Source organism: Lissotriton vulgaris, chromosome 7 (genome assembly GCF_964263255.1).
Source record: "Lissotriton vulgaris chromosome 7, aLisVul1.2, whole genome shotgun sequence".
Lineage (NCBI taxonomy): Eukaryota > Metazoa > Chordata > Amphibia > Caudata > Salamandridae > Lissotriton > Lissotriton vulgaris.
In genome coordinates, this window is record NC_141695.1 from 344,595,524 (window position 1) to 345,748,956 (window position 1,153,433).

At 45.7% G+C, this 1,153,433-nt stretch overlaps 1 protein-coding gene and 1 long non-coding RNA gene across 9 annotated transcripts; one reads left to right on the forward strand and one right to left on the reverse strand.

Annotated features, from left to right (window-relative positions):
• Window positions 1-272: 272 nt before the first annotated feature.
• Window positions 273-740,392, reverse strand: FLT3LG (fms related receptor tyrosine kinase 3 ligand). Of its 8 annotated transcripts, none has more exons than XM_086930223.1 (9): window positions 740,031-740,185; window positions 713,346-713,465; window positions 562,297-562,416; window positions 559,317-559,421; window positions 431,419-431,472; window positions 406,249-406,395; window positions 307,820-308,000; window positions 139,160-139,377; window positions 519-3,683 (listed from the first exon to the last, which is right to left on the reverse strand). In XM_086930223.1, exons 4-9 carry the CDS (start codon window positions 559,350-559,352, stop codon window positions 3,633-3,635), a joined length of 687 nt encoding a protein of 228 aa, XP_086786349.1. In that variant the 5' UTR covers window positions 559,353-559,421; window positions 562,297-562,416; window positions 713,346-713,465; window positions 740,031-740,185; the 3' UTR covers window positions 519-3,632. The 8 variants fall into 8 exon arrangements, with proteins under 8 accessions (XP_086786351.1, XP_086786347.1, XP_086786345.1 ...); XM_086930226.1 differs by having other exon boundaries at window positions 2,572-3,683; window positions 139,253-139,377; XM_086930225.1 differs by lacking the exon at window positions 431,419-431,472 and having other exon boundaries at window positions 273-3,683; window positions 740,182-740,209.
• Window positions 740,393-886,485: 146,093 nt separating this feature from the next.
• LOC147701555 (uncharacterized) lies at window positions 886,486-887,774 on the forward strand. The gene is made up of 2 exons (XR_015297183.1): window positions 886,486-886,596; window positions 887,313-887,774. It is a non-coding gene; the product is annotated as an uncharacterized LOC147701555 (long non-coding RNA).
• Window positions 887,775-1,153,433: the final 265,659 nt, after the last annotated feature.

The window sequence follows — 1,153,433 nt, forward strand, 5'->3', positions numbered from 1 at the left end:
ATGGCGGGGATGCAGGTTAAGCTTTGCTAACTACAATTGTTGAAATCACAGTTAAGTGAAGTTACAGTCAGTAATCAAACAAAGGCACTTCCTTGAGTGAAGTTTGATCTTCAAGCTCGTTTGGTGTAATTCTGTTCATCCATTGTTTTCTGTAGTAGACAGCAAAGTTAAAATGTAACAAATAATCTTTGTGAAGGTTCTTTTTTGTCCCTCCCCCTGACAGATCTGAACAGAACTTGCCAAAACCAAAGCAGATGAATACAATTTGGAAAATTTCGTGCTAGTCTTTACCAAGCTTGGAGGAGACGGTGTACAGTAGGACTTTTAAGAGTGATCCACATTTTTGGCAGACAGCTGAAACATTTATAAGGTTATATGGTGGGTCTCAAATAAGAAACTTATCGCAAATAACATGGGCTTTCCCGTCGGAACTTTATCTCTACCAGAACCCCGAAACAATCAAATGAAAAATGTTGGACTACAAATCAGTCAACTAATCACAAGTGGAGAAGTATTAATTTTGTCACTTTGTTTTATGATGAAGTAGATATCTTTAGGGCAACAGATATTACAAGATGCTTCTTCCGTCCACGCTGCTTGAAAGGACACAAGCTGCAAATCACTGGCATTTCTTGTATTTCAATTAAGCGGGTCCCAGCAGGTCTAGACTATTGTTATAAAAGTAGGACCAGGATGATTTGCATAGGGTTGGCCCTTGTCAGGAGTGCAGAGTGGGAGAAGAATGATTAACTGGAATGAGGTCCATTGCGATTACCAGTGGCTGGTTTAGAGTAGTGATAGACAGATTACGAATCTGGTAGCTATTCTTGAGCCTGATCAGAAATCTTTCTGATTTCAGTAAATTGTACTATCCAGGCAATGTGTGCCCACTGCAACAGAATACAGTTACACTTTATTTTTTTACTATGGATAAGATTCACATGCCTCTTAATGAGAGATCAACTTTTTACGGACAACTGTTTCTAGGCTGGGTCTAGTTGGAGCTATCCACCGACCTACACTTGTGCAAACACCCACATGGGGGAAACTAGGCTACCCTCTGGATGAACTTGCCAATAATAATTTTTTCCTAGACTTTGTCTCAAGCTCAGATTATATATTAGACATGTATGTTTATGCAAGCTTGGTGATCATCTAAGGTAGACCCCTCTGTGTATGAGGATTCTTCCCTAATAACCATTTATAGAGCACACAATACAAATGGAATTTTTGGTGCATATGTCAACATTAGCTCTAACATGGACCGGACATACATCAAAGTGCTGGTCTAATACCTCTCTGATGTTTCTATAAACACTTAACGTCGACCCCATTCACTCTTAGGCTGTTAATAGGCAGACTAGTGTAGGGATTTAGGTCCTGACGATTGCTTCAAACCCTTAGTTGGCTACACAGGAAGGAAGAAGCATGTTGACCTGCATACCTTGAAGGGTTGCAGTTAGATCCCTGATATTTTAACATTACACACAGGGCACAAAAATAAATCTGGTTCAGTTACCCATGGGGTAATTTCCAACTGCTATTGATAAAAGGGACTCCATTATAATTTGTCTCATTATACCGAATGGATTTTTTGTGGATAGTAGGAATTTCCAAAGCTGTCAACATGAGCAGCTCTGTATTGGGCTTAGAAGGTACTTTTGCTTCTGATAACACAGAGAATATCTGGGTGAAATGTAATGTGATCTTACCTACCATTAAGTTATGTAAGGCCCTAACTTCTAGTCACACCTGTCAAAGATCCAGTTTAGTACCCATTTTTGAAGTATCCAATTTACTCACCCATTGGTCTGAAAATGTATAGGAAATGGAGGGAGAGTTGGTTGTAAAAACGAGGATGGTGGCCAACCTCATAGAGTATCATTATTTTGACAGCAACTCATCATTCTTAAACCTTGCCTAGATTATTTTCGCAAACAATGATGGGACTGCAACCTTGATTAACTTAAAGGTTGGGGTTATCATAGCTGTTAACTCACGCAATGCAGAGATGAACAGCATTGCCACCAATGTGCAGTCACTGACTCACTCTCTTCGATTCCCTAAACAGGGGAACAATGACAAGGCAGATAAGGAGTTAGATGCATGATCTTGGTAGTAGGTAATACCCTCAGAATAGAATCAACCAAAGTCACGACAATATTATCTTTACTATACTCCTACATTTTGGTCTCAAGTTAGAATCATCTTTTGTCAGGAGAAAACCTTAATAAAAATATAAGCCTAGAACATGTTGTAGCAAAAGTGTTGAATTTGCAGTCTATCTTCAGCTACATATATGATGTGGGACTGGGGTATGGGACATAAAGGCATAAGCACTGAAGGTTCACCAAGCACAGCAAATCCTCATGCTGCAACGCTAGCGGGGCGTGTAAAAAGGTTACACATTAGAAGGCAAATCCATGGTGGATCGTTTTAGGCAGGTTTCCTCAGTGAAAGGTGTAAGTAAGTCATCAGGTGTCAGGTATTCCTGTGATCCGCAGTAATTTTGCCTGCAAACAATTATGTTCATCGTCTGTAGTGTAACCCATTCTGGAGTCAATTCCACGGTTTTCTCGACCTTTTCTATGGCTTTTATTAGGATTCGTATGTCTAATACTGGAGGTGTGAAATACAACAATTTCAAAATAAGCCAGACATTCATAAAACATACTATCAACAGGAACGAATATGTTTTGTTAGGCATGGCATTTGAATTGATTTCAGCAGTCACAGCCAGAGGATTTCTGAGGGCCATAAGATGAATTTAAATGTCCTCTACAAATTGTGTTGCCAGGCTTCACTGCAGCTTACTTGTCTTTCAAATATTGTAATGACAGACTGTTTATCCAGGTAAAACAGGATGGCAGGATGAATGAATAAGTGCAACGTTGCCTTTCGACAAAGGGATTATTGGCACACCATTAAGAGTTTCAAATACCAGAAGGCGGTCTGCAGAAAATGCCTGCTGGCATCATGTACCAAAATTAAATCACTCCTATCTTTGTCCCTCCATGGTATGGCCATAGTTCAGAACCAGGAAAATAAAAAGCTTCCCTGGTTTAGACTGTAACATGCGGTACTTCAGGATACTGTCTTTATCCATAGCTCAAACTATCGCCATCGAAAAACTTTAATAAAGGTGAGTTCTACTTTCCCATCGCGAAGCAGTAAAGGAACGTTGTGCCAGTGTTCTGCAGTAATTAAAGCAAACAATTCCACTTAAACTTAACCCAGAAGGTCCTCCTGAAAATCTACGAACTGGGCTTTGCATTGTTTCATCTAAACACAGCCGGGGCTTGAATTTGGTAGCTGCTGCGCCGGCTTCTAAACTGACTTCCAAAATACTGCTGTAAACATTCCTGTTTTCCTTTTTCGTGCTCTCATGTTCGTGCCAATAGGCTTCATTGCGATAACCAACCAGCCCTTCTCCAAACAGGCCCAAAGCACTGAAGATGGTGTAGGGTCTGCCACGACTGCTTGAGACACGTGGCAAGTATGTTCAGAGTAGCGCCAAGTGTACCTTTTCAATTGAGTAAGAGTTTAGGCGCTGGTTGCTGTACGGCAGCGGGTTTGCAGGGGTAGCCGCTGTCCTTCCATGGAAAACGTGGTTTCTTCCTCGGTCTCAAGGCTTATACGTCAGGTGCAAGGGTAGGTTCTGAGGGGGTGTCTTCACTAAGATGCTGTGGAGATTCAAAGAAAACAAAACTGTCAGATAATGAAGAGTAATAAAACAAGCCTTATGACTAGCTTTAAACTAGTATTTAGAAAGCCAGGCGTTTGGCTATAGAATACTGCAAAGGCTTCATCAAGCCTCAATAACATTCGTGCTGCAGGTATGACGTGCACAGCAGCAATGCAAGCATCTTCATACATAAAGCTGGCACAGCACAGGCAGTAGCAGTGAAAACGTCCCCTATACAGAAGCGGAATAGGTATAGGGCAGGCAATAGTACATATTTTCTCTCAGACACTGGAAATATACAGCCTAGGCAATAGCAATGCAGACCTACAGAAATGGTACGACACATAGAGCAATACTGCATGCGTAACACGTACATACAGTGTGTACACACATCAGCAGAGAGGAGAAATGTTAATCTACAAATTAAGCTCAGGTTTAAATTACTCAAGCCTTTAATTGGACCTAACAAGAACAGTGATATTATTACTTGTGGTGAACAGCCATCCACTTCAACTAATAAACCACTTTGTCATACCAGGCACTGGCCAAGATTTCACACGAAAGCGGGTAAGGCTTAGGAGAGCTTAGAAATGTGGAGCATGGTTTGCACATCTGCTAAGAGGTGTGTGGGGCCAGAAAGGTCAATATGAGTATGTTAGAAATGGGGATCTCTAGTTGGCAGAGGTATGCCCTTGCTTTTAGTCAGAGTAAGGGAGTTACACACTTGAGATAACCCCTGCTCGCCTCCTTGGTAGCTTGCCATGAGCAGACAGGCTTATCCAAATAGCAATGTGTAAAGTATTTGTACTCAAAACACACAATAACGCAATGAAAACTCTGCAAATGGACACCACACCAGTTTAGAAAAATAAAGTATCTTGATCTAAACCAAACGAGAACAAAGAGACAAAAATCCAAAATACATGTATCAAATTATGACTTTAGAACAGTTATTTCAAACATAGAACTTATAGAAACAAATAGCTCCAACTAAGGCTATTATAACATTGTGACAGGCATAAATCCAAAGTATGGCGCCGACTGCGAAGTGTGTGGCTTCGGGCCCAAAGTCACACAAACCCCTCAGACAACAGTACCTTGGAAAATTAAGTTTATGAGCGATGCATGGCATTGTGGAGGTGAGGCGTCTGTGCTGAGGTCAAGACCGGTTCCCTGGTTACCACGAAGGAGGCAAGGCATCGAGTCCGTGAGGAGGCAAATCAAGGACAGGGGAAGTTAGGCGCCATCAGCAGCGAGGCGTCGCTACCGGTGGGGCGATGCAAAGTCGAAGAGTTTGTGAAGTCACCCATGTCTGTTATTCGCTCCGCGGTAACAGGATGCAGGTGCTGGCGGCATTGGTGGATGCACTGGCATCGGAGCTGTGGTGCAGGCAGGGTAGTGCGTTGTGCACTTCATGAGTGGTGCCCTCGGCTTCGATGCAGGACGCGGTGTTGCTGGCGGGATCAACGTTGTTTTTCTTGCTTTGCAGCACCAACCACACAATGCTCCTGGCCAAGGAACTGGAATTGGCGACCTCTTCAATAGGAGTCCACAGAGGAGTCCAGGTGCTGGTCAGAGGGTTACAGGGGGAAGTATTTGTGTACCTGAGACTTCAGAACAGGAGGCCAGCACCCACAGGCCCTTAGAAATTCTTCTTCAAGTAGATTCACAGCAAAACAGTGGCAGGTCTGAGATACAGTTACAGGGCTATTCATGTGGGAGAGTCATCAGTGCTGCTGGCTCACTAGTAGCATTTGATTTACAGGTACTAGGCACACACAGTGCACTGTGCTAGGGACTTACCTAGTAAATCAAATCTGCCAATCATGGATAACCAATCATAATAATACTTTATACAGGGAGCACTTGCACTTTGACATCGGCCTGCAGTGGCTAGGTGCCCAAAGCACCTAAACCAGCAAAATCGAGATCCAGCGTACCATCAAAAAATACAGGGGGTAAAGGCAAAAAGTCTGGGGAAACCACACCAAGGATACCAAGTCTAACAGAGTGACATATAGTTTGCACGTTTTTATGTACAGGTAAGGAATTGTTTTATTGTAGTCAGTGAGGTGGTGATAACAGTGAAATGAAAACAATTGTCAGACCATCAATATCATCTCACTAATAATCAGTAAAAAATTAAAGTGCAATTCAAAGAGTTATGTTATGTTATGTTATGTTACATACATTTGTAATGCGCACAGCTGCCCCAGCCAAGGGGCGTCCTGGCGCATGGCAGGTAATATGCAACACCTACAGGGAACACAACAGAAGGAAAGATAAAGGCAATTTATTAAAACAGAAAAGTTTTTAAAACTTTACGGAAGACTAAGAGATCGTCTAGCAACCGCATCTCTACTGGAAGGGAGTTCCAGAGCTCGGCCGCTCTGACCCGGAAGGATCGACCACTAACCCGACACAGCCTGTATCGGGGGATCACTGTAAGTGCTTGACCCAACGATCTCAAGGACCGGGTAGGCACATACCAGGACAAAAGGTCCGCAAGAATTTGAGGACCCACACCCCTAAAAATCTTGAACGCCAGACTCAGCACTTTAAACTGGATTCTTGCCCTGATAGGCAGCCAATGCAGTGATCTCAATGTGCCGGAGACGGAACATGTACGAGGTAAGCCAACAATGGCTCTCGCCGCGGCATTCTGGACACGTTGGAGGCGGGTAACCTCCGCTGAATTGGTCCCTACCAGAAGCGAGCTGGCATAGTCCAGGCGAGATAGCACTGTAGCCTGGACTATCAGCTGCCTGGTACGATGGTCGAAAAACTTCAGGACGGGACGCAACGACCGTAGGATAACAAAGCAACAGGCCGCGGTTCTCTTCGTATGACCCACAAAACTGAGTGCAGGATCCATCCATACTCCTAGGTTCTTTAATTCTGTGACCGGAATGGGCGCCGGCCCCAGCTCCGCGGGCCACCACCTGTCCCCCCACAGTTCCGATCTCCTACCGACGATCATGATCTCCGTTTTCTTTGCGTTGAGCTGGAGACAGTTGTTCTTCATCCAGCTCGCCACCGCTCTAAGTCCACTCTGAGTGAGTGAAGCAAAAGAGCCCCTCCCATTCAGCAGAAGGGTGGGTACTAGTACCTGGCCCAGTAGCTAAATAAGACATGATCGTATTGTATTTTTTAAGGATCACAGTTGCCAGAGAGGTCATTAGAACTATCAATGCACTGCCAACTCACTTTCAATTGGAAACATCAAGGTCTTAATTTCTCTTCAAAAGTTACAATGGTGCGTTTTAAAGTGAGACCATCCCAAACTTGCCATTTAAATACCCATTTGCACTGTGTACCTCAATCTCCAGCACAACAGGTTCTAGTCCATCTTGCATTGGTGACTGATCCATGTAAATTGGATAAATGATTAGAGCGGTCTAAGACTGAATATGGATTGGTATGCTTTGCCTATTTGGACATCAGTGCATCTATCTATCTATCCATGAAATTCTCGTTGCGAGTTTAGCATACCCGGAAATTAAATTGATTGTGTCTAAGAAAAATTTCTAGAGAATTTTAGGGCTGGTCGAGGAATGTCATCTTCCTTGAAAGAGAACCCTTCCCGTGCTCTGCCTGCAGAGAAAAAAAAATCGGAGGTGTCAATTGCTTTTACCAACAGGACTGTGAAACAAATGCTTCATTTGGCTGGTTGAGGTGTGAGAGTTACCTTAAGCGTCCATCTCTCTTTACAGTGAGCCAACAAAACCCACAAAAACAAGAAAAAATATAGATCTAATTTAGACTTCAATAAATTATGCAATACTTTGCAGTTTACAAATTTCATCAGGACACCTTCTTGATGTCATATTCTGCAGCTTTTTGTATCTTCAGACACTGTTTCCAGCTGAACCACTGAGCCACGCAAAAGTAATTTCCTTCACAGTTACTATGTCTGGAGACGTAAAGACCCTTAAGCAAACTGAGTAGTAAAATAAAAATATTTACCCAAGGCTAGTGAAATTACTGTGTGCCATATTGAACATTTCTGTGATGGAATAGCATCAATGAGGAAGATATTGTGGATCGGTTTCCCTTTGCATATAAGGGTGTCAGTACTTTTCAGGAGTCCTAGGGTAGTCCGAGGTTTTTAAGGTCAGTTTATGCGAATAAGGGCCTTTTACCACTCACCTCCCAGAGGTTAACCATTCTATCGGGCCCAAAACTGATCATCAAGTACTCAACTCTAGAACTTGACTCTCGGGGTAAATCAGGCAGTCCAAAGCTTACTCGTGGATGTTGTGCAGGGTTAGATCACTCAAAAATCATCAACCAGATGTTACCAAATCACTATTCAGCCACTATATTAGTTTATTAAAAGAGTACTTTATGACTACTCATACAACTAATAAAACACTGCTATAATTCACAGAGGTTAATTGTTTAGAGGTATGGGAAGATTGCCCTCAGTATTCACTGGAAAGTCTATGATATTAAAAGGTAATTGGCCCATTGCCTTGGTGGCAGGGAATCTCTGGGGCACCACTGGTAGTTACTGTAGCTCATTTCTCTTTATGTTCACACGTTAGTCCCAATACTTTCCTTATTTTCTCTCTTCTCATGGTTCAATGTCACCGAACCTTTCAGTATGGCAAATGTTTGCATGCTTTTTGGAGGAAGGACCACCTGCCAGTGTTGTGTATGCAGCACAGCCCAGCAAGACGAGAGGTTGTCTTATCTACCCTAGCCCAACTGGCATTTCCTTTCATGAGGTCTGATCAGGTCCGTAGCAGTATCACTAGTACCAGTGAAGCTAAGGTTGCTATGCTCATGGTATTGCAGATAGGGCTCTTGGCCAGATCTCAGTGGCGATGCCCTGTTACAGGTACAGTATTCTACCTGATGCTTGAAAGTCTCCCTTGTGTGTTGAAAAATGTGATGACAGTTGGCTTCCTTCAGCTTTGGTGCTTTAGTGCTTTAGAACTTGCTCTGCTGAGTTCCCACTGACATCTTCTGATTCAGGTGGGAGTATAGATGCCTATGCTGATGACATGACCAGGACACCAAGCCTCACTCATGCCACAGGGGTGCCGGTCATCCCGATTCCAAGTGTTAATGGTCAGTAGCCTAACTGGGCTCTTTCTAGGCCCCTTGTCTTCCAAGCAGCCTTTCTTCATAAGAAGGTACACCCATAACCCCTCCCAAGTAGCTACTGAAGTATGTCTTTGAAGTTGGGTCCAGGCAGCTTCGCCCTGGAGACTTCTCAAGTTTCACTAGATGACTGGTCATAAACCTTGCAAGCTGAGCTGGTGGTCGTTGTCCTAACTCCGGTAATCCAACGATTCTCCCAGTCACCACCGCTGAGGATCCCAGGCTTTTGGTCAAGAAATATTGGCACAGAGACTGAACGTTTCTGTCCCATTGGTATACCCAAGTTGCAGACAGGCTTTGTGTATTCCCGCAGTTCATTTCTGTGGCAAGTTCTAGAAAGGTTAGCACTTTAGTGATTTCCAGGCAGACTGGTCAAGGCATGGCCTTTGCCCAGAGTGTGAACAGGAAGGTGAGGTGAAGATGGGAGTCTCCTCTCAGGAGCAACGTAAAACAAGGGTACTGAAGATTTGATGGCTGCCCCACTCAACTACCTGTTAACCAGTAGGAGATAGCCCTCCCAGAGAAGAATAGGGCCGGGGAACCTTTCCTAATTTCAAAGCAACCCACTGTCTCCTCTCCTAAACACGCAGCAGGGTGGCCCAGTACAACGATCCCTGGAATATCTGAAGAATCCACCTATTCTGGCGCTGACCTCAGGTGGACGCTGCGTTTAGAAATAACTTATGGTTTTAAAAGCACCTGCTGCAGAGTTCCTTGAGCGTCCAACAGTTTTCAGGCAGCAATAAAAAATGTAAAGAGAAGTCTGGTGATTAATGTTCCGGCTGGAGGGAGATCGGAATTTTGTCTAGTAGCAGTTTGACTGATCATAAAAAAGCGCAGAGGGTTAATATTCCTGTTGCACAGAACGCGTACCATGCAGATCACAGAACTGTACTTTATGTGGAAGCTCAGTGGATTACTGCATTTTGTCACAGAGATCCTTTTGTTACAGCAATTCATAAATTACAATCCTAATATAAAAACAGTGACTTACGAAGTGGCATTTAAGAGCGGCATACAAGCTGCATAAAATAGGTTAGGGTTTTCTGTTTTTTTTATCATGCATTCCTAATGTTGCAAAATATGGCTCGTTTGGGTAGATATAGATCCTTATTAGTAAAGCCAAAGCTAACCCCCTTCAGCGTTTTAAAACAGATGAAATGTATGTGAGAGAAGGGCTATGGAGAGATGAGCGGCACTGTTAGAGGGTGTTAGTAAAGGAATACGTGGAGGTCATTGGTGGTGGGGCATTGGGGTTGGGGAGCGCAAAATTGATTGTCATAAGTGAATCAAAGCTATGATTTTTAAAATGCACTGATTAATTAAATGAAAACCTAGGTGTGTGCAAACATGTATGTCGACAATAAACAGCCTGGCAAGGCTCTTCCAATCACTGAGAAATGTGGTCAAAGGCTTTCCTGGGCAGTGCCCTGGCAGTAAAGAACACATACTGAATTACCACCATGCCTAACTATCCCCACTGTACCAATGGCATGGTTGATACCAGCAAGTAACAAGGTGAATATATAGGAAGATCCAGATACTTGCAAGCGGTAAGCTGAACTATACCTGCCAATTACCAACTCGCTGAGCTGTCCCATCTCTCAAGTAACTTGCGATATCTATACCTTAATTAGTTTAAGTAACTTTGTTCATAATATGTTTCATATTTGAAGTTGTGAGTCTGTTATTTATGTATATTACAATGGAGAATGTATTGCCTGGTAAATAAATTGTACAGATCATTTAAAGAGTTTGAGGAAAAAAAAGTATTATTTTAATTTGCTATAACCAAATATCAGAAATGAAGGCCACTAATTTGTTTTACATAACAGTGGGTGGAGTTTGGGGAGCACTGTATTTCTGAGATCCAACTAGTAACATAACTCAAACCATCTAAATAGCAGTATTATTATTTATTTATTTATAAGGTTTTATATAGCGCGAACCAGACCCAAGAGGGTATCAGAGCGCTTTACATTTAGGATCGTTGTGTTAAGAGTTACATCAGATGCAAGAGCATAGTAAAATACAGTACAGAATAGAGGACACAACCAGCAGTTGAGCGTCAAAATAATAGTCAATTATTCCAGTGGGCTAATACCACTTCTGTGCTATTGACACAATAACAGATGATATAATAATAAAGCAACATAGAATATACTGAAATTATATGAGATTATAGTCTAAAAGAACAAGCATTGACAAATCCAATTGGTCTCGCCTATGCAAGAGCAATTGGCTTTGCCAATATGTTTTACCAATGTTGTACACCAGCGTAGATGCTGTTCAGCATGGCTAAAAGTTAGTGGGGTAAAGTTAAGAGTGGTGTGGAGTGTTGTAAAAGGGAGTATTACGGAGTGGCGTGGAGTACAGTAGGGGGGAGTGGCATAGACAGGAGAGAAGTGAGGTGTCATGGAGTAGCGTACAGTGTTGTGGAGAGAGTACCGTGTTGTAGAATGGAAGGTTGCATAGATTTGAGTGTCGTAGATTGGAGTACAGTGTCAGAGTTGAGTAGAGTGTCGTAGAGTGGAGTGGCATACAGAGTGGAGTGGCATAGAGTGTTGTGGAGTGCTGTAGAGTAAAGTGGATTAGTGTAGAGGGTGTAGCGTAGAATGCTGTAGAGTAGTGGCATAGAGTTTCACAGAGCGGAGAGGCATAGAGTGGAGTAGAGCGGAGTAGTGTGCCACAGAATAGAGTGGATTTACAAAAGGGGGTGGTGATGAACAGAGTGTCTGAATTGAGCAGACCACTCTTACCCAGTCCAAAGATCAGGGCTTGATCCATCACCGTTATTTATCTCACTGCCCCATCCCAGCTCAGAACCTGGCTATATGCAAATCAGTCTGTCCCTGGCCCAGTGCATCATGGGAACAGGGCAGACTAAACTACCAAGCCAATTCTTTACCAGAAAGGAGCCAAGCTACCGGGGACCGGTTTCTGGCATTTCAGCCTCTTCGGCCCGGCTTGCTTGAATCCTGATGGAGCAGTGAGAAAGGGACTCATGTCTGAGTATACCCTGCCACACCTATAGTGGCCAAAATCGATTTACAAAAGGGGGTGGTGATGAACAGAGTGTCTGAATTGAGCAGACCACTCTTACCCAGTCCAAAGATCAGGGCTTGATCCATCACCGTTATTTATCTCACTGCCCCATCCCAGCTCAGAACCTGGCTATATGCAAATCAGTCTGTCCCTGGCCCAGTGCATCATGGGAACAGGGCAGACTAAACTACCAAGCCAATTCTTTACCAGAAAGGAGCCAAGCTACCGGGGACCGGTTTCTGGCATTTCAGCCTCTTCGGCCCGGCTTGCTTGAATCCTGATGGAGCAGTGAGAAAGGGACTCATGTCTGAGTATACCCTGCCACACCTATAGTGGCCAAAATCGATTTACAAAAGGGGGTGGTGATGAACAGAGTGTCTGAATTGAGCAGACCACTCTTACCCAGTCCAAAGATCAGGGCTTGATCCATCACCGTTATTTATCTCACTGCCCCATCCCAGCTCAGAACCTGGCTATATGCAAATCAGTCTGTCCCTGGCCCAGTGCATCATGGGAACAGGGCAGACTAAACTACCAAGCCAATTCTTTACCAGAAAGGAGCCAAACTACCGGGGACCGGTTTCTGGCATTTCAGCCTCTTCGGCCCGGCTTGCTTGAATCCTGATGGAGCAGTGAGAAAGGGACTCATGTCTGAGTATACCCTGCCACACCTATAGTGGCCAAAATCGATTTACAAAAGGGGGTGGTGATGAACAGAGTGTCTGAATTGAGCAGACCACTCTTACCCAGTCCAAAGATCAGGGCTTGATCCATCACCGTTATTTATCTCACTGCCCCATCCCAGCTCAGAACCTGGCTATATGCAAATCAGTCTGTCCCTGGCCCAGTGCATCATGGGAACAGGGCAGACTAAACTACCAAGCCAATTCTTTACCAGAAAGGAGCCAAGCTACCGGGGACCGGTTTCTGGCATTTCAGCCTCTTCGGCCCGGCTTGCTTGAATCCTGATGGAGCAGTGAGAAAGGGACTCATGTCTGAGTATACCCTGCCACACCTATAGTGGCCAAAATCGATTTACAAAAGGGGGTGGTGATGAACAGAGTGTCTGAATTGAGCAGACCACTCTTACCCAGTCCAAAGATCAGGGCTTGATCCATCACCGTTATTTATCTCACTGCCCCATCCCAGCTCAGAACCTGGCTATATGCAAATCAGTCTGTCCCTGGCCCAGTGCATCATGGGAACAGGGCAGACTAAACTACCAAGCCAATTCTTTACCAGAAAGGAGCCAAGCTACCGGGGGCCGGTTTCTGGCATTTCAGCCTCTTCGGCCTGGCTTGCTTGAATCCTGATGGAGCAGTGAGAAAGGGACTCATGTCTGAGTATACCCTGCCACACCTATAGTGGCCAAAATCGATTTACAAAAGGGGGTGGTGATGAACAGAGTGTCTGAATTGAGCAGACCACTCTTACCCAGTCCCAAGATCAGGGCTTGATCCATCACCGTTATTTATCTCACAGAATAGAGTGGAGTAAGGTAGCACGGAGTCGCATATAGGGAGTTGCATAGAGCGTTTTAGAGTGGAGTAGTGTCGGAGGCATAGAGTGCAGTTCAGAGCCGTATAGTGGAGAGGCACAGAGTGTAGTAGAGCGTCAGTGGAAAGTTTAATGAAGTAGAATATCACTGCCTGGAGTATCGTGGAGTGAAGTGGAGTGCAATAATAATCTGTAACACCTGTCTTCACACAAACCCCAAGAACAAAGTGGAGAAAATCTTGACCTTAAAAGCCTTCATAAAATCACTACCATCCATGTACCCGCAGGCGGGGCTGGTCGTGTCTGGCGACCTGAACATGTTCTTGCTTCAAACAGACCACGCCCAACTTATGAATCAACACAAACGGATTGGCGGACCAATCCCAAGCATTATTACAAATCATCAAAAAAGGGATAAGATAGGTCAACAGTGTGCACGCATGTTCGCTGAGGTCGGGATGATCGCATTGAATGGCCGCTTTCACAAGACCAACCAGCATCTTCAACTAGAATATCTAAACAGGCCGAATCAGTGCTGGACTATACCATCGTGGATCTAGAAGTTCTGCAAACAATCGTTAGTTACAAAATCATCCACAAATTGGAGAGCGACCACAGCCTGCAATCATTTGAAATCAACATCCAACATAAAAGGGCCACACCGACCAAAGACCTGACAGAACCCCCAAGCCTCTATAACCTTCAGAGACTGGTATGGAACGGCAATAACATCAAAGACATAATGATATTCGTGAAAAACATCGATATTGAAGTGATCGGAGAAGAGCCATCCGCACATCGGGAAAACTGGGAAAGACTGACGTCATCTCTAACTGAGAGATTCGGCAACCACAGCAACATAAAGAAACCAAGTAATACTCCTCAAGCGTCTTTGGGCAATATAGTGCGCAAGAAAAGGACCCTTAATCAAGAAATCAGGAAGCTGCAAGCAACAACCAGGTCAAAGGGTGATGATATAACCACTCAAATTTATAGTTTAAGGCAAATTTACAAAAAAGAAGTGTGGTTAGAAAAATCAAAATACCAAACTAACATCTGGCAATCACTATTAGCATCCAGTCAATCAAATAACAATGGGAAATTTTGGGCTGAAATCAATAAAGTTGCAAACGGGACGGCACAGGTCTTCAGCGCTAATATTCTGGAGGATGACTGGATACAGCACTTAGAGCAAACTCAAACCATCAACTATCCAGTGGGGAGCCCAGCGTTGCAGACCCTGCAATCAGAAAACAATTACGAAACAGACCAGCTTTCGGATGAAAACAGGATAACGCCATCCCAGGTAGAAAAGGTATTAAAAAACTTGAGATCTAAGGGAGCCCCAGGTCCAAACGGTTTACAGAATGGTCTGTTCAAACAAGACCAACAATTCTGGGCAGATCATCTTTCCCCACTATTTAACAGTGCACTTCAGACCGGAAGCATTCCCCAGTCATGGAGAGGCAGTATTCGTCATCCAATCTTTAAGGCAGGCCTAAGAACTGATCCAGCCAAATACCGCCTCATCGCACTCATAGATGTCGAGTCTAAAATATATGCCTCTAATCTTTTGAATGCCTTGGAAGACTGGGATTGTGCGAACAAGATCTTGCCGATCACACACACTGGCTTTAGGCCCGGAACCTATACCTCATGTAACCTGCTGGCGTTAAACCTCCTGGTGGACAAAGCCAGGGAAAAGTCAACCAAGCTGTATACGTGCTTTGTCGACCTGAAAGCTGCGTTCGACACAGTACCGAGGGAGGCTCTATGGAATAAAATGGCCACTTGGGGAATACCAACAAAGCTGCTGCAGGCCATCATGAACTTGTATTCATCCACTTGGGTTCGAATAAAATTAGGCAATAGCGACCGAACCACACTAAAAATTTACACCCATGTGGGCCTCAAGTAGGGCTGTGTATTGACCCCAACTCTTTTCAATATCTTCACAGCGGATCTAGACAAGCACATTGCGGGGACAGAAAGTGATCTGCCAAAGCTAGCCCATCACAAAATCAGGAGCATTCAGTATGCGGATGACATTGTACTCTGCAGTCAGACCCCGCTGGGCTTACAACGTTCCATCATGAAGCTCCATGAGTACATCAGTGCGCAGGGCCTGCAAATTAATTATAAAAAGACGAAGATCGTCTGTTTTGCTTCTCGTTCAGGGAGGAAATCCTTCAAATGGCACATCGCAGGCAACAAAATAGAGCAGACCTGCTTGTACAAATATCTGGGAGTAGTTGTTGATGCCGGGTGGACTCTGAAAGATCACCAACTGTAAAGAAAGGCACAGGCAAATAAACTTCGTTTTGCCCTAAACATATTAAAAACGAAATTGAACTGTCCGTCCAAAGCGTACCTGTTGAAGGTGATAGCCGCCAAGTTCTTACCCTCGCTCACTTATGGTTCGGAATTGTATAGGGGTAAAGATGCAAATTTTCTGAACACACAGCAATCAGAGCTGTTCAAATATATCTTTAAGATTCCGAGGTTTGTATCTCAATCTCTGATTCGACTGGAATTTGGTCGATCAAATCAGCATCAAGTCAGACAAGCGGCCATTCTAAAAACATGTTGGAAACTAAGAGCAGCCCAAGAGAACACGCTTATGGGCCTCTGTTGGATTGAGATGAACAACCAGACCAAGTCGAAAAACGCTTGGAAACCAGTATGGGAGAACGCCCTTGCAAGTCTTAAGTTGAAGAAGGCATGGAATAAAATCTAACATTTGCGGCTTTCAAAAAAGTAACCAACGGAGCAGCAAAGCAAAGATCTTGGCTAACAGACAAAGCCGCATCAGCACAGAAAAAACACAGTTGGACGGTCCTGGCCACGTATGTGAAAATGGAGCCTCAACCGTATTTAGTAAATCACATATCCAATGCCGCCCAAAAAACACTATTACAATTACGGATGGGTATCACCATTTTAAAAGATCATACACCTCCATGGAAGCAAACATGGCCGTCCCCTATCTGCAGACTATGTGGGCAAATGGAAGAATCAATGTTGCACATATTGTGCATCCGCCCATCTTTGAAAATTTTGAGACGTTATTATCTACTGCATGTATTTCGCCTTTTTCAGATTAGATCATGCCGCCCAGCTGTCATGCTAGCACTGAATAGTTACCATCTACAGACAGCTTGTAGGGCCGCCAGATTCTGCCAAAAGGCATTGCTGCTAGTAGCGAAGACTGAGAAAAAAGATCACTGAACGCTCGAACATGAATGCCCGAAGGGTTACGAACAGACTCTGAATCCCCTCTTACACATATACCAAAAATATAGACATTTTAGCAAGTTATCTTTTTGTTTTCTTTTTTAACGATCCGCTAAAGTCGTACATTTTATTCTTAAAACATGTGTTTTTATGTAACCATATTGTAAAGGTTTTAATTAACTATATACAATAAAAAAATTACTTACTTACTTACAGAGTGGCGTAGATTGGAGTACAGTGTGAGAGTTGAGTAGAGTGTCGTAGAGTGGAGTGGCATGGAGAGTGGCAGAGTGGAGTGGCATAGAGTGTTGTGGAGTGGTGTAGAGTAAAGTGGAGTAGTGTAGAGGGGGTAGCGTAGAATGCTGTAGAGTAGTGGCATAGAGTTTCACAGAGCAGAGAGGCATAGAGTGGAGTAGAGCGGAGTAGTGTGCCACAGAATAGAGTGGAGTAAGGTGGCACGGAGTCGCATATAGGGAGTTGCATAGAGCGTTTTAGAGTGGAGTAGTGTCGGAGGCAAAGAGTGCAGTTCAGAGCCGTATAGTGGAGAGGCACAGAGTGTAGTAGAGCGTCAGTGGAAAGTTTAATGAAGTAGAATATCACTGCCTGGAGTATCGTGGAGTGAAGTGGAGTGTCATAGAGTGGAGTATAGTAGAGTGCAAAAACAAAAATTGATGGACAGAATGCAGAAGAGTGTCATACATTCACCCCAGTACAGAGATCAGGGCCTAAATCCATAGTTTGTTTGCTCACCATGCCATTTCAGTTTGAACCCAGCCATATGCAAATCAGTCTTGACCTTGTGCCCAATGGGTACAGTCCAGCCCGAACTGCCAGGCCAGGTCCTCCCTGGACTGGAAACAAGCATCCTAGGACCGGTTTCGGGGTTTCACCCCTCTTCAGCCAGGATAGCTTGACTCCAGTGGCATGGAAAGCACAGGACCACGTCTGGGCATACCCGTCCCACTCAGGGTGACAAATGCAAAAACAAAAATTGATGAACAGAATGCAGAAGAGTGTCATACATTCACCCCAGTACAGAGATCTGGGCTTAAATCCATCGTTTTTTTGCTCACCATGCCATTTTAGTTTGAACCCAGCCATATGCAAATCAGTCTTGACCTTGTGCCCAATGGGTACAGTCCAGCCCGAAATGCCAGGCCAGGTCCTCCCTGGACTGGAAACAAGCATCCTAGGACCGGTTTCGAGGTTTCACCCCTCTTCAGCAGCTTGACTCCAGTGACATGGAGAGCATGGGACCCACGTCTGGGCATACCCGTCCCACTGGGGGTGACAAATGTAAAAACAAAAACAAAAATTGATGGACAGAATGCAGAACAGTGTCATACATTCACCCCAGTACAGAGATCTGGGCCTAAATCCATTGTTTTTTTGCTCACCATGCCATTTCAGTTTGAACCCAGCCATATGCAAATCAGTCTTGACCTTGTGCCCAATGGGAACAGTCCAGCCCGAACTGCCAGGCCAGGTCCTTCCTGGTATGGAAACAAGCATCCTAGGAACGGTTTTCTGTATAGTAGAGTGGCCTAGAGTCAAGTGGTGCAAAGAACAGTGGTGCAGAGTAGATTGGCGAGAGGGCATTGGGTTTAAGTAAAGTGGTGTACAGTGCAGGGTAGAGTGCAGAGGCGAAGAGCAGTGCAGAGTAGATTGTAGAGGCCTAGATTGCAATGGCGTAGAGTAGAGTGAAGTGGCATAGAGTGGAGTGGTGCAGGGTAGAGCAGAGTGGTGCAGGGTAGAGCAGAGTAGTGCAGGGTAGATCAGAGTAGTTCAGGGTAGAGTGTAGAGTAGAGTGGTGAATGCAAAAACAACAGTTGATGGACAGAATGCAGAACATGCAAATGGCCATGTCTGAACTGGGGTGGCTTAGTGAGCAAAATAACGATGGATTAAACCCAGATCTGTGACTGGGGGTGAATGTGTTGCCATTGTGCAACATTCTGTCCATCATCTTGTGTGTTTTTCTGTTCACCCTATGTGGAAGGGTATGCCCAGACGTGGGTCCCTTGCTCACTAAGCCACTGGAGTCAAGCTATCCTGCCTGAAGACGGCTGATAGCCAGAAACCAGTCCTAGGATGCTTGATTCCGGTCCAGGAAAGACATGGCTTGGCAGTTCGGGCTGGACTGTTCCCATGAGGCACAGGGTCAAGGCAGATTTGCATATGGCCATGACTGAACTTGGGTGGCTTGGTGAGCAAAATAACGATGGATTAAACCCAGATCTGTGACTGGGGTGAATGTGTTGCCATTGTGGAACATTCCGTCCATCATCTTGTGTGTTTTAGAGTAGAGTGGTGTACAGTTGCTTAGATTTGAGTGGCGAAGAGTGCAGTGGAGTAGAGCGCTATTGTGTAAAGTGCAGTAGAGTGGTGTGGTGCAGAGTAGAGTTCAGTGGCATAGAGTGCAGGGGCATAGACTGGTGCTGAGTAGAGTGGTGGGGAGAGCAATGGTGTAAAGTGGCAGTGTATGGTGCAGTGTCATAGAGTAGAATGTTGTAGAGTATAGTGGCATTAGGTGCAGTGGTACAAAGTAGTTGGCATAGGTGCAGTGGCATAGGGTGTAGTGGTGTAGAGTAAATTGTTTAAGAGCGGAGTGAAGCGGTGAAGGTTAGAGTATATTGGTGCAGGGTAGAAAGCAGTTGCATAGAAAGCAATGAACTAAAGTAGAGTGGTGTAGCATAGAGCGGCACTGTGTTGATTGCAGTGCAATACAGTGGAGTAGAACATTGTGGAGTGGCTGTTATGAGCTCCAATATACCCCAATATAGGTATAGGTGCATGCACAACCTTTTACCTAAATTTTTCCTACCTTGCTCTACATAATGGCTCTGGCGCTGACCTTTTACCTAGTTAGGTGCCAAATAAATGTTTCATTTTCTTCGAAAACTATCCTCATTTATTGCACATGAGGATTTTTTGTATCACATCAGCATTATCATCTTCTGCATAATAACTCAGTACAAAAGTCACTGGTATCGCCATCCTTGGACGACAAGTCCACAGAACAATGACACATCGAGGTAGAACCCATAAGGGTACCGTTTGGGTATATAAATACTACATCTTTAAAACACACAAGCAGAGGCTATTTAAAACAGCACAAAACAAATTGAATAGTGTTCTAAAGTAACAGATGGTGCGCGAAACAAGGGAGTACTTCCCTCTATACTCCCCACAACGTAGGAATTTATCCCACAACAAATTACACTGCAAAGGGTTTCAGCTCTCTTATACATCAATATTAATTTGTCATATTAAAGTTCACAAGTTAACAGAGCAATAAAGAAGAATTGTCCAACTCCGTAGTGTATAATTTCAAATGCAGCTTTCACTTTATTTTTCATAAATTTTTCGAAAAAGATACACTGACTTCTGTGAAGTGCGGTTATTAGGCGGCTTACGAGTTTGGGAACTTCATAAACACTTTCTCTATTGGAATAGAAATACTGCGACTTGTGATGCAATACACCTTGTGCCATACACTGAAAACCCTGAAGAAGTCTCTCAGGAGACGAAACGCGTAGGCAATGTTCTATGGAATTGTGGAGAGAGAATTTATTGATGAAAAATAAAATTTTGTCACAAGAATGGTGTCATCAGTGATGTCATGAGTGATGTCACCGACCATGTCATGAGTGATATAATATGTGATGTCATCAGCAGTGCATTGCAGGCGCGCAAGTTATAGTGAGTCCAACTAACTATAACGTGGGAATTTCAATGGTTTTATGTCAGTAAAATTTCCAGCTAACTATAACTGGTGTCAAACCTATGGTTTTTTCAGTGAATTTATTAGGTTTTTTAAATGTTAATTCCTAACTATAACTGGTGTGAAACCTATGGTTTTTTCTGTGAATTTCAAAGGTTTTGTAAATGCTAATTCCTAACTATATTTAGGGCCTCAAACCTATGTTTTTTTCATTGAATTTCAAAGGTTTTTAAATAGCAAATTTCTATAGCTATGAAATATAATATTTTTTATAATGAATCCTTTATTGTATATATATATTTTTTTTTTTTTGTGCCCTGGAGCGCTCCCGGTGCGCGTACCGGTGAGCGCACCGGTAAGCGCAGTCTTGCGGCGCACCCCGGTGCACGTACCGGTGAGCGTCCCGTTAGTGCTATTGCCGCGAACGAAAACATCATCGTGACGTATCGCGTAGCCGCGTGATATGCACGGCGTAAGCGCACCCGGAAGCACCCGAGCGCATACGATCGCGCTACGTAAGCGCCTCCGGGCGCGCCCTCGGGCGCGTAGCGTAAGCGCGTCGGGTCATGTGACCTGACAATAACACTTTTCATTGGTTCAGAACAGTTATTTTTTCCCAAATGATGAAAGCCCCCACCTTTTTTCCTCATTCTCACTTTGTACTTTGACTGAGGAAGACCTGTTTGAGAAATGGCTACAGTAGCAGCAGCAGCAGGAGCATCTCAACCACCGCAACCACCACCACAAGGACCACCACAACACCACAGTGGTGGTGAAGAAGAAGAGGAGGAGGAGGAGAGGCACTTCCTGCCTGAAGATAATACCCCCTATAAACCAAAGGAGCACATTGTCTGGGAGTTTTTTTAAATCCCAAAGGGCCTAAAGAAAGTTAATGCTCCCACAATGACATGTCTGATCTGTGGCACTGTACTTTCCAGGGGGAACCATGCCAAAAAGTATTCTTTTGGCAACAATACTATGATTCGCCTTATGCAACGTAGGCATCCAAACAACTATGCTGCGGCAGAGGTCAGAGAACTGACAAGGAACCCTCCCCAATCTTCTCGCAGCATCTCCAAAAGTACACAACCCACTCCATCGGGTCCAGAGACAAGGGAGATGGTCCCAAATATCCAACCCCAGTTTGGAGATTTTAAAATTGTTTGTAAATTTTGCGGGACTACAATTTGCTATGGAGAGCAAAGTATTAAACTGATTAACCGTGCTGGAGACAACCACAACTGCAAAAACAAACCTTATTTTTTTCCTGTTTTTTTTTCGCTCCAGTTGAGCCGTTTACAATTCCGTTTTTTGTTTGTCCCCATAAAAATTACAAAAAAATATAAAATTGTTCATAAAAGCCAAAAAAAGTAAAAAATGTTCCAAAAAACAATTAATTTTTTTTTTAAACAACAAAAAGAATAAACAAGCACTGGCGTTGCCAATAGGTCTCGCAGTAGGAAAGTTGGAGCTATTGGTTTTGTAAATGACTTTTTATATTTATATATCGTTATTGGCATTGTCAATAACAATATATAAATATAAAATGTCATTTACAAAACAAATAGCTCCAACTTTCCAAATGCGAAACCTATTGGCAACGCCAGTGCTTGTTTTCTTTGCTTAACGACTTCAGTCTGCCCTCCCCCACGTCTTTAAGAGAAGCAGCCAACCATCAATGGAAAACGTGTGGGGACAGAGAGAGAGAACTCTATATATTTTTTTTAGTACCTGGGTCAAATATATATATATTTCCCCGTTCAGAAAGTAGCCAAAAAGAAACAAGTGGGAATGGCTGTCCCGAGGTAATGCCTCTAGCTGTCTGATGCTTTATTTTCAGTTAGACCTTTCTGCAGTGGCATTCCCCTTCTTCTAACCTCACTCCCCTCCCTCTAGATAGCGGTGGGGGTTTACCTTAACCTCTCCCCCGTTGCACACTTGTTACTTTTTGATGCAAATGAAGGCGATCCAGGGGATATGTATTTAAACCAAATAACAGACCCACTGGCACGTTTCCACTCCATGTGTCCCAGGGAGGCGTTACCCTAGCTTCAAATCCCGCCAAAAAGAGGAAAGGGGACGGCTGAGCGAGCCGCAAAAAAAAAAAAATGGGTGTTGTAGCATTTGAATTGTGCTTTACTCCATGAAGGCCTAAACGTACTTACACAGTGGTCCTAGAAGTAGCTGCTCCTTTTGTTATGCATGTTGACAGCGCGTTGGTCTGGAGAGTAGCTTTTGTTGCTGCACAAAATGCATCGTCTGCGCACCCATTACCTTCTTCATCACTAACCAATCCGTTTATTTTACTCCACCACTCGGGGAGCATTGCGTTCTCTGGAGCTCTTTCATCTAATAGACCAGCCAGCCTTCAGATATTTAATGAAGCAGAAGTGTGGGCCGGCCCATTTGTTTTGCAACATTTACGAGGGGCTGAGGAAGTCAGGGAACATTTCCTACACATTCTTCAGGATTGTATTTTTGGCTTAATAAAAGTCAAAAGTAGGTGAAAAACTTGTAAAGCACAAGCTTTGCTTGAGAAAAGATTAGTACTGAAGAGATTTGTTGAGGGAGAACTAGATTTTGCTAGAAATGTTTCCACAAACTGTGTTTAAAATTCTGCCAGGTTTGCAAAGTTATGATCATTGCTCAGCTGTAGACAGAATTCAGATTCACAGCCCTAGTTAATACAATTACAGCGCCCCTGAATAGCAAACAAAAAGAATGCAAGCCGCACAAAAATATGTAGCCAATGTATCTTGTGGCCATAAATATGCTCAATAACTTGGCAATCTGAAACATTGTTCATACTAAACAAATATGTTACTATTGCCACTTATTCATTTGAAATCTACTTGGACATGTCAGATCCAATAACTAAATGGGCAATATAGAACAATGTATTTATTAATCTTTTGTTTATTGTTGTCCCCGAAGGGGAGGTATCTATTTTCTATACCTATCCTCGTAGTCTGTAATAACCTCATCACAGACTTCAGAGGAGTTCTGAATCATAATATATGTTGGGAAACGCTTGGAAACATGTTTTTAGTTACATGTATTTATTTCTGTTTTATGTGCGCCTTCAGATCCTCTGGCACTTACAAGTTCTGCCACCACGTTAAGTGCCTAAAAGATTAAAACCAGAACTGAACCATTTTCAATGTTATGTACAACGAAGCCACAGTTGTGGCTTATTTAGCTTAAGCAGCTAAGAAAAAATGCCAAAGCTAATAGTCCAGGCTTGTTGTATGTGGATTGTTACTCGTTGTATTATTTATCTGGATACAATGACAGAAGCAGCACATTTTTCGGGCAGGACACTATGCGAAGCATGTTTAATCAGTCCTTGTTGTTATGTGGGAAGCGGCTTGTTTTGGGCGTTTTTTAAAAGAATGCGGAACTTGTGCTCTATACAGGAAACTATATAACTACGAAGTCTGAGCTTTCGCCTTTTGTAATTTACATTCTCGGGAGTGGCGCAGTAATCGAGGAGGTTCTTACTAGAATAGTTATTTATGGAGCGGGTAACTACAACATGGACACTGACAGGCACTGATAAAGATAGACAACGAGAGCTTAAGAAAGAAGGTTTAGAGGGAAGGTGGGCAGAAAGCCTGCATTCCTACTTTTAACAAGAGCGGCCGGGAAACTGAAAGTACGGCCGGCCAGCCATGAATAATTAGGGGAGGAGAAGCCGCAGAGCACACGCTGGGAGAAGCCCTTTGATGTGGTGGCGGCTGTGAAAAAATGCAATTAGGAGGGAGGGAGGGAGGCTGATGCGCGTGCTTGTTTGGTCACGTGATTCACGTGAACTCAAAGAAAACCGCACCAAAAAACCCTTGGTTTCTCTCCATTTTCCATTCCTTCGCAATGGAAAAGGCGAGACCTAAAAAACCAGTTCTTTTTAGAACTACCTCCAATTTATAAAAAAATGCTACATTTTTTTAAAACTCTGTCATTCTTTTTTTCCCCATGGTAACCTCCGCGGTGCGCGTACTGGGCGCTCCCCCCCTCGGAAATCGAATTTTTTAAAAAAAAATTTTTGCCCCGCGGGGCCCTTTTATGGCCCCCACATCAAACCTAGAGGGTCAGGGGGGGGGTCTACCCTGCCCCCTTTTTGTCATTTCCCCCTTTGTTTTTGCCACCTCTTGTGTCTCGATCCCACCGAGACACAAGATGGCGGCCGCTCCAGACTGTTTGGAATGTTGACAGACTCCCGAGAGCCAATCAGCTTTCCGCTCGCAAACTCGCGTAGCGCGCTGGAGCGCACCCCGGTGCGCGCTTATATATATATTTTTTTTAACCTAAATTACTCAAAATCCACTGGAGCACATATCTTGAGACATAGCAAAGGCACATCGGGCTACCATGCCCTACAATTTTGCCAAGTTTGGTGGAAATCCATTCAGCCGTTCGGACTAAAAGTGAGTCCAACCACCCTATGGAAATGAACATGGGGAAAACACATTTTGGGACCCCCCTTTTATCTCGGCCCCCGCTTGCCGAATACCCCCCAAACTTTCAGGAAAGGAGCGGAGCGCAGCGAGGCTAATTTAAGGAAAATTACAGGCAGATCCCTCAATCCGCGCCAAAGTTATTCCCAATAGAATGTTGCGGATTTCCTATGGAAAACGATCCTAACTATAACTACCTACTGGCGACCGCCAGTAGGTAATGTTTATTTATATATATATATATATATATATATATATATATATATATATATATATATATATATATATTTTTTTTTTTTGCCACAAAGTGATCCTGCAGACGTCAAATGCGCTCAACAGCGTGCGCTCGGCTCAGGGGTCGGATCCTGACCCAGTTAAAGTTTATGTCACAAAGAGAGCGGCACAACCATTTTCTTATCGAAGCCTTTTAATCAGAGCTTCACCCCACCAACGCGTTTCAGCCTCACAGGCTTTGTTCATGGTCAGTATGTCCTTCTACTATTTTCTTTTTTATACTAGCCCATATTAGCCTTAGGTGGCATTATGGGAGTTGTAGTATGAAAACAGTATAGCAAACAAATCACAGTTTAAAAGAAAGACTTGTGTGTCATTAATTTCATACGCATTACTTTACATGTTAAATCACATGAGCAAATTAAATCTTTCAAGTTCGTAATTGGAATAGTTCCAGTTATTGTCGGGTATAGTACCCTATTAAAGTGAAAGTCTTATAGCTGGTACTATCAAGTCACTCTAAATGTATATGGAGGTCTTCCCCAAAGTTCATGCCTCTCGGTGTTTTTGTTCGTAATCGAATGATTAAGCGAGATTCCATTTGTCGCAATTTACGAACTGTGTCGCCTCCTCTTTCCATTTTGGTGAGCATTTTCACCCCATAGAATCTCATTGTTTTCCAATCTCCTTCTTGGCAAGCATTTATGTGTTTGGCTGTTGCATAAAGCATGTTTTTATTTTTGACCGCCCTGATGTGTTCTAAGATCCTCTTTTTCAGCATACAGGTAGTACTAGCTATATACTTGATGCCACATCTGCACTCGATGATGTATACCACATTTTTGGACGTGCATGTTATCTCTTGGTCAATATATATGATGTTGCCATTCGGTTCTTCATAGCTTTTTTTGCTGGTTCCTATTTTGCATGCTTTGCATGTAGAGCATGGTTGGAATCCTTTCCGTTGGTTTTGTAGCCAATTCTTTTTTGGATTTTTTTGAAAATGGCTTTTTACCAGGAGATCATGAAGAGAGATATTCTTTTTGTAGGTGATGGCTGGTTGTTTTCCCGCTAGTTCTCCAATGTCCGGATCTCCAGATATGAGATGCCAATATTTCTTCATTTTATTGGCGATGATTCCACTTTCCTTACTGTATGTGGTCACAAATCTTGGAGGGTCCTTTACCATACATTTTTTAGGTTTTTCAATCAGAATTTCTGCTCTTGTTTTTTGATCAGCTTTCTGTTTGCAGTTCTTTAGGATGCGTTCATCATATCCTCTTGATTTGAATCTTGATTTACTCTCTTGAATTTTGATTTCAGCATCTTCAGGTTTGGAGCAATTCCTTTTTAACCTTATATATTCTCCATACGGAATGCTTTTCAACAGTGATTTAGGATGAAAACTGGTCCCGTGTAGCATACTGTTAGTGGCTGTTTTTTTGCGGAACAATGTTGTTTCTAATTTACCATCAGATATATAGATCTTGGTGTCAAGAAATTCGATTTGTTTTTTACTCGTTGTACAGGTAAATTGCAGACCTACATCATTTGTGTTCAATCTTGAAAAATAATTTTGAAACTCATATATACATATCTCAGCCTCAGATCTTAGTACAGCGCCAGAGAGTGAATCAGACAACAAACAAGTGAGGACCCAAAGGTCGGGGTTTTCAAAACTCTCCCTGGCCCAGGAAGTAGACTGTTTACACCAGGACAGAAGACACACGTTGCATCCACCTGCACTAGTTGCAAACACCAACAGAAACACAATCAAAAAGGTCGGGAGAGACGAAAATGTAGCCACCACCAGCAAGCAAACCAACAAAAAAAACAACAAACAAATGGAAGTACAAGCAGAATCAAAAGGAATAAGTAGTGACTCTCAAACAGTCATCAACCTGTCCAAAGTAACACTCAGTGAGAATGAACACCAGATACTGGCGCTGGGACTCTCTTACAGCCCAAAATGCAATTTTAATTATGCTCAAACACGCCTAGACATGTACAGATTTGTTCACAAACTCAAACTGCGCAAGTACCATCTTCTGCAAGGATCATCGAGCCGCAAACAAACTGATGTGCAGACAAGTGAAATCCAAAGCCCATCAGTTCTAACAGCCGGTGATGTTGAATTGCTACAAGATCTTCAACAATTTCAGTATGAAAATAGTACTGTTGAACCCAGCTGTAGTCAAGATATGACATCATATGGGAGAGTCACAAGGACTCACTTCAAACCCAAGTCGACTTTTTGCCCAATCATGTTAAGGGACAATATAGACATGTTCAGTGATAAAGTGACACAAGAATTGAAAAATCTATATTTGAAAAATGCAGGCGCTCAAAAGGAAATATACTAGACAGGACAATTCTTATTTCCAATTTATGAAAAAATTACAAACAAATGATGATGCAATCATTTGCCAGTCTGATAAGGGCGGCAATGTGGTGTTGTGGCCGTGTAACCTGTACATGGATGAGGCGCTTAATGGCAGAGATTGCTACAGGCGAAGTACAATGCAAACAGTTAAGAACTCCTGGAACAACTTCTACACAAAACATGGAAGAGAAAAGGGTTGTTAACCAACGAGGAATTTAAGTTCTTAAAGAATGACCACCCCGTTATGCCTGTAATATATTTTATACCGAAAATACACAAAGATGTGTCTAAACCACCAGGAAGGTCTATAAAGTCAAAGTCAAAGTCAAAAGAACTTTATTCGAATGTTCATAGTAACATCCATAAAAGCACATTTCAATAAATTCACAATTAACACATAAAATTCATATATTACTAAGAATCACATAAAGTAAAAGGTCACAGACAGAATATACAGTAAAAAAAATTTTTAAAAATATAAATAATTATATTGATTAAAAGTGTATCTCTCGGCAACAACACAGTTATCCCTCCATACTTTTCCTAAATTTGATTGCAAGTTTTAAAAAGCTACATACATATAAAGTGCAGTCACAACTTAGTAGTTGGAGATAGTAAAGTGCTGGACGGATTTGTGCAAAATTCAATTGTTTGAGAATAGGTTTTAGATATAACTTTCGTGGTACAAGATAAAAAAGGCAGATGAATAAAAAGTGTGCCAGGTCTTGCGGAGACGTATTGTCGCAGCCGCAAGGTGGCAACACTTGGCCTCGATGGGCCCCCCTCTGTAAAGCCAATAAAAGATTAAATAAATCTAGGCGAAACCTCGAAAGCAAAAAACCATCATAACCTGACAGGGGCCATGAAAGGTACGGTTCCATTTGCACACAGGTTTTTAGTAACACATGTTTCCGGGCACTGTCTTTCTTTAATTCGGCCTCCTCCCGGGCTAAGTACCTAGAAGCAATGAAGGTCTTCTTCACAAAGATAACGTCAGATTTAGTAATAAGCTCTGGGGTTGCAAAAAGGTCAGGACGTCCTAGTTCAGATAAACATTTACTAATATATTTGAGCCAGGGGACTTTAGATCCATTTTTCCATGTTATTGATTCTTTTAAGATTTGTTGGGTAAGGGGTATTTCAGTGTTTGTCCAACAGTTTAGCCAACAAAGTATGGGATTTACGGCTATTCTGTCGCTCAAATAGGGCATACCCAATTCTTCATGGACAGAGAAGTTGCCTGTGCCCCTTGGTACCCTCAAACCCGTTTTGAAAAGCTATTTTCTGCAACCTCCAGGCCTCTAGAAGAAGTAAACCCCCATAACTCGCTTCCATAGCATGCAATAGATATGCTTTTTGCTTGATAGAGTTGGAGCACTGCTGCCACTGGGGTATTGCCCATTTTTCTTGCGAAGTCAAGTATGGCTGCATTAGCCCTGGTTACCTCTCCCATTTTCCTCTGTACTGCGGGTCCCCAGTTTAGCTGATGGTCAAAAAGGACACCCAAATAGGAGAATGTCTTAGTCAGGGGAATTTTTTCCCCATTAACATTGAAAGTATTTGGATTTTTATACCCCAAGCTGACCTTCATGACATAAGATTTTGAGTTGTTAATACTCAAATCCCGTGAGTTCATGAAGTCATGAAATGCTTTTAACAGAGTTTGTAGGCCTGTAGCAGTCCTGGAGATAAGGACTGCGTCGTCCGCGTATAGCAGTACCGGCAGTCCTTTCCGTCCAACATAAGGGTAATCAACTCCCGTGCCTAGGAGATACTGTTCTAGATCGTTAATGTACAGGTTGAAGAGGAATGGGGCTAGAATACACCCTTGGCGAACGCCCCGGTGTATTCAAAATTTCCTTGTTACTTTTAAATCTTGTGTATATCTGACAGTTGCTCTTGTGTCATAATGCATGTCAGCTAAAAAGTTAATTAAGTTCTGCTCTACGCCCATTTTTGCCATGACATTCCATAGTCTACCTCGATCTACGCAGTCGAAAGCCGACGATAGATCCATGAATGCCATATGAATTGTACCTTCTCTGGCCATGGTGTATTTCCCTATGATCATGTACAGGTTCAGACACTGGGTAATCGTTGAATGGCCAGGCCTGAAACTGTATTGAATTGGAGAAATTATATTATTTTTATCTGCCCAGATTGTTAGTCTATTTAAAATTACACCCCCTACTACTTTTGCTACAGAATTGATTAAAGATATTGGTCTGTAACAAAGTGGGCTGCTGCGATCTCCTTTTTTGAATACGGGTACTATAGTAGAAATCCCCCACGACTTTGGGCAACCAGAAGCCACCGCCGCGTTAACTACAGCGGTAAGGACTGGGGCCCATAGTGATGGACAGGATTTAAAGAGATCTGGGGGGAGGCCATCAGGCCCAGGGGCCTTATTACAAGTTAGGCCTTGAATTCCTTTTTCAATCTCATTAATTGAAAAATGCAAATGATTCTCCATAGGAGTAATAGAATAATACTCTGCCTGTGGCTTGTCACTTTTAAAAATGGTGCTGAAATGAGTGACCCAATCTTCCTCAGGAATATTTGTACCAAGAGCCATGTTACTTGGGTCGTCAAACAGGGGTTTATTAATAATTTCCCAAAACCTAGCGCTATTACCCAAGATTTTGAGATCTAAGAGGGACTCCCAGGTGCTAGCCTTTACCTCTTTTTTCCGTAATGCAAGGGTTTTTTTATATTGTACACGCATGGCCTTAACACAGGCCGGGTCTCTAGGTCTGGCTTTTAAGGCCATCATAAGGTCTCTGTTGGCCTTGGAACAAGAGTGATCAAACCATTTTGGGTTATTTCTAGCATCCCCCTTTACTGGCACCATCAGCAAAGACCCTACTGTTGCTACAACCCCCTCAAAGGCATACAAAGTTTGACCAGGAGATGATGTGGATGACATACAAATTGAGAGATCAGAGCTGCATAGATTATTTATCGAGGTGTACAAGTTATCACAGTCCACCATTGTCCATTTTAGGCGGCGCTTTCCATTTATACACTTTATAGTTCCCCGGCCTTCGCTGCGCTTTCGCAGGTCAAGAATGCCTCCACCCAATTTGATAGAAATCGGGTTATGATCACTATGGGCATTCAAATGAATGCAAAAATCCGAAGCAGAGTTCACAAGGTCCATGGATAATAGAATGTGGTCTATATATGAACCGTTTAAATTGCCTTTATATGTGGGAACTTGAAAAAGTGTGTGCTCCGCCGTCTCAGACATAGCTGCAACTAAATTGTTTTTGTCCATCAAGTTGTTAAGCTGAGTACCACGCCGAGAATGGTCGAAATGAAAACCTTTTATGCTGTTGCATCCTAGATGACCCATGGGCGTATTTCCTGGGTTCCCACAGGGATGGGTATTAAAGTTGCCGGCAATCAGCAGTTTACTCGACAAGTTCCTCTCATTATCTCTCAAAAAGTCACACAACTGTAGCAAGTTACATTCTCCAAACTGATTTATTGCGTTGTAAAAATTAATCAAGGTCAAGGTATGTTTGCCCCTTTTCATCTCAAGTACTTGAATGTTCATATTGCCTGTGTGGCGAATGTTTTTATGGTGGGTAAGAGCCAGACGTATGTAGATTGCCAAACCCCCCTTTGCTCTTCCACTACTTGAGGGTTCTGCTGGAGTGAAAAAGCTTTGGTATCCCTCGATGTAGGCAAATTTTTTATCTACCAGCCATGTTTCTTGCAGACATATCACTGCGTGTTGTTTAACGAAAAACAGCCAGGTGGGGTCAAAGACTTTGTCGGCCAGGCCAGCCGTGTTCCAAGAAACCAAACTTGTGGTGCAAGACAGTCTAGTGTCTACATCTGACTCTATGTCTACGTTTGCAGAGTTAACAGCTTTCAGATGAATAGGCTCTATTCGTGTGACTACCTGTTCTTCAGATATATTGTAATTATCTTCTAGATTGGCTAGTTCACAGCTAAGAGCTTCTAGATGGTCTGTAGGCAACTATGGTCTATTTTGTAAAAGTGGGCTCTCTGGTAAAGTTCTTGTGTCTAGGCCCATTTGCTCGATTGACAATAGACTCTTAGTAGTGTCAGATTCATTTAGGCCCTTTATACCACCACTTTTATCAGATGTTATCTCAAAATTTACATTTTCTTTATATACATAGGGGATTCGCGGTTCAAGTAGTCAATCAACCCCCTCCAGGTCGCACTGCTCATAGAAGGCGTTGAATCTGTTTGAGATAGGAACATTGTACTGGTTGTTCATATTAGTGAAATAGGGGTATTCCTGTTGAGGTACCTGATATATTCCTTCCCTCCTCTCTGGGTATATTGCAAGATGATCTGTAGTTCTGTGGTCCCAGGGTATAACCCGACCTGGATATAATAGGTCATCTGTATTATAATGGCTATGATTGTCTACAGTTTCCCAATTTTGATGTTGATTAATATGGGTGTAGGACCCTCTCTGTTCCCCTGGTGGATGTGGATACCTAATATTTGGCCCAAGACCATTTAAGGGATACAAATAACTAAGATCCATTGTACGGATCAGGCTATTTGTAGAACTATCCCTCCATCTGGTGATGTACCTTGCCACGCGAGTGTCTTTAAAAGTTACAATGATGCACTCTCCTTCTGTAGACTTAAATCTGTGTCCCACCCAATCTACCCTCCTAACGTGGACTATACGGCCATCAAGATGTGGATGAAGTGGCCTGTGTGTGGTTAGCCAGTGGCTCACCTTATTTTTTAGTTCCCCGTATGTTTCTGTTTTCCCCTCACCCAGTTTTGGAACGCCTATCATAACTATTGTATATGGATGAGACTCGGGGTAAAGGTTGGTATGAATTTGCTTTTTGGGAGGTTTCCGATTTGATTTTGCAGTGAGGTCATTTGTGGGCATATTTTGTGACACTATAGGCCTTAGGGATCCATGCTGGTCAACTTGTTTGTCCAAGCATAGACCCTCAGCGGCCTATTCACTCTCATCATTTTGAGGTAGAGGGGACTCAGGGGCTGCATTAGTGTCTGAGACTGCTACAGATACACTATTATTATTGTGGGCAATAGAGTTTTTATTGCAGACTTTTGGAGCTAATCCTGTCAATGGGGAGGGTAATGACTGTTTGATGTTGCCATTGAGAGATGGGTTTTTTGGTCGTACAGTCTTTTTATTAGTCGATTTTGGTGGACATTTGACTGACGTCTCTTTTATTGGCAATGATTTAAGTGTTTCTAGCACTAATGCTGTATTTTTGTTTTGTGTAACTTCGGATTTCTCAGTAATTTCCTCCAACTTGATAATTCTTTCTCGTATGGGCAACAAGAGGGACCTTATTAGATGTTCTATGTGATTCAAAAGTGTGTTATCACTTAAGGTTAATGATTCAGTCTCGCATGACCGGTCAGTGCTGCCTAATATATTGTCTGACTGTTGAGATACCATCAGACTAGACGGTAATAGAGTCTGGTGAGTAGATGTCTTATTTATCTGTTTGGTCAATCTAAAAGTAGACCAGACATCTTTTGCTAAGAGCTTGTGTTTACAAATTGGTCGGGAAATTAACCTCGTGTTAGATTTTAACTTTTTCTTATACCGCCTTTTAGGTTTAGTTGTCAAGCTGTCTTTTTCGCCCACAGAGATGTTTATAGGTAGTAATTCCCCCGAATATGCCTCACACGATGGAATTAAAGGCATAACTTTAGGAGAGGAAGAAGTACCTTGATGTGTCTGTGGGCTACAAATTAGTGGCGAGCTTCTTTCCCCACTGTTACAGATTAGTGGTGTACTTGTGTCTGGAAATTAGGTTTCTCTGGTTTCGGTGTTTGGCAGTCCTGTAAAGGATTGCATTAAGAGTGATTCCTGTGAGTTTATTGTAGTGTCGAGGGTATTAATAGCAGCAGTATTATGTAATGATAGGTTGGGAAAACACAGGTTAGGAGTTAAGGAAAGGCGTCTCTCTGTGTTTTGAATTGCGTCTGCCACAACGCCTATGGTTTTCTGCAGCATAATGTCAAAAGCAGTGAGGGTGGGGAGAGGTGTAGTAGGGGCCACTTTGTTCCTAGTGGAAGATCTGGTAGCGATGGGAGTATTTTTGACTTTCATCATGTTGTATTGTTGTATTGAGGTATCCTTAAGTATACAGTATATCTACAGCAGAGCGATACAGTTACCTCCGCTTTAAGTCATGGATATCAGTCAGTGGTTAAGAAAACACTGTTCAAGCAACCAGAAAGAATGCGGTAATGAAAATTAAATGTCTGTCACCTTGTGCCGTAGTTCACGAGACAGGATCGAAGGGGGGAGGCCCGTCCCGTCCTCCTTGGGCCACAGAGGGCCCGCCCTTTGCCCGGGCTTAGCCCCGGGAGCTCACGCAACGCGGGGGTGACGCTTCCTTTATGCGCCGCCTGGCGCGATCTTCCTTCCGCCGCTGTGCAGGGCGGGAATCGTAATCCTGGAACCCCCTCCGCTCGGCGGCCGCTATCGGTGTAAGTTGCGGCGGCGGGAGGGGGACCAGGGCAGGCACCAGGTTCCGGGGGCAAGAAGAGGTAGGCGTCTGTCCTCACAATGGCTATTTCCCTGGGATTTGCAGCTGGGCTCTCAACAAAAGGTCTATAATATCTGCCTGTAATAGCATAATGTAAAATGCCTCGACATATGTGTACTTTTTTCCTCAAGAACATGTAAAAAAACGTCCCTCTTTTATTCAGGACACAGGTGACCGGTTAAGAAACATAAGTGATGTCAAGTGGGACTCGGAATGCATTCTTATTTCGCTTGATGTCTCTTCCCTGTACACTAGTATTCATCACAGACGGGGTTGAGGCAGTAGAGCACTACTTGAGTACAAGACCTATGTGTTTCTTTTTGCATAACAAAATGTTGCTCACTATGATTTCAAACTGTTTAGAGAAAAACTTCTGTCTTTTTCAGAATCAGGTGTTCCAACAAGTGAGAGGCGCAGCTATGAGGGCCTGTTTCTCCCCTAGCTATGCATGTTTGCATATGGGACTAAGGGAGGAACAAGTCCTCAGATTGACTTATCTTGAAAAAATGTCTAATCATGTTGTACGGTTGTACAGGTATATTGATGATTTGCTGTTAATTTGGAGAAGCACGGAGGATAGTGCCCTCCATTGTATTGAGCAGATCAACAACAATAACCTGATCTTACAATTCACAGCCCAATTAAGCAAGAAGTCTATTTGCTTTTTGGATGTAGAAATTATGGCTATGCAGGAATTGAGTAGAAACAAGGTTACACAGTAAACAAATTGCAGGTAATACCTTGTTACATGCCGCTGGTCATCATCCTCTACACTAGATTCTCAGCATCCCTTTTGGGGAAATGCTGCGGATTCGGAGGATATGCAGCCTAGATGAAGACTGTGAAATTGCACAAAGAGAGAGTCAAGATAGGTTCCTGACTAGAGTCTATTCTCAGATTGAGATCGATAAAGCCATTGAAAAAACTAACAAAATGGGTAGAGCCCATGCTTTGGCTTGTTAGTTGAATACCAAAATTCAACTTCAAACACAGTCAGAACAACAATCCAGATTGATCCTGACACGCAGTAACCAACACAGAACATTGCGCAGGATAGTCAATAATAATTGGGTCCTGGTAAAGAATGATCCAGTGTAGGGGCCAAACTGACAAGAACACCCAACATGACTTTCAGAAAGGCATACTCAATGAATAATTCATTAGTCAAGAGCAGCTCGGAAATAAGAACCAACATGTCCTGGCTGGATTTGAGCAAAGGGTTCTTTAGATGTGCAACATGCAAAGCCTGTAAGCATAGGGCCAGAAACTCAGCATATGCTACACCCTTTAAAACAGAGCTGGTGCCCATCAACAAAAAATTGACCTGCAAAACAGAATATGCAGTGCATGTGCTGGAGTGTCCCTGAGGCTTGCGGTACGTAGGAAGTAGGAAGCTGCAGGTCGACAAGAGGATACTCCAGCAGATTAGGGCCATCAGCAATAGTGATATGTCGTACCCGGTTGCAAGACATTTTAAGGAGCCCTCCTAAGGAAACTTGAGACCAGATATATAATGGAGTTGGATTGCAAAACGCCACATGGCCTCAACTCCAGAGAATATTTCTTTACCTGCCTTTGAAAGGTGAGCCATATACATTCATGAATTTGCTTTTACGACTGCCTCTGCATTGTTTTTAGTCTTCACTATATGAACTTGATTGATTGATTGATTTTAATACTTATATAGCGCATACTGTCACCCTACGGGTATCCTGGCGCTTCAGACTAGGAAGAATTGACTAGAGTCAAATTCTACAAAACGCAGTGGATATGGATTGGATTGACGAGCCTACAAGATCATTCCTTACAATGCCTAACCCCCGGAGACCCCATCTGTATATGATACCTAAGATCCATAGGTTTTGACAACCCTCCTTTCAGGCCTATAGTGTTGAGATGTGGGTCTATATTTGACCCCCTCAGCAGATATCTTGACCACTTTTTACAAAAATTTGTACAACGTTGGAAATCTTATATAAAAGACACCAGAGATTTTTATCGAAACTAGAAAACAGAGCCAGAAATACAAGCATCATGGTTACTTTGCACTATTGATGTAGTAGCACTTTATACTTGAATACCACATGCAGCTGGTCTCGAATGGGCTTTACTACAATTAGGAGGACATTAACACTGAAAAGGTACTACTACTACAGTTACTGACTTTTTGCTTGCAACACAGTTATTTCGGATGGGAAGACAAATACTACGCACAACTCTATGGGTTTTTCGGGGGTGCCTCCATACGCGAACATCTTTATGGCTTTATTTGAACACCAGAACTTAATAAGTAATCAAACATGGTGGTCTAAAATCAAATGATGTTGTAGATTCATAGACGACTTTTTTTGGTCTGGATGGACACACGTGAGGCTCTGGTAGAACTGTTAGAACTGATGAATACATTTGATCCCAGAATCCTGTTCACCCACAAAATTCATGATAAGGAGATAGAATGTTTGGATGTGACAGTAATTAAAAAACAAGATGGCACTGGTCTTGACACTGCAATGTATTCTAAAACCATGGATCGGAATAACGCTTTGGAATACTCAAGTTTTCACCCACGGAGCCTAATAAACAATTTGCCATATTCTCAATTTGTGAGGATAAAGAAAATATGCTCAGATACTCAAACATGCTAAAAGAAGTCTGAGGAATACAGACAAAAGTTCAAACAAAGATGCTATCCAGACAGGGTATTACAAGAATGTATGCAAAGAGCTGCCAGTAAAGAACTTAAAGATCTATTTGTTCCCATCATAACGAAAAGAACCAATGACATTGTATTTGTATCTAAATACACTACTAGTTCTGCAGCCATCAAAAAAAATATTAACATAAGATGGGAACTTCTGGCCAATGTACCATATTTTAACAGCATATTCTAAGATTTACCTCTACACGCTTACACCAGATGTAGAAATCTACAGGAGTTGTTATAAAAAACTACCACTAATGACCAAACTAAGGAATTCAAGGGAACTTCAAGATGTCAAAACTGCATACACTGCAATAATGTCATTATAGGTAACACATTAATACATCCTGGTTCTGGAAGGCAAATACTGTTGAGGCACGCAAGTGATTGCAATACGGACAATGTGATATATTGCATAAAATGTCATTGTGGAAAGGCATACTTTGGGAAGACGAAACGAAAAATAAAAACCAGGCTCACAGAGCACAAAATTCGTATTAGAACAAAAAACATGACTTCAGTATTAGGAGCCCACTGTACAGAAGAAAAACACTCAATTCCTCAACTAAGATTCCACATCATTGAAAAAGTAAAACCATGCCCTGGCATAGACACAAATAAAAAACTGCTTCAACCCGAGGTATATTGGATAAAAACACTTGAAACAATGATTCCCAAAGGGTTAAATGACAGATTAGATATGAAATTCTTTTTGTAGGATTATGATAGGTCTATTGTATAGCCATTATAGGAGTGACAGAGTAGGATACACTAAGCGTCTCACTGAAACCAAGAGAATACAATACACGCTTAACAGCAAGCAGGAATGTAGTGAGATTGTTTCAAACGGTTGGGTCTACCAGTGATAACATTGCATTGGTGATTGGGCAGTTGAATATTTATTTCACATGATAAATGTGTAATAGAAGCGAATAGTATGTCCTGGGCAAGGATAATAATGATTTATGGAGTCAGTTTTTATGTGCAGTAGGGTTTCACATTGTATTTTATCAGTCCACATGGAAAGAACAACCCGAGAAACATAACAATGCGGGTCAATCGTTGAGGATAGACCTGTTATTTACATTTATACTCTTTTGAACTTATATATACTGAACATGACATATTTTGTCATGGCGTCCATACATAGTTACTGGATTCAATGGTAACATTCTGGGAGTCCGCCATTCATGTTTATTATCGCAACGTTAAAACAGCATCACAAACACGCGAGAGTTAACGCTGAAGGTACGCGGTAATGCGGAAGCTGTTTGAAGGGGAACAACTTCTTGATTCTAAGGTATGGAGCGTGCTGAGTATTAATGGCAGTGTTAGATTTAGCGTAAATGATCTCGAATAGGACACATAAGAACAAACATGCAGTTTTAAGTTACGGAGCATTCTTCGTATTTGTCAGTAGTGGCGCTCGCACAAAAGATTTTGATCAGAAGGTATAAGGAAAAATATGCAGGTTCTAACAGCTACATTTCTGGTCACTTTTCCGTTTCAGATATACGATTGAGGGAGCATACATAAGGTAAGAGTTTTTAGCAATATACAAACGAATACAGAGGTTAATGAAAACTCGGGCAGAGCGTTTTACAAAAATACTGTGTATATTAAAGAGAGTCTATGGTGATTTGTATAGCAGATTTCGGCTACAATTGTTGAAATTGAGGTAAGAGACCTATCACGTTCGGTTATGGCACTAATGATAGAATTGAACTGCATGTATGCAATTTCACAGCAGTTACTGTGGTACTGAGTTTTGGTCATTTACAGTCCTCATTACAGGCTAACAGGCTTATGAGACAACAAAGCATCAGAGGAAGGTAGGGAATAACATATACCACATACCAACACATCGGGTGTTAGATTTATAAATTTCACACATGGTATTAAAGAGGAGTGAGTGGAGTTATCATACATTACCGTTAGAGTTTAATTTATGATTTTCAGCTGAGCATGGACATTGATTACATGTATTTGTGGTATGTTCTATGTACAGAGTAGCCCCTGAGGAAGGAACTGCTCAAGTTCCGAAATGCATTGGGCGCAAGTACTTGATGTTGTAAAAGAATTGTATATAAGACAAATACAAAAATTTGAAGATTGAATACAAATGAAATGTTATGTAAATTTGTGATGATTTTTTGAGTTTGAAATGCTTTCAAAGCAGGAATAAAAAAATTATAATTTGAGAAAACTGTTGTTTACATTGCGGTGTTAATAAGCGGAGGAAGTTAAGCACGGCGCACAGCTGTTGATGAGGTCAAGGGTTTGTTGGAGGATAGAAGAAAGTTAATCAATTTAAGGTGCTCCTTACAGGTGACGCAACTGTTCAAATGCGTCCAATAGGATTGTGGGGTTGAGTGCGCTACTGGGGTGTAAGCGCATCCCTGTGGTGGGCACACTTGTGTGGACCTGTGTGTAGCAACAACACAGTAACTTCCAAAAGATATAGAGTTCCAAAACTTAGAGAGTTTTCAAAGTTTTAATTCGAATTTTCATCAGTATGTTTCATATTTTCTTCATATGATCAGGTTAACAATTGTTGATATCATCATTAAACATGAGAGAGGCTCCAATGCATTTCGGACCAACCGTCCTTTCTCAAGGAGCACTGCAACAAAGGATATACGGAAAACAAGTAAAAATAATGTCTCACTATCGTAATCAAACAACAAGGTAACTGCACTTAAATGAACGGATCCTGGAAAACAACCTCATGCACCCTTACGTGGGACAGAAATAAAGAGAGACTTATCCGTTGCGTGAACTATAGGGAAGATAGAAGGTGAAAAGTATACAGGTGATAACCGTGTTCAGGGCGTTTAAAAACGAAAGGTGAAAGTTAGTGCTGAATAGCGTAGTTCCCGATGTGGAGCGTATAATGCTTAATGCAAATAAATTAGGTGGAGTCAGAAGCGGCTCGTGGAAGCATGCAGAGTTAAAACGAAGTTAAGCAGTGACTTTCAAACAGGCGAAACTTACTTGGTGAAGTATGGGTTAGAACGCATAAAGCTCCGGTTCAGGTAGTAACAGCCTTCGCTGTTGTATAAACTTGGAGAAGTTTATACATGGGCGGATGTCTATGCCCAACGTCGCAGGAACAAACCTTACAATCCCAATACTGATACTTCTTCCTCTGATAGTGATAGTACCAACCGCCCACCCAGGAGAACTCCTACTGAAGCACCTCCACCCAATGGAACCCCCTCAACAAGTCATGTTGATTTAACTACCTCGGAGCCTTTTTTAGAGGTAGGTCCAGACAAAACCGCAGACCCAGACGGGGCAAAAGGGCAGGCAAAAAACAACTCAGGTACCCAACAACCACCGAAGAACAACAAGAAAACCAGGAGAAATCGTTAGTCATTAACATCTCAGACATCTGTCTGACTGACCACGAAACCAGAATCTTACAAAAAGGATTATCATTCGTGCCCACCAGCAACACCAACTTACTGGAATTGGACGTAAGCACGTTCAAACTCACGAGAAAGTTAAGATTGAGACATTTCTTTGAGAACATTGTAGACGCAGCAGTTGATTCGAAACCTGACCAACTCAAGGGCTTACGACCCCCAAGCACATTCATACCGCCTGTCAGCCACAAAAGTATAGACACGTTCGAGACCCTGGTTAAACAGGACATCTCCAAACTGAACTTCCGAAAAAAAAAACACAAAAACATCACCAATAAAGACATGGACATTTTAAAAAACATCGCAAGGAATCCAACCATCAAGTGCATAAAAGCCGACAAGGGAGGTGCCCTTGTCATTCTGAACACTGAGCTATACAACCAACGCACCAAGGAACATGTTAGTGACCCTAATGTCTATTTAGCTCTGGATGGATTATTGAAAAGGCTACCACTGATGGAATCATTGATGACAGAACGAAAAAATTCCTCATCACAGAACATCCCCGCAGCCCTTCCATCACCATGCTGCCTAAAATCCACAAGAATTTGACGGACCCCCCGTTTCGTCCTATCGTATCCACCAGAGGTTCTATACACGAACCGACCGGCAAATTCATTGATCGGTATCTTCAGCCTATGGTCTCGAATCTTCCCAGCTACATCAAGGACACCACGGAACTGCTGATTAAATTGTCTAATCTCCAACTCCTCGAAAATGAGAAACTTATTCTGTGCACAGCGGACGTAAGAAGCTTATATACTTCTATCCCCCATGAAGGGGGGATTAATGCTGTAGAACAAGCCCTACTCCAATCTAACACTGACGATTCCCTGAAACCTTTCATCCTTGAATTAATGATATACACCTTATATCATAGTTACTTCAAATTCGAGGAGAATTGGTACCTGCAATTGTCCGGGATGGCCATGGGCAATTGCGCGGCACCGACCTACGCTAACCTGTACATGGGAAATTTTGAACACAATCACATCTACCAAAACAACACCTGGACGGAGAACCTTAAACTTTATGTTCGTTACATTGATGATTTACTTTTCATTTGGAAGAACACTGAAGAGAGCTTGGAATTGGCTCTCACTGAACTCAACTCCAAAGATGACCGAATTGACTTTACCTGGAATCTAAACCACAATGAAATCGCATTCTTAGATGTTCTCATTAAAGTTACCCCCGAGGGTATACAGACAGACCTCTTCCGTAAGAGCACTGACCGCAACAATGCAGCTTTCATCAGAATTCCCTCAAGAGACACTCACCCTACAGCCAGATGTTAAGGGTCACCAGGATTGTGTCAGACCCCGACGTGAGAACTAATCAAATTCTATCCATGGCATCCAGATTCCGAGAGAGAGGTTACCCAGAAACAATTCCTAAGGAAGCCATTGATCGTACTTCAATAATCTCTCGCACGGAAGCTTTACAGAACAAACCAAAAACCGATAGTGAGAGAATGGTACTGGTCTCGAGGTATTCCACCTCCAGCAACAAATACAAGAGGATCATTTTAAAACACTGGCGCATACTTTCTTCGGAACCAGATTTTGGCGAACTATTTAAAGATCCCCCCATTTTTGCTTATACCAGACCCATGAACTTCAAGGAGATCCTTTCTAAAAGCGACACCGAACTGACCTCAACACATCATACTGGTACAAGACCATGCCACCATTGCAGCAACTGCAATAATGTGATCAAAGGGAACACTGTCAGCCACCCAATGAGAGGTTTTGATATCAAGCTTAATGTTGACGCCACTTGCGATTCGGCAAATTTGATCTACCTCCTAAAATGCCCATGTGGCAAAACCTATGTGGGAAAAACCAGTCGAAAAATAAAGACTAGACTCAATGAACACAAGTCTAACATCCGAACTAAGAACACTAAATCTAACATTGCCTTACATTTCAACGAAGCCAACCACAATGTGGCACAGCTCAAATACCTAGTGTTGGAAATTGTCCCCAAGATTGAAGGGAGAGACAACAACAAAACCCTTCTACAACGAGAAACATCATGGATGTACAGATTGCAATCTCAAAAACCTTTCGGTCTTAATGACCGCACAGAACTAAGCTGTTATCTGTAAATGCCCAGCCGGGCACCGCTTGATGCGCCAATTCCTGTTTTGCTGTTTGCTTTTTATAACTGCATGTTTAGACTTCTTTACTTTTCACCCTCACTTTTTCCATCACACACCACCCCAAGATGGCCACGGTCCGCACTCCCTCCACCCTAACCCCTCGTTTATTTCCATCACATTGCCATTTGTTAAAACTCCGCTCACACTCCGCGAAGGCTGTTACTACCTGAACCGGAGCTTTATGCGTTCTAACCCATACTTCACCAAGTAAGTTTCGCCTGTTTGAAAGTCACTGCTTAACTTCGTTTTAACTTCGCATGCTTCCACGAGCCGCTTCTGACTCCACCTAATTTATTTGCATTAAGCATTATACGCTCCACATTGGGAACTACGCTATTCAGCACTAACTTTCACCTTTCGTTTTTAAACGCCCTGAACACGGTTATCACCCGTATACTTTTCACCTTCTATCTTCCCTATAGTTCACGCAACGGATAAGTCTCTCTTTATTTCTGTCCCACGTAAGGGTGCATGAGGTTGTTTTCCAGGATCCGTTCATTTAAGTGCAGTTACCTTGTTGTTTGATTACGATAGTGAGACATTATTTTTACTTGTTTTCCGTATATCCTTTGTTGCAGTGCTCCTTGAGAAAGGACGAATGGTCCGAAATGCATTGGAGCCTCTCTCATGTTTAATGATGATTCAACAATTGTTAACCTGATCATATGAAGAAAATATGAAACATACTGATGAAAATTCGAATTAAAACTTTGAAAACTCTCTAAGTTTTGGAACTCTATATCTTTTGGAAGTTACTGTGTTGTTGCTACACACAGGTCCACACAAGTGTGCCCACCACAGGGATGCGCTTACACCCCAGTAGCGCACTCAACCCCACAATACATTGTGGTGTTGTCACCAAGTGAATTGTGCGCAAAAAAAACAAGTCTCTGCACTTGTCATAACTAGGTATTTCATTCAGCAGGGGTTGACAGCTCTTGATTTTTGCAGCACCCCCAAATAAATGTAAGGAATGGTAAGAAGAATCAGGAGTGCACCTCCTAACATCATATACATTATTTAAATATTTGGAGTTATACCATCTTTCATACACCGTTTTTTTGGGAACCGTTTTTGGAAACCGTTTTTGGAGGGCCCAAGCTTGTCCAGTTACTTGCTCTGTAATGGACGTTCCAGTTCAACTTAGAATGGAGACAGCACTGCTAGTGCTACGTTGCCATGAGCGCATGATACATTGCTTCGACACACCTCGCCTTCAAGAGCTAAATAAGCACTGGTTCTTGTTGTTCAGGCCGGTCTGGCTTGACTGCATACAACCTGTCTTCCGCTGCCACAAATGCGTCCTGGATATAGGTCTCGGATCAGAATTGATTGCACCACTAGACACTGAATTACTGGTGGACTCCTTAAAGGCACATACATATTGCTGCCCCCAGCGTACTCCATTGATGATGAATACATTCTTAGAGCCACCCTGGGATGCTTCAGCTCCTAGTGATGTGAACAACGGCTCTGCAGACAACTTGTGAGATACTACACCTCCCTCAGCGTCTGCTGTGGGAACTGGATGGAATAACCTTTGCTCCATAAACATGCTACAAGGTGTGCCTTTGGGAACATCTGCGTATGTGGACAACTGCACTGCTGCTTCTTCCACTCTGAACATGAACAATTAACCTTTTCCATGTGGGGCAATTTGGCCTCTTTTTAAAAACAAAATTTACCAAAACAACTTTTTCTTTTTCTGGCTTTCTGAGTGCTTAGGATCTCAAATAATATAATTACTTTAAGTCTTTTCATACATATTTTTATTGTGAAGCCTGTTTTTAGATAATTTTGAGTGTAGTTTTTAAAATTGCCTGATGGCTTTTTAGATATCAACCCTTAGTATGAGGAGTGGGTGTTACATTCCCAAGTTTGGCCCAAGTAGCGAAGCAGCTGATTTCTTACATTCTCCTCACAATAACATTTCTGAGACCTTTTGCACACATTTGAATGCACAATGTTTGATTAGTTTCTCTGAAACTAAACTTGTTTTTACATCTAGCTTCGCACAACATTAGCACAACACCCTGAATATCATGTACAAGGTCTCATTTCGCACTCCGATCAAATGTCATCACTATCGTCATCCACGGGGCGAAAGGGCTATCTATATATACATAACATCACTAATCTAGCAACACATCGCAAGGCAGAGAAGGTACTTCCACTTACACCGAGGTTCCTTGCATGCTGAGAAATCACCACGCAGCAGTCTGACATCTCATGATGGGTGTCCAGTTGGTGACCAAGACTGGGTCCATCACAATATCCCATCAGGTAATAGGGTTGGATCGTTCCTTTGGGGGATTCTTGGCTCCACACCTACACACACCCTAGGTACACTTAGGGTAGGGTTTGCATAGTAGGAGTGAACTAGATTGAAGCCTTGTTTATGTGCCTGCATATGTACATTGTTTAGCACCGTGGTAGAACTATAGCTACTATTTAAGCTTTTGGTGCTTGTAATCATGTTTATCTGCTTCTGTCTGCTAATCATTGCAGCACATGTATTTTATACCAGAGTAACGTTGGTTCAATACATTTTATTGAAAACGTCCCACTGTATATTTCTCTTAGAATAAGTGAGCACGAGTGACTAAGTGAAAGGTTCTGTACTGTTTCCACGGTCCCTGGGATCAGGGTTGTCATGTTCACATGTTTCCAGAAAACCATTCGCTACCTGGTCGGTTAGGAGGGCTTACGGTGGTGCTGTGAGCTAGCTGGTCTACAGACCAACATATCTTGCAGGGGTGTACGGAATCAGTCTTGACACCAAGCCCTCAGTTTATGCTGTCCAAACAATGCGCTGATCCTATGGAGTGGTAGGAAACGCACTACTCGGCTTCTTGTGCAACATGATCGGGAGAATCTTTGCAATATTTTCACACCACTCCCAGGTAAGCAGCAAAGCCGCATATGCACTGCGTTTTGTGAGGGATGGTTTTACAGATATTATCCTGCCCATGCCTTGCATTTTCCTATTGTCTTCCTCATGGACACTAGAAGAATGGACACACCATTCAAAGGCCAGCAACAACAGCTACCATGGAACCCAGCCTAGTAATGCTCTTCATGCATGGAAGGCAGGATCCAGAGAGTGTTGTCACCAAAGACAGGTTCTTAAGAGGCCTTTTACCTTTCTCTAAATGTGGTCTAGCAAACGTATGGCCTACAACGTATTTTCCAGTTCTTGCTCCTGAGCTACGTGGAAGCCTATATCTTTGACCTCCAATTGCACTGCAAGGTAAAACGTGGCTGATTCTTTCCATTAGTGCTATATAAGATACTGTATCTTCAGATGATGCTGAAGCAGGGTGCAAGAGGGTGTTAAAGGTCTTGGGTGACATGTTCTCATAGTCATATATAGCTTTATTCAGAGTTACAAAAAAAATCTATAAAAGCATTTGCACATATAATAAACAAAGGGAAAGGACAACACTCAATCAATGTCATTTCATTACACACACAATGGATTAAGAAGAACAATTGTTACTTACCTGTAAACAGGTGGTTCTCCAGTATTGGTGTCTTTCATAGATTCACATGCTTGAATATTCCCCGTCGTCGGAGTGGGAGTCCCACGTTAAATAAAATAGCAATAAATGCTAAATATATAATAATATATAATAAATATATATATACATAATAAGGAAAAACCCAAAAAATGCATACAATAACCATCTGGTACCTAACCAAGAGTTTCCACATAGGAATGCATGGGGAAAAAGAAGTTCCAATGCAGCCTATCCTTGTCATTATGTTAGTCCAAACTGCAGCCAATCAGGCGCCAGCAGCCCTCTAGAACCTTCTCCTCAGAGCTCAAGCCCTCAGATTTTCGTAGCACAAGAGTGACCACAGAGTCTATGAGGAGAATCGAGCCTCTGAGGGGAGGATGGGAGGGTCGCATGTGAATCTATGAAAGACACCAATACTGGAGAACCACCTGTTTACAGGTAAGTAACAATTGTTCTTCTCCAGTATTAGGGGTGTCTTTCATAGATTCACATGCTTGAATATAGAATAGTAAGCAGTCCGTATCCGAACACAAAGTTTCCAGGATGCAATGTATACACAAAAGGTTGGAATCAACAGGTGTAAACCCATGCCATAGAAGTTATAAAACTATATGTATACATAGAGAAGACATGCATAAGACTGGAAACCATAGGAGGAGGGTAGAACAGAGGCTCACCTTATTGAAAAAGATTACGGAGCACAGCTTGTCCCACTGCGGTATCCCCTTCAGCCATGGCACCCAGGTTGTAGTGCTTCGTGAACGTGTGCCTGCTGGACCACGTGGCAGCTCTGCAAATCTGATGCAATGGAACTCCGGCAAAGAGTGCAGTCGAAGAGGCCACAGACCTGGTAGAGTGGGCTCTTACTCTAGACTGTAAAGGTTTTCCCGCTTTCTGATGGCAGAAAGCAATCGCCGAAGCCACCCAGCGGGCTACTGTAGGTTTGGTGACTGGTCGCCCTTTTTGAAAACGGCCATAGGCCACGAAGAGCTGATCCGATTTTCGGAACTGGGCTGTTCTGCTGATGTAGAACTTTAAACATCTTTTAATGTCCAAAGAGTGCAGGCGTTGTTCCGCAGGTGATTGCGGATTGGCAAAGAAAGACTTCAGTATAACAGGTTCATTAATATGGAAGTCTGACGGCACTTTTGGAAGGAAAGTAGGGTTAGTGCGTAAAAGCACAGAATCCGGTTTGAACTGTAGAAATGGTTGTTTAATCGTGAAAGCATGCATATCACTCACTCGACGTGAGGACGTCAGAGCAAGTAAAAGCGCAACCTTCCAGGTGACATACTTGAGGTCTGCGCTATGGATTGGTTCAAACGGAGCAGTCATTAATTGTGACAAAACAATGTTGAGGCGCCACTCTGGAGGAGGACGCCGAACTGGAGGAAAAGTCCGAAGAAGTCCTTTGAAGAATTGACGTATCAATCTGGATGAGCATAAGGAGGCGGAGCCATCATGGCGGAAGCGTGATATTGCCGCCAGAAAAACTCTTAAAGTAGCATGTGACAAACCCGACTGAGCCAGATGGAGAAAGAAAGGGAGGAGCTCAGCGGGCGTGGCACGCAAAGGATGTACTCCGGCGTCTGCACACCAGTGGCAAAAGCGTTTCCATTTCAACTTATAGGTTTTTATAGTTGATGGAGCCCTGGCCTGAGCGAGGATGTTACGACACTCCTGAGGGATGCTTAGATGTGCAAATTCACAGTGCTCAGGTTCCAGGCTGACAAGCTCAGGGAAGAGGGGTCCGGATGGTAGATTTGACCCCTGTTCATGGAGAGAAGATCCATTCGAGGATGAAGAAGAATGGGTTTGCATTGAGACAGGAGTAGCAGCTCTGAGAACCACGCCTGTCGTGGCCACCTGGGAGCAATCAGAAGGATGTGGCAAGGGTCTCTCCGCATCTTCCAAAGTACGCGTGGCACTAGAGGAATCGGAGGAAAAGCGTAGGCGAAGAGATTCGACCAATCCATCAAAAGGGCATTGCCTTGGGACCCTTTGTGGGGATGCCAGCTTGCGTAAGCGGGGCATTTGCGGTTCTCTGGAGTCGCAAAGAGGTCGATTGCAGGGAATCCCCAACGGTGAAAGACCATATCGAGTGTTGGCTGGTGGAGTTCCCACTCGTGGTTGGATGATCGGGATCTGCTTAGGGAATCCGCCAGGAGGTTGGACAACCCCGGAAGATGTACTGCAGTGATTTGGATTTGATGATTGATGGACCAGTCCCAAATCGCCTCTGCCAGGCGGGATAACACCGGAGACTTCGTTCCGCCCTGCTTGTTTATATAATGCATGCAGGTCGTGTTGTCCGTTTGTATGAGAACAGACTCTCCCTGCAGCACTGGTTGAAATGATTTCAGGGCCAGAAAGATAGCCATAAGCTCCAACTTGTTGATGTGCCAGGACTTTTGATGGAAAGTCCATTTCCCTTTCACGGACAGGTCTTGGAGGTGAGCTCCCCAGCCCTCCAGGGAGGCATCCGTCGTCAGTGTTAGATCTGGGGTGTTGGACAGAAAAGACGTGCCTGCTGCTAGCTGGTGTGGTTGTGCCCACCATCTGAGCGCCTTCTTCATGGGAATGGTGATGGAGACCTGATCGTTGAAGGAACCGGTGACTTGACGCCACTGCTTGTCCAGAACCTGTTGGATAGGTCGTGCTCGAAGTCGGCAATGAGGGACAAGAGCGATGCATGACGAAGCCATCCCTAGAAAAGACTTCAACAAGCGGACTGAAACGCACTTCTTTGCGAGAAGTAGCGAAACTAGCCGGAGGATCCTCTGTTGACGTTCCTGGGAGACAAATGCTTTGGCCAGGTTGGTGTCCAGCGTTGCTCCTAGGAAATCTTTGCAAGTTGTTGGCTGCAATTGAGATTTCTCCAGATTGATGGACAGACCCAAGGAACGGAACACTGTCTGGCAGATTGCTGTATGGTGTAGAAGTTGTGCGCGGGATTGTGATTTCAGGAGGCAGTCGTCGAGATATGGGAATATCTGTATGCCTTGGAGACGAAGAAAAGCCATGACCGGAGCCAACATTTTTGTAAAGACTCGGGGGCTGAACGGAGGCCAAATGGAAGGACCCTGAATTGGAAATGAAGGTGCCCCACCTTGAAGCGCAGGAATTTGCGATGAGCCGCTAGAATTGGGACATGGAAGTAGGCGTCCCGGAGATCGATGGTAGTCATGAAATCTCCGACTGAGAGCAAACACAAGATCTCTGTAAGCGTGAGCATACGGAAGGTCTGGTCCTTGAGATAATGATTGAGTGCTCTCAAGTCCAGTATTGGTCTCCATTCTCCGTTCTTTTTGATGACGAGGAAAAAACGGGAATAAAACCCCTTCCCTCTCTGCGACTTTGGCACAACTTCCACCGCACCTTTTTGAAGGAGAAGGCGAACCTGATGAAATAGTTCTTTGAGGTGCGGAGGTGGTGGTCCGGAAGGTGGCGTTGGAGGAGGTACCTCGACAAATTCCAATGCATGGCCTCTCTTCACAATGTCGAGTGCCCAACGGTCCGTAGTAATGGAGGACCATTGAGAACCAAACAGAGAGATTTGACCTCCAATTCTTCGTTCGACAGAGGAGTCATTGACGTTTGTTGGATTGTCCTCTGAAATTAGACTTCCCTCTGTAAGTTCTGGCAGGCTGCTGACGGGAAGACTGCTGGCGGTTACCGGTGTAACGCTGGTTACCTTGGTTGAAGGACCGGTATTGACTGCTTCCTCCACGAAAAGTGGACGTAGTGCCACGTCCTCGAGCACCCCGAAAGGGCTGCTTCTTAAACTGAAGGGTACCCAAAGCACGTGCAGTGTCCGTGTCCTTTTTAATAGATTGTAGCGCTTCATCAATATGCGCTCCAAATAATGACTCGCCGTCAAATGGCATATCTAGGATTCGTGCTTGAACTTCCTGCCGAAACGTAGTTGAGCGTAACCAACCCTGGCGACGCAGGACGGCCGCTCCAGCGAGCTGGCGAAAACCTGTGCAGGCTACATCCACTGCACAATCTATAAGTTCTTCTGCCGTCCTTTCTCCTTCTTGCAGAATCTTCTGTGCTTCTGCCTTGGAAGCATCTGGGAGTAACGCTACGTAGGCGGCCATGTCAGCCCAAGCCTGACGGTCATAACGGCCTAGAATGGCCATTGCGTTAGCTACTCGAACTGTTGTAGAGGACATGGAGGAAAATTTTCGCCCAATAGCATCCAGGCGACGGCCCTCACGGTCCGGAGGAGCAGTGATTGTAGACGCCGGATTCTTTGAACCCCGTTGAGCTGCCTGCGTGACGACAGAGTCGGGCTTAGGTTGACCTGTAAGGCATGCTGGAGATCCTATAGGAGCTTTGTATTTCTTTTCTAACCTTGGCAGCTGTGCTGGTAGAGAGTTTGGCGTCTTCATTATTTTCTCCCCTTCAGACCAGATGAAGTCTATAATCGGGACTGTGTGGATCTGTTTCAAGGGCTGGTTTTTGAAATCGTATAGGAAGCAATCTTCCTCTCGGTGTGCTCGTGGCAGTTTGAATCGCTGTGCTGCCCTATCCATTAACTGGTGGAAGCCTGCGATGTCTACTGGAGGAGAATCCGCTGCAGGCACCTGAGAAGGAGATGGTGTTTGAGCACGATAGTCATCCCACTCCGCCAAATGTTCCTCCCCATCATCATCTACTTCAGAAACTTCACCATCTTCACGCTCTGGAGGATTCTCGTCATCATCATCCTCTGGATAGATGGTAGTATGAACACGAACTGATGTAATTCGGTGACCAGGGACAGGCGACGCTGGTTGAGGAGGAGCCAGAACCGGGTTAGAAACTGGATTTATTACTGATGGGACCGTTGTAACCTGTGGCGTTGGTGGGAAACGCCGATTGTAGTCTTCCAACATACTTTGGAGGTTAGATATCATGGAGATAGGCAACATCGCCGTTGGAACTTGAGTGTGAGTTGTTTGATGTTGGCCATAAACATCTTCCTCGTCGTTACTGAAGTCTTGGCACTTAATATTTAGATCCGAAAGACTGTGAGCTTGGTCATCAGACTCTTGATCAGAATCAGTCGCAAACAGCGGAGATGGAGGATTAATCATCTCTTGCTCTGTAAGAGTCTCGAACTGTGGCTTGCTGGACTGCAAGGGCAATAGAGGCATTGTAGCAAAAGAAGAGGCCGGCGTCGAAATTGTGTCCTGCGTACGCGTCGACGGCATGACATCAATTGACTTTTGCGATGGGATCGGCTTGGATGCCATCGTCGACGAGGAGACCGTCGACGGAGCAGTCTTCATTGGTATTGATGGAGTCATCGTCGACGGAACCTTGACTTTCAATGTCTTCGTCGACGGAGTCATCGTCGACGGAGTCATCGTCGACGGAGCCATCGTCGACGGAGTCATCGTCGACGGAGCGGTCGTCGACGGAACGGTCGTCGACGGAGCGGTCGTCGACGGAGCGGTCGTCGACGGAACAGATGGAACAGGTCCCCTCGTCGACGGGATAGCCATCGACGGTGCGCTCGTCGACGAGAGCGTAGACGGAGTCAAAGCCTTCACAACTCTAGTCGACGACGACCGGGTCGTCGACGAGTGAGCTTTTTTCGTCGTTGAAGATGAAATAGGAATCACAGAAGACACAGTCTTAGAGCTGAGAACCACTCTCATCGACGATGAAGACGTCGACGCTAGAGCCGACGACGATCCAGAGGCCAGCGTCGTTGTGACTGTCGTCGTCGATTTGGAACCAGAGACAGCCATTCTCGTCGACGGAGTAGAAACCACCGTCGTCGACGGCAAATCCGTTTTCCTCACAGAAAAACTGGACTTTGAAGCAGAAAGAGCCTGAGAGCTTTGTCTCGTGGGCCCAGACGTGGTAGGCAAAGGTGAAGACACCGCAGGGGTCATTGTGAGGGAAACTTTCCTCTTTTTAAGAAATGGCGAAGGCACCTCCTGCACACTACCACGTTTAGAAGCTGCTTTAGAACGGCCTGACCCAAGACTTTCAGCGTCAGAAATTAAATTATCTTTGTCTTTAAGCCTCTGAAGCCAGACAAGTAAACGGCCTTCTCTGTCCTTTTGAGTTTTCTCTGAGAATTTTCTACAGAGTTTACAGGTACCCACTTCATGGTCCGGATAAAGGCAGTAAATACACTTACTGTGTGGGTCATCATGAAATAATCTCAGCTTTCCACATGAGGAACAAGCTCTGAAGAGAGACTTCTTACTTGAAGACATTTTGGAAGAAACTGGAACACTTGAAGAAAGAAAACTGAGCAGAGCTCAGGGAGACTCCCTTACACACGACGTGCGGTAGAAAATCTGAGGGCTTGAGCTCTGAGGAGAAGGTTCTAGAGGGCTGCTGGCGCCTGATTGGCTGCAGTTTGGACTAACATAATGACAAGGATAGGCTGCATTGGAACTTCTTTTTCCCCATGCATTCCTATGTGGAAACTCTTGGTTAGGTACCAGATGGTTATTGTATGCATTTTTTGGGTTTTTCCTTATTATGTATATATATATTTATTATATATTATTATATATTTAGCATTTATTGCTATTTTATTTACCGTGGGACTCCCACTCCGACGACGGGGAATATTCAAGCATGTGAATCTATGAAAGACACCCCTAATACTGGAGAAACAATATACACATACATTCAGAATATTTAACAAGTCAATTGATTAAGTTCATTCAGGTGCATTTAAAAGTATTATAAACGTGATCCGAAATGACTAAAACACAACCAGCTACCATAGCTTCGGTTACACATTTATACAGATGTAATCCTAAAAAAAAAATGAGTGCAGAATTCTTCATGTTGCCTTCCCGATTTAATTGTTCCCCAAGACCTTAATGTCCATTCCCTTTAAGTACATAATAACTTTAACATAGTCTTGATAGTACCTGATGTCATCTTCTTTCTGGCATAAAAAACTGCCCAGAGGAAAGATGACATTCTGCAACAGATCTCAAGCGTTGGCAATGGTTGCAGGTACAGACACACAAGACGACATTGTGTAAAACATAGCGGTCATATTATTGGAAAAATACACTGCTTCCTGTATTTTGAATACCATTTACACAAGAGGACCACATGATTAGTATTCCGACACATCCTCCCATTACAGGCACAGTTTACGAAATCTGTTGACCAGTCGTTCATAGTAGCGAATGAGCATAACCTATGAAAGATATCCAGGCTTAGGTGTATGAGAACAAATCTGTGCCGTGAATTTAAAACAGTCCTAAGATAAGGCTTCATGTTAAAAGTTGTTAAAATCAGTTATTTATGTAAAACAGAAGATTCCGGAAGTTTGGTTATCAGGCTAAGTTTTTCTAAATGAGCCATCACCTCTCAATTCAAGTCAGTTTATTAAAAATTTGGAACTCCAATGAGGTCCACTTAAAAAGAAACATACCAATTAATACATAAAGTGCAATAAAACCATGTGACAGTGCAATTATGACAAGGCAGTCCGAAAACATTTTTTTCAACTTATATCAATTTCAAGGAGTAAAATTTGGAATTTAGCAGCCAATAATGAGGAAACAGGAAATATCCTAAATTGCGCAAATAACAATTAGCAACCAATCGGGACAACATATAGCAATTTCAAGGAGTAAAGTTTGAAATTAGCAGCCAACAATGAGGGAACAGGGCATATCCTGAATTGTGCAAATAACAGTTAGAATGCAACTGGATCATGTGCAAATATACAATTAAAGTTAAAAATGAAATATACAAAAATCTTTAAAATGGCAGACAGAACAATGTAAAATACATTTGTAATTAAGAGAGGATATTATGACTACATAGTGGGGCACTGGCTCCGAAATTATATCCAATTTGAAAAATATACAATTAAAATATGTACATAAATTACTTGAAAAAGTTAAGCAATTTTAAACAAACTGCTTCATTTTTGGGACTAAAAAGAAAATTGCTAGCTGAAGCTACATCCTTAACACCTTTTTGTAAAAACATTGGCCTAAGTCAGCGACAACGATTAAAGGCCAATGCAGGACAAACAAACAAAACATGATCCAGGTTCTGAATGCTCAGTTCACAAAAAATGTTAAAATTTTTATTTTTTGAATTCTGGAACTAGTGTGCTGTTGAATCATTTAGCGGTAGGAGATTTATTCTAAATACGGAGAACCAGTGTCTTGTTCCATGAGCTAAGTTCCAAGTAAAATATTTCTGAGGAAGTCCCGGGGAGGTTGTCCTTGCTATTATCTTTAATCTATCTTTAGTATTACAGAACTCAATATCTCTATTAAAACTGATCTTACCACTTAAGTTTATTTACAAAGGATTTAAATTCTAATAGCGGGAGGGAAAACACAGATTTTTCTTGAACACGAAAAATGTTTTGTGCCAGAGAGAAGTCTCGATATAAAGAGTAATCCCCCCCCCCCATACCACTGAAGATTTCCTTACACATGAAACCTCTTAGTGAATAGATGTCACTATTTTTTAACTGGTAACCCCAACGTAAAACTCTGGAAATGCCTTGAATATAAGTGCTTATCAATCCAAATTCTGATCTAATAGCAGCTGAAGGAACGAGTGAATTAAAATTACACAATTTACGTAAAAGCTGGTCTTCTATCCTCTCTAAAAAAGTCCAATCCTTTACCGGGATTGATTCAATAGCATAGAGTAGGGTTGATGGGATTTTTACTTTAAAACCCGTCAGAGGATGTAAAATATGCCTTCTACCCATTGTACTATAAAAAATGCACAGACCATTTGCGTGGGACTTAGCTTTGCAAGAGCTGTGTTCGATATGAAGTGTATACTTCGTATTGCTCGCTATTATTTTCCCTAGATATAAATATGAATCAACCACCCCCAACTTTTCAAGACCAATATGCCAATTAAAGTTACTTGATTTTCTACTTCTGACACCTTTCATGATTAAAGTTTTACTTTTGGAAACATTGATCTTCAAAAAATGAGCCGTCGTATGATTCTGTAATAATGACAACTTTTTGTTTAGCCCTATAGGAGTAAGATCCATCACTACTATATCGTCTGCTTAAAGGAGACCTGCAAAAGGACGGTTGCCTATCTTTCGAATATCACCCTCTCGCTGAGAAAGACAGACTGGTAAATCTGCAAAATATAAGAAAAATAGTGTCAGGTGGTTAATGAACAACCTCGTTTCAAACCATTTTCTATGGGAATTACAGATGTTAAACCTTGGTTTCCTCTCATTAATACCCGACTCCAGGTTTGAGAATGTAAAGCGATAAATTAAGGACAACAGGGAAACAGGCAACCCCATATTGTGTAGTTTCTTCCATAGAAGCGGTGGGTCTACCTTGCCAAAGGCTGTTGAAAAATCTGTGAAGGCCATGTAAACATTTGACCTATTAGATAACCTATATTTCTCCTCTATTAATTTCAACATGGTGATATTATCCAGAGTGGAATGATTGTGTCTAAAACCTGCTTGTTCTATTGGGAGGACCTTATTCTGCATGGCCCATTCCGTGAGATCGAGAATCCTGCGTGCAAATATTTTCCCCACTGTGTGTAATGAAGCCATTTACCTATATTACCCAGATAAATTCTAGGGCCCTTTTTGTGTAGGGGGATTAAAATACTTCCAGACCACAACAGCAATGTCTTCCCCTGAGAATAACAGAAGTTAAACATAGGGACTAAAAATGTGGCTCACAAAAGTGGTTCCTTTTTAATTACCGTCATCAGAATTTCATCCGGACCCATTGCTCCTGGGGATCTCATTTTTTTTATAAATCCAACTACGTCACTCACTGAGGGTACATAGTTAGATACATGAGTTTCCAAGGGGTCAGGGGAGATTAAACTGGGAGAGTTAGAATTTGCTTTACAGGAATGGGGAGAGATTTTACTCTTGTGCCGTAGCAATCAGCAACTACTTCCCCAAATTTTTTGGAGTTATTTTTGGAGGCTGCATCTTTTAACGGCGCCATCTTCCTTTATTTGCTTCAGAGAGCGTTTTTTCTCTCTGCCTTTTCCTCTTTAATAAATTGATTAAATTACTACGTTAATTAGAAAAGTTCAAGAACTGGGCCCTCACCAATTTATTGATTTCCCTATTTAAAATAGGCATTGGATTAAAATTATTATTATTATTATATGAAACTTGTAACGCGCTCAGCTTACCCGGGGGCATCCCGGCGCGACAGACCAAAGAAGGAGAGACTCGATTACTCACTACTGTGGAAACAAGTAGGTTTTAAGGAGTTTCCTGAATAGTAGGATCTTGGGCTCTGAGCGAATCTTAAGGGGCAGAGAGTTCCACAGAGATGCCACCTGTACCGAGAAACGCCTGCCCCCAGTCCGAGCTCTCTTAACTCTCGCAGATTGCAAAAGATGTTGCTGGTCCGAGCGCAGAAGGCGTGGAGGTTTATAAGGACGGGCCATATTAAAAAGGATGGGGGGGCCTTTGCCATGTAGAATTTTATGGGCCGTACACAGCGCCTTGAATTTCACCCGCTCCTTAACAGGGAGCCAGTGAAGCGCTTTGAGGGCCGGGGCAGCAGGCTGCCTTCTAGGGATCTCCATCAAGACTCTGGCAGCTGCGTTTTGCACCTGTTGGAGGGTTTTAAAGGTCGCTTCAGGGGCGCCAAGAAACAGGGCATTTCCATAGTCGAGCCTCGACAGGATTAAACCACGCATCAAAAGCTTCTTAGCTGGATCCGGAAGCAGTGGTAGCACCTTTCGGGCTGACTTCAGTAGACCGAAGCAAATCCCCGCGGTCTTCCTGGCGTGAGTCCTAAAGGACAGATCTTCCTCCAACCATACTCCCAAGGACTTGATCTCCTTCTTGGGGGATGGTGGATCGCCAAGAGACCGGGGCCAACAGCTGGCAATAATGGAGGGACTGGAGTTGCCCAAGAGCATCAGCTCAGTTTTTCCTCCATTGAGCTTTAGAGCCGAGTTGGACATCCATTGGTAGACATTGGCCAGGCAGTCATGTAACACGTTGGGTTGTTCCGCCAGCTGAGTGAGGCCCACCACCAGCTGAGTATCATCAGCATAGCTGATGATCTTCAACCCCGAAGGGGCTACCACTCTTTCAAGTGGAGTCATGTATGCATTGAACAAAGTAGGGCTCAACGATGAGCCCTGCGGGACTCCACATTGAAGAGGGAATAGGGAAGACTGCTCTGCCCCTTCCCAGACTTGGTAGAAACGGTTGGAGAGGAAGGATCCCAACCATTTCAGGGCCGTCCCTGAGACACCTACCTCTGACAGGCGTTGGAGGAGCACCTGATGACTCACGGTGTCAAAGGCAGCACTCAAGTCCAGGAGGATCACTGCCACTGATCCTCCAGTATCAAGAGTGCTCCTTGCTTCCTCCACTACCGCCAGCAGGGCTGTGTCCGTTCCCTGGCCGGGACGGAAACCAGTCTGGGAGTCTCCCAACAGGTGGTTGGACTCAAGATAGTAAGAAAGCTGACGGTTAACCAGCTTCTCTGCGATTTTAGAAAACCCCGGCAGAAGCAAGATTGGCCTGAAGTTGGTCAAATTGGCGGGATCCAAGCCTGGTTTTTTCAGTAAGGCTTTTACTACTGCCCTTTTCCATCTCTGAGGGACTATGCCTTGAGAGAGAGAAAGATTGATAAGGTCGGTCAGCGGAGCTGACAGAGTGTTAGCCACAAGTTTAAGATGTTTCATAGGCACTGGATCACTCGGAGATCCACTCTTCATCTCCAACAAGACCTTTGTAACCTCCTCTTCCGAGAAGGGGCCAAAGGAGACAAGTTCGGTCAGACAGCTTATTGGACCAGCAGCCGGCTCAGAGATTTGAGGCATAGCGGGCAGAGAGGATAGGATTGTATCTATTTTTGAATGGAAGAAACTAGCCAGTTCTTCACATTTATCTTTAGGATTAGCATGCACGACTGGCGGGACCGGGGCTTTCAAAAGTTCTTTAAAAATTTTAAACGATTCTCTTGGAGAATTACTTGCCCTCTCAATCCTATCACTAAAGAAATTCTTTTTGACATCCTTCAGTGCACTTTTGTATTTCCTCATCTCTCTTTTATAATTAGCCCGGCTTTCTTCCGTCTGCTCTCTCCTCCAGGCACGTTCAAGCCTTTTGCAAGAAGTTCTGCAACTCCTAAGTTCCGGAGTGTACCAGGGGGCAGAGGCGATTCTTCTCTCCCTGATAAGCCTCCTTTTTTTAGGAATCAATAGATCAAGAGAGTTAGTGAGCCAATTAGCCAGGTGTTGATCAGCAATATTGGGGTCATCTACAGGGTCAGGGCGAGTTATAGCTAGCTCTTCAACCCAACTGTCAACCGGCAGCTTCGACCAGAGTCGTTCCACAGTATGTTGTCTAGGCACGGGATCTCCCCGGTTCTTCAACAACCAGCTGAAAGGAATAAGGTGGTGATCCGTCCAGGGAAGGGCCAACATCTGGAGGGCTTGCAGGTTGGCAGTATTAGCAAAAACAGCATCAAGCTGATGACCTCTGTTGTGAGTGGCTCCCGAATGAGCGAGGTGAAGATCAAGAACACCAAGTGAGCTCAATAAATCTCTTGCTACTACATCATTGGGGTCATCAAAGTGAAGATTAAAATCCCCAAGAAGTACAAAGTTGCATGAGGCAGCAGCTAATGGAATGATGGTCTCAATGAGAGAGTCCACAAAATTCCCCAGCGTAGCAGGAGGCCGATACAAAAGGAGGCCGGAGATGGAAACGGAAGAAGATATGCCGAGGGAAAAATGACAGCTTTCAGTGTTGGTAATACCGCAGTCTACAGCTTTGCACACGAATGTGTCTCTATACACGATGGCCACTCCACCCCCTCTCCCATCCGGCCTATCAAGATGGAAGATGAGGTATCCCGGCGGGAGAGCATTGACAATGTCGGGACCAGAACACGCGGTCAACCACGTTTCCGTCAGGAATAACACATCCAGACAGTGGTCCAAAAGGAGGGAGTGTATTTCCATCGCGTGACAAGGCAGTGATCTGCAATTAAGCAGAGCCATAGTGAGTGTATTTGAAGTCACACAGCTATTAGACAAACGACACCCAAGACAATGTTTAAAGGCAGTACCCTCAACCCAGTAGTAACGGCAACTAGGCAGTTTAGGCACGCGAAGCGAGAGCAGTGAATCCCGTGAATACCTGTGGGGGGGGGGCCAGAAGTCTGGGTGGATTGAGCAGAGTGGTATGCCCTGAGCCCGTCTGGGCCCGGATGGGCACAGACGGGCTTGACTCTGGCGAAACTCCGGCGATATTCCGGCATCCCCGCTGCGCGTCTCCGCTGCGCGTGGACATGGCAGCTTTTAAGCCCTAGTCGCCTCCTAGAGAGAGGACTAGCGCGTGCACCCTCTTCCCCAACCAAAGATGTCCGCCAACAAACAAACGAGGGCGAGGGACCCGCAAAGAGCGGTGGTTCCACCGATTACAGTGCGTGTAAGATGATGCAGTTACAGGTGGGTGTGGGCCAACTAAATTAAAAGCAGGGGAAACAATTTAAACTCAAGTATACACAAATACAGAAACGGGTAATTTAAAAGCTCAAGAGAGCAGCTAGCAAGTTCGCGCAGAGTGGAAGCGCTGCATGTGGTGCTCTAATGGTCAAGAACGAACTGACCTGATTTGCCTGCTTTTAAGCCCTAGTCGCCTCCTAGAGAGAGGACTAGCGCGTGCACCCTCTTCCCCAACCAAAGATGTCCGCCAACAAACAAACGAGGGCGAGGGACCCGCAAAGAGCGGTGGTTCCACCGATTACAGTGCGTGTAAGATGATGCAGTTACAGGTGGGCGTGGGCCAACTAAATTAAAAGCAGGGGAAACAATTTAAACTCAAGTATACACAAATACAGAAACGGGTAATTTAAAAGCTCAAGAGAGCAGCTAGCAAGTTCGCGCAGAGTGGAAGCGCTGCATGTGGTGTGCTAATGGTCAAGAACGAACTGACCTGATTTGCCTGCTTTTAAGCCCTAGTCGCCTCCTAGAGAGAGGACTAGCGCGTGCACCCTCTTCCCCAACCAAAGATGTGCACCCTCTTCCCCAACCAAAGATGAGATCTCGGTTTAGTTGGAACATGCAATGATTTACTTAATGCAGCCAAAGAACCTATATAACAGGAAAAAACTTTCAAAACATCAATTTTGAGGTGAATCATGTTCGGACATAACTAGATGGTGTTGATCTTTTATCAAAGCTGTTAAATTCGCTTTTACCTTAACTGTAGCATGAGCGTTCCAGTGAATTTTACCATTATTTACATTAAACCCTACAGTACTGCCTTTAAAGTTCCACTGGCCTACCTTAGCACTGGTATAATTGAATTTAAAACAGATCAACGTATGATCACTAAAATCAGTTCCCAAAACTACCATATTTATGAGATTACAAAAAAAAAATCAGAGGAAACAATTAGATCCTCTATAATAGAATTCCCCGTTGAGGCCTTATGAGTATAGTTTGCAGGAATATGGTTTTTCCCGTTAGCAATTATAAGATCTAAGCTTCTCAGACCTTCAAGTAATATGGCATCCCTTTTATCTGTCCTGTTTGTATTCGGAAATTGGGCTGTGGGGATTTTTAGGGCGTCATTTTTTTCAGTGTTGGAGAATACCCTGACACCATGTGAGAGACTTTAGCATTCATTATCACCTACTAGCATTAGAGACTTACAATTTTCCCTTTCCAGAATAGAGGAAATAAAAAAAAATAGATCTTTTAATAGATGAACATAGGATGCACCAGGAGGCAGATAAAAGTTTACAAATAACAGAGTATTTAAATGTTCCTGGGAATCCTTAAGATTTAACTTAATCGCCTGAATCAAGTTAGAATCATGAAAGAATTCTCTGTAAGACCAACTAAACTTTGTACTAAGCATAATAGCGATATCTCCTTTAGCATGTCCTCTATTAATCTGGAGCGCAGGCCGCCTCAGCACTATATAATCTTCAGTGGACCAATCCATTGTGATCCAGGTCTCTTGAAGGCAAATTATATCTGCACTCTGATCCTTCAAAAATAAGAATTTATTTTTATTGGAGCTTAGGCCGGCTGCACAGGGCCTCCAATTGAGTGCGGTGCAGCAAGACGGGTGGGGTGCATCACCCTGGCTGCGCAGGTGCGTATAATTGATGTTGCTGTGCGTAATGATGTGATCTCTGTGTGATTCAGTCTCATCTCTGTCTCATTTTAAAGACCTGCTGGACCATACTGTAGGCCTGAGCCAGCGGGCAGTGCTGCCCTACCGACACCTGTTGAGCATGATGCTGCGGGAGGGGTGGGGTGCATCACCCTGAGTGCGCACATGTGAAAAATCGATGTTGCTGTGCGTAATGATGTGATCTCTGACCTAATTCGGTCACATCCGTCTCGATTTAAGGTCCTGCTGTACCATACTGTAGGCCTGCGCCGGCAGGCAGCGCTGCCCTACAGACAAGTGGCGTTGGCTTTTAGGGCACTGTAGTGAACTTGTTACTAAGTGTATATGCACACAGCCTTCCGGCACTGCATTACACGCGCACATTATGCTTCTAGCATGCGCTCTGTTCCTTTCTAAATAAACCTTCATATAAGGTATTATTATTTAACCTTGTGAATTCTCGAGCACTCCCACTCCTCTTTGAACCACGATTACCACTAACAGTTGGTAGATTGTATTTCAAAAACGAAGGATGCACTCAACTCCTGATTTCTATCAAGCTTGAAATAAACCTTCATTTACCTCCAGACGATTCCAATATTAAATTAATTCTCCCTTTTCAGACATTCAATTGATTGGCTCAAGAAGAGCGGGGCGGGAGCTCACCCCGCAATGATGCCCTGGGCATTCCAACGCCTTCCATCGTGGCATCAAGACACCGACCCCGACCGGAGACCTGGTCTGCTACCGTACAACCGTACCCCGGACTCGGAGCTTGCACCAACACGTTGTGTGACAGACCAGTGGTGGCAGGTGATCAGTGAAGCCTCAGTGTGCAGGACCTACAATTGAGCACAGTATGGGGGAAGGGGCTGGGGTGCAGCACCAGGGTGCACAGGTGCAGGCGTGCGATTTTCCTGTGGCTAATAATTTAGGACCATATTATCAAAGAAGGGCAATAACATTATCGCCGCTTTAGCGGCACGAAACTGCTGCTAAAGCAGCGACAATGGGCTTGATAATATGCCCTTGTAAATTCCCATAGAAGCCCAGGTTCACACCAGAACCTGGGCTCCTAAGGAAATTCACAAGGGCATATTATCAACCCCTTATCGCCACGCCGCGTAAGCGGTGATAATGTTATTGCCATTCCTTGATAATATGGCCCCTAATCTCTGGCCTCGTGTGTTTCATATTAAGGGCTTGCTGAACCACACTCTTTCTCGTGGACCCCAGCGTCCTAGACAAACGGGTGACGGGAGGGTAAACACTGAGGGTTCGCTGCAGTAGGCCAAGCTGTGTCTCCTCCTCCCTCTATTCTTTTGACTCGCCCTCCCCTTCTCCCTTCCACCCACTCCCCCTCCCTCACATTCTCAATATTGTCCTTTCATTCGGACTACCTTTCTTTACCTCTTCCACATAGCACACACACTTATGTTTCATTTTTGTCTTGCAGGTTTCCTACGCTGCGTCCTCTGGAGTCCAACCCACGTTTTTTATATTAAACTGTTTGTTCTATTAAACTTACGTTTCAATTTATTTGTGTTTTAATAAAGGTTATTTTTTTTCAAATAAATAAATGAGTTTATAGGTCTTCTTTTTCTGACAACACTTGTCTATTATTTATTGTGAAAATCATCTGGTTATAGGAGATTATGAGGGCAAACCTTTCTAATATTACTACCAAACATAATCTAACTGACTATTACACAAATGAAGCCTGGGTAATTCCACAACTGCAAGAGTTCTATGAGTGTATCACTTTATAACACCATGAGTACTGCCCACGTGATTACAGAACCACCAAGGCTTCAGGGACTGCCGAGGCCCACCCTGCATGTTTAAAAAAAGCCCCAGAGCGTGGCGATCCCCGGACTTCAGTTGGCCTCGAACCCCCCGAACAATTAATAAACAATACCCGGGAAGGTGGCGGTCTCATAGGCTGCAAAACGTCTCTGTGCCCTTCCGCACCTAATTTACATGTGACATTAAGATCCCCAGTTCTAGAGAGACCCGGCAATAAAATAATTGGATTGGCCACAGAACATTACTCACCAGGGGCCTCATTTAAATGAACGGTTGAGACCCCGCTTTTTTTTTTTGCTTCTTTTTTTTTTTTATTCTTTTTTATTGAGTTTCAGAAACAAATAAAGTACAACCGTTTGAAAATGGAGATACAACAAATACCAGTACATTTCTGCATTCTTCATCCCATCATGTATGAAACTGAGAGAAAATTGTTAAAGTCAGTACAGTCTATAAATTAGCAGCATAATAGTGTACATGTGTCAGGTAATTAACCTATTCAGGTTGATGCTTGGTGTATTAGAGTTCAGAGTGTGTCGGTGGTATCATTATCCTGCAAATAAGTTGTTAAATAAGTCCAATAGTCTTTTGGCCTAGACCTGGCCGGTAGTTCCTCCTCGTATGTTAGCAACTGAGCTCTGCAGTGCGCCAAATCCTGCAGCCATTGTTTCGTGCTCGGTACTTTCGTGCCCCCCCAACACTGAGATATTTGCCTTTTGGCCAGATGTTGAGAAACCACACAAAACTTACGTTTCCCGGCTTTGATCGTGGGAAGAAGACCCAATATGCACACCTTTATAGAGCATTCAACCTCCACCCCTACCATTTTCTGAAGCATTGTAGTTACTTTCCCCCAGTATTCCTGTATTTTCCGACAGGACCAGGCCAGATGTACAAACTCTGCTTCCTGTTCCCCACAGCGCTTACATCTAGCATCTTCTCATAACCCAAATCTATGAAGCCGCAACGGGGTGTGGTATGTTTGATGTAAATATTTTAAATGAAGGATGCGTAAATTCCCATTTGAGGTGAGTAACCTAATTAGTGCGCATGTGGTGTACCATTCTTTCTCAGATAGCGGGTCTGATAACGCCTCATTCCAGCGTGTCCATGCTTTAATGGAAGTAAACGGAATCTCGCTTTGGGCTTTTTTATACAACCGTGAGACTAAATATGTTGTGTTGGAGGATGTAATGAGGTACTGTAGCGTTTCTAAGCAGGAGGGTTCTGTTGGATAGTTCGGGTAGAGATCACGGATGGCTCTTTGCAATCTATAGTAGGTGAAACGGAACAGTGTGGTTTGGTTGCTAATGTAAGACAAGTCATCTATGTGTCTGAAGGTGTTGTCACAGTATAGGTCTCCAAATGTGTCCATACCTGCCTGTTCCAGGAGATCCATACCTACTTGTTCAGTAGTAACTGAGATCTGGGGATGATGGTGTAAGAGCAATGCTGGTGCATAAAGTGGCGATTTGTGCGTCAACCGGGCCAGCGACCTCCAAGCGGCCGTAGTTGTGTCGATCGTGTTGATATCTGCCGCGTGTAGTGACGGGCGTTTATGCGTAATTATAGCTGCTAGTGGTATTGGAAAGGAGTCTCCCTCCTCAACCGCTGTATGCGTGAAATAAGGGACAGTATGGTACCAGTACGTTGCATACTGCGCCTGGGCACAGAGATAGTACAAATAGAAATCTGGGACACAAAAGCCGCCTTTTTCAAAGGGTAGTGTCAGCATTCGCAGGTCTATGCGTGCTTGTTTACCCGCCCATATGAGTTTTAGAACCAGCGTGATTATGTTTTTGAACACTGCCTTCGGGGGTGTGATCGGTATATTGTCAAAGAGATATAGGAGTTTGGGCAGGATATTCATTTTTACTATGGCAATGCGAACTGCCAATGACAGTGGCATTTGTATCCACTTATCAATTTTCTCTGCCATCCTATCCAGTACTCTACCATAATTAGTGCGGATAATCTCCTCAGGGTCTCTACTGTACCATATCCCACAAAATCTGATCGAGTCGGTTTGCCAATCTAGTGGGAAGTCTGTGTCGTGTTGTGACGTGGTGAAAGTGAGTGGGATTATGGATGATTTATCCCAATTAATCTGTAAACCAGTGTCTGCCGAATTTAATGTATTCGCGTAGTAACGGATTCATATCCTGGTCTGGGTCTCTAATATATAAAAGCATATCATCGGCGTACATGGATATATGCAATGGCCGACCTGGGAAGTGTAGCGCTGAATGATTATGTGTCTGTCTAATGATGCATGCAAGCGGTTCTAGCGCGAGGGCAAATAATAGGGATGACAGAGGGCACCCTTGCCTTGTGCCCCGTTCAATGTGGATGGAGTTTGAAATGTATCCATTTACGCGTACTCTGGCCACTGGGTTGGTGTAAAGGAGTGTTATCCATGTTATGAATCTAGAGGGAAAACCCATACGCCTGAGTATCGTGACCAAGTAGGACCATTCGATCGAATCAAATGCCTTGGCGGCATCGAGCATGACAGCCACCGCCTTGGTGTTAGGTGTTAAGTAATGGGAGATTGCGAATAGTGTTCTGGTGTTGTGGGAGGTTGCTCTTGTGGGTATGAACCCCGCCTGGTCCGGCAATATAAGGTTAGTCATTAGGGGTTGTAATCTGACCGCTAGAATTTTGGCTAGTATTTTCGTGTCTACATTCAGTAGTGATAGGGGTCGATAGGTCTCACATAGATCTGGATCTTTATTAGGCTTGAAGAGTGTTATCAGCACAGCCTCTCGCAGTGACGGGGGCAACGTGTCCTGGTCGAAGGCATTACCATACATGGCGACTAGATGCGGAGCCAAAATGTCTACGTATGTTTTTTAAAATTCACATGTATACCCATCTGGGCCGGACGCTTTTCCATTGGGAAGTGATTGAATGATATCTGTTGCTTCCTCTACTGTTATGGGCATTGCTAAATATTTTCGCTGATGATCAGAGAGCCAGGCAATGGCAACATCGCGCAGACATTCGAATGTTTCTTCCAGGTGGGGGGGGGGTTTGCTTGGATTTGTACAATGCGCTATAAGTGTCAGTAGTGTGCCCTCAGCGTCTCGGATTTGTGTTACAGTTTGTGGCTTCTGCCCCTCACATATTTTCGATGCAAGTACCTTACCCGGCCTACCACCCTCTCCAAACTGCTTAGCCTGAGGTCGTCTAGTGATATACTCTAGTTCATCAGTGGCATACGTTTGATATTCGGTGTATACCTGTCTGAGATCACCCAGGATAGTAACATTCTGTGTCCTTTCATATTCCTTTTCAAGTGTTCTCATTTTAGCTTTGCATTTCGTGATCTGGTTTCTTATATCCCTCAATATCCCAACTGTGGTGCTAATACAAACCCCCCGCAAAGTCGCCTTAAACGCTTCCCAAAGTATGCCTGGGTTGTCTACCGTCGCTACAGTTAACTGGAAGTATTCTTTGATAGCGGTGGCAATTGTGTCTGCATATAGTGGGTCCAGAAGTGCTTTAGCATTAATTCTCCAACTAAATGGAGGAGGCGTGTAGTGCGGTATCTGTAACCTCAATGTGATCGGGTTATGGTCAGATATAGTCCTAGGTAGCGTTGTTAGTGTTTTTGTCCACAATAGTACATTATCAGACCCCAACCTGTAGTCTATCCTGGACCAACTACTGTGTGTCACATTAACGTGGGTGGCAACAGTTTCTACCGGGTTCCTAACTCTCCAGATGTATTATTTCCAATATCTTCCCTCTAGCCCGCTTATGTGGTTCAAGGGAGGTCTCGAAACGATCTAGTGAGTCACATAATGCAACGTTAAAATCTCCCCCCCATTTAATGTTCGTTTCAGCAAATTCTAAAATATGATTCCAAATCTCTTGAAAAAATTCAGGGGCGTCTATATTTGGGCCATAAACATTTACTAGCATCAGGCGTTGCCCTCTCAGCACACCAGGAACAATCACATATCTACCATTGGGGTCTAGAATGGATCTGTTAATTTTGTAGTTAACACCTTTTCTGACTAACGTCATTACCCCCCTGGAGTAAGAGGAGTATGTGGAGGAGTGACAGGATTCGGCCCATTTCGTTCCACTCTTCCTGCACATAGTCGGAGCTATATGGATTTCTTGCAGTAGTGCAATGTCTATGTGATGTCTATCAAACCCTGCGAAAATCTGTCTGGTGTTTTTAGGATTAGTGATGCCCCTTACATTCCAAGACAACAGGTTTAAATTACTATTGCTAGCCATACCTTTGCGTTTGCAGATAATATAACTGTACGAGCCTCACCAAAAGATCAGGTGACACAGTACTCATCACAAAAAACCTGCGTGTATACATATTCTGTACTTGGTACACAATTTGGGAATTAGCAATGCATCTTAAATGCCCTGGCACTGTCTGCTGAACAAAACCCCAACTTGTCCCATACCCACTCACTCAGCAACCCAACTATGCCAAAGCCATATTCCCCCAAAAACTTCTTCGAAAACCATAACTTTGTGGGAATCTCTCATGTGGAGGTCCGCCGGGGATACACTTTCACCACCCTACTGAAAGGATGGGGGCTGATCTATTACATAAGTGCAGAGTGTAGGTTGAAAGTTGAACAGATGATCCAACAGCAAAAGGACATGGGACCCTCGCTTCTCTATCTATAGCAAAGCATGCAACTTCGTCCACGTGGAAACACCCCTTGACAGTTTCAGTTTACCTCCCTGCAATACGTGCGCTGGGATGTCCCCACTTTCACCCTCAAATCATGGCCATACGCAATCTAGATCGTACATTGCAGGGGTGGTGTAACGTGAACCATGATAGCGTGATAGTGCAGTGGTGTGCCACATAAGCGCTGCCCATGCAGGTACAGTCTATTTGCCAGCGATTGCTGAATGTACATGACCCTGCATGTCTGTCCGTTTGACTCTAAGGAGATGGGAATCCCGTATCTGGGATGACGCACACCTTACAGTTCAGATTAGCAGGTCGATACCTTACAGTTACTCAGAATCCTGTTGTCTCTCCCTGCAGTTCACCTTTCTACCCTTGGACGTCGCTCTTTTGATGAAATCCACGGCCACTTTAGGGGTTGTTAGAAAGATCAACTTTTCTTCCCACGTGACTGTTAGACGTGCTGGGTAGAGCATGACATAGGGTATCTGTAGTTCTCGGAGCTTGGGCTTGGCAGTGTTGAATTCCCTTCTCGCCTGTTGTACCGCGCACGTGTAGTCCGGATAGAAGTCTAATTTAATACCTTTGTAGGTGATGTCGCCTTTTTCCCTCGCGAGTGGGAGGATGGTGTCTCTGTAATTCAAGACACGGGCGACTATAGGTCGAGGAGTCGCGCCTACTGGAGGTTTTGGTGCCAGAGATCTGTGTGCTCGTTCAATAATAAAAATAGGTGACATGGCATCTTCACCAAATATGTCCTTGCATAATTGTTCGACATATGTCTCCATGCGCCCTGTGTTGGTTGTCTCAGGCAGGCCCGCGATGCGTATGTTGTTCCGGTGCGATCGCGCTTCCAACTCCTCTGCCTTCGCCTTGATGACTTCCAGTACTTTTTCCATGCCCGTGCATTTGGTAGTGGTGGAGTGTGTGCCATCTTCCACCGTGGAGATGCGCTTCTCAGCTTCGTCCAATCTCTCCCCATGTTTCTCCATTTTGGCAGACATTCTATCCATACGCCCTGTCAGGCTATCTAGCTTTCTATTGATGTCTTGAAGGTTCGTTTTGATGGCCTTGAGGATGTTCACCATATTGCATTCTTCCGAGCCTCTCGCGGCAGTGTCTTCTTCCATAGGTTCAGACTGACCTTTTGGGGTTTTACGCGTCTCAAAGTATATTTTGGACTGTTGTCTGTCCGGTTTACCCATGGTTGCCTAGTTTGGGCGAGGCACCGGTAAGTGCTCAGTGGAGATTTGGCACTTGTGTCCTTGTAGTACAGTTTCGTGAGGTGTGGAAATTCGGTTATTGATGGCGGTCGCTCCTGAGCACCATTGAGGAGGTGTGCTCCAACCTCGACACAGCTCCCTCCGTCCCGAGAGGACTGAAGCGTGTACGTGGACGATGTGGGTTGGCCTGCTTAAGTTGTTCCAAAGTGTGCATACGAGAGTCAAGGTCACACAATGCCTTTGCGAGATATTCGCCTGGCTAGCCCACGCCACCAGTTGCAGCAGGCTGTCCTCCGTCCATGCACTGCACCTTTGAAGCCGTTAGCACCCACCTCAGTGTGCAAGACAAAAAAATTGGCAATAGAGCAACAGGGTATCATGCAATTTCGGCGTTTCAGATGCAATATGGCGTTTAACTCTGAGCCCGTCCGCTCACCGCTCGCTGTTAGTTGCCGCCAGTGGCCCGTTGGGGGAGAGGATTATGGCGCGAAACTCGGGTGACAGGTAAATGTGGATTATGAGCATGCCGATGCCCTTACTCAGACCGGTTAGGTTCAGCAGTGGAGTCTGATCAATTCCTGAAGCGTTGGTACGCTGCGCTCATGTTGGAACACATTTACGTATATCAAGGTTGCTTCGTGAAGCATGGGCGCTGCCATCTTGTGATTACAGTATTCCCCACAGTATACCACGCAGGCAAGGATGCAAAGGCCGCATATAAACCATCTCCCGTGGCGGTATCATGTCCATTCACTGAAGTGGTATGGAGAAGAGAAGGTTTATACCAAGTTTCGTGTGTCTTTACATCTGCTACAGATGCCGGTCAATAGCGTTATTACTTGAGCGTGGGCGCCGCCATTTTGTACTTTGCAAGAACATGCCCGTAGAACAACCGACTCGGCCTCCCCATTTTCACAGACATCGCGATCCCCTGCGTTGGAGTGGCTCACCTCATCTGCCGTATGGTCGGCTGCTGCCAACTATACTGTTCTCGTCCGTACGCAGCTTGTTACGGGTGTCGACGCCTCAATGCCTAGGCGATCGGCAGGTTGCCATGTTGCCGCGGGACCTCCGAACGCTGTCCAGAGCCGTTTAGTCCTTAATGAAAGCCCACAGTGGTCATTTAATCCGTTCCAGTTGTGCAGCGAGATCTCCCATCCACAGCCATACGTTGTAGTCACGTTGGGATGTCACTTTAACAACCTTAAATCGCTGGTGTTGTATCTGCCCGCCGGAGCTGCTCGATCAAGCAGCCATCCCGCTGTGCGCCACCTAGCGCCCTTCTTTTTTGCTTCTTTTTTTCTCTCCATTTTTACCATCCGCATCCCCTCTATTAAAGCGATACAAGGTTTTTCTCCTCTCGCTTCAAGTAGTCAAACAAGGATTTGCTATAACAGGGTAGAAGCCATGCACCAGCCCTCTAATAACATTGTATGATCTGCGCTTAAGAGGTCGCCCTACTTAGGACCATGATGCATTTGTTAGTATAAACGCATATTAACACTACTTACGCACCTGTAGTACAGCGACCAGAATGTAGTGAAGATGCAGAGGAAGCACAAAATCTAAAAATATAAATCCTACCCGAAGTCAGATGACATAGTTCAATGAGCCGTCGACCCTGGCATGAGTAGAAACAGCTACACGAAGAAAACGGGATTCAGCACAGCACAAGCAATTTTGAAATATTGGTGAGTGGTGCCTTCTTTTTACCTTCTCCCGCTCGTTGCCAAATTGATGTAGTGAAGAAGCAGACAGCAGTGGATCCAATAAGTAGATTTATTACAGGAAAACAAGACACCTGAAACAGCCACTAACAGGAGCAGGCAGCAAGGCAACCGTCTTCTCCAGCACCGTCTACGAACTCCGCAAGGTTCCCCTCATGACAGCCCTACATTCCAACATTACATACTTAGATTCTAGTAGAATCACATATTAACATTGTACTATGACTCACATTGGAATACTATACAGAGCACATGCCATTACAGCAATGAGCTCATGGTTTCATCCACAAGTCTTGAGACCGGTAGGAGTAAGTAGTTAGCTTCCCACTCCCTATCTATACTACTATTATAAAGAGAGAACTGTGTCCTTTGAGCCAGGTAAACTCGAAAAGTACACCACCAATTCAAACACCCAAGACATCTTTGAAAACCTCAGGGCAGCTGAAGGACATAGGCTATTAAAAAGAAAAAATATACGGTGTTTAAAAAATGTAGAAATAAAAATAAAGTAGTCCCTTGCAAGTAGCGCCGGACGCGACGTCTGCGTGATGACATCATTTGCGCTCCCTGGCAACACTTCCTGAAATGGCGGCGAATCGTGCTGCCCGGGGTGGCGAGGCTGTGCAGCTCTGCGGATCGTGCCCACGTGTATGCTGACATCATTTGCGCTCCCTGGCAACACTTCCTGAAATGGCGGCAAATCGTGCTGCCCGGGGTGTCCGAGGCTGTGCATCTCTGCGGATCGTGCCCATTGACGGAAGATCGCGACCTGCTGGGAGGACTGCCGCGGCCCTGCTTGCTGCTGGGCGAAGTGGCGGCCTGTGCGGGCGAGGCGCCTGGAGCGGGACCGGACAATGCCTTAGAGCGCGGACGGGGGTGAGTCCTGGAGTGACTGGCGCTTCTTCATGCGCGGGGAGCGGGAGGTAGCAAACTGTGAATTACAGGCGGAAAAGCGCCTGGAGCTGGACCGGCGGCTGAGGTAAGGCTCAGGCTCTCCGGGACACGGGCGGTAGGGGGCCGGGGCGAGAGGGGGAGGGGGGCGGGAGGTTGGCCCTGAACAACGGCGGCTGAGGTAAGGCTCAGGCTCCGGGACACGGACAGTGTCGTGGCGGGCGGGGCGGGAGTGCACGCAAGCCTGAAATGCTGCCCCCATCCCGCTTCTGCCCCAGGCAACACTGGGGCGGGCTGCTAGTATTGTATAAACACAAACTAACACTTCTTCCACAGGTATGCTACAGCGCCCAGAGCACATCACTTTACAGCAATGAGCTCACAATTTAGGCTCACGGTTTAATCCCCGAGTCTTCACACCAGTAGGGGTGAGTAGTTCACTTCTCACTCCCTACATACTATAAACGCAATCTAATATTACTTACAAACTTATACTACAGCAGCTAGTATCCTACAGCGCCCAGAGCCCATCACTTTACAGCAATCAGCTCGGTTTGATCCCAGAGTCTTCACACCGGTAGGCATGAGCACTTAGCTTCCCGCTTCCAATATACTATAAACACGCATTAGCAGTCAGTAGTTTGCTTCCCACTTCCTGTATGGTATAAACACCTACTAACTCTACTTGCAAACGTATGCTCCAAACACCAGACCACATCACTTTACAGCAATGACCTCACGGTTTAGACTCTCGGTTTCATACCCGAGTGTAGCACCATATCATATCAGCACCATGTCACTCTGAGCAACAACGCACTTTCAGACCGGTAACAGTGACTACTTTGCTTCGCACTCCCCCACAAAGCTTACAGTGCTCCTACCCTCCTTTCTTCCCCTTACTTGCTTCAATGGAATCACAAAATGGCTAACCAACACTTCCTATTTGCAACCGCATTGCAGCCAATAAGCAGCAAGTTCCTGCTTGTAACGCCTCAGCCAATCAGATGGCAAAATTCCCAAATATCGATATCTGTAAATTTCGAAATTTCTCAAAAACTACTGAACGGATTTACACCAAATAAACAAAAGCGTGCTTCATAGGCCAAGACCCTTCTCCCTGTCAAATGTAGGGTAATTCTGTTGCCCCGTTCGATTTTGTAGCCTTGTCTAAAGTTTCCTACGGAAATTGACATAGAGAAAACACGTTTCGGGACCCCCCTTTCTTCTTGGCCCCCCCATGACGAATCACCCCGAAACTTTCAACATAAGAGCTGATATTAACAAAGAATTTGTTTTGAAAATTTCGCGAAGATTCGTCAATCGGCGCCAAAGTTATTGGGAATAGAATGTTGCAATTTTCCTATGGTAACTAGGTCCCAACTATAACTATCTACTGGCGACCACCAGTAGGATATATACATATATATACATATATATATATATATATATATATATACATATATATATATATATATACACACATATATATATATATATATACCCTACTGGTGGTCGCCAGTAGATAGTATGTGTATATATATATATATATATATATATATATATATATATATATATATATATATATATATATATATATATATATATATATATATATATATATATATATCCAACAATACCAGAGTCCCAAAGTGAAAGGACCACCAGGAAGATTCTTTGGAAAACACAGGTTTATTCTCAGTTTGCTCGTGGCAGGTATACAGGTAACCAGCAATCAGATGTCACATAATAGACATAGTAAACATTTCTATACAATTCCTTCACATCAAACGGTTGCTGTTTGTAATGCATAAAAAAACGGTAGTTGAGAAAAATGTATATACACTTGAAATGTATATTGAACTAACAGTGTTCTGATAAATTATAACTGGTAAAATACCGGATTCACATTTCAAGATCATTTATTCTCTGTACATAATATGCGGATAAATCCTGTACACTCAATACACTGATGCATGGACCCATGGTGACGTACATATCCAGATTCTTGTTCTACTGTAAAATCTAACTTGTGCTAAAGTGCAAAGCGCAATGTGCTGAATCGATTCATTCTTCACTTATGTTCTAACATGATTTCGCTACTTACTCATCAAGATATCTAATTAAAGCTGAAATAATCACCCAAGATTATTAAATGTGCAAAACTTACAATTCTCAGGTATATATGGCCCAGCATGCAGCATTGAAAAGAACAGCTGAAATGCGGTACCCAACAAGGGGTTACCAAACGGAAGCACCGACACACTCCTGGCCGTGTGTGCGAGCTGTAATCACCTTTCCTGCGGCGCCTTCTCCCTGACGAAGCTCACAGTGGTGAGCGAAATGCATTGAAGCCAAACAGAACCATGCCGCTTTTAAAATGAAAAATAAATGCAATTTTAAACTGGACAAAGGTTGCGACTCATTTTCCCTCTCGTGTGGAGGGGCTGCTGGAATACATATGGGCCATGGTCCGGCCCAAGAGAAACGCACCGCCCTCAAAGAGCGCCATTCACACCCGAACTTGGACTGCCTTGCTGAACGTGTGAAGCACGAAGGGCGTGAGGTGCTCCCATAGACTGGACTATGGTAGGGTCCCAGATGATGTTTAAAAAGGACATTGTCAGGGTTTTTCCGGGTGGCACTGAAGGCGCAAAATCCAAATCAACACGCACGGAAGGCTGCAGTAAACCACATGGCCCAGCATGCAGCATTGAAAAGAACAGCTGAAATGCGGTACCCACACGCCTCAACAGGTATGGGAGCACGTTACCGGGTGGGTGGGGTGTAAGCCTGCGGCTTAACATCCTTCCCGACATCCCGCATCACCCCCGGACTCCCTGCACTATCACCTGCCTAGATTGTGTGACATTGCACCGGTGATCCCTCACTTCTTTTCCCCTTCACTCATAACTTTCATCAGAACCTCAGAGAGGCCATATTTTTTTATCTTTCTTTTTCGCTACCCCCGAGCCTACCAAGAGGACCTGGCCCACGAGAGAGAGAGGATGCGCTAGGAGGCACTGTCACTGGCATTATGAGGAAACGGTGATAAGAAGCATTTTTTTCCAATCTACTCTCGGCCGACGACCACCAACCCAGTTCTGAACACGGAGAAGGATAAGAAGTATTATCCTCACCAATACAGACTGGAGTACTACACAAAAAGAGCCTATAGAAAAATACAACTTGCATTAAAACATCCTTCTGTCTCCTCCGCTCATTGCCCTTCCCTAAACTTAGGTTTAGGTAAGGTGCATCTGTCCTGGCTGAGAGATTTGATAATCGCAGCTTCTATTGTTTTTTCTGAGTATCCTCGAGATAGGAATCTCCTTTTGCTTTCTTGTTGACCTTTATTTAGGTCACTGGGGTTGCTACAAACTCGTTTGAGTAGCAACATTTCCCCATACGGGATGCTCTCTTCAAGGTGTCTCAGGTGGAAGCTCGAGAAATGAAGTACCAAGTTCCCCGCTATTTCCTTCCGATATTTTTACCTTCCCATTTAAACTGACGTGTGCAAGTTGTTCTCTATGTTATGGAAATATTGCTATATATGTTTTATTTTAAATGAGAAAATACAACGCAATATAGGTATATTTTAGCGTATTTGGGCAGCATAATTATATATGTGTACATATTTATCTGTACAAATATATGCATGATATATATATATATATATATATATATAACGTAAAAGTTATCCCAACTTACAAGGAGCCAGCAATCAGGTAGGTGTAAATATTCGTTTTTATTTGCAGGTTTTGGCAGCGCAGGAAGGAATCAGCAAAGTTCTGTTTAATCTGAAAGCCTGACGCGTTTCACGCTCTCACAAGCGTTTCCTCAGAGGCTTGTAAAACATTTGAAAGGAGCCACAGAGTTCAATTATTAGTGCCTGCCCCAGTGGGCGTTGTCTCTCGCATAGCATAGTGGTGCTTGTAGTCATCTCTTCACGTATTCTGCGCTGCTCCCCAAATGTCAATAAATCAAAACATTAAAACTCCAGTGAGCCAGCAACTTGTTTATCTCTTGCCTGCGCCGTGTTATTTCACCTGCAAAACGACCTTCCTTCCAGTTTCACGCTGTTAGCTGTATAGCTGCAGCCTGGACCACTGCCATGTGGTAGGGCTCCTCACTGACTGGGACCAGCGGTAAATACATCCAACGTAAAAGTTATCCCAACTTACAAGGAGCCAGCAATCAGGTAGGTGTAAATATTCGTTTTTATTTGCAGGTTTTGGCAGCGCAGGAAGGAATCAGCAAAGTTCTGTTTAATCTGAAAGCCAGACGCGTTTCACGCTCTCACGAGCTTTCCTCAGAGGCTTGTAAAACATTTGAAAGGAGCCACAGAGTTCAATTATTAGTGCCTGCCCCAGTGGGCGTTGTCTCTCGCATAGCATAGTGGTGCTTGTAGTCATCTCTTCACGTATTCTGCGCTGCATATATATATATATATATTCACTGAAAAAACCATAGGTTTCAGGCCTTATATAGTTAGGAATTAGCATTTAAAAAACCATTGAAATTGCTCCTATATAGTTAGTTGTACTAACTATATTTCGCGCACCCGCAATCCACTGCTGATGATGTCACATATTTAGGCTGTCCGGAATTCGGTTTAAACCGAATGTAAACGATAGTACCCTACTGATTGAAAATAAGATGACCTGGTTTAAACCGAGTGTCACTGTTTTTTTACATATATCGAGTGTCACTGAATTTTTTTTTTACATATTTGTTGCTCCGCTTGGCCACTTGAGGGAGCCAAAGGAGCACAAAAAAGAACTATCCTTGAGGAATGTCCTCCCACTGCTGCGGATTTAAGCCAGCAGGGTCGCGGGACAGCAGAGAGAAGCCCACACCCCGCATTCGCTGGACAAAGGCAGAAGAGTGTCTCCTGTCGTGCCTCGGTCTGAGAACAGCCCGAGGGGCGCCACCAACAAAAGGAGCTTTCACAGCTCATAAAGGGACACAGACTATCCTGGAACTTGCTTTGTGGAAGCAAACAGCGGGAAACAATGAGTCACCCCCATTAAATTAGGGGCACCCAATTGGTTGGCAACTGCGTACTGAGCAACCCCTGTAAGTGTCAGTTTTATTTGCGCTAGGTTTTGTGGTGTTCCACAGTGGAGTGCTCTGCGGGTAATGTATTCAGTGTTAAAGTTGCTAAACTCCCTAATTAGGGTGGGCGCATAATGATTTGATTGCTTTCCAGCTTACCTACCAAGAGCAAAGATGAAATACATGGATTAGGGTGGGAGGGCAGTGTGGGAGGTAACCAGCTTCCAGGGAGCTCAATCCGGCACTCACCTCGAACAATAACAGAGTCACTCCCTCTAAAAAAAAAAATCACAGGCACACATGTATTACAATACAGATCGTATTTTAATTGATGTCATGATTATTTGTCCCCAAACATCTCTGCCCGCATTGAATATCAAGAGGAGAAGACGACTGCTGGTGCTCCAAGACTCAGCAGATAAATACTGCGAGGGAGCTGTTTCACAGGAAAGGTGGCAGGGCATCGTTCAGTGGTGCATTAATTGACCTGCCTTTGCGTTATTATTATCGATAATAAAATTAACGGAGTTAGTCAGTGAGCAGTAAGGAGGCTGTGTCGGAAGGTCAAGATGCTGGCAGGCAGACCCACAACGCCGATGGAGCTCAAAGGGCTGCAGTCTAAACCCTCCCCCCAGCCCCTGCTTAGAAAACCTCCCGGGCACAGACAGAGCCGCACCCGAGTACTTCACAGGTCTTTGAAAAGACCATTTACATATTATCAGAGTGCTTTACACGAGCGCCAGAGTGCAGGGGGTGAAGACAGACAAGAGAATGACAAACAGCCTCTGCCTTTGTTGCCTTCACATACATGCATGTTTTAAGTGCTGACTTACGCTGCTTATGGGACAGTGCTGAGATTAACAAAGATCAAGGCATGGGTGTATCAGCTGCAGCACCACAATTCTAGCATTAAACAGAAGAATTCTGCAGCGAGCGCATTAACCCACTGAGTTTTCTTTGAAACATGTCAAGTGCGCCACTGTGTGTGTGTTTTTATTGTGCAGCCCTAACAAGAGAAGTTGCCTTTTCATAAGATCATAGGCGTCGTGAGTTCCAGAGCGAGGGCTGAGGTGGAGTGCTGCACACAACTCCAGGGAACAACTGGTTCACAGTGCATTAGATCCATACACAATGGAGTTACAGATGGTCCGGGTCATTCATATTCCTGAGACAGGATTTGACCCAGTGCAAGTGATTGAAGGGATGGAGGCTGGGCAATAAACTTCTCCATTAGTTTTTGACTTGCACCAACATTGCAAGCTAGAAGTCGCCAGCCATCCATGGAATTTGTGTGTCACGCATTCACCCCGTCTTACTCAGCTGGCCCTCATACAGTGAAAGATGTCTGAAATTGTTCCATCGTTCGTTTTGCAAATTACAATTTGAATTTAGTGTATTGCACATTGGGAATTCATCTGTGCCAAGCTTGCCACTTTTAAACAAGCAATTTTTGTTGTTACATCTGGCTTTTACCTGCCTCTGAGGCCTACTTTCTAAAAGATATGAGCTCTTGATGACTGATTCTGCTGATCCAGAGCATCTTTCCTATGTTGTTTGCAGAGAGTGCCTAGTTTCTGCAGTTAAGTAAGGTTATTTACGACTGCAAAGTGTCTTGACCTTGTTCATATACAGCGAGTGCTTAATGCAAAGTCCATACATAAATCAAAAGTATATCGTTTAGGGAAACGTTAAGATTGAATTAAAGACCTATTGGTGTGAGACCGAGTCAGTCGGATATCAGGCTCCTGCCTTGCATGTAACTAACAATTTCCCATCCGTCCACATTTTTCAGAATCACTGAAGTGGTCGAGCATTGTTGTTGTTTACCTCACTGGCCATTAAAGAACGTTCTGGCATTGTTTAGTGCAACGCAGAGTGCAGGGGGCGAAGACAGACAAGAGAATGGGGAGCCGAGGTGTGAAAGGCCAAAGGGCCAGAGCAACACCAGGCCCCCTGCCTGGCTCACTTGGGGGGGGGGGGGAGAGGAGCTATTGTGTTCTGGCGTCTGGCTAACGGCAGCCGCACCTAAGTACTTCGCAGGTCTGTATACGACCATTTTACTTAACAAGGCTATCTTGTTTTTCACCCCTTCTTAGAGTGGGGAGCTTAGTGCCACCGGACAGAGTCAGTTTTGCACAGTTAAAACTTGCAATGATGTAAGAATGTTATTGAAGGTTGTAAAGCACTTCACTCCTTTGCCCGTACACTGGTTGGATGTATCATGTAGGTTGACGGGAGATAGTAGGCCTAGGGTGGCCTGGTATCAGTGCAATTTGTTAATGGGCGTGAGAACTTCGAGGATGTCATGTATGCACTTTCTGCAAGAGTCTTGGTGGCCAGAGTTGACAAATTGTGTACTGTCTGTTTTGGCGTTGCCAGTCTCAAGTGCCAATGTCTTGAGGGCCTTTTCACAAACAAAAGTGTACATGGGAAGGAAAGAGAGCGCAAATGACCAAAGATTCACTGAAGAAATATTGTATGGTGTACTACAATAAATTTGACTTGTAAAAGTTTATTTGGACCTCATATACACTGTACATAGACTGGCTATATACCATGCACCAATTAAGAAAGCAAGCAATAATAAAAGCAAAGCGTACCATAAACACCGGCAAAACACCATTTCATTTGTTTTTTATGGCGCGAAAATGAGTAACCACTGAAAAGCACTGTTTTTTCGAGGTATTGAAATCACTGGAAAACACTGAGAAAACACCACCAGAATTTCCTAAAAATAGAAACTGAAAACAGGAAAGCCTACACATATTACATCATTCATGACATGGTCAGTGACATCACTGATGACATCTCAAATGACATCAAGAAATGTATGAATTGTTGACACTTTTGATATCGTTGTTTGTATATATCGATTCCGATTATGAATTGTATGTGTAGTATTTTGCCTAATTTGCACATTCTAAGATGGCGCTCGTACTATTTTGACAAGCAGTCCTACCTTAATTTCCACAATGAGAATGCACGTTGCACTTTAAAATGAGCTTCCGTGTAACACTCGTGTTGACACATTGACAAAGGGCTTGACCCGAAACGCGTCTGTGAGGAGCGAAATAAACCTGGAACAATTTGACAAACACCCCCTGAGTGCTGCCTTTTCTTTCCCGGCTGGGGAGGAGATTCGGAGCGGCATTTAACACACAGTGCACCACTGTGTCAGCGGCACCCACCGCTTGTGCCACGTCGCCTATGGTGCAAACGCAAGCTTGAATTAGTTTTCGACGGAGGCACCGCCCAAATTCCGAACAAAATTTTCTGGATATTGTCATCGGAAACTCTCGAACTGCCGAAGGATAATGAGCAGATGTGACCGCGAGTGAGACAAGAAAGGAATCCACAGCGGCGCCGCCGACATCGGAGAGGAGTCGGGTAAGCCGCATGCTGAATTAAACTTTCTTTAAAGTTTCTTCTGAAGGTACACATCGGAGAGTAAGGGCGAGGTGAGGGGTGTTTGTCACTACAAATTTCCAAACGGAGACCGGGACCGGTACTCCATAGCTAAACGAACTCATGTTTAGCAATGCAGCACGTGAAGAGGTGGCCGCTGGAATGTTTAAAAAAAAAACGTGCGGACCAACCCGCACTACTGCAGGCAGCAGTACTAAGATCGCGGACCCAATGGCACAAAAATATTTGAAGCTTGTAAGACTCTTTGAAAGGGAAACACGCAAATGGTGGGAGGCTACTTCTCTCGAAAACGATATCAAAGTAGAGAGAGTCCCACGTGGACTACGAGTATACACCATTCCTGCCTACGAAAATCCAGACCCCCAGCTCCTCGAAGAGTGGCATGTACATACTGCACAAGTTTGCAAAGGCAGTTTGCAACTGTTGGTGAAATTTGCCTGGAGCGATCGGGCAAAGGCATTGGACGAGATTAAGAAGCTGGGGATGAACTGGAAAACAGTCCTGATAACAGCCAACATCAGGAATTGATGGTAGAAATGAAGAAGAGACTGGAAAAATATTAAATCAAAATTCGCCAAAGAAAAGAAGAGAAATTTGATAGGGACGAAAGAGATTATTCAATGGGCAGAATTTTGACCTTCGCCAAAAAGTTCAACGGCCCACGAAAAGAATTAATCCGGAAGAAACAGAATCCTGTACAACCAACTGAGACAATAGAAACCTCGGTGCAAGAGGTCACTGGATCTGAGGGAGAAGAACTAGCAGGTCCTTCGAAGTCATTTTAGAAAATTCCTTTTCATGAGGAATTCAACCTAATACGACAAGCATGGCTGAAAGGGGGAAAAGTCAAGCCCCCGGAACAGGACACCGGAAAACAAGGAGGGGAGGCCGGAAGAGGAAGAGGACGAGGCGGAGGAAACAACCAAACGAAAGCAGCGAAAGCCAAGAGGGGGGGGGGAACGGTAAACACAGTCGACACCCTGACCATTGTGAACTTGAGCTCTAAAAAACTCAGCAAAGACGAAGAATCAGTATTGAAACTGGGTTTCTCATTCTGCCCACAAACTAATCTTGAGTATACCCAAACGAGAATCGACCTCTTCAAATTCACGAGAAAATTAAAATTACACACATTTTTTAAGATCAAACCTACTGTTCATGAAACCAGATATCTACAAAACAAGATCAAGGAAACAGATATAATTCAGTTAGGTGATCTATCAACTCTGGAGATTTTGGAGGAAATGAGAACTGAAACCCCAATCACAGAATTAGATGAACACAGTCTTACTCAGAGAAGCAGACGGGTCGGTATAGACCAAGAGGCTCCCTGGAGCCCTTTCAAACCAACTTCCTTATTTTTGCCTAAAATGGCGCAGGATGCTATTGACATCTCTTCAGAGGCCATGTCAAGGGATCTGGTGAAATTTCTAACTAAAAAGAACACCAAGAAACCAACAAGAAATCCCCTGTCACGAGGACAAAGGTCCTGAAGTAATCTATAAACCATCAGACAAAGGCGGTAATGTCGTCATATTGGCTAAAGATTTGTATGTCAAGGAAGCCCAAAGGCAGTTAATGAACCAGCAGCATTACGAGTGCACTACTATGAAGAAATATCAAGAAAGCGTGCACGATTATGGCAGACTGATTCAGAAATGGCACAATAAGAACATGCTTAATACCGACGAATATATGTTTCTACGATCTAATCATCCAGTCATTCCGACTTTCTATCATCTGCCAAAGATACAGAAAGATCTCAATGTACCACCAGGCTGGCCCATAGTATCTTCAATGGGCAGCCTAACTGAGAATTTGTCGACCTTTATTGACCACTTCTCATTCCAATCAGTCTTGACTTTGTCCTCTTATATCAGGGACACTAAGGATTTTATCATACATCTGAAAGAACTGATTTGGGATCCCACCTATGTCTTGATTGTTATGGACATCACCAGTCTATATACATGCGTTGAACATTCTCAGGGTCTTAAAGCAGTTGAATATTTTATGAATAAAAGACCTTTGAAATTTGCAGGACACAGTACTATGATCATGGAACTAACAGAGTTCTGTTTACTCAACAACATCTTTCTTTTTCAGGGGGACCTATTTAGACAGATCTCTGGGACCGCGATGGGCACCTGCTTCGCCCCCAGCTATGCAAATTTATTCGTTGGCTGGTGGGAGGAGCAGGTGGCCTGGTCTGAGGGTAATCGGATGTGGACTGAGAATGTCATAACGTGGCATAGATACATTGACGATCTCTTTCTAGTATGGAAGGGGTCGGTGGAAAGTGCCAAAAACTACATTACTCACCTGAATAATAACAATGTCAATTTACAATTCAGTGGCGAAGTAAGCTCAGTGGCAGTGAGCTATCTTGATCTCCAGATAGTTATAAAAGACAACCAGGTAACCACATCTCTGTATCGAAAGCCTACTGCTGGCAACAGCATTTTACATGCTGACAGCGGGCCTCCGGAAAACCTCAAGGGAAGCATTCCCTATGGGGAGTTGCTGCGTCTCAAGCGCAACTGCTCCCGAGAGGAAGACTTCCAAAACGCAGCAAGAGACAGCATTGCTAGATTCAAAGTGAGGGGCTATAGTCCATCTCACCTGAGTCAGACATTGGCTAAGGTCGCCAGGATACCAAGTCAAGTCAAGTCAAAAGATTTATATAGCGCGCTACATACCCAGAGGGTCTCAAGGCGCTTGAAGAAGGGTGGGGAGTTACTTGTCGAATATCCACGTTTTGAGTTGTTTTCTGAATGCTAGGTGGTTCTGAGTAAGGCGAAGGTCAGTTGGAAGTGAGTTCCAAGTTTTAGCTGCTAGGTAGGAGAAGGATCTGCCTCCCATGGTGGTTTTGTTGATGCGGGGTACAGTGGCAAGGGTTGGTTGGAGGATCGTAGCTGGCGGGAGGGGGTGTAGAAGGATAGTCGTGTGTTGAGGCATTCGGGTCCGATTTCGTAGAGTGCTTTGTGTGCGTGGGTTAGGAGCCGGAAAGTGATCCTCTTATTGACGGGGAGCCAGTGGAGGTTTTTCAGGTGATCAGAGATGTGTTCTTTACGCGGGATGTCTAATATGAGCCTGGCTGAGGCGTTCTGGATGCGTTTTAGTTTTTTCTGGAGTTTTGCGGTGGTGCCGGCGTAGAGGGTGTTTCCGTAGTCCAGTCGGCTCGTGACCAGAGCGTGGGTGACTGTTTTTCTAGTTTCGGTAGGGATCCAGTGAAATGTTTTTTTGAGCATGCGAAGAATGTTGAAGCAAGATGAAGAAACGGCGTTGACTTGTCTGTTCATCGAGAGTGAGGAATCCAGGATGACGCCCAGGTCAAGAGATGAGTTGTTGAGGTAGGATAAAGGCAAAAAGAGTGAGGACGGAAAATTCCGCCTAATTACAACCAATTTCTTGAAGGCTACCTTACGTAAGAACTGGCACATTTTGAAGACTGACCTGATCATCGGTATGGACATCCCGAGTGGTCCCATGGTGACTTTCAAGAAAACTAAATCCCTTAAGGATCTCTTAGTACACAGTCACTTAGATACCCCCAAGAGAAAAGTTAACACTGTGGCAGGGATGAGAGGCTTCTTCCCATGCGGGAAATGTAAAGCCTGTGCATTTAGCAAGAGGGTTTTAGGCTACGAGATACCAGGCCTAACAAAACGTAGATCCATCACCTCATTCATCACCTGTCAAACATCATATGTAGTGTACTGTTTCAATCAATCAATCAATCATCGCATTTATATCGCGCACTACTTACCCAGAGGGTCTCAAGGCGCTGGGTGAGGGGGATCTGCTACTGCTCGAACAACCAGGTCTTGAGTTGCTTCCTGAAGGCGAGGTGGTCCTGGGGACAGGCGGAGGTGGGTGGGGAGGGAGTTCCATGTCTTGGCGGCGAGGTAGGAGAAGGACCGTCCCCCTGTGGTGGCTCTACGGATGCGGGGGACAGGGGCGAGGGCGTGGCTGGTCGATCGAAGCTGGCGTTTGGGAGCGTAGAAGTTGAGGCGGCTGTTGAGGTATCCTGGGCCTTGGCTGTGTAGGGCTTTGTGTGCGTGGGTGAGACGACGGAAGGTGATTCTCTTGTTGACCGGAAGCCAATGCAGATATCTCAGGTGTCCGGAGATGTGGCTGCGACGGGGGATGTCCAGGATGAGTCGTGCTGAGGCGTTCTGGTTCCGCTGGAGTCTCTTCTGGAGTTTGGCGGTGGTTCCGGCGTAGAGGGTGTTGCCGTAGTCCAGACGGCTGGTGACGAGGGCCTGGGTGACCGTCTTCTGGTCTCGGTGGGGATCCACCGGAAGATCTTACGTAGCATGCGCAGGATGTTGAAGCACGACGAGGAGACGGCGTTGACTTGTCTGGTCATGGAGAGGGAGGAGTCCAGGATGAAGCCCAGGTTGCGTGCGTGGTCTGTTGGTTTGGGTGCGCTGCCTATGGCGGGGGGCCACCAGGAGTCGTCCCAAGCGGCGGGTGTGGATCCCAGGATGAGGACTTCCGTCTTATCTGAGTTCAGTTTCAGGTGGCTGTTCTTCATCCATTCGGCTACCTCTTTCATCCCTTCGTGAAGGTTGGCTCTGGCGGTGTCGTTGGTAAGGGAGGGGATCAGCTGGGTGTCGTCGGCGTAGGAGATGATGTTAAGGTTGTGCTGGCGTGCGATGTCTGCGAGGGGGCTCATGTAGATGTTGAAGAGGGTTGGACTGAGCGAGGAGCCTTGAGGGACGCCTCAGATGACTTCGGTGGCTTCAGACCTGAACGGAGGGAGGCAGACTCTCTGTGTCCTTCCGGCGAGGAAGGAGATGATCCACTCCAGTGCCTTCTCCTGGACTCCGACGTTGCTGAGGTGTTGTACTAGGGTACGATGGCAGACAGTGTCGAAGGCCGCGGAGAGGTCAAGGAGGATGAGGGCCGCTGTTTCTCCGTTGTCGAGCAGCGCTCGGATGTCATCGGTGACTGCGATCAGGGCGGTCTCGGTGCTGTGGTTGGCCCGGAAGCCAGACTGCGAGAGGTCGAGGGATCCGTTAGTCTCGAGGAAGGCGGCCAGCTGCTTGTTGACGGTCTTCTCGATGACTTTTGCAGGAAACGGGAGCAGCGAGATGGGGCGGTAGTTCTTGAGGTCGGTGGGGTCGGCTGATGGCTTCTTTAGTAGAGCGCTGAGTTCGGCGTGCTTCCAGCTCTCCGGGAAGGTAGCGGTGTCGAAGGAGGTGTTGATGATGTCCCACAGGTGGGGTGCAATGATAGCGTCGGCCTTGTTGAAGACGTGGTGAGGGCAGGGGTCGGTCGGAGATCCGGAGTGGATGGAGTTCATCGTGAGGACGGTGTCTTCGGTGCTGATCGGAGTCCAGGCGCGGAGGGTGGTGGTGGGGGGCGGTGGTTCGGTCGTGGTGTTCTTCGGTTGAGTGCTGAAGCTGTTGTGGCAGATCCTTGGACTGGGATGAATGTGTGACATTGATCCACATTCGGTCCATCACCTGTTTTGTTTGCAAATTCTGCCATAAGTGCGCTGGGGATGCCCAGACGTGGGTCCCAGGCACTCCACACCACTGGAGTCAAGCTAGCCGGGCTGATGAGAGGTGTTACCTCGAAACCGGTCCGGTCCTCGGATGCTTGATTCCGTTCTGGGAAGGACATGGCTTTTGTAGTTCGGACTGGACTGTTCCCATGGGGCACAGGGTCAGAGCTGATTTGCATATCGCCATTGTCTAACCCAGGGTGGTGTGGAGTGCAAAAAACCGATGGATTTGGGCCCAGATCCTTGGACTGGGATGAATGTGTGACATTGATCCACATTCGGTCCATCACCTGTTTTGTTTGCAAATTCTGCCGTAAGTGCGCTGGGGATGCCCAGACGTGGGTCCCAGGCACTCCACACCACTGGAGTCAAGCTAGCCGGGCTGATGAGGTGTTACCTCGAAACCGGTCCGGTCCTCGGATGCTTGATTCCGTTCTGGGAAGGACATGGCTTTTGTAGTTCGGACTGGACTGTTCCCATGGGGCACAGGGTCAGAGCTGATTTGCATATCGCCATTGTCTAACCCAGGGTGGTGTGGAGTGCAAAAAAACGATGGATTTGGGCCCAGATCCTTGGACTGGGATGAATGTGTGACATTGATCCACATTCGGTCCATCACCTGTTTTGTTTGCAAATTCTGCCATAAGTGCGCTGGGGATGCCCAGACGTGGGTCCCAGGCACTCCACACCACTGGAGTCAAGCTAGCCGGGCTGATGAGAGGTGTTACCTCGAAACCGGTCCGGTCCTCGGATGCTTGATTCCGTTCTGGGAAGGACATGGCTTTTGTAGTTCGGACTGGACTGTTCCCATGGGGCACAGGGTCAGAGCTGATTTGCATATCGCCATTGTCTAACCCAGGGTGGTGTGGAGTGCAAAAAAACGATGGATTTGGGCCCAGATCCTTGGACTGGGATGAATGTGTGACATTGATCCACATTCGGTCCATCACCTGTTTTGTTTGCAGAAGCTGTTGTGTATGTCAGCGATCTTGTTGTGGAAGTAGGAGGCGAGGGAGTTGCAGAGGTCTTGCGAAGGGGTGATGTCGTTGTTTCCGGCGTTGGGGTTGGAGAGCTCTTTCACGATATTGAAGAGTTCCTTGCTGTTGTGTGCGTTGTTGTCCAGTCGTTCCTTGAATGCTGTTTTCTTGGTGGCGTGAATCAGTTGATGGTGCTTTCGGGTGGCGAGCTTGAGGGTGGTCATGTTGTCCGGTGTTGGGTCTTTTCTCCAGGCTTTCTCGAGGGCTCGGCAGTTCTTCTTGGAGCTCTTGAGTTCGTCGGTGAACCATGGGGCCTTCTTGCTGCCGGGTCTGCTGGGTGGGGTCCTCAGTGGGGCGAGGTCGTCTGCGCAGCTGTTGATCCACTTCGTGAGGTTGTCGGCGGCCTGGCTGGGGTTTGCTGAGCTGGCGGGAGGGTGCTGGCTCAGGGATGTGGCGAGTTGGTCGGCCGTGATCTTGTTCCAGCTTCTTCGTGCAACCTGTTGCTGGTGGTGGTGGATTGTGGTCCTTCTGAAGCTGAAGTGGACGCAGCTGTGGTCCGTCCAGTGGAGTCCGGTGGCGTGGCTGAAGACGATGTCCTTGCTGGATGAGAAGACGGCGTCGAGTGTGTGTCCGGCGAGGTGGGTGGGGGTGGTCACCAGCTGCTTGAGTCCGAGGTTGGCGAGGTTGTCAAGCAGGGAGGTGGTGTTGCGGTCGTTGTTGTTCTCCAGGTGGAAGTTGAAGTCCCCGAGGAGGATGTAGTCGGCAGAGGGGAGGGCGTGCGGGCTGATGAAGTCGGCGATGTCTTCGCTGAATTGAGTGCGTGGTCCCGGGGGTCGGTAGATCAGGGTGCCTCTGAGGGTGGTCTTGGGGTTGGTGTGTATCTGGAAGTGCAGGTGTTCGGCGGTTGTCAGGGTGTCGTCGGTGTTGGTCGTGATGCGGATGGTGTCTCTGTGGATGATGGCGATGCCTCCTCCCGTCTGTTTGTCTCGGTCTCTTCGGGTGATCTTGTAGCCCTCTGGGATGGCGATGGCGATGTCGGGCGCTGAGGAGTCGTTCATCCAGGTTTCCGTGAGGAAGGCAACGTCAGGAGCTGTGGTGTCGAGGAGGTTCCAGAGTTGAACGGCGTGTCTGTGGACGGAGCGGGTGTTGAGCAGGATGCACTTGAGGTGGTTGCTGCTGGTGTTCGGCTTGGCGGGTGCTGGTGTAGTGCAGGTCCGGATGCAGGTGAACTTGCAGGCGTGGCAGCTGAAGGGTCCGTGGGTGCGTCTCGGGGTTGCTCGGTAGCATCCCGGGATTCGGCCGGTGTTGAGTGCGTTGAGGGTGGCGGCGTCGTACGTCCGGCGGGTGGGCTGGGGTCCACGGGGGCCAGGGGTTCGGGCGCTGGGCGCGGTCCAGGCGCGGACGGGCGCAGACGGGCTTACCTTTGGCGCACCTTCGGCGCTCAATCGGTGCTCCCGCTGTGCGCGTCCGCTGCGGGGTCGCTCCGGGGGCGTCATAAATGAGGAGCCGGGAGGGCGGGTCAGCTGGGTGGCGGGATCGGGGCCAATGGGCAGTGGGGGGGCGGTGACGAGAATGGGCAGTGGCGGGAAAGGGCCGAGGGTTGCTCAGCGGTGGCTGGGTCGGCCGGCGGCTGGGGGGGGGGGGCACACTAACGGCGGAGCAGGGGGGAGAAGGACACAGAGCAACAAGCAGCGACGGCAGGCGGACGGCGGGCTGCGGAAGGGAGCCGCAGGGTGCAGGTGCTGGCAGGCAGGCAGCGGGCAGTAGCAGTGGTGTGGGGGCGACCTCACCTGAACCAGGCTCAGCCGTCGCTCCCTAGCCCTGCGAGGGTCCCCCTTAAATGAGGAGCCGGGAGGGCGGGTCAGCTGGGTGGCGGGATCGGGGCCAATGGGCAGTGGGGGGGCGGTGACGAGAATGGGCAGTGGCGGGAAAGGGCCGAGGGCGGCTCAGCGGTGGCTGGGTCGTCCGGCGGCTGGGGGAGGGGGGGGCACACTAACGGCGGAGCAGGGGGGAGAAGGACATAGAGCAACAAGCAGCGACGGCAGGCGGACGGCGGGCTGCTGGCAGCGGAAGGGAGCCGCAGGGTGCAGGTGCTGGCAGGCAGTAGCAGTGGTGTGGGGGCGACCTCACCTGAACCAGGCTCAGCGGTCGCTCCCTAGCCCTGCGAGGGTCCCCCTTAAATGAGGAGCCGGGAGGGCGGGTCAGCTGGGTGGCGGGATCGGGGCCAATGGGCAGTGGAGGGGGCGGTGACGAGAATGGGCAGTGGCGGGAAAGGGCCGAGGGCGGCTCAGCGGTGGCTGGGTCGTCCGGCGGCTGGGGGGGGGGGGGCACACTAACGGCGGAGCAGGGGGGAGAAGGACACAGAGCAACAAGCAGCGACGGCAGGCGGACGGCGGGCTGCGGGCAGCGGAAGGCAGCCGCAGGGTGCAGGTGCTGGCAGGCAGGCAGCGGGCAGTAGCAGTGGTGTGGGGTCGACCTCACCTGAACCAGGCTCAGCGGTCGCTCCCTAGCCCTGCGAGGGTCCCCCTTAAATGAGGAGCCGGGAGGGCGGGTCAGCTGGGTGGCGGGATCGGGGCCAATGGGCAGTGGGGGGGCGGTGACAAGAATGGGCAGTGGCGGGAAAGGGCCGAGGGCGGCTCAGCGGTGGCTGGGTCGTCCGGCAGCTGGGGGAGGGGGGGGCACACTAACGGCGGAGCAGGGGGGAGAAGGACCCAGAGCAACAAGCAGCGACGGCAGGCGGACGGCGGGCTGCGGGCAGCGGAAGGCAGCCGCAGGGTGCAGGTGCTGGCAGGCAGGCAGCGGGCAGTAGCAGTGGTGTGGGGGCGACCTCACCTGAACCAGGCTCAGCGGTCGTTTGATGTGCCCCTGTAAGTTAAAATATATAGGGAGCACCATCAAAAATGTGAAACTATCTTACTAAACTCAGACGCCTAGAATCCAGCTATATTATTGACCTGCAAACTAAAATTCCCACAGGTCTTAACAGTGGGGAAGAATTGGCCGTCCACCTAGGAAAATAAGCTATGAAGACATTACCAGGGCCACCATATCATTCTCATGGGAAATTGTATTGCCAACTTTTGACAATACATCAAGGTACTCTCTTCGATTCCTAGTGATAGGAATCGCTACAGCCGATCCACGGCAAGATCTTTTGATTTGGAGTTGTGTTTTACATTAGGCTATGCTATCATTATTGAAATAACGGTGATGGATCAAGCCCTGATCTTTGGACTGGGTAAGAGTGGTCTGCTTAATTCAGACACTCTGTTCATCACCACCACCTTTTCTGAATCGTTTTTGGCCACTATAGGTGTGGCAGGGTATACTCAGACATGAGTCCCTTTCTCACTGCACCATCAGGATTCAAGCAAGCCGGGCCGAAGAAGGCTGAAATGCCAGAAACCGGTCCCCGGTAGCTTGTCTCCTTTCTGGTGAAGAATTGGCTTGGTAGTTTAGTCTGCCCTGTTCCCATGATGCACTGGGCCAGGGACAGACTGATTTGCATATAGCCAGGTTCTGAACTGGGATGATGCAGTGAGATAAATAACGGTGATGGATCAAGCCCTGATCTTTGGACTGGGTAAGAGTGGTCTGCTTAATTCAGACACTCTGTTCATCACCACCCCCTTTTCTGAATCATCATTATTGAAAGTTCACCCTTAGAGGCCTTTTATATGTGTTAAATACATACGATGATAGAGTCTGAATTATTGATGAATAAGATTGGTTTTAGAAATGTCATTTGAAATTTGTGTTGCCGATTCACGGCATTATCAAATAATGCACTTTGCGGTTCCAAATTCTAGGAACCGGGGTAGCCGATCCACGGCGAAATGTATGAATTGTTGACACTTTTGATATCGTTGTTTGTATATATCGATTCCGATTATGAATTGTATGTATAGTATTTTGCCTAATTTGCACCTTCCAAGATGGCGCTCGTACTATTTTGACGAGAAGTCCTACCTTAATTTCCACAATGAGAATGCACGTCGCACTTTAAAATGAGCTTCCGTGTAACACTAGTGTTGACACATTGACAAAGGGCTTGACCCGAAACGCGTCTGTGAGGAGCGAAATAAACCTGGTACAATTTGACAAACACCTCGTGAGTGCTGCCTTTTCTTTCCCGGCTGGGGAGGAGATTCGGAGCGATATATATATCCAGGTCGCACACAGTGATGCTGCTACATTTTTGCACAAATTGTAAATATATGAAATTTGTTGATAAATCTGTACAAACTTACTATGTATTGTGGGAATACCCAGATGGTCCCTCGTTTACAAACTTCTTATAGATCTTACCGGATAATGAAACTGTATTCATACAGGTATTACCATGCATTGGCCCAATACTGCCGCTTTTGCCGTTTTATCACTTGTAAAGAAATTATTGTTACAATGGTGTTGTATATTTTCACTGATTAAGCTACAACCAATCAGTGATGTCGTTGTTACTGCACTAGCACTTTAAATTCACGCAACTTTTTTCAGTGCGCCATGTGACCAAGCCCTCTGTGTAGGGCGAAACGTTATCCTGGCGTGGTGTACTGCAAAATAAAAACTCACCTGCACTTTGGGTCTTCCGTGTTCTTGCTCGTGTGTTGCTGAGGATTGAGGGCTGGCGTGGTAGCAGGAGCACAAGTGTGTATATATATATATATATATATATATATATTTTAATTTCAAACAATGTGGTCTGCTCACAGGATCGCTCCACAGCGGGTGCTGGCGTTGGGCCAGACCAATGGCCAAAAAAGACAGTTTTTTGCACAAAGGACGCCGCACACAGCAACTTCTTTTTATCGGTTTATTTCAGTGCCCAGTCTAACACCAACGCGTTTCAGCCTGACGGCCTTGCTCACGAAATATCGTGTACAAGAATATCGACTGATAGGTAATTAATATCGATTACAAAAATATTGATATATTAAATATCGTTTACAAAAATCTAGTTAACAAAAATATCAAAGTATTAATAGTGTTATGTATCTTTGTGGTTTTAATGAGAATTGTTTGTAATTTTATTATATCTTAAAATTTTTAGTAGTTAGTAATTTATTTTAAGTTTCATTTTGTGTTTTTAGTTCCGTAGCGGGTTGTGGGTTTATAGGAAATAGGGTGGGAAGTAATTTAATTATATAGATTTAAATTATAATTTATAGTAGTTAATTTTTTTTTTAATTAGAATTTTGTGTTTTTAGTTCCACAGCGGGTTGTGGGTTTATAGGGGAATTGGGTGGGAAGTAATTTAATTATATAAAATGTATTGAATAATTAATCTGGTAATTGATTCATTATTAATAGTTTAATTAGTTGTTAACTAATTTCAATTAATCAATTAATAATCAAATATGTTAATTGTATAATTAATTTTAGGTGTGTGTTGTGGTGTTTATGTGTATACATGGTGTGAAAGGTGGTAAGTAATTTGTATTATTAATTATTAAATATTTATAACTAATTTCTATTAATTAATTAGCAATTATTAATTGTAATTGTGTAATTAATTGTAGGTCTGTGTAGTGGTGTTTGTGTGTAAATGGTGTGAAGGGTAGTAAGTAATTAATTTTGTATTGATTATTAAATATTTATAAATTAATTTCTATTATTTAATTAGTAATTGTAAATTGTAATTATGTAATTATGTTAGTTGTGTGTTGTGGATGTTATAGTGTTAATTAATGTGTAATTAATGATTTTTTATTATCTTTGTTAATAACAATATATTTAATTTTATATATTAATTATGTTATTATTGGAAATTAAATTTATTCACAATGTTGATGTTTTTGCTTTTTATTGTTGTGTTATCTAGCACTTTCCCTACTGTTGCACTCTTTGGAGTGGGAAAAGTAATTTTTACTCCTACGCTATCCAGTACTTTCCCTACTGTTGCACTCACTGGAGTGGGAATAGAAATGTTTACCCCTATGCTATTCAACGCGATCCCTACTGTTGCACTCACTGGAGTGGGAATAGTAATTTTGACCCCTCCGCTATCCAACACATTCCCTACTGTTGCACTCACTTGAGTGGGAATAGTAATTTTTACCCCTTTGCTATCCAGCGTTTTCCCTACTGTTGCACTCACTGGAGTGGGAATAGTAATATTTACCCCTCAGCTATCCAGTCCTTTCCCTACTGTTGCACTCACTGGAGTGGGAATAGTAATTTTTACCCCTATGCTATCCAGCGCTTTCTCCACTGTTGCACTCACTGGAATGGGATTAGTAATTGTTAGCCCTCCGCTATCCAACGCTTTCCCTACTGTTGCACTCACTGGAGTGGGAATAGTAATTTTTACCCCTACGCTATCCAATGCTTTCCCTACTGTTGCACACACTGGAGTGGAAATAGTAATTTTTACCCCTACTCTATGCAATGCTTTCCTTACTGTTGCACTCACTGGAGTGGGAATTGTCATTTTTAACCCCCTCGCTACCCAACGTTTGCACTACTATTGTGTTTATTTTGTTATTAAATGTAAGTTTTAATTTTTGTTTAATAGTTTAATGTATTAAATAAATATAGAACATTTTATTTATATTTAAATTATTTATATATGTGTAATTTTATTTTTACATAATTAAAAAAGTTTATAAATTAACCCCTTCGGGGCTCATGACGAGCTCAGCTCGTCATGGCATATACCTCTCAGGTGCTCATGACGAGCTGAGCTCGTCATGACCACACCCGTTTTTATTACGGCCCAGCACTGCAGGGGAATCGCTCCAGCAGCCATGAGGATAAATAAAGAAAGTTAATAACATGTATTTAGGTAAATATATGAATATCTACACTTTTTTGTGTTTATATTTATTAAATTATGTTTATTAGTTATAATTAGTTAAAATATATATAACATTTAATTAATTGTGTTAATATTATTTAATTAATTTTAGTGAAATAATATAATTTTTTTAAGTCGATAATTTTACTTCTATATTTTTTACATCAATATTTTTGTGTCAATATTATTGTACTTACCTGTTTATGGATAGAAAGTCGATATATTTGTTATGGATATTTTCATATCGATATTTTTCCATCAATATTTTTTATATCAATATTTTAACATGGAACCATATATAAATATAATATATCTCAAATCTGTTTTGCGTCGCAAAAGTAATGCACTCTCAGGAAACAACGAACATAGAATTTCAGGAAGTTTATTGTGCTACCACGCTACGCGTTTCGGCAGTTACGCCTTGCTCACACAATGGAAGTGAGATTAAAGTCATCAATAAATACAAAATGACCACCACATACAATATTGCAATAGACAAAGGACTTGCAATGCAAAGAACCATCAGAGTCATGATATACAGCGGCCATGTTGGAACTGGTTGTAAACCACTATTAGGATGCGTGTTACAGGTATTATACATATGCAACTTTCGTTGGTGTTCCACAGTATTGTGACACTGCAGACCTTGAATTATATCAACAGATGTGGTTTAAACATGTGCGAGAAAATTGACATCACAAGTTGTATACATTGCTTGATAATGAAAAATTTCCTAGCTAACGTAAGGGAAAGTTTAAATTCTATTAAGGACTCGGAGGCAAGGATTATGCTATTCTTTCTTCACTTTCTTGAATGGCAGCAATCTATGGAGCCGAACTTTGGGGGCACAAGCAGATAATGAACCTCAAAAAGGTAGAGCAGTCCTTTGTGAGAAACTTAGTTGGGTTACCGCCTAGTACGCCTTTGATCCCTCTTAGACTTGATCTTGGCATGGTCCCAATAGAGGAGATCATAAGTGCAAGGCCAATTATGTACTGGAAGAGGTTGTGGTCAGTCCCCGAACTGGCCGCTTATAGAGCGGAATTTTCTGAGATTTTGTCTCTTCTTATAGACAAAAAGATCCCTTGGCTTCAGCACATTCATGCTGTTAGTACCCGGTTAGGTCTTTTGGAACTGTGGGAAACCCCTGAGAATTTTTGCCTAGGGATATCAAAGAATGAACTCCTTTCTCATATACGTATGCAGAACGTTCAAATGCTATCGAGCTCTGCAACATTGGGTAGGTTGACATCTGAGTTTCTCCTAGTTAAATCTGAATCCAAAACTGAGGAATTCTTGGATTTAATTGAACCCCCGCTTGCTCGAAAGCTATATCTCCAGCTAAGGCATGGCACTCTACCTATTAGGTCTTTTACATCTAAATGGCTAAAACCTAATAACGAAGTTTGCCCTGCATGTAATTATAAAAATGAGAACGTAACTCATGTATTGTTTTTCTGCCCTGCCTATTCTGCAATTAGAAAATGTTGGCTGATTCCTATTTGTAAGAATTTAGGACTCTTGCATTTTACACAGGCCTGCAGGATACCCATCCTCCCATTGTGTTTGCGGTTTCACGTTATTTATTCAGAATGTGGCGTAGGAGACAAACCTTTTTAACCTAATTGTTGTACCTATTGCTTTTTTTCTTGTATCCTGAAAACTTGTAGTTTAATTCTCTTTTAACATTTTATGACTATTTATTGTTTTATTGTTCGTGCTGATGTATTTTATGTGCACTTTTATGGTCATTTGACCAAAATAAAGTTATCAATGAATGAATAGCAGCCATTCTAAGTTAAACAAACCTTTATTCCCATGAACCACAGGTAATAACACACAAAAACAATAAAGTGTCCATGGATAGATAGTCCTCTGCCAATGCACCAATCACAGGGTTCCTAGGAGTATGTAGTCCTCTGTCACACTTCATTCTCCCTCTTTCATTGCTCTAAGACAGCCAGCCCGAAATCCTCACGAGTCTTGTTTGCCGGCATCGTCCGCGGAAGCAAAGCACAATGTAAGTGACAGCAGTGGCTAAGGTTTAAACCTGCCAGGGAGTGAAGATCACAGCACATACTCAATGAGCAGACCACAGAAAACACAAAAACGGAAATCAGTTACTTACCCAAGTACGAGGGCGGGAGAGTTAACCACGAAACAGGTACCCTGGGTGGGATAATCCTCGCCTCTGAGTCTTTAATAGAATTGAAACTTTCTGTTAGGTTAGCTAGGACATTTTTCATTCTATGCCAGGACCGGAGGCGAGGATTATGCTAGTTTAAAGCTTGCTCACCACCAAGTATGCCATATCCAGCACTGGTTTAAAATAAAACCGTTTAAAGGTGGAGTCGGAAGACCAATCTGCTGCGTTGAGAATGTCTTCCAGACGAGCTCCCAGAGCAAACGCTTTAGAGGTCATGGCCCCTCCGTAAGTATGGGCACCAAAGCCCGCAGATGAAAGTATGGGCACCAAAAGCCCGCAGATGAATACCGGCCTCTTGCAACACCCAACAAACCAACGGGCAATTGTGGGAGACGCGACCGCCTTGTGAAGTTTCTTGAGAGCGATAAGCAACTGCCACTCACCTGGGGGACGGAACACCATCGACATTTCCTCATAAGCCTTAAGGCAGGCTACGACGCACAGCTTAAGGGAGTCCGGGAAGGCAGGGTACGATATAGAGGTCGTCCCGCACTTTGTAAACCTCCGTACCATAAACGTAACCCCGACAGGAGAAAAAATCCTGCCCGAAACATCCGGGGCTCGAGCATGTGAAACGGGCCGGCAGAGGAGCATAGTCAATTTGGCAGATAACTCCTTTCTGGAAAGGGACCTGTTTGGCTGCTAGGACAAAACCAAATTGAGAACCTGATTAATGTCCCACAATTGTGAGTAGTGAGGCAGGAGTTAACGAGAGGCGGATGCCTCAAAGGAGGCGACAAACCAAGGGATGCTCACCCACCGGGGGGCCATCACCATGGATTGGCCAGCAGAAATGGCAGATCGGAAGGTATTAATGGATCTATAAGCCAAACCTTCCTGCACCAAGGCAGCCAAGAAATTCAGTATAGCTGCCAGGGGATCGAATCCCCGTCGCATACACCAGCGAACCCACGTCTCCATGTGGAGTGTTACCTCTTGATTGTACCGTCGGCCCAGGCCTTGGACATGAATTTCTCAGCCATTCCCGAAAGGCCTGGACCGCCCAACATCCCCTGTAATCCGCCACGCCATCAGCACCAGGGAGCCCTGAGCGATGAGCGGGTGGGGAACTCCATTGTGACTGAGCAGAAGAGTTGGAAATCGGGGGAGTCGGATTGGAGAATTTCAAGAAAGTTCCAGAAGAACCGGAAACCAGACTTGAGAACTCCAGATCGGCGATATCAGCACTACGTCTGCTCTCTGGCGACGAACCTGGGCTGAGACCCTCGTTAACATGGCGAACAGGGGAAAGGCATACCCCATCTCTGCTCTCCAATCCTGCATGAACACATCCGTAGCAGTCGCCAGGGGATCCGGTCTCCAGCTGAAAAACCGGAGAATCTGAAAGTCCAAGCGGGAAGTGAAAAGGTCCACTGAGAACAGGCCCCAGATGCTCTGAAGGTCCGCAAAGACTCCTGAATGAAGTTTCCACAGGCTCACGTCGTGAAAATGGCGCGAGTAGAAATCCGCTACTTGGTTGTCCTGGCCCGGAAGATACCCCACAGCCACCGAGACATGATGGTCCAGTCAGTACTATCAGAGGTTCGCTGCCAGATCCGACAGAGCTCGCGACCGTGTGCCCCCAAGATGGTTGATGTACCGGACAGCCAAAATATTGTCCATCTTGAGGAGAACACAGGATCGGACCAAATCCCTGGTCCATCACTTGATCGCGAAAGAGCCCGTCAGGAGCTCCAAACAAGTGATGTGCAGTTGCTGCTCCTGTGGAGACAACAAACCCCCCGTAGTGAACTCTCCACACCGCGCGCCCCAGCTGGATTTGCTGGCGTCAGATTCGATAACAAGATCGGGGGCAGAACCGAAGATCGCCCGTCCATTCCAGGCTTCCATATTGGCGAGCCACCACTGGAGCTTCCCACTGGCGTCAGCGAAGAGGGTTACCTTCTGAGAGTAGGATAGACCTTTGCGCAGATGGCAGGCCTTAAGGCGCTGGAGGTCCCTGTAATGCATAGGGCCTGGGAATATCTCCTGGATGGAGGCTGAGAGAAGCCCCACGATCCGGGCAAGTTGCCGGAGAGACAGGCGAGACTTCGTCAGGGCTCTCCTGATCTTGTGACGGATCTTCGCCAGTTTCAGAGATGGAAGACTGAGGGTGGACTTCATGGAGTCAATCACGAACCCTAAAAACACCACCTTCTGAGCCAGTACGAGGGTGGACTTTGCCTCATTGACCACAAAGCCCAGGCTCTGAAGGAGGTTGACCGCTGTCTGAAGCTGCACCAATAAGGCTCGGGGACACTGAGCCAGTCACAGGATGTCGTCCAGGTACACAATCAAACGCATACCGGACACGCACAGACGTTCGATCACTGGCCGAAGGAACTTAGCGAAACACCAAGGTGCGAAAGACAGGCCGAAAGGGAGAATGGTGAACTCATCCACCTTGTCTCACCAGAGGAACTGTAGGAAATGCCTGTGAGGGGGAAAAATGGGGATCGCAAGGTAGGCATCCTTCAGATCGAGGTGCGCCATTCCAGTCGTTGGGTCTGAGGAGGTCGCGCAGAAGATGGATCCCCTCCATATTGAAGTGGCGGTATACAAGACACCCATAGAATTCTCTCAGATTTCTGACCGGACGCTGGGTTCCGTCTGCTTTGACCACTAAAAAGAGGTTGCTGAGAAAACCTCTGGGATGCGGGAGGAACTCCACGATCACCCCTTTGTCTAGAAGAGAGGCAGCCTCTTTGTTGACTAGCACGGTGTCTGAGCCCGAGAAGGATAGAGGGCGCGGAGGGACCGGTTGCTAGGGCCCTCCATGAAACTCTATGTGAAACCCCTGGACAGTCTGCAAAACCCAAGCGTCCCCTGTGACAGAAGTCCAGGCCTGGAAAAAATGCGCCAGATGGCCCACTTTTAGAAGGGAAGAAGGGAGAACACTCACCGGAATTGTTGGAGGCTCGGCCGCCTCAGTGTTTCCCTCGACGTCCCCTGGTCAGGTAAAAGTTGCCGAATCTGGCCTGGTCCTGATAGTGTCCGTTGCCGGACCCTTGCCTCTGCCCTGATTAGGACGGGCGGACGAGCGGCCCCTACCTCGTCCGGTCCCCTGGAAAACCCGAGGGAGGAAGACCTTACTGATGGAAGATTGGGCCCTGTCTAAGGACGTAAATGTATTAACAAATCTGCCAAACTCTTTAATGAAGAGCTCTCCGAAGAGACCCCCTTGGGCAACGGAGCCAGTCTCCGAGTCGGCCAAGTCCCCAAGCTTGGGGTCAACTTTAATGAGTAAGCTCCTGTGCCTTTCTTTGGAAATCACGCAGTTGGCTTTCCCCAGGAAGACCAATACGCGCTTGGCCCACGCTGACTGATTCTCAGGAGAGATAAGGGACCCGGACTGTCTGGCCTTCTCAGCCATGTCCAATATCTTTGTAGCGGGGCCTAGGACATTGAGGAGCTTGTCCTGGCAAGCACGCCATGATCTGTTAATACCCCTCTTGGGATCATCAACACATTTTTGGAGAAAGGTGGCCATGCGTGGATCTATCTCCGGGCTCCAACGAAGGCCGGGGACACTCCACCCTTAGACAGTTCTTGGCTGTGGCCTCTAACGGCCGGCGGATCCTGCTGGCCACATACTGGGCCACTTTCTATGAAGAAGCCCAGTCAGATGACCGGGGATGAAGAATATCGTCAGGGTCAAGCATGTCAGAGCAGGGATTCTGCGAGTCCGAAGCGGAGTCCGGACGGGATGGACCAGCCTCGTCATCCGCATCGTCTGTCGCGTTATCCCCTGTGGCCGCCTTGCTCGATTAGAATTCCTGCTTAAGGCGGCTGAAAGCGTCCAAATCCACCCCAGAATCCCTGGGGCACTAAGCAGGTGGGGGCTGTGAAGATGGGGTTGTGAATAGGCGGGGGTTCCGCCGTCGGTGGGTGAAGGAGCGGGAAGAGCTTGGGATCCCCTACTTAACTTTTCAGAAGCCTGCTCAATGTGGCGAGACAGGCGGTTCTCTAAGGGCGCCATGGCCTGCTCCACCGCCTTATGTATGGAATCATCCACAGTGTCGCAAAAGTCCTCATCCCATTGGAGGGAAGTGAGGGGATCCTCCTCCCACTGATCATCCTGGTAGGGCTCATCCTGATACCCGTCCATTAGCACGGGAGATGAAGCGCCAGACAGTTAAGTGGGTAATTGACAGTGGGGTAACCTCAGATAACAACAACGATAACATTACGCTTACCAGTACCATGAGTAGAACTTGAGTAGAACTTTTTCGTAAAGACACAGCAGGGAACACCTTACTACATGCCCTCAGCAGTCACCCGGATCCCTTGAAATGGAGTATAACCTTTGGGGAACTGCTGAGGGCAAAATGTTATTGTAGTACTGAGGCGGGCTTCACGGAAGAGTCTGCTATCATGACAGAAAGGTTCAAAGCCAGGGGGTATCCAACTTGGGTTCTCAAAGCCCTTTGCAAGGTAGAACAAATACAGAGAACAGACACTTTACAGATGAAAACAGAGAATAAACCTACAACTATGAAACAAGACAATCAAACTAGAATCATACTGACATACAACAGGAATGCCAAAGACATCAGGGATATTCTTGCTAAGTATTGAGATATTCTCAAAAGTGACCCCAACATTGGTCCTATCATAGGTCAAAAACCCTGCATCACATATAGGAAAGGATGCAGTCTCAGAGACAGAATGGTACGCAGTGATATAACAATCTATAACACAATGAACAATCAGAAACTCAAAGGTTTCTTCCCTTGTGGGAATTGCAAGGCCTGCAAAAACAACATCATGAGAATGAATTCCCAAGTGGGGAAGGTAGAATGAAAACCATTACCCAATTCCTTATATGTGGGACCCCATTTGTGATTTACTGTCTGGTTTGTCCGGGTATATTGAAATACATAGGCAGCACTGTCCATCTAGTGAAGAAACGAGTGTTGGAACATCTGCGGGCAATCACTAACTAGGATCAACAATATCCCGTAGACCACCACTTCCAACAATACCACTTTTCCAATAGTTTCCCTGCTCAGCTATTTTGCTAAGGAACGCATCCCACGATCCCCCAGGGGAGGTAATAAAGCATTAATACTCAGACAAAGGGAATCCAAGTTTATCATTGATCTCCAGACCAAATCCCCGAGGGGGTTAAACCTTGACGAGGAACTAAGAATACTCTTGTATGAAAAATAATTACTCCTCATAGCTCACAGGCTTGCTTTCTTCCTGTTGCTTCTTTTGGTAGCATGTATATATAAAGCCATTGTGTATACAGGATTTGATTTATAAGTTTTAATTTCATGTTTATGTATTTTCATTAATAATTTTTCTCTTTTTTTCTGTTTCTTTCTCCCTTTTCACTACAGGAAGAAAGGAAGGGACATACACTATTTTGGTAGTTCCACACTCACGGGTTCCCTAACCTTTTTTCTAGAGGCATTTGACAACACTGTATCACGTTAATCAAGATTGGGCACCCGGGGGGGGGGGGGGAGGAGCTTCGCGCGGTTCCAAGATGGACGCGTGAGCAAAGGGCTCCCGAGACCCTCTTCACCTCCCGCATCTATCCTGCCACAAATCCTGATTTGAACGACGGGTACTTATTGCTGATGCCCTGCTGATCCTGAGACCTTTTTTCGAAAATCTATTTGGACGCTGAGAACCGGACTTACTGCACCCTGAAGTTTGCGGCCTACATCGTAGACCATCCCCGGACTTGAGTCCCCGAGGTACCCAGGTGGCAATTGAACAACAACGGCTAGTGTGACACGCCCACAGCCCCTGTGGTACTTTCGGTTTCGCTTTTGGTCATTGTTGGACGGCGTTCTAAGGCCGCTCTACACGACTGTCCTGTTCTTGCTGCAGGTCCTACGTCTGCTTTGGATCTTATCCCTCTCGCCCTTCCGGGCCACCGTGAGCGGGCACATTTTGACCAGATCCCACCGGTTCCATCGGAGTTCATTGCTCAACATGGTGGGCAAAGCGGATACCGAGAAACGGAACACCAAGGGCACGCATCGTGGTGGAGTTCTTCAAACTCAGACCATAGAGTGCTACACTCGCCCAAAAGGGTCCCCAGGCGGAGCGAGCAAGGCTCTTGAGGGGACCGGAGATGGTCCTCCTATAACGGAGGAGCCGACATTGAAGGACATCATGGGCGCCATCACCAGTGTTCGAACGACTAAGGGCCAACAATACGAAACCCTTGCTGCAATGATCGACACGGTGGCGATCGAGGTCAATCTTATTAGGACGGACCTGGGCAAAACAAATGAGCGGGTCAAGTCCCTGGATATCAAAACTGCGAGCTTGACTACTGATGTCTCGGACCTCCAGGCTGAGGTTCGCACTCTCCGAACCTCCTGCGACCTGTTTGTACGCCGGCTGGAGGATTTCGAGAGCCGGGCCGGGCGCAATAACGTCCGCATCATGGGGGTTCCGGAGAACTCTGCGGATGTGTCTACGGACCTTCTGGTTGAGGATCTGGTCCTGAAACATCTTATGCCTAATGGCCTCAGCAACTTTTTTACGGTGGATCGCGCTCATAGAGTCCCCGGTGGAAAGCCCAAGCTGGGGGCCGCACCAAGGCCTATCATCGCCAGAATTTTTAATTTTCGGGACCGGGACGCTATCCTGCAAGCCTCACGTACTACGGGTCCCACTAAGTTTGACAATGCCTCAATTAGTTTCTATCCTGACTTCACGCAGGCGGTGCAGAAAGAACGCATGGGTTTCACCGGGGTGAGGAGATGGCTCAGGGATATGGGACTGAAGTATGCCATGCTATTTCCGGCCCGCCTGAGGATCGAATATGAGGAGCGAGCGTTCTTCTTTGATCGCCCCGAAGTGGCCAGTGACTGGTTGGACACATTGCCATCGAACCGCACCAGCAACGAGAGTTCGAGAGGTGCCGAAGGGGGCCTGTCTGACCAGGAGTAGTGAGTCTGCATCGGCGAGCCGATTTCCTTGGACTTATAGCAGTGGCTGTGGGATCGATTTGCTTTACAGTATGGATACCCGGGGGTGGGGGGGAATCGGGCCTCTTTTTCCTCCTCTGGGGACTTTCTCTCTCTTCTTGTAGGTTAGTTTAATGGGGCGACAGGCACACTGCAAGTTGGGGTGGTTTTTTGGTCTACCGCAGGGGTGCAGGGTGGGGGGGTGTGTTTTTTCGGGGTTCCTTGGGGGTGGTGGGGGGTTCTTTTCTTTTTTGTTTCGCTCGAGGCTGCGCTATGTTCTGGCTTTTATTCTGTGTGTTTGTTCCGGGGCGAGGGGGGCGGAGTGTCCAATGCCGGGATGGGGGGTGGGGAGCTTAGGGTGTTAAGTTGGAACGTAAACGGTCTTGGTGATAGGATAAAGCGGGGGACAGTATTGCAATACTTGAAACGATGTGCCCCAGATGTGATTTTACTCCAGGAGACGCATCTGGTTGGTAATACATGCCGCGCGCTAAACAGACGGGGCTACCGCTTAGTGGCTCACTCAGGATTTACCTCTGGATCGAGAGGGGTGGGGGTCCTGGTTAGAACTTCCCTCCCCCTGGAGATAGATGACGTAGTGTTGGATGACAGGGGCCGCTATGCGGCTATCACGGGTCGGTGGGAGGGAAAGACGGTCTCCATTTTGTCTGTGTATGTTCCCCCTGGCCTGCAAACCACCACATTTGCTGATTTGGGTAATGTGATCCTGGGGTTTCCTGACGGCATACTGGTAGTGGGTGGCGACTTTAATTTTGTAGTCAGTGGGGATGAAGACCGTAGCCCCCCTAGAACTCTGCCCGCAGCACAGCTTTGGCTTAGGAGTCTCCTGGACACGTTTGGTCTAGTTGATTATTGGAGGCAACTGCACCCTGGACAGCTCCAGTATACTTTCTACTCGGGAGCCCACGGGAGTCTCTATATTCTTGTACCAGCGGTGCAGATGGTCTCTGTAAGGGAAATCAGGCATTTGGCCAGGGGGATCTCTGACCACTCTCCGCTCTGGCTTACAGTTGACGTACAGTTGGGCGCCGAGGGCCGGATCGCTCCGATCAACCCCTGGCACCTTCGTAATCCCAAGATTAGGTCGGAGGTGGTGAAGTGTATGGACTACTATTTCGCTGAGAATGAGGGATCGGTATCCTCCCCTGTTACATTGTGGGAGGCATATAAACCAGTGATTCGTGGCCAAACTCTGTCCCTCATTGCCAGCGAGAGGAAGCCTAAGAATGCTGCGGTGGTGGACCTAGAGAATGAAATCACTGAGTTGGAGAGGCAGATGGAGTCCGGAGTCACCCCTGAGGTGCTGCACTATTTGGCCCTGAAACAGTCTGAATACAAGGCGCTGGTCACTGACGCGGTCAAGGCGATGCACCGTGAGCAACAGGGGCGTTTGTATGATGTTGGGGATAAGGCGGGAAAGTTGATTGCCTGGTTGGACAAAAGAGATAGATTGAATCGGGTGGAGCCTGTTGTTGAAAGGATCGATGGTACACAGGTCGTGGACCCGATTGATATAGTCCAGGTCTTTGCCCAGCATTTTCAGGCGGTTTATGCGCCGGTCTCTGATAGGCCGGAAGAGGACTCGCATGTATTACTTCGGGATATCGCCTTGCCTAGCCTGTCGGATTCGGACAAGGAGCTTATGGAGGCGGACTTCTCCACCGATGAAGTAGCGCTCGCTATCCGTTCACTTCGCTCTGGGAAGGCCTCAGGCCCGAATGGCATACCAGTGGAGTTGTACAAACTATGCCCCGACAAAATGGCGCTGTATCTTCGTCGGATGTTCCTGTCATCGCGAGATCTCGGATCTCTTCCTCGGGATCAGAGATTGGCATCCATTGTGGTCATTCATAAAGATGGCAAGCCCCGTGATCATTGCTCATCGTATCGGCCGATTTCGCTTTTGTATGTTGAACCTAAAATTCTCGCAAAACTTTTGGCAAATCGGCTGATTACGGTGATTGCTGACTTGATCCATCCGGACCAGTCTGGATTTATTCCCCATCGTAATACCGCGCTGAATCTTGGTCGCCTCCATGGCGTCTTGGCAAGGGCGGGGTCTCTTAAGGAGCCGGCCATCTTGGTTTCACTTGATGCCTCGATGGCCTTCTATACGGTGGAGTGGCCATATTTATGGGCAGCCCTTGCTAAGTTTGGTTTCAGCCCTAAATTCATTGGGTGGATCAAGCTTTTGTATGAGCAGCCACTGGCGCAGGTGGTGGTTAATGGCAGGGCTTCGGAACCCTTCACCCTCGGACGCGATACGAGATAGGGATGCCCCTTATCGCCGCTCCTCTTTGCGCTTGCCCTTGAGCCCCTGGCCGCGTAGGTCCGTTGGGAACCTTCGCTTAAGGGCATCCGATGGTCGCCCGACTTCGAGGACCGGATATCGCTTTATGCCGATGATATATTGCTGTATCTTACCTCTCCCCGTAAGTCATTGGGTGTCCTGTTTGATGTGCTAAGTTCCTTTGGGAGAAACTCCGGTTTGGTCATTAACTGGGCCAAGTCCTGTATCTATCCACTCACGGGCGATGTGCCCCCTCTTCCCCGCGTTTGCCCGATACCGGTTAAAAGAGTCGGCTTTAAATACTAGGGGATCTTCATTTCACTGGATCCCAAAGCCCGCTATGAGAGGAATTTGTTGCCTCCGCTCTCCCGGCTTCGGTCGGACGTTGCGGCGTGGTGTGGCTTGCCACTCTCCCCTTTGGGAAGGGCGGCCCTGTTCAAAATGATGTCTCTCCCCCGCTTCCTGTATGCCATTCAGAATACACTTGATTTGGTACCTGCTAGCCATTTTCGTGAGATCGAGGGCTTGCAGAGGAAGTTGATGTGGGGCGGGCGCCCTGGTACGACGGGGGTATCGCGCTACCTGACATCAAGCGCTACTACTGGGCGTCCCAGTTGAGTGCTGTGAACCACGCTATGTACGGCCCTGTCCCGCACCCCGCATTCGAGATGGACAGATGGCAACTGCCCGGGGGCGACTATAATAGAGCGCTCTATTCTAGAACCGACCGGAAGCACCTAACAGGCCCTACTGCGGTTGGGGTGCGAATCTGGGGAAGTGCGACCGCTGCCACGGGATGGACGGATAAACTGACTAAATCGACCCCTTTATACGCAGCGGAGGCACTGGGTGGCCTGTGGACGTCGAAGGGTTTCGACAGATGGGACCTCGTTGGCATTAGCAAAGTGGGCGACCTTTGGGTTAAGGGCAGAGTCAAGACCTTCGAGGAACTCCAGCTGGAGTATAAATTGAGTGACAGGGAACATTATCGTTACCTTCAAATCAGTCATGCACTTAACTCTGTTTTTCCGGCTGGTACCACGATCCCAGAGTCCTCTCCTCTTGAGGATAGAGTGCTTGACGGGTACGTCCCCGACAGCACCATATCTCTTATTTACAAGAAACTGGTTAACGATCGCTCTGACCTTCTTTTACAATTGCGGAATGCTTGGACCAGTGACGGGCTAGAATTGGATGACGAAGACTGGCAGGCGGCGATATCCTCCCCCAAAGAGGTCGCGATTCCGGCACGTCTCAGGCTGGTGCAACTTAAGATATTACACCGGGTATATGTCACGGGCCCACGACTGGTGCATATGGGTTACTCTGTGGATGGGTTGTGTAGGCGCGGATGTGGTGTGCTGGCTACATTTCTACATATCCTCTGGGAATGTCCGGAAGTGGCGGTGTTCTGGCACCGAGTGCATGTGGTTATGGGTGAGGTGACGGGTGTTGTGTTATTGCCTGAGGCCAGACGCTGCTTATTGAATGTTTGGGAGCCGAATGACTGCACTGTTGCTCAAACTCAATGGGTTACATTAGGTAATATGGTTGCTAAGCGAGATATTGCCCGGCTGTGGGGTTCTCAAAGGCCACCATCACTCCTAGCATGGAAAGAAAACATGGACTGGTCCATGTTTAGGGAAAAAACTGTGTATGTCTCCCGTGACAGACCTAAGAAATGGGGTAGTGTCTGGGGTCAATGGAATTCGTACCGTGGAGAGATTTGCACCCCCCCATTCACCGACGCTCCCGATCCGCTTCACCTCCCTTGACTGTGCGTTTCCGATTCTTTTGCTGACTGTGTTGTATTATTTTGCCCCTGGGCCCCCCTTCCCCTCTCCAGTATTTCTCCTCCTTCATATTGTTACACATTCTCCACCCGTCTCCCACTGCCATAAGGGACAGCCAATCTATTGTACAGTAATGCCTCGACCTTCTTTGTGTTTTGTTTGTTGGTTTTATTTATAAAATATAAAACGTGAAACCTTTCACTAATCCTATTTATACCACATGCTTTTACAGGATCATGAGATCTCGCTGCCGGACCTCCGGGTTGTCGGCTGAAGAGCTGTGTATTCTTGTGTTAGATACTGATTTGTGTAACTGACCAGCCTCTGTGGTTGTAGGTCTGTAACTGTATCTTCCTTTCCAAAATAAAGGTTTTAAAAAAAAAAAGATTGGGCACCTGTGGTTTGATCTTTTCCTTTCTTTTTCTTTGCCTTCAATGCTATACTAGCCTCTGGACTTTAAATATTAGACACAGACCTGGGATTGATGAAATATTTCCACTGTACCATGCGATAGTAACATGCTTTTGGGCACTAGCCCAGTATTTTGCACATAGGCCAAGGCAAGTTTATTCCGCGTAGTGGTGATGAAAACAAGATACTTACCTGTAACTGTAGTTCTCCAGTATTGGAAGCTTTCATAGATTCACCTACCTGAATCATTTCCCCGTCGTCGAGACGGGAGTCTTCGGTATATAAAAAAGCAATGGTTAGCAGTATAGCTAACTGAAAGGGCTTAGGCTAATTTCCCTTTTGCAACCCATAACCTTTGTTATGTAAAAAAGGACCAAACTTTTCCCTTAGCCAATCAGACCCACTCACCCTCCAGAAGCCTCCTGGGAGAACCTTTTGCCCCTCAGATTTTCGGGCACTTGTGCTATACCACCTTTCGTGCCAAATCCGAGGTGAGCCTCTCAGAGGAGGAGGGTGGGCGTATGTGAATCTATGAAAGCTTCCAATACTGGAGAACTACAGTTACAGGTAAGTAACTTGTTTTCTTACTCCAGTATTGGAGCTTTCATAGATTCACAGACCTGAATCAGAATAGCGTGCAGTAAATTATAGCACATTTTGTTTTTGTCACCTGCTTTTCACAAATAGGCAACACCTAATACTTGCACATAGTAGTAACTATGGGATTAACAGTATGTTTTAATTTGGACATTGAAGAGGCGCGCTCACTTGAGATGCAATACAGTGCACCACAACAACCAAAATGCCATGCGGTAGGCCACTCCCACCTCTGCAGGTGTTTCTACTTAAGGTGCACAGTGGAACAGCGCTTTCCGTCGTCCTTAACAGCACGCCATTGAAGAAGGGAGGCAGAGACTCTCGAAACGCATCTGGCGTTAGGATTTCCTGATGTGTGCTCCTTCCTGTTGCCTGCTTGCATACTGCCACTCAACAACGTGATTATTCAGATCCTTCCTGTGGCCGTCTTCAAATGGGTTTCCTGCATGCATTGGATTTGGTAACGGCCGGTCCCGGACGTGAAGATTGGTCCACCGCCGCAGTGCGGGTCTCGCCAAGCCCCTACTACGAGGTTTGGGATGCGAGGAGGAAGCTGGGTAGACGCCACTGCAGGGTGGTGTTGGCCCTTTCACGGTGACAGCGAAGAAGCGGGGCAGGTGACTGTTTGGTGCCCCCATCAAACACACTTGGGATTAACAGTATGTTTTATTCTGGACATTGAAGAGGCGCGCTCACTTGAGATGCAATACAGTGCACCACGACAGCCAAAATGCTGTGCGGTAGGCCACGCCGACCTCGACAGGTGTTTCTACTTAAGGAGCGGAACAGCGCTTTCAGTCGTCCTTAACAGCACGCCATTGAAGAAGGGAGGCAGAGCCTCTCGAAAAGCGTCTGGCGTTAGGATTTCCTGATGTGTGCTCCTTCCTGTCGCCTGCTTGCATACTGCCACTCAACAACGTGATTATTCAGATCCTTCCTGTGGCCGTCTTCAAAGGGGTTTCCTGCATGCGTTGGATACATATATATATACATACATACATGTTATCATATATATATGAAAGACTTTGCCACAAGTAACAGCCTTTTTCCAGCCAAATGACGATGAACAGACCCTCGTTTCTGGTGCCAAATTAAAGTGCTTTATTGTGCTTTTGTTGCTGAGCAAAATCCGCCAAGACGCGTTTCGCTTCCCAAACGAAGCTTGATCACATTACATGTTGCAGAAATGGTGGATGGTTTTTAAATTGATAGTCACAGAAAGTGGCCGTACAATGTGGAAAAATTCATGAACACTGAAGACATACTGTAAAGTGTTTCATCACAGCATAATTCAAGACATGGGCCTAGATGTAGGTAATTTTATTTTACCACTTCTTAAATACCGAATTGTACCGATTCGGTATTTAAGAAGTGGTAAAATAGAGGGGGGGGGATGTAGGTATTACAGAATCGGTAAATACCGAATCGTTAAGATTCGGTATTTACCGATTCTGTAAATACTGATTCGGTAATGCCCATTGATTCCTATGGGCATTGAAGCCCATAGGAATCAATGGGCATTACCGAATCGGTATTTACAGAATCGGTAAATACCGATTCCAGCAAAAGTGCAGGGGGTGTCACTTTGACACCCTCTAGCCCCAAATACAGGCATGTGTACCATGTGGCACACAGACATGCCCTAAGGGCATGTCTGTCTGTCACATGGCATAGGTGTGCATGCACACATGTGCATGCACACCTGGATTCGGTATTTTACCACCCAATTAGATTGGGTGGTAAAATACCGAATCTGAAAGGCCTTTGGGACTCAGCAAAGTCCCACCTACATCTATAAGTTACCGAATCGGTAAAAATACCGATTCGGTATTTTACCGAATCAGTAAATTTACCGATTTGGTAAAATTGGCCCCCTACATCCCAAAAACCCATTTACCGGTCGGTAACGGCCGAAATCGGCTGTTACCGGCCGGTAAATGGCCACCTACATCGGGCCCTAGGTGTCTAAAATCAATGGCCATATAATTTCTAATTGTTCAAATGGTTAAAACATTTTTTTATACAAAATCCTCAGAATAAATTTATAAATATATAAATAAATAAATTTCACCCAAAATGACCTTAAAAATCTTTCCAAAAATTCATAAAGATTTTTAAATGTGAATCAAGTGTCCAACAGAATCGTGCCCAAGTGGGCTAATTTGCACAAAATGCCACTTTGTTAAATCCTGAATAAAAAAATCCTTCCAACCCTCCTCACTTCGTGAAAAATTGTGATTACAAATATAAAAGTATGTGCATCTTCTAGTTCATATAAAGTGTCATACGTGCACATATTAAAAACGGGAAATAGAGGTCTGTTATTCAAATGCAAGATGTTGTTCATTATTTAGAGACATCACTCAAATACACACCACTGCGGCTGCCTATGTTCATATAATTCAGGTATGTGCCCAACTACACTCAAGAAACTCAGAACAACAGACAGGTATACTTATCTTCACTGGCATTTAACCCAACTGGGATCTTGCTGTCAAGTTCTAATATGTAGCGAGTTTCAAGGAGGCGTATCTTAGCTTCTCTATCGCCTCCCCGTTTGAGTGGTGGCACTGTATCAATAACAAAGTACTTAAGATATTTCGGGTCCCCTTCATGTCTCAGCTCAAAATGTCTGGCGACTGGATAGGCCTGTGATGGCTCTGATGTGCTGGAGTATCCGTTTGTGGGGGGGGTGATCTCGCACTGCCTACATACCTCAACCCACACAGACACTCCAGTACATAAACTGCATAGCCAGTTTTACAAGTTAATCTCTTAGTAATCAGGATAGGTTCAGTTTTGAAAGGACGGTTGTACTGGGTTTTATTACACCCATACCGACAAGCTTTGCATTTCCTGAACCCTTTGCTTAATGCCATCCATGTGCTGGGTATAGATATTTCGGGGCTATTGCTCACCAAAGTACTCCCCATGGAGGGAGATTTTCTGAATGTCAATGCTGGTTTGTTGGCTACTACGTTCCCAATAACTGGGTCACCCTTTACCAAATTCCAATTCCTGTAAAAAAATCTTCCTGATCTCTGAATGTTGTCTGTTAAACGTTAAGATAACTAGTGATTTATATTAGGTTCAGTACTAGAAACAACTTCCTGTCTGACTTTGGGAATGAGCGCCTCCTGTCTTGTCATACATTGTGTGCGCTTGATGGCATTATCTAATATCTCATGTGAATAACCCCTGGCCAAAAACCGTAACCTGCTGGCCTCCTGCACCTTGATGCACTCTGCAACCGAACTGCAAATCCACCTGACACGCAGTATCTCCCCATATGGGATGCTGCGTATCAGGTGGTGCGGATGATGACTAGCTGCATGCAGCACTGTATTACCTACGGTTGGTTTCCTGTACAACCAGGCTTTTTTTCTCCACATATACTTCAACATCAAGAAAACAGATGGACATATCATGAATGGTTGAAGTAAACTGAAGGTTTAAACTGTTGTTCTTCAACCCATCCACAAATGTTTGTGCACTACTTTGTGAGCCCTTCCAAATAAAAAAGAAGTCATCAATAAACCTAAGGTACAAAACCACATGTTCCTCCATGGTCGCTCTGTATTGCCCTGAAAGGACCTGCTCCTCCCACAGCCCCATGTGTAAACATGCGTAGCTGGGGGAGAAGCAGGCCTCCATTGCGACTCCCCTAATCTGATGATATACTTGATTGTTAAAGAGGAAAAAATGTTGTTCCAATCATGTTTGTACCATGGTTAATATAATTTTGTTGTGTGATGAAAAGTTCATTGGGTGCTTATTCAAATAGTGTTCTATTGCTTTCAGTCCATCACAATGTCTAATTGATGCATAAAGTGAAGTAACATCCAAAGTCATTAACAAGAAGTCTGAATTCCAAGTCACATCTTCAATTTTGCGTATAAAATCTGAAGTATCCTGTACATAGGAAGTTAGTCCTTTTACCCAGTCTTGCAGAAAATAGTCAATATATTTAGAGATGTTTTCTGTTGAACTATTTATAGCTGAGATAATGGGCCTTCCAGGTGGTTTCTCAATACATATATGGACTTTCGGTATCAAGTAAAAAGTGGACATAACAGGGTGTACTTTCTTTAGGAAACGATGTTCCTCCTCTGAAATTAAACCTCCACTTCTCCATGCCAAAAGTTTCAGATGTTGGTAATTCCTGGCTGATTTAATTGTCTGGATATTGCTCTTTCTATGGCAGGACAAATCATCCAACTGTGATTCTGCTTCCTCCAAGTACAATTGGCGGGCCATAAGACGACAATTCCACCTTTTGTCCACTTGTCTGACAATGATATTGCAGTATATCTATCTATCTACATATATATATATATACATATATATATATATGTTTTACATATGCTCCGGGGTCCCCGCACGTGGGCGGTACAATTCAGTGCTTATGACTATTGATGAGTATAGATTAAACAAAACCATTTAAAATAGGGTCCAAGGGATATATATTTTAAAGGCCCACACCTGATTTTATCCCCAGCACCAACTGAATGTATAACACACGAAACACAGGGGGTCTAACAGCCAAATTGAGAGGCTACACTGTCGATACTGAGTCAACAAGATCTCAAAATATCTTTATCCCACACACATAGCGTATTAATAAGGATAGAGAAGGAAAAAAGGCTAACACTACATGCATAGAGGAGACCGGTACATCATCGATTATTCGCAAAATGGCTGATTAATCCACAACAGATTGTAAAGGGTTTCCATCAAATTAGACTCAATGATCAGTCCTATCATTTGGCCAAACCCATGTGCAAATGAGGCTGGTCCCCTGATCAGTGGGACACTCAGCTCCGCACCTTATTGTTGTATCAGGATTTGGTCCACCAAATACACAAACCGTCCATGATGACTGATCTTTTGATGGTAAAGTAAGAAGAAATAGTGCAACGAACAAGAAAGTGATTTAAAATAGGATGGAATGTCCTCCTTCTAAATACTTTATTCTGCGGACTGGACACGCCTCCTAATTAAAAAATAGAACAGTGCAAGAGAAGACAGTGACAATTATCTGTCTACATAAGGGCCAACATGTTTCTGCCTAACGGGTATTTAATCCCTTGGCATTTAACAAGGGCTCTGCTCGTATAATAGTTGCACTCCTAATAGTGAAATATAGAATTCACCACCATCACCAAAACAAATTGTAGTAAAACTGGTTAGAAACGGTACAACCTGTAACAACCATGGACATTAACCCTCCGATTCACAATGGTTACTGTGAATTCTGTGAAGGAAAACGTTATATCATTAGTACTGTATTCGATGCATCAGTCTCATGTGCATAGTGTGTCACCAAGCCAACCAATAATGTGTGTCAGAAAATTAATTTTTATGCTTACCCTTTGTAGTAGGGCAATAGACCTCACCTCACCTGGACACTGCTCAGGTACTAAGAGGCCCCGCACTACAAAGATATAGGGAAAACAAAAGAATGTGGAAAAGTACTGTAAAGAAATTTTTTCGCTTTATACCCTGCCTATGATCATTCCTATAACCAAATGCCCTGTATCTAGAGGCAAAACATATGAGGTAGATAAACACCCCAAACTCAGTGTACTAAGCCTCAAAATGACCCAGAAACTCGACTAAGACACCAAACTTTAAGGAAGATTAAAACTCCTTTGTATACTTATTCAGGAATTTTACAACATACTGATCTTCAAAACCTGTGATTTCCTAAATTTTACAACATAGTATAGCTAAAAATATTCTAAAAATATTCTGTGGTAGCTGCTCACCTTTCCGTCCGAACCTCAAGCTCCCATCTGAGACTTGGGGGAGGCACCGATCTGTAGGAGATGCTAGTATAAGTAGTCTAGTGAGGGTTTGTTAGTGAAGTATCCCTCCACCTTTAAGATGTATACTAGATAGTGGCAATCTTATCATGTGTCCCTTCAATTGGTATATATTAGTGGCAAGGACACTATTATCAGACATTTATTGTGAAGTAAGCCTTATTGGTCTTTATTTTCATAAGAAAACTAAGGGCACTACTTTACGCTCGAAATCTCGCGAGATCTCGCGAGAGGAAGTGCCCAGAACTACCATATGATGTCATATCGGCCATCTTTGTAGTTCCTAACACTATAATCTGGTAATCATTAGACCATGATTATTCCTCACGTGCATATGATGTTAGAATGCGCCCAGTGTTGTGAGTCACTGCCTATTTTTCTACAAAGTAAGCCTAGTTGAGCTTGTTTTCTTAGAAACAAGAGCGCACTACTTAGCGCTCGAAATCACGCAGGAAGATGCGCTTAGAACTACCCGATGACAACATATCGGCCATCTTTGTAGTTCTGAAGGCTCCGACCTGTATATCATAGAATCACGATTGACCATGTGTTGTTTTTGAAAAAAGTACCAGTCATCGGGCAATGACAGCTGCCCAATGATGTCATTTCGGACATCTTTGTAGTGCGATGACTGCAACCTGTTGGTCCGTGATATTCCAATGTTGTTTTTGGGAACGCAAGTGCTCTAAGTAGTATGCCATGAATGGCCTCAGAGTGTATTCAATGGGCATAACTATGCAGATGCTCCAAAATCTTACAATGTGGGAACCATCCTAATGATTGTGCATAGCTATATGTCACCCTCCAGTGTATGTCAGAAAACTCCCATAATCAAACCCATTTGTGATATTATGAGAAGAGTGTGAGCAAAGTTATTCAGGCATGAATCAATATGTACAACATGTTTATATAGACACACCCTATTACAATCAGTATATTACAGTTATTACTCACTAGTGCCAAGCCTACAGGGAGGTCCAAGGAATATCATCATTTAATCCTCCTGTATCTGTCCGAAGTTTATAAATCCATTTTTGCTCTTTTCTAAAAAGGTGGGTATGACGACCCGCAAAGTCCGCACCAGGATGTTGGAACACAAGAGTTCTTTTCGTTGTAAGAAAAACAACACTAAACTTACGAGACATTTCCTGGAGCATGCACATCTAGAAATGGACTTCCAATGGACTGTCCTGGAGAAGCCATATATACCCAGTCACATAAGTGATGTGTCGGGTTACCTTTTTAGAAAAGAGCAAAAATGGATTTATAAACTTCGGACAGATACAGGAGGATTAAATGATGATATTCCTTGGACCTCCCTGTAGCCTTGGCACTAGTGAGCAATAACTGGGATATACTGACTGTAATAGGGTGTGTCTATATAAACATGTTGTACATATTGATTCATGCCTGAATTACTTTGCTCACACTCTTCTTATAATATCACAAATGGGTTTGATTATGGGAGTTTTCTGACATACACTGGAGGGTGACATATAGCTATGCACAATCATTAGGATGGTTCCCACATTGTAAGATTTTGGAGCATCTGCATAGTTATGCCCATTGAATACACTCTGAGGCCATTCATGGCATACTACTTAGAGCACTTGCGTTCCCAAAAACAACATTGGAATATCACGGACCAATAGGTTGCAGTCATCGCACTACAAAGATGTCCGAAATGACATCATTGGGCAGCTGCCATTGCCCGATGACTGGTACTTTTTTCAAAAACAACACATGGTCAATCGTGATTCTATGATATACAGGTCGGAGCCTTCAGAACTACAAAGATGGCCGATATGTTGTCATCGGGTAGTTCTGAGCGCATCTTCCCGCGTGATTTCGAGCGCTAAGTAGTGCGCTCTTGTTTCCAAGAAAACAAGCTCAACTAGGCTTACTTTGTAGAAAAATAGGCAGTGACTCACAACACTGGGGGCATTCTAACATCATATGCACGTGAGGAATAATCATGGTCTAATGATTACCAGATTATAGTGTTAGGAACTACAAAGATGGCCGATATGACATCATATGGTAGTTCTGAGCACTTCCTCTCGCGAGATCTCGCGAGATTACGAGCGTAAAGTAGTCCCTTAGTTTTCTTATGAAAATAAAGACCAATAAGGCTTATTTCACAATAAATGTCTGATAATAGTGTCCTTGCCACTAATATATACCAATTGAAGGGACACATGATAAGATTGCCACTATCTAGTATACATCTTAAAGGTGGAGGGATACTTCACTAACAAACCCTCACTAGACTACTTATACTAGCATCTCCTACAGATTGGTGCCTCCCCCAAGTCTCAGATGGGAGCTTGAGGTACCGACGGAAAGGTGAGCAGCTACCACAGAATATTTTTAGAATATTTTTAGCTATACTATGTTGTAAACTTTAGGAAATCACAGGTTTTGAAGATCAGTATGTTGTAAAATTCCTGAATAAGTATACAAAGGAGTTTTAATCTTCCTTAAAATTTGGTGTCTTAGTCGAGTTTCTGGGTCATTTTGAGGCTTAGTACACTGAGTTTGGGGTATTTATCTACCTCATATGTTTTGCCTCTAGATACAGGGCATTTGGTTATAGGAATGATCATAGGCAGGGTATAAAGAGAAAAAATTTCTTTACAGTACTTTGCCACATTCTTTTGTTTTCCCTATATCTTTGTAGTGCGGGGCCTCTTGGTACCTGAGCAGTGTCCAGGTGAGGTGAGGTCTATTGCCCTACTACAAAGGGTAAGCATAAAAATTAATTTTCTGACACACATTATTGGTTGGCTTGGTGACACACTATGCACATGAGACTGATGCATCGAATACAGTACTAATGATATAACGTTTTCCTTCACAGAATTCACAGTAACCATTGTGAATCGGAGGGTTAATGTCCATGGTTGTTACAGGTTGTACCGTTTCTAATCAGTTTTACTACAATTTGTTTTGGTGATGGTGGTGAATTCTATATTTCACTATTAGGAGTGCAACTATTATACGAGCAGAGGCCCTGACGAATGCCAAGGGATTAAATACCCGTTAGGCAGAAACATGTTGGCCCTTATGTAGACAGATAATTGTCACTGTCTTCTCTTGCACTGTTCTATTTTTTAATTAGGAGGCGTGTCCAGTCCGCAGAATAAAGTATTTAGAAGGAGGACATTCCATCCTATTTTAAATCACTTTCTTGTTCGTTGCACTATTTCTTCTTACTTTACCATCAAAAGATCAGTCATCATGGACGGTTTGTGTATTTGGTGGACCAAATCCTGATACAACAATAAGGTGCGGAGCTGAGTGTCCCACTGATCAGGGGACCAGCCTCATTTGCACATGGGTTTGGCCAAATGATTGGACTGATCATTGAGTCTAATTTGATGGAAACCCTTTACAATCTGTTGTGGATTAATCAGCCATTTTGCGAATAATCGATGATGTACCGGTCTCCTCTATGCATGTAGTGTTAGCCTTTTTTCCTTCTCTATCCTTATTAATACGCTATGTATTGATGAGTATACCCTGGAAAAGAACTACACTTCTGAGGCAAAGAGAGAATAGCCAGAACATTCTGAAAGATCTAGTGCATTCTGTAAGATCAAAAACCTCCCATACATTTTCGGGTAAGGAAGAACTGGGAAGACTTAAACACAAGTCTTAGTATCACGCATTGCCTGGAAACAGTGATTGGTGGGTTCTCTTTTCCTATTGGGAAGTGCACACCATTTGCCTTCCTGCCCCTTTTTTGTTTTGCCCACTTTTAGATTTTTTTAGGTGATTTCATTTCATCTGTAGGTTCTGAGCTTTGCTTACCTCCTTTGAAGAACTTTTGCTCCAACTATGAATTCTACTAGCCATCCTGGCGTCTCTACCATTGGAGGTGAGCCCTCTCATTTGATTCCTGGGCAGTATCCTGGTCTTCTAGGAGCTGGTCATGGCAACTCCAGTTCCATACCATGGTAAGCCAGTCTGCTAATATAAACTCAACATTTGTAACTGTTGCATACAAGTATACTTAGAGTAGTGATTCCTGGTCTTAACGAAATACAGGGGTAATTAGTCCGTCCATAGCAGACCGAAGGACCGAGCCGCAGGTCTTCCATCAGTCTGAGCACCCAAGGTCAGCGGTCCGAGATGCTTATGTAGTGTTTCTTCTCGCTCTACCTCCCGTCCCACATTTCCCCTGTATAGACACTTCAGATTCAGCAGTTAGTTACAAATCTAATTTCCCAGAAAGGGGAAGGAGTTGGGTTAGCACTGATATCGCTGCCCTGAATTCCAACAAAATCCTGACAGATAGCCAAAGGCCATTTTGGGACGTAATGAACACTGCTTGATAGAGTTACAGGTGTGTTGCTCACCATAACTGAAATATCATACTGGTTTTTTATGTTTTGCATCGTAACCATGATATTCCTTCAAAGGAATGTTGCCAGGAAAGTGTCAACTTTTTATAATAACCATTATTTTCTCTTGTCTGTAAAGAACAACAACTTAGCTTTACAAAGGCATTCGGCGTTTCTTTAATGATAAACTTTGGCCTCTCCAGAACAAGAAACTGCAGCATCTAGCCTTCATTCAGTGCAGGTTGTGGGCCTTGTGAACCCATAAATTGCAGTGCATGGTCTTCAGCCGTGTCCTGGCCCAGTCCTCATACCTCCAAATCACATTCATTGTTTGTTGTCCATCCTGTGCCCCAAGAACATTCTGTGCAAGACATAGCCATGCAAAGCAAGGTCTTCGGGCAAAATTAAGAGGGAAAACGCCATGGACAATGCACATATAATGTGCATGCAGACATTTCCTTTCCTGTAATGCAGGACCCACTGATATATTCATGGGTCCAGTATGTCACAAAATGACAAGCGGGGAAATCCATGGATCCTTCAAGTCACTATCTGAGGTCCAGATTTGCCCATTTATTAACCCCACTTCAGAAGTGTGTCACATATGCTCCCCTTCCTCCTTAACCCCCTAGGTTCATGTTGAAAAAGGACCCACTTCCGCAAAATTTAAAAACTATTGGATGGATGTCCTACAGAGGTTGACCTGTAAAGGGCACCATCCTGTAGGTTTCTGGCCGAGATTCCAAAACAATGGATGCTGTGTACAAAAAGCACTTAGGGCAGCCTGTGAGAGCAACACATTGGGGTCTCCAAGTCATGACCTGCTGATCCTGGTGCTGTGGCAGAACTTGGTGCCTTTCGGGAATACATCACAGAGAGGTGATTTAAATAGGGCTGACTCAGTGAGTTGGACCGAGAGACGATGAATCTGGTGACAGTGAGTGGTGGAGAATTGGGGGATTTCGCAAGCCACTGTATCAGTGTTAAGCAGTCAGGCAGTGAAATACACTGAAGGAGCAGCAGTTAAAAGGGAGAACAAAAATGTATTTCTTCCTCAAACCTTTAGGAGAAAAGAACGTAGCATAAAGGCCCAGGAAGTAGGCAGCAGATGGTGAACTTCTCAAGCGCCAAAAAGTAATGATGGCTGCATTCGTAGTTATAGCCAAGAATCCAGACAAAGTGGAGAAGGCAGTGTTAACGGTAGAGGTGCAACTAGGGCAAATGGAGCGGAGCAGAAAATATCCAAAGTTGAACTGTGTTAATTACAGTGGAATCCAAGGTATGGTTGGGCACATAGATGTATCAGAATTTATCAACTGTAACCCACCTACTCTATAATGTGAAGCGCTCAGATACGTTACAGGGTCATGTTTGCGCCATCCAAATCGGTATGGAAGAAAATGCAGAAATACCAAATTTGATAATATTACATGCAGAGTTGGGCTCAATCCCTTAGCTTGTGGAGATTGGTTCCAAACTGTCAGGACACACAAATCTGCAAATCCAGATCCAAAAAGGATGTTTTCCACACGTCGTCAAGCTCCCAGTCAGTTCCAAAACACTACTGAGAGCTATACAGTAGGCCTAGTGAAAGGGGAATGGAACAAGAAGGAGAAACGAAGACACTAGATATGTATCACTTCATGCCTGGTTGCACTTCTGAGATTGATTGGCACAACAGAAGTGTTGATATCTAAAAAAGCAAATTGGAGCTTAAGCATAAATACAGTTTGAACACTGATGTTTTTTAATTTGAAAAACTAGTTACTTACCTTCTGTAACACTCTTTCTAATGGATACCAAATGCATATTCCTTACTTTTTGAATATCACTAGGCACCACACAGGCTACTGAAACTCAAAAAGCAGTGTGCCACTGCACCCGCAGACGGCGTTGTGTTATTATGTGGGATTGTCATTCCACTTTATAAGTAACAAATGGAGCCGCATATAAGTGCTACCATGCACGCTGATGTCAGTTTCTAGCATAAGGTTGTCTGCATCCTCAAGTGATGAGTCTACAGCAAACTCAAAGCACAAGTGTACAGATTCCTAAATTGGGACCTTTTTAGGTGGAAAAGTAGACCATTCCCCACCTTCGGGTATTTGTGCACTTAATAAGTTATATTAACAAAACATAATATAATATAATAGTGTTATGACAGAGTATCGACAAGTAAGAGAGTAACCAAAGGTAAGTAACTTGTTCTTTTGATGAATAAGTCCAACTGCAGATTACTTACCTTGTGAATAGATACCAAAGTATTACCTTGAAATGTGGTGGAGCTGTGGAATGGCTTAGATCACAATGTACTGCAGGACTATGCCTATCCCGTCAGACCGGTCTGTCAAGGCAATGGTGCTTTGTGAACATGTGCACTGATACCTAGATAGCAGCCTGACAGATATCCATTGCATCAACTCTGCGTCCCATCCTAGAGGCAGCACCCTGGGCTTTGAAGGAAAGGACCCACAGATCTTCTGGAGGCTGTTTAGCAGATCTTTTTACCGAGGACTACCCTTCATGATATGGTCCTCGCCTTTCTTTGCTACAGCGAACCCTACAAAGAGCTGACCGTCCTCCCAATGGTCCTTGGTGCAATCGATGTAAAAGCTCTCTTTGGGTCTAAGTCATGATGTCTCTTTTGCTCTTTTGATGAATGAGGTGTAGAAAAGAATGTCAGAAGAGTGATAGCTTTTCCAACACGAAGAGTGCCTAAAATTGTCATCAGGAATGCGACTCTAGTTCTTAACACCAGTTTATCTGGAAAAGAGACATATTCTCTTGCACACTGGAAGGGTTTAGAGAAAATTATTGAGAGAAAAAAACTCTCTTTAAGGTTTGAAGAAACGTATGGCGCTTTGGATAATCATCTCAAGGCGTGTAAATAAAGAATCTGAAATCTGTGTGCATGGATGTTGCTTTTGTCCCGCTTCACTTGTCACTTCACTTGTCACTTCCGGATCAGAACGAGGTCAGCAAGGAGTTGCACAACGCCACCTATTAATGCGCAGGAGCACTGCTTTATGAGTTTCCGGACCCGTTCTAGCTCTTAGGGATATTCACAAGGTGAGGAATATGTGGTAAGACGTAGCCATCAGAAATGTTGCCTGTGATTTACTAACTGACACTCTGTATTTAGACTCACTATCACAATTTGAATCTCTGCCTTTTGTCTCTACTGACATACAATTAGGTTTTTATATTAGAACTGGATAACCACCAGGATTATAATAACCTTGGTTACCAATGACAGCTACCTTCAAAATTAGGAAATAACTTTTATTGTCCTTGGTTTGTGTTTTAGGTGACAAGTGGATATCTGTAACATGAAGGCATTTATTAGTGCTGGTTTGATATTTTCTAACGCGGGTCATAGCTTAGATATCAGCATACCAGACAGCAATATGTATGTGCAAATATACACTAGAGGTCAGGGTATTGAGAAGAGTTTTAACCAGACTTATCAGTATCCTCAACTCTAAAAGTGCTGCCTAGCCCCTGGTACTAATTATCAATGAAAAAGAGAGACTGTTCAAGGTACTGGTTTAATCTCTGTAACCTTAATTCTTCACAAAAAGTTAGTTCTTTTATAACAAGACGAGGCAGTTTTCTCCTACGCAAGGTATTTCTTAAACACTGAAGATACATAGGCCAACATGACTCTCAATATCACACATTGCTTCTTCAGGGTCTCATAACTAGTAAGTTCGAAAGTAACTTTCACAAATTGCATTAAATTTGACTTATCATAAATTCTTATCTTTCCCGCAAAATTTACATCAAAACGTGCAAATGGTCTTAGCAGGGTTTTAGTTTTAAAAGGCCTAATAACCGGATCCGTGTCTGGAAACAAAGTGAGTTCAACCGGTTATCAAGTAGTCTATCAAGGCAGCACCCAGACAATGTGCACTCTTCCATCATCCACTGCTTCTGAAACTCATGAGCCTAGGAGTTGTGCATCAGGTGGAACAAGCATGCAACAATAAGCAATTCCTGACCAATCCCCACCTTACAGGCCAAGCACTGAATCTCTCCAAGTTTCTAACTACATTGTGTTTGCTCAAGAGGAAGCATGGCCATCCAGATCTGTTATTTTGAACCTCCTCGCTAGTAAACGTCACCACAGTTTCCCCAATGACTCGAATGATCTGTGCCTAATTCAATTCCATATATGATTTAAAGGGTGTTGTCCCTTGAAACTCATAGATAATGATGGTTCTTTCGCTATTCTGAAATTAATTAAATGTCTTGGAAAAGAACACATCTGTGAGTCAGTTCTCAATAGAGCTCTGACTCAACTGCAGTGGTAAAACTAATTAGGCAGCTGTCTCTAATCTGCCTTCACGATCTCTGAACCCCAGTCCAGAAAGATTATAACACTCTGCCAAGCCCCACAAGAGATGGTGTATTTCAATTACCCACTGGCAGAGAGCCACAGATTAGTCACTCATATGTCTAATAGAATGTACAGCTTTTAGTGTATTTTACAGGAACCATTTGGTGCATGATGTCACAATGTACCTCAAAACCCCGGCAGACATCATGTTTAGGTTTAATGCTTATATAGCGCTCGAATGCTGAAGCGTCTTGGCGCTGGGGTGTGAGGGCATAGGATATGAATATTTGAAAAAGTCTATGTGGCTATAAAGAGCCGGGTTTTCAGACTCTTCCTGAAAAGCTGGAGATTCAGTTGAAGCTTTATAGACAGAGGCAGTTTGTTCCAAAGCTTGGCCGCACAGTTTGTTATAGCTCGGCCCCCCCCATCTAGCCCGTCTTATCTGAGTGGTTTCAATGAGACCTTGACTAACTGATCAAGGAACGCGTGAAGGAACATATGGTTTGAAAAGTTTTTGAAGGTCATCTGCTACACTGCCCCCATTAATTGCCTTATGTACCAGAGTTAAAGTTTTAAATTCTATACGCTGCTTAATGGGCAACCAGTGAAGTGATCTGATTCCAGCTGAGGTTGGCTGTCCTCTGTGTAACCCCAGAAGAAGTCTGGCTGCCGCATTTTGTAGGGACTGCAATTTTTGCAATTGGAATTTGTCAATTCCTAAAAAACGTGCATTAGAATCGTCCAGTTTTGACAAAAAAAGAGCTACCATCACTGTTTTTTGATGCTCTTGGGGTATAAAAGGGAACATTTTCCTCAAAGTTTTTAGGAGGAAGAAACATGAAGAAATTAGGCTATTTACCTGAGCACCAACGTTTAATTTATTATCAAAGATAATCCCTAAATTTCTGACCTTCTCCACTGGGCGTGGGCACTCTCCGGCCTCCAACGGCCACCAGGACCGGTTCCACAGATGCTGACCTGGCACAAACTTCATCACCTCTGTCTTATCTGTGTTAATTTCATTACAAGACAAGGAGGCTACATTATGCATAATCCTTTAATGCCAACTCACAACAGCCGCTTACATCATAAAGGAACAATAAAGAACTAGATGACATCACGCCAGCAATATAAGCCATGAGCAGAGAGCTGCCTCTTTTAAATGCGGCTCACAACAGATAAGTACTCTCTATCTACCATTATTGTTACTATTTAATCGATAATTTGTTCTAATTTCTAAATATCATATTATACCTATATATTAAGAACGTATAGCACCTCTTAAGCTGATCTCTCTGTTCCAGCTCCTTCCTTCCTTGTATCTCAACCCTGAACCCTCCCTCGACTTCCAATTTATGGTTGTCAACCCCTCGTGTCCCTCTGTCCCCCTTTCCTTACCGTTAGGAGTTCACAAGGGTTTCAATGGTTTTTAGGCGACGCAGGTGCCTCCTCCTTCCCCTTAACTACTTTTCATTCCAATCGCCCCTCGGCCTCCTGCAGAGTCTTAAAATTACCTATTTGTTCTTTTTCTAATCGAAATTCGAAGCCCCTTTCACTTTGGGCTCCGTCGACGACCTGCAGCGCGAGCCCGTCATTTGAGCCAGGAGGAATGGACCTCGGCAACGGCGGCGCGACACCGCATGCCTGCTAAGGGCCATTCCTCCCTCACCATGTTCAGCTGCTCGAGCGCATCGGTTGCCCTTCGAGGCTTTTACCGTCTGCGCTCTCCCCTCCGATCAGCTGTTCCTGCCGTTTTTGATATCTTTTGAATACATATTTAGCGTTCTAATCTCAATAAGACCCCAAATCGTTTAAACTAACTAATACAAGGCTATTTATAGGTTTTAATTTATCTTTCTACCCTTAAAAATATATTTTAAAAATGGGAATTTAGAACTTAATATTATTTCGGACATAGACTAATTTAAACACATTCATTTTTAGACATAGTCCTATCAATAAGGTTTTCTCTTAGATTAATTTTTATAAGTAAAGCCTCCCTACATTTTAACAACTTAGTGTCATCCACTTACCTGCCATGTCTGACATGGAATCAGACGATGCAGTGGCAAGCTTTCCTAATCACAATAGCGATGCCTTTAAGTCTTTTCTACAAAGGGAAATGAGATCATGTATACTGGATACATTCAAAGAAGTAATGTCCAACAAAAGACCCTTACTTAATATTGACACTTGTGACCCCGAAGTTGATTTTTCAAAGGCCCATAAGAAAACAAAACACGGCCCTTCTCATCAGGAAGAGTAAGAGGTTCTTCGGGTAGAGGCTTCAACCCCTACAACAGACAATACTACCCACAGAGAGGAAGAGGTTCACGTGGAAGAGGCTTTCCCGCCTGTGGTGCTTCCAACAACAATACTCAAAGTAAGTGCTTCTCTTTCTTCTCCCCCTCCAAAGGTCGGGGGCAGGCTCAAACATTTCTTTCACGTTTGGGAGTCCTTGACACAAGACCCCTGGGTTCTCGAGACAGTCCAGGGTTTCAAAATAGATTTCATGGAGATCCCATATCAATCTGTTACTCCCAAACCTCTGGTTCTTCTTTTAGAACACCTAGAAATCGTCAAAGAAGAGGTTTCTTCTATGTTGAAGAAGGGCGCTATAATCGAGGTACCTTGATCTAAAAAAAAACTTTGTAAGCACCTTCTTCTTAGTCGAGAAAAAGGACAAAGGTTGGCGACCGTTAATAAACCTTTGGGAGGTAAACAAATACCTTGTTTATCGACATTTCAAGATGGAGGGCATCCATCTGCTCAGGGACCTTCTCCTCCAAGAAGATTGGTTGGCCAAATTGGACTTAAAAGATGCCTATTTCACCATACCCATGGCAATAGAACATCAACCCTTTCTCCAATTTATTTGGACAATCGCCTCTTTCAGTTTCAGGCCCTTCCTTTCGGCCTTTCATCCGCCCCTTGGTGTTTCACCAAGGTCACGAGAACGATCGTATCCATCCTGAGAGCCAGAGGTATTCGTCTCATCATCTACTTAGACGACATTCTTATCATGTCCCAATCTCATGCACAGATTTTAGAAGATCTCCAAACCTCCATGAACCTCATAGAGGATCTAGGATTCATTATCAACAAGGAAAAATCCATCCTTTCACCCTCCAAATATCTGGAGTTTCTAGGCTTCACAATGGACACTTCCAGCTGTCTCCTCTTACTCCCAAAAAAGAAAATTGCCAAAATTCGCAAAGAGATCAGGTTTGTTGTAAGGCAACAGTCTCTCGCGAGAATTAGCCAGACTCCTCGGTCTCCTTCCTTCCTCGATCCAAGCTATCTTCCCAGGTCCGCTGAACTACCGTGCTCTTCAGAGAGTGAAAGCCAATGCTCTCAGATCCGGCCTTTGGTACGGAGACCATGTTTTTCTGGACGAACAACCCAGACTTGAACTCTCTAGGTGGCTGGACAATTTGGACGCTTGGAATGGAAGGGCTACCTTCGGTTCGACTCCCGACTTTATCTTAGAGTCAAACGCCAGCCTTCACGGCTGGGGAGCACGTCTCCTCGACCAGGACACTGGTGGTGTCTGGACCCCTTCAGAGACATCTCACCATATACATTTCCTAGAATTGACGGCCGGTCTCTATGCCTTGATGAGTTTCAGACACTCTCTTCAGGGCAGATCCGTTCTCCTGAAGATGGACAACGTATCTGCAGTCTCCTATATCAACCGTCTCGGTGGTACGAGGTCTGCCGACCTATCAGACCTGGCAAGGAAACTCTGGATGTTCTGTTTGGAACACAAGATCTCACTGAGGGCAGAATACCTCCCGGGGAAATCCAATCTCTCCGCGGATTGGAACTCGAGATTCCTTCTAGATTTCAGCGATTGGAAACTCGATACGTCCGTTTTCAATTCCCTGGTTCACTTCTGGAGTCCTTTCGATGTGGACCTTCTTGCAAGCCGTTTGACCTTCCAACTCCCTCAGTATTTCAGTTGGATGCCAGACCCGAGCGCTCTAGCTGTGATCGCTTTCCTCCAACCTTGGGCTCCTCTCCACCCCTACGCCTTTCCGCCATTTGCTATGATCCAAAGGGTTCTGCAGAAAGTGAGACAGGAACAGTGCTCGCTGATCCTGATAACCCCTTTCTGGCTGTCTCAAGCATGGTTCCCCACAGCTCTGGAACTTTCTTGCGGCGTTCCCTTCCTGATTCCGGCTACTCAAGGGCTCCTTCTAAATGCAAACGGAGAAGATCACCACCTGGTTCTCTCAGGGATTCTGAACCTTCTTGCCTGGAAAGTGTCAGGCAATCTAACCAATTGTCTGGACTTTCGTCTTCAGCTCTCAATCTCCTTGGAGAATCTTGGGCACCTCGAACACACTACAGATATAATAACATCTAGAAAAAATGGTCTAGTTGGTGCTTGGAAAGGGACTTGGATCCCGTGTAGGCTCCTATCGTCAATATAGTGAATTTCCTGGTGGAACTTTTCGACAGAGGTCTTTCCTATAGATCTATTAACTGTTTTAGATCTGCAATTTCCGCAGGACATTCTCTTGTCAAAGGTAAGACGGTAGGTAAGAACGTTATCATTTGTAGGGTTCTTAAAAGTATCAGGCTTAAAAGCCCCCCTAGGCCTAAATATCAATCTGTTTGGGATGTTAAACTCTTGCTTGACCTTTTTTGCTCCTGGCCTGATAACTCCCTTCTTAACAGGAAATGTCTTTCAATTAAACTTGCCTCTCTCTTATGTCTGATTTCTTGTCGCAGGGTATCCGACGTCAAAGCTGTAGATAGATATCTCCTATAGATGTTATGACATGTTTGGTGTTAAATTTGAAATCTATAGAAGAACTAAGACCATGTCTGATTAAATTTTTTATCCTCGTTTTGATCTCTGCAAAAAACTTTGTGTAGTTGATTGCATGAAGGAGTATGACTCCAGAATGAAGGACCTTCGTCCACCTGATGCAAATCAACTTCTTGTCTCCTATGTCAAACCCTTTAAACCCATCTCATCCTGCTCTATTGCTAGGTGGGTTAAGTTGGCAATGAACTTTGCTGGTATTGATCTTTCTACATTTCAGGCTCATTCTCTAAGAAGTGCTATGCCCAGCAAATCTTTTTGGCCTGGTGGTAAGTTGGATGTTATCCTTAAGTGTGCAGACTGGTCTAATGCTTCTACCTTTGTGCATCATTACTGCAAACCTATTGTACATGTTTCTGATGCTGTTATTCAGGGCTACCAACATGCATAATGTAGCCTCCTTGTCTTGTATTGAAATTGCGATTCTCCGATTACCATGACCAGAGAATCTGGATTTCATTAAAGACACGGAGGCTAACATTATCGCACCCTTCCCTCCCTTGGATGGAGTATATTTTGGATATTTTGTTCAATTAGACATTAATAACACTTAATGTTTTTGATGTGTATTAAATTTTCAAAATTAAAGTTTTCTTACATCGTATGTTATTGCTAACTTTCTGAATTCTCCTCGTATGTCAACGGTTCAAATTTTTGATGTTTTTCATTTTATTCTCAGATAATTCGAATTAATGGATCTCCACGGTTTTTGCTTCACTTCCTTCCATGGATTTCAACCTCTTCACCATCCTTGTACCAAGTTGCAGCTTGATTAGACTTCTCATCGTTCGTGCGCATTTAAAAGAGGCAGCTCTACTCCTGCTCATGGCTTATATTGCTGGCGTGATGTCATCTAGTTCTTTATTGTTCCTTTATGATGTAAGCGGCTGTTGTGAGTTGGCATTAAAGGATTATGCATAATGTTAGCCTCCGTGTCTTTAATGAAATCCAGATTCTCTGGTCATGTTAATAGGAGAATCGCAATTTTTAGATAACTGTAATTCCAGGCCATAATCTCGGAGAGACAAGCAAGGAACCTGGCTGCTGTGGTCTCTGGCTGATTAGTGATGGAGATGATAAGTTGAGTCGTCAGCGTACGAGACCAGAGCCATGTCTCTTAACTAGATTGGCCAACGGGGTGACATACAGATTAAACAGGGTCGGAGATAGGGCGGACCCCTGTAGCTCTCCACCGGGGAGATGAAAACTGTCTGACTTCATGCCGTCCCAAAACAGCTTCTGCTCCCTTGCCTCCAAAAAGGAGGACAGTATGGGCAGGGCGGTCCCCCCGACACTTATGTCCCTCAGCCGCTGCACCAAAACAGTGTGGTTTACGGTTTAAAAAGCGGCCGATAGGTCAAGGAGCACGAGGATCGCTTTTCCCCCATCATCCACTACCCTTCGTATCACTTCAGCTGCAAGGATCAACGCAGACTCAGTAGAGTGACGTGGGTGAAAGCCGTGTTGGGAGGTGTCCAACAAGTTATTTCTATCGAGATAGTCTGTTAGCACTCTATTGAGTTGTTTCTCTAGAAGTTGAGCAGCGATTGGGGGACCAGCAATAGGGCGATAGTTCTTAGGATCACTGGGGTCTAAGCTTGGTTTCTTTAAAAGAGGTGTACTAGATGCCATTTTCCAGGTTGTGCGATAGCAACCGGAGGCTAAGACTTGGTTCAAGATAGGGGTGAGATTTTCGCAGATCTTATGTGCTTCTTGATGCATGATGAACGGGGGACAGGGATCAGTGGGTGCACAAGATTTTATGGAGAGTACAAGTTTTTGAACCTCATCAAACAAAGAAATATTATTGTCTATGTTCTAGTACATCTATCTCACCACCGGTTTTAAGACTAGTGCTTTAAATAATTGAATGCCCATTGTGGCAAATAAGAAAAAGTTACTTACCTTTGGTAATGCTTTTTATGTTGGATACAGTGTTTACCTGCGGATTCCTCACCTTTTGAATACCCCATGCAACTGCATCCCACATAAACTTTCCAGATAAATCTCCCACTTCAACAGGGCTGTCAGTATCCACATGACTCCACACACTGCATCACATGTCTTCACTGGCGCCATAAGAAGCCTCCATCTGTGCTCTGATATCAGTTTTCACCCATTTGTTCACATGCCTTCGGAGCGAGTGGATGTACCTAACATCACAAATGCAATTACATTGTCTAAACTCTAAATTAAAGATTTACATATGGAAACCCATAAGCATATTAAATAGACCAACAGGTTCATTTTTGGTATATGCAGACAAACAACTGGGAGATGGGAGAGTCAGTGAGGAATCCGCAGGTAGGCACTGTATCCACCAGAAAAAGAATTCCCGAAGATAAGTAACTTGTCCTTCTGATGAATACACCTACCTGCAAATTCCTCAGCTTTTGAAAGAGTACTCAAGCAGTTCCACACTCGGAGGTGGGTGCATGTCCACCTATACCAAAAAATCCTGCCAAACAGAACAAGTGAAGGGATCATCCCTCCTCACTTCGGTATCCAAACAATAATGCTTCGCAACAGTGTGAAGGGAGATCCAAGTTGATGCCTTACTACTATCTGCCACATGAACTCCTCCAGCTAAAGCAGAGGTAGAAGATTTAGCTCTAGTAGTCTGAGCACCAATATCTCCCGGAGGTTCCTTGAGTGCCATGGTGTATCAGATTGACTGACTGACTGAATTATTTACTAAGCGCACTTATGCCGAGGCGTCTTGGCGCTATAGAAGGAAGATGAACAGGACTGCCTGTTAGACCATAGAGAAAAGCCAGGTTTTTAAAGCTTTTCTAAAACTGGTCCGGTTTGTATCAGAGCGTAGCGCAATCGGCATGGTGTTCCATAACTTCGCTGCCTGGTAAGAGAAAGACTTTCCTCCCCATCGGACTCTCCTGATTCTAGGCATGCAGATCAGGTCCAGACTGCTAGATCTTAATGTGCGGGGTGGCACATAGCGAGGAAAGAGATTTGTCATGTCCTCTGCCCCTCTTCCATTAAGGGACTTATGGACTAGACAGAGAGCATTAAATTGCACTCTACGCCTGACAGGGAGCCGTTTTGGATTGATTGGATTGATTGAAGTTTTGCAACTTGTTTTTCCCCAGTACCTAGGTACAGGGCGTTATAATAGTCTATACAGGACAACACCAAAACTGACCACTGTTTTCCTCAGTGTGAATGGAATATATGGCAGGATTTTCCGGAGCACCTTAATTGTAAAGAAACAGGCCGATGTAACTAGACTGATTTGGGGGGTACAGGTTAGTTTTTTATCAACCATGAAGCCCAGGTTCCTAACCTTATTTGCTGGGACAGGACATGTGCCAGCTTCTGGAGGCCACCAAAGCTGACTCCAGATGGAGGGTTTTTGGCCAAACTCAATCACCTCAGTTTTTTCAGTGTTGAGTTTTAGAAAGTTCTTACTCATCCAGCTCCTTACGTCTAGGAGAAAGTTACGAAAGCGCTCTGCTGTGGCCTCCACCGTCTGAGAAAGTGACACCACTATCTGGGTGTCGTCAGCATCAGATATTAAGCGCAGACCGTGAGATTTTATAAGTTTTGCCAGTGGGGTGACGTACAAATTAAACAAGGTGGGGGAGAGCGCAGATCCCTGGGGGACGCCACCTGGGAGAAAGAACTCTCCTGATTGAAGGCCCTCCCAGTGGATTTGCTGTACTCGTGCTTCTAAGAAGGACCTGAGTAGAATTAAGGCAGGCTGTGTAATGTCTACTGTTCCGAGCCTGTCTACTAGGACCCCGTGATTAACGGTGCCGAATGCCGCCGTCAGGTCCAGCAATATCATAGCAGCTCTGCCTCCTTCACAATGGTTCTACGAATTTCCTCAGTGGCCATAATTAAAGCGGATTCAGTAGAGTGACATGACCTAAAGCCATGCTGGGTAGAATCTAAGATGTTATTTTGGTCTACGAATTCCGTTAATTCCTGGTTCATTGCTTTTTCAAGTATCTTGGCCGGTAGGGGTAGGCACGATATCGGGCGATAGTTTTTGGATTCCAATGGGTCTTAGGATTCCTTTTTTTAAATGGGCCTGATACATGCCTTTTTCCAACTTTGAGGAAAGACTCCAGAGTTTATTATCACATTCAGTAGAGGGGTCAGAGTTGAGCTGGTTGCCTCAGGGGCCAGGTGGAATATGTAAGGAGGACCAGGGTCCAGGGGTGATCCTGATTTGGTCTGGATTACCAGATTTGTGACCGGATTTTCGTTTAGGAGGGAAAATTGGGAAAGATGATTTGCAGGGGGTTCAGTCTGTTCCCAATGGTCGGTTGCTATTGCTGTTGACCGATTGTGGAGATCATCATAGACAGCTTGTACTTTGTGTTGGAAGAACAGAGCCATATTGTCCACAAAATTCTGATCAGGGGCAAAGACAGCGTCTCGAAGACACTTTGCCAAATTTAAAACAGTTTTAAATAATTCTTTTGAGGAGTTTGACGCCTCTTGAATTTCTTTGGTAAAAAAGGCCGATTTGGCCTGTTTTATCTTTGTTTTATATTCAAGTAGGACCCTGGTATATTCTTTCCTATGTTGGATGCTGTAGTCGGATCTCCAGATCCGCTCATAGTGGCAGCATTTGAGTTTTATTAGTTTGACGTCAGCAGTATACCATGGTGAGGTAACTAGTCGTCTTCTAGGTTTCTTTATTTCCTCGGGGGCCAGCTCATTTATCGCCTGCCTGATCCATGCATTGAAATTAATTGCCCCACTGTTACTTTCTTCAATTAAGGGGACATTTCCTGATAGAATTTTAGTAAGTTGGTCAGCTTGAATGCTCTTCCAGGATCCCGTTTTGACTGGAAGCGAATAATCCCTTCGGCAGGTGATGGGAAAGTTAGTTTTTAAATTGTATGTATAGGCATTTATATATATATATATTTATATAGCGCACTACTTACCCGGAGGGTCCCAAGGCGCTTTGACCGCTGCGAAACCCTTCCTGGCTTCCCTGAGAGATGGTCCCTTAATGGGTATCTCCAGGGTGAGACCAGGCATCCCCGGCGGTCTGGTGGGGCCGTTAGTGAAGATGAGCCAAGCTAATGCCCAGAGTTGCCGAGTGTGATCGCTGATCAGAGTGGGCACCGAGGCGAGAGAATTATCGAGTCCGCTGACCCTGGTCCAGAAACCTGCAGCGCCGGGAATCGAACCCTGGTCCCGGGCCGTCCTCTGCTCTCGGGTCTGCCGCCTCTAACCAGTGAGCCACACTACTTCTAATTACTACTACACACTACTAATTAAAGAAGATGGCTGCGTGGTACGACCAGAGAACTGGCAAGACCGATGTTAACCTAATATGATCATTATTAGTAAAAATGCCGTTGAGCGCATGGCCCACTCGATGCGTGGATTTTGAAACTATCTGTTCCATCCCAAAACCTTGGAAATTATCGATGAGGGTGGCCGCATCAGTATCATTATTTGCCTCTAGATAAAAGTTAAAGTCACCTAGAACCGTGAAAGTGACTGTATCGAGGTAGGATTCTAGGAAGGTTTGAAGCGCTCTAATGAAAGGGGCTCTAGGTCCCGGGGCCTGTATACCAGTAGGCCTGACAAAATGTCTTGATTTTTGTCCTTGATGCTAAATGTCATAGCCTCAGCTTCCAAGCCTGATTGTGGGAGGACGTTTACTTTTAGATAAGAGCGGTAAATTAGCGCGATTCCGCCCCCCATTGCCCCTGTTATATCAACCTGTGCTACTGAGTAACCGGTAGGGACAACAATATTCCAGTCTGGTCCTGACGAGTCAGACGCCCAGGTTTCCGTAAGGAAAATCAGGTTGGCCGCGTTATCTGGTATTAAAGTTTCTAACTCATATTTATGTTTAGACATAGATCTTACATTTAGTAGAATACTTGTATTATTTTGTGATTGTCATCTGTAGGCCCCTCGGCTGCATCTGTGTTTACACAAATGGTTGCTGAATTCGGGGTAGTGTCATTGGTCTTACATCCTATGATATTAGTAGGCTGATTGCCATCTCTAGGAGGTACAGCTGAGTTCTTAAGCAAGAAGCCGCAGCAAGGGCAGCCGCTGCTGATCTTAATACAAACGATAATCTTTCTTGACGGAGTCCTTTTGTGAACCGCCTTTCCTTTCATTTTGCCAACATACCTCACAAAAAGCTAGTCATCCAGTCTGAAATCACGTGTGCTGCCCACGTAGAAACTGACAGCCCTTTTGGGGTTCAAAGGATGAAGTCTCTTCTCTCCTTTAGTTGGATGAGGGGGAGGATAGAAAGTGGGAAGAGTGATGGACGGATCCAAATTGAATAACCACTTCTGTTAGGAAAGCAGCCCTGTTTCTCAGAACCATCTCATAAGAAAAGAAAGTTATGAAGGGTGGCTTAACACTTAAGGCCTGTAACTCACTAACCCATCTGGCAGACGTTATGGCAACAAGAAATAAATTATTAAATATAGGGACAACAATATAAAGGTTCAAATAGAGAACAAATTAGATGAGAAATAAATTAAGAACCCCCTGAGTCATGATGAACGGAGAGGGAGGGTATATATTGGTAAGTCCCTTGATGAACCTTAAAACTATAGGAGATTAAAATATAGAAGGTTTATCTGGTAAACAGAGAAAAGCTGAAAGGGCATTGCTGTGCCAAAGAAAGAGCACAACATACAATATCCCACAAATGAGATTTTAAAGGATCTTAAGAATAATCCCTACATCACCTAATAAATCTAGCCCATCTGCCAGCATAAACAGACGTATTGAAGTGTCTTTTGAATAATAAAATAACATCCATCTCATCGGGGGGAGGGGGGAATGAAAAGGAACTCAGGTTGCCCCATTCAATCTCCAGGCATGTAGGTGCACGCTCTGGAGGTGGGTGTGTAAAACCTGCCCAGTGACTGAGAGAGGAGATCTGCTCTGAGAGGGAGACAGAGCAGAGGGCACAGGGAGAGGTGAAAAAGGTCTGGGTACCACACCCTTTGCGGCCAATCCGGGGTTATTAAGATAACTTGGGCCTGGACGAGGCAAACCTTCCTCAGTACCCAAGGAATCAAGAGAAGGTGAGGAATGTGTAAAACAGCTGGGAGCTCCTGTTCAATTGAAACATGCCCTGAATGCCTCCTGCACTGGATACTGCAGAATGATGGGCAGTGTGTGTTATCTCAAATGGCAAAAAGGTCTGTCTGAGGAGTACCCCATAATTGGAAAATGTGCAGAACCACTTCTTGATGGAGACGCCACTCGTGATTGGCTGAAAAATGCAGACTGAGACTGTCCGCACCCACGTTGAGAACTCCAGCCAAGAGATTTGCAACCTTACAAGTCTGATGATCCTGAGCCCAGGACCAGAGTCAAAGAGCTTCTCTGCAGACAGGATAAAAACATACTCCCCCCTTGCTTTGTGATGTACCATATTGCTGTAATATTACTTGTCAAGACTTGTACTGACTGACCTTGGAATGGAAGGGAGAAAAGCCTTGCGCGCCAGATGTATCACCTGCAATTCTAACAGATTGATATGAAACAACTGTTCCTTTGGGACCAAAGTCCCCTGAACTCCAGATCCTCCAGATGAGCTCCCCACCCTAGGGTGGAGGCATCCGTTATAACCAAAGGAGTAGGGTGAAACAGCTTCCCCTTAGATATATTGCCAGACACACCCCATCACTGAAGATCCACTGCAGTCTCTGGAGATCTTGACAGACATCTGGAGATCCTCATTGTGTTGAAACCACTACCTGCGGAGGCACCACTGGAGGGCACTCATGTCTCAGAATGCATGGTTACCATCAGAATGCAGGAGGTTAACGGACATAACAGGCACAAGACCTTCAAAATGTGATCCTTTGCTCCATTCTGGAATCATAGCTTGAATGTCCAGAATTCTCATAGGAAAAAGGAAAGCTCGACTCGCCATAGTGTCCAGTACTGCCCCTATAAACAGGGAGTGATGAAAGGGCTCTAGGTGAGATTTGTGTTCTGTTTTTTTATATTTCTATTGGCATTTTGTAAATAACAAAACATGGTAATATCAAAAAAATTCAATGGTGCATACATGTGCTTTCTTTACAGTACTTATCAAGTGCATGACAGCTATTTTACCAGAGAGATTTAGGTTTGTTGATGGAAAAACCCAGGTTGAACAACCACTCGGTCATCAATCACAAGTAACGCAACACCAATTCCAGAGACTGGTATGGGAATCTGATATTCCCAATCTTCTGAGATGATCTGCGACACTGCCACCACCTTTGTGTAGACTCGAGGTGCGAAAGTGAGACCAAATGGGAGGACCTCAAACTCATAGTGTTGAGAACCCATTGAGCTACTGTAGAATAGGGATGTGAAAGTAGGCATCCTGCAAGTCGACTGAAACCATCCGGTCATCTTTTTCCAGCGCAAGAAGCACCTGAGCTAGGGTCAGCAGCTTGAACTATTCCTGCTTCATAAACCAGTTCAAAATTCTGAGGTCCAAGATTGAACGCAAACTACTGTCTTTTTAGGGAATCAGGAAATACAGTGAGTAGCATCCCTCACCCCTTTCCTGCTCTGGGAGCAATTGCATTGCACCCTTTTGAAGTAACGACTGGACCTACTATTAAGGAGCAAAAGATTGTCTGTGGAAAGAAAATTCTGTTGGGGCGGAAAGGGTGAGGAACATTTCTTGAAGGGTAGGGCATACCCCTTTTCCATAATATTTAAAACCCACTCATCCAATATTATGGACCACCTTTGCTGTAGAAACTTGGACACCAGTCCTCCCACCGGTAAAGCATGTTCTAAGTTGGGAAAACTAATGCTTCTTTCCTGTGATGTTGGCATAGGATGAGTAGGAAACAGGGGGAACTTTCCATTGTCTACCCCTTACACGCCCCCTGTAATTTCTAGAGGGAGTTGGATGGCTGCTGCGGACCACAAAAAGAAAAACGTCTGGCAAAACCCCGGAATCTCTTAAACTGTCTGTAGTCCTTGGACACGCTTTTGCCCTTCTCTCTGTAAACTGTTCCGAGGCAGAATCTACTTATGCACCAAACAGCCGAGCCCCATTGAAGGGCAAATCCATCAGAGCATTCTAGACATCCTGGGAAAATCCAGAACTCCCCACCATTTGTGCCTTCTGGTAGTAATCGGGGTGCCCATTACCCTAGCCACAGAATCAGAAGTATCCAGACCTGACTGTATAACCTGGTTGGCTGCAGCTTGGCCATCAGGCAGTTTTGGAACAACATACTTGACAGAATCCAACAGAGCACGTACATAGCGAAGCAACAAGCTAGTTGTGTTTGTGGACTTCAGTGCCATGCTTCCAGATGAGAACACCTTTTTTGCTGACTGCTCCATCTTTTTGGATTCCCGTTTTTGCCAGTGAAGAATGAAACCATACAGGAGTAAGCCTCGATGAACAAAAAGCCTCTCCGGTAAAGAGTGAGAAGACAATAACAGCGGATCCCCTGGAGATGGCTCATCCCTCTTAGCTGTTGGTCTGGAAACAGCAGAGGTTGTCATAGACTTCTGCTAAATGTCCAAACTTGGCTCTGTTAGAGCCTCATTAAAAGGCAACAAAGGTTCAAACGACAATGATGAAGAATGAGGCACCCGAGTCAGTGTATTTAACTTAAGCTCTGTTGTAGGAAGAGGTAAGTCCAACATATCCGCCACCTTACTCCGAACTGTATGGTAAGAAGTGACTTATGGCAGTGGAATACCCTTTGGTGACAATAACTCAGATTCTGGAGATGTGCCCAACCCACTTGCCTGCCCCAACCCTTCAAAGTCTGGATCTTGTGAAGGCACACACTCATCCTCTTCTACTCCTTGAGTATACTGTTCCCCAAAGAAATACTGTCCCTTTTCAAGACGTCTTTGAGCCTCTCTTCTTGAGCTATGATGTGACATCGGTAACGGTGTCAGTGACATCAGTAATTGAGCTAGAAAGGTGAGAAGAGGCACTGGAGTTTAAGCTTGCAAAGTCGGAATGGAGCCAGCCAGAGAAGGCATGAGTGGTGTCTCTAATACCCCAACAGTTGGGATATATAAAGGAGATGGGGTATTTTTTCTTGGAACGTCCCTCATTGCGGGAGACGGTCAAGAAACCTGGGCCATCGGCATGAAAGGCATAAAAGGAACCTCGTGGTGAGGTGCTGTATAGCCTCCCAAAGAAAACGAAAGGAGCAATGGGTACCGCAGGCGCACCAAATGGAGTCATTGCTCTATTGAAGATGCTAAACATAGCATGCTAAAAATGGGACGGCCCCCATGTGAAACTAGGAATGCTGGATATATCTGCTGCGGCTGAGGAGCAGGATCCAAGACTGGCATTATATTAATACCCAGGTGAAGTCGGCCGAAGGCGATGTCCGGAAGGCTATTGGAGACGGTGATGGAGCAGATTTCATCTGCAGTCAGGCATTGTTTTACTTTTTGTGCTTCAGACAGACTGCATTTAAATTGCCATGCACCTTTTGGTGCAAGTTAAAAACATTGCACATAAAAACATGAAAGTGAGGCCTATTTAGTCTGAAATGCTTTTGCTGAATTAACATGTGTTTTTGCAATGTAGAGAAAAGTGGCCTTTTTAGCTTTGAAGATTAATAGAATATGTTTCTCTCTTCCCAGCTCATCCCTAAATCCACTATTTCTGTCGTAAAAGACTTTGACTTGTTGCATATTTTGATAAATATTTTCAGTTAATAACATCTCTTTTTCTTTGTTGCACATTGCCATGTTGTCATAAATAATAGAAAAGCTGCTTTACATTAGTAGCTTGGCTAGGTAAACATTTATACATGACATTAATATTATCTTTTTGTTTGTTTTATTTTGGGGCCTACCATTAAATGGCTGCCTGTGAAACCAGGCTATGGCTTGCTGTGAAAGAGAAGAGAGCATGCGCAGACTGAACCAGCCTTCCTAAAGGAGTCAAGGACAGCTTGAACTGTACATTCTTGTGATTGTGCCAATGTACCAGCTAACTAAAGTATCCATCCTACTGCGCTGAGAAAAGGAAGGAAGAATTAAAATGAAACATTTTCCCTAGTAAATGTTGCAAATGTTTATAAATGTATTATTCATGTATGCTTCTTTTGTTAAAACTGTTTTTTTTAATGCGTCAGGAAAGTGCAAACTCATGCCATCATGATTGACCAATCAACGTACAGGTTTTCCTGAAAGTTGAAACATTTTGTGTAGTCTGCCAAAATTTTGTGTATAAATACTACCTCTCCGGAGGAGGGGCTGGCTTTCTTAGCTCAGCTGGCTTCTAGGCTTATTAGGGGGTGTGTGAGCTCTTGAGAGAAGGAACAGATAAGGCCAGACATCCTATGGGTTAGGTACGAGATCGTCACGGGTGCATGGGCGTCCGAGGAGAGTCAGGGGGAGGGTTCTTGCTTCCACGTCATATCTTGGCACTGCAGGCGCATTCCTTTGAGGTCTGGTGAAGGAGGGGCTATCTCACTCCCTGCTTGCTCTTTAGACACAGACAGAGACAGAGAGTGCAGCTGATTAAATAGAATTAGATGCTAAACTTCAAGTTATGCTTTGACTAATTAATTAGGTCTGAAAAGATTTGTCTTATGCATTTATTTCTCTTTATTGGAGATTTTTGCAAACTATTTGATTTTTGATTCGCCTTGCAAGACTATATTTTTCTTAGAAACTCTTTGAGTCTTGAATGACATTTTGCGCCACATTCCTGTATGTAATGCTTATATGCAGACTGTAATATGTTCTGTATTAATGCTATTTTTCCTGTTTTCCAAATTCTGTAACCTGATTGATATTTTACTAATGAATAAAGGGTCAGAGAAAACTTAACTTTTGACTAGAAAATAAAACCCTTTAAATACTCAACAACTCTCTTTATTGGCTTAAAATAATAATTGCATTTTTGACTGTTCATGATTATTAAAGTCTCCTGTAGGTAATACATGGTGTGAAGGGCCCAACACCTTTTGAGCGGTAAATTAGAGGTAGCATGAGGGTTTTCCATTGAGAAATTACCAGACGAAATTACCGCTCCATCAACGGCACTGGAGTGACGTCCTATTGAGCCTCTTCCGAAGCCGGATGCAGACACTGACCTCGGTGAACCTCGATGCCATGCTCTGGCCATGAACAACTTCACCTCTCTTTCTTTCAGGGCCTTAGGATTAATTCTTTGACACAGGTAACAGGTGTAGACATCATGATCGGACCCTAAATACCAAAAGCAAATATCATGAGGGGCCTATAGAAACCATTATGCACCGAAGGTATGGAAAATGGGTAACTGAGGCTCCAATGATGTCACGCAGTTCTGCGTGCAGAGACATGTGGATCCAGACGCCCCTGTTGACGTGGGAGAGTTATTGAGAAAGTTTCCCTGGAATGCTGGGGCATGAGGTATTCAAAAGGTGAGGAATCTGAAGGTAGATGTATCCTTTAGAAACACCAGTACAAGATAAAACCTGTACCTTATACGGTTAATGTTGAAACTACTGTACGGCTTCCATGCCAGGAGAATAATACTAAAGACACGTGTCTAAGAAGAAATTCCTGCAGAAACTATAGCTTTCCGCAGTGTCATTAAGCAGTGACCTAGAACCTAAGCTCCCAGGAAATACCCACCCACACATGTGGTCTTCTAACAATTATATGAGAGTAGATTCTCATCTTACTGAATCCTGTTCATTCCATGATCGAAGAAAAATACAGCCGATGATAAGGACCACAGCACAGCAGCAGACAGGGGCAAGCAGCCACACACGTACTCTCTTGTTCTTTTTAGGATCAGTATCTGGCTTCTCTTGAGGCAATGCACTTGGGAAGTGCATCTGTGAGGTGACCGTATACTTGGAATAAGGCACGGTTTCTGTAGATGGTTCCATGGCTGTAGCTGAGGGAAAGACACAAAGGATACATTCTAATACTTTTGTCACCAGAAAGGCAAAAATACAATTCACATGGTATACAGTGTTATGCAAGCACGGAGTACCAATATATAGTTAAACATTTATTTCCAAAAAGGAAATCCTTTTGTTATATTCACAGAAAATGATAGCAATAATCATCTGAAGATGTCACTTAAACCATAACAGTAAAGTTATCAGCATTGGTATCATCAATGGTCATGTTCTTAGTTTACAAACAATCTTAAGAATAAAGCTTCTGGGGCACTTTGCGACATTCCATTGCAATGGAAATAAAAACAAACTTACTGGTAACAATATTTTTTCTCTTAAAGATGACTTCATTCAGTTAATAAACATTAAATAGTTCAGTCCCTGTTCAAAATCCTGTAACACTTGGAAAATAGAGAGAAAGGCTTCTCCAAATAAGGTAAAACACAATACCTAAACAGGGGTAATATCACCTTTATATTTGTGTTTGTTAAAAAGTATTTGTGGGGAAACAATTCCAAAATCCATACTATGTTCAGAAATGGGACTATAATATACAATGAAGCATTGCTGCTAAAATACCTTAATCCTTTTCCCCTTTGAAAGGATAAAACATCAAATTGAAAAGTTTCTATATGTATGCAGCTTCATATAGAGAAAAACGGTGCTGTCGTTTTAAGGCTGCCTTTAGACTTCTTCAGATGCAGTATGCTCCAATCTTCAGTTTATTTTTGCTTAAGAACCTGAGTTCTCACAGCCTGTTTCTATTTCAATGGTTTTCCATGGGAAGATGGAGGACTATGTATTAATGTACTATATATAGCCCTAAGAGAGAACTTGTGATACAGAAAGCAACTTGTTTTCTCTATTAAGGGTTCTTCATTACCATTCATAAATACTGAATACAATAGCAAGGTTTATCCCTGAAAAAGGGTTAAATGCTGAACTCATTCCCTGGTCAAGATTGCTCACTATCCGCAAAACAAATGGCAAACCACCCCTAGCACTACAAGGTGATGGAGTTCTAATGTTGACATGAACAAGACAGAACGATCCAAAAGGAAAAATCATTGAGCAAATGCCAAAATTAATTCTTTAAGCATGGTAGAAAAAATGAATAGCTCTATTTGAATCAAAGATAGGAACAGTTTACAGATATATGTTTCAAAATGGATTTGGGTTTAAAACTGATTCTACCAAAGTACACCAAACACATAAAAAGACCCTTCTTGATTCCAAAAGTAAATAGATGAAGATTGGAGATTGTAGGCCAGAGAGGTATAGCAAGGATGCAACCCACAATGCTTCAAGTGCGCACCAGGTTATTGTGATGAAAGGCTTGAGGCAACACCAAATTACAGCCACAGGGTTTCAGTAGGCCCCAGAGAAAACCTTAATCATCAGTGGTGGTGGAGTGGATCGCCAGCGTGAACAGATGACGGACAACACAGGCCCAGTGCACCATTCCAACTCAGAATAGCAAATAACAAAGCCACAGAAGATAAAATAGAGGATTGTGGAATACGCATAGCGAACTGGTGAGACTGCAGAACATGGCAGCACGGCCTGAACTGCTGGACAGATGGGAGTGTATAGTGAAACCACCGTTTGGTGGAGTTCAAGCAGATGTGAGCAGAGCAATTAAACGGTGTCTTAATAAAGTGTGCACTGCTTTTGCTTTAATGTAGAAGAATTACAGATGGGCTTCCTCTAGTCAATAATTCTGGCAGAACTCTCATATTAATTACAGGGATTCTACAGTGACGCAGCGTCCTAGAGCTGCACGCTGGTAGTAATCATCCGCGTGCAATCAGTGATGCGCACACTTTTCTAACCCGATCAGCTGCGGCCAAAGTGGTGCATAGCGCAAAGGTTTTGTTTAAGACGTGCATCCAATCAGTGATGTGCACACATGTCTGATTCGATCAGCTGTTTTGGTAACTGTTTCTCAACGGCATTCTTGTGTAGTCAACGTTGGTCTATTCCGTGACTCACACACTCACATGTGTGATTAAGTATTTTAAAACACAATTGTGGCACAGTATTTTATTTTTATAAATGATCCAGGAAACAGGTTGAGGATTGCATTTTAAAAGGTGTTTTTCTACAAAGGAGCACATTTGATGGAACACATTTCTGGGAAGGTACACATTAACGATGAAGGTGTACACTGATATGGACATTAACTCTAAAGCATTTGGTAATTTTAATAGCAACATGTTAGGGTATTTTGAGGATAAATTGGAGTTTCGAAGTATCATACTTACCAAAATATATGTTGCTATCAATGACAAGGATAATGTGGGATGGTTGGATTCGGGTAAACTTGTTGTAATGTTATGCCCAGGAACGGAATCTCCAACTGCTTTAAGATATATGTCAGTGAATCATATTGACATTGAACAATCAAGGGTGGAGAGACTGATTGCAAAGTTCTGTTCAGTGTTTGATGATATGATTGTACAGGTGAAAGGCTTCACATATTTTATACAACTTTAAAAAGGAGCTGTTCCTGTACAACACAAAGTGGGCATGGTATCTTTGGAAGTGCAGTCACAGCTCAAACAGCATCTGGATAGGTTGTGTGTAGAAGCTATTATCAAGCCAACAAACAGTTCTGAATGGATCTTGGCTGGGTTAATAGCTTAAAATAAATGGGGATTTGCGTTTGTGTGCTGTTTGAGGTAACTTACTAAAAACATCGTGGTAGACTGCCATCCTCTACCTAGGATTCAGGAGTTATTGCCTGCTGTTAATGGAGCCAAATATGTTTGAGTAATTGATCTCAAATCAGCAACCATCAGGTGAGTTTGGATGAAAACTCAAGAGTTCTAACAGCTTTTGTTACTCCTTTTGGAGTGTTCAGGTTCTCAGGGTTACAATTTGGGCTGGCTTTAGTGGCCAGTGTGTATCACAAACTAATTGACATACTATTTCAAGACCTGTGTGGGATGCAGGCATTTCAGGATGATTTCCTGAGGTTTGCGAAAAAATAGGAAGAACATGATAAACTCTTGGAGAGGGTTCTTCAAATTTTTGAGGAAGAGGTAAGACTGTGAATAAGAAAAAGGTCAAGTTTTTAGTCAAAGAAATTGATTACTCAGACCACAGAATTAAGTGTGATGCTATTCTTCCCAAAACTGATTTGGTTAGTGCCATTACTAATGCTATCAGACGGTATGACAATGAAGCTCCTAGGTTGTTTTTAGGCCTTGGAGAATATTATGAGAGGTTTTTGCAGTGTTATGCAATTTTTGTGTAGCTGTTGCCTAAACCTTTGAGGAAGGGTGAGCAGTTTGTTCGGTCTGACTACCATGATGAAGCGTTTGACAAAATCAAGACTGATTGCACAGGCAACAGCTCTCAAAACATTTGATTCTATGGAGAAGTCTTACGTGACGGTGGATGGAGTTCTATTGGTGTTTGGTCTGTTTTCAGTCAAGTTATCAATGGGAAACGATTAGTTTCCATTATTTCAAGAGGTTTAAGAGGTGCAAAACATTACAGCACTAGTGAAAAAGAAGCCTTAGCTTGACTCTAGACGGTTGAAAAGTTCAAGAATTATTTGTGGGGCAAACCATTCGCACCTTTAATGAATCAATAACCATTTTATATGATGGATGGTGTCAGATTTGGTAAAGCTTTATCTAGGCTCTTTAGGCTTATTTTGAGGTTTCAAGAATTTAATTTTGAAATTCAACATATCTCGGGTGGCAGTAATGTAACAGATGACTGTTTATACCATTTCCCCCAAAAATGTGATGTGGATGAGGCAGTGTAGGATCAGCATGAGTGTGCTGTGGCTGTTGTGGTTGTTTTGGAGAAATGTGGGGGTGTGGTGTCAGAAGCTGAGTGTGTGAAGATGTGTGAGAAGAGTGAACAAATGTAGAAGGTGAAGCAGTTTCTAAAAAAAGGTTGGCCACCAAGTAGAAATATGGAAGTGAAGTTACAAAATTTTGCTGATATTTAAAGTGAGTTGAGAATGGAATCTTGGGGGGAGGAGCTTCGCGCGCATCTGAGATGGCCGCGTGAGCACAGGGCTCCCGAGACCCTCGCCGCCTCGCGCATATATCCTGAACGGTATCCTGATTACGAAGAAGGGTTATTGGAGATGAAACTCAGCTGATAGATTAGCTGCTTTCAAAAATTGATTCGGACTTTGGGAACCACTACTACGACAACCTGAACTTTTGAGGCCCACCCCATGGCGACGCCTGGGGCTCGAGTCGTTGACGCCCAGGCAGTAGTTGAACAACAACGGCCCGCGGGGCTCTGCTCATTGCCTTGGAGATAACTTTCGGTTTCGCTTTTGGGTCTTTGGCTTTATCCTATCTCAAGATCGATCTGGTTCCCGAGGTCTAGCCGAACTCTGTGAATCCACTGTGTGCCAACGGTCGCAAGTGTCTGTGTGCTGAACTACAGCTGCTGGCGCCTGCTTTTGAAGACTCCCGTGGGTGGACCGCGAAGGGCCATTTTCGGATGTATGTCATTACAACAAATGCTTTTACCAAGCATGCCTTTACAACGCGGTTTTTACAACGAAAACCTTTACAACGCATAGCGCTTTGGGGTGCTGGATAGTGAATAGTTTAATTTACTGTTCCAACTCCAGTCCCCCTGGACACTAGGGAAGGTGTTGGATAGTAAATTAAACTTATTCCCTATCCTAGAGCGCCCCCCAGCGCAATGCGTTTTAATGGTTTGCGTTGTAAAAGTTGCGTTGTAAAGGCACTGCGTGGTAAAAGTTGCGTTGTAAAGGATGTTTCCTCCATTTTCACTAGGTCTCACAGGCCCCTCGGGGGCACATTGCCCAACATGGTGGGCAGGCCCGACAACGAGAAGCGAAAAACCAAGATGCCTCTCCGGGGGGGGAACCATTCAAACGAATGTCATGGATCGATATACCCATCCCAAGGGGTCCCCCGGTGGTACGAATAGGACCCTGGAAGAGGCAAAGGAAGACCTTGCTGCGTCGATCGAGTTGACTCTACAGGATGTCATGGGCGCCATTGCTGGTATTAAGACTTCCATTGACCAGCAGTATGAGGCTCTCGCCCTTAAGCTCGACACCGTAGCCATTGACGTCAATTTGATTAGAGTGGAATTATCGAAGACTAATGAGAAGGTCAAATCCTTAGATCTGAAGACGTCCAGCCTCACGACCGACGTGTCAGACTTACAGACGGAGGTCGGCAATCTGCGATCCGCCAATGATCTCATGGCTCGTCGACTGGAGGATTTTGAAAATAGGGCCAGACGCAATAATGTACGTATTACTGGGGTCCCTGAAAAATCGGAAAATCCAGCTGCAGATCTCCTTGTGGAGGATCTCATCCTAAATTACCTCGTCCCCAAAGGCCTAAGTAAATTCTTTGCTGTGGAGCGAGCGCACCGAGTGCCGGGTGGGAAGCTGAAGCCGGGTGCCCCTCTGAGGCCGATTATCGCCAGAATTTCCAACTTTTAAGACAGAGACGCTATTCTGCAGGCATCGCGGGTGGGCAGCCCCGTGAAGTTTGAAAACACAACGGTGAGCTTCTACCCGGACATTACCCAGTTCGTTCAGAGGCAGAGGATGGGGTCTCAGGGGGTGACGGTTGAGAGACATGGACTTGAAATACGCGATGCTATTTCCAACCAGGCTCCATGTCGAATATGAGGACCGGACGTTTTTCTTTGATCGTCCCGAGAGTGTGAGTGACTGGCTGGATACATTACCAATGCGGAGCGATCGAACGGAACACTCGGGTGGAGCGGAGGGTGGCGTGCCGGAGCAAGAATGACAATGTGGTTCCTGATTTCTGAACAATTAACATACCATACAGCTCGGTTTGATGTCTTTCATACTTATGTCATTTATGGTGGCATACCCGAGGGTGGCGGGGGGAGTGGGACTCTTTCCTCCTCTGGGTTTCCTTTTGTAGACTAGTTTAATGTTAGGGCGACAGGCACACTGCAAGTTGGGGTGGCTATTGAGTCTAACGCATGGGTGCAGGGTGGCAACGTACTGTTTTATTCTTGGATCTGGGTACTGCGTTCGCTATGGGGTGGATTCTGCATTCATTTCCGGGATGGGGGTTAGTGGGTTGAAACTACTGTGTTGGAATGTCAATGGGTTGGGGGACAGGATAAAGAGGAGAGTAGTGTTGCAATTGCTGAGACGCCTCTCCCCTGATGTTGTGGTGTTGCAGGAGACGCACTTGATTGGAAACACTTGTCATGCCATGAATCTGCGAGGATATCATCTTGCTGTACACTCTGGGTACACTACTGGTTCTAGGGGCGCGGGCATCCTAGTCAAGAACTCTCTCCCCTTGGAAATAGACAACATGATCCTTGATGACAGGGGGTGCTACGCTGCTCTCACAGGGAGGTGGGAGGGGAGGACTGTCTCGCTGATTTCTGTATATGTCCCGCCTGGTCTACAGACTCAACTTTTGCTGATCTTGGGCGTGTGGTACTGGGGCTTCCGGACGGTATCCTGGTGATGGGTGGAGATTTCTACTCGGTTGTCTCCGGTAGTGTAGAGCGCTACCCCCCCAGAGACCTCACTAGGTCACAGTCTTGGTTAAGTGGGTTTTTGGAGACACTGGGTTTGGTAGATTGTTGGAGGTTGATGCATCCGGGACAGGTACAATACACCTTCCACTCTGGGGCCCACGGCAGTCTCTAAAGACTTGACTATGTTTTGATGCCGGCGGTGCTGGCCTCCTCTGTCAGGGAGATAAGGCATCTGGCCCGGGGTAGCTCAGATCACTCCCCACTGTGGCTCCAGATCGGTACTAGGATGGGTGTCGAGGGACGGGTTGCCCCGATCAATCCCTGGTATCTTCGCAACCCCAAAACTTGTGCTGAGTCCCTGGTTCAGTACTTTGCTGAGAACGAGGGGTCCGTGTCCTCTTCTGTGTCACTGTGGGAGGCATTTAAGACGGTCATCTGAGGACAGGCATTATTGTTAATCGCTGGTGCCAAGAAAAGTAAAAATGAGGAGGTGGTCAGTTTAGAGACTGAAATAACTGAGCTAGAAAGGGACTTGGAACTAGGTGTGACTCGTAACAAGCTTCATGCCCTCAGCCTCAAACAACTGGATTACAGGGCCCTGGTGACGGATGCCGCTAAAGTCATGAGTAGAGAGCAGCAGGGCAGACTGTATGATGTGGGAGATAAGGCAGGGAAACTGATTGCTTGGCTGGATAAAAAGGAGAGGGCGAGTTGTGTGGTTCCTGTGATTGAGAAACTTGATGGAGTGTGGGTGACTGACCCGACTGAGATTGTCGAGTGTCTCGCGGAACATTTCTGAAATGTGTATTCCCCAGTCTCCAATAGACCGGAGGAAGACTCCCACCTTTTGCTGCGTGACATTGCATTGCCTCGCCTGTCGGATTCAGATAGGGACCTAATGGATGCTGCATCCTCAGCTGACGAGGTGGCCCTCGCTATTCGCTCTGTGCGCTCGGGCAAAGCTATGGGCCCTAATGGTCTTCCCATCGAACTCTACAAGTTGCGTCCTGACAAAATGGCGCCATATCTCCGTGATATGTTTCTAGAGTCGCGAGACATCGGCTCCCTTCGTCGTGATCAGCGTCTTGCTACCATCATGGTGATTCATAAGGAGGGGAAACCGCAGGATCGCTGTGTGTCCTACAGGCCCATTTCGCTCTTAAACGCCGAACCAAAGATTCTCGCTAAGTTGCTGGCAAATCGCTTGATAAAAGTAATTAGTGACTTGATTCACCCGGATCAGTCCGGTTTCATTCCACACCGCAATACAGCACTTAACCTGAGGTGCTTGCACGGTGTTCTCGCGAGGGCGTCGTCGCTGCGTGAGCCGGCCATTTTGGCTTCCTTGGACGCTACAATGGTCTTTGATACGGTGGAGTGGCCGTACCTCTGGGCCGCTCTTGCGAAATTTGGTTTCGGTCCTGGTTTCAATGGCTGGGTGAAACTTTTGTATGAGGAGCCATTGGCGCAGGTGGTAGTGAATGGTCGAGTGTCTAAGCCCTTTGTTCTCGGGAGGGGTACGCGGCAGGGCTGTCCATTGTCCACACTTCTTTTCGCCCTTGCCCTGGAGCCTCTGGCTACCTGGCTGCGATGGGAGCCTTCGATGAAGGGTATTCAGTGGACCCCGGAATTCGAGGATCGCATATCGCTCTATGCAGAAGACATTTTGTTGTACCTCACGTCCCCTCGTAAGTCTTTGAATGTATTGTTTGATGTGCTCACCTCGTTTGGAAGGAACTCCGGCCTTGGGATAAATTGGACCAAGTCCTGTGTGTATGTGCTTTCGGGTGATACCCCCCCTTTACCGCTCGGATGCCCCATCCAGGTGTCGCAGACGGGATTTAAGTACTTGGGGATTTTTATAACTTTAGACCCCGTGGCTCGTTATGATCGTAATCTGCTCCCTCCTCTTCAGAGGTTAAAATTTGACGTTGCGGGCTGGCTCAGGCTACCGCTTTCACCACTTGGGCCCGCAGCTCTTTTTAAAATGATGTCCATACCATAATTTCTATATGCGCTCCAGAATACGTTAGATGTTATTCCGGCGAGTTATTTTCGGGAGGTGGAGAGTCTGCAGAGACGATTGATCTGGGATGGACGCTCGCGTATTGCCCTCTCCAAGCTCATACTTCCCTGGTACGACAGAGGTATAGCACTTCCGGATATCAGGCGATATTATTGGGCCTCTCAGTTGGGAGCGATCAACCACGGAATGTATGGACCAGCCTCTAACCCTGCATTCGAGATGGATAAGTACTTGTTACCAGGTGGGGACTATAACAGGGCCCTTTATTCCAAAGCAGCGGGAAGGGAACTCTCGGGACCCACCAAGATAGCGGTACGAGTGTGGCATGATGCGAATGCGGCAACGGGATGGAGGGATCGACTGACCCGTGCGACTCCGCTTTACGCGTCTGAAAGACTGGGTGGCCTGTGGAAGACGAAAGGATTTGAAAAGTGGGATATGATTGGTATTAGTAGGGTGAGTGATCTGTGGGTCAAGGGTAAAATCAAGACCTTCGAGGCACTGAAGGTAGAGTATGAGCTGAGTGATAGGGAATTCTTCCGTTATGCACAGATTACCCACGCATTGAGGGCCCGATTCACAGAATGAACTTAAGACTAAATCCTAAACTTACTACTATTTGGTATTCACAGAATGCACTTACTACTTTCGGGATTCACAGAGTGAACTTACTACTTTCGGGATTCACAGAATGAACTTACTACTTTCGGTATTCACAGAATAGATTTAAGACTACTAACTTTACGTCCGCACTCGGGCCGGAAATTCTGGCAGAGTTTCCCGCTTCGGGGTGGAGCTTACGGCCCGGAGGTGGAGCTTACCGGCTGGAGGCGGAGCTTGCAGCTTGGTGGCGGAGCTTCCGGCCCAGAGGTGGAGATTTCAGCCATGGCTAAGTACCCACCTCCGAGCCGGAAGCTCTGCTTCCAAGCCACAAGCTCCGCCTCCGGCCCGGAAGCTCCACCCCTGGCCGTAAGCTCTGCCCCCAAGCCGGAAACTCCGCCTCCGGCCCGGAATTTCCGGCCCGAGTGCGGACGTAAAGTTAGTAGTCTTAAATATATTCTGTGAATACCGAAAGTAATAGGTTCATTCTGTGAATCCCGAAAGTAGTAAGTTCACTCTGTGAATCCCGAAAGTAGTAATTGCATTCTGTGAATACTAAATAGTAGTAAGTTTAGGATTTAGTCTTACGTTCATTCTGTGAATCGGGCCCTGAGTTCGGTCTTTCCTGAGTGTGCGGACATCCCAGAATCCTCCCCACTAGAAGATCAGGTGCTTGACGGCTACGTGCCCGATAGCACTATTTCTTTGATATATAAGAAATTGATTAATAATCGAACTGATCTGTTGGTGCAGCTCAGGGAGGATTGGACCAGCGACGGTTTAGAGTTGGACGACGAGGACTAGCAGTAGGCGCTATCCTCGCCTAAGGAGGTCGTAATTCCGGCCCGTCTCCGACTCGTTCAACTTAAAATCCTTCATCGGATATATGTCACTGGCCCGCGATTGATTCATATGGGTTATTCAGTGGATGGGCTATGTAAGCGTGGTTGTGGACTGGTTGGAACCTTCCTCCATATAATTTGGGAGTGTCCGGAGGTGATGGTGTTCTGGAATCGTGTACATGCTGTGATGGAAAGAGTCAAGGGGGTGGCATTATTGCCCGAAGCTAGGCGTTGCCTGTTGAATATCTGGGAACCGAATGACTAAGATGTGGCACAGACGCAGTGGGCGACCCTTGGGAATATGATTGCTAAGAGAGATATCGTGCAGTTGTGGGGCTCCCAGCGGCCGTCCACGGTTTTGGCATGGAAGGAGAACATGGACTGGTGTATGTTCAGGGAGAAGACTGTGTATGTGGCACGGGGTAGACCCAGGAAATGGAATAAAATTTGGAGCCAGTGGAACTCCTACCGTGGAAATGTATGCATGCCTCTATTCGTGGAGACCCCAGAGGTTCCCCTTTCCCCTTGATCCGACATTCCGAGTCTTGTGTAGCTTTTATGATCACTGATTTTGTTTCCTCACTGACCCCCCCTTGCAGCAATGATGTTTGTATTATATTGTACTGTAGTTGCCCTCCTCTCTGAACACATATCCAAATGTATTGTCTCATTGCCTTGTGTATAAGTTCTTTTTCTTTAATAAAATAAAAATGATAACAAAAAAAAAAGAGAATGGAATCTTGTTAAGACATGAAGAATTGATTGTGCCGCCTGTAGGCCTCAGACAGAAACTGACTGGTCTGGAGCACCATAGGCATCCAGGTGTTTCGAATACCCCAAAAAACTGCTTAAACAACATAATTGATGGCCGGGATGGATGGTGCAATCGAGAGGTTTACTGATTTGTGCCATATATGTGTAAATTTGGATAAACCTTGGAAGGTTACTAGTGAAACAGCTAACCCTGAATAGGGACCTCATAAACCTTGGTAAAAGGTTTCAATAGACTTTTCAGGACCTTTCAGTGTTTTTGAGCAGAACAAAAGATTTTTGATTGTGTTGATTAATAACTTTTCTAAATTGGTTTATCATGCATTTGTGCGCAATCCCACTACCGATGAGGTGATTTTAATTCTGGATACCATTTTTTGTGTTGAGGGTTTTCCTAAAAACTCTACTGTCGGATAATGAGTACAATTTGTATCATCCAAAATTTTGCATTCCCTTGAGAAATGTGGAATCAAGTCATTTAGAGGACCCCTATATTGCCCTAAGGCAAATGGTCAAGTTGAGAGGGCAAATAGGTTTTTGAAGGAAGGAATCTAAGCTGCGTTGGCAAGTAAACAAGATGTGTGTCCATTTCTGCAGGAAAAGATGTGAAGTTATCATATGACCCCACACTCAGCAAAAGGGGCTTGTTTCATCTTTTACTTAATGAGAGGGAGGGTTAGTAGTTCGTTTGTGAGTACCTTTCTAACAAGTCAGCATAAAAAGTGAGGAGTTCAGCATGGTGAATAAAAAAGTAAAAGGGAACCCTAGTGATAAAGTGGTTTACAGTAAAGAGTTAATGACAGAGTGCACAGAGTCAAACCAGAAAGGGTTAGCAAGGGTGATTGGGTGCGCATTGTTAGACCACAAATAGGTTTCAAAGGTGAATACAAATTTACTACACCCGTACAGGTAGTGATGGTATCCGAAAGTGCGCTGTGCGGGTCCGGACAGAAGGGGGGGGGGGGGGGGGGCACTGGGTGGGGAGCATCGGAAAAAAAAAAATGTCCAAATCGCCATATTCAAATTCTAATTGTTCATATCTTTGGAAGGAGAAATTGCACAAGGTAGGATAGCTCCTTCATCATATATTAAGATTCTGTCGTGGAATGTGAACGGGTTACGGGTTAAGCATAGAAGAGAGAGAATTCTTCAGTATTTAGAGGACGCACCTGAAAACATTTTTATTTTACAAGAGACCCACTCCACCGAACAAGAATTAAGAGATATCTTTACGAAGAAAAAATTGATCCAGCAGGTGATAACTACCTCGCAACAAACCTCCACTAAGGGGGTGGCTATATTGATTAAATCTAATTCTGAGATTACTTTGTTACAGTCAAAGTCTGATAAAAAGGGGAGATGGGTTATAGCAAAAATAAAGCAACATTCGTATAAATTCAAGATCGTAGGATACTACGGTCCAAATTTGGATGATACCCTTCCTCTCAAAGATCTTTTTGTTGAACTTTTGGCTTTCGAGGATCCGGTGATTCTTGCAGGGGACTTTAATTTAGTACTTGACCCACAGTTGGACAAGTCACCCACTGTAAGGTTCTCCCATAACCCTAAAACTAGGGCTGTATTATTTAACGCGATCACTCAGTTCGGTTGGAAAGATATTTGGTGACAAAAAAACGGCACAAAAAGAGAATTCACATTCCACAACAAGAAATTACGACATAAATCTAGATTAGATTTTTTCTTAATTGCAGAACACCTAGGTCAGCAAGTGGAGGAGATAAAACATCTCGGTGCCCACATTTCTGATCACTCAGCGGTTACTCTAACCTTAAAATTGTCTGGTCCACAGTTGGTCAAGAGATGGACTATAGACAGAAGCATTCTGTTGGAAGAAGAAGTAATAGATAAATTGCTTGAGGAATCAAACAAGTTTTTTACTCTTAATTTAGGTACAGCTACACTCCTGGTTGTCTGGGATACATATAAAGCCTTTTTGAGAGGGCGGCTATTAGCATTTCAGGTTGCAAAACACACAGCATATAAGGCGCAAATCTCACAGATTGAAGCAAGAATTAAGGACCTCGAACAAGCTGTATCAGATCCCAGTCTTGCAGATGGAGATAACAGTAAAAAAGACTTGATAACTTGTAAATCACAGCTGGAGCAGGTATTAGATGGAAGGCTGAGGAAACAATGGCAGGCTAGTTCAGTAGCACACTTTGAATATGGAGAGGCCAGTGGAAAGCTCTTAGCTTGGAAAACAAAAAAGGAAATCAAGAAGAGTAATATTAAGGAAGTACAGATCACAAATACGGATGTGATCTCAGATAATAGAGCAGATATTGAACAGGCTTTTTACCTTCACTTTGATGAAGTCTATAAAGAAGGTTTACTTCCACAACAATTAATACAGTCATGGCTTAACCAATACCAGGTTCAAGCTTTAGATGACCGGGCTTCGGATAATCTTAATAGAGAGATTAGCTCCACTGAAATAGCCTCGGCGATAGATTCTGCCAAGAGAAGTAATGCCCCGGGCCCGGACGGTCTACCTTCTGAGATCTATAAAGCTTTAGCACCGGTAATTATACCTGTTTTGAACTTGCTATTTACCTTTATATACGAGGAAGGAGGCAAAATTCCTGTTTCTTGGAACGATGCCATTGTGGTCCTTATTTTAAAACCACTGAATAGACCATCCCAGTGTGAATCATACAGGCCAATCTCTCTTCTTAATTCAGATTACAAGCTCATGGCGAAAATATTAGCGGAGAGATTAAACGGGGCAGCAGGTCAATTATTACACTTAGATCAAAAGGGTTTTGTCAGAGGTCGCTCCATACAAGATCTTACTCAAGTTTTGGTGGGTACAATTGATGTTGCCTCTCAATATAAAGTTCCACTAGCGGTTATTACATTAGATGCCGCAAAGGCTTTTGACCGGGTTAATTGGGAATTTCTGGCTAAAGTACTAGAAAAAGTTAATTTGGATAGAAACATTTGTAGGGTAATAGCAGCATTTTACCAAGCTCCGATAGCTAGATTATTAATAAATGGAAGTCTGTCTTCTCCTATAAAAATCCAAAAAGGGACAAGACAAGGGTGTCCGTTATCACCCTTGCTTTTTGATCTATACATGGAATCATTTGCAGAAAAGAACAGACAATACCAAGACATCCTACCCTTTAAATACAATAACTGGGTGAAAAAAGTCGCTCTATATGCGGATGATTTGATGTTGAATACCTCAGACCCTATCAAATCAATTCCTCTTATATATAAAGCAGCAGAGCAGTTTGGCCAAGTTTCTGGATATCTGATTAATCAATCTAAATCAGAATGTATGTGCTGGAATATAACCCAGGTTAACCCTATTCCAATTTTGAAACACCAAATTAGATATCTGGGAATTCAAATTACGCAGGATATAAATCAACTTGCGGAAAAAAATCTTGTAAAGATTGAGAAAGAAATGGCGGAATCTTTAAAAAGCTGGTCATTTCTTCCCTTGACCCTAATTGGAAGAATCAATATAGTAAAAATGATGCTGTTACCTGAAATAATATATTTATTCCAGAATATTCCACTCGCTTTTAAAGAAGCCAGACTAACTAAGATCCAAGCTAAATGGAATTCTTTCACCTGGGCCTCAAAAGGCATAAGAATCTCATGGAAAAAGCTCAGCAGAAAGAAAGTCAAGGGTGGACTGTGAGCACCAGATTTGAGAGTATATGCTTGGACCCTATTATTGAAGGCAGGAATATGGTTATTTGATACCCTAGGGGGGACAGAAACAGACTCTATGTTTCAAATTATGCTATCTGAGATTCAGGGAGGGTCTCATGCATTCATGTTTAAGTTTGGCGACATGCATTTTTTTTTAAAAGTGTGATTAAAGGTCCTTAGAAACATGGCATATGTGTGGGCCAGAGTCAGGAAAGCGCTGAACATTCCATATTACTCTGCTATGGCTCCAATTTGGGACTCGCCAGGCTCTCCAGAATGGACTACAGACCTATTATCTATAGCTCTGCAGAGCGCAAACATCAGATTATGGGGCCAGTTATTGCCTGAAGGGAACCTTTTGAGCTAGGACAACATTACTGTTCTTACAGATAAACATGTATCTACATTTAAGTATCTACAAATTAAAAGCTGGGCCCAGGTTGTGACAGAGGATAAAGGCGTTAAGACTGTTTTGGATGAACTCTTCTTGAAGAAAACAAGAATCCTCAAAACATCAGTGCTTTATTGGACAATTCTGGAGGGAGAAGATGGAGAGTTTAGTCTTCCGGAACAACTATGGAGAGACCAAGTTTTGGATGCCGACTTGCAGAATTTATGGCAAGTATCTTTTGATTTACTACATCTTACGGTCTCACCTGGCAATTTAAAGCGGAATCACTTGTTTTCTCTCAATAGAGTATACTGGTCTCCGGCTTGGCTGGCCAAATTTTCGAAGGGGCCTACTCCATGTTGTCCAAAGTGCAATCTGGAAAAAGCAGATGACCTCCATATGTTTATGACCTGTCCCGCACTTAGAAAATTTTGGTTTGAAGTACAAGAAGGTATGAAAGCCCTTTTTGGGTACGAAATACAGGTTAGTACGCAACAAGTTTTTTTTGGAATCCCTTCTAATTATGAGGAAGTTCCTCAAGACAGTAACAAGTTATTTCTTTATTTAATTATCCTAGCGCGTAGGGAAATATGTAAACTGTGGGTGAGCACTATTGCACCGTCATATGTAGATTGGATTAGGGCAATCAGGCATACTCTTAGTTTGGATAAAGTGGTATGGAAGAGAAGGAAGCATTTTTGGACTCCTTGTATTAATTGGCTCGATGGACTATGAACAACTTTGTCCAATGATTATGCCTTTTTGCGGAATGAACCACCCTAAGATCAGTTTAAGGGTCTGGAAAATTGGGAGACTGAGCTGACTGTTGACATGGCGGTACCGTGAGATACATACTGGGTGTCTGCAAAAAGAGCATCCATAAAGATTCTCGGTATAATCAATACTGAAAATATCTTTACTGGCGTATGAGGACAAAAAAGCAACAAAAAAAAAGAAAGTGCACTGTTACTACACAAAGGAGGACATAGGAGCTCCGTGGCAGTACTTAAACCAGGTGAGGAAGTAATGTTCAGGACGAACAACGTTGAAAGTTGCGATTTCAATGATGATGTGGTACTAAGATGTAGTACTGATTCAGATTCAGAGAAGCCTGCACCCAAATGGTTGGTTCATTCCAATTCAGGTTCATTGCACAATCTCCAGGAGAGGTGAAGATTTCTACTGGTAATTTCCAAGCTGCTGAGTTAGCTCTGGTTCTTGTAATAAATGTTCAGGGTTAAATGTCTGCAACAAACACAGCGTAGAAAGGTGTTGACAAAGATGTGTGTCTGATTTTTCTTGAGAGGATCAGACATTGCAGAAGTCAAATAGAGTTATCAAATTACAGGGAAAATTCAAAGATTATGTTAGGTAGATGTGTAGTAGCAGCAGTGTAATGTAAGTAAGTGTGCCTATGCATGTTCTTAAATTTTTAATAACTGTTGTGTAGTATAAGGTAAGTGTTTCTAAGCAAATACTTGTTAAAACTTTTTAAAAAGGGCATGTTGTGTGGTTCAGTATTTTAGCATGTAATAGCATGCCATAGGTCATGTCATCGCATTCTCTTCCTGGAATGCTAGGTATTGTTTAAGCATTAACGTGTTGGGAGCCGAGAGAGCCGGTGTTCATGTCAATAAGCTATTCTCCAGTGGGCTGTTAAATATGAAATAAATGTCCTTTCTTACAAGGATAAAGAAAATACAGCACATACTGAGATATTACAATGGAACATTTACACTATTGGAAACATGCCATATTAATAGAAGAATTTGGTAGATTCATCGAAACAAACAAGGCAATGCTGCACCTTAGGATCGCAGGTGGAAAGAAACTGCTTTGCTGAACGAAAAGCAGCGTGTAGCAGGAGCGATGTTAAGATAGATTCAATTTTCTTTCCACTATGCACACTGTCTATCTAGAACTTCACTCCTGAGACCTCTATAGGCAAGTAACAAATCTGAAATAAATAAATAGGACTATTATGATAATGTCTACATGTTTCCAAACCTTGCTGAAATCTTAGATGATCCAGTAGGATATATCTTGAATGTACTTGTAGGCATTATCTTATATCTGACCACCTCTTACAATTTAAGTCATGGGGGTACAGGATACAGAAAATTCCTGAACCTACAGTGAAGCGGTGTATAAGTAGTAGCCTATAGAGGTGAACCTACTGCAGATTATCCAGGCTATATAAATTGCCAATGTCTTGAGGTACTGCTAATGAGACCCCGATGCCGTTGAGTGTAACGGTACACTTCAACTTTATAAATGATATACAATTCTGCAATTTATCAGATACCGCTAAAAACGACCTCAAAATAAAGAAGAAAAAGAAAAAAAAGAAAATCGATGGTTGCATGTTGTCACATTTCTCTTAATCTATTTGTTATAAAATCTTTGATTAGAAAGAAAGACCTTTCATATGGTAAAAAACACAGGGACCTGATCCACCCTGATAACACATTTAAAATAGAATGGGCAGGAAAACTTGCCTGTTCCAACGTTCACCAATGACCAACAAATCAAAGTTCTGTTATTATGCAGAAAAGCAAAAGAAAACAACAAGTTACTTAACTTTGGTAAAGCTCTTGTGTTTCACATCAGTTAGGTAGGGCTCTGCCAAATACACACGGACTCCTAAATTTCATGTCACATACATAAAGTTAATGTAATAGTCTTGATTTTTTCAATTACATACATTGCTTCCTTTATTCTTGTTCGGGTGAAGACACGGCTTTAAGTTGTTTGAGGGTTCGAAACTTCAACCTATTACCATGTTGACTGCTAAATAGTATAGTATCCAATAAGCACTCTAACTCTAACCTTTTGTGTGGAAATTGTCTCACTGCTCAGTCAACATTGCTGATTTATTATTCATTGTACTTAGCACCATCGCACCTATATTAACCATTGAAAGTCATCACTAACTGCACCATTTTATGGGGCACCTATTGTATATGCATTTGTTTAAATGATAAGATTTGACAGCAATTAAATACACTTTTCAGTCTTTTACAGATGAGTAATGTGTATTTGTTTTTTAGCTTTAGAATTTTAGGCCTTAAACTTCTCCCAAGGGATCCATTGTTTTCTGTATGCGATAAACCCAGGTTTCCAGGGATAACGGGTGGCTCCATAGTTTCATAAGACTACTACTCCCTGGAGAGCAGACTAGTGTCACAACATTGCGAGAAGAAACTGCACTATGTGCACAATTCTGGACTGATCTGAATTGATCAGACCAGCAGAGGTCCATGTCTTCGTCCCGTTAAGAATGTCTGCTTTTTTTTCTGAGACAGCGTCCAGTGCCAAGTCAAAATCAAAGTCAGGAGTAATGAAAATGCCTAAAGCAACAAAGGACACTACTTTGAAGGAAATGTGTTATTGCCACTACTCTTGCTTAACTGGGCACAAAAATGACACATGTAGCTTCACAAATCAAGTCAGTCCGCTCAGACTTTCAGTCTTCAAGACAAGACTTAACACAACAGAAAAAAATCTTGAATCTTAACAAGACTACTTTCCTAGTTGGGGTCAAGATACAGAAATCATTAAAACTTAAGGTGAATGATTTGGAAAACGGATCTATAGGAGAGAATGTCTGTATTTATGACATACAAGAAAATGCAGAGAAGGCCATGCCTCGCTTTTAACTAAACTTATCCCACGGCTTTTCAACATTCATTTGAATGAAATGCTTGCATTTCAGAGAGCTCATCAGATAGAGCCAAGGATCTCAGAGGGAAAACCTCAACCAAAAATATTATGGACACTGTGACACCAACATGCTGGATCTATTAAAAGGTATTTCCTCTTGTCAGCAGACTACTCCTCAGACTCCAATGTCAAACCCAAATAATATTGGCTCTACGATCCACACTACATCAATGGAACATTAAATATGGCTTACTGGACCATACATCTAGGCTCTTTACAGTGTAAGGAGAGACCAGAAAATTGATAAAGACGGAGGATTCAGTTGATTTTTTTTTGGTTTCGCTAGATAAATCTGCTATGAATACCATTGTATCACAATGTTTGCCCACCGGTGGAAATTCACAAGCCCCAAACAACTTTGTGATATTTTAAAATCTTCTGTTTTAATCATTATAAAAGCATTTATTTTACTTGGGCACTTACTGTTAAGCAATATCTGCATTTGCTGATTGCCACTCATTCCGTATGGATCATTACCTTGCTCCCTTTGCTCCCTGGTCCGCCGCAGCATTGTAATTGCTGATTGAGTGGAGAGAGCTTAGAGTCCTTCTTCTCAACTAGCGGCAGCCATCTTAGATGGGCAGCAGTCTAGATGTTCGCCCCACGCATATTTCATTAGACCCTGGTGCTGACACGCAGCGAACGCGCCACCGGCACACCAAAGTCAAGCCTGTCTGCCCCAGAACATCGCCATGTGCCAGGACCCCTGCATCTTTTCTACCAGATCTAATGATATCACACAGGATTTGTTATATTAGCAATGAGATATAAAAACTCAGGCCCTCAGGTTAGCTTTGCCTTCTTCAGCCTCCTCATCACCTAAAGAGTCCATTCTCTTGCCCGAAATGTACATTAGAGTGTACCTCAAATGTAGTATCTACTCTCATTAGAAACAATGGCAATTGTACTCCCCAATAGACAACCTAAGACTCCAAATAGCTCACTCATAGACAACGGCAACTCTTCTAAGGTACAACTATCAAACTTTTCTATGCTAAACTACCATCCTAAAACACGCCATAGAAATATGGGATTTACTCACACATCAGCTTACGGAAACCTGGCCTCAGACCTCGACTCTCCCTTGCATTTCCATCGCACTTCCTGACAATTACAAACTGGTCGGATTGGATAGGGAAGTAAGACCAGGGGAAGGGGAGAGGGGAGGAGTAGCCATTGTTTTTCGAGATCCTCTCAAACTACAGCTTCTTGACACAGTACTCACAGACTGGGCAGAGATAGCAATATTCAAAGTCGAACTCCCCCATGGGGACATCTGAAAGGAGCTATAGTGTTTCGTCCCCCGGGTCCTAAGAAAGATATCAGCCCCAAGTTAATTACAACTAATAGCTCCTTAGGTGATATCTTCGCCTAACTTCCTTCTAATTGGAGATTTTAACCACCACACTGAGTTAGCATCTTATCCATACGTCTCCAACCTACTGTCTAATCTTAAAATGCTTGCGGCTCCATGCACTCAGCTGGTCATACTTTAGACCTCCTATTTTCAAACTAACACCCAGCGGACCTGAACCTCTCACCTGGACAGATCACTTTTTAATTAAATTTAATATCTCCTTTAAATCTGCCTATCCAAAATTTCAAAACAGGAAAAATGGTGAGTATAAGATGCTGGAAGCAGCTGACTGTAGCAAGCTTTCAGGCCTCTTAAGACCCTTGATTTGAACAATATACCGGACATTAATGCACCCAGTGATACGCTTCCAGAGTCCTTTTCTGGGGCACTTGATATAGTTGCCCCCATACGACCCACACTGCTAAAACGTCACAATCCAGTGCCCCATGGTACATGGCAGAATTAAATAACGTCAAATCAAAGAAACTGGAACATACATGGAGGTCTTCAAAAGACGCCCTCCACAGATACCAATACAAAAAGTGCTAGGTGCATATCATGCAAAAATTAAAACAGCCCGAAGACTTTAGACTATAGGCAGAATTGAACTAGCAGGAAACTCTGCTAAAGGCCTATTTAAAGTCTTAAAGCATTACTCTAATCCACTTGCCTTCAGCTCAGCCACAATAGTTTCCCAACACTCTGACTCCCTGGCTACACATTTCGAAACCAAAATAGATAACATTTATTGCAACTTTGATTATAACACTACTACACCAATATTCACAGAACTTGGCAATTCTTCAAGTAACATTTTTCAGGCTACACTGGAGAGATTTTTATTTTACAGAGTTTTATATAGCGCGAACTTGACTAGATCTCTTAGCTAAAACTAAATCTGGCTCCACAGCGGACCTATGTCCTCCCGAGCATCACAGCCATACCATCTACCTCTCTTGCACCATTGTTAACACTTTTATGTAACTTATCTTTATCGTCAGCCACAGTGCCTAAGGAATGGAAAGCTGCTTTTGTCACACCTATCTTAAAAAAATCCCATGATAATCCCATGGACGTAGCAAACCACCGTCCAATTTGTCTCTTGCCCTCGATAAGCAAGTTGTTGGAATCTGATGGTAATAGACAACTTTCTTCTTACTTATAGACACATCTCCTGCTGGACTCTTCTCTACCGGGTTTTCGTCCTGCTCACAGTACATAAATCATCCTTGTAGCGGTAGTTGACTCTCTCAGCCTTTCCCTTGATGTAGGTATGCCAGCTATGCTAGTTATTCTCGATCTGTCAGCGGTATTCAACACTGTGTCTCATCCCATCCTGATTCAACCACTTTATGAGATGGGAATCCATAGTACTGCACTGAATTGGCTAACTGACTTTCTCAAGGACAAAACTCACAAAAGTACTCTTGGTCCTTTCCAATCTAAGACTATGTCCCTGGGCAGGGGAGTGCTTTAAGGCTAGGCCCTAAGCCCCACACTTTTTAATATCTACATTCCTCCCCTGGCTCAGTTGAATAAGGTCTGAGGCTTTGAAATACTTTCATATGTTGACGACACACAACGGGTCATCTCCTTAGGCCAGCTAAAGAGAATGTCAAACTACATTTTAATACATGCATGAGAAAAATTGCTAACCGGATGTCCCTGAATTGTCTTCAGTTAAATGGGGACACTATTGAGATTGAATTGTTTGGAAAAGCGCAGTCCTTTTGGACAACTGATTGGTGGCCTCCAAGCTCGGCTCAGCTCCCTCTCCTAAAAGTACAGTAGGAAATGTAGGTATTCTGTTAGACAACACACTATCAATGAAAGATCAGGTGATGGCTACCTGTAGCACATGCTTAGGAGTGTGGTGCCTTTTTAAGAGGATATTCCTCTGGCTCCTGGAAGACCCTAGTCTAGGCACTATCAGTTGCCTGGACTACGGAAATGCACTACTCGTAGCATCTAATGAATCCCTAAAATCAAAATTGCAGGTGGTACACATTACTGCTGTCCGACTGCTTAATGAACAGCCAACGGGCACACTTTCAGTCCCCCTGCTCAGAGCTCTTAACTGGCTACCTGTAAAGAAAAGAGCAATTTTTAAACTGCTCCATCTGACCTTGAAAGCTTGGTAAGGCAAAGGGCCTAAATATCTGCAGGATAAACTGGTGCCTTATGTGAGAAGTTGGCCTGATATGTGATGTCCACTATTCTAGTGGGCACCCTGTATAAGTCCAAACAACCCTTATGGTGATGGTTGTAAAGTCAACCTTATAGACCAGCTATTCTAGTTGCAGCATGGACAAAGCAGTCTTAGGCTAAACTCAAGAGGTCATGTGAAGCCAGCTGTTTTACCATATGTAACCCCTTTAATACCAAATGGAAGGACACCACACAGGTTATATATAAAATATGTATGTATTTATTACTAACACAACCCCTCTGATCTCTTTATGAGGTCAGAGGCACAAGCACATAACAAGATACTTAATTATCATACAATAAGTTGCACAATATACAGTAGAGCCCTAGGGGCACATAAAACCATATACTAAAATAGTGGTATAAGAACCACGTCACGAACAAGGAATAGGCCTAGGGCCTAGGGAATCGCTGGGGCTACGCTGTACTACCAAAGGTTAGAAAGCAGGAGGCCCACGGGAAGCGTGTGCAGTGTCTTAACACACACGCGAGTTACCATAGGGATACAATGGGAATGAAAGAATTGTAAACTAGTTCTTTTAGGACACTTCCGGATGGACTAGGAGAAAGCCACTGAAAACTAGGACAGTCAATACCCACCGGAGTACTCGCGTTACCTCGCCCACAGGAGCCCGGTGAATAGGTGTCAAAGTGTGTCGGTTTCGGCGCCGAATCCTATGAAGACCTGGGAAAAGATGCTGCAGGCGACCAGGAGAGAAGTGTCCGGTTGGATCCAAGGGCGGATCCAGGATGAAGAGTACCTGAAAGCAGAGGGGACAGAGTCTGGGTCACTAGCTAGTGACCAGGAAGGAACCAGGAAGGAACCAGGCAATGTCGTGAAGCAATCAGGTGATGTCGTGAAGCTTGTCTCTGCAGCCACGTGGATCAGGAGGTGTCGACGACGACCAGGAGCTGGACAAGGATTGTCCCACAAAGGATCTCGCTGTCGGCAGTGTCGGCTTCCGGATTGGAGTCAACAAGCCTGGGCAAAGGCAACCCACGCAGGAATCGAAGATGGCTTCTGTTGCAGACCAGCAAGGTCTGGGGGGGCTTCTCCTTTTCAGGGAAGCAAGGGCCAGCCTTGAGCAACCAGGCCAGTGGTGTAGATTCAAAGGTTCGTCATCACAGAGGCCACTAGTCAACGGGCAAGTGACCGGAGAGACGCGTTGAGCACAAAAGCACTAGCAGGCCCCACGCGGCACTCGTGGAGTGTGGAGGGCTGTGTGTCAGTGTAGAAGGTGCTCGGGGCTGGGGCTTCTCAATCCTCACTGCACAACTTCGAGGGTGCCTCGGAAGCTGCACAAGTTGCAAAGTGCAGGTTTTTCAAGATGGCCGGTCCCACGTCTCTCGTCGCCTCTACGGGTCTCAGCTTTGCTGTGGCTGTGGATCGGGATCAAGGAAGTCTGGAAGTCTGGTTCTTGTCAGGCTCTGTGCTCGGGCTCCGGCGGGAGCGTCGACAAAGCAAACTGCAGATCGCTGGATGGTGCCTGCTTGCACAGGGTGGTCACTCCTTGACCACAAGGGAGATTCTTCAGTCTTCTAGTTGCGATAGAATGTCGAAGGTCCAGAGTTTAATTTCAAGTTTCAGTTTATGATAAATCTAAAGTCCCTCGACTCAGCTCCTACCTATGTACCAATCTGAGGGACTGGATTACCTGCTAGGTCCCTCCTATGGGTGGAACCAGGGAAGGGGGTGGTTACACCCCTTTCCCTTTGTCCAGTTTCGCGCCTGAGCTGGGGCTGGAGTGCCCCAGCAACTGGTTTCAACCGGACTATGCATGGAGCACCTTGTGTGCCCCAGGCAGTGCTCATTTCATTCAGCCCTCCCTGCCCCAATACACTATGGCCTGTCTGGGGTGGTGCTAGCACCTCCCAAGACAGGAAACCTATTGTCCAAGCCTCCCTCGCTGGAAGGACTCCCAGCAGCAGGAGGTCAGATTTGTGTCTGTGGCAGCAGCATCCATTTTGTGATGCTGAGGCTCTGGTTAACTTTAACCGGGATTACTAGGAACAACATGTCTTTTCCCTCTAAAAGGGTGAAATGCTACCCCCGTCGCCAGAACTGGAGAGGGGGTAGTATTCCAAAGCATATGACACCTTACACGACATGTTTTGATAAAGCCAAACCAAAGTTAGCATTCAACCGCGAGGATGATAATGCACTTAAGAGTATATGGTATGGCTACATCATAGAACAGCTATAAGGACATGGTTCCGAAAGCTGCAGACAGGCTCAGCTCATGCTAGAGCCTCATCTCACATAAAACCAAGGACTCTGCCTCCAGGATTGTTAAGGCCTGCCATAGGAGTGACATAGGTGCATATGTGTCTATATATAATGTTAGATATAGGAATACTATATCTAAGCAAGGGGTGATTACACGACCTTGCCACAGCTGAGTGATCAGCCAGTTGTGTCAATGTGGATGGGCAGCCAGGGGTGGCATAATACATGCTGCAGCCCCTGGTAGGCCTTGGATGCACCAATGCCCTGGGTACCTATAGTACACTTTACAGGGGCTCATAAGGTGACCCAATATCCGGTTGGAGATATACCTAAAGTACATGGAGTCCATTTTACAGTGAGAGCAGATAGCCTGGGGCCCTGATTAGTAGGATACTAGGCCAAGTAAGTCGAAAACCAGCTAAACACTAGGCAAAAAAATCTGGGGTAACCATAGTCAGGTATCCACCTTCCTACACCTTATCTTCCACAAAGAAATCTCAGATCAAGAAGCCAGCTTCTCTGACACCCATGTCGTATTCGAACATTAAAATACAGCAGTCAGTCCTTTTCGTATTTTGCTCTCCATCATTGTAACAAGCTTTTCCTTCATATCAGGAATTATTAGCCTCTGTAGAAATCCCCTCACTTCCGAAATATCAAAAAGGGTAGCTGTTGTTGGGGAAACTGCCAAGCTGGCTGAGCTAGGCCCAGAGAGCAGGCGGTTGACTTTGATCTCCTTAAATGTCTTGAGGGCTGAGTCAGCCTTCACCCTAAAAAGTTTTGAGCCAACGAATGGGATGTCCACGAGGGACTGCTGGACCTCCGAAGAGAAGCCCGTGGAGCAGATCCAGGCATGGTGTCTTGGCACCACGCTGGTGCCGACTACCCTACCTAAGCAAACACAAGGAGATGATGGACGGAGCGCTGAAACTTTTCAGACACTCACCGCCAATCACAGATCTGGGTTGAATCCATCATCATTCTTTAGCTCACTTTGCCACCTCAGTTCAGACCCAGCTATATGCAAATCAGTCTTGACCCTGTGCCTCATGGGAACAGTCTAGCTCGAACTGCCAAGTAAGGTCTTCCCTGAACAGGAAACAAGCATCCTGGGACCGGTTTCTGGTTAACACCCTTCATCAGCCAGGCTAACTTGAAACCAGTGGCAAAGTGAGCAAGGGACCCATGTCTGGGCATACCCTGCCAATGTAGGGCGAACAAAGCAAACACAAGATAATGGATGGAATGCTGAAACTTTTCAGACATTCACCCCCAGTCACAGATCTAGGTTGAATCCATCATCCTTCTTTAGTTCACTTCGTCACCTCAGTTCAGACCCAGCCATATGCAAATCAGTCTTGACCCTGTGCCTCATAGCCCGAACTGCCAAGAGAGAAAGCGGTTGACTTTGATCTCCTTAAATGTCTTGAGGGCTGAGTCAGCCTTCACTCTGAAAAGTTTTGAGCCAACGAATGGCATGTCCACGAGGGACTGCTGGACGTCCGAGAGAAGCTCGTGGAGCAGATCCAGGCATGGTGTCTAGGCACCACGCTGGTGTCGACTACCCTACCTGGGCAGTCAGTTGTGTCCAGTCCAGAACAGATTGCATATTTGACAGAATCTTGGCTGTCGATGAAGAGACGTTGAAGGGTATGTTTGACATCCTTGGGGACAGTTGGAAACATATCTGCCATTCTATCCCACAAGGTGTGTGAATACCGCCCAGTATGCACAAGGTGTTGACAGATCGCAGGGCAAGACTATCCCTGGAAAAAATGTGTTTTGTTAATTTTCCATCTGCTTGGATTCCGAAGGTAAGTAACTTGTTCATGTGAAAGAGAATATTATTCATAGATTCCTTACCTTAGAATAGATACCCTAGCAATACCAACCCCGGAGGTGGATCTGCGAACCAAGTTCACACCAGAAAGTCCTGAAGAACTGAACAGCCAAAGAAGCCATCTCACCGGACTTGGCAATCCAGGCAGCAATGTTTTGTGAACGTGTGCAGAGATGATTATGTGGCTGCATGCCAAATGTCACAGAGGGGGACTCCACATCCCAAAGCAGTAGTAGCTGCTGTTCCCCTAGTGGAATGGGCACGCAGCCCTAACGGAGGCTCCTTTTTTGCCAAGGAATAACAGATTTTAAACTAAAGGACGACCCATCTAGAGATGGTCCATTTTTGCACGGCCGGAATTTTCTTGGAACCCACATAGCCAACAAAGAGTTGATCATCCACCTGGAATTGTTTTGTGCGATCCAGATAAAATGATAACGCATGTTTTGGATCCAGATGGTGGAGTCTCTTTTCCTCCTTGGAAGGGTGCGGGGGCGGGAAGAAGGCGGGCAAAGTGATGGTATGTCCTATGTGGAAAGAGGTAACCACTTTGGGAAGAAAAGAAGGTCTAGTTCGAAAGACAACTTTGTCCAGATGAACAGCAAGGAAAGGAGGTTTAGAAGAAAGAGCCTGAAACTCACTCGAGCAGAGGTGATGGCAACCAGAAAAGCAGTCTTTGAGGTCAAGAGTCTGAGAGGGCAATTATGTAGAGGCTCGAAAGGAGCACACATAAGGTAAGTTATGACCAGATTCGAATCCCACTAGGGGATTACGAAAGGAATAGGAGGAAAGAGGTGAGTAATGCCCTTAAGAAATCTATTTACAATAGGGGACTTGAAAAGAGAAGGCTGATCAGGTAGGCGAAGAAAGGCAGAAATGGCCGGAAGATAGCCTTTAAGGGTGCCCAGAGCAGAGCCCTGTTGGGCCAAAGAAAGAATGAAGAGGTGAACCTCTGAAAGAGGGGCAGAAAAGGGATCCTTAGCCTTTTCTATGCACCATGCCACAAATTTGTTCCATCTACAGGCGTATACCATTTTAGTGGAAGGATGCCTGGAAGCCTGGATGACATTACAGACTTTGGGAGGAAGGTCGAAAGCTGTCAACTGTCGCTGCTCAATCTTCACGCAAGGAGCTGGAGGCTGGACAGGTTCGGGTGGAGGACCGTCCCCTGCTGCTGCAACAGAAGATCGTAGGATCAATGGCCATGTTTAAGAGCTCGGGATACCAAACTCTTCGTGCTCAGTCCGGAGCCACAAGAATGACTTGGACCCGGTCGCGCTTGATCTTCAGCACTCTGGGCAGAGGTGGTATAGGCGGAAAGGCATATAGAAGACCACAATTTCACTCGCAACGAAAAGCATCGCCAAGCGAGTTCCGCCTTGAAAATTCCAACGCACAGAACTGCTGACATTGTGCCTTCTCTTTGGTGGCGAACAGATCTAACCAAGGCTCTCCCCCCTGCTGAAAGGGACCTTGCACTACCTCCGAGTAAAGACACCATTCGTGATCCATCATGCACCGGCAGCTGAGTTCGCTCTTCCTGGTGTTCAAAGAACCTGTCAGGTGTTGAACCACCAGGGATATACCCTGATGTTCCAGCCATGTCCAGAGGTGAGGGCGTCTTGATATATGGTCCACAACCCCACCCCACCCCACCCCGTTTGTTGCAGTAACACGTGGCGGTGCTGTTGTGCGTGAAAACCTGCACTACTCTTCCCTTTACTGAAGGAAGGAATACTTTCAGTGAAAGAAGAATCACCCGGAGCTGCAGAAGGATGATGTGGAGCCCAGACTCCCCTGGTGAACAGAGGTATCTGATCTCTACTTCTCCCGTTTGGCCGCCCCATCCCAGAAGGGGCGCATCTGTCACCACTGTGAAGTCTGGTTGGGGAAGGGAGAGGGATCTGCCATTGACCCAATCCTGGTTCATTAGCCCCCACTGCAATTGGTGAGCAGTGCCCTCCGAGATCTGGACAGCATCAGAAAGATTCCTCTGATGCTGCGCCCCTGGAACTTCAGGTTCCACTGCCAGCATGTGCCACCTGGCATAGTCCACCAGCAGTATGCAGGAGGCCATGAGACCCAGCATCCTCCAGGTCAATCTCACCGACATCCACACCATCACTTTCGTGAACACCTGAGGGGCTCTGGTAAAGCCAAAGGGGAGCATGGTAAATTGAAAATGCTAGTGGCCTACCGTGAACCGTAGGTAATGCCTGTCGGGTGGCAGGACGGGAATGTGAAAGTAAGCGTCCTTCAAGTCCAACACTACCATCCAGTCTCCATGGTCGAAGGCAGACAGGACCTGAGCCAATGTCAACATTTTGAACTTCTCCTTGCGGAGGAAGCGGTTGACGTCCCTGAGAACCAAGATAGGACACAGGCCTTTTTCTTTTCTTGGGCACCGGGAAGTAATCGGAGTAACAACCACGACCTACTTCTGGAATAGGGACTCGCTGGATGGCTCCCTTGCCAAGAGTGCCGTAACTTCCTGATGAAGAATGGCCAAGTGATCCTCCGACATGCGATGGAGTGTTGGTGGCATTGATGGATGGGTAGTCTCGAAGGGGAGGGATTAGCCCCCTTGGACTATCTGCAAAACCCACCTGTCTGACGGGATGGTGTGCTAGTGGGGGAGGTGATGGTGAATCCTGTCGCGCACTGGCAACGGGTGGCCCTGAAAGGTCGGACTAGGCAGGCTTAGAGGCCGCTGCAGAGAGGGCACTGGTGGACTGGCCTGCCCACTGGTTCCCAGTCCCAGGGTGTTGGGTCCCACGTCCCCTGCCGCTCAGAGGCCGGGTAGTTTGCGCCGGCCCATGACCCAGGGTGGAACTTGGTGGGGCACCCCTACTGTAGCCACAAAAGGGGTGAAAGGCAGACTGCGCAGGACGAGAGGTGGCAGCGAGGCCCAAGGATCTGGCTGTAGTTCTACAGTCCTTGAAGCACTCGAGCCCACTGTCCGCCTTGTTGCCAAACAGATGACAGCCATCAAAGGGCATGTCCAAAAGGGTCGATTGGACATCCCCAGAAAAGCCAGTGGATCTCAGCATCTTAGAGCTACTAGAAATCGTTCTACCCAGCGAGTCGGCAGTGTCCAGCCCAAAGTGGATGGCGAACTTTGCTGCATCTCTTCCTTCTGCGACCGCATGAGAGTGTGTGTCACGGGCTTCCTCCGGACGCTGTGGCAGCACCTGCACAACCGTATTTCACACACAATGGGTGTAACAGCCAAAGAGACATGCAGTGTTCACCAACCACAATCCTAAGCTGGCGGAAGAAAACCTCATCTTCCAAAGGTGATCCAGCTTCTTGGATTTCCAATCTGGGGGAGAAGAAGGGACCACCAAGCTCTCAGGAGTAGGGCGTTGGGAGAGGGAAAAAAGGGGTCTTCTGGTGGCGTCGGGCAATCATCCTAGCCACAGCAGCCCCTGTGCTAGGCCTGGACCAAATGCCTAGAAGGATGTCTGTGGACCTCATTGAAGGGGCTATGAAGATGTCGCTGCTGGCTGAAGCACCTCAATCAGGAGATTCAACCTGACTGCCACAGTAGGCAGCTCTAGGCCTAAGCTCTCATCTGCCCTACGGAACATCACAGCGTAAGAGGCTACCTCCTTCGAGGGCACGGTAGGGGGAGAAAGCATTCCAAGGTCTGGGGAGGTATCCAGACCACTGGCTTACCCTACCTACTCTCTCCAGTCCGGCTCCTCGAGCTTAACTGCTAAAGGGTCAAACAGACCCCTCCCTATCCTTCTCACCTTCATCTGGCTGCCACTCAGGGTGATAGGGAACGCCAGGGTAGAATAGTGGTACAAAAGTACCGGTCTGCACTGGTACCGGCATCTGCCGATGCCGGTCTGGGATCAAGACAAGGGGAAAGCCAGGGTGGAGGCCGGTCGGGGAGACAACCAGCGTCGGAAGTGGCAGAGGTGTTGTCAGAGGTATCGGTGTAAGAGGAGGTGTCGTAAGGTCGAACGGCACCAAACGGAATCCAGGCTGGATCACTGGGGGCCCTGAGGTGCTGGGGCCGGAGACGCCAACATCAAAGGCCTAGATCCCCCAGCCGAGCCCACGGGGCCCAAAGGAGTGCCGGCAGAGTTGAGCTGCCCAAAGATGAAGTGAAGAGCTTCGTAAAATGCACAAAGCTGGGCAGGGGACGCTCCGGCTCCAGGGAAGGGAGGGGAGCTCGGAGCCATCCCAGCAGGCTCAGCAGGCGGAGCTGGAGGACAACAACCTTCCGTGTCCCACGTTGCATCGGCTGGCGGACGGGGAGAAGCGAAGGGTGACCGTGCTTCTCCACCTTTTTCTTGTGCTTCGACTTACCCGAAGAGGAAGACTTCGATGAGGAGTGATGATGGTGACTTCGCGACCAGTCCCACGACCTCCCTCTCGACTGGGACCTCCCTCTCGACTGGAACCTCAAGCGGCGCACCGCTGACTGCCGGGCCTCTAGAAGCTTTCAGGACTGCTCCCGCAAAGACTTAAGGTTCATGGCCCGACAGTCGGTGCACAACTTCGGATCGTGGTCGCGCTCCAGGCACCAAAGGCACATGAGGTGTGGGTCTGTGACTGACATCAGCTTGTGGCATGAGTCACAAGGCTTGGAGCCGGTCTGAGGATGGGAGATCCCTCTGTGCACTGAGAAGTCAAAAGACTCGAAAAAGAAGTCAACGAAAATCGAAAAATCACTAGTCCAAAAAGGACTACGGGTACCCCTGTTTCAGGATCTGTGCTGGCTGGCGCAGAAAAAGGAAGAACTGACGTCACCGCGCAGGGGTGGCGTCTAAGTAAACACCGTGACATCATTCTGGCCAACATGCTGCCAACGACGGACTTAGAGTGGACAGACGCCACCTACCGACGTGCTGGGGTACTGCGAAAGAAAATATCTCTGGAACCAGTCAGACTCCTGGGGGTAATTCTAAGGTAAAGAATCTATAAGAACAATAGTTACTTACCTGTAATCTGTGGTTCTCCAGTATTGGTGTCTTTCATAGATTCACATGCCTGAATCATTCCCCGTCGTCGGAGTGGGAGTCCCACGGTACATAAAAAAGCAATAATATGCCATAAATATGTAGTAAATACCAATATAAACAAACCAGGAAGTAAAGTAGCCAATGCTACAGTAGAAAAAACTTCCACATCTATGACTATCCCAGTCATTGTGTATAGTCCAAACTGCAGCCAATCAGGCACTAGCACCCACCAGAAAGTTCTCCCCAGAGGCTCAGGCTCTCAGATTTTCTCGCAAGGAGTGTAGGTAAACCAAAATAGCCTAAAAGCCTCTGAGGGGAGGTGGGCGGGTTGCATGTGAATCTATGAAAGACACCAATACTGGAGAACCACAGATTACAGGTAAGTAACTATTGTTCTTCTCCAGTATTAGGGGTGTCTTTCATAGATTCACACGCCTGAATCAGAGTAAATAGCAGTACAACATTCCTTTGCTCTTAGACGCTATCTTGTATTATCATGCATATGTCAATGGGACAATAATATATAAACATAACATAGGCGTCTAAGAAAGCATAGAGGAGGAGGGAAAAACAGAGGCTCACCTTATTTAAAAAGATTGCGCAACACTGCTCTTCCCACCGAAGTATCTGCATCGCTGCTGCTCTCCAGGCAGTAGTGCTTGCTGAAAGTATGCGTGCTGGACCAAGTTGCCGCTCTGCATATGTGGTGCAGGGGCACTCCAGCAAAGAGGGCCGCTGATGACGAGACCGCTCTTGTAGAATGAGCTCTAGGCAAGGATTGTAGTGGTTTTCCTGCTTGCTGATGACACAAACCAATTGCTGAAGACACCCAACGAGCTATAGTCTGTTTGTTTACTGCGTGTCCTTGTCGCATTTTGCCATTTGCTACAAAAAGCTGATCTGTCTTACGCAATGTAGCCGTTCTCTGAAGGTAAAATTTGAGGCATCTCTTGATATCCAGAGATCTTTCTGCTGTCGTTTGTGGATTAGGAAAGAATGTCTTTAAACACACCGGTTCATTAAGGTGAAAGTCAGATGGGACTTTTGGTATGTATCTTGGATTTGTGCGAAGCACTACTGAATTAGAAGTAAACTGCATATAAGGGGCTTTGATGGTGAAAGCTTGAACGTCACTGACTCTTCTTGCTGACGTTAAAGCCAACAGAAGTGCCACCTTCCAAGAAAGGAATTTCAGATCCACCTTATGAATGGGCTCAAAAGGATGACGCATGAGCTGAGAAAGTACCACATTCAAGTACCATGATGGAGGTGGACACCGAACAGGCGGGAACATACGGAACAGACCTTTAAAGAATTGCTGTATTATCCTAGAGGAGTACAGAGAATTAGACCCATCTTGCCGAAATCTGGAAATGGCCGCTAAGAACACCTTCAGTGTGGAGTGGGCCAAACCAGACTTAGCCAATTGGAGAAAGAACAGTAAAATCTGTTCTGGTCTCGCTTGAAGTAGATGCAAATGAGCCTCGCGACACCAATTACAAAACCTTTTCCATTTTAACTGGTAAGTCTTTATAGTCGCAGGTGCTCGGGCATTGGCTAAGGCCTCTTTACAATCCTCTGGGATATTTAAATGAGCAAATTCGACGTGTTGAGGAGCCAAGCTGCTAACTTCAAGGAGGCTGGGTCCGGATGACAGATTTGACCCTTCTGCATTGTTAGAAGATTCGGCAGAGTCCGCAATTGTATGGGTTTGCACTCTGATAGAAGTAGGAGCTCTGTAAACCAATACTGGCGAGGCCACCTGGGTGCGATGAGGATCAGACGGCAAGGTTGTTGTTTCATCTTCCGAATGACTCTGGGAATTAGAGGGATCGGTGGAAAAGCGTAGGCAAATATTTGGTACCAGCTCATCGAGAGTGCTTCTCCGCAAGACTCCTTGTGAGGAAACCTGCTTGCGAAGTGTGGGCATTTGCGGTTCTGCCTCGTCGCAAACAGGTCCAACTCGGGTTGACCCCACTCCTGAAAAATTCTGTCGAGAGTGGCCTGATGAAGTTCCCACTCGTGATTTGTTGTTGTCGCCCTGCTGAGTGAGTCGGCGAGCACATTGGACAATCCTGGAACGTGTATTGCTGACAGATTGATCCCTTGATGTAAAGCCCAACTCCATATTTCCTGGGCTTCCTGTGAGAGAAGGGCTGATCTTGTGCCCCCCTGCTTGTTCAGGTAATACATACTCGTTGTATTGTCTGTTCTGACAAGTACCGTTGATCCGTGAATCACTGTTTGAAAAGATTTTAAAGCCAGGAAGATTGCTCTCAACTCCAAAAGGTTGATATGCCATCTCTTTTGTTCTTTGCTCCATTTGCCCTTGGCTGTCATTCCCTCCAGATGCGCTCCCCAACCTTCCAGAGACGCATCTGTGGTGATGGTGTAAGCTGGAATTTCCGCTAGAAAAGAACGTCCTCTTTTCAAATTGCCTGTCTGTGTCTACCATGCAAGAGCGTCTAGCATTCGACCAGTTATGCGGATCTTGTCTTCGAATGACCCTGTCACTTGAATCCATTGAAGACTGAGCTCTTCTTGAAAAGGACGCATGAGCAGACGACAATTGGGTATGAGAGGGATGCAAGATGATAGCATCCCTAGGAAAGACTTGTAAGTCCTTACTGAAACGTACTCTCTTTTCTGCAAGTCGAGGGCCATCTTGCAAATCTTGTACTGTCTTTCTTTTGAGACAAAGGCTTGGGTGAGCTGAGTGTCTAATGTCGCTCCTAGAAATGATATTCTCTGTGATGGAACAAGGTGTGATTTTTTGAAATTGACTGTTAATCCCAGGTTTTGAAATAGTGAGAGACATTCCTGGACATGCATAGTAGCTGTCTTCAAAGAACTGGCCTTTATAAGGCAGTCGTCCAGATATGGAAAAATCTGGATGCCTTTTAAACGAAGATGCGCCGCTACTGGTGCCAACATCTTTGTGAATACACGAGGCGCTGACCGAAGTCCAAACGGGAGAACTTTGAACTGAAAATCCCTGCCAGCCACTCTGAATCTTAGAAATTTTCTGTGCCTGGGGAGAATCGGTACATGAAAATAGGCATCCTGAAGGTCCAGGGAAGCCATATGGTCGTTTTGGGACAGAAGTTGAAGGATTTCTTGGAGCGTTATCATTCGAAAAGATATCTTTTTGAGATATTTGTTGAGGGCGCGCAGATCGAGGATGGGACGCCACTCCCCTGTCTTTTTCAGAATGAGGAAGAACCTTGAGTAGAAGCCTCTTCCTCTCTGTAACTGTGGAACAATCTCGATTGCGCCTTGCCGAATCATAATATTGACTTGGGAAAGAAGCTCCTTGATGCGAGCTGGTGGGGGACCTTTTGGAGGTGAATTTGGAGGAACTTTGATAAACTCCAAGGCGTGACCTCTGGTTACAACATCCCAAACCCACTTGTCTGTTGTAATCTTTGACCAATTGAATGAGAAATGGGATATTCTTCCTCCAACTCTTGATGGTATATTTGTCAGAGGTGGTGACAGGTGACTGTTCTCATTGACTCTTAGCAGAATCTTTCCCCCGGTAGGAAGATCTTCTTTTGCCTTGTGAATAGTCGCCTCGTTGTCCATAAGTTTGCTGCCTATACGGCTGGTATCGTTGATTACTCTGTGAGGACTGGTAAGAGCGTTGCTGGGAAAATCCGCCCCTATTCGAATAGGACCCCCGTCCTCTGGCGCCACGAAAGGACGATCTACGAAACTGTAGCGTTCCCAGGGATTTTGCTGTGTCTGTATCTTTTTTAATGGCCTGCAGGGCTTCGTCCACATGTTGCCCAAAAAGATACTCCCCATCATAGGGCATGTCCATGATCTTTGCTTGGACTTCCTGTCTGAAAGTAGTTGACTTCAGCCAGCCTTGCCTCCTTAGCACAGCTGCTCCTTCTAGCTGTCTAAAACCTGTGGACGTGACATCCGCTGCTGCGTCGATAATTTCTGCTGAGACGCACTCACCCTCATGAAGCACTTTCATTGCTTCCGATCTCTCTGGCTCAGGCAACTTTTCCAAAAATGGAGATATGTCTGCCCACATCTGTCTTTCGTATCTCGCCAAAATTGCTAGCGAATTTGCTGTCCTGAAAGTAGTCGCAGCCATTGTGGACACCTTTTTTCCAATAGAGTCAAGGTGCCTTCCATCCTTGTCCGGTGGAGCATTGACATGAGAGGCTGGAATTTTAGATCTATTTTGTGCCGCCTGCACAACTACAGATTCGATCTTTGCCTGTCCAACAAGGCATGCTGGGGATGTCTTGGGTGCCCTGTATTTTTTCTCCAGCCGTGGCATGACTGCAGGTAAAGAATTTGGCGTAGACATGATCTTTATGCCTTCTTTCCAAATAAAGTCAATTATTGGGATTGTTCTTACTTGTTTGTGTGGTTGATCTTTAAAATCATATAAAAAACAGTCTTGCTGTGCAACTTCCATAGCGATCTTAAATCTTTTTGTCGCTCTATCCATGACCAGGTGAAAACCTCCAATGTCAACAGGTGGTGAATCCGCTGTGTGAGGAGCAGTTGGTGATGGGGTCTGTGTCTGATAATTATCCCACTCCGGCATTTCTGATTCTTCATCAACTTCCCCTTCCTCTCTCTCATCATCATCATCAACTGTCTGATACGTATGCTGGGATTGAGCTGGAGATGGAGGCTCAGGTATTGCGTCAGTGAAGACTGTCTAGGTATTGTAGAAATTGAGACATGTTCTTGCGTCATTGGAGTCGCCGGATGTGATTCTGCAGACTCTGATGGGGGAAACCTGCGGTAATAATCACTCAGCATATATTGTAAATTATTAATAAGATCTACTGGCATTTGTGCCGTAGGTATTGGTGTAGATGTTTGACCCCTTTGTGCTGCAACGAACTGATCGTTCTCCTGATCATCCTCTTGCGTCTTGATGAACAATTCTGAAGGACTTCTGGCTACTCTGAAATTGCCATCATCATCAGAAAAGTCTTGATCTCCTTCCACATCTGAATATAGTAACTGGTCAGGTAACTTCAATGGAGAAAGAGGCAGCAATGTAGAGCTTCTTCTTTGTAGTAGTGACGCTCCTGACGACTGAGAAGCGTCATAAGCAGTATGCGACGTAGCAGACCACACCTGTATATCTGTACACGATGATAAAAGTGGCGTCGACGGGCCCATCGTCGACGGTATCGTCAACGGAGGTTTGACCTGTGTCGTCGACGGAGCCATCAGTGACGCGGTTGTTTTCGTCGACGATGCTCTCGACGACGATGAAGTTCTCGTCGACGATGGTACATCTGTCGTCGACGGAGGATTCTTCGTCGACGGTGCCGTCTTCGACGACGATTAACTTTTCGTCGACGGCAAGGTTGTCTTATCGACACAAACACCCTCGTCGGCGAAGCAGACGCCGACGTCATTATCATTTGTGGCTTTGGAGATGAGAAAGTAACCGTCGACGTAGATGCAATACTGTAGACAGGACCTGTCGACGGAGCCGTCGTCGACGATGAGCCCGTCGTCGAGGTTTGATTCTGAGCAGACTTTCTCAGGGGCGATTTTAATCCAGAAGTAGAAGGTGCAGAAACCTTTTTCTTTGAAGAAGAAGAAGAAGAAGGCAGGTCAGAGACCTTGACTTTTTTCTGCATCTTAGCCCCAGGAGAAGAACTCTTTTGCTCAGTCTTTCTCTTTCTTGATGACACAGAGGAAATAGAAGCCACACTTCCTACCTCAGAAAGAGCATCCTCCTTTTCTTTCAGTTTTTGCAACCACAGCAGCAAACGACCTTCCCTGTCTCTGAGGGTCTTCTGTGGAAAAGTCCTGCAGATTTTACAGTCTTTCACCTCATGTTCAGGGTATAGACAATATATACACTTCTTGTGGGGATCTTCTTTAAAAAGCCTAAGCTTTCCACAAGAGTCACAAGCTCTAAAGAGAGACTTTGAAGACATTCCAATTCTGAAGAAACACTGGTAAAGTTGAGAAGTACTGAGCAGAGCTCAGGGAGACTCCCTTTCACACGACGTGCGGTAGAAAATCTGAGAGCCTGAGCCTCTGGGGAGAACATTCTGGTGGGTGCTAACGCCTGATTGGCTGCAGTTTGGACTATACACAATGACTGGGATAGTCATAGATGTGGAAGTTTTTTCTACTGTAGCATTGGCTACTTTACTTCCTGGTTTGTTTATATTGGTATTTGCTACATATTTATGGCATATTATTGCTTTTTTATGTACCGTGGGACTCCCACTCCGACGACAGGGAATGATTCAGGCATGTGAATCTATGAAAGACACCCCTAATACTGGAGAACTAATAGTCTCTTTCAGATGACATCATAACTGGCATCGGGCCGGCACGTGTAGCGCAGGTCTCTGCACTTAAGATGTCATCAAACGTTGGGCTGAGACGGGAGCCAGAAGTGCCGGGCTTGGAGATGGGGCTGACCTCTGGTGAAGGTCAAGTGGCGCAGTCAGCAAAGAAAAAAAGCAACTCACATCAGTGCGTGGAGGTGGTGCATATATAGAGACCCTGACATCACATCCAAGGCACGATGCAGCCAACACGGAGACACCTACTAACACGAGAGACAATCGCTGTAAAGTTTTTGGATCCAGTCTGGCGCCTGGGGAAGTTCATTAGGTGAGGGATCTGGGGTGAGAATTCTTTGGCAGAATCAAGGCATTTCATACGATCCTCCCTCACAAGGCCAGGCCAAAACTAATGGCTCTAAACCAAATCCTGTTACGCCTGACCAAGTTTCAGGAGGGAGTCAGATTATTCTCACCCTGCCTTGATTAATGGCTAGAGAAGAGGGTGTCCTTCTGCCTTTCCCAAGTGTGGGAGAGCACTTTTCAATTGCATGGGGCAGCTTCCAGCTGCCTACTGTGCGCCCTCCCACTCCCACAATGCTGCTGAACTACAGGGGGGCAAATTGAAATCTCGCTCACTTTGCCCAAGGGCCTGAACCAACTTAAATGCCTATCACTTTCCCAAGGGTGATGTGGAAAACTGTCTCTTATCCCTTTACAGAGCCTTACTGCAAAGGAGACTCTGCTTTACACCTCCACGCCTTGCCCTTGGGTAAGGGGAGGGGAACAAAAACAAAGTAAAGAGACGGTGAAGGCTTAGCACCTGCTCCTGCACCCTTTCACAAATTAAAAACAAAGCATAAGGGCAGGCGACAAATGACCCTTCGTGGTCTGGTGCATTTTGGATACCACAGATGAGTCAGACACCTGTCACCACTATTGCACCCTCTACTCAATTTGCAACATTTTACAGGTTCCAGTTGTCCTGCTTTTCTCAGGTGTGCATCACTGTGCAAGCCACATAGGTGCAAGTCACTTGATAGCTATTATCTACCCTTTCCACCCTTTTTAAAAATGAGCACAAGGAAAATGAGGGTGCATGATTGACACCCACGTTTTCTTTTTTTAGCTCTTCACTTACCCCCAAAACCCATGCTCTTAGCGAAGGCTATATTAAAACTGAGCACCATTATTTATTAACCGTCTACCAAAGTTTACAAACTTTCACAGATGCACATAGAGGATCTGTAAAGGGACAGGGCATAAAGTGGGGAAGCAGGGGTGCACACAGAGGGGTGGCAGCAGCACAGAGCTGAACGCAGTGCCTGGGGTTGAAGGGGGGGGGGCAGGTCAAGACAGGAGATACATGGAGGACTGGGGCACAACGAGGGTAGGCAAGGGATACAGAGTGGAGCTGCAGGAAAGTCACACAAGGGAGTGTAGAGAAGTGCAGCACACGGGGCAAATGGGGATGAAGTGGGGGCCACCGAGGGGGTGCAGAAGGCACTTAGAAGGGCTGCAGGGGGTACAAAAAACGACTGAAGGAAGGAATAGGAGCTACAGAGTTCAAGAAAAGCCACCATATAGAGGGACAAACAGAAAGGTAGAGTCAAACATGGGGACACTAGGAGCAGAGGCAAGGCTGCAGAGCGGAAGGAGTGTAGAAGGGTGGACAAAGAGAGGGAAGGAAGATGAAAACTGAGAGGCACTCCAGGTGTAATGAGAGACACATATTGGCCCTACAGGAAGGGTGGGACAGATGAGACTATAAGAGGGCGGAGCATGCCCACCACCATCCATCCAACCAACATCATATGCCAAAAACCCAACATCACAGGTCTACACAACCAGCATCATATATCCACTTAGCCACCTCATATCCACACAACCATCATTATAGGCGAATACCCACAACCAGAACATAGCCAAAAATCAATACACAAATTATTAAATGCCCACACAAGCCACATATCCCAACAAACCCTCTGTCAAACATCAACATAGTGTCTCTACGCCAGGACATGATTTCCACATGAATATTCCCTACCCGAATTGTATACAATGCTACGGGTACACCAGCAGCCAGTGCTTGCACTATTACTAATCCACCCAAATCTAACTGCCCTTTTATCTCTTTACCCGACTACTATTCCCTCTTTTCTTTCCCTGACTCTATGGCATATACCATATGTGGTTAACTCGACATTCTTTGAAAACCTGACTTGACCGACTTCACATAATTGAATCTGTATGTATGATATGCAATAACACTTTGTATGGTATTCTACTTCATGCAAATTCTGATGGTTTTGGACTATTTTCTGTCTATTGAGAGTTGCTTTATGTTTTACCCTAATAACAGTTACAATGTTTGTTACCCTTATTTAACTGGTATAATTTCAGGGGTATTTTATTATGACTACTTTTGTCACTGCAAATTATAATTTTTTTCTTGGGTGTGGTTCAACCACCTGTAAAAGAACATTGTATGGTCTTTTTTGTTCTGTATATTGAAATTTTAATTTTGTAAATACTGGGAATTTTCTTGTCGTTTGGTTTGACTCATGTACTACTTCCGGCCTTGAAAAAGCCCAAGGCCTGAGCACCACCTGTATTGGCTGCACTTTTTGCTTCTCACTTAGGCTCACCAAAACTATTTGGGTCGTAAAGTAAACACTGACAAATTGGGCTTCATCTTGAAAGAACTTATGACCTATTATCATTGGTTATCCAGTAGACTAAAGGATGGACCACCATATCTTGTTACCAGCTCTGTCCTTCAGTCTAGTTTAAGTCTCTTTATTAATGGGGTAGGGGTCCCACATTCTGGACACCTGGCATTGTGAACTATCCCATTGAAAGAGGACAGACATTTCCGGGACTTTCAATCCCTTCTTTATATTGTACCAAAGCAAATACATCTAGCCTTTGCAAGCATGCAATTCTTTTTATTTCCTTTTTCTAAAAATATTGAGTACACATTAAAAGTGTAACAGTAATAAAATGAAAAGTGCTATCAACTAAAGGATTGTGCACACGCTTGGAAAACTATTTGAAATTAAACTTAGCAATAGTACCAGCTCGGACACTGAAGTGTGGTACTTCTTCGGTGGATGTGCCCAGGTGCAAGAGCGAAAGGCAGTAACTCACAGTGAAGACAGCTGCTCTACTGTTCCATGCTGTACTGTGGTGGGCAGAAGAAAATGCGAATTACACTTGACACACGCGTTTGATTCAATGTTCACTAACTTGCCTGATTTTCAGATTGATTCTCCAAGGCCTTGGTCCGCCCACTACCTTATAACATGGGAAGTCTTACCCCCGTGTACGCTTTCGCCCCTTGCTCCTAACATGCATAGCTCTCGCCCCTGGCAAAAAAATAAACCACTCCAACCAGGTCTCTAGTCTCGTCAGTCTTACACCGCAATTGCACATAAACTGATCTGGAGCAGGATACTTCTGGTTTCCATAACTGGCTGAATTCAGCTGTAGACTCTATTGCGTCACTTAAATTTTTGTAAGAGACTGGACGGGCTTGGAGGAAGGATTATGTGGCCAACGAGAAAGCGATCTATAACAGGCTCTTACTAATTACCATGTGGCTATTTGTAAGGCAGAAGCTGAGTATTTTACTAATCAGGGCTTTCTCGAATAAGCCCAGAGAGATTTTAAAAACTGTAAATAATTTCTCTCTCCGGGTCCCTACTATTGTGCAATCTCTCATTCTGCGGCTTTCTGTGAGAATGTTTCACTTTATTTTCATGAAAAAAGTAAAAATATTTATGCCGAATTTCGGGTAACAGACTCCTTACTTTGATAATACAGGCCTACCCGTCAGCGGACCCTTTTCCCACTCTCTTAACTTTTTCCAGGCCATCTCTTTGGAGGACTTGGAACTAGCAATTTTGAAGTACCGTTTGGGTTCTCCTCTGGACCTCTGGCTATTTAATCGAAAGCGAGGCTTATTACTAATCCTTATATTAATGTCCTGCTGAATAATACGCTTCATCAGGCACAGGTCCCTAAGTCTTGTACTTCCTCTTTTAAAAAAAGCCATCTGCAGATCCTGAAGTTCTCGCCAATTATAGAGCTATTTACCTGCTCCCGGCCCTTTCTAAAATATTTGAAAGATAAGTGAACCTTGAACTAACTCAGTTCCTTGAAAATAACAATCTCCTTCATCATCACCTACAGTCCGGTTTCAGACCATGTTACAGGACTGAAGGAGAGCTTATGGAGGTCTATGAATTTATAAAATTGAGTTTGGATCAGGGTCAGAAAGATATAGTGGGCCTGTTGGACCTGTCTGCTGCTTTCAAAATGATATCTCACCATATACTGCTTCAAGGGGGCCTGGCACAACGTGGATCCGGTCCTACCTTTCTGATCGTTATCGTTCTATCATTTTCCTCCTTGTCTATCATCCCCAAGCCCCTTCCTTTTGGCGTCTCTCAGGGGTCTGTTCTCAGCCCTTCTCTTTTTAATGTTTATATGAACCCTTGACAGGGTTCAAGTTGGTGTCTTACGCTGACGACATAAAGCTTCTGTTATTTTTTTCTGAGATTAACTGTAATCTTCAACGTTCTTTTCAATCATGCCTACTGCGTTTAGCAGGATAGATGAACTCAAGCTGCCTGAAGCTTAATGCAGAATGAGGTAATACTCTTTCGATGTTCTCCCTCCCTTATGGTCCAGTGCCTGGTAGCCACAGGAACTGGGCGCTTCCCCATTGCCGTTGTCACGGGCTAGAACCTTCTGAGCTTGATTTGAAAATGAACTCTCCTTTCCCCACAGATGAGGTTGTTTCTGGCAAGTATTTCGCAATCCTAAACACTTTTCCTGAGCATGGTTCCTGAATGTACAAGTAAAACATTCATACCTGCCATTATTACCTTACACCTCAATTATGCAAAAATTCTCTACCTTGGCCTTCCTAAGTACCTTTTACAGCGTCTTCAGCTTGTTCAGAATGCAGCGGCTCGTCTACTCTGGACATTTCCAAACAGGATTCCATTTGTTCACACCGTAGTACGCTTCATTGGCTCCATGTTCATAAGCCGTCCTACTTTTAGATGTTTGGTGCTTACTTTTCAGGCCTTCTACAATAAAGGTCTTGCTTACCTTAGAAGGAGAATCCATAACTCATCCAGAACCTTGAGATCTTGCAACCAGTTGCTGCTCAAGGTTCCTCTTCTTCGGCAAGCCTGTGTGGGTGGCCGTTCCTTTTCTTACTCTGCCTCGAAAATGTGCAATATTTTCTCTTGTCATTTGGGCCTCCTCTGATAAATCCTCTTTCAAACCAAGAATTTGCAATGCAATCAGTGTCCCCTTCGGGACCTTATATGTATTTAGCTATGCAGCACATTAACCTGGGTGCAGCACATTAACCTGGGTGCTGAAACATCTACTGTTCTTTAACATGGAGGGAAAGTAAGCACCAAGCTGCTTGCCACGCCAGGTATGGAAACACATGGAGAGAAATCAGCCTTTACGAGGGAAATGGTATAGTCCAAAGCTGTTTTTAATATAAACTCAGGGCCTTTGGTGGTCATATCACTGAATATACAAGATTTGAAAAAAATACTATTGTCTACAGGTGCCTGTGGAAGACAATTTCTACGGACTGGAATCTAGAGAATGCTAAATTGATTCTGGTACTTTACTGACCCCTGCTGGTCGTTTTCTATCAAGAAAGTTAAATCTAGACAGTTGCCAGAAAAATTCAAAAGAGAAAGTCCCTCAGCAGAAAGCAATTCAGGTACTTTACTGACCTCTTCTGGCCGTTTTCTATCAAGACAGTTAAATAGAGGCAATAGGAAGAAGACCTCCCCGTGGTTCACTCCTGAACTACAGGTTGCTAAATCCGCCTGTAAAAAATTAGAACGGGTCTAAACGCGCCTAAACTTCTGCCCGACAGTCAAAACTCAATACAAAAAAGCTCAAAAGGAATACAACATTAAAATACGCACCACCAAAGCCTTGCATTATAAAACTCGCATCGGGGAAGCAGAGAACTCCTCTAAGGAGCTATTTAAAATCTTCAAGGAAATCTCTGTGCTAACCAATGACAATACGTCCCATACGGACTCTGTGGAAACTTGTAATAAAATCGCCAAATACTTTTCTGGAAAGATAAAAGACATCTATGCCACCTTCTCTGGTAACTTGACATCTGGTCATGATTTTATAGAAAGTGAAGGAGCTAGTTCCACAGAGTTATGCTTACACTGTTTTTCGGTCCCCTCTCCAGAAACACTTATTAGCATATGTAAAAGCATCAAGTCGGGTTCCCCCCGTGACCCAGCTCCTCCAAAGGTACTAGGAGCGAGCTTAACAGTACTGGGACCATACTTTAGACATGTGCTCCAAGTTTCCTTTGCTTCGGCCAGTCTTCCTGAAGTATGGAAGAAAGCTATTGTTTTCCCAATTAAAAAGAAACCTAATGTGAGCCAAGACATCCTTGAAAATCTACGCCCCATTTCTCTGCTACCTTATCTAGCGAAAGTGGCGGAGAAAATAGCCAATAATCAACTCATGGTCCATCTGGAAACCAACAATCTTCTTCACAGCTCTCAGTCTGGATTCCGGTCTGGTTACTCCACGGAGACAGCCCTTCTGAGAGCGACTGAAACCCTGCGGTCAGGAGCAGATGCGGGTCATACTATGGCTCTTATTATGCTGGACCTCAGTGCCGCGTTTGACACTGTAGCACACTCCATCTTACTACAGTGTCTAAACAAAGCAGGGGTCACCAAGGCAGCACTGGGATGGCTGAAAGCGTTCCTTACTGACCGCAGCTTTCAGCGTTCCTTACTGACCGCAGCTTTCAGGTACCTCTCAGACAGCATAGCCTTAGAACAGGGGGTGCCTCAGGGCTCTGCCCTGAGCCCCACCCTGTTCAACTTATACATGGCTCCTCTGGCAGATGTGGTTCAATCGTACGGTGTTGAATTAGTATCCTACGCCGACGATACCCAACTGCTTATCTCCCTATCCCAAGCGCCCACCACAGCAGCTGACAACTTCAAAGCCTGTAAGCAGGATCTTGCAGGCTGGATGAACCAACACTGCTTGAAGCTAAATGGCTCTAAAACGGAGGTATTAGTGATAGGAGGAAACAATGCAAGCTGGACAAGAGAATGGTGGCCAGCCTGTCTTGGTCCTGTACCTACTCCCTGTAAGGAGGCGAAGAATTTGGGTATATGGGTTGATCCCAAACTCTCGTTTGATGGCCATATTCATAGAGTAGTAGGGAAATGCTTCGGGGTTCTGAAGACCCTCAATCGCACCCTGGACCTTCTACCCTTAGAGGCCAGACGAACCATGACCCAAGCCCTAGTGACTTCCCGCATAGACTACGGCAATGTACTACTCCTAGGAACCACGGAAAAAAAACATCAGGAGACCGCAGGTTCTCCAAAATACAGCAGCACGTCTGGTCCTTAGAAAAGGATTCTTCTCAAAGCGCTCTTAATGTGCTATAGGATCACTTCGCACAAAGCCCCTCCTTATCTGGCGGACCTAGCCATCACCTATGAGCCTAACTGAACACTCCGCTCTAGGGGAACTGGCCTACTTAAAATCCCTCGTGTAAAAAAAGCCAGAATGGGAGGCCGCTCCTTTAGAGTGTTAGCGGCTAACAAATGGAACTCTCTTCCTGTGAACATCAGGCTAGCGGATACTGAAACTAAGTTTAGAAAACTACTAATGACTTACCTGTACACCCTCTAGTTTCAGGTCCTCAAAAACGGCTTCTTCTTTCTCCACAGCGCGGGGACACGCCGGGATGGCGTCGCCATGCGCTCTACAAACCCCTTTATTATTATTATTATTATTATTATTATTATTCAACAGAAAAAAAAGTCCCTAAGCTAACCGGAAGCAGACAAGTCGTAGGGCTAATCTCCAGAGCCCACAAAGTACATACACATATAAGTATATAATAAGTATATACTACAGTATATACAAGAGGTCTAGAATGCTCGACCTAAAAAGGCTTAAAACATGTTTTTTTCAATCATGCTGAACTTTATTCCTCGGTTGGTCAGCAGAAGACTTCTATTGAAAGCTGCGTGTTATAAAAATGGCATATGCATTAATATGTATTTTTATTATACATTTTTTGGAAGACATGAGGCTGATGAACCACTCAATATGTCTTTAGGCAAGACCTAATGCTTTTTAATGATGATTATAATAAAATTAAATATCTCACAACTGCTTTTATTTGACTTAGATATAAAATACATTTTCATTTGGAAGGATGTGTGTAAATAGGAAGTACCAGAAGCGATTACAATAATTTTCTTGCTTATAACTACTGAATAGACACAAAAAAACACACACAACCCATATTTCCACGAAACCTCTGGAAAATGAACTAAAAACAACATGGTGGCCAATTAGCCAGCCATGAACTATGGAAAGTAGCTTTAGTGCCAATATGCCTTTCTTTACTACAGCAGCAGCGAGGCCGACTGCCGGAGCTCGAGGCACTTGCGGGACCGCTCCCGCCTATCCTTCGACGTCAGAGCTCGACAGTCGGAGCAGGAACGGTCGTCGAAGGTCGAGGCCTAGGCACTGCAGACACCGGCGATGGGGGTCGGTACTCGACATCAGTCAACTACACCTCGAGCAGGGTTTGAACCCGGGCATCCCTACCGGCACCTGAAGAGTCGAGCGACTCAAAGAAGATCTAAAATGATCAAAAAGTTTTAGCCAAAAAGTGACTGAGGGGTAGATCTTCTCCGGATCTGTGCTAGCTGGCGCAGAAAAAAGAAGAACTGACGTTAGCGCGCATAGGCGGCGTCTAAGTACTCCGACGACGTCATCCCGGCGCAGACGACGCCGACGACGAACGCGGAGCCGGAGACGACGCCTAACGACGCACAGGGGTATTGCTACGCAAAAATTTCCGGATCCAGTCTGACGCCTGGGGATATTCTAAGGTAAGGAATCTAATACTAACGTGTTTCTTTCAGATTTAGAATTATTCCCAGGCCTCAGACTGATCTGGAAGTTTTTCATGAGCAGCACCCTACGAGCCGGTAGATGGCATCATACGGCTCCGCATAGTGTCAGCTGCAGTGTCCACGCTGAAGGCGACGTGCATGGTGCCTGTATAGACACCACCCCAGTGCGCTGATGTCAGTTTCTTTTCTCGACTTTCCACGCAAGGAGCATGAAGACGTGAAGAACACTGGCCACTGGTGAGAAAAACTAGGGCCCTCAAAGGGGAATAACCTTGTCCCTAGAAATCTGTGGACAGAGCAGAGAGGATAGGTGAGTCGGTAACTAAGTTGCAGATAGAATCTCTACCAGATAAGGAGTTACCAAAGGTAAGTAACTTGACTTCTAGCTACAGATTCCTTACATTAGGATAGATACCCCAGCAATACCTTTCCGGAGGTGGGTCTGCAAAACCTTTTCACAATGAAAAGTCCTGCAGAACCGAATGAGCAAAGGGCACCGTTCCAACGGACCAGACTGTTCAGTCAGTAGTGCTAGGTGAACGTGTGCAGAGAAGCCTCATTTGCTGCCTGGCAGATGTCCAGGACCGGAACTCTACATGCCAGTCCAGTGGTCACAACCTTAGCTCTGGTGGAATGAGCACGCAAACCCTCAGAGGCTTCAGTCTTGGCTAGTGCGTAGCAGATTTTAAAGCAGAGCATGATCCATCTGGAGATGGTCTGTTTCTAGAATGCCTTACCCTTCTTCGCTCCTGCATACCCCACAAAGAGTATATCGTCCGCCAGAAACTACATGAAACTAGATGAAAGGGAGTGACAACTTTCAGCAGGAAGGAAGCTCTACAAAGAACCAGCTGGTCTGGGAAGATGTTCAGGTAAGTACCAAACAACCCTTTTTGATGAAGATAAAAAGGAACGTCCTCCACTACATTTTTCTGCAGTAAGACATTGACTTGCTTTTGTAATAGATCTTGTTAATAAGCTGATGTTTTGGTTGGCAGAACAGATGGAGGAGGGGACTTAAAACAAAGAGAATATCCATTCTGAATAATATTGAAGACTCATTTGTGTCTTGTTATAAGAAGCCTCTTCTGAAAGTGTTTGACTATACTTTCACCTACAAGAGTGATTAACGGAGATGAGGGAACAGGAGTATCACTGTTTAGTTTAGTAGGCGGTTTTCCTGAGTTCACAGGCGGTTGTTGTTGGATTTCTCTTCCTCTAGAGGACTTATGAAGGTGTTAAGGCGGACTTTGATGCTGGTAGTGATGAGATCAATGAGGGATTTGAATCCTCTGAAGACAGTAAAGTATGTTATTGGGCCTGTACCTCATTCTATACTTTTTTCTCTTTTCTAAGCTGACAGCATGACATTTCATCATCTGCATGTGAGTCAAAGAGTGTATTTCCTTTGAATGGTAGATTCCGGATTCATTGTTGCGATTCTGGTTAAAGTCTAGTCTAAAGAGGAGTCTCGCTACCGATTCCTTAGACAGCGGTTGCACGGAAACGCTGCAGGGTGATTACCTATGTTTTTCATCCTTTAGGACGCGGCGTGAACATTGCCCAACGCAGTCCTGACCCAGGAAGCCTACGAGTTTTTTGAAATTCGTAAGTCCGATTTTGAGGCCCGGTATGAGTGATTAATCTCCTGACTCGGCATGAATGAATATACGTGTGTGATGATACTTGCCACACGCATTTCTTTGGTCATGTGGGCTTCATCGCGTTTACCTCACGCGATTAAAACCATTAGCCTATCTTTCCAGTATTTACAAATTCAGTCACATTTATAAAATCCTCCTCACTGGGGTCCTTTATTCGTACTTATCGTGAGTGTTGTTAATTACCCTTTTTTGGTCACCTTGAGTTTTCCAATATGAGTATTTGTTTGGTTACTAGCAGGTTGTTCTGATTACAGAATTGGGTGTTAAATTGTTAGTGCAGACACTACCACTATATCTGCACCCTCAGGGAACGCAAGGTTTGTCCCTGCCTATGCGTGACAAACCAGTTTGGCATGGGCACTATGGATTTCCTCAGTAAAGGGGGATCATGAGCCTTTTTATCATATTATGGGGTCTATGACATGGGGGTATAAGATAGCCTTGGTGTAGTCACAAAGACGAGTGACTAAGCTGGATTACATGTTGTTTATGTTTTAAGTGTCAGTTTGTTTTTTCCTTTACAGGTATCTTTAGGCGACTGTACTCCACGGTGCGCCGCCACGGTTAATAACCGTGAGTATTTTATTCTTTTTAAGAATTTTTTGTATTTTTCACATAAGTGCCTCACGGGAGGGTGGACCTTAGAGCGTGCATACCCCTGGAGTGCCATTTAGTGTGGTCCTGACGAATGCTGCGCGATCCCGCTTTTTTGACAGCAGAAACATGTTGACCAGTTGTTGTAATTAAGGACACAGGTCACCTAATACAGTACCATTGGTTGTCCGATATTCACGTTTTTAACCCTAATACGGGTTGGCCTGCATTAAATATTTTGTTTGGGCTTCAACCCTGTATTTTTCAATTTTGCACTCACTCTCTTTGCACACACATTTGAGTTGAATCACTAGTACACTCACCACCAAACCCGCTCCGCTGTAACTCAGGCGTTGTAGCACGCTGGGGCGACATTCGGTCACCCCAGCGGGGACCCGATGATGAAGCATGTCACCAACTAGTGGTGAGTGAGGGTCCTTCTAAACAAAAGGCTGTTTGCCTTTCCCTGTTGGACATAGTCATCCCTGGCCTCAGGGTGGACGCCTCCTGACTATTAGGATCAGGCATGCTAAATATACAGAATTACCTGAGCAAGGATGGGGTCCAGGAATAAACTGTCACTGACACTGTCACTTTTTCATTTTGTTTTTGGGTCTATGGTTTTTTAAGTTACACTTATACACTCCTTTGTTGTTTTCGATAAAGTCTAGTCTAAGCCATAAGCTTTTTCTCACAGCAATACCATGGCAGTAGTCATGAGCACCCAGATCTGTATGCTGCTCTGCCAACTACTTGGTTTGAGACCAGCATGCCCTCAGGCTTGTTCCATTTGTGAGTTTGTCAGTGAATCCTTGGAGAGAATCTCAAAGGGATTGACCATACCTTCCCAAAAGAGCAGTTTGCGTAGAAAGTCCTAATAGTAAAAGCTAATTCCCTGCACATTTTTCTTCCCAGGGAAAGCATTTATTTTTACTTTCTTTATCAGGTGGTAAGGAACTACGATGTAGGACTTCCTCGCTGTGGCTACAATTACTAAAACCAGTGGAGGATCTGATCTTTGGATCGGAGGTCCTTGATCAGGTGGTTTCATTCTAGGGGCCGTATTACAGTAAGTGCCCTGGGGACGCAATAGGCGTTTGCACCCACTTTGCGCACCCCCGGGGCACTTTGGTATTACAAAAGTGGAAGCAGACCTTTGTGCATCCCCTTCAGTAACATCAATTGCAATAGCGCTGGCACACTTAAAGCACCAGTGCTACCTTTAAGGGGAGTTCCCTCATTTGCATAGGGGTGTGCCCTATGCAAATGAGGGAATTCCTTTGCCTCTGCCCGACAGACGTGGGCGCAGAGACATAGAAGCTCACAGTGCGCCACCTAGAATGAGTGTACCCCCTGAGAGCAGGCCTCTGGAGGGGGAAAATGGGGTTCTTTGGACCCCCCAGACATCCCTGCAATGGGATCTCTAATCCCCTTCATAAGTTCAGTCGGGTTGCCGCCTGCACTGTGAAAACAATGAGCGGCTGCAAGCAGCTGCTCCATTTTTTCACATGAATACGATGCACCCAGGGCAGCACATGTTCACTGCTGCCCTTGGGGCAGCGTATTCATCATAATAAGGCACATTTTCATTGTTGGAGCCTGGTGCAAACAATGAAAATGCCTAATACGGCCCCTGATGGTGCATATGTCACTGCTGCAGGTGAAAGAAATAGCCACATTGCAGGCTCAAACACACCAGAACCTAGAGGAAGGAGAGGTATTGTCAATGTCGTTTGAAGATAAATCTTGAAGAATTTGTCCAGGATGGAGTACGCCGAGATCGTGATCTCCTGTTAGGTGTTCTACTGGATCTTCTTGACCTAGACTGAGAAGATGGGGATCTTCCTCTAGATCATCTCCAAGAAGTAGTCATTTACCTGAAACATGAACAATGGCATCTTGTTTGTTCTCTAGACTTACATGGAGAAGAAGGCGAAAGTAAACTCCTATTTCCTTGAGGCCTTGTAGGAGCAGAAGAAGGTTGTGGTGAGGAAGCCTTAGAAGAAAAACACAGGAGTCGTTATAAAACCTGGAGAAAATCTAGGGGGTGTTGTTCTCTCTAATGAAGGGGCACCAGACAAGACTACTTCCAGAAGTATTGGGTGAAGGTGAATATGTTCAGGCATACTCTCAGTCTGGAGTGCCAGGTACTTGTTGTTTCTGTAGGGTTTGAAGCCACTTTGGTGAAAGATGAATAGATGGCGATGGAGATGTTGTCCTGGACATCTAATGAGTTTTGGATGGAGTTTTTGAAGTCTACGGTTGTGGCTTTGATGTCCACAGTAGTAACTTCAGTGTTGATGGATGTCCTGATGGCAAGCACCAAAGATCTTTTGACCTCGAGTGGTTTGTTGATGTCGAGTGGTGTCTCGACGGCATAACTGATGACGGCAAGCCTGTAGGTAGATTGCCTTCCTTTGAAGTCACATTCCTTGACGTTAGGCTTCTGGACATCAATCAGGAGTATCATCTTTCTCTGGTGTCTCCTCTTCTTGGATCTGCCCCTAGGAAAGTCCTTGGAGTGGGAAGAGGTCACTCAGGTAGAAGACTGACCTCTTCTATGGCCTCTTGAAGATCCAGCAATTTCTTCATGCTGTCTTCTTTCATTGAGTCTATGCAGCCTGATTTTTTCACTGTCCTTCCGAGTTCGTCTAGAAAACTTCTGGCAAAGGCTGCGGGATTCAGGAAGATGATTTTCTGGACTGCAAAGGACACAAAACGTGTTGTTCACAAAAAAATTAAGACATTTTTTGCCCGGAAAATAAACTACTTTTCTGTAAAATGTAAGTATACTCTAATTGCCAAGAGACGTGAGGGAAATTCTAAAGATAAGGTCCTGGCAAGATATCACATGGGTTATAGCCAAAAGAAAATGCATAGCTCAGTGTCCCAGGATCCTGTTTCCAGGAGCAGAAAAAATGAACTGACCAAACTGACACCCGTGGGGCACGAAGGGATACAGGGTAGTACATTATGAGACCTTAAAAGCACAATGGCATTTTTCCTTCCCTGTGCTTGGCATTGCAGTGTATTGGCTAGCACTGTCCCGCTATCTATTCCTTTTCCTTTAATAAAAAAAAAGTTTGTGAAAGATTTTCTATCGTAAATTTTTCTACCAGTGACAAATTTGTTGTGGTTGACTTCTTTTTTAAAACAAAACTTGGAATTTGGCTATTTTAGCTTTTTTATAGGCTGCAACATATATATTGTATTATTGTACAAAGACAGAATTACAAATAGGTATGTTTGAAAAGTAGATGGATGTGATTATTCAGTGCTTATGACTATTGATGAGGATCTCTTGGAAAAGAAGCCATGGTCTGCTACACCTTCTTGCTCGCAAATAGTTTGGAGGTTATTGTAAAGACTATGGACTGGTCAGGTGAGTTCACCTTCAAAAGTACATCATGGATTCACTACTTTAGTGGTAAATAGGTAAAAAAAAGTATAATCCTCACTTTCCTGTATTGCCACAGAATGTTAAATTTGCTAGCTAATGAAATGAAATGAAATGAAATGAAAATACCATTTATATAGCGCAATAGCTACCCTTAGGCGTCCCAGCGCTGCAGAAGTCACGCTTGTAGCAGAGCTGTTAAGAGCTACTCTGGTTTATTAAAAAGGAGGGTTTTTAAGAGTTTGCGGAAGGTGAGTAGTTTGGGCTCCGATCTGAGTGGAAGAGGGAGGGCATTCCAGAGCCTGGCGAGATTATAGGAGAATGAGCGTCCTCCACACCTAGCTTTCTTGAACCTAGGTATTATGGCAAGGAGGGAGGACCCTGAGCTGAGCCGTCTGGTGGGATGGTAGGCGGTTATCAAGGGCCGATTGATGATGGCGCCTGTTCCCCAGAAGGCTCGATGTGCAATGCACATTGCCTTGAATTCGATCCTTGTCCTTACTGGGAGCCAGTGGAGGTCCTTCAGTCTGGATTTGATAGAGACTCGTCGGGGAATTTGAAGGAGAGTTCTGGCAGCACAGTTCTGGATTATCTGCAGCTTGTTCAGGGTGGCCTGGGGAGCCCCAAGATATAGGGCATTCCCAAAGTCTAAACGGGACCTTGGACCATTATCTTTCTGGCGTGGAAAGGTAGCAGGGGGAGATTTTTGCGCAGGAGTCTTAGAAGGCCAAAGCTGTTGGCTGATAGTTTGGTCGCCTGGGGGTTGAAGTCAAGTGACTTGTCCAGCCAGATGCCCAGGCTTTTGATTGAGTCTTTGGGTGCAGGGGGAGGCCCTAGGCAGGGAGGCCAGAGTGAGTCGATGGTGCTATTGATGGAGTTGCCAAGGAGCATGAGCTCTGTTTTATCCCCATTCAATTTAAGGCAGGAGGATGTCATCCATTCGGTGACTGCTTCCAGACAGTTTTTCAGGACGTGGGGTGAGTTATGCGGGGATTTAGAGCCACCACTAGCTGAGTATCGTCCGCATAGGTGAGGATTTTTACTCCGAAGGGGTGGACGATCTCAGCTAGGGGGCTCATGTAAATATTAAATAGCGTAGAGCTTAGAGAGGAGCCCTGTGGAACGCCACAATTCAGGGACCTGCTGGAAGAGGTACATTCACTCTCGAATACCTGGAACGAGCGGTTGGAGAGAAAAGACCTAAACCAGGTGATTGCCATTCCTGAAATTCCCTTCCCGCTAAGTCGGTAAAATAGGATGTTGTGGTTTACAGTGTCGAAGGCGGCACTTAGGTCGAGGAGAATGATGGCTGCCGAGCCTCCATTATCCAGTATCCTCCTGGCTTCCTCTGTTACTGCAACCAGAGTGGTTTCTGTCCCATGGAGGGGGCGGAAACCCATCTGGGAAGGGTCTAAAAGTATGTTGGACTCTAGGAAGTCTGTTAACACTGTGTTGGCATGTTTTTCGAGTAGTTTGCTTAGCCAGGGCAGTAGGGAAATAGGTCGGTAGTCAGAAGGTTTGTTTTGATCTAGGTTTGGTTTCTTTAAGAGGGCTTTGACCATGGCTTGCTTCCAAGGAAGTGGGACAATACCGGTGGATAGGGAGGTATTGAGTAGCTCAAGAGGTGGGTAAAATGTGCTAGATGACTGCGAGAAGGGTACGTTGGGATGCGGGGTCATTTGGGGAGCCGGATTTTACCTGATGCATGATCGACTCTAGGTTGGCGGAGTCCAGAGGAGGGAAGTGGTCAAGTGTGACTGGAACGAAGGCCCAGGTTCAGAGGGTTTCCTGGGTCGGTGACAGGATGGGGGAAAGAGGTGGTAATCGTTTCAATTTTGCGGAGGAAAAATTATGCTAGGTTGTCGCAGTGAGCTAATGTGAAGGAAAGTTAAAATTCTAAAAAAAAAACGGGCAAGAATTATTCTGCCCTTGATAAATTACTCTTCAGTTTTTACAATATGTACTAACCCCCATGTTGATATTTGTGAAGTTAACGTTAACTTGGTCTTTACTGACTGTGATGTGTGCCTATTAGTGTGAGATAACACATTTGATTTGGTTTACTAGGCTCTGACTCCGAGAAGAATTAAGGGTTGAAGAGTCCTGGATCAGAGATGACTAGGAAGTGGTATGGGATGACTTGGTGAACACAATCCTCACTGTGGGCCAGATTCACAGAACTAACTTAAGACAAAATCCTAAACTTACTACCATTTTGGGATTCGCAGAAGCCACTTACTCATTTCGGTATTCACAGAAGTTAGGGATCCTAACTTTAGAACTCCTAAATGCCTTTGTGAATACCAAAAGTCTTAAAGTTAGGATTTGTCTCGGTTTAGGAGTAGTTAAGTTAGGACTCCTAACTTTAGGACTCCTAAATGCCTTCTGTGAATACCGAAAGTCTTAAAGTTAGGAAATTTCTCAGTTTAGGAGTCCTAAAGTTAGGAGTCCTAACGTTACTATTCCCAAACTGAGAAAAATCCTTACTTTAAGGAGCCATGCTGCAAAATTCAAGGAATGTACGTTGAGATAAAGAATTCAGCCTCCCATCCTGAACAGGAGGTTGTTTTTGCATAGTACTTTCCCGTGAGGTTTGAATGATAGATGAAGCAGCTCTGGATATTGTCTCTGCCAATCTGGGGCTATGTTGGCCTTTCTTAGATCCATTACTAGGTGGAAATTTTCTGTAGGACCCTTCTTGGGAACCCAAAAATATCTTGAATAGATACCCTTCCCTTTTTGTGATAGAGAATCTGATTCTATTGCTTGTTTTTGGGGATGCAATTGCACCTTTTATAGTTGAGATAGTTGATGTTCCCAGACCATTTTTGTTGGAATTAGAGATGAGGGAGTTTTGAACTGAAGAAAGTAACAATTCTGAACTATCTGTAAGACCTATTTGTCTGTGGTGAATTTTCTCCACTCTTTCAAATGTTTTATTACACTTCCTCCCACTTGAGTGGCAAACTGCAGAGACGGAGTGCTGATCTCATTGCTTATTCTGTTATAAATGAGCTTTGAGTGATTTGGGTCTCTGTAAGATTGTGGAGGCTGTTGACATCTTCTCGAATGCTAATGTTTTTGTTGTTGCTGCAATTGATGTTGCTATGAGCAATGCAACCATCGAGGGGATAGAACACTCTGTCTTTGATACTGTCTCATAGCCCATTGGCGGAGCAGAGATTCTATAAAAATCGCCTTTTCTCTTTCAGCTCAGATTCTATAAAAATGGCCTTTTCGGAGGCGTGGCCGGGCTAGATGGCCAAACAGACGTAGACTGTTACGTCTTTTTATGCCGATACATCGTCGCCCGAGCGGGCGAAACGAGCGTCTGAGATGGCGGTGAGGATATTTTTGGTGCCCTGCAGAAAGCGGCTGATCAAGCTTGCGGCCTCCGATGCGCTCCGACAGCCGGAGCTAAGGTGGCGGCATAACTCGCGTCAGCGCCGAAACTTCACCAACTCCTGCGGTGGATTCCCCGACGGAGAGACAACGGCGCTGTGACCGGGTGTGCGCTCTTCTGGTGACAGGTGCAGTGGGGCGCTTCTGTGGTGGGGATACCGGGTTCGTTACTCTCCCCGTCCAATCCCCGATCATGCCTGACTTTAAAAGGGCGATTCCTCCGGCACGAAATGGCGACGCGCTCGGATGATTTCAATTGAGCGTGTGGGGCCGCCCGCCTGCTTCTGCCGCCCGCTGCTTCCGCCGCGATGACTGCAGCTCCGATAGGACCCATGAGGAGATGATTGAATTGCCAATTCTTGACCACTCCTGCGGACGTCTCCAGTAACCCTGGACTCCTGCAACGTCTATCAAGACATCGCCCCTGCCACACTGGCCAGGAGACAAACACTTTGACCTATAACCACCAAACTGCGCAACAATAAAATCAGATACCGGTGGACTTATCCCTTTGGGCTAAGCTTTGATTTCCAGAATAAGAGACGCCATATCACGGATCTTCAAGAGGGGCTGGATCTGCTGGGCATTTGCTCAAGCACGGAGGCTCCGGCGCCGGGAACAGCTGGGGAGCCTGCTAATGCGAGATCTATGCCACCCTCCGAATGGTCGCAGGGCTCGAGACGCTGACTACTGGCACCTGGTATAGCTCTGAGGACCCTGTTCCCACTTAATCCACGAACTAACTTGCCTACTGTCACTTGTTCGCCTCCTTGCTGGACTATGGTGGGGGCCTGCATCTACCGGGTGAGCCGGGAATGTTGAGTCCTCTAGCCCCGCTGCGGCCCCCTGCATTGGTGACTCCAGGTCCCCCTTCCCAGAGGAGGGGTCCACCATTGCCAGTGATCTTCCTGAGTAAGGCTGAGGCGGTCGCCTCTAATTTTGGACTTCCTATCGTTCCGCCTAGGGACTTTGTACATCTTAGACACTCTGAGCGAGCCAGATTCTATATCACTGCCTGACGTAGAGTAATGCTTGCCTCTTTCCGCCCAGCCGCGGATTTGATTGAATCGGACTACTGACTCTCCTTGTGCCTAATGCGCTGTTAAACCTAATGCTATTAAGATGCTGACTCACTAGCCCGCGGGGGCGGGCGTGGACCAGGTCCTCTGGCTCGCAGTCCTCCATGGTCTTGCTGAGGCCCTACTGGCCTAATGGGAGGACCATGACTTTAGTTAGTCTTTTTTCTTTGTTTTTTCTATTCTAGTTTTGTATGGGGTTTGTGGGGGGTTTCATGGGTGTGCAGGGGGGGTGGAGTGGTGACGGCTGGTTGGGTCGGGGTGGTCGAGTGTTGGGCCCCTTCTGTTTCAGAGAGAATAGCGTTCCCCCACTTGTGAAATGACACCCATTACCATAGCTACTTGGAATGTCAAGGGTCTGAACTCACCGCAGAAGCGTCTCAAGGTGTGGAAATATATCATAGATCACCATTTAGATGTCGTGGCCCTGCAGGAGACCCACTTAGTCAGGGCGGAGGATACGCGACTTAAGCATGAACAGTTCCCACTTATCTATAGGTCCTCGGCAACTAAGAAGCACAGGAGGGTGGCCTTACTCTTCTGAGCTGCGATTCAATTCCAGCCACTGGGGGATCAGAACGATAGGGATGGCCGCTGGATCATGGTTAAGGGGCGTCTAAGAGGGAAGATCTGCGCCTGCGTTGCTCTATACGCTCCCAATGCGGGACAGACGACTTTCTTACACACCCTGTTTGGGGAAAATATGGATTTTGTGGAGAGCCCACTAATCCTTTTGGGAGACTTTAATCTAATTTAGCAGATGGACCTCGACAGCACGCATCTGCAGAGATCTGATGCGGGTTCCTTTACCGGGAAGACACAACAACGCAGAATCGCGACCTAGGCCTCTTAGACACCTGGCGCACACTATACCCACAGGCTCGTGCCTACACGTTCTCCTCCCATGTTCACCAAACATACTCTCGTTTGGTCTACATCTTTATTAGTCAGACATTACAGGGCATCCATCAGGACGCTAAAATCTTTCCCATATCAGTTTCCGACCACAGCCTATATTCAGTTTGTCTACAATGGCGAGGGTCTGCCCCGGCTGCACCTAAATGGTACTTTCCACCTTCTCTTGTGCGTGATAAAGAATCCTGCACCAAGCTCTGAACCGCTATCACGGACTTCTACAAGTCTAATCCACCAGAAGACACCTCAAAATTTACCACTTGGGACACCCTAAAGGCTGTTCTCCGAGGAGAATGTATTGCCCTTAATGCTGCGCTGAACAAACAGCACACCCGAGAACGTGACGCACTCAAGTCTGAGCTGGCCACTACTGAGTGCTGCTGCACTGTTCCTCAAAAGGGAGAAAGATTAGGAGAAGCTGACGTGACCTAAGGTGTGGGTAGTACACCTTTGGGCATCCATTTAGTTGGATGTATTTGCCTCACACACCCAAAAGGGTGTCATGCTTCATCATTGGCGGTTGCTCCTCGTCGGGGGGGCGGTGCAATCCCCAACGGGCTCACCTCTAGGAGGGGCTCTTTAGCAGAGATCTTTTGTATCCAACAGCCCTATGGTGAAGTGAGGGTATGTGGGCAGAGTATCAGATGGACTCGGTGTAGTGATTAAAATGCAGTAGGGGATGCCGGAAACGACTTTATTCTGGTGGTCCCCCTACTACAATTAAAACCAGTGGAGAAAGGCAAATTACTAGGGGTAACCTAAGTTAGGTAAAGTAATCCTAGAGAGGCCTTAGAAAACAGTGGGTCAACATGTTTCTCGCATTCGGTTAATCACCTGCGATTCATCAGGACCTTTAAAAGTGAAGTGCAAAAGAACTCTTAACATGCAAGTGTCATGTCTGTGGTGTAGGTGTATATTACCTGGGTGGAAAGTCCTATGCCTAAATAATGAGACAAAACAGAACAGTATAAATAATATTTTTCTCATCAAAAGCATGAACTGGGTCAGCGTCAGCATGTACAGAACAGTGAGGCATGCTCCATGTGGTGTTGGGCGGGGAGTACCCAACCTAAACATGCCAGGTGGAAAACAGCGTGCAGTGCAAGGATCACACACGCACACTGTGTTGGTGAATGAAAAGTATTCATATAAAAACCAGTGTTAAAAAGCAGCAGTATTATCTAAAAACACCATCTGTTTTATGCAGTGTCAATATATGTCAAAGATATATATATATATATATATAACATCGTATTAACATCCAGATGGTGAACCAAGCAAATGCAGACTGGTGGCTCACCTAAGGGTCAAGGTCTAAGGGTCACATGAATGCTCGGCGGGTCAGTTCTACGAGGGCAAGCCTTCAGGTGTGGCTGTAATACACAAAGAATGTTAAAAAAGGGGGGGGGGGGAGACCCCCAAAGAACGAGGTCAAGTACTGGCTAACAAGGACTGGGTGGGCCCTGGTAATCTTGGGTGGATGCACCTTACCTTACTCGTCCCGTGACCGCGTGGGTGCACCTACCCATCTCCGCCGAGTTCGGATAGATGGGTAGGTCTGGCGGTGTTTGTTATTAAAAGGGAACCGGCGGGGAGGAGCCTCGTTGCTGGCGCCCTTCCTTGTAGGTCACATGACCGTGGTCGTTTCTATAGCGGCCATGACAGAAAGGTGAAGTTAATGTAGCGGTATAGGTGGATCTTGAAACAAGGCAACCGCTAGAAAGCGGGCATGTGTGTGTTAAACGGATGCCCATTTGAATCGAATCGCGCACGAGGTGTGGCTTCGCGGGGTGTCTGCCCATATATATAATTTTGGAAAGGCTCAATCACTGGAGTGAGCCAATTTAAATATAGCCACTAACTGTTCCATAATGTTAGGGATTGACAAGCCTGACCCTGGATTGTACGATGTTGTATTTTATATGCAAAGACAGAACGATCCTTGTTAGAGGTCGCGCGATGAATTATCTGTACGTGTCGGCCATGTTGGGTAGGGAAAAGGGGCTGGATGAACCATAGCCGATGAAGGGTTCTCACATGAAAACCACGGGTATGTGAGTATTATCACTGCCGGGGCATGGGTCAAAACTGATAATTTACATTTAATGTCATCCAATTGCCCACAGTGTGCCTGGTCACATACTAATTGAAACTTATGGACAACAAAAGAATCAAAACCCAACTAGGCATATTTGGGTCATCATCCGTAACCTGTAAGACAGTTGACACTCATGTTGGTTATATAATGTATCCAACCAGATGCCATCAAGGATCCAGTGGATGTATCTGGTCACGTGCATAGAGGGTGTCCCTGATGTGTGTAATCCAAGCCAAACTACATTAAATTAAAACAAAACTTGGGCAATATCAGTAAGGGATCATTGATAAAGAATGACTTATAGCGAATGCCAGGGGATGTCTTCATTCAGGCCATGGCTGTCAGAAGATAAGCGATGGACCCATCTCTGCTCCTTCCTAAAGAGTGCATTCTTTGGGGAGTTTGGGCTGGATTCCAAGATAACCCAGTTGAGGGACTCTTCATTATGGTTGCATTCCACATAATGTTTGCACATTTTTGTATTTGTTTTCTTACAGCGAAAATTGCTGCGGTGCTCAATGATGCGGGTTTTAATGGGGCGGGTGGTCATCCCAATGTATTGCAAGTTGCATAGGCAAGTCAGAAGGTAAATGCAATGTGAAGTATTGCAATTTGTGTGTTGCCTGAGTTCCCAATTGAAGGTCTCTGAAAGTTTGATGGTTTTCACTATTGAGGTGTATTTACAAACACCGCAGGAACCACAAGGGTAGTGGCCCCTGACTGGAGGTAGCTGCCAAAGGGTCTGTTGTGTCTCTTTTCTGACTTTCTTTGGCCTGGTACTAATCAGAATATCCTTCAAGTTCTGTGATCTCCTGAAAGCAAACCTAGGCTGCTCCATATCCAGGTCACCTGTATTGAGGATACCCCAATGACGTTTAATGGTCTGTTTGATTTTATTGGACCGCGGGGTAAAGGTGGTGACACAGGTCATTGGTTGGTCCTCTATTGGTGCGCACTCCCGTCTCTCTAGTAGAGCTTCTCTATTGTTATTCCGAGCCCGTTTTCTGGCTTTATAAACATCGCTTTTAGGATAGCCTCTGTCCATGAGGTTCCTAGACAGTATTGAGGATTCCTTCTTGTAATCAGTCACATTACTGCAATTGCGTGATGTGTGCTGAAAGTGAAGAATGGATCTCCAAAAAAGAGGCAGAGTTCCTAGTTCAAAGTGACCCTCGGGTACCGTATTTTTATATACTGCCCAAGATCCACAAGGGCACGAGACCAGTACCAGGGAGACCAATCGTGTCAGGGATCAATTCTATCCTAGAGCCACTCTCACAGTTTTGTGACCATTTTTTACAACCACTGGTCAAATGCATTCCTTCTTACGTCCAGGACACTACTGACGTCCTACGTATTTTGAACTCCATTCAGGACACAACACAAATTGATCTTCTGATTACTCTAGATGTGGAGGCCCTCTATACGAATATTCCACAGAGGGCCACCCTAGAGGTAGTAGAAGAAAGATTGGGGCAACAAACCTGGAACTCCAACACTCCGCAATCTTTCATCATGGAGTGCGCCACGCTTGCACTCACTGAGAATTACTTCGAGTACAAGGGACAATACTATCATCAGACCCAAGGGACCTCCATGGGCAGTACCTTTGCTCCTTCGGTGGCCTGTCTCTATATGGCAGAGTTTGAAGACAGACATATACATCACCAGTCCAACCCCTTTCTAGAGAATATTCTAGTATGGAGACGCTTCATCGACGACATCTTAATACTCTGGTCAGGCCCCACAACAACCCACGAGGAATTCTTTGAATGGGTGAATACACTGAACCCCTTCTTACACTTCACGATGTCCTCTTCACCTAAGGAAATTGCTTTCCTTGATCTTACCATCAAATTGGATGATGGTTCTCTCAGTACATCTCTGTATAGAAAACCCACAGATCGTAACAGTTTACTTCACTACACAAGTCACCATCCGAAGGCATTGCGCTCAAACTTACCATTCGGACAATTCCTCCGGATAAGGCGCAATTGCAGTAATGTGACTGATTACAAGAAGGAATCCTCAATACTGTCTAGGAACCTCATGGACAGAGGCTATCCTAAAAGCGATGTTTACAAAGCCAGAAAACGGGCTCGGAATAACAATAGAGAAGCTCTACTAGAGAGACGGGAGTGCGCACCAATAGAGGACCAACCAATGACCTGTGTCACCACCTTTACCCCGCGGTCCAATAAAATCAAACAGACCATTAAACGTCATTGGGGTATCCTCAATACAGGTGACCTGGATATGGAGCAGCCTAGGTTTGCTTTCAGGAGATCACAGAACTTGAAGGATATTCTGATTAGTACCAGGCCAAAGAAAGTCAGAAAAGAGACACAACAGACCCTTTGGCAGCTACCTCCAGTCAGGGGCCACTACCCTTGTGGTTCCTGCGGTGTTTGTAAATACACCTCAATAGTGAAAACCATCAAACTTTCAGAGACCTTCAATTGGGAACTCAGGCAACACACAAATTGCAATACTTCACATTGCATTTACCTTCTGACTTGCCCATGCAACTTGCAATATATTGGGATGACCACCCGCCCCATTAAAACCCGCATCATTGAGCACCGCAGCAATTTTCGCTGTAAGAAAACAAATACAAAAATGTGCAAACATTATGTGGAATGCAACCATAATGAAGAGTCCCTCAACTGGGTTATCTTGGAATCCAGCCCAAACTCCCCAAAGAATGCACTCTTTAGGAAGGAGCAGAGATGGGTCCATCGCTTATCTTCTGACAGCCATGGCCTGAATGAAGACATCCCCTGGCATTCGCTATAAGTCATTCTTTATCAATGATCCCTTACTGATATTGCCCAAGTTTTGTTTTAATTTAATGTAGTTTGGCTTGGATTACACACATCAGGGACACCCTCTATGCACGTGACCAGATACATCCACTGGATCCTTGATGGCATCTGGTTGGATACATTATATAACCAACATGAGTGTCAACTGTCTTACAGGTTACGGATGATGACCCAAATATGCCTAGTTGGGTTTTGATTCTTTTGTTGTCCATAAGTTTCAATTAGTATGTGACCAGGCACACTGTGGGCAATTGGATGACATTAAATGTAAATTATCAGTTTTGACCCATGCCCCGGCAGTGATAATACTCACATACCCGTGGTTTTCATGTGAGAACCCTTCATCAGCTGTGGTTCATCCAGCCCCTTTTCCCTACCCAACATGGCCGACACGTACAGATAATTCATCGCGCGACCTCTAACAAGGATCGTTCTGTCTTTGCATATAAAATACAACATCGTACAATCCAGGGTCAGGCTTGTCAATCCCTAACATTATGGAACAGTTAGTGGCTATATTTAACTTGGCTCACTCCAGTGATTGAGCCTTTCCAAAATTATATATATGGGCAGACACCCCGCGAAGCCACACCTCGTGCGCGATTCGATTCAAATGGGCATCCGTTTAACACACACATGCCCGCTTTCTAGCGGTTGCCTTGTTTCAAGATCCACCTATACCGCTACATTAACTTCACCTTTCTGTCATGGCCGCTATAGAAACGACCACGGTCATGTGACCTACAAGGAAGGGCGCCAGCAACGAGGCTCCTCCCCGCCGGTTCCCTTTTAATAACAAACACCGCCAGACCTACCCATCTATCCGAACTCGGCGGAGATGGGTAGGTGCACCCACGTGGTCACGGGACGAGTAAGGTAAGGTGGATCCACCCAAGATTACCAGGGCCCACCCAGTCCTTGTTAGCCAGTACTTGACCTCGTTCTTTGGGGGTCCCCCCCCCCCTTTTTTAACATTCTTTGTGTATTACAGCCACACCTGAAGGCTTGCCCTCGTAGAACTGACCCGCCGAGCATTCATGTGACCCTTAGACCTTGACCCTTAGGTGAGCCACCAGTCTGCATTTGCTTGGTTCACCATCTGGATGTTAATACGATGTTATATATATATATATATATATATCTTTGACATATATTGACACTGCATAAAACAGATGGTGTTTTTAGATAATACTGCTGCTTTTTAACACTGGTTTTTATATGAATACTTTTCATTCACCAACACAGTGTGCGTGTGTGATCCTTGCACTGCACGCTGTTTTCCACCTGGCATGTTTAGGTTGGGTACTCCCCGCCCAACACCACATGGAGCATGCCTCACTGTTCTGTACATGCTGACGCTGACCCAGTTCATGCTTTTGATGAGAAAAATATTATTTATACTGTTCTGTTTTGTCTCATTATTTAGGCATAGGACTTTCCACCCAGGTAATATACACCTACACCACAGACATGACACTTGCATGTTAAGAGTTCTTTTGCACTTCACTTTTAAAGGTCCTGATGAATCGCAGGTGATTAACCGAATGCGAGAAACATGTTGACCCACTGTTTTCTAAGGCCTCTCTAGGATTACTTTACCTAACTTAGGTTACCCCTAGTAATTTGCCTTTCTCCACTGGTTTTAATTGTAGTAGGGGGACCACCAGAATAAAGTCGTTTCCGGCATCCCCTACTGCATTTTAATCACTACACCGAGTCCATCTGATACTCTGCCCACATACCCTCACTTCACCATAGGGCTGTTGGATACAAAAGATCTCCGCTAAAGAGCCCCTCCTAGAGGTGAGCCCGTTGGGGATTGCACCGCCCCCCCGACGAGGAGCAACCGCCAATGATGAAGCATGACACCCTTTTGGGTGTGTGAGGCAAATACATCCAACTAAATGGATGCCCAAAGGTGTACTACCCACACCTTAGGTCACGTCAGCTTCTCCTAATCTTTCTCCCTTTTGAGGAACAGTGCAGCAACCCCCTTCTTTGAGCTACTAGTACCTTATACGGGCACACGCTGCGACTGGACCTTTCACTTGCTTAAGTGATAGCTAGTGTCCGTCGATCCATTGATCATTCTCCCTTAAATTGACAAACACTACTGAGTGCTCCCATAAAACTAACCCCACGAGACAAACACAACGTCAGCTCACCGCCCTCAGAGGCAAATTTCAGGCCATTTACTCTAATAGGACAGAATACACTCTTCTCAAATTGCGACATCTCTCCTACACGCAAGGTAATAAAATTGGTAGGCACTTAGCCCACCAATTGCGGGTCAAGCGAGAAACAGAATAAATAGGTGGTATTATGGACTCAGCAGGAAGGGTAACTGATAAAGATGAAGAGAAGGCGACCATTTTTGGGTCCTTTTATAGGGACCTCCACACAGGGGACTCCTTAGATGAAGAAGCGCAGCAGGCATTCCTTAAATCACTGCCTTTACTACAGGTCTCTGAGGCATGGAACGACCTAATCACTGCCCCCATTTCCATGGCAGACGTCAACTTAGCTATTAACTCCTTAAAATCCAATAAAGCCCCCGGGCCTGACGGCTAAACAGCTCCTTTTTATAAAGCATTTGCCCCCGAGCTTTCTCACCATCTAGTATCCCTGTTTAATAAGATGGCTGATGAAGGGAGAGCCTCTGGCACCATGTCGGAAGCTGAGCTGTAATCTCAGTTATCCCTAAACCAGGGAAGGACCCTCAAAGCTGCGCCTCTTATAGGCCAATTGCCCTGTTCAACCTAGACGCTAAACTGCACTCCTCCATTATTGCTAAAAGATTAAATGACCTTATGCCCCTTCTAATTCACCCAGACCAGTCGGGATTCATTAAAGGACGTCAAACACATGACAACACCCGTAGAATCACACACCTCATAGAGAAGGCCAACAGGTGCCGCATTCCGGCGATTTTAGTAGGCCTCGACGCAGAGAAGGCCTTTGATAGGGTTGACTGGTATTTCCTCTTTCACACACTTACGGCCTTTGGTTTTACCCCTAAATCTCTTGACATAAGAGCGAGCTATCGCATCCCCAACTCTAGGGTGGTGGTTAATGGGGTGCGCTCTGATACTTTCCCGCACTCGAGGGGAACCAGGCAGGGGTGCCCCCTCTCCCCCTTACTTTTCGCCCTCAGCATTGAGCCTCTAGCCCTGGCGATCCGTAATAACCTGAACATTAAGGGCATCCCGTTTACTGGCGACCCCCATAAAATCTCGCTCTCTGCAGATGATGTGCTTTAATCCCTCACGGAGCCTGAAAGCTCCTTACCAAGCTTACAATCCGAACTCGACCGCTAGGAGCGAGTCTTGAGCTTTAAAATAAACTCTGGGAACTCCTTTATACTTAATCTCACTCTTGCGCCGGAGACGGTTGCTAATCTCCGAACTATCACACCACTGGCATGGGCCTCTTTGGACATTCAATACTTGGGTGTCTCCCTGACGCCGACTATTTTAGGGTTGTACGGACTTCCCTCCCCTTCTCACACGCATCCAAGCTGAGCTCACGAAATGGAAGCCGCTCTTCCTCTCATAGCTAGGTCGCATTCACGCAATAAAGATGACCCTTTTATGGTCCCAATTGTTGACGTGGGAGGAGCTGGGCTTGCAGGTGGTGGGAGACCTCTATATTGATGGGACGTTAGTCCCGTATCAGACGTTACAGGAGCAATTTGGCTTGCAGGACGGAACCTTCCTACTGCACGCGGCGGTGGTGGCAGCGATGCAGCGATACTGGGGGGGAAGGCTGATAGAGCCGGAGGTGACCATGGCATGTCAATATGTGGTGATGGCAGCGGGCACCGTCAAAGCAGTGACTTGCCTCCATACCAGAATGCTGAATGAGGGACTGGCGCCCTTGTTGGCACTAAAGTCGCGATGGGAGGTCAGCATAGGCAAACCCATACCGGATACCATCTGCAGCCAGGTGTTGCGTCGGACCTGGAAGGGAACGAGGAACGCACGTTTTCAGCAGGTGCATTTTTTCATTGTCCATAGGGCGTACCTGACCCCGGAGAGGTTGCGACGGCACTTCCAGGTGCTTGACGCCATGTGCCCGAGATGTTTGGCGCCAGAGGTAGACCTGGATCATCTACTGTGGGGATGCCCGAAGTTGGGGGAGTACTGGCCGGAAGTGGGGGAACTCCTGAATGCTGTGACGGATAGGGAGGTAGACTTTGATATGGCGGCATGCCTGCTCCTCTGGTTCCCGCACACTAGGAAGACTAAAATAACGAGCAAATTTATTGATTTGGGGATCATGCTGGCACAACGAGAAATAACTTGGCATTGGAAGTCCAGAGAAGGCCCGTCAGTGAGGAGATGGCGGAATGAGCTGTTGAAGTGGTCGGGCTGCGAGAGTGTGATCAGGATGCGACAGGCAACTAGGACTGGCAATGAGAAATGCCTGGAGCTGGCGAGGTCCTGGGAGATAGTGGTTCAAGCGCTGCAGGACTATATGACGGACGATGCAGAGGGAGAGTAGAGATAGGATAGAATTCCATGTGGATCGAATGTTTGAACGTGGATCCTGATGGGTGGCGTGCCTCAGCGCTAGGAAGGATTGTGGGTACCCGCATTAGCAGCAGTTGAGGGGGAAGGAGGGAGAGGGGGGTGTTCATGGGGTAGGTGGTTCAGCACCGCGGAGCAATCTGTTAGACCCAGATGGGCCTGGAAGGAGGTGGACAGGAATTGGTGGGAATGAACAAGGATGCAGCCTAGGGCTCGACGGTGCTGGGGGGGGGCGGGTTTTTTTAGGGGTAAAAGCAGATACTACACGATATAACTGACCTGACGCCCGAAAAGGGCACACACTGAGGCATCTGCCGGAGAACGGAAATTTGGCGTGCCGCCCAGCCTCCGGGATGTATCTAATTGGCTGTTTAATGTATTTCTGTCATGTTAACTGTCGAGATGCCACAAGTGTACTGGTTGGTCTATTTTGTGGTCTTGTTTCTAACTCTGCAATAAAAATATATTTACAAAAAAAAAAAAAAAAAATAAAGATGACCCTTTTGCCCAAACTTCTTTATTTATTTCAAGCCCTGCCTATTGAACTAGACTCTGATTTCTTCTGGAAAATCAAAGCCATGATCTTGCGCTTTATCTGGCAGGGGGGACGAGCACGCTTCTTATTTATTTATTTATTTATTTATTGACATTTGTAGAGCGCGGCGAATACCCGTGGGCGTCTCGGCGCTAGTTAAGGGATGGATCAGCAACTGGGGTAAAGAAGATATACAAGGCTATTGGTCAAATAACCACGTCTTTAGCTGTTTGCGGAATGTGAACAGGGAGGGACTTGCTCGGATATGTGCAGGAAGGGTGTTCCAGAGTCTAGGGGCGGCAACCAGGAAACGCCTGTCGCCCCAGGTGACTGTTCTAGTGCAAGGCACAGCCAAGAAGTTCTGAATAGAGGAACGAAGAGATCGGGTTGGGACATGATGGAGAAGATTCTGTTTGAGAAAGTGGGGACCTTGATTATTGAGTGACTTGTAAACAATACACAGCGATTTGAATTTGATACGGCTGCGTATCGGGAGCCAATGGAGATCCCTAATGATGTTTGTAACTGGTGCGAACTTGGGGATCCCAGCCAGCATTCGTGCGGCTGCATTTTGGATTGACTGCATCTTATTTGTCACTCGGACTTGGGCATTTAAGAATAGAGCGTTACAATAGTCCAAGGAGGACAGGACTAGTGAGCTGACCAGTGTTTTCCCGGCCGTGTTCGGTAGGAAAGGTAGTATTTTCCTAATCATTCTCAATTTCATATGAGCTGAAGCCGCAGTTTTATTCGCATGTGCCATAAAATTGAGGCCAGCATCGAAGATGACGCCTAGATTTCTCACTTTGCTAGCTGGACTCGGCGGGGGACCGAAAGATGGTGGCCACCAGACAGGTGACCAGCCCGGGGAGAGGTGACCGAAGATGACCACTTCAGTTTTTTCTGAATTGAGTTTCAGACAATTCGTGGCCATCCAGTCACCTATTGACATCATTCCTCTTGTGAATCGATTGGCCACTTCCTCCCCGTCCCCTTTGATAGCCAGTACCAATTGGGTGTCATCGGCGTAGGAGGTCAGCTTCTCCTACTCTCTGCTCCGCCGCCCTCGCACGGAGGGGGGAGTGGGCCTGCCAGACATTCACCTATATTACAGTTGCAGGTCCTAGTCGAATGGTCCCAGAAAGATTCTGAGAAACACTGGCTGCATATGGACCGCAGCGTGACAGGTCGGACCATATGGGACTTGGTGTGGCGCCCCCGTAGAGATAGACCCCCAAATACTTCAAGGTCTGGGGCACAGTCTCAGGAGACGACAGATGGACCTCCTTCCCATCTCCCTTTACCCCGATTCTCCACACTTCCCTTTTTCCTCCGGCTCTTCCTGAGGGTCCCTTTGACGCATGGAAGAGAGGGGGTTGCTTAGCCTTGATTCATTTATTCCGAGATGGTGAGATGGTGAGCCTCTCACCTTAGAGGAGTGCAAAAGGGAGTTTGACTCAGAGGATATTGAATGTGACCACCATGCACAGGTTAGGGACGCCGCTACCCGACCTCTCACAAAATTCGAAGCCTTTCTCTCCAAGATGTCCTCTATGAAGGGTGTGATCTCCTTTATCTATACCTTCTTGCTTAAGACCACCCTCTTCCCACGGCCCAGGTACATGAGTATGTGGGAGGACCTGATCCAGCGTCCCATTTCTGACGAGGAATCGACTCATCTTTGGTCTGACATTACCCGATTCAATCACTCCATAGATCTTAAAGAGGCGCATCTTAAGACCATGATGGATTGGTACTTTCATCCCTCCAAGCTCCGGCGAATATTCCTGACCACCTCGGATAGATGCTTGAGGGGTTGCGGGCTCTTGGGTGACTTTCGCCACATATGGTGGGATTGCCCGTCTATCCGGCCTTTCTGGAATGAAATCCTGGCCCGCATAAAATAAATGTTGGGCTACCCCATCCCGACTACTGTGGCGGGGGTTCTCCTGGGGCTACATGACCCTTCCCTTTTTTTTATTTTATGAACAGAAAACACATATGTTATACATTTCAAGAAAACAAAGTATATAAGTAGTTACAATATTAATTGGGTAGACAATTTTTGGACAAAAAACGTTAGAAACAGAGGTCTGACAAATGCTAAACTTTGACAAAAATAGTAAAGAAAAAGAAATAAAGTCTTACAGATAATATACCAATATTTGAGCGGGCCTCGTTTTCTTTCTAGTTCATATAGATCATGATTCAAAAAAGTTTAACCAGATTTTTTCCTTCTTTTGTAGAGCCTTAAGGCCCCTATGTCTTGCTAATGACAGTTCCATGGTGTTGATTTCTTTCATCAGAAGCCACCAATCGAAGACATCTGGGATATCCTTAGATATCCATAGTCTAGCGATGACTAGCCTGGCACATGCAAAGATAATAGTTATTTGTTCTTTATAGGGACAATTCGTTTCCTGGATATCTAGTAAGACCAATTGTGCTGAAAATGGTGGTGTGACAATGTATTTGTTATTTAAGATTTCAGACAGTCCTTTCCAAAATAGCAAGAGCGCTGGGCATGAATAAAGCATATAATCTATGCCTGCCGCTTCATGATCACACTTCGGGCACTTAGGGCCAGATGTAGGTGGCCATTTACTGACCGGTAACGGCCGATTTCGGCCGTTTCCGACCGGTAAATGGTCATTTCTGATGTAGGTGTCCTATTTTACTGATTCAGTAAATTTACAGAATCAGTAAAGTTACTGAATCGTTAAAATACCGAATCTGTATTTTTACCGATTCGGTAAATTGGAGATGTAGGTGGGACTCTTCAGAGTCCCACAGGCCTTACTGAATCGGTATTTTACCACCCAATCCAATTGGGTGGTAAAATACCGAATCCAGGTGTGTATGCACATGTGTGCATGCACACCTGTGCCATGTGACAGACAGACATGCCCTTAGGGCATGTCTGTGTGCCACATGTCACACGTGCCTGAATTCGGGGTGCTAGAGGGTGTCAAAGTGACACCCCCTGCACCCTTGCAAAAATCAGTATTTACCGAATCGGTAAATACCGATTCGGTAATGACCATTGATTCCCATGGGCTTCAATGCCCATAGGAATCAATGGGCATTACCGATTCGGTATTTACAGAATCGGTAAATACCGAATCTTAACGATTCGGTATTTACCGATTCTGAATTACCTACATTTCCCCCCCTCTCATTTACCACTTCTTAAATACCGAATCGGTATGTGGTAAATTAGAATTACCTACATCGGGCCCCAAGTTTTCTTATTTACTTGATTATCCCGTACCCAACTAGCTATTCTCTGTGGTGTATAATAAAGTTGAGTGATGGTTCTGTACGTCTGTAATCTCAAGCTAGTAGACTGGACAATCAAGTTTATGTGACGTAAAGAATATGAGATCTGTGAGGGATTAATATTCATACCCATTCGGAAAGACCATTTGGCAGCTATTTTCGAGTAGTCTTCGTTTTTATCCTGTATCAGATATCCATACCCTAGGCTTATTAATGATTTTACTTTGTTAGAGTATAGACATTTAAGTATATCTGATTCTATCGCTTCCATAATTTTTATTTTAGAGAGCAGATAATCCCTTATCTGAATATATTTAAAGAACATATTATCCCTTAAATTTAAGTGCTTCAAAATCCAAAAAAACGTTTTGACCATATAGATCCCCTAGTGTGTAAATGCCGTGTCTCTTCCAAAGGGAACCTGCTCCATCAGAGAAGATATCAGGAAGCCCTGGATTGTCCCATATTCTAAGCTCTGCGTTGTAGAATGAGCTTTTCCCAATAGTCATTATTTGGTCCCAAATCTTTTTAATGTGCCTGGCTGACTTAAATTTCACTCGCTTGAAGTAATTTGGGTCTTGCAAGCGGTGCAAAAATTGGTTGCTATCCAATCCCAACATGAGCCGGTGAAAAAATAGTGGACTGTCGTTTTTTAACAAACTTCGAATACGACAAAAGAAAGTAGCTAGAAAATAAAACCTAAAATCAGGAAATGTTAATCCACCCTTTTCTATTGACAGTGTTAGTAGTTTCAATGCCCTTCTCGCTTTTTTGTATGCCCATATGAAGCTGCTACATATACCCTCCAATTTTTTGAAGAAGATGTTATTGGGTTGCAAAGGGATAGATCTAAATAGATATAGCACCTTCGGCAACATTTTCATTTTTACTAGATTAATACGTCCCAATAGACTAATCAGAATCTTATGCCATTTTTTGAGTGACTTTTCTGTTTCTTTTAGAAGAGAATCATAGTTTAGCGTAATAATTTTATCAATATTGGATGCTAATTTGATGCCTAAATAAATCACGCTTTGACATAAGCCTGGGATCGGTTCCAGAGGTTTATAGTTGGCTATTACCTGCGTTTTACCTACATTTAGGGGCTCATTAGGATTGCGGTTTTTCCGCATCCTCGGGGCCGGCGGAAGCCACCGCCGGCCCAGAGGATGCGGAAAAACCGCAGCGGACTGACCAAAGACCCACCGCCACATTAGGATGGCTGGTGGGTCCTGGCTTTTCCGCCGCGGCTGGCTTACAACCGCGGCGGAAAAGCTCTAATCTGGTGACGGTGTCTCTCAGACACCGTCAGGCAGATTAGGATGGGATGTAAAACATGCTTTTCCGCGGCGGCTTTTCCGCCGTGGAAAAGCATGAGTAACTTCACTGCGGGGGCCCTTTGCGGGCCCCCTAGGTGAAGGGGAGGGGTGGGGGGTGCACATGGGGGGTACCTATGGTACCCCCCCTGCATTTGTATGCAGAAAGCGGCAGGCAACGCGAGGTGCCTGCCTCTTTCTGCATGCAAATGCAATGACTGCATTTTTAACATTGCCGCGGGTGCAGCTTGAAGCCGCACCCGCCGCAATGGTAAAAATAGAGGATGTGACCGCCAGGGTGGCGGTCACATCCTAATCGCACAGGAGGGGACTCCGCAGCCCATGCGGACGTCCCCTCCTCCTCAGTGATCGCGGACGGACGCGATCATAATCGGCCCCTAAGTTTGTAACCTGAAACATGGCCGTAATGTGCAGCTTCTTTTATTATTTCAGGTGTAGCTTTTACTAAGTCTGTGGTGAATACAGCTATATCATCTGCACAAGCAGTGATTTTCAAACTCTCTCCACCATGTACAAATGGGTGAATATTTCCTTGCATAGTTAGTGCATTTAAGAATGGCTCCAAGGAAAGAGCGAAGAGCAGGGGGGACAGAGGGCACCCTTGTCTGGTTCCCCTCCCTATGGCAAAGCTCCTTGACTCTTTTCCCCCATAGCTGATTATGGGCTGCGGGCTGTCGTATAATGAACAAACCCACACTAGGTATTTACCCTGAATGCCTACCTTCTTTACTGCCTCCCACAAATACTCCCACCCCACTCGGTCAAATGCTTTTTCGGCATCTAACATAACCATTTCGAGTGGGGTGAGAGTAATTGAGGCGACATCAAAGGCTGTAATCGCTGTATTTACATGGGTTGTTGTATCTCGCCCTGTCACAAAACCATGTTGTTGTGAGTTGACCAAAGTCGGCATATTGGGTGCTAGGCGATTTGCGAGTATCTTAGAAAAGATTTTAGCATCTGCGTTGAGCAGGGAAATCGGCCGGTAAGAGCCACAGTCTTCCGGTGGTTTGTTTGTTTTGAGAAAAAATACTATTTTGGCTACTTTTCATGACATAGGGACTTTTCCCAAGCTGTCTATAGAATCAATGACATTTTCAAACAGAGGTATTAATTCTTCTGCACAAACCTTATATAGTTCCATGGGCAGACTGTCCTCCCCAGCAGCTTTTCCCGGTGGTAAGGCTAAGATCGCTGCATTTATTTCAGATTGTGTTATTTTTTAATTGAGAAGTTGCAATTTTTCCTTAGCAGAATCTTTTGATATAGGCATATATTTATCCAAATATTGTGTGATTCTAGCTGTGGTATTATCAGGAGTGTATAAGCTCTGGTAGTAGTTAACAAACTGGCCAAGGATTTGTTCTAGTTGATCATATTCATGTAAATCAGACCCTTTAATCATTTTGATCTTAGTTCTCGCCTTTTTATCCGCAACTTTGTATGCGAGTATTTTTCCGATTCTATCTCATCCTTCATATTGGTTTAGTTTATATTTATGTATTTTAGCACAATATCTGTCTCTTAGCGTCTTTTTAAGAGAAGATTGTAATTTTAATAGTTCGAATCTTATCTCCTCGATGTTTCCATTTAATAACTTAGTTTCGTCGGCTAATTTCTGCTCCAATAACAATATATCTGAAGTAGCTTTTTTGGTAGTTCTACGATTTTGGCATTGAGTCTGTAGATGAATTGTTGAGTAAACCGCCTTATACTGCACTTACATGTGTCCCAAACTATGTCAATTTTAGCTGAGTTAATATTCAATTCAATAAATTCTTTAATATGTTTCTTTAGGGAAGTGACAAAGCCCAAGTCAGTCAGTAAATGTCTCGGGAATGTAAATTGTCTTAAATCTGTCCTCGACTCACCATTCTCGAATTCTAATAGTATTGGATTGTGATCGGAAGTAATCCTTGGACACAGTTCAATCTTACAATTACTCAGTATTTGATCGGTTGCCCACACCATATCGATTCTTGAGCAAGATCTATGGGGCGATGAGTAGTATGTGTGTCCCGCTAGGTTAGGGTGTTTATGACGCCATACATCTTTAATGTTAAGCAGTCTACCTAACTCAAGAATCGCAGATCTGACCTTACGCATCCTGCGTGGAGAGCCGTGTCCGGTAGAATCAATTTTATAATCTATTACGCAATTAAAGTCTCCCATCACTAATGTTTCTCCCTCCCACTCTAGTAGCTCAATACTTAAGTATTCAAACAGCTTGGGATCGTCTATATTAGGGCCATAAACCAAATATAAGACAAACTTCTGGTGTTCCATCTGAACTTGTGCTATCGCCCACCTCCCCCGTGTATCTGATGATGTTTTTAAAATTTCTAACGCTAATCCTTTCTGTTTTAGTATGGCCACCCCCCTAATGGAGGCACCCAAGGTTGAACACACCACAAGCTCATACCCCATTTGTGAAAGCAATTTCCTGTCTTGGAAACTGATATGAGTTTCCGAGAGAAGAGCGAATTGTGGTTTATACATAGCCAACCCTTCTTGAACCAGTCTCCTCTTTTGCTTACTATTGAGGCCAGTAACATTCCAAATTAACAATTTTGTCTTAGACATAGCTTACGTCTAAATTCTTTGTCTTTCCTCTGCATTAAATCTCTGTTAAAACATTTCATTACTTTGTCTACACCATATTTCTTCCTTACAATGTATTTTTCCCCCATTTTTTCCCCCCTCACTCCCTCAACCCCAGTCCTTCCCTTCCCTCCCAAGTCCCTTTGGGGGGGAGCACCCCTCTATCCCTTGCTGCCGCTGGTGTGGCAGCCTAGTGAAATGGCTAACAGGGGGATAGATTCAACCCTCTTTTTGAAAAAATTATTCATTAAATCCACAAGAAACACAACAAATATGGCAGTGTGTGAGATATATATATGAAACAGAGAACTAGTACATGCAATGCATAAATTCAACCCATTTTTGTCCCCCTGGTGTTCCAACGTGATCTAATATTTTAAGTACAAACATCCATAGCCCTGCGTGCTTACACTTTCATTTCTGCCTTTCAGCTGTAAATGTTTCTAGAGCCATAACCGCCTCTTCTTGATCAGTAAAAAAGAAAGGCGCCCATTATTAATTACCTTAAGCCGTGCGGGCTCTTGTAAATAAACTGTACAGTTAATAGCTTTGAAGGAGTATATTAGCTTTTTAAGCTCCCACCTTCTATCCATTGTTTCCTTACTTAGGTCTGACCGTACAAAAAAAGATATGTTGTCAATAAGGACCGGGCTATTGGGTTTAGCTTTAAATAATACAGCTTGTTTTAGCAAGAAATTTCCAAAGTATATCGGGATAGGTCTCGGAAATTTGCTATTTTTGTTCTTTTGGAACAGAGGAAGTCTGTGTACTCTCTGCAATTGAGAGTCCCAGTCCCAGTCAGATAAATCACTAAACGCTTTTTGACATAATTTTACTACATACGACCTAGCGTGAGCTCTCTCTGCCCCCTCTGGGATCCCAAACAGCCTGAGGTTGTGCCTACAAGCCCTGTTTTCCTTGTGCTCGACCTTTGTCTCTAGTTTGGATATCCGTGTGGCATGTTGTTTAATTAGCTCATCCGAGCGAGTAGATCCTTCTTCGATTACCACGACGCGTTGTTTAAGGTCTTCCATTTCTTGTGTAACACCCCCAAGCTTTTCACATACTTCACTCATAAAAGCCTGAAGTTTTGTATTGTCTTCTCTTAGCTGCAAGAAATGCTGCTGGCTTTCTTGTCTTTGAGCAATGAGAGTCTGCATTATCATGTCCATAGTAGTCAAGTTTGGCTGGTCTTCAAAAGTTGCTGCACTTGGAACCTTTCCATCTCATGTCAAGTTAACAGATTCAGTATTGTGAGGACTTGATGGCAACACATTACCTGAAGTTGGCATATGGCTTGTTTCAGATATTTTTATTTCCATGTCTGATTGAACCACTTCCACTGAATCATTCGTTATATCATTCGCCCCATCGTTCTCTGTCCCAACGTTCGACATCATAAGTTTAGGAGCTATCTCCGGTGTAGTTAACTGGGAGTTTTTGGGGCTTTGGTCTCGGATTAAATCGACTGGAGAATTTAGAGTAGGGCTAGACAAGTTCGTATCTGTTATTGTGCCCATGGCCATATCCTTCTGAACTGAATCGATTGGCGATATGGTTCCATCTATGGTTGTGTCTGTATTTGCTATGGGGCAAATATTCTCCAATCCTGATGTCGTTTTCTTGCCCCCCTTTTGGTGCAAGTCTTCATCAAAACTAGCTCCAGAGAGCCTCAATGCCATATTCTTTACTCCCCCTTTAGCCTGTATCCATTTTCTAAGTGGACTATCATCAACATTGATCTTAGTCTTTGGCACAGTTTCGGATACAGAGGAGGAATTGTCTTTAATCAGCGATTTGCCGAGAGCTTTTTTCAGTTTATTCCTAGCTTTGCTTTTGGTCTTCCTTGAGGCTGATGGTTTAAGATTATTCTGTTTATTGTGCATAGTTTCTGTCTCACTATCTCCACCTTCTGACACCTCTTCATATTCGAGATTAGTTCCATCCTCATTTGCCTCGACTTTGTCTATTAATGTGTTCACTGTTATGCTTATTAAATTCTGGTCTGGTAGTCCATTGGGTCGATTAGGATCTATTGTCAGCTGAGTAGCGGATGTTAGATCAATTTCTGGAGTTTTGAAAGTCTCTAAATTTTCTATATTTATTTCTTTGGCGCTTTCTAATTGGTTTCCAATTGGTACTGCTTTTTCGCAGTCAGACCTTATCTTCTCTCCAACCCAGGCGCCATCTCTATTCATAGTTTTGGTTGTTTTATTAAGATTATCCTCTGATTTCTCCTCACCTGTAACCTTGCTCTCGAGCTCAAGAAGTTCTGAATGCTCTGACTGGTCTGCAGGCGAATTCGACGCTGACACTGACACTGAGTTATTAATAACTGAGATTGAAATTAAGTAAGAATTAGGGTTTACTTCACCCCTGGTAAGCGGCTCTGTCTCAGTGTTTCTAACAGACCTCTTATCAAATACACCCGGGCTAGTTATTTGTCTTGTGTCCAGTATTGTGCTTCCTTTAGCCCCTTCAATAGTTCCTACCACCACCGCTGCTTTCCCTTTACCATTATTAGCGCTTTCTGCTAGTTTAGAGTTGCTCTTAGAGGTAGAGGTTGAGGTGTTTACAGTACCTGAGCTCTCTTGTCCACCGTTTTTGCCGGTCCGTGCAGATCGGGTGTTCAACTTAGGAGCCATATCTGTGTCTGTATCCTTATCGCTCACCCGTAGGCTATCCGGCGTTCTTCTCTCAGCTCTAGCAGTAGCTGTGCTCAATTGCGCCACCAGAGCTCCTAGTCCAGTCCAGCTGTACCAGTAAGTTTGTGATTTGAGACCTCTTCTTGTCTTCCATGCTGGCAGTATTTTTCTGCTCAGGCGGCTCAGGTGATTAAAGAGCTGCAGCATTCAAACCTCCGCCCTCCACAGGTAAAATTTTCCCGACGTTTTGATTTTATAAAATAGCAGCTTTTGTAGGGCAACTAAGATTAAGTGTCCGAAATTTCGTCCGCCCAGCCTCTGAGATGCTGCCTCCAGCAATCAGCTCCTACGAGGAGCTACAGGTAGTAGCGGCATCGACACCATTTCACTCTGGTCAGCCGCCGAAAAGCGTTTCCCTCTCCTCTGCCCGATGTCCAGAGTCTCGTCCACCCAGCCTCCTGAGACACCGCCTCCAGCAATCAGCAATCAGCTTCCAGCTCCCAGCTCCTACGAGGAACCACAGGAACCACAGGTAGTGAGCGGTATCGGCACAGCGTTTTCAGCAACCATATCACTCTGTTCGGCCACACAGGCCGAAAGCGTTTCCCCACTCGAAGGCCGGTGATGGTTTTTTTTTTAATCGGCTTCTTGCGGTTTTGCTTGAAGTAACGGGAAGAGCTACCCCGTGCTGCCTGTTTTACCAGGTGTGGCAGGGTATACTCAGACATGAGTCCCTTGCTCACTGCACCATCAGGATTCAAGCAAGCCAGGCCGACGACGGCTGAAATGCCAGAAACCGGTTCCCGGTAGCTTGTCTCCTTTCTAGTGAAGAATTGGCTTCGTAGTTTGGTCTGCCCTGTTCCCATGATGCACTGGGCCAGGGACAGACTAATTTGCATATAGCCAGGTTCTGAGCTGGGATGGTGCAGTGAGCTAAATAACGGTGATGGATCAAGCCCTGATCTTTGGACTGGGTAAGAGTGATCTGCTTAATTCAGACATTCTGTTCATCACCACCCCCTTTTCTGAATCGTTTTTGGCCACTACAGGTGTGGCAGGGTATACTCAGACATGAGTCCCTTGCTCACTGCACCATCAGGATTCAAGCAAGCCAGGCCGACGATGGCTGAAATGCCAGAAACCGGTTCCCGGTAGCTTGTCTCCTTTCTAGTGAAGAATTGGCTTCGTAGTTTGGTCTGCCCTGTTCCCATGATGCACTGGGCCAGGGACAGACTAATTTGCATATAGCCAGGTTCTTTGCTGGGATGGTGCAGTGAGCTAAATAACGGTGATGGATCAAGCCCTGATCTTTGGACTGGGTAAGAGTGATCTGCTTAATTCAGACATTCTGTCCATCACCACCCCCTTTTCTGAATCGTTTTTGGCCACTATAGGTGTGGCAGGGTATACTCAGACATGAGTCCCTTGCTCACTGCACCATCAGGATTCAAGCAAGCCAGGCCGACGACGGCTGAAATGCCAGAAACCGGTTCCCGGTAGCTTGTCTCCTTTCTAGTGAAGAATTGGCTTCGTAGTTTGGTCTGCCCTGTTCCCATGATGCACTGGGCCAGGGACAGACTAATTTGCATATAGCCAGGTTCTGAGCTGGGATGGTGCAGTGAGCTAAATAACGGTGATGGATCAAGCCCTGATCTTTGGACTGGGTAAGAGTGATCTGCTTAATTCAGACATTCTGTTCATCACCACCCCCTTTTCTGAATCGTTTTTGGCCACTATAGGTGTGGCAGGGTATACTCAGACATGAGTCCCTTGCTCACTGCACCATCAGGATTCAAGCAAGCCAGGCCGACGACGGCTGAAATGCCAGAAACCGGTTCCCGGTAGCTTGTCTCCTTTCTAGTGAAGAATTGGCTTCGTAGTTTGGTCTGCCCTGTTCCCATGATGCACTGGGCCAGGGACAGACTAATTTGCATATAGCCAGGTTCTGAGCTGGGATGGTGCAGTGAGCTAAATAACGGTGATGGATCAAGCCCTGATCTTTGGACTGGGTAAGAGTGATCTGCTTAATTCAGACATTCTGTTCATCACCACCCCCTTTTCTGAATCGTTTTTGGCCACTATAGGTGTGGCAGGGTATACTCAGACATGAGTCCCTTGCTCACTGCACCATCAGGATTCAAGCAAGCCAGGCCGACGACGGCTGAAATGCCAGAAACCGGTTCCCGGTAGCTTGTCTCCTTTCTAGTGAAGAATTGGCTTCGTAGTTTGGTCTGCCCTGTTCCCATGATGCACTGGGCCGGGACAGACTAATTTGCATATAGCCAGGTTCTGAGCTGGGATGGTGCAGTGAGCTAAATAACGGTGATGGATCAAGCCCTGATCTTTGGACTGGGTAAGAGTGATCTGCTTAATTCAGACATTCTGTTCATCACCACCCCCTTTTCTGAATCGTTTTTGGCCACTATAGGTGTGGCAGGGTATACTCAGACATGAGTCCCTTGCTCACTGCACCATCAGGATTCAAGCAAGCCAGGCAGACGACGGCTGAAATGCCAGAAACCGGTTCCCGGTAGCTTGTCTCCTTTCTAGTGAAGAATTGGCTTCGTAGTTTGGTCTGCCCTGTTCCCATGATGCACTGGGCCAGGGACAGACTAATTTGCATATAGCCAGGTTCTGAGCTGGGATGGTGCAGTGAGCTAAATAACGGTGATGGATCAAGCCCTGAACTTTGGACTGGGTAAGAGTGATCTGCTTAATTCAGACATTCTGTTCATCACCACCCCCTTTTCTGAATTGTTTCACCTGGCGGCATCAACCCGCCATCTTGACTCCGACCCTTCCCTTCCCTAGAACATCAGACCCGTGCTGATAAGATGATCATGTGGCTATGTATCGGTGCAGCCAAGGTCACTCTTGCGGCTGCCTGGAAGAAGAAGGAGGCTCCGGCAATCTCCCTGTGGCATGCCCGCCTTTGGAGGTTATTGAGCCTTGAACGTATGGCCGACATCTTTAGGGACGACTACAAGAACTTTGAAATCAAATGGGGACCACTGGTCGCTTTCCTCTCTCGGGGCCTTCCTTCCGCTGTTTGTCCCTCTACCATCAGGGCTCTGCATCTCTTCCAATTCTGATCACTGTACTAGTGTCTGGTACTCTTTTACTTTTTGTTTAGGAATACTACCGCCACCATGGGTGGGTGGGGGGTGAGTTAGGGCTGGGGGGAAGTTCTTTGTTCTTTTAGTAGTCATTTTACTGCTTGCCCCACGTTGGGACAGGCTATGTTGAGCGAAAGTTGTCTCTCTCAACATCTTGCAGCACTCCAGAAGCGTACTTTAGACAGAGTAATGTTGCTGATACTTGTCAAGTTGTATGAGGCTTGGTCAACTACCTAACAAGATACCTGCTCTTTTGTGTACCTCAGCTTTATTGAGACAGTGGGAAACGCTGCGCTTATCTAGCAGCTGTAACTCTCGTTTAGCTAATGGAATTCAAAGAGGAGCTCACCCCCTCTGTTTTCGATACCTCTTTTGTAAACCAAGCTTTTATCATGTCTTGTTGACCCCCTGCGTAGGACCATATGCTGTTGCCTTGAGTGCATATTGACTGTATGCTCCTAAAAAAAATTTACAAAGTCAAATAAAAATATCTTTGTAAAAAAAAAAATCGCCTTTTCTCTTGCAGCTCAGATTCTATAAAAATCGCCTTTTCTATTGTAGCTCAATCACTTTAAGTACCTCCAACTCTAGATTTGTGGGCACCTCTTGTAACACAGGGACTGAGACCTATGCTGTGGTTGCCACGGGGATACGGCGGCCTACACAATCTACTTCTCTGCCACCGGAGGGGCTGCACCTGGTGGTCGGCCAGACTTCAGTGGGCTGTTTCATGCTCCTCTTGTGCTTTTCGCCCCGCAGGTCTTTGAAAGCCTCTAGGAGCTTCTCCCTGATGAGCCCTCTCTGCAGTGGAAGCATGGGACTTTGCAGTGCTTGAGGCACTACGTCTGCAGGAGGAAGAGGGTTAAATGGTGGAAGGACCCTTTGGAAAGGTAGCGGGGGCTGCAGGGGGCCCAGGTCCACCGTGAAATCTCTTCGGATTTGCTCTTGAAGAGGGTCCGCCTCATGGCCCATTGGTCCCTGGCCAGCCCCGGCTTCATCACCTCCTTGATCTCCTGGTTGACCCTTATCTGTGAAGCAGATCGGCTGCTCATGGACCTGAGGTGCAAGCGAGCCAAACAGCATCCCTTAGGCTTCCCTGCAGTCTGGAGTAAACATTTGTGACTACGCCATGGGCAAATACCGCCCGTCCTCCTTTCAGGGACAAATGAAAATGGACAAATACACCACCTCTTCAGCAGATGCCTCTGAGCCGGACGCCCCCACTGGCCTCAGCACCCTTGGACACCACTGGTACAACGGGTATCCTACAAACTGTACAAGCTTAAAGGTAGATTTTGCTCTTTTGCGCCAGGACCTGCGCAATGTAGTGGACACGGTCTCTCATGCTGGAGCTTGAAGACACTGTGCAGGAGGTCAAATCCACTAACTGCCATTTTCCTACATCCACCAAACTCCTGGAGGAGCATGCAGAAGATTGTTTCACTGGTTTCCAGAGGGAGTAGAAGGATCAATGCCCAAAAAATTCCAGGAAGATTAGATTAAATCCTGGCTCCCACCTAACCACTGGTTTTGTCCTGGAACTGGCTCATAGATATATGTCACAGCGACCTTCGCCTGTGTCCCCCCATTAGTGATTATTATTTAAGGATTTATAGAGTGCATCAGCTGCTCAGAGTGTCCCGGCACTAAGTAGCAAATTTGATCCCTAAGAACAGTGGTACTAGAAAGCGGAGCCAGCTCTTAAATGTAACAGTGTCCCTAGAAGGGCAAAGCTGAACTGGAAGGGCATTCCACTCCCTGGCAGACAGATAAGTGAAGGTACAACCAGCCCACCTTCTGAAGCGTGGAGGTGTAACCAGCAAGGCATTAGTTGATTGAAGAGACCCTGCTGGTCAGTTTGGTGTAAATCTATCAGAAAGATACTGAGGGCCTTTGTGATAAAAAGCTCTGTGTGCCAGGACCACAGGTTTCTATTGTGGCGCACTCCTTAACTACAAAGGCAGAGAGGCTGGGGGGGAGGGGGAGAGGGTGGATTGAATGGGCCCATACCCTTCCAAGCTAATTGTATTCTAATTTTCCTGGACTAAACCCGCCTGGTCCAGAAACAATGCAAGGCCATTGACTCAATTAAGGAAAAGCTTTGTGCATTAAACTTGTGTTATATGCTCATGTTCCCAGACAAACTGATGGTACGCCACAACTCTTCTTTGACTCTCCAGAAGCAGCATAGGCATAGGCTTGGGTGATGTGGAGCACAAAGAACTCAGGCCTCATGCACCACCACCTCTCAGGGGATGTGGGTGACGGCGCTCAAGACGAGGGACCACTGCAGGCGGGCCAAGCACGTCAGATTGCCAGATTGATTACCGGGAAGATGCTAGCCAGGGGACCTGCCGCCTCCAGCGGGATATGGAGATCCCTCTGGCAAGTTCCAACCCACAGGCCCAGACTGAACTCCTGTGAGCGGGTGTCTACCTCGATGACTCATGCTTCTACTGTAACTACAAGAACATGCGCTCCACTATTGTCTTTTGCCTAGTATCTGTCTGGCCCACAGCACTTTATCCTCTTCTCTTACAATATGTGGCTGGGGAAGTCAACCTCTCCATGCTCTCCTTTGTTGTTTAGTTATGCGGCGAAGTTTAGCTGACAAATGATTCTGGGGTTGAAGTGTAGAGTGTGGGGTACTGAGGGGTTTGTTGGGAGTTTGATTGCACAGTTTAGTTTTTTGTTTTGTTTTCTCCTTGTTTCTCTCATCTACACAGTACATTCATCCACTACATTCGATATGCCACAGACTCGTCTTCCTCGATCTCCTCCACTTGTATTCTAGGAACCTACTTTGCCTGCAATCCTTTTCATCTATTCCCCCTTATGGCCACAATAGATCGATGGCACTGTTTACTGTCATGAATTGGAACGTCAACGGTACATATGGCTGCATTAAATAAGACAAAGTAATTTGCTTTGCCAAGAGCCACTCTCCTGCCACAATGTTTCTTCATGAGATGCACCTCTTTGGAACCCACTGCCCGATTCTTGCTCGGTTAGGATGAAACAGGGTCTATCATGCAGGCCACACCTGCGGCTCCTGATTCGCTGCAATACTCCTCCACAAATCCTTCCCCCTTTCTGTCACTCACTCAATATGAGATGCTGACAGGATGTACGTCCGGCTTGAGGGTCTCATGGAGAGCAAGAACTAAAACTTCCTTAGCAGTTCCTCTGCACTGAATTCGGACGTGCCTGAGACACATCCAAGACAACATTGTAGACCTTCCACCAGGTTCCGCCAACACCGGCAGCTATTTTAATGCTGTAATGGGCCCTGATCTTAATAAAGCAGGGGCGAGGGCAACAAGTTCATAATCCTCCTTTCCACTGGAAGTGACCAACATCCCTAGGCATCTGCGATGCCTGGAAGAAGTGGAAGCCAGGATTAACCAAGCATACTCATCTTTCCGCAGCCCACAGTAGTTTAGCCAGAATTTATTAATTGTTCCTTCCTGCCACAGAGATCCCTAACATAGAGTCCACATACATCCTACCTCAGGGCATCTCCTATCACTCTCTGGTCATGCTGCAATACAGCCTACACGCAGGAGTCAGCAAGCATCTATTGTGCCCCAAAGCTTGGTGCTTGGTGGATGCGCAATGTGCTGCCCACCTCTCTCAGGAGCTCTATAAGTACTTTCATCTTAATACAGGGTAGGCTGACTCCAAATGAATCATGTTGCTGGCGTTAAGATAGTCTTGCAGGGCAGGGTTAAAGTGCTTCTTTAAGGATAAGCCTATGCCTGCCTTCGACATGTCTTGAATCTGGAAACAGAACTTGCGATCCTTGAGTGCTGTTATTGGCAGCTGGGAGATGCCCACTCCCTGCAGCAGTTAGAAACTTGCGGGACTTCACTCAGCCAGCTGTGCCTGGAGAAGGTCAAGCAATGGTGAATGGCCTCCATTCGACAAGTATATGAATGAGGGACCAAATCCGGGAAGGTCCTACATTGGCTTATGCCATGACCTCTAAATTGAGCCCCATGATCCGTACCCCAACGGGACAAAGTCTCCACTCCTCTTTGGATATCGCAGCTTAGTTTGCCTCTTACAGTAGCTCCATTTATGGTCATCCCCACCATCCTGAAAGTCCTCTGATTGCCGAGCGTCCACTAACCACTTTGAAAGCGGCAAACAGGGCAGCTCTTGAACAAGCCCTGACAATCCCACTACTAGACTACATTCTACAGAATTTTCCTCTTTTTGTTCCCCGATCCTTGTTTGCCAGTTTACTCGGGGCAGTATATTCCCGCATATGGGAGAACAAGAGGATGGGCATGACAGACATTTATTTGTAGTACTGGTCCTCACCGCTCAAAACCATTACCGACTGGCTGTCTGGTGACTCTGTAGACCACTTGTAAGGCCTATCCCTTACAAACTTTACTTATGGACCTACAACGCATAACACATTTTGTATAGGGCACCCCAATCTCTCTCGGACTACGTGGATCTCTCTCCTGTGCTGGCAGTCGTTCCTCCACTGGATTAGCTGGGACAGAAGGCTGATGCAGGCGACCCCCTTGTGGCAGGGTAGATGCATATCTCAGGTTGCAATCTGAATGGTTTTGACCTATGGGCCCTTATAGGCATTTCCCAGCTCGAGGATGTCTGTGAGGGCTCGCAAATGAAGACCTTCCAGGCTCTCCAAGAAAAATTCCACCTTCGCAAGACCCAATTCTACAGACACCTACAGCTTTATCGTGCATTGGTGGAGCATCAACTGCAGTTGCAGGACCTGTCGGAGTATAGCCCTCTCAAAGTCAGCACCTCTAGACTGGGATGGCATCTTGTGGATATACCGATCTCTGGCTGTGAGTTTTCCCGAATCCTTTGGAGCCCTTTGGGTTAAGTTGGAGAGTTGGATTGGCACACTAGATAGCAGTGACTAGATAGATGCCAGGAAGGCTCTGCGGGAGTTGGTTATCCCCTCCCGTCTACTTCTGATCCAATTGAAATATCTATATGCTTCACACTTTACCCCTCAGCGACTATGGGGACTGTGAGCATTTTCCACCTCTGCATGCCCTTTATGCACATGTGCTGATAGTGACTTCTTCCATATGGTTGGGGCCTGCTTGATAATTCCAAAGCATTGGCCCTCCATCTTTACAACATTATTTTATATTCTAGAGAGGCCCATTGCCCATTGACTGTTCCTCTCGCATTGCATTGCTACGATCCTAGAAGATGTGGAGGAATTCAGAGGGGGGCGAGCGCCCTGGTTGTCATTGTTACTGTGGTAGCCAAATAAGATAGTGTTCGCCATTGGAGGCCCTCCTACTATCACGCAATTGTACTCCATGATTGACTGGTGTGCCAAAGTGGAGGGGTTCATTTATAAAGCCCGTTGTTGTTCCAGCAAACATTAATTTGGGGGCGGTGGTGGACATACTAAAATCTGGTCGTCAAATGACCTGGTGACTGTGTATTGTTCATTACCCCTGTTGCAAAAACTAATAAAACTCTTCAATATAGAGTCTCCAACTCTTTTTCCACCCTTTTCATCTCGTTATCTGCATGAGGACCAAAAAGTATAGATCCTGTAATGGGAAGATTTTTTGATGGGCATCAGCTTTTAAGGGTGTACGATGAAGCCAAAAAGACAGTCTGAGAGAGATATCAGGACAGTAATTCGTTACTGCAAAGTCTGCAGCATCAGCAGCGGTGATTATTACCTGGTTCGAGACAAGTTGATCTTCATTTAAGATTTCAATTAAGTTATTTTCTTTCCTTAGGTAAGTCATTAAGGAACTCTGTAAAGTCTCCCATATGGATCTGTTATCGTCTTAGTACCGCTGAATCTCTGGCAGAGGATCCGCAGATTTTTCATTCTATTGCGTCAATTCTTTTACTCTCTTTTCCAGCAAGACTCGAAGGTTCCGGAGCTGCGTCTGGTCTGGGAGGAGATTTTGGTTGCAAAGTTTCCATGAATATAGAAATTGCTGTCGGAGGTTGATTGAGCGAGACTGGAGAGAGAGAGAGTCTGGATAGCCGGAAGCAGCAGTGGAGTAGCGCCGAGCTGAGCGGAACAGGAGTGAGGAAGCGAGCAACGAAGCAGCAAACAAGGAACACACTCCTACCGAAGACTCGCCTGATGCTTTCCGTACCTGCTATGCTTTGCTGCTGGAGTCCATGTTGTCCCTGTGGCGCTCCTGGGGGGGGGGGGAGGGCGTGTTTGCCTTGCTGCTCCTCCTTTGTTGTGTGGCTGCCGGTTCACCGCGTTCCCACCACTCCAGGCTTCAGAGGTTGGGCCACAGCGGGAATCACCCGGCCCAGCCGCCTATCTGCACAGTTTGTTATTCAGCCGTTTGTTCTTTGGCCCGCTGCCAGAAAGTGGGGGGGGCAGGTGCAGGGGCTTGGAGTTTTTTAATTTTTATTCCTTCATGTGCCGTTTGGTTTTCTTCTCCGCTTCAGTGACAGCGAGTGGGGGTCCCGGGCTTTCAGGCTGCCCGGACGCCATCAGGAAGAGTCCGTTCAGTGCTTGGAGCATAGGCTCAGTGCTCCTGATTCTTATTTAATCTATATTACTTTTATACTGTGACTTGACCCTGACACAGACAATCCGCTTTGCTTAATCCAACCTCTACACCTTCCAGCATGAAATAGTGACTATATCCAGAAATTGCGACTATATTCATCACAATTACAAATATTGATTCGGAAGAGATCCCTGAGGTGTTGACTCTGACTTCGACGCCAAACCACACAATCAAGGAGGTGGAGCCTGTTCGTGCTCGCAGCCTGTCCCAACCGCAGCTGCCGAAAAACCATACGGAGCTGCCAGAAATTTCCCTGAAACAGTCCCGATGAGGCTGAGACTGAGGGCTGAGCCGATGGCCGTTACCGCTAGAGCTGCTATTCCCGATAGCAGACTCCCGGCTGAGGCAGTCCTGGTCTCTGAGGGTGAAGGAGGGCAGAGCCCAGTGTGCAGAGTGCAGTAGGTGGTGTGGCGTGTGCTATGGGCAAGGAAAACAATTAAATCACCATTAAAATCACCTAAAAGTGAAGCAACGAAGAAGAAGTGCAGTCTGACAGAGCCACATAGATCTGCAGATTGGAAGCAACAGCGAAGGTGGACAGAACGGCTGGCAAGAAGCGGAGTAGTGAGGTGGAGTGGTAGAGAGGGCCACCAATCTGCCAAGCACTCAAGCAATGAAGGACCTAGGATCCTGTCTAACCCTGCCACAACTTTGCCACAAAATTGCAATTTATCCTTGGAGAAAAGATCAATTGGAGGTATGCAGGAGTTAGAGAGTGCATGTAGTGTATACCTGTAGTGACTTCTGATCATTGAAGATCATTGAAGATGTGCGCGCTGACTACTGGAGATAAGCGCGGCTCCCTTCCTGCGCCTTCCTGCATCTTCCTGAACCCCTATAGCCTTGCTCTGGCAGCCAGTGATTCAATCTCCTGCCCGAGCTTGTGAGACTGCGAGATTGCGAGCGTTGGAGAGTTGAAACTCAGCGCTTGGTGTTGCATGAGCGGCGCATCGGCGCACTAGCACATTGGAGCAATAGCTCTAAGGTTGTGCTGGCCGGCCTGGCTAAGGGTCTAAGGGACTTGTAATATAAGAACTAAGATATGACCGCAAACAAATTACGCTCTGGCAGATTGATGTACACAAGAGCTTGCAAACATACTAGAGCTAATCCTCTAAGGAATTACTCACTGTAAATAACCATTTTGAAGAGTTTCAATACCATCCCTTCCTTCTTTCCTAGAAAAGAAACACGTTTAAAATCAGTAGGGATGCTGGAGTCTTCCCAAAAAGAACATGAAGATCATGTAGAGGCTAAAGTAATTCATGGAAAACCATTGCTAGTACTATCCTCCATACAACCGTCCAAAATCGGGGGATCATTGTCTACAGATCGCCAACACTTGGAATCTAGGGTGGCTGACTCTTTGCTGGCAAATTTACCATCACTCCCTTGTAAATAAAGTCTTTGAACCCAATGGAGTATCTCAACAGGTGCAAAAAGTGGGAGAACACATAATGGAAGACTTCACGCTACCTGACATTAATCTAGATCAGTCTCCTAAAATGTTTCACGTTCATAATCTAGAATCGTCCAGGATTCTTATTCCTGCCACTTCACTTTCCTCCAAGGATCATCCTGTTAAAATGCAACTGCTCAGTAGTACACCCAGTGGAACAAGCTTATTAGATTCATGTGGCTCATTAACTCCTGAACTATCCCCAAACTTTCTTACTTTAATTAATAATCAAGAGTATAAAATGCGGATGTCGGAATCATTACTTTGCCTGGAAAGAGTGCTGGCTTCCATTTTAGCCTTAATGGAGAAATCAGTAAGTAACTCCGACTCTATTTTGGACTCTGATTTGGCCCTGACAAAGTTTATAGCCTCTGAACAAAAATTATTGCCAGGCAAAGCTTGTGTACTTTCCCTCAGTATGCCTAATCTAGGGAAGGGATCTCCCACTCCCCTTCCTTTGAAAGAAGACTCTGACAAGCTATATTCTACTCAAACGGACTCCCTTTCACAATTTAAAGGGCGGGACTTTGGCATTCAGGCTGATAAGCCTTTCTTTAGTAGAAAAAAAAATGAAAGAAAATAAAGATATACTTGATAAATTACATTCCTCTAATTTACAGCAGCTCTTCGATTTGGAGTCATTAGCTACAGTGGTTGTACATGCGTCCCGCCTGCAAGCTAAGATGGAAAATACAAATTCAAGTACAATTCGAAAGGTTTTCCTCATCTTCCTAAAAACAGGTGTAAAATCTTCTAAGCAAGTTATAGAGGAAGGACTAAAAGTCGGATGCTCCCCTATTAAGGAAAAGGCTATCAAGAATTAAAGTAACAACGCCTGTAAGAAAAAGACGAAGGAAAATATGGTAAAAAGCAGAAGGATAATTAAACAAGCATTTGCAATGCAATAGGTCTCGCATTATTTAAGTTTGAGCTATTAGCATTGTAAATGGCAATTGTTTTTTGCTTTATGCTATAGTTTTTTTTTTACATAAAAAGCTTCATATAAAATATGTTTTATTAAAGTTATTTATGCAGTATCTAAATTTTGTTTGCATAAAACAGTATAATAATATCTTAGTAAAAAAGTCAAATATTTTAATGGAAATTCACCAAATGTTCATTTATGTGTTGGTTTTGAAAATAGCTAAATTAATAGCTTTGTCATTTACAATGCCAATAGTTATAACTTTCGCAAATGTGACACCTATAGCATTTGTAATGCAACATTTGTATTTACGTGACTTAGATGTATTGATATTACAAATAACAATGGCTTTTAATTTTTTTTAATACTTAATAAAAGTGATTGTAATTTATAATGGCAATAGCTTAAACTTTTGTAAATAACTTTTGTGAAGATTATGTTCAGTGTATTTTATTGTAACAAAATCCAAGAACAGAAGTGAAATATTAACATCTTTTTGTGACATTTGTAATAAAGCTTGAAACATTGAGAGAACATATTTGTGCTGTGGTGGTGCTGAGTGATGCTGTGGTGGTGCTGAATGGGGCTGTGGTGATGCTGAGTGATGCAGTGGTGGTGCTGAGTGGTGCTATGGTGGTGCTGTGGTGGTGCTGAGTGATGCTGAGTGATGCTGTGGTGGTGCTGAGTGGTGCTGTGGTGGTTCTGAGTGATGCTGTGGTGGTTCTGACTGATAATGTGGTGGTGCTGAGTGACTGTACTCACTGTCACTCTGCACTCACTGTCACTCTGCACTCACTGTCACTCTGCACGCACTCTGCACTCACTGTCACTCTGCACTCACTGTCACTCTGCACTCACTGTCACTCTGCATGCACTCTGCACTCACTGTCACTCTGCACTCACTCTGCACTCACTGTCACTCTGCACTCACTGCCACTCTGCACTCACTGCCAATCTGCACTCACTCTGCACTCACTGTCACTCTGCACTCACTGTCACTCTGCACTCACTGTCACTCTGCACTCACTGTCACTCTGCACGCACTCTGCACTCACTGTCACTCTGCACTCACTGTCACTCTGCACTCACTCTGCACTCACTGTCACTCTGCACTCACTGTCACTCTGCACTCACTGTCACTCTGCACGCACTCTGCACTCACTGTCACTCTGCACTCACTGTCACTCTGCACTCACTCACTCTGCACTCACTGTCACTCTGCACTCACTGTCACTCCGCACTCACTGTCACTTCGCACTCACTGTCACTTCGCACTCACTGTCACTCTGCACTCACTGTCACTCCGCACTCACTGTCACTCCGCACTCACTGTCACTCTGCACTCACTGTCACTCCGCACTCACTGTCACTCCGCACTCACTGTCACTCTGCACTCACTGTCACTCTGCACGCACTCTGCACTCTGCACTCACTCTGCACTCACTGTTACTCCGCACTCACTGTCACTCTGCACTCACTCTGCACTCACTGTCACTCTGCACTCACTCTGCACTCACTGTCACTCTGCACGCACTCTGCACTCACTGTCACTCTGCACTCACTGTCACTCTGCACTCACTGTCACTCCGCACTCACTGTCACTCTGCACGCACTCTGCACTTACTGTCACTCTGCACGCACTCTGCACTCACTGTCACTCTGCACGCACTCTGTACGCACTGTCACTCTGCACGCACTGTCATTCTGCACGCACTCTGCACTCACTGTCACTCCGCACTCACTGTCACTCTGCACTCACTGTCACTCTGCACTCACTCTGCACTCACTGTCACTCTGCACGCACTCTGCACTCACTGTCACTTGCACTCACTGTCACTCCGCACTCACTGTCACTCCGCACTCACTGTCACTCTGCACGCACTCTGCACTTACTGTCACTCTGCACGCACTCTGCACTCACTGTCACTCTGCACGCACTCTGCACGCACTGTCATTCTGCACGCACTCGTCACTCTGCACTCACTGTCACTGCACTCACTCTGCACTCACTGTCACTCTGCACTCACTCTGACTCTGCACGCACTCTGCACTCACTGTTTCTGCACGCACTCTGCACTCACTGTCACTCTGCACTCACTGTCACTCTGCACTCACTCTGCATTCACTGTCACTCTGCACTCACTGTCACTCTGCACTCACTGCCACTCTGCACTCACTGCCACTCTGCACTCACTGCCACTCTGCACTCACTCTGCACTCACTGTCACTCTGCACTCACTGTCACTCTGCACTCACTGTTTACAAAAGCATTAAAAGTCGATTTAGTTAGTTGTGTGCCTTGTGCAAGAAAGCTTAACTGTGCACTCACCCAGTATGCTTTCAAACGCTCATCAACATCAAGGTTGTCACTGTATGTGACCTTTTTCCAACAAAATACCAAGCCTCATAGGTTAAAAACACATTTATCCCACATCAACTACGTGCAAAGGAAAAGTAATGTATGTTGTACGTCTCTTAACAGCAGCTAAGTGGCCCCATTTCAAGTATGACGCCTTAAGCAAGTGCAGGCTGTTGTTAAGTCAATAATAAGTAGCATTCGGGGATTTGTCTTAACTTTGGACGTTTGTAAAACTCCTGAAAAGTGCTGGTGGTTAAACGACTAGGAGTGAAACTCTGCCTGTGATAAATAGGCAGGATGTTGTCTTTGTCTGACATTTATGTGGGAAAATCTGGTGTTGTATGGAAGCTTGCACTGAAAGAGCTTTGGCTATGTTTTGTAGCGGATAAAGCAGTCACAAATCAAAGACCATGTGCTTAGCGTGTATGTAAAACTCTGAGAAAATGACAGGTGTAAAAAAAGAACAAACGGAAAAGCGTTTTCAATCTGTTATATTAACTCATAAGTGACGGTCAAAGTGTTCCGGTAATAATATTGTTGTTGTTCCAAATTGAGAAGTGGGCCATGAATGACGAGGTATTTTACTACAATCATTCTTATCTAATAAATATTTTAGCGCCTCGCCAGGGATAATTAGCACTATATGTAGTAAATACTCACAGCCCGGTCGGGGTTCTCGAAGCGGTGCGGTGGTCGGTCTCGAACTTTGTGAGACTCAGACTGCTGCTGTTCTTAATCAGCTGGATTGTCTGATCGCTGCCTGTAAATCGCTCTTCACTGCAGCGAATCCACTAAAGAGAGGCCATGGCGGTGGTGCTCGTAACTAGTATATTTTTCTGTACAGCGCGGGGACTGGCTGAAAAAGATTCCCAGGGCCGTCATTAGCGCTTTCGCGCGCTACCAGATTGACGGCCCTGGGATCCACATACACTGTAGGCCGAGCCCTGCACCACCACTAAGGTAGGTGGTGCAGTATTTGCAAGCATGTGCGCTTGCACTTTCCAACACGTGTGCAGTGCCAGCTGCTCAGTTATAGCCGGACGTCGGGGGTGACGGGTGACCGGCTTGTACATCACTGTCCCTTTCAGTCCCGACTGACTCCCTACCAAAATCCTGCGCAGCCGCCGCCCGCAACTTAGTGCCGCCTGGGGCGGACCGCCCCCCTCGCCCCCCCCTAGCTACGCCAGTGGCTGGAGGGGACGCGCGCATTTTTTATGCAGCGTTTTGCGCCGGCCTGCGACCAGGAAGTCAGGCAGGCCGGGCGGGACAACCGGAAGTAGGAGGGCGGGAGCCTACCCCGCCTCCCACGGAAGAGCCGCGATTGTTTGGCGCACCGGAGCAGGCAGGAGCCTACCCTGCGCCCCGGTGCCGAAGAAGGGAAGAAGAGTCTTGCTGCCGGTGGGAGCCGCTGCACTGAGGATGCCGGTGAGTGGGGCTTCGCCTTGTTGGGGGGGGGGGGGGGCGGCATCTGTGTGCGCGCGCGCGCGCGCGCGGCGGCGGACTGTGTATGTGTGTGAGCGTGCATGTGTGTGTGTGTATGTGTCCTGGAGTCTGTGTGTATGCGTGTGTGTGACGGGGGGGGGGGGGTTGCCTGTCTGGGTGCCTGCGTGTCTGTGTAAGTGTAAATGCGTGTGCGTGTGTGTGGAGCCGAGAGGAGAGGGGCTGGTGTGTGTGGAGGGGTCTCTGTGTATGCGTGTAGGTGACGGGGGTGTGCGTGTGTATGTGCGCATGCGTGAGTGCTGTGTATGCGTGTGGCTGTGATGTGCGCATGCGTGAATGTTGACGCGCGTGCACGCAGCTCAATCCAGCCAGGATAAGCTTGTCACAGTTTCTTGTCCCTCATTCCCCCGTGTCAGGCAGCTTTAAGTCTCCAGCCTGGACGCATCCTTCGGATGCGATGTCCAGGCGAGACCTAAAAAGGACAAAACGGTTATGCTTCGACACTAACCTTATTTATAATATACCACCAAATCAGGAATCAAATGTTCTGAAGAAAGAAGATGGACAAACAGAGTTCAATTAATCAGATCCTCGTTCCTCTCTTTTGAACTCAAGTGCACCAATTAAATCTACCCAAGATGCAGTGATATTATATATAAATGTTTCTCCTACCGCTCAGAGTATTTTGAGCCCTAATGCTTCTTTATTTGCTTCTTCTTTAGGTAATAATGTCATTTATAATCCCAATGAAAATATTTCTGAGGTATCCAGCCTAGTTAATAACTTACATCCTGCCCCTTATAGCCTGGATTTTTAGTTAATTTTTACCACAAACTATATATGAATAGGACCTTTCTGTTGCGTTGCTTTGCTGAAATTTCAGGCCTTTAATTGATCGAAAGTAATGACATTGCTCTGGTTGAAGTTCAAAAATATAACAACCTTAGGGGTGCAAGACTAACATTCCCATCCAAAGCTATTTCCCACCTGATAATGGCACACAGAGACAAACTACGCTGTTGTGGCATTGATGTTTTAATTTCAAAAGTGGAGCTACCATTAAAAAAAGTGGCCCAAAATAAGGTGTCTAACATCAATGTAGAAACCTCCGCAAGAGGCAAACCTTTCTCTGAGAAAGAGAGTATTTTGCAGGTTTTCCTCGGTAAAGAAGGTAGGAGGGTTTCGCTCCATGGATAGAAAAATACTCAGCATCTGCTTCCTGCAGAGGAGGAAGATTAGAAAGGGAGTTGGGTTGCAGGCGTTCTTAGTTCAAATAGAGCCTTAGGCTCAAAATGTAGGAATTCTTCTAGCAATTATATTAATGCGATATCTTGGAAAGCAGCCGGCTTAAGCACTAATAAAAACAAACTCTTATGAAAGAGCAGAATGTCGATATAATTTGTCTACTGGAGACTTGGATCACAAAGAACTGGTCCGCTGAAGATTATATTGTGCTGAGCCGGCCTGCGCTCCCTGTGAATAGAGGTCACGCTAAAGGAGGTATTGCTATTTTGTTAAGGACAAGCCTTAGTTGGTCATGTAAATACATGTTTCATGCCTCTAACCTAATTCAGGCAATTAAGTTAGATCATAAGGATGGCCAGGATCATTTGTATTCCTTGTTGATCATAAATGCATATATACCTCCCAACGCATCTTATTCTTATCTACTAAAATATCTATTCGTTTTTATCTCCTCTACCTTGGAAAGTGAAAACTGCAGGTTCCTATTATTAGTTGGAGATATGAACTCTAAAGTTTCATCTCATAGTATAAGAGTATTTTCTAACACCGAAAAAAGACGAATCCCTAAATATCCCTTTTGCCTAATTACCTAATAAAAGCAGGACGTCGTATTACTCGAAGGTTTGAGAAGTTTAGATCTCATAATTGCTAATGGGAGGCTAGAAAAGTATATTCGAGCAAATCACACTCATAAGGTGCCAACTGGGAGATCTATTATAGATTATTTGATTGTTTCTGTAGATTTGTTCTGTAAACCTAAAAATATGGAGTTCCTGGGAAATGTTTTCAGTGACCACATGTTGATTTGTTTGAAATTTGAATTCACTTGTGCAAAGGTAGGCCCCTGGAACTTCAAAGGCGACACAGTAGGGTTCCATGCATCAAATGGTAGAATTCACTAGAATACTCAAGCGACTGCTAAATTGAAAGCGTACTTAATGGCACTAATAAGCGATCAGCAGCACTTAATAACGGTCAAGTGTGATTCTATGCAACCAGATTTACTTGAAGCCTTTTCCTATTATAAAGGTCTTCTGGCTAAATCCTGTAAATTAACACATGCTCCAGTTAAACGGAGATCATCAATCAAGTCACTTGTAAAGTGTACTACATACCCGTGAGGGTCTCAAGGCGCTGGGGTGGGGGTGGAGGTGCTGCTACTGATCAAAGAGCCAGGTCTTGAGGAGTCTTCTGAAGGCCAGTAGGTCTTAGGTCTGCGTAGGTTGGTGGGGAGGGTGTTCCAGGTCTTGGCGGCAAGGTGGGAGAAAGATCTGCCTCCGGCGGTCATTTTCCGGATGCGGGGCATAGTGGCGAGGCCGGTGGATCGGAGGAGACGGGTGGGGGTGTAGAAGCTGGGTCGTCTGAGGTATGCTGGTCCGGCGTTGTGGAGTGCTTTGTGTGCATGGATGAGGAGCTTGAAGGTTATCCTCTTGTTGACGGGGAGCTAGTGCAGGTCTCTCAGGTGGGGTGTGATGTGGCTGCAGCGGGGGATGTTGAGGATGAGACATGCAGAGGTGTTCTGGATGCGTTGCAGCCGTCTCAGGAGCTTGGACGACGTTCCTGTGTAGAGGGCGTTTCCGTAGTCCAGCCTGCTGGTGACGAGGGCCTGGGTGACTGTTCTTCTTGTTTCGGTGGGGATCCACTTGAAGATCCTGCATATCATACGGAGGGTGTTGAAGCTGGAAGAGGAGACGGCGTTGACCTGCTTAGTCATGGAGAGGGTGGAGTCGAGGATGACCCCCAGGTTGCGTGCGCGGTCGGTGGGTGTCGGGCTGTTCCCAGTGTTGTCGGCCACCAGGAGTCATCCCAGGATGAAGGGGTGGAGCCGAGGATGAGGACCTCCATCTTGTCCGAGTTCAGCTTCTGTCAGCTGTTCCTCATCTATTCATAGACGGCCTTCATTCCATCATGGAGGTTGATTTTGGCTGTGTAAGGGCCTTTGGTGAGGGAGAGGATCAGCTGGGTGCCGTCAGCGTAGGAGATGATGTTGAGGTTGTGCTGTCAGGCGACATGGGTGAGGGGTGCCATGTAGATGTTGAACAGCGTCGGGCTGAGGGTGGAGCCTTGGGGTACGCTTCAGATGATCTTGGTGGCATTGGAGCGGAAGGGGGGGAGGCCGACACTATGGGTTCTGCCGGAGAGGAAGGATGTGGTGCAGTCCAGGGCTTTCTCTTGGATCCAGGAGTCGTGTAGGCGTGTTCGTAGTGTGCGGTGGCAGACCGTGTCGAAGGCGGCTGACAGGTCCAGGAGGATGAGGTCCACTGTTTCTCTGTTGTCCAGCAGGGCCCTGATGTCATCAGTGGCGGCGATGAGGGCGGTTTCGGTGCTGTGGTTGCTGCGGAAGGCGGACTTGGAGGGGCCCAGGGTGCTGTTCTCCTCGAGGTAGCGGGTTAGTTGTTGATGATTTTCTCGGTGACCTTCGCCGGGAACGGGATCAGGGAGATGGGTCAGAAGTTCTTGAGGTCCTTGGGGTCCGCCGTGGGTTTCTTGAGCAAGGCATTGATCTCAGCGTGCTTCCAGCTGTCCGGGAAGGTTGATGTCTCGAAGGAAACGTTGATTATTTTCCGTAGATGGGGTGCGATGGCTGTGCTGGCTTTGTTGAAGATGTGGTAAGGACAAGGGTCTGACGGTGATCCGGAGTGGATGGTTTTCATGATCTCGCTGGTGTCCTCCTCGTTGATGTTGGTCCAGGAGAGCAGGCGGTTGGGGCGGGCGTGGTGTTGAAGCGGTCGTGGATGTCGGCGATCTTGCGTTGGAAGAAGGTGGCTAGTGAGTCGTACATGTCTTACGAAGGCGGGATGTCGTTGGTGTTGGAGCTGGGGTTGGAGAGTTCCTTCACGATGTTGAAGAGCTCCATGCTGTTGTTTGCGTTGTTATCTAGGCGGTCTTTGAATGTCTGAGTGTCAGCTGGTGGAGTTCTTGTGGGCGGTGTAGCTGTCCGGTGTTCGTTCGCAGAGCCAGTTCTTCTCCAGTTTTCGGCATGCTCGTTTGGAGGCCTGGAGATCTTCCGTGAACCAGGTGGCTTTCTTGCTGGTGTGGCTGTTGGAGGGCTTCTTGAGCGGTGCGAGGGTGTTGGCACTGTTGTCAATCCACTGTCTAAGGTTGAGGGCGGCGGTGTCGGGGTGGGCGGGTGAGCTCAGGGCGAGGGTGGTGGTTAGCTGGTCTTCGGTGACTTTGTTCCAGCAGTGCCGAGGCATCTGTTGGGTGCGGTGGTGCGTGGTGGGCTTCCTGAAGTTGAAGTGGATGCAGTGGTGCTCGGTCCAGTGGGGTTCGGTGGTGTGGCTGAAGGAGACGTGGGGGCTTGCGGATAAGATGGGGTCGAGCATGTGGCTGACGGCGTGAGTGGGCGCTGTCATGAACTGAGTCCGGAGGTTGGCGAGGTGGTGGAGTTGGTGTCCTTGTTGTTCTCCAGGTGGAAGTTCAGGTCCCCCAGGTGGATGTAGTCCATGGAGGCGAGGGCGTGTGTGCTGACGAAGTCGGCGATGGAGTTGCTGAACTGCTGTTGGGGTCCGGGGGGTCTGTAGATGAGGGTTCCTCTGAGGGTGGTGTTGGGGTTGGTGTGGATCTGGAAGTGCATGTGTTCGGCAGTGCTGAGGGTGTCGGCGGTGTTGGTCGATACTGAGGGTATTCCTGTGGATGATGGCGATTCCTCCTCCTACTCCGTAGGTACGGTCCCTGCGGGAGATCTTGTAGCCTTCCGGGATGGCAATGGCGATGTTGGGTGCTGGGGCGGAGTTCAGCCAGGTCTCCGTCAGGAAGCCGACATCTGGGGAGGTTGCGTCGAGAAGGTCCCAGAGTTTGACAAAGTGTTTGCGGTTGGAGCGGGTGTTGAGCAGGATGCATCTGAGGTGGTTGGGTTCTTTGGTAGGTGGTTTGGCGGGCTGGATGCTGGTGAAGCTACAGTTCCGGCAGGTGAAGGGTCCTTGGGTGCACTTCGGGGTGGCCAGGCAGCAGGTGCATGATCGTCCGGCGTTGAGTGCGCAGAGGGTGCTGGAGTCATAGTAGAGGTGGGCGTCATGGCATTCGTGGGGGCCAGGCGTCCTGGCGCTGGCCGCGCTCCAGGCGTGGTCGAGCGCAGACTTGCTTGCCTTAGGCGCTCCTTCAGCACACCAGCGGCGCGTCCGCTGCTTGGCCGTGCAGCGGCCTCCATATAAAGGGAGGTGGGAGGGAGGAGCAGCTAGGAGGCGGGAGGTGAATGGACCACGAGGGGGGCAGAGCCGCACGGGACGCAGCAGTGGGGATCAGTAATGGGGAAAACAGCAAGGGAGACAGAAGGCAAAAGGGGGCAAATACCGGGGGGAAACAAAACCAAGTGGACAAATCAGACAACAACACAATAACGGGACAATCACGGTGCAATTTAGGAACAAAACCAAGGGGATAAATCAGACAACAATGCAATAACAGGACAAAGACAGTGCAATTATGTAACAAAAACCAAGGGGACTAATCAGACAACAACACAATAAGAGGACAGTGTCAAGTACCTGTCCCAGAATCTCTAGTTTCCGCAGGAGCCGATGACTGTTCCTCAATTCCCAAACTCCTTTACCATAGTTGTACAAATTTAGGCAACAAAGAGGGGGAAAGGGGAATTGTAAAGAAAGAGACACGCCACGTCGTCTTCTTGCTGGACGACACTGCTTCCTGCAAAAGTAAAACCTTAGCAATTTCTATAACACTCTCTTTTATCTATAATCTATTCTTTACTGATTTTACCTGTCCTAGCAATGTGGCTATCTGGTCTCTTGAAATTATGTTCTATTTGGTGTCGCTCTTCGGATATTACACCTGACTAGTAGAAATACACAACAAGGTATTAATAATCAAATAGTATTCTTAACCTTCCTCTGACTTCCTTCTTCCAATCATTACTCTATTACCTTTCAATTAGTTAATGAGTCTTTGTCTTTTCCTTTTCTCTAGAGCAAGTATTGAAGAAGGATATAGTTTGCAAGCATCAAGAAGATGTGTCTCTCAGTGAGGCTTGAAATGGTTGGTAAGTATCCCTATACATATATATATGTATAACTACACCTACTTGTAGATCTCTGAAACTCTTGCTTGCTCTCCAAATACAGGTGAGAAATGTCTTTCATATACCAAAATAACAATACTGCGATATTACTTCATATTGCCTCTTCCAGAACTAAGTCTCTGTGTAAGCAGCGTTTTATCATTAAATACTTTTTAAGTCTCTTGTGCCTGTTACCTCTTTGAAGAAAAAATGCGCAACCAAAGCAGCATCCCAGTCAACTCTGCTGCCTCAGGAGAACTAGAATGCTTCTTAGGAAAATATCTTCTGTAATTCTCCTCGAGCTAAAATAACCAAAAATGAGCTTACTGCAGTCTCCACAAATTGGTAAAAGAAAGGGTTTCTCTGCAGTACTCACAAAGTCCAGAATATCAGACACGAGAGCGTCGCTAAGACAAAACCGACCGCTCCTCGTGAAATTACAGTTGAAGTGCGCAATTTGCCGGGTTTGAAAACGCGAGCACAGCTGTGCTGGAAGCAGGGCGGCACACTAGACTGCTAACCTTGACATACTTCCCGGCGGCCATCTTGAAATTCCGCCCAAAGAAATTCTCTTGCCTAATCAAAACTAATGTTGTCCATATGTTAGGAAGCCACCTTTTCGACCTGAAATAACGACTAAGTACCCCCTTATGCCCTACTGGAAGGAATTTTAGTTTTATGGGAGAAATTTTCGGACCAGTCCTGACAGACAGGCACAATGCAATTAAGAAAGGGAAAGAGCAGGACCTATGGCGGGCTACGAACCCGGCAGCAGCAGAGCTGGGATCACAGGCGCAGTCAGGTGAAGCTGCGTGGCGCGGGGCTTGGACCTGCCTGGAAGTAGGGTAAAGGGTCGCTTGGGTTGAAGATCATATTTCAACCCATTGCTCACTATAAATAGAGAAAGATATAAAAAATATATAAATAGAGAAATAAATAGTGAGGGCCCAGTTCCTGAATTTTTGTGTGCAAGCAAAGTAATTTAATAAACCCACTAAAGAGGAAAAGGCATGAGGAACAAAGGCTCTCTAAGACAAATAAAGGAAGATGGGGCATGGATGCAGCTAAAAGAGGCAGCTTAAAAAATATTTCCAAAAGGTATTGGGAAATAATCACCGACTGTTGTGGTACTAGAGTGAAATCCCTCCCTATACACGTAAAAGAAGAGAAATGGAACTGCGGCATCCGATCAGTTTAAAACGCCAGTATCCAATTATGTACATTTAATTAATGAAGTGGCTGGAGCTATTAAAGAAATTGTGGTAACGTAGTTACGTTCTAGTGTTCCGCTAGGCGGAACAGGAAAGGGAATCAGCGGAAACGGAAGGCGGCCATGTTGCATCATTGGCGCCGACCGTTCCAACGCTGATGGTTGTGTCCCGGCGCTCCGTAATAAAGAAATTAGTTAAACTTTACCGAGTGGTCCTGAATATCATTCTTAACCTCCACAATGGCGACGAGTGTTCAGGCGTGACGCCCAACCCACGCGCAGCGTGCCACGAGGTGGAAGCTGGATCGACAGGGGCAATTTCGTCCGATTTATACGGAGCGTGGCAGAGGACCAAGTAGGGCACAGGACAGAGCGCCCAGCAGACTCCAGACCTCAGCTGATACTCTGCGAGCAAAGGTAGGCCTGCAGACGCCCAGCCCCCGCTCACCACAGGGCCGAGCCTCATTCACAGCCAGCTAGCTGCCACCTCACAGCGAGCATAGCGATAGTGCCTGTGCAGCATGGGACTGACCAAGTGCTTGAGGGGATCCCGACCCAGGCGAGGAGCAGCCGCGCTCAGCAAGCTGGCGGACCTAGCAGGAGGCGGAGGAGAGCAGTCCGACGTTCGCCCTAAAGGGGAGGCAGGCTCCCGAGCGGGAAGGGAAGACAACGCGCAGACACTGCCGGCTCCCGAGCGTGACCGGCAAGAGGGGGACAGTGACAGCGACCTTGAGGCGAGGGACCAGGCCGGGCAAAACGCGCCAGGGAGCCCCCAAGGGAGAGCCGTCAACACCCAGCCCGCCAGACGTAGAACCGACAACATGGCGGTACAGTCGTCGACCCTCACGCAGCTCGTACCATTCCTGACCAACTCCGGAGAGCTTGAAAGGTTGTGGGAAGACTGGAAGAGATATTTCCTCAACGCGTTAGAGGAGGAAGCAGGCGCACCATACTCCAGTAAAAGAAGAAAAAAAATCTTGTTACATAATCTGGGCCCGGAAGGGATTAGAGTCTACGACACCATCGTAAAAGTAGAAAGGGACGCCACGGACACTGATGTATTCAGCCACGCTATTGCTGACCTAGACGCACACTTCAGGCCGGTCGTGTGTGTTGCGATTGACCGCTACAATTTTTTCCAAAGGAAGCAAAAGAGTAATGAAACAGTAGATGAATACGTGGTGGCCCTGCAAAAACTCGCACTCACGTGCAAGTTTGGTACTCTACACGACGACCTAATCAGGGACCAGATTATCATGCACACTTCAAGCACCCACGTCCAGGAGAAACTATGGGTGAACGGGGATGCCCCGCTCAAAGAAATCTGGGCCATGGTAAAGAAAGTTGAACTATCCAAACGCTGCGCCAAAGCCGCAAAACAGGAAGCAGGGGGTACACAGTCGGTGTGCCAGATAACGACGCAACAAAGAGGAGAGCGTCCCAGGCAAAGAGAACCGCAGAAAAATCTGGAAAGCAGAAGGCAAAAGTCCACCAATCCATCAGATCTGAGAGGGAACAAGGGAGGACGTCAAAGCTGCTACAGGTGCGGGAGTACTACACATCTAGGAAATGACAAAGTGTGCCCTGCGTTCCGAGCAAAATGTTCGTATTGTGGAATATTCGGTCACTACGAAAAAGTATGCCGCCGTAAACCTAAAGGGACAACAGGCAAGTACGTTGACCGAGAACAACAGGATGAAGCCACTGAATCGGAGGACACGGAAGATTTGGAGGAAATCCTGTACATAGATGTCCAAGTACTAGAGATGGAAGGGTCAGGATCGGACAAACCCCGATTAGACATGCACAACGGAGGAATTCCATTGGAGATGATAGCAGACAGTGGAGCTCCCATCTCAATAATCCAAAGAAAAGTATGGGAAGACAAGTTTGTGTCAATACACGGAGAGAAGCTACACCCCATGGATTTGCGACCCGTCACATACACCGGACAGAAGATCCCGATGTTGGGGTACTGTCCCCTATCGTTTGAGTTCAGAGACCGCCAAGCCATGTGCAAAATATATATAGCGGAGAAAGGCCCCTCGGTGTTAAGCTGGAGAGACCAGGGTGCCTTAGGGATTCAACTCAATCCGGGAGGAATCGAGAAGATCCTACTCATGGATGTGGAGAAAAGAGACGACGTTGAGTCGTGGAAACGGGCGTACCCAAGAGTGTTCAACGGCCAAATAGGGGAGCTGACAAGATACAAGCACCTTATCAAGCTAAAAGAAGGAGCGACTCCTGTAGTGCACAAAGTGAGGAACATCTTATTCAGGAGCAGGGAGGCGGTACAACAGGAGCTGGACAGACTCGAAAAGGAAGGGGTGATCAGAGCCATAGAGAGTGCAGAGTGGTTTTCTCCCTTGGTGGTGGCTCAAAAGCCGAACGGCAAGGTCCGGTTGTGTGTGGACCTAAGAGAATTAAACAAGAATATACTCATCGACAAGTTTCCACTACCACGCATAAACAAGATGTTATCCAAGACCAAGAACATCAAATGGTTTTCTACAATAGACCTATCGTCGGCCTATCACCAAGTAAAGCTACACCCCTCGTGCACACATCTCACGTTGTTCATCACACCGTTTGGCTGTTATGAATTCGTAAGGATGCCGTTTGGCCTGGCTTCGGCGGCTGCAGTCTTCCAGAAGATGATGCACAAGTTGCTGAGAGGAGTTGACGATGTCCAATTCTTTCAAGATGATATCTTGGTGATGGGAAAGTCCATGCACGACCACAATGAAAAACTCCACAAGGTATTCCAAATCTTACAAGACAACGGGTTGACTGCGGAATGGTTGAAGTGCAGACTGGGAGTACAGTCAGTCACGTATCTGGGCCACGAAGTAAGTGAAGAGGGGATCAAGCCCAAAACCGCGAATATGAAGGCAATTCAGGATGCACCCACCCCGAGCAAGAAGGAAGATGTTCGGTCATTCTTAGGAATGGCCGAATACTACAGCAAGTTTGTACCCCATTTTGCATCCAAGACGCACCACCTACGACAACTGCTCAAGGAGAGGAACAGATTCCTGTGGGGCAAGGAGGAAGAGAGGAGTTCGAATCACTGAAGAAAGAGATGAGTGCCACCATCCCTCTTAAGGGATTCGATCCAAGTGCGGAGTCAATCCTCACTACTGACGCCAGTGACCGAGGACTGGGGGCAGTTCTAATGCAGCGAACAGAGACTGGCGAGATACATACTGTCAGCTTCGCATCCAGGTCCCTAGCCCCCAATGAAGAGAAGTTTAGCGTGGTCGAGAAGGAGATGCTGGCAGTGGTGTGGGCCATGGAGAGATTCCGCCAGTACCTGTGGGGAGCACGATTCTTGGTAAAAACGGACCACAAGCCCTTAGTCCGAGTGTTAACCTCGAGTGGCCACGGGCACGCTACGCCCAGGATTGCAAAAATGACTCTGCGTCTGTTGGACTTTTTGTATGATGTGGAACACATCCCAGGGCCACAGAACAAGGTGGCAGACTTTCTTAGCAGAGCAGCAGCTATGGAAGACGCGAGCGGCCAAGAAGAACAGAAGTGGGAAGGCTATGTGGTCGCCACGATCCAAGAAGCGGAAAAGGTGATAAGTATGCAAGAGTGGGAGGAAGCATACAAGGAGGAGGTAGATCTAGAAGCCATCAAGGGATATGTCGTCCATGGATGGCCGGAAAAGAGACATCTAAAGGAGGAACTCCGGAGGTTCTGGGAAGTGAGAGAGGAACTGTCGTTGGCAGAGAATCCCATCTTCCTGTTGAGAGGGGACAAAGTGGTACCACCCCAAGGCATACTAGAACATCTAATGATCCTACTACACGAAGGGCACCAGGGCATCACAAAGACCAAGGCCCTGGCCAGGCAAGCTTACTGGTGGCCGGCCATCGATGTGCAAGTCGAACGACATGTGAGACAATGCGAGTCATGTACAAAAGCAGACAAGTCGCAAAGCCTAATTAGACCTCCTCTGGGAAAGTTCCCAGTACCTGACGGACCCTGGGAGATGCTGTCAGTGGACATATTAGGACCAGTCCTAAATAAAGCAGGAACACAGAAATATGTGGTAGCCCTCATCGACAAGTTCTCCAAGTGGCCGGAAATTGAAATCAGGGAAAACATGGACACGGAAGCAGTAGTGAACTTCCTGCAAACCACTTTCATAAGGGAGGGAATCCCGAAGGTCATCATCAGTGACAATGGGCCTCAATTCACCTCGGCCAAGTGGACAGCCTTCACGGAAAGAAATGGAATAGAAGTGAAGCGCACGCCAATCTATCATCCCTCCGGAAATGGCCAAGTGGAGCGATTTAATCGCGTGATTATGGGCACCATCCAAGCTGCAATCAATGATGGTTTGGACTGGGAGAAAGAACTGGAAAGGATGATCTAGGCATACAGAATCACGCCGGGGAGCACAGGTTATAGCCCCTTTAAAGTTTTGAGAGGAAGAGAAGCATTTACCAAGGACAACATGGCATGGAGAAAGTTGGTGGTACAGAGCAAATGGTCTCCGGCGGTAGTAAAAAGAAACTTGGAGAGAGCTCAAGAAGTGTACACGACTCATTACAACAGAAGTCACAACGTGAAGGAAGCTGAACTGGAGAAGGGAGACCGGGTGAGAGTCAAGCTGGCGGTACTCAAGAAGAAAGGCGAGAGCAAGTTCTCACCTCCATTACAAGTGCTAGAACCCTACGCCCGGTCAGCCTTGCTCAGTGATGATCATCAAGTGGGAAAGTGAAGTGGAAGTAGGTGCAGAGGATGTCGTGGAAGACGGAGAAGAGGAAAGTAGCGGAAGGAGAAATGTGGAAGTAGAAGAAGGTGTGCAGAAGGTGGAGGAGAGCGAAGGCGAAGCGAGAGAGAGAGAAAAGAAGAGGAGTAGCAACAAAGAAGAAGAGAACGAGAAAGTGATAAGCGAAGGCGGCGAAAGAGCAGGAGAGCAATGGGGAAGGAAAGAGCAGGTTAGCAGTGAGAGAATGGAGAGAGTAAAGACCAGAGCTGGCAGAGAAGTCAAGACGCCCGAAAGATTTAAAGATTATGACATGGACTAGAAGTAAGACTTTTGTTAAAGGGGGGAGATATGTGGTAACGTAGTTACGTTCTAGTGTTCCGCTAGGCGGAACAGGAAAGGGAATCAGCGGAAACGGAAGGCGGCCATGTTGCATCATTGGCGCCGACCGTTCCAACGCTGATGGTTGTTTCCCAGCGCTCCGTAATAAAGAAATTAGTTAAACTTTACCGAGTGGTCCTGAATATCATTCTTAACCTCCACAGAAATGAGATCCTCAGGAGCAATGGGTCCTGATGAAATTCCCATGACTAATTAAAAAGGAGCCACTTTTGTGGGCCACTTATCTAGCTCCATTGTTTAATTTTTCTACTTCCAGGGGAAGACACCGCCATCTTGGTCTGGAAGTATTTTCATCCCTCTGTACAAAAAGGGCCCTAGAACACACCCAGGTAATTATTAGCAAATAGCCTTATTGGATGCAGCGGGGAAAATATTTTCACAGAGTATCCTCGATCATCTTACGGAATAGGTGACGGAGAAGTAGGTCCTCTCCATAGAACAAGCAGGTTTTAGAAAAAAATCATTCCACTTTAGATAATATCTCCATGTTGAAACTAATTGAGGAGAAATAAACAATTTCTCATAGCTCAAATATATACATGGCTTTTATAGATTTTTCAACAGCCTTCGATAAGGTAGATTGACCTCTACTATGAAGAAAATTGCAAACAATGGGATTGCCCTCACCCCTGCTATCCTTAATTATTGCATTACATTCGCAAACCTGGTGCCAGATACTAATGGGTGGAAATCAAGGTTTATCAGGTGTAATCCCTACAGAAAATGGTTTGAAACAAGGTTACTTGCTAGCACCACTGCTATTTTCTTTTTATATAGCAGATTTACCCGATTGCTTTCCTCAAGCAGATGGAGATGCACCAAAGATAAGTAGCCAGCCTTTTGCATGTCTTTTATATGCATATGATATAGTAGTAATGGACCTAACCCCTATTGAGTAAAAAAGAAAGCTGTTATCACTACAGAATTATACAGTGGGCCATTTCTTGAAAATAAACATTTCTAAAAGTAAAATGTTAATTATGTAAAGTAAAAAAAGTTGAAAATGATGTAACTTTAAGTGGCAAATTAGTCCTGAAAAGCTGGAGGTGGTAGACTCACACCTTTCTTTCGGGAAACTTATAGCAGGTAGTACGAAGAACAAACTTCATGTTGAACATAGCACTTGTAAAGCTATATCCCACTCTAATGGGTTGCGTATTTTTTACAGTGCTATGAGCAGAATACATTTCTTACTACTGATGGTTTTTAAGGCAAGAATTCCGCCAACCCTGCTCTATGGGATTTAATCAATCACTGTTAAAGACTGGAGCTTTTTAGATAGGATTGAAGGTCAGATACTACGTAAAATATGTAATTTTAACATGTTAGTTCCAACAGCAGCAATTAGACTGGAATTTGTCTTGATAAGTTATTATATCCAAGGTTTATCCAGGATTTTACGCTAGGGGTGTCAGGCGTCAGCTAAGAAATAGTGAGCCAGATTCATTGAGGTTTCATGTGTCATGAAATCTTTGGTGTTAAGGCAGGTAATTACTCGTTTTATCGTGATTTCTCTTTGCCACTAAAAATCTTTTGTATACAAGGAGAACCAGTGATCACCCTTCCACCATTAGAATTTAAATCTCTCTTAAAAACCTTAAGTAGCAAAATAAGATTTAATAGAGATACTAAATTTTGTAATGCTAAAGAGAGATTTAAGCTAATAGCAAGGACAAACTCACTGAGAATGCCCCAAAAATACTTATTTTGGCATTTAGAACACAGAACTCGACGTTTGCTCACTTTATGTCGTATGAATCTCTTACCTCTAAAAGACTTAACAGCAAACTGGTCCCAGACCTTGGACCTTGTCTTGGTTGCTGTTACCAGCATTGGCTTGGATATGTCATTGTTGGCTTCAGCCAATGTTTTTAGAAAATGGTGTTAAAAATGTAGCGTCAGCCCGAGATTATCTTTTTTGTCCTAAAAACAAAGCAGTATGTGTAAAACTTTTTTTATTATTTTAAGCAGTTTATGTATATATTTTAAATCTTTTACATATTTTCTTGATTGGGCAGTTACCCTCCTTGTTTGTCATATTCTAATTAAGTATTAGTATTTTCTCCTTTGTCAGATTGTATTTTGCACATTGATTGGTGGCTATTTACTGCTATTTGCACAATAGGGATATGTTGTGTTAGTTTTCCATTATGTTTCTGTTGTTAACTTCAAAACTTAATTGAAGAGGGATTTTCGATGTATTTTGCACATTAACTGGCTGCTACTGAATTGCTTTTTGCACAGGTTAGGATATGCTCTGTTATTCCTTTTTCTTGCTGCTAATTCCGAATTGAACTTTTAGCCGAAGCTGAATCTTGGACTCTATTTTGCATATGAACTGATGCTACTTATTGTTCTTTGCACATTTTAGGATATGCTCTGTTATTCCTTTCTTCTTGCTGCTAATTCTAAATTGAATTTTTAGTCGAAACTGAATTTTGGACTTTATTTTGTATACAAACTGGCTGCTACTTACTGTCCTTTGCACATTCTAGGATATGCTCTGTTACTTCAATCCTTATGCTGCTAATTTTAAATGCTATTTTCTGTTGAAATGGCTATGTTCTGCTGCCCAAATGACTGAAAATGTTCTCTAAGCACTGAGGTTATGCATATTATTTTTACTTAAATGTACCTGCCATTGTTTAATACAGTCCTAAACAAAGACAATCTTCTACAGTAGAGTTCCTGGGCCTCTGTTTCTGCAGTGAGCTAAATGGTTTTATTGTTTAAAATCTTAATTATTTTGCGAATCGGGATAATTGACAATATTGACTGATGTTATCTCAAGGAATTCTAGCCTTGCTAATGCAGGCCTTTCATAATTTTATGATGGTCCATGGAATGAGTTCTGTTATGTTTTATTACTTGTAATATTATGCATGTACTTTTATGTGGACCTCTTAGGAGTTCCAAATCTTTAATAAAAATATTGAATTGAATTGAACTGTGCGAGGAATTTCTATTTGGATGTTTAATTTAGCAGCTCGTCTGATAAGTACATCCTTAAAGAGTAACGCATCATGAACTGGAGGTGTATGAAGAGAAGCTGGAAGAGATGTTGGTGCATGTGTCATAAAAAGAAGCTTGGAGAAACGATATATATTTTTCCTTTACGTCTATCAGGAGTCAATGGATGCAGTGTTGAGGGTTGTACCAGATCTAAAGGTAATGTCAGACCTGGAGTAGAAGAAGGTGATGAAGGGGTGATACCTCAATGATTTAGAACATCAAGAGGTGGCAAATCTAAGAGCTGAAGTGGAACCTGTAAAGGATCCTCTACAGGAATTACCATTCTTGGTCTTTCAGGTGGTACAGGTGTTTCTAGAGACACAGATTCCTATTCTGATGTAATAGGTAGTGCTGTCAAAAGTCTCAATGTCCAATAGCCTGACACCGAATACCCTGACAGCAAAGGTAATCTTGAGACTCTCGTCAGTGAAGCATGGCTTAGTTTTGATGTCGATGTTGGAGCCGTAGAGTGTTAGGTACCTGATTTAGGCGCATGTGGTAACGCTGCGCATTTTCTTACATTATCCTCTTTCTACACAATAACATTTTACTGTGACCTTTTGCATATATTTACATGTGTGACAATGTTGTCTCCCACAACATTATCATGCTGCCTCAAACATGGAGTACAAGGCCTTTGCGCACATTGTGCAAATGTCGCTCTATCTTCCTCCACGGGGCCGATTGGCTATCTGCATACCCCAAAAAACACAAATCTGCACATACATCGCAAGGATGCTCTTTATATAAAAAAGTATTTACGGGGGTTAGCAGAGGAGACACTACAGCTGACATCTAGGGGACCCCTATATGCTGAGTCTTCACCAAGCAGCTGCCCAACATCTCCCTGAGGGCTGTTAATTTTGTGACCAAGACGGGGTCCTACATTCTTTCTTGCTAGGTAATGGGGCTGGATCATCCCGTGGGGGGATTCTTGGCTCTACATTTACATACACTCTAGACCATGGGTAATCACAAATATTTGCCCAGGGGATGCAAAGTATGGTCTATGGTGTGACCGAGGGCCACACTGATAACAGTATGGTGCGGTAGGAGGTATGGGTGGGTCAGGGATTGGCAGGGATTGTGTAAGGAGGTGTAGACATGTTAAAAAAGGGGGCTACGGGGGCGTGGCCAATATGACGTTGGAGTAGGACGCTTCTTAGAGCCTCTCCGACGCCAGACCTACAAAGCACCGTACAGCGGGGTCCCAGGAGTGCTGCCTGGAGTCAGTTGGACGGCGGGGGCTGCCGACCCCCGGAGGAGTGCTCCGGTACCGTCAGCGGGGTGAATCGGAGCCTGTGGTGGCCGACAGCGAGGAGCCGAGTCGCGGCCTACGAAGCAGCTGCCTTGCGTGTCCAGGGGGCCGGCCCGGGACTGAGCGGTTCCTGGCCTTGAGAGAAGGCGCCGGAAGCTGGTGTTCCCGCGTCGACCCTAGCGGGAGCAGGGAGCTGGCCTCGCCGGCGGTGCTACTGGCAACGGGAGTGTCCTGAGGCCGCATCGACGGTGCCAGCCGGGAGTGACTGGTGGCCCGCCGGAGCCCACCGGAGCGGAGCCGAGCAGGGGCCTGTGCAGCAGCGGCCTTGCGTGACCAGGGGGCCGGCCCCAAACTGAGCGGCGCTTGGCCCTGCAGGGGAGCATTGAGAGCTGGTGGCCCCCCATTGCCGCTAGCGGGACAGTAGGCGTGCCTTGCCTGCAGAGGTGCTGAACACGGGGCGGATCAGTGGACGGATTCGGCGATACCTGCCGAAGCATCTGGGTGAGGAGGTGGTTCCGTGGGTCCGGACCCGGCGGGGGCATACCGGCTGGGAGGCCTTGAAAGACGCTGCTTCCGCATCCGTGGGCGCAGGGTGAGTCGGAGCAGATGGAGGGTGAGCGGCGCCTGCAGTGGCAGTAGGGCGGGACACTACCTCTGCTGGACTGGCCTAGTGGAGGGCCCGGGGCCTTGGTTATACTACGGACCTGGCCTGCAGCACCCAGGGGGCTTGGTCAGCGTATAGCACCCTTGGACCGGACGTTGGCTCCCCTGTGTGGCGGTGGGACAGGTACCAGGGGGAGCCCGGAGACCAGATTGAGTGAGCCAGACGCTGCCGCCCGCCCGAGAGGTGGACGCACTTAGCGGACACGCACGTGGCGCCATATTGGTGGGGCCTTGCCTAGCGGAGCTCAGCGGCCCGGCCCTGCCTGCCCCTGGAACTGGCTGCTGGCTGGGGAACTCGCTATAAAGCCATCACACACATCCTACTGGCTGGGGGCCGTGATCGGGGAGAGGACCCTCCCACCCCATATCTGCTTCTTGGTTTGGAGAGGGCGTCGGGTGCTCGCTGCACTGGCCGGCTCGTGGTCGCCCTGGGGAGGGTGAGGCCGCGTCGCCGAAAGGACGAGCTGGGACGGAGACTCGCTTGGCCTGGAGTTCATTCCCCCGGTTAAGGCCGCATCGGAGACTTGTGACAAGAGTATTGCCGCTACTCACGGCGGTGTGTGGTCGCCATGCCCTCCTCGCAGCGTAGGGGGAAAATGCTGAAAGATGGTGCCTCTAAATCGTCGCAGCAGCCGGCCTCGCCAGGTGCCAGTGGATCCTCAAAGCAGTCGGACGACGAAGCGCCTGCTACTAAAGCATTCATGACGGAGCTTTTCGCCTCTATTAAAGATGACATCTCCGAACTTCGTACGCAGTTGGCCTCGGACCTCCGGGAGGTGAGGAGAGACGTGGATGGGATTGGTGAACGGGTGGCGACGCTGGAGGACCACGATCTGAGCATGGCGAATGATGTACACCAGCTTCAACAGGACATCATTCGCCTCACGGAGCAGAATCTGGACCTGCAGACCCACGCGGAGGACTTGGAGAACCGCTCTAGGAGAAATAACATTCGTATCAAAGCGGTGCCGTGGGACGGGGAAGCGGGGGACCTGCGTGGGTACGTTCAGGCCCTGTTTATGCAGATTCTGGAGGATGAAGAGGTGCGTGACATACAGATGGACAGAGTACATAGAGTGGGGTTGCCCAGACGGGGTGGGGGCCCGCCCCTGGATATCCTCGTTTGTGTGCACGACTTCCAGCTGAAGGAAAGGATTCTGAGGAAAGCTAGAACCATCTCCTCCTTGCAATTTAGAGACCACCGCCCGCAGCTCTACCAGGACCTGGCGGCGACGACATTGCAGAAGCGGAGGGACTTCCGGCCTGTGACCGCCTTCCTCCGGGGACGCGGGGTCTCCTACTCCTGGGGCCACCCGTTCCGGATTATATTTCGATGGCAGAATAGGCTGAGGCAGATCAATTCCCTGCAGGCGGCGAAGGACCTTCTGGGCATCGAGGATGCTGACCCTTCTCAGGAGGCCCGCGACTCACCATCACGGAGGCGGCGTCGTTCTTCTTCCTGGCACAGAGTGGGCCCTTCCCCAGAGCGGCGACGACCGGATCCCACGACTAGTGTGCAGGAAAGGGGAGCCGCGGTGGCTTCGGTGGCCTCCGTCACTATGGCGGACTCCCAGACAAGCTCTGGGGCAGCATGACCCCGGTACCATTGAATGGCGTCGGAGGGGCTCTTGGCCTGAGGTTCCCGGGGCTTGATTGTACTTTTGGAGGAGACACCCCGGACCTTGGCCCTGGGGGTCACCAGGTTGACACCCGAGCCCGATTCCAGTCCAGTGGGGGCCTTCCGAACTGTGACCTGCTGGAACTGATGACTACGAGGTTCAGGTTCAGTGCCTTGAGTGGTGTTTTGTTATTTCTCTGTTTCTTGGGGAGGGCTGGGGAGGGGTTCTGGGGCTGGGGGACACGATGGGGATGTTGGGGCTTAGGGGGGGGAAGGGGGACCGATGGTGGCGACCGTTGGCTGTGTGTATGGGATGGTGCATGTGGGGATGGGTTTCTGCTCTACATCTTACTCCTGAGATTCAGTTTTCGGGGGTGGGGCTTGGTTTGCACTTAGCTGTGGAGTGCGTGCTAATGGTGTGGGGAGGGGTGCGAAGGGTGGTTGGGGACGGGGGTGGGGGTGGCGGTGGGGGAATGGTTGGGCCCCCGGGTGGGGAGTTAAGAGGGACCCGTCCTCGGCTGTATTCGTCATGGAGCAAGGGCGGTTTCCTGATTTATCATGACTATTAGTATAGGCACCTGGAACGTGAAAGGGCTCAACTCCCCACAGAAGCGGCAGAAGGTGTGGAAGTACCTGGCGGACCATCACCTAGATGTGGTTGGTCTTCAGGAGACTCACCTGGCCAGGAAAGACGAGCTTAGGCTTAGGCATCGACACTTTCCTCTTATATATAGGGCGTCCGCTTCCACTAAGCACAGGGGGGTGGCTCTTTTGTTTCGGGCGTCCCTCCACTTCCAACCGGTGGGGGTGAGCGGAGATAAGGAGGGGCGATGGCTGATGGTGAAGAAGTCGCTGTATGGACGTAGGTGCACTTTTGTGGTGGTGTATGTGCCCAATGCTACACAGAACGGCTTCCTGCAGACATTGTTGGGGAGGGTGGGGGAGTTCATGGAGGGCCAACTGTTCCTATTGGGGGACTTCAATATGGTCTGGGACAAAGACCTGGATAGCTCGTGCGCACGAAGGTCGGGGGCTGGGATATTTTCCACAGAGACGCAGCGGCGGGTGGGGGAACTGGGGCTGATTGATAGTTGGCGTTTCCTTTATCCCCAGTCTAGGGACTACACCTATTTCTCCCACGTTCATTTGTCTTACTCTCGAATTGATCATATCTTTATAAGCCAAGCACTGCGGGGGAATACCCAGGTTTTCAGCATCTTTCCACTCTCAGTGTCAGATCACAGCTTGGTCGTGCTAGGGTTGCAGTGGTCAATGGGGGGTGACGGATGGAAGAAATGGTATTTCCCCGAGGCACTAACTTGTGATGATGTTGCGTGCAAGGACCTGAGGAAGGCCGTTCGGGACTTCCTGGAGCTTAACCCGCCTTCGGACACCTCGGTGTATACCACTTGGGATGCCTGTAAGGCCTCGCTGCGGGGTACCTGCCTGAGCCTTAATGCTAATCTTAATAGACAAAGGAGGAAATAAAGTGAGGCTCTAGAGGCTGAACTGGAGGTGTTGGAACAGGCTCATAAAGCTAACCCGTCCCGGGTGACCCTGCGACCTTTGACTGTGGTTCGAGGGAAGCTCCGGGCTCACTACAATAACAGAGCTGAATTCACTCTCCTGCGGCTGCGGAGGTCTTCCTACTCGCTGGGGAACAAGGTGGGGAGGCACTTAGCGAGACAGCTCCGAGATAAGCGGGAGCGTGAGTACGTAGGGGGGATTAAGGATGGGGCAGGGAAGGATCAACATAGGGATGTAGACAAGGCTGCTACCTTTGGCCGCTTCTATGCTGACTTGTATGGAGGAGAGGACCTGGATCGAGCTGCTCAATCCGCTTTCCTAGCTAGCCTCCCTATACCTCAAGTCTCCAGGGAGTGGAATGAGCATCTCTCAGCCCCTATCTCAGGGGAGGAGGTGATGGATGCTATAAAAGCTCTGAAACTCCACAAGGCCCCAGGCCCTGATGGGTATACGGCCTCGTTTTACAAGACGTTTGCGGGGAAACTCTGCGATTTCTTAGTCACCCTCTTCAATGCCATGGCGACTGAGGGGCGGACCTCGGGAACGATGGCCGAGGCTTTGGTCACCATTCTCCCCAAACCGGGGAAGGACCCCACCCAGTGCGCCTCCTACCGTCCGATAGCACTCCTTAACCTGGACGCCAAACTGTACTCCTCGATTCTTGCAAAACGGCTCCAGGATCTGATGCCGGCCATTATCCACCCAGACCAATCTGGGTTTATCAAAGGGCGGCAAACCCATGACAATCTGCGCCGGGTGATGCATTTGATCGAGAAAGCCGACCGGTTTCGCATACCTGCTGTATTGGTGGGTCTGGACGCGGAGAAGGCTTTCGACCATGTGGATTGGGGGTTTTTGAACTTAACGCTGCAGGCCTTTGGGTTCTCCCCTCAATTCGTGAAAATGATCCGGGCTAATTATGATCGACCCGTGTCTAGGGTGTTGGTTAACGGGCATAGATCCGCCTGCTTCCCCCACTCTCGCGGCACGCGGCAGGGGTGCCCTCTTTCCCCGCTTCTCTTCGCTCTCAGTATAGAACCTCTGGCCCTTGCTATTAGGGAGAGGGAACAGATCGTCGGCCTTCCCGTCTCCGGCGAACAGCACAAGATTACTCTGTTCGCGGATGATGTTCTCCTGTCGTTGGGGGATCCGGCCCGCTCACTACCTCATGTTCACGCGGTTCTCTCCGAGTTCGAGAAGGTTGCGGGATTTAAAGTTAACATGGATAAGTCATACATTTTGAATCTGACTCTTCCCCCTGACGAAGTGGACCGGGTGCGAACGCTTACATCTCTCTCGTGGTCGTCTTCATCCTTGCTGTATCTTGGTATTAGATTAACCCCCACCCTGGGGGGGCTGTTCGCAGCTAACTTCCCCCCTGCATTGGCGGCGGTCCGTGGGGAGCTGGAAAAGTGGAAGCTGAAATTCATCTCTTGGCTCGGTCGCATAAACGCGATCAAGATGGTACTGCTGCCCAAATTCTTGTATCTTTTCCAAGCTCTGCCCATACCTGTAGACTTGGGTTTCTTCCGACGCTTAAAGACCCTGATGCTGAAATTTGTGTGGCAGGGAGGCCGTGCGCGGCTTTCGTTTGCTGTACTTCGACGGCCGCGGGGGGAGGGGGGAGTGGGTTTCCCCGACATGCATTTATACTATAAGGCTGCGCAATTGAGGGTGCTGGTAGAATGGTCACAGCCTCTCTCGGAGAAGCATTGGCTACATATGGAACGATGTGTGGCTGGAAGGTCCATTTGGGACTTGGCCTGGAAGCCTAAAGCTGATAGGCCTAAGAATGCCTATATATGCACTCCCACTAGCACAGTCCTGAAAGTCCGGGACACGGTCACTAGCGATGAACGCTGGACCACCTTTCCATCACCGTTTACCCCTATACACAGGAATCCGTCCTTTCCGCCGGCAGTGCGAGATGGACCGTTTATACTTTGGAGTGAGGGGGGCTGTAGAGCGCTCACTCACCTGTTCCACGGGGCGGATCCCCTTACCTTCCACAACTGCATGAGGGACTATGGTGTCCCACCCACTGAACGATTCCATCATATTCAGCTCCTGCACTGGGCTACCTCGCCGGAAATGCGGCATGCGGCCACGAGGCAGCTGATGCCCTTCGAGGCATTTATCCTCCGTACTTCATGCATGAAAGGGACGATCTCCTTCCTGTATAGATTGCTCTTGGACTCTGTCATATTCCCAAGACCCCGTTATATGGAGCACTGGGAGACTTGTCTTGGAAGGGACATCTCGACTGTCGAATGGGCAGGGTTATGGCGAGATATCAAAGCACATAACCATTCGATAGACCTTAGGGAGGCTCATTTGAAACTTATGTATGACTGGTACCTTTATCCGTCCAAGTTACATCGCATATTCCCATCGTCCTCAGACAGGTGCTGGCGGGGATGCGGCCTCTTGGGAGATTTCCGCCATATATGGTGGGACTGTCCAACCATTAAGCCTTTCTGGTCGGAGATACTAGCCCACATCAAGGAGGTGGTGGGTTACCCGATTCCGGAGTCCATGAACTATGTCCTGTTGGGACTTCGTGATCCGATGTTGGAGCACCAAACTAGGGCCGACAAACGGATTATTTGGCTTTGCCTAGGAGCGGCTAAATTGACGCTGGCGGCGGCGTGGAAGAGGCCGGAGGCACCGGCGACCTCATTGTGGCATGCGCGGCTGTGGCGATTATTGAGTCTGGAAAGGGTGTCTGATATATTTCTGGGTGACTTTAAGAATTTCTTGTTTAAATGGGGCCCCTTAGTCCGATTTCTTTCTCGGGGTCTTCCGTCAGCAGTATGTCCTTCAGCGCTGCGAGCGCTGCATCTATTTCAGATTTGATTAGCGGAGTGTATGCATCCTGGTATGAATGTGAGGTTGGTCGCCACCACGGGGAGGGGTGGGGTGGGGGGGGTTCAGTTGGGGACTGTTGACTTTTTGTATGACACTACCCGGCAGTTGGAAGCGGACTATGGGGGACTCCGGTGTAGCTGCTTCCCTGGCTGGATGCTTGGCCTGCTGGAATACCGCTTCTTGTAGCGAGTTAGCAACTGGTAGGTCCGGGAATTGACCTCGATTGTTCCACCGTTTCTAATGGACACTGACATTGCATTGGCTTTGCAGATTTTTCATGTTATATTCCCGTAGTCTATGAGATGGCATCCTCGGAGTCCCCTGTGTGGGAATTTTGATATCTGTAGCCTGTGTCTTATTATTGTTCCTTTCTTTGTTCTAAAATCAATAAATACAACTTTGAAAGAAAAAAAAAGGGGGCTACCATTTAATTGCAGGTTAATACATGCTTGCCCATTTATTTAACATTTCTTCTTAATATTATTCTTCAGCATCTAAACAGCAGCTTGTGCTGCTGTTCACCAGGGGGCTGCAAGTAAAGGTGAAAAGGGCTGCAAGCGGCCCCAGGGTCATACTTTTCGCTGCTCCAGACAAACACAGAGTAGGGAATGCATAGTAAGAGACGCCTGATTACTAACTTGAATTATATGCCTGTATATATATACTGTCTTAGCACCATGGTGGAACTGTGTCTGCTCTTTACTTTTTTGGTGCGCGTATTCACTTTCATATACTTTTGTCCACTGAATATTGCAGCACATGTATTCTATACAAGAATAACGTTGGTTCAATAAATATATTGAAAACGTCCCATTGCATATTCTCTGTATATTTCTCTGAGAGTAAGAGTGCACATGTGACGAGTTATTCCACCCAGACAGGGTAACCATTAGACCCTTTCCCTCCCAGGAGCTTTGCGACTCCTTAAATCAGTTTTTTATTGATAAAATAACAAAAATTAAACATATCATCTCTCCCTCTGCCACTGCCAACCCCCCCCTCCCGTCATCACCCTATATACCCCCAACCCCCAAGTGATCACTCAGATTCCACAGATCACAGAGGATGAGTTTTTGATCCTTCTGAATAAAGTGTCCTCTGGTTCCCCCACCGACTGCTGCCCTCCTCATATTTTACGCGAAGCCTTCTCCGCCTGCCCTTCTCCCCCTCTGACACTGTTGAATGACTCCCTCAAACGAGGCTTGGTTCCCAGCTTTTTTAAATTCGCAGAGGTGGTGCCTATCCTCAAAAAGCCAAACGCAGATCCCTCAGTCATGAGCAATTTTCGCCCCATTTCTTTACTCCCCTATCTTAGCAAAATCATTGAATCCCATGTCACCAACTCCCTCAGCCTCTTCATTGAGCGCTCACAGTTCCTCGATTCCCAACAGGCGGGCTTCAGACCCGCCCATTCCACTGAGTCGGTTATTCTCTCAGTGATGGAGGAGCTGTGGAGGGGAGCCGATTCTAACATCAGTCAGGTCCTGGTACTCTTGGATTTGTCGGCCGCCTTTGACACGGTTGATCATAAGATCTTGATCGACCGTGTCAGGGAGGCTGGCATCCAGGGTTCAGCCCTTAATTGGGTTCGCTCCTTTCTGAGTAACCGTTACTAGGCCGTTCGTCTCTCCCAGTTCTCCGCGGAGAAAGTTGGGATGACATGTGGTGTCCCACAGGGCTCTTATCTCTCCCCCCTCCTTTTTAATTTATGCCTGACCCCCCTTATCCAGTCCCTACGAAACAGCAATGTCACCGCATTCAATTATGCGGATGACATTCAACTGATTTTTGACATTAATTCATCAGGCAAACCAACTTAAACTTAACCCCGACAAGACCAAACTGGTTCTTGTCGGGGGTGCCTCCAACCCTTGGAGGCCCAATTTTTGGCCTCCAAGTCTAGGCCTTCCCCCCCCTCCCCACAAACTCGGCAAAAAGTCTTGGGGTGATCATCAGCAACGATCTCTCGATGAAACCCCAGATCAATGCTGTGGTCTCCTCTAGTTTCTTTCATCTACGCAAAATTCGAAAAATTGCGCGCTTCCTCACCACCTCGGCCCTCATTCTGACCCTTTTGGCGCTGGTCATTTCTAGAATTGATTACACCAACTCTCTTTCTGCCGGCATTCCTTCCTATCAATTGAACCGCCTCCAGCTGGTTCAGAATCAAGCTGCACGGCTAATCTTCCATCAACCCAGACATCAGCATGTGCGCCCCCTTCTGAAGACCCTCCATTGGCTCCCAGTAGCAGAACGCTGCGATTTCAAACTGAGCTGCACTATCTTTAAACCCCTAGCTGGCCTTGGTCCTCTTTTCATTTCTTCTCTTCTTCATCACAGGCGGGCCTTCCCTGGGCTATCTGCATTTAATGGGAATGGCGGCACCGTCGCGCAGCGGACGCGCTTCATTGGTAAGGCGCTAACAGCTGTGTCATAGAGAGCTCTGCTCTGCCGAATTTTGCTTTTACCCTTCAGTCCTCTGTTGGCTCATTTTAAAATATTACCTTTATGCACATTTTAAACTGCTCGTGAGTCCTGCACTTTCCGTGACTACTACTGATTAGTGTTTACCTGCTCACCTTGCACTCTGTATTACGCTGCCTGTCACTGGTCAACAGCCCCGTTCCACCACGGCTGGTGCCGCTTGAGTGGAGGGCTCAGGACCAATAGCTGGGCTAGATCGGGCTCCCCCTGGTGACGTTCGTCCGGGGGCGGGCTGCAGGCGGGCCTTCCCTGGGCTATCTGCATTTAATGGGAATGGTGGCACCGTCGCGCAGCGGGCGCGCCGCGGGCGCGCCGAAGGCTCGCCAAAGGCGAGCCCGTCCACGCCAGTTCGGGCCCAGGGGCCAGGACCCCTGGTTCTATCACTGTCTATTCTAGACAGTCCCTACTATGCTGTAACTCATCTGTCCACAAACTACTGGATAGGGTACTGTTGAAACTTAATCGGGAAGGACTTCTGAGATCCAATGCTAGCCTTAAGCTAACAAGTGGACCCCCCTTGCAGGACACCCTGCCGAAACAAACTAGCAGGCGGGGGTGTAAGTTCTCACTACTTAACACCCGATCCCTGCAGAAGCATTGCCTTGAAGGCTTTTCCCTCCTGCAGGAGGATACCATTGATATCCTATGTATTACCGAATCCTGGCTCAATGACTTCTCTACCCCAGACCTAGTGGCAGCCCTCCCCCCTAATTTCTCTGCCATCTATGCCAACCAGCCTAATAATGCCATGGGTGGTGGTGTAGCTTTCCTCTTTAATGACACCTTAAAGACAGAAACGATATACTCTGAGTGTATTGAAGGAGTAGACGTCCTGGGAGTAAAATTTTGCTCCCCCACGCACTGTGTAGCCTTCCCGTTAGTATACCGCCCTCCAAATACAACTGTTAAGTTCCTGGAACCATTTTTGAAGACGGTCCAGGACCTTCGCACCCGCTATGAGGGGTTGGTGGTTCTGGGGGATTTCAACTTCCACTGGGAAATCACCCCGAGGAATAATCAGGCAAATCAACTAGAGGAAGTCCTTACACATCTAGGACTCACACAGGTGGTTGAGGAGCCTACCCACCTGAAGGGTCACACGTTAGATCTGATCTGGTCCTCCCGTCCTCTCCTAGCTCCCCCGGTGATCTCCCCTTGCCCTTGGTCGGATCATTATTTGATTGAAGGACATTTTCCTCTCCTGCTAGGACAGCAAGAAGTTAAATCTCAGTGGAAACTCCTGCGGAGCTGGAAGCAGATCAAAGCTGATGAGTTTATCACTGCCCTTTCACATACCACACATCCCCTGTCACCAAATGACGATGTGAACACTGTAAGCACCGCCTTGCAGGTCTCCCTCAAAGAAGCTATTGAGGTTGTCGCCCCTGCGCGTAAAATCAGAATGAGAGACAAGGGCAAAGCCGCAGGATGGTTTAACCAGGATCTCAGGGTACTAAAGCAAGCTCTACGTCAACGTGAAAGAGCCTGGCGGAAGTCCCGCGCGCCCTTGGAACATGAAGCTTATACACTGCAGTTAGCACTTTATAAAAAAGCCATTCGTTTGAGAAAGGCTGATTTCTATGAAACAGCCATCTCAACAGCAGCTAATCCCCAGAGAGAGGTCTTTAGAGTCCTGAATGATCTACGTACCATCAAAGAGCCAAAACCTTCCTTTGACTCCAAAGACTGTCAGGACTTTCAAGACTTCTTTATGAACAAAATTAAGAAATTGGTCTCAGAAATTAGTCAGATTCCAATCCTCCTGTGCTCTGCAGAACCTGTCCCACCTCCCATCAGACCCACCATGCAAAAATTATCAGTTCTACCAGCTCTAACTAAGGAGGGCCTAGCGACTATATTGAACCGGGTGAAATCTGGCTCTCCAGCTGACCCCTGTCCACCTCAGATCTTTAAGCTGGGTTGGCCTGGATTGGAGAACAATGTCCTTAGGCTACTTAACCACTCTATTGAGCAGGGACTGGTGCCCTCTAATTTTAAAGAGGCTAGGGTGGTTCCGTTACTGAAAAAAGCTGGTGCGGACCCAAAAAACCTAAAGAACTTTAGGCCAATTTCCCAGCTTCCTTTTCTTGCGAAGATCCTGGAGCAACATGCTCTACATTCTCAGACCCACTTCCTGGACAGTAACCATCTTCTTGAGCCCAACCAGGCGAGCTTCAGAGCACACCACAGCACGGAACTTGTGATGCTATCCGTGCTGGATGACCTGAGACTCAAGGCGGATAATAAGAAACCTTGTGCCCTGATCCTCTTGGACTTATCCGCGGCATTTGATACTGTTAATCATTGCCAACTTCTATCGCGGATACAGGACCTGGGGATTCGGGGTACAGCCTTCGCCTGGTTAACATCTTTCCTGGAAGATAGGTCGCAACGAGTGCAGCTTGCTGATCTTGTATCCAAACCAGCAAAACTGACTTGCGGCGTGCCCCAGGGCTCGGCCCTGTCACCCCTACTTTTTAATATATACCTTCAGCCACTGATGGCATCACTGAACAGGATGGACTGTAGAGTCTACAATTATGCAGACGACACACAAATCCTGATTCAGATTGAGGACACTGCTCAGGCTCATTTGAGAATGCAGAACACTCTCAAATTTATAATTAGCTGGATGTGGAACAACTCTTTAAAAATAAATCCAGATAAAACCGAAGTCCTGGCAATCACCACAGCTGCCAATCCATGGTGCGACCAGTTCTGGCCGGCTGAATTGGGCCCACTCCCAGCCCCAGCCCCAGCAGTCAAAAGTCTGGGCATCAAAATTGATGCCCGACTATCAATGACTCAGCAGGTATCATCTGTGGTCGGCGTCTGTGTGAGTCTGATCCGCCAGCTGAGGAAACTCTCCTCAGTTCTATCCTCTTCCACCATGAGGCTGGCGGTGTCCGCCTTAGTTCTGGCACGGCTGGACTACGGTAACTCTCTTTACTATGGCCTCCCAAACAACCTTTTGGCCCGACTTCAGGTCGTAATGAATGATGCGGCGAGACTCATTTTTAATAAACCTAGGCACACTCGGGCCACGCCCCTACTTCGCAGCTTGCATTGGCTACCCATTGCCCAAAGAACTAAATTTAAAAGTCTCTGCATTGCTCACAAAGCGGTTTACGGCTCAGCCCCCAAATATATTAAAGATCGGCTCCCTAGGTATTTTCCCACTAGGTCTCTCCGGTCAGCGGAGGCATGTAACCTACTTTGCCCTCGGTATATCCTCACATCCAAGGGCGGCAGAGCCTTTTCTAGCACTGTCCCCCTGGCATGGAACCTTCTCCCGGTTGAACTCAGGAAGGAAACAAATCTATTGCTGTTCAGGAAAAAGCTGAAGACAGTGCTTTTTGCGGAGGCATGGGGACCTCTGTGATCCGCTTTTTTTGCCTACTGATGTTGTGTTTCCGCTGATAGCGCTTAGATACCCCTGGGTGATATAGCGCTTTACAAGCTCATAATAACATAACATAACATAACATAACATCACTATGTCCCTCCCCGCAATCTCCGTTCTTCTCATCTTGCCTTACTCAATGTCCCAGCTTTCAGGCGTAAGAAACATGGCGGGCTCAGATTTTCTTTCCTAGCCCTTTTGGAATGTACTCCCCCTAGAATTCAGACTCACTGCCTCTTACCCCCACTTTAGATCCCTTCTGAAAACTCATCTGTTCCGCAAAGCTCATAACTAAGCCCCCCTCCGATCTGTCCCCACACGCTCACAGCGCCAAGAAACCGATTGGTGGAAGTTGCGCATTACAAATACTTTTACATAACATTTTACATAACTGACTGATAGGATTCTAGATGTTACCACAATCCCAGAGGGGTCACGGTTGCCATGTTCAGTGATTGCTAGAAACCATTTGCTACCTGTTTGGGTCAGGGAGGCTTACGGTAGCATTGTGAGTTAGGTGGTCTCTAGGCCAACATATGTTGCAACGGTATTTGGAATCAGCCTTGGCACCTCACCCAAAGTGTATGTTGTCCACAAACGGGCAGTTCCCACAGATTAGTGGGAACTTCAAGACATGTCGCAACCAACGTTGGTTGCGTTCTTATTTTACTGAGTACCTGAGTAGTTCAATCATGCCTTCTCACCCTCAAACCGGAGACATCCGTGGTGGAAGGGATATTCGCTCAGCTGAGTGGGTATACCTTATGCATGATCTTGACAACGCAGGTGGGGAATGTTGGGAATAGGAACTTTTAAACTGATTTGCACAGCATTTTTTTTAAAGGCACAAGCAGTTTTTATTTTTAAATTGTACCTGGTTCTCGTGATTGCACTACTGCACGCACTCACTTCCGGTGCCACTGCAGGTCGCAATACTAGTGGTTGGCATACTGATTAACATAAATACCACATGCCACGCCAGACGCGCAGCAGACGCAGGCAGCGGGTGCGCCGCTGACGCGCCGAAGGTGCTCCAAAGGCAAGCCCGTCTGCGCCCTTCTGCGCCCGGATTGCAGCCAAGGCCGGAGAGGGTGTCGGTTCCAGCCCAAGAATACAATACACTGGTAGTGCGCTAGTGAAGCTAAACTGTCAGGAGGCCAAATGCAATGTTCAGCTCCACATTGATGCTATGGAAGGCCCATTAACCTGCTGTAGTTGGAGAACTACCCTTGACATCTCTAGTAGAAGCATTAGGCAAGTCCCTGTAGAAAAACTGAAATCATATAATAAACGTTTACATTGCGGCCTAATGAATGCACCATCTGTAAGCAAAAATGCACTTTATATTTATGATCTCTTGAACGCAAGAGAGCTAGATTGTCTATTCATCACAGAAACATGGATGAATGAGAGCTCAAATCCAGATATTGTACAAGCTCTCCCAAAAGGCTACACTGTGACCAGACAGGATAGAAGTGGACAAAGAAGAGGAGGCCTTGCTATAATCTATAAGCAAGACCTGAAATTCATTACTATCAACCCCAAAGAAATAAAAGAAGCTGAGATCCTCTCTTTCTGCTTCCAATTAAACAGTAGTTCTACGTTTACGGGAGTCCTCCTCTATAGACCCCCGGGCTCCACCCTCATATTTCTTGACACACCAGGAGACAGCATTAGCCCCCTAGTAATGAGATATTCTAGCTTCAACATTTTGGGAGATTTTAATATACATTTAGAAGCCAAGGACACTTCCAACTCCAAACATTTCTGTGATATTATTAGTACCATGGGTTTGAAACAGAAGATTGAGGGCCCCACGCATGACGCCAGACATACCCTAGACGGCATTTGCACCAATATGACTAGCCTATATGTGGACTCTCCCACCACTATTACCTAGTCAGACCACAAATTTATCCCATTTAAAATAGATCAGGAAAAAATACAAGTAGGGAACTTACGAGGTCTACCAGATCCCACGGTGACCCGCAATTGGGATAGGATGCTGGAACATCCTGAGCTCTTAATAATGGCTGAAGCAAGCAAACCCACCTTTACCGGCATACCCTCTATTGACAATGATGAATTTAATGTGTGGTTGACATCTTTGGCTAATAACGTATCACCAGTTGTTCGCACCAAAAAAGCCCAGTCTAATAAGAAAAAACAAGCCCTCTGGTCTCCCCTCGACTAAAGGAATTACAAGGTAAATGCAAGAAAATGGAAAAAACCTGGAGGAGAAATTATGAATCAGCTGATCTGATCCCTTTAAAAACAGCCCTTAGACAGTACCATCTCAATATCAAATTGGAAAAAAGACATTCTACTCCAATCAAATCAATCAAGTAGGAGAGAATAAAAAAAACATTTTCAATATTGTTCAAGCCTACACAAAGCCCAAAATACTTGACCAAGAAATCATACCCTCACAGGACTTGTGTGAAAAAATTGCCAACTATTTTGAAAATAAAATCATTGATTTAAGGAAGGACTTCCCTGAAACCAGCCTCCCCAAGAATCAGCCTGCTCCCCTAAGGACCACAGGGACATTCCCCTGTTTCCAAGAGGTCAGCATGGATCAATCAAGACAAGCTATTCTGGCCTGCAAATCGGGCTCCCATTTTGATCCCTGCCCTCCCAGAGTACTTCAGTTACTTGTAGACAGTATCAATCCGCCCATTAATCAAATAAATCATCCTTTGAATCCTCCAATGTACCAGACATTTGGAAGATCGCGGCAGTAAAACCCCTCCAAAAAAAGAAAAACGTGGATCCGGCCACACTTACCAATCTCAGACCAATCTCATTGTTACCCTGGCTGAGTAAATTAGTGGAAAAATTGGCTAACTCACAACTCAACGACTTCCTGTCAAAAGAAAACATCCTTCATCCAAAACAATCAGGTTTCAGACTCGGCCATTCAACAGAATCAGTGCTTCTTCACACTACAGAAACATTAAAGCTTGCCTTAGATCAGGGCAAGAATGCAGTACTGATTCTGTTGGATTTATCGGCGGCGTTTGACACGATTTCTCACGCCATTTTACTGAACAGACTCCTAACAAGTGGCGTGACCAATAAGGCGTTCTTTCGCGACCGGACTACTGCAACAGTCTGTATGCAGGAGCTAATAAACTGATGATAAAAATGCTACAGGTAGTACAGAACGCAGCGGCCAGGCTGGAACTTAGATTACCAAGAGGATTTTCCTCTAGAGAAGCACTCCAAAAACTACAATAGCTACCGATTCACAAAAGAATTCTGTTTGAAGTACTAATGATCATTTATAAAGCAGCAAAATCATCAGGTCTGACCTATCTCAGGTCCAGAATCTGGCCTTACACTACACAACGGCGTTTGCGATCTTCGTCGGGCAACTATTTGGCTGTTCCCAGCTACAGACTGAAAACAAAAGGAGGTAAAACCATAGGGGTTCTTGGAACAAGAGCCTGGAACAGTCTACCATTACAGTTGAAACATGTGCTTCCACACTATAAAAATCTTGAGGAAGTGTCTGGACCTATTACCCCTAAATGCTAGGAAAACTATTGCAGTGGCCTTAGTTCTTTCGCGACCGGATTACTGCAACAGCCTGTATGAAGGAGCTAATAAACTGACAATAAAAAGGCTACAGGTAGTACAGAACGCAGCGGCCAAGCTGGTACTTAGATTACCAAGACTACACTGGCTACCGATTCACAAAAGAATTCTGTTTAAACACAACGGCGTCTGCGATCTTTGTCGGGCAACTATTTGGTGGATCCCAGCTACAGACTGAAAACAAAAGGAGGTAAACCCATAGCGGCTCTTGGAACAAGAGCCCGAAACAGTCTACCATTACAGTTGAGACTACCAAAATCAGAACGCCTCTTCAGGAAGCTCCTAAAAACTTGGATGTGCACTGCCCCAGACAGTACTGTGTTTTCCCTCATATGACACTAGATAGGAGTTCTTGGTCTAATTTTCATGCCCTAATTTAATTCCTAGTTTTGTTTCTGATCCTCTGTTTTACAGCGCCAAGATGCTCCTTGGAGTGAACGTAGCGCTTTACAAATAAATTCATTCATTCATTCATATGGCTGTAGGTTATTCAAGCTTGTAGGATAAAACCTCTCACATTGTATTACCCTATATCCATAATCCATTTACTAATTTCCTATTTCTTCCGAACATTTTAAAACAACGGCTGATGATGAAGTAGAAGGGGAATTAAACATAGCAGAGAACTGAAGACATGCAGTTACTCTCAAATTATTAAACTTTGGTCTCCCGGCTCGAGTTTAGGCGTTACCTTCGTGGGTGATGCACACGAAACATTCAACACAAGACAGAGGTATTCTATTTCTATGTTAAATACCAGATGCAAATTCTCGTACACAAATGTTTCATACCTAATTTGAGAATGAAACACCAGAGGAATACACTCCATATGAAGACATCAAAATTCCTCTTTGGCCAGGAGCATATTATTTAGTTTAAAGACACCCTCCCACGCACTACAGAAAACATGAGATTCGGTCCGCTCAGCAAAGAAGAAGTTACATGGCCGGATACACACCGCATCCTGACACTGCTAATTTAACAGCTGCAGAAATGCATACACTACATAAAGATTTAGTAAAAATGTACAGAAATCTCACACAGTTCATAATGCGAACACTCACAGTTAACCCAGCGTGGATGGCTCAAGTTGCACAACCACAAATGGCTACCACGGGTATCAACCCATAAACACTGAATGCCGTTATGGGAAAGATTCCTACCAGTCAGGAGCAAATTCCGTTCTGGGTTGCACAAAAAACAAGCTTGCTTGAGACAGAATTTCCCAATACGGGCCCGCAGGAGAAACACAGAATACAAAAAATGTGCTTGCCAATGGGAATAGCTCCCCCAGTAGAAGTTTGCGCCGATTGGGGAACAGTCTTCGCTGCTGTTTCTACCAGCACACTTGGTACCCCTTCGCTAGCTGTTTTACCTGATGTACTGAAACTGCTACAGAATGAGTACAGGGCAGCACCTGCCATGGACTTAGGGATCAAATTGATTTTGCAGCAGTATCTACCATTTTGTTAAATAACATAAAAGGGGAGGCAGCTGCATTAGCTAAACACCAATGCCTGAGGGCTCTCACTCCTGCACAGCAGGAGTGGGAATGATCGAAGAAATGTATGCTAACATAGGTAGAGAAAACATGGGAGCCAGACCTGGGAAACCACAACCTAAGAGTAATTCTGAAAAGATAACTTCAATCAAGCTCCCGATTCTTCGACAAAAGAGAGGTGGGATAATAAACAAAAAAATAAAAGAAGCAAACATCACGGGGTGGGTCTCTTTAGCAGGAAGCCACTGACAAAAGATACACTGTTAGAAACCTTGATAACATTAGAAAGTCTGACTGGTATCAGAATACTGATACATGTTCCTCTCGTTCCTTTCAGAAGCCATCCGATACACGTTCGGAGAGAGGTGGATGATCAGAGTGCAGATCAGAAGAGCACGTGAAACCGAAGAAGTAATCACAAAGCTCATCTGACTACATCAATAATAAAGAAGAAAAGCAAAAGAATAATAATCCTAAATCCAAAAAGAAGAAGGTGGCCGGGATTAAAATGAGGCATGCCCAGACTACTGAAGACTCTGCTTCTGAACAGGGAATGGGCAGTGACTATGTTGGACAGCGAGGCAGAAGTCACCATTGCTCACTGGAACCTGATGTATCTTCTGGCTAAAGTAGCGCTGAGTGAACATATCACAGTGGAAACACCTGACGCTAGGGTAAGTGTTCCTCATCTTTTATACGAAATTACGCTCCAATTGGAGGGGAACATACCTAGAAACATCAAGACTCTGTTTTGCGAGCACTTGACAAATGGTTACAATATTCTTTTGCCTGTAAAAGCCTGGCCACCTGAGTTCGTAATGGAATGCCCAAATGGAGAAAATGCAATTTTACCTGAATTTTCTGACCTCGTTCCAGAATCAGTTAAACATTCTTACTCCAAGGATTGGGCAATAGCGCTAGCTCCTGCATCATACATCAATCATGTGTTAGGGGGGATGATGAGTCACCTCATCATGAGATTCTATTGAGATCAACTCCTCAATCCCAAAGACAATACCCAATAAAACATGAAGCTAAAGGACAAGTTCAGGAAATCCTAGAACAACCTGAATACCAAGTTGTAACAGAAAATTGTTCCTCATCAATGAATAATCCCTTGTTTCCTGTAATGAAACCAGACAATTCATAGCAGCTAGTATTAGACTACAGACATTTAAACATATCTAATCAGACATTTGCAGTACAAAATGCACACAGTGCCATTCTAACATTGAGCCGAAGAAATACAAAACCACACTTGATATTTCAAATGGATTCTTCTACCAAAATATAGCACCTGAAAGTAGATATTTGACACCATTTTCGGAGCTAGGATCACAGAGGCAATTTTGTTGATTGCCCCAGGGGTATAAGAATAGCCCTGGGCTGTTCTGACCCGGAGTACCAGAGTTACTTCAAAACTTTGATGAGGATGCACTGTCCTACGTAGATGATATATATCTGATGGACGATTAATTAATGGAACACCTGGACAGAGTAGACCGCATAATTTTGGGGCTTGCTCACTTGGGCTACAAATTTAATTGAAAAAAATGAATTGCCCATCTCAATTTCTTATTTTTGGGATACAAACTGTCAAGTGAAGGCAAAAGTCTGGCGACACATTGTTTAGAAAAATGTGCATTACTCCAACCTTCAACTACTCTAAAAAGATTACAATCCCTTTTAGGATTTGTAACTTTTGGCAGAACATATATTTAAAATTATGCAGAGTGGGTTAAATCGTTCTACAATTTGATCAGACCTGACTTTTCAATAGTACATTCGAAACAGGAACATACAAACATTTTGTGTTCCGTACAAGCTGACATGATAGCTTCCAAACATTTACACACACGTGTAAACACCACAAACCTTGTGATCAGTGTATCGCTGGACCAACCGGGTACACCTATATCACATTCAACGAAGGTGATACAGTACCAGTAGCATACAAATCACACTTGTACGCAAACACTGAAATGCGTTTTGCAACAACTGAAAAAATACTCCCAGCGGTACTGACTGCTGTAGTGAGAGAGAGCACTAGCTCAGGGTAAACACATAATTATGGTAACCCCTATACCGACCTTAGAGGCGGTCACCAAAGCAAGCGTTCCAAATGCCAAAGGTTTACATCCACAATTGAAAAAATGCAACAGATGAGGATTACAGATTCGACTCTACATTACAAACACAAGCATTTTTGCAATATGAACAAGAATATACTCTGCCGAATGAAATAATGCCTCTAGATTGATATGATTACATAATCTACACTGATGGGTCTGCCCAGCCTGCCATAAGGACTAAGCACCAATATTCTGCAGCATGCGCAATCGTAAACGGGCACATGCATGATGACAAGTTCCATCCTGATAAAACACACACGCAGTCCCTAGTAGACTGTACAGCTCATCTGGCAGAACTCAAAGCCCTGTACTGACACTACAGAGTATTGATCATGGATTCCCCACACTTATTGTGTGTGATTCGTATTATTGTGTACAGTCATATAAAGAATATCTTCACTACTAGAGCCAGAATGGATTTCGAGATTCCAAGGGTCCATTCTCTTGCAGCCCTTCCCTAATTTCTCTGTATCAGTCTTGCTGTCACACTCCCCCCTTTTCTATTTACCCCTGTTCCTCCTTTTCACTGAGACGCCCTCTCCTCCCTCTCTTCTCTGCCCCGTCACCTATTCAGAACACTTGCGAGCACTTCATAATAAGGGATGGACTATGCACAGCTATATTTCTTTTGCGTAGGGGGAGGGAAGGGAGAGAGGAGGGTGGGACCACACAGAAGGGATTTGGTGTGTAGGGTATCCATGGCTGTTCAGGGAGTGTTTCTGGTTAAGAAGTTGTTTCAAGCCATACAATCTTAAATATTGTAGAGGACAGAACATACTATGGCTGCTCAGATGACAGGGCAGGGAAAATTGCGAATATCCACCTTGAATATTTGTGAGTTAAATGATGTCAAAAAAGGCAAAAGGTTTCTCAAGGGCTTCAAGTGCTGCAGGCAGACATTGAGACCCATGTAGAAGAGACAAGAACAGGCCTTTTAAAGAACCTGGGCTAAAGACTTGTTGGGGGGGGGCAAGTACATGAGTCAAGGGACTGGTACACGAGGCATTGCTATTTTAGCCCATAATAACACACTGCAGTTCTCTCAAACTCGAACAGACCAGATGGGTGATCACCAGGTGTAACCCCATCGGCTCCTCCTCTTTGACACTCTGTTCAGTATATGTGTGTAGTGGACACCCAGGGGTTATTAATTGGCTGATCAATGAGCTAGCATATTGATCATTGCTCATCATTCTATATGGGGATCTAAACATTAATTTACCAAACAACTGGGATATGAATCCGTAGCATGCAGGGAGGAAGCCTAATCAATGGTAAATATATGTAGCACACATTGACTGATTGATGTATGGTCCAAGGTAAGGCAATTAGAACATGGCTTTACATATTATTCTGCCCCACATTAAAAAACATGCTAGACTCTATTATTTTTTCGTGTCATCCTCAAGAGTGTAGAATTGATAGATATTCCAGATTTTTATTCGGCCATAACCCACTAGTATTGGTACTAAGAGGGATGGGAAGGGTACAAAGAATGTCCTCATGGTCCTTTGAGAGAACTGTTTTGTTTGACGATGAATACTTAAAGCAAATGAGAGCGTGGATGGAATATGCTACTTACCAGTATGCATCTGTTCTTGGCATGTAGGGCTGCTGACATTCATATCTGTGCATAGATCGCCGCCTAGTGTTGGGTCTGGATGATTGCACATTGTTGTCCTGGAAGAGTCTTCGAAGTATAACGAGATAGGTGGCTCCTCCCCTGGACTACAGTGTGCATGGGCATCCTCTCCATTTTCAGATTGTTTTTCGCCATTGTGGCAGAGATGGAGTGTAATACAGTAAGTGATCACCATGCCTGAGAATTATACTGAGTTCTACAGCTGCGACAGGCACCGGGGAGGAGGGCGGGCGATATGAATGTCAGTAGCCCTACATGCCAAGAACAGATGCATACTGGTAAGTAGCATATTCCGTTCGAGGCATGTGGGCTGCTGAATTTATATCTGTGCATAGAATAAATAGCAGTTACCTCCTTAGCGGTGGTTGCCCGTGCCAGCTGCAGCAGTCTGAAAAAGAGTTTTGAGAACAGCCTGTCCTACAGCAGCTTGCTGTTTGAAGTGTACATTTACGCAGTAGTGTTTGGTAAATGTATTTATGGTGGTCCATGTGGCTGCTCTACATATATCCTCTAGGGGAATGTTACCTAGGAAACCCATGGATGCCCCTAACTTGCGTGTGGAATGCGCTCTTGGGGGAACTGTTAATGTGCGTTTAGCTTTTTTTTAATTTATTTTTTTAAACTTTATTGTGCACGTAAATATAGTTACACGTATGGGCCTACAACCACAGGGGCCGGCCGCTAGACAAGGCAATAGCAATCAACATTCACCACAATTCCGTCGCCGGCATCCTAGAGGTACGGCAGCAGTGCAGTATAATGTTTGTAGCAACTCAGGATGGAGCCAGGATACAGTAGTATTTTGTGTTTTATAAGAGAACAAAGAAAAGAAACGAAACAAGTCCCAAGGCAAAAGACATTGAACATGAAGTTGCGCTTGTACAGGGGGGAGCCTCAATTGCGAGATGAACAAATTGTTGCAAACGGTGGTGTTGGTCAGGGGGGGGGACAGTGGGGAGATCAAAAAAGCAATAATAAATAAGAATTGGATAAGGAATGCCGCATCAGGGGGAGAGGGAGGTGTCTGGAGTGTCCTCGAACGGGGGTGTTCCCTCGATAGGTGTTCCACTGACTCCAGATTGCAGTCCACGCCCTAGGCTTGGCCCTAGCCAAATACACAGTCTTCTCTCTGAACATACACCAATCCATATTTTCCTTCCATACTGACACGGTGGGCGGCCGTCGGGAACCCCACAGTTGCGCAATATCTCTCTTTGCAATCATGTTTCCAAGGGCCGCCCACCGAGTCTGGGCAACGTTGTAATCATTCGGCTCCCACACATTCAACAAACATCTCCGGTCCTCAGGCAGCAAAGCAATCCCGGTGACACACTCCATCACAGCATGCACTCGATTCCAAAATTCGTCCACATCCCGGCATTCCCAAATGATATGGAGGAAAGTAGCACTCAATCCACAGCCACGCTTGCATAACCCATCCGTAGAAAAACCCATGGAGACCAACCGAGGACCAGTGACATACATACGATGGAGGATCTTAAGCTGGACGAGGCGGAGACGAGCGGGAATTGCCACCTCCTTAGGGGAAGACAGTGCGGACCGCCAATCTTCATCATCCATTTCCAGCCCGTCTCCGGTCCAGGCCTCCCTGAGGAGTACGAGGAGATCCGCCCGATTGTTAATCCATTTTTTATATATTAGTGAGATCGTACTATCAGGCAGATGACCGTCGAGTATACGATCTTCCAACGGGGAGGACTCAGGGATGTTAGGATCAGAGGCGAAGACCGCGGTCAAGGCATGACGAACCTGCGCATACCTAAAAAACTCCCTGTCACTCAGTTCATATTCAGTCTTCAATGTCTCAAAAGTCTTGACAGCACCCTTAGCCCAAAGGTCACCGACTTTACTCATTCCGATCATGTCCCATTTATCAAAACCTTTCGTTGTCCAGAGGCATCCCAATCTCTCTGACGCATACAACGGAGTCACACGTGTCAATCGATCCTTCCAACCCAAGGCAGCAGTGCGTCACACCAGACTCGCACAGCAATCTTAGTAGGTCCTGTTAAATTTCTCCCTGCTCCCTTAGAATAGAGCGCCCTGTTGTAATTCCCACCCGGCAACTGGTGCTTATCCATTTCAAATGCCGGGTTTGGGCTGAGTGCATACGTCGCATGATTAATCGTGCTCAACTGGGAGGCCCAGTAATACCGCCTGATATCCGGGAGCGCCATGCCCCCGTCATACCAGGGGAGGGTTAGCTTAGCGAGAGCGATTCTTGCGCGCCCATCCCAGATAAGCCGCCTCTGTAAGCTTTCCACCTCCCGGAAGTAACTCGCCGGGATGGTGTCGAGCGAGTTCTGAAGTGCATACAAAAACCGTAGCAGGGACATCATTTTAAAGAGCGCGGCACGACCGAGCGGCGATAATGGAAATTTATGCCAACGAACCACGTCAAGCTTCAGCCTCTGGAGAGGGGGTAGCAAATTACGCTCATAACGAGCAACAGGGTCCAACGATATAATCCCGTGTGTGAAACCTGAATGGGAAATCTACGCGGCAGGGGGGGGAAGACCACCCGAAATCAGATAAACACAGGATTTGGTCCAGTTAATCACTAGACCTGAATTCTTGCCGAACGAGGTAAGAACATCGAACAAGACGTTAAGCGATTTTCGGGGGGAAGTGAGGTATAAAAGGATGTCATCCGCATAAAGCGAGATCCGGTCCTCCAAATCGGGAGTCCACTGAATACCTTTTATCGAAGGTTCCCAGCGGAGCCAAGCTGCGAGGGGCTCCAAGGCTAGCGCAAAAAGCAAGGGAGACAGCGGGCACCCCTGTCTCGTACCTCTCCCAAGAGTGAAGGAATTAGACACCCGGCCGTTAACGACCACCTGAGCCAGAGGTTCCTTGTATAGCAATTGCACCCACCCAATAAACTCCGAACCAAAACCAAATTTCGCGAGGGCGGCCCAGAGATAAGGTCATTCAATAGTATCAAAGGCCATCATGGCGTCCAAGGAAGCCAAGATGGCCGACTCCTGAAGTGACCCTGCCCTCGCGAGAACACCATGCAAGCGCCGCAAGTTGAGTGTGGTGTAACGGTGCAGGATAAAACCAGATTGGTCCGGATGAATCAGGTCAGCAATCACCGTGATCAACCGATTAGCCAAAACATTAGCTAACATTTTTGGTTCAGCGTTCAACAAAGAGATGGGCCTGTACAAGTAGCAACGATCCCGAGGCTTACCCTCCTTGGGAATTACAACAATTGTAGCCAAGTGCTGATCACAAGGGAGGGTGCCAAGGTCTCGCGATTCCATGAACATGTCTTGGAGATATGGTGCAACTTTATCAGGGCGCAATTTATATAATTCGATGGGCAAACCATTCGGGCCCATGGCCTTGCCAGAGCGAACAGAGCGAATAACGACCGCAATCTCATCCGCAGACAAAGGAGCTTCCATCATATCACGGTCCGCCTCCGTTAAGCACGGCAACGTGATATCACGTAGCAACAGATGGGAGTCTTTCTCATCCCTATCAGACACCGGGGAATACACAGTACGAAAATAGTCCGCAAAACACTCAACAATCTCGCTCGGTTCAGTCACACATTCGTCATTCAAATTCCGAATCACGGCAACCACACGATTCGCCCTTTCTTTCTTATCCAGCCACGCAATCAACTTACCAGCCTTGTCCCCGACATCATACAACCTGCCCTGTTGCTCCCTGTGCATTGTTTTGGCAGCATCCGTGACAAGGGACTTATAATCCAGCTGCTTTAGACCAAGGGCGTGGAGTTTATCATGGGTAACACCTGATTCTAAGTCATTCTCCAGTTCGACTATTTCGGCCTCAAGACGCACGACCTCTTGATTCTTAGTTTTCTTAACTTCAGAGGTCAAGGATAAGGCCGCCCACGAATGACAGTCTTGAAGGCTTCCCATAGGGACACAGCTGAGGACACAGACCCCTCGTTTTCACGGAAGTATTGATTTAGGGACTTTACCAAGCTGGCGCGGGTTTTGGGATTACGCAAGTACCAAGGGTTTATGGGAGCGACTCGCCCCGCGCTACTCAGTCCAGCATCCATACAAAGCCACACTGGGGAATGGTCTGAAAGGTGTCGAATCTCTCTAATGGAAGGGTACTGGGCAGCAGGCATGAGGATGTAATCGAGTCTAGAGAGACTCCCATGAGCCCCAGAGTGAAAAGTGTACTGACTCTGCGTTGGATGCATCAACCTCCAGCCGTCCACCAGACCAAAAGTGTCAAAAAACCCACTAAGCCATGACTGGGATTTGAGAAGATCCCTGGGGGATGACGATCTACGGTACCAGAGACGACAGAGTTAAAATCCCCGCCCATAACCAAAATACCCTCAGAAAGTCCCAGCACTACTCGCCCAATATCAGAAAAAGTGGAGGTCTGGAGGCCCGGGGGAACATATATTGTGAGCAAGGAAATAGTCCTACCCTCCCATCTGCCAGTGAGGGCGGCGTAGCGCCCCCTGTCGTCAAGGATTACATCGTCTATCTCCAGGGGGAGAGAGGACCGAATGAGAATGCCCACCCCCCTAGAGCCAGTGGTGAAACCAGAGTGTGCGACAAGGCGATAGCCCCACCTATTCATGGCGTGACACGTGTTGCCTATTAGATGCGTCTCCTGTAAAAGAACTACATCGGGGGACAGGCGACGCAAAAATTGTAGCACCACACCCCGTTTTATCCTGTCACCCAACCCGTTAACATTCCAAGATATTAACCTCAACCCACTACCCCCATCCCAACAAGTGATGCAGAACTCACCCCACAAAGAGCACAACATTCGAGTCATAGAGAATAACATTACGTTGCCTTGAAAAAGAAAAACAAACTTACAAACAACCCTCCCCACCCCCCAACCAACTCCCGTTACAACTCCCCCCTCCCTGCACCCCTGCATTAGACTAGAAAGCCACCCCAACCTGCAGTGTGCCTGTCGCCCTACCATTACCCAATCTACAAAAAGACCCCGGAGGAGGAAAGAGACCCACCACCCCCGCCGCCCTCGGTCATACAACAATGAACTACAAAAATAAGGAGGTTATAGAACCCAGCTGCGCAAAGTCAAATGTTTGGAGATCAGGGGCGGAGTCATCGTTTCTGCTCCGGCTCACCACCCTCTGCACCACCAGGGCGCTCAGTTCTGTCGTTCCGGGCAGGCAGAGAATCCAGCCAGTCACTCACGTTCTCTGGTCGGTCAAAGAAAAATGTCCGGTCATTGTACTCCACTCGAAGCCTGGTGGGAAACCGCATCGCATATTTCAATCACAAGTCTCGGAGTCTGCGCTAAACACCCTGAAAACCCATCCTTTGTCTCTGGACAAGTTGAGTGAAGTCCGGGTAGAAGCTGACTGTAGAGTTTTCGAATTTTACCGGGCCACTCACCCTTGAGGCCTGCAGGATAACATCCCTGTCTCTGAAGTGAAAAAGCTTGGCGATGATAGGCCTTGGAGGGGCGCCCGGTTTCGGCCTTCCACCTGGAACGCGATGGGCACGCTCCACTGCAAAGAACTTGCTCAGTCCCGTAGGGGTAAGATGGTTCAGAACGGTGTCTTCCACCAGAAGGTCCATAGAATGGTTCTCAGGGTTTTCCGGGACACATATGACGCGGATGTTGTTGCGCCTTGCCCTATTTTCAAAATCCTCCAGTCGATGAGACATGAGATCATTGGTAGACTTCAGGTTGCCAATCTCAGTTTGAAGTTCGGACACATCGGCCGTGAGGCTAGAAGTCTTCAAATCCAACGATTTCAACTTCTCGTTGGTTTTGGACAAATCGGCTCTGATCAAGGTGACGTCGATAGCAACCGTGTCGATTTTGTGAGCTAGAGCCTCATACTGCTGGCCGATGGTCTCCTTCATGCCAGCGATGGCGCTCATGATGTCGGGAAGAGATGGATCAGTAGGCACGGTGGGATCGTCCTTGGCGTCCTCCGGGGTGCGACTGGCGCCACCAGGGGATCCATTAAGTTGTGTATACCGATCCATGACATTGGTTTGGACCGACCCCCCGCGAATGGGCGCCTTAGTTTTCCGTTTTTCAACGTCGCCCCTCGCCGCCATACTGGGAGATAAGCCCCGGAGGGGCCCGTGAGACCTGGTGAAAATGGCCACCTGCGGGCAAGTCACCAAAAGTCTTCAACGGCAGGCTCGTGCGACCGAGGCGAAGATGTAGTTCAACACAGCGGCGTAGAGGAGAGAAGGCACACTCTGATACATCAGAGCCTGGGTGAATCTCCAACAGAACGGAACTGTCGCGCCGTCAGACAATGACAGGACCCAAAAGTGAAACCGAAAGTCGATGCAGGGCTACTGGGAGAAAACCCCTCAGCCGTTGTTGTTCAACTCCGTCCCGGTGTGCCAACTTGCCAAGTCCCCGGCTTACCGAGAGGTGGGCCTCGAAAGTTCGGATAAGCGTAACTTCGGTTCCCAAAGTCCAAATCAGAATTTTAAAGGAGCAAAGTGATCAGCAGAGGTTCATCTTCAAAAGCCCATCTGAAAATTCAGGATAAAATCAGGATAAATTGCAAAGAGTGGCGAAGGTCCCGGGAGCTCTGTGCTCACGCGGCTATCTCGGACGCTCGCGTAGCTCCTCCTCTGCGTTTAGCTTTTTGATAACAGATTTGTATGCACTTCTGCTGCTGTGTCGTCCATAGTTCCTGCACTGTATAATGGAGGACATGCGCTCCCCAGCCCTGGAGAGATGTGTCCGTTGTCAGCACCACTTTTGGTACAGGCTCTTGGAACGGTCGTCCCCTGCAAAGGTTTTGTGTGTTCGACCAATGCAGAGAGTTGTATGCACGACCGGTCACCAACACTAGGTCTTTTAGATGTCCACGAGCCTGGTTCCACTGTTGTGCTAAGCACTCTTGGAGGGGACGCATGTGCAGCCTTGCGTGTGGGACTATGAAGATGCAGGAGGCCATCATACCTATCAGTTGCATGAACACCTGCGTTGGGAGCAAGTGTTGTGGTCTGAATCTTTGAATTAGCAGTTGCATGCTGTTGACTCTAGCTGAGTTCGGCTGCGCTGTTGCTGTCATAGTGTTTATTGTGGCCCCTAGGTACTGTTGTACATGTGCGGGCTGAAGGTGTGATTTTGGGTAATTTAGTGAGAATCCTAGACTGTGTAGGAGGTGAATTGTGCGGGACATGTGGCTGGCACATTGCTGGGCTGACTTTCCTTGAACAAGCCAGTCGTCCAGGTAAGGATAGACATGGATGTGTTGTCTCCGAAGGTGCACAGCCACTGTCGCCAAGCACTTGGTGAACACCCTGGGGGCTGTAGTGACCCTGAAAGGCAGGACCTTGAACTGGTAATGCTGGTTGTTGACGGTGAACCTGAGATACTTCCTGTGACCTGGGTGAATGGGAATGTGAAAATAGGCTTCCTTCAGGTCTAGGGTTGCCAGGAAGTCCCCCTGCCTGAGCAACGGTAGAACTTGCTGTAAAGTTAACATGTGAAAATGTTCTGACAAGATTTACTGGTTCAGGGGTGTGAGGTCTAGAATGGGCCGCAGGGAACCGTCCTTTTTTGGGATCAAGAAGTACAGTGAGTACACCCCTGTACCTTGCTGTTCCAAAGGCACGAGTTCTATGGCCCCTTTTCGAAGCATGCAGATTACTTCTTGCTGCAATAAGAGCATGTGCTCTGCGGACATAGGACAGTGACTTGGGGGTATGTTGGGAGGAGTGGAGGTTAGTTCTAGACAATAGCCGTATTGGATACGTTGTCTCACCCACCTGTCTGTGGTAATGCCTTCCCAGACTAGCAGGAACTGCTGGAGTCTTCCCCCGACCGGTGTTATATGGTCTGGGGGCAGTGACAAGGTGTTACTGTTTATTGGTGGCGGAGGATCTGGCATTGTTATTTCCACGTCCTCTGCCTTTGGTGCTGTTCCCACGATATCCACCCCTGTTATTCTTGGTGTAGGTGGTCTGCTTGCTCCCCTTGTTGTATTGGGCTTGCTGCAATGCTTGACCTCTAGAGGCTCCCCTTTTACCGGAGCGACGAAAGGAACTGCCCCTGAACTGCTGTGACAGCAGAGCCCCCATGGATTTTGCCGTCTCAGTGTCTTTTTTAATTTTTTCAAGGGTAGTGTCTACATCAGGACCAAAAAGAAAGTCAGGGTTAACTGGCTAATTGAGCAAAGTTGCCTGGATCTCTGGTTTGAAACCAGAGATGCGGAGCCAGGCATGACGTCTCAGCATTACACTAGTGTTGATGGCCCTAGCTGCCGTGTCTGCTGCATCGAGTGCACACTTGATGGATGCATTTGAAATCAACTTTCCCTCCTGTATTAGCATTTCTGCTCCTTCCTTATAAACATCAGGCAGGTGTTGCATTAGCTGTTCTAACGTGTCATAGTGAGCCCTACCATATCTAGCTAATAGGGCCTGTGCATTTGAGATCCTCCAAATATTAGCCGCTTGAGCTGCTACACTTTTGCCAGAAGCTTCCAAGAGTTTGGATTCTTAGTCCGGAGGAGGAGCATCACCACTTGTTTGAGAGTTTGCTCTCTTGCGAGCATTAGCCACTACTAGGGAGTCCAATGGGAGCTGGCCCTTGATGTACGTAGGGTCCACAGGCGCAGGCCGATATTTCCTTTCAATCTTAGGGTTTACAACCCTTGCCCTTGTGGTCTCCTTGAAAATGTCAGTAGCATGTTTAAGGACACCCTTTAGCATAGGCAATGTCTTTACCGATCTTTCCGAGGTGGAGAAAGTATCGAATATAAAGTCCTCCTCCACTGGGTCAGCATGCATTTCCACGTCATGGTTAATGACCGCCCTTCCAATTAAAGCTTTAAACTCCGCCGTGTCTTCAGTAGGCGAGGTCTTGACATTATAGGACTGAGTATCAGGCGTAGTGTGTGGCTCATTAGGGTCAACAGGGTCAGTCCAGGGTTGAGGTTCCTCTTGATCTGCGTCAGCATGATAATTGAATTCAACCTGACCATAGCCCTCTCCCACATCCTCATCGCTGCGTGTGGGAGAATAGGCATAGTGTTGTGTATATGCCTCCACAGGTTCAAAGAGAACAGGTGAGGTGGCTGAATCCCTTTTCCTTTTGAGAGGGATTTTATATGACTCCAAAGGATGTTCTGGAGCGATTTTCCGTTTGTGAATGGTGAGCCTGCCAGAATCCGAGTCGATGAAGAGCTTCGACTGATTGTCATACGAGGGTGCCTGGAACATTACCTCTTCTGGAATGGACTGAGACCTGGAAGGTCTCGACACCTTATTGGACGTTTCGGTGCTCTTTTGTGGTTCGAACGCTTTGGGTCGAGCGGTCGGGGGCAGTCCGTATTTAATTGGTGGAGGAAGCACCTGAGACGAACCGACCTTCTTAGAGATTAACGTAGTCTTCGATCCGATCTGATTTGGTGGATCACCAGCGTCGACTCGAGCCCATGGTGCGCAGCAGGTACGGCCTTGGGCTTCGACGCGATATGCTCTTTCGGGTCAGGTTTGGACTTCGACTCAAGGGCCTTGCTCAGCATTGACTTGGAGGCTGCAAACGTCGGTTCGACAGTCTTTTTAGCCTGGAGTCCTTTGGCAGTGGCGCCAAGTTTGGACGTCGACGGCGTCAGAGTGACGTGCTTGACCGTCGAGACTGGCTTCGGCGCCCCACTCTTTGGGCCGACGCGCCCTTGCGACCCCGAAGGGTCGATGACACTTTTAGACTTGACCTGAGCCGAGGAGTCCGACGGCGTCGATCCGAGGACTGTCTTCAACAGTTTCGGTTTCGTTTTCGCCTCTGTTGGTTTCGGTTTCGATTTTGGTGGATCGACCAATGGCTCCTTTGAAGTATTCTTAGCCGGGCCTTGACGCGGGGCTATAGAATGTGGAGTAAGATCTCGGCTCGACCTGAGCCTTAGAGAGCACAGTGTCAATATTAGGCCCTGCGGGTGGGCCTTGCTCATCGCTCGAGTCATCATCGACAGCTCCGATGGCTTCTGCGCCGTCTCCTACCTCGACGACGTCTTCATCATGGACGTAGTCTTCATCGTCGTCCACACCGAAGTTAGAGTCTTGCTCCGACGCAGGGTCCGACTGCTGGTCAGGATCCTCTTCATCGACGCCTTCATCGTCATCGGCCTCGAAGATGTTCTCCGGGTCAGGCGCCGCTTTCTGCGCCGACTGTCGTGCGGCGCGTCGAAGTCGAAGCGTCTTCTTCGACCGGAACTTGGAACAGGCCATACAGCTGGCCTCGTCGTGGTCCGGGGATAAACATTTATTGCACACTGGGTGCACATCAATGTGAGGGTATTTTGAGTTTCAGACGGGGCATCTCTTGAACGGGCTCCGTTCCATCGTCGTCGAAGTGAAGTAGCCCGCTGAGTGTGTAGTATTCGTGGAAAAGAAAGAAAAGAAAATAGTAAAGCCACTCCTGTTAGACTATACACCTATATTTTGTGAGTAAGGTTTGGAATCAAAAGAGGCTGATATTAGGTCTTTCTTTACAGAAATATAATTTACTGGATTCAAGAACCAATTCTGATGTTAAGAGAAATTGGACATTGAGGTGAATACAAAATTAGGCTATAGCTTCCTGGATATATTATTCTCTGAGCTTATTTCTTGGTATTGAGTCTATAACCTTACTCACAAAATATAGATGTATAGTCTAACAGGAGTGGCTTTACTATTTTCTTTTCTTTCTTTTCCCCGAATACTACACACGCAGCGGGATACTTCACTACTAAGTAGGTGCTTTGTACTTACTTCTCTACACTAGCCATACGTAGTGCGTGTAGTAATTGTGGGTAATGTTTATTTGGTTTCAGCCCTGAAGAAGTCAGTGTGTTATAATGTACACGACGAAACACGTGTTGGCTGTTGTACCCTCTTTGTGAATACTGAAGCAAGAAAATAAACAACAAGAAACACCAACCTTTTAGAATTTGGACAATTAATTTACGAATTTTGAACTTTGGATTTGAATGACTCTTGCCTAAATATTGGTTATAAGTGACGTACAGAATTTGACTTTATGTGTGCTCAATGGTCTCTACAGAATCTGTCGCTTTCTTAGAAAGTTTTAGATGTAGGATACGCATCTTACCTCTATAAGCACCAATCTTAATAAAGCTCAACACAGTAGCCCAGATAGTAATAGGGTTGAGCGCCCATAGTCTGCAGGTATCCCCATAATTATTGTACATGGAGGCTAAAGCTAGGTTAAAGAAACAGTATGCAAAAGAAGTAAATATAGTAATGTGTAGGCACAAATTTTACACACAACCTCAAAAGCAAGACGAGACTATAGATCAGTTTGTCACACGCTTATGTAAATTATCTCTTAATTGTCAATTTGGTGCGATGAGGGCCGAAATGATTAGAGATCAATTTATTGTACAATGTTGTAACAAAAAAATGCAGGAGAGGTTATTGGCTGCAAAGAACCCAACAGTGTCAAATGCCATTGATATTGAGAAAGTAGTAGAACAATCGGAACAATGTATGAAAGAGATGGAAAGGAAAGAAAACATTACTGCTGTAACATGTGTTAATCAAGATAATGTTGCTGCAGTAAATCCCGATAAGAATTCTGAAACTCTTAGAAAAAAAAAGTTTTCTTATAAAAAGAAATAGTAGTAACCCTACAGACAACAACAAAGTATTTGAAAGGATGTGTACTAGATGTGGCAGCACATATCACACTGCCGATTATAAGAAATGCTATGCCATTGATAAAGAGTGTAAGAAATGTGGTCGTAAAGGCCATTTTTATAAGATGTGCAAAACGTACAAACCCAAAGTAGCTGTGGTACAAGGCAATATGGGAAACGCACCATCATATGAGATGGAAGGTTCAAACAACATTTTGTGTGTGAATGAGGAAAGTAATTCAAATCCTGTAGGGAGGAGAACAAGACCTAAAGCAATGTTTTTAACTCAGGGGAAAGAGATTGAGCTAATGGTTGACTCTGGTTCGTTTTGGACGATCATTCCTCAGATGATGTTTAAGCAACACTGGCCTAACGTAGAATTACTTCCGAAAGTCATTAATCCTAGTGGATATCAGGGCGAAAGTATTGACATCATAGGATATATGGTAGCGGGTATTATCTTCATGACAGATGTGTTAAAGGCAAAGTTTATGTGGCTCATAGTGGACCACCTATATTAGGGTGGGCACACCAATACGATTTACATATAATTATAAATCCTAGGGCAACCCACCAGGTGATGGTAGTGGATGAGGTCACCACAGACACCATAGTTCAAAGTATGGACAACTTATTTTTAGAGGAAATTGGCGAACTCAAAGGGTATGTCCACAAAATCGTTCTTAGACCCGATGCTGTCCCCATGCAACATAAAGTGAGGAAGTTCCCATAATTGCAAGACATGCTTAATGAAATTGTTGAACAGGGAATTAAAGAACATATAGAAACATCAAGTTGGATTTCGCCCGTGGTTATCACGGGCAAATCTGATGGAAGCTACAGGTTCTGTGTGGACTTGCGCACACTAAATCAGAACATTGTGGTAGATAATTACCCATTACACAATAAAAATGAATTGATACTGTCTTTAAAAGGGGGGAAATACTTCCCTAAATTAGACTTACGCAGCGCGTACCATCAGATCAAGTTACACTCTGATTTCAAACCATTAACAGCATTTATCACAACAGAAGGAATATTCCAATTCACTAGAATGCCGTTTGGTTTGGCATCCGCTCCTGGAGTTTTCCAAAGGATGATGGGGTCAGTGTTGAAGAACACGAAAAATGTTGTGTATTTCCAGGATGACTTGTTAGTATGTATGTATGTATCAGATATTTATATAGCGCAAAACTGTCACCCTACAGGTATCCTGGCGCTTGGACTTCAGATTATATGGCATTTGAGCAGACTCACATTGGCAATAAAAGGTCTAAATATCCCCCTTAAGGAATAGCCAAGTTTTCACAAGATTTCTGAAACAGGTCAACAAATTGGCCTGTCTGATGGTGTGGGGAAAGTTATTCCAGAGTTGTGCGGCAGCCACGCCAAAGGTTCTGCCCCCCATCCTGATTCTCTTAAAGCCAGTAGACTTTAGCAAATTTACATTAGAGGAGCGGAGCAGCCTTTTCGGATTATACCAGGTAAACCTCTCCCATAGGGGAATAGGGCCCAGGCCATGTGTCACTTTATACACAATACACAGAAATTTTAAACAGATTCTCTCTTTAATGGGCAACCAATGTAGATCTTTCAGGGCTCCAGTCGTAGAGGCCCTACATTGCCTATTCAGCTCCAACTTTGTTGCCATGGACTGGACTCTCTGTAATCCCTGTACGATGTACTGCGGAGCTCCCAAATATAGAGCATTACAGTAGTCCAGTCTGCCAAGAATTACACTCTGTACCACAAGTGAGCGAGTGTCCTTAGGCAGAAGCGGGAGAATCTGTCGTAACATCCGCAACAGCAAGAAGCATACTTTGGCCGTTTTATTTACCTGGGATTCCATTTGGAGACTACCATCCATTAGAACCCCCAGGTTACTCACAGTTTTGGCAGGAAACAGGGGTCATCCTCTGGAGTGAGCTTAAACTCTGGCATTAAATGTTGATGCAAGCTGGAGGATGGGCAAAAAAGCACCTCTGTTTTTCACCCATTAAATTGCAAAGAATTTTGCCTGAGCCAGCCTACTGGCTAGCTCAGGCAATAGGAACTTGTCCATTGACACCGCCTGTTTCCCTTTCAGGGAAAACACCAGTTGGGTGTCGTCCGCGTAGTTAACCAGGTCGATGTCGTTAGACTTGATCAAAGAGAGTAGAGAGCGCAAGTAAATATTAAAGAGAATGTGGCTTATCGCAGATCCCTGCGGAACCCCATGAGGTACTAAGGACTGACTTGGCTCATACGGTGGCATATACACTACCTGTTGCCTCCCAGTTAGATAAGATTGTATGCACTGCAGGCCTCATCCTTTTATCCCCGTAGTTTTTTAATCTCTCCATCAGTACTGTATGGTTCACCGTGTCGAATGCGGCCGACATATCTAGTAATACTAGGATAGAAGATTTTCCCTTGTTGGCTCGCATCCGTAGATTATTCATAACGGTAACCAAGGCAGTCTAAGTACTGTGGCATGGGCGGAAGCCAAATTGGTCCTTGTCTAAAAGGAAATTATCCTCTAAATATCCAGACAAGGTTTTGTTATTTTCTCCAGAATTTTAACCGGGTATGGTAGAAGGGATATAGGTCTAAAATTGGCCGGGACCAAGGGATCAAGGGAGGGTTTCTTGAGCAAAGGGGTGACTACCGCCTTCTTCCAGATTTCCGGGACCACTCCTTCATTCAAGGATTGGTCGCAGATTAATCGCAGCCAGGGGAGGGTATCCTTTCCAGAAGTTTTCAGATTCTGTGACGAGGGGGTCCCGGGGGGAGCCTGAGGTGATACTTTGAGCCAAGTCATTGAAAAGGTCCTCTGAAGGGGTTTGAAAGTTTTCCAGACAGGTGACTGCCATAAGCTCTTCTCCTGGTCTTTCAGTCAGGTCAACCCAATTGTTGATATTATTGGGGCCTAGTTCACCAACAATTTTGCAGATTTTTTCTTCAAAATGTACGGCAATCGTATCACAGAGTTTCTGCGAAGCAACCACCTTGTTGCTGGTGCATGTTGGATGGGAGAGATTCCTCACAATATTAAAGAGTGCTTTAGTGCTGTTCGGGACATGCAAAATAGAATTGGCAAAGAAATCTGCTTTAGCCCAGGCTATGCCCTCCTTGTGTCTGGCCTGAGCTAGTTTCAATTCCTTTCTATCTAGCTCTGAATAATTCTTCCTCCATTTTCTCTCCGCCTTCTTACAACTAAGTCATAGAGATTTCATTCCCTCACTAAACCATGGAGCAGAGGCTTTCTTCCTGTTTTTGAGTCTCTTTATTGGCACTATGTTATCCAGAGAGCTACCTATAAAATCACAGTATACCTGATAGTTTTTATCGACAGAGTTAGAGCGAACAAAAAGATTTTGATTTGGAGGTGTCAGGTATATCTTATTTTTAACTAGCTTAACCCAGTCTCTTCCCTGTCGGTTGGTAGTCCAACATTTGTTACTATTCTCCGATCGAGGTATTAATATATGGAAGTGAACTAGGGAGTGATCCGACCAGCTTTGGGGTAATATATCCACTATCTTGGTGTCTGTCTGGTTGGCAAATAAGAGATCTAACACGTGTCCTCCTTGATGTGTCTGCTTTTGTACCAGTTGGAACAGATTACAGTTCTCACACGTTTGTTTTAGGTCTCTCAAATGATTGCTTAGAGTCCCATTATCCCATAGGTTGAAGTCCCCTAATATGATCATTCTGGAGTGGGCTAGGGTCAGGTCAGTGATGATATCGAAAAATACTTGATACTGAGTATCCTATCCAGGGGGTCTGTAACAAACCATACCCATGATTAGCCTCCCTTAGCCTCCTGCAATGAGAAGCCCAGTAGTTCTACCCCCGTAACCATCTCTATCTCTAGGGGTGCAAAGTCCAATTTTTCCTTGTATAGCACCCCAACTCCTCCTCCTCTCCCTACCGCTCTAGGTTTGTGAACATTTTTAAAGCCTTCTGGGCAGACAAGGCCCAGTTCTACCAGAGAATCTGTGCGAGTCCAAGTCTCTGTGAGGAATAGGACATCCAAGTCCATATCCTCCACCATACTAGAGATCTCGGTATGGTGTTTTATCAAGGATCTACAGTTCATCAGCCCACAATTTAGAAAGCTCTTTTCAACCCTCGAAATTACTGGGCGTTGGGAATTCCCCCCTCTTCCCTCTTGCCAATACTGAGCAGGCTCTCCCTAGAATATATTATTCTACCTTGGTCTACATTGGATTGGGCAGCATGGCTGGCGCTTGGCGCTGCCGGTGCGCAGACAGGCGCAGACGGGCTTGCCTCTGGCACACCGCTGGTGTGCCATTGGCGCGCTTGCATTGGCTGTTTTAAATAGGCCTGCAGACGGAAATGCGCAAATCAGCACTAGCGCGCGCGACCCAAAATGGCGCCGTAAAACGTGCGAAGAGCGTAGCCCCTCACTCAAGATGGCGACCGAGGATTGTGAAAGCCCTAGATTCTCGCTAAGCGGCGAGATGTATATTTCAATTTTAAATGCGGGTAAGCGGAAAGAGGCAGCTAAATGTAGTGAGTAATCACAGTATTAAAAATAAGGCAGTGAACAATTTCCAACACTTCTTTTTAAAAACAACAACAGAACAAATGACATGCCGCATTAAAAGACCTTCCTCTTGCGGTGAGGCAGTCAACGCCCTACTATCTTCAGTCTAACAAGCTGCACGCTTGCATTGGCTGTTTTAAATAGGCCTGCAGATGCAAATGCGCAAATCAGCACTAGCGCGCAACCCAAAATGGAGCCGCAAAACGTGCGAAGAGCGTGGTACCTCACTCAAGATGGCGACCGAGGATTGTGAACGCCCTAGATTCTCGCTAAGCAGTGAGATGTATATTTCAATTTTAAATGCGTGTAAGCGGAAAGAGGCACCTAAATGTAGTGAGTATATCACAGTATTAAAAATAAGGCAGTGAACAATTTCCAACACTTCTTTTTAAAAACAGCAACAGAACAAATTACATGCCGCATTAAAAGACCTTCCTCTCGCGGTGAGGCAGTCAGCGCCCTACTATCTTCAGTTAGTATTTGGTGACACAATAGAGTATCATGACTTAGTCTTAAAGGATGTTCTAAATAAATTGGATAATGCTGGGTTAACTCTTAAAAAAGAGAAATGCAAATTCGCTGTTGAAGAAGTGGAATTCTTAGGTTACATGTTGTCTGTTGAGGGTATCAACCAAAACGAGATCTCCTTGAAGCCATAAAAAAGCTCCAGCACCTACAGATAAGGACCAACTTAGGTCGTTTTTAGGTCTCATAGAGACCTATGCAAAATGTGTCTACAACTTTGCAGAGAAAATAGAGAAGATCAAAATGCTTCTCAGAAAAGGTTACAAGTTTGTGTGGGGTAGGGAGCAACAAGATGAATTTGATACAATAAAAAAATGAAACTTGTGAGGCCAAAAGTCTAACCCCATTTGATACGAAATTAAAATCGATTCTGATAGTAGATGCCAGTGCAGTTGGTGTACGAGCTGTGTTGGCACAAATACATCAGTCTGGGGTCAAAACTGTAGTGTTTGCTTCTAGATCACTTTCTAGTTCTGAAAGAAAATACTCAGTGATAGAGAGGGAAGCCCTTGCTGCGGCATGCGGTGCGGGGTATTTTAGGATGTATTTGTGGGGTTTTCAATTTATTTTGCAAACAGATCACAAACCCCTTGTTAAGATCTTATCACCGGGTGGAGCAGGTAAAGGATCAGCAAGGTTAAGTAGGTTGGCTGCTCGCCTACAGGAGTATCTCTACAAAATAGAGTATATTGCAGGATGGAAGAACAGTGTAGCTGATGGTTTGTTCAGGTTACCATTACCATGGGATGTGGTAAATAAGTCAGGTGTTGAATCTTTCCATTGTGAGGGTGATGTGGCCTCAGGGGGTGAACTTGTTGAACTTTGCACTGGGGCTATAGATAAAAGTCAATGGAAGGAAAGTATGTTGAAGGATGGAGTGATGCAAGCAGTCAGGGATTTAATTGGCAAAGGTGGTAAGAGGGAAAGTACTATTCCAATTGCTGTAAGACCTTTCTTAAAAGTTTTGAATGAGTTATCCATATTTGATAAGGAGGGGGATATCATTATGAAGGAAGATAAATGTATTCCTCCCCAAGACTTAAGATTTTTGCTATTTAAATTGGCTCTTGAAGGCCACATGGGTCAAAAGCTAACAAAGAAGAGGGTAAGAGAGCACTTTTGGTGGCCTGCCATGGATCAACAGGTATCTGATTGGTTTGAAAGATGTATAGAATGCAAGGAGAGTGAAAAAAGATTGAAGGTTGGTAAACAATTGGAATTAGGTAAAATCGAAGACCCAAGTATACCTTGGCATACTGTGTGTTTGGATTTTACAGGCCCATTTACTAGTTTGGGTGTTGACTTGAGATTCAGAGTGGTCATAGTTGATGTTATGTCCAAGTGGCTAACTGTAAAATTTGCAAAAGATTCTATTGAAGTCTTATCTGGAATATTTAGAGAAGAAGAGTATCCAGTTAAATTAATTACAGATAATGGTACCCAGTTAATTTCAGCTGAAATGACTACTTACTTAAGATCTTGTGGAATTGTACATTGTCGTACATCGCTTTAAAACCCACAGGGAAATGGAATTGTGGAAAGGGCGAACCACATGGTGAAAGGTGTTATTCAAATGGCTATTGTGAATAGATTGAATGTAAAATCCATGGTGAATTATTTGGTGTGTTATGTTATGTTATGTTAAAGTTATTTTTAAAGCGCACTTACACCAGACGGTTTGATGGCGCTGTGAACGGGGGTAGCAGAACCAGCAGTGAGGAGTGATGGAAGGGCAATGTGTTACTCGTAGGCCTGGCAGAACAACAGAGTTTTCAGGCGGGATCTAAAGTGGGTATAGGATGTAGTTAATCTAAGTTCCAGAGGGAGTGAGTTCCAACAGGAGGGGGCAAGAAAAGAAAATCTGAGACCTCCTTGTTTCTTGCGGATAAAAGTGGGAGTTGTGAGTAGAGCCAGGTGGGAGGAGCGAAGATTACGAGAGGGAAGATAGCGGTAGATCAAGGAGGAAGTAAAGGCTGGACCGAGGCCGACCAGTGCTTTAAAGGTGATACAGCCTAGTTTGAATTCGCAGCGTTTGGCCACCGGGAGCCAGTGAAGGCTTTTAAGAAGGGGTCGGACATGATGGTGTCTAGGATGGTGGAAAATGAGTCTGGCAGCCTGGTTCTGTACCAGCTGCAGACTGCGGAGCTGGTAGGCAGGGATGCCAACGTAGAGTGAGTTGGCATAATCAATGCGGGAGATGACCAGGGCCAGAAGAGACAGGGTTAAGGCCTCCATGGTTAAGAATCTGGAGATCTTTCGAATTCTGCGAAGGTGGAAGAAGCAGGATGATACCACTGCGCTAATCTGGGACTTCATGGATAGATCTTTACTAATTATAACCCCCAGGCTTTTTGCAGAATCAACAGGGCAGGGAGGAGTGCCTATGCGGGGGGCCAAAAGTTAGAATTCCACGGGTTGGAGGGACCTCCGGTCAAGATAAGCTCAGTCTTGTCGGGTTGAGTTTTAAATGATTGGCCACCATCCAGTTGCTGATGAGGCACATGGTGGACTGGAAATTGTTGATTGAGTGATCTGATGGATCAATATCGAACACCAGCTGGATGTCATCTGCGTAGTTAAAAGCAGTGACCTTGCTTCTGCGCAGGGACCGAATAAGGGGAGTCAGGTACAGGTTAAAAAGAAGGGGGGAGAGGGAGGATCCCTGGGGACACCACTGGTCAGCTTAACTTTTTCAGCGGAAAAGTTGGAGAGGCGTACAGCCTTGTGTCGGTTACTAAGGAAGGAGGAAATACACCTAAAGGCCGGCCCCTGGATGCCGGCGTCGCCGACACGGTCGAACAAGATGTTGTGGTCGACCGTGTCAAAGGCAGCCGACAAATCCAGGGGCACTAAGGCCTGGCTGATGTTATGGTCCGCTCCCCTCCTAAGTTCATCCATAACTGAGAGAATGACTAACTCAGTAGAATAAGCTGGCTTAAAGCCTGCTTGTTGGGGGTCGAGGAACTGAGAATGTTCAATGAAGGAGCTAAGGGAGTTGGTGACATGGGCCTCAAGCACCTTACTAAGGTAAGGGAACAGCGAGATGGGGCGAAAATTGGTCATTAGGGAAGGGTCAGCATTAGGTTCCTTCAGAATGGGGACGACTTCAGCTATCTTAACCCCTTCCATGCTGATGACAGAACGGTTCCGTCATCAGCTACGGGTGAGCTGTGCTGATGACGGAACCGTTCCGTCATGAGCCCGTTAGAACCTTAGAACCCTCAGCACAGCGCGAAAATTCGCGCCGCGCTGAAGGGGTTAAAGTAGTCGGGAACTGAGCCTAGTCTGAGAAAGTTGTTGAGGAGTGCAAGAGGGGGTTTAGGACAGGTGGCAAAAACTTCTTGTAGGACGTGAGGTGAACAGCAATCTGTGGGGGAGCCTGAACCAACCTTTTATAATAGAGCGAAAAACTTGTCCTTGGATACCAGGGGTATTTGGTCCACTACCTGGGGGTTTTTATTATTGGTTACAGGGGTAGTGGGTGGTGTGGGGGAAGGGATGGTGCTTTTGATTTTAGCGATCTTTTCCGTGATATATAGGTTAAGGGAATCACAGAGACTTTGAGAGGGAAGGGGCTTAATTGTTACTCTGTCTGGTTTGGGCATATCGTACTGACGTAAATAATTAATTTACTCTCTTAATTTCTATGCAGGTAAGTACTTAATCAATAATAACTCAGATCGGGTGAAAAAAGACAGAGTCCGTGGTGTTAGAGTTCTAAGCGTTTTATTCCTTAAAAAGGAATGGTCATGGCCAAGATATCATGTTCTGACCACCACACAGGGTGTCAGAAGGGATAGATGAACGCGCTCACATTTTATTAACAGTACATAGCTTATATACTTATTGTACACCATTGAAAATAGTATAGAAGGCGTAACAGCTGAGAGAAGACAAGATAACAATATACACGTGGTATATGTGCGTAATCAAGAGGCGTGAACTAGAGGTGTGTTCTGGAAACGTCACTGATAGGTGTCACAAAGGGGTGGCACTAACAGAAAATGTGGCAATGTCAGCAGAAATCGGAAGCTTGGATGCGCGCGCAGCTGCATGACGTGTAATTGGAGGGGTGCAGGGGACTTGACATTTACACTGACGGAAAGAGACAAAAGTCTGGCATGTCAGATCAACTTGTACTTCTATCATATCTGATATCTGATGTTTAGGAACTAAGCTATCTGGGCAGAAAGGTCTCTAGAGCAGAAGCTATTCTATACTTGCTGTGAGTGCGTGTATAAGCGCCTGGGTGTCTGTATGAGAAACGTGGGGGCATGGGGCCTTCCATGGAAGCATGGCAACGAAGCTATGAATTACTTGCACAGAGACAGGTCGGCCCTTTAGCCCCGTAGCTGAGGAAGGATGTTTACTGAAGCTAGCAGGCAGGAATGTATTTTCGGGGAGGGAAACAGATAACTCGAAGGTTATAGTCAATCTTGGCAGGCAGCAGGCTGAGCCGAGCGCGAGGGGCCGCGCTGAAAGTAAGTCAGAGTTCACGAGTACAGGGGCTGCCTGGGCAGAGATTTCTCGGAGTCAGAAGCCAGAAAAGAGGCTCGGTGGCAGAGATTCAGGGCCTACTTCAGCCAGAGCTGAAAAACGTAGGAGTACACTACAAAAAGACGTTGGCATAGCATACTTAGGAACGGACCATTTGACCCATTCATGGTGGGTCTGAAAGAGGACATGTTAACGTTGGACGCAAATGTATTTGCGTCTTCATAGCTGACACAGGAGGGAAGTTACATGCACTTTAACTCGTACATGGAGTCGGTGGGGTACTTCGCTAGGGAACACAACTTGACCATAAAATTTAGATTACCTCATTCCCTCCTTGTTCCCTACGGACCCTTCATGATATATCGATCCTCATAAATCGATCGGTTTGTTCTTGTAACATTATATGTTCATCTTTCTTTCTTTGACTGTTTGAGAGACAACTGGAATGTTCAATACACGATGTGGCACACAGTCCACATATCGCTGGCCCACACTGTAGGCACAGGCAGCAGCTGAATACTATAACAAGGCCAATGCCTAGGAAGGATAAGATCTTCCAACCCCAAGCTGTTAACGTTGTCCAGAACCAACCGGACCAAGTCCAGGTGCCTGGATTCTGATGTATCTGATTCGCAATTTTATGCAGACGGGTAATAGCTTCATAGACAGATGGTGCATTTTGTGGGATGAAAACGCAGCAACTTGACCTGATGACCTTACAGGCTCCACCTCTATCTGCCAAGATGACGTCAATAACAAGACGATTTTGAAGGACAACAACCCGCATAGCAGATTGCTCCTCTGTTAAGTTACCTAAGGCGGAGGCAGTTTCATGTACTACTGCTTCAAGTGTTCTAGTTAATCTGCGTATTAATTTACTGTTTTGGACAGGTCCTAGAAAGAAAAAGAATCCTTTATTGAAATCAGTGTACTGTTCCCATGCCGTTTCTGTGTAGTCGACAAGTGGAATATCTCTTTTGGGTCTATTCGGTACTAGATTCGTATTTCTATGGTAATCTGGGGGAGCTAGAAAAACAGGTGGCAGAAGGAATGCAATGTAACAGGTACCATCCCAATCTGGAGGTAAACGTATGTATGCGGTATGACCACAAACAAAATAGGAGTGACTGATAGCTTTGAAAGACGATTTACCATGATCACTGAATTCGACCACAGTAGTGCATTTGCTATGACCTACGTGTACTGAACCTTTCTTGCTAACACATAATTCACCTGTGACTGGTAATACTAACATATGGGGCAGAACTGGAGCATCCTCGGATTCTACAGTAAGGATCATAAGGCTAATTGTGTAATTACCTAATCCATATACTTCATTTTCTAGATCAGTTCCTATTCGAGTGGGAAGTCCCTCTTTATCAGGATAACAGACGTCGAGCAGGACTAAGTTCAAGTTTCCCCAAACCCAGCCCCCATCGAAAACAGCAATGTCAGGATCTAAGGAATTAATTATTTTAAACCATGCCCCACAGGAGCCATTGTGAGTGAACGGGTACGGAAAGAGGGGCAGAGCTCCCTTGTAATTCTGGTAGGGAGGGAGTCGGCCACATATCCAGCAGTCGGTAGCATTATTTGTCTGATGGGAGTGGTGTAACATACTAATGAATGTATTGTTGCGCAGCGCAAGTCTGTAAGAGAGTTCATGTGCAGGAAGTTCACTAAAAGTGTGTTCAGCAGAGGCATTGTAAACAGATTGTTCACGCCTGAAAATAGGCCAATATATAGGTAGCAGAATGCTGGCAATAATAATTAGAATACTTAGAAAAAACATTATTAACAACGTCACTATACAGTGACTACGCAGTGATTTACAGTATGTACGTTTCTTTGCTTCTCTCTCTCTATCTCGATCTAGGGGATACATGTCAGAAACTATTTAACCGATTCACCTAGGGGAGGACTTAAACAATTAAACTGTCTGACTTGCTAGATCGGAGTTTCATACGATATAGTTCTTGGGGAGTCTTTTCTCGTTCAGACACTGTAACGTCTTTTCTTTCAACACAGTCTTTGGTGGGGGTGGACGAGTCAGAGTCCTGTTTTAGTCCGTTTTTTAGTTCATTGCAAAGTTTGATGTGACTCGTGTGGACCCACCCCTTTCTCCCCTCTATCTTCACGGCGGTCCTGGTGGTAAGGAGGACGGTCTTCGGGGACTTCCAGCGGGGCTCCAGCGGACTTTTCCGGTCGAAATTCCGGACGAGTACCAGGTCCCCAGGACGGACCTCATGCGCCTTCACATCGGTGTTGTCAGGGAAGGCTGCGGCAACCTGTGAACGACATGATTGGAGTGCAGACATCAAGGAGGCAAGGTAATCTGTCAACATATTGCAATCAACATCAGTTATTTTCTTCGGAATGGGCGTCCCCCACATATTCGGTGGTCTGCCAAAGACCACTTCGTACGGGGATAGCCCTGATCTTGAATGGGCGACCATTCTCATGTAGAATAGTGCCACGGGCAGGGCGACTATCCAGTCGACCCCCTTTTCCTGACAGATCTTTGCAAGGCGGATTTTTAGTGTCTGATTATGCCTTTCTACAAGGCCTGCTGCTTCGGGATGTCGGACACAGTGGAACCTCCACTGATATCCTAGCAAAAGGGAAACCTGTTTCATCAACTCGGACGAGAATGGCTGTCCGTTATCTGAATACACGACACGGGGCAAACCGTACCGTGGGAAGAATTCACGAACCAACTGTCGGGCAGTGGTCGGAGCAGTGTAGTCTGGAACTGGGTATGCTTCGGTCCAGCGGGACAGAGCACAAACAACTACAAGGACATATTTAAAACCTCGACAACTGTTCATCTGGATATAATCCATCTGGAGGACTTCAAAAGGGTGATCGGGAGGATGAAATCCACCTTGTTCTACAGGGACGCTTTTACCTGGATTGAACTGACAACAGATCATGCAAGTACGCACTTTCTGTTTTGCTGCTGCTCGTAAGTGTTTGTTGTACCAGAGATTCTGTAAACTGTCTAACATCGCCTTCTCTCCTAGATGTGCCGGGCTATGTGCTGTGTTTATCATGACTTGAACCATTGAGTCAGGGAGAAACCATATAGATTTTTCCTTCGTTATCCAACCTTGATCTGTCTGAATCCCTCCTAGTTCAGTCCATTTCTTTATTTCATCTGGTGTAGCATGTGTCTGAATGTCAATTACGTCTAGGGCGGGATCTCTAACTGCCATACACTTTATCGGTACTATTGTCTTTGTCACATCAGTAATCTGGATGTGAGTCAGTGCTGTATGTTTTGCTGTCTGGTCTGCCAGGTCGTTACCCTGGGAAACAGAATCTGTAATTTTAGTATGTGCCTTACACTTCATGACTGATATGCCCGAGGGCAAATGTATTGCTTCTAACAGCGCTTGAATGAGGGGACCGTGTTGAATCTTGGCCCCATGAGAGGTCAGGAAACCTCGTTCTTGCCAGAGGACTTCGAAGTCGTGTACAACTCCGAAGGCATAACGGGAATCAGTGTATATGTTAACATTTCTGTTCTTGGCTAGAATACAAGCTCGGGTCAGAGCGATGAGTTCTGCTGCTTGAGCAGACAGTGTGTCAATGCGATGTGTTTCTTTAACTTCAGTTTCAGTGGTCACGGCATATGCGGCCACTAATTCTCCTGTACTTGTTCTCATGCATGAACCGTCCACATAAAGTGTCAGGTCTGGATTTGTCAATGGAACATCTGTTAAATCTCGTCTAGGCTTTGTTACTGCATTAATGATTTCTATACAATCATGTGGGGCTGGATCTGTCACAACTGTTGGTAATAGTGTTGCGGGGTTCAGGATACTGCAGCGTCTAATTTCTATGTGTGGCTGAAATAGTGTTAATTCATAACCTGTCAGTCGTGCTATAGTCAAGTGTTGAGTCTGGGTTCTGTTTAACAAAACCTCTACAGAATGTGGTACTTGAACTGTTAACTGATGACCTAAAACAATTGAGTCACTTTGTCTTATTGCTAACGCTGTTGCTGCTACTGACTTTAAGCACGCAGGGAGTGCTTGGGCTACTGAATCCAATGTACTAGAAAAATAAGCGCAAGGCTTATGTGAACCTGCTTGATCTTGGGTGAGGACAGACAACGCTGTACCATCACGTTCTGTAACAAAAAGTGTAAACGGTTTGCTGTAACATGGTGTCGCTAAAACTGGTGCTTGACATAAGGCTTTCTTTAAGTCTTCAAAAGCTTGTGTATGTTCCTGAGTCCAAGGGAGGGCAGTCGAAGTCGCTGCCTCCTGTGTCGGTAACTGAATGAGTGGCTTGGCTAGAAATGCATACTGGGGAATCCATTGTCTGCAGTACGAGGTGAGGCCTATGAAGGCCCGCACTTCCTTTTGTGTCTGGGGTTGTGGCATATTTGCAATTAACTGAATGCGATCGGGAGTGAGCTGTCTCCCCACTTTGGACAGCAAGTGACCCAAGTACACAACTTGCTGAACACAGAATTGTAGCTTCGAAGGGGACACCTTGTGTCCCTTGTCGGCCAGGAAGTGTAAAACTGTCAGTGATGCTTTTTCACATTCGGGCTCACTTCGTGCGGTGATCAGCAGATCTTCGACGTATTGCAGTAAAGCGGTGTTAACTGGCATTTGAATACAATCTAGTTGTCTTTTCAGTGCTTGACTATAGATGCTGGGGCTTTCTGTGAATCCTTGAGGTGCGCGCGAAAATTTGAAACTGCGTCCATTTAAACTGAATCCGAAGAGATATTGGCTCTCTGGATCAATAGGCACGCTGAAGAAGGCGTTCTTGAGATCAATTACAGTAAAGAACGTTGCTTCTGAATCAATAGCAGTCAATAGGGATGAGATATCGGGGACCACAGGATACTGTGGAATAATGCATTTATTTAATTCTCGAAGATCAATCACCAGCCGATATACTGGCGGTGCATTGGGATCTGTACGTTTAAGAATCGGAATGATGGGTGAATTACAGATATTGGAGTCGGTCTCGACGACCACTCCTTGGGCAATGAGCTCTTCAATGATTTTCAGTAAAGCCACTACAGCATCGGGTGGTAACTTGTATTGTCTGATTCTGGGTAATACAACACCTGCCTTGAGTGTAACACGGTATGGTGTGATATGCATGCAGCCTACATCAGTTGGGCCTTTTGCCCACAAGTAATCTGGTACATTTTTCAATCTGACATCAAATTCACGCAGAACATAATGACCCTTGAAATCCCGCAGAAAGAGTCTAACTCCCTCCGGGGAACAGCATATTATAGCTCCTAGAGCCTTCAATGTTTTAATTCCTAACAGATTTTCTGGACATGATTTCGTGAGTAACAGGTCTGTAACACGTGATAATGGACCCACAGCCAGGGGAACTGGTTCTGATACCTCATTTACAATAGGCTGTCCTGAAAAACCAAGGGAAACATTCTGTGAGCCTGAGAGGGGTGCCCCTGGAACTTCATCATGACTTATTGTAGTGCGACTTGCCCCTGTGTCAATTAAAAACTTTCTGTCTTTTCCCAATACTTGACTGTATACATAAGGACCTTCTTGATCTACAGGAATCTCAATAAGAGGCAAGCCACCTTCCCTCTCTAGGCTGTTTCATGTATATCGGGAATATTCGGGGTAAGCGGACTGGGCATACTGGTACATCTGCTGTGAAACTTGCTGAGTTGCGGCAATGGGCTGTGGCTGTGGTACTGCTACGGTCTGTGCTGAAATCGAGGAAGCATGCATAGGCTGTGTACCCTGTGTATTCTGTGAAGACTGATGCTGGTTATGGTCTTGTCTAGGCGGATGCGGTCTTTCTTTAGTTTTACCTGTCGCTATGTTATGTTTCAGAACTGGGCATTCATGTACGTAGTGACCTGGCTGCTTGCAATAATTGCATGTCCCTTTAACGGGAACTGCAGTGTGACTTGTCTGGGTCGTACCCTTTCTGTGACCGTCGGATGGAACCGTTTGTGCTACTAACATTTTCATTTTCGTGTCTTTCATACGTTTCTGTTCCTGATCTTGTTCTTCTCTAATTCTGTTCTGATGATATTGTAACATCTGTAACATCTGGGATGGCGTATTTGCTTGCCATGTACTCTCGACCTTGTACACTCGATTTTTAACTAACGGTAAGGAATTCTCGACTAACTTTGATACAAAAAGATGCGGGTACGGCTCGCTACTTGGCCGGAGGCCACTATTAATAATAAAACATTTCTCGAATCTTGAATAGAAGTCACTAGTATCTTCATCATGTTTCTGTTTACAGGACGATATTGCATCCCAATCCTCCTTTCTTGTTGTCAATAATCTGGGCAGGACCTGTACTATCAAACCTGGTAATGCTTTAGTTTTGTCCCCAAGGCCTAACCCTGGGACCCGTTTCTTTTCTTCTTCCTCTATTTCTGCCCAGGCAATCTTTGTGTCTCCCACCTCCCATTCCTTTTCCTTTAATTTCTCGAATATACCCGTAGGCAATAATACTTTCAACATTTTCATGATATCATCATACGTGTAATCCCCCATTAGTAACATGTCTTTAAGCTCTCTATGAAAACCTGCAGGGTCTTTATCATGGCATGGTACTAGTTTCTTCATTTCTAACAGTTCTAATTTAGTCAGAGGCGTGTGTACATACACGCGTTTCAAGGTTTTATCCTCACCCATAACAGGGTGCACTTCTCGTAAGGGGTTCTGACTTTCAATACCACCCCCGCATTGCATGTGGTACATTTTCCTTTCTGGAGGTGGGGCGGGAACATATTCAGAGCTTACAAAGGTATCATATCTGTGTCGCTGTTCTAGAATTATTTGAATTAATTTAGTGCTTAGACCTCTCCATCTATCCATCAGTAGTGCTTCTAGTGTCTCGTGTAAGGGACCTGGATCAGAATAGTGCTTTCTGTATTTGATAAGAAGGTGCTGAATCATGTATACACCTGCTAATTTCTGTTCGTCGGGGGAGAGGTTCAGAAATGTCTGTGCTACTGTGTCATCATTATATATGTCTGCATTTTCGGCCCATGATACAGCTGATCGGGCTAGTTCTTGTTCATCCATAGAATTGAGTACATGGTACCCAACTCGATCTCGAAGCCTTTTATCAGTTTCCTGGAACTGATGCTCAGCAGAATTCGGATTTGTCAAGGCAGAGAAGAAAACTCTCTTGCTCTCTGGACGGATACCCTTCCTAAGGTAAGTTCCCTTACCTACATATGCTATGGTGTCTACATTTCTTTCGGGTTCTTCCTGTTCTTCTTCCTCCTCGGAGGGAGCCTCTTTTTTTCCTTTCTGGTGTACGGCTATCACTGCTTTCCTAATTTTCTTGTACATAGAGTCTATGCAATTTTGTCTGTCATGTTTTCCATCAGCTATATTTTGACCCCACTTGTTCAATGCATCTAATTCACTCTGATCTGTTCCGGGCCTGTCTCGTTCTCTTATTAGACAATTTATAAAGAATCGTAGTATCAGCGCTTGCATGCCAACTTTCTGTTTCTCCATGGCATCCTTAATACTGTCAGGGTCCTTTCCTGTCTGAACAAACTCATATATTCTGTCTAGACGCTCCTTCATTCCTGCATAGCATAACAAGCTATCAGTAGCAGATCTTAACCGTAATGATGCCAATATCATTAAATCGTCCTTTCCGGGTACTGGATCATATCTGCAAACTGACATGTTTTCCTTTAATGCGTCAAGGCGGGATGAATTAGAGGAGTGGGGAGACCTGTACGTGAGAGGACTCTGCATATCTCTGAGATTGAATCTGTGAGTTGGTGGCGGGGTCTGAGGACCCGCGGTCGCACCTCCTGAAGCGGACGCTTGTGCATTACCTCCCTGTGGAGTCTGTATCTGAACTTGAACTTGTCGTTTAGGTGGATCAGGCAAACGTGGTTTCGGTAAGTCAGTTTTGAGTGCGGGAAGCGGCGGGGCTGGCGGAACGGGAGAAGTCTGTTGCGGTACCGTCGGAACTTGACCTGGGGGTTGAGTGCCACCCCCGTCCCTGTCAGTAGGCAGGGCACGAACAGGCAGATTGGTGTAAGCTGGTGCTACATCTTCTAAGTATGAATTTAGGAATATGTCTTTAGTAGTCTTGTGCATTACTTTAGTGGGAACTAATGGTGACGGCAAATTTTTCGGTATTTCTGAAATGGCGTCAGGTGTACCTTCGGCCAAAAGATACATGTTGTTCACTTGGCTATTTCGGATGCGATCTATTTGTTCTGATTTTACTCGAATTCCTTCAATAACTAATTCGTTCTCTTGGGCCTTTTCTGATTCTTTAAGTCTGTCTTCTCTACGAAGTGCTCTTTCAGCACGTTTATGTGATTCCTTACGCCAAAATTCTATGGCGTCTTTCTGAGATTGTCTAGCTTTCTTTTTCCGTAATGCTTCTTCTACCTTTATGATGCACTCGGCATCCCATGTTCCGTTAACTGGCCATCGGTATCTTTCCTCTAGGTGCTTGGTATAATCGGTCCATAACTCTAGATACAATATGGCGTCTATGCCATGTTTGTTATACATGAAATTACCTGGAGTGTCCCTAGGGGGGATCGGAATTTCTTCCTCTAACATCCCTTTCCTGGTTCCTATCTGCTTTAACTTGTTGAAAAACGGCATTGTGCCTACTTGATACTGAAATGCTCGATCCTTGGTACTTAATTCTGAATGTAACTATTTATACAAAAACACAATAATGCACAAGAGAACAATCACATTCATACCACGACATTGATCACAAAAACATTTAAAACATAGATGACTACCCCACTATACTAGATGTACTGCTCAACAGTACAGATACACTGTTGTAACAGTGCAAAAAATTCAGAAATTCGGAATACTAGATATACTGCTAAACAGTACAGATACACTGCCTAAAAACAGTGCAGACCGGACTTGCGTACCCAAACCCGTCTAGATACGACCCAGCAATGGTACTCACCGGGAAGCACGGAAACAGAAGGCCTCGGAAAACTCGACTGGACTCGACTCGATACTTCGGAAAACTTCGGAAAACTTCGGGAATTTTCGGAAAGACTTCGGAAACCTGGTGGGCCTCTTGACACCTCGGACCTTGCTTCTTTCGGCTAGGCTCTGGTCGGGATCCTCCGCACTCCTCACCGCCTCGTCTGGGCACTGATCGCAGTCTTCGTCACCTCCGTGGGTCAGAGGGAGATGCAGGAAATCCTGCCAGTACGCGTATGTTCCTTCTAACTGATGGCAGGGGACAGAGCTTGCAATGCGCCAACCGGCGCGTGAGGTGGGGGAGGGGTCCCTATTCGGGCGCCAAAATGACGTAAATAATTAATTTACTCTCTTAATTTCTATGCAGGTAAGTACTTAATCAATAATAACTCAGATCGGGTGAAAAAAGACAGAGTCCGTGGTGTTAGAGTTCTAAGGGTTTTATTCCTTAAAAAGGAATGGTCATGGCCAAGATATCATGTTCTGACCACCACACAGGGTGTCAGAAGGGATAGATGAACGCGCTCACATTTTATTAACAGTACATAGCTTATATACTTATTGTACACCATTGAAAATAGTATAGAAGGCGTAACAGCTGAGAGAAGACAAGATAACAATATACACGTGGTATATGTGCGTAATCAAGAGGCGTGAACTAGAGGTGTGTTCTGGAAACGTCACTGATAGGTGTCACAAAGGGGTGGCACTAACAGAAAATGTGGCAATGTCAGCAGAAATCGGAAGCTTGGATGCGCGCGCAGCTGCATGACGTGTAATTGGAGGGGTGCAGGGGACTTGACATTTACACTGACGGAAAGAGACAAAAGTCTGGCATGTCAGATCAACTTGTACTTCTATCATATCTGATATCTGATGTTTAGGAACTAAGCTATCTGGGCAGAAAGGTCTCTAGAGCAGAAGCTATTCTATACTTGCTGTGAGTGCGTGTATAAGCGCCTGGGTGTCTGTATGAGAAACGTGGGGGCATGGGGCCTTCCATGGAAGCATGGCAACGAAGCTATGAATTACTTGCACAGAGACAGGTCGGCCCTTTAGCCCCGTAGCTGAGGAAGGATGTTTACTGAAGCTAGCAGGCAGGAATGTATTTTCGGGGAGGGAAACAGATAACTCGAAGGTTATAGTCAATCTTGGCAGGCAGCAGGCTGAGCCGAGCGCGAGGGGCCGCGCTGAAAGTAAGTCAGAGTTCACGAGTACAGGGGCTGCCTGGGCAGAGATTTCTCGGAGTCAGAAGCCAGAAAAGAGGCTCGGTGGCAGAGATTCAGGGCCTACTTCAGCCAGAGCTGAAAAACGTAGGAGTACACTACAAAAAGACGTTGGCATAGCATACTTAGGAACGGACCATTTGACCCATTCATGGTGGGTCTGAAAGAGGACATGTTAACGTTGGACGCAAATGTATTTGCGTCTTCATAGCTGACACAGGAGGGAAGTTACATGCACTTTAACTCGTACATGGAGTCGGTGGGGTACTTCGCTAGGGAACACAACTTGACCATAAAATTTAGATTACCTCAGTACCACGGTGAATAATGTGTCTGGAAGAATTCCATTTGTTGTTATGAGGGGACGCCCTGCCAGCACTAAGATAATTCCAGCTTGGATAAAGGAATGTATGGGTTTAGCAAATTTAAGGCAGGTAGTGGAAAAAGAGAAGGGTTCTTCAAATGATGCAAACATAAAACCCAATGATCTGGTTACGTTCAAACCTGGACGTGTTTGTGGGAGTTTTACGAAATTTCAAGGTCCATATAGGGTAAGAAGTGTACATCCAAAACATGTCACATTGTATAATGGTAAAAATTGGAATTTGAGGAGAGTTGCCCTTTATAAAAAAGGAATGGTCATGACATGAATGATGCAATCAAAGAAACTAGTAACTTCAATCCTTACCTAGTTGGTAGTCAGGAAGCGTGTAGTTCTTCACCCACTATGGTTAGTGAGGATCGGGGTAATACTATCACCAGTAGATTACCTACGGTTGTCAGAGAGGATCGAGGTGATTCTACTATCATCAGACCTTTGTCTTCTAGACCCAGATGTCAGCCTTGGTATCTCCAAGAATATGTGTGTGGTGATAGATAAAAACATATACATTTTACACCCTAGGGCGTTACATGGAATCTGTGTTGCTTTTCTCATTACTTAACTTACTTATCTTTCACTTAAAAAAAAAAAGAACTTATTTTTAATTTAAAAAAAAAGAAATTGTTGTTTTTCTTAAAAATATAAAGGGAAGAAGATATGTTGTATTCTGGTTGTGGGCACTTTAATTGTAATGTTCTATCCACCATTCTAGCGTTGCTATGCTCCTTGTATTGTTTGGGCTTCCATACTGTCAGTTATCCCCTGACTGCAGTACAGACACCAATGTATTCTCTGAGCTCTGAATATAGCATCTTTATGGATACATTCTTCCTGTGAATATGGATTTGAGACCACAACAGAGATACAATAGAATATAGAATCCTGGGTGAAAATGGAATAACTGCGAACTCATGTCCCCTGTTCTCGTCGCAAAATGTTACTTTACAAAAGAATATCAATAATTATTAATTTGTGAACTGAACACAATTCAAATGCTTATATGAGGTTATGTAGTATTACGGATGTATTGCTGAGCCTAGCTCCAGACGAAAAAGAGGTTCAGAGAATTTGGAAACTAGAAGAATGAGCAGACCACAAGAGCATACCTTACAATCATGTCCACAAGGAAGGGTAATGTTATTACCCAGTAAGCATCTGTTCTTGGCATACTTTATAAAGGAATGTGATAAGCTTCTTCAGTCTCAGGTTTGTGTTTGAGAACCACTTTAGTAGTAATAGGTTGTTGGAAATGGCCCTTTTTGCAGGGTTGTCCCCACACTTTAGCTTTTTGCTCCTATTTTTACCTGACCTGTGTATGTTGGTTTTAGGACTCTGGGCACTTTACCACTGCTAATCAGTGCTAAAGTGCATATGCTCTCTGTGTAAATTATGTTATGGATTGGTGTTTCCATGATTGGATATTTGATTTACCTGGAGGGAAGGACGACTGTAAGCAGTGTCCTGACCGGTGGTCTTCTAGGGGTACCACTCCAGGTGGGAGGGTGCAGAACTATGGAATGGGGGGCAGAGGGTTTATATCTTCGGGTGATGGATCAGTTGCAGGGTCAAGGCCCTGAGCTGGTGGACGAATTTTTGCGGAGGGCCGATTCCAGCGTCCTGACAGTTTTTGGTTCTGAGGGTGCTTCTCCTGGGAGGAGAGTGCGGAACCCCTGAATGAGAAGTAAGGGAATAGAAGTGTGCTATATAAATACAAACACATTTACATTTACATTTACAAAGCTACTTCCAAGGATGCAACAGATGATGCAATTGATTCAAGAATGATGAAGTAGCAAGTTCAAACTGGCAAGAGAAAAAAAATAGGGCAAAAAGAAAAAGAACCAGTATGTGGCACGTAATGGTCTGCGATATAGTAGTAGTGCACACCATTCACTGTAAGTCAAGTGCAAACGCAAGTTCTATCCTCACCGCTGACAACCAATGTTAGAAATGGAATTTCTGGTTAGCTGAGACTTGTGCCAAAGCAAGGCAGAAACAACCACTCTAGTCAAGATAAGGGAGTTACACTTCTAAAATAACACCTTCATAATCTTCACTTATCAAAATATTCTTTTAAAAATAGTTCCTTGATGTCGATACCTGCAAAGCAAGTGACTTCAAGGGCCCCATTGCCCTGCATCTCTGAAATGTACTGTTTGCAGGTCTTCACCACACCGTAGTTGGCCTGCGACCCCCACGGTCAGCCAGAACTGTTTTTTGGATTTGTTGTTCACGACGCGGTGATAGCCCCGGACAGAGCTATCAACATCAAGGAACTATTTTTAAAAGCATATTTTGATAAGTGAAGATTTTGAAGTATAGTATTGTGGATTTTTATTGTATGTGGTCTTGTCTTAAGTATATAAAAATTGGATAGTTTTCTAAAATGGTGTGGTGTCCTTCTGTAGTGCGTACACTGTTTTACTTTTGGTTATGTGCAAATGCTTCACACACTGCCTCTAAGATAAGCCTGGCTGTTCATGCCAAGCTACCAAGGGAGTGAGCAAGGGTTATTTTAGAAGCGTAACTCCCTTATCCTGACTAGAGTGGTGGTTTCTGCCTCGCTTTGGCGTAAGTCTCAGGTAGCCAGAAATCAAATTTCTAACATATGTCCAGTTATTAGATGAATAGAGAGTTCTCTTTGTTTCATATCCCGTTTTGACGGTGGAACATCAAAACGGTGCTCTTTTGATGGAACTTCCAGTAAAAGAATTGGCTTGGTAGTTTGGTCTGGCCTGTTCCCATGATGCACTGGGCCAGGGACAGACTAATTTGCATGTAGCCAGGTTCTGAGCTGGGATGGTGCAGTGAGCTAAAAAACGGTGATGGATCAAGCCCTGATCTGTTGACTGGGTACGAGTGTTCTGCTTAATTCAGATACTCTGTCCATCACCACCCCCTTTTCTGAATCTTTTGATGGAACCAGCACATTGGTTTGTTTCAGGCCGAAGGTTTCGGTGCCAGTGTTTTGGATGCTTTGGATGCCAAAGTTTTCGTATCCGAAGAGGTTTTCGACGTTGAAGGGGGTGAGGCTGAGCCTTACTTGGACTTTGATCCTGAAGGTTTCGGCTTGTACCCGATTTAGAACAACTCTTTTCAGAGCCGGAAGGCTTTGGGGTGTGTTTCGGTGCCGAGCCGGAGGTGCACATCAGAAACGTATTCTTGGTGCTGACCGTGGCCCGGAGGCGCGGGTTGGACCGGAGCCTTCTTCTTGGGCTGAGGAGGAGAGTGGGGCAAGGGAGTATCAGTACTCACGGTACGATGCCCTTGCGGGATGTCTTTATTGAGGAGGACCGGCGTGGGTAGGCCCGGCGGCCTCCCAAGAGCTACCCGATCGAAAGAGGGATTTTGAGTAAATACGATACGCGGAGAACGGAAATAATCGATCGAAAAAAATACCGTTGAAGGTGAGTGTATTGCACACCGAGGGGAACCCGAGAAACAGTGTCGGACCGGAGCACATCAATACACGTCTGAACCCAATGGCGGAAAACAACATTCTAACAATGGAGTCGATGCCCATGCGCATTATCACCGAAAGGAGGAGTAACTCGAAAGACTTCTACGAAGACAAACAACTTGCAAACATCCAGAACACAACACTAGATGGCAGGAGTATGCAAAGCATGTGATCTACAGCTCACATGCCTCGAACACATTATTCCAGACTCCAAAGGCTAATCAAATTGTGAACTTGGTTTCAGACATGCTGCACTAGCGCTCACTTAAGATTCAATCTGATCCCATTGTATCTGATAGATACACGGTATGTGACAGGTCCTATATAGCAGTAAAGGCTCTAACACCAACATGCATCAACGATTTTTGCATGCGCAAACGGTGCGAATCGCTAAAATCGGCCGTTTGCGAATGCAAAATCATGTTTTGAGATGCATCATGCATTTTTGGGAAAATCGCTATTTTTAGCGAATTCCAAAAATGCGATTGCTTCTAAGGAATCGCAAATTTGCGATTCCTCAAAAGCAATGCATGAATAATTTTAAAATTGCGAATTCGCAAATCTCGGGTGCAAATTACCACGAGGTTGAACCTCGTGGTAATTTGCGAAAATGTGTTAAAATGCTCTAATTTGCATTTAAAAACACTGTCATGTTACAGACACACATGTCCTTAGGACATGTATGTTTGAAACATGCACTCCAAAATACATTTCAGGGGTGCAGGGGGGGGTCCAAAGGACCCCCCCCTGCACCCATGGAATGCATCAACAGTTTGCGAATTTCAATTTGCGAATTCGCTATTCCCATTGATTCCTATGGGCCTTTTGGCCCATAGGAATCAATGGGAATTGCGAAATCGCAAATTGAAATTCGCATAATATTTGCGATTTGGTAAAAATTGCGGTTTTTGCCGATTCGCAAATATTATGCACTTTATATCATGCATCCCGTTTTGCGATTCCTTATTTACGATTCCTTAAAAATCGCTAATAAGGAATCGCAAAACGTTTTATTGATGCATGTCACTGTAAGTCCCATATGACATTTACTGAGCATAGTGTGTGACAGAAGAGGCAGAACATGGATTGTAGGTAGAGATCAGTTGCGTATCCTAGATAGCAGAACACAAAAAGTAAGACGAGTAAGAATCACGCCTCGAAAGGCTACATATGGTAACAAAAATCGTAGAAAAATTTTAAAAGTTTGGGACATTTGGTATGACAATACTTGGTACAACAATGCAGTGTAAACAAGCAATAGGTCTAGCTTTTGCTGACAGTCGTTTTGCTTTGTCAATTTCTGATTTGTATGGGTTTCCAAAACTGCTTTTTTGGTAGGAGCTGCTGGGTCATTGCCAATATTAAAAAAACACACTGGATAAAAGTAATTTTTTGGGTTCTCAAAAATTACACATTGTCATAGTAGTCCCTGGCACTGAAGAAAACAACTTTGGGTGCGGATGCGCACCTTGTGAAAGAGTAAAAATGTTGTCACTCGCAGCAAAGTTAGCCAATGTCAAAAGTTAACTGCCCTTCCCAAACTGTGGGTGGAATAAAGGTGTGAATGACACAACAGACCAATGGATGAAGAGGAATGGCTAAAACCCCATATAAAGAAGTATTTTATCAATACTTTTTTTTGTGAAATCAAAAACTCTTGGCTAACTTATTACCTAAAAACTTGGAAAAACCAAAGCACACTTCTAAGAAGTTAGGAACACGATTTTACCAAAGCGTGTGTTGGAAGTTTCCAGGGAAGGTGCTCCTGTATTATCAGGGAGGCACAAGATCATGCTGCAGTTGGAAAAATCGTTTAGTATCTTGGGTTCAAGGGACTTCATCTGTCTGCTCAACCTTTCCAGGAACTCTGAGATGTTCATATGTTGATATGTTTGGCAGGCAGGCGATTCCTAAGCAGTAGAAAGGAAGACAAGAAAATATTATTGTCATCAATTTTAACTGGGCAACATTGATAACATTACATAGTAATTTATGAATGCCCATATGGAATGAATGCATCAAGCACTTAGGGTAAAAATGCTGATTCTGCTTAGGTACATAAAGATACAACATATTAGCTAGGTACATTTTGATAATCAAAGGAGGATACTTTCCTGAACCAATCTGGCATATGTACAGGTAACTTAAATAAATATAAGTTACAGCACTTCAGTAACACCACAAAATAAAGTGCTTATTAAAGATACATTGTTATGTTATGTTATGATATGTTATGTTATTTATTCTTTTGTATAGCGCACGGCTACTCAAAAAGAGTGTCCCGGCGCTTTTTTTGGAAAAGGGGGGCTTAAAAAAAATTTAACAATTTAAAAAATCGATTGAAAGGACACTATGGTTATATTCCAAAACCCCCCAAAAGATTCCAATGTTCTGCATATGACTTCACATTGTGACTGAGGACACTGACGACACGCAACTCATACTCTCCCTCACAGACAAGAAGCCCAGTACCTAGATCAAGTTCAATGCCAGCATGAATGAAATCGTCCACTAGCTAAAGACCAACTGCCTAAAGCTGAACACTGATAAGACTGAAGTTGCGATCTTAGGGAAGAGCACTTCACTGTGGGACTCCATCTGGTGGCCAACAGAGGTAGATACAACATCACCCACCCATGCCAAGAATCTAGGATCATCATCAACAGCAAGCACAACATGACCGCTCATGTCAATGTTGTCACCGCCTCATGCTTCCTGAAGATGCTATGGATAATTTACAAATGGCTCCCAATCATCCCCCAGAAAACCATCTTGCATGCCTTGGTAACAACAAAGCTGGACAACGAAAACGCCTATGCCGGAATCAACAAAAAATTTACCAGAAGGCTGAAGACCATTCAGAACTCGGCAGCCAGAAACACTCTCACTCTTCCATGCTGCTTTCACATCACACCACACCTGAAAGACCCCCACTGGCTCCCCATTCACAAATGAGCACAATTCAAACTTCTCAACCCGCACTTTCAAGGCTCTACATAACACTGGCCCGGCATATCTCAACAATTGCAAATGCTTTCAGAAAACTTTCAGACACGTCCACTCGTCCAGACTCCTATTTAAACACATTCCACACATACTAAAAAAACAGATCTGATGGTCAAGCCTTCTACCACATTGCTACTTAAGCGTGGAACGACCTGCAATTACACATAAGAGCCGCCTTCTCACTTCTTGAATTCCAAAAGAAGATAAAGTCCTGGCTTTTTAAGTAGTCCACTAGGCCCTAGGTTTGGCAAGGCTCACACCTGCTCCGTGCCAAGATACCTTCCTGAATGATTGTGTGGTCTACAAATCTGGATAACATAACATCATAAATATCACTGATGGCACCTGTGATGACATTATGTAGCAAACAACATTACTGAAGGCAGTCAATGCCACTATACCACAGTTGCACTGGTTTGATTATTTGTCGTACCATGGAGGCTCTGGACAAAGTGACTGGCTTTTAGCCAGACTCTATGCTGATTGGCAAGGAGTGCAGAGGTTGCTATACCATACCATGCAGGTTGTGGAACCAGGGAACCTGGTGGTCAGCAGTGCTGAGCAGGAACATGCGTTTAATGTCCACTTCAACCATGTTAAGTGGGCCCTACTCTCAGACTTTGGACAGAACCTGAACGTGTTCCCTGTACTCTACATTTATTACATAGACCATGGGTACTCACAAATGTTTTCGTAAGGGCCACAAAGTTTGGTCTGTGATGTGACCGAGGGCCGCATTGATGGTAGCAGGGTGGCGATAAGGGTCATGGGGTCCCTTTTGGTGCAAGATGGCTTCGAAAATAAATGTGTTTCTAAAGGTAAGTGGTGCAGGACAACCTAGTTAGTTACTTTCTTTAACTTCAATTAAACTTTAAATAAAGGCTTGCCTGCACATATAACAGCTTTTTAATGATAGTGCTGAGTAGAGTGAACAGCAGCCCAGTGCTGCTGTTGATCAAAGGTCCGCATGTAAAGTTCAGGAGGGCCGCATGAGGCCTCTGGGCCATACTTTGATTATCACTGAACTAGACACGTTTCATCCATGCCCAGCAAACTCTGAATGTAGGTCATCTATCCTGTCCAGGCGGTTTCATTAGAATCTCTACCCCATAAGCCCAAAGGAAATTGCCCAGTGCAATGCCCAAGGTGATAGGGCTGAAAGCGTAATACTCCAGTGCAGCACTCATCACCAGTGTAGATTGACCTCTGGCACCTGTTGGACACTGACACTTCTAAATAGGTCTGCCTGAAAGGGCTACTGTGTGGACTATGTTTTTGTTCCGATCATATACCACTCACTGCTCCTCTAAAACTGACCCATCTGAAAGAGAAAGAGTTAGAGCACCCGACGGGCCATTCCAATACTGCTCAGCAACCATTTTGTCAGATTCTCATGGGAATAATATATCAGAAGCGCCCAATGGGCCGCGGACAAAGCCTTCTAGGAACAGCCTTCCTCCACACTCAGCTGGATTTCAGTGGTGGGCCCATCTTTCAAAGAGCTAAGTACACAGATTGCTGCCAAACTAAGTGAATGAGAGCTAGATGCCGAGTCACAGCTTGTTCAAGGAAAGCGAGCGCAAATAATAAGGACTGAGGAAAGCGGTGCCCACATGGTTAGAAAGCGTTTACCGCTGCAACCGATTAGAACACAAACAGCCCAAGCGAGGAATCCCTCAGAGCAGGCTGTAATACAAGACTGAAAATTAACTCCCATTTGGTGGAAACGTAGGATCACGAGCATGATCCAGTAAGATCCCGAAAAGAAAAGAAACTCAGTCAGAACTAATACCCTACCCTTGACCGGCGGCTGCTGGTTCAACAGATATCCCGTATTAAGACAGAGCCCTGATGAGAATCCGTAGAGTTGACATACCGGATTCGAAACGTGTTGGCGTAAAAAGATTAGCCATTTATTGGTTGAATGGACTGAATGAATTAATTTGAAGTCTATTTTTCCTTTTTTGAACTGCCTACATTCAACTGTAGTTCATTGATTTATGATTGTCATCAAGTTTATACTTTTGACTCTGGTCTTTATGGAATTACGGATGATTTTTTCTTCGTAGTATGAATATTTGAGTGTATATATATCAGAGCAATTCACTTTGTATAATACAACTAGTTATGTGTATGTGTTTGTGTTGTAAATAATCGCGAATTGTAAATAATTGTATATAAGGTGTACAAAACGATAAGGTGTCCCTTTCATACATCAATACTTTAAAAAAAAGACAAAAAATAAATAAATAATAAAAGGGTTTGATTGATATACCCGTACGAACCAGGAAGTCTCTTATGGTTTGTTCCCTCAAAAATAGAGGATTTAAGTAAGTGTGTGGCTGGCAATCTGTGTACTTAGTTATATTAATGGTCCAGCTAGCCCCACGTCCCAGGACCTGACTCCCCCATTCTTCAAACATCTTTCAAAGAGGCCATGATCTCAGTACCCTGTCGTCCAACGCTAACGGACATGGCCTGAGAATATGCCCAGCAGATTCTGAACTCATGCACCCAAACTCCTGTACCTGCTTCAGTGATGTTATTATATATTATTCATTATATCAATGGTGATGTGATGTCAGAGATGATGCCACTGATGGTAAAATTAGAAAAGCAAGTACACTGGTGAAAAGCAAGTACACTGGTATAAAAAGAGTGGTATACAGACATCGATTAGCAGAAATTAGTACACTGACTTCTGTCCAAATCATAAAAGCATCATCAATGTATCTCTGACAGCACGGGATGTGCTCTTTAAAAAAGCTTACTATAGGAAAAGACATATATAGTTTCAAAATTATCAACAAAGATTAGCAAAGTTTAGAGCAAACATTACTTCTATAGAAGGCCCCTTACATTGAATGTAGTAATGACATTGAACCAAAAATAGCTTCTATTAAGGCCAATTTGAGAAGAGATATTATGAAGGACATGGGTACATGCACAGGTGAAAGTCTAGTGTCAGAATTATTTTCTATTACCCTGATACCTTGAACTTGAGGAACGTTAGTATACAGTGGCTCAATGTCCACTGTACCCAACAGCTTACAATTTGCGTCAAATGGCATATCTTCAATCATATTGTGAAAATGGGATCCATCTCTGCGGAACACATTCTTTGATTAAGAATCAATACAGCAAACCCAAGAGAGAGCATCATTGTGGCTGGATTCTTCTGCAAGGAAGGGTATTCAAATTGTCCTGCACTTTATGAAAAGTGCAGAGGCGATAACTTGTTCCTCACTAACAGCAGTAAAATCTGTCAAAACAAGGCTATCAAGGGCGAGAAACGCAGTAGATATTAAGGTGTTATAAATGCGGAGCAGGCCTCAAAGTAAGCAAACAGCAATTTTTAAGAAACGAAGGGGCATATTATCAAGGGGGTTTATCTCCGCTTTTTTGGCTTTAAAAGCCAAGAAAGCGGAGATAAAATTATCTCCCTATTACCTAGTTGTCGCTAACACCAGTTAGCGACAGCTAGTAGGAGATAGCGACCATCTTGGGCCCCGTTTAGCATTTCAGTGAAATTTATCACTAATTACATGCAAAGTGGGTGTGCTAAGATGTTAGCGACTGGAAACAGTCGCTAACATCGCTATATCCCATTACCAACTTTTGGAGATATTCGCGCTAAGCGCGATTATCTACAAAAGCTAACACCTGCCCCTGAGCAGTTCTTACCCATGTTATCCAATGGTAGGTGGATAACATGGCTAAGACCATTAGCTCGGTAATGCATGAATATCGCTGACTTTTCAGCGATATTCATGCATTTCGGACGATTTTTATCGCTTAGGAGATAAACATTGATAATAGCAAGGTTCCTAAGCGATAAAAAATTGCCGCAGCTCGGCGATAAAAATATTGCCGCTAAGCCAACATAGCGATAATTATCGCTAGTTGTTGGTAATATGCCCCATTATGAGGGAATCTAAAGTAACAAAACATCACAAAGCGATAGTCGATGCTGCATTATTCATAAGTATAAGGGTACACCCAGTCCTTATGAATATATCTCAATGGACTGTGTGACCGGTCATGAAGAGATCAAAATAAAGAAGACCTTTGGCCCACAATAACTTCCGGTCGCGCCAGGACCAGCAGGGTCAATATAGAGCCAACACGCCAAAAGCTTAATTGCATCCATAACATCCCTCTGAAACCAAAGACAGAGAAAGTGGTAGAAGAAGCAGTTTCTTGTGATGGAGTAAGGTGTGAAGTACTTCTCTTTTGGCACTATGGCTGCTGAGTATTCAATATGTATCAAGACGGAAGGCTGGGGTTACAAAGGAGCAGCGATGAAGAGTGGAAGTTGGTGAAGACTACCAGTCCCTGCCTTAATTGCATGCAGCACATGAGGGAAAGGGGAGCAGTAATTGTGGGTTAAGGGAGCGGCCAAATTCTGGAGAGCAAATAGTCTATTAGAGCATAATATGTACCTAAAGTGGGCAAAGAGCTGTAGGTTTTGAAGGGGCACTCAATAAATAGTTAAATACTTACACTTAAACTTTGAAAACGTATGGCAAACCTGTAATAATAATGTCTGAAAGCTATGACATGAGGCAGTTATAAAACCTTCTGTCTTTCAATCCTGCTTCACCCTACATTCGATTTTTCCGTCCTTCCTCTTCAAAGTAGATTATTAATCATATTGTATGATTGAAAATCTACTTAGAAGGGCATGATGCAAAAATACTTTACACAAAACACACAATCGCAGGCGGTAAACAGCAGAGGTAGTTTTAAAATGAAAAACAGTAGAGTTACTGCCTAAAAAACTGTAGATTTGATGTCATAAATGGCTTACTATATAGAGACCACAGAATGCTTCCACTTATCCTGAAATAACAGGTTTAGTGGTATATATCTTTTAAAAAAAATATATGTTTATTGGTTTCAAAAAGCATGGTGACAACCAAATAAGTGAGAGTCAAACAGCAACATCGAGTAATGAACAACCCCCTTCCCCACCCCCCCCCACCCCCACCCAGCAGAGCAGGCGACAATACACTGTGCATTTGGAGAAATTCTGTACATCATGGACACGCATGAGTGGAGTATCAGAAACACATTCAATAGTAGGACTCTCATGGTAAGGAAACTATCCCACAGACATTAGGAGACATCTATAATACAGGTCATATCAAACCTGGACGAGTGAGCATATATGCAGTAAAAGGGCTCTAAAAATCCTTGGGGCGTGAGGCTAGGTCTTCCGTATAGACCCCCAGATGATCCCTACAATACAGTAAATCACAAATCCATTTTTTCACAGTTGGAGTGGTTTTCGCTCCCCAACATTGCATGATAGCTCTCTTGGCATACAGAGTGGAAATTGCATGTGTGCGTCTATTACAGGGCTTTAGGTTTTTCGCATACCCAAGAAGACAGAGTTCAGGTGTGCAGGTGCACCGGTTCCAGCACAATATCAGTGAGCACACTCACCACAATGGACCAAAATTTCGAATATACCCGCACACATCCATGCCACATGCAGGAAATCAGCGTCAGCATGCCCACACCTCACGCAATTAGCAGATCCACGCAAACCATACCTACAAAGTTGTAGAGGGGTATAATATAGCTGATGTAGATATTTAAAGTGGATAATACAGAGATTACAATTCGCCGTGAGGCGACCTGTTAGCCCACAGCAAGTTTTCCAGAGATCCAGTGTGAGGACGGGCCCCAGCGCAGCCTGCCATCTAAGAAAGGAGGGTTGTTCCCCAAATTCCCACTCTCGTAGGGAGGCATAATATAATTTAGTGATTAGACCCTTACGCTCCTCCCTCGCCAGTATACCCTGCAGTGCCAGCAGAGTCGTAGGTTCATCCAGATAATTCGGGTAAATGGTTCTAACAGCTTGTCGGACTCAGACATAAGTGAAACTCAGCATGAATCCACGATCTGCACCCCCCTGTACATCTTGCAATGACCTGAACCGGGAGATGCCTATAGCTGCCAACTCCAGCAGGGCGGGCTTCTCTCTTGCCGCAGAGATGTCAGGATGCGAGGCCAGTGGCAGCAGTGAGGCATATAAGTATGAGAGCTGCATCCTTTTTGCAAGCATCCTTCAAGCCCATGCAGTGCATTGCACGGGGTTAATTTCAGTCCTAGGGCCTCCTGAACCCCCAGAAATGGTCGCTGCCTGCAGGGGCATTGGAAGAATAGTGTCGGATTCAATATCAAGATGAGGTTGAAACCGTTGCGGAAATGCCAATAGTGCACAAACTGCACCTGCGCACACAAATAGTATAGTCGGAGGTCAGGAGCCTCAAACCCACCCAGGTCAAATGGCTGCAGCAAAAAATTCCAACTACATCTAGGTTTCTTCCCACCCCATACAAATGTGAGTATTGTCGATTGGAGCATCTGGACCACGGCAGTATTCAACTTGATTGGTATATTAACAAAAAAATAAAGCAGCTTAGGTAAGAAAGCCATTTTTATAACTGCAATCCGATCTGCGAGGGAGAGGGGTAAGCGTACCCACCGCTCTGCCTCTTCAATAATGCGCGTAATAGCCTGGCCATAGTTCTCGGATATCACCTTAGCTGAATCTCTGTGCAGCCATACCCCAAGGTATCGCACAGGATCCCGAGTCCATGTTAGCAGAAAATCCAGCTCCACCTCCCTCGTACCAGCCGTCAGCAGAAACATCACCAACTTTGCCCAGTTAATACCGAGGCCCGAATGTCGCTTAAATTTCACATATTACCGGAGCAATTCTCGTAAGAAAATAGCAGGGTCACGACGTATAAGAGCATATTGTCGGCATACCAGGAGACCACAAGTGATCTCTGCCGAAAGCATAATGCAGCCGCTGCATGCCTTTGTCTAAGTTTACAGGCCAGAGGCTCCAGCGCAAGCGAGAAAAGCATCAGCGACAAGGGGCATCCCTGCCGCGTGCCTCTTCCTATGGGAAACGCCGAAGACAGCCAACCATTGACACACACACGAACGACCGGTTCTGTGTATAGCAACCTGATCCATTGAAGAAAAAAACAGGGGAAGGCCCATTCTAGTTAAAACCGTGAACATGAAATCCCATTGGAGGGAATCAAAAGCTTTTGCTGCATTGAGCAGCACTGCCACCGCCTGAAAGTCTTGATCGAAATAATGCAATGTGGAGAACACGGTGTGCAGGTTATGTGTCGTGGAGCGCGCAGACACGTAGATCAACTAGTCTGGTAAGACCAGGAGAGGGACCAGCGGTTGAAGCCTAGTGGCAGACATCTTTGCCAGGATCCTGCTGTCTATATTAATTGATTGGGAGAGGTCTAAAGGATTCACAACGATTGGCGGTCTTATCTGGTTTCAACAAGGTAACCAGCAAGGCTTCTTTAAGGGTAGGCAGAAGTCTTCCCTCCTCATAGGCCTCCGCAAAAACAGCTAGGGATAAGATCTTCCACATAGACTTTATAAAACTCGCTGAGGAGCCCGCCCATTCCTGCTGTCTTACAGGCAGTTAATGACATAATAGCTAATTTAAAGTCCTCAGCATTAAAGGGCTGCATTAAATATTCTCGGTGTGCATTTGAAAGCCACCCCAGTGCAACGTCTTCAAGATAGGAATCTATCTCCGCAATAGGTGGGGCACCCCTAGCTGCATAGAGTTTGGTGTAAAACTTTAAAACTATATCGCTGATTTCGTGAGTCGAGTAGTGTGCAACTCCACCCTCTTGACTATGCGGTGCTGCTAGTTTCTGCGCCAAGGAACGGCTTGGGCGACCCCCCTCCCAATAATAGCGGGCAGTGCTGCGTCTGGAGCGGTGTAACAGTCCCTGATCAACAGTTTCATTATGGTCACTAACAAGGTCTCTTATTGCAGCTAACGTTTGTGGGGAGGGATTACTCTCATAGTCACGCTCAAGTGTAGAGATATCAGATGCCAGTATATGCATTCTGCGTCGAAGATCCCATAACACTCCAGACTGCGCCCCTATGCAAGACCCACGGATAGTCATCTTGAACGCCTCCCACAGCACTCCGGCGCTCTCTATTGAACCCTCATTTCTCGAAAGAAAAGAAAACACGAATCGCTGCGCCTATAGTGTGTTTAAAAACCGGGTCGGTTAACTCAGTAGGCTGAAGTCGCCATGTAAAGGGTGGTTGCTCACACGTGGGTCTCTGCAGCTCAAGAACCACCAGGGTGTGGTCAGAGAGTGTACGAGCCATGTGCCCTCCCTTCACCGCCCAGGTACAGACGACCTTAGAAACAAGCCAGAAATCTATGCGGGACCAAGTCCATGTACCGAGGATACAAACGTGCTTTTGCGACCCCCCGGATGTTGAAGGCGCCAGATATCATGTTGTTGGCCAATATCCTCAATAGTGTCTCCGCTGCCTGCGCAAGTCTCACTGTTCCACTATTGACCCTATCTAAGGTAATATCTAGCCATGTCAAAAAATGGGGTATAACCCAGTTAAGGTCCTGGACCTGGGTACAACGTGATACAAATAACAGTGGTCCTTACCCTGGTTTTTGAAAAGATATCAATCATTAATCCTTCACAGTATTATGTAGTCAATTAGAGGAGATAAAAAGGAAAACTAAATTGTAAAGCTCCCGATCTTTAGTAAGTAGTTCATACATCAAATGGACAAAAAACAACAAACCAAAACCTAAATCATCATGCAATTTATTATTCTTAGTTTTAGCTGATGATATATACTGATTACATTTATAATAGTTCCATATTTTTAGATAGAGAATGTTGCTCCAAGGGGGAAGTAAAAAAGTGAAAAGAAGGCACTTTACATTGTTTATTACGTAATAAGGATCGGGAGCTTTACAATTTGTTTTAAAAATTGTAACTCTCAGCCATTCTGCTCAGGTGAATTCATTAACGTAGGCACTTCACTCTTACAAGACATACAATTGTGGTTCCCAGTTTTCACAGGAGCAGAATGATGGCTAAATCCCAATGCCTCTCCCAGACCTCTCACAATCTCTAACAATATATACACATGTAGAGATAAGAATGCTCTAAGAGGGGAAACTGGATGGGGAGAAACAAGAAGAGACTGCCTTGTCTAGATCTCTGGGTTCTGCTACATATCACCTCTGCCTGGCATTCCCAGGATCTTGTTTTAGGTGTTGTCTTAGAGAACTGTAACACAAAGTAATACTATCATTAACGTCTTCTACTCTTCCCTAAGGAAAATGCTACTTACCAGTATGCATCTGTTCTTGGCATGTAGAGATGCAGAGTTACACACTGTGCATATATGGCCACCTAGTGTTGGGCCCGGATGTTTGCAGTTTGTTTTGTTGTAGAAAAGTCTTTGGAAGTCACGAGATAGGTGACTCCTCCTTTGGATGACACTGCGCATGGGCATCGTCTCCACCCCCAGATTGTTTTTCGCCATTAGGGAAGTGATGGAGCTGTACAAGAGGTAGTGATGGCCATGTGATTTGTATCTAATTAAGATAATACTGGAACAGATAAAGGTAGCCGGGGAGGCGGGTGGGCGTGTGTAACTCTTTAGCTCTACATGCCAAGAACAAATGCATACTGGTAAGTAGCATTTTCAGTTTGAGGCATATGAGCTGCAGATTACACACTGTGCATAGATTATATAGCAGTACCCACACCTAGCGGCGACCACCAGTATCTGTTGCAGTGGTTTGAAACAGAGTTTTTAGTACAGCCTGGCCCACAGTGGCTTGTTGTTTAGTTTGCACATCTACACCGTAATGCTTTGTAAATGTGTGCGGTGTAGACCATGTAGCTGCTTTGCATATATCTTCTAGGGGAATGTTCCCTAAGAATGCCATTGAAGCCCCTATTTTCCTTGTAGAATGGGCTTTTGGAGGAATTGTTAATGTACGTTTGGCTTTGTGATAACATATTTGTATGTATTTAATAATCCACCTGGCGATCCCTGATTTTGATATGGGATTGCCTTTATGTGGCGGTGAGAAAGACACAACAAGTTGTTTTGTTTTGCGAAAAGCTTGTGTCCTTTCGATATAGTACAGCAATGCTCTCTTGACATCTAAGGTGTGTAGAGCTCTTTCTGCGACTGTCTGAGGCTGCGAGAAAAATACGGGCAGCTCAACAGATTGATTTCAATGGAATGGTGAAATGACTTTAGGAAGGAATTTAGGATTAGTACAAAGAAACACTTTGTTATGATGCATTTGCAGAAAGGATTCTTGAATGGTAAATGCTCGACCCACATTGAGAACACTTTTTAAATGGTGTCCTTTCCATGAGCTGGAGTCGAGGCCTAGTTAGGCCCGAAGGCCGTCGACGATGACCGGAATCGAAGTTCTCGATGTGAAGAAGTAGCGTCGAAAGGAAAAGCGTTCGGAACTAGATTCTAGAAGCCGGTGACGATTGCGCGCCAAAGAAATTCGGTTTCAACGGATGTACCATGTTACAACGCATACTATTACAACTACCTACTGTTACAACGCGACCATTACAACGCATACCATTACAACGCATAGCGCTTTGAGGTGCTGGATAGTGGTAAGTATAATTTACTATTCTAACTCCAGTCCCCGTGGACCCTAGGGAAGGTGTTGGATAGTAAATTATACTTATTCCCTATCCTAGAGCGCCCCCCAGCGCAATGCGTTGTAATGGTATGCGTTGTAAAAGTCGCGTTGTAACAGTAGTGCGTTGTAACAAATGCGTTGTAACAGGTGTATACCGTTTCAACACGGAGTGCTGGAAACACATCCGAGCCCGATGGTGGAAAAAAACAATCTGGGAATGGAGCCGATGCCCATGCGCAGTATCATCCAAAGGAGGAGTCACCTGTCTCGTGATTATTATTGTTGAATTATCAAAATTTGTTTCAAAACCAAACAAACAAACAATTTCAATTGAGTAAATGCAACTACATCACGTTGGGCCAGTAATCATGTTGAAAAGGACAGTGATCAGTGTTCCTTATATATAGACAAAGCTAAAGAAAATGAACTGCATATTCTAATTTTTTGTCCTGCATATGCCAAGCCCAGGCAAAAAATGGATTAAATCCATCTGATTAAACCTAGGAATAAGATTATGCAAAGAAGCGGAAAGAATACTAAGGACTGACACAGCACAAGTAATTGTCTATGGTGTAAGCAAATTCTTCTGTAGGCTTCCTAATGGCTAAGGCAGGATTGAAGCTATAGCGAACCCGTTCGAGTATTTCTGAGAAATTTTTATAGAATTTACCTATGCATGTTGAATGAAACAGGGAATTTCGTTGTACAATCCATTACTTAGGAAATGTTATTAACTGTTTTATATCATTTAAATATGGGAGTACAAACAAATGGTTGCTGAGACAGTGTTTAAAACCCTGAGTTATCCTCTTTTTAATTTTTGATGCCTTTTTAACATATTTAAATCTTTATTTATGTTTTTAACAAATGGGCGATAGGAACATAAAGCCTTTCCATTTTGTTCCTTATGTATAATTGTTTGTACATTTTACTGCTCTACTTGTAATGTATTTAGAATTGCATGTGTTTTGTGTATCTTTTATGGTTTAAAGCAACCGAAATAAAGATTTTTGATGATGATGAATTGAGTAAATGGATTTGAATTGATAATGTCCTTATGTTTTATTCCCTTGCAGGGAAACTTGCGTGACCAGAGTAATAAAGAATGTCTTCATTCAACTCTTGTGTCAACGAGTGTGTGAGGAAATACTGGTAAGTATTACCTTTTCTTTTTCTTTCTATTCTGCCATGTTCGTTGCTGGATTGCTGCTTTCAAATGTTCCCAACGAGATGTTCGTGTGGGAAAATCAACTAAAAGAAATGTGCGACCTCATGAACTTATCTGATGAATTTTAATGAAAACAAAACTGAAATATTTTCAAAAAAGAATCTTTTGATGCCATATCGATCTCCAGCTAGGTAACTTGAGCCTTCTGGTTAATAAACAATACAAGTTTTTGCCTTCAAATCTTGTTGCAGAAATTGTATGGGGAACTTGTCTTTCAGTTAATCCTGACAGTGTGGGCCCCCAGCCATGGAAATTGTTAATGAAAAGCCTTAACCTATCTTGGCACATACACATCAGTTTGTAATTCCCAAGATCTTTCCTCTGGATCATAACCTTCCAGTTAACCAATTAGTAAATTCTGCTGTTCACCTTCTTTAAATCTTAAATTCTCTTAACCTCAAATTTTAGATCTACATCCACTTGTAAAATTCTGGGTGGTAATGTATCTCTCAGATTTGGTGAGGTTTTCTTGAGTTGTGATACATGAAAAACTGGGTAAAATTTGACTTGCTGAAGTAATTGCAACCTATAAGTCACTGGGTTTATTATATTTTCAATTACATATGAACCCACAAAAAGAGGCTGTAATTATCTATTTCCATTTAATCTCAGGTGTTCAGCCAAACCTTGTCTCCAACCTGAAAAGTGGGTTGTGTATATTTTCTTACCTGTATGGAATTTGTAGCGTTCCTTAGCCTCTGCTAAATTCTCAGTGGCTGACTTGTGAGTGGTGACTAAATGTTGAACAATTTCTTTTACTGCAAGGACTGTGATCTAATTTATACTGACTATTAAATCTGAATGTCTACGATAATTCAAGAAAAATGGTGAATAACTCGCGGAAGCATTATTTGCATTATTATGTGCAAATTCTGCAGTCCAAAGGAGATCTGGACAATCTCCCCCTTGTCCAAAAGGAATAACCTCAGGTACTGTTGTAAATCTTGATTCACCCATCTGTCTTGGAATGGTAACTAGCAGAGTATCTAGTTTCCATATAAAACCCTTTAGTAAAAGCTATCTAAAAGGGGACCAAGAATTGTGAAACCTGGCCCAAGAAGATTACATTAGGAACACCATGGGTTTGTACCACGTGTAAACTAAATTGCTGGGCCAGTTGTTTTGCATTAGGCATGCTTTTAAAAGCAACAAAGTGGGCAATTTTTGTGAAAGGGTCTACAATCACTAAGATAGTATTATAACATTGAATAGAAGGTAGGTCAACTATCAGATCCATGGTAATGATGTACTAGATATGAGAAGGAATGGGTAATGGGTATAAGAGTCCCTTAGGAGCCAGTCTATCCGAATTTTCCCTGTGCATGAATCCCACAAGCAGCTACATACTGCTGAATGTCATTGTTCATGTTTGGCCACCAAAACACGTGTTTAATTAAATCTTCACTTTTGGGGATTCCTTTTTGATCAGCTAATGGGCAGTTGCGACAGTTGTATAGGGCTATGATCAGCTAACGGGCGGTTGCGACAGTTGTATAGGGCTCTCTGCTGCAATTCTTTTTTTTTAACACTTTTTATTTACTGTAAAAAAACGTGTCGCTACAATATAAATTTGTGCATCACATTCCAATCTATTACATAAGATTACAATCCAATACTGAATATTCCACCCATGTCCTTTCACCTTTTCCTCATTCCAGGATTCTGGCACACATTTAACCACTCCAACCCATGCCTCGGCTTGGAGGGAGAGGAACAAATGTCTTCTCAATATGCATTCCATTTCCCCCATATCTTATCCCATTTTTTGGGGCAGTCTCTATTCGTATAGACTGCATGTTCTGCCAACATACACCAATTGACATCTCGTTTCCAGTCTAAAATCGTTGGAGAGTCTGAAACTCACCATATGTAAACGCTTTACGATTATAAAACCATTGGCCGCCCTCATCTGATCCATACAGTTGAGATCAGTGGCATCCCAAATGTTTAAGAGACATGTCTTAGGAGATAATGTTAGAGCATTGCCACTCACCTCGTTCACAATGTGATTAACTGCCTCCCAGTAACTCTGTAACAAGGAACACTATCAGAGTATGTGGTAAAAAGTACCCACCTTCCGCACCGGCTTCTACAGTCTGTTGAGTCCCATTTTGACAAGTGTCAAGCATGTAATATATGTGTGATGTAAAAATTTTAAATTGGATCAAACGCAATATTGCCAGAATTGCCACTTCGCGCGGGGAGGATAACTCATCGCGTCAGTCCTCGTCCTCCAAATCTCAATGTCAGTCTGCCAACGCGTATGTAGGCGAGTCATCGGATCTGGTACGACATTAATGATCTTACGATACGTGAGGGAGATTGCCTTGTTCAGCATGGGATCTATCAATAATCTGTCCTCCAGTGAGGTGGTGGTTGGATCTCATTTAAATCTTTAGTTGCTTCTAGTAGGGCATGACGTATTTGTAAATATCGGAAGGTTTCGGTCACTGATAATTTATACTCTCTTTGTAATATTTTACCCGCATTAATTAATTCACTATTTTATTTATTTTTTTATTTTTGTGTTTTATAGAGCGCGAACATGACCTGTGAGGGTATCAGAGCGCTTTACACGGTATACATTGTTGAGCAAACAAAGGATTAAGGTGCAGGGACAAATAGATCAAACATTACACGGCATACAATGTTGAGCAAAAAGATTAAGGTGCAGGGACAAAAAGATCCACGAATGGTTGCACTCATTGTCATAGACAGAAACAAAAGCAAGGTTCCAAATGTATTTGTCGTGGGTAGCTTTTGATATGTGAGGCGGTAGTCTTAGATTAGTCCCACTCAATGAGGAGGTTCTGGGCAGACCTTAGGCGAAGAATTTACCCATGAGGAAGGTTTTCGTCTCAGTTTTGAAGCGTGCTAAAAGAGGGATTTTTCTGATGGAGGGTGGAAGAGAGTTCCAGATTCGTGGTGCTGCTCCGGTGAACGCCCTGTTATAAGTTCTTTTTTTTTGAAGGAGGCAGGTTGAAGCAGTAGGTTTCCGGCAGACCTGGAGGTTCTGCTTCCTCCGGATATCACTAATTTCTGTGCCAGATAAGCAGGGGAGTTTGTGTAAAGCGCCTTGTGTACAGTGCAAGCCAATTTCAACTGGATTCTGGCCTCCAGGGGGAGCCAGTTCAGCGCTTTCATGTGTGGAGAGATGTTGTCAAACTTCCTGGTACCTGTGAGTAGTCTGGCAGCCGCGTTGAGGCACGCTTTTAGAGGTGCTAAGGAGGTCTTAGGTAATCCTGTGATGGTAGAACAGCCGTATTCCAGTCTGGAGATGACAAGTGCTTGAACTGCAGTTTTTAAGTCTGGTGCATCGATGAAAGGTTTCAGCTTCCAGAGGTAGCTCAGGTGGAATCTGGCTGCTTTGGCCATTGAGTTAATGTGGTCTCTCATATTGAGGTTACTGTCGAGGATAATGCCCAGGGATTTGGCAGAGTCCACAATGGTCGGTGTGCAATTCAGGGCTGTGATGGCCTTAATCCACATCTGTATCTCCGGGTTGGTTTTAGATGGGGAGATTAGGAGAAATTCAGTTTTCTTTGCATTTAGTTTGAGTTGGTTATTGGCTAGCCAGTGGACAGTTAATTTCAGGGTCTCGTTCAGGGAGATGATCTCATTGAGCGAGGAGATGTTGATGTATAATTGGGTGTCGTCCGCATACATATGGTAGGAGATGTTGGCGGAGCGAAGAACTTCGGTGAGTGGCTCAAGGTAAAGGTTGAAAAGGGTAGGGGAGAGGGTTGAGCCTTGAGGGACTCCGACTGTGACCGGGGTGGGAGCTGATAGATTGCCGTTGATGAGGAATCTCTGGGAACGATTGTGGAGGAAGGATCTGAACCATTCTAGTACCACGCCATCCAGGCCCATCCTGAGTTTGAGGCGTTCAAGTAGTTTTTCATGGTTGACCGTATCGAAGGCAGAGGATAGATCAAGAAGGATTAGAAGGCAGGTTTTGCCTTGGTCTAGGGCTTGGAGGGCATCGTCCACGATGTGCAGCATAGCAGTTTCGGTGCTGTGCCCTGGTCTAAATCCAGATTGGAAGTCATCTAGTAGGTGGAAGTTGTTAATATGCTGGCTTAGTTGCTGTTGAACACACTTCTCTAATACTTTGGCTAGTAGCGGGATATTGGAGATAGGTCTAAAATTGTCAGGAGAGGCAGGGTCAAGTGACGGTTTTTTTAAGATGGGGAGAACTTGGCCAGCTTTCAAAGGGTCCGGGATCAAGCCCTGCTGGAGAGAGGCGTTGATAATTGCAGTCCAACAGGGGACGATGGATTGGGAGGCGGTGGTGAGGCAGTTGGAAGGAAGCGGATCATTGAAGTGATTGTTTGGTTTTAAGCTAGAGAGAATTTTTGAGATGGAGTCTTCATTATAGTATTTGAAGTCCGTCCAGCGGGCTTTGTTTTTAGGGGAGGCCATAGAGGTAGGAGTGGAAGGGTGTGGCAGAGCAGGAGGGGGTTTGGCGCAGTTGGTAGTACTAAGTTCAATTCCTAATGCCGTGATTTTATCAGCGAAGAAGGAAGAGAATTTGTCTGCAGATATTAACGATTTGGGGGATTCTTTATTTGTTTTAGCCAGGTTGTTAGATTGGAATTTGACCAGTTCAAAAAGCTTTTGGGGTCTGTTCTTGGCGTTCCCTAATTCCGATCTGAAGTACTCTTTTTTGCAGTTGATGATGTGCTTGTTGTAGGCATTTCTCGCCTGGCGCAGCAGTTTTAGATGCACTGCTGAGGGGTGTTGTCTCCAACTTCTTTCAAACTGACGGAGGGCTCTCCTCTCCATGTTGAGGGAGCCAGTGAACCAAGGGTTTCTGTCCTTGATTTGAGTTCTTTTAAGTTTTAGAGGGGCAAGGTCGTCTAGAATGTTCGAGATGGATGATGCGTAGTGCTCGTTGAGATCGCTAACCTTGGTTATGTGCAGGGGTGGGGGTAGGTCAGATCTGCATTGAGCCTCGAATTTCCCAAAGTCAAGGTTCTTAGTGTCTCTGGTCCATCGCTTGGGAATCACCGGTTGAGACGTCTTTGTCTTGCGAGTCCCGGGCAAAATGAAGGATATGGAGTGATGGTCAGACCAGTCACAGGGGTCTATGGAGATAAGCTTGACAGCGGACTCCTTAGAAATGATCCAGTCAAGGATGGCTCCTTTTGAGTGGGTTGGCATAGAGCAGGCTTGGGTCATGGCTTGGTCATTTAACAGGTCTTTTATGGCATTGACGTAGGGATCTTTAGCGTCATTCCAATGCAAGTTGAAGTCACCCAGGAAGATTTCTGTGGCATTGGAGGAAATCTTTGTAGTCATGATTTCCAGAAGGTGATCAGTGAAAGCATCGTTAGGACCTGGTGGGTGGTAAAAGATGTGCAAGTTACAGAGGTGTACTGAATTGTTGCAGACAGAGAGTGCGAGGTATTCACAGGAGTCTGAGATGTCCTTTGCGAGTTCAGTGATAAGCAAGGAGGATCGATAGATGCAGGCTATGCCTCCTCCTTTCTTATTAGCATGTCTATCCAGTCTGGCGATGTTGTAGTTTGGCGGGACTAGTATATCCAGGCAAGGCGAAGAGTATTCCTTTAGCCAGGATTCAGTTAAAATGGCTAGGTCTAGGTTTTTGTCCAGAACGAGGTCGGCGATGTCAGCGGCGTGTTTAACTGCTGACCGGCAGTTTATTAAAAGACCAGATAAGGGGGTGTCGGAGGGAGAGTCAGGAGTCTGGACAGATAGAGCTACAGGCGCCAGATTGCTTTTTACCACATTTCTGTTGTGGAGGGTAGCTGGCCTGTTTGGGTTAATGGTGACCGTGCTGATGGGGTGTTCGGGCCGGGTGGTTGATGGACAGGGGATGGCTGGGGTAGAGTTGTGGTCCTGGAGGATGGCTAGGATTTCATTTCCAGTGAGGTCAAGATGGTTAGGGGAGGCGGTGGGTGCGTTATAAGTGAGGGAGAGAGCTTGGGATTCCTCCTCAGAGAGTGGGCAAGGTTGTTTGCGTGGGCGAAGGTGTCTTAGGGTTAGCGGGAGAGGGTGCTTGGCAGGTTCGGTGTTGGGTGAGGGGGAAGTATGCGGTGACTTCAGGTTAGCTAGTGAGGTCTCGGCACTGTGAAGGAGGTTCATCAGGTCCAGGATGGAGCAGTGAATGCTCTGGGTGAGTTTGGTCGCTCTGGAGTGCAGAGTTTCAAGATTGGTATAGTCAAGGGGTATGAAGGGATAGGGGTTCGAGTTGACCAAATCAGTTGAAGGGGCATGTGACAGTGGTAGGGCATTGGCTGGAGCAGGCTCCATGTTCTTTGGGGAAGGAGTGTCAAGCTCTGTATTTTGGTGGGGGGCTGGCGGGGAGGAGGTCTGGTGTCTAGGGGTGGTTCCATTATAGGTGCCTGGGTCGGGGTGATCAGGGGTAGGGGGGGTTAAGGGGCTGGCACTCAGTGGAGCAGGGGACATTGGGAGGGTATCAGTGTTCTCGGTAGAGAGGGGCACTGGATGGGAGGAGATCGCAGGTGTGGGGGCAATATGCCAATGATGTCCCATTTATCAACCCCACTACATTTACTCAAATGCCCAGCATGTCAGCATGCCATAGTATTGTCATTTGTGTCATATTTTTCCAGACCAAGTGACAGTAAGAGCAGTGGGCCCTGTAAGTCGTTTCCCATTTGATTTTGTGTACAGTGTTTCTCTGTACCCTCCATGGCCCATCAGTCATTTATGACTGACAGGTGGGCGGCCCAGTAATAGCATCGGATGTCTGGAAGGGTAGTTCCCCCTTCATACCACACGCGGACCAGTTTGGGTCCAGATATAAACGGAAGCTTCCCGCCCCAGAGCAGATTTCTAATTTCTCCTTCAATTGATTTAAAATATGCTTCAGGAAGGCTATATGGGGTATTTTGTAATACATATAAGACCCGGGGGAGGGCCATAATTTTGTAGATAGCGGCACGTCCTATTACGACACCAGTAGTGTACGTGGATTTGTAATTGAGTCGATGGGCCTAGGAGGTTCCGTTCATAAAAGAGCGACGGGTCTGCTGTTACAAATACACTTTGATATTTGAATCCATCCTCCACAGTCGTGACTTCACAGGTGGCTGGTAGGGCTGGTGCAGGCCCATGTAGCACATATAGTAATGACTTAGACCAATTTATATTGTATCCAGAGTATTTGCAATAGTTGGAGCAGATTTGAAGGGCTCTGAAAACTGAGGCACCTGGGGAGGTGACGTAAAGAAGGATGTCGTCTGCATAGAGTGAGAATCTGTCCACCCACTCATTTGCCCACTTCAGCCCACGGATCAATGGGTCTTGGCGTATCCAACACGCGAGGGGTTTCAAGAACGAGAGTAAATATCAGAGGAGATAGGGGGCAACGCGTCTCGTTCCACGGCGCAGGGTGAACGTGGAGGACACGTCCATTCACTGCCACCTGAGCGAGTGGTTCAGCATACAGAAGTTTCACCCAGTTGAGATATTCCTTACCCAGGCCCATCCGCTCGGGCACTGCAAACATATATGGCCACTCCACAGTATCAAAGGCCATGAGTGCATCTAAAGAAAATATTGCTGCCCCCTCCCTAACAGTGTTTTGCCTGGCGAGTATCCCATTTAGGCGGTGCAAATTCATAGCTGTGTTGCGGCCAGGCATGAACCCTTACTGGTCAGGGTGGACCAATTTTGTAATAACCACAAGTAGCCTATTAGCCAGTACTTTTGAGAGAATTTGGCTCCCACGTTTAACAGAGATATTGGTTGGTATGAGGCCAAATCTTTTGCTGACTTCCCTGTCTTATGTATAACCACGATAGACGCCAATCTCTGTTCTTTAGGGAGTGTGCCAATGGACTTGCTCTCAAGGTACATTTCAAGGAGAAACTGAGCTGCCTTCATTGCTGTTAATTTAAGGAGTTCAATAGGAAGACCAATAGGGCCCACAGCTTTACCAGACTGTATAATGAGTATGGCAGTTGTTATTTCCTCAACTGTAATGTCCCCTTTCTCTGGGGTCAATACTAGGATTTGAATATCGGTGATTTTCTACGGTATGTCATCAATAGTGTCTGTTGTTACAGATGAGTAAAGTTGAGTATAGTCATCTGCAAAGCCCTCTGCTATGATTTGCTGGTCACGCAAACAGGTCCTGTTCCGATCAGGTAATACGCTTATCCATTAGTCTGCCCTTTCCTTCCTATCCAGCCATGCTAGGAGTTTACTAGCCCTGTCTCCCTGCTGGTACACTTTAAATATTGTGGCACAATGTCTATCCTTAGCTATATCAGTGGCCAGGTCTCTATATTCCTTTCTTTTAAGTTCCAAGATGTGATTCTCGGTCTCATGACTGCTGCCCCCCACTGTGCACTCCTTTGTCAGGATGTCCTGCTCCAGTACGATAATTTGTTTATCCCTCTCTTTCCTGTGACCAACTGAGAGTGATAGCGCCCGACCCATGATTACTGCCTTATAGGCCTCCCATAATATTTGTGCAGGCTGACTTGACCCCACATTCTCGGCGAAGTAGTATTCTGTGTCTTGGATCAGGGCGTCTTTGATGTGAGGGATCAGAAGATACTGTGGATTGATAGTAAGTGTCCTGCGGGTAAGGGGTGGTATTTGTTGTGTATCGAGCCTTCATGAGAGCATGGTCGAAGATGCCCCTAACCAAATGTTGAACCTCAGAGATGTGGCGTGTTCTGTCAGCTAAAGTCAAGACGTAATCAATACGGGAGTGGCTTTTGTGAGCAGCCGAGTAATATGTATATTGTTGTAACTGCAGGTGTGTTGACCACCACATATCCGTCAAGCCCATCGCTGCCCTAAATTCCGCCAATGTGTTTTGTGTTTTCGAGCGGTGCCTCTCAGGGGTATCTGTCAGCTTGGTCGCAAAGCGTCATGTTGAAATCACCACCCACTATTATTTCACCTTCTGGTAATGTGAGAATCAAACTGCTCAGGTCCGGCAAAGCCAATTTATGAAGAGCAGGGGGAAATTACACCAAAACGACATTCATGGTCTGTATGTATGTATGTATAGGCATTTATATAGCGCACTACTTACCCGGAGGGTCCCAAGGCGCTTCGACCGCTGCGAAACCCTTCCTGGCTTCCCTGAGAGATGGTCCCTTAATGGGTATCTCCAGGGTGAGACTAGGCATCCCCGGCGGTCTGGTGGGGCCGTTAGTGAGGATGAGGCAAGCTAATGACCAGAGTTGCCGAGTGTGAACGCTGATCAGAGTGGGCACCGAGGCGAGAGAATTATCGAGTCCGCTGGCCCTGGTCCAGAAACCTGCCGCGCCGGGAATCGAACCCTGGTCCCGGGCCGTCCTCTGCTCTCGGGTCTGCCTCCTCTAACCAGTGAGCCACACTACCTCCTGCCCTCCCAAGACTCTGATATCCCTGCAAAGCGTCCATAGTTATCTGTATTTGTCTGAGATATCACAAATGGGAGGTTTCTCTTCATGAGTATCACCACCCCTCTGGATCCAGTAGTGAATCCTGCATGTGCGACCAGTTTGAAATCCCCATCTATTGAGCGCTTTGCAGGTGTTACCAATAAGATGAGTCTCTTGCAACAGAATCATGTCTGCTGCTTGTCTTTTAATATATTGTAGTACTACCCCCTCCTGATCCTATCCCCAAGCCCATTAACATTCCAGGAGAGGAAGGTTAATGTTGCTGCATGTTTTCGGGGGTATTAGCCCTTATCATTCTGATTGCGTTATGTGCTCCTTATTTCCCCCCACCTTCAGGGCTTGGTGCAGTCGAAACCACCCCATGTGTACACTTATCAGGGCATGTGTCTGTAGGCAGGAACGGGTATATACTGGACAACACAAACGGAGCTACTGTGTGGAGTTGTGCAAGAACAATCAATATAGCACAAGTGAACAACAATAAACTCCCTGGAATTTGCCCCAACCACCCCCTCACCCTGCCTCCCTGCAAGACAGACCTCAAACTACCCGCCACCCCAACATTGCAGAGTGCCCTTCGCCCACCCATCCCTATTTCAGAAGGGATGTGAATCAACAACAAGACTAGACGCCGACCCCCCCCAACTTCAAGTACATGTATTGCTAACCGTCCCTGATTATAATATATTCAATGTGTATACTCAGCCATTTCCAGTGCTGCCTCTGCGACTCATCAACATTGCTGTTGAACCTCACTGTACTAGATCGCATATTCAACAGTCCGGCGGTGAGCCGCAAACAGCACAATGCCAGCAACTTTATATCTTTGGGACTATATCTAATGAGTCTCTGCTCTTAGTCCATTGTGCAGGATCAGCTCGGCCAGTCTCTGCTCGTTCTGTATCTACTGTGTCACCTTCCTGGCGCTCTGACGTGTTCCCTCTGCGGTCCTTTCCAGTACGTCTTCAACATCTGTCGTCGTTCTTTGTGCCTCTGACCTGTCGCCAGCCGTCAAGCCACTTCCAGACCGCCTCCGGTTCCGTGAAGAACCATGCTCTACCCTCAGCCCCAACCCTGAGCCTTGCGGGGAACAGCATAGCATATTGCAACTCTCAGTATCTCAGGGCCTTCTTGACTTCCCAAAACTTCTGCCCTATCTTTGGACCTTCAGGGTGAAGTCCGGGAAGAACATGACGGTGCTGTTGTCAATCTTGATGGGGGGAGCACATTGTGCAGTTTGCAGGATTATATCCCTGTCGCGACAGATGAACACTCTAGCCACTATGGGCCTGGGGGGCTGCCCAGGGTTACCCCCCAGCACCCAGTGAGCACGTTCAATCGGAAAGTACTTGGAGAGAGTCTTGGGCTGGAGCTGCTGTTATTAGTTCCTCCACAAATAAGTCCATTGACTGGCCCTGCGCCCTCTTGGGAACCCCAATAATAAGCACGTTGTTCCTTCTGGCTCTCCCATCATAATCATCCAACTGGTCGGTGAGCGCCTGGATAGTATTTTGTAGTTCCTGTACCTGCTTCTCTAGACCTTTGGAGGTAGTGACCAGGCCCCGAGTGACTTCTTCCACTTAGGTCACAAGTTCACTAATTTTTTTAAAGTCACCCCGAATGAGGCCAACCTCGATGGAAACTGAATCAATGCGTGATTCTAAGGAAGTACGTACCGCTGTAGCGGCGGCAAGACTAACTTGTAGGGTAGGGTCGGTCTGTGCTGGTGGCGTATCACGGTTTCTCGGTGGCGTATCCACTTGGGTCTTGGGCCTCTCCTGATTCTTGAGTCACACCATTTTATCCATTTGGGCTGATGAGAACCGCAGCTGCCTTTGGTGCCGGACATAATGTACCCACTCTGGGTTCCAGGGGGGTGTTTCGGGTGCCCCGGGGCTTCACCACTGCCTGCCCGGTTTCGTTACCCCATCGGACTGTTGGCTTACCTGCCGGGTCATTACTCCCATAACGATTCTGGCAGTGTATAGACTTGTCAGGCAACAAAGGTGCCTCTACCGGCGTACGTCAATCTTCTGCGCCTTCTACAGGGATGACTCGGCTGGGGTTTCTTTGATGCACGTGGGCCTGTCATATTCATGCAGTGATGTATGCATACGTAAAACAGAGCTGGCTGTATGCACTGTTATGGAGAGCTCCAATTGAATTATGGCTCAGCTGCATGCCTGGGTCTGGCCCTCCAAGTCTTTATTGCGGTTCCGTAAGGACCTCTCTAATATGCACCCAAAGGAAGAGTTCGTATCTCTCCAGGTTGTGCACACTCAGCGTGTGTTCAGGATTAGGTCTGCACTCCAGATATTTGAAGCGCCATCAGTCTTTCCCATTGCGATCAGCTGCACCTCACCTCCAGGAGCATTTGCGATGTTTGTCACTTGTTGTTGACCCAGAGTGCACCTCGCTGCAAGAAGTCCCCACGCTGCAGTGTCCTACGGGGTCCTCGTTCCTCGATTCCATCTGGGGAAGACACTTTCACTTTCAGCAGCGGTCTGCGCGGCCACGCAAGGCCGGTGCTGCAAGTCCTCAAGCAGGCCACAAGTCTCACTGAGGCTCTGGCGTCCCTTCGGTCGCAATTAATCGGTGGGATCGATCCAAGCGTCGATCTTTGCGCCTCTGATTAGCACAGAGACATGCTTCCAATAAATGGATATTTGAGCTGAGATTCACTGGTTTTAGGGGGATTAGGGCTGTGATCATCGTCGGCAGTTGGCCACGCCCCCTCTCCTGCAATTCTTGAGTATGTAAATACAAGGCTCCTGGATGATATGGCAATTGGTACTGGAATTCTCTAAAGGGGTCCTTGTTGACCCATACCAGCATCCCTTCTGGTGTCATGAATTTCTTCCAAATCTTTGATTCTGGAATTATCTTCTGGACCTCTATAGAGTGCTTTTGTCCTTCGGTGTTGATTCTTGACAAGGCATGGTCTTCCCATTCTTATTTTCAGTTTGATCAGTGATTACAAAATTGTTGTCTGCAAATTAGAGGGACCAGCGTAGCTGTCTGGGGGGGGAGGGTCAGAGTTCTTCCTGATTTTAACAACTATACATTTGTATGGTCATTGAATAATGTAACTGTAAGCCTTGGCCCTAATAATTTATCTCTGCGGGCATTAACTTTTGTGATCAATATTCTACCAGATGCAATAACTGTCCTGTTTCCTTATGTCTTTGTGATAAGACTCCTCCAACTGCCTGATCAGAGGCATACATTTCCACATAGAATGATTTGGAGATAGCATGGAGCAACGTGGGAGCTGTGGTAAAACTCTTCTTCAAGGACTGGAAAGCTTCCTCTGCCTCTTTGGACCATACAAACAAAACTCCTTTCTTTAGTTATCTTGTGAGAGGGATTACTTTCTGGGAAAATTGTTTAATAAACCTTCAAGAGAAATTGGCAGAACTTATAAAACTATGAATTTCTTTTACAGAGGTTGGTGTTGGCCGTTCTGTCACAACTTTGATCTCCTGCTCATCCATGGTTATGCCTTCAGGAGATAAAAGAAATCCCCAAACATTTACTGATTTCCAAGCACATTTCTCAAATTTAACATATAGGCTGTTTTCTCTAAGCTTTTGTAAAATGTCTTTCACCTGGTTTCCATTTTCTTCTTCAGATGCTGAATAAATCACAATGTTTAGGGAAAACAGGGGTTCTGGTGTGGCCTAAAGGTCCATTCAGAACTGACCCTGTGTGGGGCACTATGGTTGAAGTTTAAGAAGTTAATTTCTTAAAAGGGATCGGGAAGACCTCGCACTCAGCGCAGGCAATCCAGGAAGAAGGACGCATTCCGCTCTCAGCCTCCAGGCCTTCATTAAATGCCCTGGTCTCTTCAAAATAATTATTCAGCACCGAACAATCACCCTACAGGGCTACAGAGCAGCACATCCAGAATTCAATCGGCACTCTAGTCCCCCGAGCTCACGTAAAGAAGAGCTCCAAGCTTCACAGGCGCTGACTACCACAGATTAGTAATTAACAGCATTTTTTTTAAAATATATTTATTAAGCGCAACAAATACCCATGGGTGTCTTGGGGCTGTGGATCATGCTAGCAGGGAGAAAAAAAATGTATCAGTTAAAGAGCCATGTTTTTATGAGCTTCCTGAACGTAAGCAAAGATGTAATTGTCTTGATTTGAGGTGGGAGGCTATTCCAAAGTTTGATCGTGGAAACTAAGAAGGACCTGTCGCCCCCATAAGACTTTTTTTGTTCGCGGTACCTTCAGGAGTCTTGCTGAAGATGAGAGCAAGGTTCTTGCAGGGGTATAAAGACATAGGGCCAGATGTAGGTAATTCATATTTACCGACTCTTAAATACCGAATTTTACCGATTCGGTATTTAAGAGTCGGTAAATATGAAGGGGGGAGATGTAGGTATTACAGATTCTGTAAATACCGAATCATTAAGATTCGGTATTTACCGAATCTGTAAATACCGAATCGGTATTGCCCATTGATTCCTATGGGCCTTAAAGCCCATAGGAATCAATGGGCAATACCAATTCTGTAATTACAGAATCGGTAAATACCGAATTTTGCAAGGGTGCTGGGGGTGTCACTTTGAAACCCTCTGGCACCCCAAAAATAGGCATGTGCGCCATGTGGCACACAGACATGCCCTAAGGGCATGTCTGTCTGTCACTTGGCTAGGTGTGCATGCACACATGTGCATGCACACCTGAATTCGGTATTTTAACACCCAATTGGATTGGGTGGTAAAATACCGAATTTGTAGGGCCTTTGGGACTCAGAAGAGTCCCACCTACATCTGGGAATTACCGAATCGGTAAAAATACCGATTCGGTATTTTACAGATTCTGTAAATTTACCGATTCGGTAAATGTACAGAATCTGTAAAATCTGGCCCCCTACATCTCAAGATGCCAAATACCGGTCGGAAACGGACGAATTCGGCCGTTTCCGACCGGTATTTGCCACCTACATCGGGCCCATAGTGATTGTTTTAAGAATACTGGTCCAGAGGCATGCATTTCTTTAAAAGCAATACATAGGGCCAGATGTAGGAGCCCTAATATCGGTCGGTAACGGCCGAATTCGGCCGTTACCGACCAGTATTAGGGTTTGCAGATGTAGGGGGCCTATATTTTACCGATTCTGTAAAGTTACCGAATCGGTAAATTTACAGAATCGGTAAAATACCGTATCGGCATATTTACCGATTCGGAAAAACCATATGTAGGTGGCACTCCTAAGAGTGCCACAGGCCCTTAAAAATCGGTATTTTACCACCCAATCCTATTGGGTGGTAAAATACCGAATTCAGGTGTGCATGCACATCTGTGCATGCACACCTGTGCACTGTGACACACAGACATGCCCTTAGGGCATGTCTGTGTGCCACATTGCACACAAGTCCAGAATTGGGGTGCTAGAGGGTGTCAAAGTGACACCCCCTGCACCCTTGCAGGATTCGGTATTTACCGATTCTGTAAATACCGAATCTGTATTTCACATTGATTCCTATGGGCTCCAAGGCCCATAGGAATCAATGGGAAATACAGAATCGGTATTTACAGAATCTGTAAATACCGACTCTTACAGATTCGGTAATTTTTTACCTACATCTGCCTCCTTCCAATTTACCTACTTTTAAATACCGAATCGGTATGACTCGGTATTTAAAAGTCGGTAAATCGGATTTACCTACATCTGGCCCATAATGCTTTAAATTTTGCTCTATTTCTCAGTGTAGCTGACAAATGAATTTGGAGATAGGTTTAAATTTAGGAGTCCCTGTGAGCAATCGAACTGCCGCGTTTTGCACCAGCTGCAACTTATTTAATACTCTTTCTTGAGCATTAATAAAAAGCCCGTTACAATAGTCAATACGCGACATGACTAGTGAACTGACAAGCGTCTTTGCTGCAGCAATACGAAAGTAGGGGAGGAGTTTCTTCATCATTCTAATGCTATAGAAAGACAGAATTTGCATGGTGCAGAAATGACAGTTTAGTGTCAAAAATCACCCCTACGTTTCGCATCTTAGCAACTGGAGATGGTGGTGATGCCAAATTTGCCGGCCACCAAATGGGGGACCAGGCTGGGACAATATTACCAAAAATCATCACCTCCGTTTTATTGGAGTTTAATTTAAGGCAGTTTTCTGTCATCCATGCACTTATTGCGAGCATTCCCTGTTGGAAATTGTGAGCCATTTTCTCTCCGTTGTTGTTAACAGCCAGCACTAAGTGGGTGTCATCTGCGTATGATGTTAAACCCAGGTGATGAGATTTAATGACCCTCGCCAAGTCCATTCACACTCAATTCAGCCTGCTCACCTATGTATGTCCAGATGATGAACTCAAATAATTTAGTTTGAATCGCCGTCGACCCTCTACAACATGTACTCCTTTCACTCTGTAAAAATGTTCAAAGGAGTACATAATGCTGTTGTCAATGCGATGTCATTATTTTAATACCACCCTCACTTATCACGTCACGCTTATTATCACTTATTGTGTGAGCACCTGAATAGTTTTGTTTTGAAATAAACACCTGTCATAAACTGACCTACATGTCCCTCTGTATATTACTTTCCGCTCCCTTTTAAGAAATTAACTTCTTACATTTCAATCATAGTGCCCCACACAGGGTCACTTCTGAATGGACCTTTAGGCCACATCAGAACCACTGTTTTCCCTAAACAGCTTACCACCCAAGGATCACACATTGGGGTACCCTTGTTTTCTCTATTACTGATTAAATCACAATGTCATCAATATATACTATAACACACCTGTCTATAAACTCACTCAGCATATCATTTATGAGATATTGAAAGGCGGCTGGTGCATTGCAAAGGTCATAGGGCATGACTTGAAATTCAAAAAGCCCGTACTTTGTCCGGAAGCCGGTTTTCCACTCATCTCGCTCCATGATTCAAATAACTCTGAGCTCCTTTCACCTAGTCCAAAAGAACGGAGACCAAGGGTAAAGGATAACGGTTATTTACAGTTATACGATTCAGGGCTCCATAATCTATTAGCGGTCTCATTTCTACTTCTCTCTTCATAAGGAAAGAAAATGGTTGGGAAACTGGCGATTTGTAGGGTAGAATAAAACCAGATGTTTTTTCATATATTCCTTCAAGTGCTGGTTTTCAGTTTCTGTCCACGTGTAAATGCTACTGCAAGATAAGTTGGCACCTGGCTCCAACTCTATTTTGCAGTCGTACGAACGATGAGGAGGGATCTTCTCTGCTTCAATTTCATGAACACATCCAAGACTTATTTGTACTCCGCAAGAATTTCCTTGGAGTGTATTAAATATACTGAAGCACCCCATCACATAACATTGGGGCAAGACCGGGTTCCTTGAGTTTAGAACATTTGTGAAAACAATTCTCCTTGCAATATTCTGAATTTCTTACAATGGATCTTCTTCCCCAATCAATTGTTGGATTATGTTCAGTCAACCAGGGTAATCCTAAAATGATTTGGAACTGCGGAGTGTCTATCAGATTAAAGAAAATGATCTTCTGATGACCTTCCTGAGAAATTAGTTCCACGTGTTTGGTATGGCTGACTATTGGTCCTTATAAGAGATTGGTTCTATTCACTGTCCTCACTGCTTAAGTCTTGGACTTTTGAATTGCTTTCAAGACAATTTTGGCGGCAAATTTCAAAACACAGAAATTCCCAGTGGCTCCTTAATCTGTCATCACTGAGACTTCTGGCAAGGTCAAATTCCTAAACTTGAGGGTGATTGATAGAGTGAGATGAGGAGCCGACGATTGTAGTGTGTTGGCCAAATGATGGATTTACGGTTTCTTCTGTAGCGCTCACCAGTCCAACCCGTTCCACTGGTGGTACCGCAAGTTTTCCTTCTGTGATACTTTAGATATTTGGAGACAAATTGTTGTGTCTTCTTTTCTCTTTTTCTTCTTTAGAAAGTGGACCACGTTCTGCACCGATTTGCATGGGTTCCACAGTTTGACTATTTTCTGGAACTTGGAAATTCTCTATCATTATTCGTTCAAACCAAGGTACACTTTTCTCCTCTTGTCTCAGTTTGTCAGTAGTCTACTTCCAGAACCCGAACTATTAGCACTGAGACTTCTGAGGGTCTGATGGGTATTTGAAACAAGGTGTCTGAGTTCGTCTTTCAGACCCCAATAAAACAAGAATTTTCTCCTATTTTTTGGCCACTCTATTTCTACAATTATTTTTCTGAACTGAGCGAGGTAGGCGACAAGATGTGTATTGCCTTGTTTCAGTTTTAGCAATCCATTATCTGCTGCCTGGGCTACTTTTCTCCTGTCAAAAAGTCGACGAAATTCCTTTTTGAATTCTTCAAAATTATGTAAAATTGGGGCAACTCTGGATACCTATGGTGTGGGCCAAAAAGCTGCACCTCCAATGAGCTAGGGCAAAATGAATGTTACTTGAGACTGTGCATCAGGGAAAATCGAATGACAGCACATAAAATGAAGACAACATTGAGTAAGAAAATTTTGGCCTTTTGTGGATCCCCCTAAAACGATTGTGGGGGGCAAAGGTATTACTGGTGACAATGAATAGACTACCTGAGTGGTTATCCTTGATGTTGGAATTGATGATGAACAAGTGGACTGATTCTCTAGGGACGAAGGGGTAAAATTAACTCCTGATAGGAAATCACCCATTTTAGTTGGTAACTCTGAAGTCTCTCTTCTAGAAGCTACTAAGTCTTATCTTGGACCTTACTTTTATTCTCTAACTGCTACTAATTTCTTTTGAATTACTTTCAGGATTTCTCACATTTTTTGAAACCATTGTAACCCTCACCCATTCTATTCGGGTGAATTCATTAATGTGGCTACTTCACTCTATCAAGATACATACAATGAGAATTTGCCTAGCCTTAGTGCTGGTAAGTTCCAATTCTATTAAGGACTCGGAGGCGAGGATTATGCCATTCTTTCTATCGCTTTATTTTCCACAGCAGTAAGAAAAACATAAACAGACTACTTTTCCCATGAACATTTGGGAAAAAAAACAAAATCGAACATGAGTCCTATCACAGTGTCCATGCACCGGAAGCTCCCATCATGCTCTGATGTCGTTTCCTCTTCCTCTTTCTTCGCGCGAAGCCCATATACCGGTCCAATCACGCATCCTGTTTGGAACCTTCAGTCCCTGCAAAAGAACACACCATCAGATCTAGCCCGTTCTAACAGAACGTCATCATTCAATGAAGAGCAGTACAATGCAGAGCAACCGCAAATCAGCAATTAGAGCATCATAAAAAGATTTACTTACATTGCATACGGGGAGGGTCCACTTCCAGTAAGTCTCTGGGGGGGGGATAATCCTCGCCTCCGAGTCCTTAATAGAATTGGAACTTACTAGCACTAAGGCTAGGCAAATTCTCATTCTATGGCAGGTCCGGAGGCTTCGGATTATGCCAGTTCAAAGCTTATCGACAACCAGCCGAGCTACTTCTATAACTGGCTTGAAATAGAACCTCTTGAATGTGGAGTCTGAGGACCAATCGGCCGCTCTCATCAAATCCTCCAGGCGAGCCCCGAGGGCAAAAGCTTTTGAGGCCATAGCTCCTCTCGCTGAGTGAGCGCCAAATTGTTTGGTATCAATCCCCGCCTCCTGCATTACTCAACGCACCCAACGGGCAATCGTTGGTGAAGTAACAGCCTTGTACGGTTTCCGTATGGCAATGAGAAGTTGTCTTTCACCCGGAGGGTGAGTATCATCAGTCATATCCTCATAAGCACGGAGGCACTGCACAACACACAGTTTGGGGGAGTCCTGAAATGCAGGGTAGGAAATAACCCTAGTAAGGGTCTTAGTCCGCCTACTGACAGTGAAAGAAACTCCATCAGGAGAAAAAACTCTGGCCGTGATATCAAGAGCCCGCACATCCGAGACCCGTCTGCAAGATACCAGGCACAACAACATAGCTAATTTAGCAGTCAACTCCTTACGAGACAGGAACCTGTTCGGTTGCCAAGAAAGGAACAAATTTAACACTCTGTTCACGTCCCACAGGACGGAGTACCGAGGTTCGGGCGGCAATGAGAGGCGAATACCTCTCAGGAGTCTACAAACCAAAGGATGTTCCTTAACCGGTGAACCCTGCACCAAGTCGTGCCCTGCTGAAATCGCAGATCCGAAGGTATTGATCGACCGGTAGGCCAGTCCCTCCTGAGCCAGTTCGGCCAAGAAATTTAGGACATGGACTACAGCTGCCCCCACGGGATCAAAATTCCGTCGCACAAACCAACGACTCCATCTATGCCATGCAGATCTGTATCGCTTGGTCGTGCTGTCAGCCCAGGCTTTGGAAAGCAAGTCTTCTGCCTTTCTCAAAAGGCTCGGGAGCGTCCAACGACGCCTGAGAGCCTCCATGCCATCAGCCGCAGAGAGCCCTCTTGGACCAACCTGTGGGGAGCTCCTTCTGGATTGAGGAGAATGTGAGGAGAGTGGGGGAGTAGGATTGGAGAATCCCAGGAAAGTTCCAGAAGAACTGGAAACCAAACTTGAGACCTCCACCATGGAGTGATCATCACCACCTGCGCCAACTGGCGACGTAGCAACGCTCAACAACTCCACCCCAACCATCGCGGAAAACGACGACCCCAACACCGCAGCCCAAACCCTGCATAGATGGATCTCGGACAGCACCAACACCAGAGCCCCCCTCAAGAAAAACAACAATACCCGTGCCAAAAAAGCCAGATGGTTTACCACCGAACTTCGAGAGTCCAGACGCACATGCCGCCGCTTCGAAAAGGCCTGGAGAAACACCAAATCCACAGAAGCCCACAACAACTTCAGAGCCGCCACCAGCGCCCACCATCAACTCATCAGAGAAACGAGGAAAAAAGCGGTTGAAGACAGAATCTCCACCCACGCACACAACAGCAAGGAACTCTTCAGCATCATCAAGGAGTTCGCCCAACCCACCAGTCTACGGACATCCCTCCCTCACAAGACCTCTGCGACAAACTCAGCATCTTTTTCCACCACGAAATCAAGAGCATCTACGACAACTTTGACGAAGACAACCAACACACTGAACCCTCACCAACCACCCCTTACATCCGGAAACCAGTGATTGATGACTGGACAGCCCTCACCACCGAAGACACACTGAAGACAATGAAGTCAATCCACTCAGGGGCCCCCACGGATCCCTGCTCCCTCCACATCTTCAACAGAGCCGCCAAAACCATCCCACCCATGCTACGCCAAACCATCAACCGCTCCCTGGCGACCGCCTCGTTCCCCGACGACTGGAAACACGCCGAGGTCAACCCCCTCCTAAAGAAACCCTCAGCGGACCCCACCGACCTCAAAAACTACAGACCCATCTCCCTGCTCCCGTTCCCAGCGAAAGTAACCGAGAAAGCCATCAACAGCCAACTCGCCACATTCATTTAAGAACACAACATCCTTGACTCCTCCCAATCCGGCTTCAGAAAAAACCACAGTACGGAAACCGCCCTCCTTGCCGCAACAGACGACATCCGCACCTTACTGGACAAAGGAGAAACAGTAGCCCTCATCCTCCTCGACCTATCAGCGGTGTTCAACACAGTCTCCCACCGCACCCTAATACGCAGACTCTACGATGCAGGAATCCAGGACAAGGCCCTCGACTGGATCTGCTCCTTCCTCTCCGGCAGGACGCAGCGGGTCAGACTCCCCCCTTTCCTCTCAGACCCCACACCTACCACCTGCGGAGTCCCCCAAGGCTCCTCCCTCAGCCCGACGCTCTTCAAGGTCTACATGGCTCCACTTGCCCCCATCGTCAGAACCTACGGACTCAACATCGTGTCATATGCAGACGACACCCAGCTCATCTCCCTATCCAACGAGCCAAACACCGCCAGACGCAACTTTCGAGAAGGCATGGAAGCCGTCGCCAAATGGATGAAAAACTGCTGCCTACAACTAAACACCAACAAAACAGAAGTACTCATCATGGGCCCAAACCCCGACGCCTGGAGCGACAACTGGTGGCCCACCGCCCTCGGAAACCCGCCAACCCCCACAGACCACGCACGCAACCTGGGAATCATCCTGGACTCCGAGCTCAAAATGGACCGCCGGATCAACTCTGTCTCATCTTCCTGCTTCCACACCCTCCGCCTCCTTCGTAAGACCTTCAAATGGATCCCCCTCGAACACCGAAAGACAGTCACTCACGCCCTGGTCACCAGCAGACTCGACTACGGCAACGCACTCTACGCCGGAATAAACAAAAACCTCATCCGCAAGCTACAGAACATCCAGAACGCCGCCGCAAGACTGGTCCTCAACCTCCAAAACACTGCCACATCTCCCAGCACCTACGCACACTCCTCTGGCTCCCCGTCGAGGCGAGAATCACCTTTAAGATGCTCACCTACGCACACAAGGCCCTCCACGGCACCGGACCAGCATACCTGAACAGCCGACTCAAATTCCACGCACCCCAAAGGACCCTACGATCAGCCCAGCTTTCCTATGCCGTGGTCCCCCGCACCAGAAAGACCAGATCAGGAGGCCGCTCCTTCTCCTTCCTCGCGGCCAAAGCATGGAACGCCCTTCCGCTCCACCTCAGACAGACAACATCGCTCCCCATCTTCGCAAGAAACCTCAAAACCTGGCTCTTCAACAGACCACCTCCTTGATGGAATGGAACCTGCAACCCCTAGCGCCTTGAGACCCTTACGGGTGAGTAGTCGCGCTTTAACAAACTCCTGATTGATTGATTGATTGACACGCGCGTTATCATCGAGAATGGGGGAAACGCATACCCCTGCTCGATCGACCAGTCCTGGAGGAACGCATCCGTCGCCTCCGCTGCTGGATCGGGGCGCCAACTGAAGTATCTCGGGAGCTGATGATCCAGGCGGGACGCAAAAAGGTCCACTGAGAAGGGACCCCACCGGTCCGATAGCCTGGAGAACAGAAGAGGATCCAGCTTCCAAACGCTGGCATCTAGGATGTTCCGGGAGTGCCAGTCGGCCACCTCATTCTGACGCCCCGGCAAATACTCTGCTGTGACCGACACCTGATGGTCCAGGCAAAAGTGCCAAAAATCTCTGGCGAGGTCCGCCAGCATTTTCGATCTGGTGCCACCCACATGGTTGATATAACGGACCGCCAACACGTTGTCCATCCTGAAAAGGACGCAGGACTGTACTCTGTCTTTGGTCCAACACTGCACCGCGAAGGAGCCCGCCAGTAACTCCAAGCAGTTGATATGTAAAGATTGCTCGAAAGCGGACCAGACGCCACCTGTGGAGAAATCCCCGCACCTGGCTCCCCAGCCTGAACGACTGGCGTCCGACTCGATCACGATGTCGGGAGCTGAGCCAAAAATCGCACGGCCATTCCAAGCCTCCATGTGCGTGAGCCACCATTTCATCTTGTCTCTCACGTCGTCTGACAAAGGAATTAGCTGAGAGTATGTTAGCCCTTTCCTGAAGTGGTACGCCTTCAAGCGTTGCATGGCCCGATAGTGGAGGGGACCTGGAAAGATAGCCTGAATCGAAGACGACAACAGGCCCACCAACCGCGCCAGGTGACGTAAAGATATAAATGGTTTCGCCAGAGTCTGGCGCAATTCGTGCCTGATCTTCGTCATCTTCCTGGCGGGCAGACTAAAGGTCGAAGACACCGAATCTATGTTGAAACCGAGAAAGGTCGCACACTGCACGGGAACCAGAAGGGACTTCTTCTCGTTGATTACAAAACCCAAACCTTGAAGAAGGTTGACCGCAGAGTGCAACTGAGACCGTAGGCGTCTCGGGCACTGGTCCATGAACAGCATGTCGTCCAAATACATGATCATTCTGACACCTCGAGCCCGTAAGGCCTCCACCGCCGGTCGCAACACCTTTGTGAAGCACCACAGCGCTGAGGATAGCCCAAAAGGTAGTGTGGTGAACTCGTAAACCTGATCGTCCCACTTCAACTGGAGGAAACAACGGTGTGGAGGGAAGATCGGGACGGCTAAGTAAGCATCTTTTAAGTCGAGCCTGACCATCCAATCGGACGGGCGTAACACATCCCGTAAGAGGTGAATCCCCTCCATCTTGAAATGGCGGTACACCAGCAATTCTTTGAAGTCCTTCAAATTGATCACCGGGCGTTGGCCCCCGTCGACCTTGTCGACTAAGAAGAGATTGCTTAGGAAACCGGAGGGGTGTTCACAAGCGCAAGAAATCGCCCCTTTTTGGAGGAGGGCAGCGACCTCTTCGCTCACCAAAGCCGCATCGCGCTGTGAAAAAAGTAATGGGGAGAGGACGCTGAAGCTGACACGGACGGCCATGGAACTCCAACTTGAAGCCCTGCACCGTCTGCAGCACCCAGGCATCGCTGGTAAGGGAGGCCCACACTGGGAAGAACTGCGCTAGTCGCCCCCCTACCCGCAAGCTCGCAGAAGGTAGCACACTCACCTCGTCCACCGCCCTGTTGTTGGCCTCTCTGACCACCACGTCCTCTGAACTTCTGCCCTCTGGTGGGGTAGAAGTTGTTGAAACTGGCATTGTCCTGAAACTGCCCGCGTCCGGAGCCTTGTCCTCTGTCTGAGCTGGCGCCTCGACCGAACGAGCGGCCCCTGCCTCGTCCGGCCTTATCAAAAACACGAGGGGCGAAGACCTTCTTTATGTGAGACTGAGCCCGGTCCAAGGAAGTGAAAGTCACTACGAATTTCCCGAGCTCTTTGATAAATGGGTCCCCAAACAACCCACCCTGGGCCACAGCGCCAGCCTCGGACGAGGAGAGGTCACCCAACTTGGGGTCCACTTTTATTAAGAGAGACCGCCTCCGCTCCGTAGAGAGGGCACAGTTTGCATTGCCCAGAATATGATGGCACGCTGGGCCCAATTTGATAGAACCTCCGGGGAAATCATGTCCCCCGACACCTTGGCTTCCTCCGCCATGTCCAGAATTTTAGTCATGGGGCCTACAGCATCAAGTAGCTTGTCCTGGCACGTACGCCAGGACCTGTCTATCCCCTTCCAGGGATCCTTGACGAATTTCGCCAGGAAGGTAGCCATCTTCGGGTCGATGTCTGGAGTCATGGCTACCTTACCCTCTAGGGAGGGCCGAGGGCACTCCGCCCGAAGGCGGCTACGGGCATCCTTATCCACCGGCCTCCTGAGGCGATTCGCGACATACTGGGCCACTTTATCACATGGGACCCATTCGGACGATCTGGGGTGGATGATGTCGTCCGTGTCCAACATGTCCGACGGACCCGCGGAGGTGGACGGTTGAGATGGCAGCCAATGACCTGGAGGAACACGCCTCCTCCTCCGAGTCCGGAGAGTCATCGTCCTGCTGCGGCTCTGGAGACATAGTATGGGGTGTAGGAGGCGGTACCTCCACGGGAAGAGCTTGAGGGGACTGGGACCGCTCCAAAGCCATAAAGGCACTCTTCACCCTCGCGAAAGCCGTAGGGTCAACCCCCTCCGTACAAGGTTTTTAGGGGGAGGGGGAGGTGGGGACGTGTACAGGCCAGAGGCAGAAATAAGAGCGGCGAGCTTAGCGTACGCCTCCTCCAACCGCGCTGAGAGCCGTTGTTCAAGGGGTACCATTGCTTGGTCTACAACCCTATAGATCGAGTCGTCGACCGCTTGGTAAAAGTCATCGTCCAAAGGGACGTAATTCAGAGGTTCCTCCTCTGTATACTGGTCTGACTCCCTCTGCATAGTGAGTTAAATTAGGCTCCAAAGGGCAGAGAGGTCTGGCAAGGGGAATGGAATTGACCCTAAGGGCACTCTATGGTCTGGGGAGGTCCCAGCGATATGGGTGGGCAAAGGCACACAATTAAGGGGACTAGCCCCTGGGAACGCTACAGCCCTCAAATTTCAGGGGCGCCACCCGGTGAAGCGTTCCCACGCCGAACACCGGCGCAATTACGACCCCGTAGGGTGTTCAAATTCTCAATACAACCCAACCAGGGCGTCAATGAAACAAAGGGGAAACCTAAATTGCGACCCCTGAGGGTGTCAGAACCGGGTGGCCGGGTACAGGCTACACGCTGGTGAAAAACCGTGCCAGAACGCTCCAGAAAGCGTCTGACGGCGGTCCTGCAGCAGCCGAGACACTGACCCCTAGCGGCGAGATAACCGCACCGCACACTACTGGGCACCAGAATCGCGTGAGGAGCGCAAAAGCATCCCGCGATCGAAAGGGAATCTGTGAGAGGGAAAACACATCAAGCGCCTGACCAAGGGACAAAACGCTCAAGCCACAGAACCCACAAACCCAGGAGAGAAGAAAAAAACGACTTAGCTTGCTGCTGAGCAGCGAAGAAAGAGGAAGAGGAAACGACAGCAGAGCACGATGAGAGCAGCCGGTGCATGGACACTGTGATAGGACTCATGTTCGATTTTGTTTTTTTCCCCAAATGTTCATGGGAAAAGTAGTCTGTTTATGTTTTTCTTGCTGCTGTGGAAAATAAAGCGATAGAAAGAATGGCATAATCCGAAGCCTCCGGTCCTGCCATAGAATTGTGGTTCCCAGGTTTCACAGGAGCAGAATGATGGCTTAATCCCAATGCCTCTCCCAGACCTCTCACAATCTCCATCAATATATACACATGTAGAGATTAAGAACGCGCTGAGAGGAGAACCTAAATAGGGAGAAACAAGAAGAGACTGCCTTGACTAGATCTCCGGGTTCTGCTACGTATCACCTCTGCCTGGTCTTCCCTAGCTCTTGTTTTAGGTGTCGTCTTAGAGAACTGTAATACAAAGCATTTCTATTATTAAAGTCTTCTACTCTTTCATACTCACACATTTTTTGTTTCTAAAACATTTGTAATACTTTCTTACTAGTCTTACATATCCCCTAGACCATGTCTTAACTTCTCTTCTTGTGTATACTAAAGGGTGTTTAAATTGTAATGTCTCTTTACACTAAACACCCTTTGTGTGGTTACAATTTGAATTAGTTATTATTGTTGTATTATCAGATTTTGTTTCAAAACCAAACAAACACACCTTACACAAATCACCAAAGTATAGGCAAGAAATAAAGGTGTGTTTATGGGAGTAGAAGAAACAGGTTGAGAGAGGAAGCTTGAGAGGTCCTGCATTAAGCTAGCACTGAAAGTCAACACTGCTTTTTGGCATGCGATAAAGTCTCCTTTTTTGTGACCTATGGATGACTCTCGATTAGAAATCGCGATTGGCCAAATGGAATGGGTAACCCAATTTTCCAGTAGTAATTGAGTGTCTGTGGCTCCTCTGTGGCATTGCCTCCCATCTATGTCGCCCCTTATTGGCATCGCCTCCCATATATTCTCTGCAAAAAACATCCAACTACCTCTCTATTACATTGGAAGAGGTCACTCAAGCTCTAAAAGCGAGTAAAGAGGGAAAAGCACCCGGCATCAATGGTATACCAATCAACCTTTTTAAAGCCAGCCTTGCACTTTGGACTCCCTTATTGACACTTGTTTTAGAAGCATGCTGTACTGTAGGTTTTTTAGAAACCTGGGCAGAATCACTTATAGTACCAATCTATGAAAAAGGCGATTGACTCAACCCTGCCTGCTACCTGCCAATTTCACTACTGGACTCATTGGTTAAAGTAGTAGTACATAGTGTAAAGAATAGGCGCCAGAATTGGCTGAATATAATGACATTTTATCAAACTTGCAGATCGGTTTTCGAACAGGACTAGGGACAGTCGAGCAGTGACTCAACTTGAGGCTCTTAATTGGGAAATATCCTCTGCCCAAGCAGGGAAGTTTGTTTTTGGGGTTTGTAGATCTATCATCGGTCTTTGATTGTGTGGAGCACAACAATCTGTGGAACATTATGGCCGACCTAGGAGTTGATCCACCTTTATTACACTTCCTTAGGCAACTATATTCTGGTACCAGAGCAAAGGTGCGGTATGGTGCTTTGGGAGAGTATACTACATCATTCAGCGCAGAGAGAAGGGTAAGGCAGGTCTGCGTCATGGTGCCCTTTCTTTTCACACTATATATCAATAGTATGGGAAGTATACTGACTGAAAAGTGTAGTGATCTACCACAAATCGGCCGCCGCCAGATTCCTGCCCTACTCTATGCTGATGATGCTTCACTTATGGCCCGAACTCCAGTGCGGCTTCAAGGTTACTAAAAAGCTTTACCAACTACTTGCAGAACTTAGGCCTGTAGGTTAATAATGGCAAGACCTTCATAATAAAGTGTGGGAAATAGAATTTAAAATGTAGGGATATTTTTTATTGAAGATGAGAAGATTGGTTTCACAAAGACATTCTCCTACCTGTGCATTTTGTTTGATCAGGATGGGAAGTGGAGACAGGCTATTAATGCTTGGAGGTTATTGTTCATGAAAACTATCACAGCATTGTCCAATTTTTCGAGGAGGTTGGGCTTAAAACTGCCTAAAGAACTATTAATCATTTATAAGTCAAAGTATGTGTCAACAGCTGTATACGGGGCGGGTGTATGAGGGTATACTGACTGTCAACACTTGAAAAAGGTGGAGAATGCCTTTTTGAGATTTTTCCTAATTTTAGTGAGGTAAATGCATTTGATTTGACAATGTCCTTATGTTGTATTCCTTTGCAAGGAGACTTGAGTGACCAGCGTAACAGAGAATGTCTTTTGTTCAGCTCTGGTGTCATCAAGTGTGTGAGGAAATATTGGTAAGTATTAGTTTTTCTTTTTCTTTCTTTCCTTCCATGTTTGTTGCTGGATTACTGCCCTGAAATGTGCCTAATGAGCCGTTTGTGTGGGGGAATGAACTAAAAGACACAAGCTCTCTAACAAACTTAACTGAGAATTGTTAATTTAAAAAATATGGAAATATCTTCAAAACTGAATTCACAGGGGTCCGACGCATTAACGAGACGTTGATTGAAGTCGCTACTCAAGGCGCCACTAATCCTAACCTCCAAACTGTGGGAAACTGGGCACGCGTTGGCAAGAGATGCTTCCTGGGGAAGATTCTTCGGTGAAGTGTGCTGTTCCAAACGCTGAGCACACGCATCACAACTTCCTCGCTTCAAATGACACTGCGATGATTCTCAGAAAGACGACAACTAGAGAGGATCAGTACAGAACCCGGCGGCCACCATCTTAAAAATCTTTTCATGCCACGTCGTGGCTACACAGGGAAGTGGAGAACAAAGGGTGCCAGGAAAGTAATGGAAGCATAAAAAACGTGCCCACTTCCCTCCAAGTGGTTGGCAACAGACAGCCAGAAAAAACTAGTTACTTACCTGTACATTATGGTTCGCCAGTATTATCTTTCATAGATTCACATGTTTGTATCTTCCCCGTCGTCATGGTGGGAGTCTCCCGGTAAAAAGAATAACCATAGCAGTAGAAGAAAAAACTGCCTGGAAACCATATAGGAACATAACATTAGGCAACCTCTCCGCCTCATTATGTGGACCATACCACAGCCAATCAGCTGCCAGCCCCAAGATACGCCATCCCCAGCAGAGCCACCATACCTCAGATTTCCAACAGCCCAAGAGTGAGCTATGGAAGAAACCAGAGATAAAGTTGTCTACCGAAGAAGACACGGGGAGGTGGTAGGGCCGCATTTGAATCTATGAAAGATAATACTGGAGAACCATAGTGTACAGGTAAGTAACTCGTTTTTTCTCCAGTACTGAATCTTTCATAGATTCACATGCTTGTATCAGAATAGATAGCAGTCCTTATTCCCCTTTGTCTCAGGGCTCTGCTGTGCCTTTTTAAAAAATTTTTTTTACAGAAAGGACTTATTAAGAATTTTAAAACAGCTCTTTACAATTGAAAATATGTATACATATATACGTTCACAAATACATAATTTATGAACTATAAAGAGAAAAACAAACAAGTACCTTAGTGAAACAGGTGCCGCAGAAATGCTTGACCCACTGCTGAATCTGCTTTCCACTCTGTGTCCAGACAATAATGTCTGGTAAATGTGTGCACATTTGACCAAGTTGCTGCCCTGCAAATGTCTGGAAGCAAGGCGCCTGCCAGTAATGCTGCTGAAGTTGCCATTTTTCGAGTAGAATGAGCATGCACTCTTGTACACAAGGGCTTTCCAGCTTTTTCATGACAGAAGACAATGGCGAATGCAATCCATCTGGAAATGGAGGTTCTTGAAAGGGCTAAACCTTTCCAGGGTCCCAAAGAAGCTATGAACAATTGATTCGATTTACAAAATTACTTTGTCTTCTCTATGTAAAATTTTAGACATCTCCCAATGTCCAAAGTGTGAGAGACTTTTCTGCTGTAGTGGAAGGGTCCTTGAAATATGTAGGCAAGATCACAGGTTCATTGAGATGAAAAGTTGAAGGAATTTTAGGGATAAACTTTGGATTTCTTCAGAGAATTACCTTATTTTGCTTGAACTGTAAGAATGGTTCCAGAATGGAGAAGGCTTGGATCTCGCTGACTCTCATTGCTGAAGTGAGAGCAAGAAGTAAGGCTACTTTCCATGAAATAAACTGCAACTCAGCTTTGTGAATTGGTTCGAAAGGAGATCTCATGAGCTGAGACAAAACCGTGTTGAGATGCCAAGGAGGCGGTGGATGTTTAATTGGAGGAAACTTCCTGAATAAACCTTTTAGGAATTCTTTTCTCAGCCTTTGAGACCAAAGTGACGGACAGCCTGGAGATCTGCGGTATCTGCATATTGCCGCTAAATGTACTTTTATTGAAGTATGCGAAAGTCCAGATTTGGCTAGCTGAAGTAGATATGGAAGAATTTGTTCTGGAGAAGAATTAAAAGGATGTACATTATTTGACACACACCAGTTACAAAACCTCTTCCATTTTGCTGTATATGTCTTGTTAGTAGAGATTGCTGTAGAACTTGCCAGTATTTCACAACATTCCTGAGGAATATCTAGTGATTGAAATTCACGTTCAAAGGTTCCAAGCTGACAATCTTAGAGAGCTCAATTTTGGGTGAAGAACTTGGCCTTGATTCATGGAAATGAAATTCGGAATTATTGTACTGTCTCGGCCAATTCGGAGCTATTAAAATTAAGTGGCATGGTTCTGATCTCATTTTTCTCAATATCTTTGGAATTAGAGGGAATGGGGGGAAACGCATATTCGAACATTCCTGTCCAGCGAAGATGTAGAGCATTTCCCCTTGATCCTTTTTGTGGGAATCAGCTTGCGAAATGTTTGCATTTCTTGTTTCTTCGAGTTGCAAACAAGTCCAAATTCGGCTTGCCCCATAGGTTGAATACATTGTTGTTGTACTGTAGTCCTCACTAGGACCATCGAGCCACGAATTCTGGGAAAAAGGGATTGAAGACCCAGGTAAACTGCTTTCAATTCCAAAAGATCGATGTGTAGAGTTGCTTCCTGAGATGACCAATGACCTTGAATCTCTAGGTCTTGCAGGTGCTCTTCCCAACCATGTAATGAAGCGTCTGATGTCATGACATAACTGGGAGATTGAGGTTAAAAAAAGAGGCCCTTTGTCAAGTTGCTCCTGATACCCCACCATGACATTGCACGTTTAAACTGCGTGTTGATTATGAGTTTGTCCTCAAATTAACCTAGGGTGAACCCATTGCTAGTCTAGGGATTCTTGCAGTGGTCTCGTGTGCAACCGGCAGTTGGGAATCAATGGGATGCATGTTGAAATCATTCCCAACAAAGATTTGAAGATCCTGATTGAAGTGGACCTTTTTGATTTTATTGATGCTGTCAAATTTAAAATCTTTCTTATGCGTTCCTCCGAGGGAAATGCTTTTGCTTCCTGAGTATTTAACAGTGCCCCGAGGAATTGGAATGACTGTGTCGGAGTAAGGAAAGACTTCTCTCTGTTTATCCGAAGACCTAATTTTTAGAAAAGCTCCATACAATTTATTAGAGACTGTTGTGTTTCCTGGAACTATGTGCCTTTTATCAGCCAGTCATCCAGATATGGAAAAATCTGGAGACCCTGCTGCCTTAAATGTGCTGCGATTGGCACCTTACATTTTGTGAAAACCCTTGGGGCAGATTTGAGGCCGAAAGGCAAAACTGTGAACTGGTAATGGCGCCCCGCCACCATGAACCGCAGATACTGTTTGTGTTTTTTGTGAATTGGGATATGGAGATATGCATCCAAGAGGTCTAGTGAAACCATGTAATCTCCCTTGCGAAGTAAAAGGAGGATTTCCTGCAAGGACAGCATGCGGAATTACATTTTCTTTATGTTTTTGTTCAGATCTCTGAGGTCCATTACCTGCCTCCACTTGGTGGACTGCTTTTTCTTTATCAGGAAAAAGTGCAAATAGAATCCTGTCCCTTGTTGTTCTGGGGGAACTTCTTCTATTCATAATGAGAATTAAAATTTCTGTCTTGAGGATTGATAGATGGTTTTGTATTCTGTGAATAGGTGGACGATTTGGAGGTTTTTGTGAGAATTCCAGGGTGTGGCCTTGTTTTATGATATCTAACACCCATTTGTCTGATGTTATTGATTGCCAATAATTTAGAATTGAGAGAGGTAATGGTACTGTTTGAGATGAGACGGGGCCGGCGGCGTCTGAAGAATGTCACTGTCTCCGACCAGAGACTTGTGTTTTTCCTCTTGCAGCAGGTTTTCTCCTTCCGCTGTTGATGTGTTAGAGGACCAATACTGCTGATTGTTGGAGAACTGACGGTACCCCTGTTGTTGGTAAGGTTGGTACCTGTTTGATTGAAAGGAGGAGCATTGATGGAATTGTCCTCTCGAACCTCTGCCACGAAAAGACTGAAAACGGCCATGTTGTAAAGACCCCAGAGTTCTTGCTGTGTCAGTGTCTGCTTTTATTCCCTGAAGCGCCTCACCAATATGCTTCCCGAACAGACTTTCTCCATCAAAAGGCATGACCATGATTTTTGCCTAGACGTCCGGTCTAAAAGATGTTGACTTTAGCCATCCCTGCCTACGTAGAGCCACCGCTCAAGCCATTTGCCTGAATCCCACGGACACAATATCCATTGTTACATCAATGGACTCTGACGCTGCTCTGGCTCCAGCTTGAAGAATTGTAGACGCTTCTTCATTTTTGTCCTCTGGGAGATGGGACAGAAGTGGAGCAACGTCCGACCACATCTGCCTATTGAATCTACTAATTAGTGCTAGTGCGTTGCTGCCTTGATAGAAGCTGCCGCCATAACAGCAAAGCATTTTCCTACACCATCCATTCTTTTACCTTCTTTATCAGGAGGGGCCATGCAAGTATACAGCGGATTTTTGTAGCGTCTCTGTGCTGCTTGTGTAACAACTGATTCAGGACGCGGATGTCCAATCAGGCATGCTGGAGATGTCTCAGGTGCCCGGTATTGCTTTTCAATTTTTGGAATTGAGGCTGGAACTATGGTCAGATTTTTCATTAGTTTCAATCCTTCATCCCATATATGTTGGATTATCGGGATAGCTCTTACAGATTTTCGAGACGATTCTTTAAAATCATAAAGAAAACATTCACTTTCTTTCACAGGCATTGTAAGTTCAAATCTCTTTGCAGCTTTTTCAATTAGATCATTGAAACGGACTTTGTCTTCTGGTGGAGAACTCGCCTGAGTTAATGGTGATGAAGGCGAAGTTGAAACAATGTATCGGTCCCATTTATTCCCAACTATGTCATCATGGGTAATCTCTCCTTCTTCTGCTCTGTCTTCATGATCACTTTCAATTAGATCATCCCGAATAGTTATTATCTTCGGGTATCTATTCTTTCCCTTGGAGGCGGAGATTGAACCATTGGTGTATCAGCTACAGTCTGAGGAATATTTGTAGGAGCTGAGGCTGGAGCGCTATCCTCCGGAAAACGTCAATAATAACTGTCATCATGTGCCTCAAATCATAAATTAACGATAAAGAAACCGACATAGCCTCTTCCTGAATATTGGGACTTACTTCTTCCTCCTCTTCATAAGTATATGCCTAATGGAATGATTCATAACGCTTTGAACCTTGTACTGGCCGATCTTTATAGGAAAATTGTTCTTGAACCTCCTGAAAATCATCATCCTCTGATTCCTGACTTTTAATGTGTAGTTGAGAGTCGCTATAGGCTGCTCCATAAGGATCTTCATCCTCAGATTCCTAACAATTCAGAATAGTGGATGGAAGAAGAGGAGAAATTTTAGGTTTTGAAAATTCTGCTTTCTTGCCTGTCGACGAGCCCGTCGACGGGGTAATTCTTTTAATTGAGATGAAGGTTGAAGTTTTCGTCTTCGTCCGAGATCTCAAAACTGTCACCGTCGACTTGCTCGTCATCGACAGGATCGTTAACGGGATCGTCAACTGCATCGTCGACTTCATCGTCGACGGCATCGTCGTCGACGATAGCCTAACACTCACCGCAGGCGGAGTCGTCGTCGTAATAGCTGTCGACAACGCAGTCGTCATCGAGATAGTCATCGTCGTTGACGAGATCGTCGTCTGAGTCGTCGACGCCTTCATCGGCGATCTGACAGGAATTTTCTTAGTTTTCGACGGCGGCAATGGCGACGGAGTCTTCTTTTCCTAGGAAGATTTGTGAGGAGTTTGAGGAAGAGATGAAGAAGCAGATTCACTTTCTATAATTTTTCCTGATTTTTGCCTTTTTTGATCTCCTTTCTCCTTAGAGGACTTTCTCTTGTGTTTTCTTGAAGAATGTCCTTTAGTATCTCCATCAGACTCAGAGTCTGTGGCTTTCTTCTTTTGAAGCCATAGTAACAGGCGTGCTTCTCTGTCCTTGAGAGTTTTTTCAGAGAAAGTACGACAATGTTTGCAGTCCTTTGTAACATGCTTGGGGTACCAGCAGTACAAACATTCCTTATATGGGTCTTCAGAAAATAATCTGGCTTTTCCACAGGATCTACAAGATCTGGAAAGTCCCTTTTTAGAGCCTTCAGACATTTTGAAAGAAAATAAGATGGAAAATCAGTACCTCACTTCCAACTGTAAAAGGTCAAAGGTTCAGCAAAGGATAAACTGAGCAAAGCTCAGGGAGACTCCTTCTCACACAAAGGCGGTTGGAAATCTAAGGTATGGTGGCTCTGCTGGGGATGGTGTATGTTAGGGCTAGCAGCTGATTGGCTGTGGTTTGGTCCACATAATGAGGAGGAGAGGTTGCCTAATGTTATGTTCCTATATGGTTTCCAGGTAGTTTTTTCTTCTACTGCTATGGTTATTCTTTTTACCAGGAGACTCCCACCATGAAGAGGGGAAGATACAAGCATGTGAATCTATGAAAGAATTAATACTGGAGAATTAAGGTATAGTTGGTCCGGATCACTGACATAATATCGAGGGACAGAATATCGACCATCAAGAATATCGTTGAAAAAATATCAACAGACAAAATATCGAGTTTCTATCTACAAACAGGTAAGTACAAAAATATTGAGTTAAAAATATTGTTTACTAAAATAGTTTTTAAAAATATCGACTTTACTAAAAACAATGTTAAATTAAATTAATATTAAAAATTAATTACTAAAATATACTTAAAAATACTTAAATTAACTTATAATAATTAAATAATTAATGAAAGTTAAGATTTTTTTTTCCATATTTGTTAAAACATATATATATAGTAACAAAATATAATTAAATAATAGCCAATATTATTAATGTACAATAACAAAAGTGTAAAAATTACTATTCCCACTCCAAAGAGTGCAAGCGTAGGGAAAGCGTTGGATAGCGTAGGGGTTACAATTACTATTCCCACTCCAGTGGGTGCAACAGTAGGGAAAGCGTTGGATAGCGTAGGGGTAAAAATTAATATTCCCACTCCAATGGGTGCAACAGTAGGGAAAGCATTGGATAGCGTAAGGGTAAAAATTACTATTCCCACTACAAAGAGTGCAACAGTAGGGAAAGCGTTGGATAGCGTAAGGGTAAAAATTACTATTCCCACTCCAAAGAGTGCAACAGTAGCGAAAGGGTTGGATAGTATAGGGGTTAAAATTACTATTCCCACTCCAGTGAGTGCAACAGTAGGGAAAGGGTTGGGTAGCGTAGGGGTTTAAATTACTATTCCCACTCCAGTGGGTGCAACAGTGGGGAAAGCGTTGGATAGCGTAGGGGTTAAAAGTACTATTCCCACTCCAAAGAGTGCAACAGTAGGGAAAGCGTTGGATAGCGTAGGGGTTAAAATTACTATTCCCACTCCAGTGGGTGCAACAGTAGGGAAAGCGTTGGAGAGCGTAGGGGTTAAAATTACTATTCCCACTCCAGTGGGTGCAACAGTAGGGAAAGCGTTGGATAGCGTAGGGGTTAAAATTACTATTCCCACTCCAAAGAGTGCAACAGTAGGGAAAGCGTTGGATAGCGTAGGGGTAAAAATTACTATTCCCACTCCAGTGGGTGCAACAGTAGGGAAAGAGTTGGATAGCGTAGGGGTTAAAATTACTATTCCCACTCCAAAGAGTGCAACAGTAGGGAAAGCGTTGGATAGCGTAGGGGTTAAAATTACTATTCCCACTCCAAAGAGTGCAACAGTAGGGAAAGCGTTGGATAGCGTATGGGTTAAAATTACTATTCCCACTCCAGTGGGTGCAACAGTAGGGAAAGCGTTGGATAGCGTAGGGGTTAAAATTACTATTCCCACTTCAGTGGGTGCAACAGTAGGGAAAACGTTGGATAGCGTAGGGGTTAAAATTACTATTCCCACTCCAAAGAGTGCAACAGTGGGGAAAGCTTTGGATAGCGTAAGGGTTAAAATTACTATTCCCACTCCAGAGAATACAACATTAGGGAAAGTAAATACTTCATATATTATTTAAAAATTAAAAAATGAATATCTATTAATAATTAATTAAAAAGAATTTTAAAAAATTATATAATATAATAATTAATATATTAAAATTACTAATTAATAATTATTTCAATTGATCACCTATTAATACAAATAATTAAAAACTTAACTATTAATTATTTAATAATTAAAGATTAATTAACAATTATTTCCAATAAAATAAATTTAAATAAATTTAATTATTTAATTAATTATTAATACATTACTTCCCACCCTATTCCCCTATAAACCCACAACCCGCTACAGAAAATAAATTATTAAAATTAACATAATTAACAATTAATCAATTAAATTAAATTAATTGGCTAATAAATTTTTTATAATTACCCATAAATACTTAATTAATAATTAATTCTAAATAAATACCAATAAATAATTTTACATATTTAATTAATTATAATTTAATTACTTCCCGCCAATTCCCCTATAAACCCACAACCCGCTACAGAAAATAAATTAGTAAAATTTACATAATTACCAATTAATCAATTAATTAAAATTAATTATCAATTAAAATGTAATTAACAAATATAAATTAATTAACAATTAATGAACAATTACTATCAATAAATACATTTGCATATTTAATTAATTATAATTAAATTACTTCCCACCCTAATCCGCTATAAACCCACACCCCGCTACAGAATTAAATTACGCAATAATTATAAAAACAAAATGCATTAATTAAAATTATTATAACATAAATACACACTTTTCACACATATTATAACATAAAAATACACTATAAAAAATTGATATTATTAAAAAATCAATATTTTTAACTATCTATATTATATACTTCGATATTTTAACTTTCTATATTTTTAACAGTCGATATTACATCACTTACCTTAAAAACGATATTTTGGTTATCTATATTCTGTCCTGTCGATATTTTGTCCAGTCTATATTTACAACTCGATATTATGTCCAATCGTTATTTTGGACTCGATATTATGTCTGTGCACCAGTTGGTCCCTTACATCCCCAGATGCCAGTGACCCTGTACTTGCTTTACTACTGACAAACACAAACATGTACTTGGGGGATTAATTGTGTGCTATTTATTTCTCAATAGAATTGACGGAAACAATGTATTGCTTATTTCTTTTGTAAGCATTCCTTTTGGAGTGTTCATTAGCACTGGATGGTTGCACACAGAAGGTATACTTATCTTTGCTTAAAGATGACACAGAAACTAGAAAACGTCTGGAGACTGGAGGTCTCATTTGGAGATAATAGGGAACTGAAAATCTGGCAATTCCTGATTAAGACTCTAAATGAAAAGTGAAATCCTCCAGGTGAGGTCCCTCCTTAATATAGATGGCATTGTGGAGAAAATTCAACGAGTGCAATCTATTCCCTATTTAGAGTGGAGAAGTGTGGCTCAATGGTTAGAGCGGCAAACCCTGATGCAGAGGTCTAGCCCGGGACCAGGGTTCAATTCCCCGCCTTGGCGGGTCTTGGGCTCAAAATTCCACGGACCTGAGAATTCTCGCCGCAGTGCCTATTCTAATCATAGAGTCCCACTCTGCAACTCTGGGCAATAGCTTGCTTAATCTCCACAACGGCCCCCACAACGCTAAGGATGCCTGGCCTTCACCCTGGGGGTGCCCAGGAGTGGACGCCTCACAGGGAAAGCCAGGACGGGTTCCACAGCGGTATTGGTACAAGCGCCTTGAGACCCTTGCGGGTGAGTAGTGCGCTATACAAGTATCAATTTACAATTTACAGAGTTATTGCCAGAAACCGGAGAAGTTCTAGTTCTTTTCATACTCAAAATGAGTCCCTATTTGCTTTGCATTTTTGGCATACTTAGTAAAATGGACAAAACAGGTGGGCCTTTGCACATTCCACTGAAGTGAGATTGTGTATGATTTCTTCACACCATATTGCTATAAATTCAACCAAAGATGTATCAGTCAGTTTTACTGTGAAATGACTACAGAGGTAAAATGGTGCTCAGGGCAGTGATATTACAGCTTTTCTATTAAATGTGAAATAAGGAATATTTCTGGATTGTTAGCAGAAATATGCAGGCATTTCAAGTTAACCTGGAATTCATTAAGCATTAAGATCAGAAACATAGGGAAAGAACTCTCATCTCCCAAACCAAATCAAAAGATATTTCAGTGTCTTAATTGTTGGGGTTATTTACTTTCGAAAGCTTTTTCTAAAATCATGATTGGTATTAGATATGAAATACTGTATCTATTCTCAAATGGCAAAATATCTCAGTTGGTTCACTGCCCAAGGCACATATTTGTGCACAACAGACACATGATAGTTTTGGAATCTGGTCGCAGTGGTGGCCGGTTACCTTTATAATTGCTGAGGCGAAAACCTTGGCTCGAGCTCTAGTGAGTGAGCAAGACTTCTTCTCAAAAGGTTTGCTCACACTCACCTTCTGTTGTTCTTACTCTCTCACTCATTCTCCCTCAGTCTCATTCACTTACTCTCATTCACACCTGCACTCACTTTTACATACTTGGACTAATTTCACTAATTTTCACTTGACTCACATAATCTCACTGTGACTCACTCTTTCTCACTTCATTTCACTCATTTCCACTCAGTCTCCCACTCTGACTCACTCGATCTCACTGATTCAGTCAGTTCCACTCATTCCAATTGTTAGCTGTTTAAGATAAATGACTAACAACAAAGATTTTCAATAGTATTGAGGCCTGTGGAAGGGGTTTTGGCCTTCTGTTATGTGCACTTTATGTTAGATATATATGCCCTTTTTCTCTGCACATCTCGTCCTTTCAACCACCTCTCTTTCCTCTTCAGCACCCTCATTTCACTTGTCCCAGAATGCACTTCCTCACATCTCCCTCATTTCACCACTTCAAAACTTACACTGGACTGTAAATAGGTTGGGATCTGTGCACCCCCTTCACACACATTTCCACATAATTGAAATTGCAACTGGAATACATGACCATTGTCTGTGTGCTTTGCAGATAGGGCAACCTAATGATAGACACTTTGCTTTGGCTTCTGATCACAGCTCTCAATCAACCCCCTCATAAACACCTGGCATGGCTAAAAATATGCACGGAAACACATACAGAAACAAAACATGATTAAGTAGGTAACTCTTGAGGAAGGCAAGATTGAAGTTAAACGTGAAATAAGTAGGCCTTGGCGGCAAATTCTGTTCCGCTCACGGAATTTGCGGAATTAAGGTAATTTTGTGTTCTGTGGAGATCGTAAAATTGCTAAAAATTCCGCGATCAGCGGCTTCGCGGAATTATTTGATTGTTTGCGCTTTCAATATGCATGTTCGTGAGCTATTTCTCCCTGAGCACGCAAACAGCGTTCGCGAACAGGTAAAAAGAATCTCGAACACGAGGAACAAGCAATTCTGTGTGTTGATGAAACGTTTGCGTGCTCGCAGAGATTTTTTACCGTTTCACAGAGCTTTGCGTAGCGTGACTACGCAAATTCCGCCCAACCCTAAAAATAAGAGAGGAACAACGTTTTTAACACTCATTGTTCATAAATCAATCCATGTTTTTGCCATAATGTTGTTAGGCCATAAAGATAAGGCCAGTTTTAATGTCATACAGCAGATAACTGTCTACTGCAAGCACACAGCTCTCGCTTAGTGCTTGACTTGATATTTGGATCAACTTCACAAGGGAACAAGTACTATGGCCTGCTCGTCTTTTGGATTAATTTTGCGGGGGAACAAATAGAGCAGCTCCACTTCTAACAGAGCCAGCGACGTGCAGCCAGGGGCTAGGGTGTCACAGTGGGGAAGGTTATCGTGGCGAGGGGTCTCAGCCCAATATACATAATAGAAGATTACCATTCTAACATTTACCATTACTGAGAACAGGGTACCAAAACACATGTGCTAGTATCCACTCCTAAGTGTGACGAATGAGAAAGGGTGGGATCTATGCCTGTCAATGATGGACGGCTGCTCTCAGGCAGGGACAGAGACTCCAACGCCCAAAACTATAATACTGAAAATGACAGTGGCCTACAGTGGATACTGCAACAGACAAAAACAGCAATGAAGGGCTTTAGAACAGTAAGCCCTGCGTTGTGCATCACAGCTCAGAAAGTTGATTTACTGCCTGCCTTCCATCTCCTGGTACAAGAGCAAGGCGGGGCTGTCAGCTTGGGATAGACATGTGAAAAAAATATTAGGGAATGGCCCGACAATCCAAGGGACAGGTACCAAAGAGTCAAGTAAAATACAATATCCCTTGGGATCAAAGATTCATTTCATTCATCCGTCCATGCATTCACCGCTCCCTACCTTGGGACTTATAAAGGCACCTAAGCAAGATGTTGTAACAATCTATACATTTTATTGATATAAGCAATTGAATTAAAAACCATAAAATATCACATTGACATAAGTACATCCACAAAAAATCACAAATTGCCAAAATAAAAAAGATATTTAAAAAACCAGAAAGAGACACCAAGTTCCGTGATTTCAATCAATAATCATCGGTATGTCAATCCAAGGGAATCACAACATGTCCATAGTCCAATCGATCAATTCTAGGATCTGGTTTCGTGAATTTGACATGTATAACAAATACGTCGACGCGTTTCGGTGTATTGTTTCATAAGAACATCTTTTTCAAGACCACAGTTTTGTCTCTTTCTTGTGCGTCCCAAGGTAGGGTGGTTGGTAACCCAACACTACACACAGTTTGAGAAAGCACAGTAGTATTGTCAAAGTGAGCGGTGAATGCATGGACCGATGAATGAAATGAATCTTTGATCCCAAGGGATATTGTATTTTACTTGAGCTTGGGATAGACAGCCAAGACAATACATCGATTTGTTTAGAGATACGACTGTATCTCTAAATAAATCGATCTATATAATATTTGTACAGGAATGTGCAGGAATTTCAGGGGGGTGCAGCCCTAGAGCTCTAATAGATAAACCTCTCCTGCTCACTGACTCACTCATACTCACTCAGTCTTGCTTAGTCTCACTCATTCTGACTTAGCCAGTCTGACATACACTCATTCAGTCTCACTCAGTTTCACTAACTCTGACTTAGTCAGTGTCACTGATTCTCTGAATCTTTCACACTCACTCTGATTGTGGCTCAATCAGTCTCTCATGCACGTGCGCACGCACGCACACATGAACACACACAAACACACACACACATACACACACTAACACTCTGTTACAATCACCTTCTTTCTCCCTCACTCATTTACTCTCACTCGTACTCACTTTTGCTTTCACCCCTTCTCACTCCATCATTGACTGTTTGTCAATGACACACACACACATACACTTTGTCGCCTGCTTCCAGTACTGGAGCATGAAACTGAAACCCTGAACCTGTGAAGTGGAGGTACTATTTTTCAGTCTCTGCTCTTTCCTTTCCCAACTCTGAGACAAAGTGGGAAAAGGAGGGGTGACAGGCTGATTGGCAAGTAGCCAAGAGCCCATTGCTGACCTTAGTTGTGACACTTTAGTATTTCGCAGATGAGGGGGGCACTGAGGCGTACCAAGTCTTCAGGCCAGGCCTGGATACTTCACCAGCACTGGATAATCTCTGGAGGTTGGTGCATATGCCTTTGTGCACCTGCATCACCCATCATACAGAGTCACTGTCAAGCTGCCTCTGGCTATTGCTGGACAACAGTCTTTTAATGATACCAAGAGAGAATAATGGCTTATTATGCACTCTTGGTATAATAAAAAAGGGGCCAAAAACACAGAGGGCATGGCCCAGCAGCCATTAATGGTGCAGTATTTCATCCAAATATTATAAGATGAGGGTAACTTACATGGGTTCTTAAAATACATATGATTCACATATTAAGAAAATATTTAGTTTTCTAAGGCAATGTGATATCAACTGAACCTCAACGGATTCAAACTCCAGCTTTCAAACCATACTAATTAATTCAGATTCACCCAGGACTCCGAACTCAAAGTCTTGGAACGCAGTGCCAAGGAAAGACTGCCTGGTACCATCTCTCTACTAAAGAAAGAATAACTGTTATTTCCATGAAGCGACTTCAGAACTGCTTTTTATCCCACTGTACTATCATAACTGGATGGATGGTGGCAATGTCCTTTTTCAGGATTTGTATACTACAATATCAAGGTAAGTTACATCGCCCTGCAAAAATATTGAATCCAGAATATTGACTACTAACATAGAGAGAAGGCAAGTACATAAAGGTAAGTATAGATTTACTGTTCCTAACACCAGATCTATACGCATGTATGTATCTTCAAGGACCCCAGAACAGTACAGGCAGTAACACTTCTGCTATCTGAGCCCAGTTACTTCCCCACTCAATTATCATCTGTACCTTCTGAATTTGACTCGTGTTTATCCCTGTATAGTTTTCCGCTACCTTTTAGCTAGGTTTTCACTGTATAACTACTACATAAATAAAGCACGTACATTTACATTAATTATTGCAAGTCTGAGGTAGTCACTGCTAGCCTTCACTTTACATTTGGTACCCCTGGACTGTCCCTAATTGCGCCTGTTCTCAAGAACACTGAAGGCAGTGCCAGAGTCAGAAAGTAAACAAGGCCTTTCGAACCAAGTTTACTTAGCATTACTCGTGGGTGCGGGGGTGTTTGAGGAGGGGAGGATTAAAAATAAATAAAACTTACCTTACCGGGTCCTGCGCCGCCTCCATTCTTGGCCGGGTCCCTCTACTGGAAACAGGAAGAAGGCAGTCTCTCCCCTTCCCTAAGCCAATCACAAAGCTGCAATGGTAGTGTTATGTTATGACTGGTGCAGACAGCGCCCAGTCGGGCGCCTGTAGGGAGGCCATTTTCTCTATGTAGGCTGCAGAGGACCGACCATACAGCCAGGGTACTCAGAGTGGTGCAAGCCACTCCTCCCTGAAACCAACCAGGCATACCCCCAACCAGGCATACCCTCCCGCCCACCCACCAGCCGGGTATACCTTGCCTTCTGCTATCTTGCAGCACGAGAAGCAGAAACATAAAATACCATTTTATGTTTCTGCCTCTCGCACTGCGAGAAAGCAGAGGGGCGACACTCCTCCACCCTAATGAAGGAGCCTCCCCTGACTGAGGCGGTGAGTGACACGGCTGGCGACAGCACATGAAGGTGCCAGCACTAGCCATCAGAGAGAATGTTCAGAGCCCTGACATGCATCAGTGCCTCCCTCATCTGTGACGTGCTGAAGTGTCACTGTTAAATGTAGCTATGGCCACAGGAAGCCCTCACGGGGTACCACCTACAGGAAGTGCTGCACTTGTTGAGGCAGGGTGCATCACAGCGGTGTTTGAGAGCGCCACCCAAATCACACAAACCCGAGGATGGGCTGTACAAGTAGGGTTGAAAGGTCATTATTTTTCTTTTCTGTGTCGTTAGACACCTCTTACTTGCTGGTGCTCACATTGTTCTGGTAAATAGGTCCTTATAGCAAGCTGGTTTTCCAAGGAGTGTTAATGTTAGCCCGTTAGCAGGAGATGCGGGTATTTGTATCTGAAAGGATATCTATGTCCTCTCACCCACTGGGCTGTTTAACCTGTGATCACTTACAAGAAAAAAGGTAGGAAGCCAAGAACTACATTTTATTTAGCATTCCACAACTGTGCCCCTTTAGCACTATGACATAGAATAACAATCTATGTTTTTTCAACCAATTGCATGTTGTATTGTAGGGCTTGTAGTTTTGCTTTCAACAGATTTCATAATGGATAAAAATCCCAGCATGTAAAGTGCGGTTGGATAAAATGCCAAAATTGGCTGGAGGTATTATGCAGGACATGGAGCTACTTGTCAGCTATCTTTAAAAAATGTACAAAGTCTCCCATTCTATTTCAAAAACAGCTTGTTTCATTTGTTAAACCAAAAGTAAACTCACTCCGCTCACATATTTTATGAGTGTTCATTCTTTTAGACACATCATGCATTGAAACAATCATTCGAAATGTGGATCATTTTTTTGTCCTGAGGAGTGGGAAGTTTTATACAGAGCGTCACAACACAATAAAAGTACAGCATGGACAGCCGCTGTGCAACTTTCTCTAACACAAATAATAAGCCGCGGACAGGTGGTAGCATCAAAAATAACATCACATGATTCTCTCACACATGAAGAACTGATACAACACAGTGATTATTGTTTTTTGTTCGGTTACTTAAAATCATGACAATTTAGAAACAAACAAAAAATAAGTTTCATCTTAATGCAACAAAAAATGAAAGTTTTTTAACAAAATACAATAGTATGTATAAATAGTTGTTATTATTATTTTCACACAAGAAGCAGCTAAAATATGTTTAAAAACGTAATGACATTATTGGTGAGTGTAAAACCCGCCCCCGACTTTCAGTAAAACATACAAGAGCTCCACCAGTAAGAGTCTTGGAATTAAATAGGGGACGGGGAGTTCCAGACCATTCATGAAACTGAAGATTATGGCAATGATTCCTGCAAACCTACGGAGTTACGTTTCTTTGCAATTTGGAAAACAAATTTTGCGAATTTAGCATTGTGTTGTTGGGGTTCATTGCTGGTATAATGGTTTGCCGGCATGATCCAACGTCGAGCTTGATCCATTCACCTCGCAACAACCGCCTTCTGTCCTTGAGAAATGCTGGGAAAACACACACCACATGCTCAATTGATTCCGTGTAATGACCAGAGCCCCTATAATTAGTGTCCTCATTTGAACGACGCCATGCAGGCAAGTGTTTTAAAAATGGCCATTCACCCATCCTCAGGGCCATAAATCTTTTCTTCCAAACAGCTGCATAGGTGCTTGAAAGATATGGGGCCTCTGATCTGGGTTTGAGCTCAGTGATTATCGACCAGGCATGTTTTCGTTTAGACAATTGTGCCCTGTCCTGATGGAAAGACCAGAGGCAAACACTTATTTTAATGGACAGTTTAAGTGCCTGCTGGGGCGGATTGGTTCCCCAATAATCCTTGGCATCGAGTAGTTTCAAAGAGTGATCAAGGAAACATTGATGTTTTTGACTGGAGTGACCTGCTGATATTTCTTGCCACAACTTGGTCTCCAGGCTTCCTTCCCTTGAATTACGCAGTCCGTGGCACAACTTGATGAATGCACCTGCACCAACGCCCTCATGGTTTAGAAGGCCGAGCTCGAGCCTGATCTGAGTCGGAGAAGCCGATTTCGGAAGGTGCCAGACTCTTTTGTAAATTCTGGTTGTTGTTTTATTCAGCATTGACGAGTCGCTCCCCAACATTATTTCTTGGCCGTACGTTAAACAGTTTGTAACCTTTGCCTCCATAACTGTCAGGAGGGGGGATAAGCTTGGGCCAAGTAACTGTGCCAAAACTTTCATCATTGTTGCTTCAAGGGACAATGACTGCTTTTTTCTGTTTTACAAAAGAGCCCTTGGAATCCATGTGAATACCCAGATATTTATATGATGTCACAGTTTCAATTTTTTGCAGTCAAAGAACCACCCACCGGTTTGATGCTTCCGATTCCCGAAGGTGATAGCTTTCATTTTTGAGAGATTTAATTCCAGAGCAATACTTGATGTAAAAGAAAACAGCTGGTCAAGAAGTCTTTGTAAGCCGACCCTCGTGTGGCTGAATAAGACAAGATAGTCGGCATAAAGCAAGTTGCTAATTCACCAAGTGAGTGGGGATGAGAGTTGACCATGTCCAATAGATGGGTTAAGTCAGAGATAAAGAGATTAAACAAAATAGGGGCCAACACACACCCTTGTTTGACTCCACAGAGAGTCTGTATTTTTCTTGAGATGTGTGACCCGTCGCCCAATTTGATGCGGATCCAGGTGTTTGAGTGAAGTTGTATTATTAATTTTAACAGGACACTCGGGATTTCCCATTTTTGTAATTTGTGCCATAAAAGATCCCTACGCAACCGGTCGAAGGCTGCTTTAAAGTCAACAAAGCAGCAGTGCAATGGCATTTTTAAGGATGCTGCATTCTCCATAAGTATGGATAGGGCCAGTAGGTTGCTAGTAGTGCCCGATTTGGCCACAAAGCCGGTCTGATTAAATGGCAGCCTTTGAGTTTTTAGCGCCCAGGACGACAGATCTTCCAACAAGAGGCTGGCGAAGTACTTGGAGTCTACGTCTAGGAGTGCTATCATCCTGTAGTTTTTAGGATCAGCTCTTCTGCCTCCTTTAAAAATTGGGTGAATTATTATTATTACAACACAAAGTGAGTGAGGGGCATTAATGGAATGTTGTATAATTTTCATTAACAAACATACAGGAGGTATAAAAACTCAAGCAAAAAAATTGCCAAACCTATTATAGAATTACCATACATTCATGTACTTATACAGGATGATGAGTTCTCACATATCTAATGTGGAATGCGTGATCAGTGGTTTCCATATCTTACACAGGGAAGCATTCAACTGTACGAGTGTTCACTGGTTGTACAGTCTCCTAGTTATGGATACCCTAGTTTGGGTGAGGTTATGTCACTTATGTCAACATTTATGTACTCCCTGTCAGATGTATATTCAAATTTTATGTGGGTCAGCAAAAAATGGTTTTTACTTGGGTCTGCCTACGTCATGGTTAAAAACAGGAGGGCTGAGCAACGAACGCTATTTCTCTTTTCTGTCAACATGCTTTGGTGCTTGAAGTTTGCCCCTTTGAACTCAGGAGTCATCCCCAGGAATACAGGCATCTCACATCAAATACTGTGAAACAATCCTTGCTTCACAGGGCATGTTCACCAGCCTTGGAAGGGGAGGGGCGATGAGGTAGGCCTCTCAACAGACTATTGGCAACATTATCAGTATGCCGCACATTTCCCAGGGTGTGCACTATGAAACAGACCATGTCCATGATGCCCAGCCACTCTCGCAACTGACTGGGTTTGTGGTAACGTCAGTGCATAGGCAATCAGATTGCAAACTATATGCCCAACACCAAAGTATCTCTCTGAAAGTGAGTAGTAGTGGTGGTGGTCCCTTAAGCCTTACTGCCATAGAGGCGTAAATGAACAGCTCTTTGCTCAGCCTGGACCTCCCACTCTTCTGCAAATGTATATTTGCCGCCCAAACGTTTACATAAAAAAGTGTATTTTGGATTGTTTCAATTTAGCACCTCACATTATATCACTGCTTTGAGCGGCCCTTATTAAACTAGTGAAGCACCCCCTTTTTACTGTGACAATGTTTCTAATAACTCAAGAGGCAAATGAGTTGCCTTGTTTCCTCCAATATAAGCATTTTATTTTTATAGATGGAGCTACATTATGGTCTATTGAACCATACACAAGAGACGTGGTAGTCCAATGTGCATCCTGAACGATTTCAAGATGTTTTGTAAGTGATGATCATGGAAAAGGTGGCACAGTGGAGAAAAGTAATTGCCTAGGGTCACATTGTTTGGCCAAACTTGCAAACTTGGAAGCTGTGGTAGAAATCAGGTTTCCTGATAGACACTGTGCAATTCAGTTCCCGGATGGATATCACATTGTTTCTCCTTCATCCCTGATGAAAATCTTATTAGCGACTCAAGAGGCAAGTCAGTGTTCTTATGCCTCGTGTGCAAGGCCTTTACTGGTGTCACAGAAGGAGCAACATTATGGTCTATTAAACCATATACAAGAGAGTTTTTTGTACAGTACGTAGCCTGAACTAAATTATTTAAAGTTGCTCTCAAATGTGATGATCACTGAAAAGAAAGTAGAGGACAGATAAGAGCCTGACCTGGGTCACACTGTCTGGTCAAGCTGGGAAGCTGAGATTGAAACCATGGTCTCGGGGTCAAGGCCCCATAACTAGCTTGGCCTTGGTCCAATATAAGCTTCTGGACAGGTTTAGCAAGGGTTTTCAAATTATCCTTTGCTCGATTATAAGAAGGGGCAACAGCAGTGGAAACACCCATGCTTATAGACAGCTACACCTTTGGAAGAAACAGTGCAAGCATCCCTCCTTCAGAGAACATGTACAGCTAGGGTGGCATCAGCACAAGCAGGTACAAATCAGGCAACAGCAGTGCAAGCTTTAATTCCTCACAGAATTGGGGCAGGCAGCTTCACAATAGCAAATCAAGCTTCTCTCTCTCGCAGATGGCAATAAGTGCAATCTTCCATATTCTCAGGTCTGATCCAGCATTGCAGAATTGTACAAGTTTTCATCGCTCAGAGAACATGAATGGTTAAGGCATGAGCGACCTATAGGTTACAGGTAGATATCTGGGACAGATTCTTAACTCACAGAAAGAAATGTATAGGTGGATGATAGAGTGAATATAAGAGTTTTTACACCATTCTCACTTAGGTGGTATTCCACTTCAGCACCCTGAAAAAGAAATAAGTTACTTACCTGTAACTATAGTTTTCCAGTATTGGAAGCTTTCATAGATTCACATGCTTGATTCCTTCACTGTTGTCATGATGGGAGTCCCCGGTACTTTAACCCTCATGATGGAATGGTTCCGTCATGAGCACAAGTTCTAGTGTGCTCATGATGGAAGCATTCCGTCATGAGCACATGTGCAGGAAATCCCTCTGCTGCAGACAGGAGAGGTATTTTCCTTTTTTTTGCCTGGGGAGGTGGGGAAGAGCTCCCCCAACCTCCCCAGTCCTGATTGTGAATTTCTTTGCAATGATGATTGCGCGCATGGCTCGCTATCGTCATTGCAAAGAAATCGAAACTTAGTTTCAGTTTCTCAGTTTCGGTGCTTGTGGGGCTATCTCTGCCCCCGAGCACCGAAAAAGATGGGAGAGGTATAGTTGGAAAGGGGAAAATTTCCCCATTCCAATTGTACCCTTCTCTAGTGGATCCCTGCTTGGGGATCACCCCAGGAGGGCGATCCCCAAGCAGGGATTCACCCACTAGAGCCAGGGAGGCGGGAGCAGCCCCTCGGGCAAGGGCCTTTGCTCCCCCCATATTTGTTTGGCTGCCACAGACTTTCATGCCCCCCCATGGGGAGCAGATAGAGGCGGTAGCCCCCAATCTGCCCACCTGGGGGGGGGGGGAGGGGGGGCGGGGGAGAAAGCCCACTAGCCTCCAGGGATTATTTTTTAGGTCTTGTGGCGTTGAACAGCGCGTAAGCGCTGTCTCGCCAGAGATCTATTGTCGCTGGGTCTGCTTCCCAGGAGACAGCACTTGGCCGCGCGCATTGCCTCTTCAAGGAGGTGATTTGAGCGGGCCACGCGCTCGCGAACGTACTCAGCTGCTGTCTCCTGGGAAGCTCCAACACCACACACGCATGCGCATAAACAGAGACACACACACACACGAGCGCCCATGCACGCACGCACGCACCCACACATACAGAGAACCCACTTCCGCCGTCGCATACACACACGCCGCACACACACACACACACACACACACAAGTGCACCGAGCGCCAGCCCACTTAACGCCACTCCGGACTTCAGCCGCCACCGCGGGGCTCTCTCTAGGGCATGGGAGCCCCGCGTCACCAGCACTGCTTCTCTCTGTGGGCGCGGCTTCTCTCCGTGGGCGCGTGCGCGGGCTTCCGAAGCCGGAAGTCCCGCCCCACGGAAAGTTTCGTTTTCGCTAACGTTTTATTGATGAAATGTAATGAGGACTTCAGTAGAGAACTTTTACTTCAGGAAATGTCGCCAGCATATTTATGTAAAAACAACAAGTGATGGACCGAATGTGGATCAATGTCACACATTCCCCCAGTCAAAAGATCTGGGCCCAAATCCATCATTTTTTTGCACTCCACACCACCCTGGGTTAGACAATGGCGATATGCAAATCAGCTCTGACCCTGTTGCCCCATGGGAACAGTCCAGTCCGAACTACAAAAGCCATGTCCTTCCCAGAACGGAATCAAGCATCCGAGGACCGGACAGGTTTCGAGGTAACACCTCTCATCAGCCCGGCTAGCTTGACTCCAAGTGGTGTGGAGTGCCTGGGACCCACGTCTGGGCATCCCCAGCGCACTTAGGGCGGCAATTGCAAAAACAACAAGTGATGGACCGAATGTGGATCAATGTCACACATTCCCCCAGTCAAAAGATCTGGGCCCAAATCCATCGTTTCTTTGCACTCCACACCACCCTGGGTTAGACAATGGCGATATGCAAATCAGCTCTGACCCTGTTGCCCCATGGGAACAGTCCAGTCCGAACTACAAAAGCCATGTCCTTCCCAGAACGGAATCAAGCATCCGAGGACCGGACCGGTTTCGAGGTAACACCTCTCATCAGCCCGGCTAGCTTGACTCCAAGTGGTGTGGAGTGCCTGGGACCCACGTCTGGGCATCCCCAGCGCACTTAGGGCGGCAATTGCAAAAACAACAAGTGATGGACCGAATGTGGATCAATGTCACACATTCCCCCAGTCAAAAGATCTGGGCCCAAATCCATCGTTTTTTTGCACTCCACACCACCCTGGGTTAGACAATGGCGATATGCAAATCAGCTCTGACCCTGTTGCCCCATGGGAACAGTCCAGTCCGAACTACAAAAGCCATGTCCTTCCCAGAACGGAACCAAGCCTCCGAGGACCGGACCGGTTTCGAGGTAACACCTCTCATCAGCCCGGCTAGCTTGACTCCAAGTGGTGTGGAGTGCCTGGGGATGCCCAGACGTGGGTCCCAGGCACTCCACACCACTGGAGTCAAGCTAGCCGGGCTGATGAGAGGTGTTACCTCGAAACCGGTCCGGTCCTCGAATGCTTGATTCCGTTCTGGGAAGGACATGGCTTTTGTAGTTCGGACTGGACTGTTCCCATGGGGCACAGGGTCAGAGCTGATTTGCATATCGCCATTGTCTAACCCGGGGTGGTGTGGAGTGCAAAAAAACGATGGATTTGGGCCCAGATCTTTGGACTGGGTTGAGTGTGTGACATTGATCCACATTCGGTCCATCACCTGTTGTTTTTGCAAATTCCGCCCTAAGTGCGCTGGGGATGCCCAGACGTGGGTCCCAGGCACTCCACACCACTGGAGTCAAGCTAGCCGGGCTGATGAGAGGTGTTACCTCGAAACCGGTCCGGTACTCGGATGCTTGATTCCGTTCTGGGAAGGACATGGCTTTTGTAGTTCGGACTGGACTGTTCCCATGGGGCACAGGGTCAGAGCTGATTTGCATATCGCCATTGTCTAACCCGGGGTGGTGTGGAGTGCAAAAAAACGATGGATTTGGGCCCAGATCTTTGGACTGGGTTGAGTGTGTGACATTGATCCACATTCGGTCCATCACCTGTTGTTTTTGCAAATTCCGCCCTAAGTGCGCTGGGGATGCCCAGACGTGGGTCCCAGGCACTCCACACCACTGGAGTCAAGCTAGCCGGGCTGATGAGAGGTGTTACCTCGAAACCGGTCCGGTCCTCGGATGCTTGATTCCGTTCTGGGAAGGACATGGCTTTTGTAGTTCGGACTGGACTGTTCCCATGGGGCACAGGGTCAGAGCTGATTTGCATATCGCCATTGTCTAACCCGGGGTGGTGTGGAGTGCAAAAAAACGATGGATTTGGGCCCAGATCTTTGGACTGGGTTGAGTGTGTGACATTGATCCACATTCGGTCCATCACCTGTTGTTTTTGCTAATTCCGCCCTAAGTGCGCTGGGGATGCCCAGACGTGGGTCCCAGGCACTACACACCACTGGAGTCAAGCTAGCCGGGCTGATGAGAGGTGTTACCTCGAAATCGGTCCGGTCCTCGGATGCTTGATTCCGTTCTGGGAAGGACATGGCTTTTGTAGTTCGGACTGGACTGTTCCCATGGGGCACAGGGTCAGAGCTGATTTGCATATCGCCATTGTCTAACCCGGGGTGGTGTGGAGTGCAAAAAAACGATGGATTTGGGCCCAGATCTTTGGACTGGGTTGAGTGTGTGACATTGATCCACATTCGGTCCATCACCTGTTGTTTTTGCAAATTCCGCCCTAAGTGCGCGGGGGATCCCCAGACGTGGGTCCCAGGCACTCCACACCACTGGAGTCAAGCTAGCCGGGCTGATGAGAGGTGTTACCTCAAAACCGGTCCGGTCCTCGGATGCTTGATTCCGTTCTGGGAAGGACATGGCTTTTGTAGTTCGGACTGGACTGTTCCCATGGGGCACAGGGTCAGAGCTGATTTGCATATCGCCATTGTCTAACCCGGGGTGGTGTGGAGTGCAAAAAAACGATGGATTTGGGCCCAGATCTTTGGACTGGGTTGAGTGTGTGACATTGATCCACATTCGGTCCATCACCTGTTGTTTTAGCATATTTATGTAGGCGCAATTTATTTGTAAAGGTAATCGGCGGACCTGAAAAGTTTTACGGGCGTTGTTTGCATTTATGCTCAAGTGTTGCTTTATGGACGTATTGGTAATCAGTTCACGTGCTGAACGTAAATGTTGCGCAATGCCCACTGATACTGCCGTTTCTGAGTAGCGTCTTTGCTCCTGTATCGTGTTGAATATTGCCCTCTGCTCGTTTATCTGTGCTTAGCTTAACTACGCTGTTTATAAGTCATTTCATGCAAAAGCTATATAAAAAAATACAGAGCTTTTTGCTTTATGTAAACATATACGGTAAATCTCGAATTGAGTATAGGGTTTGTTCACCTCGCACATGCTTGTTGAAGAGTTAACACTAAAATAGTAATTTACGTGGAGTGCATCTGGTAAACGCCCTCCTTAGCATTCTCCCTCCCTTCCCTTTGTCCCCGCCTCTGTATCGTATCTGGCATTCCTGTCCAGTTAGTGATCGTCGCGCCCCACAATCTGTGCTCTTTTTTTTGTATTTCCTTCTATACTCGCAGTATGTGCTCTCTCCTCCCACTTTGGTTTAAGCAAGTTTCCCGCAGCCATTCCCTAGTCTGCCCGACCCCTTCCTCACTCCTTACACCCTTCCTGCACAGGTCCCGCGGGCGCCTTCAAGGTAGGGGCTTCACATCAACATTTATATTTCTAAAAAGCTGCATGTGTACAGTCATTTCTAGTAAATGGCTAAATAGCCATTCTCTAGTCTGCCCGACCCCTCCCTCACTCCTTACACCCTTCCTGCACAGGTCCCGCAGGCGCCTTCAAGGTAGGGGCGTCACATCGGCATTTATATTTTTAAAAAGCTGCATGTGTAAAATCATTTCTAGTAAATGGCTGAATAGTTGCCCACAGACCAATTGGTAGGAGTACTACATATATTGTGAAAAACAATATCAAAAGCAATACCAAAAGCTCTAACTTAAATACTGCGAGACCTATTGCATTGCAAATGCTTGTTTTTATTGATGTTGGGTGGGGGCTGCCCAAAAAGGGCATTGCAATGCGCCCATCCCCCCAGAGAAATGTAAGTCGGGGCAGTAGCACCAATATGCTCCCTCGGGGGGCAGAAAGCCCACTAGGAACCAGGGATTGTTCTGGTTTTCTTTTACGTTGGAGTGGAAGCTGCCCAAAAAGTGCATGGCAATGCCTCCACCCCCCAAAGAAATGTCAGTCTTTCTGCCCTCCCCTGGGGGAAAATGGGGGCAGTAGCCACTGATCTGCCCCCGGGGGGGGGGGTGAAAGCCCACTGGGAACCAGGTATTTTTTTTATTTTTTTAGCGTTGGGGTTGGGGGCTGCCCAAAAAGGGCATGGCAATGCTCCCCCCCTGCCCCAGAGAAATGTCAGTCTTCAGGGGATTCTAGGTAGGAAAACGTTAGGAGACACAAGTAAGCCACACTTCACTGGAACCCCCGGGTGTCTAGTTTTTAGAAATGTGTGGGTTTGGTAGGTTTCCCTAGATGGCCGCCGAGCCCGGGGCCAAAAACTCATGGTACACCCCTTGCAAAACCAGGTTTTTTTGTGATAGGTAATTTTAATGTCGCCTCAATAGGTTTTGGGCCCTTGCCTGTCACGGGTACTTGACCCACCCACGCGAGTGAGGTATCATTTTTATTGGGAGACCTGAGGGAATGCTGATTGGGAGGATATTTGTGGATCCAAGTAGATTCCAGAACTTTCCCACACAGAAATGTGAGAAAAAAGCGCTTTTTTTAGCTAAATTTGAGGTTTGCAGGGGATTGTGGGTAAGAAAACGTAGGGGGACCAATGCAAGTCAAACCTCAGTGGACTCCCCCGGGTGTCTAGTTTCCAGAAATGCGTGGGTTTGGTAGGTTTCCCTAGATGGTCGCCGAGCCCAGGGCCAAAAATTCATGGGACCGCTCTTGCAAAACCAGGTTGGTTTGTGATAGGTAATTTTGATGTCGCCTCAATAGGTTTTGGGCCCTTCCCTGTCACGGGTCCTTGACCCACGCACGTGAGGTACCATTTTTCTCGGAAGACTTTGGGGAATGCGGGTGAGTGGAAATTTGTGGATCCAAGCAGATTCCAGAACTTTTCACCACAGAAATGTGTTTTTTTGGGATATTTTTTAGGTCTCGGTCCTAGCGTACACTGCGCAGCAGTGTCGCGCAGCCAGAGTCCTTTTCTGGGGGTTTTGAAAATGGACCTGGAAATTCCACGTAGCTCGTGTTATTGAAAATGTTTTGAAAAAGGACCTGGAAATTCCACGTAGCGCGTGTTATTTCCTAGGTCCATTTTCATTGGCCTTTGCGTGCGTGTATTTTTAAAACAGAACACGCAATAGGCCATGGGCGGTCGCGTAGCTCCGCCCATGGCATATTGGTGTCTGTAACGCGCACCAGAGGCCATATGTCTTCAATTATCGCCGCCGTCACGGCGGCGATAATTGAAGACATATGCTCGCAGTGGCACGCGCGGGCGCACCACTCGTGAGCGTCTTTTTATTTTTGGATCCATTTCACGGCAAAGCGTGCGCTGAGCCTCGATCTCATAACCCAAGCTCAGCTCGGCTTGAGCTCTCTCGTTTCCCAGGGCCACAGCTTTCCTCTTGGCACATGTCTTCCGTTTGTAGGATAGCAACATGTTGGTGTAGCGCATCATGCCCCAAGTGTCACTTCTAAGCGCTGTACGTACCCGAAGTTACAATGAGTCAATTTAAGACACTCTATACTTGGGCGTCCACGTTTCGATATATCCATGCATCTGCACAAGTTCCTTTCTTTACACAAGACTGCCTTAATGTCTGGTGTGTACGTCTAAGTACCGATGCGCTAATCCTTAAATGCCCACACGCAGCACTCTCTGCTGGCTTCTAGGAGCTACGGTGAGCTGGCCGGTTATATTGGCAGTGGCAAACAGGTTATTTTAATCAGAGTTTGCACCTGGTATTATTACCACTTAGACACTGAAGCCGATCTGCACTTTTCCGTACACACACCCCTCCGCCTTATCGCCAGAATCTCTCAGGAGGGCGCTTGGTATGTGAGCAGAAAGAGGCCAGGCGGGGTCTGCGTCATTAGTGTGTACATGAGACAGGAATGTTGGACAACAGTGCATGCTGTGTGTATGTGTCCTAAACCCAGCTATAGGCGTTGCCCCCATAACAGGAGTAACTGCCCGACTCTCATCCGGGTGCTAACTGTCCCTACACATTCCAGCAGAGGCTAAGAATGCTGAGGCGTGCTCAGGGGCGAACCCATCAACTGTGCAACAGGTGCACTCGCACCGGGGCCCAGTAACAACAATTGTGGCTGTATTTACCAGCAGGGGCTGCTTGCACTGGGGTCCGAGGTACGCCACCGGGTGTGCTCAAATTCACCTACAGTCCAGGGCAGGTTTGCCTCTTGTTCCACGTGTCCTGCTTTGACCATCTTACCCCCCAAACCACGCCCCCTCACCCCGTGAACCAACGAAAAGTGCATATTTCCATAGAGCAATAAAAAAGAAATAATGTCTTTAGGTCTCTGTATACATGCATCGTGAAACTGATTGTGTGCGCAGCGCCTATAAATATTTTCATCTCTGTAAGCCTATTGCATTTCGCAAACGAACCCACAATATACGTGCGACTGGAAATACAGTGCAGTAAAGGCCAAAACATCTATTTCGTGCTGCTTTTGAATGCATAATCCCTAACAATTGAACATTATGAGTATCATTTTCCTTTCTGCCTCCTGGTTTCCAGATGACATTCGTAATAGAATATTGTACCGACACGGCCATATTATCCTTACAAACTGGAAGAGCTTTCCTCTTGGTACATGTCTTCCGTTTGTAGGATAGCAACGTGTTGGTATAGCGCATCATGCCCCAAGTGTCACTTCTAAGCGCTGTACGAACCGGAAGTTCCGATGAGTTAATTTAAGACACTCTATACTTGTGCGTCCAAGTTTCGATACATCCATGCATCTGCACGAGTTCCTTTCTTTACACAAGACTGCCTTTATGTCTGGTGAGTATGTCTAAGTACCGACGCACTAATCCTTAAACGCACCACTCGCGAGCTTCTTTTTTTTTTTATCCATATTACGGCGAAGCAACTAAACGCTGACGTCTTGTTTTATTATTCCTGCACTAGTCCACGGCGTTTATTCCTTTCCTGCACAATTCGCCCAGAGCTGTTTGTCTTAACATTACGTACAATTAGACATGTCCCTACAGCCTGTTAGACCATGTATGGGCTTCAATAATTAGATACATGCATCCAGACCCAGTCGTTGCCAGCCCCTGTAATGTGCCTACATGGCATGTCACTTGCCATAGCTAGTAAGCATCCTCAGAGACGCCGCGGTCAAGCTGGTCATCAGAGCTATGTGCCCGTGGCTGCAGTATCTGCAGGGAACTACGGGCTGCCCTTTACTACTCCCTCGGAGGTCACAGGGCGTGCTCCACTAAAGTTCACAACTTCTAATATACATATACTAATGTACGCCCTCAGTATCCCAATGGCAGATCTATGGCACTTGGTGAAGTTGAATAAGATCGGTAAAATAAAGAAAACTTGTAGAGATAGATAGACCAATGCACGAGTGTCAGCGGAGGAGTGGCAAACTCAAAACGCATAATGGTCTTGGCTTCAGATGAAAGGCAGTGAGGGTGCAGGAATTTCTGAAATGCGTGTGTGCACTGAGAAGGGGGAAGGGACATCCTGTTCCTGTATTCTGGACCAATCACTGCTTGGCTCATGGACAAAAGGTCACTTACACACCTTCCTGTATCCAAGCAGAACTCAGCCCGGGGTAGTAGGCGTTGCAGCCTTTCGAGGCACGGAACACATTCTGTGCCTTTTTGTGTCACAACGGACAGGGTTGTCTCTTTCCACATCACACATCAGTGTGTTATTATATCTTACCAATGCACGCTATAGAGGGCCACACTCGTGAAATGATCACAAATATTACGATGTTTTCATGTTTAACTGGTGCCTTCTCTTTCTGACATGCCAACCACTGTCTTGTTTTGTCAGTTATGCAACACATAATGTCTTGTTGGTTACTGTATCAAGAGATACCTTTATTTCAAGTGCATTATCTGTGAATCTGTAGCATCCCTTGAGGTTTTCTGCCGTGACACACATATATGCTTTCCTACATCCATGTGCAAATGCATATCTACTTTATTTTTTTGCAACAGTACATCTGTCTTCCATATTCTGTTGGCAGGTGCTAGCAATGAGGTCCAAGCGACAATACCGCCTTTCTCATCAGTTCTCCAGTCCTAATATTGTGCAAATATCCACATTTCTCTGTGGTATTGCAATGGTGTTGGCGTGTGAGTAATTCCACTCTTGAGCAGTACTATTAATGGGTCTGTACCTCAGCTGCATCACAGGGCAGTGTGTGCAATACTCATAAGTACTGTGAGGCTTTTCTTTGGACTGCATTAATTAGACTGTTAGAGTGGATGTTGCCACTCCCTTAAAAATCCCTATACCAGGGAAGTGCATCAAACAAAAAACATTGCGTTTGCCCAGGTACTTAAGGGTCCATGGTGATCCATACTGAACAACTCTTGAGAAGCAGCACAAACCATTTCCTAGTTCTTTACTGTTAACCATGCCACAAGAGTGTTTTCCCCACCCTGTGTTGCTCTTTGTTGCTCATGTGCTTTTTCCTACCGCATTCTGGATGCCCTCCTGTACTTCCTTCTGTTGCTTTCTCGCCTGTGTGCTTCTTCCCCCCACGCCATGTTGCTGTCTTGCTTGTTGCTCCTCCATCCGAACTTTGCCCTCTGTGCTGCTTCCCCTAGTCCTCCTCTGTTGCCCTTTGAATTTCCTCCTCACCCCTGTACTCCCCCGTTGGCTTCTTGCCGGTATGATTCTCTCCCGCCCGCTCTACTTTGGTCTCTTGCCCATTTCTTCTCCTTCACTCACGTGTACCCCAGTGTTGCTCCAAGCCTCCCATGTTGCTTACCCTCTCCTGTGTTGCTTCCCCCAACTACTACTTAAAAACAAGCATTTGCAATCCAATCTGTCTTGCATTTGTGAAAGTTCGAGCTATTTGCGTTGTAAATTATATTGTTTTGGACTTATGTTTTTTGCTTGTAGTTAAGTGGATGTATGTTGTTTGCTATTTGTAGAAGTACTGTATACTGATGCATGGAGTACCAAGTTTGAGCTACTGGCATTGTAAATGACAAGGTCTTTTATTAATTTTTTTTAAAACCTGCAATCGGGAAATAAACACGCACTTTGAACGTAAAGTCCTTACTTACGATGAGCAAGGCTCATACGATGAGCAAGGCTCGCCGGAATGCCCTGTACAACCGCATTCCGGCGTACAGCCTACGGAAGCTCCAACTGGTCCAAAACCAGGCGGCCCGATTAGTGTACGGCCTTTCCCGCTCTCACCACTCAACCCCTTTATTAAAGGCGCTCCACTGGCTGCCTGTCAGGGAGCGATCCCTTTTCAAAACAGGTTGTATGGTCTTCCAGGTGCGCCAGGGCTCAGCTCCCGCCTTCATTGCCTCTTTGATAAGGGAGTATATCCCGCTAGAGAGCTTCGTTCATCATCTCAATCACTTCTGCAGGTACCCCGCTACAAGCGCAAAAAGTGGGGAGGGGCCAACTTCTCTTTTTTGGCACCCTCTTTTTGGAACTCCCTCCCCGACTACCTACGGTTGGCCAAGCACTACCCTCTTTTCCGTAAAGACCTCAAAACTTTCTTATTCAATCAGGCCTTCTCTCTGTAAATTGTTCTCATATTTTTCTTTATTTGCACCAGCACCTACTGCCTCTCCTCTGCTATTTTAGCCTCCATAGCGCCAAGAAACCGCATGGTGAATGTAGCGCTTTACAAGTATTTTAAATTCAAATTCAAATTCAAATTCAAGGCTGACAGTAAAAGAGACTGCCAGCCTTGCTTCTCATAAGCATTGTAGGAGAGTAGGGTCTGCTTCCTATGGCCACCCCCACTTTTTGCTGCGATTCTCTGTTTTTTCGACTTTAGTGTGCTGTGGGCCTGCAATCAGACCCACAGCCCAGCTGTTCTCTCTCTAAATTGATACCATGCACTTTAGGTACATACCTAATTGGGAATTGGGTCACCTTTGTGAGCCCCTGTATAGTGTACCATAGGTACCCAGGGCATAGGTGCATCGAAGGCCTACCAAGGGCTGCAGCATGTATTATGCCACCCCTGGCTGGCCATCCAAACTGACACCACGGGCTGATCACTCAGCTTGGGCAAGGTGGTGTAATCACCCCTTGCTTAGATATAGTATACCTATATCAACCCTTATATATAGACACATATATACCTATAAGTCACTCCTATGGCAGGCCTTGACAATCCTGAAGGCAGAGTGCTTGGTTTTATGTGAGAGGGTGCTCTAGCATGAGCTGAGCCCTTCTGCAGCTTTCGGAACCATCCCCTTATAGCTGTTCTATGATACAGCCATACATATACTCTTAAGTGCATTATAATCCTTGCGGTTAATGCTAACTTTTGTTTGGCTTTATCAAAACATGTCGTGTAAGGTGTCAAGCACTTTGGAATACTCCCCCCCCCCCCCCGCCAGTCCTGGCGGCAGGGGTAGCATTCCACCCTTCTAGAGAGAGAAGACATGTAGTTACTTCTTTACCCGGTTAAAGTTAAACAGAGCCTCAGCATCACAAAATGGATGCTGCTGCCACAGACACAAGTCTGACCTCCTGCTGCTGGACGAAACTCCAGCAAGGGAGGCCTGGACAATAGGTTTCCTGTCAGGGGAGGTGCCAGCACCTCCCCAGACAGCCTGTAGTGTATTGGGGCAGGGTGGGTTTAATGGAAAGATGCGTTTCCAGACACTGCCTGGGGCACACAAGGTGCTCCATTCATAGCCCGGTTCAAACCAGTTGCTGGGGCACTCCAGCCCCGCCCTGGCGCGAAACTGGACAAAGGGAAAGGGGTGTAACCACCCCCTTCTCAGGGTCCACCCATAGGAGGGACTTAGCAAGTAATCCAGCCCCTAAAATCAGTATAAAGATAGGAGCTGTGTCTAGAGACTTTAGATTAATCCTGGAAGAAACTTTGATACGAACTCTTGGACCTTCGACGTTCTATACCAACTAGAAGACTGAAGACATCTCCCTTGTGGTCAAGGAGTGACCACCCTGTGCAAACAGGTACCACCAGTAACTTGACGGTTTGCTTTGTCGACGCTCCTGCCGGAACCCGAAGACTCAGCTACTCAGGAACTGGACTTCCAGACTTCTCCGATCCACATCCACAGCAAAGCTAAGACCTGTGGCAGACACGAGAGACGTGGGACCGGACACCATGGACATCCTGCACTTTGCTAACAGTGCAACTACCGAGGCACCCTCGAAGTTGTGCATTGGGGTTTGAGAAGCCCCAGACCCAAGCGCCATTTGCTCCAAAGCTCAGCCCTCCACAATCCACGAGTGCCGCGTGGGGCCTGCTCCTGCATTTCAGCTCGACGCGTCTTCCCGGTTGCTAGCCTGTTGGCTAGTGAGCCCTCTGAAGACGAACCTTTGAAACTAAACTGCTTTCCTGGTTTCTCCAGGCTTGCTCCAGCTTCCCTCCAAAGGAGAAGCTCCCCAGACCTTGCTGGTCTGACTCGAAGCCCATCTTCACATCCTGCGTGGATTGCGGTTACCAAGACTTGTTGGGTCCAGTCCCGATACCAACACCGCAGTCAACTAGATCCTTCGTGGGACAGCTCGAATCCAGCTCCTGGTCATCGTCGACGCCTCCTGGTCCTCGTGGCTGCAGAGACAAGCTTCACCTCTTCACCTAAATCGACTCAACATCGCCTGGTTCCTTCCTGGTTTCTTCTTGGTCACTGGCTAGTGACCCAGACTCTGTCCCCTCTGCTTTCAGGTTCTTCTCATCTCCGATCCACCCTTGGATCCACCCAGACACTTTTCCTCTGGTCGCCTGCAGCATTTCTTTGCAGATCTCCAATGAAAACATCGACGAAACCCGATACGAAAAGACACCTATGCACCCGGCTTCCCTGGGTGAGGTAACTCGAGTACTCCAGGGCTCCCGTGGGTGTTGACTCTCGTAGTGTCCTAGTTTAAAGGGGTTTTACCGTAGTCCATCCGGAAGTGTCTTCAAACTGCAACTTTGTAACTTCTACGTTCTCCATTGTAAGTCAATGGTAACTCGCAACTGTGTTTAGACACTGCACGCGTCTCCCGTGGGTCCCCTACTTTCTAACCTTTGGTTGTCTAGTGTAGCCCCAGCGATTCCCTAGGCCCTAGGCCTACTCCCTATTCCCAAAGTGGTTCTTATACCACTTCCTTAGTATATGGTTTGTGAGGCCCCTAGGGCAGAACTGTATTTGTGCAACTTATAGTATGCTTAATGAGTAACTTGTGATGTATTTCCATCTCTGACCTCATAAAGAGTTCAGAGGGGTTGTGTTAGAAATTAATACATATATATTTGATATATACCTCGTTGGGTGTCCTTTCATTTGGTACTCAAGGGATTATAATTGGTAAAACAGCTGGCTTCACATTCTCTCTGAAGTTTTAGCCTAAGTCTGCTGGTCCATGCTACCACTAGGATAGCTTGTCTATAAGGTTGACTCTAGAACCACCATCAATAAGGGTCGTTTAGACTGGTGCACGGTGCCCACTAGAATAGTGGACATCATATGCCAGGCTGACTTCTCGCAATCATAGACTATAAGTACAAAGTGCTTGTTTACACACCGAAGAAAATGAATAAAAGGCATTGTGTTTCTGTCTCTCTGTGCACATCTCTGTCTCGGTGTGCGTGTCTCTATCTGCGTGTAATTTTCTGTGTGTGCGTCTCTATGTCTGTGTGTGCGTCTCTATATGTGCATTTGGCAATGTAAGTACGTCTCTTGTCTGTGTGTGCATCTTTGTTTCTATGTATGTCTGTCTATATGTGCGTCTCTATACGTGTGTCAGTCTCTATGTGTGCGTGTCTGTGCGTCTCTGTGTGCCTTGACCCACCCACGCAAGTGAGGTACCATTTTTCTCGGAAGACTTTGGGGAACATGGGGTGAGTGGAAATTTGTGGATCCAAGCAGATTCCAGAACTTTTCACCACAGAAATGGGAGGAAAATTTGTTTTTTTGGGATACTTTTTTAGGTTTGCAAGGGATTCTGGGTAACAGAACCTGGTAAGAGGCATTCAAGTCACCCCATCCTAGATTCCCCCATTGTCTAGTTTAAAAAAATGTATAGGTTTGCTAGGTTTCCCTAGGTGCCGGCAGAGCTAAGGTTAAAAAACTACAGCTGGGCACTTTGCCAAAAAAGGGTCATTTTTCACTGTGAAATTGTGATGTGTCCTAGTTGTGTTTTGTGCCGTTTCCTGTCAGGGGCACTAGGTCTCCCACACAAGTGAAGTATTGTTTTTCTCGGAAGACTTTGGGGAACGTGGGGTGGGTGGAAATTTGTGCATTCATGCAGATTTCAGAACTTTCCATCAGAGAAATGTGAGGGAAAAGTGTTTCTTTTGTCAATTCTTTAGGTTTGCAAGGGATTCTGGGTAACAGAACATGGTGAGAGGCAGGCAGTCAAGTCACCCCATCCTTAATTCCCCTGGTTGTCTAGTTTTCATAAATGTATAGGTTTGCTAGGTTTCCCTAGGTGCCGGCAGAGCTAAGATTAAAAAACTACAGCTAGGCACTTTGCCAAAAAAGGGTCATTTTTCACTGTGAAATTGTGATGTGTCCTAGTTGTGTTTTGTGCCGTTTCCTGTCATGGGCACACAAGTGAAGTATTGTTTTTCTCGGTAGACTTTGGGGAACGTGGGGTGGGTGAAAATTTGTGCATCCATGCAGATTTCAGAACTTTCCATCAGAGAAATGTGAGGAAAAAGTGTTTCTTTTGTCAATTCTTTAGGTTTGCAAGGGATTCTGGGTAACAGAACCTGGTGAGAGGCAGGCAGTCAAGTCACCCCATCCTTAATTCCCCTGGTTGTCTAGTTTTCATAAATGTATAGGTTTGCTAGGTTTCCCTAAGTGCCAGCAGAGCTAGGGTTAAAAAACTACAGCTAGGCACTTTGCCCCCAAAAAGTCACTTTTCACTGTGAAATTGTGGTGTGTCCACGTTGCGTTTTGCGCCATTTTCTTTTGCGGCCACTAGGCCTACCCACACAAGTGAGGTGCAATTTTTCTCAGAAGACTTTGGGAAACGCGGGGTGGGTGGAAATTTGTGGATCCACACAGATTCCAGAACTTTCCACCACAGAAATGTGAGGAAAATGTGTTTTTTTTTTTACAATTGTTTAGGTTTGCAAGGGATTCTGGGTAACATAATCTGGTGTGAGCCAGTTAAGTCACCCTATCCGAGATTCCCCTGGGTGTCTAGTTTTCAAAAATGTATAGGTTTGCTAGGTTTCCCTACGTGCCGGCAGAACTAGGATTCAAAATCTACAGATAGGCACAAATTTTCATTGTGAAAATGTGGTGTGTTCACGTTGCGTTGTGAGAGGTTTCCTGTCGTGGGCACTATGCCTACTCACACAAGTGTGGTACCATTTTTATTGAGAGACTTAGGGTAATTCAGATTTGTAAAGCAACTGTTATTACCTATTGACTTTCGATGCATTTCTGCTTTTCCAAATGAAAGACACCGCATAAAATAGAAGTAATTTTGAAAAATGATCGATAATTCTCATGCTACTATAAGTATTGCCAATTTTGGAAATGTGCAAATATCTACTGTTTCTAAACTCTATATTTTGTTCCCATTTCAGAAATACATAGGTGTAAACATTTTCCCAGAATAATTGCTATATACCTACATAATCAAAAAGCATTGCAAGTCGCTGCTCAGTTTTTGGCTCTGGGTTCGTCGGGTTCTTGGTGCACCTACAAGTCCTATACATCTGCACAACCAGTAAGATCCAGCGGATGCAACGGTATATTGCTTTCAAAGAGCTGTCCTAATTAGAAGAAGCTACAGGTGAAAACGTTGACGTAAAAGGCTGTTTTTTTTAACTACTTTTCAATTATTCCTATATTTAACTGTAGGTTTCTGTAAAGAAACCTTGAAGGATCTACACAAATGAGCCCTTGCTAGATTCAGAATTTGGTTTACTTTTCCAAAATGTATAGCTTTCCAGGATCCATTATTGCTTTCATACCCATTTCTGCCATTAACTGGAAGGAGGTTGAAAGCAAAAATACGCACTGTCCCAGAAAAATGCCAAAACTGTGTAAATATTTATGGTTTTCTGACAAAAGTGTGCTTGTCCCTAAAAGCTGGGAAGATGGTGATTTCAGCACCACAACCCCTTTTTTGATACCATTTGCAGGGGAAAAAAAAGACGCTTTCATCTGTAGCCCTTTTTTCCGCATTTTCCCCCCGAAAAACTAAATTTAGCAGTATTTTGGCTAATTTCTGGGTCCCCTGCAGGGGAATCCACAAACCCTGGGTACCTTTAGAATCCCCATGATGTTGGGAAAAAAGGACTCAAATTTGGAGTGGATACCTTATGTGGTCAAAAAGTTACAGGGGCCTAAGCGCGTACTACTCCAAATAGCCAAAAAAAGGCTTAGCACAGGATGGAAAGGCCTAGCAGTGAAGGGGCTAAAATAGCAGTAGTAGTTGTAGTACAGTAGAAGACTGATAGGTAAAGACTAAAAAAGGCCTAGGTCGCTTAGTTTATTACCCTATCATAGTCATTATTAAAAAAAGAGACCAAATGTTGCCCTAACCAATCCGCATTAATCACCCTCTAGAACCCTCAAGAGAGAAGCTCAATACCTCAGATTTTCGTGCACTAGTGCTATAGTTAAAATGCTGAGATAGACAAAGGTGAGCTACAACCGGGGAGGAGGGTGGTTCGCAGGACCTAGGTGGAAGGTGCAGCTCTGTGTACCAGTGTTGACATGGCCATGCTGGAGCAATCAGGATCAGTCTGCATGGTTCGGTCTTCATCTTCCTCAGTACTCTTGGAAGAAGGGGAATGGGAGGAAAAGCATAGGCAAAGATGCCGGACCATGCAATTGAAAAGGCATTCCCCCATGACCTCTGTTGGGGATGCCAACTTGCATTGCACCGGCATTTGCGGTTCTGGGGAGTTGTGAATAAGTCAAATTCTGGTGTGCCCCAACGTAGGAAGGTGCTGTGCAGGGTTTGCTGGTGCAATTTCCACTCGTGGCAAAATGTTGTGAGTCTGCTGAGTGTGTCCGCAATCGTGTTTTGTCGTCCTGGAACATGTTCTGCTCGGAGGCAGATTCTGTGATTATATCCCATTCCTACAACTTCTGTGCTTCCCTGGAAAGCTGGTGAGATCTTGTGCCTCTCTGTTTGTTTACACAGTGCATCATCGTGGTATTGTCCATATGGACGAGCACTGACGAGTGCTGTATCCTGGGAAGAAAAGCTTGGAGGGCTAGATGTGCCGTTCTTACTTCTAACAGATTTATATGAGATTGACTTTGAGTCTGATGCTACTTGCCGCTCACTTGAAGCTCTGGGAGATGAGCTCCCCATCCCACTAGTGACGCATCTGTGGTAATCATGAAGGGTGCCACTATGAGTCGGGTAGACAGCCATGCTGACAGATGAGTTTTGTCTTCCCACTACTCCAATGTCTTTTGCATGCATGGAGTTAACTTGATGATGTCATTGAAAGAGCCTTTGGACTGTGCCCACTGCTTGTCCAGTTCCTCCTGCATGGGTTGCATTTGGAGGGGACAGAATGGGATCAGTGGTATGCACGATGACATAATTTCCAAGAGAGACTTGTACAGTCGGACCAAAAGATACTTTTGACTCCTGATGGAGTTTGTGAGCATGAGAAGGCAGTGTTGCCCTTCCTCTGCGGAATAAGCTTTTAATTACACCAAGTCTAACATGGAACCCATGAAGACAATTAGTTGCAATGGATTCTGCCTGGATTTTTGCAAATTGACCATGAGACCCAGCCGTCGGAAGAGAGCAGTGCAGACCTTTGTAGAATCTTGCGCTGTTGATGGAAGGTGCCTTTATCAGTCAGTTGTACAGATATGGGAAGACTTGATGTTGATGCTGTCTTAGAAATGCAGTGACCGGAGCAAGGCACTTCGTAAAAATATTGGGCGCGGATTTGAGACGAAAGGCGAACACCTTGAATTGGAATTGGCGTCCAGTAACCCAAAACCATGGATATTTCCTGTGTCTTGGGTCAATGGGTATGTGGAAATAAGCCTCTTGGAGGTCTACTGAAGTCATGAAATCGTACTGGTCAAGGAGCTTCAGAACCTCCTGCAACATGATCATCTGAAATTATTATTTTTTCAGGTAGACGTTGAGGCTTCTGAGGTCTAAAATTGGTCGCCACTGCCTTAGCTTCTTTCTGATTAAGAAGAAACTAGAGAAGAAACCTTTGCTTCTGTGGGAGACTAGGACCTTCTTGATTGCTCCTTTTTGAAGCATGGCTTTGACCTCTTGTTGAAGAGCCTTGAGATGCTTTTGGTGGAAGCGTTGCAGGTGGGTTGCCGGTGGGTTTGGGATAAACTCTAGTGTGTGTCCGAATTGCACAAGGCGAAGAAGCCACCGGTCTGTAGTAATGGTTTTCCATTGGCAAAGGTGGTTTGTAATCTTGCCAGCAAGATACAAGGTTTTTGATGGAAGAGATTGAGGAGAGTGCGGCGAAGGAGTTGTAGCCAGAGCCTGTACCATATCAATGTCGAAGGCCAACCTCTTTACTTGCCCGTGCTGATTTTCCCCTGTTCAATATGACATAGGATGTCTGAGGAGGTTGTCTTTGTTGGAATTGGAAATGGTAAGATTGATTATTATTAGTATGCTGGTTATCGTGCGCCCATAAGAAGGCTGTCCTCTTCCTCCGGATCCTCAAAAAGGAGCTTTCCTGAGCTGCAGCATCCCCAAAGACTAAGCGGTATGTATCCATGTACACCTACATGGTTTTAAGGGCTTCCTCCACCTGACTTCCAAAGAGATCTTTTCTATCATATGGAAGGTCTAAGATCTTATTCTGAACCTCTGGGCGTAATGAGGTGGCTTTGAGCCACCCTTGTTGTCTAAGAACTGCCAACTGCCTGAAACCTGTGATGGCAACGTCCGTGGCAGAATCTATAATTTAATTGGATGCTCCTTCTCCTTCGTGGAGGATCTTCTTTGCCTCTTTCTTAGCATCCTCTGGTCGCTGGTCCAGGTATGGGCCTATGTCTGACCACATTTGGCAATCATAAATGCCTGAGATCGCCAGAGAATTCACTGCACTCACTGTCAATGCTGACATTGAAGAAAAACGTTTGCAGATGGAATCTAGGCATCTGCCATCCTTGTCAGGAGGAGCCAAAAGAGGTGCTACCGGATTTTTCAAGCGGCACTGAGCAGCTTGCATGACCGCGGAATCTGGTTATGGGTGTCCTGTGAGACACGCTGGTGCATTATTCATTGCCATGTGTTTTTTGTCAAGGCGCAGAATGACTGCTGGTATAGAAGCTGGAGTCTTCATAATTCTAATACCCTCTTCCCAGATGTAATTGATATTTGATATACCTCTGACAGACTAACAAAACGGTTCTTTGAAGTTATAAAGGAAACAGTCTTACTGTTTCAAGGACATTGGTAAAGCAAATTGTTTTGCTGCATGTTCCAAAAGATTATCAAACCCTCCTATGTCCTCTGGTGGATAATCTGCTGGAGGAGGTGTTGGTGAAGCAGGCAAGGAAATCGAATACTTATCCCACTCCGTACCAGTGTCAAGAATTTCTCCTTCTTCTCACTCTTCATCCAAAGAGACTTTTTCTGGCAAGGAATGGACTGTGGAGTATTTGGAACTGACAACCTTGTAGGAGTGGAGCGTAGCACTGGTGACCCCACTGGAGATGGAGGTTCGTCATTAGGCTCTGCAGGTGGGAATCGCATGCGGTTATCTTCCAACATAAGATCTGAGAGCAAGGCAGATGGCATTGTGACCATGTCCTGTTGAAACGGTTGATGGCCCACCTCAGGTTGGGTATAATAAGCTTTACCATAATATTCATGTCCTCCTCTTCGTCCTTGTCTTCGCACTTTACATGTAAGTCCGACGGACTATATGCATCTCCAAATGGCCCCCTTCATCTTACATGGGTAAGTATGTTCTGGGGTAATCTCTGAGTCCATAGGCATTACAGTAACCTAAGGCGATGATGAATCTGGCTCCAACAGTGATTTTGGTGGTGAACGAGCCTTCGTCGACGAGGTGGTTGATGTCGACAGCTGTATCGACGGCGAAAGAGGTGGGTTCTTCGTTGATGACGTGTACTTGTCAACAACAGTGTCCTTGTCAACGACAGTGTCTTCGTTGATGACTGTGTTTCTGTCAACGACAGTGTCTACGTCGAGGCTGGTGTCTTGGCCGACTATAACTTCCTCGTGGACGATGGTGTCTTCGTTGATGGTCTCATTTTTATAGACAAGGATTAAATCTTCATTGACGATGCCACAGGGATAGTCGACGAAATCGGGGCATGAGTGGCTGATGACAGAGATGTCGTTGATGGTGAGAGGGCCATAGAAAAGATGTTAATGTCCTCATCGTTGAGGGAGGTGACAAACCTTTCTTAGATGACAGAGGGCTCTAAAGAAGACTTTTTAACCTCTTCGAGGCTATTGATGGAACGGTTCCGTCACGGCTCGCGGGTGAGCTGTGCTCATGACGGAACGGTTCCGTCACGGCCCGGCCGCCGCGCCTGCGCGGCGCGTTTAATTGAGCGGGCGGGGCCGTGACGGAACCGTTCCGTCATGAGCACAGCTCACCCGCGAGCCGTGACGGAACGGTTCTGTCACCCGCGCAGCTGACCCGCGCCCCCCCCCCCGCGACCGTTAGCGCTGCGGCGGAATAGCTGCCGCAGCGAAAGGGTTATAAGTCAATTTTCGCTCTGGAGGGGGATTTTGGGCTCTGATACAGTCTTTGAAGGCTGTTCCCTCCTGTGAGACCCTTTTTGCTCTCTGTGGAAACATCCTGAGAGGAATTTTTTGGTGACATTTAGTATGTGGTTCTTTATCTGAGTGGGAAACATCCCTTTCCCTTTTGAGGGAAATTCTTGAGGAGGTAGACTGCTCACTCTCCGAGTCTGACACAGAATCAGATCTGGTTTTCATCTTCTAAAACCAAATGAGAAGCCACCCTTTGCTGTCTCTGAGAGTCTTGTTTGTGAAGGTGCGACAAGTTTTGCAGTCCAGCGCCTTATTGGCTGGATATAAGCAGTAAATTCACTCTTTATGATGGTCTTCTATATATAGCCTCTTCTTTAAACAGGTAGCACACTCTCTGAAGAGAGACTTTCTTGCCTTGCCTGACATGACTCAGTCAGAGCTGGTGGCAAAACAACATATATAAAGAGTAGAATATATATCTGCTTGAAATATAAATGAAATAAAGTCACTTTCCTGAAGGATTAAGTCCAGAAATCTTCCTTAGATCTGAGAAAGCTGAGCAGAGCTCAGAGGAGACTCCCTAGCACAACCTGCAGTAGAAAATATGAGGTACTGAGCTTCTTTTTGGAAGGTTCTAGAGGGTAATTAATGCTTATTGGTTAAGGCAAAATGAGGTCTCTTTTTTAATAATGGCTATGATATGTAAATAAACTAAGAGGCCTAGGCCTTTTTTAGTCTTTACCTATCAGTCTTCTACTGCACTACTACTATTTTAAAGTACCGATACTAGAGTAATCTGCTGTTGTCACTCTAAGACCGGTCTTTGTTTTCCATGTATTAAGACGTTGCAGTAACCTTGTAAGTCATTAATATTTGGAATAGCCTCACCACAGCCTAAGTAACTATGCTCTAGACAAGCACACAGTATCAACATTCCCCAAAAGCCTTTAAATATGCATGCATCAGGTGTGCAATTCCTGCCTTAGTGCTGCACCTATTCAAAATATTGAGGGCTGCCAAGTGACTATGCGCAGGTTGAATCCCTGCACTGCCGAGGACTACACGACAATCAGCAGGTCACTCTACCCTTTCTCAACTCAGACTGAAACCTCAAATCTGTGAATGCTCCAGCGATGGAAGCAGAACGGAGCTGCCTGACTGCTCCGGAACTAAACTGAATGGCGGAAGTCCAAACAGGACCAGCACGAGTAGCAAGGTAAGTAAAACAAAAAAAAGCTCTTAAATGTTAAGTGAGTGTGTGTCAGTGAGAGAGAATATGTGTGTCATGGAGCATGACAGTAGGTGTAGCTAAGTGTTACTCTGTGTGAGACTGAGTGAGTCAGTATGAGATTGGGAGAGGGTCTGAGTGAGCAAAACTCTGTGAAACTGAGTCAAAGTGAGACTAATTGAGTTAGAGGGAGTCAGAATGAGTGAGAATGAGTACACCTAAGTGAGACTATGTGAGTAAGAGTGGGATTGAGCGATACTAAGTGAAACAGACAAGTTATTACCTTTGGCAAACTCCTTATCTGGTAGAGACTATCGAGCTGCAGATTCCCAAACTTAGAATTATCCCCAAGTATCAGAATAGATCCAGAAATGTTTTGTGAGCAGTACTCTTGTGCACCGGTAAGTATCATCACTCAGTTCCGAGCGGTGTCGTCAGCGTCGTCCACGCCGGAAATGAGGTGTGCAGAGCACAGACTTCATATTTTTTTTGTAACTTTACACACCAGAAACGCAGAGCCACGAAGAACAATGAACACTGGTGTGGAAAACTAGGACTCAAAGGGTAAAAACTATGTCCCCAGACATCCGTTCGCAAAGCTGGGAGGATGGGTGGGTGGGTAAGGAATCTGCAGCTAGATAGAGTATTTACCACATAAGGCGTTACCAAAGGTAAATAACTTGTCCATGTGATAGAGATTTCCAACCGCAGATTCTTTACCTTAGAATAGATACCCAAGCAACAACTCCCCGGAGTTGGGTCTGCAAAACATAGTCACACTAGAAAGCCCTGCAGGACCAAACGGGCAAAATCCCTATCCAACAGACCTGATTGTCCAGGCAGTAGTGCTTGGTGAACGTGTGCAGAGAAGCCCACGTTGCTGCCTAGCACATGTCCAGGACTGGAACTCCACGTGCTAGTGCAGTGGTCGCAGCTTTAGCTCTGGTGGAATGAGAACGTAAACCCTCAGAGGTTTGCTTCTTGACCAGTGTACAGGAGATTTTAATACAGAACACAACCCATTTGGAGATGGTCGGTTTCTGCACAGCCTTCTGCTTCTTGGCTCCAACATACTCCACAAAGAGTTGGTCGTCCACCAGGAACTCTTTAGTGAGGTCAAGGTAGAACAACAATGCTCTTTTGGATCCAGTTGATAAGAGTTGCTACTCTTTTTTAGCGGGATGCAGTGGAGCATAAAAAGTAGGCAGAGTGATGGACTGGCCTACATGAAAGGGAGTGACAACTTTCGGCAAAAAGGAAGCTCTAGTGCAAAGCAACAGCTTGTCCGGAAAGATGGTTAGGTATGGAGGCTTAGATGACAAAGCCTGTAGCTCACTGACCCTCCGGGCAGAGGTTACAGCCATCAGGAAGGCCATCTTAACGGTGAGGAGCCTGAGGGGATTTATGTAAGAGCTCAAAGGGAGCGCACATCAGAATTATATAAGGACAAGATTGAGGTTCTACCTAGGCATGATAAAGGGAGAAGGTGGAAACATATGTTGGAGACCTTTCAAAAACCTATTTACAATAGGGGACTTAAAGAGAGAAGGCTGATATGGTAACCGCAGGAAGGCTGAGATGGTAGATATCCCACTTGGGTGCCCAAAACACAGCCCTGTTGGGCAAGGGAAAGAATAAACAGAAGGAACTGAGAAAAGAGAGCAGAAAGAGGATCAACTTGCTTTTTGGCACAGCATGTTACAAACTTGCCCCAACGGCAGAGATGCCTGGTTGTCAAGATAACATTGCAGACTTTGGGCAGATGTTTGAAAGCTGTCAACTGTCACCACTTAATCTCCACGCATGAAGGCAGAGCATTGACAGGTTCAAGTTGAGGACCCTCCCCTGCTGCTGCGACAGAAGATCCTTCCGAAGGGGCAGTCTGACCGAAGGAACGATGGCTATGCTCAACAGGACGGGATATAAACGTCTCTGAGCCCAGTCTGGAGCCACATGAAAGACTTGGGCCTGTTTATTCCTGACCTTCTTGAGAACTCTGGCACGAGTGGTGTGGGCAGAAAGGCATATGGGACGCCTGAGCTCCACTCAAGACAAAAAGCATCTCAGAGCAAGAGACGCCTTAGAAAGTCCTGCACACAGAACTGCTGATATTGCACATTCTCGGCCGTGGAGAAAAGATGTAGCCAAGGCTCTTCCCACTGCTGAAAAAAACCTTACACCACCTTTGAACTGAGACGCAATTTGTGTGGATCACTTCGTCTGCCCTGGCGTTCAGAGAGCCTGCCAGGTGCTGAACCACCAGAGGAATGCCCTGACATTCTAGCCATGTCCAGAGGCGCAGGATCTTTTGGCAAAGGGTCCACAATCCACTCCACCCTGTATTTTGCAGTACCACATGGCCGTGGTGTTGTCCATGAACACCTGCACTAGCCTTCCCTTGATGGAAGGCAGAAAGACTTACAATGTCGGCCATCTAGCCTGGAGCTTCAGTAGGTTGATGTGGAGTTCGGATTCTGCCGGTGACCAGAGGCCTCTGATCTCCACCTCTCCCAGGTGGCCGCCCCATCCCAGGAGTGACACATTTGTCACTACTGTCAGATCTGGTTGGGGAAGGGGCAGGGGTCTGCTGCTGACCCAATCACGGTTGGTTAACCACCACTGCAGATCTTTTGCAGTTCCCTCCGTAATCTGATCCAAGTTGGAGAGATTCCCCGGATGCTGCGCCCACTGGAACTTCAGATTCCACTGCAGAGCCTGCATATGCCAGCAGACATGTGTCGCAAGCAGAATGTAGGAGGTCATGAGGCCGAGCAGCGACAGAGTCAGTCTCACTGAAACCCAGGATAGTGATTGAAGCATCGGTATTATAGCCTGAATACCGTGGATTCGCTGTTCAGGAGGATAAGCCCGAAACTGCAGGTAGGAAAAGAATGCCACCTTCAACAGTAAGTCGTTGAGATAGGGAAAACTGGTACCTTGAACTGCGCAGAGGAGCTGCAATCACTGCCATCACCTTGGTGAACACCCAAGGGTTGCTGGTAAGGTGAAAAGGGAGCACAGCAAACTGAAAATGCTTGTGGCCCACCGTGAACCGTATGGGAAAGCAGGATGGGAACATGGAAATATGAGCATTGCAAGACCAACTCCACCATCCAGTCTCCCAGATCCAAGACAGACAGGACTTGAGTGAGCATGAGCATTTTGAATTTCTCCTTCTTGAGAAGAAATTGGGACGGCGCAAGTCTAGGATACGATGAAGGCCTCTGTTCTTTTTGGTTATCAGAAAGTAGCTAGAATAACAACCACAACCTAAGTTTGGCACCAGCACCCTCTCCATGTCTTCCTTGGCCAAGAAAGCAGCCACTTTCTGAAGGAGTAAAGAGAGGTGCGCCTCAGTGAGCCTGTTGCAGGTGAGTAGCATAGATGGAGGGGTAGTCAGAAAGGGGAGAGAGTAGCCCCTTCAGATAATCTGAAGAATCCAGCAGTCTGATGTTATGGACAATGTGGTGCAGGTGATGGAGTATCCTGCCTCCCAGTGGTTGCCCATGACAGTTGGAGGGCTAACGAAAGAGGTTTGGAGGCTGTGGCTGCCGGCAGTGGTGGAATGGTGGAGTGGGCGACCTCTGGCTGCCTGACCCACGGGGACTGTGGGTACCATGTCCTGGGCCATGTAGACGCTGGGTGGTTTGCGTGCTCTGGTGTCTGGGCGAGCTAGAGTGTGGCTCTAAGCCTCTCCATGTCCACTTAAGTAAAAGTCAGACTGGGGGCCATGGAAAAGCCAAAGACCTGGCCATATCTCTGTTGTCCTAAAAACACTCCAGCATTAAGTGCGCCTTGTCTCCGAAGAGACGAGAGCCATCAATGGCATATACATTAAGTGAGACTTGAACAACCCTTGAAAAGTCAGTTGTTCTCAGGCAGACATTGTGCCATAAGGCCACCGATGAAGAAACCGATCTGCATGTTGAGTCGGTCATATCTAGCCTACACATCTAATCTGAAATTGGATGCATCTCTCCCATCTGCCACAGCTTGGGAGTGTATGGCCCGGGCCTCCTCTGGTAACCGAAAACTACAGTGCATGGGTGTAACGCTCCAAAAGGCACACAGTGTTTACAGACCTCAGTGCCAGGCTGGTGGAAGAAAAAAAATGTTTTTTAATTTATTTTTTTTTAAAGAATATTTTCCAAAACAAAGGAACAGGGGAGGAAAATAAGTTACATATTGAAAAGCAGAGGGTTGGTATACAAGACCTGGATTGGTAGACTGGTGAACAGTATTATTAACCACAAATCCAAACCGATGCGGGTCGCATCAAATAAAGACAGTATAAAATACAAGCATATATAAATTTACAGATAATGAAATAATGAGATAATAAACTAAAATAAAATAAGTACCAGTAGGTAGTTAAATGATATAAGATGTATAGAGAAGTACAGCTCATTTAGTATAGAATGTACCTTGCAAAAAAGATATATTACAATAAACATATAATTGCGGATTAGCTAGTGAGTACAGAGACCTAAGAGCTGGTGTCAGTTAATATTGAAGTGCTCACAATATGCCTGTTCAGGGCAATTACTAAAGTGAATCAGTGGGTACACAGGTATGCAACGCACGTCTCACATATTTGAGGTTCTGGGAAATTTGGTAGTGGCAAAGTAGTTGTCAAGAGATTTCCAGACAGAGGTGTTACGCGCTTTCCATGGGGAGTTTAGGAGGAAACAGTTGCCCACACCTCACAAGAAAGAAACCCAATTTAACAAGGAGCAATAAAAGGTGGCAGTTGTGTTTTTCCAGTTAGCGAGCACTGATTTACAGGCAGCAGTTAGGAGGATATAATCAGGAGGCTATAGTTCCAGGATTTGGTTGTGGGTCAAGGAATCCTTACATTAGGGATTGGAAATTCCTTTCTAGCTGGACTCCACACAGAGGGCCTCATTATGATGGAGGATTTTCCGCCTCCTCCGGGCCGGGGGAAGCCACCTCCGGCCCGGAGGAGGCGGAAAATCCTCTGCGGACTCACCAAAGACCCAACGCCGCATTACGATGGCTGGTGGGTCTTGGTTACTGTCCGCTGCTTTTCCGCCGCGGTCAGATTACAACCACGGCGGAAAAGCTCTCATTTGGCTGGCAGTGTCTATCAGACACCGCCAGCCAAATTAGGAAGCATTTGTAAACATGCTTTTCCGCGGCGGTTTTTCCGCCGTGGAAAAGCATGTGTACTTTTGATTTTGGGGGCCCGTTGCGGGCCCCCAGGGTGTTGGCGGGTGGGGGTCACATCCTAATCGCACATGAGGGAACGCCGCAGCCCACGCGGACGTTCCCTCATCCTCTGGGGTCGCGGACGGACGCGATCCTAATGAGGCCCAGAGTGTGTATGAATGTGAATACAGAATCCCAAAATTGAGATACCGCACTGCAGTGAAAGAGAAGGTGGGAACAGTCACCTGTCAGATTGTTGCAATTCCAGCAAGATGGGCTCTCCCTGAGGGACAACTTGTGAGGTCGGGCCGGAGTCCAGAATGTCCTGTGCAGAAGGGAACACAGGAAAACCAAAGGGGATGATGGATGGAGTGTTGAACATTGCAAGCACTCACCCCCAGTCAACTGATCTGGGTTTAATCCATCATCATTCTTTAGCTCACTCCGCCACCCCAGTTCGTACATGGCCATATGCAAATCACTCTGACCCTGTACCTCATGGGAACAGTCCAGCCCGAACTGCCAAGCCATGTCTTTCCTGGACCGGAAACAAGCATCCTGGGACCGGTTTCTGGCTAATCAGCCGTCATCAGCCAGGCTAGCTTGAATCCAGTGGCAATGTGATCAAGGGACCCACGTCTGGGAATACTCTGCCAACTTAGGTTGAACAAATCAAAAACCAAAGGGGATGATGGACGGAGTGTTAAACATTGCAAGCACTCACCCCCAGACATCTGATCTGGGTTTAATCCATCATCATTCTTTAGCTAACTCCGCCACCCCAGTTCAGACATGGCCTTATGCAAATCAGTCTGACCTTGTGCCTCATGGGAACAGTCCAGCCCGAACTGGCAAGCCATGTTTTCTCTGGACCGGAAACAAGCATCCTGGGACCGGTTTCTGCCTAATCAGCCGTCATCAGCCAGGCTAGCTTGAACCCAGTGGCAAAGCGATCAAGGGACCCTCGTCTGGGCATACCCTGACAACTTAGGGGGAACAAAGCAAAACAAAAGAGGATGATGGACGGAGTGTTGAACATTGCAAGCACTCCCCCCCAGTCAACTGATCTGGGTTTAATCCATCATCATTCTTTAGCTCACTACGCCACCCCAGTTCAGACCAGGCCATATGCAAATCAGTCTGACCCTGTACCTCATGGGAACAGTCCAGCCTGAACTGCCAAGCCATGTCTTCCCTGGACCGGAAACAAGCATCCTGCGACCGGTTTCTGGCTAATCAGCCGTCATCAGCCAGGCGAGCTTGAATCCACTGCCAAAGTGAGAAAGGGACCCACATCTGGGCATACCCTGCCAACTTAGGCCGAATAAAGCAAAACCAAAGGGGATGATGGACAGAGTGTTGAACATTGCAAGCACTCACCCCCAGTCAACTGATCTGGGTTTAATCCATTATCATTCTTAAGCTCACTCTGCCACCCAGTTCAGACATGCCGAACTGCCAAGCCACTGGATTCAAGCTAGCCTGGCTGATGACGGCTGATTAGCCAGAAACCTCATAGAGGTTTTGCCTTTTATATTTGTTGACCCATACTCCTGTTCGTTCAACATTATGTTATATTCATATTTTTTATTAGTGAGGATGGAGAGAGTTTGGGGTCCGAACCAGAGATGTGGCCAGGCTATAGTGATTTAATGTCTATTTCTAGGTCCATCAAGACTTTATTATGATCCCTATTTATTATGGATTTAATGTTTATTAGGGCAACCCTGACAGTTGCCCTCAGTGTGTCCAAATGTATGTTTCGTAAGTTGGATTTTCTTACCAAGTAATTTTGTATGGTCTTTTCAATCACCTCCTTGATTGATTTGTCATTTAATCTCCAAATTTTACTCACATGTGCGCCAGTAAGGGAAAGGGTTACAACTGAGTAGTCAGAAAATATTCTTATCAGTATGTCTGTCTAGTCGATTAAGTGGATGTGGGGTTTAGAGATCATTAGGTAAATTATTCTGGATTAAGAATAGTGGGGTAAAGAGAAAAAGGTGTAGTCCCTAGTGTTGGGGTGTTGGACTCTCCATGAATCAAAAAGGTTGAATTTATGGCATAGTTTGCAGAGTGACTTGTGGGACTTAGAAGGTTGAAAGGGGGGGCATGGACTGTCTGTCAATAGCCCCCCCCCCCAAGATAATGAGGTAATCGCTTGGTATTTGGCTCAGGGGGAGGGCCAGGGAGTCTGAGAAATCCGGGTCATCTGAGTTTGGGCCATAAACGTAGAGAATGTGAAAGTGGCTGGAATTTTGAAAGAACTTTGATAAAACCCATCTTTTGTTATCATCCATAATGTGTGATTCGGTGGACAGGCCTAAGTTATTAGAGCTCAAGGTGCCAACAACCCCCTTCTTACCGTAGAAGAGCACAGGACGTCTGCAATCCAACTCTTCCGAAAACATTTTCTTGCCATTTTCCAGCCTCTTGGATTGGATGTGAATGCATCAGAGTCTGCCTGGGAAGTGGAGGCTTGGACCACAAAGCACTCAAGGGTAGGGTGTTGTATAAGGGAATTGGGATCCCTGGGGTGGGGCAATGACGGTGGGCAATTGTCCTGTTCACAGGAGCCCTTGTGCTGGGTTTGGACAAGGTCCCAAGCAGGACGTCCATGAGGGCTTCATTAAATGGGAGATGAGGTCACACCCAGCTGAAGCACCTCTGTCAAGATGTTGGTCTTCACTACCAATGAGGGCAGGCTAAGGTCCAGGACATCAGCCACCTTTCTCACCACCATAGCAAAAGAAGCTCCCTCATTCATGGCCATGTTAGTAGGAGATACCATGCCAGTATCTGAGGAGGTGTCCAGGCCATTGGATCCACCAATTCCTCACACTAGCGCATGTTGGGGTCTAGGGGCTGGTATTCCTCAGGGTCCAGTGGCCCCTCACAATCTTCACCAAATCCTAGCCAGTAGGAATAGGGTCAGGCTCCAGTTTAGAGGGTATGGCTCCAGTCTGTGCCATATTTGGTGTCGGATTATGCCCCTCCAGCTCTGTGTTGGAGTTGGGGATGAGAATCGGGACAGCAGTGCCAGGGGGTCACCTGCAGCATTGACATCAGAACCGGTTTGAGGATATGGTCAAGAAGTTACAACTGGCGCCCTTCCGGATACAACCATGGATCCAAGGGTCATGACTGGCACCCGGGGCGAATTCGCCAGAAGGGAACTGATAGAAGCCCCTCCTGACTTCCTGCATTGTGACAGCAGGGACGGGGTGCCCAAATAGGAGGTGCATAGCCTCATAAAATTCTCAGCACTGGATGGGGGTCGCTCCAGGTCCCGGAAACTTCTCAGCGCTGGATGGGGGTCGCTCCAGGTCCCGGAAACTCAGCACGGAACCGGGCCAGGTGCAGGCTGAAGTGCTGAGCCGAGCCTCGAATGCCAATGATCCCTCGTCTCGCCATAAGAGTTCGACAGACGGGGTGAAGTTGAAGACCTCCTGTACATTTTCTTCTTGTGAGACTTAGCAGAACGCATGGACAACTTCGACTGTGACGTAGATTGATGGCTCCTCAACCTATCCCTGGACCTTCCTCTAGACTGGGATAGAGACAGTTGCGGGTTGAGTTGTAAGGAGCTTGAGGGTTCGCTTTTTCAAGGCCTTGGTGTGCATGGCATGGCAGTCCAAGCAGGACTTCGCGTCATGGCCATGCTCGAGGCACCAGAGGTAAACAAGTTGCTGGTCTGTCACTGGCATCTGTCAAGACAGGCGGCGCAGGGATTGAAGTTGGCTATCCTTGTAGACACACTTCCACACCAGGAGATAATGTCTCGAAAATCTTTGACAAAAGGGCCGAAAAGAGCTTAGTCAAAAAGTGACTGGGGTTAGCTCTCTCTGGATCTGTGCTGGCTGGCGCAGAAATTAAAGAACTGCTGTGGGGTGGCACCTATATAGGCACATCACTTCTGGCATGGACTGAGTGAGAATGAGTGAGTCACAGTGAGATTCAGTGAGTGAGATTGAGCGGAACTGAGTGAGTTAGAGTGAAACTGAGTGAGTTAGAGTGAGACTGACTGAATCACAATGAGTGGGAATGATTGAAAATGAGTGATCAGAGTAAGAATAAGTGAGACTGCGCGAGTCAGTGAGATTAAATGGGAGTAGGTGAATATGAGTGAAATGGAGTGAGAATTATTGAGAATGAAAGAGTAAGACTGTCTGCGAGCAAGTATGATTGAACACCCCACCTCCCCTGAACCCTCCAAGACAAAGTCAGGTTCACGCACTGGAATTCAAACCAAAGATTACGCCTCACCACTTTTTAAGGTCATCAGCCACCACTAACTTGAGTTACATCAAATTGATTCAGAGCCCTGCCCATCTGGGACTGCAAAATATGGTAAAAGCAATTATAATGGCATAATTAAACATGTCAGTGCGTGTATGTAAAGGAAAATGCTATTTTGCTTCCACATTGCCTATCTTCCTGCCTGTTTCAATATTTCTTGCTCTTTGTCTCACACCCTCACTGAGTTGGTAGTGTTAGTTTCCAAGCAAAATTATAACACCTCACAAACACTATCCGCATTGTCACAGGCACCAGGAGGTGCTTATGTTCATGTTGTGAATTATACACTGAAACTCACTCCCTACCGAAGATGAAGATGAAAAAGAAGAAGAGTGTATTGTGGTAATTGACATGTGCCAGCTGTGATGGACAATGACATTTATTGCTATTAAATAATTTCAGTTATTAATGTTGCCAAAAGTTTGTCCCATCCTATTTACGTTTAGAATCCATGGCCTCCTCGAGTGCGCCGACGACGAGTTGCCATTAGCTTCCCTCAAATGATGGGTAAGACCTGATAATCGTTCCATAATTGTATATATGCAGCCATTGCTTTAATCACACATTGTATTGATTGGGCATGTTAATTAACGAGTGTAACTATGTTGTTTTTCATCCCTGTCATTAAACATGATTTTTTGATTAATAGGAATACCGCTTAACATCAGCTAATCACGACTGACGTCCAATCTGCCAGTCGCTGTATCCTTTACACAGACCTGAATTGGTCTGGTGTTACTTTTTCACACACCTCTCATTTGGTCCTGAAGAAAGCCACAGCTCCTCTACAAAGGGCACCAAGGCTGAAAGATGACGACCCTATGATCATATACCACCATGCTAGGTTGAATTCTTCAGGCATAGGACTTAAACTATTTTTAACCCTGACCCCTGGATGTTCCATTTATTTTTTAACAGGCCAGGTACTTAGTTTGAACTTCACAAGCACTTTCTTTCTCACACTCTCCCTCTACACCTGGCTCATCAAAGGGTTTTAGTATACCTCTTGCTATTTACAACTAAAACATCCCTGAGCTCCTCCATCTCAGTGAAGGGGTTGTAGCCCGCCCTGTGACCAGGCTGGGATGGTGGCGAGGGCGAGGTCTGCGGAGCGGAGCTGGCGGTTGGGGACATGTAGGCTGAGACAGCTATTGAGGTACGCTGGTCCTGTGTTGTGGAGTGCCTTGTGTGCGTGGGTGAGGAGTTTGAAGGTTATCCTCTTGTTGATGGGAAGCCATTGCAGGTCTCTCAAGTGGGGTGTGATATGGCTGCGGCGGGGGATGTCGAGGATCAGGCGTGCAGAGGCGTTCTGGATGCATTGGAGCTGTTTTAGGAGTCTGGCTGGGGCTCCAGAGTAGAGGGCGTTTCCGTAGTCCGGTCTACTGCTGACGAGGGCCTGGGTGACCATTCTTCTCGTTTCAGTGGTGATCCACTTGAAGATCCTGCGAAGCAAGCGGAGGGTGTTGAAGCAGGAGGAGGAGACCTGCTTCGTCATGGAGAGGGTGGAGTCGAGGACGACCCCTAACTTGCGAGCGTGGTCGGTGGGTGTAGGGGGTGCTCCAAGTGCAGTGGGCCACCAGGAGTCGTCCCAGGCCGAGAGGGCGAATCTGAGGATCCGAGGATGAGGACCTCCGTCTTCTACGAGTTCAGCTTCAGTCGGCAGTTTCTCATCCAGTCGGCAACGGCCTTCATTCGACTCTCGTTCCATAGAAAGCGCCAACCACCTTGAGTAACATTTGGGAATTAGGTGACTTATCCAACTTTGGATTTAAAACAATGTTGAAATCTCCCACCCATATTACCGGATCTGTGGAAGAATTCAAATGGTTTTCGATCTTATTCAGGTATGAGGGGTCGTCACAGTTATGGGCCATAGTACCCTATTAAAGTGTGAGGACAGCCATCTAATCGAATATTTAAAAGAAGCCATCTACCGCTGCGGTCCTCCTTATAATCCATGATTTGAACTTTAGCCTGCTTTTTGAATATAATAAGAATTCCCCGTGTGTTAAGAGTTATGATCCGTACATAAATAACTGTCTACCCACTTCAGCTTCTTCAACATATCGTTGACCTCAGTTTTAAGTAGGCGTGTCTCCTGGATAATGATGACCTGCGCGGGGGAGTCTCTCAGATACTGTAGAATTCTAAGTCTCCTACTCCTCACACGCAAGCCATTAACATTCCAGGATAGGAACTGCAACCCCATCATTCCCTTTTTCCTCTTCGTTTTCCCCACCCACCTGTAGAAGCATCCTCTCTTATGTACTCAATATGCCGTTTGTTACCCTGTCTTGTCCTATTCATGGGGCGCTTAAAGCAGTTAAGGATCGGAATGTTAGAAATGAGGACCAGCATACAAGGACTTTTTAGCTTTTTCCCACCCCACCTTTCCCCCCCACCCCTTGGAAAACCCCCCTACTTACGCTGACCAGATGGATAGCCAGCTTTACGTCTATGAACAGACCCTCTCCTCTTGCCCTGCCAACCCTATATCTAATTAAGATAAGGTTGTACACAGGCATTTTGATTGAATATTTGTTAACAGGCGTTAGTTTAACAGGATGGAGTACCCCACCACCTTCCCCATTTGTGACAGAATTCAAGACCTCATATAGCCAGCGTATAAGCATAAACAGGTTATTTTATTAATATGTTGTTTTATATTCCTTTTTTTTCCTTGATTTTTATTTATATTTTATTTTTTATTTATTATTTATCTTTTTTTTATTCAAGTTTCCTGTCATCTTTTATTTTTATACTAAAGTACACTGTTCTCTTTTTTTTTACTTTTAATTATGACCTTTTCCAAGCCCTCTGTATGGGTGTTTAATCTAGGAGTAGAAGGACCTTAGTGACCCCCCCTTGAGTGGTCGCTGATGGATGCTAGCAACTCGTCAGCTTCTAAAGGGGAACGGATGTTGTGCATTTTATTATTATACATTACCCTTAAGAAGGCAGGGAATCTCATCTGCACAGTAGCCCCTAAGGCCCTAAAATTCTCCATTTTCTGTCCCAGCTCCCACTGTCTGTCTAGTGTAACTTTTGACAGGTCTGAGCGGACTTCAAAGGAAAAATCAGGGGCCTTTAGCGACTTAGCTTTTAGTGCGAGATTCAATTTTTTTTTTTTATAGCATAAGTGAGAAAGTTCACCAAGATCTTCCTCGGTTTCACTCTCCCTGGGTTAAGACGGAAAGGGTCTCTGTGGATCCTCTGAATGTCTTTCTCCAGATCCTCTGTTGTTTCTTCCAAGTTGAGGGCATTCTTCAGTAACGACACCACGTATGCCTTGATGTCACCCCCCTCTTTCCCCTCTGGGATCTTTAAGAGTGTAAGGTTATTCCTTTGTGAGTAATTTTCCAAGGACTCGACCCTGTCCTTCATTGCGTCCCCTTCTCTCTGAAGGCCTTGAATTTTGGTCTCTGCAGACTCCAAGCTGGCTTTTAACTCCTCCACTGACCCTTCCAGGCTCTCTGTTCTCTCAAAAAGGCCGTCAACTTTTTTTTCCAGGGTCTCACATGCCGCCCTAATCTCGGTTTGATTCATCTTAGATTCAGCAAAGCCACTTTTGATCTCATCCCTCATAGCCGTTAGAAGTGCCTCTACCGAATTGCCCGCACTTTCTATGCTAATGGTGGGACCGACAGAGATGGGTGCCCCAGGATCTACTACTGTTGCTGACTTGAGCGCCACATCAGTGCTGGCTGAGGCGAGGGACTCTCCCTCCTGCGTGTTAGTGTTAGTGGCACTCATGTTCCTTTCACGATTGGCCCCAACCACCTCTATGTTATGCCGTATGTCAATGACTTGGGGCAACACTTTAAAATAAGAACGCAATGATGGCCTAATCCATGTCGCACTCTTGCATGCCCCTTTGGATTTGCTTTCCCTTTGCTGGGTTCCTGAGCTGACGCTGGTGTTTATTGTAAGGTTGGCAGAGCCCTCACTTATGTTGGACCTTTGAATTTACCCACGGAAGCCACAGCCTCAGCCCCTGCCTCACTCTCTGGCTCACCTTCCCCCTCCGAGCCTAGTTCGTGCTCAGGACCGTGCTCAGGTGTATACTCAGGTGTACGCTTTGTGGTTATAGCAGATATGCCTCCTTTGGTGCTTTTCCCTAGTCTTTTTCCTTTTCCCCAACGCCAGCCAATAATACTGCAAGCTTTGTTGGGACAACTCAGGGGTTTGCCCCCTCCCTGCACCCTCTCCTTACTTTCAGAAGTGTTGTCCGCTGGCGCTGGGGGAGATCCGCGGGCTGCCGTTACTGTGGTCCTCTGCTCCTTCTCGTTTAATACTCCTGGCACAATCACCGGCTCACTCTCACCTCTGGAAGCGCGAATACTCCCTCTATGGAAGCCGCGCGCTGCCGCCCTGCGGCCCCGTCGAAGCTCCACGGCGGCTTTCCTCCACCGCAGGAGAGAGGCGGGCGGTGTCAGGCACGGGCTCGGGCTCACACACATCGGCACTGGGCTGATCCTGGCGGAAGTGAGCTGTCTCTCACACGCCGCCTCGGAATGTGGAGTGCCGAATTACAGATGCGACCGGGAAAGGAAACAAAACAAGATCTCTCCGGGAATAAGCTTACGGTAAGCTAAACATGCAAAAATGCCGGTGAAAAGCCGTTGCTACTCCAGGGTAGAGGAGAGGTCCGCTACAGACATGCGCACCACCCTAACCAGCGGCCGCCATCTTTTCCCGACAGTCGATCGTAGAGTCATGTTTGTAGTGTGCGGTGGCAGACCGTATCGAAGGCGGCTGACAGGTCCAGGAGGATGAGGGCCGCGGTTCTCCGTTGTCAAGCAGCATCCTGATGTCATCGGTGGCGGTATAAAAGGGAATACCCCAACACTCCTCTTACTTTTTCTTCTTTGGTCTTGACCCAGAGTGGCCTTTTTGTGTTGTTACTTCATTGTAGGGGGTTCGCCCCCTGCTGGTCGTTAAACCTCCTCTGGCCTTCTGTTTGTTCACACACAGCATAAGTGATGCTACATGTGATGTCAGGGGTTAGATCATAAGCAGTGCACAGAAGAAGTCATGGTCTACTTGTGGCAAGTTCAATAGAAAATGCCATCTTTAGGACTCATTACAACTTTCTTTCCTACCTGCACAGAATTTAACAGGCTCAAAAGTAAGTGTACGTATTTTCTTTTTTTAAACATTGATGCTGATTTATCATATTGGGTCCAAGCAGACCAGCAATGCACACAGCACCAGTGTGTATCATTATTGGCAGGGGCATTCTGCAGAATTGTCCAAATGATTCTATAACTGTGTAAAAAGCAGTAAAAAATGCAAGAAGGAAAGGGATCACGAGGTAGGGAAAGAAATAACGCTCGCCTATTTTGGAGTGTCTGTCAATAGAGCATTACTGATTATATTGTTAGAAACTACAAAAATACCATGGCAGTGACATTTTATCACTGAAAGGCTGTTTGAACTTTACATCAGCACCTATTGCTACTGTAAGAAGTAAACATTTTAAGAGGAACATTGTTGTCAGTATAAAGTGAGTAGAAATGTAAGTTGTCTGTAATGTCACTTACTGTGAAGTTGCAGTACTGAAATAGGAACAACTCCGCTTTAGTAATATTCTCAATCACTGGTCTCAGTTTCTTCCCGGCAATGGTGACCATCCTCTCCAGCTCCTTCTGCATAAAATACAGGTTCCATAATTCTAAACACCAGTTGTCCTGTGGAATGGCGAAAATCAAAGTAAATATTTTCCCTTTTTTTTTAAATTACTATTATTGCAAATTCCATATTATATAAAAAATAACAACCCCTCCCACCCTACAAAACCAGCTGACACTCCCAAATAATTTCATCATATATCATCACAATAATAATCATTGCATCAAGCATATCACTTAAGGGAATAGTTATAAAACTAGGAAATTCATTATCAGTCAATAAAAATATCATGAAAGATGAAAAACGCCAGTGCTGTCTAAAGCACATAGTGCATAATCAAACACAATGCAAAGCTACGACATCAGGTTCATTCTATCCTGGTTCAGAGAATCCATTTCACATACCGGCGATTCAACCCAGTTGGTCAGAGGAGCCCAAATTCTCAACCCTTTTTTCCGGGACCGTGAACCTATCCTCGAATATGCCCCTTTTTCCAGGTCATGTACTGCCAACAGCCGGGCTAACTATTGCTGAAATGCAGGTGGATTCGGATCCAACCAGGCGGAGGCGATACATACTCAGAAAATGGTCATTGCGATAAATCAAAGGGGTCTTCCCATCTCACTCCCTTCCCCTTCTTGTACCCTATCACGATTAGCGCCAGGTTAAGGAGGTCTTTAGCTTTAGATTATAATTTAAAAATCTCAATATCTGCTCTTTCACAGTAGACAACACTCCGCAGGTGGCAAACATATGTACAATATCGGCACCATACATCTGACACCTAGGCCAGCGCGACCCTTTACCATCCCCCATTTTATAATACTACTAGGTGTATACTATAGGTTAAACAGGTTTTGTAATATTGCACTTGTATTCTTGCCGACAGTAGAGTTGATTGCACAAGTGAGAGAGATTTCAAAGAAATCACCTCAGGTATGGTCAATTTCTCCTGCCACTGCAGAGAATGTCTAGCCAAATCATCTTTCCACCTCCGATGTCTATCAAAATTATCTTTCATAAATAGATTTAAAAACCTGTAAATTACGTCAATAGGACATTCCTGTTTATTAATAGGCAGATCCAACTGGTCAACTCTCTGAAAGCCCACTGGGCCCTCCCACCCCCGCCGCATCAAAAACTCCTGTACTTGAAGATGCTTAAACAGAGTCTCTTTGACCAATGTTAAAGTCAGTTCTAAGTTCTTCAAAATATACAATCCCAGCAATGGAAAAGAAGTACCCCAGTCTGTTTAGCCCAACATTGTTCCAACAAGAAATATATTAAACCACAAAAAAAATCTGGCAGATTCCTATTCTTCCAAATGGGCATATAAAAATTGAATCTACCAATCCTCAGCATCCTAGGTGTAACCAAACTTTGAAGAGTCTTAAAACGTAATCTTTTATAATAGCTAAACTCGAGCTGCCACCAAAGGCACCCCCAGGCATCAATACCAATTGACAATTCAACGGGGGTGGGAAACAATCACCTCCGTACCCGCCCATCCTCTCTTGCAGCAGTATAAGGGTATATTGTGTAAAGTGGTGACCCAATAATACAGTTTGTTAGGAAGGGCCTACCCACCTCTCTCACATGGCAGTATGAGAAATGTAAATGCTCTTCTAGGTTTAGCATAGGCCCAGAGAAACCAAAAAATGATATCCTCTAGATTCTCAATCTCCAACGGTATGGCCCTAAAAAAATAAAGAATCTTGGGGAAAAAAATAAAGTTTTCTATATTGCATCTGCCTACTAAAGATAGGTGCAAATTATTCAGCCTTCTCAGGTCTTGTTTAGGCTTCCCAACAAAGGGATCTACATTTTCCTTCACTACTGAGTCTATGTCTGACGAAATACGTAATCCTATATACACTGCCCTCTTTACAACGCGATTATCCGACAGCAAGATCTTATCGGTAATAAAAATTAATGTCTTATCTTTTTTTAATGAATATCCTGAAATATTCCCAAATGTAATGGCCTCCTCCTCTACTACTTTCAGCGCAGTTATCGGGTCAGGGGTCACAAATACAGTATTGTCAGCATATTCCAAGGTCTTAGTATCCCACTCCTAAAACTGCATAGGACAGATTGTAATGTTATTCTCCAGTCTAAGTATGAGGGGATCAATATATATCGCAAACAATATTGGCGAACAAGGACAACCTTGCCTTGTCCCCCTCAGCATCCCAAATGACTCAGACAGGTCTCCTGCTACAAACACAATGGCTACTGGTTTATTACACAGAGCCTCGACAGCCTGGCAATATCCTGGCCCAATGTCCAATCTCTGCATTGCATTGCTTCCCACACGAATTGTCAGGAGACCCTAACAAAGACTTTCTGCGCATCCAATAGAATCAAAGCCATAGGGTCCTCTGCCACCCAAGCAGCATAAAAAAGTCAAAAACGGCAATTACCCTTTGTGTATGATCTGTTGTTCCCCTCCCGTCCAGAGACCACCTTATTTATTACCTGAGACAGACGAGTAGCCAAAGTATTTTAGTAGATCTTAGAATCCCGATTAATCAGGGTGATCGGTCAATAAGAGCCAAGTTCTAGTGCCAACTGATGTTTTATAGGGAAAACAACTATTTTTGCCAAAAACGAAGGGCTCGGAGGGCTGATACCATTATAAATTTGTATGAACAAGTTAGTTAACCACTCTTTAAGCTCAGCCGAGACAACTTTATAAAACTCAGTGGGTATGCTGTCTGTACCTGCAGCTATACCGGGAGGAAGACTAACCAAAGCAAGAAGAATCTCTTCCAAAAATGGAGGCCCCTCCAAGAGTTCTTGCTCTTCTTCACTACGTTTATCTAAGGGAGCTGTATTAAAATAATGAAGAATATCTATTTCATCTCCCTCTGGACTATCCGTATAAATATCTTGATAGTATCTTTGAAATGTTGCCCTAATACCTACAGGGTCAGAAACCACCCCTAATATTGTTATTGGATCTCTTATTTCCCGTACATTTTTCAATCTTGTTCTGGCAGCAAGATGATGTCCTTTCTGGTCGCCACATTTGTTTGATTTTTCCTTCCAAACAGCATGTTTATCTGCTGCTTTTTTGCTGAAATTAACACAATCGCAGCTTTAGCGACAGCTACCCCCAGTTGCTTCTCCACTACCTTGTCTCCCTGTTGTGTAATCTTAACACATTTTTCTTCTTCTACTGCTAATGATGCATACAAATTGCCCAGTTTTTGTTTTTCCTTTGGTTCAGAGTAAACTGCAAGGACTCCCCCCGTATCCCTGCTTTCAATGTGTCCCAAGCCACCCCTATGGAGCAGTCCCTATATTTTCTTTCAGGAAAAATTGGTATCCATCTATTCATATGTGCACAGTATTCTTCATGAACTAAAAGAGCACGTTCAAAGCTCTAATGGGCCCCTTTTCTAACCAATCCTCTACTCTTTATTTCCAACACTAAGGGATTATGATCAGACATGAACCGTGGGTAGCTTTCAATATCACTTTATTGTATAAAAGCATGAGAAACAAAGAAAAATCTAGCCAGGCGTGAGATGGATGTGGCACATCAAAAAATGTAAACCCATGCTCGGTCGGTCTCCTAGCTTGCCATACATCCACTAACCTGTGATCTCGACAGAGCCCCCTTAAAGACTGAAACACTTTAGGTTTTCTCCCAGTGTATACATAGTGGCCCTCCAGAGATCAATTTCCAGGTAGATTAATATTCAAATCCCCATACAGGATAATAGGCAAGGGCCAAAGTGACAGTTCGTTTGAAAACCAATTGAATAGCCCGGGATCATCAGAAATGCACCTACAAGCAGAGCATATAGTAAATCTTTTCATAGAAGACTGAAATTCCGCGATGACCCTCCTACCATGTCTACCTACCTGTACTTGTTTAAACTTATTACATGTATTATTTGCTTAAACTGCAACTCCACAAGTGCATGGCACTTGCGACGTCCCCCCAAACCTCTTAAAGCCAAGAGAATCGAGCAGCTGTCCTGTGTTCCCTCAATGAGAGTCTCTTGGAGACAAACAATATTGGCGTATAACATTTGAATCTCTAATGCAATTCTCCGCCTTTTTCTTCCATCATTCAAACCGCAGATATTAATAGTTGCTGTTTGTAATTTACTCATATCCAGGCTTAAACTGGACCATCAAACTACACTCTTCCTTCAATGAAACCACAAGACAAGGACACCAGGACCCTGATAAAGACCAGCCTATCCCCTTTAGGTCAAATCTTAACTGCTTTTGTCCACCTACATCAATAGTCTCCCAAGGCCCTTCCCCCAACCACACCGCCTCCCTCCACCAAAACATGAGCAGTGAGGGTCCATGTCTGACACCCAAAGAAGCAACCCCGCTTTTTTAAGCAAGACGAGTAGGTCGGCTTTCACTCCGGGTTTCTTTCTGAAGTTGTTTAATTGATTGAAGATCGGGGCGACTGCTAACTTTACTGTACCAGATGACCAGTTACTCCATTCTCCAAGGCCTTACAACCTACATCCTTCTCATTTTGGTCCTCTGGATATACTAATTGAGAAGCGAATCCGCCCCATCTCAATTTCTACGTGGAGATTCCATTGATTCCGTCAAGTTCATCAATGCTACCACCCCTGCCCTCTCGGAAACTGTTCTCTCTTTTCTTTTTCTTTGTTGACAATTTGTTTTGGGTTGGAACAGTGGACTACTAATGGAAGAATCGGAGGCCAGATTATCTATAGATGAAGATGATGTGCTGCAGAGGTTAGATATATTGGAGTCATCAGTCAATGAGAAGAACTCCTCCCCTGTGTTGGGGGACCTAGCTACGTAGTTTTTATCCCCACCACTCCACTTCCGGGCCTGAGCAATGACAATCAGAGTTTCATAGCTGATTAAATCCAGGTTGCTCCTTCTGCATTTTAGCTCCTCATTCCCCTTGGTGACATCCTGTTCTAGCTCCTCAGTCACTGCTTCATCTTGCGATTTACTAGGCGCCCCCAACCGTGTCCTCCCTGAATTCTGATGAGCTTCTGAGGGGTTACTTGGCTTGCTCACTACCTTCTCCACACCTTCTCCTGTTGCCATAGCAGGAGACTTCAGCGATGCCTCTCCCTCACTTGTGGAGACAGTTTCCTCATGTCTTTCCAATGCTGGAGAATCCGCACTTGCAGTGCTTGCCTCCCAGCCCCCTCTCAACTTTCAGGCCTCTAGTGCAGGCTATGGGGAACATGTTTTCAATAAGAGGCTGAGAAGTACCACAGTCACAATGTTATGAGCCCCTGACCAACCGTTGTGTAGCTTTCTTTGAAGCTTGCCCCCCCCCCGTTTCAGGTGTGGCCTTACAAGCAACTTCCTCTCCTTTTTTCCACCCTTCAACTCCTTACCCGGTTTGCAGCGTGTAGATATAAGGCAGGGGTGATAATCGTACTAACAGCCATTGTCCCCAGCCCGGCATCTTGCATGTCAGGTGCACCACCGGCATCGAAAAAAAAAAAACCTTGCAAGCCGGACAAAGCACTGTGCTGGTTTGATTAATGCAGTGAGCACGAATCGGTCCAACACGCTTCGGCTACCGCATCTCTGCATTCTCTCATGGCTGTTCCAATTCCAGCACTGGCTCCTCCATGCATGCTCTGTCAATGGCACAAACCGGACTGATTAGAGAGGCAAGACGAGAGGGGAGCAGCATGCAACGCGGTGCATCACTTGGGCGCCATCTTGCTCCTAAAGTAAGTATTTTTTAAAATAATTTTAATTGAGTGGAATAGAGAGCCTCGCTATGTTGTATAATGTTTAATTAGAATAGACCTACTTTACAACAAAATATTTCTATGCAGTTTAACAACAATGAAACACATACTGCATAGATCTTTATAAGCCACTTTAAATATTTTTTCATTACTTTAAAGTTTATGGTATAGTCATTTTCAATGAGAGGGATCAGCCTCGGGCGAAGAGGTATACTGTCCTATTCTTCTATTTAATTTTTTATCAAAATAATCCCCACGTCCATCCCCCAGAAGGGAGAGAAGCAGTACTGTGGCAAGGGAAAGATGGCATCAGTGTAATGAATAACAGGGATCAGCAATTGTTAATCTGCTTTGTTACTATCATCTTCTAAGATTACATAGCAAACAGGCAAAAAGAATGTAGTCACAACTGGCAAGCCAGTTTACCTAGGTGTTATGAACTGTGAAGCAACTATGCTCTTCTTGTGAGAAGTATTGCTATGGTAGTTCTAAAGTGTGAACCTAGTCAAAGACAGCAGAGTGCTGTACTGGGTCAACGAAAAGCATAATTCCAATGAGTGACAGGAGTGACAGGAGAGGTAGCTGGGTAATGTACAGTTAATGCATTCTGATGTATTGTTCTTTAAAGCAGTGAGTCTTCAACTCTTTCTTAAATTATATCAGTGCAGGGGCAGTCTTGGTTGTTCCAGAACACCCTAAACAACAGACTCTACAACATCGACATATAGCAAGATGCCCTCAAGTGGGACAGAGTATCCAACTGCCTCCCTTCATCTTCACACCCAAGAACATCATATGCAGCATACCACAAGGATCATCCATCTGCCCCACCTTATTCAGCACCTACATGACCTCCCTCTCATCAGATCCCATGGCCTCAACACAATCTCCTATGTAGATGACACTCAACTTATCCTCTCGCTCACAGAGGACCCTGCCAGCGCCAAACCCAACTTCTCCAGCACCATGATTAACATAGCCAACTGGATGAGGGACAACTGCCTCAGACTGAACTCCGACAAGACAGAAATACTGATTTCCGGGAACAACACCTCCACTTAGGACCACAGGTGATTGCTAGTGGAACCTGGACCAATCCCAACAGACCATATACTAGGGATCATCCTCAACAGCCAATTGACCATGAAACGGCAAGGGAACGCAGTCACCTCCTCCTGCTTCACACTCTTCAAATGCTCCACAGAATCTTCAGATGGATCCCTACCTACACCAGAAAGACCGTCACTCAGGCCCTTGTCACCAGCTGCCTCCACTACGGCAACACTCTCTACGCCGGCATCTCCACCCAGCTCCTCAGAAAGCTTCACACCAAACAGAATGCCTCAGCCAGACTCATCCTGGACCTTCCCAAACGGTCACCCATAACGCCCCACCTCAGAAACCTCCACTGGCTCCCCATCCAGAGGAGATGTCAGTTCAAGATTCTCATGCACACCGGCAAAGCCCTCCTGCAAAGCACCTGAAAAGCAAGGACCATCCTACATAAACCATCGACTGAATTTCCATCAACCTTCCAGACACCTGAGCTTTCCCTCACTCACCCTCGCCCACACCAACTGCATCTATCACAGCGGGGGCGCTGCTTCTCGTACTTCGCCGCCAAGACCTGGAATGACCTACCCCTTCACTTAAGAATATGACCCACCCTGGTAAACATCAGAAAGAGACCCAAGACCTGTTTTTTTGACGGAGACACAGCATCTTCAGCACCCAGACACCCCTAAGGGTTACAGTGCTGAGCTCTACAAATGATGATTGTTTGATTGATTGAGGCACTTTTTTTAACACTCTTCTTGGTCTGTCGTTTGATGGTGTCCTGGCTGATGGTGGGCAGAGAACTACCAGAGATGATGAGCTTGTCTGCATGATGAGTAGGGCAGCTGGTCGGGATGGCTCTGTAAATGATGCAGCTAGTTTTAAAGACTGTGTGGGCAAGGGGAACCCATGGAGTTACAGCCAGTCGGGGTGATGTGGTTATATTTCATCAGGTCCTGAATGAGACATGCTGTGGCATGCAGGATTCAATTAGGAGGTGTCAGTCTGGGAGGTCATGGAGCAGGACGATACGACCATCCAAATACAACTGCATAGGCCGGGACTTGAAAAGCAGTTTATGTAGTCAATTTCAGGAAGAAATATTTTCACTTTCTTTAGAAGAGAATGCTGATGTCAGGCTTCGTAGTAAACAGTCAGAATTCCATCTTTGTTGGACTGGGCTTCAAGCAGGTGCTGTGCAGGCAGTGTTTGAGACGTTGGATGGACTTTCAAGCAGAATGGAGAATCATTAGTATATTGGTGAATCTTAATGCTGCTATTTGTGAGCAGAGAAGCAAGTGGCTCCATGCAGAGGCTGAAGATCACAGAAGAAAGCATGGAACCCTGAGGGACTCTGCAGGTGATAGGTTTCTTTTAGGACATGAGATTGCCTAGGTGAACACACTGGTGTCAGTTGGAAAGGTAGCAGAAACAGTAAATTACATTGCCTGGTGAATCCTTTTTGAGACTCAAAGTTGCTTTGAGGGTGGAATGGTCAGCTACATCAAAGGCAGCTGAGAGCGCCAGCAATTTCAAAAGGCTGGGGTCATCTTCATAGGTGGTCAGGAGCGCATTGTCCACGATGTGATATGTAACAGTCTCTGTGCTGCAGTGTGATCTGAATCCAGATTGGCAAACCTGCCGGAGATGATTTTTCAATGGTCTTGGCGATGAACAGTAGATGAGTGATGAGTTGGTGGTCTGCGAGGACAAGGAGTCTAGCGTAAGTTTCTTTAGGAGTGGGAGAATCTGGCCTAACTTCTGAGTTTTGGGAACTTGCCTTGAGTGAGGGAGGCCTCCACAAAGATGAGTAGGGTTGAGAGAGCACCTCCAGAGAGAGTTTTGATGAAGGACGAGTGTAGGACATCATCTACATATGAAGTATCTTTGAGGTAGTTAACAATGGAGGTGAGATCTGCAAGAGATACAGCTTTGAAGGCTGACCATTGTGGGATTCTAAAGGAAGAGGTGAGCTCAAGAGATGAAGTAGGCTTGGTGTTATTGATGTGCTGTCAGATCTTCTGTACTTTTTTCACTGATGAAAAGGTTAATGGCATTGCGCTTTTCTGTGGAGTGAGGAAAAGGTGGGATTGACAGGGGGTTAATTCAGTGCTTGATTGTCTTGAAAAGCATTCTTTTTCTGTTGGTGGCTTCACTGATGGTGTTTGCATAGCACATTGCTTTGGCTGAAGTGATGAGGTTTATCATGAAGTCATTAAGAGGTTCTGTTTTTCTTCCATTTACTTTTGTGCATGAAGATGGATCGCTTTGTCAGCACAGTCTTTATAGAACAAGTGTTTTGAGGGCTTCTTGAGTTCAATTGAGATTGGAAGTTCACAACGTTTTCCAAAAAAGGGCTCAAGTTGTTTAGGATGATGTTGGTGTCAGATGTGGTGCTGACAGGGTCAGAGATTAATTTAAGCATTAGTATTGTCTATGTAGCAGTCTTTGAAAGATCTGAATGTAGGGACTTCTCTTTCATGTTGATCATGGTGTGTTGGTAAGAGACTGATCAGGGAGACAGGGATGGTAAAGTTGTTGTTCCAGTCCAGGAGTACTGATGGGCTGCATGGCTTTGTTGGCGATGTTGAGAAGATACGGTTGAGGATGTGGTCTTGGGAGTGTGTTAGTTGTGTGACATGCTGTATCATGTTGAGTGAGTCCATGACGATAAACAGGTTCATTTTTTTACATACATTGTCTGGGAGGTGGAAGTCACCCAACAGTGTGTTGTTGGGCTTGTCAGATGGATGGGGTGGTGAAGAGTTCGGATAATTCATCAATGAAATCCTTGTTATTCTCAGCAGTCCTGCAGATGAGATGAAAAATGCGGTCTGATTTGCAGAGAGTCAAAAATGACATATCAGTTATTGTGTCAGTAAAGTTAGAAAGTACTGGAAGCTCACTGAATTGTTAATTGCATAATTTCTTGGTTTTGGACTTCACACTTGATAAATTCTTAAAATAAATAAATAAATAAATAAACAGGCATAACAATGGGGAAAAACATTTCACCTTATGGTAGCCTGAACACACTTGGGGATGTAGGTACACCCTTGGAGTGTTGATTGAGATAATACATCTAGTTCAGATAAGCAACTGTGTCATTCCTAATAACATTTCCATGCAGTGTAATTGTAGGAGGCTGGCTTAGTATATGGGGCATACTCATTCAAAGGGTGCCGCTTTCACGAATCCAGGCAACCCTTATGGTGATTCTATTGATCTTTGATAACCATGGAAAGCTCTCAAAGTGGTAGCTGTGGAGAGCAGCCTTCAGACTTAGTCCAGAAGGAGTGATAAGCAGCTTGTTTTACCAGTTTACTCTGGAGTGTAGATTTGATGAACACACAGTGTTTAGCAAAAATAAGTCTATTTGTCACATTGGTATATCTCCTACCTGGAGATATCAACACAATACACACAAATACATCGAAAGCAATGAGGTAAGAAGCACAAAATACAGTGATCTCCAGGGGGAGACCAAACCATATACTAAGAAAGAGGAATGCTAACTGCAAAGGAGAACGGGACTTGGACGAGAAGAACCAGAGAAGCCGGGGACACAAGGAACCCCCTAAAGTAAGTACCCAGGAACCACAAGAAGTCTGTGTACAGAGTGGAAACACTGCCACATGTCCAAAAGAAATCAACTGAGAAGTTGCGGTTTCAGTTTTCGAAGAAGATGGATCCTTCCCAGAGGACCGAAACAAAACTCTTTGCAAGACAGAAGGTTGGAGAGCCACCCCACCCATGGATGCCCATGAAACCAGGTTACCTAAATCCGGGAATCTGGAAGCATAGGGGTGAAGTGACATTGGAAACTGCTGTAGACAGCAATGGATGACTTTGAAGAAGATGCCTCTGGAGAAGACTGGAAGGAGTCCAGTGGAATCCAAGGGTGGATTCTGGAAGTGAAGAACCTTCTGGATGAGTCTATGCCATTCGGAAGTGACCAGGAGGCACGGAGACACAATGCCCACTGATGTAGGGAGGTTCAGAAGAGTCAATGATGACCTTCTCAATGCAGCAGTGAGGAACAGGAGCCGCACAAGTGCTGTTCCATCACGGATGTTGGTAATCAGCAAGGTCTAATGGACTCACCAACAGCAGGAGAGTCAGAGGAGGGGAGTTTACTCCCATGTCCTTGTCCATTTTCGCGCCAGAGCAGGAGCCAAGGACTCTCTGAACTGGTTCAAACTGAAGCATGCAAGGAGGGCATCAAATGTGTCCTACCAAACCAGTCTGGTGAGGCTAGCAAGCACCCCACCGCAGCCCAATACACTAAGTCCTGTCTGGGAGGTGGATCACACCTCCCTGTGACAGGAAATATATTGTCCTACCTTCTTATGCTGAAGCCTGGCTCAGCAGCAGGAGGGCAGAACCGTGTCTGTGGTCAGCAGCAGCACTGGCTTGCTTGTAGACCCTGAAAAGTTGTTACCAGGAGTACAAGGGGGGTCGCCTAAGTAGCGCTCCAGTACATGGGATCATACTTCCAAGACTGGAATCGGTATGATTCCAACATATTTGATACCAAACATGGCTGGGTTCGGTGCAGCCACTATACAGTTCAACATCTTGCAATGACTGATATGTCTAAAAGAACAAGTTACTTACCTTTGGTAACAATATATCTGTAAGAAACATTAGTTAGTGATAGATTCCTTAATTTAGAATTACCCCCAGGCGTCAGACTGGATCCGGAAAGTTTTCGTCAGCAGTACCCTTGTGCGTCGGAAGGTGGTGTCGTGCGGCTCCGCATCCTTCATTGGCGTCGTGGTCGCCGAGATGACGTTGCGGCATCTACTTAGTCAGTTCTGTACCCGACTTTCCACGCCAGGAACACAGAGCAATGCAAGATACTGACCACTGATGCATTGAAACTAGGGCTCTGAAAGGGATGACCTTAACCCTAGAAATCAGTTCACAGAACGGGGAGGATGGGTGGGGTGGAAAGGAACCTATCACTAACTAATATTTCTTACAGATATTTTGTTACTGAAGGTAAGAAACTTCTTCCTCTGAAAGAAACACGTTAGTGATAGATTCCTTACCTTAGAATAGATACCCCAGCAATGCCAACCCTGGTGGTTGGTCTGCGAACCAAGATCACACCAGGACGTCCCGGAGAACAGATTGGCCAAAGAAGCCGCCTCTCCGGACATGGCTGTCCAGTCAATAGTGCTTAGTAAAAGTATGTAACGAGGCCCACATAGCTGTCTGACAGATGTCTTGTAAAGGGACACCATGTCCCTATGCCGTAGTGGCAGCAGTCGCCCCGGTGGAATAGTCGTGCAGCTCCACCGGAGGCTCCTGTTTCGCCAGAATAACAGGCTTTAATTCACAAGACGACCCATCAGGAGAACTTCCGCTTGTGTACGGCCCAACCTTTCTTGGTGCCCATGTAGCCAACAAAGAGCTGGTCATCCACCTGGAACTGTTGTGTGCGATTCAGGTAAAATGAGAGCGCACGTGTTGGGTCCAGGCGGTGGCGCCTCTCTTCCTCTCTGGAAGGATGCAGAGGCGGAAAGAAGGTGGGCAAAGTGATGGTCTGCCCGATGTGAAAGGCAGTGACAACCTTTGGCAAAAAGAACGGACGTGTTCTGAGCACAACTTTGTCCAGATGGACAGAAAGAAAAGGAGGTTTATAAGAAAGAGCCTGGAGCTCACTCACTCTTCTAGCAGAGGTGATGGCAACCAGGAAAGCAGTCTTCAAAGTTAACAGATCAGGAGAACAGTTGTGAAGAGGCTCAAAGGGAGCGCACATTAAATATGTGAGAACCAGGTTCAAGTCCCAGTGTGGCGTTACGAAGGGAGTAGGAGGGAAAAGGTGAGTAATGCCTTTGAGGAATTTATTTACAACAGGGACTTGAAAAGAGAGGGCTGATCAGGAAGCCTACGAAAGGATGAAATAGCAGAAATGTAGCCCTTGATAGTGCCCAGAGCAGAACCCTGTTGGGCCAAAGAAAGAAGTAACAGAAGGACTTCAGAAAGAGGGGTAGAAAGGGGATCCACAACCTTTGCTGTGCACCATGCCACAAACTTGTTCCACCTGCAGGCGTATACCAACTTAGTGGAGGGACGCCTGGCTGCCAGAATGACATTACAGACTTCCGGAGGCAAGTCGAAAGGAATCAACTGCCACCGATCAATCTCCACGCAAGGAGGTGGAGACTGGACAGGTTCGGGTGGAGGACCGTCTACTGCTGCTGCGACAGAAGAGGCATTCAGATCGAGGGATCGATGGTCATACTGATTAGCTCGGGATAGCAAACTCTTTGAGCCCAGTCCAGAGCCACAAGATTGACTTGGGCCCAGTAGCACCTGATTTTCTTCAGCACTCTGGGCAGAAGTGGTATAGGCGTAAAGGCCTACAACAGACCGCAACTCCACACGCAACAAAAAGCGTCGCCTAGCAAGTGCCACCTTGGGAATTTCGACATGCAGAACTGCTTACTTTGCGCTTTCTCTTTGGTGCCAACTAGATCAAACCAAGGCTCTCCCCACTTTTGAAAGAGACCTTGCGCCACCTCCGAGTGAAGACGCCATTCGTGATCCATCATGCACCTGCGGCTGAGTTTGTCCGCCCTGGCATTCAGTGAACCTGCCAGGTGCTGAACCACCAGGGAAATACCCTGATGTTCCAGCCATGTCCAGAGGAGCAGGGCCTCTTGACATAGGGTCCACGACCCCACCCGCCCTGTTTGTTGCCGTACCACATGGCAGTGGTGTTGTCTGTGAGCCCCTGCACTACTCTTCCCTTAACAGGGTAAAGGAATGCCTTCAGTGCTAGTTGGATCGCCCTAAGCTCCAATAGGTTGATATGGAGCCTGGACGCCGCCAGAGATGAGGCCTCTGATCTCTGCCTCGCCCATGTGGCCGCCCCATCCCAGGAGGGTTGCATCTGTCACCACTGTGTGCTCCAGTTGGGGAAGGAAGAGGGATCTGCCATTGACCCAATGACGGTTCGTGAGCCACCACTGCAATTGTTGTGAAGTATTCTCTGAGATCTGGACGTAATCGGAAAGGTTCCCCGATGCTGCCTCCACTGGAACTTCAGGTCCCACTGCAGAGCCCGCATATGCCATCTAGCATGATCAGCCAGCAGGAGGCAGGAGGACATGAGGCCCAGCAGCCTCAGGGTCATTCTGACTGCAACATAGGATAGAGGCTGAAAGATTGGAATAAGAGCCTGAGTATCCTGGAGTCGCTGTTTTGGAGGATAGACCCAAAAGTGCGTTGTATCCAGAACTGCTCCAATAAAGAGGTGCTTGTGAGAGGGAATCAACTGCGACTTCGGCACATTGATGGAGAACCCCAGCAAATGCAGGAGGTCTGCCGTAGTCTGGTGGTAGGAGACGACTGTCCGGGGCGAGACCGCCTTCAACAGCCAGTCGTCGAGATAGGGGAAGACTGGAAACCCTGATCTGCGCAGATGAGCTGCGACCACCGCATCACTTTTGTGAACACCCAAGGGGCGATGGTAAGACCAAAAGGGAGCACGGTAAACTGAAATTGCCCATGGCCTACCGTAAACCACAGGTAACGCCGGTGGGCCAGCAGGACGGGAATGTGGAAATATGCGTCCTGCAGATCCAACGCTACCATCCAGTCTCCAGGGTGGAGGGCAGACAAGACCTGAGCCTGAGTTAACATCTTGAACTTGTCCTTCCGGAGGAAGCGATTGACGTCCCTGAGGTCCAAGGTAGGACGCAGGCCCTTGTCCTTCTTGGGCACCAGAAAGTAGTGGGTGTAACAACCATGTCCTACTTCTGGCACACGAATGTGCTCGATGGCCCCCTTAGCCTAGAGGGCAGTGACTTCCTGTTGAAGAAGTGCCAAGTAATCCCCCGACATGCGGGCGTACTGGGGTGGAATGGCTGGAGGGGTAGTCTGGAAGGGGAGGCAGTAGCCCCTTCAAGCTATTTGTAAAACCCACCTGTCCGAAGTGATGGTGCGCCAGTTGGGGAGGTGATGGCAAATCCTGCCGCCCACTGGCGTTTGAAGGGCCTGAAAAACCGGACTAGGAAGGTTTGGAGGCAGTGGTGACTGGGGTGGAGGTTGACTGACCCACTCGCTGGCCCCCCTGACCCGGCTCAGCGGGTCCCACGTCCGTGCTGAGACTGTTGCTGTGCAGGCCTGTGGCTCTGAAATGAACGTGTTGGGGCGCCCCTTACGTGGCCACGAAAGGAGCAAAAAGGCAGAAGGCAGAGGAGGGGGCATGGCGGAAAGGTCCAGGGACTTGGCCGTAGCCTGCGAGTCCTTAAAGCGCTCCAACGCACTATCCGCTTTGTTGCAGAAAAGGCGATAGCCAACAAAGGGCTTGTCCAACAAAGTGTTCTGGACATCCCCAGAAAAAACAGTTGCCCTCAGCCAGGCTTGGCGACGGAGTGCCACCGTCATAGAAATCACCCTGCCTAGGGAGTCGGCGGTGTCAAGGCCACAACGAATAGTGAACTTGGCTGCATCCCTCCCTTCAGCAATAGCTTGAGAGAGCACTGTCCTGGCCTCCTACGGATATTGAGGCAGCATGCGTGCCACCGTATCCCACACAGAGTGGGAATAACGGCCCAAGTGGCATGCGTTGTTCACAGACCGCAGCCCTGAACTGGCAGAAGAAAAAATTTCCTACCCAATTGCTCCAGTTACTTGAATTCCCTGTCCGGTGGTGCGGTAGGGAATGCGCTCGTGACACAGAGGCTTGGATAACCAAGCTCTCAAGGGTGGGATGTTGGGAAAGGAAAATGGGATCACCCGAGCCGGGAGATGGCGTCAAGCCCAGTTCCTATCCACAAGAGCCCGTGTTGGGCCTGGACCAGGTGCCCAAAAGAACGTCCAACAGTGCATTGTGAAAAGGCAGCAGTGGCTCCGAAGAGGTAGCTGCCGGCTGAAGCACTTCTGTCAGGAGGTTAGTCTTGACGGCCACTGTAGGGAGCTCAGGGTGAAGGGCCTCGGCCGCCCTACGCAACACCACTCTGTAACTTGCACCCTCCTCCGTGGCCACGGTAGGAGGAGACAGAATGCCAAGGTCAGGAGAGGTATCAAGACCACTGGCATCCTCCAACTCCTCTGCCCAGTCCAGGTCAAACTCACATTGTGCTGTGAGAGGGTCCTCAGACCCCTCCCAGTTCTCCCCTTCCTCGGAAGGCTGATAAACAGGCTGGAAATATGGAAGCTGGACATAGGGATAGAAATCCCCCATCAGCGTTGGAATTGGCGTTGAGCAAGGCCAGTTCGGCGCCGTATCACATCGGGGCTGAAACCGGGGGCGACGGCGTCCGGTGGGCCGGGTGACCTCAGAGGTTGTGCCAGTGGGGCAACATCGGTGGAGGTGTCACAAGGTCAACCAACGTCGACAGGGATCCAGGCTTGGATCCATGGAGGTCATGCGTCGCCAGGACCGGAGCCAACAGCAATGCCGGAGCCACCAACAGTACAGGGCTAGAACCCCCAGTCAGGCCTGGGGGCCCAAAGGCGCAGCGGCGGGGCCCGACGGCCCAAAGAGGCGAGCCATGACTGACAGAAATTCCTGCAGTTGGGCTGGAGTCGCCTACGGCCCGGCAAGGGCGGGAAGGCCGGCGGCGACTGCGCCCTCAGCCACATCGCGCGACGGGTGAGGGGAAGTCAGAGAGCGATGGCGCTTCTTCGACTTCTTGGAACGCTTCATCATACCTGACCCCGAGTGCGAAGACTTCCATTCCGATGAAGGGTGGTGGCTGCTCTGCGACCGGTCCCTCCACCTCTCACGTGACCGGGACCATGAGCAGCACGGAGCCGACTGCCAGACTTCAGGCAACTTTCAGGACCACTCCCGCAAAATCTTCGGTGCCATGGTCCGGCAGTCGGAGCACGACTTGGGGTCGTGGTCACACTCCAGACAGTAAAGACACACATGGTGCTGGTCCATCACCGACATCATACGATGACAGTCCCCACAGGTCTTGAAGCCGGGCATCACTACTGTACCAGTAGAGTCAATCAACTCGAAAAATAGAGACAAAAGGCCTCGAAAAAACTCAGTCAAAAAGTCTCTGGAGGTACTGCTCTCTCCGGATCTGCGCTTGCTGGCATTAGCGCGCGAGGGTGGCGTCTAAGTAGCTGCCGCAACGTCATCTCGGTGAACATGACGCCACCTTCTGACAGGCAGGGGTACTGCTGACGAAAACTTTCCGGATCAAGTCTGACGTCTGGGGTAGTTCTAAGGTAAGGAATCTATCACTAGTATCTAGGTATCTTTCAAATATGACTGACCACACTTACAAAGCCTGTAGAATCAACTCTGGGGTTTTTAGGGGTGTCCTGCTCATGCAGAGGCAACCTCACACATATAAGCAAGCACCCTTGCCTCAGGACTGAAGAGCCTGCCATAGGGGTGACTTTGAGGTTTAAAGTGCAGTGACCTCAGATATAAGGAAACGTATATCTTTTGTGAGAAGTGCAAGTACCAACTTACACAGGCTGCAACAGCAAGCCTGTAGTCACAGTTTAAAAGGACTCCCATGGGTGGCACAATACATGATGCAGCCCATGGAAGACCCCTGGTGTATCTATGCCCTGGGTACCTTATTACCATATACAAGGGACTTACAAGGGTACACCAGTAGCCAATTGTGGTGGTACAAAAGTACTTACCATGTCAATTTAGGGGAGAATTGCAAACAAAACAGGTGATGGACCGAATGTGGATCAATGTCACACATTCACCCCAGTCCAAAGATCTGGGCCCAAATCCATCGTTTTTTTGCACTCCACACCACCCTGGGTTAGACAATGGCGATATGCAAATCGGCTCTGACCCTGTGCCCCATGGGAACAGTCCAGTCCGAACTACAAAAGCCATGTCCTTCCCAGAACGGAATCAAGCATCCGAGGACCGGACCGGTTTCGAGGTGACACCTCTCATCAGCCCGGCTAGCTTGACTCCAGTGGTGTGGAGTGCCTGGGACCCACGTCTGAGCATCCCCAGCGCACTTATGGCGGCAATTGCAAACAAAACAGGTGATGGACCGAATGTGGATCAATGTCACACATTCACCCCAGTCCAAAGATCTGGGCCCAAATCCATGGTTTTTTTGCACTCCACACCACCCTGGGTTAGACAATGGCGATATGCAAATCGGCTCTGACCCTGTGCCCCATGGGAACAGTCCAGTCCGAACTACAAAAGCCATGTCCTTCCCAGAACGGAATCAAGCATCCGAGGACCGGACCGGTTTCGAGGTAACACCTCTCATCAGCCCGGCTAGCTTGACTCCAGTGGTGTGGAGTGCCTGGGACCCACGTCTGAGCATCCCCAGCGCACTTATGGCGGCAATTGCAAACAAAACAGGTGATGGACCGAATGTGGATCAATGTCACACATTCACCCCAGTCCAAAGATCTGGGCCCAAATCCATGTTGTTAAATATTTTGTCCACCCTAAGCGTGGAAGGGTATACTCAGACGTGAGTCCCTTGCTCATTGCACAATCAGGATTCAAGCAAGCCGGGCCGACGACGGCTGAAATGCCAGAAACCGGTCCCCGGATGCTTGTTTCCTTCCCAGTGTAAGAATTGGCTTGGTAGTTTGGTTTGCCCTGTTCCCATCATGCACTGGGGCAGGAACAGACTAATTTGCATATAGCCAGGTTCTGAGCTGGGATGGTGCAGTGAGCTAAAAAACGGTGTTGGATCTAGCCCTGATCTCTTGACTGGGTGAGAGTATTCTGCTTAATTCAGAGACTCTGTCCATCACCACCCCTTGTTGTTAAATAATTTAGGGGAGAAAGCACAGTTGCTGGGGATCTGATTATCAGGATCCCAGCAGACTAGGTCAAAAAACACACTAACACCAAGCAAAAAGAGGAGGTAACAATGAAAGCATATCCCTACTTTCCTACATTAGAAAACATTATAATACTTTAATATAAATGTTTAGTAACTTAAGGACGTTTTATGGGCTCAGTACACCTGTGGTGTTTGGGGTTCCACTGGGTTTGTCCTTGAGCTTCATCCTTTTCAATGGGTATCTCCGTCCTCTGGCAGAATTATTCATGCATTTGGGTTCTCTCTTTTTTCATATGCTAGTGATACCCAGCTTATTGCCTCTCGCACCAGCGATTCCTCTTACACCGTCAATGGTTGCAAAAATGAGCTAAAGAACAATGATGGAATCAACCCAGATCTGTGACATGGGGTGAGTGTCTGAAATGTTTCAGCGCTCCGTCCATCATCTCCTTGTGTTTGCTTTATTCACTTTAAGTTGGGAGGGTATGCCCAGACGTGGGTCCCTTGCTCACTTCACCACTGGATTCAATCTAGCCTGGCTGATGAGGGGTGTTACTCCAAAACTGGTCCCAGGATCCTTGTTTCTGGTCCAGGGAAGACCTGGCTCTGCATTTCGGGCTAGAGTGTTCCCTTGAGGAACAGGGTCAAGACTGATTTGCATATGGCTGGGTCTGAACTGGGGTGGCAAAGTGAGTTAAAAGAACGATGATGGATTCAACCCAGATCTGTGACTGGGGTGAGTGTCTGAAACGTTTCAGCGCTCCGTCGATCATCTCCTTGTGTTTGATTGGTACAAACAGTAAAAAGGCAGAAACAAATATGTATGGCCTTCTTGCATGATCCTGTATCCTTGTACGCCCTTGTGTGACCCTAGAAGGCCCCCATTGGATGTCATTCTAGAGTGGGGACCAGGGGCAGGTATGGTCTGCGAGCACACTATCATTAAACAAATATTAAGCTGGACGGGTGTAGAGTTTTCGCACCTGATTGGGGGCCTTTTAAGGTCACACAAGGCTTACAAAGATACAGAATCAGGTGAGTTTCCTTATGGGTGAGACACTCAACAAGGTTATTGCGCCTATGTGCTCATAATTAGCATGAGGATAACTTAAGTTAAGGTTACTCGCCTACATAGTAGGGAGCTCTTATTTTGGTCCTGAAGAAATGCTAATTGAACTGGGCAAACAGATAGGCACGAAACATGTAGACCAATCAACAACTAAAAGTCAATTTGGCTCCCTTTGTTTTAATCTTGGCATAGATCACTATATTATAAATTAAAGGGGAGACACCGATGTCTCTACAGGCGATTTAATCCTTTATCACACCCACTACCAACTTCATCTCACTTTCAATCAAACTGGGTACACAAAAGATCTCAACCAAAGTGCCTCTGTATGAGGGGCATGCTAGGCATTGCACCGCCCACTTAGCGTGGAGCAGGGCCCAATGATGAAACATGCCACCTAGGGGAATGAGGGCTCTTGCATAGATATAGGATTAGATTTAGGGAGGATGTGTGATGGACAATATTAACGTCCTCCTTGCTCTTTTGTTTTGGATTGAAGTTGTACAACCACCTCTGGGGTATAAATCTGGGACAAAGTTCCGGAGAACATTTTGAGTGGCCATATTATTTGAAGGGGCACTGAAATGGAAAATGGTAAAATATGGAATCTCAATTGTTTTAATTTTAAGAAAAAGGTGACTGCAAAAATGTTGTTAATTCACCTCTCTACAATTCGGGAAAAATTGTTTAAAAGGTTTTTGGGATTTGGGACACGGTGAGAAAAATGTTCTGACAAGAGATGAAAAAGATGTTAAAAGAACGTGCAAATCTCCAGCGTTTTTGTAAAAAAAAAAAATCTAAAATATATTTTTGTGCACAAGCCCTACTAGGTTAAAATCTTATTTTCTCAAATTATTCTCTATCTCTTTGTCATACCTTTACCCTAATAGCATTATGTTCTTGTTTTTTCTGTTACCTTTGAGCATGTATTGTCTAGGGGGGTTCTACTTCTGTAAACGGAGATGTGTGGCATCCTGGTAAGCAGTGCAGGCATAATTCTGAATTTATAGTTTAGAATGTACTTTTGTTGAAATGAGAATGTCGCCTCATGGTGTATGGATGAGATCCCTTGCCTTGATGGCCCGAGTGCATGCATATCTGGTGTCCTGACTTATTTTGGTACGTGTACTGACATTGAGAGGTGTAGTGAGACATACTGTCTGGAGGGTGAGGAGCCAGACTGAAGTAAGGAGGATGGAAACCAGGTCATATTTAGAAATTTCCTAAGGACTTTTGCTGGCAATGTACTTTTAATTAGTTCTTCTTGAGCACTGCTATTTGGTTGATGGTGGGGTGAAGGTTGAACTATAATATCATGTGTTATTGTGTAAGGTGAGGAAGAGTTGAGGTCAGGACTGTCCTTTCATCTGTTCTTGATTATTGTTTCAGTGTGACTGATGACGGGCAAGTGCAGAAACCTTGCTCTTCAATGTGTTATGGGTATTCTAGTATTTGGGTCAGTTGCAGGGCCATTTGCTGTATGGAGCATCACTCTACACAAAGGCTATGCCTGGAGAGCAGTCTGAGAAAAATATTTGAAAGGAGAATCACCCTATACTGGTTCTGAAGTAGCAAGACAGTGGATCCATACCCCATGTCTAGAAAATGTGTATAAAAATGAACCCAAAGCACTATATTTTGTTCTAGCTCTGAGTCTTTCAAGACCAAGAAATGGAGGACTGCAATTGTCATGGTGACATTGGTCCTCTGGGGGTTGCATTAGCTGCACCTGCACTCCCCACTTTCAGGCCACTGCACCGCAAACATTGGACCAGGGTGGCTGTGCGCTCATAGGGACAGCCATGCCAGGCTCCAGAGGTTGCTCTCACACCCTGGAAGGATTCCAAAGTGCCAGATGCACTCAAGAGAGAGCATTACAACCTGCCACATGCCCACTAGACCAAACAGAAACTGGACTGAGTGCGCATATGACTTCTTGGGGACATTAAAGACTATGTTGTGAGTTTCTTGTATTGTCTTCCTACGCTAGTCTAATCATGCACATTGTAGGCCTATATGGTTTGGCCATGTAACTAAATATCATGCTTGATTTTTAGTGATGCGTTTTTGTGTATTTTCACACAGAGCGAAGGTCCTGAGACAAGATTGCAGCGTTGGCGGAGATGTAGAACTTCTAATTATGTATGCTAAGGTACGGGGTCCGCCACAGAACCCAGAGATCTATAATCTATAACCGCTTAGCTTTAGTAGTGAAGTGTTTAGGCGGATCTGTCAGATAGCATGACAGGGCTCTTTCTTTTATATGTTTTATTAACCGTGTTGATGACATTATTGACATGCATCTGTTTAATAGTTGTGGCACAATTATTGCATCTTAGAGCATGATAGTTTAAATAAACATTGTAAACTTCCTTCGTATCTCTTTTTTATTTTATTGTGGACAAGTACATGTGAGAGTGCAAAAGGGAGTGTCCTGTTACCTTGAACCCTGAGAGGGTCGAGAGTGTTGTGTTCTAGGGTGCTAAATCACTTCTCTCTGTAAAGTTTAGGAGGGCAAGTGAGGCACTATAGCTAATCGGGCTCGGGCTCATAGATACTGATGTGGTATGGTGACTCAGTCCCCTACATTCAGATGTTCTAACGTCCCAAGCATAGTTTTGTTCCTGAGCAGAATCCCTGCAAGAGTGTCTGTGCCCGATTCATGTCTTTACCTTCACTTCTAGAGAGGATCATGTAATGTGTGCATAAAGGAGCCGACAGGTAAGCATTGATTAGTTCATTGGCAGCTAGCCTTCAAAGTACATCCAATTACCAGAAAAGAAAGCCTCATTCATAACTGACCTAACTGTCACGGAATCCACTTGGTTCCCTATCTTCTGATAAGTGAGACCCAGTGGGAAAATGAAGGGAGGGAAGAAGGAGAGAAACATGGGATCAGTTTGCAAGGAAAATACCACAGACTGGCCATTAGGAGGTTAACTAGGGTTAGTTTAGGGCAGAGAGGGAAACCAGCAACTAGAGGAAGGCGTCATGTAGATCACTGATTTGTACCTAAATTGAATTGTGTAGTTGTTAGAATCGGTTGACGGTTAAAAGTAATTTATCTTTCTTAAATCAAAAGCACTGGGCTGGACAATTACGTTATTGTGTCTGTTAGTTGATTGTTGAGTTCTGAGTGCACCCGCTCACTGAGAAGTCTGGCTGTTCTCTCCTCTCAGCCCTGGGGGTCAAGTGTGGATGGGTTGTCATCAGCAACGTTTGCAAAGCCAAAGTAGGTTGACCCAGGACAGCAATGCAAATGACCTGAACCATCACGTGTAGGGACCAGCAGCCACTAACCACCCTGTAACCCCCTGAATGAGGTCTAATCTGACAACTTTAGAATATTTATCTGCCACTGTTTCACTGTGAGAACACAGCTAGCTGGCAGAGATAGTGTGGATGGAGTTGCATACGAAATAAACCTGCTTTCCATCTTTACAGCTGTGAATCTTCTGTCTTCTTACAGATTAATACTTTTATACAGGGCTCTCACCATTTTAGAGGTGATATATGTGAATTTTAGCGCTACTTCAGTTTGTATCAGCATGCAGCATCACGTTTGGTCTGGTCATGTGAATGATTTGCAAGATGCCTTCCTGTGCCCAAATCAGCCTCCCAGCTGCGACTGGCTTTGCATGTAGGTGGCTGCTGAAGGCTAATGTGTGCATTAGCCAAGTCGCCCGTCTAAGTGATTGCAACAAGGGCAGTGGAAAGCAGACACACACTGCTCCTTTTTGGCGTCTCATTGGCTAAGAAGCCACACACAGCACTTCAGTTCTTGGTCAGTGGGACAGTGTAAGAGCCATCATATTAAGAGTAGAAAAATATGTGATTCAGATGTTTTTCCACCCTAGAATGCTGCCTGACTGAACCAGTTAATTTTGCCACAGCGGCTCGCTGGTACTGCCTGTTGCCCAGGCTTATTTTTTTCAACCATTGTTAGTACAATGATTAAAATGACTGTGTGCATGAAACGAAGGAACAACTGTGTTCACAGACATAAACTACTTTGCTCCACCATCAATGAGGAGAGAAAATGTAAACATCCATTAAATGATGTTGGCTGGTCCCAAAACTTGACAGACATCCCCACCAAGGTAATGCATAAAGGGGGCTGGCCCAAACTAGTTAATGGCTGAGAGCTCTAACCGTAAACCCCTGCTTTATATATAAGTGTATGTATTTGTGGTCATAGTAGTGATAACAATAGGTATTTGCACAATCTAAAGCAGTCTGTAGCCAGATCTAACACATTCTCTGTATTTGCATTATTATGAGGATGCGTCTACTTTTTAATACAAACACACAGAAAAAAAGCAAACAGGCATTATAATTAGGGCTCTCGGTTTTATGGTATTTATTTTTCTAACATTTCCATCTGTATTTATCCATATTTGTTTTGGGGCATTCCTATTGGTATTTATCCATATTTATTTTGTTTTTGAGGATAAACAGAGTCGTAAAACGGTATATTTCCATGTTTATTTAACTGCTAAACATGCACTCATACTTTGCTGCCTGCCGCATTTTAGCAAATTAAGCAGCCAAATACAGCAAAACACTACACCCACAAACATGTAAATATCGCATTATATACAAATATATGTTGACTAATGCCTGTATTTAAGGAAATCTCATCCTGTTTTTTTTCTAACTTCTCATGCTTTCTATCTGCTCAGCTGTTGGCCTGCAATTCAGGAAGGACAGCATGGAGAGTCACTCACAAGAAACTTTTAAAAATAAATACAGGCAGAAAACACGTTGTTTTCTGTCTGTATTTATCTGTAAAAACGGGACAACTAGGAGCCTTAATTATAATTATCTGTGCACTGACCATCACGTGATTCTGGATTGGAACATGTAAACACATAATAAAGAGAAAAACATGTAAGTGTACACTAGGGGCCCCATTAGCATTGCGGGCAGATCGCCCACGTCGGGCCGGCAGTAGTCACCGGTGGGGGCGATCCGCCCGCCATCCTTGCAGAAATGACCCCCCGCCATATTACAATGGCTGGGGGGTCCGCGGCGGACGGAAAGACGGTCCGCGCTTTTCTACCCGGTCAACAATATGGGCAGCCATATTAGAATGTGGCCTTGGAAATGCTTTTTCAATGTGGCTTTGGAAATGCTTTTCGGTGGTTGGAAGGGCCCCGCAAGCAGACTCCGGGGGCTGGTGAGTGCACATGGGGGGTACCTATGGTACCCCCCTGCATTTCAATGTACAACGTGGCAGGCACCGCGCAGTGTCTGTCACGTTGTGCATTGAAAAGCACAATATGCATTTTTGGCATTGCAGCGGACGGTGCTTTTAGCACCGCCTGCCGCAATGTTAAAAATGCGGGATACGGGGGACCGCCGCACCCTTAGCGGGCAGTCCCATTTCCCACTGGTATGGCGGGCGGACAAAGTTTTGTTCACAAGTCACTATCTACTCAAATCTTTCATATCAAGGCTCACCATTTTGAGGTTGGTTATTACAGAGACAGGGTAATCCAAAGGGAGATAGTCACACTGTGAAAAAATAAAAAATGACAACCGTTAAAACATACAAGATAAAAAGTAAACTTTCTTTACATTAAAGGTTCAGTATCATATCACATGTACAATGCCCACTGAAGTGCAATTTGTTCAGATGGAAATTAAAATTGCTCTCCACTCACCATCTCTAAATTATATCACTGTATATGGCATTCATAATAAGTCATCAGCAATAAAACAGGACCTGAATCCTGATACTCCACTGCTGTCATAGTAGAGAGGGAACAACCAGACTGGGCTTTTACTGGTGTAGTGTTACAGAGGGGTAGAAGTTGGGAGTGGAAGTATTCCCTTCACCAGCTTCCTCTACCTCCCTATCTAAGAGAGGGAGAGAGGCTGATTCTTTGCTTTTGCTTGGTGATCCGGAGGTGGACTGGCAGATTGTGATTCGCCAAGTCATTTTCTTTGGGTCCCCAGAAATGCAGGAGAAGTGGTGGAGTGTTGATTGAAGCTATGGCACTGCTGTCTTTCCTGCCTTCTAAGGGTCAGTGCAGCCCTGCAAGACACAGTGGATCTCTCCCGTCTTCAGCAGTGAAACGCCGCAAAGAAGGGTGCCAGAGTTGTTCCAGCTTACAGAGCGAACAGCTGCTAAAGGTTAGGAGGGAATGGGAATCTACTTATTTAGATGGAGAAAGGTGGCAGGACACTATCGCAGGGATTCTGCTTGCACCGAACTGTGACTTGGGACAACAAAACGTCAGAATGCAGGGACTGTGTCTCTCTGCCACATCTGTGCCTTTAAGCCCAAATGTCCTGGCTACCTGAACTCCTAAACTTCTCAGACTAGCAGGTAATTTTGGCAACCTAGAACACAACACTCTAGTCCTCAAGGGAACCGTGTGAACAGGTCATCACCTTTCGCTTCTCACTCATGCATGTCCATACTAAACATAATAAAGACACGAGGAAGGTTTACAATATTTATTGAAACTATCATGCTCGATTATAAAGAAAGTGTGCCGCAATTGGAAAACATACACAACTAAGCAAAGTAATCAACATTACTAGCAGACTGTATACAATGAAAAGACCTAAAATGCTAATAATATATATCTGTCAAAGCCTACCCCCACTTAGTGAGCACAGAGATATATCAGTGATCTCTGGGATTAGCACTGGACCATATACCAGATATTTTGTAGTTAGGTGCTGTTAGACCCGGCCTCATGGCGTGGTCCTCCCTGACCCGTAGCAACACCCCTCCGAGCTTTACTCCGCAACAGACCCCTGAGTCCCCCGGCCTAGCCAACCCTTCCCTCCATGTTACCCATGACTATCCCCGGACTTCCCCGTCCGTGCCTCCATCTCCCCGGCCCGTAGGCCCTGTGTGCCCACTTTCCGGCACCTAAGATGGCCGCCCGAGCCAGCGCGGCCTAGGCCGAGAGGCGCCACCCTGGCTAGAGGACAGAGCGCTCCCCTTGAGTGAGAGAGGGCCACCCGGAGGGCTGGCTCCACGCCTGCTGTGTGTCTGGAACTCCTCCCGAACCCGACCTGAATGGATCAAAGGGCCGCGTGGCAGGAAACCCCAACAAGCGGCCCCCAGGTGCCAAAACCCCTGCAGACCAGAACTCCGGAGATCAAAGAGGAGCAGTCCTATAACTGGGGATGCTCCGGGACTATCCAGAGATTCGATTCTGGAACGACGAGAGCCCTGCTTACGTGGTCGCGGCTCGTTTGGCAGAGAAGGACTTCTGCTGGAACCACCTGAGACCTGCTGAGTGACTCGCGGCTCCCTTGAAACCTTGAAACACCTGAGCCCTGCTGAGTGACTCGCGGCTCTCCTGAAGATCGTAAGACCTCCGACATCGTGCTTGAGCCCTGCTGAGTGACTCGCGGCTCCCCTGCAACCTTGGAACACCTGAGCCCTGCCGAGTGACTCGCGGCTCCCCTGAAGATCGTAAGACCTCCGACATCTTGCTTGAGCCCTGCTGTGTGACTCGCGGCTCCCTGACTCTCCTGGTCCGGCTGGACCCTGCAAGATCGCCCCGTATCCCCCGGCTCGAGGATTGAGAGCTGTGCGCCGGATACGCAACGATATTGACACTGATCCCATAAGACTGTCCCGCTACCCCTACCCTGACCGAGACTCGTTGAGCCCTTGCTCTATTTTGTACTACCTGCTTCCGCTGATCATAAAGATCCCTTGAATCACAAGATAAAGAAACGTTCTTAAGAAGCTACGGTGTGGTGTCTCTTTGTCGTGTGGTGCTTGTGTGGTGTGTACGATCCTAGATTCGAGACTCTCCCCCTGAGAAGTCTCCCCGCCAGTGCTCGTCTTGGTACCTAGCGAGGTGGGTCCCAGGGTGGTCAGGTACACTTCCTGCCCTCCCTTGAGGTCGCCTTCTAACAGGTGCTTCACATCATAAGTGTAAACTCAATTTACGCAAGACTGGGGTTGGCCTTTCCATGACCTGTCACGCTACAAGAATCCCCCTCTGTTTTAAAAAAAGCAGGTCTAGGTTTATATGATAAGAAGTGTCATGTTGGAAAACAGTAGCTGTGCTTTTGTTTTGTGTCCAAAAGTTAGGAGATATTGCTGGCTGATCACATTAAAACAGTGCACCATGTTTTTCGACCTTATAAGAAATGTTCAGACTGAGTCCCGAGATGCAGAACTTCATAACACATAGCATGTGCAGCGTATTTCGAAAACAATATTGTGGCACAAAAACAAACATTATGTGTGGCTGTACGAAGCAAAAGGCAGCCTAAAAGGTGGAATATGCAAAGGAGAACCAATGTAGGTCCAGAAGGGAACTTACTACACCCTCTCTGTCGGTAAAGTAACTTAGGGGGTCATTACGATGGTGGCGGGCCCGCTACTGCCAGCAGTGCGGTGGCAGGCCCTCCAAAATTGTACTGCAGTTTCCCCCCAATGGTAAAATGGCGGGGGGAATCATTGGTGAAGTGTGGCGGTTGTAAGGACTGCCCGCCACGGGTCCGCCACAGTCAATCGGAACGATTGCTTTGCGGACCCGGCCAGTATGCGTAGAATGGTGGCGGTTCCTAGCAGGCATCGTCCGCCAAATTACGATGCTACTGAAAATCAGCCTTTCCATGGTGGTGAAACCTTGAAGGAAAGGCTGGCAGGGCTTAGATTCGGGGACCTGTTGCAGGCCCCCCTTGTGTTGTGGTGAGGTTGTTGTGCACTGGGGTACCACTTGAATTTCCCTGCACCAGGTGGCAGGCACCATGCGGTGTCTGCCACGTAGTGCAGGGAAACACAAGACATGGGTTTTTGACATTACAGAGGGTGCTGCAGCCAGCAGCAACCACTGCAATGTTATGGTTGCAGGATGCGACCACCACTGTGGCGGAAGCATCGTAATTGGAGGTGCTGGACCGCCGCCTTACAGACGGGCAGTCCCAGTCCCTGCATCAATGGCTGGCGGACATCGTAATGACTCCCTTAATGACTAATAAAACAATAAAACGGCACAAGGCAAGATAAGTAAATTCAAAGTCATGCTAATAAGCATGTTATACAAAACAATCCTAATCATTAAAAAAATACAAAAAAAGTGGCCAAATTTAAGCAGAAACAGAGGCATCTGAGATATTTTCCATAAGATCAATGTTCAGTGAATTCAGAACGGATTCCATCTCCGCAGGCGATGATTATGCAATTGCCTAATTGCCTAATTTGAAAGTTCAAAAGAACAGATATTTTCCTCATTATCAGCTGATGCGGAGGAAGAAGCCTGCTATCCTGCATCAGTGTTATTAGAGCCAGAATTAGGTAATCCTGGTGCTGAAGCACCCACCTTCCCCAGAGGGAGTGACTCGTACCAAGCATCTTTAAGCAGCCGCCAAGTTCATGGGACAACTCCAAAAATGGGTTGTGATAGGACTCAACACGTTCTTGTCCACGGCAACCAGCATTTGCAGAGCTAGGCAGACATCCAGTGCCCATTTCAAGAGGCACCATCTGCAATGTAACACAGGTTTTATGCAGGTAAACCAGGTGGGTCAGAATGAAAATGACCAATCCGTGTTCAGTTCCTGGAGCACAGGAGATGCAAAAAAACAGCGGTAACTGCATTATTAGTGGGCTTCAAAACTGAACATCCATTCCAGAGTAGCAACAATAAAACCAAAATGCTGCAAATGAGGAATAACACCAACGGGATGCCCCCAAATACACTTGAAACAAGTATTTGCAATGCAATGGGTCTCGCATTTAGGAGCTATTGGCACTATAAATGTCAATAGCTTAAATTCTCGCAAATGCGAGACCTATTGAATTGCGAGGCTGGTCCAGTTTGCATTTACTTGACCTGGCATTATGGTCAGGTTACATTGGGTAGATTTCAATGGAGTCTGTTTGTCAATGAGTTCCACCGTTCGCACCTTGTCTATCACCATGTGATTATAACGCCCTGTACAGTGGCTTTGAAGGCATCCCTTAACACATGTGGGGGAGTTTCCTGAACAGCATTGTGTGTCAAGTATTCGGCTATGGTTAAAGATGATTGATTTACTGGGTCTCTCTGGAGTTGAAAGTTGAGGTGGCAGTGTTGGTGGCCCTTGCAGTTAGAGGGTCCATCTTTCCAGGTAAGTGCTAGGTGTGTCTGATCAGATATTGAGATGTCTGATATGTTGCTGATTCGAGCATGATAAGTACTGAGAGGGTAATCAGGACATAAGTGATGCATGAATAGACTGAATGTACATGTTAAAAAAAGGACTAGTGTTTCTCATCTGGGTGTCACCAGGCATCAAGCAGCCCTGGTACTGTAATTTCTTTTTAGAGCAGGGTGGACATTACTCCTGTGCCTTGATAGACACAGCCCTTCCAATCTTTTTCTGGGTCCGATGCCAAATTGAAGTAGCCCCCACTATGATGTGCCCATTCACAGCTTGGAGCTGGTGTGCCAGGAGTGTGCGCAAGTAAAAGTCTTGCACTGTGTTCGGAGCATATGTGTTTAACAGCATGATGATAGTTGTTCCCCTGGGTCGAACTATTTTAATGGAGAATGGGCCCCTACCAATAGAGGAGCGTTTCTAGCCGATGTGGGGTTGCACAGGATCGCAAAGCCTGCTGTCTTGGAAAGGGGGGAGGCCCAATATTGATGGGGATAATTCTGGTAACATATGTGCCTTTGGACCTCTTTAATGAAGTGTGTTTTCTGAAGGAAAAGGATACCAGGGTCTTGTTGGAGGAGATAGTGCTAAATCTGGCATTGTTTACTTGGCAAGTTGAGATCCCTAACATTGAAGGAGAGGAGTTTTAGTGTGGGCGGTGCAGTGTCTGATGGTGAGTTATGCAGACTGTGTGTGGAGTGGACAGTACATGTGTCAGTAAGATGTGTTGTCATGTCCGGTGTTAATGTTGGTGACCAAGATTATGGGTTGATCTGCAACCAGTAGAGAAGAGGGAGCGGGGAGGGTATAATGAAACACATATAACTCTAATAGGCCAACTGGGACAGTCGAACAGTCTATGTCCATCTGTAGTGTGGGTATAGTTAAGTTTACCCACATGAGGTGGGGCCCTTGAAGCTGTGACATGAGGAGCCAGTGACATTTTACCAGGTAGGGAGCCAGTCATTGAAAGCAGTACCTGAGGTAGAGGGTAGATGGAGGGCAGGTGAGCAAGTCTCTGTATCTGTGTTCGACCCCGTTGGAAGAGCATAGGTAGGTAGACTGATCATTCCGCTGGTTGCACCTATCTGCGATCAGGATGCTGCTTGTGATGACCCCCATGTTATTCTGAGAAGGTGTGAGATGGTTTTGGCCTCAGTGGTATTCTTCTCACCAAGTTGTTAGTTCCTTATACTTCAGGCTGTTAGCCATTCTGGGCCAAGGTTTAGACGCTCCTCGGGTTGCTCATCCTGGTTTGGTTCACCTCCTTTCTCTAGTGGAAGGCCCAGCAGGGTTCTGAGAAGGTGTGAGATGGCTTTGGCCTCAGTGGTATTCTTCTCACCAAGCTGTCGGTTCCTTATACTCCAGGCTGTTAGCCTGGTGACCTAGTCTTAGGACACCCCCGCGCCGCACGGCCACCAGCTGTAGCGTGTGTCCCCCCCGCCTGCCTCGCTGTCTCTGCCTGCCTGCTGCCGGCTGACCACGCCCCCTGCCGTCGCTCGGCGTGGTCTCCTGCGGTCTAGGTATATGTGAATGTGATTTGGGTTTGTGAATTTCTGTTGCCGTTTTAGGCAGTTGTGCCCCTTCTTTTTTGCTCCTCTGTGACCCATTGTGCTCATAGTTTGTTTTTTGCCTTTCCCCCGGTGCTGTTCTCCCCTCTGTTAACCCCTGTGCCCTCCCGCCCCTTCCCCACTTCCCGCCTCCGTCAGGTTGGCCACGCCCCCTTTTCTTTCTGTACCCTACCCGCTCCCACCTCCCAGCTGCTCCTCCCTCCCTCGCACTTCGCCATAAATGGCGACCGGGCGAACGCGCAGCAGCCACGCACAGCGGGCGCGCTGATTGTGCGCCGAAGGCGCGCCAAAGGTAAGCCCGTCTGCGCCCGTCCGCGCCTGGACCGCGCCCAGTGCCAGGACCCCTGGCCCCCGCAGACCCCAGCCCACCCGCCGGACCTACAAAGCCACCGAACTCTACGCACTCAACGCCGGAAGAATCCCGGGGTGCTACCGAGCCACCCCGAGACGCACCCACGGACCCTTCTGCTGCAACGCCTGCAAGTTCACCTGCATCCGGACCTGCACCACTCCAGCAGTGCTCAAGACCTCGACGAGCAACGGCAGCAGCCACCTAAAGTGCATCCTGCTCAACACCCGCTCCGTCCACAGACACGCCGTCGAGCTCTGGAACCTGCTCGACACTACTTCACCAGACGTCGCCTTCCTCACGGAAACCTGGACGAATGCCTCTTCAGCGCCCAACATCGCCATCGCCATCCCAGACGGCTACAAGATCATCCGAAAGGACCGCATCAACCACACCGGAGGAGGCATCGCCATTGTCCACAGGAACACCATCCGCATCACGACCAACACTGACGACACCCTCGCAACCGCCGAGCACCTGCACTTTCAGGTCCACGTCAACCCCAAGACCACCCTCAGAGGCACCCTCATCTACAGACCCCTGGGACAACGCACACAATTCAGCGAAGACATCGCCGACTTCATCAGCCCGCACGTCCTCTGCTCCGCTGACTACATCCTCCTAGGGGACCTCAACTTCCACCTGGAGAACAACAACAACCGCAACACCACCACCCTGCTGGACAACCTCGCCAACCTGGGACTCAAGCAGCTGGTGACCACCCCCACCCACTACGCCGGACACACACTCGACCCCGTGGGTGCGTCTCGGGGTGGCACTCGACCCCGTCTTCTCATCCAGCAAGGACATCGCCTTCAGCCACGCCACCGGACTCCACTGGACAGACCACAGCTGCGTCCACTTCAGCTTCGGAAGGACCACGATCCACCACCACCAGCAACAGGTTGCACACAGGAGCTGGAACAAGATCACAGCCGACCAGCTCGCGACCTCCCTGAACATGAACCCTCCCACCAGCACAACGAACCCTAGCCAGGCGGCCACCAACCTCACGAAGTGGATCAGCGACTGCGCAGACGAGCTCGCCCCCCTGAGGACCCCGCCCAGCAGACCCGGTAGCAAGAAAGCCCCATGGTTCACCGACGAACTCAAGAGCTCCAAGAAGAACTGCCGAGCCCTCAAGAGAACCTGGCGCAGAGACCCAACACCGGACAACATGACTGCCCTCAAGCTCGCCACCCGTAAACACCACCAACTCATCCACGCCACCAAGAAAACTGCATTCAAGGAACGACTGGACAACAACGCACACAACAGCAAGGAACTCTTCAACATCGTCAAAGAGCTCTCCAACCCCAACGCCGGAAACAACGACATCACCCCTTCGCAAGACCTCTGCAACTCCCTCGCCTCCTACTTCCACAACAAGATCGCGGACATACACAACAGCTTCAGCACTCAACCGACGAACGCCACGACCGAACCACCGCCCGCCACCACCACCCTCCGCGCTTGGACTCCGATCAGCACCGAAGACACCGTCCGCACGATGAACTCCATCCACTCCGGATCTCCGACCGACCCCTGCCCTCACCACGTCTTCAACAAGGCCGACGCTGTCATCGCACCCCACCTGCGGGACATCATCAACACCTCCTTCGACACCGCTACCTTCCCGGAGAGCTAGAAGCACGCCAAACTCAGCGCCCTACTCAAGAAGCCATCGGCCGACCCCACCGACCTCAAAAACTACCGCCCCATCTCGCTGCTCCAGTTTCCTGCAAAAGTAATCGAGGAGACCGTCAACAAGCAGCTGGCCGCCTTCCTCGAGACGAACGGATCCCTCGACCCCTCGCAGTCTGGCTTCCGGGCCAACCACAGCACCGAGACCGCCCTGATCGCAGCCACCGATGACATCCGAGCGCTGCTCGACAACGGAGAAACAGCGGCCCTCATACTCCTCGACCTCTCCGCGGCCTTTGACACTGTCTGCCACCGTACCCTAGTACAACGCCTCAGCAACGTCGGAGTCCAGGAGAAGGCACTGGAGTGGATCATCTCCTTCCTCGCCGGAAGGACACAGAGAGTCCGTCTCCCTCCATTCAGATCCGAAGCCACCGAAGTCATCTGCGGCGTCCCTCAAGGCTCCTCGCTCAGTCCAACCCTCTTCAACGTCTACATGAGCCCCCTCGCAGATATCGCATGCCAGCACAACCTCAACATCATCTCCTACGCCGACGACATCCAGCTGATCCTCTCCCTTACCAACGACCCCGCCACCGCCACCGCCAGAGCCAACCTTCACGAAGGGATGAAAGAGGTAGCCGAATGGATGAAGAACAGCCGCCTGAAACTGAACTCGGACAAGACGGAAGTCCTCATCCTGGGATCCTCACCCGCCGCTTGGGACGACTCCCCGCCCTAGGCAGCGCACCCAAACCAACAGACCACGCAACCTGGGCTTCATCCTGGACTCCTCCCTCTCCATGACCAGACAAGTCAACGCCGTCTCCTCGTCGTGCTTCAACATCCTGCGCATGCTACGTAAGATCTTCCGGTGGATCCCTACCAAGACCAGGAATACGGTCACCCAGGCCCTCGTCACCAGCCGTCTGGACTACGGCAACTCCCTCTACGGAACCACCGGCAAACTCCAGAAGAGACTCCAGCGGATCCAGAACGCCTCAGCCCGACTCATCCTGGACATCCCCCGTCGCAGCCACATCTCCGGACACCTGAGAGACCTGCACTGGCTCCCGGTCAACAAGAGAATCACCTTCCGTCTCCTCACCCACGCACACAAAGCCCTACACAACCAAGGCCCAGGATACCTCAACAGCCGCCTCAACTTCTACGCTCCCAAACGCCAGCTTCGATCGACCAGCCACGCCCTCGCCGCCGTCCCCCCGCATCCGAAGAGCCACCACAGAGGGACAGTCCTTCTCCTACCTCGCAGCCAAGACATGGAACTCCCTCCCCACCCACCTCCGTCTGACCCAGGACCACCTCGCCTTCAGGAAGCAACTCAAGACCTGGCTGTTCGAGCAGTAGCGGACCCCCTCCCCCAGCGCCTTGAGACCCTCTGGGTGAGTAGCGCGCTATATAAATGCGATGATTGATTGATTGATTAGCCATTCTGGGTCAAGGTTTAGACGCTCCTCGGGTTGCTCATCTTGGTTTGGTTCGCCTGCTTTCTCCAGTGAAAGGTCCAGCAGGGTTCTTGCTTCCGCAAGAGACTGGAGAATGCAATGTTTTCCTGTCCAGAGAAACATATACTGCTGAAGGGGTGTCCCTATTGATATCTAATGCGTTTTTTTATAGAAAGTCTGTAATGTGCGAAAGTCTTTACGGCGTCGGAGTGTGGATGCCAAAAGGTTTTGAAAGTGGAAGATGGTGTGGACTCGTAAGATCAAATCTTTCCTTCTAGCCAGGCATGTGATTTCCTCCTTGCCCTCAAAGTAGTGTGCCTGTGTGAGGATATCTGGGACCGTAACCGTTCTATTGAAACTGATGAAGACTCGTGGGTCTGGCCCAGTCTGGGTGATGGTAGTTCTGGACTGCCTCTGATCGCCTAGAGTAAGTCTTTGGTAAACGTCAGGATGTCCATTCTTTCTACGTCCTTGGGGACTCCCAACACAAGTATATTGTTGCGCCTACTGCTGTTTTTCGAGGTCTTCCTGTTTATTTGCAAAACCATATTTTGTTTCTCTAGCAGTTGCACTCTGTGCCACAGCATTTGTGGTCCTCAATACTCTAGTCCATCGTGCCCTCTAAGATATCCACAATTTGCCCTACTACCTTCCCTAATTCCTGTAGGCAAGACTTAAATTCAGTCCAATTTCGGTGCACATCTACATCAAATATTGGTCCATATGTCCATCACAGAGCTCTCTTAGTTATGTTTGCTTCTACTATGATGTCAATGTCTGGGTAGGAGTCACCGGGCAGGGGACTGTGCCTATGGCTGTGGTGGGAGGCCTGTGATCTGGTAATAAGATTGTCACCAGTATGTACAATTCTTGTGCGGGAAATTTGGCGCAAGGCCTGTTACTCTGAGGTGAGCGTCCTTCGGTGCGGTTGATTCGGAAGGTCACAGAAAGTCCGGTGGCAGCAGTGGGTCACGTCTCATTGAGCCGCCTGCGGAAGGCTTTAGCTTCCAAACTTGGGGTGCTTTTGTGAGGCTTTAGGCTAAGGAGCAGTGGCGTTCTCTTTAGCTGTGTCTGTCTCCTGCTCTGCAACGCCCCTCCATACATTAATTTTAAAAGTGATTTTTTTTATTAAAAAAATATTTGCCAGCCTTTCGAGCTTGCAACAGTCAAATTAGGAATGGGGAAAGCTAGAACTCACCAGGGAATAGACAATTTGCATTTATAGGTGAAAGACTGAAGTGTGGTTACCCGAGGAATCGGTAGGCATGACTATTCCGAATATAGTAATGTAAAGCTTAGATGGTTAGTAGTGGAATTCTGAACCCTATTCTTTACTGAAAGGTTTATCGGCAAATGAACAGTTTGCACTATAGGTCCATGTTTGTACACTAAAATACTGATGAATGTCACAGAAGATTCTCATTTGTGGAAGCATAAACATGTATTTAAACAAATCAGTGATGCACCTGCCTAATTAAGCACATTTCTTTATAAACTGATCAAACAATAAGTAAATAACAATGCCAATTGTTTGACTTCAGAATAACCAAAATCTAACGTTTTATGAAACTTCACTAACACAAGCAACTACACAGACAACAGCCCTACACACAAAACTGGTATAGCACTTGAGCAGTGTAAGCTTTACTTGTTGTACATACAGAACAAGCACATCATTGACAGCAACTACACTTCACTATTTATTCCTCAAGTGGACGTCAATTAAAACATTATATTTAGTGTAAATGTAGCCTTCAATTCACCTCTCACTGATGTGTAAATATATATATATTTTTTTTCACTGAAACAACCAAAGGTTACAGGGACGTTATAGTTAGGTTCAGATTTCACTCATACAAAACCAGTGAAATATAGCAGTCATAGTTACCTCACCTAACTATAACTTCCGCAACGCACTGCTTATGACCTCACATGATATTACATCACTTATGACAGTCAGTGACATCACTGATGACATCTCAAATGACATCACTGATGTAATGTAATGTAATGTAAATAGATTTATTAAGCGCGGTTGCTGCCCACGGGCGTCCAAGCGCTGAGTTCAAGCAGAGAAGAGACGGAGCAGAAGAGTTAGCACTCAAAGGATTTGGCAAACAGTAACGTTTTCAGCTTTTTTCGGAACGAGAGCAGATCTGGGTTGGACCGAAGTGGAAGGGGGAGAGCGTTCCAAAGCTTAGCAGTGTTCCAGGAGAATAGCCTACCCCCGGTCCTGGCTCGCTTTACTCTAGGAACAACTGCTAGGAAAGCCTCCGTAGACCGGAGGTTCCTGTTTGGATGGTAGGGGATGACAAAGTTGTCAAAGATTGCTGGTCCTGTTTTCCAGAAGGCCCGGTGCGCAATGCATAGCGCCTTAAAAGCCACTCTCTGCCTCACTGGCAGCCAGTGCAGACTCTTTAGTCCAGGTCTGGCTGACTGGGTTCGCGGAATCTGTAGCAGGGTACGTGCTGCGCAGTTTTGTACCACCTGCAGCTTCCGGAGGGTCATCTCGGGGGCCCCTACGTATAGAGCATTATTTGAGTCCAGGCGGGACTGGATGAGGCCTTGTACTGCTACCTTTTTTGCTTCCAGAGGTAAAAGCGGGAGGACCTTCCTCAGGATTCTGAGCAGGCCGAAGCATGTGGCGGACAACTTGGTAGCCTGGGTGGAGAAAGAGAGCTTTTTGTCGAGCCACACTCCTAGGCTCTTTACATTTTCCTTAGGGGTGGGAGGAGCGCCCAGCCCGCGGGGCCACAAGGAAGTGAAAGGTACTGGCGGAGCTGGGCCTAGAAGCATGAGCTCCGTTTTCTCTCCGTTCAATTTGAGGAAAGAGTTGGTCATCCACTCCTTGACGTCCTCTAAGCATTTCAGCAGACCTCCCAGGGGTTGCCCGTTGTTCTCATGGGCCAATGAAACCACTAGCTGAGTGTCGTCGGCGTACGACACAATTTTAATGCCGTACGGTTCGACGACCCCAGCCAGCGGTCTCATATATATATTAAATAGCGCAGGGCTCAAAGAGGAGCCCTGCGGTACTCCGCAGCTGAGTGGTTTGCTGTGTGACACTGTGTCACCGTCGAAGATCTGAAAAGATCTTTCTGACAGGAAAGAGTCAAACCACCTAAGTGCGTCACCTGATACTCCGATGTCATAGAGACGGTTCAGCAAGGTGGCATGGCTGACCGTATCGAAGGCAGCACTTAGATCAAGGAGGATCACTGCCACTGATCCTCCCTGATCCAGTACCCTTCGAGATTCTTCGGTGACCGCTAGTAAGGCGGTTTCAGTGCCATACTTCGGTCTGAAGCCTGCCTGGGACGTGTGTAATAGAGAATAATTTTCTAGGAACTGGACCAGCTGGGCATTTATATATTTCTCCAGCACCTTGCTTGCCCATGGGAGGAGTGAGATGGGGCGGTAACTGGAGTGATCGTCAGGGTCCAGGTTGGGTTTTTTCAACAGCGCCCGCACCATGGCTTGCTTCCAAGCTAAGGGGACTGTGCATGCGGATATGGATGAGTTTAGAAGCTCCAAGATTACAGGCAAGGTGGTTTGACATGCCTGCATCAGGACTTCCGGTGGAGCTGGGTCACGTGGTGAGCCCGACTTGACTTGGCACGCCACTTTGCTAAGAGTGTCAAGATCCAGAGGAGGGAAGTGCTCAAGAGTTGGCTGGTCTGGGGGCAGAGGGGGTCTGGGGGGGGAAGGGTCAGTCGCATCGGGGGTTGTGACTACTGTTGGGAAAGTGGAGTAGATTTTCAAAACTTTATTGTAAAAGAATTCCGCAAGCTCATTGCATTGATCCTGAGTTTTGTTCGGGGGGGGGAGCAGTGTTGACGCTAGTGCATTGCTTTATTATGTGGAAAATCTCCTTGGGCTTGGATTTGGCTTCCAAGATTTTATCAGAGTAAAAGGCTGCCTGGGCTGCCTTGACCCCTTCTCTGTAGGCTCTAATCGCCTCTTTGTAGGATACCTTTTTTTCCGGGAGGAAGTCTAATCGCCAGGCTCTCTCTCGTTGCCTGCAAAGGCGTTTTAGCTCTCTCAGAGCGTTGGAAAACCAGGGAGCTGATTTCTGCAATCTTTTTGAAGAGGATCTGCAGAGAGGGAGGATCGTATCTAACGAATTCGTGATCCAGCTCACATAGTTTTTGTTTGATACATTGGGGTCAGGGCAGGGAGGTGGACGGGTGGAGTCCAGGTTGTGCGTCCTTGATTCCAAGGGGAGTGCTGATGACATCAGCAAGTGAGTGCAATTGTTTTTAAGAGTTTATGGGTGTTAAACATATATACTAACCTACTACAAAAGTAAATTTAGGATACTAGGTGCACTACTATTAAGTGATACTTCTTCTAACATATATCATGTGAGGGGCTGCATGCGAGTATCCTTGTGTGTTTAGGTATGTAAGTGGCTGCATAGGTGTATAAATGGATGTGTGAGTAGCTATGTAGGTGAGTGAGATGCTGTGTAAGTGGCTGTATTGGTGAGTGAGTGGGTGTGTTAGTGACTGTATGGGTGAGTGGCGGTATGAGTGGCTCAATGGGTGGATAAGTGGGTGTGTAGTGACTATGTGCGAGTGAGTGTGTGTGTTTCTGAACGGCTCATGAGTGAGTGACTCAATTTGTAAGTGGCTGTATGGGTGAGTGAGGGTCTGTTTGAGTTGGTGTTTGGATAAGTGAGTTGGTGTGTAAGTGGCAGTATTGAAGAGTAACTATCTGTGTGAATGGCTGTATGGGCGCATGAGTGACTCATTTTCTAAGTGGCTGTATGGGTGAGTGAGGGGCTGTTTGAGTGGGTGTTCGGTTAAGTGAGTTGGTGTGTGAGTGGCTGTATTGGAGAGTAAGTATCTTTGTGAATGGCTGTATGGACAAGTGAGCAGATGTGGGAGTGCTTGCATGTATGTGTGAATGAGCATGTAAGTGGTTATGTTATGTTATAGTTTTATTTTTAAAGCGCATAGCTACCCGGAGGCTTCCCAGTGCTAAGAGCGAGATGCGGTGCTTAGAGAAGTGGGATGATTTAGTGGTACTGATGAAAGATCCAAGTCTTCAGCATCTTTCTGAAGTTTGATTCCAGTTCCAGGAATCTTCGTTCGCGAGGTAAGGTATTCCATAGCTTAGGAGCCAGGTGCGGAAAAGATCAACCTCCCCATCTAGTTTTTTTAATTCTGGAAGTTCTTAACAGGCGCTCAGAGTCAGACCTTACATGTCTGATGTGAACATATAACGCTACCAAGGCTCTGATTTTCTGAGGACCCCTATGGTTAATGGCTTTGTGTGTCAGGCATAGTGCTTTGAATTTAATTCAAAGCACTCCACACCACTTGGAGTCAAGCTAGCCGGGCTGATGAGAGGTGTGACCTCGAAACCGGTCCGGTCCTCGGATGCTTGATTCCGTTCTGGGAAGGACATGGCTTTTGTAGTTCGGACTGGACTGTTCCCATGGGGCAACAGGGTCAGAGCTGATTTGCATATCGCCATTGTCTAACCCAGGGTGGTGTGGAGTGCAAAAAAACGATGGATTCGGGCCCAGATCTTTTGACTGGGGGAATGTGTGACATTGATCCACATTCGGTCCATCACTTGTTGTTTTTGCAATTGCCGCCCTAAGTGCGCTGGGGATGCCCAGACGTGGGTCCCAGGCACTCCACACCACTTGGAGTCAAGCTAGCCGGGCTGATGAGAGGTGTGACCTCGAAACCGGTCCGGTCCTCGGATGCTTGATTCCGTTCTGGGAAGGACATGGCTTTTGTAGTTCGGACTGGACTGTTCCCATGGGGCAACAGGGTCAGAGCTGATTTGCATATCGCCATTGTCTAACCCAGGGTGGTGTGGAGTGCAAAAAAACGATGGATTCGGGCCCAGATCTTTTGACTGGGGGAATGTGTGACATTGATCCACATTCGGTCCAATACTTGTTGTTGTTTTGTTGTTTTTGAATTTAATTCTAGCCTCAATCGGTAACCAGTGAATTGCTTTGAGATATTTTTCAACTGGTTCCTGGATTGGCACCCTACACAGCAGCCTAACTGGGGCATTCTGCACAACTTGAAGTAATTTAATAACATATTTGGGGGCCCTAAGTAGAGGGAGTGTCCATAATCAAGACGTGAGGTTACCAATGCATGTGTTACTGTTTTCCTTAAATGGATAGGATTCAACTCTTATGGAGCAGTCTGAGTAAGGGTACGGGGAGTGCCACGGAGTTGGCAACAAACTCTGTGGCACTCCGCGAAGCTCCGCTACGCCGCCTGCCTCCACCCCCCAATATTAATATAACTAAAGATTATATTAAAAAGACTTACCTTTAAACCGCGGTGTTCCCGGGCTGCCCTTCTCGTCTTCTTCCTCGTTAAAAATACTGATAATAAAACTGCGCATGCGCATTTCTTGTAAGAATGTGAGCATGTGCAGTTTTATTATCAGTATTTTTAACACAGAAGAAGACGAGAAGGGCAGTCCGGGGATGCCGCAGTTTAAAGGCAAGTCTTTTTATGATACTTTTAAGTTATATTAATAATAGGGGGGGTGGAGGCGGGCAGTGGGCCAACTCCGCTGCGGAGCTACTGAGTTTTGCCAACTCCGCGGAACAAGAGTAGGCAAAACTCTGCATACTTCGCGGGCGGAGCGGAGTTTTCCGCCCACGGTTAATTCTAAGTAGGCCAAAGCATGGCCCTGCTAGTTTCCTTGCTTGAACCTCCATTGTTAATTTCTTGTCCGTCCAGTATCCAAGGTTTGATTGAGGAACTTGGGACTGGCGAATTGCCCAAGCAGCCTGGCCAGCTAGACAGAGATCTAAGGAATGAATTGTTTCCCAGGATCATCATCTCTGTCTTGTCTCCATTCAGCTTAAGATGCCTCCTTGTCATCCACTCCACCACTCTTTCCAAGCATAGCGCTAGTTGGTCAGATTCAATCTTGGTTCCAGAATAAAATTAGATCACCAGCTGTGTATCAGCGCAACCATGGAGATGCCAAACTCCTGTACTAAACAGTTGTTCATATAAGGCCAATAAGTCCTGATAACAGTATGCTATCCGACAAAGCACAGAGGGTAGAAATTATTTTAAGCCGGTATGGGGCGGGACACATACGGACATTGTTCAGTAATAAGTAATACATTTATTCCACAATATTCATATCAGACTGTTCAAAAGAAGAGATGCGGTGCTCATAAATTAGTGAAAAGAGGGGGCGTTGTGCTATGGTGAGTAATAAAAACTTTGAAAACATTCATCACATTCACAACATAAGAAAAACTCCTTGCTCGTCTGGGGATTAATATACCCCTGGACTCCGTCTAGAAGCAGCTCCTCTGACCCAGAGTCTCCTTGATAGTTTTTTCTAATTCTATTCTCCAGGACGCGTTCCTTCAGGGCATTCCTATCCCTCGCTGTCACAAATTACCCAGCCTACGTTCGGGCTGTATAGGTTATTGTGTGAGTTGCTGAACAGGTAAATGACTGGTTGTATGAGTGGCTGTATGGGTGAGTGAATGTTAGTGTTTGTGTGAGTGGTTGAACGAGTGAGTGAGTGGGTCTGTAAGTGCCTCTTTGGAGGAGTGAGTGGGTATGTGAGTACTGGCGTGGGTCTGTGAATGGGTATGTGAGTTGTTGTAAGGGTGTGTGTATTTCTGTGGATGATGCCATCAGTGATGTCATTTGAGATGTCATCAGTGATGTCACTGACCATGTCATGATTGATTTATTATGTGAGATCATAAGCAGTGCATTGCAGGACATACGTTATAGTTAGCTCAGGTAACTATAACTGCTGAATTCCACAGCTTTTGTACGAGTGAAATCTGAGCCCAACTATAACGTCCCTGTAACCTTTGTTTTTTTACAGTGAATTTCTAAGGCTTTTTAAAATCTATTTCCTAACTATAACTTCCCAGGAACCTTTGGTCTTTTAAGTGAATTTCTAAGCTTTTTCAAATTCTAATTCATAACCATAACATCCCTGTAACCTTTGTTTATATGAAGTGAATTTCTTTGTTTTTTTAACTAGTAGTCACGATTGCAGAGAGGTGGACAGAAGGAACGGGCCTCTGACAAGCTAACAGGGATCCACCTGTAAGGGACGTACTGGAGGTAACAGGACGGCTTCTTGGCCCCCAATGTCCCTCAACCTCCAAGAGAACTTCATCCCCCAACCAGCAGTGCGCCAGGAGGCGCGTTTGCAGAGTGGTGGAGAAAGGGGGCATGGCCTCCGACAACCTCTCAGGAATCCATTTGTAAGGAACGTACTGGAGAAAACAGGAGGGCTTCTTGGCCTCCAAGGTCCCTCAGCATCCAGGAGGGTTTCATCCCCCAACCAGCACTGCACCAGCAGGCACATTTGCAGAGTGGTGGAGAAAGGGGACGTGGCCTCCGAAACCTCTCAGCAATCCTGCTGTGTGGAACTTACTGGATGTTACAGGAGGGCTTGTTGGCCCCCCCAGGACAATCAGCAGCCAAGGGGACTTCATCCCCCAACCAGCAGTAGCACAGTGGTGTAGAAAAGGGGCGTGGCCTCCGAAGACCTCTCAACAATTCGGCAGTGTGGAACTTACTGAAAGTAACAGAAAGGATGTTGGCCCCCAAGGACCCTCTGCAGCCAAGGGGACTTCATCCGCCAACTAGTTGTAGGCCAGGAGGCACATTTGTAGAGTGGTGGTGAAAGGGGACAGGGCCTCTGGCAAATTGCCAGTCTTTTCTTTTTATTATTTATTTGGTGAGGGGGCCGCATCGGCTCCTTTCCCCGGGCCAATTTCGGCCACGGGAACCCCATCACCCAGGGGCCACGCCTATTTAGAATGGGGAAGGGGGGACGAACAGTCAACCTCCCCAGGCTGATTTGGGTCCCGGGGACCCCATCCCCTGGTGTTTGGCCTTTAAAAAAAATAAAAATTATAAAGTAAAAGGGAGGGGCCCGCTCCTGTGCCGATTTCGGCCTCGCAGACCCCATCTTCCTGGGACACAGTTTTTTTTTCTTTAACAAAAATGTATATTAATAATGACAGGGGGCTGCGAGGCCCCCATCACTGCTGATTTCGGTCCCAGGCACCCGATCTCCCAGGGCCCGGCCTCTATTATGGGTGAGCTGGTCCTATCCAGGGCACCCACTTAGGATGGTCCTTGCCGGTCCTCCACCTCCTGCTGGAGCCGGCATTGCTTTTACAGAGCAGGAGCTGCCAACATGCAGCTTTCTCTCTGTAAAAACAATTGTGCTCCGCTTTGAACAAGCGAGAGCAAAACACTCAAAGCAGAGCAAGGTTTGCTATACCTCGGCAGGAGCAGTAAAGCTCTGACCAAGCCATAGCAAACAGCTTTGTCCCGGGGGTGGGAACCCCGGGACATAGCAGGAACCGGTCCTGGGAGGTGGCGGTCCCCAGGCTCATGTATGGCTCCTGGAGGGGGGGCCACGCGCCGCCCTCCTTTCTTGATTAAGGGGATTTCCTGGGGAAGTGGGGGTGCCCAGGGCCAAGAACAACCCGGGAGAGGGGCCCACATACATTTCTAAAATAAAAAAAGGAGTTTGGCTACAGTGAGGTGAGGGTCCCCAGGGGTTCCATGAGGCCCCCACATGTCAAAACCAAAAATCCCCAGGGAGGTGGTGGTCCCCCCCCCCTCCACCCCACCAGACCTGAGGGATCAGGGTATTTTCCTATTTTCCTATGCTGTCTGCTTTTCTCTCATTGTTTTTTTTTCTACCTTTCTTGTGGGATTGGGATTCAAGCCGAGTCCCAAGGTGGCTGCCAACACTTCCTAGTTGAAGTGTTGGTAGCCAATCAAATTTCTGTAGACTCCACGACTCCACTGTAAGAGCTTGCTTCCCCAGATATCTATAATTTTTAAACTTAAATATCTCTACATCTACTGAACAGATTTACACCAAATCACAAAAAGCACGCTTTCTGGATCAACATCTAGCATTCTGCAAAATTTGGTGTAATTCTGTTCATCGTTAAAAAAACAAAACACAATTGACAGGGGAAGAAAATGTTTTGGGATCCCCCATTTTCTCGGCCCCCACTTGACGGATTACCCCCAAAATTTCAACACAGCAGCTGAAACAAAATGGTTAAGCTTTATGAAAATGTTGTAAAGAGTCATAAACTGGCACCAAAGTTATTGGCAAAACAAAAAACGTTTGTCCTACAGAAACTTTGGTCCTAACTATAACTACCTACTGGCTATCAGCAGTAGGTAATATTTATACAGGGCTTGATTAATCCACTCGCACACTCGCTATGGTGAGCCACATTTAATCAGGATGAACTATTTTTAGAGCCTACTCGCCCATTCTAGCGAGCTGACAACAGGTGTTCTGCTTGCTCACAAAGAGTGAATGAGAAATAAAGATGCCTTTAAATCTTGTTATCTAGTCACATTTGCTTGGCTTTCAGAGACAGAAGTCAAAAGTCAGTTTGTCTTCCTACATTTAAAATTTCTTTCTGTGACTGAAGTTAGAGGATTTTGTAAAGTGAACTGTGTGACAATCGCACTTTACAAAGCATATGAAATGAAAGGCTGTAAGATTTCAGGCTATTTTATTAACATAACACTGAAATAGCTAATAAGTGAACTTTTGAAACATTTCAAATATATTTCAATAGTTATGAAGAAAGCAAACACAAGGAGGTGATGGACGAAGCGCTGAAACTTTTCAGACACTCACCCCCAGTCACAGATCTGGTTTGAATCCATCATCGGTCTTTAGCTCACTTTGCCACCCCAGTTCTGACCCAGCCATATGCAAATCAGTCTTGACTCTGTTCCTTATGGGAACAGTCCAGCCCGAACTGCCAAGCCAGGTCTCCCTGGACCAGAAACAAGCACCCTGGGACCCGTTTTGGGGTAACACCCCTCCTCAGCCAGGCCAGCTTGAATCCAGTGGCAAAGTGAGCAAGGGACCCACATCTGGGCATACCTTGCCAACTTATGGTTAACAAAGCAAACACAGGGATATGAGGGTCAGAGCGCTGAAACTTTTCAGACACTCAACCACAGTCACAGATCTGGGTTGAATCCATCCTCGTTCTTTAGCTCACTTTGCCACCCCAGTTCAGACCCAGCCATATGCAAATCAGTCTTAGCCCTGTTTCCTATGGGAACAGTCCAGCCCGAACTGCCAAGCCAGGTCTTCCCTGGATCGGAAACAAGCATCCTGGGACCGGTTTCAGAGTAACACCACTCATCAGCCAGGTTAGCTTGAATCCAGTGGCAAGTTATGAATACACATATTTGTAATTCTGTGTTGAAAAAAAAGATTCTTATAGGATTAAAACAAATGGGAACACTTTACTTGGTGATGTGCCAGTTTTAAATATTTTTGCTGAAACCCAATTTCCAAACATTGTTTATGCGCTATATAGTTTTATCAGTAAAACTACATGTTAGTGAGAAAGTTATGTGGCCATTTCAATGGAAAATGTGTTATCTGTAAATGACTACCATATCATGCTTTAGTAATATATTTATGAACAGTGAGTTTTTAAACAAGACGTGGGAAATATTCCAGCTCCTGCCCAGATGAAAATGCTATTAGTGAACTAAGAGGCACGCCATGGATCATGTGTGCCCCATATGTGGGCGGGATTTCAAAAAAAATGACTAACCTTGTTGTTGTCGGTCGCCAGCCGCCACCTCTCCTCCAATGCAGGAACAGGAAGCACCCAGACTCCCTTAGCCAATCATGACGGTGCCTTCCTGCATCCCGATCCGGCACTCAGACAGGGGGCCTGTGCTTGTTCTACACCCAGGCAGCACAAAACAGGTGGAGAACATGCAATGTGCGCCTGTCGGTTTGGTGTCCCAAGACGGCCGTCCAAACCGTCATGTGCACTTAAGGGGCAGCAGCAAACACTCCTCTACCCTCTCCCAGGCTGTGACAAGCCCAGCCCCGCCCGCTCCAACCTGGCTTGCTCCTTACAGAAGAAAATGATAACGTAACGTTATTAACGTTGCGTATTAAAATGTCTCCCAAAGATCTGGACAGAATGCTTGTAATAAAAGAGGATCTGCTTTCATGGTTACCCCCACTTTTTGCTTGACGTCAGTCTATTCTTGACCTAGTCTGCTGGCATCCGCTAATCAGGACCCCAGCAACTGTGCTTTTTCCCCTAAATTGACCTGGTAAGTACTTTTGTACATCCACAATAGGCTACTATTGTACCCTTGTAAATCCCTAGTATATGGTACTGAAGTACACAGGGCATAGGTACACCAGAAGTCGCCCATGGGAGTCCACTTAAACGGTGACTACAGGCCTGCCATTGCAGCCTGTGTGAGTTGGTGCTTGCATCTCTCACAACAGATCTACGTTTCCTTATATCTGAGGTCACTGCACCTTAAACCGATGAGTCATCACTATGGCAAGCTCTTCAGTCCTGAGGGCAGAATGCTTTGTTATAAGTGTGAGGGTGTCCCTGCATGAGTAGGACACCCTATAAACCTCGGAGTCGATTCTCCAGTCATTACGAGATGTCTAACTACATAGTGCCTGCAGGAACCTGGTCATGTTTGGTATCAAACATATTGGCTTCATACCCCAAAACCAATTTCAGTGTTGAAAGTATGATCTCGTGTACTGGGGGGCTCCTTAGGGGACCCCTCTGTACTCCCACTAACAGTCTTTCAGGGTCTGCAAGCAAGCTAGTGCTGCCGCCGACCACAGACACAATTCTGCCTTCCTGCTGCTGAGCCTAGCTGGAGCAGGGGAAGGTAGAACAATAGGTTTCCAGTCACAGGGAGGTGTGGCCACCTCCCAGACAGGACTTAGTGTTTTGAGCTGGGGTGAGGGCGCTTGCCATCACCACCAGATTGCTTTGAAGGTCACATTTGGTGCCCTCCCTGCATACTCCAGTTTGAGCAAGTTCAGGGAGCCCTTGGCTTCCACTCTGGCAAGAAACTGGACAAAGGACATTTGAGTATCCTCCCCTCTGTACAGCCCCTCCTCTGGGAGGGACCCCTGAGTTGTTCCAACCCTTTCCTTAGGATACTTAAGGGCTTACTTGTGGGTGGATCCTTAGATTCGTCGGGGGCAACACTCAACCCTGAAACTACGTCACTCTTCACTTGTCTGGACACCTGGACTATGTTGAACTTCGACTGGAACCGAGACTGCACCAAGGAAGACTCCTGCTGCTCCTGGTCACGCTGTCCTTTAAGTCTTTTTCGTCACCTGTGTCTGTGCTTTTTCCAGGTTCTTCAACAGACCTGTGGGCATCAAGGACACCCAAAGAAATCCCCCTTGGAGTGAAGCAGTCACTCCCCTGCATCTGCAAGCACCGCAAAGAAGCTGACCGGTCTGCTGCTCCTTTTGTCCTACGGATGTCCCGAGGCTGAGACACATGTGGTTGTTCTGCAACTCCCTCAAGGCTTGACCTGTCCTCTCTGCAATTATTTTTTTAAATTATTTTTATTAAACATGTAAACATCTCATCATTACATATAATTAACACGTTGTACATCATCTGAGATGTAGGTCGGGGTACAGTATTACATGCCATGGGCACGGGGAAAGGATCCACCCCTCCCTCAATTGTTTACTTTGCTTGTACCGTCACTCTCCTTCGGAAGTGCCCGTCTGTGTCAAGGATCTGTGCGTGTTCCATACATTCCATATCTTCTCCCACTTTTTAGGGCATCCCCTGCTCTGGTAGACAGTTGTTTCTGACAGGAAACACCAGTCTAAGTCTTGTTTCTGCAGCAGTGAGCGTCCCTATTTCCTGTACACCCCATAGTCTCTCTGCAATTTTGAGGCCAGTATCAACTCGCCGGAACAGCTGGGACCAAACCCCTGTGCTCCCATCAACTTCTATTGACAAGGCTTGTTGGCTCTGGACTCCATAGATCTTCAGGCGACAGGAAGCTACAGCCTCCAGCATCTCTTCCCTCTAAGATCAGCATCCTCACCACATCCTCGGCACCATGGGCCTCCATCTTTGGTGAGCTGCTTGAGTCCTTGTGCAACTCGTGTGCCTTTGGTCTGTGGGTCCTCCTGAGGGAGTCCGCAGGTGAATCAGAGTAAAACGTGAAGCCTGACCGACACAAAAGAAAACTAAGATGGAAAGGCTGTGCTCTATAAATGATTACTGGCAAATTTATATAAAGTTCTATTTAAGTATCATGTCTGGGACTATGCAGAATCTTAACACTAGTATCGTCACAGGGGTGATACAGCTGGTGCCCCATCCGTAATTGCCTTGCACACTCCCCCCCCGCCCCCACCAATGCTCATCCCCTTTTTTCCCCCTCTGCAAGTCACAGCTGCAGCCAGCAAAAGCAGATATTGGCCTCTCAACTTGTGATCAGTGATGTTGCTATTGTTTGAATTTCAAGTTTTAGTTACTCTTAAAGTCCCTTAAGAGTATTTGTGTTATTTTTTCCAGGACGTTGAGTTTCTGTAGTTTTTTTTTCATAAAACATATTACTAATGTAAGGTGCATACTGTGAAGAGAGATTTATCTATAGATTTGTGGGAGTTTAGGTTGAGGGTTGGTATTTATAACAGGCCACAATTGAGAGCTGAGGAATTCAGGATTGAAGGCAGAGCGAATGGGTCATACATACATAGAAGAGTTCAGAATACATGCTCATCCAAACATTGGCCTCTCTGCAGAGAGCAATGGTCGGAATCTATGTTAAATTATGTGAAGAAGGAATACAACTGTTGAAATATTGCAAGGACAAAAGGTAAAGAAAAGGCAGTGCTTAATTATGAGTGGGTGTGCAGCTGTGCCAAGAATCACTCATCTGGCTTTATAGTAACACAAATTTGCACTTGTCCCCGCATCGCCGCACTGAAATTAAATATCACACCTAAGTAAAACCATATCAGAGCTCAACATGAATAGAGTAAATTGTGACAAATACACAATCTACCCACTGGAACCCAAACCTCGTGCCACAGGAGGTGCGAATCGGCACGCAGAGCCTGCCTTAGAGCACGCATGCCCCCCGAGATCTTGGCATCCGCTTATACTACTCCCCCACAGACATTTATGAAGGTAATAATCACAACGTGCTGGCCGGAATCAGATCGGCGATAGGCTTTTGGAAGAACCTACCACTGGCCCCAATTGGCCGTGTGGCCTTGGCAAGGATGATCATTGTCCACCGGCTGCTGTACCACTTTACGAATTTACCGGTAATTCCACCCAAAGCCTTTTTTTGCGACCTAGACTCGCTCCTCCGCTCGCTCATCTGGGGGGCAAACAAACACGGATAGCCCTCACTAAACTGCAATCGCCCACCACACAAGGGAGTCTAGGTGTCCCCTCCTTCGAGTCGTACTTCCTGGCGGACTAGTTACAATGGCTGTCGAACTGGAGGGTGGATAGGCATACAGGTGAAACACACACAACTCTAGGCCCAGTTCCTACCCCGGAACTCCGTCGCTTGCTGCTCCTGGGCACCAAGCCACGACGGACATATCCGCTACAGGTATCGGTGGGCCGTTGATGCATGCAAGGAATACACCGCATGTCGGCAGGGATCCCGCACTACTCTACTTAGCTGCCGCTGGCCGGCTGGCCAAGACGGGAGAATACTTCACAACTGCCATGCTCCGTATATGGACGGACCGCGAGATAACTGAGGCTGAATCGCTATTCGCAGATGGGCAGCTCAGACGTTATTGCCAGCTCATGGAGGACTACGATCTCCCCTCGGGTCAGTTTTTAATCCACCAACAGCTCCTAGAAAATTATTGCCCACACTCTGACCTCTCTACAGGCGAGCCAGCAACACACCCGGTCATTCGCACCATACTGTCTATGGGTACGGGTCGGCACCTAGTTACATGGCTTTATAAGTCCATAAGAACTCACAAATAAACCACTGCTAACCTTACGAGCCACATGGGAAGACGAACTTGAACGTCAATTACACGACAAAGAATGGGAAAGGGCCCTAGAGTACCCCAAAAAAGTATCTAGAAACGCACGTTTAAAAAATATACAGTTTTATGTCCTACATAGAGCATATCAAACATCAGCACGCCTGCAGCGGTTCTACCCTTACACCCAATTTCTCTGCCCCAGATGTTACTCACCAGACGCCCACTTTCGCCACATGTTCTGGAGCTGATTAGGACGCTTGTTGACCTCCTGAGGCGGAAAGCCTGGAGCACCTTTACCTCGCGATTTTTTAAAAATATTGTGTGTTATTTTAAAATTCATCTGTGACTGTTGTGCACTTACCCTTCCCTCTCCTCCTCACTTCGTCTTCCCGTGCAGCCGATTAGGTGCTGCTACGGGGACTGCGACGGGAACCGCCATCTTGGGAGTAGCCCGAGTTGCCGCTGCTGCCTTCCTGTCATCTCCAGCTCAGCTCGCATATAAGACGCGCCTCTCTGCCCGCGTGCAGCACCAATTAGGACACTTGTTGACCTCCTGAGGCGGAAAGCCGGGAGCACTTTTACCTCGCGATTTTTAAAAAATATTGTGTGTTATTTTAAAATTCATCTGTGACTGTTGTGCACTTACCCTTCCCTCTCCTCCTGACTTCGCCTTCCAGTGCAGCCGATTAGGTGCTGCTACGGGGACTGCGAGGGGAACCGCCATCTTGGGAGTAGCCCGAGTTGCCGCTGCTGCCTTCCTGTCATCTCCAGCTCAGCTCGCATATAATGTGCATCTCCTCCCGGCCATGCAGTGGACACGTGCAGCGGGCGCGCCGATGGCGCGCCGAAGGCGCACCAAAGTCAAGCCCGTCTGCGCCTGTCCGCGCCGGACCGGGCCTAGGGGCTAGCCCCCCTGCCCCTCTACTGACACATTCTATGGAGACCTTGTTAAATCTACAAAGCTCAGCTTGCCCTTTGTGCCCAGCTACCATTTCTCATCTAAAAAATCTGGGCATTTTCCAACTTCCGTCCTGTCCCCCGAGACCCCTGCTCCAAGCTTCTCATCGGCATGGGCAACCTAAGCCTGCACTGATTGAAACTCAAAGACTAAATATCTTCTATCTGAACACCAGATCCCTAGTAAAACATCAACTTGATATTTTCCTCCTCCTTGCCTGCAAAAAACCTGATATTTTACTTCTTACGGAAACCTGGCTCAATATCGAGTCATCCCCAGATATCTTAGCAGCACTCCCAGACAATTATTACATCCTACTGGTAGACCGTGACTCAGGGAAAGTAGGGGGTGGAGTAGCTGCCATAATTAACAAAAGCTATGCATTTTCCAAAATGACGTCTCTTGACGTTACCGCAGCTGACAATCTGGTTATTAAGCTCGACTCTAGATCAGGATCACTCCTGTGTGTATTGATATATAGACCCCCCCAGAATAGGCCACTATTCCCATTTTCTCTGTGTGACCAATTGGCCACCATGGTCACCGATTATACTAATATTTTATTAATCGGTGACTTCAATTTTCGGTTCAACAGTGAGCTTGGTGGCCCGTTGGCCAGTGAACTTACAGAGCTCCTCACAGGGCTTAATTTTAGCCATCATATCAACACTGCCACCCCCACTAAAGGGCATACACTAGATCAGGTCTGGAGTACCAACCTCAGTATCCCCCCCGTTGTTTCCCCCTGTATTTGGTCCGACCATTTTCTGATTCAATTTAACATCTCCATCCTTGAGCCTAAAACAAATGCAGACACCAAGGAGGGCCTTATCAGAAAATGGGGCTCCCTGGACACCCCAGCCTTTCTGGAAAATTTAGAGAACACCATACCGCTTCATAATACTGACCTAAACGAGACGGTGGCCAACATCTCTAACTGGCTTGCAACCGCACGTGATATATACGCCACGTGGAAAAAACTTAAAACTATCCGCCAATCTGACGCTCACAAATGGTTCTCCCCCTATCTTAAGGCTAAAAAAACTGATTGTTCGCCAAAAGGAGTGAGTATGGAGAAGATCTTATGATCCTCTCGAAAAGGCAGCTCACGCTGATTACTTGAAGGCTATTCTTTCAGCCAAAGCTGCCTTCTTCTCTAGTATAATCGAACAGTCAAATAACAACCCCAAGGACATTTTTTCCATAGTCAATAAACTCTCGAATCCGGGTAGAACCCAGCCCAAGCCTGCGGTAACTCAGGATTTCTGTAATATTCTTAATCAATATTTTCTGGACAAAATCGTGACCATTAAATCTAGCATTCCCGCCACTACACCCGCCCCCCCGACCAGACACATGTCACGAGTATCCACTTGCTGGATCACTTCCCTTCCCTGGATGTCCCGTCCCTACTCACCCTTCTGAATAGGGTAAAGTCTGGATCTCCTTGAGACTGTTGCCCCCCTCATATTTTAAAAAAACGAATTTGCTGCTTTTCCCTCCCCTATCCTAGGTCTCCTTAATACATCGTTAACCCTAGGCACGGTACCTAACTCGTTTAAGAAGGCAGTTGTGGTGCCCCTCCTAAAAAAAAACAGAGCGGAGCCAACCATTCTAGCAAACTACAGGCCAATCTCCCTCCTTCCTTATCTAGCCAAGGTACTGGAAGCCCATGTTACGTCACATCTCTCTAGTTTCATTGAACAAACCAACGCCCTGGATCCTTCCCAAGCCAGGTTCCGACCGACCCATTCAACCGAGTCAGTTATCACAGCGGTCCTGGACTCCCTGCGTCATAATGCAGATATGGGTATCCCTCAGGCCTTGGTCCTACTCGATCTGTCGGCTGCGTTTGACACGGTCGACCATAACATCCTGCTCGACCGTGTCAGACTAGCCGGCATTTGTGGCTCAGCCCACGACTGGATCAGGTCATTCCTTAGTGACCGTTCGCAGGCAGTTGGTTTGCCCCCCTTTTCATCCCCTGCACTCCATACCACTTGTGGGGTCCCCCAGGGCTCTTCACTGTCCCCTATTCTATTTAATATTTATTTGCTTCCCGTGCTTCAGTCTCTTAAAACCTTTAAAGTTACCACCTTTAACTATGCTGATGATCTGCAACTCACTTTCACAATTGATAACTCCCCTGATTCGATCAACCATTTTCAGAAGACCATGCTCCACATACGTCATTGGATGGATGGTAACCAACTGAAGTTAAATCCTGATAAAACGGAACTGGTCCTCTTTGGCAAAAGCCAGTTACTCTGGGGCCCATACTATTGGCCATCTGAATTTGCCCCCCCCCCTACTCCGTCCAACTCGGTCAAAAGTCTGGGGGTGCTTATGGACAGAGACTTATCATTAAAACCTCAAGTAAACTCGGTGGTGTCTACATGTTGTTTTCAGCTCCGTAAAATAAAAAAGATCAGTCGGATGCTCACAAAGCCAGCCTTGACCCAGGTGGTGATGGCCCTGGTGCTGCCACATTTAGACTACGCCAACGCCATCTACCTGGTCCTCCCTACGGCCCTCAGTAGGCGCCTGCAGATGGCCCAAAATCAGGCTGCCAGACTTATATATCGACTTTCGCGCTGGCAGTCAGCCAGACCGTTAATGAGGCAACTTCATTGGCTCCCTATCACACAGCACATTATTTTTAAAACTGCCTGTATGGCCTTCAAGACTCTGCATGCTCGTGGTCCGAAGTTCATTCAAGACCTCCTGCCCAGATACACTCCCCCCGCAGCTTACGCTCTGCCTCGCAAATTCTCCTTTCTGTCCCTCGCTTCAAGTTCCAACGCAAGGGTGGGCGAAGGTTCGCCACCCTTGCCTCTAAACTATGGAATTCCCTTCCCCTGGAAATTCGTTCCTCTACCACTCTTCTCCCGTTTAGGAGGCATCTTAAAACTTGGCTGTTTGTCCAGTCCATGGCCTAATTCTCTTTTAGCCTTCTAAAGTTGCAGTCATATAGCTCTTGTCGGTTAGCGCCATGAATCCTCCGGGTCTGCGAGCGCTTTATAAAACCTTGTTAAGATAAGATAAGATAAGCTGCCCCACCTTACAATCGTACTGGACTATAGTCCTTGAGGCACTCAAAGAACTCACGGGTCTTACAGATATACACACTTAGGAGGCAGTGGCACTCGGAATATTCCAAGACCAAAGGCACACAAAGTGCCCGTCCGCTTCATATCACTAGCAACGCTACTAGCTAAAAGAAGTATCGCCATGAACTGGCGAGCCGCATTAGGCCCCCCAATAGAGGCGCAGGAGGGAGAGGTACAGAAATGGGCGACAGCAGAAGAAGAAACACTAAGGGAAGAGGAGTTGAAAGGAATGAGAAAACATCCTATATCCATGGAGTGGGCCCTATTATCACACCAGTTCAAGCAACTACAATCGCGTACCGACCCAGGCAGCTCCCAGCACAACTCAGCAGTCTCGGATGCACGACCCTCAAACAGGAGTACACATGACACTCCCCCCACCGACCCAACCAAAACACGTGATGCACAAAAACTCCACAGTGAACTGCACTGTATACTGCAACTGACAACGTTGTCAAACTGATAGCCCATAAACAAGCTGTGACACACCTACAGACTATAGTTGACGTGACCCTGACCACCTCCTCATTGCATCCCCGGTTTTATTTCCCCAGTTCCCCCACATCACTTTACGATGAGGATATGTAGACAATTAGACAGATTCCTTGACTGAGTAAATGATGTATGTCCTACTACTGAACAGCAATACTACTGTCGTGCACATAAATATAACGAGATGTAATGTGATTTTATTGCAAAACTGTTAGTAAAAATATTTCAAAAACAAATCAGAGCTCAACATGAAGTGTTTGCAATATACCAACTCATATAAATACTGAGGGGCTTATTACGATGTTGGGTGGACTCACGTCTGCCCGACTCTGTTGTGGATTGGGAACCGCCTGATCTTAGGTCGGCAGTTCCAACCGCAGAATTTAGATGCGACCACATCCATTTTTCAATGGAAGCTTGTGCAGTGGGCAGAAAAGGCTTGACCCACAAGCTTCCATTGAAAAATAGATGTTTTCAAACATCCCTGTGCCGTGTAACAGGCACCATGAGGTGCCAGCCACAAGGTGCAGGGATGTTTCGGGTGCACCATAGGTGACCCAGAGCCACAATTTAGGAGGTCCAGGAGGGAAGTGGACTCCAATGTCGAATTGCGACAGCCTTTCCATGTCGGAAAGGCTGACATGGAAGGGCTGCCGGAAAACAACACCATAATCCCGACGGTGGAGCTGAAGTCATTAAGGTATTTGTAATACTTTATTCGATATATTCATATCATAAAAGTACAAACATTACAAAACCAAACATAAAACCAATGTACAAAGTATTACATCCATTTTATCTTAAAAGTGATTAAAATCCATATACATAAAACCAGTTTACAAAATATTACATCCATTTCATCTTAAAAAAGGTTAAAATCCATATACAATTTAAAACGGTAATTACAAAAACCTGTGGTGTATTCTCAATAATATTCATATATCTAGAGGTAGTGGGAGATTAATTTTAGTGTTACCTAACAGCCTGGTCCGTATGAACCAAGCGCTAGAAAGATACTTTGCAACCCCGCAGACAATATACAAAGATGTTGTATCAGTTAGGAGAATACGTAATGCAGTTCTGAAATCTCTAACGCCCAACTCCCTACACACAGGTTTTAACCATTTTGATCTAGGATGCTTGTAAGCCTTACAAGTGAACAAAAAGTGGGTTAGAGATTCTTTCGTGCATGGGCAGCTTGGACAAGCAACATCATGGTCCCTCGCTCCTTTCCACCCCTCTGTAAACTTTTTAAGGGGGGAGTATGCCATATCTCATCTTCAAAAAGAGGGATCTATCTCTTGGGATTTGAATATAATCCAAAAAGGGCTCTAACTTCCTAGTTGGCTTGTGTTCCAGGAATTGGTTAGTCAAAGGCCCCCACTTTGTGCTTTTTAGATCCTCAGTCTCCACCCACTCCCAAAATATTTTTTTAACAATTTGTTTATGAGGTGGGGACTGGGAAATCCAAGATTCAACCATTCCTAAACTCACCACCAACTGCCTCAATTTGTTGAGCCACTTTATCTTTTTTGAGGCATTCAATTTAATCAGCTCGTCCAACACCAAGGCATATTTTGCCAATTCAGGTGTCCTTCTCCGGCGCACCCAAAATAGCAAAGGGCGGAGACGTACTATATCCGCAATTGATCATTTACCCATGTCGTTAAAGAGGGGTTTCGAAGGGGTCGAGTAGGGGAGCGATACTAGGTCTCTCACAAACTTATTCTCAGCTCTTACCAAGTCCACTATGTTCTCTCCACCCCACAATTCAGAGCCATAAACCGCCGAAGCTAACGCCTTACCCTCGTAAACTGCGAGGGCCGGGGCTATTGGCATGCTAATAGACAAGCGCTGATTCCTCAGAATAACTCTGAGGAGGAAGAGTTTTGCCACATGGGAGTCCCATTTCATGTTATTACTCAACCTGACTCCCAAGTAGTCAAATTCTTCCACCACCTCCAGCAAGCCCCATTTAACGTGAGATGAACTTTCCTAGGCTTTTTTTTTGAGGATAGCACCATCAGCTTCGTTTTAGTTGTATTGACGGTCAGCCCTCGCTCGCCGCAAAACAAACTAAAGCGATCAAGCAATTTCTGTAAACCCGATGGTGTTTTGGACATCAGGAGGGTGTCGTCAGCAAAGAGGTGGGTAGGTGATTTCTCTCTGGCCAGGACTGGGGCATCCGCAGGGTCCTCCCTCAAATGGTCTACCACCCCATTGATAAAGAAGGAGAACAATGTCGGAGCCATCACACAGCCCTGGCGAACCCCTCTGTTGACTGGCACCCTCCGTGTCAGCTGGCCTTGGCTCCCCCACCGGATTCTGGCATAATTGTCTTCATGGAGCCTAACAACGAACTCCAAAAGGCGACACGGAAACCCCCTGTCCAGCAGAACCTTCCAGAGCTTATCACGGGGGATTACATCAAACGCTGTTTTTAAATCAATAAAGGCCAAATAAAGGCTACCCTTTGCAACAGACATAGATTTCCAGTATACTGCGCAGAACCTGAAAACCTGGTCCATCGTGCCCACATTTTGCCTGAAGCCCGCCTGGTAATGTGTCAGAATATTGTCTTCATTAAGCCATATCCCTATTCTGTTAACAATAACCCTGCCGACTACCTTTTGAATTGTATCTAGTGGACTTATTGTTCTGTAGTTGGCAGGGTCCTCCCTATCACCTTTTTTATATATGGTTACAACCTCCGCGCCCTTCCATGATTCAGGGACAGGATGTCCGTACATGATTAAATTCATTATGCGAGCAATGAAGTCGGACCACAGTTTTGGGTCGTGCAGAAGTAGGTCACCCGGCAGCCCATCTGGGCCTGCCGCCTTGCCAGGTATTATATTGGAAATAGCATCCTGCACTTCCCGGGGAGCAAAGGCTTCTTTCTGCGTTTGGGTCTCCATATTGAGTTCATTAAATACCCCTGTTGATTGTCCCAGATCTACTTTCTCACAATACAATTTTAAAAAGTGGGAATGCCACTGTTGTTCCGTTATATGGTTTGGTATTGGTTCTGCCCCTCTTCTATCCAATTTATTGACCAAGTTCCAGAACAGAGTTGAGTCTTTTGCATTGGCAGCAACCTTAAGTTTCTGCCAGTGTTCCTCCTCCCAATCCCTCTTAGCTATTTTAATACTCATATTGTACTCCTTCCTGGCTAGTCTTACTGCTATCGGGTCCTTTCTCTTGATGGAAGTTGTTATTGCCTTTCTCTTTTCCCTGCATTCAGCAGTATACCAAGGAGTGCTATTCATAGGTTTTCGATTTAAGTTAGTAGGACCCCTCCTCTCCCCTATAGTAAAAAATACACCTATTTTATCTAGTAGGTTCTTATAGGAGTCATCTAATTTAAAATCTGAGGAAATAGGCTGTGCTAGCCTGGCGGATGTTAAATCTTTAGTCCCTGCTTGCACCAACTCTTTAATGCTAATTAGTTTTTCCTCCTCACATTTTACCCTACTCCATTTTAACTTCCTGTTGCAGTTTGTGGGGATTACTTCTTTGGCAATCATCAGAGACCCATTCCTTATTTCATACTCACTCCCCCAGTTGATTTGCACATTGAGTGGGTTGTGGTCACTGTCCTGTGTTTGCCTAACCTCCATATCCACTAGGCTACCCCATGATTGAATATCCAGTAATATATAGTCTATGCGTGATGAGCAACCTATTCTATTATATGTCATTGCCCCATTAGGATTTGTAACAGTCCTCCCATTGAGGGCCCGTAAATTATGTTCTAATGTTAGAGCATTCATTTGTAGTGCTCTAGCCGACCATTTCTTAATAGGTTTTAAATTTAGATGGGGAATGGACTGCCTCCAATCATCTGCGCTAAGCCCAAGCACCTCCTCATCAGCTAAGGGTTCATTAGTGCAGTTGAAGTCACCCCCTACTATCACTTTGGACCTTGGGGAAATATCCGCTAGTGTCGCATCTAGTAATGCAATTGTCGGTGAGGATTAACCACCCTGGGAGCCTCTAGCATACACACAGAACAATTCTAGTGTGTTACCCACCTTTGGGCCTTTGAGAGATATATATAATATGTCATTTGAGGATAAATTATGGACAGTAACAGCCCAATTCAGTGCCACACTAATCCATATATGCAGTCCACCTGATGGACGTCCTCTCCCTACCGTAGTTGCTGGAATAGAACAAGTAGCATACCCATTTTTATGGAGTGGGGTCATGCTCCATGTTTATGGAACATGCAGATATTGAATGTATCGATAAAGTCATTCCATTCTGGAATGGCCAGTTTTTTTTCCAGCCCTGCTATGTTCCATGAGAGAAGTGATATTGGAATGGAGTTAGAAGCTGGCACTATTCCCCTAGTTGTTACATAGGACAATAGTCCCTTCTCTGCTATGCTTGGGATATTTCGCCCCTTGCCGGTTGGTTCCTCCCTCCTCTAGCCATACTCGTGACCAACAGGAAATTCCACCTCCCTTTCAGCTGTACTTACAATAAGCTTACTCTTATGCTTTAATCTTGGGGCTTTTTCTTGCAGGCATTTAACATGGTATCTCGAGTTAATGACCTTAACTAAGTTATTATCTGATTTTCCCTTTCTCACATTTTGCTTCCATATTTGAGCATTTTTCAACCTTTCTGGATGTATGTAATCTATACTGGCCAGAGTCTGACCTCCTCGATCTTGGGGTTCCACATTTACTCGACAGTATCGTCTGACTGGACCCTTACTGGTCAATCCACCTCCCCCAAGCCTGACAGGGAATCAAATCTATTATGAATTGGAATATGAAATAGGTTCCCGGTCTGTCGCTGGTCATGGAAGTTATACGGCATAAAACCTCTATGCATCATGGGTGCCGGTGAAACATTAATTCGATTTCCAATATATGGGTACCTTACTTCATTTCGTGGATTATAAGATCTCTGGCTACCAACAGCAACATAAGGAGCCGGTGGGTAGAAATAGCTTAAATCGAGAGAAATAATTCCGCCAGAGTTGTCATAGTTTGGAAAACCGCTAATGAATTGTGCAACTCTTGGGTCTCTAAAGTTGACGATAATACAATCGCCACTAATATCTTTTGCTTTAGGGCCCAACCAGTTTGCTCTCCGGACGTTGATAATCTCCCCACACAGGTCAGGTCTAAGAGGTCTATTTTCCCCTAGCCAATACATGACTTTATTTTTTAGATCTTGCGAGGTTTCATCCCTGTTGTTTTTCCACTCCGGTACCCCTGCAAGTACAATTACAAAAGGATAGGAGTCCGGGAGAAGATCAACTCTCTTCCTATGTCCTTTGGTTCTAGGTGCCACTATTTTATCTAATTCTGGTACCATGTTAGCTGGGGTCTTAGTAATAATACCTGTTTTAAGGTTATCTAGTTTGGTTTCTTTACCAGCTTTACTATCCTGTTGGGAGTCAGTGACTTTTGACTTTCCACCTTCTTATTTCTTCATGTGTGTGTTTCGTCGGTAATCAAAAACACTCAGGAGGTCAAAGATGGGTTCCACATGCCATGATTTATTAAAAATAACCCAATGCATTTTGGGAACTAAGGGCCAGATGTAGGTAGCCCTTTACCGGTCGGAAACGGCCGAAAAGACCGATTTTTGGCCGTTTCCGATCGGTAAAGGGCTATTGAGATGTAGGGGCACATTTTCGGAAATTTTACCGAATGGGTATCATTACCGAATCGGTAAATTTACAGATTCGGTAAAATTACCAAAAATGCAATGTAGGTAGGCAATGTACCTTCTGCACATGGCTTACAGAATCGGTATTTTACCATGGAATACAAATCCATGGTAAAATACCGATTCCGGTGTGCATACACATGTGTGCATGCACACCTATGTCATGTGACAGGCAGACCTGCCCTTAGGGCAGGTATGCCTGCCACATGGCACCTGTGCCTGTTTTGGGCGTGCCAGAGGGTGTCAAAGTGACACCCCCTGCACCCATGTGAATTCTTTAATTACCGATTCGGTAAATACCGAATCGGTAATGCCTAATCATTCCTATGGGCTTCAAAGCCCATAGGAATGAATGGCCATTACCGATTCGGTATTTACCGAATCGGTAATTAAAGAATTGTTAAGGATTCGGTAACGAATCCAGATGTTGGGACCTACATACCATTTACCGATTTTGAAATACCGAATCGGTAGGATTCGGTATTTTAAAATCGGTAAATGGCATTTACCTACATCGGGCCCTTATTCCCTTCGTCAGGGGCATCTGCAAATGCCATGGTGAGCACAAAAGCTGTTTATACTTGTAAGCGCGCTGGCGGTAAATATGCTGTTTTGATCAGCAGATTAAGAGGGAGGGTGAGCCTAGAATTCACGCGCCAGGTTTAACTGTGGGTGAACAATGAGGGTGCGTTAGAATGCAATATATTGTGGGTGTTGGGAATGGGTTGGAATGTCTTGTATTGCTGGGATTACCGCTTACTTGTTATTATGTATTTGGTAGATACTTACAGACTTGTGTGCTTTTTTAATTTGAGGGAAACGTTTTTACCACGTCACTACAGTTGATTGATACAGGGTTATGTTTGCATTTGCAGATCCCCTTGACGAAGGGAATTAGTTCCCGAAATGCATTGGGTTATTTTTAATAAATCATGGCATGTGGAACCCATCTTTGACCTCCTGAGTCTTTTTGATTACTGACGAAACACACACATGAAGAAATGATTGAATAAAATGATTGAATAAAATGAATTAAATCACCACAAGCATAAGTATGGAAGAAAAGTTATGTTTAAAATTGGAGAAAAGTAAAGAGTGAAGCACATGAATTTGGTTCATTGGATTCAAATATTGATGTGGCTGTGCAGCTTGATGGAATCGAAGCTGGTTCCTTTCGTGGATTTGTTATATTGTTAGCGCAATGAGCCGATGCGCGGAGCAGGTATTGCACGCCTTTAAAAGTGGAATGTCAGAATAATGGATAATACGGATGAACATGGAGAACGTTGGTGTGCATCTCATCCTGTTTAACCTCACACACACAAGTGCCAGCTCTAAAACTGAGCAACCACCTTCGAGCCCGAGGGCCGCGATGCCATCCTAATGATTCTGGGCAAATCGTGTACTCTTTCCGTCACTGAAAAACACAAAAAAGTTAATCTGCTGTTATGTAGTGCGGTGGTCATATAAAGCGCTCTAATGCCTTTGGGTCAAGTCTACGCAAAAAAACAATCGCAAAAAAAAACCAAATAAATTCTGTCCAAAGCATCGGGACTGAATCCATGCATTTAGATTGCGGTTTGCATGGGATGAAGCTTATAGTTCTGGAGTCAAACTTCACAACATATCTTTTTGTTGTTTTCCAAGCATTGCCTGTGTCCTTGGACTGCCTTTACGAAACGTTCAGTTATGTAAATAAACGAAACATCAAAGTCTTGAAACAAAGTAACACCTGTCTCGGTTTCAAGATGTGATTGTCCCATTCCTTTCATCCATGATCCCCCGTGGCCCGTGTCTGAGGCGCCCTGCTGCATGTGTGCAAGCCTGAGAAGGTATGCAGAGTTCACCATGTTACACAGCTGGAAAGCCCAGTGTCAACAGTGTGTATTTGTTTTTTGTTTTTCAGGATGCATTGTAAAATTCAACCAATCTTCCAAGGACCTTTTTATTTCCAAGATTCCTTCTCGCTTTTTCACAGTACACACTTCCCGTCCTGCTCCAGACAAGCCCTCCTTATGTCATGTTCTAGATCAAGTTTGAAAGCCTGAGTGACCATCTAAAACTTCCTCAAGCAGCTGTGACGCAGTTTTGATAGGGAAGATAAGACTAAGATGATGTGAAAAGGGGGGCTCTTGGCCCCCCCGCCCGCATGGCGGTGCGGCGACCGCCCCCTCCCCTGTGCCTCTCGGTGGTGGGGCGTGTCCTCTGGGGCGCGCCCTACCACCGATTGATTGGCGCCCTCCCTGACCCGGATGGCATTAAATGACATCCGGGTCAGGGGGGGCGGGCTGCAGGAGGGGCTGGGTGGGGGGCGTAGCCGCCCCCCCTCCCCCCCTCCAGGCCCCTCGAGGATAAAGAAGCGGGGAGCGCCCAGGTGACCCCCTTGTTGCCTGGACGCTCCCCCACACCGGTCGTGCCCCGCGCTCGGGGCTTCTTGTTTTATTAATCGTTTCTGTTTTATTTTGTAGGTGCTATTTAGGAGCAGGCGCGGAACAAGGCGGTGTGCTGCGGCGGTGTCCGGACCCTCTCGGCGATCTTCCCTGGAGTCGGCATCTGCCACGGGGAGCATTCGCCAAATGAGAAGGGAGTTTCTTAAAAGCGCCGCCTGAGTGCGTTTCCCGGCGGCTGGAGTTTATTGAGGGAGACCAGGTTTTTATCGGGGCGGGTGCGGGCGGTGACGAGCAGCACTGAATTGATTTGCCTGCTGCTGCCGCTCGAGTTTAAGCCAGTCGGCAGGCCGGAAAATTGCGGATGGTGAGTGAATAAGGACCCGCTGCACAGCAGCTCCCCAGAAGGTCCTAGACGGCAATCGGGCACTTTCTGGGACTTAAGGGATTGCGCGATTAATCCCCGCCTTCCCCGCTCCGTAAACGGGCGGGCTATCCGATCGCTCCAGGCAGCGCCTGGGATCGGTGTTCTTGTGGGGGGCGAAGCAGGGTCGACTAGGGCAGGGCCTGGATGGGAGACCTGATTGGGAATACATTGTTTTAGCAATTTGTTTTTAATTGCAAGTTGTGCTGAGTTTAGCTGCTGGGAATTTTCTAATTTTCTTTGGGTTCTGCACTGGGCCTGGGAGGTTGAGGGGGTCTGTGGAGGAGAGAATTTAAATGAAATAGCATTGTGTTGTGCTTTATTGCCAATCCTCTACTGCATCTGAGACTGTGTTTTCCTTCAGCGCATTATCAGGGGGAATTTTATTTCCAATTTTGTGGAGCTGCTTGAGCTTGCCACTCCCAGACATTAATCATTTTTCTATTGCAGGCAATACACTACAGTGTCTCAGCATATCGTGCACGGTGAGCCTAGAGTGGTGAACGGCGGACGTTGTCACAAACCCGATACTGGCTGTGGAAAGGCGCAGGATTGGATCGGTAAGAGGAGAGCGGGGGGCTTGCATTTCATTGCTTCTGGTAGCCGCCGGGTGGGTCTACGTTAGAGTTTACTCACCCCTGACAAACCGGAGAAGCCGGAGCGTTGTGGTTGCGGTTGCATGGTGCTTATAGCCCCCTGTGCATCCTCCATCTGGTGAAGGTACAAAGCACACGGTCACCTGAGTTGTAACACTAGGAGTGTAGGGCAGTGGTCTGCAAACATGCCAGGGCCAAAGGGTGGTAAAGGAGGGTCCAGGATGGAGGTTATGATGCAGACCATGATGCGTGAGTTGAGCGTCATTAATAAGAGGTTGGGGAAATTTGATGAACTAGAGGCCCGCATGAATGAGAAGTTTGGGGATCCCCCAGGCCCATCAGGTAGGCCCACCCGGCAGAGGACGGCACCCTTGCCAAGGGGGGATTTCGCTACCCGACCAAAGAGGTCTAAGGCCAAGAAGCCCAGGTACAGTGCCCCAGCCCCTGTGCCGGTAGTTCCCGTACCTGCGGTGCTGGTCCCTCTTGCACCTGTGCCTGTAGTTCCGGCGCCCGCCACACCGGCTCCTGCCATGCCAGCGGCGCCCCCTCCTGCGGGGACTACCCCCCCGCCCGTGGTACCGATACCGGTCCCGGGTCCGCCGCCGCCGGCCGCTCCCTTGCCTACCACACCAGTGCCACCGGGGCCCCCAGGGGTGCCTGTGGTGCCAGCAGGTAACCTGGACCCGGTCCCGGTCGAGTTGGTATCTCAGATAGCGGCCTTATTGCCTTGGTTGCAAAAGGGGTGTGTGATGCCTGCTTCATCAGATCATGCTGCAGAAGCGGCAAAGTTGGTAGAAAAGATTAAAGCTGCAACGGCGGCCGACAGTGCTGCAGTGCCCGCATCTTCTTCACTTACAGGTTCCAGTCCCGCCCAACCGAACGGAGATGGTGGTCTACCGGCCCAGGTGCCCGGAAATGGTAAGGAGGTAGCGCTGCCTTTCTTGGGGGACGGCTCCGTGCCATCCAGGAGTGAAAATTTAGCACAACATGTGTCCCAGGCAGTGAAAGAGCTGATTTGGGCGGGAAAGTATGTCTACATTTTTTCCTTGTTACTGGACAATAGGGAAATGGAGCATGCCAAGCTACTGAAGGAATGGATGCATCCGAGTGAATGGAGGGCACAGTGCTCCAAGTTCAGGGTAGAGGAGACATTAAATAATTGGGTCAGGGCCTTTTCCGTCCTTACGCCTATCACGGCCGAACGCCCCCCTAATGTGCAGGCATCAATGGCTTTCTACCAGAGCAGGATTGTGGGATGGAGCGAACAGTACTCTGGGGATGCATGGAAGGAGTATGATGTCAATTTCAGGAAAGCCAAGGAGTTTGACACATCACTGACATGGGACAGGGTTGACTCTATATCTTGGCATAAGCAGTTCTCAGGGAACACAGCCCCTTCCCAGTCCACCAGTGCAGTCAGGGTGTTCTCCGCCAGACCCCAACAGCCCTTTCGGTCGGCCCAGGGGAGTGAGGTCCCGGGGAAGAATAGGGGGGGGTCAGAGAGGAAGGGGGTATGCTGGGACTTCAATAAGTGCTCCTGCACAAGGGCGCCTGGTACCTGCAGATTTCGACATGCCTGTACATTCTGTGGTCACCCCTCCTACCCCGAGTCAACTTGCAGGTCCAAGAACGGAAATCACGGTCAGAGGGGGAGGGGGAAACCAGAGTAGTGGGCATAATTTGGGTGGTCCCACACCATTAGACGTCTTAGCAATGATCCCATGGTTGAACAGATACCCGGACCACACAGCGGCCAATCTACTTCAGGAAGGTTTCTTCCAGGGTTTTAGGATCTCTGCGGAGGGGTACACAGGTAGCGCACATTGTAGGAACCAATTGTCATTAAAACATAATCCTGCAGTGGTGGCTGCTAAGATTAGCAAGGAACTGTCTCTGGGCAGGATAGCTGGCCTTTCCAGAATGTGCCTGTCCCCAATTTTGTGTGTTCACCGCTAGGAGTAGTACCCAAGAAAGAGAAAGGCGAGTTTAGACTGATCCACAACCTGTCGGCCCCAAGAGGAGCGTCCTTGAACGATGCAATTGATGAGGGGATTTGTAGTGTAAAGTATGCCTCATTTGACAAGGCTGTTGACTTATTGTGTGCTCTGGGGCCAGGGGCACTGATGGCGAAATCAGATATTGAATCTGCGTTCCGTCTCCTCCCAGTTCATACTTTGGATCACCACCTCCTAGGTTTCACTTTCGAAGGCAAGTTTTACATGGATAAATGCATGCCCATGGGCTGTTCCATCTCATGTGCTTACTTTGAGACGTTTAGCTCATTTCTAGAATGGGTCATGAGACAGGCGACGGCCACCAGCAGGTCATGCATTACCTGGACGATTTCCTTTTCCTTGGTGTGGCGGGCTCTCAGGAGTGTGCTTGGGCATTGCAGGAATTTTGCGTGCTCATGCGGGCTTTTGGGGTCCCGCTGGCGCCTGGGAAGACGGTCGGCCCGTCCACCTGCCTGGAATTCCTTGGTATCGAAATTGACTCAGTGGAGGGATGCTTCAGGTTGCCCAAGGACAAAGTGTCTAGGTTTAGGGCAGCTTTCCGTCAACACAAGGTTTCCTTGCAGCAGCTGCAGGAAGTGGTGGGGCAACTGAACTTTGCACTGCGGGTCATTCCAATGGCGCGCCCATTCTCACGCTCTATTGCCCAAGCTATGAAAGGACTACGAGAGAAACATCACCGCACTAGGCTGTCATCTGAGGTTCGCCAGGATATGCATATATGGATGGCATTTCTGGAGGACTTTAATGGCAGGGTAGTGTGGTCCGGTCCTCCCGCCACATCAGCAGAGTTGGGTTTATGGACAGACGCTGCTGGTAGTGTGGGCTTTGGCGCCATCCCAGGGACTAAGTGGGTCGCCCAGCGGTGGCCGGAAGAATGGAGAGCATGGGGTCTGACCGCCAACATTGGCTTCCTGGAACTCTTCCCAGTATGGGTGGCATTGATGGTCTGGCCGGAACACCTATGTAATCAATCAGTGGTGCTCTGGTCGGATAACATGACAGTTATGGAAAGTATAAACCAGCAAGGGGCACGCTGTCCGTTCATATTGCGCCTGATAAAGGAGATTGTGTTGCAGTGCTTAAAATGGAATGTGGTTTTCAGAGCCAAGCATGTCCCAGGCATCCTCAACAATGCAGCTGACTCCCTTTCTCGCTTTAAAATGCAGGTTTTCAGGGAACATCTTCCTGCAGCAGACCCCTCGCCAGCGCACTTCCCGGCAGTACTTTGGCAGATTGGTGCCCCAGATTACAGGACCTCGTGGTTGCTAGCTTAGCCCCCAGGACCAAGACAGCTTACGAAGGGGCGTTTGTCTTACCGTGCTTTCTTGGGGCAGGAATGGGAGGTTAGGTGGGCACAGGAGGACAGCTTTGCGGCCTACTTAGAATTGATGCACAGGGAAGGGCGCTCAGTTGCAGCCGCGAGCAGGCATAGGGCGGCGGTCTCCTTCTTTGCGCAGGCTAAGGGCATGCAAGACTCCACTAACACCTTTATGGTGCACAAGGCTTTGAGGGGGTGGCGCCGTTTACAGGGTCACTCTGCGGATACAAGAAGGCCCATAGGGCTAGCACGGCTGACAGCCTTATTGGTGGCACTTCACAATGTCTGTAGCTCAGAGTGGGAGGTACTTCTGTACAAAGCTGCATTTTCCCGAGCTTTCTATGGGGCTCTGAGAATTGGTGAATTGGTTGCAGGGTCAAAAGGAGATAAGTTGGGCGGCCTACAGTGTACCTGTGTTAAGATCAGAGAGGATACTATGTGGGTGACAATTCAGAGATCGAAAACTTGTGGTAAATATTTGATTTACCGTCCTAATTTCTATGCAGGTAAGTACTTAAACAAAAATAACTCAATCGGAAAGAAAGACGCAGAGTCCGTGGTGTTAGAGTTCTTAGGGGTTTTATTCCTTAAAAAGGAATGGTTCTGGTACCGGATATCGGGTTCCTGACACCACTGGGGTGCAGGAAGGGATAGAGCAATGCTTTATTGACAATACATAGCTTATATACTTAAATCATATACTGAAAACCAATACAGTAGGCGTAACAGCTGAGAGAAACAAGATAAGAGCACACACGTGTTAGCAATACGTAATCAGAAGGCGTGAACTAGGCGTGAACATAGAGGAGTGTGCTAGAAACGTCACGTGTAAGTGTCACAAAGGGGTGGATACAAAGCAGAATCTTGCAATGTCAGCAGAAATCTGAGATCTGGATGCGCGCGCAGCTGCATGACGTGTGATTGACGTGGAACTAGAGGGTGCAGGGGACTTGACATTTACTCTAGCGGAAAAAGACAGAAGTCTGGCATGTCAGATCAACTTGTACCTATATCATATCTGATATCTGATGTTTGGGAACCATATTATCTAGAAGGAAAAGGTCTCTCGGACAGAGGCTATTCTATACTGACTGTGAGTGCGTGTATAAGCGTCTAGGTGTCTGCATGAGATGCGAGGGGCATGGGCCTACCATGGTAACAGAGACTATGAATTACTTGGACGGAGACAGTGAGGCCGGGCCCTTTGCTCTGCAGCTGGAAGGATGTTTACTTAAACTAGTAGGCAGGAATGTATTTTTTGAGGAGCGGAACAGATAATTCGACGGTTGAATACAGTCTTGGCAGGCAACAGGCTGAGCTAAGCGCCGTGTGCCGCGCAGGGAGTAAGGCAGAGGTCACGGGTACAGAGGCCGGCCCAGGCTGAGGCATTTCAGAGTCTGAAGGCAGGAAAAGGCTCGATGGCAGAATTCAGGGCCTACTTCGCCTGGGCTGGAAAACGTGTAAAGTACACCACAAAAAGACGTTGGCAAGGCATACTTAGAAACGGAATATTCAACCCATTCAGGGTGGTTCTGAAAGAGGACATGTTAACGTTGGACGCAAATGTAATTGCGTCTTCATAGCTGGCACAGGAGGGAAGTTACATGCACTTTAAGCTGGTACATGGAGACGGTGGGGTACACGTTAGGGAACATTTCTTGACCATAAAATTTATATTTCCTCATTCCCTCCTTGTTCCCTACGGACCCTTCATGATATATCGATCCTCATGAACCGATCAGTTTGTTCACGTAACATCATTTGCTCTTCTTTCTTCTTTTCGCGTTTTAAATGAAAACTGGAATGCGGAATGCATGACGTGGCGCACAGACCGCAAATCGCTGGCCCACACTGTAGGCACAGGCAGCAACTGAATACTATGACAAGGGCAATGCCTAGGAAGGATAGGATCTTCCATCCCCAAGCAGTCAACGTTGTCCAGAACCAACCGGACCAAGTCCAGGTGCCTGGATTCTGATGTATCAAACTTGCAATCTTATGAAGACGTGTGATAGCTTTATATACAGTTGGCGCGTTTTCTGGAATGAAAACACAGCAACTTGACCCGATGACCTTACAAGCTCCGCCTCTATCTGCCAAGATGACGTCAATAACAAGACGATTCTGAAGAACAACAACCCGCATAGCGGACTGCTCCTCTGTTAAGTTGCCTAGAGCGGAAGTAGTTTCATTCACTACTGCTTCGAGGGTTCTAGTTAATTTGCGTATCAGTTTACTATTAAAAACAGCACCTAAGTAGGGGAAGAAACCTTTATTAAAGTCTGTATATTGCTCCCATGCCGTTTCAGTATAGTCAACAATCGGGAGATCTCTTCTGAGTCTACTGTTTACTAGATTTGCATTTCTGTGATAATCAGGAGGGGCTAGGAAAACAGGGGGCAGAAGGAAGGCAATGTAACAGGTACCATCCCAATCTGGAGGTAAGCGTATGTATGCGGTATGGCCACAAACAAAGTAGGAATGACGAGTAGCTCTAAATGTAGACCTGCCCTGATCACTGAATTCGACCACAGTAGTACATTTGCTATGACCTAAGTGTACTGAACCCTTCTTTCTGAGACATAAATCACCAGTGACTGGTAGTACTGACATAGCAGGGAGAACTGGTGCAGCTTCGGATTCAACAGTAAGAATCATGAGGTTAATTGTGTAATTGCCTAATCCATATACTTCATTTTCTAGATCAGTTCCTGTCCTAGTGGGAAGTCCCTTCTTGTCAGGGTAGCAGGCGTTAAGCAGAACTAAGTTCAGGTTTCCCCAAACCCAATTTCCTTCGAAAATAGCAATATCAGAATCTAAAGAATTAATTAATCTAAACCACGCACCACATGAGCCATTGTGAGTGAACGGGTACGGAAAAAGAGGCAGAACTCCCTTGTATTTCTGGTAGGGAGGGAGTCGGCCACATATCCAACAGTTGGTAGCATTGTTAGTCTGATGGGAGTGATGTAACATACTAATGAATGTATTGTTGCGCAGCGCAAGTCTGTAAGATAGCTCGTGTAGGGGTAATTCACTAAAAGAATGTTCGGCAGAGACATTGTAAGCAGATTGTGTATGCTTGAAGATAGGGTAATATACAGGCAGCAATATACTAGCAGCAATAATCAGAAGGCTTAGAAAAAATAAAACCAATAATGTCACTATACAGTGACTACGGAGTGATTTACAATATGCACGTTTCTTGAGTTGTCTCTCTATCTCTCTATCTCGATCTAGGGGATACATGTCAGAAACTAATTTAACCGATTCACCTAGGGGAGGACTTAAACAATTAAACTGTCTGACTTACTAGATCGTAATTTCGTTTTATACTCCTCTTGCGGAGTTTTCTCTCTCTTGGGAACTTTAAAGTCACTAGATTCTGGGCAGTCCTTTGAGGGGGTGGAGGAGTCGGTTTCTGGCAACAGTTCATTACATTTCTTTATATGACTCGTATGGATCCACCCCTTTCGGCCCTCAACCTTGATGGCGGTCCTCGTGGTCAGAAGGACGAGCTTCGGCTCCTGCCAACGGGGCTCCAGCGGACTCCTCCTATCGAAGTTGCGGATCAGCACAGTGTCACCTGGACGGACATCGTGTGGTTTTACATCAGTGTTGTCGGGAAAGGCTGCGGCAACCTGTGAACGACATGATTGGAGTGCAGACATCAAGGAGGCAAGGTAATCTGTCAGCATATTACAATCAACATCAGTTATTTTCTTAGGCATGGGCGTCCCCCACATATTTGGTGGTCTGCCAAAGACCACCTCATACGGGGATAGTCCTGATCTCGAATGGGGGACCATTCTCATATAGAACAGTGCAACTGGCAGGGCGACTATCCAGTCGACCCCTTTCTCTTTACATATTTTCGCGAGTCGTGTTTTCAGTGTCTGGTTATGTCTTTCTACAAGGCCAGCTGCCTCGGGATGTCGGACGCAATGGAATTTCCACTGGTATCCTAGCAGGAGTGAAACCTGCTTCATGAGCTCAGACGAGAATGGCTGTCCGTTATCTGAGTACACGATACGAGGCAAGCCGTACCGTGGGAAGAATTCTCGAACCAGCTGCCTGGCAGTGGTCGGAGCAGTGTAATCTGGGACTGGGTATGCTTCGGTCCAACGGGAAAGTGCACAAACCACTACGAGGACATACTTGAATCCTCGACATCTGTCCATCTGGATATAATCCATCTGGAGGACTTCAAAAGGGTGATCGGAGGATGAAATCCACCTTGCTCTACAGGGACGCTTTTACCTGGATTGAACTGACAACAGATCATGCAAGTACGCACTTTCTGTTTTGCTGCTGCTCGTAAATGTTTGTTGTACCAGAGATTCTGTAAACTGTCTAACATAGCTTTTTCTCCTAGGTGTGCTGGACTATGTGCGGTATTTATTATGACTTGAACCATAGAGTCGGGGAGAAACCATGTAGATTTTCCCTTCGTCACCCATCCCTGATCTGTCTGGATCCCTCCTAGTTCAGTCCATTTCTTGATTTCATCTGAAGTGGCATGTGTCTGAATATCGATTACATCTAGTGTGGGATCCTTAACAGTCATACAATGTGTCGGCACTATAATCTTTGTTACATCAGTTGTCTGGGTGTGAGTCAATGCTGTATGTTTTGCTGTTTGGTCTGCCAGGTCGTTACCCTGGGAAACAGAGTCTGTAACTTTAGTATGTGCTTTACACTTCATGATGGATATGCCCGAAGGCAGATGTATTGCTTCTAACAGTGCTTGAATGAGGGGACCGTGTTGAATCTTGGCACCATGAGAGGTCAAGAAACCTCGTTCTTGCCATAACACCCCGAAGTCGTGTACGACTCCGAAAGCATAACGGGAATCAGTGTATATGTTAACATTTCTGTTCTTGGCTAGTATACAGGCTCGGGTCAGAGCGATGAGCTCTGCTGCTTGAGCGGACAGTGTGTCAATACGATGTGTTTCTTTGACTTCGGTTTCAGTGGTTACTGCGTACGCGGCCACTAACTCTCCTGTACTTGTTCTCATACATGAACCGTACACATAAAGTGTCAGGTCTGGGTTGGTCAGTGGAACATCTGTTAAGTCTCGTCGGGGCTTTGTTACTGCATTAATGATCTCTATACAATCATGTGGTGCTGGATCTGTTATACTTGAGGGTAACAGTGTTGCAGGATTTAGAATGTTACAGCGTCTGATTTCTATGTGGGGCTGGAATAGCGTCAATTCATAACCTGTCAGTCGTGCTATAGTCAAGTGTTGAGTCTGGGTTCGGTTTAGAAGGACCTCTACAGAATGTGGAACTTGTACTGTCAATGGATGTCCTAATACAATTGAGTCGCTCTGTCTGATTGCTAAGGCTGTCGCTGCAACTGACTTTAAGCACGCAGGGAGTGCCTGGGCTACTGAATCCAATGTACTCGAAAAATAAGCGCAAGGCTTATGTGAACCTGCTTGGTCTTGAGTGAGGACAGACAACGCTGTACCATCACGTTCTGTAACAAAAAGTGCAAAAGGTTTGCTGTAACATGGTGTCGCTAGAACTGGTGCTTGACATAAAGCTTTCTTTAATTCCTCAAAAGCCTGTGTATGTTCCTGAGTCCAAGGAAGGGCAGTCGAAGTCGCTGCCTCCTGTGTTGTCAACTGAATGAGTGGTTTAGCTAGAAATACATACTGGGGAATCCATTGTCTGCAGTACGAGGTGAGGCCTATAAAGGCCCGCACTTCCTTTTGTGTCTGGGGTTGTGGCATATTTACAATTAACTGGATGCGGTCAGGAGTGAGCTGTCTCCCCACTTTGGACAGCAAGTGACCCAAGTACACAACTTGCTGAACACAGAATTGTAGCTTCGAAGGAGACACCTTGTGTCCCTTGTCAGCCAGAAAATGTAAAACTGTCAGTGATGCTTGTTCACATTCGGGTTCACTTCGTGCGGTGATCAGCAGATCATCGACGTACTGCAATAAGGCAGTGTTAACTGGCATTTGAATACAATCAAGTTGTCTTTTTAGTGCTTGGCTATAGATGCTGGGGCTTTCTGTGAATCCTTGAGGTGCGCGCGAAAATTTGAAACTTCGTCCATTTAAACTGAATCCGAAGAGATATTGGCTCTCCGTACCAATGGGCACACTGAAGAAGGCGTTCTTGAGGTCAATTACAGTAAAGAACGTCGCTTCTGAATCAATAGCAGTCAATAAGGATGAGATGTCGGGAACCACAGGGTACTGTGGACTAATGCATTTATTCAGTTCTCGTAAATCAATCACCAGCCGATATACTGGCGGTGCATTGGGATCAGTACGTTTAAGAATCGGAATGATAGGGGAATTACAGATATTGGAGTCGGTTTCTACGACCACTCCTTGGGCAATGAGCTCTTCAATGATTTCCAGTAAAGCCACGACAGCATCGGGTGGTAACTTGTATTGTCTGATTCGGGGTAAAACAACTCCTGGTTTGAGTGTAACACGGTATGGTGTAATGTGCATGCAACCTACATCGGTTGGGCCTTGTGCCCAAAGGTGTTCCGGTACATTTTTCAATCTGACATCAAAATCTCGTAATACATAGTGACCCTTGAAGTCACGCAGAAAAAGTCTAACTCCTTCCGGAGAACAACATATCACAGCTCCTAGAGCCTTCAGCGTCTTTATTCCTAACAAGTTTTCTGGACATGATTTCGTGAGTAACAAGTCTGTAACACGTGATAATGGACCTACTGCTAGGGGGACGGGTTCTGATACTTCATTTACAATAGGCTGTCCTGAAAAACCAAGGGAAACATTTTGTGAGCCTGAGAGGGGTGCCCCTGGGACTTCATTATGGCTGATTGTTGTGCGGCTTGCCCCTGTGTCAATTAAAAACTTTCTGTCTTTTCCCAATACTCGACTATGTACATAAGGACCCTCTTGATCTACAGGAATCTCAATAAGAGGCAAGCCAACCTCCCTCTCTAGGCTGTTTCATGTGTATCGCTGATAATCGGGATAATCAGATTGGGCATACTGGTACATTTGCTGTGAAACTTGCTGAGTCGCGGCAATGGGCTGTGGCTGTGATACCGCTACGGTCTGGGCGGTGTGTGATGAAGCATGCATAGGCTGTGTGTTCTGTGAAGTCTGTGGCTGGACCTGGTCTTGTCTAGGCTGACGCGGTCTTTCTTTAGTTTTTCCTGTCGCTATATTGTGTTTCAGGACTGGACATTCATTTACGTAGTGGCCTGGCTGCTTGCAATAGTTGCATGTCCCTTGAACAGGAGCTGCTGAATTATTTGTCTGCGTCCCACCCTTTTTCTGACCGTCAGCTGGGACTGACTGGGCGACTAGTATTTTCATTTTCGTGTCTTTCATACGTCTTTGTTCATGTTCTTGTTCTTCTCTAATTCTGTTCTGATGATATTGTAACATTTGCAACATCTGAGATGGCGTATTTGCTTGCCATGTACTTTCGACTTTATATACACGATTCTTAACCTGTGTAAGGGAATTCTCTACTAATTTACTTACAAAAAGGTGTGGGTATGACTCGCTGCTTGGTTTCAGGCCACTATTAATAATGAAACATTTCTCGAATCTTGAATAGAAGTCACTAGTATCTTCATCGTGTTTCTGTTTACAGGCTGAGATTGCGTCCCAGTCTTCCTTTTTAGTTGTCAATAATCTTGGCAAAACCTGTACTATCAAACCTGGTAATGCTTTAGCTTTCTCCCCAAGGCCTAGCCCTGGAGTACGAATTTTTTCCTCGTCCTCTATTTCAGTCCATATAATCTTTTTATCTCCCATCTCCCATTCTTTTTCTTTGAGTTTCTCATAGATGCCAGTAGGCAACAGTACCTTTAACAATTTCATAATATCCGTATATGTGTAATCTCCCATGAGTAACATATCCTTTAGTTCTCGGTGAAAACCTGCAGGGTCTTTATCGTGACAGGGTACTAGTTTCTTCATCTCTAATAATTCTAACTTTGTCAAAGGTGTGTACACATACACACGTTTCAGGGTATTATCGGCACCCATAACTGGGTGTACTTCTCGTAAAGGATTCTGCCTGTCAAAATGCTCCAAATGAAACATTTTTCTTTCTGGGGGCGGAGCTGAAACATGTTGTGGGCCTAAGAAAGCGTTATATCTGTGCTGTTGCTCTAGAATTATTTGAATCAACTTGGTACTTAAGCCTCTCCATCTATTCATAAGTAGTGCTTCTAATGTATCAGGTAAGGGACCTGGGTCCGAATGTTCGTTTCTGTATAACGTGAGAAGATGCTGAATCATGTATACACCAGCTAATTTCTGCTCGTCTGGGGAAAGGTTCAGAAATGTCTGTGCTACTGTATCATCATTGTATACGCTAGGATTGTCAGCCCATAGTACTGCTGACCGGGATAGTTCTTGTTCATCCATAGAATTTAGTACGTGGTACCCCATTCGTTCTTGAAGCATTTTATCGGTATCTTGAAACAGATATTCAGAAGAATTCGGTTTTGATATGCCGGACAGAAAAACTCTCTTGCTTTCTGGGCGAATACCTTTCCTAAGGTAATTTCCCTTACCCACATACGCTATCATTTCTTTAGTAGTTTCTGATTCTTCAGGTGCGCCCTCCTCAGAGGAGTCATTCCTGTCGTTTTCTTTTTCTCTTTCGTGTATTTCTATTACTGCTCTTCTGATTTTCTTGTACATGCTCGCTATACAATTTTGTTTATCATGGTTTCCTTCGGCTATATTTTGACCCCACCTGTTTAGTGCTTCCATCTCTTCCTTGTCTGCTCCAGGCCTGTCTCGGTCTCTTATTAAGCAATTTATGAAGAAACGTAATACATAACCTTGAGTGTCAACTTTCTGGTGAGCCAGGGCCTCTTTAATACTCTCAGGATCTTCCCCAGTCTGGACAAAATGATATATTCTATCTAGATAGTCAGCCATCCCTGGGAATAGCACTAAGTAATCTGTAGCTTGTCGTATGCGTAGTGATGCTAACAACATTCTATCGTCTTTACCGGGTACTGGATCGTATCTGCAAACTGGAAGGGGTTCTTTAAGTACGTTAAAGCCTGGTGATTGGGGTGTACGTTGCTTCATTAAGTCCCTAACGTTTAATCGGCGTGTTGATGGCGGGGTTTGAAGACCTCCTGTCGCACCTCCTGAGGCAGAGGCTTGAGCATTATTTCTCTGTGGAGTCTGTATGTGTACCTGAACTTGTCTCTTATTGGGATCAGGTGCAAACGGATTTAGTACATTAATCTTAGATGCGGGAAGTGGTGGAGGTGGAGGAACAGGCTGTCGAACGGGTGAACTTTGTTGCAGTAATGGCGGGACATTGTCTTGGGGTGGGTTGCCACCTCCGTCACCGTCAGTAGGCGGTACTTGGGCAGGTGGATTGGTGTAAGCGGGAGCTACATCATCTAGATAGGAGGCAAGGAATATGTCTTTTGTAGTCCTATGATTTACTTTAGTTGGAACCAATGGCGGTGGCAGATCTTTCGGTATTTCTGAAGTGGCTTCAGGCGAACCCTCGGTCACTAAGTACATGCCATTTACAAGATTATTTCGCATGCGGTCTACTTGTTCTGCTTTTACTCGGATCCCTTCATTAACTAATTCGTTTTCTCGGACTTTATCCGACTCTTCTCTATGTCTGTCTTCTCTTCGGAGTGCTTTTTCGGCACGTTTATGTGATTCCTTACGCCAAAATTCGATGGCGTCTTTCTGAGATTGTCTGGCTTTCTTTTTCCATAGCGCTTCTTCTACTTTCATGATGCACTCGGCATCCCATGTTCCTGTAACGGGCCATCTGTGTCTTTCTTCTAAGTGCTTAGTATAATCGGCCCATAAATCTAGGTACAGTATGGCATCTAAGCCATGCTTATGGTACATAAAATTTCCAGGAGTGTCCCTAGGGGGGATAGGAATTTCTTCCTCTAGCATCCCTTTCCTAGTTCCTATCTGTCTTAACTTATTGAAAAACGGCATCTTGTTACTTAGTGCTGGATACTCGATACTTGTTACTTACTTCTGAACACAACTAGTTACACAAAAACACAGTAATGTACACAAAACAGTTCACTCATACCACGACATTAATCACATGAAACATTTTGAACACGTATGACTACCCTTGATACTAGATGTACTGCTAAACAGCACAGATACACTGTTGAGAACAGTGCAAGAGCTCGAATACTTGATGTACTGCTAAACAGTACAGATACACTGTCTAAAACAGTGCAGACCGTGTTTGTGTACCCAAACCCGTCTTTACCGGATACATAATAATGCACCCGTCTAGATGCGTCCCCAGCAATGGTACTCACCGGGAAGCACGGAACAGAAGGCCTCGGAAAACTCGACTGGACCGGACTGGACTCGACTCGACTCGATATGTGACTACTTCGGAACTGGTGGGCCTCTTGACACCTCGGACCTTGCTTCTTTCGGCTAGGCTCTGGTCGGGATCCTCCGCACTCCTCACCGCCTCGTCTGGGTGCTGATCGCAGTCTCCGTCACCTCCGTAGGCCTGAGGGAGATGCAGGAAATCCTGCGGGTACGCGTAGTGTCCGTCTCGACTGTGGCAGGGGGCCAAGGCTGAAACGCACCAACCGGCGCGTGGGGTCGTGGAGGGGTCCCTGTTCGGGCGCCAAAATAATGTGGTAAATATTTGATTTACCGTCCTAATTTCTATGCAGGTAAGTACTTAAACAAAAATAACTCAATCGGAAAGAAAGACGCAGAGTCCGTGGTGTTAGAGTTCTTAGGGGTTTTATTCCTTAAAAAGGAATGGTTCTGGTACCGGATATCGGGTTCCTGACACCACTGGGGTGCAGGAAGGGATAGAGCAATGCTTTATTGACAATACATAGCTTATATACTTAAATCATATACTGAAAACCAATACAGTAGGCGTAACAGCTGAGAGAAACAAGATAAGAGCACACACGTGTTAGCAATACGTAATCAGAAGGCGTGAACTAGGCGTGAACATAGAGGAGTGTGCTAGAAACGTCACGTGTAAGTGTCACAAAGGGGTGGATACAAAGCAGAATCTTGCAATGTCAGCAGAAATCTGAGATCTGGATGCGGGCGCAGCTGCATGACGTGTGATTGACGTGGAACTAGAGGGTGCAGGGGACTTGACATTTACTCTAGCGGAAAAAGACAGAAGTCTGGCATGTCAGATCAACTTGTACCTATATCATATCTGATATCTGATGTTTGGGAACCATATTATCTAGAAGGAAAAGGTCTCTCGGACAGAGGCTATTCTATACTGACTGTGAGTGCGTGTATAAGCGTCTAGGTGTCTGCATGAGATGCGAGGGGGCATGGGCCTACCATGGTAACAGAGACTATGAATTACTTGGACGGAGACAGTGAGGCCGGGCCCTTTGCTCTGCAGCTGGAAGGATGTTTACTTAAACTAGTAGGCAGGAATGTATTTTTTGAGGAGCGGAACAGATAATTCGAAGGTTGAATACAGTCTTGGCAGGCAACAGGCTGAGCTAAGCGCCGTGAGCCGCGCAGGGAGTAAGGCAGAGGTCACGGGTACAGAGGCTGGCCCAGGCTGAGGCATTTCAGAGTCTGAAGGCAGGAAAAGGCTCGATGGCAGAATTCAGGGCCTACTTCGCCTGGGCTGGAAAACGTGTAAAGTACACCACAAAAAGACGTTGGCAAGGCATACTTAGAAACGGAATATTCAACCCATTCAGGGTGGTTCTGAAAGAGGACATGTTAACGTTGGACGCAAATGTAATTGCGTCTTCATAGCTGGCACAGGAGGAAAGTTACATGCACTTTAAGCTGGTACATGGAGACGGTGGGGTACACGTTAGGGAACATTTCTTGACCATAAAATTTATATTTCCTCAAACTGACCAGGAATCTCGGGGTCACACCATAGTGCTCCACCGGGCCCGGGCCAACCCTTGCTGCCCGGTTTCTCACGTGGAGGTCTTCCACAGGCAGCGAGAGGGCACGGCGGGGGGTGCACTGTTGTGTCACGCCGATGGTACACCATTGACCAGGTACCAGTTTAGGCGAGTATTGGAGCTGACGGTCAGACAGGTGGGTTTTGATCCCAAGGAATTTGGCACTCACTCCTTTAGGATTGGGGCAGCAACTGAAGCAGCATTAAGGGGTCTCCCAGTTGAGAACGTGAAGAGAATTGGGAGATGGTCATCTGAGTGTTACAAACGATATGTACGAATTGACATGTTGTGACAGGATGGTGCTCACGCCTGGTATGTTTCTGGTTTTTTGCAGTTTCTCAAACCTGTGACGCAGAGGAGGAACTCGCCACCGGGCGTCAACGATCTACACCATCGCAGCACAAGCGACATGAAGAACACAGGACATTGGTGACTTGGATTGTGGGCCACTCTTATGTGAGGCGTGCTGAACATGTTTTTCTTTCAAGAGACCGTAAGAAAAGGGCAGCGCAAAAGGGGTTTGATATCTCATTCTTTGGGAGAGGGGGTTTATGCCTCAGCCAGTTTAGGAACTTCTTCCAGGGACTCTTAGCTCAGCAGCCCGCCTCCCCGTCAGTGGTGATACTTCACCTGGGGGAGAATGATTTGGCCAAACTGGGGAGGCGCATCCTTATCGAGGAGATCATCTCCACTGCGGGGTGGGTGGCCAGGACTTGCCCGGGTTGCACAGTAGTATGGTCGCAACTTATCCCTCGGTGGCAGTGGCGAGGAGGGGACTCAGTCAGGGCGTTGAATCACTCGGTAAAGAGCATCAACACACAGTTGAACAAACTATTTCGAGCCCCCCGGTTGCAGACGATTCCACATGGGTGTATCTGGGGCGAGCAGTTCTATCTGGGGGACGGGGTACACTTGACTGAGGCAGGGAACGTCCTGTGGTCTAATAATCTCTGGGCCTGGTTGGAGGGATTTGCAAAGTAAGCACGCTCCTGGTTTAGGTCTAGGATGGGGGAGGCCAGATCGTCGGTTAACAATGCTGGCCTATGGCGGTAAGGTCATGACCGGTGAGCAGCTATTTTAAGGTCTGAGGGGGCGGGCATCATCCTAAGGAGGTTCCCGCCCAGGGGGAGGGGCCATTGGCCCCTCCTAAAACTTCAGGGGCAAGGTAACTGGTGCTTCAAAGGGGCGCGGGTTGGGGAGTAGTCAAGCTTTCCTTAGGCTGGTAGCCACTCCGCGCGCGCATACTTATGACGTCAGCGGATGGCGCAGAGTAAGGGCCCTCCTTTAGTGGGTAAATGAAGTTCACGGCATGGACCGGGTAATTACCAGGCCCGGCTGCGCATGCGCACATCTTTAGGTGAGGCGCAGCTAGTAGGACCTGACACCGGTTAGCGACCTTGCCATATGGCCAGAAATGTTAGTATACAAAAATTCAGATGAGGATGTTAGATTCGGTTAGGAAACAATCTGTATTAGAGTTTTGTTAAGGATAGTCTCTCACACCTGTTGACAATATTGTATCTAATGTCCTGCTGATTTTTGTATAAACTGATTATCGTGCAATTAAAAATGTATTGTTTTATATCTTAATAAATACGGCCGGGGGGTCTTGCGACCTCCCGCCTTCCAAAGATAACCATGTTTCATGTTCATGTGTCCGGGGGTTGGTGTGGTCATAGGGAGGGGGCGGCAGCCAGTCACTGACCATGTGAAAAGGGGGGGCTCTTGGCCCCCCCGCCCGCATGGCGGTGCGGCGACCGCCCCCCTCCCCTGTGCCTCTCGGTGGTGGGGCGTGTCCTCTGGGGCGCGCCCTACCACCGATTGGTTGGCGCCCTCCCTGACCCGGATGGCATTAAATGACATCCGCGTCAGGGGGGGCGGGCTGCAGGAGGGGCTGGGTGGGGGGCGTAACCACCCCCCCCCCCAGGCCCCTCGAGGACAAAGAAGCGGGGAGCACCCAGGTGACCCCTTGTTGCCTGGACGCTCCCCCACACCGGTCGTGCCCCGCGCTCGGGGCTTCTTGTTTTCCCACCCACCATCCCTGGAACAACGTGGTTGATGCTTTACTAGGCCGACGTCGTGTGTAATTTTCTAGGATGTCTGTTAGCCTAATTTTTCATGCAGAGTAAACTGTATTTGGATTGTGTATTTTGCTGATGATGCTTTCTCTTAGAATTTTTCTCCCCTTTTAGTGAATGGTACTGAAATATGTAATTGGTGTTGCAATTGTGTTTAGGCCTTTTTTCCCTTTGTAGCTCTACGGTGTTACGCGTGGTGTATGACTTAGTCAGTGTAGTTGTCCTTTAGAATTTTTTCCCATAGGTCGTCGTATTTATTAGGAATGGGGCATGCGGTAAGGTCATGACCGTTGAGCAGCTATTTTAAGGTCTGAGGGGGCGGGCATCATCCTATGGAGGTTCCCGCCCAGGGGGAGGGGCCATTGGCCCCTCCTAGAACGTCAGGGGCAAGGTAACTGGTGCTTCAAAGGGGCGCGGGTTGGGGAGTAGTCACGCTTTCCTTAGGCTGGTAGCCACCCCGCGCGCGCATACTTATGACGTCAGCGGATGGCACAGAGTAAGGGCCCTCCTTTAGAGGGTAAGTGAAGTTCACGCCGTGGACCGGGTAATTACCGGGCCCGGCTGCGCATGCGCACATCTTTAGGTGAGGCGCAGCTAGTAGGACCTGACACCGGTTAGCGACCTTGCCATATGGCCAGAAATGTTAGTATACAAAAATTCAGATGAGGATGTTAGATTCGGTTAGGAAACAATCTGTATTAGAGTTTTGTTAAGGATAGTCTCTCACACCTGTTGACAATATTGTATCTAATGTCCTGCTTATTTTTGTATAAACTGATTATCGTGCAATTAAAAATGTATTGTTTTATATCTTAATAAATACGGACGGGGGGTCTTGCGACCTCCCGCCTTCCAAAGGTAACCATGTTTCATGTTCATGTGTCCGGGGGTTGGTGTGGTCATAGGGAGGGGGCGGCAGCCAGTCACTGACCATGTGCTTACTCGCTTTGTATCCACCATCATCGAGTTCAAGGTGCCTCCAGAGTGCTTTAGAGAACAACACTATTTTGGAGGGTCACTCGGTTGGCAGGTGTGGTCCCAGTTATGTCTTAATTATTTTTAATAAATTTTGCTGCCATAAATTAGTGGAGTCTGAGGTTTTTACAACAGGAATGGGCACAGATACAAATAGATTAGCTTGCTCTCCATTTTGTGCACAACCGCCTGTATGAGCTGCTGCCTAAGCATTGGTAACAGTCAAAGGTGCAGCATTGATGGTTCTGAAGGCACCATTCATTCATCTGTGCAACCTACGTTCTGGGATAGCAATCGAGGACATATGAAGACCGCAGAGAAAAATCAGAACTGTTCTATTTTACCATCCTAATTTTTACGCTGTCTGAAAAAGAAAGATGGAACAACTATCTGGATGTGGAAGTAGCATATTGTCGGCGTTTTAATGCCATTTCTAAAGTATACTCTTGCATATGAGATGTTTTCTGAAATTTACATCATTACTTCGAAATGACTGCTTTGTTTTACCGCTGACAAAGTGTCACACAAAAGGAACTGAAATGTCACCCATAAGTGCACTGAAAACATAGAAACGTCGTAAGTAAGTGCACTGAAAATGTTTCAGACAAAGAATCTGTTGAGATGGAATGAGGAGAACTGGAGTGATTGAGACACTCAGACACTAACTCTTCCACAAAACTCAGTAATGTTTAATTCAGGGTCTACTTACAATGTTTAAATGAGAGAGGCTGTTTTGTGTGTATGTTGTGTGCATTTATTACCCAGTGGCGGTCGCCATTGAGTAGTTATAGTCAGGACCATGTTTCTATAAGAAAAGCCTTTTTTGGTTTGCTTATAACTTTGGCAAGTTTGTCAAAGCTTCATTAAACTTTCCCCAAAAAGTTCATCCACCTCAGCTGTTTCCTGGAAAGTTTTACGGTGACCCATCAAGCATGGGTCAAGAAAAAAAGAGGGGGTGGACCCAAAATGCGTTTTCCCATAGGAAAATTTGACAAAGCTACAGCCAAAACAGCTGAATTGATTTACACCAAGTTTTGCAGAAAGCTGGATCTTGGTTCAGAAAGCGTGCTTTTTGTGATTTAGTGTACATCTTTTCAGTGGTTTTTAAGAAATTAAGGTTAAAAAAAGTATGTATTTCACACCACAAGGATCTGCAGAACAGACAGATAAGATCTGATTAGCTGCCACCACATCAAAAAAGATACAGCAGCAGCCAATGTAGGAATTGGAGATTCCGTTCCCTGTCCTTTAGGACATTTAAAAAAAAAGAAAACATAAGAGGGTAGGATAGGAATATCCTGCCCCACTAGACCAGGTGGGGAGGGAAGGTCCTAGAGGGACCCCCTTGAGGCCCCAAAAATATTTTTTTTCCTCAGCCCTGCACATCTGGTTTCCCACACTTTTTAATTTGAGACCCCTGGGGAGCCAGGACCCAGGGGGGTATCCATTTTTATATTTTAGTGGGGAGGGGGAAATACAGCCTCCCATCCAGAGCCTTATATAGGCCTGGGAATCTTATCCCCATGGCCCATTTTTATAACTGGGGCAGGGGGCATGCTGCCCCACTCCCCATGCCTCAGTGAAGCCCCGGGCCCCAATCCCCTGGGATTGTTATTCTTAATTAGGGGAGCGGGGCATGCAGATCCCCTTCCCTAGCTCCTCTTAGAGGACCAGGTACCCCACCCCACAGGGCCAAGACTTACAGTTTGAGGAGGCTGTGTGGCCAGCTTCCCCAAGCTATACATCAATATTGGAGATCCCATCCCCAGGACAGTTCCATTCCAGGGAGAGTACAGGCATACCATGCATGCACTCTCCTGGGCAGGAAACACAACTTTGTTCCCACCCAGGCAGGAGCACAGAAAAATACTGCTCCCGTCTGGGCAGGAGTAAAGCAATGGAGTTGGCTCTCACCATCACCACAATGGGTGCTGGCTCGGGAGCCCACAGGGGCCACGGGGGCACTGGGGCTCCCCCAGGGACCCAAACAATTGTAGCAGTTGTGGGTGTTCTGGGTGGCTACCAGGGCACCCACTTTAAAAAAATTAAAATGGACGGCTCCACCAAAGGTTAAAGGGACGTAATAATTAGATTGAAATGTCATTTAAAACATACCATTTTAAACAAACATAACCACTGAAATTCATCAGCTATAGTTATCTCAACTAACTATAACTTATGGCCTAAAGTAGCTATAACTCAATCCCTTGCCATGCACTGTTGATTACCTCACATATGACCTTTCCAATGACAACTTGAATAACAGGACTGCAAAATCTGAAATGACATAATTGAGAACACTATGCTTGGCAGGGATACGAGTTATAGTTAGTTTAGGGCATGAGTTATAGTTACTTAAGAGAATTTGAACTTGTGAATTTAAATAGTATTTGTTAGTTTAAAACGGTATGTTCTAACTGACATTTTTGCCTAACTATAATGTGCCTTCAACCTTCGCTTTTTTCAGCGAATATGTATACTAACACATACACATGTGTGCGCAATCCAGCCACTTTTACCTGTGGCCTTCCTAAAAATCCTTTCTAGCGACATCACTGCTTAAAACTTTATACGAGTTATAGTTACTTGAGAGAACTTTAACTGGCAAATTTCAGTGGTTTTGTTCATATAGAACTGTATGTTTTAGCTGACATTTTCACCAAACTAATATGTCCCTTTAACGCTTCCTTTTTTCAGTGAATATATATACTATCACACACGTGTACATTACAGTCACTTTTATCAGTAGCAAGTGGGCTTCCTGACAAATCATTTCTAGAGACAGCACTGCATAAAACATGAGCAAATGGCCAGTATTTTTCTATGGGAAAGGTGGCAACCCTACTTTTGATGCATTTAAAATAGAGAAAATGTTTGCCTTAAATCTTAAATTGCTATCAAGCATAAAATATACTGTAGTCCTGTATTAATTTGGTTTTCTCGAATTATTTTCTTTTAAAGTTTATTTTTTGATGTTAGTTCTGGCCAGGCGCAGGGTGGCGATCACTTGGATGGGACAGAACCAAAAAAGAACCACATTTCCCAGCAAGCATCAAAAGAGTGATTGCATTAAAGGTAGCACACCTGAGGCCAATAATAGTATGTTAGCATGCAGAGGATTGTGGGAGCTAACTCAATTGTGCAAATCTGGATTGCCCATGAAGAAGCGTTGCCAGAAGGAGAGAAATAAACTCGGGATGTAATGCCGATTTCTGCTAAATAAAGGATTTGGAAAATCCTCTGCCTTGGAGTGCGTTCTTAACTGTGGGGCATTTTGGAAAATATATATATATATGTATAAAAAGTAGGAACAGAAGGTCGCGATTATTTGGGGAATTATGTGGGTACCCTTCATCCCAAAACCCAGTTCCACTACACTCGTTTCTTGGATTGGCTGAGTGTTATGCTAAATTCATTCTCAGGTTTGTAGACAAACCCAAAGCTAGCAATACATGCTGAGCTTCAAAAAGAATGTTGATTGCTTAAAATGAACGTTAAGCCTTTTGATAAAGTTTAATACAAGATGTAAGATCATAATATATATGGATGCAAGCAACAGTGGATCAGGCAAGAGAGGTATAGAAGGGATGAGACAGTATTGTACACATCAACACCACTGAGAGGGTCTGAATTAGCGATTCTACAACAGAAAAAGAAGCACTGGCATTTGCAAGGGTTGCTCACTACTGGCAATATGTTTGGGCATCTGAATTCAGAACTAACAAAAGACCTCTATAGATTTGATCACGACAAAGAAGACAGGGAAACAACTTTCAGAGCAGCAAGATGATAGATTACATCAGAAGTGTTAAGCTTCAGGAGACACTACATCCTGGGGTTAAAAAATGATATTACTGATTGGTTGTCGAGATTACTAGTTGAGTAAGGAAATATTGTGACTGTGGGGGCATAGTATGATGGCTGCTACTATAAGAAGTGATGTGTGGGAGCATATCCAAGAATGAGTAAGTGAAGGACACAGAGCAAGACATTGCTCCGCAAGAAGCAACTTAAATGTGTGAAAGCTCAATACCAACCTAAGACAAAACTAAAGGATCAGATTGTGTTGTGCATGAATGTGACTGGTAAACTGTCCTGTGACAAGGGCATTTTTGTGATGCAAGTCTTCCCTATTTGTGCCTGAAAAGTTAGTGATGAGGTTATGATAACAAATGAAGTGCATACAGAAATGGGTGATACCAATTTGTCTTTGGTGGCTGAGACTGGATGGAGGTGAGAATAAAGTGAGGCACCAGATACCGAGCACATTGAATGATGGACCACAACAACCCGTGAAATATACTAATTTGGAAATAGATGAGAAGGGGCCTTGGAAGAAAGTACTGCAGGATATACCTGCATCCTACAACACTGTAGGGCAGTGTTCCCTAAAATGTGGGTTGCGACCCACTGGTGAGTCACCAGTCGATTTCTGGTTGGTTGTGAATGAGCAATAAATAAATATGCTTTTACATTTTATATTTATCTTGTCACATTTGCTGTGCTTCAAAGACAGGTCAAATGTCAGGCTACGTCTTCTGACAAATTGCTGCTTATACTCTTTAACATGGGGTTTGGTATTCAGTTTTCTTTCTCTGACTGCAAAGTGAAAGGAGCTCTTAAAATGAACTATGTGACAAACAGATGCTTGGCCTTAGAAAATATGGATAGCTGCGATTGACTGATGTCACATAGTCAGTCAGCCGACAGCTCAAAGATGAGGGCACTTAGAGGAATTGCACCTAGAAATATGAGTTCTTTATCAGTGGCCTCTCTAACAGAAATGTCAGAAAATAATCCTAATCCGTCTTTGCCCTCCCCCATTGTGTTGAGCATAGAGGTAAATCAGGGGATACGACTTTTCCTAACTACACTTTACTATCATGGAATATAGCAGGGTATAATAATGAAATATATAACAATGATTGGTTTAAAGAACTGTTAGATTATCAGTTCATATGCCTTCATGAAATAAGAAGTGTGGACCCCATTATATAAATGGGTATTGTTCTTTCCAGACGCCTGCACATCCATCGAGTAAAGGGAGAGCTAAGGGAGGACTTCTAACTTGTAAAGGGATTACATAGCGAATGAATCCACTATTAAAGTGGTGACCTTTATAAACAATTTGCCTTATTTCCACATCTTGGTGGTAAAATGTAAGACTAGTGCTGATGTAATGATAATAAACTTCTATAACAATACTTTTGATAGTCCTATTTTAGTGGTAACACACACACCCACACGCGCGCGCACACACACACACACTTCCGCTAAGTGGGCATCACTTTCATGGTTGCCAAATACTACAGCCTCAACAGACAGGTCTGGTGAGATGGGCATTTTGCCGATTCGGCCCTTCACAACTTCTTCATTTGAAACTGTCCACAGTTCTATCTCCGGTGAGAGATAGATTTGACACGTATTTTAAGGTAAGGAATCTGTACTGTAAGTTTCTATCAGATGAACAAGCTACTTACCCTCTGCAGCGACCAATCTCATAGAGACTCTATCTAGCCGCAGATTCCTTACTGACCCTCCTATCCTTCCTTTTCTGCTAGCTGTCTTAATATATGGAAGAGATCCTTCAGGACTTCACTTTCGTACCCTAAGTCATTCCTCCTCATCTTCTCTTCTTGTCAATCGATTACCCTCTCCAGTGTTATGGCCAGTTCACTACCCACATTCCACCGAGTGATGCATCTTCCTTGAGATCAGCCAAATATTGATGGAACTCCACCGGTCAAACACAAAAAAGTTGGTCAGGAAACAGCAGATTAAACAACTCCTCAAACAATGTCACATTCATTCTCACATACCCACTCAAAGTCATTAATGTCATGCATACAGGTCAGATAGTTTACAGAGTAGCAGGATTATGTACAGCACATCAGCTATGTTAGGAATTACAGTGAGATCATAAATAAAGTCCTCCACTGCATACTGAAGTGTTAAATAAAGTCCTTTACAAAGCCCATCCTTCATTTAAGTGCCCAACTTGTTTTATGCTCACCAAGCAATGCTTAGCAAACGTATTTTGAATTTATCAAACAATACTCAGCTAATACGTGCAAGAAACCACATGAATTGGGTCTTCTTCCTTAACAGGATTTGATGATATGGTTGTGACTAAAGACCATACAGTCATATCGGTCAATGAGACGGTCTAAAATCTCTAACTGGTCTGCACGTGTGATGGGATGTCCCCTAGTTCACATTCGGCATCTTCTATGAAGATTTTGTTGTACTGAACCTGAAAAAACCCAAATCTTTTAAGAGCTTCCATAATGAATTCATGTTCAATACATATTCTCATTTAATTCCATAACCACCTAATTTCCTGCCAGACAAATTCTGCTCAGTTAAATAGCTACTTTCTCAGTCTCAGTTAGCTTCTGCATCTCACTTGCTGGTTGAAATCCATTCACCTATACAAATCATATCTTCTAGAGTGTAGCTGGCAAAAAAATACTTTGGGATGTGAGAACGCAGGAATTGATATTCTTAGGCACAACACTCCTTGTTGATATAGGTAAACCCCCTGCAGTCGACAACAGAAGCTTTTTAGGTTCAGGCTCAATAGCAAGGTTCTGCTCTGTCTTTCTCTTTCAGTCATATTTCTTACCCCTTGATTTGCCTCTTATCTGCAGGTTGTCTCACTACTAGCCTGAATTTCACCCTTTGAAATTCTCTATCTTCCATAGCTTTCTATTTCTTCATTGGCAACACGATGGATTAAGTGCCAGTGCAGTGCTATCCGAGGGCTCAGGGCTAACTACAGGATTTATTAACGAGAAAACCGTGGGGGGGGAGGTGGGGATGGGAGACTGGAAAACTAGGAGTGAGGGACGCACTTAATGATCTGTCTCTGAGGGGACTACGCTCATTTCAGCCTCGGCAATGTCTCATGCTAGAGGCTGAACAAGGCAGTGTCTCTACTAACCTTAACTACTCAAGGAGCAAAATTGTTCAGCTGGCAATGGAGTAAAGTCAATTCTACTTCAGGAGAAACAGCAACAGTTTCCCACATTTCCTATCAGCCTTTCTCTGCATAAGTGCTCTGACAGTCAGAAGAAGACCCCTGAATAAGCTAAATGGGCCAGTTTATATTAAGAAAAAGTGCTTGTTTGGTCGAGAGATTTGAGGATGTCCCCACATTTTTGGAGCAAATCTTACAAACGGGCATCTTTCTGTAGGTGTTCCATGGCAACCAGCTAATGAAAACGTAGTGTCACTACAATTTCCTTGGGAATGCAGGCATTTCATAATGTGAACTTTTGTCGATTGAAGCCAGACAGCTCACTGGCCACTCAGTTGCTGTTGCTTGGTCTCTTGTTTTTCCAGCAGGAAAGGACATAGAATGCAAGGATGAGAAAGCAACCCATGTAATGTTGGTCTTACCCTTGGTTGTAGTCTTCGTTCAAAGGTTGCCCCTCTCAAGACACAAGCCAACCTGCTGGAGCTTGCTTGGTCAAAGTAGTGTTAACACACACAGCTCTTACTAGTCCACTCATGGTTATGTAATTTTAAGCCAAGCACAAATAACAGAAAGGGAAAGGGGAGACAGCAGCTCTGACTGTCAGTAAACCTCATGCAGCATCCTGCAACTTTTGGTGATACATACGAAGATGGTGATCCCGAACCAAAGGCGTAACCGCCCCTATGTACTCAAGCCTAGCTCTTAAACGTAAGAATTAATTTGCCCAATGACACACTACTCAGATTTAAACATGAGTCTGTGTTGGTAGGCAGTCCATCCACAAGGATGTAGGTGAAAATAGTGATCTATTCAAAATAATATTTTGAAGAAAATTGTAACCTTTGTTAAAAGTGTAGCATTCAACTTAAAAGCAGGGTTCTGTATTAACCATAGACTAGTTTCTTCACGCTCAAAATTGGCCTCCTAATGTTTATGTTGTCTTAAAAATGCCTGGTAAAAACAAGCCATGGCCAACCAGAGACTGTTGCTTGGGCATTAGCTAGTTCTCTTGAGCTGAACAAGTGTGGAATGAACTCTGAACACATCTTTGTCTTAGGTGAGACCTAGTGTACAATGCTTTGACCTTTCGTTTCAGAAGAGACAACTTCTGCAGGCAACGAGCTAATAGGCTCCTTCTTGCTCGGGTGGTGGGCTTAACACAAAGGACTGGTCTACTATGCTATTGCTGATCCAAGTGAGACATACTGCAACTTAAGCTTTCTAACTGCTCGGGATATCAGAGAGGATGGCAGTAGCAGCAACCTACACGGGGACAAACAGACAGCTTTTAAAAAGGTTCACAACTGCACTAAATTTTAATTTACCTTTCTGGAGACAGACAGACAGACACACACACACACATCTCCCCCATCCATCCATCCATTCATCCATCCCATATACCCCATTCAGCCTAACAATATACATTTCGCACCTGCAGTGGGAAATAATGGGATCTCATTTATGACTTTTTCTAAAGATGGCCAGGAGGTAGCCTTCCAAAAAGGGTGGCAGCAGATGGCCTGTATCCTTAAACTATGATAAGCTTCCACCAGTCAAGCCAAAGTCTGTTCATTTCATGTCCCCCACGTTTTAAGGTGTGAACTTCCACTTAAAGCAAAGCTGAATACTCTGGTGCAGAGGCAACATACAAAGTGATAGAGGAGCACATGTCGAGGCAATTGTGACACTAGAGTCCTGAGCAGGAAAACATTGAAGTCTATCACAAGTGTTGAAACCCAGAGCTGGGTGGCACAGTGATAGTACGTACCACTTATACATCTGGCCAATTGCCTGATTTAAATGAACACACAATAGCAGCCTCGTGTAGACAACATTCCTTGGAACAAGCCGTGCATAGTCTCTGAATACATTTTATTAAGTATTCTACTTTTTTAAATTGCTTTTAGCAATCAAAAATCAACAGAATCATCATATTTTCAAAATGAGAAATTGGGATATTCCAAAGACTAAAAACAAATTACATTTGCTATTAATCTTAAAAACAGAACTGTGACTGCAACTCTTACCTTTCTATGAACAAGGCCAAATTGTAGAACAAATTCTACAGGCAATGGTCAAAGACTTAAATGGCAGATGAGTCCAATTTGTGTTTGGTAGTGTTATTATGGAGTGCAGTTAGGAACACTTTTAGAACAACTGTACTTTTTTGGGAACATTTGTCTTATTCAAGAGCTTTTTTAGAGCAAACTGAGGTAAACACAGATTATATTGGCTCAGAATCGAGACAAATGAGCTATTCTAAAAGTTATACAGATTTCGCAAGCCGAGTCTATAAACAACAATGGTACACCCTCAGGTCACGCGGATCTTACAGGCTCAAACCATAGACAGAAGAGCTATCCCTATCATTAAGTTCTGTTAGGAATTGGGTTGTTGGTTGACTGGGGTGTGAGCCCTGGTCAAGTAGCAACCAAAATCCTAGTTAGGGTAAGGCAGAAGCAAACCCCAAATTAACCTTTGCTCATTCCCTGGTAGCTTGGCACAGACCAGTCAGCTTTTTCTGGGAGGCAATGTGTAAAGTATTTGTACAACACTTCAAACCGTAAAACAGTGAAAACACCACACAAAAAGATACCACACTAGGTTTAGAAAAATGTTGCCGATTTTAAATAAAATTAAGATAAAAAAGACCAAAAAATCAAAAATCCAATCAGGGAAACTGGAGAAATTGAATGTTAACAGTTAAAAAAAATAGCAACACCAAGCGTCAACAAGGGATATCTGGTCATGCTGGGCCGGGACAACGTCCCAATTTCAGGTTGACGCCGAAGAAGCACAGGCCGGCTAGAGGGGCCAGGTTAGGCCAGCTGAACAAAGTACCTTAAATCCTGATTGCGGAGCTCAGCGGGGATCTGAGGCGAAAAAAGGGTCGCGCAGTCGAAGTGATGCGTGGGTTCCAAGATGCTGGGAGGCTGCAGTGAGAGGTCCTGTTGAGTCTTTGGCAAGGATCTCATCGACAGGACTTGCAAAGCGAAGTTTGGGCGTCAAACATGCGGCGCACAGCTGGCTATGCGTTGGCGGCGGCGTCGAGCTGCCGTCAAGAGATGCGAGGCCCTCCGTCGGAGATGCGCCGGTTCCGAAGAAGTAGGGTGGGGCGGACCTTCTACACCAGGGCCAATCCATGCAGCAGCGACAATATGCTGCTCAGACAAGGAGATTCTATGGTTTGGCTAGAGCAGGTGTCTCAAACCAGGTGATTGTGAGCTAGACACCTTAAGAGTAGCTTGCAGCCTTGAGTTAATTTTTAGGTTTCACCTGCACAGCGCTTGCACTGTGCTTGTGAAATCTTTTATATTAAATATATCTTAAAAGGTGATAACATTCCGTCCCCTTGCTTTCATTGGTTCTTGTGCTTGCCACTTAAATTTCCTCTGTTTCTATTGGCGGTAGCACACTGTTTGAATTGTTCCTCTCGTGTGCTTCTTATCACTTTCCCATCCTCTAAGTACTGTTTCCCTACACTTATCTGGGACAATTTTTTAAAGGTTTTTACCTGAACAGCACACATTGAGAGCTCCAATTAAAGCATCTGGCTGCACACATATCAAGTGTGCTCGTCAGCTGCATTTTTTCCTTCTGTTTGTCAGTGGGCTTTTATTTAATCTCCTCTGGCAGCAAGCATGTTTATTGTAAAGCTGTGAAGCAACGGCGAGACTTGAACCCTTTGTATCTTGGTTCCAAGGTCGGCTGCTCTGACTGTAGCGCCCAATGCTTCTTCCTCCTACCACCTCTTCTTCCTCTTCTAGAAGATGTTCAGCCTCCGTTCTCTTATCAACCCCATGTTCAAAGTGCAAATATTTGCGCAACATCTTCCTGAGCTCTCGTCTTACCTCAATCGATCGCTCTATATAAGTGCCTCTTATAAAGTAATATACGTAAATGTAGTCTACCCCTTCAAGCGAAGCCCATGCCAATTTAGCCGCCATCTTTGATTCTTACTTTGACTTGTCCATGCACGTTGTAACTTTGCAGCATATACAAGCGTTAAAAAAACACTAAACTGTAGATGTAATACGTCAGCTATGGACAGTAACACGAAAAACCATCTTCAGATTTCAGAGTTTGCACTGGCACAACCTCAGAATGGCAGGAAAGATAGATCACTGAGTTGAATATTTGCTGCAGGGACCTGCAATTGACCTATTTGTCCTACCCAAATCAACAGGGACAACATCAGCTTTTCATCCTTCCCAAGTCGTTACAAAGAGACCCACTGACTTATGAAGAGAGAATCCCTATCGTCAAGTCACCTTCTTTGTATGTCAAATGTTATGATCGTATAATCCTAGTATATAATCCTAGAGGTCATCTAGGTAACCGAAAGAGCTAGGAGATGACCAATAAGCTTGTCCATACTGTGTGCCTGGCTATCATACATCACTTAGCAGATGAAGCTTACATAGTGCTTCAAAGTGGCAGAAATTAGGCATGCTGCGCTTTACAAAGGATTTACATGGTGCACAGACATAATATCGAGTCCAAAATATCGTTTGGACATAATATCGAGTTTTTATTATAGACTGGACAAAATATCGACAGGACAGAATATAGACAACAAAAATATCGTTTTTAAGGTAAGTGAAGTAATATCGATTGTAAAAAATATAGATAGTTAAATTATCGAAATATATAATATAGATAGTTAAAAATATCGATTTTTTAATATATCATATTTTATAGTGTCTTTTTATGTTATAATATGTGTGAAAAGTGTGTATTTATGTTATAAATAATTGAATTAAATTAATTTTGTTTTTATAATTATTGCATAATGGAATTCTGTAGCGGGTTGTGGGTTTATAGGGGAATAGGGTGGGAAGTAATTTAATTATAATTAATTAAATATGTAAATTTATTTATTGATAGTAATTTGTAATTAATTGTTGATTAATTTGTATGTGTTAATTATGTGCTTATTCTTCTTGATCTAAGCGCTGCATTCGATACCGTATCTCATTCTACTCTTTTGGAGTCCCTCCGCTCCCTTGGTGTTGATGGATCAGCGCTTGCCTGGGTGGCCTCATTCCTTAATGAGCGCACCTTTCAGGTCTTCTCAAACAAAGCTGAATCTGCGATTCATTCTTCAGCTTACGGCGTCCCTCAAGGGTCCATATTCAGCCCTTTGTTGTTTAATATTTACATCAGACCTCTTGCTTCCATCGTAGAGGACGCCGGTCTGTCTATATATTCATATGCAGACGACACGCAGATTGTGTTTTCTCTCTCTAGCAGCAGGGTTCAGGAAGTCTCTGCCCTTAAAGTTGGCCTATCTCGCGTTGCAGCTTGGATGCAAGACCATCTGCTGAAGCTCAACGGAGATAGACCGAGGTTATTATATTAGGCAAGCATAAAGATCAATGGGGCTCTAGACACTGGCCCTGTGATATGGGTCCTCTGCCTACCCCTGTGCCTGTTGCTCTTAACCTCGGTTTCCTGATTGACGATAAACTTTCGATGAGGCAGCAGGTAACCAAGGTCGCTGCAGTCTGTTTTAACACCTTACGCTGGCTGCAGAAGATCATATGGATGCTGCCTGAGTCCACTCGAAGAACTGTCGTCCAGGCCCTTGTGTTGTCTCGCATTGACTATGGCAATGTGCTTTATCTTGGAGCGGATAAAGCAACAATTATTAAACTCCAAGTGGTACAGAACTCAGCCGCTCGCCTCTTGCGCAATGTTCCACGGAGAACGTCCGCAATGCAAGCTCTGCGTGACCTGCACTGGTTGAGAATTTCAGATCGTGTGACCTTTAAAACTTTGTGTTTTTTGTTTAAGATCCGTCAGGGTTCTGCCCCTATCTATCTTCATAACCTTGCCCAGCCTTATCTACCTGGCCGCTCCTTAAGGTCATCTAACAATGGCAATCTTTTGATTCCAAGAATCCGACTGGCAAAAATGGGAGGTCGCTCATTCGCATATCTTGGACCAAAGATGTGGAATGCCCTCCCGCTGGCGTTAAAAACAGAAACCAATCTTCTGGCTTTTCGCAAAAAGTTGAAGACTTTTCTGTTTTGATTTCCCCTGTTCGTGATCTCTTCTTTTTGCACTTGCTTGTTTTCTTTCTTCAGTCTGTCCCTGGCGCCGGGAAACCCATTGCGGGTAGCTGAGCGCATTATTAAATTCAATAAAATAAATAAAATTAAAATAAAAATAAAAATTAATTATTTAATAGTAATTGGAAAATAAATATTATTAATTGATTAATTGATAATTATGTAAATTTTACTAATTAAATTCTGTAGCAGGTTGTGGGTTTATAGAGGAATAGGATGGGAAGTAATTTAATAAAAAATAATTAAATATGTAAATGTATTTATTGATAGTAATTAGTAATTAATTGTTAAATAATTTATATGTGTTAATTAATTTGATTATAATTGTTAATTCATTTATATTAATTGATTAATTGGTAATTATGTAAATTTTACTAATTTAATTTCTGTAGCGGGTTGTGGGTTTATAGGGGCATAGGGTGGAAAGTAATTTATTAAAAAATAATTAGATAATAAAATTAATTAAACGTTATTTATTTGGGAATAATTGTGAAATAATTTTTAATTATTAAATAATTAATTGTTAATGTTTAATTAATTAGTATTAATAGGCGATTAATTAAAATAATTATTGTTAATTAGTAATTTTAAAATATAAATTATTCTATTAGATAACATTTACTTTTTATTAATTATTAATAGATATTCATTGTTAGATTTTTGAATAATATATGAAAGATTTACTTTCCCTAATGTTGTATTCTCTGGAGAGGGAATAGTCATTTTTACCCCTACGCTATCCAACGCTTTCCCTACTGTTGCACCCACTGGAGTGGGAATAGTAATTTTAACCCCTACGCTATCCAACGCTTTCCCTACTGTTGCACCTACTGGAGTGGGAATAGTAATTTTAACCCCTACGCTATCCAACACTTTCCCTACTGTTGCACTCTTTGGAGTGGGAATAGTAATTTTAACCCCCACGCTATCCAACGCTTTCCCTACTGTTGCACTCTTTGAAGTGGGAATAGTAATTTTAACCCCTACGCTATCCAATGCTTTCCCTACTGTTGCACCCACTGGAGTGGGAATAGTAATTTTAACCCCTACGCTATCCAACGCTTTCCCTACTGTTGCACTCTTTGGAGTGGGAATAGTAATTTTAACCCCTACGCTATCCAACTCTTTCCCTACTGTTGCACCCACTGGAGTGGGAATAGTAATTTTAACCCCTACGCTATCCAACGCTTTCCCTACTGTTGCACTCTTTGGAGTGGGAATAGTAATTTTAACCCCTACGCTATCCAACGCTTTCCCTACTGTTGCACCCACTGGAGTGGGAATAGTCATTTTTACCCCTACGCTATCCAATGCTTTCTCTACTGTTGCACTCTTTGGAGTGGGAATAGTAATTTTAACTTTACGCTATCCAACGCTTTCCCTACTGTAGCACTCTTTGGAGTGGGAATAGTAATTTTTACCCTTACGCTATCCAACGCTTTCCCTACTGTTGCACCCACTGGAGTGGGAATAGTAATTTTAACCCCTACGCTATCCAATGCTTTCCCTACTGTTGCACCCACTGGAGTGGGAATAGTAATTTTAACCCCTACGCAATCCAACGCTTTCCCTACTGTTGCACCCACTGGAGTGGGAATAGTAATTTTTAACCCCTACGCTATCCAATGCTTTCTCTACTGTTGCACTCTTTGGAGTGGGAATAGTAATTTTTACCCTTACGCTATCCAACGCTTTCCCTACTGTAGCACTCTTTGGAGTGGGAATAGTAATTTTTACCCTTACGCTATCCAACGCTTTCCCTACTGTTGCACCCACTGGAGTGGGAATAGTCATTTTAACCCCTACGCTATCCAACGCTTTCCCTACTGTTGCACCCACTGGAGTGGGAATAGTAATTTTAACCCCTACGCTATCCAACGCTTACCCTATGCTTGAACTCTTTGGAGTGGGAATAGTAATTTTTACACTTTTGTTATTGTACGTTAATAATATTGGCTATTATTTAATTATATTTTGTTACTATATATATATATGTTTTAAGAAATATGATTTAATTTTTTTTTTTACTTTCATTAATTATTTAATTATTATAAGTTAATTTAAGTATTTTTAATTATATTTTAGTAATTAATTTTTTATATTCATTTAATTTAACATTGTTTTTAGTAAAGTCGATATTTTTTAAAACTATATTATTGTAAACGATATTTTAAACTCAATATTTTTGTACTTACCTGTTTGTACATAGAAACTCGATATTTTGACAGTCTATATTTTGTCAACGATAATATTGAAAGTCGATATTTTGTCTATCGATATTATTTCAGTGATCCGACTTACATATTAGTGTCACTGTCTTCCATATTACCTGTCTCAGCAGGAACTGTAACCAGTTTGAACTCTGGGAGAGAGTTAGGCTAATGCCTTCTATGCTGCTGCTGGTGTTTGTGACCACAGCTGACTGACATCCGCACGTGCCTTTCTTCATAAAAGATGAAAGCTCTCCAGCTGAGCGTGGATTCAGTGGTTTGAGTCTTCGGGGGGTCTGTCAAGCATGAGTCACGGCCAGGTGAAGGGGTGAGACATTCAATGTAATGCTTCCTAAAATGGGTGTCCCAGATATTGCACAGGGCCACAAATAACAGGCTTACTTTCTCTGCAAGGTCTAATCCATTTGACCTTGACTTACTTCCACATGGCGGGACAGGCCTGTGCACCTCAGTGCATGCAGCACACTGATAAGATAATATGACTCAGTGTTCTGAGGTTATGACAAAGTGATAGAGGGAAATGCTTGAATCTGTCTCGGCCACGGAGAATAACTCTCGCATCTGCATCTGTAGCAGGGACCAACCATAGGCAAGTCAGTCGTGCACACTCAAAAAGGGACAGTTCAGCCTGCTCACACAAGAAACTCAGATACATTCTGGTCTTGTTGGGCCTTATACATAAGGTGTGACTTTGCGATATGTAGCAGAGCAAAGTATCCAAGTCAAAGTGAAGTCAAAAATTACTTTATTCGATTTAAGTACAGTAAATCATAAAATGACAAAGTATTCATCATAAAAATCGTCCTAAAAATATCCCAAAACTTGTCACCTCTCAGAATGAAATACCCCGCTAAAAACCTTGTCATTAGATAAAAATTGCAAATATAGCAAAGATGGATGAACTGTAAAATCCTTATTTATAAAAAGAGGGCGTATATACTTCTGGCTTAGAAATGCATACTTATGGCTTATAAAAACTTCATGTAAAGAGTTGATTGCACTGGCCCCATCACAAGTACAGATTGGTAGTTCCGAGGGTCTATGCCATCCTAATATTTGGGGAAACAAATTCAAGTCAAAGTAAGATTGAAGATGTCTTTCCAAAACCTTCCACTACTATTATTTAGGAATCAGTTTTCGTTGGCTTTTAATATGTCATAAGAGTGTTTGTTTTCTGTTTGTTTTCTCCTTGACGTGCTGTTTCCCTTCTCATGCTTCGTGTTGCTCCCCCTCAATTCAGTTCCTCTCCCCCATATGCTGCTTTCCCATTCGATGTCTGGCCTCATCAAACACGCTCCTTGTTACCCCTTCTCCCCTCCCACAGCTTTTGTCTTTTATTTTTAACCTCCTGTCAAGGCCCAGTTTCGCTGCAACGTGTTTGTAGTAATCAAGTCCCACACGATAGTTGATGATAAGATGTTAATTTTAAGATATGCAGTTAAGTTGGTATAACGGCCCCACCAGGAGCATCCAGCATGATGCTCAGCCCAATGTCAACTGTCATCCACAGCCCACAGAATCCCAACATTCTATAGTGCATCATAGCTGCAACATTCTACAAGCTGGACTGGTGGTGGAGAAAGCACGTATAACATAAACCAGATGCAAGAATTCTACATCATCCCCTCTCTTCCGCAATGGAAACAAGAAGGAAAGAACGCTGGTCAGAAAGAACCAAGAACAAGAAGGAAAGAACGCTGGTCAGAAAGAACCAAAGAAAAGAAAAACACACAGAAGGCCAGACAGGCATGCAAGAAGGAAAGACACAGTACAAGAACAAACGTACGAAATAGTTCAACTCTCAAAGATGTATAATAATAATAATATACCAAATGACGAGAGGGTGAACAATTTAAACACATGGGAATATGGATAAAAATTACAACAGCAAAAGATGTCAACATTACCCATCTTCCCACCAGAAAGATAAAAATAACCGTATAATTAGAAACATTACCATGTAAGAACAAGGAAAGAGGGACTAAAACCCAAATTCCTGCCCCAAAAACGAAGAACTCGAACACAAAACCTGCCACTAAAACAAAAGACAGTAAATGTAAGAATAAGGATAATGGGACTGTAACCCAAATCCTGCCTCTAAAATAAGGGACGGAAAGTGTAAAACAAAAGATAATGGGACTTCAACCCAAATCCTGCCTCTAAACAAAAGTAATAGACTGTACAACTAAGGATAATGGGGCTTTAACCCAAAACCTGCCTCTAAAGCAGAAAACGCTGAATGTAAAACTGAGGATAATGGGACTCTAACCCAAATCCTGCCCCAACGAGGGACTGTGTAGATGCTTCCCATGAAGAGAAACTCCATGTAAAAACTAAGTATATGGGACTAGAACCCATTACTAAAAACGTGGGTGGGACTAAACCCCTAAACACAGAGTATATGGGACTAACACCCAATACAGATTACATAGGTGGGACTTGAACCCCCTAGATACATACGCCTGTAAAAAAAAACAAGAAGTACTGTTACATGAGCAAAAGTACAGATAATGTAAGAGTGAGACGTAAGAATGGCTTAAGCTGCTAGACATACAAAATTGAAGGAATGAAATCAGTGAAAGGTGTGCACTACCTAAACTGAAAGAATACAATAATAAATGCAAGGAAACCAGCTCCTAAGCAATAAATCCCCTAAGAAGTCAAAGCGCCAAGAAAATACTAGCCATAAAAACAAACTAATCATGAGATAAACTCTCACTAAGCACAGCACATGTAAAAAAACGGACTATTATGTATGGCACAAAACAGCAAGAAAGCATGAGAAGTAACCCAGGTGCCAAAAGACAAAGCAGTAAGAAAACTGTATGCAAACAATTAAACGTTAATCAGGAAGGTAACGATATTATGCAGTAAAAACAGTCATATGTGCATTTTACATGGTACTGTAAATGGTACTGTAGATGAGTAACAGGAACATATAATACTCCGACAGCAAAATAAATAATGTCAAAAACGTCTAAAGTAATTGTTCCATATGTTGAAAACATTTGCAGTAACTGTTCCTCGTGAAAACAAAAAGATGCTGGTGAGCGGTGTCTCACCCGATCCAAAGAAAAACATGTGAATACTGACACGAACAGAGCATTTGCCGACGGGAAACCAGTACCTGTGAAGAGGCACAATACAATGATCCCAAGGCAGGAGAAAATGGTATAACGCGGGATAAAACCCGACAGCATTGCCAAGCAGGAGACAGGAGATCAGCGACATACTGTACAGTGCAGATTCAAATCCAAAATGGAGGCACGCTTGCTGACGTAAGCCGGGTGGTTCACCGCACGGCAAAACAGGAGGACGTCTTATCAGCAGCGCAGTCAACGTCACTATGGAGGCCAAGAACATGGGACGAAGGTAAGTGCGCACTTGAGCTCGTGGCAATGTTTTAAAAAGTGAAAAACGGCAGTGGGCAGCAAAAGTACACGGAGAACTGAGGCAAAGTGCGATTTTAAATGTAAATAAAATGTCTCACCTGACTTAGCTCGTCAGTACCAATTAAGTGCGCACAGCTAGCGAGAATTAACTAAAACACACACAGAAGGCCAAATAAGCCGTTTTTTCCTCGCAGGTTACATACAGCAAGTTGAATTCGGTCAGCCTCTCATTTCTCTAATGCTTGTTCACTCGAGAAAAATATACGATGACTGTTTACTTTCCACAGTCTCAGCCAAGATAAATCCTTCGCTTTCATTAAAGCAGAGAAACATTAGTTGCATCTTTTATCTTGTTGCACACGCTTCCATCAATTGTTAAATCTCAGGTTAACAGTCAATTTAAAAGTGCAATCACAATTTGTAAAGTGGATGCCTTCCGCCCAATAACGACTTTTTAACCCTTAACAGGTGGCAATATACACACACACAGCCCCTGTTTACCTTCCTTACTTCAAGTCTTCAAACGTTTCTTTTTGAAGTTTAGGGTTTCTTGTGACTTTGAAGGCTTCCGCTTTTTTTGACTAATTGCTAGAATGATGTAGCACGCCTGTTCTTGAGCTGTCCGGTGAAGTGGACACTGGTGGGGCATACAGGCGTGACCTCTCTGTTGCTTGTCGAGTTACTCTTTTTTTTTCGTAGGTTTCTTGCTTGAGAGGAATCTTTTGCTTACTTGCTTGAGACTAGTTGCACTTCATCAGTAAAAGTGGTAGGTTTGTTGATCCATCGTCGCCATAAATAATGCAGTAATCAAGTCCCACACGATAGTTGATGATAAGATGTTAATTTTAAGATATGCAATTAAGTTGGTATAACGGCCCCACCAGGAGCATCCAGCATGATGCTCAGCCCAATGTCAACTATCATCCACAGCCCACAGAATCCCAACATTCTCTAGTGCATCCTAGCTGCAACATTCTACAAGCTGGACTGGTGGTGGAGAAAGCACGTATAACATAAACCAGATGCAAGAATACTACAGTGTTTGTAGCTGCTAACTCTTCTTGGTTGCAGCTATCATGCCTAGAGTAAGTGCTGTGACCAATACATCCCAAACCTTTATTTGATTCATCCAAAACTCCACATTTCCGTTTTTTCTTTTTCACTAGACAGATTTCAATCATTTTTTTCTCTTTGTTTTTTTATTTGCTCGCCGGCCCTCTCTCTTTTTTCTTAAATCCTTACTTTTCTTCCTTCCTCAGTGCCTCCCTTTCTTGTGCCTTCCTTTTATTGATTTTCTCATTATTTATCCATTTCTCTCACCTCTTAACATAGTGTCTGGCATTCAGGTAACCCCCATTAGTTTACCATATCAGTTTTACACCTGCTCACCTAGCTAAAACTTACAACAAAAACTTATTAATCATCACATAGGCAAAACCAATTGCATTTACTAATACTTGATAAATAAGCACAGGTTAATGTTTTCATTTTAAAGTTAAGGAAAGGCTGTGTTTATTTTACATTAGTATCATTACGCTGCAGATAGCAGAGCCTGATAATGAGCAGCGCAAGGTCAGATATATGACCCAAGCTGGAGTTGGAGCACATAGGTAAACAACTGAAGCACTGAGGTATTTAACTCATCAATAAAAGTTCTTTTCAACTCAATATTGGAGCTGTGAACAAAATGATGTTTCAGAATCATTTTACATGGGAGAAATGAAAAAATGAAAAGTTATCTGAATGATTAAGTTAACTCTTCATTCTAATTTTCTCCCATTTCAAAGTGCTGCATTTACAAGCAGCAGGCCCTTTAATCCAAATGGCCAGTAGACACCTTGCCATAAGTACAACTGAAAAAATACAGCCATTGTTTTAAATGAGAGAAATTTAAAATGTAGAAAAATGTTTCATATTTATGAACATTTTTTGCAGAATATTTTTCTGCACTGTATATTTCTTCCATTTAAAAAAATGATTGTATGTTTGTGTTATTCATGTAATAGTGCCACATATGGCGAGAGTTATGTCCTGTGCTTAAAGTACATTCAACCGAAGCTCTCAGTCATAGTGCTCATAGCAAAAGTATTTTGTTCAAACCATAGTATATGGCTCTATGGACATTAGGCTTAAAGCCAATAAAGCTGGGCAGGGGGTGTCTGGTAAAAATGTGCAAGTTGTTTAGCCTTCAACAGCTCACAAACATGAACCTACTGACTCCTTGCCCATTCAAACGCAAAAAACACAGAGGTCTAAGATTCTCGACTCTAGCACCTCAATTCTGGAACTCACTCCCCTCCCTGAACTGCGTTTGGCCACCTCCTACACCCAATTCAGGAAATCACTTAAAACATGGTTGTTTGCCCAAGCTAACAATTAAATCCACTGCTATTGTATCCGCAACCGACCCCGCTCAGCGCCAAGAAACCGCCTGGTGAACGTGCACTTAACAAATTACTTTAACATAACATTTAACATACCAATGATTTTCACTGATCAGAACTAGCTCTCACTACAGTAAAGGTTGGAGACCCCTGGACTAGAGGATGCAACACTGAGCACAGAAGATGTGTCTGTTCTGCTGGTAAGCACCTTAGGCCGACTTCCAAAGGTTCAGGACTTGGTGGCACTACTTGGCAGGGTAGATTCACAGGTGCAGATAGAAGGTTGTTGGAAGCCTGTTATGTCCCAGAGGCTTCAGATCAGGAGGCCATCTAACTTGCCCTTTGAGTCACTCTGGATTCCAGGAGTGCAGGTCCAGTGCTTCTCACCCAGGGAAGAGGGCAGCAGGCCAAAGGTCAACACAGCAAAGGAGGAGTCCAGCAGAGCAGCAGACCAGCAGAGTTGGAGTCCTTTGAGCAGCATAGTAGTCCTTCCTATTGGAATCCCCATGGGTTCAGAAGTGTACTGAAGTGATGCCTTAGAAGTGGGGAGAAACTTCTAGAAGCGTGCCTGTGAAGTGCACAGACTCCCTGCATTGCCATCCCTGGCTTCAGACTAACTGCAGGGGTTATGCTACCCTTTGTGTGGGGACAGGACACAGCCTATTCAAGTCTAAGTGAGGTTGGGTCCAGCTCCCTCCTCCCAGCCTGTCAGGATAGCTTACTCGGTCACATCTAACCTCCCATTGTGTGTGGCTGTCTAGATAGAATACACAAAGCCCAACTGCCAACTACACCCAGTCATGTGATCAGAGATAGGCTGCAGGCACAAAATTACTAAGGCAAGAAAAATGCCCATTTTGTAAACGTGACATTTTCAGAATTGTAATTTAAAATCGAACTTAACCATACGTTAAGATTTTAAATTAGGATTCCAGAGATACCTAAGATTAGCCATTTATATCTTTCCATTTGGAAATGATTCTTAAATTTGTAATAAAGCAATCCCGATCTTTTCCTATGGGACATATAGGCACATTACCAGGGTTGTATAAGTAAATGAAATATGCCAATTGTTGATAAGCCAATGTTACAATGTTTTAAGGACAGAGCACAAGGACTTTAGTACTATTTAACAGTGCTAAAGTGTGCAGAATCCTAAGGTCAGCAAATTAGGAGGTCTGAAGGCAAAATGTTAGGGGAACACATGCCAAGGATGACCAGTTTAACATGTGTTTTCCCCATCTGAAAGTGGGGCGAGCTACCCAATGCCTTGGAAGTTCTCTTCACTACCGTGGAAAAACCTGGAGTGACCATCAGCACTGTCATTGTTTGTTCAAGGACAGTATTCCACCATAAAGTCCATTCCTTGTGGGGAGATGGACCTCCTCAACGTTTTGGGATACTCATCGCTGATCTGTATTAACCTGGAAGAGAGCACCAACCAGGTGTGGTCTCAACTTCTTCAGTGCTCAGACCACAGCAAAGGCTACCCTAACTATGCACTCCACCTCTATTCGCTGGGAAGTAACCTCCTACTGATGAAGGCTGCAGGCTGATCTAGGCCCTCTTTGTTTAGCTGTGAGAGCACAGACCCTAAGCCAATGCCATGCTTTTAGGCGCCTGTCTGCACAATTAATTCCTGGGAAAAGTCAGGGACCTTCAGCACGGATGCCGTGCACATGGCCTCCTTCAGGGTGGCGAAAGCTTTCTGGCATGTCTCTGTTCTGATCACCTGACATAACGGTTTCTTAGAAGTCAGCACTGTCAAAGGGCAACAATGGTACCATACCAATTAATAAATCTTCTGAAATAGTCAATGGGGCCTAAGGTGGTTCATCTCTGCCTGGGTCTTGCAGGGTTTCCAACCCAGAACGGTTTCATTTTTGGCATATCGGGCTGCACCCTGCCTCCTCCCACTTGGTGACCAAAGTAGACCACTGAACCTTGCCCTATCTGACATTTACTGGCCTTGATAGTCAGGCCTACCCTCTGCAGAGCCTGAAGTACCTGCTTAAAGTGGCACAGTTGGCCCTCCCAGGTAGAACTGAACACCGCAATGTCTTCTAGACAGGCAGCACTGAAGTTCTCCAATCAATCAATCAGGAATTTGTAAAGCGCGCTACTCACCTGTTAGGGTCTCAAGGCGCTGGGGGTGAGGGGAGCTGCTACTGCTCGAAGAGCCAGTTCTTGAGGTGCCTCCTGAAGCTGAGGTGGTCCTGAGTCAGTCGTAGGTGGGTGGGGAGGGAGTTCCAGGTCTTTTCTGCCAGGTAGGAGAAGGATCTTCCTCCGGCGGTGGCTCTGCGGATCCGTGGGATGGTGGCGAGGTTGGCTGAGCAGAGCTGGCGAGCGGGTGTGTAGAGCGTGAGTCGGCTGTTGAGGTATTCCGGGCCCGAGTCGTGGAGTGCTTTGTGTGCGTGGGTGAGTAGTCTGAACGTGATCCTTTTGCTGACGGGGAGCCAGTGGAGGTCTCTCAGGTGGGTTGAGATGTGGCTGTGGCGGGGGATGTTGAGGATGAGTCGTGCGGAAGCGTTTTGTATGCGCTGGAGGTGGTTTTGGAGTTTGGCGGATGTTCCGGCGTAGAGGGCGTTCCCGTAGTCCAGTCGGCTGGTGACGAGGGCCTGGGTTACTGTTCTTCTGGTTTCGGTGGGGATCCATCGGAAGATCTTCCGGAGCATGCGCAGGGAGTTGAAGCATGAGGAAGAGACTGCGTTAGCATTTCCCGGTCCTGTTGCTTATCTCCCCGTCCATATTGTTGTGCCTGCAGCCCGCCCCTCCCCCTACGCTCCCGCCTCCCTGCTCCCCCTCCCACCCACGAGATACCAGGGACATCTCAGCTGTGTTACCTCCGTGACTTGCCTGACTCCGTGTGAGGCGGCCGCTCCACCCTCCCTCCTGGATCCATAGCGCTGCATAGCGCTGCTTTTGGTATCGTAGCGCTGCTCACCTCTGGCATTATTGTTATTCCACTAATTGAATCTGAACCCACTCTGTCTGCGTAGCGCTCAGCATAACTCGGCTTGCAGTGTGTTTTGTTCGTGAACTGTGCTTTACTCGCATCGTTTTGCCACATTTGCATATCGCTCTTAGGAAAGCTGGGCATTGCTTTCTTTTAACTGAATCTATTATTGTGCCCGTTTTTCAGCGCCAGCTCGCATTTCCCGGTCCTGTTGCTTATCTCCCCGTCCATATTGTTGTGCCTGCAGCCCGCCCCTCCCCCTACGCTCCCGCCTCCCTGCTCCCCCTCCCACGCTCCGCCCCCTCCACCATCCATTTAAGGCTGATGAGCCAATGCGCAGCGTCCACGCGCTACGGCCGCGCCCAAGTTGCGCCAAAGGTAAGCCCGTCTACGCCCGTCCGCGCCTGGACCGCGCCCAGCGCCAGAGCCCCTGGTCCTCGTAATGTCCACCCCTCCCGCATTACCTATGATGCCACCACCCTCCTAGCCCTTAACCCCGGCCGTTCCCCCAACTGCGTCCAAGCCGCCCCTGGACACACCCATGGACCCTTTTCCTGCAACTCCTGCAAGTTCAACGGCACCACGAACAACTCCGCATCTACGAACTCACAACAGATATCCGACCCCAACCACCTACAATGCATCCTGCTCAACACCCGCTCGGTCCACAGGCACGCCATTGACCTCTGGAATCTACTAGACACCATCTCTCCGGACGTCGCCTTCCTAACAGAAACATGGATGAACGCCACATCAGCCCCCGACATCACCATTGCCATCCCGGAAGACTATAAGATCATCCGCAAGGACCGTACCGGACACACAGGAGGAGGCATCGCTATCGTCCATAAGAAATGCATCCGCATCTCAACCAACTCAGACGTCAATCTCGCCAACTCTGAACACCTTCACTTCCAGATCCACACCGACCCCAAGACCACACTCAGAGGCACCCTCCTTTACAGGCCACCAGGACCCCGCTCACAATTTAGTGAAGACATCACGGACTTCATCACTCCACACGCGCTCCCCTCCGAGAATTACATCCTTTTGGGAGACCTCAACTTTCACCTTGAAAAGAACAACGACCGCAACACAACCACCCTTTTGGACAACCTCGCCAACCTCGGACTTAAACAACTTGTCACTTCCCCCACCCACATCGCAGGTCACACACTCGACCCTATCTTCACCTCCAGCAAACATGTCTCCTTCAGCCACACCACAGCTCTCCTTTGGACTGACCATAGCTGCGTTCACTTTACCTACAACAAGCCCACATCCAACAACCACCCCCAACCCACTCTGCAAAGAAACTGGAACAAAATCACCATCGACCAGATCTCCTCATCGCTTCTTCAAAACCCCCCAGCCCACTCCTCAAACCCAGAACTAGCAGCCACCAACCTCACCCAATGGTTATCCAACAGCGCCGACATCCTAGCACCACTGAAAAAACGACAAATCAAACTAAGCAGCAAGAAGGCCTCCTGGTTCAACGAGGATCTTAAGAAATCCAAGAAACTCTGTCGCTCCCTTGAGAAGGCCTGGAAAAAAGACCCAACCACCAGCACCAAGGACGCCTTCAAAAACGCCACCCGCATACACCACCAACTGATCCGGACTGCCAAGAAAGCCGCTTTCAAGGACCGACTAGATAACAACGCCCACAACAGCAAGGAATTATTCAACATCGTCAAGGAATTTACCAACCCCTCAGCCAACTCCAACGACATCACCCCCTCTCAAGCCCTCTGCGACTCCCTAGCCTCATTCTTCCACAACAAAATTGCAGACATCCACAACAGCTTCGACAACCGACCCAAAGACCAACCCACCCAACCCCCTGTAGGACCCCCTCCCCCCCTGAATATCCTCAATGACTGGAAGCCAATCTCCACTGAGGACACCATCCGTCTGATGAACTCTACCCACTCAGGATCCCCCACAGACCCATGCCCTCACCACATCTTCAACAAAGCAGACTCCATCATAGCACCACACCTTCGAGACGTCATCAACTGCTCCCTCAACTCCGCAACCTTCCCGGAAAGCTGGAAACATGCCGAACTAAGCGCCCTTCTGAAAAAACCCACATCGGACCCCACCGAACTCAAAAACTACCGCCCTATCTCACTCCTTCCATTCCCGGCCAAAGTCATCGAGAAAGCGGTCAACAACCAACTCGCCGCATTCCTCAAAACCAACAAATCCCTTGACTCCTCACAATCCGGCTTCCGAGCCAAGCACAGCACTGAAACCGCCCTCATCGCAGCAACAGACGACATTCGAACTCTACTGGACAATGGAGACACAGTCGCCCTCATCCTCCTCGACCTCTCCGCAGCCTTTGACACGGTCTGCCATAGCACCCTTTTACAACGCCTCAGAAACGTCGGAATCCAAGGAAAAGCTCTGGAATGGATCACCTCGTTCCTCACCGGAAGAACCCAGAGAGTCCGCCTTCCACCATTCAAGTCAGAGGCCACTAAAGTCATCTGCGGCGTACCACAAGGATCTTCACTCAGCCCCACCCTCTTCAACGTATACATGAGCCCCCTCGCGGTCATCGCACGCCAATACAACCTCAACATCATCTCCTACGCCGACGACACTCAACTGATCCTATCACTCACCAGAGACCCTAACACTGCCAAAACCAACCTGCATGAAGGAATGAAAGAAGTAGCCGAATGGATGAAGCACAGCCGTTTGAAACTGAACTCAGACAAAACAGAAGTCCTCATCCTAGGCACCTCCCCCTCCGCCTGGGATAACTCTTGGTGGCCAGAGGCCCTTGGAAAAGCACCCATCCCGACGGACCACGCACGGAACCTGGGTGTCATCCTGGATTCGTCACTCTCGATGAACAGACAAGTCAACGCCGTTTCTTCATCTTGCTTCAACATTCTTCGCATGCTCAAAAAAACATTTTGCTGGATCCCCACCGAAACTAGAAAAACAGTCACCCACGCTCTGGTCACGAGCCGACTTGACTACGGAAACACCCTCTACGCCGGTACCACCGCAAAACTCCAGAAAAAACTCCAATGCATCCACAACGCTTCAGCCAGGCTCATATTAGACATCCCGCGCAAAGAACACATCTCCGGTCACCTGAAAAGCCTCCACTGGCTCCCCGTCAATAAGAGGATTACCTTCCGGCTCCTAACCCACGCACACAAAGCACTCTACGAAATCGGACCCGAATGCCTCAACACACGACTATCCTTCTACACCCCCCCCGCCAGCTACGATCCTCCAACCAGGCCCTTGCCACTGTACCTCGCATCAACAAAACCACCATGGGAGGCAGATCCTTCTCCTACCTGGCAGCTAAAACCTGGAACTCACTTCCCACTCACCTTCGCCTTACTCAGAACCACCTAGCATTCAGAAAGCAACTTAAAACGTGGATATTTGACAAGTAAGTCCCCACCCTTCATCAAGCGCCTTGAGACCCTCTGGGTATGTAGCGCGCTATATAAATTTATTGACTTGACTTGACTTGACTGAGCGATGAGTCCAGTATGAATCCCAGGTTGCGTGCGTGGTCTGTGGGTGTGGGTGCGGTGCCCGGGGGCCACCAGGAGTTGTCCAATGCTGAGGGGTATTGTCTGAGGATGAGGACCTCCGTCTTGTCCGAGTTGAGTTTGAGACGGCTGAGCTTCATCCAGTCAGCTACTTCTTTCATTCCTTCCTGGAAGTTAGATTTGGCGGTGGCTGGGTCCTTGGTGAGGGAGAGTATCAGCTGGGTGTTGTCGGCGTAGGAGATGATGTTGATGTTGTGTTTTCGTGCGATGGTGGCGAGGGGGCTCATGTAAATGTTGAAGAGTGTTGGGCTGAGAGAGGATCCTTGGGGTACGCCGCAGATGATTTCTGTTGCTGAGGACCAGAAGGGGGGGAGGCGGACTCTCTGCGTTCTGCTGGTGAGGAACGAGTTGATCCATTCCAGATCCTTCCCCTGGATTTCTGTGTTGTTGAGGCGGTGTGCTAGGGTGCGGTGGCATACAGTGTCGAAGGCTGCGGAGAGGTCCAGTAGGATGAGGGCGGCTGTTTCTCCGTTGTCCATCAGGGTTCTGATGTCGTCGGTGGCTGCGATGAGGGCGGTCTCGGTGCTGTGATTTGCTTGGAATCCGGACTGGGAGGGGTCGAGCAGGTTGTTGTCTTCGAGGAAGGCGGTCAGTTGTTTGTTCACGGTCTTCTCAATGACTTTGGCCGGGAAGGGGAGAAGCGAGATGGGCCGGAAGTTCTTGAGGTCCCTGGGGTCTGCGGTGGGCTTCTTCAGGAGGGCGTTGATCTCCGCGTGCTTCCAGCTCTCAGGAAAGGTAGCTGAAGTGAAGGAGTTGTTACTGACGTTCCGTAGGTGGGGTGTGATGGTGGTGTCTGCCTTGTTGAAGATGTGATGGGGGCACGGGTCAGCGGGGGAGCCGAAGTGGATGGTGTTTCATGATGCGGATGGTGTCTTCACTGCTGATGGGGGTCCAGGAATTGATGGTGGTGGTGGGTGTCGTTTTGCTGTTGTCCGGGGGTGGAGGTTGGGGTCCGAAGCTGTCATGTATGTCGGTGATCTTGCGGTGGAAGAACGTGGCGAGGGAGTTGCAGAGATCTTGCGAAGGGGTGATGTCGTTGTTGCAGGCGTCAGGGTTCGAGAACTCTTTGATGATGCTGAAGAGTTCCTTGCTGCTGTGGGTGTTGTTGTCTAGTCGTTCCTTGAGTGAGGTCCTCTTGATGTTCCAGATCTGCTGGTGGTATTCGCGGGTGGCGGTTTTGAGGGCTCTCATGTTCTCCGTTGTTCCGTTCCTTGCGCCAGGCCTTTTCGAGGGAGCGGCAGGATTTCTTTGCGGCTTTGAGAGCATCTGTGAAACATGTGGGTTTTCTGGAGGTGGTCTTGTTGTTGGTGTTTTTTAGCAGAGCAAGGTCGTTGGCGCAGTTGGTGCTCCAGTGCGCAAGGTTGAGTGCTGCTGTGTTGGCATCTGGTGTGTCGGTATCGGCGGGTGGGTTCTGGCTCAGTGAGGCGGTAAGCTGGTCCGAGGTGATCTTGCTCCAGCGTCTGTGGAGGATTCGAAGCGTGTGGTGGTGAGATGTGGTCCTCTTGAATGTGAAGTGTACGCAGCTGTGGTCGGTCCAGTGAACTCCTGTGGTGTGGTTGAAAGCGATGAGATTGCTGGCTGAGAAGATGGTGTCGAGGGTGTGGCCAGCGAGGTGAGTGGGGGAGTCTACTAGTTGCTTGAGTCCGCGGCTGGCGAGGTTGTCGAGCAGTGTTGCGGTGGTGTTGTCATTGTTGTTCTCTGGGTGAAAGTTCAGGTCTCCGAGGAGGATGTAGTCAGGTGAGGCTAGGGCGTGAGGGCTGATGAAGTCTGGACCTGGTAGTCCAACCTCTGGAAATTGTCAGGAGCATTCTTCAATCAGAATGGCTTTACCTGGAACTGGAAGTATCCTTCTGGGGTCGAGAATGCAGACCACTCTTTGGCCCCCTCGGTCAAGGAGATCTGCCAGTACCCAGATGTTAATACAAACGTCCTGAGGACCTTGCCTGCTCTTAGCCAATCAATGAGCTCATCAGCTCGGGGGATGGGGTGTGCATAGTCCAGGTGATTGCATTGAGGCCGCGGTAGCCCAGCCAGAACCTAAGTTCGGATGTGAAACATGGAGGGGTAGCCTTAGGGACCAACATCACTGGGCTAGACTAAGGACTGTCTAAAGGGCTCAACAACCCTTAACACCAGCATCTTGGAGACCTTCTCCTTAATGTTGGCTCTCACATTGTCAGACAACATGTAAATATTATTCTTCACAGCCATGCTGTCCCCAGTATCAATATCATGGATGTACCATGTAGTGAGCCCTGGGGTAAGGGAGAATAAAGAGGCAAAACTGTCCCAGCAACTGGCAGCTGTTTCTGTTGGTCTAGGGTCAGCATGGAGGAGAAGCTCAAGACCTCCACTGACCCATCCTGCTCTTTAAAAGAAAGGTGGTCAGCAAGAGAAGTTCACTATCCTCTTCCATCCCATCATCTGTGACTGGGACCATGGTTAGCTCAGTCCTCTCTAAGTGGGGCTTAAGTCGATTGACATGAAGGACCCTTAAAGTTTTAGGTACAGGGCGTGGTTGGTTGAACCATCTCTACGGAGTTCAACAAGCATTAAATAATCTCCCAAAAAGATCTCTGGGTGGGTGGTCCCCGTACGAAATGCTCTTTGGCATCAAGATGCATGTTACAGACCTTGATGATCCAGACGTTGTGGCCGCTGTCACGAACTTTGACATAGATAACCTCTGTGCTGTCTTACAGGATCTACAGAAATACAGTGACTCCCTGACTCGTACTCATTAGCCTGCAACTCTCTCATCAAGTCCTGAGACTCAAATTTGTGTTTCTGGTTGGCTTCCCTAAGTTGGAGACATGGTTCCTGAAAAAGTGGCCCTCAAGAAGGTATCCGGCCCAACGTACAGTGCTCCTGTTCCAGTCCTTGGCAACCAGGGTACACAAACTGTGATTTTACCGCAACTTCCAGGATACAAAGAAAATTACTTTGTTTCCATTGAACATGTCAAATTACATCATGTGGCTGATTCTCCATAGTATGCCTGGGATTGACCCGCCACTGTTGCGGCTACTCCCCAGCTGCCAGGGGGAAAAGGGGGGGGGGGTCCATGACCTCTATTGACATAGTACCTGTTTCTACTTTTCCATTTTCTGCAACGGAAGTTGTTTATACTGATCCACCATCGGAAACCCCTTCAGAGTTACACTTTTTGAACCCAACTGTTGAATCGCAGCCACTTTTTTTTCGGTTGAGTTCCACTGGGTACTCGATGGATCAAGACCACTTTTATTCGGACAGCTCTTCAGTGGCTTCGGTTTTGCATCCACCTCCAGCACGGATTTGTGTATTTATTTCTTGGCTAACAGGCGGTTATCTAGTACCTTCTTGCATATATATCTGTATTGTATTTTCCTTGATTTTTTTAGTCATGTAGATTGGATTTGTGATTGTGTTTTTTCTTTTGATTAATGGCCTCTACCTCACAGAACATTCCTCCGAACATAAAACAAAATGAGACTTGTTCCTTGTCAACATTTCAGCTATTCCAGTAACTGATGGAATTGTTTGGGATAAAGTTCCATTTGATATATTCGGTCCTTCAAAGACCCTGCAGACACCATACGTGTTTAAAGTTTCCATGGGTGATGTAATAGTACCAGTGTTACAGTCATTGGAATGTTGATACTGTGAAATCAATACTTTTTAAATTAGAATATACTGTGTTTGAATCAGAAGATTTATATCTTAATTCTGCTAATTACGCAGAGATGTTCTGCGGTAACAATTGTGGACATCTTTTTCTACATAAGGCAAGTGATAGCATTCCCATTACAATTATACACAATGGGAAAATTGACCAACTCCCACCCAAGGATGTTAAAAAAAATAGAAAGACAAATACACATATTTTACGAGTTATGACATTACAGACCCAAAATCATACTATTTCAAATTGGTTCCCACTCCACAGAAAAAAATATATGCTTACTCAGGCCAAGCTGAAATATGCAACTTCATTTGTCGGCCAGCTGGCTATTAAAGGTTATGATTATTGGAAAGAAAATATTTAAATGGCTGCACAGACAGAATATTGAGCTTAAAATGTCGGCAGACACAAAGATTGAGTTTTTTTTAATTAATATTTTTTATTAGCATTTTATAAATACAGTCCATAAATATATTTAAAAAGTAGCAAACATTAAATATTATGAGATAGGTAAATATCAAAATATGTTATATCATTAAAGCATAAAATAACAATATATCTGATATGATAATAAACAGACATATTAAGTCATTTAGATATAAGTTAAGCAATACAATAAGCTCAAAAAATTAACACAATTCAAAATAAAAAATTTATTGAATTAATAAATTATTAAATTGTTAAGATTATTGAGATTATCAAATTACAGATTACATTCTAAGATTTGTTAAGAAAATGAATACATGAAATAAATATAAATAAAAGACAATATTATAACAGTATAATAAAATATTTGAAATTTCCTTGAACCAAATTAAAAATATAGTTAAAGAATACATATTAAATCAGCTGCATTTTCCTAGCTATATTACATTCATCCATGCGTAAAAGCAACATCAGAGTTCAAGGGTAAGAAAAGGAAAAAGAATGATCACAAAGAAATCAATTTGATGGAGCATTCAGTAGAGGAGTGATAGTGGCATTTCCTATAGAAATACTATATGTTTTCAAAAAAGGAGCCCAAACTTGATTAAAAAGATCAATTTGATCTTGTAAATTATAAAAATCTATTGCATATGAGGCAGTTTGAATCATGGCTGTCAACCAGGACTCTTGAGATGATGGGGATGGAGATTTTCATTGTCTTAACGAACAAGTTACTTACCTTCGGTAACGATATATCTGTAAGAAACATTAGTTAGTATTAGATTCCTTACCTTAGAATATCCCCAGGCGTCAGTCTGGATCCGGAAACTTTTGCGTAGCAGTACCCCTGCGCGTCGGTAGGCGTCGTCTGCAGGCGTCCCCTGCGGCTCCGCGTCCGTCATCGGCGTCGTGCGCCGTGATGACGTCGCTGGAGTATATAGACGCCGCCTCCGCGCGCTGACGTCAGTTCTTTGCACACAGCTTTTCCGCGCCAGAACATGCAGAGCCATGTGAGAACCAACACTGGTGCCATTTGAAAACTAGGGCCCTGAAAGGGATGTCCTTAACCCTAGGTATCAGTTCGCAGAACGGGGAGGATGGGTGGGTCGGTAAGGAATCTAATACTAACTAATGTTTCTTACAGATATATCGTTACCGAAGGTAAGTAACTTGTTCATCTGAAAGAAACACGTTAGTATTAGATTCCTTACCTTAGAATAGATACCCCAGCAATACCAACCCCGGTGGTGGGTCTGCGAACCAATACATTCCTACACCAGAAAGTCCTGGAGGACAGAACGGCCAAAGAAGCCATCCCTCCGGACTTGACTGTCCAGGCAGTAGTGCCTCGCAAAGGTGTGCAGCGAGGCCCACGTAGCCGCCTTGCAATTGTCCTGCAAGGGGACTCCCCAGCCCAGGGCAGTAGTAGCCGCCGTGGCCCGAGTGGAATGGGCCCTCAGCCCAACAGGAGGCTCCTTCCGAGCCAAAGAGTAGCACGCTTTGATGCAGAGAACGACCCACCGCGAGATGGTCCGTTTATGTACCGCCCGTCCCTTCTTCGCACCCACGTAGCCAACAAACAGTTGGTCATCCACCCGGAACTGGCGTGTGCGATCCATGTAAAACGAAAGCGCACGTTTTGGGTCCAGACGATGGAGCCGCTCTTCATCCTTTGAAGGATGCGGAGGCGGGAAGAAGGAGGGGAGGGTGATGGACTGCCCGATGTGAAAAGCAGAAACTACTTTGGGCAGGAAAGAAGGTCTAGTCCTTAGAACCTTGTCCGGATGAATGGATAAGAAAGGAGGTTTGACAGAAAGAGCCTGGAGCTCACTCACCCTCCTGGCAGAGGTGATGGCAACCAGGAAGGCCGTCTTTAAAGTCAGAAGACGGAGAGGACAGGAATGAAGTGGCTCAAAGGGAGCACACATCAAGAAGGTGAGAACCAGGTTCAAGTCCCACTGAGGCATCACAAACGGAACAGGTGGATACATGTGTGTGATGCCCTTCAAGAATCTCGTTACAATAGGGGACTTGAACAAAGAAGGTTGATCAGGCAGCCTCAGAAAGGCCGAAAGGGCAGAAAGGTAGCCCTTGATAGTGCCCAGAGCAGAGCCCTGCTGGGCAAGAGAGAGAAGAAAGAGAAGAACCTCGGAAAGAGGGGCAGAAAGAGGTTCCACAGCCTTTGCTGTGCACCATGCCACAAATCTGTTCCACCGACAGGCGTATACCGACTTTGTGGAGGGACGCCTGGCTGCCAGAATCACATCACAGACTTCAGGAGGCAAGTCAAATGGCCTCAACTGCAGCCGCTCAATCTCCAAGCATGGAGGTGGAGACTGGACAGGTTCGGGTGGAGGACCGTCCCCTGCTGCTGCGACAGAAGGTCCTCCTGAAGAGGCAGGCGGATCGGGGGACCGACTGACATGCTGAGTAGCTCGGGATACCAGTACCTTCGAGCCCAGTCCGGAGCCACAAGGATGACTTGGGCCCGGTCGCGCCTGATCTTCTTCAGCACTCTGGGCAGAAGTGGTATAGGCGGAAAGGCGTATAACAGACCGCTACTCCACTCGCGCCGAAAGGCGTCGCCGTGCGAGTGCCGTCTTGGAAACTCCAACGCGCAGAACTGATGACATTGCGCGTTCTCTTCTGTGGCGAATAGATCTAACCAAGGCTCTCCCCATTGCCGAAAGAGGCCTTGCGCCACGTCCGAGTTCAGACGCCATTCGTGATCCATCGAGCACCGACGGCTGAGTTTGTCCGCCCTGGCGTTCAGAGAACCTGCCAGGTGTTGAACCGTCAGAGTCACGCCCTGACGTTCCAGCCATTGCCAGAGGCGCAGAGCCTCCTGGCAAAGGGTCCACGACCCCACCCCGCCCTGTTTGTTGCAATACCACATGGCGGTGGTGTTGTCTGTGAACACCTGCACCACACTCTCGCTGACAAAGGGGAGGAATGCCTTCAGTGCCAAACGAATCGCCCGGAGCTCCAACATGTTGATATGGAGCCGGGACTCCGCCGGAGACCAGATGCCTCTGATCTCCGCCTCTCCCAAGTGCCCTCCCCAGCCCTGGAGGGACGCGTCCGTCACAACAACGTGCTCCGGTTGGGGAAGGGAGAGGGATCTGCCTCTGACCCAATCGCGGTCCGTGAGCCACCACTGCAGTTGTTTCGCAGTGCCCTCTGAGATCAAGACATGGTCGGACAGGTTGCCCTGATGCTGGGCCCACTGAAACTTCAGGTCCCACTGCAGAGCCCGCATCCGCCAACGGGCGTGATGCACCAGAAGGATGCAGGAAGCCATCAGCCCCAGCAGCCGCAGCGTCAACCTGACCGAAACCCGGGATAGCGGCTGAAAGATGGGAATTAAAGCCTGTATATCCTGGACCCGCCGTTCCGGAGGATAAACCCGAAACTGCGCCGAGTCGAGAACCGCTCCGATGAAAAGGAGCTTTTGAGAGGGACACAGGTGTGATTTCGGCACATTGATGTAGAACCCCAGGTCGTGCAAGAGGTCTGCCGTCATCTGAAGGTGGCTGACGACTGTCTGGGGCGAGCCCGCCTTCAACAACCAGTCGTCTAGGTAGGGGAAGACTGAAACCCCCAACCTGCGCAGATGGGCTGCGACCACCGCCATCACCTTTGTGAACACCCGTGGGGCACTGGTAAGGCCGAAGGGGAGCATGATAAACTGAAAGTGCCCCTGGCCTACCGTGAACCACAGGTAACGCCGGTGGGCCGGCAGGACGGGGATGTGAAAATACGCATCCTGCAAGTCCAACGCTACCATCCAGTCTTGCGGGTCTAAAGCAGCCAAGACCTGAGCTAATGTCAACATCTTGAACTTCTCCTTTCGGAGGAAGCCGTTGACGTTCCGCAGATCCAAGATAGGACATAGGCCCCCTTTGTCCTTCTTGGGCACCAGAAAGTAGTGGGAATAGCAACCACGTCCTACTTCTGGCCCAGGAACGCGCTCGATGGTCCCCTTGGCCAAGAGGGCCGTGACTTCCCCCTGCAGAAGTGTCAAGTGGTCCCCCGACACACGGTGGTTCTGCGGTGGCATGGCTGGAGGAGTGGTCTCGAAGGGGAGGGAGTAGCCCCTTCGGACGATTTGCAGCACCCACCTGTCCGATGTGACTGTGCGCCAGTGGGCGAGGTGATGGCGAACCCTGCCACCCACTGGCGTCACATGGGCCTGAAAGCACGGACTAGGAGGACTTGGAGGCCGATGCTGCGGGGGGAGGTGTGGTCTGACCCCGCCGTTGACCCCGACCGCCTCCACGGCGGTTTCCACGGCCGCCACCGCGTTGAAAAGATTGTTGCGGCGCGTGGCTGGCAGCACGTGTGGGGACGCCCCTTCCGTGGCCACGAAAGGAGCGAAACAAACCAGTTTGCTGGCGCTGGGTCGAAAGACCCAAGGACTTGGCCGTGACCCTGGAGTCCTTGAAGCGTTCCAGCGCGTGGTCCGCCTTGTCACCAAACAGGCGACAGCCATCAAACGGCATGTCCATTAGGGCATTTTGGACATCAGCCGAAAAGTTGGCGGACCTCACCCAGGCGTGGCGACGAATCGCCACCGTCGTGGACATCGCCCTGCCGAGCGAGTCGGTCGTATCAAGACCACACCGTATGGAATATTTAGCTGCGTCTCGGCCCTCAGCCACATCCTTGCTGAGCTTCGCCCGCACCTCCATGGGGCATTCTGGCAGCAGGTCCGCGACCGTATCCCACACAGAGTGGGTGTAGCGGCCCAAGAGGCAAGCGGTGTTGCAAGACCCAAACTCAGGGACGAGAAGACCTTCTTGCCATACTGGTCATACCTCTTAGATTCCCGGTCGGGCGGGGCCGACGGGAACGCGGTCTGGGAAGTCGAGGCCTGGATCACCAGACTCTCAGGGGTGGGATGGGTGGACAGGAACTTGGGGTCGTCCGGACACGGACGGTGGCGTCTGGCCACGTTCCGATCAACAGGCGAACCTGAAGAGGGCCTGGACCACGTGCCCAACAGAACGTCTGACAAGGCTTCGTTAAACGGCAGCAGTGGCTCCTGTGGGCATGACTGCGGTTTGAAGACCTCAGTGAGGATGTTAGGCCTCACGGCCGCGACAGGGAGCTCAAGGTGTAAGGCCTTGGCAGCCCTCATCAACACCACTGAATAGGCAGCCCCTTCCTCCGACGCCACGGAAGGAGGAGAGACAAAGCCAGGGTTAGGAGAGTCGTCCAGACCACTGGCATCACCCAAATCACCTGTCCAGTCCACGTCGTACTGGCACTCACGTGACAGAGGGTCCTCAGACCCCTCCCAACCCTCACCGTACTCTACATCATCTCCATATTCGGAGTCAACAATGTAGACCGGCTCCTCGGGGAGCACAGGCCCCATCGGCGTCGAGCCCGGCGTCGTGCGACGCCGGTCCGACTCCGCGTCGGGATTCGGAGAGGGAATGGGGACGACGCCGCCCGGAGCCGGCACCAGGGCCCCGGCGCCGGCCGGAGCCGGCGCAGGAGATCCAGCGCCGCGCGGGGACGGCGTCGGAGGTAACCCCGATGGAATCGGCGCCGGAGAGGCCGGAAGACCAGCCGGCGTCGACCCCGAAGGCCCCTGCGGGGCCGGGGTCGGAGCCGTCGGCGGCACCGGGGCCGAAGCACCCGACGGCGCTGAGGCAGGGACACCCGACCCACTACGGCCCCCGGACGGTAGCACTGGGCCCGAAGGCGCCGTAGGCCCCGTCGGAGAAGTGAGAGCCCTCATGGCCATGAGGAACGCCTCAATCTCCTCAGGCGTCGCACCTTGCCCAGGGACCTGAGGGTATGGAGCAGGCCGCGCCGGCGACTCTCGCGGAGCCGCGGGGGTGGGGTCACCCGAAGCCCCGGCCACGTGTCTCGCGAGCATCGGGGGGAGTCGGGGGTACGATGACGACGCCCCGACTTCTTGTGTTTCTTACCTGAGGAGCCCGACGAGTGGTGTCGACTTCCGGAGCGCTCAGCACGGCTCCGCGACCGCTCCCTCGAACGCTCCCTGGACCTCCGGCCGGACCGGGACCGCTCTCGACGCGGGGCCGACACCCGGAGCTCGAGTAGCTTGCAGGACCGCTCCCGTCTAGCCTTATTAGTCAGAGCCCGGCAGTCGACGCAGGCGTCCACGTCGTGGTCGGGGCCCAGGCACCGGAGACAGAGTCGGTGATGGTCCGTGACCGACATCGTGCGGTCACAACCGTCACAATTCTTGAACCCGGGCATCCTACCAGGCACCAAAAAGATATAGTTAACAAAACTTGGTCAAAAGACCGGAGTACTGCTCTTCGGATCTGCGCTTACTGGGGCGGAAAAAAGAAGAACTGACGTCAGCACGCGGAGGCGGCGTCTATATACTCCAGCGACGTCATCACGGCGCACGACGCCGACGACGGACGCGGAGCCGCAGGGGACGCCTGCAGACGACGCCTACCGACGCGCAGGGGTACTGCTACGCAAAAGTTTCCGGATCCAGACTGACGCCTGGGGATATTCTAAGGTAAGGAATCTAATACTAACGTGTTTCTTTCAGATATACATATTTTAGCCGTGGTCAAGGCAGTATGTAAAAGACGGCATTGCGGCTTAGAATGATGTTGAGAATTTCGTGAGTCATGCAAAAGGATGGCAGATGGTGTTAACGGTAAGTGTAAAGGCATGGAGTTATGTAAAATCTGGCCTATATAGGACCAATAGGCTTGAACCTTAGGGCAGTCACAAATAATATGAACAATGTCACAGCCCGGGACATCACATCTCCAACAACTTGCATGTGGGAGTAATCCTGCTTCATGTAACTTTCCCGGAGACCAGTGCCAATCATGCATAATTTTAAACAAGCAACATTTCAATCTAACCTCCGGAGCTCCTTTATCTAAATGTTCCAATAAGTCCAACCATTCCTGGTCATGGTAAAGAACTGACAAACGTGTTTGCCATTTAATACAAAGATCCTTTGATAATGGCTGTGAAAACAAGTGTGATGTAAATACATTGTATAAACCAGATGTAACTCCCTTATGTTGCCCCCAGGTATGTAAATAGGATACTATAGGTGAAGTTTGTAAAATCTGTGGGTGTGGTCCTAGAATTTTATTAAGGCAGATTTTGAGTTGTGTATAGTTTGCTGATTGGTGTAATGGAAGACCAAATTCATCTATCAATTGTGTGAAAGACTTGAGACCACCATTATACAAACGCTGATCCAAACTAAGGAGGCCTGCTATTTTCCAATGGGAAACAGGATATAGGTTTCCCTTTTATACGTATACCTGAGTTGTTCCAAATGAACAAGTTACTTACCTTCGGTAACTCTTTTTATGTAGGACACTACATCTGCCTGTGGATTCCTCACCTTTTAAATACCCCCTGCGCCAGCATTCCGCTGGAAAATTATTTCCTACCTCTCCCACGTCGACGAGGACGTCACAATGGACAGACTCTGCTCACGGAACCGTATGACGTAATCGGAGCCACAAAGGGACCTTGTAGGCGTGCTGACGTCAGTTCCACCTATTTTTTCCATGCCACTGAGGCAAACGGGCGGACCGACACATTTTCAAATATACACATAGCATATCAAATATATACACATATGCCAAATCAAAAATGCATAATCTATAAAAGAAAAGAGAAATAGCATAGGAAAAGCATTTCTCATTATTAAGATATGAACATGAATAAAATTAAAAAAAATTGGTAGAAGCAGGCGGACAACGGGGAGGCGGGTGGGAGCGTGAGGAATCCACAGGCAGATATTGTATCCACCAGGAAAAGCGTTACCGAAGGTAAGTAACTTGTTCTTCTGATGGATACTTCTGCCTGTGGATTCCTTACCTTTTGAATAGACTCCAAAAGCCGTACCTCTACCGGAGGAGTGTGTCCACCTGACTAGACCAAAAACTTCTGCAAAACAGAGCGAGCAAAATGGCCATCCCTCCTAACCTCAGAGTCCAAGCAGTAAAGCTTTGCAAAGGTGTGGAGGGAGGCCCAAGTTGCCACTTTACAGATATCAAGAACAGGAACACCTCTAGCCAAAGCAGAAGAAGTATATTTAGCTCTGGTGGAATGAGCTCTGATACCTTCAGGAGGGTCCGGCCGGGGCGTAGCAAATCTTGATGCACAAGATAAGCCACCTGGAAAGTGTCCTCTTGTGCACTGCCTTGCCTTTCATTTTCCCAACATAGCCCACAAAGAGCTGATCGTCCAGCCTTAGAACTCTTGTCCCATCCAAATAAAAGCTGACAGCCGTCTTTGGGTCCAACCGATGCAGTCTCTCTTCCTCCTTGGAAGGGTGAGGGGGAGGATAGAAGGTGGGTAAAGTAGTGGAATGAAAAGGGGTAACCACCTTGGGAAGGAAAGCAGCCTTGGTCCTTAGAACCAACTTATCCGCATGAATGGTCAGAAAAGGAGGTTTCGTACTAAGAGCCTGAAGCTCACTTACCCTCCTAGCCGAGGTAATGGTTAACAAGAAAACCGTTTTAAAAGAAAGAAGCCTCAGCGAGTAAGAGTGAAGAGCCTCAAACGGAGAACCCATTAAAAAAGTAAGTACGAAATTCAAATCCCACTGAGGCATAATGAAAGGTGTGGGAGGAAACTTATTTGTAAGGCCTTTAATGAACCTCATGACAATGGGGGACTTAAACAAAGACGGCTGGTCAGGCAAACATAAAAAGGACAAGAAAGCCGATAAATATCCCTTAACAGTAGCTACAGCACAACCTTGTAGTGCTAAAGAAAGTGAAATCTCCAAAATGTTCGACAAGTGGCCTTCAAAGGGTCAATGTCTCTCTCTCTGCACCACTTAACAAATATGGACCATCTGGAAGAGTAAACAGATTTAGTGGAGTGTCGCCTGGATGATAAAATAACGTCCACTATCTCTGGCGGGAGAGAGAAAGAACTCGGGTTGCCCCGTTCAATCTCCAGGCATGAAGGTGCAGGCTCTGGAGGTTGGGGTGTAGAACCTGCCCCTGCGACTGCGAGAGGAGGTCTGCCCTGAGAGGGAGATGGAGCGGATGGTGCGACGAGAGGTGAAGTAGGTCTGTGTACCACACCCTTCTTGGCCAATCCGGGGCGATCAATATAACTTGGGCCCAGTCTTGGTGAATCTTCCTCAGAACCTGAGGAATCAAGGGTATGGGGGGAAACGCGTAAAGGAGATGTGAGCTCCAATCTATCTGAAACGCTTCTCCCCTAATGCTCCCTGCATCGGATACTGGAGACTGCAGAACAGCAGGCAGTGTGCGTTCTTGTGAGTGGCAAACAGGTCCAACTGAGGAGATGCGATGGACCACCTCCGGATGAAGCCGCCACTCGTGATTGCCCAAGTAACGCCGACTGAGACTGTCTGCACGAACATTCAGCCCACCGGCCAGATGATTTGCAAACACACAATTCCGTTGGCCCTGAGCCCAGGACCAGAGTCGCAGAGCCTCTCGGCAGAGATGATGCGACCCTACACCTCCCTGTTTGTTGAAATACCACAATGCGGTAGTGTTGTCCGTCAGGATCCGAACTGATTGACCGCGAAGGGAAGGAAGGCCTTTAGTGCCAAACGTATCGCCCGCAATTCCAATAGGTGGATGTGAAGCACCCTTTCCTCTGGAGACCAAAGAGCTTTGACCTCCAGATCCCCCAGATGAGCACCCCACCCTAGAGTGGAGGCATCCGTGATTACTGTGGCGGAGGAGACTGAAAGGGCTTTCCTTGCGACAGGTTGCACTGCACACTCCACCAAGTCAGCTCCGCTTCAGCTTCTCTGGAGATTCTGATGTTCTCCCCGAGATCTCCGTTGTGCTGATACAACTGCCTGCGGAGGCACCACTGGAGTGCCCTCATGTGCCAATGTGCATGGTTGACCAACAGAATGCAGAAAGCAAACAGACTGAGCAGGCAAAGAACCTTCAGGACTGGAACAACCACTCCATGTTGAAATAAAAGAATCATCTCCTGTATTTCGAGAATCCTCTGCGGAGGCGGGTATGTTCGACACACAGAAGTGTCCAGTATTGCCCCTATGAACAGGCTGTGCTTAGAAGGCACCAGGTGAGATTTGGGTACATTTATGGAAAAACCCAATTTGAACAACAGATGAGTTGTACCTTGTAAATGGCGTGAAAACAACTCTGGAGACTCCGCTTTCAACAGCCAATCGTCCAGGTAGGGGAAAACAGGAACCCCTGACCTTCTGAGATGAGCCCCAACCACCGCAATCACCTCTGTAAAGACTCGAGGTGTGGAAGTAAGACCGAATGGAAGAGCCGCAAACTGGTAGTGTTGCAAACCCACCGTGACCCGGAGATACTTCCGATGCGACTTCAGGATGAGAAGATGAAAATACGCATCCTGCAGATCGATGGACACCATCCAGTCTTCCTGTTGCAGCACAAGAACCTGAGCCAAGGTCACCATTTTTAACTTTTCCTGCCTGAGGTAAAGGTTCAAAATCCTGAGGTCCAAGATTGGTCTCAAGCGACTGTCCTTTTGGGGCATCAGGAAATATCAGGAGTAGCATCCCTGACCCCTTTCCTGCTCCGGAACCACCTCTATCTCACCTTTTTGAAGCAATGTAAGAACCTCCTGCTGTAAAGGCAGTAAGTGGTCCTCTGAACACCCACCCTGGCGAGGAGGGTAAGAAGGAGGAAACTCCAAAAAGGGAAGGGCGTACCCATTCTCTACAAGATTCAAGACCCAACAATCGGAAGTGATCAGTCTCCAATTTTGTAGAAAGTGGGACACCCAACCTCCAACTGGACCAACATGTTCTAAGATGGGGGATCAAGAACTGCTTTCCTGTTGTACCAACAGTGGCAGGAGGGGAGATAGAGGAAGAAGAGGAGGATTGTTGTGGATTTGCACCCCTGAGGCCTCTTTTATTCTTCCCTCTGTATGATTTGTACAATAGATTCTGTTGTTGCTGGCCTTGTTGAGATTGCTGGCGGCCACTAAAGGAAGCAGATTTCCCAAAACCACCATACCGTCTGTAACCATATCCTCTGCACCTGGAGGCCTAGAGATCTTGCAGTAGCCCTGCTGTCTTTAAAACATTCTAAAGCTGAGTCCGCCTTTGAACCAAAAAGCTTTGACCCATCAAAGGGCAAATCCATCAAAGTTGCCTGAACATCAGCAGAGAAACCAGATCTTAGCCATGTCTGTCTCCTTGCAGCCACAGAAGACCCCATCACACGAGCCACGGAGTCAGCAGTGTCCATGCCCGACTGAATCACTTGATGTGCTGCCGCCTGTGGATCCGAAAGGACTTTCAAGAAATTGGCACAATCTTCCTCAGGCAACTTCAGAGCTAATTGCACAACTGAGTCCATCAAAGCATGGATATATCGTCCAAGAAGGCAAGTTGCATTAGCGGACTTAAGAGCCATACTAGCAGAAGAAAACACCATCTTTGCGGCTTGTTCCGTCTTCTTAAAATCCCTAGCACCCAGAATAGTTGGGAAGGAACCAGAAGGCTGCTTCGAACAAGGAGCCTGGACAACCAAACGCTCCGGCGTCAGATGCGATGACAAAAAAGCCGGATCACCAGGGGCATGCCTGTACCTTCTCGAGATGGAACGAGAGACAGCCGGAGCAGATAAAGGCTTCTGCCACACCTCCAGGATTGGCTCTGTTAATGCATCTGTAAAAGGAAGTAACGGCTCAAAAGTTGATGATGATGTATTCAAAACTTCTGTTAGAATGTTGGACTTTATCTCCGCTGAGGGAAGCTTAAGGCTCAATAAATCAGCGTCCTTCCTTATAACCACATGGTATGGTGCAATGTCCTGTACAACACCTCCACTTACAGATAGAAAATTATACTCAGGAGAGGTATCAAGGCCACTAGCCTCATGAAGGCCTTCAAACTCGTCCATAGAGTCCACAATCTCTCCTTCCTCCTGATTTGAAAATATTCCTCCTCCTCGAGGAGCCTCTGCGCCTCTCTCCTGGAGTGTTGTTTAGGTAACGGCGTCGGTGGAGCCACATGCGTCTCCGGTGATGACATCAACAGCGTCGATGGAGGAGCCTTCACTTCGAACCTCGACGTCGATCGAACTCGAGGTGGCGCCGACTCAGCCACCGAAGGTGTCCGAGGACCCGGGGTGGGGGATTCCAGCGCTGGGAAATGCCAAGCCGGAGTCGACGGCAAGAATGGCATGAAAGGAGCCTTGGGATAGAACTGAGGCACACCCAGGTTGAAAACCAAAGGACCCACAGGGCATGAAGGCGCGCCGGATGGAGTCGAGGCTCTGGCAAACCAGCCAAACATCGCATTAAGGAAATGCGAAGAATCAGACTCAGGAGCAGGAAAAAGAGGATATGGAACCGTACCTTCCTGAAGAGGAGTCACCAGAAGTCGAACTGGAGCCTGCGGAGCTGGGGACGGTGCCTGCACAGGTGAAGTCACACGGACTGAAGAGGACTCACCAGGCACCGGTGACGTCGCTGGAGCCGGTGAATCTTCATGTTGCGAAGAAGCATCCGAAGCCGGAGATGGTACCGGCATCGCCTGAGGAGAAAGAGATGGAGAGATAAAGTCCTTCCTCTGAGGTCAGTCAGCCGGAGTCGGCAACCTCAACCTCGACCTCGAAACTCTGGCCTTCGAAGAACGATGTCGAGAGGCATGTCGTCTCTTGGATTTCTTATGCTTCTTTGACCTGGAAGTGTGAGAAGACAAAGACTTTGCACTCTTTCTACCTCTCTTCTCCTTCTTGGCTTTAGCCATAAACAACTTGGCTTCACGCTTAAGATTCATCTACCTACAGCTTCGGCATTCCTCGACGTTGTGGTCCGAAGATAGGCACCAAAGGCAGTCATCATGCGGGTCCGTGATAGACATATACGCCTGCACACTCTCTGCAGGGTTTAAATCCCGTCTTCCTAGAAGTAGCCATCAGGAACAAACAGGAGATACAAAGTTTTCTTTAAAAGAAAATGGAGAGCACCTAGAATAACCATTAAGCGTCGACGGCGTGAAAAAAGGGAACTGACGTCAGCACGCCGACGAAGTCCTTTTGTGGCTACGAAGACGTTGACGGAGAGCAGCCTTTCTGTGGCGGCATGCGGAGTTCACAATTGGGGGTCCGTTGCGGGCCCCCAGGTAGTTTGGGGGTGCACATGGGGGTACCTATGGTACGCCCTGCATTTGCATGCACAATGCGGCAGGCAACGCGCAGTGCCTGCCACTTTTTGCATGCAAATGCACAACATGCACTTTTACCATTGTGGCGGGTGCTGCTGAATACACCGCCCGCAGCAATGTTAAACATGCGTGATGCGCCCGCCAGTTTGGCAGGCGTATCCTAATGTCCCCTACGGGCCCCCTGCACATATGGCGGGCGGTCCTGTTTTCCGTCAGGAGGGCTACTGATGCCTATTGTTTTTGGAAATATCGAAGTTGTTAATATCGTTTGCAAAAATATAGTTGTTTAAAATATTGTTGTTTTAAATAGTGTTATGTATTTTAGTATGGATTTGAAAAGTATGTGATCTAATTTTTTGTATAGGAAATTTGTATGTGTAAAATGTTTAGTAGTTATTAATTTTATCATAATTAAATGTTGCATTTTTAAGTTCTGTAGCTGGTTGTAGGTTTATAGGGGAATATGGTGGGAAGTAATTTATTTATAATAAATTAATGATTATTTTTTATGTTTTACTATTCATTCAATTTAGATTTTAAAGTGTTAACTGTGGGAATTAATTTATTATTAAGTATTTATTAATTGGTTGTTATTTATTTTTAATGAATTGTCAATTACTTTAATTCTGTAATTTTTTTAGGAGCGTGTTGTGGGTTTATAGGGAAATAGGGTGGGAAGTAATTTAATTATAATAAATTAATTATACATTTTTATGTATTAGTATTTATTTAATTTAGATTTTATAGTGTTAATTGTCGGAATTAATGTATTATTAATTATTCATTAATTGGCTGATAATCATTAATTAATTGGCAATTATGTTAATTGTGTAATTTTGTTAGGAGAGGGTTGTGGGTTTATAGGGGAAAAGGGTGGGAAGTAATTTAATTATAATAAATGTATTAATATTTTTCATTTATTAATATTTATTTAATTTATATTTTATAGGGTTAATTGTGGGAGTTATTTTATTATTAAATATGTATTAATGGTTGTTAATTATTAATTAACAAATTTGTAATTATGTTAATACTTTAATTTTTTAGGAGCAGGTTGTGGGTTTTATAGGGGAATAGGGTGGGAAGCAACTTAATTATAATAAATGTATTAATATTTTGTATTTATTAATATTTATTTAATTTATATTTATAGCATTAATTGTGGGAGTTATTTTAATATTATATAATTATTAATTGTGTTTTTAATTAATTAATTTGTAATTAAGTATGTTAATTGTGTCATATTTTAGGAGTGGGTGGAATAGGAGAATAGGGTGGGAAGTAATTTATTCATAATTAAATAATAATTGTTAATTAATGCTAATTAATTAATTAAAATTAAAATATGGCAATTGGGTAATTTATTTTTGATGTAAGTTGGGTTTTTAGCGGTAAAGGGTGGGAAGTAAATTCTTTTAAATTAATTAATAAGTTGTTGTTAATTGTTATTATTTATTAATGTAAAATTAGTTACGGAAATTGTGTAATGATTTTTAGGTGTGGGTTGTGGTGTTTGTTGGGGTAGAGGATGGAAAGTAATTTATGTTTAATTAATGAATAATTTGTTGATTAATAATATCTTTATCAATTGATAAATATTTATGGTAAGTGTTTATTGTTATTTTGTGTATGTTGATTTTATAGCAATAATATTTGGGAAGTAAATTAATTTGCATTTGTTTAACATTTTTAGAAAATTATATCTGTGTAATTGTTAATTAATAATGTTAATTATGGAAGTACATTATTTTAAAATGTTAAATGTGGGTTGTGAATTGTGTGGTGTTATAGGGTAGGTAATACAAAATAATACATTTATGTAATATTTAATGTTTTTGTTAATAAAAAGTTTCTATTAAAAATAGGTTTTTGTTTTTAAATTATTTTAATTTTTTTTAAATAATCTTTCTAGGTATTTTGTAGCTCTTTTTAACATTCTAATCCGTTTCTATCTTTTGCAATATTTAAAACTTTTATATATGTTTAATTTTTTGTTTTTTAAAATCTTTTGTGTTGTCGTTGTTAATTTGTATGTTTTTCATTTTGAACAGTGGATATATACATTTTTACCCCTCCACTATCCGAAACTTTTCCCTACTGTTGCACTGTGGAGAAGTGTGGCTCAATGGTTAGAGCGGCAGACCCTGATGCAGAGGTCTAGCCCGGGACCAGTGTTCATTTCCCTGCCTCGGCGGGTCTTGGGCTCAAAAATTCCACGGGCCTAATAATTCTCGCCTCGGTGCCTATTCTAATCATATAGTCCCACTCTGCAACTCTGGGCAATAGCTTGCTTAATCTCCACAACGGCCCCCACAACACTAAGGATGCCTGGCCTTCACCCTGGGGGTGCCCAGGAGTGGATGCCTCACAGGGAAAGCCAGGACGGGTTCCACAGCGGTATTCGTACAAGCGCCTTGAGACCCTTGCGGGTGAGTAGTGCGCTATACAAGTATCAATTTACATTACTCACTGGAGTGGGAATAGTAATGTTTACCCATCCGCTATCCAACACTTTCCCTACTGTTGCACCCATTGGAGTGGTAATAGTAATTTTTACCTCTCCGCTATCCAACACTTTTCCTACTGTTGCACCCACGAGAGTGGGAATAGTTATTTTTACCCCTCCGCTATCCAACATTTCTCTATTGTTGCACTTACTGGATTGCGAATATTTAGTTTTACCCTTCCGCTATCCAACACTTGCCCTACTGTTGAACTCACAGGAGTGGGAATAGTAATTTTTACCCCTCCGCTATCCAACACTTTCCCTACTGTTGCACTCACTGGAGTGGGAATAGTAATTTTTAACCCTCCGCTATCCAACACTTTCCCTACATTTAATTCGAAAGACTATTAAATATTTTAATGTTTTCATTTATAATATGTTTTTATTAGATTTTATGTTAGAAATGTATGGAAATATATATATTTATTTGTAAATGTTTATATATTTATAAAATAAATTAACATTATTAGTTTATTAACTGTTTTAAAGGAAATAGATATTTATATATTACATTTTATATATGTATGCTTAAATGTTTTTAATTAAATGTCTTTTATTATATTTGTTAAAATGTATATTACATCTAAATATTGTTTTTAAAGTAAATTTTATTATTTAATATATTTAACATAAAATTTTATATATTTTTTACATCGATATTTTTTACTTATATTTTTGCATTGATATTTGTGTATGGGGATATTTTGGGCATTGATATTCTATTAGTGAACCATTGAATTGAAATCAATTTGGGCAACAAGATCCTGGCAAATCTAGGGCAAAGTAACATTATTTTGAGCTTGTCTCACCCCCACACAAATTATTTGTTTAAACAAAACAATACAGCAGACTACTTGTCTGGTGTTGGCCAAAATTAAAGAAATGAATGCCCCAACCATTCCTTCAATTGCCCGCTTCAATGTCGGGGGGGGGGGGCGCTAGAGGGCGCGCAGCAAGATGGCCGCACTGCTGTGAGGCTCTGCATTACTGAGATTATATCCGACCAAAATCAGCGACATCCTGTGCTCCTGAAGTCGCTAAGTGGCTGGAACACACTCCTGCTTTGCCCCTGTGCCGCTTGAGGCAATTTGCGGCGCCTGAAATCCGCCTTTTGCACCGTTTTGAGACTTCCAGCCAGTCTTGTGGCGGGGCCTGTTTGCGGTGGCCGCGGGGCTCCTGTGAACAGCTGAGTGGCGGAGCTGCAGGGGATCTCCGAGTCATCTGCACGGCCCGCTCCTGATATCGAAGGGTGCCGTGACTGCTGTGACAATAGCGGGACAATAGCGGACCTTCCACTACTGGTCCGGGAGGAGTGCCTGGAGCCTTCCCGACCTGCGCAGAAGCTAGCGCGGCCCTCTGGAGCTGGAGGCGTCGTGTCTGCTGCGTTACCCGGGGGCCTGCGGGGATGGCAGCGGGAGGCGTGCCTGGAGCCTTCCCGACTCTGCCATGTATGAGCCCCCCCAGCGAGATGGAAGGTGCCGTATCAGCGGTGAAGGCTGCGGGTGAGCGGGGCCTGGAGCGGGAGGCGGACTCTACAATCAATACATGGTGGCATAGCGGCTGTAAATCACAGACTAGATGTCCTCGCAGTTAGAAAAGCAAAATGCACGAATGGGGGAGGTGGAGCAGAGAGTCTCGCCTGCGGAGGATGGTCTGTCCACGGTCACAGATAAAGCCCTGAACATGGAAAAGGTCCTCGCGCTCATACAGGCGAAAAATGAGATATGGAGGCGCGGTTCCGGCGCAATAACATCCGTGGTAACGGGACTGCCGGAGTCCACAAATGTGGGAAAAATGGAAACATACATGGAGCGCCTCATCACAGACATTTTTGGCACAGAGCAGCTGTTGAATATGTTCATCGTGGAGCGTGCCTATCGCTCGTTGGCTGCTTGCCCAGTCCCTGGGGCCCCTCCCCCTCCCATCATAGCTCGGATCTTGAACTACAGGGATAGGGACACCATTCTACGCCTGGCACAGGAAAAGGGGAAGATTGAGCACCAAGGGAACTCACTAGCGTTCTTCCCAGACTTCACGGTCGCCGTCCAGGCCGCACGCAGGGAGTTCGGCGTGGTGAAGCAACTTCTGCGCGCAGAGGAGATCCCATATGCCATGCTGTATCCGGCCCGCCTCCGCATTGGGGCCGTTACTCACAATAAAATATTCTCCTCCCCAAAGGCTGTAATGGATTATGCAAAAAAACTGAAGAGTCGGAAACGAGACTCTACTGAGGCACCGAGGAGGGAGGGGCAAGAGGATGCTGAGTTGTGAGGGTATTGTAGTGAAGATTAGCGTAGCCTCTACATAAGGTGCTCCGCTTGTATTTGAAGATGTATGTCTCTTGTTGTCCTTGGAATCTGTTTAAGGTAGCATTTTCCTATTTATGCTATTGCTGGGCAGCAGGCCCCTGTGAGCGGGGGAGCGCCGTGGTGACGCTACTTACCTGTTGTATTGCTGTTCAATGTATGCTTTGACTACCTATTTTTCCTTTAAATGCTGGGGGGTTCGCTGCTTTTGTGAGGCTTCAATCAATCTGTCTGATTCCAAGCTGTGCAGCTTTTGCGTCGCCCCTGGGGCCTGAAGTCTTCATTATGTTCTAATCCCTAATGGGCCCGTATCTCAGGCTATAGGGCACTGGATTTATCAGGTGGAGCGGGGATGTTAACTTATTGCCCGCTCGGTCAACTCCTGCTATGCGGGAGAGTTGCGCTTCAGTGCCCCCCGCGTATGGGTGTACCCCGTACTATACTTCCTATTGTTGTGGGGGGTGGGTTAGGGGGGGTTCGAGGATGGCTTTGGCAGAGTTGGGGTGCTGAAGTGGGTGGTGGACGGGCTGGGGCGGGCTTGGGGTTGGATGGGAGTTCTTTGCTCTGTGCCAGGTGCTCAGTTATGATGTACATACTATGCTGTGATTTATGGTCTCTATGCTGCAAATATAAGGTCTGCTGCCGCATGTCTTTGCCTATTGTTCTATTAAGTTTGCTACTTGAAATGTCCGCGGCTTAAATTCTCCACGGAAGATCAGGATGGTGTTCGCAGGCTTGGATCGAATGGGAGTGAATGTCGCTTTTTTGCAGGAAACGCACTTAACTGCTGCGTCAGTACAAAATGTTGGGGCGCACTGGGCCAATGGGCGGGTGTCTTCCTCGTACTCCTCGTATGCTAGAGGGGTGATCACTTTGGTGAAGAAAGGTGCCCTCTTCACGCTTATCAAGGCAGACACGGATGATGAGGGTAGGTTTGTACCATTGCATAGTCGACTGGGAGGAGAGAGTGTGCTATTGGTGAATATCTACGGGCTGAAGATGGATGATCGGCGTTTTTTGCGGATGTGTGGCGCAGGATTTTACGGTTCCCACTTGCTGAAATTATTTGTGGGGGGGATTTTAATGTGTACTTAGATGAAACCAAAGATTGACATGGTTCAGGTGCGGACCGGCAGAAAAGTGCGGTGAAAGTGTTGTAGGGCCTTATCGATGGTGGGCCTGTGCAGGACGTTTGACAGTTACGACACCCGGAAGCATGCAAGAGTACGTGTGTATCATCAGGGCATGGCTCATGGTCCCGTATTGATTATTGGTTGATTTCTAGCGTGGTGAGCCATTGGGTCAAGAATGTGACACATAAGGCCAGAATACTTTCTGATCATTTCCCAGTACTTATGGAGCTGTCTTTGCCGGATTATGAGGCGCCACAGTTTGCTTGGCGGCTCCAACCATCGGAACTCTAGGACCCCGTGTTCAGACAAACTATCGAGGAGGCGATCGTGAACTATTTTAAGGAAAATGAGGGCACGGTGGATAGTGCGGGGGTCCTATGGGAAGCCTTCAAGGTTACCATCAGGGGGGCATGGATAGGTGCGCAGGCGGGGGTGCTACAGGATCTCCGGCGTTGGATACGGAGGCTGGCGGAGGATATTTCGGTTCTGGAGCGTGCCTTTGCCGATGATCCAACTGCGGATAAGCTGGCTCAGATACGTGACCACGTCACTGAACATAACGACACTGTCGACCAGGAGATACAGCACTGCTCTAGACGTATGGTAGCGCGCTATTTTGGTGAGGGTGGAAGGCCTAGCCACTCTCTTGCACAAAAACTGAGCAAACCCCAAAGCCAGGAGCCCATAACTGAGCTCATTGACGACGCAGGCGAATCACATTATTTGATGGAAGCGCTTTGTGATGTGGTGCTAAAATTTTATAAAGATCTTTCTGCCGCCAGAGACTCCCCTTCAACTGCGGAGACGCATGATTACTTAGACGATGTGGCGTTGGGCTGGTTATCCCAGGCACACCGCGAGTCCCTGGCGCAGCCGTTCGGCGAAGAGGACGTGCAAGAAGCTATAATGGAGCTTCCTACATGTAAAGCTGCCGAACCTGACGGTCTGCCAAGCGAATTTTACAAGACGTATGCTACCATGCAAGCTCCTAGGCTGCTTGAGGTCTACGCGGAGGCCTATGATGATGGGATCTTAGCTCCGTCGCTACAAGAAGCCTTACTGGTCACCCTTCTGAAACCGGACAAGCCCCCTAGTCAGTATGGGTCGTATCGGCCACTCTCCATCATTAATATTGATACTAAAATATTAGCTAAAATGATTGCCATTAGACTTCAACCCCTGGTTCCCCTGCTGGTCTTACCAGACCAGTCAGGTTTCGTGATGGAGAGGTCCACCACGCACAACCTCCACACGCTGTTCTCTACATTGCATTACTTCAATTCTAATTCTCAAGAAGTTGCAGTGCTTCTTGACGCTGCAAAGGCGTTTGACTCTATCCTTATGTTCACTGTCCTCAGTAGAATGGGTTTCCCTCCCTTCTTTGTGCAATGGATCCGGGTTTTGTATACCAGGCCGGTCGCTAGAGTTTGTGTCAATGGCAGGGTTTCTTCCTTATTTTCTATAGAAAGGGGGACGCGGCAGGGGTGTCCCCTATCGCCCATACTCTTCTCTTTGGTGATTAAACCCCTGGCGTGCAAGCTCCGTCAAAAAGATTCTGTTGCTGCTTTGGGGTTTCTGCAACTTCCGCTTGTTGTCTCGCTATATGCTGATGATATGCTGCTCTACGTCCGGGAACCATCAGTCTAGCTTTGGCCCTTGTTGAGGGAATATGTCCAATTCTCTGGCTTGGGCATTAATTGGGCCAAATCCGTGGTCTTTCCGCTGATGGAGGGCACGAGGGAGATTGAGATGGATTTCCCTTTACACTGGACTTCTGAGCCGGTAAAATATTTAGGGGTAATGATCCATAGGGATCCCGCTGTGGCGATTACGGAAAATTATGGTCGCGCAGTTATGCGTATAACGGAGCAAGCTGAAAGATGGGCACGTCTCCCCATGTCGCTGGCAGACAGGATCGTGGTGGTAAAAATGGTGTTCCTACCCAAGATGCTGTATTTTTTTATTATTATCCCGATAAAACTGAATATATCCTTCTTTCAAACGCTGAAGTCGACGCTCCTTACGTTTATCTGGGGGGGTAGGAAATCGCGTTGCAGATGGGATCTACTTGTGCAACCATATGAGCGGGGCGGCTTTGAAGCTCCCGATTTCCGATTGTATTACCTTTGCGTGCAAGCGCATTTTGCCCAGTACTGGCATTTTTCACAGCGTTTTCATCCGCACGTTGCTGACGCGGTCCATCCCCTTCAGGTACAGGCTATGGTTCTATCGGGTGGCTGCGGTGGCTCAGGTCCTCTATTTATATGCCCCTCTGTTGCCTATTGCTTCGCACCCGGGGATCTCTGCCGCTCGGGAACCCGCTGCACTGAAGGACCTCGCGGCTGCGAACATTACCCGAATGGGAGATCTATACACAGAGGGCAGATTCAAAACCATAGATGAGGCCCAAAATAACGTCACTCGGTCCTTTATGTTTTGATTAATGTATGTCAGGGTACGACAAGCTGTACTATCCGTGTACCTGAACTTCCCGGAAGAGCCGGTAATTCTTTGGGCGCTGCAGGCAATGCTGGCTGGGGTGAGTCGAAAAGGGCTAATCACGAGGCTCTACTATGCCTCCCAGCGGGAGCAGGAGCTAGATGATCATCCGTCGCGCCGATGCTGGCAATCGGCGATGGACGCTCCACTCCCGATGGACGTGTGGTCCGCATGTTGTCAAATCACGGGCCGACTCACAGCTAACTGCAACATCAGGATTATTCATTTAAAATTTTTGCATCAAGTATATTACTCACCTCTACAGCTCAGTTGTATGTCAATACAACGCGGTGTTTACACCGCACTACCATTACAACGCTGGTTTTACAACGCAAGTCGTTACCACGACTTGCGCTGTAGGGTGCTGGACTTAGGAATAGTAAAATGTACTATTCCAACACCAGCCTACGTACAGTAGGGAAGGTGTTGGAAAAGTAAATCTACTATTCCTTAGCCTAGAGCGCCCTCCAGCGCAAGTCGTGGTAACGACTTTCGTTGTAAAACCAGCATTGTAATGGTAGTGCGGTGTAAACACTGCGTCGTAATGGATGTTCCCCCTACAGCTCTATAGGTATGGCCTGAGGGATTCGGCAAGGTGTGTGCGGTGTGGCGCGGATGACGCTGATTTCTATCATGTCGCCTGGTCATGTGGGAGAGTTTTAGCATTTTGGACGGATGTGGCGCGAATCTTGCCGGAAGTGGTGCCCTATACACCTGAGGTGTGCCTTGTAGGGTATGTGAAGAAGCTGAAGCCTGCTAATAGACGCCTAGTGGCGGTCTCTACCTTGATGGCAAAGTGGGTTGTGGCGAATGGAAGAGGCTCAAAGTCTATCCCTACTACCAAACAGTGGCTCACGGATTTAGCGTACTGCAGAGAGTTGCTGCACTCATATGAGGAAGGGTTTGCCTGAAGCCTCCCGCCCCAAAGACTTTTGGAGCCCTATTACGGTATACATGTTGGCACACCCTGACGCGCTCTGAGAGGCGTGATTTCCAGCAGGGACCCACTATGGACACTATTGAGGTACTGACCTTATATCGGAGGTTCTCCGCTCCTTCATTTAGACGAATGGATATAGTGTTGTCCTGATGACGATACTTGTGGTATTAATGGTGAAACGCAGCATCTGCTCCAAGAGACCTTTCTATGTCAGACTGTACAGTTACTTTCTAATTTCTTCTATGCATCTGGCTACTGAGTTTTTTTGGGGGGAGGCGGGAGGTAGGAGGGACGTTGGGAGTGGTTATGGGTTTTTAGGTCTATCATTAATCAATCATAAGAGAGTCTTGACATTGTTATGATATAATTCGGATTTATGCACATTACTATTGTATGTGATACCTGCGTTGTTGATTGGGATATGCACTGTATGCTGCTCTGTTGTAACTTTTAAACTGACAAATAAAAAAATTTAAAAAAAAATAAATTGCCCGCTTCTATGTCTGGCGAGCTTACACAAATTATACTGAAGCCCAGTAAATGATATGATGCAAAACAGTACATTTAACTCATCAAATCTTGGCGGTGGTTATTGTGGCCCGTTGACACAAATGGTTGTCATGCTCATTCTCTTAACTCCTCACCTGTGTTCAAATTAAGTAGACCCTGATCCACGGTAGTCACAGTCATCCCATTCGAACACTATTACCACCTATTCAGTGGGTAAGCTATGTCAGAAATGGTTAGAAAATTCTACCTTATCTGCAGTAAAACATCTTTCTCTTTTGTCCAAAGAAATGAATTTATCTGATTTTCTGCTGGGTCCTAAGGGGCTCATTACGATAACTGGCAGACCTGAGTCTGCCTGCCATCGTTGCGGTGTTTGGGACCGCCCACCAGCCATGCGGCGGTCCCACCAATCAATTAGGATGCGCCTCCATACTGGTGGGCGCATCCAGGGCCTTTAACATTGCGGACGGTACTGCTGGCTGCAGCACCGTACGCAATGTTAAAATGGCATGCACCGCATTTCCCTGCACTACGTGGCAGGCACCACGCAGTGCCTGCCACGCAGTGCAGGGAAATGCAGGGGGTACCAAGGGTACCTCAAATGCAGAACCACCTCCCCCAACAAGGGGGGCCTGCTTTGGGCCCCAGAATCCCTTTCCACCTGTCTTTTCAAGCTGGGATGACCACTGCAAAAAGACAGGTGGAAAGAGATATCCTAATCCCTACGGCGGTGCCTGCAAGGCACCGCCGCAATGTTGGGCCATTGTTTAGTTCTGTAAGGCAGGCAGAAACGGACTGCCATGCGGAACCGAGGCAGAGGGTCTTTGTGTCTGCCACGGTTGCCTGTGGATTCCCCCGCCATCATAATCTGGCGGGGGAAATTGCTGCCAGATGGCAGAGCTGGCGGTCCCTCCGACATCGTAATGAGCCCTAAGGGCCATATGTATGAACACATTATCCCATAGACACAGAATGGGTAAAACCCTTTGATACATCTGGCCCTAAGTTCCTTTTTCTAAAAGATTTATATATGCAGCTTACAATGAAATTTGGAAATTATAACAAATGGAAGCTGCTGTATCTCTCAGACAAACTGATCTAGTAGACAACAGTATTAATACATTACCATCTCGTATTTATAATCTGAACAACATTGTATCGTCTGTAATTGATACTGTGCAGAGTGATATGTCAACATTGTACTATGTTCAAAGTCAGCTTAGATCTATTGTGCAATTTAGCTGTACCCTTCAAACACTTGAAAAATGGATGCCTTCCTTGGCATTACCTGAGCTGTACTGCTTTGTTTCTGCCGTTCAATTTAACACTAACAATGAACAATGGCTATGAAAGATGCAACTTATACTATGCTACATGTAAAAAAGTTAGGACAACTCCCATTTACTATAGCCGAGACGTCTTTAGCGTTATCGTTAATACATGGTGTTATTTCATTACCTATTTCGACATTTCAGTTTACAGCTTGCATGATACATAGGTAGATATGAACCCCTTGAGAGCAGCTACATACACGTGTTATGATCCCTGCCCTTTACCTATCGATGTGAACACGCTGATAGGGAAGTTTTTCTGACAGGAGAGGATTGTGACTTAACTGCTGGACAATCGCTTGTTTGTCAGCAGGTTAAAATTCACGGCGCATGTAATGCTTCAGCACCCAATTTGGCTTGCTATTTAAAAGGAACTCCGGTTCCCGCAATTCTCCCCTTCGTTACAGAACTTTGAAAAGGAAGTTATCTAATAATAAATAATCAGGACTGTTGTGGTATGCGGGCAGGAGTTACCACATGTTTCCTCCTCCCCATGGAGTTGTAGATAGCTCATTGTGGCCTTCCTTTCCAACTTTAATAGCAGACTTTAACAAGCTGAGCAGACTCAAAGCATTATTGTTCCAACAAGAAGTGGCTCTCACATCAGCCCGCAAGACCTTCAAATTGCATGTGGCTGGAACTTCCAGTGAAAACATTTTTAAATACCAATCTTCCCCTGCATTTCGGAGAACTGATACATCAGGTATTTAATGCCTCTGATATTGCGGGCCTTGCTCACTTTTTTTAAACTTGTATGCTCTGGCCTCATGATATCTTTCCAAATTATCTTTGGAGAAATTCTGGCTTTTATACACTCCATTTTTTCCTGCGTGTTCGGCGAGTTCCTGTTACTACTGTTCCTCATTGGCGGTTTGTCATTCTGTTCCGTAATGGATGCTCCTTCAGTGGACTCCCGGGAGCTTAAATCGCTCCAACATCACAGTGAGTGTATGCTTCAACTCTTTTAAACTTCCACTGTAAGTATTGGACCAATATAGATGCTTACAATTATGATATGCTTATTTCACCTGTGTGCAACCTGTGTTTCACTGAATCCAGTGCCCCTCTCAATGAGCACTGGACATATGCCTGGCTTCACAGACACCCGCTGTCCTGTATTTTGAACTACTGGTGAGTCCCTTAGTGGCCCTTTATCAGGACTGTTCCTTGGGTTTGCGAATTCTACACCATCCGAGTCTGAAGCCAATGGCCAACGAGGATTCCTGTGCAACGGCACAGCGATTACTGGATCAAAGTTTCATCGAAATCAACGCAGGTTGCTCGGTGATCATTTCCGCACTCGCAAACACTGAAGATCATGTATGTTCTCTAGAACGTATGAATTGGGCAGTGGCCCTCTCATCCTATGCAGAATCAGACTCCGTCCTGGAGTCTTTTGCCTTTGCAAAGGCTGATAATATACTGGATACCTCAAACACGCATTATTTGGATACTTTTTATGGAATTGTATTTATCTAACTTTTTTGATGACTCGTCTTTGGAAACTGCTTTCAGCATGCTCCAAAAGATTGTGAAATGTAAATGTAAATGTATTTGAGCTTATATAGCGCACAGCTACCCGCAGTGGGTTTCCCGGCGCTTGCTTAGGGAACCCGTCTTGGTATTCCCCTGCGAGATAACCCATTACTAGGCACTCCCAAGGTGAAAGCCAGGCATCCCGCCGCGAGGGGCCGTTGTGGAGATTAAGCAAGCTATTGCCCAGAGTTACAGAGTGGGACTCCATGATTGGAATAGGCACCGAGGCGAGAATTGTCAGCTCCGGGGAAATTTGAGCCCAAGACCCGCCGAGGTGGGGAATTGAACCCTGGTCCGGGCCAGACCTCTGCATCAGGGTCTGCCGCTCCAACCACTTGAGCCACACTTCTCCACTGATGTCTGCAGGAGGGGAATCTGCAGAAGGCGGGGTAGGGGATGGTGTCATTGGGGTTATATTGTCATCCCATTCATCATGGACATCTGTGTCAGTGTGGATTTCACCTTCCTCTATCTGTTGCTGATCCACATCCTGGATGTCCTCCGTGATGATTATAGGAGGAGACAAAACCCTTTCCCTGGTGGATTTGGGAGCACTTTGAAAAGACCGATCACTAGGAGCCTCTTGCGGAGGCGGAGGCCTTTGAGGAGTGTTAGCATCTGGTAAACATCTATAATAATCATCAATAATATGATGTAAATCTGACACCTGACACTAGGTAAACTGGAACACTCACTGATGGTCCTCTAAAACGATGGCATTCCTCCTTCCGATCATCATATGGGTAACGCTCTTGGAAGGAATCTGGCCACTGCGCTAAAGAAGGATCTCTATCTGTAAAAGAATATTCCCCTGTGAGAAAAGAAAATGGATCATTGTTCTCAATGCCCTCATCATCTCAATCTTGGCACCTGACCCTTAACTGTGATGGACTGTATGCAGGGCTAAACAAACCTTCATCTTCCAACTCTTGGAAGACAAAAAGGCAAGCTGGAGGCAAAGGGGAAATCTTAGAGAAATCCTGTATTTCCTTGGTCTGAAGGAAGCTGGTTTTACCCTCTGTCAATGGGCTCACGATGGGGCCATCCCTGATATAGTCATCTGCGACACAGTTGATGCTGTGTGGACGGTCTTCGTCTGTGGGGCCACCATCCCCAGAGTTGTAAACCGGCAGTTGGTTGCAAGTAAAATTCTCGTCAACGGTGAAGGTCTTGTAGACAGTGACAAAGTAGTCCCAGTTTGAAGGAATCCTACTGACGTTGCTGCCATCGCCTTCTTGACTGTCGTCGTAGTTGTTGTTGCCGACGAGGCCGTCAACAGTGCTGAAACCTTGTGGAAGCTGGAATCTTCGCCGAAGTCAAGCTGTGACTTGTCTCTGGCAGGAGTCAGAGGAGCAGAAGCTGGAGCTGAAGAAGATTTTGAAGCCTCCTCCTGAGGTTTTTTGTGGTGTTTCACTTCAGATTCCCCATGATGGCAAGAGGAGCTGTCTTCCTTTGTTTTCTGAGGAAAAAGGATAAGCTACTTACCTGTAATCCTAGTTTTCTTCCAGGGGTATCCTCATCAAAGTCATAAGCACTTCAATATTCCAGCCCATGCGCGGGAGCCTTGGAAAATATATAAAAATTATACAAAAAAAATATATGTATATACTGCCCCCGAACTTAGATCATAGCCTAGACCAGCAATACGCGGATTTAACGCGTTGCCTGACACTAGCTATTGACCAGATAGCGCCAATAAAAAATTAAGGTGTTAAAAGGCCCGGGTAAGGATGCCCCATGGTATACACCAGCACTGAGGGACCACAAAAGGAAACTTAGAGCCCTAGAAAGAGGCTGGAGGAAAACGAAACAGGACTCAGCTAAGAACCTCTACCGAGCCTCTTTGAACGCATACAAAAAATCTATCATCCTTGCCAAAGCCGAGTACTATGAATCTTGTCTAAGTAAGGCAGTCAACGTGCAGAAAGAGACCTTTAAGATCCTGTCGGAGTTGACCAAAAAACCAGACAGCGTTCAGTCTCCCATAAACTGCAACTCCTTTCAGGAATATTTCTTGGAGAAAGTAAGAACCATCATCCAGGACATAAAAGGTGGGCCGCTTAATGGCATGGCTACACCTAAAATCCCCCGGAATCAAACTGACTGTGCTATCACACTGTTCCCAGAGATTGACACCCTGAGCCTGCACCAGTTGATGGCCAGAATAAAGTCTGGATCCCCAGCGGACCCTTGTCCACCTAAAGTTTTTCAGGCAGCCCGTCCCCTATTGGAGGAATATGTCATCTATCTCCTAAATAGATCCCTGAAATCTGGACAACTGCCAACAGCACTCAAGGAAGCGCGTGTAAGACCGCTGTTGAAGAAACCTGGTGCAGACCCCGCAATACTAAAAAATTACAGGCCGATCTCTCAGCTACCATTCCTCTCTAAAGTACTGGAGCAACATGTACTAAAATCTTTGTCCATGTACTTGGAGTCCCACTCCCTGCTTCACGAACGACAAGCAGGGTTTCGAGCGCATCACAGCACCGAGTTAGTGATGCTCTCGGTGCTGGATGAATTGAGAGGCTTGGCTGACGGTAAAAAACCGAGCGCCCTGATTTTATTAGACCTTTCAGCGGCGTTCGATACCGTCAGCCATGCGCTGCTATTGGAAAGACTGAGTGACTTTGGCATCAAAGGCCTGGCTTTCAAGTGGTTGCAGTCCTTTCTGTTAGGAAGGACACAAAGAATACAACTCGGAGATGGAATCTCTGCGGTAGGAGAGTTAGAATGTGGGGTACCTCAGGGCTCGGCCCTATCCCCACTGCTGTTTAATCTATACCTGCAGCCTCTGATTGCCTCCCTGGCGAGTATGGGCTGCACAGTATATAATTACGCGGACGACACACAGCTGCTGCTGAGTGTTGACAATACAAACACCGCCCAACTCCACACTCAGAATATCCTGAGACACACGGTCCAGTGGATGACAGGAAACCTCCTAAAAATCAATCCAGATAAGACTGAGGTCCTGGTGATTTCATCTGCCACCTCACCATGGTGTGACCTCTACTGGCCCGAAGAGTTAGGTCCAGCCCCAAAACCCAGTCTGAACGTGAAGAGCCTGGGGATTAAATTGGATTGTGACCTCTCCATGGTCAGCCAAATCTCCTCAGTTGTGGGCAGCTGTACTAATATTATCCGACAGCTACGGAAATTAGTGCCTATCATCTCCCAATCTATGCTACGTTCCATCGTCACAGCTACTGTGATTTCACGCATAGATTATGGAAATGCCCTCTACCTTGGCCTACCAAAAACCTTGATAAATAGGCTACAGGTGGTGATGAATGATGCCGCCCGCCTCATCTTCAGACAGCCAAGACGCACTAAAGCATCCCCCCTGCTGCAAAGTCTCCATTGGCTCCCTGTCAAGGAGCGAGTGGAATTCAAAAACTTGTGCATAGCCCATAAAGCCATCTATGGTACGGCGCCCGCATATATCAAAGATCGTCTGGCAATGTATAGCCCAGAGAGCTCTTAGATCCTCAGACTCTCAGCTACTAGTCTGCCCTCGGTATAAACTCGCCACCAAGGGCGGAAGAGCCTTTTCGGTGTTGGTTCCGCATCTATGGAACACACTACCTGAGCCACTACGTAAGGAAGGAAACCTCCTACGTTTCAGAAAGGGGCTGAAAACGGTGTTGTTCAGGAGAGCTCTGTGAGCCACTTAGGCTAGTGGCTGCCCTCTGTACTGTCAAAGTTGTTGTTTTACCATCGATTCCCGAGCGCTTAGAGGCCTGTAGGCGATTGAGCGCGCTACAAATCAAAAATAACAATAACAATAACAATAAGTTTTAAAACAAACAATGCAGCCTCCCTGAAAAACAAACACGGAATAGGCTAAGCAATGCTGTGAGATCTTGCAAATGCACAAACAAACCATGAAGACCAAAGGACACTTGAACTGCTTTAAAAGAACAGCAGAAAAGTAGTCCTGCAACGAAACAGGTAGGCATTGTTAGCTCATAGGCTGCATTGGAACTTCAAAAGCATAGAAACTGAAAGCAAATGTAGACACTCAAAACTGGTACCATGCCTTTAAGGCAGCCATGACCCATAGCTTCCCATCATGCCTCAGGGGTGACAGGTCAGTTGCTCTTTGCGGAGACCCGGAGGTCAGGGCACAAAGAGAAGACATCATTTTGAATCATTTGCCCAGGGAGATGGGAGGGTTGCTTATGACTTTGATGAGGATACCCCTGGAAGAGAACTAGGATTACAGGTATCCTTCTCTTCCAGGGGATGCTTATCAATAGCCATCGATTAATAGCTTATCAATAGTCATAAGCATTTGATTTTAATAGTAAGCCCATCCCCTCTTCCTGCGGGCAAAAGACTACCATAAATTACAGTAACATCAAAGAATCGGGGGCGTGGCCTGACAACATGGCTGGCTAGTGGCCCCCTGCCACCGAGAATCCTGGTTGGGCTGTGGGAAGGTGGCCAACGGCCTGAATAATCGAATTTGGACCCCGGAGACATCGGGGACACTGGCTCTCTAAGATGGCAACCCCGGCATGCCAGATGAGCTAGGCGGCTGCGGAGAGCTACTCCGTACCACCGAGAGGGCGGTCACCTGTCTCTGGGACCTCTCCGAAGCTGGGACTTTGCTGCAAAGGCCGGTATTCCGGTGGTGAGAGGGCCGTCGCGGATCACCGGGCCGAGAAGACGCCTGTAGCCCGACTGCATAGTTTACGCGCGCCCGGGGCTGCGTGAGTGCCGTGCCCGGCCCCTCCTGGCTCCTAATACACACGCACCCGCCCGCGGCACAGAAGAAGACGCGGTGTCAGCAGTGCTTGGCAGCTATTAACAGGGTTTAGATTGGCTCTCAGAGGCAGATGCACCTACACTGAAGAAGAATAGGGAAAACAAAGTAAATTAGCCTCAGCCTCCCGGAGTTCCGATGAGGTGCTAACTGACAAGATGGCGGCCCGGCCTGGTACAGATGATGAGGGGTCGCTGACGGAGGTGCCGGATTGTGGGTTCCTGAGCTCAATATATCTCCTTATTTGTGCAGGCAAGGATCGGCTGCGGAGGAGCTTGTGGTGCGCCCACCTGGTCTCGGCGCTGAGGGACATCGCGGTGTCTGCACTGCCTGGCGACATTGTAATGCTAGGACTGGGCCATTGGTTCTGGAGGTGAATCCGCCCCTCCCTTGAGAGGACACTAAGTCGCCCCCCCCCCCCCCCCCCCCCCTCTGACAGCAGGCCGAGTGCCCTCTGGAGGTGGGCGACGGCTGGAACAATCCACAGTACCGGGCTCGACCTCCGCTGAACGCATTAGACCCGACCAGGAGCAGACGCCTCATCACAGCGCTCCTTTATGGAAGAAAAAAAAATGCTTATGGTGACCATCAGTAAACATGGCTAACGCCCAGCTCCTCCAAGAGAATCATTTCTGAGTTATCTTCCCAGCTGTTGATCACTCCTCGAGCAATTGTACATTGGGAGTCTGCTAGGGACCACTTCTTTAGGTATTTTATTGGTTGTACAGGCTCAGGCTGTGGTTTCTAAATCCCCCACTGGTAAGTGAACTAAGTAACACTGCAGGCTGTAGACCCTACATTCCACGGAGTGGCAGCAGGTGCTCCCAAACCGATGGCACAGCAGTTGGGCTGCCTTTCAGATGCCAGATCCTTGGATAAACGAACAGACAGACACCAGCAGTATTCTGTAAGAGCGAATTGATCACTGTCATGTTACCTTTTCTTCTCATAGGTTAGGTTAACACAGTGCAGCTCCCGGGCTTGTTCATACAGCAAGTTTTTAACTGCACCCCTGGTTAAGGCCCCAGGAGACTGACAGACGCATGGGTTTTTTATGGATATTATTAACAAAGGGTAAGATCTGGAATTCGCTTAATTATCCAATTTTAGCACAGCCTAGACGGACATCCATACAGCCAATCCTTCGCCATGACAGCACAGTCAAGCTGTTACTCTATGGAGCTGAGTCATACAGAATAGCTACCTAGTTTCCTGGGCCAGGCTGCACCAGGGAGTATCGCAGTGATGGTGGGATAGATTAGCGCCCTGGTATGGGGCATGCCCCCCCCTCTTTTCTATGAGTAGTCTTTTGCATAAAGTTGCTATATTTCCTAAGCACATGTCCTGGCAGGCCCCACTTGTGCATCCGCGGCGTCCAGCCACCTTCTCTCCTCACTTCTCCAGCCTTTAAGCAGCGCTTTGGCTGTTGCCTGATTAGTATTTGAGGGGGGCGGGGCTCCTAATGGATGTTGTTTTTCTCTACAATATAGGACCAAAGTCGGAGAACTGCCCTACCCTGGGGGGGCCAACGGAACCCCCTTCCGGTGCAAGGTTAGCTCACTGGAGGCAGCCCGCCAGGGTTTGGGTCTCTTGTTGGTTCCCCCCAGGTGTCATTAGGTCCATGGGGTGGGGCACACAGGTTACACCCCTTGGAGTATTACTGTGTAGTTCAGGGCCCGGAGCTCAGAGGTAGCTCCTGTACTATATTCCTATGTGTGCTCTTATAGTACATTCTAGGGTCGGGTCTTGTGCTGCTTGACTGGGCATTAGTGCATCTGTTGTCGGTAAGCAGCACTGTCTGGGGCCAAGCATGCTGACTCAGGCAGCCTCACTATGAGTAACGGAATGTGAGGTGTCCTTGCCCGAGCAGACGGGAGGCCAGCCTGGACCTGTATATCCCCTGGGACCCCACGCGGTCCTCTCCTAGGTTTACACTGAGGTTCATTTAATGCTGGTCACTCCTGTGTTTTTAGCTATTGGCATTGCTCTTATCAGCTGTTTGCAGCCCTTACTGCTGTGCGAGAATTTCCTGGCCACCTTGAATTACACATTTTCCATACTTGCCGTCAGGGCGTTTTGCCGGTGGCGCTTTTTGGGAAGTGGCCCTCACACCTTTCCCAGCTTTTGGGGGGATCTGATTGTTCAGTCTGGGAACTTTTCGCACCCTTTTGCTTGTTTCACTCAAAGGGGGGTGGCTTGGCTAGGGTTTCTTTTAGGAATGGGACGCTCGGCGTCACGAACACGTTCACGTGTGCTGGGCTCCCCTGGCCTGTGTCGGAACAGCCTCTTGTGTATACTAGAGTATCCTTAGATTCTCATGGAGCCCCTCCCAATGTGAGCTGTTTGCCTGATGTTTGTTGTCTCCAATTCCTGGAGGCACCTTGTACCAGTCTAAGCAATCCCTTAAGTGGGTGGTTTTAAGTCAACTGCAAACAAGCTATCTTAGAGGTAGCATGGACTAAGCAGTCTACAGGCGATAATCACGAGAGCATGTGGAGCCTGCTCTTTTTTCCTTTAGATCCTGTTATATCTAATGGAGGTACACCTCACTAGTTAATTATCATAATACTTTCGTATTTCCCTACAATAATCGCCTGTTGCTTTGAGTATAGAAGCACAAGCGTTTAAACTAAAGCATAGGGTATGCCAGCCTCACCCTGAAGCAGTGGCGTCTGGGCCTTGGCCTGCGATACTGTCTGTTTCAGGAATCAAGCAAGCGTTGTTGGCAGTTGTATGTGTACGAGGCTCGAGTGCAGCAGGAGTACATGACGCCCTCGGCTCTCGTGGACTGACAGATATCTTGGGCTTTTTAATGCCATTTGCCTTGGAATAAGTGAGATGCCTGTGCAGGCATTAACGTTAAATATGAAGGTTATGCCGCATATCTCACAATCAGGTTAGAGATGACAGGGTGTGCTACAAGATTCTAACGGGGGTCAGAGTATGATCCATATGGAACTCAGCTGCATAACTTCCTAGTGCAGAGGGATAACATTAACCCTTCAGTCTTATGTAAATAAAGTATGCACAGCGTAGGATCTACATAGTCCTTCTATGTCAGCTTGATTGGCTTAGGCAGGCAAGAATGTTTTGGGTAACAGCTTCGGCCTACTTTGGGGGGATAGGTTCTCTGCCCTTTTGTGGGAGGGACCTTTCTTCTAACCGGTAGGAAGCAGTCCGGTTATAAGGATGCACTTCTAACTGTGAAAGGTTATTTGAAAGTCATACGTACAAAGGTTGCAGGTAGGAAGGAAGCTAAGTGGTGGGGGGCCCGGGCGGCAGCGGTTGCCGCCGGCCGGGCTGTTGCGGAGTTACCGGGCAATCCGGAAGCAGAGAAGTTCAGCACTGGACCTCAGCGGGCACATAGGGGTGCCAGAGCCTTAGACCTGGGGCCTCATGGGAGGTTCCGGGAACACGTGTCGGCGCCCCATTTGTCCTTCGGGCGGTTGTGGGCCTGTGCAACCGGGGGTTTGCCTAGTACGCCCCGCAAGGGGCGTGAGTATTATGTTTACCATAAGGGGCAGCACATGGTGGTTCGCCACGGTGCTGCCTGGCTCATCAGGCGGCCAGGTGGCGAGAATGCGGCATGCCCTTGGATTGCCCGTAAGATAACCCACTATGATTACATAACGTTGTATGTAATAAAATAAACCTGCAACACTTTCTTCCCAATATAACACTGGTGTCTAGTGTGTTATTTGCAGGATGCATGCTAAGTGTGGGGTGGGGGGTCCTGTTGCCCTGAGGTGTCTATGCGGCTGCCCGAGGCCACGCAGTGGCCATCAGGAGGGCGGCCCCTTAGACACCGAGGGCTTCCCCCACGCCCCTCTCTAGCCTCTCTCCTCCCCCTGGGCAGGCGGAGTCCCGAGGGGAGCTAGGAGGAGCTGAGTGGGCACGTCCGGTGCAGCCGGCAGGGCGAGGTTTACTTAAGCACCCCTCGCCATTTTCCCTGCCTCTTTGCCGCACCGGACGCGTCGTAGTGTCCTCGTGGGGTGACACACATTTTCCCTCCCAACCTCTCACCCTGTGTGTCAGATTGTGGAGGACAGTTTGAACGTTTTAATGTTTTAATTTTCTTGCAGGCGGAGTTACAGGGCAATCCGGAAGCAGAGAAGTTCGGCACTGGACCTCAGCGGGCACATAGGGGTGCCAGAGCCTAAGACCTGGGGCCTCATGGGAGGTTCCGGGAACACGTGTCGGCGCCCCATTCGTCCTTCGGGAGGTTGTGGGCCTTTGCAACCGGGGGTTTGCCTAGTACGCCCCGCAAGGGGCGTGAGTATTATGTTTACCATAAGGGGCAGCACATGGTGGTTCGCCACGGTGCTGCCTGGCTCAACAGGCGGCCAGGTGGCGAGAATGCGGCCTGCCCTTGGATTGCCCGTAAAATAACCCACTATGATTACATAAAGTTGTATGTAATAAAATAAACCTGCTACAGTTTCTTCCCAATATAACACTGGTGTCTGGTGTGTTATTTGCGGGATGCATGCTAAGTGTGGGGTGGGGGGGTCCTGTTGCCCTGAGGTGTCTATGTAATAATAGTATTGACGGGACGCTCAGTCCTGCCTGTTTCCCTTGTTATTCTCGAGCCAGAATACGTTAGCGCCACAAATGATTTGCGCTTTTAACTTCACAACTGCGTTGTGGCAATAGTACTATGATGGTACTACTACTGGTACAACACAGTTGTGTGAAGTTAAAAGCGCAACTCATTAGCGGCGCTAATGGCATACATATTCTTATCGCAGGAGCAGCCTCCGTAGAGTGAAGTCACGTGTCACAGAGAGCCGTGGCTGGAAAATGCCGGGTAATCTCCCTGGCAGAGACCTGTGTCTATGGTATCGAACACAAATCACAGTCCTACCCCCTGCTGCACTTGATAAGGAGTGCTTGATGTATGTAAAGTTTACGTTTTCGAGTCGACCTGAGTTTATTGCCCACATAAAAAATGTCCTTTTCAAGTGTAATATTTTGTTTCCCTATTCATCATACACGTTTAGCCCCATCATGTTGTTCTCTTCAATTACGTGTCCCCTCCCCAGAGACCTGGCGGTGTTTATGTATTACATGCAGACTTCTTGTATCTTTTCTATGTAAAGCGAGCCAGCGCCTCGAGAACTGGTGCACGCAATATGAAACTTCAAAAGAAACCAATGATGATACATTAATCGCTTACATTTTGGTTAAATATACTGTACTGATTAATGTTCAGTGGCGCTTGAGTGATTTTTGGAGTAATGCTTTCACTTCCGTATAGAGAAATGCTTTGGAACTTTTGGCAAGGATTGAAATAAGGTGGGAAGGGGGGGTGGGGGGGGGGGGGGACAGACATGAAATGTAGAAAAACTTGGATCGGACACTGCAGTAGTCTCACAAGGAGCTTAAAAGTGGGATTTCAGCAAGTGAAATTTAAATACCCAGTAACAGAGCTGCAAATCTTAGACACCAGGGGACATGATGCAATAGCCTTCTTAACTGCATGACTGAGCGCCATTCAAAGCAAGTGCACACCACTGTGTGCTAAATCCTTTAATTTCAAAGCAGATGTTTCCAAAACGTTTACAGGACAGCCTGTAAACTGCTAGCTGTTTGCTGTAAAGCAAAGAACACTTGCCAGATTCATATCTCTTGCCCCAAAACTGTTACTACAATACCAGGGAGGGAGAGTGTGTGAAGGGGACACTCGGTTGAGAGGAAAACTTCAATAGAAAGCAATGCCTGGAGGAAAAGTTATTAAAGCATGAGTGGCGAACACTGTATTTAATCTGTATTTTTTTTAATATATATTTTTTTTCTATAGCATTGTATTTAAGCCTTGCCTTTTATAATGCACGCTAGTATGTAAAAAGTGCTTCAAGGCTCGCTCGCATGTAAATAAACTTTTTGCAATGGATTCGCTGCCAGGCCCGGACTGGCCGTTGAAAGCACCGGGCAATCCCCCGGTGGGCCGCATGGTTGGGGGCCGGTTTTGGGCCCCTGGGGCCGTTTTTGTTACAGGGCTGTTTTTGCTGCAAAAAAGGCCCTGTAACAAAAACGGCTGAAAACCGGACCTGGCACGTTTTGGGGGGAAGTAGGGGGGCCGGCCGAGCACTTTGCCAGGGCCGGTTCTGATTCCCAGTCCGGCCCTGTTCGCTGCCGATTTCGTTCTCAAACATAGTTTTATACCTGTCTGACTCTTGAGCTCTGTGTACTATCCTTATGGCCTGGCAAATGGTTTGCATACTGGTCTGCTAAAAGCAGGTGCTTTCAATGCAAGCAATACAATTCAAGCCATTTGTCAGGACACTAAAAAAAACACAGGGCCTGGTAACAGATTCCATGGGATGACACTGGCGTATTGCCTCAGGCTGTACTCTAGTTGCAGGGTGCCCTACTACCTTTTAATGTTTATTCCTAGCTGTCTCATTGTGTTCAGTCCCACAAATCACAAAACTTTTATTTCCTCAATAGTTTTCATTTGTAATGGTATATCAATAAATAAGGAAATCTGTTAGGTACTCAGTGTTATCTCAAAGTCTGTTATGCAGTTCTGTGGTTATAGTGAATAAGCAGCTACATACGTCATTGTCATATGAAATCTCTTTATTTATGTCATAACTAAATGTTCACAATTGCTTTACTAACCTTCTTGTTTTCTCAAACTTGCTTGAAAATGAACCCTTTGCCCACTCTTTTTTATAAATGTTTCCAGGGCCAGAACCCGTTTGAACCTCCATTGAGACAGTCGGGCATGCCCACCTGCTACCAGGTACTCATCACGAGTTTTTACGCCGCACCACTTTCAAATGTGACCAGCCGCCACTGCTAACCGGTATTAGGCTTTTGAGATGTAGGTGGCCAATTTACAGATTCAGTAATTTACCGAATCAGTATTTTAAGGAATCGGTAAATTACCGATTCCTTAAAATACAGAATGGGTAAATTACCGAATCTGCAATGTAGGGAGCACTCAAATGAGTGAATTGCATAGTTAAGGATTCGGTATACCACCAACTAAAAGTTGGTGGTAAATATCGAAAACCTTTGAAAAAGCATTTTTGTGCATTTCCAAAAGTGCCATGTGGCAGACATACATGCCCTTATGGCATGTATGTGTGCCACATGTGCACACATGCACGATTCAGGGGTGCAACAGGGTGTCAATGTGACACCCTGCCACCCTTGAATGTGTTCCCCCATTACCGAATCGGTATTTACCGATTCGGTAAATCCCATTCATTCTTATGGGCCTCCAGGCCCGTAGGAATGAATGGGAATTACCGAATCGGTAAATAACGATTCAGTAAATACCGAATCGTACCGATTCGATAATACTTATCGATTTTTTTCCTACATAGCATTTACCAGTTCTAAAATACCGAATCGGTAACATTCGGTATTTTAGAATCGGTAAATTAGGATTACCTACATCTGGCCCTCTTTAATCTGAAAAACTGGAAAAAAAGGGAGCAGAGCTCTGGATCCTTGTTCCAAGGGGTGGAAAGAAATGGACAGATTTTGGTGCGTAGGGGTGCCACTTATATGCGTCTCTGTTTTATCACTTCCAAGGTCGCACATAGCCAGCACGGAGCTGCACAGCGCCATCTACTGCCCTAAGAGAACACTGCTATGAAATCTTTCGGATCCAGTCTGGAGCTTAGGGAATATTCTAAAGGTGAGGAATTTGCAGTTAGAAGTATCCACCAGAAGTTATAATGTTTTAGGGTGGAGGGAGCAGTTATAAACTGTGGATGGCCATGGATATTTGTGAGGGGTAGCCTATCATTTTATATTACATGTTTGACAATGTTAAGCTTTGGAAAGGATGTCAAGGTGTAACATATTTAAGAGGAGTCAGACAGCAAAGCATGAGGCCTGGAATTTGAAGATAGCTTGAATAGGGCACTTAAGAACTATAAGTTAATTAATGATTTAGCAGCAGGAATGTGGCCAAGAGTCCACGGTCCAGTAACAGTTCTAAAGTCCTTTCGTACTCCTGGATCAGCAATGCAATACTTGTATACACATGTGCTTTGTACGCCACAAATAGACACTCACCAGGGTTTGGATCCGGTCTTCATAAACAGTGCTCATCAATTTATATTTACTGAAGTTGCAACTCAGGCCAGAAGCTGTTATGAAAACCAGCGTAAGCACAACCACCTACAGGAAGAAACAGAAAAGGAGTAACAATAATGTATTAACAATAATCATATATTGTTTTCGAGGCCAAATGGCATAAATCCATGCCAGTCAATAAGTGAACAAAGGTTTGTGGGCACTTGCTTGTCCAAGCAGCAAACTACTTAGCCAATTGAATGTAGTGTTGTGTATATTGCTCAAATACAAGTCGAAACAGGGTTACTGAATGCTAAAGTTACTCTCTAATGACTTCTCTCCATTTTGCATACCTTCACTTAGCCTTTGAGTGTTCTACATGTTTGTTTTCTCAAAATATGCCTTCTACTTTCACCATCCTTTATCTTAATTCTCCATAATACCCCCCTTCATGGTGATTCTGGCATTTGTAGTATTTGTTCTTTCACCTTCTTAACTAGTTGTGGATTGTCTGCGGCAGTGTGCAGGACAGAAAATCATTTTTGAAAAGAAGTTATATTAAGACCTTTTAGAGGGACAGTGGAGTGATCATCCCTCTGCACGTCCAGACGTTTCTTCGCACCTCCATCACAAACCATTCGCCATCTAAGCCCTAGATGTTAATTTTTAACAAGTCCAAGTCTTCCACCTTCCTTTCTTGTTACTACAGTCTAATGGCAGTGGGAGCAAAGACTTATAGTAACCAGGCTACAAGCAAATATTTTGTGTAGGGCTTTTTCTATGAGAACAGCACCCATACTGGATAATGCTTATAGTTAGGAAGGATTGCATAATTTCATCAGATTATCAGAAATGTAATGAATGAAGGGGCACCTGCATGATTGCCTTTTGCGGTCGCAAAGGGGCAAATTCACAGAATCTGCCCCTTTGCAACCGCAATTTTTGCATTTGAGATGCATCATCCCAATTGCAAAAATTCGCTATTTAAGTCATCGCAAAATTTGCGATTATTTAAATTGTGATTGCATTTAGGGAATAACAAATTGCGATTCCCTAAATGCAATGCAACAAAAAAACAAATAGCGAGTTAGCTATTAAGAAACGCAAATTACCATCAACTTAAAGTTCATGGTCATTTGCGAAAACTTTGGAAAATGCACAAAATAATTTTTTTTAAATTCTATGGTGCACACAAACATGCCCTTGGGGCATAGGTGTGTGCAACATGCTTTTTAATTGCAATTTCAGGGGTTCCTCACGTTGTCCTTTGGCACCCTAGCACCCTTGAAATTGCATGCGCAATTAGTGAGTACCTATTTGGTACTCGCGAAATACGCATGCAATTCCCATTGATTCCTATGGGCCTATGGCAAAAAAAAGTGTGATTCCTACTCATTCCTTAATTGCGACTCGCAAATTGCGAGTCGCAATTCAGGAATGGCTTCCCATTCATTCCTATGGGCCTATGGCCCATAGGAATGAATGGGAAGCAAGTGCGATTCCTACTCATTCCTTAATTGCGACTCGCAAATTGCGAGTCGCAATTAAGGAATGGCTTCCCAGTCATTCCTATGGGCCTATGGCCCATAGGAATGAATGGAAAGCAAGTGCGATTCCTACTCATTCCTTAATTGCGACTCGCAATTTGCGAGTCGCAATTAAGGAATGAGTAGGAATCGCACTTTTTTTTGCGATTCCTACATTTAAGATTCCTTAATATTCGCAATTGAGGAATCGCAATTGCCTATATTTGATGCATGTGCACCGAAGAAACTATCTGGAGGCCAATACAAATGTGACATGGAACTCAAGCTTAGAAGAATAACATATTTATTAAAGAGGAGATGTGACCAACCATCAGGTTCCCCTGCAGAGGAGTAACTGACAGAGAGAACCATGAGACAAAAAGCATTCCCTAAGTTGAAAGCATCATGACACCCTGAAAGTGAATCTCTACATGCACAAACTCATTAGACCCAAAACAATCACATCCCTTCCGACCCCTACCCAAATATAGCACAAAACTATGTACAAGATACAGTCAAGGTATTAGATCATGGAAAAATATTCTCAGCTTGGAAAAAGAATCGGCTATGACAATAAGGCAACAGTCCTTCCGGAACTCTCTTTTATAGAAGCTTTAAGCTAGGGGCATGAATGAGGAAATTCAGCACTCAAGAAACACAATACACAATTACTAAAGCTCAAATACAAATTAGTGTGGTACTTGAAAGAGGAGGGATGCCACTCCTGCATCCCAAACTGAAGGGTTATAACAATTGACACGCCTCTAAGCACACCCAAATATGTGCAAGTAAAGTAGAGTAAATCAGCCAGATGTCCTTGCATTCCAAAGTTCTCTCTTTATTAATTAACATTTTCTGCCAGTCAACAAGTGTTTCGTCATTAAGAATTCATCCCACTGCTTTCTCATGGCTGGAAATGACATATAATAACGCTAATTACATATCAATCCTAATTAGCAAATTTTAACATTTCACCCTGTGTTGACAAATCCAATCCCAGTGTAAAAACAGAGTGCACAATTCATGGTGGAAATCCATGTGTGTATCCGTATTTAAATTACACCAATTTATGGTTAGTATTCCGCAGAATATAATAGCTCACAAGGAAAAGCTTGTTTCCTGTGTCATTTGCCACAACACCAAAACAGAGGAACTCAATCCAATAGAAATTGAAAGTATAAATTGTAACTTGACCTTCAGTGGTGTAGATGGAGTCTCCATCCACTGTAGGCATTTCAATGTAGACTAAAGAACACTTGTGGAACCAAAGTACATAAACATTCGTGTTTATCCATCAACCCTTAATCCGACACCTGACGAGTTCACTCCGTGCATTTTGGACTTTGCCTGCAGTAAAGACAATAGACCACACTCGTACCAAACTCCTCTTGCGCCTGCTGACACACCGTGTGCATTTGCTAAAAGAACTGTACCATGTTATCTACTTTCCATACCTCTAGTCAGGATAAGTACTGCTCCCAGCTGAGGTCCAATCTCAATAACACAGTATGTGATAAGGGTCAGAACAATCAACAAATTGTCGGCGAGTCCGCCCGGTTCGTATTGGCGACTGCCTGCAAAAAGAGAAAAAGTTCCACATTCATACACGACAGTCATTATTCGTTTTGACACACTTTATACATCCATTTATCACGTAACAAAAGAGGGCTACCACAGCATACCGCAAAATATAATTCAAAGTCCAAAATGCATAGAGTAAATTTGCTTGAATTTCGCTGATTGGAGAGGTCTTGACTCTCAAAAGCATAGTGTGTTACTAGGATTCGACCTCAGCTGGGAGCAGATTTATCCTGATTAGAGGTATGAGATATAGATAACTACATGATAGCGCTTATATGGAGATTGATAGCTGGACCAGTTCAGATTACAGATTTTCATTTCTTACAGATTTGTCTAATACATAACAGGTATAAAGTGAATTATGGGTATCAAGTGACGGATTAATGGTTGATGGATAAGCACAAATGATTGTGTACTTTGGTTCCACAACTGTTCTTTAGTCTACCCTGAGAATGCCTGCAGTGGGTGAAGACTCCATCTACACAACTGGTGGTCAAGTTACAATTTATACTTTCACTTTCTACTGGATTGTGTCCCTTGCAATTACAGGCCCATTCGTCTCATTGACAATCTACAACAGATCTTTGCAAGGCAAGTTTTAGACTGATTATTAGATTTGGTGGAATCTAACAAAATTATGTCCTCACTTCAAGCTGGTTTCTGCCCAAAGACTAGCAACTCTGATCAGATTTTTAGATTCGCCACGTTATATTGAAAATTTGTTCTATTATCTAAACGAAAGCTCTTTCTGACATTTGTAGATATTACAGCCGCGGTCAATAGCACTCCATGCAATAACTTGGGGTGAGTCTTGTCAAACATGGGGGTCCCTGTCAACTTGATCCAGCTCATGGTATGATTAACCTTCACACAAAGAACTTTACCCAAGTAAGGTGTGGCATTATGGGAGAATTAACAGAATGCATTCCTGTTGAGTGCGGTGTGCAGCAAGGGTGCCTTCTGCTCAAACGTTATTTACCCTTTACATGAATAACATAGTGGAAACACTGTTGAAGGTAGAAATGACTCACCTGTCTTGAACAATAGAAAGGTTCCCATTCTTTTGTTTGCAGATAATTCTCTCCTTATTTCCAAAACGCCTACGGGGCTCCAGCTCCAAATTAACACGTTTCTAGGGTTCTGTATGACCATGGGTTTGGAGGTGAATGTAAATAAGATTAAATATATGGTTTTTGGGAAGGGAGTGGTTAAAAATGCTGTCATCCGTGTTGGTGGTGAAGCAATAGAGGGAGTGCATAGTTTTGCCTACTTAGGGGTCAAATAATGGAAAAACTCAAATGGGCAGGACAACTTACCAAGAGCACAATGTTAACTAAGCACAGATCGAATGCTATCATCAGATTGTATTATAAAATGAGCTAATGCTCTATTTCACCGGCCATAGAAGTGTACCGTGCAAAAGCTCTTTGGTGCAGAGATCAGGGGTTACACTGATGTGCATCCGTTAACTACTGCAGAGAACAACTTTGTGCAAAAGTTAGTTTCTGTACCAACTAGCTCCCCTCTCATTCCACCATACTTTGATTTAGGACTTAAGAGAATTACTGATTTGTCAGCACTTAAACCTGAGGGGTATTGGGAATTAGGTGACTACAGAGATTCCCTTAGGGACCTACTAAATGTTGTTGGTGCTAACCCTCGTTTACATTTATTTTTGTTTGGTTCAGTAGGCTGGGCCTTCTACGGCTATAGGAAGTGCCTAATTCCCTTTGTAAAGCTGAGCTTAATGGTCTGAAATTACTTTACTGGGCATATATCCACGAACAATACATAAATATTGGGACAAATGGTCTTTTTGTTCAACAGGTTTTTGGAATTTAAGTCTTATCCTTGCTTTGAACCATTCCTAGATTTTGTATCTCTGCCTCCAGCAAAAAGCGTGTGTGTTCGCTTTCGGCTAGGTATTCTCCCATTAAGAACATTTACAAACAAATGGAATAAGGAATCAGTCTCTAACCTTTGCCCAGCTTGTAGTCTGGACTTTGAGACTGAGGCACATATCTTTTTTTGGCCAGAGAACCTTGGGTCCTGTAGCAAATGGATTTGCCTAATCTGTCAGAATTTGGGATTGACTCAATAGCTTGTAGCCAAGAGAATTTTAAAAATTGACACTTCTTCCTTAATTGTTTTTGAGGGTAGTAAATTTTTATAGAATGCTTGGTATAAGTGTAGTAAACTTCCAACAGCAGAAGCTTTGTGATTTAAAGTGTATGCCCTGTAATCCTTTTTGACTACAAACCAGTGTACTTTTTATTGCCTTTTTAGTTTTCCTTCTGATCTTAAAATGATGTGTATTTTGCTATAATGCACCCAGTCCTTGGACGTCTCTGCACTTATCTTTTTAAGTATGTTTTCATATTACAATTATTATATTATGGAATTATATTATGTATTTATTAGGAATGTTATGGCTGAGCAAACAGTTTTAAAATTATAAACTGAAGTAGAATGTGCATTTTTATACTTTTACATATTTTGTTGGTGTAAAAAAAATCTTATGATAATGATCGAGTTCCTCTGTTTTGGTATAGTGGCAAATGACACAGGAAACAAGCTGTTCCTTGTGAGCTATTATATTCTGTGGAATACTAACCATAAATTGGTGTCATTTAAATACGTATAAACGCATGGGTTCCCACCATGAATTGTACCTTGTGTATTTACACTATGATTGGATATTGTCCACACAGGGTGAAATGTTACAGGTTGCTAATTAGGACTGATATGTAAGTTGTGTTATTATGTCTTCTCCAGCACTTAGGAAGTCGTGGGGTGAATTCCACATAACAAAACACATGTTGGCTGGCAGAAAATTTTAATTAATGAAGAAAGAACTTTGGAATGCAAGGACGTCTGGATGATTTACACTACTGTACTTGCACATATTTGTGTGTGCTTAGAGACTTGTGTCAATCATTCTTTCAATACATTATGTACCTTACTCCAAACGCATGAGGAAAATCTTCATTCACATTCTCTCCTTCCAACATCCGTTGCACATCCTTTTCCCCTTCTGGACCCACGGAAAATGTTCTCCTATTTCATATGATTCCATCCTGCAACATCATCATAGAACTCGCTACTTCAACCTCCTATTTGAGGAACTCCAACAAACCTTTTTTCAATCGCTCTGCTCTCTTGACTTCACCTCAATCACCTGCCTTCACGTTTAAGTATCTTTTCCTGTCCATACCTACCCTGAAACTGAAAACTTCTCTTCTCAATTTGATGTAATCTGTCATTCTGCACTGCACCTCTTTCCAACCAAGAAATGTACCTGTGATTGTTTGTTACCAATACAAACGGTGCCACCTCCGTACTGCCATGGGGCTTTTCCGAAATTGGCTACAACAAATCCAGAAGCACGTGTTTCCAGTGATAAACATTGTGCATCACCACTTCATTGGGCAAACCTTCAGTCCCAAATATATCTCATTTAAATTCCACAATCACTTCCAAAGTGACATATTATACAACTCGTATATCACCAAATGGGAACTAAGGAGAGTTAAAGGGGAGCCGTATCTCCCTGCCATCAAATACTTAACAAAAGAATAAGGTACCCATGTTTATCAGGAGTTTTGGGAAATAACGCCATTCTGTTATGCTGACCCTAGTAAAAAAAAAACCTGCTCAGGTTTATAAAGGGATCCTCACCCACGACTTGTTTGTGGCATGCTTTATCTGTGTTTGACTGCAGAGCCGGCTCCACTGCACACCTCATGGGGGACTACATGCCCTTTAATGAGTTACGGGATAATTGATACAATTATTACGCACCATAAAAGAGGTCTAGAAGTATGTAACTTAATATAAATGTATTTTGCAGTGCAGAAGCATGTGACTTGCCATAAGCGTATTTTACAGTCTGTCTTGTCATGTGTGGTGTGTATCACTTTAGCACGATCACATGTGTAAGTGTGCATTACTGCCACCATCTGTGCCCTACAAGTGTGCCGCACTTATTATAGCACTGGGACGCCCCGTTGCTGGGCAGCTATGCACAGTACAAATCTGTTCAATAATAATAATTATTACTATGACATGTTTTCAAGGAATCACCTAATAATTCAGTTTCTATCCCGCCCTACAAATGACCAATGAGTCTCCCAACCAAACTTATGTAAGCAAGCATGTCGTGTTTTTAAAAAACCCTTTCACAAGTTGTGACTCACTACTGGATTCTGTCAATTACTGTTTAGGGATATTTATGGTGTTGCCAAAGGTCTGCTGACCCATACCTCCTTACGCAATGGCCCCAACATGCAGAGCAGTGACACAAGGGCCATAAATTACCTAGAGCATTGAACACGGTACATATTTGTACTTTAAACCATATCAGTGTAACATACGAAGAATTCAGACTTTCAGGTTATACCCAAGAAATTTCTTAGATATATTGAACCCCGCGATATAAAATACCTCCCTAAACCATGTTGTACCTGGTTCCATCAGCCTGAGTGAGGGTCCCAATGTTGAAGCCTGCCATGTACAAGTAATGTATGAGGGTTCCTTTAAAAACCTAAACAGGTTTCCTTTTGAGCTGGGTCGTGGAATAGGATGGGGTAAATTCCTGCTAAACATAGGTACTTTATCCGTTTAATTAAATAAACTGTAAAACTGGAATACTCAAAGTACGGGCCAGGGAACGCATGTGGCCCTCCTGACCTTTAATTGCGACCCCTAGTGACCAGCAGCACTGAGCTACTGTTCACTTGACAGAGCAGGAACAAACTGGCATACTTTATTTACACATTAGCTAAAGTAACCATAAGGAATAAAATAACGTTTTGTACCATACATATCCTGATATTTTAAGGGGCTCTCATATGTGTTAATGAAGAAATAGGAGCGAAAGTTAGATTAACTCATTGCCTAGGATCACACAATTTCGTCAAGTGGGGAAGCCAGGACTGATACCAGGTTTTCAGGTTTTACATTTTACAATTCAGCCACCAGATGAGAATCTCTTTCCCTCTCATGTTTTACATTAGAAGTTAATGCTTTAACTTCAATTCTTAGTGCATGAGTATAGAGCATCGGTGGCAGACAGAAGGCACAGGAAGGCTCGGTTTGTTGTCCACACCATGCATCTGCTTCACGTCCACTTACGCCCACCTTTCATCACCCGATCCTCACATTGCTGCAATCGGTGCGGCCCTCGGGCATGCCACAGACAGTACTTGGCAGTCCCCAGGGAAATGTTTGCGAGTACCCATGCTGTACAACAACCTATCACCACCAGAGCGTAGGTACTCTTTCCAAGAGCCCACATGGCCCGGCAATATCCATTGCCATTTACTCCAAGTCGTCTTGGACTTGGCAATCTCAATAGTAAACATGAATAAAGCATTGTCTCCAGGGTCTTATCATTTACCATACAATGAATTCATGACCTCTCAAAATATTTCACCAAGCTATCCAGTGTGTGCCACAGGAGATATTATCTAACACTATCACTTCATGCTCTGCCTGGCTCTCATGAGCCAGTTCCAACATTTTCATCCTCGAATTCATTGGCAACACTAACAAAGCCAGTCCTCTCACAATGTTGTTGCAATATTTTAATTCATGTGCACTGTTGAAATCCACCCTTTCCACATCCTTTGCCCCATTCCTTTGGCCCCACCCTTTCTGAACATACTCATTCCTGTTTCCACTCTTACTCTTTTACAGCAACTCACAACACATTACTCACCATCTTAACTCACTCGTTATTGCTGAAACCAACTAGGGCAAGAAATCAGCAGTAACAGTGCACAACGCTGGTACATCTGTCATACATTCTGCCACTTCACAATCCTCTAACTCAGTTGGTGATGAATAGGCAGATAACAGACTTGTGATTTGTTTTAAATGAACTCAGTAGATAAAGGCTGATGTTGTGACAGAATAAGCAGTTCCTGCTCCTCTCAATTTTCTCAAGCCTTAAGCAAAAGTCATTTCTTTTCCATTCATTTTCTCCCTAAGCAAGCAATTCGTAGGCATTAGGATTCATTGAATCGGATATGATGCAAGAATTATTTGTGTCACATCTCTTGAGAGGCACTGGTTCCTCAATATGAGACTTGAATTATACAAAAGCCTCTGCAAACTCACCTAACCAACCGAATTTTTATTTTGTTTCTATCATTGTCTTCTAGCAAATCTGATGAAAAATCTATTTTAAAAGTCCACTAATCCCAGAAAGTTTCCTAAGTAGTCTATATTTTCTGGAATACGCACAGCTCTGAGGAAACATCACAGCAACACCAGTTTTGGGAAAGTAGTGTCACAAAAATGTTAAATAGCTCAAGTCTTTATGCATTTCAATTTGGTAATAGGCGGATGACAACGCGAGTATCTATGTTACGTTCAGCAATGCGTGCCAATCCACCCATGTGTTGGTATTTAAATCACAGAAGTCATTCACATTCTCCCAGAGCTATTTTCTTGGTAAGCTAGTACAAATAGTGCCAGCCATTATATTTCTTCAATGAGGTTATCCTTGCATAGTTTCTCCAATTCTACCTACAATGTCTAAAACAAGTGGTACTTTACAGACTTTATAAACACTCTCGTGGGCATTAGAAGCTAATGTTCCCTTGTGACAAAGAAATCAGTTTTCCAAACTTGTCACATAAAATCTCTGGCAATCACTGAAGACTCTGAACCCAGTTCACTTCTTTTACATACAAATAAAAATCCCAGGTGAGAACCTGCTCTAGGTGATTCAAGTCTAACACTATTCATAGCCTGTTCAGTTCCCTGTATCAGCTGTCTTTGGATAGTACACCACAACCAGGGCCCTATTGCTCTTGAAGGCAAACTAGAAATAAAAATCACCTAGGACCCAAACAGATTTCCTCCCATGAGCAAAAGGCCTGACTTACGAGTCTCGCTGACATACATTGTGAACCCTTGCTCCTTTCCTGGTCCCCATCTTAGAGGACCAAACCCACCATCACCCTCAGACAAGCGCCACTGACTGGCACTACACATTGGAGCTTTGAACCATCTTCTCCTTCAAAAGACTTAGGGGGTCATTAGTATGGTGGGCAGACTTTGTCTGCCCGCCATACCCCCGGGAATCGGGACCGCCCGCAATGCTGCGGTGGTCCCGCACCCTCAATTAGGATGCGCCTGCCACACTGGCGGGCGCATGGCGCATTTGTAACATTGCGGCCGGCGGTGCGGAAAGCATCGCCCGTCGCAATGACACAAAGGCAAGTTGTGCCTTTCGATGCACAACGTGACAGGCACTGTGCGGTGCCTGCCACATTGTACATTGAAATGTAGTGGGGTAGCATAGGTACCCCCCTTCTGCACCCTCCAGAGTCCCTGGGGGCCAGCAACGGGCCCCCGCAAGCAAACTCTGCATGCCTATCCGTGGCGGCATTTTCCACCCCCATTGTAATATGGCTGGCGGTGTCTAACAGACACTGCCACCACATTGAACCCTTTTCCGCCCGGTCGACAAGTCTTTGCTGATGGATGGCGGGCGGGTTTCCCCTGCCGGGCTGGCGGTGACTACTGCCGGCCCGGCGGGGGCGATCCGCCCACCCTCCTAATGGGGCCCCAAATGTTTATCCTCACTTAAAATAGTCACACTTTTTCTAATTGCCCACTATCTTTGCGGACACAAGCAACATTTTACGTTACTTTCTACAGTACTGCACGGTGGCTGGGCATGCTAAGTGATTCCTGCTGTCACACTGAAACACACAGTCTCCATTTTCATGTTCTAGATTTCTTCTTACACAACCCCCTTAATATACATTTGTTTCATATATTATGTATTGTTTTCAAGTAACCTTGCTCCCAGTAAAGGGACGTTTGTATTGACAGAAGTCTTTCTTCGACTTTCTTACTCCTAGTTTTTGCTGTTAGCTTGTCTCTTTCCATTGCATCTTGAAAGACACAAATGTGACAGGTACTAGCCAAAATCCAGAGGGGTGCCACATCCCACTAGGCTCACTAGGCAACTGAACTCACTGGAAAACTGTATGCCTTACCTGTACATCCTTCTTGAGTTTGGAGAATGTATTTTATATTAAATCCCTTTACTGCTGTGAAATACTCATCTTGTTCTCCCTCTTCATCAGTTATCTCATCTCCTCCTTAAGCAAGTGTTTCAACAGCCACCTCTCTTTGGGCTCCAAACCATACCTCAATACCGCATATTTCATTTATTTTCGCATAAAGACATCATCCTAAAAGCATCATGAGCTGGCCTAGTACGCCTGTTTTTGGATACTCTCAGGAACCTATTTGCATAACATATTTTTTGAAACCCGATTGAACTGTTTCAACAATATGTGTTTAGAAAAATAGCTAGCAACAAAGTGCCTTCATTACTTCAATGCCCCCCTTTAACAACAGAAGACGATCCACGTCGTTATGGGCTACTCCGTAGCTCTTGCGTGCTCAGCTTTCCGTTATTGCAGCACGTGCGTTCAGAAGCATAAAAACCACCTCTACCAAGTACAGAGCATTGCCTTCACCTGACGCAATTACTCTCCTAATTAAGGCCACCTGGCACAGTATAAAAACAATCTCTCCTCCCCAAACTTCACACAGCAGCTCTGCACAAGCGAGGTAAGTGTTTTGTGAAGGCTTCTGGTGACCGAGCGATACAGTGAACCTATCTTTATGTTGTTTATCATAACTTTTCCCCCCCTCCACTTTACCATCAGAATAAACCAATGGTTCCCAAATTGTGCGCCGTGGCTCGGAGCCACCAAACCTAGCCAGGAGAGCCGCGCACCAAGCACTTTAATGCATTTAATGTTGAAGGGACTGTTGGCTTCAGTTCAACTAATTAGACTTAAATGCATAATGTCGATGATTTGTAATTGGCATGCTTAAAGCTGTAAACGTAGTGCTTAATTGTTGGCATGTCGAGGGAGATGGCCTCCATATTTCACTGGATCCCCAAGTTCCAACATTCACAAAGTAAGCAGAAGATGCCGGATTCATTTTGTGAAACTCGTTAATAGTTTTTTTTTTCCAAATGCAATTTACACCAATGCAAGTTATCAGGAAAGTACAGTTGTCCTGTCTATAAACACATTAAGAATTGACAATGGTATTTGAACCATAGGTACTTCCAGTACACACACATTTCCAGACAGGCCTGCTTTCTCTTTGAGCAAAGACAAGTAAAACACCATGAACGGCATAATGACAACATTTGGAAGCAAGAAAGAGGGACGTTTAAAAAAAAAATCTGAGGAATTTAATTGGCTTGCATTGATTTGGAAGCAATTTAGGGAGGAGACAGCAAAAAGAAAGCTGTATGTGGTTTAAAAAATCGTGAGTCACCCTGCTGAGACAGGTGTGTTGGCACGTCTGACATGGGTAGAAATGGAAGTGCATGCAAATATTCTTCAAGCGCAGGAACACTTGGGCAATGGGACCCACATGTAATAGGGGCTATCCAGCATTGTAAGTGCGATAAAACAAGTTTGAGAGGGTACTCTAAAAAAGGCATGGGCTAAGAAGTGTAACTAGGATTATTTTATTAGAGGCGCCGCCTTAGTAATACGAAACACCCTGCGTATATGACTATAATAACTTCATCGGCTTTATCCCAATTATTTTTAGGGAGGAAAATGCAAGTACTCCCGAGGCTGGCTTACATCCCCCCATCCCTCCAAAAAAAGTAAAAGTGGGGTGCCACGGGCAAAGGCCAATGGGTCAAGGGAGCCGTGGGTCGAAAAAGTTTGGGAACCACTGGACTAAACCATTTCGTTCTAAGTCCTCCACCTTCCCATGGGGTGATTTGAACATCTTCCCAAGGTTACTACTCCTGTTTTAACTTATGGTCCTAAATATATTTTCGCAAAAGCTGTTTTAAAAACATGAGCTACTTTGGTGAACACCACTTATATTACCATGGATACCACCATATAAATAAATACCCCAAACTAGTGCGTTTCAAAATAGAGAGGGGGTGCGTCACGTTAGTGTCTTTCTGCTAAGGGCAAATGGTTTACCTTTTACTTGCTACTTACTTATCTATATGTCACTATTAGTGATACTATTAGCTATCTTTCTGATGGGTGAGTTGGGAATCAGCCTGACATGGTACTATACTGTTGCTATTAGTTTTCCTGATTTCCTTCCAGCTATCGGCCAAAGACTGCATCTATAACAATGAGCAGAGTTTGCTTATTGATGAAGACTGGTGAGTTAATATACTTACCTGCACTATCTGTGGAGCGCCCTTAATTCTAGGCCTTCCATACCTTCTGTGCTAACGAAGGTCACAGACCGGCATGGGCAGTTCCCCGGACGAAATGTCACGAAGGCCATAGACTCGTGTGGGCAGTTCCCAGCCGAAACGTATCAACTTGACCATTAGGAGTTGTGGACCAGTAATGTATACACAGAACACCAACCTGTTTTTAGTCTTATCCCTATCCTGATTTTCTTTTCTCAATAAACTCTGATTCATAGGATAGGAGATAATTTTAACTATACACCACTGTCAACATTCAGACCGTCTCTCTCCTGTTGGAGGATGTTTTGTTACTTGGAGAACAGGACACTCAACAGACCCAATGATGACTATCCGCCAAGCCATACTAGCAGAGATAACATACGCAGCATACTGTGAATGTATGTTTGAAGGTCTCCAAGACAAGTTTCACTGAGGCTCTGGCACAGAGACTTTGATAGTTCATTCCCGCCCTTTTCTGATTGATGAGTAGGTGAGAAACCCATAAAGACCACTTCAGTATAACTATTTCTTCAAGAGTATGACAAGACACGAAAAATTTAAAAACGCTTAAACAAATATGTGAACCCATTGAAGTGCAGGGCTGTTCAGTAAAGTCAGGCCATTCTAACATTCACTATTTACACATCAAGTCTACAAAATGTCATGTAGCGTGAACTGCATGCAGGTTGATTAAATGGTTAAATTAAAAACTGCTGCTTCATGCTCACAAGCAGTGTACCACAACATGGTGCAACATACATGCCCAGGGACTGCACACAAGTCAGGGACTTCTTTCCTTGATAACCTGCATTTGCCTGCCCCTCCCACAGGACCACACAACCTACTAATTCAAAAACAAGAATGGTGGGGTAGAGCACAACAGGGGTAAGCTTACCTGTGAACAAACTTGAAAGGCCCTGTAATATGTGAGAAATACCAACGCTGGAAGACCGGTATAACGCAGACTACATAATTAAACAGCCATGCAGTCTGGGGTCACCTGTTCTGCCTCCAGAGCTCAAATTGAATGAAAAGACAGCATGGCAGCTGAGCTAAGGTGAGCAACATATTTACTGAATATCAGATACCAAACTGGTTCCCCCAGAAGCAAAGCCTATGTTACTGGGAGATTGCTTGAACAACTTGCATTCCCTAAGCACCATAGTACTCTAACAGATAATACTTATATATACACACACACACACACACACACACAAACTCCAAGACCCAACACCTACCTTGTTCTTAAGGAAGAATATGTATGGCTCCTTCGGGTAACAGACAAGAGGTCATAATTAGCAAATTTGACAAGGTTTAACTTTCAGTAGCTAAAAAACAGGTGAAACTTGACAAATGTACTAAATTCTCCAAATGTTCCAGAGAGTGATTCGGATCAGCCCAGCCACCAATTGAAATGGCATAGGAGATGGTATGATAGAACATTCAACAGGACATTGTAGGAAATGACCATATCTGGTGTAATTTCACCCCCAATTTATTTTGCCCCTCCCTGTTCGGCTTATAATAATCCACATTTGTAAAGCACACAATCACCCATAAGGGTCTCTAGGCGCTGGGGGCCGTCGGGAAGATTAGGCAAGCTACTGCCCAGAGTCACATGGTGCCGGGGATCGAACCGTGATCCCCAGATTCCGGAGTCAGTCGCCCTAGCCGCGGCGCCACACCTCTTCCCTTAGAACTCTGAACACTTTACCCCTGCTAAAAAGGTAGCCTTTTCTCCCCCTTTAAACATAGTTAAATTGGCAACCCGCAGCTGATATATTTAATTTGCCTCCAAGTACTTTGTATGTGCTGAGGAACATGCACACAGGGCCTGGAAGTTAAATGCCACCTGTGGGCTGCAGCACCTATTGTGCCAACACCAAATATGACCTGTAAAACAGTGATTCAGGTCTATCCTGTGTAGTCTGACTACAATAACCAAAAAACATGCAGTCAAACCTGTCAAAATACCAATTTCTGACATGTGGGAAACCCTACTTTTAAGTATTAATGTCATCACAAAGTACCCCCTGTGGCACACAGGTAGGGATGTAGGGTGCCTCAAATGTAAAAGTGGAACATGTGCGAAATTAACGTTGGCATGTTCCTCCAGTGACTAGCCCCCAAAAGCTATTTTCACTGGCAGGGCTGTAGATGGATCCTCGAAAATGTCAAAGTACAGATTATACATTTTAATCTGTAACTTTAGACAGGAAACAGCTAGAACAGTCATTCAGTCTATTTTTCATATTGATTAAAATCCAATACCTTGGTGACTACTTGGTGAAGCCTGAGCCTCACTTTTTAGCACAAGTCTGGGGCAGCTGCCTGCCAGTGCCTCCCTGACAATGAGGTTTGAACACTGCTCCAAAAGCAGAATCAATAGCCTGATTGTGTAGGTGTTGATTTTCTTCTCCTTGCAGGAAGGACAGTTGAGATGAGTTCAGGTACTTCATTACCTTCACAGGGACCCAGGTGAGGTCTGCCCTTTCACAATCAGATGTAAGGTGAGACTTGGGGGAAGGCAAGCCTTTGTTCCCCAGGGTCACACTAACCAGGCTGAGTCCAAACCCAGTGGTAGGGAGGCCACCTCCAAAACCAGTTTCGAGTGGACACGGAGAACGGGACTGCTCATTTCCCTGGCCAAACCTCTGGGTGGGCACAAAGTTTCTGCACATCGAGCAAGGGTTCCTCCATCTTAGATTGTAGGTGCACTGTGGGATTGTTTGCAGTAGGGTAGACATGGTTTACCCTGCTGAAAAAGTGGAACATGGTTACCCATAGGAACTTTTACTCCATCGGTTAAGGAGGAGCTCCACATACTGGCTAGTGTAGGCCAGAAATGTGGCATCTCCACAACCTCTACTCAGAACATTTACTGAACCTGCGGAAGATTAGAACAGGACACTGCTGGATGTACCCTGAAAGAAGCCCTGAACAACTGATCTGCTCCCTCATGGACCAAGGACAAAGAAGTGCACTCCAATGCCAGTTGGCTCACCTGCAGATACACAAAAAGTAGAAAACACACACTCTAGTTGGCGAGTTACAACAGGACCTGCACTGTATGCTGCTCAAAGCCTTTGCTGTATCATGCCCTACAGTCCTAAGAGTCTCCCATGAAGTCTGGAAGCCTTAGGTGAAGAGCTGAAATAATAGGGACTTACCCCTGCAGACGTTTTGGGACTTAAAACAAAGTCCATTCTCCAAAGGACCAAGGCCAACTATAAAAGCCGAATCGGCAAGGGTTGACTTTGCGTCGCTAAAGAAACCAGTTAGTCCCGCTTGGAATTCTTCTACAGCAGCACATTAGTTTCAGCGGGCGCTCAGCAAGAAGGTATCTACCATCATGCAGCTGTCGTTTGATACAGCTTGCTGCCTTGCCTCGCTGGAATAAAGGGACTTCCAACAAGAAAATGTTGAGTAGCTGAAGGTGTAAAAATTATCCAGATGACGGTTGGACTTTAACAGGCAGGAAATTAGAATCGCTCCTGCTGGAAGCGTTGCCCACCGAATCCATACAGCTTCAGTGGGACTTTGCTCAATGACTCTTTGGGTTTGTATCAAAGTTGCTGGATAGAGCCTGCTGCCTTGCACTGCTGGAGGAGTTTTTCTTAAATTTTGCAAACTAAGTCGGAAGATAAAATATTTGAGCAGGCCATCCCACTTGGTGTATCAAACCTCAGGATCCATCGTGGTTGGCCTTAAAGGGCACCCAGGTCGCAGTCTACCACAACCACAGACTACCATTTCCACTTAGTGCTTTGTGGCACTATTTTCACATACAATTTTAAAATCTTATATATATGGTTCGTTCACTTCTGTAAAAATTGGGACTGTCCAGGTGTCTGGAATGGCTGAGACCCACCCCCTGGCCAGGAAGAAAGCAGCAATGTAGGGGTTATTCGGCTCCTCGCTGGGCGAGGTGAATTCTCACACTTGCCCCCGCAATTTGGACTCCGTGGCCCTGGTGGTTGTTGCGATTGGGGACTCGAGGGGGCTATGTTTGCATGCAGAGAGCGGCATTGATTAAACTTTGTGGTGCCCTGTTTGCTGAAGAAGATCTCCGCCAAACCGAGACCAACCTGGGATCCACACTACACTCTGGGTATGGTAGTTCACCTGCGCTCTAATCGCATGCAGCAGGTGAACCTTTGCACTTGTTGTGGGACGGAGCTGGCAGCAACCAATGTGTTGTAAGCAGGACACATTTAAAGAACAGTTAAACCACAAACGGGCTTATTTGCTCCTGCTACCATCTAGGCGCTGAAGAAAGCTTACCTGTAGCCGAAATGCATTTGCCAAGCTTGCAAATAAAGCTGCCTCTTTGTTTTCCCCTGCTGTGGCCCTCATTCTTTTCTTTGGAGGAGATGTTTTTTGGAGATATATATATATATATATATATTTTATTTTCAAATTCTCTTCTTTTTTTGAAAACCCAGTAGAAAAAAACGTTGCATGTTTTGCACAGATTAAGCAGATTTTGCACATTTTTTATCAATTCGTATTAATGAATTTAAAGTGTTTTCTGTATCCATTTGGGTAAATGCACTTATATAATGAAATATTAGCCATGATTTTACATTTGATGTATTTTAAAAATGAAATGGGCTTTATTTAATATTTATTATACATATATGTATTTATTTATTTATTTACCACGAAATTTGCACAAACATCTAATCTGGGTCTTTAAGAGGAGAACAAATGCGAAAACGATGCAACATATATATTTTAGCAACATTGCTGAGCATTTTTATGTATATTTTATGCATCATTTCGCTATTGTGATCAACGTTGTGTGGATTAGGCAGGAGTCTGTTGTTTATGTCTATAGGCTCAGGGTCATGTGACCCAGATATGCACTTTAAAATCACGGGTTTTGAATGACCATGTCATGTGATCAAGGGCTCCAGGGCCCGAAACGCGTCATGGCGAACGAAGGTTGCACTAAATAAAACTAGCAAATCTACCTGACTGGGTCCGATTCGTTTTTTGTATCCAGCGAGAATGGTTTGCAGACGAAGTTCCTGACATGTTTCTACACCGGTGTGCTTCTTGGTGTAATAACGGACCCCTCCTGCATTCAGGGTAAAGCGGAAGGAAGCGAGCGAACGGTTACCCGTGAGCATCTACGGCTCTGGTAGGAGCGACCGCTTGAACCCCCGGCGAGCAATATCCACTTGAAGCCAGTGACCGACGGCAAAGGACTCTCACGGCGGTGATCGAGTCTGTACCAAGAAGAACGGCTGGTGTGTCCAAGTGATTGCGGAAAACAACGAGCCGGAGCAGGAGTAAGGCCACGCAGACGAGCAAAACCATTAAGGAAAAACGCTCGACTGTTTGGTTGCTCGATAGATCGGAAGTAAAACAAAGTGCAACATAATGGACGCCGCAGACGTGGTCAGAAACCAAGAGGAGGCAGCAGTGAGTATGTTTGATGACACCCCCATAACAGATATCCAACATGTGGGGCAAGCGACGCTAGCGGAAGCTGGGGGTAGCCGAATTAAAGAACTATTTAAACAGTTGGAGAAAGCCATGCGGACTGAACAATCCAAGTGGTGGGAACAGAAGTCTCTCTACCGCTACTTGGAGGTTGGACGTGTTTCGCGTGGACTGAGGATTATGCTGGCCCCCAGCTATAAGAACCCGGACCCCAACATGTTACAGGATTGGGCGCAGTGCAATTTGGACAATTCCAGTCGTCTCTTATGAATCTTAATCCAATATGCTGAAAGTGATGGCGTTAAACTTCAAACAAAAATTAAAGAAATAAATGAGCAAATCAAAGCATTGAATGAAGGAGCTCAAGAGAAAAAACTCAGGGAGGAAATGCTGGTGAGGTTGGCCAAAGAAGAGGAGGTGATCAAAAAAAGAAAAACTTTCAACTTCCAACGAGATAAATTAGATTACCAGAATGGGAGTATCTACACGTTTTCTAGAAAATATGATCCCCCCAAGGGCAACCCAGCACCCCAAACATCGCAGGTGACAGCTAACTCAGGACAAACCTCGGCGTCATCAACAGACATCAGCTCGGTACCCAGTAGTGACTCAGAAGCAGAACAGCAGGCGGCAACAGGGCAGTTGGGGTTTACAAAGCGGTCGTTGGCCCAGGAAGTGGAATGCCTGAGACACGACCGCAAACAATCGTTGAGATCCCATGCCTCAAGCTCCGGAACAACCAAAGGCGCAACATCAGGTGCAAGCGACGGAGGAAATGCAGGACAACAAAACAAAACAGCAAATCCAGCGATAAAAAGAAAAACCTACAAAAGGTGGAACCACCGATTAAATCACAAGTAAGTGATAACATGACAATTGTAAATCTTACTGACATGCTTTTGAGCCCGGGGGAGCTGAGAACGCTATCGCTAGGGTTGTCTTATTGTCCACCAAGTACCTTTAATTATGCGCGGACCAGGATGGATCTGTTTAAATTCACAAGGAAGTTAAAACTGCGAAAAATGTACCTGGTTAATAAACATAAAACGCGCAAACCCCCAGATATAAATATCATAGAAGGAGCGGAATCGACGACAATGTCGGTAGGGGAATATGAACTTCAATGTGATCTGCAGGATCTTTTAAGGGAAGGGGACATAGATGGAACTCTGGAGGAGGACATTTCCATAAGAACAAATGCCCCGGGTGACACCCCATTCAAACCAAAATCGACATTCAACCCATTGATGGCACATGATAATATCGATGTATTCAGTGATTTGGTAACATCGGAAATTAAGAAACTTCATAGAATATCGATAAATATGGACAATAGGAAATTGAAACACAATAATGCATTTGGCAGTCTGATGAAGAAACTCCAGGACAACAACAATGTGGTCATCAGGCAGTCTGATAAGGGAGGTAATATCGTCCTCTGGCCAATGCATATGTATATGGAGGAAGCGCTGAAGCAGCTTAATGATAGACAATGCTACAGCAGAAGTGACTGGCAAACCACGAAATCTGCTTGGGACAAATTTAACACCAAATTGTATTCCTGGAGAGGACAAGGGCTCTTAAGTGGTGATGAACTAAAATTCCTAAAGACAAATCATCCAGTAATCCCGGTATTTTATTTGATTCCGAAAGTCCATAAAGACCGGACCAAGCCACCGGGTAGGCCCATAATATCGGCTAGAGGGGGGACTTTGAAAATGCGTCCCGCTACATCGACCACTTCCTTCAGGATCATGTTAAAACCTTGCCATCCTACATAAAAGACACTATGGACTTCTTGGAAAAAATTAAGACAATTGTGTGGCACAATGATTATTTACTGATCACACTTGATGTGACTGCTCTATACACGAGAATCAACCACAAGGACGGTTTGAAAGCAGTTGCACACTTTTTGAATAGGAGACCGGTATGCATGCTAGAACACAACGACATGATCAAAGAAATGTTGGAGATTTGTCTCAAAAACAATTATTTCTTATTCCAAAATCAAGTGTTCCAACAATTGAGAGGAGTTGCGATGGGGGCCTGCTTCTCCCCCAGTTACGCGTGTTTGCACATGGGGCTGTGGGAGGAGCAGGTCCTAGGAATCGCGCATGCAGAGGTGATGACCAATAAGGTTGTGTCATGGCATACACAACCTTATTATAATCTGGAGGGGTCAACCATTGAGGCTGAACAGTTCATCTCGGACATTAATGTCAACGATTTGAATCTAAGATTTACCGGCATGATCAGTGATAACAAAGTCAACTTCTTAGATGTTGAAGTCCATGTGGTGGGAGGGAAGCTCCAAACCAGATTGCATCGCAAAGAGACCGCGGGCAACACGGACCTCCATGCGTCCAGACACCATCCAGGCCACCTGATCCGCAGTATCCCTTATGGGGAGATGCTGAGGATCAGAAGAATATGTAGCACAGATGAGTCATGCTTGGCATCACAATTAAGCAGTAAGAAAAGGTTCCTTGAAAGGGGCTATTCAGAGGTCTCGGTTGAAAAAGCTATGACAAGAGCTAACAGGATTAATACTCTGCCCAACACTGAGGGGAAACCCAATGAAACATCAAAGGTAAAAGATAGCGTAGGTGGCCAACCGAGGCTTATTACAGCGTACAGCCGCCAACACAAACAATTACAGAAGATCTTTCGCAAAAACTGGCCAATAGTCATGGGGGATCCCGTGATTGGCAAAACATTGGCTGATCATCCAGCCATAACCTACAGTCGTGCCAGGTCAATGAGCGATATGCTTGTGAAGAGTAGCCCGGAGGTGGCGAGCAGAAACAACTGGCTCCTGCAAAGTAAGGGCTTTTTAAAGTGCGCTACTTGCAAGGCATGCACCATGGGGAAGAACAAGACGACTTATATGACCCCATTTAGTGAGGTTCCAAATCTGATTACTAAACAAATGACATGTAAATCAGATTTCGTCGTGTATGTGCTGGAGTGTGCGTGTGGGTTACAGTACGTGGGTAGTACCAAGCTACAGGTCCACAAACGCATACTCCAGCACATGCGGGCGGTCAACAATAAGGATGAAGCTTACCCAGTGGCGAGACATGTCAACTCACGCCACAAGTCTGATCTGAGTTGCCTCAGCTATTATGCTATAGATATGGTGATGCCACTACGCAAAGAGGAGACAGGGAAGCACGCTTGAGATTGCTTGAGACCAGATATATCCTTGAACTGAATACCAAGACACCGAATGGCCTTAATGCGACAGAGGATATGTATACATGCTTATAAATTGAAATATGAAATTGAACATATAAGCATGAGCACAGCCACAGGGCACGCTCAGGAGAAAATCTGTGGGGTATGTCATATAAACAGAAAACTGCTTTTAGGATTTAATTGTATTTTTTCTTTTCCACAAGGGAAATTTTTATCACTCTCACTAATATGTGCATAGGGCAAATATGTTCATGTGGGCAGTATAGACGCAGTTATCCACAAACACATCAAGCCCACTTGGGCTTTTATTTTCAAATTCTCCTCTTTTTTTAAAAACCCAGTAGAAAAAAACGTTGCATGTTTTGCACAGATTAAGCAGATTTTTCACATTTTTTATCAATTCGTATTAATGAATTTAAAGTGTTTTTCTGTATTCATTTGGGTAAATGCACATATATAATGAAATATTAGCCATGATTTTACATTTGATGTATTTTAAAAATGAAATGGGCTTTATTTAATATTTATTATACATATATGTATTTATTTATTTATTCACCGCGAAATTTGCACAAACATCTAATCTGGGTCTTTAAGAGGAGAACAACAAATGCGAAAACGATGCAACATATATATTTTAGCAACATTGCTGAGCATTTTTATGTATATTTTATGCATCATTTCGCTATTGTGATCAACGTAGTGTGGATTAGGCAGGAGTCTGTTGTTTATGTCTATAGGTTCAGGGTCATGTGACCCAGATATGCACTTTAAAATCACGGGTTTTGAATGACCATGTCATGTGATCAAGGGCTCCAAGGCCCGAAACGCGTCATGGCGAACGAAGGTTGCACTAAATAAAACTAGCAAATCTACCTGACTGGGTCCGATTCATTCTTTGTATCCAGCGAGAATGGCATGCAGACGAAGTTCCTGGTATATATATATATATATATATATATATATATATATATATATATATATATATATAGATAGATATATATATATAGATAGATATATATTGTATATTGTAACTTTCTTTGGACTAGCAATTCAATGTTGGTAAATTTCAAAACCTTGATATTTAAATGTTCACATATGGATTTTATGTTTACATTTTGGCTTTATATTGCACATATACAAAAATCTTCAGCAATTTATAGGGAACAGATATTGTAGATATTTATATATGTATTAATTGATTTTAACATATACTTTTATCCCCGCAAAAGCCATTACTTAATCGTCATGTTTTAAAGTATATATTGCTTTTCTACGACAACGTTATATGTGTTTTACTAGTCTTTCTTCTGTGTCCAACCCATGTGATGTAACTGTGACCAAGGCTCGTTGTGAGCAGAAACGTTATGGCGACAGCACTGAAATAAATCCGGCATCAACTATCTTGTGGTCCGTGTCTGTTCTTGCCCCACGTCTGGGGAAGCGACAACGTGTGGGGAACGGAGTTCGTGCATATTTTCGGCCGATTGGTTTCGCTCGGCTGTACACGGGACCCTCTCAAGCAAAGAAGATTTTCAGCAAGGTCAGCGCTAACTGGTGAAACCACCTCCAGGCACGCTTGGATTAAAGTACTTCCGGCAGGAAGAGCGGCGTTTGACCCCCTTGACTTGGTAGTGTTTGGAAGAAGCGAAGGCGATTCAACTCCGTGACGGCTGTACCGGAGCACAAAACGACGAGAAGCTGGGGACGAATTACAGGACCCTACAACACGCCAGGTATTTCAAGGGTCGGGAGAATATCTGATGCGCACTTACATTCCTACCAACAACATTGGTGATATCATAAATCGGGAGTTTGTGCAATAATTAAACAAGTGCAAATTTGACATGTCTGCCGACAACGTGAAAGAAAGGGAGGCGCGGGCGAGTACTATGTTTTCCGACAGCCTCCCAATACCCAACAACATCCGTGACAGATTGGACACTGCTGGTCCTAAAAATAGTACATTACAAGAGAAGTTTAAGTTACTAGAAAAAAAGTCACGAGCAGAACAAAGCAAATGGTGGGAGTCAACGTCACTCCAAAGGTATATCGACATTAATAGAATTCCCCGTGGCTTAAGGATTCTCTCAGCGCCGAGTTACGAAAACCCAACCCCGATTTAATGAGGGAATGGGCAGAGAGTAACCTAGCGGCTTCTAGGCGGCTAGTGTTCATCCTCATAAAATATGCTGATATAGATCGGGCCCAATTACTCACGGATATTGCAACTATTAATGAGGAACTTGAAACTATGGGCTCCGTGGAAGAAAGACTTAAACTCAGTAATGAAATGAAGGCAAGATTAAAAAAAGAGGAAGAGAAAATCATTGAGCGTAAAACTTATAAGTTTCAGCGTGATAGGCAGGATTATGATCTTGGACAAATTTTTACATTTTCTAAAAAATATGATACCCGGCGGGGAGCGGCTGGGGGCAAACAATCGAATCCAACAAGTGGATGGAGAAACAAAAAGAAAAATGTAAATCAGCTGGTCCCAGGACCAGCTCCGGTCCTTGGAGTGAATCTGAGTCAGAAATGCGAGGCACAGCAGCAACTAGCATTCAAAAAATTCCTTCCCCGGGGAAGAAATCAGTTTTATGTGTCAAGATCGCATGACGTATTTAAGACCGCTGGTGCATCGGAATTACAAAGAAAACACAGGAACTACACGGGGAGGAAGAGGTACAGGGCAAGGCAGAGGAGGACAAAATGTGAAAAGGGGCAGGGGACAATGGTCCAAGAAATAAATGCCAATAGCAAGACACAACTCACTTTTGTTAACCTTACCACCGTACCTTTGACACCTGATGAAGAAAGTATTTTAAAACTTGGCCTATCATATGCACCAAAAACAAATATGAACTTTGCTGCAACTAGGACGGACATCTACAAGGCTGTACGAAAACTCAAATTAAAAAAGTTCCATATACTACAAACCATCAATGATACGCCCCGGGCGAATATCACAGATTCAAGAGGGGAATCCCTGACACAAGAAATGGAAGCCATGTGGAATAATGAAGGAATGGATAATGTGACATTGAGTGACAGAGGTCACACTAGAACAGTGGATCTGACAAATCCAATCACTCCCTTTAGGCCACCGTCCACATTCATCCCCATAATGCCACGGGACAATTTAGATATTTTTCATGAAAATGTAACAAATGAAATCAAGAGTCTACACAGCAAAACCTGCATGAAAAAATTCAAATATGACAAAAGAACTATGGACTATGAAGCGCTGAATAATAAATTAAGTAATGATAAGAATATTGTTGTGCGCCCCAGTGATAAGGGAGGTAACATTGTATTACAAACCAAAGTGGCATATGACAAGGAAGCTTATGCTCAACTAAATAATCAGGAACATTATGAACGAATTAATGCAACCACCACTAAAGCCATGCAAGTTGAATACCATCAGAAATTATGGGGATGGCGAAACAAAAAATTACTTTCTGAGGCGGAGTTCAAATTCCTATGGAATGATTTTCCGGTGATTCCAAAACTATATCACATCCCCAAGATACACAAAGATTGCATTAACCCCCCTGGCAGACCTATTATTTCAGCCAGGGGTGGTCTGATGGAAAATACCTCAGTCTATATTGACTACTTTTTACAAGGCTTTGTAAAATCGTTGGACTCTTATATCCAAGATACTGGGGATTTCTTATCAAAATTACGCAATGTTGTATGGCAGGAGGGGGATTGGCTGATGGCGCTAGACTTCTCATCGCTATATACTAGCATTAAACATCGAGATGGTATAGCAGCAATTAAATACTATTTATCGCGCAGAGAAAGAATGTTTGACAATCATAATGAAATGTTGATTACTATGCTGGAATACTGTTTGCATCACAATGTATTTATGTACAACAATTTACTATACAAACAGCTCCAGGGAGTAGCCATGGGGGCCAGTTTCTCACCAAGCTACGCATGTTTACACATGGGAGCTTGGGAGGAACTGGTCCTCCTGGTTGAACATAAAGATACTATGGCCAATAATGTGACTACATGGTACAGATATATTGATGATTTATTTGTGATCTGGAGAGGCAGTAAGACAGATGCACTAGATTTTGTGGCTAACATCAATATAAATTCCTGTAACCTTAATTTTACAGCAACTTTGAGCCAAGAAAAAATAGCCTTTTTGGATACAGAAATGTTTGTAACTGGAAATGGTCTTGAAACACGCCAATATAGAAAAAGCACTGCAGGTAATACCACGCTACATGCAGGCAGTGCACATCCGGCTCATTTAATTACAAGTATACCCTACGGGGAAATGATCAGGTTAAGAAGACTATGTAGCAAGGACCAGGAGCTACAGTTGGCGCAAGAGTCTAGTATGGCTAGATTCTTAGAAAGAGGCTATCCTAAAAAAACTATCAGGAAGGCTATACAGAAATCCATGTTAATTACTCGTTCTCAGTTGCTTAGTAAATATTGTACTGCACAATATACACCCAACTTGCAGTTGGCAACTATAACCTCTAATACTGTACCAATAGAACCATTCAGAATCATAACAGGCTTTTGTAATCAACATACAGAACCACGTAAGATCATAAACACAAACTGGCCAATTGTATTAAAGGATGTCGTAATTGGTAATTTACTTCCCAGTAAGGCATCTATCACTTTCAGTCGTGCACCCTCAATGAAGGATACATTGGTAGATACTAGTCCTGAAGTGCTTGACAAAACCTCTTGGTGGCAAACCAACAAAGGTTTCTTTAAATGCAAAACTTGCAAGGCCTGTGCACATGGCATTAATAAAAAGACCTTCAGAGATGGTTTTGGCAATAAGGACCGTACAATCAATAAGGTCCTAACATGTTAAACTGAATTTGCCATTTATATTCTCGAATGCCCTTGTGCCCTACGGTATATCGGGAGTACCAAACTCCCGGTTCACAAACGTATATTACAGCACCTTAGGGCTATTACAAATCAGGACAATACATATCCTGTAGCAAGGCACTTTCAAGAATTTCACCAGAGTAACAGTAACCAGTTACAGTACTATGTTATTGACTCGATATGTGCAAGTAGAAGAGGTGGCAATAGAGAGGCTCAGTTAAGAAAACTTGAGACTAAATACATTCTCCAATTAGATAGTAAACAACCTAATGGTTTAAATCTTACGGAAGATATGTATACATGTTTACACTGAGGCCTCCAGAATTAGAACCAATGCTACTCAATCATGACGCAAAACTACATTGTTGTAATATATGAATTTTAGACGGTTTTAACTTTTGATAGTTATTTATTGTTTTATATTTCATGGCTAGTTAAAAACTTGAAACAATAATTTGCACATGATTCCATTGTACTGTATGAACTGTATATGCTGCTATGCAATTTGCACTTAGGTATCTACTCAAAGTTACTGATTTCCTCTATCTTTTAGCTATTAATTCTTGCCTTCATGATTTTAAGTATCAATTACTATCTGATGTAAAAACCAGCAGTGAGGTCGGTTCCTCTGTGAACAAGTCTGGGCTCAGTTTGATCCAGAGGAACAAGTCCAGAATTATCTTTAGACTCATGTTTTTTTCAATAGCACCGAGCACCATGCACTTTATTCTATGAGCACAACTTTGGGTATATGTCACTTTGGTTGGCCGTTATACATAGGGATTTATCCCGTGATTGTAACTTTCTTTGGACTAGCAATTCAATGTTGGTAAATTTCAAAACCTTGATATTTAAATGTTCACATATTGATTGTATGTTTACATTTTGGCTTTATATTGCATATATACAAAAATCTTCAGCAATTTATAGGGAACAGATATTGTAGATATTTATATATGTATTAATTGATTTTAACATATATTTTTATCCCCGCAAAAGCCATTACTTAATCGTCATGTTTTAAAGTATATATTGCTTTTCTACGACGACGTTATATGTGTTTTACTATTATTGGAAAGTTTTATACAGCGCGAACAAGATCTTTGCAGATATCAGAGCGCTTTACAAAGAGAGGGTACATGATCATAGCCAAACAGGTAAGTCGGTAGAGCTAACAGTACAAATAGGTGTAAGGCAATAAAACAGATAATACCAATAAGTCTGAAATAAATCCGGCATCAACTATCTTGTGGTCCGTGTCTGTTCTTGCCCCACGTCTGGGGAAGCGACAACGTGTGGGGAACGGAGTATATATATATATATATATATATATATATATATATATATATATATATATATATATATATATATATATATATATATATATATATATATATATATATATCCATCCTACTGGCGATAGCCAGTAGGTATATATAGTTAGGACCTAGTTACCATAGGAAATTCTGAACATTCTATTGGGAATAACTTTGGCGCCGATTGAGGGATCTGCCTGTAATGTCCCTTAAATTTGCCTCGCTGCGCTCCGCTCCTTCCCTGAAAGTTTCGGGGGAATTCGTCAAGCGGGGGCCGAGAAAAAAGGGGAGTCCCAAAACGTGTTTTCCCCATGTTAATTTCCATAGGGACATTCTGACAAGGCTACAGCTCGAACGGCTGAACGGAATTACACCAGATTTGGCAAAATGGTAGGGACTGGTATGCAGCAGTGCCTTTTGTATGTTTGGTGAAAATCCCTCCAGTAGTTCTTCAGAAAATTGAATTTGAAATGTTTCAAATGGCATTTTCTATGGGATCTTTAGACATGGCTACAGCCCGAACTGCTGAACGGAATGACACCAAACTTGGCAAAATGGTAGGGACAGGTATGCAGTAGTGCCTTTTCTATATTTGGTGAAAATCCCTCCAGTAGTTGTTGAGAAAAAAAATTTGAGCAAATTATATATCTATATGCGCTCAACATTCTATTGGGAATAACTTTGGCGCCGATTGAGGAATCTGTGTGTAATTTTCCAGAATTTTGGCCAGCTCCGCACCGCTCCTTCCCTGAAAGTTTCGGAGGGATTCGTCAAGCGGGGGCCGAAAGGGGGGTCCCAAAACGTGTTTTCCCCATGTTAATTTCCATAGGGACCTTTAGACACGGCTACAGCCTAAATGGCTAAATGGAATTACACCAAACTTTGCAAAATGGTAGGGCCTGGTATGCAGATGTACCTTTGCTACGTTTGGTGAAAATCCCTCCAGTAGTTCTTGAGAAAATTGAATTTGAAATGTTTCAAATGGGATTTTGTATGGGACCTTCAGACACGGCTACAGCCCGAACGGCTGAACGGAATTACACCAAACTTGGCAAAATGGTAGGGACAGGTATGCAGTAGTGCCTTTTCTATATTTGGTGAAAATCCCTACAGTAGGTGTTGAGAAAATTTAATTTGAGCAAATTATATATCTATATGCGCTCACCGTATGCGCACTGTACGCGTACGGTACGCGCACCGTACGCGTACGGTACGCGTACCGTACGTGTATGTGCGCGTACCCTTACGTTCCCCCAGCGAGTTTCTGATTGGCTGGCAGTCGACTGTCAACATTCCAAACCAGGAAGTGTTGGCCACCATCTTGTTTTTCAGGAGAACTGAGGTATAAGAGAGCCCAAAACAAGAGTGGAAAACACGAAAAGGGGGCAGGGTAGAGACCCCCCAACCCTCTAGCCCTTCTCAGGGGGTCCCAAAAGGACCCCCAAGGGCAAAACAAAAAAAAAATCGAAAAAATCCCCTGAGAAGGGCTAGGGGGTCAGGGGGTCTCAACCCTGCCCCCTTTTCGCGTTTTCCACTCTTGTTTTGTAGTCTCTTGTGCCTCACTTCTCCTGAGAAACAAGATGGCTGCTCAGGTGGTCCCAGAAGGATAATAACATATATAAACGTTATCCGCTAATAGAATTAGCATTTACAAAACCTTTGAAATTTATTGAAAAAAAATATAGGTTTCACGCCTGATATAGTTAGGAATTAGCATTTAAAAAACCTTGCAAATTCACTGAAAAAACCATAGGTTTCAAGCCTTATATAGTTAGGAATTAGCATTTAAAAAACCTTGCAAATTCACTTAAAAAACCATAGGTTTCAGGCCTTATATAGTTAGGAATTAGCATTTTAAAAACCTTGCAAATTCACTTAAAACACCATAGGTTTCAGGCCTTATATAGTTAGGAATTAGCATTTAAAAAACCATGAAATTGCTCCTATATAGTTAGTTGTACTAACTATATTTCACGCACCCGCAATCCACTGCTGATGATGTCACATATTACATCATTCATTACATGGTCAGTGACATCACTGATGACATCATTGATGACATCTCAAATGACATCACTGATGACATCACTGATGACATCTCATTTGACATCACTGATGATATCATTCATGTGATAATACAATGCACCTCCTCACACTCTAATATAACCTTTGATACACCCACTGTTAAATACAGACTACCATTCTTGAAACCATTGACACACCCATACCAGTTACTACATACGCACTCACTGATTCCTAGGTCTACACACACATTCACTCATTCACCCATAGAATCACTCATACATATAGTCACTCATCAATACAACACTATCATATGCACTCATACACCTATACAGACACTCACACACTGCCACTCATCCATGGAATTACTCACACACCTAGTCAGTCATGCAAAGAATCAATCACACTTCCATTTCCTCAACTATACAGTTATACACACAACACCTTACTTATTCAAACATATACTAACACATACTTACTCAATTATACAATCACTGATACAAGTACACAATGATCCATACAGCCACTCGCACATTCACTGGCTCTCATGTATAGTCATTTATATATGCCAACTCTCACATGCACTGTGTTTTACATATGTACTTACTTGGACATGTAGCACTAAGATATCCATTCACTCACCAACACACCCATGCACACAGTCAACCGCCCATATAGCTGTTTCAAAATGCACTCTTGAACTCATACACCTAGTGAATCAACTGCTCACACATCTATGCACAGAGTCACACACCTCCCAGCCACCCCCACACACACACTCAGTCTCCCATTCAAATACTTGGGCAACCAATCAATAACCCATATAGCCACTCATATAGCTACTGATCAACACATGCAGCAGTTTACACAACAACAGACATACTGATGCACACATTCAGACAGTTTAGTCACTAACCCATGCATTTAGTAAGACACATTTAATCACTCACTCATACAGTCAGTCACGCACCTACTAAATCCTTCATCCAGACACTTATACATCCACTCATTCTTCAATATGTAAAACATATTTAAACTTTACAGAAACACACAGTCACTGGATGATGTCATCAGTGATGTCATCAGTGATGTCAAATGAGGTGTCATCAATGATGTCATCAGTGATGTCATTTGAGATGTTATCAGTGATGTCATCAGTGATGTCACTGACCATGTCATGAATGATGTAATATGTGACATCATCAGCAGTGGATTGCAGGTGCGCGAAATATAGTTAGTACAACTTACTATATAGGAGCAATTTCAATGGTTTTTTAAATGCTAATTCCTAACTATATAAGGCCTGAAACCTATGGTTTTTTAAGTGAATATATATATATATATATATCTTTCTATTTTTCAGCTGGCAAGAGTTGCAAAATACAAAATAGTAATCGGATCTCCACTCACCGTGGAAAGGATACTTTAGATAAGTATAAATATAGGCAGGTCAACACAAGCAGTATTGTCCTACTGTTTTGTCAGGGAAAACAAGTAATCTTTCGAATGTATATTTCTTCCTCTCGTTCACCTTTCAGACTGCACGAGAGGCTGTTGTGGCAGGCGTGAAGAGAAAACAAAGGCTTCGCGAACCTCCAATCTTACCAGGGAACACGGAGCCCATTTGCAAACCTAGAAGAGAAGCTCAATCAAGAGCTGTGACACGGGAATGGAATGTGTCGGACGTCCTGAGAGAGGAACTCGTCAACCCGACAAGAAAAGGAGCCGAGAACCACAGTCTAGCGAGGAACGAAGCGTGAATCAGCTAAGTCGCAAAAGTTGCACAACGAGGCAGGGCATATCTGTGACTGAATGTGAAGCGTGCTCATGCTACAGACGGCTCCTTTTATCCTTGCTTGACTCCACCCCCACACATGCGTGTGATTGGGACAGAGCGAGCCTGACGGTACACCTCCCCCCACCAGAACCTTCCCCATAGACTAGGACATTTCAGGATATCGTCTGTAAAACAACTGCAATAGCCTAGGGGCATGTACATGACCTGCAGGTTCCCAAGGACGATCCTCAGGCCCATACCCCTTCAAATGTATCAAATATTGCAATCTGTGTCTCACTCTACGGGAGTCTACAATGGCTTCCACTTTGTATTCAGGTTCATCCTCTATGAATACAGGGGGAGATTGGACAGGTACATCAGTTCTATCTACCACCGGTTTCAGTAATGAAACGTGAAAGACTGGATGGGTTTTCAAAAAAGCTGGTAGGTCTGATTTCATGGCAACAGGGTTAACCACCTTTGAGATGGTGTATGGTCCAATGAAACGTGGCTTGTACTTTCTTGTTCCTTTTACAGCGATGTTTTGTGTGGACAACCATACTCGTCACCAGGAGCATAATCAGGAGATGGTCGGCGATGGAGATCCGCACTGTCCTTGTATCTGCTCTTGAATTTATCTAAGTTTTGTTGGGCAGTTTTATGTGTTTCGTGAAGGTGATTCACAAACTCTATGCAATTTATGCATAGATAGGGTTCTTGCTGCTTTTAAGATTTGTAGGTTTCCATGGTCCGTAAGGACTGTAACTCTATGCAAAGCACCTAACGGGTATTGGCGCCACTCTTCAAAGGCGTGTCTATGGCTAACAGTGCGCTGTCTCCGACAGAATACCTATATTTGGTGGGAGTTAACTTGTGTGAATAAAAGGCAACAGGGTGTATCTTTGTGATAAAATACCCCCAATGGCTACTTGTGATGCGTCAGCTTCAACTATAAATGGTTGAGAGGTATCAGGATGTTTTAGGATAGGAGCAGTAATAAAAGTGGCCTTTAGTTCAGTGAAAGCAGAAGCTGGTGTTCAACAAAAAGGTGCCCCTTTTTTCAGGAGTCTTGTGATGGGAGAAGCCAGAGATGCAAAATTATGTATGAAACGCCAATAAAAATTGGTGAATCCCAGAAAGCTCTGTACTCCCTTCCATTTTGGAATCATATATAGAAAAGCATGAAAAAGATATAGAGTAATATATCTAGGGACAGAAAACCAAGTGTTAGATAATGTGCTTAATATAAATGTACTCTTGAATACATGAGTATGAGGAATGTCACTAACCTTAACATATAGCCCGTAACAATCCAATTAGGCCCAAAAAATGCATCCAATATATATATAAATTAGGACAAAAACAAAAAACCTATTCTCCTAGTCCTGATGATAAAGAAAATTAAACACACAAAGCGGGTGCAGGACCTGGTATTTCTATATATGTATCTCAGTGTAACGGCAAGAAGCTAACATATAGGTATTGGATTGGACCCGGCCTGCCTCATAGCGCAAGCAAAGCAAGGGCTGCTGCATCGCAGTTCGTGACTGCACAAAGTGGTAGGATACATTGATTTTCCTGCCCCTGCCCGGCGAACACTTGAATTTTGGGGCTAAAACGTGATGGGGACTCGAGGAAGCCATAGGACTGCATACCAACCGGGACTTTAACATTTGGCCACATCACGTTTATTTCCCTGCACTTCGCCAACCTAATGAGGCACTACAGTTACAACCCCATGTAACACTTACCTGGATTAGTGAACTCTGGGAGTTGCAGTCCACATCCGCTGCAATTGGTGTACAAGCAAGCAATATGGGTGGAGCGTGCTCCCACCAATGGGAAAGGTGCAGGTCGTTTGAAAACGCGGGTGGGAGAGCAGCCTGGACACAGAGGCATCCGACGAAGGCCGAAATGCACCATGAACATCTTCAGTCCAATAAAGAGCTTCCTGCAGTATTTCCCTGTGTGGCCTCTGCTTCTTCAGAGAAGAGGTGTTGTTTGGTGATATTATGCGCATCAGCCAGAGACGCGGTACAGAGGCCCCATTCTGTAAGCTGACCGGGTCATCACTGGTTCCTGCAGGTGCTGCTGTTATTGTCTCGCAAAGGTATTGGATTGGACTCCACAAAGTGGTAGGATACATTGATTTTTCTGCTCCGCCCGGCGGACACTTGAATTTTGGGGTGTTGGTTGGTGATATATATATAAGCAGCGAGCTCGTGCTTGTAACGCCCCAGCCAATGAAATTGGAGAATTCCCAAATATCGATATCTGTAAATGTCGATATTTCTCCAAAACTACTGAACGGTTTTACACAAAATAAACAAAATTGTGCTTTCTAGACCAAGACCCTTCTCCCTGCCAAATTTGGGTTAATTCCGTTCACCCGTTCGACCTGTAGCGTTGTCTAAAGTTTCCTATGGAAATTGCATGGAGAAAACACGTTTTGGGACCCCCCTTTTATCTCAGCCCCCCTTGATGAATCACCCCCAAACTGTCAAAATAGGAGCTGATATGAACAAAGAATTAGTTTGGAAAATGTCATGAAGATTCATCAAAGACGCCAAAGTTATAAGCAAAACAAAAAATGCTCTTCTTATGGAAAGTTAGTCCTAACCATAACTACCTACTGGCGACCGCCAGTGGGTAATATATATATATATATATATATATATATATATATATATATATATATATATATATATATATATATATATATATATATATATATATATATAAACGCTCCACTGCTGTTAAAGGCAGAAGAAAGGACCAGCACTCCCGTTAGTTTTAAATCCAATTAGGATTTATTTGTGCAAAAAATAAACAAACAGACACGTTTCAGCCGTAGCTTTCGTCAGTGTCGGCAAACGTCTCTGAAGCGGAAGTTAGTATTTACACAGTACATCAAAATAGATGAAGGACTATACATCAAATTTCATCAACGCCATATCAGAGTGTGCAAATCAACATAAATACAATTCATTTGTTTTAAATCATTAATTGCAGTTCATTACTGTCCCATTTGATGATTTAAATACTCGATATACAAATTAAATAATTTGACTTATTCGAAGGCGACTGCTATTACGCTCTACCTCTCATGATTTTCAATAGAAATTGCACATTGTTCCACTTTTAGCATTGGGAGTTATGACTCTGCGTCATTAAGCCCTGGATAGGCAGGCACATTTTACTGTTTTGGTATAATTATATCGCAATTTTTGTCCTGTGCCCCAAAATTAATTCTAACTACATTTAATTACTTGTTGTTTTGATTTCATTGCAGTTTATGTTGAACTATTGTATATTTTGTTATAGTCCTTCAATTCTTGCCAAGACATATGATGGTTCTGTTCAAATACATTTTTGTCACAAATGAGTTATCAGCTCCTCTCCAGCATTTAGTCCATTAGGAAACATGGTCTGGAGTTCGATAATATATCTTGACTCCAGACGTCATAACCTCTTCTCTCTATCTCCTCCCCTGATTTCATTGGGGATACAGTCTAGACAGAAAAACTGTAAAAGTGTTCTGTTGCTGTTATGGTGGCTAGCAAAGTGATGGGCTACAGGGTAATTCTCATCCCTGTTGGCGATTGCTCTTTGGTGTTCCAGCACTCGCATTTTAACTGCATTCACTGTACTGCCCACGTAGCGATAGCCACATGGGCATGCCAGACAGTACACTACATGTGTCGTGGTGCATGTCATGAATTTGGAAATCTTTTTACGTGACCGGCTCCCGGGGATCTGATACGTCATAATTCTTTTGCTGGAACTGCACGCTTTGCATTTCCCGCATGGGAAGGAACCATGAATGATTTTTTCAAATGTATATTACTTCCTCTCGTTCACCTTTCAGGCTGCACAAGAGGCTGTTGTGGCAGGCGTGAAGAGAAACCCCAGGGGACGTGAACTTCCGATCTGAACAGGTAATACGGCAACCCGGAAGAGAAGTTCAATCAAGAAAAGTGACCCGGAAGCAAAATACGTCAGACGTCCCCAGAGAAAAACTTGTCGACCCGACAAGCAAAGGAGCTGAGAACCCCGTCTAGCGGGGAACTAAGTGTGAATCAGGTAAATCGCAAAAGGTGTGCGTCAAGGCAGGGCATATCTGTAGCTTTTCGTGAAGCGCGCTCATGCTACAGACTGCCCCTTTTATCCTTGCATGGCTACACCCCCCCACACGCACGAGTATGATTGGGAGCGAGCCTGACAGTTTGCAAGACATATTTCTAACGATATCCCAAGACAGAAGATTAGGTATGGCTCGTGATAGATATGTCAACACAACTGTATGCACAAGTTATTTACCTTCATTAACAATATATCTGTAAGAAACATTAGTGGTGATAGATTCCTTACCTTACAATTACCCCCAGGCATCAGACTGGATCGGGAAAGTTTTTGTCAGGAGTTCCCCTGCATGTCAGTAGGCGTCGTTGTGCAGCTCCGCGTACGTCTTTGGTATCGTTGGCGCCAGGATGATATCGCTGGAGCTACTGAGACGCGCCCACGTGGGCTGACGTCAGTTCTGTACACAAATTTCCGTGCCAGGAACGCAGAGTCATGCAAGAAACTGACCACTGGTGCCATGAAGCTAGGGCCCTGAAAGGGATGTCCTTAACCCTAGAAATCAGTTTGCAGAAAGGGGAGGATGGGTGGGGCGGTAAGGAATCTATCACTACTAATGTTCCTTACAGATATATAGTTACCGAAGGTAAGTAACTAGTGCATCTGAAAGAAACACGTAGTGATAGATTTCCTACCTTAGAATAGATACCCCAGCAATACCAATCCCGGTGGTGGTTCTGCGAACCAAGATCACACCAGAAAGTTCTGGAGAACAGAATGGCCAAAGAAGCCGTCTCTCCCGACTTGGCTGTCAAGACAGTAATGCTTGGTAATCGTGTGCAGCAAGGCCCATGTAGCTGCCTGACAGATGTCCTGCAAGGGAACTCCCCGTCCTAAAGCAGTAGTGGCTGCCGTCGCCCTGGTAGAGTGGGCGCGTAGCCCCACCGGAGGCTCCTTTTTAGCTGAAGAATAACAAGTCTTTATGCACAAAAACGACCCACCGAGAGAAGGTCCGTTTGTGCACGGCCCGATCTTTCTTGGCGCCCACGTAGCCAACAAAGAGCTGGTCATCCACCCGGAACTGTTGTGTGCGGTCAAGGTAGAATGATAGGGCACGTTTTGGGTCCAGACGATGGAGCCTCTCTTCCTCTTTAGAGGGATGCGGAGGCAGAAAGAAGGTGGGCAAAGTGATGGTCTGCCCGATGTGAAAGGCAGTGACAACCTTTGGAAGAAAGGAAGGACGAGTCCTTAGAACAACTTTGTCCGGATGGACAGAGAGAAAAGGAGGTTTAGAAGAAAGAGCCTGGAGCTCACTCACTCACTCTTCTGGCAAAGGTGATGGCAACCAGGAAAGCAGTCTTTAAAGTAAGAAAACGAAGAGGACAATTGTGAAGTGGCTCTAAAGGAGCACACATCAGATAAGTTAGAACTAGGTTCAAGTCCCACTGAGGCATTACGAAAGGAACAGGAGGGAAAAGATGAGTAATGGCTCTCAAGAATCTATTTACAAACGGGGACTTGAAAAGGGAAGGCTGATCTGGAAGCCGTAAGACGGCTGCAATGGGCGAGAGATATCTCTTGATAGTGCCCAGAGCAGAGCCCTGCTGGGCCAAAGAGATGAAAAAAGAAAGACCCCAATAATAGGGGCAGACAGGGGATTCACAGCCTTTGCTGCGCACCATGTCACAAATCTATTCCACCTGCAGGTGTATACAGTTTTAGTGGAGGGATGCCTGGCTGCCAAGATAACACTGCAGACTTCAGGAGGCAGGTTGAAAGACATCAACTGCCGCCGCTCAATCTCCACGCAAGGAGGTGGAGGTTGGACAGGTTCAGGTGGAGAAACTTCCCCTGCTGCTGCAACAGAAGATCCTCCCGATGAGGCAGATGGAACGGGGGTTCGATCGCCATGCTGAGTAGCTCAGGATACCATACTCTTCGAGCCCAGCCTGGAGCCACAAGAATAACTTGGGCCCGGTAGCGCTTGATTTTCTTCAGCAGTCTGGGTAGAAGTGGTATAGGCGGAAAGGCGTATAGTAGAGTGCAACTCAACTCGTGACGAAAAGCTTAGCGAGCGCCGCCATAGAAATTCCAACGCGCAGAAATGATGACATTGCGCATTTTGTTTGGTGGTGAATAGATCTAATCAAGGCTCTCCCCACTGCCGAAAGGACAGCAAATTTCAGACCCCCTGATCTGCTTTTCTTGAACCGGGGAACAGAAAGAAGGAATTTCGTGGAGGACCGAAGGTCTCTGTTTGGGCGATAAACCTTAATGGCTGATGAAATAAAAGCTGGAGCAGTCCCTGCTATGGCCTGAAAGGTAGTGCAGCCTAGTTTAAAGAGAGCCCGTTCCTTAATAGGCAACCAGTGCAGGGATTTGAGTAGTGGGGTAGAGTGGTGGAATCTGAGCAGCCCATAAATCAAGCGAGCAGCCTGATTCTGGACTAGCTGGAGGCGATGGGGGGCATATGCGGGGGAGCCATTATACACCATATTCCCATAATCTAGCCGGGAAAGGACCGTTGCCATTAAAATTAGTTTCAGAGCGGGGAAGGAAAATAAATCGGGAAATTTTCCTGATAGTGCGGAGGGCAAAAAAACAAGAAGAAACAACTGAACTAATCTGGGAGTGAGGAGTGAGGTGCTTGTTAAGTGAAATCCCAAGTGTTTTGACTGAAGGGGAGGGTGTGGGGGGAGTGCCCAGGGAAGGAGGCCAGAAAATGGGGGACCAAGGGCCAGGGGTGCAACCAGTGACGACCAGCTCGGTCTTGTCGGGGTTTAATTTAAGGTGATTACAATTCATCCAATCACTGATGAATAGCATGACAGATTGAAAATTGTGAATGCTGGCAGGGGAGTGAGAGAGATGAAAAATGAGTTGGAGGTCATCGGCATAGTTGTACACAGTGACCTCCATCTGCTGGAGTGCAAAAATAAGTGGGAAGATATAGAGGTTAAATAATAAGGGTGAAAGAGAAGAGCCCTGAGGGACACCACACTGGACCGGGTAAGGGCGGGCAGAGAATACGGCAAGGTGAACGGCCTGGGTACGACCCTCCAGAAAGGAGCTGACCCAGGTAAGGGCTAGGCCCCCGATGCCGGCCGCCCTGACACGGTCGAAAAGAATGGAATGATCGACCGTGTCAAAGGCGGCCGAAAGATCCAAAAGAACGAGGGCCTGGGGAGTGTTGGTATCTATCCCCTCTCTAAGCTCATCCATCACCGAGATGATAACCTTTTCAGTGGAATGCCGGGGCCGAAAGCCAGCCTGGCGGGAGGCAAGACCCCCGATCTCCTCCACAAAAGTACCAAGGACATGAACCTCCAGAACTTTAGCCAAAAAAGGAAGAAGGGAGATGGGGCGGTAGTTGGAAGGAGGAATGGGAATAATGATAGCTTCTTTATGGGCAGCAGGCACGACACCCTGTTCCAGAGAAGCATTCAGAAAGTAAGAGGGGGAAGGTGACAATTAGTGAAAATCTTGCGAAGGATATGTGCAGGGGCTATGTCCGCAGGGGATCCAGATTTAACACGGGTCAGCAAAAAGTGGAAAGTTTCTTTTGTAAGAAGAGGTAGGAATGTGAGACTAGACGTGATAGGAGGGGGCTGGGGATCACCAAATGCGGGGGAAGGGGGCGGGATTTTAGACTTAATAAGTGCAACTTTCTCAATGAAAAAGTCATTGAGAGAGTTGCACAAGGATTGAGAGGGGGGTCCACGACCCCACCCGTCCTGTTTGTTGAAGTACCACAAGGCCGTAGTGTTATCCGTGAACATCTGCACTACTCTCCCCACAACAGAGGGTAGGAATGCCTTCAGTGCAAGTCGAATCGCCTGATGCTCCAGAAGGTTGATATGGAGCCGGGACTCTGCCGGACACCAGAGGTCTCTGATCTCCACCTCTCCCATGTGGCCGCCCCATCCCATAAGGGACTCGTCCGTCACAACTGTGTGTTCCGGTTGGGGAAGGGCGAGAGATCTGTCAATGACCCAATTGCGATTCGTGAACCACCACTGCAATTGTCATGCAGTGCCCTCTGAGATCTTGACGTGATCGGACAGATTGTCCTGATGCTGTGTCCACTGGAACTTCAGGTCCCACTGCACAGCCCGCATATGCCATCTGGCATAATCCACTAACAGGATGCAGGAGGCCACCATACCCAGCAGCCGGAGGGTCATTCTGACCGAAACCCGGGATAGAGGCTGAAAGATCGGAATCATAGCCTGAATATCGCGGACTCACTGTTCGGGAGGATAAACCCGAAACTGTGCCGAGTCCAGAACCGCTCCGATGAAGAGGAACTTGTGTGAGGGAAACAGGTACGACTTCGGCACGTTGATGGAAAACCCCAGCAGATGCAGGAGGTCGGCCGTAGTCTGGAGGTGGGAGACGACTGTCTGGGTTAAGCCCGCCTTCAACAACCAGTCGTCGAGATAGGGGAAGACTGAAACCCCCGATCTGCGCAGATGAGCTGCAACCACCGCCATCACCTTGGTGAACGCCCGAGGGGTGCTGGTAAGGCCAGAGGGGAGCAGGGTGAACTGAAAGTGCTCGTGGCCTACCGTGAACCGCAGGTAACCCCGATGGGCGGGCAGGACAGGGATATGAAATTAAGTGTCCTGCAAGTCCAATGCTACCATCCAGTCTTGCGGGTCTAGATCAGACAAGACCTGAACAAGTGTGAGCATCTTGAACTTTTCCTTCCGGAGGAAGCAATTGATGTTCCAAAAGTCCAAGATAGGACGCAGGCCCTTGTCCTTCTTTGGAACTAGAAAGTAGTGGGAGTAGCAACCCCGACCTACTTCTGGCGTCGGAATGCGCTCCATGGCCCCCTTGACCAAGAGAGCGATGACTTCCTGCTGGAGAAGTGCCAAGTGAGCACCCGAAATGCGGTGGTACTGAGGAGGCATGGCTGGAGGAGTTGTCTCAAAGGGGAGGGAGTAGCCCCTTCAGACAATTTGTCTGAGGTGATGTTGCGCCAGTGGGGAAGATGATGGCAAATTCTGACACCCCCTGGCGTTTGATGGGCCTGAAATACCGGACTAGGAAGGCTTTGCAGTGGATGCTGCAGGGTGGAGGTGGTCTGACCCGCCCGCTGGCCCCCTGAACAGCCTCAACGGTTCCCACGTCAGCGGCCGTGCTGGTGCTGGTGTTGCTGTTGCGGCGGCCTGTGGCTTTGCGAACGTGGTGTGGCCATGAAGGGAGCAAAAAGCAGAAGGCGGAGCAGGCCGAGTGGCCAACAGGCCCAAGGACTTGGCCGTAGCCCGGGAGTCCTTAAAGCACTCCAACACACTGTCCGCTTTATTGCCAAATAGGGCATGTCCATCAGAGTGTTCTGGACATCCCCTGAGAAGCCAGTGTTTCTTAGCCAGGCATGGAAATCGATCTGCCCAGCGAGTCAGCGGTGTTGAGCCCACAACATATGGTGAACTTTGCTGTGTCTCTCCCAGCTTGGGCCTCCTCCGGACTGTAAGACAGCACCTGTGCAGCCATGTGCCACAGAGAGTGGGAATAACGGCCCAAGAGGCATGCGGTATTCACCGACCGCAGCCCTAAGCTGACAGATGAAAACAGCTTCTTGCCAAGCTATTCCAGCTTCTTGGATTCCCTATCCGGAGGGGCGGAAGGGAACGCGCTCTGGGAAGCAGAGGCTTGAACAACAAAGCTCACAGGGGTGGGGTGCTGGGAGAGGAAGAGGGGGTTGCGTCGGTCCACGTTCCTGTCCACAGGAGCCCCTGTGTTGTGCCTGGACCAGGTGCCCAAAAGAACGTCAGACAGTGCTTCATTAAAAGGCAGCAAGGGCTCCAAAGAGGTTGCCTCCAGCTGGAGCACTTCTGTCAGGAGGTTAGTCCTGATGGCCTCTGTAGGGAGAACAAGGTGGAGGACCTCGGCTGCCCTACGCTACACCACTGCGTAACTGGCTCCCTCCTCCAAAGCTACGGTAGGAGGAGACAGCATGCCAAGGTCAGGTGAGGTATCAAGACCACTGGCTTCCCCCAAATCCTCCATCATAAGCACACTACTGTACTAGAGGGTACTCAGACCCCTCCCAGTTCTCCCCTTCCTCCTAAGTCTGTGGAACAGGCTGAAAATAGGGAGGAGGGACATATGGCAAAAATCGCCCCATCGGCATCGGGCGTCGCCGATCCGGCAACGTGTCCGGGTCAGGGCTGAACTTGGGGGTGACATCGGCGGTTGTGCCGGGGAGGCCAGCGCCAGTGGAGGTGTGGTTAGGTCAGCCGGCGTCAACCAGGGTCCGATCCCGGATCCCAGGGGGCCCTGCGGCGTTGAGGCCGGAGCCGCTGGTGACACCGGGGTCAGAGCCACCAATGAGGAACGGGCAGAACCACCAGTCGGGCCTGTGGGGTTCGACGGCGCGCCAGCGGGGCTAGACGTCCCAAAGAGTCAGGCCATGGCAGCAAGAAACTCTTGCACTTGAGCAAGCGTTGCCGACACCCGGGAAAGGTGGATAGACTGGCGGTGACGTAGCAGGCCCCGCCACCCGTACCCTCAGCCACTACGCACAAGGGGAAATCGAAGAGCGATGATGCTTCTTCGACTTCTTTTGGAATGCTTCGACTTACCTGACCCCGAGTGCGAAGACAGATCCAGAGTAAGTATGATGGTGACGACTCCGCGACTGGTCCCTCAACCTCCCTCGGGACCGGGACCTCGAGACGCGCGGAGCCGGCTGCCGGACTTCCAGCAACTTTCGGGATTGCTCCCACAAAGTCTTCGGCGCCATGGCCCGGCAGTCGGGGCACGACTTGGGGTCGTGGTCGCGCCCCAGGTAGTAGAGACACATGCGGTGGGGGTCCGGGACCGACATCATGCGGTGACAATCTCCACAGTTCTTGAAACCGGGCATCCCTACGACACCAGGAGTCGATCGACTCAAAAAAATGAGACAAAAGGCCTCAAAACTCAGTCAAAAAGTGACTGGGGGTACTAGCTCTTCCTGGATCTGCTCTTGCTGGCGCGGAAAGAGAAAGAACTGATGTCAGCGCGCGTGGGCGCGTCTAAGTAGCTCCTGCGACATCATCCAGGCGCAAACAACGCTCGCGGAGCCACACGACTACGCCGACGCGCAGGGGTACTGCTGCCGAAAACTTTCCGGGTCCAGTCTGACGCCTGGGGGTAATTCGGAGGTAAGGAATCTATCACTAGGTGTTTCTTTCAGATACTCTCAAATAGGGTAAACACAGGCCACTTGACAGTGTGTATCAAGCTTGTCGAGCTTCAGTCTCTGTCTCAAATATTCCCTGATCACCAACTGGTTCTTCACAAAAAGAAGGGCAAAGCCAGACAAGATGGGAGAAATATTTATAAAAACATTGAAATGTCAGTTTTCCCAACTCCTGCAAATTTCTTCTTAGAAACGTAGAGTAGGGGTAAAGTGCATGTGCATGTGCATGTAAAGCACAGACATGTAAACGTCACATGCAGCATATTTTTATTCCATGTTTATACACTGAAAAACAACTGGGCCGCTTTGCTTTTCTCAATGCTCCAACTTGCTGCACACCCAATCAGAAAAAAGAGGCGCTCAAATTACCACAAGAGTCTTTTACATTAAATTTGATACACGTCCACATTTAACACCCTGACAGATCTAATGACTTTTCATATAAAACTCATTGATTATAATAATTCTATGTTATGCTCAACAGATTGATTAAAATCCTTCTGGTCTCGCAGCATCTCCAAAGTGTAACAAAGTAGTCTGTGAGAATCACTTCATGATACTCAATATTTATTGATGCTTCTATTAATGAATGGGTCGGTCTTGCTTAATGTAATTGTGTGATTTGCTGAGGCTTCTAGTGCACAGTTTTTATTAAACAACCAACTATCCTTCTGTCTTCTAGAAAAATAGAAGTTTACTTAGGCATTACTTGTAAGCCCCCTCTCCCGTTTTCATTCTCCCACATACTCTTTATTTTATCTTGTTCTTCCAAAAGTGAAACTATTTCGCTAGGTTTTCTTCTCACCATGCTTGTATGTGTGTATGGAAATGGAAATTGCATTACGCAGAGTTATCCTCAAATTAGAAATCATCTCTTCACTGTTACCTACTCTCTATAGGTATGTATGTGTAATTATAAGTGATGTTTGTATAGAATGAATCCTAGTCATATTTTAGGAAGACTCACTACTTTGTACTCAAAGTTGCTTTCTAGCCAATTCGCTTTATATTGTATTCTATCAGTGAGATTTAGCTCAGCTACTCTGATTTATTTTAAGCTGTACATTGTACTTTTTTACTTCTTGTTCTACCTACGTCACTTTCCCCTATTACCACTACTTCTCCTTTATCTCACACACATTTTATTATGTATTATATTGATTATTCACTTTGCTGGGAAAAGCATCTAGGGTAGACCTGAACTCCTTCAAAATTATCTATCCCCATAACCTAAATATTGGGTCAAAACCTATATAACACCAACTCTGGAGGACCCTGCTACACTTTTGACTGACAAACTTCACTTCAATTGGAAAGGGAACCATAAAACAGACTATATTTTACATGCACAACACTTTTGGTTTGGAATCTTATCACCATTCCCACAGAAACTAAGATCCTGGATACTCATTCGACCTCCAAAGCTGGTGGCTTCACTATCCCCCCACCTATTTGCATTACCACTGACAACCCAAAAAAAGCTGCTACGTTCAAGTGGCAAATGTCTACTGCACATATCAGCTTTTCTCCCACTTGAGCCGCCAACCATCAAAAAAAAGAGGGAAACATTTTCAAATGTTTTTCTGGTAGTTTGACGAGACTCTGGACTCATTTTCTCTGGCTCTATACACTATTTCCTGTCTAGCTACATGTAAAAGGAGCTGAAATATATTATGTTTTAAGACACTCACAAGATGTGGCTTAATTTGCACAGCTTCTATCTCTCTACTAATGTGATGCCAGAATTTTTCACTCAAGAGTCGTTGTTCCTGCCTTCATCTGCCTGGATCTTCTTTGTTCCATCTTCCCCTACCTGCTGGTACACTTATGACTGTCTACACTCCAGTTCCCTCCGGCACTTTAGCACTGGTTAGTAGTGGCAGATCACATCAGATTAATAAGGAGAGCCCGGAAGAAATAAAACTGGTAGAACCTCGGCAAATAAATGAAAGTTGGATACGGAATGCTCTACACGATCTCTGACCGGGTAATAACCATAACAAATTGAAGGAACGGAGAGATCATCGGCAGCCGGTAACCATATGTTCATGGAACATCAATGGACTGGGGAAAAAAATCCAAAACGCTGGAATAGAATCCCTGTCAAATATTTATCAAATTATATGTTTGCAAGAGACATGGGATATGGAAGCTTTCTTCTTACAAGGTTATAAAGGGTTCTATGTACCAGCCATCAAATATTCCAAGTTTGGACGCCCATGTGGGGGTCTGGCAATATTTATTGCGATGGACCTGAAAATCAACCACGAACAGCTGGATACCAATAACGCAAACATACAAGCTGTTAAGATAACAATGGGGCATGATGAGCTAAAAACAGGAATAACTTACTATTACTTAATATTTATATTCCACCAAACCAGACATCACGCAAAAACACAAGTTTTGAACTAGTAACATTCCTGCTGGAACAGCTAATGATTGATCCGACTGTCAGTATTCTAGCCACAGGGGATTTTAATATAAACTTGCTGATTAACATGACACGGAATGATTTGGTTCACTCTCAAAACTATGAATGGTCCATCCCGGAACAATTAATGGATCAAAGTCCAATCCGCAAGGGAAATTCAATTGGGAAAAACCTACTGATGGATTTGGAGGCAATAGGACTACGTGCTCTAAACGGAAGGATCCCAAAGGATCAACCACCTGGCTGGTCATTTCACAACCACGAATCCAAATCAAGAATTGACTTTACATTAATGTCATTAGACATGTTTGATCAAATTGGTTCCTATCGACTCAATAAGCGAATCGACAGTGATCACAGCCAGCAAATAGTGGAATTGTGTTTTGATTTCTCCAGACACCAAAGTTATTTAACCACACGAGGACAGATTACGTCAATTAATCATAAGAAACTCATCTGGAAACCGGATAAAAAATATGTTGTGGAAAAAAGGGCCCAAAAATTGGCAGTTAAATGTTTGGAGAAGCATGCAACCCAGTCAGCAATACTATGTTGGGAACAATTCACTGAAAAGGCAGTAGAATTGGATAACGAAAACACGACTAGTAAGAAATCGAAATTTAGGAAAAAAAAAAAAAGTGATAACAAAATCAATCTTCCCTACACAATTAAAAAAAGTGAGGCGGACCCGTAACAAATTGAGGAAACAACTTACCAAGATGCCGGATCACGGAGATGTCCGGATACAACTCAGAAATACGAATAGTAATTTGAGGAAATTAATATGGTCTGAAAAAAACTCTAGTAACCAACCAAATTCCAGACAATTTTGGAAAATTATTAACGAAATAAACAGACCAAACAAGCATGTAATAGCCTCGCCAATAACAGAAGAGGACTGGGTAAGGTTTCTTAAAAAAACCCTATTCGTCGAAATAGAATTGTGTACCAACGGTGGGGGCCACAAAGAGCCCACTGAAAGACCAACTGAAACGGATCAGGTGATAAATTTCACAATCACGGAGGTAGCAAACTTAATAAAGAGACAAAGGGATGGAGCTCTGGGTCCCAACGGTATCCCTTTTGCCCTCTACAAAGAGGACACCCTATTATGGGCCACCTATCTGACAAAGGTTTTCAATGAAATTATCCATACAGGGCAAATACCACAATCCTGGAGAGGATCACTTATATCGCCCGTGTTCAAAAAGGGTAATTGGCAACTACCGGAGAATTATCGTCTGATCACCCTGCAAGATACGGACGCCAAGTTATTCGCAGGTCTCTTATTATCAATTTTGACAGATTGGGTCAAGGAAAAGTCAATACTACCCCCAAACCAAACCGGCTTCATTAAGGGCTTAGGCACCACAACCAATTTGTTAATTTTATCAGTTTTAATGGATAAGACACTTTTTTCTAAACAGTCACTTTACTTTTGTTTTGTCGATTTCAGATCGGCCTTTGATTTAGTAAATAGGTCCCTCCTATGGAAAAAACTCGAGGGCTACGGAATCCCAGGCTCACTACTGACTCTTATTAAGCTATTATACTCTGATAATTGGGTCAAGGTGAGGATAGGTGACGGCCGAGCCTTGACCAAAAAAATACTGGTGACTCGTGGCCTTAAGCAGGGATGCGTGCTTGCACCTTTACTTTTCAACTTATTTGTGGCCGATCTTACCAACTCATTAAACGAGGTAAACTCACACCCACCTAGGTTAGCCGAAAAACAAATGTCTAACTTGGTATATGCAGATGGCGTGGTGTTGCTGAGCCACACAAAAGTGGGACTGCAAAGACTGATCGATCGTACACTTAAATATGCAAAGGATAACCAAATGACAATAAATGAGACAAAAACAAAAATAATGGTTGTGACAGGAAGAAAAAGACAAAAGATGAAATGGTTGCTGGGACCAACACAACTAGAGCAAGTGGAGAGTTATCGATATCTCGATGTCCTTTTCAATGAGACCGGAAGTTTTGTACCACAAATGGAAGATATTGTAAGGAAGGCGAATAGCTTGATTGCGGCATTTAGAACCCTACAAAAGAATCTATCTGCACTGTAATACGGGCCACTGTTAAAAATCATAGCTGCCAAACTATTACCATCCTTAACATACGGTGCTGAAGTGCTAAACGGGAAGGATGCTGTGCTTATCAACAATGCTGTGGCAAAAACCTATAAAATATTATTCACCCTACCAGGTAATGCCTCACAAGCGCAAATAAGGATGGAATTCGGTAGGAACAATCAGCTATATGCCCGGCAAGGCCAAATATTAAAAGTTTGGAATAGAGTAAAAAATGATCAGGACAATCAATTGTCTATAGCTTTGTGGAGAGAGGTTAAAGATAACCAGAAACTGCAAGCGTGGAAATACCTAAACAACGCAAAAGAAGAATTTGGAATATCAGCAATCTGGGAAAACACAATAACGCAGGAAAGCTTTAAAAAAACAATCAATAAGCTGGTTACTCACCCATCGCTGCTAAAAGACAAAGCTCTATTAGTAAAACGTAAGCACTCATGGCCAATCATAAACGGCTACAAAAAAAACAAGTCCAAGCTTACCTTCATACCGCATGGTCAGTCCAAAGTAAGCAAACATTTATAGGAGCACGCTTTGGTCTATGGCCAGGTTTGTGTCATCTTCCACCCTGGAAGTCAAACGAGGGCCATACGTTATGTAGACTTTGCAAGGGGGGAAAAGAAGACATTGTGCACTTGGTATGTCTGTGCCCTGCCATAGACTCAGAAAGGAGACTAATCCTCAGGAGGTTGTTTAATGCACGAGATATAAGAACCTGTAGACAAGCAATAATGGCGTGCTTAAGCCCGAAGGACTTACCAATGAATGTTGCTTTTGTAAAAATTTTAAATGTGATTGCCAAAGGTCTTAAGGAAAATTTTACCTAGTTTTTTTTTTTCTCTTTTAATGACATTTACTATTTGCACGATGTTTTAAATGTGTATTGATGCTGATATTTTCTCTAAGGTCACATTTTTGTAAGATTTTAATTAATCAAACAAATAAACTTAAACTTGAAACTTAAAACTGGTTAGTAGTGGTAAAGTGCACAGTCTTTACCAAAAAAAAGAGCAAAAGTAGAGGATGAAGGCAAAATGTTTGGGGTGTGGTAAATAAAATTACCCGGGCATAATTTCTATACATTAATAAAGAATAAGGATAGCTCATAAAATGAGAGGCAGAGTCCGTGGTGTCCGAGCTAAAAAGGGCTTTATTCAATGGCTCGAGCCAGGGGGAGAATCGGGTTCCATCACCACATAGTTCAGGAAGGGATATCACATCTTTTATTAACATCACACATTATATATAGTAAAACCATACAATTACAGTGAATACAGTAGGCGGAACACTCCAGGCGGAGCAATGTGAAAAGAGAGAGATAAGAACACATGGGCGTAAAAAAAGGCGTATAAGGAGGCGTACACGAGGGTGTGCACTTGATGAGTCATAGGTGGGTGGATGCATAGAGGAGGTCTGCAGGGTCAGCAGAAACCTTTAACCTACATGTGCGCGCAACTGGTCATGACGTGAAATTGACGTGTAACTGGGGAGAGCTGGGGGCTGACTTTAGCGCTAGTAGAGGAGTCTGAAGTCTGGGATGTCAGAACGACCTGTACCTTTGGCATCTCTGATATCTTGTGTTTGGAGGATGTATTGTCTGAGGTAAAGGTCTCTCGAGTAAAGGCTGTTCATCACTGAATGCTAGTGTGTGTATATATTTCTTCATGCATTACGTGGGGCCATGGGCCTACTATGGCAACGGGTTCAGTAAATCACTTGCATGGAGACAGGAAGGCTAGGCCCTATGCTCTGCAGGCGGAGAATGTTTACCTCTTTCACTAGACTGGAATGTGTTCTTGCGGAGGCTGAACAGATAACTGTGAGCAAAATACCGTCTTGGCAGGCAGGCCAGGCCGGGCACCTCTCGGCTGGGCAGGGAGTAAGGGAGAGGTCAAGGATGCATACCTAAACTGCAGCTTTCAGAGGCAGAAAAGGCTCGGAGCCTGAATTCAGGGCCTGGCTCGGCTGGGCCACAAAAACGTGTGCTTCTCGACATTTAAACGTGTGCCATGTAATGCATTGGCAACGTAGGCTACAGTGCAGAATTAACGTTTCATTCATGGAGGGCCTAATAACGAACATGTTAACCTTAGACGGAAATGCAGGGGCATTATTATGGCAGGCACTGGAAGGAAAGTACATGAACATACATAGGGCATAAGTACATGGATAGGGTGCGAGTGGGGGAACACACTGACCACATAACATTTCTGTTTCCTCATTCCCTCCTTGTTCCCTACTGCGCCCTTTATGATACATCTATTTTCATGAGACCATCTATCTGTTCATAGAGCATCATTTGCTCATCCTTTTTCATGTGTACACGGGAACGTGGACGTGGACGGGGAATACAGGCAGTGGCACACAAGCCGCAAATCGCTGGGCCACTTTGCAGACAGAGACAGCAACTGAATACTACGAGCAGTATTATTCCTAGGAATGACAGTACTTTCCATCCCCAGGCTGATATCACACTCCAGAGCCAACCGGACCAAGTCCAGGTGCCAGGATTCTGGTGTATCTGGTGAGCTATCTTATGGAGCCTTGTTATTGCTGCATACACTGATGGTGCATTATTAGGAATGAAAACACAACAACTGGAGCCGATCACTCTACAAGCTCCGCCCCTATCGGCCAGGATGACGTCAAGAACAAGGCGGTTCTGAAGAACAACAAGTCTCATAGCAGACTGCTCTTCGGTTAAGTTTCCTAAGACAGAAGTAGTCTCATTCACTACTGCTTCCAAAGTTCTGGTTAACCTACGTATTAATTTACTGTTTTGAATTGGGCCTATGAAGAAAAAGAATCCTTTATTGAAATCTGAGTATTGCTCTAAAGTTGTTTCGGTCTGATCGACAACTGGGGATTCGATCTCCCTCTTGTGTCTTACATGTACGAGTTGGGAATCTCTGTGAAAATGGGATGGGGCTAGGAAAACAGGTGGCAGTAGGAACGCAATATAACACGTTCCACCCCAGTCTAAGGGCAGACGTACATAAGCTGTCTGACCACAAATGAAATAGGAATGGCGGGAAGCTTTGAAAGTAGACCTTCCTTTATCATTGAACTTGACCACAGTATTACAATCACTGTGTCCAAGGTGCACTGAACCATTCTTTCTAGCGCATAATTCACCTTTCACTGGTAGGACTGTTATAAACTGTGAACCTGTATTGGTCTCGGACTGGACGTTCAGAATCATAAAGTTAAGGGAAGCATTTCCTTGTTCATACACTTCATTTTCTAGATCGGTTCCTTTCCTTTGGGGAAGACCATCTTCGTCTGGGAAACATGCCTTATTCATAACGGTATTCAGATCTCCCCATATCCAATCGCCTTGGGAAACTGTAGACTTACTGTTTAATGACGACATTAAAGCAAACCATGCTCTGCACGAACCATTGTGCGAAAACGGATAAGGAAAGAGGGGCAGAACTCCCTTCATTTTCTGATAAGGTGGGAGACGGCCACATACCCAGCAATTCGTTACATTGCTGATCTGGTGAGTATGGTGTAACATACGAATAAAAGTGTTGTTGCGCAGTGCTAGTCGATATGACAATTCATGGGGTGGCAGGTCGCTGAATGTGTGCTCTACAGTGTCATTGAAGGAAGAATGTACATGTGAGCCAAGAGGAGGAAAGAAAACATGTAGCGTCAAGCTTATACATATAATCAATATACTTAGAGAAAACATAATGATCAGGGTTACTATGCATCGACTGCGTAAGTTCTTGCAGTATTTTACTTTCATATTTTTCTGTCTATCTCTCTGACTATTTGGGTCTACGATCTTATACATGTCAGGAACCTGTCTAACCGATTCACCCGAGGGGGACTTAAACAATTAAACGCTGTCTGACTTACTAGATCGTAACTTTTGTTGGTACTCCTGTTGCGGAGTCTTTTCTAGCAAAGGGGGTTTAAAGTCCGTACTATCTGTAGTACTATCAGTATTGTCCTGTGTCTTTATTAGAGTTCCTTGGGTTCCGTGAAATCGCTTACAGTGTTGGGCATGGATCCAGCCTTTGCGTCCTTCCACTTTGATAGCCGTCCTCGTGGTCAGTAGCACAAGCTTCGGCGACTTCCAACGTGGCTCCAGGGGGCTTGACCGGTCAAAATTTCTCACCAGGACTAGGTTTCCAGGGACGATGACGTGATCTTTAACCTGGGTGTTGTCTGGGAAAGCGGCGGCAACCTGTGAACGACAAGAGAGTAGTGCAGACATCAAGGAAGCCAGGTAATCTGTCAACATGTTACTGTCGACATCGGTAATTTTGCGCGGCATAGGCGTACCCCACATATTCGGCGGTCTACCAAAAACCACCTCGTACGGAGATAGTCCGGTTCTGGAATGAGCTACCATACGCATGTAAAAGAGGGTAACCGGCAGGGCTACCATCCAATCCACGCCTTTTTCTGCACAGACCTTCGCTAGTTTGGTTTTGAGAGTCTGATTGTGTCTCTCTACGAGGCCTGCTGCCTCGGGGTGTCGTACGCAATGGAATTTCCACTGGTACCCTAACAGAAGAGATACTTGTTTCATAAGTTCAGAAGAGAACGGCTGACCATTATCTGAGTACACGACACGGGGCAAACCGTATCGCGGGAAAAATTCTCAGACCAGCTGCTTGGCAGTGGTCACAGCAGTGTAATCTGGGACTGGGTACGCTTCTGTCCATCTAGATAGGGCACATACAACTACGAGGACATACTTGAATCCTCGACATCTATCCATCTGAATATAATCCATCTGGAGGACTTCAAAAGGGTGGTCAGGAGGATGAAATCCACCTTGTTCCACGGGAATGCCTTTGCCTGGATTGAACTGACAACAGATCATGCAGGTACGCACTTTCTGTTTCGCGGCTGCACGTAGGTGCTTGTTAAACCAGATGTTCTGTATACTGTCTAACATGGCTTTTTCTCCTAAGTGTGCTGGACTATGTGCTGTATTTATGATAACTTGAACCATGGAATCGGGGAGAAACCATGTGGCTTTCCCTTTTGTCATCCATCCCTGATCTGTCTGGACCCCTCCTTGTTCAGTCCATTTCTTGATTTCGTCTGGAGTGGCATGTGTCTGTATGTCGAGTACATCTTGTGAGGGATCCCGGACTGTCATGCAATTTGTCAGTGATGGCACTTCAATCTTTGTCGTGTCGACTGGAATGTCCGTTTGAGTCTGTGCTGTAAGTTTAGCTGTTCGATCTGCCAGGTTGTTACCCTGGGAAATAATATCTGTGATTTTCGTGTGTGCTTTGCACTTCATGATAGCTATGGCTGTAGGCAAGTGTATTGCATCTAACAGAGCTTGAATGAGGGGACCATGCTGTATTTTGGCTCCATGGGAGGTTAGGAAACCTCTCTCTTGCCAAAGGACTCCAAAGTCGTGAACGACTCCGAATGCGTATTGTGAATCTGTGTATATGTTTACTTTCAGGTTCTTGGCTCGTATACAGGCTTGGGTCAGAGCTATGAGCTCTGCTGCTTGAGCAGACAGAATGTCAATTCGTTGTGTTTCTATAACTTCAGTATCAGTGGTCACTGCATATGCGGCCACTAACTCTCCTGTGCTTGTTCTCATGCATGAACCATCCACATAAAGTGTCAGGTCTGGGTCGGGTAGTGCAATGTCTGTCAAGTCTTGTCTTGGTTTCGTCACTGTGTTAATTACTTCCACACAGTCATGTGGTGTAGGGTCTGCTGTGCTTGAGGGTAAAAGTGTAGCAGGGCTCAGGATATTGCAACGTCTGATTTCTATGTGTGGCTGGAATAATGTCAGTTCATATCCTGTCAGTCTTGCTATAGTCAGGTCCTGTGTCTGTGTCCTGTTCAAGAGAACTTCCACTGAGTGTGGAACCTGTACTGTCAGGGGATGTCCTAACACAATGGAATCGCTTTGTCTGATTGCTAGGGCTGTTGCTGCAACTGATTTGAGGCACGCAGGCAGAGCCTGGGCCACTGGATCTAATGTACTAGAAAAGTAAGCACAAGGCTTGTGTTTTCCTGCCTGATCTTGTGTGAGAACAGAAAATGCTGTGCCATCGCGTTCAGTGACAAAAAGTGTAAAAGGTTTGCTGTAACATGGTGTCGCTAAAACTGGTGCTTGACATAGAGCTTTCTTCAATTCATCGAATGCAAGTGTATGTTCCTGAGTCCAAGGGAGGACAGTCGAAGTCGCTGCCTCCTGTGTTGTTAGCTGTATGAGTGGTTTGGCTAGATATGCATATTGAGGGATCCATTGTCTGCAGTAACAAGTGAGGCCAATGAAGGCCCGTACTTCCTTTTGTGTCTTGGGTTGTGGAAGATATGCAATTAACTGAATGCGGTCTGGTGTCAACTGTCTACCCCTCTTGGACAGCAAGTGCCCAAGGTATACCACTTGCTGGGCACAGAATTGTAGCTTCGAAGGGGACACTTTGTGCCCCTTTTCTGCCAGGAAGTGTAAGACTGTCAGTGATGCACGTTCACAGTCTTGTTCTGTCCGTGCTGTGATCAAGAGATCATCAACGTATTGGAGCAGGGCGGTGTCAGTAGGCATGTGAATATTGTCTAGTTGTCTCTTCAATGCTTGACTATAAATACTAGGACTTTCTGTGAACCCTTGGGGAGCTCTCGTAAATTTGAAGCTTCGGCCATTTAAACAGAATTCGAATAGATACTGGCTTTCTGGATGGATCGGGACACTAAAGAAGGCGTTCTTGAGATCAATTACAGTAAAGAACGTCGCTTCGGAATCAATGGCAGTCAATAGTGAAGAAATGTCTGGGACCACTGGGTACTGTGGTATTATGCATTTGTTCAATTCTCAGAGGTCAATCACCAGTCTGTAGACCGGTGGTGCATTCGGGTCAGTTCGTTTAAGAATCGGAATGATAGGAGAATTACATACATTGGAGTCAGTTTCTACAACCACTCCTTGTGCAATGAGTTCGTCAACAATTTTCAGTAAGGCAACTACAGCATCAGGTGGTAACTTGTATTGTCGGATTCGTGGCAGTACAACTCCTTGCTTGAGAGTAACAGGGTACGGTGTAATGTGCATGTAACCTACATCAGTTGGACCTTGCGCCCATAAGTGCTGTGGTACATTTTGAAGTCTGGGGTCAAAATCTCTTAACACATAATGTCCTTTAAAATCACGTAAAAACAATCTCACTCCTTCTGGAGAACAACAAATCACTGCTCCTAGTTCTTTCAATGTTTTTATACCAAGCAAGTTTTATGGACATGATTTCGTAAGCAACAAGTCTGTAGTACGGGACAATGGACCAACTCCTAAGGAAACTGGCTTTGATACTTCGTTAACAATAGGCTTTCCTGAAAATCCCAGGGAAATATTCTGTGAGCCTGAGAGGGGTACCCCTGGAACCTCGTCATGACTGATGGTAGTTCTGCTCGCCCCTGTGTCAATCAGAAATTTTCTGTCTTTCCCCAATACATGACTATGTACATAGGGACCCTCTTGATCTACAGGAACCTCAATAAGGGGCAAGCCAACCTCCCTCTCTAGGCTGTTTCATGAGTACTGTTGATAATCAGGGTAGTCTGACTATGCATACTGGTACATTTGTTGCGTGACATGTTGTGTGGCCGCAATGGGTTGAGGTACAGCTACTGTCTGTTGTGTGTTCTGTGGAGTTTGCGTGTTCTGCGGGACGTGTTCCGGTCTAGGAGGACGCGGTCTTTCTTTCGTCTTGCCTGTAGCTATATTGTGTTTCAGGACAGCACATTCATTTATATAGTGACCTGGCTGTTTACAATAGTTTCAGTTCCCTTTGACAGGTGCTGCGCCCTTTTTCTGGCCATCGGCTGGAACTGATTGGGCGACTAGTACTTTCATTTTCGTGTCTTTCATGCGTCTCTTTTCGTGTTCCTGTTCTTCTCTAATTCGGTTCTGGTGATACTGTAACATTTGTAACATTTGGGAAGGGCTATTAGCTTGCCAGGTACTCTCAACTTTCAGTACTCTGTTTTTGATCTGGGGTGAGGAATTTTCTACTAGTTTGGTTACAAAAAGATGTGGGTACGATTCACTACTTGTCTTCAGACCACTATTAATAAGAAAACATTTTTCGAATCTAGAATAAAAATCACTAGTGTCTTCATCTTGTTTCTGTTTACAGGCTGAAATAGCGTCCCAATCTTCCTTTTTAGTAGTCAATAATCTCGGCAAGACCTGTATTAAGAGCTCGGGTAATTCTTTAGCTTTTTCCGAAAGACCAATACCAGGGGGTCGTGTTTTATCTTCGTCTTCTAATTCTGTCCAGTTAATCTTTTTCTCTCCCACCTCCCACTCTTTTTCTTTAAGTTTCTCGTAAATGCCGGCTGGTAACAGGACTTTCAACATTTTAATGATATCGGCGTATGTATACTCCCCCATGCGGAGCATATCTTTCAGTTCACGGTGGAACCCTGCTGGATCTTTATCATGACAGGGCAGTAATTTCTTCATTTCCAATAATTCAATTTTCGTCAATGGTGTGTAAACGAATACTCGTTGAAGCACACCTGCGTTAGTTCTAACGGGATGAACCTCTCGTAGGGGGTTCTGTCTGTCTATGTAAAAGGTCTTTCTTTCTCGATGTGGGGCAGGAACCACGTGCGAGGTCAGAAAAGTCAAGTACTTATGTCGTTGACCTAGAATGACATTAATTAATTCGGTACCTAGGCCTCTCCATTTTTCCAGGAGTAAATCGTCCAGTATTTTATACAAGGGACCTGGATCAGAATGTTGACTCTCATACAAAGTGATGAGATGCTGGATCATGTAAATACCAGCTAAACGCTGTTCTTCCGGAGGAAGACTCAAAAATGTCTGTGCTACTATGTCATCTTTATATATGTTAGAATTACAAGCCCATTGAACTGCTGACCGGGCTAGTTCTTGTTCATGCATAGTACTAAGTTCACTATAACCTACTCGTTTTTTCAGTGCTTGCTCAGTAGCTTGGAATAAGTGCTCAAGAGAATATCGTTCTGGTATTGGAGAGAGGGAACGTCTATTGTAATCTAGGCGTATGGGTCTATCAAACGGTCTTGCCCTACCCACATAATGTATTTTATTCATTTCCCCTGTTACTATATCATCGTCCTCTGAGACTTCATCGTCCTCTTTCTCGGCTTCCTTTTCGGCCTGTTCTTGCTTGTGTATATCAAGAATTTCTTTACGAATTTTCTTGTACATGCTTTCTACTTGCTTCTGTGTATCATGTTTACCCACTGCTATATTGTCACTCCAGTTCATCATTCCTTTAGTTACTTCTTTATCTGGCTGGTCTCGTTCCCTGATCAAACAATTAACCAAAAACTGTAAGAGCATGCGTTGAAGCTCCACTTTTCTATATGCCATGGCCTCATGGATACTTTCTAGTCCCTTCCCCGTTCTAATGAAGTGGTAGATTTTGTCTAAGTGGTCCCTCATGTCTAGTAAAGTGATCAAATAGTCTGCCACGCGTCTTAAACGTATTGAATATATTAGCATTGCGCCCTCACCTGGTACTGGATCATATATACAATCAGTGAGGGACTGTCTAAGGGTTGCTAATGTCGCTGGTTTTGGCGTGTGTTGTAGTGCTAAATCTCGTAGTGTTCGTTTTATTTGTGGTGGGGTGTGCAGTAGACTAGAGGGCCCCCCTCCTGATGCTCCTAGACTCGAGTCTCCTTGGCTTGAGTCGGCTTTTGCTGCCAGCGCTGCCGCTGGTAATGCGGATTGATCTTGTGTTATGGGGGGTTGCGATTGAAAAGGGTTGGTAGGGACGGTGGTGGCAGGAACATTGACCAGGTTGGGAGGAGGGTCTACATTTACATATTCTGGAGCAGCGTCGTCCAAATAGGAGGAAAGAAAAATGTCCGCTGCGGTCTGTTTATGACTACGGAGTTTAGTTGGGATCAGTGGGGGCGGTAAGTTACTAGGTACTTCCGGGGTCACTCTAGGTAGGCCCTCGGCGAGAAGGGGGTACATGCCTTTAATAAGGGCATTTCTTTGTCTTTCTAACTGTTCTGCCTTAACTCGTTCACCTTCTTCCTTGAACTCTTTTTCTTTGGCTTTTTCTGATGCTTCTCTACTTCTCTCTGCTTTCTGAATTTCTTTCTCTGTTCTTCTATGCGCTTCTTTACGCCATAACTCTATGGCATCTTTCTGGGATTGTCTGGCTTTCTTTTTCCATAGTGCTTCCTCTACTCTCATGATGCAATCAGCATCCCATGTCCCTGAGACAGGCCATCTATATTTCTCTTCCAGATCCTTCGTGTAATCTACCCATAAGTCTAAATACAATATGGCATCTAAGCCATGCTTGTGATACATAAAGTGTCCAGGGGTGTCCCTAGGCGGGACGGGAACTGCCTCTTCGAGTATCCCTTTCCTGGTTCCTATCTGACGTAATTTCGAGAACAACGGCATGGTTGGACTAACTTGAACGAAAAATACAATGAGCACAATGATAGACTATAAACGATCATTCATACCACGACATTAAAACATTAGAAACAGATACTAGCTAATACAGGGAATAACACAATTCTAAGAATCCTAAAATAACCCTCGTTTACTGGATGCACTGCTAAAACAGTACAGTCATACCGGTCTCATAAAGAGACACGTCTTTACCGCATCCACCTAGATGGACACGTCTGGACCGGATCTGTGTACCCAGACCCGTCTTGACCGGACTCAAACAAATGAACCCGTCTATATGCGTTCCCAACAACGGTACTCACCGGGAAGCAAAACACTGAAGGCCTCGGAAACTGGATACTGGACTGGACTGCTACGGCTTCTTGCTGCGCATGCGCCTCGAAACAGGTGGGCCTCGGGATACCTCGGACCTTGCTCTCTCGGCTTGGGCTCTGGTCGGGATGGTCCGCAATCCTCACCGCCTCGTGTGGATGCCTCGTCGCAGTCTCCGTCTCCTCTGTGGGCCTGAGGGAGTTAGCAGGAAAACCCACGGATGTGCACAGAATGGGTCCGTCACGGCTATAGAAGGGGTCAGGGGCTGCGCTTACATCGCCGGCGCGTGGGGAAGGGGACAGTTCCTATTCGGGCGCCAGATTTATGTGGTAAATAAAATTACCCGGGCATAATTTCTATACATTAATAAAGAATAAGGATAGCTCATAAAATGAGAGGCAGAGTCCGTGGTGTCCGAGTTAAAAAGGGCTTTATTCATTGGCTCGAGCCAGGGGGAGAATCGGGTTCCATCACCACTAAGGTTCAGGAAGGGATATCACATCTTTTATTAACATCACATATTATATATAGTAAAACCATACAATTACAGTGAATACAGTAGGCGGAACACTCCAGGCGGAGCAATGTGAAAAGAGAGAGATAAGAACACATGGACGTAAAAAAAGGCGTATAAGGAGGCGTACACGAGGGTGTGCACTTGATGAGTCATAGGTGGGTGGATGCATAGAGGAGGTCTGCAGGGTCAGCAGAAACCTTTAACCTACATGTGTGCGCAACTGGTCATGACGTGAAATTGACGTGTAACTGGGGAGAGCTGGGGGCTGACTTTAGCGCTAGTAGAGGAGTCTGAAGTCTGGGATGTCATAACGACCTGTACCTTTGGCATATCTGATATCTTGTGTTTGGAGGATGTATTGTCTGAGGTAAAGGTCTCTCGAGTAAAGGCTGTTCATCACTGAATGCTAGTGTGCGTATATATTTCTTCATGCATTACGTGGGGCCATGGGCCTACTATGGCAACGGGTTCAGTAAATCACTTGCATGGAGACAGGAAGGCTAGGCCCTATGCTCTGCAGGCGGAGAATGTTTACCTCTTTCACTAGACTGGAATGTGTTCTTGCGGAGGCTGAACAGATAACTGTGAGCAAAATACCGTCTTGGCAGGCAGGCCAGGCCGGGCACCTCTCGGCTGGGCAGGGAGTAAGGGAGAGGTCAAGGATGCATACCTAAACTGCAGCTTTCAGAGGCAGAAAAGGCTCGGAGCCTGAATTCAGGGCCTGGCTCGGCTGGGCCACAAAAACGTGTGCTTCTCGACATTTAAACGTGTGCCATGTAATGCATTGGCAACGTAGGCTACAGTGCAGAATTAACGTTTCATTCATGGAGGGCCTAATAACGGACATGTTAACCTTAGACGGAAATGCAGGGGCATTATTATGGCAGGCACTGGAAGGAAATTACATGAACATACATAGGGCATAAGTACATGGATAGGGTGCGAGTGGGGGAACACACTGACCACATAAAATTTCTGTTTCCTCAGGGGGAAGACCAACCTAAGGCTGACAGGATTAACATGTGACCACCTCCAGCTGAAAGTGAGGAGAACAACCCAACCCCTTGGGAGTTGACATCACTAAGACATATTAACCTGGACAGATCATCAGCATTGGTGTGGTCTGTTCCAGGACGGCGTTCAATGGTAAAGTCCATTCCCTATATGGACCACCTCAGCAGTTTGGGATTTTCACCCCTTATTTGCATGACCCATCTGAGATGAGCGTGGTCCGTCTGAACCCAGAAGTGAGTCCCAAGCAGTTATTGTCTGGGCTTCTTCAGTGCCCAGACCACAGCAAAGGTGTTCCCTTTCAATTGCAATCCACCTCTGTTCCAGATGAAGTAACCTTTTACTAATGAAGGCTACTGGTTGGTCCAGGCCCTCATTTAACTGTACTCAGACATCTCATATGCCATGCTCTGAAGTGCCTGTTTGCATAATAAACTTCTTGGAGAAGTCAGAAGCCAAAGTATAAGTGCTGTACAGATGCCCTTCTTGAGGGTGTCAAAGGCTTTCTAGTATCACCTTTCTGGGCTGCTTCTTAGATTCGAAGTCAATTCGGTTAGGTGGGCAACAATGGTGCCATACCTCCTAACAAATCTCCTATAGTATCCTGTGAGGCCTAGGAAGGCCCTCACCTCAGTCTATGTTTTAGGAGGCTATTTTAGGATAGTTTCAATCCTGGCTTGGAGGGGCTGCAGCTTGCCCCCAGTCACCACGTCGCCCAGATATACCACAGAACCATGCCAGATCTGGCACTTACGGGCTTTAACCATCAGGCCTGCATGCTGCTTGAAGCATCTCCTGAAGGAAGTACAGATTTTCCTCCCAACTAGACCCGAAGACAACTATCATCTAGATAGACGGCACAGAATGCCTCCTTCCCAGCTAAGAATTTGTTGACCAACCTCTGAAAGGTGGTTGGGGCAAATCTTTTAAGCTTAAATTTGAAGTGCCCCTCAGGGGTCAATAATTCAGACCTCTCTTTTGCTCCCTCAGTCTGACCACTCTGCCAGTACCCTGATGCAAAATCAGAGGTACTGAGAAACTTGGCAACGTCCAGCATGTCGATAAGCTCATCAGCTCAGGTGATAGGGTATGTGTCAGTCTTCGTGATGGAATTGAGTCACTGGTAGTCGACACAGAACCTAAGTTCTGGAGTGGTGCGTGGTGGAGAAGCCTTGGGTACCAACACCATAGGGATGGACCAGGGACTGTTAGAAGGCTGGTTTACCTCTAACACCAGCACCTCGGAGACCTCCTCCTTGATGCTGGTTCTCCCCTTATCTGATAGCCTGTACATTTTGTTTTTGAAAGGTATACTCTCTCCAGCATCTATGTCATAGGTACACAAATGTGTAAGTCCAGGGGTGAGGGAGAACAAACTGGACAACTGTTCCAGCAAACGGTGACAGTCACTCTGCTGTTCTGGGGTCTGAGTAGGGGAGAGGTTGACACCCTATACTGACTCATCATACTCTTGGGCAGCCAGGAGGTCAAGGAGAGGTTCACTCCCTTCTCCAACCACTTCCTCTGTCACTAGAAGCAGGTTGACTTGAGACCTCTCAAAGTGCGGTTTGAGCTGGTTTATGTGGAGCACACTTAGCCAACACAACGCAAAGAAGTCAGGTCAAGGAAACAAAAAGACAAAAGCATATGCCACAAGCTAAAACCTATTACCTACCTCATAAGATGAACAATGGAACTACCTCATGTTTTATAGACTCTAGACGTATCAACAAATCTACCTCATGCTTTCAACATCATGTTCACTACAACACACCTACCTCAAAGACATAGCAACCAGAAGGGGTGCAACGACAAAGGGGCGTATGCACAGCGAGGAGACAGCGACATAGCAGAACCATGCACATATCCTTTGTATAAGAAGCAGCCTACCTTTTGAAACCTAGCAAGGACTGTGGGGGCAAACAGAACACCGGGTGAACAGAGACACTGTAGGAGCGACTCTGAGGAGCTCGGGGGAGAGCCCACTGCCAGCCTCGGGGGGAGGGAGAGGGAGGGAACTTTGCTGTCGCACGCCCTCATAGCAATCAGCAAGGGGAGGGGGTGGCCGGGGAGGGGAGCCCGGGGGGGGTAAGGGAGGTCTCTCGAGTACAGTTCTTTTTGTTTTCCATGCTTATGATGAAACCCCAGATTAATGCCACTGTCTCTTCCTGTTTCTTCCAACTCCGTAAAATCCGGAAAATCGCACGCTTTCTCACCACCGAAGCTCTTACCCTGGCCCTGTTGGCGTTAGTCATCTCTAGAATTGACTACGCCAACTCCTTGTATACTGGCATCCCTGACTACCAGCTCAAACGTTTGCAGCTCGTCCAGAACCAGGCGGCACGCCTCATTTTCCATCAACCGAGGCACCACCACGTCCGCCCTCTGTTAAAAACCCTGCACTGGCTCCCTGTTTTTGAACGCTGCAAATTCAAGTTGGGATGCCTTGTTTTTAAAGCTCTGGCCGGCCAAGGTCCTACTTTCATCTCCTCCCTCATCCACCCCTACATCCCTTCTCGTAATCTTCGCTCGGCCCACTCAGCTCTACTCAAAGTCCCTAGAGTCAAGCGTAAGAAATGGGGAGGTTTAAGATTCTCATTCCTCGCTTCATCTTTTTAGAATGCCCTCCCTTTGGATATAAGGCTGGCTTCGCCTTATACCCACTTCAGATACCTCCTTAAAACCCACCTGTTTCGCACTGCCTACAATTAACCTGCTTTCCCCCCCTGGCCCATCTTATCTTTCTCTGTTCATGTTACAACTTTGTTCTCCCTGTTCTGTCTAGGCAGTTGCCTTCTGTCCTTATGTTCCAGTGCCAAGAAACTGTATAGTGTACGTCGCACTTTATAAATGCCTTTCACTTCACTTCACTTCATCTGTTTCCAGCTTTTTTTCCTTCTCCCTATCTTCTCCTTCTTACCCTTGGACAGATATAAAGGACCACTAGGTTTCTCGGCAGGACGTTGCACTCACAGGGGGGGAGGGAAGCAACAATGGCTCTGCCCCAATACCCAGCAGCAGCACAGACGCACAGACAAAAAGGCTCCTCACTAAAGAGCGACACACAACATGTAGGATGACACACACACCACATACCCATCTTCTAGCAGACATCAAAGTGGTTTCCTTCAACGTCAAAGGCCTCAGCCACCCCGTCAAGAGAAGGAAGGTCTTAGAAACCTAGCCAAGCTAAAGAGCGATGTATGTGTGCTCCAAGAGGCAAAACTAACTAGTGAAGACGCGCAAAGACTAAGGGCAAATTGGATTGAACAGGCAGTATGCTAACCTGCAGTTCACAAAAAGAGAGGGGTCATCACACTGATAAACAAGAAGTCCGAACTAACACTACACGAATCATACGCAGATGAGGAAGGGAGACTGCTAATAACGAGCATAAGAAGGGGGGAGGGGACGATCCATATCGCCAACATCTATGGCCCCAATACCGAAGACAAAGCTTTCTGGAGCGAGGTTGAGGGCAGACTAGGTAAACTACCCCAAGAGGACCTCCTAATAGTAGCAGGGGATCTCAACCAAGTGCTAGACCAGAACACAGACACTCTCAAAGGACCAGCCACTGCCCTCAGGGGGAGAATACCCTAAAAAACTATGTGCCAAACTCCAACTTAGAGACCCATGGAGACTGCAGAACCCGGACGCCAGGGACTACACATTCTACTCCCACCCACACAATTCCTACAGCAGGATCGATTACATCTTGATGTCAGCCTCACACACACACCTCATTGACTAAACAGAAATAGCACCCATATCAATTTCAGACCACGCACATATTAGCCTAACACTGAGCGGGAGACACAACGAGCAAATAAGCCGCAGGTGGAGACTCAATAGCGATCTCCTCAAAGACCCCACCAACGTGACCGAGATAGAAAAAAACCATAATAGAATACCTAGAGTTCAACGACACCCCTGATACGGATAGAGGCAATCTCTGGGATGCCATGAAAGCCACAGTCAGGGGGAGACTACTCTCTATTAAGGCCAGAAGGAACAGAGAAAGAAATAAGAAGGTTCTAGATCTCGCGAAAAGGATCAAAGAGCTAGAAACATCCCATATCTCCAACATACAAGACAGGAACACACTCACAGAACTAACAAAGACGAAGTACGAACTCAACAAGATCCTGAGCGAGAGGGCGGGCATCTGGATAAACAAATACAAAGCAATAAATGTATGCACTGCGAATAAGGCGGGGAAGGCCCTGGCCTCATACCTTAAGAGCAAGCAGAGGCAGCACATTATTGCTGCTGTGACAGATGCCAAAAAGAAATCACAAACATCGAACAAGGAGATCCTCAGGGTGTTCAAAGAGTTCTACGAGGACCTCTATAGGGAAGATAGGAACCTCAACACGGATGGTGGGGCCAGTCTCCTAGACAGGCTCCCCCTGCCCACACTGACAGACTCACAGAGAGAATCGCTAGAACAAGGCATAACAGGAGCTGAAATAGAAAGAGCTGTGGCGAGCCTTAAAGACAACAAAGCCCCAGGCCCAGACGGATACACAGCGAGATTTTATAAACAATTCCTCCCCCTACTCAACCCCACGTTGACAGAGGTCTTCTCGCACTGCATCAGACAAGGGAAGATGACTAACTCAATGGCTGAGGCCAACATAATAGTCATCCCCAAAGAAGGCAAGGACCCACAATACCCACAAAACTACTGGCCCATTTCCCTAATTAACGTTGACTGCAAGATATATGCAAAGATCCTTGCAGCGAGACTAAACGAGCAGCTTCCCAACCTTATTCACAACTCTCAAGTGGGTTTTCTCAAAAACAGGATGTCCAGCGACAACACGGAACTCCTATGCCACTTAATAAACCATGCCTCCACAAACAGCGACCCAGCAGTCATGATTGCCCTTGACGCTGAGAAAGCCTTTAAGAGTGTTGTGGCACTTCCTTGAAAAATGCATGCAAAAGTTCGGGTTGGGGGAAAACTTCAGGAGAATGGTGATGGCGCTCTATAACGAAGCAAGAGCACGTGTGGTAGTCAACGGGGCCACTTCGCTCACCCTGATAAGAGGCACAAGACAAGGCTGCCCACTCTCCCCAGCCCTCTTTCTATTAGCCCTGGAACCGCTGCTAGCGATGATCAGAAACAACAAAGAAATAAGAGGGATCTCATTCAGTGGGGACAAAGTCAAGCTAGCTGCGTATGCGGACGATGTCCTCATTATAACAGAGAACCCAGGCCAGTCGATAGCCGCACTTATGACCACCATTGAGGAGTACGCACAAGTATCAGGCTACAGACTCAATAAGGACAAGTCAGAATGCAAACCGCTAAACGTCCACACAACCAGGGAAACACTAGGGAACTCTGGGCTGACGTGGCAGAAGAAATTCCTGAAATACCTAGGTGTGTACTTCGGGAGGGACCTCAAAACCACGCTAGACTACAACGAGAAAATGACACTAAACAAAGTGAAAGAGAAGCTAGAAACTTGGTCACCAAGATTCATCAGCTGGTGGGGTAGAGTGCAAACCATAAAAATTATGCTAACACCCATGGTTAACTACCTACTTACCATGCTCCCACTTGTCACCACAGAGGATTTCCACAAGCGACTAGACAAGCTCATAAACAACTTCCTGTGGAGGGACAAAAAACCTAGAATAAGCCTACAGAAGCTAAGACTAAACAAATACTTAGGGGGTCTCAATCTCACCAACTTTAAAACATTTCAAGCAGCATGCATAGCCAAACAAGGAATACACTGGCTAGCCCCAGAACAAGCATACACATCGGTATGGCTCTCCCTAGAGAAAATAATTCTTAATGGGCTCGACCCCTCAGCCCTACTCACAGCGAACAAACACACCGCGACCAACAACAACCCCATACTCAAAAATACCAAGAACGCCCTCCTAAAAGTAGACAAAAGAATGGAAACCAGCATCAAAAATACGAAATGGGAGTCAATTTGGTTCAACTCTAAAATAAAATATAGGGAAAAGACACTGAACATGGAGGCCTGGTATATGCACGGTATCTCCACCCCAATCCAGCTAGAATGCCGCAACGCACCACTCACATTCGACAATCTAAAGCACGCACACATCTTACCAGACATGGAGCTCTATAACTTTCTAAAAATAAAGACGCAATCACAAGAGCAGACTTAAACAAGGGTTCCCCCCAAATACTACAATACATGGCGAACCTAAACGAGGTAGGGCACCAGACGTCTCACCTCTACAAGCTTCTAAGCTCAGCGACAACAGGTCTAAACAACAAAACACTAGAATACTGGGAGACTCTACACACTAGGCAGCTCAGTGAGAAAGAGAGGTCTCGCTTTTGGTTATCGGCGTCCCAAAACAAAGTCACCTCAACACTAGCGCAAACAAAATACTGGCTCCTCCACAAGGCATACTGGACCCCAGCACGCCTTGCGGCGAGTGGTATACGTGATAGCGACCTATGCTGGAACTGCCACAAACAAAAAGGGGACCTGGCGCACCTTATCCTCTACTGCCCCAAAGTCAAGACCTTCTGGGGTAAAATAAAAAGGTTCATAAATGACATGCTAGGGCTCTCATTGCAACTAGACTTCCAAGAGTTAGCCACTGCATTCATGGCCCCCCGAAATCCAGTCCAGACACGACAGCGAACTAGTTGACCTCCTGCTCACAGCGGCTGTTAAGACCATCCTAACGAATTGGAGAGATACAGGGAAGGCATCTTTCAAAAGCTGGTTCAACTGGATCACCTTCTTACGGGGGGCGGACAACATAACCTCTAACCGCGCACCCAACCCCAAATGTAAAGGGAAGATGTGGTTCTCCCTGGACAACTACCTGAGTACCCACAAGCCGCCCTAGACAGACCTACAGGGCTCGACACCCCCCCCCCATAACCAACAACCGTAAACCGCAAATTGAGATAACCTGGGCGGTTAACCACTACACGAACAACACAGTCCTCCTTTCCTGTCCTTTCACTCCTCTCCTACTTCTGTTTCTCCTTTCAGCGGGGGCAAACACAAGCCCAACTATATCACCGCCTAGATCATGATTACCCTGCGACGCCTATAAAAAAACACGTATGGCCCCAAAGTGGAAGTTTTGTAACCCAACAGGCGCACAATGCAGCCCGCACGCTACCTCTAATGTATACCTATACACTGTACTCTGTATGTATATACATTTTCTCTCTAATAAAATCATTTGAAATAAAAAAAAAAAAAGAATTTCTTTCCACCAAAGAGGAAAAAGTCAGCCAAAAGGCTAACTGCCTGGAAAACAGCTCTGGCTCACGCCTGCAAAAGAACGAAGGAACAGAGGTGGAAGTGGGGCCTGGCAGGGCCTCACTGTTCTGTGTATCTGAATCTCAAACAGGACAGACAGGCGATCTAAAGGGGCTGCTGGAGGCTGGCCACTATCTGGAGACTTGCAGTAGAACTAAATCATTGTGACCAACATTAAAAAAGTATCAGAGTTACTAAACATCGAATTCACTGAAAAACTGATTTTCAGAAAGAAGTTTTAGGGTATTTTAAAGAACAAACTTGGTTAATAATTTATAAAATAAGTGAAATTTGAACATGGCATGTGGCAATTGAGATTACTGGTTATGTAAGGTTCACAGCTTTGGTAAAGTGCATTCTGCATTTACCCCTTCATCTAGCTTTATCTTCCCTGTTCTTATTAATTCAAGCATTAGCATCGAAATTTCTGACTCTAGGTGTACGTTACATGCCCGTAAAGACGTTTCAGCAGAGATGCAGAAAACCTAAACATGCATTTTGCGAGTGTCCTCTTTTTTTGTTTAAATTGCATTTGTATAGCGCCTACTACCCCAAACGAGGCGTCGTTGTGTGCATGTGCACTCTAGCCTTTCTGCAGAGCGCAGAGCCCAGTGTAAATGTTGATGTTGATGTTGAGGTATTTGTATAGCGCACTGTCACTCCAAGGAGCATCCTGGCGCTGCGACTTCATTACTGGTGAGATTGGCAGATTTTAACTGATTGTGAATGTTTTGTATAATCAGACAAGTGTTTTGCACACTGATTCGGCTAGTCCATAGAGCCATGTTTTTAGGGATTTTTTAAAGATCTGTTCTGATGTAATTGAGCGAAGATGGGCGTGGAGTGTGTTCCAGGCTTTAGCTCCTAAAACTGCCAATGATTTTCCTCCCTTGGTGGCAAGTCTGAACTTAGGGACAGTCATCAGATTGGCAGTAGCTGACCTGAGTTCTCTAGTGGGGTGGTATCTGTGAAACTTGTTGGATAGATATTTTGGACCGCGCTTGTGAAAGGCTCTAAAAGTGATCACAAGAATTTTGAACAGTATGCGCTTCTGAATAGGAAGCCAGTGCAACATGTCCAAGGCGGCCGATGCTGATGATTTTCTGGGCCACCTTAGAACCAGCCGCGCCACCGAATTCTGTACCATCTGTAATTTGTGCAGGGTGGATTTTGCCACCCCTGCATACAAACTGTTACAGTAATCAATTCTTGATGTAACTAATGCAATTGCTACTGTGCGGCGGGCTGATAAAGGCAGGAAATCCAAAGATTTTCGGACACCTTTTATGATATTAAAACAAAAGGCGGCTGTGGCATCGTGGTTCTGTGTGTCTGTGCTTCATGACATAGCTGCGCTGATGTCATGAGGCACTGGAATCTCCTGCACATCTCCTGGAATGTTATGCTTTGTACTGGAGGCAGTTACAATCCTAGATTGATGCTGGCTGGATGTTCACCTGTGGATGGGATCTTACTACTTCTACTACTTCTCTAGGTTGTTGCTTAAAAGAGAGCATCTCATCAAATTTTATTCCCAGGTTTCGAGTTGCACTAATGGTGTTTGGTGGGGCTTCCGCATCAGATGGCCAGCAGGTGTGTGGGGAGAAGAAGTTGTTTTTTCCAAATGGTAAAATCTCTGTTTTAGCAGAGTTGCATTTAAGATGGTTATCATGCATCCAGTTGAAAGTCGCAGTCAGACACTCTTTCAGAACCTGTTCTGCTTTATCTGTATTATCGTCCAGAATCAGGACCAATTGAGTGTCATCTGCGTATGCTATAGTACTTATATCATAGGAAGCAATGAGGTTGATCAGGGGCGCCATATTAAGATTAAACAAGGTAGGGCTCAAACTTGAGCCCTGTGGCACCCCATAACCAATCTCCTTCTCCTCCGAGTGGAACTGTCCTAGCATGGTTATCTGTTTTCTATTCAACATGAAGTTTTTGAACCATTTTAACACGGTGCCCCCTATGCCAGCCCCAACAAGGCGATGTAATAGAATGGCATGGGACACCGTGTCGAATGCTGCAGATAGATCAAGGAGGATTAAAACTTCCCTCCTAGCTTGATCTAGTGCAGCTCTTATGGTTTCTGTTGTTGACAAAAGTGCTGATTCTGTAGAATGGTTTGCTCTGAACCCTGCCTGATTTGGATGTAAAATATTATTTGCTTCCAGGAATGTTGAGAGCTGTTTATTAACAAGGGTTTCAGCACATTTACATATAGCGGGGAGTTGTGAGATGGGCCGCAGATTTGATAAGACAGAAGGATCATGTAAGGTCTTTTTTTGCAGTGGTTTTACTATTGCTGTCTTCCAGGTAATGGGAACATCTCCGGATTGGAGTGATGTATTAACAATGGCATTGATCACGGGGTTCACCTCATCTTTAATTGCGTGGATCAATGAAGGGGGGCAAGGGTCAAGTGGCGAACCAGATTTAATTTTTGAGATGATTTGTGAAGAGTCTGCAAGATCAATCACAGCAAAGGTGTTCCAGCTGATTGACCCTAGGTTATTATTTTGTACAGTGTTTTCGTCGTTTAGAGGAGTTAGAGGAAAATCTTTGGTAAGATTAATAATTTTTTGTTCGAAATAATTTGCAATCTCGTTACAAAAGATCTGTGAGGGTGGAATTTCCTGGGATAGGAATTTAGGATTTTGAAAACTTTTAACAATTTGGAAAATTTCCTTTTGATTATTCTGTGAGGCTTCTATCCGATTTGTAAAATAATTTATTTTGGTACGTTTGATTAATGCATGGTATTTCCGTCTAGCTGTTTTAAAAATTTCCTGGTCGTCGTTGTGAATAATGCCTACGCCATTTTCGTTCTAATCTTCGAACTGTTTGCAATGTATCTTTTAATTCACTGGTGAACCAAGGGGCTAAAATGTTCCCTTGTTTGGATTTTGATTTTCTGGCTCCCCCAGTAGTCAATTTCTCCCCTATAAATCTCATCCATCTCTCATAGCTAAGATTGTCAGTGACAACTTCTCCATGTATCGATGGTTTGTTCTCTTTTACCCAATTTTCGGTAGATCTGGGTGATCAATAATTTTCGCCCAGCATGGGATCGGTTTCTCATTTCTCATTATGTCTAGTTTTACGACCTTAGTTTCTTCAGTTTTGAGGTTAAATGCGTTAAATTTGTGGTCAGTCCAAGTTAGGGGCAAGGGAGTGGAAACCTTAAGAGTGTTGAGATTGGAGCAAATACAGTCTAGCACATGGCCAGCTGTGTGTGTAGGATCAGTCGTAAGTATTGTCAATCCCAACACATGCATAATGTCTTTAAAACACAGCACATTTGGGTCGCTGGTGCTGTCAAGGTGCAGATTTAAGTCTCCCAGTAAGGTGAAATTGGCGGCCTTTAACGTCAGGCTAGTGAGAACTTCACCCCTACTTTCCAGGAAGTGGCTTGCTTGTCCTGGTGGGCGATATATTAATGCTCCAGAGAACATAAAGGAGTCATGGGCCTGTAGGTTGAAGGCTAGACATTCAGCTCCGTTGATGTCGGGCAGTTCCAAAATATTACATTTGAGAGTCTCTCGATGTATAATGGCGACCCCCCCCCCCTCTTTGTATGGGTCTGTCTAGTCTCTGTATCCTATAACCAGGTGGCAGTGCGCGTACAATATCTGGGCTGGACCAGTCTCTGAGCCACGTTTCCGTGACCAGGTTGGTCTCCGACATTAAGTCATACATGTGTAGTGCATTCTTACACATGGAGCGGGCATTAATTAGCCCTCCATTAATGACCTTATATATAGTTTTCGAAGACTGCTTTAGATGGGGTTGTAATGTTTGTTTACATGCAATACAACTAATGGGTCCTAGCCATTTGTCTACATTTATGGCATGATGACATTGCATGCAACTGAGGTTCAATGACAATAAGTCTTCTCTGGAAATCTGACCTGAGTTAATTTTTTGAGCGGAAGGGGCTGCCCCCAGCCCGTCCTTGGCGCGGACGGGCGCAGACGGGCTGGACTTAGGCTCGACTTCGGCGCGACTCCGGCGCGCCCGCTGACCGTGTCCGTTGCGCGGAGGCATCCCCGTATGTTTTTATAGTGGAGCCTCGAGTGCTAGAGCGCTGGGTCTGTGTGTACGCCCAATATGGCCGCTGAAATGCCGCCTCCCACTCAGCACCTCAATCGGCTGAATATGGGGCGATTCTGGCGATTCTGGCAGTAAGGTTGATGCGATTAGCAATGTGCAGGAATCTTATTAAAATTCAAAAGCTTGGCGGCGCAAATTAGGTTTTGAAACACAACTAATAAAATTATACAAAGCGCTGGTAATGCTCTGGTCTATCTCCCGGCTTCCGCCTCAGGAGAGCTATGAAGTCTCGCGAGCAGATGTGTTCTCTGCTTTTATAGTGGAGCCTCGAGTGCTAGAGCGCTGGGTCTGTGTGTACGCCCAATATGGCCGCTGAAATGCCACCTCCCACTCAGCACCTCAATCGGCTGAATATGGGGCGATTCTGGCGATTCTGGCAGTAAGGTTGCTGAGATTAGCAATGTGCAGGAATCTTATTAAAATTCAAAAGCTTGGCGGCGCAAATTAGGTTTTAAAAACACAACTAATAAAATTATACAAAGCGCTGGTAATGCTCTGGTCTATCTCCCGGCTTCCGCCTCAGGAGAGCTATGAAGTCTCGCAAGCAGATGTGTTCTCTGCTTTTATAGTGGAGCCCCGAGTGCTAGAGCGCTGGGTCTGTGTGTACGCCCAATATGGCCGCTGAAATGCCGCCTCCCACTCAGCACCTCAATCGTCTGAATATGGGGCGATTCTGGCGATTCTGGCAGTAAGGTTGATGCGATTAGCAATGTGCAGGAATCTTATTAAAATTCAAAAGCTTGGCGGCGCAAATTAGGTTTTAAAAACACAACTAATAAAATTATACAAAGCGCTGGTAATGCTCTGGTCTATCTCCCGGCTTCCGCCTCAGGAGAGCTATGAAGTCTAAATAAACATCAGTGTGTGTTTCTATAACCCGCACACACTGAGGTGTGACCCCTGTGACACAGAATGCCCCGCTGCACCTTGGTGGTAGATTTGCACCATAGATATCCCCAGTAATAATAAGTTTGTCTGTAAACGCCGACAGCCTAAACATGGGCGGTAGTCATGTTCGCACGTGCACGGTGTGAGGCAGACGGAGTGAATCAAGGTTGCATCAAACGCGGTACAGGGGGAACTTTTCCATTACTTAGTACCCCAAAAAATATATGGCCGGGGAGAGTGGGTAGACTAAGAAATACAGGAGATGAAAGCAATGCTGGTGCGGTAACAGAATAAAAACGGGGTCTGAAACATGGCCCACTTAACCCCTTCGCTGCGGCGGCTATTCCGCCGCAGCGCTAAGGGGGTGGGGCGGCCGCGCGGCGGTTCCGTGCTTGTGACGGAATCGCTCCTTCACGGCTCGCGGGTGAGCTGTGCTTGTGACGGAACGGTTCCGTCACGAACCCGCCCGCCCACTAAAACGTCAGCGCAGGCGCGGAATTTGCACCGCGCAGGCGCGGCGAGCGGACCGTGACGGAACCGTTCCGTCACCAGCAAAGCCCACCCGTGGCTCGTGACGGAACGGTTCCGTCACGAGCATGGAAGAGGCTAAATGATCAGTCTGTTAAAGTGTTAACATCAACACCCTCGTCACAATTACGTTCCAGAGCAATGTGTGCGGTTAGTTTGAATGAAACAGTTAAACATCGGAACAAAAAACAAGCATTGGCATAGCCAATAGGTCCCACATTTGGGACCTTATAAGTGTTTAGCCATGCACCAGTTGGTGTTGTTGCATCAAGGATATTCTGCTGCATAACTAAATACTTATAGGGTCCAAAAAGCGAGATCTATTGGCAATGCCAATGCTTGTTTGTTTTTTGTTGCTGTTTTGTTTGAGTTGCCAGATCTACAATAGATAGACATGGTTTTTGTTAACAGTTCTTTGCATCAAATGAACTTGTTTTCATTGCTCTGAATGTTGTTTCCATTCTGGTTGTAGGAAACAGTCATTCCCAAGGGTGTGGGGGCTGCCTAGCTGTTCAAATGCGCCGAACTTTGCAAATGAAAAAAAGCCTGGTGCAGGCGCAATTTACAAGTGTGGAGGGAGTGAGCCCCAGGCAGCATTACTCACTCACACAGGAGTTCATGCACTGCACCTGCATAATCAGCATGTTTTAAGGAAACTCGACCCACTCCCTCCCAGGCATTGAACACATATTTACCAAGAAACTCTGAGAAGAGCCTGCCTGCTGCACTGACGGCTGGTGGTGTGTGTGCCTGGTGAAAGCTTGCACTGACGGCTGGTGGTGTGTGTGCCTGGTGAAAGAGTGCACTGACGGCTGATGGTGTTTATGCCCGGTAAAAGCGTGCACTGACGGCTGGTGGTGTGTGTGGCTGGTGGAAGCGTGCACTGACGGCTGGTGGTGTGTGTGCCTGGTGGAAGCGTGCACTGATGGCTGGTGGTGTGTGTGCCTGGTGGAAGCGTGTACTGACGGCTGGTGGTGTGTGTGCCTGGTGGAAGCGTGCACTAACGGCTAGTGGTGTGTGTGCCCGGTGAAAGCGTGCACCGACGGCTGGTGGTGTGTGTGTGCCTGGAGAAAGCGTGCACTGACGGCTGGTGGTGTGTGCCTGGTTGAAGCATGACCCAATGGCTGGTAGTGTCTAACGGCTGGTAGTGTGTGTGCTTGGTGAAAGTGTGCACTGACAGCTGGTGGTGTGTGTGCCTGGTGGAAGCGTGCACTGACGGCTGGTGGTGTGTGTGCCTGGTGGAAGCGTGCACTGACGGCTGGTGGTGTGTGTGCCTGGTGGAAGCGTGCACTGACGGCTGGTGGTGTGTGTGCCTGGTGGAAGCGTGCACTGACGGCTGGTGGTGTGTGTGCCTGGTGGAAGCGTGCACTGACGGCTGGTGGTGTGTGTGCCTAGTGGAAGCGTGCACTGACGGCTGGTGGTGTGTATGCCTGGTGGAAGCATGCACTGACGGCTGGTGGTGTGTGTGCCTGGTAAAAGCGTGCACTGAAGGCTGATGGTGTGTGTGCCTGGTGGAATCGTGCACTGATGGCTGGTGGTGTGTGTGCCTGGTGGAATCGTGCACTGACGGCTGGTGGTGTGTGTGCCTGGTGGAAGCGTGTACTGACGGCTGGTGGTGTGTATGCCTGGTGGAAGCGTGCACTGACGGCTGGTGGTGTCTGTTCCTGGTGGAAGCGTGAACTGATGGCTGGTGGTGTGTGTGCCTGGTGGAAGAGTGCACTGACGGCTGGTGGTGTGTGTGCCTGGTGGAAGTGTGCACTGATGGCTGGTGGTGTGTGTGCCTGGTGGAAGCGTGCACTGATGGCTGGTGGTGTTTGTTCCTGGTGAAAGCGTGCACTGTTGGCTGGTGGTGTCTGTGCCTGGTGGAAGCGTGGACTGATGGCTGGTGGTGTGTGTTCCTGGTGAAAGCGTGCCCTGACGACTGATGGTGTGTGTGCCTGGTGGAAGCAGGAGCATTCACAGTGATGGAAGACACAAATGAAACTGAGGAAGAGGAGGGGGAGAAGGGAGGGGGAGTGCGAGCTGAGGAGCATGATTCACAGCTAGAAGACACAAATGAAGCTGACCAGAAGGGAGGGGAAAAAGGGAGAGGGGGTATTGCAAGCAGAGGAGCCTGATTACAGCAGTAAAAACACAGATGGCAGCTGTGCACATGCACAAGCTCGTGAACGCAAGCTGTAGGCCAGCAAAAGCCTCTGGTGGCACTTTTAAAAGCCACTTACTAAATGTCTCGAAGAGACAGCATGCACTGTCTCAGACGAGACCTAAAAACACTCCAGCACTGCGTAACTCAACACCAGGCATCGGATGACTGCCTTGAGAGAAGTAATGGTTTTACAAGAAAGGTAAAAGAAAAAAGTCCTGCACTCTCCCCCTCCTCAGCTCTTCCTCTAGTACCTCTAATACATATCATATGTTCCTCACAGTCACCGGCTCCGCCTGGAGTCCCTTCACACCGGCCTGCAACGGCTAACGAAACACTTTGGGTGAAAGAGAGACGGGGAAGTGGACCTGCTGGAGGCCACTGCAGAGCTCTGAGTATTGCATGTACCAGGGCACCACACCCACCGCATTGCAGAATCCAACAGGGGAGGAAACCATCATACACATGCACACTGGCCATCAGCAGCCGAGACAGCACACTGCTTTTACAACTCGCACAGAGCGACGCCAGCACAAGAAATCAGTATGGGGATGCCCTCCGACCAAGGCATACCCGACCCAGGGGCACTGCCCCGCATATCAGTACCAAACACAAAATGCAGAGGGCAAGGCCAGCCTAATGGATGCTGCAAATCGGGCACACACAGATGTACTGTGCCATGGTGACACACCCAATCTGGGGGTGCCACTCGGCCACGCAGGTGCTGACTTCTCCAGAGCGCGCGCACGCAGTCTGCCAGTGTAGGTGGGTGCCCATCCCCCACGCCCCATCCAGATGCATCACATCAGCATGCTCCCTTGGCCTCCCAGAACAGCGAGGCAGGATGCACACAGTGACGTCCGCCGCACTACCATCCCCCTGCACAGCGTATACACAGCAAGCAGGACATGTGTACGTATATGAACAGGATCTACATAATAAGCATATAACACATATATAATACGAACATATACATACACAAACGAAAGCAACCTTAGTGCTACTGATCTTGGTTTGTCTAATGGAATATTTAAGGTGAGCACAAGCTCCCAGGCAGAAGAGACGTGCATACCACGACCCTTCCCTGCGCCCCTGGGACATCACGGCCAAGAAGGCAAGTCAGTAATGCACCTCCTCTCCACTCTGGTAGCACAGCCACCCTACAACATGGCGCCCTTTACAAGGACGAATAAATGTTGGCAGTTCAACATTGCGCGTGTCACAGATACAGCCCCGCTCCCTCCACCATCAAGGACATGTCAGAGATGTGTACTTGGTGCTGGGCTCGCCCCCAGCCAGCTGCCGCCTCCTTCGCTACTACAGCCGCCGGGAAGCCCAGCCCAAGCAGCGGTAGCACACGCCACTGGTCCCGCCTCCTGTGGCCGGTGTAACCAATCGAGGATACCGAGGGGTCCGCAGACCCAACCCGCAGAAAATGATGGCCAATACCAGCACGCACAGCAGCATCATATAGGTGGTGACCTTTCCACCGCTTGGCTATGCTCGAATACCTGGGGTCGCCTCCAGCCCAGACATATACCTGGCACAGAAATAACTCCCCGGGTACGACATCTAAGTACATCAAATGTCACCTCCTGCCCAGAGATATACCTGGCACAGAATTAATCCCCGGGTACAAAATCCAAGTGCATCAAACGTCACCTCTGAGACATGCCCAGAGATATACCTGGAACAGAATAAATCCCAGGGTACCACATCCAAGTGCTTCAAATGTCACCTCCTGCCCAGACATATATAAACAGCAAATAATAAATCGCGGGTACGTAATCCCAGCGCATCAAACGTCAACAAATTTAGAGTCATGTGAGCATCAAAAGCGATCAGAGAGACAGATTTCAATTGCCCATTAAGGAGCCAGCGCCTTGTAGTTTGGCAGAGGCAAGTATAACATATAACGTTATGTGGCTCGGTCTAGGTTTTAAAAATGGGACTATGCCAGTCCCTTAAGACAAACAAACACATAGGCACATAAAGAGGAGCATTTGGGGCGGTGTGTAGTTCTTACATCCTATGCACTGCAGTGATGGGTAAACTGAAGCCAGTGGTGCGCGCGTACCACAGAGGAGCAGGGCCGGGAATCGAAAGTAGTGGTGCGTGCGCATCACAGAGAAAACCATAGGTTTCAGGCCTTATATAGTTAGGAATTAGCATTTAAAAAACCTTTAAAATTCACTCAAAAAACTATACTTTTTAGGGGTGTTATAGTTAGCTGGACATTTCACTCATACAAAACCATTGAAATTGCTCCTATATAGTTAGTTGTACTAACTATATTTAGCGCACCCGCAATCCACTGCTGATGATGTCACATATTACATCATTCATGACAAGGTCAGTGACATCACTCGTGACATCTCAAATTACATCACTGATGACATCACTGATGGCATCATCAAGTGAATGTGGTTTGCTTCGTTATTTAAATATGCATTATATTTATAGCAATTTGCATTGAAGAATGAGTGGATATATTAAAATAAATATTTGGATGGAGGATTTAGTAGCAGTATAATTGACTGTTTACTTGACCAATTTATAGTGTCTCACTAAATATAGTGGATAGTGACTAAACCGTTTGAATATCTGTATCACTTTGTCAGTTGTTGTGTAAACAGGTACTCCAGTTGGTTACTAGCTATGTGAAAGTCTGTATTAGTTATTGATTAGTTAACTGAGTATTTGTCTGGGAGAGTGAATGTGTGTGTGGTTCGGTGGGGGGTGTGTGACTGCCCAAAGATGTGTGAATAGTTGATTCACTAGATATATGAAGTTAAAACTACATGTTCTAACAGTTGTTTGGGTGAGTGAATATCTTTATGGGTGTGGTGATGAGCAAATATATTTCTCAATGGTACGTGTCCAACAAACTAGAAAAATAAAAGGCAGTGTATGTGTCAGTTGTTGTATATAAATAAATATACATAAGACTCAATGATTGTGTGAGTGACTGTATGGATAACTTTATACTTGTAATAATGATTTTATAATTCACTAAGTATGACTTACTATCTAAATGAATAGATGAAGTTGTGTTTGTATAAGTGTGTAGCTAAGTAAATATGATCCATTGTTTGCATAAGTGAGTAGGATGACTTCATATGTGAATAGGATGAGTGCTGGTGTGTAATGTCGATTTAGGTGTATAAGTATTTTTGATAGTGTTCTATGGTTCATTGACAGCATGTATGAGTGAATCTACAGGTAAGTGATTAGATGTGTGTATACATCTATGAATCACTGAGTGGTTTTTTAGATACTTGTATTGCTGTAACAATGGATTCAAATATCATACTCTGTATTTTATAAAGAGTGATGAAAGATTTTACTAGTGTATGAAAAGGTGTATGTGATTGTCACGTGGATGATGTCATCAGTGATGTCATCAGTGATGTCATTTGAGATGTCATCAGTGATGTCACTGACCTTGTCATGAATGATGTAATATGTGACATCATCAGCAGTAGATTGCGGGTGCGCGAAATATAGTTAGTACAACTAACTATATAGGAACAATTTCAATGGTTTTGTATGAGTGAAATGTCCAGCTAACTATAACACCCATAAAACGTATAGTTTTTTGAGTGAATTTTAAAGGTTTTTTAAATGCTAATTCCTAACTATATAAGGCCTGAAACCTATGGTATTTTCAATGATTTCAAAGGTTTTTGAAATGCTAATTTCTAACTATATAAGGCCTGAAACCTATGGTTTTTTCAGTGAATTTGCAAGGTTTTTTAAATGCTAATTCCTAACTATATAAGGCCTGAAACCTATGTTTTTTTCAGTGAATTTAAAAGTTTTTTTTAATGCTAATTCCTAACTATATAAGACCTGAAAGCCCACCAGGAATCTCCAGTATGCGCCAGGGGACTGAATTGCAGAGAGGTGTAATGAAGCCACGCCCCTTTTTACACCTCTCTGCAACGTAGCCCCCGTGCATGTTTGAAGAGGGGGAACTAATTCCCCTTGCATACTGGGGGCCCCTGGGGGCCAACTAGCCCACCTGGAACCTCCAGTATGCGTCAGGGGGCTGCATTGCGGAGGTGTAATGAGGCTATGCCCCTTATTACACCTCTCTGCAACGCAGCCCCCTGCCGCATTTGCAGAGGGGGACTAATTCCCCTTGTAAACTGGCGGTCCCTGGGTCATATCTGCCCAAACACCGATATTCCGAACGATTGAAAATGACTTTTCTTGAGAAACATTTGGATTTGGATTATCATGTATACTTTGGAATTCTTGAAAGACTGACTTTGAGGATGCTATAAATTACTCAAGTCTGCCCGAATTGTGTGGGTAAAATTGATACCTAGTTACTTTGAATAAGAATGTACTTACGTCTCGTCTAACATTTGGAAGAAATATCTAGTTATATGACAACAGGATACTGACATAACTTGAAGGAAATAAGAACGCCCTGAAGAAGTTCTGTTGTACAGAACGAAAAGGTTTCGGCTGGCTGTGGTACATAAACTTAAGGAAAATAAAAGCATTTGAATATACACCAAGATTCAGCGCTTCAATAAGGACTCTAAGTGATATGATTTGATTGGACTTATTGTGCAAGTGGTGCTGTGCCAAACTTTGGAATATTCTCCACTACTCTCTACTACTTACTCTCTCCTACTCCACTACTCTCTAATACTCACTCTCTACTACTCATTCTCTACTATTCTACTACTCTCTACTACTCTCTCTCTACTACTCACTCCCTACTACTCACTCTCTACTACTCTCTACTCTCTACTACTCTCTCTCTACTACTCACTCTCTACTACTCTCTACTACTCACTCTCTACTTCTCACTCTCTACTACTCTCTACTACTCACTCTCTACTACTCTCTCTCTACTACTCTCTACTACTCACTCTCTACTACTCACTCTACTACTCACTCTCTACCACTCACTCTCTACCACTCACTCTCTACTACTCTCTCTCTACTAGTCTCTACTACTCACTCTACTACTCACTCTCTACTACTCTCTACTATTCTCTCTCTCTGCTACTCACTCTCTACTACTCTCTACTACTCACTCTCTACTACTCACTCTCTACTACTCACTCTTTGTCATAAGTAAGACTGTTAGCGCTCTAGTTGTTCTTTAGAACACTCTGGGACATTCTGTCATTGGGCTATACTTGGGCTACATCTGGGTGATATTTGGGCTACATTTGGGCTCTTTTGTCTCTGGTGGCCATCTTGGGAGACTGCATGTCAGAATTTTTTAATGAAATAGAAGAGGATTTGAGAAGTCACTCAAAATGTGCCCTAATTTTCTTTCTGCAGCACTAATAATACTTTCTATGGCAAAATATACCCCCTCATTTTGTTCCTTTTTAAATTAAATGTTTTAAGAGTTACCACTTTATTCCAATCAAGATGGCTTCAGGTGTGCTATACCTTTGTAATAAGTAGGACTGTTAGCGCTCTAGTTGTTCTTTAGAACACTCTAGGAGGCTGCAGTAGAACACAAAGGAATCAACTGACAGTCTCTGTCCTTGTTGGATGTACATGTTTTATTGAGAATGTCAGACTTCATTCTCACATGACTGAGAAAGATAATGGGAATTTAGAGAAAATATGCTTTCAGTTTAGCTTATAGATCCCCTTCCAAACCACTGTGGGAAAAGCATGAGATAATAGTTTTCTTTCAAACATGATTCGTGATATCACAGCAGAAGGCTTTTTCACATGGTAAAATCACCTTAGAACACACCACAATTCCTAAAATGAGTATGGTACCATCAACAAATGATTTATAATGTAACTAAAGTCCTAAAACCCTCTATTAACCACAATGCTTTTTAATGAGGTGCTATCATGTATATTGGTCCCAAGATGGCTGCCAACACTTCTTGGATGAAGTGCTGACAGCCAATCAGATCAGATGTGTGGTTAGGCTCCACCCAGATATATATGTGTTTTTGAAGTTAATTTTCATAAAAACCACTGGAGCAATTTTCGCCAAACATAGCAAAGGCACATCTGTGTACCAGTCCCTACAATTTTGCAAAGTTTGGCACTATTCCGTTCAGTGGTTCGGGCTGTAGACTTGTCAGACCGTCCTATGGAAATTAACATGGGGAAAACACGTTTTGGGACCCCCCTTTTTTCTCAGCCCCCACTTCACGAATCCCCCCGAAACTTTCAGGGAAGGAGAGGAGCGGAGCTGGCCAAAATGTTTGAAAATTACACGCAAATTCCTCAACCGGCGCCAAAGGTATTCCCAATAGAATGTTGCGGATTTCCTATGGTAGCTAATCCTAACTATATATACCTACTGGCTATCGCCAGTAGGTGATATATATCTATATATATATATATATATACTTGAAGATGAAGGATCACAAGAAAACAACAGCCAGCCAGGGCAAAAATCTGGATCCCAAAGGATACAATGAGTCACAAAGAAATAAAATATCCAAGAAAGAAGTGACTCAACCAGTTATATATAATTAACTGTATTAATTGATTCAGTGCCAACGGCAAAGCTGTAAAAACAATATGTAGGCCAAACAGTGAATGACCGCCGCACACGATTCAGGAACCACAAATCAGCAATAATTAATAAGAAAATTGACCAGCCTGTAGCCAATCATTTTAACCTTGTGGATCATTCACTATCAGATTTGAAGATTTTCCCCGTCGAACATGTCTCAAAGAAAGAAACTACTAGACTCCAGGAAAAACTTCTGGATGTACCGTTTAAAATCATTGCATCCAGATGGACTGAAGATTACTGACAATACAACCTGATTACTGCATATCTCAAGAACTCTCAGGACTGCATTGATTCCACATTCCAAATGGAATCTGCACTCATGATGCTTTTTGAAAATTCAGCTGTGTCATCTGTGCAGCCACTGAGCTTACCATCTTGAAACTACCTGAGGAAGGCAGAAGCTGAAACGTTGTAGTGGAAATATATTTTTGTTCTTTGGTGAATCTATCTGTTTGAGTCACTTCTTTCTTGGATATAACGTGTAACGTGTGCGTCTCTTCTTCTCTCCACACTGGGAGAGATCCTTTGCAGATACATAGCGACGTGGTCCCATCGCAGAGAACACGCACCACCAGAGAGAGCGCCATCAGTTTCCCCGACCTGGACCAAAACAGCAAGTCTCGGCGAAACCGAAAACTATGGGGAAACAGGCTGCCGCCAGATACTGAAGCCTGGTATGGATCCCTCGCAGCCCCTGAAAATAATTGGGAAGCAATAGGGAGTTACACAAACTGGAAACTGCCACGTTCCAGGGAGACAGTTAAGAACTCACCGACCACCCTGCAGAGAAACATCGTGCAAACAACTTGTGTGGAGCTGCAGGAATCCACATACCGAGCAACCACTAGAGGGCTGGTATTCTTGTTGGTATTTCCCTGCATTCCACTTGGATCTTTCACGAACGGGGCTTTGACTTTAAAAGAGTTTTAAACAACTAAAAAACAGAAAAATGAATTAACAGACCACCTCGCAGAGAGTCTTCAGATCAATAACATATGTAGAACTACGAGGACCATCATGCCAAACTATTCGCCGCATGGAGCCGTAGCGCCGTGGTGTCCACTAGAGGGTTGGCAAAGATGTTAAAACCTTCCCCACAGTCCACACGAAACTCTCACAAACTGGGGCTAAACCTTTGAAAAAGATTTAGAAAAAACGAAAGGCATCAGGTGCCTCACACTGCTCATTAAAGAATGCTACCTGCATCTTGTGTAACGTGTGCGTCTCTTCTTCTCTCCACACTGGGAGAGATCCTTTGCAGATACATAGCGACGTGGTCCCGTCGCAGAGAACACGCACCACCAGAGAGAGCGCCATCAGTTTCCCCGACCTGGACCAAAACAGCAAGTCTCGGCGAAACCGAAAACTATGGGGAAACAGGCTGCCTCCAGACACTGGAGCCTGGTATGTATCCCTCGCAGCCCCTGACAATAATTGGGAAGCAATAGGGAGTTACACAAACTGGAAACTGCCACGTTCCAGGGAGACAGTTAAGAACTCACCGACCACCCCGCAGAGAAACATCGTGCAAACAACTTGTGTGGAGCTGCAGGAATCCACATACCGAGCAACCACTAGAGGGCTGGTATTCTTGTTGGTATTTCCCTGCATTCCACTTGGATCTTTCACGAACGGGGCTTTGACTTTAAAAGAGTTTTAAACAACTAAAAAACAGAAAAATGAATTAACAGACCACCTCGCAGAGAGTCTTCAGACCAATAACATATGTGGAACTACGAGGACCATCATGCCAAACTATTCGCCGCATGGAGCCGTAGCGCTGTGGTGTCCACTAGAGGGCTGGCAAATATGTTAAAACCTTCCCCACAGTTCACACAGAACTCTCACGAACTGCGGCTAAACCTTTGAAAAAGTTTTAGAAAAAACGAAACGCGTCAGGTGCCTCACACTGCTCATTAAAGAATGCTGCCTGCATCTTGTGTAACGTGTGCGTCTCTTCTTCTCTCCACACTGGGAGAGATCCTTTGCAGATATATATATATATATATATATATATATATATATATATATATATATATATATATATATATATATATTATATATATATATATATATATATATATATATATTCACTGAAAAAACCATAGGTTTCACACCAGTTATAGTTAGGAATTAGCATTTAAAAAACCTATTAAATTCACTGAAAAAACTATAGGTTTCACACCAGTTATAGTTAGCTGGAAATTTTACTGACATAATACCATTGAAATTCCCACGTTATAGTTAGTTGGACTCACTATAAATTGCACGCCTGCAATGCACTGCTGATGACGTCACATATTACATCACTCATGACATGGTCAGTGACATCGCTCATGACATCACTGATGACACCATCCAGTGAATGTGTGTCTTTCTCTAAAATAAATATGTTTTATATTTGTATTTGTAAAGGTCGATGGAAGAATACATTTTTAAATAAGTGTCTAAATTGATGCTTTTTAAAAAAAAAATTGATTGGTTAACTGGCTTATTAAGTGTATCTTAGTGAATACATATATTAGCGAGTAATTTTTAAATATTTAAATATATGTATCAGTGTTTCACTTTGTGTATAAGTGGCTGCATGGGTTGGTGACGGACTCACTGTTTGTATGTGGTTTGGTTATGGGTGGGTGAGTGTGTATATGTGTGTGTTAGTGAGTGAATGCCTGCCTCACTAGTGTCTTTATGAGTAACTACATGTTTTAATCTAGTATATGTGAGTATTGATGTATATAAGTGAGTATATGTGAGAGTGAGAGATTGAAAGACTTCCTGTTTAAATAAGTATGTGTTTCTATAAGTGATTGTTTAAGAGAGTAAGTATGTGTAAGTTTCCTTAGAAGTAATGTGCTAGCGTGTGTATAGTTGTATATGCAAATAAATGGATGTTCAATAGTTTATTTGCATGTGTGAGTTTGTGTGTGAGTAACTTTTGGATGACTGTCGGTGTGTAACAGGATGTATATGTGTATCACTACATATGATGAGTGAGTATATGTATGAGTGACTATATAGAACTGTTGCTGAATGAGTGGATGTGTATATAGAAGGTGGAATTACTGAATTGGTTGTTGTAACTGGTATGGGTATCTCCATTTTTTTGAAAATGTTAGTTTCTATTTTTGAATATGTGTTTCAAGGGTTACTATTACACTGAAAGGAGGTCTGTCAGTCTGTCACAAGGATAGTGTCATCAGTGATGTCATGAGTGATGTCACTGACCATGTCATGAGTGATGTAATATGTGACGTCATCAGCAGTGCATTGCAGGCGCGCAAGTTATAGTGAGTCCAACTAACTATAACGTGGGAATTTCAATGGTTTTATGTCAGAAAAATTTCCAGCTAACTATAACTGGTGTGAAACCTATGGATTTTTCAGTGAATTTAATAGGTTTTTTAAATGCTAATTCCTAACTATAACTGGTGTGAAACCTATGTTTTTTTCAGTGAATTTCAAAGGTTTTTTAAATGCTAATTCCTAACTATAACTGGTATGAAACCTATGGTTTTTTCAGTGAATTTCATAGGTTTTTTAAATGCTAATTACTAACTATATATAGGGCCTCAAACCTATGTTTCTTTCAGTGAATTTCAAAGGTTTTTTAATAGCAAATTTCTATAGGTATGAAATGTAATATTTTTTATAATGAATCCTATATTGTATATTTATGTTATACTATTTTTTTATGTATATTGTACATGGTTTGTTTTTTTTGCCCTGGAGCGCTCCCGGTGCGCGTCCCGGTGAGCGCACCGGTAAGCGCAGTCTTGCGGTGCGTCCCGGGGCGCGTACCGGTGAGCGTCCCGTTAGCGCTATTGCCGCGAACGAAAACATCATCGTGACGTATCGCGTAGCCGGGTCCGCGTGGTAAGCGCACCCAGAAGCACTTGAGCGCATACGATCGCGTTACGTAACCATCCGACGCGCTTAAGCGCCGCGCCCCGGGGCGCGTAGCGAAAGCGCGTCGGGTCATGTGACCTAAAAATAACACTTTTTATTGGTTCAGGACAGTTTTGGTTTCCAAATTATGAAAGCCCTGGTCATGTAACCTTAAAATAACTCTTTTCATTGGTTGTTATCTTTTTTTTTTTAACTAATGAATACCCCACCCATTTCCTTCATTTCTTCTTTCACTTTGGAGACAGCAAGACATGTTTTTTTCTGTCCTACCATTTTGTGCAAAGAATGGCAGCTAGACCATCCAGCAGTAGTGAGGACTCAGATGGCTTCATTGAGGAAGAGTCTCCTCAGCCCAAGATCAAGGAGCATTTTATTTGGAAATTTTTTTCAATACCTGAAGGATTAAAAAAGGTGAATGCTCCCAAAGTAGAATGCAAAATCTGCCAAACTGTGCTTTCCTGAGGAGACTCAAAAAGGAAGTACAGTTTTGGCAATTCGACAATGATTTGCCACGTCCAACGCAGGCACCCCCAGAACTATGCCCGGGAGAGTGTCCGAGACCTGGCACGTAATCCCCCAAGGGATGGTGCCTCTATATCTACAGGAGGAGCCACAACATCAGGGAGAGGACGTGCAGCGGAATTGGAGATGATTCCGAACATTCAACCTGTTTTTAGTGACATTACTATAAAGTGCAAGCAATGCGATGAAATGCTTTGCTATGGTGAGCAGAGCATCAAGCTCATTGCACGCAAGAGGCAAGAACACCGCTGCCTTCCCCAGCCCTAATTTTTCCCCTTTTTTTTGCTCCTGTTGAGCAGTTTTGCATTCCCTGTTTTTGTTTTTGTTCTGAAAAAAAACATAAAAAAAGAAGAAAAAAAACAGTTCTTTTTAGAACTACCTCCAGTTCTCAAAAAAGAGCTATATTCTTATCAAATTCAAAATGAGTAATTGAAGTGGAGTGCAGTGAGAGGAGAGGAAAGGAAAATGAGTGAGAAAGTAAAGAAAGGGACGAGAGGGGAAGTGAAGTGAAGTAGGGGGACTGGAAGAAGGTGAGTGTGGGGAATGAGAGTGAGGAGAAGGAGAGTGAACATGGGGAATGTGGATAAGTGAAGAAAATGCAGTAAAAGAACATTGGTGTGGAAGGGTAAGATAAGACTGACACAAGCCCTTTCACATTATACCTGCGCCAGGTGTAATGTATGCAAAGGGGGCGTATTGACGCAAGAAAGGGTCGTAGAAGTGACGCAGTGAAATCTATGAGATTTCACTGCGTCACTTTTAGGACACAGTTGCGTCAAAATCTTGCACCTGCCTCACAGCAGGCGTAATACTGACGCAGGCCCTTTCACAGGATGCATTGCTGGAGTTGCATCACTTTTGTGACACACTCCAGCAATGCATCACTACCTCTAAGCACTTTAAATTATTATTTTACTGTTTCACTGGGTTTTCACCATGGTACGCTCCCCGGTACGCTCCCCGGTGCGCGTACCGGAAGCTCCCCCGTGCAAATCGAAAAAAAAGACAAATGTTTTTTTGCCCCGTGGGGCCCTTTTATGGCCCCCCACATCAAACCTAGGGGGTCAGGGGGGTCTACCCTGCCCCCTTTTGGACATTTCCCCCTTTGTTTTTGCCACCTCTTGTGTCTCGATCCTACTGAGACACAAGATGGCGGCCGCTCCGGACTGTTTGGAATGTTGACAGACACCCGAGAGCCAATCAGCTTTCCGCGCGCAAACTCACGTAGCGAGCCCGGTGCGCGTACCGGGGCGCGCCTATAGATATATATATTTTTTGGAACCTAAATTACTCAAAATCCACTGGAGCACATATCTTGAGACATAGCAAAGGCACATCGGGCTACCAGTCCCTACATTTTTGCCAAGTTTGGTGGAAATCCATTCAGCCGTTCGGGCTAAAAGTGAGTTCGACCGCCCTATGGAAATTAACATGGGGAAAACACGTTTTGGGACCCCCCTTTTATCTTGGCCCCCGCTTGACGAATCCCCCCAAACTTTCAGGGATGGAGCGGAGCGCCGCCAGGCAAATTTGAGGAAATTTTCAGGCAGATTCATCAACCGGCGCCAAAGTTATTAACAATAGAATGTTGCGAATTCCCTATTCAAAATAATCCTAACTATAACTACCTACTGGCGACCGCCAGTAGGTAATATATATATATATATATATATATATATATATATATATATATATATATATATATATATATATATATATATATATATATATATATATATATATATATATATATATATATATATGTATATATATATATATGACAGAGCTTCCCACCACACGTAGAAGGAACAGAGGCCAGACGGGTAATCCAGGGATAAACCACGTTTTTATTGGCAGCAAAGGCAATACTGGCAAATGCATTTCGGCTCCCAGCCTTCTTCAGTGCGCCATATTGCAGAGTCCCTCGCCAAAATAGTCCAATACCAGCAATTCACAATAAGTAGTCCCGCAAAGCACCTCCCCCTTGCTGATTGTTCACACCTGTTGCCTGACATGGAAAATGCCTGGACTGCAACTCCCAGCATGCAATAGTCCGATGCATCTGGGTTGGTGGTGTGGGGGATGTAGCTGAATTTACAACGGGTTTGCTGGGACTTTGCTGGTGGGTGGCGCAGTGTTCTCCGAGTGCTCCCAACATCACCATGGTTCTCCCTGGGTCCCTCGTACCGCCGCTACCTCTCGAGTCAGGTAAGCCGTAAAGGCAGGGACAGCCATACTGCGGCACGACGTCCTGGTAGAGGTAAAATACCTCACTCCGCCTGAGCTTCCTCAAAACGAAAGGTGGACACCGGACTTCTCGGTATATATTTTTATGAACCTAAATTACTCAAAATCCACTGGAGCACATATCTTGAGACATAGCAAAGGCACATCGGGCTACCAGTCCCTACATTTTTGCCAAGTTTGGTGGAAATCCATTCAGCCGTTCGGGCTAAAAGTGAGTTCGACCGCCCTATGGAAATTAACATGGGGAAAACACGTTTTGGGACCGCCCTTTTATCTCGGCCCCCGCTTGACGAATCCCCCCAAACTTTCAGGGATGGAGCGGAGCGCCGCCAGGCAAATTTGAGGAAATTTTCAGGCAGATTCATCAACCGGCGCCAAAGTTATTAACAATAGAATGTTGCGAATTCCCCCATAGAGTCAGCTCCTGCTGTAAATCCTTCACCTGTCCTGGGGTGGCTCAGTGCCGGCGGAGCAGCCGGTTAAACTATCACAACAAAACGGAGTTCCAAACGAGCAATCAGGTTGGAAATAACGACACAGCATCCGCATAGTACCCAAGGTAAAGAGGTTTATTCACTCCATAAACCTTTCCTTGACGCATTTCGTGCTCCAAAAAGCGCTTGATCACACAATATATTTATATATATTCACTGAAAAAACCATAGGTTTCAGGGACGTTATAGTTAGAAATTAACATTTAAAAAACCTTTGAAATTCACTGAAAAAAACATAGGTTTCAAGGACGTTATAGCTAGACATTTTCATTTAAAAAACCTTCGAAATTCACTGAAAAAACTATAAGTTTCAGGGTAGAAATGAACATGTAAAAAACCTTAGAAATTCACTGAAAAAACATAGGTTTCAGGGATGTTATAGTTAGTTGGAGATTTCACTCGTACAAAACCATAGAAATTCGTCTGCTATAGTTAGTAGACCTAACTATAACTCGCGCTCCCGCAATGCAGTGCTGATGACGTCACATATTATATCACTCATGACATGTTCAGTGACATCATTGATGACATCACTGATATCTCAAATGCACTTAATTTTTTAGAAGTGGGGCTGTGTGGCCCCCAGCCCTTTCTTATTTTTTGGGCCCTGGGGAGCACATTTCTTGCACTGTTGACATGAGTATGGTTGAATTCCTGAATGTCAGGATTTGTTGGTATGTGAGAGTATGAATCTGGTGGTATGAAACTCTTTGTATTAATTTGTGAGTGAGAGTGGCCTGCGACATGACATAAGCTTATTTTATAACAAAGATGTTAATGAAATACCAATAAATGTTGATATGTTCCTAAACTTTGTATTGTTAAATGCCTTTGTCTTGTGGCCAGCTCCCTGGGTATATATATTAGAGACTTATAGCGCTTGTTATTTATTGTGGTGGAGAATTCTTGTCTTAAGTAGTTTGACCCCATGCCCCAGGGCCTGACCCCAATTTTTAATTTATTTATTTTTTTTAACTGAAGGGGGCCACCTTCCCAAGGCCATTTACGGGAAATCTAGGCAGTAAATTCCGATCCGCTCGCAGAATTTGTGGAATTTGGGTAATTTTGCGTTCCGCAGAGAACATGGAATTGCCAAAAACTCCGCGATCCGGGGCTTCGCGGAATTTTTTGCTTGTTCGCGATTTCGAAATGCGTGTTTGCAAGATATTTCCCCCTAAACACGCAAACAGCGTTCGCGAATAGGAAAAAGCATTGCGAACTGGCGGAGCAAGCAATTCCACATGTTCTCGGAAATCTGCGTGCTCGTGGAGATTTTTTACTATTCCGCGGAGCTTAGCATAACACGACTATGCAAATTCCGCCCACCCCTAATTTTCGGCCTTGGGGACCCCATCCCCGGGGAATGGCCAACATTCTTTTTTTTAATAAATTTGGCCAATTTTGGCCCCGGGACCCCATCCCCCGGGCCGCCCTTCTCCTTTTCTTTTTTTGTTAATATAGGGAAGGGGGGCCGCGTGGTCCCCCTTTCCTGGGCCACAATTGGCCCCGGGGACTCCATCCCCGAGGCTTGGCCATCCTTTTTTGGGGAGAGAGGCGTGGCCCTCCTCTTCAGGCCAAATATGGGCCCGGGGATCACATCCCCCAGGGCCTGGCCACTCCATTGGGGACAGTGGGGGGAGCCCCAATGCCCCCGTGGTCCCACCAGCTCCCCGCCTCCTACGGGAGCCGGCATTGCTTTTCCACACGGGGAGCTGCTGACATGCAGCTCCCTGAGTGGAAAAGGAATCTGCTTTGGATTTTGGAACTGCTCTCGCTTCCAAAATCCAAAACAAGTTTGCTATGACAGGGTGGGAGCCATGCTCCCGCCCTGTCATAGCAAACAGCAGTGTCACGGGGGTGGGTACCCCCGGACACTGCAGGAGCAGCCCTGGGGTTGATGGTCCCCACGGCCACCAGGGGCTCCAGGATGGGGGCCGCGCGGCCCCCCTCCCTACGAGTGCAAAGCCCCAGGTAGGTGGTGATCCCTGGGGCCCAGGGGTCCGTAACGCACCGCCGCATTTGCATTATTAGTGCCCCGTGGAGGTGGCGGTCCCCTGGGCGTGTGGGGGGCTCGGCCCCCCCACACAGGTTTATTTTATTATTTTAAAAACAAGCCCCGGGGTGGCGGTCCCCAGGGCTTGGGGGGCCCTTGGAGGCCCCCCACACATTAAAAATGAAGCCCCAGGGGTGACGGTCCTCGGGCTGCAGGGGGACCGTGTGCCCCCCCTAATATTTTAGAAAAGCTCCGGGGGTGGCGGTCCCCGGTACCCCCACACATTAAAAATCAAGCCCCGGGGGGTGGCGGTCCCCGGGGCTGCGGTAGTGCTGCGTGCTCTCCAGCATAGTTTATTAACATAGCGGTCCCCAGGGCTGCAGGGCCCCCTGCAATTTTTAAGTTAGGAATCGGGCAATGCCCCCGGGACCTGGCCCACCCAGGGGCCTCATTTAAATGAAGCGCTGGAGCCCGCACTTCATTTTTTAAAATAATTTTGGCGGGATTCGTGACCCCAATGCGAATTTGGCCGATTTCTTTTTTTTTTAATTCTTTTTTTGGCCCTGGGGGTGCTTGTGGGACCCCTGAGCAGGCCTAGGGGGTCAGGGTGTTTCTACCCTGCCCCCTTTTCTTGTTGTTAAACATTTTCTTCAGTGTTTTCTTGTGACTCGGTTCTACCGAGTCACAAGATGGTTGCCAACACTTCCTGGTTTGGAGTGTTGGCAGCCAATCACAGTGAAGTTCGTGCTCGGGAGAGGTCGCGACTCCACCACGTCCCTAAATATCGAAACTTTTTCTTTTTCAAAATTCTCAGGAACTACTGAACGGATTTACACCATTTAAAAAAAGGGCTCTTTCTGAACCAATTGCTACTTTTTTGCCAAATTTGGTGTAATTCCATTCAGCAGTTCGGGCTGCAGCTGTTTCTAAAGATTCCTATGGAAAATTACAGGGGGAAAACGCATTTTGGGACCCCACTTTTTACTCAAAGCCCGCTTGTCGAATCACCCCGAAACTTTCAAGACAGGAGCTGACCAGAGTGGGCCACTAGTTTTAAAAATTTCGCTAAGATTCGTCAACCGGCGTCAAAGATATTAAGATAACAAAATACGCTTTTCCTATGGAAACTAGGTTCTAACTATAGTAATATACATATATATATATATATATATATATATATATATATATGTGTGTGTATATATATATAGAGAGAGATATACACACACACACCCTTCAAGGTACATAGATGTGTCATTATGAAAAGTAAATCTATAATATTCTGAATGCACTAACCTTATCAATATTTTAGCCACAATATTTTGGTAGTACAATGTTTCTGTTATTGATATTTCAACATACAACCCTACTGATCATTTATAATGCGATCATCCTCTGCTGAGCCAGCTTTCAGGTCTATTGCTGTCCCCTCCCACGGCTTGGTTACAGCAACCATAACCCTTAGTGAGTGGGTGGCGTTATGATATATAGAGCCTGTGAAAGTAGTTCAACTTCAATGGTATAGGAGGAGGGATTTTCTACAGCAGCCTCCCTTTAGTGCATGAAGAACAATTGTTGGGTAGGCTTGGGATTATGGCACCACAAGCACAGGAGTTCCAGTCTTGGCAACCTGAGCCAAAAAAGGCTCTCCACATTTCCTGAGAGTGCCTGCTATTCCATCCATGTTCCTGTGAAAGAGCAGCAGGCATATGATCTAGTGGAGGATCATGGGCTCCACACTTGCTGTGAGTGTAGGAACTGTGTATCATCTTGAGGTACAGAAGCCAGGTAACAGGTGTTTATGGGCATGCTCACTTTCCCACATGTATAGATCTAAGCCCAGGTCTTTGTCTGTATCTTCATATATTACAAAATAGGACTTTGTTTTATAGCTGTAGATTAGATATTGTCTCATATGACAATTTAAATAAAAAATAGAAGCTATTCATCTTTGAAAAACTACTGGCCCATCTCTCTCCTCCCTTTCACGGCCAAAGTCATCGAGAGACTCGTGAACGCCCAGTTGACCGCATTCATCGAAGAGAACTCCATCCGAGATGCCTCCCCGTCTGGATTCCGCAGCAACCACAGCACCGAGACCGCTCTCCTCGCCGCCACTGATGACATTCGCATGCTACTCGACCAAGGACACACCGAGGGCCTCATCCTTCTCGACTTCTCTGCAGCCTTCGACACCGTTTCTCATCGCACTCTTGCAGCCAGACTTCACGACACAGGGATACAAGGAGCCACACTCGACTGGATCCGATCCTTTCTCTCCGGCAGAACCCAGAGGATCAGACTCCCTCCCTTCCTTTCCGAACCCACCAAATCAAATGCGGAGTACCCCTAGGCTAATTCCTCAGCCCCACGCTCTTCAACATCTACATGGCCCCTCTCGCCGCCATAGTCAGACAGCATGGGCTCAGCATTCTATCCTATGCCGACACCCAGCTCATCCTCTCACTCACAAAGAATCCTGCAGACAACAGACTCTGCTTCCAGGAAGGAATGAAGAACGTGGCAGCCTGGATGAAAGACAGCTCCTTGAAGCTCAACTCAGAGAAGATAGAGGTCCTCATCCTCGGACCCTGCAACTCTGCCTGAGACAACACCTGGTGGCCGCCCACCCTCGGGAATCCACCCCCTCCCACACACCACGCACGAAACCTCAGCATTATCCTTAACTCTTCGCTCTCCATGAACTGTCAGATCAACGCCGTCACCTCCACCAGCTTCAACTGCCTGTGCATCCTCTGAAAGACCTTCAAATGGATCCCCCAACTACAGAAAGACCGTCACACACACGCTCCTAACCAGCAGACTGGACTACGGCAACGCCCTATACGCCGGAATAAACAGAACTCTACTACACAGACTCCAGACCATCCAGAACGCCGCCGCCAGACTCATCCTCGGGACTCCGCATCACGAACACATAACCAAACACCTACGAGACCTTCACTGGCCCCCCCCCCGCGAGAAGAGGGTCACCTTCAAACTCCTCACATACGCCAACAAATCCCTCAACAACAGCTGACCCAAATACCTCAACGAGAGAGTATCCTTCCACGCACCCAAGAGGAACCTCCGCTCCACCGACCTCACCCTGGCTGAGGTCCCCCGTATCCGCAGTAACAGAAAAGGCAGGCGAGCCTTCTCCTACATCACAGCCAAGACCTGGAACAAGCTCCTTGTGAACATCAGACGCTCCCCAACCATGCACACCTTCAGGAAGGACCTCAAGACCAGGATCTTCAACTGATCTGGAGCTGCCCCCTTCCCCTAGCGCCTTGAGACCCTCACGGGTGAGTAGTGCGCTACACAAACCCCTGATTGATTGGTTTCTCATTAAAATCTCCATTCTTCCCTGATGAGCACAACTGCAATCTATTGTTATTGATAACTCATTAGATATTTAAAAACTACAACAAATATATCAAATATACATGCATACAAACTCGCAAGATATATATATATATATATATATATATATATATATATATATATATATATATATATATATATATATATATACATATAAATATATATGTATAAATATATATATATATATATATATATATATATATACATATAAATATATATGTATAAATATATATATATATATATATATATATACATATAAATATATATATATATATATATATATATATATATATACACATATATATATATATATATATATATATAGATCTATTGTTATTGATAACTCACTAGATATTTAAAAACTACAACAAATATATCAAATATAGATGCATACAAACTCGCAAGATATATATATATATATATATATATATATATATATATATATATATATATATATATATATATATATATTACTTACCTGCAACTGTAGTTCTCTAGTATTGGAACTTTCATAGATTGACATGCTTGAATCATTCCCTGTCGAGATGGAAGTTCCGATGGAAGTCCCAGGTACTTTACAAAAGCAGTGTCACAATAGACATATAACCTAGAGAACCGAGGCTATTTTTGTTTAGCAACTTATCAGTGTTGTTAACAAAAAAAAAAAAGATCAAACTTAAGATTCAAACAATCAGATGACACCACCCTCTGAACCTTCCTGAGGGAAGCTGCAGTGCCTCAGAGTTTCATTAGCACTAAATGTACAAACACTGAGACAATTCAAGGCGAGCTTCTCTGGGGAGGAGGGTGGGTCAATGTGAATCTTTGAAAGATTCTAATACTGGAGAACTACAGTTACAGGTAAGTAACTTATTTTCTTACTCCAATAATGAAACTTTCATAGATTCACATGATTAAATCAGAATAGCAAGCCATACATATACAATATACTTAACACCAATATTATGAAATCAATATACACAGTTAAGAGGTGAAATCCCACCATAAATAATAAGCCATCATATTAAAGTGAAGAAAAATGTGTGTAACACAGTGGTAGCCAATCTGTGCGCCGTGGCTCCCTTGTGAGCTGTCACATGTAGCTAGGGGAGCCGCGCACCAAGCACTTTAATGCATTTAATGTTGAAGGGTTTGTTGGCTTCAGTTAAACTAATTAGACTTAAACGCATGATGTTGATGATTTCTACGCTGGAAATGTAGTCCTTTATTGATGACATGTCGAGGGAGATGACCTCCATATTTCACTTGATCCCCATGCTCCAGCATTCTCAAAGTAAAAGGAAGATGTCTGCATTGATTTTGTTAGACTTGTTGATAGTTTCGTTTTTTTCCAAATGCATTTTACACCAATGCAAGTTATCAGGAAAGTAAAGTTGCCCCGTCTCTCAAACACACTAATAGGTATTGAGTATTGACATGTGTACTTGAACCATAGGTACTTTCGGTACACATTTCTTCCAGTACACACACATTTTCAGAAAGGTCTGCTCTCTCCATGAGCACAGTGAAGTAAAACACCATATACGCCATAATGCCAACATTTGGAAGCAAGAAAAAGAGACTTTAATAGATTTATTTGGCTTCCATTGAATTGGAGATCATTTTAGGGGGGAGACAGCTAAAATAAAGCTGTCTTTGGTTTAAAGAATTGTGAGTCACCCTGCCGAGACAGGTGTGTTGGCACATATGACATTGGTAGAAATGGAAGTGCATGCAAATATTCTTCAAGCTCAGAAACACTTTGGGAATGGGGCCTACATGCATAGGGATTCTATCTAGTACTGTAAGTGGGAAAACAAAGTTTGAGAAGGTTCTCTAAAAAAGGCATGCGCAAAGAAGTGTAACTAGGAATATTTTATTGGAGGCATCGCCTTAATATTACGAAACACCCTTTGTATATTATAATACCTTCATCAGTTTCATCCCGAGGCCGGGCTCACATACCCCCCTCCCTGCCAAAAAAATAGCATTGTCGGGAGCCAATAGGTCAAGTGAGCTGCAGATCAAAAAAGTTTGGGAAGCACTGGTGTAACAGGATGAAAAGTGGCCGGTGGGACGGCAAGATAACTCACTTTTATTGAAACAGATGTCGTAGAACCGCTTGTCCAACTACTGCGTCTCTGAAGACGTCTGAATTCAAACAGTAATGGTACGCGAATGTGTGCGCATTTTACCATGTCACTGCTCTACAGATATCTGTCAATGACATCCCTGTAAACAATGCCATGGATGTGGAAATAGCTCTTGTGGCCCGTACTCTAGAGTTCAAAGGCCGTCCTGCCTTTTGATGATAGAAAACAATAGTCTTTGATATCCATCAAGATATGCTCTGTTTGGTAAGCGGCAGACCCTTCCTTCGTGCGCTTGAAGGAGACAAATAGCTGGTTTGTTTTCCGAGAGGTTTTGGTTCTGTCCAAATAGAATTTCAAACATCGCTTGATGTTTAGTGAGGGAATCGCTTACTCAGCCGCTGCGTGGGAATTTGAAAAAAAGTATTTGAGTGTTACTGGCTTATTAAGGTGAAAATCTGAGGACCTTACGAATACATTTTGGGTTAGTACAAAGGATAATCCTCTCTTCTCCGAACCAAAGAAATGGCTCTAGGGTGGTAAAAGCTTGAATTTCACTTAATCAACATGCAGAGGTGATGGCGAGAAGGAGGGCTACCTTCCAGAAGAGGTATTTAATGTCTGCTTTATGTTTTGGTTCAAAAGGAGACTTCATTAATTGTCCCAACACTATATTAACCTGTTGGGTGCGTCGGACGGACCCGGCCCCCTGACGTCACAATGGGCGTGTGCGGAGGACGACCGGGGCTGTCCAAAACACGCCCATTCATTAATTCACCAGCACACGGGTTAAGTTGCCACTCTGGAGGAAGTGGTCTGCATGGAGGAAATTCTCTGACAATACTTTAAGGAACTGTTTAACTAGCCTCTCGGACCACAGAGATGGTTTGCTGGAAGATCTTCGGAAACGAGAGATAGCAGTGAGATGCACCTTAATAGAGGCATGAGCTAGGCCTGATTCTGCAAGGTGCAAAAGATATAGTAAGATTTGTTACGGAGAAGATGAAAGGGGGTGAATGCCGGCAGCTCGGCACCAAATACACAATCTTTTCCATTTTTAGGAATAGGTTTTATTTGTACTGTCTTCCCTTGTTCTATCAAGTATTCTTCTACAATCTGCAGGCATATTCAGATGGCCAAACTCTTGGAACTCGGGTGCCAAGCTGACAATTAGAGCGATATGGGATCTGGATGGAGGACTTGAGCCTGGTTCATTGTTAGAAGCAAGGGAGTTGGCTTGAGCCGAATGGGAGGCCACATTGAGAGGAGAAGAAGTTCCATATACCAGTGCTGGCGTGGCCACGCAGGAGCTATCAGAATTATCGGAAAGGGCTCTGCCTTCATCTTTCTGAGAACCTTCGGGAGAAGGGGAATCGGTGGAAAAGTGTAGGCAAATATGTCGTACCATGCAATCAAAAAAGCATTCCCCCTTGGCCCCCGATGGTGCTGCAAACTTGAAAAGAACTGGCATTTGGAAATGAGTGGGGTCGCAAAGAGATCCAGCTTTGGTTTTCCTCGTTGAAGAAAGATGTAATCCAGCATGCCTTGGTCTCATTCCCATTTGTGGTAAGCAGATTTCAGCCTGTTTAATTTGTTAGCTATGGTGTTTAGCTTCCCTGGCACATGCTCTGCCGTTAAATGTACCTTGTGTTGGATGCACCGTTTCCAGATCCGCTGTGCTTCCTGGGATAGTAGACGAGATCTGGCGCATCCCTGCTTGTTTATGTAGTGCATAATTGTGGTGTTGTCCGTGCGCACGAGCACTGTGGATTGCCGAATCCTAGGTAGGACAGCCTGGAGAGCGAGGTATACTGCTCTGAGTTCGAATAAATGTATATGCTATTTGCCGCTGACCTGGCGGTCTTTGAGGTAAGCTCCTCACCCTTCTGGGGAAGCATCCGTTGTGATCACCGATAGAGATGGCTGAGGAAGAAATGGGAGACCTGCAGAAAGATTTGATGGTTGGGCCCACCAGTGCAACGACTTGATCATGATGGGTGTGACCTGGATAATTTTGTCGAACACTCCTGTCCCCTGAGACCATTGAGCATCCAAGGCTTCCTGAAGCAGACGCATATGAAGACGGCAGTGCGGTATGAAGTGGAAGCACAAGGACATCATTCCTAGGAGATTTGTAGAGGCAAACTAAAAGTGACTTTCTTTTTGTATGAAGCATGCCAGAGAGAGCAACTTTTGTTGTCTCTCGACAGTTGGGTATGGTTTGTTAAGGACTGCATCCAGTATGGCTCCTAGGAATATTATTTGCCTTGAAGGCTGAAGAAAGGACTTGGCTGGGTTGAGAGTAAGTCCAAGATCGCTGAATAGGCATAGGCAGGCCTTGAGGATGTTTCCGCTGACTGGAGAGTGTTTGCCTTGACTAACCAGTCGTCGAGATATGGGAAGATTTGATGATGCTCTTGTCCGAAGTTAGCAGCAATGGGTGGCAGACATTTTGTAAAGATGCGTGGGCCCGATTTTTAGGCTCTGGTGACACTCAGAATTGAAAGTGGCTGCCAACTACTGTGAACCTGAGGAAGGTTCTGATTTTGGGATGGATAGGTACGTGAAAAGCAGTCTTGAAAATCCAGGGAGGACATGAAATCTCCATTGCCGAGGAGCTGCAAAATGTCTTGTAGCGGGATCATACAAAAGGTATGTTTCTTGAGAAACTTGTTCAGCTCCCTTTAGTCGAGAATTGGTCTCCTCTGCTTTGACTTCTTGCGAATCAAGAAGAAACTGGAGTAGAATCCTTTCCCTTTTTGGGAGTGGGGAACTCTTTCTATTGCCCCTTTTGTTACATTATTTGTGCTTCTGATCTCAGACAGGGTAAATGCTTTTGAATGTGTGGTTGGGATGGGATTGTAGGAGGAATGAAGGTAAATTCTAAGCGTTGCCTGAATTGGATGAGGTCTAAGACCCATTGATCTGTAGTTTTTTGATTCCGAGGATGGATATGTTTGGATATTCTGGCTGGCAGCCTGGGCGGAAAGGAAAGGGGAGCAGTTGGCAGAAGTCATTGTCTTTAGGTTTTCGTCCTGCTTTCCCTCTGAGGAAAGGGCAGTGAAATGCCACTGACGGCGGTTGCCGCTGCTGATTTTGCAAACGCAAAAGCGGTGTATTTGAAGAGTATGCCAGATATATTGTTGATATCCTCCACGAAAGGAAGGCTACCTTCTTCCTCTGTCGCCCCAAAAGGGTACCTTCTTATATTGCAGCATGGCTAAGGATATGGCCGTATCTGTTTTAATTGTTTTGAGGGCATCATCCACATGGCTCCAGAATAGCGTCATAAGATGGATCCAGTATCTTTGTCTGAACTTCGGGCGGAAATTAGTGGCCTTTAGCCAACCTTGGCAGCATAGAACTGCTGTGCCTGCAAGTTGTCTAAAGCCTGTGGAGGCAATATCCATGGCACAGCCAATTTTCTCAGAAGAAGAACGTTGACCTTCTACCAACGTCTTCTGGAAGTTGGTCGATAAAATGGCCATATCGCACCACATTTGGCGATCATAATGTCCAAGGAGGGCTAACAAATTGGCAGCTCGTACTGTGAGGGTTGACATAGATGAAAAGCGTTTGATGATATTATCTAAACGCCTACCCTCTCTGTCTGGAGGCGCTGTATCCGGTGTAGAAGGATTCTCTGTGCTGCTTGTGAAGTAACAGAGTCTGGCTTGGGTTGACCTGTGAGACAAGCAGGTGAGTCCTCTGGGTCTTGTCCAATTAGGGTAATACTGCATTGTACTGTTGCAGGACTGTGCATTACCTCGAGGCCCTGAATCCATACATAGTCAATAATAGGTATTGGCTATTACTGTCTTACGATACAGCTCTTAAAAATAGAATAGGAAGCAATCTTGTTGTGTGGCAGGCATTGTCAGTTCAAAACGAGTGGCTGCTCTTTCTAGCAGGCAGTGGAAGCCGCCTATATACTCAGGAGGCGAGTCAATAACCTGAGGTGACGGAGATGTTGGTGTCTGCAGGATGTAGTTATCCCGCTCATCATAGTGGCCTGGAAGTGCATCCTCAGATGAAGTCGCGTTTTGTAAGGGTATCATAGATGGTGATTGAGGTGGTGCAGGAGGAAGAGGCTGAGTAACGGATGGCTGTGAAATGACTTCTTTTTTTTTGTTGAGGTCTGTCAATGTTACAACATAATGCAGTCAAGAAAGGTAACAGATACATTCTGCAAAATACTCCCCAACTGGGGGAACAATCCCACCTCGCCTTGCATATCGTGGAAAGTCTGAATAAGCTTGCTCATAATTACATATTGCATTTTTACATTCTGTAATGTATACAGTGCAGGACTATGGTAAGCTGGCGTACATCCGGGAGTCTTGTGCTACGTTGTGTTATCTAGGATATTATCAAATCTGCTACCATGGAGATCCCTGTCACTTCCTATATGACTTAACTGTCACAGATGCTGTTTGCACTCCTATACGTGAGGGCAGTAAGCTGTAAAACCCCATTAATGGTACCGGGGGGGGGTTGAGTCCCGGGCACCCTCCCGCTCCTGTGTCTCTGGGGTAGTGTCTGTATTGTTGGTTGTGGACAGGAGATATGTTGTTAGCGGGCTCCAAATATCCCTGGGCCTGGAGGAAGGCAGAAGTAATTCGGCATAACTGAGTGATTGCTCCTGCCATGTTGCAAGGTCCATTCTTTGAATTTGGGGGCACGGCCCCTTCCCCACCTACACGCCACCCTGCGCTTTGCTATTAGGAAGCCTAGAGCTAGGAACTTCTTATATGCAGTGTCAACGTTATGTGTATAGCCTAACAGGGCTATATCTGGTGTGGCTTGTAATGGCGTATCTATCATTCTCGCCATACCAGTGAAAGCTTGTTGCCAGTACTGTTCGGGCACAGGTGGAGAAAGTCCACTCCCTCGTCCCCACACCTGGCACATCTATCATCCTCTCTTAGCTTGAATTTATGGAGCTTGGCCGGGGTGTAATATAGCCTATGTAGGAAACTTGTAGTGGATGAGTCTTAGTCGGCTGCTGGCTGTTATTGCCTCCATCTGCTTACAGCTGAATTCCCACTGTTCATCTGTTAGTTGCCTCCCTAAATCATTATCCCACTCCAGGCGAGCCCTCAAGGCTCGAGGGTTCTGCACTTTTTGTGTGTGGTGGTAGATGAGTGAGGTGACATGTCGAGGCGGTTCAGTCTGTAGAAGTGCATGGAGCAGTGTCAGTATGGGTGGCTCTTGGGGAAATATCGGTGTGGCTGCCTTGACACTTTGCCTGAGTCTATTCATGAAGAGGTCCATAGTGGTGGGTGTGGTTGTGCCAAAGAACTGTTCCCTGGACCGGAAAGTGCCCCCTGTGTAGAGGTCTCCCCACGCGGTAAATTGTGGTTTTTCTAACATTGATCGGCATTGCCGCTCGTATACGACCTGGAGGGATGGGTGGTATATCAGAGGCACTTTGGGGGAATATAACATGGGCACATCCAGCCTGGCGGCGATTTTCCTCCAAGCTGTAGTAGTACATGCGACTGTGGTGGGATCAAGTTCCTGCTCACCACCTGAGGTGAACAGAAAGCCCGAGAGGGGTGTGGGGGTCATGAATCCCTCTTCTACCGCCAGGTGAGGCATGAAGGGAGGTGGGTGAAGCCAATATGTGGGTGAAATGACTTCGTGACAAGGTACAGAAGTGTCTCTAGCAGGAGATTGTTGACTTGATGCAGATGCTGGGGGAAATCGTGCTCTGCAATCTGACTGCATGGTCTGTAAATCTGTCAAGAGAGTGGATGGCACGCATGCCATCTCTTGCTGGTATTGTTGACGATGATAGTCCAGTGAGTAGTAGCCCTGCTCTGGGAACCCAAAACAGCCCTGGATATTTGGTCAGACCAGCCCGCCGGGTTTGCAAGTGTGAAGCACTGCTGCTTTTGTTACTGGAGCCAATACTGTAGCACCGCTGCAGAACCGGCCCACAGTAAGAAAACCGGCTCCCTCCACTACAAAATCAACCACCACCTTTCCAGCCTCCCGGGGAAACGCCAGATGCCCGCTATGGGCAGTCCAGCCCTGGTCCTGCTCATAATATTCGTCCTCATCTCAATAGTCCTGGCATTTTACATGAAGCTCAGATGGGCTCTGAGCTGCTCTGTAAAGTCTGTCTATCTCTGAGTCTTCCTGTTCAAGAAGGTGTGCAGGAAGCAGTGAGGACACCTTACTGGGAGAGGTAAGTGAAGGCGTAATCTGTTTTTTAGCCTTTTTAATTTGCATTGTCGATGAGGAAAGATCCAGTGGTGTCAGTCTGGGTATTGTCAGCAGTGGGGTTGTTGACTGGTTCTGCTCTGTCGGCGAAAAAGGGGCCGTCTTCGGCAGATCCACCTGCGGTTGTTGTGAGGGTGATGCCGTAGACACTGTTACAGTGGTCACTGTAGATGCCGATGAAGAAGCTGTGAAGGGCATCAGCGATTCAGTCATCGTCGGAGTAGTCGATGACGAGCCATCCGCCGGCAGTGCAAGCGCCGGTCTTTGGAACATTGTTTAACCCTTTGAAGAGGTGTTGGGGTTCTGATGTGGACTTTTGAACAGACTTTGAGGAGAAATCTAGCTTTCTCTTCTCCTTTTTAGCAGTAGGCAAGGCAGAAGTGTTAGGCCCTTTAGATGGGCTTCTATGCCTAAGAACACCCTCAGGAGACTTTTTTGATGCCTTTTTAGGTGGTTCTGAAGATGTATGAGGAAATGTCTTGTCTCTACATATCTTCAAAGGTATTTTAGAAGAAGACATAGAGGAGGTGTCGCTTTCTGTGTCAGAGAGGTGATCATCTCTGGCCTTGAGCTTTTGAAGCCAGAGAAGAAGGCGTCCTCTCTATCCTTTAAGGTCTTGTTAGAAAACGTGCGACATACCTTGCATTCTCTAGTTTTGTGCTCTGGGTAGACAGTAAATACAGTCCTTATTAGGATCGTCAATGGGAAGCCTTTTTTTCTTACAGTTGCCACGGGATATGAATAGCCCCTTCTTTGGTGTCTCTGGCATATTGAAGACCAGTTTGAAGCACCAACGATTAAAGTATTTTAAGGATAAGTCACTGAAGTAGTACAAAAACGGTGTGGAAAACTTTTAGAAATAGTAATACTGAAGAAAACTGGAGACTCCCTAGCACGACGTGCAGTAGAAAATCTGAGGCCCTTCAGCTTCTCTCAGGAAGGTTCCAGAGGGTGGTATCATCTGATTGGTTGAATCTTAAGTTTGGGCCATTTTTTGTTAAGGACACAGTTATGTTGCTAAAAAGAGCCTTAGGACACTAGGTTATATGTCTATTGTGACATTGCTTTTATAAAGTACCAAAGACTCTCATCTCAATGACGGGGAATGATTCAAGCATTTCAACCTATGAAAGTTCCAATACTTGAGTGTGTACATATATACATAAGGGGTGCTTATTTTTTGTTCACCAAAGCGTCATTGATTTGGAAAACACAAGGTGTTTTTAAAAGAACCCTCACTCACCTACCTAGTGGGTGACATGCTTCATCATTGAGTTAGTACACTGGATGTTGAGTGCTTCCAGGGTGTGCTACGATGCCTGATCACAGCGGAGCTGGTTTTTTTGACGGAGTGATCTTGTGGCTGTGTGTGTGTGTCAGCATGAGGTGAAAAGAATCAAATTGGCTCGAGGCTCCTTTCCATAAGTTGTGATTTTATTTCTAGTACTCCGGGTCAATATTAAAAAATAGTGTCAGATAATTGTGGGATAATAAATTGCTCCCACTTATCCTCAATGTTGTCGACATGTTTAAGCCATATTTTTGTGCCTCTCATGGTCAGATTAGCTATCTTCAGGACCAAAGAATATGTTAAACTTGCATACGTATGAAAGCATGCACATGTGGGGTTGTAGGAGGCTGGTTTAGTATATGGAGCACACTTATTTAAGTGAAGCACCCTGCATTAATCCAGACAACCCTTATGGTGATTTTAGCAGTTTTAGACAACCATAGAAAGCTCTCTAAGTGGTAGCTGTGGAGAGCAGTCTTCAGTATTAGTCCGGAAGGAGCGTAAAGCAGATTGTTTTACCAGTACTAATCATATAGTGTAGGTTAAATGAAAAAGAACCACACAGTGTAGTTATACAAATATGTATTTATTATAATCCCTCACTAACACATTGGTATATCTCCTCCTCGGAGATATAATCACAATACACACAATCCTTCGACAGTAGAACAAGTAAGTAGCACAAATACACAGTGGTCTCCAGGGGGAGACCTAACCATATACGACTAATAAAGTGGAATGCGAACCATAACCAAAGTCGGGACTGGACCCATAAGATTTAGAAGAGCTGGAGACCCAAAGAACCACCCACGGTAAGTACCCAGGGTCAGACTAATTTGCATATAGCCAAGTTCTGAGCTGGGATGGTGCAGTGAGCTAAAAAACGGTGATGGATCAAGCCCTGATCTTTGGACTGGGTAAGAGTGGTCTGCTTAATTCAGACACTCTGTTCATCACCACCCCCTTTTCTGAATCATCGTTGTAGAGATGAGGCAAGCTTAATGCCCAGAGTTACTGAGTGTGTTCCCTGGTTAGAGTAGGCACTGAGGCGAGAATTATCGAGTCCGTTGATCCCTGGTCCAAGACCCTGCCGCGTCGGGAATTGAACCCTGGTCCCGGGCCGTTCTCTGCTTACAGGTCTGCCGCCGCTAACCAGTGAGCCACACCTCTCTACTCCCATGTACTTTGCCAGTTTCTTGTCAGAGAGGAAGCCAATGACTCACTGAACTGGTTCAAACTGGAGTGTGCAAGAAGGGCACCAAATGTGCCCTTCAAAGCAGTCTGGTGGCTCCCTCAACCCAGCCAAATGCACTAAGTCCTGTCTGGGAGGTGGTCGTACCTCCCTGTGAAAGGAAATCTATTGTTCTACCTTCCCCTTCTCAAGCCTGGCTCAGCAGCAGCAGGGCAGAATCATGTTTGTGATTGGTAGCAGCACTAGCTTGCTGTTATACCCTAAAAGGCTGGTACAGAGAATACAAGAGAGCTCCCTAGGGGAGCCCCCTAGTAAATTGAATCCAACATCCAACATTGGAATCAGTGTTGGAGCCGGATTCCAACATGTTTGATACCAAACATGACAGGTTTCGGTGCAGCCAATATATAGTTAGAAATATCGTAATTGACTTGATGTCCACTATATGTATAAAATGGCCGACCGCACTTACAAAGCTGGGAGAATCGGCTCATGCAGGGCACCCTCACACTGTTAATCATGCACCCTGCCTTCAGGATTGAAAGGCCTATCTCATGGGTGAGTTATAGATTTTAAGTGCAGTTACCTCAGATATAAGGAAAATTATATCTGTCGTAAGTGGTGCTAGCACCAGCTCACACATACTGCAATGACAGGCCTGTAGTCACAATTTGAGTGGTCTCTCATGGGTGGCATAATGCATGCTGCAAGCCCATGGAGTACCCCTGGTATACCTATGCCCTGGATACCTCAGTACCATATACTAGGGACTTAGTAGGGTGCACCAGTAGCCAATTAGGAAGGTACCAAAGTACTTACCATAGTCCAATTTATGGAGGCAGCACAGTGACTGGAGTCCTGATTAGCAAGATCCCAGTCAGACTAATCAGAAAACAGAATGACACCAGGAAAAAGTGGCGGTAACCATGAAAGCAGATCCTACTTTCCTACAGGGGTGTTGTGCAGTGAATATTTACAAAACCCCCGGTGTTAGTGAACGTCTCTCAGAAGCAATGTTGCTTGAAATACAGCTAACAATAACACATTTAAAGGCAACCATATCTTCACACAAAAAGAGACTAGAAGAAATAAACAAAGAATTGTCTATATATGAAGACAACCTAACACAATCAAAAATACAAAAATGTCAAAAAGATCTAAAGAAATTCACTTTCACAAAGGAATATCCTTATGCAGCACAGGACTATGTTACCAAGGAAAAAGAGGGCTACTCTTCAGACAATTACACCACAGATGAAGGCTCCTCAGACGCTGGAAGTTGGTCAAGTGGAGAGGATAACAGAAACAGACCAAACAATAACAAACAAAGAGGGAAGCAAAGTCATCAGCTGTGGCAGGGCTATAACCCTCATCTGAATCAGATGGGTGGATTCCAACAAAAGTTTCTACCACAGGCACCTCCACTCCAATATTACGGATAGGGCATGCTGTTCCAAAATACAGCACCACAGTTTCCTCAAACACTAGAGGCCTCCTTTTTTATGTAGGGGAGGAAGAGATCGAGGCTGGAGAAGAAGGGAGAATCACGTACGTTGGGAAGACACACAACAGAGAGTGAACACGAGTAGTATGTTCAAAGACAACCAACCAGGAACAAGCAGAGGATAGACATAAAAACTAACCTATCACCTTGGAAACTAAAAGACACACAAGAACAAGTACTAAACAAAGGACACAGATTTATTCCCACTACGAATGTGGAAAAATTCAGCCTCCATTGCGAGCTAGGAGAATTCTTCAGAATAATGATACTTAAAGCCTTCTTTGAAAAAAGGAATCCAACAGAGGAGGAGACCAGCCCAAAAGGGGACACAGACCTCAAAATAAAGTCTAAGTTCAGCCCACCAACTTTTACAGTACCTGCAGAAATAATCGCTTTTGAACAAGCAGTGTACAACAAAATTGAAGCCTTGAAATAACTTACCATACATGACAAAAATGGAATCAGCAGCAATAAAAGAACAAACACAAGTAATCATAAAACCTGCTGATGAGGGAGGTGGCATAGTCCTACAAAATCTAGAGGACTACAGACAGTAATGTCTATGCTTGCTAACAGATGAAAAGAACTACTGAGTTCTAGAGGGTGATCCTACTATGAGACTGAGAAGAGAAATAAAATACCTGGGGGAAACGGCGGAAGAGAGAAACTGGATTTCTAAAAAAGTAGCCGAATTTCTCATTGCAAAAAACCCCATAACTCCATACTTTTACACATTTCTGAAAATCCATAAAAATAAACATCCCCCACCGGGCAGACCCACTGTGATTAGGAATTGGATCCCTGTTAGAACCTTTATCCCGGTTCTGTGACTTTTACCTCAAACCAAAAGTACTACAGACCAGTAAATACCTAAATGACACAAAAGATTTGCTCTGCCTACTGATATATACACCTGCAAACTTTCGGGACATCGATGGGCAGTGCCTTTGCCCTAAGTGCAGCAGACCTCTATGTTTACAACTTTGAGACTCCACACATACTAAACAATGATAACAGGTACAAAGATAATATACTACTATCGAAACGGTACATAGATGATATCCTAGTAATACGGAAAGGTTTTCTAACATGTATCAACCAGTGTGACTCTAATTTGAGGTGTATGCACACAGCCAGTAGAGTCTATCACCTTCCTGGAAGTGACTATTTATACTGAAAATGGATACTAGGAACAAGAACCTATCATAAACCTACAGATAGGAACACCCTGCTCAAATTTGAAAGCTTCCACCCGAGGACCCTCAGAGAAAACCTTCTCTGTGGGCAATTTCTCAGATTAAGGAGGAACTGCTCTAAGAAAACAGATTTTATCATCCAAGCCAAACAACTGAAAGGAAAGTTGCGGGACCGCGACTATCCAGAAAAGATCATTAAACAACATTCAAAAGAGCAACTAATCAAAACAGGGAAGTCCTACTTGACCCACCAATCAGAAATGAAAATGTGATTCCTCTACCGTGTGTAACATATAATACCATCTCGAATTACATCAAAAACATTGTAAATGAGAACTGCCGTATAATCCAATCAGGAAACTGAAAATGGGAAAAAACACTCTTCTCTTTCAAAAAACAAAGCGCTTAAAAGACAGTCTGGTAAGAATAAGACCTCAAAACCCTACAACTATTGATGGATTCACCTAACCTGCCTGCTGTGGTTAACTCACGTTGCTCTCTGGACTTCGCACATCACTGCTCGTGGAACCTGCTTCGCGGGTCCCGCATCGCCCTGGGACTTGGACAGTCAGCGGAAAGTTGCCTGTGAGCGTGGACCTGGGCAGGAGGGCTGCGAGCAACGAGTTGTGGACTCGCTTTCCCAGGAGTCTCTGGAAAACCCGCGCCCGTTACACCTGGGCTGCTCTCCCTCATTGCCCCGCCCCCACCGGATCGAGATAAAGTCTTCTGATTGCCGCCTGAACGCGGGATTCACCTAACCTGCCTGCTGTGGTTAACTCACGTTGCTCTCTGGACTTCACCGCACATCACTGCTTGCGGAACCCGCTTCGCGGGTCTCGCATCGCCCTGGGACTTGGACAGTCAGCGGAAAGTTGCCTGTGAGCGTGGACCTGGGCAGGAGGGCTGCGAGCAACGGGTTGTGGACTCGCTTTCCCAGGAGTCCCTGGAAAACCCGCGCCCGTTACACCTGGGCTGCTCTCCCTCATTGCCCCGCCCACTCATCTAATTGGAGGTAGCACCCTATAAGAATCCCTGCATCCTGCTGCGCGGGAGCGCGCGGGAGCGCCCGGGGCTAAGCCCGGGCAAAGGGCGGCCCTCTGTGGCCCTCTGAGGCCGGAGGAGCCGGGCCTGGGCCACACACCCTGTTCGATTTTTCCCACATTGTTGCTTATTGGATGCAAGAGTGGACATCAGATTGGACATCAGAACTGTAAGCCATTGCCCCCAATTTATATTCACACCCAATACCAATAGGGGTGTATATTGATTGTTTCTGTTACTGTTGCTCAATCTCTATTCACGAGGGCTTGTTAATATACTGTTGATATTTCCAACCGCTATATAGGCGAACAGTAGTAAGACCCATTATGAATTGTAGGAAAACTAGAAGTATGGCCGCTGGGGGGGGCAAAAAAGCTGACTGGCACCCTTGATGATTTCATCGTTCGTACTAATGCCCTAATTGATGAAGGGATTGTTTTAATGGACAGAAGGGTGTCCCAAGACTTAGCTATGGCCAAGAGATCCTCCCTAGGCCTTATTTCCCAGGCACGTACGCCAAATACTGTGACATGTTCAAACACCCCTGTCAGAGTAGATAACACAGGGGACCATGATGTACCAAGTTCCCTACAGGGTCTAGAGGCCTCCCCTAACCTCAACTTGTTGGCAGATGGTGGTTTGGTTAGTGATACGATAGAGAACCCACCTATGGCCAGCGTTATAAATCAAAGGGGGTTAAAAGAGGGGGCTATCCCTAAACAAAAGGCCAATAAACCTATCACTCTCAAAGGGAAAAAAACACAAACTACCCATAACCGGGTTATGACCACCTCAGACCCGGCGATTGTGAGTGGCGACTTGGCACCCTGTGACACTGATACTAGGGGGCCACTTTTGGTGAATGTTGGCCTACCACTAAACCTCCCAGATGACACTATTGTAGACAGTACGTTGGAGGAAATTTTGGAATTAAGTGGTAAAGAAATTAATTTAGCCAAAACTAACCAGGATGGAAGTGGGTTAAGTATGACGAACAACAATGTTTTTGAAATGTTAAAGTCCCTCCTCGAACCAATAGAGGTTAGGTTACGCTGTCTAGAGACAGTATTGGAAAATATCCACAAGAACATAAGCGCCCCTAGTTTTGGCTTGAATATTAAGGCACCTCATGCGGCTACCAAAGTAAACAAGCCACCTTCGGCTGATAAAGGTGCCACTGTGGCTAAAAACATTGTGCCAAATAATCCTAGCATCATCCTAACCCCAGGAGGCGCAAAAGTGAAGACCCCGACCCTAAACAACCACAGAATTCAGCCAAGCCCAAGACAACTCCCCAAGTAACATTTAAAGACCCTATACCTCTGACCCCTAATCTGGACTCGGCCCCAAAAGATAAAGCAGAGGCCAGAAGAAACATCCATCTCCCTCCTGATGCCTGTCCTTATGTAGTAATCTTGACAGGGGTCACGGAAATCTTACCATCCGAAGTAGAATCCTTTCAGGCCCTGAAAAATAAAGTGTGCCACTGGCTATCAAAAAATCATCCCCTACCGCCGAATATCCCAAGTAACATCTTAATGGTGGAGAGAACCCCATGGGTAGGTGGGAATAGAAAAAACCTGCAAGGGGATTGCATCGTGGTAACTTTTGAGAACCCAAAGGTGGTAGAACATATCTGCAGAGGTACCTCTCGCTATCAAGCGAGTTCTGTCACTGCTAGGCCTCTCTCTTATTTCTACCTACCAGTAAATCAAGTGGATAATAGATGGAGTTGGTTAAGGGGCCCACATGAACAAAAAGCCAGACAGAGATTCAAATCCCCATTGGAGGTGCAATCTAATAGGTGGGATGAGGGCAGTGATGATGGCTGGAACCAGGTCAGGAGAAGAAGAGGTAGACCTTTTCAAGGAGGGTTCGCCACAGGGCCACAGAGTGGTTATCCACTCTATCACCATCAGACTGCGAATGGGTATGAAAATTATTTTAACATCCCAATGGCTAATCGCTACGAGTGTCTGCCAAACATGGACTGGGTTGATTGACAAAAACAGGGCTTTCTACCCAGTCAGATGCAAAATATCCCTCCCATTCAATCACTAAACGAATATAGCATTCAGGTTGTGCAGGAGGTAAACGCTGAACCAACTTTAATTATTGATCAGAGTGACGTAGGTAGGGTCTCACCGTGTTATAAATCAGACAAAGTATCGGGAAGGGGGGAGATAATCTTGGCAACATGGAATATTGCTGGCCTTAAGAGCAAAGTGGATGACCCCTTCTGGAGGGACTTCATAGATACCATGGATATAATAGCAATTCAGGAGACATGGGATACTCAAAACATACTTACAGTTGATGGCTTTACCACCTTCTTCCTACCAGCTATTGGTTCAACACGGGGCGGGCTAGAGGGGGATTGGCTACTCTGATATCCGCTAAAATCCCTGGCACATACACTGAAATAGTTACTGATTGTCCCTATTGTCTAGCGGTTCAAATTAACTACAGGGGTTTCCATAATGTGTTGATAGTAAACTTCTATAATTCCTTTGACAGGGACTATTCAGTTAGCAACCTGATGATGTTAAAGTCTTTTTTGTCTAATTTTAAAGAATCCATTAAGCACGATTGCACTATCATATTAATGGGGGACTTTAATGTCCATGGCTGTCAGGACAAATGTCCTTCTAACGATCTATTTGGTCCTCCGGATGAGGAAAACATCCACTTCGAACACTCAGATCAGGGCATTCTCCTGGAATCCTTGCTGGCCGAAAATGGGTTAATGTTACCCACTGGGTGCGACGAGGCTATTCCCACATTTACTGGACATGGCAGCGGGTCCGTAATTGACTATATCTTCCTAAGCAGTAGCTGTGGTAGCCACATTTCTAGTTATTCAGCTGTGCGATCCCACTTTAGCGACCATAACCCAGTTATATTAAAGGTTAAGAATGTAATTTTTACCAGGGAAAGTGGACTGAACTTGGTTGACAAATGTAATATGCGGCCGACCGACCAAGCACGTAGAATCAAGTGGTGTAAGATAATCCCAGAGGAGTTCCTTTGTAAACTCCGTAATAGTAGCAGGGAGGAACTAAAGCTCTGCATGGACGATCAGGCGGGGGACAGCGAAGTTGTTGAGGCGTATAGCAAGATCTGCCTCAACATTCTCTCCAACCTGACATGCCAGGGTAAAAGCAGAGCACAAGGGAAGGAAGGCTGGTTTGATAAGAATTGCTCTGCTGCCAATCATAAACTTAAAGCAGCATTAAAATCCAAACCAGTAGATAGATTGTTCGTGGCCACTCTCAGGAAAGAATATAAGACAGCCATTGAAAGAAGGCGGCGTGAGATCAGAGAGGACGCATGGGCTGATTTGACATCAGTTGATGGGTTGAAAAGTAGTGCAAAGTTCTGGGCCGTGGTGAATCAACCTTATTTTTCTGACCCTGGTATTAATGAACTGGATTGTGGAATCCAAGAAGATAAATGGCATTCGCACTTTAAGTCCGTTTATGAACAGGAGAGTTTGGGGGCAGAGGGCCCGACCACCTTTTCCCAATTGCCTTATACCCTAACCGTGGATGAGGAGGAGGTGGCCGTGGACATTGGTAAAATGACTAGCAATAAGGCCCCCGGGCCGGACGGTGTTCCCCCCGACCTTTTTAAAACTGATATTGTATTTTGGTCCAAAATTTTAGCAAATGTTTTTAATAGAATCTCAAAAGTAGGAATTCCAGAGACATGGACTCAGTCGGTGATTGTCCCTATTTACAAAAAAGGGGACAGGGGAGACCCTGGAAATTACCGCCCTAACAGCCATATTCATCAATCTCCCGTTTTGCGAGGCCCTAATAGCGAATTATAGCGATTCGCTATTAAGGACTCGCAAAACGGGATTCATGTAGGATTAGCAAAATTTATTGCGATTCCTACTGATTCCTTATTTGCGATTAGCAAATTGCTAATCGCAAATAAGGAAAAACTCCCCATTCATTCCTATGGGCCTTTTGGCCCATAGGAATGAATGGTGAGTTTTGAATGAAGGGTGCCAGGGGTGTCCTAAGGACACCCTGTAGCACCCCTCAAACGCACATTTGAACAGGTGTTGCGCACACACATGTCCAGATGACATGTGTGTGTGTAACATGCAAAAGAAAAAAATGCACTAAAGTGCTTTTTAATCTTTTTTTGCAATTTACCACCAAGTCAGACTTGGTGGTAAATTGCGACCAAATATTGTGAATTCGCAATTTCAAAATGGGTGATGAATTGGATTTAAGGAATCTCTGTTAGAGATTCCTTAAATCCAATTCCTCGCAAACATGCGATTTCGGTAATAGCGATTTTTGCATTTGGGATGATGAATCCCAAATGCAAAAATCGCACTCGCAAACGGCCAGATTCTCAGAATCTGGCCATTTGCGAGCGCAATTCAGGTTCATGAATATGGCTGTATATCTCTTATCGATTCCGCAGTTAAGGTCCTAGGGAGAGTGGTCCTATGCAAACTTACCGATTGATTAGAGGAGACTAACACTCTTTCCCCTCTACAGTACGGATTCAGAAAGGGCCGTAGCACCATCGATCAAAGTTTGAATTTACAATTGCTTATTGGGAAGTACACAACAGTGAAGCAAGGATCCCTATATATTGCCTTTAAGGATCTGTCCTCGGCATTTGATCGAGTAAACAGATCCAAGTTGTGGTGCCAGCTCCTTGGTATTGGAATAGACCCAAACATTGTGTATTTCTTAGCAGACCTTCACAGGGACCTTACAGCCACGGTTCGATATGATAGAAAAGGGAACTGCACGGGTAAAATCAGCATCACCAATGGTGTAAGGCAGGGATGCATCCTTGCTCCCCTGCTCTTTACACTATATATAAACGATTTGGGTGGAGTTTTTGGGTGCAGCGTGTAAGGACATCCCGAGGGCTGGGAAGTATGCATTGCCCGCATTGTTATATGCGGACGATGCTGCTCTCTTAGCCAGAACTGCAGTGGGTCTTCAAAGTCTGTTGAACTCTTTTTATGTTTTTATGATAAATCTTGATTTAAGTGTAAATTATGGTAAATCCCATGTTATGGTGGTAGGCAAACAAGGGAAGGCCAAAAAAAATGTAATGACTATGCATTGTAACGGACATAAGTTGGCAAAAGTCTCTAGATTCCCATACCTGGGGGTCGTCTTCGACGACAGTTCCACCTGGCACCCCCAATTGTTGGAAAAAAAGGCCCTGGCTCGGTCCATTTCGGCGGTGCTGGGCTTTTCACGTAAACTAGGGGTGAAACCCCTTGAGGCGGTTTTAAAGGTATATGCTGCTAAATGTATTGCCATCGCCATGTATGGTGCAGATTTGTGGGGCTTCAGGCCGGTTAAACAGCTACAGGTAACGGAAGACAACTTCCTTAAAACGATTCTTTCTCTCCCAAGATGCACGGCCAGCTTCATAGTCCACCAGGAATGCGGCGTGGATTATTTGGAGGATCGCATTGCATTGGCCCCTCTCTTAAAATGGATATCAGTCTGGCTTAACAAGGAGCTTGAAGTGAATCACGAAATTTTGAAGGATTGCCTAATGCTAGATCACTGGGACAAGATCCCCTGGTTAAAATATATACAACAAACATGTGCAAAGATGGGTCGGCCTGAATTGTTTAATGACCCATCTAAACTGGTGAAAGGTGACTTGAAGTGGGTTAGAAACACTTTTTTGCTGAACAGAGGGATGGACAGAGAAGGCATGAAGCTGTTAAAGCCTTCAGTTAGGTCTCACCAACTGATTGTCTCCCCCGGTCATGATCTGGAACTTTACCTAAAGGTTGTTAACAACGCAAACCACAGGTATCTCCTCACCAAGTTCCGATTGAATAAAATCCATCTATTAATTTCAAGCCGCCCTGGCTGGACTAAGCAACTGGACCTAGATCTGTGCAACTGTGACGGTTACTCAATTATGGACACTGCTCACTTTTTGTTTTTTTGTGATCACTTTAAGGACATTAGGAAAAAGTTTATCATACCCTTGTTAAAGGGGAAAGGGTTTAGACAAGTTAAGCCAGCTTTACTGCATCTTCAACTATTAGCAGATACATGGGAAATCTACAATGTAGCTACATTTTTTACCATAGCGGTGAGACTCAGTAAAAAGATCAACTGGTCCTAGATGATTTACTGTAAATATTGACCATTGCAAACTGAATCAAGTCTTAATTTAAATTTTCTGTATTGATGTACATATCGTTGTTTTCACACCTTGGCACTATGTATTGCATATTTTAACGGGTATCCCCTTCTTTTTATATACTTTTTATGCTGCCGGGTGACTTGTGGACCAATTATTGTATGTTCTGTACTTTTATGGTTTTTGTAACTGAACCGAATAAAGTATTTCTTGAACTTGATGTAAGAAACACAGTTAGAGGCTTATGGGACCTACCGGAGAGGTCTGCCACCTAACGAGTACAACAAAAACCCTGAACCTTGAACCGGGTAAAACCTGGACATTATAAACACACAAATTGCAACTCCACAAACGGAATCTTCTTGATGACATACATGTGTGACTTACCATACGTGGGTATTACCACCAGAAAAATCAAGACACAAATAAACTAACACAGGAGTAATATAAGGTGTAGAAGAAACACAACAAAAATGATGGAACAGTTCATCCAACAGGGACACACTCCCAACGACATGACTTGGGTAATTACAGAACAATGAAAATGTGCCTAACTTTAGTACAGGTAAGTTTCATTTCTATTAAGGACACAGAGGCGAGGATTATGCCATTCTTCCTTTGCTTTATTTTTTCAGCAGCCATTTTTAACCATATAACAAACTACTACTACCATCAACAGCAGGGAGTAGGAAACAAAAAAAGTTCTATTAGGAGTACTTCCTCTCTGTTCACAGTCCAGCCTTCACTTGGTCCCACTACTGTTTTTCCTCTTCCTTCGCGCCAACAGCTCCGTCACGAACCTCACACATCAGGTTTGGATCCATCATTTCCTGCAACAGGCAGAGTCAGACCCAATTCAATATAAACAGGTGGACAGAGCAAACACAAAAACCAGGCAATGTTAAGCATTACAAGGTCATAAGCAGTTACCAACATCTAATTAAACATTTAAGATTTACCAGCAGTACAACCGACAATTGCAACAATGGATAATCCTTGCCTCTGTGTCCTTAATAGAATTGAAACTTACCTGTACTAAAGCTAGGCAAATTTTCATTCTATGTCAGGACTGGAGGCTCAGATTATGCCAGTTCAAAGCTTGTCCACCACCAGTTGAGTGACCTCTAACACTGGCTTAAAGTAGAACCTCTTAAAGGTCGAATCGGAGGACCAGTGGGCTGCGCGCATAAGACTTTCCAGATACTCTCTGAGCGAAAATGCCTTAGAGGCTATAGCCCCTCTTGCTGAATGGGCCCCAAACCTCTTGGTATCAATCCCTGCCTCCTGCATCACCCAACATACCCATCTGGCTATGGTTGGTGAAGAAATCGCTTTGCATGTCTTTCCCCCGGAGGACCTCCTCTATCAATTCTTCATTTTTGTTTTTAAACATATTTTATTGGGGTTTAAAGTAACACATTTGACATACATTTTGTTACGTTGCTGTAAATATTTTCAACATAAAGTGATGTCATGTCCACCATCTTTGCTTTTCTGTCAATTCCTCATATGCCCGGAGGCACTACACCACACACAATTTTGGGGATTTTCAAAATGCTGGGTCGGTTATTACCCTGGTATGGCATTTGGTCCTTCTACTGACTGTGCAAGAAACCCTGTCCCGGGAGAAGACTCTGGCCAAGATGTCTAAGGCTTGCACGATCAGCACAAGCCTGCAAGACACCAGGCACAAGAGATTCAACACTACGTTCAGATCCCACAACTCAGCATAGCATAGCTTGGCTCTGGCGGGAGGGAAAGACGCTGAACAGAAGGTATTTATAGAGCGGTAAGCCAACCCGACTCCCGCAAGGTTCGCCAAAAAATTGATAACATGGACTACATCTGCGCCCATGGGATCGACACTCCGTTGCAAACACCAACTGTACCATCTGCTCCAGGCGGAGCGGTATCTTTTAGTTGTACTATCCGCCCATGCCTTGGATAATAAGGACTCAGCGTGTCCTGAAAGGCCCGGGAGTGGCCAGCGTCGCCTGAGATCCGCCAGGCCATCAGCTGGAGTGTCCCTTCCACCACCAGACGGTGGGGATTGTGGTCTGAATCCAGGAGAATGTAAGGAAATTGGGGGAGTCGTATTGGAAAATCCCAGGAAAGTTCCAGAAGAACAGGAAACCACACTTGAGATCTGCAAAGAGGGGTGATCAGCACTACCTCCGCCTTTTGGCAGCGAACTTGAGCAGACAGTCTTGTGATCATGGAGAAAAGGGGAACGCATAACCCTGTTCCTGCTGCCAGTCCTGGAGGAACGCATCCGTCGCCTTCGCTAGAGGATCTGGTCTCCAGCTGAAGAACTGTGGTAACTGATGATCCAGACACGACGCAAAAGGTTCGACTGAACAAGGACCCCAGTTCTACATCAGTTGGTAGAAAACCTGGGGATCCAGTTTCCAAACACTGGCGTCCAGGATATGTCATATCCTGGACGTCAGTGTTTGATGTGCCTTGAGCCGCTGCAGCGCGCAGTAATGCAAAAGTCCAGGAAAGATGGCCTGGATCAAGAAGGAGAGAAGGCCTACTAGACGAGCCAGTTGGCGCAGAGAGGTGTGTGACTTGGCCAAGGTTTGGCGGAGCTCGTGCCTTTATTTTAGCCATTTTCCATGCCGGCAGGTTCAGAGTCAATGAACTGTAATCTATTGTGAACCCCAAGAAGGTTGCGCTTTGGACCTGGGTAAAGAGAGATTTCTTCTCATTGATGACAAACCTGAGCCAGTAGGATGACTGCTGTTTACAACTGACCGGACAAGGTCTTGAGGCATTGGGCCATAAACAGCATGTCGTCGAGATACACGATCATTCGGAGACCCTGCGCCCTGAGAAACTCCACAGCTGGCCGGAGTACCTCCGTGAAGCACCAGAGTGCTGAGGATAGCCCAAAAGGCAGAGTGGTGAACTCGAAAACAGTCCCACCTGATCTGCAGGAAACAGCGGTGTGAGGGAAAAACTGCATTGGTGAGGTACGCGTCCTTCAGGTCCAGTCAAACCATCCATCATCCATTTGTGAGACCTCAACACGTCCCTGAGCAGGTGGATCCCTTCCATTTTGAAGTGGAGATAAGCGACCCACTCGTTGAACTCCTTTAGGTTGATTACAGGTCTCCGGCCCCCGCCCGCCTTGTCGACCAGGAAGATATTGCCGATAAAACCGTGGGGATGTTCCGCAGAAGGACAAACTACCCTTTCCGAACAAGGGCGGAAACATCCTCGCTTATCAACCCCGCCTCCTGTTGGGAGAAAGAAATGGGACGGGGATGTGACACTTAGTAGGGGTAGCCATGAAATCCCACCTGAAAACCTTTCACTGTCTGTAGTACCCAAGCATCGCTCGTGAGAGAGGCCTAAGCCGGAAGGAAATCTGCCAAACGACCACCCACTCGCAGGCGCGCCAATGGCAGCACACTCACCTTTTCCAGGATTGGTGGATAGTCCCTTGAAGCCTCCATGACCTCTGAACTTCTGCCCTCTGGTGGGGTAGAACGTGTTGAAGCGTGTGCCGTCCTGGTATTGGCCATGCCCGGAGCCTTGCCCCCTGTCAGGGTTGGAGTAGTCGAGTGGCCCCTGCCACGACTGGTCCCTTGGAAAATACAGGGGAAAACGCCCTACGGATTTTGGCTGCGTCTTGTCCAGTGACGTAAATGTCACCTCTCACTTGCTCAGTTCTTTTACAAAGGGGTCTCCAACAACCCCCCTTCCCCGGGCCAGCCTCCGAAGAGTCGAGGTCCCCCAGCTTAGGGTCCACCTTTATTAAAAGTGACCTGCACCTCTCCGTGGATAGCGCACAGTTGGCGTTCCCAAGGAACACAATGGCGAGCTGGGCCTACCCTTACAGGACCTCAGGCCAGATCAGGGACAATGCCTCAGTCTCCTCAGCCTCCTCAGCCATGTCTAAGATTTTGGTGACGGGCCCTATGGTATCGAGGAGCTTGTTTTGGCAAGAGCGCCAGGACCAGTCAATACCCTTCTTAGGGTCCTTGATGAACTTGGCCAGGAATGTTGCCATTTTGGGGTCAATGTACGGGGTCAGGGCAACTTTGTCGTCCAGGCAAGGGAGGAGGCATTTCACCTGGAGTTGGTTACAAGCGTCCTTCTCCATAGGCTTACAAAAACGGCTCGCCACATACTTGGCCACCTTGCCTCCTAGGACCCAGTCTGTAGACCGAGGTTGGACAATATCATCACCGTCCAGCATGTCTGAGAGGCCCTCAGGGACCGGAGGGGTGGGAAGCCAAGGAATTAAGGGGCCCGCATTGTCATAGTTGTTGCCTGGGAAGTCCCCGGTGTCCGGTGTGGCAGTACGTGGGGGGTCGGGAACTATCCAATGACAGCGGGTGAGGGACTTGCAATAGGAAGGCCTCTTTCAGGCATGCAAAAGCGTTCGCATCTACCCCAGGGCTGCACTGCCTCTTTGCGGGAGGGGGCCCTTCTTCCTACGGTGTCTTGGGGGCCTCGGGGGTTTGGGGTGGTTTTGGCCCATTTGGCACACTCCCGTGCAATTTGCGCCAAGAGGCGCTGTTCTAAGGGTTCCATATTTCTTAATCAATCAGGGGACAAAGAAGCTGAGATCCATTCGGCTTTCAGGCGATAGCCATACAATCATAAAAGAATGGATCACTTGTCCTGTATTATTACCAGGGTCTTGGGTTTTAGCCATCTTGAAAAAAAAACGTATTCACGTAAAAGGTACCGTGGCGGTATATCTTGATTTTCCGCTTGTGTAGCTACGTGAAAAGCAACATCATAGGGTCTTTCAATATATTTTCCTCCTCCTGGAGGGAGACCAACTGGTGAGAACAGTAGGGATCAGAAATGGTGAAAGTGTGTATGAAGTGAATTTAAAATTACCTCCATCTCCCAACAAGGGATTTTATTCAATTGGAGATGGGTCAAGGTTAAAAATCAAAAGGCGGTGCATATTTAGAAGGGCTACTGTTCTATAGCACCTACTTTAAAAACGTGAATGGTCGGCATGTTTCAGCCCCTTTGATGCCCAGTAGGGTTGGGGGCTTTCCTCAGGACCAGTGTCAGGCACGTAGCCAAGTTGGTGACGTGTGTAGTAGGTAGGTGTAGTGCACTTACCCTTCTTCTCAGGCGTTATGGGTCAATTGGCCAGATGTATCTAGGGTTTTCACGTTCGCAGACGGCCCGATTCGCAGAATCGGACCGTTTGCAAATGGGAAAAAGCCTTTTGGGATGTATCATCCCAAAACCCCATCGCATGATAAGGAATCGCAAAATTTGCGATTTCCTATTTTGCAAATACATTTAAGGAATCGCAAATTGTGATTCCGTACATTCTATTTTGCAAGCACCCAAAATTTGCAGTATGGCCTTAAGGAATAGCAAATTACCACCAACTTCAAGAGATTGCGGTTGCGCATGAGTGGGCGCTGATATCGGAATGCTAGGGGGATTATGCCATTTAGTTACGAGGTGACAGCAGTAGGTAGCGTGGGGCTCGATGTAATTAATGGGGAGGAGCTACTCTTGTTTATAGTTATCCAAATATCTTTTAATACTGTATTTATGCTTCTTCGGGGGACACGCGGAGGTGACTCCTCACTGTTAAACAAGGGAGAGATTGTTAGATGCACAGCGTTACCATGCGTGTATGTTAACCGGCCTCCTGTCGCTGAGAAATACCTCGAGCGGTCGAGGTTACAACTCGTACTCGCTCCGTCTACTGTGCCCCGGTCAGTGGCGGCTGGTGACATTTGAAAGTGGTGAGGCGTAAAAGTGACGCCGAGTGCACCACGGTGCGAGAGCGCAGCGAGTGACACTGCCAGAGCTGAACCATGAGTTTGGGTCAATAAATGAAAGATGTTGCCATAGATGTGTTGTAATGCTGACAGACTCACTTTCCTCATTTCAAACCTCAGCTAAACTTTTCTTTTTTTCCTCAAACTTTTGATTTGAGAGACCTTGTCAGTTTTAAATAAAACTAAAAATGTTGGAAGGCATGTGACACTTTTCTCGTGAAGTATGTAGCAATTCGGTGTAGTTTTAGCTTTTTTGAAATTAATTTCATGGTATCGGCTTTGGTACTAAAAAATAAACTCCTCTCTTACTGCTCAAAAATAGTGAACTTACTTTGCAAATAGCCAGGTCTTCAAATATTTACAAAATAAACTGTGTCAAAGCTAGTGCTGGGGCCTACTTCCGGAAGTCAGACACAACCAGGGCCAGCAAGTAACTCGAATAAAGATTTATTGAAGTTTACAGCAAGGAGCTCAACAGACCTTGACACGTGCCACTTGACACAACAGCCAAGAGCGTGCAGCTAATAGTCCTGTGCCGGACACAGGACTATTACTGGTGTTGTAACTTGGCCCTAGTTTGGCAGCGACTGCTCGCCAGTAAGATCAAAAATACTATTTACTTCTCTGTCAGGCCATAAATTCCAGCGCTTTTTATAAAGGTCATAGTGTGACCAATATAAAAATTGCTCAAATTTGTGGCCTGACAGAGAAGTAAATAGTATACTGTTGATCTTACTGGCGACACAAGTACCACAGACAGTGCGTGACTGGGATAGTATGTGAACACTGGGGAATACTATGCATCTCACACAGTGCAATACTAAGATATTGTGTGAACATCGGAGCAAATGTTGCACCACATACAGTGCAATGTACACCGGGGCACAAGGAGTTAAAACAGTGCATTGCAGTAATAACCTTTGGGCACAAGGAGCACACAAAGGGCATTACTGGAATAGTGTATTAACGCCGGGGTACAAGTAGCACAGGCCGTGTATTTTTGCTCATATAGCCTTTGGGCACAAGAAGCTCAAAGAATGTTGCACAACAAGAACTGACGGTGCATTACTGAGGTAGCCTGAGGCACAAGGATAACAGCACGTGCCATGAACGCTTGAGAGGCTTAACATGGATACTGCTAAGAGAGTTAGCGGGCACGAAAATGCGCACTCCTAGAAATTGTGTTGGCCCAGAGAGCACAAACCGGGCATTACTGCGACAGTCTGTGGGCACAAGGTGCACACAAACAGGGAAGAAAGAACACGCTCGGAAGCAGTATAATCAATTCAGTGGATACAAGTGCTGCCTACACATCAGTCAGTAGCCTTATTTTGCGCAACACAGTGCCTGCTATCGAGTTCCACGCTAAGTCCCCCCTCCGCCCCCAGTGCCCAGACTGGAACTCAGGCAAATGCGATCCCCGGCTCAGACTTTGGTTATGTGCGCCGATTTCAAACACCCGGATGACAGAACCCCGCCTGAGCCTTCCACCAAAATGCTTTAAGCATTAAAATAGTTTATTCCAAAACGTTTCAGCTTTGTGACGTTTGCACACCCTTAAATAAATACCGACTTTTACACAGTCGCGGCCAGCATTACGAACGGGTGGGGATGGTGGAAATAGGGTCATCGCGCCGTGGAGGGGATGGGGGGGGGGGGCGGGAGGGGTTTAAAGGAAAAAAAATATATAAAATAAAAGTAAAACTTACCGTCCCGCTTTTGGTTAAGTTCCGAGACTGCCGCCGTCCTGCTTTTTGAATTCCTGCAGTGCTCGTCATCAGGAAGGCTGCAGGCAGCCTCCCTCCCCTTCACCAATCACAACACTGCAATGGCAGCGTTGTGATTGCTGAGGCCGCACCCCACCCGGGTAATTTTCTTTATGTATAGAGAACAGGGAGAGTGGGCAGTGTTGCTCGAGGGCAGGGGGGAGTGGCTTGCCCACTGTTGTTCATACTGACTGTTTGAGCGGCCTGCCCAAACAGTCAGTATGAACAACAGTGGGCAAGCCACTACCCCCTGCCCTCGAGCAGGACCGCCCACCCCCAACCAGGCACTTCTGCTTTCTCGCAGTGCGAGAAGGCAGAAACAAATGGTAGTTATTACCATTTATGTTTCTGCCTTCTAGCACTGCGAGAAAGCAGAGGGGCGGCTCCCAATTGCCCCTATAGAGCAGCCGCCACTGGCCCCGGTGACTCGGTCCCGCCGACAAGCAGGTTTTATAGTTAATTGCCAGTGATCGGCATGGTAGAGAGACTCTGCCTTGTCATGCATAGTTATTCAACTGGTCCAAGTTATACTTCATAGTAGCGAGAACAGATAGTTGATATTGTGTATTAATGTGTTGCGCTTCTTGCTTATGTATTGGGAAGTGAAAGGGTATTTTGACAAAAAAATATGTTTTTGTCCTTGGTCAAGTTCAGGTGTTTGAACCAAGAGATTCAAAACAATTATACCTGTGGTTAGTCTTGTTTTGTCATACTATTCTGCAATTGTTTGTCATAAAGGGAAATGTTCATATCCAATCATTACGAAATGTCACTTGCATCTCCAAGCTGATATATGATGCTAGTACTCCTTATTCTCTCTCTCTGATTTCTATTCACGTGTTGCCATCAGATCTGATTCTGGGTTAGGACCTTAATAGCTTGTCAGTAGTCACTGTCATATGCTGTTTGGTGCTGGTGTTCCTGGCCAGCCCTGCATGGTGTGCCAGGGGATATTGTCGTTGAACCCTGTTTCGTAAGTCTTGAGGCGGTATACCCATCTTTGCTCCTTTTAATACAGGATCCATTCTGCATTGTTGTTTTTTGTGGTCAGTGTCTCAAGGACCACCCAGTTCATTTCTTCAGCAGTGTTTTTGGTATTGATTGAAAGGTTGCTCGTTTTCGTTGCCGTTTTCATTTGATGTTTCTCTTGTGTTCCCCGATTCTTTGTTTAATCTTATGGCAGGTCATCCCTATGTAATTAAGGTCGCAAGGACAGGTGATCATGTAGATAACATGGGAAATATTGCAGTTCGTATGATGTCTTAAAGTCCAATTTAGATATGGTGTCAGTTGTAGAGTTTTTGTTGCCTTGGTTAATTTACATACAGAGCAAGTCCCGCAAGGGTAGTGACCAGTTACGGGCGCCAGATTCCAGACATTTGTGATTGATTCCATTCTGGGTTTCTCCTGAGGAGGTCTTGCATATACTAGTAGATCTCTGATGTTCAGAAGCATCACAGTCACCAAGAACACGCAGAGCGAGAAAAATACAAGCTGGGAGGGAGCCCAGACAGATATAGTTGTACCTGAGGCACACAATTCGTGGGCAGAGCCTCTGGGACACTGAACACCCTGAGGTATCAGAAAGGGCTCCTGCCACCCGAGAAAGTGTCCTCTATGGCACTGCAGCCACCAATACTACCCTGCAGGGATCCAAATGTCACAGGAATACAGACCCCAGATGGGCGTAAAGCAAATAGGGACAGTACAGACCCACACGGGCGTCACTCGGGAGGCAGGGGACTGGGCTTGGCTCTCAACCAGGCACCACTCTGCAGCTAGCCTTGCACTGCCAGGAGAGAGGGCTCAGTGCCATGAAGCGGTGGGAGGACCTCACCACAGCACACCAGTGGTAAAAGTTGCGTAAGGCATGCAAATGCGTACCGTGACAACAGGGAATCTGTGGAAAACCAGAAACAAGACAAACTGCACCTTAACAGCCGGTAAACCATGCCATAACCTCCCCCCAAGAGAGAGATGAAGAAAAATAGACTTAAAACGGTGGAGGCACCAAGTGAAGGCTGGATTGTTAGCAGAGAGGAAGGACTCCTGATAAAACTTTTTTCACTTCCTACTCTCTGCTGTTCATGGTAGTAGTAGTTTGTTATATGGTTAAAAATGGCTGCTGAAAAAATAAAGTGAAGGAAGAATGGCATAATCTGAGCCTCCGGTCCTGACAGAGAATTGGAAAACTCTTCAGGAAATCTTGAAAGCCACCTCTTTGAGAAAGAAAAATTTGGATTTACTGAATGTCAATTCATAAAACAGGCCTGAGTGACAATATACATTAGCACAATGTCCTATGAACTAAACATGTACTATGCAAATAGTTGGATGTATTAAAAAACAACATGAATTTAGACCGCTCCTGAGCAAGAAAATTAAAATTCCATCTCAACTTCAGTATGAAGTTTTTAATATGAGCAACCCTGCACATTTCAATTTTTGAGCCACAAGTATCCAGCTCCTCCGTGATGAATTTTCCAAATGCATGATTTATCATAAATATATATGAATATTAACATCAAACGTATGATAAACAAATAAAACTTAAAAGCTGTACCTTATCATCATAGTGCATATACACATGGTTGTTCCTTTAGATACTATATGGCAACTTAGAGGTATATACACATCAAATACTCATTGGTTTTTAAAATAATAACAAAACCTCTTGTGTCGCCTCATGACACGAGAACCCAGTGACAGACAGCGAGGGTACCGCATATCCACAACAAGCACACATCATAGCACGTCCATGCAAATTAAACACGTTAAGCTGCAGCTCCGTTCTATGTGAGGTCAAACACTGGTCATGGCGTTCTCTGCGGGACCGGAATTAGGTTGACACATACCTTTTTAAATTGAGCCGCCTGGCCACAGCCCTAAATTTACGGGACTATTGAGGATGCGGTAGGTTGGCATGCGGGTTAGGCACCTATGTTACGTTATGTTATGTTATCCTCCATTTATAGCACACACGGATACTCAGAAGTGTCCCAGTCCGAGAACCTGTTCGGAGGGGAGCGGAGATGGAAGTCGCGGCTAGAAGACTAATCAAAAAGTAGGGTTTTTAGCTGCTTTTTGAACAGCCTAAGGTCGTGGTTGTCCCTAAGCTCGAAAGGCAGGCTGTTCCAGGCCATAGCTACCTTAACAGAGAGGGAGCTACCTCCCTTTCTGGCGAGGCGGTGGTGTGGGATAGCAGCAAGACATTGTCCCGTGGACCAGAGATGTCTAGATGGCACATAGAAATCAAAGCGCCTCCTGAGGTATAGAGGTCCTGATTTGTGGGCAATAGTCAGTGCCTTAACCCCTCCCCTGCTGATGACGGAACCTCTCCGTCATCAGCTACGGTTGGGCTGTGCTGATGACGGAGCGGTCATGGCCCGGCACCCGCGCCTGCGCGGCGCTAAATTCGCGCCTGCGCGGCGCGTTCTATTAGGCGGGCGGGGCCATGACGGAACCGCTCCGTCACGAGCACAGCTCAACCGCGGCTGGTGACGGAGAGGTTCTGTCACCAGCATGCGGCCGCCGCGCGGCCGCCCCGCCCCGTTAGCGCTGCGGCGGAATAGCCGCCGCAGTGAAAGGGTTAAACAGAATGCACTGGTCAACAGGAAGCCAGTGCAAATCACGAAGAAAATGCTTAATGCTGGAACTACCCGGAATACCCAGAAGCATTCTAGCGGCCGCGTTCTGAATAATCTGTAACCTTTTTAGCTGGTAGCGGGGGAGGACGATGTAAAGAGAATTGGCATAGTCTAGACGAGAGAGAATGAGAGCGCTGGTCACCATTTCTTTAGCCGCTTTAGGCAATAGCGGCAGGAATTTCTTAAGGAGTTTCAAAGTGCCGAAACACACTCCCGCCAGTTTATTGATCTGTGTTCGGAATCTGAGGTCCTCACAAAACCATACCCCCAGGTTTTTTACTGGGCCACCCATACTTTTTGGCATAGGGCAGCTCTCAGGCCACAGGTCATCCCTAAAATTCTGCAGGAAAGACCCGTAGAGGAGAACCTCAGACTTATCCTCCTTACATTTAATTTGAGCCCGCGCTAACCATTTAAAAACTTCCGTCAGGCAGTTTTTAGCTGAGTCCACAGATAACTTGTCTTTTTTCCATGTAAAAAGCAGCTGGGTATCATCAGCGTAAGCTATGATTTTGGAGCCCTGTGGAACACCCGTAGTAATACTTCTCAGTGTGGACGAAAAAGGCGGCAGCCACACTTGCTGTGTTCTATTAGCCAAAAAGGATTCAATATAGTCCCACACCTGGCCTGCGATTCCGATGTTAGATAAGTGGGCAAGTAGCAGACGATGAGGTACCGTGTCAAATTCGGCAGAGAGGTCCAGTAAAACCAGGAGTAGTAAGTAGAACGGGGAGACTGATTTCAGAGCAAATGGCCCATTCAAGCTCTCTGTCTAACCTTTAGTTTTAACCCATTACCTAGCGCGACTTCAGGGCCCACCTCCTCACAGTATCCCAAGGAGCAACAAGCTACTTCAAATTAAGTCAGTGTAATCTACTGTTTTTTGAATGATTATTTTTAAATGTGGTTACAACAATCACGCTTGAAACACTAATTGCGTAACTAATAACATATCCACTTAATAGATCAATCGATCGAACCAGGGTATAACGCGGTAAGATTCGCCTTCATGAAAATGGGTAAAAAACACACACTCACCCTTTGTCTCCACGGAATGCATGATCCGAGAGAGAATTCTTTTTACACGTCTTTTTACTGCAAGCAGTACATCAGTGATACAATTGTCACACAAAATAATCCGACAGTGAGTTTACAGATATAATTTTGTAATCGGAGAAGATACAACAACAATGATGGGCGACCGCCCTGCCTGTCTCCTGCCTCCTCCTCCCCACAGACCTCGTTAAGTTTGCCAATGCCCCCAGATCTTTTTCCTTTTATTTCGGAAAAACTCTACTATGATATATAGTGCCCTCTGCCAGCCAACACCAGTCCAGATCAGTTTGCCAGTCCACCATCCTCGGCAGAGCCCAGGCCTCCCAGCCCCTAGTTATGTTGCATTTTGCCACCACTGCAATCATTGCCAACCATATCTTGGTATACCTAGGCCACGCTTCATCCCTGGGAATCATCATCAGAAACCCCTTTGGCGCCAGGGAAACCTCAACCCCGCCACCTGTGCCTTGACTCTCCTAATTTTACCTCAGTATTTCTTTGTCTCCAGGCATTCCCACAAAAGAGGATAGAATGTTCCTTCCTGTCCACATCCCCTGTGACACAGGGATGACTTCGTCCTGCCCAGGTGATTCAACAACTCTTAAAGAGCAATATGTTCGAAGAAAGACCTTCAACTGGATCATTCGGAAATGGGAACTTATTGCCACTCCTCTGGGGCCCTGTAGAGCCTCTACCCATTCTTCATCATCTCATAGGCCCACGTCACCCTCCATGCCCAAGTATTTTGTTGCCTTCCGCCACATTTTAACTACTGTGTGAGTGTGTGTGCAGCCCCTGACTCTTCTTTTTACTGTAGAGTAGGGAGGGGTAGCCCCATGGCCCCCACATACGACCTGTCAACTCTACAAGCTGGTTCTGGCCAGTCCCCAAAGGCCCAGTCAATCCCTGTGACCAGCTGGGAGGCCCAGTAATACAACTTGACGCCTGGGACTGCCTGTCCTCCCTCATAAATGCCCCTCTGTAGTTTATGTAAATGTAAATGTAAATGTCATGTTATAGAGCGCACTGTCACCAGACGGTCACCTTGCCGTGTCGCCTATTCGGCTTCCTGGCGCTGATACTCATACCGCTGTGGAACCCCTCCTGGCTTTCCCTGTGAAGTGTCCACTCATGGGCACCTCCAGAGTGAAGCCAGGCATCCTTAGCGCTGTTGGGGACGGTGTGTACAGGTATGCGTGATGCCCCTCCGCTCTGCAACAGGGATCGCAACTCTGCATCAATCGATCATAAGAATGATGCTGGAATTTGATAAGGGGTGTTCAACAAACGTATATTAGGTGTGGAAGTGTCCTCGTTTTAAATAAGGCGGCACTGGCCATTAACGTTAAAGGCACCGACCGCCAGTGCTGGACACCCTTCTTAAATCTCTCCAACTGGGGTAGTAAGTTACGTTCAAAAAATGCTTGAGGGTTCCTCGTCATATATATCCCAAAGTATTTAAACCCCTCCAACTCCAGGGGACATCATGCCTTGATGTCAGTTTGCCCCCCCCCCCCCACCAGTGGAAGCAGCAGGGATTTATTCCAATTAATGCGTTATCCTGAGATGTCCCCAAAGATCCGCAATATTTGCAGAATTCGGTCTATGGACTTCCGTGGACACTGGACATATAACAGAATATCATTCGCGTATAAGGATATGCGATCTTCCCACTCGTCGCCCAATGGAATACCCCATATCAATGGGTCCTGGCGTACCAAAGCTGCCAGAGGTTCTAGGGCTAGGGCAAATAAAATCTTTACAGGTGGCACCCCTGCCTCGTCCTCTTCTGTAGGGGAAATTCACAGGACACAGTTGAGTTAACCCACACCCTCGCCAGTGGCTGTTCGTAACTTTATCCAGCCAATAAACCTTGGTCCAAACCCCATGCGCACCAAGACCGCCCACAGGCAGTTCCATCACACACTGTAAAAAGCCACTATGGTGCCCAGGAACAGGAGAGCCGATGGCACAGAGGAGTTTGACACCATGACGTGCAGGATCCCGAATAGTCTGCGCAGGTTAAGTCTGGTACCCCTGTGCGGTATAAAGCCCAATTGATCTGGATGTACAAGAGAGGAAATCACTGTGCCCAGGCGCATGGCAAGGACTTTCACCAGTACCTTTACCTCAAAGTTAAGGAGGGATATCGGTCTATACGACCAGCAACGCGTCAGGCTTGTCCTCTTTGGGATTCATGACTATCACTGCAGTCCTCTGATCCTATGGCAGAACCCTTGTCTGGCTAGCTTCCTGAAGAATTGTAAGGAGGTGCAGCACCGTTTTATCGAGCATACATCTTAAAAGCTCCAGTGGGAGACCATTGGGCCCGTGGCCCTCCCCGACTGCAGAGCACAGGCAGCCATATTTATCTCTTCCACACTCAAGTGGCCTCCACCTGGGAATGGTCAGATATCCCCTGGACTACATGTTTGGCTTACTTGAATTGACCAACCATGTGGCTTTGTGTGAACAAGTAGTCTAATCGTGTGAGGTTGCCATTCGCCGCGGACAAATGATTGTACTGTTTGATATCCGGATGGTGATGCCACCAGATGTCCCATGGCTGAAAGGAAGTCTCCAAGTGCCCCAACCCTCCTCCCAGAATGTCCAACTCAACTGAAAGACCGTCGTTCATATCGCCGACCAGGATGATAATAATTTTTAAATGTTCCGACCGTAATCGAGTAGACACAGATGATATGACTATCTGCACACAAGATCAGCATTCCCAGACACATGATACTAACGAAATGAAGGTATTTTCACATGTTACGAAAATACCAATGGAGTATAACCACCAAAATATATACGGGGTTGGTGCGCTTGATGGGCCACATTCACGGTCAGTGCAAGACAATAATAGCAAATGCTTTCCCTACAAAAATTGTTCTCTTTTTAACTGTTGGTCTATCTTGATACCTATGTCAGTCAGTCAGTCATAAAACTTTTATTTGGTTACATCATAGCGAAACCATAAAAAGTACAGAGATAAAATATTACAATACATATAAAAAAAAAAACCTCAATGTCATAATACATTTAAAAACTATTATAATTAAAAACCATTGCTAAAAATAATTCATTGGGATACTGAGCAAGAAATGGGGTAAACTGATACTCAAGGTTTACAGCGAATTTTTAAACATGATTTTAAAAAACAAGCTACGCACTTAGCAGTGTATTGAGAATCCAGAAACTGCAGGGCCAGATAAGCGGGCCGACATGTTCTCAGGCCCATTTTTCGCAGTAAGGGGGTAATCCAGCGCTTGCGGGGAAGCTCGTAATATCTACAGAACAGTATTACATGCATTGTAGACTGGGATGATATACCATCACAAGGGCATTTCATTGGATTATGTGACCAGTCCTGCTCTTTTGGGAACGTAACTAAGCGAAAAAAGGAATTAAATCGGAACCTAGTCAAAACATATTTTTCATAATTAGTTAGATGGAATGTTAAATATGGTTGAATACCCAAAGCAGTCTGGACTGATAGAATCTGTACATTTGAGAGTTTGCTTATTTCTTGGGAAAGACGTAGTTCTCTAAGATGGGTTAGACATATTTTTTCAGGTCTTTCCTGGTGGTATCTATCATTGTAGAAGGATCTAAGAAATAAGTTGTACAGTTCAAGTCCTTAAGGAAGCCATGGGATTTTACTCCAGTTTGCCAAGGCTAAGCAATCGGTTATCAGTGAGCGGGTTAGATGGCATTGTATTTTGGTCCAGATACGGTGCCACAACAAAATCGGCTGGCATCTAATATTATCTGTCAGGTAATCGATACCCAGCTCGATGTGGCAACCGTATGATGGGGCACTTTGGGGTACTGCCAGTAAGTATTTTAGAAACCCATTCTGAACCGTTTGCAGGGTATCGGTGGGAGCATAACCTCAAACCCCTGCGCGATAGGTTGCTACGCTATGGCATTTTGCGTGATAGATTTTTAGCAACTCTACTGGGGCAGGCTTACCCAGTTTCCTCGAATAGGAAACTAGAGCTGAGGTCGCTCTCTGAAAAAGTAGCTTGTTACTTATCATGGCTTGTTTCCAGGATAATCTGTTGTCCACTAAAATTCCTAAGTAGGGATATTCCCTGGTGGTTCCAACCTAACTTGATCAATAAAAACTGGTTTAGGATTCTTCGCCCTAGGACCGATATGCATGACAAAGGTTTTGTTTTTATTCACTTTTAGGCCTAAAGAGAGCATGAATTGACAGTATTTATTTAGCTGTCTTTGTAGCTGGTTTAAAGTTCTGGCTAAAATTACGGAGTCATCCGCATATAATAGAGCGGGAATGTGGCGGTGATTAATGGATGGAAGATCCTGACTCCCTTCGAGCATGGCCGCTTCCAGCCATTGGTGTATAGATTAAATAAGAAGGGAGCCAGGACACAGCCCTGTCTAACACCTTTATTGACGGGAAATGATGGTGATAGTTCACCGCCAGTCCCGTATCTAACACATGCAGTAGCGTCTGAGTAGAGTTCACAAAGAAATTGGATAAGAGGGGGGTCTACCCCCAGTTCACCGAGAATGGACCACAGCCTTGAGTGGATGACACAGTCAAATGCTGCGCTAAGATCGACGTAGACTAGATACAGGTTACCACTTTTAGCCCCCACATATTTGCCAATCAAAAGGGCTAGGTTCAATGCCTGCTCAACAGTACCAAGTCCCTCCTGGAAGCCATACTGGAGATCTGTCAAGATGTTATTCGTAGACGCCCAATCCTGGAGGCGTTCCAAGATCAGCCGGCCAGCGACTTTCCCCAAGGAGTCCAGGAGGGAGATGGGCCTGTAACATGCTGGATTGTTCCGGTCGCCCTTCTTAAAAATTGGAAGCAAGATGGAAGTGGAACAGGAGTCTATTAAGCCTATTTTTGTGACTGCTGCCATAACCTGAGTGACAAGAGGTGACCAGAGTTCCGGACTATGTACAAAGATATCTAGTGGAACCCCGTCCGGGCCGGGGGCCTTACCAGTTTTAGAAGATGACAACGCATTAATGACCTCCTTATGATCAAAGAGAAGGTCAATGGGAAATATCTGGTGCCACATGAACTTCGTAGTTGGTATCCTCGGGGGGACCACCAAATATCTTTGAGAAATGGGCTACCCACTCGTCTGCCGTCACTGCAACATCAAGATGTTGAGAAGATGAAACATCTACCAGAAAGGGTGATTTTACCGTACGCCAGAACAAAGAACTGTCTTTGCGTAGGCAGCTCTCATGTAATTGGGCCGACAAGTTCTTCTTAATTTCATTTCTACGGTTGTGCTGTGCCAATTTATAGACCTTTCTAAGTTTATTGATTTCAGCACGATCTCTGACTTGGTCATGGAGAGCTCTTTTAAGTCAGTTGTGGCTTTACGGCAGGTTGAGTTAAAACCAACCTTTGGTTTCCGATTTTCTGGATTTTTGATTACGAAACAACTCTTTCCGTATAATTCTAATAATTTCCAGGAAGCTGGATATAATCAACTGGGGTGGGGAGTCTAATGCTAAGCACTGCAGTTATTCATCCATGGAAGGGCTCTGGATACCACTTTACTAGTAATTACTACTGGGTCAATTTTAGACCATTTTACAGAAAAGCCATTTACTTTATCCATGGACAACGTTTGTTGATTCAGTAGACTGGGCCTGGTTGAATGGGGTAAAGCATTTTTAATTGACAGGCTAACACTATTAGGAAAGTGGTCACTACTAATATCTGAGCCTGTTTTAAAAGTTTTCAGTTGACCCTTTATTATCTGGGAACATAGAATGTAATTGATGACACTTGATAGACCCCTTCCATGAAACGTTGGCAAGAAATCAGCGGGTGGATCTACAAGGTCATTCGCATATTCCATCTCTAGTGAAAATAGACACTCATTTAGGCAGTTACCTAACTTCGTGTGTGTGAAGTGTGTCATGGAGCATCCATTTTCATCCTGAAGACCACAGGTGCCATTCTTATAATTATTACATAGTGAAACATTAAAATCCCCCCCCCCCCCCCAAATCACATAGGAGGTAAAGGAAATGTACTTGTTCCGCTGTTCAATTAGAAAAGATGTAATTTCGGTTAACATTTTTGCACATTCGGTTAACTGAAGGTTGTTATAAAAATTATACAATAAACAAAGGGAGAGAGTAAAGGGATTTTATCCACCAAAGTGGACGGAAAAGTAGTCCTGATCCCCTAGGCTAGGTATCTATATAACAAAAAGGAGGAGTACCACCATAAAAAAGGCTCAGAGGGCAATTTTTGGTGGGATGATTTTCTAATGAGGAAAAAGAAGAAAGTCCTTCTTTGATTTTAATAAACCCCTCACTCACCGACCTGGTCGGTGACATGCTTCATCATCGGGGCCACCTTGACAGCCGAGTGCCATCAAGGTGTGCTGCGACACCTGGAATACAGTGGAGCGGGTATTTGAGTGATGAATGCAAGAAAAAAAGTAAGTGTGTTAAAAATTGTCCTGGTATGGCTTATATGTGAAAAATGTATTCTTAAGACTACTGGACAATAATAAAAAAGTGTGTGTAGATACAATAAAGGTTTGATTATGACCAAGTGTATCTGTAATATAAGTGCAAGGTCTACATGTTTCAAACCGAATGGAAAATGCCGGTTTTTCTTCAGGACCAGAAAGGAAATGGGTGGTCAGGGTACACTAACGCCCTGCCATACCTGCATTCCTTTGTTCCCTGTTAACAAAATTGGTTACAGGGCAAAAAAAGAAGAAGCAGTAACCCGGGGGTGGTTACGCTAGTAGCGAAAAAAACTCCTAATCAGGGGTCATTAGGCTGCACGGGATTAGAGGGAAGGGAGGCCACAGTTGAAAAACATATTAGTTTTTGTGTGGTTAGTCAGGCCGTATACCTATTTTACCTGACCCGACCAGGTCGGTGAGTGAGGGGTTTATTAAAATCAAAGAAGGACTTTCTTCTTTTTCCTCATTAGAAAATCATCCCACCAAAAATCGCCCTCTGAGCCTTTTTTATGGTGGTACTCCTCCTTTTTGTTATATAGATGTTATAAAAATTAACCAAAAAATATAACATACATTTATTAAAAGTAACCTTCAAGATTTGGTAATCTCACCAGACAGAAGAACAGTTATATCCATAGATGGTAGATTATTCGCGGTATATACTGCAAGACCTCCCTTAGGTCTACCAAAAGTTTTAGAGCTGGCTGGGACATGGTATGTTTTATAACCTAGGAGGTGTATAGGCTCAATGGCCCAGGTTTCCTACAGGCATACTATCTGGTGTACACTAACTGTGTCTAACCATGGTTGGTGATTTATCTTGGAGCGGAGCCCAGCAACGTTCCAAAATAGAACAGAAAGGGTCAAAGTTGAGTTTGTCAGGTCGCTGATTTCAGGGGGAGCGTTGGAGGCTATTATACCTGTTAATGGATACAAATCTGGCGCCGGGACATTAGAATGTATTTTAGGGGATTCGTCAGGGATAATAGAATTCTCATAGAGTAAACCTGCTCCTGTTGATCTTGGGAGGACTACCTTCCCCACATTACCAGATGTCTCATTTATTTCATTTATAGCAACTAGAGACTCTGGTAAATCAAAGGTTATTTCTATTGAGGAAATAGGTGTTATTATTTTTGTTTCCAACGTCTTATCGGAGATTACGTTTATAGAGGAGGATCTCGGGGAGCTTGAAGATGTTTGTAAGGATTTAGACCCAGAGAATATTGGGCCCGAGCTTCCTTGACCAGTACGCGATGGTGGTCAATCCACCATTTCTAGACAATTAAATCTATTTGCGACTGGTATGCCTCTCCAACCTACAGAAGGAGCCACATCTCTACCTCCATATCCTGACCAATCAGCCCAATCCCTTCTCCTATCCCAGTTTCCCACTTGGGTCCAGTTCCATTCTGGGCCTTCATTATAACGAGGTGTTGGGGGATAGAAGTATGAGAGTCTTTTTGTATCTATCCCATCATTTGTTACTGACATACCCCAGGAGCAAATGTGCACAACTGTGAGTGGGTCATCAAAGTTGACTATAACGCAGTCTTCCGGGATTCTTTTTGGCTCCTTACCTACCCAAGGAACCCTGCGGACCATTGAGACTCTGCTAGCAGAGTGCGGAGGTAAAGGTCTATTGGTAGATAACCAATATCGTACCTTATTTTTTAAAGACCAGCCTGGTTCCTCCACGTTAGTACTCAGCTCGGGAACCCCGGTCATAATTCCCACATAAGGACTGGCTTCTGGTGGTAGATGTATTGGATACCCACCCCTCCCCCTGGTCCTGGTGTTAGTATTTTGTGCCCCTGATGGCTTAACTGGGTCTGACTTCAGGGTATTAGGGGGGACTGGAGTTTTTGTTGTCTCAGGGACCTTCTTCACCCCTACAGGAGGGGGCTTCGGTTTTACAGTTGTCACTTCAGTAGCGTCTTTTTTGACTTGCGCCCCTGCCTTAGGGGTTTTGTTATTCACTTTTTGCCCCCATGCTTGTACCAGCCCCACCCCCTTGGGGATATTTGAAGTTGTGTTTAGAGCAGCTATCTACTTTTCGATCTTTGTGAGGGTCAATTCAATGGGTTGCATATAGGTTTTGACTAGTTCCCCTAATCTAATTAGTAATTGGTTATTTACCCCGCAAACTTTGCACCCACCTCCTGTGTTACTATATTCACTGAGGTTTGCTGTATTCATGGAGAGATTAATGGTTTCTGTTGGTGTAATGGTTAACTCTCTCTGTGTTAGACTAATTGGACCTGCTGCCTGAATAATGGGTAAATCTTTGTGGTGAATATGTTTCTTGGAGTGTTTAGCTTTGTGCGATTTCTTATTTTTCTTTTGTTTGGGTATTGCGCCCTCCCTCAATCCCCGGTTTGGGGCTATATTGGGGTCCACCCGGTTCGGGCTTGCGAAAAGAACAGGGGTTTTTTCTAGCATCATGGATGATTGCGAGTCCGAGAACTCTAAAGATGCCGACAGGTCGACCATACTTGGCACAGTGTGTGTTTCTACATGTACTTCCAATAGTGGCCCGGTTTCCCGTAGGTGTGTGGGTGTCTTGGCTGCGGCTAGGGAACCCAACGAAGACCGTTTGGACAGGGCCAAATCTTGTGATACCCTTCGTTCTAGAAGGATTATGCCTTGGTCGATTGCCTCGTTAGCCCTGGTAATGTAATGGTCGATTGGGCCAGTTATCTGTGCTGCACCCTGTGCTGTTTTACTCCTACTACCTCTAGTAGTCATAGTGTTTTTAACAATAATCAAAGTTATGACATAATAGAGGAGATAGAGGATAGTATACGTCCAGTGGAGATGGAAAGATAAGTGTCGCGGGGCAGACGTAAAAGGGGTGGCCCAGTCCAGTCTTACCCGGTCTTTAACTGGCTTAAACGGGCCCGCCCTTGGCCCGGGCTTCGCCCGCGCTTCTCCCGCGCTTCTCCCGCGACGCGGGCAGTGACGCTTTGATTTAAGCGCCACCTGGCGCAATTTCCCCGCAGACGGCTTCCTGCCGCAAAGTCAGCTGGTATTTGTGGTCCCCTGCACCTCAAGCTCTCCCCCACACAGCGGCCGCACTGGTGTTCCTGGGGTGCGGCGGCGGGAGGAGAGCGAGCGCGGCAGGCAGGGCGGCGGTACCGGCAAAGAAGAAAGCGGGCACAGGTTCGATAAGGAAGCTCCAAGGTAGATATGATGAGTTCTCTCTGTTCACCAAAATAGGAAAGGTGTCTCCACTCCACCGGCGGTGACGCTTTGATTTAAGCGCCACCTGGCGCAACTTCCCCGCAGACGGCTTCCTGCCGCAAAGTCAGCTGGTATTTGTGGTCCTCTGCACCTCAAGCTCTCCCCCACACAGCGGCCGCACTGGTGTTCCTGGGGTGCGGCGGGGGGAGGAGAGCGAGCGCGGCAGGCAGGGAGGCGGTACCGGCAAAGAAGAAAGCGGGAACAGGTTCGATAAGGAAGCTCCAAGGTAGATATGATGAGTTCTCTCTGTTCACCAAAATAGGAAAGGTGTTACCTATGTATTTTCAATGAAGAATAGATTGCGAATACAAACACAGAAGGTATCAAATAATCTTAAACCAAAAAAAGAATGCACACTTGCATATGCGAATACGAAAGGAATCACACGAGCAGATACCACAAAATTAAAAATGATAAGCAGCTTCAAATGTAAGAAGCTCCAGGATATCTAGGAGCTGTAGGAAGTGAATTACTTACCTGGCTCAACAAAAAACAATGACCTACCTAATCTGTCTTTTAAATTCTACTCTCTCTCTACCATTTTATTTTACAGGACAGGATACAAGAAGTACTGTCTTCACTAACACTGGGGGTTTTGTAAGTATTCACTACATAACACCCCGCACTAGCATGCTTTAGCACACATGCGAACTTTACATATTCTTTGGTCCTGAAGAAAACCTATCTGACCCTGAAAGTCACGAAAATATGGCTGAAACATGTCAACCACATTGAGGATAAGTGGGAGCAATTCAGTATCACACAACTATCCACCGCTATATTTTTTATATTGACCAAGAGTCCTAGAAAAACAAACACAACTTGTGGAAAGGAGTCTCAAGCCAATGTTATTCTTGTCACCTCACGCTGACACACATACAGCCACAAAATCACTCAGTAAAAAAAAACAGCTCTGCAGTAATCAGGCATCGCAGCACACCTTGGACTCGACGACCAGGGTGGGAACCCAGGGATGAAGCAAGTCACCTACTAGGTAGGTGAGTGAGGGTTCTTCTAAAAACACCTTGTGTTTTCTAAATCAATGACGCTTTGGAGAAAAAAAAAAGTAAGGCTGTTGTAAAGATATCAATAATATAGGTAGAAGACTCGTTCTAGGGTTGTTGAATATGATGATGCTGTTAACCACTGGTGAGAGTGGGCAGGCTAAAAGCTCCTTCTGAGGTTTTTAAAAAAAAAAAACAGTAGATCGTCACCATAGCGACAGAGCATGCGTGCTGCCTACAGGTTAGGCCTAAAAAACAACTTTATGCAAATGGCACTGCACGGACCCAGCCTTTGCAACAACCCTATCCCTCCTGTCTGTGATACAGGGATGATTGATGGAAGTGCAAGACAACAATGGACTTGAAAACAGGCTCATTTCACTACCTGTTATTTCCCTCAGGACTGGCATTCTGACTCTGTGCTGTGGGGGCAGGAACGACAGCACCAAAATATGTATGTTGTTTGAAAACCCTGTGGTGCAAACGAGGTGCATTGGCTCTCTGTGAATCAGGGTCCAAGACACCTCTCATTGTGCAACAAAGGCCGAAGATGCATTTCAGGTGTGCAAGAGTCCTCTAGTATTAGATGCCTTGTCTTATTCTACACAAAATGTACATTTAAATCTTTGAAAGACGTTGTAGTGGTAGCCTAGCGTTTATGCACTTAGTTCTTCAATTAGTGTTTATACCTTTAAGTGCCTCGCAACAGCGTCTATTGTAATGTTATGTAATGTTTACTTTTGTAATGTGTCCTGTTTCTCCATGGCATCCTATCCTCAATTCAGCAGTTGGGATTTGGATGCTCAGGAGGGTGGACCCACGGTACGTGGGCTCCAGTAAATATGCAATAAATGTATATTTTACCTGAACTTTGACTGCTTCCATAGTGCATCTTTGTACTTAACATATTTGGCGACGACTGATGAACCTGCAGAAGCCCATCGTCTAATTTTGCCCACATTTCTGCTGTTTTCGTCTTACTTTCCCGCTGCTCGGCACTTCCACCCAGTGACAGACCCTGCCAGACATTCAGTTTTGGATCATTTTCGGCACGTTCCTGGAAAGGGGCGACCACTCGGTCCCCCCGAACTTATGGCAGAGTACCTCGATCCCCCCGGGAAGCCATTTTGGGTGGGAGGCGCGTCTCGGCTGGTATGCCCGAAGCGGCGTAGCCGGGGCGCGCTCTTTCCCGCCCTGGAGTGGGCTGGCCTAGACACTGACGCAGCTGGCCACGCCCTCGGGGCCGGCAGGGGCGGGTTTACGCCCGCCCTGAAGACGGATAAAAAGGGACGCAAGACCGGAAGACATCCTCTTGTTCCTGTGCTCTGAAGCTGCACCAACTCGCTGCACGTGAGCTCGAGACGGAACGAAGAGCCAATTTTGAGCGTTTTAATCTTTCTTTTTGTCTTCTAGATACTTGGTCGGAAAGATGCCCAGGCAAGGTGCGAAGAGAATGACGACGGATCAGATGGTTCGGGTCCTCATGAAGGAGATGGCCGAACTAAGAAAGCAGGTGGCGGAGCGAGATGGGGAAGGGGGATCGGGGCGTCCATCGGCTGGAGCAGCCCCTGGAGGGAGAGCCAAGAGGCCTAGAAGGGGACCAGCCGGGGGAGATGTCCCGATTCCCTGTACCCCGCTCGAGGCGCCAACCCCGGTACCGGAGGGGAACCCGATTCCCGTCGTGGTCACCCCGACATCCACTGAGGATATGCCTCCCGAGTTGGCGGCACAGCTAGCAGCGTGGTTGGGCGACAGTAGCGAGGGCGCCACGGCTGCCGAGGCACAAGTACTGATGAAACAGTTGCGCGAGAAGCGAGATGCAGCCAAGGTGCCCGCGCCGGCTGCAGTGATAGACAAACCGCAGGCCCCGGTTGCGACCACGGAAGCAGCGTCCGGTGCAGGTAAGCGGCCATTGCCGATCGCGAGGGATGAGTCAGCACCCTCTCGTAGAGAAAAGTTGGGGCAACATGTTCCTTTGGCAATAAAGGAAAAGATTTGGGCGGGGGAATATGTGAACATTTTCTCCTTGCTTGTTGATCATTATGAGGTGGAGCATGTTAAAGGTCAGAAGGATCTGATGAATCCGAGTGTTTGGCGCGCAAAAATGGCCGCCTTTAAAGTGAATGAGAATATTGGTAATTGGGGCAATGCATGGGGAATTTTTACGTCGATCTTAGGGGAACGTAGGCCCGAATTGCTTTCTGAGTTACCGATTTATCAGTCACGAATTATGGGGTACTCGACGGCTCACCAGGGTAACCATTGGTTCTGTTATGATAATCTCTTTAGGAAAGCGAAGGAGCATAACAAAAGTTTAACCTGGGACTGTTATGATTCTCTGACATGGGATAAAATGAAAGAGTCAGGAATGTTGAAAATGCCGTTGGTGGGGAGCAATGTTGGCGAGTCCTCCCGCCAATATGCGGGGACGCCCTTTCGGTCAGGTACGAGTACCGACGACTACTCGAGATCTGCCAGTAATACAGGGAAAAGGGGTTTCTGCTTCAATTTCAACAAAGGTAAATGTAATAGGCCACAGGGATTGTGTAAATTCAAGCACGAGTGTAGTGGTTGCGGTTCGTCCCATCCTGAGTCCTCGTGCAGAGCCAAAACGGGTGAGAATGGGGGTAGGGGAGGCGCCAAACAGGTCTAATATAGTCCGAGGGGCGCCTTTACCAACCCCGATTGATACCTTGGCGATGATTCCCTGGCTCAGTGAATACCCAGATCGTACTTCTGCTGGATTGTTGCGAAACGGTTTTTCATATGGTTTCCGCATTCCGGTGGGGGACTTTCAGGGTGTCGGGATATGCAAAAATCAACTTTCCGTCCTGCAGCATACGGCTGTAGTGCAGGGTAAGATCTGGAAAGAGGTTATCAGGGGTCGTGTCGCCGGCCCGTTTACTGTGCCTCCGGTGCTGAATTTTGTTTGTTCTCCTTTAGGGGTGGTCCCCAAGAAGGACCCGGGTGAGTTCCGACTGATTCATAATTTGTCAGCCCCACGTGGTCTTTCTGTAAATGATGCAATTGACCCAGAAGTGTGTTCGGTGCGGTACGCATCCTTCGATGAGGCCGTAGCCATTTTGAATCGCCTGGGGCCCGGGGCGCTGATGGCGAAGTCAGATATCGAGTCAGCGTTCCGGTTGCTCCCGGTACACCCGGACGATCAGCGTCTCCTAGGTTTTAATTTTCAAGGTTGTTATTACATGGATAAGTGTATGCCGATGGGGTGCTCTATATCTTGTGCTTATTTCGAGAAATTCAGTAGTTTTCTGCAATGGGTCTTCACAAAGAAGACGGGTTTCCAACATGTAATGCATTACCTTGATGATTTTCTGTTCCTGGGGCCAGCCGGGGATATTGAATGTGGTTGGGCCTTGGCCGAATTTTGTGTATTAATGAAACAGTTTGGTGTGCCATTGGCACCTGGTAAGACGGTGGGTCCTACGACTTGCCTCGAGTTTCTGGGGATCGAGTTAGACTCCAGAGAAGGTTGTTTTCGTTTGCCAACTGACAAAGTGTTAAAGTTCAGGGCAAGCCTGCAAGAGTGTTTAAATGGATCTAAAATTACGCTGCATCAGTTATAGCAGTTGGTGGGACAGTTGAATTTTGCCCTTAGAGTTATACCGATGGCCCGCCCCTTTTCTCGGTCAATTGCCCAAGCTATGGTCGGCATAAAGGAGGGCCATCACCGCACGAAACTATCTGCTGAGGTCCGCCAGGACGTGCGTATTTGGTTAGCATTTCTGGCGGACTTCAATGGTCGAGTCATATGGAACAAACCAGCCGTATCCTCTGAGGAGCTGGGGCTATGGACAGATGCAGCAGGTAGCACAGGTTTTGGTGCCATCTTCGGCACAAAATGGTCAGCACAAAGGTGGCCGACGTGGTGGCACGACAATGGTCTGACAAGTAATATTGCTTTCTTGGAACTTTTTCCCATTTTTGTGGCCTTGAGAACCTGGCCAGAAGGGTTCAAGGATCACTCTGTGATATTTTGGTCCGACAATATGACTGTGGTTGAGTGCGTCAATAGTCAGGCAGCACGATGTAAGCTGATTTTAAGACTACTCAAAGAGATTGTTTTGTTGTGCATGCAACTAAATGTGCTGTTCAGAGCAAAACATGTCCCAGGGGTACAGAATCAGGCGGCTGATGCACTGTCTCGTTTTCATATGCAGGCTTTCTCGGGCTTCCTTCCCTCAGCGGACCCAGAGCCGGCACCCTTCCCCGAAGCTCTTTGGTCTCTCGGTGCCCCGAACTTCGTCACCTCGTGGGAGAGAGTCTAGCACCACGGACGAGGAAGGCATACGAAGGGGCGTTTAGGTCCTATTTAGCCTTCTTGGGGACTGATAGAGAGGAGCTTTGGGGCCATGAGGAATGGGTGGTGAATTTCCTGATGTCCTTACATAGGGCTGGGAAATCTGTGGCTACGGCTCAGAGGCATCGTGCTTCTATTTCCTTTTTTGCCAGGGCTCATAGTATCCAGGACCCGACAGCGTCTTTCGTTGTACAGAAAGCGCTGCGTGGGTGGCAACGCCTTGAGGGTCGCAGAGTGGATGAGAGGCGCCCGATAGGTTTGGATAGGTTGGCCCAGTTGTTGGCTACACTCCCTGCCACATGTTCATCTCCTTTTGAGGCGGTGTTGTTCCGAGCCGCTTTTACGCTAGCATTTCACGGGGCGATGCGAGTAAGCGAACTGGTGGCAAGGAACAAACAGGATGTGGCGGGGGGTTTGTGCCAAGAACACGTTCAGATCAGAGAAGAGGCAATGACGGTCTCCTTTGTCAAGTCCAAGACCGATCAAGATGGGAGGGGTGACTGCATAATCATACGCAGGATTCCCGGGTCCTCCATATGCCCGGTAAAGTGTTTAGAAGATTACCTAGCACGAAGGGTGGCAGTATGGGGGGGGACCTTGTTGAGACACGCGGACGCCACCCCACTGACGAGGTTTCAGTTTCAGCGGGTGCTTGCGATGTCAATTGCCGCTGCGGGCTTGAACCCGGGCGAGTTTGGGACCCATTCCTTTCGGATAGGGGCTGCTACAGAAGCTACAGCCAGGGGTCTTAATGTTGAACAAGTGAAACGAGTGGGGCGTTGGTCCTCCAATTGTTATAAGAGGTATGTGCGGTTACACATGTTGTGAAGATGTAATGATGTACTCACGCCTCTTGTTTTTGTTTGGTTTTCAGTTGCGCAAGCCTACGAGGCGGGGCGGACTGTGCAGTCGACCCAACACCGGGCCAGCGGTCAGACATCACCGGCTGTGAAAGAGGAGGTGTGGGTCGTGGGCCACTCATACGTGAGGCGTGCCGCGGACGTATTCAAAGCAGGTGACATGATTCACGTAGCTGGGGAATACGGGTACAGGGTGTCCTTCTACGGAAGAGGCGGTCTCTGTATTGACCAGTTTCAAGCATATTTTGAAGATTTGTTAGGGCGGACGAGGTCACCGCCGTCTATAGTCATAGTGCATCTAGGGGGCAATGATTTGGTCAACACCGGTAGACGACTTCTCCTGGAGGCAATGCTTTCCACTGTAAGTTGGTTGGCGAGGAGAGTTCCGGGGTGCACAATTGCGTGGTCCCATATGATCCCACGAAAGGTGTGGCGGGGGGCTATTTCTGTTCCTGCTTTGAATCACTCTGTTAGGAAGCTTAATAACAAAGTGGGTAGGTTGTTCCGTTCCGGGACATTGCATTCGATTCCGCATGGATGTATTAATGGTGACAGTGTGTATTCGGGGGATGGTGTGCATTTGTCTCGGGTGGGGAATGAGTTACTCATAGTAGACTTCCTAGCATGGTTAAAAACGTTGAAGCATGACCTTTAGGTAGGAGCTTTGTGGGGGGTCCGGATAGCCGGTCAACTATCCGGACCTGTGGCGGTAAGGTCATGATCGGTGAGCAGTAATTGGAAGATCCCTATGAGTGGGCGTCACCCAACACGGATGGGAGCGCTCGGGAGAGGTGGCCATTGGCCCCTCAACGGGGAGGCGGTCCTGTCTAAGGAGAGGCCGCCGGAAGGAAAGGAAAGGCGGTCAAGGCCCCTTCCTGTGTAGGAGGGGTTACAGCCCCCTCTTGGGGAATTTCCCGGGGCCAGTGACGTCTGCGACGGCAGATGTGGTAAGTTGTGTGGGGTTTGGGGGGAGGTCTACGCTACCTTCTAGATACTCACACGAGTCCTTGAACGACCTTTAAGTGGCGTCGAGTTTATTGGGGCCCCCGACAAGTCAAAGGGAAATTGGTAGTTGCACGTGGGGTACGCCTCAGTGCTGTCGCCCCTCCCAAGTGGGGGGGGTATTTCTGGTTAGGGATCTTGACACCGGTTACGACCTTGCCGTTGGCCCTTAAACGTTAGGATGTACAATTTCATTATTTCAAGAAAATGTTTTGCAGGTTGGTAGTTCGGCTAGGAGAACCTCTGTATTAGAGAATCTGTTAAGGTTAGCCAAACATCGCAATGTGGTTATGAAATTGTACATTAATATGAACTGTTTAACGTTTGAATTTTGTTTTAATAAATACGGCCGGGGAGGGTCACTCCCTCCCTCTTCCAAAAACTTCAAGAACTGTTTCCGGTTTCCCTCCTTTTGGGGATTGTGTTGAGAGGGGGTGGCGGGTATCTCAGCCATATGGAAAGGGGCGACCACTCGGTCCCCCCGAACTTATGGCAGAGTACCTCGATCCCCCCGGGAAGCCATTTTGGGCGGGAGGCGCGTCTCGGCTGGTATGCCCGAAGCGGCGTAGCCGGGGCGCGCTCTTTCCCGCCCTGGAGTGGGCTGGCCTAGACACTGACGCAGCTGGCCACGCCCTCGGGGCAGGCAGGGGCGGGTTTACGCCCGCCCTGAAGACGGATAAAAAGGGACGCAAGACCGGAAGACATCCTCTTGTTCCTGTGCTCTGAAGCTGCACCTCCTCGCTGCACGTGAGCTCGAGACGGAACGAAGAGCCAATTTTGACCCACCCACCAGCCCCTGAGGACAGCTAGTTGTTTTAAGATGGTTCGATAATTCTAATTTTTCGTTTACAGGTTGTAGTATTATCATGTTGATATTGAGGTGTAATAAAGTTGAACGTTTCTATGTATGTTCCGTGATTAAAGATATTCAGTTTGTCCGTTGGTATTATCATGTTGATATTGAGTGTGTAATAAAGTTGGACGAATTTTGTATGTTCTGTGATTAAAGATATTCTGTTTTTGTGTCCGTTATAAGCATGCTTATTCGGGTCATAGTGGCCAATGGATTGTTGGTTTAGGTAGCATTGTCGTATTTATTTGGTAGGCGGTAAGGTCATGATCGGTGAGCAGTAATTGGAAGATCCCTATGAGTGGGCGTCACCCAACACGGATGGGAGCGCTCGGGAGAGGTGGCCATTGGCCCCTCAACGGGGAGGCGGTCCTGTCTAAGGAGAGGCCGCCGGAAGGAAAGGAAAGGCGGTCAAGGCCCCTTCCTGTGTAGGAGGGGTTACAGCCCCCTCTTGGGGAATTTCCCGGGGCCAGTGACGTCTGCGACGGCAGATGTGGTAAGTTGTGTGGGGTTTGGGGGGAGGTCTACGCTACCTTCTAGATACTCACACGAGTCCTCGAACGACCTTTAAGTGGCGTCGAGTTTATTGGGGCCCCCGACAAGTCAAAGGGAAATTGGTAGTTGCACGTGGGGTACGCCTCAGTGCTGTCGCCCCTCCCAAGTGGGGGGGTATTTCTGGTTAGGGATCTTGACACCGGTTACGACCTTGCCGTTGGCCCTTAAACGTTAGGATGTACAATTTCATTATTTCAAGAAAATGTTTTGCAGGTTGGTAGTTCGGCTAGGAGAACCTCTGTATTAGAGAATCTGTTAAGGTTAGCCAAACATCGCAATGTGGTTATGAAATTGTACATTAATATGAACTGTTTAACGTTTGAATTTTGTTTTAATAAATACGGCCGGGGAGGGTCACTCCCTCCCTCTTCCAAAAACTTCAAGAACTGTTTCCGGTTTCCCTCCTTTTGGGGATTGTGTTGAGAGGGGGTGGCGGGTATCTCAGCCATATTCCCCTACGTTCGTCTATTCAGAATGAGGTGCATGCGCACCTGTTGTTATTCACCCGACACTCGGCAGGGAGTTCTCCGATGTGCTGTGTCACTTCTAAATAGCGGCCATCTTGGTTTGGGCAATATTCTTGAGTTTTCAATTTGATTATCTTTTAGTCAGCTGTTTCTGGCATCGTGACTGAGTCAACAGATTTTCTGCATTTACCTCGTATTTATATACTTGGATCAAACCATTTAAGGTACTTGTTTTTATTCCTTGTTGAGTCACATTATGTCTGGTATTCAGCAAATTGGCCAGCCATTTCTTCAAAATCTAGGTAGACCACCTCAATATTGGAAAAATGCTTTAACTCTTTTGAAAATTATTTGGTCACTATTGATGTTGAAAAGTTCACAACAAGAAGAAAAAAAATGCTATTCTTTATAGTAATTTGGATGATGAGGGTCAGTAAATCTTTGACAACCTACCTGTTTCCATACCATCTGACTGCGATGACTGGAAGGAATTTATGGAGGCAATTACAAGGTTAAAAAACACATTTATTGAACAACCTACCATCCTATTAGAAAAATGTAATTTTAACAAAAGGAAACAGTCTCAGGAAGAGTCCATTGGGGGGTTTATTTCCGCACTCAGACTTCTTGCTGCAAAATGCAAGTTTGGAACCACTTTGGACACTTATATCAGGGATCAAATCCCTTTTGGATACAACTCTAGAAAAATATAGGAATGTTTACTCTAATTTCGTGATCCCACCTTGGGTTGAAGTGAGGGATATGGCTAAAGCTATAGAACGTTCCATTATTTTGAGTAAATGTATCTCAGCTGACCTCAAATCACAGCTTGTGAAAATTCAAGTTTTAGATTCTATTCATGTTTTGTCTTATAGAGGTAAAAACAACAGATTTCCACAGAAAAGGAATGTGACACATTGTTACACATGTGGTTCTAATTCCAATCTTGACAACCATGCTTCCTGTCCAGCTGTTGGGAAAAGGTGCACCAAATGCAACAAAATGGGACTTTTTCTTAGTGTCTGCAAGAGTGCAGGGGATACTCTTCGGATTGGTTCTGTTGATAAAGCCTCCGTTACAGAGGACTGTTCACAGGACTTGTCTAGAGTGGTCCTTACACTTGATGTAGACCCTGTGGATGTGAAACCTGTGAATGGTTTGTTTTGTGATGTACACATTCGTGAAATTAAGCTTGATATGATGGCTGATTCGGGAGCTCCCATCACTATTGTTTCCGATACATTGTATGATTAAATGTGGGCTAAAACTAAACCTTTGAACACTCCTGATGTATTCCCCAAAGCATATGGTGAGCAGGATATAGATATGGCCGGTTTCTTTATTGATAGTCTGAAATGCATACGCAGGGAGACAAATACAAAAATTAACCCTGGGCATCAAGCTCTTCTACGCCGGCGGAGTTTTAGGAGTTTTGCCAACTTCGCACTCTGTTGGGAATGCGGAGCTCAGGAAAAACTCCAACTATGCAGCACAGCGCAGGTAGCCCCTGTCTACCCACGCCCAAGAGTAGGAAATAAACACTTACCTGCTCTGGCGCCTCTGGACTGCCCTCCTCCTCGCCGTGCTCTTTTCTCCTCGCCAGTCACAAACTCTAGTTTGTTTGTCATGGTAGGACTGCGACCAGCAAGGACGGTGAGGAGGAGTAGAGACCACGGCAAGGAGGCGGGCAGCCTGGAGACGCCAGGGCAGGTAAGTGTTTCTTTCCTATTTTGAAATGTATATTGTAGGTGGAGCGGAGTCCCACAGAGTTTTTTTCCAACTCCGTGGAACTCCGCGCCGTGGCACTTTGCCAACTTCACCCACCCTTAACAAAAATATATGTTGCTAAAAAGGGGAAACGAATTGTAGGATGGCAAGACCTAGCAAGGTTAAATCTTATGGTTGTTCCTGGTTTACCTAATCCAGTTAGGGTGAATGATGTGCAGAAAGCATCGACTGACAGCTGTGATGGCTGTATATTATCGCAAGTAATGCATACTTTTGCAGAGGTTTTGACCAACAAAATTGTCATCATTCACAAATTTGAACATGGAATAAAAAAATTTTTTAAATGCCATTCCTATTTTGCACAAGGTTAGACTTGTACCTTTGTCGGTCAGGTCTGAACTGAAAACTTTACTTGGGAAACTAGTTAAAGAAGAGAAAATTTCACAAACAGATTCTTCAGAGTGGGTAAGTCCCCTCGTTATAATAAGAAAAAAAGATGAGGATATTAGGCTCTGTGCAGACTTGCGCACCCTTAACAATAAATGTGGTGCTTGATTGCCACCTATTGCCCAAGATAAAGGATTTCCTGTCAAACATAAGTGATGCTAAGTTTTTCTCTTTATTAGACCTTAGCTCCGCATATCACCTGATCCTGCTTGCTGCAGATTCGCAAGACCTCACAATGTTTTTCACTCCTATTTGGAGCTTATAAATTCCTACGGTTTCCTTTTGGTCTTGCGTCTAGAGCGAGTGTGTTTTAGAAAATGATGGATACCATTTTAGCTGATATACCAGGAACACAAGCTTACCAAGATGACAATTTAATCTTTTCAAATATGAATACAGATTTTAAGCACACACTGCATAAAGTGCTGGAGGTATTTAAGGAAATAGGTATCACCCTGAAACCTAAAAAGAATCATCTACTTAAAAGGGAGACTATTTAGGTCATCATATATCCTGTTGTGGTATACATCCTACATTTTTTTGGTACAGGCCATACAGGGTGTAACTCCTCCTCATGATAAGGACCCCTTGAAATCTTTCCTGTGCATAAGTAAATGTTATTCTAAATGTATTCAAGGATATGCCATGATTGTACACAAAAGATACAGTTTGTCTGGGATGATGTAGCTGAACAAGCTTTTGCAAGAGTCAAGTCTGTAATCATGAATGCACTAGCTTTATCAGCATTTAAACCTGACTGCAAATGTATTGTAACTGCTGATGCAAGTTAAACTGGGATAGGCGCTGTCTCTTCCCAATTTTTGGATTACAGAGAACATACTGTGGCCTTTGCCTCCCGCTCATTGAAAACACCAGAATGACATTACAGCACAATTGAGAGGGTGGCGTTGGCTTGCTCTTGAGCCATTAAAAAGTTTAAAAGTTGACTTGGCATGAGTGTAAATTTTTTCACAGACCATAAGCCCCTTATTCACTTACTCAACAATAATGGCTCAGCAAAAGCCTCAGTAAGATTAGTCAGACTACTCTCACGCTTACAGGAGTACAATTTAAAAACTGACTACATCCCTGGGGGCAAAAACTCGAGGGCAGATTTTATTATAAAGAATGCCTCTCCAGAATGTTGACTCTACTGAGGAGCTTGAGGATGTGGTGGCTACTTTGGAAGATATTTTAAGTACCTCTGATCTGGTTTCACATGAAGAATTGTTGTCTGCTTTTAAAGATGATACGTTTTTATTATTAGTAATGGGATTAGCAGCGGCGGCCGGCACAGGCAAATGCCGTGGGGTAGAGGTGGGTTTGGGGAGAGTCGACAGACGATAGAATAGGTATAATTAAATAAATAAGTAATACCTATTCCGTCTGCTTTCCCCCCCACCCCGCCGTGCCCTGCCCTGCCCCATCGCGCTTACCTGAGCTAGCCACTGCTGAGAATTTGTCAAAAAAAGTTGGCCAAAGGAAATCATTAGATGTCCCATTCAGTCCTTTGTCGCATATGCCAAGTGAACTTTCAATTGTTGATAGAATTCTCTCACGCAACAATGTCACAGTTCCTCCAACTGCAGTTAGAGCCAAACTCTCTCAAGCTGCTTCCCAGGGTCATCTAGGGGTAGGAGTCACTTGCAAAAACCTAAGCAGTTTGTTGGTCGCCTGCTGTGGATTCTCAAGCTGCTAATTGGATCTCTTCTTGCAACACTTGTTTACTTTCAGATAAACACTGGCTCACCCATCACATTCCTTCATACACAGCTTCTTTTCCTGAGGAACCCTGGTCAAAAGTGGCATTAGACTTTGCATGACCTTTTGATTTACTACCCTCAGCCAAGAAGTTTGTACTGAGTCTAAGTAGATTACTTTTCTAAATGGGTGTTCTTTGATTTTGTCCCAGCTGCAAGTACTTCATTTGTTATATGAATTTCGACAAGATTTTTTAAAATGAAGGACTACTAACAATTTGGTCATCAACAATGGGACTCACTTTGTCTCTTATCAGATGAACTAATTTGTTCATAATCGTCAAATCAGACATTTGAGGGTGGCGTTGTACTCGCCGACCTTGTATGCACTGGTGGAAAAAATGAAAAAATGAACAAGTTCCTAAAAGAAGGGATATAATCAGCATTGGCTAACGGGGTTCGTCCAGATTGGCTAAAATTACAACATTATGCCTATAGAAAAAATGTGTCAGCGTGGTATAGCGAAATTGGCAAAAGAAAGGGTTGATGCGGCTCAGATGAAGCATGAAGCATAAAATGTATTCTAACAGTACGCATGGTGTAAAAAGCATTGAATTTAAGCTCAATGATTGGGTTGTGGTCAAACGACCTACCAGAGTAAAAAAAAGGTAATCCGTATTTTCTAGTCCTTTTCAAATTTCCAAAGTTTCAACTGGTTCACTTTTACTGAATGGCAGAGGTTGGTGGAGCAAGAGAGCTCTTGTCAGTTTGACTCCTGCACAAGCTCATAAAATTTGTGGGCACAAAGGTCAGGACAACGAGGTCTGGTTTGTCTTGGAAGGCAATAGCCATTTTTCTGAAGTATCTCAACCTGCTTCTTTAGTTTATATTTCAGTATCAAGTACAGACTTGGAGCTCACTAAATCTACTTCAACTGGTATTTCAAGTGAAAGTCTTCACTGTACTGGGTGGTTTTAACTTTCACCTGGAGATGGTAACTAATCCTGACTCGAACAAATGGATTGACTGTTCTTGCAGTTTGGGCCATTTCCTGCAAGTGGATGAGTCTACCCACATGGTTAGTCACACTGTGGATGGGATTTTTTCAAATGATGATTAGAATTTGATAAACCACTTCCTTTGCTATGGTCGGACCATAATGCAGTGTTTTTTAAGTTAATTGGACTCCGGCAAAGCCTCGTCCAGAACTCCTCTGAAGTCCCTATAGCTATCTGAACATGGCGTAGGGTCTCTAAAGGGGAGTTGGAGGCCACTCTGAGCAAGCATAGCCCACCTCTGGACCCTGATATAAATGTATCGTTTAGCAATCTTAAGAGTTGGATTGACTCTGCTCTGACCCAGCTTGCTCCTGTAAAAACGGTCACCACCCATCTAAAGCAACCTCTGCACCTTGGTACACTCCCAGAATTAAAGATCCGTAAACAAAAAAAGTAGAGCTGCGGAACATCTATAGAGAAAGGGGTGTGATCCTGTAGCTAAAGCTAATTACTCCATTATTTACAAAAAGTATTATACTCAGACTAACATCCCAAAAACCCAATTCTTTTCTGCAAGAATAAGAACTGCCAAAACCTCCTCATCTGGGCTGTAAAACAATTACCACTTACTAACTTGAAACAGGGCTCTGCCTATAGTATTGATCAAAACGGCTGAAACAACTTAGCAGACTTTTTAAAAAACAAAATAGAGTGCATTTATGACAAAATTCTCTTCTACCAGATTCGCAGAAGATCTAAATCTTGTCCCCAATACCAATGCTGTCAATGTTCCAGAGATAACTCAGTCAGGGAGATCAAGGAGTTGTGGGCCCCTGTGTAATTTTTCACTTCTTTTGGAGGACCACGAAATGTGGATCCCCATCTGACCCTTGCCCGCCATTTACTTGGCATATGCTGCAGAATCAAATTGCAATCAACCTCACCAAACTTTTGAATCAGATATTAGAGACAGAATGTTATCCGATAACCTGGAAGCAAGCCTCTGTTCTACCTATACTAAAAATAAATGAAATAAAAAAATACAATCTCGATCCAGCTGTCACTAAAAACTATCGGCCAATTTCTCAACTGCCTTTTCCGGCCAAAATCCTTGATAAGGCAGTGAAGAAGGAACTCACAACATGGTTTTAGAGCTCATCACTCTACAGAGTCTGTGCTGGCTGTGGCCTGAAAAGAAATCCGAAGGCTACTGGCTGAGACGAGCCAAGTGGCTCTAATTCTTCTTGACATCTCAGTTGTGTTTGATATAGTTTACCATGAGGTTCCTATCAACCGGCTTGAGAGAATCAGTATAGGAGGTGCAGCTCTTGACCTCCTCAGCCCCTTCCTAACAAACAGAGTACAAGGGGTTGAACTGAATGGCTTTAAATTCAAAAAAATTCTCTCTTCCCTGCGGAGTGCTTCAAGGGTCCTACCTGTCCCCGGTGCTTTTAACATCTATATTACTTAGTTTTTCGAGCTTATTCAATCATTTAGCCTATTGGCTGTCTCCAATGCCAATAATACCCAAATTGTAGTATCTATACTGGAAGATGAGGGTCTCACAGCCTTAAACCTGACTCACTGCTCAACCCAGGTACCTATTTGGATGCAGAAGAATTTTCTAGAATTGAATATTGAGAAAACTGAAGTGATTCTTTTTGGCAGAAACGCTGATTTTTGGAATTCGACTTAGTGGCCAGCAGATTTCAGCCGACTACCTACTACTATTTCCAAGGTAAAAAAATATTGGAGTGATTTTCGAAGATCAGCTCAGTTTTTCTGAGCAGGTGAACCATATCACTTCCTCCTACTTTTATATTATCAGATTATTAATTATTGATAAAAGTTTTTCCATTTATCCCTCTGGACCTCCAAAAGACTGCCATGGTTGCTCTTATCCTCTCTAGGATTGGTTATTGCAATGCTTTGTATTTAGGTACAACAAAAAGCTCATTAGCTAAATTACAATCATTGCAAAATGCTGTAGCTCGGCTGCTCTTGAAAGTGCCAAAATTCTGTTCCATTACCAAAGAAATACGGGCCCATCCTTGGTTACAGGTAATTTAGATTCAAATCTCTCTGCTTTATTCACAGCGCTCTGTATGAAAAGGGTCCTCATGATCATTGGGAAACCTTCTTTTGGTAATGGCCCAATGAGCCTTATGGTCTTCTTTAGCCTAGCTAATAGAAGTCCCTAAGATAAAGAAATATAGATGGGAAGCAGGAGTTTGCGCTACATTGGCTGTAAAGTCTGGAATTCTCATCCATTTGTCTCGAGATCTCAATCCAGTCTGTCCTGCTTTAGGAAACTGCTCAAAACTTGGCCTTCTGTATCAAACTTAAAGTAAGATGAGCAGATGATTTTTACTACCTGTTCTGAGGTATGCCGTAAGCACTAAGACACCTGGCATTTGCACGCTTAATAAAAGTTTTACTTACTTTACTTACTTACTTACTGTCATCATGATGAGCCTGTTAGTGATACTGAATTCATTAGTGATACTAGGAGCTCTCGCAATACCTCCATGCCCGTGAAGTATACAGGTTTAAACATGTATTGAATTTTTTTCTGTTTATTTATTATAAAAGGGAAGAATTATGTAGTGGTAGCCTAGAGTTTATACAAGTAGTCCTTCATTAGTGTTAACACCTTTATGTGTCTCGCAACAGTTTAGTTTGTAATGTTATGTAATGTTTATTTTTGTAATGTGTTCTGTTTCTCCAAGCTCATGCACTGCATTCCTTCTTCTAGGCATCCAACCTCCAATTTAGCATTTGTGATTTGGATGGTCAGGAGGCTGGATCTGCGGGACGTGGGCTCCTGTAAATATACAATCAACGTACGTTTTACATGAACTTTGACTGCTTCCCTGGTAGATCTTTGTACACAAAAGGCGTGCTCACAAACAGTTCCATTGCATAGATTTCGAAACAATGCAGTAAAAAGGGTTCCCGCTATCATTCAAACTGAGGTATCACAACAAGTGCATCAATTCATTTTATAAGGATGACTGTATAGGAATTTTACAAGTTGTTGCCAAAGACAGTAATGACGAGTCTCTGGGAGCACCACATCCATAGCCTCTGGTGAATGACCACATTATACAGACGTTACTGAAAGTTACGTAGACAACATGTAACTATTATACAGTTTTCCATTTAACTAATCAGAGTGAATGCACTCAACAATTTAAGCAAACAAAGTCCGCAGAGTTTATATCCCATTTGACAAATCCTTTTAAACACATGTTGCTACCATAGTTCTTCGTATAGCTACAAAAGTTCTTCACCTACACTAAAATATAAGCACATACTTTTCAAATCCTCAGAGGTTGTATACTCACCGGAAGTCTTCTCAGTCCCACAAAGTAAGTATAGGACAGCGTGTATTGTGAAGCATGGCACCAATTCATCTCAACATTGCTTGGTCAGCTTGCATGATGGGGGTGAATCTATAAGGAGGTCTACAAAAACATTTAAAAAAAGATTTCAGTAAAGAGTGAGCTGGAACATGTAGAGTTAAATATTTGAGAATCAAAGAAAGAAGCCAAGATGTGACACAAAAGGTAAGAAATCTATATAAATGAATGACAGAAGATAAAAAGCAAAGTTAAGACAACTGGTCAACTATGGGACAGAAAAACAAACTGAAGAATCGAAAGGTAAAGGCAGATAGTGCCAGTAAAGAAAAATGAGAGAGAAAAGTAAGGAAGTTACCAGCTAAACACAGTGAAACTGTATCATTTGACAAATGCCTGAAAACTAATTAGTTTGTTTCCGCGTGATGCTAGTAAATCGTTGCAAGTAGAAGAAATGTCCATGTTTGTGACAAATATTGTGTCACAGATCTGAATTTCGAAGTCATAAAAAGAAATAGTTGCTGTTTTCTGGAGATGAAACAACAGTGTGTTTTTGCAACACAAGTTGTGTTGTTGTTGTTGTGGCTTCGCCATGAATCCTCTGTGCTTATCATTTTCCTTCTACTAATATGTTTGGGTTCTTCATAGCCCTCACGCCTTGATATACCTCCTTAAAAAAAATAGTTGTCCATAGACTTTCATTTCTGATTTGTGTTTTTGTATCATTAAAGAAGTAATTTTGCTTAGGTAGACTTTGCTAATCCTGGCTAAATTTTTCAGGGCAATATTTTTAAAAATGGCGGATGTGTTGTATTGATGATGTTATATTTCAAGAGCCATGAGCCCTATACACTTCATTTTGGTGTCAAAACATAGAGTTTGGGGGTCAAGTAGTCTTATAGAGACAGAAAATAATGCCTCAGAGCAACCCTTCTGCCATTTTCTAAAATGGTGGCTCTATAATTTTGTATTTTAGCCATCATATTAGTAATTAATTTTAGTATTGTTTTTGTTTCAGGTTTTCCATTGATTCAAATTTGTAAACATGAGCAAAGCAGCTGAAAACAGAATGTGCTAACTACTAAATCTGAGTACTTCTTCAACAAAGACAAATGTGTCATTGGCTAAACTAACCTGAAAGAAAAGCGAACATCAACTGCTGCTGGACAGAAGAAAGTTCAAGATGCTGCAGAAATATGGCAAGACTAAGTTCACAAAAGACTGAAAAATGTTTTTATCTGCAGCTAGTTTCTTCCAAGATGAAGTTTTCAGCTGAGTAGTTAATCTGAACAGTGGGGTGAATGTACTTGCAACAAATTTGTATGCCCAATAGAACTGCATGTGTGCGGACCTATACAAATACGAATGTACAATGAGCTCCAAGCAGCAACATAACCACCAGCCTTCAGTTAAGTTTGCACTCTTTGGAAAAGTAAATTTAGTTTAATGGCACTCTTGAGTGCTGGCTAAGGGTTCACACTCAGTGAGATCACAGAAGTAATGGACAACATTGATGAAACTGTATTGATCCATAATAATAAAATTAAGATTTTTCTGGTGAGAATGTACAATGACAGAATGTGTTTTTGTCAGTCTAACAAAAAGAATGAGACACTTAAGTTATTCTCAGCTGATTTAACTCCTGAAATTCTTGCTGCCAAAATAAGATCACAGGATGCAGTAAAATCAGCAGGAACCATTTAAAGAAATTTCATGAATAATTTAGATTTTGGACTTAATGACAACTTTTGTGATACCCCAGAGCTCAGCAAATGTGAGTCAACAAGAACACCTGATGTTGTCTTAACATTTTTACATCTTTTAACCGCAGCAAAACAAAACTGTTACGAACTAAATTTCTTGAGTTCGGAACAGAAGCCGACAGCATTGATGATGCCTTTGATGATATAAGCAAAGAGGAAGACAATCTCAAGAACCGACAGGCTTATATTGTACAAATGTACAGTCTTTTTCAAATCATGTTTTATTATTTACATCATGGCAAAAAGACAGCTCTGCTACACATAATGATTGTCCACGCAAATGATGACAATTGCAAAAGTATTGAGCTAATAACTTCAATGAATTGGATTGGTCTATCAACAAGTTATAATGACATAGTACGGAGCAGATCTTGTGAATCCGAAAGCAAATCATTTTCAAGTTGCTTTACCAGGAAAGGCTTTACAATTGCTACTCTTGATAATTTTGAAGACAGCTCTTCTTTGTCTGGAAAATCCAGCACACATGATACTGCCATGGTGCTTTTTTGAGAGTGTACTGATGAATTAGCTGCTGGGAAACAAGCTGTGTTAGCTGTAGGCACAAAAAAATAAAGCTGCAAAATTATATCACAACTGCCTTGCCAACAAGTGCAACATCACTACAAGCCATCAACTCGTCCAAGTCTACCAGAAAGTTTCAAAGTGGTTGAGGGCATGGATCTAATTCTACATGATGCTGCAGTTCGCGAAGCTGTTTTAACTGGATTTATCATATTGCTTACTGGGGCAGACTGAAGGATGAAAAAAAGCCGGTTCCTCAGTGGGCTGGAATTCATGCTCTGATCTCCCAGAATACCATCTCACTGAAGAAGGTTGGATGTTTACCAGTAATACCATCTCCAGTCACAAACTACGCAACAGTATACACAGTTCTAAAACAAATACAGCCTTTCCTGACAATTTTCTGTGTTAGGTCTCGTCTATTCCACCCCGTAGGGATGGTAGGCGAAATTTATAGTAAGGCTTCCGAATCGAATATTCTACCCAACTGCGGATCACGTACTGTTCCTGTGAGCCAGGCGCGTGCACAGGAATTCGCTCCTCCTACCGCTCCCACAAAGCAAGACAAGACAAGAACATCAAAGCGACCGCGGCCGCTCTGATTCCATTTGCCACCAGCCACTTCACGCGCTCCGCAGGTCATAAACAGGACCATCTGCTCGTGAATCGGAATGCAGACATGGTTGCCCAGCCCCCCTCCCAGCGCTGCCTTTCCTCTGCCATTCTATGGTTTCCAATACGTCTCACTAAAACCTAGTTATCTATGTTGAAGTTTTTTTTTTTTTTTTTAGGGGACTTGTTTGCATGTTTTGACGTGGCTGAGTGGGAAACAAATCGTTTCTCTTTTATTGCAGAAGCAACCTTTCAAATATGTGTCACAGCTTGATAGTGTAAACCCCTTTTGTTGTAAAAAGGAGTTTGGTCACTTCGCCATGCAAGCCTTCTCAGTATAAGCACTAGGGGCCAGATGTAGGTGGCCATTTACCGACCGGTAATGGCCGATTTTGGCCGTTACCGACCGGTAAATGGTCATTTGTGATGTAGGGGCCCTATTTTACCGATTCGGTAAATTTACCGAATCAGTAAATTTACAGAATCAGGAAAAATACTGAATCGGTATTTTTACCGATTCGGTAATTTGCAGATGTAGGTGGGACCCTTCTCAGTCCCACAGGCCTTACAGAATCGGTATTTTACCACCCAATCCAATTGGGTGGTAAAATACCGAATCCAGGTGTGCATGCACATGTGTGCATGCACACCTATGCCATGTGACAGACAGACATGCCCTTAGGGCATGTCTGTGTGCCACATGGTACACGTGCCTTAATTCGGGGTGCTAGAGGGTGTCAAAGTGACACCCCCTGCACCCTTGCAACATTCGGTATTTACCGAATCGGTAAATACCGATTCAGTAATGCCCATTGATTCCTATGGGCTTCAATGCCCATAGGAATCAATGGGCATTACCGAATCGGTATTTACCGATTCGGCAAATACCGATTCTTACAGAATCGGTAATTCAATTACCGATTCTACCTACATCTCCCCCTTCTATTTTACCGATTCATAAGTACCAAATCGGTAAAATTCGGTATTTATGAATCGGTAAAATATGCTTACCTACATCTGGCCCTATGTGTACAAAGGACATTGCCAAATTGCGTTTGTATTCCCGTCTGTGCAGATTGTGTACCACCGGGTAAACTGTTAGGATTATTTGTTTAAATTTTTAACCTGAATAAAAAGTTAAACTTTGCTCTGCTTTTTTGGGGTCCGAGTCTGAGCACAGTAAACAATGCTTCATTGCAATCTAGGATTTGCTGAAATGCACGACACCATCTCATGTCAGTTCTTGAATGTCCAGAACGCTGAACCTTCACACTGGGTGGTCCAAATTCCCCCGCCCCGTCAGCCTCTTTACCCCGGAGCTCCCTTCACACTGGGAGTTCCAAATACCCACGCCCACCTCTCTTCCCCGGAGCTCCAAGCCTTGCCTCGCCACAGTCCGTGGCTCTCTGCCTCCTCCCTGCCTTGACTGTGAAATCCTGTGCCGGGTGGCACCACTGACTATGCTTACTCGCCATGCCTGTGACTGAGCTGCTGTTCTGTGTCCGACACACCCGCCTGCTTTCAGTGCCTGTTCTAAATGTGCACACAGTCCACTGCGTGGAACGCCCTGATCGACGCACACGCCTGCTTTCAGTGCCTGTCTCATATACATACACAATTCATTCACTGCTTGTAACTCTCTGCCCGATGCTCCCGCCTGCTTTCAGTGCCGGTCTCATATACATACACAGTTCATTCACTGCTTGTAACTCTCTGCCCTACGCACCCGCCTGCTTTCAGTGCCTGTCCCTAATGTGTACACATTTCACGGCTTGTAACTCCGCGCTCGACACACCTGCCTGCTTTCAGTGCCTGTCTCATATACATGCACAGTTTACTGCTTGTAACTCTGTGCTCTACACACCCACCTGCTTTCAGTGCCTGTCTCATATACATGCACAGTTCACTGCTTGTAACTCCGCGCTCGACACACCCGCCTGCTTTCAGTGCCTGTCTCGTATACAGGCACAGTTCACTGCTTGTAACTCCGGGATCGACGCTTTCAGTGCCTGTCCAAATGTGCACAGTTCATTCACTGCTTGTAACTCTGCCCTACGCACCCGCCTGCTTTCAGTGCCTTTCCCAAATGTGTACATATTTCAACGCTTGTAACTCCGCCCTCCACACACCCGCCTGCTTTCAATGCCTGTCCCAAATGTGTACACATTTCACTGCTTGTAACAACATGTCCAACGAACCCACCTGCTTTCAGTGCCTGTCTCATATACAAATAGTTCACTGCTTGTGATTCTCTGCCCGACACACCCGCCTGCTTTCAGTGCCTGTTGCTCACCCTTTAATGTAAATGGGCCAAAGAATACATGTTTATATCGATTACCCTGTCCGCTACAGCACTTCATAAAGCACTCTTAACTTTAAGTCTTATCACCACGACCTTTCCCACACTTATAACCGACCACAAATACAGTATAATATACACACATGGGAGTGAAGCAAAGACACTGGCTGCGTGGGGTTGTGCAAGTTCTTCCGGAAGCTGCATTGACATCCATAAAGTAAAGGTAACATGGTATTTCTCCTTACAAAAGAATCTATTCCCACCAGCCAGCGGCCTCTTCTTATAGTCCAGTGGTGGAAAGAGAAGGTAGCCAGCTTCAGCTGTGGGGGTTGTGGGTAGGGTTTTCTTTGGCTAAACCTACTGACAAGTTGAGTCTCGTGGTCTGTCGGTCAGCATTGCTGAGGCCATTACAGAAAAACACAGTTTCAACCAAAGTTAAATGAAGGCTTTGTAGACACAGCTTATGTCCCCTTCTGAAGAAGCCTGAAGCGAATTCCAGTAAAATGTTGAGACGTCTGGCCATGGCACACTTACGCAGGCGTTGTTGTGCAGCAGCTAAAAACATTTTCGTAATCTAGTCTATAGACACCTTATATCCAGCCAAGACTGGTTTTCACCATCTACATAGTATTTAATCAGTTGTGTTCTCCTGTTAGATGGTATGAAAGGAGAGACCGGTGGTGCTATCCTACTGCTGATCATATTAGACTTGGGGAGTGCTCAATATAGTCAGTCATCCATGCCATTTGATAAACGAGAGTACAATATCTTAACATGCTACAGGTCTCATTCCATCCTTTCTGTCATGTCAGCAGGACATTTTCTTCCCTCCATTTGGATCTAATTTTCTGACAGAGTGGGAGGTCAAATTGTCTCGGCACATTTACTTTAATATACATCTTCTCAACTTCTTATTTTTTCACTGTGATTCATCCATATTCTTTTTTCCATTGTTCTGTTTTCATGGTTCCATGGCTGCGTTGTCTTCCCTGCACTTCTTGTTTTCTGTGTCATGGAGCATAGCTATTTGTTTACTGATGTTGGTTTACCTCGTTCTATGCTCACTGATTAACAGCTGAACTTTGGAGTTTCGTTCCTACAGCTGTTGTTTCTCTCTGCAATTTCTCGTTGCCAGTTTTCTCTACCTCCAATTCCTAATTTTTAGGTCGAGCCTAATCCATCCCGTAGGGATGGTGGGCGAGATTACAGTAAGGCTTTCAAAATATTTCCCCAAACTGCGGATCGCGTACAGTTCATGTGACCACAACCACGCGACCGTGCTCACGCGCCGCGCTCCGCTGCCACTTCAGCTTACCAGGCTGCACACCCCCTCACTCTCCATATGCTCGCTCTCGCGCCTTTCCTTAGATCTCCCCCGCATCAGACTTGAAAGGAATGCGCTCCACCGCCCCTACCACAGCAATGCCGAGAGCTTGTTTTAACACTGAAACACAGCCAAAACAAACACGCCATTTTCATTTTAGAAAATGTAAACCTGGGCTCAAAAACTAAGCAAACTATTTGTAGTTGCCTGTGTCCAAATTGGCTGTAAAAGGTCCCACACACTGAGTGACTCCTTGGGACCTTGTGAATCTAACAGTCTACCAGTAGGCACAATATGATCCACAACCCGCACCCACTTTAGGCAGAACATGTGTGTAATGATTAGAAAACTTTCAAAAGCAATGATCCACGTATAGAGAACTACGCGGAGTTACCCGTTCAATGTGCCAAACGCTTGGTATCATCGATCAAAACTCGCCCAACTGAGCAGCTATTAAAGGTAAACACGTGCCCACAGGGCTCAGTCAGTTATGACCTGGGCACCCGAGTCTTTCGATTCTGCAGATGGCTCGATCACAGTGCCTCTCCTGGTGGCCACCATGTTTTACATTCGGCTCCTCCCACTAATGACGTTCTCTGGGAACATGCGCCAGTATCAAGCTTTCTTCTGTGCACGAAATTCACACCACGCGGATCATCGTTTGCCGTCGACGTACAATCAATCGTCATCACGCTGCAAACACGCATTTGATTCTTGATATCAATCGCTAGCTGCATCAGTCTCTGATCCCGTCTCTTCCCTGTATTGGGTAAACTACTCTCCCTAGTGCCTGCACTGGGTAAACTACTCCCCCTTGTTTCTTAACTGCCACTGGGTTAGCTAGGTCTGGGCTTGAAACAGGTTTTGCCTGACCTTAAGATGCCCGCTTCTTTGACCCGTGCCTATCCCTCAAGATGGACTGTCTGTTAGGGTGCTTGCTGTAAGTCTTCGCTTGGTAGTACAGAGTTGCCGGTTGCATTGCTAGGCCCGGAAACATTGACATTACAAAAGATATCTAAACCCGTTTGTACAAAATGACGGTGTGGGTTCACTGGGTTTGCGTTGGAAAGTTCCTGAAAGCAGCACAAAGTTACACTATGCGCTACTTTGCGTAAAGAGTTCATTTTATGGGTGATACTTGGAGGTTTCAATTCAACGACCAATGGGTTTTATCACAAATCCCTATCTTCCGTCATTCGCAGAGAGTGATTTGCATTAAACACACACACACCCACACACACCCCACCACACACAACCTCACACACACAACTCCACACACAACCCCCCACACACAACCCCACACACACAACCCAAGACACAACCCCACTAACACACAACTCCACACAAACACACAACCCCACACAAACACACAACCCCACACACAAACACACAACCCACCCCCCACATACACAACCCCCCACACACAACCACACCCCCCCACACACACACCCCACACACATAACCCCCCACACACACCCACATCCCTCCCACACACACACACGCACAAACACACCCACACACACACAACCCCACACACACCCACACACAACCCCACACACACACATAACCCCCACAAAACCCCCCACACACAACCCACCACATACACAACCCACCACACAAACAACCCCACCACACACACAACCCCACCACACACACAACCCCCCCCACACACAAAGCCCCACACACACACACACAAAACCCCCCACACACAACCCCCCCCACACACACAACCCACACACAACCCCCACACACACACAACCCCCCCACACACACCCCCAACACACCCACACACACAGCCCCACACACAACCCCATACACACAACCCCACACACAACCCCACACACACATCCCCCCACACACACGACCCGCCACACAGACCCCCCCACACACAACCCACCACACACACAACCCCACCACACACACACAACCCCACCACACACACACAACCCCACCACACACAGAATTCCACCACACAAAACCCCCCCACACACACACCCACTCACACAACCGCACACACACAACCCCACACACACAACCCCACATACACACACCACCCCTACACACACACCCACACCCCGGCCACACACACACACACAACCCCACCACACACACAACCCCACCACACACACAACCACACACACACACACACACAACCCCACACACACAACCCCCCCACACACACAACCCCACATACAACCCCCCACACACACACACAACCCCCCCACACACACCCCCAAACACACAACCTCACACACACACACCCCCACACACACCCCACACACACACAACCCCACACACATACAACCCCACACACCCCCACCACCCCACCCACACCCCCACACACACACCCACACACACCCCCACACACCCCCACACACAACCCCACACACACAACCGTCCACACACACTCAACCCCCCACACACACAACCCCACACACACAACCCACCACACACACAACCCCACCCCACACACGCAACCCCCACACACACACCCACACACACTGTGCCCCACACTACTTTAGGCCACACACACTGCACACTCACACACTGCGCACTCACACACTGCGCACTCACACACTGCGCACTCACACATTGTGCACTCACACTACTTTAGGCCAGACACACTGAGCCCACACACTACTTAGGCCACACACACTGCGCCCTCACACTACTTTAGTCCTCACACACTACGCCCTCACACTACTTTAGGACACACACACTGCGCCCTCACACTATTTTAGGCCACACACACTGCGCCCTCACACTACTTTAGGCCACACACACTGAGCCCTCACACTACTTTAGGCCACACACACTACGCCCTCACACTACTTTAGGACACACACACTGCGCCCTCACACTATTTTAGGCCACACACACTGCGCCCTCACACTACTTTAGGCCACACACACTGAGCCCTCACACTACTTTAGGCCACACACACTACGCCCTCACACTACTTTAGGCCACACACACTGTGACCTCACACACTGCTCCCTCCCACACTGCTCCCTCACATACTCTGCACCCTCACACACTCTGCACCCTCACACAAAATTACACTCTACTGAATACAACATACACTCCACACAATACCACTCAATGCCACATAGTTCTATGCTACATAATAACACTGCGATCAACGCAACATACACTCCAAATACCACCAAGTGCCACATAATTACACACCACATAATTACACTCTACTGAATGCAACACACACTCCACACAATACCACTCAGTGTCACATAATTATATGCTACATAATTACAATGCAACATACACTGCAAACAATACCACTCAGTGCCACATAATGACACGCCCCACAATTACACTCTACTGAATACAACATACACTCCTCATAATACCACTCAGTGCCACATAATTATATGCTACATAATTACACTGCGCTCAATGCAACATACACACCAAATCCCACTCAGTGCCACATAATTGCATGCCTATCTATCGCCCTCACTCTATCTATCTAATGCCCTCACTCTATCTATCACCCTCACTCTATCTATCACCCTCACTCTATCTATTGCCCTCACTCTATCTATTGCCTTCACTTTATCTATTGCCCTCACTCTATCTATTGCCCTCACTCTATCGCCCTCACTCTATCTATCTATCGCCCTCACTCTAACTATCTATCGCCCTCACTCTATCTATCACCCTCACTCTATCTATCGCCCTCACTCTATCTATTGCCCTCACTCTATCTATCTATCACCCTCACTCTATCTATCTATCGCCCTCACTCTATCTATCTATCGCCCTCACTCTATCTATCTGTTGCCCTCTATCTATCTGTTGCCCTCTATCTATCTGTCTATCGCCCTCTATCCATCTATCTATCGCCCTCTATCTATCTATCTATCTATCTATCTATCTATCTATCTATCTATCTATCTATCTATCTATCTATCTATCTATCTATCTCTCTATCTATCTATCTATCAATACATCTAAGTCACGTAAATACAACACATATTGCATTACAAATGCTATAGGTGTCACATTTGCGAAAGTTATAGCTATTGGCATTGTAAATGACAAAGCTATTAATTTCGCTATTTTCAAACAAACACATAAATAAAAAAATTGTCATTTACAATACCAATAGCTCAAACTTTCCTAATGCGAGACCTATTGCATTGGAAATGCTTGTTTTATTTGTAGCTGACATTTTTGTGAGCGATACAGTAGAATTTGATGACCTTTATCCATGGTGCACTTCATTCAAAAGACATAATGCAAATCCATACAATGTTCAATACACTCAGTCCAAAATCAGAAAACCTGAAAACCAAGTTTGTTGCAAAGATTGTGAAGAAACATCAGAACTTTGCAAGTACTGGGGAAATGTTTTACGTCTGATAGCTCTAGTGACAAACTTGGTGCAGGCTGATCAGGAAGGTGATTGGGAGCTGCATGTGAAGATTGTGGAGTCACTGATTACTGTATTCCACAAATTTGATTGCGTAAACTACCTGAGATATGGAACTGGTATTTAGAAAGAGTGAAGAAGTTAGAGGTGGAAAAACCATACCTCTAAATTTATTTATTTATTTATTTATTTTTGCAATTTGTAAAGCGCAACGTCTGCCCATAGAAAACTCATCCAAAGAAATTTTGTGGTGAAAGACAGAGAGGGAAGGTTCAATGTTGTGGTGAAAAGTGAATGTGTTACTCAATGACAGCTAGTTTACCATGAAGTCCTTTCTTTTTGCAATGTTTTCAGAGAGATGACGAAGTCAAAATTAATGGGCCATCGTGACACTGTTCCTCACCACAGATTTGTGGGAAAGAGAAGTTAGAGTTTTAATAAACATGTTGACAGCCTTCTTCATTTCATTCAGCAGCAAGGAAACCCCTGTTACAGGCAACTTTGCAGTGCTGCAAACAATAATTGACAAATACGTCACCTTGAAGTCGCATGTCGTGTGGACCATAGAATGGACAGAGTGATGCTCTGGAGAAAACTTTGAAAAATGGGCATTCCGGAAAATCTCCTGTATCTGATAACATCACTATATTCAGGGACATGGTGTCAAGTCCAAATGGGGAGGGAGAAGAGTCTTACTAGCCCAATAGCTACACCTAATGGCCTTCGGCAAGGGTGCCTTTTAAAGCCCCAATACTGTTCTCTCTATATCTAAGTGACCTGCAAGAAAGCTTCAAACAGGTTAGCAACTTTCCACCGAAAATCGCCTCTCATAAAATTAACATCATGGTGTACGCAGACTACGTAGTCATCTTAGATCTAACTCCATTTGGTCTAAAAAAGGAACTTGCAAGCACTTGCTAAATACACTGAAGGAAATTACCTTATACCGAATACTTCTGAAACAAAAATTGTCCAGTTTTCAGGAAGTAAACAATACGGTAAATACAACTGGTCCCTAGGGGGGAAACCGTTTGAAGTAGTAAAGGAATATACATACCTAGGGAGAATATTTGCACAATCCTTGCAAAACTTGCCTCACCTGCAGAACCTGGGCCGTAAAGTTGACACCCACATGGGCGCACTCCTACACTTATACGCCTCCACTGGCCAAAGGCACTTTTCTTCACTTCTACAAGTCTATAGTTCTAAGATTCCACCAGTACTGTCATACGCTCTTGAATATATTCCAATAAACTAGTGGAAATATCTGAATTAGAAAGAAGGGAAAGTTCCCCGGAAATTAACTAAAATGTCACAAGCTGTGCCGGTACAAACCATCCGACTTGAACTTTCATTAGTCAGTTCTTTCGCCAGAGGCATCGCTAATATCTTGAGATGGGCATATAAACTTATCCATGCGGACCAAGAAACTTTACGACACTTATTAAAAATAGAGAAGTTTGAAAACGGATCATCGAAATATGTATACTGTAGGAATGTATTTATCGCTTTTAAAATTTCAAACGTCACTATTGATCTGTTGCAATCTTGGTCTCCCGCTCACCTGAAGCTCTTTTTAAAACATCTAACTCCAAGGTTAAGATTCGACCTAGACATCCAACACTGTACCACACTGCCACTATATGAACAACATGCAGAAACTATTGGATAGAAGGAAACGCAGCAGTATATGTATTTTAACTTAAAACATGGAGTCAGGCAAAGCATTATATTACTCCGTCTTGGGATACTTCCTCTAAAATCATTCACTTATAAGTGGTTCCCAGAAGAAAAAGCCAGTAGTGCCTGTGATCTGTGTGATGTCGGGGTGCTTGGGTCACGTGGAGAAGTGTGGCTCACTGGTTAGAGGAGGCATACCCTGAAGCAGAGGTCAGACCCGGGACCAGGGTTCGATTCCCGATGCGGCAGGGTCCGGAACCCAATTGTCCACGGACTCGATAATTCTCGCTTCGGTGCCCACTCTATTTTATTTATTTATTTATATGCTTATAGCGCGCCTGAATAAGCCCCGAAGGGGTATCTCCGCGCGTTGCTTCTGCATAAGTCGAATTATGTTTTTGAGGGGAATGGCAGTGTATGAGCAAGGTAGATTAATCTTGGGTAAATAGGAATGTTTTTAATTTTTTCCTAAAAGATAGTAGATTAGAGGTGTGTCTCAGTTGAGGTGGGAGGGAGTTCCATAGCAGGGGGCCTTTGAGAGAGGGTGCTCGGCCACCTTGTCTCGCTCTGGTGACTTTAGGTACATGCAACAACATGGTGTTGCTGGAGCGTAAAGTGCGTCCAGGAGAGTAGGGGACAAAAATGTCTTTTAGGTATTTGGGACCGGACCCATAAATGCATTTGTGCATTATGCAGCAAAGTTTGAAATTGACCCGTTGTTGCACTGGAAGCCAGTGAAGGTGGAAAAGAAGAGGGCGTGACGGGGTACGAGGGGGGGCATTCAAGATGAGTCTAGCAGCGGTGTTCTGCACCACCTGCAGTCTGCATAGTTGCTCTTGATTGGCGGAAATGAGTAGACCATTACAATAGTCTACCCGCCCGAGTACTAGTGCCTGTACCAGCGTTTTCCTGTGGATGTCTGGCAGGAAGGGGAAAATGCGCCGTAGGAGACCAATTATTCGGAAACATGTTCCCGTTACTTGACTGACATGGTCTTTTAGAATCAGTGTTTGGTCCAGGCGTACTCCCAGATTTTTGATGGTTTGTTTGGGGGCAGGAACAGGTCCAAGCTCAAGTGGCCACCAATCCGGAGACCAGAGCAGGGTGGCCCCTCCAAACAACATGACTTCTGTTTTAGTCACGTTGCATTGGAGGAAGTTCTGGGCCATCCAACCAGCCACAGCTCTCATGCCGTTTTGAAAGGATTGCATGACTGCAGGTGTGATAGTTTGGAAGGGAAATAACAGCTGAGTGTCGTCAGCGTAAGAGATTGGGGAGAACCCGTAGGATCTTATAATCTCCGCTAAGGGGGCCACATATACGTTGAATAACGTAGGGCTCAGGCATGAGCCTTGTGGCACACCCTTAGTGAGCTGCCTACAGATAGATTTGTGGGAGCCTAATTTGACACCCTGTTGTCTATCTGCAAGAAAGCTTTCAAGCCACGCAAGGGCGGTCCCTTTTACTCCCACTCCTTTCAGGCGGTCGAGAAGAATCTTATGCGACACCGTGTCGAAGGCAGCGGACAAATCCAATAGCACCAGAATCACTGAGCTCCCCTTGTCAAGCGACATTCTGATGTTATCTGTCACTGACAAGAGGGCTGATTCGGTGCTATGGTTGGGCCTAAAACCAGATTGTGAGTGGTCTAGGCCGCCCGCTGCCTCGATGTAACTGGACAGGTGTGAGTTGACATGTTTCTCGGCCAGCTTACTGAGGTACGGTAGGAGGGAGATGGGCCGGAGGTTGGAAAGCTCCGTCCAGGGGAGAGCCGCGTTCTTGCGGATGGGGTTCACCACCGCTCTTTTCCATTCCGTTGGAACATGTCCGTTCTTCAGAGACTGATTAATTACATCTTGAATGTATGGACCTAACAATGTGCTGAGGGAGGTTAGGGTTTTAACAGGGATGAGGTTGTCCGGAGACCCGGATTTTACATGGGTCATTAGTGTGAATATCTCTTCATTATTGATAGGAGGGAATGTGGTCAGCGTGAGATTAGAGTTGTTGGTGGAGGGGAGAACAGTCAGAGTATCATTGCCTATTTGGGATGCTAAGATTTTGTCGTAAATGGACTCTATTTTATTTTCGAAGTATAAAGAAACGTCTTCGCATAGACTTTGTGAGAAGTCATCTGGACTTACGCAAGCTGTAGGCTTGACAAATGTTTCAAGGATCCTATAGAGTTCCTTAGCGGAATTGCCGGCTTCCGTGAGCTGGTGTGCCTTTTTGTTATCCTCTGAGTGTGATTTTCTCCATCTCTTCTCTATCCTCCTACATTCTTGCTTCTCTTTTCTGAGAGCCTCGGTATACCATTTTTCCTGCTTGGCTACAGGGAATTGTTTAAGAGTTTTCAAAGGAGCAATTTTGTCAATTGCTACCGTGAGAGATTGCTGGAACATAGTTAGACTATGTTCCACTTCCTCAGTGTCTTTAATATTAGGTTTTTCCCATACCTTTTGTAATGCCTCCAGTGTAAGCTTGTGCCACTGTCTGCGCATAGTAGGGGGTGAGGATTTTTTATAGGGGCCTTTATTGACTTTAAAAATGGTGAACTGTATTAAAAAATGATCGGACCAATCTAATTGGGTAGGTTTGTGACAGGATATATTGTCGAAGTTGGTGTATATCAGGTCAATACAGTGTCCGCCTTCATGTGTGGGACCCTGGTTCATTTGTGTGAGGCCAATGGTTGTCAGGTCAACAGACAAACTTTTGGCCCCCGTGGATTCCGGTAGGTCTGTGTGTATATTAAAATCTCCAAGGAGAAGAAAGTCCTCGTTAGCTCGTATATGAGGACCTAAAATCTCTAAAAGAGATATAGAGAATGTAGGGCATGTAACTGGAGGTCTGTATATAAGTGCTCCCTTACAGGTTTTTCTGTTAGGAAAAGTGATTCTATAGACCATTATTTCCAAGTCTTTACAGCATTGTTTATCTAAGATATCCAATTTGAGGTAGTCTTTGTAAATAATAGCGATACCACCGCCTGTTTTATCAGGGCGGTCTGAATGGTGGAGTTTATATCCCATTGGCACTCCAAGGGAAATGGCGGATATCGCGTGGGGCTTTAGCCAGGTTTCGGTGATAAAACAGATGTTTGGAGTCAGGGAGTGTATCAAATCCCAGATCTCTATTTGATGTTTGGGCATAGATCGCACATTAATAAGAATACAATGCAGATCATCAGGAGTCATACTCGGTTTGTGTGAGTGAGTGAGTATCATGGAGGAATAATGGCATTTTCGACATGAGAAGGGTCCGTCAAAACAGGGCCTCTTATCATCCGTGTAGCAAGGGGAAGTGGGCTGTCTTAATTGTAATAAGGAAGAAGCCTCATACCTGATGCGTGTTGCGGCGCATATAGGCGGCATGGTGCCAGAACCGCCGCCACGTCGACGCGTCCTGTCGCGGACAGGCGCAGACGGGCAGCTCTTTGGCTGTGATGAGGCTGCGCGCAATCGCTGCGCGCTTCCTGTGAGGCGATGGCTAAATAGCCCCCTGTTGCGAGCTAGAGCGCTGACCACTCCCGGAAGTGCCTGGCCCTCACCTGTCCGCCCTCCGCACAACGGTAAAGAATTACCGAGTCGGACCGAGGCGGGCAGGCACAGTGATCGAGACCAGCACTCCGGTGATATTTAGGATGTTATTTTTTAAAAAAGTATTAAACAATTAAGAGTTGTACTCTCTCGCTAAAAACGTGCACAAGTAGTTTAAAATGAAAGGAGTCTAAGAAGCGCTATCCTATGCAAACGCTCTGCTCAGCCAGTCACTCAATGAAATTCTCTTCGTGCAGCAAGCAAGCGGTGTGAAGACACGAGTTCACACTGCTCTGGGCAACAAACTTGCTTAATCTCCACAACGCCCCCCCCCGCGGCGGGATGCCTGGCATTCACCTTGGGGATGCCCAGTACGGGTTATCTCACAGGGAAAAAGCCAGGACCGGTTCCCAATGCAAGCGCCGAGATGCCCAAGGGTAAGTCGAGCGCTATATAAGTACATACATACATACATACGTTATTCATTTGTACAAATCTGAATGTGGTAGGAGCTAGAAAAAGTTTTATAAAACCCATTCGAACAAAATCTAAAATTAACTCATCAGAATCTGATTTCTATTTGTAAAACACCGCCTAATGAATTTGTGTGCTACAATTTGTTCAAATCTTAAAAAAGCCTTTTTAACTTCATACTAGAATTATATTTTTATCATTTGAATGTAATTTTATTTGTTTAAATATTTGTTGTTCTAAGCTGAGAACTAAATCAAATAAACTTAAACTTGAAAACTTGAAGAAAGAGTGAAGAAGTTAGACGTGGAAAAACCATACCTCTAAAGAAAACTCATCCAAAGAAATTTTGTGGTGAAAGACAGAGAGGGAAGGTTCAATGCTGTGGCTTCTTATATGAAACTGGAATAGACGATTCAGGGAGCACAGAAAAGTTTCAAAGGAGTTGTTGGTTAGACACATAAAAGTGAATATGTTGCTCAATGGCAGCTAGTTTACCATGAAGTCCTTTCTATTTGCAATGTTTTCAGAGAGATGACAAAGTCAAAATTAATGGGCCATCGTGACACTTTTCCTCACCACAGATTTGTGGAAAGAGAGGGTAGGGTTTTAATAAACATGTTGACAGTCTTCTTCATTTCATGCAGCAGCAAGGAAACCCCTTTGGATGAATGAGCTTGTGCGACTACACAACTTTGTGATCCAATAATATGTGAATAATGATATAAAGACGTGACTACTAGATGTCCTAGAACATGGATCGAAATACGCAGAACTGAAGCAGGAGAGATTTGCATTGAAAATGAAAAAGCTATTTGACATAATCACTAAAGCTAAACTTCCACATTTTAATTGTCATAGTAAGAGTTTTGTCCAACCAGCCACTACAAAACAGGTTACAAAAAAAACTTTCCCAAACACAGAGAGATGGATGTAGCAAACAAAATGGGTGAATTTATCAAGGACATTCTGTTGCATGATCTTCTTTAAACAAACACATTATTCGATGGAGATGCTGCAACCAAATCAGTGAAGCCCAAACTCGTACAAGAGCTCGAAAAAAAAAATCACCTGAAGAATTTCAATTCAACAAGATATCGTCGTAAACTGCTGTTGTTGTGGACTATATGTCATAGTTGCGAATAGTCAAGATTTCATCCATGCAAAACTTCAAAGAGGTCATCAGACTGTTCTATCGATATCAAAGTCACTGTGCACCTTGCAAGAACTGCACATTGTCTTTGACAGTTATCTTGAGCTATCTGTCAAAGAATGTGAGAGAATAAGGTGAATGTTTACAAGTGGAACAATTGACCTTGCCTGCATCAAAATGTCGACACCTATTTGTACCTGTGCAACTTGATAAATGCTGGTCATCAACATGAAACAAGATGAACTTGCAGACGTTAACATTGCTGATGCTTCAGTGAACACTGAATTTCCAATTATTGCAAGTGGAATGATTGTCAATGAGGCGTTGGTGCCAGCGGGTATATATTCAAAAGGTACAGGTCATATTGTTCAAGAAGTTAACAGCAAATTGGAGGAAGCTGACCTTTGTGTTGTGCCACATGATGAGAGGGCTGTTCGAAATGGTTCAAATCGAGTCATTGTACTGTCAAATGACACAGATGTTATTAATGGGCTATTTAGATTTGCTGCAATGTTCATAAGTCAAGGATTGTCAGAGTTATGGATAAGTCATGGAGCAAGCGAGAAAAAACGCTTAATCCTGCTTCATATTCTGTACAAGAAATTTGACCCAGAGAAGCTCCGTGTTTTATTCACGGCACATATTCTTACAGGTGATGACCCTATGAGCAAAGTTGGAACAAATCTTGGAGCTTTAACTGCTGAATCTGTGAAGTTTCTAAAAGGATTTGCTGAGACAGAAGAATGTGACTTTAATGCCATAGAAAAATACTTTATATGTTTGTGAAAAACAAGATCGGACTGCCACACATTTGACGATCTTCGGGACAGTGAGTTCAAGAGATCAGTCCCGCTAAGTGACCTTCAACCAACATCAAATTCTGTGCATGGACACATTAAAAGAGCGTTGCACTTAATCAGAAGATGTATAAATGTTTTGGATCATGCATTTGTAGAGAAAGATCCATGTGAATTTGGTTGGGAAGATATTGATAGGGTGCTAAAACGTAAGAAATTTCTAAAGCCTTTACCCACAGAACTTACACGTACATGTACTTGGAAAACCTGTGGTTCAAAAAGATGCCCCTGACGATATGCTCTTCTCTAATGTTCAACATTCTGCAAATGTACCACGAGTGATAACCGAAACAAACAAATAGGATGAACTATGAAAATAGGTCTAAAATAGGAGTGATAAACATTTTTTTTTCATACTCAGATCATAAACATTGTTTGGTGTATACATAAAAGGTTTAAAAATAATTATTATTGGTTTCATTCTATATATGTCTCCTCTTCCTCTATAACAGCGGTGGCAGAGGCAGGAGGCAGGAGAGGAAAGAAAGAAACTTTGAGAGTTGCTGTTCCAACCGATCTGGAGGCAGAGAAAGTGGTGGGGACGGACACGGTTGAGGCTGAGAAGGACGCGAAGGCGAAGGCTGGTTTGTTCAATCACAGGGGCATTTCTGTTCAAGAGCCAAGTAAGCTTTTTCTGTTTATTTTCGGAGGTGCCCGGTGTTGCTACAAATAAGGAAGTGCTGGATACACATACGAGGGTCACCAGGGTCACCAGGAGTAAGACAAGGGGCAGAGACAGGGACAGGGGGGCGGGGGTGGAGGGAGTACTTCAACTCCCAGAGTGCACCATAGAGGGAGCTAAAAAGGAGAGTTTGGCTACAAGAAAAAAAGTAGTGGAGCCAATTAAAGATAGGCATAGCACATTAAAACAACCTAAAGCCAAGAATAAGACTAAAAGCAAACGGCCTAAAGCTCCTGGGGACATAACCCCGTCGTTGCGCTCATATTTCAGAGCTTTACCAGAGGTCCTACAGATTACGCAGGACATGGCAGAAGCATTGAAAAATCAGAACGCACACCAGGATAAACAGTCCGAAATTTGTTTATCTCTCACAGGATCAGAACAAACTGAGACTTCTCTGCTGGAGGGGGGAATATCAGAAGCCCCAGTGCAAGATAATCAACTCACTCTCTCTGAGTCATATACAGAATGCACGGTAGAGAGTCTGGAAATGGTACAATCAAAGGAAACTCTAGAAAGAGAAAGCCTGACTACTACTATAGTGGGCAAGAATAAAAAAGCTACCCCCCCCAAAATCTAGATTCAGCAATTGGAAGCGCGCTTGAGGCAATAGTCTCTTCAATATCAGAAATGAGAGAAGAGATGAGGCAGGACTTCGTAATTTCTAAAACGAATCAAGCAGAGATCAGAGCCACCTGTGAAGAGTTAGGACAAAAAGTGGAAGCCCTTTGTGAAAGAACGGAGGTACTGGAAAGTTCAGTAGGTCTACTGACAAAAAATTTGGAAGCGGCCAGATCAAAAATCCATACACTCCAAAGAGATGGGGATGACATGAAAGAAAGAATTGAAGGTTTAGAAAATTACTCTAGACGCAACAATATTCGACTTCTTAAAATACCAGAGGGGAAGGAAGGTGGAGATCTCAAGAAATTTATTGTACACTTAATGAAAGATACACTGAACTTGGAGGAGACGGTTGAGGAGCTGGAAAAAGATATCCAGCGAATACATAGGGACCCGTTTCGTTTGAATCCGGCAAGGACTAAACCAAGAAAGATTCTAATAAATTTTCTAACATATGCTCTTAAAGAGAAAATCTTAAATCTTGCCCTAAAAGCAGGTTCAATAAATGGTCCTGACTTCAAGTTTGAGATACGTTCAGATCTCTCCAAGACTACATTAGAGAGGCAATGGGAGCTGGGGCAACGTATGGATGGATTTAGGTCACTAGGCGCAACGGTACAGATGAAATTCCCTGCATTCCTCCGGATCATGTACAACATTAAGATGCACAATGTTCGTTCTACTCATGACGCGGATGAATTACTTAACTCTATTAGAGATCATATTCGTGCCCAGGCACACAAATCAAATAAAAAAAGATAACAATTAACTATAAACACAAACCACGATGCTATAAAAAAGGGAAAACAAGGGACACCATAAAGGGAAATCTAAAGGGGAATTAAGCACATATATAAGTTGTTCAAAAAAAAAAAAGGAAAAGGGAAAAAAAAAAAAGAGAAGGAAAGGAGGGGGAAAAAAAAAAGAGTTTTTTCCTTAGGAGAGCACACCTATTACTTTGAGATGAATAATCATAAACATGGAAGAACGATTTTCTACACACAAGGTGTAGACACAGTTACACAGCTAATTTTTCTTTTTTTATTTTTGAAAAAGGGTTGCAGTGGAGGGGTAGGGATAGGCTATCGGCGGGCGGAATCTGGCTCAACACCGAGCCAGAATAAGCAAGGGGGGGGTGGGGTTTCCCAGGGGGGGGGAAGGGGGGCAAGAAAACAAAAAATCCTCATTTGTCATTTCAATTTAAGGTACTAGAAGTTAACCTTGTTTTGCAACTGAATAGTAATGCTAAAATATGTCGAATATCAAAGTTAAAGACAATGGAGATGAAAGGGGGTGAAGTAGGATTACTATGACAAATCTAAACTTTATTTCCTGGAACGTAAATGGTCTGCGAGTGCAAGGAAGGAGAGACCGGATCTTACAATATTTGAGAGATTTGCAAGCGCAGATCATTGCGTTGCAGGAAACTCACCTTCTTAAATCAGAGGCCAACACTATATTAAAGAAACAAAGGTGGATAGATAAATTCTGTTCCACTGACCATAATGCAAACATAAGAGGGGTTATATTTATTTTTAAAAAATCGGTTGAAGCACAAATTTTAGACTGTAAGGAAGATAAGACGGGAAGATGGTTGATAGTTAAAGTTTCTCTTGAGGGTCAGACTAAGATATTGGTTGGATATTATGGCCCCAACTCCGATGATCCATCACATTTGGACGCTGTAAGAAACCAATTAATATCAGCTCAGGAGCCAATAATTTGGATGGGAGACTTCAACATTGTTCTTGATCCAAGGCTAGACAAATCAACTAAATCTAGAGTTCTAAGTACCGTAAAATCAAGGGAAACCCTCAAATCAATTATGAAACATCTGGGTTTGGCTGATCTGTGGCGAGAAAGAATGGCCGATAAGCCAGAAGTGTCCTTTAGAAACAGTCGTTTTAAGCACAAATCTAGGATCGATTATGCTTTCTTCAGTTACTGTCTAAAGGACAATCTTATATCAATAAACTATCTACCATCACACCTATCAGACCACTCCGCGATAGAATTTACCATGAAAATAGGTATCCTAGTTAAACATCCTTCCTGGTCTTTTGATCGGACACCTTTGTTGGAAGAGGAAGAGCTAAAATTTTTGTCAGATGAGGCCCTATCTTTTTTTGATATCAATAAATATTCTGCTACACCTACACCACCTACAGTGGTTTGGGAGACTTTTAAATCCTTCCTAAGAGGGCAGATCACAAACAGAGCCTCCTATAGACGGAGGAAATATAATGAAAAAATTAAGGCATTAGAAAATGACATGAAGGTTCTAGAGTCAAGATTGGACGTGACATTAGCTACATCTCCAGAACATGAAAAACTTGCTGAATTGAAAAATCATATGGAAAATATTTTACAAGAAAGAATAAATAAAAGGTGGGAAGTGAGTAAATCCTCCCACTTTGAGTTCGGAGAGGCTGCAGGGAAAATATTGGCATGGAAAACAAAAGCTGATAAAGCCCTTAACTATATTAGAGAAATTAAGGTTATAGGAGAGTCTGAGACTAGATCAACGAATCAAGAAATAGGAAATGCCTTTTTTGAATTTTTTGAGGAAATTTATAAAGAAGATCTCCCCAATGACCAACAAGCAAGAGATAGATGGCTAGATGCTATTACCCTTCCAACCTTATCAATCACCGAGAATAAATCATTAGAGGAAGAGATTTCTGTGGAAGAAGTAATAAAAGCAATTCGTCACTCCAAAAAGGGGAAAGCGGCAGGGCAAGATGGTTTGCCGGGAGAAATCTACAAATCTCTTGAACAAATCATAGCTCCAGAACTTACGGCAATTTTTAATGGCATTCTAATAAATGGAGATTTACCACCTAAGCCTTGAGGAGAAGCTACCATAGTACTCATTCCTAAACCTGGAAAATCTCCATTAGAGTGTGGGTCATACCGACCAATATCACTTCTTAATAGTGATTATAAAATATTCACAAATATCCTCCCCACGAGACTTGCTAGTGTCATAAAGAGCATTATTCACCCTGATCAAAAGGGTTTCATCAAAGGGAGACAATTAGCGGAGTTAACCCATGAACTAATAGGGGCCATAGATATCGCAACTGCTGTCTCCGTACCTTTGGCTACCTTAACATTAGACGCAACGAAAGCGCTCCATAGAGTTAATTGGCTCTATCTAACCGATGTATTAAAAAATTTTAATTGTGGGGAAGGTTTCTGCAGAACAATTAAACTATTATATAACACACCTTCTGCTAGGTTAATGATTAATGGGGGCCTAACTGACGCTTTCAATATAACTAGAGGTACAAGGCAGGGCTGCCCGCTTTCCCCGCTCCTCTTTAACTTATACATCGAACCGTTCGCTCAACTTTCAAGGAACGAGGCTAATATTCCATCTTTTAGCTAAGGAGAGTGGGAAAAGCGGGTAGCACTATATGCAGATGATATTTTGGTCTGTACATCTGACCCAGTCAAGGCACTTCCAACAATTATTACATGTGCTGAGGAATTCGGCCAGATATCTGGATATGACATCAATTCCAGTAAAACGGAGATTATGGTTTGGAATCTTCCAAATATCCAGTTAGGGGTAAACATTTCAACATCTATGCGGTATTTAGGAATAAGAATAACCCAGGAAGTAGAAAAAAATGGATCAAACAACCTAGAAAGAATACATACTGAAAGTAAAAAACTTTTAAAGACTTGGTCACACTTACCATTATCTATAACGGGCAGAGTAAATTTAGTTAAAATGTGCATTCTCCCTAAGTTTATTTTTATTTTTAATACAATTCCAATTGTATTTGAACAGAAACAAATTGGAAAATCCCAAAGAGAAATTAATTCCTTTATATGGAACTATAAAACAACAAGGATAGCATGTAAAAAATTGAGAAGAAGAAGGGAAAAGGGGGGCCTGGCGCTCCCAGACCTGTTATACTACTCAAGGGCCTTCCAGATGTCACACTCAAGGATGTTATTGAAAACACCATCTAATCTTACTCCTAACTCCATGTATAAAGCAATGTTATTGGGGGCAAATTTAACACCAGAGGGTTTCATGTTTAAATTTGGAAGCCACACATTTTTCCAAAAAATGTAACTTAAAATGGTACAATCATGGGCTAAAAATTGGAATAATATAAGGAAAAAAATAGGTCTGTCATACTACTCTACATATTCCCCAATATGGGACTCACCCGGCTTACCACTATTTTTGAAAGACAGCCTCTCAAATAACATAAAACAAGCGGGAGTTATTAGGTGGGGCCAACTGGTTGTAGATGGGAAATTAATATCCTGGAACGATTTACAGGAGCTTGTGGGAACAGGATTATCGCGATTCAAATATATTCAACTGGATAATTGGGTGAGATCACAGAGTCGCATAGACACAAACATGGGGAAAACTTGCATATTAGAACAAATGTTGGTTGAGCGACCTACTGGAGGGAAAGAAGTAGCCACATGGTACTGGCAAATACTAGAGGAAATCGATGGAGAGTTTAAATTACCAGATAAGTTATGGGGAACAACGCTTACCATTCGATGTGATGAGAAATGGCAACAATCTTGTGGCTTGCTGTACAAAACGGTAAAACCTGCATGGTTAAGACGTAACCATCTATTCTCAATTCATCGGGCATACATAACTCCACTAAAACTGTCAAAATTCCTACCAGATAAAAAAATGCAATAAATGTAACATGGTAGGTGCAAATGACATACACATGTTTTTAGATTGCCCAGAACTTTTGAAATTTTGGGAAGACGTGAGGAACACCTTGAACTCGATTCTACATACATCTCTGTCAATAACTCTTCCACTAATAATCTTTGGGATAGATGACAATATAAAGGGCAAGGCGAAATCTTTCCTTTTCTACGCAATATTATTGGCTAGAAGGCAGATTTGTATACAGTGGATGGAAAAAGTTCCCCCATTGCATTCTAGGTGGCTTTCATCTTTAAATATATGTTTATCTGGCTGTTTATGATAGTGTATTGTACTGTATTTTAACACATTTTTGTCCTTGAAAATATGAGCCATATCCATATTTAATGACATTGTACATTGTGTAATGTAAATACATACATTATGTGCGAATAGGTATTCAAATTTAATTAGTACACATGGAGTGGGAGCTCACCTTACGAATTTCATATCTTTTTTAGGTTTTTTGCTGCAACCACTATTAGCACGCTTGCCAAAATTAACTCCAGTCACTTTTTCGAGATTTTCATTAGTTAGTAAACAGGCCGGCTCTTATAACGGCTGTGCACCGGACACATTTTGCCCTACACTCTTTCCAAAGTCAACATTTTTTACACATGCAATACATTATACAATGTATAATATTTGTAATATTAGAAAATTCAAAGACAAGGATTGCAAATTAACAGAAACCCTTATTTTCAAGGCCAAAACTAGTTAAAACACAAGACAGAGCACAAAAAAACTGCAAACTAACAGCATACACACAAACACTCCATTCCATAAAACAAACCACCCAATCAGTCTTCATTCTGAAACACATTCACAAACATACAAGCTTCACAACCCATACAACACATATCAACACCTTTACACACCAAAAAACATGTACTCAGTTAATATTTGAATTAAATTTTACTCCAATGTATACAAATTCTTACACACTCAACATACTTAGCTTCTCGTTCAAATTGTATTTATACAAGTGATAACGTCGAAGCGTTAAGGTTAAGATCAAGCCTTGAATTTCATATCTTTAAAGGTTTGTGTTTGTGCCACTATACACACACCTGTTAACATGGACTCTTCTTTAAGTTTCGTTTTTCAAGAAATGTCCTAATGCCTATAGGAAAGCATAAATACCACGACAGTAAATGAAGGCCAGGGAATCGTGATCTGCATTCACAAAGATTGGAAAGCAAGTATAATTGCCTTCGTGGTCTAAATATTTCAGATGAAACATACTTTTCAATGAGATGCATGCAAACTACTGTGACTGGATTCAACAGATATATGAACGAATTCCATAATGTGCCAGGAGGTGGAGCTAGAGAAACAATTATGTAACACAACTGCAATGAAGCTAGCTGTCATGGCAAAGTTTTTCTACTGAGGGTTACTGGAATATACATTGCTTTCAACCGCAGAAGCTCCGGATTTTCTGTTATTAAATTATAGGCAAGCACATAAGTTAATAATGTTAGTATCTGGAGTGTGTGGTATCCTATGTAAGTAACTATTTTTGGGGAGTTAAGTAAATGCTCTATACAATTAATTTGCATTCCGGGAAGTTTGAGGAAAACTCCCATAAAATTGCAGAGAGGTATGGCTGTGTCCCATAACCGTGGATGATGGCTAAGTATCACTTTAAAATGCATTTGAATTACAAAAATAAAGAACTATCAGCTTGATACTATACCAGTTGCGAAATGTACACGTAATTCTAATACTGTTGGTTGTAGTTTGTACATCTGCAGTTCGGAGGCAGTCTGCGGTGACAATCCTTGCCAGCCTAAATGGGACACCCGCCACGCAGGAACAACGGAGTTGTATACAGAGTTCTTAACACCTACGCAAAATAATACTACAATAAAACGGGTACATTCTACGCCTTTTATTTGTAGTACTGGTAAACGGCAAACTTCGCGCCAAGCGCTAAACAAAAATCAAAGTACTATTACTATTATAGTGATTGATGTACAGTTCGTGAAAACGACGCTATGCCATACAAAAAGATGTAAAAACGAATTCAGGAACCGTTTACAATACCTGCACTTTGCGGGTGCGGTCCATTTGACCAGGTCCATGGAAAGTGTCCATGGTCTGCAGTCGCGCGCAGAACAGAAGAGCTTTCAGAAAATGAATGGGCATGTTCTGTTGTAGTATCAAAAGAAAAACTCCGAACGAGCCTACGTCTCACCTCCAACAGACAGTGGGGTACCCTTTATGTCAGATACGTCAGTGGGAGTGAACTTTTCATGTCAGGTACAAGACTGCACGGCACTGTCTCATGTCGGGGACACAGCAGCCACGCTGGGTTACAAAAGCATGCCGGAGAAAAGCAGCACAGGAAGGGATTTTATCAGCCCGGATAGATAGAACACTAGATTGGGGCTTTCTGGTGTAGTTTCGTTTTTGGTACAATGGCGGAAGTATGCTTATTTCACACCCACTGGGGCTCTGCTTTCTCATGTTACACACACCAGTGCGCGTGAACTTTTGCATGCCAGATATAACAGAACGCGCGCCCTCTGATGTCGGGGGCCAAAGCCACACTTCGTTACGCTTTTTCAGGTTGAGGAGATAAAACGCTATATGCGCACTTTCTCATTTCGGAGACACTTTCTCACATCAAGGAGATACAGGACTGGACATGCACTTTCTCGTGTTAGCAGTTTATCAAGATTTAGTACCATGTTACGTCAGACCCCCTGGGGTGCACTTTCTCATGTTACTCCCAGAGTGCCAGTGCACGTTCTCGTGCCATGCCAGCTACAACACTGGACGAGCGCTTTCCAATTCGCGGAACAAGATGGAACACGTGCATGTTCTCATGTCCGGGCAAGATTGGATTCACAATTTTCCATGACACACACTCCGGCAGTAGTGTACTGTCTCGTTTCGAACACACTGGAGGAAGTACACTAATGTCATGTCAGTGTGAGTCCACACCTTCGTCCCAGATAAAACAGTCGACAAGCAATATATATCTCGTATTATGTACATGACCCATCACTTAGCGTGCGCTTTCTCGCATCAGTCAGCCCAGTGGAGATTCCCTTTTCATTTCAGACAACTGCAATTGAACTGTCACTGGTGTCAAACAAGCAAGCACAGGCATGTGACACCTTTTGGAGTGCACATTGCAGCAACGTTATCAGATTGTTTATGCGTCACACTTCCATGATTTCAGTGTGCGTATGAGTAACATTTTACTGCCAGTGAGTGACACTGAGTGACTATCATTGATAAAACCAAGCAATAACCATATCAAGAAAAAACAATCACAAATTACCCATTTTTGAAACATAAAAATCTCCAAAAGGCTATGAAACTATGTAGAACCCCTGAAATGGACAGTCACTACCCAGCATGGGTGAACTTAGAAAAGAACAGGCCCTGAAAATCTTAAAACTATTACCTAACAGGCAGATTAGCTAACTTCTATTAAAGAGGAAGCTTTTTTTTATTTTGTGTCAAAATACATCCGTTTTGTCACGGCAGACGTAAACTAACTGCAAAAAACGCATTGTATTGTGAAAATTATTGGAAGGCAACTTTGGCATTCTGTGGCGTGGAGTTTCACCTTGAGGAGTGGAGTGGCATCGTGTGTCATGGAGGGGAAATATGTGGAATGAAATTACATGGCCTGGAGTTGAATTATATGCCATGGAAATGTGTTGCATGGAATTGTGTGGTGTGGAGGGGAACTGTGAGGCGTGGAGTGCAGTTGTGTGGAGTTTAATTATGTGGCGTGGAGTGGAATTATGTGGTTTGGAATTAGGTGGGATGGAATGGAGTTATGTGGTGTGGAACTGTGTGGTGTGGAGCTATGTGGAGTGGAATTAAGTGGAGCAGAGTGGAATTATTGCATTGTAGAGTGGAATTGTGTGTCGGAGTGGATTTATATGGCATGGAATTAGGTGCCGTAAACTGAAATTATGTAGCGTGAAATTGGGTTGAGTGGAATAATGTGGTGTGGACTGGAATGGAATAGTGTAGCATAGAGGGGACTGAAATTATATGGTGTGGAATGGAATTATGTGTCTTGGAGTGGAATTATGTTGCGTGGAATAATGTTGTGTGGCACGGAGTGGTATTATGTGAAGTGGAATTGTGTGGTGTGCCATGCAATTAGGTTGCAGTGAACAGAGTGGAATTATATGGCATGGAGTGGAATTGTTGTGAAGTAGAGGGGGATTCTGTGGCATGCAGTGGAATTATGTGGCGTAGAGTAGAATTTTGTGGCATAGAATTGTGTTGGGTTGAGTGGAGTGGAAGCACGTGGTTTGGATTTGAGCGGATTTATGTGGTGTGCTGTGGAATCATGTGGCATGTATTTGCCTAATGTGGCATGGAATTGTGTGGCGTGGAATTGTGCAGATTGAAATGGAATTATGTTACATGGAGTGGAATTATGTAGCGTGCAGTGGAATTCTGTGGTATGGCATGGAACTGTGTTGCCTTGAGAAGAGTGGAATTATGCCACATAGAGTGAAATTACTGTGGCGCAGAGTGTAATTGTGTGGCGTGGAGTGGATTTTTGTGGCATGGATTGGAATTATGTGGCACAGAATCAATTTATGTGGCATAGAGTGGAAGTGTGTGGCATGGAATTGTGGGGCGTGGAATTATGAGAGATGTGGAATTGTGTGGTGTGGATCTGAGTGGCGTGTAGAGGAATTTTCTGACATGGTGTGGAATTGTGTGGGGTGAAATTGTGTGGAGAGAAATTGTGGGGAGTGGAATTGTGGGGGCACGGAATGGCGTGGAGTGGAATGGTGGGCAGATCTAAAGACAGAAAACAAAGAGCACAGGGATGGTTTTCGAAGAGAAGGAAAGCAAGGATGAAATCATTAAATATAGGTAGTCAAATTAAAAAGCACATGGTGAAGAGAAGAGTGTTTGTTTACAAAGGAAACGTGTTTGTGGAAACTTGTGCAGACTTGCATCATGGATAAAGGACTTCGGAAGCTGGCTATTACAAATGAGAAGAGAGTAATATAAAAATGTGTATTTTTTCAGAATATGTGCATAGTAAACACACTAAAAAGTTAATTGTTTTTAAAATAGGGTAACGTGTTGCATTTTAAGTCAAACTGGCCATGCAAGTAAGTTTCTTACAATCGAGAACCAGCTGGAGTAATGAGTCACACGGCCAGTTGAAGGTATGGTGCTAATGTTTAAAGTAAAGATAGGGGAGTGGTGTAGACGGACATGGCTGCGTTAATTTATTGTAAATCTGCCCCAGGATGTTCATGATGTGTGACATTAGGGGCAGATCTATACTACTATAATAAAGGAGAAACTTTCAGGCTTTGAGGCAGGTAAACTCGGGAACCACTGCACCAATCTACACACCCGATACACCGTAGAAATCGTCAGGGTGTGTAGATGGTTATAGGCTATATAAAGTTTAAAAATAAACCTTGTTTAAAAAATTTATTTAAAAAAAAAGTAGTCCCCCCAAAGTAGCGCCGGCCGCGACGTCCGTGCTCACGTCGAGGAGCGGCGTCAGAGCTGCGTCAGAGGAGCGGCAGACATGGCGCGGGGGAGGAGCGGTCACGTGAGGAGCAGCGGACAGGCCAGCGGCGGTGCAACTAGCGGAGAGGCGGACATGGCGCGGGGGAGGAGTGGCGGCGGAAAGGCGGTGAGGAGCAGAGTGGTGAGGAGCTGTCAACTCAAGAGCGGCGGCTGAGTTAAGCAGGCGGGTGTCGGGCCAGGCGGGGGATGGGGAGTTACAAAAGGCAATGTTGGGGCAGGCGGGTGTCGGGGAAGGCGGGGGACGGGGACTAACACCTCCATTGACTCAGGCCAGGCAAGGGTCGGGCCAGGCGGCAGGCGGGGGACGGGGCGGGCGAGGGCACGGGCTGCTGGGCAATGTCGGGGCAGGCAAGGGTAGGGGGAAGCCTGAAAGCTCCCGGACAAGGTCGGGACGGTCTGCTAGTTTACAATAAAGTAACGCAGCGTGGTGCCGCAAGTCATTTTGCTGCGCCGCACTGCGTTAGTTTGGAAGCACGGGGATACAACATATTTACAACAATATGTTGCATCTCTGTGCTTCCCCTGCGCTGGCACACAAACTGCTGCCATGCGCCCACGCAGGCACCCGTGCACCATGGTGCAAGGGTGCCTGCGTCACGGGGACGATTGTTTATGAACAGGAACGGCTCACTTCCTGCACCTAAACAATCAGATATGGCGTTTTACACCTTCTATGTGTGTTGCATTAGCACTCATGCAACTTGTAAAACGTCATTATTTAAAGGACTAGCAGCCCGTTCCGACATTGTCCGGGTATGAATTGCTGCCGGCCAGTAGTATATTGTTTTGTAGGATTTCGTTTTGATAGCATTTCTTATCTGTGACAGGCCTGTGAAACGCTCCGATTCACAGTGCACTGCTGATGCACTTAAGAGTGTGCGTTCAGTAGTGTGTGAACTCGAGTTTCCCTACTTTATTTTTCCTTGCAATATTATATAGCGCGAACTGGACAACATGGCATGAGCACAATTTACATTACAGAAGAACACATTCATTTGTGGTAGCCAAGGGGAGACAAAGCGATTTGCCTGGAATCACAGGATGTTGAGCTGATGCCGAGATTCGAACGTAGCTCTCCAGCTGTAAAGTTCGCAATTCTAGAACTTGTGGCGGGAGGTGCGTCTAAAAGTGTATGTCGTGCTGGCCATTAATGAGAGAGTATAATAACAAGAGGAGCTTAGAGGGAAAACAAGGGGTACTGTTAGGGAAAGCCCTCCACTCAATGAAATGCAATCCAGAAATTCCCTGTACCCAGGACTCGAGTTAGCAATTATCTTGCGGGCATGAGAACAGTCTCCACTAGAATTTTCAATAGTAAAATTCTGGATATACCTCTTCCTAATTATCTGAGAAGGTATTTATTGTCTCTAATGCCCCACTGTCCTAAACAAACACTTCATTTGTAAATACTAGTAAGAAAAGAGGGGGTTCACTATGCATTCAACTCGGCGCGACCAATATAGTCAGCCCTAAATAGGACTATACCAACACCCACACATACACAATTCGTACCAGGAAAAAATGTGTGGCGGAGAGGAAGGCACCTCACGGGCGAACACCCTCGGGGCCATTTGATCAGATGTTTACCAAATGTTGTGCCCCTTTCTCATCATAGGTGGCCATTCCTATTTCCAGAATTTGTGAATCAAGTGAAAAAAAGGGTAAAGAAAAGGTGCAAAGCAAGGAGCTTAGAGCATGGCTCCTAACATAGACAAAACAGAGTGATAATAAAATCAACAGTCAAACCTCTTGAACCACTTTATTACTAACTGAGGTCTGGGCTGCTGAGTTAAAAAAGCTGGTAGCTTATTGTCGCATACCACTACCTGCAACCGACATGTTTCACTGCCCGCTAGATATTATGGCAGATTCATCAGGGTTAATACTCTGTTGCTGCACCCACTTCAGACATCTTTAAAATTGGAAGCTGCCGAGTTGAAAAAACAAACATAAAATAAATTTAGGACCCATTCTGAACCTAAACATTGTTAATGTTTAAATTCTTAAATCAAAGCAATATCCTCCACCAGTTTATTTTGAATAAAAATAGAGTGGACCTTTACCCTGGATCAGCTATGCTCAATCGTACCAGCTGAAAAGGCAGTTCTCCGCCTAACTGTTGGTTGTCGTATCAACCTATAAATCATTTAAGGACAAAAAGTATAAAGCTAACATGCCCTTAACATCACATTTCAGTACTATGCTGATCTCACTTCATGGAGTCCTAGTCCCTCCAAGCATATACGTTGACACAAAGTAAACATAATGTATTTAAACAGTGTATGTACTATTCCTGTCAGGTCTAATTGTGCACAGAAAAAATATATATCTAACTTAACCCCATTCTAGCGTTTGCTGAGGCTAATAGGTTTAGTTCCCCGACTGGAAACGTATACTGTGAACTTTTTAACCATTTCCAGATCGTTCTGTACTGTTGTAGATAAATTGGGTTTCCCAGATGAAAACGTGTAATATAAACGCTTTTTTTTATATATATATATATCTCGTTTCTGGATCGTTCTATACTTGAAACGACTTGCTCACAAGTCACAAACGATGTTGCAGCACATTAAAACAATTCGTGCCCATTGCCTTAGTTAAAGATTTACATCAAGTGCGAGGGAACTGCTGTGCCGGTAACACAGACCACATCCCCCACGGGCCCCCTCCTTACCGTACAGTTTATGAATTCGTGCCGTAAATCATCCCAGGAACATTTCTGGGATGGAATACGCGCGATTTAAACACTCCGCGCCATAGCCGGTACCAAACACTACCCGATCACGTGATCGGAGAGCCCTCGTCACGTGTCGTGGTACATCGTAGAGTCAATCCAGTAAGTAGACATAGCCAACTAATGCGGGGGCCATTTTAAAGTGGCAAATTAGTTAACAGACCACGTATATTCTACCCTAATCATTACAGCACAGGGTATTGTATACTACTCGTTACACCACGGGGTATTGTGTATAATTCAAGAAGTAATCGCATTAATCACTAGTAAACTGGTGTTTATAAAGAATTAACTGGTTAAAATAGTGTTCGGAAAATCTCTTTTTTGTTATAATGGAAAAAGGGGGGAAGGGGGGGGGGGGGGGTTGATTATCCCAGCTTCTGCCGCTTTCCGATATTTAATACTGATGGAGTACATTTAATATTTAATGTGCTATCACAGAAAACTGTTTACATTCAGAAAGGAGCTTACAATCACAATGGTGTGGAGCCAATCCCTTATTATTGGGATATACATAGTGGTTGATTACCTCACCTAATGCAACGGTCCGGTTTTAGATGTTAGCATGATGAGATGTAAATAATCTTTTCACATTTAATATACTATCACAAATAGTGGTTTGCACTCAATTGGGAAACCTCAAATCACATTGGTGTGGAGCAATGTATATCCATGTTGCAAAGAAAATTTTAAGTATTTTATTTCCAATATTCCTCATTTTAGAGCCATGTGATAGAGCACAATATAGTTGTTCGTACCTGTCACTCTTGAAGCTAAGGAGGAGCAACCGACAGCATAGGGTTAAGCTAACTATGGTGGTAAATGAGCTATTTAACTTTGTTCCACTCAATGATTTCATTCAAACCCTGCTTTTCACTACCCTCTCTAAAGATCCATCTCGCTTCCTTAGTGATCAAGTTTGATTCGGCATTTGTCGGATTGCCCCTCACTGTCTCCAACACTGTCCATTTAAAGCTGTGTTTTTCTTGATGACAATGTTGAACCAGTTTGGTCTTGAGCTTTCCTGCCCTGATGGTGCTAAGATGTTCCTGTATACAGACTTTTATTTTCCTCGTAGTGAGTCCGATGTATTGTAGGCCACAACTACACAGTAAACGATAGACCACATTGGTGGTATTACAGTTACTGAACTGGTTCAAAAACCATTCTTTCCCTGTGGATAAAATGACACTGCTGCATCTTTTGGTCAGTGGACATACTGAACATGTCCCACACGGGTAGTGTCCCTTCGGTATCGTTGTGGAATCATTTCTCATAGGTACCCGATCCCGGGTATGCACAAGCCTGTCCTTAAGGTTACCTGACCGTTTAAAGGCAAATCTGGGAGGGGGCATGGAAAAATCTTTGTTACTTAGTAAATCCCAGTGTTTTCTAATAGACTGCCTGATCTTAGTGGTCATAGGTTCATAAGTCATAACCACTGGGAGGCAGTCCTTTTTCTCTTTAGTACTGTGCTCGAGCAAGGCACTACGGGGGGTATTAAGTGCCCTCTTTCTTGCATTCTTAACAACTTTGTGGGGATAGTTACGCTGTTTTAATCTCTCAATGAGGTCACCAGACTGCTCAACAAATGTTTCGGTTTCAGTGCAGTTTCTTCGATATCTTAGAAATTGGCCCACCGGGAGGTTATCCCGAAGGGCCCTCGGATGGTATGAGTTATACAGTAAGAGGGAATTTCTGTCTGTAAGTTTTTGATGTACTCGTGTACTCAGGGTTCCATCTCCGTTAGCCTCTATGTCCAGATCTAGATAAGTAGCTTTGGTACGACTATAGGACCAAGTGAATTTCAAACTCTGATCTTGTGAGTTTAACCAGGTAAAAAACTCAAGTAATGACTCCTCTGAGCCAGACCAAATGCAGAGCACATCGTCTATATATCTCTTCCAGAGACAAATCTGACTCTGGAAGGGGTTGGTATCAGGATAGACGATGTGCTCCTCAAACTGGCCGACGTATATACAAGCCAGGCTGGGGGCCATAGTGGCCCCCATGGAAGTGCCAGAGGTCTGCAGGTAGAGCTGATTTTTGTACATGAAATAGTTGCGGGTCAAAGCCACTTCGACACATTCCATGACAAATGACTGCGGAACATCATAGAACCACTCGAGTTCCCCAAGAGCGCGCGCTGCTGCCACCAGCGTAGCGTCCTGGGGGATACTCATGTACAGGGACTCGACGTCAATGGTTGCCAGCCATTGTTCGTCTGGATCATAAGGTACATTCTCAAGGATGTTCAAAACATCAGTTGTATCCTTTATAAAGGATGGTTGGTTAACCACTGCTTCACGTAGGAAATAATCAGCGTACTGTGAGAGAGGCTCAAGAATAGATTGTATCCCCGACACTATGGGCCTGCCAGGTGGTGGACGGGTGGGCTTGTGTATCTTTGGTCATATACAGAGCCGGAGTCCTGGGGGTGTCATTGACCAGAAAATCTGCTTCTTTTACCGAGATCCATCTGTTAGTTTTAGCTCTGCTTACCATTTCCTGAATTCATTTTGATAGTTCATCAGCGGGGTCTTTATTTAGAGGGCGATAATTGGCACGTACACTCAGCAATCGGTGTACCTCTGCGTCATAATCCCTGGTGTTTAATACAACAACCGCACCCCCTTTGTCTGCTGATTTTATAGTTAGCAGACTGTTCTGTTCCAATGACCTTACTGCCTTCCAATCGTCTGTAGTCATATTAGTTTGTCTGAAATGTTCCTGGGATTTTTCAAATGTTTCGATGTCACGTAGGACCCTTTCCTCAAAGACAGCCACCTCTGGACCTATTGTGGCCATGGGAGGACAAAACGTCGAAGGTCTTTTTAGATTGGTCCCTCGGAATGAATCAGTGTTATTTTCTTTATTAGCAAAGAATTTCTTTAACTTGATCTTGCGCATTGTTTCATGAAATTAAATGCGACATTTAAAGGCATCGTGTCTAGGAGTCGGGACAAACCCCAGGCCTTTGCTCAGAACCCTCTCCTCCTCAGATGTCAAAATATGGTCGGACAGGTTTACAACAATGCTCTCATTTAGTTTGGTGTGCGGCCTCGGCTGCGAGTCACCCTGGGTGAGTGAGTTTGCCATTGGGGGACTGTATTGCCTCTCCCTCTGCCTCTTCCTGAGGTCCCCCTTCCCCTGTTGTGATTCGTTCCCTGACCTTGCCCTAAAAAAGAGCGTAGTAAGGCACCTAGATCTTCGTTTTGGCGATCTTGTTGGTTGAACCTCACCCTATTGCCCTGTTGGGGTTCTTCTTCCTCTTCACTCGAGGTATTATCAAAGGTCCAGTTGTTGGGGGTCCGTCTAAGCTGTTGCCTACCACCTCTCCCTCTCTGCCGTGTGACAGCACTTTGTGGATCTTGTGCCTTTTGATAATACTCTTCCTTTACATACGGGAACGCCCATTCATGTGTGTACCTCTCTAGATTTTTTGTTAGCCCCTTGATTTTCTGATTGACCATATAATTCTTGTAATCGGCTAAATCGTCCTGAATTCTCTGTAAATGATCTTTACTGTCCAAAAGAGTGGTATCTTTTGATATGGTCTCTTCTAATTCCATGATCCCTTTCAGAAGGTCCTCACTTAATCGTTGGGCAGTACTAATTATTAAGATCAGCCAATCTCTAGTACATTTATTGGCAATAAAGCTCCAATCCTGTCGGAACTTACTGTCGTCTAGGAAAATACGTGGCTCAATCCTGACTAATAAACTAGGAGGTGCTGCACCTGCCGTATAATATTCTGTCATCAACGCACCATGAAGTGCAATTCTCACTTGTTTCTTTTTAAGGTTAGATAGTTTCTCTCATTCTTCTCGAGCAGAGGTAGTACCTCTAAGTGGGGCACCAGGAAATAGTGATGGCCCTGATAAGATTGCTGCTATCTGATCATTAGTGAAAGCCAGGCAATTCTTATCCATCTGGAACCCTCTTTGTTATCCTAAGGTCTAAACAGGGGTGTTTTACCAGCCCAATTGACAGAGGGGGCTCAAGGTAACCAACACCCAGATTCTGTAGTGTAGTCAAATTATCATATCAAAAAACTGTGAAAGATTTACTTTGGAGGAGAAAAAGTCCAGAATGGATATTTAAAACAAAGTTTAAAAAGGAACCTCCCAGAGATATATGTATATAAACGCTCTCACGGCTGGGCCGCCGTACAAAACATATAATAACAAGAGGAGCTTAGAGGGAAAACAAAGGGTACTGTTAGGGAAAGCCCTCCACTCAATGAAATGCAATCCAGAAATTCCCTGTACCCAGGACTCGAGTTAGCAATTATCTTGCGGGCATGAGAACAGTCTCCACTAGAATTTTCAATAGTAAAATTCTGGATATACCTCTTCGTAATTATCTGAGAAGGTATTTATTGTCTCTAATGCCCCACTGTCCTAAACAAACACTTCATTTGTAAATACTAGTAAGAAAAGAGGGGGTTCACTATGTATTCAACTCGGCGCGACCAATATAGTCAGCTCTAAATAGGACTATACCAACACCCACACATACACAATTCGTACCAGGAAAAAATGTGTGGCGGAGAGGAAGGCACCTCACGGGCGAACACCCTCGGGGCAATTTGGTCAGATGTTTACCAAATGTTGTGCCCCTTTCTCATCATAGGTGGCCATTCCTATTTCCAGAATTTGTGAATCAAGTGAAAAAAAGGGTTGTTTAGGGTGGAGCCTATATGAACTGTTTTCACTGGGGCAGTATCCTTTGGCAGCACTTGAACTCATCCTCCGTCACACACTGGGCGCTGAAGAGGCCACACGGCCGAAATGCATACGCCCGCCTGCCTGCCTTAAATCTACAATAAAGAAGCTTCATGCTGTTCCCCTACTGAGGCCTCTGCCTTTTTTTTGAAGGAGGGTTCTTTTGGATATTTTTCGCACTGAAAGCTAACAGCGTGCTTACAGAGGTCCCTACACTCAAGCTGGCCTGGTCATTGTTGGCGCAGTTTCTGCCTCGGCAGAAGCATTCGTTTGTTCCGTGGTAACGGAAGGACCAGGCTCACCACTCCATGCAGGAAGCGGGGTCGGAGTCATGGAACTCCGTACTGGGCTCGGCACACTGCTGCCCTTGCCGCCGTGGACATCACTCCTGATGGCGGTGGGGGTGTAGTTTGGGGACGTGAGGAGCTGTGTTGTTGTGGAGGGCAGCAAGAATCGATGGGCAAGAGCCGCTCGAAGGATCCACAGTTTCCGCAACTTTGTGGCCAACAATAACAAACTATTGCATGTTGGGACTTGCAGTTTGCTCCGACAGCCGACAGCCATAGCAGGTGCTATCAATCTCCTGTTTAGGGTGGAGCCTATATGAACTGTTTTCACTTGGGCAGTATCCTTTGGCAGCACTTGAACTCATCCTCCGTCACACACTGGGCGCTGAAGAGGCCACACGGCCGAAATGCATACGCCCGCCTGCCTGCCTTAAATCTACAATAAAGAAGCTTCATGCTGTTCCCCTAATGAGGCCTCTGCCTTTTTCTTTGAAGGAGGGTTCTTTTGGATATATATATATATATATATATATATATATATATATATGCAAAGAATTCCGTTCCACTCCACCCGTTACCTTCTGTTAGAAACAGACACGGAACAAGCCAGGTACTTTGCTTGAATTTATTGAGTGTTCAACACAATCGCCACCATTACGCGTTTCGGGCCCTTGAGCCCTTGATCACATGACGTGAGTGAAAAAACCACACCTTGTTATACAGTGCATGTGCTAGTCACCTGACCCCGGGCCTAAGGACATGGAAAAAAGCCTAACATTTTAATTTTTTTGTCTCCTGCATTCCAAATGTCTCACCATAGTGCAAATATACATTTGATATTTTGCCTCACAGTTCCGATGCCACAAATGTTTTCTGTTCGACATGTTTACATATTTACATATATGTCTGTGCAAACTTCCGCAAATATTAAAATTTATAAATATTACGATAAAACACATAAATATAAATGTAAGAAGTTGCTGTCATATACAAAATGTATAAATAATTATAAATACATTTTGTTTAAAAACATTCATAGCTCCATTTTATATGCAAAGTCAAAAAATGTGCAAACTCGCAGATTGTCTTAATGCAATAAAAGCTTCAACTTTAGTTACAAAATGTATGCATTATTGAGCCATTTTCAACATGTTGTGTAAACATTTGGCATCTATAGTACCGCCCCAGTGGGCATATTAATTGATTTGGCTTTGTTGGTTCTACCATCATTGTCACCATTGCGTCATTTGGACTTGTCATGTCCCAACTGCCCTCCCTCTGGGTCCACTGGTGCTATGCATTTAAATCATATTAAACACAAAAAGAGAAAAAGAGAAACAAAAATAAAGAGAAAGAAAGGGACCAAGTCCCTATTGTGTAAACCCCTATGTGCTGTGTGATAATCAATAGTAATCAAAAAAAGGGCCTTACTTAATTATGTTATTTTTTATCCTCTTTTACCCTTCCAAAGAAGCTCGCTTTCATGTTAAATGAATATGCATGACTCAGTAACAGTTAATCTTTTCCCTGATCCTGTGGGGTCCCCTAGTTGATACTTGGGTGCACAAACTCCCTATGTCAGCTCTCATCCCAAGCAGGTATACATTTCTTCCCCCATATTAAGACCGTTGGGGGTCTTAGTATTAAGTTCGATAATGTAACGGGTTTCTAGTGCTCTCAACTGGGTTTCCCTGTCACCTCCTCTTCGTAGTGGCAATATGGTATCTATGGCATAATATGACAAACAACTGATGTCACTGTTGTGACAGGAGTTGATATGCCTTGCCACCGGGTAGGTCTCATCCCTGTTGACAACCGCGCGTATGTGCTGGAGTATGCGTTTGTGGACCTGCAACTTAGTGCTGCCCACGTATCGCAGGCCACACACACACTCCAGCACATATATCACAAAATCTGTTTTTCAGGTTATCTTTTTTGTTATTGGGATTGGAATATCACTAAAGGGGGTCAAACAGGATGTTCTGTTTCTCCCTTGTTTGCATGCCTTGCACACAGCGCACTTGATGAAGCCTTTGGTTGTATTGAGCCATTGGATTTTATTGGCCACCTCTGGACTACTCTTCACCAACATGTCACTCATTGAGCGTGCTCGGCTGAATGTGACTTCCGGTTTGTTTGACAGGGTCATGCCAATGATAGGATACCCTTAACGATGGGCCAATTTTTTCGGAAGATACTATGTAGCTGTTTATGTTGCCTGCTGTATGCCGTGATGAGTCTTTATATATATATATATATATATATATATATATATATACGAAAGGAGAACTCGTCAGGAAAGCTCCAGCACTGCCACGATAGTTTACAGGCTGGAAAAGACGAAGAGAGAAACCCAGAAATGGTGCCAAACAAAGTGCGTTTTATTCTTGCTCAATTTTGCTCAGCATGCCCGCCATTACGCGTTTCGACAGTATCCACTGTCTTGATCACATGATGTGATCGCAAAGCCACAAGGGAAATAAATACAACATTGGTGACACAAAAGGTGGACTAAATGTACCCACCCACATATGTAAACAAGTTTTCAAAAGTTATGGAAACAAACAGGGGACTATACAAATGATTCACAGTCCTCCTGGTCATGGATACAACATTTTTTTAAATTTAATTAAAACATTTATTCTTTTAAATTGCATTATTTATATTATTTTTATTTATTATTTTATTTTATTACCCTTTACCCCCTTAAAACTAATCCCACCCTGCTCCCTTTAAATACCCCTGCACCCCATAATCATTTACTCCTTAAAATACCATATCACCCTTAAACACTAACCCATCTTAACCCTATAAATATACCCTGTACCCCAAAACCCAAACCTAGCCCTGAACCCTATAAATACCCCTGTACCTCAAAACCCAAACCTACACCTGAACCCTAAAAATACCCCTGTACCCCAAAACCCAAACCTAGCCCTGAACCCTAAAAATACCCCTGTACCCCAAAACCCAAACCTATCCCTGAACCCTAAAATACCCCTGTATCCCAAAACCCAAACCTACCCCTGAACCCTAAAAAAACCCTTGTACCCCAAAACCCAAATCTAGCCCTGAACCCTAAAAATACCCCTGTACCCCAAAACCTTTTACAACGCATATGACTTTATCACACATGCCATTATAACGCAAATGCATGTGTGGTAAAGTCATATACATTGTAAAAGTACATTATTAAAACAACAAATATATGTTTGTATATATGTGTATCAAAACGAGTCAGTAAGATGGGCAAGCGCTCAGGGACCACTGGGCAGCAGAGTTGCAGAGGATGTTCAAAAGCACAGTCTCTGGGTCGCAAGGGCAGCAGTGCCCCTCAGGCTACACGCCAAATGTCTGTGGAAGTCTGCGTGGGTGACAGAGATGCAGTCCAGGAAGGCGCGCACCCCCAGGTTAAGACAGCAAAGAAATGCCTGGGGGCGTCACGCTGAAGTGTCGAAATTCTCCCCGAAACTGCACATCTGTACCTGGCAATGCGGAAGGGGGATTTGGGGGGCAGCCGAGCATTGCGAGGTCTGCCCCCGGGCAGATTGGAAGGAGGTGGGGCGAGACGGTGCCAGCCATTTTGTGGCTTTGGGCTGCCTTGGGAGTAGCCCAAAGGCAGCCCAATTTAAAATAGAAGCCCAATAGGTATTTCAGGGAGCCCTGCGCTTGCCTAGCCACCATTTTAGGTTCTGGTGACCTGGTGGCTGAGAGCGCAGTAGTGTAGGCATTTTTTGTCAGGCCTGTGTCTTTTGTGTTGTGCTTTTGCATCGATCGCGGAGATGTCTGCTGACGATGTTCATGTGCTGGAAGCCATCCGTCTGCTCAGTGAAGCTGGGTGGATGGATTTATTGGTGGCCCCCCAGGGGGGGCACGCTCTGTGAGGATCGCATCGCGGGGGTGGCGGCGGCCGTGCTGGCCTGCTTGACGCCCCGCAAGAGTGCCCATCTTCAGGTGAGGAGGCGGAGGCCATAGGCGCGGCCCTGGAAGCTGGGTCGGGGGGCATGGGGGCCCGCAGGCAAAAATCGTGGGGGGGGAGCACCGTGTGTGGCAGGGGGTCGGGTCTGGGGCCGGTGTGGAGGCGACTGGTGAGGTCCTGGTTCGCGGGGGAGGCCCGGGCACGGTGATGGCTGTGCAGTGCAGGAGCGAGGAGAGGAGTGTCTCTCCTCCCCAAGCGCCGGGTGGTTCTGGGGCGCGGTGGGCGCCGGAGCGCTGCAGGGGCCTGCGAGTAGCGGCGGGCGACAGGGAGGGTTTCTCCTCCCCGAGCGCCTGAAGGGACTGATTGCAATCAGCAGCTGTGGGTCCTTCCTGAAGCCTGGTTAGCAGGGGCGTAGCTAGAGCTTGTGGCGCCCGGGGCTATCTTGGGTGGGGGGGGTGCTGGGGAAAAAGGACGGTGAGCACTTGAAAGATGTCTGAGAGACAATCATGCAAATTACATGCACATACATGACACGGTCAAAGGCTACACGGTTGAATACACCGGTGACTGGCAGTACAAAAGAGAACACACAGACTGCATGATCTATCTGGGTACTCAGAAAAACCGCATGTGACACAGGCCATCCATGTATCTCATACATCTTCATGGAATAACAAGGATGCAGACAGGCCATATGTGTATATAGTACCTCTTCATTGAAAAACAAGGGCTTAAACAGGCCATCTGTGTATCTCGTCATACCTCTTCATTGAATAACAAGGGAGCAGACAAGCCATCCGTGTATCTCATAACTCTTCATCGAATAACAAGGGCGCAGACAGGCCATAGGTGTATCTCATACCTCTTGATTCAATGACACGGGTGCAGACATGCTATCCATGTATCTCATACCTCTTCATTGAATAACAAACACGCTCACAGGCCACCCATGTCCCTCATAACTCTTCAATGAATAACAAGGGCGCAGACATAACTACCTAATCTGGTTAACGAGTACAAACTCTTTAAACATCCTGACACACCGACATCCCTGCAGCATCTGTTTTAGGTCCGCAAAAACCTATCTTTAAAGTAAATTTGATCTGTAGCCGAATAAGTAAGCCATTGAGAGCCTAGTTAGTAGAAAAATACTGCACATGAAGTAGCAGACTACAGACTGCCTTCCAGTGACTCTCTGCTTGTCACGACACTGCACTTCATCATGACTAAGGCCCTATAATTCTACGAGTCATTGACTTGGCCCTTTTCTGCCCACCACCTACTTGCGACCATCGATTTGTGGTTACGTAAAAAAAATGTATTTCAGCACTGCATGTCACACCAACAAAAATCTACCCTACAAAGAAAAATTAACCACCAGGAAAAGGCTATGTCCAAGCAAATTCAACATGTTGTATACCAAAGCGTTGCAGTGAAGCTTTACGTCCTTTATAGACAAAACAGCGAGCAACATGAGACAACCGAGAGATTTACTAATCTCTTGTACAGGAGCTCACGTGATGTAAAGTGGTCCTAATCAAGGAGAAGAGGTGCAAATTGTGGCCTCAATTTCCCTGCACTATAAAAATTTTCAGCAAAAAGCAGACACGAGCACACCACAAAACAACTGTGCTTCACGTTGCATCAAACTCCTGTTAATGTCTGGCAAGTGGGAGTAATAGTGAAGAAACACTGCTGTCAACTCCTATCCCTCAAAAAGCCACATACACTAATATTGCGCTAACAAATGATGGACGGAATGCTGAATAAATCCAAACACTCACGCCCAGTCAAGAGATCTGGGTTAAATCCATCATTCTTTTGCTCATCATGCCACCCCAGTTCAGACCAAGCCATATGCAAATCAATCTTTACCCTGCTCCTCATGGGAACAGTCCAGCCCAAACTGCCAAGCCAAGTCCACCCTGGACCAGAAACAAGTATCCTGGGACCAGTTTCAGGGTATCCCCCCTCATCCACCATGCTAGCTAGAATCCAGTGGCACATCGGGCATGGGAACCACGGCTGAGCATATCCATCCACTTAGGGTGAAAAATCAGTCCTGCGCAAATTAACAAATCCAAACATTCACTTTCAACCCTAGTAATATATACTAATTTAGCGCAGCATGGCTTTCTGTGACCTCCTGGCAGCAAAAGAAAGCAGGCGAAAAAAATGGGCATAATGTGCAAAGTTTCTGCAAAGTAACACATTGTGAGATTTATGCAAAGGTGACGGCATTTAGAAATTTGCACTTGAGACGGACACTCGAGTACATAAGCTGGGCAAGAACTGTTAACTTACCTTCCTTGCAATGTAGAACAATGCTGAAACTTACTCAAAAACTGTTTTTTGTGCAAGCGTCACCGATGAGATCATCAGCATACAACTTTTTATAAATAGGGCAGTGTGCAATCTTTTACCCTTCATGCAACACAGCGCACAGAATTTGGACCAAGGTCATAAATCACAATTACAGTAGTCGCCGCCGCCGGCCCAGTAGTTTAAAAGTACAAAGCCGGGAATAGCAGATGAATTTTGTATTTGAAAAACCTGGCAGACTGTTGCCTTCAAAGCGCGCTGTACTCAACACTAAGCCCGATTCCAAAATGGCATCGGAATTTGTAAAATACATTGGTTTAGGTCCGGGCTTGAGCTGTACATTGTGTGATCCAACAGTTGAATCACAATGTACAGCTCAAACCCGGACCTAAACGGTCACCGTTGTGATGGAGTAACCCGTCCGCAGATATCTAAATCAGGCCCCGTAGTCTTTTATGTTGTCATTTCCGGGGGGAAGGTGGAGGTCCATACCTTCAAAATATATCGCTGGACACTGGCCTGGTGCAAGGCAAGTTAGAAAATTAGCTGTGCAAATATAGGTGTTCCCTCTAAAAATAGAAAGTTTTCTTGTGTGCAGACACTACTAACCAAACTGCAAGTATCAGTCCGTTTTTGAAAATGAGAATCTAAAGTAGACGTTGGCACAGCTTACCTAGATGTGTATCTACCAAACCACTCCAAGCTGGGATCTAAAAAAAGACAACTAATAGTATTTGGTTTTACATGGTTGCAAGCAGTTTGGTATTCGAAGCTGGTGTTAATTTTAATCCCTCTGTCATAATACATTGCAATTACAAAACATATATCAGTTAAAGTAACGCATCTGCTATTTTACCTCTCTGAATGAACTCATTTTTGTTTCCCTGCATTTTTTACCAGCATGAGGGCACCACATGCTTTGGTGCAAAATGCAGTTAACTTAGACTTTATATACTGCAGTGGTACTTTCCTGCCTGGTAGAGATGTCCTTTGTACCATTTAAATTGTATTATTTGGTAATTGTATATTTTGTTAATTTTCCTAATGGTGACCTTGGCTTTATAACCTCAGCAGATGCTTTGTCCTCTTTCTATTTTCTAGTTAAGTTCGAAAGGGAGCTTCTCTCCCCCCCCCCCCCCACACCCCTCCGATAGTACAACTTCTGCGTCGTAGGTTGGGGGAGAATTATTGTACGCAGGAGAAATAAAATGCCTCTCCTTCCGTAGATGTTTCCCTATATTCTTCAACCCCTGACCCAAAAGGAAAAGTGAGAACTGGACTGGTACCTTTAGAGACTAACAAACTTCCCCAAGCTTTTAACTAGACTCTCCATTAGAAAGGTGATGGGCTATCATGCGTTATTACTACCAATAACGCTTTGTATATCAATTAAATGCCTCCTGGGTAAAATGCTTTGTAGTTAAGGGAATATAAACCACTAATTTAGTGGAAGGGGAAAAATTGAGACAAAGGTAGAGATTGGTGGCTCTCACCTTTGTATTATAGCAGAACAGTCCGGTTAATGGTAAGAAAAATGACTTCCACAGTGTACTGCCCTAGTTTTACAGTGTAACGCTTAATATGTTTGTAATTGCGCCTACCTTGAGCATTTCTTCTGTCTAAATTCCGCTGTGCCGGACATACTTCTATATTGAACCTACCCCTACCGAGTTAGACCCGAAGGCGGGTGCTCCGTTGCATGGAGACATCCTGTTTGGAGTGCCATTTTTCCTTCGCTCCATCACTGTCTCCGATGTCATTTTGGGAGGCATTAGCAGACCAGTCTGTCGTCGCGCAGAGTGCCGGCCGCCCGCAGCCACAGCCCACAGAGAGACAGTACTGAGTACTGTAAAGCTGAGCAACACAGGGCAGCTGAGCAGGACCAGGCCAGGCAAAAAGAATGGTGGTACTCATCGCCACACTCCTCGACACGACGGAAGGGGCAGTGAGGTGAGCGCGCAGCGCAGCGCGTAACGCGTGACGCTGGCTGGCTTACGCGGCGGCGAGAGGGCTGGCCCAAAATGTTACAAGGCCGTCATTGGTTGCGGCTGTGTGCACCGCGCACGCTACCACTGATTGACGGCCCTGGGAGCGAGGCTGGGAGGTGGGGTCCCCCCAACATACAAAGTTATGACGTGATTGATTACATTTCGGAACCCAGTGCCCACCGACATGATTTATTAAATTGTGAGCAGATAAATCAGAAGAACTGGCTGGATGGCTGTCACAGTCACTGAGTGTAACCGACGGCAGGTGACGCCGGGTCAAACTCAAACAGGTGTCAGTGTTAGTGTTGTCCTACATCCGTGACCGCGGACACAACGCACGGGCCTTGGCCGGGCCTCCTCAGTCCAGGAGTGAGTGCCAGCCCGCCCGTGCGGCCGCGGCCGCCTCAGCCGCCTCAAAAAAGGTGCCGCCTGGGGTGGACCGCCCCCCCCTAGCTACGCGGCTGCTGGTTAGAGCATTTTCTTCCAAAGTTGATGCCGTCTGAAGTGCAAGACACTGGGCAACCACACACTTTAAAAAGGCGGAAGTTGTTGCGTTGTTCAATTTGTATATTACAGTAACTGTTAAACATATTAATGCAGTAAGATAAAGGGCAGTTTTGTATGTGTTATGTGTTTAATATTTCAGAATTATATGTTCCCAATGTTTTATAAGCCTTGCTTTATCACTAAATTAATTTGCTTTAAAATGCACTATTTGCCAATCTTTTGTTCATTTTTTTCTCTTTAGGAGGACCCAGCCTGGGCCCCACGTTTGCCCATTAGGCTTGCCCACGTCCCGCACTATATAAAAGTGATACCAAACTTTTATGCCCCATCACCTTAAAATATCACCAACCGCCACTGCCTGCTACCTCAAACTGAAGCATATTTGTACTAGTCTTAATGCTCTGTGCGACAGTATGGACTATATTGAGTTTCTTTAGAATTGCATCTAGTGTGCATGATTTGTCTGGTTGCTTTGATCGTGGAATCTGTGTTCGCAGGACCCTTTTTTTGTCCTCTTTAAATAGACTTTTCTTTCTTTATCTTTACGATCTTATAGTTCCGCCATTTTGTGAGTAATTTATGGTTATATTTGTTGTGTGATAACTCTATGCGTAGTTTCTAATAATCTGTTTGATGCGCGGACTCGTTTTTGCAGGTACCGCTTTCCGAGAAGCATTGATTGTGCACAGGTGATAAAGCTGGAGCCAGAAAGGGCCAATTAATGAGGGTTGTGCCTTTTTTTATCTGGTAGCTTCACCCTTGAACCATGTTCCACAAACCTGCCCCTCAGATTACATGAGCCCAGGTGAAGGGAGAGTTGCGTGGAGTTTCTGAGCAGGAGCTCCCTTCTGGGGCACTATGCAATACCGATATGTGCGCTGTCAGCGGCTGTCGAAGCTCAGTTAGTGATGCCAAAGCAGTTCAGATGCATTCGGAGTATCTCAGACCCTTAACAATGCAGCCCAATGCCTACATGTGCGGAGATTTGCTGGAAAAGCAGAGCTGTCACCTTGTCCAGAATCCAGGCCACAACACCATTGTTTTTAAAATCCAAACGGCCTTATGAAACTGAGGTCTCGGAGCTCCAATCTACTTGTTTTGTTCCTTGAAAGAAAACTGCTGCATTCGCTGGCTACGCTTTTTCTGTTTTAGAAGCAAAAGGATGAAACGGTTACCTGGTAATCTTCGTGGCACTCCTAACCTGCTAAACTTCTCAAAACGTCTGCTATCGTACTTAACACACATTAACTCTTTTATCTGTTTTATTTCTTCTGGCATTAGTGCCATGAAGCTTTTTGTGTATGTGTGCTTTATAAATACAGATAAAACACACAATATAGTAAATTGGAACATGCTCTATTTGTGTAGCAGACATGAGGCAGTGCACTGATCCCTGCCAAGTGCTACGCATTGCGGGTTAGAGTGAAGCATTTTAATGCCTGTCCCCACAACACAACATTGAAATTCAGGGGCAGATTTACAAGCCACTTGCGATGCCAATACGTCACTTTTAGTGACGTACTGGCAGCGCATTTCTCTGCCCCATATTTACAAGGACAGAAAAAGCCACCCTGCTTGGCTTTTCCTGTCCTTGTAAATTTATTTATTTATTTAACTTGTAACACGCAACAGCTACCCACAGTGGGTTTCCCGGCGCTAGTGATAGACTCAAGAAAGAAATATCAGGTAATATCAAGCAGACCAGGACAACGGGCAGATCACTCAGTTCAAAAGCTTTTATTCGATTTGTACATACAAATCATACAAGCAGAAATACATAATTGAAATATTAAAAATCGCCATATAATCAATCCTTAAAAAGAAAAGAAGGCTAAAGTGCATCAAGTAGAAAGTGAACATGCCTCTATAGGTCAACATATTATTATAAAATACAAACATTCTTACATTGACTAGCTGGGGATCAGTAGGAGTTACACACTAGGCTTTTCATGGGAACTGAACATTAAAATTATTAAGTAATCATTCAATACTGTGGACCTCTTCATGTTTTAAAAATACCTTAATTACAGAAATTGATATAAAATTTAAAAAAGAAAACATATATATACAGACAGGAGTGTTAAACAGTAATATTATCATAAACAGATCCTGGCAGCTGTATAGCATATGTACAGACAGGTAAGTAGACAACATTATAATACAATACTTTTCCTGGCAGCTGTACATTTTAAAATAAAAGTAGCCAAAAGGAAACAAGTCTCCTCGTTCTCTAATGAAGATAAAAATATCAATGCTGTTTGTGTGGTACAAATGTTATATTTGATGAAAATAGGTTTGAGGTATTTTAACCTAAAAAACTGATAAAATTTACAAAAAAGTAAGAAATGGCAACTACTCTGCCTGGAGGTGCTATCGCATGGACAGGGTATGTTTGAACTAGTTTTTGTGTTTGGAAAAGCAACCAAGTGGTGTACAATGCCCAATCTGACCCGTGTTAGGACATACTGGTGAGAAGGGCGAGTCACAAATACAAGGTAGGATTGTAGTCCGGGAGCTAAATTTAAGTCTTTATAAAATTTCATAGTAACAAGATTGCCAACGGCTTTGTCTCGTTCGGCCTTACGAAAATTAAGGAACGTTATCTTAATTTCTTTTTTTGAAATGGAGACAACCTTTTCAGGCTCACAGAACACATCAATGTTAAAAAGAAGTAGATACCAACGATGAATGTATCTTAACCATTATATACGTGAGGAGTGATCCAAACCTATACAATCAAGGATAATGTCCTTGGTGAATCGAGTCTCTGGCTTAGCCCAAATAGAACGCCACAATAAGAGTGGCCGAACTGCTGCTAAGTCAGAAATATACTCGATCCCAACTTCTTCGTGGATCAACTGGATGGAGGCAGAAGGGGGAACACATAACAACCTCCTTAAGAACTTGTTTTCCTCCTTCTGCAGGGAAATACCCTCACGGTGACCCCACACCCCTGCCCCATACAGAGCAGAGGAAACACAACATACATTGTATATGTTCATCATATCTAAGATACTTCGTGAGCCGAGTTTAGAGGCAAAACGAAATATGCTACTAGTGGACCGTAGCATTTTTATTTTTACGGCATCAAATTCCGCATTCCAAGACCCACTATTAGTATATGTTATTCCCAGATAACAAAAGGACTTAACAGAAGTTAGCTTTTCCTTGTCAAGGAAGAAAGTATGCTTTACCTGCTTGGCTGCCTGACCACATGACATTACATATGTCTTAGTTTTATTCACACGAAGCCGCCTAGCTTGACTGAACTGCATGAAATTGTCAATTAGGCGCTGTAGGCCCAACTGTGTTCGAGATAAAAGAACAGCGTCATCCGCATAAAGTAACAGCGGAACAGGTTTACCATCAATCAAAGGGGCATCTGCAGGGATGTCGGTCAGGGATCGGTCAACACCATTAATAAAAAGGGAAAATAAAAGCGGGGCTAAAACACAACCCTGACGTATGCCCCGAGACACTCTAAAGAACGGGGTACATTCACCAAGGGTGCCATAGCGGACTTTACATGAAAGTTTTTCGTACAGTCTAGCTAAAAAATGCACTATTTCCCTTGGTGCCCCTGCATCAAGCAGAACCTCCCAGAGAATGTTATGGTTAACCAAATCAAAAGCGCTGCTCAGATCAGCAAAACATAAAAAGAGGTTGCCACTTTTAGCCACAGTATATTTACTGATTAAAAGGTCCAGATTTACGCATTGGTCCAGTGTACCCAGGCCTTTGCGAAAGCCATATTGGACTCTAGTTAAGATGTTAAAATCAGTTGCCCAGTCTTCTAGCCTCTTCAGCAAAATCCTACTCATCACCTTTACAGAGGCGTCCAGTAATGAAATTGGACGATAATTAGAGGCCTCTGACTTGTCACCTTTCTTATGTAAAGGAATGATGTTCGATTGACCCCAGGTAGAAGGAAATTCACTTTCAGCCGCACAATTAAAAACCCTCGTCAGAATGGGAGCCCATAACGCTGTTTCGTCTTTATATAAATCCAGCGGAACCCCATCGGGGCCAGGGGCCTTGCCTCCTTTACTTAAAGAGATAGCTTCCTGGCATTCTTCTAGTGTTATAGCCATCGAAAGGGGCAACCATAGGTTTATATCTGGTGATGATAACTCAGAGGTTAACCTATCTGGATTAAATATTTTAGAAAAATGATTAACCCAGTCGCTACATGCCACGTATGAGGTCAGTTCTGGGACATTTTCTTTATTGAGAAACGGGCTATTAATTGTTTCCCAATAGAGTTTACTATTTTTGGTCTCAGCAGCCTCCCTCAGCTTATCCCACGCCTCAGACTGTAATACCCTTTTCCTATTATTAATAGCTGTTTTATAACAAGCCCTGTGGTATTGTATATCCGTCTTAACACGTGGTTTAGTGCCTAGCGCATTCTTTAAATCGCGGAGGGCGACTATACATGTCTTATCAAACCACCCCTGCTTTGGACCACCATTGACTGACGAGGTCTTAGTAAACATACCATCGATAATGCTATTCATAGATACAAAATAATCTATTAAGCAGCCAGAATCACTATCATCATCCAAACAATAACTAATTTGATTCTTGCAAAGAGTAACAACCTCCTTCTGCTTGACTTTGGAATTTAAACCAGTCCATTTGACCCTTAGGCCCTTAGGTCTAGTAGGCACTATATCAGTTGTACATTTACCACCTGGAACTGATGAGGTACCATGCCCCAAGAGGGTAACACGTAGACTATTGTGGTCACTGAGACTTTCTTCATTCACATACAAATCCGTGTAGGCTCCACTGCTAGACAGCAAAATATGATCTATAAATGAACCTGCACCTCTGCCTGTAAATGTAGGGCATATAATTGCCCGATTATTAACATTACAGTTTAACAGGGTCATGTCTAGCGTGACTAGCATATTATTTAAAGTGGAACCATAACTGCAGTGTTGGAAGTGGGGAGAATCCTCCCTCCCCCCCTGGTCTCCCCAATGGCTATTTAATGCTACATCGAAGCCACAGATGTTCCCATTAGACAGATGGCAGGGCTGCAAGTTAAAATCACCAGCCCAAACCACCTCAGCCTTTCTTTTCGAGATATCAAGAGCCTTATTGATTTCCCTTTCTAGAGGCAGTAAAATATCCCCCCTAGTAGCATCAAAAATATTATTATAAAAATTAACAATGACTAAATCAATGTTCTTCCTACACTCCACCCTAATAACTTGGCTGTATGTCCCCACGGTCGTGCTATATTTGACCGTACAGTCACACAGCTTGGTTGACACTAACAATAAAAGGCCCCCCTTAGCCCTACCCGAGCTAGATTTAGTTGCTCTAAGACAGAAGGATGCATACCCTTCGATGTTAATAGGGTCTGGACACCAAGTTTCCTGAAGTAGGATTAAATCAAATCCCTCACCCAAAAAGCTGGTCCAAAAGGGTGTACCTAATTTGCCGGTAAGACCAGCGATGTTCCAAGAAATAAGAGAAATTCCTGCTGGTTTACCAGGTTTACCAACAACAGATAACTCCGGCTGATTTGCTGGTGGTAAAAAGGCAGGACCCTCTTCCCGAAAGATGGTAACTGGACTTAGGCTCGGGCTAGCAATAGTTATACATTTATCAGAGCTACCCTGATTACCTATGTACTGGGGAGGTATTGGTAGTGTCAATGTAGTAGATTCGTGAGGTACAGCAAGGGGCGTGGCAGAGGAAGAAGAACACTCCATATCAAGAAAGGGCTTAGGAATATTTAGATCCAGTGCTTCTAGAGGGCTAAGTCAGTCTACCTCATCTAGCACGGCATATCTATTTGGGTGGGCGAATTGTGAGGACATGGGGTCTTGGGAGTGGGGCGGGTCCTGCCACGTTTGTTGCCACGGATGTTTGTCTAATTGTGGTGGCTGAAAAGATTGCTGCCATTGGTAAGCAGACTGGGGTAAAGGTGGCGGGAAATGAAAAGGGTGTTGCCAGTGGGCTTTAACTTGATGCATAGGAAAAGGTGAGGCATTTGATAGCTGCTGCTGTAAATTAACATAATGTGGGAAAAAAGGGGGCGGATAAGGTGGTTGCTGCCAAGGTTTGATGGCTTGCTGTGGAAAAAACCCCGGTCCACTGTTACTTTGAAAAGTGGAACAGGGAGGATTAGGTCGTGCGGGCTTTGATAAAAAATACGACAAAGGAAGTGGTTTAATTTGGGTCGCAGGACCACTATTGGGTGCATTACATACATAGCTTGCTGCCCCTACATCCCTAAAATTAACAGTTATTACGTCCCCTACTATTGATTTCTTACTTCTGCCCACCCAATCCCCTCTCCGTACGGTAAGAATTTCACCGTTCATATTATTAGGTAGGGGTTTATGTAGATGGAGCCATTGAGCACATTTATTTCTAAGCTCGGTAAACGTTTCTTTTACTCCCTCTTTCAATGGGGGAACTGCTGTCAACACAACAACAAAAGGAGAAACCTCTGGTGGTAAATTAATGGACCTGAAACGTGCCTGCTTTGGCTTTGGCCCTTCAGGTTTATTTGTAAGAAGAGGTGCAGAGGTTGGATTGGGTTTCCCTGCTACTTCTTTTGCTTGAATAGATGTGGTGGCAATATTAGCAACAACAGGGTGTTGATTCGCCTGAACAGGGACATTCTCCTTTAAAATCGGTACAGTTATTGGTTGAACGGAGTTGTTCACTGTTTGCGACGCAAGGGATATAACTGGGTTCCCAGGGGCTGCAATACCTTGAACCTTATTTGATACGTCTTTAGGGGACTGGATGCTCGTTAAACATTCAGGGGCTAATTCTGTAGTCCCTTGTAACTGAACATGCCCTTGTCCCTGCTTTTTTTGTGGCCATTTGGAGTGTATTAAGGAAGTAAGCCTATCCACTTTAGAAATTAAAGGTTTGATTTGAGCTGCTAAAGTGGCTTCAAGGTCTAGTTTTAAATCTATAACCATATTTTGCACCCAGCACGGAATACCTGATGTCAGTTGTGGGGTGGGGGAGATCAAATTGTGATTCCTAACTGGTGCTTTTGCTTTACTTTTGCCCTTCGATATAACCTTAGGAGGGTTAGGAGCCCTTCTCCGGGGGACAATGGGTACAGGGGCTGTTTCCACATCATTAGACCCACTCAGACTCGGCTTCTCTTTGTCAGGTGACTGGCAGGTTTCTAGATCTGGTGTAACCTCCAGGTCTTCAAAAGACGGATCCGAGTCTGATGGGGCAACCGATAAATCAACAGTATTCGGTACAGTCGGAACACTGTTAGTAGGCATGGTTATGGGTAAGGAGCAATTATTCAAAGTCTGTATGGCAGGGGATTTAACCTTTGCCAAAGGGCCCAAGGATGAGCGCCTAGCGTTAGCAAGGTCCATAGAGACTCTTTTTTCCAATAATACAATACTTTGGTCAATAGTCTCGTGCACGCGTGAAATGAAAAGATCAATAGGTCCAGTCACCTGAGCTACCGCCGTAGCTTTTTTTGCGCAACTTCGAGTTCTGTTGCGTATGGTCGACATTTTAGATGTTATGGTTATCAAGGGCGAAGACACAAGAGTTCTGGGCCAGGGCCGTCCTCTGCCGTCCTTGAACGGCCTTAAACGGCCCGCTCTTTGCCCGGTCTTCGCCCCGGTCGTCGCCCCGCGCGCGTCCCGCGTCGCGGCAGATCTGAGGTCAGCAATAAGGGGGAAGGCTGGGGGCGTGGCCGCCGGGGGAAGAGGCAGCAGCTGTGTGCAGCTGAGGCTGCTGGACCTCGCAGTCCCCCGGTAGGCTCCACGCACAATCAGTTGGTTCAATCCTCAACCTGGGAGCGCGTTACTCACCACGGACTGTGGATCCGCTCACACCAGGGAGGGCAAGGCAAAAGAGGCGCTGAGCGGCACCCGCGAAGCGGGTGTCGCGAACAGTTGCAGGAGATGGCAGGAAACAGGGAAGCACACAGCACGAGTCTGGCTCCTCACGGATAGCAGGTAAGCCCAGAAAGCGCCAGTAAACCAGGAACCCAGGCGGTGTTAAATGCGGAGGCTGGGGGCGTGGCCGCCGGGGGAAGAGGCAGCAGCTGTGTGCAGCTGAGGCTGCTGGACCTCGCAGTCCCCCGGTAGGCTCCACGCACAATCAGTTGGTTCAATCCTCAACCTGGGAGCGCGTTACTCACCACGGACTGTGGATCCGCTCACACCAGGGAGGGCAAGGCAAAAGAGGCGCTGAGCGGCACCCGCGAAGCGGGTGTCGCGAACAGTTGCAGGAGATGGCAGGAAACAGGGAAGCACACAGCACGAGTCTGGCTCCTCACGGATAGCAGGTAAGCCCAGAAAGCGCCAGTAAACCAGGAACCCAGGCGGTGTTAAATGCGGAGGCTGGGGGCGTGGCCGCCGGGGGAAGAGGCAGCAGCTGTGTGCAGCTGAGGCTGCTGGACCTCGCAGTCCCCCGGTAGGCTCCACGCACAATCAGTTGGTTCAATCCTCAACCTGGGAGCGCGTTACTCACCACGGACTGTGGATCCGCTCACACCAGGGAGGGCAAGGCAAAAGAGGCGCTGAGCGGCACCCGCGAAGCGGGTGTCGCGAACAGTTGCAGGAGATGGCAGGAAACAGGGAAGCACACAGCACGAGTCTGGCTCCTCACGGATAGCAGGTAAGCCCAGAAAGCGCCAGCAAACCAGGAACCCAGGCGGTGTTAAATGCGGAGGCTGGGGGCGTGGCCGCCGGGGGAAGAGGCAGCAGCTGTGTGCAGCTGAGGCTGCTGGACCTCGCAGTCCCCCGGTAGGCTCCACGCACAATCAGTTGGTTCAATCCTCAACCTGGGAGCGCGTTACTCACCACGGACTGTGGATCCGCTCACACCAGGGAGGGCAAGGCAAAAGAGGCGCTGAGCGGCACCCGCGAAGCGGGTGTCGCGAACAGTTGCAGGAGATGGCAGGAAACAGGGAAGCACACAGCACGAGTCTGGCTCCTCACGGATAGCAGGTAAGCCCAGAAAGCGCAGATCACTCAAAAAGCAAGGTTTTAAGTCCCTTCCGGAACCGCAGCAAGTTATTCTCCAATTTTAGAGCAACTGGTAAAGCATTCCAGAGCTTGGGACCTAGATGAGCGAAAGACCGCCCACCCATTCTAGCAAGTTTGAATCTTGGGATAATGAAGTCTCCATTCCCAGAAGATCTAAGGGTTCGATGAGTTGAACTAAGTTCTGTAGGTATTTGGGGGCTGTGCCCTGCCTAATCTTGAACAGATAACATAAAGCTTTAAATTTAATCCGGCTTGAGATTTTAAGCCAGTGTAAATCGCGCAGAGCAGAAGATGCTGAAGCCCTCCTAGGGACCTTCCGAAGCAGGCGGGTAGCCACATTATGGACTACCTGAAGAATCCTAATGGTTGCAACATCAGCTCCCAAATAGAGAACATTACCATAGTCCAGGCGGGAAACAACCAACGCCTGGACAACAGTTCTCTGAGTGGATAGGGGCAGCATCCATAACATTTTCTGGAGCCATTTTAAGGTGGAAAAGCAGATCGCAGAAAGCCTGCTGCCTCATAGATAACTTGTCGTCAACACGGAAACCAAGGTTGCGAACCACTGTGGCTGGTTGTGGAAGTGGTCCCATATCACTAGGCCAATGTTGGGGGCCCCATAGATTTTTATTCTTGCCCAATATCACCACCTCTGTCTTCTCCCCGTTTAATTTCAGACAGTTCTTCTGCATCCACTCTGCCACGCGTACCAGGCCGAGCTTTAAAGCAGAGGGGCTGTTCTCATCTCTGCCTGACAGAGAGAAGACAATTTGGGTGTCATCGGCATAGGAGAATAGCGTCAGCCCTGCTTCCTCCACAATGGTGGCCAGGGGTCTTACGTAGATATTAAACAGTAAGGGGCTGAGTATAGACCCCTGGGGAACACCTTAAGCCGATGGGCAGATTGTAGATCTAGCTTTGGCCGAGAAAACCTGGAAGGTACGCCCACTAAGAAAGGAGGCAATCCAGGCTAAAGCCGGGCCTGCCACTCCCAGGGAGCGGAGAGATTTCAAAAGGATGGAATGAGACACTTAATCGAACGCGGCACTCAAATCCAACAGGATGAGTGCAGATGTTTCACCTTGATCGATACCGTGTCGTAAACTCTCCGTAACTCCGAGAAGTACTGTCTCTGTGGAGTAGTGAGCTCAGAAGCCGGACTGGGATGAGTGTAAAAAACCAGAACTCTCCACTAGATGGTTCAGTTGAGTGTTGACGTGCCTTTCCAGGATTTTCGAAAAGATGGGCAACAGGGATATGGGCCTGAAGTTAGAAGGATTAGAAGCATCCGCACCAGCCTTTTTTAGAAGGGGCATCACCATTGCGTGTTTCCATGCCTGGGGTACATGAGATTCCTTTAAAGAGGCATTTAACAATTTTGTAAATACCTGATACAAGTTAGGATCTAACATCTTCAGGATTTTGGCAGGTAAAGGATCGCGGGGAGACCCTGATTTCACACTATTCAAGCATGAAAGGAAGGAGGCATCATCAAATAGTTGCCATTCCGTGAGCTTCACTGAGGTGACGGCAATTTCAGGCGACAACGAAAATCCAGTCTGGGATTTCTCTACCGAAAGAGTAGAATTCAGTGAATCATAGATGCGCTCGAATTTGAAATAAAAAACTCCGCCAACGACTGACATTGGGCCTCATCCAAGGAAGGGGGAATTGGAGTGGTATCAGCTCCTGTTAATTTCCTGACAACGGAAAACAGAACTCGAGGACAATTTTGCGCTAGCGTTACCGTATTCGTGGTATAGGCAGCTTTCGCACTTTTGCACTGCTTATGGTAACCTCTAAGGGCTTCCTTATAGGCCACTTTCCGCGAGACGGATTAATTACGCCTCCATCTCCTTTCAAGTGCCTTGCAGTTGGCCCGAAGAAGCTTCAACTCCTCTGAGAACCAAGGTACAGGCTGACGATGTGACCTTGTAAATACGGCGCCTTTACACACAACACCTTGCGTGAAAGAGGCGTTCCATGGATGTTGCTGTGGGTGTTCCCGAACAACACCCATGGAACCAACACATTTCCCAGATTTACAAGAAATCGTAAATCTGTAAAAACATCTGAATGCTATGCCTCCCGAGGGGAGCTGCAGGGAGGCGCAACAAGCAGAAATATATTCATTTCTCTTTGGTTTTGTTCTCTTTCTATGCATGCTGCATTCTGCAGCACACATAGAAAGAGGAAATCACCTCTGAAGATTGTTTATGGACAGGAAGGTGTCCCTTCCTGCACATAAACAATCTATACTAATATAATAAAGAGAGAGGCCAAACCTTTGAGGCAGGTAATCTCAGGAAACACAGCACCAATCACAACACCCAATACAGCGTTGGAAAGGGCAGTTGCAGCAGAAGGACATAGGCTATGCAGACGCCCACCATATACATTTAAAAGGTAAAAGAACCGTGCCGGCAAAGTAGTCCCTTGTGGGCGTGTCTGCGTTGTGCTGTGGGCGTGTGCAAATGCTGGGGGCGTGGGGTACGTTCCACCCTTCATCCCATGTCTCATATCGTGTACTGTGGGCGTGTGCTGGGGCGAGGGCGTGTGCGGGGCGCAGGATTACGGGGAAAAAAAGCGAGCGTTGTGCCCACTATTTCGTTGTTTTTTCTTCCCAGGTTCTGTACATTCCAGCTCCGGGTGTGCTTGCCCCGCGCTCCCAGTGACGTGCACCTGCTTTACTGTATGGAGGTCAGGCATGGCGCTATTCCCAAAGGCCGGAAGGAGCGCAAACAGGGGCCATTGTGCAGGAAATGTAATCTCGCCTTAACTTCCGGTGACGCCTGAAGCGCACACTGGAGATTTTCCATTTCTGTTGCGCACAGGCCTCGCCCCACGCACATCCGGACACAAGGCCCTCCTCCACGGAAATAGCACGAACGGGACTATCCCTCCCCCGGGAATATGTGATGATATTCTGCAAACCAACATCCCACATAACATCACTCCGCAATTTTTATAACGCAGGACTATTACTCCGCAAAGACATCATTACTAAAACTTTTACAACGCATATGACTTTATCACACATGCCATTATAACGCAAATGCATGTGTGGTAAAGTCATATACATTGTAAAAGTGCATTATTAAAACATCAAATATATGTTTATATATATGTGTATTTATATATATATATATATATATATATATATATATATATATATATATATATCATCTATACTACTATAATAAAGGACGAACTTTCAGCCTTTGAGGCGGGTAAACTCGGGAACCACAGTGCCAATCCACACACCCGATACACCGTTGGAATCGTCAGGGTGTGTAGATGGTTATAGGCTATATAAATGTAAAAAAAAACGTTATTTAAAAAATGTATAGTAAAAAAAATGTAGTCCCTCCGAAGTAGCGCCGGCCGCGACGTGCGTGCTCACGTCAGGAGCACGGGGAGGAGCGGCGTCCAGGAGCGCGACGAGGAGCGGCGGACATGGCGCGGGGAGGAGCAGGGATGTGAGGAGCAGCGGACAGGCCAGCGGCGGTGCGAGCAGCGGACAGGCTGGAGGAGCGACGGCTGAGGTAAGGGAGTGGCGGACATGGCGCGGGGGAGGAGCGGTGACGTGAGGAGCAGCGGACAGGCCAGCGGCGGTGCGAGCAGCGGACAGGAGGAGCGGTGGCTGAGGTAAGGGGACCCATGTCGGGGCAGGCGGGGGACGGGGCAGGCGGGGGACAGGCCGGGCAGGGGACGGGCCGGGCGGGGGCCCGGGCTGCTGGACAAAGTCGGGTGGTAGTTTAAATATACAAGGGAACCCAAAGTGATGGCCAAGGACCATGGGTTGAGCTACTAATTTTATATTACAAAGGTCCTAGGTTTACCATAATATCAGAAGGATTGATTTTCACAGGCTAAAAATAAAGACTGTGTTTTTTTGCTTTAGTGTCCATCCGGACCTAAAAGTATTTATTTTCAAAATAATGAAGATAGACAACATACAGCGAAAACATTTCGCACATTAATAACTGGGCACAAGCCTGTACCAAGTCAAGGGGAAACACAATACAGGAAGGAAAGACAAAAGGATTCACAGGCAAACAAGGAGAACAGGGTGGCTTAAAAAACAATGCAAGAAATTCTTGAGTAAGCACAAACCCACAGTAACTGCCGGAAAAATACAATTCATATAGCGGGCAGTACTGCAAACAGTCGACGAACGTTTCGATCCCTATCTCCAATGATGTACTGGGATCATCTTCAGGACTAGAATTAATTTTGCCTGAGTATAGCAAGTGAGCCTGTAGGGTATAAACAGGAGGGAAAAGAAGAAAAAAGAAAGATTTTTCTGTATCCATTATTTACAATGTGAGTGCTAAAAGACTAATGTGCTAGTCAACCGCCATTTTCCATGCAAAGTGCAACATGTGCATATGCAGTCGAGTGTTCCCCAAAGGGCACGGAACTCATTGTGCTCGTGTTTGGGATGCAAGACAACAGAACAGACAAAAAAGGCATACCGCGTATTTTTTAAGTGGCAGTGGTGCTAGGTGGCGGGGAATATGTGGTGTTTGTGGTATCGTGGTAATGGGGACGAATTGGTGGCAATTAATTACCACAAGTGGGGCTGGTAGGACCAGTTGTAGAAGATACAAACTTCGGATCGGTTCCAATTGATGTGGAAACCTGGGGAGAGTGATATGATTATGATTCATATGAGGCATGTGGCTAATAGACAATGCCTTATTTAATGTAAAAATTCACAGTTACCAGGTAATAATTCTTAGATACCAAAAGGAGGAACCGGCCAGCATCAATCCATTTTATTCATGACCTGGAAAAGGTTTTATAAACCGAAGTTACCGGTACTGCAGTGATGCCAACAATGACGAATTGGTGCAATTAAGGTTAAAAAACACATTACCGGGAGAGCCTGGCGGGTAGCGTCGGCTCGGATCCGGACTTCAGTTTTAAGGGGGCGGTGATAGTCTGTGAACGAAGAACTATGGTTAACTACAGAAATTCGGGGCAGTGAGTGGTTGAGTAGTGATAAGAAAAACGGGTATTTTTACCGTAACCGGGAAACGGAATACTAGTAAGGCGTACAATGGAGCCTTCCGTGCGAGCCTAAAATAAATAAATATAACCAACCATGGAGCATGTCAAGAGGTACCAGACACGATTGGAAACATGAGGGAGCCACTGATCAGATAGGCGCTTACCTTGAGTCACTCGTAGAGGGGCCGTGATGGGGTCCCGTCAGTGCAGCACAGTGGCTGAATGGTGAGTGTCTGCACGCCGAGGCGTCCATATGTTGTCTTGCCACCAGGGTAGACAGCGCGAATGGACTACAGTCCTTTGGTTAATATCGGTCGCCATATTGGAACGGTGAACCGTGTGAAGACGGGAAATGTGGGGTAACCAATGTGCAGGCCTCTGTTATGATGGAAATTACCAACGAGGGGAATCGATTTAGATAAATTAACTGCTGGATCTACTGACCGACGTGGCCCGTGTTGGTGCTGTATAATAAACAGAGGATTGTGGTGATTTGGGCGCCATTTTGGAGTGGTGAAGTTCAGTGGAGGTGAATATGGCAGGGAAAAGAGGTGTGTCATCAAGTGAATCGCAGTGCCCACAGTATAATGCTCATTCTGTTCAAATACAATTAGAAAACGACTGACATTTCAAATGATGTTACATTTAAAAACAAACAACTATTTTGTGTACTCATGCTTGAATGGGAACAATTGATCAGAGTTTATATAAGGCTTGTCCAGTCCTCAGTCCTGTTAAGGCCATCCTGGATAGAGTTGAACTGTATAATGGACTTCAGTTCTTCCTTATTTAGTAATTGTCCCATATTTCCACCTCTCGGAGGGAGTTTCAAGACCTTCAACACTGTCCATTTTAGTTCATTCTCAGTATGTTTTTTTGCTGCAAAATGTTCCACCAATGGTGCATTCGGGGTACCACATCTGATGCGGCTCCTGTGTTGTCCAATGCGAATTTTTACCTTCTGGCTGGTCTGCCCTATATACACTTTTTGACATGGGCACAAGATAAGGTAAATGACATTGCAAGTGTTGCAATTGGAGAAGGAACGACATTGAATAGTGATGTTATTAAAAGTGAAACTTTTTCCTTCTATTGTGGTGTCACAGTTATTACATCCGCCACATTTTACATGCCCAACAATGGGGGACAGACCCCATACATTTTCAAGTGTAGATGATGGTAGAGGAGCAGGTAGAGCAGCTCTTACAAGGTGATCTCTAAGGTTTCTACTCTTTTTGAAGGCAAAGACAGGTTTCTCCATGCAGAGAACACCTGTGTTTAATATGGGCCAATGTTTAAGAATGCTTTTTCTCAGTTGATTTGAAATGGGTGAAAAGGTGGATATACAGGGAATGCGTTTTGAGGCAGTCTTTTCCTTTGGTGTCAATAAGACTTCCCTCGGGCAATACCATGCACGCTTGGTAGCGTTTTTCACTAATTTCTTAGGATACCCCCTATCTTTTAGTTTGGTTGCCAATATGTTGGCTTCTCGGAAGTAATCCTCTTTACAAGAGCAATTGCGCCTGATACGCAAGAATTGCGAATATGGAAGTGAATCACGTAATGCTCTCGGATGGTTACTGTTGTAAGCCAGGAGAGTGTTTTTCTCAGTGGGCTTCCGGTACAGACGAGTCAGTAGGGAGCCTTCGCTATGATAGATGGACAAGTCCAAAAAGGAGATGGAGTCATGGTCAATGCTGATGGTGAAAGTGAGGCCCAAACAGTTATTATTTAACCAGTGTAGGAATTGGCGCAGGCAATCGTCACTTCCAATCCAAATGATGAAAATGTCATCGATATACCTACGCCAAAACCCGATGCCTGACAAGAAAGGGTTGGTGGGATTGTTAATGACATTAGTCTCTATTTCATCCATAAACAGAATTGCCAGATTTGGAGCAAAAATTGCGCCCATGGCAGTCCCCTTGATCTGTTCATAGAAGGTGCCATTAAAGAGGAAGAAATTCCTCGTTAGGCACAACTCTAAGAGTTGGAGAATGAACATGCTAGGTACAGCATGCGGTTGCGGTCGTGAGTCCAAATATTTTCTAATGACTAGCAATGCTGTGGTCTGTGGGATATTAGTGTATAGGGACTCAATGTCCATGGTTACCAGAGTTTCAGTCGCTGGGTTGTATGGATGATGTTCGATCATGTTAATCATGTGCATTGAGTCCTTTATGTAGCATTGTGTGTAGGGGACAAATTCTTTGATAAAAAAGTCTACGTAGGAACCCAATGGTTCCAAGATGGAGCCACATGCCGACACAATTGGACGGCCTGGAGGGTTTTTTTGATCTTTGTGTATTTTGGGTAGTGTATATATCACCGGTGTTCTAGGTGTTTTTACATTCAGAAAATTGTACTCTTTTTTCGATAAAAAACCAGCCTCAAGTCCCTCTTTAGTGATTTTTTGTATTAGCTCCTGAATTTCTTTGGTAGGATTATGACTAAGTTTCTTGTAGTGTTCCTTATTGTCAAGTTGTCGCAATATTTCAGCAATATATGAGGTTTTTTCTTGCAATACGATGCCACCACCCTTGTCGGCACTTTTGATTATGAGGTTATCATTAATCTTAAGTTGGGAAATGGCATTTTTCTCTTCCCTGGAGATGTTATAGGGTATGAACATTTTTTTGTTTTGGAGTATTTGCAATTCCTTCAAAATTACCTTCTCAAAAGTGGCCACCTCTGTGGGAATCATACTTGCAGATGGTGAAAAATTAGATGGTGGGCGAAAGGGGGTATTAGTGATCCTTTCAGGTGTGGGATGCAACTGAAAGAATGCCTGTAGACGTATACGTCTAAAGAATCTCATTAATTCTGCTTGTAAGTCCATGTAGTTAGGTGGAATAGTAGGCACAAAAGAAAGCCCTTTCATGAGTAATGATAGTTCTTCTTGTGCAAGAGTATATTGAGAAAGATTAAAGATAGGGATGCTGTCAGTGCCCTGGGGCGGAATCAATGTTCCGCTCACCATTGGTAATAATTGTTGCGAGTCCTGCGCTCGCCAGGGGGATAGTTCCATCGTTGGGTTTTTTTTACCTTCCCACGTTGTGGTGGGTCTTGTCCACCTCTGGCTAAAAAAGAATTCTGATTTAGGCCACCTCTTCTTGCCCCACTGCTGCCTTCCCCTGGGTCAGAACCGTCAGAAGAGTCGGCAGAGGTGTCTGAGAATCCCACCAGATTTTGGCGTCTGTTGTAGCGGCCCCAAGGGCGGCTATTTTGGTAACGGGGATAGGCTTTGTTGGTGTAAAAATCTTTCTGCAAGTATGGATAAGTATTCTCAATATTGTAAAGTTTCACGTCCTTTTTAATTTTATTTGATTTTTTATTTTGTTCTATCCTATGGAACTCTGCTACAGTTTTGTCAATTTGCTCAAGGAGTTTTTTTGCATCTGCACTAGGGTCAGAGTCTGTTAATTGTTTGAGGAGGTCTGCGATTTCTGTTTCCAATGATTTGAGGGTTTCACTCGCAATGTCTATGCCCAGGGCTAACCAATGGCGTGAGCAGGTTGTACCTATAAAGCTGAAGTTTTGGATGTATTTAGGGTTATCAGTGAAAATACCCGGGATATTTCGAACCTGTAAACCTAGCGGGATTACATTGGCCTTTAAATAATCTGTCAACATCAGAATCATGAGCTCCAGCCTAACTTGTTTCTTTTTCAATTTTTCTAGTTGTTCTGGAATAGAATCATTGACTGAAATTGGGGCCTCTGGGGTCTCTGACAATAGCGATGGGCGTGAGCATAGTTGTTTCAAATAGTCGTCTGTATAGAGGGGTGTGTTGACTGACATATTAGATAGATAAGTGCGGGAGGGGGATAATAGCGTTAAGTGATAGGGAAGACAAGGTGTCAGGACTGACCCGCCCCCAAGGAGAGGTGGGCAAAGGATTAGAAACCCTTGCAATCTAGTGATTGCGCTAAATGTAGTTTAAATATACAAGGGAACCCAAAGTGATGGCCAAGGACCATGGGTTGAGCTACTAATTTTATATTACAAAGGTCCTAGGTTTACCATAATATCAGAAGGATTGATTTTCACAGGCTAAAAATAAAGACTGTGTTTTTTTGCTTTAGTGTCCATCCGGACCTAAAAGTATTTATTTTCAAAATAATGAAGATAGACAACATACAGCGAAAACATTTCGCACATTAATAACTGGGCACAAGCCTGTACCAAGTCAAGGGGAAACACAATACAGGAAGGAAAGACAAAAGGATTCACAGGCAAACAAGGAGAACAGGGTGGCTTAAAAAACAATGCAAGAAATTCTTGAGTAAGCACAAACCCACAGTAACTGCCGGAAAAATACAATTCATATAGCGGGCAGTACTGCAAACAGTCGACGAACGTTTCGATCCCTATCTCCAATGATGTACTGGGATCATCTTCAGGACTAGAATTAATTTTGCCTGAGTATAGCAAGTGAGCCTGTAGGGTATAAACAGGAGGGAAAAGAAGAAAAAAGAAAGATTTTTCTGTATCCATTATTTACAATGTGAGTGCTAAAAGACTAATGTGCTAGTCAACCGCCATTTTCCATGCAAAGTGCAACATGTGCATATGCAGTCGAGTGTTCCCCAAAGGGCACGGAACTCATTGTGCTCGTGTTTGGGATGCAAGACAACAGAACAGACAAAAAAGGCATACCGCGTATTTTTTAAGTGGCAGTGGTGCTAGGTGGCGGGGAATATGTGGTGTTTGTGGTATCGTGGTAATGGGGACGAATTGGTGGCAATTAATTACCACAAGTGGGGCTGGTAGGACCAGTTGTAGAAGATACAAACTTCGGATCGGTTCCAATTGATGTGGAAACCTGGGGAGAGTGATATGATTATGATTCATATGAGGCATGTGGCTAATAGACAATGCCTTTAATGGCACCTTAATGGCACCTTCTATGAACAGATCAAGGGGACTGCCATGGGCGCAATTTTTGCTCCAAATCTGGCAATTCTGTTTATGGATGAAATAGAGACTAATGTCATTAACAATCCCACCAACCCTTTCTTGTCAGGCATCGGGTTTTGGCGTAGGTATATCGATGACATTTTCATCATTTGGATTGGAAGTGACGATTGCCTGCGCCAATTCCTACACTGGTTAAATAATAACTGTTTGGGCCTCACTTTCACCATCAGCATTGACCATGACTCCATCTCCTTTTTGGACTTGTCCATCTATCATAGCGAAGGCTCCCTACTGACTCGTCTGTACCGGAAGCCCACTGAGAAAAACACTCTCCTGGCTTACAACAGTAACCATCCGAGAGCATTACGTGATTCACTTCCATATTCGCAATTCTTGCGTATCAGGCGCAATTGCTCTTGTAAAGAGGATTACTTCCGAGAAGCCAACATATTGGCAACCAAACTAAAAGATAGGGGGTATCCTAAGAAATTAGTGAAAAACGCTACCAAGCGTGCATGGTATTGCCCGAGGGAAGTCTTATTGACACCAAAGGAAAAGACTGCCTCAAAACGCATTCCCTGTATATCCACCTTTTCACCCATTTCAAATCAACTGAGAAAAAGCATTCTTAAACATTGGCCCATATTAAACACAGGTGTTCTCTGCATGGAGAAACCTGTCTTTGCCTTCAAAAAGAGTAGAAACCTTAGAGATCACCTTGTAAGAGCTGCTCTACCTGCTCCTCTACCATCATCTACACTTGAAAATGTATGGGGTCTGTCCCCCATTGTTGGGCATGTAAAATGTGGCGGATGTAATAACTGTGACACCACAATAGAAGGAAAAAGTTTCACTTTTAATAACATCACTATTCAATGTCGTTCCTTCTCCAATTGCAACACTTGCAATGTCATTTACCTTATCTTGTGCCCATGTCAAAAAGTGTATATAGGGCAGACCAGCCAGAAGGTAAAAATTCGCATTGGACAACACAGGAGCCGCATCAGATGTGGTACCCCGAATGCACCATTGGTGGAACATTTTGCAGCAAAAAAACATACTGAGAATGAACTAAAATGGACAGTGTTGAAGGTCTTGAAACTCCCTCCGAGAGGTGGAAATATGGGACAATTACTAAATAAGGAAGAACTGAAGTCCATTATACAGTTCAACTCTATCCAGGATGGCCTTAACAGGACTGAGGACTGGACAAGCCTTATATAAACTCTGATCAATTGTTCCCATTCAAGCATGAGTACACAAAATAGTTGTTTGTTTTTAAATGTAACATCATTTGAAATGTCAGTCGTTTTCTAATTGTATTTGAACAGAATGAGCATTATACTGTGGGCACTGCGATTCACTTGATGACACACCTCTTTTCCCTGCCATATTCACCTCCACTGAACTTCACCACTCCAAAATGGCGCCCAAATCACCACAATCCTCTGTTTATTATACAGCACCAACACGGGCCACGTCGGTCAGTAGATCCAGCAGTTAATTTATCTAAATCGATTCCCCTCGTTGGTAATTTCCATCATAACAGAGGCCTGCACATTGGTTACCCCACATTTCCCGTCTTCACACGGTTCACCGTTCCAATATGGCGACCGATATTAACCAAAGGACTGTAGTCCATTCGCGCTGTCTACCCTGGTGGCAAGACAACATATGGACGCCTCGGCGTGCAGACACTCACCATTCAGCCACTGTGCTGCACTGACGGGACCCCATCACGGCCCCTCTACGAGTGACTCAAGGTAAGCGCCTATCTGATCAGTGGCTCCCTCATGTTTCCAATCGTGTCTGGTACCTCTTGACATGCTCCATGGTTGGTTATATTTATTTATTTTAGGCTCGCACGGAAGGCTCCATTGTACGCCTTACTAGTATTCCGTTTCCCGGTTACGGTAAAAATACCCGTTTTTCTTATCACTACTCAACCACTCACTGCCCCGAATTTCTGTAGTTAACCATAGTTCTTCGTTCACAGACTATCACCGCCCCCTTAAAACTGAAGTCCGGATCCGAGCCGACGCTACCCGCCAGGCTCTCCCGGTAATGTGTTTTTTAACCTTAATTGCACCAATTCGTCATTGTTGGCATCACTGCAGTACCGGTAACTTCGGTTTATAAAACCTTTTCCAGGTCATGAATAAAATGGATTGATGCTGGCCGGTTCCTCCTTTTGGTATCTAAGAATTATTACCTGGTAACTGTGAATTTTTACATTAAATAAGGCATTGTCTATTAGCCACATGCCTCATATGAATCATAATCATATCACTCTCCCCAGGTTTCCACATCAATTGGAACCGATCCGAAGTTTGTATCTTCTACAACTGGTCCTACCAGCCCCACTTGTGGTAATTAATTGCCACCAATTCGTCCCCATTACCACGATACCACAAACACCACATATTCCCCGCCACCTAGCACCACTGCCACTTAAAAAATACGCGGTATGCCTTTTTTGTCTGTTCTGTTGTCTTGCATCCCAAACACGAGCACAATGAGTTCCGTGCCCTTTGGGGAACACTCGACTGCATATGCACATGTTGCACTTTGCATGGAAAATGGCGGTTGACTAGCACATTAGTCTTTTAGCACTCACATTGTAAATAATGGATACAGAAAAATCTTTCTTTTTTCTTCTTTTCCCTCCTGTTTATACCCTACAGGCTCACTTGCTATACTCAGGCAAAATTAATTCTAGTCCTGAAGATGATCCCAGTACATCATTGGAGATAGGGATCGAAACGTTCGTCGACTGTTTGCAGTACTGCCCGCTATATGAATTGTATTTTTCCGGCAGTTACTGTGGGTTTGTGCTTACTCAAGAATTTCTTGCATTGTTTTTTAAGCCACCCTGTTCTCCTTGTTTGCCTGTGAATCCTTTTGTCTTTCCTTCCTGTATTGTGTTTCCCCTTGACTTGGTACAGGCTTGTGCCCAGTTATTAATGTGCGAAATGTTTTCGCTGTATGTTGTCTATCTTCATTATTTTGAAAATAAATACTTTTAGGTCCGGATGGACACTAAAGCAAAAAAACACAGTCTTTATTTTTAGCCTGTGAAAATCAATCCTTCTGATATTATGGTAAACCTAGGACCTTTGTAATATAAAATTAGTGGACAAAGTCGGGTGGGCGGGGGTCGGGGAAGCCTGTTGCTCCCGGACAAGGTCGGGACGGGCTGCTAGTATATATATATATATATATATACATATACATACACATTTTTTAAATTTAATTAAAACATTTATTCTCTTGAATTGCATTATTTATATTATTTTTATTTATTATTTTATTTTATTACCCCTTACACCCTAAAAACTAATCCCACCATGCTCCCTTTAAATACCCCTGCACCCCATAATATTTTACTCCTTAAAATACCCCAACACCCTTAAACACTAACCCATCTTAACCCAATAAATATACCCTGTACCCCAAAACCCAAACCAATCCCTAAACCCTAAAAATACCCCTGTACCCCAAAACCCAAACCTAGCCCTGAACCCTATAAATACCCCTGTACCTCAAAACCCAAACCTACCCCTGAACCCTAAAAATACCCCTGTACCCCAAAACCCAAACCTAGCCCTGAACCCTAAAAATACCCCTGTACCCCAAAACCCAAACCTACCCCTGAACCCTAAAATACCCCTGTACCCCAAAACCCAAACCTACCCCTAAAACCCTAAAACAGCCCTGTACCCCAAAACCCAAACCTAGCTCTGAACCCTCAAAATACCCATGTACCCCAAAATCCAAACCTACCCCTGAACCCTAAAAATACCCCTGTACCCCAAAACCCAAACCTATCCCTGAACCCTAAAAATAACCCTTTACTCCAAAACCCAAACCTACCCCTGAACCCTAAAATACCCCTGTACCCCAACACCCAAACCTAGCCCTGAACCCTAAAAATACCCCTGTACCCTAAATCCCAAACCTAGCCCTGAACCCTTAAAATACCCCTGTACCCCAAAACCCAAACCTACACCTGAACCCTAAAAAAACCCTTATACCCCAAAACCCAAACCTAGCCCTGAACCCTAAAAATACCCCTGTACCCCAAAACCCATACCTATCCCTAAACCCTAAAACTACCCCTGTACCCCATAACCCAAAACTATATCTGAACCCTTAAAATACCCAAACACCCCAAAACATATACCTCAGTACACCAAAACATATACCCCTATACCCATGCTTACCATATCCAAACATAAAAAAGAACATGCTTTTACCATTCATGCATTTACAACTAATTTCGTTCTAAATATATGCGTGGTAAAAGCATATCAAATGTAATGCCATGCGTTATAATGGCATTGCGGAGTGATGGTACTTTCGTAATGAAAGTATGCGGAGTGATGGTATGCGGAAAGAAAGTTGCGGAATAATGGGTGTTTACCCTCCCCCGGTAAGTACATTGGTGGCACGGTGGCCCACATCTCCAGCAACATACTCATATTTTTTCACCACCCATTTGAAAAATGCACAGGTCTCTCTCATTGATGAACAAAAACACTGGTGGTGGAGGGTCCTAGGGGAAGGTTTACCGACCTAGTCTGCTATGACCCCTAATTACATAACTACACCAACAAAAAAATAGCAGTTAGTCAAACAACTAACTAAAGCATGTTCTGTGTGTATCAAAGCAGAAAAGTGAGATCTTGACTATGGAAACTCATCCAAATATGCGAGTTCCCATCATCATTTCATGCCCCTGAAGCCGAAACAAGATCGGATTACGTGTGTAAACACGTTTTGTACACAATCCAATCAAATCCAAAAGATTGTGAGAAAGCACTGGAAGATCCTAAATACTGGCACTGATGCACTGCCACCTCCTTTGTTTGCTTTTAAAAGGGAACAGAGTCTGAGAGACCAATTAGTTCATACCAGACCCAAGAACACTATTCCCCGTGCTGTAGGGACACTCTGGGACTTGCCAGCTGTCACTGGACATCATCCATGTGGCAGCTGTGCCGCTTGCCCACAAACATCGAAAACATTGAACATCAACATAGGCACAGATCGCCCTTGGCAGTTAAGAAGGTTCACTAATTGCAATAGCACGAACTTGATTTACCTGATCACTTGTCCCTGCAATAAGAAATATGTGGGGATGACGACCAGAAAGGTCAAGGTGAGGATTTTGGAGCATAAGAGTTCGATTAGGTGCTCCAAACAGGCAACCAAATTAACAAATCACTTCTTAGAAGTAGGGCATCTACCGACTGATCTTCATTGGACAGTACTAGATCAACCATTGATTCCATCTGGGGCAGATGTTTCTGCTTTTCTGTTCAGCTGTGAACAAAAAGGGGTGTTTAGGCTTAAGACTGATAAAATAGGGCTAAATGAAGACATCCCTTGGATGTCGCTTTAACTGATTTCTACTTTAGCCTTATTATTACATCACTAGAGTTGGTCCCTGCAGTCTGCTTTATGAGCCTATAGTCCAATATGAAACATGATTCCAAGTCTAGACGAGGGGTCTAGTGCCATGGTTCCCTGTTCCCTGTTCCTTCCTTTTTCAAAATCAAAAATTCAAAACCACAATGGATTGTGTAATTCATATACCACCTATTCCAAATATTGGTTCCTATAATGTCCTAAATTATTACCAGGATCCACTAACATCTGATTGAGCAAGCATTGGATATTTGAATTGAAGAATTGTCAATAAGAGCTTGCCTGTTTTTCGCCAATTTAATCGCGTTTATGGCAAGAACTACAAGCAATCGCTTGTAGAACTACATTACCCGCCATTCCAAGCGCGGAACGCTCTGATGACGTCATACGTACTGGCGACACCGCCGTCAGAACGAACTAAAGGTTTGAGTCCTCGCCGCGTCTGTACCTCCCCAACAGACAGCCCAGAGGGACGTCCGGGGTACCGACGGAGAGGTGAGTGCCCATCACTTAGCATTGTTGTTAGCCATTCCATTGTGATAATGTAGTGAGTTGCGAGGTTTTGACTAACAGTACGTTTGCTGATACGCCCTTAACAATGACGTTTAAGACTAACTATAGATATGCTCTAGCTACTCCGGCTGAATCGCAAGGGCTGCAAGCCAGATGACACCACATGTATGACTATCAGCCATAGAGCGTAGATGCGATAATCGGCATTTGAGAACAGGATTGTAGCCGCAAGCCCGTGATGTATTTCATACTAGATGTGGCACGGGTCGGCGTGCGTCGCTGAGAGTGCGCTGTCACCAATGGCAAACAACACCTATGATCCGATAACGCTGTATCACTTAGATGAATATGCCGCATGAGGCAACAATTGCTGGCAAGCCCTGACATTTAATTTCGCCATTTAAAGATGTCTGGGGAGAGACTTGGCAGAGCTCGGTGGGTCGTTATAGACTGGCTTATCACTGCTGTTTTATGGACTTTAATTTCCATAGTGTAAAGAGCTTTTTTTATTCCCTTCGCCAGAGCGGTGCTCCAAGTACCTGAGCTGAAGCCAGGTGAGGTGGGGCTATTCCTTCCTGCTAATAAGGTTAGTGAGTAAGAAAATGAGATGGCAAACTACATTGCCTGTTGCGGCTGATAGTGCATCAGCCAGCAAATGAATTTGTACCAATCATACGATTCATGCAAATGGTAAATGATAAACTAATAGTGCCTTGTCTGTCCTTTTCTTTTGTATGTATCTGGTGTTCCACATTGGACTTTTTCACTATGAAGCCAGGAAGATGGTAACAGATCACGTCTAAGGTGATATTACTTCTTTTTATCATTAGCAGTAGCATTAATGGTCCTGAAGAAGCAGCAGGAGACCACTTGGCTCCGTGTCTGCAGAAACATGTCGACCTAAGATACTTCCTAGTAGTTATTTGTTACACTACTATCTGCACTGTTTTTATTGACTTTGGGATTGAAGGGGTACAGAATAAATGTTTTTTTCCCCTGTCACTGCCCAATCTTAATATAATCTTTCTTTACTGTTCACTGATTCACTTTCACTTTTTCCTTTTTGCACTGCTACTCAGTCATCTACAGACACTCTTACCTTCCCTCACGATACGTTTGGTATAGATTAGGCTTGTAACATCTGCCAATCTATTGTGGATACTCGACCTTCTAAATATGAGGGTCCCCAGATGATGAAGGGCGGTCTCGTTAGTTGACTGATGGGAACTCACATATTTGGATGAGTTTCCATAGTCAAGATCTCTCTTTTCTGCTTTGATACACACAGATACATGCTTTAGTCAGTTGTTTGACTCACTGCTATTTTTTTGTTGGTGTACTCTCTCATTGATAGCCAGCACCGACATACACTTTTAGACCCACCTCCCGCCACAAGTTCTAGAATTGCGAACTTTAGAGCTGGGGAGCTACATTCGAATCTCAGCATCAGCTCAACATCCTGTGATTCCAGGCAAATCGCTTTGTCTCCCCTTGCCTACCACAAATGAATGTGTTCTTCTGTAATGTAAATTGTGCTCATGCCATGTAGTCGAGTTTGTGCTATATAATATTGCAAGGAAAAATAAAGTAGGGAAACTCAAGTTCACACACTACTGAACGCGCACTCTTAAGTACATCAGCAGTGCACTGTGAATCGGAGCGTTTCACAGGCTGTCACAGATAAGAAATGCTATCAAAACGAAATCCTACAAAACAATACACTACTGGCCGGCAGCAAATCATACCCGGACAACGTCGGGAAGGGCTGCTAGTATATGTATATAGCGATAACTCTAATCACTAGTATATGCTGTAGACCATTGTACTCTCTACCATCCCTATGTGACGCTTAGAGTTTATCCATTTGTATTGCTTCCTTGAGTGACTCTCTTCCTTGTGTGACTTTACAACCTGTACATTTGCAATTTTTTCTACTTGTATCTTTTATGTAACGCACGTAATCCTAAGTCGTTATGTATTGAAACTGGTTCTTATGTAAAGCGCTCTGACACCTTTGGGTAAAGTTTGCACTAGATAAAAGCGCATTAAATAAATACGTGAAGAGAGCCCTTTGATTGGGATGAAAAATGTGTTGACTCTCTAAAAGAGAACACAAAATAAATTTCAGTGATTCCAATAGTGTGCTACCCGACCAGTATTTTGATTTCTCCCTGAGAGGTAATTGCATCCTGTATAACACAAATAACCTACACATAAAACCTGTCAGTACGATTGGCTTTGTCAATGGTTGTTAGCTGCTTAACATAAATGAGTAACAATAAGGATTTGTTATGAATGATTAACCTTCAAAATATTTCAATTCTAAATTTTCAATAGTATTGAGGCCTGAGGAAGGAATGTTGGTTGTCAGTCATGTGTGCTTTACGTTAGATATATATGTCCTTTTTCTCTGCACAGCTCGTCCATCTGCACATCTTCAACCACCTCCCTTTCCTCTTCAGCGCCCTCTTTTCACTCTTACCCCATGCAATTTCTTGCATCTCCCTCACTTCACCACCTCAAACATGCACTGCACTCACTCATTCACATTTAAGCAATTTATTTACTTTTGCCCTGTAAATATTTTACCATCTGTGCACTTCCTTTACACACATTTTCACAAAACTGCAATTACAACTGGAATACATGACCTGTTCTGTTTGTTCTGCAGAGAGGCCAACCCACTGACATGCACTTTGGCTTCAGTGTCTGAGCTCTCTAATCAAAGACCCTCGTAAACACCTGCACAGCTTAAAGTCCAGATGTACGACCATTTTGCGGGCGCAAAATCAGTCGCAAACCGATTTGCACAAGCAAAATTGGTTGTGCGCAATGTACGAAAGCCACTCGCAAAACACAATTTTGCGATGCGAATTAATACCGACTCGCAAAAAATGCAACTGTTTTTTGTGTTTATAAAACAGCAACTCGTAATTTGCAAGTCAATAATTATAATGTACAAACCAGTCGCAAATAACGAAATTGCACAAAAAAGGCTCCTTTGCGCATTCAATTTACCACTTACCAGAACCAGGTGGTAACCAGACCCAACCTATAAAAACAGACCCAGAATGCATCAGAATTCTTTCCACAATGGCTGTCTTGTACGTGATAGCGAGGAGAATGCGGATACTGGCTGCTCAGCAGAGTTGGCGGAGACAGGAGAGGATATTCAGAGTCAGGCTAACATTGTTTGAGAAGACAGAGGAAGAGCTTTATGACCAGTACAGGCTGAGAAGCACTGTCATCATAAACCTCATAGACACCTTGAGGCCACAATTGGAAAACAGGACCCTTTGCAGCAATGCAATCCCCACACATGCACAGGTGTTGTGCTCCCTTCACCTATTGGCCACTGGTTAGCTACCAAGATGTAATTGCAGTGGCCGTAGGTGTGACACGGAGTGCGCTTTCGCGTTTCTTTCACAATTTCCTAGATACCATGCTACTCCACATCCATCAACACATCTACCTGCCCAGGGATGATGAGGAACTTGAAAATACAAAACTGCAATTTTACAGAATAGCAAGGTTTCCACAGGTCATAGGGTGCATTGATAGGACCCATGTGCCCATATGTTCCCATCCCACATAGAATTCATATTCCGTAATATGAAAAGTACAAATTGCTTCACCATCCATGTTGTCTGTGACACAAACAACATTATAACAGACATTGTTGCTTAATATCCTCGAACCACCCAGGACTCATACATCTTTAGACACAGTGGTATGTACCAGAAATTAGAAAAAGGTGACTTTGATCAAGGATACCAACTAGGTACTGAATTTACATGTCCACAGTGACAAGAATTTGCACAGTAATGTCTGTCTGCATGTTGTCTCATGATCATATATCTCTCCCGAGGTGACATGCCCTGCGGTCATGGATCCTCACACAGTACCTATCTCCCAACAATGTACATGAAAGGCGGTGCAACAGGGCACATTGGAGCTCCAGAACCGTGATCAAGCGCACATTTGGCATCCTAAAATCGCAGTTCAGGTGCCTCCACAAGAGTAGCGGATCCCTGCAGTATGCATCCACGACGCTCTGCAAAATAGTGGCAACATGTGCCATGCTCCACAGCATGGCCTGCAGGGCTGGATTGCCCATGGATGTGACTGATTCAGAACCAGAGAATCATGACCCAGGACCACCTGCCAACATGAGTGGGATGGAAGCTCTGAAACAGAGAGGAGAAAGCCCAGGAACCAGATAGCTAACAATTATTCTTAAAGGTACGTCCAAAGTAATGACCTGCACAGCTTACTCTCTACATAGGACCGTAAAAATTGATAATTTAACATTGAATTTGTGCTTTATTGTGCAAGCCTGCACACACAAAATCAGGACAACCTGTGCATCACAAAATGCATGCTAAAACAAATGAGTAACTATATTGTGGTTACATCACCACAAATTTTTAATAAGATGTGGGGTAATGTCTTTGAAGTAACTCTACACAATTCACTTGCTGCCTCTACGTCCAGCCTGGTTAGAGCTGCAACTTGGAATCCCAGCCTGGTGGCGGCTGCTCCTAGGCATAATTGGTGTTTCCACAGCAGGGACGCTACTGCTTCTGGAAAATTCACTGTCAGCGCCCTATGTAGCAGCACCACTGACAAACATATTAGTCTGCAGTGTCTCCACTGCTGCAGTTATTTGTTGCAGCACGCGTGCCACATCACCACTGTAGTGGCCCATCTCCGGATCACTGACAAAATATCGACCTAGAAAATATCGACCTATAGGAATATCGATGCAGAAATATCGAAGGCAAGAATAACGACATCCTATCTACAACATGGTAAGTACAAAAATATCGAAAAAAATGTATAGATGTTAAAAATATCGATGTTAAAAATTTCGTTTTTTTCTGTAAAAATATAAATGTAAAATAAAGTAAATAACACTAATAAATAAAATAAACATAGTCAAAAATATCTAATAATGTTTAAAATTAATAAATAATACATATATAATATTAGTACATTAGTTAAACATATACAGAAAATATATAATATATAAGTACTTAACAATAAGTTGTAATAATTATTTTAATAATTTATAAATTCATAAAAAATATTATAATTTACAAATACATTTACAAACATAAAACAAAAACATAAATAAAAGTAAAGATTTATGTTTAATAAATAAAAAAATTAAATATAACTTTAATATTTTAAAATTAATTATATACTACATTATCTAAATGTATACAAAAAAATTAAATAGCTAAATAAATAAAAATACTTTTCAAAATCCATGAGTAAAAAAAATACAGTAATAAAAATATTGGATTGCATAGAACTTAAAATTACCATTCCCACTCCAGAGAGTGCAACAGTAGAGAAATTGTTGTATAGCGTAGAGGTAAACATTACTATTCCAACTCCAGAGAGTGCAACAGTAGGGAAAACGTTGGATAGCGTAGGGGTAAAAATTAGTATTCCAATTCCAGAGAGTGCAACAGTAGGGAAAGCGTTTTGAATTCTTTGACGATGTTGAATAGTTCCTTGCTGTTATGGGCGTTGTTGTCGAGTCGATTCTTGAAAGCTGATTTCTTGGTGGATCGAATCAGCTGGTGGTGTTTGCAGGTGGCTGACTTGAAGGTGGTCATGTTGTCGGTGGTTGGGTTTTTTCTCCATGTTTTCTCGAGAGTACGGCATAGCTTCTTGGATTTCTTAAGGTCATCGCTGAACCAGGGGGCCTTTTTGTTGTCTTGTTTGGTGTGATGGTTTTTCAAGGGTGCTAATTCGTCAGCGCTGTGAGTGATAATAATAATAATAATAATAATAATAGGAAACTTATAATGCGCTCAGCTTACCCTGGGGCATCCCGGCGCAGACAGACCAAGGAGAGACTCAAGTAGTCATTATTGTGGAAACAAGAAGGTCTTGAGAAGTTTCCTAAATAATAAGATCTTGGGCTCAGAGCGAATCTCGAGGGGCAGAGAGTTCCATAGAGTCGCCACCTGTACAGAGAAGCGTCTGCCCCCAGATCGAACTCTCCTTACTCTCGCTGACTGCAGTAGATGTTGTTGGTCCGAGCGTAAAGGACGTGGGGGCTTATACGGACGGGCCATGTTAAAAAGGATAGGGGGACCTTTGCCATGCAAGATTTTGTGGGCCGTGCACAGCGCCTTAAACTTCACCCGCTCCTTCACCGGGAGCCAATGAAGCATCTTAAGGGCCGGAGCAGCGGACTGTCTTCTAGGAACATCCATAAGAAGTCTAGCCGCTGCATTTTGCACCTGCTGGAGAGTTTTAAAGGTCGCTTCGGGAGCGCCAAGGAACAGCGCATTCCCGTAGTCAAGCCTCGAGAGGATTAAACCACGTGATCCATTGTTTGAATTTGATGGCGGCTTGGTTTGGGTCCGATGAGAGGGCGGGTGGGTTCTGGTTGAGCGATGTGAGGAGTTGGTCGGTGGTGATTTTGTTTCATTTTCTCCGGGGGATAGGTTGTGGGGGGTTGTGGGTCGAGGTGGTTTTGTAGCTGAAGAGAACACAACAGTGGTCAGTCCAATGGAGAGCTGTGGTGAGATCGAAGGAGATGTGTTTGCTGGAGGTGAAGATTGGGTCGAGCGTATGTCCGGCTACATGGGTGGGGGTGTCAACAAGTTGTTTGAGGCCGAGATTGGCCAGGTTGTCAAGAAGGGTGGTGGTGTTGCTGTCGTTTTTCTTTTCCAGGTGGAAGTTGAGGTCTCCTAGTAGAATGTAGTTCTCGGAGGGGAGGGCATGTGGACTGATGAAGTCAGTGATGTATTCGCTGAATTGTTTACGGGTTCCTGGAGGCCTGTAGATGAGGGTGCCTCTGAGTGTGGTCCTAGGGTCGGTGTGGATCTGGAAGTGGAGGTGTTCGGCGGTTGTAAGGTTATCGTCTGAGCTGGTCGTGATTTTGATGGTGTGCTTATGGACGATGGCGATGCCTCCTCCTGTTTGGACGGTGCGGTCTTTCCGGATGATCTTGTAATTGTCCGGAATGGCAATGGCGAGGTCGGGTGTTGATGATACATTCATCCATGTTTCAGTAAGGAAGGCGACGTCCGGTGATGTAGTGTCGAGTAGATCCCAGAGTTCAGTGGCGTGTCTGTGGACCGAGCGGGTGTTCAGCAGGATGCACTTCAGGTGGTTAGAGTCGGAGCTGTGTTTGGGGTTAGTGGATGTGGTATGGGTCTTATCGCTGGTAAATTTGCAGGAGCGGCAGGTGAAGGGACCGTGGGTACGTCCCGGGGCAGCTTCGTAGCATTGTGGTGTGTGTCCGGGGTTAAGGGCGAGGAGAGTTGTGGCATCATACGTGAAGCGAGAGGGCTGGGTAAAGCGGGACCAGAGGGTCTGGCGCTGGGTGCGGTCCAGGTGCGGACGGGCGTAGACAGGCTTACCTTTGGCGCACCTTCTAGCGCATGGGGCGCGACCGCTGCGCGTGGACGCTGCGCGGAAAGGCATCTGTCATATATGGATGGTGGAGGGGGCGGGGGCGAGGGAGGAGCAGCTTGGAGGCGTTAGCGTGGCGGGGAGGCCCTCCACGAGGCACAACAAACAAAATGGCTGCGAAAACAGACAAACCTGAAGCAGGACGAGATTGGGGCACACAGATGGATGGCGCTATGGGCGGAGGTAGCAGCGCAATTAGTCAGTAATATTGTTTTCAAACTCTAGCAATGGGATCGCCTGAAATTACTTGCGAGCACAGTTAGTGCCAAAGCGGACAATAGCAGGCACAGGAAGTCAGCGTATAATGTTTACAAGCGCTATTGCTTAATTGTAGAGCTAACAGTCGGAGCTACGATACCCAAGCAGCAATATGTTGTAAGGCAAGAGTTAACACCCAAGCGCTGCGAGGTCCAGGCAGGGAGCGTGGGATAGCGTAGGCGTAAAAATTTCTATTCCCACTCCAGAGAGTGCAACAGTAGGGAAAGCGTTGGATAGCGTAGGGGTAAAAATTACTATTCCCACTCCAGAGAGTGCAACAGTAGGGAAAACGTTGGATAGCGTAGGGGTAAAAATTGCTATTCCCACTCCATAGAGTGCAACAGTAGGGAAAGCGTTAGATAGCGTAGGGGTAAAAATTACTATTAGTGTAGAAGTTAAATATAACAGACTTATAAATAATTGTTGTAAATAAAATAATTACAAATTAAATTTTTAAATATCTCTACATCATTTGCAAATACCCATTAATAATTACTAAAAACATAATTACAATTCAATAATTAATTAACAATAAATTAACAATAAATACCAATACATATTAATTAATACATATGAATTACCAAATAATAAATATTGAACATTAAAATATTTTTCAAAACAAAACCATATTGATAATTAAAAATTGATTAACAATTACAAAATGGTAAACAATAAAAAAACATTTTTATGACAAATTATTTACCAATTTATAAAATAAATGTCCAATTAATAAAAATTAATTAACAATTAAAAATATCAATTACCAATTATTAAAAATTAATTACCAATTAAATTTTTTTATTGCCAATTAAAAAATGTGATTACCAATTACAAACCTTAATTACCAATTAAAAAAAGTAAGTATAAATTAAAATAATTAATTACCAATTAAAAATTGTGAGTATCAATTTTTTTACCGGTCGTACGTCTGACCCAAAGTATGCATGGAAAAAAATACAGAAAGAAACAAAACATGATTAAATAGCTAACTCTGAAGGAAGCAAGATTAAGTAAAACTTTAAATAAGTGAGGAACTAAATAGCTGATATGCATTGCCTTAACATTTTCTTTAAAATATTTTTATTTGCATTTTAAACCAACTGACAAATCACCGGTGGTTAAACCCTCACCCAGGTGCTCCCCCCTTTCCCCACCCACTATCCACAAATGCGATAACATAAGCATCAATTCCACAAGATCTAGCCATTTCTTACAGGGTATAGTTCTGCCATACACCATTATCCCCCGACAGTTCTCCACATTATTCAGCCCCATCCCTCCACCCATCCCCCAATTTCATCCCAAGTAAGACAAATTTTGGGTCCATTGGGAACTCCTCCTCTAGCACATCACTCAATTCCCTCAGTATGTGTGTCCAGTAGGTGTGAATAACAGGACAGTCCCATATAGCGTGATAAAAGGTTCCCTGCGAGTGTCCACATCTAAGACAACAGGGGTCAGTAGCGCTACCCATTCTGTGCAGCCTGACTCTATCATAGTATGCCCTATGTAGGATCTTATATTGTATGAGTCGCAGTCGGGATTTAATCACAACTTCTCTGGGGTGCATCAAGGCTGCTTCCCAATCTACTGTGTCCATCTCCTCCAAGTCCTGTTGCCATGCTGTTCTCAGTTTTCCCAATCTATCCGGTGTGTTATTATTCAAGGTTTTATACGTCAGTGACACTAGTTTACTGGGTACTTGCTCTTGCAACAGACGACCCTCCAGCGGGGCATATTCTGGCAATGTAGAGGTAACCGCCGCCTCAGCCCTCCATGCGTGTCGCATTTGTGCATATTTGAGAAACTAAGTAGGCCGTAGGCCATATTCCGCTGCCAGGGTCCCATATGGTTTGAGTTCCCCTTTTGCTACCAGGTCCCCCAACACGAAGATCCCGATAGCGCCCCAACCCCTAAAACCTTTGAGTGTATGAAGCTCCTTTAGCCAAGTACATGTCCATATTGGTGTCTACTTGGTGGGCCTATGTGACCATCCCATCATCCTTGTCACCCTGTCCCAAACCTCTATGGTTATCTGAGTGGCCGGGAGTAATCGTCTCCTCCCAGACCCCCGTATAAGTAGTGGAGACTTGTGCGGTGCGCCATAGTGTCCATCTCTAGTCTGTACGTCGGGTGATCCGCAGGTGCATGGAGCCTGTCGTTTATCGGTGCCAAGTGTTCTGCCCAATAATACGCTTCTATATCTGGGAACGAGATCTCCCCATTGTATTGATTTCTCTGTAACGTATCTAGGGCTATTCTCGGTTGTTTCCCTAACCACAGCAAAGAGCGGAGTTCCGCATTTATCGCCTTGAACGTTTATCTGGGGAGGGGGAAATACTTGTTCTGCAAAGCATAGAGAAAGTGGGGCAGTGTGATCACCTTGAACATTGCCACCCGGCCTAGGATCGTGAGGGGAGGTCCTTCCATCGAAGAGCATCCTCTGTAAAATTCGTCATCACCCGTTGGATCTTGTTTTGATATGAGACGTGTCGATCCGTGGTAAGGTAAATCCCCAGGTACATGAACCCCACCAGGGTGACCTAGAGGGTGGCGGGAAGAGGGGGCCATTCCTCCTTCTTGCGGGGGCTATACAGGACTGATTTGTGCCAGTTAATCGTGTACCCTGAGAAGGAACCATACCTACCCAGGAGTGTGAACAATGCAGGGACTGTGGCGGTCGGATGGGCCACATACAGAAGAATATCATCTTCATACAGCGAGATTTTCTCCTCCTGTACGTCAGCCTGTGATATATGTTATCCCCGTATTGTTTCAGTCTTCCGGACCTCACATGCTACTACTTCAATAGTGAGGGCGAATAGGAGTGGACACAGGGGGCATCCCTGTTGAGTCCTCCACTGGATAGGGAAGTCTTCAGACAGGATCCCATTCACCTTCACCCAGGCTCTAAGATCAGCATAGAGTAGTCCCACCCACTTCCTAAAGTTGGGCCCAATGCCGAATTTGACCATCGCCGCCTCCAAGAAGGGCCAATGTACGGCGTCAAACGCTTTCTCAGCGTCAAGAGAGAGGAACATATGTGGCTCCTCCCGATCTTTCACCTCCATAAGCCAGATATGCGTTCTACGCAAATTTTGCCCAGTCTCTCTGTCCAGCAGGAATCCCGTCTGGTCTTGATGAACCAAGCTCGAAATCACCTGACACAGACGAAGGGCCAGGACCGTCGCTAAGAGCTTAGCTTCCACATTTAGGAGGGAGATCGTTCTATAGGACGCACAGTCCTCAGGGGGTTTGCCTTGTTTGTATGTAGGTACGATCGTGGCCATCCGCAGGTCTAATGGGAGAAAACCCTCCTGGGCCGCATCTTTAAAGAGTGCCAGGAGGTGGGGCATCAACAGATTCACCCCTTTTTTAAAGAATTCCGCCGGGAGTCCGTTCGGGCCCGGTGACCTCCCCAGCCAGAGTCTAGCTATTGCCTCTCTGATTTCCAATGCTGTTATGTCGGTTTCAAGGGACTCCCTGTCCTTGTCCGTTAAGACCGAGGTTTGGACAGTAGACAGGTAGTCCGTGACTTTTTCCGGTCCACGCAGTTCCCTGGCTCTGTAAAAGTCCCGAAAGTAGGAAGCAAACGTTTGGACGATCTGGGCATCTTCCCTCTGTAGCTGCCCCGTAGTCATCTAACACAACTCTCAATCCACCTGATATCTCGTTCACTACGACTTAGCCAGGCCAACAATTTCCCAGACTTATCTCCAACGTCATATACCCTGTGTAAGGTCGCAAGCGCCTGAGCCTTGGCTTCATTCGTTACTAAGTCTTTATATTTTTGATGGGTATCAATCAGAAGCCGGAGTACCTGAGGGTCGCGCCCGACACATACATCTGTTCTAGGTCTAGTATTTGGTTTTCCAGGGCATTAAGTTCCTCCTGGGCTTTTCATTTCCCCCAGGACACACGATTCTGGGCCCAATCGCGGAGTACAGTCTTATAGGCTTCCCATACGGTCACTCCAGATTACACCGAACCAACGTTTTCTGCGAAGTACACCTTTGTTTCAGCCCTAAGTCCCTGTACTAGCTCATTATTCTGTAGATTCCCATGGCGTCAGCCTCCAACCCCCACCACTGGATCGAGGCCGTCCTCCCAGCCGGACCAAGAGTGGCGAATGGTCCGAGAGACCCCTTGCCAGATATTCTGCTTCGTCGTCAGTCCAAAGAGCATGTCTAGGAAGGAAGACATAATCAAGTCTGGAGTGTACCCTGTGTGCCCCAGAGTAATATGAGTAGCTTCTGGTGGTCTGGTGTAATCATGGACATGCGTCTGTCAGGCCCAGTGTGGTCATAGCCCTGGCCAAAGGCATGGTCAAGGAGCCGTCCTCTCGGGTCCCCGAGCGGTCCAAGTGGGTGGACATAACATCATTAAAGTCCCCACCTATGATGTGTAACATGTCTGGTGTATCCTTCAGGACTCCTGCCACTCCGGAGAGAGTCCATGCTTGGAGTTTTGGGAGGCATAGACCGATGCTATCATGACCTTCAGTCACCCCCATGTTCCTGACACCCCCACATAAGTCGCCTGGGGATCCGTCCAGGCCCGGGTCACCGTAAAAGGCGGGGATTTTTTAATCAGGATCGCCACCCCCGGGAACGAGTTGTGTAACCTGCATGCGCCAGCACCTTATAGGCTCCCCTTGCTAGAAACCGGCATTTTATCCCTTTGAGGTGAATCTCCTAGAGTAGGACTATATCTGGTTGCGTCCGCTTTATATATGCCATCACCAGTCCTCTCTTAATTTTGTCCCTCAGACCATTCACATTCCACGTGAGAACCCTTAGGGGCCAGTTACCAGTCCACCCTCGGGGGTTCTATTCGCCGTCACGGAGGCCATGGAGTGGTGTGTGTCCAGTACATTCCTGGCGGGGGTGGACAGTGCGTGTGCCTACCCGTGTGATTCTGTTGTCAGTGTTCCAAACAAACGTGAAACAACATGTAACCCAAAACATTGCCTTAACATTTTCAACACTCATGGTTCGTAATTCAATCCATGTTTTTGCCATTAATGTTGTTAAAGGCATGTCACTGGCGTGCAAGACTGCAGTAATGCAGGCTGGAGGGCCATGGTTCAGATGACTATGATCGCCAATGTCCACCTTTATCTAGTAAATAACATTTTTCAAATTACACACAGTGCTTTTCTTTTCAGAGCATTATTTCATTAAGCCTTGGGAACATAAACAGACCCCCCCAGGATATTGCGGCATGGATTAGCAAATTTAGCGGCACAAATATAGAAATTTAGATGCATTTTTGCAGCACTTTATTTTTACTCATAATCATTCATTTCCAGCCTGAAATCAATAGAAACTGTTTTAGCAGAGTATTGCACTTGTAATAGGCTTGTTTAAAGTGTCTGCAGCTCTGCGGAAGCACAGCTCCAGTCCTAACCTTGTGGGAAGGTGCTGTATTTCTCCCTGGGTTGTTCTAGTGTCCATGTATGCACCCCTATCAGGGCACCGCTGATTCGGATCCAAGAGGCAGGAAACCTCTTCCTCAGGCAGCCTATTTAGAATTTTTTTTAACTAATGCTATGGGGGCGCTCAACCATGAGATCAGTAATATTGAGGGAAGTCTAGGAGTCACCAAACATGTTTTGCTGGAAGATAAGCAGACTCTACCAGCATCAGAAGTCGCCGGCCACAGACATCTGGGTCTTCCTGATGGAGGAGAGCTATCCTTGTATTTCACATGAACTTGTAACTAATGATTCAGATTCTGTTAATGCTGTGAAACCTTTGACTGATTTTTCTCAGTTCACACCCAAGGAAAAGTAAAAAAGGACTCTATTTACTGTACATACCCAGTACTCAAGAGACTATTTGACTCATTCATGGTAGACTAAGAGCAATAGAGTGTACCATTTTGACTTGCCCACCTCTGATCACCTACCAACGCCAATTGCCACTGATACCCCCCAATGTTGTGGGACCATACAGCGCCTTGATTCAGATAGATGTATTTCCGAGGAAACTAATACTGTAACATTTGTCCCTCAAGCTAATTCTGCTAGTCTTCCTGTACTGTCTTTCTGACTCTGGAGCAACCCTAAATGGCTCTTCAACTGACACCTCAAGTAACTCCTTTTGTTGTTGTTTTAAAAGAAGTTCCTCCTCGACCTGCCCTCAGGGAAGAATGTTAACAATTTATTAATAAAGTCATTCATTGTTTCAGCAGGAGATTATGGGATTTTAGTTTCTTTCATAACGAAATCATTATGGCTAGAAGGGTTCCTTGGGTGGGCAACGGGCAAAAGCAGGATTTTGGGGACTGCACAGTGATTAATTTTAAAAGGGCATGTGTTGTTGATAACTGCTCAAGGAGGATTAATTTCCCCCCTTTTTCTCTCAGTAAGATACAGGTGCTACCTTTTGAGCTATTTTTACAAGCGATCTGACTGTTTGCTCTGTCATGTGCCACAAGTAATCAGGGTTATTACAGCTGCAGGTTACTACCCTCACAACATACCTACTGTCAGCAAGTATGCTCTGCTGGTGCCATCTGGCTATCTAGAGTGACGCAATACCTTGGAGTTGACAGGCTGTCAATCATTTCTTGTCAAAGTTGTAGCTATTTGTGCTGGTGAGCTTAATAACCCTGTTGATTCGGTCAATAATAACAATGCCACTGCTGTTAAGGAATGTAACCCATTGCCAGCTCGAAGGGTGGAGCCCAGGGCAGATCATCTGCTATTATTCTCAACTTCGCTACAGGAATGTAGCAGGATCAAATAAATCCTGATTGGCTTCATTTTATCCAGGGGTTCACTTTTACTTGCTTTTAGGAAACTTGAGGACATACTACAGCTGGTGCCAGCAGTACTTCTATGTTTATGGTCTCTGGGCAAGGGGAGCGAGAAGCAGCCCGGCACACATAGGTTGTGCTAATGTTTCAGGTGGGACACTGAGACGCAGAGAGCACCACAGCACTGTCATACCCTGGGAACATAATGCAATGGCACATTTTAACGCCTTAACATGCGGGCGTTCTACAGAGTGGGCGGGGCTCCGTCGGCCGTTGGCCAATGGCAGCACCCGCAAGGTAGTGCTCCCGTCGGCCAACAGCCGACGGGAGCCTGGGGAGGCATATTACACAACATTTATTCGCACCATCCAGGGGTCAAAAGCATATTGGGCTCAAAGGGCTTAAGCCCCCAGCCTCCCAACCCCAATTCCTCCACTTCATGTGTGCAGACTGGGCTGAGACAGCTTCCAGGGCACATACACAGTTTTTGAGCCGCTGTAGGTTAGCGTCCGTATTATTGCAGCCACACTGAGTACTTCACAGGTCTTTAAAAGACCATTTACATGTTAACAAGGCTTAATTGTTTTTTACCCCTTGTTAGAGCCTTGTTAGAGCCTCTGCATATCCACTCTGTCCATTGCTGGAAGATTTAGCCCCCCAGAAATGTTTATACATACCAAAGCACGAAAGGAAATGTCTGGAGCGCAGCATTGATTCACTAACAACATCTTGCATAAACGTCCACTGTGATTGACAGCCACATGAACCACAAACACAAGGTCTGCCACTTTTGTCAAAGATTGTTCTCCTCACTTGAGGCATTACATCTTGTTGAAGGTGGACTGCCGCCACTGACTGGATATTACAGTGCCACTGTTTACTTGAGCGCTTTTTTTCCACACTTGCCGAGTTTCTAGTCAGTATAATTATGCAAAAAACAAAGGCAAACCATGTGGCATAATCCAGCACATTCCGTGGCAGTGACAGTAATATTTCACAACATTTTAACACTAATTAATTCTGTCAGGGCAAACGTTTAACCACATTTTTGAAATTTTGCGGGTAGTTTTTTAAAAATCCTGGCATTTTTACAAAACTGCAGATTTCGCAATTTGTTTTGCAAATCGCAAAATCACGGAATCCTGGAGGGTCTGCATATAACTGTGCCATTAAAACCATGTAATTGTTAAAGACTGCATTGCATGCTTTCGGTCTGGGGACTAAGCAGCATGGCCATGCACCTGCAGGGATATAGTGATTGTATTGAGGCATGCAGCTATTTTAAAAATACTCTGGCGGCAGACCTAATTAGAACTGCAATGCATTTATATAAAATGAGCCAACACAGCTCAGCTAGACGGGAGAGACGAGGGCGCACAGCATGTATTTCTCTGCAGGACTCGGTTCTCAGGGCCAGTTTTAATGTCACACAGCAGATAACTGTTCACTGTAAGCACATTTCTCCCGCTTTACGTTTGTCTCAGATATTTGGATCAAATTTACAAGGGAAAAAGATCCCTGGTCTGTTCGTCTTTTGGATCAATTTAGCAGGAGAACAAATACAGCAGCTCCACTTCTAACAGGGCCATCAATGTGCAGCCAGGGCCTGGGGTGTCACAGTGGGGGAAGGTTAGGGTAGCAAAGGGTCTCATCACAATATGTATAACGGAAGATTAGCATTCTAACACTTACCATTATGAAGAACAAGGCACTAAAACACACAAGCTTGCATCCACTCCAAGTGTGACAAATGGGAAAGGGTGGGGATATATGCCTGTGAATGATGGTCGGCTGCACTCACACATGGACGGATACTCCAATGCCCAAACCATGAACCTGAAAGAGTCACTGGCATATAGTAGATACTGCCGTAGACTGCAATGAAAATGATTCGTTATGAAGGGCTTTAGGACAGTAAGCCCCGCATCGTGCGTCACAGTGCAAAAAGTTGATTACTGCCTGGCTTACTTCTCCTGCTTCAGAGCGAGACACACAGCCCAGAATGAAGTACATAGATTTGTTTAGAGATACGATCTTATCTCTAAATAAATCGCTCTACTGTGCAGGAATGTGAAGGAATATAAGGGGGGCGCAGCCCTAGAGCCCTAAAGGAGAATCCGCAGGTATACGTAAAGTCTTAAAAGATCTCACTATCAGAATTACTAATGCAGTGGCTAGAGATAGTTTACTAGAAAGCTAGTAATCGTCACGCCAAACAAAATCAGAACAAAGACAAAATATTACCAATCTCAAACATGATAATGTGGATTTGGAACACTGTAGCAAGTAACAGAAGAAGCAACCTGAGAATTTATGGACAGCTAGAAGGTACAGTGAATGCAGAATCTCAGCCCCTCAAGTTTTTGGAATCCTGGATCCCTGAAACATTAAAGATCAAGTTCATCAATGTGTGAGATAGAATGAACGGACAAGATACCAACATTCAGACCTAAAATTTGGCCTCTCAAGGATCAATGATTTTTAACCACATGGCTGCTGCGCTGATTTTTGCGCTGTGCTGCAAATTGCCATTTTGCTGGTGTCATGACGAGCTGAGCTCGTCATCAGCACACGACACCCGTGGGTGATGACGAGCTGAGCTCGTCATCAGCATCGAAAGGGTTAAATAATGTCAACACCAACATTCTACAGCCATTCTTGCTCATATGAGGAAAGTTAAACGTTTTCATGTGGCAGAGTTTCAGAACATCTATCTCTCAAAACTACGCTAATGATACGGTAATAAGGAAAGGATTTCTGGCTCTAACAAACAGACTTAGAGAAATGGCTATCCAGTAATCTTTTGCTAATCCAACTAAATTCATCTTTCTTATGTTATGTGTATTTGTAAAGCCCCCTATCACCCACGAGGGCATTCTAGCGCTGAGCAGGTTTGTGTGCCTTGCCCTGCCTATGATAGGTTGGTTAATTGAAAAGCCAGGTCTTCAGCTTTTGACAGAATTCAAGAAGAGAGAAGGAGGCTCTAAATCAGAGAGGAAAGTCATTTGACGCTTTAGGAGCAGTGTAAGAGACTGCTTGTGCTCCTGATCTGGTTCTGTGTATTCATGCGATGTGTGTGAGAGGGAGTCCTGTGGTGTGAAGGTGTCTGAATGGTTGGTGGAAGAAGATGCAACTGTTCAGGTAGGTGGGGGCCTGAGTTGTGTAGTGCCTTGAATGTGTGTCTGAGGAGTTTGAATTGAGTCTGTTTATGTATTAAGAGCCATCCATGACGTGTGCTGTGCTGTAAGTTCTGTGTGGGCGATTGAAGATGCGTCTGCCTGCCGAGTTCAGGTGAGTAGCTTGGAGATCCTGTTGTGAAGGGTGTTCACATAGTCCAACTTGCTGGTGACCAAGGCTTGAGGGACTGTCGTTTGGGAGCCATTTGAAGATCTTCCCCAGCTTCTTCAGGGTGTGGAAGCAGGATGCAGTGACTGCGCTGACTTGCGCAGTTTGCTGTTGATGCTTAATCAGAGGTTCAAGGCATGAGTTCTGGGTATGGGTCAAAGTTCAGCCAACCATCAGTTGGAGCCCTATAACGAATTGCTCTTGTCGAAAATCACTACTTCTGTCTTTTCGGTCTTTAGCTTGAGACAGCCGGCTTTCATCCAGCTAGAGACTACAGTCATGCAGGCGGTGAACTTCTGTCTTGTGTTGGGGATTTGTCAGAGAGGGAGAATATGTGCTGTTTGTCGACTGCAAAGGACAGGATGTTGATGTTATGTGTGCTGATGATGCTGGCCAGAGGGATCATACATGAGTTGAAGAGGGTGGGGGTGAGCTATGAACCTTGAGGTGTTCTGTGAGTGAGCTGGTAGGCTTCTGACAAGTAAGGTGCCAGGCTGACATCTGGTGTTCTACCCATTAAGAAGCAGATCCAGTGGAGAGCAGGTCCTTAGGCACCAAACGAGGATTTGGTGTGAGACCATTTCAAACACTGCAGAGAGGTCCTGGAGAATCAGTCATGTCTCCTCCTTCAAGGATCATACAGATGCTGCCTGTTGGGCAGATAAGTGTTGTTTCCGTAGGGCCTGAATCCTAACTGCGTGCCGTCAAGGAGCTGGTGGTTGCTGAGATGGGCAGTGAAGCATTGGTTGAGTCGTTTCTTTAAAACTTTTGCCAGGTATGGTAGGAGGAAGTAGGTGTGTAGTTTGAAAGTGTGGCTGAGTCAGCAGATGGTTTCTTGAGCAGGAAAATGACGGTGGAAAGTTTCCATGGAGGCATTGAGGATGCATGCTAGTGCTTCACCGGTTGGTAGAAGTCCTTCAGTGAAGGCATGGCTGGGCCAAGGGTCAGATGGAGCCTCCGAGTGGACCGTATTCATGGTAGCAGCAATTTCAATGGTGGTGATGGCAGGCACAAGGTCAAGGTATATTTATTTGCTGTGATGGGAAGTTAAGTTGCAACAGTAACAAGGTCCAGATGAGGGTTGAGGTTGTTGTATATGTAAATTAATGTATTACAGAAGACTCCAGAGAGTTTGTAAAAAAGGCCTAGTGAGAGGATGATGTTGCTGGAGGTGGTGGGATGTGCGTTGAAATATTTGATGCTAGAAAAGGGATGGCGAAGATTTCCTTGCTGCTGTTAGTGCTGGTGTCGATGAAATCTGCAAGAACTGTGTGCATGGTGTTCTGTATCTGCTGGTGGTAGCCTCTTATGGCTGATTTGAAGCTGTCTTTATCTGCTATGTCTCGACTTGTTCTCCATATGTTGCCCCAGTTGCTTGCAGTGGTGTTTCAGCAGTCCGAGTTCCTCCTGGTCTGTGGACCAGGAGGCCTGTGGTTAGGTTCTTGACCGGGGGTCTCCAACCGGTTGATCGCGAGCTACAGGTAGCTCGCCGAACCCCCTTAGCTCGTGCCTTGCATCTCAATTTTGTAGCCTGTTATTCTCATTTATTGTTTTTAGGCCTTTTTTCATAGCTCTTGCCTGCCCTCACCTAAACCAGCTGCTTAGATTGGCCGAACTGAGACTAGTGCTGGCGTGGTAGGCCAAAGATGATGACGCTGTTGCTGAACTGCCTCTGCACGTCACTTGGCTTTTTCACAGCGTGTACCGAGGTCTTGATCATGTGCCGGTGCAAGCAGCAGGTGGGCCGGAGTGGAGCAGCAGGTCCCTGAAAGCCTGCTAGCATGGAGGTGGCACAAGCAGTATTGAACTGCTACTAACCCGCGCTTCCTGACTGACACATTATATCTAAGAAGCAGATAATCGGTAAACACTGGCCGGGCAAATAACATCTTAATCCTCTGTTCTCCAGACTGGAGTTGCGATGTGCGCCTTTTATACTCAGCTGCTTGTATGCCACGGGCGCGAAAGACTGGGAATATCTTTTTCTCCTGCTTTACAGCTCTGGGCTATAAATCAGTAGAAGCAGGGTGAGTTTCAGTTTCCTTTATGTAAGGCACAATAAAAACAAAGCTCTCCCCGTCTGCACTCCTAAAAGTAATGTAAGGGGGCGTGGCCAAGATGGCGGTGTAGCAGGGAGCGATTTCAAGCCTCTCCGCTCCCGCCTCGCATTAGCTTTGTTTTAGCACCTCTCCACTACTGCTTTGTATAGTGTGTACAGTCCGGTTTGCTTCTGTGCACCTACAGGCTTCAGCGGCTTTACTCCCGACTTCTGTAAATGCTGCAACGCTAAGAAGCGGAGGTGGAGACCTGACGACAAGCAGCACCTGGGGGTCGCTTGAGCAGGTGAGCTGCAGCGAGGCTGTGTCAGCTGTGACTGCTGGCGGCGGTGGCCGGCGGTCGGGCAAGACGCTGGTGAATTAGCTGCCTTGAAGTGCGATCCCCCATTGCTGGTGGCAGGGGTTAGCGCAATGGTGGTCTGTTAAGCGCACTGTTGGTGCCCAGCGTCCATTTTGTGTCTTGCTGCTACGGTCCTGGAGCCGATCCGCGACTCCAGCATTTCCCGCAGCGGATGGTGCGGCAGAAAGCTGAGTGCGTGGCAGACAGGTAGGACTCCTGTGGAAGTGGTCTCGGAGCCCTCAAGCCCCACTAGATTATAGCTCTCAGGCACTGTTTGCTTACTTCAGGTACGAGCTTGGCGCAGGAAACCCCAGACTAGGGGGAGATCCGCCATTTTGCCAAGCACCTGGGAACCTGTGACAGCTCTGGAGTCTTGTGGCTAGACGACATGGGCAACAATAGTGGGTCTGAGTTAGCACAGTGAGGGGATTACTGCCTATGGTGGAGCATGTCCTTCGCCTGGAGGAAAGAATTACCGGTGGCCTGAGGGATACTTGGCGCCTTGCACACTCAGCCACGTGCTCTGCTTCTGTTTGACCAGTGCCCACATGCCTATCGCGTGAGCCCTGCATGGCGCTGGGGACCGGGTTCCAGGTCTTGACATTGCCGCTGGGGCCCACGACAGACTCTTAAGGACACTGCTGCCACACCTTATTCTGGGGTGGAATGTACTTGTAAGTAGGCAGAGGTGGTGGGCCCTTCACTGCAGCGTTTCCGCCTTACTGTGTCCCTCTTTACGCAGCTTGATGGAGTTTCTGTGGCGGTTCGGTGCCCGGGGGACCTGGAGTGAACAGAAGTATGGCCCGCCAGAGAAAAGAGAAATCGCAAAAAAAAAATGCTACTAAAGCAAAAGGCGGCAGCCTCCATGACGGGGGAGAAAGTACAGACTTTGAGCGAGGGGGACAATGCTCCGGCCACAAAAGCGTTTAAGATGGAGCTATTTGCAGCAATTAAAGAAGACATCCAAGATATCAAGGATCAACTATCCGCGAACCTTCGAGAAGTACGTTGAGATGTGGATGTATTGGGGAGCTTGTGGCCATTTTGGAAGAACACAATGTGAGCCGGGAGGAGAACCTCCAATAACTTCAATAGGATATGATGAGGCTGCGAGAACAACATCTTGACCTGCAGTCACATGGTGAGGATCTTGAAAACCGGTCCCGGTTATGTGGGGGCTCTGTTCCATCAGGTCCTGGAGGAGTCGGACGATATGAACATTCAAATAGAATGCGTGCATAGAGTGGGTCTACCGAGAGTCGACAATTTTCCACCGCCAGATATCCTTGCGTGCATACATGACTTTCAGCTGAAGGAACGTATTGTGCGACGGGCGAGGGAGACGCAGCCCTTACACGTCAGGGGACACTCACCAGCAATCTACCAAGATTTGGCAGCCTCTACGTTGGTCAAGCGACGTGAATTGTAGGTGGTGACGACGTATCTTAGAAAACAAGGTATTCCCTACACGTGGGGTCATCCCTCTCGCATCATCTTCAAGCACAAAGGAAAACTCCTTCAGCTTCGCTCCCTGGCGGAGGCCACTGAGATTCTTGGGTTGGAGGACGTCTCGTCAACGCAGGAAGACCAATCGAGACCACCGGGCCGCAGGCGTTCATCAGAATGGCAGAAGGTTGGTAAAGGTGCTGTGTCATGGAAACCTGATCAAGCGGCACAAGACAAGGAACGGGGAGCAGTTCTCACCTCGCTGTCACAGGGAACGGATCGACCAAGCACACCATGAGGTACTTTAAAACGGGGGAGAGACATTTTGAGGGGGACCCGGGGGTTCAGAGGCTTGCTCTGAACTCTTGTTGATGGCCTCTCTGCTGGCGGGTGGGCAGGGTCACTACTCTTCTTGGGCAGTCCTGCTGCCTGGGGCCATGTCCCTTCTGGTCTACCATTTTCTGACGGACTTTGGTCAGTTTATACGTACGTTAAAAAGAGTTTTGCATTGTTTTTTTTTTTCTTTCCAAGGTGGGGGTGGGGGGGGGGGTTGAACTTGAATTGGAATTGGAATTTGAATTTGAATTTGAATTTAAAGGTATTTGTTGAGCGCTCGTATACCTAGCGGTTTCATGGCGCTGTGGGGGTAAGATCCTAAATCAGGTGGTAAAAGTGGTTTAGATGGTAACAGTGAGAACAAGAATGTTTTCAAGGTACTACGAAACTCCAAGTAAGATGCTGCCGTTCTAATGGAGAGAAGTAGAGAGTTCCAGAACAGAGGGGCAAGAACAGAGAACTTAGAGCCTCCCATTCTACTTTTCCTGAACCGGGGCACCACCAAGAGGACCAGAGAGGAGGAGCGCAGTTGTCCAATTTTGGACTTAATAAAAGCCGGGGCTGTCCCAGCAAGAGCCTGAAACGTCATGCAGCCCATCTTAAAAAGGGCTCTTTCTCTGATAGGGAGCCAGTGGAGGGATCTGAGGAGAGGAGTGACGTGATGTGATTTGGGTAAGCCGTAGACCAAGCGGGCGGCTTGGTTCTGCACAAGTTGGAGCTGCCGAAGAGCGTAGGCAGGGAAACCATTGTACAGTACGTTACCGTAGTCTAAACGGGAAAGAACCATAGCCATAAGAATCAACTTAAGAGCTGAAATAGAGAAAAACCTGTGATATCTTTCGGATGGTGCGCAAAATAAAAAAACAAGAAGAGACCACCATGCTGATCTGGGAGTGTAGATTGAGGTGTTGATTGAGAGTAATCCCCAGTGTTTTAACAGAGGGGGAAGGGGAGGGAGGAAGGCCAAAAGAAGGGGGCCAAAAGGTAAGAGACCAGGGATTAAATTTACCACCAGTGAGGACAAGCTCGGGTTTGTCAGGGTTGAGTTGAAGATGGTTGAAATTCATCCAATCCCTGATAAAAACCATCACCGACTGGAAATTGTGAATAGAGTGAGGAGAATCAGAGAGATTGAAAATGAGCTGGAGGTCATCGGCGTAGTTAAACACTGTGACCTCCATCTTCTGCAAAGCAAAAATAAGTGGGAAGATATATAAATTAAAAAGAAGAGGAGAGAGAGAAGATCCCTGGGGGACGCCACATTGCACGTTGTGTGTAGGGGCGAAAAAATCCGCCAAGTGAACAGCCTGTGTACGGTCCCTCAGGAATGAGCTAAGCCAAGCCAGAGCAGAGCCTCCAATGCCTGCCGCCTCAACACGGGAAACAAGGATGGTATGATCCACCGTGTCGAAAGCGGCAGACAGGTCAAGGAGGACCAGTGCTTGTGGGAAATTGACATCTAGCCCCTCTCTAAGTGTGTCCATAACAGAGACCACCACTTTTTCGGTGGAATGGAGAGGGCGAAACCCTGCTTGGCACGGAGCAAGATAGCCGCTGTCCTCGATAAAGGAACTGAGGACTTTGGTGGCGTGGCGTTCAAGAACTTTGGCCAAATAAGGGAGAAGGGAAATAGGCAGATAGTTTGATAATGCTGTGGGATCTGCACCTGGTTTTTTCAAAATTGGAATAATGGTAGCTGATTTATGGGAGGGAGGAACAATTCCTGATTTGAGGGACTCATTAAGTTGGTTGGTTGGGTTATTGTTTTGGGGACTCCGCACCAGTCACTGCTTTGGGATTGTTCTTGGAATGCACTTTGTATATTATGCTTGACTTCCTGACTTGGCCTTGCCATGACTCTGCTAGGTCCGCAGCTGGAGTCCCACATCCGGGATGGGTAGGGACCTAAAAATTCTGAGCCGCAATATGCGAGGCTTGAACAATCCTGTGAAGAGGGGAGCGGTCTTGTCCCTCTTGGAGAGCGTAGAGGGTGACATATGTCTCCTACAGGAGACTTATCTCCTTACCAAAGATATATCAAGGATGCGAGACAGACGCTTCCCTCAACAGTTTTGGTCCTCAGGGCCATCTAAGCGGAATGGGGTGGCTATCTTACTTGGGGCCCGTTTCCCTGGCAAGGTCCTTGCAACTGTAGCAGAAATGAAGGGTCGCTTACTGGCTATTTGACTACTCTGAGGGGACACTTACTTTACATTAGCCACACTTTAAACACTTTATGCTCCAAATACGCAGCAAGAGTCCTTTCTCCTGTCAGCTCTTGCGGACGTCCTCACCTCTCCCGATGCAGCGCTTTTAATAATGGTGGATTTTAGTCTTGTTATGGACTCCGGGCTTGACAGATCAGGGCAGCACACGCACCAAGTAGCTGCACTCTCCGATAAGGGGGCTGAGTGGTTGAGGGATAGTGGGTTGACTGATGTGTGGCCGGTTCATCACCCTGGGAGCAGGATTCTACATACTTTTCTGTGGCACACAAAACCTATGCACGTCTGGACCATTTCCTCTCTTCGGCAACCCTGTACTCTCAGCTTCATACTACTACGATAGAACCTCGCTCTCTCTCCGACCACGTCCTTATCACTACACACCTCCCAGCGCAGTGGCCGCGCTACTTTCCCCCTAGCTGGTGACTCCGGGAATCCCTGCTACATTCGGAGGAGAATCTGCAGCGCCTTAAGCAGGTAATCAAGGACTACCTAGTACTTAATGATGTGGGCTCTGCTTTGCTGTTATCGGTGTGGGAGGCACTGAAACTAGTAATCAGAGGGGAACTCATAGCTCTTTCGGCGGCCGTTGACAACCTTCATAAAGAAAAGCGTGGGGCACTGGAAAAAGAGGTGTTGGAGCTTGAATCAATTCTTAAACGCACAGGGGCGCCCCGCGTTTGGAGAGAACTAGAGAAGCGCTGTCATGCGCTTAAGAACCTGGATTTGGACCGAGCAGAATATGTCTTACTGCCGCTCCGGCATGAATTCTTCCTCCGAAGCGACAGGTGCGGTAAAATGCTGGCACATAGACTGAGGGCTCAGACGCAGAGCACGCTTATTCAAGCTATTTGAGATTCGCAGGGTGAGGATCGGTCCTCTGACGCGTGCATCTTAGAGGCCTTCCGTACATTTTACGTTGCACTATACTCAGGCCAAGAGTCCTCGGTGCTTGACTCAACTGCCTACCTGAGCAGTTGTGATATTACCCCTCTGTCTGAATCCTCAGCTGCAGGGCTTGATAGAGCTATTGGGATTGAAGAGGTGATCTCAGTGATTTCCAAGTTGAAAGTGCGATTGACGCAGAGAAGGCGTTCAACAGGGTGGGACGGGCCTTTCTCTTTGAAACCTTGCGTCGCTTTGGGTTTGGAGAACGTTTTGTTCAGTGGATCCGCTGCATATATCACGCTCCCTCAGCCTTTGTGCGAGTTAATGGCACTAGGTCCCACTCATTTCCAATAGCTAGAGGGACCAGGCAGGGATGCCCCCTACCCCTTCTTTTAAATACGCTCTACATGGAGCCTTTGGCGAAGTGGATTAGGGCGCACAATCGTATTCAGGGGTTGAAGTTTGGTGGGGATGTTCATAAAATCAGCCTTTATGCAGATGACGTTATTCTCTCCCTTATGAGACCCCAAACCACCTTGCCGGCGCTGCTGGAAGAGCTTACTTCCTTTGGTACAGTCTCTCGTTTTAAGGTTAATTTGACTAAGTTGATTATCCTGAACCTGGGTATTCCTTCTGATGAAATGAGGGAGATGCAGATGCGATTTCCGTTCACATGGACGAGCAACGACATACTATACCTTGGCATCCGGCTGGCTCCCACTATTGCCTGCACGCTCTCGATTAACTATGAGGGTCTCCTAGCGCAAATGTACAAGGCGCTGGACGCCTGGTCTTGTTTGCGCCTGGCATGGTTTGGAAGGATAGGTGCGGTGAAGATGACTATTCTCCCCTGCATCCTCTATACTTTTCAGTTGCTGCCCTTGTCTCCACCACCCTGCGTGCTCCAGCAGCTGCAAAATCTCATTAATAGGTTTGTGTGGAATGGGAAGAAACCACGCCTTTCGCTAGCTCAGATGACTGGTTCGAAAACCCAGGGTGGAGTAGGCTTACCTCTGATTAGTGGCTACTATCAGGCCACCAATCTCCGCTATATAGTGGAGTGAACAGACCTATGTCTAACAAGAACTGGATCTATATGGACCAGTCGGTTACAGGGTGTAATATCGGGAGGGAGCTATGGTTGCCTCGCATGGGACCTTTTTTCGTCTCCAGTCACAGCACCGACGCTTCGGATATGGGACAGAAAGGCTGGACCTCTTTTCCCTCACCGATGACGCCCATAGTGAACAACCCTGATTTCCCTCCGGGCCAGGGCTCAGCAGTCTTCCACAGGTGACGGAGGCTGGCTGTAAGAGAGTTGGTTCTCTCTTCGATACGTAGGGGCTGATCCCATTCGCGCAGCTGCGTCTAGACTATGGCCTGTTGCCCCCTGACGAATTCCCCTATCAACAGCTGGCTCTCTGGGTGACAATGTCCTCTAACTACCCCCGCATGTCCGGGCCCCTCACCAGCTTTGAACGATGGTTGGTCTATAAAGGCGATGACCGTTGCCTCATTTCTGAATTGTATGCTATGTTAATGTTAGGCCCAACTCCAAAACGCACAAAGGCACAGGATCGATGGGAGACGGAACTGGGCAGGCCATTGACACCCAAGGAGTGGGAGCACATCATATATCGCACGCAACACACAGCACACCATGCAGCGGGGGTGGATCTGCTTTCAAGCTATTCTCCTATTGATATTACAAGTCACTCAGTTATTCAGAGTTAGGACAAAAGTAAGACTGCTCACTGCTGGAGGGGATGTGGGATGTCAGGGACATTAGCGCATCTACTGTGGCATTGTCCGAAACTTCAGTGCTACTGGGCTGAGGTTCTCGATAACATAGATACAGTTTTTGACATAACACTGCCCAGAGCACCGGAGTATACACTTCTTGGTCTTTCACATCCAAAAATGTTTCCATTAAAGTCCATACGGGGCAGGCAGATCACTCTTGCGCTGCTAGCTGCTCGTTCTGGCTTTGTGGGGTACCTCTACAGAACCTGATCTGCTACCCTGGATACAACGCATATGGCACTTGCTAGCAATGGAGCGGATGTCCATGAGAGTGGAGAGAGGAGGTAAAGACTTTGCTAAATTGTGGGCACCCTTTATGGATTTACTGACAAGAGATATGAGAGTAGTTACTTCACCAAATACCTGCAAGTTCTCCAGTTAATACAGTTGGATCAGGAGTCAGCAGCCCCGACTTAGGCACAATGATCTCTACAACATTCCTTGTAATTTTGATTGTAATTTGGCCTTGCTTTTTTCCTTTTTCTATAAGAGGATATCGGCTGGTGCGGAAGGGGTGGGAAATTTCCCTTTTGTTATTTTCTGTTTTTCATCTGCACTGTTGGCAAGTGAGGTTTTACCAGTTGTTTAAAACCTCAGAAGTTGTGCCGTATTCAGAACTAGTGTGAAATAAGAAAAATATCCCTCGGGTAGAAAACTGATCAAAGACCACAGTTTGAGAAAATAGTCACTCAGAGTTGCTCTCATGCCCATTCATCTACATCACACATTTCAAGATTCGGCCACATATAATAAGGAAAAAACTCTACTACTTGGTAAAAATCATATGACATGTATTTATTATGCCTAATACAAAAATTGTCAAGTTAAAAACACCAAAATATCCTATCAATTAATACAAAATTCATAAAATCACAAAAGACAATAAATTGAAAAAGATGGACTTATAAGGTTTTCTCCATCGAAACGCGTCGACGCTATACCTTCATACACACTCCGTTCAGGGGACAGTGGTGTCTAAAAAGCTAATTATAGAGTGCTTAAGTCCACGTCTTTGAGATGCTACCATAACGGATGTGTAACCAGTTACGACTAAGCTGTTTGGTCTAACCCTTGCTTTTTCACTCCTTTTTATATTTTCATGCATACTGTCTTTTGAATTTTGTATTAATTGATAGGATATTTTCGTGTTTTTAACACCTCTAGAAGCCTGGAAAAAAGGCATTCGTTCATACCGACCACTAGGGAGTTTCCATAGTCCGAGCAACTCACTATCAGAGCCTAGACCAGGGTTTTCCTAGAATGCAAAGGGGTCCACTGAAACACCTTTCCAAGCTTGACGTATTTATTTGGTGTTGGGGTTGATACCAGTTTGGGTGGCCACCAGTCTGCAGACCAAATTGAATGAGCTTTCCCAAATAGAAGGATCCCTGTCTTATTGGTGTTAAACTGAAGAAAGTTGGCAGTCATCCATGAAGCGATCTTTAACATACAGTTCTTAAATTTGACTTTGGTGAGTGTTGAATTAGAATCCATGGTGATGACCAGTTCCGTGTCGTCAGCATAGGAGATGCTATCAAAGTCACACGACCTAATGAGCTTCGCCAAGGGGGTCGCATATATATTAAAACGAGTGGGGCTCAAAATGTATCCCTGTGGCACCCCTGTGGCACCCCTTTGTCAAGGATCATGGATTTTGAAATGTAGGAGTTCATAAGTACTGAACGTGTGCGTTCTGAAGAAAACATTTCCACCCATTTCAGAGCTTCACTGCTGATACCAATCTCCCCCAGTCTTTGAACTGCGATTTGATGGGAGATGGTTTTCGAAAGCCGCTGATAAATGCAGGAAAATTAGCACGGCTGTGGTCCTCTTGTCTAAGGGGAGTTTGATAGTATCAGTGACCTTCATTAATGCTGATTCCGTGCTATGAGAAGCACGGAAGCCTGACTGAGAGGGATCCAACAAACCATTGGATTGAAGATAGGACACCAATTTGTGATTCACCAATGACACTATAATTTTGGAAATAGAGGAAGTAGTGATATGGGTCTGTAATTTAACATATCCGTAGGACCAGCCTTAGTATTTTTTAAGAATGGGTCTAATCCATGCTGTCTTCCATTTAAGTTGAAGTGAAGCTACCTGTAATGAGAGATTACATAGGTCTGTGATGGGGGCAAGTAGGACAGGAGCCAAAGTAGTAATAATGTGAGAGGGGGCAAGGTCCAGCGGGGAACCGGATCTAATCGTTTTTAGAAAGACCAATACTTGAAGGCAGCCAAGTTGTTGGAACATTGGTGAATTAGCTGTTGAGGTTTGTGATGGCTTTCAGCAAGTTGCTGGTGTGATTGGGCTTGCTTTGAAAGGGTGGAAGTCCACTACCCTTCTGAGAAATTTTTCCAGCTGTGGAGGCAATTCCGCTGGTGGTAGGTTTGTAACAGTGAAAAATGACAGAGTGATCTGTCCAAGTCACAATTGCTGTCTTGTTTACTGTAATGTTGCTGATTGAGGAGAACATCGGGTTCAATAGGTGTCTGGGGGTGTTGGTGGGCTTGGTAATGTGGTGGAAGAGGCCAACGTTTTCAAGGTTTTCTGGAAAGGAGGTAAAGTTTGGGCTGGTGCGGTCTTCTAGTTGAAAGTTAAGGTCAGGAAAGATGATGAAGGTGCTGACTTTAATGATGAGGGGTGCGATAAAGTCCATTATCGCTGGTAAAATTGGTGAGGGATCCTGCTGGGCTGTATACAAGGTTCCCCCAGGAAGAAGTTGCATGTGATGTATTTCTTGAACGCGAGGTGTTCAATGTAGCTGGTGGGAGTGTCTCTGTAGATGATGCAGTTTAGGGTATCTTTAAATATGATGGCGACTAGCTCCAGGCTTGTGATGGCAGTCTTGCCTAATAATTATGTAGCCAGTGGGGATGGCCGGTGCCAAGGTTAAGTTTAGCCATGCTTCTGTGAGAAAGAGTAGGTCTGGAGCATGTTCGTGCCGTAGGTCCCATATCTTCATGGGGTGTTTGGTGAGTGAATGAGTGTTGAGGAGCATGCAAGTGTGGTGTGTTGCTAGGGTGGTGTTTGGTCTGTGTGGGCGGATGGCTGGTTTGTGTGAGTGATTGAGTGGGTGCTGGAGTGGGAAGTGGTGGCTGTAGGGTGTGGAAGAATGCATGCAAGCTTGGAGAAGGTGCATGCTAACTCTCCTTCCATCTGTTTTGGTGTGGCTGAATGGAGGAGCGAAGCAGGTATTGGTGAATAGTTCCTGGCACTGGGTGTACATAAGTGCAGATGGGCTTGCCTTTGGTGCACCTTCAGAATGCCTTTGGCGCGGTGTTGGTGTGCCAGTGGCACGTCTGCGCTGCAGCTGCTATTAAATCGGTCCTGGGAGGAGCGCCGGGTACCATTGGCAGGAAACCAGTAATGTCACTTCCTGTGCAGATGGATGATGGGAAATACTGTGATGACACTTTCTGTGCAGATGACAATGGGAAATGTAAGCTTGGCTCCTTCTATTAAACACATTTCTGGCAGCAAACCAGTGATGTCCTTTCCAGGGGCGTAACACAGCCCCACGCATCCCCCGCAGTGCGTGGGGGCCCTCAAGCTCAAGGGGGCCCCCTCAGCACTGCACTTCGGCCTGAGAGCTCCTAATAGAGTCCGGAGGGGGCACCTCCATGTACCTGGCAGGGGGGCCCCCTCAATTATCGTTATGCCACTGGTCCTTTCCTGTGCAGATGTATGATGGTAAATTCAGTGATGTTACATACTGTGCACATGGATGATGGGAAGTCAAGTGATATCACTTCCTGTGCAGATGGGCAATGGGAAAATCTTTAATGTCCAGTCAAACATTTTCCTGCGTCTTGCGGAACTACAAAATGTTATTAATAACAAATCAGAAGCCAACATTGAAGCCAGCCCCAATCCAAGCTACTGGCTAGCTTCACCAATTCCATGCAAGTTTGACTTTCTTGACTCCATTGACAACAGCCCGATATCCTGGTGTTGTGGTCAGTATTTGTAAATCATACAGAAGTTACCCCTCGTGACACTTAAGCAGGTCAGATATCTATTTTAAATGGCGCTAGGTACTCATATTAAGCATATTAACACTTAAACAACATGTTACACATCTATCTATCTTCATTCCACCATCTACTTTCTTACAAACAATATTAAAAAATCTCATATCCAGTCCTTTACTCGTGTATCTATAAACCTGTTTCATTTGACAGAGTTGTATCATTATGGCCACTGAGACCACACAATAGACTCCGTATGCCTGTTTAACAAATAACAATGCAACAATTTCCCTGTAAGATTTATAAGACTACGATGTTTCCCTTCTTAGGTGTATAAATTGTTTATATAAAATAAGATTGCTGTTATATATCTCTGAACTTTTGCCTAAGTGTAGAAAGTTTTCTATTTGATCATCGTTCCATTTGCTTATTAAACTACAGTTTGAAGCTGGCACTACATTGACGCATTTGCTGTTAATGAAATGCTCAGTTTAACATTAAGGTATTAAATTCATATTCCGAATAATGTATTGATTCCTAGATGTGTTGGACGAGGTGGGGATTCCCCATCTTGTATGGGTTCCTACAGAGCCTCCTATAGTTTACTTTTTCTCCCCGAGACTACCAATGGTGAGGGTGGGTGGTGGGAGGAAGGTTGGACTTGGCTAGCCCTTGAGGTTTTTATTTCTAGCACTGGGGTCCAATATACCGATATTTGAATAGGCCTTCCATGTCCCATTGTCTTATTTTATTTTCATTTTCCGTGATGCTACTTTCATTGTTCTTTTTTTTATCATGATCCGAGATAGTGTTACTTGTCATATTCTTTGATAGAGCCGACCATACCTTCAGACACTTGCTACCCATTAGCAGTTCTAACATCTCAAGCTGTTGAATGACTCTGATGACCTCCATCACCACCTTATCTCTTAACAGTAAAGGGCTGATTCCGATTTCGGCCGGAAGGGTTCCGAACCAACCATGTTTGGAGCCCTCCCGACCGAACCGGAATGTGTGAGCCGGAATTCTGATGGGCTTGGTCAGAAAGAAATCCGACTCGGATTTCCGGATAGCAGACGACAGGCTTGGAGAGCCTGTCCGCAGTCCGGAAATTCTCCAGTGTTCCCCCGGTCGCCTCTGTACGACCGAGGGAGTACGATGGCAGCTTTTCACTGTCTTTTCATGCCGGTCTGTCCGGCACGAAAAGGCAGTCCTAAGTTGTCTCTGGAGCCCCAGCAGGGCCCCCATGGGTGTGAGGCTGCCGGATGGCGGCCTGGGGGCACCTATGGTGTCCCTCCATTGATCCCTGCACCCAGTGGCAGGCACCTTGAGGTGCCGGCCACAGGGTGCGGGGTTGAACTGCAGCCCTGCTTTCTACATTGCAAGCATGCTTTCCGGTCAGAAAGCATGCTTGCATTGTAAGGTATACGAATGCGACCGAACCCTGTTCAGTCGCATCGTACTAGCAGGGCTGTAACCGACGACAGCAGGTCGGTCAGTTACAGCTCCTGCCCGATGTCGGACAGACTCAGGTCCATCCAACATCGGAATAGGCCCCATAGAGTTTGACTCTCTATTGTAATAATTTGATTGAGGGGGAGAGGGGTTCTTGCAGGAAACCAAAATGAAGCACAAAGGCAAGGCATCTCTCTGCAAGTGGGGTCAGTCACTGACTTATGCTCAGATGCTTTAGTCAAAACCGGCATAATAAGATTAATATCTAAGATCTATCCTCTCTGTTATCTCTGCTGAACATGATGTAGAAGGTAGATGGAAGGGCCACTGTAATTATGTGACTGTAAGTTTGCAGCGTTTTTTTTGCATAATACTAGCATTTGCCACACAATCTTCTGCTGTGTAATCTGCAGATTTTAACAAAATAAATTGTTTCTAAGTCAAACGGTTCAAAAGTTACTAAAAATGCAGCAACGTGTTGCAGCGCAGTGGAAGGCCCTTTGAAAAAGTTGACTGGCCACCTTTTTTTTGTTGCTTATGGCTATGTGGCTATGTTTAAAAAAAAAATCTGTTTTATTGATTTGCATATACACTTCTTGAAGCAGAGTCAATGTAAAAGAACCTAAAAGTTCAATAAGCAAATACAATGTGAATAAACATAGGAATAGAAAACACTATCATTATCTTACATGTAGTTGTCAGATCACCGAACAATGGGTAGAACTGGGAAAAACGGGTGGAAGGGATAGGAGGGACAGATGCAAAGGGGGAACACAGCAGGGTTTGTTTGGTCAAATAATGGGTACACCGTGAGTGGGATAGGCTTATTTAGAAACTAGCAATACATCTGGTAATGCCCATGCAGGGAGGGAGGGAACTAGAACGGTAGTGAAGAGGACAGCATACTGTAGAGTACTACAGGGGAGATCATCGCTGCCTGCACATTGCACAAGTTCCAAGAACAAGGTGGCCCACTGGGGGAGATGGATCTTTTGCGCAGGCTGCATACCTCTTCACAGCGGAGAGCATCCTCCTCCACTGCATCCAACCTGTGGACCGCACCATACTGTTACGTGCTCATGTACCAAAGCTGCTCATTTCTGACATTGTCCTCTTTTTCACAATGACATTACTCCTGTGACCTATTGCACATATTTGTGTGCGTGACAATGTTGGATTCATTTCTCTGAAACTACTTCTGATTACACATCTGACTTTGCATAACATTATCACGATACCTTGAACATCAAGTGCGAGGCCTTTATGCATGAATGTACGAATGTTGTTTTATCTTCATCCACTGGGCGACAGGGCTATCTACATACCCATAACATTGTTAATATATAAGTATGTCGCAAGGATACTTTTTATTATAATCAGCATCTTATAGGATTAGCAAAGGAGGCACTTCAGCTGACACAGAGGGTCCCTGCATGCTAAGACTTCACCACGCAGCGGCCTGACTTCTCAGTGAGGGGTGTCCAGTTCCTGACCAAGACGTGGTCCTACAATCTTTCCCGCCAGGTAATGGGGTTGGATCGTCCCTTGGGTGCATCCTTAGCTTCACACCTAAACCCACTCTAGGTACATACAGATTAGGGTTCACATAGTAGGAGTACGCCCGATTACCATCTTGTGTTATATGCCTGCATATATACACTGTCTTAGCACCATGTTAGAGCTACATCTGCTATTTACTCTTTTTTTGCTTGTAATCACTTTCAACTGCTTCTGTTTACTGATTATCAAAGTACATGTATTTTATACAAGAATAACGTTGGTTCAATAAATATATTGGAAATGCCCCACTTTGTATTCTCTGTATATTTATGAGACCGCTGGCTGGGGTCGTCCGTCCGTATGGTATTAAGATCGTTACCTACGCGGACGATACCCAGCTGGTAGTCTCTCTCACGCGGGCCGGAGACCCTGTAGGTACAGTGGACCTGCTCGAATGTCTGAGCAAGATTGATCGATGGATGACCATGTCTTGTCTCAAACTCAATGGAGACAAGACAGAGGTCATGATGCTGGGACATCTAGCACCATCCACGATCAATCACATCTGGCCGGCTTGCTTGGGTACCCCCCCAGTCCCCAGGGATGCCATCAAGAGCCTGGGAGTCTGGTTGGATAAGTCCCTGACGTTTAACCATCAGGCCGTTGTATTATCTGCCACCTGTTTTGGCCTGATTAGAGTGCTGAAGAAGATTCTTCCATTACTCCCGTTTGAGGCCAGACAAATTGTGGTTCAGGGACTGATATTGGCCAGGTTGGATTTTGGTAATGCGCTCTACCTTGGTACCCCTGACTCCACATTAAAAAAGTTGCAGGTAATTCAGAACTGTGCGGCCCGAACTTTGCTCCAGCTCCCCCGTAGGACCTCTGTGAAGGCAGGATTGAAAAAATTACACTGGCTTCCCGTGAAAGAAAGGGTCAGCTTCAAATCTCTCTGTGTGGCCCATCAATCTTTTTGGGAAACTGGGCCACTAATTAGTCGCACCTTAATCACCCCCTATCTTCCCAATAGACAACTTCGATCCACTAATGCCTTACTGGCAGTAGTGCCAAAGGTTAAGAGATCTAGAGCAGGAGGTCGCTCTTTCTCCTTGAACGCGGCCAAGTTGTGGAACAGCCTACCTTATCATCTTAGGTCCAACTCAGACCTTACTTCTTTTAGGAAAAATTTAAAAACTTTCCTGTTTAACAAATAAGTTGCTTCTCCTCTACTCGGCCCTATGGGCAACACCTGTTAGTTTTCAGCGCTGGGACGCCTCCGGGCAGCTATTCTGCGCTTTATAAAACCTATTTTCATTTCATTTCATTTCATTTAATTTCATTTAATTTCTCTGAGAACAACAGAGCACGGGTGACTGAACGAGGTTTTGCTATGTTACCACTATCCCTGGGGTGTCAGGGTTTTCATGATCAGTGGTTGTCATGCTGGGGGCATGGGCGTGTGCGGGGCACGGGATTACGGAAAAAAAGAGCGTTTTGCCCAATATTTCATTGTTTTTTCTTCCCAGGTTCTGTACATTCCAGCTCCGGGTGTGCTTGCCCCGCGCTCCCAGTGACGTGCACCTGCTTTACTGTATGGAGCTATTCCCAAGGGCAGGAAAAAGCATAAACAGGGGCCATTGTGCAGGAAATGTAACCTCGCCTTAACTTCCAGTGACGCCTGAAGCGCCCACTGGAGATTTTCCACTTCTGTTGCGCACAGGCCTCGCGCCACGCACATCCGGACACAAGGCCCGCCTCCACGGAAATAGCAAGAAAGGGACTATCCCTCCCATGGGAATATGTGATGATATTCCGCAAACCAACATCTCGCATACCATCACTCCGCAATTTTTATAACGCTGGACTATTACTCCGCAAAGACATCATTTCTAAAACTTTTACAACGCATATGACTTAATCACGCATGCCATTATAACGCAAATGCATGTGTGGTAAAGTCATATACATTGTGACAGTACATTATTAAAACATCAAATATATGTTTGTATACATTTATATGTTTGTATTGTGATCAAGCCTCTTTTGAGGTGAAACGCGTCATGGTGGATTGCAGGCTGTAATTCTAGGCACAAAATAAATGCACTGAAGAAACTGCACCTACTCTGTGGTCTCGCTCCTTTCGTTGTTCTGTGGGGGAAGCAGGAGCAAAAACGACGACTTTTGGATATATATATATATATATATATATATATATATATATATATATATATATATATATACACGTTTTTTAATTTAATTACAACATTTATTCTTTTAAATTGCATTATTTATATTATTTTTATTTATTATTTTATTGTATTACCCTTTACACCCTAAAAACGAATCCCTCCCTGCTCCCTTTAAATACCCCTGCACCCCATAATCATAAACCACCCGTACTCCTTAAAATACCCCAACACCCTTAAATACTAACCCATCTTAACCCTATAAATATACCCTGTACCCCAAAACCCAAACCTATCCCTAAACCATAAAAATACCCCTGTACCCCAAAACCCAAACCTAGCCCTGAACCCTATAAATACCCCTGTACCTCAAAACCCAAACCAATCCCTGAACCCTAAAAATACCCCTATACCCCAAAACCCAAACCTAGCCCTGAACCCTAAAAATACCCCTGTACCCCAAAACCCAAACCTTTCGTCAATAGGTAGCTGTCTTGAAAATGCATCAAGATATGTGGATTTTGTTCTGCAAAACTTGGTGCAGAATTTACCATCATACATAAAAGATTCGGGAGCCTTTTTGAAATTTCTGAAAACATTAAAATGAGAAGAAAATTACACCCTCCTTTCCTTAGATGTAATTGGCCTGTACACATGCATTCCTCATAAACTGGGCTTAAAAGCATGTAAACATTTCTTATCTAAGAGATCTATCTCATATCTTCAGCACACACAAATGTTATTGACTATCATGGAAATCTGTCTAACCCAAAACTACTTCCTCTTCGATAGTAAGATCTATCGACAAACCCTCGGTACTTCCATGGGGACCTGCTTTGCTCCTTGCTTTGCGGGTCTCTACATGGGGTACTGGGAGGAGGAAGGACTTTATAGATCATCAATGTACAAAACCAAAGTGGTGCAATGGGTTAGGTACATTGATGATATTTTTGTTGTGTGGGTAGGCACAGAAGTAGAGGCACTAAATTTTGTAGATACCTTAAATATCAATGATTACAACCTACAATTCACAAGTCAATGGGCCCAAGACAGTCTAGAATTCCTAGATTTGAGATTAAAGGTTGAGAACAACCAACTGGAAAGTATCCTCTTTAGGAAAACCACTGCAGGCAATAGTCTGTTGCACGCCCGCAGCTGCCATCAAAGCTCACTGATACAAAGTATTCCAGTAGGGAGCTGCTTAGAGCTAAACGAAACTGCAGCACAGCCCTAAGTTTTGATGAAGAAGAAAAAACAATGACAGAGAGATTTGTAGCCAGGTGCTATTCACAAAAAACCATAAATAGGGCGAAATTGATAGTTTCAAAAAGAAGCAGAGACTCACTGCTAGTAGAGAAAGAAAAGCGAGAAGATGATCAAAAGAATGGTAAAACATGTTTTATCACCACCTACAGCAGTCGGGCTTTTATGGTGAAGCGCAGCTTGAGAAAGTTCTGGCCAGTTCTGAAGACAGATCCAGAGATTGCAGAATATGTAGAAACATATCCCTAGATAACGTTCAAAAAATCAAAGTCATTAAAGGATCAACTTTGCAGCGCAGTCGAACCAGTGAAAGATAGACTGGCGGGAATAAGAGGTTTTTACCCATGTAGAAAGTGCAAAGCATGCAGAAACAGTAAAAACTGGTTAGACTGTCATCAAAAACTGAACCCTTCAAAAAACAAGAGAATATGTCATGCAACACCGAATTTGCTGTTTATGCATTGTTCTGCCCAGGTGAGAAAGTCTACATAGGCAGCACAATTCACAAAGCAAAGATCAGAATTCTAGAACATCTGAGAGCAATAAAAAATGGGGATAAAGCATACCCGATTGACAGGCATTTCCAGTGTGATCACAACCAAAACACGAACCTCTTGAGGTTCTGTGTGCTGGATATGGTGAAACATGACGAGAGAGGAGGGAATAGAGTACAACGACTACGGAGACTAGAGTCGAGGTTTATCATTAGGTATCAGATAATGGCCCCTATAGGTCACAACTGTGATGAGGAGCTAGAAACTCATCTGGGATGGAGAAGGTTTTCGACAGAAAAGATGAATGTTATTATCAGAATGTAAATAAAAAAAAATTATAAAATTATCTGTTCAAAGTCTTAAAGGCCTACCGATGTTTTTGAACCACAAAAGCGTCTATGACAAAAAGTGTTCCGGTACTCTTAAGAAAAATTGTCTCATTGTAAACATAAGATTTTAATCACTAATGGTGTAGAATATTATTTTATGGGATTTTTTGTATGGGTTGTTTTTGTATTTTGTTTATTTTGTAGAATCTAACAGAAACTGTGGAAAGACGAAAGTAATGAGAATAAGACAGCCTTGCAAGAATGTATTATGTTAAGAAGGGGACACACTAAAAGATTGAACAGTTGATGAAAATTCAGCAAAGAATTATGACAGTAAGCCCACTTGGACATCAAAACCTTAATTTTGCAAAAAACCCTGTGATGGTATGGAATAATTGAAAGACGATTTGTAACTGAGATTGCATTGCCCACTGAGGCTTGATACCTAACTAAATAGCCGGACGGCGTATTTAGTATTAATTAAGGACCGCGCATTAGTGGGATGAAAGCTTATGAGCATCGGAAAAAGTTACAACTCAAGATTCAATTACAAACAGGGCTCAAAGCGGTGGAAAAGCTGCTTGATAAAGTTTTGTATAAAGATAAAAAAGAAAGAAAAAGATTAAAAAACGGTTGAATCACTACGATTGTTTTGTGTTGAATAATGATAGGAATATAATGAATTAGTGTACAAAATGATTGAATCTGAGAAGCAATGCTGTATAAATTTAATTATGTAGACCGCAAAATTATTTACGTTGAATTTAATTAGGGTTATTTTCATGTTATGTTTTAAGCAGTCAAAGTCTGCTTTCTATTTTTGTTAGTATTAAGTCATCACGTTTATTTTAACCTATCACTAATGAAACACTGTTACTCGTGAGCAAGGGAGGAGAATTCCCAAAACGCGTCGAGTGTTTTTCCTTTTTGAAATGGAATAAAGGCTACTTTTCCACAAAGAAGTGTTCGTGTGTTTCTGGACTTTGAAAACGACAGAAATTAGAGTTGATTTGTAGCCTCGCAACCTACACACGAACCCCCGTCGTTAAGCGGCTTGGACATAGCGAAACTCGCCGGCTGCCGAGTAAATAGAAGTTCTTATATATATATATATACACATTTTTTAAATGTAATTAAAACTTTTATTCTTTTAAATTGCATTATTTATATTATTTTTTATTTATTATTTTATTTTATTACCCTTTACACCCTAAAAACTAATCCCTCCCTGCTCCCTTTAAATACCCCTGCACCCCATAATCATAAACCACCCTTACTCCTTAAAATACCCCAACACCCTTAAACACTAACCCATCTTAACCCTATAAATATAGCCTGTACCCCAAAACCCAAACCTATCCCTAAACCCTAAAAATACCCCTGTACCCCAAAAACCAAACCTAGCCCTGAACCCTATTAATACCCCTGTACCTCAAACCCCAAACCTACCCCTGAACCCTAAAAATACCCCTTGCCCCAAAACCCAAACCTAGCCCTGAACCCTTAAAATACCCCTGTACGCCAAAACCCTAACCTACCCCTGAACCCTAAAAATACCCCTATACCCCAAAACCCAAACCTAGCCCTGAACCCTAAAAATACCCCTGTACCGCAAAACTCATCCCTAAACCCTAAAACTACTCCTGTACCCCATAACCCAAAACTATATCTGAACCCTTAAAATACCCAAACTCCCCAAACCATATACCTCAGTACCCCAAAACATATACCCCTATACCCATACTTACCTTATCCAAACATTACCAATCATGCATTTACAACGAATTTCGTTGTAAATGTATGCGTGGTAAAAGCCTATAAAATGTAATGCCATGCGTTATAATGGCATTGCGGAGTCATGGTACTTTCGTAATGAAAGTATGAGGAGTGATGGTATGCGGAAAGAAAGTTGAGGAATAATGGGTGTTTACCCTCCCCCGGTAAGTACATTGGTGGCACGGCAGCCCACATCTCCAGCAACATACTCATATTTTTTCACCACCCATTTGAAAAATGAAATGCACAGGTCTCTCTCATTGATGGCCAGCACCGACATACACTTTTAGACACACCACCCGCCACACGTTCTAGAATTGCGAACTTTAGAGCTGGGGAGCTACGTTCGAATCTCGGCATCAGCTCAACATCCTGTGATTCCAAGCAAATCGCTTTGTCTCCCCGTGCCTACCACAAATGAATATGTTCTTCTGTAATGTAAATTGTGCTCATGCTATGTTGTCGAGTGCGCGCTATATAATATTGCAAGGAAAAATAAAGTAGGGAAACTCGAGTTCACACACTACTGAACGCGCACTCTTAAGTGCATCAGCAGTGCACTGTGAATCGGAGCGTTTCACAGGCCTGTCACAGATAAGAAATGCTATCAAAACGAAATCCTACAAAACAATATACTACTGGCCGGCAGCAATTCATACCCGGACAACGTCGGGACGGGCTGCTAGTATATATATATATATGTATATATATATATATATATATATTCACTGAAAAAACCATAGGTTTCACACCAGTTATAGTTAGCTGGAAATTTTACTGATATAAAACCATTGAAATTCCCACGTTATAGTTAGTCGGACTCACTATAACTTGCGCGTGCAATGCACTGCTGATGACATCACATATTACATCACTCATGACATGGTCAGTGACATCACTCATGACATCACTGATGACACCATCCAGTGAATATGTGTCTTTCTGAAAAATAAATATTAGTGAGTTATGTTTAAATATTTAAATACATATATTAGTGTTTCACTTTGTGTATAAGTGGCTACATGTGTTGATAAGTAGCTACATGCGTATGTATATGGGTTATTTGATATTTTTATTAGTTTTAGTATGAGTGTCTATATGGTTTGGTGGAGGTATTACTTAGCACATAGATGCATGAGTGACTGACTCTTTGTTTGTATGTGTTTTGAAGACAGCATATGTACAGGACTGTATGGGTGGATGAGTGTCTATATGTGTTTGTTAGTGAGTGAATGACTGTCTCACTAGTGTCTTTATCAGTAACTACATATGTTTTAATCTAGTATATATGAATATTGATGTATATAAGTGAGTATATGTGAGAGTAAGAGATTGTAAGATTTCCTGTTTAAATAAGTATGTGTTTCTATAAGTGATTGTTTAAGAGAATAAATATGTGTAATTTTCAATAGAAGTAAGGTGGAAGTGTGTGTATAACTCTATATTCAAATAAATGGTTGTTCAATAGTTTATTTGCACGTGTGAATATGTGTGTGAGTAACTTTTGGATGAATGTCGGTGTGTAACAGAATGTATAGGTGTATCTCTTCATATGATGAGTGAGTATATGTATGAGTGACTATATAGAACTGTTGGTGAATGAGTGGATGAGTATATAGATAGTGGAAGTACAGAATTGCTTGTTGTAACTGATATAGGTATGTCCATTTTTTAAAAATTTCAGTTTCTATTTTTGAATATGTGTCTCAAGGGTTACTTTACACTGAGAGGAGGTCTGTCACTGTGTCACAAGGATGGTGTCATCAGTGATGTCATGAGTGATGTCACTGACCATGTCATGAGTGATGTAATATGTGATGTCATCAGCAGTGCATTGCACGCGCAAGTTATAGTGAGTCCGACTAACTATAACGTGGGAATTTCAATGGTTTTATATCAGTAAAATTTCCAGCTAACTATAACTGGTGTGAAACCTATGGTTTTTTCAGTGAATTTAATAGGTTTTTTAAATGCTAATTCCTAACTATAACTGGTGTGAAACCTATGGTTTTTTCAGTGAATTTCATAGGTTTTTTAAATGCTAATTCCTAACTATAACCGGTGTGAAACCTATGTTTTTTTCAGTGAATTTCATAGGTTTTTTAAATGCTAATTCCTAACTATAACTGGTGTGAAACCTATGTTTTTTCCAGTGAATTTCATAGGTTTTGTTAATGCTAATTCCTAACTATAAGTTTCACTTTATAAATAAGACTGTTAGCACTCTAGTTGTTCTTTTTAACACTCTGGTACATTCTGTCATTGGGCTACAGTTGGGCTACATCTAGTTGAAATTTGGGCTACATTTACAATTTTTGGTCTCTGGTGGCCATCTTTGGGCTACATTGGGCTACTTTGGGCTACATTTGGGCTACATTTTGGCTCTAACATATATTAAGCCCAATGTAGCACAATACATATTTTTCTAAAGTTAATTTTTTTACAAACCACTTCAGAATAGGGCTACCTGTCCCTACAATTATCCAAATTTTTTTTTTTAATTTTTGGGGGGAGCGCCCCGAAAAGCGTATTTCTGAAAAGCGCCCCGGGGCGCGCTTCGGGGAGCGTCCCGTGAGCGCCAATATCGCAAACGAAAACATGATCGTGACGTATCGCGTAGCCGCGACCGCGTAATACGCACGGCGTAAGCGCACCCGGAAGCACTCGAGCGAATACGATCGTGCAACGTAGGCGTCTGACACGCTTACGCGGCGCGCCTCGGGCCGCGCCCCGAGGCGCGTCGCGTAAGCGCGTCGGTTCATGTGACCAGAAAATAACACTTTTCATTGGTTCATAACAGTTTTGGTTTCATAATGATGAAGCCCATGGTCATGTGACCTGTAAATAACACTTTTCATTGGTTCAATAATTATTTTTTTCTAAATTTAGAGAAACCCACCCATTTCTCTCACTATTGATTTGCACTTGGAGAGAGCAAGAGGTGTTTTGTGAATTGTCTACTCATTAATTTCCTGATCTACAGCAATGGCTGCAAGGGAGTCATCCAGCAGTGATTCAGAGGGATTTGTGCAAGAGGACCCTCCTCACCAGAAAACAAAGAACCACTTCATCTGGAAATTTTATGAGATCCCTGAAGGACAAAAAAAAGTTAATGCTGGTAAAGTAACTTGTAAAATATGTGGCAGTATTTTATCCAGAGGCAATCCTCTAAAAAAATACAGCTTCGGAAATGCCAATTTAATTAGGCATGTCAAAAGAAAACACCCCAACAATTACTCCAGGGAGAGTGTCAGGGAGCTGGCAGAGAAGGCACGGAGAGATGGCAGCAGCACCTCCACTGGTGGAGCAACACCTTCAGGTTCAAGACATGCAAGAATGGTCCCTAACGTCCAGCCGGTATTTGCAGGAATAAAATTTTTATGCAAGGACTGTGACGAACTACTCTGTTACGGGGAGCAGAGCGTTGAACTCATTGCAATAAAGAAACAGGAACACCAATGCTCTCCCCGTCCCTAAATTTTCTCATTTTTTTGCTCCTGTTGAGCATTTTTTGAATCCCTGTTTTTGTTTTTCCCCTGAAAAAAAACCAAAAAAAATATAAAATCGTTTCAAAAAGTATAAAAAAAATATAAAACAAAAAAAACAAAAAAAAAGTTCTTTTAAGAACTACCTCCAATTTATAAAAAAATGACACTTTTTTTTAAAAAAAAAGTGTCATTCTTTTTCTCAATCGTACGCTCACCGGTGCGCGTACCAGGCGCTCCCTCGGCGCAAATTTAAAAAAAAGAATTTTTTGGGGCCCCGTACGGCTTTTTTATGACCCCCACATCAAACCTAGGGGGTCAGGGGGGGTGTACCCTGCCCCCTTTTGCTCATTTCCCCCTTTGATTTTTACCACCTCAATCCTACCGAGGTACAAGATGGCGGCCGCTGCGGACTGTTTCGAATGTTTACAGACACCCGAGAGCCAATCAGCTTTCCGTACGCAAGTCGCGTGGCGCGCTTTGAGCGCTCCCCTGCACGCGTACCGGGGCGCGGCTCTAGATATATATATTTTTTTGAACCTAAATTACTCAAAATCCACTTGAGCACATATCTCGAGACATAGCAAAGGCACATCGGACTACCAGTCCCTACAATTTTGACAAATTAGGTGGAAATCCATTCAGCCGTTCGGGCTAAAAGTGACATCGACCGCCCTATGGAAATTAACATGGGGAAAACGCGTTTTGGGACCCCCCTTTTATCTCGGCCCCCGCCTCACGCATCCCCCCCAAACTTTCAGGGAAGGACCGGAGCTCCACGAGGCTATTTTCAGGAAATTTTCAGGCAGATTCGTCAACCGGCGCCAAAGTTATTCCAAATAGAATTTTGAGATTTAACATTGAAAAAAATCCTAACTATAACTACATACTGGCGACCGCCAGTAGGTAATATATATATATATATATATATATATATATATATATATATATATATATATATAAGGATCCAGATTTTAGTCATTTTTTACTTATTACAAAAAATCCAAATTTGTGTTTGTGGTTGTGTGTGTGTGTATATATCTGTATATATACACACACACACACACACACAAACACAAATTTGGATTTTTTGTAATAAGTACAAAATGACTAAAAGCTAAATTTTGGTCCAGAAAGTGTTCGTTTTACAATTTGGTGTAAATCTGTAGTTTTAGAGTTATTAAAGAAAAAAGAAATATAGATATGTGTGTAGAGCCTTCACACAGATTTTATGGTGCGATCTGATTAGCTGCTTTTTGTTTGCTAATAACTTTGACACTGTTCGACGAATTTTCACAAACTGTTCAAAACTAGTACACAAATCACTTAAGCTGCTGTCTGGAAGGAAAAGGGGGGTCAAAAAACTCTTTTCCCCCATGCAATGTCATTGGGGATTTTGCTTTTTTTGAACATGACTACATCCCAAACTGCTGAACAGATTTAAACAAAACGTGCCAGACAACCTAATGACTGCCTTTGCAAAAGTTAAAGGCAGCCATGTTGTTTTAAATCCCACTTTCCCTGTTTTCCTGGTCATGTTCTTAGTTATAGGTAAAATATTAGGTTTGGTAATGTTCCCCTATCCAGGACCACTTAAAGTGATAATAGGTAGGGAAAATTTATATATAGTTTCAACATATCTTGAAAAAATTTCATGAAATACCGCAGTACTTCCAAGTGAGTTAGTGATGGACTGAAAAAAAAATTGAAAGACTATATATGTAAAATATTTTATAAATCAACTATAATACACTATATTTGACAAATATAGAGTACTACAGTGTTTTTTTAATTTTTCACATTTTTAATTCTTTATAAAAAAGTGGATGGAGTACTGCAAATATACAGAGAAACTACTGCGTAACTTAAAAACAACAAAAAAAATGTAATTTAAAAAAAAATAATGTACTTCCTAGATATTAGTGTGATATTCCGTAAATGTTTTAAAAGAAAATATAGAAAAACAAAAATTAATTTCCATCCCTATTAACACTTTAATATTGTGATAGGGATTAATACTAAAACCTAATACTTAACTATAATTATGACCCTAACACAGAACACCGAAAAAGTGTATTAAATAAAAATACACCTGCCTTTTTATTTTGTAAAGGCATCCATTAGCAAATTTCATACTGCCCTGAAATTGGCCTGTACCGTGGTATACTGCTAAGTTACCAAGGTTTATAGTGGCACTATATATAGTCAAGAGACACATATTATTATATTGTTTTACACTTGCATGGTCTCGCATGGGCAACGCAATGTGAATGTCACATTTACAAAACAACACAGAGCCACTATGCTCGGCCCTGCTTTGCTTGGTATATCTGGAGAAATGCAAGGCAGCAGAAATTGCTGTCTTGCATTAATATGCACAACATACTTTACATTTCTGACATATTTAAGCTAAATCTGTGTGCCACTCCAATAACTGACTACTCTGCACGCCAATCCACTCTACGCCATTCTATTCTGCGATATTCCACTGTATGCCACTCCACTTTACGCCACTCCACTCTATTCCATTGTATGCTACTCCACTTCATGAAACTCCCCTCCACGCCATTCCACTCTACATTACTCCATTATATGGCATTGCACTCTGCTCTATATTGTATTCCACTGTACACCATCCCACTGTATGCCACTCTGCGCTATTCCACTCAACCCCACTCCACTGTATGCCACGCCACTCTATGCCACTCCACACTATGCTAATCCACTCTGCTGTACGACAGTCCACTGTACACCACTAAACTACGCCACTCCACTGCACATGTTAAGGCAGTAGTAGCAGCCTTGGCCCTGGTGGATTGGGCCTACAAACTTTCAGGAGGCTGCTTCCTAGCTGATGCAAAGTACATCTCAATGTAGAGTACAATCCGTTGGGAGAAAATCTGCTTTTGCACAGCCTTGCACTTTTACACTTCAGTAAACTCAATGAAGAGCTGATCATCTACCCGCAGGTCCTTAGTGCGATCAATGTAAACAGAAAGAGCGCTCCTAAAGTCTAGAAGATGGAGTCTCTTTTCATCCTGGGAAGGAAGAGGGGAGAGTGAAAAAAGTAGGCAAAGGGATGCTCTGGACAAAATAAAATGGGGAGACATTAGGCAGAAAAGAGGCATATATCCGAAGACCCAGTTTGTCAGACAAAAAGCAGTTATGCGGAGGATGAACTGAGAGAGTCTAAAGCTCGCCGACCCTTCTGGCCAATGTAGGAGGGAACAAGTGTTGCTAACCTTTCAGAAAACGAGTCGTAACAGATCACTTGATCATGGAGGATTGATCTGCCAGCCGCAGGGAAGCTAAAATGGTAGATAAGTAACACTTAACAGTGCCGAGGGCAAAGTCTTGCTGTAAGAGAGTCAACACAAACACCAACATCTCTAGCAAGGGTGCAGAAAGGGTGGCACCTGGGATTAGGAACATCAAATCACAAACTTATCACAACGACAGGCATATCCGGTCTTAGTGGCGGGATGCCTGGCTGTCAAGATTACATCACAAGCACGGGAGGAAGATGTAAACAGTCACTGTTCAATCTCCATGCATGAAGGAGGAGAGTGCATAGGTTTGGGTGCAAGACCCTGCTCTGTTTCTATAGCAGTAAAAGTGTAGTAATCACACTTAAACTTGAGTAAAATTGAAGAGTTTATTTGTTCAGTCACAGCTATCAGTGACCCCCAGCTTCAACTGCTTGCAAGAGAATCTTTTATGATGTCACACATACATCAGAAAGTTCTCTCTTAAAGAAAACATCACCACACAATCCTTCCAAAGTAGCAGCCTGACCAGTGGTTCGCTGCTCATTCTCTGGAGATCGGCAGACCATCCTGGAGCCACAATAATGACTTGCGCTAGGTCTGTCCTGATGGTCTTCAGAACTCAGAGCAGGAGTGGTATTGGTGAAAAGGCATACAGAAGTCTAAAAGTCCACTTGCAAGGAAATGCGTCTCCAAGAGTTGGAAACTCCAACTGGCAGAAGTGCTGACAATGCGCTTTCTTGTAGAAGGCCAAAAGATCGAACCATGGTTTTCCTCACACACAAAAAGACCTTGTGCCACCTCACGAGGTAGGCACCACTCGTGATCTGCACGGCATCGAAGACCAAGTTTGTCCGTCCTGGCATTCAGTGAGCATGCCAGGTGCAGCACAACCAGGAAGATGTCCTGCTGTTCCAGCCAAGTCCAGAGGAAAAGAGCACTGTGGCACAGGGTATACTACCCCACCTGACTTGTTTATTGCAATACCACATGGCTGTGGTGTTGTCCGTGAACACCTGAACCAATCTTCCTTTGACAGATGAAAGGAAGTCTTTTAATGCCAACTGAATCACCAAAAGCTCCAGAACGTTGATGAGGATTTGGGACTTCACTGGAGACCAAAGGCCTTCAATCATCACCTCTCCCAGGTGGCCACCCCAAACGAACAAGTGATGCTTCGGTCTCCACTGTCAGCTCTGGGTGGGGAAGGGAGAGGAGTCTGCTACTAGGCCAATTGCAGTCTGAAAAGCCACCACTGTAAATCTTGTGCAGTCTCGTTCGATATGTGGACCAGGCGGAGATATTTGTCTGATGCAATGCCCACTGACTCTTCAGGTCCCCCTTCAGGATGCCGGAGACCACGAGTGTTGCAAAGTCATCCTGTGCCTGGCACCCACCACATTTCTGCTGACTACAACTGGTGGTAACTGACTCTGACTGACCCTGGGCTCTGTTTAACCAGGCACAGAGTCAGTGCCAAGCTAACAGGAACACATTAGAATACAGTTAAGACACCCAACATACACTAGGGTACACTATGGTATGGTGGGGTACCCCTGTAATTGGCATGACCTACCCCATAAGCCCCTAGTATGTAATAGGGCAGGGGATTGAAACTACCTAGAAGTCTCCAGTATCCTGGGGTATGGCAGTTTAGAGGCGGGCAGATTGTCTGCCCCAGCATGTGTGCAGTGCTGAAGCCTGAGGTCAGTTTAAAAGCAGCACTGGTTGCCAGAACTGCTTTTAAACCTTGAATTGTGCCCAAACTTGACTTTTGGGGTAGGGCCCCTTGAAAATGAAATCCTGAGCATGGTTTTGCATATTAGGGACCCCCAGTGTCACCCCTAGGTATCCCACGGGTGGGGGTCAGTTATCAATAAGGTACGCCCTTATAAAATGAGTTTTTATATGCCTGGTTAAAGGGAAATTTTACATTTCACTCCCCACATTGTATTAAAGAGCTGCTCATTTCGACTTTGATGCTAGAAGAACTGGGTAAGGAGGAACTGCAATATGTCTGCAGATTCAGAACCCCTGAAGTATCCCCTAGTTGCACAGGGGGTGGGAGTCCTGTAGAGATTAGGGAAATACTTAACAAATATGTTTTTATAAGCCCTGGTGCTAGAAAACTGGCCCAAATCATTTTCCCCATTGCAAACCCCATGGCCCATAGGTTAACGGTTGGAAGTTATTGATTAATAAATATTGATAGGAGAGGACTAGCCAGACCATTCAAAGACTTCCCAGAATGGTAGTACTAACACCAACAATATTATATTGTTGAATTTTTCCTAAAGTGTACATTCAAGAAGTTATAAGACTTTCTTGTTTGTAAGTCCAAATTCAGCTTTTCAGTGGTGTGCCCTGATTGGTCAGAGTTAAGTGGATTAGACAGGCTGCTTTGAAGAGGTGATAAAGAACCCCTGTGCTAGGAGGGCAGCTTTTAGTCATTTTTTACTTATTACAAACAATACAAATTTGTGTTTGTGGTTGTGCGTGTGTGTGTGTATATATATCTGTATATACACACACACACACACACATACACCCACACACACACACACAAACACAAATTTGGATTTTTTGTAATAAGTAAAAAATGACTAAAAGCTAGATTTTGGTCCAATAAGTGTTCGTTTTACAATTTTGTGTAAATCTGTAGATTTAGAGTTATTAAAGAAAAAAGAAATATAGATATGTGGGTAGAGCCTTCACACAGATTTTATGGTGCGATCTGATTAGCTGCTTTTTGTTTGCTAATAACTTTGACACTGTTCGACGAATATTCACAAACTGTTCAAAACTAGACACAAATCACTTAAGCTGCTGTCTGGAATATTCGGGTGATTCATCAAGTGGGGTCCAAGGAAAAGGGGGGTCAAAAAACTCTTTTTCCCCATGCAATGTCAATGGGGATTTTGCTTTTTTTTGAACACGACTACATCCCAAACTGCTGAACAGATTTAAACCAAACTTACCAGACAACCTAATGACTGCCTTTGCAAAAGTTAAAGGCAGCCATGTTGTTTTAAATCCCACTTTCCCTGTTTTCCTGGTCATGTTCTTAGTTATAGGTAAGATATTAGGTTTGGTAATGTTCCACTAACCAGGACCACTTAAAGTGATAATAGGTAGGGAAAATGTATATATAGTTTCAACATATCTTTAAAAAATGTCATAGAATACCGCAGTACTTCCAAGTGAGTTACTGATGGACTGAAAAAAAAAATTGAAAGACTATATATGTAAAATATTTTATAAATCAACTATAATACACTATATTTGACAAATATAGAGTACTTCAGTGTTTTTTTAATTTTTCACATTTCTAATTCTTTGTAAAAAAGTGGATGGAGTACCGCGAAAATACAGAGAAACTACTGCGTAACTTAAAAACAACAAAAAAAATATGTAATTTAAAAAAAAATAATGTACTTCCTAGATATTAGTGTGATATTCCGTAAAAAAATACAGAAAAACATAAATTAATTTCCCTCCCTATTAACACTTTAATAATGTGATAGGGATTAATACTAAAACCTAATACTTAACTATAATTAGGACCCTAACACAGAACACCGAAAAAGTGTATTAAATAAAAATACACCTGCCTTTTTATTTTGTAAAGGCATCCATTAGCAAATTTCATACTGCCCTGAAATTGGCCTGTACCGTGGTATACTGCTAAGTTACCAAGGTTTATAGTGGCACAATATATAATCAAGAGACACATATTATTATATTGTGTTACCCTTGCATGGTTTCGCATGGGCAATGCAATATTAATGTCACATTTACAAAGCAACACAGAGCCTCTATGCTTAGCCCTGCTTTGCTTGGTATATCTGGAGAAATGCAAGGTAGCAGAAATTGCTGTCTTGCATTAATCTACACAACATACTTTACATTTCTGACATATTTAAGCTAAATCCATGTGCCACTCCACTAACTGACTACTCTGCACGCCACTCCACTCTACGCCATTCTATTCTGGGATATTCCACTGTATGCCACTCCACTTTACGCCACTCCACTCTATTCCATTGTATGCTACTCCATTTCATGAAACTCCCCTCCACGCCATTCCAGTCTACACTACTCCATTATATGGCATTCCACTCTGCGCTATATTGTATTCCACTGTACGCCACTCCACTTTACACCATCCCACTGTATGCCACTCTGCGCTATTCCAATCAACCAAACTCCACTGTATGCCACGCCACTCTATGCCACTCCACACTATGCTAATCCACTCTGCTGTACGACAGTCCTCTGTACACCACTAAACTACGCCACTCCACTGCACATGTTAAGGCAGTAGTAGCAGCCTTGGCCCTGGTGGATTGGGCCTACAAACTTTCAAGAGGCTGCACCCTAGCTAATGCAAAGTAGATCTCAACATAGAGTACAATCCGTTGGGAGAAAATCTGCTTTTGCACAGCCTTGCACTTTTACACTCCAGTAAACTCAATGAAGAGCTGATCATCTACCTGTAGGTCCTTAGTGCGATCAATGTAAACAGAAAGAGCGCTCCTAAAGTCTAGAAGATGGAGTCTCTTTTCATCCTGGGAAGGAAGAGTGAAAAAAGTAGGCAAAGTGATGCTCTGGACAAAATAAAATGGGGAGACATTAGGCAGAAAAGAGGCATACATCCGAAGACCCAGTTTGTCAGAGAAAAAGCAGATATGCGGAGGATGAACTGAGAGAGTCTAAAGCTCACCGACCCTTCTGGCCAATGTAGGAGGGAACAAGTGTTGCTAACCTTTCAGAAAACGAGTCGTAACAGATCACTTGATTATGGAGGATTGATCTGCCAGCCGCAGGGAAGCTAAAATGGTAGATAAGTAACACTTAACAGTGCCCAGGGCAAAGCCTTGCTGTAAGAGAGTCAACACAAACACCAACATCTCTAGCAAGGGTGCAGAAAGGGTGGCACCTGGGATTAGGAACATCAAATCACAAACCTATCACAACAACAGGCATATACGGTCTTAGTGGCGGGATGCCTGGCTGTCAAGATGACATCAAAAGCACGGGAGGAAGATCAACAAGCACTGGCGTTGCCAATAGGTCTCGCAGTAGGAAAGTTGGAGCTATTACAATTGCAAATGGGAAGGTGGGATTTTTGATCTCTTATCAGGTCACTCTAGATCTAAATCCCCAATCAGGTCGACTGAATCTTTGTTGCCTGTCATTGAGTAAAAAGGTAATCCACTACCAGGTCAAGCAGCCCCAATCATTGGCACGACTCTGAAGAACCACTTACCACGAATCAGTTTTAAAGTTTTATTGTAAAGCCAAAGTTAATTGAAGATACAAGCATCTCAATATTAGGTTCAAAAGGTACACTGGCATCAACAGAAACATGAATTCTCTAAGTGATCTTAAACGACAGAAAAATACTACTAATGCCAGTGCAAGAATTAACAGGTTTGCCAATATAGACACAAAATGTAACTTAGAAGTCATTTATGGAAAGAAAAAATCAGGTTAGACTGTCCCTGCACTGGACTAAGTGACGTCCCTACTCAGTAGAATCTTAGCCTAAAAAGGTGTCAGCCGTGGTGACTTCCAAAGAAGTTCACTCACTTTCTCTTAGTCTTTTGGTGAAAATCTATGCATTGCAGTCATGCCCTCTCTGCCTACCCATCCGCTCTCTAAGGGTCCTCAGGCCATCTGCTCTAACTCCTCCCCAGGGTGCTGTCCCTAATACAAAATCACAATTGCAATTGGAACGCCCCTCTGAGACGCCCCTCACGTACACCTCTCACGTGGTTTCAGTTCTGGTTTCTTCCATGATGGCACTCCTCTGGGCCTCTCGTTAGCGTTGACCTTGCTTCCCAGGCTTCTTCTCCAGCTCGCCGGTACCCCCCAGAACATTCCTGAACCCTCCTCCAGGCCTGTGCCTGTCTCCCCGGACAGAGCTCTATTCATCATGCTCTTGATTGGAACCCCCTCACACCTGCAAACAGACACCCATGAATAGGGCCCAAAAATTCCAGGCTCCCCTTATCTGTTCCGGCCATAAACTTCGAACATTGTCGGCAATTTATTCTTAACGAGACTTGACTTTAACTAACACGTGCAGATCAAAGAAGCCACTTTATATTTCCAGGCCTACTAAATTTCTTGCAACGGCCTGCATCCAGTGACCCTTTTCTTAGTCTAAAATAATATGCTAACACATCACACTCTGATTATATGAAACACTTCTATAAAACATCACTTCTAACATGTGATTAATAAGATTCTGAATAACAGTAAACCCATGTCATGTTTAAAGATTTAAAGGCACGTTTTCGTTCTTCATACATTTGCCATGAGGCCTGCACATTTCTACGTTTTGCAGCATTACATTTCCTTCTATAGCAGCTACATAACATGGAATCTAATCAACATTTCTATTATTTCTAAACATTACTACATTAGTTTCACACTCTATATATGCTTTCTATGTTAACTAAACACTCATGAATAAATATAGTTATATAATTTCAACACTTCTAAATGCTTTAAGTGAATTCGTGCAGCGAGGTTGTACATATGGTGCACTTGTACATTTTACTCAAATTGCGCTCTCTCAGTTCCCCCCTTTGATGACCTCTAGGGGTCATCACCATCATTACACCAATTTAAACTTATCTCAGACAGAAGTTATTGCAAGTTTCCCTCTCTTTATCGTTTCCAGAGCCCTCAGACTCCTGTATTGGTTATCTTGCATGGCAGCTAACCTCTGCTCCTGCTCTCTCATAGACCTTTGCAACCTATTTGACCGATACCATTGGTACAGCCTCACTAAGCCCCACAGTATGATGACACAAATCACTATTATGATGATAGGCTTCAGGATGTACCATACAATACTTTTTCCTAGATTGGCGAACCAACCTCCAACTTTACCCATTCCATGACCCACTTTTTCCCACACATTTACTCTTGTCAAGTCTTCAATTTCTTGGTGTATCTCAGTAATGTTCTGTATACCTTTCTCAAGAGGTTTTGAATTGTCTGGAATGTAAGTGCAACATTCCTGGACCTTCAAAGCCTTACAGACTCCGCCCTCTTTTGCTAACAGGACATCTAGAGCAAGACGGTTTTGAAGAACCATTGCCCTTATCGATTGCATCTCTCCTTCCACCAGCATCAATGATCTAGCCGTGCTGGCAGACAACCTGTCTACAACTGTTGCCAGTCTCCTAATTTTGACATCGTTCAGAATTATCCCTAAAAGAGGGAACATAGCACCAAATACATCTCCAACTACCTCAGCATCTCCTACATCTCGTCTCCTTCTAACTGGTGTTTTTCCCTCTATGATTTCTAAGTCTTTTGCATGATATATTTTGGGGAAGATAATTGCCAAATAACATGATCCATACCAATTGTCAGGTAGTTTCACGTAGGCATTACTCCCACATACAAAATATACATTTGGAATCGCTTGCATTTCCTTTAAGAAATATTTCGTGTAGTATTCTAATCGGAAGCCATGTTCACAACTGACTTCACCTACAAACACATTCTCATAGTAGGTTTCACTCCGGTGAATACATAGCTTCCCTTTCTGTGTTCGATCCAAGGCTATTGGACCATTACTACCCTTCCATTTGTGTGCCTTCTCCTCCTCGGTCCAATCTGCTTTCCATTGTCCTGACATTTTCAGAATCTTTTGCCTCCTGTAACGGTCATCCACTTGCCCTATAAACTTCTTCTCAATTTCTGACACTTTGCAAGTCAGATTATTTCTTCGTGCATGTGAAGTATCTAGGGTATCCCAAGGAATGAAGAATTTCGATAATCTATCTTCACTCTTGTAATAGTCCCATTTATTCAATTGCTTGTAGTTCGGGACTTCTGGTAACACTGAATCGAAATTTGAGAAATAGTATTCAAAACTATCTCGCCCATAAAATATGCTAAGCAATAAACTACATGTAATGCCATAAGTCAATGGAAGGTGATGATACCTAATGCCTTCATCTACAGAAGCAGGTAATTTCATGCAGACATAGCAATCCTTAGCCTCCATGACGTCAATGTACTCATATAGTAGTTTGGCATAAGCGTTTGATTTAAAGTTGCCCTGTGACTCGTCCACATGTAACCTACGAGCCTCTGCTGCTAGCAACGCTTTCTCCTGAATTGCATTGTCCTCCTTTTTACTAGCAGTAGTAGGGTTTGACGTCACTACAACCTTTGCATCTGTTGCTTTTGTCACACTCTCATGTCCCACTATATATGATACTGTAACTACTAAAACTATAAGGAAAATTACTCCCGCTAAAAGTGTGCCTATTATACATTTTGCCTTGCAGTTCGAGTTGCCGGCCTCCATGTTCATCAAACAGTGTAGTTCTTAATTTCCTTTTCCAACTCAGGTTCTTTCCTCTTTACTTCTTCAACAGTCTCTTGGTTTTCTATTCAGTCTTTCTTGAATTACACATTGGGAAGCTGGCAATCTCGTTTGAAATCAGTCTTTTGAACCGCAACTACAGACAACCTTAGCCCTTCTCCGTCAACTAAATGGAAAGGTCCCTAAATTTTTTTCTTCTTCCACTGGGCGCTAGGTTATCTTCTCACTCTTGTTTATTTACAAAGTCTTTAGGTGTCTACAATGATTTGTGTACCAGCAGCTCTAATAGCATATTCCAAGATTTCCAGGCGAAGAATGGTCTCCTCGCGTTCTGTTACTGTTGTGCCAAAGGTTGGAAATTGCACTTCATTCAATGCCATGTCCTTTATTCTGCTTAGGTAGGGAGGATTGGGGATATTTAGTGTCAGTAACCCTTCAGCTTCGACTCCAGGCACCAACAACTGCACCTCCACTTTGATGATGGGGTCAGTAGTGATCAATAGCACTCCCCTCACTCTCCCGGGTCTCTGTCCCCAAGACATCTGCCGCCAAGTAGGTCCACTCAGGAGTAGCGTACCTTCTGCAGGGCACACGCACCCTCCTTGATCTTCTTGTACTTTCTGCTTCTGAATTCTATGCACCTTCGTCCAAATCTGAGTCTTCGGATATCGGAGCAAGGGTTCTCTCTGGAGTTGATCTTAGGCTTGGCCTTCTTCTTCTTTCAGGCCAACTAGCCTCTCCACGCCTTGGCCTCCTGCTCCTCGTCCTCGCACTCGATTCTTGATCACTTGTAGCTTGATCAGTGTCTGATTCGTACTCACAGCTACTTTCCCCTTCTGTAGCAATGTCGGTTTCACTGTTGTACTGTCCTTCTTCAGTCTGATCAGACACGCTCCCAGCTTCCTCTGGCACCCCTACAGCTTGACTGGTCCCTTCTCTTGTGTCTTCGTCCACAGCTGGATTTTCATCAGAGAGAGGAGCTGTTTCTTCCAAGGGTGCTGGAACTCTTCGAGTGTGCGATGCGTGTATCCAGTTGGGCAGACCTCCGCACTTTACTGCAGTGTTCGTTACAAGTACGATCTGGTAGGGTCCGCGCCAACGCACGTCTAAGCAATTCTTCCTTACGTGTTTTTTCACCACAACCCAGTCGCCAGGGCACAGGTCGTGGCACAAGTCTTGACACGATGGAACTTCAGCAGCCTGCACCTGAAGAGACACAGAATGAATGACGTCAGACAGTTCCTTACAATAGTCCAGGATCAGATCATCTGTGATATTCAACAACGCTGCAGTTGGAACTGATGATAGTCTCATAGCCCTCCCCATTAACACTTCATGAGGAGAGAGTCCAGTTCTCCTGTCTGGCGTGCTGCGTATGCTCATAAGTACTAGTGGCAGTGCATCGGGCCAACTCAGAGATGTCGATGAGCACACTTTAGCAATTCGGGACTTTATCGTCCCATTGATCTGTTCCACAATCCCTGAAGCTTCTGGTCGGTAGCTACAGTGCAGCTTCTGATCGATATTCAATGCTGAGCAGAGCTTCTTCACAATTTCGCTGTTGAAATGTGTTCCCCTATCTGATTCCAAAGAGGCCGGCACCCCGAAACGCGGTATTAACTCCCTAAGCAACAACTTTGCTACTGTGAGTGTGTCATACCTGCGTGTAGGGTAAGCCTCGACCCATCTGGAAAATATGCAGACAACCACCAAAACATATCGAAGGCGGTTGCATCTTGGCATTTCAATGAAGTCTAGTTGCATCCGATTGAACGGACCCCCAGACCTCCCTATGTGACTCAACGTGACTGGTGTTCTCTTTCCTACATTCAGTTGCTGGCAGGTCACACAACGTTGGCACACTGCTTCTGCGGCTACTCTATATTTGGGGTTGTACCAAGTTTGCCTGAATACCCGCAACATAGCATCTCTGCCTAGATGTACTGGACCGTGTATTCGTCTTGCCATTGGACTCACTAATTCATTTGGTAACACTGCCCTTCCATCTGCTGAAACCCAAAAATTCATCTCACTCTTCACACATCCTGCAGTTTCCCATGTCTTTTTCTCAAAGTCTGTTGCGTTTTCTTGTATGACTTTTAATTCATTCCAAGTATCTACAGTTTCTAACAACATTGCTAATTCTGTCTTTTCCTGTATCCCTCCCACTTCCACTTCCGTGAAAGAATATCCTTGCTCTGCACAGTAGCGTGCAACCTCGTCTGCATACCTATTGCCTTGCGACACAAAGTCAGTATTCTTGGTGTGTGCTGTACATTTAACAACGGCAATAGCTGCCGGACCTTGTAATGCTTCTAACAACAATCGTACAAATTCCCCATTTCGAATGGGTGATACTGAAGAGGTCATGTAACCTCTTTGAGACCACAATTGCCCATAGTCATGAACTACCCCGAAACCGTATTGGCTATCGGTGTAAATGGTAACTCGAATTTTGCTACCTGCTAAACAGGCACGTGTCAATGCAATGATTTCAGCTACCTGAGCGGAGTGTACTCCTTCCAGGCAAGCGGCTTCCACAACTCCGGAAATGGTGCAAACAGCATAAGCTGCTCTCAACTGACCGATATTGTCTCTTACACATGAGCCATCCACAAAGAAAATTTCATCGGGTCAGTCAATGGCTCATCCACGATATCTGGTCTCGGTTTGGTGCATAGTTCAGTCACATCAAGGCAATCGTGATCTTCACATTCATCATCTTCTATATCATTTGGAAGTGGCATCAAAGTAGCAGGATTCAAAACAGAGCATCTCTTAAGGGTCATGTTCTCTGCGGCAAGAATGACTTGCTCGTAGCGCGTGAGCTTGTTATTGGTCAGATGCTGTGTCTTGGTCCTGGTCATTAACAATTCCACAGAATGAGGCACATACACCACTAACTGGTGTCCCATGACGATAATCTCACAACGCTCAATGCTGACACCCGTTGCAGCAACGGATTTGAGACATCCGGGCAACGCTGCGGCTACTGGGTCTAAAGTAGCCGAGAAGTATGCAACTGGTCTACGGGCATTTCCATGTATCTGGGCCAAAACCGATAAAGCACAACCTTCTCTTTCACAGCAGTAAAGCAAGAATGGTTTCTCGTAATCCGGCATTCCCAGAGCAGGAGCACGACACAAGTCCTCTCTCAGCTGCAGGAATGCCATCAAACAGTCCTTGTCCCATGGTACCGGATCACTCACCTCCGTGTGCGTCAATTTTTGTAAAGGTTTTGCTTTCAGGGAAAAGTTAGCTATCCACTGTCGGCAATACCCAACCATTCCTAGAAACATCCTGACCTCTCTTTGTGTCGTTGGCGAATTCATTTTCATGATCGCCTCTATCCTGTCTGGTGACACTTTCCGTTTCCCCTTTTCAATCCTGTGACCCAAGTACTGCACTTCTGTCAAACAGTACTGCAACTTGCTGGGTGACACCTTGTGTCTGTTCTCAGTTAAGTGATTCAGCAAGGTGATGGTGTCTATTTTGCAAGCCTCCTCAGTTTCTGACGCAACAAGTAGGTCGTCTATGTACTGGACTAGAACCGAGTTCTGTGGCAGTACTAGACTTTCAAGGTTTTTCTTCAGCAGCTGGTTAAAAATCGATGGGCTTTCTGTATACCCCTGTGGGATACGACACCGTGTTAATACGCGATTTTCCAGCTTAAAAGCGAAAAGAAATTGGCTCTCCTCATCTAATGGGATCGAAAAGAAGGCCTGGCAATGGTCTATCACTGTGAACCACTCAGCTTGGAATGGTATCTGAAACAATATCACTGATGGATTCGGTACCACTGGACAACAAGAAACAACTATGTTATTAATCTTTCGAAGGTCCTGCACTATTCTGAATTTCCCACTAGGTTTCTGCAAACCCATAATCGGGGAGTTACATGGACTACCCACGATTTCCTTCAGTATTCCCTGCTTAATCATGGATTCGATCACAGGCTTTATTCCTGCTATCATCTCTGGGGTCAACTTGTATTGGGGTGTTCTCGGATATTCAACATTCGGTTTTACCATGATTTTCACTGGTTCTACCCCTTTGATCAGTCCTATCTCTTCCCCAGTGAAATCCCACACTTCTGATGACACCGCACCTCTTAAGTCCCATGGAAGCTCTTCCACCGTCAAGGTAGGATACAGCTCCACGCACACCTGGGAATTTGCAACTTTAAAGTCGGCATCATCATCGTTAGTCTGTACCTCCACTCCCTGAGGTGTGCAGTATATCGTACAATTTAGTTTGCACAATAAGTCTTTTCCCAACAGGTACACAGGGCTAGAGTCACAGACCACAAACTGATGCTCATCGCTGTATTTCCCTATTTTCACTAGTACTGGTTCTGTCAATGGGTTTGTCATTCTCCTGTTTGCAACTCCTACCACTTGTATTGTTTCCCCTGACATTGGCAGACCTGGAACTACTGCTGATCTCAGAGTGGATCGAGTGGCCCCCGTGTCCACCAAAAAGGTCGTAGGACATCCTGCCACTTCAGCCTCCACGTATGGTCCCCTTTGGTCCACCTCTAGAACTGCCCCGAGGGTACAGTCCTACTCTCTATCCACTCGCTGTCCAGTTAGAGGATCAACATAGTAACACTCTTCTCCTCCTACAAAAAGAGGCATTTGCCTATAGGTCTTTCCCCCTGTTGAAATTCTAGGTGGCTGAGGAAACTGAGCTCGAGGAGCCGGGGTCCCCCTTTGACCACCTTTCCTTTGTCTACCGTTGTCCCCTTTCCCGGACTACTTTGAACCTCTTCCTCCTCTATTTCTAATTCTCCAATTTCAGGGTTATAGGGGCACTCGTGTTTCCAATGTCCCACCTGGTTACACTGATGACACCTGGTCGTCTTTTTCAATGTCGCAATGTCTAACCTAGGTCTCGAATTGGAATTTTCCTTGCTGTCCCTATTCTGGTTATTTTGTCTCCTACCCATGGTCCCTGTTCCCTGTTGTTGCTGTCCACCCTTTCCAACCGACTGCATCTGCACCATCATCAGCTTCTCTTTAAGTTTCTTGGCTTTGGAATCTATCTCATCACTGCAGTACCTTGCGTATCTCAAAATTTCATTTAATGGTTTGTTTTGCCAACAAATCAAATGTTGCTGAATCATCAAGCAAATATCAGGTCTCAATCCCAAAACAAATTTTGACACAAACTGTCCTATGTCTTTAGGATCCATTACATCTAGTCCACTGTATTGTTTGAACGCCTTCAATAATCTCTCATAATACTCATGGACTGTCTCTTTGGGTTCTTGCCTAGTCCGGTCTATTTTGACCCAATCTATGTCCTGCAGTGGCACCTTATCTTTCAGCCAAGTCATTACCCTTTCATATTTTTCCATGACTTTCTCTGACGGTCCATTAGTCTGAGCATCCCTCTCCGGTTCAGATGTGGGCCATTCAACACTAACATTACATGCTGTCCACAGGTCTCCCGGTACTACGATGTCAAACAGGGTGTTCAGGTCAACCCACAGTACCTTAGAGATTTTTACGAACCTCTCTACCTGGTTATACCACTCCACGGGATTCTCCCTCAGCTTAGGAAAAGAATTGGTAAATGCTGCTAGGTCCCCCCTACTCCAGGGCACATGCACGTAGTTCCCGTTCGCAATTTCTCGCAAAGGGTATGCTTCCATCCTCTGTAGCCCTCCCTCCGGGGACATTCCAATTGTGCTTCGCCTGACAGTCCCTTTCTTGGACCACCTTTCCTCCCATTTATTCAAATCCCTCCATGTTCTTATTCCTGTGATCAGTTCTCTTATGTGTGTCTTTAAACCGATTGTCCTTCTCTCTTCTAACTCTTGGTCTGAATAATGCAGCCTATGGTTACCCTGCAATGCTTTCGTCCTTGACAGATCCACCATGTACTTGTCTGCCAATTCAGATAGCCTCTCATGTACTGCTCTCGCTTTCCGAGTAATATCCTTTGCTGTAAACAGTACCTCATCTTGTTCATACATGTCAATCCTCTCCAAGGGCAATGTTCCATCTATTATTTCATCTAAATCCGATTTTAAACTGGTTACATCGAGCCTTCTTGCTTTTATCTCGGCTCTCAGTATGTCTTTCTTAGGGTGTTCATTGACTTCCCTCCCATCCCAGCTCCGAGTCCTACGCCTAGGCTCAGGTGAGTTATGGGGAGTCCTCCCATGTTCCCATCTTTCTAGGTCCCATGCTCTTCCATCTTCATTTGGCGTGTGGTGAAACACTGCTCGGTTTCCCACAGTTCCACTTTGTCTGTTCTGCTAATTTTCTCTGAATGCATGATAAGACCCTCCATTGTCCTCTCTGTTTTCACAACTCCCTTGCTGCCTAGTATCACTCAACACATGATAGGACCCTTCACAACTCCCCATGTTCCTGCGATCCCAGTGTGGTCTGTTATCGCCAGGTGCATGGTGAGTGCACTTAAAACTATCGCGATACTCTTGTGTCCTTCGGTCTCCCTCGCTATGAATGAGACGAGACGCCCTTCCACATTCTGCACTTCTATGCTCTCGGTCCTGTCCATTTCCATTAAGGGAATGACATGTGACCCCTCTATTCTCTGGAATTTTGCCGTCGCGCTCCTGGCTGCTTTCGCTAGCCCCATAGTGAGACAATGTTCCATCACCTCGATTTCCCCATTCAGCTTCCGCTCCTGACCTATTACTCTGGGTTCCCGTGCTTGCATCCCAGTTTCTCAGATCAGCCCTCAATTCCTTAAAGGACTTCGGCCGTGGTCCCCTTAGATCCATCGGTCCTCTCTGACCCCCCTGATCTATTATGGGATCCCCTGTCTGACTTAATGGAGTGCTCCAATCTCTTGGACCTGGCAATTGCCTTTGAGAATTAATCATGTTGTTCCTATTCTCCATTTCTGCTCTCTCCCTGTCCAGGCGTACCTGTTCCTCCTCCCGGGCTCTCTCTGGGTCGTAGATCGATACTATAGGACCTATGGTAACAGGTACTTGGAGAGCGTCTGGCAATTGGTAGGACTTAGCATGCTCCGTTTCTGGTACCTTTTGTACCACGAACCTTCCGACTACCCTCTGTACTGAACTAGGCTGAGATATCTCCTCACCTTTGGTATATTCTCTATCTGCTATAGGGGGTGGTCTAATTTCCCCTGTACCAGCCCCGTCCCCCCTTTGGAGCTCGGGACCTTCCATCTCTCTATTGTACGGAGGTGGTCTGTCCATCAATAACCTATTTATCAGACTGTCCTCTGTCTCGCTCTCATCATCTTCCGCTGGTGGTTTCTTTTCTCCTGTGACTTCTATCATTGGATACAGTTTATCTACTTCGATTCTCTGCACTCTCCACTTTTTAGCTTCTTCATCCCATTTGGCATCCTGCACTGCTCTTACCGATCGTTTCACTCTTTCTTGGCGCCTGTTCAAGCTCCGGTCGTACGCCGCCCTAAACCACGCATTAAGGGCTTCAAACTGTGTTGGTCTGGGTAAAGGTCTCTTTGCGAGCATTACTGCTTTCAACTGGTTCAATGCTTCTAACTTAAACGTTCCATATTTCGGGAACGTCAATTCCTCATTCCCCTCTGTCATCTTACTCCACTCAGAGATCCACAGTATAGTATGCAACCCAACATTCGTAGCCATGTAATGGGCTGGTGTACCCTCCGGCGGGGCCTCTTCCCCGTCCACCGATTCTCTATTTTCTCTTTTAAAGCTCGCCCTCAAGCGCCTAAAGCACTTCATGATCAAATTCACAATTTCCTACTTCGTTACGTTTGTTTACTTCCTGATGACAATCCACCAATCCTAGCGCGGTTCTTGCTAGCTAGCCTATTACAGCGCGGCTCTTGGCAACCGGCCTATCCCAGCGCGGTCTTACACCGACTGGCCTATCACAGCGCGGCTCTCTCTGACGTCACTCGTCTCCCCTTTCGCAGCAGTTCCCCTCCTTTCTCAGCTCGTCTCCCGGTCATGCATGCGTCCCATTCATACTCTGAAAAATGATTACTTCCGACCAAGCGATCACTTTTCTTGACTGTACGTCCACAGTCTAACTGTAATTGTCACCTCAACTGACGAAACGTCTTCCGTTAAACGTGTAGACGATTGCCTCAACTGATAGGTTACTTACACACAGTAACTTCCGACCAGCGTCCGTTACTCATACACTCACTCTTGCATTCCCCCTATCTCGGTCCTACGGGCGATCAATGGTACCTCATGACCCCCTTCACAACAGTTGACAATTACTCTGGATGTCCGATACACCCGAACCACTTAAGCTCTTCTCTGAACTTAATATTTTCACCAGGTTGCGCGCGCTCACAACCGTCTCACAATCACACTACAGGCATTCAACTCCGCATGACATTACAACACAAATACAACACAAAGCACCGCAATCTAACAATGCATGACCCTTTATACTCACTCTCGACCGATACTGCTGCTTTTTCTCTCTCGCGCCGTCAGCACCTTCTTCAGCAGGTGATTCTTCTTCCGGTCATCTCTCGGTCTCTAGGGGCCTCGGGGGTAATCTTAATCTAGTCTAGATCACCTTCCTCAAGAAGGCAACCATCCTCTATAGCTACCAACTGGGAAGGTGGGATTTTTGATCTCTTATCAGGTCACTCTAGATCTAAATCCCCAATCAGGTCGACTGAATCTTTGTTGCCTGTCATTGAGTAAAAAGGTAATCCACTACCAGGTCAAGCAGCCCCAATCATTGGCACGACTCTGAAGAACCACTTACCACGAATCAGTTTTAAAGTTTTATTGTAAAGCCAAAGTTAATTGAAGATACAAGCATCTCAATATTAGGTTCAAAAGGTACACTGGCATCAACAGAAACATGAATTCTCTAAGTGATCTTAAACGACAGAAAAATACCACTAATGCCAGTTCAAGAATTAACAGGTTTGCCAATATAGACACAAAATGTAACTTAGAAGTCATTTATGGAAAGAAAAAATCAGGTTAGACTGTCCCTGCACTGGACTAAGTGACATCCCTACTCATTAGAATCTTAGCCTGAAAAGGTGTCAGCCGTGGTGACTTCCAAAGAAGTTCACTCACTTTCTCTTAGTCTTTTGGTGAAAATCTATGCATTGCAGTCATGCCCTCTCTGCCTACCCATCCGCTCTCTAAGGGTCCTCAGGCCATCCGCTCTAACTCCTCCCCAGGGTGCTGTCCCTAATACAAAATCACAATTGCAATTGGAACGCCCCTCTGAGACGCCCCTCACGTATACCTCTCACGTGGTTTCAGTTCTGGTTTCTTCCATGATGACACTCCTCTGGGCCTCTCGTTAGCGTTGACCTTGCTTCCCAGGCTTCTTCTCCAGCTCGCCGGTACCCCCAGAACATTCCTGAACCCTCCTCCAGGCCTGTGCCTGTCTCCCCGGACAGAGCTCTATTTATCATGCTCTTGATTGGAACCCCCTCACACCTGCAAACAGACACCCATGAATAGAGCCCCAAATTCCAGGCTCCCCTTATCTGTTCCGGCCATAAACTTCGAACATTGTCGGCAATTTATTCTTAACGAGACTTGACTTTAACTAACACGTGCAGATCAAAGAAGCCACTTTATCTTTCCAGGCCTACTAAATTTCTTGCAACGGCCTGCATCCAGTGACCCTTTTCTTAGTCTAAAATAATATGCTAACACATCACACTCTGATTATATGAAACACTTCTATAAAACATCACTTCTAACATGTGATTAATAAGATTCTGAATAACAGTAAACCCATGTCATGTTTAAAGATTTAAAGGCACGTTTTCGTTCTTCATACATTTGCCATGAGGCCTGCACATTTCTACGTTTTGCAGCATTACATTTCCTTCTATAGCAGCTACATAACATGGAATCTAATCAACATTTCTATTATTTCTAAACATTACTACATTAGTTTCACACTTTATATATGCTTTCTATGTTAACTAAACACTCATGAATAAATATAGTTATATAATTTCAACACTTCTAAATGCTTTAAGTGAATTCGTGCAGCGAGGTTGTACATATGGTGCACTTGTACATTTTACTCAAATTGCGCTCTCTCACAAATAACAATGCCTTTTATTTTTGTTTTCATTTTAAAAACATAAAAAAGGCTTTGTCATTTACAAAACCAATAGCTCCAACTTTCCTACTGCGAGACCTATTGTGCACTGCACAGTGTGGGTGAAAGTGGCACTACGTGGGTGTGAGTGGCTTTGAGTGAGTGGCGTTGCGTGGGTGAGTGGCGTTGCATGTGTGAGTGTTGTTGCGTGGGTGAGTGGCGTTGCGTGGGTGAGTGGCGTTGCGTGGGTGAGTGGCGTTGCGTGTGTGAGTGTGGCATTGCGTGGGTGTGAGTGGCGTTGTGTGTCTGAAAGTGGTGCGGTGTGGGTAAAAGTGGCACTGTGTGGGTGTGAGTGGCGTTGCGTGTGTGAGTGGCGTTGCGTGTGTGAGTGGTGTTGCATGTGTGAGTGGCGATGCATGTGTGAGTGGCATTGCATGTGTGAGTGGCGTTGCATGTGTGAGTGGCGTTGCATGTGTGAGTGGCGTTGCATGTGTGAGTGGCGTTGCGTGTGTGAGTGGTGTTGCATGTGTGAGTGGCGTTGCGTGTGTGAGTGGCGTTGCGTGTGTGAGTGGCGTTGCTTGTGTGAGTGGTGTTGCGTGGGTGAGTGGCGTTGCGTGTGTGAGTGGCGTTGCGTGTGTGAGTGGCGTTGCGTGTGTGAGTGGCGTTGCGTGGGTGAGTGGCGTTGCGTGGATGAGTGGCGTTGCGTGGATGAGTGGCGTTGCGTGGATGAGTGGCGTTGCGTGGATGAGTGGCGTTGCATGTGTGAGTGTTGTTGCGTGGGTGAGTAGCGTTGCGTGGGTGAGTGGCTTTGCGTGGGTGAGTTGCGTTGCGTGTGTGTGTGGCGTTGCGTGTGTGAGTGGCATTGCATGGGTGAGTGTGGCGTTGCGTGTGTGAGTATGGCATTGCGTGGGTGTGAGTGGCGTTGTGTGTCTGAAAGTTGTTCTGTGTGGGTAAAAGTGGCACTGCGTGGGTGTGAGTGGCATTGCGTGTGTGAGTGGCGTTGCGTGTGTGAGTGGCGTTGCATTTGTGAGTGGCGTTGCATGGGTGAGTGGCGTTGCGTGGGTGAGTGGCGTTGCGTGTGTGAGTGGCGTTGCGTGGGTGAGTGGCGTTGCGTGGGTCAGTGGCGTTGCGTGGGTGAGTGGCATTGCGTGGGTGAGTGGCGATGCGTGGATGAGTGGCGTTGCGTGGATGAGTGGCGTTGCATGTGTGAGTGTTGTTGCATGGGTGAGTGGCGTTGCGTGGGTGAGTGGCTTTGCGTGGGTGAGTTGCGTTGCGTGTGTGTGTGGCGTTGCGTGTGTGAGTGGCATTGCATGGGTGAGTGTGGCGTTGCGTGTGTGAGTGTGGCGTTGCGTGGGTGTGAGTGGCGTTGTGTGTCTGAAAGTGGTTCTGTGTGGATAAAAGTGGCACTGCGTGGGTGTGAGTGGCATTGCGTGTGTGAGTGGCGTTGCGTGTGTGAGTGGCGTTGCATGTGTGAGTGGCGTTGCATGTGTTAGTGGCGTTGCATGTGTGAGTGGCGTTGCGTGTGTGAGTGGCGTTGCGTGTGTGAGTGGCGTTGCGTGTGTGAGTGGCATTGCGTGGGTGAGTGGCGTTGCGTGGGTGAGTGGCGTTGCGTGGGTGAGTGGCGTTGCGTGGGTGAGTGGCGTTGCGTGGATGAGTGGCGTTGCGTGGATGAGTGGCATTGCATGTGTGAGTGTTGTTGCGTGGGTGAGTGGCGTTGCATGGGTGAGTGGCTTTGCGTGGGTGAGTTGCGTTGCGTGTGTGTGTGGCGTTGCGTGTGTGAGTGGCATTGCATGGGTGAGTGTGGCGTTGCGTGTGTGAGTGTGGTGTTGTGTGTCTGAAAGTGGTTCTGTGTGGGTAAAAGTGGCACTGCGTGGGTGTGAGTGGCGTTGCGTGTGTGAGTGGCGTTGCATGTGTGAGTGTTGTTGCGTGGGTGAGTGGCATTGCGTGGGTGAGTGGCTTTGCGTGGGTGAGTTGCGTTAAGTGTGTGTGTGGCGTTGCGTGTGTGAGTGGCATTGCATGGGTGAGTGTGGCGTTGCGTGTGTGAGTGTGGCGTTGTGTGTCTGAAAGTGGTTCTGTGTGGGTAAAAGTGGCACTGCGTGGGTGTGAGTGGCGTTGCGTGTGTGAGTGGCGTTGCATGTGTGAGTGGCGTTGCATGTGTGAGTGGCGTTGCATGTGTGAGTGGCGTTGCATGTGTGAGTGGCGTTGCATTTGTGAGTGGCGTTAAATGTGTGAGTGGCGTTGCATGTGTGAGTGGCGTTGCGTGGATGAGTGGCGTTGCGTGGATGAGTGGCGTTGCGTGGATGAGTGGCGTTGCGTGGATGAGTGGCGTTGCGTGGGTGAGTGGCGTTACGTGGGTGAGTGGCATTGCGTGGGTGATAGTGGGCTTGCGTGTATGTGTGTGGCGTTGCGTGTGTGAGTGGCGTTGCGTGTGTGAGTGGCGTTGCATGTGTGAGTGGCGTTGCATGTGTGAGTGGCGTTGCATGTGTGAGTGGCGTTGTATGTGTGAGAGGCGTTGCATGTGTGAGTGGCGTTGCATGTGTGAGTGGTGTTGCATGTGTGAGTGGCGTTGCGTGTGTGAGTGGCGTTGCGTGTGTGAGTGGCGTTGCGTTGGTGAGTGGCGTTGCATGGGTGAGTGGCGTTGCGTGGGTGAGTGGCGTTGCGTGGATGAGTGGCGTTGCGTGGATGAGTGGCGTTGCGTGGATGAGTGGCGTTGTGTGGATGAGTGGCGTTGTGTGGATGAGTGGCGTTGCGTGGATGAGTGGCGTTGTGTGGATGAGTGGCATTGTGTGGATGAGTGGCGTTGCGTGGATGAGTGGCGTTGCGTGGATGAGTGGCGTTGCGTGGGTGAGTGGTGTTGCTTGGGTGAGTGCTGTTGCTTGGGTGAGTGCATTGCTTGGGTGAGTGTGGCATTGCGTGGGTGATAGTGGGCTTGCGTGGGTGTGAGTGGCGTTACGTGTCTGAAAGTGGTGCTGTGTGGGTGAAAGTGGCACTGCGTGGGTGTGAGTGGCTTTGCGTGAGAGTGGCGTTGCGTGGGTGAGTGGCGTTGAATGTGTGAGTGGCGATGCGTGGGTGAGTGGCGTTGCATGTGTGAGTGGCGTTGCGTGGATGAGTGGCGTTGCGTGGATGAGTGGGGTTGCATGGATGAGTGGGGTTGCGTGGATGAGTGGGGTTGCGTGGATGAGTTGCGTTGCGTGTGTGAGTGGTGTTGCTTGGGTGAGTGGCGTTGCGTGGGTGAGTGTGGCATTGCGTGGGTGATAGTGGGCTTGCGTGGGTGTGAGTGGCGTTGCGTGTCTGAAAGTAGTGCTGTGTGGGTGAAAGTGGCACTGCGTGGGTGTGAGTGGCTTTGCGTGAGAGTGGCGTTGCGTGGGTGAGTGGCGTTGAATGTGTGAGTGGCGTTGCGTGGGTTAGTGGCGTTGCATGTGTGAGTGGCGTTGCGTGGATGAGTGGCGTTGAATGTGTGAGTGGCGATGCGTGGGTGAGTGGCGTTGCATGTGTGAGTGGCGTTGCGTGGATGAGTGGCGTTGCGTGGATGAGTGGGGTTGCATGGATGAGTGGGGTTGCGTGGATGAGTGGGGTTGCGTGGATGAGTTGCGTTGCGTGTGTGAGTGGTGTTGCTTGGGTGAGTGGCGTTGCGTGGGTGAGTGTGGCATTGCGTGGGTGATAGTGGGCTTGCGTGGGTGTGAGTGGCGTTGCGTGTCTGAAAGTAGTGCTGTGTGGGTGAAAGTGGCACTGCGTGGGTGTGAGTGGCTTTGCGTGAGAGTGGCGTTGCGTGGGTGAGTGGCGTTGAATGTGTGAGTGGCGTTGCGTGGGTTAGTGGCGTTGCATGTGTGAGTGGCGTTGCGTGGATGAGTGGCGTTGCGTGGATGAGTGGGGTTGCGTGGATGAGTGGGGTTGCGTGGATGAGTGGGGTTGCGTGGATGAGTTGCGTTGCGTGTGTGAGTGGTGTTGCTTGGGTGAGTGGCGTTGCGTGGGTGAGTGTGGTGTTGCGTGGGTGATAGTGGGCTTGCGTGGGTGTGAGTGGCGTTGCGTGTCTGAAAGTGGTGCTGTGTGGGTGAAAGTGGCACAGAGCCTTTGATGTGGCCTGGCGCAGGAGAAATGCTGCTGCTGCTATTTAAATATAAAAAGTGTTTAGGGAGTACGCGGCCGTGTGAAGTGATAAGCCTTTGAAGTACACAGGCATGCTGTGACGGAGGTGTGAGAGGTCTGGCAGGGAACAGATGGCCTGGCCGTGAAGCAGGGGGCGGGGCAGCGCTGGGGAAGCCTGTGGGAGGGTGATTGATGACTTTGATGTGGGGAGGGAGGAGAGCCTTTTGCGAGCCTCCAGGAGAAATGCTGCCGATGCGCGTGCATGTTTAATCACATGATTCACGTGAACTGCATGAAAACCGCGGGGCTGAAAGCCCTTGGTTTGACGATGATTTTCACCACTTGAATTCTCGTTCCCTCAATGCGCTTGCGCGCATTGTAGGTCACGAGACCTAAAAACTGTCAACAGTCACTGTTCAATCTCCATGCATGAAGGAGGAGAGTGCATAGGTTTGGGTGCAAGACCCTGCTCTGTTACAATAACAGTAAAAGTGTAGTAATCACACTTAAACTTGAGTAAAATTGAAGAGTTTATTTGTTAAGTTACAGCTATCAGTGACCCCCAGCTTCAACTGTTTGCAAGAGAATCTTTCATGATGTCACACATACATCAGAAAGTTCTCTCTTAAAGAAGACATCACCACACAATCCTTCCAAAGTAGCAGCCTGACCAGTGGTTCGCTGCTCATTCTCTGGAGATCGGCAGACCAAACTTTCTGTGCCCATCTTGGAGCCACAAGAATGACTTGCGCAAGGTCTGTCCTGATGTTCTTCAGAACTCAGAGCAGGAGTGGTTTTGGTGAAAAGGCATACAGAAGTCTAAAAGTCCACTTGAAAGGAAATGCGTCTCCAAGAGTTGGAAACTCCAACAGGCAGAACTGCTAACAATGCGCTTTCTTGTAGAAGGCCAACAGATCGAGCCAAGGTTTTCCTCACACGCAAAAAAGACCTTGTGCCACTTCATGAAGTAGGCACAACTCGTGATCTGTACGGCATTGAAGACCAAGTTTGTCCGTCCTGGCATTCAGTGAGCATGCCAGGTGCAGCACAACTAGGAAGATGTCCTGCTGTTCCAGCCAAGTCCAGAGGAAAAGAGCACCGTGGCACAGGGTATACAACCCCACCCGACTTGTTTATTGCAATACCACATGGCTGTGGTGTTGTCCGTGAACACCTGAACCAATCTTCCTTTGACAGATGAAAGGAAGTCTTTTAATGCCAACTGAATCACCAAAAGCTCCAGAACGTTGATGAGGATTTGGGACTTCACTGGAGACCAAAGGCCTTCAATCATCAACTCTCCCAGGTGGCCACCCCAAACCAACAAGTGATGCTTCGGTATCCACTGTCAGCTCTGGGTGGTGAAGGGAGAGGAGTCTGCTACTAGGCCAATCGCAGTCTGTAAGCCACCACTGCAGATCTTGTGCAGTCCCGTTCGATATGTGGACCAGGCGGAGATATTTGTCTGATGCAATGCCCACTGGCACTTCAGGTCCCCCTTCAGGATGCCGGAGACCACGAGTGTTGCAAAGTCATCCTGTGCCTGGGCACCCACCACATTTTTGCTGACTAGAACTGGTGGTAACCGACTCTGACTGTCCCTGGGCTCTGTTTAACCAGGCACAGAGCCAGTACCAAGCTAACCGAATACAGTTAAGACACCCAACATACACTAGGGTACACTATGGTATGGTGGGGTACCCCTGTAATTGGCATGACCTACCCCATAAGCCCCTAGTATGTAATAGGGCAGGGGATTGAAACTACCTAGAATTCTCCAGTTTAGAGGCCAGCAGATTGTCTGCCCCAGCATGTGTGCAGTGCTGAAGCCTGAGGTTAGTTTAAAAGCAGCACTGGTTACCAGAACTGCTTTTAAACCTTGAATTGTGCCCAAACTTGACTTTTGGGGTAGGGGCCCTTGAAAATGAAATCCTGAGCATGGTTTTGCATATTAGGGACCCCCAGTGTCACCCCTAGGTATCCCATGGGTGGGGGGTCGGTTATCAATAAGTTATGCCCTTATAAAATGAGTTTTTATATGTCTGGGTAAAGCGAAATTTTACATTTCACTCCCCACATTGTATTAAAGAGCTGCTCAAATTCGACTTTGATGATAGAAAAACTGGGTAAGGAGAAACTGCAATATTTCTGCAGATTCAGAACCCCTGAAGTATCTCCTAGTTGCACAGGGGGTGGGGGTCCTGTAGAGATTAGGGAAATACTTATAAAATATGTTTTTATAAGCCCTGGTGCTAGAAAACTGGCCCAAATCATTTTCCCCATTGCAAACCGCATGGCCCATAGGTTAACGGTAGGAAGTTATTGATTAATAAATATTGATAGGAGAGGACTAGCCAGACCATTCAAAGACTTCCCAAAATGGTAGTACTAACACCAACAATAATATATTGTTGAATTTTTCCTAAAGTGTACATACAAGAAGTTATAAGACTTTCTTGTTTGTAAGTCCAAATTCAGCCTTTCAGTGGTGTGCCCTGATTGGTCAGAGTTAAGTGGATTAGCCAGGCTGCTTTGAAGAGGTGATAAAGAACCCCTGTGCTAGGAGGGCAGTGTCTGGTCTATAGGAATGCCAGGCCAGGAGGTGGATTCGTAAACTATGCTCTTCAAAGGCAGAGGGGAGGCCTGGGTTTCAGTTTCACTCTGACACTCTTGACACAGAGTCAGGGCTAGGCTTAAGGAAGGTATGTGTAGATGGTAGGGGGAGAGTCCATGGAAATAAGCCATCCCAGGGGGTGTGTTTAGCCAGCTCTTACCTCCTTGCTGGAAAATCAGCCATTATAGATTTGGAAGAATGATGCACTCTGGGACAAAAAAATGCCACTCTCTACAGGATGTGGTCATAACTATGAGGAGTTGCCCTGCTCTCAATGGTCAGAAGTGACCTGGTGCTTGACCCAGAGAATTTTGAATAAGTATCTGAGAGGGGCAGAGCCCTCCAGATCTGCTGCTTGAAACTGAATGAAGCAAGAAGTAATGTAATGATGTCTTGTAAAGCGCATGAATCACCCCACATGGGGTATCTCCGCGCTGTAGACCGCTGGGGAACCCATCCTGGCTTTCCCTGTGAGATGGTCTCTACTGGGTATCTCCAAGGTGAAACCAAGCATCCCCGGCGTATGTGGGGGGCCATTGTGGCGATGAGGCAAGCTAATGCCCAGAGTTGCCGAGTGTGATCCCTGGTTAGAGTAGGCACCGAGGCGAGAATTATCAAGTCCGCTGACCCTGGTCCACGACCCTGCCGCATCGGGAATTGAACCCTGGTCCCAGGCCGTCCTCTGCTTCCGGGTCTGCCGCCTCTAACCAGTGAGCCACACCACTCCACATCCAGAAGTGTCCCCCTGCGAAGATTTTGCTGTGCAAGGAACTCTAAAGCCTGACCTCTGAAGACTGCATCAAGTGAAACTGCAGCCCGTGGATTACCTTGCTGCAAAAGGACTCAAGAGTGGACCTCCCTGCAAGCTACAAGTTAACAGAGCTCACCTGGACAGACCCACAAAGAATTCAAAGCCTGGAGTACCAGTGGATCTGTAAGGGGTTTGTTCAAGTTGATTGTGGAATTGAAGTTTCATACTTTCAAGGACCCTCTTAAAGATCCCAGAAACTTGGACTGTGTGTTGGATACTTTGGGACCCGCAAGCAGAACTCCAGGAAGGTGTTCTAACTGGACCTCGCTTGCTGAAGAAGGCGGCCCACCACAGAGGTGAGAAAATTCTTCAGAACAATTTATAAAGGTGTGTCCCTGACAGAGAAAACGAAATGACTAAAAGGGGCACTGTTGATTTCTAAGTACTAGAAAGTGACTAATCTTTAAATATTCATATCTCTGGTTCCCTACAGTGGATCTTTTTCATTTTGGTGTCATTTAAAAGATACAAATATTACCTATTTTGTTGTATTTTTCTTTTGTGTTGTGTCTTAATTATTTACTGAAATTGTATTTTTAAATGCTTTACATACCTGTCTTTGAAGTTAAGCCTGTCTGCTTGCAGCCACGTTACCAAGGGTTGAGCATAGGAATAATTTTCTAAGACCTATGCTGAGTCCTATCATGTGTTAGTGGCCTTATTGCCAGTGGCCGACCTACATGGCTCCAATGAAAGGAAGCATCTAAAAAGGGGTCAGGTGTGACTTCGGCTGGTTGATACTGAACCCCAGCAAATACAGGAGGTGTACCATAGTCTGGAAGTGGGTGACGAATGCCTGGGGTGAGCCCGCCTTTAAGAGTTGTTTGTCGAGGTAAAGGAATACTGGAACTGTTGACTTCCGCAGATGGGCTGCATCCACCACCTTCAATTTCATGAAAACCTAAGGTGCACCGAGAAGGTGCACTGGAAATGCTTGTGGCCCACCTTGCACCACAGGTAACGCCTGTGGGCCGGCAGGACAGGGATGTGTAAATACATGTCATGCAGCTCAAGCACTACCATCCAGTCTCCAGAGTCCAGCACAGACAGAGCCTGAGCCAATGCAAGTGTCTCAAATTAATCTTTTCTTGGAAAATAGTGGAGAAGGCACAGATCTAAAATAGGATGGAGGTTTCCATCCTTTTTGGACACCAAAAAGTTGCAGAAATAATAACTGCATCCTACCTCTGGTGCAGGCACCCTCGTGATGGCTCCTTTGGCCATAAGATCCTGTGCTTCCTGATGGAGCAGTCAGTCAATGGATGGTGGTAAAGGGTGGATGGGTTTACATGAATTGGAGGGCATTCTCCTTTGACAACCTGAAGTACCCACTTGCCTGAGGTTATTGCAGACCACTGGGGCAGGCCACAAGGGGATAGCTGTGGTAGATGCAGGGTACACTAAAGAGGCTTAGAGGGTGCAGCAGCTGGAGTGGTGAGGGACTGTAGAGCACACTGGATCTGAGACCTCGTCCATGAAAGGACTGAGCAGGTTCTTGTGCTGGCGGGTATGAATATTACTGCGGATACCCATATGTGCCAAAATCACAGTAGAGACGATAGGACTTCTGCTGGGACCAGGCAGATAGGGAAAGGCCGAGAGATCTGGCAGTGACCCAGCTCTCCAGAAAACGCTTGAGCGCGGTGTCAGCTTTGTAACCAGATATGAGAAGCCATCAAAAGGCATATCAACAAGGCACAAATGGACATCCCTGAGACCCCAGTGAACTCCAACCAGGTTTGGCAACATAGAAGTCATGGCTCTGCCTAGGAGTTCTTTGGTATCCATCCCACAACTGATGGTGAATTTTATTGCATCCTGGCCATCCGCTAAGATTGGTTGAGGATAGCCCAGCCCTTTCCTGGAAGCAGCTATGCAACGGAGTCCCACAACACATCAGAATATTGGCCCGAGAGGCATACAGTGTTCACCAACCTCAAGGCTAGGCTGGTTGAAGAGAAAATATGCTTCCTAAAACGTAAGTGTCCAGTCTCTTGAATTACCTGTCTGGTGGTGTGGAAGGGAACTCATTTGGATTGACCTTTGATGTTGACGTCTGCACAACTTAGGAGAGAGATACTGGAAGAGTAAGGCTGGGTCTCCTGGGGCAGGAGGATGGCATCAGGCAATCATGCGATGCTCAGGAGATCCTGTACAAGGTTTAACCCTGGCTCTCAGGAGACCGTTGGTGAAGGCTTTGTTAAAGGGCAGCAGTGGCTCAGCCGAACTGGCTCCTGTGTGAAGCACCTCCATCAAGACTTTGGTATTGACCTCAAGTACAGGCAGCTGAAGGCCAAGGAACTCTGACGCCCTGCTCATCACGGTGACAAAGAATGCAACGTCATTCGACATAGGCCCTGGAAGGGAAATCATGCCGGTGTCCTGTGGGGTGTCCTGGCCACAGGTATAGCCCCACCTCCTCATACCAGTTTTCTGCTTTAGAGTCAGGAATAAACGAGGGGCTCATCGTCAAATGTTGCTGGAGTCATCGTGGATGGCGCCTGAATGGAAGGAGGAATCTGTGACATCATCTGTCCAAATCCGGGTGATGATCCATAGGGCCATGCTGTCTTCAGGGGTGAACCCGCCGGTAGTAACCCAGATCCTTAGGGCCCGAACAAGTGTCAAAGGGGGTCAGTGGCACAAAAATGGTATGTATTGCATCGTAAAATTATTTTAAGTTGAGCAGTTGTTGCTCTTCCTCCAGGGAACTCGGGGTAGCTTTGTGCGGCCACGGATGCCGACTTCCCAGGTGGAACGTGGGAGAGAGGCTTACAAGTACAGTGTTGTGATGGTGAAGTCGAAGAATGCCTCGACTTCTTCTTGTGCTTCTTGTACTTATCCGATTTGGACCATGAAGATGAGCGTCTGCAGGAAAGGCTCTGAGAACAGCCTTGTGATCTATCACTGGAGAGGGACGTGAATCGACGCAGAGCCTTCTTCTGCTGAGTCACAGGAACTTCAATGCCCGTTCGTGAGTCGCCTTCAAATTCATAGACTTTCAGTTAGAGTATGTCTTGAGGTCATAGCTCAACCACAGGCAAACCAAGTGTGCATCAGAGACAGACATCTGTTGGTGACATTCTCTATGTGATTTAAACCCTGTGAGTTTGATAGGAGACATAACACAGGGAGCAAAGTTCAAAAAAGGAATTGATAAAGTCAAATAAAGTGGTCAAAAATTGGCCCAGGTAGCTCTCCGGATCCTCGCTATTGGAGTGGAAATAATGAAACTGATGTCTACGGGCACCGCATATATGGGGACCACGACATCACTGCTGACATGGATGATTCTAACACAGAGCTGATCAACACTACCAATAGGAGGGTCGAGATACTGCTCAAGATTTTCTGAATTCAGTCTGACGCCTGAGGAATATTCTAAGGGGAGGAATCTGCAAATAGAAGTATCTATCAGAAGTTGATCATAAGGAAGATTCCCTTCATAGTATGAGGGGACATGCAAAGGGGATCCAGAGGCCAATGTTCCCTCTAATTCTTTTCCTCTGTGTGCGGCAGTGTAAAGTCTCTGTGCGCTGCAATCAAGACTATGTGCGCCAGGAACCAGACCACACATGGGGGTGCAGTGCCAAATATCACTCCAAACTTTTGCTTAAAAAAGTGAAAAGGGGGGGGGGTGGTCTGATCAGCAATGGAGTAAGACGCGACTCTAGGGAGCTCCGGTGACCTGCCACCTACATTGGCATTCATAGAGGGGCTGGGGTGCTATTTTTGCAGCCATAGGGGTGGGCTTCGGTTGCTGTGACCTGGGGGCATACCCTCAAGGAGTTATGCGTCGTGAGGAGGCGAGCCACAGGCAAAGACTCGCGGACGCTGGAGGCCCGCCATTTTGTGCATCCTCAGGTGGAGCCGGCCTGGAGCCTTGCGACCCCCCAGAATCGCCGGGGGCTCGATGCACTGCCTCCCTTGTCGGCCTGGACGGGGGCCTGGGTGACCCGATCGGCAGCGGCGACTCCACGGCTTGAGGCAGAGACACCCGCGTTTGAGCAGCGGGTCGAGGTGAGAGGGGGCCGAGGGGCCAGGCGGGAGCGGATTGAGCGACACGGCCAAGGACGGCAGAGCGGCCCACCGGGGCCTCCACGGCAGCGCGGGCAGCTGCAGTGGATTCCACTGGAGGAGACGCCGGGCGGGATGCCCTAGAGAACCAGGGGCCGGAGGCGACTGAAGCGGGCTTGTGGGCGTAGCACGGAGGAGTTCTGCGCTGGGAGGAGCGGCCTTGTGGAGCTGGGGCCTAGCTGCCCTTACCCGGTGATTTCTGCCTATGGTCCCCTGCGGTGATGGTCCAGGCGACGCAACCCACAGTTGCAGCACCGCCGGGTGCCACTCTTCAGGTACTACGCAGCGGAGGGCAGGGGCCACGGCGGATCACAGCAGCGGCGATGCCCGCCATCTTGCGACCCCTGCATTGGGCAGCTCAGCGGCACTGGCGCACAGAGACATATTGGGAACTTGCACCCTACCCTACCCAGGGCACCCCGTGCTTCTCCCTGAGGGGCCTAGTGACCGGTGGGCATCAGTGTAGGAAGCAGCTGCGAGGCTTGGAATGAGAGTGGCGCAGGCCTTACGGGGCAGCAGGTGAATGAGCGCTAGAAAGAGCTGTACGGACTAGCGTGAGGTGGCCACCCAAATCTGGACTAGAGGGCCTCTTGGTGCCTACACCGACACACAGCATGGCACCCAGGAGGCCTTGAGACACTGCATGGGCTCTACCGCACTTGCCTATGCGATTTTCCCCCGTGATACTGCGCAGGAGATCTTGACCTCTGGCCCCCCTCCAGATTATTGCCATTTTCGATTGTAGGATTGCTGGGAGCCTCTGAGATGACATTCGAGATCCCTTCCACGTTGGGTCTCCGGTTCTGCCGCCTGGCCGGTTCATAGCAGATCCATGATGACACGTACTAACCGAGGTAAAGACGCCCCTGCACCGACCTCCAAGGACACGTCGGTTCCGACACTATGGGGCAAAGCTGGCGGGTCGGCCCCGGCGGAGGTGGCTTCTCAGCTTGGAGGAGCATCACAGTCAGTGACACAAGCATAGCAACCAGTGACAGAAGTGTTCATGGCCTCTTTCATGACCGAGCTGAAATCTGAAATTGGATCCCTACGCACAGAGGTCCACTCCTGCGTGCGAGAGCTTCGGAAGGATGGCGTGGATCTGGGCGAACGCGTGGACGGGCTGGAAAAGATGGTTGATGCCCGTACAGAAGATCAAGAACAGCTCTGGCAGCATCTAGCTGCCCTGGAAGATCAACATATAGAGCTCCAGATGAAGCAGGAGGACCTCGAAAATCGAAGCCGCCGGAACAACCTCCGTATCCGGGGCGTTCCTCTTGGGGCAGAAGGGAAGGCCTTAATGACCTATGTGGCGCAGCTTCTCCATAAAGTTTGGGGGGGTGAGGATGCCTCTCCGTCGGCTTTAGACCGGGCCCACCGTGTTGACGGGCACGCGGGGAGGTCGGGTCTCCTCCCGGACATACTGACCAGGGTCCACTTCTTCACAGAGAAGGAAGCCATCCTCCGGGCGGCGAGAGACAAGTCGGACCTCACATATGATGGCAATAAAATCCAGATTTTTAAAGAATTGGCTCAACACACCTTGTCGCGCCACCGTGTTTTCCGGCCAGTAACAGACAAACTGCGCAGCCTTAAAATCCCATATCAATGGGGTTATCCATTCGCCCTTATCTTTCAATAGGAATCTGAGCGCAGAGTGATACGGTCCTATCAGGAAGCGGCTCAACTACTACGTCTGCCCGCCTCCCGGCCTGCCAGCCCGTCTCGTCCCCCACCTATTGAGCGGGTACCGGCTAAAGCCTCCTGGTCCACTGTGCGTCGGTGCAGAAGGTCACCACCTTTGGACGAACATGCAACCTTGCAGGCAAAGAACGACATCATCAAGCATATCCAGTCCCTGGAGGGGGACAGATCGGATGGGGGCCCGGACTCCCCAGGCTCTGGCTGAACAGCCTTTGTCCCCATGCAGTTCTCTGCGACCTCCCTTTGGCTTGCCCTTTCTGTACACTGATGAATTCTGGTTACTGCCCCTCCTCCTGCGCTTGCCAGAGTGGCTGATGCCGGAGCCCCACATCGAGAGGGACCTGTGAGCAGCGAACAACATACCCTTCACCGTTCCTGGGAGAGTGACGTCTCTGGGTTTCTCCGAAACGTAGGGTGTAGGATGACCAAAGATTGGAATGTAAAGATGTGGCCCGGTTGGCCGATGTTGTCAGTTTTTCTTTTTCTCTTTTTCTTGCTGTTTTTCTGCTCTCTTCCCTTACCCCTTCCCTGCTCCTGGAGTGTGGTGGGTGGATGTTTGCGAGGCTGCAGTGGGCGCTGGCGCATAGGGGGGGTCCACTTCACTATCCTTTGTCCGGGCCTGGCTATGGCTATGTGGGAGGTTTAGCGCCCTAACCAGTGACCTACGGTGTTAATGGCCCCTGCCGACACTTTAAAGATCCTCTCCCTTAATGTTAAGGGGCTTAACTGCCCCAATAAGCCTAGGAAAGTGTGGCGTTACATCCTACTGCACTGCCCAGACATTGTTTTCCTGCAGGAAACCAATCTGCTCAAGGACGATACCCAGCACATGGCACATCCTAAATACCCCCTTCAGTTCTGGGCAGCTGCGGACACCAAAATGGCAGGGGTGGCTATCCTCTGCAGAAGGGGCATCAGGCAGGGGACCCTAAAAATCTTCCGTAGCACAGATGGGCGCTTTATCAGGGCGGGGTGGTGGTTGGCAGATGCTCGCTCATGCTGTGTAATGTGTATGCGCCAAATCAGATGCAGAACTCCTATCTCCGGATGCTACTTAAGGGACAGGTGCCACGGGGCGACCCCTCTCTAATAGTAGGAGGGGATTTTAACTTGGTGTGGGACCCTGCGTTGGACCGTAGTGAAACCTCCTCGAATGGATCAGGTGCCATGTCATCCGCGTTTCGGAACCAAATAATGGAGCTCGACCTTATAGATTCTTGGGGTTATCATTCCCCGTAGGTGCGTGATTATTCGTACTACTCCCATTTACACCGCTCGTACTCGCGCATTGACCACTTATTTATGTCACACGCCCTTATAAGGGATGTGCCAACGGTGGCTATGTCGGACATCTCGATCTCTGATTACGCACACATTGAGCTTCTCCTGCAGGACCCAGCCTCTGGCCCTGCTCGTCCGCCACGGGATCCGGATGCTGTGGAATCAATACGGACTGCCATAGACTCTTATTTTGCGAGCAACGACCTCCCTGAGACCCCATTCCCCGTGGTGTGGGACGCCTTTAAGGCGACGATCCGAGGCCACATCACGTCTCTGGCAATTGCACGTTCTCGGGAAGCCTGCAAACTGGACGATAGCCTCTCCGCGGACATAAAGAAACTAGAGGTGCAGGATCGGGAGCACTCTTCCCTCGCAACCCAGCGAAAACTTGCTAACCTTAGGGGTCAGCTCCGCTGTCTGCAGACCAATAAGGGCAAAAGCTGTTTGCTGGCCTTGAAGCAGCGGTACTTCGAGGGGGGGGACAAAGTGGGACAGTTGTTAGCGCTGCGCCTGCGTGTTCGAGCAGCGAAGGCACACATCACAAACATTCGGGTTTCTGATGGAGGGCGGGTCACAGCGGAACGAGCGAAATGCGATGCCTTTAGGGCGTATTACACTGCTCTTTATAAGGCAGATACACCCTCTCAAGCCCATATCGATGAGGTTCTGGACCACTGTCCGTGGACCCCAATACACCCACATCACGCTGCCCAGCTGGAGGGCCTTCTTTTACCGGAGGAATTGGTAAGACACCAGGCCCGGATGGCCTGCCGGTAGCCTTCTACCGTATGTTCATATCACAGCTCCAGCCCCACTTGCTGCGTCTATATAATTCCTTCTCGGACACGGAGGGGCCGTCGCCGTCCTTAGGCATGGCAGAAATAGCTCTCATCCCCAAGCTGTGAAAGGACCCTACCCTATGTGCCTCTTATCGCCCCATAGCATCATTAAACACGGATCTCAAACTCTATACTAATATGTTAGCCAAACGCCTGGAACCCCATATGCCGGGACTTGTAGAGCCCGATCAGGTTGGCTTTATCTGCAACAGGCAGGAGGCAGATAATGTGCAACGAATTGCCCATTTGGTAGGGAAAGCGCACCATTGGCAGATACCGGCTTGCCTTTTCTCGCTTGACGCGGAGAAGGCCTTTGACCGGGTGGAATGGGGTTTGCTCCGCTCTGTCCTACATAAGGTTGGTCTGGGACACAACATGGCCTCAAGGATTATGGCACCTTACCTCTCCCCTCAGGCGCGGGTCCGTGTCAACGGGCAGCTCTCGGGCCCCTTCTCAAATACACAGGGGCACTTGGCAGGGCTGCCCCCTATCGCCTCTGCTCTTTGCCCTGGTGGTGGAGCGCCTGGCGGCAATGATTAGGCAAAACAAGGATATCCATGGTCTAAATCTAGGCGGACGCCAGAACAAAGTGCCATTATTTGCAGATGATCTTATTCTTACTTTGTCGCGCCCACACACCTCCCTTCCGGCACTCCACGCCCTCCTGCATACCTTTGAAAGGGCGTCCGGCCTTAAAATCAATCATACCAAGTCCTGGGCATTAAACCTCACGATCCCGCAGGAGTAGCTCCCGGCCTTGGAAGCGCTGGCTCCATACTAGTGGACTACAGACCATGTTCGCTACTTGGGCCTGAAGCTGACTCCCTCCCTGGGCGCGTGTTCTCAGGTCAATTGGCGTGAATGCAAGACAGCTGTCCGGGAGGACATGAGGAGGTGGAAGCCCCTGGCAGGCTTAATGTCGTCAAAATGTCTCTCCTCCCAAAAATCTTGTACTTGTTTCAATGTCTTCCCACCCCCATACCACAACACCAGATACTGGACCTTCAGAAGGAGATCACCAAGTTTATCTGGGGTGGCCGTCGCCCACGGTTCTCCCACAAGATCCCTATGTTGCCCAGGGATAGAGGGGGTCTGGCGTGTCCCAATCTTCTGGACTATTACTGGGCTTCGCACCTTCGTATTGTCTCGGAATGGACAACTACGGAAAGCGAAAAGGTGTGGTTCCATATGGACCGGATGATAACTGGACACACTGTCTGGGACCTTACATGGTTTCACCAGACGGCGCGCTCCCGCAGTGCCTATATGGCAGTGCCTACTAAAACGGTCCTTGACATATGGGACAAAATAGCTGTACGTAAGGGCTGATGACATTCCCTTCACCTCATACCTCTATAACAGATAACCCGCTCTTCCCGCAGGCCTGTCACACACACGCCTTTGCCAAATGGTCACAGGGAGGGTGCAGAGTCATTGGGGACATGTTTGAGGGGGGACTCCTAAAGACGTTCGCCCAGTGCAGGGACGTATTTCGTCTCCCGCCAGAAGCGAGTCTACAATATGTGCAGTTGCGCTACTGGATATCGTCGCCCACTATGTGGCAAGTGGCTACCCGACCCTACACCCTCTTAGAGCGGCTAGTCCGATCATTCGATGACTTGAAGGACCTCATCTCACAGACATACCAGATCCTTCAACACCCGCCTACACTGACGTTACACCCGTACCAACATCAAAGGCACCTGGCGTCGGGCACGGACATTACACCTGGACAGTGGAATCGTCTCTGGCGAGACATTCCTAGGGTCTATCGAAGCATCCCACAGAGGGAAAAAACGTATAAAATTATGACGCAATGGTATTATACGCCGGTCCGGCTACATCGTATGTTCCCTGCCACGTCCCCCTTGTGTTGGAGGTGTTCGAATGCATCTGGCGACTTCATTCACATCTGGTGGGCCTGCCAATCCTGTCCCTGCTATGGAAGGAAGTCCTTAGTCACATCAAGGAGGTAATGGGGTTCCCCCTGCCTGATTCTACAGCCACGATCCTCCTGGGTTTTAAACCAGCCACATTGAAAGCACTTACGAACAGCGACTGGAATATAGCTTTGCATATGCTTGGGGCGGCTAAACAACTCATTGCACTTTACTGGAAAAGGCCAGAGGCTCCCCCGATTGCAGCTTGGTTTCGGCGACTGTGGCACGTTTTAACTATGGAGCTTTTTACTGCGCAATTGCAATTGCGAGAAACTCGTTTTAATGCTGTGTGGCGTCCCCTGGTTCAACACCTCTGTAAAATAGAACATGCACAATACTTATCTGTTAAGCTCAGAGCGCTGCGTCTTTTTGAGGATACCCTGCTCCTGCCAAATCCCAATAAACGTACTCCATGTCCAGACTATCTATAGCCACCCAGCTTCCAGCGCGCTCACTGTGGATTCCACAGCGCCTCTGGTTAGCCATTGCTGCGTGTCACCCATGGCCTGCTCACTCGCCCACCCAGATAGCTGTCTCTGACCCACATCTCTCCCTCCCCCATTTATCCCTGTTTTGTTTCTGTCTGCCTCTTACTATCCACTTTATTGGGGCTCATCGCCCATGTTCATAATGTTACTGTACTTCTTTTACTGGGACCTGCAATGTAGCACACCCTGTACTTGTTGATACATCTAATGGTGTCTGCAGCTGGCGCACCACGAGTAGTAGGAGCCATGCCTTTTCATCAGTGGTCCCCTGCTGCCTGAACGCCCCCCGAGAAACATTCGCTGTTGGCGCGACCGGCCCTTCATGGGTTGGGGGCTTATTGCTGTGTACACAGGGACCTGAGCTGCACTTTTCTTAATGCTATTGTCTCTAGACAGGCCTCAAGAAACCCTACAATAAGTTGTTATTGCTGCATATATTAGATCACGCGGCCGGCCCTATGTGGGTATGTGTTAAATTCGACCTTTCACAGTTTCTTCCCTCTGGTACGCAATAATCACGAAAGAACGCGGCCGGACCAGAATGGTTTGTAGGCTTAATGCTGTGTGTACATGGCCCTTTATCCCTTTTTTGTTTTAAATAATAAAACAGATTTCAAACACACAAAAAAAAGTGAAAACACAGTGCATTTACACACATGCACAGCCACATGAGTGGTCTTAAAGCAGGTTTTCAATTTAGATACACATGCCATGACATGAATTGGTTACACATGCAAGTACACTTCGGGTTCAGAAAAGCATAGGACTCCAATGGTGGCACCTTAATACTATTTTACTGAAGATCCTCAACTCGAGCACTGTTCATAGGGTGGGGAAATGTTAGGAGCCTATACAAGAATGCATATATACACAATTACATAACATATTTATAATTTGATGTGCAAGCTACGAAGTAATGTGTGGATATTCCGTCAGAGATAGTTTGTGAAATGTGTGACAGCCAGGAAAACATGGAGTGTGCAAGAATGCCATTCACACAAGTCAAGTGCCATCACTGTTAATAGGATCATAGCTGCGGGCAGATTGTGAGCCTTTTTGAAAGTATTTATGCTATTTGCTGCACCAGTTATACATGTACAAGGCGCTGCACATGAATACTTTCGAAAGGCATACAATCAGTCCTGCCGCTGCGTCCTATTAACAAAAGAAATGCTAAGTCTCAAACACGACGTTTGCTTTCAAAATCCTGAGTCTTTAAACAACCAAAAGGCTGAGGACCTTATCCTTGCTGAATTTTTATGGTGCCTAAGATTACTCTAATATGACCCTTGTATATGTTTTAATATTGTTGAAGAAGATGTTTGGAGTGTACTTTTATGGTTTTTATTAACCGAATAAAGTGAATAGGACTGACTGAGAATCCTAAGTTTGCGCTTCTCTAGACAAAACACTCTAAAAACATACAGTCTGCTAGCATGAATGACATGGTAATGCTACATCTTGTAATCCCCATTGTTTTATGTAACATTTCCTGTACTCTGATTTACACAGGTATAAGCCTTCATGTCTGTGTAATATATACATGATGTAAAGTGATCTGACATCCTACACTGGTATGAGGAGCACTATAAAATAAATTTAATATATATGAGAGAGGGTCTATGGAGAGATGAGGGGCACTCTTGGAGAGCGGCAGTGGGTGAACTTGTGGAAAAGAGAGCTATGAGAGGAGGGCTCCAAAAAAAGAATGTTGCACCAGGTGCCACCCGCTAAAGCTGGTCACGTGCAGTTGTGTCAACCTCTCAAAGTTAATTTTTGTGAAAAGATGGAATCTTCTTGTTGTAGATTGCAGCGTTCATCTTCATTTGGTAACTTCAACAATTGCCAACTACTGCGGGAAACAGTGCTTAATTTGTAAAACAAAATTACAAACAAAAATTTCTGTCTATGGCCCTGGATAAAAGTTTGTTGAGGAAAAATATGAAATTAGTGCTGCTGGGCGTGGGATCACTGAATTCACTTGAATCACTAACAGGAGGGCAGAGCTTCCCTTAACGATGATCCTCGCTGTAGGAAAGATGACTAGTACAAACCAATTGGGCCAGGCTGTGGTTCAATTTATAGCAGGACCTCACCGGAAATCATGGCGTCCCACTAAGCCTTCTGCGGCACCCGTGTTTGGTCAGTAAAGAAAATGTAATTTATAAAGACTAGTATTAGTACGATGAGCTAGCCTCGTTCTTCCATGCGCAATCTTCCAATTTGGACTGTTTAATTGGAACCTCAGTACAGCCACAAAATGTATCTTTTTATTTCTCCACTTTCTTCCTTCTTGTTTCTCCACTTTCTTCCCATTAGCTGCAGGCTTCTGAACTCCAGTGCCTTCATACATTTGCTGCAGTACCATTATTTTATTCTTTGTAGTTGTAAGAGTATGCAAGTTTTACAGATTTGCCAACAGTAAGCCTCAAATCTTGCTGCACTTCAACCCCCTTATCTCTCCATACTGCTCTGAATACGCCATGGTGCACACTCATTTTATCAATTGTTTTTAAATGTTTCCAACACTTGCCACAATTGTCTCATTCTTTTTCAACCGGTTTTTATTGTGTTTCCTTTTTGAAAGGTTTCGTCTTGTTAATTTGTGTGGTAATTCACAACGCTGCAATTGACGAGTGGGTGAACGCTGCATACGGGAAACTTGCCTCGCCCTGCATACTGTTACTGGGGCTGTTCATTACCTGCTCCTGACCGGCACCTGACTTCCTGCACTCCGACCAGTCCCTCTCCGCCGCCGTTGGCCTCCTGACATCTGGCACGGCCGCCGAGTGAGGGGGACTACAGGTCCCAGCAGTGCTTGCGGCAGGAAGCCGCCAACGCCCTGCACGCGCCCGGAGGCGCTCTTAAGCAGCGGGGGTCCTCGCATCGCGGGACGCGCGCGGGCGACGCCGGGCTAAGCCCGGGCAAAGGGCGGGCCCTCTGTGGCCCTCAGTGGCCGAGGTAGGCCGGGCTGGGCCTTGTCATTAACATTGTCTATGTCATTATTTATATAATATACTTTTGACAGTTAGAGGAAGGATTATTGTGTGAAAATAATTAAGTCGCTTCCTTGCATTTCTCTTCCGGTTAGTCATTGCTGCATCTCCAGAGCCTTATTTATCTTTTTATGGACATTGTACTATTTTGTGACCTCTTCTACTGGAGGTAAATTATTTGTATAACAACGAACTGTGAGAAAAATCTGCAGAAGATGTCTAAAAAGCTCCATTCTGGAAGGTTAGTGGGAGGAAAACCTGGTGCAAAAATAGATACCACCCGCATGAGAAATAAATCAGTGAATAACCCCCCCGTTGAAGGGTCAATGTCAACTCTTTGAGCTATGGGACATATCTACGGATAAGAAGTCTAATCCTGCTGTAAAGGAAGCTCTTCCCCCTGCGGCCCAGGTGGATCTTACTCAAGCTGTTACCTCTTCTATGTCTCCGTCCTTGCTGACCGCGCCACCGCAAACAGAAGTAGCGGTGAACACCTGCCCTGTTCTTTCTGAAGGGGAGGGGGAGAGTAAGCTTGGCGTTCATGCAACAGAAGGAAAATTGGAGAATCTACCACCTATGCCTCAAGCTCTTACCTCAAATGATAGGTTAGGTGGGGACTCCTCACCATTATCTATTGATCTTGAACTTTGTGGCCGCTATGTAAGTGCAGCTAATTTGGAGTCTCTTGAACCTAGTAAGCCGTCTGGGGGTGCTACTCCCTCTGGGCTAATGCTATATAGTAGTACTCCCTCGTTAAATGGACAGGACATGTCTGATCTGCTGAACGCTTCCAGGAGTCCGGGTCTTAATCTTTCTGGTATTTGTCGCCCAGCTGAAGCTAGTGATAAACCTATAAACCTATATCAGAATCCCTGATTGCCCTGGAACAATTATTAGCCTCCATTTTATTTCTCCTGGGGAAATTTGTAGGCAGCTCGGATTGTATTCTGGACTCAGTTACTCAAATACTGAAGGCATTGTTACTAAAAACACCAGATACGAGGAGTGCTCTCCCTTCCAAGGCTGAACCCAGCTCTCCAAAGGGGAAAATAAATGTGCCTATAGTGAACTCTGGCATAAAGGCTGCAGCAACAGTTCATGAAACTCACACTACAGTCCTGCCTTTAACTGCAGTACCCAATTGTGTTAAGAACTCAGTTCTCGAGATTGAGGAAGAAAACAAATCTATTCCCGGTTCCAAAGTGGTTCAAGACCTATTTCCCATTTTCATGTCGGAAAATAAAAAGGAACATTCTGAAGTTAAACAAGAGGTAAAGGTAAAAAACGGTAAACATAGAAATAATAAAGGGAATAAAAGGAAACCAATCCGAAAATACAGGAAGAAAAGACAACAACGGATAATTTTCCAAAACTCCCTAGCTGTGTCTGAGAATGAAGAAGTAGACTTGGATCCAACTTCTACGTCCCTAAAGGCGGAAATCGAACTCTGTCCTCCAATAACTTTGGAAGTCTTGCCACAAAAGGAGGGTCCTGTCCCGAGTCCTTCTCCGTCGATAGCGACAACAGCACCAATCTTATATCAACTTGGGCCTCTTAATCCTCTGGCCTCTTCTTTTTCTCCTGCACCAGTGGTGGGAGACCATCATCCTCTCTCTCGCCAACCAAAAAACTCAAAGGTTCATGTGGACACTCTTGTGTTAGACTTTTTACCTTTATTTGATGCAGATTTACTGCTAAACAGAGCATGGCTACTTAAGCGTTTTAGCGAGATTGAAAGTCTTCACCCAATTCAATCTAGGGACATTGAGCTAGTCTCCTTGTCTGGTGGAGACAGGGTCTCGTGTATAAGGGTCAAATTTTATTCACCAATCATTGTAAATTTGGTATTACAGCAAGCTGAGAATTTCCAACGTTCTGGTATTGATGTTTTGCCTGTTTTTAGCTTCGGTAATACCAACCCTTCCCTGGGGATGGCACTAAGGGGTGATAAACAAAATGGGGTAGCCTCCCCCCTTAGAGACCTGAAGATTTGGGTCTCTAAAGGGAAACGCTCGGTTTCCCAGGTAAAGCCACTCCCACTGATCCAGAACTCCTCCAGAGAAATTTGATCTTCTATTTTCTCTGGGAGCAAATGTGATCTGTATCCAGGAAACATGGTGTACTAATTTGTTGGATGTTTCGCAGGATTTTTATGTTCTGGAAGTTCCAGCTGCCCCTTCCAAGAAAGGTCACACTAGGGGGGGAATTGCTTGTCTTTTATCAAATAAATTACAGTGGAGATTCTCCCATTATACTGACCCAAGTAATCTTTTTCAAGCTATAACAATAGCAAATCTGTTTGGCAACTTTAAAAACTCACCCATTGTTATTCTTAATGTGTATATCCCTCCAGAAGAGAGTTTTAATCTCATATTGAAGCAGGTATTTAGATATATTGGCCAAATTAAAAATGTACCATCCCCCCCGGAAATTATTATAGTAGGAGATCTGAACTGTAAAATTTCCAACGCTAGTCTGAAACTCTTCAGAAATCAATCCAAAGAAGAGGCGCATTTTGTCCCCCAATCCCTCTTTCCAGAGAAGTTAGTGACCAACAAAAGAGGGAAGATTTTATTAGAAGAATTAGCGGCAGTGGAGGGACTCATATTAAATGGGAGATTCCCGTCCGATGTGCCTGCTGAATTCACACATAAGTCTCCTTTTGGGTCTTCCATCTTGGATTATGCAATCTCGGATTACGATTTGTTTCCTTGTATCCAGGACCTTAAGATTATTCCTACAACTCTGAGCGACCATAGTATAATGCTCATAACTATTACCCTAAACCCCCTGTCCGCTGCGCCATGGTCCCTTAACGGCAGTGACGTTGATTTCCACGTCTCTACGGGAAGGTGCTTTTGGAATCCTTCGGCCATTAATGGGGTCCATAATAAATTATGTGAAACTTTATTAGAATTAAACGAGTGGCGTGGTTTAGAAATAGTTAAATTTGAAAAACTCATGCGAAACATCATTTTAGATGTGAAAAAGGCTTCCCGCCCTAGAAAAGGGGTAGTTGTGCCTAGTTTACTACGTATCCTGAACAAGGAAATAAATAAACTAGTCCGTGAGCAATATCTAGATAGAGTTATGGAACGAGGAAAATAAATTTCTAGATTAAAAAGAAAGAGATGCAGACTAAAAGCGAAAATAAAAAAGGAGAAGGAAGATACAGTTTGGATTAACTTGAGGGAATCAGTTGTTCAGGGTAGGATTAGAGAATTTTGGGCAATAATTGGGAAGGGATGTGGTACTAGAATAAGTCCCCGCCCCATCCCTATAGCCGAAGAAGTATGGATCACCCATATCCGGGACCTCTACGCAGGGAATGGCACTTCAGGTGAAGATATTGTCCTAGATGCTACGCCTGAAGGACTCATTAATTACCCCGCAGAGGAAGCAATTGAAATGGCTATAAAGAACATGCGCGCCTCTGGTGCAATGGGTCCCGACGAACTCCCTATGACGGTCTTGAAGCAGGATCCCACAAGGTGGAGTAAAATCTTGTATCCACTGTTTAAAGCCTGCTTTTTGTCTAAAACTGTACCTGCTTCTTGGAGGGGAAGTATTTTGGTCCCTATTTTTAAGAAGGGAACTAGGGATTGCCCCAGCAATTACCGTCTGATAGCCCTCCTCGACTCTATCGGAAAGGTCTTTGCGAAATGTCTTCTAAATCTCCTTTCCGACTGGGTCGATGAGAATAATATTTTGCCTCTCGAACAAACTGGCTTCCGTAGGGGACATGGCACGTTAGATAACCTCACCACCCTCCATGTGGTTACTGATAAATATGTGCAGGTGAGAGGGGGGGTGGTGTACGCGGCTTTTATTGATTTCTCCACAGCGTTCGATAAAGTAGACCGTAGAACGCTGTGGAGAAAATTGGCAGCTCTTGGTGTGCCAGCCTATCTATTGGAGCTTGTCTGTACCCTCCATACAGAGACTTGGTGTAGCGTTTTGCAAGGGGGCGAAAGGGGGCTATCTCAGCAAATATCGGCTTCGAATGGTCTTAAACAAGGCTGCTTATTGGCTCCCCTTTTGTTCTCCCTGTATACTGTAGACTTACCCGCCGCCTTGTCTGTCAGTGAGGGTATTGCACCGGTGATAGGGGGGACCCCAATATCTTGCTTGATGTATGCCGATGACGTCCTTATTTTAGATCTGACTCGGACTTGCAAACCGGCTACATGCCCTTCATGTCTTTGCTGGTGCTCATTGCATGAAGATTAACATATCTAAAAGCAAGGTGATGTGTATAGCCGGTAAGAAGAAGTGCTGATTAAAAAATTTCGGATGGTATATCGGCGGCCAAAAACTGGAGGTCGTTAACTCTTATACTTTTCTGGGGAAAATTATAGCGGCTAACTTGAGTGAGAGGCCCCATATTGAGCATAGTTCACGCAAACCCCTCGCCCATGGCAAGGGTTTAAATTCCCTCTATTTGGCTACGGGGAAAAGGCACTTTTCGTGTTTACTGGAGGTGTACAGGTCTAAAATCCCCGCTACGATACTGTACGGTATCGAACTTATAGAGGTGAAATATTGGGACTTTTGCCATAAGATCGAGGGGAAACTCTTAAGATCCCTATCTTCTTTAAATACTGCGTGCTCTTTGGCCGCTTGTAGGCTCGATTTCGGTCTCAGGAGCAGCTGGGTACAGGGACTATGTGCCCTAGTAAGATGGGTGGCCTGCCTGGCTAGAGCTGAACTGGGGACGATGAGAGCTCTCCTCAGAATTGAATTGCTGGGTAATTGTAAAGAGTTTTCACAATTGGTAAGGAATTTTAGAAAAGCTGCAACGCTTCTAAAAGTAGATGAAAACAATTTATTTTTGTACTCTCCCTTACAGTTAAAACTCGTATTAAAACAGGCCTCGTCGTGGGCGTGGCTACGCAAGCGGAGATGGCGGTCGCAGCTTGCTAGAGCTCCCGCCGGCCCGCCGATTATCCGACGAGTTATCCTGTCCCCAAACCCACAAACCCACTACCGGACCACGACTGATGTTCCTGAAGGCGCCGGGAATCATCCGGTGGGCTCGGGGGTGATCTCGTGCCCCCGGACAGAACCGAGCAGAGAGGGGCGAGGTGCGGCCTGGTGGTCGCGGAGCAGCCGGGGCCTCGATTTTAGCGAAGCGGCAGAGTGCGTTGCTTGGCCCGGGAGCGGCCGCGGTGTTGGCTGTCCCTGAGGCCGTGACACTACTGCCGATCCTTCACCTGGGGCCAGGCTGGGCCGGAGAGAGGCACAGGCGCCACGAGCGGACAGTGGCAGCGGAGGCGGCCTGGTGACCTGGCGCAGCCGGGACCTCGATTTTCGCGGCCTCGTGTCGGGCCGGGGCCGGCGGCCTGGAGGAGTGACTGGCATCCCCTGGAGACCCTGGTCGGAGGCAGACGGACGTAGGGCGACCGGTGGCCCGGCGAGCAGCAACTGTGAGTAGTGGCCCTCCCCGGCCCCCCAACCCCCGGGCCCGCTATTCAGTGACATTATCGGCGCAGCAGTGCAGGACGCTGGGAGTCCTCGCGCCCCCTAAGAGGCAACGTGGGTCACGGGGGGGCCCTGGTCGGCGGCGGCTGGGGGGGCTGTTCCTGGGGGAAGTGGCTGACGCCTGCCCCCTACTTCTCAACTGCCACTAGTCCTTCCGAAGAGACTTCTTTCGGGCCTCCCCGACTGTGGTAGGCGACCCTAGTGGCCCTCATCCACCCGGACAATCATGACCAGGGGAGGTGGTGGATCCACCAAGCAGGTGACCATCGACAAATTTACTGGCCCCGGTGGGGGCCCTGGATCGTCGGGGGGTGGTCCATCAGGAGGAGGGCCGGACAATGCAGCCCTTATGGCGGCTATAACCCAGTCACGAGACATGCTGGACGCAAAGATAGGGGCAGTTGGCGCAGACGTAACCCTGTTGCGCCAGGATCTTAGGAACGCAGTGGCACGAATCACGGAAGCCGAGTCCAGGGTGTCAGTGGTGGAGGAGGATGTAAGTGCCCTTAAGAAGAGAATGGCGGCGGTGGAGGACGCGCAGCGGACCACAGCGCTCCGGGTGGAGGATGCTGAAGGGCGGGCATGGCGTAACAACCTCCGTTTTCTTGGATTTCCGGAGAGCTGTGCCAAGGGCAACATGGAGCACTTTCTCACACAGTGGCTGGAGTCATGGATGCCCCCGGGGTCGCTATCTGCCTGTTTTGTTATCGAAAGAGCACACCGCGCCCTGACGCAAAGGCCGCCTGAGGGCGAGCGGCCTAGGGCAGTGATCGCTAGGCTGTTAAATTACCACGACAGGGACGCTATACTGAGGGAAGCCAGAACCAAGGAAACCCTCCTGTTTGAAAATCAAAAGATCATGATTTTCCCTGACTATACTAGACTCGTGCAGCAACAGCGCCATTCTTTTGTGGCGGCTAAGGCTAAGCTGAGAGGTCTTAAGCTACAATACTCCCTGTTGTACCCGGCGCGCCTGAGGGTGATATTCCAGTCACGGACACTGTTTTTTGATACCCCGGAAGACCTTTTCAAGTGGACGGATGAAACAGTGCGGGTCAGACCGAATCCTCAGCCAGGACTTCATCCAGGCACCCCTGAGGGTTCACCGCGGGCGCAGAGGGACCAAACGACAAAGAGTGGGCGGTCCAAACGCTCTAAATCACGCAGGCGTGCGGCCTCGGTGGATGGCTCACTGGACACTGGTAGAACAGAAGACTCGGAGCAGTCGGGAACAGATCACTGAAGTCTCCGGAGCCTCGACTCCAATTTATTGCTAGTAATGCTGTGACTCCGGGCTGGGTGCGCTGCGTCGCTTGAGACCTGTGAACTACTGACCACTCTGCAGCTCTGAGATAGTACTGTTTTGTTCTCCTAATTGGGGGGAGAGTTTTTGGTGGGGTTTGGGACTTGGGGACTACGATATAAGGGCTACCACTCCCCTAGTTGTGAGTGGGACGTCAAGGGGAGGGGGGTGTGTTTACGGTTTTTCTGCTTGGGATGTTGGGATCCATTGGTATGGGTGGGCCCGGGCCCTCGGTTTTGGGCTCGAGACTACCCATGCCGCGACAGGTACTTCATTGTTCATTGAGGTATAGGGTGGGGGGAGGCGGGATACGGGCGGTCGGGGATGCGACTGCTGAGTTGGGGGAGGGAACTGTTGCAGATCATGGGACGAAGGGGTTGATAGTTCTTCTTGGGGTAGTTAGTGTACTGCATGTGTGTACCAAGATGATGCTTTGTGTGGTGTGTGGCGGGTGGTGCGGGCCTAGGGGGCTTTTATGGTGGACTCCGATTGACTATGGCTGAATCGACCGATCGACTCCCTGTGGACTTTATGCGGGTGGTTACGTGGAATGTCAGGGGATTGTTAGACAAGATTAAACGGGGGGCGGTGTTGCGATGGGGGAAAAGGGAAGCAGCAGATGTATTACTGCTTCAAGAAACTCACATGATGGGCACGAAGGCACTGGGCCTACAGAGATTTGGATATCAGCAGGTTTTCCACGCGGGGTTCTCCAGGGGATCCAGGGGTGTGGCCATATTGATACACCGCAGGGTGGCGTATGTGCACGAGAAGCAGTGGGTGGATCCTCAGGGTCGCTACCTGTTTGTTAAGGGCATGGTGGGCACGGAGCCCGTGGTGTTTGGGAGTGTATACGCCCCCCCTCCCCTGCAGTGGGCCCTGGCAGAGCGGCTGTTTGCGGTGTGGGAAGATGTCTCTGGATCACTGGCAGTGATTGGGGGTGATTGGAATGACGTGATGGACGTGAGTATGGATCGCCGGAGACGTCAAGAGGTGACCGACACCACCCCCCCCCTCCCTTCCGCCCACCAGATTGCATGCCATGAGTGAGGGGCTAGGCTGGATGGATGCTTGGCGACATATGCACCCTGTAACCCGAGACTATACGTATGTCTCAGCAGTACATGGCTCGTTCTCGCGGTTGGATTATATGTTTCTACCTGGAGAATACTTGTGTAGGGTGAAGGGTGCAGACATCTTGCCGAGGGGCCTGTCCGACCACTCCCCAGTTTCAGTTAAAATAGATCTCCTTCAGAAACGGCAGCCGTTTAGATGGAGGATGTCCTCGTGGCATCTCCTGAAACCGGCGTACACTAAGCACTTACGTGAAACCATTGACCATTATTGGCGGGAGAACCTGGTGGAGGGTGCCGATGTAGGTGTGGTGTGGGAGGCTATGAAACCTACCATACGGGGAGTCGATATTGCATGGTGCTCGGCGGCCCGTCGGCGGCGACGAGAACATACTGCGGAGGCAGCTGCCCGAGTAGCGACCCTCGAACAAGAACACAGTACCGGTGGTGATGGGGTGGATCTGCGGCTGCTCCTGCAGGCACAGCAATCGTACGCGTCCCTATTGCTAGATGAAGCCAAACAGGCGTGGCTCGCCACCAGAAGTAGGGTGTATCAATGGGGGGACAAGTCGTGTTCCATGCTCCATAGATTGTGCCAGCACAATTTCCAGCCCCTCGTGCTGCCGGGTCTCACGAACGACAACGGAGACGTTCTAACCGACCCAGGCGAGTTGGCGGCAAGCTTCGCCACGTACTTTACAGACCAGTATGCCCCACGCGACCAATTGCCTGAAGGCGACTTAGCCCGCTTCTTCGCGGAGTTCCCGCCGGTGCCGGTGTCGGACGAGACCAGGGAGGCCCTGGATGCACCCCTCACGGCGGAGGAACTGGGAGACGCATTGGGGCAACTCAACGCCGGTAAGGCCCCTGGACCAAACGGCTACCCGTGTGAGTTTTTTAAAAAATTCCATGTGCAGTTGGGACCGCACTACCGCCGAGCGCTGGAAGCGGCCCGTACTCGGGGTCTGCTGCCACCAGACTGGCGCCATGCAGAAATAGTGGTCTTTCAGAAGCCTGGCAGGCCCCCAGATAGCCATGATTCATACAGGCCCATCTCCTTAATTAATACTGAGGCTAAGATACTGGCCAAGGCTCTGGCGAACCGTCTGGCTCCACACATTACTGCTTTAGTCCATTCGGACCAGGCAGGCTTTATGCCCCAAAGGGCTACGCGACACAATATCAGGCGCGCACAGGCGGCGATCGACGCTGTTGGAGCCCTGGGGGACCAGGCGGCGTTGTTGCTGGCCGATATCAACAAGGCCTTCGACTCGGTTGGCTGGTCGTACCTATTTACCCTGTTATCTTGGCTCAACTTAGGCCCGGTCTTCCTATCCTATATAAAGCTCCTCTACACTGATGTTACGGCCTCGGTGCGGGTCGCCGGGGCGGTGTCAGAGACATTCCGCATAGGCCGAGGGACCAGGCAGGGCTGCCCGCTCTCCCCCTATCTTTTTGCACTGGCCATGGAGCCCCTGGCGGCAAGAGTGCGCCAGGATGCACAGATACGGGGCTTTGTATGGAATGCTACCCTGTCAGACAAGATCGCGTTGTACGCGGATGATGTCCTCTTTTTCCTTACTGATTTGCAACGCTCGGGTCCACGTGTCTTGGAGATCATGCACCAGTTTGGAGAGGCCTCGGGCTTGTATCTCAACCTCCACAAGTCCACCCTGTGGGTGCTATCAGGAGACCCGGTGACAGACCCCTGGGCTTCAGGATTACGGATGGCCACGACTGGGCTGAAATACCTTGGGGTGTTTCTCTCAGACTCGGCTGACACTGCCTGGGACCGTAACTTGCAGCCCGTCTGGGAACGAGTTCAGACGGACGTCAAAACTTGGTCTCGAATGCCCCTGACAATCTTTGGCCGTTCTGCCATTTTCAAGATGGTTGCGCTCCCGCGCCTACTCTACCAGTTGCAAAACCATCCGTATCCTATCCCACCTCGGTGGTTTAAACAGGTTAACTCAGTGCTGGGCCGCTTTCTCTGGGCGGGAGGCTCTGCCCGGGTGGCACTGCGCACATGCTTTTTGTCCACCTACTGTGGAGGCCTGGCCACCTCGGATCTGCAGTCGTATTACCAGGCCGCTCACCTCCTTATTCTGAACGAATGGTGGTACTGTGACGGTGGGGACCCGGCCTATGCCCTAGAGCGCGCTTTGATGGGCGATAACTCGCTCCATACCATCCTATACTCACCCCGACTGCGTAACTCGCTGCCAAGGGTTACTAAACTCGTGTTTGCTATATGGCGACAGGCCTTGCGTCGCGTGGGCTGGTGGGGCCGACTAACTGCAGAAACACCTTTATGGCGGAACGGCATGCTACCTGAACTCTCTAAATTGCCAGGCTTCGATGGCTGGGATGCAATAGGTATCTCGCAGTTGGGCCAAGTGATGTCTGGTACGTCGCTCAAATCCTTTCAGACCCTCAGTGCCGAATTTGATATGCCCCAATCTCAATTTTTCCGGTACCTACAGTTCCGACATGCACTGACGCCCAGCATTGCCAACCTTGACTCACTCCCTGACTTTAGCCCGATCGAGGCGAAGGTCTTCATGGGAGATCTTGGGGACAAGAAAGTATCGCGCATTTATCAAACCATGGTCACCCACTGCTCCCCTACTCTTCTCTCACTGAAGACGACTTGGGAAGCTGATCTCGGCCCCTTGGACGAGGACGACTGGCGAGAGGCCTTGGAATCCCCGAGGGGGGCGGCTATCGCAATGCGATTCCGACTCATCCAATTCAAGATTCTCCATAGAGCATACTATACCCGAGAGCGTCTGTGGAGGGCGGGCCTGATTGGGTCCCCGGAATGACTGCGGTGTGGGGCTGAGGTGGGTACGCTACTTCACACTATGTGGTCGTGCTCTAGGCTGGTTGGCTTCTGGAGGGGTGTTTGGGGCTGTCTGTCTGAGGTGCTGGGCTGGACCCTCCCCCGTACTCACCGTCTGGGTCTGTTGCACGTCCTGGAAGGGGTTGGTGGCAATATTTATAAGCGGCACCTGCTCCTACTGGGGCTGGTGGTGGCTAAAAGGGACCTGGCCCGAGCGTGGAAGAATGTGAGGCCCCCCCCCCTGACTGCATGGAAGGCTGGTATGGACTTCTGTATGGGCCTGGAGAGACCTATATTTGAGGCGCGAGGATGCCCCCGCAAACACTTTAAGATTTGGAAGAGGTGGGCAGACTATAGAGGTCTGACACTGGACCCTCCAGTGGAGCAAGAAGAGGACCTTTAGCCCCGTACTGGCTGGCAAAGCCCATGTCCACACACATTACCCACGTCACAATCTTACGTCGATACGGTTAGTGCACACATGCATGGGGATCGGGTGGGTTCCAGGGTGGGATCGGGGAGTTGGGTAGGTTGGTAGCGGAATAAGGTGAAGGTGGGGTAACTGTTTTCTGATATCCTTAATTGCATCATCTTCTTGCTTGGACACTTGGTTAACTGCTGTGATTGTATCATAATGTCTGGTGGTATAGTCCTGATTGTGGGCTGCCACTCTATTTCATATGCTCATCTTCATCAATAAACTGGTTGTGAAAAAAAACAGGCCTCGTGGGAGTTATGTTTTCAGACAGATAAGAATTTAATCTGTGGAAAAAGAGATGTAGACCTTCTTATTAATTCATATGTGATTAAGTCGGCCCAACCCTATGTCACATGGAACTTGCCGCATGGTATCCGTAGATTTTGGTTTCTTTTACGTTACGATCTGTTACCTTTAAATCTACTCTTATCTAAATGGTACGGTTCTTCTCCCATGTGCAATTTATGTAACCTGAGTACCCAGGATCTTATGCATGCTTTATTGATCTGCCCTGCGCTCCGTATATTGCGACTCAGATGGTTAAAACCCATTTGTCTCCGTCTGGGCATTGCCACTTTGAACAGTTTTCTCCAAGCACTTTATTGGCCTCCTAATGAAATGTTCTGCTTTTATATTTTTAACTTTTTTAAAGGTTTTTTAGCTATTTATTAATATGTCTCTGGAGTTGTTTTGTCATTGCTTCCTGCTGTAGACCCGTCATTGTATGTTATTTCTGCACACTAATATGTTTCTTAAATGTCATAATTTTGATATGTATTTGTTTTTTGCTTTTATCATTGTGAACTTTTATGTGGCCCTCTTTTGAGAGCCAAAACATAATAAATAAAATTGAAAATTGAATTGTTAATTTCCTCTCAATGTATCAATTCCATTGAACGCTACCATACATTAGTTTAGTTTCACAGTGTGCAAAGATTACCAATAACTTAGAAAAGATGAATTGTGTGAAATATTATGTTCAATGTATTTGCTTTTTGTTTGCTTAGGAATTTGGGCTGGATTTAGAAATACATTCTGAATTCTGAATATGCCTAAAACTGTGATGCATTCTCACTTTTCTGAGTATTCAAGAAAGTAAAACAGGGTGGACCTGGCAACCACAATCTTTGTAGTTTTCAAGGCTTAAGTGCCTAATTTCTACAATAAAAATGTTCACTAAAACTAAAGTTTTCCACTAAATGAAAATACACCAAGTTTAGGGTTAGTGAAAGTCTAATTCCCACTCCATTTTTGCACCACTGGGAGCATGTCTTTTTATGTGATGAAACCATTTCTTCCGCATTTCAATATTGTTTTAGATGATTGCATAAACATACAAGTGTTACATGTATATATTTGTGAAAGCAAGAAAGTGCCTACAATATGAGGATTTCTAAAGCCTTCACATAGTCTCAACAGTATAAAAACTCCTTTCCTCCCCATTTTCTTCATCATGAATCTTATGTGCATTTTCTGTTAATAATTCCCCATTAATCAAAATTCAGTGAACCAAGAAAAGAAATGTATTAATGTAATTCATTTTCCTTGGTACGTAATGCCACTTGTGATTATTGTTCCTGCTAGAAAGAGAGATCAAAGTTTTATCTAGTGGCAGTTTTGACTTACCATAAAGTAGCAGAGAGGCTTAACATGCCAGTTGCAAAGAAAAGATCTGTATTATATGTGAAGAGCTGAGTGGATGAGTAAAGCCAGCCTTTACCAGGGCTTTAAAACAAATTAAATGTAAATGAGAAAGGGCCTATGAAAAGATATGGGGCACTTGTGCGGGGTGGTAGTGAGGGAATCCGAGGAGGAGGTCATAGGGGGAATGGGTGGATGCGGATGGTAGGGAAGAAAAGATTGTCGCACTAGACACCACCAGCGCTAAAGTCAGTCCTGAATAAAGAACAAGGCAAGCTGACACGTTTTGGATACTTTGTGGCAAAATCGTAAGGCTACAGCAGTAGATTTGAATGTTTCATGTTCAAAAAAATATTACTTTCAATAAACATCACTCAGTTCCATGAAATAATTGTTTAGTCGCCATTGAAACACTTTAATATGATGAAAAATCCATGTTTTCTATTTTCCAGTCTACCATTTTCCTGACATTTGTTACCTGAGCTACATCTTTTATGGCTCGGCTCGTGATCTGGTTCTTAGAGCCAGGCCAGACCCAGGTTCAGCACTCCCCAAGGCTGTCCATGTCCTCTAAGAAATGTAGTCTCTTCTATGCCCTTGGATGCTGCAGCACCTGCCGCACCCCAACTTCCAACGCAAGTCTGATGTGAGGCACACACCCCAAAGACAAGGTTACCTCACTCGTCTGTGCTCACTCCAAAACGAGAAAGCTAGTGCTGTGAAGCAGATTCAACATATCACAGCTCACCTTCTATGGAACAATTTCACTTGCCTAACAAACCAACATCTTCATTAGACTACCAAAAGCCTCAGCGCATTTTACACAACATGATTCGGCATCGTTAACTGCTGGCAGTCCTGCCAAGTACCAAGCATCAGGCGTCAGACTAATACATTTCAGTGTGGTGGTCCGCATCACCTCACTGAAACGCATTAGTCACGCTTACAGAACACCCCGACGCTGTGGTGATGATCTTAAGGCACATGGTGCTTGATCTGCGTGCACTGCAGAGCTCTGGCTTGAGAACTTGTTGCTATAGCGATCACAGGCCATTGTAGTAGTGATAGTGGACTGCTTTTAAATTCGGCTCACTTTCCCTCTCTCTTTCACGAGGCCCGCGCGGCCTGGCCTATCTAAGACACAGGTCACAGGGCGGGGCAGCTGTTTTCAAAATATAATCAGCAAGCGGCGGCGTGTCTGGCAGACATTAAGAGCTAACATTACGGCTTCTGTTGCATACGGGTATGCTGACTTCACGATTGGTATTATTATTAACAACAGGGGGTACCTGGTAAACCAAACGGCATCTGGGTGAATATAATAAATTACGGAAAGGGGGATGCCAAGGTATTGGTGGGCCTATGGTGTCGCTATATAGATGATATCTTCATGATATGGAATGGGGATTCTGAACAACTGCCCGAATTCCATACCTGGCTTAACCACAGAACACAGGAGTTTAACTTTACAGTATCAAGTGACCACCTTAAAATCAACTTCTTAGATGTGTACATTGAACACGAGGATGGAAAACTGTCTGTTAGCTTATATACTAAGCCAACAGACCGAAACACCCTTTTGCACTTTACTAGTGGCCATCCTAGGTCGTTGAAAGAAAATTTACCTTATGGCCAGTTCCTCCGTATTCGGAGGAACTGTAGCAATAAAGAACAATACTTTGTACATGCCAATCTGCTTAAAGAAAAATTGATTTCGCGAGGGTACCCTAAAAGACTAATAAAGGTGGCATTGAAAAGAGCATGATACACGCCGAGAGAGACTCTGTTGGTTCCCAACGAGAAAGATACAGGCAACATTCCGTTGACTTGTGCTTTAACTTATGGTCCTAGAGCTAATAAGGTTAAAAAACTGATCTTAAACAACTGGAAACTGTTGGGTGAAATCGACATTCTGAAACCATTATTTGCTTTTAAAAAGGGTTGCAATATCCGTTTCCAACTTGTAAGAGCCAAAACTAATGTGTTTAAACAGGGACCCAAAACTACGAGGGATTTGTTGGGATTACCCCCGGTGGTGGGCCATTTCAGGTGCCACAATTGTGTGGCATGTGAAATGAGGAAGGACTCAAAAGAAGTTTGGACATTCAGAAAGCATTCTTCAATTGAAACTCGAAAAACCTTGTATATTGCATTAAGTGTCCATGTAATCAAGTCTATATTGGACAGACGACCCAGACTGTGAAAACTAGGGTCCTCCAGCATAGATCCCGTATCAAATGCATGACCATAGGGGCTCCTTTGGTCAGCCATTATCAGAGTCACAATCACTCATTTCACAACATATACTGGACAGTACTATACGTGGTATCTAATAAAAACACAGTAGATACTGAGACTAAATTAAATCAATTGGAAGCGAGACTCATTGAAAAATATCAGACTTCCAAAACTGGACTCAATGTCAGGGACGAAATATGGTCACTTATCTGTTAAAGGATTTAGCTTGTTTAGGGCACTGGATATATTTTTATTCAATCATGAAATGTATGAGTATGGAGCTTGTTTTCTGTGTACTTATATTTCATTAAAAATGTTTATAGATACATTGTTGAGTAATGCAAAAAATTGGTTTTAGAATGGAAGAGGTGAATGGTATCACACGAGGTATGGGGTTGCACTTTTTACCTTGTTTTGTAATGAAAAATTTTCTCTTCGAATTTTCTTTTCTTTTCTTAATTCTTTATTTCTAATTTCATAACCTTTTTTGTTAGTTTAGTTCAGAATTCGGATAGCTGCAGACACGCAGAAAAATCGGTATGATTGTGTCACGAATGTAAATTAAAGGCGGCCATGTTGGTTGAGTGATGTGAACTGAATCGTAGTCCGCTCTTGATTTCCTCTTACGCGGACGTTTCCGGCTGATGGAATCCGGTTAGGCGGAGTTCCGCTTTGTAGGTTCTTAGCCCGGCATTAACTTTCCTGTGGCTGGGATAAGCGCCGAGTACTAGTAGACTCTGGCTCGTTTCGTAGCATTGGTGCTGGTTGAATCACCCTGCGGATGCAGGTAAGCACTGTAATATTCCTATAAGTAGTGAATGCCACATACCTTCGAATGTGGTTACACTAAGATTTTTAATTGTATTTGGGTGTAATTTGGAGTATGGAGGCACTTGTGAGGCTCGGTGATTTTTGTGGACCGTCATTTGCCTGTGGAAACAGCTTAGCTTATGACTAGTTTGGCAGTTACAACACTGTATTAATTCAGTGTAGCGGTTCATGTCACTACATGATATTTCCTTTACATCTATTGATTTAGGTGATTGGATTACCTGTTCGAGAAATAAATTATATCCGGATAAGCACAGGTGTATACAGTAAAGGGAGTTCGTCCTGGCTTTAGTCACAATTCCGGAATTACATCTGCAGTCCTCGACCACCTGAGCAGAAATCGGCTTTAACATTTGTATAATTTTCAGCTGGTAGGTTAGTCCAGTTGTTTTATTCACTCTTGTAACCTTACACTGTGGTATGAAGCACGGTGAAGAAAGAGGTTTTTCACTGAATATGTGTAAATAAGAATAGAAATTTATGGTGATGGTTTTTCTAATCACGTTTTCTCTTTCTGGTGTGTAAATAGTTTTATGATACCAAAACCTTGAGGAATCTTTTCTTCTTATAGTGGGAGTGGCCCCTATGGGTGCCTGTGTCAGTGAAACAGACTGTCAAATTTCAAATTTTAGAAGTATATTATTATTGATTTTGTTAATTTTTTTTTTGTAGGATCACTTGTATGAATTGTGTTGCCCTTTGTCCTGATGAGGCCTGAAACTGTTTGAAAGGCCGAAACACGTCGACAGTTATCATTATTTTCGACACCTGCTTTGATTTGGAGATTGTTTGGATATATTCCCCAAGAGCATTACTGTGATTTGAAGCAACAAAGACTTTTTTTGACTTCTTATGCTCCTTGTTACTTTGGTGTTCGAAAAAGGAAAATAAGGCCAAGAAAAGACACTGCCAGTTTTTTCCTTGTGAATAAATTATTGGGCTTCTCACACAACCCTTGGATTCAGGGTCCACAACAATAAGACATTTTGACCTTTTGGATCTTGAATAAGATACTTGGTTTTTTGGATTTTGAAATGTTATTCCACACAAGATTGAATATTGCGTGGGTTGCTGATTTATACTAATGATGTATAAAATGAAAAAGGATCTTTAAAAAGTGAATTACAAACCAGATTTTTGTTTTGTTGTGTTTTTCCTTATTTTGATTTGGTGTTAATAACCACTGGATGAACGGTATATTAGATGACAGATAGATACCATACAATTTATGTTGTCATGAGACAGATAATTAGTAGTGTTTGTCTCGATAAATAAGTTTCCTGAAGAAAATACCTTGGCATCCCCCTTTCCGTAATTTATGACCTCACGATTGGGCCAGGAGATGGCACCCGGGCTGCATAATCTGATTGTTTTAAATTTCCTGTGCAGCACCTGCTGCCCAAACAGGAGCCGTGCAACACCCACAAGATGATGTGGCTGTCCCTGATAACATGAATACTAACTCAAATGGTCACAATCAGCCCGTAGCTGTTCACAATTAAGAAAAGAAAAGCAAAGTCTCAAACACAGCGTGTGCTAAAGCACACGTCGTGTTTGAGACACTGTTTTTCTTTTATTAACAGTGCAAGCTGTGGGGCTGATTGTGGGCCACTGCGCGCTTGGTGTGACTTCGGTGCGAGCGCGGCTTATTGGGAACAGTGGTTAGGAGGGAGAGTGGTAGGTTAGCATATAGGGCAGTGCTTGAAATCAACATTACTATTCAGAGGTATTTGCTTTCATGAAATATCTGCTTCCTGCTCAGTAAAAAACTTTACTCTACATCCAAAAATCAAAAAGGGGTGGGATTAAATTCGCAAGACTAACTGCTCAAAGCAATTTTCTTTTAAGGTAACCCAGTAAATACTAGTATGTTGGCAAATTAGTCTTTTTCTCACACTATGCTTATTCAGATTTATCCAAATTGGTTTCAGTCTTTCTGACTAAAATTTCACTCCTGGTAGAAGTCACTCTGATGCTTGTACCATTCTTTCTGGAACTACTTTATTACGCTGCCATTAAGCATTCCTCCTCTACCCCCAAGAAGTCTAAATTAATGAATCCTTTTCAGAGACAAGAGCTGTAAAACATATGATAAAAACCCACAGGCTTTAAGTTTAAGTTAATCTTCATGCACGGTTGCCAAATGGTCACAATCACACCGTAGCTGTGAACAATTAAGAAAAGAAAAGCAGAGTCTCAAACACAGCGTGTGCTAAAGCACACATCGTGTTGGAGACACTGTTTTTAGGTCTTGCCTACGCAGCGCGCATGCGTTGCATAGGAGAGCTCTAGCCGTCGTGCAGCTCTTTTTCAAAGTACATACTCGTGCTTGTGGCGGCATACACCTTGCGGGAGTGCGCAGCAGCGCGCCACAAGTATGTGCTTTGAAAAAGAGCAGAATGCTCTCCCCAGCGCACACGAACCACTCGCGGGTGCACCCCTTCACCTCTCTCTCCCCCTGCAGCCTGCACATCTCTTTTTTTAACTTTCAGCACGAGGCGCTTGCTTGTCGTTTAAGTGTTAGGAATGTGAAAAGTAACTGCTACTGTTGATGATATGTGAGTGTTTGCTATCACAATTATGCCACTGGTAGCATGTAATTAACATGCATTAATTAACATCACTTGCCTTTGCTTCAGCACCTAAGCACAGTTCATCGGTGTGCTGTCTCTGGACAGCTTCAATGTCCTCTTCAGCTCAAGCACTGGTTTGTACTTTTTTGTGGAGGGGCCATTGACATTATTCTTTAAGCCGAGGAGCACCTCATTTTACAGTCCTCGACTATTAAAATACCTCATAACATGAGTAACTGGTTGCACAAGTGAATTTCTAAACTGGCTGTATATTATTTAAATTCGTATTGCTCATTATTTAATTTATTTTCTCAATAGTTATGAGTGCACAGGTAAGCTACCCTAGTGCCTGGTAACCAACAAACTATATTTTACTGGGTTCTGTTTTAAAACAGTGAACCTTTCTTGTACGCGCCTTGCCCAATATTGTTTATTTGAACCTGTTCTGATAGTTTATGAATCACACATATTACTCTTACATTGTTTAGGATCAAACACATTTTATTTAAAATGTCATTTTTTTTCTCTCTTTTTTATTAATTAATTGTGCATTTGAATTAATATATTCACTATTTCATCTGTGTGTCCATTTAAATTCTTCAACATATCCCAATGCATTTCGTGCCAAGGGCCAGATGTAGATAAATGTAATTTACCGATTCTAAAATACCGAGTCATACCGAATCGGTATATCAGAATGGGTAAATGAGATGTAGATAAAAAAAATCGGTAAAAATTACCGATTCGTAATCACTCGGTATCTGAAATCGGTATTTACCGAATCGGTATATACCGACTCGGTAAAATCCGATTCGGTAAAACCCATACATTCCAACGGGCCCATGGCCCATAGGAATAAATGGGTATTACCGAATTGGAATTTACCGAATCAGTAAATACCGATTCGGTAAATTCCGAATTGGAAATTTGAAACTGACAAACATGTGAGCCTGTGAACCAATCAGGAACTCCAACCACACCCAATCCCAAAGGTACAGGGGAATCAACCAATCAGAATCAAGCACCCCTCCCCAGTACCTGGAACTGGCCACGCCCATGCAGGTGCAGAAACCAACAGTCAGGAGAGCAGGAGGACAGAGTGAGGAGCAGGCTTCCCTGAGCTAACCTACACAGCACCATGGAGAGTCAGGATGCACAGAGGGATGCTGCAGAGCGCAAAAGGAAGCAGAAGTTTAGCCATGAAGAACTGCAGGTGCTTTTTGCAGAGGTTGTGAGAAATTACAGCAAGATATTTGGGAAGCAATCATTGCATGTAGCTGAGTCCATCAAGCGCAACACCTGGATTGACATACAAGGCAAGGTAAATGCCATTGGTGTCACCCACCGTGAACTAGAAGATTTGAAAAAACGGTGGTATGACATCCGCATCATCACTAAAAAGAAACTATCTGCCCACCGCAAGGAATGTGCTGCAACAGGGGGAGGAAGAAACCGAGCCCCACGACTCACCGACATAGAGGAGCTGGTGGAATCCACCCTTGAGCCTGAATGCACCCACGGCATCGGGGACGCTGACAGCTCTGCAAGAGCTGCAAAGAAACAAGGTAAGATGCAAGTACATTGTCATTTACCCATTTACCTATTCCCCTCACACACTCTGTGTGCCTACATCATATTCCAGAACAGGTCTTAACAATGTCCTGCAATGCATCATGGGAAATGTAGTCATGGGTAGATACCTCTAAGCAGTCTGCATGCCATGCAGCAAGGGAAGCAACAGACTACTAGCAGAGGCAAATTGAGAGACAGGTAAATGTGCAATAGTAGTGTGTTTAATCATGAGACACAGGTGAACCACTCCACTGACACAATGTCCATGTCTGTCCACAGGAGAGTCAATGCGCAGCACAGCAAAGGAAAGGGAGAAGAGGAGGGGAGAAGCTGGACCCAGCACATTACACGGAGGGAAGGACAAAGAGCAGGCACTCAAGGCACCTGAGGAGCCAACAGCACCACAGCCACAGTCCCCTCTGTTATTTGGGAGTCAGGAGTCAGGAGTGGCTGCACAGTCCCCCACCCCCACAACACCATCCCCAGTGCTGGAAAGGGCAAGGCGCCTTGATGTGCCCCCTCGCCGAATACTGGAAACATCTGAGGAGGAGGAGGAGGAGGGTGACATGGCCATCAACACACAGGATACAGCCAACACTGAGCAGCTGCCCACTCCCAGAGCTTTGCGGGCCAGTGCCGAGGACGAAGGCCACGGGAGGCAGATGATGTGCGTCAGGATCAGGGGGTCTTCTGCGGACTGGAGGCCACCATAGTCAAAGTACAGCGCCTGCAGGCGAAAGCCATGATGGGGGTTCAGAGGCAGGCACGCACAACAAACAACAAGCTTGATGTAATAGGCAAGGGCATTGGAGACATATCCGAGAGCATGCAGTCAATGGCATCTGGCATTTCCGACATAACACAGTGCATGACTGTCCTGTGTGACAAGTTGGACAGGGACCATTTTGAGAGACGCAAGGCTCGTGTTGATGTGCGGCAGCAGACAAAAGCCCTGAACAGATTTGCTACTGCTACCACCGTGCTGTGCAGACGGTCAGTGGCGATGCAGGATGCCATTGTGCAGTGCTGCACCAATTTATCAGTGGGAATGGCCAGAATGACCTCTGCAATGGAGCTCTTGCTCGCACAACAGACTGCCACTGGAGGATACACCTGTGTGGGGGAAAGTGAGGAGTCCACCAGCAGGAGTGGTGCAGGCACTCCTGTACAAGAAGTACGTAGGAGCGGCAGGCGTCAGGCAACTGAGACAGGCCACACCGAGAACATTGACACACAGCCACAGCAGTCCCGCCCTGTGGTCCGTGGCCGTAAACATTGACTATGCCCTCCACCCAAGGAACATGTCACGGTGGTGTTAACAGTGACAACACAGTCATGGACATTTATATATCGTGTGACCAATGTGTGACATCAATGCACTTGCGTAGTGAATATTAAACTACGTACGTCATGAACTTTGCCTGTCTGTGTCTCATTACTCACTCAGAAATATTGCTGTGTGACCTCTTCCCGTCTCAGTCTCCCATCTGTAGCTGCTGCTGCTACTGTACCATGGGGCTCTGCCAGTTCTGTGTCATCATCAATGTCCTCATGTAAAAAGGGGTTCAAAGACAACCAGTAACCAAAGACCCTTTTATGTTGCCCGGCGGTGTCGCCTCTATGACCCACCAATATTAATCAATGAAGAAGCAGGCGCTGGAGACTGGAAGGCAGGAAACGAGGATTTTATTCTCTCCGGAGGAGAACACATCAATTCAGACATCAAGTATCGTCACGAGGTGCTCTAACCACATTTCTGAGGCCTGGCCTCTTATACTAGGGTTTATGACCTTTATTGCACGTAACACATTCTCGCAACACTTTGATATTTGAAAGAACATCCTCGGAATCTCCCCTACAGGCCCGTTCCCACATACATTTACAGTTGAATTCCCCACCCCGGTCACAACAGGTGATGATTGTCGCGCAGCAGGGCATTCCGCCGATTCACGGAATGCATGGGGTTGATCGGATCTCATAGGGTGGGGGCTTTGATCGGCTCGAGGGTCTTTTGATGGGGAGGGGAAGCTTCCTACTGTACGGGGTAATAAACAGTATCCGCAGGGCCAGGTGGCGGCCTGGGAATAAGGAAGACAAACGGGGACACACGAAGAGGGGGTTTGCATCAAAAGGATCTGAGACCATGAAAGGAATGAAGGGAGGTGTCGCGCTGGGAACAGGATGGGATTCTGTGGCGGAGCTGCGCTGAAGAGGGGTTTATGACCCAAGGCATGAGAGAGCGGGGGTTGTCAACGTGCGGGGGATGTTTGCGAGGTTAGGAGAGAGAGAGAGACGCGCTGGCTATCAGCGAGGGGCCGGGAGACCATGATGCTCAAAATGGCTGCTGCTTACGCGCACGAATGGGCTCGAAAGGGGCAAGATGGCGCCGATAATGTTGACGTTGGCAGTCTAATCTTTAACAGTCCTCCCTTTTCAACATATCTTAGCCAACTTGCTTACTCAATGTCAATCTTCATCAAATTCCTAACCTCGGCATCATATATTGCTCTCATATGTTCGTTCCCAAAGTCCACAGTCTTAGGGCAAATACAATTTACGCATAATGTACACAGAGGTGGCAGACATTGAATTCCTAAGCATAGACCGCATATTACAACTATAGGAATCAGGATAATGGTGAATAGTCTCCAGCCCCAGTTCTTAACGGTGCTCCAGAACCAACCACCAAGCAAACATTCTTCTTGTTCTTGGTGGACTTCCGAAGAGAGCCTATGAAGATGTTCGATGGCTTTGTACACTGAGGGTGAGTTGTCCGGTATGTACGTACAGCAGCTGGACCCAATAATGCGGCATGCTCCACCACGATCCGCAAGAACCACATCTAGGACAAGGCGGTTCTGGAGGGCCACCAAGCGGACCGCTTGAAGTTCAGCGGTGTTGTTAGCAAGGATACCAGCCGTGATGTTCATTGTTGTCTCAACTGCTTGAGTCAGATGTCGGATGGCACGGCTGTTCGCCATCGGGCCCCAGAGGGGGACAAGTCCCTTCATAGCATCGAGGAACTGCGCTCCTGTTGAGTCGGCTTGTTCAATGTCTTTGGCTCGTTTTTGTCTGTGATGATTTGCTGGTGCCACATAAGTCGGAGGAAGGATGAAGGAAATGAAACAAGTGCCCCCCCAGCCTTTGGGGAGCCAGGTGTAAGCCTTCGTGCCGCAGACGAAATACGTGTTTGGAGATGCCACAAAGGAAGGTGGGTCGGTGGAGTCCAGAATTCTGGAAAACCGGCAAGCACTGTGGCCTACCAGCTGAGTCCCAAGCCCTTCCATGCACATGTGGCCGGTGACGTTGATGACTGACAGGGCCACAGTCAGAGTGGCAGCCGTTCGTTTTCGCAGGTAGGAGAAGGTGGTTCTGGTTGGATTATTGAACACTTGCATTTCGATTTGTTCTTTAGCCGGGATGTCCAAGTGGATTGTGTTGTTGGTGGTCTGCGGGCAGAAGTGTGTCTTTGTTCTGTTCCGCCAGACCCCGTGGTAGAAATGCGTTACGGTTTTGCTGGAGGTGGCATTGTCCTTAAAGCTTTCTTGCAGAAGCATCAGCCAAGCAAGACAAGAGCCGTGAACTGAGAAAGGTGAAGGGATGAATGGTATCGAGTGTCCAGTGGCGTGGGGTAGCAACCCACAGATCCAACAGTTGGTGGCATTGGTGGCGAGGTTGTGCTGGTGAAGTAGTTGTACGAAAGAGTTATTCCAAAATTCCTTTCGCCTCTCTCTGAGTTGGGGAGAGAGCGAAATCAGATAATGTTCCTTCATGGTGGTAGGCTGAGCAGTGGTCAGGAATGTTTCGTGAGCAGGTGCATTTTCTTCCACAATCCAGAGTGTGGTCATGAGGAGAAAGCAGAAAAGGATTGTGATGAAGAGTGCAATTGTCTTTGAGCTGTGGAGTCTGTCTGCTTTTGGGTTTCTGTGGTGGGTATTTCCTGTTGCCTTCATCATCTTCTTATTTGGTGCTTCCATCATCTTCTTATCTGGCGCTTCCATCATCTTCAAGGTGCTCGGTAGCGGGCAGAACCACAGATTTTGTTTTGCTTCTCTCCGGGTAACCCTTGGTAGTGTTTAGGTCACCGTTCTGAGATTTAACTCAGTCCGTGGTCTACTTAGCCGAGGCTCCCTCCTTTTGACGCAGGAAATACCCTTCTCTCGATGGCACAGTGGGATCAGAGAATTTTGAAAGTTCAAGCGTTTCGGTATCAGGATAGCAGGTTAGTGACGGTCGGTCCTTGTTCAGGAGCTCTTCTTGGTTGTCGATGTTTTCGGTCGAGGTCAGGGTCGAGGAGACCTTCTTACAGTGGTGTGCATGCAGCCAGTTGCGTTTTCCCTCCACTCGAAGTGCTGTTCGGGTGGTGATGAGGACTTGCCAGGGGCCCGTCCACCGGGGTTCCAGACTCTTGGCACGCTGGAAGTTCCGGATCAGGACGAAATCCCCAGGCTGGATGGTGTGTCCGGGACCCCTGGAAGTGTCAGGGATGGCATGCAGCACCTGTTGATGGATAACAGACAGTGTTTTAGTCAACTGGCATAAGTAATCAGACATTAGGACGTCCGGGACGTCATGAATGGAAGTTGGTTTCGGTGCAGACCAGACATTCATAGGCCGGCCGAATACAACCTCGTATGGTGTCAAGTGGTGTTTGGTAGGGGTGGAACGCATTGAGAGCAATGCCAGGGGGAGTGCGTCTGGCCATTTCAGTCCTGTGGTAGCCACTATTTTGGCCAATTTTAGTTTCAGTGTGGCGTTATGTCGTTCAACTAGTCCGGCAGATTGGGGGTGGAAGACTGCGTGGAACTTTTGTTTTACACCCAACCCCTTCAAAATGAGTTGGATAACTTCGGCTACGAAGTGGGGGCCATTGTCGCTCCACAAAATTCGACAAAGGCCGTAACGGGGGAAAAACTCCTTTAACAGTACTTTTGCTGTGACCATAGCAGTGTTGTCACGGGTTGGGTATGCTTCCACCCATTTGCTAAATGCGCATACCACAACAAGTACATATTTCAGGCCTTGACATCTGTCTAGTTGGATGTAGTCCATCTGCAGGACTTCAAACGGGTGATTTGGGACCCCAAACCCTCCCCGGGGTACTACAGTTCCTTTCCCGGGATTGTGTTGCAGGCATATCAAGCATTGTTGGACCAGGCGCTTGGCGGACTCTGTGATCTTATCATTGTGCCAAACTCTGGAGACAAGTTCAATCATGGGGGCTGATCCTATGTGGGCAGGGGAGTGTGCCATAGTCAGTATGGGAATCAGATACGAGTCAGGTAGCAACCATTTGTTTGTGTCTTTTGTCCGCCAACAGCCTTCGTCATCTTTCAATCCCACCCGTGTCCATTCAGTCAGTTCGTGTTGTGTGCTAGCCATTTGAATGTCTCTAATAGTGTCCCTAGCGTCAGACCATTTTTCTGCTTGTGACCTGGTCGCGTACATGCGTGTTGTCGTCCTATTTTCAGCTGTCGTTCGGGCAGTGATGTCGGCTAGTGCATTTCCCTGTCCAATAATGTCTGTCACCCTTTTGTGTGCCTGGCATTTGATGACTGCAAGCTTTTTGGGGAGAAGGACGGCTTCGATCAAGGCGGAGACTAGATCCCCGTGCAAAATGGGGGTGCCGTGTGAGGTCAAGAATCCCCTCTCCCTCCAAAGGAGCCCAAAATGGTGAACCACCCCAAAGGCATACTGGCTGTCGGTGTAAATGTTTGCTGTGGTTCCTGCTGCTAGAATACAGGCCCGTGTCAGGGCAATCAGTTCCGCTGCCTGGGCAGATCGTTGCGTTATGCGGGCTGTCTCGACTACAGTTCGAGCCGTGGTGACTGCATAGGCAGCTGAAGTGGTGCCATCGGGGAGTTTGATGCAAGAACCGTCCACCCACAGCTCTCCGTCGGGGTCGGGAAAGGCCGTGTCTCTGAGGTCAACCCTACTTCTGGTCTGTTCGTCTGTGAGGGTCACACAGTCGTGTACAGGGTGCACATTGGGATCGTTTTCTGGTAAGGGCAGCAGGGTTGCTGGGTTCAGTGTGGTGCATCTCTTCAGAGTGATGTGGGGTGCGAGCAGAGTCAGTTCGTATCGAGTCAGTCGTGCACTCGTCAGGTGTTGTGTTTTGGTTTGGTTTAGGAGGGTGTCAACTGCATGGGGTACCAGTACTGTGAGGGAATTCGAGAGCACGATCCCCTCACTCTGTCGGATAGAGATCGCAGCAGCAGCTACGGCTCGAAGGCAAGCAGGCAGGGCTCTGGCTACAGGATCAAGGGTGGCTGAGAAGTAAGCGCATGGTCGTTGCTTTGAGCCGATGGACTGGGTCAGGACAGATAAAGCGCACCCCTCCCTTTCGTGAGTGTAAAGGGAGAAGGGCTTTGTGTAATCGGGGGTACCCAACACAGGGGCCGAGCAAAGGGCATCTCGTAGTTGCATGAAGGAAGCCTGACACTCAGGGGTCCAAGGGAGTGGGAAAGGGATATCCTTAGCTAGCAGTGAAAGCAGTGGTTTTACTACGAGGCTAAAGTTGGGTAACCACTGTCGGCAGAAGGAGGTGAGGCCTAGTAGGGAGCGGACCTGTTTCTAGGTCCTAGGGATGGGGGTGTCGAGAATGGTTTGGATTCGGTCAGGAGTCAGTTTCCTTCCGTCTTTGGACAAAAGGTGGCCTAGGTAAGTGACCTGGGGTTGGCAGAATTGCAACTTCTTCTTAGAGACCTTGTGGACATTTTCTGCAAGGAAGTGCAGGAGTTGAATGGTGGCTGTGACAGCTAGTGGAGTGGTGTCGGCTGCCAAGAGGATGTCATCGACATATTGCACTAACACCACTCCATCGGGTAACTGGACTTGATCCAGTTGTCTCTTGAGGGCTTGGCTGTAGATGCTAGGGCTTTCTGTGTAGCCCTGGGGTGCTCGGCAGAACCTATACGAGCGGGCTTTTAGGGTGAAACCGAAGAGATATCGGCTGTCTGGGTGGATGGGGATGGAAAAGAATGCGTTTTTGAGGTCAATGACAGTGAAGGTGGTGGCAGTGGAGGGAATCAAAGTCAGGATGGTGGTAATGTCCGAGACCACAGGGTACTGGGGTACCACCACTTTGTTGATCTCTCGAAGGTCAATGATGAAGCGGTATGCTTTCTCATCTCCTTCTCCCTGTTTCTTAATGATGGGCAAGATTGGGCTGTTGCAAACGTTGCTAACCACTTCCTCTACCACTCCTGCGTCTATCAGTGATTGGATGATTTCTACCAATGCCTTCTCGCCCTCGGGCGATATCCGATATTGTGGAAGTTTTGGGAGTGTTGCATCTGGTCAAACAGTAATGTGCACTGGGTCAATCATCATGCGCCCTACATCCGAATCCGTTTTGGCCCACAGATACGGAGGCAGAGTGTCAAGCAGGGAAGTGTCAGCGTCGGTGATGGAAAACATGTGTCTGGGGGGGCAATGTCTAAGCAGAACAGGATTGTCGTAAAGGAAAACTCGGACTCCATCTTGGGAACATCTAATCGTTGCTCGGAAGTGTTTCAATAAGTCGAGTCCCATAATTGCGTCAGGGCTGTTGGAGGAAAGCAAAAACGTAGTGTCAGTGGTGTTGTTTTCTAAGTCAAAGAGGATCGGGGCGGACAAAGGGTTAGTGGAGGGCGTTCCATCGAAACCTGTCGATGTTATTAGTGAGCCAGACAAGGGTGCCCTTGGAATCAGTCGTTTAGATAATGCACTACGTATTGCGCCAGTGTCTACCAGGAATGGTGACTTTGTACCCAAGACCTTAGCAGTGACATAAGGGCCTTGCTGGTCAACATGGAGCTCGACTGGATCCCTCCCTTGCCCTAGGCAGTCCTATGCAAAGTCATGAACATCATCGTAGTCAGATTGCTGGCATTGGTTCTGTCGGGGTCGATCAAATGTGTTTGGCCTACTTGATCTATCATTAGTTGCGTTGTTTGGGGGCCCTCGCTGTGGTCCCCTATTTCTTGGTTCGCTTGCTGTATCTCTAGGATCTCTATTTCTGATGAGTTCCAAAAGAACTGGGCACTGAGATTTCCAGTGGCCCGTTCCTTTACAGAAAGCACACTGGTCCTCTCTAATGTCTGTACGTCCAATGTGGGGAGTCGAAGTACGGTCCTTGGGAGGTGCAGTTTTAGGGACGTTCATCTGATGGTTTCCCCGGTATTGGTCTCGTCCCAGAGTCACCCCTTGCAGTTGAGCCATCATCACCCTCTCCTTTAAATCTTTCTTCTTTCTCTCTGTTGTTCTATCGTTTTCGTTTTTCTGATGTTCATAATATTGGGCCATCTGGAGGATAGCCGTAGGTTTGGAGGCTGCCCAACTACTTTCGCTGGCCTGCAGTTTCTGCGAGACCTCCGGTGATAAACCCTTAACGTAATTCTGGACAAACAGATGGTGTCCGGTTGCAGTGGTCAGGTCCTGGCCGCTGTAATCGGAGAACACCGTTTCAAACCGGGAGAAGTATTCCGATACATCCTCCTGAGGTTTCTGGCGACAAGCCGTTACTATCGACCAGTCCATGGTGGCGGAAAACCTCAAGCGTACGCGTAAGGAGGTCCGTCACATCACTCTCACTCTCATCCCCGATATCGACCTTCCGGTACAGAGTCGTTAGGCTCTGGGGACCTTTTTCTTGATATCGGTCCTCGTATGCGTTTAAGACGTGGTAACACAGTTGTACAGTAAAGTGTCGTCTGTGACTCCCTGTATAAGAATTAAACACATCCGTGACGGACTCTTCATCTTCCCTCTTCTCTACCAGTATCTTTGCTATCTTGTCGACCCCTGCTCGCTCATTTTTGTTTAGTCTATATGTTCTTGCAGGACCAACCCTTCGGGCCTCTGGGTCGCCCAACGTTGTCGTTTGCGTAGCATCTAATACAAGGAGTTCAGCCGGCACAGAGGCCATGGGGGCTGAAGCCGTGGTGCTACTCTCGCTTGTACCTGGGGGTAGTGGGTGCTGTGCTAAGGGTTGGGAAGGGGCATATGGAGGGGGCATGTGGATGATCGGAGGACCTAGCAGCAGATCATCGTTGGTTCGCTGTTTCGAGTGTAATTCAGGGTAGAGCGTGGAGGGTGTTCTAACCAGACACTGGCTTGACGTTTCTATTTCTAGTTTCTGTTTGGTATCCTCTCTTTCTTTTATCTCTTTCTCTAGTTTCTGGGCCGCTAGGTGGGCTGCTTTCCGCAGCTCTTTTCCCAACCTACTCTCAGTTCTCTTTTTACGTTGTTCGGCTTCTTTTCGCCACATGCCGAAGCTGTCAAGCATAGTGGGCGTCGTCTTGTTTTTACCAAGGGCTGTTTCTAGTGTGTTTATTTTATCGTCTTCAAAGGATCCTACCAGTGGCCACTGACTTTCTCGATCCTTTTTCGTATATTTATGCCACAGCTGGCTATAGGCTATAGCGATTAATCCATGCTTCATGAACATGTCCTTATTAGGGGTGCCTTCCAGCGGAGCCGGATGGTTCATCTCTAATAAGCGGTCCGGGCTAAACAGGCTACTAACCAGTGGGGAGAAGACAGGCATGACGGATCACAATGGGATAATAGTCAGCCCTACCTATCTTATCACTGCTTGCAAAGACTAGACAGAATATTTCTATTCTACGTTGTTTGCAGGTAGTGAATACCTCATGAACCAATCTTGAGCAATCAATGTTAGGTCAAAAATAAAAAATCAATATGGTCAATGGGGAGAATAAGTAGGCTCGCAAAGGTCCGCGTCACCTACCCTTTCGCTATCTGCAAAGAGGGGACCTATTCTTCCCTGTTTGCAGACAGAGAATCTCCAGAAAACAATCTATAACAGTTAATCAATGGGGGAGGGGCAATTGTTCAGTGGGGGAGAAAGATAGGTCCGACGGATGCGTACCTATCCTTCGCTGTTTATAAAGGGAGAGCCTGTTGTTTCTCCGTTTGCAGACAGCGAATCTCCAAATAAATTAACAAAAAGTAATACTAGTATTTTCTCATCAATTATCAATCACTTTCAATTATCAATCACTTTCGCAATTCGCCGTGTTTACACGACCTTACCCGGACCGCATGGACAGTTTCTTGTCTTCCGAATCCAGCGCCCGATCGTCCTCTTCTCTTCGTAATCCACGTGGCACTCCTGATGGTTCCCAGTCAGGACCGCAGATCACTCGAGAGAGGTCTGTTCGGAACCAGTGAAGTTCGGATGATCGGCTGTCAGACGAGGGTCTATCGGACAGGGTACCTTCCGATCGTTGCAGTCGTTCACTCTGTCGTCAGGACCTCTCCCACTGGATCCACGAGTCGCTGATGGGCCCCACGTTTGGGACGCCAATTGTAAAAAGGGGTTCAAAGACAACCAGTAACCAAAGACCCTTTTATGTTGCCCGGCGGTGTCGCCTCTATGACCCACCAATATTAATCAATGAAGAAGCAGGCGCTGGAGACTGGAAGGCAGGAAACGAGGATTTTATTCTCTCCGGAGGAGAACACATCAATTCAGACAGCAAGTATCGTCACGAGGTGCTCTAACCACATTTCTGAGGCCTGGCCTCTTATACTAGGGTTTATGACCTTTATTGCACGTAACACATTCTCGCAACACTTTGATATTTGAAAGAACATCCTCGGAATCTCCCCTACAGGCCCGTTCCCACATACATTTACAGTTGAATTCCCCACCCCGGTCACAACAGGTGATGATTGTCGCGCAGCAGGGCATTCCGCCGATTCACGGAATGCATGGGGTTGATCGGATCTCATAGGGTGGGGGCTTTGATCGGCTCGAGGGTCTTTTGATGGGGAGGGGAAGCTTCCTACTGTACGGGGTAATAAACAGTATCCGCAGGGCCAGGTGGCGGCCTGGGAATAAGGAAGACAAACGGGGACACAGGAAGAGGGGGTTTGCATCAAAAGGATCTGAGACCATGAAAGGAATGAAGGGAGGTGTCGCGCTGGGAACAGGATGGGATTCTGTGGCGGAGCTGCGCTGAAGAGGGGTTTATGACCCAAGGCATGAGAGAGCGGGGGTTGTCAACGTGCGGGGGATGTTTGCGAGGTTAGGAGAGAGAGAGAGACGCGCTGGCTATCAGCGAGGGGCCGGGAGACCATGATGCTCAAAATGGCTGCTGCTTACGCGCACGAATGGGCTCGAAAGGGGCAAGATGGCGCCGATAATGTTGACGTTGGCAGTCTAATCTTTAACACTCATGATGTGTGATCTCCACCTCTGTACCTTCCTTGGTGGTGAGATTATGTAACATTGCACAGGTCGCAATGATTTTGCAGCAGACGATTGGGGTGTACTGGCGTGCCCCTCCACTCTTGTGGAGGCAGCGAAACCTGCTCTTAAGGAGTCCAAATGTGCGCTCCACAACGTTGCGTGTAGATCTGTGAGCCACATTGTACCGCCTTTCACTCCTGGTGGATGGGTTGAGGTAGGGGGTGAGCACAAAGGACCGCAGGGCATATGCACTGTCGCCTAGGGGGGAGAAAGAATGACATTAATTGCATGTACATGATACATAGATCTGCTGTGAGTGTCATGGTGTGTCAATGTGATTTACCTAGCAGGTATCCATTTCCAAATTCCCCGGCAAGTAGGCGTGTGTATATTCCACTATTCTGGAATATGTACGAATCATGGGTACTTCCAGGGAACTTCGCAACGATGTCTGTGATGATGTTCCTTGCGTTGCATATGACCTGTACGTTGATGGAGTCCGTTGACTTGCGGTTTCTGTATATGTGCTCTGTGGCTGCAGGTGGACAGAGTGGTACGTGGGTGCCATCAATGCAGCCTATCACGTGAGGGAAGTGTGCCAGGTGATAGAAGTCAGTCTTGGTTTTTGCTAGTTCCGCTGGTGTATCAGGGAATGAAATGTAATGCTCCATCCTCTGCATCATGGCGTCAAGAAACCTCCTGAAGAAGCGGGACAGGCAGCTCTGGGACACACCACCCACTGCAGCTATCACACTCTGGTAGCTCCCAGAGGCCAGCAGGTGTAAGCTACATAGCACCTGGACATGGGGTGGGATGGCGTGGGCCCTGGGTGTTGGGTGCTCCAGGAGTGGGTGTAGGTCCCTGATCAAGGCCTGGATGGTGTCGGGGTACAGCCTGTACCTCTGGAGTATTTCAGGCTCTGTCAGTTGGAACAGTGCTATGCTCTGCCTGTACACTTGTTCCACCCTTTGCCATTCTCTCTCTTCTGCTGCCTGTAGTCTTTGCCGCCTTGCTATGACATAGAAAGCCGCCATTATGGTTCCACAGGTGCATTTTGGGACTCTTTTCATGGCCTTCACCTGGTTACCACCTGCATTCAATCCATGGTAAATACCGACTCATAAATACCGAATTTCCGTGAATTCAGTATTTTTGAGCTTTCCTACATCTCCATGACCATTTTTTACCGTTTCTTATGTACCGAATCGGAAAAATAAGAAATCGGTAATTATGAATTCGGTATTTTCCGCCTCGGTAAAAATACCGACTCATATTTACAGAGTCGGATTTTTACCGGCTCATGTTTTCCGATTCGGAAAATAATATGCTCCTACATCTCATTTCATGGATACCGGTCGGTAACGGCCGAAATTACCAATTTTCGGCCGTTACCGACCGGTATTAGGCTACCTACATCTGGCCCTAAGTGAGCTTAGTTGGGGGAATTTCTAAAACAGCTGCAAAAATGCGATTATTCATAGTTTGAAGCCACAGTTATATTATTGGTAGAATCCTTAAGTTACAAATATAAATATTTAGGAACACATTTAGAAGAATAACAAGCATTGCCATAGGCAATAGGTGCAATAACATCAACTGTTGCATGGCTAAACACTTATAAGGTCCCAAAGGCGAGACCTATTGGTTATGCCAATGTTTGTTATTTTTTGTTCTTGGGGGAAACCGGGCTAGTGCCAGGAGGGTCAAGGGTGAGTGGCAGGGAGGAGAGGAGTGAATACCAAGAGGGACAAGGGTGACTGTCAGGCCATGGGGGTGGAGGGTGAGTGCCAGAGAGGTGAGGAGTGAGTGCCAGGGAGTTGAGACGTAAGAGTCAGGAGGGTCAAGGGTGAGTGCCAGGGAGGGGAAGGGTGAGCGCAGAGAAGGGGGAAGTATGAGTGCCAGGGGTGAGGTGTAGCTGCCAGGCCAGGGGGGTGAAGGGCTAGTGACACGGAGATGAAGGTTGAGTGCCAGGTCAGGGGGATGAAGGTTGAGTGCCATGGAGGTGAGACGTAAGAGTCAGTAGGGTCAAGGGTGTGTGCCAGGGAGGGGAAGGGTGAGTGCAAAGGGTGAAGGGTAGGTGCAATGTCAGGGGGATGAAGGGCTCATGCCATTGAGGTGAAGGGTGAGTGCAAAGGGGGCGAGTAGTGAATGCCAGGAGGGACATGGGTTAGTGTCAGGGAGGTGACAGTTGAGTGTCATGCAGAGTCAATGCTGAGTGCCAGAGAGGGAGAAGGGTGAGTGACAGATGCGAGGACTGACTGCCAGGCCTGAAGGGTGAAGGGTGAGTGCGAAGGAGGTGAGGGGTGAGTGACAGACTGCAAACAGTAGTGAGCTGGTGTCTAGAAGGAGATGCGGAGATCATCACCCGGTGTGTGCCAGGCTGGGACACAACAGTTCCAGGCCAGGTCAGTGGGTGGATGCAAGAAGCTCTGAAAGGCGAATGCCAGGTCACTCGTAACCTTAGTACAGGAGTGGGGTGCGCAGGAGAGAGTAACATCTTAAAACAAAAAACTATTCAAAATCATGAATACTCCACTTTATGGTCTTGCAACCTTATGTGGAAAATAATTATCAAATGAATGGGCTTTCGTAGCAGACTTGCAGCTTGTTAAAGCAACTTTTAGAGATAAAGTTTGTATTGCAAATAAGTCAAAGCAAACACAATTTGAATTAGTAACTGTAAGATTCGCAATGAACTAGAAACAAGTTAAAAAAGCACCCCAGAATTGAACCGAGGATACAGAATAATAAAAATGGGGGCAATATTGGTCTCTTTTTCACAGCTGACAGCCAAAAAACCAGGTTGATGTGGAGGACTCGGATTCTGGTGGAATCAGAATTTATAAGAGTACATTTTTCATAAAACTTTTTGTTGTGGTTGTGTGTGTGGTTGTGTGTGTTTGTGGGTGGTTGTGTGGGTGTGTGGTTGTGTGTGTGGTTGTGTGTGGTTGTGGGTGTTGTTGTGTTTGTGGTTGTGTGGTTGTGTTTGTGGTTGTGATTGTGTGTGTGGATGTGGTTGTGATTGTGATTGTACGTGTGGTTTTGTGTGTGGTTGTGTGTGTGTGGTTAAGTGTGTGGTTGGGCGTGGTTGTGTATGTTGTTGTGTATGGTTGTGTGTGGTTATGTGTGTGTGATTGTGGTTGTATGTGTGGTTGTGTGTGGTTGTGGGTATGTGGGTGTGTGTGGTTGTGTGTGTGCTTGTGTGTGGTTGTGTGTGTGGTTGTGTGTGGTTGTGTGTGGTTGGGCGTGGTTGTGTGTGTGGTTGTGGTTGTGGATGTATGTGTGTTTGGTTGTGTGTGTGTGAGTGGTTGTGTGTGGTTGTGTGTGTGGTTGTGTGTGGTTGTGAGTGTGTGGTTGTGTGGTTGTGTGTGTTTGTGTGTGTGATTGTGGTTGTGTGTGGTTTTGACTGTGTGTGTGTGTGGTTGTGTGTGTGTGTGGGTGTGGTTGTGTGTGTGGTTGTGTGTGTGTGTGGTTGTGTGTGGTTGTGAGGGTGTAGTTGTGTGTGTGTGTTTGTGTGTATGGTTTGGTGTGGTTGTGGTTGTGTGTGTGGTTTTGTGTGGTTGTGTGTGTGAGTGTGGTTGTGTATGGTTGTATGTGTGGTTGTGTGTGTGGTTGTGTGTGTGTGTGTGGTTGTGTGGGTGTTTGTGAGAGGGGTTGTATGTGGTTGTGTTAGCGTGTGTGGCTGTGTGTGTGTGGGTGTGTGTGTGGCTGTGTGTGGGTGTGTGGTTGTGTGTGTATATGGTTGTGTGTGTGTTAGACTTGGCCCTTCTGGCAGGTTCACCCCTGAACTTTTTGCCTTGTAAGGTTACCTCATTATAGTGATTTCTGGTCTTTATGCACTTGCAGTGTAAAGTGCGTGCGCTCTCTGAGTGCGTGTGTGAGAGTGGCCTGCCCTCCCATAGGAATGCATTGGGAATATGTGTGTCCCTGGTAGTTCCTGATACGTGGGGAGTAAATGTAAAACATTTTAATTGATACTTGTATAGCGCACTACTCACCCGCAAGGGTCTCAAGGCGCTTGTACGAATACCGCTGTGGAACCCATCCTGGCTTTCCCTGTGAGGCGTCCACTCCTGGGCACCCCCAAGGTGGAGGCCAGGCATCCTTAGCGTTGTGGCGGCCGTTGTGGAGATTAAGCAAGCTATTGCCCAGAGTTGCAGAGTGGGACTCCATGATTGGAATAGGCACCGAGGCGAGAATTATCAGGTCCGTGGAATTTTGAGCCCAAGACCCGCCGAGGCGGGGAATTGAACCCTGGTCCCGGGCTAGACCTCTGCATCAGGGTCTGCCGCTATAATCATTGAGCCACACTTCTCCACAGTGCAGGTGCGAGTTTGGTATGTGCAGACTCGTGTGATGAAATGCTGCGCGATGATGTGTGTGGCATAAATGTGTCTAGTGTGGAAGTGCCACTTCTAGAAGTTGGCATGTCTGTGTAATTTATGTGAATTGGCTGTCTGGCTTGTGATTGGCTGGAGCTGGATGGTGAGCCTGGCTCAGGATGGGTCTGCCCCGGTGGTGAGTGGAGAGATCTGCATGATTGATGTGAGGGAGGAGTGCACCTGGGACCTGAATAGGGCTAGGCTTTCCCCACACAATGCTGGCTCTGCCCCCTGTGGTGCGACTGATGACCCTAGCCTGGCCAGTGAATGGGGATAGGGGCTGAGCAACAGAGTGCTCCAAAACCAGTTGCGTCTGGTTTTCCCCCCACCCTGCACCCTAGAGACAAAGGGATTTTGTGTATAAAAGAGGCTGTGACCTCCTGTAAAATGTTCTTGTTTCCTGACTAGAATCTACCAGGGGTGTGCTGCTGCTGGGGCCCAGGGGAAGGCTTGCCTCCCTGGGCCCTGCCCAGCCCCTGGATGCCCTTCTGCCTGGCCTAAGGATGGCTGGGAGACTTTCTCCTTGCCCTAGAGACCTTCTCCTGGATGTTCCTGCTTGCTGCTGGGACTCCCTTTTGCCCTAGGGGGGTCCTTCTCTAGGGGCTTCATGGTTGCTGTGCCCCCAGCGCTCTGTGAGCACTTTATTCTTCATTTGTGGGCAGAGCGCTGCCGTTTTCCCTCGAGGGAAGTGCTCCTGCCCGGTGGTTTCCATCGAGGGTGCCACCCCGCTCAGTTAATCATTTTCTTTACTTACGGGTCCCCACCCCGTTTATGAGAGCCTCTTTAACGGGGTGCCCACCCCGCGGATACACTTTTGGTATCGAGGGTGCCCCCCCCCCCCCATTGTGCCTCCAAGAATCTTCGCCGTCCGCGGCCCGCCGGGTTGTGGGCGGGCCGCCAGAGGGAACAGGAAGTGACGCCAACTTGATGTCGACTGTGCAGGGCTCCCGTGGACGGAAGAAGCCGCCGAGCCTCGCAGGCTCCACTCTGAGCGCCGGTCCCGAGATGGGGGACTGGGTGAGCAAGGGTGCTGTCGGGCGGGGCTCCCAGGAATCGCGAGAGCTCCGCTTCCGTGGCCCGAGGAAGAGAAAGCCTTCCCCCGCCGAGAGCTGCTAAGTTAAGACAGCTGGGGCGGGGGGAAGGCCACACGAGTCCAATGGGCCACAGTGGTGGACTGACCCGACAGCGGCTTATCTTTAGAAGCTGCCTAGTTATTGCGAGGGGGGAAGGCAGTATTCGAGCGGCCCCTGTTTGGCAGCGGCCCGCTCCACCGGTTTCCTCATTATTTATCTTAGAGCCACAAAGGCTCCAACGATGGCCCATATTGTTTAAAAGTCCCTGTGAGGGGCTTGGGGGCCATGTTATTTGAAAAGCCTGTGAGGGGCCCGAGAAGCCTGTGTTGAGCCCCTTGGCTCGCACCTGTTGCACAGCCTGTGTACTTGAAGAGCCAGAGTGCTCCAGAGGGCACACATTTATTCCAGAGGGCTCCAATGCACATGTTTATTCCAGAGCCAGGTGGCTCCAGCATTTTGGCGCAGTTTTATTCCAGAGGGCTAGTGAAAGCCCCAGTCGCAGTTTTAAGTTCCCAGCTGCCCAGCAAGTAGTGGGGAGCTGCACCGTTTAGGTTCTTTTCTTTCTAGAGGACTTGTTCTTTGGACTCAGGAGTGAGTCGCACTCCATCATCCCTACTTTGGACTTCCCCAGCTGCACAGCACTTAGTGTCAGCTGCAGCGTTTAGGCCCTGTCCTCAGCTGCCCAGCAAATAGTGGGTAGCTGCTACTGTCATATAGTTGCTGCTTACCTATATACCGTGTTAAGTTTTCATGAGCTTATTAAATGTTTAATCGCAATTTTAACTTTTGCTGCTTCTGCACACGACACATAATTGTTGCTTTAGCTTTCAGCCTAGAAGAGTGTTGTTATTTATACGAGAATAATATGTTATTGCTCTGATAACATTGCTTAGTATACGGTGTCTGTACAGTGAGTGCTGAAGCCTTGAAGGATGAGTAAACACAGTGTTATTGTAAGGTCTGATCTTCGCACTTTCCTAGACATAACATAAATGCAGCTGCTGGCAAATCTGGCTTTAGGCGCGTTTTATATTGCTTTGCAAAGAACAGATAAACACACTTGATGGTGCTTCGCATGCAGAGAGCTGGTGGAAGACAATGTGATCCTCTGCCACTGAGAGATTGAAGTATGGGGTCGCCCTGCTAAAGCCCAAAGAGACCTTCTTAGATATAATATAATATGCTAGTTAGGGAGGGTGAGAATTAGGTGTTGTTAACTCCTATTTATTTCAACATGTTAGCATGTTGTCATCTTTTGCATTTTATGGACTAGTAACTATGCTGATAACATTGCTTCTCATAATATGTTTGCTTGTATTATCTAAGATACTGCATTTGAGAACCCGGCATTAGTAAATAAATATTTCAAATATGCACGAGTCCTCATTTACTTCATGTTCTGGTTTGAAATGATTGTATAACAAAAGAGTGTCTATGTGTTCCACGTGACCTGAGGTATTCTAAGATCATGTTCTGGTTTGTCTAAACATTCGGAGTTTGTTATGACCAATGAGACACTGTAGCTAGCTCAGTAAGGGGATTTTGGGTACTAAGGTGAGTTTTGGGCCATCCTAATTCACTGAAGTTCCAAATCTCTATGCACAGTTCTGTAGGAGAATGGAATCCCTGCTACATGGAGCCCAACGTTGGTGGTCCTATATCATGGCACTTGAGTAGTAAGTCGTTCAATCCTTACCCCTTCACTGTCGTTTCCGGAAAACGGTGGTGTCGGAAAAAACCTACCTGTTTGTGTAATAGGTCTTTTCAAGCTTGAATCTTTCTGAAACGGTTTCCTTGAATTACTACCCATTTGTGCTACAAAGTTTACTTTGTCCTTTTACTTTCTGTGCAGTCATGGCTGCCGTGGACATTCCGCAGCATAGTCGCATTGCGGTGCACAATCATTTGCAGCAATACAATGTACCAATTGATGGCATGGCCGTGATAATGGTGGTGAGTGCGGAGACAGCTTACCCTTACGAAATCTTTTATTCGTGGGTGACATTTCCGGCTGTGGACGACACTTCGGGTGTGTTCCACACTTACACTCCCTCTCCTGTACCGAATGAGTATACGCTGTACAGGGCACAGGAGGTACCTATTGATGTATGGCAGCATAGAGTTTGGTTTGGTGGTGCCCTCCCCCATTCTTTAACGGCTCCGAGGTTAGGTCCTTTGTCCATTCCAGGCGCTAGTTGTCCTGTTTTGGCTGGATTCACGCCTCACCCTCTGCACGGAGCATGTAACGTGGCAGAGTTGAGACGGCTACATGTTTTCTCTATTAGCGTTATTCGAGCTTTGGTGCAGTACATAACCCGCAATATTCCGGGTGGGCCCCCGGGGGGTGCGGCGCTTTCGGCTGGACAGGGCAGTATGAAGCTCAGTCCCGTGATGGTCAACGCTGTGATGGGCAAGCGTCCCCAGGATAAGGATGATTTTCCTATCTGGCTTGCCGAGAAGTTTGACCAGCTGGAAGCGGTGTTTCCTAATACGTCTCCTGGTGAGAAACACAGGATTATGACGATTAGTTTTCACAAAGGCTTGACCCCTGAAATCGGTGACTGTGAATCCTGGGGTAAGACATTTGCGGCGGTCTATGCGAGGTGTTACGGCACTCCGTCTATGGCTGTCCTGCCTACGGTCATTAAGCGTGTTCAAGATGACCACGGACCTGAGTCTACGGTTGATTTGGGTATGCGCCTGTGTGGCACCTTTGATGTGATTTGCGATCTCATTCTTGCTAATGTCAAGGGGGATGCAGTGAACTTTCAGGTGGCCAATGCTTTGGCGGCGCTTCCTGATGCCGAGAAACCCCGTCAGTTAGCGAGGATTATTGTGGCGGCTTATAAGACCGTGGGTCGCAATAGTAGGGGACTAAAACCTTTTTCGACTAAAGAAAAAACGCAACCCCAAGGGCAGAAGTCTGAAACGGACGTTCAGCCCAAGTCTAAAAAACAAAATTGGCCTAAAAAACAGAAACAGGGAAAGCAACAGCAACAGAAACAGGAGTCTCGTCCTGCGTCTCCATTGCCTCCGCCTACAGAACGTGTATATGACTTGCGCAATCGCGCGACGATTAGAACACCTGATCGATTTCAGGTTTCTGATCAACGCTCTCCTCGTTCCTTTCAGGACTCATCGGCCTCAGCGACCAGTGGAGGAGGAGGCGGACGGGGTCGGGGAGGCCAGCAAGGACGTGATCAGCCCTGCCAGAAAGAAGGTGCAGGAAAGCAGGACGGCTCTACGCCGAAAAGACCGCAGTTTCAAAAGAAGAGAGTCGCCGCCTTAACAGCGAAATATGCCACCGATAGTGAGAACGCGGCTTCGGAATCTGACATGGGCTCTGACCTTGCTGGACAGCGCGGCGGAGATTACCATAGTACGGGAGGCCCTGCGTCCACTACTGAAGGTGACAGCGACTGATCGTTATGTTGTGATCGAAACAGCTGACTGGCCCCCACCTTTTGTTCTCGCAGCTCCGCGAGGGGAGGAGGTGATCCTTCCCAGTTTCGCGCACACAGTCTCGAAGGAGCATGCGCTGAATTTTGCAGAAGAGTGGGCTAAGGCACTGTGCCGGCTCTGCACCGTACACATTGTGGTTGGGATAAATGTTCCCCAAACCACGAGATTCCCTTATGGTCTCAGCCGCAGCCTCAACCACAATATCCCATTCGTCATGAAGCAAAAGCTTCCGTCGCGGCAATCCTTGAGCAATTGGAATATCAAGATGTAATTGAAACATGTGTGTCACCTATGAATAACCCTCTTTTTACTGTGATCAAGCAGACGGTTCATATAGTTTGGTATTGGATTACCAGCATTTAAACTCGCATTGCCGTACCTGTGCAGTACAAAATACTCACGGCTCTGCTTTGGTGGATAGTCTTGTGCGCTTGACATTTCCAATGGCTTTTATGCCCATCGCTTGGATGATCTAAGTTCCCAATGGACCTCCGTTACTTGCGGCGGTGTGCAAAAACAGTTTCGACGTTTGCCTATGGGCTATAAAATAGTCCTAGGATTTTTACTGCCAGCATAGTCTCTCTTCTAGAGAGAGTGGACCCGGATGCATGCTCGTATGTGGATGACATTTATCTCACAGACGACGAACTTTGGGAGCATCTGTGTCGCGTTGACCGCTTAATTTGTAGCTTAGCAGACATGGGTTACAAATTCAATTTTGCAAAATTGCACATTGCAGAATATACAGTGTTGTTCTTGGGCTACGAGCTCAATGATGAAGGTAGAGGTTTGGCTCCTCACTTCCTGGAGAAATGCGCACAACTGCGCGCTCCGTCAACTCTGAAAAAATTACAGTCTTTACTGGGTTTTTTAAATTTCGGGAGGACATACATTCCGGAATATGCCCAGCGTATCAAGCCGTTGTATGCTTTGATACAACCAAATTTTACCAAATCATGCTGGCTGCCTGAGCACTCAGCTATTCTGCAGTCTTTGCAGGCTGATCTGCTCGCTTCTAAATTTTTACTGACTCGTGACAACCACATCAACCTGGTGATAAGAATCATCCCTGGGACGGTGGGTTTCACGTAGCTTACTTTTAATGAAGGAGATACAGTACCTATTGTTTACAAGTCACACTTGTACACTTCGGCTGAAATGCGATTTTCCACTGTGGAGAAAGTTTTGACGGCTGTACAGATGGCGATTCTTAAGGAACGTGGTCTGTCACAGGGAAAGCGCATGTTGGTTGTTACCCCGTGTCCTGCCTTGGAGGCAGTTACGAAAGCCAGTGTACCGAATTTGAAAGCTTTGCACCCTCGGTGGATACAATGGACTGCTTCCTTGACGTCCTCGGATGTCACGTTTATTTTTGACGCCTCATTGCGGTCGCAGGAGTATTTACAGTATGAATTCGTTCATCCAGCTCCTTTAGCTATGCGGCCTTTGGAGGATTTCCATTGCATCATTTACACTGATGGTTCGGCGCAGGTTGCGCATGGCTCTAAACATGCCTACGTTTCCGCATGCGCCATTGTGGTCAGTGCCATGGTGAACAATGAGTTCAAGTCCAGAGTCATGCATACGCACTCTCTAGGGGACTGCACTGCACTATTGGCAGAACTTCGGGCTCTTTTGCTTGCATTGGAGTACGCGGATCCTAGTGTGACGACTCTTATTGTGAGTGATTCCTATTACTGTGTCTAGTCTTACAATGAGAACTTGTTCTTTTGGATGCAAAATGACTTTCGCGATTCCAAAGGTAGCACAATAAAACATAAAATGATCTGGGTTCGAGTGGCTGAGCTTAAAGAGCGGTTGCCACTTGTGTTTGTAATTCATACTCTTGGCCACCAGCGTGTTGGTGTTCACGCTGTGGATAACTCGCTAGCTGATGAAGCGGCGAAATCAGCGGTATCTACATATTTAGTTGCAGCAGTTACACGGTCCAAAAGTAAGATAGATGATGACATCTTGGCGGCGGTGGCTGCCACCGAGAAGGGAGGTAAATGTCCTACGGGTTTCCCTTCAAAGTACACATACCACTTAAGTCCCGATAAGGTTCCTTATATGAGACTCTCAACATTCTCAATCTTTCCTTCGCCTCCGCCTCTGTACCCATAGCTTGGAAACAAGCGTGGGTATCCCCTATAATCAAAAAACCCACTCTGGACCCGTCAAAGCCAGAAAACTTTCGGCCAATATCCCTCCTCCCCTGGATATCTAAAATAGCAGAAGCACATGTCAATGGCATTCTTTCTAAACACGTGGACCTAAACGGAATCCTGGACCCATCCCAAAATGGCTTTAGAGCGAGTCACAGTACCGAATCCGCCCTATTGGCCACGACTGAACATCTCCGGACGATTTTAGACTCCGGCCAAAGTGCTGCGCTGGTCCTTTTAGATCTCAGCGCAGCCTTTGACACGGTATCTCATGACATCCTTCTGAAACGTCTGGAGACGGCCGGCGTGTCTGGCCTCACGCTCGTCTGGTTCCACTCCTTTCTTAAGGATAGATCCTTTAAGGTATCAGCTCCCCCATTCCTTTCAAAGTCCCATCCTATAGCACAAGGAGTCCCCCAGGGTTCAGCGTTGAGCCCCTCCCTCTTCAACCTGTATGTCCAGCCGCTTGCGGATGTGGCCAAAAAGTGGGGGCTCACGCTGGTGTCGTACGCCGACGACACCCAGCTGGTCGTCACCCTCACGGAAAGCCCGTCCACCGCGGCATCCAAGTTTAGAGAGGGCATGGCAGCAGTGGCACAATGGATGACGGATAACTACCTCCAACTCAACGCCGGAAAAACCGAGGTGCTCCTCCTTGGCAGAAACACCAGCCTATGGAACGAGCACTGGTGGCCGTCATCCCTTGGCTACAATACAAAGCAGAAAGGGAGGTCTCCTCACAAATCCAATCAAGGGACGAGGAGTGGAAACAGTAGAAGAAAAACAAGGTGGTCCCTCTTACTAATTCATAGAAAAAGGGGGGATAGCACTTGCCTGTACGATGCCACTATAGCTCACGAGATCTTTACAATTTCAAGCCACTCATAACAGTTTATACCAAATTGTAATACTCAACACAATCAAATAAAATATCTTAGTCATTTATTAAAAAAAATTTTTTGACAATGTTAAACATCAAATAACTGTGCCACAGAAAAATGTTAAAAAAGAGTGTCAGTATCATGCAACAATGATATACATCTCTTAAGTATATATAATGAACAAATTAAAAACAACAATGATTTAAAAAACCAAGTAGTCGACGCAGCGTTTCGGTTCTTTAAGTTGACACCTTCATCAGGACGCGGTTTTTTAAAAACAGAACGAACTCGTGTTGTCTTCCTCTATTATTAATTGAAGGAGACAATTCGTGGTAGAATGTCACATGAAATCGATTGTCATGGTTTTAAAGGGGAATCCCTTTATATCTGAACGTTTAAAAGAAGTTTTCATTCAATGAAGGAAAAAGGAGCCACCGACTGGATGGCGTCAGGCTGTTTTCGTTCATCACCCGATGAATCTGAAGCGAAAATAGGAGCAGGGAGGCCGAATCCCGATAAAAAGAGAGGTGAATGTTTTAAAAAAACCCTCTAAGAACAGTGACAAGGAAACTATCACCACTGAACGAAAACAGCCTGACGCCATCCAGTCACGTGCTTCATTTTTTCGTTGGTACCTCATTGATAGGGGAAGCCATTTGAAAGAAACTGTCCTTATATCGGTGGCTCCTTTTTCCTTCATTGAATGAAAACTTCTTTTAAACGTTCAGATATAAAGGGATTCCCCTTTAAAACCATGACAATCGATTTCATGTGACATTCTACCACGAATTGTCTCCTTCAATTAATAATAGAGGAAGACAACACGAGTTCGTTCTGTTTTTAAAAAACCGCGTCCTGATGAAGGTGTCAACTTAAAGAACCGAAACGCTGCGTCGACTACTTGGTTTTTTAAATCATTGTTGTTTTTAATTTGTTCATTATATATACTTAAGAGATGTATATCATTGTTGCATGATACTGACACTCTTTTTTAACATTTTTCTGTGGCACAGTTATTTGATGTTTAACATTGTCAAAAATTTTTTTTTAATAAATGACTAAGATATTTTATTTGATTGTGTTGAGTATTACAATTTGGTATAAACTGTTATGAGTGGCTTGAAATTGTAAAGATCTCGTGAGCTATAGTGGCATCGTACAGGCAAGTGCTATCCCCCCTTTTTCTATGAATTAGTAAGAGGGACCACCTTGTTTTTCTTCTACGTCATCCCTTGGCACCACCCCACACCCCAAAAACTGTGTAAAAAACCTGGGAGTCTGGATGGATGCCAGCCTTAGTTTTCAATCACACACTAAAAAGGTGGCTGCCATCTGCATAGGTCTCCTAAGAAACCTTAGGCCTATACTCGGATTCTTTGATCCTAAGGCTCGACAGCTAATTGTCCAGGCAACCATCTTGTCACGCCTGGACTATGCGAACGTCCTCCTCCTGGGAGCAAACAAGGCAGAAACGGCTAGGTTCCAACGAATCCAGAATGCGGCAGCTAGAATACTAGTCGGTCTCCCACGCAGATGCTCAGCCAGAGCCACCATCCGCAAACTCCACTGGCTGCCTGTGGAACACCGAGTCAAATTTAAAGCTCTCATTACGATCTTTAAAATTGCCAAACAGGGAAACCCCCCTCTGCTACGAAATCTGGCCTGCCCCTATGTCCCTGGCCGTGAACTACGCTCCTCCAACCAACATCTCTTGAAAGTACCCAGAATAAAGCGCTGCCGTACTGGAGGCCGTTCCTTCGGCGTTCTCGGTCCCAAACTTTGGAACGATCTCCCTCTCAGCATACGCTCCATAGACTCTCTCTCTGTCTTTCGTAAGGCAATTAAGACCCTTCTCTTCCCTGCCCCATAGGCCACCTCTTAGCCTGTCCAGGAAGATGTGTGTTTGTCTCTCAGCGCCGGGACGCCCCATTGCTGGGGTAGCTGTTGCGCTTCACCAAACTTAGAATAGAATAGAATAGACTTCCTGGAGTCGGGGATCGGTTGACTCCTAACTCTGATCGCAGGAATACATTGATTACAGCGGCACATGAAGGTGTGGCATCTGCGCATGCGGGCGTCTCGGCCACTGTTTCACAGTTACAACAACGTTTCTGGTGGCGGGGACTGTACAAACAGATGCGCATTTATGTCCTTCAATGTGACATTTGCCAGCCGATCAAGCCTTCGACTGCGGCGCGTCCGCCACAGACACAGTTGTACATATCTAATAAGCCGCTAGGTTGCGTTTATTTAGATCACTGCGGTCCTTTTTCTTCTGATACTGCGTATAAGTACATCTTAGTAGCAGTTGATTCATGCACACGCTTTGTGTGGGTCTGGCCCCATCGCAGCGCTGATTCACGGACTGTCATAAGAGATTTGCGTGTCTTTGCAGGGATTTTTGCCTGTGGTGCCTTCCATTCGGATCAGGGTCCGGCTTTCGCCTCTAAGGCGTACAAGGATGCCATGATTTCGATGGGGGTCCAAGTCAAGTTTTCGTCTCCATACAGACCTGAGGGTAATAGTGTAGTGGAACGAATGAACCGTGACTTAAAGCAATCATTGACAGCTCGAGTTATAGGCACTGGCAGAAACTGGCTGGCCCATCTCAATGGCGTGCAGCGTGCTCTTAATAATCTCCCTAGAAGGTCTCTGGGTGGGCGGACCCCATACGAGATGCTCTTTGCTATCAAGATGTATGTCCCGGACCTTGACGGTCTAGACTGCGTGGCCCAAGCCACAGCCTTTGACGTAGATGAACATTGCAATGTTTTACAGGATCTACAAAAGACGAGAGACAGTCTTGCAAAGGAACATTTGCCCTCCACATCGGATGATGCGTTCCAGATCCCGGTAGTTGGCTGGCTACCCCAAGTTGGAGAACTGGTTAAAGAGAAGATCGATAACAAGAAAGAATTTGGTCCTTCCTATCGTGCTCCGGTTCCTGTGCTTGGAGTGAAGGGCACAAGAACAGTCATTTTACCACCACTTCCAGGTCGTAAGGAAAACAGGTTTATCTCAATTGACAATGTCAAGATACACAGAGTAGCCGATTCTTCTTAGTATGACACCGGCGGTCTCCTGTCCTTCGATGGTGAGAAATTCTGTATTGGCCACTGCTTCTGATCCTGAGCCAGAGGTGGCCCTAGAGATGCCTACAATTTCCAGTCCTTTATTGAGTACTTTGCTTGGTACTAATGTTGATGAACTTGATTACGCTTACCCAACTGACTTATCTATGCCTGATTTGCAAACACGTTTGGCCACAGAATCCAGATTTTCATTTGACACTGTTTCACATAATTCAAAAAAGCCCTCACGTTTTGCTATGTATGCCTCCCTATTTAAAAAACATTTTTTGATCCCCCCTTGGACATTTATTTGGCTGGTACTTTTTTCAATTTACCTTTTTATGTCTATTGGTTTTGTGTTTTATTTTTTTCAAATTGTCAATGGACACTATGTCGAGGAGAGAACATGCATTCGACATCTTAATGGAACTTTGGCCCCCCTTTCCTCTTCGCATTTAGCACACAGACTGAAGAGAGGCTTGACTTTTGTCAACATCACCGCTTGGCCTGTCCTTGATGGCATTGTGTGGGATGCTGTTAAATTTCAAATCCATCCCCCTACTGAGGTTGTTAATGTCCCTAATGTGCTCAGGGTAAACATGGGGGATGTAGTGAAACAAAACATACGTTCTGATGATTGGGATGTTCAGGCCGTAGAGGCATTGTTTTCTCAATTGAAATATTATGCTGCCTTTGATGCTGAAGATTTGTACTTAGAATCTGCTAATTATGGTGAATTATTTTGCTTCCAACATTTTGGCAACCATTTTCTGCATAAAACAAGTTCCAGAAGAAGTGCTGTAAATTATACACAGTGTAAGCATTGCCCGGCTCCTTTACAAGGCAGTTTGAGTACTTTTTTGAAAAAGTACACTTATTTTACTGACTTTAATCAGTCCAATCTGAGTCTTTTTATTATAAATTGACACAGAAGTCCATGTCCAAGGTTAGACTTACCGATACTAAATGATTATATTCGAAGTCCTTTCTAGACAAGTTGGCTGTAGAAGGCTACGAATTATGGAAGGAAAAAATTTACCTTAAATCCGTTTGGGGTTCTAAAAGTTGGCAGGTACAAGGCACTGAGGCTTTGCACCGAGCATGTCTCATCCCAAATCATATGTTGTTTTTAAATTCTACCATTTTTCAAACCACATGCTTTGGATTGGCTAATTCTAAAAAATTAAATTCTCCTGCCCTACCTGATTTGGAAGAATATTCAGGTTGGAGTAATAATACTGATTTTTCTATTAGAGAATTGCAAAATTCTTTGCAAAATTCGTCATACAATATATCCAGTTTGGATCCAAAGGGTTGGCTAGTGTTGCACAGAAGTGCAGATTCCTGCCAACGTCGTTTTATGGGTTTAGCTGATGGCTTTACCCAGGTTAGGCCCGATCCTCATTTTTTAACTGACCCTTCTGTCACCACTTATTCGGTAGGCAAATTATGTCAGACCTGGCTCAAACATTCTACTTTGGCATTGATTAAACTGCATCTATCCAAGTTGACAGATGAAGTGGATTTGAATAATTTCATAAAAGGTCCAGCTAGTGGCAGATCAAAAAGATGGATATATGCGATTTATAACGAAATCTGGAAACTTCACAGATTGAGGCGGCTAAACGCCTTAGGGCCATTGATCAGGCTAATCTAGAAAAAGTGCTTGCAGTTGTAGATAATAGCATTAATATTCTTTCTTCCCGCATTTATACTTTGGATAATATTGTATCTTCTGTTGTTGACATTGTGCAAGATGAATTATCTGTGTTATAACATGGTCAAAATCAATTGCGTTCCATTATGCAATTTGCATGGACCCTGCAGACACTTAAATCTGGAAAAGTGCCTTGGAATCACATGAACGTGTCCTCCCTATTTGCCCCGTTTAATTTAACTGAAAAGCAACGCTTACTTTCAATGAGGGATGCGTCTTTTTCTATGTTACACATTGAAAGGCTGGAGTCCTTACTGTTTTCTGTGTCAGAAGACACTGCTGCCACGTGGCTTATCCACGGGTTAATCACACTCCCATTTGCTTTATTTAAATTTACAAATTGTATGTGATATATTGCGATAGGCCGATATGAACCCCTTGGTAGTACATTTCTGCACGAGGCCTGGTCCCTCCCCTTTACATACAGATGTCTAAAAGATGGGAAAGAGGTTTATTTAAAAGGTGAGGAGTGCACCGAAACACCAGATCACTCATTAATGTGTAGACATATCCAATTACATGGTTCCTGTAATCAGGAACGTCCAAATTTAGCCTGTGTTTTAAATGGCACTCCGGTTCCCGCAATCGTCCCTACTTTCACTTTACTGGCGAACGGTAGTTATTTACTTTTGAATAATGAAGATTGTTGTGGGTTAATTCGAGGCATTGCTTATGTGATAACTGTATCTGAACGTGTGGTATGTTGCAAAAACGTTCTGTATCCTCCGCCGCATGGGAATTCAGATGTTTCCATCTGGCCGCGAATCCCAACCTTGACGACAGAGTTCAATGGAATGAGTAGAATAAGAGCCCTTTTGTCTCAAAAACAAGTGGCCATGAGTTTGGCTCGTGAAACATTTCTCCTTCACATTGCCAACACCCGCACAGAGGTGCAGGCCCTATTAAATACTGACTTACCATTGTATTTCAGCGAGTTGATTCATTCAATCTTTAATGCGTCCTCCACTTCTGGCCTTGCACACTTTTTAGGTTTTGCCTAAGCAAAAGCTGCGCACTGCGCAAACCTTACGTTTACAGTAGAGTGGCTTGGGAATCCGCCCTCTTTTCCATTGGCTAGCTCCATAAATGGAGGCTAGCCATTGGAACAGAGATCTGTCCGTCATGGCCGGACCAGATTCATGGGCGTTCCCGCGATTTCTTCCCTCTCCACCCCTTTCTGAACGTCATTGCGGCGGTGGGCGTGTGCAAATTTTTTTTGGGTCTTGCCATGTTTTCTTCATTTCCACTTTTGCAGGGGAGGGCTGTGCACTGAGGCCGCTGATCAGGTAAGCAGCATTTTTTAATACTTTTGTTTTTATCCCATTCCCGACCCCCCCTCCCGCTCTCCGTGTGCCCGTTCCCGCCCCTGCCCCTGCCCCCCCGCTCTCCGTGTGCCCGTTCCCGCACCCCCTGTAAATGCTTGTTTACAGTGTGCACAGCCACTAAGTCTCCAGTTCCGGGACTAAGACAAGGGAGGCCGTGGGACTGACCGGGAGTATGGCAGTGCGAGATGCAAGAGGTACCCGAGGGACCTAGCGCTCACGTGACCCCCTTCTACCGGCTTCCATCGCCGCTGGCCACACCCACTTGTAGGTCACGCCCCCTTCCCGCCATTCTTAAGCGCTGAAACGCGAGCGCTCAGTTGGTTCCTGTCTCCTGAGGCGGAAAGCCGGGAGTAGCAGCATCTGATTGTGATCTCATGTTTTTAAAACTATTACTTTTAACTTAAAGCACTCTTGCACTTGAGGGCGCCATGCAGCGGACCTAGCGCTCACGTGACCCCCTTCTACCGGCTTCCATCGCCGCTGGCCACGCCCACTTGTAGGCCACGCCCCCTTCACGCCCCTAAGGCCTCCTATTTCAATGTGCAACTTCAGAACGCGCAGCGGACGTGCGCAGCGGGCGCGCCGTTTGCACGCCGAAGGCGCGCCTAAGGCAAGCCCGTCTGCGCCCGTCCGCGACCGGACGGGGCTAGGGGCACGACTCCATGCCAAATTAACATCGTACTCTTCTGAGGAGCTCACCACCCTCCAAGGCCACTGGCCACTCTCAGAGTCTGTCCGCAGTCACATTGCCTTATTAGGGCTTGCCCCTTCATCTTTGCCAACACCAGCGTTGCCTCCGCCGGCTTCACCGCCACTATGCTCTTCCACGCCTGACCCCCCTCCCCCCACTCCTTCATTATCTGTTCTTCTGCTCAACACCAGGTCAGCGGTCAAACACCATCATGAGCTGTTTGTCCTGCTCGATTCCGAGAACCTGACCTACTGCTCCTGACCGAAACCTGGTTTTGTGATTCTTCCCTTCCCGCACTTTTGGCTGCCCTTCCTATGTTGCTTTGCGCGCCGACCGCCCTGCAGGTAGGATAGGCGGTGGTGTGGCTTTAATTGCTCGGTCTGAATTTAACTTTCAATTTCTTCCCTTCCCCCCATCCCCCCCACTGAATTCCTTGTAGTCCGCTCCCTTTCCTTTTCCCCTCCAATCACATGCCTCTTGATGTATCGTCCACCCCAGCCTTCGTCTTTGTTTTTGCCAGCATTTCAAGACCTATTGGCCACCCTGGCGGTCAACTATGCCTCGGTCTTGGTGCTAGGCGATTTTAACTACTGGCCCTCGGACCCTTCTGAGTGCACCGCATCTAAAGAATTTACCGAATCTCTCCTCTCTTTGAACTTTGTCCCTCACATATCCGTTCCCACACATATGGCTGAGATACCCGCCACCCCCTCTCAACACAATCCCCAAGGATGGGAAACCGGAAACAGTTCTGAAGTTTTTGGAGACGGGAGGGAGTGACCCTCCCGGGCCGTATTTATTAAAATATGAAACAAAATTAAAACATTAAAATAAACAGTTTCATATTATGTACAATTTCATTACCACATTGCGATGTTTGGCTAACCTTAACATATCCTCTAGTACAAAGGTTCTCCTAGCCGAACTAACATCCTAGCAAACATTTTCTTAACTTTTGAAATTGTACATCCTAACGTTTAAGGGCCAACGGCAAGGTCGTAACCGGTGTCAAGATCCCTAACCCAGACATATCCCCCTCGCTTGAGAGGGGCGGCACGGAGGCATACCTCAAGTGCAACTACCAATTTCCCTTGACTTGACGGGGGCCCCAATAAAACTCGACGCCACTTAAAGGTCGTACGAGGACTCGTGTGAGGTATCTAGAAGGTAGCGTAGACCCCCCCCCAAACCCCACACAACTTACCACATCTGCCGTCGCAGACGTACTGGCCCCAGGAAATTCCCCAGGAGGGGGCTGTAACCCCTCCTACCCATGAAGGGGCCTTGACCGCCTTCCCTTTCCTTTCGGCGACCCATCCTTAGAAGGGACCGCCTCCCCGTTGAGGGGCCAATGGCCACCTCTCCCGAGCGCCCCCATCCGTAATGGGTGACGCCCACTCATAGGGATCTTCCAATTAGTGCTCACCGATCATGACCTTACCGCCCGACCAAAATAAATACGACAATGATAACTAAATAACTAAAGACTCAATATAACAGACAGTAGCAACAACAACTTTATGCAAAGCATGCCTACTGATGAACACTAACGAAGAATTACTTTATTTGCAAAACATAACACAAAACGATCATTCTTTATTGCATACTCAAAATCTTCACGATAATACCGCAACCTGTAAACGCAAATCAGAATTATCAATCAAACTTTATTTAACACCACTCGCTGTCTTCAGGGGCTGGTGGGTGGGTCAAAAATGGCTCTTCGTTCCGTCTCGAGCTCACGTGCAGCGAGGAGGTGCAGCTTCAGAGCACAGGAACAAGAGGATGCTTTCTGGTCTTGTCCCTCCTTTTATCCGTCTTCAGGGCGGGCGTAAACCCGCCCCTGCCTGCCCCAAGGGCGTGGCCAGCCGCGTCAGTGTCTAGGCCAACCCACTCTAGGGCGGGAAAAGGCGCGCCCCGGCTACGCCGCTTCGGGCATACCAGCCGAGACTCGCCTCCCGCCCAAGATGGCTTCCCGGGGGGATCGTGGTACTCTGCCATACGTTCGGGGGGACCGATTGGTCGCCCCTTGATACCCGCCACCCCCTCTCAACACAATCCCCAAGGATGGGAAACCGGAAACAGTTCTGAAGTTTTTGGAGACGGGAGGGAGTGACCCTCCCGGGCCGTATTTATTAAAATATGAAACAAAATTAAAACATTAAAATAAACAGTTTCATATTATGTACAATTTCATTACCACATTGCGATGTTTGGCTAACCTTAACATATCCTCTAGTACAAAGGTTCTCCTAGCCGAACTAACATCCTAGCAAACATTTTCTTAACTTTTGAAATTGTACATCCTAACGTTTAAGGGCCAACGGCAAGGTCGTAACCGGTGTCAAGATCCCTAACCCAGACATATCCCCCTCGCTTGAGAGGGGCGGCACGGAGGCATACCTCAAGTACAACTACCAATTTCCCTTGACTTGACGGGGGCCCCAATAAAACTCGACGCCACTTAAAGGTCGTACGAGGACTCGTGTGAGGTATCTAGAAGGTAGCGTAGACCCCCCCCCAAACCCCACACAACTTACCACATCTGCCGTCGCAGACGTACTGGCCCCGGGAAATTCCCCAGGAGGGGGCTGTAACCCCTCCTACCCATGAAGGGGCCTTGACCGCCTTCCCTTTCCTTTCGGCGACCCATCCTTAGAAGGGACCGCCTCCCCGTTGAGGGGCCAATGGCCACCTCCCCCGAGCGCCCCCATCCGTAATGGGTGACGCCCACTCATAGGGATCTTCCAATTAGTGCTCACCGATCATGACCTTACCGCCACAGGTCCGGATAGTTGACCGGCTATCCGGACCCCCCACCACACTCCTACCTAAAGGTCATGTTTAACGTCTTCAGCCAAGCTATGAAGTCTCCTATGAGTAACTCATTCCCCATCCGAGACAAATGAACACCATCCCCCAAGTACATACTGTCATCATTAATACATCCATGCGCGATAGAATGCAGTGCATTGGAACGGAACAACCTACTTACTTTGTTATTAATTTTTCTCACAGAGTGATTTAAAGCAGAAACCGAAAAAGCCCCCCGCCACACTTTCCGTGGGATCATATGGGACCACGCAATCGTGCACCCTGGAACTCTCCTCGCTAACCAACTTACAGTGGAAAGCATCGCTTCCAGGAGAAGTCGTCTACCAGTGGTGACCAAATCATTGCCCCCAAGATGTACTATGACTACAGACGGCGGTGACCTCGTCCGCCCTAGCAAACCCTCGAAAAATGATTGGAACTGGTCAATACAGAGACCGCCCTTTCCGTAGAAGGACACACTGTACCCGTATTCCCCAGCCACGTGCACCATGTCACCTGCCTTGAATACGTCCGCGGCACGCCTCACGTATGAGTGGCCCACGACCCACACCTCCTTTTTAACAGCCGGTGATGTCTGCCCGCTGGCCCGGTGTTGGGTCGACTGCATAGTCCGCCCCGCCTCGTAGGCTTGCGTAACTGAAAACCAAACAAAAACAAGAAGCGTGAGTACATCATTACGCTTCACAACATGTGCAAACGCACATACCTTTTATAACAATTGGAGGACCAACGCCCCACACGTTTAACTTGTTCCGCATTCAGACCCCTGGCTGTAGCCTCTGTAGCAGCCCCTATCCGAAAGGAATGGGTCCCAAATTCGCCCGGGTTCAAGCCCGCAGCTGTAATCGACATCGCAAACACCCGCTGAAACTGAAACCTTGTCAGTGGGGTGGTGTTCGCGTGTCTTAACAAGGTCCCCCCCCATGATGCCACCCTTTGTGTTAAATAATCCTCTAAACACTTCACTGGGCACATGGACGACCCGGGAATCCTGCGTATAATTATGCATTCACCCATCCCACTCTGGTCGGTTTTGGACCTCACAAACGAGACAGTCATCGTCTCCCCTCTGATCTGAACGTGTTCTGCGCACAGTCCTCCCGTCACATCCTGCTTGGTCCTTGCCACTAATTCGCTTACCCGCATAGCCCCATGAAATGCCAGCGTAAATGCGGCTCGGAATAACACTGTCTCAAACTGAGACGAACATGTTGTAGGGAGTCTGGATAATAACTGGGCCAACCTATCCAAACCTATCGGGCGCCTCTCATCTACTCTGCGACCCTCAAGGCGTTGCCACCCACGTAGCGCTTTTTGCACAACGAAAGACGCTGTCGGGTCCTGGATCCCATGAGCCCTAGCAACAAAGGAAATGGCAGCCCGATGCCTCTGGGCCGTGGCCACCGTTTTCCCTGCCAGATGTAATGACATCAGAAAGTTCACGACCCCTTCCTCCTGGCCCCAAAGCTCCTCTCTAGCAGTCCCCAAAAAGGCTAAATAGGACCGGAACGCCCCTTCATATGCCTTCCTCGTCCTGGGTGCTAAACTCTCTCCCACGAGGTTATGAAGTTCGGGGCACCGAGAGACCAAAGAGCTTCGGGAAAGGGTGCCGGCTCCGGGTCCGCTGTGGGCAGAAAACCCCAGAAGGCCTGCATACGAAAACGAGAAAGGGCATCAGCCGCCTGGTTCATTACCCCAGGGACATGTCTTGCTTTGAATAACACATTCAGTTGCATACACAGTAATACGATTTCCTTGAGCAGCCTCAAAACCCATTTGCATCGTGCTGCCTGACTATTGATACACTCAAACACGGTCATATTGTCAGACCAAAATACCACAGAGTGATCTCTGAACCCTTCGGGCCACGTTCTCAGGGCCACGAAAATGGGGAAAAGTTCCAGGAAAGCAATGTTACTTGTCAGTCCACTGTTATGCCACCATGCCGGCCATTTTTGTGCAGACCATCGAGCACCGAAAATGGCACCAAAACCTACACTCCCTGCCGAGTCCGTCCACAGCCCCAGCTCGTCAGAGGACACGGCTGGTTTATTCCAGACGACTCGACCATTGAAATCTGCCAGAAATGCCAACCAAATGCGCATGTCCTGGCGGACCTCGGCCGAGAGCCTCGTGCGATGATGGCCCTCCTTCAATCCGACCATGGCTTGAGCGATCGAACGGGAAAAGGGGCGGGCCATAGGTATAACTCTCAGGGCAAAATTCAACTGGCCCACTAGCTGCTGTAACTGATGCAGTTTAACCTTAGCTTCACTCAAACACATTTGCAGGGATGCCCTGAATTTAAACACTTTATCACTTGGTAAACGGAAACAACCTTCTCCGGAGTCTAACTCGATCCCCAGAAACTCGAGGCAAGTCGAAGGACCCACCGTCTTACCTGGTGCCAATGGCACGCCAAACTGATTCATTAAAACACAAAATGCAGCCAAAGCTTGCCCACATTCCGGCTCCCCGGCTGCCCCCAGGAACAAAAAATCATCGAGATAATGCATCACATGTTGAAAACCCGTCTTCTTTGTGAAGACCCATTGTAGAAAACTACTGAATTTCTCGAAATAGGCACAAGAAATTGAGCATCCCATCGGCATACATCTATCCATATAATACTGACCCTGAAACATGAAACCCAATAGACGCTGATCGTCTGGATGTACCGGGAGCAACCGGAACGCTGACTCGATATCAGATTTTGCCATCAGCGCCCCGGGCCCCAGGCGATTCAAAATGGCCACGGCCTCATCGAAAGATGCGTACCGTACCGAACACATTTCCGGGTCTATCGCTTCGTTTACGGAAAGACCACGTGGGGCTGACAAATTATGTATCAGCCGAAACTCACCCGGGTCCTTCTTGGGAACCACTCCTAAAGGCGAACAGACAAAGTTAGCCACCGGGGGTACACTAAACGGACCGGCGACTCGACCTCGAGTAACCTCCTTCCGGATTTTTTCCCGTACCACGGTCGTATGCTGCAAGACCGATATCTGATTTTTGCATTTATCCACACCCTGAAAGTCCCCCACTGGGATGCGGAAACCATATGAAAACCCGTTCCGCAACACCCCAGCGGAAGCACGATCCGGGTATTCACTGAGCCAGGGAATCATTGCCAAGGTATCAATCGGGGTAGGTAAAGGCGCCCCTCGGACTATGTTAGACCTGTTTGGCACCTCCTCTACCCCCGTTATCACCCGTTTTGGCTCTGCACGTGGACTCAGGATGGGATGATTGCCCACACCCACTACATTCGTGTCTAAATTTGCACGATCCCTGGGGCCTAGTACATTTACTCCTGTTAAAATTCCAACAAACCCCCTTTTTACCTGTATTACCGGTAGGCCTCGAGTGATTGTCGGTACCCGTACCTGATCGAAAAGGCGTCCCCGCATACTGACGGGAGGATTCGCCCACATTACTCCCTACTAATGGCACTTTCAACATACCAGTCTCCTTCATTTTGGACCAGGACACAGAATCATAACAATCCCAAGTTAAGTTTTTATCATGTTCTTTTGCTTTTCTGAAAAGATTATCATAGCAAAACCAATGATTACCCTCGTGTGATACCGAGTACCCCATGATCCGTGACTGATAACTCGGCAACTCGGGTAGCAATTCGGGCCTCCGTTCTCCCAAGATCGATGTGAAAATTCCCCATGCCTTGCCCCAATTGCCAACGTTTTCATTAACCTTAAAGGCGGCCATCTTTGCGCGCCAAACACTCGGATGCATGAGATCCTTCTGACCTTTAACATGCTCCATCTCATAATGATCAGTAAGCAACGAGAAGATGTTTACATATTCCCCTGCCCATATCTTTTCTTTAATAGCTAAAGGAACATGGTGACCCAACCTCTCCCTTCGAGAGGGAGCCGACTCTTCCCTCGCAATCGGCAATGGCCGCTTACCTGAACTGGACGCTGTCTCTGCGACTAAAACCGTCCCTTGTGGCTTCTCTACGGCCGCAGCCGGCGTGGATACCTTCGCTGCTTCACGAGTTTCCCGCAGTTGCTTCATTAACACCTGCGCGTCGACAGCCGTGGCGCCCTTGCTACTTTTACCCAACCACGCTGCTACTTGTGCTGCCAGCTCGGGCGGCATGTCTTCCCCGGACACGGGGGTGACTACTACGGGAATCGGATTCCCTTCCTCCGGCACAGGAATGGGTGCTTCGAGCGGGGCACTGGGACCCGGAGTATCTCCCCCAGCTGCTCCTCTCCTGGGCCTCTTGCCTTTTCCTCCCGGGGCCGTTCCCTCCAAAGGACGTTTCGGGCCCCCTTCCTCATTTTTATCCATCCGCCTCTTTAGGTCGGTCATCTCCTTCATGAGAACACGCAGCATCTGTTCGGTAGTCATTCGCTTTCCCGCCTTCTTCGGCATTCTCCGACAGAGTATCTGTAAAACAAACGAGAAAGATTACAACGCTCAAAAATGGCTCTTCGTTCCGTCTCGAGCTCACGTGCAGCGAGGAGGTGCAGCTTCAGAGCACAGGAACAAGAGGATGCTTTCTGGTCTTGTCCCTCCTTTTATCCGTCTTCAGGGCGGGCGTAAACCCGCCCCTGCCTGCCCCAAGGGCGTGGCCAGCCGCGTCAGTGTCTAGGCCAACCCACTCTAGGGCGGGAAAAGGCGCGCCCCGGCTACGCCGCTTCGGGCATACCAGCCGAGACTCGCCTCCCGCCCAAGATGGCTTCCCGGGGGGATCGTGGTACTCTGCCATACGTTCGGGGGGACCGATTGGTCGCCCCTTGCCATTCTCGCGGTCACATACTCGACCAGGTTTGGTCCCTCAACCTTCCTGTTTCCCCGGTGTCTGTATCTCCCTGTCCCTGGTCCGACCATGCCCTTATCTCTTTTTCCATCTTTTTCAACCCGGTGTCTAAGTCCCACATGCCAAAAACACCTGGGTGCGGAATTGGAACCGAGTTGATCTTCCCTCCCTGACCTCCCTGCTTCGGAACTCCATTCCAACCCTCTCTGGTCTTTCGTCCAACTCTCAAGCCATCGGTATCAATACCTGGCTGGCTGGTGGTTGTGACTTGGTTGCTCCTCTATGTCGTATTTCCACCCGACGACCCAAGGACTCCAACAGGTGGTTCAACGACCACCTAAAAGAACAAAAACTGACCGTACGGCAAGCAGAGAGGCAATGGAGAAGAAACTACTGCCCCTCATCAAAAACCCACTATCTTACATTACTTACTGAGTATAAAAAAGCCATCCTAGCTGCCAAAACCATCTATTTCTCAACAAAAATAACGACAGCCGAAAACAAACCTAGGGAGATTTTCGGTATAGTGAATGACCTAGCCTTTTCCGACAGAGCCTCACCCCGAATCCCTCCAACCCAGCCCCTGTGTGACCAATTAAACACCTACTTTCTGGACAAGATTGCAACCATCAAGGCCAACATACCCCTCCCCTCCTCTACCTTTGTTGATCCTTCCCCTCCCACGGTTCAGTGCCATCTTACCTCCATTCCTTCCCTTACTGAGCAAGCATTCTTAGAGATACTTCCCAAAGTTAAATCGGGTTCTCGGGCAGACATCTGTCCGGCACGAATCCTACAACAGATCTACTCTTCTTGTCCCCATCCCCCCATTACTTTCCTTAACAGTTCCCGTACGCAGGGAGTGGTGATCCCAGCTCTTAAATCAGCCACAATAGTGCCCATTCTAAAGAAGCCCGGCGCTGACCCGTCCATCTCAGCCAACTACCGCCCCATTTCCCTGCTGCCCTACTTGGGCAAGGTGCTTGAGCGCCATGTCACCTTGGTACTCAGCGCCCACGTAGAAGCAAATGGGGGTCTGGCTTCTCGCCAGGCCGGCTTCCGCCCCAGGCACTCTACCGAATCAGTCGTGGTGTCGGTCCTAGACAACCTCAGGAAGGGCATGGATCATAACAAACACCAGGCGCTGGTGCTCCTCGATCTCTCCGCCGCCTTTGACACGGTGGACCATACCATCCTACTGTCACGTGTCAAGGCGGCGGGAATTGAGGGATCAGCCCTGGTATGGCTATCCTCCTTCTTGAGGGACCGCACCCAGGCGGTTCGGCTGGGGGACTTCACGACTACCCCACTTCAAGTCACCTGTGGTGTTCCCCAGGGTTCTTCTCTTTCTCCCTTATTGTTCAATCTATACATCTTTCCTCTAATCTTTGCACTTCAGCAGCTGGAGGTCACCGTGTACAATTATGCGGATGACCTCCAGCTCATCTTTAACTTTTCCTCTTCTCCCCTTTCTGCCTCAAATTTCCAGTCTACTATGATTTTCATCAGGGACTGGATGAACCACAACCATCTCAAGCTGAACCCGGACAAAACCGAGTTGGTTCTCACCGGTGGTTCTTCCAGTCCCTGGAACTCTCTTTTCTGGCCCTCCTCTTTTGGTCCCTCCCCCACTCCTTCCTCCACAGTTAAAACCCTGGGTGTCAAAATGAACAACCAACTCACCCTACACTCACAAATTAGCTCTGTGGTCTCTTCCTGTTTCCTCACTCTTCGAACCATCCGCACTGTCTCCCGTTTCTTCTCCCCCCAGGCACTTAAGTTGATCATGTCCGCGCTGGTGATTTTGCGGCTGGACTATGCCAATGCCCTGTACAACGGCATCCCGGCATACAGCCTGCGGAAGCTCCAGATGGTCCAGAACCAAGCGGCCCGGTTGGTGTATGGTCTCCCACGCTTTCACCACTCTACACCCCTCCTCAAGGAGCGTCACTGGCTTCCTGTCAAGGAACGCTCCCTTTTTAAAACCGGCTGTATGGTTTTTCAGGCCCGCCAGGGCACTGCCCCCGCCTTCATTTCCTCTCTGATCAATGAATATGTCCCGATCAGAGAGCTTCGCTCTTCTTCTAAGGCCCTCCTGCAAATCCCACGTTTCAAACGTAAAAAGTGGGGTGGAGCCAATTTCTCAACCTTGGCTCCCACATTCTGGAACTCCCTCCCCGACCACCTACGTTCTGCCACACTTTGATTTCCGCCGCAGCCCGGAGGAAACACCGGAAGAAGATGTCCGGCCCGCCACCTGGTTGTGGATGGGGCCGGGAGGACGTAGTTTCCCGTCACCTGTGCGCTTCTCCCCTGCCTGTCCATGTTATGCTGCACTCCTGTACGTCTCCCCCAAGAGTTGCTTTCTTATCCATGTGTTCCTCCCCACCCACTATATGACGTTCTTTCGCCTGTTGCTTCCCCCTAACCCCGACCTCCATGTTACTTTCTGCCACCCGCACCCTCTGTGTTGTTTCCACACCCTCATCCTTTGCGATTCTTCATTCCACCTGCACACTACATGTTGTATCACCCTACCCAATTCCCTTTGTGGTGTGGTCCTTTCTCTGTCACCTGTGCGCTTCTCCCCTGCCTGTCCATGTTATGCTGCCCTCCTGTACGTCGCCCCCAAGAGTTGCTTTCTAATCTATGTGCTCCTCCCCACCCGCTCCATGACGTTCTTTCGCCTGTTGCTTCCCCCTAACCCCGACCTCCATGTCACTTTCTGCCACCCGCACCCTCTGTGTTGTTTCCACACCCTCATCCTTTGCGATTCTTCATTCCACCTGCACACTACATGTTGTATCACCCTACCCAATTCCCTTTGTGATGCTTCCATCCATGTGCATCCTTTGTGATTCTCCTCTTCACGTGTGACATCAATCTTGCCGCCCCCTTCCCCCCCCCCCACTCTGTGATGCTCCGGAGATGCTGTAGATCATTGCTAAACACCAGTGGCAAAATCAATGAGTCCCAAAGGCCATTTCTGTTGGTTTTGTCATTACTTGTTCTTCAAGCATCTTTATACCTCAGCGGCAAGAAATATATGTGAAATTTCTTTTTTTTAAATAGTTTTGTTACAGATTGTCTGCTACGTTTGCCTCCAAAATAGGCACCCTGCCGTACATAATTATACAATGACCAGTGTGAACTGGAAGCGATGCATTGTCCATTATAGTACTGTTTTTTTTTCACCCAAAGTCTAGAAAATGTTTAACAAAGAGTAAAAAAAAGGGCTCAGTTATAGTTTTTGTGGCATGAAAACTGCACATTAAGCCACAGAAATTGACGTTAGTGGTACAAATGCATTTAGTTATACCCCTTACTTTCTGGCACGGACAAGGCTTTGTGTAGTGCTCTTAATGTACTGTGACTATGTGGTACCTTCTAAATACCCCTCTTGGGTGGTTAATCTACTGCTGCACCCCTTGGGTGCCTTCACTTGGCCTCATGTTGAGCTCCTTTGGTGCTGACCATTTTCTGCAGATAACACAAGCCTGTTGGAAATAAAGTGCACTGTGACTTGCTTTCCCCCATCTCTCACAGCCTGCTCTGTGCAAAAGTATTTTACACCCTTTGACACCTGTCTCTTGCCTGTGAAGAACCCTTTCCCACCTTTGAGTTAGTTTCACAGCCCAGCTATCTCACACCTACCTACTGTCTGCTGTTCCTCTGTGACACCTCGCTATTGTCTGCAGCACTCCCTTTCACCAGTGTACATCATTGCAGCCCCTTTCACACTTGTTTGTTGCCTGTACAATCCCATGTACACCTGATGTTACACAAAGAGCTTCTCCCACCCAAACCTACCCATTATCTACACAGTCCCTCTCAGACTTCTTGCTGTGTACAACCCTTTTCACACTCCTCTTTTATCTGCACAATTCCTCTCTCTCTCACTCCTACATCATCATCTCTCTCCCCAGTCTGTCACCTTTGAAGTCCTTTCTACACCTGTTGGTTACCTATGCGGTAGGTTCATCTCTAGCAACAGTGTATAACTTGCACAGGGGGGCTCACAGTGTGTGGAGGGCTCTGTGTGGGTGTGTGGAGGGCTCTGTGCGGGTGTGTGGGGGGCTCTGTGTGGGTGTGTGGGGGGCTCTGTGTGGGTGTGTGGAGGGCTCTGTGTGGGTGTGTGGAGGGCTCTGTGTGGGTGTGTGGGGGGGGCTCTGTGTGGGTGTGTGGGGGGGCTCGCAGTGTGTGTGAGGGCTCTGTGTGGGTGTGTGTGGGGGGGCTCTGTGTGGGTGTGTGTGTGGGGGGCTCTGTGGGTGTGTGTGTGGGGGGCCCTGTGTGTGTGGGGGGGCTCTGTGTGGAGGGGCTCTGTGTGGGGGGGGCTCTCTGTGGGTGTGGGTGTGTGTGGCATTTGCGAGAGATTAAGCTATTGGCATTGTAAATGACAATGCCATTTATTTATCGGTTTTCAAAACGAACACATAAATAAAAAAATTGTCATTTACAATGCCAATAGCTCTAACTTTTCCAAAGGCAAAACCGTTGCATTGTAAATGCTTGTTTAAATTAGTTAGCAGTGGACTTGTGACTTCATTTGAGAAGATATTTGGAGTCATTCCTGCTTTCTTCCATTCAATATTCTCGAGCTTATTTGGTGGATTTCCTGTTTTGCTGGCGCTGGCTGCAGGCGTTCTGGTTATATTTTGTTTTATTAAAAATGGATGCCCGTCCTGTGCTACACGCCGCACAGCCCCACCTGGCACTGTTCTGCAACAGGATGCTTGAATACTATGGCACGCTGCCGCTTGCGACCTTAAGCACGGCATATGGATTATCGTTTCAATTTTCCTATTTCACATTTGTTCAGCCTGTATTTCATTGCCTGAGCTGCGATTTCGACTGGGCCCTTGATTTGTGTCTCTGCAAGACGGTGTCTCCTGATGTCGATTTTAATCATCTGATGAGTCCCATAGTTGCTCACGAGGTGGTTTTTTTTGGCGGAAGGATTATGGCCATGGCAACGATGCATGGACTAATGGGTCGTTGGAACATACTTGCAGCAGCGCAAGATTTCTTGGCACATAGCTTTATTGAGAACCCACTGAGTTGTCCTCTGATGATGCAAGAGGCTCCGGTGCTTAAAGAGCAAGTATGTTCTTTCCCACTATTAAATTGGATGGCTGAACTGTTTTCGGATGACAACAGTGACTTCATGCTGGAGGCTGTTGCTGCTTATTTTGCATATTCAGTCCTGTCCTGAAAGCTTTCGACTTTTTTGAATGATAGTCCGTTCTTAATTGCAATATTTTTTTGAAAATTATGCGTGCTTTTATCGTTACCCAGACCTATTGACTTGAGCAAAAATGAAAATGTTTTAAATTGACTTACAAATGCGTTTTTCAATCACTCTTTATATTTTGACCTGGCTCACTGTTCTTGAACTCTGTCTTCTCGATGTGCCCAGTGCCTTATCTTATCTTATCTTAGCTGTGCTCGGATCATGGGGGGATGTCATATAGTTGCTGCTTACCTATATACCGTGTTAAGTTAGCATGAGCTTATTAAATGTTTAAATGCCATTTTAACTTTTGCTGCTTCTGCACACAACACATAATTGTTGCTTTAGCTTTCATCCTAGAAGAGCGTTGTGATTTATACGAGAATAATATGTTATTGCTCTGATAACATTGCTTAGTATACGGTGTCTGTACAGTGAGTGCTTAAACCTTGAAGGATGAGTAAACACGGTGTTATTGTAAGGTCTGATCTTCGCACTTTCCTAGACATAACATAACTGCAGCTGCTGGCAAATCTGGCTTTAGGCGCGTTTTATATTGCTTTGCAAAGAACAGATAAACACACTTGATGGTGCTTCGCATGCAGAGAGCTGGTGGAAGACGATGTGATCCTCTGCCACTGAGAGACTGAGGTATGGGTTTGCCCTGCTAAAGCCCAAAGAGACCTTCTTAGATATAATATAATATGCTAGTTAGGGAGGGTGAGAATTAGGTGTTGTTAACTCCTATTCATTTCAACATGTTAGCATGTTGTCACCTTTTGCATTTTATGGACTAGTAACTATGCTGATAACATTGCTTCTTATAATATGTATGCTTGTATTATCTAAGATACTGCGTTTGAGAACCCGGCATTAGTAAATAAATATTTCAAATATGCACGAGTCCTCATTTACTCCACGTTCTGGTTTGAAATGAATCTATAACGAAAGAGTGTCTATGTGTTCCACGTGACCTGAGGTATTCTAAGATCATTTTCTGGTTTGTCTAAACATTTGGAGTTTGTTATGACCAATGAGACACTGTAGCTAGCTCGGTAAGGGGATTTTGGGTACTAAGGTGAGTTTTGGGCCATCCTAATTCACTGAGGTTCCAAATCTCTATGCACAGTTCGGTAGGAGAATGGAATCCCTACTACACTACGTTTAGGTTTTGGCGCAGTGGCGCAACCTGGACCCTAATGTGACTTATGCGCTAACCGTGATTTATGCACTAATATGATTCATGTAATATTGCTTTTTGGGTGTTAGGAAATGTACTGTGTGTAGAATGTTTTGCGCACCCTGTGTTCTGACACCTTTGAATGTGTTTTTATGCATCATGTGTCTTCCCTACACCGCTGAGTGTGTTTTTATGCATCATGTGTCTTCCCTACACCGCTGAATGTGTTTTTATGCATCATGTGTCTTCCCTACACCGCTGAATGTGTTTTTATGCATCATGTGTCTTCCCTACACCGCTGAATGTGTCTTTATGCATCATGTGTCTTCCGTACACCGCTGAATGTGTTTTCATGCATCATGAGTCTTACCTACACCGCTGAATGTGTCTTCATGCATCATGTGTCTTACCTACACCGCTGGATGTGTCTTCATGCATCATGTGTCTTACCTACACCGCTGAATGTGTCTTCATGCATCATGTGTAAAGCTTCTGGCCTATACCCCTAAATGTATTTTTATGCTTAGGTGTTTTTTTTTCCTAGTATAGTTATGCTAGTGAGTTCATGGTTCCCTGCGGGATGTATGACGTTAAAACACATACATACATACTTTTACATCGAAACCTAAAAATACCCCTGTACCCCAAAACCCAAACCTAGCCCTGAAACCTATTAATACCCCTGTACCCCATAACCCAAAGCCTAGCCCTGAAACCTAAAAATACCCCTGTACCCCAAAACCCAAACCTAGCCCTAAAACCTAAAAATACCCCTGTACCCCATAACCCAAACCTAGCCCTGAAACTTAAAAATACCCCTGTACCCCATAACCCAAACCTAGCCCTGAAACCTAAAAATACCCCTGTACCCCATAACCCAAACCTAGCCCTGAAACCTAAAAATACCCCTGTACCCCATAACCCAAACCTAGCCCTGAAACTTAAAAATACCCCTGTACCCCATAACCCAAACCTAGCCCTGAAATCTAAAAATACCCCTGTACCCCAAATCCCAAACCTAGCCCTGAAACCTAAAAATACCCCTGTACCCATAACCCAAACCTAGCCCCGAAACCTAAAAATACCCCTGTACCCCAAAACCCAAACCAAGCCCTGAAACCTAAAAATACCCCTGTACCCCAAAACCTAAACCTAGCCCTGAAACCTAAAAATACCCCTGTACCCCATAACCCAAACCTAGCCCTGAAACCTAAAAATACCCCTGCCCCCCAAACCCCAAACCTAGCCCTCAAACCTAAAAATACCCCTGTACCCCAAAACCCAAACCTAGCCCTGAAACCTAAAAATACCCCTGTACCCCATAACCCAAACCTAGCCCTGAAACCTAAAAATACCCCTGTACCCCAAAACCAAAACCTAGCCCTGAAACCTAAGAATACCCCTGTACCCCATAACCCAAACCTAGCCCTGAAACCTAAAAATACCCCTGTACTCCAAAACCCAAACCTAGCACTGAAACCTAAAAATACCCCTTTACCCCATAACCCAAACCTAGCCCTGAAACCTAAAAATACCCCTGTACACCAAAACCCAAACCTAGCCCTGAAACCTAAAAATACCCCTGTACCCCTGTACCCCATAACCCAAACCTAGCCCTGAAACCTAAAAATACCCCTGTACCCGAAGAGCCAAACCTAGCCCTGAAACCTAAAAATACCCCTGTACCCCAAAACCCAAACCTAGCCCTGAAACCTAAAAATACCCCTGTACCCCATTACCCAAACCTAGCCCTGAAACCTAAAAATACCCCTGTACCCCATAACCCAAACTTAGCCCTGAACCCTTAAAATACCCCTGTACCCCAAAACCCAAATTAAAAAAATGTTTTAAAAAAGATAAACTTACCTATACTTACGTTGTAATGGCATGCGTTGTAATAGCATCTGCGATGTAATGTCATGCGTTGTAAAAGGATTTGTTGTAAAGGAACCTGCGTTGTAGTAGTTGCGTTGTAAAAGTAGTCCATTGTAACAGTTGCGTTGTAACTGTTGTTTCCCTTCCCTGCGTGATATTTTCCTAAGGTGGTTAGGGTTGCATAGGTGGTACTTACCTTTTACCAGTGGTTACTGGTTGTGTGCTACATTTGCTATTTGGTGCTACAATTGCTATGTTCTAAGTGCTATTTCTACAAAGTGCTATTTCTACAAAGTACTAGTTCTACCAAGTGCTTATTCCTGACAGTGGTCCATGTGGCCCTGTCCTGTGTATATAATCACTTGTAAATTCTGCCCATGCCCATGGCACATTGTAAAGTGTGTGTTTATTATCTAATGTGTTGGTATAATACAAAGGCTATTTACATATATATAACCTTCTGTGGAGTTCGTTTTGTAGGGGGCCTGGGAGGTTGTTGCTGGTGGGTGCGTGCGCAAATGCTTTACATATTGCCTCCGGGATAAGCCTGACTTCTCGTGCCAAGCTACCAAGGGGGTGAGCAGGGGTTATCTTGGTGGGTGACTTCCTTGCCGTGACTAGAGTGGTGGTTGCTGCCTGGCTTTGGAGCAAGCCTTAGCCAACCAAAAATCGCCATTTCTAACAGTGTGGTTGTGTGTGTGGCTGTGTGTGGTTGTGGTGTGTGTGTGATTGTGTTTGTGTGTGTGTGATTGTGTTTGGGTGTGGTTGTGTGTGTGGTTGTGGGTGTGTGTGGTTGTGAGTGTGGCTGTGGGTGTGGTTGTGTGTGTGGTTGTGTGTGTGTGTTGTTGTGTGTGTGTGGTTGTGTGTGTGTGTGTGTGTGGTTGTAGTTGTGTGTGGTTGTGGGTGTGGTTATGTGTGGTTGTGTGTGTTGTGGTTGTGTGTGTGCAGTTGTGTGTGGTTGTGTGTGTATGTGGTTGTGTGTGTGGTTTTATGTGGTTGTGTGTGTGGTTTTGTGTGGTTGTGTGTGTGGTTGTGGGTGTGGTTTTGTGTGGCTGTGTGTTTGTGTGGTCATGTGTGTGGTTGTGTGTGTGTGGTTGTGTGTGTGTGTGTGCGGATGTGTGTGGTTTTTGTGGTTGTGTGTGTGGTTGTGTGTGTGTGTGGTTGTGTGTGTGTGTGATTGTGGTTGTATGTGTGGTTGTGTGTGTGTGGTTGTGGGTGTGTGTGGTTGTGTGTGTGGGTGTGGTTGTGTGTGTGGTTGTGTGTGGTTGTGTGTGTGGTTGTGTGTGTGGTTGGGCATTGTTGTGTGTGTGGTTGTGGATGTATGTGTGTGTGGTTGTGTGTGTGTGAGTGGTTGTGTGTGGTTGTGTGTTGTTGTGTGTATGTATGGTTGTGTGTGTGTGGTTGTGTGTGTTTGTGGGTGTTTTATGTGTGTGTGTGTGTGGTTGTGTGGTTGTGTGTGGTTGTCTGTGTGGTTGTCATTGTGTGTGTGGTTGTGTGTGGTTTTTGGGTGTGGGTGTGGTTGTGTGTGTGGTTGTGTGTGATTGTTTGTGTGGTTGTGTGGGTGTGGTTGTGGGTGGTTGTGTGTATGGTTGTGTGTGTGGTTGTGTGTGGTTGTATGTGTGGTTATGTGTGTTGTTGTGTGTGTGTGTGTGTGGTTGTGTGGGTGTTTTTGAGAGGGGTTGTGTGTAGTTGTGTTAGTGTGTGTGGCTGTGTGTGTGTGGTTGTGTGTGTGGTTGTGTGTGTGGCTGTGTGTGGGTGTGTGGTTGTGTGTGTGGCTGTGTGAGGGTGTGTGGTTGTGTGTGTATGTGGGTGATTGTGTTTGGGTGTGTGTGATTGTGTTTGGGTGTGGTTGTGTGTGTGGTTGTGGGTGTGTGTGTGGTTGTGTGTGTGTGGTTGTGTGTGTGGTTGTGTGTGATTGTGTGTGTGTGTAGTTGTAGTTGTGTGTGGTTGCGTGTATGGTTGTGTGTGTGTGGTTGTGTGTGTGTTGGGGTTTGTGTGTGGTTGTGTGTGTGTGTGGTTGTGTGTATGTGGTTGTGTGGTTGTGTGTGTATGTGGTTGTGTGTGTGGTTTTGTGTGGTTGTGTGTGTGGTTTTGTGTGGTTGTGTGTGTGGTTGTGGATGTGATTGTGCATGTGGTTTTGTGTGGTTGTGTCTGGTTGTGTGTGGTTGTGGTTGTGTGTGTGGTTGTGTTTGTGTGGTTGTGTGTGTGTGTGGTTGTGTGAGTGTGCGTACTGTAATCTTTGCAAGTTGCGTGTTGGGAGCAATTAATTTAGGCCCGATACCAATTTGTATAGTTGGTAGGCATTGAGGAGCAGAGTAAATACGTGGTCGTGCACGGAAGAGACTACAAAGCTTGAGACCAATAAGTTTATTCATAAGACTAATAATAAGACTATTTTGATGCAACTCGAAAAAGTTTGCACACCATGGTAATTTACATTTGGATTAAAACGAAAGTGAAAGTGATCGGACAGAGGCAGAGGGAAATAAAAACAGCAACTTAATGATCTGTGACAAAGGAGACAAAAGGCGCCTGCGCGCGTGCACTCTCGCATGAACGCAAACGTGTAGCACTCCAATAGCACTTTGAAAACTCATCTACTAAATGTCTCGGCTACAGCAGCGCATGCGCTGGTTCAGGCGAGACCTAAAAATGACCATCAGTCCTTATGCTATTCCTCCTAATTACATGTGATTAATATTGATGATCTATCTTTATCAGAATGTGCATAAGATCACAATACCTGTGTTCCTGGATCCAGAAATCCATGTCTTTGAATGATTGAAAGTCACAATGCTGATCAACATGAGAATGCATGAGGGTAAAGTTTGCTTTTTCAACAAAGATTGCTTAGGATCCCCGTCTCTTGGTACTCCTGAACCTCCCTGACACATTGTGGAACAGCCTAACCTTAATCCAGCCCTGACTTCTTGAATGAGATGTGCCAAGAATTGTCACGGTTGGTTTTCCTCCGTATCTCTAGCATCAGCTAATCCAGATGTGCCCTTCAATATCCCAGAAGCTGTTTGTCGCCTGCAGGGTAATCTCGGCTCCTTCCTAGCTACTGACATCCTCAACCTCTATATGGAGCCCTCTGCATCTCTCTTCATCAACAAGCACATCAACCGTCACCAGTATGCCCATAACACACAACCATACACGAGTCTCCTCTGCTGTCGGCATTCTGTTCCTCAAGCATTGCCTCCAGATACCGCAGACGTGAATGTCCAGTGACTGCCTGAAACTCAATGGATTCCACTTAAATACACACTCCCTGCACCCAAGAGTTATCTAGGGCCTCCTGAAGGGTGAGTCATGAATATTAACATGCACTGGCATAGCCAATAGGTCTCGCTTTTTTTAGACCTTCTAAGTATTTATTTATGCAGCACAATATCCTTGGTGTAACAACATCAACAGTTGCATGGCTAAACACTTATAAGGTCCCAAAGGCGAGACCTATTGGCTATGCCAATCTTTGTTCGTTTCTTAACAGTGCAAGCTGCAGGGCTGATTGTGACCCTTTGAGGTAGTATTCATGTTAATTGCAGCGCACACTGGCGTCGAAATTAACATACATACTAACTTAAGGGGTCACAATCAGCCCTGTAGCTGTACAATTAAGACAAGAAAAGCAGAGTCTCAAACACAGCGTGTGCTAAAGCACACGTCGTGTTGGAGACACTGTTTTTCTTTTCTTAACAGTGCAAGCTGCTGGGCTAATTGTGGGCCTTGAGTCAGTATTCATGTTAATTGCAGCACAGACGGGCACAGCAATTAACATTAATATGGTCTTGCAGGATTAGATGTTGTTATGTGCGTGCTAAATTCAGGACAACCCGCTTTTGGGGTAACTTCGGTGTGCGGGGGCGCGCGCGCGGCTTATTGGGAACAGTGCCCGAGGCATCCAGTGGTAAACTGATGCATCTCATGATATACTGTGAGCAAGCGGCCAAAGTACCGCTTAGTGATGCAGGGAATGCATCAGAACATAGGCGAGCTGGCCACATCAGAGGCGGTTCCCACTGCTGGAGGGGGGTCTGTTAAGTAAATCTTTTAGAAATTTCTGTCCAGGGCTGGATGTTGAGTTCCCTTCTTGATTGCCTACGTAAGCCTGTGCACAGAATAGTGTACCTGAATAGTGTGAAGTATCTTTTTACGGGTGTCCCAGCTAGAAGGGACAACAACACAAAGGGTAAATGATCCTCCCTGTCAATCTTGTAGTTTTGACTCAATATTAAATTTAATACTGAAGTGATTGTTTCCTTGCTAAACTTCCTCTGAAATTTGGGAAGAGAAATAAGCCAGTCAAATATTAGAAATGTGTTGCATCCTTGACTTAAAAATGACTCATGTACGATTCAAACAGGTACTGGCATCACAGGATAAAACAATGTAATCTTGGACTGGGAATCTTGGACAACATTCTATCAACAGATCATCATCTTGGGAAGAGCTGTTTATCAGGTTTGTCAATTCCCTTACACTGAATTCATGGCAATCGTTTGGCAAGTGAAAAAGTCTAAGTCTAACATCCTTTGCCCACCATTGAATTTTGCAGTGTTCCCGACATATTTTATGTCCAGTGCTCCAGGTGGCTCACAGATCCTTCCTCCGGATGCCTTACAGTACAGAGATACCAGGCCAATACACAAGGCGAGGCAATGCGCTGAACACGACACCTAACAACATTGTGCCCAACAGCACATGGAGCCCTCCTTCCTCCTTTGAATGCACGTAGTCTCCGTTAATCTCTTGGAACTGCTCTCAGCACAGATGTAAGTAGGATCTAAGCAAATTTGTGATAAGGATCACAGCATCAATAATGAAAAAGTCTTCGACCCATATCATTTTGGCAAGACATAGTGACTCAATGGGCACTCTTACAGTCAGAATTCTATATAAAGAACCCAGAAACATTGTTGCCCTAGGCACTGAGGCCAGCTACACAAATTGCACACAGCACAAGCCCAGGACACTTTCCTTACCATAGGCGCGAATCGAGGCAGGGGCGGACACAGAAACTTCATAGATGCAGCAAATTAATCTCTGTAAGGTTTCACAAGTAAGATTTACCATTTACCACTTTTTCCAATTAAAGATAGGGATGGGATAGTGGTGTAATTTGCAAAGGGCTTACATCGGATTACCAATGAATCATTAATGCTGCATGAAGTGGAAGGCTTTCGAATGGAGGTCCATGGTTTTCCCTTCCAGCGGGGCAAACCTCAGCCACTTTTTCCAGGGCACACGGGCAAGGAAGTGGCATAGCTGCAGGCAAATATTGCCATTGTTAGGATCCTTCTCAAATCAGATGGTATCCTGAGCAGCCTAATCCTGATGGATAAAAAAGACAAAGGTCAGTTTCAGAGAGTTTAACGAACAGTTGGTGTATTGGTATTTTTAGATAGAGGGTAATCACCTCTTCACGCCATATTTCATCCCCAGAAATGGATGGTCCATCTGAAGCCATGCCTACTTCACAGTCCCCATATTCATATCACACTAGAGATTCCTCTAATTCACCTGGTTGTATTAGACATTTAAATTCACAGCCCCATTGTAGGAGTGGCCAGTTGGGCGCCCTGGCACTGCCAAGTGTGCCAACTTGAATCGGTCATTTTTAATTGGTCCCGTCTATTCTCATGGGACTAAAAAGAAATATCTGACCTTTCAAGCCAGCCGATCTGAAAATGCCCTACAGGCCAGTCTAATACTTAATGGATGCACATTCGGTCACAGTTTAGCCCTTTGGTGCTCACCCAAGGCACTAGAATTCCTGACGTCCGAAGGGTCGAGGATGATCGCCCACTTGGATGACATAAGAAAGCTAGACCAGAGACTTTTGTGTTTAAGGAAGCAATGAACCTCCTTCCTGGTTCAGGTTTTGTGATGCTGTTCTGCTTTATAAATAAAAAATAACATGAACAACAGTCTAGTTATAAAAAAAAACGGATTTATGATGCGTTAAGTTGACTGTCTAGCATTCCCCGCTACCTTAGGAAAATGATTCTTCAGAAAACTACAGATTGTTCAGGGAGCGGCTGACTTTCAACATTACAAAAAGTGAGTATGTGGTGGTTTGCACGTTGAGTTTTGTGCTAGCTTGATCGGCAGCTTCTGCCTTAAGATGCTGCACATGGCTTTCTTGCATTTAATAAATCAATATATTGAACATAAATTTAGAAAAGAAAGTTGAAGATAAGAAGATAAATGTGTTGTTAGTGTTGTATTCTAAAGCATACACAAACAATTAGTGTGGCTAATGATAGGTATGCTATCATGCTCATAGCACTCACTCATTCATGGTCCTGGTGCTGTTTTGAAAGGAGGTTCCGGTGCTCTGTGTCTGCAACCACAGAAGATAAAAGTGAGCCTTCATGTATGACAATAGTTTCGCCTTGCAAAGAAATAAGAAGCAGTGCAGATCATGACAGGCTGCCAATTATTTGCTCTGCAAAACAGTGGTAGCAGATGATTCCCATTTACATTGGCAGCCCTCCCCTCCCTCATTGGGAGTTCCCTCTTGATTTTGCTCCAATACATTTTTTGGTATTTACTGTGCAGGATTTAAACACTATTCTCTTCCTCTTTCCCACGTTCTGAATATCTTTCCCAGTGTGCCAACTGTTCATCTGGCACAATTAGAAAAGTATTACATAAAATATAAATGTTTTCGATTTCCACATCATTGCAACATCTCTTAAGCAAATCTTTGTGGTCAAAGCCGAGAAGTACCAAATATCAATACGACAAAGCAAATAGGTTTGGCCTTCTAGCAAGTTGTGGCATTTTTTTTTAGTTTTCATTGCAAGCATGTGCCACAAAATTAAAAAGAAGTAAAAAGATAACCGGGTGCAATCTAAACATGGTAGCCACAAGCATACAAAGAAAATTGCACATTAAAAAAAACATTGCATATAGTTTTAATAGAACTGTGTGGGCGGGTAAAAAAGGCTTTGGAAACCCATTTAAGTTTTAATGCACACTACAGGAAAATCAAATTCTTTTTTTTTGGATAATCACATTTTTATTGAAATTTTCAAAACACAAAAAATTCATTGGTAACATATTACATAATAACGGTACAAGCCTTTTCCCCTCTTGGCTGCAACGCTGACACAATAAAACCCCCCTAAATGGATACATTAGCAACCAGATAACGTACATCATATTGAGGCTGAATCTCTCAAGATGGTAGCAAGCCAAACCATTTGCCCCACACCTTAATAAACATTTCGGGGCACCCCCAGGCCTCAAAGAGGGATTCCTCCTGGACCCCACACCAGTCCACACCCCTCCTCCATTTCCGTAGCGTCGGAGGCTCAGCCTGGGACCAACCGGCCGCTATGTCCCGCTTCGCCACTGCCAAAGCGGTCCCTAGGAAACGCTTGTCGATCCAAGAGCCATCCAGACCATCAAACACTCCTAACAGGAGACATTTTGGGTCATGGGGAACCTCCCACCACTGGGTCTGGGTTAGCTCGCGCTCCACCCCCTTCCAGAAGGGCTCCAGGGCCGGGCAAAGCCACACCATATGAAAGAAAGTCTGCAGGGGCAGAGTCGCAGTGCTTACATGCCGTGGTGGCCTTCAGGCCGGCCCTGAAAAGGCACGCTGGGGTGAGGTACGTTGCGTGGAGGTAATAAAGTTGGATCAGGCGTAACTTGGAGGAGGTTGTCAGGGTTTTGGGTGCCATAAGGGCGTCACGCCAGTCCGCATCGTCTAGAGGACCCACCCACTCCTCCCAGCACGCCTTAAGTCGGTCCAGGGAAGTGGGGGTGTTTTTTACCAGGGCTCGATATATACGGGACACACCTCCCCTACCCCGGTTGCCCATTATCACCTGAGCTTCCTGGGGGCTGAATTCTGGGAGAGCGGCAGGCATTGGTAAGTGTGTGTGGAGGGCATGGCAGAGCTGTAGGTATTTGTAGAAATGGGAGTGGGAGAGGGCGTGTGTGCGTTGCAGGTCCAAAAAGGAGCCATGTGGTCACCCGCCCACACATCCCTGAGAAGCGAGATCCCCACCAGACCCCAGCGACGGAAACCTTCCAGGGACGAGACCTCCCGCAGCCAGGTGCCATGCCATAACTGTGTCTGTCTAGTTAGCCTTCGGTCCCATCTCACTTGTCTAAGGACTGTGCGCCAAGCCATAATAACTGTCCTGGTAACTGAGGGCAAAGCCTGGGGCAGCGGGGAGCCATAAAGGAAGCCCTGGAGCTGTGCAAAATCCAGGGTAGTGAGTTCCACCCGGTAAACTGGGTCGGACCAGCTGCCCGCGAACCAGTCATGGATCACTATGAGCCTCGTGGCCAGGTAATAGAGGTGAAGGTTTGTAGCATCCTGCTACAATAAACACAGACACTTATGGTTGTCTAAACTGGAGCTTTATTTAGCACGTCTTATTCCTGCCCTGTCCCTACTCTAACTGCCCCCTTCCTGTGTCCGCTCCTCCTCTTCCTCTGGCCCCCTAACTCCACCCACTCCCAACTACTAGTATGCTAACATCATAACATCTCCCCCCTTTGTGACAAAAACAAACAAAACATACTGACTTCTCAGTCCGTCTCTACGATCAGTCTCTTGAGTGGATGTATGTCACGATGAGGTCGTGGCGACCTGGCTCTCGGACTATTAGTACTTAGTGTCTCAATGATCGGAGCAGTGCTCTCACGATCATCTGAATGCAGTTCATCCGAACTGGGCGTGTCCATTTCACTCATCAGGATTCTGGAGGTATCCTGTGACAGCTTCTTAAAGTGCGAAATGTTTCTCGTGACTCGCCACTGCTCGGACTCCGCCGTCAACATAGTTCCTTTCCTCTTCGTGATCGCCAATGGTTCGTCTTTGAATAGACAAGCTCTGTTGCTGATGTCTGGAGAGATGGAGCCTTCTGTGTCTGAGGTGCCTATGGCAAGCTCAGTTTGATATCGGCAGTCTGTCCACCTTTGTGGCTCTTGCTCACGTGACGCTCGGCCTCTTTTCCAAAAGGATGTTATCCTAGTTCCCTGGCGAGTGTCTGCATGTATTTTTATTTCCTTTTGCTTTGTCAGGTCAAGAACAACACTGTCTTCCTGTTTCGAGTCTGGGATGCCAGCCGGTGGGGTATGAACGGTGGAGGTCATCTTGGTATGACTTGGAGATTGATTTGCTGTCTCGGGTTGTCTCTCCCACGCCTGCTCGCGCCTAGAACAGGCAAACCCTGGAACCGGCTGAATATTTGCGTGTCTTGTTCTCATCCAATGATGACTTGGCTCTCCTGACATGTCTGGCTTCCTTTGCAGATCGACTGGTTGGTCCGTTTTTATTTGGGTGCTAATGGCCACGATGTCTGATTCCATTTTATAGGACCAGGACCAGGACCTTCGAGTCAACCTTGCTGCCCCTACCCGGGGTGACGATGTGGTATTTGTATCGCGATGCACCTGTGCTCGATGTGACAGGTTGTCTGGTGGAGTGATCGAGTGTGCATTGACATTGGTGTGAGACATGTCGCTCTTGACGGGAAGAGTGTCCCTTGGTTCACTGATGTGTTCAGGTGCTTGGCGCCATGGCCGTTGTCGGGACCGCGACTCTGTCGACTCAAAGGATCGGACCGAAATGCTATCTGAATCAGAGGGGTTCTCCCTCACTTCCCTCTGAGAATGTTTCTTTAAGGATGTTGCGCGTGGTCGTTGTCGGGACCACGACTCTGCCGACTCAAAGGATCGGACCGACGTGCTTTCTGAATCAGAGGGGTGCTCCGTCAGTTCCCTCTGTGAGTGTTTCTTTGGGAATGTCTTACCAGGTGGTCTTCGGAACCGGGTAGTCCGTGACGAGCTGCTTTCCACCTCGGAATTGTCTTTGAAAAGCTTCTCCATGTGTCTTTGTTGGAACATCTTCAATGTTGTCTCATTTGGGAGATTGTTTGAAGATTCCGTGCTTGTTCCTTGTGCTTGATCCCAAGCTTTTGCCTCTTCGTCCTTCTTGCCTGATGTTACCCATTTACGCTCTGTTTCTTCGTTGTCGCGGGGCCCATGGATGCTTTGGGGCCCATGAATGCATGGATCTTTTCTTGCTTGTTGTTGTTGTTGTGAGGGACCAGTCCGTCTTGTGTGATCTGGTTCTCCTTCCCAATTGTTTGGTGCTCTAGTATCTCTGATCTGTTGGTGGTGTGTTCTCCTGCCAGCTGTTTCCTCGGACTCATCTTCACTCCTTGGCGATTGATGTTCCGGCGTCGATTTCCTGTGTTGACCACTGCAGCCCCTTCTTCTATGGTTTGTCTTTCTCCCCCACTGGTTGTGCAGAATGCCATTTTGTCCAGGAGTGCAATCTGTCCCACTGGACGCTCCCTCTTTATCAGAGTAGCGTGTGTTATGCTTTGACTGACTTCTTGAGGGACTCCTGGGGGATGAATAATTCCGGGGAGTTCTCTGGATGGTTGACTCTGAGTAACCTTTGGTTGTTTCTGAGTGGTCGGACGCTGAGTAATCTGACTCTGAGTATTCCTTGTCACTTTCCTTGTCACCGTGTCTCCCCCGCTGTCTTTTCTGTCTTTTCGCTGGTCTGCCTTCTCTCTCTCTCCTTTTGTGTTTGTTGGATTTTTGGGTTCTCTCTTCCCAGGTATCTCGAAGTTTTGTACTCAAATGCACATCCCTCAATTTGTCTCTTGTTTGGACTTGCATTCCAATTTCGGCTTTTTTGATAATTTCTTTTAGCGACCAATGCCCTCTCAGTATTTTGTGCCTTGTTTCGGGGTTTTCACAGCCTTCAATTATTCGGAGCCGAACAGCATCCTCATTTGTAAACGTGTTGAAATGGCAGCCTTGTACCAGACTTTGCAACCGAGTGATGAAATGCGGCAATGGTTCGCCTGGTTCCTGCCGTGCTGTGTTGAAGACCATGCGATTATGATCCACCTTTGCCTGTGCATTGAGATGGGCACAGAGCTCCTCTTGGAGTCTATCATAGATGTCCGCTTCTTTTTGGAAAATGTTCTAATTGGGCATCGGCCCCCGGGACCCACCAGATGGAGGAGTAGCACCAGACATTTTCTTTCTCTTTGCTCACCGTTGGCTTTCAAGAAATTGTCCAATGCTTCCAGCCACCAGTGCCGTTTGAGGCCCTGGATCCAATCGTCAATCCGCGCCGCTGGGGGCGATACTTCAAGGTGTGGATTGAAACATTGAGCTACGTCTCCTCCCGCCATGAGAGAAGAAGGTTCTGATCTGTCGTAGACGCGGGGCATTATGCTGTACACTTTTCTTCGGGTTTCAGTTGCTTCTGCTTGTGTTTTAGCTTGAGCTTGATTGTCAGTTCTTCATCAGTGCACTCGTGTTTGGTCAACATTGCACCCTTGAATTTATCCATGGTTAGTGACAATGTTGGGTTTCACTTGCTTGTTGTGTGTGGTCACCGGCTACTCCACACTTGCATTGGCTTGAGCTCGTTGCTGGTTCCGTTGTAATTATTTATGCGTCGTCTTTGTTTATGTTTGCTTGTCGCTTCTTTTATTTTATGGACACGCGTTACTGCATTACATTCGCCACTGCGCATTCGCTTGCGTTTTCTCACTGTTCGCGTTTCCACCCGTGCTGACCTTTGTTTAGTCACTCTTGTGTTGCTCTTGTGTTGCTCTTGCTTGTCAATTGATTCACTCTTGTGATTGCATGTGCTTATTCAGTTTTGGTTGCCAAGACTTGTTCATTGTTGTCCACGCGCCGTTATCCGCGCTTACTTCTTTGCACTTACCAGTGCTTGTTTACTTGTCTTCGTCAGTGTTTGGTTGGCCTTCGCCAACATACCAATGTTTGTTTATTTGCTCCTATCAATACTCGTTGGTTCTTCGCCAGTGCTTGGTTGGCCTTCGCCAACACTTGTTCAGCCTTCGCCACTGCTTGTTTGGTCTTTGCCAGCGCTTGTTTGGTTTTCGCCAATGCTTGTTTGGCCTTCACCAACGCCTGTTTTCTTCCTTTACCACGATTTGTCCAATGCTTGTTGATCTGCATGTATCAGTGCTTGCGTCTCTTTGCATGGATCAATGCTTGTTTCTTTGCATGTACCAATGCTTGTTTACTCTTCGCCAATACTTGTCTTTGCATGTACCAATGCTTATTTACTCTTCGCCAATATTTGTTTCCGTTTGTCCAATGCTTGTTGATTTGCATGTATCAATGTTTGTCTATTTGCATGTGTCAATGCTTGTTGATTTGCTTTTACCAATGTTTGTTTCTTTGTTCTTGCCAATGCTTGTTCACTTTTGCCAATGCTTGTTCACTTTTGCCAATGCTTGATGATTTCTTGCTGTTGCCTGACTCCAAGATGGCCGCTCTATGATAATCAAGGGGTCTGTCCTGACGAGCGCCTGACTCTAAGATGGCCGCCGTCAATGCAGTCACACAAGGCTTTCTCTCTCTGGATTCAGTCACTCCAGACTCACCGGCAGTCGTCTCCAGGAGCAGGATCTTCCCAATTCGACTCCCTCTGGTCGCCACTGCAGTCAGGTGAGGTTGGGGTGGGCTCCCGCCTTCCTTTGCAGAGTCCTCGGCGGCGGCAGGCCAATCCTCACGCATCCAGCGTGAGATTCTCCGACATCGGAGTCCAGGCTCCAATTATTGCGTGCTCAGCAGCGCGCGACAGCAGGCCTTCGTGGGGCGATCTACCCCGGGGTTTACTCGTCTCTTGGCCACCACAGTCACCAGATCGGGTTGGGGTGGACTCCCAACTCGATTCCTGAATTCCCGCTCTCTCTCGCGCCGATGACCTGCCGAACCTCACGCATTAGGCGTGAGGTTTTCCGATGTCCGATGGCGCCCGGGCTCAAATTGCAGCGCTCTCAGCAGCGCTTGCTGGCGGCACGTTGTGGACGCCTTCCACAACTCTGGGGCACTTCTTTTACCTCTCTGGGCACTCCACAGGGTCGGAGTGGGCTCCCGATTCCTGCACACGGGCTCTTCACCCAGGGCACACGCTTCCAGCGTGAGGCGCTTTTCAGCGCGACGAACTGCTTTGCTTTCGAGCGGTTCCGCGCTCGTTTCTTCGGCCCTTCTGCTCCCTCACAAACTTTGGAGGGCAAACTCAATAGCTGCTGACCTTGTCCTTCAGGCGGCAACGTGGCTCCATTCAGCAGCGTTTTCGAAGCTGCTCGGGACAGGGCGTCCTGGTGAGGCTCTGAGTCTCTGCATACAATGGGGCTTGCTCTATCCCACCCTCGTCGCCAGTTGCAGCATCCTGCTACAATAAACACAGACACTTATGGTTGTCTAAACTGGAGCTTTATTTAGCACGTCTTATTCCTGCCCTGTCCCTACTCTAACTGCCCCCTTCCTGTGCCCGCTCCTCCTCTTCCTCTGGCCCCCTAACTCCACCCACTCCCAACTACTAGTATGCTAACATCATAATAAGGTTGGTAACACCCAAGCCCTCATCAAAGGGGGGGGACCCGACAATGGGACAGGGACAAGCACGAACGTCCACCGCCCAACATGAATCGGGTGAGTGAACTGTCCAATTCTCAAAACCAACTCCCCGAAAGATGTACCGTGGTGTTCTGTAGAATGTAGGAAAAGCGGGGGAGGCCCATCATTTTGAAAAGGGCGCTCCTACCCAGCGGGTTAAGGGAGAGGGATTGACATATCCTGAGGTTGGTTTTCATCCGGGCAACCAAGGGGATGAAGTTGGGGGCCCATTCCATTTCTGGGAGGAGGGTCACCCAGACACTGAGGTATTTAAATGATTGCCTCCGAAGGGGCATCGCCACCTGTCAGTCGAAACACGCCCGGGAGGGATGCAGGCGAACCAGGGTAGATTTTTTTTGGGTTAAGACGAAGCCCCGAGATTTGTTCGAACGCCAAGAGGGCAGCGAGAGTCCTAGGACCGGAGTGCTCCGTGTCCTCCAGGTAGAGCAGGACATCGTCCGCGTATAGGGTGATTTTGTCCACCTGGCTCCGGTCCCAGGCCCAACCCTTGATAAGGGGACTCTGCCGGATGAGTGCCGCAAGGGGCTCCATCACTAGCGCGAATAAAAGTGGTGAGAGGGGACAGCCCTGACGGGCGCCTTTCCGAATCAGGAATGGTTTTGACAACTCACCATTGACAAGTACCCGGGCTCTGGGGCTATGATAAAGAACTCCAATCAGGCGGCGGAAGGGGAGGCCAAAACCCATTCTTTCCAGGACGTCGCTCAGATACCCCCAGTCCACCGTATCAAAGGCTTTCTCTATATCAACGAGGAGCAGCGCAAGGTAGGGGGACAGCCAATACCAGTGGGCCAACGCCAGATGGAGGTGACAAATACAGTGGCAGGTGCCCCTGGCGGGCATGAAGCCACACTGGTCAGGGTGAACCAGATAGGTCAGCAATGGTCGAAGTCGCTGGGCTATCAAAGTGGCGAAAATTTTAATTTCCGTGTTGATCAATGAGATCGGACGGTAATCCAAGCAATCTAGAGAGGGAGGCCGTGTCTTAGGTATGACCACAATAGTGGCCACATCCGATTCAGCTGGAAAGGAACCCACCTCGGTCACTTGGTGGAAGAGCTCCGACAGGTGGGGAACAAGGTCATCCCGGAAGATCGCATAGTACTCCTGGGGGAACCCGTCAGGTCCAGGTGTCTTACCAGAATGGAGCAGAGATAGCCCCATGAATTTCTTCTGGGGTGAGAGGGCCATCCAGAGCTTCTGCGGCTTCTCTGGTGAGGCATGGCAGGTGGACTCCAGAGTCCTCCAATAGGCCCGCTAAGGAGGAACTAGGGGGATGCGATGCGTACCGGGTCTCGTAGTAGTGTGCAAAGGTTTGTGCGAAGGCTGACGAGGTCACTTGGCGGGTCCCTGTGACCGTCCGGATCTCCGGGATAATACGGTCCGCCTTGGGGTAGGACACCAGATTGTGGAGGAGTTTACCATTCTTATTCCCCCAGCCGTAGATGCGCGCCACTGAGGAGTGCCAGAGCATTTTGGCTGACTCCAGGGAGATCCGATGAATCTTGTCTCGGACTAGTGCCAGCTGCCTAGAGGAGTCACCGGTATCGTCAGCTAATTGAGCGAGTTCCAGCTGCACGGCCCGGACTCCAACTGCACCAGTTGGGCGACCTGATCTGCACGTTTGGCTTCTACCAATCCCCTGGCCACCCCTCGAACCACCGCATTACCGGCCTCCCAGAGTGTTCCCTGGGAAGGGACTGAGCCCTTATTAGTGGAGAAATAATGACACAGTTCCTGGCCCAGGGACTCCAACAGTGTGGGGTCCTGCAGGAACCAGGCGTTCAGCCTCCAGACCGCCCTGGGGCCCGTAGTGGGGGATCCTATAAGGAGAGAGGCGGGGGAATGGCCGGAAATTCCTATGGGAAGGATATCTGCCCCCGATACCAGTTGACAGTCCGGGGTGGGCTTGAGGACCAGGTCTATGCGGGAGTGGGTATGGTGAGCGGTGAAGTGTGTGTGTACTGCTCCCTATGGGGGTGCCATATCCTCCAAACGTCGCAAAGACCTACAGCCGAGGTCCACGCCGCAAGGTTCCTCGCAGAGGCCAACCGCTGCACCGTCAGGAGGACCGTCACATCGTGGGAGGGCTGCAAGACCGCATTGAAGTCTCCCCAATGACAGTTTGTCCCTGGGGAAAGGAGGAGATCACCTGCGTCAGGTGCCGGAGAGTGGGTGTCATGAGAGCTGGAGGTTTAATGAATTTGGTTTGTAAGGAGCACTCCGTGCTAAGCACGTATTTATTTGGTAATCTATTGGTGCTGCGATTATTTAGGATTGTCACTCCTTGAGTCAATGATTGGTTATGATGGGTTTTGGTGCCCACCTAATCGCGCACTGTTCACCTGGTGCTCCGCACCTTGTTTATTTATGTTTGTATTTCCACACTATAAACCAACTATTTTTCTTTTGTTATCAGTTTTGCTTTTAATCATATTTTTTCTTTCTAGCATCTCATCTTGTTATTCACAGTATTCATAACAACATGCATTTATATTCATTGCTTTGCAAATTTCATATTTTCTTCAGTACATTTCAACATTATACATGACTCATATAATCAATTTTCTCTTGATGAGCCCAATGCATTTCGGCACCTATTTGGCGCCTTCATCAGGGGCAGTTCTGCAAAAGTAAAAATACATAGTGTAAGTGTTTTGTACTTCATTGTACATGGGGGGTTCACGTAAGTGTGATATGTTTTTTGCGTACCTGGCAATACCTGCTATGTGGTGTTGTATCTATACGAGTATCCACCTCAACCGCAAGTTATCTGTTAGAACAAAATACAAATTCATCTTTAGCTAACTTGCCGTAAATTATTTGAACCTAGTTAGCCTCTCCTAATCTGATGACGTACCTTATGCTCTTCACCGCAAAACTCTGAAACAACAGAGCTGGAGGGACATAGGTGCATAGGAGGTTTACGGCGTTCCCCTCAATCAACCCTGAGATGGCTAAGTATGTCCCATGCATGTCTGATTCAGCAGTGACCAGGGTAAAGGTAAGCCCCCGCCTACGGAGAATGGCCACCCCTCGGGAACCTCGGGCAGAGCCGGAGTGCCATACGCGGTCAAACCCGAAACGGGCCATGAACTGACAGTGGGAGCCCAGAAGATGCGTCTCCTGGAGGAGCAAGGCGTCAGGCATGTGACGATGGGCCGCCCGAAGCACTGCAGTACATTTAATACGGTCCAAAAGGCCATTTACATTCCAGGAGAGAATGTGGAGGGGTCTGATATGGACGGGAGACATGTGTGAAAATGAGTGATGGGTATCGCGGATGTACGTGGAGGGCCATATCGGATAGAAAAGGAAATCCCACCCATGGTTGGGGCCTCTGGATAGGGGTTGAGGAGATCACAGTGTGTGTGCCAGTTGACGAAGAAGGAAAGATCAGTGTGCTACCAATGAAAACAAAACATAGCGTCCCGTAGGCGGCCAAAAATAACAAACTTCTGGGAGACAACGGTCTCAACTCCCTTCATTGACCCCCAACTCCCCCACCCTACACTTTGCGAATTGAAGCATTTGGCGCCCTGAACAGCTCCTAAGACTAACACCTCCCAGGGAGGTAAAGAGCTAAACTAAAACGGTTAGCAACTACTACAGTAGGACATGGTTGGGTCGGACCCCCCTCCATGTGATCGGATGAGATGCTAACAGCAAAAACCAGACATGACTCAAATAGATTTCCAAGACCCAGGAATATAACCAAAGTAGGTGTCCCAGCAAAGCAGTCAGAGGAACTCCGCTAGAGTCGGTGTGCGGGGTCCTGGGTAGTCGCTGTGAAGAAGAGTCCAAGAGTGGAACACTAGGCATCCGAGGCAGTGATATTCATGACCCGCCCTCGCCATCTGAGCCGCGGATCACTGGGCTCGCCGACAGGTCTGAGTCTGACAGCGCACGTCGCAGAGCGGCACCGGGGCCGGGGACGCTGCTCAGGTCAATCAAGGATGAGGCCGGTGGTGGAGGGTCGGGCTCTGTCCCTGGGCCCGAGTCTGCGAGCCCCGGTGCGATGTCCCTGACGACCGGGAGCCCCCGGCCCGACGGCCGCCCCTCCTCCGGGATCTGGTCCTACATCGCTGAGGCTTCGGCGCAGTCTGGCTCTGTCGCCTCTGGGCCCTCCGGGAGGGAGAATGGGACTCCCCAGACCTGAGGGGATGCTCCTTTGTGAGCCAGGTCCACGCCGCCTTGGGTGAGTCAAAGAAGAAGGAATTGTTTTGAAAGATGGCTTTGAGGCGGGCCGGAAAGAGGAGTCCATATCGAAGGCCCATCGCTCTGAGCTTTTGTTTAACTTCGTCGTAGGAGCGACGCTGCGTCTGGACCTCCCTGGAGTTACTTGTAAACATCAATGTTTTAGAGTCCTGATCGTGCAGGGTCCCCAGCTCCCGGGCCGCCCCCAGTATGGCGTCCCTGTCGCGGAAGTTGAGGAGCCGAAGGATGATAGGGCGTGAAGGGGTGCCGGGAAGCGGCTTAGGGGCAAGGGAACGATGGGCTAGTTCGACCGCGAATCAGAGGGAGAGTTTCTCCGTAAGCATCCAGGAGCGGAGCCAGGTCTCCATAAAGATGGCAACATGGACCGTCTCTACCCCTTCAGGGAAACACAGAAGGCGCAGATTGTTGTGGCGCGCCCTGTTTTCGGCATCCTCAGCTCTCAGGTGTAGCTCCGAGGTCTGCGACTGGAGATGGGCCACCTGTGACTTGAGGTTGTTCACGTCATCCTCCAGCGTGGAGGTACGGGTCTCTGCCTCGGTGATGCGTTCTGTGGCCTTGCGAAGGTTTGGCGGATTAAAGCCACGTCTACACGTACTTCGCCGATCTTAGGGCTCCATTACGATGTCTGGCAGATCGCCACCGCCATGGTGGCAGTGGCGATCCACCCGAAAGAAATGCCCGCCCACCACCATTTTCCCCCCGCCACATTACAATGGCTACACAACACTGCCCGCTACTTTTCCGCCCCGGTCGCCTTGCGGCCAGGGCGGAAAAGGAATAATATGGTGGCGGTGTCTAATAGACACCGCCAGACATATTATGATGTGGGGTGTGCAGTGCCTTTCCGCGGCGGCGACACCGCCACGGAAAGGCATGCGGTCTGTAGGAGAGTAGGGTCTGCAATCCTATGGTCACCCCCAATTTTTGCTTTTTGCTTCACTGGTTTACGACTTTCCCTGGCTGTGGGCCTGCTAATCAGACCCACAGCCTAGCTGTTCTCTCTCTAAATTAACAAGCATGTACCTTAGGTGCATTTACCAATTGGTACTGGGCCACCTTATCAGCCCCTGTGCAGCATACCTTAGGTATCCAGGGCATAGGTGTACCCAGGGCCTACCAGGGGCTGCAGCATGTATTATGCCACCCCTGGCTGACCATCCAAATCTGACACAACTGGCTGCACGACAGCTGGGGAAAGGTGGTGTAATCACCCTTTGCTTTAGATATAGTATTCCTATATCTAACCCTAAAATGGACACATATATTCCTATCAGTCACTGCTATGGCAGGCCTTATCAATCCAGAAGGCAGAGTGCTTGGAATTATGTGAGGTGGTGCTCTGGCATGAGCTGAGCCCGTTTGCAGCTCACGGAACCAAGTCCTAATAGCTGTTCCATGATAACGCGTACCATATACTCTTAAGTGCATTATAATCCTCGCGGTTATTTGCTAACTTTGGTATCGCATTATCAAAACATGTCGAGTAAGGTGTCATACGAATTGGAATACTAACCCCTCGCCAATTCTGGCAACGGGGTTAGCATTCCACCCTTCTAGAGGGACACAACATGTATGTAACTGTGAACCCCGGTTAAAGTTAACTCGAGCCTCAGCATCACAAAATGGATGCTGCCACCACAGACACAAGTCTGACCTCCTGCTGCTGGGAATCCTTCCAGCGAGGGAGGTTTAGAGAAAGGGTTTCCTGCCTTGGGAGGTGCTAGCACCACCCCAGACAGGATTTTGTGTATTAGGTAGGACAGGGCTGAAAGGAATGAGACATGCCTGGGGCACACAAGGTGTCCCTGTGCATATGCCGGTCCAAACCAGTTCCTGGGGCACTCCAGCCCCAGAGCTGGCGCAGGACCGGACAAAGGAAAGGGGGTGTAACCACCCCCGTTCCTGGTCCCACCCAGAGGAGGCACCTAGTCGTAGTGCAGCCCCCTTTAGCCGGATAAAGGTAGGAGCTGGTCCCATTCCAAATTAGATTATCCTGATCAACTTCACAAGAAGAAACTCTGGACCTCGACGTTCTGCTCCACAGAAGACAGAAGGAATCTCCCTTGTGGGCAAGGAGTGTCCACCCTGCATCTGCAGGCACCATCAGCATACAGCAACTTCCCTTTGTCGTCTTCCTGCAAAGGATCAGACTTCAGAGCCCGACGAGACCCGGATTCCCAGACCTCTCCGACCTCAACCCACATCTGCAGCCGAGCTGAGACCCGTGGGTGCGACGAGACACGTGGGACCGGCCATCTCGAAAGAAGCAGCACTTCGCTCCAGCACGACTTCCGAGGCATCCTTGTCCAAGTGCTTTGGGGACTGAGAAGCCCCGACCCCGAGCAGCTCCTGCATCGAAGATCAGCCCTCCAGCATCCACGAGATCTGCGTGGGGCCCTTCTGCCTGTTTGCTGCTCGACGCGTTGTCTGGTCACTTGCCGGCTGGCTTGTGACCTCCTAGACGACGAACTCCGACAACTTTGCTGCTGGTCTGGTTGCTCCAGACTGGCCCTTGCTCCCTTCCAAAAGAGGAGCACCCCGGACCCTCCTGGTCCACTCCAGACGCCGTTTCCACTCACCGCGTGGGTTGCCTCTGCCAAGGCCTGTTGAACCCGAATCCGGAGACGACACTGCCGACAGCCTGCATGGGACAGCTCGTGCCTCCATCCTGGTCGTCGAAGACACCACCTGGTCCACGTGGCTGCAGAGACAAGTGTCCACCTTCACCTGATCGCGACGACGACATCTGGTTCCACTCCTGGTTCCACTCCAGTCACTGGCTAGTGACTTTGAACATTGTCCCCTCTGCTTTCAGGTTCCTCTCTTCACCAATCCACCCTTGGATTGCACCGGACATCCTCCTCCTGACCGCCTGCAGCATCTTTTCCTCCAGGCTCCATAGACTTCAACGCTGGAACCCGACACGACTTGGCACCTATGCACCCGCAGCCTGTGGATGAGGTAACACGAGCATTTCGGTGCTATGGGGTAGCTTCACTATCCTAGTGTCCAGTTCCATTGTCGTTTCAGTTCTACCTAGTCAGGGACGTCCGTACTCACCTTTTCTTTAAACTGTATTGTCCATAGCCGATTGTACGCATCTCGCGTGTGAGTTCACACTCTGCACACGCGTTCCGTGGGCCTCCTATTACTTACCTCCAGTTAGTATAGCGTGGTCCCAGCGATCCTACAGCCTCTGGACAGCTCCATTCCTTTGATTGACTTTCGCATTCCATTTATTTAGTATATGGTTTGTTGCGCCCCTCAGGCGTTCTTGTAAATACTGTGCGAACTCGTATTTCCTTTCAAGTATTGTCATGTGCTTAGCCCTCTGACCTCATAAAGAGTTCAGAGGTGTATGTTAGTTAATAAATGTCTGTTTATTTTCATAACAACCTGTGTGGTGTCCTTTCACTTGGTATTCAAGGGGTTATATGTGGTAAAACAGCTGGCTTCACATGCCATTCAGAGTTTAGCCTAAAGACTGCTTTTGTCCACGCTACTAGCTGGTCTATAAGGTTGACTTACAACCAATCACCATAAGGGTTGTTTGGACTGATACAAGGTGATCACTAGAACTAGTGAGCATCATATATCAGGCCAACCTCTCACACGGTCTTCACTCTGGGGGCCCCCTGCGGGCCCCCAGAGTGAGGTACAGGTGGGGGTGCACATGGGGGGTACCTGTGGTACCCCCTTCATTGTCATTTGCAAAGCGGCAGGCACCGCTGTTAAAGTGCATTTTCAGCATTGTGGCGGGCGGTGCAGAGAGCACCGCCCGCCACAATGCTGAAAATACAGGATGTACCCGCCACTGTGGCGGGCACATCCTAATGGCAACCCCGGGACCCCCGCCCTTATGGCGGGCGGTCCCGATTTACGATGGGATGACGGGTGGGCAAAGTCTTCCCGTCATCCTAATGGACCCCTTAGTCTCCACGGATGCCTGGGACGTGGTGATCCCCTGCAAGGTGGTCGAGAGATTTCCACCGGCCAGGCCAGAGCCCGACGACGGTCCACTGCCAGGGCCTCGGTCGGACTTCACAAATTGCTCCATCGTCGTTGGAGGTGAGGGGACAGGGGCCGGAAGGGCACGGGGCTTCCCCATGATCCCCAGAGAGGCCAGCCAGTCCGTGCTAGGGAAGGAGCTGAAGGGCTGTCCAGTCAGCGTCCCCCGCCACCCGACACAGTGGCCGATTCTCGCCCCACGCCAGCTCCCTGGACTCCCAGCCCAATGTATCCGGGAGGGGGAGGGAAGAGGGGAGAATGCCACCCGACAAGATGGCCGACTTATCCCCACCAGGCCACCAGGTAATGTCTCTCACAAGGGAGGGGGGGCGGCCAGGCCCGCGAGCCAGCCACCAAGGCAAACAGGAAGGGAGCGCCGCAGCGGGTGGTGAGACCAAGTCCCTCAGCACTCCCGGGCTCGCCCTCAGGCCTCCGGGCAAACCATCCCACCTCCGCCCACATCGAGCTGCAGGCCCCCTCCCCACCAGTCCAGCGGGAGAGGCGAAGCTCCACCGCCCAGGGAAGAAGGAGGGTCCCGAAGGCTAGCGTCCGAGGGTCAGGGGCCTCCCCACGGGGCACAGCGTCGCCAAGCTGGGCAGGCCCGGGCCACAGGATTGACCTCTCAGGCCTCAGCTGCCCCTCCCCCTCCAGGTGCTCCTCACCGCTGGTGTTCTCCGTCAGCCGCCACTCCCGCAAAGGCACCGGTCAGGGCACACACAGGCCGCTTCCACATCTCCCCCGGCCTCTCGCCCGGGGCGGTGGTGCCGCCTCGCCAGCCGCCACCCCGCCTCCAGGGGGCGCTCGTCGGGCCAGTCGCCTCGTGTGCGTGGCTCGGGATCTCGGGCGTCGCACCAACCACAGCCTCCGGCTCCCGGGGCAAAGGCCGCCTCCGCCGGTCCGCCGTCTCTCCCCTCCAGGCAAGGAAGCAGCGCACAAGCCCACAGGGGCACGACCGACCGGGCCGCAGGCCTCGCTACCTGGGGGCCACCATGCTGGTAAAGGCGGCCGCAGGCGGCAAAGGGCTCCGCGAGCGGGTAGGAGAGCCGCCACAGCTCACTGAGGACACCAGGGGACAGCGGGCAGTCCCGGGAGCAATGTCTAGAGAATAGATGGGTCAAGCAGGAACTGGTCACGGTGGATGGAAGGCGGATGACAGAGAGGGTCCGGAGCACCGCCATCTTGACGCCTCAGGCCACGCCCCAAAATCAAATTCTTAGTGACACAGGAAAAGGTATTAGTGTTCATATACCCTAACCAGAGGACCGAGTTTAAACACACGAGAACCCCTTAATGCTTTTTAAAGATAATGAATGGAAAAAACAATACTGGCATTAGTACATTATTGGCCAATCAGCCCTGGAACTCAAGTGCACTTTTTTAGGCAGATGTGCACATGTTATTTGGTGAAATACCATCACTCATAGTGCAAGAGAGCCAGTGGCTGAATGTGGCTGTTGTGTCCACATGCTGTTTGCTGTGAAAGCCAAAAGCAAAATGCGATTGGCAGTTGAACAGACTAATGGATGAAGAGGGCTGAACCAAAGCATCTCTATTTATGTTTAGGTGCTTGTAAACTTTATTAAGATCTTTTGTGTAAATGAGTGCTTAAGCGGTCTTTACATGTATTTCACAATCATCAACACATCATTCGGTGAGACAAAATGGACAGAGTGTAATGTGTTGCTCTACCTGTCACAGTGATTTTCATTGATGTAGGGTACAATGATACAGGGTGTACAAGGTTTCAAGGGTGGGGGTGTTGGTCCAGTGTAGTTCAATGCACATGACCATGCTGTCAATGGTTCAAGATCATCCTGTAGTTTATCATCAGTTCTAGGAGGTGACATTCTGATTTTCACTGCTGCTGTCCATTCTGTCACATCATGTATAAAGCTTTAGATCTCCAAGAGTTTCGTACTCAGCAAGAGAATCGCCATCCAACACTTCGCTAACAGAAGTGTAAGCTGTATAAACCTCTTCATTTTATATTTATGACTTCAATGCCTAGTAGACACACTGGTGTGGTCAACGGTATAGTTAATGACATACGTTCCAAGTTTCGGGCTACCACCTTCTCCCAAGATGCAGCAATTTTAGGACACTCCCAGACTACAGATACTATATAGCTAGGCTGTGGGGTTTTAGGTTTAAACCTATAATAACTGATAAAACCCCACTGAAAGAAAAATAGCCCTCGCCGGTGAAAACATATAAACACTGAAAAAACACCTGGACAACCACAAACTAAATGCCATTCAAAGAAAGGAAAAAGAGAGTGAAAGTCATTTTTTTCTTCCTGAAGGGGTCAATACAATGTAACTTTGTTATACAAGCTAGCAGAAAGAAAGACTGGCTAACATTATTCTGCTTGAGTTCTGCTCTTTAGGGATGCCACTAAAATATTGTTTCTTCTTCCTTTTACATTTTTCAGTTTTGTGGCCTTTGGTCTAAAGATGCAGGGTTTAGTTTCATGCTTTAGGTCTAGTTTAATTATTTTATAAACTATAGAGAATCAGGAAATATCAAACTCATGTTTGATATTTTGGCTGCATTTGATTCTTTCACTGATAGGGAAAATGGCTGGTTTCATAAAAATCTTTCCTAATATGTGTCATCACATTTACCCACTGAGAATGGGTAAAAACCCTTAATACATCAGACCACAGTTTCTAGTGGGTCAGTATTGATAGTAGGTGAATTGCCAACACCTCAGGCTTTAAACATTCATTGCAAGGTATAGTGACAAGTATATATATCACCAAGCATCTGGGATAGTGGTGAAAACATGACACCAGTCTTTTGGAAAACATGGAACGCAGTGTCACTTGTAATGCTCTGCAAAAAAAGGTTCTTTCCAAATTCAACAAAGATTGGAGTGATATTGTTTGTATTTGCAGTGATTCAGCTACGTATATAAAATAGTTGTGTGATGACCTGTCAAAATTGATACCCGAGCTGAAGTGATTCCCTGTAGGAGATCCTTGCCACTTGTTAGATGGTATGCGGAAAGCATCTTTACAATCTTCGGAGTTAATGAGGGATGCTATTGCCTTTTTAGTCCATTCTGGTGCACTGTTTTCTTATGCACAGGAACTAAAACACAAATATTTATCATTTCGTGCTTTATGTGGCATCAAAGAAAGAGTCATACCAACTGTGTCCCTTAGCTGATGGTTCTCAGCACAAGGGGCTATGAATGCTGAGAGGGCCTTTTCACAGAAGTTTACATGAGAAGGAAAGAGCGAGCGCACATGACCCAAAGGCTCACTGAAGAAGTATTGTATGGTGTACTACAATAAGATTAATTTGCAAAAATCTATGTGGACATCATATACACTATAAGTACACTGTCTATATACCATGTTCTTTCAGTGCAGAAAACAAGCAATAATAAAAGCAAAACGTTCCATAAACACTGGAAAAACACTTTTCTGTTGTTTTTAGTGGCGCGAAAATGTGTAACCACTGAGAACAACTGTTTTTTAAGATATTGAAAACACTGAAAAAACCCCACCAGAATGTACCAAAAATAGAAACTGAAAACAGGAAAGCCTATATATAGCATAAGGGGTGCCGCACTTGAGGCAGGCATTCGCTTTGGGCGTTAGGGTTTAAGTGGTGCGACATTGCACTTGTCATGTATGTTCAATCTGTACATAGTTAAAATGGAGCACATGAAACCCAGCATTGCTCAATACCCCTTAGCAGTAGTAGAGTGTATGTCCTGGTAGCAGCCTCCCATTTCACGCACGACTGCAGTGGGATTTTGTGTGCGTTATCTCTGATGACTGCCTATAGCCGTGTGATAATTCCATGCCCACAATCTGCCTGGACCAGTAGGTCCAGGGTAGCAGATCGTGCCGGCTCAGTGTGGCTCTCGCCTTATAAACCCGACACTTGCAAACTCAATTGTGGCGTTCCGCACGGTTCTTTACAGTCTCCGCACCTCTTCAACGTATATATCCAAACCCTCATAACCATGCTCCGTCAGATGGGGGCACAGATCTATAACTATGCTGATGACATGCAGCTGATTTTCTCTATAGATGACCCCATACACTCCAAGGAGTTACTCAGGAATACTATGCTTCTTATCAGGAACTGGATAAATAAAAATCAGCTAAAATTACATTCTGATAAAACTGAAATCATTATCCCTAACAATAAACTTCAGCATTTGACCCCCACTCATTGGCCAGAAGAATTAGAACCGGCACCCGGCCCAAAGACCTCGATTAAGAGACTAGGGATTCACAGGGAGTCATTTTATTGACTCTCTAGAGGAATATATAGTGCCGTGGGCCTTAAGTTTTCCAAAATTTCTTTTGGTCGGCGACCTAAATATTCATGCAGATGCTCCTGACTCACCGGATGCCCGTAGGCTGGGCGAAGTTCTCGACCTTGCACAGCTCAAGCAATGGGTGACTTCTCCGACGCATATGGGAGGTCACCTTCTTGACTTGGTCTGCTCAAACTTCCCCTTTAAGACTGTGAGCGTAGAAAAAGTAATGTGGTCTGATCATGACCTGGTCAGGTTCGCGTGGGAGATGGTGGAAACTGGTCGAGCACCCCCCACGAGCCATACCCAAAAGGTCAACCTGCCCCGTTCAGTAAGGCCCTATCTGGAGCCCGCCCGAAACTCACTGTGGTATTGGATGAAGCGGTCAGCGGGTTCAATGAGTGGGTGCTGCAGGCGGCTACTGTATCCATTAAACACACTACCGTGTCTAGACTCCGACACTCTCCCTCCCAACCCTGGTTCTCCCCTGAGCTGAGGGAGCTGAAACTAGGCTGCAAAAAACTGGAACGAGCGTGGAGATGTGGGTATAGCTCTGAGGCCAAGTCCGTCCTGCGCACAGCCCAAAAAGATTATTATGCCGCCATTAAGGTAGCTAAAGGGAATTATTATGCAGGGCGTATCTCCAAAGCAGAAAATAATAGCAGAGAGATTTTCTCTATTGTTAAAAGTTTTGTATCCTCTGTTGCTGATGCTGCTATTCTCCCTTCCTCTGCGCAATGGTGCGAGGATTTGTCCACCTTTTTCATCAGCAAAATAACTAGGATTCAACAGGACCTACTCTCGGCGCTGCCCATGGACTGTTCAGCGGCTGACTCCTATTCCACACAATGCCCGTGCACTGGGCAACAGCTTATGAACTTTGCGCAAGTTGCTGAGTGTGATGTACTGCCTCTCCTTTAGTCTCTGAAATCCGGCTCTCCCGCTGACCCGTGCCCAGCCCGGGTGCTCTCGGAGGTGGCGGAAATTGTCTGTAGTGAGACCACTCAGCTAGTGAATCTTTCCCTGGCTTCAGGTCTGGTTCCTCTCAGTTGGAAACGAGCCAAGCTTCTGCCGCTTCTGAAAAAAACGGGACTGGACGCTACGGTCCCTGGGAACTATCGTCCCATATCCCTTTTGCCAGCACTCGCTAAAATCTGTGAGAAAGTGGTCCTTCAGCAACTGGAGAGTTTTGTTGAAACCTCCAATGCTCTTCATCCAGCCCAATCTGGTTTCAGGGTGACCTATAGCACTGAGACTGCGCTGGTGGAGATGACGGAGTCTATCCGGGAATGTCTGGACGGAGGCGGCAGAGCGGTCCTGATTTTATTGGACCTCTCTGCCGCGTTCGATACTGTTCCCTACGAGCTCCTCCTCCCCAGGCTGTCTGCTATTGGTATTGGTGGGGGTGTTCTGGCCTGGTTGTCCTCATTTCTATCGGATAGGACACAGCAGGTCTGGATGCCGCCCCACGCCTCAGAGCCTAAACCACGGGGTCCCTCAGGGATCTACTCTTAGTCCCCTACTGTTCAATATTTACATCACCCCCTTGGTTTATTTAGTGGAACAGTATGGGGCTAAGATTATAGGGTATGCAGATGATACTCAGCTGCTGTTCACCTGGCCAGACGACAATCTGGATACTACAGCAGTTCATCTGTGTTTGTCCTCAGTTTTTCGCTGGTTAACCATGGCCCAGCTGAAATGCAATGAGGACAAATCCGAGGTGCTCTTTTATGGTTCCTTCCCCCCCCTGTGCAGGAATACGCTGTGGCCCCCGAACATTCCCAGCCCCAAAGAGATGGGGGGCCCCGCAAAAAATCTTGGCATCTGGTTTGGGGAGGACCATATAAAGAAGCTCTCGGGAACCTGCTTTGCCACGTTGAGAATGCTTCACAAATTCTTCCCATTGCTCCCTAGGGATGCCAAGGAGACTGTTGCTCGGGCTCTCATGCTGGCAAGGCTGGACTATGTGAATGCCCTGTTTAGTGGCATTCCGGCATACCTGGTTAAACGCCTGCAAATTATTCAAAATGCTGCTGTCCGTCTCTTATTTAGCGTCCCAAGATGGAAGAGTGTGTGCTCTGATTTGCGTACTCTTCATTGGCTGCCTGTATCTCAGCGCATCCTGTTTAAATCCTTGGTGCTCGCGTTTAGAGCAATCCACGATCAAGGCCCTGCATATTTGAGAAAGAGATTTGCCTTCTATGCCCCGCCCGAACCCTCAGATCATCTACTCTGTTTAAAATGTCTCTCCCCCGCTTCAAGCGAGCCAGACTAGGTGGTCAGTCGATTGCTGTGGTCGCGGCTCGGGCCTGGAACGCTCTCCCTCTTCATCTGCGGTCCATGCAATCTGTTGCTCAATTCAAGAAAAACCTGAAAACCCATTTGTTCAGGAGTGTAACCTAAGTTGTTTTCTTGTTTCTCTTTTCTCTGCCTCCTCCCATTCGCGCCAGGATACTCCCAAGTAACGGAGCACGTTACAAAACGGTTTATACATACATACATACATACATACATTGACTCTGAACTCGCCATGAACTTGCAGATCAGGGCATTCACCTCTGCCTGCTTCTTCCAAATTAGAAAACTGCAAAAAATCTGAAGTTTTTTAAGCAGGGAAGCCAGCATTCAAATCATCATTGCCTTGATCCTATCTAAAATTGACTATGCCAATGCAATCTACCTAGGTCTCCAGCGTAACCAGATACACCGCATTCAGCTCATACAAAATCAGGCAGCAAGAATCATCTATTAACAAGGCAGACGCTGCCACGTTAAACCGGTGCTGAAGGAACTGCATTGGCTCCCTGTGGAGCAGCGCGCCATGTTTAAAACAGGTTTTATCCTGTTCAAAGACATTAATGGCACTGGCCTCGAGTTCATTTCCTCAAAAATTCATAGATACTCCCCTACACGCACGCTAAGATCCATGCACAAGAATCTACTGGTGGTACCGGGTTTCAGACATAAACGCATGGGAGAATCACACTTTTCCTTTCAGGGACCCACGTTCTGGAACACCCTGTCCATGTAATTGAGATAAGAAACTGACCATCTGTGTTTCAGGAAAAAGCTGAAGACCTGGCTTTTTTTCGCAAGCTTACAGTTAGACCTGGCTTTCTCGTGCGTTGTCTCCAAGGATGAAATAAGGCATCACTCAGCGCCAACAAACCTGTAGGTGAACGTGCGATCTACAAATTCTCATTAACATAACATAACAGTGTGTCAAATGCTTTTTCCACATCCAGAGACTCATCTTAGTGCAAGACTTACTGATTCTCACTGAAACCTGGCTCAACGCGGCCTCCTCCCCTGTTCTTGACATCTTAGTCCTGTCTGATTATGCCATTATCTGTTGTGATCGTCAGGGGAAAATGGGGGAAGGGGGGCATTGCTTGCATTCACCATTCCAGCCTAACTATAAAACAATGTCAGAATGTTCTGCTATAGTCCTGTGAGCTACTATTAACAGAAATTTGGAACCAGGGAAAGGTTGACTGTGTGCTTCACACAATTTACCATCCACCGGGTGACAATTTGCTCTTCATAGAGCAAATCATGGAGGTTATTAGCTCATGTTGGGATCAACTTTATCATATCTTCCTCGGAGACTTCAACCTCCATTGGAATGACGCCAATTATCTTTTAATAAATTCCTTTAAGCCTTTCCTCTCGGATCTCAACTTCTCTCAGGTTTGTAAGGGACCTACCCACAACACAGGTACAACCGTCATACTCATTGTTGCTAGAGACAATAAAAATCAACTGGGTGGGATCCTACCTTGTGACTGGTCGGATCATCATAAAATTGCCTTCCACATACTGGAAAAGACCACTCGCAGAAAGGGACAACCTCCTAAAGCTAAACAACTGTCTCGCAACATGAGAGGTGTCAACATCAATGAGCTTACTGCCATCGTTATAAATAGACTTCAGCTTCCCCCTGACATGACCAACCTTGATGATCTTTCTGATCACTACATTAGCACTGTGGCATATATCTTTGACATCATTGCATTGAAACAACTTAAAAGGATCCCCCTCAAACAATCTAAACCTTTGTGTAATGTATCCCTAAATGAGGAACGCCGTAAATGTAGGCTCTCAGTGAGGTGCTGGAGAAATGAGCCTTCCACTACTAGCCTCTATCAGCTAAGGAAAATGAGAAGGGCCTACAACAAAAAAATGTGCATTGCTAAAAAAGACCATATCAGGGAGCAGCTGGAAGAGGCTCAAAATAGACACAAGATGCTATTTGAAATCATCAAACAACAAGAAAACCACACTTCCAGCCAGCCACAACTTGGTTTCCTTGATTCCGCTTCCTAGCGGGGAGGACTTAACAATGCACTTCTCTGAAAAAACTAGGACAATTGAACAAGAGCTGCTACCCGACACTCCCGTGGTGTCACCTCTAATCTACACCACATCATCAGTGTAGCCTGTTGCTCCCTCTGCAGTCTCCTCACTTCTTGGTTGTTCTCCCAAAAATGATGCCTCTTAGAATTCCTTCATTCTACCACATTGCACAGAACTACTCAATGCTATGGCAACTCTAAAACCGGCCAATCACTTCAATGATCCACTGCCTGCTAAATTTTTTAAAGAACTTAACTCGCCCATACTACCACTTTGGTCAAGGATCATTCATGAATCTCTCCTGAAGGGGAACATCACTGATTTCCTCAAAATTGGGCAAGTAACTCCCAACCCTAAGAATCCCAACTCAGATTTTTCTGATCCTAACAACTTCCGACCGATCACCATCATCATGACGCTAGCCAAACTGCTCGAGAAATGCATCCACAAGCAGCTATACAACCATAGAGAGAAATTTCAACTACTTGACCTCTATCAATCCGGTTTCAGAGGAGGGCATAGTACAGAAACTGCTCTAACTCACATTGTGGATGACGCCCTGAAATCACTTGATCAAAATGTCCCTGGTCTTCTGATCCTTCTGGACGATATACAGTCAAAATATCGAGTTTTTAATATCGATTTACATTAATATCGAATTAAAAATATAGAATGGACACAATATCGAATGACAGAATATAGAGTACAAAAATATCGACTAGAATAGCATTAATATCGAATTAAAAATAAAGAATGGACACAATATCGAATGGACAGAATATAGACTACAAAAATATAAAGTGGACAGAATATAGAAAACAAAAATATAGAATGGACAGAATATAGACAACAAAAATATCAAATTTGAGGTAAGTTGATATTATTTTTTTATAGTATCTAATTTTTTAAAGTATTTTTTATGTTAGTATATGTGTGAAAAATGTATATTTATTTTCTAATTTATTTAATTAATTAATTTTATGGTATTTTATTTTTGCGTAATATAATTCTGTAGCGAGCTGTGGGTTTGTAGGGGAATAGGGTGGGTAGTAATTTAATTATAATTATTTTTTTATTGGTATTTATTTTGAATTATTTGATATTAAAATATTTAATTGGTCATTAAATAAAATATAATTGGTAATTTATTTCAATTAATTGATTAATTGATAATTATGTTAAGTTTATTAATTTATTTTATGTTGCGGGTTGTGGGTTTGTAGGGGAATATGGTGGGAAGTAATTTAATTATAATTAATGATTTTTTAAATTTTATTTATTGTTATTTATTTTTAATTAATTGACATTAAAATATTTAATTGGTAATTAAATGAAATATAATTGGTAATTTATTTTAATTAATTGATTAATTTATAATTATGTTAATTTTATTAATTTATTTTATGTTGCGGGTTATGGGTTTGTAGGGGAATAGGGTGGGAAGTAATTTAATAGTAATTAATTAAATATTTTAATTTATTTATTGTTTTTTTTCTTGTTAAATTTTTTAATTATTTTTTAATTGTTAATTAATTAATTGTTAATTGGTAAATAATTTTTATTAATAGGTACTACTTTTAATAATTAATTTGTATTTGCATTTTTATTTGATTAATTATTATATTATATAAAATTGTTAAATACTTTTAATTAATTAGTCATTGGTATTAATATTTAATTCATTTTTATTTATATATGAAGTATTTACTTTCCCTACTGTTGCACTCTCTGGAGTGGGAATAGTAATTTTTACCCCTACGCTATCCAACGCTTTCCCTACTGTTGCACTCTCTGGAGTGGGAATAGTAATTTTTACCTCTACGCTATCCCTACTGTTGCACTCTCTGGAGTGGGAATAGTAAATTTTACCCTGCCGCTATCCAATGTTTTCCCTACTATTGCACTCTCTGGAGTTGGAATAGTAATTTTTACCCCTACGCTATCCAACGCTTTCCCTACTGTTGCACTCTCTGGAGTTGGAATAGTAATTATTACCCCTACGCCATCCAACGTTTTCCATACTGTTGCACTCTGTGGAGTTGGAATAGTAATTATTACCCCTACGCTATCCAACGCTTTCCCTACTGTTGCACTCTCTGGTGTTGGAATAGTAGTATTTATCCCTACGCTATCCAACGCTTTCCCTACTGTTGCACTCTCTGGAGTGGGAATAGTAATTTTTACCCCTACGCTATCCAACGCTTTCCCTACTGTTGCATTCTCTGGAGTTGGAATAGCAATTTTTACCCTTACACTATCCAACACTTTCCCTACTGTTGCACTCTCTGGAGTTGGAATAGAAATTTTTACCTCTACGCTATCCAACGCTTTCCCTACTGTTGCACTCTCTGGAGTTGGAATAGTAATTTTTACCACCACCCTATCCAACGCTTTCCATACTGTTGCACTCTCTGGAGTTGGAATAGTAATTTTTACCTCTACGCTATCCAACGCTTTCCGTACTGTTGCACTCTCTGGAGTGGGAATAGTCATTTTTACGCCTATGCTATCCAACGCTTTCCCTACTGTTGTACTCACTGGAGTGGTAATAGTAAATGTTACTCTTCCCGCTATCCTACGGTAAAAATATTGTAATTTTGTTATTAATATTACGTTTATATATATATATATATATATATATATATATATATATATATATGTATTAACAAATAAATGTGTATGTTTTTTTAACTTACATTAATTATTTATTATTTTTAAGGTTATTTAAGTATTTTAAGTATGTTTAAGTTAATTATAGTTATCATTTCATTAATTTTTAATTAATTTAAAGCATTTTAAAAAATTCGATATTTTGACTAACTATATTTTTTACATCGATATTTTTTATTCGATATTTTTGTACTTACCTGTTTGGAGATTGGCGGTCGATATTTTGGTATTCTATATTTTTTCCTCTATATTTTTGTAAATCGATATTGTTGACATCAATATTGTTTCAGTGATCCCTTCCTGACCTGTCTTCTGCATGCAACACCATCAAACATGAAAACTTGATTAAGCTTCTTCAACTTAGGATGGGTCTCTCTGGACCGGTCCTAAAGTGGTTTGCCTCTTTCTTACAGAACCACACACAAAGGATTAAACCCAAACCAATCCCTTGCATCCAGTACCCTGGTAAGGATTGGAGTTTCGCAAGGATCCCCACTCTCTCCCACGATCTTCAACATTTTTATGGAACCTCTCACTGTCATTCTGAACCATTCTCACATTCAATACCAAATGTATGTGGACAACATGCAATTTTACCTGAAGATCTCCGCTCTGGATGACATTAAAACTTTTAAATGAGGCCCTCTCTCAAACTCAACAATGGTTAGGCAAGAATAATCTTTTGTTGAATACCCTCAAACCTGAATTCCTGCTGATTGGCCCACACAACCACTCTGCACCTACCCTGGAATGGCTAAAACAACTCACAGCCCTTAACTGCTCCACTCATGTGGCTGATTCCGCCAAATCGCTAGGCATTACCTTGGACAAATACCCTAATATGCAAGCATACATCAGTGGCAATATTAGGGGTACCAACTTTAATTTTAACCCTTAAGAAAATCAAGCCTTTCCTTCCGCTAGAAGACTTACAGCCTTCAGTACAATCTCTGGTGATCTCCTGACTTGAATATGGTTTGGTGACTGTTGCAGGGCTTTCCAAAATGGGCTTGGCCCCTCTCAGAGCCACGCTCAAAGCATCGGCCAGGCTCATCACAGGCTCCAAAAAACGCAATCGTATCACACCTTACCTTGTGCAGCTTAACTGGCTGTCTATTGAAGGTAGTATTCATTTTATAATAGCTTGCCTCACACATAAAGCCCTGCATTACAACACTCCGGCCTATCTCGTGAACAAGCTTGTTCTTTCTGGCTCCGGTCTGAATTTAAGAAGTACGTCCACACTACTGTTGAAATCTCCTAAATTCAAAAAGAAAAGTATGTACAAAAGTGCTTTCTCCAGCCTTGCGTCTAGAATTTGGAACGCTCTTCCTACGGAGATTAGAGCTAATCCTTCCTCTTCCTCTTTCAAGAAACAGGCCAAATGGCTTTTCCTGAGTGAACATTAACTGTCAACAAGGGGACTACAAAAAGAGTACAGGATGATGCAGATTTGTCATTGATCCCAACATATCTTTCTATATTTATTTTTGGTTGGTTGGCAAATTGTTATTTCACACTATTTTACACGGCCTTTCCGTAACTATACTAGAAAAATACTTCTTGGGCCGAGTACTTATTTATCATTTATTTTACTATGTTATGACGAGCCACTCTAGGATTGTTTTGCTGAATGTTAAAAGAAATGAATTGCACTATATGAGAAAGTGAAATAGCGGGGCCCTCTACCCCTTGTTGTTTTACAATGTTGACCGCCATTGGACTGTGTTTATTCATGCTTTTGCCTCTGTGTATAGCGTTCTGATACCCGCAAGGGTAATGTTCGCGCTTTATAAAACTTTTCAATTAAATAAATAAGACTGGAAATTTGTTGCAGGATCAGCACATTACTTATTTCCTCCACCCTCAATGCCTGATTACTGCCATAATAGAAATAGTTTAACTTGTATCTGAAACTCTACGCTGCTATCAATAACATGCAGAGTTACTTCAAGTGTCTGGGAATGCACCCTGCATTCAGACAATTCACTCCTCATTCTCGCTCTTCACTTTCACGCTCACCCTCCACTCACAGCGATCACAATGCACTCACACTAATTACCATGCAGTCACACAATTCACCCGCTCACCCTTACAGTGATCACTCTGCACTCAGGGCAGGGAAGACTGTGTGTGAGGCAATTCAGGGACCTGGTGAACCGTGCTTTAAAAGAAATTAAGGGACCACCAGCAATCTGGATCCTGCACTTAGGGGGTAACGACTTGGCTTGCATGGGTCGAAGGCTGTTATTGGAGGAGCTGCTCAGTGAGGTGGGGTGGTTGGCAAAGAAGTGCCCCGAGGCTGTCGTCGTCAGCAATCAAGGCGGGTTCTTTCAGCAATATGTACAAACGGATCGAGGGATCCTTAATGTCTCTGTAACTGTGGGAATAGGGTAGCGGGACAGTCTTAGTACCAGCCTAGCACAGGGATACCCTACACTCAGCTCACGGTCCTCGAGCTGGTGGGTTCCTCAGGGTCGAGCCACGATGTCGTCAACAGGGCTCCGAGATAGTTCAGCGGGGTTGGGCCGCGGCAGCGCCAGCAGGGCTCCGAAGATGGTTTAGCGAGGTCAGGCCGCGGCAGCGCCAGCAGGGCTCCGAAGACGGTTTAGCGAGGTCGGGCCGCGGCAGCGCCAGCAGGGCTCCGAAGGTGGTTTAGCGAGGTCGGGCCGCGGCAGCGCCAGCAGGGCTTCGAAGATGGTTCAGCGAGGTCGGGCCGCGGCAGCGCCAGCAGGGCTCCGAAGATGGTTCAGCGAGGTCGGGCCGCGCCAGCGCCAGCAGGGCTCCGAAGATGGTTCAGCGAGGTCGGGCAATGGCAGCGCCAGCAGGGCTCCAAAGATGGTTTCAGGGTTCAAAGTAGCGAGTTCTTCTTAGGGTCTCTCGACTCCAGGATGCAACTGCCCACTTAGTCCAGAACTGCCCCAGATATAGGCCTGGAGTCCTTTGATGTCCGGACCCTCGCGCCTGGGGGTCAGAGGGGCCGGGATGAGAGTGTCCAGACACCCCGCAGGGGGGGTGGAGCCAGCGCCCAGGGAGGCCGGAGGGCGATCGAAACCAGGCGTCCGGGGATGGCTGGAGGGCCATCGAAGTCAAGTACCCGTTTTACCACCTGGTCGGATCTTGGTGCCTCGATGTCGGGGCTTTGCTGGGGCCGCGGCCGAGGTCGGGCCGAGGAGAGTCGGGCCATGTGGAGGGTCCAGGATGGAGTCGGGGCCTGAGCTGGTGGCCCGGGACAGGGGTCGGACCAGCAGAGTGGGGCGAGTAGGGGTCGCCGTGTTCCGGAGGGGGAGTGCCGGGGGTCGCCAGGAGTGGCGGTTCTCGTGAAGGTTGGAGGGGGGTAGTTTCAGGCCGGAGGACAGGGGTCGATGTCGTCCAGGGCCCACCATGTGGAAGGAGGGGGACCACGCCATGAGGCCGGGTCCAACAGAATAGCAGTACGAAGAAAGTTCAACCTTACTACATTTGTATGTTTACATTTATTTTGGGTGAAAGTTTAAGTTTATTTGTATTCGGTTAATAAAAAACCATTACAATAATTTGCAAATGAAAAAAAAAGAAAGAATTCTTATATAATGAAAAGAAGCATTAAGGACACAAAGGATTACATCATCATTATCAACAATAATTTATGAAACACACATAACTGACGGAGGACTAGGCCTATGGAAACTACAGTCTTCTGGCTCTTAGGCCAATGCCTCTATTTTAACGTACCACAAATATTAACAAGCATTTGCAATGCAATATTCTCGCCTTTGGACCTTGTAAGTATTTAGCTATGCAGCGCACTACATTGTGGACCCAGTAACATTTACGGTTATCACTGTGCATGAATCAGTGAAAGGGTGAGGTACCAGAGATTATCATTAGGTGTCCTTTGGGACCTCATTTGGCCACATAAGGCACTGCACCCTGTGAGATTTCATGCTCAGCGACACAAAAGTCATTTTTATAGAATAATAGGTTCCCAGGAAAACATCTCATGTTTTAAAACACTGAACACAAATGCTTCACTTGTTTGGTGGTTCTACAGAGTCGAGTCAATGAGCTCACCTCAAAGTGAAAAAGGAAGCAAGGGACTGATAGAAGCGTGTAACCAAATACTTCCTTTTACATCCTGTAGATATCACAAAATCAAAGAAACCCAGGACTCCCAGCACTTATTAAAAGTGTCTGAACATTTTGTCTATCGTTGAAATCATCAAGCGTAGATGGAGTTTACAAGATACTTTTCCCCTTGCTAATTGTCACAGCAGGTAAAACACATACCTTTAAGTAGCAATATCTAACTGCTAAACGCCCATATTAATGAGAACTCCTATATGTTTTTACTTAATGGTGCCCCGCAAAGTAAAAGGACTTTTAAATGTGATCTTTGGGCAAATCCATGAAGGTATTAGCTTGAAAATGTTATTGTGGTGCAAATAATGGAACAAGCGGGGTGGGAGGGGGGGGGAAATCCAAGTCTCTGTTTGGGGATCTGTGTTAAGCAAAAAGCCTCCTTCTCCTTACTCCCACACTGAGTTTGCCATAAGTAAAGCACCTGGGCATCACAGAGTGGAGAGCACAGACAGGGACGGACTGGCCATAGCGGGCACCGGGCAATTCCCTGGTGCGCCGCATGGGTGGGGGCCGTTTTTAAGCTCCTGGGGACCGTTTTTGTTACAGTGCCGTTTTTGCAGCATAACTGCAAAACCGGCCTTGTAACAAAATCGGCCATAAACCGGCCCTGGGAAAGAGCTGGGAAGTGGGGGCCAGCCGAACGCTTTGCCAGGGCTGGTTGTGGTTCCCAGTCTGGCCCTGAGCACAGAAGCATCAGGATAGCAACTGTTCTTCCAGGAAGTACTTCTGGTCAATGCCATGATGCTTTGTGCTTGATAGATTGGTAGAAGCAATTTAACCGCCTAGCAACACCAGTCTCAGAGCAGCATTAGACAAATTCAAACCCATGGGAGGAGTGAGACCAAACAAAGTATATACAACAGATTACCTGACTGCGCATTGTTTTACAATGTTGACCGCCATTGGACTGTGTTTATTCATGCTTTTGCCTCTGTGTATAGCGTTCTGATACCCGCAAGGGTAATGTTCGCGCTTTATAAAACTTTTCAATTAAATAAATAAGACTGGAAATTTGTTGCAGGATCAGCACATTACTTATTTCCTCCACCCTCAATGCCTGATTACTGCCATAATAGTAATAGTTTAACTTGTATCTGAAACTCTACGCTGCTATCAATAACATGCAGAGTTACTTCAAGTGTCTGGGAATGCACCCTGCATTCAGACAATTCACTCTTCATTCTCGCTCTTCACTTTCACGCTCACCCTCCACTCACAGCGATCACAATGCACTCACACTAATTACCATGCAGTCACACAATTCACCCGCTCACCCTTACAGTGATCACTCTGCACTCAGGGCAGGGAGGACTGTGCGTGAGGCAATTCAGGGACCTGGTAACCGTGCTTTAAAAGAAATTAAGGGACCACCAGCAATCTGGATCCTGCACTTAGGGGGTAACGACTTGGCTTGCATGGGTCGAAGGCTGTTATTGGAGGAGCTGCTCAGTGAGGTGGGGTGGTTGGCAAAGAAGTGCCCCGAGGCTGTCATCGTCTGATCTCACATGATCTCAAGGATCCAATGGAGAGGGGGTGAATCAGTTACAGGTAAAAAAAAAAAGATTTTCTATGAAGAGTGACGTCAACTACATTCCCTAGGAAAATCCAAACATACTTCGTATTGCTGGACTCAGATATTCAGGACTACATTTCTTTGATTAGTGTTCTTGGATTTATCTTTGTCCATTTGAGAAATACAACAAAAGTACTGAGCAAATTAGTTTTTCATTATATCTTCTGGTTGCAATGAAATATTGACGTAACTTCTGAAATTGATGAGCACTATGGTGAATTAGTTTACTATTGGGATATGTTAGAAAGGCGATCCTAGGGGGAGGCAGAAGTTGTCTGGCCGACCACCCCGGGACCCACCTCTCCTTCTGGAGTTGGCCGAGCGCCGTCGAGAGGCCTCCTGGTGAGGTTCCTCTCCTAGAATAGTACAGCCGAGCAATCACACCACTACAAATGGACACCACACAAGGATAGATTCTGACAGTCTTTATCAGCAATCAAGGCGGGTTCTTTCAGCAATATGTACAAACGGATCGAGGGATCCTTAATGTCTTGGTAACTGTGGGAATAAGGTAGCGGAACAGTCTTAGTACCAGCCTGGCACAGGGATACCCTACACTCAGCTCGCGGTCCTCGAGCTGGTGGGTTCCGCAGGGTCGAGTCGCGATGTCGTCAGCAGGGCTCCGAGATGGTTCAGCGGGGTTGGGCCGCGTCAGCGTCAGCAGGGCTCCGAAGATGGTTTAGCGAGGTTGGGCCGCGGCAGCGCCAGCAGGGCTCCGAAGACGGTTTAGCGAGGTCGGGCCGCGGCAGCGCCAGCAGGGCTCCGAAGGTGGTTTAGCGAGGTCGGGCCGCGGCAGCGCCAGCAGGGCTCCGAAGATGGTTTAGCGAGGTCGGGCCGCGGCAGCGCCAGCAGGGCTCCGAAGATGGTTCAGCGAGGTCGGGCCGCGGCAGCGCCAGCAGGGCTCCGAAGATGGTTCAGCGAGGTCGGGCAATGGCAGCGCCAGCAGGGCTCCAAAGATGGTTTCAGGGTTCAAAGTAGCGAGTTCTTCTTAGGGTCTCTCGACTCCAGGATGCAACTGCCCACTTAGTCCAGAACTGCCCCAGATATAGGCCTGGAGTCCTTTGATGTCCGGACCCTCGCGCCTGGGGGTCAGAGGGGCCGGGATGAGAGTGTCCAGACACCCCGCAGGGGGGTGGAGCCAGCGTCCAGGGAGGCCGAAGGGCGATCGAAACCAGGCGTCCGGGGGCGGCTGGAGGGCCATCGAAGTCAAGTGGCCGTTTTACCACCTGGTCAGATCTTGGTGCCTCGATGTCGGGGCTTCGCTGGGGCCGCGGCCGAGGTCGGGCCGAGGAGGGTCGGGCCATGTGGAGGGTCCAAGATGGAGTCGGGGCCTGAGCTGGTGGCCCGGGACAGGGGTCGAACCAGCAGAGTGGGGCGAGTAGGGGTCGCCGTGTTCCGGAGGGGGAGTGCCGGGGGTCGCCAGGAGTGGCGGTTCTCATGAAGGTTGGAGGGGGGTAGCTTCAGGCCGGAGGACAGGGGTCGATGTCGTCCAGGGCCCACCATGTGGAAGGAGGGGGACCACGCCATGAGGCCGGGTCCAACATAATAGCAGTACGAAGAAAGTTCAACCTTACTACGTTTGTATGTTTACATTTATTTTGGGTGAAAGTTTAAGTTTATTTGTATTCGGTTAATAAAAAACCATTACAATAATTTGCAAATGAAAAAAAAAGAATGAATTCTTATATAATGAAAAGAAGCATTAAGGACACAAAGGATTACATCATCATTATCAACAATAAATTATGAAACACACATAACTGACGGAGGACTAGGCCTATGGAAACTACAGTCTTCTGGCTCTTAGGCCAATGCCTCTATTTTAACGTACCACAAATATTAACAAGCATTTGCAATGCAATATTCTCGCCTTTGGACCTTGTAAGTATTTAGCTATGCAGCGCACTACATTGTGGACCCAGTAACATTTACGGTTATCACTGTGCATGAATCAGTGAAAGGGTGAGGTACCAGAGATTATCATTAGGTGTCCTTTGGGACCTCATTTGGCCACATAAGGCACTGCACCCTGTGAGATTTCATGCTCAGCGTCACAAAAGTCATTTTTATAGAATAATAGGTTCCCAGGAAAACATCTCATGTTTTAAAACACTGAACACAAATGCTTCACTTGTTTGGTAGTTCTACAGAGTTGAGTCAATGAGCTCACCTCAAAGTGAAAAAGGAAGCAAGGGACTGATAGAAGCGTGTAACCAAATACTTCCTTTTACATCCTGTAGATATCACAAAATCAAAGAAACCCAGGACTCCCAGCACTTATTAAAAGTGTCTGAACATTTTGTCTATCGTTGAAATCATCAAGCGTAGATGGAGTTTACAAGATACTTTTCCCCTTGCTAATTGTCACAGCAGGTAAAACACGTACCTTTAAGTAGCAATATCTAACTGCTAAACGCTCATATTAATGAGAACTCCTATATGTTTTTACTTAATGGTGCCCCGCACAGTAAAAGGACTTTTAAATGTGATCTTTGGGCAAATCCATGAAGGTATTAGCTTGAAAATGTTATTGTGGTGCAAATAATGGAACAAGCGGAGTGGGAGGGGGGGAAATCCAAGTCTCTGTTTGGGGATCTGTGTTAAGCAAAAAGCCTCCTTCTCCTTACTCCCACACTGAGTTTGCCATAAGTAAAGCACCTGGGCATCACAGAGTGGAGAGCACAGACAGGGACGGGCTGGCCATAGCGGGCACCGGGCAATTCCCTGGTGTGCCGCATGGGTGGGGGCCGTTTTTAAGCCCCTGGGGACCGTTCTTGTTACAGTGCCGATTTTGCAGCATGTAACAAAATCGGCCATAAACCGGCCCTGGGAAAGAGCTGGGAAGTGGGGGCCAGCCGAACGCTTTGCCAGGGCCAGTTGTGGTTCCCAGTCTGGCCCTGAGCACAGAAGCATCAGGATAGCAACTGTTCTTCCAGGAAGTACTTCTGGTCAATGCCATGATGCTTTGTGCTTGATAGATTGGTAGAAGCAATTTAACCACCTGGTAACACCAGTCTCGGAGCAGAAATAGACAAATCCGAACCCATGGGAGGAGTGAGACCAAACAAAATATATACAACAGATCACCTGACTGCGCAAGCGGTCTAGGCTAGACCTAACAAGTAAGTGCATTGGCAGTAGGAATGTGTAAAGCTTACAGGAAAACAACTGACATTACTGAGATTATGAAAACATGCCAGAAACCAAATAACATCAAAACTTCAAACCGAGCCAACGCTTTGAGCAGGGCATAAACTGCACGTGCATGTACATGATCGTTCTATCATATTTTCTGCCTACAAGTAGCCAAGCCCTTGCGGTCTCTAACTGGTCTTGACAATGTCATGTGAGGCAGAGGATGCCCAATTGGAGAGCAAGTATGCTCTGTGACGTAATGTGACTCGTACAGAATTAAGGAAGGGATGACCAGGAGAAACAATGTGTGAATACTCCAGGGGAGTGAACAACTTCAAAAAGAGTAGGGAAAAGAAGCCCAATTACCCACTGGCAAGGCAAGATTTTTAAAGACAACCAAACAGACAAATCCAAACCCATGGTAGAAGTCAGGCCCCACAAAGTACATACAACAAAGCACCTGACAGCACAAGCTCTGTCTAGGCTCGACCTAAAAAGTGCAATGTAATGAACTTGGGATAGATGAGACCAGAAGGTGGGTCTACGATGCAAAGAAAAAAAATGCTTTGAAACACCATCATGGGCGTAGAAAATGTGACAGGTTCTGGGTGGAAATGCGTCAGCCAATGACTGCTTGTGAGGTGAGTGAGAGGACAACGGAAGTGGTGTGGCCACTTTACTCCATGTCATCAATGACCCTATTGCCAATCCTGGATTTTCAGGTCCCAACATGGTGTGTTCTTGGTTGTGTAGTAGTGGCGTGCTTTTAATAAAGCAAGTAGACCATCACGCGTGGTAACATCGATTTTCAGGTGCGATATCCAAAATGAGAAGCAGTGTCCATAATACTAAGGAAAGTGGTGGTCGGTCATCCTGCAGTGCAGTGATAATAAACATTATTACTCGTTGCACTGTGCATTAGTCCTACAAAACAGTGGTTGCATCCTCGAACAGTAGGGTACTATGGCTAATAAAATTGCCCTGTAGCATGCTCTGCAGTCTTGTGGAATACATAGGATAGCCACTGTTATTAGAGGTACTTGGGCACACCTTCCTCAGTGATGGAATTACAACTCTTCCATCAGCCACCTCTCAGGCACAGCCACATGCAGCTGACATCTGCCCCCCCCCTTATTTTTATTCCAACACCAACTGGCGAGGCGGCACCACTCACCGATCAATTAGAAAGGTCGAACCGGCCTGCCTTTGTGCCTTGGACCAATGGGTGTGTGCAGAAGGTTGAGTCATGGATGCTGGGATATGGTGTGGCGGTGATTAGTGGCGCACTGGGGGCAGAATGGATCGGAAGGAGTCTGAGTGAGGAGTCTGCTGTGTGCCACTCTGCCGGAGCTGGAGGTAAGGGGCTGGGGAAGGGGGTGGGTGAGAGAGGAAAAGCAGCAGCTGGGGAATAGGTGCGTTGAAGGACAGGCACAAAGCAAGTTTGGTAATAGACAATATGATGAGCAAGCATTGCACTAAGGACTGTTGAATGCTCTGCTGGTGCACTTTGGGGACATGGGAGAGCAAGCAACGACCTGTGACCAAGGATGGACTGACTGGACACCAAAATCAGCATTGGGATAAAGGTTCAAATCAGCCCCACCAAATAGGACAACGAGCAACCATGCGCAGAAGATAACACCCTCTGTTGCGGGGATTCTGAACCTACACAGAACTATGCACAGGAAAACAGGATCTCAGTGTAAAGGTGTACCAACCTATCAACTTAGTGCCCAAAATCCCAAAACCGACTAGCTATAGTGTCTCATTCGTTCTCCTCCAAAAATCACAAACCTACAGATGATTAGACAACCCAGAACACAACACTCCAGACTCTCTCAGGAATCGAGGTAGCAAGACATAACCTTTCGATCGCTCACTCATACTTGTCCACAATAAGAATTGGCAGAGTAACTGTAATAGTTCAAAATGTTTATTTTACCTATCGTGCCCTACAATACAGTACACAAGCCACTACCAGCAGCAAAATGCATAAACTCAAAACAACTAGCATTGTTACAATTCCATGGAGTACAAAAGGGGAAGTTATTATATAAAGACAGTGGAAAAAGCACTAGAAGGCCTAACCATCCTCCCCTTGACTGGAAGAAGTTTATCTGGGCTTTGACAGCAGACCCCATACCTTAAAGCCAGGATTTAAGGTTTATATCATAGGAACAGCATAGCTCTTCTCCATGGAAAGGCTTTCTCCAAGTGTGGGTTAAAACAACATGCATGGGGGCGTGGCCAAGATGGCGGGCTGAGAGGACGCACTTGCCGTGAGCTCCCGAGCCCCTGGAAAACCTGCACCTCTCTACACCGCTGATCTCCCCCGGATCGAGCGGAAAACCCACCCAGTACTCCCCGTGGTGGTGTGGAGCAGTCCGCAGCCCTCAGTTGCCCTGCTGCGGAGGCGGAGCCGCTAGAGAACCAGCCGAGGCGGAGGCCGCCGGAGGACTCGCCGGGAGACCCGAGGACCCCCCGAGGCCTTGGTAACCCGACGGGGGGAGCCTGTAGCACGGGGTGGACCAACGGATTGCAAGTGACTCGACACCGCGACCATCCCCGTTGAGATCTGGGGCGACATTCCTCGGCGGAGCGGAGCTGCATTGGCGGTGGAAGCGGAGGCGGAGCCGACAGGAAGTAGCTACGCAAGCCCCGGGATCAGGTAGGCCGCGGGGCCTGCACCACGTGGCCCGGCCCGGAGCCCCTCCTCTGACCGCTGCTGGGCCCTGCCAGGCCCTCCGGCGCCCACGATCACCTTCGCGGCCTCCGGCTGCCGCACAATCTGCGAGACTGGCCCCCGGCTGTGTGATACTCGGGTGGACCAGTGGGGAAAGACTGCCGCGATCCCCGGAAACGGGCCTAGCCCGAATCATCGGATGTGGTTTCGGGGGCGATCACTGGAGAGACTGTTCGGAGGGGCCCTCGATGTACTGGTAGACCCTGACCTCCGCATCGGGCAATGCGACACATAGTCTGGGAGTTGAATCTACGCCACTCCGGCGCTGGTTCCCCGAGCCGGAACGAGCGGCCATTTTGGACGGGTGCGGAGCGGCTGCATCGGCCCTCATCCAAGGCGTCAGGGGGGACCTCACTGGGAGTGACCCCACATCGGCACGAACAGTGTAAACTGCCACCCACTGCTGGACTGCTGCCCCGGCCTGTAGCGCCTCCTCACCACGGCCCGCGGGCTTTCGTGATCCCCACCCCTCCGCGATGTCGAATGCCAGGGGGCAGAAGAAGGGCGATCGAACTTTGCTGGACATGCTGGGACGAGGCGCCCCGAGGCAAGACAGGAACCAGCCCGCTCCGAGCCCCCCGACTAGCTCACGGGGCGCTGAAGGTGGGGAACCCCCGGTGACTAGATCGTTCCTGGAGTCCCTGTTCAGCTCTTTGAGGGAGGACTTTCAGGCCTTGAAGCAGGAGGTGGCCGGGGAGGTACGGGAGGTCCGGAGAGAGGTGGACTCCCTGGGAGAGCGAGTGAACACAGTGGAGGCGGCTGGCCACTCCAGGGACGAGGAAATCACCCACCTGCAACAGGAGGTCCTGAGGCTGAGGGACCAACAGATCGATCTACAAGCCCATGCCGAAGACCTTGAAAACAGGTCCAGGCGGAACAACATTAGGGTCCGAGGAGTTCCATCCAACGAGGAGGGTGAAGACGCGGCCGCCTACTTAGGAGTCCTGTTCCGTGAGATACTGGGAGAGTCCGAAGACTTCCCAATTCGGATCGACAGAGCGCACAGAGTTGGCCGGCCTCGCAGGGCCTCGGCGCCTCCTCCGGACATTTTAGCCTTCTTACCAGATTTCCCCTTGAAGGAGCGGATTCTCCGTGAGGCATGGCGGCAACAGCCTTTCCGCTTCAGAGATCACCCGGTGGCTCTCTACCAGGACCTGTCCGCAATAACACTGCAGAAACGGAAGGCCTTTAAAATTGCTACGGACTTCTTGAGGGAACACGGCACGCAGTACTCGTGGGGGCATCCCTTCCGCCTAATCTTTCGATGGAATGGAGCCTTGCATCAGCTCCGGTCCCTCCTAGATGTATGCGGGGTGCTAGGAATCACTGCATCGGACACGGACACCCCGGCGCCTCGTCGCAGACGGAGCACGCGAGATGGCTGGCAACTGGTCGGGGAACGCCGATCCCCGCCGCCTGCGAGGCCTGACTCGCCTACAATTCGGGCAGAAATGTCTAGTGCCATACAGGAGGCCTCCAGGACTACGGCGAATGGCGATGTGGCCTTGACGGCCTGAACTTGCTCCGGGGGGAGTCTGCAGTAGCCTATCTTCATCGCAGGTGCGGGGGTTCCGGGGGTGGGGGGTGGCGGGGGTGTTGGAGGTGGTGGCTGGACGTCCACTTGAACGACTTTCCACAGCCTTGTCCGCTGAGGACCAGACTGGGACAATGACGTATTTTGAATGGTTTGAGGAGAGGGGTTGGGCAGGGGAGTTGGACGGGCAAGTTTCGAGTTTGGGGGTCCACTGGGAGGCGGGGGAGGAGGGGGGAGTGTGGGGTTCCAGGGAAGGGGGGGTTCACACAGTTGGGGGTTTGGGGGTTCGGGGACTGTACTGTGCTACGGGGTGGTTTGCTTTCACTGTGCGCTGGAGCCGCTTGCTGTGGCCTCTGAGTTTCGCCCGGTGGGCCTTGCCCGCCTTGATGAGCGTTTTCTGGTATCCCCTCACTGATGGCCCTTAAGATTGTTACCTTGAATGTGAAGGGGCTGAATAACCCGGTTAAACGAAGGGCTGTACTGTCCCTCCTGGAGGACTCACAGGCAGACATTTGTCTTCTGCAGGAGACCCATCTGCTATCTAAAGACTGTCACAGGCTACGGACCCCAAAGTTCCCCATGCAGCTTTTCTCTTCCTGCGCTTCCAAGACGGCAGGGGTAGCGCTCATGATATCTAGGAGGTTCAAGGGGGAGGTCATGCAAAAGGTAGCGGAACAGAAGGGGAGGCTCTTGGCGTATAGAATCAAGGCAGGAGGTCTGGTGTTCACTATAGGCTCCATATATAGCCCCAATGATCATCAGGATCAGTTTCTACACAGGGCACTGGAAGATGTGACGTCCACTCCTGATAGACACATCGTGATTGGGGGGGACTTGAATGTGGTCTTTGATGCGTCCCTGGACAGGTCGGTGCAGAGGCGCCTACAATCGGGAGAGCTTTCGGGCTCGGTTCGTACCCGTTTGGAGGAGCTTGATATGCACAACATGTGGCGCCGCCTCCACCCCGCGACCCATCCATACTCCTATTATTCCCACGCCCACAAATCATATGCAAGGTTAGATCATCTCTTGGTGATGGGCCCAATGTACGAACTGGCCTCGTGCGCCGACATGGGGGTCCTGTCTCTCTCAGATCATGCCCCGGTGGAGGGCACTTTCCGACTGCCTCCGGTGTCTCCCTCGAGAGGGGTCTGGCGCCTCAGGGACACTCTGCTGCACAAGCAATAATGCCAAGCGACTTTTCTCCTTTTGAAAGTCTACAACGTCCATAAAAATTGCATAACAGATCTTAATAGATTTTTACCACAAAATAATACAGATACATCACTTTGAAAGGGAAACAACCTTTACGACGCAACTTTTACATCGTACTACCATTACAACGCAGTCATTACATCGCAACATCCCTTACATCTCATGCCATTACAGCGCAACCATTACATCGCATGACACTACAACGCATACCATTACAACGCAGTCATTACAACGCACACCATTACAACGCATTCCATTACAACGCATAGTACCCTTACACTATCCAACACTTACCCTACTGTTGCACCCCCTGGAGTTAGAATAGTAAATTTTACCACTACACTATCCAACACTTACCCTACTGTTGCAACCCCTGGAGTTAGAATAGTAATTTTTACCCCTATACTATCCAATACTTACCATAAATGCAATGTAATGGTATGCGTTGTAATGGTATGCGTTGTAAAGGTAGTTTGCGATGTAATGGAATGCGTTGTGAAGGTAGTTTCTTAAAATGCGATGTTGTGTCATGCGATGTAATGGAATGTGTTGTAAATCAATCAATCAATCAATCATAGCATTTGTATAGCGCGCTACTCACCCGGAAGGGTCTCAAGGCGCTGGGGGGGGGGGGTGTCTGCTACTTCTCGAAGAGCCAGGTCTTGAGTTGCTTCCTGAAGGAAAGGTGGCCCTGGGTCAGTCGGAGGTGGATGGGGAGAGAGTTCCATGTCTTGGTTGCCAGGTAAGAGGAGGATCTTCCTCCGGTGGTGGCTGCGGATGCGTGGAACGGCGGCGAGGGCGAGGCTGGTGGATCGTAGCTGGCGGGTGGGAATGTCGAAGGTCAGGCGGTTGTTGAGGTGCCTGAACGTGATCCTCTTGCTGACGGGGAGCCAGTGCAGGTCTCTCAGGTGTCCGGAGATGTGGCTGTGTCGGGGGATGTCCAGGATGAATCGTGCGGAGGCGTTCTGGATGCGTTGGAGTCTTTTCTGAAGTTTGGCTGTGGTTACGGCGTAGAGGGCGTTTCCATAGTCCAGTTGGCTGGTGACAAGTGCCTGGGTGACCGTCTTCCTGGTTTCGGTGGGGATCCACCGGAAGATCTTTCGGAGCATACCCAGGGTGTTGAAGCACGACGAAGAGACGGCGTTGACTTGTCTGGTCATCGAGAGGGAGGAGTCCAGGATGAAGCCCAGGTTACGTGCGTGGTCCGTTGGCTTGGGAGCGGTGCCCAGGGCAGGGGGCCACCCGGAGTCGTCCCAGGCGGAGGGCGATGATCCCAGGATGAGGACTTCCATCTTGTCTGAGTTCAGTTTCAAGCGACTGTTCTTCATCCACTCGGCGATGTCTTTCATCCCTTCGTGTAGCTGGTTCTGGCGGTGGCGGGGTCGTTCGTGAGGGAGAGGATCAGCTGGGTGTCGTCGGCGTAGGAGATGATGTTGAGGTTGTGTTGGCGTGCGATGGGTGCGAGGGGGCTCATGTAGACATTGAAGAGGGTGAGGCTGAGTGATGATCCTTGTGGAACGCCGCAGATGACTTCGGTGGCCTCGGATCTGAACGGGGGCATGTGGACCCTCTGGGTTCTTCCGGTGAGGAACGAGATGATCCATTCCAGTGCCTTCTCTTGGATTCCGGTGTTGTTGAGGCGTTGCACAAGGGTGCGGTGGCAGACCGTGTCAAACGCTGCGGAGAGGCCCAGGAGGATGAGGGCCGCTGTTTCCCCGTTGTCGAGCAGGGATCTGATGTCGTCTGTGGCTGCGATGAGGGCAGTCTCGGTGCTGTGGTTGGCTCGGAAGCTGTACTGCGAGTGGTCAAGGGATCCGTTCGTCTCGAGGAAGGCGGCAAGCTGACTGTTGATGGTCTTCTCGATTACTTTGGCCGGAAAAGGGAGGAGCGAGATGGGACAGTAGTTCTTGAGATCGGTGGGGTCCGCTGTTGGTTTCTTCAGGAGGGCGCTGAGCTCGGCGTGCTTCAGCTCTCCGGGAAGGTGGCGGTGGTAAAGGAGGTGTTGATGATGTGCCGGAGTTCGGGTGAGATGATGGAGTCGGCTTTGTTGAAGATGTGGTGGGGGCAGGGGTCGGTTGGTGATCCGGAGTGGATGGTGTTCATCACACGGGTGGTGTCTTCAGTGCTGACCGGAGTCCAGGCGCAGAGGGTGGTGGTGGGGGGCGTTGGCTCGGTGGTTGGGTGCGTGGTCTGTGCGCCGAAGCTGTTGTGTATGTCAGTGAGCTTGCTGTGGAAGACCGAGGCGAGTGAGTCGCAGAGGTCTTGCGAGGGAGTGATGTTGTTGTTTCCCGCTCTGGGGTTGGAGAGCTCTTTGACGATGCTGAAGAGTTCCTTGCTGTTCTGGGCGTTGTTGTCCAGTCGTTCCTTGAATGCTGTCTTCTTGGTGGTGCGGATCAGCTGGTGGTGTTTGCGGGTGGCGTGCTTGAGGGCAGTCATGTTGTCTGTGGTCTGGTTGTTGCTCCAGACTTTCTCGAGGGTGCAGTTGGTGATCCACTGTGTGAGGTTGCTGGCTGCTTCGTTGGGGTCCGTTGCGCTGGCGGGAGGGTTCTGGCTGAGGCAGGTGTTGAGTTGGTCGGCGGTGATCTTGTTCCAGCTCCTGCGAGGAACCTGTTGCGGGTGGTGGTGGGTCGTGGTTCTTCTGAAGCTGAAGTGGATGCAGCTGTGGTCCGTCCAAAGACGTCCTGTGGAGTGGCTGAAGGAGATTTGCTTGCTGGAGGAGAAGACGGGGTCAAGCATGTGGCCGGCGTAGTGGGTGGGGGTGTTCACCAGTTGCTTGAGTCCGAGGTTGGCGAGGTTGTCCAGCAGGGTGGTGGAGTTGGTGTCGTTGTTTTCTCCAGGTGGAAGTTGAAGTCCCCTAGGAGGATGTAGTCGGTGGAGGGGAGGGCGCGCGGGCTGATGAAGTCTGCGATGTCTTCGCTGAATTGTGTGCGTGGTCCCGGGGGTCTGTAGATGAGGGTGCCTCTGAGGGTGGTCTTGGGATCTGTGTGTATCTGGAAGTGGAGGTGTTCAGCGGCGGTGAGGGTGTCGTCTGAGTTGGTTGTGATGCGGATGGTGTTCTTGTGTACGATGGCGATGCCTCCTCCGGTCTGGTTGACGCGGTCCCTCCTGGTGATCTTGTACCCGTCCGGGATGGCGATGGCGATGTCGTGGGCTGAGGAGGCGTTCATCCAGGTTTCCGTGAGGAAGGCGACATCTGGTGAGGTTGTGTCGAGGAGGTTCCAGAGTTCCACGGCGTGTCTGTGGACGGAGCAGGTGTTGAGCAAGATGCACTTGAGGTGGTTGTTGCTGGTGCTTGGCTTTGCGGGTGCGGTGCAGTTTCGGAAGCAGGTGAAGCGGCAGGCTTTGCAGGTAAAGGGTCCGTGGGTGAGTTTCGGGGTGGCTCAGTAGCAGGCAGGGTTCCGGCCGGCATTGAGTGCGTTCAGGGTGGCGGCGTCGTAGGTCCGTCGGGTGGTCATGCATCGGTGGGGGGCAGGGGTCCTAGCGCTGGGCGCGGGCCAGGCGCGGACGGGCGCAGACGGGCTTGCCTTTGGCACGCCTTCGGCGCACAATCGGCGCGCCCGCTGCGCGTGCTCTCCGCGCATGCACGTGGACTCTGCCATAAGTGGAGAGTGGGGGGGCGGGAGGAGGGAGGAGCAGCTGGGAGGTGGGAGCGGGGTGGCGAATGGGAGAAGGTAGAGGGAACAGGAGGGGAGGGGGCGGGGCCGAGGGGGAGCACCGGCAGGGAGCGGGGTGTAACAGCGGGAAAAGTGGCTAAAAGCGCTAGAGCAGGAGGACAAAATCAGGGGCACAGGCACAAATACGAAAACACAAGACAGGGGGCTAAATGCAGAGGACACAACCAGGGGCACAGCAGTAGAAGAGATACAGTGGAAAAAAAGGCAACTACGATGACCAAATTGCAGAGCACACAATCAGGGGCACCGCAGCACAGGAAACACGGCGGGAAAAAGGTGGCAAATATGAGCGGCGGTGGCAGCAGGGAGACCGGGTGACTTCAGCAGGAGCCACGTGGCGGGTTGAGCAACCAGCACTGACGAGGTCAGGCTAGGTCGTAAAGGATGTTGCACTGTGAAAGATGCGTTGTAAAGGCATGCGTTGTAAAAGTATGCGTTGTAACGTCATACAACCCTTTGAACAATATCAATAACAGATGAAACAATATTATAAAACGTATAAATGTGTGATGAAAGTGTATTGATGCTATTATCGGCCACAGCAAGAACTTTTTCTAAATTGGCTTGATCAATTTGGCGCAGACAAAGAGCTGCCTCAATCTGCGAAAGTTTAGAAACTCTGTTGTAAGCGGCATAAATAAATCTCTTAGATTTAGGAGTCCTAATATGAAATCAGCCAGATTCATATCATTCGACAAGAGTGTGAGGGGTTGTTTCACTGATGCTAAGGTGGAATGTTCCAACTATTGTTGGCATAATTTACCCACCGATTAAGTGATGACCGAATGTGTAAGTGTATAAAGAGGATCCGGTCTAGTCTGAGTGAAACCAGGTGTCATATTATAAAAACGCAATTGACATGCATTTGTATTTGTTTGCCACACCAACCACCCGGATGAATCAGTTTCAGAGACATTGAAGATTTCATTTCAAAACAAATCTTGCAATGCATCAATAGTATAATTTGTCTGAGTGGGCCAAAAGTCGTATCCCGCTAAGGACGGAATGGATGGGATATTTAAATGTTTTACTGTGGCGTGGTCGAAACAAGTGGTTTGGTACATTGTATCATTTAAAAACAAAATTTGAGTTGTAATCAGGCAGGTTCGATGCAAAGCCTCTGTTCCCTGAACCTGCCTAGGCTTTGTGCCCCAGAATGATTTTAAATCAACTGTCTCTTTCCAGTGATCATAACCCTGTGCAGCTAATTTAGTCGTGAGTGAATTGGCGTAATCAATTTAGTGTGGGTCAATATAAATTTGGATTGAGATGACAATTGTAGTTTAAAGAAATAGGATTCCGGATTAGAAGTGTCATAGCCTGTAAAGTAAGTGAACTTATCTCTAAGAGTTTTAGAACCCCCTTGTAATGGAGTAGAGCAATGTTCCCATTGAGGTTAACTAAGAACAGGTCTTAACGTGTTTGTTTTGTGCAAAAAATGATGCCCATAATGTTGATAATGGAAGAGATCAGCGTAATTGGCAGAGTTTAAATTCAAATCTTCAGCATCAAATGCAACATAATATTTTAAATCTGAAAACAATGAATCTACTGCTTGCACATCCCAATCGTCAAATGTATGTCCTGTGTTACCACATCTCTTAATGAGATGTGAAACACGTATGGAACCCTGAGCACCTCAGTTGGACCCTGAATTTCGAAAGCTACTTTGTCCCAAATGATGCCATCACAAGTGTCTGATCACGTTTCATGATATGGGACGATGTGTGAGTAGCCAGAATTCCATCGACCAAGTTCACAGCAGAGCGTTCTGGCCAATAATGACCATTGATAAAAGAACACAGTCCCGAATACAATTGACATGAAGAAGAAAATCAGGATAAGCACCAACCAAATGTAGGTCAATGGAGGGAACAGGTAAGTCTTTTTGAACCAAGAGATGAAAACACTTAATTTAGTCGGTGGGCCTGCCAAACTGGAAGTCGAGGAGGATGAGTCGTAAGGGAAGCTGGCATGATCCCCCAAATAACCATTTGCATCCCTTGACATTAAAGGTGGGTGGGATGTATCAGTATGATATTGTCGAGGATTACTCGACCCTTCCCTCTGGGACTCATCTGTGGGATACATATGCTAGAAATCTGCGTTGGAAGAGGATTGAGGTAGAACAGGCGAAAGGTCAACAGCAGTGTCCATCTCACTCTCACCGTTACGTGTTTGAGTCATAGACGTTGAGTTTACCGGATTCAAAGAAATAGTGTTTCAGGAAACAGCAGGTGTTACACTATTCAGAATCGGCCAGACGGTGTAACTTGACATTGTCCACTGAGATGTATCTGTTGTCTTTGCGACCAGGTAAAGGTGGTAAAATGACTGTACGAGTACCCTTCAATCCAAGTACTGGTGCAGAATATGAGGGACCAAATTCTTTTTTGTTCTCCAGCTTTTCTCGTACCAGATCTCCAATCCTGGAAAGTCAACCGGCAACCAGAATCAGCAGTGCTTCATCATTGGAAGAGGGTAAATGTTGAGTTGGATAGATGTGAAGGGTCATTTGTAGATCCTGTAACACAGTAGAATGAGTATCTATGTCAAAAGTTGCGGGAGCCGCCACAACGTTAGGACCATCAAGGTCTGGCACAAACATTTTAATGCCAAAGAGCATTTCGGATGGGGTCCACCCACCCAGAGATCTTCTAGTGAGATTATTGAGTGCACGTTGAACACCATACAAATGGGCCAGCCAGTTCCTGCCAGTACCTAGGACTTTAGCTGTCAAGGATTGCTTTAACTCTTTCGCTGCGGCGGCTATTCCGCCGCAGCGCTAACGGTCGCGGGCGGTGCGCGGGTGAGCTCCGCGGGTGACAGAACCGTTCCGTCACGGGTGAGCTGTGCTCATGACGGAACGGTTCTGTCCCGGCCCCGCCCGCTCAATTAAACGCGCCGCGCAGGCGCAAAATCAGCGCCGCGCAGGCGCGGCGGCTGGGCCGTGACGGAACCGTTCCGTCATGAGCACAGCTCACCCGCGAGCCGTGACGGAACGGTTCCGTCAATAACCTGGAAGGAGTTAAGTCACGGTTCATTCGCTCCACAATTGAAGTGCCCTCAGGCTTGTATGGATATGAAAACTGCACCAACACCCTCATCGCATCCTTGTACGCCTTAGAGGCGAACGCTGGACCTTGGTCAGAATGGAAGGTGCCACAGGCAAACATCCCGACAAAGACATGTAAATCCCTGATGAAATTTCGAGCATCAGCACTGCGTTGTGGCCAAACCCAAAGGAATCGAGTGCACAAATCAACTGCAGCAAATATGTATATACGCAGTATAAGAAGAGAATGGACCGCAGTGATCAAGATACACACAGCCAAATGGTTGATCAGAAATACACAGCTGTGTTTGAGGGTGGCGTGTGACCGCAGATGGTGTAATTTGTTGACAAATGTCACAAGAAAGTACATATTTATGGTCTATTTATATAAACCAAGCCACCAGTAAGGTTGTTGGAAAATAGACTGTTGCCTACACACCAGCATGTGCTGAAGCAATGTCCTTGTGTGATGCTTTTATCAGAGCAAGTCTGCGGTCCAAGTTGGGAAGCAGCCGATCCCTCACTGAAGGAATTTTAGCTTAAGGAACCTGTTTGGGAGTTATATGATAAGAGTATTTCGAAGGAAAAATCCTGAAGATAAGCAGCTCCCTCCCTCGTAGCAGCCACTGCAGCCAGAATATCATTATCTATTTTAGTCATGGACCTTGTAACTGCTGCTACGGAACACGTGGCTACTGCAGATTTGGCTGCTTCGTCAGCCAAAGATTTACCAAGAGCCTGTGTTCCCATACGCTGATGTCCAAGAGTATATATAACATGTGTGAGGAGCAGACGTTTAAGGTCTGCCACTTGAACCCAAAGCATTTTATGCTTAATTGCACTGCCTGTAGAGTCTCAGTAGTCATTCTGAGACCACAAGAATAAGTTGTCATTAAACGACTGGACACAGTAGTAGGAATCGCACGCAATAAGTGTATTCACATTAGGATCAGCAAACTCGAGAGCAACAACAAGAGCATGCAGCTCCGCCAATTGTGCCGTACAGTCTCCAAGTGCTTGAGTATGCACTATGGAAGACTTAAACTCTCCATTGACAATCGAGCCAGCAACAATTGTGCAAGCCGCTGAATAAGCGTGTTTGGAGCCAGTGGCCGGTTGAGCCGAGCCATTGGTATAAATGATACATTCGTACTCATGTAGAGCAAGCAACGAAAACGGAGGAGGATGAACATGTTCACACTGTAAGAACTCCTGTGTCTGAAGCGCAGAGTCAAAGATAAACATGACGGGCCCGATTCACAGAATGAACTTAATACTAAATCCTAGATTAACTACCATGTGGTATTCACAGAATGCACGTACTACTTCTGGTATTCACAGAATTAATTTACTACTTTCGGGATTCACAGAATGAACTCACTACTTTCGGTCTTCGCAGAATAGACTTACGACTACTAACTTTACGTCTGCCGCCGGGCCGTAATTTCCGCCAGCGGGCCGGAATTTACGGCTCTCCGGCAGAAATTACGATTCCGGCCCGTAATTTACGGCACTTTGCCGTAAATTACGATTGCGGGCCGTAATTTACGATTACGGGCCGGAAGATACGATTTTTGCAAGTTGGTCATGTTAGCCAAGGGTAAACACCTGTCCAAGGTCCTCCCATCCCCCACCATGGATCAGCTGACACACTGCAGCCAATCCCAGCCAACAGCTCCATTTTGCCATGGTGAATGTTGCCAGTGCCTACCATCCCCACCACGCTCCAGTTGAAGCCAATTAACACTAATTGACCAGCACCACAAAACACATAAAAGCAGCGCACATTGAAGGAACAGGTTTGTCCACAGAGAGTTCATGTCTACAACGCTCACAGTGCCACAGAAAATGGAAATGAGGAGAAAAAGAAACTTTACAGCAGAGGAAATGACCATGCTTGTGGAGTTCATAGTCAGGCACCACAAGCTCCTATATGGACTCCCACCCTACTACATTAGTGGGACACAGAAGGCAGACCTATGGCAGCAGATAGCCACTGCTGTCCTAGCCTTGGGGGAGGAGAGGCGCACAGTGCAGGACATAAAAAAAAGTGGCAGGACAAAAGGCAGAGGGTGAAAGAGAAATACTCCAGGATTGAACTACGCAGGATCCTCCCTGCTGCATGCCCTGGACCCTGCATCCTTCTCACCCCACTGGAGGAGGATATCCTCACAACAATACACCCCCACTTGGTCCATGGGCTGCCTGTCAGTGACGTCCGCTACATGGTACCAGGTAAATGGAATGAAAAGAAAAAGTGCATGAAAAGATTGTCTATGTTACACTGTCAATGTGATTATGGAACTTGTCCAAAGTGTATATAAAAATATAGTCAGTCAGAGACTCATGTGTCACCCTCTACGTAGCACCACAAGTACCAAAATCCTTCGCATCAGAAAAGGCTAATCCCTCCCCCCCCTATTAAAAACATGGGCACAGTACTGCTGCCATACATACACAACCCTGCTAATTCAATAACTGTTCATATTGACTGAAAATGTGCAATGATATATGGAAATGCTAAATAAAGTTAAAAAAACAAAGTAGCAATTGACAAATATTAGCAGGGAAGCGCCAGTACCAATGTGACATGCAATTCAACCCTTGCGCAAACACGTATGCGTCGCGTTTAGATGGTGGTGCACTGTGGCGCAGGGATAGACAGATGTGTGTTGAATATGATGGTGTGTAGGGGGGCTTTGCTGGAGTCATGTCACAAGAGCAATGCAACTGCAATAATGTCCATGCACTGCCCATACCTAACGTGCTGCGCCACTCCTTACGTATGCTTCAAGCAGGCATAAGGTTGCGTCGCAACGGCCTCTGAAAAGTGACTCTGTGAAACTTGTAGATTTCACTGAATCACTTGTGCAGGGTATACACGAAAGGAATGCCCACCCTGGCTACATCAAAGCTGACGCAGGTTCAATGTTGCGCAGGGCCTCACAATGTGACGCTTCACCACAGAAGCGTCACATTACGAATAATTCTAAATGTGTCGTCTGTTGTACACCACAGTTGTGTCACAGAAGTGATGCAACAGCAGTGTAAATCTAATTCAAGGGGCTTGTAAACCTGCCACAAATTCTCCAAGAAGTACATCACCCTGTGCCAGCCTAAATCACAAAGCAGAAGGTGAGAGTATCATCAGATGTAAATATGTCATACACATATTCTGTTGTCCATTTTCCACTCTGCCACGCCATTACATCCCCAACACACCACTGCTCCTACCTGCCCCGTCTGCAGCAGTACTTCACAACACTGTTAGCACGTAGAAGATATGGGCAAATCCCCAGAAAGTTACCAAAGCACATTTCCTATTTGTTTACTTTTCTCTCTTCTCACCCATTGACACATCCAGCCAGAGCACAGACAACTGCAGTAGCAGAGGTCACCGCATCTAATGGGAGGATTCAGCAACATACAGAGGAAGGCATGACAACCACACTAACTGGTAAGTCAAACTGGCCAGGAGATGGTCAAAATGCATACATTGTCAGGAGACGACAAATAGTGCCCACCTATGTAAGTCAACCAGTGATGCAAAATTTGCTTCATTACAATTGGAGTTGTCAATGGACATTCACCTTTACCATATGACATTTGTGACCAGCGAAAGACAAATATAACATGTCTTGGCTCAACATACCTTTGTAATTGTGGTACACAACATGTATTTCACCAACAGACCCAGACCCGGAAAACCAATCCTGTAATCAACTAGTCAAAAGGGTGTACCCACTATATTGTAATAGTGTTTGTAGACCTAATCAAGAAATTGTATTTGCACAGATATGGAAATGAAAAACAAAAAGTGAGATACCAGTCTCTGTAGTATTGACAATGCATGCATTGTCCAACTTCTAATCTTTCCAACATACATTAAATTGCACAGTCCACCCAGCTGGTCATGTACTGCGTACATTGGATGGATAATTTTCTGGGCATCAACAAAACACAATAGTGGACCTTACCTCTGGATTCGTAGGCATGCCATTGTGATATAGGTAGCAGTAAGGTAGTGGGCCAATTTAAGTTATATGTGGGATCACTCATTACATTATGTATGACACACTTCTGCAACAGTGGTGCCCACAATAGCTTGTGCCCGTCCTCTGTGCCAGAAATTGAATGCATCACATGTGGCAGCAGGAATGTAAAGTTGCAAAACACACTTATCATTGTAGGTACAATGCGGTCCACCCAGAATCAAAGACGCACACTGACTCCTGCTACTAGTTTGGTCTTGACATCTGTCCAGGGACCACACACTGCTCCGGAGCTGGGCCAAGGTAAGTCAACCTAGCTGAATGATCATTAATTGTGCCTTTCACCTCCACCGTATGTGCTGTACAACACTGTTGTCCTGCATCACAATATGCTTACATATGGCATTTGAACACACGGCCGATCAGACCCTGGTGGCAAATGAGAGGCTGACACAAAATGTATGCCAAGTGTGTGCAGAATGGACATACAATATGTAAATGTAAATGTACAGGAATTTATATAGCGCAAATCACAAAGCGGTTTCTAAGCGCTTGCTTAGGGAACCCGTCCTGGTAGTCCCCTGTGAGATAACCCCGGCAGGGTATCCGCAAGGTGAAAGCCAGGCATCCCGCCGCGAGGGGCCGTCGTGGAGGTTAAGCAAGCTATTGCCCAGAGTCGCAGAGTGTGAACCCGTGAATCGAGTAGGCACCGGAGCGAGAATTGTCGAGTCCATGGACATTTTTTAGGACTCAAGACCCCGCCCAGCCGGGAATTTAACCCTGGTCCCGGGCTGACCTCTGCTTCCAGGTCTGCCTCCTCTAACCAGTGAGCCACACTTCTCCACACTAGAACAATGTGTCATATGAAATGACCAAAACACAACAGGCTTGCAATTCAATGATAGGATAAATCCCTAGCAAAATGTATATGGTCAAATCAAAATGAAATTGGTATAGCTGAGGCACACACTGGTGCCAGTTGTGTATCTTTGAGATGGGTGTAGGGGCTGCTAAGGTGACTCTTCATGCAGTTACACCTGCAAAATGAATTGGCTGAAGAGCAACACGATTATCCAGTGCAGGCGGGAAGCCTCAAAGCTTCTCACCTCATCTGCAATGTGTGATCATAACCAAATGTTGTTTTCTGCTTGCCTCCCTTCTATCATATTTACATGTATAGGTGAGTGTTTGACATAAGAGGTTTGCATGTCTGCTGCACAGGACATCATCCGTTGTCATGTAAGTAGTACCATGATGTTGTAAATGGAGTATGGGAATAGAGAACACTCAAAGGATGGACATTAGTAATCTGTGTTCTCTCATTCAAAAATGAGCTGTGTGAGGGAAGCACAAATGGGCAACATCATGTCCCTGACAACTGCACATCTCACACATGAACTCCTTTCTGACTTGTTAACAGACAACATTACACCCATGAAAAAAGTTAGTCTCAATGGTAAAGGTGAAATCAGTGTGATGGAGATGAGTCCGGGTCATTTATCCCCTTCCTTGACATATCAGTAACCTTCTCATACAAGTTTGTCAGTTGATGTTTCATCTTATTGATGTCAGTGCTGCCTGGATGTAACAACTGGCAAATGCTGCTTGTGAGCAGGTGCCCACATGTAAAGTCAATGAGCTAAACATGCTGCACATTGTCCTTGATTATCCGCAAATGGTTAATGAGAATGACATGTTGGCTCATATCTACAATCTGTTGTACTAAAATATGGACATGTATTTCTCATCACAGGTGCTGACAGGATGAGACCACTGCAGCGGACACCACCCCGGGGAATGCATGACATTCTGGCTGCAGCTGTGAAACCGTCGCGCACCTGTCCTTCAGGTAAATCGGCCATGAGGTGTGTCACCAGCTTAGATTACTAAGCCATGACAGAGATTGAGATATCCTTCTGTATGGAATCAACAGTTGTTTACAAAGTGAAATACAAACCAGGAGTGTCACATATGCCTGTCTGTCAATTGGTGATGCAGATCATTGAGAATGTTGTTTCTACCCTCTAAAGCTATGTCTACAACAACTATGAGGAGGCAGGTGCAGCAGGATACACCAGGGAGGAACGCAAAGGGACAGAGAGTTGTGGCTGGAGCTGGTGGGTTTGTTAGTATTATGTACATCTCCGTGTAACACCTCAGTGCTATGGTGTGAGCGGTCATTTGTGGTGGTACCCTAACCAGATCACATGATCCTCATCTGTTGATGCAAAGTACAGTTAATTCAACCGTGGGGTTGCAGCACATGTAATCCCTGGCAGACACCTGCAGAGGGGGCCTGCACTTGGTGATGGGGGCCAGTGGGAGCAGGACTTCTACCAACAGCAGGCAGATGTGAGGCAGGACATTCGTGCCATAGGGGCTACCCTGTCAGATATGTCTGGGTCCCTGCAGAACATGGCCCAATTCCCTCAGGTGGTGGACAGGGTGGGCCAAGCTTTGGGTAGGATGGATAGCACTTGGCAGGAAATGTCTAGGAATATGACAGACCTGATATCCATTCGAAGGGAAGAGAGTGCAAGACACCATGCCTTAGCCATGAAGATGATGGAGGGCATGGTGAGAGTGATCCAAAGCCTCCCTTCACGGCCAATGCAGGGAGGGGAACAATCATATTGGCCTGCAGGACAGCACATCCACACACCTGTAACACCAACTGTACAGCACCACAGCAAAGGTACACAAACACACCAGAACCCTGAACAGGCACCCCCACCACCTGCACAAACACCATCAACCTCTGGACAGTCACTCCCACCACCCCCACCACCTGCACAAATACCACCAACCTCTGGACAGTCACTCCCACCACCTGCACAAATACCACCAGCGTCTGGACAGTTACTCCCACCACCCCCACCACCTGCACAAATACCACCTACCTCTGGACAGACACTCCCACCACCCCCACCACCTGTACAAACACCACCAACCTCTGGACAGTCACTACCCCCACCACCTGCACACATACCATCAACCTCTGGACAGTCACTCCCACCACCTCCTACACCTGCACAAATACCACCAACCTCTGGGCAGTCACTCCCACCACTCCCACCACCTGCACAAATACCACTAACCTCTGGACGGTCACTCCCACCACCCCCACCACCTGCACAAACACCACCAACCTCTGGACAGTCACTCCCACCACCAGCACAAACACCACCAACCTCTGGACAGTCACTCCCCCACCCCCACCAGATGCACAAACACCACCAACCTCTGGACAGTCACTTCCACCCCCTGCACAACCAGCCCTTGTCCAGGCACAGACCCCAAATGTGCACACACCATCTGCACCTGCACCTTTTGATCACCCTGTACAACACCCAAATACACAAAGGCGACAAGCTCAACCTCACCCCTCACCGCGTTCGTCACCCCCACTATTGCGGAAACGCAAACTCGATCGCCAGTGACATTCAGATGGCCAATTTGTATTTGGCTCCTTAGGTGTATAGTAAAAATAAAGATCTACAAAAGTATTATCCTGTTGTGTATCATGTCCTGTCTAACAATGTAGGCATGTGTGTGTGTGTGTGTGTGAGACAGTTACAAGTGTAATACATCATAGCAACACGTTTTTATGTGGATAGCATATGACTCACAAAATATGTGTCCATATTTGGAAACAGACATTCAAAATGAAGTCAAACAAGTTAAACGAAGTAGAATTCCTCAAAGATATTTATGTAGGAACAAAACTATCCGTCCGTTTGAAAGGGAGAAAGGAAAACAAATGATGATCTTAATGCAGAAGGAGAAGGGAACTTGGATCGGGGTGGAGCAAAACAAATATAATACGCCAGGGAGCATCAGGGAAACCAGTCTATTAACAAGGGGAAAAATAAATCTTCGTCCAGAACAATGTCTCAGTCCAAAAGTCAAGTGTCTTTCTGGTCATACTCCATGACCACAATGTCTAAATCCTCAGGGTCTGACACATCCACACGGCTGTGTGGTGCAGGAACAGGCACCACACAGGTACATGACACATGAGGAGTATGGGGGAAAACAGTGTGGGGCAACGGACAAGGGGACACATTGACAGTGGTATGGGAAGGGTTTTGGGAGACAAAAGACGACATGGCTGTGCTCAGGGACTGGATGTGGGTGCCGAGGTTGTCCATAGATCGGACAAGGTCGGCTCGCATTGTGCGTATCTCGAGACACACTTGTAGCAAGATGCGAGCGGACATGTCAGGTTGACCCTCGACCATCCAACTCATGTTCCCTGGCACAATCACACGAGGAACAACACCGGGACTGGTCGGGGGGGACAGAAGGGATGTGGTGCCTCTGGTCCAGGGCTGATGTGTTCGGCTTGGCGGCTACGAGGAGGGGGACAGGTTTCAGGGGATCGAGCTGGAGCCCCCGATGGCATGGGGGACTCAAGAGGTAGGGAGGGGCAGACCGCATGCCCAGATTGAACATTGATTCAGAAAAGGGGGTGGTGATGAACAGAGTGTCTGAATTTAGCAGACCACTCTTACCCAGTCCAAAGATCAGGGCTTTATCCATCACCGTTTTTTAGCTCACTGCACCATCCCAGCTCAGAACTTGGCTATATGCAAATTAGTCTGACCCTGGCCCAATGCATCATGGGAACAGGGCAGACCAAACTACCAAGCCAATTCTTATACTGGGAAGGAAACAAGCTACCGGGGACCGGTTTCTGGCATTTCAGCCGTCTTTGGCCCGGCTTGCTTGAATCCTGATGGTGCAATGAGCTAGGAACTCACATCTGAGTATACCCTTCCACGCTTATGGTGGACAAAAATGATTCAGAAAAGGGGGTGGTGATGAACAGAGTGTCTGAATTAAGCAGACCACTCTTACCCAGTCCAAAGATCAGGGCTTTATCCATCACCGTTTTTTTAGCTCACTGCACCATCCCAGCTCAGAACTTGGCTATATGCAAATTAGTCTGACCCTGGCCCAGTGCATCATGGGAACAGGGCAGACCAAACTACCAAGCCAATTCTTATACTGGGAAGGAAACAAGCTACCGGGGACCGGTTTCTGGCATTTCAGCCGTCTTCGGCCCGGCTTGCTTGAATCCTGATGGTGCAATGAGCTAGGAACTCACATCTGAGTATACCCTTCCACGCTTATGGTGGACAAAAATGATTCAGAAAAGGGGGTGGTGATGAACAGAGTGTCTGAATTAAGCAGACCACTCTTACCCAGTCCAAAGATCAGGGCTTTATCCATCACCGTTTTTTAGCTCACTGCACCATCCCAGCTCAGAACTTGGCTATATGCAAATTAGTCTAACCCTGGCCCAATGCATCATGGGAACAGGGCAGACCAAACTACCAAGCCAATTCTTATACTGGGAAGGAAACAAGCTACCGGGGACCGGTTTCTGGCATTTCAGCCGTCTTCGGCCCGGCTTGCTTGAATCCTGATGGTGCAATGAGCTAGGAACTCACATCTGAGTATACCCTTCCACGCTTATGGTGGACAAAAATGATTCAGAAAAGGGGGTGGTGATGAACAGAGTGTCTGAATTAAGCAGACCACTCTTACCCAGTCCAAAGATCAGGGCTTTATCCATCACCGTTTTTTAGCTCACTGCACCATCCCAACTCAGAACTTGGCTATATGCAAATTAGTCTGACCCTGGCCCAGTGCATCATGGGAACAGGGCAGACCAAACTACCAAGCCAATTCTTATACTGGGAAGGAAACAAGCTACCGGGGACCGGTTTCTGGCATTTCAGCCGTCTTCGGCCCGGCTTGCTTGAATCCTGATGGTGCAATGAGCTAGGAACTCACATCTGAGTATACCCTTCCACGCTTATGGTAGACAAAAATGATTCAGAAAAGGGGGTGGTGATGAACAGAGTGTCTGAATTAAGCAGACCACTCTTACCCAGTCCAAAGATCAGGGCTTTATCCATCACTGTTTTTTAGCTCACTGCACCATCCCAGCTCAGAACTTGGCTATATGCAAATTAGTCTGACCCTGGCCCAGTGCATCATGGGAACAGGGCAGACCAAACTACCAAGCCAATTCTTATACTGGGAAGGAAACAAGCTACCGGGGACCGGTTTCTGGCATTTCAGCCGTCTTCGGCCCGGCCGCTTGAATCCTGATGGTGCAATGAGCTAGGAACTCACATCTGAGTATACCCTTCCACGCTTATGGTGGACAAAAATGATTCAGAAAAGGGGGTGGTGATGAACAGAGTGTCTGAATTTAGCAGACCACTCTTACCCAGTCCAAAGATCAGGGCTTTATCCATCACCGTTTTTTAGCTCACTGCACCATCCCAGCTCAGAACTTGGCTATATGCAAATTAGTCTGACCCTGGCCCAATGCATCATGGGAACAGGGCAGACCAAACTACCAAGCCAATTCTTATACTGGGAAGGAAACAAGCTACCGGGGACCGGTTTCTGGCATTTCAGCCGTCTTTGGCCCGGCTTGCTTGAATCCTGATGGTGCAATGAGCTAGGAACTCACATCTGAGTATACCCTTCCACGCTTATGGTGGACAAAAATGATTCAGAAAAGGGGGTGGTGATGAACAGAGTGTCTGAATTAAGCAGACCACTCTTACCCAGTCCAAAGATCAGGGCTTTATCCATCACCGTTTTTTTAGCTCACTGCACCATCCCAGCTCAGAACTTGGCTATATGCAAATTAGTCTGACCCTGGCCCAGTGCATCATGGGAACAGGGCAGACCAAACTACCAAGCCAATTCTTATACTGGGAAGGAAACAAGCTACCGGGGACCGGTTTCTGGCATTTCAGCCGTCTTCGGCCCGGCTTGCTTGAATCCTGATGGTGCAATGAGCTAGGAACTCACATCTGAGTATACCCTTCCACGCTTATGGTGGACAAAAATGATTCAGAAAAGGGGGTGGTGATGAACAGAGTGTCTGAATTAAGCAGACCACTCTTACCCAGTCCAAAGATCAGGGCTTTATCCATCACCGTTTTTTAGCTCACTGCACCATCCCAGCTCAGAACTTGGCTATATGCAAATTAGTCTAACCCTGGCCCAATGCATCATGGGAACAGGGCAGACCAAACTACCAAGCCAATTCTTATACTGGGAAGGAAACAAGCTACCGGGGACCGGTTTCTGGCATTTCAGCCGTCTTCGGCCCGGCTTGCTTGAATCCTGATGGTGCAATGAGCTAGGAACTCACATCTGAGTATACCCTTCCACGCTTATGGTGGACAAAAATGATTCAGAAAAGGGGGTGGTGATGAACAGAGTGTCTGAATTAAGCAGACCACTCTTACCCAGTCCAAAGATCAGGGCTTTATCCATCACCGTTTTTTAGCTCACTGCACCATCCCAACTCAGAACTTGGCTATATGCAAATTAGTCTGACCCTGGCCCAGTGCATCATGGGAACAGGGCAGACCAAACTACCAAGCCAATTCTCATACTGGGAAGGAAACAAGCTACCGGGGACCGGTTTCTGGCATTTCAGCCGTCTTCAGCCCGGCTTGCTTGAATCCTGATGGTGCAATGAGCTAGGAACTCACATCTGAGTATACCCTTCCACGCTTATTGTGGACAAAAATGATTCAGAAAAGGGGGTGGTGATGAACAGAGTGTCTGAATTAAGCAGACCACTCTTACCCAGTCCAAAGATCAGGGCTTTATCCATCACCGTTTTTTAGCTCACTGCACCATCCCAGCTCAGAACTTGGCTATATGCAAATTAGTCTGACCCTGGCCCAGTGCATCATGGGAACAGGGCAGACCAAACTACCAAGCCAATTCTTATACTGGGAAGGAAACAAGCTACCGGGGACCGGTTTCTGGCATTTCAGCCGTCTTCGGCCCGGCCGCTTGAATCCTGATGGTGCAATGAGCTAGGAACTCACATCTGAGTATACCCTTCCACGCTTATGGTGGACAAAAATGATTCAGAAAAGGGGGTGGTGATGAACAGAGTGTCTGAATTTAGCAGACCACTCTTACCCAGTCCAAAGATCAGGGCTTTATCCATCACCGTTTTTTAGCTCACTGCACCATCCCAGCTCAGAACTTGGCTATATGCAAATTAGTCTGACCCTGGCCCGATGCATCATGGGAACAGGGCAGACCAAACTACCAAGCCAATTCTTATACTGGGAAGGAAACAAGCTACCGGGGACCGGTTTCTGGCATTTCAGCCGTCTTTGGCCCGGCTTGCTTGAATCCTGATGGTGCAATGAGCTAGGAACTCAGATCTGAGTATACCCTTCCACGCTTATGGTGGACAAAAATGATTCAGAAAAGGGGGTGGTGATGAACAGAGTGTCTGAATTAAGCAGACCACTCTTACCCAGTCCAAAGATCAGGGCTTTATCCATCACCGTTTTTTTAGCTCACTGCACCATCCCAGCTCAGAACTTGGCTATATGCAAATTAGTCTGACCCTGGCCCAGTGCATCATGGGAACAGGGCAGACCAAACTACCAAGCCAATTCTTATACTGGGAAGGAAACAAGCTACCGGGGACCGGTTTCTGGCATTTCAGCCGTCTTCGGCCCGGCTTGCTTGAATCCTGATGGTGCAATGAGCTAGGAACTCACATCTGAGTATACCCTTCCACGCTTATGGTGGACAAAAATGATTCAGAAAAGGGGGTGGTGATGAACAGAGTGTCTGAATTAAGCAGACCACTCTTACCCAGTCCAAAGATCAGGGCTTTATCCATCACCGTTTTTTAGCTCACTGCACCATCCCAGCTCAGAACTTGGCTATATGCAAATTAGTCTAACCCTGGCCCAATGCATCATGGGAACAGGGCAGACCAAACTACCAAGCCAATTCTTATACTGGGAAGGAAACAAGCTACCGGGGACCGGTTTCTGGCATTTCAGCCGTCTTCGGCCCGGCTTGCTTGAATCCTGATGGTGCAATGAGCTAGGAACTCACATCTGAGTATACCCTTCCACGCTTATGGTGGACAAAAATGATTCAGAAAAGGGGGTGGTGATGAACAGAGTGTCTGAATTAAGCAGACCACTCTTACGCAGTCCAAAGATCAGGGCTTTATCCATCACCGTTTTTTAGCTCACTGCACCATCCCAACTCAGAACTTGGCTATATGCAAATTAGTCTGACCCTGGCCCAGTGCATCATGGGAACAGGGCAGACCAAACTACCAAGCCAATTCTCATACTGGGAAGGAAACAAGCTACCGGGGACCGGTTTCTGGCATTTCAGCCGTCTTCAGCCCGGCTTGCTTGAATCCTGATGGTGCAATGAGCTAGGAACTCACATCTGAGTATAGCTTCCACGCTTATGGTAGACAAAAATGATTCAGAAAAGGGGGTGGTGATGAACAGAGTGTCTGAATTAAGCAGACCACTCTTACCCAGTCCAAAGATCAGGGCTTTATCCATCACTGTTTTTTAGCTCACTGCACCATCCCAGCTCAGAACTTGGCTATATGCAAATGAGTCTGACCCTGGCCCAGTGCATCATGGGAACAGGGCAGACCAAACTACCAAGCCAATTCTTATACTGGGAAGGAAACAAGCTACCGGGGACCGGTTTCTGGCATTTCAGCCGTCTTCGGCCCGGCCGCTTGAATCCTGATGGTGCAATGAGCTAGGAACTCACATCTGAGTATACCCTTCCACGCTTATGGTGGACAAAAATGATTCAGAAAAGGGAGTGGTGATGAACAGAGTGTCTGAATTAAGCAGACCACTCTTACCCAGTCCAAAGATCAGGGCTTTATCCATCACCGTTTTTTAGCTCACTGCACCATCCCAGCTCAGAACTTGGCTATATGCAAATTAGTCTGACCCTGGCCCAGTGCATCATGGGAACAGGGCAGACCAAACTACCAAGCCAATTCTTATACTGGGAAGGAAACAAGCTACCGGGGACCGGTTTCTGGCATTTCAGCCGTCTTCGGCCCACTTGCTGAATCCTGATGGTGCAATGAGCTAGGAACTCACATCTGAGTATACCCTTCCACGCTTATGGTGGACAAAAATGATTCAGAAAAGGGGGTGGTGATGAACAGAGTGTCTGAATTAAGCAGACCACTCTTACCCAGTCCAAAGATCAGGGCTTTATCCATCACCGTTTTTTAGCTCACTGCACCATCACAGCTCAGAACTTGGCTATATGCAAATTAGTCTGACCCTGGCCCAGTGCATCATGGGAACAGGGCAGACCAAACTACCAAGCCAATTCTTATACTGGGAAGGAAACAAGCTACCGGGGACCGGTTTCTGGCATTTCAGCCGTCTTCGGCCCGGCTTGCTTGAATCCTGATGGTGCAATGAGCTAGGAACTCACATCTGAGTATACCCTTCCACGCTTATGGTGGACAAAAATGATTCAGAAAAGGGGGTGGTGATGAACAGAGTGTCTGAATTAAGCAGACCACTCTTACCCAGTCCAAAGATCAGGGCTTTATCCATCACTGTTTTTTAGCTCACTGCACCATCCCAGCTCAGAACTTGGCTATATGCAAATTAGTCTGACCCTGGCCCAGTGCATCATGGGAACAGGGCAGACCAAACTACCAAGCCAATTCTTATACTGGGAAGGAAACAAGCTACCGGGGACCGGTTTCTGGCATTTCAGCCGTCTTCGGCCCACTTGCTGAATCCTGATGGTGCAATGAGCTAGGAACTCACATCTGAGTATACCCTTCCACGCTTATGGTGGACAAAAATGATTCAGAAAAGGGGGTGGTGATGAACAGAGTGTCTGAATTAAGAAGACCACTCTTACCCAGTCCAAAGATCAGGGCTTTATCCATCACCGTTTTTTAGCTCACTGCACCATCACAGCTCAGAACTTGGCTATATGCAAATTAGTCTGACCCTGGCCCAGTGCATCATGGGAACAGGGCAGACCAAACTACCAAGCCAATTCTTATACTGGGAAGGAAACAAGCTACCGGGGACCGGTTTCTGGCATTTCAGCCGTCTTCGGCCCGGCTTGCTTGAATCCTGATGGTGCAATGAGCTAGGAACTCACATCGGAGTATACCCTTCCACGCTTATGGTGGACAAAAATGATTCAGAAAAGGGGGTGGTGATGAACAGAGTGTCTGAATTAAGCAGACCACTCTTACCCAGTCCAAAGATCAGGGCTTTATCCATCACCGTTTTTTAGCTCACTGCACCATCCCAGCTCAGAACTTGGCTATATGCAAATTAGTCTGACCCTGGCCCAATGCATCATGGGAACAGGGCAGACCAAACTACCAAGCCAATTCTTATACTGGGAAGGAAACAAGCTACCGGGGACCGGTTTCTGGCATTTCAGCCGTCTTCGGCCCGGCTTGCTTGAATCCTGATGGTGCAATGAGCTAGGAACTCACATCTGAGTATACCCTTCCACGCTTATGGTGGACAAAAATTATTCAGAAAAGGGGGTGGTGATGAACAGAATGTCTGAATTAAGCAGACCACTCTTACCCAGTCCAAAGATCAGGGCTTTACCCATCACCGTTTTTTAGCTCACTGCACCATCCCAGCTCAGAACTTGGCTATATGCAAATTAGTCTGTACCCTGGCCCAGTCCATCATGGGAACAGGGCAGACCAAACTACCAAGCCAATTCTTATACTAGGAAGGAAAAAAGCTACCGGGCTAGACGGCTAGACGGCTGAAATGCCAGAAACCGGTCCCCGGTAGCTTGTCTCCTTTCTGGTGAAGAATTGGCTTGGCAGTTTAGTCTGCCCTGTTCCCATGATGCACTGGGCCAGGGACAGACTGATTTGCATATAGCCAGGTTCTGAGCTGGGATGGTGCAGTGAGATAAATAACGGTGATGGATCAAGCCCTGATCTTTGGACTGGGTAAGAGTGGTCTGCTTAATTCAGACACTCTGTTCATCACCACCCCCTTTTCTGAATCGTTTTTGGCCACTATAGGTGTGGCAGGGTATACTCAGACATGAGTCCCTTTCTCACTGCACCATCAGGATTCAAGCAAGCCGGGCCGAAGACGGCTGAAATGCCAGAAACCGGTCCCCGGTAGCTTGTCTCCTTTCTGGTGAAGAATTGGCTTGGTAGTTTAGTCTGCCCTGTTCCCATGATGCACTGGGCCAGGGACAGACTGATTTGCATATAGCCAGGTTCTGAGCTGGGATGGTGCAGTGAGATAAATAACGGTGATGGATCAATCCCTGATCTTTGGACTGGGTAAGAGTGGTCTGCTTAATTCAGACACTCTGTTCATCACCACCCCCTTTTCTGAATCGTTTTTGGCCATTATAGGTGTGGCAGGGTATACTCAGACATGAGTCCCTTTCTCACTGCACCATCAGGATTCAAGCAAGCCGGGCCGAAGACGGCTGAAATGCCAGAAACCGGTCCCCGGTAGCTTGTCTCCTTTCTGGTGAAGAATTGGCTTGGTAGTTTAGTCTGCCCTGTTCCCATGATGCACTGGGCCAGGGACAGACTGATTTGCATATAGCCAGGTTCTGAGCTGGGATGGTGCAGTGAGATAAATAACGGTGATGGATCAAGCCCTGATCTTTGGACTGGGTAAGAGTGGTCTGCTTAATTCAGACACTCTGTTCATCACCACCCCCTTTTCTGAATCGTTTTTGGCCACTATAGGTGTGGCAGGGTATACTCAGACATGAGTCCCTTTCTCACTGCACCATCAGGATTCAAGCAAGCCAGGCCGAAGAGGGCTGAAATGCCAGAAACCGGTCCCCGGTAGCTTGTCTCCTTTCTGGTGAAGAATTGGCTTGGTAGTTTAGTCTGCCCTGTTCCCATGATGCACTGGGCCAGGGACAGACTGATTTGCATATAGCCAGGTTCTGAGCTGGGATGGTGCAGTGAGATAAATAACGGTGATGGATCAAGCCCTGATCTTTGGACTGGGTAAGAGTGGTCTGCTTAATTCAGACACTCTGTTCATCACCATCCCCTTTTCGGAATCGTTTTTGGCCACTATAGGTGTGGCAGGGTATACTCAGACATGAGTCCCTTTCTCACTACACCATCAGGATTCAAGCAAGCCGGGCCGAAGACGGCTGAAATGCCAGAAACCGGTCCCCGGTAGCTTGTCTCCTTTCTGGTGAAGAATTGGCTTGGTAGTTTAGTCTGCCCTGTTCCCATGATGCACTGGGCCAGGGACAGACTGATTTGCATATAGCCAGGTTCTGAGCTGGGATGGTGCAGTGAGATAAATAATGGTGATGGATCAGGCCCTGATCTTTGGACTGGGTAAGAGTGGTCTGCTTAATTCAGACACTCTGTTAATCACCACCCCCTTTTCTGAATCGTTTTTGGCCACTATAGGTGTGGCAGGGTATACTCAGACATGAGTCCCTTTCTCACTGCACCATCAGGATTCAAGCAAGCCGGGCCGAAGACGGCTGAAATGCCAGAAACCGGTCCCCGGTAGCTTGTCTCCTTTCTGGTGAAGAATTGGCTTGGTAGTTTAGTCTGCCCTGTTCCCATGATGCACTGGTCCAGGGACAGACTGATTTGCATATAGCCAGGTTCTGAGCTGGGATGGTGCAGTGAGATAAATAACGGTGATGGATCAAGCCCTGATCTTTGGACTGGGTCAGAGTGGTCTGCCTAATTCAGACACTCTGTTCATCACCACCCCCTTTTCGGAATCATTTTTGGCCACTATAGGTGTGGCAGGGTATACTCAGACATGAGTCCCTTTCTCACTACACCATCAGGATTCAAGCAAGCCGGGCCGAAGACGGCTGAAATGCCAGAAACCGGTCCCCGGTAGCTTGTCTCCTTTCTGGTGAAGAATTGGCTTGGTAGTTTAGTCTGCCCTGTTCCCATGATGCACTGGGCCAGGGACAGACTGATTTGCATATAGCCAGGTTCTGAGCTGGGATGGTGCAGTGAGATAAATAACAGTGATGGATCAAGCCCTGATCTTTAGACTGGGTAAGAGTGGTCTGCTTAATTCAGACACTCTGTTCATCACCACCCCCTTTTCTGAATCGTTTTTGGCCACTATAGGTGTGGCAGGGTATACTCAGACATGAGTCCCTTTCTCACTGCACCATCAGGATTCAAGCAAGCTGGGCCGAAGACGGCTGAAATGCCAGAAACCGGTCCCCGGTAGCTTGTCTCCTTTCTGGTGAAGAATTGGCTTGGTAGTTTAGTCTGCCCTGTTCCCATGATGCACTGGGCCAGGGACAGACTGATTTGCATATAGCCAGGTTCTGAGCTGGGATGGTGCAGTGAGATAAATAACGGTGATGGATCAAGCCCTGATCTTTGGACTGGGTAAGAGTGGTCTGCTTAATTCAGACACTCTGTTCATCACCACCCCCTTTTCTGAATCATTTTTGGCCACTATAGGTGTGGCAGGGTATACTCAGACATGAGTCCCTTTCTCACTGCACCATCAGGATTCAAGCAAGCCGGGCCGAAGGCGGCTGAAATGCCAGAAACCGGTCCCCGGTAGCTTATCTCCTTTCTGGTGAAGAATTGGCTTGGTAGTTTAGTCTGCCCTGTTCCCATGATGCACTGGGCCAGGGACAGACTGATTTGCATATAGCCAGGTTCTGAGCTGGGATGGTGCAGTGAGATAAATAACGGTGATGGATCAAGCCCTGATCTTTGGACTGGGTAAGAGTGGTCTGCTTAATACAGACACTCTGTTCATCACCACCCCCTTTTCTGAATCAGATTGAACATTGGCCTGCCCTGGGGACACCTCTTCGTGACCCACTGGTGATGAGTGTGTGGGTGAGTGGATCTCCACCACATCATAGTCCGAGGTGTCCGGTCCTCCCCCCTACAATATCCACAGCCTCGTAGTACCAGAGTCGTGTTCTTTCTCATCCCGGGTGTGCGCAACCCCCTGGCCTGCAGATGTTGAGGTCACCTCCTCCACTTCTTCCTCGCTGGTGGAAAGATGGTGTAGCCGCCGGCAAACTGATGTCCTCCTGCTCCGGACTTGTTCCTGCGTATCTTCTGTCTCACCAACCGTGCCTCCAGAAGTGTAAGCAAAATCCTGATGTGGTGGTTGTTTCATGCAGGACGATACACATACATAGATGAGCCAAGGTCAGATTTTGTTCTCCTCTGATCACACTCTACAGTTGTCAGGGGCCGATTTACAACTTCTGGCGCACCGTGGTGCTTGGGTGGGCAGATGCGTGACGCATCCCCGGTGGAATAGCGGCGCTTTGCTGGAGTGGCGTGGCAAGTGCGACCTCGCTCCAGCAAGGCTGGGGGGTGCACGATCGCTAACATACTGCGTCAATCCTTACACATGCTTCAAGCTGGCTCAGAATTTTGACGCAGCATGGCCCTAAAAGTGCCTCAGTGAAATCTTGTAGATTTCACTCTGCCACTTTTAGGAGACGTTCCTGCACCGGATGCGTCACTTTGTAATTACCCAGCAGCATGGCGCTTTGTTTGCTCCACGGCTGCGTCACAAAAGTGACCCAATGGCGGTGTAAAAGAGGTGTAAGTGCCTTGTAAATCTGCCCCTCAGTCCATATGAACTTAATGGGGTTTGGGAGCACACTGCCTCACAGTCCCAGCACTGTTCGTCCCTTTGCATCCTGGTAAATGCAGTACACAGTTCAAACTTACTTCTAAATCATCTGGGGTTGCAGGAAATGCTGCCAAGTTCCTCTCAGGTCACAGGACCACTCACAGGCACACAGCCAACCCAGATGATTTTTCTTTGCTCTCTAAAACTGCTGCTCTATACTGATGAAGCACTCAATCCAGAAACACGTGTCCAGAGATATACAGCAATGTCTGCACCAACTTGGGTGAATGACTCCAGATAATTTTGCAGTAAGTTTGAACTGTGTACGGCATTTACCAGGATGCAAAGGGGCTAACTGTGCTGGGACTGTGAGGCAGTGTGCTCCCAACCCCCATTCTGTTTATGAACTTACATTAGATGTATGTTCACTGTCATATACTGAATTGAGTTTGACATGGACATCAATGTGTATTATTGTGGCTTACACAACTGTATTGGCCAAACCTCAACCTTGGCATTCTTGTGATCTGTGTGTCCTGTCACTGCTACATGTGCCAGTTCAAAAACCAGTCCACCAAAGGAGAACATGAAGAGTCCAGATTTAATAGATTTTGGCCATTGATTTGGATTTGCAGCTATTTAACGTCTGGACAAGTGTCATCTGCTTTGTAGCATTGTATGGGACAAGCCGAATGTGGGTCACACATCCACATAGGGTCTGGACTACTCCTCTAGCTACATTGGGAGTCTAGCCTTTTCCTGTCCCCACACATCATCGGACACCCAGTGCCACATATTGGCTTAGTTGACTTAAAAGGTAGTGCAGTGTACCAGTGAACAGTGGTGGGTGGTTGTGGCAGCTACCTGGACATGCAAAATGTCATACAAGACACTGAGGGTGAGACGTCTATCAGTGGACACACCTTGCTAATGATAGAGCCCAGAAACTAAAATTCTTTATAAATGATGACACAATCCACTATCACACTTACCAATCAATACCAGGCCCATAAACATAGAGAGTGAGGTGAATGGATACTATATGTTTGTTTAAGACATTCATAATAAACAAGACCAGCTTGTCATTTTAAAAAGTTTATTAAAACATATTTAAGAAAACTTAGGTTTGGAACTTTATTAAGCAAGCATTAGAAAAAGTCATATAAGTTTTATTCAGCATTTTATAAAGAGAGCTTTATTCAAGATAATATTATTAATTAGCAGAAATAAGTGAAAAGGAAGAGCATTTCCAAAACCTAACTATCTCTCTGTCACTACCCTCATCGCCTGAAAACAAAGTCTTAAAGGTTACATTTCTTACGTGCAATCATCGGACAGCAGAACACGTCCCTCTGGAATCAAAAGCGTAAGCCAAAAGTTTGCAGCTAACGCCTATTCTTATAGCTAAATTAAGCTGAGCTAACTATTTTTCACATTCCAACAGCTGAATTCTGGCTCTCCATTGGCTGAATCACCTCACGCCACAGTAAACTGTGACATCTTCCACCACGAGACCAGGCTTTACACAAAGTTATTGTTCATGCACAGAATCCTGGCGACAGTTCCTTAGTCCGCTACATTTTGTAGCAAAAATGTTCAAGCAATACAAAATCTTGTCACGTCTCTTCCTTTTAGCCTTGAGCCTGACCGTTCTGAGCTTTCCATGGCACATCCAAACCCACTCCACAGAGTTGACTTTAGCAGTTCATTTTTTGAAGCTTTCAAAATAAAAGTTTGTAGGCTTGTCATCTTTTTTTCAAATTAGACTTTCTCCTGTGGCTTAGCATCAGCAGGCCTTTTCTAGAAGGGCGTCAATTTTCTGCGCCACTTTTTGCTTGCGTCACTGCGCCACTTTCAGCTTGCGTCACTTTCTCAGAAAACTATTATTTAAACAAACACAAAAGAATAATGAATTCAGGTAAAACAAACCCTTCTCTTACCCACCCTTTCCCTGCTAGTAATTAACCCATTAATAAATGACAACTGGCAGAAGCAAACAAATAAAGCAACACATATAATAACTACCATTCTTCATGTAATCCAGCTTTATGTTTCTGAAAGAGTAAAAAGATGATTAAATGATACACAGACAGACAATCACAACATAGGACATACATGTAAGCACATATAAAAGCACATGCCATGAATGATCAGCTGCATATTAATAGTGACAAAGACAATAGGACAGACATAACAAACAGGACAATATTAATAATGTGTTACAAAAACAGACTTGCAAATGCAACAAGAGCACATATAATTAGTTTCCCGCGTGTACATGTGTGGTGCAAACTTAATCTAGGTTGGATTATTCAAACAAATCATGCAAACACTTATTAATATATTAATTCAAATTATGAGAGTATGACATCACGAGCTAGAATAAAATATTTTCTAAAGCTCGCTCTATCAACTCCCTCATCTGGTGATTTCAAAATCACCAAACACCCAAAAATGTTAATTAAAATTTTTATCTATTGAACATGTTTCAGACTTACTCTGGATTAGTATTTAAGCTCTAATTTCATCTATCTCATAATTAGTATTGAGTCTTACATCTTACTAATTCTGTATCCTTTACCCTTTCTTTATTCAGCTAAGTTAAATCCTTTCCACCTTTGAATCCCCAACCCCCAATGAATTTAGGTAACTAAGTTTTAAATTGCATAACTACATTTTGAATTGCACCAACAAAACAAATATCAATCTGAGTAGTATAAAACAAAACAAAAAAAACAAAAAGTAAATTTTTGAAAATTTTTGAAAAATTAGTACATAGTATATACCCCCTCTTTTTTTTTTTTTTTCAAATTCTAAACATGTTTTCTTCAACCTTGCGTCTTACATAAAAGTGTTTCCAGCTAACACAATTTCTTCGACCTTGTGTCACCCTAACAAAATTTCTTCAGCCTTATGCCAAAGATAAACCTCAACTTAAAGAAAACTAACACAATGTCTTCAGCCTTATGCCAAAAATAAACCTTAACTTAAAGAAAACTAAACTTAGTCATTGTCACCATTTTCTTTCAAGACCACCTGACTGCTACTGCGCTCCTCAACTATTGGAGAGATAGTTAAGTAGGCCCATTCTGGAGACTTGTATTTTACATTTGGTCTCAATGGTCTTTTGCTTTTCCTGGCAATCATTTCAATGTTCTCCTCAGCTTGCTCTTTTTTGTCTGAATCACTCTTCTGACTTGACACTTCATATTTGAACTTTAAATCTTTAGGCCAGACATCACCTTTTCTCAAGAGTTTCTTCTTAGGCTTGCTTTCCTTACAATCAGCTTTCCAAGCCCTTTTTCTGAATTTTCTTATTTCAGACTCTTCATCACTCCCGTCTGAATCATTTTCTGAGACTTTAAATCTGTACCAAGGAACTTCTTTACTCGGCAGCTTCACTCCGTTAGAAACATCATCCTTACAGCTGGTACTTGGTAATTCTTCCTCTTCTTCAGGGATCACCTTTAGCTTCCCAGTTTCAGGATTCTTGTTCCCGCATTCAGAGCTACTCTTCTGCTTTTCAATACTCTCCTGGACTTGATTAACTTCTTGCTCAGAATTTTCTGCTTCTGAATCTTCTTCTTTTTCTTGAAATTCTTTTTCTAGCAGATTTTCATCATTTTCTGAATCTAGAATCACAGTCTCTAGATCTTCTTCATTCAATGTTTTATTCACATTGACATCATCATCCAGATGTCGGCCACCTTGTCGATCTTCAATATCTGGATTTTTGACATTATCATCCAGATGTCGACCACCTTGTCGATATTCAAGATCTGGATTTTCTTCAGGAATTTCTTCTTCAGAGTCTGAATCAGTTGTACTGTCTTCACTGTCTTCATCAGTGTTATCATGTTCAGGTACACAAAGGGTATTACTGATATGCATCCATCCAGTATCTGTTGTCACCTGACTTGCTTTCTGCCACTTGGGTACTAGACAGTTTCTCCTCTGATGAACCTTTGTTCTGACCAAGTCTCTTGGCAATAAATCATGAGCCTGCTCCTTTTCTTTAGAACTCACATCTGTTCCCAGCTGATGGAATACAGAAATTATATCATTCTTTCTTGTTGGAAAAGCTTCCACCCACTTTGAAAGTAAACAAATGATGACTAGGACATATCTCAGTTTGTTATGTTGGGGCATTTCAAAGAAATCTATTTGAATTTTTGCAAATGGACCACCCTCCCGGCCAATGGTTCCCAAATTCTCAAATGTCTTTTGATCTGAATTGTTTTTCTGACATGTGTTTTCCTGACATGTCAGACATGTTTCCCTGAACAGTTGAATCATTGTGTATCTTGCTAAATGACCTGGACCAAGGTACATCTGTGCCATGTCAGTAATCATGCAATTGGACATAACAGGTCCGCCATCTTTGTAAACCCTTTCATCTTCTTCTCGCTGTCTGCAACTTTCTTTGAGCCATGTGTTTTTCTCCTCAACATGTGCCTCGTCTTGTAATTGTTTTAACTCTTGCCATGTCTGAATTGCAAAGATTCGTATGAGGATGCTTGAAACATGTTCATTGAATTTTTCCCCATAGATTGCAACCCTCTCCTGAGCACAGAACTTAACAATGGTACCTGTGTGCTCATTGCCTTTTGAGACATGATCATTTTTCTCTCCAGCACATTTTATCTCTGCTATTTGGTCTAGAAGCTCAAATTCTTTGTTGAAGTCTGGCATGCCCTGAACAGGAGCTTCACACAAACTCCTTTTAAATTGCTCAAAGGCCTCGAGCTTTATTTCTGTCAGGACAATTGGGTCTTTTATATCTGCTTTTTTCAGTCTCCGCAATTGTTTGGCAAATACTGAGAAAGCACTAATCCATTGGCAACAGTAACTAACCATGCCTAGGAGCATTCTTACCTGTTTTTGCGTATTTGGGGATTCCATTGCCTGAATCATTTTAATTCCCTCAATGGTTACCTGTTTGAGAATTTTCTCTTGGAACCTGTAAACAAAAATTATTTGACTCTCTGGGTGCATTGGAACCCAATACCACTCAGCCTCATGTGGTATCTGATAAAAGATCTCTGCTGGTTTAGGCACAATAGGACAACAAGAGATAACTATCTTGTTAACCTTTCTCAGGTCCTGTACTATTTTGTACATTTCATCTGGCTTTCTAATTCCCATATCTGGTGAATTACAAAGACTGTTCTCAATCTCTTTTAAGACACCCTGCTCAATAAATGTTTTAATAACAGGAATTGTTTCTGGCTTCATCTTGTACTGTGGAACATTAGAAAATGAGTTTCCCTGCTTGTTTGTAATTTTAATTCGATCAGGTCTGTTTTCCTTTTCTCCACTGAATCCTGTATCTGTATTGTATTTCTGCTCATTAACATAATTTGGAAATAGCGGCGAAGGTATCTCATTCTGCTGAATCACCACCTGTCGCTGTATTTGTAGCTGTTCATTCAATAACTGGTGCTGCTTATTTATCTCACTCTGCATCTGTGAATTTTTATACCCACCTTCAAAAGCTAAAGTTACCTTTTCCTTTTCTTTTTTCTTTGTCCATTTTGTTTTCCATTTATTCAGACTACCCCTTTTTCTCAAAGCCCAAATTACATCTTTTATATGGGCAGAGGCAAACCTACCTGTATTGTTCAAGCCTTCAATGTCCTCATCATCCTGCAATCTTTTTAATCTGTCTGTACTCATTGCATTATCCAGTAATTTGTACTCACCAGGCTGTGTCAGGTCAACGTCAGTGTTTTCACTAGGTGAAACTAGAGTCATCACTCTCTCTTGCTGAGTTGGAATCATTATTAACTCATTTTCACGTACATTAGAATAAAACTTTTCAGCAAACTTTTGAATTGGGACCGTTAAAGCTGTGGGACTAGTTTCATCTTTTCTAAGCACTGGGGGAACAGGCTCAATTGTCACAGGAACTGTCACTGCTTCCATGTCTGACTTTAACTGCTCCATTAAATCACTTGTAGAACTTACATGATCAGGAATATTTATTTCAGAAGTACTAGGCATCTCATCATACCTACCTGTTGTGACACCTTGAGAAGAGGTATGGACTGGGACTCTATTAATTTGAACTGGGACTCTTGGCGACACATTAATCTGCTTTCTTGGTGTCACATTAATCTGTTCTGGGGATCTGCTTTTATTTCTGTCCTTATCTGTATTTACAACATAATTTTTATAATGATCAATTAATTCTTCTCTGTCAGGTTTATTATTTACATTCGCTAATTCAGGAATTGGATTTTCATTAAAAAAAAATTCTTTGCGGGGAGCACCTGTATTTTTATTATGCTTACTAGTTACTTCATTACTCACCTGTGTATTCATTAATTTGCTCTCACATGTAGCAACAACCCTTTTAACCTGTTTGAATATATTTTCCATTTTCTGATAGCAGAAAAATGTTTTCTTCTTCAAATAATGACTATCCATAATTTAAAATACTTACCTTTATTAAAATTAATTAAAATAATTACAATAAGTAATTACGTTCACTTAATTGGCCTAATAGCGTTTACTGATCAATTAATTAATTAATTTAGCAAGGTCAGGTGAAGTATAACTTTATAACCTGATCAATTTAATATATCTCCTAATTTACCTGCATCGCTAATTTTAATAAACCTGGAAAGGTAAACATAAATTTGCAAAAACAATAACAACGCAAAATATTTATTTATTTACAACAATAAAAACCAACATATAATCACATGTGTTTTAAATGTACTTATTTTTTACTTACACACCTTCTGCAACATATACCTGTAAAAAGTAAGCCTAAATGTGCTTGCCTTTAATTCAAATAAAAACATTTTTTTTTTGCTGTAAAAACCTTTAGACCTCCCCCTGCAATAATCAGCTTTAAATTTGCCTCCTGCTACAAAATACACTTTTAAAGTGTTTCTGAATTCTTTTATTTATCACTGCCCTACTTCTGCTGCTACACGTGGCTGACACCCATTTTAAACTGAGCTTGGAAGAGGTTAATGCTTCCTCAAGCATCAGCTTGCTATAATTAATTACCAGCGCAATCACAGCGCTTTAATTCCCCTTTGCCACTCCTCAGCAGGCAACTCCTCGGCAGTCTTGATACCAGCGCGCAGCCAATCCAGTCACAGCTCCCTTGCCGTCTCTAACCAATTAGGGCACAGCTCTTCTCCTCGACCAATCAGGTCACAGCTCCTCCCGTGACACTGCAGCACTTAGCTTAATCAGCGCGCGACTATCCCTTGACCAATTTCAGCCCACCTTTACTGTGACACGCACTGTCACAGCAGTCTCCGTCTCTCTCCTTGCGCTTAAAGCGCTCAAAATCAATACTTCATTTAAACTTAAGACACTCACAGAGACACTTGCAAATATTTCAAAGTGGCAACCCACCTCAGCCAATCACAGCGCTGTTGGCGATGTTTCAGCCAACCACAGCACTGTTTACGCCACTACAGCCAATTACAGCGCAGCGGCGCGGCGGCCAATCACAGCACAGCAGGTGAAAATGTTTCAGGCAATCAGAACGCAGCTTTAGCAACGCTCGTCCAATCACAGCACGGCTGTTACTGTGACCGTATACCGCCGATGCTGCAGTCTCCCTCTCCCTTCGTGCGCTCAGCCCCTTAATTGTAATATGTGCTTTACACTTAATATAAGGAGCACTATCGCTCATATCATTGTGCCATTAATTTTAAAACAACGCGCAACACTCGTCGACGGCCACACACAAATCAGGTGTAACACGCACTTAAAGGGACGCTTGAACGCTCACATCAGCTGTTAGACTCAGCTGTTTATTTTCTTTCGTGGCGAGGAAGGGAACAAAAAAAACGGAGATAAAAATAAACAACCTCGAGGCTCACGAAGCCTCAACCAATGAGGTCGCGGCCCCTGTGTGACGCTACGCGTCAACAACCAATGGGTGCACGAGGCTCACGAAGCCTCAACCAATGAAATCGCGGCCCCTGTCCTAACGAGTAACGAAGGGCGTCTCCTGTCTCTCTTGCCAGCGCAATCAGTACCCCTCCATACGCGCTCCTCTTAATGCGCGTTATACATGCCTAAAGAGACCCCTAAAAGCAGAAGGAAACAATAATAATTTAATACTGAACGGTGCTTCGCCCAATCAGAGCGCGGCTCCTCTCACCAATACACACGGAGCCTCGCCCAATCAGAGCGCGGCTTCGTGTATGACGCGCCGATCTTTAGACCAATGGGAGCGCGGCGGCTGACGTAGGCAGCCGCTGCAGTCAGCTCTCCCACTCGCTCCCTGCAGGCAGCTCTCCCACTCGCTCCAGCCGCCCTCCTTCACAAAATACTCGGAACACTCGCCTGGGACAGCGCAATTTTAACGGTAAAGCAGCTGATCTAATCCACTGCTCAAATATAAAATACCAAGCTAATTACACAGCGCTCCAGCCAATCAGCGCACTACAAGCAATTTAAATCAATTTAAATCAATAGCGTGATCGGGAAACATCCACAAAAGCCAGGAACCACTTAAAAGTATTACCTACACCTCAACCAATGAGAGCACTACTTTTCTGGGCACATTAACCAATCAGAGCGCGGCACACTCTGACGTATGCAGCAGGCTGCAGCTGCAGGCTCTCCCCACACGCTTTCACTCCTAAAACAGCCCCTCCCTTACAATTTTCGATCGGGGCACTTTTCAATAGATTTAAACAGCGCACAATGCTTCCAAATGCATTTAAATGACGCAAAACACATTTTAATGTTTTTAAACAGCACAGACTTTACCTAAAGGCATTCAGAGCGCTTTACAATATTTTTAAAATAGCGCATTCTTTACCATGAAGGCTCAAAAACGCTTTCCTATTATCTTTTTAAAACGCAATTAACAACAACATGGAAACAAACCATTTGTCTGCTTCTCTAACAGAGAGATAGTTTTACACATTCATACAAGTATTCTCAGAGTGGAATAGACTACGCTATTCTCACAGAATAGTTTCAATTGCTAATAGAGTAATTCTTACCCTACCCTTCAGTTTACAAAGCATTCACACACTTTCAAACAAAGAAAAACCCTGTTCATACACACACGAAATCTTGGCAGGACTTGAACCAACCACAGAAAACGTCAGGCGTTGATAAGAATAGACAACGCTTATTTCCTTCCTCAGGACTCTAACCTTGGAAGAGAAATCAACGCTTATTTTTCCTCCTAGAACTCTAACCTTGGAAGAGAAAACAACCCTTACCCTTCACACAAGCTTGGATATATCTACTACTCTCTTCACAGAAAGCTTTAAAACAGGCTCACCAGGTCCCTCTGCTTAACGCTACAATTTCATAGGCAATCCTCACTATACATTCAACCATGCAATCTAAGGTCCCTAAACTTGTGTTGTACGCCTACAACACGTGATATATGCTATACCACAATTTTGAAACAGAACAAATGCACTGTGTAACTTTTCTAGCTACACTACTCTTGCCATGGCATACCAGGAATTTTTCACACTACTGGAAAGATTCCTTAAGACTACATATAACAATCTGACATAACCAAAAACTTAACATATGTTAAACATCAATCCTATGTCTATACCAACATATATGTAACATACATGTAACATGCATGTCAAAAACAACATATAAACCGTCTGATGCTACCAAATTGTTAGAGCCCAGAAACTAAAATTCTTTATAAATGATGACACAATCCACTATCACACTTACCAATCAATACCAGGCCCATAAACATAGAGAGTGAGGTGAATGGATACTATATGTTTGTTTAAGACATTCATAATAAACAAGACCAGCTTGTCATTTTAAAAAGTTTATTAAAACATATTTAAGAAAACTTAGGTTTGGAACTTTATTAAGCAAGCATTAGAAAAAGTCATATAAGTTTTATTCAGCATTTTATAAAGAGAGCTTTATTCAAGATAATATTATTAATTAGCAGAAATAAGTGAAAAGGAAGAGCATTTCCAAAACCTAACTATCTCTCTGTCACTACCCTCATCGCCTGAAAACAAAGTCTTAAAGGTTACATTTCTTACGTGCAATCATCGGACAGCAGAACACGTCCCTCTGGAATCAAAAGCGTAAGCCAAAAGTTTGCAGCTAACGCCTATTCTTATAGCTAAATTAAGCTGAGCTAACTGTTTTTCACATTCCAACAGCTGAATTCTGGCTGTCCATTGGCTGAATCACCTCACGCTACAGTAAACTGTGACATCTTCCACCACGAGACCAGGCTTTACACAAAGTTATTGTTCATGCACAGAATCCTGGCGACAGTTCCTTAGGGGCACATGCATCATTGTTTTATTTTGCACTTCCTAATTTGCGATTTTTAGGGAATCGCAAATTAGGAAATGCAAAATGGGATGCATGTACATTTTCTCAAAATATTTGAGAATCGGTAAAAATCGCAATTTTTACCGATTCTCAAATATTATGCGATTAGCAAAGTGCGAATTCGCAATTCCCATTCATTCCTACGGGCATTTTAGCCCATAGGAATGAATGGGAATTGCGAATTCGCACTTTGCTAATCGCAAATCCTGACTGCATTTCAAGGGTGGAGAGGGGGGTTCAAATGACCCCCCCCTGCACCCATGAAATGTTGCTTTCGCATCATGTTGCACACACACATGTCCTAAGGACATGTGTGTCCGTAACATGAATGTGTAAAAAATGCTTTTGCAGCGTTTTTAACACTTTTTGCAAGTTTACCGAGTGGTTCAACCACTCGGTAAATTTGACACCCTAATTGCGAATTCGCAATTATAAAAGTAATCATGCATTGCTTTTAAGAAATCGCAAATTTGCGATTTCTTAAAAGCAATCGCATTTTTAGAAATCGCAAAAATGTGCGATTTCTAAAAATGCTTGATGCATTCCAAAAAGCATTTTTGGAATCGCAAACGGCCGATTTTAAGGAATCGCACCGTTTGCGACTCCAAAAATGCTTGATGCATGTGCCCCTTAGTCCGCTACATTTTGTAGCAAAAATGTTCAAGCAATACAAAATCTTGTCAAGTCTCTTCCTTTTAGCCTTGAGCCTGACCGTTCTGAGCTTTCCATGGCACATCCAAACCCACTCCACAGAGTTGACTTTAGCAGTTCATTTTTTGAAGCTTTCAAAATAAAAGTTTGTAGGCTTGTCATCTTTTTTTCAAATTAGACTTTCTCCTGTGGCTTAGCATCAGCAGGCCTTTTCTAGAAGGGCGTTAATTTTCTGCGCCACTTTTTGCTTGCGTCACTGCGCCACTTTCAGCTTGCGTCACTTTCTCAGAAAACTATTATTTAAACAAACACAAAAGAATAATTAATTCAGGTAAAACAAACCCTTCTGTTACCCACCCTTTCCCTGCTAGTAATTAACCCATTAATAAATGACAACTAGCAGAAGCAAACAAATAAAGCAACACATATAATAACTACCATTCTTCATGTAATCCAGCTTTATGTTTCTGAAAGAGTAAAAAGATGATTAAATGATACACAGACAGACAATCACAACATAGGACATACATGTAAGCACATATAAAAGCACATGCCATGAATGATCAGCTGCATATTAATAGTGACAAAGACAATAGGACAGACATAACAAACAGGACAATATTAATAATGTGTTACAAAAACAGACTTGCAAATGCAACAAGAGCACATATAATTAGTTTCCCGCGTGTACATGTGTGGTGCAAACTTAATCTAGGTTGGATTATTCAAACAAATCATGCAAACACTTATTAATATATTATTTCAAATTATGAGAGTATGACATCACGAGCTAGAATAAAATATTTTCTAAAGCTCGCTCTATCACTAATTTAGGAACACTTAAAGAGTGATGCAAGGATCTGAAAGTCTATCTTGACTCCATGGCACATGATGATCTGTTTCAATTGGAACCCAACTCTACAGGTGCAATGCAAATCACAACATCCAATACCCTATGGCCTGCCATGCGCATATTAGACAGTCTCTGTACCATAGCTCATCCAATGCACACATCAGTTATGATTTACCTGGTTCAATGGTAGTGGTGCTGGCAGAGCAGAATTCAATATGGAGGCATGAGTGTGGCTCATTTACCCAGTTGTCATGAAGAAACTACAACTCCCAAGATGCACTCTGCCCTGTACAGTCCATATGCCAAAGTGTGCTTCTTTAATCTTGGTGACTGCTGCTTGGACACGGATTTGGGGAATGGAGGCATGGGACACACAATGGTACAGCACTGTTTCACTCACATCATACTTCCAGACACATATTGCATATGATGCACTTACTAGGTCCCTGCTGCTCATGCCCCTCCAGCTGAGCATGGAGGGTCGGCCAAGCTGCTCGCAGGACCCTCCTGTACAGTGGGGAGAGGCGGGGACGATGCACATGGTGCTGGGAAGACAGGCCAGCCAGCTCCATAGCCTTGTGACGGGCCCAGGGCTTTAGGTCCTCCCAGCGCTTGCGGCATGCCCTAGCACTCCTGGTAGACAATCCCACTGTACTGCAGCGCTCTGCGATGTTGACCCAGAGCCTGCCCTGGGCTGCAGTGCTCAGCTGGTGCTCAGAGTCCTCATATAGCTGAGGAAATTTCTCCAGCACCCCCTCCACCAAGATGTCCAATTCCCTTTCTGAGAAAGGGGGTGCTCTCTCCTCATACTCTTCAGCCAATATGGTAAAATAGGTTTGATGAGAGCAGCAGGATGCCTAAGGATCTGATCAGTGATAGAGGATGACTCAGAATGAACACAAAATGGCTGCCAACTACTTCCTGTGATGTATTTCCTGTCTCCCACTTCCTGTATAACATTGCCCGTATGAAATGATGTGTTCCAGTTTATTTTTGGAATTTATGGCCCGAAAACGTAGTTTCCGGTTCCGGAGCGTCGTTTACGTGCACGCGCATTACGCCGCGACCCCGGAACTTACGATTTTGCGCCATAACCTCCGAAAATGACCCGGAACACATTATATCATACAGGAGATGTTATACAGGAAGTGGGAGACAGGAAATACATCACAGGAAGTAGTTGGAAGCCATTTTGTATTCATTCAGGTCCATCCACAATCAGTAATCAAATCCTGAGGTAGGAAAAAGTGAAATGACAGTGCAGGTGTGAATCATGAATATGTATCAAAAGGGGGAACAGATCATTTTATGACATTTCTGCACAGACAGGGGGGGGGCTGACACAACATCAAACCCCAGTTTCATTTTCTCATACTTTACATTATGGGACATGTAGTCCATATTGAGTGCTCAGTATCAGAGTTGTGTGATGTGTTACGTAACATTGGTGTGGAGCAGTGTGGATATGTCACAGACACATGGGGGCAGATTTACAAGCGCTGTATGCCACATTTGCGCCACAGTTGTGTCACTTTTGTGACGCAGCCGCAGCGCAAAGCCAACGCCATGCTGTGGGGTATCTTCAACGTGACGCATCTGGGAAATGTGTCATGTTGTAAGGCCCTGCGCCACAGTTGAGCATTCCTGCGGAGGGGGGGGGGCGTACCAGCACACAAACGCCTCCTAAAACTGGCAGAGTGAAATCGACAAGATTTCATGTAGTCACTTTAATGGCCATGCTGCGTCAGAACCCTGCACCTGCTTGTAGGAGGCGTAAGGATTGACGCAGCATGTGAGGCATAGGGTCACCGCTTGCCTTGCTGGAGCTGCGTTGCGCTTGCGAAGCAACTCCAGCAGTGCTTCACCTTTATGGCAAATGCGGCGCATCCATGATGGTTCTAGGGGTGTCTGCTGTGAGGCACAATAACTGGGGCATCCCTGCTGATATGCAGGGATGCACCAGTTATTGTAAATTTGACCCATGGTGCCTGATTCTCCCATGACATCATCACTCACATTCAGGGCCCATCATTTGTGGGTGAGTCAAATCTGTTGAGGTCACAGGCCTGAGTATGCAACCTTTTGTGATTTGGTGACCCATCCTTATGAATGAATGAATGAATGAATGAATGTTGGATTTATAGAGCGCGTGGTTACCCTGGAGCGTCCCAGCGCTGTACCACTGGAGAACCCGTCCTGGCTTTCCCTGTGAGATGGTCCCTTTACTGGGCATCCCCAAGGTGCAGCCAGGCATCCCCGGTGGTGATGGGGCCGGAGTGGAGATTAAGCAAGCTATTGCCCAGAGTTGCAGCGTGGGACCCCATGGTTAGAGTGGCACCGACGCGAGATTTACCGGGCCTGCTGACATTGGTCCTGCACCCGGCCGCGTCGGGAATTGAACCCTGGTCCCGGGCCGACCTCGGCCTCCGGGTCTGACGCCTCTAACTGTTGAGCCACACTTCTCCCGGTCCAGGTATGTCTCTCAGGACATGTATTGTTTGTCATCAGCGTGAATAGTTGGTTTTAGGGATGTCCACTACACTGATCGCTGACATGGGCACATTACCTGAGGCACACTCCACCTTTTGACTACTGTCAGCGGCTGTGATTTGCATGCAGTTAGTGTGGCTTGCAAAGTCGTCTCAGGGTGGGATTTATTGACACTGTTGTGTCTATCCTAGTTTCATCATTGACAACTGACAGCAAACCACATGTTGTCCGTGACACTACAGGTTGCTCATGTGAAAAACATGGCAACGAGCTGATCACTGACTTGCATGGCCTGACGTCGGTAATGTGCGATGGCCCGGTTTCCCACATTCAGAGCTAGCCAAGGTTCCAGAGGCATGTGTAAGCCATGCATTAAAGCAATGTTGTGCAAAACACAACAGGCTAATATGATCTTGCACACGACTTCTAGTACAGAAGCACACCCCCGTACGGTCGAGACATCTGAATCGCGACTTCAACAGACCAAAAGTGCGCTCTATGATGGCTCAAGTACGTATGTGTGCCCTATTGTACCTACGCTGAGGTACAGTGTTTCCATGTCTGTAAGGGGTGAGGAGAGTGCATACCCAGCGTCGCCTGAGGAGGGAAGAAAGGGCAGTTGTTAACATTTCACTCTTGACTTGCACAGAACATGATCTATACGTTCGTACATGCAGTGTCTGTTGGGCCATGATTCCTATTGTACAATGGTTAATGTTGGGGGGCATTCAGACATTCAGACATTTAAATGACACATCTCACTCATTTTTAGTGCTTGGTACTTACCCAGTAGCCACATATTACCAAATTCTCCAGCAGCCATACGCCGGACAAGAGGTGACATATGAAGCTGGGAACGCTGCATGCCATTGATGAACCTCCCACTGGCATCACAGACAGCTTGCACATTGATGGAATACCATCTGTGTCTGTTGCAGAAGATGTGTGCAATGTGGCGGGGCCACTGAAGGGCCACATGGGTGCAATCAATTACGACCAGCACACGTGGGAATTGTGCAAGGAGATAAAAATCTTTTGCAGCCATTTGTCTCATGGCCAGTGTATGCCGCATTTGTATGTAGTGATGCATCTCAGTACCTGATTCAGGCACCGCGGCTGGCTCGTCTGGGAAATGCCCACATGGTCACGGGAGACCCTTTGGAAGGACCCAGTGGCAAAGAAGTGGATAACAGAAAGGATCTTGAGATATGCTGGTATTGCATGTGAGCAGCAGGTCACAGAGTCAAGTTCCTGCTCCCACTCACATACCATATCCAAGATGACTTCAGGAGGGAAACGGTACTTGGCCCTTATATCCTGGCTGGACATTCCAAATAGGTTGATCCTCTGTCTGAAGATCCTTTCTGCTCTCCTCCTCCTTCACAAGTAGTTTTGCCGCATGACAAGGGGCAGTGCTACAAACACATTCAGGGACATCCTGAAAGGGTTTGTTTGTGTCTGCTCTGCATTCGGATTGGCTGCCGTGTGCCAGCTGATCCATGGTGGTGGATGGTAGGCACTTGAACAGGTGTTTACCCTTGGCTAATGTGACCAACTGCCAAAAATCGTATCTTCTGGCCCGTAATCGTAAATTATGGGCCGTAATCGTAATTTACGGCGCTTTGCCGCAAATTACGGGCCGGAATCGTAATTTTCGCCGGAGTGCCGTAAATTCTGGCCCGGTGGCTGAAATTACGGCACGGCGGCGGACGTAAAGTTAGTAGTCATAAGTCTATTCTGTGAATACAGAAAGTAGTAAGTTAATTCTGTGAATCCCGAAAGTAGTAAGTTCATTCTGTGAATACCAGAAGTAGTAAGTTCATTCTGTGAATACCAAATGGTAGTACATTTAGGATTTAGTCTTAAATTCATTCTGTGAATCGGGCCCGACATCAGATTATGTCAAAGATGTAGCCCATTGTATCCAACAGGGATGTAGTGCCTTCGAGTTAGGTACACTGGCCTTAGTCACCGCCTCCAAAGCAGGGAAGGGCGTAACCATAAGAATGCGTTTACCTTGCGGCTGTGAGCGTTCTTTCAGTACCGCCATTTGCACTGCTATTAAAAGAAAATCAACATTCGAAAAACGCATTACAGCTGCAGTGTACAAATGTGATTTGTATTCAATATGTACTGTGTCTCCCTCACTGAACGTCAAGTAAGTGAAAACCACCGCCCCTGGTACTATATACATATCACCAGTTTCGTGGTGTAATCAAGCGTCAACAAGTAGTTGCAAGCATGCCAGATTGCAAAGAATGTAGGATAGACGTCAGATTGCAAAGAATGTAGGATAGAGGTATGTTCCAGAAGCCAGCTGGCAGAAGAATATGTGGGCTGTATCAACGCATGAAGCAGTATGATATGCTAGGCATAATCAGGAATGTATGTGCTCCCGGAACCACACACACAACCACACACACACACACACACACACACACAACCACACACACACACAACCACACACACAACCACAACCACACACCCAACAACACACTCGCACAACCACACGCACAACCACACACATAACAACACACACACACACAACCACACAGACAACCACACACACACAACCACACACACAACCACACACACAATCACACACAGCCACACACACAACCACACTCCCAACCACACACCGAACCAAACACCCGCAACCACAACTGCACCCACACACAACCACACACAACCACAACCACACACACAACTGCAAACACAACCACACACACAACTATACATCAACACACACAACCACACACACAACCACACATCCACACACAAACGCAACCACACACAACCACACACACACAACCACACACACACAACCACACCCACAACCACACATACACACAACCACAAACACACAACCACACACACAACCACACACACAAAACCACACCCACAACCACACATAAACACAACCACATAGTCACACATAGAACCAAACACACAACCACAACCACACCCACACCCACACTAACACACACAACCACAAACACAACACACACAAACACATACAACCGCAACCACACACATGACACACAATCACACACACACAACCACACATCCACACACACAACTCACACACACAACCACACACACAAACACACATCCACACACAAATGCACCCACAAACAACCAGACACACAACCACACACAACCACACACACAACAACACATACACACAACCACAACCACACAACCACAACCACACATACAACCACACACAACCACACACACACAACCACACACACAACCACGCATACACACAACCACACAACCACACATACACACAACCAAACACACAAACACACACAACCACACACACAAACACACACAACCACACACACACACAACTAGACACACACACAACAACAGACACAACCACACACACAGCCACACACAGTCACACACACAACCACAACCACACACCCAACCACACACTCGCACCCACAACCGCACCCACACACAACCACAAACAACCACAACCACACACACAACTGCAAACACAACCACACACAAAACCAGACACAACCATACACACACAACCACGCACACACAACCACACACACAACCACACATCCACACACAAACGCACCCACACACACAACCTCACACACAACCACACAAAACCACACACACAACCACACCCACAATGACACACACCCACAACCACACATACACACAACCACACAACCACACACACAAAACCACAACCACATAGTCACACACACAACCACACCCACAACCACAACCACAACCACACCCACACTTACACACACAACCACACACACAACCATACACAACCACACACACAACCACACACACAACCACACACACACAACCACAAGCACAGACAACCACACACACAACCACAAACACAACACACACAACCACACACAACCGCAACCACACACACAACCACACAAAATCACACACACACATAACCACACTCAACCACACACACAACCACAAACAACCACACACACAACCACTCACACACACAACCACACACAACCACACACACAACCACACACACACAACCACACATCCACACACAAATGCACACACATACAACCACAACCACACACACACAACCACACCCACAACCACACATACACACAACCACAACCACACAACCACACACACAACCACACACACAACCACACAACCACAACCCCACTCACAACCACAACCACACACACACACACAAACACACACAAACACACACACATACAACCACACACACACAGCTATTCACACAACCACAAACACAACACACACAACGAAACACACACAACCACACACAATCACACACACAACCACACACAACCACACACACAACCCCACACATACACACAACCACACACACAACCACCCACAACCACACAACCACAACCACACACACACAACCAGACACACACACAACCACACACGCACACCCACACACACACACACACATCACACACACAACCACACACACAACCACACACAACCACGCACAACCACACAACCACAAACACAACCACAAACACAACACGCACAACCACAAACACAACCACACACACATACAACAAAACACAACCACACATACAACCACAACCACACACACGACACACACACAATCACTCACACAACCAAATACACAACTACACACACACAACCTTACACACAACCACACACACAACCACACACACACACAACCACACACACACACACCCACACACAACCACCTACAACCACACACACACACACACAACCACACACACACAACCACACAACCACATGTACACACACAACCACAAACATAACACACACAACCACACACACAACCACACATACAACTACATACACACACAACCACACTCAACCGCAACCACACACACAACCACACACACAACCCCACACATACCTACAACCACCTACAACCACACAACCACACACAACACCACAACCACACACACAACTAGACACCCACACACCCAACCACACACACAACCACACACACACCCACACACACACACAATCACACACACAACCACACACACACACAACCACACAAACGCACACACATCCACACACAACCACACACAACCACAAACACAACCACACACAACCACAAACACAACCACAAACACAACCACACACAACCACACATACAACCACAGCCACACACACAACCACACACACAACACAAACACACACAACCACACACACAACCACTCACACAACCACATACACAACTACACACACACAACCTTACACACAGCCACACAACCACACACACACAACCAGACACACAACCACACACAACCACACACAACCACACACACACACACCCATAACCACATACAACCACACACACAACCACACACAACCACACAACCACAAACACACACAACCACCACACAACTACACACACAACCACACATAGAACTACACACACACAACCACACTCAACCGCAACCACACACACACAACCACACACACAATCACACACACACAACCACACACACACACAACCACACACACACACAACCACACACACAACCACACACAACCACACACACAACCACAACCACACACCCAACCAGAAACCTTCACACCCACACACACAACCACACACAAAACACACACAACCACACACATACAACCACACACACACACATACAACCACACACACACAACCACACACACAAACATACACACAACCACAACCACAAACCCAGCCACACACCCAACCACACACCAGCACCCACACACAACCACAAACAACCACACACACAACCGCAAACACAACCACACACACAACCATGCACACACAAAGACACACAACTACACATCCACACACACAACCACACACCCCCACACAAACGCACCCACACACAAACACACACAACCACACACACACACACACACACAACCACAACCACACAACCACACACACAACCACACACACAAAACCACACACACAAAACCACACCGACAACCACACATAAACACAACCATATAACCACACACACAACCACACCCACACTAACACACACAACCACACACACAACCACACACACACAACCACACACACACACACACCTACACACACAACCACAAACACAACACACACAACCATACACACAACCACACACACACAACCACAAACACAACCCCACACATACATACAACCACACACACAACCACACAACCACAAACACAACACACACAACCACACACACACAACCACACACACCCACGACCACACACACACACACACACACAACCACACACAACACACACACACAACCACACACACAACTACTCATGCAACCACATAAACAACTACACACACACAACCACACACAAGCACAAACACAACACACACAACCACACACACAACTACACACACAACCACACACACAACTACACACACAACCACACACAACCGCAACCACACACACACAACCACACAAAACCACACACACACAACTACACACATAACCACACTCAACCACACACATACAACCACACACAACCACATACACAACCACACACACATACAACCACATGCACAACCACACACACAACCACACACACACAACCACACAACCAAACACACACAGCCACACACACAATGGAAATCCATTCTAACCTAGGTATAGCCCGCAGACCATTGAAATCCCCTCCTTGGACTTCCTTACACCGTCAATGCAAACAGCCCCCCTGGGCCCACAGAAACCCCTAGTACCCAGCTTCACGGTCCCCCCCACAGGGTCTTGGGATCATGTTCACATAAGGCCTCAAAAACCGGAGGACCAAGATCCATACACTATCAGATACAAAACACCTGACCTCAAGGCCCCTTAGAACAGAAGCACCTATGTCAGACAGTGAAGCAACCTTACTAGCCGCCGCATACGACACTCCCGCCTTAGACTCTCCTAAATCCAAAATCCAAGTGATCACAGGTCACCGGAAAGACCTTCCCTGTCCCAAGCCACTGAGACATCCTGTCCTCGCCATCATACCTACGGCGACCAAAGATAGAACTGCCAGCAATCAAGAGCTTTTCACCAATTGCTTACTAATCAACTTCAGATCGGCCTCACTACACGCAACGGAACTAGCTGAGGCTATCCTCACTCATGATATTGACATTGCGTCCCTCACAGAGACCTGGCTGAATAAGTTATCTCCTCCCTGCCTAGACATGTTGGTACCACCTGGCTTCTCCCTCATCACCAAAGACAGGATAGATCAGCGAGGAGGAGGGGTTGCTATCATCCACAAGGATTGTTTGGGCATCTCAGAAACCACCTCTTTTGAATACGATTCATTTGAATGTCTATCCGCCATCATCAAGACCAAAGATAACGATTCTTTACTGTGTCACCTGCTCTAACACCCCCCAGGCAGAAACAACGCATTTGGAGAACAACTATCCGACCTGATAGCACAAGGCGCACTTGGTGATTCCAATAACTTAATTCTTGGTGATCTGAATCAACGATGGAACGAGACACACAATCCTCTAATCCAATCATTATCCTGCCTCCTCTATGATAACAACCTTAAACAATACTGTACTGAGGAGACGCATTACAAAGGAGCCACATTGGATGCCATCATTTCGCAAAAGAACTCAATCACGGTCAACCACATACTTACCGTCGACTGGTCAGATCACCACATGATCCTTTTTCATATCAATCACCCCACTATCTCCCATCAACCTCCACAAGACCCCCCCAAATGGATGAGAAACCTCTCCCAAGTACCCCTGGATATCCTGGAAGCTCAGTTAAGCTCACTTCTCCCGGACAACAAAGCCGACCTCTCCACCAATGACCATGCTGACCGGTACAATTCCGAGCTAGTGTCCATACTCGACAAACTAGCTCCACTCAAGCTCAAAAGAAGCAGAGCCATTCCATCCAGAACATGGTTCAACTCTGACCTCAGCGCAGAAAGGAGAAATTTAGGTGCCAAAGAAAGAAAGTGGAGAAACAACCCGACCGCCATCCTTCGTGACCTACTGAAAGCAGCCCGTAGGAAGTACAACAACCACATCAAAAACAAGAAATCCAGCTTCTTCCGTGAGGCACTGGATAAGGCCAAAAACAGACCGAAGGAGCCCTACAGCATCATCAGACAACAAACCTCCAAGCCACTGTCCTCATCTGTACAGGCGTCCAAAGAACTATGGGACAACTTCGCCCACTTCTTCAACGACAAGATCGCAAGAATCGAACTATCATTAGACATCAACGAATCACACCCCAAGAAGAGCAGAACGACTAGTATCTCATGCCCTCTCTCCTGGCTCTTCTCTCACCCCCTGGCTTATCTTTTGCCACTTTCTAGAAACAGAGATAATCTTGTTGATCTCGACCTCCAAACCATCAGCACATATAGCAGACCCCATTCCTCCCCTACTAATCAAGAAAATGAAGCACGCTTTTGCACCTATATGGAGCAAAATCATAAATGGCTCCTTAAAAAATGGAGTGGTCCCTTATTGCCTTAAAATGGTGCAAGTCACCCCCCTGCTGAAAAAACCCAGTCTAGACTTGACTGATCTGAACAATTTCAGACCTATATCTAACCTCCCCTTGCTCTCTAAAACACTTGAACGCTGCATACTTCATCAACTGACACAGCACCTGGACAACATCAACCTCCTAGACCCCCACCAGTCTGGCTTTAGAAAAGGCTGCAGCACAGAAACCGTGATGCTGAACATCATAGATAATATCAATGGATCACTAGACTCAGACAAATGCTGCCGCCTCATTCTCCTTGACCTCTCTGCAGCATTTGATACGGTGGACAACAAACTCCTCATCAAGGCTCTTCAAGAAAGAGCTGGGCTCGGGGAGGTAGTTCTCAAGTGGTTCTCCTCCTTTATACACAATCGCAGTCAAAAAATAAAAATTAGGAACTTCACCTCCGAAACCCAGCAAGTCAACAAGGGCGTCCCCCAAGGATCGGTGCTCTCTCCACAGCTTTTTAACATCTATATGGAACAGCTCTCCAAGCTACTCAGAAAAGCCAACATCCGCTTCCACCTCTACGCGGATGATACACAGATCTATCTGGAAACTTCCTCTCTCAATGACATCCAAAGACTAAATGATGTCCTGAAAGATGTTCAAAAATGGCTGACAACCATCACCTGAAACTAAATCCAGACAAGATCGAAACACTCCTTATCTCGAACAAGGAAGACAACCCTCAAATCACTGAATGGCTAAAGGCAATCGATGCGCTCAAAGGGAATCTTACTCTAGCTGACTCTGTTAAATCTCTTGACATCACCTTAGATTCTAAACTAAACATGATGAAACACATTAAGAACTTGGCCAAAAGTGCATTCTTTAACCTCAGACTTCTGAACAAAATCAAACCCTACATTCCTAACAAGGATCTCAAACTGGCCACTCAATCTCTGGTACTGTCAAGACTGGACTATGGGAACGCAATCCTAACAGGTATTCCTAAATCGCACTAGGCACCGATCAAAACAACATTACATGCGGCAGCCAAAATGATGAGAGGCATCAAAAAATCTGATCACATCTCCCCGGCACTCAAAGACCTCAAATGGCTCCCAGTAGAAATGCGAAGTAACTTCAGAAAGGCCTGCCTAACCCACAAAGTCCTCCATACCGGCAAACCTGAATACTTGGCAAAAAAACTCAAAAAAGCAGGCCAAGCCAGGAATCTGAGAAACTCTAACTCCCTCCTGCTCATCCTATCTAAAACTAGAAAGAAAAGAACAGCGGACTGCTCTTTCACGGGAAACACCCCCAAAATGTGGAACTCCATCCCCACGCACATCAGAACCATACCGTACTTTGTGGAATTCAAAAGTCAACTCAAATCCCTGTTCCTCATCTGTTCCCTTGGTTGTGGATAAGACGGAACAGACAGCAACCCCAGAACTATGTGACCGCATTGAATCTTGAAACCAAATAAGTTCTGCATTACAATTATGCAGCTCTTACTCTGACACTCGTTGACTGCTAAAACCTTTCATATGTCATGCTTCTGTTGATTATATGCTATTCTCTTACTGCAAAGCGCTCTGTTACCTTTGGGTCTTGACAGCACTATAGAAAACTCCTTAAATAAAAAATAAAAAAACACACAACCACACACACACAACAACCACACATCCAACTACACAACCACACCCACAACTGTAACCACACACAACCAAAACCACACACACAACTGCACACACAACCACACACAACTACACAAACACAAGCACACACACAAGCACACACACAACCACAAACACAACACACACAACCACACACAACCACACACACAACTACAAACACAACCACAACCACACATACAACCACACACGCAACCACACACACACAACCACACACACAACCACAAGCACACACACAAGCACACACAACCACACACACAACCACAAACACAACACACACAACCACACACATAACCAAACCCAACCACACACACACAACCACACACACAACCACACATACAACCACACACATAACCACACATACAACCACACACACACAACCACACAAACACACACACACAACCACACACACCCACAAACAGACACACAACCACACACCCGCACCCACACACAACCCCAACCACACACACACAACTACATACAACCACACACACAACCACACACACAACCACACGCACAACCACACACACAACCACACACACAACCACACACATAACCACACATACAACCACACAAACACAACCACACACACAACCACCCACACACAACCACATGCACACAAACAACCACACACACCCACAACAACACACACAACCACACACCGCACCCACACACAACCCCAACCACACACACACACAACTACATACAACCACACACACAACCACACACATAACCACACATACAACCACACAAACACAACCACACACATAACCACACATACAACCACACAAACACAACCACACACACAACCGCACCCATAACCACACACACACAACCAAACACACAACCACAAACACACAACCACACACACAACCACACACACAACCACATATACAACTACACATACAACTACACACAACCAGACACATAACCACACAACCACACACACAACCACACACACATATAACCACACACACAACCACACACACAACCACACACACAACTACACACAACCACGCACAACCACACACACAACTACACACACACAACCACAACCACACACACAACCACACCAAGCATTGGCATAGCCAATAGGTCTCGCCTTTGGGACCTTATAAGTATTCAGCCATGCAACAGTTGATGTGGTTGCACCAAGGATATTGTGCTGCATAACTAAATACTTAGAAGGTCCCAAAAGCGAGACCTATTGGCTATGCCAATGCTTGTTATTGCGGTGATGCGGGGACATGCCTTCAAATGCCTTAGGCTAACCCGTGATGCTAGGCAGGATTGGGACACACTCCGACCCAGTCAAGAGGTCTTAGCCCACCCATGCACAGTGGTGAAGGGGGCCCCCTGGTGCTCGCCCCCCCATCCCACGGGGCCTCCGGGGGTTGTCATGCCCCTTCCTTCCTTGTGCTGTGATAGACTGTCTGTCTGTCATGCATCACGGGGTGTGAACCTTCAGCGACAGCCTGAGCCCCTCATTGCAATGTGCGTCTACTGGTTGTACAGCAGGCACAGATAGGGGGTACCGGGCTTGTCTGCATGTGGTGAGCTTTGCCTTGGCTCTGTGCAGAAGCAGGCCCTGTCTGATGGATAGTTGTTTAATTGGTACAGATCAACGTTTATTCATTGATTGTCTGTACTGCTATCCACTCTACGCAGTGGAGGGTCAGCCCTGGTAGTAAGCAGCACTGCAGAGCTGCGGTCGTACCGAGCACCATAAAAGAAGTGATTGTCCAGTTATTCTGGACAAATCCCCTAAACTCCCGTGCCTACCAACTAGTGAATATGTCCTTTGTTATGTAATTGGAGACCTTCTGTCCGGTTTGTGCTATTAAAAATACACAAAAAAAACAACGCTGACCTACAATAGCCAGATTGGAGGAGGTAGGAGAGGCCATCACATGCTGGCCGTGATGGCCGACCAATTCGTTCTCTGAGTGAAATCTCCGGAAAGAGAGCTAACCACACAAAGGAGGCGACTTTAACAGAAATGCACCAGTAAGAATCGAGCATTTCTGAATGCTACGGTTAGTAACCAATGGCAATCAGTGGGTTCGCCAAACCCCACAGAAGACATATAACAGGTCAATCGAAGTGCGATCTAAAAAGGCCCTGCTTGACTTGTCCATTATGGTTCTGTATCAAAATAGAGTCACGAGCAAAGTGAATGACTCACTTGTCTTGGTATTCCAGAGTCTCTGTATCCATCACAGAGACCCTTATTCACACAAATAAAGGGCACAGTATATGTTGATTCTCCGCTTCTCCAGTTAGGTGAATAGCATCATCATTGGGTCTTTATCACCTGAGTGTTCAGTTCTCCAAGTGATCTTCTATCCTCCACCTGGAGGGAGACTGTCTGGTTTACGACAGTCATGAGTGATAAGTGGATAGTGAGAAAAATGGAAGTTAAAATTATCTCCGTTCCTGAGTATAGTGTTTTTTGGGTCAGGAAATGGATAACACTCGAAAAAGGTAAAAAAATGTGTTTTGGTGGACGTGTTAGTGATCCACAACACCTAGTGGTTGGTCGTGGTAGGTCTACTTGTTTCGGCCATAGGTTGTCCTTGTAGGTCGTGGGGCGTGAGAGCGACTTGCTTTTGAATCGCTCAAGGTGAGCAACTAGGATCACTTACCACTGTTGGTCAGTGAGCTCGATCGCTCAACCTGTAACCTTGTGTATTTGGGGCAAACTTTGCCTATAACTGTGGAAGACAGAAAAAACGACATAGAATTGACTATTCCATGTATTCAACATGTATTTTATCTCCGTCTTGCTCAATGTAGTGCTGTAATTGTGGAGATGTGTGGATTTGTCATCTTTTGGATTTGACGACTCTACTAATTATTGCTGTAGTTCTATTGACAATTCTTGTGTAAGACCTGTCGAATGGTGTCTTCTTGGAGCCTAGCAAATAATTATAAAAAGCGGAGGTGTTGTCATCTGAGAAGCTCAGTTGTTGCTAAACTTTAGAACGATGGGCATATGGGTAACTTGATGACGCTTTGCCTACTTAGTGGTGTTTTTATTCCTTGTGCTTGGGAAAATGAAATCCCTTCTTAGTATATATATATTTTATTTTTGTGCGATAGTGTATCTCCATGTCTGCAAAGACACACTGCTTGGATTGGAGATTTCGATGTGCTCCCTCTAATTCTCACATTAAGTGAGTGAGACTCAGAGTAGATGTGTCTTTTTGAAGCAACGTTTGGTAGATAAGTCCTACCCAGTTCGTTAATGCGAGTTGGACACATGTTTTTTAGAAAACGTGTTTTAAGGTTATTTGCGGAGAACATAGTGCTGTTCCCATGTGTGTCCAAAAAAGGTGCCTATTCCTTCACATTTTCGCTTGCTCCTCAAGCCTCTAAGTTCTAATATAAATGTGAAGGATGGTGTACCTTTTGGGACTCTTTGTTTCTCCATTCGGAAAGAAAGGGAAAGTACTTGCTTTGAAAGCAACAGTATTGCTTTAAGGCGACGTTCCTGGCTACCCCAAACATGATATATCCTGCTTTCTTATTGTGACAGAATCTTAACTGTTTAACGTAGCGTGTGGTAACACTCATGTTAACATCCGTCAACCTTTTGTGGACTTATTACAGACAAATACCTTTGTGCTATGGGGTCAGAAGCAATATAAGAATGCCGTCATGCAAATATTTACCTTATGAAGGAGATCGGAGTTTCTCCTTCGGGGTTCAGAGGGAAGAGAGTACACGTCTTGTATACCCAGTGTATACAAGACGTGGCGGACGCACTAATTTTGAGGTTTGGGTATCCGACCCAACGGGGTATATGGAGCGAAGCCTTGATGTGTATCTCTCACCTTTTTTGAGCCTCTTGCATGCAGGTGCTGCTGCCGCCCTCTGTGCCCCAGAAATGAACAGAGGCCAGAAGGTACGGCTTTTAAGTTAGGGATTTGACCTAAAAAAACAGTAGGTTAGAGAAAATGAAAAACATATCAATGTAACTAGAGTATGAATTACTTAGTGTTCGTGAGTGGTTTCATTAAGGAAAGGAGAAACTTTTATTAAAGTGAAAACCAGAAAGATTGTCTATGAGTTTTACGTGGCAGCCCAATGTTTGGGTATTGCTATATGGATAGTTGCTGCTTTCTACCATTTGTGGTGGCATGAAGGAATATTGATTTCTTTGTACCCTACAGAATTTCTTTTACATTTATTAAAATCATCATCATAGATCATCATCATAAAATCTTTATTTCGACGATTAGCCATAAAAGAGTACAGAAACAGATAAAAAAACAATATTCAGGGATGATATTTCAATTTATTGTTACGTACTTGTTGGATAGTTAAAAGCATTGGTTCTAAAATAGTACGTGATTTTAGTAAGACAAGTCTTGTCAGCTAGAAACTAATCACTATCATGCAGAAACAAATAAAAAGCAGTATTCTGGGATGAAGGTTCAATTCATTGTTACATACATGTTAGGTAGTTAAAAGCATGCACGTTAAAAATAATACATGATTTTGGTAGGACAAGTCTGGTCCGCTAGAAACTAATCACTATCATGCATTAACGATTAAGTACTTACGCTTATGCCACATAGCTGCCAGGAATTTCGAAACAGCAAATACAACGTGTCTGGTCGTGTCGGTTTTTAAAACTCTAAAAGCATGCATACACTGTACAAAACCCAAATTCTTGCACAGAGGTAGGAGCCAATATTTCCTTGATTTACAATAGGCTGGACAAAAGAAGAGAACGTACAGTTCATTTTCTATGTCACAGCTACACCCAGGACAATTTCTTGCTGCAAAGGCATACCATTTGCTAGTAAAGGCTCTTAGCGGTAGAGTACCATATCTCCATTGTACATAAAGTTTCCTGGCTAAAATAGGGTAAAAATCATCCATGAAGTGCTCAAAGTGATAAGATACTTTAGTCATTAAAAAAGAATCAGTAAGAGTGCCGACATGAGGGTTAGACAAAGCAGCAGTAAGTTTGTTATCAGCAAATATCCTAGTGAGAGACTTTCCCGAAACCATTCTACAACTCCTCTCAGGGTCGTACCATAGGGCGGGTAATCCCAGTCTTACGCATTCGTTCTTTATGAGCATGAACCAAGGGATTTTAACTGCACTATGATGGGTTGATATTTCTTTAATTTCTAGCCTATATTTGAGCAACTCTGGCGTTATCCAGAGCCTGTGCTAGAACCTAAGAGGCTTAAGCGCTAATTCATCATCGATAGGTTTCAGCCCTAGGTCATACCTCAGAGGGAGGAGCAGGGTACTAGGTGGAAGGGCCAGCAATTGTCTTAAAAATGTATTCTCTGTTTTGACAATTTCAGGCCTGCAAGAATATCCCCATAACTCACCGCCGTACAGGACGGCAGCCTTGCTTGCGTTTTATAAATCTCCAAAGGGGGACCAATGGGTTTGAATGTCGACGTATTGGAGAGCTTGAGGATTCCGCCAGCGAGCTGTGCCAGTTTCATTTGTGACTTGATTTGCTGGGGGCCCCATGACAAGTTCTCATTGATGGTAACCCCCAGATATTCAAAAGTCGACACCCTTTCTAATGTGGTTGTGCCTAAGCTGGGATTTGGGTGAGTAGTTGCTGGTGGGTTGAAGATCATGAATTTTGTTTTATTGGCATTTATCTCCAAACCCCGGCCTCTGCAAAATTCCTCAAAACCCTCCAATATGCGCGGTATCCCCATAGGAGACTTAGACAGCGGGAGGGTGTCGTCAGCGAACATATTCGCCGGCACCCTACTGCCTGCCAACCTCGGGGCATCATTATGATGTACTTCATCAAGGTGGGCGAAAACACTGTTAACATAGAGGCAAAACAGGGTAGGGGCTAATACACACCCCTGCCTTACCCCCCTGTCAACGGGGAATCTAGATGATAGCGCCCCGTTCTTCCCACACCTGACCTGCGTGAAATTCGCCTTGTGTAACCTCATCAGAATAGTTAAAAGTTGAGCCGGTATACCCAGTTCAAGGAGCACAGACCATAGTTTCCCCCGGGGAAGCAAGCCAAAAGCAGAGCGAAGGTCCACAAACACCATGTAGAGGCTGCCAAATCAAATTAAAAGTTTTCTTCAAAGATCAAACAGACCACCCAACGGATAGAGCCACAGATCTGAGGAGGAAATCAACCATCTGTCCACCTAGCACCACAATACCAGTAGAAATAATGGCCTTCAAATAGGCCATATTCAAAGAAAGGGAGTATATGAAAGAGAAGATCAAGAAACTATTTGTCAACATGCCGAACAGAGAACAACAAGCTCTAGATGAACTAAAGAACAAAGATGGCCTAATAATAAAACCAGCTGACAACGGTAGAGGAATAGTACTTATGACATCAGAATTATCATACACAATGCACAGGTTTATTATCTGATGAGAGATAAAACAGAATTCTCACTCTAAAACCCACACTGAGATTGAAATAAACCGTCGATATAATGGTGGAGGAAGCTGAAATAAACTTTTGGACCTCATGAAAATTAAGATGACTGTCAACGAACGAAATACCCTAGAATTCCTTATTTTTACTCATTACCCAAAATACATAAGAACAGAACACCCCCTCCAGGACGCCAGATTGTTTCCGGAATAGGGTCCATACTGGAAGCCCTGTCCGAATTCATGGACCATTAACAGAGACTCCTTCAAAAAACACCAACAAACCTCTAGATTTCCTTAACCAATTGAAAGATCTGACATATTAAAGAGGAACCACATGCCTAGTAGGACTAGACATAGAAAGCCTGTACACAAACTTATCTCAAGAAGCCACACTACAAACTGTTGAGGAGGTCCTTTTCAAACAAGAATGGTCATATAATACCCAAGACACTTCATTCTGGACTGCTGCCAACTAGCCTTGACTGAAAACTTCTTTGAATATGAAGGAACCGTCTACCTTCAAACACACCGAAAATCAATGGGTAGCACATTGGCCCTAAGTCTGGCATGACTGTACTTCAGCACTTTCGAAGGGAATCATATCCTGTGTAACACTAACCCATTTAGGACTAAGATCCTATTTTGGAAAAGATGCATGGATGACGTATTGATGATCTGGAAAGGAACACCAGAAACCCTACCCGAATTCCATGAATTGATTAATTCCCAAGACGACTTCTTGAAATGTACCTATACAGCCCATGAAAAGACACTGTACTTCCTAGATATCACCATCTATGTAGAAAATGACAACCTCAAACCAAAACCTTCTACAAACCCTCTGCCAAAAATAGCCTCCTCTCATTTAATAGTTTCCAACCTCGCCCTTTTAAAGAAAATCTCCCATACAGACAGTTTCTACGCATAACACGTAAATGCAGCAACAGAGAAGACTATAAGAAACAGACCCCAAGATCTGAGCATCAAACGAAAAGAAGGGGATTATACAAACAGAATTATCCAAAGATGTAAAAAAAAGAGCATGGAAACCGAAATCGCGAAAGCCTTTTAAAAAAGGATCTGAATGAGCAGGACACATAGATTCAAACATGCGTAACAACATACAGCACAGCCACCAACTTAGTGAAGTAGACTATTAACAAACACTGGCTTATCTCACCTTTGGAATGCTGAAATGGCCCAAACCTAGATTTTCAAACAAAAGAAGCAAAAATATATGCTACCTACTAATACACACTAAAGCGGCACCCAACCGGGTAATACCCAACACAGTTCTAACTGTGGCACAGCACCAGTCACCGGACATTACCCCTGAGGATCATGCTCTGTATGCAAACTCACAAAAGCAACCAACATTCTCAGATTAACCAAGAATTTAGAGTTGACTCTCAGACGTCACATAGACTGTAACACTACCCATGCGATTTACATGATCACCTGCCAATGCAATCTAAAATATATCGAAATGACCTGCCGCAAAGTGAAACAAAGGATTTGCCAACACTGAAGTAACAGCAGATGTCAAAAGAAATCCACCACTCAGATAAGCAACCACTTTTTGACTGCAAAACACACAATCAATTACCTCACCTGGGTCATTCTAGAAACCCTAGTCAGAAAAGACACATTTTGTTAAAAAAAGAACAACGGTGGGTGTACCGTCTCAAGACATATGATCAAGGACTAAACGACAAAATACCCAGGCTCTCTTTCAGACACTAAGCGGCCCATTAGGATGTCGGGCGGATTGCCCCCGCCAGGCTGATGGTAGCCACCGCTGGCCTGGTGGGGGCAATCCTCCCGACATCCTCTCCTGAATTCCCCCCGCCATATTAGAATGGCGGGGGGACCGCGGCGGACGGAAAGACTGTCCGCCGCTTTTCCGCTCCGGTCGCCTTGCGGCCAGGGGCGGAAAAGGATTAATATGGTGGCGGTGTCTTTCAGACACCGCCAGCCATATTACAATGGGCTTCTGGTGATGCCTTTCCGTGGCGGTCCATGCGGTCTTCACTCTGGGGGCACCCTGTGGGCCCCCAGAGTGAAGGAGAGGTGGGGGGTGCACATGGGGGGTACCCTTCATTTGCATAAACAAATTATGCAAATGCTTTAATGCATTTTTAGCATTGTGGCGGGCGGTGCTGAGAGCACCGCCCGCCACAATGCTAAAAATGCAGGATGTGCCCGCCACTGTGGCGGGCGCATCCTAATACCCCCAACGGGACCCCCGCCCTTATGGCGGGCGGTCCCAATCCCTGCTAGAATGATGGGCGGACAGAGTCTGCGCGTCATCCTAATAGGCCCCTAAAGATAGCTAAACCTCTCCACACCCTAGATATTCGGGGATTAGACCATCAACCATGTCAATGCTCTCAAGGATAAATATCTCCAATATGTGAACAGCAAAACACACAAGATGATGGACAGAATGTTGCACAATGGCAAAACATTCACCCCCAGTCACAGATCTGGGTTTAATGTATCGTTATTTTGCTCACCAAGCGACCCCAGTTCAGACATGGCCATATGCAAATCAGGATTGACCCTGTGCCTCATGGGAACAGTCCAGCCCGAACTGCCAAGCCATCTCTACCCTGGACCGGAATCAAGCATCCTAGGTCCGGTTTCTGGCTATCAGCCGTCTTCAGCTAGGAAAGCTTGACTTCAGTGGCTTAGTGCTCACGGGACCCACGTCTGGGCATACCCTTCCCACATAGGATGAACAGCAAAACACACAAGATGATGGACGGAATGTTGCACAATGGCAAAATATTCACCCCCAGTCACAGTGTAGTGTAGTTCCTAGTTTCCCACTAGGCCCTGCGCATTGGAATAACATAAACAGTAGTATCGACGTGGAACTGCGGATATTCCAGGCCTCCACTGACTATGCTAAACTTAATTGGGTTGTGTTACCAACTAGCTCAGAGGTCACTGGAAACTTTCTTCTCTGCATAGGAAGTGATCAGCTTCCCTGGCACAGACAAGAAGGGATTCAGTTTTCCAACAACCGTGCAACATGACAACTTTGCTCCTCAGATCAAGAGTCAATCTCTAGGGTCGTGTGAAACAATAGACATAGATTTCACTCAGTCAGTCTAGTGCAGTTTACTTTCACGAGATGTAGAGAACAGAGAGACGGGCGTGTATCAATAAAGGGTTAACATTTATTGAACAGTCTTTCTTCTCGTACAAGAGAAATGTATTACCACAATTGCAATAACTGTTATTATAAAAAGTACGTACAGTAAGATAAGTATTGCGAAATAGAACTGTAAAAGCATTGATATGGTTTCTTAGCCATACAATGGTTTAAAAGTAATAAAACATATATACAGTCATATATACATTAGGCTAACATACTCAACTGGTGCTTCTAACTAAGCCTACCCCAGTGTGCCTGACCTAAGCCTAACACGTGAAAAGGGGAGTAAGTAAGTAGCTTAAGTTAAGTTGGTTTTGCCAAGGTTTGTTTCAAGAATTCTCGTCTAAGGGTTTAGTCAACACCATACCTCTGAATAGAATGATGGAGGATTGGTATCTCCTTCAGGGGTCTCTCTCGATATCCCAGTCACCCGCGAGGGTAAACCGGAAGCGCCGGGACTGGATTTCTCTGCATGAGAAATGCAGCGGCTCTCTTCAGCGCGTCGAGGAAGGAGGGGGGACAGCGTCCGCGGGCAGCTGGAATCTGCTGGATGTCTTCGCAGAGGACGGCTGCTCGGCTCCTCAAGCGTACTGAACCATAGTTCGCGCTGTGGCGGCGATAATGGTAATCAGCAGCTTCACCACCACAGGATAGCAGGCTGCAGCGACAGAGTGCTAGTTTTTACCAACACAGGGTCATGCAGGCAGCCAGCATCAGCAACAGTAGCTCTCGCTCATTGCTCTCAACAGCTCACAGCTCACATTGCTTAAGGCAACGTTGGTAATATTTATACCTGACAGGTGCCGGGTTTGACGCAAGTTTGCTGGACATAAGACGTCAATTAAAGATGTCACTAGGAAGTGATAGTTATCAGTTGCTCATTAGAGTTCCATTACTAATCAAAACATAGCAAGCGGGGATTTCCAGGTTTGCTAAGTTTTTATCTTGTTGAAGAACTCGGAGTGTTATCTAGGAATATCAGATAGTGACTGCTGCTCTGTCATTGCACTAATTGGTCGCAAAGGAAGTAGCAGGGAGTCATGCTGGAATGTGGCTCTGTTCGTGTGAGGCCAGAGATGACTTTTCAGAAAATCGCACTTGAACGGTTATGCCAATATAGGGAATAAATGGATTTATAGCCGAATAGGGGCATAAGGTCACAGTATCGATCAGGAACCTAGATAAGCACGCAACACCCACTCCACGGGTAATGTCCATCAAAATTACTAAAACTAAGCAATTAGATGCATGTGTAACATTGCCCACCCCAAAATACATAAATGCATTCGAAATAGGCGTACTTGTAATACATGGAATTTAGGTACTGTACGTTTTTTAAAAGCATAGTAATCATTCAAAAATTATTGCATATGAAATCAATGAACGATTATGCATATAGAATTACACATGAAGTATCTCTGACAGAAGAAAAGCGAGATAAATCATCACATAAAAATGCATTGTAATAACATGTGTGCTAGAGGCTGGTGTTATGTTGTTATGTCTCTAGATGTGATTAGAAATAGAAGTGTGAAGCTTCTGTTCTCTAAGAATAGTTTTTACGTTAAGCAAAGAATTGTTTGTGCCAAAACGGGTCAATATTAAAAAATTGTCCAATTCAAAGAAAATAGATTTCCAAAGCTCCTGGCAGTTTTTGTTGATCAAAATTGAAGGCCGAATTCAGAGTTCATGGGAACGCTGTGTGTCGGAAAGCTTCTCAAAAGTTATTGTTTCTCTATGGGTGAGAACATCGTATCAGACAGGCTCGCAAAGAATTGGTCTACAAAATCAGGTGATAGTTCAACCAAATTAGATAGCGCTGTAACTTGGCAGGTGTGAGAATGATTGCTGTCATCGAAGGCAGGACCAGCAATGCTCACAGAACGTTGTACCTGGATGATGTTGCTTTTGTCACTCGCTCCACTGTTACCACTTGGCTGTAGTACAGGAGTCTCCACAAATGCCGTCATCAGGATTGGTAGCCGCTGGGGACAACACAATGCGTGAGCCGTTATTGGACTGAGCAAAGTATCGACGTCCATTGGTACTGCTGATGGAAGTGAAAGACAGATGTCCAACACGCATTCATCGCCGCAAAGCATACACCGTAGCACAGGTAAAATGCAATTTTGCCATATCGGTCTGAATGAAAGGAACCAGGTCATGTTTAGATCTCTCAGCCTGGCCAATCCGAGGACGTCAGTTATCCTGTCCCTGTAGCGCATTGCTAGGATTGTCTCTTCCATTCCCATGGGAGCTATGTCTGAGCCGAGGCTTGCCATAACGAAGCAGGAGGGTCAAAAATAGAATCCCTGCAACGAGTCCCAAAAATAGTGGTATGCCGCCAAAAATGGAGTGCACAAAATTAGGAAAGATTCCCAAAATTGCCTGGAAGGGTGTTAGCAGTCCCGTAAAGACTGTCTTAAATATGCCTGGGATGCTTGTTGCACTAGACATGTTAAGGAGTTGGCTGCACATTTCTACGAAATGCACGGGGCAATTTGTTGATAAAAGGTCATGGACTTCAGTAGCCGTCCTTGCGACTAGAAGATCATACGTCTCTTTAGATGACGTTATAGGCACTGTTGTCTGTAAAAGCACAGATTTCACTTTGCTTAATGTATCAATTCGTATAGAATAGAGATTCAGACGAGGCCAGAGGGGAGTCACTATGTCTGGAGGCCCGCTCGGGAACAATGCTTGCATACAGCATTTGACCATGGACGTAACTTGTACTAGATAACTTGTCCCTGGCGCGAGGCCACAACACCTGTGATCCGTTCTAAGAATGTAACTCCCGTTCGAAAGTTGCATAAAGAAGGGCTCTATCTGAGTTGCAGGTGTGACTAGCTGGTGGCATGAAAGGTTGTTTGAATTTCTATCACATGCTCCGTGTAAATTAATACCCTGACACAAAAGTATACCGCTTAGTGAATGTTTACAATTCTCACCACTAAGAAATACATTTTTGTCGCTGTCACTATAGCAAGAATGAGTGTATGGTAATTTCCATTCGGATTTTACATATCCTTTACCCAATTGTTCATACTGGCCAGCAGGTATGTACTCAAGGCACTTTTTAAATCGGAAAGTTGTTATCGGAATTGTGATAATTCCGTGTATTATCCATTCAATGACAGGACTCTCTGACATTGTCAATGGTAATCTCTCGAGTCTTTCGATGCTCAGGATTGTATAGTCTGCTCCTTTCTGTGCCAAACTGATCTGTTTATCAGTAAGGTTAAAACTGGAAAATAATGACGTTGTGTTGATTAAACGCCAAGGCACATAGCCTGAACGAAGGTTTTGCAGCGTCCAGCCTAATTCTATAATAGAGCGTAATTGAGACTGGCCATGTTGTAACATTAGCAAATCTCTGTCTATCACATCAAAGGCAGAGGATACAATATTGTCCAAAGAATATATTCTGGAAGACAGAGTCGTTAACCCATTGTCTACCACAGAAAGTGATTTCTCCAAATTAATACGATCAATTTCTCGTATCTTTTCAGCAGTTTCAATTTGCTTTACTTTCCAAGCCTCGTTGTAAGCAGCATAGATGCTGGTCGCTATGAAACGCTTTTGACGCTGTTTGCGTGGTCCAAGAATGAAGTCGCGCAAATCAGCACCATCTTTTAGTAAAGACAAGTGTTGCTTAATTTCAGCCAGTGTGGATGAAGTTAGCCATTCTAGGCAGAGTTTCCCTACACTGTATGTTGTTATAATCCCTGGATGTTGTCTCTGGGAATATCTTGAGTCTAATCTGGTCATTTTTAAACCCTGTGTTTTATTCAGGAACCTATCTTGACAGCTATTTGTGTCTGTAGGCCAGATTAACCACTTTTTCCAATCAGGATGTGTTCTGTTGAAATGTAAAATTTGTGACACGTCTAATTCAATATCTGCGGTTACATTTTCAGGTATTGGCTTTGGTATAGACGGTGTTTTAAATTCCTTGTTCTTAGCTAGGCCAAGACAAGATGTTTGGTGTATTGTGTCATTTAAAAATAACATTTGTTCTGGTATCATGCAGGTTCTAAATAATGCTTCTATGCCTTGCACCTGCCAATCTTTTGTACCCCAAATTGTTTTCGTTTCAATATTATTTTTCCAATAATCAAAACCAAATGTCATCATTTTGTCATAAAATGCTTCTGAATATATCAATTTAGAATTTGTCAGCATTGTTTTCATTCCTGTTTTATCTAACAGTTTATAATAAAACGTTTCTGCATCACTGGTGTTAAACCCTGAGAAGTATTTGAATCTCTCAAAGAATGCTTTAGAACTGCTTTTAGGTGGTGTAGAACAATGTTCCCATTGATTATACATAAAAACATTTCTAGGCTGTGCAGATTTATGCAAGTAATGATCCCCATAGTGGGTGTAACAGAATAACTGCTCATAACTAGATGAACCTTGTAAATAATCATGATCTGTGAATCTAGCTGACATTACTAAATCAGACATCATGTCATTAATACTGTTAAAGTCCCAATCATCAGAGAATGTACTAGGAGTCACAAAGTCACTTAAGGAAACCTTTAGTTGATGAGGATACTTCAGGATTTCGACCGGACCATAGATCTCATAGTCTGTTTTCTCCCATACTACCCCACCAGGTATTGGAATTGCTGTGACATTTACTGTTGACAGTTCTCTTTTCTTCACGTGGGATGATCTGTGTGGTTTCAGGACTAGGTTGATGTTCTGACTTGCTGTGTCCATTCAATTGTAATGAACTTTCCTAAAATTAAAACTAAAATTAGGCATAGTAGGAGTATGAATACCCCTGAGATAATCCAATGCTCAATCAACGGTGAATCCAGATATAATTCTTTGATTTGTTGAAGGAGTCCTATTGTATTTTCTTTAGAATACTTTTTTGTTTCTGGCATCACTTCGGGGTCGTTTAAATCTTCAGAGAAGTTGTCGAAGTTGATGAAATAACCAGAGGCAGTTCTGTCAATTGATGGGATTGTTCTTTCAATCTGTCTCTCGGTAGCACTTTCTGATGCCACATCATTGTAGACTGGTGTTGTTTCTTGACGAACTGTTTCAATCTGTGTTTCAAGAGGCACGAGTTCCATGGCATTATTGCATAGTCCTTCATTGTGCACTGCAGGCTGATCGAATGTGATGAGTCTTTCAGTTTGAACCTCTTGGATTCTTGCAAGTTTGGGTATTCTGTTGTTTCTTGGGAGTCCACTGGGCCTACTGTTGATTATAGGCCACATGCTTGTGGTTTTACCAGATCGATAGACACGACTCTGTTCTCCTTTTTACCAGCAAGGGGCGGTAGCACAACTGATCTTGTTCCGGTGACTGCCAAGACAGGTACTGCTTTTCTGTAAGAAGGCCCAAATTCCTTCTTAACCGCAATCTTTTCTCTGACTAGATCCCCAATCTTTGGAATCCAGACAGGCCTTGCTGGGGCTGTTGCGGGTGGTGCCTCGTCAGTGGTACTTGGCTGTTGCTTTAACTTTATGTTGCTTAATGATTTTCTTGTTTCATTCAGTTCCTGTAAAACAGCCAAACGATCCTTTACATCAAAGTGCTTTGTTTCTTCTTGTACCACTGACATCTGACTATCGAGGTCCTGAACGCGCATTCTAATTCCGAACAATAGTTCGTATGGGCTGAAACCTTTCAGAGAATTTCTTGGCATGTTGTTAAGACTAGTCTGGACAATTATTAAATGTTTGACCCACCCAGCGCCTGAACCTAATACCTTCGCTGTTATAGATTGCTTTATGTCACGGTTTTTTCTTTCTACCACACTATTCCCTTCGGGATGCGACGGACAAGAATACCGCAACCCAATTCCCATGCTGGCCATGGCCTCCTTATAAGCTCGAGAGCTGAAAGCAGGACCCTGGTCAGAATGGAACGTGGTAATTGCTTATGTGCCGATAAAGACTCGCAAATCTTTTATATCAGTTCTAGGCGTCAGCCGAGTGCTGGAGGACTCATTTTTAAAAAGTGCTTTTCGTCTTAACTAATTAATAGGACGCAGGTTGGGGTGCAGGCAGCGTTACGCTCTTTCTGACTGGTAGCCGGTAGCAAGGTTCGCTACTGCGATCCCTATTACAGTTTTCACAGTTGTTTGCATATATTTGGTGTTCTACACTCATTCCCGGCCACCAATATACTGATTGTAATTCAGTCAGTGATTCCTTGATCTTTCTGTGCCTTAGACCCAAACCCATGTGTGCGTCTGCTATTAAAAATATTCTCCTGTTCGTGTTTGGAATTACTCTATCCCCCACTCCAGGGATTCGAGCAAAAGGAACGGAGTTTGCATCGATTATGTATGCATAATTGAGTGGATAGTTTACGGGTAGTGCTGCACAGTCGCCTTTTACGGTCGTTTTTACTGCCAGCATGGTTTCCCCGTCTATGTATTTATCTGTACGCTTTTTTGTGGCTACGGAAGCCGGGTTAGTTGCTTCCGCGGTGGCTGTATTAGCCAATGAATTCCCTGCAACGTGAACGCCATCACGTTGAAGACTCTGTGCGTGAATCACGTGAGTCTTTTGTAGTTCTTTGTGTAAAAGAGCTACCTCGTTCCAGAGCTTTTTATGCTTTATTGTGGCACCTGTGTCATCTTTGTAGTTGTTTTCGATCCAACTCTGCAGTTTGTTATTGTAAGAATTGACGCAAAAATGAGAATCGCACACTATAAGTGTGGGGAATTCGCGTTCTGCATTTTCGAGCGCCATCTTTAAGCATCTGATTTCAGTTCTTTGAGCCGAACAGTACTTTACTGATTCAGTTTTTGTTTTTTTCGGTTTGATTTTACCGCACAGCCAACGACATTTAATGATCGCACATGCTGCATTGTAGGATTTTCTCTCTACGTTGAAATGCTGTACAGAGCTATCTGTATAGATTATACAGGCATATAATGGGAGAGGCAGAATTTCGATTGGCAGAGGATATTCTTCTTCATACTCTAAATCATTCAGTTCTTCGTATTGCGGGGCGAAATAGTATTTCACGTCTTCCGCTCCTAGAGAATCTATGCACTGTATCCATTTTGGATCCAGTGACACTGTAGGCAGGTTTACTGGGCTGAATAGCGCTTCGAAGGCGGATTCCGCTGTGAGGATGTTAATCCTTTTGCCGTGTGCTAGTTCTCGTTCATTTGCTAATGCGATTTGCACTGCGTTCACAGTTCTTTCTGTGTGACTGAATGCTTTTTCTGCTTGTGTGTACAAGTGAGATTTAATTGAAATTGGTACCTTTTCTCCCTCATTAGAGGTTAGGTATGTGAATCCGCATCTTCCTGGGATGACTCGGATTACAAGATCGATCGTGTTGTCACGTGTATCTAATTTTGTTTTCGCTAACATGTCTGTTTGCAGTGATCTCAAAATTTCTGTGTGTTTTTGAGTCCAATTGATTTGTTTAAAATCAGGTTTAATTAGTTCGTAGAGAGGTTTAACCCTCTCTGCGTAATTTAGGATGTAAGTTCTTCCGAAATTCAGAAAACCTAGTATTGATTGTAAATTCTTCAGCGTTTTTGGAGCTTGGAGTACAGCGCACTTCTCTAAGAAGTTGTCCGCTAGGCTTTTCCCTTCACTTGATAATTCGTACCCTAAAAACAGTACTGTCAGATGGGCAATTCGGGACTTTTTAAAGTTGAATTTGTAACCCTCTGCTGCGAACCCAAGTATAATGGTGTTCACTCTTTTCAAGTGAGTATCCAAGTCGTCGTCTGTGAGATAAATATCATCTACGTAAGATAATGCTTCATCATCATAGATTTGTAGTAACTCTGTTACCCTAGCTGAGAATAGTCCTGGGCTGTTCTTGAACCCCTGTGGGAGTCGACAGAATTTTTCTGCGACCCAAATGCGGAGAAAGCGGTCAAATATCTGCTTTCTGGTGCAATGTTTTGACAAAAGAAGCCATTAGATATGTCTAATGTCGTTTTATATTTTTTCCTAACTATATTATTCATTAGGGCTGCACTATGCGAGGTTTGTACTGCAAAAGTTTTGCAACATGTATTAAGGTGTCTGTAGTCCAAAACTAGACGATATGAATTGTCTGGCTTGGAGACAGGAAACAAAGGATTGTTCATTTGAGAGGTGCATGTTTCAATCACCCCCTGGTACTCAAGTTGATCTAAGATCTCCCTGACCTGTTTTTTAGCTTCTTGCTTTATGGGATACTGCCGTTGGGCAGTTGGTTCACTTTTTAACTGGATTTTGTGAGGCGGTGAATCCTCATCCCATCCTACATGATTTTTATATAATGCAGGTGCCTGGGCTACTGCCCATTTCCGTGCATATGTATATTTTTTATGAATCGGTATGTGATTCGAGAAGGCAGGCATAATCACTTCTTCGCCAAGAGGGCACTCCCTGACAAACTCCGGGGGCCAATCTTTTTCAGCTAACAGAATATCATAGCCTTTTGAGAGCTTATCCCAAAATAGACCCTTAATTTTCCTAGTCTTATCACCCTCCATACGCAATGTTATTTTGTATATTTTATGGGGCTCGCTAAGTCTGGCGTCGGCAGTTTCAACCTGAATGTATTCATTCGTGTCCACTGTCTCCAGATGACTCATCAAGATCTTGCGCGCTATACTGATTTCTGCTGCACTGTCCAACATTGTCAATGCCCACTCCCCGTTTTTCAACTGTGTCCTCAGTATTCTCGGCATGGTTGATTACTCTAATACTGGCTACCTTCTTTTTAGGAAATTGAGATTTCTTATTTTGAGCAGGTTCCTTGTCTTTGGACTTGGTGTGCTCTCCTGGGTCTGACCGTCCTCTTCTTTCCGAATTCTGTGGAAGAGATCGAGAGGGACGTGTATCAATACTTTGATATCTATCAGGTTTCTTCAGATTATCCCTATTTCTAAGGTTATATCTTTTCTCAGAGGGCTCCCTCTGGGGAGACTGGCGTTCTCGAGTCGGAGTTCTTTCCCTCCGTCGAGGAGACCTTCCTCTGGACTGGAAAACTTTTTCCTTGGGAGTGGATTGTTTATTTCCATCCCAGCTCTTTTTAGGAGTGTTTAAATTATTTTTAATAAATAATTTTTCAGGACTTTCGAGCAGTTGGGGTTTTACTGGTTTCCCACCCAAGCTGTCTCTACCTAATTCTTCATAGCCTTTTTCTATGATTTTTGCAAGCTCAACAGGATCTTTTATATCGGTTTCCCTCAACTTCTGGCGAATCGCCACAGATGCTGCTTCTCCCTTTACGTTGGCTAATAATATAGCCGTGACCTGCTTGAAGTCTTTCAGTAATTTCATACCTAGATTTAAAGCGGGCTCTGGACCGAATTCATTTTGAATCTGTTTTAGCACTTCTGGTATTACCGCCATAGACGGAACACCGTGTGTTTTTGTGTAAATGGAAGCAAAGACTGTACCCCAAGTGTCACAGTCCTCCACGTGTGGTGCGATTCCCATAGGAAGGCAGATGGTCAAGATTCTGTGTTTCTCAATAGGGGTAGTATCAGGAAATACTGCCTCTATTTGAGTGATTTTCTGGGCTAACCAGAAAGGAATTTGTTCCCGTTTTACGGGTGTTTTACCAAGACATGACTGTATGTTCTGTGGTGTAATTTTATTTGTGTTTCCCTGATGAGGGGTTAGCTGTGGTGTATTAACAGCTGGCTGGATTGTAGCAATCCGCATTACATATTGGACTAATTGCCTATGTATTTTTATTAATGTGTTTAGCTGTGCTAACAGCTCTTCTCTTGACATTCTTACAATGTCAGGATGTGGTGTGTACCTGGCTAGAACCGGCCACGTGGCTCCTGGTCTACCTAGTGGACCGAGCCTAGTTATGTGATCATTGTGTTTTAGGGCGCCATTAAACCAGAGCAGGTGCTCTTGAAATTTAAGTGGGATTTCAATCTCCTCGAAAGGAGCTTCCTCTATTTTGTAATAGTGAAACTCTCGTGTTGTAGCGTTAACCGCTGGAAAGTTTATCCATGAATAGAATACCTCTGTCTGCCGATACTCGTGAGCCTCTATCACGAAAATTACTGTACCACCTTGAGGTGTCAGTCCGTTTTCTATAAGTTTTAAAGTTATAGATCTTCTTAACTGGACCGGGATGATAATAGCATCCGGGTCTGCTTGTTCGGGACCTTGCTGAGTCGCATCTACTGCGGCCCCAGAGGTTCCGTTTTCTACTGACATTTCAAAAAATGCAGGTTTTTGCAGATTAGGTCTCCAAGGAGACAAAGATTAGGTGCACAATATTTTGGAACACTGTATCCTTCAACGTTGAATAAACCGGAGCTTTACATAGGAATCTCTTCCTACTAAGGTCGGGCGGATTTTAACCTTTCACCCACTCCAGACGTCTATTGGAGTTTTTACGGGAGAAAGGGGTCTGTGAAATATGCACGACTGAGTTACTCTACAAGTCTTGCGTTAGTTTATCGCCTTACCAAACGTTGGGCGCCATGTAGTGTAGTTCCTAGTTTCCCACTAGGCCCTGCGCATTGGAATAACATAAACAGTAGTATCGACGTGGAACTGCGGATATTCCAGGCCTCCACTGACTATGCTAAACTTAATTGGGTTGTGTTACCAACTAGCTCAGAGGTCACTGGAAACTTTCTTCTCTGCATAGGAAGTGATCAGCTTCCCTGGCACAGACAAGAAGGGATTCAGTTTTCCAACAACCGTGCAACATGACAACTTTGCTCCTCAGATCAAGAGTCAATCTCTAGGGTCGTGTGAAACAATAGACATAGATTTCACTCAGTCAGTCTAGTGCAGTTTACTTTCACGAGATGTAGAGAACAGAGAGACGGGCGTGTATCAATAAAGGGTTAACATTTATTGAACAGTCTTTCTTCTCGTACAAGAGAAATGTATTACCACAATTGCAATAACTTATTATAAAAAGTACGTACAGTAAGATAAGTATTGCGAAATAGAACTGTAAAAGCATTGATATGGTTTCTTAGCCATACAATGGTTTAAAAGTAATAAAACATATATACAGTCATATATACATTAGGCTAACATACTCAACTGGTGCTTCTAACTAAGCCTACCCCAGTGTGCCTGACCTAAGCCTAACACGTGAAAAGGGGAGTAAGTAAGTAGCTTAAGTTAAGTTGGTTTTGCCAAGGTTTGTTTCAAGAATTCTCGTCTAAGGGTTTAGTCAACACCATACCTCTGAATAGAATGATGGAGGATTGGTATCTCCTTCAGGGGTCTCTCTCGATATCCCAGTCACCCGCGAGGGTAAACCGGAAGCGCCGGGACTGGATTTCTCTGCACGAGAAATGCAGCGGCTCTCTTCAGCGCGTCGAGGAAGGAGGGGGGACAGCGTCCGCGGGCAGCTGGAATCTGCTGGATGTCTTCGCAGAGGACGGCTGCTCGGCTCCTCAAGCGTACTGAACCATAGTTCGCGCTGTAGCGGCGATAATGGTAATCAGCAGCTTCACCACCACAGGATAGCAGGCTGCAGCGACAGAGTGCTAGTTTTTACCAACACAGGGTCATGCAGGCAGCCAGCATCAGCAACAGTAGCTCTCGCTCATTGCTCTCAACAGCTCACAGCTCACATTGCTTAAGGCAACGTTGGTAATATTTATACCTGACAGGTGCCGGGTTTGACGCAAGTTTGCTGGACATAAGACGTCAATTAAAGATGTCACTAGGAAGTGATAGTTATCAGTTGCTCATTAGAGTTCCATTACTAATCAAAACATAGCAAGCGGGGATTTCCAGGTTTGCTAAGTTTTTATCTTGTTGAAGAACTCGGAGTGTTATCTAGGAATATCAGATAGTGACTGCTGCTCTGTCATTGCACTAATTGGTCGCAAAGGAAGTAGCAGGGAGTCATGCTGGAATGTGGCTCTGTTCGTGTGAGGCCAGAGATGACTTTTCAGAAAATCGCACTTGAACGGTTATGCCAATATAGGGAATAAATGGATTTATAGCCGAATAGGGGCATAAGGTCACAGTATCGATCAGGAACCTAGATAAGCACGCAACAACAGATCTGGGTTTAATCCATCGTTATTTTGCTCACCAAGCCACCCCAGTTCAGAAATTGCCATATGCAAATCAGTCTTGACCCTGTGCCTCATGGGAACAGTCCAGCCCGAACTGATAAGCCATCTCTACCCTGGACCGAAATCAAGCTGGACTGTTCCCATGAGGCACAGGGTCAAGACTGATTTATTTTTTAATACCCAGTTTAAAGGCAGATTGGCTCTGATTCATAGACCAAAGTTCATTTGCTTCCAGAGTGCACTGTCAGTCCTTGAAAAAAATGGATGGCGTGATTGCCTTGGGCTACTGGAGTTAATTTCGGCCAAGAGTAGCGCCTCTAAGCAACCACCTTTGGCTGCCAGTAGTTTGTGACACAAGTTAAGGTACGCACATGCGCAGACATTTTCACATTACTCTGGTCTCTTTTCCCTGAACGATCTAAATTGTTCTCCATGACCGTATTGAAATCACCTGCTATAATAATCTTCCCTGAAAAATTTGGCAATTCGCTAGCCAAAGTATCCAAGGGTCCCACATCATCTTGATTCGGCCCGTAATAGCCTGTGATAGTAAGATTTTCCCCTGCCACTTTTGCCTGAAGGATCAACCCCCTCCCTCTGGGATCTGCTGCCATAGATTCAAAACTAAAATGCACTCCTTGCCTAACAAAAATCACCACCCCTTTTGTGACTATAGTTTGAGGTGTATAAAAGGAATGCGCAACCCACATCTGAGTACCAAAAATGTCCTTGCACTCGGTGGCAGTCAAATGCGTCTCTTGTAAAATAACTATATGGGCCAATGAGTCCTCTAAGTATTTTAGAATTAGCTGTCTCCTGGACTTTACACGTAAGCCATTAACATTCCACGACAGGAATTTCAGCTCCGTTACACTAGCCCCACTCATCAATTACCAAACAATATGCCCTAATCAGCCTGGTGGCAAATACGCTTCTGAGGATCATTTTTGTACTTTTCCCCCCTAACCTCCCATCCCCCAAATCACACTCCAACCCCCCCCCCTGCCCTCCCTCTCCCCATTATCCCTCCCTTGGAAAACCCAACCGACCTACCCATGGCCTCCGCCCTTCGAGTGCCTCTGGTGGTGGTGCAAACCCTCCTAGAACTACAAATTACATAGATTTTTGTACAGGCTTATCTTCCGACAAAAATTTTGAGCCAGACATTGAATTAAACATTTGCCTCCTGAGCCATCTCTCTACACTGCTCAATAAATATATCTACTTCTTCAACAAAACGGAATGAATACATCTTATTACGCCACATAACCTTCAAAAATGCCGGGAACTTGAGTTGAACCATGGCGCCCAATTCCCTAAGTGGCTCTATCCGCTTGCCTAACTCCCACTGCCTGTTCGTCGTTACCGGGGATAAAACAGATCTTACTTCCACCCTGACTCTGTCGAGTGTTATGCTTTTCTTTTTCAGAGCAGCTGACAAAATTTTCTCCTTTAGATTATATGTCAAAAAATGTACTAATATTTTCCTCGGCTTTGACCTATTTGGATTCAGCCTAAAGGGATCACGGTGTACCCGCTGTATGTCTACAAAGATCAGCTCCTCATCCTCTTCCAACTCTAGCTCAGATTTAAAAAAATGTACTACAAATTTTTTAACATCAGCACCTTCTTTACCTTTGGGAAGCTTCAAAGATTTTATGTTGTTTCGCCTTTACATGTTTTCCAGCCGCTCTATTCTGTCTTCCTGTGCCCTCTCTCTAAACTTAATCTCATCAATTTCCTTGCGATGGTCTTTTACAGTCTCGCTGAGCTGTTTTGCCTCGGCCTCTAATACTTCTGTACGGGAGCTTAACTCATTAAACTTGGCCTCTAACGCTCGAATGCTTTCTTGATTAGCCTTTGATACCTCAAAGCCCTCATGCATGTCTCTATCTAGTTTCTGTAGCAGTGCTAATATGGGTAAATCTGGGTTGTCGTGCTCAAGTTCATCTGCTAAAGTGTTTTTCCCGGAGGTGTAATTCCTTATGGTCTCCTCCCTGTTCCCTGCCTTCTCTGCCTCGCTCGAGGCCTCCTCCACTGTTTCCCCTGAGACATTCAGGCAAGCCATACCTGATGTGGCTAAGTCTACAGTATCCACTATCTCCATATCTCCGCTCTCCTGACCCAGCCCATCCATATCCTTATCTATACCCAAAATTTAGTACCTATTGGGACTCAGATGGGGAGACCAATCCTGCCGACCTTCTAAATCTGGACTGAGTTTTACGGGGTCAGGTCTTAATGTCAGTGTTTTAGGGATAGGTTTAAAATTAGAGTTGAGGGATGGGGTTGTTTTAATTTTATTCTCCACGCTATGTTTCACCAGTTTACAACTTTGTTTTTCAGAGTTTTTTTTCCCCTTAAGCGTTTTCTTCAAAATACTAACTGCACAATCACTCGTTGCTATTTTGCCCCCCGCTCCCCTCGCCGCACTCCTCAAAGTATAAGCAGCTTTGACCGATTCAGCTACGCCTCCTCCAGGGACAACACCTCCTGGTTGACTCCCCCGCTTAGCCTCTGCCCTAATGTCCTTATTATCACCAATGCTTTTGCTAAGAAGGACTAAGGCTGTATCTGCCCCCCTTCCGCGTCCTCCAACTGCTCTAAGGGCGATTTTTCTGCAGCTCGACGACCTCTCCCTACCTGCTGGTCAACCCTGTTCCACCCGACGGAGACAATCCGATCCACCACAGCTGCTGCAGTCCCGACCGACTCCGCGGCCGGCTCCGGTGTCCTGCCTGCTCCCGCGCTGTCAAGCTCCACGCCCCTGCCTCCATACGGGACGGAACACTCCGTAGCACAAAAAATGCTGGAAAAGGCGACCCGAACCGGCTATCGACAAGCCGCTCCACGCCACCGCATTCCAAATCGCGGCTTCCCCCGGAAAAGCAGCAAAAACAGCCCTGCCTGCACAATATCGCACCACCACTTCTCCCGCACTCGCGGCCCCCTGCTAGCCGGCCGCCATGTTTTCCCTTCTTAGGGATTTGTTGATGGCAGTATATTAGTCTTGTCTTGTGCATAATTTGAATTGAGCCCCTTCCAGGTGTTTATAGTGGGCACAATTATGTTGTAGCTGAAGGTAATGCAAGTTTCTCTCAGTGGGGCAGTATGGTGTTCAGTGGGGGAGAGGATGTGGCACTATGGCCAGAGCTCCCGAATTTGGAACTGGGGACTCAAGTTCAGCCTTCATGACAAGTCCACCAGACACTCTCCTGAGGGAGCATATTCCTAAGCTAGACCTTAGAAGGTTCCACTAGACCTTAGAAGCCCTGGTGTCTTAGCACCAGCAGGTGAACCCTAGCAGTGGCAGCTGTGGTTTAACCTTGAAGGACTGTCCATCACAATCAATTCTATCGTTCATCTCTAGTCTAGCGGGCAGGCCTACGAAGCAGCACACCCTAGCGCAACAGTGATCCAGTCACTGTGACTCTGTCACTGAGGTCACAGAAACCATGGCAGGTAGGGTGGTGCGTACGCTGTGACCAAACCAGGCACCCATTTTGGGTAGGGGCGTGCTGTTTGCAAGTATATTATGGTTTTTAAAAAACTTGTTGCTGCCTTCCTGGCCTCCAGCAATTATCAGCAACAAAAAAAATGTCATGATAACTCCGGGGAAAAATGTTCTTCCTAGAGAGTGATCAGAGTTTTGTCTAGTGGAAGGGTTGACTCCTGGAAAGGTAGCACAGAGGGTTAATGTGCCTGTTGCAAAGAACATGTACCATGCAGATCACAAAATGCACAATATCTTAACTAGGTGAGTGGGTTACTGCTTTTGACAGAGAGATCCTTTTGTTACTTGCAGATTATAAGTTAAAATCCTTACATAAAACAGTGAGCTATTAAACTATACTGCCTACTAATATGGCTGTCATGTGACTTCTACACCTTGTAGTCCTTTATCTTATGTAACATTTCCCATACAGTGATTTACACACATATAAATGATTGTCTCTGTGTAGTGTGTGATGTAAAGTGCTCTGACACCGTACACTGGTATGAGTGGCGCTGTAAATCAAATGAAATGCATCTGAGAAAGAGTGTGGTTATGGAGACTTAAGGGACACTGTTAAAGGGCCGTAGTAAGGAGTCCAAGACGTAGGTGGTCGTTGGGGGCACCAACAAACATTGTTGCTCAGGGCGCCACCAGCACTAAAGCCGGCCCTGCCCTCAAGGCCAGTCCGCCTCACCCATTGGTACCTCCATTGCCCTTGTTCCAGCAGTAGTAGCAGCAACTCACCAGGGATCGGCAATGCAGGATTTGCACGCACACCAAACTAAGTTTTCAAACTTCACAGTCTCTCTGCTTTCTGCACAAGCACTTTTAACATGTGCTACCTGCTCTGGGACCACTGGAATTATGCAGCAATGGGCGACAAAATTATGCTGCAATTATGTCACAAAAAAGGCTGCCGTTTAATGCAATATCTTTTCTTATACTTTACTATTTTGAAATTTTTACAAGTCAAGTCTCTGCAAAGATTCTGCCTCATTAGTACTAGTGTAACATACAAATGAAGCAGTAAGAAAGGTGATCATTCAACCTCTGCAAAGGGCCGTCCACTTTGAAGCAACACAAGTCACGCTTTTTAGTAACTTTTTATCTGTTTGAGCTTCAAAAATGATTAGTTAAAACCTGTAAGATTATGCATTGGATGATGTATTATGTGGCAAATATGGCAGAGCCATAATTATATAGAAAACATTTGCAAACTAGAATATTTTGCCATTCATGTTCGAATTGCTCTGTGTAAGAAGGGAGGAGAAGTGCTAAATACAGAAACTGCATGACTTGGAGACAAATGGCTTACAATTCCACTTTTAAGCGTATTTGGGACATTGTGTGATTGGAAATATATCCCATTTTGTGAATGTATTTAAATGCCAATAACTCATATTAAACCTTAAATAACCAAGTGTATACATTGGTTGAATTAAACACAATAAGCTGTAACTGGGCAGTGAAATGCCAAACAAATACTAAAAATGGGGAAGTTTGGCACATTCTGGCCACACCACTGACTCCGCCTACTGATTCAATCCTTGGGTTAGCCCCGTTCTCGGAGTCTCCGCCCACAGTTCCCCAACTTTTTTCCCCCCACTTCGACCACGGTCTGAGCACCATACTGCCTGCCACTGTTAAGTCCACCAGTCCCGGTCAGCAGTCGGTGAGTTACGGCAGGCCTCACCAGCGGGGAGAATGTCGGGCGAGCATAGACTGGAAAAACAATGGCAAGGGGCCGGGAGCCGCGACCACCTCGAGCACCTCGAGCAGTGGTAGTGTATGATGTCAGCATCGTGCTGCGTAGGTAGCGTAGTGTGAGTGGTCAACAGCAAGCCTATATTGAGTGCACTTCATTGTAGCACAATAACACTACTATGTGTGCAGTTTGAATGGTGATGTCTGTTTGAATACTACTGGGGGAAGTTTTCCATGTTGTACGTGATGACCCCCAAGGTGGAGTTATTGAGTTTTGGAACACAGCTCTTAGCAGTATGATGTGCGAAGAAGTGCAAGAGTGGCCTAGTACAGTAGTGGGTGATAGATATGACCTGCTATGATTCTGTCTTAGGTGAGTCTAAGGGGGTTGTAAGAAATTGGGTTACTGGTGGATGGAGTGAAACCCTACTCAAGCAACAACCACAATCTTTGTCAGGGTGAAGTCACAATTAAACCCTAAATTAATCTGTGCTTGACTCTCTGGTAGGTAGGCACAGAGCAGACAGGCTTAATTCAGAGACAATGTGTAAAGTATTTGTGCAGCAAAGCAAACAGTAATAAAGTGAAACAACACAAGAAAAATCCCACAACAATTTAGAAAAAGAGTACATTTTAATAAATAAATCAAAACCTAAATGACAAAATTCCAATCAGTAGACCTGGAGATACGCAATTTCAAAGATTTCAGTGAATATAGGGCTAAAAAGCACAAAGTGCCACTTGTGATTATCTGCTTGTGATGGACCTGGATAAAGTCAAGTCCAGGCTGACTGGAATGGAGTGTGGGACGTCTACAGGGACCAACTTAGGTACACTGAACCACAGTACCTTAATTCTGGGTGGGAAGAGATGCGGAGTCCCACGTTGAAGATGAACCACACAGCGGCAGGTCAGATAAGCTGCAATAATTGATGCAATGTCTTTGCATGGAGATGCATTGCGCAGTAGCAGTTTAATGAGCTGTGATCGGCAAGGCTTTGTCCTAGTGTGTAGATGCATCGCGCAGCGGCAGGTTCGATGAGCTGCAATGTGCAAACCAACATTCTTGCATGGAGATGTGTCACCCAGAAGCAGCACTGAGGGGCAAAAAGGCCTTGCACCAGGGAAGTCAGCGCAGCAGAAGCGAGGCATCAGTTCAAAGGGTGATGTGTCGAACAGCAGAGTGATTGCGTCGGTTCTGCTGAATCCACAGATGGGCTTGGAAGAGCACCTTCAGGCCCACTACCAAGGGCCCAGGATAGGGGTGGTACCACGTGGGAGGGCAGGAATCACAGATGGCAGAGTCCAGGTGTTAGATTCAAGGTTTATGGAATCCTGTTCTGTCCCTGAGGCTTCTGACTAGCCAACTAGCCCTTGAAGTCACTGGGGTCCTGGGTTTGGAGATGCAGGTCCGGTCCTTTTTATCCATGCAAAAGGACAACAGGTCAGCACATCGAGGTAGCAGTCCATCCGAGTAGCAGTCCATCAGAGTGGCAGTCCTTTCAGCAGTTGTACTTCCTGGCAGAGTCCACAGGCCAGGAAGTTGGGTCTAAGGTGCCAATATTTATACCTGGTGCCCACTTTAAAGTAGAGGAAGTTTCTATAGGTCCCGTGCCAAGTTGTCAGGCATCCCCTTCCTCCCTGTCCGGGACCCAAGACCAGTGCCAAACCTTTTGTGATGTTTAAGTGTGGTAGGTGACAGCTCCTCTTCATTCAGAGGGGCCCATCCTGCCAGCACATATCTTCCATATGTCTCACTGTCTAGGAGCAACACACAAAGACCGAATGTCAACTACACCTAGTCATGTGACCAAGGATCCGGCGCTGGTACCAAATGGTTAAGACAAAATAATACAGCCTTTCTAAACGAGGCATTTTCAGAAATGATACTTAAAATCCTACCTTACCATGAAAGGGGGCTTTTAATTACAATTCTTCAGACACCAAAGAAGGGAACTGTTTACTTTGTCATCCCATTAAATGAAAGCGAGCAACTCTCCTGTGTGGTTGTCTTCTATGCAGGGCATACTTTGGATTTATATATATACTAGCAGCCCGTCCCGACGTTGTCCGGGAGCAATCATGGCTCAGGGCCCCCGCCCGCCCTGACATTGTGTAACCTGCCCACGTCACTGCTCACGTCACTTTTTCCTGCTGTAATGCCCCGTTTGGAACCTGCCCAAGAGACACATTATTAGGACTTGTTGACTGTTCTCCGCAGAGGGGTGACCCGGGTGCTCTGCGTGACGCACAGGCTGTGTCCACTACCTTTTTATATTTTTAATCCCCTCTATTTTCATTGTGTTGAACGTTACCCATCCACCTGCCAGTGATTAACATAACAGAACAGATTGTCTATGTGTGCTTTCTCTTTCTTTCTTTCTACATTCTTTGCTTTTTTTACATTTTTATAAATGCTCTTTTTATTGAGCCTCCTTTGTCTCCTTAATGGAAAAGTGCAGGTAGTTAGCGTCACAGAGTACCTGCTTGCCCCTCAGAAGTTCCTGTACTGTCCCGTCACTTCCCCCGACAACTAATTGATTCAATTTCAAAGGAAATGCCTTTTCTGAACAGCAGACACACTTTATATTCACTGTGCTCATGGGCCTGATAGCAGTGCTCTGCGCGTTTCACAATTCCATGTTATCAGCACCTTACGCTCTCATCCGAGAAGAACAGGGCAGCTGCTCCACTCTGGCGCACACCTGACGATTCGACAGGATTTTCAGCGGTTAGAAGCAATCCATGGCTGCCACAGGTGCTATACAAACAGCCTCTACCTTAACATAAAACAGCATACCAAAACAATGCAGAGATGGCATGCTTGTACCTTCCCAGCACTGGTGGCGATGTCCGGACGGCTGCAGCGGGGGGCTGAAAAGATGCCAGTGGTACAGTGGTTGCCATGGGGAAGAAAGCGTAAGAGATCGCAGTGTTTGCAGCCTTAAAAACCCCAGTGCGGGCCCTTTAATAGGAGAGCAAGTGCAGCTCCTCCGATAGGCCCCGGTACCAGCTCTCACTAAATTATTAGAGCCGTACAGTACAGTGAATATTCAATCTCTGCAGCCCCTCACTGTCTGCCCGCCGATCCTCACCGCCTGTCCGCCGGTCATGTCCGCTGCTCCCCTGATCTCCGCCGCTCCTCGTCACGGCTCCTCCCTGCGATGATCTCCGCCGCTCCTCCCCACGCTGTTCTCCGCCGCTCCTGTACGCCGCTCCTTGCGTGTACGCCGCTCCTGATGTCAGCAAGCACGTCGCGGCTGGCGCTACTTTGAAGGGACTACTTTTTTTTTTAACTTCTATTTTTTAATAACGTATTTACTTTTAATTTATATAGCCTATGTCCATCTGCACACCCTGAGGATTACAACAATGTATCGTGTGTGTGGATTGGCGCTGTGGTTCCCGAGTTTACCCGCCTCAAAGCCTCAAAGTTCTTCCTTTATAATAGTAGTATAGAGATATATATATATATATATATATATATATATATATATATATATATATATATATATATATATATATATATATATTTTTATTTTTTTTACAAACTTGAATCCAAAGTAGCGATAAATAAATGGAATGTCCAGGCCAACTTCGTGCAGAATTACGAGCTTTTATTTCAGCTCCACTCGACGCGTTTCGAGAAAAACTTTCTCTTGGTCACGAGACCAAGAGAAAGTTTTTCTCGAAACGCGTCGAGTGGAGCTGAAATAAAAGCTCGTAATTCTGCACGAAGTTGGCCTGGACATTCCATTTATTTATCGCTACTTTGGATTCAAGTTTGTAAAGACCTTGGGATTCGCTATCCCGTCTGGGCCCTCCGTTGCAAGCGGCAGGGGTTCAGAGCGACAAAGAGTTTTGGATATATATATATATATATACACATATACATATACATATACATATACATATACATATACATATACACATATATATATATATATACATTACCTACTGGCGGTCGCCAGTAGGTAGTTATAGTTAGGATTTTTTTCAATGCAAAATCTCAAAATTCTATTGTGAATAACTTTGGCGCAGGTTGACGAATCTGCCTGGAAATTTCCTCAAATTTGCCTCGCGGAGCTCCGGTCCTTCCTTGACAGTTTGGGGGGGATTCGTGAAGGGGGGTCCCAAAACGTGTTTTCCCCATGTTAATTTCGATAGGGCGGTCGAACTCACTTTTAGCCCGAACGGCTGAATGGATTTCCACCAAACTTGGCAAAATTGTAGAGACTGGTAGCCTGATGTGCCTTTGCTATGTCTCAAGATATGTGCTCCAGTGGATTATGAGTAATTTAGGTTAAAAAAAATATATATATCTATGGCAGCGCCCCGGTACGCGCACCGGGGAGTGCTCTGGGCGCGCCACGCGAGGTGCGCACGGAAAGCTGATTGGCTCTCGGGTGTCTGTAAACATTCGAAACATTCCGGAGCGGCCGCCATCTTGTGTCTCGGTAGGATCGAGACACAAGAGGTGGGAAAAACAAAGGGTGAAATGACCATAAGGGGGCAGAGTAGACCCCCCTTGAACCCCTAGGTTTGATGTGGGGGCTATAAAAGGGCCCCGCGGGTGAAAAAAAATGTTTTTTTGATTTACGCAGGGGGAGCGCCCGGTACGCGCACCGGGGAGTGGACCGGGGAGCGTGCCATGGGGAAAAATTAATGATAGAGTTTTAAAAAAATGTAGCCTTTTTTTAGAAATTGGAGTTAGTTCTAAAAAGAACTGTTTTTTTTCTTCTTTTTGTTGTTTTATATTTTTTTTAATGTTTTTTGAACATTTTGTACTTTTTTTGGCTTTTATGAACTATTTTGTATTTCTTTTGGTTATTTTTATGGGGAGAAACAAAAAACAGAGAATTGAAAATGGCTCAACAAGAGCAAAAAAAAATTTGGAAAAAATTAGGGTTTTTTGGGGCAATTGTGGTTGTCACCAGCAAGGAGGATGAGATTTAGGCTCTGCTCAACATAGGAGATGGTCTTACCACAAAAGATACAGGTGACCCTAAATTCTCCAAATCGTGGTTGAATGCAAGGGATTGTCTCCCTTGTGTCTGGTCCCGATGGAGTGGGTTGTTTTCGTTTGGAGGTGCTGGGTGTAGATTGGGGAGGGTTGCTGGCCAGTTCTCTCATCTCTGCGGCAGCATAGTTGTTAGGATGCTTGAGCTGCATGTGCCTTATCATGGTATTGTTCCCAAATGAATATTTTTTATTTGGGTTACCCCTTGAGAGTTCCATGTCACAGATAAGGCAAGTCACCTTTGCCGCATTCCCTTTCTTTTTTCCCTCAGGGATGGAAAAAAACTCCCATACAATGTGTGGCTTGGGTTGGTATGGGGTATTGTGTTCTTCCAGCCACCTCCTCCTGCTCCCCTCCTCCTCTTCCTCCTCCTCCTCTTCTTCTTGACCACCAATGTGATGTTGTGGTGGTCCTCTTGGTGGTGGTGGTGGTGGTGGTGGAGATGCTCCAGCTGATGCTGCAACTGTAGCCATTTCAAAGTACAAAATATACCTCAAAGATTTCAAAACAGGTCTTCCTCAGTCAAAGGACAAAGTCAGAATAAGGAAAAAAGGTGGGGTCTTTCATCATTGGGAAAAAAAATGTCCTGAACCAATGAGAAGTGTTATTTTCAGGTCACAAGACTAGGGATTTCATCATTATGAAACCAAAACTGTTCTGCACCAATTAAAAGTGTTATTTTCAGGCCACATGACCCGGCGCGCTTACGCGACGCACCCCCGGGCGCACCCGTAGGCGCGCCCCGGGTCACGTCGCGTAAGCGCGTCGGATGTTTACTTTGCACGATCGTATTCGCTCGAGTGCTTCCGGGTGCGCTTACGCTGTGCCTATCACGTGGCCTCGGCTACGCGATACGTCACGATGATGTTTTCGTTTGCGGCAATAGCGCTAACGGGACGCTCTCCGGAGCGCGCCCTGGGGCACTTTAAAAGACTACGTTTTCTAAGGCGCTCACCGGGGCGCACCCCGGGAGCGCTCCAGGGCAAAAAAAAAATATATATATATATATATACTAGCAGCCCGTCCCGACGTTGTCCGGAAGCAATCATGGCTCAGGGCCCCCGCCCGCCCTGACATTGTGTAACCTGCCCACGTCACTGCTCACGTCACTTTTTCCTGCTGTAATGCCCCGTTTGGAACCTGCCCAAGAGACACATTATTAGGACTTGTTGACTGTTCTCCGCAGAGGGGTGACCCGGGTGCTCTGCGTGACGCACAGGCTGTGTCCACTACCTTTTTATATTTTTAATCCCCTCTATTTTCATTGTGTTGAACGTTACCCATCCACCTGCCAGTGATTAACATAACAGAACAGATTGTCTATGTGTGCTTTCTCTTTCTTCCTTTCTACATTCTTTGCTTTTTTTACATTTTTATAAATGCTCTTTTTATTGAGCCTCCTTTGTCTCCTTAATGGAAAAGTGCAGGTAGTTAGCGTCACAGAGTACCTGCTTGCCCCTCAGAAGTTCCAGTACTGTCCCGTCACTTCCCCCGACAACTAATTGATTCAATTTCAAAGGAAATGCCTTTTCTGAACAGCAGACACACTTTATATTCACTGTGCTCATGGGCCTGATAGCAGTGCTCTGCGCGTTTCACAATTCCATGTTATCAGCACCTTACGCTCTCATCCGAGAAGAACAGGGCAGCTGCTCCACTCTGGCGCACACCTGACGATTCGACAGGATTTTCAGCGGTTAGAAGCAATCCATGGCTGCCACAGGTGCTATACAAACAGCCTCTACCTTAACATAAAACAGCATACCAAAACAATGCAGAGATGGCATGCTTGTACCTTCCCAGCACTGGTGGCGATGTCCGGACGGCTGCAGCGGGGGGCTGAAAAGATGGCAGTGGTACAAGTGGTTGCCATGGGGAAGAAAGCGTAAGAGATCGCAGTGTTTGCAGCCTTAAAAACCCCAGTGCGGGCCCTTTAATAGGAGAGCAAGTGCAGCTCCTCCGATAGGCCCCGGTACCAGCTCTCACTAAATTATTAGAGCCGTACAGTACAGTGAATATTCAATCTCTGCAGCCCCTCACTGTCTGCCCGCCGATCCTCACCGCCTGTCCGCCGGTCATGTCCGCTGCTCCCCTGATCTCTGCCGCTCCTCGTCACGGCTCCTCCCTGCGATGATCTCCGCCGCTCCTCCCCATGCTGTTCTCCGCCGCTCCTGTACGCCGCTCCTTGCGTGTACGCCGCTCCTGATGTCAGCAAGCACGTCGCGGCTGGAGCTACTTTGAAGGGACTACTTTTTTTTTTAACTTCTATTTTTTAATAACGTATTTACTTTTAATTTATATAGCCTATGTCCATCTGCACACCCTGAGGATTACAACAATGTATCGTGTGTGTGGATTGGCGCTGTGGTTCCCGAGTTTACCCGCCTCACAGCCTCAAAGTTCTTCCTTTATAATAGTAGTATAGATAGATATATATACATCAAAAAAATTGTTTTAAATACAAATATAATATAGGATTCATTCATTTTAAAAAATATTACATTTCATAGCTATAGACATTTGCTATTAACAAAATTTTGGAATTTACTGAAAAAAACATAGGTTTGGGGCCTTATATATAGTTAGGGATTAGCATTTAAAAAACCTATGAAATTCAATGAAAAAACCATAGGTTTCACACCTTCAATGGTTTTATGTCAGTAAAATCTCCAGCTAACTATAACTGGTGTGAAATCTATGGTTTTATATATATATATATATATATATATATATATATATATATATATATATAGATAGATAGATAGATAGATATCTATCTATCTATCTATCTATCTATCTATCTATCTATATATATATATACATACATACATAAATGCATATATATATATTAAAAAGGAAGGATTAGGCTTGGCAAAAGATTTATTTTGGCAGGTTGACATTGCAGTTTAAAACTGCACACACAGGTTGCAATGGCAGACCTGAGACATGTTTTAAGGACTACTTAAGTGAGCAGTACAATAAGTGCTTCCGGCCCACTAGCAGCATTTATTTACAAGCCTTGGGTATGGGTAGCGCTACTTTACTGGGAACATAAAAGTAAATTAAATATGCCAATTGGGCGCACACAAATTCATGCATGTTTAATGGAGAGAACACAAGCACTTTAACACCCATTAGCAGCGGTAACATGCGTAGAGTCCTAAAGCCAGCAAAAACGAAGTTAGCAAAAGAAGAGAGTTGAAGGCAAAATGTTAGGGGAGAACCACACAAAGGATGCCAGGTAGAATGCGGGTCAAACAATAATAGGGAATTATTATGCAACTTGTTTCTACCACAATAGGTGTATGACCACTGAAAGGTACAGAATTAGTTAGATTAGTATTAGCAAGGGTCAGGAGGGTTATGTATGAATTTACATTCCTATACAAAACCCATACTAGAAAAAGGTCATACCTTCTCAACTTACCTAGACAGAGAAAGTTGTAAGTGTTTGGTAGCATGAGGAGAGTATGCTGGTCAGAGCTGTTGTAGATGTGTGGACTGCAGGCTATACTTGAAGCAGCAATTATTGTTCTGGGTTCTAACTCAGGGATAAGGTATGGTGCAGTTTCTTGGAAACAACCATGTTTTCTCTTCTTTTTGGAACTGCAAGTACTCCAGGATTCTTCGAATCTTACATCGTGCCACATCATCCACCCTGATGTCGGCATAATTACCTGAGACTGGGCAGTTCACCCTCTGGACAAGACAGGCAGCTAGGGACAATTTTATTTATTCAGACTGGGGAGTAGGACTGCCACCAGCATGACCATCCAAAGAATACTTGTTTCCAATAAACAAAAATTGCTGGTGGAGCCCAATGTCATCTACTGGCTCAATTAAGTAGTGAAAGAATGTATTGAAGTACAGAAAGGAAGTAGAACAGTGAGGAGAAGCAAGTAGGCAAGGAACACATGAGATGAGTAGGTAGGAAGGAAGGCATGATGAAGGCTTAGGAGATGTGAGATAAGGGGTAGGAGAGGTGGCAGGGAAAGGATGGGAAAGGATTTACACAGTTTGGTACGGAGAAAGTACTGAAGATGAAGGGGAAAAAAGAAAAGGGAGTGCTGATGAGAAAGTGAGAGGAAAAAAGATGCGGTAAAGGTGGAGATGAAAAAATATCATGGAATATAGCCAGAAAGGCAGGACAGGACAAGTCATAATTGTGAGAATCGTTGCTTGTGGACAGGCCTCATATGAGTACAGCAAATAGGGTGTCTGCAAATAGGGTGTCTGGAGCCAAGCACTAAACTATTTTTTTTTATTTGAATTATATACATTAACATCCATCTCAGCCTTTCAGTAGGAATGTCCTTTTAAATCTGTTTAGTTGGTTGTGGTAAAATTCACTAGTAGTATTGGGTTGGAAATTTCAGCTGGAAGCGCCCATGTGTGGATTTCGTCGCCTCAGTTGGATATGACCCTTATTATTGCTGTTCTGATCATACTGTCTGTTTTTATATTGGGGGTTCTGCAGACTGGTGCAGATAATTCTGAGAGAATGTCCCTTTCCCTAGTGCTGTAAGTGGAAGGTCCAACCTACTTCTTATGTCAATAGGTATGAATCAACTGGAATATACTAGAGTAGCCTCTTCCCTTTCCTTTGCTTGCTCTCTAGTATGCCATAATAGCTGGCTATTACCCAAAGATGTAGTAAGTGATTCATGATATTTTGTAAAGTGTTTCCTGCAAAGTTCAAGTCTGTTTATCTCACCTACATGTTACACAATTATGTTGATGGAGCATGGTTTCGTGGAAAAAAGACTTGCTCTGATGCAATCCACTCGTTAACTTACTAACAAGTTATTAATCATGTTTCTATTACCCACCACATGAATACCTGGGTTAGTGAAGCTTGCTTACGTGTGTACTAATGCGGATAACAATGAATATGGACTAATACCACTTTAAACAGGGAACTGTTGTGCGCATGCGTCAACTGCATCTATGTAGTATGACATTTTAATGCTTGGAGGGAAATTCTGGCGCATGAGCAGAAGACACTAAAAGGGAGTCTTGAGGACTCACGTACATGGTATCTGCTTATTTGAATTGAAAACAAGCTATTTTACTAACGCTAATGTGGGAAAGTATTAATAAGTAAAAGGGGAACAGAGTAGAGGTGGGTGGTATACCATGCGACCACTTTATTTGTGAAATTAAAATTTGTCTTTTTGACTTTATTACCAGTATGTATTTGGGCCTCTCTCGTATAACTGGATTAAGCTGAGTGATGAGTAGTGCACACATACCCAGTGAGGGAAGCCATGAAGGCCATGACTGTGCTATTGAATGGGAGCCAAGATAGAGTGTTACAGCATGGGAACGGACAGTGAAGAGTTCAACGATGAAGACTCCTATTCAAAATGTTAATATATTGTTTCAAAGTGAAATGTCAAAGCGTATGAGAATCAAATTTATTAATAAAAATTAAGGAGATGGGTTTGCGAACAATAATTGAACTGATTTTAATGACATATAAGCATGGTGTGACAGAGCTTCCCCCTTGCCTGACCAATCAAATTTCATATTTTTACGATATTGAAACTTTATTGGGTGGAATATTCAGAACGAAACGTATAATTAAGATAGTTTTAGTTAGTTTGTTAGAACAGAAGACAGAAGTTTACTGGAATGCTGTCTTTGCTGCAGGAAATGGTGCTGGGAGAGATTCTGTAAGATGCTGATGAAGAGCCGAATGCAGAACCTGAAGCTGAATTTTCTATCCTAATTTAATTTGGTTAGATCAGAAGATCGCGGAAGAATCTTGAGGAGGAAGAGAGTGTCAGAGAGGGGTGCTGCGCAATCGTCGGTATTCTAGAGAGGTGATCTATCCTGTCCTGATTCCTGTCCTGAAGTCTATGTCTCCTGACCTATCCCGGGGACCCTTACCAGCCCTTTGGCCAGAGGGTTGGTCTTTCACACCATCCTTGGTAACTATATATTCTTGTTATTTGTTGATGTCCTTTTCTCTCTATCCCCTCCCTTTCTGAGCATTGAATATTGTATGAGTCCGAAGTATATGCTTGGTGTTTATGAATTGAATTTTCTCTCCTATGAATGATGGAGACTGCACTGTATTTTGGAATGGTTCACAGGCATTAATTTAGATAAAGATTTAAAACTTTCCTGAGTCTGTGGTTATTTACATTGAATAAAGGAACAGTTAGTTTTCACCATCAACAAGTCTAACTAACAGTCCATTGACCAGAGCAAAGAACTTTTTGATCAGTGAAAGGTTAGTTAGGAATATTAAATAACTAATCCTGAATACTGTGGAAATTACAAACTTGACCCCAGCGGTTTTACGCACTGTGAGTTTAGGGGCCTAGGTGAGTATATGATAGTGGAGTAACTGTTGTTGTTGAACCGCTGGATCAATATGTTTCACGTGAGCAACCTGTAAGTTCTGGATTCCTGAGGCAGAGTGCACCACGTGTCAGTTTGCTGACAGGTTCTGGTTACTTGCATGTCCCACAGCTCTGGTCAAGGGCTTCTTAATCATACAAAATTGATTTTTGTTTATCCAACATTCCTGGTCTCCTTCTGAACAAACTAGGATGTTCAAAATAGTCTCAATAAGCTGCCCTTTCTGCCTCTGTTGTGGAAGAAGAGATGTTTTGCATGTTGGGTGTTCCTGCAGATCTTTCACGAGTTAAGGTAGAGTAGAAACAAGATAGAAACACAAGCTCTAGCGGAGTCAAAAGAACCAGGATAATCTGTTCGGCAGTAACTAAGTGAAGCAGAATAATCTAAGGTTAATAGGTTAAATGACATTATAGTCAAGAGATATGTCTCCTAACTATACCATCACTTTAACCTTTAAACCTAAGACTATTCTGTAATACATATTCAGAGTGGCTGTAGTAGTTATAATTAGGTTTACCAGAGACAGGAATTCCTGTGATTTTTGCTCAATAATAGCTTTGCCACCATGTGACAATCTCCTCAGAATTGGCAGACCTATCACTTTGCATGGGGATGCACTCAAAAAAGGGGATTCCCAAAACACGTTTTTCACCAATGCATTTCCCATAGACTACGTACTCAGCCGTATTGAGAAAACAGGCAGTCAGATTTTAATTTTATTTGGTAGGTTATAGCTTATGGTGTGTAGATGATTCTTTTTGGTGGTAGAGGTAAGTAGGCTAAGTATTTTTAAAGTTATAAGAATGTAAAATTTAGTGGTATATTAGGCTGCAGTAATTTTGCAGTATTTGCCGATGACAAGGCAGTATTGATTGGTTAATGGCTGCCTTTTCTAAAAGTAAAAGGCAGCCATGTTGTTTTTGGTATACTTTGCCGGTGTTCTGGGTTAGGACCGTAGATACAAGTAAGTAGTTGGTTTTATATTTTTCCCTACCTATTACCACTTCATTAACCTTACCAAGCCATCATTGATGAATATGGAACTACCTTCTGAGTCAGCTCCTTATGTGCTGGTGATGGTAGGGGTTCCCCCACTCCCATAGAATACATTTGAATCCTGGATGGAGCTTAAAAATAGATGTATACAATGGTTGGGGTGTAGGGTTGTTCCAACAAATGCTACGTTCCAAATTGTGATAATGATTAGATGTGTAAAGAGGGCAGGGCCAAACAGGCTGCAATGGCGGACATGCTGGATTAATGCTCCACCAGAGGTCATGAATCTCACCTGCCACGCAGCGCCTAGCTGACCGAAAATCAAGCCTGTTGCTGTCGAACCACCAGGGCAGATCATCACCGGGCTCTGCAACTTCCAAACATCGCGCAGAGGAAAGAAAACGAGCTCGGAGCCACAGCGGACCCATAATCAAAATGGCGACCGCCGGAAAACGGGGCTGTCGCCAGCCCTGCAAACCATCTTACCGGACTCCGATACCACGGCGACCCCCCTCATGGATAGATAACTCCAGTGCAGCTGTATGGAAGGTGAGGAGTGTGGAAAGAAAGCCAGCCCACGGTGGTCGTCCACCGGAGCCTGTCAGAAACTCCCCCCACAACAGAGACCAGTGGGTGCAGGAGCAGAACCAGCCACAAAAAGTATGGTGGCGCCCCATACCACGAACAGCCCAAGCTGCCCCCCCTGGAAATGACAGAGACACCCCATCAAAGACCTACTGCTGGGGGGAACAGTGCATACATTCAGTCGAGGCGCACCTGGAATTACAATGGGGGCCATCGTGCATCGGTGGTGATCCCGGTACCACTGAACAGCCCCTTGGGCGGCGCAGGGCGCCTCAGAGATAGCACCAGTACCACGTCAGGTCCCAGAGGCAGCTCAGCCAACAGTGAATGACAGACACAAGGGAGGACCCAACACGCAGCACGCAGAGGTCTGTGGGCCCTCACTGGTCACGCCGCCCTCTCCCCACATCCAGTAACCATCAGTACAAGCAGGCATGCGCCTGCATTGCACGGGGACACACCATGGAGCGTGAGGGGCCCATGCCGCAGCCCTGGGGAACAACAGGAGCCCCCCCTGCACGCATACCAGCACTAGTTGGTTGCTATGACCCTCCCCCGCATTAGGAAACACCGGGCGAGTGTGTGGCATATCAAATATAGAAGCGCTTCAGTCACTGACAGCTCACGCTGATTCTGCTGTGGGGCGAGTCCCTAGTGAAGAGACATTGTTGGGGGAGGTCCCTAAACACCAGGCCCAGGTGCGCTACTGCATGGAGACGGTGACCCAGAGACTAGAGTATGCCCCTGTAGATGACGAATGGTGTTTAAGAGACAACACGCAGGGCACGGCAAGATCCTGTTTAAGATCGGCCAACGCCGTGTGGAAGTGTGCAGGAAGAGAATCAACAAGTAGAGCATGGAGGGCCATGGACGCACTCCTGTCTTGCGTGTACCACATCAACCGACAGCCAGCACAGGTGAGCAGGCACCCGCTTGATGCAGAGAGGAACCATAAAGCGGGAGAGGCCCATGCCAATGCCTTGGTGAACGTCAGGAGCTCCCACAAGAGGCCGAGACCAGGTACACGGTTATTATTGACTAGTTTGGTGATAACTATTAATTATTAATTATTGATTTATGTTTACCAAAGGAGTTAGTGTCTTGTTTTATGTTGTCTAGAAACACAGGTACAGAGGTTACCTGGGCATCCCAGGAATGGAATAGCGGGTAGTGATAGAAGCCATACTGCCGGATGTTACTTGTCTGTTGTTGTAACACCGAGAAGCTACGGAGGGCTGGCAGTGTTTTATTAGGGACTATATCGTACAAAAATAGAGTGCGAGTGATAGAAAAGGGGGTTCGCTGGTAAAACGTTGGTCTCATTTCCCAATACGGGTGACACTGGGGAAGTAATAGGTTCTTCTGAGCTTGAATGAAGGGTAAACAGGGGGTTTACTCAAAGTGAAAGGAATTCTGGAATAAGTCATAATCTATCCTGATTTAGTACAATACACAGAGCAGTGAATGTTTTTATGTTGTTTGTAACAGGTTTTCATTAAGAAAAGTTAAAGAAATAGGTTTTTGTATTACCTTGTCAAGGGAGGGTCAGTCGCAGGAGTTATACTGATGTCAGAGAGCCGCGCTGGGAATGGTCGAAGCAGGAGGCGTGAGAAGGGGGCAGATTGTAAAGGGAGGGTCTGTAGTGAGGAGCAATACTGACGTCACAAAAAGCAGCACTAGTTTTGGTTAGACTAAAAGCAAAACAACAGTTGATGGACAGAATGCAGAACAATGTCATACATTCACCCCAGTACAGAGATCTGGGTCTAAATCCATAATTTTTTTGCACTCCACACCACCCCATTTCAGACATGGCCATATGCAAATCAGCCTTGACTCTGTGCCTCATGGGAACAGTCCAGCCCGAACTGCAAGCCATGTCTTTCCTGGACCGGAATCAAGCATCCTAGGACCAGTTTCTGGCTATCAGCCGTCTTCAGCCAGGATAGCTTGACTCCTGTGGTGTGGAGAGCATGGGACTCACGTCTGATCATACCCATCCCACTCGGGGTGACAAAATGCAAAACAACAGTTGATGGACAGAATGCAGAACAATGTCATACACTCACCCCAGTACAGAGATCTGGGCCTAAATCCATCGTTTTTTTGCACTCCACACCACCCCAGTTCAGACATGGCCATATGCAAATCAGCCTTGACCCTGTGCCTCATGAGAACAGTCCAGCCCGAACTGCCAAGCCATGTCTTTCCTGGACCGTAATCAAGCACCCTAGGACTGGTTTCTGGATATCAGCCGTCTTCAGCCAGGATAGCTTGATTCCAGTGGTGTGGAGAGCATGGGACTCACTATGGCCATGTCTGAACTGGGGTGGTGTGGAGTGCAAAAAAACGATGGATTTAGGCCTGGATCTCTGTACTGGGGTGAATGTATGACATTGTTCTGCATTCTGTCCATCAACTGTTGTTTTTGCATTCGTCACCCCGAGTGGGATGGGTATGCTCAGACGTGAGTCCCATGCTCTCCACACCACTGGAGTCAAGCTATCCTGGATGAAAACGGCTGATAGCCAGAAACCGGTCCTAAGATGCTTGATTCCGGTCCAGGAAAGCCATGGCTTGGCAGTTCGGGCAGGACTGTTCGCATGACGCAGAGGGTCAAGGCTGATTTGCATATGGCCATGTCTGAACTGGGGTGGTGTGGAGTGCAAAAAAACGATGGATTTAGGCCCAGATCTCTGTACTGGGGTGAATGTATGACATTGTTCTGCATTCTGTCCATCAACTGTTGCTTTTGCATTTGTCACCCTGAGTGGGATGGGTATGCTCAGTCGTGAGTCCCATGCTCTCCACACCACTGGAGTCAAGCTATCCTGGCTGAAGACGGCTGATACCCAGAAACCGGTCCTAGGATGCTTGATTCCGGTCCAGGAAAGACATGGCTTGGCAGTTCGGGCTGGACTGTTACCATAATGCACAGGGTCAAGGCTGATTTGCATATGGCCATGTCTGAACTAGGGTGGTGTGGAGTGCAAAAAAACGATGGATTTAGGCCCAGATCTCTGTCCTTGGGTGAATGTATGACATTGTTCTGCATTCTGTCCATCAACTGTTGTTTTTGCATTTGTCACCCCGAGTGGGATGGGTATGCTTAGACATGAGTCCCATGCTCTCCACACCACTGGAGTCAAGCTATCCTGGCTGAAGATGGCTGATAGCCAGAAACCGGTCCTAGGATGCTTGATTCCGGTCCAGGAAAGACATGGCTTGGCAGTTCGGGCTGGACTGTAACCATGAGGCACAGGGTCAAGGCTGATTTGCATATGGCCATGTCTGAACTGGGATGGTGTGGTGTGCAAAAAAACGATGGATTTAGGCCCAGATCTCTGTACTGGGGTGAATGTATGACATTGTTCTGCATTCTGTCCATCAACTGTTGTTTTTGCATTATTGGTTAGACGAGCAGCGCAAGCCTGAGCTGTGATTGGTTGCTAGATAGAAGCTTTGTTAGGAATGGCTAAAAGAAAATTGTATGTTGGATTCTCATTTGATATTTGGTGTGAGTCGCACAAAAATATTACAAGACATAGGTAGCAAAACTTGAGGATTCGCAGAAGACGCTTTCATATATTGTGCATCTAGAATGTGTGGAGAAAAGAGGAAGATGTCGTTAATAAAGAAAATCAAGAATTTCTTTAAGAAAGATAAGCCTGTGTTGACTAGAGAGGGAATTCCTATTCCGCCACCAAAGACGTCTGCTTCATTTATGATGATGGAAAGAGGCATCAAACGTGTGCATGGCTGGAGAATTGGACAGAGTATGCAAAAGTTGATGGTGTTTTAGCTTTCCCAGAATATAATACGTTTAACAGGAGAATTCTTCAGAATTTGAGAATCTGAATGAATGATCTAGAACCAAGACCTAGGTTAACTCAGTATCAGGCTTTGGAAAAATGGGAAACGGAGGCATTTGAATGAGAGAAATTCTGAAGTAGAAAGAAATTGAGAGGATTTTTACCTAGATAGCCACATGAGTCACGTGAGGATCAGAAGAAACAATGGAGAAGAGTTATTGTATCAGAGGGTTTATATCCAGTGTTAATGGCTGAAGAGTAGTCCGGAAGCAAGTGTAAGGAAAAGATAAAACAGATGAACATGTCGGTGTATGGAGAATTAGATGATGAATTATTGGAGGATATTTTAATTAAAAACCCTCCACCTTATCAAGAGATACCTAGTAAGGTCACTCAAAGTGCTCCAGTGTTGGGGACACCATTGGTTCCACAGATTCTTCATGATACCTCGAGTGCTAGGGTGTTACAAGACAGCGAGAGAGAAGCTTTAAACAAAACTAGAGAAGAATTAGTACAGACAATAAGTCAGTTGAATTTAAATACGGAAGCTTTGACCATTCCAGTGACAATTGGTCCTGTGATCCCATTGTATGGAGATAAAAAGAGTAGTCCGAAACCACAAACTGTAACAGTTGCTTTAAGTCGTTTTAGGAAAGAGATAGTGATGTCTGATGATCAAGCCAGTGAAAGTGATTCAGTTATTTCATCAATGGATCTTCCAATTATGGAACCTTTAACTAAGACCCCGAAGAGTGTTACACCAGAAAGGGTGAATGAAAAGATGTCTACAAGCCCTAGTGGAGCAGGAGGTTCAAAGATGGTTACTCCTGAGGATTTAAGAGAGATGGGCACATGTTAAAGAAAAACGAAATTCACAACCAAAGGTTTTAGATATTAGCAGATTGAAAGTGGATTTAGAAGGAATGATAGCTGGTAATGTAAGCACAGAAAGATTGAACATGTATAGTGAAAAAGAATTGTTGTTTTTGTGTAAGAGCATAACGAGAAGAACAAAGATTTTTCATGAGAAGTTAACAGAAGTTGCTTCAGAAATTGGAAAAGATATAGAGAGATCGAAGTTGTTGCAGAAACCATATTGAGTGGAATTTACTTGAACAGATTTAGAAAGTATAAATGTTTCCAGTAAAAGACTTCAGATAAAAGAATTGATGAACATTTTGAGAAAATGGGGAGACATTTATAAATGGAGAACTAGATGGACAAAGAAGAAAGATGAAGCACAAGCTAAAGAAACATTGTCTGCATTTCCAATGAGAGAATCAGAAAAGGTTGAAAGGGTATGTCCAATGAGGGAAGTACCTGGTGGTGGATATGTTCATGCTCTTTGGAGTAGACAGTATATTTTGTCATCTACAAATGATTTCCCTAAGTTGAGAGAAAAACCAGTTGAATGGAACAAACAGGTGAAAAGATTTGTGAAAGTTTCAAAGGCATTCTTGCAAGATTTGCAAAAGATTAATAATATTGCAGTGCCTAGTTGTCCAGTGGTGCCAAATCCACCAGTGATCCTTTATCAATTACCCTGGAATGCAAGTTGGTATACAGTAATTGATTTGTTTCAAGCATTCTTTTTTATACCTTTGCACCGGATAGCCAGTATTTGCTTGCCTTCCGGTTTGGAGATTGTGTGTTGGCATGGTGCAGAGGTCCTCAAGGGTACACAGAGAGTCCCTCAATTTTCAATCAAGTCCGGAAAAAAGTGTCTAGAGTCAATAGTTATGCCCGGGAAATCAGTTCTGGTTCAGTACATTGATGACCTGTTGGTGGCATCAAAGACACGAGAAGATTGAGTTACTGACACAATTGCATTACTGAACCATTTCGGCGAAGGAGGACATAAGGTGTCTCCCGAAAAATTGCAGTTCTGTCAACAAGAAGTTAGATATTTAGGGCATAAAATAGAAAGAGGAGTTAGAAGAGTGACACCGGAAAAAATAAAAATAATCAAACAAATGCAACTACCTCAGATGCAAAAGGAGATGAGAATGTTTCTGGGAGTGGTTGGGTACTGTAGGCAGTAGATAAATAGCTTCTCCCTGCTAGCAAAACCGTCATCGCACCCCAACTCCAAGACGTCATCAACTGCTCCTTCAACACCGCCACCTTCCCGGAGAGCTGGAAGCATGCCGAACTCAGCGCCCTCCTGAAGAAACCATCAGCAGACCCCACCGACCTCAAGAACTACCGCCCCATCTCGCTCCTCCCGTTTCCTGCTAAAGTCATCGAGAAGACCGTCAACCGACAGCTTGCCGCCTTCGAGACGAACGGATCCCTCGACCCCTCGCAGTCCGGCTTCCGAGCCAACCACAGCACCGAGACCGCCCTCATCGCAGCCACTGACGACATCCGAGCCCTGCTCGACAATGGGGAAACAGCGGCCCTCATCCTCCTGGACCTCTCTGCAGCGTTCGACACTGCCTGCCACCGCACCCTAGTACAACGCCTCAGCAACATCGGAATCCAAGAGAAGGCACTGGAGTGGATCACCTCGTTCCTCGCCGGAAGAACCCAGAGAGTCCGCCTGCCCCCGTTCAGATCCGAGGCCACCGAAGTCATCTGCGGCGTACCACAAGGATCATCACTCAGCCCCACCCTCTTCAACATCTACATGAACCCCCTCGCGGCCATCGCACGCCAACACAACCTCAACATCATCTCCTACGCCGACGACACTCAGCTGATCCTCTCCTTCACCAACGACTCAGCCACCGCCAGAACCAACCTTCACGAAGGGATGAAAGAAGTAGCCGAATGGATGAAGAACAGCCGTTTGAAACTCAACTCAGACAAGGCGGAAGTCCTCATCCTGGGACCATTTTCCTCTGCCTGGGACGACTCCTGGTGGCCCCCTGCCCTGGGCAGCGCACCCAAACCAACGGACCACGCATGCAACCTGTGCTTCATCCTGGACTCCTCTCTCTCGATGACCAGACAAGTCAACGCCATCTCGTCCTCATGCTTCAACATCCTACGCATGCTCCGGAAGATCTTCCGATGATCCCCACCGAAACTAGGAAGACGGTCACACAGGCACTCGTCACCAGCCGACTGGACTACGGAAACACCCTCTACACCGGAACCACAGCCAAACTAGAAAAGAGACTCCAACGCATCCAAAACGCCTCTGCACGACTCATCCTGGACATCCCCGGTCACAGCCACATCTCCAGACACCTGAGAGACCTGCGCTGGCTCCCCGCCAACAAGAGAATCACGTTCCGACTCCTCACCCACGCACACAAGGCCCTCCACGACCTGGGCCCCAGGTACCTCAACAACCGCCTGACCTTCTACACTCCCACCCGCCAGTTCCGTTCGACCAGCCACGCCCTCGCCGCCATTCCACGCATCCGAAGAGCCACCATGGGAGGAAGATCCTTCTCCTACCTGGCAGCCAAGACATGGAACTCCCTCCCCATCCACCTCCATCAGACACAAGACCACCTCTGCTTCAGGAAGAAACTCAAGACCTGGCTGTTCGAGCAGTAGCAGACCCCCCCTCCCCCAAGCGCCTTGAGAACCTCCGGGTGAGTAGCGCGCTATATAAATTTCTTGATTGATTGATTGATACAATTGACTCGGAAAAGAGCGTAAGATCCAATTGATTGGAATGACGAATGTTTGGAAGCATTTGTGAAACTGTGAAATTGTTCGTGTGAGGCCCTTGCCTTAGGCATGCCAGATTATTTAAAAGAATGTGCGCTGTTTTGTTATGAGAGAGAAAATTGTGCACTTTCAGTTTTGACTCAGAGTCATGGAATGAACCAACGTCCAGTGGCGTATTTTTCTGCCACCTTGGATCCAGTGGCTACACCATTAACTGGCTGCTTAAAAGGAGTAGCTGCTACCTGTGTGAGTCTGGAGCACAGTGAGTCAATTTTGATGGGACATCCTGTTAAAGTATATGTTCCGCATTCAGTTGAGATTCGTTTTACAAGAACGCAAACACAGCACCTCACTCCTAGTCGGTTGACTAAATACGAAAGAATGATTTTGGGAGCAGAAAATGTGACAATGTTAAGATGTACGATAATGAAAACTGCCACATTATTGCAGATCAATGTTGTGAGGAAGTGAAAGATGAGATGGATCATGATTGTCTGGATGTGACTGTCTTAAGTACTAAGCCACGTCCTGATATAAAAGAAACTCCCTTGGAGGTATCTGATCATGAATTGTTTGTGGATGGGTCATGTCCGAGAACAGAAGAAGGAGGGCTAAGTGCTGTATGCAAAATAACAGGGGTCATTGAAGCATCATGTTTACCTGGAGTCAAGTCTGAACAAGTAGCCGAAATGGTGTCCTTAACAAAGGCATGCAAATTGGGAAAAATTGGAAAATAACCATATTTACGGATAGGCAATATGGTTTCATGGTTGTGTATGACTTTGGCCAGCTCTGGATGCAGAGGGGATTTCTGACTTCTTCAGGATCTCCTATCAGAAAAGTAAAAATGTAAAAGATTTGTTGGAAGAATGACAATGGCCAAAAGAAATAGTGGTTGTTAAATGTGATGCACATCAGTCAGGAAATGACTATGAGACAGCAGGTAATAGGTACGCAGACCAAATTGCTCAATACTGTACTAAAAATACAATGGCAATTAACATAAAAGTGGAAACCAGGTGAAACCAGCTGCCAACCTATGATTTTCTCAGTTCCAGAAACATGGGATGAGGTCAGACAGTTGCAGGAAGAATTTGAGGAAAACGAAAAGGAAATCTGGATAAAGTCAGGTTGCAGAAAAAGGACAGAAGATGAAGTGTGGGTGTACTTAGGTGGCAACCCAGTCATGCCAGGTTGCTTACTCTCTCAAATCGCAAGAGTATACCATGGAACAACACATATTGGCAGGGATTTAATGATCAGACTATTCAGACAGAGTTGGTACAATCCAAAGTTTAGGGTAGTCGCGGACAGCCTTGTCAAAGATGTTTGATCTGTCAGCAGCAAAACCCAGGCAGGAAGACAGTGTAAGTAAATTTTTATTGTATATAGTTAATTAAAACCGTTACAATATTTTGTGCAAAAATCTTCCAATTGGCATTTAAAAGGTAAAAGGATACACATGCAATCTATTTTGTCATATTAAAAAGAAATTGAAGTTATCTTAGGTTCTAACTGTTGTTTTTAAACATTGAATTTCATACACTGTTTTTCAGTTTTCTGTATTAAAGATGCTAACTTTCTGCAAAAACCTAGTGGCCCTGCATGCTACCTGTAGCAGTTGGCTGTTCAATGCTAACATGACTGCTGTGCGACATCCTCTAATTTGAAATGTACGAAATACATGTAATAGATAAAAACGTCTCAGATTGTTCAATGATGGGAAAATACACAGTAAATGGGTCAGAGTCTCTTCTGCTTGACCGCAGAGTCTGCAGAGTGATGTTGACCTTGTTTGTTTTCAAGCTGGAACCTGTTTTTTTGAGATAAAGGCCCCCATCCGTGTTCGGAGTAGCAGTTGTTGGGTCACAGTTGAGATGTGGTTAACTAGATATGGTTGTGGAGAGCATCTCTCGCATGTAGCTAATACCGTCCAACCGTGTTTTTTCTTTGCTAATGCAGCTTTATCTGTGATCCCGGCTTTTTGTTTTGCCGCATTATTGGCTATTTTTCAAAAGCAACAAAGGTATGATTAGTGTTCCATGCTTCTTGCATTCTGAGGTTTGTCAAAGCTTCTTCTAAGACTGTATTCGAGGCGTTTTTTCCTTTTGTTTGATTCTTTATTTCGAACCAACAATGCCCCATCAGAGAATCTTCTTGTGCTGCTTTTAGCTTCCAACACATTTTTTGTATTGCTGTTGTCTTACTGGGTGTTGGTTTGATAACTCAAATTCCAGGCGTACTTGAGCTTGTGATTCAAACTTTAGGAGTTGAACGATGTATTTGAATAACTCCGATTGTTGAAGATTCAGGTAGTTTGCGTCTTGCCCTCTGAATAGAGCCGTATGTGAGGGTTGGAAGAAATTTGGCTGTGATTACTTTTGGCAGGTATGAATTGGAGGGGCACTTCAATTTTGTTTTTAATAAATTTAGTGCGAAGCATAGTTTGTTAGCCTGGGATTTTCTATACAGTAAGTGATCTTTTAGAGACAACCTTGCGTCTACCGCTACTCCAAGGTACTTGTAGGTTGCACTTTGCTCCATGGTGTTTCCTGCTGCGTGCCATTTGAATTTTTGCCACCCTGAATGTGATGAAAAACAGATGACTTTCGTTTTTTTGTGGTTGATGAGCAAACCATGCTCCATGTTGTATTCGTGCAGGAAGACAGTGGTTAGTTGGGGAAAGATTGGAAAGGCAGAAGGGCCCTTTACCAGACTGCAGTTAGACCTCATCTAGTTGCCTCTGGGCAATGGACTGAAGTATGTACTTGTCATAGTGTGCCTGTTCTCGAGATGGGTGGCGGCATACCCCACAAGAAGTAATGACAGTCTCACGGTTGCTAAATTATTGTTGAGGGAGTTGATACCTCGTTTCGGTTTTCCAGTTACTTTGGAATCAGATAGAGGACCTCATTTTAACAATGAGATAATTTGATTAATCTGTGCTGCATTAGACTTTTTTTTAACAATCTTTATTGATATTTTACATTAAACAGACAACCCATCCCCCGCCCCCACCCCACCCTAACACAGGCATGGTAATTAAATGAATATATAAGCATAAACATAAATATGAACATAGGCCAGAATAAGCAAATAATTTATACAAAAATTATAGTTTGCACAGATTTTTAAAAAAAGCAATTACATCCTGTACATTCTTGCTTAACCCGTATGTTCAATCCATTGTACTAAGGGTTTCCAAATTTCAAGCCCTAACTTCTTCCTATTTCAGCCCTTTTGCTTATATATTGCTGTTTCCAAACTGTAAGTTGCCAATAAACGTGTTTGCCACTGTTGGAATGTAGGTGGATATAAATCAAGCCAAGCTGATGCAAGACAAATTCTAAATACTGCCATTGCCACATATATCAAGCCCCTTGTGTGCAACGGTCGTGTATCCACACTTACCCCTAATACAATTTTGGCAATGGTTATCTCTATCTTGTTTTGAAAAATTTTAGAGAGAAAAGTGGATATCTCCTGTTTTATAATAAAGAGTTCCCTACAAGTGGCTAACATGTGTATTAAATCAGCTTCCGGTAATGAGCATCTAGGACATTGAGTCCCCTCGCCTGTACTCCACTTAGCTATTTTTTTAGGCATATAATAGAGTTGGAAAAAAGTATTTTAGTATTGTGCCTGTAGTTTGGTTGAAATTAAGATTGATTGACTATGATCAAAACCCATCTGAATAGAGGTTTCTGGAATATCTAATAGATCCTGGCAAATGTGGATATGTTTATCTAAATCGTCAGGCAACATGGTAATCAGATTAGTATATATTTCCCCAATTTTAACTGCATTATTTTGTATAATCGTTTCAATTAATTGTATTTTCCGGAATGCGGAGTTGCCACCACCCTTTTTTTAAATAAAATCTCTAATTTGTAGACATTTAAAAAAATCGCGATGATCCAAACCACATTTCTTTTTTAACAGATCAAGGGCCAGATGTAGGTGGCCATTTACCGGCCGGTAACGGCCGATTTCAGCCGTTACCGACCGGTAAATGGGTTTTTGGGATGTAGGGGGCCAATTTTACCGATTCAGTAAATTTACTGAATCGGTAAAATACCGAATCGGTATTTTTACCGATTCGGTAACTCCTAGATGTAGGTGGGACTCTTCTGAGTCCCAAAGGCCTTTCAGATTCGGTATTTTACCACCCAATCCAATTGGGTGTTAAAATACTGAATCCAGGTGTGCATGCACATTTGTGCATGCACACCTATGCCATGTGACAGACAGACATGCCCTTAGGGCATGTCTGCGTGACACATGGCACACATGCCTGTATTTGGGGTGCCAGAGGGTGTCAAAGTGACACCCCCTGCACCCTTGCTGGAATCGGTAATGCCCATAGGAATCAATGGGCATTACCGAATCGGTATTTACAGAATCGGTAAATACAGAATCTTAACGATTCGGTATTTACCGATTCTGTAATACCTACATCCCCCCCCTCTATTTTACCACTTCTTAAATACCGAATCGGTAAAATTCGGTATTTAAGAAGTGGTAAAGTATAATTACCTACATCTAGGTCCTTATATACTATACCCAATTGAATTGTAAAATGAACCAAGTGTTGTGATACCGCGACTAACCCACTGTTCCATGCATGCATCGGAAAAGATCTCTGGGAGATTGCGATTTCGATATATAGTTGTATAGTGTGAAAATCTACCAATCCCAAGGATTTTACGTATATTACCCCATGCAATATAAATACCCTTTAAAGTTTTAAACCGAACCATTTTAAAGTGGCAATCATATGTCAAACGCCAAAGATGATTTTGCATCTCTTCGCCTAGAATAAGTTCCTGTGGAGTCGGAACCCACTCATTTCCTCTGATAACGAGCTTGAGGTTAAAAGTGCTCTGCTATAGTTAAGAATAGTCGCCCACCAATAAAGTTTAAGATTTGGAAGGGCAAGTCCTCCCCTATCTTTAGGGAGATTGATGAATTTTATGGCTCTACGTGATCTACTGTATCCTCAAATAAAACAAGAGAATATTCCATCAATTTCTTCAAAAATTTGTTGGTTGAACATTAGGCATATAGTTCTAAAAAAGTTTAGACATTTTTGAAAAAATACCATTTTAATAAGATTACATCTGCCAATAATGGTTAGCTGTAAATTATGCAGTTTCTTCAGTGCTTGATCCGTTTGTTTCAGTAGTGGATTAAGATTAATTTTAACCAAGTTGTCGAGATTTGAGGTGATATTAACTCCTAAATAAACTGCATTAGTTACTACCCTATTATCACAATAATTAAGTTGGTTATTAATTATAATTTGAGTTTTATTTGAATTTAGTTTATAACCCGAAACTGCTCCAAAATTCCCAGCCTCTTGTTCAATTAATTTTATGGCCTCCTCTGGATTAGTTGTTGTTACAGCAATATCATCAGCATATGCCAACCATCACATTCAAAGGGTTATCTCACTCTTTGACATAGCTGAAGTTGCAGGGGACCCTATGGCACTTATACTGCTAGACACTGAAAAAGCGTTTGATAGGGTCTCCTGGCAATATTTATGGACAACTATGTCAACGAGTGGGATAGGGGAAACATTCATTAGGGCAATACATATGTTATATGTTAAACCGGTAGCAACAGTTATGATAAATGGTGAGGCATCGGACAATTTTAAAGTGACAAGAGGGACAAGGCAGGGCTGCCCCTGCTCCCCCCTACTATTTGCCCTTTTCATAGATCCGTTTATTCGAAAACTGGAACATAATCAAGCTATAAGACCAATAATGACCCTCAATGGAGCAACCAAAACATTGGCTGTGCTGCATTTGACATTGAACAAAAACTGCACTGTGCTTATCATCCAGAGGCTTCTGGAATAGTTGAACAGCTTAAAGGCACAATTAAGTCGAGATTAGGGAAGGTGTGTGCATTCACGATGCTAAAATGGCCAGATGTGTTGCCTCTTGTATTGATGGGTCTCAGAAGTATTCCTGATAAGAAAACAGGATTGAGTCCTCATGAAGTGATCATGGGAAGGACAATGAGACAAGCATTTATTCCTGTAAATAAATGAATGAATATAAATGATGATCTGGTATGGAACTATTGCAAAAGATTGGCTGAAATGGTGCGCTCTGTCTCTTATCAGGTTGGAGAAGACCCAGTTGCAAGGCAGCCAGACCATGCACATGATTTGAATGCTAGAGACTGGGTGTTAGTTAAGAAACACACAAGAAAATCATGTCTCGCAGCCAGGTGGGATAAACCAAGTCAAGTCCTACTAGTCACTACCGCAGCAGTGAAGTGTGCAGGTTTTCCCAATTGGATTCATGCTAGCCATACCAGAAGAGTTCCGAGCCCATCTGAACAACAAGAGCAAACCCTGACTGAACAAGTGGAGAGGTCAGAAATTGAAAGTTGTAAAGTCGAAGAATCTAGAGTGATTGATTCTGAAAGACAACTGTATGACGAACAGCCAAGTACAAGTCTGGAAAAGTGGATACCAGTGATTATAAATACCTGAAGTTGGTATTGAAACTAGAAGAACACATAAATTATAGAGACATGCAGGTAGAGAGGAAAAGATAGGGAAAGAACACTCAGGTAGAAATAAACAAAGCTATTCAGAAACCTGAGCAGGGTAAGATAGAAGAAGAACAAGTACAGGAAAAAGAAAATAATACAGAAAATACAGAACAAAGACAATTAGAAAGGAAAGAAGAACAATAACAGATTGTGCCCAGGCAAAGTGAAAATAAAAGAACTTTAGAAAATGATAAAGAAGGCAAAAGTGCAGTTCAGGTCAAAAGAGTTAGAAAAGGTGATAATTGGCCAGGTGGAGTAAAAAGTAAGTCAGAGAAGCAACCAGAACAAGCAAATTAAGTTTCAAGTAAAAGTAAATCCAAACAGCCAATAGCAAAATTCACTCATAGAAGTCCAAGACTGAGGATTCTGAACAGAAAGTACAAGGCCCCTAAATGGACCTATGTTATTCTAGAAGAATTTGAAAAATCTAGATTTACATGAGAAATCAGAGGAAGTTCATGTTGCACAGATTGATGACAACAGATGAAGACCACCTTAAAAATAAAAGAGAGTGAATTGTGAATAAAGAAAGGACAAGAGAAAAATAAATCTTCTAAGATTGAAAATGGCAGAAGTTGAAGTCACTGAACAACCGAAACGAAGTATTAAACAAAAATGTCTTAGGTTTTGCTTATGTAGTATTAGTATTAGTATAAGTGGGAGTACCTTTATTAATGGAAACAAGTAACAAAAATAATACAACTACTAATGAGAAAGTAGATAGAATAAAGGGAACTAAAATAGAAATAGGGGTAGAAGATGAGATAAACTATCATAATGAATCAGACAATGCTTTGTCTTTAAATCTGTTCACTAAAATGTTATATCAGTACGTTAATAAAATGGAGATTATTGATTGTTATGTCTGTATGAAGTTATCGTCATCTGTATCAGAAGGGGTGACCGATCACCATATAACTTTAACTTATGGTGTGTCATGTAGTGTTCTATCAAGTTTATGTAACAAGAAAGCTTCAGTATTTTTACTCAAACTTAGATGTAGTGTTTTCAGAACTACCTATCCGAAAAAATATGAATCCAGTACCTAGTAGTAAGGATGCACAGTTTATGGGTGAATTTTTCTTAGCAATGAGTTCAATTGATATAGCACAATCACATTGAGATAATATAACATGTATATTACGTGAAGGAGAAAATACGTTTTTCAATTTAGTAGAAGAAGGGAGACAGGATTTAACAATGAATGTTGCTGAACAGAAATCCCATGTACCTACATGGGCTGAGAAAGAGGGAATATATGCAAAGGGCGAGGCTCATGCTGCGATGTTCCTAGACTTTGTGAAAAGGGGAAAATTCTGCCTCCATAAGTTAAAGACAGATTATAATTTCATTTTTATTGGTTCAAGTGAATGTGAACACAACTTCCTAATTTTAGGGGGATGGGGACTAAAAGGGGGAACCGATCCTATATTTCCTTGAGTTTATTATGTATGCGGGAATAATGCCTATTACAGGTCACCTGCAAGATGGTAAGGGAGCTGCTATTTTGGAATAGTCTTTCCAAAAATTTACCATGTAAAACCTAGCCCTGAACCCTAAACCCAAACCTATCCCTGAACCCTAAAAATACCCCTGTACCCCATAACCCAAACCTAGCCCTGAACCCTAAAAATACCCCTGTACCCCATAACCCAAACCTAGCCCTGAACCCTAAAAATACCCCTCTACCCCATAACCCAAACCTAGCCCTGAACCCTAAAAATACCCCTGTACCCCATAACCCAAACCTAGCCCTGAACCCTTAAAATACCCCTGTACCGTACCCCATAACCCAAACCTAGCCCAAAATTACTTAAATTAATGAATTTATTTTATTTTTAATATTTATTAAATTAATTAAATAATTTTTAGGAATTAAATAAATGTTCAAATAAAATGATATACTTACCTATACTTACGTTGTAATGGCATGCGTTGCAATAGCATCTGCTATGTAATGTCATGCGTTTGTAAAGGCATTCGTTGTAAAGGATCCTGCATTGTAGTAGTTGCGTTGTAAAAGTAGTCCGTTGTAAAAGTTACGTTGAAACTGTTGTATACCGTTCAAAAGTACCTGCAAAAATGGGCAGGGAGAATATATCATCCCTGTGTTATGCTGATGATTTGCTAGAGTAGTCTGCAAAGGGGCCCGAACTTCTGGGCATATCTTCAAGGCGGCGCTATGAAATTATCGCCGCATTTGCGTCCGTTTTCGGGCGAAAAGCAGCGATAATTTCATCGCCTTATCAGCAAAGACACACTATCGCATGTTTTGCAGATTTAGCACCAGTTACAACAACGCTCAGCTTTGTATCTCTAATGAGATGCAAAGTGGGCGTTCCTCTCCGAAATAACTGGAGAAATGTCGCTAACCGACATTTCTCCAATTATCAAGATGCACGCTAACAGGCAGAGCGATAGGAAAAGTAGCGCTAACCAGGGTTATCGCTACTTTTCTTACGCCTGCTTGTAATCTAATTTAGCCATGTAATCCAATGGAAGGTGGAATACATGGCTAAGAACAGCCTGTCCTATCAGCAGGGTATCGCTGGCCGCAGTGTGATTATCGCTGGATTTCCAGCAATAATCACACTGTTTTCCAGCTCACGCTTGGATTCCTATCGCAATGGAGATATGCTTTGCTGATATCGCTCTATCTCCGCGATACAAACCAGCGTTAGCCGGCAATAATTATCCTAGCGCTAAATGCACTTAGCAATAATTATCGTCTGGCCTTGCTGATATGCCCCTTGCTGAGATAAATTACATTAAGTACAGCTTTGATTAAAAAAAAGACCTTGAACTTTGTCCATAGTTCTACTAAAGTAAGTTGGGGGCATATCAGCAAGGCCAGGCGATAATTATCGCTAAGCGCACTTAGCGCTAGGATAATTATCGCCGGCTAACGATGGTTCCTATCTCGGAGATAGCGTGCTATGAGCAACGCATATCTCCAATGCGATAGGAATCCAGCGAGGAAATTATCGCCGCGTTTCACCCAAAAATGGATGCAAAAGCGGTGATAATTTCATAGCCCCGCCTTGAAGATATGCCCATTGGTTTTTAGGCTCCAACACATTCAGAACTGGCCGTAAAGCTATTTGGGGATAATGTTTGAGCAAAATTCCATTTAGGGCCTAATGTTTAATTGAAAAGGTGTTCATTTAATGTCCTATCATGGGAGTTTCCAGCTTCAATTATGACTTGGGAAGTATTCAATATTGGCCTTAAGGAACGCATATTTGGTCATGGTTATGCCTACCATTATTTACGAGCCAAAGAATTGGATTCTATATCTGGATTCTCTTAAAGCTACACTTTGATGTAGTGCATTTTGCATATATATCTGTGGCCTTTGAGGCATTCAGTTTTGAAATGTGCCATTGGTTGGCCACAGTAGTGTTTTACACTGCTACATTGTTTAACCTGATAAGGATGGAACAGTTTGAAAAAAGTTCCAGGATGGATGTTGAAAACTTGCAAGACTTCAACTTTATTTAGCCACTTCTTGTATTAGATGAGTTTTCTTTCTTGTCAAACCTTTACCAAATGTCAGGTTAAAGTTTTTGTTATGGTATTGCATTCAACTGTTTGCTATGGAACTTTTTGATGCATCTGCAGGGAAGATGCTCCTTAGTGATGTATGTCTCTATCCCTTTAAAGCAGCACAGGCTGAGCCACATCTTATTACAGACATGCGCTCTAAGGTTTGGCTTACATATTGGTTGTTTTACCTAGGTATCTTAACCGTGCTGAAGATCATGTGCCACCCATAGGCTAGCCCCTGGGATAGTCGTTCAAAGCAACTCAAAGCACTGTTTGTGTTACTTTCCAGCACAATAACGTTTTGCACTGGAAAGCAAGTATTTTATCGACTCTTTGTGCGATTTTGGAGCAGCACACAGTGTGTTCTAAATCTTCCCTACAGAGTCACAAAACCATTGAAGGAATGGGTTCACTTAGTATCTCTCAACAATGACTTATGAAGGTGGCCTTAGTCTGGAACTATTGCTCTCCCTTAACTTGCAGCTCCATCACCTTGATAACCAGCACTTCCTAGGGTTCACCGCTATTAAATTACATACTGCAATTCAATTAAATAGCTAATGTAAAAACTCTATTGTCAAGGCCAACTCTTTCCAACACAATCTGAACAGTATGAAGCTTGAAGCCTTCAACAATTGCTTCTGAAAGTGATGGAAACCATGCAGAAGTACTTTTGATGACATTTTTTTAGTCCACTTTGAATGAAAACATGCCTGGTCACAAAACACATTGCCTCAACTCAAATGTGGGGTCATCTGAAGACAAACAACTGGTGCAATGAAAATCTGAAAAGTCGAGGCACAGCACTTAAAAACTCTGTATCAAATCAGCCAACTATCAGAATACAGGGCTTGACATTTTTACTCCAAAGGCTATCAGCAGTGTGCGCCAGAACAAAGAAAATTCACTTCCAGGCAAGCACCACTGATCCCAATAACTCTACCATCAGAGCCTTTAAACATGCCATTATGAAGGTATGGTACAGGAATATTATTGCCAGACTATCTAATCATGAAAACTTTGGCCTCGATATTGTTCGTAAAAGTATTGTCATATTGGAGTTAATACCAGAACATATCCACACAGTGAGGTGACATGTTTTAAACAATATGTATAACACAATAACGTTGTCAGAATAGGTTTATCACAACATTATTGTGATATGCAACCCATTATTACTTCCATATTAAAGAAACTCACTGTTGATCAGGAGGATGGTGCAAACTACCGAGCCATCTCCAGCCTTCTATGTGTTTCAAAGGCAATCACACCTACTGTTACTCACCAAATATGATTAATTGATTGACTCATTTATATTTACAGAGCACATTTCACCAATCCAGGCAGAGTACCTGAGGCACTGCTTCCTGGATTGGCACCCAGGATGATAAGATAGATGACTTGCTCGCTGTTGCAGTTAGTGTGATGTTTTAACTCCCAAGGTCTTGCTATGTCAATATCGATAGTTCTTGTAACTTGGGTCTGGTCACTGGGCGATGGTAGCACGCTGACATGTCTCTTTGTGATCACTGTATCTTTTACATCATTCATTCACATCAGTGTGCTATGTTCCCTCTTAGTTGCGCTTGTGCACCTGCGCACATGCCGCCTTCGTGCCACGCACAAAGAACCTGAAAGCGTGCATTTAAGTCAAACTGAACACAAAACAATTATCACTCTCAAATCGGCCATTAATTCCTCTAAACTAAACTAAGGCGCTCAAACACTGCATTCAACATTACGTGAACAGTTCTCTGTTGAATTAGGACTGTCTCCCACCCCTTAACAGGCCTCATCAAAGATAAACACATTTTTAAAATAGTGTGCTTTTATGATGCAGGTACTGACCCTGCTTGGCAACATTCAACTTTCCTGTAAGTGAGCCCAAATTACCCTCTGTCTCGGACAGTAAGACCTGTTCAGTTTCAGTAACACAAATTTCTCAAAAAGACATATTATCTTCATCAAAATAACTTTCAAGGGACCTGCACGGTTTGTTGTTTTTCTCAGCTCTATCTAACAAACGGCTTTATGAATAAGGTAAAATCAGGCGCTATTTCTAAATGGGGTAATTTTACATATTATAGATTTAAAAATGTTATACCATTTCATTAGCAGTCTTAACGCAAACACCTAGCAGGAATGCTGATTGACTCAGAAAAAAATAGGAACATTATTAAAAAAAAACAAGAATACCAAAAAGTCTAATAGTTCTGGCCTTGGCGATCTGCTGCAATGGTCAGTTTAAAAATATATGTATATATTACACGCAAATGCAATTGCATGTGCTACAAAAATAAGCAGAAGAAAAGAGACACCACCAAAGTGTAGCAACCATATGATTGCAATACAAATTTTAAAATTAAAAAAAAATGATAATTGCACTAATTTTAACTAAACAGTAGCAGTATTTCCTAGCTGGTGTACATAGTACAGGTTCGGATACCCTTTTCAGTTTTGTACATAATGGGAAAATATGATTCTTATTTGCAAAAAGAAAGGGACTATTGAGTTTGAATTGCAGCAATCCGAATACCTATTTAAAACACACAGAATTTAAAAAATCAAGATAATGAATGGAAAATAAAAAGTATTGGGGAAGGAAAATGTATTGGTGCACCAACCCGGTCAATGAAACACCATTGTTTTGAAGTAGATGTGCACATGTGAACAGGTGAAATGATGCCAGTCACATTGGAGGAGAGCTCGTGGTTGCAATGGGCTGACGCATTGTCCTTTTCTGAATGCTGTGATGGGCGAAAATAGCATGAATGAGAGCAGAACAGACCAAATGACAGGTATGACTCAAAGTATGGTATGCTGTATAGAGCTTACTTATATAGCACCAGTACACCAATGTTTCTTGGCACTATAATAACCTAACCGTAGTGACAGTAGCAGAGTTAATTTAAGAAATAAGTATGTTTTCAAGTCAAGTGTAATAAGTGAAGATTTCAAATTAACGGATAAGGGTAGAGCAGTATTATTCCTACTGTCTACAATTGAGAAGGCGCTGTTGTCCAAGGTGACAGTTCTAGGGATCGTGAGAAGCAATTTATCATTCGACCTTCAGCTTAGGGGGAGCCTTTCCCAGCAGAATTTAAATACAATAAAATGTGGGAAGTGTTGGAAAACAGCTCTATGCACTAAGGACTTGATAACAATTCTTTAATGAACAAAAGCCTATGTAATTGTTTTAAGAAAGGTGAAATATTTTGGCATTTTGGAACCCTGCAAATCAAATGGGCAGCCACATTGTTTAATTGATTTGTCATCATCTGATAAGAGTCACCTTGCCATATTCGAGATGAGACTGAACATATGCGTTAATCAGAGAAACATGGAATCTGTGATGTGTGACTGGCAGAGTATTTCATGAAGTTTTCAAATGGAAAAAGCAGATGCTTGAAATCTTGGAAGCATGAGGGCCAAATATAAGTTAACATCAAGATAGGTTCCCAAATAATGGATTGTTGTGTAAGAGGACAGGGGTCCATAATTGAAGGCCAGGTCAGACAAATTCAGGGCCCCTGTGATTTAATTTCAAGCAGCTCTGTGATAACCATGAGCATACCAGAAGACTCTGTGCTAGGAAAGAAGTATTAGATTTGTACTTCACAACCCCAAAAGTTTACATCCCCTTTCTTCAACAATTGGGCCCAAGGGTGCATGTAGATATTTAATAAAAGAGGAGAAAGTATCCAGTCATAAAGGACACCTTAATTGAGAACTTTTTACACAGTCACAATTGCCATGATTTTAAAACTATTTTTTTTTTTTTACATAAGGCATGCACGGCACCTTCTTATATTAGCAACTACATGCCTTATTCATTTTTCAACCACTGCTTAGCCTCTTTTGCAGACCAATTTAATAACTGTTTGTGGTGTCTTTGACCATTATATTTCTAGGATTTGTTGCTAGGTTCTTTAGGTACATGATTTGCCAATGTGCAGGGAGTCTCTTCTGATTTTGAAAGAGAAAACTAAACAAATACAATTACCTGGTGCAAATGCCATAAAGTTCCCACTCTCACTTACTAATGAGATACAACCAATGCCCAGACAGTGTTACCAAGTTTAAAACTGACAAAAGAATGAAGTAGTACTATTAAAAAACGTGCTGCATTGTGCCGCATAATTTGCATTTTCTTATCGTAAAATTTACTTATCCACTACATAATTTGTCCCTCTCCAGCCACGTCATTCGAGTGGACTTGGTCATAAGTCAAGACTTCTCTTCCATAACTTACCATGTCACACACCATGCTAATTCGTTTGAGTGTAACTTAACAATGATAACTTGTCAAGTTACTCAATCACAAATGTGACGGATTTCCTGTCCACCATATTACACGTACCATAGGTTAAGATGCACTTTCAATATAACGGACGGGATATCCGTCATATCCCATTTGCTGAACTCTAATCGGGCCCTAAATCAACCTACCTAGGCTAAAGCACTGCTGATCAGCATTTATGCTCACGTTGAGCGGTAAGTAACTCACGCGTTTTGTTTGTTATTTTTCCCAGTTTCTAACGCAGTTTGTCTCTTGACACTCGCATATTCCGGCGCAGTTCCAAGACCCACATGCCTCCCAGCGGCCCCAGTCTCATACATATAGTTGCATGGCACCTCTCTTGGCACTAGCCAGCACTGCTATGTCCCGGCGCAGTTTCGAGACCCGCTGGCAGAGCCGGTCCTAGGCCTTCTGAGGCCTTCTGAGGCCCCGGGCGAAAGGGAAGATGTGAGGCCCCTCTAAGTGCCTTACTGCCTGCGCGAGTGCGCTTTTCCCTACTCTGCGGGGCCGGCAGGGGGCCCCCTGAGCGCGAGGCCCTGGGCAGCTGCCCATACCGCCCATGCCTAGGACCGGCCCTGCCCGCTGGCTTACATGCCTCCCCGTCTTGTTCAGATAGCTGCACAACACTTTTTTCTATGCTTCCCCGCGGCCCAGTTTAAACTAGTTGCATGGCATCCCCTCTATGCTGAGTCATGGTGGTCACGCCACAGTGTGACCTTTTCTATTCAGAGCAGCTGTCCAGCTTCGCTCAAGCTTGAACCCCTGTATGCTCAACCACGGTGCTTGCTTAACATTACACGCACTGGTTCGGGTCTCCTTGACCTGACTTTACTTAACCTGGCAAGTTTGTTTTACAGTATTGCTCTGCTTGAAATATTGGGCCTGCACGCCCGACCTCGGTGGTTACCACATGTACTAGTCTGGGTCAACAATGCCAGACATGATGGCCAGTGTCTTACCCCCCTCAGTACTATTGGCAGACCGTCCTTCCGGCAACTGCTTTCTGAGGCTTCTTATTTTCCTTCAGCCAACTGGGCTGTTCCCCTTGAGTCACTTACGAGAGGCTTCAGCCCCTTCTGTGCTCTGTCTGTAACACATGATTTGTCCACCCTTTGTGTCTTACCTTCCAGTGCTTACTGGTCTACCAACTCTGCACAGCAGACACTAGCTGTTCAGGCCAGCTTTGCACATATGCTCTTTTGCAAACTCATGGTTATGATTGCTTTGTCCTAAGTGGGCTTGCACACCCTACCTTGAACCATCTTCTTCACCTTTTTTCTTTACTTTAATGCCACCACCTTTTTCTATTAGGTTGGGTTGGCGTATGTACCTCTGGCTAATAAGCCAGGACAGATGCCGCGCATTTTATTACCTCTGTGGGAGAATCTCGCATCCTTTAATCACGTATCATGTGAATATAGTGGGTTCACCACGTCCATTGTTTTGACTAAAGTGACCGACTGTTGTGCTGTGGTACAACCATGCAAAAACAACAGGTGATGGACAGAATGCAGAACAATGTCATACATTCACCCCAGTACAGAGATCTGGGCCTAAATCCATCGTTTTTTTGGTCACCATGCCCGGGGGTAAATGTATGACATTGTTCTGCATTCTGTCCATCACCTGTTGTTTTTGCATTTGTAACCCCGAGTGGGACGTGTATGCTCAGACGTGAGTCCCGTGCTCTCCATGCCACTGGAATCAAGCTATCCAGGCTGATGAGGGCTGAAAGCCCAAAACCGGTCCTTGGATGCTTGTTTCCAGTCCAGGGAGGACTTGGCTTGGCAGTTCGGGCTGGACTGTACCCATGGGGCACAGGGTCAAGACTGATTTGCATATGGCTGGGTTCAAACTGGAATGGCATGGTGAGCAAAAAAACTATGGATTTAGGCCCAGATCTCTGTACTTGGGTGAATGTATGACATTGTTCTGCATTCTGTCCTTCACCTGTTGTTTTTGCATGTGGTACAACCATGCGTCACATATCTTTCCTTGTTATTCTAAACAGCACGCAACGTTGTCTTTTTGTTTTACCACAGGTTTCACAGATGAATCTACTGAACTACAGGACCACTGGTTCAGTATAATACACCGTTGTTTTTGTTATTTTTCACATCTATTGATATGTGCATCCCCTAAGAAAAACCCTTACCACCAAAAAACCTATCATCCCCCTAAACCTTAAAAATTCCCTTACCACAAAAAAACATCGCCACTCAAATCCCTTAAAGTTCCTTTGCCACCCAAAAACCCATACCCTCCCGAAACTCTAAAAAATCCCTTTCCACACAAAAACCCATACTCACCCGAAACCCTTAACATTCTCTTGCCACCCAAAAGACAAATACAAATGCTAAAACCTAAAAAATCCATTTCCACCCAAAAACCCATACAAATGCTGAACCCTAATAAAATCATTATCACGCAAAAATCCATACCCTCCCTAAACCATAAAATGTTCCTGGCCCACAAAAACCTACACCCACCCAAAACCCCACAAATTCCCTTCCCACCCAAAAACCCATGCCCACCGTAAATCCTAGAAAATCCATTGCCACCAAAAATCCCACACCCATCTGAAATGATAAAAATTCCCTTGCCACCCATAAAACCCATACCTGCCCTAAACACTAAAAAATCCCTTACCACCCAAAAATCGGCACCGCTTCTAAACCCTAAAAATTCACTTGCCATCCAAAAATCATACCAATTCTAAACCCTAAAATAGCTCTTACCACCAATATACTAACCCTGGGCGAAGAACTACGCTCCGTTCGCAGAGTTTTGGCAACTCCGCGTTCCGCGAAGAACGCGTAGCTGTCGATTACTCCGCGATCCGGTGCGTAGCGTAGTTCTCGCGTGCTGAACAACATTTTCGCGTGCGCGGCAATGGCTTACCTTGGTTCTGCGTTCGCTTTTTCCCGGTCGCGTGTGCCACCATGTTTGTAAACCCTCCCGCACAATTCCGTGCGACTGTGCGAACGCGATAACGTCATTTGGATGCACGATAGCGTCATAAGGACGCGCGAGGATGCTTGTTGGTAAGATCGAGTTCCCGAACATGTCTTGCACAACCCGAACACGTTACTTGTGACCCGGAACAGGAAACAAGGGAACGCAAGCGGGCGGGACAAACCTCTTGGGTAACTTAGCGCGCATACAGGCAACGCCCCGAACACGCGCACCGCGCTCCCGAAGACAAAAAACGGCTCGCGAACGGGTCTAGCAAGCAACTACGCATGGCTGCGGAGCTACGCGTAGTTCGCGGAGTGCAAGTGCATCTTCGCGTAGCTCCGCGGAGTCCGACTCCGCGAATTACGCCCAGGGTTACAATATACCTATACCCACCCTAAATCTTAAAAAATCCCTTTACACCCAAATACCCATAGCCGGCCTAAACCTAAAAAAAATAGGTTTCCACCCAAAAATCCATACCCACCCTGAACCCTAAAAATTCCCAGCCACCCAAAAACCCATACCCACCCTAAATGCTAAAAAATTCCCTTGTCATCCAAAAACCCATACCCACCCTAAACCCTAAAAAATACCTTCCCACCCAAAAACCCATACCCACCCTAAACCCTAGAAATTCCCTTGCCACCCAAAAACTTGTACGCACCCTAAACCCTAAAAGAGCCCATATCACCTAAAAACTCATTTATATTGCTATTTGATGTCATAACCTTTTTTCCAGAAACAGTAAGAAAGCCTAGAGCTTTAATTTCTATTTACATTTAGGTACACATGTTGACTGCATTCCAATATTGTGTGTGGTTTTTTATATTTAGAAGCAGGTCCTTTATAGTGCAATTGCGTTCTTTTTCTCATAGCATACTCTTTATAAGATTATCACATGAGCAGCACTTCTTTTAGATAAAAATCTTTTCAGAGCATCAATCTTTCCACATCATGGTGTTCTTACCCAAGTCAGATGATATATAATCGTACAGTACTAGGCTGTGTCCCTGCCTTCAAAAAAAGGTGCATTGCTACTTCTCATATCTGTGCAACCATTCAACAACTGGTTCAAATATGTTCTCTCAATGTTTCAAGCTTTATTACAAATGTCACAAAAAAATGTTAATATTTCACTTCTGTTCTTGGATTTTCGTCACAATAAAATACACTGAACATAATCTTCACAAAAGTTATTTACAAAAGTTTAAGCTATTGCCATTATAAATTACAATAACTTTTATTTAAGTATTCATTATTAAAACAAATTAAAAGCCATTGTTATTTGTAATAGCAATACATCTAAGTCACGGAAATACAACACATATTGCATTACAAATGCTATAGGTGTGATATGTGCGAAAGTTATAGCTATTGGCATTGTAAATGACAAAGCTATTAATATCGCTATTTTCAAAACCAACACATACATACAAAAATTGTCATTTACAATACCAATAGCTCAAACTTTCCTAATGCGAGACCTATTGCATTGCAAATGCTTGTTTATGATGTGAGCCCTAAATGAAAATATCGGTGGTGAGGAAACTAAGAGGGCCCTACAGTGCCCCGTGCCTCTGAGCATGGGAGTGCATGCAGGGGGACACATGGTGTGCCATCTGTCTGTATGCTCACCACCTGGGACCGCCTGAGCACAGCCAGCCAGACCAGGAGAAAACTCCTAATCTGTTGGACGGTCAGCAGAGGGCTTTGGTAGTGTGGCAGCGGGGGAGGGCTTTGGCAGTGTGGCAGCGGGGGAGGGCTTTGGCAGTGTGGCAGCGGTGGGTGGCCAGGCAGCCCTCTGCCACACCGCCAAAGTCGTGATCAGCCCTAAGACAGGGGAAGTGCCTGTGGACATCACACTGTTACGCCAGGACCCCCAAACTGCAGTAAAAAGAGAAATAGAATTAAGAATCTGAAGTGAAGGACACACTGGCTACTCTCCAAACAGCGTTTCCCACTCTAGATACAAGAATTAACTACCTGCAGAGCAAGTTGAGGATGCAGAAAGGCACAATTATAGGAACAACCTTCAAATAATGGGCGTCTGAGTGCGCTCAGAAGGCATCAGACCAGAGCAATTCCTGCATGCCTGGTTTGAATTCTAGGTACCCAAAGGTGAACTTTCTGCCTGTTATATGGTGGAGCGAGCCCACTGAGGACTGTCAGCAAGACCCCCCCTTGGAGATTCTTCAAGAGTCATCATTCATCATTGCCAGATTATTAAACTATACTGAGTGAGACAACATCCTACATGTGGCACTGAAAAATAGGGGACATCAGTTTAGGCTCGTAGGTGATAATGTTGTTTCCAGACTACAAACAACACGTCCTACAGTAATAGAAAACCTATCTAAGCATGAACCAAAAAAAATAGAGCTACACAATATAAACTCCACTATCCAGCCAAACTAAAGGTAATTTTCCAATGGAAATTCTTTTTCTTTGGCCTTAGGTCTTAGGTGGAGGAGCGGGATGTCTTGTCAGCCATTGCCCTGCTGCTAAATACAAAACCAGACATGCCCCGACACAGCCCTAAGATCTGAAAGGAGGAGCCTCCTTATGCAACAGTGAGCCTAGCCGTCGATCTAGGACACAATATTGCCCATGCTACAGCAGAATGAATCCTAAGGTGGAGAGGAAGAGCTGATAGCAGTGGACTATGGACCACTGCCTCATGGGACCAAGGCAGAAGATAACAGTATTGATTAATTATTTAGCAGGGATGCCAGTAGGGGAATAAGACTGGTTTACTCAACACAACCCTCTGCCACCAGGTCTGAACCGGGAGGGCCCCTGGGAGGGTGTTTTTGGTAGGGACACGCACCCTCGGAATTTTAAGATCAATCAATAATATATATTTCAAGTAGAATTTTAGAAGTGAGAATATAACAATGACGTCACAAGAAGATCCTGCTATCCAGATAAACCCCTTTTCTCCCTTCACACCAAAACACCACCACATAGTATAACAGATGAAACTGTTAATAAGGGATGAGACAAGCAACAATCATTATCTGAAATAATGAAAACCTTCAACATAACAGTTCTATGAGAGCCAAGAAAAAATCGTATTCAGCCAAGGACACAACCCGATTCACTCAGCACACAACCTATTTAGTTTAGGTTTCGTTAAGCATGCAAATACTCAAAGGTTTCTTGGCACTGATACTGAGATCTATCTGGATTTAACTAAGTCGGAATGGTCAAAATAAAAATTACTTGAGAGCTTTTTCTGAAAGGCATCAGGTGTTTTTCTGCTCTGAGTTTGGGAGGCAGAGCGTTCCATGCCTTCACTGTCACAACTGTTAATGCTCTACCTCCCATACTGGCTTTCTTGAATGTAGGCACTTTAACTAGAACAGCAGAGGCGGGGCATATTGCTCTGATTGGGTCATATCTATAAAAGAGAGCAGATATGTAATGCTTAGCATGCTTCTCCAAATACACAGCTTTGTGACAATAGCAAAGAGCCTTGAAAGTGCATTTTATTTGTAATTGAGTGCCAAGGAAGTGATCTCAGATGTTGAGATATGTGCTCTCTTTTTGGGATGTTGAGGATTAGCCTAGCTGCTGCATTCTCAATAACCAGCAGCTTCCTTCACATGTATTTTGGAAGCTCCAGATATATTGCATTAGAGTAGTCAAGGCAGCTATTGAACAGGGTTTGAACAAGTTGTTGTTTATGATCCTCTGGAGTGAGTGGAAGAATCTTTCTCAACAACTTCATGGTGTAACAGAAGTTGGCAAAGAGTTTGGATACTTGTAGCTTGAAAGTCATATTGCTGTCAAAGACAAACCCCAGCAGTGTGGGGGGTGTTCCTAGAGATTGTGGCCACCATGAGTATGCCCAAGCTACCGAGTTACAAAAACAACCACCTCTGTTTTATCAGAATTTAGTTGCAATGAGTTGATGTTCATCCAGGAGGCCACACTTACCGACTTAAAACTTTTGAGTTCCCTGGCTCATCCAGTCTTATAATCAGTTCAGTGCTTTCTGCATAGGTGTGAAAATTCTGTCTGAGCAACTCAATTAATTTCGCAAGAGGTGCCACATAGATGTTCAAATGTGCAGGGCTCAAGGCTGATCCTTGGTGAACTCTACATGGTTGGCGCACTGCTTTCAAACTGGGCTTTCTCCACATTCTTGAGATTCTGAATAGGAGAAATGGACCAGAATCATTTGTGGCTTGTCCAGATTCAGTTACACTACCATCCACATTAGAAGACTGATCAACTTTAGCTACTCTGACCATATTTCTAAACTAACAATGGGGTTTATAAATGCCAAAATAGCACAAAACACAATGTATCGCTGTACTTTATTCACCTTCATTGAAGAAGCCAAATGACCCTCTTCCCTCACCACACCACTCGCCAAATCCACTCCAAATCCCCTTTCCACCCTGTCTTTCAAGAAAGCTCAGAAGTCCCTCACCTTGCTGTAGCGATCAATTGATGGGGCCTGCTGTCAACATCCTGATCCAAACCTAAAGTTCATCTCGTTTCTACTGTGCATGTTTTGAGCATTAATGGGCTAATAAGTTGTTTTCCACAACTGGGTATACTACTAAAACTAAAACCTTTTCTCCCTAAAACAGACTTTAAACTGGCCGTGCAAGCACTTGTGATCCCCATATTGGAATATAGAAACGCTACTAGGCCTACCTAGTGTCACAACACCCCCCTTAAGGGCTTCACTCAACTCGGCGGCAAGGCTCATCACTGGGTCAAAAAGGTACAATCATATCTCCCCTGACCCTAAATCCCTCATCTGGGTCCCCTACGAAGCAAGAATCCAACAAGAAATTGCATACATAGAAACTCTGCATTTCAACACCCTATCTTGCCAGCAAGCTTGAGCAAACAGGTCAACCAGAAGTGCTTTTACCCTCCTGCTAAAGCCACAACGTTTCAACAAGAATAAAAAATATAGCAGATCATTCATGGACATTGCTCCCAGAATTTGGAATGCTCTCCCCCTGGATATAAGACTGACTCCGTCCAGTACCTCCTTTGAAGAAAAAAGTAAAACTCCTATTAAAGAACAGATTCCTGGTTTAGATCCTCAACTCTCTCCTCTGCTTTGCTATTTGTTTCTGTTACACTGTATGTATCGTTACCATGCTTAATGTTTTATATGTCATTGTCGCCTCATCTTGTAAAGTGCACTGATACCCACACGAGTCTAGTTTGCGCTATTTAAAACTTTTCAAATACATAAATAAATAGCTTGCACTTTCACTGGCAGTCCCCTTGATCACATGTGAAGAGTATTAAAAAGGAACTCAATCACAAACCTTCAACTGCATCACTTTTGCTTTTCTTTCTGATACTGCTTGACAATGATCTAATCTCCTCATCCACTGCTCTCTCATGACTCATTTTGAAACCCCACTTTTTCATCAATGTAGGGCATATTTTAAACAAAGCTGTCTTGACCCTCAATATTTTACAATTATTCTTTCCTGTCACACCACTTGCAGAAGTGGCCTACAGCATACTATAGACAGCTTCCTGACTCTCTATCTTATTCCTTATTGCCCACTCAACACATCTCACCAATGTACGGTTAAAGCATTCTAAGTAATCATTGGCTTGTGGATAGTAAAGGGAACTTCTGTGGTGGTAGCATTTAATTGCAAAAAAAAAACTTATAATAATTTCTTTTGACACAAATTTGACTCCATTATCTGAATCAATTTCTGAATTCAGCTAAGAGTATTCCAGCCGCTCCCCCTTATCTGGTCAGATCATTACATGATCCAATTCTCCCTTTTGCTACAATTGGGGCCAACACATAGGATTCTTCGTATGCAAAAAAAAGGTAACAAAAAACGCCATGGCAAAAATCAACACTGGATACTTTCAATGAGACATTTACCCAAGTCTTCTCTGATTCAGAGCAAATTGGCCAAGATCCTACAGCCATGCTATCCAGCTTAATTTCTGCCTTAATTAAAACATTTGACGTGGTTATTCCTTTAAAAACCGTCAACCCTTCTTCGAGGCGGTCTTCTGCCCCTTGGTACTCTGGCGAATTGAAAAACATAAAGTTCACGTGCAAAGCTCGTGAGAGAAGATGGAGAAGGACAAAATTATCCAAGGATAAGAGAGCCTATAAAGCGTCATTATTCCACTACCATCAATCAATAAAAATCGCCAGGTTCTCTTTCCTTCAAAGCCAATTGAACATTCTAGAAACTCTTCTAAAGCCTTATTTGACATTGTCAAGGATTTCTCTTCCCCCCCAGCATGCAAACAAGCACCGCTTGAATCCCAAACACTATGTGACTCTATAGCGAACTTTTTCCATGAAGAATTTCCAAAATCTATGACAACTTTCCAGCCACCTGTATTAACAACCCCAGAATAATAACAAATCTGGAAAATTCCCCCATATCTACCATAGGTACTCTTAACCAGTTTGAGACCATTTCTCTTGCAGATACAAACAAATTACTGCTAGCGGCTAAATCAGGCTTACCAGCCGATTCATGTCCACCTAGCATTATGGCTCTTCTTTCTCCAACCTGCGCCCCTATAATTCAAAATATCCTCAATGCTTCCACTCTTACCGGCCTTATCCCGAGTGCCTGGAAAGAGGCGTATGTCCGCCCCATCCTAAAAAAGCCATCAGCGGATCCCCAGGGGCTCAGCAATTACAGACTAATATCTCTGTTACCCCTACTTGGAAAAATGTTGGAATCCGTAATAAATACACAACTTAGTCAGTACCTGGAATCTAATGATATTCTTAACCCATCCCAGTCGGGCTTTCGCCCAGGCTTCAGCACAGAAATGGCCATTTTGTCTGTTACTGACTCGCTGAGGCTTACCCTCGATGCCGGAGGATTCTCGATCTTGATCCTCCTAGATCTCTCCGCAGAATTCAATACTATATCTCATCAACGACTAGTGGAGAGATTGCTTGAGTGCGGTATCGGGGGTATAGCCTTGCAGTGGCTGGGGAATTTTCGAACTGACAGATGGCAAACCACCACACTAGGACCGTTTGTCTCCCAAAAAAAATTCTTGTTGGACAAAGGGTTGCCTCAGGGTTCTTGCCTAAGTCCCACCCTCTTTAACATGTATCTGACACCCCTGGCCAAGATACTCCAACCATTCGACTTCGAGATAGTCTCGTATGCGGATGATACGCAGCTGCTGTTCCCAATAGGCTTAAATACCACTGATGAGAAACTACGTTTCTCTGGTGGAATGTTAGCTATTGCAGACTGGATGAGGGAGCGCTGTCTCCAGCTCAATCCTGGAAAAACTGAGATTATGATCTTAGGCAAAGATACCCCTTCTTGAACATCTGATTGGTGGCCTCCCCAACTGGGTGAAGCCCCAACTTCGTCTTCCTTAGTGAAGAGTTGAGGAATCCAGTTGGATTCAAAGCTTACCATGAAAGACAACGTTAAGAACATCGCAGGGTCCTATTACTTTAGCCTGCGCCTACTACGAAGAATACTCCCCTATCTACCACTTGAACATCGTAGAACTGTAGTTCAGGCAATGGTTATTAGTCGACTCGACTACGGTAATGCCCTGTTGGTTGAAGGAGGTATTACCACTCTAGCAAAACTTCAGGTGATACAGAACACCGCCGCAAGAATGGTCCTAAATCGCCCCCCAGGAACCCCATCCCTCCCTTTACTCAGACAACTGCACTGGCTACTGGTGAAAAAAAGATCATTCTTTAAGGTCTGCTGTCTCTCCTTTAAAGCACTTAAAGGTTGGGGACCACTCTACCTTCAAAACAAACTCTTCCAACAAATATCTGAATGCAACCTAAGATCAAATGCTTTAGCTCTCTTGAAGGTCCCACGTATCCGGTTAACTCGCACAGGAGGCAGAGCTTTCTCTTACATTCCCCCCAAATACTGGAACTTGCTACCTGTGGCCCTACGCAAAAACCACCTCCTATATGTCTTTCAGGAAACAATTAAAAACTTTTTTGTTCTAAATTTGTTTTTGGGCAGCATCAACTTCTTCGCTCCCCTTTTGGTATCCCCTTGGTAAGTGCTGAGATGCCCCCGCGTGAGTCATGCTCTATACAAGAATTCATAACATAACATAACATAATCAATCCCTCAAAAAAAATAGCAAATAACCTGATTGAGTATTAGAATCAAACTACTCCCCACTACTTTCTATAGTAATCAGCAAACTTACAAAACAGTCATAAGGGATGAGAGCAATGGCATACCAATGCCCACAAAAGAAAAGTAATGAGAATCCCTGGTGACCCTTGAAGCTAAATGTTTACACAAAAGACTATAATACTCCCAGGACAAAATCCCTGCTCTGTCAGATTTCAAGCCACCAGCATTGCTATTAGATAGTTTTTGTTTTTATTGGCTGCAACTGACTGCCTACAGTCAGGCCACAATGGTAGCCCTAAAGCCATGTTTGCACTGCCACTGTAGTGGATGGTACAATAGGTGCTGCAGTCCACTAGTGGCATTTAACTAGTGGCATTTAACTTCCAGGCCCTGGGTTCACTTTGTACCATATGCTATGGATATATATAAGTTAAATATCCGAATTAGGAATATACAAAATCAACCATGTTTAACAGGGGGAGCACTGGCACTTTAGTGCTTGTTTGCTGAGTTAAGGTGCACAAAGTTCAAAACCCAGGAAAAATATAGGGTTCAGCAAAAGGTAAAACATCTGGGTGACCACACAGAAACGGTAGATTTCTTACACCTGTCATGTCGATTAACGTCTTTCTGGTCCTCCAATATATGAACTCAAGGGGTCTATTCACAAATGCATTTTGTAGTACGTTTAATCATACTACAATAGTACTACTAGCGTACTACAAAATGGTATTCATATACCCACGTATGAAAGTTTACGCTCCTGCCTCTTCTGTCTTTTGTGTCCAGAGATCTCCGCCCCACCTGCGGAGATTTCCCCACCCATAAGTATTCACTTTAGTTGTAAGTCTGGGAGAGGCAGACAGCAGTGGCTGTAAAATGAGGAATACCTTTTACTAAGAAGAAGGAGTTAAGGGAGAACTAAGTAGGTGTTTTAGGGAGGGCCCAGGGTGGTGTTTTTGGTAGGGCATGCACCCACCCACCCATCAACAAAAGAGTAAGATTATTGCTGTTCGCAAACTGCACTTCTAAAGTTACTACGTACAAAAACGACCCAGGACACATTGCCAACTGTACTGCAACACCCCTTCATAGAAAATAATGGAGGTAGGGACTTAAAATAAAGCTCAATAGGAACTCATTTTAAAATTAATATTATATAAATACATGTAACAAATTTTTTTGAATTACCTAAAATAATTTTTTATGTTAATTTAAATGATTTTATTAACGTTTTAATTTTAGAAATGTATGTAACATTATTTTATTTTTAGACAATGACATTACGTTTATTTGATTTAACACGTCTCTTTAAATTTTTTTCAATAATTCATCAAAAATGCATATTTTCCCTTAGGCGGGATTTTTCCTGTTTTAAATTTCCGAAAAATAATTTCAAAATATTTTAATGTATTCAACCCATTCATTTTTTATTTAAAGTTGTTATTGATGCTGTTACATTTTTATTATTCTACATTTAAAATAATATGGAACATTAGTCGAAAATAATACTCAAGAAAAAAAATCCTAAATTTGTAAAAAAAAAAAAGTTCAGTAAACCATTGTGGTGCCTCTGCCAAGTGTGTGGAATGTGAAGTACAGTTTTAACTTCATAGGCGTATCTGATGTTTTAAAAGACTCCAACCCGTGTTTCAGAGAATGAGAACATTTAAATCTACACCTTCGCATAATTTGCATAACTTTACACTTGTAAATGGTGAAAAGCCAAAAGTTAGTAAAAAGTCTGAGTAAATTTACTTGTAGTAAATCTACACGTATACATTTACCTTTGTAAATAGGCCCCAAAGTGGCTCACGAACAGCGTAAGTTGTCATTGTCATCGCCACTGCTGTAACTTTTCTGGGTGTGAGGGAAGCATGCACTGCTGCAGACTGCTCTGTAACAGTTCACTGTATGTCAGGGAAGTCTACTTTGCTGAACCAGAAGGTGCTTTGGAAAGATGCTCACAAACATTTCTGCGATGTCAGCTTTCCATAAGTATTAATCCTTGTTTCAGGTGACAGTCAGCAGCAGGTTGCAGCATGCCAGTTTTCACCCCTTGAGCAACCTCTCTCTTTAACATTCAGATGGTTTTCTCCAGGCATTAGGTCTAGTAATAGCAAGATCTTGGGCAGCTGGTTCGTCAGATTCTATTTTGTGACTGTCAAGATTTGCTATTTAGCTCTTATATCAGTATGCAAGCAACACAGCTGAAAGCAACGTGACAATGAAGATTAAAGTCGGCTTACTCCAAAATGTTACAATGTTAGAATTTCATACATTGATATTGTTATATTTGTCCAGAAGTAGAGCTTATGATGTACCCAGGGCAAGCCATATTAGGCCCCTATTACAGCCAAGTAGGAAATATGTGTGAAAATTCCAGCTGGTTGCAATTTCCGGTACCGCCCTGTATTCACACACACACACACACACACACACACACACACACACGCATTTGATTCTATTACAAGGTAAACCCCACAAAAGGGGAAATAACTGCAGAGCTGTTTACAGAGTGAATTCTCAATTCCATGGGGTTTATAGCACACATTAAGGGGCCGATTATGATCGTGGACGGACTTGCGTCCGTCCGCGATCACTGAGGAGGAGGGAACCTCCGCATGGGCTGCGAGGTTCCCTCCTGTGCGAACAGGATGTGACCGCCACCCTGGCGGTCACATCCTCTATTTTTAACATTGCGGCGGGTGCGGCTTCAAGCTGCACCCGCAGCAATGTTAAAAATGCAGGCATTGCATTTGTATGCAGAAAGAGGCAGGCACCGTGCCTCTTTCTGCATACATTTCTGCCCCTTAATGTGTGCTATAAACCCCATGGAATTGAGAATTCACTCTGTAAACAGCTCTGCAGTTATTTCCCCTTTTGTGGGGTTTACCTTGTAATAGAATCAAATGCGTGTGTGTGTGTGTGTGTGTGTGTGTGTGTGTGTGAATACAGGGCGGTACCGGAAATTGCAACCAGCTGGAATTTTCACACATATTTCCTACTTGGCTGTAATAGGGGCCTAATATGGCTTGCCCTGGGTACATCATAAGCTCTACTTCTGGACTCCATGTGCAACCCCACCCCCCCCTTCACCTAGGGGGCCCTCAACGGGCTCCCGCTGTGAAGATCCGTATGCTTTTCCACAGCGGGTTTTCCGCCGTGGAAAAGCATTTCTTTTGGGGCATCCTAATATGGCTGGCGGTGTCTGAAAGACACCGCCACCATATTAGGGCTTTTCCGCTGCGGTTGTAAGCCAACCACGGCGGAAAAGCTGCGGACAGAAGCCAGGACCCACCAGCCATCCTAATGTGGTGGTGGGTCTTTGGTGGGTCCGCTGCGGTTTTTCCGCATCCTCCGGGCCGGCGGTGGCTTCCGCCGGCCCAGAGGATGCGGAAAAACCGCAATCGTAATAGGCCCCTTAGCTTGGAGCAGGTGCTAAATATGTGTGAGAAGGCCATAGAAGGTGGGAGCTGGATAGACAGCGGTTGTGAGACACCCCTATGCATCAGTAAAAGGTTGGACAGGCATGGGGCTGCCCTCTGCCATTTCCAAATAGGATTCTACTACATGGATTTTACAGCTGGTAAAATCTGGAGTGCAGGCACCTCACTACTAGTTAGAAGGGGTAAAGTGCACAGAGGTCTAAAGCCAGCAAAAAATGTAGGATTCGGCTAAAGATGAAAGATCTAGGGTGAGCACACTGAAAAGGTGGATATCCTACAATTGTCACGTTGATTACCATCTGTGAGAAGCTGGCTTAGTATATGGTGCACGCTTATGTAAGTGGGCACCCTGTACTAATCCAAACAACCCATATGGTGATTTTAGTGGTCTTAGACAACCTTATTAAGCTCTCTTAAGTGGTAGCAGCAGAGAGCAGCCTTCAGGCTTAGTCCAGAAGGAATGTAAATCAGCTTTTTTTACCAGAGCATAATCTTATTGATATAGATTAAGTGAAAAAGAACCACACCGTGTATTTATAAACAATATGTATTTATTATAAGACACTCACTAACCTACAGATATCTCCTAGCTGGAGATATATACAATACACACAATAGAAACATGTAAGTAGCACAGATACACAGTGGTCGCCAGGGAGAGACCGAACCATATACTAAAATAGTGGTATGCAAACCAAGACTCAAGTCAAGACTATACCCTGAAGAAATAGAAGTGCCGGGGTCCTAATGAACCACCCGAGGTAAGTAACCAGAAACCCCACGGAGGCCGTGTGCAGAGTAGGAACATGACTGCGGGTTCAATACAAGTGAATGGGTAATTTGGGTTGTAATTTTAAACAAGAAGGACCTTTCCCAGTGGACCCTGAAAAACCCTTGAGGAAGACAGAAGGTTGGAGAGCCACCCCACCCACATATACACAAGGAACCAGGATACTTACACCAGGGAAGCCAGGTGCACAGTTGTGAAGTGGTGTCAGAAACCGCAGTCGAATTGAACGGATGACTTCAGAAAGATGGCGCTACTGGAGAAGGTGAAAGTGTCCGTTGGAACCCAAAGATGGATTCAAGATGAAAAGTACCTGCAAGAAGAGGGGACAGAGTGTATGACACTTGGGAGTGACCAGGCGGCCCGGAAGACGAATGCCCACCGAAGTTCAGTGTTGCAGGAGAGCTGATGATGACCTTGGAGCTGCAGTTGTGTGGACCAGGCGACGCTGTGGTAGACCAGGAGCCATTCACAAGCTGTCCCACGTCGGGTGTTGAGAGTTGAGGGGTTGGTGTCCATTGGGAGCACCAACAAGCTTTGGCAACTGCAAACAAAATGGAAAACGAAGAAGGTGCACTGTGGGACTAGTAAGGTCTAGGTGACTCACCACAAGCAAGGGAGTCAGAGCAGGCCCGTGAAATCAGGGGAGACCATTGAAATCAAAGAAGACCCTCAAGTGGACACACAGGTCAGAGGCACTTGAGTCACAAGAGGACCTCGAGTAGCTCACCAAAGATGCAGGCCCACGATGCAAGTGATGCGGTGAGGACAAAGATCTTGGTCACAGGAGATGTTTGAAGTTGGGGGCCACTTGGTGCCCAAAGATCTTGGTGGAAGGAAGCCAACAAGCTTTTGCAACAGCAAGTCAATGTGGTTCCTGTAGTTCAGGCGAGGGATACTGGCCTCAAACACGGTGTGAGGAGAAGGCAGGCCTTAAGGGATGTGAAGAACCACCACCTGTGTTGCTGAGCCTTTCGCAGTCCATGGGAGTCCAGGAACAGCAGACTGGTGAGCTTTGTTGCGGTGCCTGCAGATGCAGGGAAGTGACTCCTTCACTTCAAGGGAGATTCCTTTAGGTGTCTTGGATGTCCAAAGGCCTTGAAAGGCTCTGTATGGAGCACCGGCACGAATGTTGCAGCAGACGAGCAGGGCAGCGAGACCAGGAGCAGTAGGAGTCTTCCCAGTTGCAGTCTTGATGCCCAGAGCGAAGTCAAGAGTGCCCAGACAGTTGAAGAAGTGGTGTCTTGAAATGAATCTTGTCTGACGACGAATCTAGGGACCCACACACAGCTAAGCCCATAAGTACCCTTAGGAAAGGGTTAGGATGATTCAGGGTTCCATCCCACTGGAGGGGGTCAGACAGTCCCATGTCCTTTGTTCAGTTTCGTGCCAGAGCGGGAGCCAACAGCTCCCTGAGCTGGTCTAAACTGAACTTTCCAAGGAGGGCACCAAATGTGCCCCTCAAGCAGACTGAGTGGCTAGGCAAGCCCTCCCACTCAGCCCCAATACACTAAACCCTTTCTGGGAGGTGGTCACACGTCCCTGTGACAGGATACCTATTGTTCTGCCTTCCTATGCTCGAGCTTGGCTCAGCAGCAGGAGGGCAGTATCATGTCTCTTGTCGGCAGTAGCGATGTTGTGCTTTCCGGGTCTAGAACACTGGTACTGGGATCTTTACAGTGCATGGAATCATACCCCCACACCGTTTATGGTGGGGGGATACGAGTCCAACATGTCTGATACCAAACATGACAGGTCAGGCCATACAGTCAGTTTAGAGACTGTCATCGCATTGCCACTCTGTGTATCATAATGGCTGATGGACCTACAACTCAAAAGAATAGACTCTGAAGGTTGTAGGGGTGTCCTCATTATGGAGGGGCACGCTCACACTTAGAACTTAGTACCCTGCCTAGAGGATACCTTTTGTCATTGCAGCACAGGCTGCAATGACAGGCCTGTTGCTACAGTTTGAGTGGTCTCCCATGGGTGGCATAATACATGCTTCAGCCCACGGGGAGCCCTGGTGTACCTATGCCCTAAATACCTCAAAACCATATTCTAGGGACATATAAGGGTACAGCAGTATTTAATGTGGGAGATACCTCAGTACTTACCATAACCAATTTAAGGGAAAAAGAACAGAGACTAGGGTCCTGATTAACAGGATCCCAGTCAGACTAATCAGAGACAGCATAGCATCAGGCAAAAAGTGGGAGCAACCATGCAGAAGGATCCTACCTTCCTACACCATCTTTCTGGTTCTCCAACATAGGAATGCAAAGGGACGTATTCACCAACTTCATTTTGTTGTATGTTTAGTAATGCTACAATAGTACTACTAATGTACTCCAAAATGCCATTTACATATGTGCATGTTAGGGTCTATGCTTTTCTGAAGTGGCTGGAAAATGATGAGTACTTACTACCAAAAAGGAGGGATTATATTAAGGAATTACACCCCTCCCTACAGGGACAGACTCACTGTGACCTAACAGGAAGGATGGTATACCTTGCCGTATAGAGTGCTGCTCCTCAAGGGAGACTTCAATTCTGTTGCTATCCAGGCATAGATGTCCCAGGCCCTGTCTCCCGGGACTGATGGGCTCTTTCCAAGGCCCTCAACTCTTGGGTAGACTCCCATTGATTCTGCGATGCCTGGAGGGTATGAAATCCACAAGAACATGCATACACATACCTCAGCATCTACAAATATTATGTCCCTCATCGATTATATATTACTCCTGGCTGTGAATGTCTAAACCAATTTGGGAGCTAACATACTCATCCGTGGCATTTCAGACGTGTCCCCTTTACTCCTTCGGCTCAAGACCCCAAAGCGCCATAAAAGACTCATGTAGCGTCTGAATGCCTGCTTCCTTGTGGACGAGGGACTTGTGGATGACCTGTCCAAAGAGCTGCGCTCCCATTTTGAGACTAACTAATGGACGTTTTGGAAGGCTGGCACATTCTTGGCAGCAAGCAAGCCGATAATATGAGAATAGCTAAAGCACACCTCAAGCGTTTAAAGACAAGCAACAGAGCATCCTAGAACTCGAAACCAGCATTCTGAAGTGTGAGACTGCGGTTGTACTTCAAGCAACCATAGCGTTGACCCAACAACTGGAAACAGGGCCTCCCCATGTCAATTGGTCTTCCAAAATGCCACCAATGCTGGTGTGCCACTTCCCAATTAATATAGGTATATGGGATCAAAGTAATGTTCTCCTTCCTAGGCTTGCCCCTGCCCATGAAGCTGCCACAGGGCCACCATTGTGGAAGAAATTGCGTCAACACTTGCTGACTTACAGATACCTATACGCCCATCAACCGCAGCTGGGCCTCAACTCACCCAACCACTGCGTTCTGACTTGCTCCTCCGTGTCTGACACGTCTCCAGCAAAAGACCCTAGGGGAATCAATCACTGAAGATGAGAACCAAATAGCCATCTGATGCTTGAAAACTGAGAAAACCCTAGGCCATGATGGCTTCCCTCTCGAATACTACTCTAATCTCTGTGACATTCTTACCCCCCACACCTTCTCAGGCTTTACTCAGAGGCCGTGACACAGGAGTCCTCCCTGCCAAAACTTAACCTTGCAATCATTGTTGTCATCCCTAAAACAGGCCAGCCATCGACGAATTGTACAACCTATAATCCCATTTCCTTAATCAACTAAGACATTAAAATATACGGCAATATCCAGGTGAGCAGGCTTTAATAGGTCATCTGTCCCCTAATCCACTGTAATCAATGTGACTTCATGCCGGGCCGCTGTCCCAGCCACTGTATTCAGCTTTACAGTTGGCGAGGTTGAGGAGGCAGCAACCTTGTTGCTTGTTGACCTTAAAAAAAGAAATTGATACTATTGACTAGGATGATCTCGGATCGGTGCTGCACCGGATGGATTTTGGTTCCTGTTTTCGAACGTTAGTGGCACTTCTGTAATCCCAACCGTCAGCCCAAGTCATGGTCAATGGCATATTGTCTCTGGAGTTCCCAGTTCGGTGCTGTACCCAGCAGGGTTGTCCCCTCTCTCCACTACTTTATTCCCTTGGCAGTTAGCCCCTGGCTTGTGTAATCCACTGTGACGCACATATGAAGAGATGGAGTGGAGCCTCAGAGGACAAGATTGCATTATATGTAGATGGAGTTCTCCTGTTTCTCGCTGGTCCCGTGGTCTCTGGCCCACAAGCCCTCAAACTCCTCCGCCTCTTGCAGGAGGCCTCTAGCCTCTGAGTGAACATGGGAAAGTCACTACTTTGAAGGGAGACAGTCAGACGCAGACTGTGCAGGTAAGAGCATTGGGGAAGAAGGGTCGGGTGGGGTGGATTTCGACAGACAACGAGGAGGGAAAATTAATTATTTATTTAGTTTTTTTTAAAACTACAAAACATCTAAAATGTTGTTTTAAAATAGTTTATTGACCTTGTTCATATTAAACATTATTGTAAGATCAATTGAATCAACTGAAAAGTAATTAAATTAGTTTTAATTAATTCTATACAACACTTTAAATAGTTTGAAATTCTTAATACAAAACATATTTTTCTTTGAGTGGCATGTTTATTATGTTTTACAGTATTAAAAATAATATTTTTGTTAATTTAAAATTGTTATTAATGCTGCAACATTTCATTATTTTATTCTAAATTTAAAATAAATATATAAAATGAATTAACATTTATATTTAGGATAACAAGTAGTTTTTCAATTTCGTTTTAAAAGTTTTATAAATGTCTGAAATGTTTTATAAATGTCTGAAATGTTCCATACACTTTACGATATGGAGATCGCCACCTCCATTGCTGGGGTGTCTGCCAAGTAAGTGGATTGTAAAATACAGTTAAAATGTCACTACCAGTAGTAACTTTATAGTCATATTGTACATTTTTATTTTCTTTTGTTTCCGCAGGTGAAGACAGGCAAGTCTAAACTTTGGTAACTTTACACTTGTAAATGCTGAACAGCCACAAATAGTAAAGTTAGTAAAAAGTCTATAAGTAAATATACATGTAGTAAATCTACACATGTATGTGTAGATGTTATCTTTCCACTTTAAAAAAGCAAAATCGTTTGGCGTTGGCAATGCTAACTAATATGAGACTGAAAGTATATTTCAACTTTCACCGAAGTTGTGCTTTGCATTCATTATAAAAAAAAATAAACGTAGCCTCAATAGGCACAAGTAGCAGCAAAGTTGAACTTACCTGGACACCAGTTACGCCTCTGGCATGTTTTTTTTAAAAAATTAAGCAATCATCGCATCACTTAACTTTTGACTTTTGCGACCAGAGGGTGCTTCGGGGAGGTACTCACAAATATTTCTATGCTGTCAGCTTTCAAAAAGGAGTATTCATGCTTGTTTCAGGTGACCCTCAGCTGGCGAGTTGCAGCCTGCCAGTTTTCACCATTTGAGCCAAGAAACTCTCTCTTTAAAAATCAGATTTTTTTTTCTAGACGTCACGTCTAGGAAAAGAAGATCTTGGGCAACTTGTTTGCAAGGTTCTTTTTTGTGACTGTTAAGGTTCGATCTTTAGCTCTTATATATTGGTATGCGGGTACAGTAGCTGCAAGCAATTGTCAATGAAGGTCAAAGTCAGTCTTTCTCCAGAAAGTTACTCTGTTAGAATTTAATATATTGGTAATGCAGGATGTGCCCATATGTAGAGCCTATGATGCACACAGATTAGTCCCTGATTATGAGCAAGCAGGAAATATGGATGGAAATTCCATGTGGCTGCAATTTCTGATACTGCCAAGTGACGGACGGTGACATCTGTAAGTGGAAGGGCATAAAATGATTGTCATACTGCACCGTAGCGAGCGAGCCCGAACAACCTTAGGGGCTTTCCTAACTTTTCACTATGAATTTGCGCAACAGAAATCCAACTTATTTGTCACCCACATAATTATGCCTATGAGAAAGGACAGGAGTACGCGCTCTGCCCTCAGTAAACGACTTATAGCACTGGGAGGAAAAGAATGATGCAGAGGAGATGTCACAAGACTAAGAGAAGAGAAGAATTAGTCAGTTTTTAATAGTGTGACTGATGTAAATGTTATTGTCAAAAGGAGGGAGGAAGAAAAAGTGATCACTTGATCAACAGACACTATTTACCACTCGGGTTAGTGGAAGGTCCAGTCGCAGCGTGTGTCCGTATCTAAGAATGCAACAACAGGGGGTTGCTGGACTGTTCCAATGTAGAACTGGGGAAGGTTTAACTGGCGTGACCAAAGGTGTAAGAGTAACACCCTGGGGCATCCATTTTGTTGGATGGATTTGCCTCACTCACCCAGAAGGGTGTCATGCTTCATCATCGGCGGTTGCTCCTCGTCGGGGAGGCGGTGCAATCCCCGACGGGCTCACCTCAAAGAGGGGCTCTTTGGCGGAGATCTTTTTATCCAACAGCCTTATGGTGAGGTGTGGGTGTGTGGGCAAAAATTGGTGTATGGCAGTGAAATAGGAAATTAAAATGTAGCTAGGGGTACCGGAATTCACTTTATTCTGGGGGTCCCCTGGCTGCAATTAAAAACAAGGGACTAGCTCACTAGGTGTCAACAAGTTAGGTCAGGTGACCCTAGATGAGACTAGGGGTGAAGATGGTCGACATGTTTCTCGCAATGGGTGATAATTGCCCGCGATTCATCAGGACCTTAAAAAGGTGAAAAACAACATGCTGGTGTCATGTGTGTGATAGTGTATGTTTACCTCAGTGGGTTGTCCTATGCCTATACATATGGAGGAGATAAACAACAGTAATTAAAAACAAGTTTGTAAATAAAGAAAATAGGTCACGTCAATCATAGGATCTGTGAACAATGTGGCATGCTGTTGGTATTATTGAGCTTTTAAACAAAAAAAACACTGCATGCTATTTCAGTTGTATGTGCATAGTATGACAGGTGAGGCACACACAGCAACCACTGAGCTGGTGAGGGGGTTTGTGGAGTGGGTGAGCTTAAAAGGCTTAAAAAGTTATATACAGCTATATACAGCAGCTATCCAGGCTAGAAACTATATTCACCTCGGTTCTTGCCATGGGCAGGTATTGTAAAGAGACAGAGAGAAACACCCTTTGTTGTTTAAGGTGGCTAGGTGCAAGAACACACACACACATGCTCTGTGGCTATGGGAGCTACAGGTATGCAAGGCTCGTTTTCCCCACTTACCTACTGGTCAAGAACTACAAAGCCACATGAGGGGTCGGCGGGACAGGACATCAAGGATGAGCCATTGGGTTTTAGCTAAAGTTTAGGTAAAAAATTTGGCGCCAAAGGGTTATTTGCAGGTGAAACAACTCTTAGGAAACCAAAGGGCTCTTGTCCTCCCTGCCCCCGTTTATCATTAATGCACTCACCTCTAATCTCATGTGTCCGGATGGTATGACCTACCCTTCTCCGCCGAGCTCGAGTAGATATGTGAGCTCGGCGGTCAGGGTTATTTAACCAACACAACACGAATCGGCGTGTACCACGCGTCTCCGCCTCCTGTGACGTATCACGTGATTCTGGCCGATCGGGGCGCGGCCATCTTAGACTGGTGTTTCGGTGTGTAAAGGGCTGGTCTCTTGTGGACGCTCGCTCTGTTATTAGTGACCAATGTACTGGGAACCTCTTTGGAAGTATGCCGCTCTGTGTCCGACAATCACAGGAACAACCGTTATATCTAGCGGACATAGTGTATCATGTCCCGTCAGGGCGGCGTTTGCGACGTGTCATAGCCCCTAGCGGCGTATCACGTGATATAGACCGATGTTATGGTGGCCATATTGGACTGGTGCCTCGGTGCCTATGAGACTTAAGCTTATCAGATCTATGCCTAGTGTTATTAAAAATATGCGTATTTAGGGATGCATAGGCGGTGTGCAAACGTCAGTAATTTGGCGCTGGGGATCCAATGGCTTCCTGAATAAATTAGGATAAACCCCCTTGTCTCGTGTGTGTTGGGAAGACAGCGACCCAGACGCAAATAGCACAGGGGTTGCACCGGGTCATAGAGTGGATGAGTGAGTAGCAAAAATGATGGCCATGGTGTACCAGAGGTATGGGAGCCAAGTATAGTGTGTGTGTTAGGCACTTTATGGTATGGTACCTACGGGGGAAGGTATTGGAGGAGGGCTGAGTCATAGAGTGCAGCTCAGTGATGGTCATTAGGCTATATTATAATATAATATAATGGTGGCAACAGTGTAATGGAGGGAACTGGATGGCTCAAAGAGAGTGCCACGGAATGTCTTCGTTGAGACCCTGCTTGTCTGAGGACAGTCGATGGACCCATCTCTGTTCCTTCTGGAAGAGGGCATTTTTCGGGCAGTTGGGGCTAGATTCAAGTACTACCCACTTCATGGAATCTTCATCATGGCTGTGATCTACATAATGTTTGCACATTTTAGTGTGAGTCTTCTTGCAGCGAAAGTTGCTGCGATGTTCAATGATTCGGGTTTTGACGGGACGTGTTGCCAAGTGACGGACGGTGACATCTGTAAGTGGAAGGGCATAAAATGATTGTCATACTGCACCGTAGCGAGCGAGCCCGAACAACCTAAGGGGCTTTCCTAACTTTTCACTATGAATTTGCGCAACAGAAATCCAACTTATTTGTCACCCACATAATTATAGAAAGGACAGGAGTACGCGCTCTGCCATCAGTAAACGACTTATAGCACTGGGAGGAAAAGAATGATGCAGAGGAGATGTCACAAGACTAAGAGAAGAGAAGAATTAGTCAGTTTTTAATAGTGTGACTGATGTAAATGTTGTCATGGGATTCAACCATGGAGGAATGCGAGTGGCAGAGGGTCTGGAGGGAGCCCATAATTACACTATCTGCAAGGGCCGCACAAATAAAAAAAAGCTTTGAGCAGCACACAAGGGGAAAGTAGAAACTGAAAGTCAAATAAAAAGGCGTGCTACGATGGAATGCTAGCTCACTGTACAAATATTTACTGCTGCTAATTCTCAACTAACTGATTGCAAAGCAACAATGGGAAAAAATAATGCCAAAACATAATTGCGTCCGTGTCATGGCCCTAAATTGACGGGCTACAGTGCCAAAATGGACAGGCCACGAGTTATGCCAACTCCCAGAAGTGTTGGGTCAGGCTTCCCACACATTCCCGCACTGGAGCTCAGCTGTGTGCCGGTGCTGCTCTTTAAGGGGGACCCACACGCCAGAAGCACGCAGCTGGTAACACGGAGGTGCCTAATAAAACTTCTTGTCAACGTCTTCCACTTCTTTTGCTTATTCTGTAAAGGTGGTTTTCTGTTCTCACCTAGTAGGATGGTGCAGCCAGTGAAGGCGTTAGTTAACTAGGTTTGACATTTCAGGTTAGCACTTTAGTACAGACCAACTCAGGGCCATGTTTTCTTCAGTAGTGAGATCCAACCACCTCAAGGAGATGAGCTATTCCATGCGTGGGAAAAGCGGAAGAAGCAACAGGGATATTTATTTTTGACCCATATTGCTTGTAGTCTTTTTCTCATTATTATATTTACCTACTCAGCCACTATATACAAATTCATGCTTACTGTCCGAGTCTATTGAACCCGGTGAAAGAATAGCAACGCAAGCAAAATGTAGGCCTCTGCCTGAGCAAGTCATATATGGGAGCAGACAGAGGCTTCCCTGCTGAGTAGTAATCGAGGGAGGGGGTTTCAAGAGTAGGGGAGAGAAATGGAAAATTAGTTCCAGCAGTGGGAAAGATTGCATGCTCCCCCTTTCCTTAGAAATAAATCGGGGTAGAGCAGGGGTAAGGATGGAATGCGTTTGCAGCCAAAACCTCTTGCAAATGTACTTACTCATTGAAATGTACTGCTGGCTGGTATAATCGGTTCTTGTGGACCGGGAGACAGAGGAGGTACCCAAAGACCAATGACAAATATAGGGGTGCAGAGTGCCGCTGTTACCAGTGCGCCACACTTGTCCCCCATAGTTACTCGATGAGTGCCCAAACCCCGTCTCTCCCCACAAACGCACTGCAGATCTGAAACACCAACTGCGAGGTAGACTAGAGCCCCCAGTTTTTACACCTTCTTTGCTCTGAGGCTCCCATCTGTTGCAGTTCTCTAAAGCGGCCACGCTCCCTGCGCCTGACTTTAATTCATTCTCCCCTAGACTTGGCGAGTCTTTCTTTTACTCCCCTTCCATCTCCACAAAAGGCGCGGACAGGCTCCCTCAGCCCCCACACTTTAGCAGCGCTGCTGGGAATTACAGGGTCAGCAGGATCCCGAGAGTTCACATGGAGCAGTTAAGCCACCCACCGAGCTAATTTACGAACAAGCATTGTATAGCCAATAGCCAAAGGTCTTGCCTTTGGGAGTGGGACCTTACAACTGTTTAGCAGCCTGGGTGCTGGTCCGGGAATTATAGTCAAGATTCTATGCAGTGCATATGGGTGATAATGCCCTATCAGTGTTATGTTATGTTATGTTAAATAGGTCTTATATAGCGCACGGCTACTCCAAGGAGTGTCCCGCCGCTTTGTACTACATGACCTAAAAGGAGGACGGACAAAACATAACAGTGTATAATAAAAAAGAAAGTTCTACAAGGAGCCGAAACAGAGCAGTAGATCCCTAGCGGGCAAAGAGCCATGTCTTTAAGCCCTTCCTGAACGCAAGCAGATTAGATGTAGAGCGCAGGGTCAAAGGTAGGGAGTTCCAAAGCTGCGGAGCAAGCAGCCTGAAAGAACGTCCTCCAATGCGGGCTTTGTTTATTCGGGGCACCACAGCAAGGAAGAGGGACTCCGATCTCAGGGATCGTGCCGGATAATAAAAGGCCAACCTCCTTTGCAGATATTGAGCTCCCGAGGCGTGCAAAGCCTTGTGGGCCAATGTCATAGCCTTGAATGCTATCCGCTTCCGGATAGGGAGCCAATGTAGCACTTGCAGTAGGCTAAAGGCACTGGCCCGCCTGTGGAGGCCGAAGATGGCTCGAGCAGCCGCGTTCTGGGCCACCTGCAGGCGTTGTAAAAGGTACTCCGGCAGGCCAAGATCTAAAATGTTCGAGTAATCCAATCTAGATCCAATTAAGGCCTGAACTGTCGTCCTCCTATGTTCCTCAGCGAGTAAAGGGAGGAACTTCCGGAGCATCCTAAGGATGCTAAAGCACGTTCCTGTGAGAGCCAGAACCTGGGATTTAAGCGTCAGCCCGTTATCGATTTTAATTCCCAGTGACCAGGACATATTGTTGTTCGGGATATTCTTTTTTTTTTTTAAACTTTATTTTCAGTTTTGATGACACTAAAAACATACACAGCTATTCGACCCCGCCTCCCCCCACCCCCATCATACATAACATTTGGTCACAGTTCGATAGGGTCCACATGGCACCATACAGGGCTGGACATCACCAGAAACAGCAAAAAAGCAATTATAGCATGAATTCAAGGAATACAGACATTGTGAAGGTAGATTAGGCACGCCCCAAACTTTACCCGCTTCAGGCCTCTTCCCCACACTCCCCCCTACCTTCCCCCTCCGACTCAGACCCCGGGGCGGAGAACAATTCACCACTAGTTCCCTCCGAATCACTATGTGAGGAGTGTTCGTCAGTATGAAATGCCGCCATGCACATAATGCGCCATGCTAGCAGATCCTCCTGCAGTTTCTCATCCTTCCGGGTGGCCTGCATGTGCATTTCCTCTGCCAGTGTCCACTCCCTCGCGTCCCGAAGCCAAGCGTCCACTCCAGGGGCCCTCTGCCCCATCCAAGTGATGGCCACTCTACGCCGAGCCAGCACCAACAGGAGCTGTAACAATTTAAAGGGAAGCGTCTTCCGTCTGGGTTTGGGTACCAGGCCCAGCAGGCAGTGCAGGGGGGCAGGTCAATACGAAGGCCCGTCACTGCGGCTATACGAACAACTACCTCCGACCAGAAACTCCCCACCAGCGGACACTCCCATGCTGTTCGGGATATTCTTACTGCCTGTAGCCTGAAGTGCGACTTGGTAAGGGGTTGTTCATTGTGCAGTACTGGGAGCCAGGCAGCCTTTTAGTGCGCTGTTCACATAGTTGAGGTTTGTGGGGGGTTTTTTCTTGGTGATGGTGGCTTATGTTGGTTATTCATAAGAACACTCTTATGAAGCAGTGTGTGTTTGTTTGTGGGCAGTGATGGGAAAACAGAAGGATGCAGAAGATGAAATGACACAGTGGGTCTGCAAAGCTGCTCTAAGCTGGCATCTCTCGGGGGAGGCCTAGCTCAATCCACACCTTGAAGCGTCCATTAATGAATGTCATGGTGGTATCCTATAGGAGTGCAGAGTGCTGCTGTCGTCATTTCACATTTTTTTTCAAAAAGGTCTAGGTTTTGTAACCCTTCACTTTCACAATCTACTGCTACAATCACTGGAAATTGAACAACGTTTTATTTTAGTAATTGAATCAGCGGCGTTGCGTCCATTGGGGCATTGCCCTCCCAATGCGCACTGCCGCCATCCGGGACCGCCAGTGTGCCTAAAATCAAACATTCAGCAACTAGTTTCTGGCCGGCCGGTCACCGGGCCGGACCAGAAACCATCAGGAAACGGGGGGTGGGGCTGTGCAGACGCGCTAGTGCGCATGTCCTCTTCGAACAGGTCATTTTTCTGCCCGGCGGGAACATGCGCACTAGCCCCCCCCCTTTGGAAACCGGGGGTTGCCTCATGCCACAGCCCCCGGCCTCCTAATGTCGCGGGGAGTTTGGCTGCTCTAACCAATCCTGACCTGCCTGATGACGTCTGGCATGACGTGACGTCACTCACCTCCTTGAATGTTTTTGTCGACATGACTGAATGTTTTCGGTGTGTACAAAATGCATCTGCCTCTGCTTGTTTTGAAAAAAAACCTTAATAGATGGAGGAGGTTTCTGCATTTTAAAGTAGCATTAATGGTATTTGTAGATTGCGATTATATCATCTCTAACAACTCGGCCCCTGTTTAGTGAGATTGATAGACCTCCGTGCGCCCCTCATATTTTACGTATGTTGATTATTTTATCATTTTAGAAGTAGGTTTCAATAAGTTGTTGGGGGTTAAAAGCGGAGTTGCAGTGCAATAATATGGAGTTATTGGTTTCTCTCGACCTACACTTGGGAAGATTTAGAAAAATCGTCATTTTAGGTTTTAACTTGCTTTCTGTGCAACACTTGTCCTTCAGAGAGATTGCTGAAGAGAAACCTTAATATAATTGCTGTTGAAAGGTAGTTCAATGTGCCCCAAAGAAAATATCAAAATTCACTTTTCAGTAATTACTTTAACAATATTTTGGGCATTTTACTTTACTCACAGTTACTAAGGTTTTCTTTCCCTTGCATGCTCGTGGGTCCCATACTTAAGGCCACTATACTTTTGAGTGGGCCACCTGACAGACAACAGACCACACAGTGTGTGTCACATTTTTCTCGGGGGGGGTTTGGGTGGGGGGTGTTCGGGCACGCGTGCCGCGCTCGCGAGCTACAGTGCGGAAATCATTTTCCGCCTCACCAGGTTCAAATGTCACCAGCCGCCACTGAATTGAATTACTATTGGCTTTTCAATGCTCTTCCACACAACTTGCCGAATGCATCGTCATCAGTTAATTTTTTTTATTTATGTTTAGACATCCATCATGCAGCACACTTGTCCCCCATAGGTACACGACCAGCACCCAAACCCGACTCTCCCCGCAAACGCCCTGTAGATCTCAAACACCGACAACAAGGTAGGGCCCCAGTTTTACAGACGCAGTCTAATGTAGTTCAGGACAGTGCCTGCCTGCTTCTCACGAGCTCACTTTGGAGCTTGACTTGTGTGAAACAAGAAATCCGCGGGTGCGCTATGCACAATAAAACGTTTTTTTTACACAAAAGTCAAGCTCCAAAGACCAAAGTGAGCTCGTGAGAAGGCAGGCATTGTCCCTTAACTTCATTAGACTGCGTCTGCTACCTGCGGGTAGGCAGGCACTGGAGTGCAGGGAGAGCTCTACGCTGATGAGTAGATTTGTTCCACGCACTTTAAAAAAAAAGAAATTCTGCTACATAAACTCACCTTTACGATGTGGAGAGGAACAAAACGTAATCTACTGCAATCAGGGCGCCAGCCAGCACGAGACGAGGTAGTGGTGGTAATGTGTGGTCCACGATGGCGCGCTGTGACGTAATGACTGCAGTGCGCTGCGAGTCATGTGACGTCACTCACACTAACGAAATGACCAATCACTGTCTACATAAGCCACAGTGATTGGCCATACGTCTTTCACCAAGTGTGCCAGTGCCAACACCCACGTAGGCACGCAATGCTTTTCTGCCTCCAGGCTGCGCGGTGTCTGGGCCTATCCAGATGCTGCATTAGCAGCACCAGGATTGGCTAGAGCAGAGATATTGCCCACCCTTAGGGAGACCTGGGGGCTGCTGCATGAAGCAACCCTCGTCCTCTATCGGGTCCCCCCCCTGCTCTCCCACTGGGAATGTAGTGTAGTGCGCATGTTCGAGCTGGTGCTAAAAATGACCAAGCCAAACTCGAGCATGCGCACTATTGCAGCTGCGCTAAGTGCGCGCTGCTGTCAGTGTCACTAAAGCCTCTGAGTGCTGTGTAGCCCCGCTCCCACCCTTCAGCAGCCAATTTTGCCTTGCTCGAGCGGGTCCCGGTATTTGCGTTTTTGTCAGCACGTTCAGCGTCAGACACACTCAGACCTGTGACTGCGAGAGTTATTTGGAATGGGGCCATGTGGCATTAGTGGGGCAACACAAACAAAAAGGGAGGTCCCCTATCTAATCCAATCTGGGACAAGGGGGATAAGATATAAAAGAATAGGAAGAGTCCCAATACAAAAGGAGGAGGCTCTAAGATCAAACCCAACACAAAATGTATAAAAAGATCAGAAAGAGATGCAAGTGCCACTTTGATAAGTATAACACTCTAAACAAAAACAATTCATCAAAAAAATAACAAAAATATAACTGTCTTATAAAATATCTTTCTTCATTTTATTCAGTGCGGTTATACAGAGATTTTTTATATATCCAAGTAAAAAGAACATGATGAAGCGAGTTTTTAAAATTAATTATGTTTTCACTCGCTGAGTTAAACTTCCATAATGAAATAATAATATTAATGAGTTTTGCATGATTTGTATTAATTCAACCTAGAATAATGTGCATTTACATGAACATGTGGGAATTAACATTATCTGCTCTTCTTGCATTTGCCAGTACGTTTAAAAATAATAAATTAACTTTGTCTTTCCGTTTTGTCAACATTAATTGCGGCTGTTTAAAAAATAGCATGTGCTTATTTTTAAATGTGCTTTCGTCTATGTTGTGTCTTTTATGTGGCAAAAGCTCGTGGAGAATCCTGAGGCTCGTGTGATAAAGGTCTTTATATTCTCTGCTTTTTCTGTGCTTATAGGTAGGTAACATAAACTAATGGGTTAACCTTAGTGAAGGGGGTGGGTAACAGAATGACTTTCATTACTCAAATTAATTATTGTTTTGTGTTTCTTTGCATACTAGTGCTACGATAAAGAGGCCTGAGGCCTAGCTTTAAAATGATGTTTTGGAGTCCTGTCATGATGAGCCGAGCACAGCAAAGAATGAAAAAAAAAAGTTTGTCGTTCATAATCATCAGTAAACAAAATACGAGGAACTGTGCAGGACTTGCTCCGTGTTGTATAATTTTCCAGGGACAGGATATGGCAGAAAAGCCAAAGCTGAGGAAGCAACGAACTGTTATTCAATAAATTGTTGCAAAGGACCTCGGAAGCTAATGTCACTTGTAGACAATGAACAAAGACATTATAGAAGAGCACGATTTCGGAATGAAGAGGCAATGACTTCATATGGACTGACGGCTGTCAGCCAATTGAATCGCAGGATGACTTTTAAAAAGTATTCTTTTAGCTAGTTTTAGATAGAGAAAAGGTATACAACCTGGCCCCTTGAGAGGAGCTCTGCTGGCTCGTTCCTGAATCCTGAGAGCGTGAGATGCTGACGGACTTTTGACTCATGTAAGGGAGAATGAACTAATGCTTTTCCTTTTAGGTTTAAAATAAGCTTAGTGAGGGAAATAGGGTTTTAGGGAATGAGATTCTTTCTGCGTAAATACTTTTCATGCTGATTTGATTTGAACTGACAGTCTAATGTGCCTTTACTTAATAAAATGTTGCTTATTAAATGCTAATAAAAGAATTATTATTTGAAAATGCTCTTTACTTGATAATAAAGTTAATAAAATAGATTTTGAAATGACAAGCTGGTCTTGGTTATTTAGAGTCTAGTTACCATTAGTTAATCCATTGCCTAGGTGAATTAATTAAATGTACATATTTATAAAAATGACAGTGATAAACTGCAGTTGTATATAAATATAAATAGTTTTGTAAATAGTTCCGATTAATTAAGTCACATGATTCCGTTGGCCAATTCTTGTCTCAGTCATTTATGGGCCTTGTGATGAATTTATGAATAATGGTGAGTATCGTGGTGTAGAGTAGTGCTTTTGAAACAGAATTTCTTTAGGCCAGCTGGATCAATTCTCTGGTAGCAGAGTTCTGTTACTATGGTAACTGACATGTTACATGGTAATGACATAGGATACATGTATAACATATGGTAAGTTTGTTTAGTTGTTATATGTAGTCGAAAGGTTTTTTCCAACCAGTGAAAATACCTGGTTAAGTTGCCGGCAGAGTAGTGTGACAGGTGAAGTTACACAGTTCATTTGTTCTGTTTCAAATTAGTGGTATTGACATATCACTAGTGTGGTGGACGTACAGCACAAGTTTAGGGATTTTAGGTATGACAGGTTGTATGTATAGTGAGGATTGCCTATGAAATCGTAGCTTTGAGTATAGGGACTAGGAGCCCGTTTTAAAACAAAAAAAAGAGTAATGGGATTTTTCCAAGCTTGAGTGAAGGGTAAGGAAGCGTCATCTATTCTTACTGGCGATTGAGGATTTCTATTGGTTGGTTAAAGTCCTGCCAAAGATTTCATGTATACATGGTCAGAGTTTTTTTCCGTTTGAATGCGTAAAAATGATTTTGTGAAAATAGCGTTGTCTATTTCACGTGAGTGAGAATTTGAATGTTTGATAAAAACTATCACTTTGTTTAGCGAAACAGACAGATGGTTTGTGTTTCTGTAGTTACTAACTTAATTTCATTGAAAAGAATTCTTTTAAAATGGCGCTGTGAAAATATTTTGTAAAGGAGGGATGAGTTTTTGGAGCGGAGACAGCAAAGCTGCAGCGGCAGTATACGTCACAGGGTCCGCGCTGCGATTGGTTGATATACGTCACAACAAGCACACTGATTGGTTCACGTGACCAAAACGAGCTGTTAGCTGATTGGTCCTTTCTGAAAACAGTATGTCTATTGGTTGAGTAAGGTAGTGACATGGCTTAACCTGATTGGCTTGTTGGTGAGTTTCGCGCACGGATTGGCCAGAGTAGCGGAACAACAAGGAAATACTTACGATCTTTTCTAAATTAAATGGAATAGTTTTGAATCATGAGTTATTGGTACGATAAGGAGGAAAAGAAGCCTTCATGGTTTCAGAAATTTAAAAATGTATTCAACCCTGATAAGAAAATTGAAACGCGTGGTGGAAAATTACTTCATATGTACAAAACACCAGTAGCATACATGGAAGGTGAATATGGTTATCATACTGTCCTCTGGTTTGAAAATTGGATGCAATATACCAAAGATGATGGTGTATCAGCGTGGCCGGAAGATGGATCATTTAATGTTAAAGTTTTGAAAAACCTGAGAGAAAAAATGATGGCTCTTACTCCAAATCCTAGACCTACTCAATTTGAGGCTTTAGTTGAATGGGAGATTGAAATGATGGAACTCAAACGAGAAAACAGGGGAATATCAAGAGGCCCAATATTAGACATAAATAGGGAAACTCATCAAGATAGAGTGCGTCGTTGGAGGAAAGCAGACATGATGGTTTGTACCCAGTTAGGGAGATGGTTGTTGAAACATCAGGTCAGAAGAATACCCGAAAGAAAGGTCATCTTGATGAAGAATTAGATGATGCGGTTTTAGAAGAAATTTTTATTAATCCACCACGTTATCAGCCCAGTTGTTCACAGTCTACCCCAAGAGTTTCTTCAGGAACCTCTCCTAGTGCACCTCCTAGAGAAGCTGATGAAAATTCACCCAGATTTTTAAGATTACCTGAGAGAGTAAGGTCAAGAAGTAAATCTAATACTCCAAGAGAAAACAGAAATTATCCAGAAATTCCAGAGCAGAGAAATTAATTCCCGAGAAATGAAAAGAGAGCAGAGGGACCTGAAAATATACCAAATATTTCAGAATATTTAAGAGCAAAAGAGGAATTAATTCAGCAATTAACTAAAGGGATGGAAGCAGTAACGGTACCAGTTTTTGAGCAAGGTGAAAATAGACATTCAGCTCTGACTGTTCCATTAAATGCGGAAATTCAGAAAGTGGCTGAAAAATTTTATTCAGAATTATCAGAAATCCGTAGAGAAAAAACAATGCCAAATTTAACCTTTAATCAAAGTTTGTCAAATGGTCAGATACCATCAGTTGCAGGATCTGATTCTGGATCTTAAGAAAAGAGCATTAACAAAACAGATTTAACACAGACTCCATTAATTCCACAAATTCCTGAGTCTAAACAACTTGATGTTGCAAAATTGAAAGCAGATTTAGAAGAAATAATTATTGGCACAATTGGGACTGACTGTTTAAAGCAATATCAGGATGATGAATTGTAATTTATCTGTAAGAGCATACAATGGAAAACAAAAAACAAATATGATCAATTTGAAGAAGTGGCTGCTGAATTAGACATAGATTTGAGTAGACAGAAACAATTGCAAAAACATTACAGAGTAGATTTTTCTGAGAAGGACATTGAAAACCTAAATACCACAGGCAGGATAATCCATGTAAAAGAATTAATTGTGTTCCTAAAAAGATTAGGTGAATTAAGTAAATGGATAGTGAAATGGACAAAGAAAAGAGAAGAAGAAAAAAAGAGAAAGAGGGGAAGTCGTAAATGAGTTTCCTATGAGGGAAATAGCTGGCAGAGGTTATGTTCATGTTCAATGGACAAGGCAGGACATTTTGCTCTTTACAAATGACTTTCCTCGGCTGAGAGAAAAGCCAGTAGAATGGTATTGTCAGGTAGACAGATATATAAAGGTTTCAAAAGTTCTGTGGATTGATCTTGATGGATTCTTTGACATTGTTGTCCCATCAGATCTTTGGACAGAATGTAAAATTTCTGTAGGTTGGCCCAGAGAAGAACCAGCTCGAAATAAAATAACAGGTGCTCCTTCAGCTGATGTCATGGATTTCTATGACAAAGTAATTGTGTGGCTGAAAAACAAGATTCCTCCAAAAGAAGTAGATTGGGTTAAAATTGACAGAACAAATCAGGAACCAAAAGAGTCAGTACATTCATTTTATGAAAGATTACTGCTGGTATTTAAACAATACAGTGGTTACGAAAAATTAAGTGAAAAGGATATGAGCCATTTCATTTACAGATTTGTTTATGGCTTGAGACCTGAAATTGGTGAAATGATTAGAAACGGAATTGTCGGCTGGCAATGACTTACAGTTGATGACATTCTGAGAAAAGCAAAATACTGCAGTGACGAGATAGATGCTAAGCAGAAAAAGCTTAAGAAAAAGGCAATGTGGGCACAAGTGAAGGTAGCTGAACAGCAAATAGCAACCCTAGAAAATAAAAATGTTCAGCAGAATCAAGGCAAGTTTAAGGGGAACTTTACCAAACCAAAATTTAATGTAAATATTGAAGAGCTTAAGCAGAAGCTCCCATGTTTTAATTGCGGTGAGATTGGACACTGGAAGCGAGAGTGTAAAAATCCGCCCAGAAATTTAAAAAATTCATCATTAAATCCACAGATGCAGAATGAGATAAATCAGCAGTAACAGCTACAGCGACAGTTAAATGAAATACTTCAGCAGCAACAGCTACAGCGACAGTTAGTGAATCAGCAGAGCCAATTGAATCAGCAGAGCCAAATTCCAAAGCCACCACTTCTAAATTGTATGAAAGATTCAGTCCTGAGACGGGATTCTGCGGAGCTAAGCAGGTAAATAGATCGCAAAGAGTGAATGTGTCAGATGTTTCTCAACAATTTTGGTTAAAGGAAATTGAAAGCAGTGACTCAGAGGATTACTCATGACGGTGCCTGAGAGAGGAAGAAGAGTTTGTGCTTGGAGCCACTCTTGAGGTAGATCAGTCAGGTCCATTTGTAAATGGTAAAGTGAATGATGTTGAAATCACTTTTCTTGTGGACACTGGTGCTACCCGTTCTACTGTTAGATCAGTGGAAATTGAAAACCTTCCTCTCTCAGGTGAGTCCATCCAAGTAGTAGGTGTAGCAAATCAACAAATTAAAACAGACTTGACAGAACCAGTCAAAATAGAAATTGGAAATTACAAGGACAAACACAGATTTGTTGTCTGTAACAGCAGTCCTGTTAACTTGTTAGGGAGGGACATATTGTGTAAGATGAACTGCAAAATATATTGCTCATCGGATGGTATTGAGCTTCAAACCTTAGAAGAAGATGGACTGTACAAATTAACAATGTTAATGGTTGAGGAAGAAAATAAACTGTTTCCTGCTTTTGATAAAAACAATTTGCCTGAAGAACTGAAAGAGGCAGTTAATCCAAAAATGTGGGATTTAACTGGAGATGAAATGGGTTTAATGAAACATGTGGACCCAGTAAAAAGTACTGTAAAGCAAGGAGTAGATTTTCCAAACATTCCTCAGTACAAAATGAAAGCTGAAACTATTGAGGGTGTCATTCCTGTGATTGAGAAATTCATAAAACAAGGTGTTTTAAAAGAAATCGAGAGCAGTCCATGTAATTCACCGATTATGGGAATCAAAAAGCCAAACGGAACTTACAGAATAGTTCAGGACCTGAGAAAGGTTAATCAAATTGTTGTTCCTTGTTGCCTAGTTGTACCAAACCCAGAGGTAATTCTATATCAGATTCTGCATGATGCAGAATGGTACACGGTCATAGACCTGTGTAATGCCTTCTTTACAGTTCCACTGCATCCAGAGAGCCAACAAATTTTTGCGTTCAGATTCCAAGATCGTACCTTAGCATGATGATGTATCCCTCAAGGGTATACTGAGAGTCCATCTATCTTTAATCAAATGGAAATGGAAACATTCTTTATTGTGTAGTTAATAAAAACCATTACAATATAAAATGCAATAATGATTTAGGATGAATCAAAGAAAGCACATTCTTATCAAATAATAAAACAGACATTGGTTTAAAAGGTAAACATAACTGTGGGACTGATATAAAAAAAATAAAAGTGCAAATTCAGATTCTATAAAACAGGTTTAAAAAGTTCAGGAAGATCACATTTGTAGTAGGTCTTGACACAATTTCTGGGTATTTTCAAAATTTATAACATATTTAATTATTCCACAAATAAATTGAGGGTCCACTGAGTCCATCACTTGGACTATGGCTGAGCGACAAGTGCGAATGCCTAATTTGTTAAATTTTGCCTTTAGCAGGTACTGACATTCACTGTCTAGTTGTGGGCAAATGCAGATCAGATTAATAAGATCTTGTACCGCGGCGCCACATAAGTTACACTCCATTGAGCCTGGTGTTCTCCAACCCGGTTGGTCAGCATTTGTAGGAAAATTTCCCATTCGTAGGGTTAGGTATTTGGATTTCAGATGAGAAGAAAAAGCTAGCCCTAGATAGGGTGCCGGGGCCAGCTTCTTATATGATTGGATTATCATCCAGGAGTGTGCACTTTGTCTCAGGGTTGTTTTATCATCAAACAACGAGTGCCGGTTAGCTGCCTTTTTTGCAGCCTGCTTGAATGAGCACACTGGTAACTGCTTTTGCCACAATGACTCCAGGGCTGTGATTTCTAAGGAGGATTTTAAATACTTTGCGTGCTGGGAGTTTGCATTGCCTTGCATGGCTTCCCAGATTGCAGAGTTAATTTGTATCTCACGGTTTAGCCACACATTGTACCAGAATCTAACTGTGTCGTATTTTTTTTGCAATGTTTGACAGTTCAATCCAAATTCGAGCCATACCTGGGCGGGTGAGGCATCGCATGGCAATCTGAATATGCGTTTATACACCCTAGTTTGAATTTTGTCCAAGAGTGGTGCACTTTTTCCACAATGTACCACACTGCCATAAGCTATTGTTGGAAGTAGCTTGGCTTTGATGACTGTTAAAAGGGGGGTGAACAGGAGGCCCTTAAGTGATTTAGATAAACTGCTGAATGCATGGAGTAGCGCCTTCCCTTTCTTCTCGATGTCATTGAAGTGCGCGGAGAAATTGAACCGTGTATCCAAGTATATGCCAAAGTACTTATAATGATCCACTACTTCCAATTTATTGTTATCAATTATGTAGTTCAGTACTTTTGCACGACGGTGAGTTATAATCATGACCTTTGTTTTCGTGGTATTTATTTGCAGAATGTTCTGTTTAGTATATTCAGCCAGTTCGTTTATGAGACGTTGCAATCCTATTTTCGTCTGGCTAAGGAGAACAACGTCATCAGCGTAGGAGAGTTGCGTGTGGGGCATTGTTCCTAAGCGTGGAGGGTGTGCATTGATCCCATTAAGCCTTGGTGTCAGGTCGGCCATGAATAAGTTAAACAGATGGGGCGCCAGGACACAGCCTTGTTTAAGACCATCATGGGTGACGATCTTCCTCGTAAGCCGATTGCCGTTATCAATCTTTACCTTCATCCAGGTGTTGGTATATAATTCCATTATTGGGCTTAAGATCGCATCCGGCAGGCCCTGCTGCTTCAATTTTGACCAGAGTAGTTGTCGGCTGACACGGTCGAAAGCCGCCTTGAAGTCCACGAAGCATAGGTGTAGGACTTGATGATTTTGAAGGCTTTTTTCGGCAATCAGGCTTATAGCTACAACGTTTGCCATGGTGCCTATGCCACGGCGGAACCCTGACTGGTTTACAGGTATTATGTTGTTATTATCAGACCATTTTGTAAGGTCGGCTAATACCAATGAGGCATAATACTTTGCCTCGGCATCAATGAGCGCTATCAGGCGGTAATTTACAGGATTTTTTCGGTCACCACCTTTATAAATTGGGTTGATGATCGCCCCTCGCCAGCTTTCCGGAATCCGACCACCGATGTTTAATATCCGAAACAATTTGTAAAAATTACTGGCCCAAAAGTAAGGGTCCTCCTTGTAAATTGCCTGAGGAACGCCGTTCGGTCCTGGTGCACTATCTTTTCTACTTTTCTTTATTATTTGTAGTATATCTGCTTCCTCATTTTGGTTCAGGCGCTATTGCATCTGCATTGGACCTTTGGAATAGTGAAATTTCTGTTAATGGAGGAGGTTTCATAGAATTTATTGCAAAGGTGTGAACTATGTGCTGTGTCCATGCCTTTTCCGTAATACAGGTCATGCTTATAGGGCTAGATGATCTGTTGAGTGTATTTACTTGATACCAAAATGCTCTGGAATCAGATTTTTTTGCATTATGTATTATTTTTGTCCAAAAATCAGTGGCCTCGTGTTTTTTTTCGATCCATATTTGTTTCTTGTAGAGTTTCTTAATGTGACGTACGTCCTGCCATGCCATGGATTGCGAACTGTGACCTTGTGCTCTCCTCATGGACTGTCGCAGGTGCCTTTTTAGAGAGCGTGTTGCATGGCTAAGGTGGCTAATGTTCTTTACCTTATGCCTTATATTGGCATGGAGTTTGGTCTTTGGTAATTTATCCACAAAGTCAACCCATGTTTCCATGGTTAGTTCTTTATTTATAGTAAGCTTGTGCAGCAAATTCTTTGCATCTTGAGCTATTTGCGGGAGTGTGGCACTTGTCCACTTTAACATTTTAAGTTTATCGTTGAGGTGTCCCCTGCTAATTTTGGTGCATTTAGATGTTTTGAGGGTATTAATTTGATTTCAATGTGCTGGGCCATATGGTCACTATCTGGGGAGCATATAATTTGGACATTTTTAATTAATCCCAAGAGCGGAAGGGAGACGACGGTGTAATCCAAAATTGACGATGAGCTAGGACCGATATAGGTGCTGTTCGGGGTCTGTCCAGGCTTATTCTCCCATTTAACACTCGTAGTCCTTGTTGTTCTAACTCCCACAACAACTGTCGTCCCATTTTGTCTAGTCTTTTCACATGCGGGATTTCCTGTGTTTCGATAGCCCAGAGATCATTAGCTGTAATGATATTTTCTTCATCCTCATGGGCGTGTAATAGATTGGCATTAAAATCGCCTGTGAGTATTATTTCCCATGTTGGCTCTTTTAGCCGGAATTTTGTTATTACACCACTTGAGTTTCTTGAATAGCTCTTGTTTAACCTTAGATTTTGGGTGGGCGTAGATATTATTAAGGATGACAATTCCGATACCAACCAGGGATCCCAGTTCTAGTTTGATTATTTGCATATCTGAAGTAGGAACTGGTATCTGGGAGGACTTGATGTTAAGTGCTGTGGAGATGTAAACTGAAAGGCCCCCCTTAGCTCGGCCATAGTTTTGAGTTCGAATGGCACTAACATGGAATCCTATCCTGCCCGGGACATCAACTATAGTTGTTTGCCATGTTTCCTGTAGTGCAATGATGTCATAGGTATCCCAGGAGTCCGTTTTATTTAATCAGTTGTTAAAGAAATCTTTGGAAGATTTACATTTGCCTGGAAAATCAACATTGGTTCAGTACATTGACGATCTCCTAGTGGCTGCGAAAACACGGGAACATAGTGTAACGGACACCATTACACTTTTGAATCGTTTGGCAGATGAGGGGCATAAAGTGTCACCTGCAAAATTACAGTTTTGCAAACAAGAGGTAAAATACCTTGGTCACAGAATTGCAAAGGGAATCAGACAAGTGACAATTGAGAGAATAAAAATTATTCGAGCAATACAACCTCCAACAACACAGAGACAGGTCAGAATGTTTCTAAGAATGGTAGGTTATTGTCGCCGATGGATTAGTGGATTTTCAGTAATTGCGAAACCACTACAAAGACTGACAAAGGCAGACATAAAAGACCCGATTACTTTGACAAAAACTGAGTTAGAAGCTTTTGAAAAGCTAAAGAAAAGTCTGTGTGAAGCTCCAGCATTGGGGATGCCAGACTATGACAAGGAATTTGAGCTGTACTGCAGTGAAAGGGAGGGTTGTGCATTGTCAGTTCTGATTCAGAGACATGGAAAAATGAGAAAGCCAATAGCTTACTTTTCAGCTGTTCTTGACCCTGTTGCAAAAGCATGGCCAGGTTGCTTAAAAGCAGTGACTGCAACAAGTGTAAGCCTTGAGCAAAGTGAAGGAATCATAATGGGGTTTCCTGTAAAAGTGTATGTATCTCATTCAGCTGAAACTCTCCTTACCAGGAGCAAGACACAACACTTATCGAGTAACAGGTTGACCAAATATGAAAAGGTTATTCTGGGATCAGATAATGTATCGATTGCAAGGTGTGTGAATCTTAACCCTTCTACGCTATTGCCTGATAGTGTTATTACTGAAATCAAAAATGAAACTGATGTTGATCATGAGTGTTTGGATGTTTTGGAATACTGTACCAAACCTAGAAAAGACATAAAAGATGTGCCTTTGCCAAAGTCAGCCATTGTTTACTTTGTTGATGGCTCCTGTTTAAGGACAGATGAGGGCATTCTGAGAGCAGCATATTCAGTTTGCACAAGTGGTTGAAGGTTCAACTCTTGAAGGAATTCGTTCAGCTCAAGTGGCAGAATTAATTGCTTTAATTTGTGCATGTGAAAGAGCAAAGAGAAAAAAGGTTACCATAGTGACTGATAGTCAGTATGGATATGGCGTAGTCCATGAATATGGAAAGGCTCTGGTCTCAAAGAGGTTATTTAACTTCTGCGGGAACACCGATCAGGAATGCAAAATTGATCAAAAGATTGATCGATGGCATTCAATTACCTGAGAAAATTGCTGTTGTGAAATGCGGAGCTCATAAAAAAGGTGAAGACTATATTACTAAAGGAAAATCGTTAGCAGATGAAACTGCACGTTATTGTGCAAAAAACAATTTTTCAATTAATCGGGAAAAAGACAATGATCATATTCTGAACTCTCTCATGCTAATATCTGTAGTTGAAACATGGCAGGGAGTAAAAGATCTACAAAATGAGGCAGATGATGAGGAGAAAAACACATGGCTGAAGGACGGTTGCAGACAGAGGGAGGAAGATGAGATTTGGGTTTACAAAGATGGCAGACCTGCAATGCCAAATTGCATGATTGCTGACATGGCACGGATGTACCATGGTCCAGGACATTTAGGAAGATATTCTATGATTAGGATGTTCAGGCAGATTTGGTATAATCCAAAATGTAGGATAATTGCAGAATCACTTTGCCAGAGATACTTGATCTGCCAACAAATCAATCCAAACAGAAAAACAGTTGTAAACATGGGAACCATAGGACAGGAGGGCGGTCCTTTTACCAGGTTGCAAATGGATTTCATTGACATGCCACCTCATAATAAACTGAGATATGTCCTTGTGATTGTCTGTCTGTTTTCAAGATGGGTGGAAGTGTTCCCAACTCATCACTATGACTCAATTACTGTGGCAAAATTGCTCTTAAGGGAGATCATACCAAGGTATGGATTTCCAGTCACTGTTAAAATGATCGTGGCACACACTTTGAAAACAGATTGCTAAAATTGATTTGTGAAGCTTTCAACATAAAGCAAAAGCTACACTGTGCATACAGACCAGAAGCATCAGGTGTTGTTGAACAAATTAACGGAACAATTAAAAATAGAATTGGAAAGATGTGCCTAGCTAGTCAAGTCAAGTCAAGTCAAAAGATTTATATAGCGCGCTACATACCCAGAGGGTCTCAAGGCGCTTGAAGAAGGGTGGGGAATTACTTGTCGAATATCCAAGTTTTAAGTTGCTTTCTGAATGCTAGGTGGTTTTGAGTGAGACGAAGGTGAGTGGGGAGTGAGTTCCAGGTTTTAGCTGCCAGGTAGGAGAAGGATCTGCCTCCCATGGTGGTTTTGTTGATGCAAGGTACGGTAGCAAGGGCTTGGTTGGAGGATCGTAGCTGGCGGGACGGGGTGTAGAAGGAAAGTCGTGTGTTGAGGCAGTCGGGTCCAAGTTCGTAAAGTGCTTTGTGTGCGTGGGTAAGGAGGCGGAAAGTAATCCTCTTATTGACGGGGAGCCAGTGGAGGTTTTTCAGGTGACTAGAGATGTGGTCTTTACGCGGGATGTCTAGTATGAGTCTGGCTGATGCGTTCTGGATGCGTTGGACTTTTTTCTGGAGTTATTCGGTGGTACCGGCGTATAGGGTGTTTCCGTAGTCCAGGCGGCTTGTTACCAGTGCATGGGTGACCGTTTTTCTGGTTTCGGTGGGGATCCAGCTAAATGTTTTTTTGAGCATGCGAAGAATGTTGAAGCAAGATGATGAGACAGCGCTGACCTGTCTGTTCATAGAGAGTGAGGAGTCCAGGATGACGCCCAGGTTCCGTGCGTGGCCCGTCGGGATGGGTGCTTTTCCAAGGGCCTCTGGCCACCAAGAGTCATCCCAGGCGGAGGGGGAGGTACCTAAGATAAGGACTTCTATTTTGTCTGAGTTCAGTTTCAGACGGCTGTGCTTCATCCATTCGGCTACTTCTTTCATTCCTTCATGTAGGTTGGTTTTGGCGGTGAAAGGGTCTTTGGTGAGTGAGAGGATCAGTTGAGTGTCGTCAGCGTAGGAGATGATGTTGAGGTTGTGTTGGCGTGCGATGGCCGCGAGGGGGCTCATGTATACGTTGAAGAGGGTGGGGCTGAGTGAGGATCCTTGTGATACGCCGCAGATGACTTCAGTGGCCTCTGACTTGAATGGTGGGAGGCGGACTCTCTGGGTTCTTCCGGTGAGGAACGAGGTGATCCATTCCAGTGCTTTTCCTTGGATTCTGATGTTTCTGAGGCGCTGTAGAAGGGTGCTATGGCAGACTGTGTCAAAGGCTGCGGAGAGGTCGAGGAGGATGAGGGCGACTGTGTCTCCATTGTCCAGTAGAGTTCGAATGTCGTCTGTTGCTGCGATGAGGGCGGTCTCCGTGCTGTGTTTGGCTCGGAAGCCGGACTGTGAGGGGTCGAGGGATTTGTTGGTTTCGAGGAAGGCGGCGAGCTGGTTGTTGACAGCTTTCTCGATGACTTTGGCCGGCAATGGAAGGAGCGAGATGGGGCGGTAGTTTTTGAGTTTGGTGGGGTCAGCTGTGGGTTTTTCAGAAGGGCGCTAAGTTTGGCGTGTTTCCAGCTTTCCGGGAAGGTGGCGGAGTTGAGGGAGCAGTTGATGACGTCTCTGAGGTGTGGTGCTATGATGGAGTCTGCTTTGTTGAAGATGTGGTGAGGGCATGGGTCTGTGGGGGATCCTGAGTGGATGGAGTTCATCAGGTGGATGGTGTCCTCAGTGGAGATTGGGTTCCAGTCATTAAGGATGTTCAAGGGGGGTGGAGGTCCTGCAGAATGTTGGGTGGGTTGGTCTCCGGGTCGGTTGTCGAAGCTGTTGTGGATGTCTGCGATTTTGTTGTGGAAGAAAGAAGCTAGGGAGTCGCAGAGGGCTTGAGAGGGGGTGATGTCGTTGGAGTTGGCTGAGGGGTTGGTAAATTCTTTGACGATGTTGAATAATTCCTTGCTGTTGTGGGCGTTGTTATCTAGTCGGTCTTTGAATGCGGCTTTCTTGGCAGATCGGATTAGTTGGTGGTGTATGCGGGTGACGTTTTTGAAGGCGTCCCTGGTGCTGGTGTTTGGGTCTTTTTTCCAGGCCTTCTCGAGGGAGCGACAGAGTTTCTTCGATTTCTTAAGATCATCGTTGAACCAGGAGGCGTTTTTGCTGCCTAGTTTGATTTGACGTTTTGTCAACGGTGCTAGGATGTCGGCGCTGTTGGATAGCCATTGGGTGAGGTTAATGGCTGCTTGGTCAGAGTTTGAGGAGTGGGCAGGGGGGTTTTGAAGAAGCGATGAGGAGATCTGGTCGATGGTGAGTTTCTTCGCAGAGTAGGTTGAGGATGGTTGTGAGTTGTGGTCTTATTGTAGATGAAGTGAACGCAGCTGTGGTCCGTCCAATGGAGAGTTGTGGTGTGACTGAAGGAGACATGTTTGCTGGAGGTGAAGATAGGGTTGAGTGTGTGACCTGCGATGTGGGTGGGGGTAGTGACAAGTTGTTTGAGTCCGAGGTTGGCGAGATTGTCCAGAAACTGCATTGCTCTGGTTTCATTCCTATCTTCGGGACAGAAGACAGGCTGTCTCTCTTCCCCCTTTTCAATCCGCCTTTGCAACAGTACCCCAGGGAGTCCCTCAGGGCTCCTCCATCAGCCCCATCCTTTTTAATGTGTACCTCATCCCGCTAATTAAATTGATCCAATCCTTTGGGGTCAAAACAATAAATTACGCGGATGATACACAGCTCATCCTCTCGTGGGAAGGTGAAGATGCCATTCCTTTCTCTACCTTCCACGATTGCCTAAGAGAAACGGCTGGATGGCTACACAGTAATTCCCTCCAGTTCAACTCCGCAAAAACGGAGGTCCTGTTCTGCTCAGGCACTAAGATACCCCGTCGGTTTCCAAACGAATTCTGGCCCCCGGAGTTCAGAGACAAACCTCAGCCAGTTCCTTTAGTGCGCAACCTGGGTGCCATGCTGAACAACAAATTAAGTATGGAAACCCAGGTGACGAAAACTGTGGGGATCTGCACAGCCCTGCTTCGATCACTGCGGAAAATCATGCCTCTTCTCCCGGCACAAGCCAGGGCGTCGATAGTCAGGTGTACGATACTCAGTCGCCTTGACTATTGCAACGCCCTGCTCCTGGAGTCTCCAGTCACGATGTTGGACCGACTACAGCGAATTCAATCTGCCGCCGCCAAGCTGGCTCTTGGCTGGACGAGGAGGGCCTCAGCCACAGCAGCTCTGGCTGAGCTACATTGGCTACCCTTAAAACAAAGAGTGGCCTTCAAGTCCCTCTGCATTGTCTTTAAGGCTCTGCACGGACTTGGACCTAAACCTCTGCAAGCCCTGTTTCGGTGGTACACTCCTGCCAGAGACCTACGTTCTTCCTCTGCCTGTCTGGTAAAGGTACCCAGATTCATTAGAACCAGAACGGGGGCAGATCATTCAGTGTTGCAGCGGCCAAGCTGTGGAACAGCCTGCCCACTGACATACGTCAGATATCACAGCTTCTTACCCTTCAGGAGACGTATTAAGACCTGGCTCTCCCCCCAATAAATTGTTCGTCTGACTGTTCTCCCGGTTTACCGTTAACAGAGTAATTTCCAGCGCCAGGAAGCCTGCAAGGTGTCAGTCGCGCTTTACAAATGCTCAGAATAAATAAATAAATAATAAGGGTGGTGGCGTTGCTGTCATTGCTCTTTTCCAGGTGAAAGTTGAGGTCTCCCAGTAGAATGTATTCCTCGGAGGGGAGGGCGTGTGGGGTGATAAAGTCAGTGATGTTGTCGCTGAATTGTGCACGGGGTCCTGGAGGTCGGTAGAGGAGGGTGCCTCTGAGTGTGGTCTTGGGATCGGTGTGGATCTGGAAGTGAAGGTGTTCGGCGCTGGCAAGGTTGACGTCTGAGCTGATTGAGATGCGGATGGAGTTCTTATGGACGATGGCGATGCCTCCTCCTGTTTGGTCGGTGTGGTCCTTACGGATGATCTTGTATTTTTCCGGGATGGCAATGGTGATGTCTGGGGCTGATGAGGCGTTCATCCATGTTTCTGTTAGGAAGGCGACGTCGGGAGAAATGGTGTCTAGTAGGTTCCAGAGGTCGATGGCGTGTCTGTGGACCGAGCGGGTGTTGAGCAGGATGCATTTTAGGTGGTTGGAGTCAGATATCTGTTGTGTGTTCGTGGATGAGGAGTTGTTCTTGGTGCCGTCGAACTTGCAGGAGTTGCAGGAGAAGGGTCCATGGGTGTGTCCAGGAGCGGCTTGGACGCAGTTGGGGAGACGGCCGGGGTTTAGGGCTAAGAGGGTGGTGACGTTGTATGTAATGCGGGTGGGGTGGGTGGCACGAGGGCCAGGGCGTCTGGCGCTGGGCGCGGTCCAGGCGCGGACGGGCGTAGACTGGCTTACCTTTGGCGCACCTTCGGCGCGACTGGGGCGCGACCGCTGCGTGTTAATTCTGCGCGGGAAAGCCTCTGTCATATAAGGATGGTGGAGGGGGCGGGGGCGAGGGAGGATCAATCTGGGAGGCGGGGGCAGGGTGGGGAGGCTGGCTGCAGGCACAACAAACAAAATGGCTACGATACCCCTAGTGAAACTGGCCGAGATTGGGGCACAGAGGTGGAATGTGCTAACGTCTCGGTGCAATCAGGCCAAATTAAATAAGTTGCGTTCCCAAAAGCAGACACACCCTAGACGTGCAAGTTGTGCAAAGCGCTCTCGGAATACAGTGCAAAGCGCTACAATATCAAGTCACAAAGCAGGCAATGGAGGGAGCGCTACGATATCAGAGGCAGTAACAGTAATAAACATGCAAGTTGTGCAGCGCGATCTCGGAATACCGTGCAAAGCGCTATAATATCTAGGCACAAAGTAGGCAATGGGGGGAGCGCTACGATACCAGAGGCAGTCAGTAATCAGGCAGGCAGTGTGAGCAGCAATGCAGGGTGAGCAGGGAGCGACCGCTTCTCACGGTGCAGCGAGAGTGGACAGATGCACTTCCACTTGTCTTAATGTCCTTAAGAAGCACATCAGATAAAAAGACAGGTCTAAGCCCCCATGGCATACTTATGGGAAGAGTAATGAGACAGGCATTTATACCAGTTGGAAAAATATTAAGCATTAATGAAAGTGCAATTATGGACTATTGTAAAAACCTGTCTGACGTGGTAACTTCTGTATTCCATCAGGTGGGAACAGATGTGATTTCAAAAGAAAAGGAGCAAGCTCATGATCTGTTACCAGGAGACTGGGTCAGAACAAAAGTTCACCGGAGAAGAAACTGTTTAGTACCCAGGTGGCAAAAAGCAAGACAGGTGATACTAGTCACAACAAATGCAGTTAAATGCAAAGGTTTGAAAAGGTGGGTGCATGCAAGTCATACCATTCGTGTACCACCTCCTGATAATCCTGATGAGGATAGTGACGACACAACAACTGATTCAGACTCTGAAGAAGAACATGAGAATCCAGATTCTGAAGATCAACAAGAAGGTCGACATCTGGAAGATTCTGATGCGGATCAGGCACTGAATGAAAAAGATATAGAGATTGTAATTCTAGATTCAGAAAATGATGAGAATGTTCTAGAAAAAGAAACAGAAAAAGAATCTGAGTCAAAGGAGATTCAAGATCAGGAGAGTTTTGAAAAGCAGATTGAAAGCTCTGAAAGCAGGAACAAGAATTCTGAAACTGGGAAGTTAGAAGTAATTCCAGAAGAAGAGGAAGATGAATTACCGAGTACCAGCTGCAAGGATGATGTTCCTAACGGAGTGAAGCTGCCGAGTAAAGAAGTTCCTAGATATAGAATTGAAATCTCTGAGACAGATTCGGATGAAAGTGATGAAGAGTCTGGAATAAGAAAATTCAGAAAAAGGGCTTGGAAAGCTGAATGTAACAAAACTGAGCCTAAGAAGAAATTCTTAAGAAAAGGAGATAATTGGCCAAGAGAAAATCTAAAATTCAAATTGGTGAACAAATCAAAGGAGCAGATTAACGAGATATCGAGTCAAAAGGGTGACTGATAAAAAAAGGTCAAGCAGGAAAGAAAATTGAAGTAATTAGCAGTAGGGGCAAAAGACCATTGAGGCCAAATCAAAAATATAAGTCCCCTGAATGGACCTATATTATTATCCCACCAGTAGTGGAAATCAGTAGCAGTAGTTAGGAGGATTTGGAAGAAAACAGTGACATTGATTTGGAATAATTTTCTTTAGGTTGAAGTTTATTTTTGGCATAAGGCTGAAGAAATTGTGTTAGGTGACATAAGGTCGAAGAAATTGTGTAAGCTGGAAAAACACTTTGATGTAAGACGCAAGGTCGAAGAAAAGCTGTTAGATTTTTGTTTTGAGTAAAACCTTTGTAAAAAAAAAAAAAAAAAAAGATGCCTAATACTGACAATTCAAGGTGTGCTATTTTTAGAAGATGTTGTAAAATATCTTCTATTTGTGTGATTCTAATTATTTTGATTTGGTTAATTTTGGCAGTTATCTTTCCTTTTGGCATAGACAAGGAGGACTATAAAGCTAATATGACAAGCAAAGCTGAATCTAAACAAGCTGTTCATGATGTTGCAGGCAAAACTAATAGAGTTATTGAGCACAAACCAGAGATACACCAAGATATATCTGTTGGTGATTTTTCTACTAATTCTTTTTCAAGACTCTTGTCAGAATATGTAAAAGTCATGGATGTGAAGGATTGTTACGTTTGTGTGAAGCTTCCTGCTTCAGTTTCAGAAGGGGTCAAATATAACATGCTTCCTCTTACTTATAGCATTACATGCAGTATTATAGCTAGCTTGTTCTATCAAACAGGTCGTCTGGAGTACTATTACTCAGACTACGCTGACATTTTTGCTAACCTAAAAGTTGTAAATAGCTTAAACAAAGTCAGACCTGCTAAGCAGATGAGGGAATTCTTTTTGGTGACTAATGAAATTACCTATGAATATGCTTACAAGAACAATTTAACTTGCAAAATGAGAGATGAAGAAAGGTCTTTTCTCAAGTTGGTTGAGGAGAGAAGGGCGATTTATAAGAGAAATGAGATGTTGAAACAGACTAAATCCAAATTTTGGCAGCTCGAGGATGAGAAGCTTAATGGTGGAAATAGTTATGCTGCTATTCACATAGATGATCCTGTTAGTGGGAAATTCTGTATTAGAAGAGACAACACATTATACGACAATTATTTTGTCGGTGCTAGTCAATGTGAGGATACTTATCGTATCACAGGGGGATGGGGATTTAAAGGTGGCAAAGATCCAATTTTTCCTGGAATTTATTTCGTTTGTGGGAACAAAGCTTACTTTAGTCTCCCAAACCATTGGTATGGGACGTGCTACCTTGGTTTAGTTTTTCCAACATTTTTTCATGTGGACAGAAATTCAGAAGGTTAATTCGAAATTGGCAAACACCTGAACAGATGCAAGAGAGAGAGTTTTTCAGAGATCATGGGTGACATATTTGGTGCAATAATTCCTATTGTGGGAATAACCCTAAATGCAATTAAAATCAGAAAGGTTTCCACAATTGTTGACAGGTTGTCCACTGATACTGCAAGTGGTTTTCAATTAGTTAACACAGAACTTGTCGCCACCAGAAGCATGGTTATGCAGAACCATCTTGCATTAGACATTCTGATAGCAAAAGAAGGAGGAGTCTGTGGGATTTTACATGTCCAGCATTGCTGTACTTATATCCCAAATAAAAACAAGAATATAGAGATGCTTATCAAAAATATCACTGAATTTCACTCAGAAATAGAACCCATGGATAGTGACAATTTTTTCAGAACGTCTGAGCAAAAGGTTTGAGGCAAATGGGAAACGGTTTGGGGAAATTGGCAGTTCAATCATTGGCAAAGTACTTTATCCTGTAATAATCATTGTTATAGTGACACTTTTGTTTACAATTAGTTGCATGATTCACAAGAGAAAGAAGCATGTGAGGGAAAAGAGAAGAATCTACAAACTCAGAAAGGCTCAGGAGAAGGAGATAGAAATGGAAGAGTTTCGTAAAGCTCAATATGAGAGCTCCAGACAAACTGCTGAGACAGGGGTTTAGGATTACTAACACAGAGAGTGTTCAAAATATGATGTCTTCAAAAGTTAAAATGTTGGTAAAATTTTTGGGTATTGTTTGGTGATTTTGAAATCACCAGATGAGGGAGTTGATGAAGCAAGTTTTTAATATTAATTATGTTTTCACTCGCTGAGTTTTTCACTTTCACTTTTCAATCTTTATTTCGGCATGAATACCATAAAAGAACAGATACATTAATACAATAAAACATTTCTTTTTTTTAAAAATGCACAACATACTATATAAATACATTCAATTTTCATGTCGATTTTAAAGTTGAGTCAAGATATTTAAAACATCCACAATACTTGGTGAGAACACTTATAGGCAGCAGGGATAAAATTTCATTAGTTAACCCTCAATTAATATTAGACGGCAATTTTAACATAACAGCATTTTACACTCGCTGAGTTAAACTTCCATAATGATATAATAATATTAATGAATTTTGCATGATTTGTATTAATTCAACCTATAATAATGTGCATTTGCATGAACATGTGGGAATTAATATTATGTGCTCTTGTTGCATTTGCCAGTACGTTTAAAAATAATTAATTAACTTTGTCTTTCCGTTTTGTTAAAATTAATTGTGTCTATTTAAATAATAGCATGTGCCTATTTTTAAATGTGCTTTAGTCTATGTCGTGTCTTTTATGTGGCAAAAGCTCGTGATGAATCCTGAGGCTCGTGTGATAAAGGTCTTTATATTCGCTGCTTGTTCTGTGCTTATAGCTAGGTAACATAAACTAATGGGTTAACATTAGTGAAGGGGGTGGGTAACAGAATGACTTTCATTACTCAAATTAATTATTGTTTTGTGTTTCTTTGCATACTAGTGCTACGATAAAGAGGCCTGAGGCCTAGCTTTGAAATGGGTGTTTTGGAGTCCTGTCATGATGAGCCGAGCACAGCAAAGAATGAAAAAAAAAGTTTGTCGTTCATAATCATCAGTAAACAAAATACGAGGAACTGTGCAGGATGTGCTCCGTGTTGTATAATTTTCCAAGGACCGTATATGGCAGAAAAGCCAAAGCTGAGGAAGCAACGAACTGTTATTCAATAAATTGTTGCAAAGGACCTCGGAAGCTAATGTCACTTGTAGACAATGAACAAAGACATTATAGAAGAGCACGATTTCGGAATGAAGAGGCAATGACTTCATGTGGACTGACGGCTGTCAGCCAACTGAATTGCAGGATGACTTTTAAAAGGTATTCTTTTAGCTAGTTTTAGATAGAGAAAACGTATAAAACCTGGCCCCTTGGGAGGAGCTCTGCTGGCTCGTTCCTGAATCCTGAGAGCGTGAGATGCTGACGGACTTTTGACTCACGTAAGGGAGAATGAACTAATGCTTTTCCTTTTAGGTTTAAAATAAGCTTAGTCTGGGAAAGAGGGTTTTAGGGAATTAGATTATTTCTGCTTAAATACTTTTCATGCTGATTTGATTTGAACTGACAGTCTAATGTGCCTTTACTTAATAAAATGTTGCTTATTAAATGCTAATAAAAGAATTATTATTTGAAAATGCTCTTTACTTGATAATAAAGTTAATAAAATAGATTTTGAAATGACAAGCTGGTCTTGGTTATTTAGAGTCTAGTTGCCATTAGTTAATCCATTGCCTAGGTGACTTAATTAAATGTACATATTTATAAAAATGACAATGATAAACTGCAGTTGTATATAAATAAAATAGTTTTGTGAATAGTTCCGATTAATTAGGTCACATGATTCAGTTGGCCAATTCTTGTCTCAGTCATTTATGGGCCTTGTGATGAATTTATGAATAATGGTGAGTATCGTGGTGTAGAGTAGTGCTTTTGAAACAGAATTTCTTTAGGCCCGCTGGATCAAACACAATAAATAAAAACACATTTAAAATCACATTTCTTGCAAAGTTACAGAAATCGAGAAGCAGTTGTCGATGCAGCGTTTCGTTTTTTTGAGATTAAAAACACCTTCTTCAGGACAGTTCTCAAACTATAATTTTCAAGAGGTACCAGAAAAGGTTCTTGGTTTCCTTTTCAGTTCTTCGGTGCATCAGAGCCCAACTGAGGATATGTGGGTTCTAATCGTCACTTGTATGTCGGTATCCCTCAAATCTCGACAAGCAGTATCCGGATTGCGACTGCGGCTTTAGATTTTCTTACCTGTTTTTAATATGAATCAACTTTGAAATCCAAATAGAATATCTGTGGCTCCATTGTACATCCACGAAACCTCATAGTCGAGATTTGAGGGAGGCGGGGCGGGACCGCAGCCTAATGGGGCTGTGCAGATTCTGGAGGCCCCAGAGTGAACGGGACTCCGGCCGCCAGCTCTCCGACACCGGAGCGGCCAACAGCAGGTGAATCCATTCTTCTGGTGTTCGTGCTGGCTTCCGCCCTGATGGAGGCTCCGACTTCCGTGGGCGAGGCGTCGCTCTAGGCGGGAGGTTGGTTGCCTAGCGACCCCGCTCAGCGTCGCCTCACGGAGACTTGCGCTGCTTCCTTTCTCACACTCCTGCCAGCAAAACCTCTCAGATCTCGGCAGCTCCCGAGCCAGCGGCACAACAACGCTCGTAGCCACAGTTTCACAGCTTTCAGAGCGTGAAGAGAATGCTGAGAGGCAGAGGAGGGGGGAAAGGCCAAAACGCTGACAGACCAAGGCAAAACCCCAGCGCAGGCACAACTTGTACCCCCACTGCTTTGGCCAGACACAAACAAGGCCAACAGTCTAGGCCCCACTTCTCCTCAAGGGTCAGGGTGAAGGGCCCCTGCTTCACGATGTCCTAAAGTTCTCGGCGACACCAACAAAGGTCTCTGAATTTGGGGGCAGAGTCCCACCCACCAGCAGTTAGCTTGGATTAGTGTTCTTAAGGTATGGCCACCTGAGTTACAATGCTTGCAGATTGTCTCACATAGGCAGGGACAGATCAAAAGGAGGGAGGGCAGCACCTATAACCAACATGCAGCCCTTAGGAGCAGTCAGGAAAGCCTAAGGCACCATCCCCCTGTCACAGTTGTCCATACTCCAGCCAACCCAGCAGTGACCCCAAAATGGCCGCCCATTGTCCTCCCTTATATAGCCTAGGCCCTGTTCACTAGTGAACCGGAAGGTTCTGTAACCACCTATTGTAATCCTATGAGCCAGACTCTGAGGTAATTCCTAACAGGCGTCCGTCTTAGGAACCCTTGTCATATAGTTACTGCTTGTCTATATATTGTGTTAAGTTAGCATGAGTTTATTAAATGTTTAAACGACATCTTTTCCTTCGGCTTCAGTTTGCACACGACACATAATTGTTATTGTAGCTATCAACCTAGACGAAAGATGCGATTTATTTGAGAATAATATGTTATTGCTCTGATATCAGTTGTGCTTGGTACACTGTCTGCACACTGAGAACTGCACCCTCTAAGAATAACCTAACACAAGGTTGCTGGAAGGCCTGATCCTCGCACCACATTAGACATAACACAAATAATGTTGCTGCCAACATTGAGCTCTAAGCGGGTTTAAGATAGAGTTACCGAGAATGCAAAAACACACTTGATGGTGCTTCGCATGCAGAGAGTTGGTAGCTGATGATGTGATCTTCTTCTGCTGACATTTAGAGGTATGGGCCTGCCCTGCTAAAACCCAAATGAGACCTTCTTAGATATAATATAGTACGCTAAATAGGGTGCGCGAAATATAGGTGATACAGATTTCTATAGATTTTGCATTATAATATGCTATCACCGTTCGCTTACTATGGATTAGTGACTATGCTGATAACTCTGATTTTTATATTATGTATGTTGGTATTATATAAGATACTGCGTTTGAGAACCTTGCATTGAAAAATAAATATTTCAAACTTGCACGTGTGTTCTTTTACTCCCCGTTGTGGTTTGAAATGATTATAGAGCGAAAGAGTGTTCATGTGTTCCACGATACCTGATGTAACCTAAGTTCATGTTCTGGTTTGTCTAAGTCATTGGGAGTTTGTTATGACCAATGAGAGACTGTAGCTAGCTCGGTAAGGGGATTTCTGATACTAAGGTGAGTTTTGGGTCATCCTAATTCACCAAGGTTCTAGATCTCTGTGCACAGTTCTGTGGGAGAACAGAAACCCTGCTACATGGCGCACATACGTTGTTGGCCTTATATCATGACACTCGAGTAGTATATCATTCAATCCTTAACCCCTTCATTCCCGTTTCCGGAAAACGGTGGTGTCGGAAAAACCTACCTATTTTTGAAATAGGTCTTTTCAAGCTTGAATCTATCTAAAACGGTTTCCTTGAATTACTACCCAGTTGTGCTACAAAGTAATCTTTGTTTTTTTACGTTCCTGTGCAGTCATGGCACAAGCCGTGCACATCCCGCTGCATAGTCGCATTGCGGTGCGTGATCATTTGCGGACTTATGATGTACCTTTGGAAGGCTTGGCTGTGGTTCTGGTGGTGAGTGTGGAACATGCTTACCCGTACGAACTGTTTTATTCGTGGGTGACATTTCCGCCAGTGGACGCGAATTCTGGTGTGTTCCACTCGTACACTCCGTCACCTGTACCTGCTGTATATGCTCCGTAAAGAGCACAGGAAGTACCTATTGATGTTTGGCAGCATGGAGTTTGGTTTGGGGGCGCCCTACCACACGCTTTAACCGCTCCGAGGTTAGGTCCTTTGTCCATTCCGGGCACAAATTGGCCCGCTTTGGCTGGATTTACTCCTCACCCTAATCGCGCCACTTGTAATGTAGGTGACCTGCGACGCCTTCACGAGGTCGCGGTTGAAGTGATTAGGGCACTTGTTCATTACACGAGTCGTAATGTTTAAGGCGCGGCCCCTAGGGGTGCGCAGCTTCAAGCAGGTCAGGCTGGTTTGAAAATCAGTCCTGTCATGGTGAATTCCGTAATGGGCAGGAAGCCCCAGGATAAGGATGACTTTCCTTTCTGGCTTGCCGAGAAATTCGACCAGCTGGAGGCTGTGTTTCCTAATACGAATCCTGGGGAAAAACACCGGATTCTTACGCTTAGTTTGCCGAAGGATTTGGCCCCTGAGCTTGTTGACTGTGAGACATGGGGTAAGACTTTTGCAGCGGTCTATTCGAGGTGCTTTGGCTCCCCGTCTACGTCCAACCTGTCTACGGTCCTTAAACGTGTTCAAGATGATCACGGACCGGAGGTAGCGGTTGAGTTGGGTATGCGCCTGTGTGGCTCCTTTGATGTGGTTTACGATCTGATCCTTGCGAATGTCAAGGGGGATGCAGTGAACTTCCAGGTGGGTAACGCATTAGCGGTGATTCACGACGCGGGCAAACCCCGTCAGTTAGCAAGGATAATTGTGGCGGCTTATAAAATGGTTGGCCGCAATGCCAAGGGGCTTAAGACTTTTTCTGATAAAGAGAAAAAGCAGCCTCAGGGAAAATCTTCGGAGGCGAACGCTCAGCCCAAGTCCAAGAAACAAAATTGGCCTAGAAAACAGAATCAGGGTAAGCAACAGCAACAACAACAAACCCAGGTTTCGCGTCTTGCGTCTCCGTTGCCTGCGCAGCCAGAACGGGTTTATGAATTGCGCGACCGCGCGATGATTAAGTCACCTGAACGATTTCAGGCTTCTGACCAACGCTCTCCTCGTTCCTTTCAGGACTCATCGGCTCCGTCAACCGGTGGTGGAGGGGGCGGCAGGGGCCGGGGTGGCCAGCAAGGACGTGGTCAGCCCCGCCCGCGCAACGGTGCAGACAAGCAGGAGGGCTCTACGCCTCAGAGACCGCAGTTTGCCAAGAAGAAAGTTGCAGCCTTAACAGCGCATCGATGTGCCCCAGACTGTGAGAACGAGGCTTCGGAATCTGACTTGGGCTCTGACCTTGCTGGACAGCGCGGCGGAGATTACCATAGTGAGAGAGGCCCTTCATCCACTACTGAAGGTGACAGCGACTGACACTTATGTTGCGATTGAAACAGCAGATACAAGAGTTTCTCCCCCTGATAGACTTTTTGAAATTGTCCTGTTAATTGAAGGTGACATACAGCGTACCGTTAGAGGGGTATTTTGGGAAAATCTTTTGTCTACATATGACATTTTGCTTTCGGAGGCTGACTGGCCCCCACCTTTTGTGCTCGCAGCTCCACGAGGGGAGGAGGTGATCCGCCCCAGTTTCGCGAACACAGTTTCGAGAGTGGAAGCGCTGCACTTTGCAGAAGAGTGGGCTCTGGCGCTTGCACCGGCTGTGTACCGTAATCAGTGTGGCTGGGATAAATTGTTCCCAAACCACGAGATTCCTTTACGGTCTCAGCCGCAGCCTCAACCTCAATATCCCATACGACATGAAGCCAAAGCTTCAGTCGCAGCGATCCTTGAACAATTGGAATATCAAGGTGTAATTGAAACGTGTGTGTCACCGATGAATAACCCCCTTTTTACTGTAAACAAGCCGGACGGCTCTTACCGTTTGGTTTTGGATTACCGGCATTTAAACTCGCATTGCCGTAACTGTGCAGTACAGAATACTCACGGCTCTGCCCTTGTAAATAGTCTTGTGCGTAAGCGGTTCAAAACCACGCTTGACATTTCCAATGGTTTTTATGCCCATTCATTGGACTAAGTTCCCAATGGACTTCTTTCACATGCGGCGGGGTCCAAAAAATGTTTTGGCGTCTCCCAATGGGCTATAAGAATAGTCCTGGAGTATTTTCCGCCCGCATTGTCTCTCTGTTGGAGAGGGTCGACCCAGATGCTTGTTCCTATGTGGATGATATCTATCTCACAGACAACGAACTTTGGGAGCATCTGTGTTGAGTGAACAGTATTATTTGTAACTTAGCAGACATGGGTTACAAGTTTAATTTTGCAAAATCGCACATTGCAGAATACACAGTGTTGTTTCTAGGCTAGGAACTAACTAATGAAGGAAAAGGCTTGGCTCCTCACTTCCTGGAGAAGTGCGCACAGTTGCGCTCTCCGACAACACTGAAAAAATCACAGTCTTTACTGGGTTTTTTGAATTTCGGAAGGACTTACATTCCGGAATATGCCCAGGGTATCAAGCCTTTGTATGCTTTGATACAACCATATTTTTCCAAATCATGCTGGCTGCCTGAGCATTCAGCTATTCTGCAGTCATTGCAAGCTGATTTGCTCACTTCTGAATACT

Bases quoted from the DNA above. Each gene is read 5' to 3' on its own strand.
- FLT3LG (XM_086930219.1), bottom strand. From the start codon at position 713,414: ATGAATTGGTGCCATGCTTCACAATACACGCTGTCCTATACTTACTTT. The intron at 559,422-713,345 runs GTGAGTATACAA...TTCTTCCTGTAG, and splicing joins TGGGACTGAGAAGACTTCCG to GTGGTTGTGCTTACGCTGGT. The intron at 431,473-559,316 runs GTGAGTGTCTAT...ATTTTTTCACAG, and splicing joins AAGACCGGATCCAAACCCTG to TGTGACTATCTCCCTTTGGA.